Source organism: Megascapheus bottae, chromosome 5, assembly GCF_031878675.1.
Source record: "Megascapheus bottae isolate mThoBot1 chromosome 5, mThoBot2.hap1, whole genome shotgun sequence".
Taxonomy (NCBI): Eukaryota; Metazoa; Chordata; class Mammalia; order Rodentia; family Geomyidae; genus Megascapheus; species Megascapheus bottae.
In genome coordinates, this window is record NC_143513.1 from 18,263,264 (window position 1) to 19,342,364 (window position 1,079,101).

The 1,079,101-nt window shown below is 39.8% G+C and overlaps 4 protein-coding genes and 2 pseudogenes across 9 annotated transcripts; 2 read left to right on the top strand and 4 right to left on the bottom strand.

Annotated features, from left to right (window-relative positions):
• The first annotated feature begins 248,617 nt into the window (after positions 1-248,617).
• Positions 248,618-316,879, top strand: Sp4 (Sp4 transcription factor). 2 transcript variants are annotated; one of them, XM_090332735.1, is made up of 6 exons: positions 248,618-248,786; positions 249,247-249,359; positions 249,861-251,415; positions 294,239-294,467; positions 301,056-301,255; positions 313,493-316,879. In XM_090332735.1, the coding sequence occupies exons 1-6, from the start codon at positions 248,780-248,782 to the stop codon at positions 313,738-313,740; spliced, it is 2,352 nt and encodes a 783-aa protein (XP_090188861.1). In that variant the 5' UTR covers positions 248,618-248,779; the 3' UTR covers positions 313,741-316,879. The 2 variants fall into 2 exon arrangements, with proteins under 2 accessions (XP_090188861.1, XP_090188862.1); XM_090332736.1 differs by having other exon boundaries at positions 249,252-249,359.
• A 16,978-nt stretch (positions 316,880-333,857) lies between these two features.
• Positions 333,858-595,065, top strand: Dnah11 (dynein axonemal heavy chain 11). The gene is made up of 82 exons (XM_090332210.1): positions 333,858-334,205; positions 335,895-336,041; positions 338,179-338,375; positions 338,765-338,954; positions 339,916-340,015; positions 344,022-344,233; positions 351,962-352,195; positions 354,732-354,899; positions 362,259-362,375; positions 367,909-368,046; positions 368,587-368,711; positions 369,142-369,337; positions 372,604-372,708; positions 372,851-373,243; positions 377,878-378,210; positions 378,442-378,696; positions 378,780-378,949; positions 379,428-379,650; positions 383,191-383,307; positions 383,402-383,488; positions 385,797-385,955; positions 387,322-387,405; positions 389,034-389,192; positions 391,985-392,107; positions 392,805-392,927; positions 394,405-394,629; positions 395,664-395,755; positions 397,269-397,395; positions 411,770-411,919; positions 415,345-415,578; positions 424,692-424,823; positions 426,698-426,858; positions 429,817-429,973; positions 430,415-430,560; positions 433,319-433,435; positions 443,115-443,253; positions 445,500-445,592; positions 447,992-448,186; positions 449,641-449,718; positions 451,690-451,822; positions 452,948-453,075; positions 454,016-454,164; positions 456,018-456,168; positions 461,136-461,267; positions 467,313-467,486; positions 471,240-471,444; positions 472,968-473,133; positions 473,738-473,840; positions 475,078-475,317; positions 477,259-477,420; positions 477,643-477,836; positions 481,997-482,159; positions 484,012-484,135; positions 484,578-484,720; positions 499,791-499,952; positions 508,069-508,302; positions 513,001-513,147; positions 517,495-517,608; positions 520,258-520,401; positions 521,046-521,228; positions 522,674-522,775; positions 525,407-525,541; positions 528,475-528,645; positions 534,320-534,555; positions 537,091-537,213; positions 556,316-556,520; positions 560,775-560,939; positions 563,281-563,421; positions 564,440-564,610; positions 567,352-567,474; positions 568,936-569,129; positions 570,166-570,314; positions 571,155-571,282; positions 575,916-576,143; positions 580,667-580,858; positions 583,303-583,422; positions 588,429-588,671; positions 591,155-591,337; positions 591,413-591,528; positions 593,238-593,350; positions 593,669-593,809; positions 594,636-595,065. The coding sequence occupies exons 1-82, from the start codon at positions 333,858-333,860 to the stop codon at positions 594,881-594,883; spliced, it is 13,527 nt and encodes a 4,508-aa protein (XP_090188336.1). The 3' UTR covers positions 594,884-595,065.
• LOC150063056 (small ribosomal subunit protein eS1 pseudogene) lies at positions 493,572-494,366 on the bottom strand (annotated as a pseudogene).
• A 126-nt stretch (positions 595,066-595,191) lies between the features above and the next one.
• Cdca7l (cell division cycle associated 7 like) lies at positions 595,192-724,271 on the bottom strand. 4 transcript variants are annotated; one of them, XM_090332740.1, is made up of 11 exons: positions 627,101-627,125; positions 624,118-624,170; positions 613,529-613,669; positions 609,779-609,919; positions 600,826-601,182; positions 598,982-599,053; positions 598,704-598,874; positions 597,915-598,040; positions 596,848-596,997; positions 596,254-596,390; positions 595,192-595,821 (listed from the first exon to the last, which is right to left on the bottom strand). In XM_090332740.1, exons 3-11 carry the CDS (start codon positions 613,613-613,615, stop codon positions 595,791-595,793), a joined length of 1,272 nt encoding a protein of 423 aa, XP_090188866.1. In that variant the 5' UTR covers positions 613,616-613,669; positions 624,118-624,170; positions 627,101-627,125; the 3' UTR covers positions 595,192-595,790. The 4 variants fall into 4 exon arrangements, with proteins under 4 accessions (XP_090188866.1, XP_090188865.1, XP_090188864.1 ...); XM_090332739.1 differs by lacking the exons at positions 624,118-624,170; positions 627,101-627,125 and adding an exon at positions 724,250-724,271; XM_090332738.1 differs by lacking the exon at positions 624,118-624,170 and having other exon boundaries at positions 609,779-609,916; positions 627,101-627,186.
• LOC150063058 (SWI/SNF-related matrix-associated actin-dependent regulator of chromatin subfamily E member 1 pseudogene) lies at positions 634,319-635,518 on the bottom strand (annotated as a pseudogene).
• Positions 724,272-739,819: 15,548 nt separating the features above from the next.
• On the bottom strand, positions 739,820-973,110 carry Rapgef5 (Rap guanine nucleotide exchange factor 5). Of its 2 annotated transcripts, none has more exons than XM_090332742.1 (26): positions 972,857-973,110; positions 934,609-934,659; positions 931,214-931,320; positions 924,891-925,012; positions 922,582-922,747; positions 911,788-911,854; positions 881,844-881,892; positions 857,495-857,565; positions 848,016-848,141; positions 812,725-812,843; positions 812,205-812,293; positions 788,047-788,125; positions 785,346-785,490; positions 784,065-784,162; positions 781,562-781,592; positions 780,695-780,773; positions 778,412-778,561; positions 773,157-773,254; positions 769,853-769,975; positions 767,535-767,713; positions 761,875-761,965; positions 758,526-758,576; positions 757,402-757,489; positions 751,677-751,741; positions 746,845-746,899; positions 739,820-743,436 (listed from the first exon to the last, which is right to left on the bottom strand). In XM_090332742.1, exons 1-26 carry the CDS (start codon positions 973,085-973,087, stop codon positions 743,318-743,320), a joined length of 2,649 nt encoding a protein of 882 aa, XP_090188868.1. In that variant the 5' UTR covers positions 973,088-973,110; the 3' UTR covers positions 739,820-743,317. The 2 variants fall into 2 exon arrangements, with proteins under 2 accessions (XP_090188868.1, XP_090188867.1); XM_090332741.1 differs by having other exon boundaries at positions 857,495-857,568.
• Between the last annotated feature and the right edge of the window lie 105,991 nt (positions 973,111-1,079,101).

The following is a 1,079,101-nucleotide window of genomic DNA, read 5'->3' on the forward strand; positions in this document are numbered from 1 at the left end:
ATTAACCACCGGAAATCTAGAAGCGGTGCTGTGGCTCAAGTGGTAGAGTGATAGCCTTGAGCTGAAAAGCTCAGGGACAGTGCTTAGGCCCACAACCTACAGCAACAACAAAAAATACACAACAGATTATTTATTTATTCAGCTAAGTTGTCATTTTTTACACTTATGCCTCAAAAATATGTTATCATTTGGGAATTTGTTAAACCAGACATTTGTTAAGCAGACATTGGATTTTTTTTTTTCCAGTCCTGGGGCTTGAACTCAGGGTCTGAGCACTGTCATACTGCACTACTTGAGCCACAGTGCCACTTCCAGCTTTTTCTGCTTATGTGGTACCCAAGGTTTCATGCATGCTAGGCAAACACTCTACCACTAAGCCATATTCTCAGTTGAGACAACAGTTTTTATTCATTTGTCTTCCGTTGCTTTCAGCTCACAATGCCTACCTTAGAAGCTGATAAATAGAAGATAGTTGTCACATTTGACAATTTAAAGTTTTGAACCTACTTCTTAAAATGATCGACTGCATGATGATTAATCAGAAGTTGAGACAATATTTCATAAATTATAGCTCTTACCCTTTAAAGTTTAGCAAGCAAGCACTGTAGTTTCCTCTTGAAGAGACCTCCAGCTCATGTGTTTTACACATTGGTTGATGTGGATCTCTCCTCGTATCCATTACAACATGACAAAATTCAGCGTGGTAAGTTGAATGGCTCTTAGACAGTTCATTTTGTTTCCTGATGGCAGATATGGAAGCTACAAAAGGCTCTTGCTGTTCAAAGAGCCTTTTCGGTTTTTAATTTGACATGGAGAGGTATGCAGTCTTGGCATGCAGACCACCAGTTATCTCTCATCAGCAACTTCTTTGGTGTGTTTGAACCCATCGCGTCTGAAAGCAGTTCTATTGTAGAGATCTTTTTCTAGCTCTAGCTTGCACGTGTGGTTCAGTGACAAGATCTTTGATAAAATGGAAAAGAGAAGGAGAAAATGGGCTTTTAAATGATCAACTGACCATTCACAACTCTAGGTTTAGCTTCTGCCTGACAGACTTACTAAAGAGAATAACAGAAGACAGACTATGAATACATGTAGGTTTTGAGCAAATGAGAGCAAGAAGCACTTAGATGTCAATTCATTGACGTGGCCATTTTAAGCCAGGGAACTGATGCTCAAAGGATTAAAGGACTACTCCCCAAATCACACAGCTCATGTGAGAAGCAGGACTGGAATTCACCTTATTTGTAAATTATTGCTTGCTAATCCATATTAAGATACCAAGAATAAAAACAGGAATGCTCCAATTTTTCCAGTTTATTTATTTTAGTCTTTCCAAATCTACTTTATTTCACTGAGCATGACAATCTCTAAATCCACTAATTTTCCCTCAAATAATATAATTCCATTAATTTTATGCATATATTATGACTAAGTTGTAGTAGTTTAAACTGTAAGTCTTGTGCATTTTGCCATTTGAGCCACATCTCCAACTCAAAGGCTTTTTTTTTTTTTTTCGAAACTAATAAAGGATTATCTGAGGCTACTAGTTTCCTTGGCCAGGTTACCAATAGAAATGGCTGGGGTACTAGAAAGGACACAGGCTACGAAATCAGCTTGAGTTTAGTTTTTAACCGGTGCTATGATTTGTAGAGAAATAATTACATTAGACATTGAGTATACATTATTTTGTTTTCATCCAATGAAGTTGGAAAGAGCCCCATTTCATGAATGAAATGGCTGAGTCTTGTGGAGGTTAAGAATCATTCCCATTGTCATATAGGTCTTTAAAACTAGTGTTTAATTCCATATAATTCTTTACCCTACCTACGTTGAGAGAGTGTCTTCAACAATTTGTTTTCTCAACTGAAAAATGGATATCCTAATATTCTTTCTAGCATTGGTAGGAGATGAAGGGAGTGTGTTTGTGTGTGTATGTGTCTGAATGTGGCACACAGGAAATGATCAGTAAAAGTCTGTCCCACTCTGTACTGATAACCCTCACTTTCCTATTCGAACTTTTAACAGGATTTCCATTGTGAACAATATTGACTTATTTTGAAAAGAGAAAACACTTGTATTGGAAAACATGAGCAGTAGATGATAATCCCACAAAGTCAGTGTACTCTAAGGGCAAAATAAACTGAAAGAATTATTCTTCAGGGCTCCTCTCTATGAGTGAAATCATGGAGTGTCAGAGAAAACATTAACTCATCAGCATCCTAACTTTGAAAAGTAAGTGGTTTATACAAAAATATGTAGGTTTATGTTTGGGCACAATAGATAGTGGACTTTTCCCCCTGAGTTTTCTTTTATGATCCTACCCTATATATTGTATATAAAGTGAAAAGATGTAGGCAGGTCCACTTAATAATTGCAGGGAGACATCAGAAATCATTTCACCATCTCTTGAAGCAATGTATATGCTTTTGTACTACACTTTTGAAATTATAGTCTATAAATGGGATTCAGTTTACAAAGTTTAATTTGCATGTAGCATTTCAGAAACCTATCTATTATATTTAGTCAATCCTTTTTACAGTTGATAGCAGCCAAAGAGTTTGACATTAAGAGGATAACAATAAAATGAAAATACAAATGGAAAGACTAACATGCTCCACTCAGCCCCCCAAATGACAGAATGGAAGAGTGATAAGGAAAATAGAATAGTTTAAACAAGATCTGTAAGTGTTTAGATTTAGTCATTGACCCTAGGAAAAAATCATTACACAAACTTCCAAATGGAAAAGTGTATGCAATGACTGGAACACAGGCAGGTTGAACTTTCTATCATACAAAACCTGAGAGAATAATGACTTACAAGCAAAACACTGCACTTGCCTACAATATAAGTTATGAGAAGGTGGAGTCGGTCCATGCGTATTAGTCACGGCTTTTTCTAGTATACGAGTCCTGTATTTTACCCAAAGAGAATACTTGTAAATAATTATTGAACAAGTGAAAATGGTAACAAGGTCTAGTCCATAGCTGAAGAGAAGTTTACTAGAAAGCTACTGCAGAAAGATGTAATCCAAAATATGCAATATCCAAGGTGAAGAATTCTAGAGGGGACTGACTATGCATTTAAGTTAGTGATGTGGTGTTAGTCTTTCTGTGCATAACACACAGTGGAGAAACCTACATATAAACTTTGTATGTGTGAATGTTGTGCATATCATTTTCTCTCCTATTCATTATTTTGAAGTCTTCTTCCCATGGCAGGAGATAAATGCAGCTGCATTATGTATTCAAATAAATTTCTGATTTTTAAAAAAAGATCTGTCTACAAACTACTGACCATGGAATGAGTGACTTGGGAAATGATTTGACCAATATAGAGATGCTCTGGGGAAAAAATTTAAGCAATACTTGGCTGACTTAAAGGGCTTTCAAAACCCTCTGTTGAATTAATCGGCATACACTCTGCAATTAAGAACTCATTGTTCTTATTCTATTGTGATAACTGGGCTAAGTTGTTTATATAACACAAGATTTGCTGTTACAACAGTCCCCTGTACCCAGGATGGTAGAGTTAGCTCACCTCAAAATTTATTAGGCAATATTGAGAGTCAGCCTACTTTTTACAGCAATCATAAATAGACTGTGATGCAAACAAAGGACAATTTTATTGTTATTATTAAGTAGTTGTACAAAGAGGCTACTATTCCTTAAGTCAAGTTGTAAGTACAATGCTTCTTGGTCAATGTCACCCTTTCCTTCATTCTTTCCCATATTTTCTCTCCTGTCTCTACCCTCCAGGGGAGCTCTTATTCCTTGTATGTCCACACTTCTCTTCCCACATTACAAGTGTCTCCTAGTATTACCATATAGGAATGTTCTTCATTTTTTGGATACTTTATATATTACATTTCATGAGTGCTAGATTTCTTTTCTTTTCTTTTCTTTTCTTTTCTTTTCTTTTCTTTTTTTTAGTAGAATACTGATCCTGCCCCTAACCTGCCTTCACTAAGTGTTAGATGAATTTCTTAAGGGACAAATGGTTCCCAGGTCCTCTTGGACATAATTGAGCAAATGGATTCTTCACCTGAACAGAAAATGGGAAGAGCAGCTCCAGACACAGAAGCAACTTCCTTTGGAAGGCAGCTATGCTCCCCACTATACCACCAACACGCAGGTTTCCTTTGGAAAGGGACCTGAGTCTGGATATAAGAAGAAAGAAATAACTCTTCCATGTTAAACAAAAATAATGGAATCATCTTTGGCACTAATAATAATTCACCAGGTCATGCTGGTGACACACATGTGTGTGTTGTTTACTCACACATGATTGTAAATTACCCTCAGTACTTTGTAATTGGCCTTCCGTATGTCTTTATCAAGACTGCTAAAAAAAAAAAAAAAAAAACCAGGGAAAGAGAGCCTCTCCTATGCTGTGGTTATTTCCACTTTTAAGTGTTCATTTTGTTTCCCTAGGGGTGTGGAGGGGGGGAGGGGGATAAAGAAGAAACAAATTACACTGAGGAGGGGTTCTAAGGATTCTGAAGTGGCAGTCTTCATTTCTGAACTCTTGTGTTCGGCTACTTGAATCCTCTCTTCTGGACTGTGGGCGGAGCCTGGGATTTGTTTCTAGCCAATAGAATCTGGCAAAGCTAAGGGACCTGAGAAGGACGGTAATCTTTTCTGCTCCAGAATAAGCAAATTGCCGCACAATTAAGTGAGAAATAATAGCTACTTTTTACATTGCCCAGCTGGAATAGGAGGATTCAGTCATACAATCATATAGGTAAAATCTCCCAACCAATGTTTCCCCAGTCACACTTTCAGGTGAGATCACATCTTAGCCAGCACCTTCATTGCATCCTGGCTGGAGCCTGAGTCAGAGACAGGCAGTTAAGCTGTACTCAGATTTCTGCCCCACAAGAACTGGGGGGCAGCCAGTTTGTGTTATGTTAAGGCAAAAAACTGTGGGAAGCTGTTTCATAGCAACAAAGAGGAGGACATCAAATTTTTCCTTCCATAAGGCATGGTGTAAGTACACCCAGGCATTTGCAACCCTTATGCCAGGCGAGGCTGGGAACCTAGTTGGAGGTGGGTGAGAAACCACCATGCCAATAAGCCTGCCAAACACTCATGGTAGTGCCAAATTCAAACAGAGATAGCTATCCCCGTGCCCCACCCCTAGACTCCAAGAGGCACAAAATCTGATACTGATCTTAGGCACACCCACCGCCAGGTCCTTGCTTCGGTTAGAAGAGAGTACATAATTTCAGGAAAACTAGAAGGGGAGCCGTGCACCAAGCACTGAAGCAGTGGTTGTTCAAGAACCTATCAGAGAAAACAGAGGACCAGAGACCAACCTTTAAAGTCCTCAGTACTTGATGCTCTGCCACATCAGATTTCACTGACAAAAACACAAAGTCAAAGATAGACATCTTAAGGCAGCAGTAAAGCCTTCAATTATCTGTACAAAGCCATTCTAGGCTCAGGTCCCTGTGGGACCACACAAGTTTTGAGCCCTTAAACTGCCTGGCATGAGGGAATAAGTAGGTAGTCGAAAGTGGGCACCTTCTCAGTACTGATTATTGCATTCATATCACAGGACTGGCACAAAAAATACTTAAACTGAGAATCATAATTGACTTGTTATTACTATTTCCAACTACAATAAAAAAAATCCAGTTTCCCAAATACTCTATCATAAATAACAGTGTGTATGTGAGCGTGCAGGCATGCATAAATAGGATGTATATTCACATATATAAGACCAGTTTTGTTAAAGAAATCAGGAGGGCATGATAAACATACATTTAAACACAGAATTTATTCAGCGTCACACAGAATAGCCTTTGTTGATAGTTGCTCCTATCAGTAAGGAGCATCTGGTAAGCCACATTCCATTCTCTTTAATTGGCTGTAACAATGTATTTCTCTAACATACACCTAATCTAAATAGGACAGAATCTTGAGTCTCTATGTCCTATTTTTCTTCAAGCAAAATTTTTGATACATAATCAGGAACATGATTAGATTTTCAAAGGCCACTAAGAAAGACAGTCCACACAGTAATTCCATTTATTTATTTCTGTTATTAAAATATCTGTTTCCTCATGAAAAGGGGTATCAATGTGCGAGAAGCAATGCACCTATTACCTGACGAATGTAACTGTAACCCCTCTATACATTATCCAGACAATAAAAAGAAAGAAAGAAAATAAATATCTGTTTCTTATATTTGGAATACTCTGAAAGAATAGAATCTAAATATTTAAATGTCTCATAGAAAAATATCTGACAACTGGAAAATGTCTTAAAAGCCTATAAAATCAGGTGCTGGATAATCAGAATCAGCTAACAGAATTCATTTTTATTAAAGCGTTTTAAATGATGAAGTCACTGATGCGTTTTAACACCATAATGGCATAATATCCTTCCCTCAAATCTTCAGAGAGGCAAAATGATCACAGATTAAGCAGGTTCAGTTGCCCACAGTGTTTTCACAAGCTCAGGAATATCACTCCATAAGAAATACTTGCGGTATGAATGATGAGGTTTATGAGAAAGTACCATTTTGGCATAAAATGTTCTGCTTGCCTGTGGTTATAAATTACTTTAAGCCTAGCTCCCTTTCTCTTCTTCCTCCTGGCTTCCTTTTTCTATGATGACAAAAAGGAGTTGTGAGGATGGAAGAAATGAACCAAGCGATGAGGTGAACAGGAACTTGACCCTGCCTAGTTTTTCTTCCTTCTCTCCCCCACCATTTTGTTATATATAATGACAGAGAGTATGACAGGAAGTAATCAACACAGAGGCCAAACAGCAGGCAGAGAGAGGGCAACATTTCCTGCCAAGAAGTAATCTGAACTTCCAGCTTTTATTCCAGTCTGAACACTCATTCTCACAAGGAAAAAAAAAAAAAGTAAGCAAGTTGCCATGGCTCTAAGAGATTCCAGGACTCAAGACTGTGGCCAGGCACCAGCATTCTCATCACAATCCAAAGAAGCATCTGACTTCAATGCACCCTGTAGATGGCTGCATCACTGTTTCCTGCCCCACTGAGTGACTTGAAGAGATTCATTTGCTTGAGAAACACCAAAAGAACTGTCTATGGCCATGGTTTATCTACCCTTTATTGTAAATTCAAACTATTGGCAAGTTACAAGAATTATTTTTAGGCCCCAGAGGACTGATTCAACATTCTGTCATAGAAGGACCATATAGCAGAAATACAAACATTAATGTAAAGATCATATGTGTATGAATATATTCATGTACATATATATATCAATATCTGTTGTTATACATGATAGGTATATGTATATCATATATATGGTCATATGAGACCATAAATAGTAGAGCGATATATATATATATATGAGGGCCATGTGACCACTGTGTAGTTTATGTAGTTTATGAGATACTATGATAAAATTCTTTTGAACAATTGATATGCCTTTTGTTTTGTTTTTTTGTCTTTATTTATGTATTTTTGGTGCAGGTCTTGGGGCTCGAACTCAAGACACTGTTTCTGAGCTTTTTTCTCAAGTCTAGCACTTTGTCACTTGAGCCACAGATCCAATTCTGACTTTTCAGTGGTTAATGGGAGATGAGAATCTCCAAGACTTTCCTGTAGAATTACAAATGTGAGCTACCAGTGACTGGGTGGCATATACTTTTAATAAAAATGAGTATCAGGAAATAGAAGCATGCCTGGTCTGGGGTGTAGGTCCAGTGAGTGGAGGGGGGGCAGACAAACAGGGGAAAAGAGGAGGAAGATAGTCGAAGTACTTTATGTACATGAAAAATGGACTAAGGAAACAATGAGAATGGTTTGGGAATGGGGGTAGGAGGAAGATAGAGGAGTTGACTCTGACAAGATGCATTGTCCACACAAATGGACATGTTAAAATTAATCCTCCTGTAAACTGATAAAAAGAAAAACATTGAACAACTTCTACAGTAAGAGATACCCTAGATTCAAATCCTGCTGCTACATCATACACTTAACTTCTAAGATCAGTTTTTAATTTGTTAAATGAGGCTTCTAGCAATAACTTCCTTATGGGATATTATAAGATCTAAAATTAAAAATATCTGTATAGCTCTAACTCTGCATGGGACATAGGAAGGAATCAGTGTATGCTGACTTCATATCATGACTACAAATAGTTTTTAAAGTAATTCATATATTGCCCACAATTTTTTTTTGTTTTCCCCACCAAGCCCTAAACCTAGTAGGACAGGGTCTTGATCTTTCTCAATTTTTAAAGAATTAAATTGTGCTGTAGATTCCCAAGGAATCTACTGGTTTCTATGTAAGTAACAAAGCCAATACAATCATATTTTCATGAGCCCCTAAAACCTTTCTATGGAAGTTACTGCATATTGGTCTTGGTGTCATGTAGGACTCTACTGATCCTTCCAAGCATGGCAACAGTTCCTTTGACTTTTTTCCCTGTTCTCCATCACCCCACCACTAGGAAGGGAGCCAGCAGGTGAGGTAAAGTCACCACAAGACCTGATGGTTGGCTATAGGACCTAGACGACAAGAGCTTGAAAATATTTTTGGCAAATACTTCCACAAGCTGGAATGAATGTGTGTGTGTGTGTGTGTGTGTGTGTGTGTGTGTGTGTGTGTGCTTTTCCCTTTTATTGGCACTTGAGCTAAATGGCCAGCAGCCATTTCTTGGCTGGCTTCCATTCATACTACAGTTGGTGTCGGTAAAAATGGCTTTGGCTCCAATATCTTCTTTGAGACTGTCTATCATGAAGAATTTTCCCACTGCTGACGGCTTCTATTTTTATGAATACTTGAAAATACATGTCTCATATAAGCATTGTGACCTCCTTTTATCTTTCCGGTGGAAATTCTTTCATAAAGAAGTGTCATCTCTTTTATACAATTATGCTTTGTGCGAGACTATTTATAGCACTATGAGCAGTAGAGATTGTAGTATTCCTTTTGACTTTCAGAAAAAAATTGTTAAGCATCAAATTGCATGTCAAGGGAAAAATGATCTCATGAAAAAATTAACAGGCTTCACCAGTTTCCACTACCCTCATAGCTCTGCTCCTCGAACACATAGAGAATGAGTAGTCATTACCCTCCAATAAAAGAAAACTAGCATAAAACATAAAACTGTGCTTATCTGGTTCAATGCAATAGACATGATGCTAAGGAGGACATTTTAATGCAATAGGAGAAAGAGACAGACAGACAGACAGACAGACAGACAGACAGACAGACAGACAGATAGAAAGCAGAGAGAGAGAGAGAGAGAGAGAGAGAGAGAAACACATTCACTATTAGTTTCCATTTGGAGAGCAAACTCTGTCTCTGTCTCTGTCTCTGTCTCTCTCTATCCCCTCCCCCCCCCCCCCCCCCCCCCGCAGTGAAATGAGATAACCTGTGGAACGTAGTTGGGATTTTTTCATGATGCCTTTCCTATTGATTACCCTGACTTCTGAGTGCTGGGATTTGAGGCTGGACCATTATGTTCAGTAAGGAAAGAGTTTCTTTTTAAAGATATAGCTAAAGCACCTAGGTACCTGTGGCTCATATCTGTAATCCTAGCTACTCCAGAGGCTGAGAACTAATGAAAAGTATTGGAAGCCAGCCCAGGCTGTGAGACCCTTACCCCAATAAACTGCTAAAAAGCTGAAACTGGATCAGTGGCTCAAAGGGGAGAGCAAAAGAAGCTCAGAGGGGCTGGGAATTTGGCCTAGTGGTTAAAGTGCTTGCCTAGCATGCACGAAGACCCGGGTTCGATTCCTCGGTACCACATATATAGAAAAAAGCAGGAAGTGGTGCTGAGGCTCAAGCGGTAGAGCTCTAGCCTTGAGAAAGTCCAAGGACAGTGCTCAGGCCCTGAGCTCAAGCCCAGGACTGGCAAAAAAAAAAAAAAAAAAAAAGAAGCTCAGAGAGGGCCAGGAGTTGGCCTAGTGGTAGAGTGCCTGCCTAGCACGCACGAAGACCCGGGTTTGATTCCTCCGTTACCACATACATAGAAAACAGCCAGAAGTGGTGCTGAGGCTCAAGAGGTAGAGCTCTAGCCTTGAGAAATCCCAAGGACAATGCCCAGGCCCAGAGTTCCAGCCCCAGGACAGCACACATATAGACACAGACACAGATACAGACACACACACACGTATACACAAATGTGGCTAAAGCAGTGTTAGTTAACATGCTCATGCTTATTAATTTAATGGGTAGAAGATCAGGTATTAGAAAAACAAAAGATATGGACATTTTTTTTAATGTAAATTTCAAAAAGAAGATTTGTAGGCTGGGACTTGGCTCAAATGGTAAAGCCACTGAGTTAAATGCAGGAACCTGAATTCAAACCCAAGTTCTGCCATTTGATGATGATTGATGGTGATGATGATGATTGATGATGAGAGAAAAGAAGAAAAGAGGAGCAGGAAGAAAAGGAGGAGAAGGAAGGAAGGAAGGAAGGAAGGAAGGAAGGAAGGAAGGAAGGAAGGAAGGGGAGGGGTGAGAAGGAGGGAGGGGAGGGGTGGGAAGGAGGGAGGGGAGGGGAGGGAGGAAAGAAAGGAAAATAGGAGAAAGCAAAGGAGAAGAAGGTGGAGGAGAAAAGGAAGAAGATGAAGTGCAAGGAAAATGAAGGCCTGCCACCGAAGGGTTTGTTTCAGTTGAACCCTCACATTGCTTAGTACAGAGAAAGATGAACTATGGTTCAACCATATAAATGAATAACACTGACACCAGGCAAAAGGAATACAAATACTGATATAGATGAATCTCATATTCCTTATGTATAGTCAAAAATATATATTGTAGCATTCTGTTGTATGGTATCTGGGAAAATAAAACTCTAAAGGCAGAAAGCAGACTAGAATCTGTCAGGATTTAGAGATGAGACCGGAATACAAAAAAAGCACGAAGGGACTTTTGAGATGATACAACTATTCTTGATTGTAGTCATGATTTTGTAATTGTTTTTTATCAAATATTGAGAATATAAGTACTTTTTGAAATTTAATATTTTTGTCAGGATAATGTATAGAGGGGTTACAGTTACATTCATCAGGTAGTAGGTACATTACTTCTCATACATTGATACCCCTCCTCATGTTTTTGTCTTCATTTCCTTCCCCCAACCCCCACCTAATCATCTTGTTTTACCTCTTTTCCTTTCCTATTTCAAACAAACAAATAAATGTATATACAATACACCAGATAACAGTCAGATATAGTAACCATATGAGATTAACCATAAGGGGAAAAAAAGAGAAAAGAAATAACTAAACAAAGTACATTAAACCCAAACAAGAGAACATAAGTATTTTGAAAGATGTGTTTTTCCAGATATTGGTGACTCATGCCTATAATTTTACCTACTCAGGAAGCTGTAATCTGAAGACCTTGGTTTAAAGCCAGCATGTAATCCTCACGTAGTCCTGGAGAGAGAGGGGAGACCCAGAGTAACCAGAAGAGGGGTATCAGGGTGTGGTCAGACCATGGTAGAAAATAAGGATAAGTTTGTGTGTGTGTGTGTGTGTGTGTGTGTGTGTGTGTGTGTGTATGTGTGCATACCTGCTTATCCACTAACAACCAAGCCACCTCCTCATTCCTGAGAGTACTTCCTTGAGACACTGTTCTTTCATTTAACACACAAACATATATACACTTCCATTGTGGTCTGATAGGCTAAACAAATTCCCAACTTCCAAGACTTTACTAAGTGTCTCAGGAACCACACTACATTCTGAATGTCTATCATCAGCCCTTGTTTCTGGAATGCTATTTGCATGTGCCATTGTAATGTAGAAAAGCATTGACCAATTCACCTTGTTTGGCACATCTGGGCCTCTTTCTGCTAATATCACGCATTCAGATAATAAAGATTGGTTGGTTACAAAATGTTTTTTTTGCAAATTGATGAAGTCAAACTCCTTTTTATTTTAAACGCAACTCATCATCACAAATCCGACTGGCAGTGGATAATGGATTCTCCTATTAAAAATTTTACCTAACATATGTAACTAGTTAAGTGTTCAGTATTCTTTCCCTCTGAGTCAATGCTACAACAACAACAACAGTACATCTTTTGAAGATCTTAAAAGACTTTTCAGTGAATAGCTCAGAGTAATTTGTTGGCTGCAGACATATTTCTGTTGTAGAGTGCTTAGCTAGCATGTGCAAGATCCTGGTTTGATTCTCTGGAACCACAAAAGGATTACACCTGTAATCCTAGCTACTCAGGAGGCTGAGATCTGAGGATCAAGGTTCAAAGCCAGCCCAGGCACAAAGAACCTGAGACTCTTATCTCCAATTAACCTCTAGAAAATGGGAAGTGGGGCTTGGCTCAAGGGTAGGGTGGTAGCCTTGAGCTGAAGAGTTCAGAGACAACACCCAGGCCCAGGGTAGGGTGATAGTCTTGAACTGAAGAGCTTGGGGACAGCACCCAGGCCCAGTTCAAGCCCCATGACCCACAAAAAAAGAAATAAATACAAGAATAATTACAAATTACCTTGGTAATTCCAGGGTAAACATGAAAAGTGGATCCTGGTAAAGTGATTTTTTTAATGTACTCAAAACACAGTTTGCTGTTCTGTGAAGGAGGCTATAATAGTCTTCTCTTTAGTCCTGTTGACACTGTTAATTTGCTTTGCAACCTGTCCCCCTTCCCACCATTTCTCCCCATCACTATTTCAAGCCAAAGTGAGAGAAGCCAGGTTTGGAGAGCTCTTGTAGAGAGAGCCATTTGCTCTGTGCTAGCAAACAACAAGGCCAATCAGCCTGAAATCTGAATTTTTCAGAGATATAATAGACCCTTGGCTTATCAAAGCCTCTTATCTGATTGGAAAAAATCAAAGGTAAACTTCAGCGCTCATAGAATTAAAAGACAAATGAGATGTCATAATTATCAAAGTGGCTAATTTAGAAAATTAAGCTGTTCACATAGGTGACATAATTGCTTGTCACAATCACTCTTTTTCTCATTAGCTTCTTCCATTCAGCATTTACACACTGCAGAGCAGTCTCTGGCCTTGCTCAGCAGTCTGGGTGTTCTGTGGTTTAGCGTCAGGTTATCTCTTTTGTCCACTAGCACAAGCGGGCATTCATGAGCAGATTTTCCAAAAAGCAGTTCCAGCAAATCCTGATCTTTCACAATTTGGTCCTATTTTAAGGTGTTCAGGCCCAACCATTCTTTTGAAATCATTAAAAATGGTGCTGGCAGGGGACCAGGAGTTTGGCCCAGTGGTAAGAATGTTTGCCTAACATGCATGAAGAACTGGGTTTTATTCCTTGATACCAGATACATAGAAGGAGCCAGAAGTGGCTGTGGCTCAAGTGGAAGAGCTCTAGGCCTTGAGAAAACCCAAGAACAGTGCTCAGGCCCTGAGTTCAGGCCCCAGGACTGGCAAAAAAAAAAAAAATGGTGCTGACAGAACTGGCTAACCACCTGTAGAAAACTAAAGTTGCATCGTTATATGTCACCCTGCATCAGAATGAACTCCAAATGCATCAAAGATCTTGAGGTAAAAGCAGATACCCTGAACATTTTATAGGAAGAAATAGGAGACACACTTGTATCTCCTCCACATGGGTCGAAACCTTCTTAATAAAAGCCCAGAAACACAACAAATTAAAGAAAGTTTGGGCAAATGGGACTGCATTAAACCTCACAGCTTTTGTACGGCAAAAGGACACAGCCAGCAGGATAAATAGAAAGCCCACACAGTGGGAGAAGATCTTCACTAGCCATACAATAAACCAGGGTCTCATATCTAAAATATACCTACAGCTCAAAAAATTAAATCCCTCAGAAACAATCCCCAAAGAAAGAACCATCCAATTAAAAGGTGGGATAAAGATTTAAAGAGACTTCTCTGAAGAAGAAATAAGAATGACCTATAGACACATGAAGAAGTCTTCATCTACATCTCTGACCCTTAAAGAAGTACAAGTCAAAACAACTTTGAGATTCCATCTCACTCCAGTTAGAATGGCCATCATCAAGAAATTTAATAACAACAGATGCTGGCAAGGATGTGGCAGGAAGGGATCACTACTACACTATTAGTGGGAGTGTAAACTTGTTTAACAGCTACAGAAAGCAGTGTAGCAATTCCTCAGAAGACTGAACATGGAGCTCCCCTATTACCCAGCAGTCCTACTCCTGGGCATTTACCCAACTATCTAGAAACAAGAGCATACTAAATCTACAGCACAACCATGTTCACTGCAGCATTAATCACCCTAGCTAAGATGTGGCACCAGCCCAGATGCCCCTCAATAGATAAATGGATTGAGAAATTGTGGTATTTTTAGACATGGAATTCTATGTTGCCATCAGAAAGAATGACATTGCTCCATTTGAAAGGAAATGAAAAGACTTGAGGAAAAATTCATATTAAGGGAAGTAAGCCAGTCCCAAAGGAACAAAGGCTCCATGGTTTCCCTCATTTGTAATAATTAGTATGCCTCTAGGATTCTCCTAGCAAAGGATTCCAATAGCTCAAAAGCTATGAACATATGGCCATATAGGAAGAGGCTAAGTGAATGAACTCTAGGATATGGAAACAACAGATTTATCCCTGGGGTTGTCGTTTTTAATGTTCAATGTGAAGGTATTTCTTTACTCTTTTTTTTCTTTCTTCTCATTTTCTTTTGTCTTTCCCTTATGGATTATCCTCTGTTGTTGCTGTATCTGACTTTGGTACCAGCTACATTGTATATACATTTATTTGCTTATTTGAATCAGGGAAGAGAAGGGGAAAAACAAGACTATGAGTCAAAGGATAAAGGATGAACCAGTGTGACAGTAATATCCACAAGACAATACGTTGGAAATGAACTCTACAACTTGGGAGGGGAAGAGCGAAGGGAAGTGGGAAAAAAATCAGAGGAAAGGGTAACAATGTTCAAGAAGTAATGTACCCACTACCTTAGGAATGTAACATAACCCCTCTATACATCACCATAATAATAAAAAATAAATTTAAAAAGAAACAATTATTTAATTATTAGTAGGAGATTATACAGTTGCTGTGGTGTATTAAAATTCCACAGAAAACACTAAGGGTTTTGATATGCAGTAACATTTTTAAAAATATCTCATAGGTCAGGTAGAATTTGTCTTTGCCTTCTCAAATTCTGAATGGGAGGAAAAGATATAAATTTCAGCCATGTATTTGTTTTGTTTGTCTAATATTTTATCATTTAACTTCTATAATCCAACCTAGTATAACTAAATTCCTTTTAAGAGTTGTTTATAAAATTGATTATAGTGCTGTTTATGTCTCTGCAAGTCCAGGAGCTATTAAAGTAATGTCTAAGAAGAAAAGCATTTGTTGTCCTTCTAGAGTATGACTTTGTGAACAGGTGAGGAAAAATATTTTGGTTCAAAATCATGAGCATGCAATTGACTCAAGGCCCTACTGTCTTGTGAACTTGTAAACACAGCTGACATGTCTTATAGAGGTACTATAGCAACATCATTTGCTTAAAGTACAGTTTTTCATAGTGTGAAGCTATCACTGAATGTTTTCTAGAATGTAACTAAGTGTTTTCTACATGTAACTAAAATGTTTTGATTTCACTCATTTCAAACTAATGGAATAATTGTGTGATAGGATTATTAAGGCCAGGCACCTGTGGCTCATATCTATAACTTTAGCTACTCTGGAGGCTGAAATCTAAGGATCCATGGTTCAAAGCCAGTCCAGGCATAAGAGTCTGTGAAACTCGTTATCTCTATCAACCACCAAAAAGCTGTAAGGAGAGGTGTGTCTCAAAGTGAGAGAACTATAACCTTGTACAAAAAGCTAAGGGAGAAATTCCTGGCCTTCAAGCCCAGGCACAAACATATGCGTGCATGTGTGTATGTGTGTGTGTGTTTGTGTATGTGTGTGTATACTATTATGTTCACATTCGAAAAGCCAAAAGTTCGTAAAGAAAAAGGAAAATTCAGTCAAATCCTAATTGTTTATGGTTCCTGTAAACTTTGCTTCTTGTAAGTGACTGCAAAATGGTCGTTTAACCCTAAAAACATCTAGGGATTCAGAATCTATCTGCCATATGAAGAATCTTCCAGATATACAAGTTGATGTTCAAGGTGTAAGTTCTGGATGCATTGACAAAGTAATGGTACACCTACCGACCAGTGAAATTTGAGGCTTAGAAATTTTATATCTTTGCAGGTTTGTTTTATGTTTTGGTAACATGTTTGTAGTGGATGGAATAAAAGTGTCAATCTTTAAGAGATTGGAAAATGAAAGCCAAGACAAAAACAGACTGCTCTACAGATCACTCATGGCACATCCCAGAGCCTCAAACAGCCCCTACATTTTTAGCTCTCTCTACAATGGATACAATACAGAAAGTGATGGCATCCACACCTTCTTAACTTCCTGTACAATTATTGCTGGTGAATGGTGTGTCTCAGTTTAGCTGATGAATTATTTTATTCCTAAGCATAAGGACTTTTCCATTGCTGTCTGCCCACTGAATGACTGAAACATCACCCAAGCTCCTCATGGTTTTTTCACTTTAATCATCAACCTCATCTAGATGCAGTTTTAATTAGTTGCCACTCAGGGCTTTCTATTGGCCAGTTCAGGGGCCCCCCTGAAGAGTGATCAAATTTATTTACAATGCCCTCTGGCTAGATGTTTGATTTCCCTGACAAAACAGCACTTGAGCTTTTCAAGGGTTGCTTTTGGATGTTCTCTGGAATGCCTAAAACTTTGTTCTCTTAAATGATATCAAAGGTACAGACAATACACTTGGTCAATAGACCCTGTGCTCTATTTACATACCTTGCTTGAAACTTCCTTTTTAGGTTGTTCCTTTTTTTAACTTTTAAAGGGCCATGTATTTGAGACACTTGCATACAATTCTGATGCACTATATAATTAAGTGCAGTTTAATTTGTCTCTTTTACTTTCTCTTTTAAGAGTCAGAACTGCCACATCTTGAATATATTTGCTTATTTATTTGAATAACACACATTAAGAGTGTATGATATATTGTTAAGATAAAAAGGTAGCAACAGTCATTGTTTTTAAAAAATTAGAACCCGAAATTCAGGAGGCTTTTGTGGAGAAGAGGTACTCCAGTTGAACACAGGTCTCCATAGCAACTAACAATGCCCCTGTGTTTATTGTGAAACTTTGTTTTTGGAGAAAATGGTCTTTTAAGATTTCCTGTTTGGTTTTACACTTCAAAATATAAAACCTCTGCACATTATTGCTTTTTAAGACAGTACTGCTAAAACACCAGTGTCATGATCATAAATAAATTTATTAATTATAAAGGATCAATGATGCCTATAAGATACAATCGGTCTCCAGTAGCACTTTTGGGGCCGCTGTTTGCTCTTCCTGTACATTTAATCTTGCCAAAGCACCAGCTGCTATATCATTTTAAAAAGAGAGTATTTAAGATCGTCACAAACTGTACTGTCATCTCTCTATGATAAACACAGATCTTGTGCCAATAATGAGTATACAAACTAGTGAGAGTAGCTTGTGTTATAATTTTAACTCAGTGATCAATACTTTCTTTTCAGAGGCCTTTGTGAGAGGTGAAGTATTTTGATGCATTCCTCTAGCAAAACTGAGCATCACTGGATTCAGTAGGCCAAAATACAGTCAGGAAACTGGTTATGCAGTAGACCATGTACTATTATGCTCAGTTTTAAGATTTATGCCAATGATAAATATGAGTATACAGTGAAGAGCTTACTCCAAAGTAAACAAAATCTTTAGCAGTCATCTGATAATCTAGATTCACCCTTAACTAATTGTGTTTGATGAGTCTAGGGAAAAAGTGTTTTCATTCTTACACAAAAGTAGGAATTTAAAAATGAACTAACTGATCTGGGCTTAGTGGTCTTGCCTGTAATCTCAGCTACTCAGGAGGCAGAGGTAAAAAGTTCTCTCTGTTTTAGACCCTATAGGAAATAGCATGAAACCTAATCTGAAAAACAAACCAAAAGAAAGAAAAAACAAACAAACAGCTGGGTACATGACCCAAGTACAGCACTTGCCTAGCAAGCATGAGTCCCCAAGTTTAATGCCCAGTACTGCAAACCAATCAATCAATAAAATTAAAATAACAAAAAGATATGAAACTGGTATTGATATAAGACCTAGCATGCTCAATAGAACATGACCAGTTTTCCAGGTTTCCATCATAAAGGCATTTGACTCAAGACTGATTAAATGTAGCTTGAGTGATGAGTGGATCAACAAGTTGTGGTATTTGTACACAATGGAATTCTACGCTGCTGTCAGAAAGAATGACATCGCCCCATTTGTTAGGAAATGGAAAGACTTAGAAAAAATCATATTAAGTGAAGTAAGCCAGACTCAAAGGAACTTAGGCTCAATGGTTTCCCTCATTCGTCATAATCAGTAGAAACCTTGGGCTTTACTAGCAGAGATTTGCAATAGAGCAAAATCTTGATACATAAGGACATATAATGTGAAGCTAATTGAAAGGACCTCCAGGATAGTGAAACAAAAGCCATATAATGAATGATTGTTGTCCTTAATGTACTATGTTGTCTCTCATCTCCTTTGCTGTCCCTTGGTTATCTCATATTGGTATAGTATCTCACTTTGTTATCTGATATATTGAATTTATTTGTATTTGGATATTTGAAATTTGATACGAAAGGGGGGAAAACCAAGATGGGTGGGGGATGTGGGGGGGGAGGGAAACGGGTACCAAGACATGTGAAAGGGTATCAATGTATGTGAATTAATGCACCTTCTATCTGGCAAATATCATGTAACCCTTTTACTAATTACAATAAAAAAAAAGAAAGAAGAAAAAAAAATGTAGCTTGACATAATCATTGACTAAATTCATATTGATGCAGAAATATATAGAAAATATTTTATAAGACTCCTTCAATAGAATGTCTTCCCTGAAGCCAGTAGGGATTAGGGACAAAAATCTCTGTTTTGCATTTTTGTTTGCATTCCATACTGGTAACATGGGAAAAAGTGACATTTCTTATGATAGTCGTATCTCTGAGCATATGAGACATATGAGACTCGTTCTCTGTTAGCTGACACCGATCCTGAATTTGGAGCCTTTTGTCATTACCAACTTTGCACGTACACACAAAGTTGTGTGTGTGTGTGTGTGTGTGTGTGTGTGTGTGTGTGTATTGTCCTCCTTGATGCCCTACACTCCTTAGCAGAAACGAAAGCATTATTCCTCACCTTTAAAAAAAGCAATCTGCTTCCCCCTTCCCTGGAATCCTAAGCAAGGAGAGGCTGATCCACTTATTGCACTCCAATTTGAATTACATGTTTGCTTTTCTAGTGCTATTTTCACTCTCCAAGATTAGGTCCTATAGAGTATACACATTTAAGTACTATGATAGAGAACATACTGAGTCCCTCACCCAGATATGCCCATGTCCTAACCCCAGGGGTCTAATTCCATGTTACTTAGTATGGCAAAAACAGCTTTTCAGATGTAAGGGAGTAGCTGTTTGGGGTGGAAGACTGTTCTGAGTGAGAACAGTCTAGGGTAAGGCCAATGGAATCACAAGGGGACTTAAAAATAAAGAGGGAAAAAGAAGGGAAGGTCTGAGTGTTAGGATATGAAAAAGGATTTCTTGGTGGAAGAAGAAAGTATAGAGCTAAGGAACACTGCTGGCCACAAAGTGAGAAATAACAAAAAAATAGACGCACCCTAGAATCTCAAGATGAATGACAGTCATAGTGCAGCTTTTACTTAATTCATGTCTTTATTTTGGTTGTGTGAGGATTAAACCTAAGGCCTCATGCATGTTAGACAGGTCTATTACCATAAGCTTCACCCTCAGCCTTAATGTTTTGATGTTAGCCCAATGAGACCTGGTAAGATATAAATTGCTTGTGTGCACACATGCATGTGCACATACATACACATGTGTGTGCGCATGCATGTCAGGATTGAGGCTTGAACTCAGGAACTAGGCTCTATCCCTTAGCATTTTCCACTCAAGACTAGTGTTCTAACACTTGAACTCTTGTTCTTTGGTGGTTGATTAGCAGCAAGAGTCTCAGGAACTTTCCTGTCTAGGCTGGTTTTGAACCATCATCATCAGATCTCGGCCTCCTGACTAGCTAGGATGATAGGCATGAGCTACTAGTGTGCGGCTCTTATAAGACTTTGGACATGTTATTGAACAACAAATTCATGTTTTTAAGCCATCAAGTTTGTGAGCATTGTTACTTCATTTCTAGAATTGATAGAAGCCCTATGTGGCTTGCTTTCATGGGCAGTGGTCCATTACCAGGTGCCACACTGCCCCTATCTTATTAGATCCCTAACCAAAGGGATTCATTATTATTCAAAAGATGGGGCTGGGAGTTTGGCTTAGTGGTAGAGTGCTTGCCTAGCATTCAAGAAGACCCATGTTCAATTCCTTGATACCACATACCACATACATAGAAAAAAAAAGCCGGAAGTGGTGCTGAGGCTCAAGTGGTAGAGCTCTAGCCTTGAGAAAGTCCAAGGACAGTGCTCAGGCTCTGAGCTCAAACCCAGGACTGGCAAAAAAAAAAAAAGATAATAATAATTTGGTTCCATTATTATTACATTTTTTAAAATTACATTTTAGGAAGATTTAATTAACCAAGTTCTAGGAACTTCAACCTGGGCAAACTGCCTTAATTCCTTCCTGAAACAACATAGGATATAAATTAACAAACAAACAAATGAACAGCAGCACATTGTCCCTTTATCGATATGACTTTTACCTGGGGCTTTGGGTTTCAAAAGAAAAGGGGCTATGTCCAGAGTTTGTACTGATGATTCAAACAGATCCTTTTTAAATAAACTTTGCCTATTTTCTCCTATTGGAAACTCACCCCTTTTTCCTTGAATAGCCATGGACAAATAGATACTTGGGTTTAGAGGCCCCAAAGTTCAGACACTGATTTAATTTACAATTGGTCTAGCAGAAAATCTCTCAAAATGTTAAAATGGAAGAATATAAATAAAATGATTTATTGATGGTATTTATCCTATGTGGTGTGTGTGCTGGTGTTATTAAAATGGAATTTAAGACCTAGTACTAGCATACAAAAGAAGTTCCCTCGCCATGGAGTTTTGAATAATAGAGTGCCAACACCGATAGACTCCTTTTCAGAATTTAAAATGCATAAAGTAAAATGCATAAAACAGCAAAAAAAAGTCAAAACACATAGTTTTAATAGAGAAGATACATACATCTATCCCAAACCAACTCAAGACTCAACAGGCTCTGGTCAGTGTCACCTCCGTGATTGTTATGATGGCCTGCTTTACACATATATAACTTAAAAAAAAAAAGCTGAATATTCCTATGAAGATGTAAGTTTTTTTCTTGCCCACATGTAAGGATTCCAGAACCCTAATATTAGCATCATATACATGGTCTAATTTAATGTCAAAGAACAATTTCAAAAATGTAGATCTTAGTCCTAAATCCAGACACATCTATACTTTCTTTTCTCTAATGTCTAAATGTTAAGGGGTCATTCAGAAATATTTCCCATTTTCTGGGAAGAGAAGAAAAGAGACCCTTAAGGAACAGAAATCATGTTGATAAAGGAACGATTTACTATTGTTCATTTGTTTGTTTGTTTATTTATATCCTACATGAAGGCAGCTTATTCTGGTCTAAGTTGCTACAACTTGGTTAATTAAACCTTCCTAAAATGCAAATTTTTTAAAAAAAATGTAATACCATCACTTGACAAATGGGATCAAATTATTATCATCTTTTGAATAATTACGTGATTGGGAATATGTACATCATATTTATCTAATCTGCAATTAAATCATTTATATGTGCAATTAAATCATTTATATGTGCAATACATAAATTTGCCTCATCAATAATGAGCAATGTGGCCAATGGCCAAGTGCGTTCAGAAAGAAAATGGCCCATGTCAGGAAAGAGGTCACCTGTGCTGTACTAATTGAGATGCTGACAAATTAAACAAGGCCACAACTCATCCTTTCAGCCAGCAAGAGACATGCAGTGAAGATCTTCATACAGAACTGACATGGTTTTGTTTACCTTTTCCTACATATTCTGAACACATGCTTGCCTTGTGGCAACAACATTGCTAATCGTGGAAGTAATGGCTTTCTAGATCGTGCCTAATCTCTATTGGGGGAGTGTCTATCTCATTGTGTAAACCTTAATTAGTGTTGTTACCATAAATTTCCAGGTGCAACTTCACACCAATTCAGAAAATATTTACAGAGCACCTAACATGTGCAAAATACCGCTAAGACATGCATAGCAGCAGTCTGTTTACAAACTGTACAGTCAGCATGGCTAATCTCTCTCTTTGGAATGGCAGAATAAATCCCGACATGACTCTGAACTGGAAAAGCAGCATGAAGGCCCTGTTCCCACTCCTCCTGGGAACATAAAAAATCCTAAACGTCTGCTTCGTGCTTAAAATAGCAGAAACTGGAGGCCATAAGACACTGTTCATTCTCAAAGCAATTCAGGTCTTGATTCAGCTTCATGGTTTTTGTAGAACGCTGAAATCTTTGCACAGAATGGAGATCAGCGTCTCACACCTAATGTAGCCATTTCCTCAGAAAATCCGCCACCTTCCCATGATGATCTATCAAGCAGTAATAGCAGAAGGGAAGCTTTCCAGAACCATCTATACCATGACAAACAATGGACCTCTTTGCCCCATTTGGAGAAAGTTTCCTTCTCCTCTCTTCCCATTCTGCAACTGAAGAGATAGTTTCCTCTCTTTTCTTGCCCTACAGAATAGTAACTATTATAACTGATGCCTTTAGAATTTGTATAGAAGAATAGAAGTGCTTTTGACCCCAGCTGGCTTGTGTGTAATGTCTAAGGCATTAATTCCATTCCCCTAAACAGGTCCTTTACTTATCCTCAGAACAAGAAACCTGAAACCAATTTGAAGTAGAAGCCATATAAAAATTTAGATCAAACATAAATCAGAATTTAGTAAATGAGTCTCCCTTCAGAGACATGATTTCAATCCTTAAGGAGAAAAACAAAATAGACTTTAAAATCCACACATTCCTGCATGGTACTGACACCTATTAAATTCTCAAATAAGTAGATACTTGCTAAAATCTTTGAGATTAGTATGGCCAGCTAATAAATAAAAGCCTCTGAGTATAATTTTACTACCGTGGTTAATAACATGTAATGTTTAGGCCCCTGGAAATTTGAATGTTTATTTTGGGTAATTTTTCTGTTTCAAACTGCACTTTAAAGCAATTTTGTTTTTCCACCTTTTAATAAGGACACCTAATAGTTGTCATTATAGTAGAATGTCAATGAAAGCACATAAACAACATTTCAGTCTAGCCAGCTCTGAAAAATAAATCTGAAATATTCACTGACTTGTCTGGAGTGTTGATGTGAGTTGAAAGTCCGAATGATTCACTTTTAAAGAAAATCATATTAACTTGTGGCTGCTAAGTCCTTACTGTGGGTTGGCTACCGAGTGATTATATAGTGAGTTTATTCCATCGTGGCTGGAATTCTCTCTTTTCAGATGCAGAAAATGAGGGTGAGGTAGGTCAGGCAACGTGAGAAATGGGGTTGCAGTATGGAGACATGGAAGGGATTGACCGGGCCAGTTTTGTTGGAAGGCATCTTGGTGATCAGTATGGACCAAAAGAGTCATCTTAAAGCTGAATGTGCAAGCAGGCATTTTGTTTCTACTAAAAATTACAGGCTTACTGGGTTGTGATGGCTGGTAGAGACCACAGGGAGCTGGCTGCCACGCACTACTCAAGAAATCAAATCAGTATCACAGTGGTCCATAGTCATAAGGATAAGAGAGTCTGGCTGTAGAACACATGCCCTAAATTGCTGGGGTAGGCTCATAGATATGGCCCATGAGAGGTCACTTGTAGCCTTGGCTCCTTCCCACAGCACACTGACAATTCTTTCTACTGTGCCAAGCATCATGCTAAGTCAGGGACAGAGAGATGGAAAAACTGGTTTGTCAGAAGCATGTGGAGCCAGTGCCTCCTAGATGGCACTGGCTGAGATAAAACCCGAACATAAACAAAAACATAAAAGCCTTGACTGCTTACCATTGAACATATGACATGTACCAAATTAGTCAGTTCAACAATGAGAAACCTGCCCTTGCTAGTGAAGCAGCATGGAGAATGTCTTCCTATAACATCTACTTTTATTCCTGCAAACAATGTAAATTTCATTCTCTTCACATATTATACAAACCTAAATGATTTGGTGAATTACATTTTCAAACTCATTTTTACAAATAGAAACTGACATTCTTTTCTCTGACATGTACTGTTGGCACAAATTTAGGAGAGCACCTAAGCCAAACCACAAACCAGAGAAGAATCTCCAAGGAAGAAAGACTGGTTCAGGGTGGAACAATGATTTGCCAACAGTTCTAGGAAACCAGAAGCTGAAATGTAGCTAAAGCAATGTAACAGTTGCTAAACTTATTTATTGGTGTATTCAACCTAACTTCACTACCTACAACTAATTTTCTTCTGCTAACTTTGTTTATGGCTAAACATTTTGAGCTCATTTTGATGTGCAGATCAACTTTCTTACCATCTTCTAACTAAATCCAATGCCAGGATTTTTAAAACAGAAAGTGAAATATTATAATTAAAAATTCTCGGTTGTTGTTGCATTATTTGCACTTGTAAGATGTTTTAGAAGGGATAGCTCCAAGAGGAAACCACAAAGCAATAAACTCAAGGCTACTGAAAGAACTTACAGCCGGAGTATGAGTGAAAAAAAAATCAGTGTAGCACCAGCACAAATATGCAGTAATGTCAAGTATCAAACAATGAATTAGCAAGAGAAGAGACTTAGATATGGAATTTCTTATCTCTGGATTTTTAGTAAGTGCAAAAACTGATCAGGAGACATTAAGTGATATTAAGTGAGAAAGGCTATAGAACATAATAAAAGGACTGAAATGTGGTCAGAAAGAGATGACAGAAAGAGGAAACTCTTGCCAATATAGTTTTGATCAAAGCAGTTTTATTGAGCAACAGTCACCTTTTAGTTAGGTCTTGGTTCTAAGGAGTGCCCAGATGTTAAGATGAGCCCTGAACACCAATCTTCTTTTGTATTATACAGGAAAGATCATGATACACAGGCTCAAAAGGTTCCAGGAGGGTGGAACCAGATGAATATAAGAATATTCTGGAAATACTTGCCAGAGTCCCTTGATTGGGAAATGCTAGGACCAGATATTAAAGACTTCATTACTTGTGCCAGGAGAGTCTTGCTCTCAGAGACTAAGATCTTGGTGTAACCAAATCGTCTTGTTAAGCAAAACTTCTCTTAAGATATATCGTTGCCAAGAGAAGTAGCTCAAGCCTATAATCCTAACTACTTGGGAGATGGAGATAAGGCAGATTGAGTTTCAAGGTCAGCATAGGCAAAAGAAAAGTCATGTTTCTGAGACTTAATCTCCACCAATAGCAGAGTGTGTTGGTATACACTTATCATCTCAGTGACTCAAAGAATTATAAATAGGAAGAGCACAGTCCACACTGACCTGGGGAAATAAACAAAATTAAAAATAATCAACACAAAAAGAGCTGACAGAGTGATTCCAGTAATAGGGCATCTGTATAGCAAGTGCAGGGCCCTGAGTTCAAATCCCAGTACTGCAAAAATAAATAGGTAGGTAAATAGGTAGCTAGATAGCTAGGTAGATAGGCAGATAGATAGATAGATAGATAGATAGATAGATAGATAGATAGAAAGATTCTATCCTATCTATTTAAAAAATACATTCTACCTAAATCCACCAACACAATGTTCATATGTTACATAGTGTTCTCTATCCCATCTCATTTCAATCCATTTAGGAATCACTAAACTCAGACTAGAATTTTTCTATAAATAACCCTCTCTTAGTGTTGCTTGATTTTTTTTGGGGGGGGAGGGGAGAACTTACTCTGGGGTTGAACTAAGAGCCTGAGTGCTGTCTCTAAGATTCTTTTTGCTCAAGGCTAGTGCTTATCACTGAGTCAGAGCTCCACTTCTGGCTCAATTGGTGATAAGAATCTCATAGATTTTGCTGTGTGGGTTAACTTCAGTTGGGTTGTGGCAAGCATTGTGTCATTAGGTGCTTTCTCTTGAGGCTGGGGGTAGGGGGGGTCAGTATGGGACAGAGTCAGAAGCCAGAAATGCTTTTTGTCAAAATGACTATATTAGAATATCATGTCTTATTGAGACCAACAAAAGTTTTCACAGGTCTGGATATTGTCCTAGTTGTCAATGATTTTTCTTTTCTTCCAAAGGACTTGACAAGTTTTCAAAATGCAATCATGTTTTGAGAGTAGAGGCCATGGTAAAGCCCATGTGATTCAGACTTTCTATAGGGAACCTGGCAAACTTGCCACCACTAAACTGTCCATCCACTTCCATTGAGCTGGGAAGAGTCTTTACTGACCTTTAAGTCAATCTCTAACAAGTCAGACATTTGGGCTGAATCCTGAGTTGCTGCATTCAGTCATTTCTCTTCACATTTTTCTATATTTATAGCACCAATATGCCTTTTTGAGGACAGCTTTGTGAGATGACCTTCTTCTTCAAAATTTAAGAAAAGTTAATGTTTCCAGTTCAAATGGAGAAATAGTTCATGCTGTGAAGATGGAGGGTGCTTTCCAGAGGAATACTGGGAAGCCATACAGAGGCCAGCAGGAGGGGAAGAAACATGGCCATCAAGCAGGTGGCCTAGCCGGTAGGTAACCCATGTGCCTTGCAACGCTAATTGATGGGAATTATACCTGCTGTTTCCATGTTTTTGGGAAGAGTCAATCTTAGGAAGACATGAGCCTGTATTCCTATTAGGATAATTCGGTAATAAATCTGGCATTAAAACTTTGGCCAAAGAAGAAACCACACTTCACTACATGTAGAAACTCTTTCTCCAGAGAAGCCAAGTATTAAAAGGACAAACTTGGTGTATGTGTTCCATTCCTCAGTTTTTAAATACAATTTTCAAAGAAGTGTGCCAAAATGCAGGAATGAGAATTTCCTGCTAAATATTAAAAACATGTACAACCATAACAAACACGCATTTACTGAAGTATCAATAATACCTGTTCTAACACCTACCACAATGCACAGCCCATGGGAGCAATAAACTCCTGTTTTTGCAATTTGGTATCCTACTTAATGTATTGATAAAATCTTAAGGGGGGCAGGGGCAGTAGGCAACAAAATTTCCCCATGACTCAGTGGCAGTATGTCTATTAGGTATTGATGGCCTGGAAGACTTTCAATCAAGCTCGACAGCAACAGACACCTTCCAATTAAGAAATATTAAAACCCTGGGCACATGAACTGGGACTGACTAGCATGACATGAGGGTGTGTGCTATATGTAGAGGGTTTGTGGGCCTGTCAGTTAATCAGAGACATATTGTACCTGCTATTCAATATTAGGCATGAGTTCTATGACAGGTGGGCCACAGTTACAGTTAAGATTCTGAAGAGTAGACAAGCTAAATGATAGAAGATACCACTTGGCCAAAAGCTATGGAATAAAGTGACTGGGGTAAAGGTGCACCAGAGGAGGTAAAGCAAGTTGGTGCTTAAAAGTATAACTATTTGAGCAATAAGTTCAATGAATTGGATATAACCTGTTCCAGTTATTATTATTACAGAAAGTTCCAACCATGAAGAAAAATAGCAATAGGCACTTCTAATAATTTTAATCCAAGCATTAAAGAGGAGAAGGAGGAGGAAGAAGAGAAAGAAAGGAAGGAAGGAAGGAAGGAAGGAAGGAAGGAAGGAAGGAAGGAAGGAAGGAAGGAAGAAAGAAAGAAGGAAGGAAGGAAAGAAAAAGAAAGAAAGAAAGAAAGAAAGAAAGAAAGAAAGAAAGAAAGAAAGAAAGAAAGAAAATATAAGTATTTGAGTGATGGGATTGGCATATCTCACAATGGTCTACTTTGCATGCTAAACTCTTAAAGATAAGAAATCTATTTATCCCAGTTTGCCATAGCCTATTGGATATCACCTTTACATTGACCCACGCTAAAACTTCGATGTTCTGACAACAAAGCCACCCAAAAAGCAACCAAATTAAAATGAGTATGGTTTCAAGCCCAGGGGAAGATTTGGGACGGTGTTTTTCCTTTAAGGCATTTCAGTTGATGAATTATCAAGCAATATTAATCTCTCCTGAGCACACAAAACACAAAGCCCAGCACCAGAGCTCCACTTTACAAATCATTTTACCATTAGCCGGAGCAGGTCTAACACATCAACAGCCAGTGCAAGTGCATTTGCTTTATTTTAAACTAGAATATTTATTTTGGATAATGGATTCTTAAATAGATATGTATCATTTATCTCTGCAAGTCATTTTATTGGGAATGATTTATAGCGCATCAACAGCCATTGCAAATGTGTTTGTACTCTTTTGAGGGCTGCTCATTTTATTATGAATGGCTTACTGAGCAGGGTGAAGCCTACTGCAGCCAACATGCTTTCTCAGGGCTGTGATATTTTACAAGGGTTGCCTTATAAATATTTTGTAAATTACTTAGAAATCTCTTCGTGGCAAAATATCCTGTGATTTCATGTGGCCGTTCTGAGACCATGGTAGGAGGAAAGGGATTTTTAACTGTGGGCCTCCTTTGCATTGAGTGGGAGACCTCCTATCAAGGAGACTCAGATCTCACCTGCAATTTCAGTATAAAACAGATTGCTTATTAGACTTGAGGTGACATTGGGAAGGTTACACAGCTGAGAATGTGCTTGGCGGGGGTAGGGGGTAATCTCTAGCTAATCATAAACTTTGTTGTTCTTAATCCTGAAAATGAGGTCCTGTTTGTTTGCATTCAAATAGATAAGGATTCTTTGTGTGTGGAAAACAGAGAAATGGTTGTGCAATGCCACCTTGATAATGACTTAGGTTGATTTTTTTTTAACCTGATTATTAGTGTATCTTTCATACCCAAATGTACATTGAGATGAAAAATACACATTCTTGGCTACAGTAGAATACTGTCAGATTTTAATTTCAGCAAGGATAAACACCGCCAAGTTTTGAAGGTCTGCATCAAGGATACTGACATAATTTTCAAAGTCACGTGTAATGCCAGAGCAGCTACCCTCCACATAAAACCCAGGGGGTTGACACCAGCGGCAGTGCATAACATAACAATGTTGCCACAAGGCTTCCTGAGTATTTGCAACTGCTCACGGGAAGTGGGTTTTGCAAATGAGGTAGGGGTGATGTCTTTTATTGCTGATACGGTTTCACCTGAATTTAGTTCCACTGACATGGTGAACCCTGTGGCCAATTGTCCTTATTATAGCCCCAGAGTATTTCTCCCTAGCCCACTTGCACAGGAGGGGGAGAGGAGAGCATGGAGCGTACTTAACTGCCAAGCTGAATGGCTCTGTAATGTAGCTTCAGTGTGGCATAAATTAAGCTGTCATTTTTTTGGCAGGGAGTGCAGAGAGGCGATTTTCCTGTACTGTAACATTTGAAACAACAATTTTCTGGCTGCAGTACTGACTGACAGTTCTGTGTGATACATTCTCAACGTGTGTGCTTCGGGGCTGCAGCTGGAAACTGCCTTCCAGGCAAGGTATTGTCTTTATTAGCAAATCCTGGTTGCGGAGGCCTGGGTGCAGATAGAAGCTTTCTGACTCCTGTGGCTGCCACTCAGCCGTTCAAGGAAGCTGCCACCCCATCAGCAAAAATGGCACTGAAGATCTATTAGCCTAGGCCAAGGTTTTTAAGAATGTTTCTCATATGCAATTAAAACCAAAAAAAATCATGAAAACCAAATTTAGATGTATTAGAAGTGCTAGGTCAAATTGTACCAAGCCTTTTTTGGCAGATTGGGAGATTGCCCGAGTTGGGCTGAGATTTCATGGATAGGAAATGCTGTTGGATCCTTCTGGGAGCTGCTAGGGTAGAACACGAGTACTGACCACTCCTCAGCTGCCCCCGCTGCACATTTGCCAGAAAGGGGAAGCAAAGGGCTGGTAAAGGTAATGACGGGTGTCGGCAGGAGGGACTCTGGAGGGAGCTTGGTGCCCTGCTCTTTCTTTAAATGTCCTTCATCCCTCCCCTTCCCCTGCCCCAGCCCCACAGGTGACCACAAAGCAAAAAGGCATAACTCGCCAACTATCCTGAATACACATAAAGGGCAGTAAAGGTTACCTTGAAAGCAGTTGAAAGAATAAAATTGTAATCACATCAGTCAGGATGCAGCAGGGAGAAAGAAGTTATGTTAACCCTGAACTTGCATCTACAGCTGTTACTGGCATCTTGGAAGAGGGAGGTTGTGCCCTCTGCCTGCCTTCCTAGCAAAGCTATGGCTTAATCATTTCACCTCTAGGCAAGACTGAACTTTGACCTCCAGAATTGGCAGGGTCTATCTATTTGCCGAATAACTTGCCCACTTGCCGGCAGGTTCTTCCTTGCATAAAACTTAAGTCTCCCTTGTGGTGGTTTCTCCTTCTCTTGAACCATACTGTGATGAGAAGAGAGACATGTCGTAAGCATTCCTCAGAAAATGACAGTACTTTGATGAAGCCTTCATTTATTTGTCCAATCGGCAAATACACATTGCTTATGAATAGGTCAAGTACTAATGGTGGGTACATCAAGATAAATGGCAGGCTGAAATTCATGGCCACAGGAATGCCATCTTCACCTGTCTCATTGCCTATAACTCCCCAGGCCCGCAGCTCTGCCTACTTCTTAACCAATGAGGGCCATGCTTGTGTTCTCTTGCTCTCACAGATTAACTAAAGTGCTTTTTCTACAGAAAAGAGAACCCCCCCATCTTCTTTTCTTCCTGATAACTTCCTGACAACTCAGATAGGCAGCCTTTTCCAACCAAATCTTGAAGCCAATTGAGATTAGGCATCAGTGCTTTTTCTTATTTGACAATCTTGTAAATATATATCTTTCAAATTTTAATTGTTATCCTATATTTCTGGTCATATTGTAGATCTTTAAAAGACAGGCGCTATATTTTTCTCTCCTGCCCTAATACCTAGTATTTGCTAGGTATTTAATATATCTTTAACTAAATAGACATATAAATCTATAGTCATTGTCCTCAAGATACATCCACAAATTACAAATTTCCTTCCTTGATAATGGCTCCTTTTACTTGGGGAGGAAAGCAGACTATAATGTAAAAGTCACTTGTGTTATCTTTTATGATATCTTATATAGAAATCCATTTTTTACTGTTTCTCTAAGCCCCATCTTCTAGGCCATATATAGCTCATGGTCAACTAGCTTCTAACTGTTTTCCTGCTGTGCATAATATTCTACCATTCTCTGGAGCTTATTTCTGCAATTTGCTGAGCTATGATCATCCATATTGAATTTTCATTTGGCTTACTCTAAGAACATTATAACTTGTCACAACCATTTTAAATTCTCAGGCTAGATTTGCTAGATTTGAAGGGTCTGTGTTTTCTCTGCCCATGAGAAGATAGGACAAGGATAATGTATGTGAAAGAGAAATACTCAACAAAAATGAGGGTATTAATCTTCAAGCTCTGGAAAAGAAATCTTCAGGCTCTGACATCAGTTCCTAAAAACATTCAGTTCTGAGGACTGTCAAAGAGAAGGAGGACAAACAGAAACCTGGTTCTCATCTGAGTTTATCATTTAGCATTTATATGACTTTGAGTTAGTCATAGCCATTTTTGAGCCAAGTAATACTTACTGTACTACAGAATTATACAATCATTAGTTCTGTGCCGATGCACATTTCTAAAAAGCTGAAAGTTGATGAGAGAACAAATGAGAGAAATGTGGTTGTTCCTGACTCTTCAACAACCATAACTTATTTACAAGTAATAGGAAAATAGTTTCAGCTGACTCTCTACTTTCTTTATTTCTTCCTCCTCCTTGTGGTAAGCCCTGTAAAATTTATTAATTGCATATCAACCTTGGGAAAATCATTGAAACAAATCTATGGTGAGCCATAACTCAGTCAAACAGTAAGGGGAAAATCAAATAGCTCACAAAAAACTCCCATAGCTCCCACAGCTTACAAAAAAACTCCCATAGAAAAATAGGTAGAGTCTCAGTTTCATAAAAATGTTCTAGAGACGGGAGTAATGGTTATATCACAGCCTGAATGTACTCAATGCAACTAAACTATATATTTAACATCATTAATATGTTTCCAGGTGCCAGGTAACTCATGCCTGTAATTTTAGCTATTCAGGAGACTGAGATCTGAGGATCACAGCTTAGAAAGGAAAGTCTTTGAGACACATGTCTCAAACGAGCTTCTGAAAAGCCAGAAATGGAGCTGTGGCTCAAGAGGTAGAGCATGAGCCTTGAGCAAATGGCTCAGAGACAGTGCCCAGCCCCAAGACCAGCACACAAACACACACATGCAGAATATCATTAAGATGACAATTTTTCCATTTGTATGTTTTACTACAATTTCTTAAAAAATAAAGTTGAGGTTAACAAATATATAACAACAACAACAGCAACAAAAAGAGACGAATTTGGCTGGAGCCTTATATTCCTAGAAAGGAAGCATTGAAAACAAACCTGGAAAACTAGCTTAGAAGAATGCCTTAAACTTATGAGGAAGAAAACCAGCTTAAAATATCCTCAGAAAGTCATCAGTGAGCACCAAGGAGGTATTATGCAGTCACCCTGAAGCAGCTGACTCAAGACTGCTGCCAGATGCATGATCTGGCATTGTTGAGACTGATCTGAACATCTGGATGGTGAAGGTTTCAGTCTACTGTGACTCCAGGTCATGCCCAAGCAGCATGACTGCAAAGCTTGAATGACAGTGGAGGAAGAAAGCATGACAAGGATGGATAGATGTAAGAGACAGACCACCTGGATGAAGAAGAATACCCATGGGCTGGCTGGTGGCCAGTGAGAAATGGAGGAAGCTAAAGTTGTTCATGTCAAATTTGAGAGGATGGTGCTCCAGGGAGCAGAATCGGAGGGTATCTCCTTTCCATCCTCTTTGAGAGCAAAGTCACAAGACCAAGTTATTGAGTGACTGCTTGTGTTACTCATAGGTTTCTGGAATGAAATAGCATGTTTTATGAACTAGTTCCACACATATATTTTATCCACACCAAGAGGCATCATTGTAATTAAGCTCTGTCATAATTTCCATTACGCATCCTTGTTTTAAGGGACCGAGCTCATAACCATAACATTTATTCTTCACTGAAACTTGGCATAGCTGAATCCAAGTCTAGTCACTACTTTTCACACACACACAAAAAATCCCCACAAAATTAGGTTACACATACCAAATGTTAGTTTACACTTAGTACATTTATGTTCATCAGACTGAAGATGATACTCACCCAACCTCAAAATGTTCGTTTGTGATGTTTCTAAACTAAAAATGTTGACATGATACTCTTAAGGAAATCTATGCTATAGGGCAAGAAATGTACCATATTTTTTATAAGACTACTACTATATTTTCAAGAATTAGCAATAATGATTACATTAAATGCTATTGATTATATGTTCATGTAATTAGAAATAAACAGCCTAAAGAATAAAATAACACACTTGTTTGTTTCTGGTCTTGGAGCTTGAACTTATCCTTGGCACTGTCCCTAAGCCTCTTTGTGCTCAAGGCTAGCACTGTACCACTTGAGCCACAGTGCCACTTCAGGTGTTTTCTGAATAGTTTATTGGATATAAGAATCTCCCACGGGGCCAGGAGTTTGGCCTAGTGGTAGAGTGCTTGCCTAGCATGCAGGACGACCCAGGTTCGATTCCTCGGTACCACATACATAGAAAAAAGCTGGAAATGGTGCATGAAGACCGGGGTTTGATTCCTTGGTACCACATACATAGAAAAAAAGCTGGAAGTGGTAAGGCTCAAGCGGTAGAGCTCTAGCCTTGAGAATGTCCAAGGACAGTGCTCAGGCCCTGAGCTCAAGCCCAGGACTGGCAAAAAAAAGAATCTCCCAGACTTTTCTGTCTGGGCTGGCCTCAGATCTCCTCCTGAATAGCTAGGATTGTAGGTGTGAGCCACTGGTATCCAGCAACATAACATATTTTTTTTGGCCAGTTGTGGGGCTTGAACTCAGGGCCTGAGCACTGTCCTTGGACATTTCTCAAGGCTAGAGCTCTACCACTTGAGCCACACCACTTCCAGCTTTTTTTCTATGTATGTGGTACCAAGGAATCAAACCCCGGTCTTCATGCATGCTAAGCAAGCACTCTACCACTAGGCAAAACTCCCAGCCCAACATAACATATTTTGCAATGATGTTGTCCAATGCCCTACTGTATTTATAGCTTTTTTGCTTTGCTTCATCCTTGTAGTTGAATTTCCAGGTTTTGTAAAATATGTAACTATATATGTGGGTGAAGAGAAGCCACAAAGAACCTTAAATGTACTAAGAAATATTGCCAAGGTTGAAATCCTATGGTACACTGGATAAAAAATTACCTTGGCTATGTTTATATAGGAATTCCCAGAACTGATATCTATTTAGTCTTCTGTACATAATGGGGGAGCATGGAGGAGAGGCTTAAGATGGGAAAATGTGTTGGGCTATCTAGCAAGTCAAGGCTTTCCCAAGAGTCAGTCCTTACTGAACTGAGGCAGGGGAACCAGAGCCACAGTAGATGAGGCAGTGCAAGAGGAGCCCATATAATGTGGAGTGAAATTATCAGTAAAAAACTCTCTACATCTTCTAGAAGGTGGAAAAGTCAAAAGTGCACCTTCTACGCGAGGCAGCCCTGCTGACTTCTTGGTTAGGGCTCCTGACCTTCACCACTATCAGAGAACACAGTTGTGTTGCTTTACACACCAAGCTTATAATCATTTGTTATAGCAGTGATAGGGAACTAATACAAACACTTTGTGGATACAGGGAAGAGCCTGGTGCCAGTGATTCACATCTGTAATACTATAATCCTAGCTACTCAGGAAGCTGAGATCTGAGAACTGCAGTTTGAAGCCATCTTTAGCAAGAAAGTCCATGAGACATGTCTCCAATTGACTACCAACAAGCCAGAAGTGGAGCTATGGCTCAAATGGTAGAGCTCTAGACTTGAGAAAAAAAAGGGGGAAAAAAGCTTAGAGACATCATCGAGGGCATGAGTTCAAGCCTAAGGACCAACACAAAAGGAGGAAGGAAGGAAGGGAGGAAGGGAGGGAGGGAGGGAGGGAGGGAGGGGAGAGAGAAAGAAACACACAGTTTAAATTTTAGGAACATCCAATGTCTTTCAAAGATCTAAAAGGAAATAGAGCGCCAGTGACCCCTGTCTATAATCATAACTACTAGGAAGGCTGAGATCTGAGGACTACAGAAGAAAAGTCGGTGGACTTGTATCTCCTGTTAACTAACTAAAAGGCAGATGGTGGCTCATGCCTGTAATCCTAGATAGATTAAGATCTGAGGATCGAGATTCAAAGCCAGCCCAGGCACTAAAGTCCATGATACTCTTATCTTCAATTAATCACCAGGAAACCGGAAGTCGTGCTGTGGCTCAAGGGGTAGGGCAGTAGCTTTGAGCTGAAGAGCTCAAGGACAATGCCCAGGCCCAGAGTTCAAGTCCCATGACTAACAAAAAAAATGCCAGATGTGGAGCTGTAAGTTGAGTGATAGAAGGTATACAGATATATATATATATATATATATATATATATATATATATATATAGAGAGAGAGAGAGAGAGAGAGAGAGAGAGAGAGAGAGAGAGAGAGAGAGAGAGAGAGAGAGAGAGAGAGAAATACCTTGGGTGAGGTATTTATTTAAAATCTTTGAGCCGATTCTGTTCTCAGTGATTAATCTTTTAAGTGTTCCACTATTGTTACTGATAAACTTATTTCAATTGTTCTGGTTCAAAAGTTGCTGATAGAGTTTTATGATATACCATAAATCCTTACTGGGTGCTCTTTTCCACATCCTGTCATCATATCCTGTCTACACAGGCTGACATGGATAAATGTGGACTCTGTAACTAGGGGAGAGGAAACTGGAAGCTTTCCTTTAAACACCTAAAAAGCCACAGTGTTAGTCCTCATATGCCTTTTAAATATACTGCTTTGGTGAGGCATGTAAAGCTAAGCACATTTATTCAACTCAGCCCTGAGAACAGATGCACATTAGATCTAGAAACCTACTCCCAGTTATTACTTTCTGTTTCAGCCAGAAGAAAATCTTCAGTCCTTTTTTAAGCTGTGTAAAGAAGACAGAGAGAGGATTGCATGTACCAGCTTCTGACAAAATTACAAGGGCCAAGATCATCTGGCTACAAGGCATTCATTTTCCTTATCAAATACTGTTAGGAAATAAGAGACTAGGTGTTCGCTCAGATTGTAACCAGATTATACTATTGATGACTCTTCAAATTACCTTAACTTGCTTTGGCTGGCAACTCTCTTCATCAGCTTCATATGTTTGCTGGCAATAACACTGATGGGCAAATGATAACCCTGAATAGCTGGAATCCTTTCCTTCAGCTGTAGCAAGGAGGTATATGGGCCAGGGCTGATGCACAAAGCACTCTGAGCCTCTGCAGCAGTGGAACATCTGTCCTGGAGGCACCACCGCTGTCATCCCATCCCAAATAGAAAACACCATGCAGTCCAAAAGGAGATCTACCACTTTTAAAATTCCGTAAGTAGTCAAGTGAGATTCAACAATTTTCAGGCCATAATGGGATCCTTAGATTACTTTTATCTGGCTTTGTACTAAATGGATCCCTACTTAGTGGAACAAGAGCTGAAAGTTGATATGACTGGATATAGAGACCCTTGGCTTTTATCCCTTTCAGCCTTGTAATAGCCTTATAGCCTTATTTATGATTGTGTCTAATCTCTACTCTTGGACTGCAAGCACCTAGACTTAATGTAAGTCCGGGTAGTTAGTTATTGTGTGATAAGAATTTATGGGGGGGGGAGTGAAGAGGAGGTAAATGGGCTAACCTCTTCCATTTGTCTTATTTACTTTCACAGAAAACACTAGATAAAACATTTGCTTACAGAAGCCAGTCAAATATTCTATTATTGGCATTAGAAGTCACCCAGTGTACTGACACCAGGAACATCAGGTGAAAGTCAAGGAGAAGATGGAAGAGAGATGTAGAGACCAGAAGGCTAGTTTGTCTCCATTCATATTCCCATGCCCCCTTGGGTAATTTCTCCCAGGAATAGACTCTACTTAATGTAATTAACCTGATAGCTTGAATTTCAAACTTGTTCTCTCCCAGCTGCTAACTGAATATCCTCCCTTGGTCTCTCAGGTGACTGTCCCCATTGCATATGTCTGCATTACTGATCGAGCCAATGCTCTTTAGATGCCAGTTCCCCTCTCTAGGAATTCCATCTCTGGGGGAACAGTTCACTCTGCCCCTACCTTAAGTTCTTCCCTGCAACTATGCACTGTCCTACTTCTTGCTGCCTTCTCCTTCAATGTCTACATCCCAAACCCTGTGGCCAAGGCCAGTCAAAGCTCCCAATTGTTTGCCCATCAGTCTTCTTCAGTACCTTGACTCAGGAATAGGTGATGAACTCACAACTTTGGCTGGAGACAGCTATCATTTTTTCCTTAGGAAAAATTCACTCTTTTAGAAATCTGTTCAAATATAGGAGAATTCAAGGTCATCTCCTATAGCCCTTCATATTTCCATGTATCCTTCTAGGGATTAAAACACAATGAAGCCAGGTACTGGTGTCTTCACTTATAATAACAACTATTTAGGATTAAAACAGGAAGATCTCCATTTCAGACCATGCTTAAAACTTTGTGAGCTTGACATTGGTGGCTTACTCAGGAGGCTGACATATGAGGATCACTGAAGTCAGCCAGGCTAGAAAGTCTGTGACACTCTTATCTCTAGTTAAGCGTACACACAAAAAAAGCCAGAAGTGGAGCTGTGGCTCAAGTGGTAGAGCACTAGTATTAAAAAACGAAACTCAGGGATAGCACCCAAGCCCTGAGTTCAAGCCGCAAAACCAACACAAAAACAATTTTTTGAGATCCCCTATCCACCCGCAGGTGGATGTAATGGCACACGCCTGTCATAGCAAAGACATAGACATCTGACATATGAGACATATGAGAGTTTAGGTGCATGCTTGATATGAAAAGCCAGACCCTATTCTGAAAATAATCAATGAAAAACAGGGCTGGAAGCAAGGAGAATTGTTTTTGTTTTTTGTTTTTTTGGTGGGTCATGGGGCATGAATTCTAGGCCTGGGCATTGTCCCTGAGCTCTTCAGCTCCAGACTACCACCTACCCCTAGAGCATCAGCCTCACTTCCATTTTTCTGGTGGTTAATTGAAGATAAGAGTCTCATGATCGTTAGTGCCTGGGCTGGTTTTGAACCTCTGTCCTCAGAACTTAATCTCCTGAGTAGCTAGGATTACAGACATGAGCCACCTCACCAGGCTCCAAGGAGAAATTTTAACGAACAATTCAGTCACTCCAATCCCTGGCATAGTAGCCAGTGCAAAGTGCATGAGGCAGAATTAAAACAATCCCAGAGAAACCACAACATGGAGCTCCAACAACCCCTGGGTCTCACAGTGGGAGGCTGCAGTCAATGAATCACATATGTTATTAGATCTCCAGCATACATCCCTATGATTTTAACACTTTGATCCAACCTACGATCTGTGTTTCCTCCTCCTCTTCCAAAAGGGCTCTTACATGCAGGTATGCCACCCTTCCTGTCCCCTCTCCCACCCCCACCCCGCCATCTCCCATCTCCTCCTCCTTTGAGTCATTTGCTGCTGGACCACAACCAAGCCACCTATTGCCTCTGCTATTGCTCACCCAGGAAGTCCCTCTACTTTGACAGTAGGAAGCCAACGAGGCCACTGTTATTACTGTTTGAATGTTGACTGTTGAAAGCTGAAGGCAGTCTTGACTCTACAGGACTTAAAGAAGCAGACTCACTGTTTCCCCTCTTCCTCTATCAGGAGAGCTTTGCTTTGGAACACCTCAGCACTTGCAGCATTCACATCTTCACATCAGGGGTGTGAATGGGCTTCTTCCAATTTACCACTAGTCTCACAGTAACACATGTTAACATTTATCAAGAGCTTACCATACAGTGTTTTGAATAAGCTACTTACCTTCACACATCTGTCTTTGCAAAGACTTTGTGAGGTTACATCAATTACTACTCTTTCTATTTTACACATGAGTTAATGTAGGTCCAGATGGGTAAAGGACTGTCTGGAGGCTAGAGACAAAGCATGTCTTTAATATCACACCATCCTGCCTCATATGGTGGCTTATGCCCACTAGAGCCTGTAATCCTAATTCCTCAGGAGAGTTAGATCTGGATGATCACAGCTGGATGCCAGTCCAAGAAGAAAAGTCAGTGAGACTCCATTTCCAAAAGAACCAAAAAGAAAAACAAAAAAAGAAGGAAAGAAATGCCAGTCTAATGGTGTGGTACAAGTGGTAGAATACCATCCATGAGCAAGCAACCCAAGTAAGTATGAGGTCCTTAGTTCAAATGAGAAGAAAAAAAAACATTTTTGTGAAAATCACTTTGCTTCCTTCCAAAAGCATGAGTCCTCTGAAGATTCTGCTGGGAACTGTGTCATTGTGGATGTCACTGGAGAAGTTTTGTGAGAAACCCTTGTTCTCCTGATTGACTAGTGGAATCACAGAATTGTGGAAGGAACTCTGTCTGCCTCCCTCAGTAGGGGTGACTGGATCTCCATGCCAGCCTACGAGGGTCTCCCTCATAACAAACATCAGTTATACTGGTGATTGTGGCTCATGCCTGTACTCTTTGCTCCTCTAGAGGCTGAGATCTGAGGAACACATTTTCAAAGCCAGTCCAACAGACAAATCAGAGAGATGTTTATCTCCAGTTAACCACCAAAAAGCCAGCAATAGAGTAAGGCTTAAGTGGTAGAGTGCTAGCCTTGAGAAAAAAAGCTAAGAGACAGTGTTATTATTTTAAGTTCCAGTATTAGTACACACAGACACATAGACACAGGCACACACACACACACACACACACACACACACTCTACTAACATTTCTCCTAAAGCAGGAAGCCAATCTTTGAAGTCAAATTTCTGATGAGTTTTTCTCGAATGACTTTTTCACCTTCTGTGAACAGGTTTACTGTGAAAGGAAGCTAAAGTTAAAAGCAATTGACAACACTTAGGAGCAGTTGGCCAAAGCCACTCATTTTTCTACTTTTGCACAATATTATCATCAAATAGAGTAAAAAGATGAAATATTTATAAAAGATCAGACTCATCAGGATCCTGGAAACTGCCTGCATAGAATTGGTTGAAAACGGAAGTGGGGTAATAATAATTTTTTTAAATAAAATAAAGAACGTAAAATGGCTCTCTTGTTTGCTCTTTACTTCCTGTAGAGAATGTGAGCACAGATGACATTCTTGTCTGTAAGCGATTTGACTTCAATGCAGCTTCCCTGCATAGCCTTTTCCCGCCTCCACAGCCATCCCTACTGCTGTCTTCATTGCTTTTATCCTTAGACCATTTTGTATTCAAGCACATTAAGTGCAGCCCATGTTACACAAGCCATTATTTATTCTCGCATCAAAACACTGTAGGTCACCCACCACATGTTAAAGAGAGAAAACCCATCAACAAATAGGCCCTGTCCATTCAGCTCCATTGACATTTCCATTGTCTTTCACTGGGGGCTCTGCATATAACAGTGTACGTGGGGGAGGAAGTGGCAAGAGCAGCCATTGGCTGCTGCCCAGCTTTGCTCCCGTAACTGAGCATCATTGGACGGATGCTGAGGAGGTTTTCTGGGCGGGTTTCCCTCCTTTGTCAATGTTAATGCAATGCCAAATGATAAAGATGCCCTTTGGCATCCAACACTCTTAGTCTTTAATAATAAACACTTTCTGCATCTCAAATTGCTGCTATACATGAACAGGTTTTAGTCAACCCCTGAAGCGCACATGTACCTTCTCATTACAGGGCAGCACTAGAGAGAGAGCAATTCACTAAGCCATAGGGTTGGCAATCACCCATATTTTCTGCTATGAGTAAATAACTTCAATTGATTTAATCATAAAAGAATAACAGGAAAACTACATTGATTTCCAAATCCCTAATGTGAACATCAGACTGTATTGACCAGGCTGTATACAAGGAGGTTGTAGCCATTTGTATGAACTCAAGGAACATCAATACTTGATCATTACTTCAACAACAACAAAAAAAAAGAGACAATTTAGACCCATTTCAAAATGGATTGGAGTAATATTCTACGGGGTGATTGGGCAATCTACAGTGATAAAAGTGGTAATACTTTGCAGTGCTCATTAGGTTAAAAAGAACAAAATCCATAAATTCTGGTGGACAGTTTTCTTGTTAATTGTAATAAGTCATTCACCCTTTATAGGATCAGTAATAACACACTAGCCCTCTATTTCTATTAAAGTAACCAAATGGGGCTGTCGAAAATTCACCCATCAGCCATGTAAATTTAATGGCTCAGAAGGCCTGTGGGTATAGAAAATCACTTTGTGGACAGGAATGCTGTAGATTTTTTGCTTCAAACCACACTCAAAAGACTATTTCTTGATATAGGCATTTAAAGGCAAAGTCAAGAATCTTTAAAAGGGATATTTAATATAAAGAATGCAGAAAAGCAATGATTTTCATGCAGGAAAAAGAACATTGAACGAAGAGTTCAGCAAGTGATCTTATTTGTGCAAAAGCACCAGCTGATTTGGGACATTTGTAAGAAGAGAGTGGCTGATGATGGATCGAGAAACGGTGTAACCCAGGGTTATTCCAGGTGTACTGGGAACATGATCAGGGTGGAATAAACACACTGCACACATTGACTAGGAACTCTGCCTCTAAATTGCTGTAAAATTTCAGACAACTCCTCTATTTACTTTTGCTTTTCCTCATCCCCTGCAACTGAGGTAATGTGATCCCAAAGATCACTTCAGGTCTAAATATCTGACTCTAACAGAAAAGAGAATGATGCTTGCTCAGAACTAAGGGAGGACATAAATGGAGAAATCATTGTTTAAGGGATCGGAGTTTTGGTTCTGGAAAATGGAGAGCGTTCTGGAAATGAATGACAGTAATGTCATACAATAATGTTCACCTTGTCATACAGTAATGTTCACCTGATACTACTGATATTAAGATTTACTCAACAGCATTATACTTCAAAAATAATCAACACAATAATACCTACTCTAGATAGATTCCATGTACATAACATGAAGAAAAGATCTGACTCACCCAAATGACTTCTTATTTTAATGCCATCATTTTTTTTATTTTACCATGAATGTTTCTAAACTATTGATTTATCCTAGTACCAATAGTTTCTCTTTTACTAAGCTTTACTGGGCATGCTGAGATATTGTAATGAAACTTTTTTGTCTGTTGCACAAAATATAGTAAATATATTCTTTCCCATTCAAACCCCCTTGATTCATTTTTTTTCTTTTTTCTTTTTCTTTCTTTATCTTGTTTGTTTATCCATACTTGCAGTGGGGGGGGGGTAGAGTCAGAGGAAGCAAGGCACAGAAATGGGGGGATAGAGGGGGAACAAATACAGCAATGATAGTAAACACTAGGTTGAAAATGAACTATACAATTTGTGGTCAGGGACAAGAGGGAAAAATTAGGAAAAAGAAATATACACAGTACCTGTCATTACCTGACTTAAGAAATGGCAACCCCTCTATATATCACCTTTATAAAAAATTTTAAGCCCATGGTTAAGTTTCAATAGTCAAAACATTGATGACAGGTGATGTGGATTATGGGGCTTGAACTCAGCCTGGGCACTATCCCTGAGCTCTTCAACTCAAGGCTACACTCTACCCGTGAGCCAAGCCCTACTTCCCGTTTTCTGGAGGCTTATGGAGATGAGAGTCTCAGGTCCTTTTGTGCCCAGGCTGGCTTTGAACCTTGATCCTCAGATCTAAGCCTCCTGAGTAGCTAGGATTTCAGGCATGAGCCACTGCACCCAGCTTACATGTCTATTTTTAAAAATTATCTTTAAGTAGTTGTGCCAAAGGGTTTCGAATCAAAATGTTAGTTTATGAGTACAATGCATCTCGATGAGTGTCACACAAACATTGACTTTATATTTGCTTCCAAGAGACAGAATAATTAACCATACATGAAATAAGAAATGATTTAAGCATCTCACAGATCCAACAAATCCTTAAGAATAGGAGTTGAGAAATAGAGTAGAAGGTGCTGGTGTTTTCAAGGTGAAAGCCTGGCTTTGAATCCCACTTCTGTGGCTTAGTAATACTGACCTTGAGTGGAACCTAACTCCCCAGCAAGGTTCAGTTTCCTCATCTGTAAAGTAAGAGGTTGAATGTGATGGACTCCAAGGTCTTCATCCAGGATTAAAGGTTGCTGAGTAGATAGACAGTGATGACATGAAAGTGGCATTTAAGGAAGATTAGTCTGGCAGTGGCAGAGAGGTAAGACTGGAGAGGAGAGAGCGTGGGGTCAGGGAGGCAGGTTGGGGGTGCTGCTTCTGTAATCTCTAAAACTCAGCTTCTCGGAGCCTGGGGAAGCATATGACAGTGACAATATGAAGACACATGCAAAATATTTTCAGGGCTGATTTGACATTATTTGATAACCAAATAATGGAAGGAATGATAAAAATGACTTGGAAATTTTGCACTTGGGAAAGTACAAAAAGGAACCTTTTGATAAAAATCTATGTTTTGTAAAGAAGAGTTTCATTGAGTCTAGACCAATTACAATATAAAGATATTGACAGACTCTTGAAATAGATAAAATACAATGGTGTTTCTCAGATAAAGAGAACGATTTGAGTGGAATGCGGGTACTCATGCCTGTAATCTTAGCTACTGAGGAGGCTGAGATCTGAGGGTCATGATTTGAAACCAGCCTGGCCAGGAAAGTCGGAGACTTTTATCTCCAATTAATCACAGAAAGAGCTGGAAGTGGCACTGTGGCAAAAGTGGCAGAGTAAAAAGGAGCACAGGGTAAGCACTCAGGCCCAGTTTGCCCCACAACCGGCAAAAATTAAAAAAGACAGGCATAAGGAAAATATTGAAGCAAAAGGAGATAGGGAAAGAGGATATAGCAAGAGAAAAGCTACAGCTTCAATAGAGTTAATTTTATAAAAATGTGAGATAGTGGCTAGAAGTTAAGCTCAGCGATAGAGCACTTGCCTAGAATACATGAGGTCCAGAAACTGATCATCAGCCTTAAAAATAAATTCTGTTTGTGTGTGTGTGTGTGTGTGTGTGTGTGTGTGCGTGAGAGAGAGAAAGAGAGAGAGAGAGAGAGAGAGACAGAGACAGAGACAGAGACAGAGACAGAGACATAGAGAGAAGCTAATTTTGACAACAGAAGGGCATTAAAGGCTCTTGAAAAGAGAAAGATGCAAGTTTCTAGAAAGTAAAGTTAGACTGCAGATTTATCATTGTAAAATAAAAATTGTAGGTATAGTCCCGCCTTGAGTGCTTGAAGTTCCCTGTCATTAGCTTCCAATAAAAAGCCCTATGTTTATTTCCTCTCTTCCAGAACATTTCCATAAGATTTATTGCAAAGGCACTACAAAGTGTTTAATGTCTGGATTAAATTCATGTCACTATAACAAAATACTTGAGATAATCAAGTTATACTAGAAGAGGTTTTGGGTATTCACAGTTTTGAAGTTTGCAGTGTAAGATCAGTTGGTTGATTCATGTGCTTTGGCTTAGAGTGAGACAGCATATTATGATAAGAATGTTGGGAGAACAAATCCACTTACCTCTTAGCCAAAGAACACAAGGAGGAGACTGGGTTCCCCCTCCCCCACCCATGAATGACACAACCCCTAAATACCTCTTACTTGGCCCCACCTTTTAAAGTTCTACCACTTTTCAATAGTACCACACTGGGAACCAAGCCTTCAATATGTTCATATTTTAGAGCTGCATTCCAGGACTAAACTATAGCAGTGGTAAAACTCAATTTTCAGATAGACTTTTGATGTACATTCACGCCTTCAAGACCTAACATTCACATCTGGTTTCTGGGGTTAAGAAGGACATGATTTTTTTCAACATCAAATCTGGCACGCCTCCACTTCACTTTTCTAAACAATTAAGAATAAAGATGGGACACTTGCTTTGTCAAGCCATAAATTCACTCACTACCCCAGACAGAATAAACAAATACTGTATTTCACATATTGCTTAGTGGTTTCTGGGGTTGCCTTTTACTGTATGTGTAAGTATGGTGGGGTGCGGGGGTTCTTCTAAGAAGGCTACAAAATATTACAAGCCAAATCCCCAACTTAAGTTAGAAAATAAATCAGTCTGCTCTGTAACAAGACTTTTTTGGTTTTGTTTTGTTTTAAACAAGCTGTGAATGAATGTAGAAATGTAGGGACATGTCTTTTGAACCCATGCATTGTTCATAGAACAAAATAAAGTTCTAGCTCTAACATGCAGCTTTCCCTGGCCACCTTAGCTTCTGAGGATGATGCTATCTTGCTCAGAATTTCTAAGCTTTAGATTTGCACTATTTTCACTGCCGTCCATTCATGAGGCTTTGTACTATAGGCACTGTGTACACATACCTCATCTTCATTAGACTGTAGTTTTCTGAGCGCAGAAGGTCTCCTGACTCTACCTACCCTACCTACCCTACTCTACCAGGTAAATAGTTACCTGGTATTTCCTATTGTTGGATTTCTCTGCATAAGTACTGAATCTGTGTACTTTATATAAGGGATAGGGCAGGAGCTAAAAAGAAGAAAATGGACTCCATTCAACTTTTCCTTTTACTTATGCTTAAATTTCAGGATTTGATTCATATTTTACATGAGTGTTTTATCCTGTCACACTGATGCCTATTTATATTAAATAATGGTTGCCATTGATTTATCAAGTAACTAAGAACCATAAATCCTTTGGAGTTAAACTTTTAGTGAAGTAAAAGGCAGCGAGAATTCATTAAGATGCCTAAGTCATAAGACAACTCATATGAGGCATTGACTTTCTGAAGACTATTAATATGATCTATCCTCTTTCCTTATACTTACTCTGAGAATCACTGTGCTTATTATGTCATCCAGCAGGTATTTTTTCCTCTTTTTTTTGTTGCTATTACTACTGTGGTTCCTATTTTCAACAGCCTTTTCTCTTTCATTGTCTTCAACTTAGTTTATTTTATCAACCATTACCAACTGAATGCTGATTGTGTAGCTTTAAGTATTCCATTGGCCTGTAAAGAAGACATACCTCTTGTTGGAGTAGCCTTTAAAAAGAGATATCATTCCTGATGGAGGAATGATTTATCAGTAACTATTTTAGTGCCTTTTATATCATTGTATGTAAACATCTTTGGAAGAAAGATGTATTTTTGTCTCCTTTTCAGAGGATTCAGTCCCTGGTCACACAAACTTAAATAGAATGTCAAAGTGGGGGATAGAGCAACAGAGGAGATTATTCATCCTATGATGCACAGGAATCAGAGAAAGGGAAGATAGAAAAGCTCTCAGGCAAAGAAGAGCCCCCAACAATATGTATTCCTTCCTCTAGCCAGATCATACCTCTTAATTTTCACAGCTCACAATAACACCTCCATATGTGAACCCATCACATATTTAACTTATTAAGTCATAGCTCTCAGGATCCAACAGTCCTTAAAAGTATGACAACCAAGTTGGCAAAAGAGGTAAGGACATTTCATATCAAAATCAACACAATAAAACAACCTCACTTCTGCACATGGATTTTTGGAAACATGTTTCAGAATCAGAGTAAATAAGTAGACTTCTCACTCTCTGCTGCATTCCAGAGAAGAGAGCTGGCTGAATACTTGAACAGAGGATGAGTAATGTATTACTGTGACTGGACTAGTAGTATTTAGAAAGATAATTGATAACCAAATTAATGATAGAATTTAGTCCATTCTGCCATGACACCAAGCTACAATAGGGCAATAGGGCAACTTTTCTCTTCTTGATTTTGCTGTTAGAGCACATTATCTTTTTACAGTAATAAGGGGAAGGAAGACATTATGGTACTAAAGAAAGAATAAGGAAATTATAGAGCTATACTTTGCAAAGACAAATGACATAACATAACTGAGAAATTAATGTCTTCTTATGTTCCCTTATGGCAAGGAGAAATAAAAGAATAGGTAGTTATAAAACATTTCTCACAAATATTTTTACAACTATAACATAAGCAATGTAATATTTTCACAGTGATAAATAAAAGATTTATTTCATCTACAATATAATAGTAGCTCGTAGATAAGAATTTATGAGAAACAGCTACATCATTCATTTCTACCTTGAAATTGTAAGTGAATATTTCTTGAAGTTTATAGACTCTAACTTATTAGAAATGGAAAAAAAAATGTGCCATTGATTTGAACAACCTATTGGAATCTAGGAACAATGATCTAAGGAATTTGTAATTATCTAAATTCAATAAGACCTTAGAAAGATCTAAATCCAATAAGACCTTAAGAAAGATAACCCAAAATGTTGCAAAACATAGAACATGGGGGCAGGTAGTGTGGACTAGTGATAGAGTACTTGCCCCGTATGCACAAAGCACTGGGTTTGATTCCTTGGTCCCACATACATAGAAAAAGCTGGGAGTGGTTCTGTGGCTCAAGTGGTACAACACTAGCTTGAGAAAGCTCAAGGACAGTGCCCACGTCCTGAGTTCAAACCCCAGGATTGGCAAAAATAATAATAATAATAATAACATGGCCCAACATAAAATGCTTGAGAAAATGTGATGTGCTTTCACTCAATTCAGTTTCTGTACCCAAGCCTCTCTTTTCCATGCTGAGAATTGAGTCTGTGCCTCAGAGGAGGCTGGACAGAGAAACTTGGACGAAAGGCAGATGAATGCTTCTCACAGGAATTTGCATACATGAGTAAATGGTATGCAGCTGTCTTCTTGGTTCCCATTTTATTATCTGCATATGTCTGAGGACTGTGGGAAGTCATAAACTTACACACAAAATGACACTAGAGACAAACCTGCACATTGGCTGCCTTTTCACCTTGGATCCATTTGTGTGTTAAATAGCTGACATGATGGGCTCTTTTTTTCTCATACCTATAAGCCAAAGTCATTGTCCTGTCAGAGGATAATGATTTTAGTATTTTGGTGTGTTAGCCCCAGGATTTTTTTCATTGCATAATGGAACAGCAGCAGAGTCTACAGTCAGACTTAATGGGGAGGGGAGGAAACAGGAAATTGGGTTGAGGACAAAGAGAAGGTAATTCTCCAGTTGGAATGTTGGACCTCTGTCCCTCTCAGTGAAGAAAACTTCCTAGCTAGTCCTGGGCAGGCTATTTAGTTTCTCCCCACAGAACCTCTTCAAATGGCAAATATTTTTAAGTGGGCCTCTCACCCCTCAAATGTCTGAGAGCGGAGCCCTGCAGGAAACTGATATCATATACACCCACCTTCAGACTCCATCGCAGTGTTTTCCTAAGCCCACCTTTGTCTGGTTTCTAATCCATTGGGTATTAATGTTAATCTGATATTTCTGAAGTGCTTAACGGTGTTTGTCCATGAAAAGGGCTGTGGAATAGCACACTGATGGACTGGCTGTGGATTTGACAGGAATTCAAAATTTTGAAAACAAACCTACTTATCCAAAAGTACCAAATAACCAGCATATGTTTCCCTAAAATAAGAGTCATATACAAAGGATTTTTTATAAGATGGTGACACTAATTTCCATGCTTGCTGCATCATTTTAGCATGCCCATAAACCTGTAGTAGCTTTAACAGAAATATGGCCACTTGAGGTGTATTTTATTCTTCAGCTAGCAAGCCTAACAAATAGAAACTTGAACATGGTCTTAAACTGTCCCTGCTTCCAAACTTGGTGGCGTATGTCACAGGCACACAGCTCACACTCGGCTTTGAACACCTGGAAGGATTATTAGGATCCCTTAGGTTTTACATCAGGAGAAGAGGGAGAAGACAAAATATAATTCTAAGGGTGAAAGTTTCTCCCCAAATGATAGCTGAACCATAGGAATGTAAAAGAGTCAGCCAAATGGCCAGCAATGCTGGCTCATGCCTATAATCCTAGCTACTTAAGATGATGAGATCTGGGGATTGTGGTTTGAAGCCAGCCTAAGCAGAAAAGCCTGTGAGATGCTTATCTAAAATTAGCCATTAAAAAGCCAGAAATGCGGGTATGGCTCAAGTGGGAGCTCTCCAATCGTGAGCAAGACAGCCAAGGGAGAGTGCCCAGGCCACAAGTTCAAGCACAAACAAACAAATAAATAAATAGCTAGATTGGCATAGCTCCAGATTGTGACAAACATTGTCATTTTTACTGAAGCCTCTTTGATATATATCCTATTCCTGATGAACTTGTACTCACAATGTAGATTATTCAGTAAGACCCTGTCCCCCACCCCCCAAAGAAACCTACCATCACCAACACCAATAACAAAAAAGTGTTGCTGAGCATTAGTGGCTCATGCCTTTAATTTTAACTCTTCAGGCAGCTGTGACCTGGAATATTAGAGATTCCATCTCCAATTAACCAGTAAAATGCTGGACTGGAGGGGTATGCCTCAAGTCACAGGACATTCAACTGTAAGCAATAAGCTGTGTGACGAAGCACTAGTACTCTCTCTCTCTCTCTCTCTCTCTCTCTCTCTCTCTCTCTCTCTCTCACACACACACACACACACACACACACACACACACACATAGGTAGATAAATAGATAGACAGACAGACAGAAAGGAAAGAGAGAGAGAGAGAGAGAGAGAGAGAAAGAGAGAGAGAGAGGATATATTTCAATGGCAGAGTAATGCAGCTGAATACTTAGTAATAGCAAGGCACTGAGCTTAATTCCCCACACTGATGGGGTGAAGGCAGTAAGGAGGAGAGTATTCAATCGGTGATTTTATGTACATTTTAACATAATCTAAAACAGTACATATTTATAGTTAAAATGCTATTTTGCTATTGTTTTTCAAGCTAAATTATTGCCAGTGTCTTTCCTCATCAGTCAGTACAATTCAATAGCGTCTTCATGGTGCTGGCTCTGAACCCCAGGGGCTAAGTAAGTGCTGTATTGTGGTGCCACATCCCCAGCTAGAGAATATCATCTTTAATGGACACCAATAGTCTACTTTGTGGATAGCTTTAATCCAGTCCTCACACTAGCTGCATACTGTAATTACTTAGAAAGCTTGTGAAATACAGATGACCAAGTTTTGACTCCTAAAAGCCCGACTAAATTGGTTTAGGAAGCAACTTGAACCTCACTCTGTGTGTGTGTGTGTGTGTGTGTGTGTGTGTGTGTGTGTGTGTGTGTGTGTGTGTATTCCTTCACTTATGAGGGGTCCTGGGACTCCTGAATGGCTGAGCACAAAGTTCAGTCGAGCAATGTGACGGGATCAAGTGCGGCAAGAGTTGTGAATCAGAAGCGCCAGGGAGATCCACTGTGACCGTGTTCCCATCAGGAGAGTGCTCTAAACTAGTAACCAACAAAAAGCCAGAGGTGGAGGTATGGCTCAAATGGTAGAATACCAGCCTTGAGTGAAAAAGTGAAAGGATAGGGCTTTAAGTACCAGTAATAGTACCAAAACACAAAAACAAAAAAACATAGGGTTTGGGAACATTCCACCTAAAATAATGAGGTCCATCTAAAACATAGCATCTCAAACCAAGGAAGTAGCTCTAGTTAGGAAACAAATTATGGATTAAGGAGGCATCTGGAAGACAAAGGCAACAGAATTTGGACATTGGTTTGCTAGGGACTATGAGTATGTGGAATAGGTGAAGAATGATTTTCAGGGTTCTAGGCTTAGGTCTTAAGTTGCTTAGAAGTTACCACTGGTGACTCAGGAAACACTGAAGGGCAGATTTGAGGTACAGAGAGATATTCTAAGTTTCCATTTTGGATCTGCGGAGACTAAGAACTATAAGGGTTCTAAGTAGACACATCATGTAAACAGTTGACATATAAGGCTGAAATTCAGGACAGAAATTTGCACAGAAAATATAGATTTAGGGATTTGTCAGATTTCTGTCTCTATGACAAAATATTTGACATAAACAACTTAGAAAAAAGAAAGGATAGGGTACTGGTGGCTGCCTACTCAGGAAACTGAGATCTAAGGATCATGGTTCTAAATTAACTTGGGCAATAAAGTCTGTAAGACTTTTATCTCCAATAAACTTCCAAAAAGTCAGAAATAGAGCTGGAGCTGTGGTAGAGTGCTAGCTTTGAGCATAAAAGCTCAGGGACAGTGCATAGGCCCTGAGTTCAAGCCCTAGGACTGGCACAAAGAAGAAGGAGAAGGAAGAGGAGGAGGAGGAGGAAGAGGAGGAGGAGGAGGAGGAGGAGGAGGAGGAGGAGGAGGAGGAGGAGGAGGAGGAAGAAGAAGAAAGGTAAGAGTTTATGTTTCAATTGGCTTGGGAGTCAAAGGTTGCTTTCTTGTTTTCTATAGCACCTTGTTTTGCTGATTTGGGCCCTAGGGTAAAAGTGTGTATCGTAGTAGAATGCAAGTGAACAAAACCTGTTCAATTCCTGGCATCCAGGCAGCAAAGAGACAAAAGGGACTGCAGTCCTAATATGTCCCTCAAGGTCAACTTCCAGTGACCTAAATTCCTCCTAGTAGGCCCCTCCTCATAATGGGTCACCACTTCCCCATAGCACCCTATGCTTGGGCCAGTCTTTAAGACATGTTTTGTAGAACATTCCAGAGCCAAACTGTAGCCGAAATCATTAGCACATAGGTGGTGGTTAGAGTTTTACAGATGAATAAAATTGCCTTTAAAAAAGAGTACTTACAAAGGTCTGGGAATGGGAAATTTCATTATGGAACAATCAGGCTCAAATTGGGGTGAAAGGGGAAGAAAGTAATGTAACAATGATTTCAGATCTTTAAAGGAATTTGAGAATATCTGGAGGGGAAAGTGAAGGCTTACAGGAATTAATTTGGTGATTCTTACCCACTGTAAAAATCGTAACCTTTTTTTTTACATTTCTAATGTACTTTAGTGAAAAGAATAATTTCCTTGCAATTTCTCTCAACATAGTACTTTAAATCCCCTGATGGAATGCAGTTTCCCAGCCCCCAACTGTGACAGATGTAAAAGCTTCCCTGTGGGGTTAAATAAAGTCTTCAGAGGCCTTGAACCAAGTGGCCCTTCTTCATTTGAAAATGACATGATCTAAGACCCCTCTCCTTCTAAGAAAGGGAGGATGGATATCAAAGGACCAGTGACTTCCTGAGAATCACTGCCACAGGCAGAAATTAGGCCCATACCATATCAGCAACCTGATGCCAGGAAGGCACTTCATTCAGGATCAGTTTTGAATTACTGAAGTTTAGGAATTAATACCATTACCCGGTTACCTGGTGACTCTTATTTAATGTAGCTGGTTACAGGGGTGCAAAATCATGCTGCTCTAGGATTGGTAGGGGAAAAAATAACCTGGTAGGGGAGAAATTTCGTATCATACTCTGAGATATGGGCTTAGTCTCAGCCTCTGTGTGTCATGGGGTCCCCTAGGGAAGGACAAGTAGACATAGCAAGTAACAAACAGAGCAACAAGGAACATACATTGCAGTTTCCTGGTTTCATCCAGTCTCATTTCCTTATTTAACAAATGGTGACCAAAGGACAGTATCTCAGGCATATTGAGGATCCTGAGATGAAAGTAGATGCAGAGTTTATATCCTAGTGGTAGACAGACAAAGAAGAAATGACCTGTCAGATAAGAGGAAAATAAAATCAAATACAAAACAAGAATGTGAATGACTCAGAGATACAGAGTTGAAAACATTTCCTAAACATGTGAGTAGATCTTTTATCAGAAGAGGATGTCTTAGTGTCACACACCATACCGTGTTGAGTAGCACTCATTTTCACCTGAGCGCTTCTGGAACATTCTAGGATATAGCATAGATAAGTCCTTTGAAATCTCTAAATCTGATCAAGCTTTCAACTCTTTCAGATTTAACTTCTTCAGCTACAAAGCAAACTAGGTCATCAATACTGTAGGGTATCTGGAACGATCATAAATCTCAAATCATACCTTATAAAATTGATCATTTTAACTTTAGAATGTGTAGACCGTTCCTAAATTCATAGAGCTTTTTCAAAATCAAGAACCTTATATTTCATTAGACTTTAAGTGTGGTTTTACTGTGTGCTGGTGGCCCATGCCTATAATCTTAGTCAATCAGGAGGCTGAGAACTATGGATCAGTTTGAAGGCAACCCAGACAAACCCAAGTGATTTTTTTTTTTTTTTTGGTCGGTTGTAGGTCTTAAACTCAGGGCCTGGCCTCTGTCCCTGAAATTTTTTTGCTCAAGGATAGCACTCTACCACTTTGAGCCTCAGAGCCACTTCAAGTTTTCTACTGATTAACTGGAGATAAGAGTCTCCTAGGGAATTTCTTGCCCTAACTTCTTTCTTTCTTTCTTTCTTTCTTTCTTTCTTTCTTTCTTTATTTATTTATTTATTGCCAGTCCTGGGCTTGAGCTCAGAGCCTGAGCACTGTCCTTGGACTTTCTCAAGGCTAGAACTCTACCACTTGAGCCTCAGCACTCCTTCTGGCTTTTTCTATATATGTGGTACCAAGGAATCGAACCCGGGTCTTCGTGCGTGCTAGGCAAGCACTTTAACCACTAGGCCAAACTCCCAGCCCTCTTGCCCTAACTTCTAACTATGATCTTCAAATTATGATCCTCAGATCTTAGCTTCCTGAGCAGCCAGGATTATAAGCAAGAACCAATGGCACGCAACTTTCCAAGAGACTCTTGTTTCCAATTAACTAGCAAAAAGCTGAAAGTAGAGCTGTGACTCAAGTGGTAATACCAGCCTTGAACAAAGGAGTCAAGCAAAAGTGCAAGTCCAGAGTTCAAGCCCTAGTACCAGCACACACACACACACACACACACACACACACACACACACACACACACACACGTAGTTTTCCAAATGTATTCTCAGATACCAGAACAAAGGCAGAAAATTCAGCTTGAATAAAAGAAAAGTCTCTGAAAGTCTCTGCAAAGTGTTAGCACAGATGGTGTTTGTGCTCTTGAAAAGATGCCAGCAAATAAAAAAGAAAAGATGCAGCAGTACGTGCACACACACACACACAGGCAGGCACACAATCCCCCCCCCCTCTCTCTCTCTACACACACACACACACACACACACACACACATCCAGGACAGTAGCATTTACAATAGTTGTAGTTATAGTAACGGTCTCAAAATTAGCATTCTGGAACTGGTACAGCATTTGCAAAGTTTGGGGCCCAGGTTTCTTCTACATTATCAGTCTGCAGTCCTTGGCTTGTTGCTTCATCTAAACAAATGACAGTATTTGGCAGTGATCCTGTGTGTGCTGAGCTTTGCATCACCTGCAAAGTGCTATGACCACCAACTACCAAAGGGCCTTCATCCCTAGACTCCTTTATGTGATGCCCACCATTGTATGCATTTTTCCATTGATTTTCCATTGTTGGTAATCCAAACAAGATTCTTTCCTGTCTTTTGTCCCTGCTTTTTATAAACACAATCCCTTTCTTAGCCAAGTAAATGCTTACATGTTATTACATATTAAACTCTTACACATTATTAAATTACATCTTATTAAACTCTTACATATTATTAAAAATCACTTCCTCCGAGAAGTTGCGAGTAACTAACTCCCTTCTATTAGGGCTGGCTATTCATCTCTCTAGCCTACCACAGCACTGTCTGCTGAAAGTATTAGTGCTTAATTTCCCATCTGCTAATTGTCCCCATGCCCATAATTTCCATGTGTGCCCATGGGTGTGAATAACACACCCATCCTGGAAAGGAGACTGCTACAAGCTCCCTGAAATCACCTTATTTGTTCTGCATGTCCCCTACTGTGTCCACACAGTGGCTCTTAGTGATGTTGGAGGAATTTATTGAACAGACTAACAAGTGTGTCTTTGGCCCTGGATTTCCCTCCTTATTTATAGTTCCTCTATAAAACCCAGCGATGACCTAAGTATCCTCTGAAATCTTAATGATTCTATTCATTCCTGGTCCAGGATTGTGATTTTGATGGAGGAGGGACTGGTAGGTCCTGGGAGAGAAACAGAATCAAAGAAGTAAGAGTAAACATAAAAGACCATGATTTCCAAAGATAGCATTCTTGTTAGGAGTTCATCTTTTTTTTTCTCCCAAGTTAGACTAGTCTGTATATACTGTCTATTCTAGTTTGTAGACACTGTTCTGGGCTTATTTCTAAATCTTAGCACTTTTCTGATAGTGAACAAGAAGATAAAAAGACAAAAGGTGACATTTCATTTTACCCTGGCTGAAAGGAAAATAAAAGGGTGCTTTCCATCTGTCCTCCATTTATATATATATATACTTTTTTTTTTTGCCATTCCTCAGCCTTGAGCTCAGGGCCTGAGTACTGTCCTTGGGCTTTCTCAAGGCTAGAACTCTACTACTTGAGCCACAGCACTATTTCTGGCTTTTTCCTTTTTTTTCATATATGTTTATTGTAATTAATAGAAGGGTTACATTATATTCACCAGATAGAAGGTGCATTACTTCACAAACATTGATACCCATTCTCATGTCTTGGTCCCCATTTACCTCCTCCACCTCCTCCCCACATCTTGTTTTTCCCCCTTCCCTATCCTATTTCAAATAAACAAATGAACATATATACAATATATCAGATAACAAGGCGAGATACTGTAATAATATGAGATAACCAAGGGACAGCAAAAGAGATGAGAAATAACATAGTACATTAAGAACAACGATCACTTATTATATGGCTTTGTTCACTTCTGGCTTTTTTTTCCATGTATGTGGCACCAAAGAATCAAACCCAGATCTTTGTGCATGCTAGGCAAGCACTCTACCACTACGCCAAACTCCTGACTCTGTCCTCCAAAATTTTAAGTTCTTAACTGCAATATTTATTAAGAATGAGAAAAAAAACAATAATTTTAAATTGCTAGATTCCTAATTGAAGACAGAAAATGTGATGATGCCTAAGTAAATTAAAATAAAAAATGATTACCATATGCCTTCATTTCAGGTAAATTTAAATTTTCTCCAACATGCCATTGTACATGAGGAATTTCCTGGAAAACTTGCGTTGTTAGGAAATTATGCAGTCAAATGGGAAGGGAACAAAAAAATCCTATTTTGTTTATTTATCTAGAAAAACAAAAGTCACAGAACCAATCTCCGAAGTTCTTTCTTTTCTAATCTAGAGAGGGTAAAAAATCCTTCAAACATCCCAGTAACTTTCTTAATCAGATGAACTATCCTGAGAATGCAGTATTTACCCAACTTTCCTCACTGGATAAGCTAAGCACAATTTGTAGATGGAAATCTTTCACCTGGCAGGTGCGTGCGTGTGTATGTGTGTGTGTGTGCGTGCGTGTGTGTGTGTGTGTGCGCGTGTGTGTGTGTTGGGGGGGAGCTGGAGCTAAGTCTTGAGGGAAACCAAGCGACCTTTCTTTTGTTCTAAATTTTTATTGTAAAGGTGATGTACAGAGGGCTTGCAGTTAGGTAAGTCAGCTACATTTCTTTTTCAACAGTCACATCTTCCCTGGTTTTCTCCCAGTTTTTCCCCTACTCTGGACCCTCCTCCCTCCACAAGTTCTATGGCGCCTTTTCAACCCATTGTCTACTGAATATCCCTGCTGAGTCAGTTAACCCTGTGCCAAGGGACCTTTCCTTTCCCCTTTTCCTTCCCAGGGAACATCCAGGAAATATTACCCCCCTGAACCCCGCGAAGGTCTGCGACAGACCTTCTTTGGAGCTCAAGTTCATTTAATGTTTGCTCCTTGAAGACTCTCTCCCAACAGCACCACCTTGGCAAGTCATTAAAAAAAAAAAAAAAAAAGTCTACCAAACCGCTTACAGCAGGGAAGCGAAGGTTAGGTGTTACCTGTCTTTAATTTATGCGTCATTTTCCAATTGTGCCATGCAGGCAGGTGCGTGACCGCGGCTTTTGCGGACCTTCGGTGCTATTTTACCTGCTTGAATCTGTCAAAAAGCCATTTGTATGCGCCCGGCTAATGTGCTAGAAATAAAAGCCCGGACCTGTCAAGGGAACGCTGCACCTGTCCCGAGCAGTTAAATTGTTCCATCTGCCATTATCCCAGGAGATCAAAGACCCTCCAGGGGAGGGGGCTGCAGAGCCCAGGCCAGGGTGGAACGGCTTGCCTCGGAGTTTCAGACGAGGATGGGGGAGAGGACCAGGGAGGACAGGGGAGGATGGGGAGGGGGATGGTAAACCCACCGAGAACGGCCGGGACGGCTCCAGCTACCTGACCCAGCCTTTGTTCGGCGGGGGCGCGCGCCGGGAGCCCATTCTTTCGCCTTAAGAACCGCAGGGGAAGACATTCATTCACTCTTCTTTTTTGGTGACGTAGCCAGGGCATTCATGTGTTTTTAACCTTGAATAATCTTTGTCTCTAAGCTCCAAACAAGTTTTATCCTGTCTACAGGTCAGTTTTGTTACAGAGGCCAATTAGCAGTGCTACCTTCGCCTGAGGCAAAAAGCCAAGTAATGGTGAGGCCGGCCCTGTGGAGGGGGTTGAATAACGCGCAGAGCTGTAATTTGAAAGGGGGGCCTTTGAAGCATTTACCTTACATGGGACGCCATTGTCACGGCAGGGTGTTTGATCTTAAAATAATTTCCTTAATGACCTCACCATGAGAGCAATTGGCAGAGCAAGATTAGGCTGTAAGGCCTAATGGACATGGGAAAAGTTAAAATTGCTCCCAGAAAGGTATGTGCAAGCGCCGAGATCCTTCGGTGTGGTGCGTTCATTACTTACCGGGGTGAGAAGCCCGGCTGACTGCGGGCTCCGCACAGCTCATCTAAGAAAACCTGCAGATGTCTCGGGGTGCGGGGCTGGGCCGGCCCTCCATCCCCTTTGGAAGCGTTTTGTGCGTGATAAGTGATCTTGTCTTGTTGGAACCTTTGTTGCTTTGGATTTTGTCGCTTTGTTGTTTCCTTCTTCTTCTAGCTCCCTCCCCCTCGTGGGCCCACTGTCCTGGCAGAGTTAGGAAGGGTAGGGTGGCCTGCTTAGGGTAGGAATCAGGGTTGGGTGAAATGTGAAAGCATGACACAGCTGGTCCCTTTCTGGGGGCAGATAACAAGCAGACACAGGTGGGTATTTGACATCGCTATCTTCTGCCCAAATGCAGTTGTGTCCTCTGGAAAGGAAATGTTTTCAAAAGAAAGCCCCAGGTTGGTGTATTGGTAACATATCTACATGTGTCTGTTTCACAGGCAGCAGTGATGCTCTCACGGCCTCACTGGAAGCAGCAGCCCTTAGGATTCTACCTGTGTCACATCAAGACAGAAGGCAGCTGCGGTTTAAATCTTTTCATCATCTGGCCTTTTCAACTGTAATTCTAGCTATTCAGGATGCTGTGAGATCTGAGGATCACAGTTCAAAGCTAGCCTGCGCAGGAAAGTCTGTGAGAATGTATCTCCAATTAACAGCCAGGAAACTGGAAGTGGTGCTGTGGGACAAAGTGGTAGAACACTAACCTTGAGCAAAAGAGCACAGAAATAGCACCCAGACCCTGAGTTCAAGCCCCATGACTGACAAAACAAAAACAAACAACAGCAGCAACAACAACAACAACAAAAACCAGCATTTTATTTTTCAGTGTTGGAATTAAAATTGATTGCTTAAGTGAATATCCAGCAGGAAGGCCAGTAAGCTGAGAGTTGCTATTTATGTATTTGCTGCTATAAGTAAGGATGTGATAGTATACAAATAATAAGTAAATAAATTTTGAGGGGAAGTGAAGATATTGAACTCAAGACCTGAATATTGTGCTGGGTTTTTTTGTTTGTTTGTTTGTTTGTTTTTGTTTTATTTTCCTCAAGGCGTGGGCTTTGCCACTTGAGCCAGGTCTCCACTTTCTGCTCTTTGATAGTTTAGGCAATGAGTCTCATAAGGTTTCCCAGGTTGGGCTGGTTTTGAATAATGATCCTTAGATCTCAGCCTGCCAAGTAGCTAAGATTACAGGTATGAGCCACCAGCTCCAATACATATGAACTAAGAGAATCATAGAGTCTATCCATGCAATTGACAAGTGGCAAACAAAATACAAAGATTTGAGTTCAGGTCACCAAGAAAAGGAAAGAGAGGAAGAGAATGTAGAGGAGGAAGAGAAGGAGGAGGAGGAGGAGGAGGGGGAGGAGAAGGAATCTTGTCTTTGAGATGATCACAGTACATGAGTCTGATTCTCTGAGCTCTACAATGTTTACCTGTGTCTGAGAGCACAACAGAGTGAAACATTAATTCATGCAAATCAAGTGATGATGAATGAGCACTAGTTCCAGTTGCATGTGAAAATAGGAGATCCTGCAATTGTTCTTACACTTCTGAAGCTTAGGTGAAATTTAGCCTTTGCCATCCATTTCTAGTGAATCTGTTGACACGTCCCTAAGACTCTGCACCTACCAATGTACAGTGTGGAATTTTTTTTGGAACTTGTCTTTCCATATCTTATCTGTGCAGAGAAATTAGCAACTTATTAATATGCTTCAGTAATTTCTGCTCTGACACATGGAATTAACAGAGGTTTAAGTAAAGATCAAATCTTCTTTGTTCATATATTGTACTTGTTAAATGACTTGATAAGTGAGCGTGGTGCTCATGTTGCATCCTAGGGCCAAGAATGGCAGTCGATAAGGACTTGCACTGCTATGTCTTAACCTTCTGCAATTAGCTAAAATAGGATGCTTTTTGTAACATGAGAAAGCAAGCACACATAGCTAATGTGAGGATTAAGGGGACAACGTATTTGGAAAAATGTGTGAAACCCACAGAAAATAGGAGCTCCCTACTGGTTCTCTCCTACCCTGTCATCTGAAAGCTGCTTTAAATCACCATGTTCCTCTATCCTCTTCCATAATCAGTCTCCCCCCACCCCGCCCCATTTCTGCTTGTGAGTAAATAGGTTGTTATAACTGAAGCTGGTTTCAGTGAGTATACTTAAATGCTAAGGGTATTGATGAACCTCTAAACTTTCTGGGAAAACTCAGATTAATTCACATGAACTTAGAGGTTTTGTTCAAGTGGTAGAGCACCAACTGTGAGCAAAAAAGCTAAGCAACAGCTCTGGGCCCTGGTATTGGCACGTGCATGTACATGTGTGCATACACACACACACACACGAACAAGAAGAAGAAGAAAAAATAACTAGGATAGAAAGGTAGTTATGATGTTTCAGTGTAAATCTCAATATTTTGAGTAGCAATGTGAATTATTAGTTAATTTTCTTCTTTGTTAATCTGCCCTCTTTATTTTTCCATTAACTCTTCTTTTCCATTCCTTTCTGTGCTCCTCTCTGTTCCTCCATATCTAGGTCTCTCCATTTCTCTCTTCTCCTACCTTCATTTTTGTCTCTCTACCTCATTTCTTGCTCCTCTTCTGACCAATATCTCCAGATGTTTCTCCATCTCTGTTAGACATTTGCCTCAACCTTTCTCTCTCTGAAACTCCATGATACAAATGAAACTATCAAAGCTGAGTCTTGAGCTAGGTGCTGGTGTCTCATGCCAGTAATCCTAGCCACTCAAGAGGCTGAGTTCTGAGTATCGTCATTCAAAGCCAGCCCCCGGGAACTAAAGTGACTCATCTCCAGTTTACCATCAGAAAACCAGAAATGGAGCGATGGCTCAAAGTGATAGAACACTAGCCATAAGCAAAAAGAGAGCTTAGTGACAGTGCCCCAGGCCCTGAGTTCAAGACCCATGAAAGGCTAAAAGAAAGCTGATCTGAATATTGGCCATCTTTAAGAAGAAAAAGAAGAATCACTAATCTAGACTGATTTGCTTTTCCCAGCTACAATTTTGAAGTGATGGCGTACTCTCAAAAGTTCCCCATCTGTCAGGGATGGATGTGGAGGTTAGGGAGCACTTCACCTTCAACCTCCAGCAAAGGTCGAGCCATCGCCTGAGCCTACACACCAAGAGAAGAGGAGGCAACTAACTGCCTTGTGAGTCAAGGCATTCATGCTAAAGAAGCATCTGAAGAAGCAGCAGGACGAAAGACAAGATCCAGGTCAAGTCATTCACCCACCTCCTTCTGCTCAGCTCTCTTCCCAGCTGTGCTGATTACTGTGCTTTGCCATGGGCCTAGAACCATCATCTCATCCAGAAGACACGTAAATTCCACCCAGGGAGTTTTAAAATCACCTAGCTGATCATTCAATTTATATACAGTATCAAGTGTTCATTTCAGAGCTGCTATTTCAGTCCTACGAAACTACTGGTCCTTGACCTGTGCTTTGCCAGGGCCCTCCAAGATGTAAGAGTAACTTTTTAGCACTTGCAGAAAAAAGCAATTGAACTTCATTTCTCACAGATTACCAGGCCTATCAGAAATGAAAATATCATCAAGCAGGCATTGGATGGTTTTTCAGTGTCCATTGCTGTGGGTGGAGCGAGCCTGCTGTGATGAGCTGGGTGCCATTAGGGTCCCTGAAAGCACAGGAATGTCACCAGGAAATAGACTGGCTGGATCTCTGTAAGGTTTTCTTTTCTTTATTCTCATATCTCATGCCAGATTTCTCATTTTAGGTTTGCACAATGGAGTAGGATCTACACTAGTTTTAGAGGGGGCGTGTTGGTGGCTTAATCCCAGTTAGCTCATGGCTGCCTGAGAAAGGGGGGCAGTCACTCTCTGCACTCACCTGAGCTAGGAGAGAGGGGAGGAGGAGAAGAGAGGAGGGGAGAGTAGAAGAGAAGGGAAGGGAGGGAGAGGAAGGAAAAACAGGGAAGGGGAGAGGAGGGGAAGCTTGCTGGAGAAAATGGACAATTGTATTACTCAGAATTGGAGCACTCTTTACCATAGCTAAGATAGGGAGCCAACCCAGATGCCCCTCAGTAGATGAATGGATCATGAACATGTGGTACTTATACAAAATGGAATTCTATGCTGCCATCAGAAAGAATGACATTGCCCCATATTTAAGAAAATGAAAAGACTTAGAAAAAATTCTATTAAGTGAAGTAAGCCAGACCCAAAGAAACATAGGCTCCATGGTTTCCCTCATTTGTAACAATTAGTATATGCTTAGGATTCTCCTAGCAGAGGGTCACAAATAGTTCAAAAGCTCTGTATATATGTCCGTATAGGATGAGGGTAATCAAAATAAACACCAGGATATGGAAACAAGAGGTTTATCTTTATGATTGTTGTGTTTAATGTACTATGTGAAGTGATTTCTTTTCTTTTCTTTTTCCCTTAAGGTTTATCTCATGTTGTTACTGCATCTGACTTTGGTACTTCGTATATTGTATGTGTATTTGAAAATGAGAAGGTAAGGGGAAAGCAAGACGAGTGGTGGGGGTTAGGAGGGAAAGTGGGAGAAAAACATGGGAAGGGGTAACAATGTTCAAGAAATAGAGTACCCATTACCTGATGAATATAGCTGTAACCCCTCCGTACATCACCCCAACAATAAACTTAAATTAAAAAAGCAAAAGAACCATCCCTTAAGATCAAGCTTGTCAGTCCATAGCCCCTACTGAGCTGTGCCCATTGTTCTCTCTCCAGAAAGAAAAGATTCCCACAGATTTGCTTTCTCCACCCTCTGTTTCTTGCTTTACCTTCCTCCTTCCCAACCTTTCCCTTCTAACCTCTCCCTCCCCTTACAGAATCTCCTCCTCTGCTCTGTCTGAATCAAGTGAGTTTCTGCTAGGAAGCTTGAAAGGCGAATGAGTAGTCTGGCTAGTAGCCCACATTTCAATTGTCAGGTAGTAAGGAAAATATTTTTGAAGCACAGTGATTTCAGAATCTCTTCTCCAAAGGGCTAAGAATTCCTGGGCAGTCATTTTGCCAAGAAGTGCAGGGTAAGGATGGTCAACCTTGAGCACTACTACAGATCTGAAGAAGTAAAAATGAGGTTTGTCTTGATGTCCCTTTATTTCTAATGCCTTTTTACAAGATTTTTGTTTTTTTTTTTTTTAAGCCCCAGCTCTTAAAGGCCACTGGAAACTTGGTAGGTTATTTTGCTCCCTCTCTTAAACAAAACGACTAGCGACATCAGAATTTGTATATTTGAAATGACATTACATTAAATTTTTAGTCTTTTCCTACAGCTATTATTTCTCTCTCAAGAATATACACCAGTGGCATCTTAACCTTAAAATGGAAAGAAAAAAGCAAGGTCTCATTTGTCTCAACTAGATGTTTTCTTGTAGATACTTTTCTTAGATATAATAAGGATATAATGGGCTACTTATAAGACTTTCAGAAAAGCATCTATCTACCAGTGAGCGTCTTGGCTGTTAGGTTCTGGTAAATCAGATCGTGGTGTTACAGACCAACAGATGAGGGGAGGTTTTAATGGTTTCAACGTCCCTAATATACACTGCTCATCATTATCATCATAATCGTGATAATCATGTCTACTCTAGTAAAGGCTTGTACTCCTCCTTGAAGCTGCCCCCTCTCAAGATCCAGGCTCTGGTTTCTCCGGCTGCTATATGCAGTGCCTGCTAATGCTTGGCTGAATCACTCTCTAGGAAAATTTGTCCTTAGCTTAAAAAGAATAACCTCTGTCAAAGCCAGGTCCCCTGCTTGTGGTAGACAGTCTGTCTTCTAAGTCTGATGGGCTTGGGAGACATAAAAACTGCAGTGCACTTAACTTGGAAGGGACTTTTTTTTGGTAACAACAGGGAATGTGGGAGTGTGGCTTTTCTGTTCTTTCTCTTATTCCTCTGCCCTGGGGATGTGGGAAGAGGTGAGAGACAGAGCTGGAGTCTGACACAGGAAACAGGGAAGAACTACTAGAATTTGGCTGAAAAAGAAGTGTGGATGAAGCAGGGAAAGCCCTTGGGAATGGCTCAAGTGGGCCTCCTTTATAAAGGGTAAGGTGAGAGGTTAAGTGGGTCCCGTCCATAAAGGTCAAGTGGAAAAAATCAAATAGGCCTCATCCAAGAAGAAAAGGGAATACCAGTTTAACTCCTGTTTCATCCTTCACCCCTTCTAGGAAGCTTGGCCCTCTCACCTCAACATGGCCTAGATAAAGAGCCACCTCAGCTCCCGAGCTCCCAGTGGAGCTGGCTGATCATTTCTTGCTTTGCTGGTACAGTTTAATTCGTCCATCCATGCAGTCCTATTTTCTTCCCACCCTCAGAGGCATTGATCCCGAGGGGGTGCCCAATAAACTTCCTGCTGGAAAACATAAGCTCAGAGAGTTCCCAGAACTGAAGACACTTAGGTTTGTCTAATATATCCTTGTTTTAAAATCATCTTACAACAAACAGGCTCAAGAAAGCAAAGTGGTCTTTACAGGGCCACACACATAAAAAGTGCTGGACTTGAGAGAGTCTCAGTTCTGACTTCTTGTCCAAGGCCCTGACAAGGGCAGTAAGTGGGAGGCAGGCAGCTATAGCTGTTCTCTCAACCCTCATTCTCTTTATTATTTCCCTTTATACCACATATATACCTTTTATTGTTATGGTAAAGATGCTATACAGAGGGATTATCACCATTTATTTTTATTATATATTTTTGTTATTTTTTAACGAGATGTATAAAGGAGTTATCATTCAACAAATCAGTTTATGAATACAATGCATCTTGATCATTCTTCCCCTTCCCTCACTTTTCTAAATTTTGAGGCTATGCATTCCTCTCTTCATTCATCTATCCCTTTCAAATATCCATTTCTTGATAATTATTTTGTAGGACTATGAGCTAGCCTTTCTAAGGAATTACATCCTCTGAATTCTTCCCTGAACATTCCATATTTCAGTGACCACATCTGTGTATACTCCCATCCAGCCCGGAAGTGTTTACTAGTAGTATTTTTATAAATTAGTTCTAGCTTCCACATAGGAGAGTATTCATCCTTTCTGTTTCCAAGCTTGACTTCCTTTACTTAACATGATTGTCTTCAGATCCACCCATTTCACTACAAATGATTTAATCTCATTCTTCCCAATGGATGAGTAAAATTCTATTGAGTCCACAGACCATATTTTCTTCATCCATTCATTTCTCCTCTCCAAACTTAGCTTCCCCACATCTGTTTGTGATGCTTTTGGGCCATCAGTGAGGATCTCTCATTCCCATGCCTCAGCGCAGCACTGACCCAGCAAAAAACAATTCTTTCCACTTTACAGTGACCTGTCTCTCATGTGTATTCAGTGCCTAGATTTCTCTTGAACTTTCAGGCCCCAGGGATTCCATCCTTCTATGTAAATCCTCTCACTGCCTGATTGGCAGGCACAGCTCACACCAATTAACTCCACTACACAGCCCCAGGGAAGATGTTTGGGGACCCAAAGGTTCATGGGTACTGTACTGTGATTTGTTTATGATCCTTGCTCTTGTCTGTTATTTGGTTTTGACAGTATTTCACAATGCACGTTGATCTGTTCAGATCAGTCTTGTGAAGAGTTCCACCCATGGCCACCTGCCCCCAGAGCTGGGTTTCCAGGGTGCAACAGACTTAGTAGCCCTGTGGCTCTGTTAGTATTCACTTTCACCACTAAAAACAGGGTACTTCCTGACACTCCATCTACTGACCTCTGCATCATATTATGGGCTGGTAAGTATTCCTACTCTTGAGCTATGGTACATGTGTTCATTAAAGCTCATCTATTCTGATTTTGACTTTACATGTCCTTTTGGGTAAGTGTGTGCTGCTACTATGGCTTAATCTCAGGACTTCAGTGTTTCCCCTTAGGCTTTTAACTCAAGGGTGGTGCGCTACTAATTTGAATCCTAGCTCTACTTCTGGCTTTTTGCTGGTGAATTGGAAATAAGAGTCTCATGGACTTTCCTGCCTTGGCTGGCATCAAACAACAATGGTCAGATCTCAGTCTTTTTTTTTTTGAGGGGGGAGCGGTCATGGGGCTTGAACTCTGGGCCTGGATGCTGTTCCTGAGCTCTTCAGCTCAAGGCTACTGGCTTACCCCTGAGCCACAGAGCCACTTCCTATTGTCTAGTGATTAATTGGAGATAAGAGTCTCATATTCTTTAGTCCCTGGGCTGGCTTTGAACCACGATCCTCAGATCTCAGCCTCCTGAGTAGCTTGGATTACAGGTGTGAACCACCGAGACCGGTCAGATCTCAGTCTCTTGAGTATCTTAGATTACAGATATGAGTCACAGTGCCTGGCTAAATAACCATTTGAAGAAGGTTTAGACCACTAATTTAGTAAATGAATTGGACATTTTCCCCCTCTAAAATTACTATGCCGTAGAGTTTTCATAAAACTCCTATTCACCTTACAAGTGTCTTTTCTGTAACGAATCAAATCCAAGAGTCCAGTATGTTTCTGGCAGATCCCTTTTTACTTTGAGTTTAAAGCATTCACAGAAGAGCCTGGTTTCCTGGATTCAGACCTTCTCCTCTGCTTGTCACTGGCTGTATGATCTCAGTAATCTCTCCGCCCTCAGTTTCCTTTGTATAAACAGCCTAGTGGTGGTAGACGATGGTGAATATTGAGCAAGGAACTTGATGCTGAAGTCTGGCTGAAGTCCAGTGCCAGTGGCTTATGCCTTAGTCCTGACTACTCAGAGGCTGAGATCTGAGAATTATCATTTGAAACCAACTATGGCAGAAAAGGCCTTGAGACCCTTATCTTCAATCACCAAAAACTCCAGGAAGGGTGGTGTGGCTCTAGTGGTGGACTACCAGCCCTTGAGTGAAAAAAAGCCAAGAGACAATATACAAACCCTGAATGTAAGCCTTAGTGTGGACACAAAAAAATAAATGAAATAAAATAAAATGAATACATGCACTTACAAGCTGCATATCTCTTCTTAGTATTTTTTTTTTTTTCTTTTTGCCAGTCCTGGGCTTGGGCTCAGGGCCTGAGCACTATCCTTGGACTTTCTCAAGGCTAGCACTCTACCACTTGAGCCTCAGCACCACTTTCGGCTTTTTGCTATGTATGAGGTACCGAAGAATTGAAACCTGGTCTTCGTGCATGCTAGCTAGGCAAGCACTCTACCACTAGGCCAAACTCCCGGCTCCTCTTCTTAGTATTTTTATTAGTTCTCCTTTTACAGGTACAGTCTAGAGATTTATTTTTTAATGCCATCATCCTTTTGTTTTGCTTGACTACATTTTGTATTAAGAAAACAAAACAAAACCCCCAAGAACCTCCTTTTAAAATTTAAATATCCTCCATTTCCCAAGCAAGGAGGACACAAAAAGGGAAAGGATGTGCCTACTGATGATGTTTTATGTTTGTTTGTTGTTTTTGTTTTTTTTTTTTAAACATGGAGTGAGGTTTTAAAAAAAAAAAAAAAAAAAAAAGCAGTTTTCCATTTGCTTCTGAGTTGACCACAGCCACTATTAGCAAGCACGGAGTGTCTGAGGAGGTTAGTGTTCTGCATAAACCCTGCTTTTAAAAAGCTCCCAGGCAGGGTCAAAGACCAGGAAATGCTCCCGCTGTAATTCTCATTTTCAGCTGAATTGGACCTAGCTACAAGAATGCAGCCTGAGTCACGCTATGTTCTGGGAACCTTGAACCTTGCATTATAATGACCTACACCCCAACAGAAGCACATTACAAGGGGTTTCAAAAGGATAAACTCTAATTTATATGAAGCTAGTATTCAAATTTAAGCAGCTCTTTATGAAAGCCAAACTAAAAACCTCATCGTTTATGCAATACCTGCTCATATGCACCTGATTACCTGGAAAGTGCTGACTGCTGACTGGCTGGATGGCTGATCTGCATGGAGGGCCAACCCTTCTCTTTGTCCCGCCATGGCTATCTACTACTCTTAACATTCTGATTATCTGAAGCAGTCTCCATTTAGTCTCCTAAACACCATAATTAGGGGCCGGGAGCGTGGCCTGGTGGTAGAGTGCATGCTAGCATGCATGAAGCCCTAGGTTTGATTCCTTGGTACCACATACACAGAAAAAGCCAGAAATGGTGCTGTGGCTCAAGTGATAGAGTGCTACGTTGGGAATACCCAAGGGCACTACTCAGGCTCTGAGTTCAAGCCCCAGGACTGGTAAAGCAAAACAAAAAACTAAACACTAATTAGAAACTGAAAAGCCCACAGCAAGAAAGCCTGGTAAGGTCTCCTTATGAAGAAAATATTCTGCAGTTCAGCCAGATCCTGGTGGCTCATGCCCATAATCTACATACACTGGAGGCTGAGACCTGAGGACTATAGCTCAAGGCTAGCCAGGGTAGGAAAGGCCATAAGGTTATTATCTCCAGCAAATAACCAAATGGCCCAAAATGGAAGTGTGGCTCAAGTGGCAGAGTGTCAGCCTTGAGTGAAAAAGCTAAGAGAGAGTGTCTAGGCCCTGAGTTCAAGACCCAGTATGTGTGCGCGCACATGCACACACACAGACATACACACTCTATAGTTCAACTAGTAACCCCAGGTAATCCAGCCAGGTGGATTTAAAATCTTCTGCCCCATGGCCTTCTAGGCTAGCACAGAGGTTTATCTTGGTGCTGTTCTTTACCAATCCCATGTACATTTTAATTTCATTGTCATAATTCTTGTCTCACCGCCCTCTCTTTCATTTTTGTAACTCTCATTTTTGTCTGCTGGAAGAGTTCATAGTCTCTCTTACAGTGAGACCCAGGTCTTGCAAATTAATAAATAGAATCAAAAGAGAGACAAAGAGAAGAAAGGCCCAGCATGGTGGCTCACACTTGTAATCCTAGCTACTCAGGAGGCTGAAATCTGAGGATCTCCATTCAAATCCAGCCCAGGCACTAAAGTCCATGAACCTCTTATCCCCAATTAGCTGCCAGAAAACCGGAAGTGGCACTGTGACTGAAGGGGTAGGGCAGTAGCCTTGAGCTAAAGAGTTCAGGGACAGCCCCCAGGCCCAGACTTCAAGCCCCACAACCGACAAAAAAAAAAAAAGAGGAGGTAATCTTAGAGCAAAAGATGTCCCATATCAGATCACTTTTTACTTTGGCACTCACCGTCTCTTTCCATTTCATTCATTTCTTAAATGTTGACCAAATGTTGAGTTTTGTAGGAGATAAAATGCACCAAGTATTATCAGTCATTTACATATTGAGTATATATCTCAAGTCTCTCTGTCACCATTCTCTCCCCCCACCGATCTTTCTCTCTCTCTCTCAGATAATAGAAGATTGAAAAGGAAAATTCATAGAAAAAGTTAAGTTATAAACATCAGAGAATGCCTCTTTTATTTTCATAGTTTACCTAGGACTGTTGTAAATTAGAACCCCTGGCTCCATCACAATGCTGTGAACTTACATGTTGACTCTCAGCCTGGAAAAATTAGGTGGGAGAAAAGTGAGAAGTACTGTGGTATCTCATAGCTACTTGAAGAAACCCATCCCTCTACACAAAGTTGCTCAACAACAACATACTACCCTCATGTAAGCCAAGCATCTGAAATGTGAAAATAAATCTTAGTGGGATTTTTTTCTTTATTTCATATTCTGCTGGTGAAACACTGCACTCTGAAAAATGGGCATGTCAGCACTGCTTTTAATAAATCTACTCACCTGTCATATGTTTCCAAGGTTTCCTGACGGCTCGCTAATTATCAAGCTGTATTTCTCTTATTTCTCTAATCTTCCAAGCACAATGAAGTGTATCAATCAGCATAAACCTCAGGGAAGTAGCTCATCTCCCAACTCCCATTTTAGCCTCCATGCCAGGACTGTGCTGCTGGACAGCGTGCCTTTTCTGCACACACCACATCCTGTACTCTAGACATATATCCAGCAGGCTAAGGCTGAGTTTGTTTAGGAAGCCTGGAGCAGATACTCCAGGCAGGAGACAGTGAAGGCTCAGTCTCAATATGATGATATTGGAGGGTGGGGTATTTAAAGAGATGGGCATAAGAATAGAAGCCTCATAAAGGAGCTCAAGTACTCAGAGGCCCCACAGAGCCAGGCACTGGTGGTTCATGCATGTAAACCTAGCTGCTCTGATATCTAAGGATTGAAGTTTAAAACCAACCCCAGGCAGGAAAGTCCAGGAGACTCTTATCTCCAATTAACCACCAAAAAGCGGAAAGTAGATCGGGGGCTCAAGTGAGAGAGCTCTAGCCTGGAACAGCAAAGCTCAAGAGCAGTTCATAGGCCCTGAGTTCAAGCCCCAGGAACAGCACAGGGAAAAAAAAGGCCTCACAGAGCTATAGAGCTATTTGCCCCTTATACCATATGAGGACATAGCAAGAAGTTAGCCATGCATTGAGCCAAGAAGTCGGCCCTCACCAGTTCTTCACAGTCTTGATCGTGACCTTCTCAGTCTCACAGAGATTAAAAATAAATGTCTGTTGCATATAAGCCACCCTGCATGTGGTATTCTGTGATTACAAACTACGTAGGAAGTCACCCAAAGGAAGTAAGGCTTGATGGTGCCCCAGTTGGGGTAAGAAAGCTTAGAGATAAGAATGACCAACCCTCTGCCTGTGTCTTTTTCCATTGCCTTCAGATCAATTTTCTTCTAAGAGCTCTCAGATTTTCCCTGTCCCTATCTCACCTCTGTCCCTCTGTTCTTTTGGTTTGGTTTCACTTTGTTGTTTTTGGTGTCAGTACTAACACTTGAATTCAGGGCCTGGACACTGTCCCTGAGCTATTTTGCTCAAAATTAACGTGCTACAGTTCCACTTCCCACTTTTTGGTTAGAGGTAACAGTTTCCTGGGGTTCTCTGGCTGGGCTGGCTTTGAACCATGATCCTCTCAGATCTCAGCTTCCTGAGTAGTTAGAAAGGCAGCCATGAGCTACTGGTACTCATCTTCTTCTCTTGTTTTAAGATGGACATTTATTGCTTCATCTACTTGCATTCCTGTCTTAAGCCTTTCTGGTGGGAGAAGACGGGGTGGGGAGATACTAAGGTTTAAAGTCAAAGCTTTGTGCTTGCTAAGCACAATCTCTACCACTTAAACCTTACTCCTAAGCCCTTTGTCATAAGTCTTGACACAAATCAGATGGTGCTACTCCTTTGACTTTACACTCCTTACTGCCTGAAAGCAAGAATCTATCCGTATTTGAACATGCTATTCCTCTCCTGGAAATCTTTTCCCTGATTCTCTCCTCCTTACAACCTCTTAGCGAATGACTGAATGTCCAAGTGAATGGGAAAGAGCCAAAGAAAGTGAGTTAGTTTCATCCTTGGAGCAAATTTGCATAAGTAATAGATTCATCTAGAAATAGAAGGCCTAAAAATAGAGAAACACCAGTATATTCATTTGTAGCCCACATGTCCCTCGCCTGTTGGCTGAGAAGGTGAAGAAGAAAGATAGGGAAAGTAATGAAACATGGGCTCTAATGCTAAGAAAATGTCCTCCCATACTTTGGTATCTTGTCTGCCATGTTGTTCAATGAAAACAGATGAAAGACCCTGTTTTTATTTATCGAGTCTAGGAGATAAATGATAGGCAATCACCGGACTGGAGATTTATACAGCTTTTTTAAAAGTACCTTTTAAAATTAGGGAGCATGGACTTGTCACCTCCTTTTTTTTCCTCCTATATCTTTGAGCCAAGAGATCTATCAGATTTCTTTCAAGTTCTGACATCATGTGATTCTGAAGTCTACTCTAATTCAAAGCCACAATGTACCTCCTAAAAATTCTAATACAAGGGTTTAGCTGCCAGAGCCAGCCCTACCTTCAGGTGTTGGTCTTTGGAAAGGAAGGTGAGGGTGGATCTCTGACATCTGAGGCTTTTGTTCCCCTATCCTGCTCCTGTCAGGTCATAAAGCCCCCTATTGCCAACTCAATGGCCTAGTTTAAGTCTTTGTCTTCCATGGTCACCAGTAGCTTTTGGCAGATGACTGCTGTCCTCCTTTCTGAAATCCTTTCTGAATATCCTTGTTCAGTCTAGGATTCTGTATCCTCTTCCCCACTCTTGACACTGGATCCCCCACAACTTGGCTTGAGAATATCTTCTCTTCATCCTCACTCCCTAAGAACCACCACCCAGCCCAAGGATGTAAAAAGTATTTGTACACAGGTGACTCCCACATTTATGGCTGTTTCCTGGTGCTATGCCTGAGCCAGATCACTGGAACTTGTAAGAGCAGAGTGCATTCTCCTCCTTCACATGTCTATATTTAATTGACAGTAACTTCACAAAAACCAGCCGTGGGCAAGTATTTTCACCAAAGGAATTGGCAAACAGTACACCTTGGGACTCTCTCCTCTCAGAAAGCCCACTGATAATATATTTCTCACTAAATTCCCAGACCTGTACATCCAAATGCTTACTTAATAGCTCTCTTTTAGGGGTATAACTTAACATACCTGAGTCTAATTCTACCCCAGCCCAAACATGCTCCCATGCTCCCAGCTTTCTTATCTCAGTAAATACCTCAGGTCAAAAACATGAGTCATCTTCTGACTTTCTGCCTATATATATATATATATATATATATATATATATATATATATATATATATATCTCACATATTTAATCCATCAGCAGTTCCTATTATCTTTACCTTCCAAATGTATGCAATCACTTGCCTAGTGTGCTTGAGGCTCTAGACTCAAACCAACACACACACACACACACACACACACACACTTGAGAAAGTGATAATACTTACCCAAAGTGCCTCTCAGGATGAATGAGAAGCTCTTAAACTCTACTAAAGTCTAAGAGAGAGAGAGGAAAAGAGGACTGTATTTTCTTCCAGAGCTCACTCCCAGTCAGAATAGCTTGCTGCTCTCCTCCCTCTCCATTGCCCTCCAGAAACCTGACAGCTCAGGTGGCAATCATGTCCTCTACTTCACCTTCCCTTAGACTCCAGTCACCTTCCTTCTTATGTCTTCCTTTCCTGACAGTCTTTGTCCATGCATTTCCTTTCCATATATTCTCAACCACATGGAAGGCTGTATATAAATTCTTTTTTTCCCTCACTTTTTATAGTTCAAAGCTTTGTTGTTTCATTTTAAGAATATGTATACATATATATATATATATATATACACACCCCCCCACACACAATGGGATTTTACTTGTCTATTAGAAAGAATGATAGTTATCATTTGCAAAGAAATGGAAAGACCTAGAACATATTATGTTAAGGGAAGTCAGGCCTAGAAAGAGATAAAGGTTGCATATTTTCTCTTATATGTGAAATCTAGATTTAGCTTACAAGCATTTAAGTAAATACGTTGGGTCATATTCAAATGTATGTAGATGTATTCACTGAAATATGGAGGTTCAAGGAGAAAAATGGTGTAATTCCTTAGAGAGGTAAGGTCAATGTTCAACAAAATAAAACCCAGGAAATGAATACTTGAAAGATATAGGTTGGGAGGTCAAGGAAAGAATGAAGTCAGGAATTCAATGTATGTCCTACAAAATTAAGAAGAGCAAGGGAAAGGCTGTATTGGGGAAGGATGGATGAGAATGTTGAAAAGGATGACCTTTGTCAAGGTACATTGTATTGATAAACTGCTCTATTAAATAGCAACTCCTTGATATTAATACTTAAAAATGATTAGAAAAACATAAAATATATGCATATTAATGGACCACTATTCGATCTTTTTTGTTTTGTTTTGTGCTTTGTGCCAGGAGTAAGGCTTGAACTCAGGCCTGAGCACTGTCCCTAAGCTTTTTTTAAAATTTTAGTTATTATTATTCCTCAAGACTGTTCTATCACTCAAACTACAGCTTCACTTCTGGCTTTTTGGTGGTTAACTAGAGATAAGAGTCTCATGAGCGTTCCTGTCTGGACTACCTTTGAACTGTGATCCTTAGATCTCAACCTCTTGAGTAGCTAGTATTACAGGCATGAGCTATAAATGGCCAGCTTATGTGATAGTTTAGCATGTAAATGCATGAGCAACATTTGCATCAGGTTAAACATTCTCCTCAAATATTTATCATTTCTTTTTTTTATCAAGTAGAATTGTTTTTTTTTTCATGTATTTTTTATTATAATTAACAGAAGGGTTACATGATATTTGCCAGATAGAAGGTGTATTAATTCACATATGTTGATACCCTTTCACATGTCTTGGTCCCCATTTCCCTCCCCCCACCCCCACTCCTCATCTTGTTTTCCCCCTTCCCTATCCAATTTCAAATAACCAAATACAAATTTATCCAATATATCAGGTAACAAAGTGAGATACTGTAACAATATGAGATAACCAAAGGACAGCAAAAGAGATGAGAGATAACGTAGTACCTTAAGGACAACAATCATTCATTATATGGCTTATGTTTCTATATCCTAGAGATCCTTTCATTTAGCATCATACTATATGGCCTTATGTATCAAGGTTTTGCTTTATTGCAAATCTCTGCTAGGAGAGCCCAAGGTTTCTAAAAAGGTCCAAGCCAAATGTGAATTGACAGTGAATGTGAAAGGACAGTGAGGTCCTTTCCTTACCCAGGCTGTAAGAGTTCTAGGGGTGACAGAGTTCCAGAATGTTCCATGTGAAGAGGAAGAGCGCACCTACTAATCTTAACACAAACCCTCATAATCCATGATGAGAGGGTTGCCACAAATTCTATAAATAATTTTGAAATTATATATAAAGCATTATAAATACTTTCAAAAGAAAATCCAGCTTTTAATGATCTGGAGAAATGAGTTTAATCTTGATATTATTTGGATCTTCCAGAATGTATAACATGTTGTTATATATTCTGTAAATGTCACTGCTGCTTAAATAATTCCAAGAGTAAATCCAGCAAAGCTACTGAATGTGTTAGTGACATCAAGTAGATCTTTGGAAATGTTTATCATTAATACATGTTCAATAATACCACCTCTTAAACAAGCTACCATGCCCACAATACACAAGCATTCTGGATGATTGTACTGCCTCCAGCTGTCCAGAAAAGCACAGCACGGGGGCCGCAGAATATAGGAAATTTCCATCAACAGCCTAGGAAAATAATGCCTTCTAAACTCTCAAAGTTTGCTTTCTTTTTCTTTCTTTCTTTTTTTTTTGTTTTGTTTTTACAATTCTAGTCCTTAAATGGTTGCAATTCAAATGGGTCAACTCTCGTAAATGTCACCCCCTGTTCTGTCAAAAGCCAGGGACAAAATCAACAGATGGCTGAAGAATGGGGAGAAGGTCAGATGGGTGGGGAGGGATGTGGCACATTCTGGAAAGATGTTATTTGTTGCTTTAGTAAGTTATATGTGCAGAACTCTGGTGGAAAAGTTCACAGGAATGAGACTTTTGAAGAAACTGTAAGATTGGATTACATCTTTAAAAATAATTGGTCACATAAATGGGCAAGCCTGGAGGAGAAGCCTATATTGACTTTCTGTTTATCCCGAAGGGGGAGGGAAAATACCAAACAAGCCTTTCTTCAACTACAATGGCAATCTTCTAATAGCAGCACCGACTAGCTCCAAAATACAGGACTCAGAGGTTGATAATCATCTTTCAGCTCTGGTTATTGCATGCAATTTTTTCACATTCATTCAGCTTTCTTCATGTAGCCCTAAGTAAAGTAACTCTCTTAACAATAAAAGCTTTTATGGAGTTCATTATACTGGCGAGATAACCTCTCCTGGTTTTTTCTTTTCTTCATCATCTTTTTCTTTCTTTCTTTTCTTATTATCAGATCCTTGGAATATTTATAGCTGCCTTTGTTCTCACTTCAAACTTGTACCTCTGGCTGTGTGTGACCATTTTGTTGTTGCTGTTGCTTATCTTGTTCTTATTGTACATGGTGTGTGTGTGTGTGTGTGTGTGTGTGTGTGTGTGTGTGTGTGTGTAGCTCCATTTTTGTGTTTGCACATGTGTCTGTATTTTTGTCATCTTACTGCCTAATTTGGTTTTATTTTAGTGCCCAGAATGTTTCCTCTTAGACTCTTTGTAGTACAAACTGTTGTCACATAGAACTCTCTGCCCAGCCATGCCACTTCCTGATAAACAGGTTCTCTGGAGGGAGAAAGATTGAGCGTCAGGAACAAAAGGTCCACTCCCCAGGCACAGAATGAACAGATTAAGTTCCCTGGTAAAGAGTTTCACAGGAACAAACTTACATAAGCTGAATGAGTGCAGTTCAGTCTGGAACTAGTATGAAAACAAGCTTGTTTTCCATTTTAGCTCTGGGATACAGGCACTGTATACAAGAGAAGTGCATTTTTATTGCTAAGTTAAATGACACAAGTATCTCAAGTCTCCAAATAGACAATGAACACCTGACCTGGACGTCATAATTCCTCCAGCTAGTGACCCTTGACTCTGAAGCCAAGATGCCTAGACAATTTATAAGCCTTGCTTAGCTTCATATTCTGTACTTGTGAAACGAGAATCAAACGTTTCCATGACAGTATCTGGAACTGAAATATATAAAGTGGAATAATACAAATGTCATACCTGATCCAGAGATTAAAACATAGGATTGTGTCAGTCCCCTGCTGGGATGTAAACTCTATGAAGGTGCAAATGTGGTCTGTTTTTTTTTTTATATGTATTTCCAACACTTGCAAAGTGGTAGGTCGCAATAAACACTTGCTGAAGGAATTCCTCTTGAAGCTAACCAAAGAACTTCATTTTTTTTTTTTTTTGCCAGTCCTGGGCTTGAGCTCAGGGTTTGAGCACTGTCCTTGGACTTTCTCAAGGCTAGCACTCTACCACTTGAGCCTCAGCACCACTTCTGGCTTTTTTTTTTTTTTTGATATGTATGTGGGGTACCGAGGAATCGAACCCGGTTCTTCATGCATGCTAGGCAAGCACTCTACCACTAGGCCAAACTCCCAGCCCCCCCAAAGAACTTCTTAAAGGAGTCATAAGGCAGGGTTCTCCCTAGAAAGTAACGAAGTTCCTATGCTGTGGCCTATCTCTGGAAAGTTTAGTTGAAAGGATTTTTGAAAAGCTTCACTTCCCACTATTTCTACAGATCTCAGATCCATGCATATGACAGCACAGTTGAGTCTCATACTCCCCATTTCCACCTCTCTTTTCTGCCATCATCACTGTGGAAACGGGATAAGAGTATGATACACACCACCATCACTTCTCATGGTCACTGGGTACTGACTATAGGCTCACTTTGAGCCTACATAGAGGACAGAGGATTGGAAGCAATTATGATCCTCTTGTTTCCAATGGCACAAGGAACATAAATCTATTTTGCCATGGAAATTGGAGAAACATAGATCACTTGGTATTGCCAGAGGTTTGTTGTTGTTGTTGTTGTTAACACAGTGGCTCCTTATAGTGTGTATGGAGCCAATAACATGGGATTCTAAGCTGCTCCAACTGGGATCTTAAAGGCACAAAGCAATAGGTGGCAGGTGCAGGTATCACTTTTATTAACCTACCATTCCATTGCCCCTAGGGATATATACTTAGCACCATAGATACTTTATATAAACAGATGAGTTAACACCAGCTTTCTGAGCAGCAAGTCTACAATATGGATTTCATGGGAGAACCATGATGGCTTCATTAATAATAAAGGGAGGACAGACAGAAAAGCTTAAAAACTGCTTTAGCCTAGCTCAGGGATTGCTCTGAGCTCCTGTCCTCAGGAAATCCCAAGTTATTATATTTTGCATATGGCTGGCAGATGCTCTATCAGTTGCTTTCAGTATGGCAGAACAGGGCACTCCCTGCAGGTCAGCCATGGAGAATGTGGGCATTATTGCAGAGATCAAGGACTTCCTACAATGTGCATCCAGCCTGGGAAATCTAGAAAGCTACAAACTGCTTTGACCTAGCTCAGCTCATATATAGGAAAGAACTTCTTGCTTCCTTACATGCTGCAAAGAGCATATAGATCATTCTGGATGTCCTTGGTGGCTATGAGATGAGGTATGCTTTCGGCACAAGTAGAGTAGACATTTGTAGAAGACATCTGGTTTATTTCTCTGCTCACTTTCTTAGCTTTCAAGTGTTAACTATGAGAAGTATGTTTTAAAACTTTAGACTCCTGGAACTACCATGACATATAATTAAGAATGAATTTTTTTAAAACTAACACCTAATGATACTCTAGATAACAGAGACACACACATTTTGTTGTTTGTTATTGGTACTAGGGTTTGAACACAGCTTCATACCTGCTCAGCAGGCACTCTACACTTGAGCCATGCTCTAGCTCCAAAGTATGTTTCAAAAGGAAAACACAAGGTGGAGTGGAGTGGTTTATACTTTTAATTTCACCTGCTTTGGAGGCAGTGGTAGGAGGATCAGTGAGGCTGGCCCAGACAAAAGCAAGCGACCCTCTCTGAAAACAAAAACAAAAACTAAAACCCTAAAGGACTCAGAGATGTGACTCAAGTGGGAGAATGCTGGTCCAGCTAATACAAGGCTCTGAGAACAATATCCAGTAACAACCCACAAATAAACAGACACATAAACACAGAAATAGATGTGTCATATGTAATATGACAAACAGATAAATACAGAAATGGAAGAAGCAGAGGTTCTATGTGTGAGGTTTTCCTGTGTCAGGAAAACTAAAGCCCTGTGGAATGGGAAGGGCCAGGGGTAGAGGGAGGGCCGCAAGCCTGAAGGTTTCTCTGACAAGTCACTGCCATCCATGGCCTTCTGAGCTTCCCCATACGGCACTAGGGATGGTGCCACGTGTGCCATCAGTTGCACGCATCCTCACTGAAACATCTCCATCCATTTAAGCCTCTTTTAAATTGACCCAGCCCCTTAGACACTTGCTACAACTGTGATGACAAAGCTAGAGAAAGAAAGGTGACCAAAAAACATTTAAAAACATCTCTCTTCCATGATAAAAATAAGATCACATGTCTTGCTTGCTTTGCACTGGCTTCTTTCTCCATACATCTGGAGAATCAACACTCACCATGCTAAATAAGCTCAGTTTTGAGTCAAATTTAAGTTCAGCTTTAATGAGATGCTAAACTGTAAACTCTCATTCTTATGATCTCTGAGTAATTTAGTAATCCCATGCAGAAAAATAGGGGCTAGAAAGGGGGAGATAATGGAAAACACACTGTTATCAGTTACTTTAAAACTAAGTTAAATCAACAATCTTTTTGTGTCCTATATCACATGAAAAGAGAAGGGAATAAATAATCTGTGAAGGTTCTGCCTTGATTATTCTAGTAAAAGCTAGATCATCATCCAGCATTCTGAACTGTTGCAAGAGCAACAGTTCTTAACCATTGACAATTTTTCCCACCAAGTCACATTTCACATTATCTAGGGATTATTCTTTGTTCCAGTCCTGTGGATTGAACTCAAGGCTTTAGGCATGCTAAGCAAATTCTCTACATTGAACTATCTCCTCAGCCCCATGGATGATTTTAATCATCACAAATAGGGACGAAGGGGTAACAGGTGAGGTGAAGCTAGGGATATTTCTACACATCGAAAAGTAATGAACACTATCCTATAACAATTAATTTTTTGGTACAGAATACACTTAGGATAAAGGTTAAAAAAATCCCTTAGCTAGAGTGTTAAAAGTGAGTGTAGGATATTGTCACAAATTAATGCAAAGAGACTTTTTAAGGCAGTATTTCTTTTGGAAAATGCATGCTATTATAACAGTTTCAAGTTAAGGAAAAAGAAACATATGGTTTAAAAATTAAATTAATGTCAATATATGAAGGCTCTGGAAATGGATGGTGGACTTCTTGTAAGCCTGCTGATCTCCAGAACTTAACCTGAAGAAAAGCAGAGTTCGATGACTTATCCAGGGACAACTCTCCAGCCCATGCATGGATCCCTTGGCGTGTTTGATGCACAGACAATGTGTATGAAGTACTGTTTATCTTCCCGGGGGCAGCAGATTGCATGCCTTCTCAATCAATGTACTGCCTACAGTACAGATGCCAAATGATCAATTCTGCAGCATTCTTTTCTTCTTCTGTATTAGAAGTTGAGAAGCCCAGTAAGAATGACGAGCATGGAGATGGGGCAGGACTTCAGAGAACAAATGAACTAACAAAGGAACCAACTGAACTCCACTTTGAAGAACTCTATCACCTCTGCAAAGGCTATCTTTTCATGTTTTCTGACAGTTTTTTTAAATATATGTATTTTCCACATTTGATGTAAATCAAATGATGTCCCATTTCTCTCACTTAGACTTCCTCTGCCTTTCCCCTTACCACAAATTGAAAGAATAAGAGTAGGATATCATGTGCATCTCTATTTCCTTTAATTCTAAATGAAATGCAATGCATATATGATCAGAAAATTTTGTCACTTTTGTATAGAATTAGTTTGTGTTCGGACCGGGTGTTTGGCCTAGTGGCCTAGTGCTTGCCTAGTATGCATGAAGACCCGGGTTCAATTCCTCGGTACCACATACATAGAAAAAAATGCCAGAAGTGGTGCTGTGGCTCAAGTGGTAGAGCCCTAGCCTTGAGAAAACTCAAGAACAAAGCTCAGTCCCTGAGCCCAGGCCCAGGACTGGCAAAAAAAAAATTAGTTTGTGTTCATTAGGCTTCAGTTTCATATAGCAAGTCTTATAGCAAATTTGCTTTCAATAGCAAATCCAATAAAAATTATTCATGGAAGCAAATGGTGTTTTTCTTTGTTGGTGTTTTGTTTCCTTTTCCTTTTGTCTTGTTTTTTTGTTTGTTTGTTTTGGTTTTGGTTTTGGTTGTTTTGTTGGTCGTGGGACTTGAACTCTGGGCCTGGGCACTGTCCCTGAGCTCTTAAGCTCAAGACTACCACCCTATCCCTTGGCCTGAGATTGTCCCTTAACCCCTTAGCTCAAGGTTTCTACCCTACCCCTTGAGCCACAGCAGCACTTCTGGTTTTCTAGTGGTTAATTGGGGATAGAAGTCTCATGGACTTTTAAGGGCCAGGGCTGGTTTTAAACCATGATCCTCAGATCTCAGCCTCCTGAGTCGCTAGGATTATAGGGCTGAGCCACCGTGCCCAGTTTATCTATCTGTCATTGGGGCACAGAAATGGTGGGAAAAAAGTGAAAATATGCAGCAGTGACACTATGTTGAAAATGAACTATGCAACTTGTGGATGGGGACAGAAGGAAAAACTGGGAGAGAGTAAGGAAAAGAGTGCTATTGTCCAAAAAGAAATGTACCCTTTATTTGACTAATATGACTGTAATCCCTCTCTCTACATTGCCTTTATACTAACAATAAAAATGCATTTACTAAAAAATACTTATTTGCTAGAGACATAATATATAAAGGGACTGTTGTTATAAAATAGGTTTCCATTACAGGAAGATAGGTAACACCTTCTACTCCACTGGTTAACTCTCAAGAGAATCATTCATGTTGGCTAGGCAGATCTACTTGAGGTACAAGGAAAAACAGACTCTATATTCAGTGTGATTCTCCACTGACCAGTCAATAAATATTTATTTTGTATTTTCCACTTCCTGTTCTTGTACTGGCATTATATGGGATTGAGTTTTCATAACAAGTTGAAACATAATTAGCTGTGATCCTCAGATCTCAGTCTGCTGAATAGCTAGGATTGCAGGCATGAGCCATAGCACCTGGTTTCAAATCCAAAATTTATCTCCAATTAACTAGCAAAAATCTGGAATTGGAGATGCACCAAGAAACAGACTGAAGTCTGTGGGCCTACTTTGCTGGGTTTGCAATGGGGAAGACTGAAAATTGTTCACTTTAGAGTAACAAGGTCTCACATATTGGAAAACCATCTATGTTTTTATTCATCTTTGTATCCTCATGTTTAATGGAGTGCATAGAGGAGCCCTGGATCAGGATTAAATGCAAAACAATGATATTTGTTATAGAATCATGACATGATTTCACAAGCAAATTATGAAGGAGAGAGAAGAGTCAGAGAACCCAATGTTCCTCTATACCAACAAGCATAAAATGTGTAGAGCCTGGGAGAACATATGCAGTATTTGAAGCAAGTCTTCAGCAGGCATTGATGACTCAGTTAGTCAAGGTTCAACCAGAAAAGCAGAACCAGTAGAAAATAGCTACTAAGAAATTGGCCTATTAGCTTATGGCTCTAATTAGGCAAGTCCAAAATCCATAGGGCAGGTAATGAGAAAGAGCAGGCTAGGATTCATGAGCACATGTGCATGCAAGCTGCTGTCTTCACATGAACATTTTTCTTTGGGGAAGGCTCAGTTCTGTTTTCAGCTCTTTCAACTGATTTGAATCAGACAGATCACTTTCTAGGATAATTGTTACTTAACATCAACTGATTATGACCTTTAATCACATCTACAAAAGACCTTCATATCTCCTCACTCCCCCGCCCCCGCCACATGAGTACCTGAATGAAAATTGGGAGTCTATAGCCTAGCCAACTTGAGACATCAGAAAGGCCATCACAATGAGCAAACAAAGAACAAAAGTACTAGAAAAGAGCAAGTCAAGGGTCAAGAGTGTGGCAGATCCATCTATTCTCATAATGGCCTGTGCATGTAAATACTGAAAGCTCACTCCAGAATGATAGAGAACGTTATAATGAGATTACTAATAAACAGAATAAGATTTTCTTTGAAACTGGGGGAAGCTGGAGGTGTATCACATACCAAAGCTTAGGTAACATTGAGAATAAAAGGGTGTTCCTTGAATAACCAAGTTAGGACCTTGGGTAAAATTCAGGACACAACATACATCATCCCTGAATCACCTGGAACAGCCCACTCCTTTTAACCCACTTTGCAGTGTTCTTCCAGCATACAGACATAATGCATAATGGTGCCTGGCTTTCAGGTCTCAATTACAAGGAGGAGAGTTCCTTAAATTCAGAGATTTAATCATCAGTTAAAATTTGTATGGGATAATTTTATCGATAGTAAGCAGGGTTTTCTTTGTTTTGGGTTTTTGGTTTGCTTGTTTTGTTTTTGTGCCAATCCTAAAGCTTGAGCTCAGGACTTTGACACTATCCCTGGGATTCTTTTGCTGGAGGTGAATGCTCTACCACTTTAGCCATAGCTCCACTTTCAGCATTTTTTTTTTTTTTGTAGGTAGTGGAGATAAGAGTCTCATGGACTTTTTCACTCAGATTGATTTCCAACCACAATGCTCATCTCAGCCTCCTGAGATTAGGATTACAGCCCTGACACTCTAGCACCCAACTTCAAAGTTTTATTGCTTTTTTCTTGACAGTCATGGGTCTTGAACTCGAGGCCTGGGCACTGGTCCCTGAGCTTCTTTTGCTCAAGGCTAGCACTCTACCACTTGAGCCACAGTGCCACTTCTGACTTTTTCTGTTTATGTGGTGGTACTAAGCAATTGAACCCAGGGCTTCATGAATGCTAGACTCTACCATTAAGCCACATTCCAAGTGTCAAAACTTTTCTTTTTAAACAGTGACCTTTTTCTTTGATTAAGCTGCTAAACCAATTGTTCATGAGTAGAAATATTAATGTTATTATTGATGCCAAAGATGGAGCCCTGAATTATACCCCTAGCCCCAGAACTGCTTGCTAATGCACATGAAACAACAATGTATGAAAGGAAATATGCTCATTCCTGACTCGTGTAATTGTAATCCCTTTGTATATCTGAGCATTTATAACAATAAAATAAATTATGTATTTTTTATTTTTTCATATATTTTTATTATAATTAATAGAAGGGTTACATGATATTTGCCAGATAGAAGGTGCATTAATTCACATACATTGATACCCTTTCACATGTCTTGGTCCCCATTTCCCTCCCCCCCATCCCCATCCCTCATCTTGTTTTCCTCCCTTCCCTATCCAATTTCAAATAACCAAATACAAATATATCCGATATATCGGGTAACAAAGTGAGATACTGTAACAATATGAGATAACCAAGGGACAGCAAAAGAGATGAGAGATAACATAGTACATTAAGGACAACAATCATTCATTATATGGCTTATGTTTCTGTATCCTAGAGATCCTTTCATTTAGCGTCATACTATATGGCCTTTTATATCAAGGTTTTGCTCTATTGCAAATCTCTGCTAGGAGAGCCCAACGTTTCTACTGATTATGACAAATGAGGGAAACCTAAGTTCCTTTGAGTCTGGCTTACTTCACTTAATATGATCTTTTCTAAGTCTTTCCATTTCCTAACAAATGGGGCAATGTTGTTCTTTCTGACAGCAGCATAGAATTCCATTGTGAAAAAATACCACATCTTGTTGATCCATTCATTAACTGAGGGACATATAGGTTGGTTCCATATCTTTGCTATGGTAAATGTATTTTTTTAAACCACGGAAACACCAAAGTACTTTTTTTTTTTGTACAACAGGGGTCTACACTAAGATGATCACAAGATTGAAGATTATCTGTCATATTCACTTACAACAGAAAACAAAACAAAACAAAAACAATAAAATGGTAAGTGATTAATGCAACCTTTATATTGCTTCACCAAGTTATATAATGACATTTTGGCAAGCTCAAATAGGAGTTGACACTGGAGACTAGAATGGTTCAAACCTAACTCTCCTATTATTGATCGCATGAATTTGAACAACTTGCTTGGTTACTTCCTGCCTTGGTTTCTCCACCTATAAGATAGAGGCAAAACCCAAAACCTATTTTCTGAGAGCATTTTGAGGATTAAACAAAATCACTGCTTTTTGAAAATGTATGGTATGATGCAAAATTAATACATTTTCATTATCTATGAGGCTTTGGGGTTGTAATATGGTGATATAATTTCTAAACCAAAATAGCAATTAAGTTTCTTTTTTAGGTAACAATATAAAGCTACCCATGTGTTTCCTGTTATGATGAATCTTCTTTGGTAGTGCTTTATTTTTTTTTCATATCGTATGCTCATTCAAATGATATGATCTGATGACAACACAGTTCTATATCTGGACAAATCTTTGTATGACAGACCCACCTCTCCCAGGGTAATGCTTAATATCCTCCATATCTTCCAGACCTTCTCATGATTGTGGATTTTATCCATAGAGGATAATTATTGCATACAGCCACATTATTTACAAGCATGGTTGTAGAGCAATAAAAATAACAGTGTTGGAATAATTACGTTCTTGAGATTTTCTGCAGAGCAAAAAAACAGCAAGTTCATCGCCCTGCTCAATCGTACCAGAAATGATGGGTAATAAAATAGCTTTCCCACTATGCTGTGTGGTTCATGAGACTGTCTCTAGACAATTCGTTAGTTCTAAAGTGACATGAAAATCAATTAATTTTAATGGTGGATAACAGATTATGGTATTTAATAGTCATCTAATTTCATGAGGCCCAGTGAATGAGACAATGAAATGTAAATCTAATAAGAATGTGAAGAGCTCATTTGACTGTTTGTCAAATGCAGAAATGAACAGGCATGTCGGGAATTACATACAAACTAAAGCATTATAGAAATCATGTTTCATTTATGTATAGAATTAAGTTACAATTCCTAAGAAACGTAAGCGTTATGTACTCGATTCGCCTTTGACTTGCTTTAAAAACTTTAGTACTTTTCTACACTATGACATACCTACTTAAGAAAATAGTATAAAATACTACATAGATTCTTTTTTCTTTCTAAAAATAAGTTGAATAATTTGAAAATAACAAGCTTTTTTCATAAAAGGCTGTCTATGAACAATTGAATACACAAAGAATCAGATTCTTGATTTCTATTTATTTATGTTTTCCTCATACTTAATTATTTTTGATCTCAGAAAACCTTCATCTCAGACAAGTAGGCATTGCAACTGTACAGTTGAGACCTCTGGTAAATACCACCTTTCTCCCACACAGAACTCCATTTATAGCCCAGTTTTCAGCCCCAATAGAACATGATGTGCAAAGGCATCTTCTTAAGGAAGTGTCTTTGAACAACCCTGTTAGGTGGTGGCTTTGAAACAGTTGCAATGCTACATTAAAAGATTCTCCAGGTCACAGATGCCTGGTACCTTATTGATTCTCCTAGTTAAGAAAGAGTTAAACAGTACAGTGTGGTCTTTGCTTTTTATTTATTTATTTTTTAAAGACATTTTGAAGGTACTGGAGAGGGAAGGCCTGGTCCTAAGTGGTCATGTGGCTACCGCCATTCATCTTGGTAGTGACTATCTGTCAAAAGTGGCAAGAGTCCCTGTTAACAGCCCTGACCTGAGCAGTAATGAAGGGAGAGAGCACGGTAAAGCGTCCATTATCAGCAGGTCGGGAGCAGTAAATTGGAGCAGTTTGCCTCAATCTTGCTGCAAGTTGAAATGTAAGATAGGTGGGGATCAGCAAGAGGCAATTTTATCTTATGATCATTTTTGTCAGATCACGTCAGAGTGGCAACTTAGTTCGATGCATGATTTCAATTAACGAAGTCTGGTCCTAATGTTTTCACGACTGGGAGAAGCTGTTTTCTAAGATTGGGTTCCTCATGATTTATTATTCAAACCCACTTGAACACACACAAGTAAGCAAAACTGGAGGATGAAGCAAAAGGAAGTGCCAGTTGTGATTGTGTAAGAACACAGGTGCACATACACCTTGTATCTGTACAGCAAGAACCCCAGGGAAGGATGGTGGGGTTTGTGTGTGAATTCTCAAACTCATAAATCTCTCTCCCATAATTTCCATGTTGGATTTTAAGTATGCTCCTTATCTATGAAGAAAGGAATTTGTCTTTTGGGTGTCGACTGTAAAGAAGGTCAATTCAGAAAATTCTAAGTGGTGCTGAACCACGGGAAGCTACTCACACACGAGAAGGAAAATCAGGGTGAAGGTAAATGCTGCACTTCTCTCTTAGATGCTTGAGAAGTGCTTGCTAGAGGGCCAATATTCCATGATATTTTACTATCTAGGAACTGAGAATTCAGGAATGGAGATAAGGCACATCCTCGTAGCAGATGGTACCTTCAGAAAGAAACCAAGTCCCTTAAAATATAAAAAGGTCACTTTTGAATGGGAAAATTTGGACAAACAGAGACACACATTTAAACTGAGGCTTACGCAAAGCATACTGGCTCATGCCTGTAATCCCAGTACTCAAGAAGATCCCAAGTTCCAGGCCAATGAAGATGATGTCTAAAGACCCAATTTAAAACAAAACAAAAGAAGAGACTTGACTGTGCACAAGACATTTTCAGGTGACACTGTAGAGTATTGCATTCATTTCTGTTCTGCCTAATAAATAGTTCCAAGCTTGTTCGCTTACAGCACTAATAATTTATTACCTTGCAATTTCTATGCCTCAGGAGCTAGATTTGCTGTGTTCAATCAGAATCTCACTGGGCTGGAATCTAGGTACTATATGGGGCTTGAGTTCTTCCTCTATGCACCATCAGGCAAGTGGAAGTGCTCAGTGACTTGAAGTTCTACTCAAGTCCCAACTCTTTCTGGGAGCTGCCTGTTGGAGGCTGGTGCTATTCCTCCTGCTCAGTACCTAGGGAACACTTGCTGTTCCCCTGAAGGTGGTCTCTCAACTTGACGGCCTACTCCCTCGACACTAGCAAGAGAATCTCTGAGCTTGGTTCTCACTCATGTGGTCCCAATCCTTTGCCCTGATCCAAACCACTTCTCTCTAGTTCAATGAGAAAGTTCACAATAAAATTTCTTTCTACTCTTTATCCTTATTTCTTTCTAAATACTCTTTATCTCTTATTTGGTTTCCTTCTTAGTTTGCCAGAGCACAAATCAAACCTACTGTATAGCTTCTAATGAAGATGCAATAAAAAGCATAAGGCTCTTGCCAGGTGCGATGACTCACACCTGTAATCCCCTCAGGAGGCTGAGATCTGAGGATCATGGTTCAAAGCCAGCCTGGGCAATACAAAGCCATGAGACTCTTATCTCCAATTAATTACTAGAAAACAGGAAGTGGGGCTATGGCTCATGGGTAGGGTGGCAGCTTTGAGCTGAAGAGCTCAGGGACAGCACCCAGGCCAGAGTTCAAGCCCCATGAACCACCCACCCCACCCCACCCCCCAAAAAATAAGGCTCTTGACCACTATTGGTTGCTTATGCCTATGATCCAGGCTACAAAGGAGGCTCAATATTCAAAGCTGGCCTAGGCAGTAAAGCCATGAGATTATCTCCAGAAATATTATGTTAGTCCAATTTAGAAATGACTAAAATATTGGCTGTTGCTATGGAGAGAAATAGATTGATCTGAACAATATTTAAAACTCAGAATATTCTGAATGGATAGGGTAAGAATGGATGAAGTTTTGAGGTTGATCTTTGAGTTTCTCCTATTTGCAACTTACCTTTTTGCTCTTTACAAAGATAATGAGGACAAGAAGAAGGGAAAGTTTAGAGAAAAAAATTTGAGCATCCTTTGATAACGTGTGCTCAAGATGTTCTTGAAGCATCCAAAAACAAATGTCAAGTATAAAACTTGACATTGGGTCTCAGAAAATAAGACTAGAATTGAGGTTAAAAACAAAATTGGGAAATCACTGGGCACCAGTGGTTCAGGCCTATGATCCGAGCTACTCAGGAGGCTGAGATCTGAGTATTGTGATTCAAAGCCAGCCCAGGCAGGAAAATCCATGAAACTATTATCTCCAATTAACCAGAAAAATAAGTCAGAAGCAGAGCTATGGCTTAAGTGGTAGAGTTCTAGCCTTGAACAATATGGCTCAGGGACAATACTCAGGCCCATAGTTCAAGTCCCAGGACTGGCAAAACAAATTTAAAAAGTGAACATCATGGACATACAAATTCTATTTGAAGGAGTAAAAAAGGTAAGATTTCCTAATGTATAAGACCAAAGAACAGGAAAAGATGGGTCATGATATAGGATGAGGCTAAATGAAAGGACCTCCAGGATGTAGAAACAAGAGCCATGTGTGTAGAAACAAGAGCAATGTGTGATTGTTGTTCTTAATGTACTATGTTATTTCTCATCTCTTTTGTTGCCCCTTGGTTATTTCATATTGTTATAGTATCTTACCTTGTTATCTGATATATTGTATATATGTTTATTTGTTTATGTGAAATAGAATAGGGAAGGGGGAAAACAAGATTAGGGGAGGGGTGGAGGAGGGAAATGGGGACAAAAACATGAGAAGGGGTAGCAATGTTTGTTAAGTAATGCACCTTCTATCTGATGAATATAATGTAACCCTTCTACTAATTATAATAAAAATATATTAAAAAATGAATGAAAGCGTGGATTGGAGGAGTGGGTGAGAATGTTGAAGGGGTGACATTGATCAGGATGCACTCTTCATAAAATGTTTTGGCTTATGGCACCTCATTTGTACTACTACTTAAAAATTATAAAATATTTTTTGAAATAAAAAAAAGATTGGACATGAGTTAAAAATAGAGAAATTAGGGGCCCAGAGTTTGGCCTAATGGTTAAAGTGCTTGCCTAGCGTGCATGAAGACCCGGGTTCGATTCCTCGGTACCACATACATAGAAAAAAGCTGGAAGTGGTGCTGAGGCTCAAGTGGTAGAGCTCTAGCCTTGAGAAAGTCCAAGGACAGTGCTCAGGCCCTGAGCTCAAGCCCAGGACTGGCAAAAAAAAAAATAGAGAAATTAGTTGAGGGTAGAGAGAAAAGGAAGAGCTACAAAAAGAAGACCCACTGAAAGCTTTCAGAGATAGAATGAAAACTAGACTATTCAACTATGGACAGAACGAGAGAGGGCCACTGTTTAGATGACAGCTGATAAGATTTTTTAAAAGAAGACAACCGAATATTGTCTCTGAGAGTCTAGAATAGTTCAGGGGCACAGTGAAGGCTAAAGTGATGCCAGAGCTAGCCAACAAAATACCTGATATAGAAAACATTAAAAGAAAAGGAAGTATAAAGTAAGATCTGAGAATATGTATAAGGTTTAGGTGGGTTTTTATCATTTGAATGAGACAAGAGTGTTTGATGGAAAGAGTTCTTAGTAAGAGGAAGGCTGAAACCCAATTCAGAGAACAAACAAAATGGAACAGATTTCTAGCATTAGGAGGTAGCTAAGAGGGAAGAAGAGGAAAGAAGACACACGAGAGGCATCTCAACTCTCTAGCTTTTGAAAGGGGAAGGAAGGTGAGAAACTAGGCACATTGCTAACAGAAAGTGACTGGAGCTCCCTTTTAAAAAAAATTTGTGCCAGTCTTGGCACTGTCCCTAAGCTTTTTGCCCAAGACTAGCACTCTACCATTTGAGCCATAGTTCAGCTTTGGCCTCTTACTTATGATGTTACTCATATACATTTAATAGAGATACATAAAGCAGTATTATATTGTTTAGTGAATATATATTAATGTTAATCTGCAAAAAATGTTAATTATTTTTTAAAAAACCTATATTTCTGGTCACATCCCATTGATTAATTATGCTCATAAATATGCTTAATGAGCATTAATATAATTTTTGTAATTTGAAAATTATCTAATTCTATTGGAGTACCTAATATAACTAACCAGTGTCTTACTCTAAATTCATACTAGATGTCTTTTTCCTTTTTTTAACAACAAAAAACAGTTTTTACCTTTTGCTCTAAAATTTTCTACACTGATATTTTGGAAAACCAGTGCTAGTGGTTCATATTTGCTTTATGCCATTTAAAAGACTTGGATTCATAATATACAACGAAGCTTATTTGATATAGAGAGCAGATCCGTAAACCATATTTTTATGCATAACAGTGATTAAATGCACGGTTGATATATTTCTCTAAGATGGAAACCATGTCTAAAGCCTTACATTTTGATAACTTTCCTTTTGGGGGGCACTTCTAAATTATTTAAGTTGAAGAATAAAATGACTTGTTTGTGAATTTACATGCTCTTTTTAATCATCTTCCAGTAATGCTGATCTGGCAAAGATGCTAAATTACAGGCAGCAGTGGAAATCTACTGTGTAAAAGGCTCAGAATTATTTTGTATATGGGTCCAGGAGGAATACTCTGTTCAAGGAGCTGAGACATAAGAAAATTACCTAACTCATGAACCACACATTAAGCACGGTCATCAGCTGTTGTAAATGCGTATCCAACAACAAACCATTATGTATCTTTGGTTTAATTACATGTGCTTATTACACACCTGTACTGGAGGGTAGAGGCTGCTATTTGCATTACTTGTGGCTTACTCTATCAAAACAGCATTAGCATTATGAAGCTTATCAAAGCTAGGTGTGATTTCTCTAGCTTGACTCTGTAAATACTTTAAATTTGTGCACAACCTCAATACAATTCCAGGGACAGAAGGATTAAGAAATATCTTAACAATTTTAGCAAAGAATTTCTGAACTTAGAAATATACAAAACTTACTTATTTTGTTTACAGTAAACAGAGTAAGTCTATCTGAAAGGGAAAGAGGAAAAAAAATGAAACTCCATTCAGAGAAGGGCCCTAGAAATACAGTGAATTTTAAAGGCCTATAAAATGACTAAGTTTTTTCAATCTATTACTTCAGAAGAAAGTACCAAAGTTATATGAATCCAACATTTAACTTTTCTCTCTAGAGTTCTACCTTACAGAGTATTAGTCACGATGACAATAATGCTGTTATTGACAGAAGAGTTCAGAATAGCAGAAAACAATAAATTTCCAAATACTTAGTGACATACAGATTTTACTAGTCATGCTAAATGGACATTCTAAGCAAAAATCATTCTGGTTGTTTGAGAATATTGTAACTAAGCAGAAGTAGGAAAATACTATGTGGAAAAAGCCACTTTAACGGTAAGAACTCATTTTTTTTTTAAAAAAGAAAAACCACAAGACTGTAAATGCCTCATAAAAGAAGCTTTGGAGGAGCTTATATATCATCATAATTTGTTATTTTCACAAATCATATCCTTTCCCCCTCCAAATTTTGGTCTACTCATTTTTAAAGCATCCACATATCAATTCTCATTCTTCAAGTTTACCTCTGTCCTTAAGTGAATCTTTCCATGTCCCTCTTTCATCTTGAGTTCCTTCCTTTTAATAAGGACACAAGCAAGGTGACATTATGGAAGACATCACGCCTCCAGATGAATGCAGTCCTGTTAACAGCATGGCACAGAAGTAAACAACAAATGGTGTTCAAAGCCCAGAGAAAATTCCCACTGGGGCTTGGACCAATCCCATAGATGAAGTTTGATAGCTTCTAAGGAAAAGGTTAGTAAAAAAATAAGGGGCTATGGATTCATGAAAAACATAATAGTATCAAGTGGGGAGGTAAACTAACCTAATGAAGACACCAGCCAAGAACAGATGGCAATGTGGAAAAAATTCCATATAGTTGTTTCAGAAGTTTCTTAATATTAAACATAAATTATAATTTCTTAAACCACAGCAAAAGACAAATCTCTAAAGATACACATTTCTATAACTGTAAGCAGAGCCAAATATGAATCCAAAACAAAATTTTTCTAGTTCTTGCTTCTAGTGTCATGTTTTAAAATCAGAGACAGCAAAATAATTGATTAGTTTTTAACTTTATACTATAAGTTCCCAAGTAATTTTATCTTGCTTTATTATTGTTTAGCTATAGCTTAGACTGGAAACATCAACTTTCTTATTTAAAAATAACTTTAACCTGCTCACTTGAAGAAATGGATGGGTTTGGGACAGATAGAGTAATAGGAAGGGTGATATTCATCAAGATACATTGTCTTTATAAACTGGCATGTTGAATTGAAATCGCTTTGTACAACTACTTAAAAATAATTTCAAAAAGATTAACAATATTTTTCTTAAACTATTGCACCAGAATTTTTCCTAGTACTTGCTTTTACAATGGAATCATTTCAGATGAACAGAACAATGAGATAATTTTTAGAATTTAGATTATCTCCACAATGTTAGTACATATTTTTGCAAGTCAGCAAATTAATTCATTTTCTCTCCCTAGTATGGAAATTTAATCTAGGTATTTATTTCATTTTCAGTAACCTACTTGAAGAAAGACTAACTACCCTTCAGTACACAGTATTACATTATGCATTCAAAACTGATACTATAAATTATGCAATCTAACAAAAAATTATTAATGGTTTGTGGGGAGACAGCCATGATACTTCAACTGCTAGCAACAGAATTTAATTTTTCTCTGTTTCCCATCAGTGAAAGAAAAGAATCCATAATGTCTGTGTTTAAACAATTCCATTGCACCCACTCTCTTTCACATGTCACTGTTTATAAAGAGAAACAGCTGTAAGGGCCGAAATAGATTGTGAGTCTGTCCCAGGAACTGACCACCCTCCAACAGTCATGAGCAGATACTCCTAAACTAAAGCTGCACACTCCCATACTTTTCTATGGACCTTTGTTCTAATATACAATTGATGACTATAAATAAGGAGACAACGACTATTCTGCTGCATTCTATTGATGCAAGAATTTGCCAGACATTATTTTTTGTTACTGTGACTAGTGCTTCCCACACACAGAACTCTTCACTGTGATTAAAATCATAGAATATAGTCCCTGAAGGCTTTTCAACCATGTAAGAATCAGCCTACTTAGAGAATGGACCCCAGAAAGCCAAGGAACATCTTTGGAAGTCTATATTGCAGATCACGAAGCTTCCACCCGATGCAGCTGTCCAGTAGGAAGAATCCTGGCTAAGGTCACTCACAGATAGCCAGCCAGCTGGACACAATTCCCAGAGACAAGTGAATGTTATGAACTTATAGGGCCAGGTGTCCATACATTTGTGTGATTTCCCCACAACCCCTTATCATTCCACAGCAGGGATCTAGATTTGAACAACAGATTCCTTTTTTTTTTTTTTTTGTAATTGTACCATGGAGAGAATTAAGCCTGCCGTGATGACCACAAGAGTCCAGGCTAGGTGAAGAGGTTTGTGATTGCTCATAGAATCAAGGCTAGAGAAGCTCAACCAGCAAGGTGCTGTTCTAGTAGGAAAATATAGACGTTCCTCCCCTTGCTTAATAGCAGATAGACTATAGTAGTTCATCTCAAACCACATAATCTATGGGTAACTCTATGAGTTGTAGAAAATTAATTTCCAAAGCCATGTTATAGGAGCAACCAAGAGGGATTTTACTATTGAATATATACTCACAGATATTGTACTATACCTCATCACACTTCACATTAAAACATTCAATGTAAGATAAAGCTCAAGCCTTTTGTATACTTCTTCATAAAGAGATTTGATTCTATTAAAACTGTACAGTTACCTTGGTTTTTACTTTGTTTTTATACACATAGCGGTTTTTCTTATACTTAGAATTTTAAAAGGTCTTCACTCCACTATACCCTTCACTTTCCACTCTTAAATAGATGAATACACCCTTCTATGACTACAGAAAGACAATTCTTAGGATGCATGAATATGCTTCCTATTGCCTAGGTTTAATTTGATGTTGATTGAGGGTCTCTGCATTGTACTAAAAAGAATAGATTTGTTTTATTATCATGCTAATAATGGATAAGAAAAATTATTACATGTTGAAAATGTGCTATTTAATATATCTAGTGGCTGAATTGTGCTCCCCAGAAAAGATATGTTCAATTTTGAATCTCTTGTACCAAGAATGTGAACGTATTTCTAAGAGAGATATTTAAAAATTCTTATTCAAAAATGATATACAAACCAGCTGCTGATGGTTCACGCCTGTAATCCTAGCTACTCAGGAGACTGAGATCTGAAGATCCAGGTTTGAAGTAAGCCTAAACAGAAAAGACTACAATACTCTCATCTCCAATAAACTTCACAGAAATACTGGAAGTGGCTCTATGGCTCAAGTGCCTTAAGCCAGAAAAGCTCAGAGATAGCACCCAGGCCCTGAGCTCAAGTCTAGGACCAGCAAAAAGAGGAAAGTTATACAGGAGGGTTTCACTTTAACATATGTTTATGTCTACAATGTATCTTGCTCAGAGTCATCCCTTCCCCTTTATTCTCCCTCCCCCTCCCACCTCTCCCATCCCAACTAAATTCTTCATTTCCATTTGTCAGAAAAATGCACTGGGTATCATGACTTTATTGAACCACTATTCCTCTTTCCATTTGCTCATGCACACACTCCTTTTAGGAATTCACACATGTAATCAATGGAGTAAAGCAACATCTAAGTGCAATGACTTGTGACTTTTTATGAGAAAGAGGAGGTAGATCTGTATACAGAGACACCTGTGATACACAGGGACAATGCCATGTAATAATGGAAGCAGAAAATAGAAAATTGACATACAAGATGAAGAAGATCAAACCAAGGATTGCTGACAAAGCCACCAGAAACAAGAGAGAAGCATGAGACATTATCCCTCAGTTTTCAGAAGGAATCAATCATGAAGATGTTACAACTTGGAACTTCTGGCTTTCTGACTTCTGAGATGAAACATTCCTTTGTTTGTTTGTTGTTAGTTTGGTGCAATACTGAAACTTGAACTCAGAGCCTCACATTCTCATTTGGCTTTTTCACTCAAGGCTGGCACTCTACCACCTGTGCCACATCTCCACCTCTGGTTTTTTACTGGTTAATTGGTGATAAGAGTCTCATAGACTTTCCAGCCTGGACTGGTTTTGAACTGTGATTCTCAGAACTAGACCTCCTGAGTAGCTAGGAGATGAAAGCCACAAATATGAACCTTATTTGGCACTCATATTTTGCCACTCTATTTTGGTTATTTTATATTTTAAGCATTCAGGTTGTGATCATTTCTTCTGGCAGCCTTAGAAAACTAATACAATTAGTATATATAAATGAATGAAATACCCATAACTCAGATTGTCTTCTAGGGTAACAAGAATCAACACTAGCTAGGATTTTGCATTACCTCTAGAGATACAGGTGATATATTTGTCCGATTCATTTTGATTTTCAAAAGTTATGATATTGATTTCACCTTTATTCACAATATACAATGACATGCATACTCTTTTATGAATTCATTGCCACCAAAATTATTATTAGTTTGAAAGGAAATAATTATGTTGAAAACTGAAAGCCAGAATTACTTGCTCTAGAATTTAGGTTTTCTAGGAAAATATTCATCTCATGATAGAAATTGTGGTTTTTCTATTTTCAGTTTCCTCTAGATTAATTTCCATTGTAAGAAGGAATTGGATTTTCTGTTAAAAATGAGCATATCAATCATTCACTGGTATGCATATATGAGAAATCTGAAAGGTATACACACTGTATCTGGGAAAGAAACAAAAAAATAACCTGAGAGTACATACACCAAAATGTTAGCAGGTCTGGGATTTTCTAGTGTCCTTGTAGTCTGTTATACAAAATTTCTACTGTATATATAATGAGTATTTGCTTATTTAATTATAAAAAGAAAGAAAAATTAATGGAAACTTACCTGGTTCATGGGATGTAATTTGTATTTTTCTACAGTATGTGTTTCCCTGGCCTAATCATGGTATTGGGAGAAATAAGGTAAAAGATCTCTGTGGTCTTGATGCTTAGGAATATGTTTTGCTACACACACACACATACACACACACACACACATACACACACACCCTTAATATAAGAATGTTAGCTTTGTCAGCAATGAGATGTAAAAGAGACATAAATCATGGATGTATCTGACATTTAACCAATTTAGATTCCTTTCACACACTTTCAATTTCAAGTATGTCCTTTGAGTCTCCACTTAGAGGAAACAAGCCTGTCTGAGTGTCAGAGAATGTCTGATGGAGACAGCCCCCCTCCATACCCCCTGGCTGTCCACTGGGTCATAGGCACAGAGTTGGTGAGCAGGGCAGAGAATATGCCTGGAGAAGTCAATCTGTATCCTTCACAGCTTTCTAGATCATTTTAATTATCATTTGCTTTAAGAATAATAGGAAGCCTTCTGATACCTTTGGGTTTTTAAAAACCAATAGTGCCCGAAAACAGAACAGTTTCTTACATATTTTCCACATGCAAAACTCCATGCAGTGCCAATTATTTTCAGAGTGTCTCAAACTTAATGTCCGTCCTACTTGCCTGAGAACTGAAATTCTGTGAGGAAAGTCAGTTTGTATTTTCCTCACCTCTGAATGCCTTGCACTTGGACAGTGCCTGGCAGCTATTTTCAGTTCACTTGCATGTTAACTCATTTTAGTGCATTCTATGAGATTCACCACTTGGTTGGACCCCTGCAAGTCATCTCTTCAGGAAACCGTGACGAGGGAACATTTGTGTGCACTCGGCCTGCCCCAGCCACTCCTCACGTCAGCGCCTAGAAGCTTCTCTGACAAATTGTGACTTCAAAGAAAATGGCTTTTTAGCGCAGTTACCAATGGACATTTTAGCTATGTGATTGTGATGTAGGAGTTGGGAGTCTTTCCTTACATATCTGGACTCTCTGTCTATGGAGAAGGAAGTGGCCAACTTGGTCCAACACAGCTGGACTGTTTCACACCTCATCCTGGCATCAAACTGGACAAGAAAATTGTGAAACAGGGAACTCCCACATACATTTCAGAAATGAACTTGGAAGTCTTTCAATCACTGGTCCTCCAGGATACAGGTATTTACCTCTCCCTGCCCTGTTTTAAGGCAATTGTCTGTGTTTGGAAGTCTGATCAGGTTGTAAGCTGCAAAATCACAGCTCTGGAAATAGCTCCCTGTTCAATATGCATCTAAAGGGACCTGAGTATATTATTCCTTCCAGAGTCAGCTACAATTGAGGCTACTAAATTGACTCCACATCTTTCTATCTTGGGCAGTGACAGAGGAATAGCAACTATTTTTTTTAACTAAAATGCTTATTTTTAACCAACTACTTCTTGGAAGATTTCGCCATCACAGATGCCAAGGACATGATCTCCTCTTTATGGAAGATGGCAGAACACTAGCAAATTAATGTTTGAGTCCAGGGCCTGTTGTCAGTGCCTCAAACACTTATCTAGCAACTGTGTCCTTCTGCCAGCAATGTCATGTGGAATTGAAGGCAGGATTTATTGTAAATGGAAGGAAGTATTGTGTGTTTGTGTGTTTGTACATGCAAAGGTGCATGCAGGACGAGTTAGGCATAAGCACACTGGTGATTGTTTGAATCTCACTGCTATCAAGGGCAAACTAGGCTATGCCAATTATAGTCAGGAAAATCATTATAATAGATATCTCACTTCAGATAAAGATGCATGTTACTGCCCACCTGTCCAATCTACTAAGCATTGTGCAATGAGTCAGGTGATGGATTCTTTGTATTGGTCCATTTTGACTAACTTTTTATGAAGAGCTGACCATCGTCTTTTGCAACTGCCTCCTCTTCAGCCCAGTCATCCAACACTGTGCTGTTTTGGGAATACTACAGTGATTCATATATGGAAAGTTAAAGGAAAGACAAGCAATGAGAAATGCAGAAATTGGGTAAACAGACCCTTCCTTAAGCTGGTTACATTTGGTTCATGTAGATAATGCACCTGATGCAAGAACTACATTCCCAGAGATTTCCAAGGTGACAGCGATGCTTTGTTGAGTAGTCCCTACAGACCAAGCACAGTGCTGGAAGCCAGATAGGAATTAGTCCAGTTTTCACCCATCCTTTGGAACAACCTTGTTAATCATGCTTTCTTACTTCTTGAAGACACTGAAGTTCAAAGAGGCTAAGTATCTTGTCCAAGGTCAAATAACTAACAGATGATGAAGGGATGTGATACACAAACCTGACAGCATGAGTTAGAGCCGTGGCACTTCATGAAAACTTTTCTGAGCCTTTTTCTTTTTTTTCATTGTTATTATTATTTATTTTGTTTGTTTTTTGGGGGAGGACAGGGGTCCAAATATAGCCTAGATTAGTCTACAATTTGAAATCATCTCACCTCAGGTGGGATTACAGGTGTATGCTACCATGCCTAGCAAAGGCCTCTTTTGTAGCCTCACAATATCAAATAATAACAATATGATGATGATGATAATGATGTTGATGATGATGATGATGATGATGATGATGATGATTGTGGTGCTATTACAGGGCTCTCTTATGTTCTCTCTGAGCTTTTCCACAGGCACTGTAGCACTTCCAACATACCTTCACGTCCAACTTTTGCTGATTAACTGGAGGTAAGAGTATTACAGATTATTCTAGGCTGGCCTTGAATCTCAAATTTAAGTCTTTCAAGTAGCTAGGATTATAAGTCAGAGTCATTAGCATCTGGCTTTCCAAAGTATGTTTTAGGGAATGATAAGGTATCCTGGAGAGGCAATGTGAAGTCCTAGGTGTGGAGGAAGCACTGGAGATAGAAGAGTCAAAACCATTCATGGTGAAGCTGGTAATTGGGAATGGGAATCTTTGTTATCATTCCTCTGTGAAGTTGTACATAGACTCATAAAGAAGGACCTCTAGCACTCAGTGCCAGTACTTGTTTCTCCAGAAAGACAAAATTTAATCATTTTACAAATATGAGTCTGGCTCTGATATAAATGATTTTCAAAAGTAGAGGTTGCTGGATGCCAGTGGCTCCAGACACCTGCAATCATAGCCACATGAGAGACTGAGATCTGCAGATCACAGTTCAAAGCCAGCCCAGCCAGGAAAGTCATGGTGGCTTACACCTGTAATCCTAGCTACTCAGGAGGCTGAGATCTGAGGATCAAGGTTCAAAGACAGCCCAGGGAACAAAAGGACCTGAGACTCTTATCTCCAATTAACCTCTAGAAAACAGGAAGTGGAGCTTGGCTAAAGGGTAGGGGGTGGGTAGCCTTGAGCAGAAGAGCTCAGGAACAGTGCCCAGGCCCAGGGACAGGGTGTAGCCTTGAGCTGAAGAGCTCAGGGACAGCGCTCAGGCAGAGTTCAAGCCCTGTGACCCACCAAAGAAAACAAAAATGTAGTGCAATGGTTCAAAGTGGTAAAGCACTCCCTTGAGCACAAGAGCTCAGGGAGAATGCCCAGGCCTTAAATTCAAGCCCAAAGGTAAAGGCTGTTTGGGAGCTGAAGCAGCACATTTTATAAACACAGCTCCTAAATAGTCCTCAGCTTTTACCAGACTGCAATTACATCATCCCTGTTCCCCTAAATTTATACCATAAACTTCCAACATTTTCCCCTGTTCTTTTAAGAGCAGGGTTATCCAAGAAAGAATGGCTCCCTTAGTTGATTTTGCCACCTTATGGTCTGTAAACTCCCCTTTCACTTGTTGAACTTAAACAACCCAGAGTAGGAGAAAGCATCAGCTCTGATATTTGTTTGATCAGGCTGTGAACAGCAGCATCACTCACTGGCCTGTGTGACTGGCTGGCGTTCATCTCCTGTGTGGGCTTGCATCTGTAAGTAGAGATAATACACAAAATGATCATTGATCATACAGACAACTCCATTTTTAACTAGCGGCAGCCCAGAAAAAAACAATGCAAAAACAGAATGTTTATAAGCGATACTCAGACAGTATCAGGATTTGGAGTGAGATGCTTGGAAGCCGACGTTTATTATAGAATTCCTTCAAACCATTTCCACCCAGTCCACTCCAGATGTTCAGAAGAAAAACCAGAGGAGATCTTTTTAGAAATGTAGATGGAGAATATTTTCTCAAACACCATCTTGTATTACTCAGGCCGGCTTCGTCATAATTCATTGTTTTACCTTGCTCTCCTTTGTTGAAATTCAACTCTAGCTGGGTGCCAATGGCTCACATCTGTAATCCTAGCTACTCAGAAGGCTGAGATATGAGGATCATGGTTCAAAACCCTTGGGCAGGAAAATGTGAGGCTGCTATCTCCACTAAACTACCAAAAAGCCCAAAGTGGAGCTGCGGCTCAAGTAGTAACGTGCTACTTTACTAGGGACAGTAAGCACCAGGACTAGAACACACACACACACACACACACACACACACACACACACACACACACACACCCTTTGACTCCTCCCTACTAAAACTTGCTTGGCAAAATAAGATAAGTCAGCTAGATGGAACTTTCAAGCCCTTCCAAGGTGAGAAAACGTTATGGCTCATTGGAGAGTATTTTTCATATTGCCACATAATAGCAGTGACGTTCCGGATGAGGAATGCACCTTTAAGAGGCAGAGAATGTGAGAGCAGTCTCTGGGATGCTCATCTGTCCCTCCAAGCCCTTGCAGACTGTGTTCTCAGCCAAGAACAAGTTTCCCCAGTTGTACCCCTTCATTATGATTATTTGTCACCAGAGTCAAGCTCAGTCCAGAACAGTCTGGCTTTGGAAAGGCATAAGGATAACCAGATAATGTGTGGTTGCCTTCTACTGATTTTGCACAGATAGGTGAAAATGCATTGAAATGTTGACTGTAGTATTTCTTAGCACACACACACACACACACACACACGCACACACACACTGGGTGAGGGTAGTGAGACAGTTTATATATTAGGAGGATAGCTGTAGCAGACCAGGGTGATAGCATACAGTCAAGGATTTCCTGCAGATGCAAACTTAGAGCCATGTTTGGAAGAAGTGACTTCTGTTCCTTCCTTGGAAAAACCACCTCTGGTCCCTAGGTCTGTAAAGCTCAGGAAAGCCACCAAAGAAGTCTTCTCTGGGCTTATTCACCTTTTCAAGCTCAATCCCATCACCACTGCCCCCCTTGGGCTGCACAGCATCTATTACCTTTCCTTTTATCTTTTAATCTCACAGTGAAACTCAATTTACCCTCTGTATGTACTTATCCACCTGTCTGTCTAGCTATCATCTATGCTGTCTGTTGTCTATAGAAGGAAGCAAACAGGACGCTTTTCCTGCTGACTTGTTTTAAGCAGGATCACCCAGGCTGCCCACCCTTGGTGATAGGTAACAGTTCTGCCTACTAAAAAAATACATATTTGTAGCCAAGTGGTGGTTACTCACATCTGTAATCTTAGCTACCCACTAGGCTGAGATTTGAGGATCTCAGTTCAAAGCCAGTACAGGCAGGAAAGTCAATTAGACTCTTATCTTCAGTTAACTACCAAAGGGTGGAAGTGGTGGTATGGCACTAGCCTTAGGCAAAACAGCTCAGGGACAGTAGCCAGGCCATGCATCTATTGGTCATTATTAATTGTTTGAAGAAGCCTCTAAGTCTTAAGCCCATTTATTAACTGGGTTGTTGTTTCTCTGATGATTTGTTTTATTTTTTGAACTATATTTTTTGAACTATATATTTTTTGAACTATATATTTTTGAAGTATATTTTAGATATGAGGCCCTTGTCTGATCTATAGCTAGTAAAGATCTCTCATTCTGTGGGCTATTTATCTTGCTATCTATGTACTTTCCATGTAGAACTTCTTCAGTTTAATGTAACCCCATTCATCCAGTCTTCCTTTGATTTGTTGTAATTCGGGATCTTTTACTTAGCTAACATAGTTTGTTTTTGTTTTGTTTTGTTTTTTCCTTTGGTTGGGACCAGTAAAGACTTAGATTTATTATTTAGAGACTCTCAGTTTCTTTGCATCTGAAATTATTTTGGATGCCATATCATTTATAGTGGACATGGCATGTCACTGAGATTTGTTAAGTAAGAATCGACATATTTCTTGTGGGCCAGTGTATTCTGGCTGGAGAAAAAGGTCCAACAGGAGACAATGGTTTGCCTGCTTATTATAGTTATACAAAAAGCCAGAAAGAAAAGGAACTTCTCACATTAACTGGCTGAAAGGGGAATTATCAGTTTCTGCCTGTAGAAATGTTGTATGCAGTGGCTGTGACTTTCAATTGCATCTACGCACATACAGACTTTTCTGTGGCCCAAATTCCAGGCTCAAAAAACTGATTGCACCAGGCCACTCCTCCTGAGTCTGAGCATAACCATAAACATGTCTGTGAACTCCAGGTAGAGCAGAGAAATGAAGGTAGTTTAGCAAATTTACATTCAAGCTCATCATTACAAGGAGGTTCCTGGAATATTCAAATTCTTCTTCTTTTTTTTTTTTTTGGCCAGGTGTAGGGCCTGACTCAGGGCCTGGGTAATGTCCCCCAAGCTATTTTGCTCAAGGCTAGCACCTTACCACTTTGAGCTACAACTCCAGTTTGGAATTTTTGAGCGATTAATTGAATATGAACCTCACAAAGAATTTTCTGCTCAGGTTGGTTTCAAACCTCAGTTCTCATATCTCAGCCTCCTGAGGAGCTAACCAACACCTGGCTTCAATTTCTTAAATAGATAAAATAGTTGGTGACCAAGACAGGTTAAAAAAAGGAGATGAAGAAGTTATTCTTTAATGAGTGCAGTTTCATTTGTAAAAGATTAAGAAGTTCTGGAAATTAAAGCCGGTAATGATTATAGGACATAGCAAATATAGACTGAAAGAACAATCTTTTTAAAAAAATTACTTTATTTCCCTGTTATCCTGTGTATTAGAGCTTAAATATCAAACGTTCCTCAAAAGGCTGATTTGCATTGCTGGGTGCCAATGGCTCATACCTATAATCCTAGCTACTCAGGAAACTGAGATCTGAGGATCACAGTCTAAAGCCCCCAGGGCAGGAAAGTCCTTGAGACTTTTATCTCCCATTTAACCACCAATAAACCGGAATTAGAGCTGTGGTTCAAAGTGGTAGAACATTAGCCTTGAGCAGAAAAGATCAGGAACAGTTGCATGCCCTGAGTTCAAGCCCCACGATCACTACCACCGACAAACAGGCTGATGTGTGGAAGACTTATTTTCCAGCTGGTAGATTCAACTGTTGAGAGGTGATTAGAACATGAGGGCTCTGAGTTAATCCATCGATGGATTCATAATTTAATGGTTTTATGGTAAGAGGAGTCAGTCTAGAAGAAGCAGGTCACTGGAAATGTGCCTTTGAAACAAAGGGCATACTTTGTCCCTAGCCAGTTCCTCTGTCTGTCCCTCTGCTGTGAGGTGAGGCACATATCCCCGCCATAATAGTGTCCTCATCATGAATGAGCCAGAAGCAGTGGAGACAAATGACTGTGAACTGAAACCTCTAAAACCATGGGCCAAAGGAAATCCCTTTGAAAGTTACCTTGAAGTATTTCCTTGGACATTTTCCACAGCAACAACACACTAATACACTCTTCAGCTACAGTTCTTTTTACTTCTATGCAGTCTCCTATTTATAGTGACTTTTACACATTTATTTTGAGACATTAACTTTTTTTCCTAACAGCTTAGTTAACTTTCTTCTTCCATCCTGAGAAATGTAGATTTTTTAAAAGTATATCCAAATAAAAGGCAGTATTTGTGATAACACCTTGACATTTCAAACACCAGTCCCTTGACATCTATTCCAATTCTTGTGAATTGGGCTTTTCCAGGGAATTTAGTGGAGGGATAATCAGTTCCACAGTAGCAATATTTTCTATAGTGGAAAGCTTTCTTCCTCCATTTTCCTAGAATATTAGAAGGCAATTTAATTATTACATAACTAATTATTATTCTGGGTGACCTTCCCCCATAATGAATTATGTAGTTAGCATCTCAGGTTTCGTAGTTAACATTTCTGATGTAAGCAGAATTCAAAAGACTATCAAAGATTGTGATACTTACCAAACCGGGTATCTGTGTCTCATAACTGTAATCATAATGACTCAGGAGGCTGAAATATGAAGTTTGTAGTTCAAAGCCAGCCCAGGAAGAAAACACATAAAGTTCTTTTTTAAATTTTTTTTCATATATTTTTATTGTAATTAATAGAAGGGTTACATTATATTCACCAGATAGAAGGTACATTACTTCACAAACATTGATACCCTTTCTCATGTCATGGTCCCCATTTCCCTCCCTCCTCCCCCCCCTGCTCATCTTGATTTCCCCCTTCCCTACCCTATTTCAAATAACCAATTAAGCATATATAAAATGTATCAGATAACAAGGTGAAATATTGTAACAATATGAGATAACCAAGGGACAGCAAAAGAGATGAGAGATAACATAGTATATTAAGGACAACAATCACTCATTATAAGAAAATACATAAAATTCTTAACTCTAATTAATCACACACAAAAAAGCCACAAATGGATCTGTGGCTCAAGTGGTAGAGCTCTAATCTTGAGGAAAAAGAAGCTTAGAGAGCATGCACACACACACACACACACACACACACACACACACACAATTGTGATTCTTCCTACATTTTCCTCACAATCATCCATCCAGGTTCACAGATTCAACTTACTAGAGGTTGCTCCAGTATGGAGGTTCCTGCTTCTCATCCAGCTCATCCTTTCTCCTACTTGCCACATTTCAGTAGCATGGCTGCTAGAAGCTGACCTCCACCTCCACACATCAAGGTGGACACTTCTCCCCCTCCACATCGTCTCAGTGTGGAGTTCTCCACTTGGAATTTTGCTTAGCCTGCCCCACCCTCAACCTCATGAAACACACGCAACACACATGCTCTGTTTGTCTATCTCTGTCTCTGTTTATCTCTCTGAGTCTGTCTCTCTGTCTCTGCTTCTGTCTCTCTCTCTTTTCCCACCCCCCTGTCTCTCCGCTGTCCAATGTCCTTCTGGGCTCCTCTTCTTACTCCATTTGGTACATGGCATTACATTTATCTGTTTCTGTGTTTACCTCACTGCAACACCCCTGACACAAACCTGTAAGCTCTTGGGCAGATACTGTACCCTATTCATCACTTTGGAGTCCCCAAGCCCCTAGCAATGAAACCAGAAGCTAGTGACTGTGTGAGGCGTTCCAACCTTTCGGTCTTGGTCTGTGCATGAATAGCCAGTTTGTCAGTCACCCAGTGGAGATTTTTTATGTTTCTTTTTGCTCCCTCCACCAATAATCTTGGAATGTTCAGTCCTGGTTACAGACTATATCAACTGCTAGGACAGTTCTGTTTTATTTTAGAATATACTTTTCAAACTACAAAATAAGTTAGTTTGGATACACAACTTCCAGATGAATGCGCTTCTAATAACAAAGTTCATCAGAGACACCCTTCAAAGGTACAAGGAGTTAACGGTGTAATTTTCTTAATGAGACTGGAGAGGCAATGCATCATTTTTTTCTAACTATGGCATGCTCTGGGACACCATGTAATTTAGGGGTATATATACTTGGGGAAAGAAAAAAAAAACAATACCTAGTTTCTTTTGAAAACTATTTTTTGCTGCCAGGAAAAAAAATCATTTGCTCCTTCACAATTATGGCAATAAATCTTACAGGGAAACCATTTAAACAAACTACAAAGCTTCCTTTATCTGAATTTACAGAAACATGCTTTCAACTTACTAAGTATGTTACAAAGAGTAAAAAACGGGTACACTTTAGTCTTACAGACATCTGTATGAGAAAGAAGCGATGGTTTTATTATAAGCCCTGAGTTTGTGTAATAGATTTTTACCTACAAATTGTATCTACAATTTGAGCATCCTTAATTCAAAAATTTGAAATCCAGGTATTTCTCTGGTATCAAGCATATTAAATAAGGAATCAACAAACTGTGATAAATATAAGTATTCAAAAGAAAATGAGTTAGATATTTAGTTCTTGGTCTGCTGAAGTCTTTGACATCGATTGGACTTGACAATCCATGACTATAAAATTAAATATATATTTATATAGAGATATATGTATATATACATATATATATAGACAGAGAGAGAGAGAGAGAGAGAGAGAGAGAGAGAGAGAGAGAGAAAGAGAGAGAGAGAGAAAGAATAGATGATCACAGTTTAGAATTTAAAAGAACTTAAAAAGGGGAGTTTGGCCTAGTGGTAGAGTGCTTGCCTAGCATGTATGAAGACCCGGGTTCCATTCCTCGGTACCACATATATATTAAAAAAAAAGCCGGAAGTGGTGCTGAGGCTCAAGGGCTCAAGTGGTAGAGTTCTAGCCTTGAGAAAGTCCAAGGACAGTGCTCAGGCCCTGAGCTCAAGCCCAGGACTGGCAAAAAAAAAAAAAAAAAGGAACTTGAAAAGAATGTTATGGAAATTATTTCCCTCCTACCTTAAGCTTTGAACTCCCTGCTCATCTTCATTTGTATGACTACATTTAATTTCCCCTTTGCCTCAGTATGGAGGCTTGAAATCAGGGATTAGACAGTGTCCCTTAGTTTTTGTGCTCAAAGCTAGCATGCTTATCATAGCTTCACATATAGCTTAAAAATTTTTTGAAGCGTAGTTAATTGAGATAAAAGTTTCATGAACCTTCTCCAGGCTGCATTTGAATTATGATCCTTAGATCTTACCTTCCTGAGTAGTTAGGATTACAGGTATGAGCTATCTGTACCCAGCTGATATGGGTTACTTTTACCAACTTCTTTTATAACATTTCAGATGTGTCATAGGTAAAGTAAATCACTTCATACCAATGCACTCTGACTTTTGTACATAGCTGTGTAATATTCTATCAGGTGGTAAAAAGTTAGCATCTCTCACATATCAACAGATGCTATCACAAATGGCATGTCAATGGATATCATCTGAACATTTGTTTTTCTATAGACATTGTGTATAAAACTGAAAATGGAGGAGGAATTTCTGGGTCAAACATTATGTGCCTTTATATTTAAATAGATATTACAAAATACTCTACACATAGATTATACCAATTTATACTCCTACCTAAATCATAACATTCAAATCTTCCTATTACCAGAGAATGTCACTGAAAGAGTAATATTTTTTTCATATATTTTTATTGTAATTAATGGAAGGGTTACATTATATTCACCAGATAGGAGGTGCATTACTTCACAAACATTGATACCCTTTCTCATGTATTGGTCCCCATTTCCCTCCCCTCACCCCACCCCTCGTCTTGTTTTCCCCCTTCCCTATCTGATTTCAAATAACCAAATAAGCATATATACAATATTTCAGATAACAAAATAAAATACTGTAACAATATGAGATAACCAAGGGACAGCAAAAGAGATGAGAGATAACATAGTACATTAAGGACAACAATCACTCATTATATGGCTTTTGTTTGTATATCCTGGAAGTCCTGAAAGAGTAATATTATATATGCATGTTAACACATATGATTAATTACATAATCATAGAGATTATATAGCAAGAGAGCTTTTTTCAAGATAGTCACTTGAAAAGTTTTTGTTAAATGTGAGAATATTATCTCTTAAAATTTTAATTAATTTATTTATTTTTGCTATTTGAGGGCTTGAACTCAGGTCTGGGTGCTGTCCCTGAGCCTCTTTGTGCTCAGAAATAGTGCTCTACCACCTGAGCCACTTCTAGATTTTTTCTGAGTAGTTTATTGCAGATAAAAGTCTTATGAACTTTCCTGCCCAGGCTGGCTTCGAACTGTGATTCTCAGATCTCAACTTCCTGAGTAACTACAATTATAGGCATGAACCACCAGTAACCTGCTTGAGAAAATTTATCTAAAATATTTAAGCTAATTTTTTTACTCAGATCATCTAATACAAAACTCTAGTCATCAAAAATGGTTATTCAAAGTATAATAAATGAATAAAACATAGGGTTTTTGAAATGTAAAGTCAAGTTCAATTCATTTATGTTTTTCTTCTAACCAGTTTGCCAAATTATCCTCTACATGAATTCTCCCTTGTAGTTATTTTCTTTACTGCTTTTTTAAGGAAGGAATTCTATTGCCCAATCAGAGGAGCTGACTTAAATGCTTGCTTTTCTGAAGCAGAGCACAAATTAATGTAATCTTTTATTATATGCTAGTCACTGTCATTGTCATTGCTGTTAAGTACAGTGTAGCACAGATGCAGCATTTTTAAGCACACACACACAAATGCACACACACACACACATACATACCCCTCCTCTGTACACAGAGTATTTCTTTGATGCTTGCAGCAAACTGTTCCATTTGTAATAAAAATTCAAGCATTCATCTTCTGAAGTGAAAAGAAAGAACAAGGCTAAAGTTTAAACTCTATTGGGATTCTTATATTTATCCATATGTTTATATTTAAGGAATAATTTTTGGTGTGTGCCAGTCTCGAGGCCTGGGTATTGTTTCTGAACTTATCAAAGCTAGCACTCCGCCACTTCAGTCACAACTCCATTATCAGTTTTGATGGTTAATTTGAACTAATTTGCCAGGACTCTCAAGCCACGCTAACTTTGAACCTTGATTCTTAGATCTCAACCCCATGAATACCTAGAATCATAGATGTGAGCCACTGGCATCCAATTTTCAGCAATAATTTTAAAGTTATTTGTGTCTGTTCATTCCAAAATTAGCATAGGTAATCATGTGAGTTTTAAATGACACAGTGTTATAAAATAGATATTATAAGTATCATTTGAATATAAACTCTAAATTAAAGCTTACATTAAAACCAAATCAGAAAATTAATCAGGCAATTTTTAAAAGCCAATATAAGTCCAACAAGATTGCTAAGACAAGTAGTTTTGTTAAAACAAACTTGATAAGCAAATGTGCAATGAAATTGACATAGAAGTCAATTCATTCCACAGAGTCAGAGTTATCAATCACAAGTCTGGTCCTCCAGTTTTGGTCTTGGATCTAGTTTAAGATACACTCCTCAAAATGCATAGTAAATAGCAGGCATGCTCTAATGAGGTCCCTGTGACAATGCTCCCAGGTCTGTGTACAGGAAAGAGGCAAGGGCCTCCCTATGAGAGCCAGGGAATCTTACAGTGACAAAGGAAACATATGGACAAGAAAAAGAAAGCAGGAGAAAAAAAGAAAAAGAAAATACAAAATATGCCAAAACACAAACCTAAAATTTACTGGCAAGTGTTCTGAAAGAGAAAGCTAGAGAAACTAAAGTGCTATTCAGAAGAAAGAGCAAAAAGATAACGTAGGTTATGATGGGGCCAGAGCTGCAGCTCGTAGGAAGGAAAAGGAGGGTGAAAGCTGTTCCTAGAAAATAATCCTTTTCCCCTTCTTTTTCTGTTCTTTTTCTTTTACCTTTTAATATGAATAGTTCACCATGAAGAGCCTATCTCTAAATATAGAAACTTTGGAAAGGGATTTCTCTACCTCCTCTTGATCACATTGACATAAGGCAATGACTATAATGAACACACATTTCATGTGAAATTTTGACTGAGATATCTTCTGAATGGCATAGCATTGTGCAAGTTTAGGAACCCTGCTTTTAGGTCATAGAAACCAATATACATTACTGTTAAATCATGTAAGTTTGATGAGAATGAATACTGAATATGCAGTTTGGGGGATTTAGCACTATGAATTTAAGAAAGGATTTACTTAACCCAAACCATAGGCCTGTGTAGGTGCTGCTGTATTTTCAGTTGTACATCATGATCCTATAACTTAAGTAAGGGCAAGTTACCTACCCATGTTTAAAAAATAAAGGGAGGACAAATCTTCACCAGTTCTGATGCCAGGTCTCATACCATAACCACCAAGGTCCATATATTCCTAAACTTTCTCTCTTGTCAGTTGCACTTTCTAAATAACCTTCTATTTGGCTGCATCTTCTTGCTTCCATCTGATGAAGCTGCATCATCACCTCTACATTCCAAAGCCATCAGACATTTATGCTGAAGCCTGCCTGGAAGGAAGGGAGGCAGAAGGAAAAGAGGTGGAGGAGACAAGCATGTTAAATAGAAAACCATACAAACACTAAATTCAAAGCCAAGCAAATCGTGGAAATTCACACGCTAATTTCTATTAGTCCTTAAAAGAAAAATATATAGCTTCTTTTCTATCAAGTTGTAAGTTCATTTAACATTCATTCAATAGGCATTTCCTATATGAGTGTCTTGATACTGGGCTACAACAACAAGCCAGTGAAGAAAAAGAAAACCAAATCTTTCTAAGTAGACAGTGCTTTATTTTGCTCTCTGCCATGGCACCCTTACATGAATGAACACCCTAAAGATCATTTTATTAAATAAACAAAAAGAAAGGAATAATTGCACATTAGTCATCCTATTTGGGAATGAGGATACAGTAACCAGATAGTAAAACAATGAAGACAAATTTTCCCTATCTCAACCTTAACTAAGTATTCCCCCACATAGAGAAGAAACAATTGGCCATTGGCTGCTATTGAACAGAGACATATATTCAAATATTTTAGATGTTCTGTTCTCCAGCATAGAATAAGAACAAATATGAATCGGATATGTGTCCATTCAATCCCAGATTTAAAAAAAAAAAAACAAAAGCAAAAATATCACTTGGTGCTAATAAACTGCAGATAGGAGCTCAGGAGAGCACTTCTTACCTTCAGTGTAGGGTATGGGGTCCTGAGTTCATAGTGTTTGGGGATAGGCATAGGAAGAAAACCCAAAGATGGTAACGAATGAAGAATTGCAAACAAAAGAATGACACACTGGACTTGAAGACAACAGCCTTAAGTTTTCTTTCTTTCTCAAGCTTTATTCTATCTCCTCAGGCTGGATGAGCTCTGGCACATGAGTCAACCAAACTAAGCACATGTTCTCACTTTAAGATGAGCATCAGACTTGTCATAATTAGTATACAGGACAAGATGAGTCGTCAAGATTAGAAAGAGATTGTAACAAAATAAAACTCATTGATTTATTTTTACTCTTTGTAGCATAAAGTAAGTTGCTTTGGGTTCTTTTGATTTTTGAGGATGAGTATAGGTGGTGGAAGAGTTGATGAAAGTATTAATTAAAAATATAGAAAAGAAAATACTGTTGTTTTCTACCTTAGGAGAGTGTGAAACTAGGACCATGTCTCAAATCAGTTTTCTATGCTAATAATCTGGTGCATAATCTATTAACATTAAAATACTAGTTGAGTGGATGAATGAATGAAATAAAATGATAATGTTACTGGTTTTCCCAGGCTAATTTGCCATTAAATGTCAGTGACTTTCCATACCTTCCCATGAGTAGGAATAAGAAGCTATAGAATTGGCTGACATATTCTTATAATAGCTTAAAACTGAACTATGTCTTAATTAGTAGATTGCCTAGTTTTGTGCTATTCAAGCTGTAGTTCCAAGAACAATAGCAGTCTACAAGTGTTTATTGCTGGACTGTGACAATAGAAGCACAGAAATCGAGAGTAAGCATTTAGAGGTTATTTTTCAGCACTTTGACAGTGCAAATTTCCATCTATTGAATCTTTTTGTAAAGATGTCATGTATTTGTTTTACCTTTTAAAATTAATTGTACTATTAATTTATTTATTGTATTTTACAAAAGTACTGGTATGTTGACTGATGAGGATAGAAGGAGGCTAAGCATCCCAGGCAGTTTGAGAAGCACTGGCCTGGCTCAAGGTCTGCCATTCATCTCTGCTTTCAAAATTCATCAGTGGGAATATTCAAGATACTATATCCATGAATATTCTTTGACTTTCTATTATTCCTCTAGATTAAAATGTGTGCAGCATTATTTACCATTGCTAAGATACGGAACCAATAGATGAATGGATCAAGAAGATGTGGTACCATCAAAAAGAATGACCTTACCCCATTTGGAAGGAAATGGAAAGACTTGGAAAAAATCATATTAAGTGAAGTAAGCCAGACCCAAAGGAATATAGACTCAATGGTTTCCCTCATTTGTAATAATTAGTACACATCGAGGACTTTCCTAGCAGAGGATCACAGTAGCTCAAAAGCTACGTTGATATGGTCATATAGGATGAGACTAAGCAAAATGAACTCTAGGATATGAAAACAAGAGGTTTATCTTTGTGATTGTTGTTCTTAATGTAGTATGTGCAGTTACTTCTTTTCTCTTTTTTCCCCTTATGATTAATCTCATATGATTACTGTATCTGACTTTGTTACCTGTTATATTGTACACATGTTTATTTATTTGAAATAAGAAAAGGAAGGGGAGAAACAAGATGATTGGGAGGAGCTGAGCAGTTACAAAATTCATGTAACTATACTTTTTCCAATGTGTTTTCTTATCAAAAATGACCCCTAATGACAAAAACATGTCTGGAAAAACGCTATCACTGACAACCTTCTTTGTCAGTGCTAGAAGGGTGGTTTAGGGTTAATTTTAATTTTTTTATTGTTTCCTGGCCCTGTGAATCTTAACAATATTCTGTTTCTCTTTTGATTTTCCCCCTAGACAATTCCTTTTTTTTTTTTTAACCTGGTATAGTCCAGGCTGGTCTCATTTGGGATCCGAGCCTCTGCTGAGCCTTCGCAATGAACGCTGCCATTCAGCCCTCAAACCCTGACGTGGTTACTGATCTCATCTTTCTAATTAGAAAACTTCAGCTGAGGGCCGGGAGTTTGGCCTAGTGGTTAAAGTGCTTGCCTAGCATGCATGAAGACCCGGGTTCAATTCCTCGGTACCACATACATAGAAAAAAGCCAGAAGTGGTGCTGAGGCTCAAGTGGTAGAGCTCTAGCCTTGAGAAAGTCCAAGGACATTGCTCAGGCCCTGAGCTCAAGCCCAGGACTGGCAAAAAAAAAAAAAAAAAAAAAAAAAAAGAAAAGAAAACTTCAGCTGAGCTTTGGAACAAGTTGTCCAACTTTGCACAAATGGTAGTGATGGAGACAAAATTAATACCTCACCTAGGGATCCCAATGCCCATTCTTAACCACTCTTAACTCTTAATCATGTAGGGATGGGAGAAAAAATAGAGAGGTGGCTGAATACTTTGAAAGGTCAATATTTAGACTGCAGACAATCCTAGTTTCCCAACTCTGAATTTTGTAGTTTTCCAACTCTCTGAATTCCTTAATGATGGAGAATTGTGACAGTAAAAATTTATGCTGAGTTTAGAATATGCCAGATACAATAGCACAACTTTGTGTGTGTGTGTGTGTGTGTGTGTGTGAGTGTTTGTATGTGTATGTATAATACATATACATGGAGTTCAAAAATACAAAAAAAATTGATCTGCTCCACAGTGACAGTAGCGAGAATAGCTCTTGGGAAGAATGAACAAGGGACTACACGGAACAGAAAGAAACTTTCTGGGCAACAAAAACATGAATCTTGGTACTGGTCAGAAGGGTGTATACATATGAGTTGCACATGTAAAATTTAAGCACTTTGTTGCATGTTAATTCAATAAAAAGACAAAAGGAGGAGGGGGAATGTGGCTTTGTGGTAGAGTGCTTGCCTGGCATGCATGAAGCCCTGGCTTCAATTCCTCAGTACCACATAAACAGAAAAAGCCAGAATGGCACTCTGATTCAAGTGGTAGAGTGCTAGCCTTGAGCAAAAGAAACTCAGGGACAGTGCCCAGGCCCTGAGTTCAGGCCGCAGGACTGGCTAAACAAATAGACATACAGGAACAAAAATGTAAACATATATTATGTAAGCATATATATGCATATATAGGCCATACATCAGTAATTACTCACTTTATAAATGCCACTATGTATTTACTACTCCATTTTACAGACAGATTCTGCAAAGCAAAGAAAGAAATCTATAATGTGTAATTAATTTTTTCCATGCTTTTCCTAATATTGTATTAACTACAGAGACAACACAAGCTTTTATACATTAAGCTGGATACATTTGTTGAAAAAATGAGGTATGTAGATAACAGTCCACACCACAAATTATTTTCAGCACTGTTACGATTTTATGGGAAATATTAGGATGATTCTTGAGATCACCATTGTTTATTGTGTCTTGTTTTGTTTTCCCAGTGAAACTGTGTTAGTTGCTAATGCTCAGCTCACCTGGGCCTCCACTTATACTGTGTCTTCTTATTGCTTTGTTAAATAGTGTAATCTAATTCCCTAAGAATCCTATTTTCTGGGGCCGGGAGTTTGGCCTAGTGGTAGAGTGCTTGCCTAGCATGCACTAAGACCAGCGTTCGATTCCTTGGCACCACATACATAGAAAAAAGCCAGAAGTGGTGTGACAGCTCAAGTGGTAGAGCTCTAGCCCTGAGAAAGTCCAAGGACAGTGCTCAGACCCAGAGGAGGAGGAGGAGGAGAAGGAGGGGGAGGGGGAAGGGGAGGGGAGGGGGAGGGGGAGGAGGATCCTATTTTCTATATCCACTCATTCATAAGGTCATTTAATTTCATTTCCTTACTAAGTACAACCCCAAAGTTTCCTAATTCTATTGGCACTAATATCCCCTCATTCTATCCCCAATATACCTGTGTAACTGATTCTTATTACAACCCATCCCTCTTCATCTGTCCATAAACTGCAGTGATGATATTTCCTGATATTGTCAGAACCTTATAATTTACCAACAGCCTTGCATACCTAAAGGCTGTTGAGAAGAAAAGAATAAATCGTGGCAGAAGAAGTTCATTGAAACAAGTGGGAATTAGGAAGTTGCACTCAAGACAGCTCAAAGAAAGACTGGTTTGAAGGCAGACATTTTGTGTTCTTAATTAAATTGTTTGCCACTAGTGATAAAACAAAATCTGCTGCTATTAGCCAGGCAACATCAAGGTAACTGGTATTGGCATACTAAACATATTGCAGTGCAGAGATTATTCTCTGATTGAAAATTACCAACAAATACATTGCGTGTGTGTGTGTGTGTGTGTGTGTGTGTGTGTGTGAAAGAGAGAGAGAGAGACAGACAGAGAGAGAGAGACAGACAGAGAGAGAGAGAGATAGAGAGAGAGAGACAGAGAGAGAGACAGACACAGAGAAAGAGAGAGAGAGAGAGACAGACACAGAGAAAGAGAGAGACAGAGAGAGAGAGAGAGAGACAGACAGACACAGAGAAAGAGAGAGAGACAGAGAGAGAGAGAGAGAGACAGACACAGAGAAAGAGAGAGAGACAGAGACAGAGAGAGAGAGAGAGAGAGAGAGAGAGAGAGAGAGAGAGAGAGAGAGAGAGAGAGAGAGAGAGAGAGAGAGAGAGAGAGAGAAAGTCTGCCTTGAATGTTGAAATCAGCAAAAGCCTAGAATTCACTGGAGGCTACATTTGTAACCTGCCCTACCACATCCAGGTGTCAAAGAGATTCTGAATGATCCATAATTCTACAAACTACAGTACAGGAATCTACTCTCCCTCTCCAAGCCCTGATGTGCAGTTCCTATTAAATGTAGCAAGAGTTACAAACCATAAGGAGAAAAAACACATCTGTCTCCTCTACCCCATTAAAATCACTAACTGAATTTTTTTTTATTCTTGCTGCCTGGGGTTTGAGAGAAAATAACTGCATGATCTTTAAATGTACCGGAAAAATAAACATCTTCATTAATTGCATGCTCCTCCTTTTCATCTTCATGCGACGCAAGTGTTTAAAATATTTTAAATTTCTAATTCTTAAAGAAGCTGCTGGAACTGTTGCAAGCCTAATGCAACACTGCGACAGTTTCTCTGGCAAGGATGTTTGTCTGTTCATGTTGTGAATGAGAACCAAGAAAAATGGTGAAGTTGAAACGCCATTGAATATACATCTACACATACACATACATACATATATACATAAATATATATATATAACATGTTCAGATACTTAACAGAGTTAAACAGAATCAATTGTGTGTGTGTGTGTGTGTGTGTGTGTGTGTGTGTGTGTGTGTGTGTGTGTGGCAGGGGGCTGGGGTAGGGGGTAGGGGTTAGACTTCTTCATTTCTTAGTGATGCTGCCCAAATTTGACTTTCCAGACAAGTGGCAAGCTCTCCTCCAAAACAAAGAAAATAAAATAAATATCGATTCACATCAGGATAGAAAACCATATATAGCTGAAACTTACGCTGTGCTCCCATATACTCTCAAGTCAGGTATCATTCTTTCTCTTCAAGATAAGAAAAGAGTAAAATTGGACTGAGAAATGTGATCTCTGCTGGCAGAGGAGAGAGTAGGAGCAGCTATGTTTATGAACACATTAAAAATCAGTGTAATAACTCAGAGAAAACCTTCATGTGATGGAAGGTTAGTACATTTTAGGAGTGAGATCTGTTTTTACTCCTCTTTGGTAAAGCCATTTGGTTTGCCCAGCTTAGGATGCTAATGGAGACTGGTGTTTTTTTTTTCCTGGCTGAGAAAATGACATCACAGACATTGAACACACACACACACACACACACACACACACACACACACACACACACACTGGAAAAAATGCAGAGGCCTGAGTACACTATCATGCAAAGCTCCCTCTGGCCAGCTCCTTCTGCGTGTTGGTTATCTGTAATCTTAAGAAGACATTCTTTTTGTACGAGATTCTGAAAATAAATACAGAACTGTTTTCTTTTTGCATGAGAAATGTGATTGGAAATAATACTGTTCTTTGCATTCATGAAATGTTGATACTAAGAATATATATTAGTGATGCACCCAAATCTAGACATTGCTGCTATTTTGTTAGCTGTTGTACATATAAAATATATTTATGAAGATGTATACAGATAATTCAATGTGTGCTTTAATAATCAACACAGTGTATATGCTATTGAAATACACAGTTCTTAGAAAATACAGAATATTCCCATTTTCCTAAGAAAATTAGGGAGTGTGTTTAATTAATGCTAAAATGCAATAGAATTCCTATGGAAGTACTTATGACATCCACATGAATACCAAATGAGTTCATTATGATCTGTGTTATTACAATGAATACCAAATGAATTAATAATGCTGGGACACTCAAAATGAAGTGTTACCAAGTGTTGTGGTATAACAAATATGGTTAAATATTATGTGATTAAAGTTATTATAAGCTGAGTCTCAATCAAAAGAAAGCAAAATCCCATCTCCTTCGCAGGGACTGAAGAGTGGAATCAAACTGTTGTTTCTAAGCATTGTGATTCTTAACTTTGAACGGTCTCTTAAAGCCTTCCTCCAAATACTATAATCATTTAAATTACCTTGGTTCAAAGTGGCAGAGGAGGAGGGTGGGGGCGGGTGGAATGATGGGGAGAGGGTGGGAGGTAGGTGGGCAGGAACAACTAGTATACTTCATGAATTCAGCCAGCTTGAGAGTTAGGTGTACGATTTCCCCCACGATGGTATACTAAAAGAAAATAAGGGGGAAAAGAATTTTCAGTGTATTAGTCTCTGATGAAAGCTTATTTCAATGCATTGTTTTTAAGCTCTATTTCCTGATAAAGATAACAGTGATAATTCAAGACACATATTGGTATCTGTGATAAGCAAGAATAATTAATTAATTCTGTCTCCTAGTTAAAGTCCTATGTGTCAAAGAATACACACAATTTCTAGAATAAATTCTTTTCCATCACTCACTCCAACTGGGTTTGTGTAAAATGACTCCCATTCTGTTACAGGGAAGCTGGTCTATCCTCTCCACCATGTTGCTTATACAGTTAGCTGCAGCACATCTTAGCCATTCATATCTAGTATAGATGTAGTAAGACATGAAGGCATCAGTGGATTTAATCAGACATGTAATTATTTCTATGCCTCCAACTCAAAAAATAAGTGTAAATGAATTTATGGTTATTTGGCAATCAGTAAAAATGGTCTTTGTGAATGTTCAAACAGCTGCTGGTAGATATCATTGCAAAAGAACGAAAACAGCTCTTACTTTCTAGTCAGTAAACGATAAAGGAATTACTGTTTACCAGGAAGCAGTATTCTAGCTGCTGAATATTTGTTTCATTAGCCTTACTGTTATACAAAGATACATTTAACATAAAAAAACCCTTGCATTTCTTTCCTTCTGTGAAAACAGAACACATACGGGGATTTTTAGAGCACATCAGTTTCCTTAAAATGCTCTCTTTCTTCCCTTCTTACATCTGAGCAGTTGCTGTCATGCTGTTTGACTTTTACATTCATTTATTCTATTATTTGTGATATCATTCCAATTCTTAAGCTAGAACACTCTCATTTGAAATAATGGGCCAGGATAATAGCTGCACTTTTTTCAAATATGTTGATCCTGGTATCTTTTGGAATTTCTCATTGTGGCTTTTACAATGGCTTTAAGACATTCAGAAAACTTTTCTTCCACAGAGAGTAAATGCAGTTCTTGCATTACCTGCTTATGATTACTTCGCTGTGTTGAAGTGTCTAATAAATTACACATCTGTAAATGTAGATCTCGGACAAATACCTCGAGAAAATCTAATTTTCTTGAAGTGCATCTTTTTTCATTCTTTCAAGTTTTCAGTTTAAATTTAGTACCTTTGACTAGTGAGAAATTAATAATGCTAGTACCTGTAATCTTCTGTGTAACCTGTGGGGGAGAAAAGCCTTCCTAGAACATTCTTAATGTGTCAATTATGACCCAGATAGATTACCATAGGGAGAATTACTTCATTTTTCTTGGATCACATATAAAATGGTTATCATATATTTAAGTAGTTCAGAAGCAGACACCCTGAAGACCTTCCCGCAGACTTTTTCTAGGAAAAGAGACATAAAGAAAGCTGTCGTGCACCTCACAAGGTGAGCTTGCATCTGAGCATACAATCTCAATGTTATGCATATGATGATTTCCAATACTAACCCTTCGGATGACACTCAAATGATAACACTTCACTGACTCAAAAGTCACTTGCACCCGACTTTTGAAAATCATGGGGTTCTCTTTCATTCTCATATGTTGTTTCCATGATCAGTAGCATTTCCAATGAATTATACACTGGCCAGTTGGAAGATCTTCTGCTTGTTATTGGAGCAATGGAGGTGGGGCGGGGGGTGGGGGGTGGGGGGGGCCGGCTGTGGTCGGCTTGGCTCGCAGGCTGGGCCCAGCTCACATAGCAGCACTCCTTAACAAACCACAGAGCGCCCTCTGTCGTTGGGAAAAAAACCGCGCAGCACAGGATCAGTCCCAAAGCTTTCAGAGAGAAGTCGCAAAGTTGCACCAACCAGTATACAATTGTGGAGTTAAAAAAATAAAAACAAAACAAAAACACGTCTTAAGCTACAAAAAGATTAACTTACTGAAAGGGCAGATTATTACAAGTCATGAGACAATTGTAGCAGCATATATTTTTAGAACACACACACACACACACACACACACACACACACACACACACAGGTCAGTGTCTACCTACCTGGAATCGCTAGATAAGATGATTTCTTTTTACTCTGCAGAGATCCACTTACATAGGGCATGCACTTCCATTCCCACATTTCTGAACGGAACAGGATATGTGGCACACACCACGATGCTAAATGCCCAGGATATGTTACATTAAATATTTTCCAAGTGAAAAATGGTAACAATTCAGTTGAACATGGAGATTGCTAAATCCCTCAGGTTCGAGGAGGGAATAAACAGAAACCAAAAGCGCTCCCGACTGGAGCGTCAGGGTACCACCTCTGCAGGGAGAGAGAAAAATGGATAACGTGGTTTTGTGTCTTATTGCTTTCAAACCAAGTTCCAGGCAGCCTTCACAAAACACTAAATTGCATTACAACATTAAAGCAGTAATTTATTGATGGGCACTCACTCCTCTTCTGTATTTCCATTTATCTTTTACTGGCTTGGGGAAAACATCAGATCACACAGAAGTGGCATCTTCACATTTTAAAATCATTTCATATGTTAATTTTGTTTAAAAGCAAACATGCAAAAAATATTACCTTCCACCAAAATACTTTCAATTAACATTTTAAAATGTGTGACTTCCTTGACTGTTTTGGAAACAGACTTGAGTGCTATTACATTTCAAACGTTTCTACCAGAGACACAGCATTTTGGTAAGCTGCATGAATTTAAAATTCCCAACTGTTCCCCTACGTAAAGACAAGTATTTGGAGTTACAGAGTTGACCTAATGTCATAATTTGATTATGGCCTTCAATTCCATTGTTTCCAAAAGAGTACTCCTTTATTGTAAATTTCCATTTGTAAATGCTAAATAAATGAGAGAGAGAGAGAGAGAGAGAGAGAGAGAGAGAGAGAGAGAGAGAGAGAGAGAGAGAGAGAGAGAGAGAGAGAGAGAATTAATCTGTAAGCATTTGCCAAATAACAGTGCTCAGAAGAAAAAGGACAGGGATGTGAAATAGACTTCAAATTTATTGGTGGCATTGATGAAATAAGCCAGAAAATTGCACAGTACACTTTTGTTTATCTTACAGAGATGCAAAATTTTTTTAAAAAATAGTTTGTTAATTTTTTATTTCTTATCTAGTCTTGATCTCTTTGAAGTAACTTGTTAATAGGACTCTAAGTACAATTTGCGAGATGTATTTGCATAAGCATGAGATATGTGCCAGGGAAATGATTTAAAACATGAATTGGAATTCTCAGCTAGAGCTAACAGTCTGACAAAATGGGATTAGTGGTGCCTCAAAAGTTGTTAACATATACAATTCAAAGAGCTCTGTGAAAACTAAAAACAGCCAGTTGTTATGCCTGAGATTTCAGAGTCTCTGTACTGCAAGCAGGAAGGGTGGAAAAGGAGGGAGGAGAGGGGGAGGGGAAAAACTGCAAACAGAAGAAACTGAGATCCTGTTGTGTCACAGACTGACAGTGAACTGGAGTTTGTTTTAAGATTCCAAAGTGTTGCACTAGTATTCCTTAAGGATTCTTTACCATAGTATACCCTTCTTAGCTCTTGAGCTTACATGTGATATTTTAGAGCCCTCCCCCCCACAAATCAATATAAGAAGTTTGTTTTTCAATTTATTATCTTTAAGCAATTTTAATTCCACATCAATTTGTGAGCACACTGTATCTTGATCAATGCCAGATTTTCCATCTCTTCCCCCATCTCTCCCAACTCCACTTACACTTTCAAATTGTGTGATTCCATTTTGCATACTATATGGAGGTTTTGTGGTGTTGCTGCAGCTGTTGTCTTAAGTCAACAATAGAATTATCATCCTATTTTTCCAAGCAAAATACTGCCATTAAAGTTAGGGGAATAGAAATAGAGTATAAAAAAGTACTCTTCCATTGCCATAAGCAAGTGGAAATGGTCAAAATATCAATATTTCAAATGTGAAAATGAAGACTTAAAATTATTTTCATTTGTTTTGACTCTTTTAATAAAAATTTTAACATAAACTAAATGTATGTATACATGGAAAATTAGTTTTAAAAATTAGAAATTAGCTAAGCTACATATAATTTGATTCTATATTAGTAAGGAGTACTCTTTAAGTGTTTTCCTTTTCCCTAATAGTTATTTACATTAGTTGAATTGTAAAATAATATCTTGTTACTGTGTAGTATTTTATAAAGCAATTCAGTTAAAGAGATGTTAAATATTTTAGAAACAGCCCACCAGAGGGCAGTCAGCTTTTAGTCTAACATATTTGTAAAAGAAATTCATTGGTGGGTTTAAATTTTAAATAAAATATTGATTTAAATTACTTTTTCTTAACAGAGAAACTGAGCAAACTAAACCATGATTTAGGAAAGGAAAGCCAATCATCTTGATTAAAAATCTGCAAAGAATTAACAATTCTAACTTTTTCTCAGAACTCACTTTCTAATAGTCATATTTGTGTTTGATTATAAAACACTCTTTGTTTTGTCCATTACAGCAATATATAATATATGTATATATATGCATTTCTATTTTTTTGTTGGTGGTGATGATGATGGTGGTGTGGATACTGAGATGCTCTCAGGGCCCAGATTCTGTCCTTGAGCTTTTGTGTTCAAGATTCATGCCCTACCAATTGAGTTACAGCTCTACTGTAGCTTTATTGGTAGTTTATTAGAGATAAGCATCTCTTGCACTTTCCTGCCTGGGCTGGCGTCAAACTGTGCTACTCAGATCTTAAATTTCCTCCTGAGTAGCTAAGATTACAGGTGTGAGCCACCGGTACTTGGCTCAGTAACACACACACACACACACACACACACACACACACAGAGTTCATATATATATATATATATGTATATATATATATATATATAAAACCAATGGAGAGCTTCAGGTAAACTCCCTACTGTGTGAAGAATAATTTCCTTGCTCATATTGATCTGTATATTACTATTCATTCCAAAAGGAATCTAGTATGGATTTTAATAGTGAATGATATGCTTCATATTATGCAATGTATAGAATATACAAATGCATTGGCTGGTAGATCCATGTTTCTACAAAGGTTAGGTTTTAGAGGGGAAAATCTGGTGTATAAACGAATTGCTTGTGTCCTTGTATCCTGGTAGCAGACATTCTTTAAACCATGTCAACTTTTCTCATCCCACCACCTTCTTGAAATTCCCCTCTCCTCTCCCTTCTTTTCTGGAAAATGACTTGAGGACCTTTAATACTGCCACTGTCACTAGAAGCTTCACCTCAGAGCTGTGCACCAGCTCAGGCTTCATTTCCGCTAGGAACCATCTGAGTGACATCAGATATTATATAATAATCAATCATGCTCATATTTTTAATCAGCAAAATTAGTATAAAGTGTCTACCTCACAGAGCTGTTCAGAAAATTTAAATATAATGAATGGGCCATGACAAGTACCTGGTAAATGATAAGTTCTCCATTGGCATGAGAGGGAAATGATCCATATTTGATTGAGAAGCTCAAGATCAAAAGCAGAGAAAATAGTGGATCCTACCTCAGTATGTAAGCAAATTCAAATTTCATTTATTTATTTCTAGTGTGGGGATCAAACTCAGGGCCTTGAGCATGCTGGGAGAGTACTCTATATGGTCAACTTCTAAATTTAAATTTTAATGCTAGACTTCTATGCCTAAGGACTTTGAGAAATCCAGGTTATAGTCTCCTTATCTTGACTCCCCCACATATGAAAGAGATCTGAAGTCCTTCCTAAGAATTCTTAGGTGAAGAAAATTTTCAAAAAAATAAGAATAAAAGTTTTTTTTCCCCCACCAATTTAATAAAGCCTTGCAAGAAGGAGGTTTGAGGGAAGACAAAGAAAACTGTAAATCACTTTGCAGTCAGTCATTCCTTTTTTTCTCAAATAATCTCTTGGAGTGTCTATAAATACTACATCATGTAAATGTGAAATACATACTTAATACACTCCATCAACGGTGATCAATGGCTATTTAATTACAACCACATCAAGATACTCTTTTTAAGTCCATTCCTCAAAATGATTTCTGCTCCAAATCTCTAAGCCTCTCCCCAAGGTACTGGCCCAATTCTGGCAATGTCAGAATTGGAAAAGAGACTGATGGGACTTCCTAAACAGAACTGCCAGGTACAGCTAAAAGTTTTACCTGCAACATTAATGTTATGCTACTCAACACTCATGCTTCTTCGAGGAACTCAGCTCCTCCCTATTTGCCCAAGCCAGGAAAACCATTGAGTCCCTTTCCTCAGCCAGCAAAGGCACTGATAATGGATCCAAATCACATCAAACAGTGGGAAGCACCAGGGCACCACAGACTGAGGCACAACAAGGAGTACCATGGGGGATATAATTAGGTGATGGGCACTTTCTATTTATTCTTAAGGGGAATTCTAAAACACCAAATTGACTTCAATTTGACATTTGTAGAGATTTTTTTTGTTGCAGTTTGTTTTTCTGGCAGGATTTAGTGGTGAGATCTCTCTGATGAATCTACAAACTGCATTCTTACCAGCCAGGAAGGTATTTGATGAATGCAATGAAGAAGTTAATTCTTGACCTTTTGCGTTTTTCACATGTATTATTGCCTGTGCTTTTTATTTTTTTTTCAAGAACTCTTCTCATTTAGCTTTCAATAGAGAAGGCAATTGAGAAATAGGGATGAGAATTGTGCAAGCTCTTAGAAGTTTTCTCCTATGGCAATAAAACTTCCAGAGTGACAGCAATGGTATTTACATCCAAGTCTTTTGACTCCCACAGACCATAGGCTGGTGATTTTTCAGTGATCCTCGTTTGAGCTGTTTGGAAAGCTACCAATGCAAATCCCGGTAAGGGCCCTGGGGAATGCAAAGGACTTCCGGATTAATGGCCTGCTTTTTTCCCCCACTGGGGATGGTGGAAGGCACTAAACCACACATCAAAACTGACGTTTATAACTCCTGTTTTTACTGCCTGCACTTCAAAAGTGATAAGTATCAATTCAGCTACTGGTGTTTAGGGCTGAAAAACATCCTGAAGTAAACATGAGTGGCCCCTGTTCTATTTCAGTCAGGATTGTTATCCTTGACTTAAGTAGAAAATGTTCAAAAGGCCCCAGGAAAGCACTGCGTCCCATTTCTTACCTAATAAGCAAAATAGTGAAAGCAAACTAAGACTCACAATTGACTGTAGTTCCCGTTCAGGTTGTGGTTGCAAAGTAGAAGTTCTTCCCATTCTAATCATCTGCCATTTCAACGTTCCACTGTCTCTGGAAAGACGGTTATCAAATGTGAACATGGTTTACAAATGTTAAGAGGCAGTTACAGCCTCTGTTTAAGACATGCTAAAGCAAATTTTACCCCAGAATAACAATCAGAAAATGAATTGCTAAGTTGCAATTCATTAAGAAGTAATTTGTGTCTCAATGACTTCACATTACGAAGATGAACTGCTCAGGTACATAAAGTGCCCCATCTTTAGCTGGCAGAGCACCCTACTTCATGTGGTTCTCACATGGATGCTGGGGGCAACACAGCCACAAAGTGGAATAGTTCAGTCCCTGCTGAAGAGAAGGGAACTGTGGAAGGACTTGTGCCAGTAATCATTTAGTGTGGAAGTGCCATTATTCTTTTCCTCGTTACTTCAAAAACAAGCAAAATTATCCAAATCCAGAATACTCATAATGAAAAAGAACTGAGTATATAGTCCTTTCTTCCCCCTCAAGAAAAAACCCACAAAAGTTAATGTTTGAACAGCTAACAGCTGATTGCTTTCTTAGTCTATAAACTCATACTTCACTGTTAAGTCATAAGAGAAATTTGACATGAGTTACCCCAATATTTATTAGCACTCAAATCACTGGTTCATTAGAAGCTCAATCTACCCCAAAATAAAAACAAACATTTTGTTTTTAAAAAAACCTGCCTTTAAGTGGCAGGAGTTTGGTCTACTGGTAGAGTGCTTACCTAGCATGCACAAAGACTGGGGCTCGATTCCTTGGTACCACATACACAGAAAAAAGTCAGAAGTGGTGCTGAGGCTCAAGTGGTAGAGCTCTAGCCTTGAGAAATCCCAAGGACAGTGCTCAGGCCCTGAGCTCAAGCCTAGGACTGGGGGTGGTGGGGTGGGGGTGGGAAACAAGCTCCCTTTAAATCCTGAACATGTATCTTAGAATTCTGAGATGTTATTAAGGGGCATAAGGAAACAAGGCATAGGTGTTACCTTGGAATTCCTTTGTAAGGTAGCTTTATTCTTCGCCACAAGGAAGTCCCACCTCAGAAGAGCAGAATGCTGAAAGCATTTAGTGAAGTCCCAGACCAGTTTGCTGATGTTGTAGTAATAATAATAATATTTACATTCTAGAAAGGAAAATATAGTGTCTTTTCAAGATTTTCTGTTACTCATACTCATCTTTTGTACATTCCTCTTCACATAAGAAACACTTTAAATATTATGAAATGTGTGTGCTAAATGAAGTTAGGAACCAATTTTGAGCTGTTACTGTTGTCTCTCATTCTTAACATCCACTCTACATCCCTGCTCTCATGCATGAGTCAGTCACTGTGTAATTAACAAGCAGTAGAGAAGGGATAATGATAGATGAGCAAAAGCAGCCACTCAGAGAGGTGCCACAACGTGGACCACTATACACTGTGATGGAGGAAGAAGTTTCTAGAAACATGCAGGCATTTGACTACTTTTCACATGTGTTGAATGAAAATACATCCTGGACCATGGAACATCTGAGATGAGTTTTCATGCACATTTTGGTGTACTTTCTCAAGGTCTGTTTTCCCCTTAGTTTTGTTATTTTTACATAACTGCACAAAAATCATTTAGCTAATTGGCATATACCTCCCCTAGAAAACTAGGTCTTTATGTTGTTTCTTTTCAACTTATGGAAATTCATATGAGAAGTTGCTACTTCCAATAAAACAGCATATGGACAAAATTTGCAAATGTAGAGTTCTGTGGGGCTGATACAGAAAGCATATGTTAACTAAGAACAAGCTTGTATTTTTATTTCTCAGTATTTTATTGCCTTAGCCAGGCTGTCAACTAACTATATAAATCTCAGGCATTAAGAGGTACAAATCAACTCACTAAAATATCTGTCAGAGCTTTTTGAATTAATCAAATTTGATGTATTATATAACCTACAGGGAGAAAATATTTGTGACAGAAACTCAAAAATAATTGAAAAAGCATAGTATTAGAAAGCATGACTTTGAGTTATTAAACTTAAATGAAGAAAAAAAGAGCAGGAAGGCAAACTTCCTGTCGTACTTGTACACTGCTGTTTATTATAAATTTTCTACTTGGGGAGAAATTGAACTATGCATTATTTATTAAGGGTTTAAGTCTAATGGAACATGTTCAAGTCATGTTAACATAAGCTTCAAATGAACATGTTCAAGTCGTGTTAAAATAAGCTTCTAATCTATTTTAGTTGCTCTAAAGAATAATTTAAATTTTTAACATTCAGTTCTGATTAATCTTTAGATTCCTTAAAATTTTTAACCCAAAAGAATAATTCATTAATTTGAATTAGTAACACATGAATTTAGCTCAAGAAGCAATGTTGTGTTAAAAGCATTAAAATTAAAATTTAAAAAAAGAGGATGTTCCATAACAAGCACCACTTATTTTTATTTATTTGTTGGGAGGGGGTGAGGCATGTGGCTTGAACTCAGCCTGGACTGTCTCTGAGCTTCTGGCTCAAGGCTACCACCCTACCTCTAGGCCTGGGAGTTGTCCCTGAGCTCTTCAGCTCAAGGCTACTGCCCTTCCCCTGAGCCTAGCCCCACTTCCCATTTTCTAGAGGTTAATTAGAGATAAGAGTCTCAGATCCTTTTGTGCCCAGGCTGGCTTTGAACCTTGATCCTCAGATCTCAGCCTCCTGAGTAGTTAGGATTACAGGTGTGAGCCACCACACCGCACCCTGTTCACTTTTTAATTCTCACTATTCAGTCACATTATCAGATATGATATAGAAGTAAATGGTACAAATATTCAAGGATGAGAGAAATTGTCACTTCTTTTTCTTTTCATAGTACTGGAGAAATAACCCAGGGTCTTTCATTTGCGAGATGAGTGCTCTACTACTTGAGCCATATTCCCAGTGCTGCCATATTCTCCCTATACATTTTTTTTTTTTTTTGCCTGCTCTGGGGCTTGAACACAGAGCCTGGGTACTGTCCCGGAGCTTTTCCCACTTAACGCTAGTACTCTGCCACTTGAGCGGTAGCTCCACTTCCAGCTTTTTTTCTTCTCCTCTGGTTAAGTGGAGATAAACATCTTTCCTATCCAGGGAGCCTTTGAACCATGATACTCAGATCTCAGCCTCTTGAGTAGCTAAGATAACGGGTATCAGCCACCCGTCCAGCTAAAATTCCCATTACTTTGAACCAATACTGCAATATATACGAAACGCCTGTAAAAAATCTCTTACAATCATTAAAAATATCACTACAATAACGAATATATTTTAAATGAATATAATTTTTAATATAAAAAGCTGATACTAAAACGTTGCTAGGAGCAACGACCTCTCACTACCAGACTTTTTGTTATTGGTGGTGTTGGTCATGGGGCTTGAACTCTGGGCCTGGGCACTGTCCCTGAGCTCTTCAGCTCAAGGTTACTGCCCTACCCTAGACCCACAGTTCCACTTCCCATTTTCTAGTGGTTAATTGGAGATAAGAGTCTCACATTCTTTAGTGCCCAGCTGGCTTTGAATGACCTTCCTCAGATCGCAGCCTCTGAGTAGCTACGATTACAGGAGTGAGCCACCGCACCCGCCTACCACTTATTTTTGAGTTGATCATTTTCTAAACAATTTTGAAAATAATGCTATATATAAATATCCAAATAGCTCTTAGCTCTATAACTACAGGATATCTGAAACCTGGAGAGCTTCTCAGATTGCAAGGGTTTTCTTTAATCACACATTAACTTTGGAACAGGATGCTCAACATTGCAAAATTGAGCTATCCTTAAGTATCTTAGTTACAATCCGAGTCTGAGTTTTCCATCTTACTTTTCCTGCCAAGCAACAACACTGCCAACAAGAAATTGCTTGCTTGGTTTGGACAAATATGAAGCAGAATTCCCATCCTAAAATCCAGAATTCCCAGACAAAGACTTAGGGAACAAAGTTGGACACACAGTTTATTGTTCTTTGTGAGAGTACACAGGCATACTGTGGGGATTTGTGGGTTATCTCCATTGCTGAGTGTTAAGAAGGACCATTTGTGCTATGTGAGTGGTCACTGTCAGGAAGCGATGGAAATTTGAGTATGATGGAGATCATGATAGAGCATGATGAGTATCATAGATCATATCTAGAATGAGTCTTACACTGTTGCTGGTGAGAAGCAGCTATCACTCACCCTGCAAACAACTTTAGCCTCTGAATGGAGGTGCAGGTGTGGGTGATAGTTGCAGTTTATTGGACATCTATGGCTCCATTATACAGAAAGGTGCAAAGCCCCAGGGCAAGGTGGACAGGGCCAGGATAGAGTGAACTTGTGAAGCAGGAGCGTGGAGTAAAGAAGCAGAATTCATCAGACCATCAGGGAGAGAAGCTGAGGACTGTGGCTTGGTTCACACAGGAGTATGGCTATTCATGATGAAATGAACCTGGGTGGAAGTTTGTCAATCTAGAGCAGAGTTTGGAAGGAGCTGATCATTTCTTGTCTGGGATGTATTCAATCTGGGGTGCCCAACACAGAGATGGACTTGAGGCAACAAAGTGTAGGACAGGGACTCCGAATCCAATGACAGTCCAAGAGTACAAGAGCAGCTGAGGCAGCAAACAAACCATGCAGAATGGGAAAAAAAATGGTCACAGGGGAAGAAAAAAAGCAATGGGAAATGTCTGCAAAGCTAGAGAGAGAGAGAGAGAGAGAGAGAGAGAGAGAGAGAGAGAGAGAGAGAGAGAGAGAGAGAGTCTAACAAATATACAATGATAAACAAATACATCACCAAAGAAGTAAGCAATGAGGAGGACAAAGTCAGTAATCACTTTCTTCCATTCATTTGTTCAACAAATATTTATTATTGGCAGCCTACCATGTGCTGAGGGCTGGTCAGGCTGTGGCAATGACATAAGGAAGGCGGAGAGAGAAAACAGACCCAAATCCCCATCCTCAGAGATCAGAAGTCATTATGGGGAAAACAAATAAAATAAATAATTTTTAATAATAGATAAACACTAGAAGATAATAAGTATCCTGAAGCTAAGACAGAGAAGGAGATGGCCTGATCTGGTAGTGTGGGAGAGATGTTTACCATTTCAAATAAGATATTTCTCAACTACAAAAGTCAGTGTATGTGTATGACTCTGTGTGTGTGTGTGTGTGTGTGTGTGTGTGTGTCTGTGTCTGTGTGTCTGTGTCTGTGTCTGTGTCTATGTATACTGGAGTTTGAACTCAGCCTGGTCATTGTCCTTTAACTTTTTTACTTAAAGCAAGTGTTCTTTCACTTGAGTCACAAATTCACTTGCTTATTAATTGGAGATAAGAGTCTCTCAGATTTGCTATCCTCAGATCTCAACCTTTTCAATATTTAGGATTGTATGTAGTCAATAGTCACCAATGCCCAGACTGTGAGTCAATTTTTTGCCAGTCCTGGGTTTGAACCCAGGGCCTGTTTACTGTACTTGGGCTTTCTCAAGGCTAGAGCTCTACCACTTGAGCCACAGCACCGTTCCAGTTTTTTTTCTATGTATGTGGTACCAAGGAATTGAAACTGGGTCTTTGTGCATAGGCAAGCACTCTACCACTAGGCCAAACTGCTGGCTCCATTATGAATCATTTTTTAAATAAGTGTTTGAAGTGTATGAGATATAGAATGATTCAATTGTCTGGGGAAAATTGTTCTAAATAGGAGCTTCTCATGCTGACAATAGCTAGACCAACAAGAGCAGAAAACACTGGTACTTTATATATTCGATGACGTTAATGCAATCAGTCACCATGGAAAAGTACATTAGTAATGAAGTCCTTCTAGAAACTCAATCATACCAGCATGACAACAGATTGACATGGAAAAGATAAAAATTATTTAGTTATATTTCCTAATAAAATCAAAGACACATTTCAGAATTATAGCTTGCCAATCACGAGTGACTCTTGCCTGTAACCCCAGCTACTCAGGACACAGAGCTGAAGATGATGGTTCAAAGATAGCCTGGACAAAAATATCCATGAGAGTTTTATATATAATTAACCAGGAAAAAAAAAAGCTAAAAGTGGCTCAAATGGTAGAAAGCCAACTTAGAGTGAAAAAGCTAAAGGACAAATGCTGAGACCATGAGTTTAAGCCCCAGTAGCAGCATAAAATAAAAAATAAATTTGAAAAAAGAATGCTAGCTTAACTTAAAAGATCCCTTTCTGTGTCTTTTTTTTTCTTTCTGAGAGTGAATGATCAAGCATCATTCACACCACATATATCTGAAGGTAAGGGTTTGGGGTTTGCTTTGGAAAGAGAGGATATAATTTTTTTTTTGTTCTTTTGCTTCTGTCAGTTGCTGTATCCAGAAAACTCTCTATACAAACATGGCAGTCATTCAGGTTGACAAACAACAGCATACAATTTCTTATGGCCAAAGTATCTAATATAAAACAGCTCTGTAGCTACGTGTACATACATGATTTATAACAAGGCTCTGATAAAAGTTAAATTGTGTCTTGATTTTTGAGAACTGAAATATCTGCTTTTCTGCCAGCATCAGAGAGCTCATAAATGATGGGAGCTCTTTGGCTCTCAGAAAGATGCTATTTTTTTGCAATACTACTTCTTTGGGGGAACATATGAAAAATAAAATGTGTCATTTTCCATGATACAGAGACTTTTACTGTCACCTTCCTGGCTTTAAAAGTGAATGGGACATATCATAAAAAGACATATTGTAAGTGTAAGTTCCATCTTAGATTTAGATATTCTAATGGAGTGTGCAATTCAGTGAGACTCTTCTGTGTCTCTTACTTATCTATGAGTAGAGTGACCTGGTAATAAAGCATTACTGAACTGTGAATAGGATGATTTACCTTGGGCTGGCAGCCTCTCCCATCTCATGGCTCATAGAGATGATGATTTTCAGATCAAACTACTTCACAGAAGTGTTGTTAAAATTCATCAGATTAAGCCCTGGGGATTTAAGGGAAGGGATATGTACACTTAGAGCTAAAAAGACAATCTGCCAGATTTTTAGACATCATGTTCATAGGACATTTTGCACTTACAAACTGATATCTAAAACTTTATAGAACCACAATACAATTGTCCCACATTCCCTAGGCTGGCTATAATAAAAACAAATGGTAACAGGGTTGGTGAGGAGATGGAGACATTGGAGCCCTCATACACTGCTGTTGAGCATGAAAAGGGGGACAGCCATGGTGTAGAGTAGCCTGATACTTCGCCTAAGTGGTAAGTTTTACATTAGGTCATCATATGACCTATTAATCCCAAATCTATGAATGGACTCAAGAGAACTGAGGAAGTATGGTCATTTGTATCCAATTGATCATAGCAACATTTATAACATCTACCAAGGGATAAATGGCTAAATACAATGTGGTCTATCTATATAACAAAGTAATATCCAGCCTCAAGAAATAATTAAATACTTACACATTATGATAGGATAGTTGAAACTTAAAAACAAGCTGGGAAGAAAAAGGAAAAGGAGAAGGAGGAGGAGGAGGAGGAGGAGGAAGAGGGGGAGGTAGCAGTGGCAGCCAGACACAAAAGGCCAGGTATTAATTGGTTCCATGGGGAAGAATTGTTCGGAATGGGTAAATAAACAATGAAACATAGATTTGTGGTTGCCTAAGACTAGAAATTGCTCATTTACTGAGTCAAAAAATTATTTTATATATATATGTATATATATACATATATATATATGTATGGTGTTCTTTTGGGGATGATTAAATATACTCTAGCAAGTTAGATGTAATGATACAAACCTATAATTCCAGCACTTAGGAGATGACTGAGACAGAAGAATTACAAGTCCATGGTCAGTCCCTACTTCAAAATAAATGTTCTGGTATTAGATAATGGTGCTATTGCAAACACTTGTGAATATGATTTTTTAAATCATTAGGTTTTACCCTTTAAAAGAATGAACTTTTGAAGCAAGCTTGGAGGCACATACCTGTGATCCTAGCACTTGGGACCTGAGACAGTAAGATTAGTAGTTCCAGGCCAATCTAGGCTACATAGGGAAAGTTTCCAAAAACTAAAACTTCAATGAAAAAATGAATTTTACTATAGTTGAATTTTATCTCAATGTTTAAGTTTTTATTTTTAATTCTAAGGTTCAAAATCTTATTGAATATTTTGTGACAAAAAGGAATTGTTTCTTCATTCTTGGCATGGGAACAATGTTGTACTTACATTCTTTAAACAAGGATGAACACAAAGTACTTACGAAAATAATTTTTGAACTACAGATGGCAAGTTCATACTGCTGAATTCTCACCACTTAGGCACAGTGGCTCAGATTAGTGCTGTGATCTTGAGAAAACTTTTTATATAATGCAACTCTCCATTTCCTGTCTGGCAAAATAGAAATTGCTAAAAGAATTACAAATTCTTCTGGCAGTAGTAGAAGCCAGTGGCTGTTGCTGAGGCAGGAATGACGTGGCATTTGACTTCATTCTATTGTTTCTAGCACATAAATTCTCTCCACGTCAGCAACTCTAAAATGAAGATACATCTCACTTATTTCATACTTCAACTGGAAATACTTTTGGACTCTTGTGGTTACAAAAAGTAAAGGAGCATCTCATAGTGAGAATCTTCTTAGACCCATGACATAATAAATTATATTGTAGGACCATTGGCACCCGGTGGTACGTGTGTGGCTTTAATTTTCCATCTCTTTTCCCAAATGGCCCTCCCAACACATTTGGTCCTCAAAAACATCAATTTATTTCTTCTGACTTCTGCTTCTTTCACATTTCTTATCTCTCCTGCACTCCAGTTATTACCAATTATATTATTTGATTCAACAGTTACCATTTCTGAGCATAAGTAATTTAATTCTAACTTGTCTCTTAGTTTCCTTGGCATCAATTGCATGAGGATAAGAATAGCTCGCACAATCTTAAGTTCTGGCCATGGGGAATTTGGCACTGAACTGTGCAGACTAAGTACTTCCCATGCAGAGCTGAAATTGTTGTCAAGCGAAGAGGAGAGGTTATAAAATAATAACTGTGAACTGTTTTATGTAGTTATAAGCACTATGAAAATGCTAGGTGAGAAAATCTACATGCAAAAGAATGAAATTGGACCTTTCACAAAAGTCAACTCAGAGTGGATTAAAGACCTCACCATAAATTTTGAAATTACAAAACTCCCAGGAAAGAACAAATAAAGGAAATGTTTTTGAATACTAGCTTTGGCATTGGATATTCAATATCACAGTAAAAGCTCAGGCTACATGAGCCAAAATAATAAATATCAAACTACTCTGCATACCAAAGGAAATGATCAACAAAGTCAAACAGAAATCTACAAACTCTAAAAAATACTTTCAAACAGTATATATAATAAGGTACTTATTTCTAGTCCTTACTAAGAATACTTTCCACTCAGTAGCAAAAGCCTAAACAACCCAACATTAACTAAAGACCTAAATAGACAATTTTCCAAATAAGACCTAGAAATGACTCACAAGTATCTGAGAAGTTCAATTTCATTAATCACTAGCCAACATCACCATAAGAGATGACAAATGAGGGCAAAAGTGTGGAGAAAGGAAAGCCTTAGACTCTGCTCACTGGAATGAGATAGTGCAACCTTTATGGAAAAGTTTGCAAATCACTCAAAAAAATACAAATGGAACCATCATTGACCCAGCCATCCCTCTTTCTGGGCATATTTTCAAACAAGATGAAATCACCACCTCATGAAGATGTCTTCACTCCCACATTCATCACAGCACTATTCACCAGAGGCAAGATATAGAAACAACCTAAGTACAATCAATGGCTAAATGGTAAGGTGATATTTTACACAAACTCTCATATATATATATATATATATATATATATGCTTGTGAATACACACTGTAGACAAATCTGTGAAATAACAATTACCATTACTTTAATTCACTGTAATAGATATTTGGCCATCCATATGTATTCCACAAACCCATTTTAAAACATAATAAAATAAAATAAAGGGTATAATCGTTTTTTTCATATTACATGCTCAGAGAAGTGTCTCTAAGTAGATGCTATTCAAACACAAACTAAAATAAATTCAAAGAAAATTAGTCATGGAAATATTGTGTACCTTCTAAAGATAAGTATTGGGTGGGGGGGGCTGAACTAGAATTTGAACTTAGGCCCTAGAGCTTCCCAGGTATGTGACCCACCACTTGTGCCATGTCCCTAGGCCTCTTTGCTTTGGTTAATTTAGGATAGAGTCTTGCATTTGTGCTGGAACTCACCTTGGTCCATGATCCTGCAAATACTTTCTGTGTAGTTTGGATTACAGAAATACTTAATTTATTGACTGAGATGGGATCTTTTAACTTTATGCATGAGCTAGTCTTGAACCACACTCCTTCCAATATCTGCTTATCAAGTCACTGGAATTACACGTGCTTACCACTGTATCCCACAAAGCATTTTTTCCCCCTCATTATGCTGTAAACTCACCAGAGCCTCTGCGTTAACTGAAATGGAGCCCAAGTCCAACCTCTTACATTATGCAGTTCAAGGGCATGTCAATGAGATACACCTGAAAATATAGACCTGGTAGATACTATTATGAATAAAAATATACAAAACTGCACCCCAGTGGCTCACAGTCTTCTAATCTTAGCTACTCAAGAGGCTGAGATCTGAGTAACAGAGTCCATACCCATCCTGGGCAGGAAAGTCTGAGAGGCTCTTATCTCCAGTTATGCAATTAAAAGCTGTAACTGAAGCTATGGCTCAAATGAAAGAGCACTAACTTGGAGCAAAAAAAGCTCAAAGACAGCACCCAGGCCTGGAGTTCAAGGCCCAGGACTGCAACACACACACACATAGTGAAACTCTCTCCTTCTTTACAAGCAGGGCTGGCAAACTTTTTCTGTAAAAGATGAGACAGTAAGTATTTCAGGTTTTGTAAACCAGACAGCCCCATTATGCCACTCAACTGTACCAATCAGCACAAAAGCAGCCACAAACAACATATAAATGAAGGTGCATGGCTATGGGCTGTGATTCACCAAACTTGAATTTGCAAGAAAGAACAGTGCAGCAGCTGTATTAAACTACTGTTTGTCAATCCCTGCCTTAGTTAAATGCCAGAAATTTGTCATAAAATGTTTAGCACATGTCCAGTTTGGTCTATTTTTTAATAAATTTAGTGAGAAAGGCAATATAGTAGATTAAGAAACTGTACTATGAAGGCAGACTAACAATCATGTTTAAAGTTACAGTGGTAAAAAATGAATCAACAAAAATCAATGGAATATTCAAAAAAGTGTACATAATTAATGTGGTTAGGTCCTCTGTTTTGTGAGTAAAATCAAACTGTTACTGTGTTATAATAAATGAACAGTATTCTTTTTTTTGGTCAGCATTCAAGTTTCATACTTTTTCAGCTGCAACTCATTACTTGACCAATAGCTTCAGTGCAACTTTTGGCTGGCTCTTATGGCGATGGAGTCTCAAGCACTTTTCTACCTGAACTGTCTTCCAATGCAACCCCTTTGGTCTCAGCCCCAGGAACTAGGATTACAGGCTTGGGCCACTCACTGGTGCAAAGCTCTAACTCTACTTTCACTGACTGGCAAGATACAGAACTAGAAACAGCAGAGTTACTTTTTCCTTCACTATGTCTTCCCATCCTCCCATCTAAGTTACCCAGGGAAGGAAGAAGTGTTGATCGCTTCCTAGAGTTCAGACAGGAATAAAACAAATATTGTGGCTTTAACACCTTCATTTCTCTCTTGGCTCCAACTGTTTTTCTAAAGATCTCTAATTCTACCAAAGGCTTTTAGCTTTGCTGTGTTTACTATTGAATCTTACCATCCATTAACTGATCTGATGCACATCTTATTGTTTCTACACTTGAGCAGGGTTCTGGAACATTCTGTGTGATTTCTACAGCCTTCCATATTCATGGGATGTTTTCTTCCCAATATCTTCTAACTTTCACTTTAGCTAATGGTCTGGACATCTGTCAACAAAGCCAAGAAATGACACACATCATTTACCAAGTCTCTCAATGGGAAGATTAAACCAAGAAACAGAGCTTCCAAAGCATCATTTATAACTCTTTCAAAGTCTTTTGGGCCATATATGTGTATTCTTTCTTCTAAGAGCTGCTTCAATGCAACGTGACAAATCAGGTGTCAGACACCGATGTGGGTTTGATTTCTAACCACTGGCTTTGCAGTTTGCCCACTTTACTGAGCCTCGCCTGCAAATTGAACCATTCAATTATTTCATAGAACAGTTTAGGTAAACAAACCTAATAAGTATTAAATTCCTTCTTCCCATTCATTAGTATGTCCAACCATTCAGAAGGTTTAAGCATAGTTACATTAACCAAAATATGGAGAATCAGAATTTATCTACAGGCATAAAATTATTTTATATCAATGGAGGTGAAGATCAGATGCATTGCATACATAAGCTGCTTTGTTAAACAGGAAAACCATTTGATGCTAAAAAATACAATGACTAAAAAAAATGAAAAGTACTCAAATTACCTGCAGAAAGAAAAATAACAAGAGAGGAAGCAAAGAAAAAATTAAAATAACATTTTGATTTTAGCTTCTTTTGATTTAGCAATCTATCATGAGCCTTGTATAGGCATAATTTTGGGGTAGTATTAGCCTAACTGTATCCTTACTCATGTTTTTCTCTCTTCTTCCAATTCAACTCTAACTTGTGTTAGTACATTATATTTTATATTCATATGTACACTTCCTGAAATTCTTTCTTGGAACACAATGGTATGTAAATAAAGTGATCTGTACTGGACAAAGCAACTTCTAAAAGAGAGACCAAGGAAATAGCTCTTCACAGACCATAGTCTGTGCTCTGTTGGACTAAACCAGTAGTTTATCTTTTTCCTGTACCTGTTCAACTAATCTTAAAACTGTAATAGCTAGCATCTATTAAATAGCTACTGCATGTTGGGTACTACTCTTAGAATTTTTACCTGTTTTTATTCTTTTAAATTTCTCGGCATGTCTAGAAGGCCAGCACTAAGTATCAACCGCAGTGATCAACTGAGAAAACTGAATTTAAAAAATTAAGTACGAGTATTAGGGGCAGTTCAATTATAGAATTAAACTGTATACTTCCTTCACATGCAGGAGGCCTTAGGTTCAGTTTCCAGAAATTAACTAATCAATCGGTGAAAAGGAAAACGTGAATGAAGTATGTCTAGGTCCATCTGTGAAGGTAACAAACCTGTTAAGTAGTAAACTACAGTCACTGCGGGTAGCCTGATTGTAAACTCCAAAAAGAAATACAACTGGTAGGGGAGTTAAAAAAAAAAGTCCTTATAAAGGACTTTAAAGCTCTTGACAATACCTTCTCTCATTTAAAGATAGTCTTATAGACATTTATAAAATTATAAAACACCATGTCTTATACTCAATTGTAAAGCAATTCGTTACCATGAAAGTTATTTCTTTGCCCTTTCTCCAATATACTTTTTGAAAATTGGAGCACAGAGTTTTCATGGATAATAAAGAGAAAGAATGAGTAAAAATAGAAAAATAGCAGGTCCTTTTTGTTGTTGTTTGTTTGGGTGGGTCATGGGGCTTGAGCTCTGGGCCTGGGTATTGTCCCTGAGTTCTTCAGCTCAAGGCTACAGTCCTACCCCTGGGCCACAGTCCCACCTCCCATTTTCTAAGGGATTAATTGGAGGTAAGAGTCTCATGGTCTTTGAACCTCGATCCTCAAATCTCAGCTTCCTGAATAGCTGCAATTACAGGCTTGAGCCACAGCACTTGGCAGCAGGTCCTTTCTAATCAACTCAATTCAGCAAAACATTCAGGGACATCATCATGTCAGACAGGATATCAAATCTCAGGGCTTTGAAAATCTTGGTTCTTTGACTTTGTCATTCCTATGCCCAGTGAGGAATCCAAGTATTAAATACAAAGTGCTGCCTTAGTTCATTCATGCTGTTCTAACAAAATGCCAGAGAGTAGGTAATTTATAAGAAAGAGGAATTCATCTTCTCCCAGCCCAGGAGACTGGGAAGGACAAGGTCAAAGTTCTGCCTGCTGTGGGCCCAGTCTCTCTACCTCTATGATGGCTCTTTAAAGTTGCTTCTTCTGGAAAGAGGGGAGCTGTCCTCATGGGGCAGAAGTAGAATAGCAAGCTAGCTGAACATCACATGAGGCCTCTTATAAAGCTTATTCACAAGGGAGGAACCCCAATAGCCTAATTTCCCAATCCCAAAAAGCTGATTTTGGAACGAGCACATCCATACCCACAGCGATGATGTTATAAAGAAGGATAGCATGGTTGTAGCTCATGGTAGTATTCTGACAGAGTGAGTATGGGTGGGGGTTATCATCTCTAGAGAAGTAATTTAGGGCAAGTTTTTCAAATTGAATTATACTTGTTAGTCTTCACTGATGTCTTTTGACAGATGAAATGAGAGAGAAGGCCAAGTATGGTAGATTAGTTAGCACAGGATGTTATAATGGGACAAATCAAACAACAGAAATTTATGTCTTGAAGCTCTTAAACATAGAAAGTGAAATCAAGGTGTTGGCAGAACTGATCTCCGATGAAGACTCTTCCTTCATGCAGATGAACACTCTCTTCCTGGGGGGGAGTTCTCCAGTGTCTCCTCTTCTACCGTCAGTAATACTGTGGAAATCAAGGGTCCACCATCATGACCCAATTGAATGTTCGTTACCTCTCTACGTGCACAGAAGCACACTGTGCTTATGAGTTTTGAGGCAATATGAACATCAGTTCATAAGATACAGGTAGAGGAGGGAGTGCAGACTGGGTTTCAGTATGGAGAGGCTTCAGAAAGACAGCACAGAACTGAGATCCATTTGCTTTCAAGGATCTGAACGTAATTCCGTAATTAGGGTGTTTGGGCTCTAGGAGGACTGCAAAATACGCAGGGGTCCAGAGCAACAGCAGTGGTCAATTACTAAAAGGCTTTTACCTCAGAATAGACACAGTGGGATGTAATTTTTGAGAGTCTCTTGTCTTAGAAAAATAAATTAGACAGGCCAAATGGAAGTCCAACATTTGAGGAGTTTTAGAGTAATGGCAATGAAGAGAGAAAAAGTGGATAGATAAGAGATGTTTAGAAAGGTTGACTGTCCAGTAGAGGAGGAGTGGCTGGGATAGACTAGCCTGGCACTGGATGCTCAACAGAGAAGACAAGAGCTACATGCAGAACAGAAAGAGAGACTAGGTCTCTAGTATTGTATCCCTAAGTCTGGCTGGAAATTTCCAGCCCTAAGTCAGCCACTGACCCAGGCTTTTATAATTACCTCAAGCCTTAAAGGCTAGTGACATAACACTGGTATTTATGTATCAGTTTCTCCATTTTCACCATTTTGTGTTCTAAGCATTGAGTGTTTTCTAGAAATATATGGAGACTCCAGAGCTATGAGAAACTGGCCTTTATGATCTTGACCTTGATTACTGATTGGCTACAGAATCTTGAAAACAGATAACACTTTATTGAGGGATATCTAATGAAAAATAGGTAATTAAACAGCAGCAGCATGTTAGTGGTTAGTGAGTGTTAACAAATATCAAATATTTGGCTAATATTTTCAAAATATAAATATAGGCCAAGTTTGGCCTAGCGGTAGAGTGATTGCATAGTATGCACAAAGCCCTGGGTTCAATTCCTTGGTTACCACATACACAGAAAAAGCCAGATGTGGTTCTGTGGCCCAAGTGGGAGAGCCTTAAACCTTGAGAAAGCCCAAGGACAGTGCCCAGAGCCTAAGTTCAAGGCCCAGGACTGGCAAAAAAATATTAATATATTTGTGTTTGCTATATAAATATATGATATTTAATATATAAAACATATACATTACATATAATATATATTACATTATTATAAAATGTAATTACAGTCATATAGTAGTATTAATATATTCACTAAAGCATTATATCAAATTTAACCAAGACCTCCTGAGGCAGGCAATATTATCTCAAAGATGAATACATGGAAGTTTGGGAATTAAGAAACTTGTTAGAAATCACATAGTTCAGAAATGCTGAGATGAGTTTGTAACACTCTACTTCTGATTCTTTCTGAGCCATCATCTCTCTAGTTTTATGTCTATAATGGTTTCACAACTGAGATCTAATTTTAAACATTTTCTCTAACAAATTATAAGTACATGTAGGTTTATAATACATCCTCTGTTATATTAATGGAGGCATATTGCAAGAATCTTGGAAAATAGGAAGAAAATAAAAACAGCCAAAACTCTGCCCACTGGAGGGATCATTTTTACAATTCTCATGCATTTCCAGGCCTATGTTTTTTCCTATGTATGCCATTCCTGGGGCTTGAACTCACGACACGGGCATTGTTCCTAGATATTTTTTCCTTGTCTCATATACTTCCCTGCCAGGGCTGACTTCAAAATGTGGTCCTCAGATCTCAGCCTCTTCAATAGCCAAGATTATAGGAATGAATGACCAGCACCTGGCTATGTGGCCAATATTTTTTTTCAGAATGTTTTCGTTGGTGGTGGTAGTGGTCATGGGACTTGAGCCTCCGGGACTGTCCCTGAGCTCTTTTGCTCAAGGTTAGCACTTCACCACTTTGAACCACAGTGTCAGTTCCTTTCAGAACATTTTCATAGTTGAAATCACTATTTCATGCTTTTTAATAATGTTTTTCACTTAAATTATAAGTATAACCCTTCCTCCCTGCTATTTAACATGACTTACAAATGCTCCTTCCAATGACTGTGAAACATTTCATTGTATGGATATAGTTGAAATATTTTTGCACATTTAGATTTTTCCCTATTTTCTACTAACATGAATAATACAATCTGGAATGTCGAATCATTTCTTTGAAAAGTATCACCAGAAGTATAATTACTGCTCTTAAAAGGCCTATGCACATTTTTAAGGCTCTTGGTACTTTGCAAAAGTAATAAAACAATAGACATGCAAATTAGCAGGGAGTGAGAATCCCTGCTCAGAATATCATTTTGAAATGTTTGGTGATAATTGTTTGGTGACATAATTTCATAGTGTGGAAATTACATTTAACATTATTCTAATCCTTTTGAATTATTATCATTTTTCAATTTTTCTTTTCCTGCCCTTTTCCATTCACTTAATTATTCATTTGACAAATAATTATTTAAAAACTGTATTACTAGGCCCTATTTGAAAATCTGAAAATGTAATGGTAAGAAAAGTTAGTAACATCTCTGTCCTCATGCTGTTAATATTGAAGAAATAGGTATATACACATGGATTTAAAAAATTCAGAAAAACTTCATAGCAAAAGATCTACTTAGGCCAATTAATTGAAAGAGGTAATATGAGAAAGAGTTCTTAAGGGTATGTGTATATGTGCGTGTGTGTGTTTGTGTGTGTGTGTATGTGTGTATGTGCTAGGGCTTGAATTCAGGAACTGAGTGCCTTTTCTTAGATATTTTGCTCAAGGCTGACATTCTACCATTTAAGTCACTTCCAAAACTTTGCTGGTTAATTAGAGATAAAGTTTCATATACTTTCCTCCCAGGTTGGCTTTGAACCTCCATCCTCAGATCTCAGTCTCCTTAGTAGGTAGGATTACCATGTACCACAAGCAAGCCTTCTTAAGCTTTCTGTTCTAAGAAAAGTTTTGCATGCTTTAAAATTATATAGAATCCTACTGTGCATTCCATACATGTATAGATACATAAATTACACATTCAAACACATAGGGCCTAAAAATTGTGCATGTATATAAATATTATTCTAATATAGTATATATGTACAGACATATGCACATGTAAATAATTGTATATATAATGTATACTATGTATATATTTTATATGTAAAATACAAATATCTTTAAATAAAAATATATTTGTATCTAAAATATATTTTAAAAATATTTGTGTTTACTATGTAAAATATATGATATTTACTATATAAAGTACAAGCAAATAAAATATATAAATACACATAAATATATAATATAAAATTTATTTATTTATTTTTTCATATATTTTTATTGTAATTAATAGAAGGGTTACATTATATTCACCAGATACAAGGTGCATTACATCACAAAAATTGATACCCTTTCTCATGTCTTGTTCCCCATTGCCCTCCCCCCACCTCCTCCCCTCATCTTGTTTTCTCCCCTTCAAATCACCAAATACACATATATCCAATATATCAGATAACAAGGTAAAATACTGTAACAATATGAGATAACCAAGAGATAGCAAAAGAGATGAGAGACAACAATCATTCATTATATGGCTTTTGTTTCTATATCCTGGAGGTCATTTTATTTAGCATCATATATGGCCTTATGAATCTAGGTTTTGTTCTATTGTAAATCTCTGCTAGGAGAGCCCAAGGTTTCTACTGATTAGAACAAATGAGGGAAACCATTGAGTCTATGTTCCTTTGAGTTTGGCTTACTTCACTTAATACGATTTTTTTTCTAAGTCTTTCCATTTCCTTACAAATGGGGCGATGTTCTTTCTGACAGCAGTATAGAAATCCATTGTGTATAAATACCACATCTTGTTGATCCATTCATCAACTGAGGGACATCTGGGTTGGTTCTATATCTTTCCTATGGTAAATAGTGCTGCAATGAACATCGTTGTGCTAGTGGCTTTAGTATGTCCTTGTTTCTGGACGATTGGGTAAATGCCAAGTAGTGGAATTGATGGGTATGGGGAGCTCTATGTTTAGTCATTTGAGGAATGTCCATACTGCTCAGAAAATGTATTTTTTCACAGTTCTGGGGACTGGAAGTCTAAGATCAAGTTGTTACTGGGAGAGTTCTTTTCTTTGGAAGATACATTCTATGATTCTGCTAGCTTTTGCTCATTTAGTGACAATCTTAATATTTCTTTTTTTATTGTGATTAATAGAAGGGTTACATTATGTTCACCAGATAGAAGGGGCATAACTTCACAAACATTGATACCCTTTCTCATGATATGGTCCTCATTTCTCTCCCACCATCCTCCCGCACAACTTGATTTCCCCCCTTCCCTATCCAATTTCAAATAACCAATTAAGCACATATAAAATATATCAGATAACAAGGTGAAAAATTATAACAATATGAGATAACCAAGGGATGGCAAAAGAGATGAGAGATAACATAATACCTTAAGGACAACAATCACTCATTATATGGCTTTTCTTTCCTTATCCTTGAGTTCCTTACATTTAGTGTCATACTGTTTGGCCTAATGTCTCTAGATTTTGTTCAATTGTAAATCTCTGCTAGGAGAGCCCAAGGTTTCTACTGATTATGACAAATGAGGGAAACCATTGGGCCTATGTTCCTTTGAGACTGGCTTACTTCACTTAATATGATTTTTTCTAAGTCTTTCCATTTCCTTACAAATGGGGTGATGTCATTCTTTCTGACAGCAGCAGAGAATTCCATTATGTATAAATACCACATCTTGTTGATCCACTCATCAACTGAGGGACATCTGGATTGGTTCCATATCTTTGCTATGGTAAATAGTGCTGCAATGAATATCATTGTGCTAGTGGATTTAGTATGCCTTTGTTTTTGGATGGTTGGGTAAATACCAAGTAGTGGAATTGCTGGGTCATAGGGGAGCTCTATGTTTAGTCTTTTGAGGAATTTTAACATATTATATATGCACATAATTTAAACCAATTATAAAGATATACATAAATTTTTACTTATGTGTTTCATAAAAATATATTTTATATAAATGTATATCACATATATCACATATATATATATCTTATTTTATATCTTATATATATCTTATATATTTATTGTTTATATTTCATATAAATACATATTATGTAATCATGGGGCAAAAACATGAGAAGGGGTGTCAATGTGTGTGAAGTATTGCACCTTCTATCTGGTGAATATAACTGTAACCCTTCTATTAATTACTATAAAAATAAATATATGTTATACAAATTATATATATTATGTGTATGTGTGTTTGTATATACACTCTAAACTAGAATAATCACTGAGCAATATTTAAAATATAAAACCACTCAAGTGTACATTCTGATAGCAATCCAAATAATGTAACCATACATTATAAAGCTCTGAGAAGCTTTATAAAACTGCTTGCAGTTTTGTTCTAATAGCCACACTGTAAAGTTCTTGGGAACTTTTTGTGCGTGTGCCAGTCCTGGAGTTTGAGCTCTCTCAAGGCTAGTGCTCTACCACTTAAGCCACAGCACCACTTTTGGCTTTTTTTCTATGTATGGGGTACTGAGGAGTTGAACCTGGGTCTTTGTGCATGCTAGGCAAGCATTCTACCACTAGGCCAAACTTCCGGCCCGTTCGTGGGAATTTTTGATATCCCCAACCCCACACTTGGAGAGTTACCACTGTGGGAGTCATCTGCTGCTTTTGATCTGCTTGTTAGAGGAAGTCTCTCTGAAAATACAGTTAACCAAGAGTCCAAGTAAGTATCATAATGTGAATGACACTGTGGTAAAGAACCATGTAATGAATAAAAGGAAGAATGGGCAGAGTTTATTAAAAGAACAGAATAAGACCCCTGTGAAAAGCTTTAACTGATTGCTTTTCTCTATGATTTTTTAAGAGAAATTTTATCACATGCAATTTTAGACTTGGAGACTAAGTTTAGACCCAATCCATCTAGAATGGGCTAGCCCTTTATTTGCTAACTAAGAAGATTAAAGCAATATTTATTACTCTTGTTCCAGTGAGAAAATGATGAACATGAAGTTGGCATGGCTGTTCATTCGCTCAAATTTAAGAACTGAAAGCCCAAAATACAAAGGTTTATAGCAAAGTTTTCCACTCACTTGAAATGGTTGCCTTTACTAGATTCCAAAGGAAAGATTGACAGAAAAACTTCCCTTACTCCTGTCTTAAAAGCTTAGTAGAATTTATCTCAATCTAGTTTCCTTTTGTCAGACAGAACAAAATATGAGTACAGCCAGGATGCTGTATATCAGTCTCTGTAGTCACCAAATGTTCATGTTCTACAACCCTAGATCTAATGCAATAGTTGTAATTTTGCATATTTATCAGCGATCTAATGTAGTGTTATTATAAACTATCACAACACATATAGGACTAACAAAACAGAACACTAGCCTTATCTCATGTTAAGGTCTACTAAGTAGCCATACTACAGACTGAAAGCAGTTTTTAGCTGAAAGACCACAGAGCCATAGGATGGTTAAAAGCACCCCAAAGTCCAGTCTTTGCTGCAGTGCCTCCAAAAACCCAAGAAGCCAGTCTTAGAGTTGTAGCCTGAAGGAGTTTGCCACAGCTCTTTCTCAGACCCAATGCTTTTGTTAAATAAAGATGCCTGAAACCAGCCTCAGCTCCATACAGCTGGAATCTCCAGAGAAGCCCTGAGGATGGTTATGCTCTACTTGACTGTAGTCCATCCAGGTTGATTGCACTGAGTCGCCACTTGCAAACTGTTCCACAATTCCTATCTGTTGTTATGACACTACCTATCCATAGGAGTCCCACTGAACTGGAATTTTCCAGACTTTAATCACTTAAGTGATTAAATACAGACTCAGATTTGGAGGCCCAGCCCTACCAACTGGATTAGGATTGGGAGAGGGGGAGGAACCTAGGAATCTGCATTTTAATGATGCCTCTGTCATTCCCACCAGCAGGAAAGTGGTAGAAACCTGACACTAATTATACTTCCCCATCAAATAGTAAATGTCTTTGAAGCTGAATATAAATTGTCTTGTAATTTTGATCTTGCCAAGTGTGGTTCTACTTAAATCATACCATCAAATGAAGACATTTGATGCTTCCATTTATGTAAAGCACAAACTAAAACTTAACTTTGCTGTTAAATCCATAAAGTTGTCAGCCTTAGGGGTGTGGTGACTGCAAAAAAGAGGCTAGTGTTTCTTGAGATTTCATTCTGTTTCTTCACTGGGTGTTTAGTGTCACAAGTGTGTTCAGACTGAAAAAAACATCATAAATATATATATATATTCATTATATATATTCATATATATAAAGAGAGGGAAGGAGATGTAATATATACACATTCATCAAGCAAAGTGATCTTCAAAAAGATTTAAAAGTGGGATAATCAATTCTTGTCAATTGAAAAAAGTTAACTGAAAAATAGAGAAAATATGCCTATCAAGTATGTCTCATCAATATTAAAGGTATAGAATTCAAATATATGTATAATTTAGACTATGCCCTTCACCCCAGGAAAAAATAAGCTCTAAGCCCTGAGAGTCTCAGTCATGGAAGATAAGTCTTCTGAAGTTCAAGTTTGATTCCAACTTTTGCTTCATTTTAAATAGCTTACAAAATGCTCTCACAAATTTGTACCCAGAAGCAGAATCTCTGTCTCTGAAATTGGGGCACCTGTTGGCCAAATACAGCTTAATTTTTTTCAGTCTCTTATAAAAAAATTAGTGCCCAACAACTGAACAGAATACTTTTCCTTATTGTTTTCGAAGTACTAAATAATTCTTTTAAATTATCAAATTAAAATTGTCAATGAAATCGTGTAACAAAAGATAAATCTTTAAATTGTAAAAAATATGACAAATTCACCAATTTCTTTTGAAAATAGGTATGACTCCTGTATGGCAAAGTAGATATAATGAATAATTTCATATCCTCCTTTTTAAAATATTATAAAATACAGTTGCTTACTTAGATATGATGTGGTTTGTTCCTTCCCTGTTCTAGAATAGAAGTGTTATCTTTCACCTGCTTAGAACAATACCCAATATGTCTTATGTGTTTCTGTTAACTAGACTGCTTTGCACCTAAGACTAAATTCAAAGACTAAGGATTTATTTTGGCTCCCAGCTTCAGAGGTTTCAGTCCCTGGTCATTTGGCTCCACTGTTTCTGGGCCCCTGGTGAAGCTAAATATCATGGCAGGGAGCAGACCATAGAGCAAAACTCATGTCTTAGGAAACAGAAAGCAGAGAGCTATTAAGAGAGCATGGGAAAATATATCTTTCAAAGGCACACCCCTATTGACATACTTTTCTCCAACCAATCCCATTTTCTAAGTGTCCTTCACCTCACAATAATGCCACCAAATTATGATCCCATCAACAGATGAATCCATGATAATGTGTTAGATCCTACATGATGGCCTCACTTCCAAAGAGCCAGATCTTTTGGGAGATGCTTCATGTGAAAGTTACAATGTTTAATAATTTTTTTGCTTATTGCATATGGAAGCTATCATACATATATGTATGTATATATATATATAGTCATATTGTTATAGTCTTCCAACTTGTCCTTGAAATAATCCTATTGTTTGCTCTTGAGAAGGACAATACTACCTGGGCACTGGCGGTTTACACTTGTAATCCTAGCTACTATGATGGCTGAGATGGAGGACTGCAGTTCGAAGCCAACCCAAGCAGAAATGTCCACAAGACTCTTACCTCCAATAAACTATTCAGAAAGTCAGAGCCGGCACACTGAGGCTCAAGAGGTAGAGCACTAGCCTTGAGAACAAAGAAACTCATGGACAGCACTCAGATCCTCAGTTTAAGCCTCAGAACCAGCAGAGAAAAAAGAGCAGGGCCGAGAGTTTGGCCTAGTGGTAGAGTGCTTGCCTAGCATACATGAAGACCTGGGTTCGATTCCTCGGTACCACATACATAGAAAAAAAGCCAGAAATGATGCTGAGGCTCAAGTGGTAGAGTTCTAACCTTTAGAAAGTCCAAGGACATTGCTCAGGCCCTGAGCTCAAGCCCAGGACTGGCAAAAAAAAAAAAAAAAAAGAGCAGTATGAGGTATTTTACAATGCCATGTTTTAAATTTTTTTGTGGGTCATAGGGCTTGAACCCTGGGCCTGGGTGCTGTCCCTGAGCTCTTCAGCTCAAGGCTACCACCCTATGCCTAGAGCCACAGTGCCACTTCCAGTTTTCTAGTGGTTACTTGGAGATAAGAGTCTCACTGTCTTGGTCTTCAGTGCCCGGTCTGGCTTTGAACTACAATCCTCAGATCTCAGTCTTCTGAGTAGCTAGGATTACAGGCATGAGCCACCGTGCCCTCCTTCTCTTTAATACTTTTTAGCTCAAAAACGGGTTTGACTATTCTATGAGCGTGAGAGTAGCCAGTCTTTTGGAATCACTAGACTTTCAAATTTCATTTTTATAATCTGATGCCTTTCTTCTGTTTGATACCCTAAATGAGATATCCAAGTTTTATGCAGTTTTCTGCACAAGAAATGAACACCAGCACTTGCAAACAAAACTAACTTGAATGTGCTTTAAAAGCCTAGGAATTAGCCAGGCCAGGTGGCTCATGCCTGTAATCCTAGATACTCAGGAGGCTGAGATCTGAGGATTGGTTCAAAGCTATCCTAGGCACTAATGACTTGAGACTTTTATCTCCAATTAACCACCAGAAAACTGGAAATGGCGTTGTTGCTCAAGGGGTAGTGGTGGCCTTGAGCTGAAGAACTCAGGGACAGCACCCAGGCCCAGAGTTTAAGCCCCATGACCCACAAAAAAAATGCCTAGGAATTAATGGTACTGTGTAATTAGACAAATGTAATTATTTCTATAGTTAATATTTCTATTCATTCATGTGACTGATGACACTTAAAGCCATTCCATGCTGTGAAAACCCCGAACATTGTACATACTCAAAACCCTGTAGAGAAAGCAATCAAATAAGTGTGTGTATGTAAATTATAGAGAGAGTAAAAGTACCATCCCAGTTAAATTTCTACTTTTTTTCCCTTAAGGAAAATGAAAGATTCTAAAGTTAATTTTCCTACAAGCAGATTCTCCATTTTTAAGAAAAGAGCAATAGAAACCACTCTGATTCAAAACTATAATACAACTGGCACTAGTGGCCACACTTCTAATACTAGCTACTCAAAATTCTGAGATGTAAGAATTACAATTCAAAGTCAATGAGGGCAGAAAAGCCTGAGAGACTCTTATTTCCAATTAGCTAGTAAAAACTCAGAAGTAGGGGTGTGGCTAAGGGGATAAAGCACCAGACTTGAACAAAAAAGTCCAACCAAGAGCACAAAACACAGAATTCAAGCCCTAGAACTGGCACAAACAAGAAGAAAGAAAGAAGAGGAAGTGGTGGAGGAGGATGAGGAAGGAGGAAGGAGGAAGAGAAGATATAAATTCCGATTGCACTTAAGAAACTTGTAGACCGCAACAAATCAAAACAGGTTCCCAAAGGACAACCGAAATGTCATATCCTTTTTTCTTTCCTGCTTGCATCTCTGCACCACACAGAAAGTCTTAACTTTTACTATTAACAAGCAAATGCTATAGAGCTTTAGCAAATCAAATGCATTTTATTGAAGACTGTCCCTGGGGGATATGAAGCTACCTAAAAATTAGATGGAATTTAAGTTTTAATCCAGAACCAGAGTCCTTTAAATAGCAGATGCCATTTTTCCATTATTAATGTACGAGTTCAAGAAGCCCAAAGCAGAGCACATCCTAGAAGAGTTCTGCAATTTCTTCAGCGAGATGACATTAAAATACACTTGTCTCATCTTCACTAACTATACAACAGACAAAGGCCTTATATAAAAAATATACCAACAGCTAAAAAGATTGAATCACTCCAAAACTAATTTTCAAAGAAACAACTATCCCATTAAAAGATGGGCTAAAGACTTAAAGAGAGACTTCTCTGAAGAAGAAATAAGAATGGCCTATGGACACATGAAGAAATGCTTGACATCTCTGGCCATAAAAGAAATGCAAATCAAAACAACTTTTAAGTTTCCACCTCACTCCGGTTAGAATGGCAAGGATCAAGAAATCTGATAACAACAGATGCTCAAGGGGATGCAGCCAGGAGGGATCATTACTACACTGTTGGTGGGAGTGCAAGCTCGTTCTACCACTATGGAAAGCAGTATGACAGTTCCTCAAAAGACTAAACATGGAACTCCCGTATGACCCAGCAATTTCACTACTTGGCATTTACCCAATTGTCCAGAAACAAGGACATACTAAGTCCACTAGCACAACAATGTTCATTGCAGCACTATTTACCATAGCAAAGATGGAACCAACCTAGATGCCCCTCAGTCGATGAGTGGAGCAACAAAATGTGGTATTTATACATATTGGAATCCTGCCACTTTGCTAACGTGGTTTATTAATTTTAGGAGTTTGGGAGTGGAGCTTGTTGTGTCACTCAAGTAGAGGATCATGTCGTCTGCAAATAGGAATAGTTTAATTTCTTCTTTCCCTATGTGGGTCCCTTAGATGTCCTTTTCATGCTTTATTGCTCTGGCTAAGGGTTCCAGCACTATATTGAAGAGAAATGGGAGAGTGGGCAATCCCTGTCTAGTTCTTGATTTTAAGGTAAATGGTTCCAGTCTTTCCCCATTTAGTATACTATTGGCTATATGTTTGTCATATTTGGCTTTAATTATTTTAAGGAATGTACCTCTTACTCCTATTTTTTCTAGTGCTTTTAACATGAATGGATGTTGTATTTTGCCAAATGCCTTCTCTGCGTCCAGAGAAACTATCATATGATTCTTATCCTTAGCTCCATTGATGTGATGTATTACATTGATTGATTTGTGAATGTTAAACCAGTCTTGCATCTGTGGGATGAAGCCTACTTGTTGTAGTGTATAATTTTTTAAATTTGTTTCTGGATTCTGTTGGCTAATATTTTATTGAGAAATTTTGCATCTGTGTTCATTAGAGAATTAGGTCTATAGTTTTATTTTTTGTTGGGTTTTCCCCTGGTTTGGGAATGAGAGTAATATTAGCTTCATAAAATGAGTTTGATATTGGTCTTTCTGCTTCTATTTCTCAGAAGAGTTTCAAAACTATAGGTGTTACTTCATCTTTAAACATCTTGTAGAATTCTGCAGTGAAACCATCTGGACCTGGGCTCTTTTTGGTTGGCATTTCCCTGATTGCTTCCACAATTTCATTGTAAGAGATTGGTTTGTTCAATTTGTTTACCTCTTCATTGTTCAGTGTGGGTAGCCTATATTTTTTTTTAAGAAATCATCCATTTCTACTAGATTTTCTTGTTTCTTTGAATATAGGCCCTGGTAGTACTTATTCATTATGGACTGAATTTCTTGGATATCAGTTGTGACTGTTCAAGTGGGGTCTCTAATCTTGTTTATTTGAGTCTCCCCTCTCCTTTTTTTGATTAATCTTGCCAGGGGTCTGTCTATTTTGTTGACTCTTTCAAAGAACCAACTTTTTGATTTATTAATTTTGTGTATAGGTAGATCTTATTTCAATCTCTGATATTTCTGATTTTATTTTTGTCATTTCTATCCTCGTTGTTTTAGAATTAACTTTTTCTTGCTCCTCTAGGTTTTTCAGTTTCTTTTTTAGGTTATTTATGTGCTCTTCTTCTGTCTTTTGAATATGCGCTCCTAGTGTGATAAAATTTGGCCCTTAGAACTGCCTTTGCTGTGTCCCATAAGTTCCTTTGTGATGTCTCTTGATTGTTATTACATTCAAGGAAGTTTTGAATTTCTTTTCTGGTCTCACCTATAACTCAGGAGTTATTCAGAAGTGTGTTGTTCAACTTCAAAGTATTTGAATGTTTTTTTACTTTGACTGCATTGTTCAGAATTAGTCTGACTCCACTGTAGTCAGAGAGAATGCATGGGATTATAGCAGTCCTCTTGTATCTGCTTAAGTTTTCTGTATGAACTATTATATGATCTATTTTGGAGTGTGTTCCATGTGCTGCTGAGAAAAATGTAAAAAGTTTCACCATTGGGTGGAAGACTCTGTGTATATCTGTTAAGCCCAGCTGGGCTATTGTGTCATTTAAATCGATGGTGTCTTTGCTTAACTTTTGTTGAGCTGACCTGTCATTTGTTGAGAGTGGCATATTGAAGTCTCCCACTATGATTGTGTTTGAGTCTATCTTATTCTGTAGTTCTAAGAGAGTTTGTTTGATGTATTTAGGTGCTCCCATGTTGGGGGAGTAAATGTTTATAACTGTAATATTGTGGAGATGGATTATACCCTTTACTAATATGTAGTGGCCGTCTATATCTTTATGTACTGATTTTACTGAGAAGTTAATTTTGTCGGAGATTAAGATTGCTACTCCTGCTTTTTTGCATGGTGCATTGGAGTGGAAAATTCGTTTCTATCCTTTCACTTAGAATTTGTTTCTGTCTTTGGCAGTGAGGTGGGTCTCTTGTAGACAACATATGGATGGGTCGTGTTTCTTAATCCAGTCCACTGCTCTGTGTCTTTTGATAGGATTGTTCAGCCCGTTCACATTTAAGAAAATTATGGAGAAGTGGTCAGTGTCCATTGTCATTATTTATTTTTACTTCTAAGTTTCTTTATCTCTCTTTCCCTTTTGTATTCAGTGAATTATAGGTAATTGCTTCTTGATGGGGGTTCTTGATGTTCTGCAAGTTGTTCTTGACTGATTAATATTTTTTGTAATGCTGGTTTAATGTTCACGTATTCATTTAGCTTCTCTTTGGAGTGAAATATTCTTGTTTCTCCCTCAAATGTAAATGCTAGTTTTTCTGGATATATCAGTCTGGGTTGGCAGTTGTTGGTCTTCAGGACATTAATGATGTTTTTCCAAGCTTTTCTTGCATTTAGGGTTTGTGTGGAGAGGTCTGCTGTAATTCTAATTTTTTCCCATTGTAGTAGAGCTCTTTCTTTGTTTTAGCAGCATTTAAGATCAATTCCTTGGTATTCGGGTCTAGTGTCTTTACTATGATGTATCTAGACGAGTTCCTTCTAGGATCTTGCCTGTTTGGAGTCCTGAAACCTTCAATAATGTGAGTATTTTCCCTTTTGAGGTTGGGGAAGTTCTCTGCTATGATTTTGGTGAATAAGGGTTGCATCCCTTTGTCCTGGAATTTGGCCCCTTCATCAATCACTATTATATGAAGAGTTCTCTTTGGTGAATTCTGACTAATTTCTCCAGACTGATGATTTTCTGTTCCAGTTCTTGCATTCTATCTTCCATTCCTGATATCCTAGTCTCCATTTTAGTCAATCTGTTGCTTAATGCATCCATTTTTGCTTGAATTGTGGACACTGAGATGCTCATGTCTGCCAAGAGGGTATTAAACTTTACTTCCATTTTTATTTTGAATTCGAGGAGCTCTTTGGTAATTTCCTGCTTATGTTCCTGGAATTGTTTTTGTAATTCTGCCTTAATTTCTTTGGTCATGTCCACAAGCATCTCCTTGAATAGAGCCATATTTCGTGTCTCTTCAGGTGTCATTTCTTGGGATGGTGACATCTCTCTCATCCCCTTGCTCTTGTTTCCTTTTGGGCTTTGTGTGGTACTTTGATTATTTATATATGTCGTAGTACGTCATTGTGCTTTTCAAGGCATCGAGGACTGTTGTTGTAGGTTCACTCTGTGGTCGGTAGGTGGTGGTCTTTACTTGGCTTGGGACTGGTGGTTCTGGGAATCTGTGTATACCTGTGGTTCTCAGCCAGATTGGTTCTGCTGCTGACTAGGTCAGAGTTTGAATCACTTTCAGGTGTTTGGCCTGTTACCAGAGGCTGTGTGCTGCTTCACTGCTAGCTCCCAGCCCAACCAGTGGTCCCACAGTGGGCTGTAGGATGGAGTTGCGCACTTCCGTCTCAGCTATCCCGGTGGATGGCTAGTTTTCCTACCCTGTTCCCAGGGGCGGGGCCCAGCCAAGGGCCTGGAGTTTGAGATTTTCTGGGAGCTCTCAGCAAAATCCATCTGAGTGGTTTCTGCCCTGTTCCCAGGGGCTGGGCCCAGCCAAGGACATGGGCTCTGAGGACTGAGCCGCGCCTTTCTGGCTCTCAGGAGTCGAGCTTGGCCCCTGCTGGTCTGCCCTTCAGTTCCCTGCGATGTGTCAGCCTCTTTGGAAAAGAGTCTGTTTGTGACTCTGTAGGGTGCCCCTTGGTGCTATCTTGCTGGAGACTTCCAGCAGTCGGGAGCCTCCCTTAGGTTTGTATGAGACAGATGCTGGCTCTCAGACTCCCACACACCCCCAACTGATGTTGGAAGGCAGGGTCTTAGCGCCCCTCAGTCTCCAGTTTCAGTGGCCTGGGAGAGGAGGCTGCTAGGCAGGTGGGAGCAGGGACCCCTCCGCTCCCTCTGGTGGGGTGCTGGGTCTTAGCACCCGCCCACCTGTCAGTCTCCAATCAATGTCCTGGGGGAGGGGCTGTTGGGGGAAGAGACAGGATTGTGAATTCCTTGCCCCCTGCACTTGCCAGTCTTTCTTGGGTGGGGTGGAGTGGTCTGGGTTAAGTTCTGTAGCTCACCACCAGCTCTGCTTTTCCGATGGGTTTGGGGGAACCCGCTGGACTACTTACTGACGGGGTTAAATGTGAGCTGCTTTGCAGTGTTAGAAGGTCGTTCGCTTCCCCTCTGGTCTCCACCACCGTCTGTGCTGTCCGTGCCTGATCTGTGTGGGTTCCTGTGTCTGGATTCCACCACTTGCTGGCGTTGCTGGTGTTCAGGGCTTCCCCGGCCCGGTGCCCTCCGCCACCGAGGCTTTTGCGGGGGAGGGGTCCTAGCGTTTTGGATTCTTTGAGAACGTTGGATATAAGCTTCAACTGGATTTCTTTTCTGGTTTGTGTACTTCTCTGTTGCTTCTTGTATTTGTTGTTGTGGATTTCTTAAGGTAGTTGGCTTGTAGGATTCCCTTTTGTAGGAGAGAGCTAGGCTGGGTCCCTATTGTCTTGGCGCCATCTTCTGACAGTCTTAATTACAATTTTAAAAAAGAGGAAAAAACACACTTGTCTCTGATCATCAAGTACTAGGTAAGTTCAGAGATTTAAGAAAAACACAAATGTTTATATTCTGTAGTGGAAGATGGAATTACAAAGAGGAAAGCAGAGAATAAATCATTGGGCTTTTTTGTCTATTTTAATCTGTGATTGCTTTAATCTGTTTGCTATTTAGAACCTCTAATCCAAGAGGAAAAGACCACATAAAATTGAATAGACTGTACTTGAAGCTAGGTTTTTAGTTTATTTATTGAAATTGTTTATTTAGAACTATATCTAAAACAAGATAAAGTCATCACCTATTTTAATTGAGACAGGGAGATTAATTATCTTCATACTTACTTTTAAAAGATGGTTTGAAATATTCAATCTGTTCATATGTTGATAGAGAAAAAGAAAAAACTGGGGATGTAGCACAATGGTAGAGCACCTACCTACCTGCACCTTTCCAGAAGCAGGGAAAAGAAAAATCCACAGTACACTAAAAAGAAAAGAATAAACTCCTTCAATATACTCCCAACCTTGAGACAGAATAAAGGTGAACCCTTTATATTGTATTGTGCCATTTTCCTCTGTGTGTGTGTGTGTGTGTGTGTGTGTGTGTGTGTGTGTGTGTGTGTTGGTATTAGTGATTGAACTTAGGGTCTGGATGCTGTCCCTTAGGCTTTTCACTCAAAGCTGGTGCTCTACCACTTGAGGCATGGGTCCATTTCTGGCTTTTGGCTACTTAATTGGATATAAGGGTCTCATGGATTTCTTGCCTTGGAAAGAAAGTTCGAAATTCCATTTTCAGATCTCAGATTTCCAAGTAGCTAGAATTGTTGATGTAAGCCACTGGTGCCTAGCTTGTTATCATTTTTTTGAGGGGGGTAAAATTGGAAACTTCATATGGTTCAAGATTCAGGTTGCTTTCATTAATATACATTAGTGACTCAAGGGAGATTCAAGTTACTTTTTTTCAAACATAAAAATTTGAGCTTAAAGTGTTTCCTATACTGAGTATAATGACCAGGTGTCCTCTCTGGGTGAAGACCATAGTGTATCTTGGAATAGTTTAGAAAATAGGCTTTATAGAAAGTTATATGGAATATGTATGTTGAGATGTCTTTCAAGTTAAAAGAATACCCTATCATCTTGTTCTACTAGAACAACAAATCACAATAATATAGGAATAAGTGAAAAGTCAAGTGGTGTATCAAGCTACAAAATGATACTCTTAAGTTTCTTTCTAAATGTCTTTCTAAACAGTCTGGCTTATTGTGCAGCAGGCCAGAATCAATGGCCCTGCCAGGACTCAGCCTTGCCCTCTCTCACTTATGTTTCAGCAAACCTTAGAGAATGTGCTTTTACTTATAGCATATCAAAAGGAAGGATCAAGCCCTTCATAATGCTGTGAAATGTAATTTGCACACCACTTTCTATGTTAGTAGAATGAGCCTTCTATAATAAGGAATGTTATCAGGGAGATGCCAGGCCCTCACTCACACACAGATGTTTTCAGTTGCTAGTGATTTATTTTGTTGATATTTTACATTTGTCAACCAAGACAGAAAAGACTCTAAAGCTTTGAGACTGTAATACCAATTACATGGCAAAACTCCTAAGTTTGTGCAAGGAGCTTTTAGTCTCTATGAACCTGAAAATGAAAAGAATCAGGTAGCATTAATGAGCGGTATACAGAGTGAGTAGATCATCTCCCTCTAATCACTTCTGGTTCTTGTTTCTTGAAATTACAGTAGCCTGGTCACTTAATCCTCCTCTAGTTATGTCACTTGGGTGGGAACCCAAATTTCTATTAATTTGTCTTATTTTAGCAACATATAACCTGGCTAATTTGCTTCTTGATAATTAAGTTCTAAGTCAAATATTTCCCTGTAAGCCTAAATCTATGTTATATCCCAATAAGTTCGGGGTGTGAGGGAGGAAATTTATCAAATATCTGGGTGCTTCATCTCAAAGAACACAATAAGCAGAAGGAAGCCATGCATGAATCAGAGGCACTAATCTGTGTGCTAATGGGCCATTTATTTGCATTTCATTTTCCTTGGAGGAAAGAAGTCTCATGTCAATCTTTCTAATTTTGAGTATAATATGCATATCTGCTGGTATTTAAAGGCAAGGACTGTAACCATGCAGGCATTCACATCCCTAAGCTGCTTAATTGTTTCTGTTTCAAAATAGAAAAGTGTCTGCCAAATGGATTATACAAGGTATTTCTAAATACTCATTTGATTAAGTGATTAATGCCTTTCACACATCTATTCAAGGCTTTTAATAAACTGATGGCTTCCAATAAAAAAAAAAACCAAGGAGTCCAAAAGCACAAATTGCATAAAATTCAAAATTGTATCATTCCAAGGGACTAACTGGGTTAGCCTGCCCACATTACCAATGTAGCTTTATAAAGGCCCAAAGACCCAAGTGGATATTGCTTTGGTCTCAGTTGTAATGCGATGTCACTAACCTGGTACTGAGTGTTGTATTTGCCATATAACAATAAGAACTCTCCTGGCTTTCTAGCATTGTCTCTTAGGACTTCCAGAGCTCAAGCAACATTCTAGGAATCTTCCCAATTTCTGCTACCAAATTCATTTATGTGCTTAACAATAATGGGCAAGGAAAGTACTGAAAACAAAGGAGAGGTCTCTTTGTCTTTTTCCTTGTGCTGGTACTGAGACACTAGAGCTTGGGGCCTAGTTGCCGGGGCCAACCGGCAGCAAACCAGGGTTCGCAGATTGGGGTTCCTGAAATAGGGGACAAGGACTAGGAAGAAAAAGAAGAGAGACAGACACACTAGGTCCGGGATGTCCGCAGTCCAGGCAAAGACTGACTAGACTGCCGCGTTTATTTTCCCCTCCCCCTTCTTCCCTCCTCCTCTCCCAGGGAACCTCCAGGTGTTACATTCATATGGTAATTCTCAGGTCATTTACATAGAATAGGGCCAGAAAGCAATAAGACAATATAGCCATCGTCTGATGCAAGTCAAGGTACAGTTTGATTCCACTCTGGCTCCCAACATGTCCCCCGTTTTTTATTTTAAAAGAAACACAAGTGCAATTTTTACTCTTTTCTATACCCCTAATTTATCCTGTCACATTTTCCAAAAATGACTTTGATCCCTTGGTCCAACGGGGATTTGATGGGCGGAGATTCAACTTCCGTGACTTCTTCAAGCTGACTCAGGGGCGCCGTCTCCACGCTTGACCAGGGACCTTAAGAAGCCTAGCCTGTTTTATCAAGGGGTTGCAAGGATTAGACACCAGGAACAACAATCTACTCCAAACTAGAAATCATACTTGACATTCAACAACTGCACAAACCATCCTTGGCCACAACAGCGCAGCCTACCTAGCACCCATTTGCAAAGGCTTTTTCTTGATTGTCTGGGGAACTAAATTTCTGCAACCTTAACAATGCTTCAGTTGTCAGATCTAAACAGATTAATAGAGACACAAGCTTCAGATCCACAGACTTTTCCTGAATTTGTGGCTGGTGTCAAAAATAAAAAAATTCGCTCAATTAGGACTTTAAACTACCCACTATCACAGAAGATTGATAAGTTCCTGCCCAGTTATGAAAGGCACGGGCATTAGTAAGGCATGTTTACAAACTATTCTATGACCTCCCGGCTCTGATTAATTTGAATGGCCAAGCACAAGTGACTCTAAGATCTGACACCAACTCTGCCATCCAAGCAGAGGCTTTCCTGTCCCGGTAGTGTCTCTCCACACAGGGATAAACATCCCATTGGCATTTCACTTTGTTGGTTGCTGGATTTGAACTCAGGGTCTGGGCGCTGTCTCTCAGCTCTCCAGCTCAAGGCTAGCACCCTGCCACTGTGAGTCCCGAGCTTGGTGCTTGAGTGCTTCCCCCCAGCTTTTCAGCTCAGAGCTAGCACTCTGCCACTTCGAGCTCCAAAGCAACTCTGTCCCAGCATCCTGCTGGCAGATTAGACACCACAGTCTCACAGGGACTTTGCTTTGCCCGGGCAGGCTCAAAACTGTGGCTTTCAGATCAATGAGTCTACAAAAGGCCACTTTACTCCAATTAGAAGCAACAAGGTGGTCAATACAGAAATAGTCTCTAAGCATGATCTTACCTGGAACTTGGTGAGGGCCAAACTTACATCTGAATGAGGATCTGCTGTCCTTCTCCATGGGCCTTCTGGAGATTGCTATAAAGTAACTTACAAGAGTAAGCTGAAATAGCAATTAAGCAATTACTTTGGTAGTCCTGATTTTCCTTTTTTCTCTTTCTTTAAACATTTAAGACAATTTCACTTTCAAATATTGTTTAGAAACCCATTTCCAATGTTCTTAAAACTTTTGCTGATACTGGCTTAAACAATCAACACCTTAGCCTTTATTTGCAATTGAAAAACCTTTAAGGGCACAAAGAACTCCTTCTGCCTTCAGGCCCCCTAGGGCTCAAGTCACTCCTCTTGCCTTTTAGAAAAGGGCTTTTTTTTTTTTTTTTTTTTTTTTTTTGCAGTTTAGATTACTGTCTTAAACTCCAACAACAATTTAAACTCAAATAACAGTTTTTCCCTAATGCAAGAACTATAGACATCAGTGCACCAAAAGTCTAGGTCTGGACTTAGTTTCCTCTCTTTTTTTTTTTTTTTTTTTTTTTTTTTTTTTTTTTTTTTTTAATACACCCAATAGCATGGAGATAAACCTTTAAACATTCCTTTAAAATACTAATCACATTATCCACATTTTACCATCAGATTTGCAAGAAAAGACAGACAGGCAAAATTTCTGACGTTAATGAACAATTTCACATTTAAATCTCTAATACATGTTTCCAAACTTTAACTTAAAGTAATAAATCCCAAATTCCCTAACATCTCTGTGCTAAACAGGATACAATGTTTACAATGTAAACAGTTGTATGCCTTGCAATAAAATGCAGATTTCAGGATCTAGAAAAATATTTACCAGTTTTTCTTTAAGACAATGCAATAATCCTTTGAGACATAGGAAACATTCAAACCTACTAATTTTCTTGAAGTTTAGACTTAGATTTACCCAATTGCTTTTGTGTTTCAAATGAGCTCAACCATTGTTTTATACAGCATGCTGACAATTTAACCTTGAACATGTTCACTCACACCCATTCGTACACACATTCATACTCAAAGATCTTAAAGCGCGCAAAATTAATATCGGCCGTTCATTTTCCGGAAATTTTAGTACCATGAGGGTTTTTTTGTTGTTGTTGTTTTTTGTTGTTTTTGTTGTTGTTGTTTTTGCAAAGCTTATTCTTGGAGGTGACAACCAGGTTTTTTGTTGTTGTTGTTGTTGTTTTTGTTTTTAAACAAAGCTTTCTAACAAGGCAACTTAGCTGAAATTTATTCTTCCAGAGTTTGTTTCTGATATCAGACATATTACTTTTTGCAGATGAAAGTTGGGTGGGAGTCTTAAACCTAGGAGAACTAAGACAAGTCTGTGTCCTGTCACCAAGTGTCTCTAGACTGTCACTTCAGCAGGTTGTAGGAAAAAGGAAACTGAACGAAGCCTGCAGCTGCTTTGTCTGGCCTCTGCTCACCTCAGCTGCAGCGGATTGGGAGGGGCCATACCAGGCCCAGAAATGTTCAAATAAATAACAAGGATGTGTGCTTGAGTACGCACAGAAAAACCATAAGGATCCATACTTAGAAATGGTACCAATTTTAAAGACAAAACTGGACAAGGAAAAATATGTAACACGAACAAGACAAACGGAGACTTTTAAATAATCAGACATTGACATATAACAAGAAAATTGGACTCAATCAGATACACTTAACACAAAAAACATGAGCTCAAATGAATGTTTTCACCAAACAGTTATTTTTAGATTTAGACATGTCTTGCTGGTGGGACTCTCAGGTATGCCTTGTTATTGACAAGAAACTCAGAAGGGGAGGGGGGTCAAGGCGTCCCTTGACCACCCAGGCCTCTGTTTTAGGCCCACAGTGCACCTTTTCAAACAAACAAACAAAAATAAAATAAAATAAAATAAAACACTGACATACAAGGGGGTCGGCCGACTTCTACTTACCTCTGGAGGCCTTTGCTTTTCACCTGGGCATCTTTTACAAAAAAGGTTATTAAGAAGAGGGCTGGTAAAGACAAAATAATGTCACATATTAAATTGTGTAGAGTCAATAAATATGTTAAAAGGTCCCTACATAATAGTAAAAGGAGGAGAAACACAGCTCATATGAATGTGTGGAACAAGTGGATCAGTAGCAGTCCCGATTGACATGCACAAATAACTCAGGTCCTTCCCACGTCGCAGGATGCACCACTGGAGGGTTGGGGGTGTAGGCCCAGTGAGTCACTGCTTGGATGGCCACTGTCACTCTCCACGATCCGAACGCAGCGTTCAGGCAGCCAGCGGGCGTCATTTTCTCCTTGTGAAAAAACACATACATGCCCTCGACCCCAGGTTAGAACAGGATCGGGTCCATGCCAAGCACCAGTTAGGGGATCCTTCCATTTTACTAAGGCAAAAGGACGCTGCGCTCTTTTTTCCCAGAATCGCTGAGCAGCAGATAAATTATTTGAATCCAAATTCAAAAAATTTAAAACAAATAAAGCATGATTAAGTATATTCACAGGGGTAGCGGGATATGACTCTCCTTTCTGTATTTTAGCAATTTGATGTTTTAATAATCCATTAGCTCTCTCCACGATGCCTTGACCTTGAGGATTGTAAGGAATGCCTGTAATATGAGTGATATTATAGGAATGGCAGAAGGATTGAAATGCTCGGCTTGCATAGCCAGGGCCATTATCTGTTTTTATTTGCGAGGGAATCCCCATCTCAGCAAAGCATCGAATGCAGTGAGAGATACAATGTTTAGTGGCTTCCCCAGCAAGGGGGGTGGCCAAGATAAAATTAGAATAAGTATCTACAGTAACATGAACATATTTTAATCGGCCAAATGATGGAACATGCGTGACATCCATCTGCCAAATGTGATTAGAAAGCAGTCCTCGTGGATTTATGCCTAAATGGGGGGCTGGTGAAAAAGGGACACAGTTGGAGCAAGTCTTAACTATTTGCCGCGCGGCTTCTCTAGATAATTTAAACTGTCGGCGCAAGGCTCGACTGTTTTGATGATGGATGGCATGTGACTGCTTAGCAAGTTCAACCTGAGTTAAGTAAACTCTGGTGGCGGAGTCAGTAACTGCATTGCCCTCACTTAAAGGGCCAGGAAGATTAGTGTGAGCTCGAACAAAGCCAAAAAAACAGGGGTGGTTGCGAGAACAAAGCAAAGTTTGTATTTGGCGAAATTGGGTCTGAATATTGGAGTTAGTAGTTCCAATAAAGGGAACAGTTTCTATGACTTGAAGAGCACGAATTACATATTGACTGTCTGAGTATAAGTTAAAGGGCTCGTCTTGTAACAGGACGAGTGCTTGTAAAACAGCCTCTAATTCCACCTCTTGGGCGGAGGAAAAACCTGTAACCCAAGATTGAGTTTTCCCATTAATGGTCAGAGCAGCCGTTCCATTTGAGGATCCATCTGTAAATACCAAAGCGGCAGAAGATAAAGGCGAGGCCTGTACTATGGAAGGAAATAGAAACGTATGACACGCAGCAAATTGGAGAAGTTTGTTAGACGGGTAGTGATGCAAAATTTTTCCCGTATAATTGGCCCAAGCAATGGCCCAAGAATCGCAATGGGCGAATAGCCAATCTTGTTGTTGTAAATTATATGGGACACAGATAAAATGAGGTTCCTGACCTAAATATTTACGGGAATCCACTCGGCACATGTGTATCAGATTAGCTACCAATTCGTAGTATGGGGTCAGCACTTTGCCGGGTGTTGATGGTAGATAAAGCCATAAAAGTGGGCCATCCTGCCACAATACAGCAGTTGGGGAGTGAGAAGTAGCTAAAATATAAACTCCCCATGTTTTAGAATAGTCACAATAGGTCACTTGTTGCTGGGAAATTGCCTTTTCTACAATTTGGATGGCCCTCCTGGCGTCAGGATTTAATTCACGCAAGGATGTAGGGTTGGTATCTCCTTTTAAGAGATCAAAAAGGGGTTTTAACTCTCCTGTGGAGAGCTTTAGATAAGGCCGAAGCCAATTTATATCTCCTAAGAATTGCTGAAAATCATGAAGAGTTCTTAAGTGGGAAGTTTTTAATTGTATTTTTTGGCTTTTAAAATAGTGTGGGCCTAATATATGGCCTAGATATGTAAAAGGGGGGTGTTCCTGAACCTTTTCAGCTGCTATTATAAGGCCAAAGAGGCTCAGATCTTGCTTTAGTTGTCCAAAGGCTTGTCGTACGACGATAGGGTCAGAACAAGCCAACAAGATGTCATCCATATAATGAACAATATAAACAGAAGAAAATTTTTCACGAGTGGAAGAAATGGCTCTAGCTACAAAACTTTGACATAAAGTTGGGCTATTTGCCATGCCCTGTGGGAGCACAAGCCAGTGATATCGCTTCATGGGTTCTTTAAAATTAACAGAGGGGACACTGAAGGCAAAGCGCTTACAGTCTTGAGGCGCCAGGGGTATAGTATAGAAACAATCCTTCAAATCTATAATAATCTTATAAGTATCCTTTGGGATTGCCATGGGTGAAGGCAAGCCAGGCTGTAGGGCCCCCATCAGTTCCATTGTGGCATTTATTTTTCTCAAATCCTGTAACAGCCTCCATTTACCTGACTTTTTCTTTATAACAAAAATTGGAGAATTCCATGGAGAGTTAGAAGGGGCCACATGCCCCAAGTCCAGCTGTTCCTGTACCAGCTGCTGTACTGCAATGATCTTTTCTAGTGAAAGAGGCCACTGTTCAACCCATACCGGTTGTTCAGAGAGCCAATTTATGGGATCAGCATGAGGGGGAGGGCAAACGACAGCTCCCGTCAAGGGATACCCCAATCCTTGTCTCGTAGGGTGAGACTGGGGTTGGAGTGGCTCTAGCTCCCCCTGTGCTGCTCGGCCTAGTCCCCTAAAGGGGAGGAGGCCTTGATCAAGTAACTGCTTAGTGACCGCAGCACTAGGACTAAACATATACACTCCCATTTTTTCCATGATATCACGACCCAATAAATTAATTGGCAGATGATCCAAGACAAATGGCTGAAAATGACCAGAGTGCCCTTCCTCATCTCTCCAAACAAGGATCGCACTGCTCTGCTGTGGGTCAGTTGCTTGCCCAACCCCCTGTAGGGAAGTCATAGAGGTTGTCAGGGGCCATTGGGCTGGCCAATGTTTTTTAGATATCACAGACACATCTGCTCCAGTGTCTAATATTCCTTTAAAGGGCTTTTCTTGTATAAATATAGTCATCTCAGGCCTCTCTTGTTTTATGCTTTGTACCCAATAGATATCAGAAGATCTAAATCCTCTCTGTCCACATGGGGAATTAGCAGTCTCCCCGGGAGGTAAAGGCACAAGTATTAATTGTGCTAATTTTTGACCGGCTGGGATCGATACCACGTGTTTCGGGGCAGAGGCCATAACTTTGATTTCTCCAGTAAAATCCTGGTCAATTTTGCCAGGTGTAATCTGTATCCCTTTAAGGGCTGAGCTACTTCGCCCTAACAGCAATCCAGCCACTCCCGGGGGAAGGGGGCCGAAGACCCCCGTGGGGAGAGCTTGTGTCCCCATCTCTGGGGTCAATACTGAGCAGGTGGAGGAACAGAGGTCCAATCCTGCACTTCCTGGGGTGGCACGGAGGAGGCCGGAGACTGATCTTGGGGGGTTGTTAGAAGATGCACTTGTGGCCGAGAAGAGGGAGGGACTGCCCCATGGTTTTGCGGGGCCAGGGGCTGGCCCCTCCTCCAGTTTCCCGAAAGCGGGCGGCCATTGCGATCTGTTCTTGACCTGCAATCTTTAGCCCAGTGCTTCCCTTTACCACAGCGTGGACATGTGCCAGGTGATTTTTCTCTCTTTTGCCTGGCCTGGCGTGGGCATTGCGTCATCCAATGTCCTATTTGTCCACAAGAGAAGCAACGCCCTGGGGGTCTAGCATCCCGAGAATGCCGCTGACCTCTATATTTTAGAGACTCACTAACAGTCTTTCCTTGAGGAGCGGCGGCTAAAGTAAGGCCTTGTACATGGGAGGGTCCAATATCAGCACACAGTGAAATAAAGTCCGTGATTCCTCCCTTATTCCTATGGGGTCTGATAGCTGCCTGACAGGCGGCGTTGGCATTTTCATAGGCTATGTGTCTAACTATAATCTCCCTTGCATTCTCATCTTGTACTAGGCGGTCTGCAGTCTCCATTAATCGAGACAAAAATTCTAGATAAGGCTCATTTGGTCCCTGTTTAACTTCTACTAGATTTTTTGTACGATTGGAATTGCGTAACTTTTTCCAAGCCTCTCTCGCCGCAGCATTTATTTGTAAATAGGCCTCCTTTGCATAACCCAATTGATCTTTGGTGTTTTTATAGGTTCCCTCTCCTAACAACTGATCAACAGTGTAAGGCAGGTTCTTAGACCTATTTGTTTCAATTTTAGCCCGACACTGTGCAGTGAACTCTGTCTCCCATAATAAGTACTCTCCCGCACTAAGGCATGCTCTGGCAAGCCGCTTCCAGTCATTTGGGCATGCAATACCAGCACACGCGGCCTCCAATATTACTTGAGTAAAAGGGGCAGTTGGCCCATATTGGGAGCAGGCATTTTTTAAATCCTGTAATAGTTTAACAGGAACAGGTTGATGGTATACTTGTTCATCATGATCAACTAAACTAGGGAAGCATCGAGGCCCTGAAATACCTTCCCTCTCTCTAGCAACCTGAGTCAGGTTTAATTGCGATTCACTGTGCCTGGTTGTAGTGCCTGTTAAAAGGGACTTGTTGCTAGGGCCTTTAGGCTTGCCTAAAGGTTGAGAAAGGGATTGAGGCCGTAAGGCTGCAGCCGGAGGCGGTGGGTGTGAGGGGTAAGGTTTAGAATCAGACACCATAGTGGCCTGAGGGTCATATTTCTTTCCTACTTCTGGGGGGGCTCTCTGCTCTGTCCCCATTTTCGATAGAAAATGTAGGATTTCTTCTAACTTCTTCTCCATCGTAGCCATTCGGCCCTCCATTGACTCATCATAACTTTCCTCCTTGATATTCAAACCTGAATTCTGATACTCAATATCTACTGGTTGTTGTTCCCTTTTCAAAATCTCACTTAGACTCTCTTGGGCTGCGGCATATGGCTCAGCCTCAGGTTCTTCAGAAGGGTCCTTTAACTCATAAAGTTCCCTTAATTCAAGATTAAGTTCAGCATCTTCATGTAGAGGATCTATGTATTTACTTACTAAATTCCATACAGTAGTAGCCTCTACTGGGGTCTTTTCGGGGCCATATACATCATAATAATCTTGAATTCTTTTTCCTATCCGCTGCCAGGCTTTTTGGAATTCCTCCTCTATAGACCTCGGGCATGCCTCCTTGAGAAACTGTAGGAAGCTCTGAAGCACCCCCTCTTCCACCCACGTTCCGTGAGCTTCAAATAGGCCTGTTAAGATCGGTAGAAATAACCCATGGCTATTAGCTTGACCCATAATTTTTACTCCTGACTATACTCTCTTAATAGTCCTACGATGTGTTACTCACCACAGGGAGGGGTCCTTCACCTTCGTCCCAGATTTTCAGGGTCCCTGTTCGGGCGCCAGATGCCGGGGCCAACCGGCAGCAAACCAGGGTTCGCAGATTGGGGTTCCTGAAATAGGGGACAAGGACTAGGAAGAAAAAGAAGAGAGACAGACACACTAGGTCCGGGATGTCCGCAGTCCAGGCAAAGACTGACTAGACTGCCGCGTTTATTTTCCCCTCCCCCTTCTTCCCTCCTCCTCTCCCAGGGAACCTCCAGGTGTTACATTCATATGGTAATTCTCAGGTCATTTACATAGAATAGGGCCAGAAAGCAATAAGACAATATAGCCATCGTCTGATGCAAGTCAAGGTACAGTTTGATTCCACTCTGGCTCCCAACACTAGTCACTGTCCCTGAGCTTTGTTCAAGGATAGCTCCCTACCACTCGAGACACAGCTCCACTAGTGAGGTTTTGTTAGATTATTGGAGGTAAGAGTCTAATGGAATTTCCTGCCCAAGTTGTTTTCCTACAGCAGTTTTGATCTCAGTCTTCTGAGTAACTAGAATTACAAGCATGAGCCCCAGGTACCTGGCTTTAAAAAGGCTTCTTCTGCTGCTGCTCCTACTATTTACCCTTCCTAGGTTGAAGACGCAAGCTGGAGAGAGAATGAAGCCAATCATCAGAGGAATGGTAGCCTGACTCCCATGATCATAGGATCTGGATCAATTATTATTATCAATCATAGCTAAACACTATGAGCACAGCCTGTACTCAGAAATGTATTTTGACTTTCATGTCAGCTCTTATAATCACTAAACACACAGTTTTGGTAAAAAGAGAAAACATATTCCTATTTGTTTACCTCATACCCAGTGAGATAGGTAGAAGTGTTTTTTCCTATTTTACGCATGAAAATAAAAAATAGGCTGCTAAAAACTGAATTCATCAAGGTTATGGTATCAGTTTGCTAAGGCTGCCATAGCAAAGTGTCTTATGTGAATGGCTTCAGACAACTAACATGTTTTGGGTCACAGCTCTGGAGACTAGATCCTGCAAGTGAAGGAACTGAAGGTATAATCCCTTTGAAACCTAGAGGGAATTCTTTCTTAGCTTCATCCTAGTTCTGAATAATTCAAGACACTCCTTGGTATGCAACGCTAATTCCTTCTTCCAACTAGCAGCTTCCTTCTCATGGCATTCTTGCTACAGTTCTCTGTGTCTTTACAAGCTTGGTATCTGTTAGTGACACAGTCATCTTGGCTTAGTAACCCAGCTTACTCTAGTATGACCTCTTATCACTCTATTACATCTGCTCCTACCCTATTTCCATTTAAAGTCACAGTCTCAGGAACTGAAGATTATAGGAGATTATGTGAAAATGAATGGAAGTACAGAATTCTATTAACAAATATAAGGGTTAGCACTAAAAGCATAGGCATGAATGAAAGGACAGTTGAATTACTCATGTTAGGATCACTAGATATTCTCTATGCTTGACATGGGAACAACTGGCAAAATGCAAGCAAAGGAGAATTGAGAACTGCCTGAAAACTTGGAAGTTGTCCTTATTCTACCCAATGACAGAAGAGAAGCACAGGGTAGAGGCTTTATGGACTTGACAGAACCATGCCAAACCAAGGACGATTAATTATTTGGACATTGTGGTAGCTTCTAGGAAGCCAGGCTAGACAAGGAGACTAGGAACACCAAAAGGCATAAGCACATGGGCCATTTGTAGGGTCATAGTCTTCAACTTAAGTTCCATTCCCCATTAAACAAAACAATGATAGAGAAGCTATGACTTATTATGTAAAGTTTCCATTTTTAAATAAATTTTCTAGATCTGAAAAAAATCAGAATCATGAGGACTACACAGAGATGTATGGGGGGAAAATGAGGAATTGTCAATACATATGGACTCTAATGGGCTCAATTTCTGGTGTCACCAGGCAAACACTTCAAGGTATCTGATATAAATGTCTTCATAAAAATTGAAGGGAAAACTAAATTAAGGATAATAAATTAAGGAATGGGATGTCTCAAACTGGATAAATGAACTGTATTAATCAGCTTCATAACACCATAATAAAATACCTGAAATAATTAGTTTATAAAGAGAAAAAGGTTTTGTTTCTTTTTAGTCACAGTTCCAGAGGTTATAGGCTATAATCAAGTGCCCTGTCTCCTTAGGTATCTGGCAAGGCCATATATCCCAGCAGGAGAAAATGGCAGAACAAAATGCTCATGCTCCAGAAAGCAAGAGCAAGAAGAGTCCAGGGTCCCTAAACCCGCATATACAACCTTTCTGTGGTCTAAGGATCTTCCATAGGGCCTCACCTGAGGTTCCTTTACCACTCAGTGGTGTCATCACAGAGACCAAGACATCCCCATACGGTCCTGTGAGGATCAGCTACTCACTGAACTGCCTCTTTGGAATTTTCTACAAACTGACAATTTAACTTTCTCTTTTCCAATTTGTATGCCCTTCTTTTTCTTGATAAAAGTATTTTTGTGAAATCATCTGAGACAGTAATATGGAATTTCAACTATTTCTGCCAACAATACTTTCCCTACAAATTTTTTTTAATTTTTTATTGTAATTAGTAAAAGGGTTACATGATATTTGCCAGATAGAAGGTGCATTAATTCACATACATTGATACCCTTTCACATGTCTTGGTACCCATTACCCTCCCCCACCCCCCCCTCCCTACAACTTTTTTTGTTCTGTCTTGTTTTTTTTCTGGAAGCTTCCAAGATATTTATATAGTACTTCTTAAATCTCAGGAAAGAAAATCAAACTCATCCAAAGTCACTTTGGCATGTTTTAGAATCTATAACTACTTCAAATTTACACTGATCTAGTTCTGCGTTCACATGTTATTAAACATCTTTTCTTCTTAAAGTCAAAGGTGGTGAGAAAGTGAAGTTAAAGGAGGATATATTTAGTTCAGGCCTTAAGATTATACCTCAAAAAGGACTAATATAAGATGACCCCTCCAACTTTCGATTATCACGAAAATGATACCTTTAGACAGAAACAATAATTATGGACAGCATAAGACTATATTCTACCATATATTTTAGTGGTGATTACAGAGCTGTGATAAATATACTGAATATGTTGCTATTTTATTTTAAACTCAGACTGATAGAATATAGAACAAGTCTACACAAATATTATCAATTGCATAAGACTTCCTTTGTGTTTTCAGAGGAGAATATATGCACTTTTCATTGTAGAAAAGAATATCATGATCCTTTAGGTTTGCCTTTAATGTAATACATGACCCTGAACCCTAGAAAATTGTCTTTCAGACTAAATATAGAACTCCCTGATGACCCAGCAATTCCACTACTTGGCATTTACCCAATCGGCCAGAAACAAGGACATACTAAAGCCACTAGCACAACGATGTTCATTGCAGCACTATTTACTATAGCAAAGATATGGAACAAACCCAGATGTCCCTCAGTTGATGAGTGGATCAACAAGATGTGGTATTTATACACAATGGAATTCTATGCTCCTGGCAGAAAGAACAATATTGCCCCATTCGTAAGGAAATGGAAAGACTTGGGAAAAAAATCATATTAAGTGAAGTAATCCAGACTCAAAGGAACATAGATAGGCTCAATGGTTTCCCTCATTTGTCATAATGAGTAGAAACCTTGGGCTCTCCTAGCAGAGATTCACAATAGAACAAAATCTAGATACATAAGGCCAAATAGTATGACGCTAAATGGAAGGACCTTCAGGATATAGAAACAAAAGCCATATAATGAGTGATTGTTGTCCTTAATGTACTATGCTATCTCTCATCTCTTTTGCTGTCCCTTGGTTATCTCATATTGTTACAATATTTCACCTTGTTATCTGATATATTTTATATATGCTTAATTGGTTATTTGAAATTGAATAGGGAAGGGGGGAAATCAAGTTGTGCAGGGGGAGGGGGGAGGGAAATGGGGACCATGACATGAAAAAGGGTATCAATATTTGTGAAGTAATGTACCTTCTATCTGGTGAATATAATGTAACCCTTCTATTAATTACAATAAAAATATATGAAAAAAGAAAATTGTCTTTCAGATTGCTATAGTTTAGGGATAGAGGCAGAACTCAAATGATGGAATGACAAGCTTGAGGCCCTATGCTCATTCATTAGCACCACAAAACAAAACAAAACTTTTTCCTCTAAAATTTGATATCAGGAATTTGTTATAGTAACAGAAAGCTTAATACTACAAAGATTCTTTAACAGCTAATCAGAAAATATAGCAGCATCAGTACTAGCACTGACAGAGAAAACCTTTTAATTTGATTTCTCTGCCATGGACAGGCTTAAGTCAACTAATTTGTAATATAAAAGGTGAGTGTCACTTTCTAAATAAATTTTCATTTTCTTTATTAGCCTTTCAAATGCTAACTAATGAGAGGATACTTATTTCCTAATTGTCATAACAATGAATAGTTTTCATTCTTATTTCTGATCATTGCATTCTGATTTCATTTTAACTTCTGCTATGGTAAAACAAGGATGTTATGAGAATATTGCTAAAAACTCTTGGTTGCTCAAGTTTAGGATTTGAATTTCTGCAATTTTGCAATTATGCTTTGTTACCCCTTCCTCAGTTAAAATCATGGCACCTTCTAATTTATGCTATGGAAAATTCAGACTAGTTAATGACATATTTCAGTGATCTTAAATTGCATGCCTGTTTGCAAATAAGACTTTCTGTAGTCTTGCCTTATTAAATAAATTTTCTTATTCTACCTGTCTCAAATAAGGTGCATCTTGTATCTATGGAATTTAAATCAAAGTAATTACACTTCAAAGATTTGTTATCTGTGTTACAATTACAAAAATCCAATAATATATTTTATTATTTTCCTATTTCAAGTCTTTGACTTTTAATCCTATAGATCGCTGTACTGATTTATTCTACAGATTGCTCTAAAAAGGGCAGCATCAGTAATTTTCATTTACAAATTACTGCATCTTGTTGTCAGTATCTTCTAAAATATTTTTTTCAGCATATGTGATTCACGAAGACAGGCAGATGGTAAATTTCCTTTCGGCAAAATACATTCCAACTCTTCCATTCTGTCGTCCTTTTGCAAGTTCTTACTGTCAGGAGCACTTACCCTTAAGGAATTAGGTGAGATAATGTCTTTGAGAGTGTGCTAGGTTAAGCACAATGATGTTCATTGTAGTACTATTTGCCATAGCAGATATGGAACCAACCCAGATGCCCCATCAAAAAGATGTGGTACTTATACACAATGGAATTTACACTGCCATCAGAAAGAATGGCAGTACTCCATTTGTAAGGAAATGGAAAGACTTGGAAAAAATCATATTAAGTGAAGTAAGCCAGAACCAAAGGAACATAGGATTAATGGTTTCCCTTATTTGCAATTATTAGTACACATTTAGAACTCTCATAGCAAAGGATTGCAACAGTGTAAAACCTAGGTATATAAGGCCATATAGGATGAGACTAAATGAGAATATGGAAACAAGAGTTTTATCTTGAGTGATTGTTGTTCTTAATGTACTATGTTATTTCTCTTCTCCTTTGTTGCCCTTTGGTTAATCTCATATTGTTACAGTATCTGACTTTGTTACCTGGTATATTGTATATATGTTTATTTGTTCTTCAAAATAGGAAAGGGAAGGGAGGAAAACAAGGTGATTGGGAGAGGGCGGGAGGAGAGAAACGGGAACAAAAACATAAGAAGGGGAATCAATATGTGTGAAGTAGTGCACCTGTTATCTGGCACTGAAACCCCTCTATACATTACCCCAATAATAAAAAATAAAATGAGGAAAAAAAGTGTGCTAGGTTAAAGAGACAAGACAGATTCCTCTTGGTTATAGTTCAGTTATATTCACTGTGATGTTGAGGTCACACAAATGCTGACTGGTAGTATATGCTCTCTTCATTTGTTCCAAAGAGCAACAGTTATACATTTAGCTGGCAAGTTAAATCATGCCCTGCATTGGTGGGTCTCTAAAAGCCCCTCTGATTGTCTCCATTATTTGCTCTCCTTTCATAAACAATGGAGCCAAGACTCAGGAAGATCTCCAAGTCTACTAAATGATGGGAAAGCTAATGACATGAGAAGCTTGAAGAAAAATAAAATAAGCAATTATAAAGTTTAACTATCTAAAGAAGCCTAACATCTCATGCGGCTCTTTAGAATATCCTTTGGAGTCAATGCTTCCCTGTTGCTTTTCTGATTTTGTGACACAAAAGAGATTAAGAATATACAAACATCTGAGCTGTTATCATTAACTCTTTCTCTGGCCAAGAAACTTCCTTTGGTGACCTTGGACTTTGTCCAACCTTCAACAAAACCAAAATAGAGGGTTCCATGGCTTTCCAACAGAAGAAAACTGCAAGCCTAACAATCTTTATGATAACTTCTGTTTGGTTCTGGACTAACTTCCAAATCTATTAACAAATGACTGATTTGGTGATATTAGGCTTGAAGATTCTCATACAAATAATATATTAGTGAAAACATTTCAGGAGGGTCCCTCCTATTCAAATAGTCTTCATTTCTCCTTTCTCCTCCTGTCTCCCTTCTTGTTTGCCTACTTTCACCTGCAACAAGAAGCTGGGGCATAAAACCTAAATATTCCTCAAAATGCTATTATAAGTGTTGCACCAAAACAACCACAGTTGACATGACAAATGCAGAGCAGTCAGCTGAAACTGAATAACTAATGGAAACAAGTAACCTAGCTATAAGAACTTCCAGAAAACCAGACGAATTGCCTGCTTCAAGTTCTTATCCACTCTGAGAGGAGAGCATGACTCAGTCACAGGTCTGAGACGGAAACACTAAGGAAACACAACCATACAACTCAGCAGTACCAGACACTGACATTTCTTTATAGTGTGAGTCAAGTGCAGAGACTCAAACAGGCCTAAGAATTCAAATGTTGTGACCAGGGCACCTCAGTTTGGAAAGGTATCCCGCAAAAAGTGTGAACTAGCCCCTGTTGAGAAGTTCTTCCCTGGGTCTAATCCTCTATTACGTTGTTCTCCTCTTCTTCTAATACTTTTTAGCATCAATAGGCCTACTACCCTTGACCACTCTGAATGCACCCTGCACACCTCCCAGAAGCATCAAAAAGGTGCACGTCAGAATCCTCATGAATTGTGTTCATGCACGTAGGGACATACACACTGCCCAGGAGGCAGTGAGGACAATGAGCAGGCATTGGTACCAACCAAGGTCCACCCAAAGCTCAACTTGGATTAGAAAGGATAAATAGACAAGGGACAAGAATGTGGACTACAGAAAAGAAAACTTGAATTGTGTAACTGAACGTGAACATCATTCTCTGTGTTCTGTCTTTTTTGATCCTCAGAAGAATCCCAAGAATTTGGAGTCATTCCATCACTCAAGAGGAAACAGAAACCAGTGCCAAACACCCAGGATTCAGTGAGCTGGGATCTTAAATCTAGATTTCTATATCTACACTCTTAGCATCATTGACCACATCATACCACCTAATATATAAATTGGAAGGGAAACAAAAAGATCATCCATAATCCTCTACACAATTGCCACAAAGCATCAAGGAAGCATCTAGTTAAATGAGATAGAGGGCTTCTTCCTTTTAGGAAACTTGCAAAGGGAGGAACTTATTACAGAAATTTTAATTTTTTTATTCAGCATTCCCTTACTTTTTAGCCCATATGAGCATCCAGGCAAACATTCAGTCACATCTCCCCTCTGCTCTGTCTGGACTGTAAGCAGTGTCCCCACATTTTATCACTTTATTCATATTTTGAGATTATTGCTCATCTTGAGGTTTCTGTTCACAGGTGACCCCAGTAAGAATACACTAAATACATTGCCTCTCACATAGATGTGCTTTATACTGAAATAAGATGAGTAAATCAGAAATACCTGACTGATTCTAATCTTTGCTTCCCTCAGCAGAGAAGCCTGTATTTTATGGCTTATTAACTACACATTGCAATGGATCCTTCCAGAAAAGCTGGGTGGGGAAAGGAAGTACATGTACAGAGGTACATGGGATACTGGAAGAAGAATCACCCCAAAGCTAGAGAGAATCTGGCATTACTATAGGTGAGCGATTCGTCTCACTCCAGTGCCTCCGGAGGAAGATGTGAACTCAAGGGTCTCTGGTATACTTGATGAGGCCAGGCCTTAAGACCATGCGATCCTACCATCTTCTGTTAGCTCATGCTCACAACTGTTATAACTTTATCTTTATAATTCCAACTTGTATTCCAACAGTATTGAGTTCCATGGCTAATGTATTTTCCTCATTTGCACCCAACAGCAGTCAACATCATAGTTCCTATTTTACAGTTCTATGGTAAAAACAGGGTAAAGCAAGTTGTATGTTGGTATGAGAACGTCTCCTCTTACATTTTATCACACATTGAGGACTTGCAGCAGGGGAAAGGCACTATTTCAAAATTTGAGGCTGGTGAATTTCCTAAGTTAATGTTAATAAGTAAATATGCAAGACATGCATCTAAAATTTTAATTTCCTATAAAAAAGTAAATGATTGTCTATTGAAGTATGTCTCATATAACATTTGATATGTACTTGCAAACAGACTGAATCAGATTCAAAAGGGAGGGAGTGCTAGAAAGGGCTCCTAAAGAGCACATGTTTCTGCCAGGCACTGGTGGCTCACACTTGTCATCCTAACTACTCAGAGGCTGAAATCTAAGAATCACAGTTAGAAGCCACCCAGGGCAGAAAAGTCAGAAATGGAGCTGTGGCTAACTGGTAGAACACTAGCTTTGAACACAAAAACTCAGGGACAATGCCTCAGCGATGAGTTCAAACCCCAAGACTGATACCAAAAACAATAAAAAAAAAAGCACATATCCCAGAAATATTGTTGCAGGCAACATTAGAAAATACAACTTACTATATACTGAATTCCAGTACTGCTCCCCTTAATGAATATTTATCTATTTATCATCTAAATATCACTTCAAGCATTACTTCCTCTAGGAAGACTTTCTCATCCAGCTATAGATTTTTCCTTGTCCATAACTTTTGCTTCTTCATAGTATTTGTGTGTGTGTGTTTGTGTGTGTGTGTGTGTGTGTGTGTGTGTGTGTTTACAAAAATAGTGTGGCTTGATCTGAGACACAATTCTACATCCAGCTTTTTGCTATTTAGTTGGAGATAGGAGTCTCGGGTTTTTCTGCACAAGTTCACTTGAAACCATAATTCTCATAACTCACTCTCCTGACTAGCTATGATTACAGATACAAGCCACCACCACCCATTATGCTTTGACTCCACTATTGTCAAAGTTGTCAAAGATCTATGAAGAAGAGCTTTCTTATTTTCCAGTCATGGCATTTTCAGGGCAGTGCACTCTGCCTGGCACATAGGTATTGATGAATTTACATTTTTTTAAATCTTCTGTGCTAGCACACCAAGAGCAATAGGTACCTTAAGTACAACTTTATTTTATTTTTATTTTTTTGTGGGTCATGGGGCTTTAACTCTGGGCCTGGGCACTTCCTTGAGCTCTTTGGCTCAAGCTACCTTCCTACCCCTGGAGCCACAGCCCTACTTCTCCTTTTCTAGTGATAAGAGTCTCATGCTCTCTAGTGCCCGGGCTCGCTTTGAACTATGATCATCAGATCTCAGCCTCCTGAGTAGCTAAGATTACAGGTGTGAGCCACTGTGCCCAGTCAAGTACAACTCTTAACAGAGATAGTCATTTATACAATACAATTAGCCTTCTGTATCTTTAGGTTGAGATTTGAAATGTTAGAATAAATAAACTGAGCCTTTTCTAAACATGTAATGACTGTCTTCTATTATTCCCTTAACAGTGTACTCAACTAGTTCTACACTTTACATTTTATTAGATATTATATGTGATTTAGAAATGATTTAAACTATACAAGAAGATGTGTGTAGATTATATATATGAATATTATTGTATCTTACATAAGAGACTGGAGCATCTGCAGATTTTGATATTCACAGGGGTCCTGGAATCAATCCCCTATGGAGACCAAGGGACAACTGTACCAGAAAAAATGCATCTGTTCACTTACTAAAATAGTGTCCTACCGAAATAAGAGAACAAGGCCAAGGGTGTCAGATTCTGACAGAGACTAGAGGAGAAAGAGAATGAACCTGCAGAGTCCATTCCCAGAGTAGAATGTACAAAAACTGAAGTGTTGCTGCCATGCAGAAAAACAAACATCGCAACATGTCCATTGGTGTTGACACTCAGGTCCTTATTTAATGTTTGTCTCAGAGAAGGGAGCAATTTTAATATGGAATCAGAGAGATGAGTTTCCACTTTAGCTTCCCTACACATAAGCTTGTAGTTAGGTTCTGGATCGAAACACCAAGACAAGCCTAGACTACATAATGAGACTCACAAAAACAAAGCAACCAAAAAAGCCAACCAACCAAACAAACAAACACTACTCCCTTTAAGTTACAAATTACAGTCCTCATACCAGAAGCATCATCAGTACCTAGTAACCCAATAGAAATGTGAATTTGTGGGCCCTTACCTCATTTACACAATCAGAAGCTTGGTGGGTGGGGAGTAGGCCCAGGGATTAATGCTTTGCTCCCCTCCCAAGTAGTGTTGGTGCACACTGATGCTAAAGAATCACTGGGTTGTACAATTGGAACAATATGGAAAGTACATTAAATGTACGGAAACAATGACAGTGCTGCCAACGTGGGGGTAGATATCCCATCAATGTCACCTCTGTCCCTGCACTTTCCTCACTTGGTTCTTCCTTCACCCACCAGTCCTTTCCCTTATCTCTCAGCAAGTCTCTCTCCTTCATTCCCCATCACAAAGAAACACACTTATCCCTCCTAGGCCAATTATTGATCATGTGGTCCACATGGTGATGAAAGAACCAATTAGTGGAAATGCATTTTCCTTTTACTGAACAGAAAAGAGCTAACTGGCTATTTAAAGTCATGCAGGAACCTCCACACACAAAGCCCAATGATTTGGCTGAATTTTTCACTTTGCAATTGCTTATGTTGGTAGACAAAGCCCAAACTAATTGCTCTGTAGGTTCCTGGCTCTTACCATATCAACAGAATGTAGAAGTCACGGAGGATGTAGCCAAATAGGGGTTCCTGGGATGAGGAAATAAGCAATAGTCTCTCCCTAAATTTGGGGCTTTATTTATTTCTAGTAAAAGCTCATAATGAAAATTGCTATGCACACTTGCTTACAAACACATTGAAATGAACAGAGCATCATTACTTAGCACAATACAATCTTTTCTCCATAGTTTTGTTGGTATAACATTTTCATCATTTGCAAGAACTTGGTTTTTCTAATTGCTAGACAGAAGTAAACATGGTAAATCAGGAAGAAAGAAAAGCTGATTTAAAAAAAATAACCAAATGACACATTTGTTTTTATCAAGTCTGTCGCTTAATTGATAATCACTGCATTACCATTTTGTTTGTGATCCAGTTATACAAAAGGAAACATTTCTTTTTTTGTATGTGTGCCAGTCCTGGGGCTTGAACTCAGAGCCTGGGTACTGGCCCTGAACTTTTGTTCTCAAGACTAGTGCTCTATCACTTAAACTACAGCTCTACTTCTGGCTTTCGCTGGTTAATTAAAGATATGAATCTGTTGAGTTTGTCTGCCCAGCTGACTTTAAACTGCGATGCTTAGATTTCAACATCCTGAGTAGCTAAGATTACAGGTATGAGCTACCCGAGCCTAGTGAAAATATTATTTTGAAAGCTTAATCAGGAGTACTAGAAATAACTTTCAAAATCTCACATTTCAAATTTATTAGGCACATCATTATGTACAATCAGCTGTCAGTTCTGCTTGTGCAACTGTCAAGGAGTTTCAAAAATACTGTCAGGAGAGTGTTCGTGTTATGATACATGGAATAGGTTTAGGTCCTTGGTTTAAAATGTCTTCAAACTGGTAGGTTTATCAATCTTTATCTCATTTCTGTTTGGTCTATTTTTCAACTCTGCCTGGCTGCCCTGACTTTTCTTCCTAAGGGGTCCAAGGCTGCCTTTCCTGTATCATTCTCAGCATCAAAGAGGATTTTCAGAACCCCAGAACTGATGGATGGGTCCCTGTGGCCTATTTGTCCTAAGAGTTTCTCCCTAACTATTAGGTTCATATTTGGAACTGAGGCTTGGCTGCATTTGATAAATTTGCTGTTTCTCCTCCTTTTCCCTTTATTGTTATTATTATTATTATTATTATCATTATCCATTTAGTAAAGGTTATAATGTTTCAGTGCCTGTTGAACAAATTTCCACCACAAAATTCAACTATAAAGTTTGAGAAGATCCAGTTCTAAGGAGACAATAATTACTCATTGCATGCCAGCTGAAATGTGAGATGCTATTGAGGGTTTTTTTATATCTTCAATATCCACATGCTCCTTGAAGAAAGATAAAGTTACTATTCTCATTTGACAGAAGAGAACATGACTATTTAGTAGTCCCAGCACTGTTCCCTCATGTACTCTATGGCTTACACATGAGTCCCAGTTTGATCTACTGTGCTATCATTTTCTGACCTGGTCACTAGTTTTGAGGCTAGAAGCCTTACTCTGAGCCTTAGTTCAGTGTAAACTGAAGACAGACTTCAGTGATAAAATTAGCAGCTCCAAAGACCCCTGAACACTGCCTCCCTTCTCCTTGGGCAGCAAGCTCATCCAGCTGACTGGAAACTACATAGCCTCTTTTAAAAACCCGCCTTTCCAGACTAAGTATAAATCTATTCATAGTAGGTAGTGTTAGCACTTACTATGTGAACTTAGCCAAATAACTTGGCCCCACTGTCCTCAACTTCCTCTTCAGCAAAATGAATTTATTAAGTGTATGACTGTCACCTGGATTGCAGATAATATAAATGTTGAGCCCTGTCGTCTACCTAAGGACCTAGCACTCAGTAAAGTGATACTATCCTCATTGCTGCCCATGAAATTACCAACTTCTTTCTAATTCTGATACACTCCTGAAATCCTATGGCTTCCAGAATGTCTTTCTCTAAGCTCAGAGAAGGAAGACTCATTCTATGTACAAAGCCAGACTCTGATAATGCAAGGAAGAGAATACGTGATGAGAAGAGGCCTCTGGAAGTCTGACAACTTCAAATCTACCTTCCTCCTCCAGGCTGAGCCTCATGTTTTTCTTCTTTCCTCACTGGTATTTTAAGAGAGTTGGAACAGACTATCTCTAAGATCTCCAAAATCCTTTAGAGGTTGTTATTTTGACTCTGTTGCCTGTGGGGGAAGAGAGTGGCACAAGTCCAGAATTGAGGATAGTCGTGCCCAGAACATGTGCATACTAAGTGTCCACTTACTGGGGCAGAGCCCCAAAGACAGACTTACGTGCTCAAAGGAAGGCAGTATGTGACCCCTGAAAGAGGCTTTGTAGTCAATCAAACCCAGGTCTAAATGGTGTAAGTATTCAAATGTTCTTTGTGGGCTGTTCCAGGCTGCCTGAGATCTCTAATCCATGTAGACTAGAGACACAAATATTTGCCTCATCAAGTTATTGGGTATTATGTAAGAAACTCTCATACAGTATATATCATCTGGCTATCTACTGTTCAAAATACCAGCATACCCCTGGCTTTCCTTTGCTAGTCTTCATGAGAAATGAAGAAGGGGGTGGACTGAAAGAGTATCTGTGATACCGAGACAGAAGAAGGCTCACTTTTTGTTTGTTTGTTGTTTGTCATCTTCTCTGACTCTTGGCCAAATTGACAAGAGCCTTGGAAGCGGCTTCTGTTATATTTGGGATTATTAGTCTCTAGTTCCTAGCACAATTTGGAGCTGCAAAGTATAGCTGTATAGGAATATTCTAGTTTCTAATACATAAAAAATTATTGTAGACAAGCTCCACCAATGTATGCCAAGATTGGTATACAATGTTTGAAGGGATGTATGTTATTTCAATAACTTAAAATGAATAAAAAATAGTAACTTTGTTGTGAAGAAACCCAGCAGACACATTACCTACCAGGAACTTAAAGATAACAGCACCAGAATTCAGACAGTATGTCTTACTTGGGACTAGTACTCATCATGTGTGCATATTGTAAGGATAAAGGAAAACTGAAGACAAGTTGCAAATTGGAGGACCAAGAGATATTGCACAAAAGGCAATGTGGTTTCCAGACTTCAGCCAAGAACAGAAAGAGATCATCATGAGAAGAAACACTTGAGAAACTCAAGTAGAATCTGAGGTTTACTTAATGATACTGGTCCAATGATAATTTCTTAGTTGATCACTGTACTATGATCATGTAAAATTTTAACATTAGGGGAAGCTAGAGGAATGGAATGAGGGTAAATTTTTTTTGAAAATTATAGTAAAATGCAAGTTTTTTTTCCATACTACCCAAAGCATAGGAAACTAAACATTAAGAAAATGTTTTAGTAGTAAATTTATACCTATTTGAGTTTTAAAACAATTTTTTCAGCCAGGCATCAGTGGATGTATTCCTTGTTACTCGAGGGACTGAAATATGAGCACCATCATTTTAAGCCAGCTGGAGCCTCAAACAAGATAGATAGATAGATAGACAGACAGACAGACAGACAGACAGATAGATAGATAGATACACACATACATACATAGATTAATGCATCCATCAATAATAATAATATATGATTTGTAGGGAAATAGATCTGGAAAATTTATGTTGAGTAAAATAAGATTCCAAGAGTCATGTGTTTTCTCTCATATATGGAAATTATATCTATAATATATGTATGAAAACACATACAAGGATACACACATCTACACATGATAAAACTGACTAAAATGTAATATGTGAAAAAGTGAAAAGTAACTCCTTTGAGCAATTAACAAACATTTTAATAAAATGAATATCAGAAATTTGAAACATGTCTTGTAGGAAAGGAGTAGAAGTTAAAGGGAAGGAACAGAAAAAAATGAAGAAAAGGAGCCGGGAGTTTGGCCTAGTGGTTAAAGTGCTTGCCTAGCATGCGGGTTTGATTCCTCGGTACCACATACATAGAAAAAAGCCAGAAGTGGTGCTGAGGCTCAAGTGGTAGAGCTCTAGCCTTGAGAAAGTCCAAGGACAGTGCTCAGCCCCTGAGCTCAAGCCCAGGATTGGCAAAAAAAAAAAAATGAAGAAAAGATAATGGTGGGGAAATACAGTCATAATAATGTACATATGTGAAATTTGAGGAAAAGGATGGGATTTGGATAAATGGGGAGAAATAATGAAGGGGGACATTGATCAGGTGTATTACACACATAAACTGACATGGTGAATTGAAATCCCTTTGTATAACTTCTTAAAGGTAATAAAAATTATTTTTAAAATTTATTTGAAGCTTTTTTAAAATTTAAACTTAAAAAAAATCCCAGCTTAAGTGAAGAGAAATGATGTAATGAGAAAAATTGTACTGAGTCATTTTCCCCAGGACTGGAATGATTTGACTTTACTTCATCTTCTTGGAAAAATCTCTGCCCTCTCTCTTTCTGCTTATTTGTACCCCAGCACCAAGAATGTACCAAACACATCACTCCATTCTACTAGAACCACTTATGAATGCGAAAATGGAACCAAATCCATTTATCTTTTCATTAAAAAAATATAATACTAGGTTTCTTAAACTCTTTTGTTTGTTTGTATATTTGCCAGTCCTGGGGCTTGAACTCAGGGCCTGGGCACTGCCCTTGAGCTTTCTCAAGGCTAGCACCCTACCACTTGAGCCACAGCACTACTTCGGGCTTTTTCTGTGTATGTGATACTGAGGAATAAAAAGGAGGGCTGTATGGGCCAGGAGTTTGGCCTAGTGGTAGAGTGCTTGCCTAGCATGCACAAAGACCTGGGTTCAATCCAGAGCAAAAAAAAGCCAAGATCCAGATATATACAAAAAAAAATGGTGTTGAAAAAGAGTAGAGACCAGAGCAAGAGTCAGAGAGAAATGAAGATGTAGAGAGAACCGAAAAGCTAATATTTTCCAGACCATTTGGCTAGAGGTGTCATCTTTGTTAGAAGTCAGCAATTCTACATCTAATTCTACAGCAACTAGCATTTCCTTGACAATATGAACCTTTGAGCATATAGTAGATTGGGCTATAAGATCTACGTTGAAACTCAGTTATGAAATTCCTATTCAGGACCTGTACTACAGGGAATTCTTAAGCAAATAAACTTAGCTTTGACACAAGTTTCTCCTTAGTGGAGATACCTACATACTTATTGCCCATGTGCAGTCATGAAAAATTATCTTGATATAACTTATTAATATGTTAACAAACTTACATTAACTCTGATAATATTTTATTCTCTCTGATAATATGTCTACATTTCATGATGTAGCCATAAATGATTATAATTTTTATTTAAATAAATGAATTTCTAAGGGTCTAGTTACAAGAACTCTAGGGTAATTGGTTTGGGCCAAGGAAATTAGCCTATTGTTTACCTGATAAGATACAGTTTCAAAAAAAAAAAAAGCTACAGTCTCTACTGGAGGCTTTTCTCTACTCCCTTGGTACACAAGATCAGAAAATTAGCATTTCAGGCTTAAATCTGACCTGTTATTCAATCTACCCTGAGATCAAATGGTGTCCCTGATTTCTATTGATGCATGGTATACTGACAGAACAGTAGACAAATGGCTGATTTGGCTAATTGAATAATTGGAAATTTGGATAAAATTAGAAAAGCACTGCTGAGCCTGCAGTTCCAGGAGAGGTAATACACAGTGATTTAGAAAACAAATTTCTCTCATGTACTTTTTAGTGAAGACCCCTCTTTCAAGGACTATCCACTAATCCTGCCTCTCTCTCTTTCCACTTGTTTGCATGGCTTACTCCTTTAGACTTCCATTACCTTTTCTATTAATTATCAGATTACTATTTACAGGGAAATTAAGGTTACTATTTGTGAAACTACTGAATAAACACTTGGGCGTTACAGGTAAGAAGCTAGGCTCTCTGAGGTTGAGTTTTCTGTTGCTGACTAACAAATTATCCTAAATTCAGTAGCTTAAACCAATGTTGCTGAGTCCAAGCTCTGCACATCAGAGCTGGCATCACATGATCCTTAACTCGGGATCTCACATGGACAAAAATCACGATGTCAGCCAGATGGGAACTTAGGTGTGGAATCTGAGCTGAAGTTGGTTTCTTGAAGTTTCATGACTAAGGTCCCAGGTCTTTGCTGTCAGCCTGTCACAAGGAACCACTCTCCCCTGCGCTGAGCACTTCTCTTTCTTGTCCTATACAGCATACCAAACCTTCTTCATGCCTCAAGTCTTCCTGGCTGCCTCTTTGCATGGCCAGGGAAAATTATATGTAAGGCTTTATGTGATTGTACCGGATTCCTGGCTCACATAACGGCATCTCATCATATTCACGTAATAGTGACAGGGATGGGACCTTTTGGAAATGCTCCCTATCACATTTACTTTCATCCCAGTCCAGTTTGGGTGAACAAATGGAAACAGTACAGTCACATTAGTGTACGACATGGTATAACTAAACAAAATCTAGGATGGACTCATAAGGAAATATTAGCTATGATTTATGCCTGTGATCCTAGCTAATCAGGAGTCTGAGACTGGAGGATCAAGATGCAAAGTCAGCCCAGACAGACAAAATCTGAGAAGTTCCTTATCTCCAATTAACCACCAAAAAGCTAAAAGTAAAGGTATGGCTCAAATGATAGCAATCCTGCCTCCAGTGAAAAAAGCTAAGCAAGAGTGCAAGACACAGAATTCAAGCCACAGTGTTATCGAGAGAGAGAGAGAGAGAGAGAGAGAGAGAGAGAGAGAGAGAGAGAGAGAGAGAGAGAGGAGTGTGGAGTTATCTTTCAATGGCATTGAGTTTAGTTGCCCATTCTGGGAAGATGGGAATAGATAATGGTAATGGTTGCCCTGACACCATAAATGTAACTAATGACAAGTAATGAAACACTTACAATTATTTAAACATCAAACTGCATGTTGAACAAATCTTAGCACCATAAAATAACATTAAATTTTTTGAAAAAGTAGAGTGGGAGGGGGGACAGCTTAGCTTATCTCTGGAAAGGGGTGAGTGTCAGATTGGACCTGCGATACATCCAGCTGAAGAAGGGTGGGGGTGAAGGTGTGGCCTGTGTGCTGGAGAGGTGGTATCAGAGTTTCATTCTCTTTGTGGTCTTGGCAAGCCTGAAGTACAGTCATTTTGCTCTGACGTGGTCTTTTTCTCACGCAGGCAGCCTGGAAAGCAATCATATTTAGCATATTGAGGTCCTAGTTTCTAGGACCTCAAGTGTTGGTGGAGGAGGTGTGAATGAAGTTGTTATTTATTAAATGTCACACTGGTGGCCCCAAGTTCACCTTGTTTCTAGGAAATAAAGAAAGAAACAGAGACTGAACCCTAGTTTGTGCTGAGCCCTGTATCTCCTTACCTAGCACCTATGCCACCTAATATCGTCACAAGGGATGTACTGATAGACTCCTGTTTACTAACAAAATCCCACAGGTCAAGTAGCAATGAGAGCAAAGCCCTTTCCACCTCAGAGTCTTGTAATGTGATGTTCCCTCTATCAGAATATCTATCTTCTTTCTCAGCACTCCAGCCACCACCACCAGAAGCACACCTCTGCTCAATCTGCCTAATAGTTTTCATCTAATTCCTACCTAGTATTAAACAGGGCTGCCACACTCAGCCTTGTAGAGTGAACTGAGCAATCACTGGAAACACTGGTCACATAGATAATATGTAAAAGTGCACCTGAGTTGCGCAATCTGCACAAACAGATATGGCAAATTTATCTTCAATTTCTATGATGGTTTATGGGCATATTCATAAAGGAGTATAACAGAGAGATCAGTATTTACAGCAATACCATCCACAGAAGCCAAGTTATAGAATCAGTGTAGGTGCCCATTGACAGATGAAAAGATAAGGAAAATATGGCATATATACACAGTTGAATATTATTCATTCATAGAAGAATAGAAGTACATCATTCTCAAGAAAATGTTTAGAACTGGATATTTCATGCTAAATGAAATACGCCAGACTCAGAAAGAAAATCAATGTAATTTTTCACTCTAGATCCAAAACAAAAGGCAAAAAGGAGAAAGATAAAAAGGAGACTATTTTGGAGGGGAACCAGCAAGAGGAGATTGAGAGGACAAGTTGGGATAAAAGGACATTGTATTGAAAGGTTAAATAAAATCTTATAAAAAGTTTTAAGAAAGCTTTTTAAAAAGGGTTGGAGAAAGAGAGGGAAGAAAGGGTAATAGAGAGGGTGAATGTAATCAAATAACATCCATGTGTGGAAATATACTAGAACCTCTCGCTTTGTACAATTAATATGTGTGAAGTTTTCAAGGAACCACAGTGAATATTCATGCAAAATAGATAAATATAATTGAAATATTTGACAATCAAATAAAGATAAAAGCTATATATATATATATATCTTTTCTCTTCTAACACAGAAAATAAACACAAACACACACAAACAAAAAAAAATAAAACTAAAAAGGTTGTGGCTTAGGTGTTACTTCCTGTCGGGATCTGGGTTTGGTTCCACTCATGCTGTGTCTGCATTGTCCTTTCAAATACCTTACTTCAGATCACTGAAATAGCTATTTGCATAATTAATATTGCATGTATAACGTCCCTGCTAAACCATAAGTTCAATAAAGGGACAAATCATATTGCTTTTATCTCTTGTAATAAATACATGCAACAGAACATGAATCTTTTTTTCTGTTTAAAATACCTAGAGGTGCATAAAGCCATCCATCAGTCAGGGTATGGTGGTATACACCTGTAATACCAGCCGTTGGGAAGTTGAGGTAAAAGAACAAAGGAGTCTGAGACTAGCCTGAGCTACACAGCAAGACTTTCCCCCAGAAAAAAAAACAAAAAACAAAAATAAATCAACCAGTAAATCCTAATTTCAAATGAGTATTGAGCTCTGTATTCACAGATTAGGACAGTGTGACAAAGGAAGCCATTGCTCTGTCTGCTTACAACCTACTGTGGAGTTTGCACAACGCTTTGTCGTTTGTCAAAGAGAGCATGCTCTTCAGCACAAACCCATATCTGATAAATTATGATTTCCTTCTTGGTCTCCAACCAGCTTTAACTCTTGGCCACATCTGGTTGGGGCTCAGTCATTAACCATCATTACAGGAGACTGGGCCTTCACTTGGAAACACTTCAGCATCTCTTTGGCAGAGACTAAAATATCTGGGTTACTCAGTGTTCAATCCATTTTGTGCCCTTCTATGGGATTGCTCAGAGTAAGGTGAAGCTGTTGGGACCTATGAGGTACAATAAATTGGATTCCAAAAAACTCCTTCAATGTCAGGCAACTGGGTAGGTATATTATGAAATGAAAAGCATAGAGACATATATGTAGTTATAAATCAAGGGGCTTTCTTACCTGGACTGAAGCTGTAGATTTTCTCTTTTCCCCCCTAAAAAGGCTAAGCTCTGTTTTCACCCCCTCATGATGTTATATAATTCCAAGAGATATCAGAAAGTAATCTTCTCTGTTCCCCCATGAGCTTCCAGAGCTAATCCCTAGGGGAAGGAAAAGAATTTTATGATTTATCTGCTGCCTTTTAAAAAACACTTCACAAGTGAATTATTACAATCTGCATGAGGCACTCAAAATATCCACTGTATCTAAGCACTAACTGTCATCCAGTCACTGACGAAGGGGATAGGGAAATATGACCAGGACAAAGTGGCAGTCTTGGCAGTCTTTTGACTGATGCAAGAAAAAAAGAGAAATTTTGCCCAAGTCACTAAATTGGATGACAATAAAACATGAAGAGAAGAAGTGAGAGTTTAATACAGGAATATGCTCTATATTATCTTTACTGAGAATTTTTTAAGAAGTCGGGAAGCAGGAAAAAGAAAATTTTAGATTGATATTCTTATGTACATTTTGTCACAAATGCTAACTATACTTTAATCTGTATCCAAGATAGACTCAAAGCCAGGTACCAGTGTGGCTCATGCCTAGAATCCTTACTACTCAAGAAGCTGAGATCTTAGGATCATGGTTCAAAGCCGGTCTGGGTAGCAAAGTCCATCAGTCTCTTAACTCCAATTAATCACTAAGAAGCCAGAAATGGAACTATGACTCAAGAGGTAGAGTGCCAACCTTGAGTGCAAAAGCTAAGGAACAGTGCCCAGATCCTAAGTTTAAGCCCCAGTACCAGCAAAAAATAAAATACAATACAAATATAAGGTATTTAAAGTAATCCTTGGTAGAACAATACTGGTGTTTGATTACTTTATACAATGTACAATGAGCCACATTTTTTCCCTGATAAAACAGCCCAGCAATTCTTGCAATTAAAAACAAGAAAAATCCAGCCTGTCTCTAGTTTAAAAAGATGTTGATAAAGGCCATAAAATATACTCATAACAGGGCCGGGAGTTTGGCCTAGTGGTAGAGTGCTTGCCTAGCATGCACGAAGACCCGGGTTTGATTCCTTGGTACCCCACATACATAGCAAAAAGCTGGAAGTGATACTGAGGCTCAAGTGCTAGCCTTGAGAAAGTCCAAGGACAGTGCTCAGGCCCTGAGCTCAAGCCCAGGACTGGCAAAAAAAAAAAAAAATATATATATATATATATATTCATAACAAATTTCCTTGAAGAAATCACCTGCAGTCAGTGAGAAAAGAAATGTGAAGAGTAACAGAATTTTCCTTCATTATTTCCCACAAGGAGAGAGAATATCCCCTTGAAATTCACATAATGAGGTTTAACGCAATGGAAGCTGCAAAGATTGAAGTATGGCTTGTTCACTCCAAAATTCATCCTTGAACTTGATTTGCCCTTTCAGCCCTGTTTGGGAAATGGAACATTTAAGAAGTAAAAAAATCATTAAGAGGGACTAATACCTCCCTCAGGAGACCAGATTAATTCTCGCAGTAGTGAATGAACTCTTGCTTTCAAGGGGCTAGGGAGTTGAATAGCTAGAGAGTTGAATACCACTGTTGGTATTCTCTCTGATTTGCATCCCATATTTGCCCTTCTGCATTCCATCACAAGTGTGAAGCATCTAGGACCTTCCTAAGCAGCTGAATTAAATGCTGGCACCATCCTCTTAGACAGCCCAGCCTGCGGAACCATAAACCAAAATAAACTTCATTCCTAATAAATTCCCTAGGCTCATGTATTTTGTTACAATGACAGAAAAAAAGACTAAGTCAAGCCTTAAAAGATTTCTGAAAATAGAACTACTTACTGAGCACTTGTATGTATCAGACATTGGTCTAAAAGCTTTCTATGAATTATCGCTAATATTAGATTCCACCAAATGAAGCTACATATTCTTCTATTACTTAATGTAGGAATTGCTACTTTACCATTGTCATTTTACAGAAGAGGAAACTTGCTGGATAAACATCAAAAATCTGTCCAGAGCATCACACCTAATAATTTGTGGAAATTCACATCTATGATACTAAAACCTGTGATCTCTATATACATCATGTTATGATTATTTTCTACCAGTGGTCCAAGCATCACGGCAATAATCTAATTACACTTCACAGAGCTAGCGGCAATAATAGAGAACTTTTACATAGGGTGTCCAGCTTTACAGAACATCCAAAGATTGAGAAACTCCTAGATAGGAGCAAAATGAAAGGTTATATTTGAGTAATTGGTTGATGGATGAGGAAAAGTGATACATTGATAGTACTTCTAATCATTACACATTCCCATGGAAACATGAGGATTTAACTTTGCTTTCTCTGCATTAGTTTCCATCTATGGGTGCTCAATATAACAGAGATGGTCACACTGGTGGTGTCTAGTTATCCGAGGGCATAAACTAGGCACCCAAATAGTGCATGCATGTGCAATTTCTTAGTCTTTGGAAATTTCATTTTCCTGTCCTTTTGTTGCAGCTTCACATACCTGTCAACCACTAGCAATGAACTACTTACTTCTGTCTTCCTTTCAGGCACTGATGATTCTACCACTGCCGAGCCTTCAGTAACCTTGGGAATTTCTCATGGCTACCTACCTTCACTCCCAACTTATCATCCAAGCCAAATTATTCCTTTCAAAAATATACTAGGTTCTGCATATAAAATCTTTTTTGTCTCCCTGGATTAATCTTTTCTTTCCAACTCCATGTATTATTTTTACAAAAGTCTTTTCTAGCCGACTTGACCCGTGTTGACAGATGAATACACCTTTGGCCACATCCTGACTCAGCCAGAGCTTGACTCCTATCACAATGTGACAATATGTTCTGGTGCTCATGATCTTAACCATTTTTCTTACATACCTCCCTCTCCCAACTTGGCTTTCTCTGTCATTTATATTGACCATCAAAAGCTGATTATCCACCTGACCATTTGAAATGCTGCCTCCCCCAAACAGAAGTCCCTTTGTCAACGCATGACTCGAGATAGAAATATTTCTTTCATTTACGTCATCATGAAGTTCCCAAGTAAACCAAATTTTAAAATCCATGAACTGGGCTAGGACCCAGTGTCTCATGCCTATGCTCCTAGTTACTCAGGAGGAAGAGATTGAAAGGATCACAGTTTGAGGCCAACACAGAAACAAAAGTTGACAAGACCCCCTATAGCAAATAACTGGATACAGTGGTATAGGCCTATCCTTCCAGCTACATGAGAGGCTGAGATCAGGATATTTTTGTTCAAGGGCAGTCTGCACAAAAATAATTTATGAGACTCCATAGCCACAAAAAAAGTGGTGACAAAGTGGGTGGCAAACCACTATCATCTAAGCTACAGTGGGGAAAAAAAGAGCATAAATAGGATTGTGGGACAATCTATCCAGGCAAAAAGTGACACCCTATCTAAAAAATAACCAAAGCAAAAAGTGTTTGGAGTTGTGGGTGATAGAGAGTTCGCCGAGCAAACAAAGCCCCCAGTTCTGCAGTAACAGAAAATAAGATCCCATGACATGTCCTATAGTTTGCACCTTGAATGTTCTCCAGTGTCTAAGTATTCAACCCTTGGTTTGCAGCTTCTGGAGGCACTTGGAGATGGTGCCTAGTAGAAGAGAGTGTGGCCACTGGAGGTGTGCCCTTGACAGAGATCCTAGGAACCCCCCTCTCCCCCACCATCCTCTTTTCCTCCCAGACACTAAGTGGTCAGCAGGTTCCACTGTTAGCAGGCAGTGCTGCCTTAAGCCTCCCTCCATCCCCAACAGCAATGAGGCCAACTAGCCAAGGACCCACAGCTCCAAACTGCAAGCCAAAAGGAACATTTCCTCTTTTAAAGTGATCATCTTCGTTGTTTTGTCACGGTCACATACCGCACACATGAAATATCCACAGCTGTCCTATTTTATAAACAAAGCAAATCACTATCAGGGGCCAAGTAGAGCGGATGAAGGGTGACTGTTTCATGGGGATGAGGTTTCTTTACTACACAGCATGATTTTTAAAAAAATACTCTGGAACTGGGCCAGGAGTTTGGCCTACTGGTAGAGTGCTTGCCTAGCATGCAGGAAGATCCAGGTCAATTCCTCGGTACCACATACATAGAAAAAAGCCAGAAGTGGTGCTGAGGCTCAAGTGGTAGAGCTCTAGCCTTGAGAAAGTCCAAGGACAGTGCTCAGGTCCTGAGCTCAAGCCCAGGTCTGGCAAAAAAAAAAAAATACTCAGGAACTAAATAGTGGTGATAGCTACTCATCATGTGAGTATACCAACTGTTACTAATGGTACTATTATGCTATCCTGTTATACTATATATACATATATATGTATATATAATACATAAACATATACAAATATTCTAATTTTTAAGAGGAAAAATGGCTAAAATACAAGCGATAAAGCATGACTATTTGCCCAGGTTTGCACAGAACAGCTAGGAAAGGTAGATTGGAAGTCGTGGGGAAAAGACACATTTTAGGAACTCCAGGCTGTTTGGTGTAACTGCACTAAACAGCAGGTGAGGGATGAAGATGAATTGTAAAGAAGATAGAGACCATCTAGAGCCCTGATGTGGGAGTCAGGGCACTGAGAAAGAGAAGGGTCACTCCCTGTGGTCAGAACCTTCCCCTACAACGACTGCGCCCATAGGTGTAGATGCAGAGTAACAGTAGAAATAAAATGAGGAACAAAGTTGCTCAATTTCCATCCCCACACCCCACCTGGCACTGAAAATAGGAGCATTCATTTCTATACATCCAACTGCTCATCTAGAGTACAAGGGAAAAATACCACCTCCTAGTTCATTCACAGTTCATCTGCCCGGAGAACCTGGAGGGTTAATGTAAACAAAGTCCTTGGAATGATGCCTGGCAGAAAGTCAACACCACCCAAATGTTTGCTGTTGTTTTGCTATTATTACTTTGACATTCCCCCATACAATATCCCTGAGCGGGTTCATTTCTTATCACTTATGTTGGAAGTGAGAGCCGTCTTCTCTGGAATTTTTGTGCCATGCAGTTTACCAGTATAAAATCATTGAAACTTGACTTCATGTGAAAGACTTATGTGCCCATTTCAACATTTTACAACTACAATATAAGTTTCCCTCCTCATTGTGGTGATAACAGAGAAGAAAATGTTCATCTCGGACTAGATTATACTTAGTGTATATTTTAGTGGCATTTTAGGAAAATCTTAAACATTGTTTTTGCCAGTCCTGGGGCTTGAACTCAGGGCCTGGGCACTGTCCTTAGACATGTTTTGCTCAAGGCTAGTACTCTGCCACTTGAGCCACAGCACTTCTGTGTATGTGGTACCAAGGAATTGAACCCGGGGCTTATACATGCTAGGTGAGGACTCTACCACTAGGCTATACTCCTGGCCCCTTAAACAATAAAATAATGAGCTGTACCCAATAGTTCAATTCGACTATGGATTTTTAGGCTTTTCAACAAAAAGATGTCTCATTATAATAAAATAAAGCATAAATATGGTGCTTCTTTTATAAACATTCCTAACAAAGAGGACAAAAGCAAGGAAAAATTGCACATTTTAGATCCTGTAACTCTGTCCTTGATGCTTTTGAACTTTCTTTATCAGGACTTTCAGGTTTCACTGTGCATCAGTAAAATAAGAAAATGAGCCTTTTTTCACTGTAGCAGGGCCTGATGACAGAAGGATTTTAACTCTTGGTATTTGGGGATGTTTATTAATGACAATAGTGTGAAAAACAATTCATTAATCTTGTTTATTGACCTCTGAAATGAGCCAAAATTGCTAGGGGCAAGTAATAATTTTTTTTAAAATGCCAACCAGTTGTTTTATGGCTCTTTAAACCAGAGGTTTAGAATTTTTCTATGTAATGAGACAGTATTAATAGACCACATGCAAACGAATAGGCCTGGTTCAATCCAATAAAACTTTATTTACAAATGGCACAATACAGATAAGCCTGAAGCTATTTTAGGTTCAGTATTCTACATTCAATAAGCCAGACACAAAAGGACAAGTACATAATTTCATTTACCTGTGGTAACTATCACTGACAAATTCATACAGATGGACAGTAGTAGAGTGGTTGACAGGGGGGAAAATGGGAAGTTATGGTTTAATAGGTATAGTTTCAGCTTGGGAGAATGAGGAAGGTATAATGAGGAAGGTATGGAAATACATCTGACTATCCTGTGCTGTGAATGCATTTAGTGCCACTGAGCTATACACTTAAAAATTGTAAAAATGGGGGCCAGAAGTTTGGCCTAGTGGTAGAGTGCTTGCCTAGCATGCACAAAGACCCAAGTTTGATTCCTCAGTACCACATACATAGAAAAAAGCCAGAAGTGGTGCTGAGCCTCAAGTAGTAGAGCTCTAGCCATGAGAAAGTCCAAGGACAGTGCTCAGGCCCTGAGTTCAAGCCCAGGACTAGCAAAAAAAAAAGTTGTGAAAATGGCAAAATTTATGTGATGTGTATTTAACATTTTATTGTACAAATGACCTTTGAGTTGAAGTTTACAGATTCCTGATTTCAACTCACCAGTTCCAGGCCTTGTGCCTTTATTTATCTACCTTTGTTGTTATTGCTGCAGCTGCAATCAGTCCTTTTCATTTCATGAACCAATGAAGCCAAAATATTGCACAGTATGCAGGAGAAAAGGCACTATTGCACTCACTGGAGGCTGCAGTGCTTTGTAGTACTAGTCCATCCTGAGACACATACAGATTTAGAATTGTGAGTATAAGAATATGCTGTTCTTTGTATTCAAGAATTCCATAGTCTAGGCATTCACGCACAGCGAGACCGAAGGAGGGTAACTCTTAGCAGAAACCCAATGTGTATGTATCTTTGATCACATAAAATAATATTTATCAAAATGAACTCCAGGAGCCAAGCTCGGTGGCTCATGCCTGTAATCCTAGCTACTCAGGAGGCTGAGATCTGAGGATCAAGGTTCGAAGCCAGCCCAGGCAATACAAAGCCCAGAGACTCTTAACCTCCAGTTAACCACTAGAAAGGGGGAAATGGGGCTATTGCACAAGGATAGGGCGGTAGCCTTAAGCTGAAGAGCTCAGGGACAGCGCCCAAGGCCAGAGTTCAAGCCTCATGGCCCACAAAAACAAACAAACAAACAAACAAACTCCTCAAAATGACACAAAAGAATTCCATAGTCATAAAAGGGGGGGGACAAACTTGTACTGGTTTCTAATATTTCTGGTGAGTTCTAGAAAGTCAAGGCTATCACTTGCCTTTCTCAATAGCCAATTGCTTAAATTAGGGGATTAGTGATAGGATATCCCTGGAGGCTAGGGCTGTCAACCTTACTCTATTCTATTCAAAGGCTTTTGGTTCCTGTCTGAAGTGAACTCTTACCCTTGACTCATCTCTCTTCTCTAGGAAATTAATTGAGTCAGTTGCCCTAGACTTAACCATCTCTCCAACACAACTGATGAGTCCTCAGCCTTCCAAGGAATCGTCAGAATCAGAATTCCAACAAGCAGAAGCATTCATATATTTTAAAGAACCTATTTAAAAATTACTTTGAAGCCATATAATGAGTGACTGTTGTCCGTAATGTACTATGTTATCTCTCATCTCTTTTGCCATCCCTTGGTTATCTCATATTGTTACAATATTTCACATTGTTATCTGACATATTTTATATGGGCTTAATTAGTTATTTGAAATTGGATAGGGAAGGGGGGAAAATCAAGATAAGCAGGGGGAGGGTGGAAGGGAAATGGGGACCATGTCATGAGAAAGGGTATCAATGTTTGTGAAGTAATGCACCTTCTATCTGGTGAATATAATGTAACCTTTCTATTAATCACAATAAAAAATTATAAAAAAATTATTTTGAAAGAAAATCACATTATTATTGGAAAAAAATTAAGTGGACCAGCCCAATGTATTAAGACCTGTTAATGATTGTAGTCCCTAATTATTTTTTGTTTAGTGTAGCAAATCTGATGATCTGAGAGATGGTGGAAGTGAGCCACCTATAATGGAGCCACACCAGTCATCTGCACTCGATTTTTAACTAATGAAGTGAAAAATGAGTAAAGCTCTTGAATTTCTAAAAAGATTTAAGTAAGAAAAACATGTTTTTCCCTCCCCCCATTACTAACAATACAACAGTTTTAAAGCATCAACAATCATATGACGTGCCAGAAAAATTCCTAGTGTTTTTATTTGTCGAGCACTGGGTACTAAACTCCGGATCTCAGCCTTGCTAAGCAAATGGTCTGGGGTGTCCCTCCAGCTCAATTCTGTTATTGCTGTTTGGTTTTAGTTGTGAGATTAGTTTTGCCCTGTCTGGCCTCTCACTGTCAATCCTCCAGACTCTGTCTTTCTGATAGTTGGTATTTCCACAATAAGATGCACATTTTTCCTTCCAATTCTTTTTTTTTGGCCAGTCCTGGGCTTGGGCTCAGGGCTTGAGCACTGTTCTTGGACTTTCTCAAAGCTAGTACCCTACCATTTGAGCCTCAGCACCACTTCCGGCTTTTTGCTGTGTATGTGGTACCGAGGAATTGAACCTGGGTCTTCATGCATGCTAGGGAAGCACTCTACCACTAGACCAAACTCTCAGCCCTTTCCTTCCAATTTTTATAATGACGCTGCACTCAATGTGGGAAAGACCTTGATTTTAGAAATCTCCTAAGTGCAGGCATCAGATATTTCCTTTGGTTGGTACAAAACAGATTGCTTAAATTTTAAATGCCATTCTTACCTTAATGAAACACTAATTTAAACTTGAAAGGATAATTTATTTTCAAATAAAAAGAGCAACTGTATTTGGATTCAAAACTGTATTTTCTTTACGTCATGTTGATTATTTAAAGAAATGATTCCTATATTCAAATTTCAAAATATTTGCAAATATTCAACATTGTACTAGAATATTTATTTAGATTCCAAATCATAAAAAAGGACTTTGATAGTCTACTTTAGCTAAAAACTTATTACAGCCTCTACATTGAGCAGGTCCTAGCATGCAACAGGAAGACAGAGGCCAATGATATCTGAGAATTTATAGTCACAAAAATGATTAGATAACAGCAACCATTTTAAACCCCTGAAGTATTTACAGATCACATGAAAAAATCACCCCTGTTTCCAGAACAGTACCTGTTGACCTTTGAAAGTGGAAGCAAGTGAATTTTACCATCAAGACCCTTCTTTCATTTTGAAGTTTAATATAGTGTCATTGGTTCTTCAATATCCACGGTGCCAATTTCCTACCATCGCCTTATATCTTGGGCTTCTTTTCCCCAGTTAGAAAAGTGTAGTGATGAAATAGGTGTGGTGAGTTGGAGCACAGAAGGCTCATGTAATTACATGGTGGTTCCTGCACAATTCACAAGCCTCTGACAGCCAGTATCAGTACAATGATAAGTAAGAGCAAAACACTTGTCAGGAAAGTCTGCCTGTGATCATGGCCTGCAGTAAAGCCGGAGCATTTCTAAACAAAGGTATTCAACAGATAGAAAGTGCATTACTTCACATACATTGATACCCTTTCTCATGTCTTGGTCGCCATTTCCCTCCCCCATCCCCACCCTTCATCTTGTTTTCCTCCTTTCCCTATCCAATTTCAAATAACCAAATACACATATATCCAATATATCAGATAACAAGGTGAAATACTGTAACAATATGAGATAACCAAGGGATGGCAAAAGAGATGAGAGATAACATAGTACATTAAGGACAACAATCACTCATTATATGGCTTTTGTTTCTATATCCTGGAGGTCCTTTCATTTAGCATCATTCTGTATGGCCTTATGTATCTAGGTTTTGTACTATTATAAATCTCTGCTAGGAGAGCCCAAGGTTTCTACTGATTAGGACAAATGAGGGAAACCATTGAGCCTTTGTTCCTTTGAGTCTGGCTTACTTCACTTAATATGATTTTTTCTAAGTCTTTCCATTTCCTTACAAATGGAGCGATGTCATTTTTTCTGAGAGCAGCACAGAATTCCATTGTGTATAAATACCACATCTTGTTGATCCACTCATCAACTGAGGGACATCTGGATTGATTCTATATCTTTGCTATGATAAATAGTGCTGCAATGAACATCAAACAAAGGAATATTCTATGTCTCTGAGCTTCCTTGGCTTTTGTGGTACCTAGTATGGTAGATTTAGCCTAAAGCCAATCTTCAGATTCTTCATTTATTCAAGATGCCAAGGATTAGAAATGGCTTGGAGGTTTTTGAGGGGGATTTAGAAATGTCTGCAAACTCATAAAAAGATATCTTGCAAATAGAATTTAAATGTATATAAATGTATAATTCCTTTATTTTGTATGTACACTACACATATAATGTAAAGGGTTGTTTTTGCTTGTTTTTGTATTTTATTATAGGGCTTGGGGGATGTTCCTGAGCTCTTCCCCTCAAGGCTAGAGCTCTACCACTTGAACCACAGCACCACTTCTGGTTTTCTAGTGGTTAATTGGAGATAAGAGTTTCATGGACACTTTTGTGCCGGGTTGGCTTTGAACTGCAATCCTCAGATCTCAGCCTCTTCAGTAACTAGTATTACAGGCATGAGCCACCAGAGCCTATAAAGGTAATTTTATACAATGTTTTTATGCATTTAAGTTTTGACAGTAACCTGTCACATGAGCGTTCCTTGAAAAGTTACATATTTTTGAATGTTTCAGATTTTGGAATTAGAGATGCTCAACCTTTATAAAATAGTTACCATAATACTTTATACAGTTCCCTCAATTTCCCAACAAGTAAGTCAAGTAGTAATTGTTACCTGACTTGATAGATATAGAATCAGAACCAGGGGATGTCCATGATGCAGTGGACACTAAGATCAAGATTTCACTTCCTTATAGCAATATTTGAAATGCTCAAGAGATCACTTGCTATCTCTCACATCAAAACCCAAACCCTCTATTCCCCAGCACCCACAATCACCTTTCTATTTAATTATTTACCCATTCATTTATTTTAGGATATCATTCTATCGCCTTGGCTTGCCTTACCTCCTGTCTCAGCCTCCCAAATGCTGGGATTACAGTCATGTGCTACCATACATCCCCTCATGTGGCCTCTTTTATAAGGGTTCCATTCATGGAAGCTTTACGCTCATGACCTCCAGCTCTAAAAGTCTCATTCCAGACACCATGGCATTGGGAAATAGGCTTCAATCTGTGAATTTTGGAGAGCACATTCAGTGACAATGTTCTGAATTCCGACAGAAGTGTTCCTGAAACCTATCTCCAAAAATTTCTCTGCCAGGTCTTGAGCATAGACTTCTGCAGTTGCAAGCAGGACACGTTTTCCTTACCTGTGCCTGAGATAATGCTTCTGTCATAAATACAGCACTTTTCTTCTTCTTCCCTGTGCTCCCCCTCTACCACGACTCTAGTTTCTTGCATGGCTCTGTTTCCCTTTGGGACCTCTCCAGGTCCTGCTCCTCCACACACGACCTGGCTGGAGATCTGGGTTCTTACAGTTGACAGTGGTTGGCTGGGACTTCTTTAAGTCTCAGCCCCAATCTCCTCTGTGAGTGCCTCTATGTTTTTTTTTCCTTTCTTTCTGTTTTATTATTATTATTTGTTTGACTGTGTGTGTGTGTGTGTGTGTGTGTGTGTGTGTGTGTGTGTGTGTGTGTGTGTCCTGAGTCCTTACGCTTGAACTCAGGGCCTGGGTACTGTACCTGAGCTTTTTTGCTCAAAGCTAGTGCTCTAGCACTTGCTCACAGCTCCATTTCTGGCATTTTGGTGGCTAATTAGAGAAAAGAGGCTCACAGAGTTTCCTATTTTGGCTTGCTTTGAACCTGTGTCCTCAGAGCACAGGCTCCTGACTAGCTAGGATTCCAGGCATGAGCAGGTTCCCCAGCCAGGCTCATCTGCCAGGATGCACCAAGATGGGGCCTTCAGCACGCGGTTTTCAGACACCTGGCACATGCATAAAGCTCACAAAGCAGAAGTGACGTGATATTTTAAGGTTAAGAAAGTTGTATGTCCCTATATGTCAACAACACTAACAAGAAATTTTTTTTCTGCTTAAAGTCTATTATTTTGGTAAAGTCTGACCATTTTACGGTACTCCAGAAGCAAGAGGTTAAACAATTTTTAATTGTTTAATTTTCAATTAAATAATTGGCCAATTGAAAATGGGGGATAACATCGTGTAAATTTATTTTTACTGATTTTTTAAAAAGTTTTCATGTTTGCTTTTTTAAAGCCCAATTTTTGTTTCTGAGATAATTGTACGTCGTGTTCAGTGTGCAAATAATCTCCTGAGCTGCTCAGCCAGGATCCCCAATGGTCCAGGATTCTGCTCTCAGAACAGGCAAGGAAAGCCAGGATGAGTTTTAAGGACACAAGATCCTAGGTGGGATCAAATAGGCAACGTCGCTCCTCCAGGAGGAGGTGGCCGTCCTGCTTTCCACGGGGCTCTCACCTGGGTCTTGGGGACCTGGGAGAGCTGAACTTCTGTATATGGCCTTTTCTGACCTTTGTGGTCAGAAACAGCATCCTTCCTGGGTGGGGCAGAGCTACACTGCTGTCTGTAGAGTAGGTCTGTAGGAAGGACAGAGGGCGGGACTTCAGGGGAGGTGAGGGGCGGGGCTTCTGGGCGGGGTGGAACCGACCAGTGAAGGGAGGAGGGAAGGATGCATATAGGGCGGGGCTTCAAGATGTGAAGGGCGGGGCTGTGTGACGGTAAGGGCGTGGCTTAGTGGGGCGGAGTACGGGGGTATGGGGCGGGCTGAGCGGGGCGGGGCGGGGCGGGGAGAGTGGGTGAGGAGGGGTGTTGGGGGAGGGATCCGGAAAGTGGGGAGGATGGGGAGGGCGGGGAGGGCGGGAAGGGGCGGGATCGCGCTGGGCCAAATAAGGCAGCGCGGGGCTGTGTGGCCCGGGGTGGTGAGGGCGGGGCCGTTGGGTGGGGCTGGACCGACCAGTGAGGGGAGGAGCGGGGAGGAGAGAGAGGGTTAAGCCAGGTGGGGCGGGGTCGCGCCGGGTCTGGGTCTGCGACCGAGCGGTGTTGGAGGAGTACACATGGCTGCTCTGAGGAGCTGAGCGTGCAAGTGTGGGTCTGGATGAACATCGCCCTCCTCCTGCTTTGGTGGAGTAAGCAGCGGGATCGGGGTCCACGGGAAAAGCAACTCCCGGGGCGCAGCCCCTGCTCCCCCCGCATCTATCCTGGGTTCCCTAGCCCGCAGCGTCTGTGCACCTCGGAATCTTCGCTTGAAGTTGTACACCCAGTGTCTTAAGATGACACTTAAAGGTCACTAACAGAAGGGACCAACGAGGGTTCCGTGAATGTGTGTGCGTGCGTGCGTGTGTGTGTGCGCGTGCGTGTGTGTGTGTGCGTGCGTGTGTGTGCGTGCGGGTGTGTCGTGTGTGTGTGCGTGCGGGTGTGTCGTGTGTGTGCGCGTGCGTGTGTGTGTCGTGTGTGTGTGTGTGTGTGTGTGGCGCGTGCGTGTCCTTCCGCCCCTCTGCCTGCCTGCCTGCCTGCCTGTCTGTCTGTGTGTCTGTCTGTCTGTGTGTCTGTCTGTCTGTCTCGGTATGTGGGATGGGAACGCAGCACAGGAACTTTCAGCTCTGCCTGGGCCTCCCCAGTGCTGCGTTTACCAATCTTGCGCCACCAAGTCCAATTCTGACTTTCCTTCCTGATAGATTCTACTCACAGTTCTACAGTCCAAAACAAAACAAAACTTAAAAATGTCACATAAAATTGCATTTCACTGGAATAATAATTTAATGCTTTCAAAATATATAAAAAGGTCAAGAATGGTGGTACATACCTGGGATCCCAGTTATTCAAAAACCAAAAGCTGAAGGATCAGAAGTTACAGGCTAGCTGGGGCAAAGATAGGGAAACCAGGTTACCAAAACAAACAAACCAAAATAGAGGCTGAGGATGTAGCTCAAATAGTGGAGTATTTGCCTAGGAAGCACAAGGCTGTGTTTAGCCTTAATATGTCTATATATATGTAAATATATACAAATATATGTAAATGTATACATGATAACATTTTTCCACACTACTGACAATTTGTTTCTAACACTCTCATCTTACAAATTTTCTATATGAATTTTTAATTAAATGCCTATGTATTTTAAACATAAGAACGATCACTATTTAGAAGTGAATGATAAAAAAACTGGCTTTTCCAGCGTGACAGTTAATTTGTCATATTGTTATATTTCTAGCAATAATTGTCATTGCTTTAACATGCCAGTAAAATCCTGCCATTCAGTGGAGGTTTTTATATACAAAACAAACTACTTAGAGCTATCTAAATATGCAACTTGACACTGTAGTCAAGGATGAATTTTGTAGCACAGGCCTGTAATCCCAGTACTGAAAAGGCAGAAGCAGGAGGATGGAGTGTGAGATTGGTTGGGCCCCAGAGGTTCAGACCTGTAATCTTAGCTACTGAAGATTCAAAGCCAGACCAGATAGAAAATCTGTGAGACTTATATCCAATAATCACCAAAGAGCTAAAACTGGAACTGTATCTCAAATGACAGACAGGAAGCTTTGAGTGGCAAAGGCTGAGAGACAGCACCCAGATACTGAATTCAGGCCCTAGCAGTGGCAATTAATTAATTTTTAAGTGTGAGACTAGCCTGAGTAACATAACAAGATCCTGGTTTAAAACACCAAAAACGGAAAACTCCAAGTGGAATTTTTCCTAAACTTCAGTCCAGATTAGATTCTCTTTCTTGCTGGTTGATTTATGAATTAAATAATTTTATTTAAAGCACAATAAGCATATGCCCAGTGCCTATGGCTCTTGACTAATCCTACCTACTCAGGAGGTTCAAAACCAGCCAGGGTGGAAATGACTTTGAGACTTTTAAGTCAGATTAAGCAGCAATAAGCCATGAGTGTAAAGACAAATGAGCCTGAGGTTCTGAATTCAAGGCCCAGTACTAGCATTAGATGATAAATAAGTAAACTCAATTAGTCTTACTTTTATTAATTTTAATTGCTAAGCTACTGCTTAGTATATTAGATGAGCTACAAAAAAACCATTAAAATTTTACATCACTAAATTCTCCTAAATATTTTGACTTGCATGTGGTATTTAATTTTTTTCTCAAACACAAAAAATATAAAGCATTTTTCAAGTTCTCTCCAGCCTTTTGAAATATAAAAATTTCAACTTAGTAAGCACTCAACCATTTTAAACTTCATTATACTCCAGAGTTCATCTTTCAATCACAAGTATCAATCAGGAACTTCCAATTAAAAATACAAAGCAATTAAAGTTTCTAACATGACAGGCATTCTCCAACAGATCATGTCTTGAACAATTCAAGCATAAATTTTCATTGGGATTTCAAAGCTAGTACACATAAATCATTGCAATATTATTTCCTTATCACCACCTTATTTCTGCAAATCTCTGCAGAGTTGCCAAGTCTTTTATGTCATAAAGAGTGGAAAACACTACTTCTAGCAGTGGCCGAGGTACAAAACTAAGATGGTGGCTCACTCACACATAAATGAATGGATGGATTTGGAATGTAGAATGTGAGGGGCTCTGAGATCCATTCTCCTGCCCAGTGCCCCTGGCTGAATCAACAATGGAACTCACAAAGCACTCTGTTTGATGCTTCACAATCATACTGCCTAAAATAAATCTTTTGGGTATATTTATGCAAAGTTTATTTTAATTTTTTTGTCTGATTTATAGTGATAAAACGCTGTACAATCATATTTTCCTCTTTTTTCCCCTTATGGATAATTTCGTGTGGTTACTGTATCTGACTGGTATATTGTATATACATTTATTTGTTTAATTGAAACAGGGAAGGGAAGGGTGAAAACAAGATGATTGGGAAGAAGTGTGGGGAAGAAAAGGGGGACAAAACATGAGAAGAGATATCAGTGTTCGAGAAGTAATGTACCCACTACCTGATGAATATAACTGTAACCCCTCTATACATTACCCTGACAATTTTTTTAAAAGGAATTATGCATAACCCACACAAAAGCTAATTGCCTTTTCTCTAATTGCCTCCCTTTCTGTGATTACAGCATGTTTGCAGATTGTACTTGTTATCTACTCCATAGCCACTGTTTGATGGCCATATTAACAGTTATATGCTAGGTTAAATGTAAGTTTTGTAGACATATGCAAAATGTTTTAGATTCTCCGTTTGTGTGTGCACGTGTGTGTGTGTGTGTGTGTGTGTGTGTGTGTGTATGCGTGTGAATAATGGGGCTTGTACTCAAGGTCTGGGTGCCGTCCGTTAGCTTTTAGGCTCAAGACTGGTGTTACCAGTCTTTTAATTAAAGATAAGACTAACACAGACTTTTTTTCTGCCTGGTACTGGCTTCAAATGATGACTTCAGATCTCAGCCTCCTGAGTAGTTTACAGGCATGAGGCACCCATGCTCGATGCAAAATGTTTTAAATTTCATTAGATTTGTCCACCAGCACAGGAAAACATGGTCTCCATGTTCATTTATTGTTATTTTAGGCACAGTTAGAGATTGAGCCTACAGCGCAAACACTCTCACCTTCAACACTTCCAGGTCTATTTTTTAAAACCATATTTAGGCCGCAATATGAAGGCAAATTCATTGGCAACCAACACCTAAGATCAGGCATACATCATTTGAATTATGTAATTCATCATGTAAAAACCATCTATTCCACATGAACATGAAGTATAAATAAATATGGGAGGATTTGATAAACACACTACAGCACACCTAATTAACCTCATTTCCATCATTGTTTGCAGAGTGTTTAAGCTGTCTAGGTTAGATGCAAAACAAAAATAATCATCTGCCAAATTAGCATGACAATATTTAATTTACCACTGCCTATGATGATTAGTAAAGCTGCTTATAATTTTATATTATAAATAAAATAGCAGTAAATGTGCTTTTGTTCATGAGCTTATTTTTATTTTTCTGTTGGATTATTTCCTTACCAACTCTTTTGAAGAGTAATATTACACATGGAGCATGGAGCTGATGAACTAGATTTTAGTATTGATAATGATTTCCTTTCATGCTTTCTAAGACGCTTATCTGGTAACAACTGTCAATATTGTAGTTATTTGTTTGATCTGGATGTTCTTTAGTATGGACAAAGGTGTAGACATTGAATAGTGTTAAAAATATCACTTTGATTACTAAGGATAGTAGATTATTTTAGAACATTTGTCATGTGCACTTTGCTTAATGTGATATTAAAGAAATAATAGTGCATGTAAGAAACATGAGAAAATGCTCCTCATCCATAGCCATAAAGGAAATGCAAATGCAAACAACTCTAAGATACCACCTCACCCCACTCAGAATGGTCAATATTCTGAACTCAGACAACGACAAATGCTGGCAGGGATGTGGAGAAAGAGGAACCCTACTGCACTGCTGATGGGAATGTAAACTAGTACAACCACTCTGGAAGGCAGTTTGGAGGTTAATAAAAAAAACTAAAAATAGACCTTCCATATGACCCAGCCTACCACTCTTAGGCATCTACCCTGAGCGTCATAATCCAGGATATGATAAGGACACCTGCACAGCCATGATCATCGCAGCACTATTCACAATAGCTAAGCAATGGAAACAACCCACATGCACCACTACAGATGAATGGATACAAAAAAATGTGGCACATAAATACAATGGAATTCTACACAGCCAACAAAAAAATAAAATATTACATTATAAAATATTATAAATTATAGTATAAAATATATTATATAAAATATGTATTATAAAATAATAGCATTTGCTGGGTAGTAGATGAAACTAGAGCAAATCATGTTGAGTGATATAAGTCAAGACCAAAGGAACAAAAGGCACACGATCTCCTTGATATGTGGATACTAGATCCAAACAGTAGAAGAGCGATGACTCAATACTCAGGTACTCAAGGTCATTGACATGATCTTGGAGATATAAATATAACTACAGGAACATAAAAATCTATGATGGAATATCTACTCTATAGACATAATGATATATAGATCAATATGTATCTATGACATACAAACTCTCAGCTTAATTTCAATTTTGTTCTTAAGTGTATGTGCCAGAGTTTGCATATAGAGATCCCATCCTTGAATACTTATTTGTTAAACTTGACAGTTGAAATATGATGTAAAAATCAGTGTTAATAAAATCTTTTAATAGTGCATGTTAGTTGTACAAGGGTAAATTTTATTGGGACATGTCTATACATGTATACAATGAAGATCATTAATTCAACCCCTCTATCTCTTTCCCTCATTTACTTCCCCTGACTAAAAAAAATTCAACAGGTTTCATTGCTCTACATTTATAGATTCAAATAAACTACCTCAACTATATTCACATTCATTTACACACTCTCTTCAAGCTTCTTCTACCTTTAGAGCTTCTCAATAAGCCTGTTTTACTTTTCTTCCTTCTTCTTCAGTGTAAATTAATCATAGGAACAAGTTTTACCATAGTAATTCACATCTGCTATTATTTCAGTTTAGTCAAACTGATCTCTAATTCTCTCTTCCCTGGTAGTGATTTATCTATCCTTTTAAATCCTTTGCTCATGTAAAGCAGAGGCTTGATATCTGTATTGAAAATCAAATTAATTTTGTATATTTTATTAATCTATTGGTACTTATATCTTATGTCATCTATTAAATTTTATCATATTTCTTCATACATAAGTATTCCCTTTTATTTCTATGGCAATGAATCTAGCAATTTTTTTAATAATGATTCCGTAAATTTTCTTGAATAAATAGAATCTGTTTTAAAGTATATGTTTGTACCACACAGGCAGTGACTTTGCTTGTTCTACTCACTAGAATCTGCAATATCTAACACTCCATTGGTAAAAAAGGGGACCATTAATTAATTTTATTCTACTTAAAAATATGAAACATTCCCCAAAGTTTTTGACAATTTAATAAATTTTGGAAATATCAAAAGCTGTATGAGATTTATGACATGTTAATAGATAGCATGTTAATATCTTAGTAGTTTAGTTATTTAAAAAAAGAGATCAAAACACTGTGAAGAAATGTTCAACATCACTGGCCATAAAGGAAGTTCAAATAGAAACAACACTGAGATTCCATTTGACTAGGTAGTATGGCCATCATTAAGAATAGAAATAAGAGGGGCCAGGAGTTTGGCCTAGTGGTAGAGTGCTTGCCTAGCATGCACGAAGACCCAGGTTCAATTCCTCGGTACCACATACATAGAAAAAAAGCTGGAAGTGGTGCTGAGGCTCAAGTGGTAGAGTTTTAGCCTTGAGAAAGTCCAAGGACAGTGTTCAGGCCCTGAGCTCAAGCCCAGGACTGGCAAAAAAAAAAAAAAAAAAGAATAGACTAAGAGGGGCACATGGCTCACGCCTGTAATTCTAGCTACTCAGGAGGCTGAGATCTGAGGATTACTGTTCAAAGCCAGCCCTGGCATTAAAGTCTGTGAGATTTTTTATCTCCAATTAAGCACTAGAAAACTGGAATGGTGCTGTGGTTCAAGGGGTAGGCAATAGCCTTGAGCTGAAGAGCTCAGGAACAATGCCCAGGCCCAGGGGTAGGGCAGTAGACTTGGGCTGAAGAGCTCAGAGATAGTACCCAGGTCCGGAGTTCAAGCCCTGTGACTGACAAAAAAACAAAAAAAAAGGAATGGAAATGGGAGGATATGCTAGCAAGGATGTGGCCAAAAGGGATCCCCAGTACACTGTTGGTGGAAATGTAAATTTGTTTAATCACTCCTCAATAAACTAACTATAACTACCCTATGATTCAGCAGTACAACCCTTGGGCATTTACCCAAAAGATTACAAACTAGGATACAATGAAGCCACCAGTACATCCATATTCTGTCCAGCACTATTCACCATAGCCAAGAAATGGAGTCAGTCCAAATGCCCCTCAACAGATAAATGGATCAAAAACTATGATGTACACGTACACACACATACACACACACACACACACACACACACACACACACACAGGAATTTTACTCATGAATTGGAAAGAATATTGCATTATTTGTGAAGAAATGGAAGGACATGGGAAAATCATGTTAAATGAGGTAAGTCATATATGTAGAAGCAGAAATTAATTTACAAATATATAAGTAAACACTTTAGGGTGATAATGCAAGTACACACAAAGCTAAAAGCTGACATATGACTTAGGAGAGAACTCAAGTAGTGTAATTTCTTAGAAAGGTTAACTCACAGTCCAATAAAATAAACTCATAATCTTGGTACACAGCATGACTCTGCCTTTAAAACATAAAACAAAACTGTGAAGGATTTATGTGCAGTTCACAGCCAATTCCTAAAAATCTAATAAGCATTAGCATAAAATCTTTCTGCTCATACAGGGGAATCTCAGCTCATGGATCCTCTTTATAGGCCTTCATGTAATTTTCAAGAGAAAAATAGGAGAAACAGTAGAAACCAGCGAAAGCTATGCTCAAAATGCAAGTAGAGAAGACAGAACATGAACCAGAGAAGGAACAGGATGTCCTGGGAAGACTATTCTCACTTGTGCAACAAAAGCCTGAAGCAAAATGGGTCAGAAAACTCCAACCACGTATACACACACACACACACACACACACACACACACACACACACACACACACGAAGTAAAACTAAATAAAATAGCACATATCTAGGAATATCATATTCAAAGAGTTGAAACCCATGATAAATAAAATATCTTAAAGGCAGCCAAGGAAAAGGGGGTGAGAGAAGGAAGAATTACAGTAGACATCTCAGAAACTATGTGAGTTATAGGAAGGATATCTCAAATTACTGAAAGGAAAGCTTAGGAAGGCAGAAGATGTATGACAGGATTGTGGTCCTTGCACACAGCCTGTTAGTGAGCAATGCACAAAGCTTTGTGAGTGAAGCTGAAGTTGTAGAATACAGGCCTTGAGATGTTGAACATGCCAGGAATGTGTAAATCCTGGCAAGAAAAGCTGCAGACAGATAGTGGAACCAGCCCAAGAGAAAGGCCATGTTGACTGTATCTGGCAAGAACACAGATTGGGCTGCCCAAGCCCTTGGGAGCTCACATTGGACTGGCACATTATCTAGAGGCCAAACATGGAGTTATAGGATTCAATATTTGTCTTGCTGGGTTTCCATCTTGCTTTGGTCAGGTCCTTCCTGTGCAACTCTCCTATTCCTTTATTTGGGATTGGTAACGTGTACTCTGTGACACTGTAGCTGGGAGGTATGTACCTTTTCTATTGATTTTTTTGCAGTTTATACCTAAGAGTCTCTCAGAGGAGACTTTGAACTTGAACTTCTGAGCAACACTGAAGCAATTAGGAACTTAAGAAAAGGTTGGGAATGTGGCTTTGAGTTTGCCTAGAATACATGAGGGCCTGGGTGCAATACCTCAGTACCACATAAACAGAAAAGACCAGAAGTGGTACTGTGGCTCAAATGATAGAGTGCTAGCCTTGATCAGAAGAAGCCCAGGGACAGTGCCCAGAACTGCCCCCCCCAAAAGAATAGGCTAAACGTAGCACAGACAAATTTATTTGATGATCCTTTCTAATACATAAAAACTAAGCTACTAAGCTGTCTAACCCTCAACTTGCAAGAAACAGAAAGGTTTATGAAAATATTTTCATTATTTTCTGCTCTAAAACTATATACCAGAATACTTAGATTTTTACATTTGAAGACTGAGTTCTTCAGCTCAAGGCTACCACCCCACCCCTTGAGATACAGCCCTACTTCTGATTTTTTAGTTATTAATTGGAGGTAAGAGTCTCACATTCTTTAGTGCCCAGGTTGTCTTTGATCCTCAGATCGCAGCCTCCTGAATAAGTAGGATTACAGGTGTGAGCCACCACACCCAACTTTAATTTTTTTTCCTTCTAAAAATATTTTGAAGTGCTGGGAGCATGACCTAGAGGTAGAATGCTCACCTAGCATTTATGAAGCCCTGGGTTTGATTCCTCAGTACCACATACATAGAAAAAGCCAGAAGTTGTGTTGTAGCTTAAGTGAGTACTAGCCTTGAGGAAAGCTCAAGGACAGTGTTCAGACCCTGAGTTCAAGCCCTAGAATTGGAAAAAATACAAAATATATGTCAGAAAAAATGGTATAAATGTAAAAAACGTATTTCTTTTTATATACCCTTCAAGCATAATTGAAGTAACAATAGTCAAAAAGTAAGAGAAGAGGAAACTTAGTTGAGGTGCTTAGATACTATAACAATCACATAAGCTGTCATGTATGGTGATACAGACACATTGGCACTGTGAGTATTTCAGGAAGACTCATCAGCAGGGTAAGTTTTGACCTCTGTCTTATAGATTCAGCCAAGCCAAAGCTAACTTGGTAGTGGGAAAAGAATCAGCAGAAACACCAAAGGATACCAAGATATGCCTGTACATATGTTCAAAGTTCCACCTGTAAGTGCTAAGGAAAGCATAGAAGAGTGACCAAAAGCCAGATTATGAAGAAATGTAAACATAGTAATAAGGATTTCAAATATTACCCAGAAAAAAATGTGAAGCATTTCTGGGAAAGACATCAATTATGGAATTTAAAAAAAATATTACCTTGGAATCTAAATAGGAATGTAACAAGACTGATAGACCCATATGAAAGGGATTCTGGTAAAATAGGCAGGAAATGACAAAATCTTGGAGGATGAAAGTAAGAGGTCTGGGCTCGTACAATATATTTAGAAGATAAAATGGAAATCTGAAAAGAAGAGAACTTTTAATAATTCACAACTTTCTGAAGAGTTGCCAAGATAAAATTGACTGAGCATCTTTAAGGTATACTGAGATTTTTTTTAACATTCTGAGATTAATGGACATATCATCCAAAAGGAGATGTGTAGAAAGAGTCAAATGATAGATTGAGGAAGTTACTTGGGAATTAGGACTCATGGGTGGAATTGTAAATTATCAGTGAGGTTTTTTTTATTTGGAACTGTGTGTGTTTGTGTGTGTTTGTGTGTGTGTGTGTGTGTGTGTGTAAGGGGGAGAGAGACAGTCAGACAGAGACAGAAAGAAAAGAGAGACTCTTTGGTTGATACACACTGGTTTTAGGCAGACTGTACATGTAAAAATAAAAATAGAAAAAAATGGCTGTTGAGTTTATCGAGGGGGAAGGAAGATGGCGCCGAGACAATAGGGACGCTGCCTAGCTTTCTCTGACAAAAAGAGAGAACCAGGGAGTCCCACGAGCCAACTATCTAAAGAAATCCACAACAACAAACTCACAAAGCAACGGAGAAGGACTCAAACCGGAAAAGAAATCCAGATAAAGCTCACATCCAACTTTCTCAAAGAATTCGGAACGCGAGGACCCCTCCCCCACCTCTCGCCCAAAGCCGGGGAAAGCGGCAGCTGGTGCCCGACCAAGCCGCGAAAAGCGGCTTGAGCGGGCGCCAGCTCCACGCGGGGAAAGCGGGGGCGGGCACCGGCTCTAATCCACGAAAAGCGGCGGCAGTAGAGGGAGCCAGGCTGGGAGCCCAACGGCTGCAGAAACCAGCACAGAACCGGGCCAGCGAACGGCGGAAGCAGCGGAACCCAGAAGCAGAACCAGAACAGCAAGCAGCGGGACCCAGACGCAGAACACAGGCAGCGGCGGAGACCCGAGGGGAGTGAAAGACTCCCCACCACCGTGGAGCACCCGCAGACGGACGCAGAGGCGTGAGTAATACAGCGCGTCCCCAAACACATCGGGAAAGCGGAGGGGGTGCCAAGCAATAGAACTTAACTCAGACCCCAACACCCCGCCCGAGAAAGACTGGCGGGAGCAGGGGGGCAAGGAATTTAGAATCCTGTCCCTCCCATCAACAGCCCCCTCCCTCAGGCCATTGACTAGAGATTGACAGGTGGGCTACCCATAAGACACAGCACCCCACCAGGGGAGGCGGAGCTGTCCCAGCTCCCACCCACCCACCAGGCTCCTCACCCAGGCCACTGGATCTGGAGAGTGGAGGGCTTTGGCACCCTGCCTTACAACAGTGGGTAGGGGGTGCGGGTAAATAGGAGCCAGCATCTGCCCCCCCTCAATTCTCGAGCGGGGCATCCTCCACAGTCACAGACTCTGACAAAGCAGTGGCAACACAGCAGGGATATGAAGGGCCAACCAGCAGCCAAGCTCCCCTTCTGAGAACCAAAAAGGCGCAGCTCAGCCCTTGGAGCCCACGTCCCTAGCTGGGCCCCGCCCCTGGGAACAGGGGGCCTCCTGCTGGTCCTGCTGAGAGCTCCTGAAACTCTCAATCCCCAGACCCTTGGCTTGGGGCCGCCCCTGGAAGCAGCACAGGAAAACGTCCGCCAACCACGCTCAGACGGAAGCTCGCAGATCCATCCCATGGTCCACTGTGAGGCCACTGGTTGGGCTACGAGCTAGTCGCGCAGCAACTCATAAGTTTTATTCTAATACTTTCCAAACTTTGTACTCAAATACTCTACCTACTTACCCCCTGACCTCTCTCATTCTATTTTTCTATCTCTGGACCTCTGCTCCTCTTTCAACCCTTATACTACATGGATCTACACTTGATGGCTGTTGAGCAACATTGTATATCTAGGTGTTTAATTATTCTCTAGGCTCAGAGGGACTTAAAGACAATAGAGATTGGGTTGAGAGGCTTATTGTTTTGGATATAAATCGCTTATCAGTGAATAATTAGACTAGTCAGTAACTGCACAAAAAGAAAAAAAGAGTGATAACACCAATCAAAACTTGTGAACATCTAGAGTCTGCCAGCTACAGAGGTCTAGGTTGGTTATATCTGAAAAACTATAATCGTGTTTAGTATTAATCTTGCTCCCATTTTCAAATGGGCAGAACAAGAAACTCAAGAAAAATGTCAAATCAAGAAACAACATCTCCCACCTCACCCACCCAATGTAAACAGCCAATGGAACAGTCACTGGCAAACCTAGAGGAGAGTCTTCCAAGTGCTGTACAAATGCAATTGATAAACATCATTAATGAAAAATGTGAAAATATAAAGAAAGAGATAAGGGAGGAAGCCATAGCTGAACAAGAGGAAACCATAAACAAGGTGATAAGTAAAAAAGAAGAAGCCATAAAGGAGGCCATAATAAAGGCTGTTCAAAGAAAGATGGATGAATTCATAGAATCCACAAATAAAAAGGTGACCGAACTCCAGCAAATGTCCAAAGAAAATAAAGCTACTGAGCTAACCACTCAAATGGAAATCAAGGAGCTAAAGAAATCCATACATGATCTAAAAGAAGAGATGCAAGGCATCAAAAATGAGCAATTAGTAGCAAGGGAGATGAAAAATAAAGTAGATAGCTTTGATAGCAGGTTAGACAATGCAGAGGAGAGAATTTCCGGGGCTGAAGATAATTTAGTTATTATAGAGAAAGAACAGAAAATTAGTCAATCCAAATCTAGGAAAAATGAGAGAGCGCTTCAGGAGGTCCAAGATACAATTAGGAAGCCTAATTTAAGGCTAATTGGTATTGTGGAGGGTCTGGAGAAAGAGGTCAATGGTATTGGAAATATACTTCAGGGAATCATCTCCGAGAATTTCCCAAATATCCAGAAGGGCAGACCCATCCAGATACAAGAAGCTTTTAGAACCCCAAACAGACCTGACCAGAAAAGAACATCTCACTGCCACATCGTAATCCGAACTGGATCAGTAGAAACCAAAAAAAGGATCCTAAAGGCAGCCAGGGAAAAGGGTTCAGTAACCTATAAAGGAAAACCAATCAGAATAACCCCAGATTACTCAGCAGAGACCATGCAAGCAAGAAGTGACTGGAAGCATATATGTCATGCCCTTAAGTCAAATAACTACCAACCAAGAATACTGTACCCAGCCAAGCTCTCATTCATAACTGAGGGAACAATAAAAACATTCCATTCCAGGGAAAAGCTGCAACAATATGTCGCAACAAAACCAACACTACAGAGAATTCTGAAAGATGTTCCATACATAGAAAACCAAAATAAATGCAATATAGGGAAAGAAATGGCACCTAAACAGCATACCACCTAAGGACCACAAGAACTGTCAAGACACAGGCCCAAAGCTTTTAAAAATGGTAGGACCTAATAAATATCTCTCAATCCTAACTCTCAATATCAATGGACTCAACTCTCCAATTAAACGGCATAGACTGTCTAGTTGGATCAAAAAGCAAGAGCCATCGTTCTGCTGTCTTCAAGAGACACATCTTACCCAAAACAACAAGCATCTTTTGAAAGTGAGAGGTTGGAATAAACTCTATCAAGCTAACGGCCCCCATAAACAGGCTGGAGTTGCCATCCTCATATCAGATAAAATAGACTTCAAACCAAAATTAGTAAGAAAAGACAAAGAAGGTTACTACATACTACTAAAGGGATCTTTCCTCCAGGAAGACATAACGATCCTAAATATTTACACACCCAATCCCGGAGCTCCAAACTTCATCAAGCAAACTTTACTTACACGGAAACCATACATAGATCGAAATACAGTGATTGTCGGTGACTTTAACACACCACTCTCACCTATGGACAGATCAACAAGGCAAAAACTCAACAGAGAAACCTTAGAACTGAACAACTATATAGACCAACTAGATCTAACAGACATCTGCAGAATATTCCACCCAGCAACAACACAATATACGTTTTTCTCAGCAGCACATGGAACATTTTCCAAAATAGATCACATCTTAGGCCATAAAACAAACCTGGACAGATTCAGAAACACAGAAATTATTCCATGCACACTCTCAGACCACAAAGGCATCAAACTGGAACTGAACACACATCTCCACCAACGAAAACCCTGTAACACATGGAGACTGAACAACACATTGTTGAATCACCAATGGGTCATCGAAGAGATCAGAACAGAAATCCAACAGTTTATGAAATTTAACAGTAAGGAGCACACAAAATACCAACTCCTTTGGGACACAGCAAAGGCAGTACTCAGAGGAAAATTTATAGCGCTGAGTGCCTACAATAACAAGTTGGAAAAATTGCAAACCAACAAGATAATGTCTCACCTTAAGCTCCTGGAAAAAGAGCAACAAACCAACCCTAATCCCAGTAGAAGAAAGCAAATAATTAAAATCAAAGCAGAATTAAATGATTTGGAATCCAAAAAAACTATAGAAAGAATCAACAAAACAAGGAGTTGGTTCTTTGAAAGAATTAACAAAATTGACAAGCCCTTAGCAAATCTTACCAAAAAAAGAAGAGAGCATGTCGAAATAAATAAAATCGCAGATGAAAATGGTAATACCACGACAGAAATTACCAAGATCCAGAATAACATGAGGGAATACTTCTCAAACCTTTATGCCAACAAATTTGAGAATCTAGATGAAATGGATGAATTCCTAGCCAATATTAACATACCCACACTGAACCAAGAAGAACTAAGACAACTCAACAGGCCTATTTCAAGCTCTGAAATAGAAATGGCAATTAGAGAACTTCCACCTAAGAAAAGCCCAGGGCCAGATGGATTCACAGCTGAATTCTATAAGGTCTTCCAAGCAGAGCTCACACCAGTACTCCTCAAGCTCTTCAACGAAATTGAAAATGAAGGTTCCTTACCAAACTCATTCTATGAAGCCAGTATAACCCTCATCCCCAAACCAGACAGAGATTCATCAAAGAAAGAGAACTATAGACCTATATCTTTGATGAACATCGATGCAAAACTTCTCAACAAAATACTGGCCAACCGTCTACAACAACTCATCAAAAAAATTATACACTATGATCAAACTGGATTCATCACAGGAAGGCAAAGCTGGTTCAACATACGCAAATCAATTAATATAATTCAACACATCAACAGGAGTAAGGACAAAAATCACATGATTGTCTCAATAGACGCGGAAAAGGCATTTGACAAGATCCAACACCCCTTTATGTTAAAAGTTCTGGAGAAATTAGGAATCCATGGAACATTCCTCAATGTAATAAAGGCTGTGTATGAGAAACCTACTGCTAGCATTACACTTAATGGTGAAAATCTAAAGCCATTCCCTCTAAAATCAGGAACGAGACAAGGATGCCCACTCTCTCCACTACTCTTTAACATAGTACTAGAATTCCTAGCCAGTGCAATAAGGCAAGAAGCAAGCATAAAGGGGATCCAAGTAGGGAAAGAGGAAATAAAACTATCCCTCTTTGCAGATGACATGATTCTGTATTTAAAGAATCCTATAGACTCTACTCCCAAGCTCCTTGAGCTGATTCAAAGCTTTGGAAGAGTAGCAGGCTACAAAATCAACCCTCAAAAATCAACTGCCTTCCTTTATGCCAACAGTGAGAGGAACGAGGCAATAATCAGGAAAGAAACTCCTTTCACAATAGCCTCAAAGAAAATAAAGTACCTAGGAATTAGCTTAACTAAGAATGTAAAGGACCTTTTTGACGAAAACTTTAAAACCCTAAAAAAGGAAATTAAAGCAGAACTAAGGAAATGGAAAAACCTCCCATGCTCCTGGATTGGAAGAATCAACATTGTGAAAATGACAATCTTGCCAAGAGCTATCTACAAATTCAATGCAATACCCATCAACATCCCAATGTCATTCTTTAAAGAAATAGAAGAGGCAATCCAAAATTTCATATGGAATAATAAAAGACCCCGTATAGCAAAAACACTTCTTAGCAGAAAGAACAGCGCTGGAGGAATTTCAATTCCAAACTTTAGACTCTATTACAGAGCTATAATTCTCAAAACAGCTTGGTACTGGCACAGGAACAGGCCTGAAGACCAATGGAATAGAACTGAGGACCCAGATATTAAACCACAGACCTATGGCCACCTAATCTTTGACAAGGGAGCCAAAAAAATAGAATGGAAGAAAGACAGCCTCTTCAACAAGTTGTGCTGGCAGAACTGGTTAAGCACCTGCAGAAAACTAAAGCTGGATCCTTCTTTGTCACCTTGCACTAGAATTAACTCCAAATGGATCAAAGACCTGGAGGTAAAAGCTGACACACTGAAAACTCTACAGGAAGGAATAGGAGATGCACAGGTCGAAACTTTCTTAATAAGGACCAAGAATCACAACAAATCAGAGAAAGGCTGGATAAGTGGGACTGCATTAAACTGCAGAGCTTTTGTATGGCAAAGGACATAGCTAGTAAACTAATCACGAAGCCTACAGAGTGGGAGAAGATCTTCACCAACCAAACAACGGACAAAGGCCTCATTTCTAAAATATATCAACAACTCAAAAAATTGAATCACTCCAAAACTAACCTCCAAAGTAACAACCATCCCATTAAAAAATGGGCCAAAGACTTAAAGAGAGTCTTCTCTGAAGAAGAAACAAAAATGGCCTATAGACACATGAAGAAATGCTCAACATCTCTGGTCATAAAAGAAATGCAAATCAAAACAACTCTAAGATTCCACCTCACTCCAGCTAGAATGGCCAGGATCAGGAAAACGAATGACAACAGATGCTGGAGGGGATGTGGCCAGGAGGGATCACTACTACACTGTTGGTGGGAGTGCAAACTCGTTCAACCACTATGGAAAGCAGTGTGGCAGTGCCTCAAAAGGCTAAACATAGAGCTTCCCTATGACCCAGCAATTCCACTACTTGGCATTTACCCAACCACCCAGAAACAAGGACATACTAAACCCACTAGCACAACAATGTTCATTGCAGCACTATTCACCATAGCAAAGATATGGAACCAACCTAGATGTCCCTCAGTTGATGAGTGGATCAACAAGTTGTGGTATTTGTACACAATGGAATTCTATGCTGCTGTCAGAAGGAATGACATCGCCCCATTTGTTAGGAAATGGAAAGACTTAGAAAAAATCATATTAAGTGAAGTAAGCCAGACTCAAAGGAACTTAGGCTCAATGGTTTCCCTCATTCGTCATAATCAGTAGAAACCTTGGGCTCTCCTAGCAGAGATTTGCAATAGAGCAAAATCTTGATACATAAGGACATATAATGTGAAGCTAATTGAAAGGACCTCCAGGATAGTGAAACAAAAGCCATATAATGAATGATTGTTGTCCTTAATGTACTATGTTGTCTCTCATCTCCTTTGCTGTCCCTTGGTTATCTCATATTGGTATAGTATCTCACTTTGTTATCTGATATATTGAATTTATTTGTATTTGGATATTTGAAATTTGATAGGGAAGGGGGGAAAACCAAGACGGGTGGGGGGTGTGGGGGGGAGGGAAACGGGTACCAAGACATGTGAAAGGGTATCAATGTATGTGAATTAATGCACCTTCTATCTGGCAAATATCATGTAACCCTTTTACTAATTACAATAAAAAAAAGAAAAAAATGGCTGTTCATATATATCTCACAACATTGAGGTATTAGATTCCTTGTTATTGCCTGGAGGCATGGCTCAGTGACAAAGTGCCTGCCCAGGAAGTGAAAATTCAAACCTCTGTCACCCTCCAAAAATTACTCATTCTTAAAAACTGTTTCAAAAGATTATTCTCAGATATTTCATTACATTTTTTAATAATTGTGGTGTGCTCTAAAAAATATTGTACTGCCAAGTCTGTCATGAAAAAGGTTTATACATCATTGTTTCCATCAGTGATTTTACATTGCAGTTGATGCAGTTGTGCTTTGTCCTCAAGTCACAGACAAGGCCCAGATGTGACCTCTGCAACATAAATAAGTGTAAGATGGCAAGGAACAGTACAACAAAGAAAACTAATAAAAAACCCAACACAGTCCTCATTTATAGTGACATCTATAGCACTGTGGTTTTACACAGGCATGGAAAAGGTAGGAAGGGACATTAGCAATAAATGAATATTGCATTTATGAGGTTCATTCAACCCCTCTTCTGTTTGTAGTAAGGTTTTAGCAAAATGTGACATGAAATTTACAAGCCTCCCTCAATCTTCAAGGAAAAGTGTTTCCTTCAAATAAACCAATTTTGTTTTTGTAGAACAAGCAGACATACTGCTTTCAAGTATAATTGTATCACAACTACAAACAACAGATGTACAGATCACAGGTTACACTGTTGCACAGGTAATAATAGCATATGTTTTGATCACTCACAAAAGAGAATAAGCTTTGGCAAAAATTATTTGGCAAAGGATGTTAGTAGAGGTTGTCTAGTATAAGTAAGCCTATGATGTTGAAGAACCATCACCATTGTTTGGAAAACTGTCCAGGTATGATATTCAAGCAGCCAATCACAACAAATGTGAACTTTCAGCAAATGATATAGGACTACCAGTATGTGCTAGCTTGCATACTAGTGGGTATTTTTCTTTATAATTGTATAGAGTATGAATATTCTGTGGCAGATGTCTGAAACAGATATAAAGGAAAAGTGCTCGACAATGCTTTATCATTAAAAGTCTTAGTAGTCTATTAGGGAGAGTTTTTCGCCAAAGGTTAATCCAGCCATTTTTCTCGATGACAGCCTTAATTAATCAAGACCTAAGGGAAAGTACAGGAACTTTTAAGCACCAGACTTTGTCAGAGGAATTTTTCATAATATTCTTTGCTTCCTATCCAATATATTTTTAAGTTGTTAACCAGTTATCAATGACTCTGATTGCTCAGATGTCTGCTTTCACATCCCTAAAAGAAAATTCTGTTTCTGTATTCCTATGACCCTTCTGGCACCAAGTACGTGTGCTGCTGGCACACCAAGAAATTTTCCGATTCCCTGCAGAAACCAACCAGATGTACAGCAAGACATTCTGGTTGTGACAATAATAGGCCAATGTCAAACTCCACAGGTTTGAGGGCTTAGCAGTACAAGACTGCCTTCACTTTAGAGATACACCACATTCTGATTGCTTGATGACATAAATCAGAAGTTTTAGTACATCTGTCTCCCTTACAATAATTAGCTAGAATGAGCTATAAATGAGAACTTAAATCCATGTTACTTATGTTTCCAAATTTATTATGATGAAGATGCAAATTAAGAATAGTGGTCAAGAAGGATCCTCAGTGTGTGGCTTCTGGATGGAGTTAAAGTATGCTGACCTCACAGCAAGTAGATACATTCAGTTCCATATCTCATTGTTCAATAATTTTTCATGGAGTCAAATCTTTAGCTTTCATCCCTCCTTTTTTCAGAGCCTGAGACTCAGGGAGGGGAGTGAAAAAAGTTCTAATCTAGTTACTTGGTCATTCAATGACCAGCTGAGCCTATAAAGAAACCTTACTCTAAGTCATCTCATTAGCATAAACTTAGGTGTGACCAAAAGGGGCTTCTTATGATTACCAAAAACTCCTATCCCTAAAGAAATTCCAAAGGTTTTAGGTACCAGGGACAAAGTCCAAATACATTACCTTTGACAAATGTAAGTGTCAGAGCTGAACACATCCCTAACAGGTATATTTACAGTCTATTTGTTATCATCTTCCAAATGATAATGTTGGACATTCTAGTGACTAGAAAATACAGAAGTAATTACAATGAGAAACTACTGGACAGTCATATATGAAAGCAATTCTCAACATACTAAAATATCAGGTAAGTATTTTTATAAATTAGAAGTAAAGAGCAAGGAAAGGAATTCCCTGGATGTGATATGGTATAGGATTTACAATTCAAGTAGAGTTATCTGTTTTCATTTCCTTCCTCCCTTCCTTCCTTCCTTCCCCCCCTCCCTCCCCCCCTTCTCTCCGCCCCCCCCTCATTCTAGTCCTGGATCTTGAACTTAAGGCCTGGGTGTCATCCTTGAGCTTTTGTGCTCAAGGATAGCATTTTACTATTTCATCTTCAGTTCCATTTCTGGTTCTAGGGTGATTATATGAAGATAAAATTCTCCTGGACTTTCCTGCCTCGGCCTCAGATCTCAGCCTCCTGTGTAGCTAGGATTGCAGGAGTGAGCCACTGTTATCTAGCTAGAAATATCTTTGTGTTTGTTTTGAGGAAGAGACAGACTCCCTACATAGCACTGGCTGGCCTCAAGGTCAAGATCCTCCTATTTCCTGAGTGCTGGAATTGTTGGCTTAAATAGAGTTGTTGCTGTTTGTTGTTGTTGAGAAGAAAACTAATGATAGCTGGAAACATCCCTAATCAAGGTTCTGTGATATTTCATTGATTGACGTAATCAAATTTCCATTATAAATATTGAAACAGGCTGTATTAGCAGCCTTTTTTTTTGTAGATTGTACAGACCCCCTGAGGCAGAAGCCCGCAAATTCAAAGTACGACAGTGTTTATGGGCCATGAGAAGGTTTTTTATGGAAAAGAGTATAAATATGCTCAATGTAAACAATAATAAAAATAAATTTTGTGATGCTAAAAAGGAAGACAAGTAGTGCTAGGACTGTTTTTTCTTTCTTTCCTTTTTTAAAATTTTTGTTGGTTGTGGGGCTTGAACTCTGGACCTGGGTGTTGACTCTGACCTCTTCAGCTCAAGGCTAGTGCTCTACTACTTCTGGGTTTTTGGTGGTTAATTGGAGATAAGAGTGTCATGGGTTTTCATGCTTGGGCTGGCTTTGAACTGTGATCCTCAGATCTCAACCTCTTGAGTAGTAAGGATTACAGGCATGAGCCACCAGCAAGACTAACATATTTTAATGAAGTACCTAGTACACTTTCATCTCACTGTTCTTCTTTTTTTTTTTTTGCCTGTGTGCCTTCTTAGTGTCTTCATGTAACTTCAAAATATTGTTTTTACAGAAAGAAGAGGAATGTGATTAATACACTTACTTGATCAATCTTAAAAATCTATATTGACAAATGGGGTGAATAAAACATGTGACTTTACATAAAGACTTTAATATGTATTGCTCCAGATTTCTGACTAGCACAGAAAGTTTGTTTTTGTATCACTTTCATCAGAAATTGGGGGTGGGAGGAATCATATGATGTATCTGTTGCCTTATGAAGTATAGTTCTGATAGATGAGAATTCCTATTTGCCCAGAGGTTTATGAAAACCAAGTTTATTCTGCTCGCATTGCACTTGCTTCTATTTCCATTAATTTTACTTGTGTTCCTTCCCACTAGCTTCATGCTTATACTATTCATTGCATAGATATTGACATTTAACCTGTTGCCCTGCACATGTGTCAAAACTCCAAGAGAGTTGATTAAGCAGGGCAGTTGTCACACCTACTCCAAAATGGCTAGCTACTACTTATCTACACATGGATGCAAATGTAACCTCATAAGTACATAACCCATTAAGCACACATTACACTGTCCCTAGTTCAACTTCTTCAGAGCTGCTTCCCAAAGCATGCTCACAACTTCTCCCATATTGCCCAGTGTAAAGATAGAAGCCTCGAAGCCTGAATTGAAAGAAGCATTGATACTACACAATGATCATTTTAATAATGTCCATAAATGTATACAATCAGGCTGTTGTAATTGATAAAATGCTGACAAAAGCCATCAATTCTCATCAGTTTTTCTGTAGAGGAATAAGAGTGGCTGGATGGGTAGATATGATTCCAGTCTATAGAACACATGACTCCATAGTGAAAATAGAATGAAGATATGAGTTTGGAACAATAAGGAAGATTTTAACTGACATGTTCATATATCTGAAATGGACACTGTTACCTCTGGAATCTGCAAATATTCCTTGACTGACCAGGAGGTTTCCTTGTTAGCTCCCATTCACTAATTCTACACTGCATCACAGCTTAGCAAGACAGCATACTGTAGAGTAGGGGCTGCTTCCCCTTGGGATCTATGAGCTGTAGACATTGGACATTGGTCCAAGAGGATCAGACCAAATATTGCCATCCAGGAAAGATCCAGATTCAAACTTCCAAATCTGGTTTCCACTGAATTTGTACCATTGTAAGACTGATCATTTTAAGTTGAAATATCATATATTGTTATCTGTCAGTATCTGGTTTTTAAATCATCATTTACATTTTTCAATGCGCTATAAAAGTTTTAACTTCAAGATGCCATAGGGGCCTAGCACACATGGCTTATGCCTCTAGTCCTAGCTGTTCAGGAGGCTGAGATTTCCTCAGATCCAGAAAGGAAAATCTATAAGACATTTCTCTCCAGTTAACCAGCAAAGAGCTAGATTATGAGCAATGGCTAAGTGGTACAGCACTAGCCTGAGCACAAAAGTTCAAGGACAGTGCCCAGGCCCTTAGTTCAAACTCTACGATGAGTATGCTCGCGCGCACACACACACACACACACACACACACACACACACACACACACATAGGTTAAAAAAATACCATAGTGTAGTTTAAGATAGATGAAGAGTTACAATCTTTTACAGCATCTATCAAAATTTTGGATTTTAATTTAAATATAATCAAGGGAGAATATAGATTTTCAAAACTATGCTAGTATATATATATATAAGGGATAAAAGTATTTGAAAACCAGCATCCCTGAGCTTCTGCTGTATCAAACCAATTAATCAATTGACCAGTAATCTGTCAACTAAGTGGCATGATAGTTCTCCAGAACTTCATAGAACTGTGAACTAATATTTTACACATTCTTTAATACAACAAAAGCATAACACAGAGAAAAAATTGTTTGTCTTGCTATATATAGTCTATGCAATATCAAACTTTCATTTTATCTGTGGTGTCTTCAAAGCCCAGCATTTATCTCTCAATTTAGTTTCCCTTAGGCTGGTTTTCATAGAACCTAATTAGTCTTTGACACCTTAAATGTGAGGCTTGCATGAGAAGGACTTCACATTTAATGATTTTATTATACTATGGGTAAGTACATTGCTTTTTTTCTTTGACCTTTAACTCATCAGCTTGATAAACAAATAATACACTAAACTAGCTTGGATGAATTTAGCTGAATCAAATGGATCACCCACCTAAAACCAAATTGATTAAAATATTCAGGGAAAATGCCAGAATTATTGGCAATTAAATTGAATTTTACATCTTACCTGCACCTCAGTCTGGGCATATCCAATTTAAACCTTTTTTCCCCTTGTGGTATATGAGTATATTTGTATATGAGTATTTGGGGGACTATTCTTATTATAAAATTAATGGTCTTTTCTCTCTTAAATTAAACATACCCAAAAAACTGCCTCTTCTAAGAAAACTAGCTTTCCAAACTTCTTATCTCAATCAGACCTAAGATGGAGGCATTTAAGAATTATTCTCTAGAACCCTACTGCACTGCTGGTGGGAATGTAAACTAGTACAGCCACTATGGAAGGCAGTTTGGAGGTTTCTTAAAAAACTGAAAATAAAAACATGAGAAGGGTTATCAATGTGTGAGAAGTAACGCACCTATTATCTGGCAAATGTAACTGTAATCCCTCTATATACTAACCTGACAATTAAAAAACAGAACAAAACAAAACTGAAAATACACCTTCCCTAAGATCCTACCATACCACTCCTGGGCATTTACCCTGAACATCATAACCCAGGATATGATAAGGATACCTGCTCAGCCATGTTCATCTCTGCACTATTCACAATAGCCAAGTGATAGAAACAGCACAAATGCCCCACTATAGATGAATGGATACGAAAAATGTGGTACATATATATTATGGAATTCTACATAACCCACAAACAAGATAAAATAATGGCATTTCCTGGGAAGTAGATGAAACTAGAGCAAATCATGTTGAGTGATATTAGTCAAGACCAAAGGAACAAAAGGCATATGGTCTTCTTGATATGTGGATAATAGGTCCAAATTGTAAAAGAACGTTGACTCAATATTTGGGTACCCAAGGTTATAGACATGGTCTTGGAGATATAAGCATAACTACATCGACATAAAAATCTATGGTGGGATATATACTCTATAGACATAATGTTATATTATATAGATTGATATGTATATATGACATAGAAACCTTCAGCTTAATTTTAATTATTTTCTGAAATCTATGTGCCAGTGATTGCATATAGAGATATCCTTCTTAAATACTTATTTGTCAAATGTGACATTTGAAATATGATGTAAAAATCCATGTTAATAAAATCTTTCCAAAAAAGAATTATCCTCTAATTTGTGGATTCAAGAAGATTTTCAAAGACAGTAATCTGGATTTGTTTATTAAGTCATAAGGGTAATTTGTATTCAGCACTCTTTCCCAATAATTGAGCCTAAATGTGCTTTTGTAAATTGTTCTTTTCTTATAGAGGAACAGTTTAAAATTTCTTTTCTTCCTAGCCTTTATTAAATACAAGGCCATTGAGACTAATTTTATTATGTTGGGATAAGAAAGAATTTGGCCTAAGTTTAAATTTTTTTAAGTTCTCTCAGAATAAAAATTAATAAAAAAAGACATAGAATCATCAAGTAGGAGAGATATAGAAAGGTATTACAAACATATTTTTGGAGAACGAAAGGAGGAAATGCTTCAAAATGAGGAAGGATTTTTTGTAAAACAAAAGGATTATCATAAAGGATTATTCTACAAATAGATGAAAAAGAGCCAAAAGGTTCAGAAAATTATACATATATTTCAAAATACAGAAAAGATAATCTCTCCCTTTTAGTTAGATTATAATTGGTTCAAATGTCACTTTGTATCTGTATTTAAACACTGCTTTTGCAGAAAATCACTAACTACTTACTTGGGCTCATTAATTAACTAAAAGCAGGGTATGTTTAGTATGTATATCCTTTGGTGAGCTATTCTCGCTTGCAGTTAATTCATAGCTATCTTGGAATCCAGGAAGGATTCCTGGATGACCAGTTGTAACAACGCTGCACCTAACCAATCCTGAGACAATGGGCTGTCAGACCACATTTGAGGCCATCTTGGTCACCCCTGGCTTTCTGATCATGCCTGTGACTGGGACTCAGTTTTCCATCTAGTTAAATCTATAGCTCATGTCTGTTCCCTGAAGATGGTCAAAAATGGGCAGAAGTGATGTCTTCTTGAGATGTGACGGTGGCTGCCCATGCCATGTAATAAAAACCTCCTTTTCACTCCCCGTCAAAGAAAGACAAAGAAAATAATAATCTTTAAGAGGTCAAAATTATAGTTTTTAGTAAATACAAGGAGTTTGGGTAAATACAAGGGAGTGACCACATGCAAAAACTACTAAATAGTATTTTATTCTAACGTAGTTTACAAAGCTACTTAAAATAATTAAATGCCATCAACTTATATTTACAAAATATTACAGATTGTATTTAAGAAATGAGTGCCTTTGTAAGAATCCCTCTATAGGAGAGTTCATGAAATAGTTTCTCCTCCTTTGCTTACATATTTTATCTAAATACCTATTTATAAGAGAAAAAATAGTCCATTTAGTAAACCCTATTAAAAAAAAAGTAATAAAAGGGGGCTGGAAATTTGGCCTAGTGGTAGAGTGCTTGCTTAGCATGCACAAAGACCTGGGTTCAATCGCTCAGTACCACATATGTACAAAAAAGCTGGAAATGGTGCTGTGGCTCAAGTGGTAGAGATCTAGCTTTGAGAAAAGTCCAAGGACAGTGCTCAGGCCCTACTAACAATAAATAAAAATGTAATAAAAGAAGGAACTGGAGGAACAATACCTGTGGTTGGTTGGTTTGTTAGTTGGTCTTTGCAGTACTAGGGTTTAAGTGCAGGGCCTCAAGCTTGTTAAGTTTTCTGCTTGTCTGCTACTTTACCATTTGAGCTACATGGTCAACCCTGCTCTTTGCTGATTATTTTGGGGTCTCTCAGACTTCTTCTGCTCAAACTGGCTTTGCACCATGATCCTTGGATCTCAGATTCTTCAGTAGTTAGGATTATAGGTATAAGGCCCCAGCTCCCAGCTCTATTTCCCTTTGTATATTCCCTTTGTTGCAGAGATAGTCATTAATAGTTGCATCAGAGTTATACTGTTATAGTCTTGTCAGTTCATTTAGAAAGCAGCATTTAGAAAGCAGTTCATTTAGAATTGGCTGAGACCAATTCTTAGTCATATATCTACTCTGGTTGGCAATAAAAACAACACCAACTCCTGAAGAAAAAGGGAGGGAAACAAAAACTTTAGCTCTGAGAGGAATTAAAAAGCAAATTAAACTCATAAAACTTCATGAAATGACTGAACAATTCAGAGCATAGAAAATCTACCTGATATCCAAAGGAATCACTGGGCAGGAATAGAATACTAAAAGACATGGCTTACTCCACTGAGTAGGAAATCTATGAAAGTGCACCTACTTTGTTAGAGTGGAGAGAAGCCATATGGTCTGCTCTAAAGATCCAGTGGAGTCTCCAACAGGAAAAGCTTGTTTTCTCTGGAATATGAGGAATACAGTCCCCAATGTTTCAAATAATCTAAAAGTTAAACACATATGTGAGATGTTTGGAGTTCAACCATTTGCCAAGAAACTGCACAATATTTGCTGGAGTTCAGGAGACACATAGAGGTCCCTGAATGGTCAACATAGTAAAATGTAGACTAGATACCTTCTGTGTTTAACTGTGTACAACAACAGAGGTTCCTCAAGAGCTCATATGTTGTTAGAGTCTGGGTATGGTGGCTCCTGCTTGCAGCCTTAACTACATGGTAAGTTCAGGTTCAAGTCTACAGGCAAAAAGCAAGATCATACCTAAAAAAGTAACTAAAGCAAAAAAGGGCTGTGGATGTGGCTGAAGCACTAAAGTGTCTCACAAGCATGAGATCTTAAGGTCTACTGCCCAAAACTCCCGTTAGAAATATCAATTCTCAGTCCTACCTTGATGTTGCTGCGGCAGAAATACTGGGGCTGAGTTCAACATCTGTGGTTAAACAGACTGCTAAGTGATAATGATACAACGAACACTGTAAACCACAGACCTAGAATAACCAGGCTCTTAGAGCATCCTGGGTGATGGCTTACGCCACTGAGTCATCAAAACGAATTGAGTCTTTACTCAGAGCAGTACATGCCTAGCCGAGTTCATGAAGAACCAGCATGGCTACAGATAAATAATACTGTTAGTTGGTCATTTATTTCATAGATAAAATAGACTGTATAATTACACATAAACAAAGTGCTTTGGTGAGTTAAATAATCTATTTTACATAAATAGGCTGTTGTTATTATTCAAATTAACAGTTCTAATATATTCTGATTTATGTAGTGCAATATAAAATTGCCATAATTACAATTGATGCAAAACACAGCTTGTATGGTGACATGGAGATCATCAGCACAATGTAACATCCCGTGGATCACAGACACTGCACCTAGTAGTTAAAGTTTAGAAAATATTCTTCACAGTTTTAGACAAATGGATATGTGGAAAACAGTGCAGGCAATTATATTTTCTGTATGTATGTATGTATGTATGTATGTATGTATGTATGTATGTATGTATTTTGTGCTAGTCATGAGGCTTGAACCCAGAGCCTGGTCACTGTCCCTGACCTTTTTTTTTTTTTTTGCTCAAGGTTAGTGCTCTATCATTTAAGCCACATTCCTACTTCTAAGCTTTTTCTGATGGCTAATTGGAGATAAGAGTCTCATGGATTTTCCTTCCAGGGCAAGCTTCAAATGGTGAGCCTCAGATCTCAAGTCTCCTGAGTAGCTAGGATTACAGGGGTGAGCCACTAGTGTTCTGCTCAATTATACTTTTGCTCTGACATCAAAGTGATCATAAACATGGAGATGTTGAAGATGGAGGCAGAAACACTGGAAAGATACACTGGGTGGTCTGAAAGAGCTTACAGAAATGGAACACATAACTGTACCAGATGTGGTGTTAGGAGTTTTGACAAACACAAATTCACTAGAGCATTAAACTATTACTATGAGGTAGGCCCTTACATTAAGTCACTGCACTTCAGAGAAGAAACAAACTTAGAAAAGTAACTACCATTTGCATAAGATACAGAAATAAGTAATTACAAAGCCAGGGCTCAAACCCAGTACTTTACGAATCCAGGGCAACTGTTCCTAACTACAAGGACAAGAAAAAGTAAGATCATTTTTGGATAATCTAGAGGAAATATTCATAACCTTGATTAAACAATAGTTTCTTAGATGTTCCAAAAGCACAGAAAATCAAGTAAACAATAGCTAAATTAGACAAAAGTTTAAACCAATATACATCAAAGGGCATCTTCGAAAAAATGATAAAGCAACCTTCTCCAGAGAGAAAAATGTTTGTAAATTATATATCTGCTAAGAGATTTATACCTAGAAAATGTAAAGTTTTATTGCTCAGCAATGAAGATAAATAACTCAATTAAAGATTGGACAAAAGATCTCAATAGATATCTAAAAAAATAAAAGATATACAAATGATCAAAAAGCACACAAAACATACCCAAGCAGGAAAATGCAAATCAAAATACTAACCAGCTAAAATTAGTATTTATCAGTTTCACATTACTTTAACAAAATACATGAGGTTAGGTAATGTTGTATAGATAATATGGATATTTCGCTCTCTTCTTCAAGATTAAGAATTTGTATCTTGAACTGCATCTTAGTGGTCTTCTTTCTAATCCTGAGCAACATGGGACACTACATGTTAAGTACATACATGTCTATACACTCTGGTCTCTTTTCTTATATAGGTGCTAATCTTCAACTAGCCAGCTCAATCCTATGACTTTACTTAGTCTCAATAACCTTGCAGAGTCCACATCTTGAAACGATGTAATTTAGAGATTAAGTTTCCGTTCCTTTAATGCCTCACATTGGGCACAAAATTCTAGTGTATGAACCCGTGAGGGATATACTCAGTCCATATCCAAATAGGAAGACTAAATCAAAGACAAAAAGTGTTGGCAAGGATGTAGGAAAACTGAAACCCTGAGACAATCTTGGCAGGAATTTAAGATGGGAGAGCCAATTTGGAAAATAGTCTTGTGGTTAGATCCTCAAATTGCTAAACATACAATTATATAATTACAATATACCACAGCCATGCCACTGTAGACATATGCCATGAGGAAGAAAATATATGTCACAAATTTTCAGAGGAAATCAGTTATAATAGTTATAAGGTGAAGATAATCCAAATGTTTAAGAACTGTGAAGTAGATATGGTAATCAAGGTTGTTAGTGTCTCTGTCACTGTGACAAATACCTGAGAGAAACAGCATGGAGGAAAGAATAATTTTGCTCAGGGCTTCAGATATTTCAATCTATGGGTGGTTAAGTTTACTGCTTTTAGATCTGTGGTGAGGAGAAACTTCATGACATGGGGTATGGTGGAGGAGGAGGGTGTGGTAGAGGAAAGTTGCTCACTTCAGAGCAGCCAGGAAACAGAGAAGCCCCCTGTTACCTAGAGGTTATGAGGCTCCACCTTCTAACATTTTTCACCTTCCAACAATGACATCAAATTTTGAATTCAACAATGGATTAGTCCACGATCCATCACCACCAGCTGAGGACCCAATGTTCAATACATGGAGTATTTAGATCCCAACTGCAACAATGGGCAAGCAAAATGTGCTAGCTCCATACAGTGGAATATTACTCAACTGTATTTCTTCATAAGAAATAAATCTTCAGATAGACTAGGCTCTGTCCCCAAATAATAGTTTTGTTGTATAAGATGCATAGAAATGTGATCTAGTCCTACTGAAGACAGATATAATAGGTGAATTTAGAATTTTCCTTTGACAAATATATCTTTTAATTCCTTCTTTACACATTATAAAAGCTTATAGCTTTTAAGATATCAAAGGAGAAGCCAGAGTAATATTCCACTATATGGAGCTAGAACATTCACTTACCCATTGTTGTAGCTGGAATCTAGAGTTTACTCCCCAAAACTCATTTTCCTGAAATTTAACACCGAAGCATCAGTGTGGTAAAAAGCTAGTTTCCTTGGTTTTTCAGGGTTTTTTTCTCTCTTTCTTTCTCTTTCTTTCTTTCTCTCTCTTTCTTTCTTTCCTTCTTTCTTTCTTTTTTTCTTTCTTTCCTTCCTTCCTTCCTTCCTTCCTTCCTTCCTTCCTTCCTTCCTTCCTTCCTTCCTTCCTTCCTTCCTTCTTTCTTTTTCCATCCCAGGGCTTGAACTCAGGGCCTGAGCACTATCCTTGGGCTTTCTCAAGACTAGAGCTCTACCACTTCAGTCACGGGGGCACCACTTCTGCCTTTCCCTATGTATGTGGTACCAAGGAATCGAATCTGGGTCTTACTAGGCAAGCGCTCTACCACTAGGCCAAACTGCTGGTCCCCGGTTTTTCAGTTTTTACTTCCTAATTTTAATATCTTAGTCTGGCTCTTTTAATATTTACTAATTTAATTCCTTTATCTCTTCATCTATATCTTCCGCTTTAATTAGGTGCTAAGGGTTCTTCCATCAAGAATGAATTAAAGTCATCTTGAGGAAGTAGATATTTTATCAGAGATTAGACTTATAGATGTATTTATTCCTCTCACCCTTACCTGCTCTCTTGTTCCTGTCCTCTTGCCTTCTGTCCTGAGATGATGTAGATAAGGGGCCTCAGAGAGCCACTCTTTGATATTAGAACTCCTAGTTTCTAGAACCATGGGAAATCTTTTTTTTTAATTATAGGGGTTGAACTCAGGGCCTGGACACTGTACATGAGCTTTTTTGGTCAAAGTTATTACTTTGAGCCACACGAAGTAAGAGTCTCATAAGGACTTTTCTGCCCAGGCTGGTTTCAGACCATGACCCTCAGATCTCAGTTTCCTGAGTAGCTAAGATTACAGGCATAAACTCCCAGGGCCCTGCTTCCTTCTTTTCTTTAATTGTTCATTGTCAGTGATTCAGTTCTTGCAACGCCAAGTAAATATACTTGGCAAACAGAGGAAAACAGAACCAATAGGTTAAAGAGGTGATTGCACTTATTATTCCTTTCATTGAAAACTTTGAATTATTCCATAATGTTCTGAGAGAAAACCCATGTTCCACTACTTATAATACACTTTGGACTATAACTGAGTTTAAGGGCATACATATCAAGCATAAAGAATCCAGAATGTACAAGGAATTGTGTTTACCTCAAGAGTCTAAAAGGGGAGACACAAGAATGAAAAAAATGATCCCCACAATCTGATACATGTAAAATAAGGGTTTAGTACAAGGAACTAAGCCAGGAAGGAAGGCATTTTGTTCTGAAATTTGGAGCATGGTGTATGTTAGAGACAGCTTCCCAGAGGTCATAAGGGTTCTTGAAAGGAGAAAGACGAACAGGAAAAAGATGAACAGATGATATCTACACCTTACACCCCATCCCAAGACAAGGCATCCCAGGCATGGGCTTTTCCTATTGATGGCTCTTTCAGTAATGCTGAGTACGGAGAGATGAAGATTGCATAGGGAAATGGGTGTGGCAGAGAGCAGTTTTATAACAAGTACTTAAACTACTTTTTCATAGAAAGCACTGACTCCCTATTTGCGCCCACAATTAGCAGGCTAAAAGCTAGGCTTCCCTGCCTGCCTCCATTTTGTATTTGTGTACTTTGCCTGAGCCATTCTTTCCTGAAATCAGTTCACAACCTTCTCAAATAGTAGGAAGGAGCCTACAGGAAGCTGGACTACCTGCCCAATGTCAGTACCTCTTTCTGTAACAAGACCACACCCCCTGCTCAATCCTCAGTCAATGGGAGGATCACCTTTGATCACCTCACATCATCAGAACACACCTGTGACTGAGAGTATAAATACTTACCCTAGTTTTTTGCCTATTTAAATCTTATATCCATATCTGTAACCCAAAGAGTATGGAAAGTGGGCTGAAGACTTTCTTTCCACAGCTGCCCATGTTTTGTAAGAAACTACCCCTCTCTGCCTTTCACCAATACTGGTCCTTTATTTGGTATATTCAGGCAAGTGGTTAGACCTGATCTATGGAACTCAGGAGCCTAGGAGCCTAGGATCTCAAATCTCCTAAAACAGTTCCAGGGGATTCAAGTGGGCACAAACTACAAAGTCAAGTGCACACAAAATGTTTTTCAAGTAAGTTTAGCTGTGAAAAGGGAGAGAAATGTAATGTTCAGGGAGGTGGCTTTGGAAAGCTAGCTATGTGTGTGTTTCTAAGATAAGATGGACAGGAGAAAGTCTACATGTTGAAAAGAAACCCTCGGGATTAGAAGGAAGAGGAGGAATGCATGTAATGGTAGGACGAGTGACAAAAATATAATGGATTCATTTTCAAAGTCAGTGAGGAGACAAGAATGGAGTTATATGGCTTGCAAACTGTAAAGAACATTTGAAATTGACCCAAAGAGTAGGGAGGACTGGATTATTAAAATGAATACCAAGTGAATTCTTTTTCCCATAGAATTGGAAGCAGCAAAATTAGAAGCAAATAAGAAGACTGCAGACATGGGAAATTGAGATTCATTCATTCATGCATTTCTGGACATGCTTTGCTGGAAATCAAATCTAGGACCTTATATATGTTAGGTAAGAACTCTGCAACTCAGCCTTAAGAAATCAGAATTTAAAAATGGAATGGGATTTTATGATTTCAAATGTAAGCCAAATCTCAAGCAATGGGGCCGCGTAGCAGAATGGAGAAAAGATTTGGAGATAATCATGACAGTGGAGGTCAATGAACTAAGGAGCCAGCAACTTGACTTGTGCATCAAAATGTACAGATTCTGGCCAATGGTGAGTCTTGGTGTGGGAGGGGGGAGATGGACAACCAAGCCTACCTCCTTGAGTGTGATGGTTAAATGGAGGGTTGCAGACATTCCGGGAAGGGATGTACTCAGTGGCAGAGTACTTGTCTAACTTGCACAGAGGGCTAGGTTCAGTCTCCTATACCACAAAAATTTGAAAAAAAGTGCAGAATTTCTATGAAATCATGAAAGAATGACTGTGAATTCTCCATGCTTCCATTGTCTGTTTTATGTACATTTAAATAAAAATTTAATGCATTTATTATATTTTCTCTATCTTCTCCTTTCCCCTATTTGTCTTTTGCCATGTACTTGGGCTTGAACTCGGGGTCTCATGCTCTTGCTAAGCTTTTACACTCAATACTGACACTTCTTCTCTTGAATCACAGCCCCACTTTCAGTTTTTTGGTGGTTAATTGGTGAGAAGACTCACTCTCCAGCTTCTCCATACACTTCTTGAAGGTTTTCTTTGTCTTTAGAGTCCCTATAACATCTTATGTAGCCCTGTATACAGAAAATATTTCAGATTATAAAAGTTGATACAAACTGAGTGCCATTGACTCACACCTGTAATCCTAGCTGCTCAGGAGGCTGAAATGTGAGAATCATGGGAAGCCAGCCCAGGCAAGAAATCCATGAGACTCCTACCGTCGATTAACTATCAAAAGCTGCATTTGGAACTGTGGCTCAAGTGGTAAAGAGCTCTTCTTGAGCAAAAGAAGCTTGGGGACAGCATGTACATCCTGAGTTCAAGCCCCATGACTGGCAGAAAGAAAAGAAAAGCCAATAATCATTAGCTAGTTTTAGAAAACATGCTTTATTATAATTCCTTATGAAGTTGAAAACAGGGACACATATACTTTTCTTAATAAGAGACTCTGAGACAACAATGTCATTGCTACATCTGGTGGCTGGTAGACCTAGTCCTTGGGAAGCTGAAGTAAGAGGATTGTGTGTTTAAGTACAGACTGAATTTAGGATTATGTCTTAAAAAATGAAATAAAAATAATTAAGCATCTATTTTTATATACCTTATTCATGCTTAATATTCCACATTCACACAGATTATGGTCTATTTACTTTTCAATAATCATTTAACACAGGACCTTGTAGAAATGTTTCCTCTTTAACGAAAAGATTTTGTATCCTCCCCCCTTGTCCACCACAAGGCGGATGTTGTTGGCTTCTCTGGCAAACCGCTGGATCAAGCTTTCTAGCAGAAGCAGCAGAATTAGGCAGATAAGAAAATGACTTTGGAATAGCCATTCTGGTTTGAATCAACATTCAGCCACAAGCTTGAAAGATGTGCCTAGGCAAATTAGTTAAGTTGACCAGACCTCAAAATCTTCATATGCAAATGGGAATTATACCATGTTTCCCATGGGCTTTTTGGAGGGCTTGAACAAATCACACCTTGTGACACTCACCCCAAATCAGCAGTGAATGCTTGACAAGACCGGCTGTCATTTCTGTGACTAGACAATTCCAAGTTTCCTTTACAGTGTTCTCGGGCTTCTTTCCACCCTACTATGAGTAATAATCAGGAAGCAGGTGGCAAAGCTAGACTTTTTAAATCTCCACTTAGGAGACAGACTATGGTAAACCCGCTGCCACTTTGTCAGTGTGTCATTTTAGGCAAGTCATTTCAGCATCTTTGGGGCTGCTGTTAAAGATCAAGGAGTAAAAACATGTGTGAAAGTACTTTATCAACCGCATGCCTGCTTTACCCTCAGCAAAGCATTGTGGCAGAGAACAGGAAACACATTTAATTGGTTCCGGTTTGAAAATCTTACCCGTAAGATAATTTACTTCAGAGAAAAGGTAATGCTTTGTCTCTCTTTGATTGGATTAGCTTGATTATCTCATGTGGCCTTTATAATTTTTGTTTTGGCTGCCTTTATGGGTTTTTGTTTTGTTTTGTTGTTTAGTTAAGTACTCACTCCATGAGGTATCTTTCTAAGCCAGAGATATGCTTCCGCCTCTCATTTGTAAATCTGGCCAGTCTACTAAACAAACAACAGCATTATTCACCAAAGTCATACATGGTTTTCATGATTGAAAAATCTGTTGCTGGGCTTTCACAAAGGAGCTCTGTAGGGAATGGTAATGCGATTAGGATGGTAACAGGCTGCAGGAAGTGGAACACCCAAACTAGACAGTTGCCCCAGCAAGTTCTGAGAAAAGCCTCAGAGGCAGGTTAAGCATGGCTTGAAGATCCTAAGCTCGCATCCCAGTTCTATTGCTTGTTTTCTGGGCACCCTTACAAATTACTAAACCTCTAAGTACCTCTGATTCCACATCCGTTCAGTCAAATGGAAACAAATAATGTACTCACTTTACAAAGGTCATACAGGATTCAGTGAGTTAATACATACGAAGTATTTGTAACACAGTAAGTGAAGTATTTTCAAATGCCAATGTAACTCTGGGAAAACTGTAGGGGAACATATACAAAGGCTCATTGTATTTCTGCTAGAGGTATAAAAGTAATACAGGCCAGGTAAGTTTCTCCTCTTTCTCTTTTCCACCAAAGCAAAGTTGAGGAAAAGTTGATCTGGATACATTTATACTAGCAAAAGACAGGCGAATGAGAAAGGCAAGGGCCTGCTACCTTAGTCTTCATAGTCAGTAGCCATCATTCCCAACAAATGTGCAATCTGTCTTTGCCCAGCTGGGAGAGAGACAGAGAAAGAGAGGAACGGTGATGAAAGGAAGAAGAGGGAAGAGAGAAAGAAGTGGTTTAGAGAGTTAGAGCTTCTCAGGAGTAGGAGCCAAGCCCTGACCCCATCTTTCTGTTTCTGGGCTTTCTAGGAAGAGATGGATGGCAGACCTTTTGCTAAGTATGACTTCCCACCTCAAGTTGGAATTGTTCGATCTTAAAAGTTATGTGAAGAGAACCTATGAATGTATGATCAGTGAAAATTGGGTAGTCTGGGCTTTCTCTCTTGGAACAACAGATAAGCAAGCCCCTTATCCTTCTTACCTTTCTCACCATAGAAAAGGAGAGGCATCCAAACAGCCCAGAGGAGAGATATCCTCAGAACCACACAGTATGAGGGCAAAGTCTACATGGCAGTCTAGATCAGCACTTCTCAAACTCTGCTGAGTACCATGCCATCTACAGATCTTAGCATACCTAAATCTATTGAGATTCTGCCTGCCTCCTCCTCCTTTACCTTTCCTCCCTCCCTCCCTTCTTCCTTCCCTCTCTCCCCCCAACCCCCTCTCTCTGGGTGTGTCATGGGGCTGAACTCAAAGCCTAGGTGCTGTCCCTGAGAAGTTTTACTCAAGGCTAGCACTCTATCACTTTGAGCCACAACTCCACTTTTTTTCTGGTGGTTAATTGGATAAGAGTTTCACAGAATTTCCTAGGCTGGCTTTGAACCGTGATCCTCAGACCTTAGCTTCCTAAGTAGCTAAGATTGCAGGCTTGAGCCACCAATGACCAGCTTCTTTTCAAATACTTTAAAGGGATTCCATTGGACTTTGGTTATAGCCACCCTCTTCTTTCACTCTTGTTCCTACTGCCTCCCTTCCCTAAAAAGTAACTTTCCAAACCTTACCTTCACATCATTCTCTTATTTCCTAGGGTTCACACATAGTGAGAAGATGAGATATTTCTCTCTCTGTCTGGTTTATTTTGCTTAACATGATGATCTCCTGTTCCATCCATTTTCCTGTAAATGACATAATTTTTTTAACAGCTGAATAATACACATACACTGACTCTGAGAGAGAGAGAGAGAGAGAGAGAGAGAGAGAGAGAGAGAGAGAGAGAGAGAGAGAGAGAGAGAAAGAGAGTGTGTGTGTGAGAGAGAGAGAGAGAGAGAGAGAGAGAGAGAGAGAGAGAGTGTGTGTGTGTGTGTGTGTGTGAGAGAGAGAGAGAGAGAGAGACAGACAGACAGACAGACAGACAGACAGACAGACAGACAGACAGACAGGCATTGTCTACCATTCATTTGTTGGGAGGTACTTTGGCTGATCCTCTTGTCTATTATTAACAGTGCTGCTGGAGGGCTTATGGAGTGGGTAAAGTAGAGTAGTGCCTGCTTAGTAATCTCAAGGTTCCCCCCCCCACACCCGGCAAATAAAAACAAATTGTGCTGTTATAAACACAGAGAAGCTGGTATCTCTAGTAAGCTGACTTTTGTTCCCTCAAATGTATGCCCAGCATCTACATGTTCTCTTTATCAATCCATTTAGCAAGGGCTTCCCAACCTGGAAGTTCTTTTTCTACAGTGTCAAGTATACTTCCTGACAGCATCCGTATATTGTTGTTTAGTTCAGTCTCCTGAAACCTCACAAAGTAAAGTTCTTGTCCATCTCACAGGCCTGACAGTGCTCGAAAGTGCTTGCAGAACCATTTTCTGACTTCCACAACCCTCTTACCTGTCAGCTCTGGCCCATCTTTTTTTTTTTTCTTTTTTTTATTGTAATTAGTAAAAGGGTTACATGATATTTGCCAGATAGAAGGTGCATTAATTCACATACATTGATACCCTTTCACATGTCTTGGTACCCGTTTCCCTCCCCCCCACACCCCCCACCCGTCTTGGTTTTCCCCCCTTCCCTATCAAATTTCAAATATCCAAATACAAATAAATTCAATATATCAGATAACAAAGTGAGATACTATACCAATATGAGATAACCAAGGGACAGAAAAGGAGATGAGAGACAACATAGTACATTAAGGACAACAATCATTCGTTGTATGGCTTTTGTTTCACTATCCTGGAGGTCCTTTCAATTAGCTTCACATTATATGTCCTTATGTATCAAGATTTTGCTCTATTGCAAATCTCTGCTAGGAGAGCCCAAGGTTTCTACTGATTATGACGAATGAGGGAAACCATTGAGCCTAAGTTCCTTTGAGTCTGGCTTACTTCACTTAATATGATTTTTTCTAAGTCTTTCCATTTCCTAACAAATGGGGCGATGTCATTCTTTCTGACAGCAGCATAGAATTCCATTGTGTACAAATACCACAACTTGTTGATTCACTCATCAACTGAGGGACATCTAGGTTGGTTCCATATCTTTGCTATGGTGAATAGTGCTGCAATGAACATTGTTGTGCTAGTGGGTTTAGTATGTCCTTGTTTCTGGGTGGTTGGGTAAATGCCAAGTAGTGGAATTGCTGGGTCATAGGGGAGTTCTATGTTTAGCCTTTTGAGGCACTGCCACACTGCTTTCCATGGCGGTTGAACGAGTTTGCACTCCCACCAACAGTGTAGTAGTGATCCCTCCTGGCCACATCCCCTCCAGCATCTGTTGTCATTCATTTTCCTGATCCTGGCCATTCTAGCTGGAGTGAGGTGGAATCTTAGAGTTGTTTTGATTTGCATTTCTTTTATGACCAGAGATGTTGAGCATTTCTTCATGTGTCTATAGGCCATTTTTGTTTCTTCTTCAGAGAAGACTCTCTTTAAGTCTTTGGCCCATTTTTTAATGGGATGGTTGTTATTTTGGAGGTTAGTTTTGGAGTGATTCAATTTTTTGAGTTGTTGATATATTTTAGATATGAGGCCTTTGTCCATTGTTTGGTTGGTGAAGATCTTCTCCCACTCTGTAGGCTTCGTGATTAGTTTACTAGCTATGTCCTTTGCCATACAAAAGCTCTGCAGTTTAATGCAGTCCCACTTATCCAGCCTTTCTCTGATTTGTTGTGATTCTTGGTCCTTATTAAGAAAGTTTCGACCTGTGCATCTCCTATTCCTTCCTGTAGAGTTTTCAGTGTGTCAGCTTTTACCTCCAGGTCTTTGATCCATTTGGAGTTAATTCTAGTGCAAGGTGACAAAGAAGGATCCAGCTTTAGTTTTCTGCAGGTGCTTAACCAGTTCTGCCAGCACCACTTGTTGAAGAGGCTGTCTTTCTTCCATTCTATTTTTTTGGCTCCCTTGTCAAAGATTAGGTGGCCATAGGTCTGTGGTTTAATATCTGGGTCCTCAGTTCTATTCCATTGGTCTTCAGGCCTGTTCCTGTGCCAGTACCAAGCTGTTTTGAGAATTATAGCTCTGTAATAGAGTCTAAAGTTTGGAATTGAAATTCCTCCAGCGCTGTTCTTTCTGCTAAGAAGTGTTTTTGCTATACGGGGTCTTTCATTATTCCATATGAAATTTTGGATTGCCTCTTCTATTTCTTTAAAGAATGACATTGGGATGTTGATGGGTATTGCATTGAATTTGTAGATAGCTCTTGGCAAGATTGTCATTTTCACAATGTTGATTCTTCCAATCCAGGAGCATGGGAGGTTTTTCCATTTCCTTAGTTCTGCTTTAATTTCCTTTTTTAGGGTTTCCATCTTTTTAACCAATTATTGACATCCTTTTATTTGTAAAAGGATTCTGGGTTTGTAAAAACATTCTTGGTTTGGGGCCAGGTGTGGTGGATTTTTACTGGTAATTCCTGCAGAGGTAGGAGGATGATAGCACAGGGCCACCATGGCAAAAACACAACACCCTATCTGTAAAACAAACTGAAAATCAGACAAGCTGGAATCATGGCTCAAGTAGTAGAACACCTGTCTAGAAAGCATGAGGACATAAGTTCAAACCCCAATACCATACAAAAAGTTGTTAAATTCCACTTTGGCTTGATTGACAAGAAGTCATTTACATCTCTGCAAACAGAATCAGAAGACATTGCACCTATCTCCATGTTATCAGTTATATTTGATGCATAGTTATAAGTTACTCAGTCATGTTGTACCTTATTTTTTCTTATTTATGTATTCATATATGTATGTATGTATTGATTGATTAGCAGTACCGGGCTTTAAACTCAAAACCCTCCCACTTGCGAGGAAGGCATTTCATCACATGAGCCACATCCTCAGATCTTTTGGCTTTATTTTTTCTTTTGTTTCCTTCTTTTTTTTTTTTTTTGGCCGGTCCTGGGCTTGAGCTCAGGGCCTGAGCACTGTCCTTGGACTGTCTCAAGGCCAGAGCTCTACCACTTGAGCCTCAGCACTACTTCTGGCTCTTTTTTTCTATGTGATACCAAGGGATTGAATCCGGGTCTTCATGCATGCTAGACAAGCACTCTACCACTAGGCCAAACTCCCTGGCCCTGACTTTATTTTTTCAAATAGAATCCTGAAGTTTTCTCCAGAACTGGCTTCAGACCACTGTCTTCCTACCTATGCCTCCTGCATAATTGAGATAACAGATGTATGCCTCCATTGCTAACTTTCCTCTCTGTCTCTCTGTCTCTCTCTGTGTGTCTCTGTCTCTGTCTCTGTCTCTCTCTCTGTCTCTCTTTCTCTCTCTCCTTTTTTCCTGTAACATTTTTTCCAGGCTGGCCTCCATGTACTATTACCTCCACCCAGTGCAGTAGCAGAGATTACAGGCATAACCACTGCCCCTTGTTTCTTAGTTATTTTTCCAGAGAAACATTTCCTAGATTTGTGTTTTGTTTTTGTTGTATGTAATATTGTTCAAGAGTGAACCAAGGTTTTGGCAAGACTTAGCAAGAAAGTTTTGTGGCATGTTCCAGACACTTACTATGAAAAGACGGCACTCTCTAAACTGTCCTTGACGATAACCCCGGCATATTTACTCTCCTTGACAGGCATGATCCCCTCTGTGTTCATCTCAGTTTTTTCAAACCTCTTAACACATTTGAAAACAAATCTCTGGAGTAGAGCTAATTGAGCAGAACAATGACGGTTTTCTTTTTGTCACAGTTAACATTTCTGTACTATTCTGCAATGATTTCTTTCATTTCTTTAGTCCTATTGATTATTTATTTATTTTTCTTTTCATATGTACTCTGTCTTGCCATGAAACTCATACTTACCCTGGTGAAGCAGGAGTACAGGCATACCTCTAGTCCAGGCATCTGCTACAATGAGTGAGGTGACAGCTCCATGGGAAGAAAGCCACAGCCCTCAACCCAGCTCTTCTTTTCTTCTCCTCGTTCATGGTCTTGAAGTACCCCACACTTCTCTAAGCTTTTTCCCTTCCGGTGGACAAATTCCTCACCCAATCTTTCAGTAACTTTCAAATGTTCTTTGGAAATTTGGACAGACACTTTCCCCCTTGTTAATTACTGGGTGGATTACTTTCTGCAAGCTCCACAGTATATTGAATTTTTTTTAATTAAATACATATAGACCCTGAAACCCAGAATAGCTACCAATGCCCCTCAATGCCATTATTTGCCCACGAGAACCACCCTTGACCCACTTAGGTGGCTTACTACATTTAAGAACTAGCAGAAGAGTGACATTAAAACTAAATGATCATGAGCAATAGTGAAATCACTGAATCAGAAGGAAGGACCTAATTAATCATGAAGTGCCTATCATGGAGATTACCTTGTTTAATCTTCCTAATAACTTTATGCCAGAGGAGCTATTAGGAAATTTTTACCTACAGATGAGGAAACTCAGAAACGGGAGATAACTTGCTTGGGGACAGTGATGGGGAGCCAGTGCTTGTCTTTCCCAAAGTCAGCAGATGCTCCTCCTCCAGGATCTCATTCACTTTTTAGAATGGCAGTCAGCCAACCTGCATAAACTCTATTAGTGACCTTTACAGCCAATCTGCATTTTTGCAGGCCCACAAGAATTTGCATAGACATATAGAGTAAAGTAATAAGAAAGCCAGAAAAAATTCTGGGAAGTTTAGAAATGTGTTGGGAGTGAAAGATGTAGCTCAGTGGAATTGCATGTTCTTAGCATGCTATGGCCCTAGATTTGCTTCTAGATCATAAATAAATACATGAAATAAAGAAATGGAATGACATAAAATTTAAAATTTAAGGTATTAAAATGAATGCACAATCTTTCCCCTCTTTTTTACGCTGTATCTTTAACTTTTGTATTCATCATTAGATGAACTTCATTATTTGAGCTTTATTCAGCTAATACACCTAGATTAAGAATTTAGTGTAATTATAAAACAGGGTAACCTTGTTAGGATAGCACTCTACTACTTGAGCCACAGCACCACTTCTGGCTTTTTCTGTGTATATGGTACCAAGAAAACAAACAAACCCAGGGCTTTGTGCATGCTAGGCAAGTACTCCTTTTTTTTTTTTTGGTCAGTCCTGGGGCTTGAACTCAGGGCCTGGGCACTGTCCATGGACACTTTTTGCTCAAGGCATGTACTCTGCCACTTGAGCCACAACACCATTTCAGGCTTTTTCCTGTATATGTGGCACAGAGGAATTGAACCCAGGGCTTCCTGCATACTAAGCAACTACTCTACCACTGGGCTACATTCCTGGCCCTGGGCAACCACTCTTGATGTTAAGAGAATCCATAGCAGCCAGGTGCTCACACCTGTAATCCTACCTGTAATCCTAGTGACTCAGGAGGCTGAGATCTGAGGATCGAGGTTCAAAGCCAGCACAGGCACAAAAGAACCTGAGACCTTTATCTCCAATTAACCTCTAGAAAACAGAAAGTGGGGCCTGGCTCAAGGGTAGGGCGGTAGCCTTGAGCTGAAGAGCTCAGAGACAGTGTCCAGGCTGAGTTCAAGCCCCATGACAAAAAAAAAATCCATAGTTAAGCACTATTATACATATCTGTAATCCCAGCTACTCAGGAGCAAATATCAATTTTCCAGGCCAGCCCTGGAAAAGGCCTGTGAAACTCTTAGCTCACATGACAAATATGCAAGGTATCAAGGTTAACCTACTTAGAATCTCGGAAATGTGACACATCTACTTTGGAGGTAGAGACAGGAGGATCTTGGTTCAAAGCCAGCCCTGGGCAAAGTTGAAAAACTCTATCTGCAAAAAAATAAACATGGGCTGGGAGTGTGACTCAAGTGGAAGAGCACCAAACCAAGCAAGTACAAGACTCTAAATTCAAACCTCACTTGTACCACAGTGACCAGGAGGGATGAACTTAAAACTGGGCATCAGTAGCTTACTCCTATAATCCTAGCTACTGAAGAGATTAAGAGTTGAGGTTCATGGTTGGGATCCAGCCTGGGCAGGCAAATTGTGAGACTCTTATCTCCAACTAACCAGCAAAAAAGCCAGAAGTGGAACTGTGGTCCAAATGGTAGAATGCCAGTCTGGAATTAAAAAAAAAAGCTGAGCAATGACATGGAGGCTCAGATTCCAAGCTATCACTATCCTCTACCCCACCAATAAAAAAGGGTGCCAAAGTGAATGTTTCCAATGTCCAGGGACTCCTTTGGACAATTTAAAACAACAAACTCATAGATTATAGGGTTTGGCATTAACATTTGATATATTAGAAATCACATTTCCTTCCTCAAGTTTTTCAGGTTCAGTTTTTGAATATTATTGGTCATTTTAAGTCTACAAGTATTTAAATAATTAAAGGAAACTGCTCTTACCTAGTCATTGATTAATACTCTATTATTCTCAATCATAAGAGTTTTCCAGTTTTCACCTGGAAAGATAATTAAGTCCTATGAAATATTTCAACATACATTCCCAAATATGATGTGATTAATTCTTCTAAGCATTTAAAATACCCAGAATGGAAAATTCACAATCATAACATTTAAGTGGCATTTATGAAATGCAGCTATCACTCTTTGGAGCTAGGAAAAGCTTTGCTTTGTCTAGAGCCAGCTGTTTCTTCTTTTTTCTTTCTGATAATGATGTTATACAATCACTTCACTCTATTTGCTCTGCCTTCGGAAGGATGCTCAGAGTCAAAAGCAAACCTTATATGAAATGCCTGTTGACTCTGTGGCGGTCATATTTGTTTTATCTTTCTTATTGAATTTGACTTTATACTTCAATTTATATGTTACTATTTTGTGTCACATTTCTGAGGTTCCCGCTGAAAGAAATATTGTCAATGAAAATAAGTAAGGAAACCATTTGAATGTCATTATTACTGCTGTCCTTGTGAGAGCTGAAAATCCATTTCCATTATTTAAAAAAAAATCTAGAGCCTACTGCTGCTAGGATGAATGACTTTATAATACTGGAGATGCTTGTGAATATTGATATCGTGTTCCCTCTGAGGTACCTGTCTCCATGGCTTTTGGACTGTGGATATTTTTATTTTATACACATGAGGTCTTCCTAAATTGCCAAGCTGGCTTCAAATTTGCAATGTTTGCCTCGGTCTCCAAAGTCACTCGGATCACAGACATGCCTTGCCACATGGAATCTTTAGGAAACTAATCTTTCCGTATTTCATCTTTTACATAACCATTAAATAGCTTTTGTTTTATAGTAAATAAAGAAGCCACATTGGATTCCTTTGCATATACAAATTAATATAAAATATTCAGTAGATGTTGTTTATACTGTTCCAAGAACTATTAATTTTGTTCAGAAATCAATTAATAATAATTATTGCAACGTTCAGTTAATAAACTTTCACATCTAAAAATAGTGAATTAGCACATTAAGATACCATTAAAGAGGTGAGTGTACATGATTATCAATGCCACCAACTCTTGCTATATAAACACTGGCCCTCTTAGTGTTTACCTGGAATCGTGGGTTCATAGTGCCAGTTACACTTGCTAATGCTAGTTAAAGACATTATTTATAAGTAATAAATAGCCTAAGACTACAGTCACCTTTTACTTATTTTATGTATATATTCTATTTTCAGTTCTTAATTATCTTACACTTAAATTCTCTCTGCTTCCTAAAAACATTTACTGTTGGTTAAGAAAATCTTTTCATGTCATTTTGTACTGCATAGTCTCTTTAATGTACGAATGAGATCACTAGCTCTAAATATGTCTTTTGAGCTGGTAGTTCATTCTTGGTTGACTACATTTTCAGTCCATGTTTTTTTGGGCAAAGGTGGGTGTTATACTTTGAACTTTCCAACATTTCAATATTTTTTTCCCATTTCAAATACTTTTCAAGCTGTTTTCCAAAGAAAAAAATGAATCACTACAACATCAAGTAGATAGATCAGATCCTTGAAGAGAATGTACATAAAAGGTCTCTTTCTCTCATTTATGTCATGCATGTTCCTTCCATCAAAAGACTATGTCATGCAAGTTCCTTCCATCAAAAGACTACAGGTGGCTCATGCTTGTAATTCTAGCTACTCAGGAGACTGAGTCTGAGGATGGAGGTTGGAAGCCAGTCTGGGCAGATAATCTATGAGGATATTATTTTTAATTAGTAAGCAATAAGCTGAAAGTGGAGGTGTGGTTCAAGTGGCAAAATGCCAGCTTTGAGTTCAAGCTCTAGTACCAGACCTAAGGGAAAGGAAAAAAAAAAAAAAGACTCCATTAAGTTACCTTTGGAGCAGCCAAATGTCCTCCATACTGTGGAGGAGTAAAGAACCCTGGCCTTTTCCCATTCAGGAGTGTGCGTTAACATAATTATAGATACCCTTATAGACTTGCTGATTGAAAAAAAAAACACTGATGAAAAATGCTATGTCCTAGAAAATGGGAACCAGCAGAAATTTTGTAATAGAAAGAACACTGTAGAAATTTCCAATAGCATCAGCTGACCTGATAACTGATATAATACTTAGAGAAAGGCACAGGATCCTAAATCTTACAATTCTTCTGCACTGTAACCAGGTATTATTCATACATTAAGGTGTAGGAACCATCTGCTCTCAGGAAACAGAAACACATTGACATGATTCCACACATTGACATGATTCTACAATGCTGCTTCTTCCAGATCATTATGTAGTGTCTTAAGTCCCTGCCTTGCTCCACCATAGCTCTGTCACCTTCAGTCACTGGTGTGTAACAAGGTGTTCTTAGGGTCTTGCTGTAGCTTCCTGATACTGTTAGACATGCATGGTCAGTGCTCTGTGGTGGTTAACAGGTAGATTAAAATAGTTTCCTGTGTGAGTGTCTGTGTTGATACACATTGGGCCATGATATGATATATTTATCTTTGTGGGTCATAATGAAAAACTGAAGATCACAGTTGTACGGGCAACAAAAAGAAATCTTTTTCAGGCTCACTGCTTTGTCATGAGACAAACCACCTACCTTAGCAGGCCTGAGTTTGAGAATTCATTAAATTTATATTTACATTAGTGAAGACAAAAAGTAGTAATTTATGCTACTTTGTTAAAGAAGGTAAGGAAGACTATTCAAGAGCAGAGTATTGAGACAGATGTACAAACCACTGTGCTGGGATCTTGCAATGGGGAGGAGGCTGCACTGTGACCAAACATGGACAAATAGATATATTTAGGGTGAGAATTTTTTTTTTCCAAATTGTACTCAATGAACAAAATCACATAGACTCAATATAGAGCCCAAGGTCAAGGTTAGTTAGAAAGGACTCACCAGAGTCTGACTCAAGTATGGTCAAAAGATAGTCTTTTCAATAATTATCTCTAGCAAAAATTGCTTTCCATTGGCAATAGTGACATAAGCCTAACTTTTAAAAGTGTTGGAAAGAAAAGCATGTTAGTGTAATGGAACATATCAAGTGACTCACAGAATAGAGACAATTTAATTTTGGAAGGTGGTATGGAAATACTTGTACTGTTGGAAACATCTCATTTAGCCAAATTTCTTAGTATATGGGTAACAAAATGAGTGTGGCCCTTTAGAAGTGATTAATTTGTTTCTAGCTCCTAGGTCTTATGACTAGTGCTCAAGCTGCTAGAACAAATTACAAGAAACTGGGTGGCTTATGAACAGCAATTTTCTTTCTCTTGTTTTATGGAGGCTGGAAGTCTTGAGGCTAAAGCACTGGCTTAGTGAGGTGTAGTGGTTTTGGTAGTGGTTGCAGACTGTGTGCGGTTGTATTTATTGTCTCACATGCAGGAAAGCTGCACCTACATGACTTCATCTAATCCTCATGATCTCCCCAAGTCCCCACCCCCACCCCTTCCTAATACTTTCACTCTGGGGACAGAATTTCAGTCTATGAATGGGGAGAGGAGGAGGTGGGTATAAAAATTGCTTTCCAAACTGGTAGAAACTAGACGTTCTTGGTTCACAACTTAAAAGCAGGGTTTTGTAACTAACTATGCTTGCTGGATACCCAGTATTTTCACTTACTAAAGGATGTAGAATACTTAATATCCTTTGTAAACCTGTATTAAGTGGTCTTTGGTTCAGTAGGTGAATTACTTCTTCGAAACAGTTGAAAGAACCAAAAGGATTACCCCCATATGGTAACTGAAACACATCTTCTGTTTATGGAGAAGGGATTTGGGGCGGGGTGAGGGGGCCTTCAGCAAGGCAGGGCGACGTAGGAAGCACATTTTGAGCTTTCTATGTTGTACCCCTTGGGCAAGGGAGGTGTGGACCACCTCACTTCAGGATCAAGTCCATTTGATAAAATGGAATAAACAAAACGGTGAATTGCTTTGTCTTCCTGCACTGCTTTGTCCTCAGCCCATGTTACAATGACTCTTAATAAGAAAAGGAAATGCCAGTCAGGGAGGGCACCAGGGACTCCCTCATCCAAGTATTGCCTCACACCTCAGGCAGAAGACATAGATATATGTCCCAAGCTGCACTGGAGCCCAGGTAAAAAGTGAATGGCTTTCATTGTGTGTCCTGGTCCCAGAGTCAGTATTCACATTGGGGACTTACTGCCACCTCGGGTACACTTACTTCCTCAGGCGCTGGTATAGCCATGGCATCGTCTGGACTTGACTTTGGTGGAAAACTGGGGCCAGACGATGAACTGCATGGGATAAAATGCTTTGTGCAGCTGAGAATGCACTCCCCCACCCCTGCCCTGGGCGAGAGACGCTCAGGCTAAAAGCAGGAGCCGGGCTGACCCACTTGGAGCCTGGCTTTCCCGGGCCTGCAGGATCCTGTGAGACCACCCCACCATGAGTTGGGGGGGGGGCGACCATGAGGGCAACACAGGGTACCACCCCGGGAGGCGGGTCCTCGTTCCGCACCAGCAGCAGAGACAAATAAAAATGGAAGATCCTTCTAGAAGGCAAACAGGCCTTGGGCTGGAATAGGGCGGCCTGATTTTTTTTTGGGGGGGAGGGTGCGATGAGGGTGGGGGCCGCGAAGAAAGACCCGGCCAAGGCGCAGCTTTTGGGAAGCCCGATTCATTCAAACCCCGAGGACAGCAAACCCCGCCTTCTCCACGCCGCCGAGCGCTCAATCGCAGCGCGCTCGGGGTGGGAGCTCGCCCCGCGGGGAGCGGCTTGGAGCCGAGGAGGCGGCCGCAGAGGTGGCTTGGGCGGCGGATAGGCCCAGACAAACAACACCCATTCCCCCTCCTCCGCTCTCAGTTCAACTCCCATTCGGCCCCGGCCACGCCCTGCAGCCGCCGCCCCCTCGGGCAGCTTTCCGCTCGGCAGCCTGTCCGGGGGCGGGAGGAAGGCGGTGCCTCCTCAAGGCCCTCCGCGGCCACCAGGAACTACAAGGTCCGAAAGGCTTTGCGGCCACACCCGCCCCCTTTCTCCCACCACTCAGCGCGCGTCAGCAGGAGCTCAACCAATAGAGGACGAGCCAAGGAAAAAGGGCGCCCGGGTCCGGATGCGCCTGAGGAAAGCCATGCTCGCAGCGCAGGGGCAACGGGCCGTCCACTTGGCGCGCGGAGCTGTGGGCAGTCCGCGCTCCCCTACACGCGCTCGTTCTGCTCCCCTCGAGCGAGAGCTCCACTTCTGTCTTTAGTGACCACTCGGAAGGATGCGGGAGCCGGGCTTTGAGTGGAGGGCGCTGGGAAATGAGTAGGGGGCGGGATATCCTGAGACAACAAGTTTGGCTGTATGGAGGGCCTGCCGGCGGCGCGCCTGAGCTAGGACGCCGAGGGAAGGAGCGCCAGAGACAGCGAGGGAGGACGAGAAACGCGGCCGAGTGCACCACCCCGGGAAAGGGGGTGGAGAGGGGCGGCCCCGGCGCCCCGGCCCCCCGGCAGGTCGGCGGCCAATCCGCTGGGGGAAGGGGTGGAGAGTCGGCGGCTCCGGCGGAGAGAGGCCGAGGGGGGTGGGGAGTCGGCCGGGCTCGCGCCGCCCTGGCCCCGCCCCCGGCCCGCGCCGCCGCCCGCGCCGCGCGCCGCCGCTGTCAATCAAGGGCGAGTCAGCCGGGCTCGGGCGGAGAGAGGAGCTGCTACGCCACAGCCCAGCGGCGGCCATTCGCGGAAAAAGAGGCAGAGCCTGTGCCAGCTACAGCCTCCTCCGAGCCACCGCGGGCGGGCGGGCGGGCAGGCGGGCGGGACCGGCCTCTCCTCCTGCCTCGCCCCCACCCCCACCCACCTCTATCCCAGTGTCTCTGTCGGAGGGTTTGTCCTGTTAATGCGGGATGAGCGGTACGTATTCTCCACCCCCCTCGGTCTCCTTCGCCGCCTCCTTCCCTCCCTCCCTCCCGCCCTCCCTGCCCAGACCCTGCTCGGTTCTCCCCCTCCCCCGGGGCTGCTGCGATGCTTTAAGGGGAGGAGGAGAGGGAGGGAGGGAATGGGGGGGGAGGGAGGGAGGCTCGTGTTTTGTCTTCACGTCGGAGCGGGAACAACCTCCTTCTGGGTGTTGCTCTGGAGCCGATGGGTCGGGTTTCAAACCACGTTTTGTGATCCCCCCTCTTCCCTTCCTCCTTCTCCCCCACCCCCTGCCGGTGTGCATGGATCGCGGGTTTATAGAGATTAATGTTCGGCTGGGGGGGGGAGAAAGCGGGGGGGGGGTAGAAGACGAATAATAATAATCCTGGTAACCTGTTGTCGTGTGTGTGTGTGTGTGTGTGTGTGTGTGTGTGTGTTGGTGGGGGGTTTGTTGCAGATCAGAAGAAGGAGGAGGAGGAGGAGGCGGCAGCCGCGGCGATGGCTACAGAAGGAGGGAAAACCTCTGAGCCAGAGAATAACAATAAAAAACCCAAAACCTCAGGCTCCCAGGTAAAAGCAAACATATAAAAAAAATGCAACCCAAAACATAAGAGGGAGAAAAAGGGAGTTATGTCCTTAAGAAACCCAAAAGAGCAATAAAAATGTTTATCCACGCAAAACATCCCTTTATGCGTGAGGAACTTAAAATTGTACATTCTTGAAGGTTGCACATGTCTGAGGGTATTACGTTGTCTAAAATTACATCAGGTACTTAGGCTGTAAGAAAATTGTGTATTTTACTAAGGGCATTTTGAGTTGAGAAGAATAACTTTTAAAGTTTGTTAGAGGTTTTCTTTTCTATAAACTTTACATGACAGGATTTGCCTCCTTATTCATATAGCCCTTACCTGCTTTTGTTTATGTTTCTTTTTTTTAATTTCTGCTGCTTCTGAGTAAGTTCTCATGTGTAGAGCTGTCAAAAGAAATAAATAACCCCTTCCAACTACTGGTTTCCACTAAATCCACCCACTTTTTTCCTCCCCCTCTCCTTTACAATCCCTTCTTGGGTAGGACTCTCAGCCCTCTCCTCTGGCTTTACTGGCAGCTACTTGCAGCAAAATAGGGACTCCTGGTGAAAATCAAGCAACTGGACAACAACAGATTATTATAGATCCAAGCCAAGGATTGGTGCAGCTTCAAAATCAACCACAACAGCTAGAACTGGTAACAACTCAACTCGCTGGAAACGCTTGGCAACTTGTTGCCTCCACTCCTCCTGCTTCAAAGGAAAATAACGTTTCTCAACCAGCTTCTAGTACTTCTAGTTCTTCCAGCAGTAATAACGGGAGTGCATCTCCTACAAAAACTAAATCAGGTAATTCTTCCACTCCAGGTCAATTTCAAGTCATACAAGTACAAAATCCAAGTGGTAGTGTACAGTACCAAGTGATTCCACAACTTCAGACAGTGGAAGGTCAGCAAATTCAAATCAACCCAACTAGTAGCTCATCTCTACAGGACTTGCAGGGTCAAATTCAGCTAATTTCTGCAGGTAATAATCAAGCTATACTCACAGCTGCTAACAGGACAGCTTCTGGAAATATTCTTACTCAAAACTTGGCCAATCAGACAGTTCCAGTCCAAATTAGACCTGGTGTATCAATACCACTGCAATTACAGACCCTTCCAGGTACTCAGGCTCAAGTTGTAACAACTCTACCAATTAACATTGGAGGAGTGACTTTAGCTTTGCCAGTCATAAACAACGTGACTACTGGAGGAGGGACTGGACAAGTTGGCCAGCCTGCTACTACTACTGATAGTGGGACTTCCAATGGGAATCAGTTAGTTTCCACACCCACCACCACCACTGCTTCAACCAGTACTATGCCGGAATCACCCTCCTCCTCCACTACCTGCACAACCACTGCTTCTACATCTCTAACTAGCAGTGACACATTAGTGAGCTCGGCAGATACTGGGCAGTATGCAAGCACATCAGCCAGTAGTTCTGAACGCACCATTGAAGAATCGCAAACACCTGCTGCTACCGAGTCTGAAGCCCAGAGCTCCAGCCAGCTTCAGCCCAATGGGATACAGAATACACAGGATCAGTCAAATTCTCTGCAGCAAGTGCAGATTGTAGGCCAGCCTATCCTACAACAGATCCAGATACAACAGCCTCAGCAACAGATTATTCAGGCTATTCCTCCCCAGTCATTTCAACTCCAATCAGGGCAGACTATTCAGACCATCCAGCAGCAGCCTTTGCAGAATGTTCAACTTCAAGCAGTGAATCCGACTCAGGTGCTTATCAGGGCTCCAACTTTAACACCTTCAGGGCAAATCAGTTGGCAAACTGTACAGGTTCAGAATATTCAGAGTCTTTCAAATTTGCAAGTTCAGAATGCTGGGTTATCCCAACAGTTAACCATCACCCCAGTGTCTTCAAGTGGTGGCACAACTCTTGCTCAGATTGCTCCTGTGGCTGTTGCTGGTGCCCCAATAACTTTGAATACTGCTCAGCTTGCATCAGTGCCTAACCTTCAAACAGTGAGCGTTGCCAACCTGGGTGCTGCAGGCGTTCAAGTGCAGGGAGTTCCAGTAACAATCACTAGTGTTGCAGGTAAGTTATATCTTTTCTCTTTTAAGTACTTTTTAAGTAGTTGCTAGTAAGGAACTGTTATTGCTCTGATGAACATTTCTGAAGTACATGATAATCATAAGGAATCAAAGCCAAGCAGGATTTATGCCTCCAACCTTTATAATTATTAGTACAACCTGTTTACTTTTGTAGCTTATAGTGTTCTGGCTTTTTTGTGTGTTAAATTTATAAGTTTAAGAATTCTTTTAACGGAACATATTTTTTTCTGACAAGAACCATAATTGTCTTTTGTAGTTTAGAGATCATATTTGAATACACTTGAACTCTTCAGAAAGACTGCTAGTTAAATTGATGTTTATATCTTTTGAAGGCAAAGTAGGTTTAAATTTAATTGGCATATGGTTTTGAGTTCATGAAAGTAATCATTCTATGTAGTAAGGCTGACCTTTTGATAATTAGAAATTATTCATGGTGTTTCAGCATCTTATCCTCATGCTTTTGTATTATATGGAGTTGTTTTAAACTATATACTTTTGAGAGGGAAATTTAAGTTGCCAGTTTCTCCAGTTTTCTCTACAATCAGGATTTGTTCTGGATTGTGAGTCAGTAGCCCTTCACTTGGAAAATTTTATTTAAGTAAATATTATGGATATTATATTATTTGTAGATATTTAATGTGAGGTTGGTGGAAAGCAAACATGTTAGTAAAATGTTAGAAATTTGAACTAATTGTTGTCAGTATAGTTTTAAGCCAATTATAAAAGCAGGTGTTGTGCATTTAAGTAGATACTTGAAAAATTAGTTTAATCTTTGAGGTACCGTACCGGTTTTACTGTACCTTGGTACTGCTTTTTGTTTTCTAGTAATTAAATTCTTTACATTGATTGTAATTTGGTTAAAATTTAGTTGTGGTTTTAGTGCCTTAGGTACTTTCAGACCTCGTTAATTAAATATTTCTATTTTGGTCATAGGAGATAAATAAGCTTGTCACTTTTAGATGACCTTGAAATAAGTTGGAGAAAAATCACACTAGGGTGCTAAAATTTACCTGCAAAATTGGAAATTGCCACATAGAGCACACTGATTCAAAACCTGGTGTACAATTTTGATCTGTGTATCTGCTACCTCTCGGTTAGCACTGTTAGTAGAACTTTATGTGATAATTGAAATGTTCTTTCTTTCTATCCACTACATTAGCTAGTCTTTTTGTATGAGCAGTTACTGCTATTGTGCTTTGTGTAACTGAGGAAAAATTTTTAGTTTTAATTTTAAGTATTTACATGTTGCTAGATTGACAGCATAGTAATCTAGCCAGTCTTTTGAATTCATGACTTTTTCCCCTAAAAGTAATATGGCATTCTATGAGTGACTCTGTCTTATAATCCTTGTCTTCCTATTCTCTTTTGAACATTAATTGGAGTGGTTCAGAAGTGTCTGATTTTGGTGGGTTGAATGACAGTTTACCTTGTTAAAGCAAAAGTTATTTGACCATTTTAGATTGACTATTAAGCAGGCATTCATTAGTGAAGTATGGTGAAGAGAATTGAATGGTACATAATGCAGAATCCAGATTCTGGAACTATATCTTTTGGGATGCAGGGTCAAGGGATTCGCCTTTCAAGTTTTCTAGATCATTCCAAAGCACCATAAAGTTGGCAATCAGGGGTCTAATAATTATCAGTGAACCTGAAGGCAGAACATGGAAGCTAGTGGAAGTTAAGCTGGTTCACATGCCTCAGAGAAAGAATTTTGCTCATTAATACAAATATGTACTGAAAGGGTTACTCTGGCTTAGCTCTCTCACTAGATATTATTCCTGTACTTTCATGGTAAATTTTTTACCTAAGGAATTTACATGCTATAGAAGCTCCACTTAAGTATATGAGGACAAGTGAATTTTACATTGATTTTGTTTTCTGAAACTCAAAGATTTTTAAATTTTGCTTATGTTGTAGAGTTAATGCTCATTTGTTATGTTGTAGTTAATGCTCATTTTGTTATGTTGTAGAGTTAATGATTTTAACTACTATTACAAAGAAATGGATATCTTTAAAATTATTATAAAGAAATGAACTCTGATTTCTGTAAGTCAGTGTTTAATCAGTAATTTAAGTCAGCAATTAATCTAGGCCTAATTTGTATATCTTATACTATTATTACTTTTAGTATAGTAGGGGTTTTGCAAGGTGTGTATGTGTCTATCCAAAAGGTGATGGAGGGTAGAGAATGTAATGGTTGAGTGGTAGAGTGCTTGCTTAGCATGTGCCAAGCTCTGGGTTCAATTCCTTGGTACCATATACACAGAAATAGGTGAAAAAGGTGGTGTGGCTCAAGTGGTAGAGTGCTAGCCTTGAGCAAAAAAAGAACTCAAGGACAGTGCCAAGGCCCTGAGTTCAAGCCCCAGAACTGGCACAGACACACAAAAAAAGATGATAGTGAAAATAGCAGTTTTGGGTTGGGAGTAATGCCGTGGTATAATGAAGTTGCTCTTATCATTCATTTCTTTTGGCTTTGGCTTTACGTTTTAAAGACATTATAACCTTGAGATACTTAGCCTGGAGACGTATTTCTTTATGCAGGCAGTCTCCCTTCCCCCATCTCTCCAAGCACCCCCCCCCTTCTTTATTTTTTCGTCGGTGGTAAGGTTTGAACTCAGGGCCTGTGTATTATTCTTGACCTCTCTTGTTCTAACACTAGCTAGCGTTCTACCACTTTGAGCCACTTCCTTTTTACAAAATTTACTTACTTATTTTTGTGTTTGTCTTGGGACTTGGACTTGGCTTGGGTCCCTTTTCTGAGCTTTATCAGCTTAAGGCTAGTGTTGTTCCACTTGAGCCTCACAGCTCTACTTCTGATTTTTGGGGGTAGTTAATTGGAGAAAGTATCTCACAGACTTTCCTGCCTGGCTGGCTTTGATCTACCATTCTCCCATTTCAGCATCCTGAGTAGCTAGGATTACAGGCATGAGCCACCAGCACAGGGCACCCTCCCCCACTCTTTTTTTTTTTTTTTTGAGACTGGGTCACTCTGTAGCCCAGGCTAGCCTATAACTCAGAATCCTTCTGACTCAGCCTTATAGTTTAAGATGTTTTGAAAAGGTGAAATGTTTACTAATGCTCAACTTTCTGGCCCTTTTTCTTTTGTTACATCATTTTACTTTTTGTTGTTGTTTTAACTACACTGGGGTTTGAACTCAGGGTCCTGAGATCACTGGGCAGGCTTACTTGCTTAACTGGTGATCTACCACTCAAGCCATACATCCAGCGCTAAGATGTATAATTTTTAAGTTACTGATACTAATGTAGAACTATATCTGAAATAAAGTTCCATTTGACCCAAAGATTATAATCATCCACATCATTATACTTCCCAAAATACTCCCAAATGTACTCTATTTCTTTGGTAATTTCTATTTTCCTTTTAGGAGAATTATATTATTTTATTTGTAGAAATAAACCTAAATACGTTAAAAATTGTTTTGTTTTGTTTTTTCCTGTTGGTTGTGGGGCTTGAACTCAGGGCATGGGTGCTGTCCCTGATCTCTTTTGCTCAAGGCTAGTGCCCTACCACTTTGAGCCACAGTACCACTTGTGGTTTCTGAATGATTAATTGGAGATAAGAGACTCACAGTTACTTTTTTTTTTCCTGGCCTGGCTTTGAACTGCTATCCTCAGCTTCCTCGGTAGTTAGGATTACAGGCATGAGCCACCAGTACCTGGCTGGTTTGAACTTTTCAAAGGTACATGTTTTATTTCTAATGGACACATACTTGTACATGTTCATACATTATTTATAATACTGTATGACATGTCAATACATGTATACATTATGGAATGACCACATCAGGGTAATTGATGTATCAGTTACCTCAGACACAGCTTTACTTGTGTGTGTGTGTTGGGAACATTCAAAGTGTTCTGTATTAGCTATTTTGTAATAATTAATTGTTGTTAACCATAGCTAACGTACTGTGATGTAAACTATTAGATATATGTTTTCTGTCCATCTCTTCCTGTGTACCTGCACCTTGTACCTGTTTTTGATCTCTCCATTTTTTTTCCCCAGACTTGGTAGTCCCTGTACTATTCTCTGTTTTTTTTTGTCAATTTTTAGCTTTCATATATTGGGACATGTTCATGACAGGTATTACCAAGGCTTTAAAAAATGGTTAATTGCCTGTAACAGACTGTAATAGCTAGTTCAGGGAAAGGGGTTACATTTTTCCCACCTTCCCATCCCGTTTTACTCTTCAGGAGGTAGGGGATGTCTGAATGATGTGAACAGATACAGGAGGGAAAAATCCTGTAAATTAAGTCCCCAGTTCTTGAAGCTGGAGAACTCATACTTACTTTTATGAAATGAGACCTACTTTTGCCTTGGTAATGCATCCAGCAAACTGTGTTTCTGTGCTTTGGCTTTATTTTCTAAAAGAATCTGGGGACGGGGAGTTTGGCCTAGTGGTAGAGTGTTTGCCTAGCATGCATGAAGACCTGGATTTGATTCCTTGCTACCACATACATAGAAAAAAAGCCAGAGGTGGTGCTGTGGCTCAAGTGGTAGTGCCTTAAGAAAGTCCAAGGACAGTGCTCAGGCCCTGAGCTCAAGCCCAGGACTGGCACAAACAACAACAAAAAAATCCCAATCTCTAGGCCTAGTATCTAATATCTAAATAGTTAGGGTTATAGTGGGAATTAAATACATGTCCTATATACCTTTTTGTTTTCTTATTGGGATTCAGTTTGAAGGAAAAATAGAAACTTTATTTTAAGTCTCCCACAGAGATAGAAACTGTTTCTGCCTTAAGAACCTCTTTATTTTAACTAAGTTAATAAAGTGAAAGTTTTGCCATTGTTTTCACTCTGTTGTGACTTGCATAAAGTGATTCCATGAGTTATGGTCATTACAGAACATCTAGGGACTGTTGCTATCTAAATCTGTAATTTACTTCCAAGTGGCTAAAAATTTGGTTTATTATGTTATAGTTCTTTTGCTTTATGAATTCCTCTGTCAGTTTTAGTAGAAATTATTGTTTTATATACTAATTTTTCCACATAGGAAATTTAGATTTAATAAGATACTACTGATCCTTTAAGAATTTAGATTTCTAATAGCTCCTCAGGAGGCTGAGGATAAAGGTTCAAAGCCAGCCCAGGCAATACAAAGCCAAGAGACTCTTATCTCCAATTAATCACTGGAAAAAGGGGAAGTGGGGCTGTGGCTCAAGGCATTGGTAAAAGATAGGCTCCTAATAAGTAAATAAATCCATATAGAAGACACACACACACACACACACACACACACACACACACAAAAGAATTTACATTTCCAAAATATGAGATCCTGAGTTCAACCTCAACATTCCAAAATTAATGAACAAGTAAATCCAAAGTCTTGGTAGAACTCTGGGCCTGGGTGTTGTCCCTAAGTTCTTCAGCTTAAGGTTAGTGCTCTACCACTTGAGCCACTTCTGGTTTTCTAGTGGTTAATTGGACATAAGAGTCTCATGGATCTCCTTGCCTGGGTTGCCTCCTGAGTAGCAAAGATTACAGGCATGAGCCAATGGCACCTGGCTCATTTTTAAAGAGAGCATCCTTTAAAAAGGATAAAGGCTGCAGGGAAACAGTTTTTATTTATTTATTTTTTGCCAGTTCTGGGACTTGAATTCAGGGCCTGAACACTGTCCTTGGGCTTTCTCAAGGCCAGAGCTCTACCACTTGAGCCACAGCACAATTTCCGGCTTTTTATATGTATATGGTACCAAGGAATCAAATTAGAGCCTTCGTGCATGCCAGGCAAGCACTCTACCACTAGGCCAAACTCCCAGCCCTGAAACGTAGTTTTAATGACTGGACTGCTCTTCAGTTTTATTTATTCATTTGTTTATTTTTTTCTGAGACAGAATCTCACTATATATTAAGTCTTTGTGTGAATACGATTCTGTCTGGGGCAGTCCTCAGACTCCTACATAGCCCAAGCTGGCCTAAAACTTGTGATCCAGCCACTTGAATGGTAGACTTTAGCTGCTTTTCAAATTCTAACTCTGAAAGAGTATTAGGTTAAACAAAAATATAGGTTAAGGAGAAGAATAGGAAGTTTGAAGAGGAAGGAAAATAGGGAAAGGCATATGTAAATCTTACCAAAATAACATAGATGAAATGATAACATTTTAGTTGGAAAGGATTTTGTAGATTATGGCTTACAGTTGTGACCTTCTTTTGGATGGAGGGGGTCTTCTTTTGGATGGAGGGGGTCTTCAGCTCAAGGCTAGCCTAGCCCTCTACCACTTTGATCCTTTGTACCACTTCCAGTTTTCTGGTGGTTAATTGGAGACAAGAGTCTCATGGACTTTCCTGCCTGGGCTGGCTTTGAATTGGGATCTTCAGGTCTCAGCTTCCTGAGTAGCTAGGATTATAGGTATGAGCCACCAGTGCCCAGATTGTGAATTTTTTTATATTGCTTCTAAAGTCATTTTATAAAGGAATTTTATTTAGTGTTTTAAGTGAAAGCAGAAATATGGATCAGATTTTCCAGGGTCTTTTTAAGTAATTGGAGATGACACATCAAGGATTGATACTATAGTAGAGGTACTTGGCCTGCTAACAGACTATATATATCATGTGTGTGCCTTCTGGTCCACGATATTCATAATACACACATTTTCCCATTTAGTGAATAAGAAAAGTGTGTCTAAGGAAACCTATTGAAATAAATTACTTATGTGAGATTGAGGCAAGATGAAGGATGAATTGTGGTTAGGAAGGCAACTTAAAATTATTTGAGGTTCTACCTCCTACCATCATTCTTTAGCCCTGTTTCTGAAGAAATAGACACCCAGAAAGATGGAATGACTTCTACCTCCTACCATCATTCTTTAGCCCTGTTTCTGAAGAAATAGACACCCAGAAAGATGGAATGACTTGTATTTTGTGGCAAAGTGAAGGCTAAAATCTTAAACTTCTGCTCAGATTTTCTTTCCCTAGTATATTTTGGGGTTTGTGGCCCAAATCTTTTGTTAGCAAAGTGAGAAAATAATAGTCACTTAAATGAAACACATGAATTTTTACCTTTTTTTTTTCTGATGGTACTAGGAATTGAACTTGACTTTGCACGTGCTAGGCAAGGCACTCTACCACTGAGTAACACCTTGGCTCATACTTTGGTTTTAGGCATCATTTTTCTTTTTAGGATACATGTTTTCATAAAATTAAGGACAAGGAAAATAGCTAGCACAACTTGTGAATGTGTGCTGGTTCTGGAGGTTGAACTGAGGCTCTGATTTTTTTTAAAAAACAACTTATACTAACACTGGACTGACAGAGTGGTTTCTATATCATTTCAACTGTGTAATCTGTGCATGGGAATTACAGAATTTCCTTTTGGATTTATTTGTATGTTTGTTTATACCATGCTTGGTCAAAGTCATATATACTAAGACCTGCCAATATGGTGGACCTACTATAAGTGGGAGATCCATGCTTGAATATCTTGTCTAATTTCAATTATTATTAATTATGCTTCACAGGAAGCTACAAGGATAAAGCCATTCATGGATAAAGGCTATTTTGCTGCATTGTGTAAAACATTAAAAGTGTAGGTAATTTAGAAATTGAAATATTGACTGTATAGTCAAGGTCTCCTTGCTCTAACAATTTGAGGCACTCAAAAAATTATGATCAGTGTCAGGAGTTTGGCCTAGTGGTAGAGTGCTTGCCTGGCATGCACGGAAGACCAGTGTTCAATTCCTTGATATGATATACATAGAAAAAAGCTAGAAGTGGTGCTGTGGTTCAAGTGGTAGAGCGCTAGCCTTGAGAAAACCCAGACAATGCTCATGCCCTGAGCCCAAGCCCAGCATTGGCAAAAGAAAAAAAAAAAAGATTATGACTAAAAGTAGTAACAGAAGAGGTAAACTAAAACTAGTATAGCTGTTTGGAGACCTCTTCATTAAGCTTAGTTCTTAAAATACTTGGTGGAAGATATGAGGAAAAATATAGGATTAAAAATTAAAAAAAAACAACTCCTGCATGACATTTTAACAGTAATATCAGGAAACAAAAATTGTTTTCAGGCTTAAAAATTAAACACTTGTGGTAGGTAAGGATAGGAGGTGGGGTGAGTGTGTGTGTTTGAGTGTCCCAAAAAGAAATGTACTCATTACCTGACTTGGGAAATGGTAACCCCTCTGTTCAACTTAATAATAACAATGAAATTATTAAAAATTATTTTAAGCAACATAAAAGCTTTAAATCAAAGAGACTCACTGAGTAAAATTATATTGGAGAAGGCATAGAAAAGACAGATCTTTTCTACTCTGCTTCTATTCTGCAAAAAAAAATACGTAATTCTAACTGATGACTAGTACTGTAACTTTCTGAGATAAATTATTCATGATAAATGGGAATAGAGTACATTTGGGAATATTTTGGGAAGTATAATGATGTGGATGATTATAATCTTTGGGTCAAATGGAACTTTATTTCAGATATAGTTCTACATTAGTATCAGTAACTTAAAAAAATTATACATCTTAGCGCTGGATGTATGGCTTGAGTGGTAGATCACCAGTTAAGCAAGTAAGCCTGCCCAGTGATCTCAGGACCCTGAGTTCAAACCCCAGTGTAGTTAAAACAACAACAAAAAGTAAAATGATGTAACAAAAGAAAAAGGGCCAGAAAGTTGAGCATCAGTAAACATTTCACCTTTTCAAAACATCTTAAACTATAGACAAATCATCTGTATAGCCACCCTTAAGAGATACTGAATGAATTTTCAAGTTGTTGGTCCTTAGATATTTAAAAAGAATTCTTCAATGAGAATCAGTATGGGCTCACTAAGAAATTAGAGTTATGTGTTCATTCCCTAGGGTTTTCTGATGAGTGTACCAAACAAATTATGTCAATACAGTTTTTCTTGATTTAAGTATTTTTAGTCATGACTTTTTTTTCTGTCAGTCCTGTGGCTTGAATTCAGGGCCTGGGCACTGTCCTTAACGCTAATGCTCTGCCACTGGAGCCACAGCACCACTTCCAAGCTTTTTCTGTGTGGTAGTGAGGAATGGAACCCAGGGCTTCATGCATGCAAAGTAAGCTCTCTGTAGACCATGCTCCAGGCCCTTAGTCATGAGTTCTTAAAGGCTGGTTGCACAATTGGATGAAAAGTGTTGCCTCTATACCTCAATAGCAGTCTAGTATTTTGGAAAGGGATTTTTATCCTTGATAAGATCATATATATCTTTCTCCCCACCTCTTCCAAATACCAGGCTGAAATAGGGCTTTAAAAAAATATTTTTTAAAAAATTAAAACCTTAGGAGCCGAGAGTTTGGCCTAGTGGTAGAGTGCTTGCCTACCATGCATGAAGACCTGGGTTTGATTCCTCGTTACCCGACATACATAGCAAAAAACCGGAAGTGGTGCTGAGGCTCAAGTGCTAGAGTGCTAGCCTTGAGAAAGTCCAAGGACAGTGCTTAAGCCCTGAGCCCAAGCCCAGGACTGGCAAAAAAAAAAAAAAAATTAAAACCTTAGAGAAAGTTGGGATATTGTTGTAAAAAACAGGAAATAGAATTGTGATTACAAATAACTTTAATAGATTGGCATGCTAGGAAGGTAAATACTACAGATAATCCTCAGAAGTAACTTATGTACCTATAGGATTAAAAACTTACCTTGTAGTACGACTTGGAAAAATGGGCTTAATATGAACTAAGCAGAAAGCATTTTTTTTGTACTTGGTACTTGTCAGAACACTTCTGTAGTATTTTCTACAGTACTGGGTTGCACATTTTAATTGGAATGTTGACAAACTGGCAAGCATAATAAGGAGTATGCCTGATATGAAATGTGGAAAATACTTCAGAGAGTGTTAATTTTTTTTTTTAATGAAATTTTCTTTTTTTCCAGTTGTGGGACTTGAACTCTGGGCCTGGGCATTGTCTCTGAACTCTCTTCAGCTCAGGGCTAGCGCTCTACCACGTGAGCCACAGTGCGCTGCTTCCTTAACTGAGATTATTATTTTTTTTTGGATCATGGGGCTTGAACTAGGCCTGGGCACTGTTCCTGAGCTGTTCAGCTCAAGACTACCACTCTACCCTTGAGCCAAGCCGCACTTCCCATTTTCTAGAGGTTAATTGGAGATAAGAGTCTCTGGTCCTTTTGTGCCCCGGCTATCTTTGAACCTTGATCCTCAGATCTCAGCCTCCTGAGTAGCTAGAATTATAGGCGTGAGCCACCTCATCTGGCTTGAGATTTTTTAACTGATTTTTTTTGTTTGCCATAAGAAAATATGAATACACAGTTTGTGTAATGAATTAATAAAAGCTGATAGTATATGGAATTTATTGTACTCTTTACAAAATTTATTACATTATGAGTCATGATTCTATAACTGAAGATTCTGTAAATATTTGGTATATCATTCTATATTTCTGCTTAGTTTATGGTCAGAGTACTGTATAAATATTCTGTAAATACTGAACTTAAGTGATTGTAGGGAGTAAGTGTTACGTACCTTTTGTCAGAATCAATATAATTAGTATAAATTCTGGGATGTAATGTATGCAATACTTTAGAAGTTAATGTATATTTGTTTTCCATTATTTTTATTATTATTATTACTACTACTACTACTACTAATAATAATAATATTATTTTGCTAGTCCTGGGGATTGAATTTAGGCCTTGAGCACTGTCCTTGGGCTTTCCTCAAGGCTAGTGCTCTACCATCTGAGTCACAGCAGCACCACTTTTGTTTGTTTTTTGTTTTGTTTTGTTTTCTATGGTACCGAGGAATTGAACCCAGGTCTTCATGCATGCTAGCCAAGCACTCTACCACTAGGGCAAACTCCCGATCCTGTTCTCCATTATTTTTAAGACATCTTTTAGGTGGTATTTTTCTGTTATTTACTTTTTAATTTGGTAAATACAAAAGCTTTAGTATTGTAAACATAAATGTCAGTGCCTAACACTAAATTTGTAGTTATTTTATCTCATTAACTTTTTTTTTTTCTTTCCATTCCTGGGCTTGAGCTCAGAGCCTGAGCACTGTCCTTGGACTTTCTTAAGGCTAGAGCTCTACCACTTCAGCCTCAGCACCACTTCCAGCTTCTTTTCCATGTATGTGGTATCAAGGAATCAAACCTGGGTCTTTGTGCATACTAGGCAAGCACTCTACCACTGGCCAAACTCCCAGCCACTCATTAACTTTTTAAATTACAGTTGCCTTTCTGATACTTTATAATGAACAATATGATTGCTTTTTCTTGAGTAGAATTAGAGAACATTTGGGAAGTCTAGGATTCTGAGCCTAAACTCTGGAAAGCACTCAAAACTTTAAATTGCTAATTTACCTTGTGTAGTACACAAATCCAGAATAAGGGGACGAGGGTGTTCAGAACATCTAGAATAGAGGTGAAAAATTACATTCAGTAGATTTGGGGGTAGGGGAATACTAGTACTTAAAGTATAAGCAAGTCTTCTTTAGGGATGATAATAAGGTTAAGGAGGTGGGAAATACTTTGCTTGTTTGATCAGATATGTGGCTCAACAAGCAGATTTATTATATCAGACATTGGTTCTGAGAAACTTCATAGAACACAGGACTAAGAATTAAAATTTGAATTTTGCTTGGGTATTGGGCCTTACTAGCTTAGCTGTTCTATTAACTTGTCCTGAGCAAACTTTATAATTTGAGTCCCGAAAACAGTAATATTAATTCCTTGCATATAAAGCTAAACTTGAAAAAGTTTGGAAAATAGTGATAGTAATTCTTTCCATGTTTACATAAAGTTGTGAAGATCAGATAATATGTATAGAAAGACTTCGAATATTTATTTTAGAAAGCATACACATGGAAAATGGTAAGCTTATAAATCTGCATAGTAACACCCATTAAAAAAGCATGAAGTAATAAAATGGGAAAAAGTTATTTTAGCTATGGATGTTAGTATGAGTTATGTGTCAGCGATAAATGTGAGGTTTATTAGGTTCTGACAAATACTCAACCTGCCCTAAAAAGATGCTTGTGTCAGGGAGATGAAGCATATGTGCATGAAATAATTATATAGCAGCTGTAACTGCATAAAAGACAGGTAATATTAGTGTTTTAGAGAATACAAGTGAAGCTTTCTATAGTAGAGATAGTACTTGAAATAGTCTTCAAAGACTGGTTTGAAAGGTGGACTTTTGTACTTGTGGGAGAGCGGTGAAGAGAGAGGATGTCATGAGTCAAGTTGTTGAACCTAAATGAGTTTAACAGAGACCAAAGATTTGAAAACCATAAAGCTCTCACCTGGAAGTTTATAGCTAACACAAGAAGAGATTTTTTGTTGTTGTTGTTTCGTTTTGTTTTTCCTTGTGTTCCATAGAGGCATGTAAGTGTCACAGAGCAGCTCAGGATTTACTTGGTAAGCAGATTGCTATCCTTAAAGCTAGAGAAGTTATATGGTTATTTCCTAACATTTTATTTGAAGAAGAGATTGTGCCAAAATAATAAAAATAACTTCAAATAACCTGATTCTACTGTATAAAAAGAGGTGAATGGTAATGTCTGTGATACAAAAAAACATTTATTAGTATTTCTATAGAATAAAATATATAGCTGAGGGTGGTGGCCGTGCCTTCCTGTAATTCCAGCACTCTGAAAGGAGGCTCAAATTTGAGAGCAACACCAGGCTTTGCAGAGAGACCTTGTCTCCAAAAAATGTGAAAAAGTTAGATGGGAATCAGGAACCTAGTTAGAAGGATGTTATAGAAGTATTTTAGTCGTGAAGTCATAGTGGCTATTGCAGTTAAATAAATGGTTATTGATATGAAAAATAAGATTATTGATATGAAGGAAATGGTAAAAATTCGAAAAGCCTCAGATCTGTTTTTTTTCCTGTACTATATGTCAAACATTGTAATACTGTATGAGAAACTAAAAAAATATATACATTTTGTACCTTTACAGAATATAAAATCTGTTGTATGAGATACTGTATTTCTTTGTTTCTAAGAATGATTTTACATTTTGGCATCTTTTTTTTTTTTTTTGCCAGTCCTGGGCTTGAGTTCAGGGCCTGAGCACTGTCCTTGGACTTTCTCAAGGTTAAAGCTCTACCACTTGAGCCTCAGCACCACTTCCGGCTTTTTTCTACGTATGTGGTACCGAGGAATTGAACCCGGGTCTTCATGCATGCTAGGCAAGCACTTTAACCACTTGGCCAAACTCCCGGCCCCCATTTTGGCATCTTTTAAACTGGAATACAACTTAAAAACAAAAAACTTTCATAGCAGTTTTTTTCTTATGGTCACTTGCGTCTTACACTCAATGAAATATAATGTTCTGTAGTTGATAAGATTGCTATCTGACATTTGGTTTATAAAACTGTAAGTGAAGTGTTACAGAGGCCCATGGTAAAGAGGAACTATTTCCATTTTTATGCCTGTCGTTATTCGATGGAGAATATGATACCTGAATTGGAACATATAGGATGACTGAAAGTCTGCTGTGCCAGAAGGAGGAGGGCCATTTTCAGTTTGTGTTGATTTCACATGTGGCCAGAAATTCAATTATTATTTTATAAACATCAAAGTTATATTTGATCAGAATTAATGGTCATTTGGGAAGGAATTATGGGCTACATATATATTCTCTCCTATTCCCATTGAACACTGTTTGAAACATACTTGCTACTGAACTAGGACAAAGTACACAGTTGGAGAACAGGTATTGCACTCTCACACTTGTTTTACATACTTCAAAATTCAGAACATGGGAGAATGAAATGAAGAGATTGTACAAATAGATTCAAGATACATGCTTAAAGAAATGAGAGTTTATAATCAAGAAATGAGAGTTTGTAATCATATAGGAAAAGTGGTCAATAAAGTTCTAGTTGGAAAAGAAGTCATGCAGTTGGTTTGTGTGTGTGTGTGTGTGTGTGTGTGTGTGTGTGTGTGTGTGTGTAATTAGAACAGGTAGTAAAGGAACACTTCTTTAACCCTTGTGTTGTTGGTATTTTGGCTGACATTTACTGCATGTGTATAGTGCACTAAGTAATGTATGTACACTTGATACAGTAACTCATTTAATCTTCAGAACACGTTGTAAGATACATATCCTTTTGGGTGTGAAAACTGAAATCTGGAGACGTAAATAAATTAGTTGGTCAAGGACACATAGTAGTTTGTGAAGCCAGATGTAAACATCTCTAGCACTACAAGTCTGTACTTGAATTATCATCACTTGTTTTCTCTGTGTATTCCCTCTGTACTATGGTGTCAGTTTCCTGCCATCATTATGGAATTAATTTATGGTTTTCTCATATGTAAGACAGATACTGTGTTACATACAGCTTATATGTTAATATAGTTATTTTTCCATAATTCTATAATAATGATGGTAATCTCAACTTAAAAATTAGGAAGCCCTTCATCAAAGTCTTATTGCTAATAAGTTATAGAGCTATACTTTTTACCTTTAAGAAAGTAAGTATTCCTTAAAATAGATCATATATATAGACTAAACATGGTGTATAGTCTTTATATATAAGCTATATAAATAGACTATAGACTGTTTACAGAATATATGTGTGTGTGTGTGTGTGTGTGTGTGTATACTAGAATACCAGACTGAAGTTTGACTTTTACAGCTAAGCATTACTAGCTTACAATTGCATTACAGTATTATGTATAGTAGGGCATGGATTTCTGTATCTTGAGTTTAGTGTTTTATCCTTGTCTCACTTTAAGGGAATGGGCTCATATGTCACAAAAGGAATTAGAATATTATACAAAATTTATGATTTTTTTGGGTGGTATTGGAGTTTGAACTCAGAGCGTTGTGTCTGGTAGGCAGGCACTCTACCATTTGAGCCACATCTCCAACCTGTTGCAGTTTAGATATTTTGGGGATAGGGTCTTGTGTTTTTTCCTGGGGCTGGCCTGAGCAACAGCCCTCCTATTTATATTTCCCATGTAGCTAAGATGATGGTCGTGTACTACCACGGTTGAGATGGAATCTCTTGAACTCTTTGTCCCGGCTGGTCTTCATCTATGATCTTCCTAAGTTCCTAGAACTACAGCTACTGTGCCCAGCTACCAAAAGGTTTTTGTATATTACTTTGATATCCTGTACTGATTTGAATATTTAAGGGTAGTAAAACATTTCTTTAATTAAATGTGTTTATAGGCACACCAATTTGAATCAAAATTCAATAGCATTCCAAAATACAAACCACAGGGAAGTCTTATATTTAATTTTCATTAATTATTTAACCTCCAGAGCATATATTTTTTATAAAACTTGAATTTCATAACTTGTTTCTTAACCAGAATATAGCATGCTATATTTAAGATATGAATTTGTTTTCATTTTTTGGAGTGAAATAACTCAAGTTTAAGAAAACCCAAAGATGTCAAAAATTATGTGCATAGAATGTGTTTCTCAGCTAATCTTGCATTGTTGTGGTTTGTTTGCTTTTGGTCCATGTGTGTGTGCTTGCATGTGCGCCAGTCCTGGGGCTTGAACTCAAGGACTGGCCATTGTCTCGGAACTTCTTTTGCTCACAGCTAGCCCCATGATACAACAACAATAACAAAAATTATACCACTTACAAGTACTCTTAGTAAAGCATTTGTGTTAGGGATGAAGTGTGTGTGTGTGTGTGTGTGTGTGTGTGTGTGTGTGTGTGTGTGTGTTGTGTTTTGCCAGTGCTGGGGCTTGAACTCAGGGTCTGGGCTCTGTCCTGGAGCCTCTGAGCTCAAGGCTAGCACTCTACCACTTGAGCCACAGTACCAGTTCTGACTTTTTCTGCTTATGTGATACTGAGGAATCAAACCCAGGGCTTCATGCATGCTAGGCAAACACTCTACTAGTAAGCCACATTCCTAGCTCCTATATGTTTTTCAGTATGTTGTCAAACACTTGTTGTAGTAAGTTGACCTTTACCGATTAGAAATAGCTGTTTGTCTCCATATGATAATCTATAGATTAACTTAAAATGGTGACATTGTGGTGTTGGTGAAAATAGCAAAGGACCAATATCTGGGTTCAGTTGTCCATTCTGCCACTTTCTACTTGGCATATGCAGGTGTCCATTAGCTTTCCTGATTCTCAGTCATAAGTACCTATAAAATGAAGGTAACAAACTGGCTGAGGATTTTTCTGAAGATTAACTGGAACAGTATGTATGCAGATGTTCTATAAATGCTAAAACACTAAATATAAACATTATTATTCTTACTCTTCTAAATCGGTATGTGTACACAGCATTTTACAGTCTTATTTTCTATTACATAGTTATTTTTATATCTGTAATGGTACAGTGCTGCTATACAGTGAGTACTCAATAAATTTACAGTAAGGATATTTGAGTTATTGGTTTGATTGGCTGTGTAAGCATGTCTTTAACAAATGTGTTCAGATGATTTGGTAACTGGGGACTTGGTGATCCTAGAACAGTGTCTCTCCCTTAGTCCTTTCCATAGAGATATTTCCTAGCAATATCAACAGTTACCTTGCCAGTATGATTTGCAGAACAAATCAGTGCAGATCCCGACCATCTCCTTTATGAGGCTCTCAATTTGGGCCACTTGCCCTTATCATCCAACTGCTAGGTCCCAGGCAACTAGGAATGGCAGCTGTGCCCAGATCCTCTACAATTGTTAAACTAGCTACTCCTAAGCCGGCTTCCCTTGCCTCACCTAATTCCTTCATGCACTATCCACACTGAATTTCCTGCCCACTGTTTTTCCCTCTTTTTCTCTGTGATAGAGCCCAGGTTTTCTTCACTTGAGCCATTCATTTCCTTCTATCTCCTCACTGTAGCAAGGCTTCCCTTCTCTTAGTAAACATAAGTAGCAAACTCTTTTTTCAGTGACAGTTTTCTATTTATGCATTATTTTAAACACTGAGATAGTGATTTTTTAATAGTTATCTCAAATATATTATTAAGACTAAAAAATTTTTTTTTCCAGTTCTGGGGCTTGAACTCAGAACCTGGGCACTGTCCTTGGGCTTTCTCAAGGCTACCATTCTACCAATTGAGCCATAACACCACATCCAGCTTTTTCTACCATGATGCCATGCTCCCAACCCTTTGGCTGGGACTCTCAGCATTAAAGTGTTCAAAAGTTTGTCTGAGGGAGTGCCCTGGGCTGGAACCAAAGAAGCTCAGGGACAGTGATAAGGCACTGAGTTCAAGCCCCAGGACTGGCACTCCCCTTCCCCAAAAAATGTTCCTGGAAGTAATATGGATTGAGATTCAAAATGATATTAAAATAATGTTTCTGTATATGGATAAGTATGTATAGTTGCATATATAGGAGTATGTTTATGCATGTATACATGGGTATGAGTTGGGTATGTATAAGACATTTTTTTTCTGGATGTGCTGGTGTTTGAACCCAGGGCTTTATGCCTGCTAGAGAGATGTTCTGACATTTGAGTCCATGTTTCCAATTCTTTTTGCTTTGGTTGTATTTTTGAATAGGGTCTTCATTTTTGTCACCTGTTTCGGACCACATTTCTTCTATTTATACTTTCTGCCTAGCCAACATGACAGGTGCATGCCACTTCACCTAGTTTTTATTGGTTGAGATGGGAGTCTTATTTATTGCCAGTTTTTCTTGAGCTGTCTTCAAACTAAGAGTATCCCAGTGTCCAATTTTTACCTCCCAGGTAGCTAGAATTATAGATGTGGACCACCATACTTGGCCATAAAATCTTTTTATTTTTCCTTGTGTTGCTACCAGGGCTTGAACTCGGGGCCTTATTCTGCTTTTCTTGTACATAAGTAGAGCTTTACCAGTTGAATCGCACTTCCAATCAGGCTTTTTGCTGACTAGCTAGAAATATAATCTCATAGGCTTTTGGATCTGTGAGCCTCCAGTTCTCAGCTGCCTGAGTAGCTAGGGTTACAGATGTAAGCCACTGCCATCTGGTTTATAAAAATGTTTTTAACCTCATTGGTTAAAGCCGAAGTTAGATTTAACTTCATTTTTATCATCTAGATGAGATTCTAATTGCTAAGCTACAGATTTTATTAACTACTTTTATCATTGCTGTGACAAAATACCTAAACAAAACAACCTAATAGAGGAAAGATTTGTTGTGTCTTGTAGTTTCAAAGGGTTATAGTCTGCCCATGTGCATGGGCAGAACATTAACACAGGAAGCAGAGAGAAATATCAGGGACTGGAAACTAGGTATAATTGTCAAAGTGATGTCCCAGTTCCTGATTCCTCCACCTAAGCACTACTGCCCGAAATTCCTAGAATTTCCACATAGTACACAAGCTGAGAAAAGAGGAATGTGCCACACCTAAGCTTGTGTGGGGCATTTTATATTCAAACCGTAGAACAAATCATCTTGCTTTAGTTCTTTTTCTTTATAAATGAAAAACAAAGTTTTGTTTTGTTTTTCTTTTGTTTTCAAGTCACGGGGCTTGAACTTGGGGCCTTGGGTGCTGTACCCGACCTCTTTTGTTAAAGGCTAGTGCTCTACCACTTTGAGCCACAGTGCCACTTCTGGTTTTCTGGTGGTTAACTGGAAATAAGCATCTCACAGACTTTTCTGCTGGCTGGCTTGGAACTGTGATCCTTAGATCTCAGCCTCCTGAGTAGCTAGGATTACAGGTGTGCATACTGAAACATTAGATACTCATGTGGATTATGATCTTCATCCACTAGATTATGTAAATCTAGTTAGATTTTATTCTTTAAGATTTAAAAATGTTTCAGAATCCTTTGTTTCTTAATTAAAATTTTTTTTTTTCTTTCTGCTGGTTTAGGGACTTGAACTCAGTGTCTTATCCTCTCACTTAGCTTGCTTGCTCATACTGGCACTCCACCATTTGAACCACACTTCCAGCCTTGCCTTTTGTTAGAAATGGAGACTGTTGACTTTTCTGCCTGGACTGGTTATGAACCCAGTCTCTAGTCTCAGCTTCCCAAGTAGTATTACACTAGTAAGCCACTGACACCCAGCTACAGCCAAATTTATATATTGCAAAAATCTGATAGCATTCTTTGGAAGAACATGGCAACTTTCCAGGTTTTTTTTTTTTTTTTTTTTTTGCCAGTCCTGGGCTTTAGCTCAGGGCCTGAGCCCTGCCCTTGGACTTTCTCAAGGCTAGAGCTCTACCACTTGAACCTCAGCACCACTTCCAGCTTTTTTTTTTTTTTCCTATGCATGTGGTACCAAGAAATCAAACCCGGGTCTTCGTGCATGCTAGGCAAGCACTCTACCACTAGGCCAAACTCCTGGCCCCCTTTCCAGGTTTCTTAAGAAATAAATGTAAACTTTGTTTTAAAGTTATTCTCTGAATTTGTAGTTCATCTTTATAACATCTTTCATCAAAATAGCATCTTTAATCAAAAGCCCAAACGTATTCCATGTCAAAAGCTTTATTTATTTATTTATCTTTTTACAACGCTGGGAATTTATTCCAGAAAAGAAATTAGAAACTTTTTGAGTGTAAATTTTATGTAATAAGTGAAAAATTCCATACCTGAACTTGTGACAAGTCACTGAAAATTCAGGATACTGAAGATATATATAAAATTACCTTTAGACTATGTGAAGAAAGTGAATATGAAATGGATGTATTTCATGTTGGACCCTAGATCTTACCTCGACAAATCTCATTGTGCATATGTAAATATTTCCAGAATCAGAAAAAAAACAAAACTTGAAATTCAAAATACTTCTGGTCTTGAGCATTTTAGATAAGGCATCCCAACCTGTGTTTACTTGCTTTAGAAATAATAAAAATGCTTAGGGAGCTGGAGTAATGACCCATTGGTAGACTATCTGCCTAGCAAATATAAGGCCTTGAATTCAAATCCTGGGGGTGGAGAGCAGGGAAGAATAAATGCTTGATTCTTCCTTTCCTTTTCAAAATGATCAAGGGTAAGCAAACTCGAAATATGCTTGAATCATGAACTGATTGCCCAAGCAGATAAAAGCACATTGAGTTTTTCCAAGAGATGACAAAAAAATAATTACACCCTTCAGTTATTTAAGCCAGTATTAAGATTTACTTTTTTTTCCTATTCATTACTTGCTGAGTTTTTTTTTTTCTTAGTGGCATTCATTTTTCATTTGTTGCCATAAACCATGGTTATGTGTAGTCTGGAGTTGTATTAAGCTATGAACAGTTAATGCAATGAGTCACTAATTTTTAGAAGAGTAATATAGCCATGGTCTTTGAAGGTTTATTGTGATGATGAAATTAAAAGAACAAAATACAAGTTTCAGAATTTTAATAACTATCACAAAGAGGAAATGCAGACATTCTTTGTTTAAAAGGATCAGGCTTTGATTTTAATTTTACAGTGAAGCTCATTCCTTTCCCTGCCTGAATGCTTCTCTAAGTTATTAAATTATTCTTTTCCTTCAAGGGCACAAATAGTGCTCTTGTCTATCAAGATTTATTTCTATAAATTAGGATTTTTTTTAAGTCATACTTTTCTTTGTGTTCAAATCTCTCCCTCATTTGTGGTGTCTGAGAAAAAATATATTTAAATATATACTCCCCTCATATATGTGCTCATACTCTTCTTATATTAATTGGAAATAAAAAGTGATAAAACTGGAGCTGAATTCTTAATTGAAAGTAGGTCTCAATTGCATAGCAGAATATGGAGGATGATTCCTTGGTAAGAATGATTTCCTTCCCCACCAAGTTTTTAGAGAAAATCTTGGGTTGGTTCATCTACACTTAAAAAAGGGAAACTAGTGTTTCCTAGCTGCTTAATTTGTTACTTCAAGATATATCTTAAAATAGCCATGTATGGGATAAAACAGCTCTATGACAGCATAACAGTGTTGGACTAGCCTACCTTGGCCCTAAACTGTTCAGCTATTTTAAGCTATGATCCTAAGAACTGATAGGGCATACTGTACCCTCTTACTAAAGAGTGTCATTTCTGTACTTCCAACACTGGACAGTCAGCTATAAATTTGTGTGGAATTAAGGTTGTCATTGTAATATTTTAGATATTCTTATGTCCCTTCCCTTATAAGCTGCCAGCTTTTCTTGTTGCAATAATCAGGCTTCAAAAGATGATTAGACAACCACATAAACTCTGTGTTTTACTTGTGTATTTTCATGGCTTTGTTGGGTTAACTACCTATAAATTAATTTTTAGAATCCTAAAAGTCACTTGATGAATATTATGGTAAGTTGCTGTGCGATTTTAGATGGTTAGTTCATTAATACTTTATTCTACAATTCCGTTTGTCCATATCCTCTGCTGTCATGTCTAATTGCTTTTCTCCCTTTACTTCCTGTTCTTCCTATTTAATTGTTAATGTCCTGATTGCTCATTTAATCTTTTTCTTGTTAATCTTCAACAGTGTATCTCTTATATTTCTACTAAAGGATAGTAAAGCTAAGGTTTTTTTGTTTGTTTTTGTTTTTGTTTTGTTTTGTGGGTCATGGGGCTTGAACTCTGCCTGGGCGCTGTTCCTGAGCTCTTCATCTCAAGGCTACCACCCTACCCTTGAGCCACAGCCCTACTTTACATTTTCTAGAGATTAATTGGAGTGAAGAGTCTCAGGTCCTTTTGTGCCTGGGCTGGCTTTGAAATTTGATCCTCAGATCTCAGCCTTCTGAGTAACTAGGACTACAGGAGTGAGCCACTGTGCTCCCTAAGCTAAGGTTTTTGTTTTGTTGATTTTGTCCCAGGCTGACCTTGAACTCATAATCCCTGTGCCTGAGCCTCTGAGATCACAGTTGTGTGCCACCATAAAAGTAGAAGCCTTTGCCTTTTTTTATTCAAATACTAACCCTGCTTACTTTCTAAGATCAGATGAAAACCTGCACGTTCAGGTGGGATGGCAGTAAATAGAAGACATTGTCTTCTAAATGCATATGTCCTGATTGAGGAAGCAGAATTGTCACTAAGATAAAGGGTAGTCCATAGGAATGATACATGATGGTATATACTAAAAGTGCAGTAAGTGGTTAAAGGTAGTAATAATGAAATGTAGGATAGAAGCTGGGTGCTGGTGATTCACACTTGCAACCCTAGCTACTCTAGAGGCTGAGATAAGAGAATCAAAGCCAGCCTAGGCTGAAAAGTCTGTGAGACTCTTTATCTCCAATAAATCACAGAAAAAGCTGGAGATGGAGCTGTGGCTCATGTGATAGAGCCCTTTAGCAAAAGAAGTTCAGAGACAGTGCCCACGCCCTTTGTTTAAACCCCAGAACCAGCACAGAAAGGGGAAAAGTAAGTAGAATGAAGCCACTGAGAACCACAGAAGGAATGAAAGACTTGTCAGGCCTAGGACGTGTGAAGTGGCTCTTTAAGAAAAAGAGGACACTAACAAGAATTTAAAAGAAAAAAATCTTGGGGAGGGGGTGGGGCAGGTAGAAGGAAGAAGCATGGCCTAGTGGTAGAGTGCTTGCCTAGCATGCACAAAGCCCTGAGTTCAATTCCTTGGTACCACATACACTGAACAAGCTGAAAGTGGTGCTGTAGCTCATGTGATAGAGCATTAGCCTTAAGAAAGCCCCCAGGATAGTGCCCAAGGCCCTAAGTTCAAGCCCCCAGGATTGGCTAAAAAAAAAAGAATAAAAAAGGAAGCTGAATAAAAGAAAAAAAAGAAAAGATGAAGCTCATGCCTATTATCCTAGCTACTCAGCAGGCTGAGATAAGAGGCTTACTTGATTAAGAAGGCCAGCTTGATTAAGAAGTGCATGAGACTTACCTCCAATTAAGCACCAAAAAGCTGAAAGTAGATATATGGTCAAGTGATAGACTGCTAGCTTTGAACAAAAAAGCTCAGGACAGTATCCAGGCTCTGAGTTCAAGCCCTAGACCTGTACATACAATAAAAGGTACTGTATGCTGAGAAGGTAACAGGTGCAAGAGAAAGTTTAAGAAAGGGATATTATAGTGAATATTTTGAGGGAAATGGTACATGATGGAGTTGGAGGTGTTGCTAGAAGTCTGGTTTTTAGAATGATAGTGTCAGAACAAAAATTCATGACAAATCATTAAAGAGATGTGTAAATTTGTATAATTTTTGAGAGATGAGAAAAGGTAAATTTCATTTATAAAGTAGAATTTTTGTTTTATTGTCCAGCAAACATAGGAGAAACGGGAAACAATTTTGGACCATAGTGTTCATCCAGATATCTGTAAAGAAAAAACTGAACTTGAAGTTTGTGATTTTTTTTTCATAAGTTCTTGAGAATGTAGAGAAGGAGAATACTTTCAAGGACAATTTTTGAAAGTTGGAGCATGGATAACCAGGAGAGGGTTTTATCATTAGAAGAAGTGACAATTGTAAAAAGAGACAATCAAATATACCTGAAATTTGGTATTTATTAAGTCTACAATTATAGTAGAATGTTTTTTTTTAATTTTAGTTTACATTTGGAGAATGGATCTGAGAAGGGATCAAAATTGGCATTCTTCATTGGAAGTCTTCTGCATGAGATCGTGATTTAAATTTTAGTAGAATGTAAAATTGATGGACACTTTTTTTAAGGTGGATGACAACTAAACTTACAACCTCACCCAACTGTTGGGTGCCAAAAGGAGAAAGTTGAGCCAAGATAAATGAGTTGCCAGAAAGAGAATGGGATATTGTCAGTAGTTAAGAGAAATCTCAATTGTTATTGAGTGTTGTGAAGGTGAGTTGGAGAGTAAGTGTTGAGTAAAGTACAATGGGTTTTCTATGTGAATCATTTGGTAAGACCTAAGAACTGTACTATTCAGTCATTAACTACATATGGCTTTTAAGTAAAATTAACTAAAAATTTACTTTTATCATTCATGAAGTACACACCTTAATCCTAGCTATTCTAGAGACAGAGCCAGGTGGATTTTGAGTTCAAGTAGTAGCCTAGACAAAGTTAGTAAGATGCTATCTAGAAAACAAAATACTAAGAAAGGGTTAGGGCATGGACTGACTCATGTAGAGTGCTTACTTAGCCAACATGATGCCCTGTGTTCAATTCCCAGTTATCTAGTCTCAAACCAAACCAAACCAAACAAGGTAAATTCACTCACTCTTTTTATATTAACCACATTTTAAATGCTAATAGCCACATATATCTAGAGGCAGCTATATTGGACAGCACTGATATGACACATTTTTATTATCACGGAAAGCTTTATAGGAGAATAGTCTTACAAGCTTAGAGAATGCTAAAACAAACACTTTAAATATTTGAATACATGCATAAATAGTTGTAGGATACACAGGAGGAAAGTTCAATAAAAGGGAAAGGGCAAGTACCAGTGACTCATCTGTAATTCTAGTATTCAGGAGATGGAATCTCTGTTCAAAGATAGCTAGGCTGAGCCGAATCTTTACCTTCTACTAACTAGTGTAAAGCTGGAACTGGAGACATGGCTGAAGTAATAGAGTGTCATCCATAAACAACAAAAAAAAACCTAAGTGATAATAAAAGGCCTGCAATTCAAGCCCCAATACCAGTGTTCGGTCTCTTTGTCTCTCTCTGTCTCTGTGTTTCTCTCTCTGTCTCTGTGTTTCTCTCTCTCTCTCTTTCTCTCTCTCTCTCTCTCTCTCTCTCTCTCTCTCTCTCTCTCTCTCTCTCTGTCTGTCTCTTTCTCTCTCTTTCTCTCATATCTCTCCCTCATATCTCTCCCTAATATCTCTCACTCCCTCCCCCTCCCTTCCTCTTTCTCTCTCACTCCCTCACACACACACTCACATAAATAGGGAGGTAGGGAAAGGATGATATCTTGGAGACTCATACAAAAAGACTTGGTTAAAGCCTGCAATGGAGCTAGGTATGGTGGCTCATGCCTGTAATCCTAACTACGCAGGAGACTGAGATCTGAGGATTGCAGGTGCAAAGCCAGCCACTAAAGACCATGAGACTCTTATCTCCAGTTAACTACTAGAAAACCGGAAGTGGTGCTGTTGCTCAAGGGGTAAGGCAGTAGCCATGAGCTGGAGTTCAGGGACAATACCCAGGCCCAGGTAGGGCAGTATTTTGTTTTCTAGATCTTAAGTTGTAAGATTATGTCTATTTTGACTAAGCTTTTCTTCTTAGTTCCTTTCTTACTCAACTGGATAGGCACATAGTAAATACTTGTAGGAAATTGATTTGAATGCATGAACTGGAAAAGCTTTATGCATTTGATTATTTATATGTAAGCCTCCACAATTTTGTGGAGTCAAAACACAGTTATTAAATCCTTTTATTTGTGTGTCAGTTATTAATTTTGTAGCCCTGAGAAATGCATTCTACAAGCAATTTTGGGGAAGAATGTGAACTTTTATTACAAAATATCATCATAGATTTTCATCATTAAGAAATTTTTATTCTAGTAAGAGATTATAGAGCCATTATTGCTGTAAGTTAAATATAAGAAAATAGAAAGGATTTTCTGTGGAACATGAATTCTAGAAAATAAGCAGGAACACATTTAAATATTTCTATTTAGCCAGTGACATTTCACAAATGAATCACTTGTAAATGTCACTTGACCTCTTGTGACACTAGGTTATTGTCCATCTCAAAGTCAAGAATATTGAGTCTCTACTACTATTTCCTCAAAGTTTATGTTAAGGCACATTTAATTAAATAATTATGACTGTGTGTTACATGCTTTTATATTATTTTCTAGTTATTTGTATTTGTATACTTTGATGGTTGTTAGCCAGTTCTTTATTTTCATACTATTGCCTTATAGAAATTCATATATTTATATATTTGTGTTTTAAGTGATTAATTTTTCTGTTTGAGAGTGAGGTTCCTGAAGTGATGTTTTGATGAAGTCAATATAGATGTATGATTTAGTCTGTTACTTGCAGTTTTAGAATCCTATAGGAAGTGATCAGATGCAATAGACATTTATAACATCATGGTTCATAAGATATAAATTTCAGTATAGTTTTGTTCCTTTTATTCTAATCTTAGAAGTAAATCTTTTCAACTACTGGAATGTTTGTGTGTTTTGTTTTGTGTGTGTGTGTGTGTGTGTGTGTGTATGTGTGTGTGTGCGTAGTGCGCACACACTTCAAGATACCTGCAAAAACAAGTAATCAAAATTAATTAGTAAACCTAGCCTCTAGCCTCGGAGTATAGGACCTTTAGAACATATAGTGTTTCAGAGTGATAACCTATATCAAGAGTCTATATGTGAAGTTTGTGGAGTCAAATGATGTCATGTGGTCATTAGCATTTTCCTCAAAATTGAAACTATATCCATGACTGTAATATGGTCTTCCTAGCAACTAGGATGTTCCAGTAAGGTTTTTTTTTTTCATTTTTTAAGGCAGTAGTTCTAAATAAATGCCAGTATGTTTCTTCTAATCATGACTTTTTTTTTCCATGTAGGTAGAGAGATCAATAGCGCTCCAAACCAAGTTTTAACCATCTCAAACCACACCAGTAGTTGCTTTTGAGCAGACTTAGCTGTGATTTTTTGCAGCTCCCATGGAAAACAAACCTTAATACTTTTGTCTGTTTCTGAAAAACTGCTGTATAAAATAGAAAGCAGGGGAGTCGGGAGTTTGGCCTAGTGGTAGAGTGCTTGCCTAGCATGCATGAAGACCCAGGTTCGATTCCTTGGTACCACATAGAAAAAGCCGGAAGTGGTGCTGAGGCTCAAGTGGTAGAGCCTAGCCTTGAGAAAAATCCAAGGACAGTGCTCAGGCCCTGAGCTTAAGCCCAAGACTAGCCAAAAAAATAGAAAGCAGGAAAAAAATTTAAATTTATTTTTTCCCATCTTTTTTATTTTTTAATTTTTTTTGTTGGTCATGGGGCTTGCACAATAAGCCTGGGCACTCTCCCTGAGCTTTCCCCTTGAGCCACAGCACCACTTCCAGTTTTCTAGTGGTTAATTGGAGATAAGAGTCTCATGGTCTTTAGTGCCTGGGCTGGCTTTGAACCTTGATCCTCATATCTCAGCCTCCAGTGTAGCTAGGATTACAGGCATGAGCCACCGCCCACCCAGCTCCATCTATTTGTTTAAAAGTCTACTTTTAATGTGCTTTTTTGCACTGTAAATATTGGTAGGCATTAATTGTGTGCATGAAGCTTAAATAGATTAGGTTATATTTTCAAGGTATTGTTGGTTATAATGTTAGACAGTAGACAAACTTCAAAACTTGTGTCTGGTTTCTTATAATATCTGTGCTAGCTTTTTTTTTCTTTTTGCTTGCTTTTTTATGCTGCTTAGGTGTTTCTCTTCAATGTCTCATTCTATATGAAAATGTGTTTTTCTCCCTTACTTTTGCTTGAATCTGGAGAAGTCAGATCACTAGTGATATTTAGAATAGTTGTTATTTTTTTAAGTCTATATTTGTTCATGGTAAAGCATGAATAATATCTATTTTTGTGACTTTAAAACCTTAGAGGTAGCAGTTTTGAAGTGACTAGAATTGCCTTTTCCCCTAGTTCACAGATGTTCATGTGCAAATTTCTTAGGACATCTGAATTGATACAGGTTACTACGTGTAGCTTTAATTTGTTAGGGTCTCCAATGCCCAAATAATACTCCTAGTTCCCATTGAAAGAATTCACTCAACTAGAAGAATGTAGAGCTCTGGATTGAGTCTGATTTAGGTTCACATGTACACTTTGGTACTTATGAAAAGTTGTATAATTGGGAAATTTGCATAGATTTCCTGAGTGCACTAGATGGCAAAATCCAAGTGTAAAGTAGTTGAATTCAGTTCTAGCTACTTAGTAAATTCAGTTAGTGGAAATGATTTATATCGCAGTTCTCTGTATTGCATATGGGAGGATGGTGTGATACATGAACAAGAATGTCCCTTTGTTAAACTAGAAGTCACTTAAACCCTGTTGAGTTGTATCTTTCCCACCCTAGGCAGATTTTTGTTGTTTATTTGCTAGACTGGACCTGGCTGTGGCTTTTAATTTTCCATCCTTCTGCCTCAGTGCTGAGATTATTTTAAAAATATGTCTTTTTACTTCCAGTTTCAAGCAATATGTTGTCCTATGGTTATACTTTTAAATATACTGGTTGTTGGCAGCTGCCAGCTATATCCTAGTTAATCAAGAGGCTGAGATCTGATGGTGATTTGAAGCTATGAGGTAAGCAGCTTTCCTCTGCTGTGTTCTCCCTCCATGATGTTCTACTGCACCACACACCCAAAAACATGGAGCCAAGAGACCATGTATGTACCCAAACCTCTAAAACCATAAACCAAAATGAATCCTTCCTCTCTTCAGTTCTTTTCTCAGGTATTTGACACAGTTCAAAGAGTAGAACACTAATAGGATATTATTCTTTTTCTACCGCTACACCAAAAGACCCTAGTCATATGCCTGTCAAAGGTTTTATAGCATACTACAAATTTACGTGCTCTCTTTCTTTGCAGAAGTTTCAGTAAAGAATCGGATAGTTTATAGTTGATATAGAGATCACAAAAGTATACACATTTTAATATGTTGAGTTTTGTTTATGGTTGTGATAGGAATAAATGAGAGCTGTAAATAGTTGAATTGTTCTGATGCTGTCTATTATTTGAATGGGTTATTTTCAGTGATTGAGTAGTTTCATCATTTTAGTAACAGGTAAATAATTGGGTTAATTTATAAATGGTATATAAACAGATTTTTTTTTTCAATTTTGGAGATCTAGCTTACCTACACAAAAATGTTACCTGATATTCACCGTGGGGTGGGAAAAACTATTGGAAATCTGTTTTTTTTTTTTTCAGAAGAAATTATCTTGTCTATAAAATGGAAATGTTAATAACTGTCCTTACCTCAAATGGTTGATAAGAAATGCTAAAAAAAATCAAAGTAGTAACAGTTGATGGAAATGCACAAAAATTACACCTTTATCTTTTTACTATTTCTACTTCCCCTTTCATGTTCCTTTATGTTTAAATGTTATTAAGGTGTCAGAATTTTTAAAAATGTCTTTTATACCTGACTTCACAGGGGTTCATCTACCCATGTTTCATTTGGTTTTAATCTATATAGTTAAAACTTACATACCTTGTAAAGTATTTTCAACAAACTAGATTAATGGTCTATATTAAATATAGCTGTACTTAATAATCTCAAGGACCTGTGTTTTCATGTATAAATGGCAAAGAACATAAACACAGAATTCAAAAAGAATATTCAAATAGCACACAAAACGTTTTTTAAAATGTTCTGTTAGAATCAAAGTACATATAAACAGTAATGAATTATCAAAGTTTTTTTTCCTTTTTAAGTTAGTCTTCAATTATACCAACAATACATGAAAATAATTCCCCACATTTCAAAGAATTATTGAAACTGTTATAAAACTACTCCCTTTAACTACACTGTACTCTCACACCCCTTTATAGAGGAAATGCTTTCAATCAGTATATTATGTTCTTTTGGACTATTACCGTTTATTTACATGTGAATATCATTATAGGAAAAATAGTACCATAGTGTAAACATTTACTGGTAACTTTGATTGTTTTCACGTAACTGTTTGCCTTTAAGAAATTTCATTCTTTTTAACTGATATAGAATATTCCATTGTACAGCTATTCTATAGCTATTTAGCTACTCCCCAATTTATAACTGTTGCTGATTTTTTTATTGTTACCAAACAGTTACAGTAAATGACCCTTTGTGGTCTGAGAAAAAGAAAATTTTAAAGGGGATAAGATTGTTGGGGAAGTAAGAAATTTCAAATCAGTCAGGGTAGGCCACACTGAGAAAGTAGCATTATACCGAAGACTTGCAGTAAGGAAATAATTTCATTTTAGGCGAGTGCTCAGAGTGCAAAACCTTAGTTTTTTGTGATTGTCCTTCATATTCTCACTCAATAAACTAGGGATATTGGAGAAGTAATAAGTAGCCAGTTTGTATAGAACCTTGGAGGCAATTACAGAGTCTTTGATTTTCCTTCTGATGAAGTGAAGTACCATCAGAGGAATTTTAACAAAGAAATGACATGATCGGACTTTATAGCTGAAAGTAATCCTTATGACAGTTGTGAGATAAATGGACTATAGGAAAGAAATAAATAGTTACAAAACTATTGTAGTAATGAAACAAGAAAAAAATGGTATGTAGATGAAGATGAAGCAGTGAGGATGGTAGAAGAGTAAGTGCTTCAGACTATGGATAAATTCTGAAGGAATCAGTATAATCGATAATAAAGAATGAACAATGAATCAAGAGTCAAGATGATTCCATAGACGGAAGAGGTTAGATGGAGTTGTATATTTAAATTCCAATTTGGTCAGATTTATTAGTATTTTCTCTTATTTTTAAGCATTATTAAAACCATCTGTAGTTTTTCTGAATTTTCTAATATTTGTTTTATGCTTCACTGTTTTTGTTTTTGTCTTGCTTTTGTTTTGTTTTGTTTTTAAAAAAAGAATCTTGTTAGCTGATGGTCACATCTATAATCCTACTTACTTAAAAAAATCCTTTGGGACCGGGAGTTTGGCCTAGTGGTTAAAGTGCTTGCCTAGCATGCATGAAGACCCGGATTCGATTCCTCGGTACCACATACATAGAAAAAAAGCTGGAAGTGGTGCTGAGGCTCAAGTGGTAGAGCTCTAGCCTTGAGAAAGTCCAAGGACAGTGCTCAGGCCCTGAGCTCAAGCCCAGGACTGGCAAAAAAAAAAAAATAATAATAATAATTAAAAAAAATCTTTTTAGAATGGTTTTGTAAATGGTATAATTGAAATGCTTTTTTTATATTGGCCCTCGGCCTGAACTCAGGGCTTGGGTGCTCAAAGCTAGCACTCTACCATTTGAAGTACAGCTCCATTTTGAGGGGGCTGGTTAATTGGAGATAAGTCTCATTGGATTTTCCTGCCTGGGTTGGCTTCAAACCTTGATCTTCAGATCTCAGCCTCCTAAGTAGCTAAGATTACAGGCATGAGTCACTGGTACCTGGCTTGCTTTTTATTCTTTCATATATCAGGTAGTCAATAGTCAAATTCTTCCTTCCTCTTTGATTTGAGGTGTAATTTTTAGCAGTGCCAAATTTATTCACATGTATACGTGTACATACTTCTTTTTTATGTATTTTTTATTGTAATTAATAGAAGGGTTACATTATATTTTCCAGATAGGAGGTGCATTAATTCACATACATTGATAATTTTTCTCATATCTTGGTCCCCATTTCCCTCCCCCCTACCCCCACCCCACGTGTACATACTTCTATTTTAGACTGTTTATTCCATCATGTATCTTGTTTCCAAAGCATTACCAAACTTTAAAGTTACTATACCTTTGTAATAAATCTTCCTGCTTTTTATTTTGCTAGTCTTGGAGATTGAACTTGGCCTGGGCCCTGCCCTTGAGCTTCTTTTGCTCAAGACTATCACTTTGCTAACTGAACCACAGTGTGACTTCTGGCTTTTTCTGAGTAGTTTAGTGGAGATAAGAGTCATAAGCAAGGGCTGACTTCAAACCACTATCCTCAGATCCTAGCCTCCTGGGTAGCTAGGATTACAAGTGTGAACCACTGGCTCCCAGCTATTCTGCTTTCTTAATATTTGAATCAGCTACAGTTTTGAAATTTTCACCTTCGAGAAAGATTATAGCAAAATAAGTATATTTACAATAGTGATTCTTTTCATGAGAGAACTTGCATTTCTTTCTATCTTGGTTATTATGTCCTTTGTCAAATCTTTTTCAAGATTATTTATATTTCTAATTAAATGGATTTTGTGGTTATGCATAGTTATTGTTGAAGTTGTGAGTGGAATATCTTTTTCTTTTGAATTATGTTGTGACTATAGCAACAAACTTGATTTTTTTTTTCATTTGAGCTTAATATTTGATCATCTTCCTGAAGTATAACATTCTAATTGTGGACTTTTTAGAATTTTCATTTTATCTTTTTTTTTTTTTTCCCAGTCCTGGGGCTTGAACTGAGGGCCTGGGCATTACCCTTGGACACTTTTTGTTCAAGGCTAGTGCTCTGCCACTTGAGCCACAGCACCACTTCCTGCTTTTTCTGTGTATGTGGTACTGAGGACTCAAACCCAGGGCTTTGTGCATACAAGGAGAGCACTCTACTACTAGGCTACCTGCCCAGCCCCCAACTAATTATTTTATAATCACCTATTACTTCTTCATCTTACTGAATTAAATTAGATTTTTAGGAAGTAAAGAATATTAGATGAGCACAAGAATCACTTGTGTTTTAAACCACAGTGAAAATAACAGTTCTGGTCCTCTATGGTTGTCTCTCTCTTTCTTACTCTCCTCTTCATTCTATCTCTTTTTTGCAGCTCTGAGATCAGGATATCTCACATAGTCTAGGCAAGCATTATACTAATGAGTTATATCCTTGGCTTTATCAAATTTTTCTTTTTGGTCTGTTTAAAATTCTCACTGAATTTCTCTTGTGCATGAGTAATAACACTATTTTATTTATTTCTAGTGGAAATTACATGAATGAAGCGCTCATATGTACTCATGTAACTCCATAATCTGTATAAAGCATATGTAAATGCAAGTGACGACTTTGAAGACTCCATTCTTTGGACATAAAAGTATTAGGCCAGGCGTAGTGGCTCATGCCTGTAATCCTAGCTACTCAGGAGGCTGAAATCTGAGGATGGCAGTTCAAAGCCAGCCCGGGCACTAAAGTCTGTGAGCCTCTTAATCTCCATTTAACCACTAGAGACCCAGAAGAGGTGCTGTGGCTCCAGAGATAGGGTGGTAGCCTGGAGCTGAAGAGCTCAGGGACAGTGCCCAGGCTCAGAATTCAAGCCCTACAACCAAGGGAAAAAAGAAAGAAGAAAGAAACAAAGAAAGAAAGAAAGAAAGAAAGAAAGAAAGAGAGAGAGAGAGAGAGAGAGAGAGAGAGAGAGAGAGAAAGAAAGAAAGAAAGAAAGAAAGAGAGAGAGAAAGAAAAGGAGGGAGGGAGGGAGGGAGGGAGGAAGGAAGGAAGGAAGGAAGGAAGGAAGGAAGGAAGGAAGGAAGGAAGGAAGATAAAAGTACTTTTAAGTTGCTCATTATTTATATAGTTACATTATTGATCGTAAGTGGAATAACCTAAATGTTTAATAGTAAAGCAAAGGTTTTATAAGTTAGGATATATAGTTAATGAAATATTTGTAACCATTATGTTAAATGAATTTGTCATAACTTGAAAGTACTTATTAATAAGCAGAACTCAGCCTTATTACATAGTAGCTGCATCAGCATCCTAATGTACTAAACAAAGATTAGACCTAAATACATCAAAAAGTAACAGAGTTAGTCTATGGGTAAATGCAATATGGATGGTTTTATTTTCTTCAGTTTCCTATGTTGAGAATGCATTGTTTTTAAAAATCAGAAAACTTCTATGGGTGTATATTATCTGTAATGCTAAGCTATTTTTAGGTTATAAGTGACAAATCTATAATTTTTTTCAGTGTATCTTGTAATAGTGTTCTTGCTGAATTTGGATAATAGATTATATAAGATAAATCCCACATCTGAGAAGGAAGAGATACAATGGTTACAATAGCAAGTTGCAGTTTACAGTTGGGATCAGCTCTCAAATTATCTGAATTTCACACTAATGAAGTAGAAGTAATTATGGTAAATGTTTATCTTTTTTTTTTTACTATCTTAAAAAAATACTTAAAGTAGTTGTACAATTCACGGAAGCAGCTTATGAATGTCACCCCTTTCAACATTCTCACTCACCCCTTCCCAACTCACCCCTCTCCTTGCTTATCCTAATTATAGTTTATGTATTGAATTTTTTTTACAGTTTAACAAAGCAGTTTATGTGTGCAATGTATCTTGATCTGTGTCATCACTTCAACATCTTCACCCCTTTTCAGCCCACCCCTTCCCTTACATTTCTCAATTGTTTGGTTTATACAATGAATTCTTGCCTGCATTCTTCCACTACTCCCTCTGTTCTTTTTTTCCTCCCGCCTTGGTCCTACTCTCCCCAAGTACCCATTTCCTGGTACTTATTTTGTTGGTCTTTGACTTAGTCTTTTTAAACAATTACTATTTGAGCTGTCCATTACATGCATATTGAAAAAGGTCTATCATCTGGTAACTTTGTGATACATTCTTTTTTTTTGTCTGTCCTGGGGCTTGAACTCTGGGCCTGGGAGCTGTCCTTGAGGTCTTTAGCTCAAGGCTATCACCCTACTCCTGGAGCCACAGTGCCACTTCCAGTTTTCTAGTGGTTAATTGGAGACAAGAATCTCATGGTCTTTAGTGCTGGGGCTTTTAACCGGAATCCTCAGATCTCAGCCTCCTGGGTAGCTAGGTGTGAACCACCTTATCCAACGAGGTAGCTTTTTTGTTTTTTTGTATTTTAATTTTGGGGCAGTGGTGCATTCTTTCATAAGAAAGTTTCTATATTTTATTCGGATTCTAGATAATCATTCATTTTATTTAAGAAACATTTGTTGAGTATTTCCAATGTGCTAATAACTTTGATAGCTAACAGACAAATGATATAAAACAGCACCGATGTGCTAAGTAACTTTTGGTGGAAATAATTTGGAATTAATACTGTGGTAGAATGGGATGTTACCTGATAAACAAGACCAGGAGTTTTAACACAGTCCTTAATCTCTTAGGCACTTAAGTATGTTGAACATAAAGCTGTAATAATACTTTCTTGAGTCAGGTGTAGGTTACCTGCCTAAAAATGCAGAGAATAAGGCTATTCTATATAGACTATCCCAATTATCTTTGCTAGTTAAACACTTTTCACTTTCCCAGTAGAAAATTTGAATCTCATATTTTACTGCTCTATTGACTTTAAAGAAAAATTGACAGGAAACAAATTACTATTTTAAATATCCCAAAGATATTAAGTAACTCACATGTCTTAAGACTGCCTACCGTGCAGTTGTCCTATTACAACTATCCCACTTTTCTTACTCAGAAGAAAAAAAAAAGATGAATAAAAAAGATTGCTGTTCAAAAGATGCTTGAAATGCTTCTACCACCATGCAGCATGGGGGAAAAAAAAGGCCCATCCTCTCAGTCTGTCCCACTGCACTATGAAGTTAACCATACCAAGAAATTCTGAACTAGTTCATTTTCCCTTCTTTCTTTTTTGTTTGTGGGGAGGGGGAGGTGGGAGTGTTGTGTATCACACTGCCCTTTAACTAGTAATCTTCCTTCCTTGGCCTTTCAAGTGCTAGAATTAAGACATGACACACCCCATCTAGCTTAAAATTTACTTTATAAACATATTCCGTGATTTAAGAGAGAGGGATCTGAGATAAGAGTTTCAGAAGAAAGAGAGCAAACAGCTTTTTCTTATCATGTTTTCTGGTATCATTTGGCTGGAAACACATAATTTGTTTCTATAATGATTTATTCTTTAACATTTTTACCAGCACTATCATTGGCATAACTTCTTAAGTATTTTAATATCTTTATCAATAGATTTTGAACATATCATTATACCCACAAACCACCTATTTTTCCTATTTGATAGCTTTTTTTGTTTGTTGTTTATTATAGTCCTGATTGACTTAAAAAACAGTTGTGATGGTTTTTTTTCATGTCAAACAATTGTTTATTTTTTGTGGTACAAATTAAAAGTGACAGATCTGAAGCTGTTAAGAAATACACAAAGTGAAGCTTTACCAACCATACAGATATTGCTCTAGATTAAGTAAAGTTTTTTTTAAAACATTAAGCAACAACAGTTGTAATCTTAATGAAGATTTTATTCTATAGTCCATGGGTGAGCCTGCACCCTGTGGGCCACCCCAGGCCCTTGAAATCATTTGATACATGATTGGTTAAACACTTGTGGATTTTTCTGTTTCTCATTGTCTGCCTAAGGCACTTTACCTGTACTGATAATTTTATGTGGTCCACCTTTGTGCTGGTCAATCATTCAATTTAACAATTCAGCATAATTTTTAAAAAGGGGAAAATTAGGAGAAATTCCTGTACTCATAATTTTAACACAATGACTAAATACTCTAGCACATAAGCTAATCTTTGATTTATATGTCTAATTAACTCAGGAAAATCACTTTCAGAAATAGAAAATTATATGAGACCATACTTTTTTTTTTGCTTATATAACTCTTGAAGAACACTTTCTAATAGAAATGGAGATAAACATTTATTTATTTATTTATTTTTGTCAGTCATAGGGCTTTGAACTCTGGGCCTGGTGCTGTCCCTGAGCTCTTTAGCTAAAGGCTACTTCTCTACCCCTTGAGCCAAGCACCACTTTGGGTTTTCTGGTGATTAATTGTGTATAAGAGTCTCACAGACTTTCATACCTGGGCTGGCTTTGAACTGCTATCCTCAGATCTCAGCCTCCTGAGTAGCTAGGATTACAGACATGAGGTACCAGTGCCTGGCAAGGAAAACATTTATAAGATACAGTTACTGTATTGCTATACTGTATAATATGTGATATATAATTATTATGATTATGGTTTAATCATTCACATTATATTATGAGAACATAGGGGAGAGAAGTGACTCAAAGATAATCTTATGAAATCTATTGGTATAATGACCTAACAGGATAACATAAAATGTAAAATGACAGGGCTTTTGCCTGTCCAAGAGAAATGATTTAGTGGTAGCAGAATATGTTAGATTCCACTCATTATATTAAGTCCCAAGATCAATCAAACTCATAAGAAAAATAGTAGTTTACTAGATGTGGTCATCAGAGTGGGAGCGGAAGAGGAATGCCAAGAGATGAACCTATGAAAGTAAACAATAACTAGATTACAAAAATTAATGTACTGTGCTAGGAAATGTTGACTTCATTGTGAACACATAGAGGACTTGTTGACCTTTGAGTGGAACTAGATCTATAATGTGCATATAGGAAGTGCAAAGACTGACATAAAGGTAATAGGGAACTATACTGATGAACAATAGGAAAGGAGAAAATGGACAAACTCGCAGTATTTTGAAGAGGTAGTTGCAGTGGGGCCTACTGACCAATATGATTAGTATATATATGGCAGAAGGAAAATAGCTTTTGGACAAATCCAGTCGGGTCACATGGATTATGTGGTCTTGGGTGCTTTGCTGACCTCTCAGGATTTTCAGTTTCCCCATTATAAAATTAGGAGAGTAATTCTCAGCTCATGGAGATGTGAGGAGTTGATTAAATAATACATGTGAAATGTCCAGTAAAGTAACTTACTGCAGTTATAAACTGATGGCTACCATTGTTATAGGGGATGAAAGAGATGAAAAAGAAGCAAGAATGACTTTCAAGTTTGTTTTTTTTTAATTTGGACAAGACCTAGATTCAGAAAGTGGGTAATCTCTCTGGTTCTTAGATTGCCTACGAACATTCCTTTTTTTTCCTCTGTGAGCATTCTGGATGTAAATATTCCTTGGCACATGACAGGAAGAATGTGACACTTATGAAAGATATTTGAACAAACAGTATAGATTTGGGAGACATTGGCTATACATGATAGTACATGTTATAAAACTGGATGAGATCACTTGCAAAGACAGTTTAAATAAGAAGACACCCTAGAGAGTAATGTAGCCATTTCAGAACAATAAAGCTTGGCCAGGACATCCAAGTAGAGTAGTCAAAAGAGGAGGAGGGACAGCAGTTTGAACAATATTAGTGAGGCACAGGGAGAAGAGAATTTCAGGAAAGATGGGATTAGCAGTTCTAGATGCTCAGGGGAGTTGGAGGAAAATCCATTGAGAAAGTGTCTTTGGATTTACCAATAAAGAAATTACTACCCTGTTATGATTTTTAGCAGACTGATGTGATGGACACCTAATTTTAATAGTTTGACTAGAAAATGAGATACTAGAAATACAGTAAATCCACTAAGACAAATCTTTTATCATGTTACAAAAATTTAGATTTGAGTTATGCTTGAAGGGGGTGGAAGGAAATGAGCTAACAGTGAACAGGTTCTTGAGCAAATAGTAAGCCCATAGACTTGAGTTTTGAGAGGGATGGAATAGCTTATCATGTCAAATACATCAGAACAATGTTATAATACTCATGAGAAAATGTACTTAGAATGTAGCATTAACTGGACTATGTAGTGGAGTGTCTTGGCTGCCCGGTTTTACTCAGTGGAGGAACATGGGCAGTTTTGACATGGAAGTGGCATGGAAATGCTGAAATCAGAAAAGTACCTCTTCAGTTTTCTGGCAGCATGTTTTTGTTCTTTTCTGGAAAGGATACATTTGATCTAGGAAAGATAAAATAACGAGGGCCAGGATTAGGATGATGATCTTGGTAATAGAATGATAGCATAAATACACTACTATGCAGATGCACCTTTTAACTACAAATCCCTTAGATTCAATGAATAAAGAAAATAGCCTAAAAGAAGATATACTAAGATTTTGTATATAAGGACTTTAGGATTGTATTTGTAAAATGGGCATTTAGAAAAAAAGATTGGAACATAAATTAATTTATCTGTTTTTCTTTATCTGCTTATTTATTTATTTTGGTGTAATAGGGATTGAACTCAGAATCTGGCACTTGCTAGGCAGGCAGTCAGCCACTTAAGCCTAGATCAGCCTGAGCTACAGTCCTTTTACTTGTGCTCCCATCTTTCTCCATCTCTGGGACTGACAGATGTATGATACTGCATCCAGCCATTGTACTTCCCTGTAGCTAGGTAGTGTGTGTACCTTCCATCAGGCCCAGCCATTGATTGAGCTGGACTCGTGAACTTTTTGATCTGAGTCTCAGTTCTCAATTATTTTCCTCTTCCCCCATCTCTCCCTTTTAAGTAGCTAGGATTACAAGCTTAATCCATCATTCTTGATATTTTTTTTGGCAGGGGGAAGTGGGAGCTTCCATTTATTTATTATGTGTTAGGTGTATCAGTGAGGATGTAGTCAAGCTTTATTACATTACTAAGTGGTATCCAAATATACATAGCATAACACCTTCAGGGAAGAGCTCAAAACAGTGTAATTTCTTAGACTCGTTCACAGTCCAACAAAATAATCACTAGGGAAATGGGAACTTAAAAATGGGGAGATCATGTCATTTAAAATATGATGTAAAAATCAACGTTAATAAATTCTTTAATAAAAAATACTCTTAAAAAATGGGGAGATCGGGGCCGGGAGTTTGGCCTAGTGGTTAAAGTGCTTGCCTAACATACACGAAGCCCCGGGTTCGATTCCTCGGTACCACATATGTAGAAAAAAGCCGGAAGTGGTGCCAACAAAAAAATAAATAAATAAATTTAAAAAAAAATGGGGAGATCAAGAGGATGAGGAGTAGATAAGTGAAGAGAGGAAGAGAGGGTAAGGGAGAATGCTGTTACAAAATTCAGTGTGTATCCTCCAAAACTAAGAAAATTGAGGGAAAGGGTAGAATTGAGAGGGATGGCGAAGATGAGAACAGGATGACGTTGATCACTATGTGTTTTATTCAGAAACAATTGAATTGCAGATTCTTTGTACAATTACTTAAAAATAATTTCAAAAAATGAAAGGTTCCAAGTGGTAAAGATAAAGATAAACACCTATGATTGCATAACTTTAAGTCGGATCCTGCCTTTATCATTAAAATAATGATGTCAAAGAGTTCAGTATCTCTCACTTTGAGTATCCATACTCTGTTAGAATGTGCCTCTGGCTTTTCAGTCTGTTTGCTTTCTTAATAAATTCTGCCAAGTTTTCTTACCATTAAAAAAAATGAAAGGTTCAAAAAGAAAAAGATACCTGCTTTCATGACACTTCACACTTGAACAAAAAAAAAACAGTAATTTTAAGGCAAATGAGACAAAACTTAAATAGTGATATAGTGGTAGATAACAAAGATTCAGGCTTGAGTTTTTCAGGGCCAGCTGAATATCAGGAACAGTAAGGAAAGAAAAAGTTAATACATGGTACTGGCTGAGAGCTTGATAAAATTGACTCTTCAGGTCTTAGTATGGCTTATTAGTAGCAGTGCAAACCAGTGGATGGTAGTACATTAAACTTGAGCTGTCTATAAGACACATTGATGAAGAAGTTACCATTATGAGTATTAAATATATAAACTCTAATATAATTTTCCTCCTAGTATTTATTGGAATAACTTGTCAAGTTGTTTAACCTTGAGAAAAAACAAGTGTTCATAATGTAGAGGCTTGGAGTTAGTTAAGAAAATGATCAAAGAGTGGGGAGGAATCTGCTGGATCAGAGATCCTTAAGCTGTCATTTATTACTACATAGGTTATATTAAGAATGCAGTTGGGGCTGGGAGTTTGAACTAGTAGTAAAGTGCTTGCCTAGCATGCATGAAGACCCAGGTTCAATTCCTTGATACCACATATACATAGAAAAAGCCAGAAATGGTGCTGTGGCTCATGTGGTAGAGCTCTAGCCTTGAGAAAGTCCAAGGACAGTGCTCAGACACTGAGTTCAAGGCCCAGGACTGGCAAAAAAAAAAAAAAAAATGCAATTGGAAGGAAAAGGTCAACTGTTGAGTGAACAATTGCCTGAAAATACCTCATGATCTCAGGATATAAGGAATATTTACCAATTTATGGAAGTACCTGGTCTCCCTAAGGATCACAACTCTAAAGACTATATAGTACTCATTCAGAACTGAGTTTAAAGGGAGTATGTGCAATACTGTGCTTCTGGGTACACAGCTAGTTTGACTAATTTGCTTTACCCAGGGTCATATTTATCAATCTAAGTAACATTTGAAGTAACATATATGTGCTCAAAGAACATTGCATTGAAGCAACTTGAACTTCAAAAACAACTCTTTTTTAAATTTATTTAAAGGGATTACAGTTACATTTGCCAGATAGTAGGCCCATTACTTCTCACACATTGATACGCCTTCTCATGTTTTTGTCCCCATTTCCCTCCTCCCACCCCCTCCTAATCATCTTGTTTCCCCTTCTCTTTCCTATTTCAAATAAACAAATGTATATACAATATACCAGATAACAAAGCCAGATACAGTAACAATATGAGATTAACTAAAGGGCAAAAAAGAGGAGAAGTAACATAGTATTTTAAGAACAATAATCACACAAAATAAAGCTCTTGTTTCCATATCCTAGAGATCCTTTTATTTGGTCTCATTCTATATGACATTATGTACCTAGGTTTTAAGTTATTGTAATCCTCTTCTAGGAGAGTCCTAGATTTGTACTAATTATTACAAATGAGGGAAACCATTGAGCCTGTGTTTCAGAAACAACTCTTTAAATTAAGTAGAGGATAGAAATTTTACCAAATTCAGTGTGACTCTTTTTAGAAATGAGAAAAAAGGATTTCCAAGTGCACAGTTAGGAATTCACAACTTCTGATATCATTTACATAGCTTTGGTTATCACATCATGCCAACTCCAAGATGAACAAAAATGTAAGCTTCTATAAAAGAATTGAAGTGAATCTAATTTTACTAAAGCAGTGACAAGATACATATTTTTGTATTCAGCCTAGTGTATCTACAGGTTGTATGTAATCGGATTTAACCAACTATAGATGAAAATATTTGGAGAAATAAATGTATCTTTGCTAAAAAGTTTTTTCCTTGTCATTATTCCCTGAACAATACAGTATAACAACTACTCACAGAATTTACCGTGTAGCAGATAGCTCATATTAAGGCTGTGTAAATTAGTAGGAAGATGGGTACAGTTTATATGCAAATATTATGTCATTTTATGTAAGAGACTTAAACATCTACAGATTTTTGTTATCTGTACATTGGCAAGGGGATCATGAAACTAATTGCTGTGGATACTGAAGGATGACTGTATTTTAATTTTAACTACAGGAGTAGATTCACAGAGGAGGTTGAGAGCACTTTGGCTAGGAAAGCAAGATTAATTTTATTTAGAAAATATGTAGATTCTATTTCCTTAGTAATTTTTCTGTCTTACTTGTTCCATGTTTTAAGTGTGCCAAGTGCAATCTTAAAACAAGCGCTTTTTTTATATCCTGCACTTGTGTGTTTCTGGTAGCATATTTTTTTTCCCTTGTAGTACTAATAATGACAGTATGTATCATGTAATAATTCCCTGTCATGGGATCTATAACTAGTAATTTATTTAATCTTTATGTCAAATCACTAGGATAGGAACCCTTTTCATGAATTGATGTTTTCTTTTCATTCCATTCACATACTTCTTTTTTTTTTTTTTTGTCAGTTATGGGGCTTGAACTCTGGGCCTAGATGCTATTCCTGAGCTTTTCAGCTCAAGGCTAGTGTTTTACCATTTGAGCCAGAGCGCAACTTCTGGTTTTCTGGTGGTTAAGTGGAGATGAGAGTCTCACAGACTTTCATGCCTGGGGTTGGCTTTGAATCATGATCCTCAGATCTCAGCCTCCTGAGTAGCTAGGGTTACAGGCATGAGCCACAGGTGCATGACATCCATTCACATACTTTCATGTTTACACATCCTATGAGTGTAAGAAAAAGAGTGGGTATAAGATGCTCTTTAAGGTCAGACTATGCCATGCATAGTTTTCTTAGTCATACTGTACATTATTTTTGTATATTCTTGCATAGAGAAGTCAAATTAGTATCACTAACCTGAGAGATGAGTGCTATAAAACATGGGCTATAATAATACCCTGGATGTCTTTTATATTGTTCTAGTAATAGCCTGTAAGAGGCATGGATGATTTTGCATTTAAAAATGTAATTAGACCAGGTATGGTGATACACATCTATAATTCCTTAACTGGGAATGTTGAGATAACTGGATTGAGAGTCCAAGGCTAGCCTAGTGAGACCTTGTTTGAAAAAAAATAAAACACATTTAACTATGTACATGCTAAAAGAATGACTCAGATGTTTGCTTAAATTAAGATATTTAGAAGTGATAAAATATCCATAAAACTTCATCTTTTGTTTAGCTTTCTTAATTTTTCTTGCCGTAAATGAGATATATTATACAGACTGGGAGTATGGACTAATTGGTAAGAATAGAAAACATTACACTATTCTGTTTTTTCTTCCTCTTTAGGTCAGCAGCAAGGACAAGATGGAGTAAAAGTCCAGCAAGCTACTATAGCTCCTGTAACGGTGGCAGTTGGAGGAATTGCTAATGCAACGATAGGTGCTGTTAGTCCTGACCAACTCACGCAAGTGCATTTGCAGCAAGGCCAGCAGACTTCCGATCAAGAGGTACAACCTGGCAAGAGGCTTCGAAGAGTTGCTTGTTCTTGTCCTAATTGTAGGGAAGGAGAAGGAAGGTAAATGTTGTTTTTAACTCTTTATTCTCTTGAAGCCTTAAAGTCTTGGTCTCCATACTGTCTATCTTTATAGTGACTTTCAAAGCCTGGAAATATGAATCATTCTGCTTTGCTATTATTCCAAGCTGTTTTAACTGTTTTGAAGCATTTGCAATTCCATGGTGGAATTTTAGCTTTTCAGTTTTTACAAAGATGTTAGATGGGATCTGGTATGAATTATATTGAGGTTGTCATTTCATTATGGAGTGGGGGGGTGTAATTACCTACTTAACAGTATTGCTCCATGCAAATTTACTTAAGTCATTACTTAGTTCATTAATACATTTTAGCTTATAGAGTATATATTTTCATGTTTTTAAACTTGTTTCTGTTACTTTTCTTAATACTGTAAATAAAACTTTTCTTGATTGTTTATTCCAGGTATACAGAAAATGCTTATTTTGTTGATTTTTATATCCTGTAACGTCTGACTTATTTTAGCACTTCTGACTCATTTTAGTATTTTTCTTAGTGGATCCTTTAGAATTTCTCTGATCATGATATCTGTAAATCTAAATGGTTTTATTTTAACTTCTATTTCACTCTGGAGAATGCCAAGTTTTGTTTTTAATTCTTTTTCCCTAGTTGGCTTGTCTAGAACTTCCAATGCAATGTTAAGTACAAGGGACATAAGTATACATCCTTCTTTTGTCTCTGATTTTAGGGGAAAACCATCATGTCTGGGCCAGGAGTTTGGCCTAGTAGTAGAGTGCATGCATGCACAAGGACTCGAGTTTAATTACTCGGTATTACATTCACAGAAAAAGCCAGAAGTGGTGCAGTGGCTCAAATGGTAGAGAAAATGCTCAGGTCCTGAGTTCAAGCCCCAGGACTGGCAAAACACAAATAAACAAACAAACAAACACTGCATCAAGTCGTTCTGCTTTTATATGTGAGATTAGCTCTGGGGCCCATAATCAAGTTGTGGAAAATCTCTTCATATTCTTTTTTCAAAAAAACCACTTTTGGGGGCCGGGAGTTTGGCCTAGTGGTAAAGTGCTTGCCTAGCATGCACGAAGACCCAGGTTCGATTCCTCAGTACCACATACATAGAAAAAAGCTGGAAGTGGTGCTGAGGCTCAAGTGGTAGAGCTCTAACCTTGAGGAAGTCCAAGGACAGTGCTCAGGCCCTGAGCTCAAGCCCAGGACTGGCAAAAAAAAAAAAAGCACTTTCGTTAAAATCATGAGTGTTTAATTGCGTCAGATGCTTCCTTGAATTTATTATGAACATGTGCACTTTGGTATTTTATTACATCATTGTACATTTTTCAAGGTCAGAGCACTTATGCAATCCTGAGAGAAATACAACTTGGTCATAGCATATAATTCTTTTTATATGTTGCTGGGTTCTGTTTTTTTTTTTTTCTTTTCCTCTTTGAAATGGATTTTACTATATAACGTAGGCTTGTTTCATAATCCTCCTTGTCTGAGCCTCCCAAGGACTGGGCTTTCAAGCCACTGCTTAGCTTAGCTAGTCTTTTGTTCAGGATTTTTGAGTCTGTATTACTAAGAGATAGTAATTTATCATTTTCTTTTTCTTGTAATCTCTTTATATGGTCTTAGGGGTTGTAATATGGCTTTTTAGAAAGAGGCAATAGGACATGTTCTCTGCAGTTTTTTGTTTTTGCTTTTTTTGCCAATTGTGGGGCTTGAACTCAGGGCCTGAGTACTGTCCTTGGACTTTTCTCAAGACTAGTGCTCTCTCACTTGAGCCACAGCACCAGTTCCAGCTTTTTTCTATGTGTGTGGTGCCAAGGAATCGAACCTGGGTCTTTGTACAATGCTAGGCAAGCACTCTACCATTAAGCCAAACTCCCGGCCCCTCTGCAGTTTTTTAAAATTATAAACATTATGTAATTTTATTGCAGCTCACTTGGGATATACAAAAAAATAGAAAATCATCTGTACTACCCCAAAAAAAATATTAAAAAAAAAAACATTTTGTATAACTATTCATAGGTCTCAGCATTATATATTTCCTATGTGTGTATATATATATTTGTGTGTGTGTATGTGTGTGTGTGTGTGTGTGTGTGTGTGTGTGTGTGTATATGTTCGTTGGTTTGTTTTGCCAATACTAGGGTTTGAATTCAAGACCTTGTGTTTACTTGGGTGGCACTATACCACTTGAACTATGCCTCCAACACTACTGTTTTGCTTGTTCCTTTTCATAGACTTTTCTGTCTGGGATGGCCTCAAATTATGATTGGATTTCAGTGCCCTGGATGCTTATGCTTACAGGCTTGACTCTGGCACCCAGCACGTATATATTCCTTTTTTTTGCCAGTCATGGGGCTTGAATTCAGGGCCTGAACACTGTCCGTGGGCTTTCCTCAAGGCTAGCTCTCTACCACTTGAGCCACAGCACTACTTCCAGCTTTTTCTATGTATATGGTACCAAGGAATTGAACCTGGGTCTTCGTGCTTGCTAGGCAAGCACTCTACCACTAGGCCAAACTTCCAGCCCTGGGAATCTTCCTCTTTAAACTTAAAATCTTAGCATTTCTTCATATTATTAAAATAAGTGTAACTTTTCTTTCTTTCTTTTTTTTTTTTTTTGAGAGGGTTCTGCTGTATTGCCTATATTACCTACACTGGCCTCAAATTTGGCATTCTCCTGTCTTGGTCTCCCAAATAGTTGGGATTGACCTGACATTGTGTCTCAGTGGTAGAGTATTTGCCTAAAATATTTGAGACCCTGGGTTTAGGATTCCGATCACTTCCCGCCCCAAAAGGTAGCTAGATTAGTGTTACAGGCACTTGCCAATGTAGTTTTGCATTATTAACACTATTAGACATGCAGTTTTCTTACGATAAAAATAATACCTATTCATTGCAAAAAATTAAAGCATAGACAAATCAAAAGAAGATAAATCTCATAATTCTCCCATAGAAAAAACACTATTTTACTATGATGTATCTCTCTTGAGACTATTTTGTTGTTGTACTTTTTTATTTATCTTGAACTTAGCACAATACCTGTAGATGGGCCTAGACCTTCTCTTTATTCGGAACAGTTCTTGGTGCATCTTAACACATCTTGGTAATATTTATTTTGAGCAGATTTGTATGACTAGCATGAATTGTAAATTCTAATTTCCTTATATTATCTCAAGAACAACACAAGTCTCATCTCTCATTTGTCAGTAAGCAGCTTTGCTGACCATCTACAAAGGATTGTTCCTTTTTGGAAAATTTCCCTTCTTTTAGTTTTCTTTTTTCAAATTGTATTTATTTATTTATCTATTTACTTATTTATGTTATCTTTCGCAAATAGTACAAAAAGGTTTCAATTCAGCATGTCAGTTTATTTTGATCAGTGTCATTGTTCCATCATTCCTCTTTATCTCTCTCAATCCCATCTATCTCCTCAAGTTTCCTAGCTTCATTTTCACATAGGTACATTGAGTACTATAATTTTATTTGCCTACCAGTCCTGACTATTTATTTTCCCCTACACCTTTAAATTCTACTCCCCTCAGAAAAAAGAAAAGGTGTTTCGGTTTTCTTTTTTTAAGCTGTATGGTAATTGTTCACAGGAATTACACCATTGGGATCTACCTCTGACTATAACATGTTTTAGTCAGTTGGATTAGCATACATTCATATGACCCAGTATATGCTTTTTTATATGTTTGTACTTTATATCTAACTTCCACATAAGAGAAAACGTGTCCTTTGTTACATTGAACCTGACTTCATTTAACATGATTTTTTCTAGATCTATCCATTATTCCTCAAATGACAATCTAGATGGATGAATAAAAATGCATATATATGTATGCCGTCAGTCATATGTTCTTGATATATTGTAGGACATCTGGGTCATTTCTATATCTTGGCTGTAGTGAATGTTACAGCAATGAAAATGGGTATGCAAGTATTTTTATTATATCCTTCTATGGTACTAATTTCTCATCAGCAGTGCAATAGAATTCCCCCACTGCATCCTTACAGAATTTGCATGCTGTTTGTACTCATGATAATAGTCTTTCTTACTGGAGTGAGACAAAATCTGTGTGGTTTTTCACTCCCTTGTAACCAGAGGTGGTGAGCATCTTTTCATGTGTTTATTGACCATTTATCCTTCTTCTGAGAGGGATCTATTTGTTCTTTTGCTTTTGAGGGGAGAAAGGAATGGGAGAGTCTGTTGTGGGACTTGATCTCAGAGCCTAGGTGCTGTCTCTGAGCTGTTTTGCTCAAGGCTAGCACTCTACCATTTTGAACCACAGCACCACTTCTGTTTTCTAATGTTTAACTGGAGATGAAGAGTCTCATGATTTTTATTGCCTGAGCTGGATTTAAACCACAAACCTCAGATTTTAGTCTCCTGAGTAGCTAGGATTAAAGGCATGGGCCACTCACTGGTTCCTGGCTTTCCTGTTTATTAATTAGGTTATTGACTCTTTTTTTTTTTGAGCTCCTTATATATTCTGGTTATTAAGCTCTTTTAGACCTTTATCTGGTAATGATGTCCCCTTTACCCTGTCTTTTTATCTTAGTTGCTGGATCCTTGTGTTAAACTTTTTAGTCAATCTAATCCCATTTGTCAGTTCTCCTATTTGCTAAATCCTTGGACTTTTCAGGAAGTTGTAGTTTTATATTTTGAACAAGCTTTGTTTTACATATTTTTTTAATTCACCAGTAGAGCTGTTTCTAGTTTTGTTTTGTTTTGTTTTCTTTCTTGTAGGTAATTCAGTCTCTTAAGGTAAATTTGTTTTGACTAAATTTTGTGTCTTTCTATGAACTTGTCCATCTCATCTAAGGTATTGACATAGAAATGTTCATAATGTTTCATTTTTATCAGGCTAGTAGTAAATTGCCCTTTCTTAAAATTATGATTCAATTCAACACCCCCCCCCCTTTTCCTGGCTAAAATTTATTTTTGTTGACCTCCAAGAATCTGTGTTTTATTCTGTTCCTCCCCAGATCCCATTCCTCCTGTTTCTTTCCATGCCTCTGTCTGGCTAACTTTTCAATCTAAAACTTAGCCAGATCTCCAAGGAACCTGTAAGTCTTAATCCCAGATAATTTTTGTAGCAATTTACTTGTTTTGAAAGCACTCCCTGGCTTGAACTTCTACAGTTTTGTTGCAAGTATTAGTTCCTTTTGGAAGAGACTTGGAGCTCTGATGGTATGTTTCAATCATTATGGCCAAAATTACCGAGTCATGTCTCTCAGAGCCAGAGAATGGACAGTGGCACATTTCTGGGTACCCCTTTGTTCTAAGAACTAAGTGGAAGCTTGGAAGCGGAATAGTAAGACTGCTGCAGAACTGTTGCAGGGGCAGAAATAGCTTTAGCTCTTCCTAACTAGCTTCTCCTGTCCTTTGAATATCTTACAGAGTAACTCAAACAGCCCAGGGCCCTTGACCATGGGTGCCCCCCCCCACACACACCTCGTGCTTGTTCTGAGGCTTGCACTCAAGGACCTGGGTACTGAGGACGTGGGCACTGTCCTTGGTTGTTTTTTCCCTAAAGCTAACCATAAGTTTCACTTAAGAGTTTTAGTGGCTAATTGGAGATGGAATCTCATGGACTTTCTTTCAAGCTATGATCCACAAATATCTTCCAGAGTAGTTTAGGGTTTCAGGTGTAACCCAGAGCCTAGCAGCCCATGGCCCTTTTATTATGCCCCATCCAAAGTAGAACTTACATTCCTGGGTTGGATGCTGGGTGGAAGAGGGAGTTCCTACCTTGAGTTATACTCACCTGGAACTTAGCCTTAGCAACAAGTGGCTGGGGGTAGGATAGAAGTGCCATGTCCTGCTCCTTCTAGGGAGATAAGCACTCTGACTGGGAGGTAGGAGGAAGGGGAACCCTATTCTTAGATACACCATTCTGTAATGTCCCTGTGTCATGGAAGTTGGAGGGAGAAGGCAAAAATTGTCTTGATTCAGATCCACAGACTTTTACTGTACAAATCTGTTAAATCTTGCTTGCTATTATTTGTGTCTGGATTCATGTCCAGAGACTTGAAATGGTGTTTTTGTTGTTGTTGTTGTTTGTTCTATGTTTTGTAATTTTCACCACTTTGGCTGGGAACTGTGAAACTCCTTACACTATTTTGGTAGAAGTAAAACTGTACTGTATACTTTTGATTGGAATTAGCCAGGCTTTTGATATTTTAGAGCAATCTTTTAAGGACTTGACAAATTTAAAGAAATTTTAGCTGGCTGTGGTGGGATATCACTTTGTTCCAAAACCTGAAGAGGTAGGAGGATCTTTGAGGTAGGAAGATGGTGAATTCAAGACCAGCTTGGGCTATCTAGAAAAAAACTGGTTGAAAAATTAATGAAGGGAATAACTTTACTAGGGACAAATATAGTCTGTAGTAACCATAAGCTCTGAGGTTAACATATTTTTGTGGCAGTTTTGAGTTTAGTGCTAACATCTTTTTTTTTTTCTTTTAACTTAAAGTTTTCAAACTTTGTACTTGTGGCTTTATGATCAACTTTATTCATTTAATCCTATTAAGTCCCTTTTATTTTTCCATAAGTAGAAACCCAGTTTGGAAAGTGTAATAATGAGTGTTTTTTATTTTTGTTAGGAGCAGTAATGAACCAGGAAAGAAGAAACAACATATCTGCCATATTGAAGGGTGTGGAAAAGTTTATGGGAAAACATCTCACCTCCGAGCACATCTACGCTGGCATACTGGGGAACGGCCTTTTATATGCAACTGGATGTTTTGTGGCAAAAGATTCACAAGGAGCGATGAGCTTCAGAGACATAGAAGAACCCATACAGGTCAGTTGCTTTTTTTTACACTTTGTACCTTTTTACTTACTTTTTTTCCAGTGCTTCCATGAGAGTTTTGATGGTAGGTTAGCTACTACATTGGAAATATACAATTTCAGGTAAAAGAATTGACTGATTGTGTAGTTGATGTTGAAGATAAATTTTTTTTACCTCATGTCTGAGATACATTACATATTCTTTTTTACATGACCTTGAAGTGTTTAAATAGATAAGAAAGCTGCATTATGATCTTACTGATGAGCAAGGGATTTGTTTTTGTTTTTACAAATCCAAAAAATTCATCAAAATACCAAGAATCATTTAGCAAATATGCATTTGATTGTTATGCAGAATTGACAGTTGTAAATATATATTTTCTGTTATTTTTTAGTAAAACAGGTTACTTAAAAATCAGTATTGAGGGCCGGGAGTTTGGCCTAGTGGTTAAAGTGCTTTCCTAGCATGCATGAAGACCCGAGTTCGATTCCTCGGTACCACATACATAGATAAAAGCCAGAAGTGGTGCTGAGCCTCAAGTGGTAGAGCTCTAGCCTTGAGAAAGTCCAAGGACAGTGCTCAGGCCCTAAGCTCAAGCCCAGGACTGGCAAAAAAAAAAAAAAAATCAGTATTGAACACAATTGTCATGAATATTTAATGTGTTTTGACTTTTCAGCACCTTAAATTTTACTACCTGCACATATTATCATGAATCCATATAAAATAATATTTTGTGTGGATTATGAAATGTTGCATAAATGATACATTACAGAATAATTCTATTCCTCATGGAATAGTTCATTTATGTTTGTTGCATGTGTGTATTGCTTTTAAGAGCTGTGACATGTTCTGCCAGGTGCCAGAAGCTCACACTAGCAGACTGAGGTCTGTAAGTTTCAGGTCTAAAACCAACCTGGAAAAAATAATCCACAAGACTCAGTCTCCAGTTAACTAGCAAAAATCCAGGCTGGCATTATGGGTCAAGTAGTAGAGCACCAGCTGTGAGCCAGAAAACTGGGCAAACATGAAGCCCTGAGTTTAATCCCAGGGTTGGGGAAAATAAGAAGCTTTGCAATATTAAATCATGTGACTATACTACTAATCCATTTCCCAGATTATCAAGGCTGTTGCTAAGTATTTTGCTGCTAGGAAGTAGTAAACATATGCATATGAAGTAGAATTATTTATTGAATCATAGAAATATGTTTTTGGTTGTAGGTAATAGTTAGAGATTCTCTAAAATGACTAGTTTATACTCTCCTTTGCTAGAATGATTAGTAGTTTCCATTTAGTGTGTGCTCACTATGCTTGTCAGGCCTCAGAAGTTTTTATCTGTTTAATATGGTTCCTATTTTTAAAATTTGTGCTTGTAGTGATTATCAGTAGGATGAAGCATCTTTCCATGTGTGTATTGGTTACATTTTTTTTCTGTTCATTACTGTTTCTCATTCCTTTGGATTGCTTTCTCTGAATTTTTGTTTTGTAGTGGTACGAATGTTTGAATTCAGATTGTATCATTCTTGCTAGACAAATGCTTTGCCACCAAACCTTCAGCCCTTTTTCTTATTTACATGATTCATATATTGTGGTTTTACCCTACACTTATATTATCTTTTATCATGTGAAAGTTTCACACTTTTAGACATAAATCTTTCATTTTATTTTTAAATTATGAAATTATCTTCTATCCCAAGTTTTTGGATTCTTCTCTCCGCCTCCCCATATTCCTGTCATTTGCAGGGCTTGAACTCAGGGCTGTCCCAAGCTCTTTTGCTTTACCACTTTGAGCCACAGCATCACTTCCAGATTTCTGGTGATTAATTGGAAGATAAGACTCTCCTGCCCAGGGTGGCTTTGAACCTTGATCTTCAGATCTCAGTCTCCTCAGTAGCTAGGATTACAGGTGTGAGCCACCAGCACCCAGTGGGTTTTTTTGTTGTTGTTGTTTGTTTGTTTGTTTTAATTTAAAAAGCCATTTTTTCTGATAGCATTATGAAGTTTTCCTTTTGCTTGTTTGATTTTCCTAAACATGATTTTTTGTTTTTGTTTTACTAGCATAGTTATTCAAAGGAGTTTTCATTGTGACATTTCCACACATGTAAACAGTGTGACCCTGTACATCACCCTTACTCTCTCCCATCCTTCTCTCCCATCTTAAAGCCGTAATTGCTATATATATTTATTTTATTTTATTTTTGCCAGTCCTTGGCTTGGGCTCAGGGCCTGAGCACTGTCCTTGGGTTTTCTCAAGGATAGAGCTCTACCACTTGAGTCATAGCACCACTTCTGGCATTTTTTTTTCTATGTATGTGGTACCAAGGAATCGAACCCGGGTCTTTCTGCATGCTAGGCAAGCACTCTACCACTAAGCTAAACTCCTGGCCCACAATTGCTCTATTTTACACATGTAAATACACTACTTTGACCATATTCACCTCCATTTACCCTGTTAATTAGCCCTTCTTCCTCCTGCTTGTTTTCTCCCATCTGAGTCTATTTTACATTCTTGAGCTTTCTTTTTAAAGGTTGTATTAATTACACTAATGCCTTCCACTACAGGATTTCCGGCCTACATATATTTTGCTCAGAATAATCCTCCTTGTTGCTTCCTTTTCCCCAGCATCGCTGAATTTTCAGTGACAGCTTTCGATGAAGTTTATTAAGCCAATTTCATACAAAGTTATACCCTCCGTCTTTCTTTACATTGTTCAAACTCCATCTTTTTTCCCCTTATCTTCCTACATACTCCAGTAGTTGTGATCAAATTCTATGTATTCTTTGTACGCGTGTGTGTGTGTGTGTGTGTGTGTGTGTGTGTGTGTGTGTGTGTTTGTTATATGTACATGTTGATGAATATATATGCTCTTTAGGTCTAGTTTCCCCATATGAATGAAAACAAATAGTAGCTTTTTGAGCTTGGTTTACCTTGCTCAACATGATGTTCTCCATTTCCTTCATTTTCCTGACATGACTGCATTTTTCTTTATGGCTACATAATCTGTGCAATATATGTACCATATCTCTTTTATCCATTCATCTGTTATTGGGCACTTCAGCCAATTTCATCCTTTGGCTATTGTGAACAGTGCTACAGTAAACATGGCTATGCAAGTATCATTCACATATGATAAGGTAGGTCTAGTTTTAGCTCTTTGTGACTTCTATAATAGTTGTTCTACTTTACATTTTTATGAGAAAATGTGCCTTTTCTTTACATTCTTGTTACTAGCTTTTTTGATGGATGCCTTTCTGGCTGGGATGAAATAGTTTTAGTGGTTTTTAATTTGAATATCCTTTATAGCTAAAGATGTTGAACATTTCTTCATGTATCAGCCATTTGTATTTGTTTTTGTGAGAATGATCAGATTGCCCATTTATTAGTTGGGTAGTTTATTTATTCTTTTGCTGCTTAATTTGTTATATATTGTGGAAACTAATCCTTTATCTATTAATGATTGGTAAAGGTTTTCTCCCGTTCTGTGTTGTCTCTTGGTTCTGGTAATTATTTTTTTTTCTGTCTTTTTTGTTTTTTGTTTTTTGTTTTTTGTTTTTTGTAGAGATGCAGTCTCAGTGATTAATTGTTATGCTTGTTTTCTGGGCACATGAAGTTTCTATACTGCAAAATAAGACCTGTACCTATAATTTCCCCTGTGTTTTCCTCTATTAGATTTGAAAATTCAAGTCTTAATTTAAGATCTTTGATCCCTTTGGATTTGATTTTTGTACATGGTGAGATAGCGAAAGAGGGCCAAATTCAGATTCTGCAATTGGAAAATCAGTTTTCCCAATATCATATATTGAAAATTAAATGATGTTGTAGATGTGTGGTTCAGTTTCCTGGTCTTCTACTGTGTTCCATTGGTCTTTGGGTCCTTTTTTTGTGGCAATACCAGGCTGGTTTTGTTACTGTGGCTCTATGGTATAATTTGGAGTTTGGTATTGTGATATCTCCAATGTTGCTTTTTTTTTCTCTCAGAATTGCTTTTGCTATTCAGGGTTTTTCATGTATTTTATTAACTTCTGGTTTGATTTTTCTGTTTCTGTGAAGACTGACACTGGGACTTTGGAGGATATTACATTAAATCTGTAGATTGTTTTGGCAGTTTTTCCATCTATATAATATTGATTGTTAGTCCATTGGCATAGGGTGGCTCCATTTTTAGTGTTTTCAGTTTTTTCTTTTAAAGTTTTATACTTTTCATTGTAGATGTCTTTGACTTCCTTAGCTAAGTTAATTACCTAGGTATTTTATTGTTGCTGAATATGGCTATTTTCTGGATTCCTTTTTTTTTTAATTGTATTTTGTTGGTGTAATGTACAGAGGGATTAGTTATATTCGTCAGGTAGTGAGTGGGTGCATTACTTCTCGAACATTGATATTCTTATGTTCTGAATTCTTTTAGGCCTATTCTTTTTCTTTCTTTTTTTTTTTTTTTTGCTAGTTGCACAGCTTGAACTTAAGGCCTGAGCACTCTCTGTTGGCTTTATCAAGGCTAGAGATCTACCACTTGAGCCACAGCACCATTTCTAGCCTTTTCTATGTATGTGGTACCGAGGAATTGAACCTGGGTTTTTGTGCATGCTAGGCAAGCACTCTACTAGTGGGCCACACTCTGAGCCAAGCTATTAATTTTTTGTTTATAGAGTAGCTGATTTTTTTAGGTGTTGATTTTATACAGTGCTATGTTTCTGAGATTATCAAATCTAGATGCCTTTTGGTGGTATCTATAGTCTATTCTATAGTCTATTCTCTCCCTATCTCAGTCTTTATTTCTTCTGACTTAATTCTCTGGCTAGGAATTCTAATACCGTATTGATTAAGAATAGGGAGAATAGGGCCTGGGAGTTTGGCCTACTGGTAAGAGTGCTTGCCTAGCATGCATGAAGACCAGGGTTCGATTCCTCAGCACCCCATATACATAGAAAAAGCCAGAAGTGGTGCTGTGGCTCAAGTGGTAGAGTGCTAGCCTTGAGAAAGCCCAAGGACAATGCTTAGGCCCTGTGCTCAAGCCACAGGACTGGCAAAAAAAAAAAAGAATAGGGAGAATAGTCTCCTTTCTGACTTTAGGGGAAATGGTTTGTTTTTCCTCTAGTATGATATTGCCTATAGGTTTTTCTTATATAACCTTTATTAAGTTCAGGTATATTCCTTGTATTTCTAATTTCTTTACAACTTTTGTTATAAAAAGGTCATTGAATTTGTCAAAGGCTTTTTCTGTGTCAAATGAGATGACCATTTGATGTGGGTTTTTTTTTTTCCCCTTCCTTAATGCCAGAAACAGGGCTTGAACTCAGCACCTCTTGCTTTTTGCTTGGCATTTTTTGCTTATGGCTTATACTCTTATCATTTAAGCCATGCTATTAGCATGACAATTATGTAATCGTTTATTCTTGTTCTGTTTATGTATTAATTTGCATATGTTGAAACCATCCTTGTATTCCTTGGATGAAACCAACTTGATTATGGTGTATATTCTTGTTAAGATGTAACTGAATTAAGTTGGCAGGAATTAGTATTCAGCAAAGAACTTCATCTATAGTTCTTATTTTTGTGTTGCTGCATTTTGTTGTAATACTTGCTTTATATAATGAAATTGCTATCATTTCTTCCCTTCCTATTTCATGGAGAAGCTTGAGTATTGGGGTTTTTCTTTAAGGACTGGGTGATGATTCTATTTGGTCTTGAGGGTTTTGTTGTTGTTGTTTTGAGATTATTACTGATCAGTCTTATTACGTGTAGTTTTTTATTGTTTTTGATGAGAATAAAATTAATTGGGGTTACAATATTTTTCTTCAGTATAGAAAGCCATTTTTCCCTTTTGTAAAATTCTTATTTGTAGTATTTGAGGCTCAAACCAAGTATTGTGCACACTAGACAGGCTGTCATTTGAGTTCTATCTTAGTCTTTTCTGACTTAGTTATTTCCAGGTAAAGTCTTACTTGTCTTTCATTTTATACTTCCCCAAATAGCAGGGATGGTAGTAACATCACTATTATGCATAGCCTTTTCATTGTGAAGTTCTTATGAACATTTGCCCAGCCTGGCTTCAGACCATGATCTCCCCAATCTCTAGCTTCCAGAAAGCTAGGATTACAGATGGAGCCACTGTGCCTGTCCTGGAAAGCCATAACCTGACTAATTTATTACAATCAATTTATAACAATTTTCTCATTCTCTGGGATCCCTATTTTGAAGCTTTAAGCTATAGGCAGAGGAGTTGGAACTGGACACTGATTGATGGTGGTTCACATATGTAACCCATTAACTACCCAAAAAAGCTGGAAAAAAGAGTTATAGCTCAAGTGATAGAGCAATATCCTTGACCAAAAAAAGCTAAGGACCCAGAGCTCAGGTCTTGAATTCAAGCCCTGCAACTGGCACATGCACACAAAACAGAGAAAGGGAGGAGGGGGGGCGGGGAGATAGGCACTAGGTGGAAGTTAATTGAAAAAATACAATATTCAAAGTAAAAAAATAATGCCTCATATGCTCAGTAGACAAATAGAGGCAAAGAGGAAAGAGAGGGGTTGAAATACATCACTAGAAATTAGAAACTGAAAAACAGAGGAAGGAGACTGGGAAAATAAAATATGAACTGGAGCCAGGTGCTGGTGGCTCACACCTGTAATCCTAGCTACAGGGCACTGAGATCTGAGGATCGTTGTTTGAAGTCAGGCCAGGCAAAAAAGTCCATGAAACTCTTACCTACCAAAAAAGTTGAAAGTACAGGTGAGGATCAGGTAGTAGAGCACTAGCCTTGAGCAAAAGAAGCTTAGAGACAGCATCTAAGCCCTGAATTCAAATCTCAGAATTAGCACAGAAAAAAATAAAAATATAACTCATAAGTATTAGTTCCATATTTTTAAAAGTCTTAATGGACTATATAAATTCTCTATATTCTAATATTAAACAATATTCAAATAATCCAAAAGAAAAGAAGAAATAGAGGAGTTAGAACTGAACATGGAAACTGAAAACATGTTAGGAAGATAGATTTAATTCTGGTCAAATAATGAAATGCAAATGGTCAAACATTAAAAGGATGTGCTTGTTGGTTGACTTTCCTTTTACTCTTGAAATTAAAATTCACTTTAAAGCATAACCTATACATTAAAATTAACTTTAGAGTATATTCTAACAGAATATGTATTTTATTTAGGAGTACAAGGAAGACCATATTCTGGGCCATAAAACACACTATAAAAAATAAAGAATAAAAATCATATGGAGTGTGTATGCCAATGATTGAACCTATAATTTTAGCTGTTCAGGAGTCTGTGATCTAGAGGATAGTTCTTCAAAGTAGACTGGGCAAAGAAGTCCTCAAAATTTTACTTCCAAAAAGTAACTAATGAGAAAACAGGAATTCTGGCTCATATGGTAAGAACATCAGCCCATCAAGTAAGCAACAAGTTCAAAACCTGCTACTGGCAATAAACAAACAAACAAATAACAAAAATACCCAATGGTTTGGAAATTAAATGGCACATTTTTGAATGGGTCAAGCAAAGTCTCCAGGGAAGTTAGAAAATATCTTCAACTGAAAGAAAACACAACACAGTTAAATTTGTAGAATGCAGGTAATGTAATGCTCAAGTGAATTCATAACACTAAATCCTCTTATTGATTGTTTTACATAAAAAGAAATTTTAGCTAGATGCCAGTGGCTCACGCCTGTAATCCTGGCTGCTCAGGAGGTTGAGATCTGAGGATCTCAGTTTAAAGTCAGTCCAAGTTGGAAAATCCATGAGATTCTTATCCTCAGCTATCAAAGAAGCTGGAAATAGAATGGTGGCTCAGGTGGCTAGAGTGCTGGTGTTGAGTAGAAAACCTGAAAAATCAGTGCCCAGGACCTCAGACCAACATATTACACACACACATACATACAATCAAGTCAATTATTCAAAAAGATTTTCAACTTACAATGCAAGTAAAAATCCAAAACAAAAAGTTAACAAAAAATGAAAATAGGAAAATAGTAAGGGGAAAAAAACCCATTCTGTGGAAGAGAATGGGGATGTGGGTTTTGTTGTTGTTTGGTTGGCTTATCCTCTACTCTCCTCCCTTTGGCAGTAGTGCTAAGTATCAAACCCTGGGAAATCAACCTGCTGTACAATTGAGATAAACTGGGCACTCAGCCCCTTCAAACTAAGATCTGGTTTGCTGTCTGAAAAAGTACTCCATCCAGTTTATTCTGAAACCTTGATCAGCATCTCAGACGTAGACACTAAATGGTCAAAAAGGAATGCTTCATATAACTCTATTCTTAACATTTGAGAACTATCTCAAGACATTTATCTACCAATACCTACTTGTAAAGAAATAGGCAAGGGTAGCCAGGGTGGCTCATGCCTGTAATCCTAGTTACTCACGAGGCTGAGATCTGAGGATCAAGGTTCAAAGCCAGCCCAGGCACAAAAGGACTTAAGATTCCTATCTCCAGTTAACCTCTAGAAATTGGGAAGTAAGGCCCAGGCCCAGGGGTAGGGTGGTAGCCTTGAGCTGAAGAGCTCAGGGACAGTGCCCAGGCCGAGTTCAAGTCCCATGACCAACAACAGCAACAAAAAAGAAATAGACAAGGGTTAGAGGCATAGGACCAAAGTAAAATTCTACATGATTTTATTGCAGCTACAGAGGTCAAACTAGCCCAGCCCTTAACTTCATTAAAAAAAGGAGAAAGAAATAGGTATCATTAGCATTTATATCTCAGTGAAAGAAATTGAGTTTGTAGTTTGAAACTTTAAACAAAGAAAACCCTCGTCCCAGATGATACTATTATTTAATTATACAGTTTGAGAAAGTATTTCATCCTTAATACCAGTTCTAAATAGTTCTCAAAATGTCTTGAGATACTTCTAAAAATTAATTGTGAAGAAATATTTATCAACTCATATTATTGGTCTCTATTATAACAAACCAATGGCATTACTACAGAAAAGTTTTCATACATTTAAGTGTTAATATTCTCAAAAAATATTAGCAGATTAAGTCCAGTAATATATAGAGAGGATAATACATCAGAACCAAATAGAGTATTCCAGGAATAAAGAGTATTTGAACATTTGCAAATCAGTATGACAGTATAATTTACCATATTAATGATAAAAGAAAAAAATCACAGGATTAGTAAAGTTCTGTGTCTGTTCAATGTGTTGTTGTTGATGATGATGTTTTGCCAACTCTGGGGCTTAAACTCTGGGCCTGGGTGCTGTCCCTGAGCTTCTTCGTGCTCAAAGCTAGCACTCTATCCCTGAGCCATAGTGCCACTTCTGACTTTTTTCATAGTAGTAGTTTATTGGAGATAAGAGTCTCATGGACTTCAAACTGTGATCCTCAGATCTCAGCCTCCAAGTAGCATCAGGCGTGGGCCACCAGTGCCTTGCCCAATGTTTATTTTTATTAAAATGTCCAACAAACTAAGTTTAAGAAAACACAAATTTAGTGGCTTGAAATTCCATTTATTATTTCATAGTTTCTTTAGGTTAGAAGTCCAGCTGGTCTCATGGAAATGTTCTATTTAGAAGATGTCAGCAGGGCTGCATTTCCTCCTACAGTCACTAGAGAAAAATCTGCTTACAAACTTAACTGTCAGTTGAATTCAACCCTTTGCTATTGTTGGACATAAGTCCCTGTTTCTTGTTGCCTGTCAACTAAGGGTCTTTGCTATGAAGGTTCATATTTTTCTCATACTTGGCCACATGTCCTCCTCTAGCAACATGGTCAAGTCCTTCTTACATAGTTCTAAATTCTACAGAAAGTTCTGCTTTGAACAGCTTATGTAATTAGATTGGGCCCACAGAGATAATACAGAATAACTGCCCTGTACTAATTTCCATCAACATAGATACATCTACAAAAATCACTATTACACGTAAATGTAATGTATACACAGCTTTCAGGAAATAAAGTGTGGACATATTAATAGGTTCATTCTACTCACCATAGTTGCTGTTACCAACAGTTTTAATAATTAGATGCCTTTTTTATCAAAGGTAATCATATTGTAAATAATTATAAAATAATTAAAATACTTCTAATTATGAAAAAAATATACAGTTAATAATAAACACTGCATACATTCTTTAAGTACACTAATAATGTTTGCTAAGGGTGGGGAAAATGAAGCATTTCTGATATAACAGAAAACCTACTTCGCTGTGGAAAAGTATAATGATCTGCAATGAGTCCTGCCTCTAATGAAAATATAATTATACAATATAACTTTAATATTTATTCTGTCTTTTATTCTTGGAAACTAATTATATCCTCACATCACTTGTAAGTAGACAGACTTGGAAGTCTACATACTAACCAGGTCACCATTACTTTTCATTTCTCTTACTGTTTGTCACCAAGTAGCTGGGGAGGCAAATTAGTTTCCTCCCTCCCTCCCTACCTTCCAGAGATTCTCAGTGGTTCATTTTTCCTATGACCACTGACTGGCACACTGTGGGTATCCTACAAGTATTTGTTGAAAAATGTCTTGAGTTTTAGGAACATGCTAGTATTGCACATCTGTGTCCTGATATAATGATCCCAGGTCCCAGGCCTTCACCACCTGATCACAGCTTTTGTTGCAATAAAGTGTCAGCAATCTTTACTTGCACTCTGGTGGTATAGCATAAAAAGCCAAGACTACAAGTCAGTCTTGCTCTGACATTAGTAAGTTATAAGACTCCCAAGTAAATAAAATTAATTTCTGAGCCTCAACTTTTTCATGTACAAAAGGAAAATAGCTTTAGAAATTTTCCACTTGAAAAATTTGCAGAAAGTTTAAGAAATTTTCGTTTAAAATAAAATAGGAAAGCTAAAAAAATGAAAGCGATAGGGCCAGGAGTTTAGCCTAGTGGTAGAGTGCCTGCCTAGCATGCATGAAGACCTGGGTTCGATTCCTCGGTACCACATATATAGAAAAAGCCAGAAGTGGTGCTGTGGCCCAAGAGGTAGAGCACTTGCCTTGAGAAGGCCTAAGGACAGTGTCCAGGCCTGGAGTTCAAGCCCCAAGAATGGAAATATAAGTAAAATAGAAATAAAAGAGTTCATGACTGGTCCTCAACTATGTTTAACTTTTCCATCCTTACTATGTGCCATCATTCACAATATTCAAGTCACTTTAAAGGTTTATTGCTTTTACTTTAGGTGTTTGAAGAATTTTACCTAAAGCATATATTCTATCCTTTAATTTATTAAAATGGAAAGAGATAAAACAGTTCTAAAAGATACTGCAAATGAAATTGCTTTTAAAAAAAAGTCAAAAGTGAGCACATAGAAGGGGAAAGTATCTGACTCAGAAAAATTTATACTTGTAGCAGCTTTTCTCTTTGTAAGTCAGAAGCCGAGCAAAAGGGCAAAAGTTAGCCAAAGTGATTTTTTTTTCTTATCCAAGTTCTGCATCACACTGGGAAGAAATCATTTTATTCCTACTACAATCTCAGGAGAAAAGACTATAACTTATAATTACCCATTATCAACATCAGGATATATCAGTTGCTATATGTAGAAATAAAATGCCTTTTTAGTTATTCATTTTAGCTTTTGTTTATTCCAAGCTTAGAAATAGTCCTAGGACCAATTTAAATTTTGATGAGAATATATAAAAGGATTGTTTTGTATAACAAAGTAACAGCATGTTTCCCATTCATTTTTGATTTTTGAAAATCACAGTATTCTTCAGAATTTGAAATATGCTTCTCTAGATTAAACCTGAAATCTAGTTATCAGTTTTAAAGAAATGGGGGCATATGGGATAGTTTTCAAGATTATTTTGTTAGGAATCTTACATTTTGGATAGAATAGAGGTCCTTAGTGGTTAACCTCTTCTTTGATTCTCTGTCACATGGGTTTCTCTTGTACTACACTGTTTGTGTGATAGTATTTTTAAACAGAAAGAAAAGGAGGATGTACATATGGTCAGATTATTATTTTAAAAATCCACTGGTGGCTCATACCCGTAATCCTAGTTACCCAGGAGGCTAAGATCTCAGAATCACAATTTGAAGCCATTCTGGCAGGAAAGTCTGTGTGACTCTTGTCTCCAGTTAATCACCAGAAAACTGAAAGTGTTATTGTGTCTCAAAGTAGTAGAGCTCTATCCTTGAGGAAAAGATCTCAGGGATAGCACCCAGTCCCTGAGTTTAAGCCCTATAACTAACAAAGTAATAAAAATAAAAATTCTACCACAAAAAAAGCAGGTGATGACAAAATAAAATATTAGAAATTATAGTTTCATTTGCTCTTTTTCTATACAGGTGAAAAGAGATTTGAATGCCCAGAATGTTCGAAAAGGTTTATGCGGAGTGATCATCTCTCCAAACATGTCAAAACACACCAGAATAAGAAAGGAGGTGGGACAGCCCTTGCCATTGTTACCTCGGGAGAACTGGACTCATCTGTTACAGAGGTGCTTGGCTCCCCAAGAATTGTCACAGTTGCAGCCATTTCTCAAGATTCGAATCCAGCAACTCCCAATGTTTCAACCAACATGGAAGAATTCTGAAAAGTTATTTATAACAGAGACCTCTAGTGTTGCACTTAAGTTTACACACCTCTGAAAATCTGGAAATGGGCTGGTCAAGTGTATTACAGAGTAGGAAATCATGTTTTCATTCTTGGCTTCAGTATTCCAGGGTTTTGGTTCAACACACAAAGTGTTGAATTAAAAAAAAAATAGAAAAAGCAAACTAATATACTGGAAACAGAAAAGTATTTCCTCCATACTGTAAATTGTAATTGTTGGAAGTATGTCACATCACCTTAAAACAGAAGCCTCCCCTCTTATAACATTATGTGTTGACACATTCAAAAGTACAAAGCTACAAAAGTAGTTTACAGGTTAAACATTATTTGGACTTTCTTTGGAAGTACTTTGTTATAAATTCAGTCAGTAATAATTTATGCATATTTCTTTTTATAGCACAGAAAACAGTAAATTGATAATAAGGATAATATTATATTTCCATAGCTTGATTTCAGAAAAATCAACTCAAAATAGTTTTGGCCGTCTTTTCTAAATGTTAAAAATTCTTCAGGAGTTGAATTAGGTAAGTTCCAAAAACAGTTATCTGAGATTTGTCTCAGGTCTTTATTACCACTACATTATAGTAGTGTGTATGCAGACAATCAGTGAAATCCAATTACTTTCTCCATTTTGGAGACACAAGCAGAACATAGAGCTAAATCTTAGGTTAAATTTTAGATTGAAACTTTAGGCAGATGCTAGGGGAAAAAATGGTTAAACTAGAACTCATGATGGCTTCAAAAAAATAAAATGAAGCAACTTATTAACATACTATGTTTTAAAGTTAGTATTGATTATATTCCTAACCCTAGGTTGAACTACAAAATTTGATTTAAAATGTTTATATTGGAAATATTTGCATAGATTATAAATGATTTTGTAGTTTCATATTGTGTAAATATAAGTTGCGATGTGCAGAATTCTTTATGCTTTGACTTGGTAGCCAAAGAAAGAATTATCACACTTTTTTAAGGCCAGCAGAAAATTATTTTAGCTGCATAATAGTTTATTTCCTTTACTAAAAATTGGTTAGTTCTATTTTGTTTTCAGTAGTGCGTTAGAAGGCTAGTTAATTCACATCTCAGTGATGTCTTTTTGTCATGTCAATAACAGAACTTCCCTAAAAAATTAGACGGCCTAGCAAATATATAAGAGATATTATGAAGCAAAAATTATTTTTGGAGACCCAGATTACTTTTCACTGAAATAGTGACTAAAGAAAAATTATATTTCATTTATGCAAGGATCTTGTAGCAAAGTGTCTTGTTAGGAAAGATGGCCAAAAGTTTCATATGAAAAAAATGCATATTTCAATAGCTTAAATCAGTAAGATGCTTCATGTTTTTTTTTAAATATTTACATAGAATCACAATGAATGAAACCGATCATTGCAAATCAGTTTTTATCTGTTTGGTCTATTAACAGATTAGTATGGGCACTGTTTGAACACAGGTACATGTTTTCTTGTGCTTTCTCTATTATTTCAGGAAAAGTACTATTCATGAGAACTCTCTTCCAAAATTGTGATGTTTCTTGTATTTTGATGAAGGAGAAATACTGTAATGACCACTGTTTACACTATGCTCACTTTAGGCCAGCCCTTTGTAGCGTTATATAAAGCTGAAAGTCTTTTGTGCTTTCAGTTTGTATAAAAAAGCTTTGAGATTAAAGGAAAAAAATTTTTACACTGTGGTTATAAATTTCAAGTTTCTTAAAGCTTTTGTAGACTTGTAACAGAGTCTTTAAATTTTAGTTGGATTTTGTAAATTGTTTTGTATATTTTATTTAATGTACTCTTAACAACTGATGTATCTGGCTTTAAAACATCAGAATCAGTTTGTTGTTTCGTTTGGTACAGAGGAGCATTTGGTAGTGTTAATTTTAATTTTATTATATAGGAGCTGAAACATCAAATATATATTTTATCATGCTACACAATCAGTGCTATAAATTTTTTTATGCAAAGAACTTTCTTAATATTTTAATCATGTTTTTTTTCTGTGACACTTTTGTTGTTAATAGCAATTATGAGCACTCTGCATTAGGATTCCATGAACCCATGTATTTTCATCAGAAATGCACGTTATTTTTTTTAAATCAACAATGAGGCCTATTATAAATTTATCAAACTGAATCTGGATAGCTTTATGGCATCTAAAATATATTAATTTATTTTAGCAGGTGCACATTTCACCCCTGAAATTAGAAATATTTTGACAGTCTGTTCTGCATACCATTCTGAACCTACTTTTCTATCTTAGAAGAATCGTAAATCTCAATGTCCTTTATTTGACGCAGTGGGATATAGCTGTTAGAAGTAATAGGGCACAGATGTGTGGTAGAGACTTGTTTAATGGCATTTCACTGTTCATTCCCTTGGCCACCATTATAAAACTTTTCTTTATTGTAATTATCAGTGCAAAGCTATGTATTTATCATGGTAGAACTCCAGTGTTAGAATAGTTTTTTCTTACAGTATACTTTCTTTGGTTAGGTTTGTGTATGTGTTGCTGATTACATTAGAACTTGATGTTAAGTCATTATTTATCACACTCTCATGAGAGCAGTAATAAAAGTGTGTAATCTAGGAGAAAAAGTTAATTTGTCAAACTTAGATAAGCATGAGACTTAGGTCCTATTTTTCAATTTTATAACTGTTTTATTGCAACAATATTTGTATTTAAGTCTCCCATTTTAATGCCTTGTGGTGTTTTTTTATGCATGTCACTAAGTTGTCATCTCACATAAATTGATGTGCAGCATAGGGTATTAAATCTACATGATGATTTTAAAACAGAAATAGTTGATGGTAAAATGTAAATGTTTTGCAAAAATTCCTTATAAAACTTTCGTAGTAACATTTCACTTGTAAATTTTTTTGTAAAAAAGAAAATGAAAAAAAAAAAAGATGAATCCAGGAAAAAAAAAATCTTGTTTCCCATAGTCTAGAATTTAGACAATTACTCTGCCAGCAAAGCCACTGGGGCTGTAATTGACATTTTTACAGTGCTGATTTGTATAAAATTTGTTTTTTGTGGATTTGAAAATAAAATCATGTACAAGTTGTTGCCTGCAATAACAATTGCAAGTAACCTATTAAAAATTCCCTTGAGTTTAACATGTTTCATTTAATTATGTCTACTATAAAGCAGCAATAAATTGTTTGAACTATCAACCTTCTTATGACAGTGAACACCGAAAAGTTAAATGCTTCTCACCAGAAATCATTTTTGGCAATCCTTCTTAATTCCTAGTGTTAAGATCTGGTCATTATTTCTCTGAATATTACTGCCAAAGAATACCAATTCAAAGTCCACTGACATTTATGAAAGTTGAATTTTCATTTAACCAGTTTTGCTTAAATACTTTGAACCAATGAATGTTAGGAAATTATAAGAAGATCTAAAGACATAATTAAAATAGTATTTAAGCTTATAGAAATTGAGAAGCAATATAGGACACACAGATGCCACCAAGTCTGCACGCAAAAGCTGTCTTCCCTTCTGAGAGGGGCCACTGTCATCTCTTGAGTGCATTATTGTAATGACTTCAGTGAAAACACTTTCAAGCACATTGATCTAGCAAAGCAGGCTAGGGAGAGCTGTTAGGCAGAAAACTGGCTTTGTGGCAAAAGATTCTGTTGTAAGCAGAGCCTATATAATACAGGGAGAAATTGCTTGTCCAGCAGAACTATAAGTGCGAGTATATATAATGTATGTATGCATAATATATGTTCATAATAGTAAAAATCAACCAGGGAAGAACTAAATAATACTACTCTGCCAAAGAAAACAGGAATAAATTTATCAGAATGCTTTATTAAAAGTAAAGATGTATTTTAATTACCTGAAAAAATTTACACTTGAAAGTGTCAGGGTGATACTGTTCCTTGCTTTTTAAGATTTTTAATGTAACCATCTGGTTTTGAATGTCTAGGAGTTTCAGCCACATGAACAGCCATGAACATGAACAAGATTGACTTACAAAGAAGTAGGATTAATCACTTTATATAGGTAGTTGACAGAATCATTGGTACAATGAGTAGGAAAGCTGAAGCAGCACTAAGAAGCAGTACTACTGAAATTCAATGAAGAGAGCTTTGAGGTCATGGGAAAACATGATTCTCTTAAGTTCAGATACCTATTTATAGGGATACAGAGAGTACAAGTTCCTGAAAGAAATGTGGAATTCTTTATTCCTCAATGATTTTTGAACCACATCATAATATTTACTGCCCATAATTCACAGGATCAGTTTTTTAGGGCATGTGCTTTCATTTTTCTTAAAATCTGATTAGCATAGCCTTGGGCTCTGCTCTGATCTTCTTAGTAGCAAGTAGCAATGAGATTATTTATAGATACCTGAGAGTAATTTCAAGTGGAAATAGAAACCAAAGACAAGAGGAAAAGAAGGAGCATAAAAGTCTATTTATAATGCAGACAAACATTCTCCGTGGTGACAGCAAAGCACTGTGACAGAGGCCTTGGATTGGGAGTCCTGGATATTCAGACTGGACTTCTGGTTTTGCTACTTCCTAGCCAAGTATTCCTGGGTAAGTTGTTTTAATTTTTCTATTTATCTTCCCCATTGAAAAGTAAGTATATTTAGATTAAGGTAACTGTATCATGCACCTGACAAATACTTTTCAGTACATGAATTAGCTGCTATTATAAGTAAAACTCATAGGGAGATTGGCCAGGCATAACAAAATACCCTAAATAATACTTATATAAATAATAGAAATTCATTTCTCACAGGTCTGAGGCTGGGAAGTCAAAGGTCAAATTCAGATTAAATGTCTAGTGAAAATCTCTTGCCTAGTTTCTGTGTTCCTTGATCATTGCCTACATAGTAGCTTTCTGAATCTTTTTTTTAGTAAAGGCACTAATCTCATTCACAAGGGCTCCAAGTTCATGATCTAGGCACTTTTCAAGGGCCCTTCCTCCTCATACATTGGTAATTAGGTTATAACTTCAGTTTTTGGAGATATTCAAACTATAGCAAGAGGTTCAGAATAGTTCCCAATTATCCTAATGCTGAAATGCTTCGAAAATGAGTGTGAATTACTCGTTTTAATTTTTTTTCTCGAATCATCTGTGAGGTAGTTTGGGATATTTTGCCTCATAATATGGGGATAGTCTTCTGGAGAACCCTGCTCCTTGTGGCTTAGTAGAAATTGCAGAGAGCCTGGAGTGCAGGTATACAGGTAATGTAGGTAGGAGTCAAGGCTTTAGTAATAATTGGGCCCAAGTTAAGGCCTGGTTCAGATTGTGTGATTTATTATCTCCTGAAATGTGGTCCAATAAATGTTTTATTTTATAGTAGGAATATTTTTTGAGATGTAGAAGCCATAATAAAGTTGTATTTCCTGCTGATAAAATCATTCCTGGCTGATGTATTTATGCTGAAATTAAATACCTTAGTATATTATGATGTTAGATAAAGGGCATTGTGGCTTCCAAATGTTCTGTCACCTTATCAGTTGAAGATGAGTACTGAGGAAAATAAGGCAAGCAATAAGCTAAGCGCAAGAAGAGTCCAACTCAATTCAGTGATACTAACAGCTATTTATGTCTTTATGGCTTTTCTTATGTTTATTCTTCATTAGGTTCACATTTAAAATCTATATGTCTGTTAGAGTATCATACATTTTCTAGCTTATGGTAATAAGTCAAATTTATAAGGTACTATGATTTTGTATTACTTGTTCCTCTTGTTGGAAATTGAAGTCCTACTTTGGTGATCATATACCTTAGTTTTTTTTTTTTCCTTCTTTTTTTGCCAGTCCTGGGGCTTGAACTCAGGTCCTGGGCACTGTCCTTGAGCTTTCTCAAGGCTAGAGTGCTACCACTTGAGCCACAGCACCACTTTCAGCTTTTTATGTGTATATGGTACCGAGGAATTGAACCCAGAGCTTTTGCATGCTAGGCAAGCACTGTAGACTTCAACTTAAGAAGAAATGGGTGGCGGGAAGCAAACCCAAAGAGTTTCTTTTTCCAAATTTAAATATAATTTTATATTTTATATATTCTGTTAAGTATTAAATAGTTTTTTTAATTGTTGGGATAATATATAAAGGGGTTACAGTTACATTTGTCAGATAGTAGGTGCATTACTACTCACACATTGATACCCCTTCTCATGTTTTTGTCCCCATTTCCCTTCCCCCACACCCTCCCTATCATCCTGTTTTCCCCCTACCTATTTCAAATAAACAAATGAGAGTTTCTTTAAGTTGATTATTTTATGGATATAGTTACTGTTCAGTATTTTTAGGAAAAATATTACCTTATAGGATTTTAGAAGTATTTTGGTTTGTTTTTTTACATGTTCCAGGGCTTTAGCTCAGCTTGGGCTTCATCCCCGAGCCTCTCTGTGCTCAAGGCTAGTACTCTAGCCACAACATCACTTCTGGGCCTTACTGTGTTTGTGGTACTGAGGAATCAAACTCAGAGCTTCATGCATGTTAGTAAAGTACTCTACCACCAAGCCACATTTCCAGCCTGAAGTTTTTTATTTTCAATATTTATTTAAACATTTTGCTTACTTGAATTCTGATCTTAGAAATTCTTAAATGAATCAATAAAGACCACTAAAAATAATATTCAAATGAAGTATTTGTCTTATACATTTTATTCCAATACAATATTGATTAGATTGAAGTATTTGTCTTTTACTAAGAAAAATATAAAATGTCATTTAACTGTCATTCAGAATACTTCCATAATTGCAGTCTTAAAAAAAAAAATCAAGTAACTGTTCAGCTTCAGTTTTGTTTTTTGTTTTGTAGCTGAGCTGCCATTTGGCCTAAAATCCATCCAGATTGTGAACCCAGGAGAGGCTGTTGTCTGCTATACTCAGTCTCAGCTGAAAGGCCCAGAACTGATTGCTTTGTTCTTAAAAAGCACAAGGACTCTTCAGAATTTACATACATTAGGTATCACATGAAGAGTAACCTATTTAAGTTCAGTTCATTTCCCTTAAGATTTAAAAAAAAAGATTGGTTCTCTATCATAGATATAACGGTGCTGATTTAAATGTTTATATTGGCCAGAAATTCTTCCATTGAAATGTAAGCCTCAAAAGTGATGGCTTAGAAGTAGAGCAGATGATTGGGCCGGGAGTTTGGCCTAGTGGTTAAAGTGCTTGCCTAGCATGCATGAAGACCCGGGTTCGATTCCTCGGTACCACATACATAGAAAAACAGTCGGAAGTGGTTCTGAGGCTCAAGTGGTAGAGCTCTAGCCTTGAGAAAGTCCAAGGACAGTGCTCAGGCCCTAAGCTCAAGCCCAGGACTGGCAAAAAAAAAAGAAGTGGAGCAGATAGAGTTGACCATTACAAAGGCATCTTATGAAAGAGGCTCCAGAGAGCTAGCTATCCCTTGTCCCTTCATGTGAGGGCATGGGGAGAAGAAGCCATCTATGATCAGAGTAGCGCTTGCTTGCCAGACACCAGATGGGTCGAAGCTTTAATCTTCAACTTCTCAGGCTCCAGAAATAGGAGAAATAAATTTTTGTTGTTCATAGGCACCAAATTTATGATACTTTTGTCACAGCAGCTGAACAAAGAAAGAAATGACAGTCAAAATACTTACCAAGAGACTATGTACAGCATTCCTACATTCTCTGTGGAAAAAGTAATAGAGGAAGGTCCCAGAGCAAACTCTGCTGCTTCTCTTACCTTCTTGCTGGTTCCTACGAAGGTCATGAAATAGTAGTAGGGGTTCAGAAATAGACATGACTTTTACCTCCTGGCATATAGAAATACCCCACATTTTAATAATCAGTGTGATTACACAGATGTTCCAGTGGAATGTGTGCCCATGTGCTCTGCCTATGCCCAACATTGAATTTGTAGATAGAAAAATCCAGTCCCAATAATATTCATTGATTTCTAAGTCTCACAGATTTCCTTGCCCAGGCTGGCTTTGAACCATGATCCCCAAATCTCAGCCTCCTGGGGGCTGGGATTAGCTGCTGTGAGCACCTTGCACCTGGCTCAGAGATGGTAGTGTGTTTTGTTTGTTTGTTTGCCAGTCCTGGGCTTGAACTCAGGGCCTGAGCACTGTCCTTGGACTTTCGCAAGGCTAGAACTCTACCACTTGAGCCTCAGCACCACTTCCGGCTTTTTTCTATGTATGTGATACTGAGAAATCAAACCGGAGTCTTCGTGCATGCTAGGCTGCTGGGGGCCAAGTAACGCCAAGTCTAACTTTGAGCTATATCATCAGTATTATGAATAACTTTCTGCTTAGACTTGATTACCATTGGTTACAAATGTGTTTTTGCCCCTAGTACTCTCTGCTGAGACCTATAGTGGGAGTAAACACGTGGACCTCCCTGTCCCGTCCACCTTTGTGGCTGATAGGCTCCAGCACCCGATATTAGGAGGAGGGACTTCGGGAATAAGGAGAGATTCCTGCCTTGAGGAACCTGTTTGTGCTTTGGAGAAGGAGGGCTGCGTGCAAGCTGTCAGTGGGGCCCCTGTCCTCCCTTGGCTCATCCTGGTCGTAACTACCACATCAGTTCTGTACTCCTCCAGTAGATGGTGACTGATGAATTACTCTCCCATTGATGGTGCACTGTGCTTAGTGACTTGTTCCTAGTGAGTAGAATAAAATGAATGTGACCATGTATGAGTTCAGAGACTGAGTCACATAAAGTTGGTCACCTTAGTTGTCAGACCAGTTGTCAGCTGATAAAGCAGCTACCATGTCATCCACAGCCCCTTCAAGAGGTGAGGACTGGCACCTCTGTGCAGCAGTGTCCTAAGTGTTCAAGTGGGTACTCCTGCTCAGCCCATCACGTGAAGACTGCAGCCTCAGCCCACATTTTGACCACTCCCTCATCAAAGAATCTGACCCAGGAAACCTTTCAGATGATGGTAGTGGTGGTAGTGATGATTTTATGTGTTAATAGTGGGCTTGAAGTCAGGGCCTTGCACACTAGTCTTTTTTTACTCAAAGCTAGCAGTCTTCCGCTTGGTCCACATCTCTGCTTCTTCCAGTTAATCGGAGATAAGAGTCTCTGTCTAGCTGGGCTGGCTTTGAACCAGGATCCACAGATCTCAGCATTACAGGTGTGAGCTACCAGTGCCCAGCTCCTCAGACATTTGACTCAGCACAAACTGAACTGATAAATGTCTGAAGTTGCTCCATTTGGGGGGTAATATGCCACAATAGATAATAAATGTGGCATAAGTCATTAATTTTCAAAATGTATTGTCTGTGCCTTTAAGAGTATTGAAGAAGCAGAATCCACAGGATACTCCACTGGAATCATCCAAGAATTTTCTCTACCTTCTCTGCAAGTTCTACTGATTATAGACAATAGAAACTGCAATAGTCTTGTTTGCTGCTGGGCCACATATGGAAGACAGACTCCAATCTGAAGATACTATATCTAGAGGGAAACGTACGCCATCAAAGTGATCTACTAGAATGTAAATCATTTTAGCCATTTCCTTTCTACTTCCATCAAGTCTTGTGTAAGACCTTCCCCTTGTCCATTTCAAGAGAATCCTATTGTTGGCAGGGAGTGGCTGTATTTGTGTCTGCTTCTATACATGAAGAGAGAGAGATGGGTTGATGCTGGGGCTGACATACTGCCTCTCCCACTTCCCAGCGCTAGCATCCCTGGCTTCGTTAGGGAAGAGAGAGTCCTCTTTGTATTGGCTGGGACTGGTGAGATTTGGGGCATGAGTGAGGACATTTATTCATGGAGAGTAGGGAATATCCTGATATCACATGATATTCTGTATCCTGGAATAATTCACTGCCGGCACATTAGAAATATAAATATTTATTTAGGGAGAAAGGCAAGCATGCAAACAGTGCTTACTGGTTTATGAAGAAAGCTGAGCAGTGTGCACAGCCAAAGTAAATAGAAAAGAAAAAAGATTAGACTGACCAACGCGCACATCAATCTCTTTCTTCATTCTTTCCCTCTAGATAAGAAATTTTACAGGAAAGGGTTTTGGAAATTGCTGAGCAGCAAGTGTACCTGTGTTTCCATGCTGGAAAAGAGATGGACCGTCTAATTCCTAGCATTGCCACTGAGCTACATCCCAGCCCCTGGACTTTCTCTGATCTCCAGGAAAGATGTAGTAGACAAAAATAGAAACAAAGCTGTTTAATATGACTTATCGGTTAATTCAGAAATAATTGTGTTGAAACTGGTTACAATTTTACTCTCACGTTGCTCAAGTGAATTATTTGATCTTCCGCCTTCCCTGAAACTAGGGGGTCCCTAAAATGAAGCTGCCTTTCTGTTCTGTTGCCCGCCATGTCTTCTCCTTTTACAGATCTGTTCTTGCTCTTTTCTCTTCAGAGACTCTTAACTTTCCCTAATATGAGTTTATCAAGTGACGGAAGTCATTTTCTCTCTCAAATCTGCAGAGCTTCGTTCCATGTAGCAAATATTTGAAGAACAGTGTTACTAGATGTATGCTAGATGTTGCAGGGAATGAAAAATAAAAAACCGGTTTCTGATAGTGTCTGCCTTCAAAGAGCTTTATTACTACTTAGGAAGTTATGACAATAACTAGACATAAGCAGTGTGACAACTAGGGGTCATTCCAAATTCTTGTGGGTAGGGGGGGAGTCTGGTGGCACCTCTTTTCTATCTGGTTGTTTCTTTTTGTCCATTAGTCTCAGCACTTCAATTTTTTATGTTCAGATGTTAGATAATACTTACATACAAATGTATCCATTTCTATACTATTTCCTCTTTTAACTCTTTAGCCCAAGTTTTATATTCTACAAAGAGGTTTGAATTTGTTTTGTGAATTATTCTATCAAAACTAGCAGTGGGGACTGGGAGTTTGGCCTAGTGGTTAAAGTGCTTGCCTAGCATGCATGAAGACCCGTGTTTAATTCCTCAGTACCACATACATGGAAAAAAGCCAGAAGTGGCACTGAGGCTAAAGTGGTGCTCTAGCCTTGAGAAAATCCAAGTACAATGCTCAGACCCTTAGCTCAAACCCAGGACTGGCAAAACACATACACACACACACACACACACACACACACACACACACACACACACACAAGCAGTAAGCAGGGAACAGTATCTGTTTTCTTTCTGTCTTGAATAGTGTTGACCATACCATAAACTGGCATATCTACCTGTAATCCTTGTCTCCTTCCTTGTCCTAAGCCCTTCTGTCTCCTTTATCCATATCACCCAGCATCTCCCTCAGTAGCTGTATTTGCTCACTTTTTTTCTGCCTTGATACTTATTTCTAAGCCAGATATTAAAACTCCTCTTAGTTTCACTTTTCTTTAAATTTTATTTTACTCTTCCAAAATCTTAAGTCAGATGCATTTAAGAACATCTCTAAAATCAAGTTTAATGTTTAGCCAGACACCCTTCTTTATTGAACAGTAAAGACTCCCATCATTAACATGTTGAAGTGCTGCTTCTAACGATGTTACATATGTTAATAGACACTCAGACAAAATAACCAAATGAATACCTTCCCTGTTTTTCACCAGGAGAGCCCAGCTTTGCTCAGGCTCCTCCCAGTGGCTGTATCCTCAGGAGGAGGTTGCCAATGAATTGTAGTTGTACTAGCTAAGGAGGATCGTTTCTCAGGAACACAAGAACTCATTCTTGTAAAGTTTGTGTTCTTTGCTAAAGATGAAGATGATCCTTGCTATGGTTTGAACAACTCCTTAAAAACTCATATTAAAATTCAGTCTCCAAGCGGGGTGCTTGTAATCCTAGCTTCTCAGGAGACTGAGATCTGAGGATTGTGGTTTGAAGTGAGCCTGGGCAGGAAAGATCGTGAGTCTCTTCTCTCCAATAATGTCAGAAGTAGGGCTGAGGCTCAAATAGTACAGCAGTAGCCTTGAGCAAAAGATGCTTAGGAACGGCACCCAGTCCCTAAAGTCAAGCCTTAGGACAGGCAGCACACACAAATTCAGTCTCCATTGTGACCGTATGAAGAGTGGCCCTCTGTAGTAGTTCACACTTATAATCTCAAATGCTCACAAGAGGATCTTGAGTTTGAGGCAAGAAGGAACCTTCATCAGACTCTAATGGTGTGTTCTTGTATTCCCTATTATCTAGAACCTCCAGTCAAACAAATTTCTATCCTTCACAAATAGCCATTTCCTAGTATTTTGTGATAGCAGCAGTACATGGACTAAGATGTTCCCTTTTCTAGCAGGATAATCATGGTAAAAAAAAAAAAAACCATTGTTGCCAGTTAGCAATCATGATAGCAGAAATGCTAACCCACTGAGAACCACAGAAAAGACACATGAGCAAGAATCTTATCCCTAAGTATTGAACTAAGTAGCCAGTGGCTTATACTGGTAATCCTAGTGATTTCAGAGGCAGAGATCGGAGGACTGCTTTGAAGCCATTCTGAGCAGGGAAATCCATGAGACTCATTCCCAATTAACCACCAAAAAACTGGAAGTGGAGTTGCAGTATAACCGATAGAGCACCTGCCTCAATCGGAAAAGCTAAGCAAGAGCTTGAGACCCCTGAGTTCAAGCCCTAGTACCAACACACACACAACCTGTCACCCACAAGTAAGGTTATAGATATTTTTACTATGGGGCACTCTTAATAGATTTTTTATTAACTGCAGAAGAAAGCAAAGCATCCTGTCTGCTTATCTTTTAGGGTGGAGGCAGACACAATGCTAAGTTAGTTTCCATTTTTCTATTTCCCTTTGCTCTTACCCTTTGCTCTTTCCCTTTGCGCTGTTACTCTTTACTAGGCTGGAACCATCCTACTCTTTTAAAATAAATACTCTGTCCATCAAACCTGAATAAAATGTGAAAAAGATCATTTACCTTGCAAATAATTGTGCATTTGGAGCAGATAGATGAGTTTGTGCAAACTTTAGGCATCAGCAATTGATAGAAGAAATTTCTTTTTAGGAACTGGAAGTAGCCAGATATGATTACAAAGCTTTTTGGATTTTTCTCTTGGTTTATTCAGCAGGAACCCTACTTTGATTCTGTGTCAGCTTCCTCATTGAATATTAGAAACAATCATTGTAGCATCTCAAGAATCCTTAGGAAGATTATGAACCCTAGGCCCCCCTTTTTTTATCAGAGCTTTATCAGGCTCCAGTAGTTTCTATAATAATTTCCCATGCCTTGGCACAAAAACAGACCAGAAGATCAATGGAAGAGAATAGAAGACCCAGAAATAGAACCACATACCTATAGGCAACTTGTATTTGACAAAGGACCCAAAGATATACAGTGGAACAAACATAGTCTATTCAATTATTGGTGCTGGCAAAACTGGGCAGCCACATGCAGAAAACTAAAAATTGACTCTAGCCTTTTGCCATGCACAAGCATTAACTCAAAGTGGATCAAAGACCTCAACATCAGACCGGAAACCGTGAAACTGCTACATGAGAAAGTAGGAGAGACACTGGAACTCATAGGCACAGGCAAAAGATTCCTGAACAGAATCCCAGGGTCACAACAGATTGGATAGAGACTCGATAAATGGGATTACCTAAAAATAAAAAGTTTCTGCACAGATAAAAACATAGTCGCAAAAGTAGAGGAACAGCCAACCAACTGGGAAAAGATATTCACTAACAATACATCTGACAAATGCTTCATATCCAGTATCTACAGGGAACTCAAGAAACTAATCCCCCCAAACCCAGCAAACCATTCACTAAATGGGCAAGGGAACTAAAGAGAAACTTATCAAAAGAAGAGATTAAAATGGCAGAAAAGCATATGAGAAAATGTTCATCATCCATGGTCATAAAGGAAATGCAAATAAAAACAACCCTAAGATACCACCTTACCCCAACAAGAATGGCCAAGATTTTGAACTCAGACAATGACAATTGCTGGCGGGGTTGTGGAGAAAAAGGAACCCTACTATACTGCTGGTGGGATTGTAAGCTAGTTCAGCCACTCTGGAAAGCAGTGTGGAGGTTTCTTAAAGAATTGAAAGTTGACCTTCGCTACGATCCCGCCACACCACTTCTGGGCATGTACCCTGAACATCATAGCCCAAGATATGATAAGGACACCTGCTCAGCTATGTTCATCTCTGCACTATTCACAATAGCCAGGTGATGGAAACAATCCAGATGCCCTACTGCAGATGAATGGATACAGAAAATGTGGTATATATACAATGGAATTCTACATAGCCAACAGACAAGATAAAATAATGGCATTTGCAGAGAAGTGGATGAATCTAGAGTGAATCATATTGAGTGAGACAAGTCAAGACCAAAAGAACAAAAGGCGCATGGTATCCTTAATATGTGGCTATTAGATCCAAACAGTGGAAGAGCGAGGACTCAATATTTGCATACCCAATGATATGGACATAGTACAGGAAATATAAACACAACTACATAGACATAAAAACTTATGAGTCTATAGACATAATGTTTTATTACATTGATTAATGTGTGTATGATATACAAACCCTTAGCCTAATTTTGATTATGTTCTAAAAATTAAGAGCCTGTGATTGTATATAGAGATTCCCTTCTTGAAGACTTGTTTGTTAAACACGTCATTTGAAATATGATGTAAAAATCAATGTTAATAAATTCTTCAATAATAAATAATTTCCCATGCTTTCAATAGTGGCAGAGATGAACCTTCCAAAGTCTTCTCCCCGTGATCTTCCAGTATAGTGATCCTGTTCAAGCTACTTTAGCTCCTGACTCCCAGAGTCATACTCTAGACTGCTTCATTTCTACTAATTTATAACTAAATACTTTATTTCACTTCCAACCACTATACTCTCACTACTACCCCCTATTTTCTCAGACTCAAAACACCTTTGACTCCACTTGGTGGAGCAATTAATCCATTACTTCTCTATCATTTTGTACTTCCTCTCCCCCGCCCCCAATCCTTACAGTAAATCATCTTAGCCAGCTTAAGTACTATAATACAGTATCAATCACTCAGGTCCATATGCCACCAACTCCTCCATCTCATCTTCCCTCCCTCAAATGATTTTGGCAAAAGCCAACCAAACATGGTTATATCAAGCCAATTCAGCGCCAACTCAAGCTAAAGCACCCAAGTCCATATTAAACTCAAGTGGGGCCTTAATGCTGCTGTGCTGTTGTATTTACATTGTACATCCCCTTCTGGTGTCCTAACAATAAATTCTCAGTTTTTTGTTTCACTGATTATAATATGTATATAATATATATAAGGTTATATTATCTCTTGTTTGTTTGTTTGTTTATTTTTGATTTCAGTGCTTTAAAAATGTTGCCTCTGTCTTCTGGCATAAATGAAGCCAGTACAACTCTTCCCTTTACACCACAGTCCTTTGTCTCTGGTGTTTCCATGGTGTATTTTGTCTTTAGTTTGAATGCAATTTGAGTGGTATCCACTAGCTGTGTTGATGGGGTTTCCTTAGATCTATAGTTCGGTATTTATTGATTCTAGAAGAATTTGTCAGTCATTATTTTTAAACATTTTTTCCTCTGTATTCAAATTGCAAGTCTGAACTTAAAATGACATTATCTCTTATGTTCTGCAATGTTCATGAACATGATCTGTCATGTTCACCCTTTTTGTTTTTTCTGTTCTGGTTTGAGAGATTTCTATGACCTATCTTCAAGTCACTGATGCTTTATGATGAGTATTTTGTTGTTCTTGTCTCAGGCATCATTCATTTCTATTACTATGTGTTATTTCAGCATTTCCATAAATTTCTTTGTTATAGCTCTATTACATATTTATCTTGGAGGAAATTATTTTCTAATCTTTTCTGTTAGAAATTTTAATAAATACTCATGGTTATGTAAATTTTCCATCTGGGAATTGTAATACTTATATTGGAGTCTGGTTCTATTAGTTGTTTTGCGTCTTGGCTTCTTTCTTTGTTATTGTTTGCCTTTGGCAGTGATTTTTGGTGTGTGTATATGTGTATCTGTGTGTGTGTGTGTGTGTGTGTGTGTGTATTTGAGCCAAACATCCTGTGTAGGACAGGTGTGGACAATCGGAAATAGAACATGTTTCTTTCTGCTAAAGGTTTAGTGGGAGGTCAGGTAATCCAATCTATTTAAGAGATGATCTGGGTTTGGGATTTCTTACTGCAAATAGCAAATTTGCAATAAGGGGTTACCCCCACAGAGCATCACGTTTCAAATTCCTTTAACATTAGCATGTTTTTAGGCTGAAGCTGCTTTACCTCACAGTGGCTTTTAATTTATGTTTGATTCTTAGTTTTAAGTTTTCCATTGTACCAGGCCTCAGGAGGTATCATCGTATTTCCATGTTACTGGCTTCTAGAAAGAGATAGTTGTCACTTCCTGACTGGTGGTGAGAGACAGACTCTGGGTTCTAAATAAGCATTATACCTTACTAGGCATAGTTGCTGGGCTTGTGGGACAAGGAACATAGCATTTCTCTCACCTATCCCGCAAGTGACATAAGGGCAGTAGTATGTGTTGCTTTTTCACTGTCAGTCTAGGACTTTCACTCCAGAGACAAATCCTGTATGTTTTATCAGGATTTACTTGGTTAAAGAAAGTCACACCTGGAAAACCCCTTGTAGTAGACACTGTCTACCTTAGAGTATGGCTTTCCCCCAACTGGAGCATCCTTCCAATCCTGGGGCTCATCTGTCACAGAGGCTTCTGCCCCAAATCAAAACCTTTCTCCATCCCTTATCTTCCTCCTCCACATCCTTCACCTCTCCATTGCTTTCCTTCTTAGAACTCAGCACCATCTGACAGACTAGACGTGAATTATTGCCTACTGGATGTCATATGTTTTCTTCCATCTAACAATAAGTCCTTTATAAAGACTAATATGCCAGGCATTTTGTTTCAATATTTGCATTTTTGTACATTTAGACTGAATGACTTCTGTCCACACCTTACGATGTTATATGTATCATCAATTATTGCAATGTTGTTGCTATATAGCCAAATGGACTACAGTTACATTGCTGAAATGAGAATCATCTATTCTTGTCTGTGCATATATCAACTAAATCCAATTCGAATCAACCTATAGTGATTGAGCGTCGGTTGAACAGTATTAGACATAGCTGACTTTCCTGTTAGCCACAAGCTGAATTCAGTTGGTTCCTTGCACCAGCAGGTTAGATCGGGGATGTTCTCCTTACAACAACGGCAGAGACGAATGAAGACAAGCCTCCATGTCATGTCTGCTTACATGTCTTTGGTTGATACAAAATCTCCATGATTTTATTTTTTCCTATTTTAGATGAGAAAAAGGAGGCAACTAGAAGTTCAAATTACATGTCTAGTAGCTGGTAGAAGTCATGCAAGCTCAGCCTAACCAGTGGAAGTCTGTAAGTGTAGGCCTAGCACCTGCAGTGGTGCCTGGCACTCAGTAACTGTTTACTGAGCAAATAAAGGGACTGAGCACAGCATGGCACACATGTTTGGAGTAGGATAAATAGTAGCTATTACTGAGAAAAAGGATCCCAAAGTTGAAAGTCAGGTAAAGGAAAGGCAGCATGTCCTTTTAATGCCACCTGGGACCATTTCAATTGGCCCACCCAGAGCATGCTTCATTATCAAAGGAAAGAATGCTCCCTTCCCCCATCCAGCCCCATCCACTCCTGCAGTGGGCACTGTCCCTAAGCTTTCATGCTCGAGGTTAGCACTCCACCACCTGAGCCAAGCTCCACTTCCAGATTTTTGTTATTAACTAGAGATAAGAGTCTCAGATTTTTTCACCTAGGGTAGCTTAGAACTACAATCATTACATTTTAACAGCCTGAGCATCTAGGATTACAGACATGAGATATGGGTGCTGGGCAGAAAGGAATTTTTTAAGTCATCTAGTATATGACTAAGCACAAAATCTATGAGATTATATTTTTATTTGTGGATTTTATATATTATAGGTATAAATTATTTCTGAAAAATAACTTTTTCTGGGGAACCCCCCCCAAACAAAAGATCATACTTTCCCCATAAACATTAGAGGATTTTATATCTAATACAGCAATTTTACTTGCAGTCTGTGTCCAATGGAACTTCGCTATTTTGTAGGTTTTCTCCTTAGTGAATTGAATAAATCTTAAATGTTTTCATTCCATGCTTTGAGCTACATGTTTTAACTATCTGAAAATTGGACTTTAATATTAGCATTATTTTTAAAATTATTTTCCTACTTAATCTGAAAGTGATTTTTCATCCCCCCCCCCCACAATGTACTGGAATTTGAAAGCTAAGGTGCTGTCCCTTAGCTTTTCCACTCAAGAGGTTATCACTCTACCTTTGAGCCACACCTCCCCTTCCAGCATTGTGCTGGTTAACAAGAGAAAAGAGTCTCACAGACTTTCCTACTCAGGCAGGCTTCTAACCTCCATCCTCAGATTTCAGCTTCCTGAGTAGCCGAAATTACAGTGTAAACCACTAGCACCCCTTCTAATGTAATTGAAGTACTATAACACAGGATTCCTGTAGAGGGAGAGTAGGGTGGGTTGCAAAGAGGGTGTTAGGATGAGAAGAAACAAGGTGAACTCACTGCTGGACTTCATACTAGCAACTGTCTGCCCTAAAGATATCAGACACTCTATCAGCCAGACATGACATGAGTCATTACAAAGGCTTTCCGGAAGATTTTAATTTGAGATTCTGAGCATTATTTTTGGCTACGAAACCAGTATCCTGAAAAAAATTAGAGGAGTACCGATCTTGCTATAAACGTGTGTGTGCATCATGTGCGCGCTGGTCCTCGGCTTGAACTCAGGACCTGGATGTTGTGCTTAAGGCTGGTGCTCTACCACTTGTGCCACAACACCACTTTTGACTTTTTCTGAGTAGTTTATTGGACATAAGCGTTTCACAATCTTTCCTGCTTGGGCTGTGATTCTCATGTCTCAGCTTTCCGAGTAGCTCAGACTCCATGCATGAGCCACCAGCGCCAGCCTCAGTTACTCGATATATTGCAGGAGGAACATTCCTTCCTATCCCATGCGAGCGGTGGAGCGTGCAGTCTGTATTCGAAGTTATAACAATGAAGAATGACTAAAAACAGTTTAGTTAGAAGATTCTCTCAAAATTTTGGTTACTTCAATAATGAGAACTTCCTCATTAGTTTCAAAAAATGCCACCAAAAAGTTTGTTTTTAATCCTCCAACTTTCTCCCTTCATCTTCAGATTTGGAGAACATTTTCAAGTTAAAAAGTAAAAGCTTAAAAAAAAAATTCAGAGCACTCTTTAACTTTTGTGCCAGAAAGGGGCCTTGAACTCAGTACCTCACTCAACCTCTTGGCTTTGTTGGCTCAAGGTTAGCATTTTAGCCCTTGAGTCACATCTTCACGAATGGCTTGTTCGGTGGTTCATTGGAGACAGAAGTCTCGCAGGTTTATCTGCCTGGCCTGGCTTTGAACAGCAACCCTCAGCTCTCAGCCTCCTGGGTGGCTGGGATTGCAGGCGTGAGCCACTAGTGCTTCTCAATTTGTTTGGAGGCGTGGGGGGGGGGGCTCGGGATGGAAATCGGGTTTTGGAATATCTAGATCTGGGAAAGAAGAATCTAGAGCGTGGCTCTAGATTCCAGCAAGGGGAAGAGGAGCTCTCTGTTGAGGACCCCGAATCCTTGTGGCTTGCGGGCTGGTAGCTCTGCCTAACCCCTGGTCGACGGGTTCCTCAGTGATCACTCCGAGCTCGACTTCTGGGCGAAGTGACTGTGGTGATGCCTTTACCGGGAGGCCTTGGGCGCAGGAAGGTATAAACAGGTACCCCACGCCGGCGGGTCACCGGGATCCCCAGAAAGACGTGCCTGGGCGAAGGGGCGGAGAGCCGCTGCGGGACTCACCGAGCATCTCCGGGGCCCGGTTCCCCTCCCCAGTCGCTGGACTGGGCGGTGTACCTGGGTGCGGCCCCGCCCCGCGCTCTCTCCGCCCAGTCCGGCCGGGGCGGGGCCGCCGTCCCCCGGGAAACGGGACGCGCTGCGGGTCCCGGGCCGCCCCTCCGAGGCTCGCCGGCGCACCGACGCGCGGCCGCCCAGCTCGGGGACTAGCGTGGAACTCGGCACTGGAGAGTGGGCGCTTCTTGGGGGGAGGAGAGTGTGCCTTGTTGAGGGGTGTCCTCGCAAGCAGCGGGCCGGTCTCTCCGCGCCCTCTGGTAGATAGCCGATGGCAGCCCGAGTGGAGACCCCGGAGGCACGAGGCATCCGGGAAGTGCGGACCGTGCGCTTCACCCCGGGGGCCGACCTGGAGCCGCGGGAGGACGAGGAGGGGGACGTGGAAGAGGACGAGGAGGCGGCGGCTGCCCGCAGAGCGCGCGCCTTCGCGCAGGACCCACGAGTGCGCTGGCTGGGCGGCCGCTTGCGGCACCTGCTGGGGCTGCGGGAGGAGACGTGGAGCCAGCACCTGAGGAGCGAGGCGGACCGGCGCGTCCTGCGCGGCCTCCTGGAGAGCCGCGCCCCGGCCCGCCTGGTGTTCGGCGTCTCCGCCTCGGGACGACTGGAGGCCTCCCGGGAGGTAAGGGACCCGCCCATCATGTCTGCACCCCGAAATCTGCAGCCTCCTCCCACTTCCTAGAACCCCACCCCCACCCCCGCTTGAAGCGAAGCAGCTGAAGTTAGTTTTCTAGAAAATCACCCTTTAAGAAACAGAACATGCTATTGTAAAGGTGATGCGCCCAGGGGTTACAGAAGCCAGGGAGGGTTTATTTCTTTGGGGGATAGTGTCACCCCTTCCCGTGCTGTTTTCCCCTCCCATGCCACCCACACGCTGTAGTTTATTTTCAACAGTGAGGATCACTTCTCCCTTTCCCCACTCATTCTGTGCCCTCCTCTACCCTTCCAAACACAGACCAAAGGTACAGAAGACAAGAACAGCGACCAGGGAGGGGGGTCGTTTCCATTTCTTGGAGTTCATTTCGATAAATGTTTTACGTCTGTAAAGGGTGTTTATCGAAGCCAGGCTTTAAAAAACTTCAACTTGAGATGAACTACCTGGAATCCAGTCCTTCCCGCCCCCTCCCGCCCCCAGTGGAGCAGCTGAACTTAGTTTTCTAGAAAGCCAGCCTTTAAAATCCCAACAAGCTCCCCCTGAGCTGGTTGGAGCTAGATCAAGGCGAGAAAAGCCAGTGCTTCCTTCACCTGGGCGTTTGTCTGGGTCCGGTGAAGTGCGGTGAGTCGTGCTGGAACTTTATTCTTCCAATGCTACTACTGCTAACAGCCTTGATTCAGTTTTGTCTACCTGCTTAAAAAAACCACACTTTTTGGGGGGGCGGGGGGTGGAAACCTCAGGACCTTGGACAGTAGTAGCCAAGCTCTGCTCACCCACCTTCGTGCGTACCAGCTACTGGGAGAAAAGGGAGTTTTCGTCCTCCAGCTTTTTTCTTTTGGAATGTGGATATTATGTCTGCCAGGTGTACTTGGGTGATCTCCAAGTACAGCATTTCTATTTAGTGTGTGTCATGTGTGACGTTGGCAGGAGTCTCCCTATTAAAGTGGTGACCCGAGTAGGGGTAATGCTGTGAAGTCATCCATTGCCATATTTCCCAGAGTGCGAGCAGACGGCTTGAGGGTCTCGGCTGTAACTGAAAAGGTGGCCCTGGGCCCACAAAATCTTCATTGTGGTACTCGCCTAATGACAGCTTTTTGTTTTTTAGATGAGTCAATAGAATGTGTCACTCAAGTTATTAGGGAAGCTATGTAAATAGTGTAATAGCTACAGAAATCATTCAGTAGTTCTGGAAATATAAGAATATCTTGATCAAACCCCTTTTTAAATTGGAAGAAAGAAATACAAACTCTGGGCCCTGTGTTTATCTCTGGTTTGGCTCACTTCTGAAGAGAAAAATACTTAAAAAAAACATAAGATGGAAAAAAATCTATATTGAATTACTTTTTTTTGTCAGTTGTGGGGCTAGAACTTAAAGTCTGGGCACTATCCCTGAGCTTTTCCACTTCACTGAGATTTTTTTTAATGGCAGATGATTATGTGTTGTGTAACAATTACAAGCCTTAAAAGGTGATACTTCCACACCAGAAAGGCTGTGAAATTAACATCATTAAACAAAATCATGTGCCCTTTTTCAGGACACAGAAAAACAACCCACCTGATTAGGCTCCATGCCAGGTTTATTCTGTCTACAAGTGGATACAGCAACTTTTCTTGAACTATAGTGAGCTTGAAGGAATTATCTTTCTCTTGTTTCAGATTCCAGGAGATGCACAACATAAACTTGTGTATGTTGCCAAGAAGATGATGGAAGAGAGCACTAGAGCCGATGACTTCCCTCACATGGTTCTATTTGGAGAGCTACCTGCTTCACCTCTCAGACATGTGATCACTTTCCTAGATGAGGTAGTTACCTGTCTTCACTGAAAGAGTCATTTCTTCTGATGCTCAGAATTATTAGAGACAGCTCTGAATGCTTACAAATAATCTATAGTAACCTAGCCTGTATATGGAGAATGGTGGCATCCAGGCTGTTTGTGAAATGAGATACTAGTGATTCTAATATTCAACATGTGGACCGTCAGATCATTCTTCCTCTCCAAAACAATGGAAGTAACTACAAGCCAATTTGAATTGACTAGGTGCTGTAATGTTCAAACATATTTGCTAGATTTATTTCTTACTGTTCTGAGTGGTACTGGGACTTGAACTCAGGGCTTCATGCCTGTAGCCATTGTCCCACTTGAATCATGCCTAACTCCTTTTGCTTTGGTTATTTTTCCAGATAGAGCCTGGGGTTTTCACCTGGGTTCACCTGGATCTCTTTCTGTTTACGCTTCCAACGAAGTATAATGACAGGCAGGTGCTTCTCATGGACAGTGGTGGAAGTGTTGTAAACATTTCCCCTCCAGCTGGCCTAAAGTAAGGACATGCTATGCTGCTGCTCTTCAGATGCAGTTTCTGAGAGTCATGGCTCATTACCCCCCTTCCTCCCACCCCCTCACAGCTCATGTTATTAGCTAGTGGAAAGGAGTTTGTGATGGCCTCCTAAGGACTCCTAAACTTCTCCCTTCAGTCAAAATCTCTTTCCTCATCAAAATTGGAGAGCCACCTGCTTTCCTGACCTTTCCATGTGCTGTGTAATGGCTATCTCAAGGTCAATGTGGAACTTGTCTTTTCCTCAGCGCTCTCTCCCCCTCTTCTCTCTCTCCTTTCTCTCTTTGCCAATCCTGGGGCTTGAAATCAGGGCCTGGGCACTGTCCTTGGACATTATTGCTCAAGGCTAGTGCCCTGCACCTTGAGCCACAGTGCCATTTCCGGCCTTTTCTGAGTATGTGGTACTGAGGAATGGAACGTAGGGCTTCATGCACGCTAGGTGAGCACTCTACCACTAGGCCACACTCCTGACCTCAGCCTTCTCTTTCTGATATTATTTATGCTTATCCCTGTGTTAGTGATATGGATTCCATCCTTGCAAAGCCAGAACGCCCCAGTCATCTTTCGCCCTGTTCTGTGTCTCATGCATACCACTAAGAAACTGCACAGGTTCTACCCTCAGCATATTTTCAGACTCAGCCCCCTTCTCTCCTACTCTGCTTCTCCTTATCTTTCCCCTGTGTTATTGTCTTGGCCTCTACTGGTACTTCTGCCTACCTTTTGTTCCCAGTGTAACAGGGTCCAGTTGGCCCCTGTTTTACTTTAGTGCCAAAACACAATGGTTAGGACTTGACTTTGTTGATTGCTTGAAATTAGTATCAGCATCAACAGATTTGTGAGCCATGCAGGATCTCAGGTTCTACCCAGAGCAGCTGAATCACTGGTGCTACTGTGAAGTCTATGGAATTTGTTATTCAGCCTCCCTTAAACTCCCTTCAGTACCACAGAATACATACACTTGCCATAGGATTTGGCTCTTACTGTGTCCTCTTCCCCTCAACCCACTCAGTCAGTCTTCACCTCTTTTTGCCTTAGATAGCAATTTTCAGTGATGCCTTCCTCTAGAGGAATAGGAAATCTTGACAAGTATCCTAGACCAGCATGCTCTCTCATGAATGATGTAACACATGCTGAGCTTCTGAATGTGAACCAGGACACTGTAATGACTTTCAAATACCTAGTTCCTGGATAGTAATTTGGAGGTAAATGGAGCTCTGAAAAGGTCTATGTGCTTGAATAAACTTTCCTACCATTTCTAAAGTTAGTCCATAGGGATACCTCCAGGGCCGGAAAATATTCCATTCCCCCTCCTCCCTTGCTGTTTTCTTTCAATAATGCATCTGCCAACAAGCCCAGTTGGCATTAAGATTGCTTTGACAACTTACTGAAAATAATTTTGCTTATTTTTGCAGTATTGGAGTAAAAAAAAAAAAACTTTCACAAATCAAAAGCATTGATTCAGCACTGATTTTCTCCACACTGTAGATTTGGTATCATAGGAGGGTATGAAGTGAAATAGTTTTGTTACCAGTTTTATATGACAAGAAAAATCATCGGAGAAGCATCTTGTCAATTAATGGCTTAAAAACCATTTCTTTTTATGCAGATCTTAATGCCAATTCTTTCTAATAAGAACAACCATAAATCCTGGTCATGTTTCACTTCACAAGACATGGAACATCACCTAGAAGTCATGAAAAACAAGATGCATATTTTTATGGGCAAAATATCTAGAAGAACTCTTCTACCAATTCCTACAGTTGCAGAAAATATTGATCTGGAGCAGAATTACTCAGAGACCAAGTATGTAATGCTGTGGAGCATAGCATGTTCCCACTTCTCATCCAGACAGACTAGTTGCTGACACAATATAGGAAAGTATTATAATTACATCATAACGCTAAAATGTATATTATTTCCTTGAAAAATGTACTTTTAACGGAAAATTGTTTCCTTGAAAATGTTTTTTTGAGGATATGGTAACGAATACTTTTTTTTAACACTAGAACATGTTAAATGTGGAGTAAATGGATATCACAACTGAAGGACATAAGAGTATTTTTGGATTTTTTAAGCTTATACTTAGAAAACTAGTATAAAAATGTGTAAAATACCTATAAAATCCCACATTTTATCTTTATTTAGCTAAAGTCACCTATGAGTGCTCTGATTAGTCATTTTTATATGTGTAGGGTTCCATCAAATGAGAGGCGAATACTCCATGCAATTGAATCTGTGGTTATTAAATGGTCACATCAAATTCAAGAAAGTATAGAAAGGGATTCAGTACAGCCTTTGATGGATGGTCTTCACTTGATGCCTTCATATGAGTTGGATTTCTGGACAATGAGGAGGGAGAATCTATCAAGCACTTACAATCAAGTAAGTAGAGAGCCCTTGACTATGAAGGGTGGTACGAATTTTTGAACCATAGCCTTCAAGATTGCTGGGCAAGCATTTGATCACTCTATAGATATTCCAGCAGCCCTTTTATTCATTGGTTATTTTCAAGATAAAGTTTCACTTTCTGCCTGGGGCTCTGCTGGATCTTGATCCTCTTCTTTGTAAGCTTCCCTTAGTAAGTGGGATGACAGGCATGAGAAAGTTTCAAGCTTTTTGGCCTGGGTCAGATTCTAGCTCTGATCCTCAAGACTCCGCTTCCCAAGTGGACTCATGAGCTTGAGCCACTGCACCCCACCTAAAAATGGTTTATCGATTGAGTGAACAAAGTCAACTGTAGAGTGAATTCTCCTAAGCATTGATAGCCAAAAATTTGAAAGGTTTAACAGTCTTCATAGGATTTAATAGTTTTCTCTGACTCCAAGGTACTATATATATATATTGTCTGTATTTCAAAAGAGAATGAAAGTTAAAAGGAGAAATTCTGACATTTGATATCATTGGAAATATTCAGTGCCAGTAGAAAAAAGTGGGAAAAATGTTGAGGATATAAGATTAAATCCTTCTGGTCTACGTAAATGAGTTGGGAAGAGTTGATTTCTTTCAGCTTAGTGGGGAGAGGTTTGGACTTGACTGCCTGTGTTTGCTTCTAAATGCTAAGAAGTTTATGTGTCTTAGGGAAATTTCATATAGAGTTAATAGTTCACCTGTGTAAGTTGGGAACTGACTTTCATGAAAATCCAGATTGAAAAAATATGAAAGGCAAGATAAGCTTATGGAAAAAATACATTTAAATGATTTTTTTCCAGCTTGAAACGATATATGCTTTTGAGTGTTAAATACCATGCATATTGAATGAAAATGAAATATAAGTATTTTCCTGAAAGAATACATTTAATAATCTAGCTCCTTTTATTAAAAGATACTCTTTTTCCCTTATTAGCTTCAGACTCCGATTGTGCTCAAGATGGTTAAGATCCTGAGAGCAAAACGAAGCAGCTATTTTCCTACTTTGAGGGATATTTTTGTGACTGTGGAAAATGGTAAGACTCACGTCCCTGGTGCTTGGCAATAATAAAATTTTGTTTTATTTTTCAGGTTTTTTTTTCTTTTTTTTTGGTGGATCATGGGGATTGAACTCGGCTTGGGCATTGTCCCTTAGCTCTTCAGCTCAAGGCTATTGCCCTATCCTTGAGCCAACCCCACTTTCCAGTTTCTAGTGATTAATTGGATAAGAGTCCGAGGTTCTTTTGTGCCCTTGGCTTGCTTGAACTTTGATTCTCAGATCTCAGCCTCTCGAGTAGCTAGGATTATAGGCATGAGCTACCGCGCCTGGCTGTTTTTCAGTTTTTTTTTTTTTAAATTACTGTTGCTTTAAAGGTGATATATAGCAGGGTTATTTTCACATCAACAGGTGTTAAGTAGATTTCCTTTTACCTAGTGTCATCCTTCATTCTCTCCCTGCCCACTCCACCCATGAGTTGTATAGTTAATTTTTGTCAAGGTCTAGCGCAGCCAGGGCACTCCACTGCTGTACTTTTCCCCATTTTTTCCCGTTTTTGTGCCCTTCCCTCACCTTCCCACAAATGTGCACATGAATACATTGCATGGAAGGTAAAGAATACAGAATCATCAAAAAAAGAAAACACATTTAAGACAAAGTCCTTTGTTTCCCTATCTTTGGAATTCATTTCAATAAGGAATTTTACACAGCGATTAGAAAGAATAAAATATGTCATGCAGGGAAATGGATGGAACTAGAACAAATCATGTTGAGATAAGCCAAGATCAGAGAGGAAGATGGCTTATGTTCTCCCTGATATGAGGATGTCACATGTAAAACACACTGGGATACACAAGGATACAGCAAATTACACAGAATTCTAGATACTCACATACAGTAAGACTAGAAGAGGATAGTCTTAGGAGAAAATCACAAAGGTGCATACATCTTTATATAAGATGATAGTTTTAAATAATAAAATTAAAACTGACACAGATACTACTTTATGCTTGTTTTTAAAACTTGAACTTTTTAAAATAATTTTTTATTGTGATTAATAGAATGGTTACATTATATTCACCAGATAGAAGGTGCATAACTTCACAAACATTGATACCCTTTCTCATGACATGGTCCCCATTTACCTCCCATCGTCCCCCTGCTTATCTTGATTTTCCCCCTTCCCTATCCAATTTCAAATAACCAATTAAGCACATATAAAATATATCAGATAACAAGGTGAAAAATTGTAACAATATGAGATAACCAAGGGATGGCAAAAGAGCTGAGCGATAACATAGTACATTAAGGACAACAGTCATTCATATGGCTTTTGTTTCCTTATTCTGGAGGTCCTTTCCTTTAGCCTTATTCTATATGGCCTTATGTATCTAGGTTTTGTTCTATTGTAAATCTCTGCTAGGAGAGCCCAAGGTTTCTACTGATTTTGACAAATGAGGGAAACCATTGAGCCTATGTTCCTTTGAGTCTGGCTTACTTCACTTAATATGATTTTTTCTAAGTCTTTCTATTTCCTTACAAATGGGGTGATGTCATTCTCTCTGACAGCAACATAGAATTCCATTGTGTGTAAATACCACATCTTGTTGATCCACTCATCAACTGAGGGACATCTGGGTTGGTTCCATATCTTTGCTATGGTAAATAGTGCTGCAATGAACATTGTTGTGCTAGTGGATTTAGTATGCCTTTGTTTCTGGATGATTGGGTAAATGCCAAGTAGTGGAATTGCTGGGTCATAGGGGAGCTCTATGTTTTGTCTTTTGAGGAACTGCCATACTGCTTTCCACAGTGGTTGAACGAGTTGCAAACTTGAACTTTTTTTTACCCATTTTACATGACATTTAGAATGTTAGAAGATAATTAGAGCACCCTTAAAAAAATGTGTTGCTCAGGCTATGTACTAGTGGTTTATGCTTGTAATCCTTGCTACTCAGGAGGCTGAGACCTCAGGATAGTGGTTTTGGCACTTTGAAGCCAAACCTGACAGAAAAGTCCCCATGAGACGCTTATCTCCAATTAACCACTTAAAAACTGAAAGTGGTGTTGTGGCTCAAGTGGTAGAACGCTATCCTTGAGCACAGGCTTTTAGGGACAACATCCAGGTCCTGAGTTCAAACCCCACAACCTACATAAAAACATATGTTACTCTATCCTTAGGATTTTCTCCATGAGCTCTGATTGAACAGAGGGGCTAGGGGGAAATAAATTGTTCTAGGGTGTCTGTTACAACTGTTTCCTGAGTTCTGCTTACAGAGCATGTTGAAGTTACTTTGCCTCCAGTTCTTCAATGGACAAATTGATCTGTTAAAGCCTTCAGGGCAGAATCAGTGTGTGAACTTGGAGCAGCATTTTTCACTCTGGACATTATTATCAATTGTAAGAAAAACCTTTGCTATGATGAGCCATCAGTGCTCTTGTAGGTAGATAGGAAACGGGGTTCAGGGGCCCAGGATATTTGTCATAGATGCAACTAATCATTTCTTACAATGAACAAGACTATCTTCAGAGATTATAAATGTTCCCTGAAGCAAAAAAAAAAAATCACTGGTTTCGGGTTGAAGTTTCAAATACACTCAGCAAGTTTCCGGGCATATAATAGATTTGTCCTCAATAAATAGATGGTTAGCATTTATGTGTTTTAATACACTGTGGACATTCCTTGTGCATAGAACTCCCACAGGACTGGGTCCCAAGGGTTCTGGGAGGCATATAGGCATGTGGCCTGGAAATTGCTAGAAAACACTAGTGAAATACATGACCCAGACCCACACTGAGAGGTAGAAGACCTGTTTCAAAGGCCCACCTGGGACTCGACAAATCAGCAGGCTTATTAGCACATTGTAAAGGCACTTTTGGATGGAATCATTGGAGTTTCAAATTAAGACTGACAAAAATACACTGATTCCCAAAGCTGAATGAATCAGAAATGTTTTGCACTTTTCTGTTTCTTCTCAAGGTTTCATTCGTTGGATTCATTTGGTGTAGAGTCACATGAGTGAAAGATCACCAATGTGTATGTGTGTACATACTGATACTAGGGCTTGAACTCGGGGCCAAGGCACGCACTCTTAGGTCCCCCCCCTCAAGGCTGGTGCTCTGCCACTACCTCTAGAATTTTGCTGGTTAGAGATAGGTCTCTTGGATTTGTCTACCCAGGTTGGCTTTGGACCATATTCCTTAGATTTTAGACTCTTGAGTAGGATTGTAGGTCTGAACCACCAGTGCACAGACTATTGTTTTTCTTTTTTTTTCTTAACTTTTAGGATCACATCAGAAAACAAAAGTTAACTTCATTCCTTAGATTATAAAACAACTTGTATTTGGTTCATTGAGGGATCTATAAGCTTACAAGTAAAGCAAAGTATATTAGAGGAAAATACCCTTTTTTATTTTTAACCCAAAGGAAACTTAAAGTTGGTAAGGCAGTCACTGGCAGCTACAAAATATTGAATCTTTACATCTGTAGCTTTTAAAAAGTATTCCTTGCTCCTGCCCAGCTGAATGGGTTCTTTTTTTTAACTCCTTCAACATAAAATTGGCCATCTTACAGTTAAATTCATGTAGGCCATTCACAATGCTGTGCTAGTGTTTCTGCCTAGTTTCAAAATACATTCTTTGCCGATAGTCAGTTTAACAGTTAAATCTTAGGTAATAATGCAATAGAAATTTTCCTAATCGTGGCATCATCTCCTCTCAGAGGAAATGGTATAAGGTATGACCATGCTCAGAGAGGTTCCCATAATTAAGTCCTGAAGTGAAAGGCAGCAGCATGGAGATGAACTCCTCCAGGGTTCCTGCAGGGGTGAGGAGAAAACCCCGTAAATTCTGAAGTTTGTCCTCTCGGGGCCTTCAGAAACAATTACTTCTGCTTCATAACTAGACTAGTCCTCTTCTGAGTGTTAGAGTTATAAACTGCTCCTGGGTCGGTGGTATAATGAATCAGAGAAAAAGGATATAAGGTCATGGCGTTGGACGTGGTTCTCTTGAACCTGCGAAAATGTACTATTCTTGTCTTCCTTCAGCTCTCCTTGAAGCCCAGGATGTGGAATTACACCTGCAACCCTTAAGAAGGCACATTCAAGATCTCCAGGAAAAGGAATTCCCACAGACCCGAATTTTAATCACCCCATTATTTCATACCATTTGTCTTATTTGGAGCCACTCCAAGTTTTATAACACTCCTGCTCGGATTATAGTCTTATTAAAAGAGTTTTGTAATCTCTTCATCGACCAGGTATGAAGCATTAAAGTACTTGGAAGATTAAGAATCATATTCCTGAGGTAGGTTTTATTAGATTAGTAAAGAATGAATCAAGACTACAATAAGAACACAATTTTCCTGTTTTCAAAGGGATTTTTATGATAACGAAGACCAGGTGACTTCTTATCCTGAATGGTAAAGGAGTTCTAGAAGTCATAAGGGCAATGAACATATAGCTACTGGCTTTTGTTTAAACAGCTTTAAAAGACAGATTAAACATGGAGATTCAAGGCAGCTTCCAGCAAAGACTACTTTGTCTAGTACCTTGTTTGTAGCCTTCTCCTATTTATATGGGAACATTGCTCATGAAAGACTTTTGGAAATAGTTAAGAGAATTAGCCAAGAAATTATCCTTGAGAAAAACACTGCTGGAATCAGGTTGAAAGAACTCAGATTCATTACTGATTTTTAATCTCACCTAATTTGATTAAAGCCAGGTACTAATGGTTCATGCCTATAATCTTAGCTACTTAGGAAATTGATCTGAGGACCATAGTTCAAAGCTATCCTCAGCAACAAAGTCTGAAATGCTTATCTCCAATTAACCATAAAAAATGCCAGAAGTGGCACTGTGACTCAAGTGGTAGAGTGCTAGCCTAGAGTGGAAAAGCCCTGGGACAGTGCATAGGCTCAAAGCTCAAGCCCCAAGACTACCTCCAACCACTCCCTCCTCTTTACTGTCCACAGTGTCAGATTATATCATCCCAGAGCTGAAAGGTACTTGGATACCACCTACACCAGGAATTTTATAAGTTTGTGTGGGTACTGAAGCGCTGTCTCTCAGCTTTTTTACTCGAGGCTGGTGCTTTACCACTTGATCTAGAGCTCTGCTATTGGCTTTTTGGTGGTTAAGAGCCTCATGGACTTCCATGCCTGGGCTAACTTTGAACTGTGATCCTCAGATCTCAGCCTATCAAATAGCCTAGGATTTTGACAGCTGTACAGGGCTTAGAGATTTTTAGTTGGGGGTGTGTCTTAATCTACTAGAGATTGCATAACTAAATACTGCAGGCCTGGTGCCTTAAACACAAGTTCCTTTTCCCACACTTTCTGGATCTTGAAGTTTGCACTGGGGCAAGAGCGGGGACATTCTCAGTTGAGGGTTCTCTTCTATGGTACAGGCAATTAGCCACCTCCTTATGTGGTCATCACTGGGCAGTCTTCCTCTATTATAAAGTCATTGGATTGGATTATTGGATTATGGCTCTGCTCTTAATCTCCTGTAATCTTAGCTACTTCCTAATCACCTTGTATTCAGATAGCCTAATTTTAGAACTTGTGCCCAAAGCCATAAGTTGAAGGCCTAACACAATTTTAATATTGTTTCAGATGAATTAAATTGAGATTTGAAAGGTGACATTTGTTCAAGTTTTTCTGTTAGGAGGGAAAGCCAGAGTAGAGGAGCCCTGCAGAGTAGGAGTTTAGAATTTCTGGAGAAGACGACTGAGTTAAGTTTGGAAGTTTTGTTTTCTCTTCCTCTTCCCTCCTCCCCCTCCTCCCCCTCCTCCCCCTCCTCCCCCTCCTCCCCCTCCTCCCCCTCCTCCCTCTCCTCCCCCTCCTCCCCCTCCTCCTCCTGTACTCCCATTTCCCTTCTCTGCTTCTGAAGAGTGAGTGAAGTGGTATGTATAAAATCTTTGAACTCAGACAAACCATGATTCTGATTGAACCACTTACGGGAACTTAAATGAGTCCACTGAGCCTCAGTTTGAATTTGATTGGGGACTATTGTGAGGATCAGAAGAGATAGATGGGAAATGCCCACTGTGGCACCCCACATTTAACAGAAGTTCAGTAAAGTCAGTTCCTTTCTATTCTCTTGCCAAGCTATTAGTATAGTAGCTAAATGTGCTATCAACAGGAGATGCAATAGGTCAGTTCTTTGTCATTTTTGTCATCTGCTCGGATTTCACCCTGTTTCTGTTCTTCCAGCGTCAAACTTGGTTTTGTTGAGTTGTTCAGCAGGTGCCCTGGGCCCCTGAGGCGTAGATCACGACAGGAAGCTAGTAGAGTCCCTGTTGCAGGGCCAACAGATAAAACCATCACTTCCTCTATGCTTGTTCTCATATGCCAAGTATCAAGAGCATTTGGCTGCAAAGCTGTATTAGTGGCTTTCCTTTGGTATGGGTGGCTTGTCAGAAATCCTGGTTACCTTTATACCTGTAACCTTACCTGGCTGCTGTTTCTGTGTCAACCGCCAGTCTATCAACCTCTTGACTTTCATCCAAAGGTCTCTTTCACCTAATTTCCTTGATTTTTACAAAGTAGCACATCCTGGACTTCGTAGTACATCAGCAGCCACACATTAGGAATCAAACTTGAGCAATGAGAGCCAGGGGCCTTGTGGCTTAAGCCTGTAAACCTAGCTACTCAAGAGGCCAAAGTCTGAGGATTATGGTGGGAAGCTAGCCCATGCAGAAAAGTCTGAGAGATTCATCTCTAATAAACTTACCAAAAAGCCAGGAGTAAAGCAAAAGAAACTCAGATTTTGCCCAGGGTCTGAGATAAGCCCAAGGACACACATAGACACACACAAACATACCTGGATTCCTTAGACTTAAGTCCCCAGGCTTGTTTGTTGACCGTGTTTAAAAATCACTATCTACTACTTTATTATTTTGTGAGGAACAATTTGAAGACCTTTACAAAATGTACAGCACTGGACACTGGTTCACAGCAGTAAACCCAGCTGGTTGGGAGGCTAAAGCGGAAAGATCGTCATTAGGTTGGGTTACAAAAAATTTCAACAAAATAGTAAATACAAGTAAACCTTCAGAGCACAACTTCAATATAGATTCTATTAATAGCTCCAACCAATAATTAGACTGGATGCTGGGAGTTTGGCCTAGTGGTAGCGTGCTTGCCTAGCATGCACGAAGACCCAGGTTCAATTCCTCGGTACCACATACATAGAAAAAAGCTGGAGATGGTGCTGAGGCTCAAGTGGTAGAGCTATAGCCTTGAGAAAGTCTAAGGAGAGTGCTCAGGCCCTGAGCTCAAGCCCAGGACTGGCAAAAAAAAAATAGACTGAAGCCTGAAGAATATATACTAAACTGAAGCACAGAGAAGATAACTTTTCCACAATTTCCTAACTTATATCTAGTGATTTAAGTTCTTGTCCATTGTACTGAACTCCATATTTGAAGTTTTTATGCTAATTATGATATATAAGATATGCTATTGATACTTAGGAAATATTCCCTTGTGTAACATTTGTAGCAGTGGAAATAACCCTGCAGTTGTTTATTTTCCTTCTCGTAAAACTTTGGTATACTTATTTCCTTTATCATTCCTACAGTTTTATTAAGCTTCTTGCGTTTTGTCACTAGACATGGTGGCTCATGCCTGTAATCCTAGCTACCAGGTCGTCAAGATCCAAGGATCTCGGTTCAAAGCCAGCCCATGCACTAAAGACTGTAAGACTTTATCTCCAATTAACCACTAGAAAACTGGAAGTGGCGCTGTGGTTCAAGGAGTAGGGCAGGGGCCTTGAGCTGAAGAGCTCAGGGACGGCACCCAGGCCCAGAGTCCATGCCCCTGGACCAATCCAAAAACAAAAAAAAAGTTTTGTCAATTTGGGGTATTTAGGGTTTTATGTAGCTTCCTGTCTTATAAATAGCACGTGGGAAAAAAGCTTAATACAAACTCAGACAATGGGCTTAAAAGTTCTAATGTTGATCAAAGGATATACCATTTTCGTGGCTGAGTGATTTTTAAAATTTATCATTTTTTCTAAAACATGTCAATAATATTGCCATCAATATGTAAAAAGTCCTCTAATTGCTTGCTTTGAGCATTATGTTTTAGAAACTTGAGCTCATTCACTGGGCATTTAGCAATTTTGTTATTATTTGGTTTGTTGTTTATTGGAGCCACAGCACCATTTCTGGCTTTTTCCTATGTATGTGGTACCAAGGAATCGTACTCGGGTCTTTGTGCATGCTAGGCAAGCACTCTATCACTAGACTACTCCCGGCCCATGTTAGGGCTTGTTTTTTAGGGCAGAGTCATCATGTGGCCAAAGTGGGCCTGGCATAGCCATGATCACACATTTCACATACATTTCACAACTGCTTTTTAAATCTTCCTGTGCTTTGCTTCCATGAATTTATTTGGCCCAATTTAATGAAAATTAAACATTGTTTGACCTGTTACAGACTGCTCATAAATCTGTTGCATATTAAAGATTACAAAGTGATACTAATTTTATTTGATCTACAGATGAATTCAGTGTTGTTAATTTGCATAGTAATTTTTTATTTAAAAATTAGCAGTGATGCTGAAATTGGAGAGATTTCAATTAAATGCCAGCATTCCAGCCTCCTTTGGAGAGTCAGAGATAGTTGCCATACCAGCTGTGTCATCTCTGCTGCCCAGGTGGTTGCTGGGGTTGCAGGTATACCTTTGGATGGACCAGATGCTGTCCACATAGCCATAGTGGTCCTTGTGTTGTTCCTGATCTGCTCTACTCATCATGTGCCTGACCATGTGACTGGGTACTCAGTCATTGTGAGGAATCTGTTACTTCAATGGGAGTAAATGTTTCTCTTCAGTTACTAAAGTGGCTATTACTGTTGTCATTTACACCAACCATAGAAGAAACATCTGGTCAGTTGGAATGATGTCACAAATCTTGCTATTGGGTCTTTTCTTAATGTCCTACCTGGACTCCACATCCTGGTCACTGTTGTCCTGTAAAGCCTTCCATCCTGTCTAGTCTGTTCTTTGGTATTTGTTACAGAAATTGCCCCCTCTAGATCCCTGGATAAGAAAGAACTAAAGTCTGAGTGGTAAATTTTGCAGAAGGTGTCAGATTTGAGCAAAAGTAAGAATCTACACAATATAGAATAGAAAAAGCGCTAAGTATCCAAGTAACATACATCACTGATAAATTGGCCAACAATTCATTTATAAATAAGTTGATTAGCTTTAGAGTTGTACCCCAGTATCTCTAAGGGATTGGCTCCAGGACTACCGATGGTGACCCAATCCATAGATCCTCAAATTCCTTGTATAAAATAGTAACTTTGCTTATAAAAATCTATGCATACTATCATGTTTATTTTTTCATTGGTTCTCAGACTTGAACTCAGAACTAGGGCATCATTTCTTTGCATTTTGATGCAAGACTAATGGTCTGTTACTTGAGACACAGCTGCACACTCAGATTTTTGGTGGTTGATTGGAGATAAAAATGTCATGGACTTTTTTTTATCCAAGCTGGCATTGACTCTCAATCCTTAGATCTCAACCTCCTGAGTAGCTGGGATTACAAGTGTGAGTCACCAGCTTCCAACTCATTCTTTGTATTTTGAATCATCGCTAGGTTGTTTCATAGTACCTAGTACAATGTAAAGATAATACAAGTAGTTGCTATAGTGAATTGAGGAAATTACAACAAAATATGTTAAGTAAAGGTACAAAATTTTAAAATTTAGTCAGATTGTTAATGCAGACAGAACTGATAAATAACCCTAGCTACTCAGAAGTACGAAATCTGAGGATCATAGTTTGAAGCTAGCCTGATGGGAAAGTCTGTGCGACACTTCTAATAATCATCAAAAAAGCCTGAAATGTAGCTGTGGCTGAAGTAGTATAGAGTGCCACCCTCCAGTGAAAAACCTAAGGGATGGTGCCCTGAATTCAAGCCCCAGTATAGGCATACACATATAAAAGAAACAGTAAAAATGGAGATTGACTGTGTCTCCATATCTAAGACCTTGTAAATCCAGTGTGTTTTGTTTATTCATGCTGGTGCCATTAGCTATAAGCTAATAGAGCTGGCGTGGTTGGGTGTGCTCCAAAGGTATGTGGAGATGATAGAAATTCAAGAGCTTAGGAACTAATAGGCATCATGAGCCTCTCCTCGTTCATTTCCCTCACAAAAGCAAATAATGGTTCCTGGGCTTGAATACTGCCATGTCTCCTGACTCTGGTGATACTCTTCCACATCCTCTGTTGCTTAGTGCAAGGAGCTAGACTTGGGGTTTTGTCATTTATGATCTTGAATGTCATCACTTTGTCTTTGGGGGTTTTACCAACACTGGACTCTGAACATTAGTTAATTGGCGGCTATGGTCTCTGCCGTGTGAAGGCCAGCTGGTAGGTACAGGAGGAATCAAGGGATGACTTGTCCCAGCAGTGTCACTTTAGGTAACTAGATAACAGAAAAGGCAAGTGAGTCATCTCCACAGTTTTTAGTTTCTTACATGTCATAGAACACATGTGTACATACAGAATATACCATACCAATATACTGTGCCAAGGTGTAAACTGCTCTAAAACCCAAACTGCGATGGATTATGAGCAGTTCTCATCCCTGTTCTGTGTAAAATGTCAGCAGCTTTCGATTACTTTTCAGGCTGAGTGGGAAATAAAATAGGTTAGGAATTGACAGCTGGAACTTGAGGAGTTGTGATCTGTGAGTTCCTCATCGCTTTCCATCCATGGCACAGAGTTTATATTGCGTGTACAGATGTTCTATTAAATGGAGATGGAGGATCATATGTTTGCATTTGGAATGAAGGGTCTTCTGTCTGTTATGTGACTATATATCTTTTATGCGATTTGCTATCGAGGCTTCAGACAATTCACTTTTTGTTTTTTTTCTGTGTTGGTCCTCGGGCTTACAGAGCCTGGGGCTCTGTTACTGAGCTTTTTTGCTCAAGCCTAGTGTTGTACCACTTGATCCACAGCTCTGCTTCCACCTTTCTTGGTCATTAGAGATAAGTTTCATCTGCCTTCCTGCCTAGGATTACTGGTGTGAGCCACTGGCTTATGGCTGAGACTTAAGGACAACTTTTATGAAACCACAAATGGAAGGTGCTCAACTTAAGCCTTTAATGTATGTGAAATTAAGATGCATTAAAAATAGAGCATAGAAAAGAACCTTTACAATCTCCAGATCTTGGGAATTCTGAATAACAAAATGGTCCTGTGAACTAGTTCTCAGTGCCCCATAGACTTGCTAGCCCTTTGTTTTCATCCTTTCCCTTCCCTCCTTCAAAATGTGTCCATGTGGCATAGTTCAGCTGGTTATATAGCCTACAGTGTACTTAAGCTTGCAGAGGAGAATTTTGCTATCACCAAAGAATTTTCAGTAGTACACCAACCTAATCAGTTCTTTCTCACCTTTGCAAGTGACCCCATACTACTAGGTAAATTGGCCATGTTCTGAAAAGCCACACTTTTATAGATTTCTCTTGGTAGCTTCTATATTTCTTTATATGAAAAAGTGATTGTCCAGAATTTTTGCTGGCAGGAATACCCATGTGGGTTCAGATTCCAAAGTTGTCAAATCTACGAGGCATAGCAGAAATTTAGTCATTACTAGAATACATAAATTCAGAAAAAATGAAAAGTAGTTGCATATTATTTTAACTTACATAAAGAGACATCATTAAATACCATCTGCTTGAGTTTCTAGAAATTTTGCTTTCTAACACAGCATCGCTGACCCAGTTCTAGTTACTGTCCATTAAAATTATTGAAACGGGTAGTTACAGTCAAACTGTTTATTTTACTGTTGTGATCATGTATAGAGGGGTTACAGTTAGACATCCATCAGGTAGTAGGTACATTACTTCTCACACACTGATACCCCTTCTCATGTTTTTGTCCCCGTTTCCCTCCTCCCAACTCCTTCCAATAGTCAGAAACTATTAAATAAAAATTTAATTATCATTTCTTTTTATTGTCTCCTAGGCAATGATTTATTTGTCACCAGAGGACCTTTTAAAGAGAGAAATCGAAGATTCACTGGAAAAGGTGCAGGTGGCCATTAACATCTTAAAGACTTTCAAAAATTCTTTTTTCAAGTATAGAAAAGAATTGGCAAACTATTTCACGGGAAATGCAGAACTGAGACCCTGGGATTTTCAGTCTTCTCTGGTGTTCTGCAGATTGGACAAGTTTCTTGACCGCTTAATGAAAATAGAGGTATTGATTGGCTGATGTGTGTGTGTGTGTGTCTGTGTCTGTGTGTCTGAAAGCCTGTAGATGACCTGGGCACCAGTGGTTCATTCCTGTAATACTAGCTACTCAGTAGACTGAGGTCTGAGGGTGGCAGTTCAAAGCTAGACTAGGGAATAAATCTGAGAGCCTGTCATTTCCAATTAGCCACAAAAAGCTGGATGGAGGAATGGTTCAAGTGATAGATTACAAGCCTTGAATAAAAATGTCAAGCAAGAATCCAAGGCCCTGAGCTCAAGCCCCAGTACTGGCACACACAAGCCATTAGCTTTTCATTCAACTTTTGCAAACGTGAACTCCATGAGAGGGAGGTAGGTCTTGTTCTTACTGGCCTTTTAGGAACTCATAACATCAGTGTTGCCAAGATAGAAAACTGGTTTTACTTGGCTTTATTTTAAACTTACTTTTTTTTTTTTTTTTTTTTTTTTTGCCAGTTCTGGGCTTGAGCTCAGGGCCTGAGCACTGTCCTTGGATTTTTCTCAAGGCTAGAACTCTACCACTTGAGCTTCAGCACCACTTCTGGCTTTTTCTAAGTATGTGGTACCAAGGAATTGAACCCAGGTCTTTGTGCATGCTAGGCAAGCACTCTACCAGTAGGCCAAACTCCCAGCCCTTAAACTTACTTTTGACCCTAACATTATACTGAGTCTTTGTCTAGTAGAGACTCTTGGCTTATGTGTATTAGGAACCTATGACTTCCTTTTGGAAAAATAAACAAGATTTTATACCTAAAAACCCATGTGATAATTTTTAAATACCACACACATTTTTTCCGTTGTTTAAGACAGAATATTGTGATGTTACATAGGCTTGCCTCTAACTCTTGGTCATCCTGCTCATCCATTCATTCAAGTGCAGATAGTATAGGTGTGTGCCACCATGGCTGGCTTTCCCACTATCTTTTGGCATATAAATATACATATAGTACATAAGTATATCATGTAATATAAAAATACATTCAACAAAGTATTTTTTTTCTTTTTTTCTTTTTGCCAGTCCTGGGCTTGAGCTCAGGGCCTGAGCACTATCCTTGGACTTTCTCAAGGCTAGAGCTCTACCACTTGAGCCTCAGCACCATTTCTGGCTTTTTTCTATGTATGTGGTACTGAGGAATTGAACCTGAGTCTTTGTGCATGCTAGGCAAGCACTCTACCACTAGGCCAGACTCCCGGCTCCTCAACGAAGTATTTTTTATTATTTATATGCCAGGTACCAGTGGCTCATGTTTATAATCCTAGCTACTCAGGAGCCTGAGATCTGAGGATCATGGTTAATAGCCAGTCCATGAAGGAAGGTCTTTGAGGCTCTTTTCTCCAATTGAGCACCCCAAAATCCCAAGCAAACAAAAAACTGGAAGTAGAGGTAGGGCTCATGGCCCAGGACTGGTACAGTTTTCTAGTACTATTTATAAAACAAAAGGGCCTGAAAGCATACTTGGTGTAATTTTTTTTTTTTTTTTTTTTTTGCTAATCCTGGGGCTTGAACTCAGGGCCTGAGCACTGTCCGTGGGCTTTCCTCAGTGCTAGTGTTCTACCACTTGAGCCATAGCTCCACTTCCAGCTTTTCTTTGTATGTGGTACTGAGAAGTCAAAACCGGGTCTTCATGCATGCTAGGCAAGCACTCTACCACTAGGTCAAACTCTACTACTAGGCCCATGCTTTGTGCAATTTAAAAAAATACCTAAAACCAAAACTCGAATGAACTCTTGTGTGTAGCCTTCTGATTAAGGGCGTTTATTATTTCTTGTGACTTTTCAAGTGATGTTTTTATTGTATTGTTGCTGGATTAGTTGCATTCATCAGGTAGTGAGTACATTAGTTCTTGAACATTAATATCCCTTCCCATGTTTTTCTCCCCAATATCCCTCCTCTTACCCCCTCCCAATCATCTTGTAAGGGTGTTTATTTGTGCGTGTGTGTTTGTATGTTTTGTTTTTATATTTGAACAAATAACACTGCCTTATTTTCTTTGTAAAGCTTCCTAAGAATTTTGGGTCCATTTACTGATTTTTTGAATTTCACTCCAAGATTTATGTTTTCAAGATTCTCTTTGTTACCTATTCAGCAGGAATGCTACGTAAAGTCATGTAAACACCTAAGGACACTTACTACATCTCTTTCTTGATAATCTTCCAATTCCTTTCAGATGAGAAAGCTGATCCAAGTCAAAGAACAGGCAGCTGAAAACACAACTTTTGCATGCTATCTGAGGACCCTATTTATTATTTAGGAGGATATATATTAGAGGAGTCATGTCTACAGTAAACATGGCCTAGACTATGAAATACTTTTTTTCAGGACATTAGAAAATGAGAGTGTGAACTTAAAAATGAGCAATTGCTATGTTCATTTAGTCAGTGGTCTTTTATTCTCTGTTATGGATGTAAGAAGCTATTGGCCAAAAGATTTTGAATGTTTAAAAATGCTCTTGATTCCATACTTTTAACTTTTCCTACTCCTGATACAAAGTTGTAGTTTATACTTTGCTGTATATTTTACAAAGGATATATTTGCCACCATATTGGAGTTTGAAAAGCTGGAGCGACTGGAGTTTGGTGGTGTCAAGGGAACAATTTTAAACGAGCAGATCCAGAAGATGAGTGAAGAACTTACGGAATTCTGTAAAGTTTTTAAGCAGAGCATTTATGACCCATGTGACTTCCAGAACACGGTAATGTTATACCTCTGACTTTTCATGTCATAGGAGTCTGCTGAACAGGAAGGGAGGTCATAGAGATAAGGAGTGTCATCCAGTCTCTGTCAGACTATAGTTTGCCTGAAATCTCTTAGCTCCTTGTTTGAAGATTGGGAATGGCTCATGGGCCTTTGTGTGTGCATCCAGAAGCGTTTCTGATGCAGTTGTGGTCCTCAATGTAGAGTTTTCTCTTGGGCTTATTGATAATGAACTTTCTGTTGTAATTTATGTCAAGGATTATCTGATGATGCTGTTCACTTTTGCCTGAATTGCCGTGCATACTTTTGTCTGTTTAAACAATATCATACACACCATTTACTATTACCTCTGTTTACTAGCATGTACTTTGTGTCATAATTTTTTTGGTATTTAGAGCTAGTCATTGTTTCTCATTTTCAGCCTCCAGAAATGGAGAGAACTTTCAGTTCACACCACTGCTATTCTTTGTCCCGTTTAGCACGTTAATAGCCAGAAAGGTACCTGGAATCATCCCTGGGGCTCCTGGATAAAAATAGCTTCATTCTAGTGGCTTGCCAAAGTCGCTAAATCCCACATACCAGAAAGAAAGGTAGAAAGTCAAAGAAAGGAAGGAAGAAAGGAATAGGTTATTTCCTTCATATGGAATATGAATTCAGCATCATGTTCATATTTTACCAGGCAATAATCTTTGAAATGTGCAAGTCAGTGTGTTGGCTTTATAAAGATATGGTGAGCAAACTTGACCCCTTAGAATTTTAATATCTTTAGGGAAGCACAGTTAATGGGAGGAGGCTGTGGGTTGGCTGCTGACCTCCCGGTAACTGTGGGAAAGTAAGAGACACTGCAGATAGTATAGTCTAAGCCAATCCCCAGAGACTTGTGCCAGTATTGAATACATGGGACTTTTATAGAAGCCAGTGGTACAGTTTATCTATGAGCTGGGGACTGAGGGACCAACACAGGCCCAAACAAATAGTAGAACATTTATTTGCTCAAAACTTCTATTAGGTGTCTGTGTTCTGATGGCTACTTCGTGAATGAGGACGGCAGAGCCTCTCTTCTTCCCTTGTACCTATCTCTCTGATTCACTTGTCCTAGCAATAACATACAGGCTGGTCCACCAATGACTTGTGTCTATAAATCTAGCTACTCAGGAGATGGAGATCTGGAAGATTTAGGTTCAAATGTATGTGGTTATTTCTTCAGTTACTCATCAAAAAGCCAAACTGAAGACATGGCATAAGTGGTAGAGTGCCAGCCAGGAGCAAGAAACTTAAGAGGTTGAGTTCTAGCTCCAGTACTGGTGCATGTGCATACATGGTGCGTGCACATGCATATGTACATTCATGCACATGCAGACCACAAACACGAATAGAAGTCCCTTTGGAAATTCCTTAAAATTAATACATGAATGGACCAAAAGTGTATTTAACTCATACACTTATATTGAAGACTTTTATTTTTTAAGGGGAAGTGTCTTCTTAGATATCAGTAATGCCTCTTGGCATTTTGTTTGTTATGTCGATTTATGGTGAAATTATTTTTATGTGCCTGCATATGTATATATCCACCTCCTTTTGTCTTTCTCCTTCCTTGCACATACCCTCATAAGTCCTCAGCTCCCACTGTATATTCTGCCTCCATAACACAGAATGGCATGGTCAGCCTTCCTACACTTTGGTATTGAAGTTGGTTAAATATATTCAGGTGAATTGAATGACCCCTGGTCCTTTTCTTTTTGAGATGCGGATTTTGGTCTTCCTTGTGGTGAAAGGGCCATCTGCTGTGGTGCCCGTGTATCAACAGTGACGATTTTTCAGATGTTTACTTGAGAAGGTATTGACTTTCTCAGTCATTTACATTGAGTGGAAAGGTTCCTTTAAGAACTTTCCTGAGTGAGGGACCATGAGAGGTCTAGACAATCAAGGGAGAGACTTCTTCATTGTTTCAAAGTTAGTTGGGGGATAATAGACTCAGTAGCTTTGTTTTGTTGGTCTTCTGTGGTGCTCCTTGCTTAGTTATCTGAGAAACTAGGTTATTAAGAATGGAAGTAGCCTTCTTGAGGGCAGTCCCTTGATTTCATTAGCCCCTGTTAACCAGATCACGTTTCATATTCCTGAATGCCAGGCATTGTGCCAGAACCTCCACATACATTCCCCCAACCTTGTCATCGTAATCCTGAGAGAGGCCACCCAGAGGACAAGTACATTACTTCAGTTTATAGTTCCAGCTGGTTCATAACTGGAGCTTCCAATCTGCACCTTGCACTCTCATCACTGTGTGACTACACTCCTAGCGTTCAGTTCATCTGGGAGGCTTGCCCCAGGATCTATGTCCCAGGATGGAGAAATACAGATAGACCTGTCCTCATTTTTAGTAGAACGTTAAGGCAGATACTTAGTCTGCTATCTTACTAGGATCTGAAATACATATTTTTTATGTTTTCAGATTAGGTATCACTCTAGAGTGATAGCCAACTCACTTTGTAGCCCATTGTGGCCTTGAATTCTCAGTCTACTGCCCAACATCGAAAGTGCTTGAGTTACAGGCATGCATACTAGGCCTGTAACTCAAAGGGAAGGCTGCCTACTAAAAAGAGCTTCATAAAAAAAGATTTCCAGTATATTATAATAGATGTACAAACTGTAAACTAAAAACTCAAGAGAAAGTTCCTTTAAAAGTTGATAAAATAAACCGTAAGTACAAATTAAGAAAAGTCACATCCACTATGCCAGCATTAGGAATCTTACATGCAGATAAAGAAGATAGTAAAAAACATGATCTTTCAGGAACACATACATTTTATGAAGAGGTTTTAGCATATGCAAATTAGCCAAGAATTAACCATTTTCAACTTAGCACATTAGCAAATTCTCGGGATGTAGGAAGAAAGAAAAAGTATTTGAATTAACTGGAAAGCCAACAAAATTATAGGAATTACCAAGTAACATCCAGTTGCTTGTTATCTGAAAGAAATGCAGCTTACTGGCAAAGATACAAAATGACTGAAAAGGAAAGGACAGGAATTATGTAGGAAGTAAATGACATACTAAGCAAATGGAAGCTGAAATAATAGAAGTACCTATGCTATCTGACAAAGTAGAATTAGATAAAGGTCCCTTTTTCTCAAATTGAAACAAATTGAATTTTGTATGTCATATGTGTGCACATATGGATGTACATATATATTTCATTTTCTTGGCCAGTTTGATTGTTGACCACCATTTAGATTGTTTTGTGTTTTTTCCATTGTGAGCTATGCTATGGTGGACATGGAAGTACATATATCTTTGTGAAGTGACCCCTCTTTATGTACTTAAAAGAATTACTGGCATATAGCTGGGTACTGGTGGCTCATGCCTGTAATTCTAGCTACTCAGGAGGCTGAGATCTGAGGATCAAGGTTCAAAGCCAGCCCAGGCATCAAAGTCCCATGAGACTCTTCTATCCAATTAGGCACCAGAAGTAGCACTGTGGCTTAAGAGGCAGGTCTATAGCTTTGAGCTGAAGAACTCAGTTACAGCACCCAGGCCCAGAGTTCAAGTCTCATGACCAACTTGAAAAGTAAAAAGAAAAAAATTACTGGCATATAGTAGTTCTATATATATATTTTTTGCCAGTCCTGGGGCTTGAACTCAAGGCCTGAGCACTGTCCTTGAGCTTTCCCAAGGCTAACATTCTACCACTTGAGCCACCGTACAACTTCTGTTTTTTTTCTATGTATGTGGAATCAAACCCTGTCTTCATGCATGCTAGGCAAGTACTCTACCACTAGGCCAAATTCTTGGCTCCCAGTAGTTCTATTTTTTAATTTAAGAACCTTCCATATAGTTTATGATCATGTCTGTATAACTGTGCATTCCCACTAATATGAAATGAAGTTTATGCTATGTCCAGAAAGGATTTTATCTAGGAGGGTAAGAGAAGTTCAATATTTGATTTGAATACAACATTTGAGATTTTGTTTTAGTTTTCAGTGTCTTCTCCATTATTAACATGCTAGTGAAGGACAAAAAACTCATGATTATATTAATAAGTGCAGAAAATGAACTTGACTCTCATTAACAGCTGTTCACAACATAAGACTCTTCAGAAAATAAAGAACAGAGAACTTGATTTGATCAAAACTTAGTATATGGTATTCTTAGCCATGAGAGATGTTCCTAAATCCTGAATAGATATCATATAAAACTGCCCACTTAACCGTCTCATTGAGATATTTAATAGTTATGCAAAAATAAACATGTTCCTAGCCACATCCTTGCATTACCCATTCCCAAACCTATTCTTGACTGTCTTTGAGTCATTAAATGTCACAAGAAATTGCCTACTTCGTACAAAAGCTTGTAGTTATCTATAATCTCACTCATTTTTTTCACAGCAAGCATCTAGTTCTTGCAGATGGGCTATGGAAATATAATCATGACTCATTTCTGACCTGGGTTATTGCCTTTGCCTTGAATGTACTCCCTCTGCTGTCTTGGCTCCTTTAATCCATTCTCCACCCAGCAGCCTTTTACATGCTAAGTCAAACCAAGGCTATTCTCTAATTAAAGCTCTTCAGTAGGTTCCCTTGATGCTAATAAATAGAATTTTACATTTTCCAGAATATGGAAATGTTTTTATAATGATTCCCAAGTAATATTAGCTCATGTTTTATTACCCAATAAATATTTATTGGGGAACATATATGAGCTAGGAACCCTGTGAAATATTGGTACTATAATTATGAAGAAAAAAAAAGCCTGGCCATTAGGCTTATAGACTTAAAATCCAGGAGAGAATACAGTCAGCCAGTTACTATTCAGTATGCATACAGCTGGGGTTTGAAAAGAACATGGTGAAGAGAGATTTGCAAAGGTTTTTTTCCAGAGATGAAAATAGAGACTAAGAACACAAATACAAATAAGGCAAATGGGAAGTTGGTTAAGGAGGTAGGAGGGTGATAATGGGTATGTTGAGGTCCCAGACTATGAATTTTGAAGGATACTCAGAATAGTCAGGAGGAGGAAGTTAGATTTAGCCCACACAGGGCCTTGTGGATTATATTAAGATCTGTGGAATTTATCTCAAGAAATTCAGGGTTCTGAGTTGAAATTTTAAATGGAAGCATTGTGAATAAGAGAGTGACTTAAGACTTGTATTCTGTAGGCTGCAGTTTGGACAATGAATTAGATGAGTGGCAAAGAGAGTAGACAATGATGATCAGAAATCCAGATGACAAGTTGTAGTGAGCAGGGCGGGGCCAGGAGAAATGAGAAATGGGGACATCATCAAGGCATGGCAGAGACGATGAAAAGCCTTGTTAGAAAGGAAAGTTTCTGTTGAAAATACATAAAAAAGAGCTGGATGCCAGTGGCTCACACCTGAAATCCTAGCTATTCAGGAGACTGAGATCTGAGGATTGCAGTTCAAAGTCAGTCCAGGCAGGAAAATCTGTTGAGACTCTTCAATAAAATTACTCAAAAGTGCTGGAAGTGGTGCTATAGCTCAAGAGGTAGAGCCTTCACCTTGAACAAAAGAACCTCAGAGACAGTGCCCAGGCCCAGAGTTGAAGCCCCAGGACTGGCAAATATATATATATATATATATATATGTATATATATATATGTATATATGTATACACACACACAGGTTTATAGAGAAAGTGATGGGATCATATTTGTACTAGGTAAATGAATTTCCTGGGAAATTTCCTGAAGGAAAGGTCCCATTGGCAATTCAGAATTTAGTTTTGGGAGTTCATGAGAAAAGAGGTGTATGTGATATCTGGGATTAGCATTTTTTCCCCTTTCTGAGGTATTTTAAGTGTGAAATAATTTTGGAGAATTGTACATCATAACTCTGTTACTCTAAGCAAAAGAGGGCTATGTTAGGCTTGTCAAAACTTGTTTGGGAAGTTGTGTTGACTTTTGGAAGTCAATGATCCTTGAATGAAGAGGCTTCTTGGCTATAATTCAGAATAGGAGTCTTCCTCCTGATGCTAAATATAATGCCACAGCATATGACAAAGGCTTCTGGAACTTTGCTGTTATACTCTGTATTGCAATCTGAGTTAAATTCCTTGTTAGGTGCTTTCTTGGTCTGTTCAATCTACTGTAACAAATGGTTCTACATGATGGGGGTGAGGAACCTGAGAAATTAAGTTCTGGAGGCTAGGATGTCATCAAGGCACCAGTTGCCTCAGTGTGGTGAGGTGTACTTCATTCACAGAACCTACCTTGCTGTCTCTCGTGATTGGTGCACTGTGGGGTCTCTCCTCCCATTCATTCATGAGTCTCCTCTAAAAGGCATCTCCTTCTGCCTTGTTAGCATTTCAATATAAGCCTCTCTAGGGAACACAAACATAAGCAGCATCACAAGCACATGCTTCATAGAAGCGCAGTCTCATGTGTGAGGGTAGGCACTCAGCAGCCATACTGCCTGACTTTACATTTTAGCTCCAATCACTTATCAACCATTTGTTCTTGAACAAATTATTTAACTTCTCTGCGTTTGTTCTGTCACAAGATGGAAAAAATATTACCTGGGTCTTATGTTACTGTGAGGTTGAGTTATGGTAAAGAAAGCTCTTGGAACAGGAGGAAATGTAACAATCATCATTGCTCTTATTGTCAGCATTGTTCATAGATGCTGAGGTGTCAAGACTAAGACTAGCATTGGGCATTGGGTCCTTCCTCAAAATGGATTGCAGCACTTGAAGGTCACAACTCTCATCATTTCTTTCTTTCTAGCTGTAAGAGTGGGTGAATATGTGTTAGGAAGAACTTGGGGATTGTTGGTTGAGTATTAATAAGAAACTGGGTGAATAACAGGAGTTCTTCTGCTTCATTTGCAATACTAATGATATCTTTTTACAGACTGGTAGATTGTAGTGAGCACCTGAGCAGACAGTGTTTCCATGCGAAACAAACTTCCCCTGTGAAGTTACATTAAAAAATTCTAATAAAGATGAGTTCTTTCTTTTCCTGAGAAGCTTTACTTTTTCATTTATGGTGGAAATGAGTGGAGTAAGGAAGAATGATCAATGCTCATGCATGCGCATAGGTGCCAAAGCACTGTTTGGGGACTGAGGGGAGAGTGGTCTGAGCACTGGAAAGGGCTGGGGGTGCCTGAGCAGTGGAAAAGGGTTGTGAAATGCAGGGGGACAGCACTGAACACTTAGTGTTCCTGGAAGGCAGCCACCTGTACAGTCAAGTACAGCTGTTTTTTGATCTTCCTGGAATCGTGCCATGAAAAAAAAATGGACTCATTTAGAGAGGGAGGGAAGGTGTGTGGGGAAGGCCATTGTTAAATGATAGATGTTTTCATTAGATTCTCTTCCATCAACCAATATTTTACTTTGAATCTTAACAGGAGTTTGAAAGTGATTATGCCGCATTTAAGTCCCAAACTTTGGATTTTGATAGAAGGCTGGGGACACTCCTTTGTGAAGCTTTCTGTCATTGTGGTGGTTTGGAAGCTGCATTTAAGGTTAGTGCTGAGGCCATGGCTACTGTGGAAATGAATAATTTAGGTTGTTGGATGGAAGGTTAGATGAATAGATCAGGTAGAGTATTAACCAGACTAGTTGAATTCCCTTCCAGTTCAGCTCACTCTGTAAACTTGGAATCCTTCGTTATGGTTTGGGTTGGCAGAGATCATTTTAGAGCATGTAGTCACTAAGATTTCCTTGCAGTCATAAGAGTCACAGTTCTTTGGGAGGTGTCACAGTTATTTTTTGGTTTGGCTAATAAAATACTGCTTTGACAATAAGCCACAGTGAAAAGTGAAAAAATAATACCTGTTAAGTCGGGGCTATCTTTTCTTTCTCATTGTTGGTTTCATTTACCTTCCAGTTTTATTTCTGTGGAAAAAATATAGCCATTTGTTTAGCAAATCATTATTTATCTGTCAATTAAGAAAAAATGATACCAAATTATTATGATTCCATTGATCATATAGTGCATTCCAATTTTCAGTGAAGTTAACGCTGAATTTTTTTATCACAGAACTTATTAAATATAGTATATGTATATATTAAGAAGCACATAAAACAATCTGGGTATTTCCTCCAAGTTGAAAGCTTGTAATATATAATAGAAGTACCAGGTGAAATTTTCTTGTCACAAAGAAAATTACAAGTCAGGTATAAATGAATAACTAGGTGATATCTCAAAAAAGAAATGAAATGTTTTAGATGCAAGGGAACAGGAATCAGACAAGTGAGCACAATTTGATAATCTAAAACAATATATCAGACTGAATTTTTTTTTGCCAGTCCTGGGGCTTGAACTCAGGGCCTGAGCACTGTCTTTGGGGCTTTCTCAAGGCTAGCACTCTATTCCTTGAGTTATGTCACTACTTCGGCTTTTTCTATGTACCGAAGAATCAAACCCTGGTTTGTTGAGCAGCATTCTACTACTAGGCCAAACCCCCAACTCCATACTGGACTTTTAAAAGATACTGTTTGATTTTTTTGGGGGTGTTGGGGGTGGGATCTATCAGTCATGGGGCTTGAACTCAGGACTTGGGCATTGTCTTTGAGCTTATTTTACTCAAAACTAGTGTGCTACCACTTTGGTTTTCTGTGGTTATTTGGAGATAAATCTCATATACTTCCTGCCTGGGTTGGCTTTGAACTATGAGCTTCAGATCTCAGTCTCCTGCATAGTTAGGATTATAGGCCTTACTCTTTAATTTTTAACCTTCAAACTCTAACTGGCCAGAACTTAGTGAAGTCACCAGTGTTTTCTAGCTTCCAAGGACTTTACCATGGAGAAGTGAAAAGAAGCAAATGCTATGCTTTATTTTGATAAAACTCTGTAGTGAAAGTGAAATGCTGTTGGACAAAATACCTAGCTTATTAAAATCTCAATTCTCCAATGCCATTACCATTATGTGTTATACTGTCACTAGATTTTTCTTAGACTAGATATCCATAAATACTTCTCTGGGGCAAAACCAACAGCATATGTAAGAAGAGCTGTGGATCCAGTGGTAGATCAGTAGCCTTGAACACAAGAGCTCAGGTATACTGCCCATGCCCTGAGTTCAAGCCCAGGACAGGGACAAAAATGCCCCCCCCCTTCACCCTTAGCATATTCTTAGCCACTTCTGAAACCATGCCTATTTTCCTTATAGCAAATTTCAACAGTATGATTTTTTTTTAAATATGGATGTAATAAGTTATCCTGTTCCTATTGGGAGACTTTGTTTTTGGTGCCTTTAAAAGTTATTGGAAATAAAAATGGAGAGTGAACTATCACAAGGATTTCTAATCAGTCTAGCTAGAAATCTAATTCAAGTCTTTAAGGTTTATCTAAATATTAATATCTCTTTATTGTCATGTGATTTTTTTTCACATAACTGTCCACATGGTTGCACTTTGTCTATAGGAAGAAAAAACCAAGATGAAATCCTGTCCACATAGACTGGTGAGGGTAGGGTACTGGCTTAGCACTTTGGTTAAGTTACTTTCTGTAGATGACAGTCAGTAGATAACTGTCTGAGGTTAGTTGAACTAGCTAGTAAATTGAAAATTGAAATAAGGCGCTAATGATGTTATACTTCTGGTGAAGTAATGACAAAAGCAAGTAATCCCAGGATCATACACTTGAGGGGAAAATGATGTTAGCTACAGGTATAGACTCATCAACCTTGGTTCCAGGAAAGAATTATGTGAAGTCTGTTCTCTGAAGATGACAATTAGATGTCTGCTCTTTTCAAAGACATGACCAGGAAGGAAATTAAACACAGTTCTGCTATAGTAGAAATCTATAATCCTTCAAAATCCAGAGTGCCAGTATGCTCTTTGAAAAAACAATGCACAGTAATAAATGACTGTCTAAAATGTATGTGAAGATGAACTGAAACAAGAAACTGTCTGGAATAGACTTTAAATAATATATAGGTTGAAAGATCACTTATCCAAAATTGTAGAATCTAAAATTTTGCATAATTTAAAATTTTATGTGCTCCAAGTTGATGTTGAGGTCCATGTGAAGGAAACCATTTATATTCTTCATAAAATAACTCATGGTTCTTTAAACAGGAATCAAAAGAGGTTTCTTTCATGTACCGGAGGTGGTTTTGCATATTGCTGATGAAAAATGATGATAGTGTATTCTGCCTAAAATGTGACAGCCTCTGTGACTACTTTTTGGCTTTGCAACCTTCCTTAAGAATGTGTTTTTCTTATGTCTTTTTCACACTTGTGTTTAGGTTCCACTAAGCTGTAGCTAGGAAGTTCCTAGCTATGAATGTAAATGTTTAAAAGATGGTACAGTGAAGTAACAGAACTTCCCACTTGTTGCTGGGGTTACACTTTGTTAATCTTGTGAAACATTGTTGACTTTTAAACTTACCTGAAATCCAAACTCAACAAAAATAATGGCTGTGAAAAGGTTAATTTACATTTGCTAGGTAGCAGCTAACTGCTACCTAGTGTAAAAACACTAATTCCAGCTAAAGTGAAGATAGAAAAGCCAGATTATTTGTCAATATTGGCCAATAGAATATAGAAGGATTTCCATTTTAGTTTATATATACTTTTGTACATTGCATATAGCCATAGATATATTTGTGAAACTTTTAAAATGAATTTTTAACACATTTTCTTAAGAAAAGTACCTCTCTCTCTCTCTCTCTCTTGCAAAACAGAGTTTATTGGGACTTTTTTCCAAGTCATGGGGATTGAATTCTTGAACTCAGGGCCTAGGCACTGTCCCTGAGCTGTTACTAGTATTTTTATTATTATTATTATTATTATTTTTTACCAGTCCTGAGGATTGAGCTGAGGGCCTGAGCACTGTCCTTGGGCTTTCCTCAAGGCTTATGCTCTACCACTTGAGCCAGAGCACCACTTCTGGCTTTTCTATATATATGGTACTGAGGAATTGAACCTGGGTCATCATGCATGCAAGGCAAGCACTCTACTACTAGGCCAAACTCCCAGCCCCATCCCTGAGCTCTTTTGTTCAAGGCTAGTGCTTTACCATTTTGAACCACAGTTTCACTTCTAGTTTTCTGTGGTTAAGTGGAGATGAGTCTCATGGATTTTCCTGCCTGGGCTGGCTCTGAACCATGATTCTCAGATCTCAGCATCCTGAGTAGCTAGGATTACAGGCATAAGCCACTAGTGCCATACCACAAAAATGCAATTTTTGTGTCACCTTGAATACATTGAGTTATTTTTAAATAGCAAAATGTTTGAAAGTGATTATGTGAAATCCTCATAGTGGGCATGTTACGAAGCTCACATGAAATAGTTCAAGAATAAAATGTGCTGGTCCGTCCTTATCCACAAGTGACATGGACAAGGCCAGAGGCGCTGCCTGAAGCGCAGGAAAGCACAGAGACCTGTGCATGCTCTGCTTCCTCCTCCTCTTACCCATTCATGATAAGTTGAGTTTATAAATGAGGCACAATGAGTGATAATAAAAAAAACTAGTAATAAATAGAACAAGTAGAACCAAGTAATGAAACTTGTTTAAAGTGTACAGAATTTTCCATTGGATAAAATAGAATTGCAGTACAGAAAACTATTACAGTAACTACACTCCTAGAACGCCACACCTAGGACAAGGAGAGAGCGAATGTGAACTATCAATGGCTGGTAAGGTACACTTGATGAAACATAGACCCAGGTACCAGATGGCCTGCTTTTTAATCCTAGTTTTGTCAATGGCTGTGTGAATTTTGGCAAGTCACTCCCTTTCCACAACTTGTTTTTCTTATCTGGAGCAGAAGATAAGAGCATTTTAAAGGCTCTTAATATTCAGTGTCTGGTACACACTACTATATGAATCCTGATTATATAGAAATATTAATGACATCATTTTGCTTGCAACAAAAGCCATCTCATGCTAGCACACAAAAGAACTCCTGCAGGACAATGAGCCAGTCAGGAAGCTGGTGGGAATGCATGGTTAGACTCACTTAGCTCGGCTTCGTGGAACATAATGCTGGAAACCTAGGCACCTTCACTGAGCAACAGGAGAGGACTGACCTTCCCATTCCTGTCATGTGGGCACTTTGAACCTTTCAGTCCACGTTGTCTACTTTTTTCCCATCATTTTCTATTGGCTATTTCTGCTTGCTGGTAGTTTCTACAAGCAGCTATAGCAGAGATGGATTCAGTCAACTGTGCTGAGAATGAAAGATTTGATTTAGCTTTGGGCATTGTTTTGACCTACCACATTTGTGTCAATGGAAGCTACTAAGCAGTGCCTGTTTTTAGAACAGTGGCCATTATTGCTGCAGGCCACTGTAGAGGTGACGAGCTCTTGTGAGTGCGTCAGGAGCCATAGGCTGTGGTGCATTTGGCATGATTATGGTGATCTGACCAGGAAGGCTTCAGTGTGAACCTGGATATCCTCTTCCTCCTCCTCCTCTTGTTTTCCTCTTCTTCCTCCTCTTCTTGGTGTACTGAGGCTTGAGCTCAAGGTCTTGTTCTTCCTTACCTTGCTTGCTCAGTTAGTGCTATACCATTTGAGCCACGCTTCCAGCTCTGCCGTTTTGCTACTTTGATCCTCCAGAGCTCTGCTTCTGGAGTAGCCAGTATTACAGGCAAGGACCACCAGCATGTAGCTTTAGTTTAAATATCTCAATACAAAAGAATAATTGTGTGTGTGTGTGTGTGTGTGTGTGTGTGTGTGTGTGTGTGTGTGTGTGTGTGTGTGTGTGTGAGAGAGAGAGAGAGAGAGAGAGAGAGAGAGAGAGAGAGAGAACAAATAACATGTATATAAATCTATGAATATTGAATGGGAAGGGGTAGCTGACAATTAGTAGCTTATCTGCCCTCTCAGTGTCCACTGAGGAGAAGTCAGATTAAGATTTTGATTTATTAGATCTGTAAAAATTGTAAGAAGTTATAAAACGTTTTAATTTACACTTATTGCAATATTGTTTTGGGGTTTGAGGCTTTTCCTCTAGTCATAGAAAAGGTTTAAGGGATAGTTGTGAGTTGAATATTTGTTAAAATCTCATTGTTCTTGCCCTTTCTTAACCTTTGATTTTTTTGTAGCTTTTAACCATCTTTGGGAACTTTGTAGAGAAACCAGTTGTCATGGAAATTTTCAGCCCACACTACAGCACATTACTGAGCATGTTGAATACAGAGCTGGATATGTGTAAGCAATTGTGTAATGAACATATGAAACAGGTGAGTGGCAGAAATGCATTCACAGGGCATTGTGTGTGTGTGTGTGTGTGTGTGTGTGTGTGTGTGTGTGTGTAATGGCCATTAACTAGAACTACATTTGGGTATAGCTAAAGATTAGATACAGGCATTGACTCTTTTTTTTTTTTTTGCCAGTCCTGGGCTTGAGCTCAGGGCCTGAGCACTGTCCTTGGACTTTCTCAAGGCTAGAGCTCTACCACTTGAGCCTCAGCACCACTTATGGCTTTTTTCTATGTATGTGGTACCGAGGAATTGAACCCGGGTCTCCATGCATGCTAGGCACGCACTTTAACCACTAGGCCAAACTCCCGGCCCAGGCATTGACTCTTTTATGCTTTCAGTTTTGCCTTGAAATGGAGAACTTGCTTGACAGAATACTGATATGTGTCTGTGTGTAGGTCTACATATATCTGTATTTGTATGTAAATATAAAGGTAGCATGGTAAATACTAGCTTACAGGCTGGAAGGCTCCCTGTCTACATGTCCCTTTTCTTCCCCATCTCTGAAACATCCCCTTGCAGATTGAACATGGATATGTAGTCCTTAACAAGAACATGCCTTTTACTTCTGGAAATATCAAGTGGGCCCGAGAGATCCTTGACCGCCTTCACATGTTTTGGTCAAACTTTACATCTCTCCATTATCTGTAAGTGGTTAAGCTTATTTATTACAGAAATGTTATAGATGATTTATGTACAAGGCAGTGAGCTATTCATAGTACTTCAGAAGTTGTCTTTTTCAGATCGTTTTTTCACTTTTCCATCTGCAGTGTGTTGGGGAGGGGTAGTTGTTATTCCTTTTTCCAGATAGAGCTTTTAATCAAGTTGTTCTTGATGCTTTTTACACATCTTTGTATAAATTGATAACTTGTTGCTGTTGAAATTCTTGAAAAGCTTTGATGCTCTATCTTTTCAAGCAAAAGCAATCTAAAAATATTATTTTATCTTTATGGCTTTTCTTCCGGATGGTTTACAATATATTCCCTCAAGTTACTTATCTATTTTGAGTTTGAGTTACATATTACATAATCTGAAATATATCAATAAATAGAAAAGTAGAAAACCTCAATCCTGCAGATTCTTGGACACTCCTGATGAAGCTGTGATTTACCAGAAGTATGCTGAAATTACAACTCTGCTAGACCAATTTGAAAGTCATATCTATCATGAATGGAAAAGTCACGTAGATGAAACCTGTGCCTTCAGCTTGAATCAACACTTGATTAAATTTAGTGCCACAAATGGTCTTCTTATTGTTAATTTTGACCCAAAGGTAGGAACTTGGTTTCTCTGAAATGTTTTATGGATACTGTTAATATTGTAAGCGTATTTCTGAAATACTTTTTGAAGTATTTATAAATACATTTCCAGACAGGGTGGAGCATATGCCCTACCTATTTGGGCTGTGGATCATTGGGGGATGATGGTTCAGGGGCAATATGGGCATAAATAATACACTCCATCTCAACCAATGGGTGGGCACAGTCCTGTGCTCCTGTCATCCCAGTGACACAGGAAAAGCAGGTAGGATTGAAGTCTAAACCACTCTTACACATAAAAATGGATAAATGTAAAGTGCTTGCTTAGCAAGTACAATGTCAAGTTCACTGTCAAAAATCAAGTGGGGCCGGGAGTTTGGCCTAGTGGTAGAGTGCTTGCCTAGCATGCACGAAGACCCGGGTTTGATTCCTTGGTACCACATACTTAGAAAAAGCCAGAAGTGGTGCTGAGGCTCAAGTGTAGAGTTCTAGCCTTGAGAAAAATCCAGGGGCATCCCTCAGGCCCTGAGCTTAAGCCCAGGACTGGCAAAAAAAAAATCAAGTATATTTCCAGTCATTGACACTTCATTTTGGAAAAAATGGCAGTGCTATGAAGAATTTAAACAATTTTTAAGTTGTTTAAGTCAAGTTTTAGAGATTTGTTTCTTTTTACTAATCTTCATTTTCTTGAAGTTAATTCTTCTCCATTCCACCCTCATTTCACAGCGAGCTCTTAATGGTAGGACCCATCTTATTTCTTTAGGTTTTAAGTTTCTAGTAGAGTCTGCCATTTGGTAACAATTAAATGTTAGTTCAACTGAATCTCATTGTTGGTCTTTACAGATCATTTCATAACATATGCCAGCCTTTTAGGTAGAAAATTACTATGAGTCAGGGGTGGTGATATACACATAAAACCTAAGCATTTGTGCATGAGATGTTCAGGAGGATCACAACCTAAGACATGTCCAAGCAAAGTGAGAAACCCGACCCATAAAACAAAAGCAAAAAGGCTGGAATGTGGTTCAAGAAGTGGAACAAGCCTGGTGTCAGTGGCCTATACCTGTGATTTTAACTTTCAGAAGACTGAGATCTGAGAATCTCAATTTGAAGCCAGCCCAAAGAGGAATATCCATGAGACATTGAGCTCCATTTATCTACCAAAAGGGTAGAAGTGAAGCTGTGGCTGAAGTTGTAGAAAGACAGCCTTGAGCAAAAAAGCCCAACTCCTGGGCTGGCGCACACATATACACACAAAAACCTTTCTGTGAAGTTAAGGTTTGGGAATTCACAATGAAATGGAATAAAGACCCATCACACTTTTGAAAGGCAATGTGTTAATTTTTATCAATTTGTTTTTTGGTTGTGGATCTTGAACTTAGGACTGGGCACTGTCTCTGGGGCTCTTTGTGCTCAAGGCTGGAGCTCTAACACTTGAGCCACAGTGCAAGAAAACTTCTGGTTTTTGAATGGTTATTTGGAGATAAGAGTCTCACAGGGCCTTTTCTGCCCAGGCCAGCTTCGAACTGAAGTCCTCAGATCAGAGCCTCCGGAGTAGGATTACAGGTGTGAAACACCAGCACCCTATCTTTTAAGTAGTTGCACAATGGGATTTCAAGTCAACATGTGTATTCAAAGTACAGTGCATCCTGCTCAGCATCACCCCTCTATCATTTAATTTCTCTCAAAGGGATTATGAGCTTATAAATGGTGGTTAAAGTGATAATGGTTAAATTTTATTAAAAACATAAACGCATTACTATAAACCAATTTTAACACTTATATCTTGCCTATATTGAACAGATCTGTTGTTGTCCTGTGACATACTATATCAGAATGTTTGTTTTCTCAATAGTTTCCTCATTACATATTCAATAAAAATGGAAGTACAGAAAATTAAGTGGTCATATATAGGAGTTATATCATGCAATGTGTGCATGTATATTAGGTGTATCGGTATGAATGTACTTGTACATTTTAAACAACTTATTTCCTGATTTTTGACATTTTTGTCTTTTTAATTGTATAAAGGAGTTGCTATTAGCAAAGCAGTTTATGAACACAATATATCTTGATCAGTGTCACTCCTTTCAACATCTGTCCCTACGTTATCCACTCCTTCTCTCATTCTAAAAAGTTTTGTGGGATATACATTGGATTCTTGTCTGCACTGACCCCCACCCCAAGTTTTCTTGAGAACCTCCTTCCTGCTTCTGCTGAACTTGGATTTTGGCTTTCTAGGGAATTACTCAATTTGAGATATCTCCCTTGAATCTACTGTATTTTAGATACTTTATTTGCATATGCTTCCATTTTAGCTTGTTAGAGGAGAAGTACAAAATAGGCCTTTTCCTTTTTGCCTCCTATTTGCCTATCCACAGATACATTTTGTAGTAAAAGTTTCTATAACCTCTTCGTGGGCCCCTCCACATACCAAATGTATCTTATATCTGGTTGACTTTGTCAGTAATAAAAGCATTGTGGTCACTATTGGTACTTAGCCAGCATCTTTGCTGACAATGTAAACATGTGCCCGGGGGAGCTTGAAAGTCATATGTGTCCTCTAATTCTGCTTTGTTTCCAAGAAAAGGACATTCTGCAAAGGAAATGAAAAGCTTCGATCTAGAGAATTAAGGATCATCTCTTCCTTCTGATTTCATTAAACCAACATATAGGAACAAATTTCTTAAAATATTTTTGAATTCATTCAAATTACTATCAGTTTAACCATCACATACAAACTTATTTTCCCTCTGAAAATATTGCAACCAGTAGAAATATGCCACTGTCCATACAAAAATAAGTCATTCCATTTCATCAGTGTATTCCACAAATCTGAACATTCATGACATTATAATCGATTAAAGAAACAGCTGGATGTGGGTGGCTCGCTTACATAGCTACTGAGGAGGCTGAGATCTAAGGATTTGGTTAGAAGCCATTCTAGGCAGAATATTCTTTGAGACTGTGATTTCTACCAAAGAGTAGAGCGGCTCTAGTAGTAGAGCACTAATCTTAAGGAAAAAACAAGCAAAAGAGTGAGGTTCTGAGTTCAAGGCCTAATAACAAGGCAAAACATACTAATAACCTAGTACATATTATAAGCATAATAGAGTTCCTATATATCCATGCTATGGAATGTATACTTTGGGGGTAAAGACATAGGAATCAAATTTGTTTAATGATTTGGGATTATAGTAGTTGTTGGTTAAAAATGTTAAGTGCTTCAAGTTAAACTGTTAAAATGCCATTCAGATGATCCTGAATCTTCTTTCAATAGCTTGTGGCTGTCTTGAGAGAAGTGAAATATCTTTTGATGCTGAAGAAATCCGACATACCGGATTCAGCTTTAGCCATCTTCCAAAAAAGGAACACACTTTTAAAGGTTTGTGATTTTAGATCTGAAATCCTGTTTTTGCTTAGAAGAATTTTGTATTTGAATGATCAGCATGCAGACCTATGGCTCATTGGTATCATTAAGATAGAAAAACAAGCTAACATATTTGATCTTTGTTTTTCCTGCTCAGTATGTCGGGAAACTCGAGCTTCTTGTGCACGGGTACAATAAGCTGAAGCAGACTCTTCTGGAAGTTGAGTACCCTCTGATTGAAGCTGAGCTGGGAGCTATTGATGAGCAACTCCAAGCTGCTGCGACATGGCTGACGTGGCAGGACGACTGCTGGGCCTATGTGGAGAGGGTACAGGTGGCCACGGCTGAGCTGGAGCGCCGAGTGGAGCATGCACAGCACAACGTGCGTGCACTCCAGCAGATGATGCGGGCCTGGGCTGAGTGTCCTCTCCTGCCCAGGAGGGAGCACAGGAGGGAGACAGCCTTGGCTTTGGAGGACAAGGGCGATCTGTTTGCTAAAAAGTACATGTTCATCCAAGAGGATGGCTGCAAGATACACAACTTAGTTGAGGTAATGGCCTTTTAAGATTCTGAAAGTTACAGACCTTTTATTTCAGTTCAGAGAATGGTTTATGTGCTCAAGCATTTCAAGTGGAAACCTTTGTGTTACTTGCTTGTAATGTGCACGGCCCCCACCACACTGATTCCTGAGGGAAGAGATAAGAATGTGGGCAGTTTGATCACAGAGAGAAGCCAAAGGTGGGCTCCCCATCTTTGTCCTAGTTCTGCTTTCTTTGGGATGTTATTAATAGTGGTCACTGTTGAAGAACGCCTCCAAAGGGGTCAGGTTATGGAACCCTCTCTGCTGTCTCTAAGGAAGGCAGCTATAATTACTCTACTTGAAAAAAGAAAACAGTTTTTAGAGTTTCCAAAACAGTAGCAAATATGTAATCCTAGCTACTGAGGAAGCTCAGATCTGAGAGTCACGGTTCAGACAGCTCAGACAGGAAAGTCCATAAGACACTTACCTCCAATTGATCACAGAAAAAAAAATGGAAATGATGCTGTGGTTCAAGTGGTAGAGCACTAGCCTTGAGAAATAGGAGCTCAGGGACAGTGCCAGGCCCAGAGCTCAAGCCCCAGGACCTGCAAAACAACAATATAAACAACAGTAAAGGTTATCAATTTAAGGGCAAAATGAAACAATGAAAAAAAATAAAATAAATACAAGCAAACACAAAGACAAAAGTAATGCTTGTGTCATGGGGTTAACACTCTAATCTGGGAAGGTGATAGAAAAATCATGAATATATAACATGTTAGTTGTAATGAAAATAGTGACGGTAGGCTAAGCACTAGTAGCTCACTCCTGTAATCCAGGCTATTTAGGAAGCAGAGATTCAGTTCCAGGATAACCTAGACAAACAAGTTTATGAGCCCCTTTGTCAACACAGGCATGGTGGCACCTGCCATGTCATGTACAATAGAAAGCATAAATAGTATCTCATAATCAAGAGTAAAAAGGACTGGAGGCATGGCTCAAGAGTAGAGTGTCTGCCTGGCAAGTGCCAAACCCTGGTTTCAAACTCTTTAGTGATTTTTTTTTTCCCTCCTTGGTTTTTCAGTGCTTGATAGTGAACCCAGTTCTGCTGCTGGTGGTGAGGAGAATGGCAACGGGTGTGTGTGTGTGTGTGTGTGTGTCTGTCTGTCTGTCTGTCTGTCTGTATGTATGCACGTGTGTGTAAACATGCTCGTGCGTGCGCGTGGGCACACAGTGAGCAGGTGGGGTGTCAGTGATTGAGATGGAGAAACAGTCTCAGATAGTGAAAGAGGAAAGATACAGAACCATGGAGCCTGGGTCTATGTATGCTCATTTCAGAGTGCCCTCCCCCACTCTTTTTTCTTTGACAACATTTCAAATGAAGGACAGCAGAGTATGAGTATGCTGTATCTGAATGCAGGTGTCTGAGGTCTAGTTCCCTGTCCCTAGCTCAGCTGCTGCCCAGCATGGTGACAGTGACTGTGCCAATGTGTTTATTTTCATATTCAAATAAGAGACTGAACCCGATAGCCTGTATGGTTATTTTGCTTTGGCTGTGATATCTTTCCAGACTCCTCCATCCAGCTTTCCAGGGTGTATACTGTATAGCTGCATGGCTGTGGGTCACATGGACTACACACATGTGGATGGTTCTAGCTAGATGTCCTATCATCATGTCCATGAGGAGCAGGTCTTAAGTGAGAGCGCAGCAGATCTCTCCTCTGAGCCTTGCCTCACCAGGAGCTATCTCACTCCTGTAGCTCCAATGCCTGCACAAAGAGCACACCTGTGCATTCTGATGCATGTCCATGGCAGAGACTATTCAGAACAGAGCACAGCACCCAGATCATCAGTGGCTATTGGTCTGTGTGTTGTTTTTTCTCAGTGTAAAATTTCTACCTTGAGCACTGCCTCCTGTTCTGTGTTGACTGCAATGTTTGCTAGTCAGATAGAGATTTTTTTTGCCAGTCCTGGGCTTAAGCTCGGGGTCTGAGCACTGTCCTTGGACTTTCTCAAGGCTAGAACTCTACCACTTGAGCCTCAACACCACTTCTGGCTATTTTTCTATGTATGTGGTACCGAGGAATCAAACCCGGGTCTTCATGCATGCTAGGCAAGCACTCTACCACTAGGCCAAACTCCCAGCCCGATTTGTTTGTTTTGAATCGACCATGTCCATGTGGCCATTTCATAGTCTCCAGGTCTGGCACAGTGAATGTCCAAACTAGAGCAATCCTTTAACACATCTCTGGTTTTGGGCCCTGTTCTTTTTAAAATATATTTTTTAGTGTAATTAATAGAAGGGTTACATTATATTCACCAGATAGAAGGTGCATTACTTCACATACATTGATACCCTTTCTCATGTTTTGGTCCCATTTCCCTCCCCCCCACCCCCACCCCTCATCTTGTTTTCCCCCGTTCCCTATCCAACTTCAAATACAAATATATCCAATATATCAGATAACAAAGTGAGATACCGTAACAATTGGGTCCTGTTTTTTGTTTTTTGTTTTTTTTTAATTAATACTGGTCCTGCAGCTTGAAATCTGGGCCTGGCCATGGTTCCTGAGGTCCTTTAGCTTAAGGCTAGTTCCCTATCACTTGAGCCAAGCACCACTTCTAACTTGTTCTGTGATGGTGATCTTCAGATGTCAGCCTCCTGAATTACAGGCATTAGCCATCGAGACCTAGCAATTTTTAAATATTTTTATTGTTATTATAAAGGTGATAACACAGAGGGTTGCTGCTTCATAAGTCAGGTAATGAATACATTTCCTTTTTGCACAATATCACCCCTTCCTTTGCTCTCTCCCAGTTTTTTCCTCACATCCGTGCCCACAGATTGTTCAGTTCATTTTCGACCTTGTGTCTAATGTGTACCATTGCTGTATTTGTCCACCCTTTTCCCCTCCTTATCCTTAGCTGTTACATCTTTAGTTGTTACATCCTTAATTGTTATTATCCTTAGTTGTACAGAGTAATTGCCATTTAACAATGCATTTGATTAATGTACTGTATCTTGATCAGTGACACTGGTTTCACCATTCTCACCCACCCCTCCCAACATACCCCTTCCCTTATTTTTCTTCATAGTGTAGTATATCCACCAAATTGATTGCATTCTCTCCTTTTTCTTTGTCTACCTCTCTTACCTTGGCCCAACCCTCACTTCTTGCAAGTACTTGTTTTCTGGTACTTATTTTGTTCAGCTTTAACTTTCTAAGAAATTATAATAACATTCTCACTAGAAGTTACTGTATTTCAGATAATATGTTTGAGCCCACTTGAATACCAACCAACCTGTTTATAAGTTCAGTGGCTAACTCTTGGTTCCACATACGGCGGAAACAAAGTAACCTTTGTCTCTCTGGACCTGACTTAATTTTTTCTAATTCTTTCACTTTGTTTGCAAGTGGTACAATGTCATTCTTTCTAGTGGATGAGAACCATTTCATTGTGTGTATATATACCATATTTTCTTGATCCATTTGTCAGGCATCTAGGCTGATTCCATGCCTTGTCTGTGGTGGATAGTGCTGCAGTAAACATGGATGCACTGGGGGCTTTGGTGTAACCTGATCTGTAGTCTTTTGAATAAATGCCTAAGCATGGAATTTCTAGGTCATGGGGTAACTCTACGTTTAATTTTTTGAGGCACCTTCATGCTGCTTTCCAAAGTGACTGTACACAACAACATAATAGTGTTCCCTTTTGGCCACATCCTCACCAACATCTTACTATTTTCTTGATAATACTTGAGCCCGATTTTGCTCCACCCACCTGCCCAATGTTTTATCTATGCTCTTGAGAAATGCGGAGGCAGAAGCAGCTCATCTTTGGGGATCACAAAGGAAGCTGAAACTTCAGTCCATGTTTTTCAAAATTGTATTTCCCATACGTTGTAAAATGTGCATATATTTGTGTTGGAATAAGGCTTGGAAGCAATTAGACTAAACCAAGTTCAATAGATTTAATAGAATGGTACATTGAGTCCTCAAGAATAGACACAGTCCTTTCTTGACGTACTGATGTTCAGATAACCCAGAGCAATGTTTCTAGAAGGATGAGTAAGAGAAATCTCATTTATAGGCAAAATCCTTGGAAGGCAAAGTTAAGAGACAGAACTACAGCCTGCCTCACTACTTGGAGACTTCATTGAAAACTAGCATTTTTCCTTTCTGTATTTGAGGGTAGCATGTTGCATATTTTTATATTGGAGATAAACTTGTTGCTATAAATCCTGTTTAGATTGTTGCCATGTAGTTCAAAGTTCTGTGGCCTGTCATTTGAATGTTCTTGTGCTATACCAGAAATCATTTTCTTTCTTTAGCAACAAGCCTTACAATAAGAAGCATTTGGTTTTATTTATTTGTTACTCATTCATTTGTTCATTGTGCCAGTCCTGGGGCTTGAAGTCAGAGCATGGATTCTGTTCCTGAGCTTTTTTTTCCCTCAAGGCCAGTGCTCTACCAGCTCCAGTTCTGGCTTTTTTGGGGGTGCTTAATTAGAGATGAGAATCTTTAAAACATTCTTGCCCAGACTGGCTTTGAACTAAGATTTCAGATCTCAGCCTTCTGGGTAGCTAGGATTATATGTGTGAGCCATTGGCACTCAACATATTGGTTATAAGTATTCATGTTTTAATACTTGTCTGTTTCTAGGAAAACAGGAAGCTCTTCAAAGCTGATCCTTCTCTGGATACATGGAGAATTTATGTAGAGTTCATTGATGACATGGTGGTGGAGGGCTTTTTCCAGGCTATCCTGCATGACTTAGACTTCTTCCTGATGAATACAGAGAAGCAATCAAAGCCTGTGCCATTTTTTCAAGCACAAATGATGTTAATGCCCCCAGAGATAGTGTTCAAACCTCCAATGGAAAGAGAGGCTGGGGATGGCTTCTATGATCTGGTAGAAGAAATGCTGTGTAGTAGCTTTAGAATGTCTGCCCAGATGGAGCGAGTGGCGGCTCATCTAGAAATCCCCAACTACCAGGTATGTTCTTTGAAAAATAGTAGTTCTATTTTTCTTTAATGATCCAAAAATAAATGGAGATCTTGGGAAACATAAGAAAGGATGTTGGTTAAAATAAAACAAAAGCAACGTACTTTTTTTGCTAACTACTTTCCCTTTGAAGATTCACCTTGGAAAATAGTTCCGTTGCCCATGATTCATAGAATAAGAATTCTTTGAAGAAAACATGTGCTTGGTTTTCCTCTTGTTTAGAATGATATGGATAACATGTTGGGCTTGGCAGAGGTCAGGCAAGAGATCATGAACAGAGTGGCAGATGTCATCACCAAGGTCTTGGACTTCAGGAACTCCCTGGAGACCTATGCTTACCTCTGGGTGGATGACCGGGCAGAGTTTCTGAGGCACTTCCTCCTGTATGGTCATTCGGTATCACCTGAGGAAGTAGACACCCGAGCCAATGAAGAAATCCCTGAGCAACCACCAACTCTTGAACAATTCAAAGAGCAGGCAAGGAAAATTAATATTTAATGTTGTTAATTGGCTTGTACTGGGAGTGGTGGTAGTTATTCATGTATTGTTCTCATCTGTAGATCGACATTTATGAGGCCTTGTATGTTCAGATGAGCAAGTTTGATGACTTCAGAGTGTTCAATAGTTGGTTCAAGGTGGATCTGAAACCTTTTAAATTGAGCTTGCTAAACACAATTAAGAAATGGAGCTGGATGTTCCAGGAGCATCTTCAGAGATTTGTCATTGACAGGTAGCCTTTATACTTTGATATTTGAAATTACTCTAACTTCTGTTTAACAGTTAGCTATTTTGCAACTGAGTATTACTTTTCATTTTCAGAGCATTGGTACTGTAAATTTGGTTACAGATAATGTATAATGATTGAGACACACAATGAAAATAAAATTCAATCAAATCTTAGCTATGCATGGTGGCTTACATCTGTAATTCTGGCTACTTAGGGTGAGATGATTTGAGGCCAGCCAAGGCAAAAAGTTCCTAAGATTTCCATCTCAAGAATTGAAAAAAAAAGGAAAAATACCCCCACCCCCAAACCTGAGCAAGTTGAGTCATCTTGACTACATGGGAAACCTGAATAAGATAGCAATTCAAGACCTTGACTTCAAACTTCATTATTTGACAAAATAAAACAAACCTTAAAGCTGAATGCTTTAATGACCTTAATTTGTATATACTTATATGTATATATCTGTGTATATATTTAATAGTCTGAATGAGTTACAAGAATTTATCAAAGATACCGATGCCGGACTTCAGAAAGAACTGAATAAAGGGGACCATGATGGCTTAGTTGAAATTATGGGGCATCTTCTGGCTGTAAGAAGCCGACAGAGGGCTACTGATGAGCTCTTTGAACCTCTGAAAGAAACTATCACACTCCTGGAAAGCTATGGTCAGAAGATGCCTGAGCAAGTCTACATGCAGTTGGAGGTAAGTGTAGAAGGAAAACAGGGATCGTAAATTGAGCATTTCCTTTTGTCAAATACTTAGCACATACTCTTGAAGCCCTCTTAACAGTCTCTACTGTAGGTATTAGTATCTTTTATTATTATTATTATTATTTATTTTGTAGATCATGGAAATTGAACTCAGGGCCTGGGCACAACTTCTGAGCTCTGTTGCTCAAGGCTAGCTAGCATTCTACCTCTTTGAGCCATAGCTCCCATTCCAGTTTTTGATGGTTAATTGGAGATAAGAGTCTCCCAGGGACTTTTCTGCCTGATCTGACTTCAAACTTTGACCCTCAGATCTCAGCCTCTTGAGTAGCTAGGATTTAGGTGTGAGCCACTGGTACCCAGTTGGCATTAGTATTTCCATGCAACAGGTCAGGAATCTGAAGCTTAAGCAAATAAATAACAACTTCTTCAGTATCATGTGAGTGGTAAAGCCAGTTGACAATGAACTCTAGATGTACTTTATGACAGAGTACTCAGTACTCATTCTTCATCACTCTGCTCCACTGCATTCCTGACAAGGGTATCTCTTTTTTCTTTATCTTTTTTTTTTTTTTTTTTTTTTTTTGGTCCTTACTAGGGTTGATATATGGCCTCACATTTGCATAGCTGGTGCCCTACAAGCTGCTTCTAGTCCTGTTTTTGCTGGATATTTTTGAGATAAGGTCTTTACTTCGTACCCTGGCATGCACCTAAACCACTATCCACCTACTTTAGGTTTCCTGTCACTGCTGAGGTCACAGTATGTTTTCCTGCATCCCTCCAAATTGGCCTGCATCTAGAGTTCTTAAAATGTCGGCTTCACACATATCTTCACATGACAGACATGTACTACTGTGCCCAGTTATGGGTTAAGCTTGCTGTATAAAAAATGATGAGGTTGAAAAAATTCAAACTGAACTTATGAGCCTCACAGAGGCTCACAGCTGAGCCTCTTTTGTCATGGTCACATTGAAGTTGTGTGGTGGGGGAGGGTGCTCCAGGCTGGACTTGAATTTAACCTTGCAAATGTTATCAAAGGACACATGAACTAAAAAAGCCTTCATTGAATTCCCATTTCTCTAGCTTAGTGGTCAGAACAATTCAAATTTAAGTTTAATTCAAATTCTGTGTGAATTTGTCTCTTTCATTTCCTGTGACAGGTTAGTTAACTTCTCAGAGAGTGCTTCTGTGAGGGAGAACCATTTTAATGTCCTTTAAAAACTTCTTATTCTTTATTCTTTTGATCTGCCATTTCTTTTGCTTTTATTTTGGTTGGTCGTGGTGCTTTGAACTCTGGGCTTGAGAGCTGTCCCTGAGCTCTTCAGCTTAAGGCTAGCACTCTACCACACTCAGCCACAGCACCACTTCTGGTTTTCTGGTAATTAATTGGAGATAAGAGTCTCATGAACTACTATCCCTGGGATGGCTTTGAAACATGATCCTTAGATCTCAGCCTCCAGGGAAACTAGGATTACTAGTGCCAGCCACCAGTTCCCAGCTTCATTCTTTTTTTTTTAAATTTGGATAAAATTCACCATTAAGAAAACTTGAAAGACACCTTTTTTTTTTTTTTTTTCCATTTCTCGGAACGGAACTCAAGAGTCTGATCACTGTCCTTGGGCTTTCTTAAGGCTGGAGCCACAGTGCCACTTCAGGCTTTTTCCATGTATATGGTACCAAGGACTTGAACCCAGGTCTTTGTGCATGTTAGGCAAGCATTTTTACTACTAGGCAAAACTCCTGGCCCCAAAGTCATATTTTCAGTGTGGAATTTAGTGGCAGTTAGTATATTCAGAATGTTGTATAACAGCACTTCTATCTAGCTTTCTCTTCCCTCAATTTTCTGCCTTTAAAACTGTACTATTCATTCTCACTATCCACTCTCCTACATCTCTAGCCAGGCCTAACTCTCCAGCCCTTGGCTAATTGCCAATCATATTCTGACCCTGTAGATTTACTTATTCTGGGTGTTTAATACACATACATTCTATATGATATGTTTGGGTTCTTTTATTATAATATTTTCAACATTGATTTGTCTTGTATGTATAGTTCATGTTGTTTTATGACTAAGTAATATTTCATTGTATGTCTATGCCCACAATTTGTTTACTCATTCATCTACTGATGAACACATTTGGCTAGTTTCCATCTCTCTGCTCTGAACATTGGTGTATATATATTTGTTGTCATATGTTTGTCACATATCCTAAAGAGTGGAATTATTGTGTCACATGATAACTCTATGTTTAGCTTTTGGAGGAACTGCCAAACTTTACTTACATATGGCTGAACCACTGTATAGACTTCAATTTCTTTCATGCTTGCTTGCTTGATTCTTTCTTTCTCTCTGTCTCTCTCTCTCTCTCTCTGTCTCTCTCTCTCTCCCTCTTTCTCCCCCCCTGTCTCCCTCCCCCTTCCTCCCCCTCTCTCCCTCTCTTTTCCTCTCTCTCCCTCTCCCTCTCTTTCCCTTGTATTCCTGTGAATTCATCGACATGTTACTCCACCTGAATTTGCACATTCTGTAATGTGGAATATGATTATGTGCCTCTTGTTCATTCGGACAGATTATATAACAATCTAAGAAACACCTCAGAAACACCATACCACCACCGCAGACACACTTTATTCTCAGCAAAGGGCATTCTTATAGTTTTCAGTTACTGAATCATTCATTAAATATTTATCCAGGGTTGCAAAATAGTCTGTAGAACCTTTGGATTTTGCACTTCAATTAAGTAGAGTCCCTGGAACTATATGGGTGGTTTTGTGTGACCAAACAGTCTTGGTGTCCTAGGCGATGACCCAGAGAAACAATGCCTGGCTTTGTCAGCACACAGGAACTGATCTCAGGTAGTAATTATGTACCAGGGCTCTTTAAAGAAAATAACTTGCTTTTTACTTACTGGCATTATGACAAGAAGAATAGAATTGAGTTGGTTCCTGAACTGTGTGTTATTAGTATTATTTTTTCTTGGCCAACATTAAGTAAAAATTAACTTTTCTTCCTTTGGCCTCTTCTCCCTCTCCAAACTGCAGTCATTTAAAAAAACCAAGTTCAATACTAAAACACCTCCAACCAAGAAAGAGCACATAAACAAGAGCCTTGGGAGTCCATGTAAAACAAGGGCAGGGTTGACTCATATTTCTATCTCATCCCCACCAAATTTCAGGCACTTGTTTCATCCACTAAGTTCTCAAATATGACTGCCTTCCATTTCTAGTTGTCAGAGGTGAGCAAAATCATTTCCAGGCCATGAAATAATTAGAGAATTTCTCTTCATTTTGAGAAGATTTCCAGAGACTCTGAGATAACAGCTTCTTTGGTCTATGCTTGGAAAATAGGACCCCAGAAAACCCTGTCCTTCTGTCTTGGCACTAACACTTGGAATCACTTTGAGCTTTTTCTTTGTATAGACATCTTATCTAACCATGGAAAGATGTCATGGCTCAGTGTCAGGAAGTAAGAATGATCCAATCCTACGAGATTAAGTTCTTAAGAAGTGAAATAATGCCTCATTTTTACTTTGCACAGGAATTACCAGAGCAATGGGAAACAACCAAAAAAATTGCAGCAACAGTCAGACATGAAGTTTCACCTCTCCAAAATGCAGAAGTAACTCTTCTCAGGAAAAAATGTCTTTGGTTTGATGTAAGCTGCTTATCAAGTTTTGGTTTGCTTGTGTTTGATACCACATTCATCCATTTATTCATTCATTTATGTATTTTTTATTGGACCTGATTAGGAAAAGCAAGCGGAATTCAGAGAGAGATTCAGAAGTTATGCCCCTCTTGGTTTTAATGTGGAAAATCCATATACTATGCTGGATAAGGTAATATTGCCACTATTTCATGATAGTAGCTACTTGAGAGTCCAGGTCCTGCGGTTGCTTGTCTTTAGGTTTGTATTAGTTATAGCAAGAGAGGATTACATAAAACCCAGTCACATGCAGTTTTCCCCATGTGAGTTGCGCTGTTTTAAATCATCTCTCCCCAAACCACTTTGACCATCCAAGTCACCATACTAGTGAGAGAAGTAATATTTTAAGTACTTAGCATATATGCTCATATAATTAAGTATACATTATTTCTTTCAGTTCTTATTATTCACAAAATGTGGTTTCTCTTACCCTCCCATTTAGATAAAGAAGAAAGATTGTGTCATTAAGTAATTTGTTGGAGAGGAAGGTGTCATTGTCAGAACTAGAATTAAAATTTTGGCTACCTAAAACAACAACCAAAAATAATTCTAACCACAAATTTTGCTTGTGAACTATTAGGAATCAGGAAAGCTCGTAACTTCTTTAACCTGGATATAACTAACATTGAGTCATACCATCCTGGTTTATAATGAACTATTTTAAGAATGGACTTAATGATCAAATAATCATAGCCAAAGATTCATAACTACTTGAATTTAACGTATCTGGGAGTATGTATGTGTTTGTTTCTGATAGTGACGCTTGAATTTGGGCCTGTGTGCTGTCCTAAGCTTTCACTCAAGGTTAGCACTCAACCACTTTGAGCTGCAGCACCACTTCAATTTTCTGGTGGTGAAAAGCTGACTTTGAACTGTGATCCTCAGATCATAGACTTTTGAGTAGATAAGATTGCAAACATGAACCAAGAATGCCTAGGTGGAGTGTATTTCTAGAAATAAATGGAGTTAATGTAAGTAATAGGAAATTGGAAGATGGTTAAAATCAAGAAGTATCTTGATTTTGGTTTGTATGTAGGCATCTTGAAAAGCCTCTTTTGTAAAAGAGATACTGAAAACATTTTCATAAAAAAGATACCCTGGGCCTGGGCACTGTCCCTGTGCTTTTTTTTTTTGTCGGTCGTGGTGGGACTTGAACTCTGGGCCTGGGTGCTGTCCCTAAGTTCTTCACCTCAAGGCTATCACCTACCCTTGAGCCACAGCACCACTTCCTTTTTTTTTTTCCTCAAGGCTTAATGCTCTACCACTTGAGGCACAGTTCCTTTTCTGAATCTACTTATTTATTTTTGTGTGGTTAATTGGAAAAAATCTTAGGCTTTTCTTCCTGGGCTGGCTTGGAGTTATAGTCCTTAGATTTCAGCTTCCTGAGTAGCTAGATAAGTATGATCTATCAATACCTAGCTAAGATATTCCTTTAACACTGCTGGTGAACAAGGAAAAGAAATCTCTACAGGAAAGAAAACTAAACTTTTTTCTTTTTGCCAGTCATGAGGCTTGAACCCAGGGCCTGTCTCAAGGCTAGCGCTCTACCACTTGAGCCATAACAGCACTTCTGGATTTTTCTGTGTATGTAGCACCAAGTAATCGATTCCAGGAATTCACCCATGCTAGATAAGCACTCTACCATTAGACCATGCTCCTGACCCTAGCAAAAAGAAACTTTTATGAGTATTTGAAAATAATAGAAAACAGAAGTAGACATGCAGCTGTAAGGACATACGTATATGTATGAACATTATATTTTTGCTATATGTTTACACACGCACACATATATATATATACACACATATATAGAAAAATGTATAAAATCTGGAAACAATAAGTTTGTAGCTTAATTTGTAGTAGGAAATAGAGGACTAGAACTGAGAAAGGCATTAAAAGTTATAACACTTTCTAAACTGGCATGTGAACACACCCTTCCCTTTATAATACAGTTAAAAGATAAGAGACAGTTTTTAAATAAGAATATATTTTTATCCTGGTGCTGGCTTCCTGTCACAACTAACATGCTCACCACACCTCATTATTGATCATCTTAAGGTACTTTTAAATGCTAGAGTATTTTTAGAAACTTAAGTGATTATTTAAAAAGCAAACTTAGTCTCACCTTGAAGTTTCTAGAGCTTCACCTGTTGCTTCCAAGCCAAGACCCCAGTTGTACAGTGAAAACCAAGAGGGAAAATAATACTGATAGAAATCTTAGGTTAGAGACAGGTTTTGCTGAAACATGTACAGAGAAATTGCTAATATGATTGCATCCCTTAATGGTTTCCTTTCTGAAATCCACATTGGTTATTCTACAGATTTGTCCAAACAGTGTCTTTTAAAATCAGAGTTTGTAATGTGGAAAGAGCAGAGCTGCAGTACAGTATGGCTTTTGCTGACTTTCATACTTGGTAAGCAGGTGTGCATTTTCTCCATAGGCAAATCAGGAGCTGGAGGCATTGGAGGAAGAGATGAGTCAGATGCAGGACTCTGCCCACCTCTTCGAAGTGGCCCTTCCAGACTACAAGCAAATGAGACAGTGTCGCAGAGAAATACGCTTACTCAAGGGCCTCTGGGATGTCATTGTTTATGTTAGAGTAAGATACACTTCTGAGAAGCATACCTCCCTTTTCTCTAAGTCATTCTTCTGTAGAAATACAATTTTTACTTGTCACACATTGATACAATAAAAATTTTTAAAGATTTTTTTCAAAAAGAAATACAATTTTTAGCATTGTGTGTGTATGCATACATGTGCATGCCAATACTAGGGCTTGATCTCAACACATAGTCCCTGTCCCTTAACTTTTTCTGGCACTCTACCACTTGAGCCACACTCCATTTCTGGCTTTTTGGCAGTTAATGGGTGATAAATGTCTCATAGACTGTCCTGCATGGGTTGGCTATGCATTGTGATCCTCACATCTCAGCCTTCTGGGAACCTAGGTGACAGCTAATTTAGTGTTTCATCTTACAATATATATTCATTTAGTTTATTCCAGTGAGGGCTCATAATATAATGGTTAGTAGAATATTTTTTCCTGCATATAGTTATTTTTGTCTCAAGTTCAGGATAATGAGCTGCCAATCTCAGACCATTTGGGAGGATTACATAAAATATAAATAAAAATTAGAATGTCAGTATATATTAGATATGCATAGCCTCTTGTGTATACCAGCATGTTTTTACCCATATTTATGTATTATGTACATGTATTAAAATAGCACATTTTATGTAATACATTAAAACCCTAAATATATGGGTAAGAGAGAACAAGGTATTTTGAAAAATGTATTCCACATAATTTACTTACATTACTTGAAAAACATACAGAAATGTACAATAAGCTGGGAGCTCATGCTTGCAATGCTAGCTACTCAGGAAGCTGAGATTTGAGGATCACAGTTCAAAGTTAGTCCAAACAGACAAATTCACAGGACTTATTTCTAACTGACCACCCAAAAGCCAGAAGTGAGCTGTAGCTGAAATGGTACAGCACTAGTCTTGAGTGACAAAGCTAAGCAAGATCTCGATTCCCGGATTAAAAAAAAAAAATGAAGACATAAAATATGCTTAAATGGTTCATGAGATTTTTAAAATAATAGATTGTCTTACAAAAGCATATTTTATATTACATATAGAATTATAGAAACCTGCTGGTTAATAATATACTTACCAGTTAAATTCCAAGTATACTGGATTATGTAATAATGAGGATGTGGAATTTATCATTGTTAGTAAAAAAAATATATCTTAACCTTGACGTGTCCTGACAGTTGGGGATGTTTTTGTTGTTTGGGTGATAGTAAAGTTTTGACAAGTATAGTTAATATTGTAAAAAAAAATCATCATCTTTCCACTGGCTGATAGCGTCACTGTGTATCATCAGTTTATATATTTTGCTGTGGAGACTTGATTTCACCAAATGTTGTTGACACTTTTATTTGCTTGTGCGTTTTCAGAGCACCATTGATAATTGGACTAAAACCCAGTGGAGGCAGATTAATGTGGAACAGATGGATGTGGAACTCAGAAGGTTTGCCAAGGCAAGTTCCATAACTGTCTGTGAGGACAATTTATGGTTTTCAGCACCACCTCCTTCCATCTTTCCTAACCTTGTGTCTGGTGTGTTGGGCTGCACGGCCTTATTTACTTCAGAGAGAATGATACCAGACAGTACTTTTTCACTCTTAGACAGTAGCACTTCTAATCAAGCCTGCTTTCCTGTGTTGATAAAATGTGTTGATAAAAGCATATTAGAGCTAATGAGTATATGCGAGCAACAATAATCATGAGCTTCCTGTAGCTGACGAGAGCTTTGGGGCTTATGGGTAAGGCTCACAAATTAGCCTTTGATTTCTGTCCTTAACAGTCTCGAACATTTTGTTTCTGAAATGGTACCTTTCAGTACATAGGCAACTGGTAGGAGTCTGTCATGTCTACGTTCATATGATTTGGGGCAGCTAACTAATTATGGCGGCAGTCCACAGGGCTCACTATATACAGAACTTAGCATGTTTAGATTTAGTGCCTTAGTAGCTCCCTAGCCCAGGTGCTCTCTGAAGCTAAGAGAACTTCTTTGGATAAGATACAAAACAGTGAAAGACTATTGGCATGTAGAAGTACCTGCTGGGTGTGATGGTGCACACCTGGCATTCCAGTTACACCTGAGGCTGAATTGGGAGGATGGAAACCAGGCTTCGGAGAGTAGCCTAGGCAGTGTAGATCCTGTCTCAAAAATTAAGGCCAGGTCATTTTTTTTGTCCCACCCATAATATCCCTTCACTCAAGTCCTGCATTCAGCTTCTGTCCATGCCATGTGTTCTTCCAATTCTGAAGCATCTACCTCAAGATTTTTCCATTCTTCTGATACTGTGGGAACACCACACCTCCTTGTACATACTTACCTGTTCTGCCAGTTATCTCTCTTCCCACAGCCTCCACTCTCAACTGCAGAACTTTATCTTTTTGGGGGTATGTGCTGGTTCTGAGATTGGAACTGTGGACCTAGAGTTCTCAATTAGCTCAAGGCTGACACTTTACTATTTGAGCCACATCTCCACTTTCAGCTTTTTTTTCCCGGTTAATTAGAGATAAAAGTCTCATGAAATTTCTTCCCAGGGTAACTTCGAACTGAGATCTTCAGATACCAGCCTCTTGAGTAGTTACGATTATAAGCATGAGCCTCTAGAGCTATGCTTACCTCTTTACTTTCAAAACTGTCCATTCCTTGTTGGTAAAATCTTGTTCTCTGGGCCAAAGGACTCATTTGCAACATCTTGAAGGACTTATATTCCAAAGAGAGAAGAACCAATATTTCAAGGCTACTATTTAAGTCACTTCTCGAGGAGATGCCGCCCATAGCATGTGTCCCTCTGTCACTTCTTGTGTCTTTCACTGAGAATTTGAGCTACCTAGAGGGAGTGTGTATTACGAATCAACATAGGAGTCTGTAGCTCCCCTTCCTCTTTTTCTGCTTTTAGTCATTAGCCCACAGCCTTCAGCCCTTTGGTGCTTTCTTACTTTCTTCTCCCAGAGGTAGGAACATGTCTATTTAGTCATCCAAAGGAGGTAAATTATGGAATATGTTGTTCTATTTATAACGTGTAGAATGTGTTTTTATAATATTTAAAACAGCTTTTGTAAAAGTTTCTCTTTTCCTCCGTTTCTTCAGGAAATATGGTCACTGGACAAGGCAGTCCGTGCCTATGATGCTTATGCAGGCCTGGAAGCCACCGTAAAGGACATGATGACTTCGCTGAGAGCTGTCACAGAGCTGCAGAGCCCGGCTCTCAGGGACAGGCATTGGCAGCAGCTGATGAAAGCCATCGGGGTGAGTGTCTCGTTCTTAGTAGCTGAATATTGCCCTGATAGTAAGGTATTACCCCTCAGGCTGTGTCATCATGAAGCATGTGACCATGCCACCAGTCCCCTGCAAGAGGTCAAGTTCCTTTAGAGAGAACCAGTGAGAAAGAATGAAATTCTTAGCCCCTTTCATGGCTTACTGGTTATGTGACCTTCAAGCAAGTTGCTTCTGTGGTTTGAGTTTTGTTTTTTTATTAATGTAAGAAGGATGCTCTCTGCTCCTATGCAGTAGAGTCATCTTGGGGTAAATAATACCACATGAAGACATTTTACAGAACACCAAATGATGGGAATAAACCTTACAGACTGTAGAGCGATCGGAATGTTTGGAACTGCATTTGGAGAAAGAGGAAATTCTGATATTGTCAATTATTCCTTTTTGGCATGCTAAAGTCCATTTCTGATAGTCTTTTGATGCTTTTCATTTTATTACAGGATGTAAAATGGATTTTTATGTGCTCATGCCTACTTCAGACATAGTTATGCCTTTTTTTTTGGTGCCAGTATAAGGGCTTGACATATTGTGTGCTGTTCATAAACTTGTTCATTTAAGGGTAGAACTCTACCATTTGAGCCACAGCTCCCTTGACAGATTTCTGTTTAATTGGAGTTAACAGTATCCTGGGCTTTCCTGTCTGGGCTGGCTTTGAACTTTAATCCACACAGCAGCCTCCTGAGTAGTTAAGATTACAAGCTTCCAGCTATTTTCTTGCCTTTCTGTTTCTCTTGAAAAGCAAACACGGGATGGGAATGTGGCTTAGTGGTTGAATGCTTGCCTAGCATGCAGGAAGCCCTGGGCTTGATACCTCAGTACTACATAAACAGAAAAAGCAGGCAGTAGTGCTGTGGCTCAGGTGGTAGAGTGCTAGTCTTGAACAAGGAATAGTACAAATCCTGAATTCAAGCCCCAGGACTGGCACAAAAAAAAAAGACAGAAAAGAAAACAAAGCTGAGTGCAGTGGTGTGTGTCTGTTGTCCCAGCTATGCAGGAAACATAGAAAAGCATAAATTCATGTAGGACCAGGCAAAAAGCAAAATTGTATTGAAAAAAACAGGGAAACCAAAAAGGGTTGGAAATGCAACTAAAGTGGTAGAGTATTTGCCCACCTAGTGCAAGACCCAAGTTCAAACTCTAGTACAGTATTGACCAAAAATCCCACGACCACCACCACCCAAAACAACCCAACAACAACAAACTGGGATCAGAGGGAGAAGGAAGAAAACTAGCAAGATAAGAGAGGCATAAAGGTGAATTCATTTTTAACATGGTAAAAATCTTGGGCTCTCCTAGCAGAGATTTGCAATAGAGCAAAACCTTGATACAAAAGGCCATATAGTAGGACGCTGAATAAAAGGATCTCTAGGATATAGAAACATAAGCCATATAATGAATGATTGATGTTCTTAAGGTACTATGTTATCTCTCTTTTGCTGTCCCTTGGTTATCTCATATTGTTACAGTATCTCATTTTGTTACCTGATATATCAGATATATTTGTATTTGGTTATTTGAAATTGGATAGGGAAGGGGGGAAAACCAGATGAGGTGTGGGGGTGGGGGGGAGGGAAATGGGGACCAAGACATGTGAAAGGGTATCAATGTATGGGAATTAATGCACCATCTATCTGGCAAACATCATGTAACCCCTCTATTAATTACAATAAAAATATATGAAAAAAATAATAAATGTGTATAAAAGAATTATGCCATGAAAAGTATTGGCCTAAACCAAAAGCTTCACATTCAAGGCACCTTGAAATTTAGAGGATGAAGGCATTAAAATAAGATCTCTACTCCAAAACTCTTCGAAAATGTGGTTTTAAAATGTTGAAAGTAGGCCCAGGAGTTTGGCCTAGTGGTTAAAGTGCTTGCCTAGCATGCATGAAGACCCGGGTTCGATTCCTCGGTACCACATACATAGAAAAAAGCCGAAAGTGGTGCTGAGGCTCAAATGGTAGAGCTCTAGCCTTGAGAAAGTCCAAGGACAGTGCTCAGGCCCTGAGCTCAAGCCCAGGACTGGAAATAAATAAATAAAATGTTGAAAGTAATTTTAAAATTACCCACTTTTTATTCAACCAAAATGGTCTTGGGGTAGTGCTGCCCATTTGAAAACAGAGGCTAGAATCTTTCCACTTTCGCACTGTGGATAATAAGTTTGAGGTATAAAAACATGCCTATAAAAAAACAGAATTTCCATTAAACTGTGAATTTGACACAGGTTATATAATTCTTATCTTTGATGTGATCAGTGATACGAGATTGGCTGAGGTAAAAAAGGTTGTAAGCATGAAAATAATGAAGTCTGATGGAAATAAAACATCCAAATTGAATAAAAGGCCCTATCAAATGTACCTTAGGATCCACTTTTCATCATTAGTTGCTATTGAGAATAGACAAAATAAAGAATTTTTTGAAAAAATAAAAAAATGAATGATGGCACTATGCAAAAGAGTATTTTTGCCAAGGGGCAAGATTAAATTAGTGGTAAAAACAAGGTTAAATCACGGAAGCATCTGGGAATTATGTCCTATAAACAGGATACTTCAGAAAGAGAAGACAAAGGAACTGCTGTCTGATTATCTGATTCTGGCAATTTCAACCAAATCCTAGTGGGTGTTTAGGTGAAATAGGTAAGAAATATGCTGCTGGAGAAGGAAGGCTTTGAGACAAAAGTGTGGCCTCGGTGGAAAATTGGTTCTGGGACCCATTAACACCCATATTGTGTAAGCTCTGTCTACCTTTGCTTCCTTCCTGCTCAGGTCACAGTTTCAATCAGTGAAGCCACGACTTTGGCAGATCTGCTGGCGTTGCAGTTACACCGTGTGGAAGATGATGTCCACAGTATGGTAGACAAAGCAGTGAAGGAGCTGGGGACTGAGAAGGTAGTGTCCTAGGTGTGGACTTCTCTAGGGTACCCGTTATGTCCTGGAACACAGAAGCCATGATGAGAGAAGCTTTTCATTCCTCTGAATGGAGAGACACTTTCTAGTTTGTTCTCTGCTACTAGGTTGGTGGTGTTTTGTGAGGGGAGAATAAAATCACCCCATGGTAAGTGCTTCAGACATGAGAGTTGGTCAGCTGAGGAGAGCAGAAAACACTTCTTTAGACGGTAGCAAGTACTCATTGAGGGATTTGTTCATAGTAAGTCATTTAGTATTGCAGGGCAGGTGATACATTATTTTACAAATTAAAAACCTGAGGTATAGGGGGATAACTAAGTAACCCAGGTTCACCTAAGGCCTTGAGATCCACATTCACCTACAGGGTACTTACTACTCACCCTGGTTAATGGTTAAATATTACATCATCTTTTGAGTCTGGCACACTCACAGTCTGCTTGGGGTTCAGATGTAAAACTCAGATCCAGTTTGTGTTGATCTGATGTTTGTCTCCTGAATAAAATTCATTCTCCCAACTTCATCATCATGAGTATTGGGAAAAAAGTATGAGGCTGGTAATATTTAATGTCACTGTGTTTTTCTGATGTTATTTGAAAATGTTTCTCTAGATAATATCGTCACTATAGTACCCAAATTAAACCTCAGAGCACATGAAGTAATCAATTCTTTTGATCACTAGGTTATTACTGAAATCAGCCAGACCTGGGCGACCATGGAATTTTCTTATGAAGTTCACTATCGAACAGGCATTCCACTACTGAAGTTTGATGAACAGCTTTTTGAAATTCTAGAGCATAACCAAGTAAGATGGATGGCTTTATTATTGATTTTTAATTGAAATGTATGACATTTGTTATTTCCAAGTTCCAATACCCAGTATCTACCCATTCATACATACAGGGCATACACACATTCATTAAACAAGTACTTATAGCAGGCACCTTATAAGAGACTACTTGGACTCCAGAGGTCTGAGGTCTTGTTCTTAAGGAACTTGTGCCAAGGAGACAAACAGAATTGAGGCATTTCAGAAGAACTGAGTGGACGATGAAAAAAATTAGGTTTTTGCCAAGATGTTAGTGTTTGCACTGCACCTGGTAGATGCATGCTTATGCCTGCCTTCAGCAGCAACAATAACAAAAGGTGGCTAGGAAATGATGGGACAATGGGACAACATCAGCAGCATCTTGGGATAGCAGAGAGTACCTGCCCTTCAGAGGTAATTGTAAGAGTCTAGATCCCTTGCAATATAGATAATTAAAAAAAACTGGAGTAATGGAAAATAAGACTGGAGAGCCCAATCTGAATACAATATAGTCTTGTCTTCATTCTAAGGGTGGGTTGGTGTTTTAGGTATGAGATCTAAGAAAGGAAGAAGAGGCTAGTTACGGTTAAAGAACTTCAGAGGAGAATCTGGAGGAAAGAGGATATTATGGTGTTGGGTATATTCAGCTTGAGGGATGGTTATATAAATTTAGAAAGTTAGCCCAAGCCTGGCTCTATAGCTGCAGACAGATAAATAAGCCAGCTGAGAACAGAGCTTAGAAACAGGCTTCAAAAAAGAGAAGTCAGAGAAAGGCAAAGAGAGAAGGTGAGGTAGAAGCAAAAAAAGGAGGAGAGGAGCAAGCAGGAAGAAGGGTAAGAGAGGAGGTCAGTGATTAATAGAAGAAATAGGATTTGCAATATGACAGAAGCCACTAGGGGCAGGTGTCCCCTCCCCCAGAGAAGAGTCACATGTGTTAGACACACAGAGTGTAGAAGGATGAAGGAAGAGAGGCTCGATGTCAGGATGGTGAGAATTGCTAACAGACTGGAGGGTGTGGATGCGGGCCTTGGGTAAAAAGAGTTGTATAGCTTAGTAAGTAGTCAAGCTAAAAGAAAGGGAAGCACATCTTTGAGAAATGTGTCTTTGGAAATGAACATATACACAGGCAGGCATGTGCATGCACACAAACACCTTACAGTGATGAGGAGTGAAAGAAAAGCCAGTTGGCTTTCCTAAAGCTGCACCTCCCTACAATAGCTCTTATTGTCTGCAAGGAGAGATAGGCCTTCTAGTGGAAGCACAGGAAACCAAGTTGCTTGTATTTGTCTTGTTTCTATTGGGAGGAACATGAGTATGATGTTTTGCTGTGGATTCACTCAGTCACTCCGCAAGAGCTTATGGAGCACCTGATCTGGCTATCCAAGAATCTGGAAGGAAGGCTAATTGTGAGACCTCGCTCGTGGTGCTGGCAAGCTATCAGTCTGCCACCTAAAATTGTGGGTCTTTCCTTTAGGTTCAGTTGCAGACACTTCTTCAAAGCAAGTATGTTGAATATTTCATCGGGCAAGTCTTAAGCTGGCAAAATAAGTTAAACATAGCCGACTCAGTCATCTTTACTTGGATAGAAGTCCAGCGAACTTGGTCCCACCTAGAAAGCATTTTTGTTTGTTCAGAAGATATTCGAATCCAGCTTGTAGAAGATGCCAGAAGATTCAATGGAGTAGATGCTGAATTTAAGGTTGGTTAGAGTCAGGATATAATTTATTTCAGCAAAATTTTCAGAACAATGAGAATTACAGCTGTGGGGTGTTGTATTTGTAAAGAAGATATAATTCTTGTACTTGAGTATAGAGAGGGTCAGGAAAAGTGTGTTCTTGTTCCCCTGCAAATGACCCAGAAGCAGTATTTAAGGCTTTTCAGGTCATTCTGCTTCTGTAGCAACCATGCAATGACATATAAAGAGAAACACAGACACCACAAAAATGAGTTGGTATAATTCTGTGCTAACAAAACGTTATTTCTACCTACTGAAGCTTAAATTTTGCACATCTTTCATTTATCACAAAATGTTGTGCTTATTTTGATTGTTTAAATTTTAAAATGGTTTTAAACTAACATACAATAACCAACAGTGGGCCATATGTGTCACTTGGCGGTCACTTTCTGACTCCTGCGGTAAGGAGGGGCAATAGATTCCTCTTTGTAGGTAACAGAAATAGGTAACACATTTTTTCTTCTTCATGAAATGTATGGAGATGTGCATGTGATTGTGATAAATAATTTGAGAAACTCATAGCAAAAAATTAGCCAAAACTTTCATGGAATAGAGATTAGATTTTTCTTGCTACCTAAAGCAAGATTCCTCTTGACAAGCAAAGAAGCAGTCACTTAAAGCACTGATAGGGTCTCTAAGACTCTGGACACTCTCTCACACTTCTTATATCCCTTTCTTCGTCTCATCTTCCTCCTTTTCCTTTCCTTATATCTTTTGGTTTGGTTTAGAAGAGAAAATTCTGTGGCCTAGAATGATGGCAATGTCCATAACATTTTTATTAAAATGGCATGATTAAATATAATTTATTTTTGATATTCATCTAGAAGTGTAAAGGCAAAAACAAAATTACATTAACCTAAAAATATAGAAAAAGGCATATGAGAGCCTTCTTAACCTAGTTCAATAGAATGGAATCTTAAATAGAAGAAACATCTAGGGAGCATTTCATACTTTTATAAAAGAAATCTCTAAGGTTCATGTTAATGCTTTTTACACAGGAGTTAATGTTCAAGACAGCCAAAATAAAAAACGTTTTAGAAGCAACATGCAGACCTCATCTTTATGAGAAACTTAAAGATTTGCAGTACAGGTAAGAACAGATCTATATAAAATGATCAATTTTTAATAATCATGTAAAATTACATACACTGGATACATCATGACATTACAGGTTCAATGGATATTAAATTGTTTCATAAATTTGCTGTAGTTATCTTATGTATATTGATGTGTATGCACATATATATAGTTGAAGCATATTTCTTTTTCCTGAAAAGACTGTTAAAATTGTAGAAATATAGCCTTCTTGTTATATTAAGAGAATTAATGCAATTGATCAATTTTCATTACACTATTCTGCAGCTATTGATTGAACACCTACTTTATGTCAGAAAATGCAATCATCACTTGCTTCCAGTTCTTCAGTTTGTATATATTTTCTTTTTATTAGAAACTACCCTTAGATAATATATTTGCACTTTTGAAGTCTTTGTCCTCAGTAAGCACTATTTGTAAAGTAATTCTCACATAAAATTCGACAACATTGGTCACAGATTTCCTTTGGCTTTTGATTTATAATGGGCAGATCAGGATCAGTATGATGATAATCCTAGTTACTTAGGATGTGAAAAGAGGAGAATCACAGCTCCAGGACAGTTCTGGCAGTTAGTAGAGCACCTTCTTTGTAGGACACCCTGTCTGAAAAACAAAAGCCAAAGAACCGGACAAATGGCTCAAACAGAGAGAGTACTTACTTAGCATGTGGCAGGCCTAGTTTTTAATCATAGCCCCTTCCCCTGCTGCACACCAAAATAATAGCTATAAAAATAAAATGGACAGACAAGCTACTAAAATGAGAGCTTTAGCCACAAAATTTAATAATTCATTTTAAAATAATTTTGGGATTTCTACAGCCCTGAGTTGTTTTGGTTGGCTAAGAATAATAAATCAGAAGTGCTCTGGAGCCAGGCGTTGGTGGCTCAAACCTGCTACTCAGGAGTCTGAGATCTAAGGGTTGTAGTTAAAAGCCAGTCTGGGAAGTCTGTGAAACTCTCTCTCTAACCACCAGAAAACCAGAAGTGGCACTGTGGCTCAAGATAGTAGAGTGCTAGTATTGATCAAATACAGCTCTGGGATAGCATCTAGGCCTTGAGTTCAAGCCTTTCAACTAACATTGCCTCTCCCCCCCCAAAAAATGCTTCTGAGATTTCTAGTGTCTCTGAATTCCTGAGAGGATGAAATTTACCTATGTTTCCTAGACACTCATTGGAGAGATGGGAGCCTCAGCGGCTCAACATTTTGTGTTCAGGTTAAGCAATGCCAAACCTTATCTTCATTAAAAAAAAAAAAAAGCAAGAGGTGACAAATCTGTGTGTGCATGCATGTGCACGTGCATGTGTGTACACACAAGTGTCTTTCTACACTTGGCCTGACTGCAATCAAGATGATGTTAGGAGAGAGAAGTGGGGTGGAAGAGGGGAGGAAGACTGCTGTTAAGTGCTGAGCTCATGGAATGAATGGACACAGACTGGGAGCTGAAAGTGTTCCCTACATGTCCATGGCCAATGGCTGAGGTACACTTACAGAGCTTTCTGTCTACCTAGGCTTTCGCTTTGTGAAAAGGCCCTCTCAGAATACCTGGAGACCAAGCGTGTGGCTTTCCCTCGCTTCTACTTCATCTCTGCCATGGACTTACTTGACATTCTCTCCAAAGGAGCTCAGCCTAGACAGGTAATGTTTTTGAAGGTCTTGTCTGTGTCTAAAGAATGTTCCAGTTTCTCTGTCGTTATCAGATGACATCTGCCAGGTCACATGTGTCAAGAACCAGAGAATCTGCATTTGAGATTCTTCTGCCATCCAGGGATGTCAGGGACCCAGCTAAAAAGAGGAGGAGGAGGAAGAAAGCACAGCCTCCAGCTCAGTGAAGGGTTGGACCAGGAAAGAAGTCAGGAAGAGCTTACATTGGCTGCAAACTCCCCCGTATTTGGAGACAGGCTTGAGGTATCCATCCTGGGCTGACTGGCAGCCGTATCAGGAGAAAGTGGGTCATGGCTGGTACATTTCTTTTATCTCTCAGCCCCAGGGAAACCTTCACAGTGATTGTTGGCCTGGTTCTTGGTACTATCATAGTTGGCCCTGTATGATTTCAGACTCCTCCTCCACCTTTCTAGTTTCCCTCATCTGTGCACATACTAAATCATCACCTACTTCCTGTAACAAGGAAAATCAAGATACCTGTGGTAATCTGACAGTTTAGATAAAAAAAAAACTTGAGCCAGGCCTCCCATCTGGCATTTTGATGATTAATTGAAGACACACTCTCCTGTTTTTTGTTTTTGTTTTTGTTTTTTCTGCCCAGAATAGCTTCAAATAGTGATCCTCTAATCTGCGCCTCCTCAGTAGCTAAGATTGCAAGGGTGAGCTACCAAACACAGGCTCTCTAGTTGTTTTATTTTTATTTTATTTTTTTAGAATCTGTTTCTCATCACACTGAAGCTTGTTGCATTGTGCTTTTCTTTGGACACATGTTTATCTTGCTTCTTTCTGGTTTGTTGTTTAGCTTTTAGTCCAAATTCAATTGAGTAGCCATTCTTGTTGCTTATGATACAAGTGAAATTGTGCTTTTAGTAATAAATATATTGATCAGCTTTGACAACTTCTTCGGGGTGTCCAGGGAGGTGCTGTTTTGCATATTCATGCTCATCTCTGGATCATCTTGCAAATAAAATCCCTGTGTTTAGACTGAGAAGGAGCCTGCTATATCCATCGCTCACATATTTAGGGAACATGTAATTAGGTGCTTCAAAAATAGTCGAACAGGACAGTCATAACACATCCTCCCCCCATCCCCACCCCAGACATTTTCAGTTCAGGAGCATAAGCAGGTAGGATGTTCAGCTGTGTCTTACCAAACCCTGGAAGGTCCAGGCTTCCCTAACTCTCATGATGTCATGCAATGTATTCACAATATCACATTTCCCCATATCTCCTTGTCTTTCCTTCAAGTCCTAGGGTGGTATGGGGGAAACAGTTCACTCTTCATTTTGTTATTACCAGCTGTCTTCGCCTTCGTTTCAAACAAGAAGACAGTACTTGGTGCATAGTTCACTCACATGTATTGGTTCCAATGTGTTCCCCCTTGCTGCAGACTGTTGTTTTCAGACTCTGCTGACCAGACTTTGATCCCTTTAATTCTCCTTGTTTTCATACCACAACTTGCAGATTTTACCAGGCAAGTGTTGTTTCTGCTGTTATCCGTGTGACTTGCTGCAGTAATCCCTCCTCCCCCCCACACACACACCTGTGACATTCAGAGCCCTGTTGTCCTCTCCTAAATCCCCGAATTCCAGATGTGTTCCTCAGTGCCAGGCTCCCTCCTCAGGAAAGGACTAGGTATAATACATATGAGACTGCCGTAAGTCATTGTGCAACTAAGCTGTAAATCACAGCATGGTGATCTCCAGTATTACTTTGAGTGGCACTGTGGAATTCCAGCAGCAGGCTGTCTAGACCATACAAACAGAAGGAGGAAGGTATTTCTGCTCACCACCTAATAGGGTCAGAAAACACTTGGCTTTAGGGTGGATACAATTTAAAAGGCTCCTGATGCGCCTGCTTGGAATCGATTAGATTTCTGATGAGTTTGAGGTTCAGAGAAGATACATGTTACTTCAAATTGTTCTTAAGATGTGATTCCATTGAGAGATTTTTGATATGCTACTTAAACTATGAGCAATTCAAATTCACATAAGATGCAATCGCTATACAGTCAATGGCGTGTTATTATTTAAATGGCTCAACAGGCCATTTAATGGCTGTGGTGTAAACAGCCATCCATGAGCTGAATGATGTGAAGCGGGGTTGGAGGAGGCAATAAGTACAATTTGTGTTACCTCCCCAGTTGGCTTTGTCCCTGCTGATGTATCTGCAGAGACTGTGCATTGAAAACTCTTGGTCAGGGATTGCAACCTGGCTAATGCGTTACAAAGCACTGTGGGAAAGCCTGGCCTTGCCGTCATCTCCTCACTCTACGATTTCAGAATCAGTTTCAGACCACCAGACCGAGCCCATTCCATCCATGCCCTGTGTGCTAACATTCTTGAATGTGCTCTGCGCAGTGTGACTGTGATAACATGGCAGCTGTGGCTTATGGAATAACAATAGGGTTTCCCCGAGAAAAGGCAGCCTCCCTTTGTGAGCAGATAATCTTGACACCCTGTGAATAACCTGAATTCCTCATCCTTACCCATACTCCATTTAACAACATTGCTTCAAGAAAGAGTTTCTGCTGTTAATTGTGGAATTTGGTCAGCCTGAACCTGTCAGCCAGGGAGGTCTGATTGCATTGCAACCTCTATTCTGTGAGGACCACATTCCCAGCTTAAGATGCTGGTTTTGAGTGTCTTAAGGACCTTTTGTGATTATTAGCTGCCACCAAGCTGGGATAGAGTCAAGTTTTTTGAGCATGTGCTTATATCTAGTGTGACTTCTCAAGGACTTGGATGTGTCTGAAGGCTGGTCAGTTTAATGTCAGTGGTAAAACTTTCTGGTAGTTGCTGTGAGAATAACAACTAAGATGGACTAGCTGAGTCCACAGATTTGAAGGGCATAGTTATTTGCAACTGACATAGGTTTTTACATGGTTCAGTATTAATATTCTTTGATCCTTGCCCTTAAAAATATCTATTACTCTTGATATTCTAGTTTCTAATTCCCTAGTTACTTCCCTTCCTGACTCCAACAGTTAATTTCCATTTAAATGGTTAGTGAGTTTTGGAGGCCCACACAAACCTGTGTTACTTACATTATTGAGAGTAATAAAATCACTGTAAAAATGTACAGTATTCATCCTCATAGTCACATATGATACTATTTCCTTCCATTGTACATAGTGAATTGATGCTTCATTGGGTGGAGGTTTACTACAGTTTGTTTGCACACACACACACACACACACACACACACACACACACACACACAGTCTTACTGTGAGCTGGTGCCTGTGGTTCTTGCCTGTAATCCTAGCTATTCAGGGGGCTGACCCCTGAGGGATAGCAATTGGAAGCCATCTAGGGCATAAAAGTCTGAAACTGCAACTCCAATTAATCAGCAAAAAGGCTGACTAGAGGTGTGGTTTAACTGGTATAGTGCCAGACATGAGCAAAGAAAGCTGAGAATAAGAGGACCTGAATTTAAGTCCCAATATCAGCAGCAGCACATATGCACATATGCATATGACCTCCACTGTGCTATTCAACTAGTATAGTGGTTCAAGTCAGATGGAATAACCTCAGTTTACCCTGGTGTGCTCTTTCATATTGTTATCTAAACACAGCTAAAGTGCTTTGGGTAGTCAAGATATGTTTTAGCTATAAAGTCCTAATGAAAAGTTCCAATATGAAAAGTCTGTAAGAGAGTTAGGTGACTTTCTAGGGTCTGGGAGTTTGGCCTACTGGTAGAGTGCTTGCCTATCATGCTTGAAGACCTGGGTTCGATTCCTCAGTACCACACACATAGAAAAAATCTGGCAGTGGTGCTGAGGCTCAAGTGGTAGAGCTCTGGCCTTGAGAAAGTCCAAGGACAGTGCTCAGGCCCTGAGCTCAAGCCTAGGACTGGCAAAAAAAAAAAAAAGTTTGGTGATTTTTCTCTCTCATTATGAGATGCTTAGCTTTCCCCATGTTCAGCTGATGGGAAGGAAGCTTCCATTGTGGGGCCACACTAGAAAAGGAGAGACTTCCATTGCTTCTATGTGATTGGTTATATTTGTGCTCTCTCAGGGGACACACATGGTCATTGAACACTTGATCTGTAGCCACTGGGGGATATGGGCATTTCTTTTGATTTGTAGGTGCATTACCTCTCTCACATTGGCACCAATTCTCATGTTTTTGACCCCGTTTCCCTGCCTCCATCCCCTCCCTATCGTTTTGTTTCTTTCAATCATTATTTTTGTCATTGTTATTTTGGTGCCAGTACCAGGACTTGAACTCCTAGTCTTGTGCTGTATTTGGCCTTTTTTTGTGGTGGTGTTTTGTCACTTGAGGTAGGGGTCACTTCTGCTTTCTTGCTGGCTGGCTAAGATTTTAGCCAGCACAATAGCTCATGCCTATAACTCTAGCCATGTGACCAGTGGTGATTGGTGGATCATAGGCCTACAAGTTTGGAAGATGACAACTCAAGTAGTAGCTGGACACAGTGTGCCATATGCCTGTCATTCCCAGTGACACAGGGAAACAGAAGATAGGATCACAGCTCAGGCCAGTGTGAGCTTTAATAAAGTAAGACCTTTCATTGAAAATAAGGCCCTAGGTACTGGAGGCTCACACCTATCATCCTAGCAACTCAGGACACTGAGAAGTGAAGATTGAACTTTGAAGCCAGTTCAGGAGGAAAATCTGACTGTACCTAATTAGCAAACATATCAGACTAGAGATAGAGCATAAGTGGTACAATATACAGCTTAGAGCAAGAAAGCTAACCACAGCTGCAATGCTTGTGTTCAAGTCCTGGTGCCAGCACAGGAATAAACACACAAATAACAAAAAGGCACAAAGGGTTTGGAAGTATAGCTCAAGTGATAGAGCATCTGCTTAGCAAAAAAAAGGTAAAAAAGCAACATCATATAGAAAAATAACTAGAGGGTTGGGCGTTTGGCTTAGTGGTAGAGTATTTGCCTAGCATGCACGAAGACCTGGGTTCAATTCCTCAGTACCACACATAGAAAAATGCCAGAAGTGGTGCTGTGGCTCAAATGATAGAGCACTAGCCTTGAGAAAGCCCAAGGAGAATGCTCAGGCCCCAGACTGGCAAAAAAAAGAAAGAAAAATAACTAGAAGCAAACAAGGCTGGAGATTGATTTAAAAAATACCTCCATAACAAGTACAAGAACCTGAGCTTAAACTCTACATACTTTTTTTTTTTTTTTTGCCAGTCCTGGGCCTGAGCTCAGGGCCTGAGCACTGTCCTTGGACTTTCTCAAGGCTAGAGCTCTACCACTTGAGCCTCAGCACCACTTCTGGCTTTTTTCTATGTACGTGGTATCGAGGAATTGAACCCGGGTCTTCATGCATGCTAGGCAAGCACTTTAACCACTAGGCCAAACTCCCGGCCAAAACTCTACATACTTTTAAAAGTTATAAATTATATATCCAATGGAGAATAACCTTTATTATATAAAAATAGTTTATACATGGCCAATTTTATTTTTTTCATATATTTTTATTGTAATTAATAAAAGGGTTACATTATATTCACCAGATAGAAGGTGCATTACTTTACAAACATTGATACCCTTTCTCATTTCTTCCCCATTACCCTCCCCCTCCCCCCACCTCTCATCTTGTTTTCCCCCCTTCCCTATCCAATTTCAAATAACCAAATATGCATATATATAATAGATAACAAGGTGAATTACTGTAACAATATGAGATAACCAAGGGACAGCAAAAGAGCAGAGAGATAACATAGTACATTAATGACAACAATGACTCATATGGCTTTTGTTTTTGGTGTCATAATTTATTGCCTTATGTATCTAGGTTTTGTTTCTATTGTAGATCTCTGCTAGGAGAGCCCAAGTTTCCTACTGATTATGACAAATGAGGGAAACCATTGAACCTATGTTCCTTTGAGTCTGGCTTACTTCACTTAATATGATTTTTCTAAGTCTTTCCATTTCCTTACAAATGGAGCGATGTCGTTCTTTCTGACAGCAGCACAGAATTCCATTGTGTATAAATACCACATCTTGTTGATCCAATTATCATCTGAGGGACATCTGTGTTGGTTCTATATCTTTGCTATGATAAATAGTGCTGCAGTGAACATCTTTGTGCTAGTGGATTTAGTATGCCCTTGTTTCTGGACGATTGGGTAAATGCCAAGTAGTGGAATTGTTGGGTCATAGGGGAGTTCTATGTTGAGTCTTTTGAGGAACTGCCATACTGCTTTCCATAGTGGGTGAACGAGTTTGCATTCCCACCAACAGTGTAGTAGTGATCCCTCTTGGCCACATCCCCGCCAGCATCTGTTATAATTAGATTTCTCATTGGAGTGAGGAAGAATCTTAGAGTTGTTTTGATTCGCATCTCTTTTATGGCCAGAGATGTCAAGCATTTCTTCATGTGTCTAGAGGTACATGGCCATGATAATTTTAAAACACATGTATTTTTTTATTTTGTAAAAGCATTGACATTAAGGAATTTTTTTGCAGCTCATTAGTTAAATTCTCCTTACAGCCAATTTATAGATTATGCATCATTATTAGGCCTATTGTAATGTGGGATTCAAGTAAACTGTCACTTTAATGTTATCAGACCCAAAAAATAAATGTAAATGTGAGATCATTCAAGCAAGGTTTTCTAGGTTCTTGTGGCCAGGGAGCTGATGTCATTTGGCACAGATTGTTCAGCTCTGACCTTAGTCTGATAGGTGAGACTTCCAAGATGCAATGTTTAAACATGTTTCAATGTATGGGAGAGCACTGAAAGGAGGAAGTCAGGCCTCCAGAGCTGTGGTGGGAGCAGGAGGAGACCTGTGCCTGGATTGAGAGCTGCTCTTCCCCAAGTGGGTCACAGAGATGCATGAGTCGCACGAGCTGACCATAGCTTCCTTAAGTCTTATGGATCTTAAACAAAGGAGAAAGATAAAGTAAAATTCTGAATATAACCTCAGTAGAGAGACTATTATTCAGAGAATCAATGAGAAATAATTTTAAGGTCAATTGGATTTAAATTTACTGGTGTGTAGGAGGAATATACTACAAAACACATCTAAAAATAAGTTTCAAGTAAACACAGGTCTTAATGTGAAAGGCAAAACAACTACATGATGTAAAGCAGGTGACAGGGGAATATTTTCCTGACATTTTCAGAGAGCAAGATTTTCTTAAAATGGATGCAAAGGGGGCTGGGAGTTTGGCCTAGTAGTAGAGTGTTTGCTAGCATGCATGAAGACCCAGGTTCGATTCCTTGGTACCACATACATAGAAAAAAAATCTGGAAGTGGTGCTGAGGCTCAAGTGGTAGAGCTCTAGCCTTGAGAAAATCCAAGGACAGTGCTCAGGCCCTGAGCTCAAGCCCAGTGGGGGGAGAAAATGGACACAAAGGTACCAGTTTTAAATGAAATATCGTATTTATTTTTAACATAACTGTTAATTTTCTTTAAAAAAACTTCAGGTTATCAAAAGACACTAATAAAGCAGAATCTTAAGTGCAAAAAGATGTTTGCAATGTAATAAACAATCTGTAGATAGATACAGCTATAAATATATCTAGATATCTATCTGTAGATTTACATATGTAGGTATATCTAGATGTGTATAGATACATAAAAATGTCTGTCTTAAGATCTCTTAAGAAATAAAGATAATAGGGCCGGGAGTTTGGCCTAGTGGTTAAAGTGCTTGCCTAGCATGCATGAAGACCCGGGTTCGATTGGCTCAAGTGGTAGAGCTCTAGCCTTGAGAAAGTCCAAGGACAGTGCTCAGGCCCTGAGCTCAAGCCCAGGACTGGCAAAAAAAAAAAAAAAAAAGAAAGAAAAAAGAAATAAAGATAATATAAAAATTGGTAGAATAAATTTAGGCAGGCAGTTCCCAAAAGAAGATACTCTGATGGCTAGAAAATATATGAAAACAAACATTGTTTACCACTTTAAAGCCACATTGAGAGGAGCATTTTCGTTTCTAAGATGGAGTCATAAGCTCTGTATTTTACTCTCATGCCTGAGAAAAACAAGAACCTTGACAGAATGTGCAGAACAGCAGTTTTCCTAGACCTTGGTCATCCATCAGTGGAGGAAACGGGTTTATAACCATATAGGAACAGATAAGAGTGAGCCCTGAGATGATTGCCTCTAGCTCAGGTTTGCTGCCTGGAGAGTGTTTTTCAGGCCAAGATGATGCGGGAATAGAAATTGGGATAGAGTCTGAGGTGGCTAGAATTAGCAGAGCATAATACAGAGAAGAGATTTCTAGGAATTTATGGAGAGGCTCCTTTAACTAGTTAACAGAATTTTCATTTAGTACAGATCTTGGAGGAAATCATATTAGCTAGAAGAATGTCTGTGTGATGATTTGAGGTAAAGAAAGTGCCAATATTCCTACAAGACAAGTAGTAATTTTGCCCATTTCAATCATCTAGACTAGAAATCTTCATTATTTATGGAAAGAGTACTGGGAAGGTCTTGCCTGGTAGTAGGGAATAATTAGTTCCAGATTATATTCAGCCTAATCCTGCCAAATAATGTTTTCTGCCTAGGAAATTTTAGTACCAACATTCAAACACATCAGACAGCTTCTGTTAACTTCATTCTATAACAAAACTCACTAATATAAGAATGAGAATGTTGTCTTCACCATTGAACAGGACAAAGTTCATTATATCTGGCATCTCCTACAGATGTGAAGAAACAGAAATATCTAAGTCATTAAAGAAGAGGTAGATCTGTTGATCAAAACGGAACCAGATATTAGAATTGGCAGATGAGGAAATTTTAAGGTATCACAATTTTATTCCATATGTTCAAAAAGTCAAATAGAAATCTGGACAATATAAATAAGTTCCATATGTGTAATTTGCTTTCCTAAAGTAGATGTTGGGAAGAGGAAAAAAATATTTACAAACATATAACCAAAAGTTTTCCCAAATGATGGAAAGTATAAATTCACAAATTCAAGAATTTCAGTAAGTTCAAGCAAAGGGAATATAGAAAAAACAACTCCCTGTGGGGAATTTATCAAATTAGTCAAGATCAACAATAGAAAAGGAAATTAAATCTTGCCCACAAAGCCACAGTATGTCTTCATTTGTTCCTTTGTACAACAGATTTCACATTGGAAATGAATTGATAGTGGAACAATGACTTTAATGTTCTGTAAGAACAGAAAACCACCCAACACTTCTATTCTTTGTAGCTGACAGTATAGAATGAGCAGAATCATGAAATCATGTAAGATGAGTCTTTATTGATCACTACATTATTGCTTTATGTTTTAAAACCTCACCATATTTTAAGTGGCATCCTGAAAGATTAATGTGCCACAATGTGTATGTAACAGACACTATCTCTGACCTTTGAGTGACAGGTAAAAGAAACTGTATTAAGAGTCAAGCAAAGTTCTTAACATTTAATATTGTTAAAATGGCTATAAATCCTTCATCTCCTGCCTTCCTTCCCTTTTAACATGATGCAGTTTCCATTTGGTGCTTCCTCATTTGGGTTGCCATTTGCTTATTGGGGTCAATGTGCCATTAGCAACAGCTTTTCAAGCTCTTGTGCCCACAGGCTTACTTTTTTCATGCGTTTTAAGAAACACTTCTTACTGAAAGAAAAACACAAACCCAAGTCGCCAGCTGGACCATCATCACCTATGCCATAAAATCCAGCTGGGGTTAGCTGAGGCAACCTGAAAAGCCAGCACACAGAGATGAGAGTAGACATTACGCAATAAAGAATGAAGGTGTGCCAGAGTACCTGGGGTAGGGGAGTGGTGCAGCCTTACCTTAAAGAAATGTTCTAATTGTGTTACATTTAAAGGTCAAAGAATAAGATGTCAGTAGCTAGTCCAAACTGGAAAAGGAGGATGACAGTTTGCCAAAGCACAGAGAACATGCTTATTCCTTATCATAAGATGTAAGAAGAGAGAGGTACTGTTCAAATTGTTCATGAATGGTTTGCACAAAGTGAAATGCTTTAAATTGCAGTGTACTCAGTTTTAGTTTTTAGGGTCTTTTATCCATTTTCTTATACATTTCTAACCAAAAGTGAGATTTAATCATACATACACACACACCTCTTTGCACCCCATTTCCCAATTGATTGGATATCTGGAGTAATTATTGCTTGTGTGGTCATTTTAATGACCCCATATTGTCTGCCTATGCATTAGTAGATCATTATGCCTCATTTACATATATTGAGAGAACATTTCCGCTTTTGTCACTAACCTTTTAGAACCCTAATTAAAGCATAATGAAGTTTTGCTCCAAGCTAGGTACAATGACTCAAGCCCATAATCCTGTCTACTTCAGAGGCAGAGATGGGAGATGATGTTGGAGGTCAGCCTGGGCATAGAAGTTGGTAACACTCAGTCTTGATGGCTGGTTGCCATGGTGCAAGCCTGTCATCCCAGGTACAGGGGAATCATAAGTAGGAAGGCTTGCTAGGGCATTGGGTGTTGGTGGTTCATGCCTATAATCCTAGCCACTCAGAAGGCTGAGATCTGAGGATTGTAGTTTTTTAAATATATTTTTATTATAATTAATAGAAGGGTTACATTATATTCACCAGATAGAAGGTGCATTTCTTCACAAACATTGCTACCCCTTCTCATGTTTTTGTCCCCATTTCCCTCCCCCAACCCCTCCCCTGTCTTTTCTATCCTTCCCTATCCTATTTCAAATAAACATACATATATCAGATAACAAGGTAAGATAATGTAACAATAGGAGATAACCAAGGGACAACAAAAGAGATAAGAAATAACATAGTACAATCACACATTATGACTCTTGTTTCTATAGAGGATTGTAGTTTGAAGCCAGTCTGGATAGAAAAGTCCATGAGACTTTTTTTTTTTGGCCAGTTCTAGGCTTGAGCTCAGGGCCTGAGTACTGTCCTTGGATTTTTCTCAAGGCTAGAACTCTACCACCTGAGCCTCAGCACCACTTCCAGCTTTTTTCTATGTGTGTGGTACCAGGGAATCGAATCCAGGTCTTCGTGCATGCTAGGCAAGCACTCTGCCACTAGGCCAAACTCCTGGCCCTCATGAAACTTTTATCTCTAGTAAACTACTCAGAAAAGGCTGGAAAAAGGCTCAAATGGTAGAGCGCTAGCCTTGAGCATGAAAAAGCTTAGAGATAGTGCCCAGGTCCTGCGTCAGGACCAGCAACAAAAAGAGAAGGTTCATTTTTTTATAAATTGTTAATTACAAAATACAGGATCTTTGCAAATATCTAGGAAGAGGAAGTTTAATTTGGGATGAATATGAAGATTGGTGGAGTGCTGTGTGATTTATTAGAAATAGAATAAAACTGAGGACAACCAGATCCATAATTGTTATGAAAACATTCTCTCAGGAACTTTAAATAATGAAATATAAAATCATCAAATTTCACCCATGCTAGGTTGTAAGTATGGAGAAAAAGTGGAAGTTATAAGGTTTGCATTTCCTGGCCAATGACTGATTGGCTAGAGGGCCAGAAGTTGTTTTAAAATAATTTTCCCAGCAAAGCAATAATGTGTGAGGGAGTCTGATGGCTGAGTCTCATTCATCTTGCAGCTTTTCAATTGAATATTATGTAGGCCCATTACCCAGTAGAAGTCATTCAACATCTGTGCACTTCCTGGCCACTTGGCCTGGGAGAATGGATTGTTAGATTATTGCAAACTTTCTGTGCATAAATGTCCTTTGGGTAATGTACAGGAATGAAGGACAATATGATAACCTGGGTAGTGATGAGTCGGCTACTACTCTCTGTACATCTGAAGTAAGCAAGAGTCTCAACAACTCATCTATTTTAAACTTGGAAGACTTCTTGATGTGGTTTTCTTCAATGCTAAAACTGCCCGTACAGCAGAAATGTAAAGGCTAAAATCTTCGAAGATTAAATCACCCTTAAAGAGTCTCTTACTGATGTTGGCCTTCTCGTGCGGATAAGAAGGCAGGTTGTTCTTGTTTCGAGAAGCTGTTATTATATACTTAGCTGGTCTCATTAAATTGCATTTGAAGAAAAACTGATCCCACAGAGTCTATATGCTGGGATATACATATACATACCTTTCATTTGCTTACCAGAAGCTATACTTTGCTGTTAAGGTAAAATTCTTATAAAATCAACTGTTAGGCTGGAGTGTGGTGGCCTACTGGTAGAGTGCTTGCCTAGCATGCACCAAACCCTGGGTTCGATACCTCGGTACCACACAGAAAAAGCCAGAAGTGGCACTGTGGATTAAGTGGCAGAGCACTAGCCATGATCAGAAGTGCCATGGACAGTGCCCAGCCCCAGAGTTTATACCCCAGGACTGTTTTAATAGATGTAATTCCAAGTTAGACTGCACATTTCTGTGAAGTGATGACTTATTACTAAGTGCACTGTATTCAGCAACCCTAAAGAAAACCTGTCCATGCCATGTACCTAACTCCTGTCCCCAGTTCCTACAAACCAGTTTACTTTTTGTATCTATAGATCTTGCCAGTCTTGGTATTATAAGTAAAGGGGATCCTGTGGTATTTTATAACTGGCAAACTTAATGTAGTTGGTGATTTTCCCAATTCATCCATGTTGTCCTAAATATATGTACTTCATCCCTTTATATAGGCAACTTAGCCATCCAATGATGAATGTTACCTTTTGGCTCCTGTGGGCATAGTATAAATATCTATTTGAAGATCTGTAATTGTTTTCAAGAGCTACCTTGGAGTGATATTGGTGCTTTACTAATAATTCTATATTTAACTTGCTAAAGAACCATGAAACTTGGTTATGTATGTTTATACTATGGGTAAGAAAGAAATGTTTATCACCATTCTTGAGGCTTCTTGGGCCTCTATCTGGACTTTACTCAGTCTACCCTAAGAGAGGAAACAAACTGACTTGCCAAAGAGTAAAGTGTGTTCTCCATTTTTTCCCTTCCCTTTGTGGATGGGAGCTACCTTACACAAAAAGTCTGTCTTCCTCTCCCTTTTTCCAGGGCAAACTTTGCCATGGTCATGTATGGAGGCCCTTCCTGGGCTACATGAATGACCAGGTCAGCTGTGTCACTCCTCAGGGGTTGTATTTGCAAATCAACTCTGCTTTATCCTTCAAACTGGCCTCTAGGAAGACAGGAGCTGGTATTTTTTCCAAATATTTTTATTATAATTAATAGAAAGGTTACATTCACCAGATAAAAGATGCATTACTTCCCATACATTGATAACCTTTCTCACGTCTTGGTCCCCATTTCCCTCCCCCCACCCCCACTCCTCATCTTGTTTCCCCCCCTTCTCTATCCGATTTCAAATAACCAAAATACGCATATATACAATATATCAGATAACAAGGTGAAATACTGTAACAATATGAGATAACCAAGGGAAAGCAAAAAAGACGAGAGATAACATAGTACATTCAAAACAACAATCACTCATATGGCTTTGGTTTTTATATCCTGGAGGTCCTTTCATTTAGCATCATCCTATATGACCTAGGAGCTGGTATTTTGTTTTTCAATTTCATCTTGGTTTTAACTGCCAAATTTTGTCTATAATCTGCATCAAGATCAATGTTCCTTTGGAGAATTCTAAACACAGGACTCAAGAGGTTATGGCAGCAGGGGAGGATATAGCCTGTAATTGTATGTTCAAAACTTCATTGCTGCTCTTCTTTAGCAAAGTTGACATAGAGAATTTGCTGAACATTTCAGCTTTAATTTCTTTATTCAATGGAAATTATTATTCAGTTCCACTATTCAGTGGAAACAGGGAAATGTTACTTGCTTTTCTTAGGTATCAGAGATTTTGTGGGATTTACTGATGTATCAAAGAAATAAGAGAGTATTAGATACGGAACAGAATAAGATAACCAATTTATGTTTGTTTCAGTTTTACCAGCTGTTGTTTACTTATTTTTTTATTGTTAGATATACAGAGAAGTTTCAATGAAGCATGTCAGTTTGTGAGTGTGATGCATCTTGATTAATGTAACTACTAGCTTTAAAAATTGTATATAAATTCTTGACTATAAATTCAAATTAAAAATGTTTTGACTATGAACATTCCAAAAGGATGTATGTTTACAGAAGTAGTATGTAGAAGCAAGGAGGAAGGTACAGAAGCCTCCAGTCTCTTGACAGAAAATAGGTTACAGTGCAAGGTGAGCATTTGCTAGCCGGCTCATAATGATGGACGCAGACTGCCTAGCTGTTTCTTCATCAACGTCATTTCAAGTGCTGGCATTTGAAGGTAAAAATTCTAGCATTTTGTGTTAGAATATATTTTGAGGTAAAACATTTGAGATAACTCTAAAACTCTATAAACTCTTGTGATCTTATATTGCATCATCTCCTTTCTATCTGAATATGTCTATGCATACTAAGAAACTCTTTTCTAATATTCTTCTCTTAGGTAACACGCCACCTTGCCAAACTCTTTGACAGCATGGCAGACCTGCAGTTCAAAGATAATCAGGATGGCTCTGCACACCAAGCAGTTGGAATGTACAGCAAAGAAAAGGAATATGTCCCATTCTCTACAGAGTGTGATTGCACAGGCCATGTAAGATATGAATATGAGAGAGAAATATCTCTAGAATAATATCAATTATCAACTAATCAGGGGGAAAAAACCAACTTGTATGAACTCACGCGTTGGTTGGGTTTGTGCTAAGACTCCTATTTGTGGTGTCGGCTATGCAAAGCACAACTCTCCCATGCTGCTGAGTTTCTGGTCAAATCTCTTCAGGGTATCTGAGATGCCGGGATTTGAACTAGACCAAAAGTGATAGTCAAAAATTAAATGAAGGCAGAACAGAATTAACAGGAATTACAGCCCTCTGATCCATCCTTGTATGTGCTCTGTGTTCACCATTGCTCAAAGAAGACAGGAAAGGGCTGTGAAGCAGAGCATGAATTTAAGGGGCTTTGTGGCTGAAATTGAATGGTGTAAATGGCTTTTTGAGTCTATCAATCTGATATCGCATGCTCTCTAATTATTGTATGCACAGAATTAGAATATCCTTGTCAGGCACTTGTGGCTCACTCCTTCAATCTAGCTGATGGGGAGACTGAGATCAGAGGACAGTGGGTCCTGTTAGCCAGGTCAGGAAAGTCCCTGAGATTCTTATCTCCTGTTAAGCAGCAAAAAGCCAGAAGTGGGGATGTTCCTCAAGTGGGCTCTCAAGCCTCTGTGTTCAAGCCCTATCTATTACCTACACAAAAGAAGAAAGGCAAAAAAAAAAAAAAAAAAGATAAAGAAGTACCTTAAAAATACACGTAACGGCTGGGCGCAGTGGCATATGCCTGTAACCCTAGCTACTCAGGAGGCTGAAATTGAGGATTGAGGTTCAAAGCCAGCCCAGGCACAAAAGACCTGGAGCCTCTTATCTCCACTTAACCACTAGAAAATGGGAAGTAGGGCTGTGACTGAAGGGGTACGGTGGTAGCCTTGAGTCAAAGAGCTCAGAGACAGCACCCAGGCCCAGAGTTCAAGCCCTATGACTGACAAAAAAATACACTTGCCAGTTATCTTCAAAAAATGGCTTCTAACAATTTATGGCAGAGTCCTTGGTGTATTCTGATGATTGAGGGGAGCTGCATCTTTTTTTTTTCCCTAGTGATGTATGAGTAGCTTGGTTGAACCTGTGGAGAGAGTAAAGAATTACCATCTATTATGGAAGTTTTGGGGTTGTTGCATGGGCTTCGTCCTTTAAGTTCTTTGCAGCAATGAGTTTGCAAGCTTTTTTTTTTTTTTTTTAAAAAAAGAAGGGTTCTCTTCTCTCTGTTGCTTTTTAATATTTACCAGAAATGCCCTGCCAAATGAAGGGGAAGCAGATGGTAGAACACTTTGATTAAAATATATTTTTTGATCTCTTGGGGTTTTTAGGATATTATTATAATGATTAGGAAAAGTCACCATAAACTATCTTGACAAAAGTGTGTTACTGTCTGCTCCCGACCCAGCAGGCTGTCATTTGCTGGCATGGAGCCCAGAGGGGGAAGAATCCAATTGATCAATGTGCTTGTCACTAGCAGAAGTCCTTGATATTGAAAGTTTTTTTTTTATAGTACTCTAGTTTATTCTATAGAAGAAACTGATGCAGAGACTTTTGAGCACCTACTGCATTTGCTCTCTAGTTGCCTTTGTTTTCTGTTAAGATTGCTTTTTGTTTTCTCTTAATATTTCCCACACTTTATAATTTTTCTTTCCCACTTTAGTTTGAATTTTATCGGGCAAGTGTTGATGGAATATGCATCAGATGTTGCCTTTGGCTTTTTAGGAACCCATCAAGAAAAAGACAAAACCTTGGTATTTGACTCACTGAGGAAATATATATACATATATATACATATACATATATATACAGAATTAGTAATAATGGGAGGGAGTAATTTTAATCATAGAAGGTTAGGTTGAATGTCATCTAATATTCAAGAGGTTCCAGTGAACACCCCGTCAGAGCTGAGTTGTCAAATCACACTGTGTTGTCAAAGCATACCATGTTAAGTTGTGTTGTTGACATGCTGATCTAAATATGAGCTGCTTTGTTGACTTAGCATGTGCCTTGTCTTTTTGAATGGCTGGAGAATCCTTCAGGACAGGTGGTTCTCCTGAGGACATCCATTTCATAGCTGATGGGACTTCTTGAATAAGTAACAACGGACTTACTGGGGCTCATGCCCTCTGTTATCCTTAAAAGCAGACATAGTTACCCTCACCTTGTGTGTGCTAATAAAGCCCAACTTGAAGCCAGGGAGAAGGAATCTTCCATTGCTATTGGGACATTCTCCCTGCAGTACTTCGCTTTTCTCTCAAGAAGGTGGCTAGCTCATTATCAGTATTTCCTCCTTTCCAATTGTCAAGCAAGCAAGTCTTTTTTTTTCCTTTTTTTTTTGAGCAAGTCTTAAAATGCTACCAATATCACAGAGGAAGGAAAAGAAATCAGTTGTGGCATCTTTAGCATCTCATGTGACCTTTGTTTTTTATTCACTATAGTCCCCCCTCTCTCTCTGCCCAGTTTGAACTCAAGGTCTCAAGCTCTTGATTGGTTTCTCATTCTGAGTGGAAACTGTACCACATGAGCCAAACCTCCACTTCTGGCTTTTTGCTTGTTAGTTGGAAATAGGAGTATCATGGATTTGTCTGCCTAGGCTGGCTTTAAGCCTCTATGTTTAGATCCCATCCTCCTAAGTAGCTAGAACTAAAGGCATGAGTTACTGGTACCTGGCTTTTAGTCTTTTTTTATTGCTGGGATCAATGTTTTTTTGCAAATAATATGTACTTTTTCAGTTACATATTATCAGATGGAACCAGAGATGTATTAATATGGAAAAGCACATTTGAACAGGGGATGAAACTGGCTAAGATACTTGTGTAGGCAAAGTGAATTTGAAGTTTAAAAAAATTAAAAGATTATTTTCACAATCAGCAGTAGTCCTATTCACTATACGGTCTAGCTGTCTAATTTCTGACAAATGCAAAGATTAGAACCAGTAGGGAATATGATTAAGATTCTTGTAGCAAATACCTTGGCATCAGACTAAAAACCATGGAGATTTTAGATAAGGATGTTCAGGATATTAGAATAACCAGAAGGTGTTTTCTAAATCAATTTTTAATGATCCCAAAGCTCTAGAATATATCTCACCTCTATAGGAGGCTGTGATAATGAATTTCTCAAAGCACTGGTACTAGAGGAGAGCCCTAGTCTAGAACCAATTTATTTTCAGAGTTGAAAACTTGAGTCACAGAGAACGTATCCTCAGTTGAAGCTGTGAAGAGTTATTAGCCTGCTGGTAGGTAAAATGACAAGAGTTCTACCCCTGAGTGAAGGTAAGCTTGTATAAGGAAAATAGACTTTCTGCTTTGAATCCTCCCTCTTGTAGCTTCCTAGAAAGGTTAAAGTCCACCTGTCATAACACAGGTATGATGATGGATCTTCCACAGCTGACCCAGTATTGCAACATTTCAATTTGCTTCCCAAGGTGGAAACCTGGCTTCTACAACTTGAACAGACTATGCAAGAAACAGTGCGCCAGGCGACTGCAGGAGCCATAGCAGCCTATGAAGAAAAACCTAGGGAGCTGTGGATTTTTGATTTCCCAGCCCAAGTTGCACTAACAGGCTCACAAATATGGTGGACAACGGATGTAGGAATTGCCTTCAGTAGGCTGGAGGAAGGCTATGAAACAGCTCTAAAGGATTTCCACAAAAAACAGGTATCTTCTCATGGATTTATGGTTCTTTTCAATACTCAAAAGAGGTATCATCATTTGCCATTTTCTCTTAAGAGAATATGTTCTTGGTTTTCTATACTTATGATTATGGGCATTGGTTGGTATTTACTAGACTTAGCATTATAAGATTCAATCAAAAGAAGGGGCTGAGATTCAGTAGTTACTTTAATTTTTTCATTTGGATTTACCCACATAAAAATACTTGGAAATGGCTTTGTTCACTCTCCCCACCCTCACTCTCTGCTCAATCTCTGTCTCCCTCTCTCTCAATCTCTCTCTCCCTCCTCACTCCCACTCGATCTTTCTTTTTCATGGTCTCTCTCCTCTCCTCTCCCCTTTCCTTCTTCTGTTTTTTTTTATTTCTGACACTAATTCCTTTCTTTCTACATGATATCTTTTAGCACTTGTTAATGATGAATAGAAACTTTTCAGTCCCTTGTCTTTATTTTAACTTCTTTTTGACAGTTTAGAATTCAGAGTTGAAAGTTAGAATTTATACATACACATACACACATGCACATACATATACATACATACATTGGAGATCAAACTCAACATTGCACTTGCTACGCAAGCACTTTGTCACTAAAGCTACATCTCAGCCCTCGAAAAAACGTATCTTCCTACTATATTGTGACTTTTATTGTTGCTATAAAATCTTAAATAGTCACATTTCTTTTCCTTTGTAAGCAGTCTGCCTTTGTTTGGGCTGCTTTTAAGATTTCTTTTTGTGGTTCTGATGTTTGATAATTCTACAACTAATTGAAGAGTACTCCCTTTTAAATTTAGTCTGTTCAGGACTCTGAACCCTTTGATCTTCATTTATGCGTCTTCAATTTCAGAAATTTGTTTTCTCTTCTGACTTGATCAGTGCCTTGCCTTGTGCATCCATTTTTAAAGAGTGAACACTAACAGAGTATGAGCTTAGGTGTGTGACATTCTTCATGTCCCACAGTTCCTATCTTTTCATGCTGTAATTCAGTTAACTTCTTAAATTTACCTTGGAGTTCACTGACTTTCTTCCCTGTAGGATATGATTAACTTACAGCTAATTTGCTCAAATGTCAGATTCTACCAGTTATTAATTAATTCTATGGATATTGATAAGCAATTTATTTTCTTTTTCTTTATTTTCTTTTCTCCCTCCCTCCCATCTCTCTCTTTCCTACTTTTTTCCTCCCTTCCTTCATTCCTTTCTCCCTTCCTTCCTCTCTCTTTCTCTTTTCTTTTTTATCGGTTGTAGGGCTTAATCTTAGGGCCTGGATTATGTCGTTGAGCTTTTTTATGAAGGTTAGCAGTCTACCACCTTGAGCCATAGCTCTACTTTCAGGGCAGATGTTTTTCATACATCTTAGTTTCATCATCTGTAATACAAAGATAACATTATATGCATTATACTCTAGAAGAGTTAATATATATAAAATACTATTGTAAAGTGTTTGGCAAAAGTGAAATATGATGTGTGAGCCATTGCTATTGCTAGTTTATATTGCTGATAGCAACAGTAATGTCAGTGGTATCTGATATTATATACTCTTTAGTAAGTTCATTCCTAATTTATAAAATGATTTAAACATACAGAAAAGTTGAAAGAATTGTATACTAGTATTTAAGGTTACCACCTGTACTCTACAATTTATATTACCTTATCATGTATTTTATCCAGACTTCTAATTTCACTCATCAATCTATTTTTCATATGTTTTTATTGTAATTAATACAAGGGTTACATTATATTCACCAGATAGAAGGTGCATTGCTTCACAAACATTGATACCCTTTTTCATGTCTTGATCCCCATTTCCCTCCCCCACCCCACCCCTCATCTTGTTTCCCCCCTTCCCTATCCTATTTCAAGTAACCAAATAAGCGTATATACAATATATCAGATAACAAGGTAAAATACCGTAACAATATGAGATAACCAAGGGACAGCAAAAGAGATAAGAGATAACATAGTACATTAAGGACAACAATCACTCCTTATATAGCATTTGTTTCTATATCCTGAAGGTCCTTTCATTTACAGTCATACTAAATGGCCTTATGTGTCTAGGTTTTGCTCTATTGTGAATCTCTGCTAGGAGAGCCCAAGGTTTCTACTGATGATGACAAATGAGGGAAACCATCATCAATCTATTTTTTTGTGAGTGTGGTAGTGGCACTGGGTTATGTGCTTGATAGGCTAGTGATGTTTTGACTGTTGAATCATCTTTCCAGGTCACATGTCCATCTTAAATTTATCATTTATTATCAAAGGAAATGAAAGGCATCGGAGAAGCTAGTATTCTCCTATTTCTAAAGCTAAGATGTGGGATATGAAGATTACCATACACCTAAGCTGAAATCCTTTTACTGTTCTCCCTTTAAAAAAATGGATGTAGCCATATACTGGAGTATGTTTCTAATTAAAGTTAATCTCATTAATTCTGTAAGTCTTTGAAATGAACTTGTTCTAAAATTAAGCCATTTTAAAGTTGATTATAATAGATAATCTACCTGAATGAGAAAATGTTTTCCTTAACTCTTGTTTGCAAATTTTAAGATGAATAAACCAAGATATTATTTTAAATTCTATTTTCCCTGAGACTTAATACATGGTGGTATTAGTATTAAAGGCAAAAAATGCTACATTTTGGATACACCAAACATTCTGGGTATATCTCTGTATGTATTTGGAAATAACCCTACCTTGTTAGAATCTGTGGAAATAGGACAGTTACCATGAATTTAATTATTTAGACTGGAAGTTTCTTTGGGAAAAGTGTTTTAGAGACTTGGACCTGGTAAATATGATTTTCTTCTCCTTTATTACTGAGCTGGGTAAAAATACTCAGAAGACCAATGAATTTTGTACTTTAAAAGATTAGTGACAAACCAGGCATGAGTAGCTCATATCTGTAATCCTAGCTACTCAGGAAGTTGAGATCTCAGCATGGGCAGAAAAGTCTGTGAGAGTCTTGTCTCCAATAAACTACTCAGAAGAAGCTAGAGGTGATGATATGGCCTAAGGGGTAGAGTACTAGCCTTGAGCCCAAAGAGGCTTAGGGATAGCACCCAGACCCTGAGTTTAAGCCCCTCAAACCATAAAATAAAGAAATGGATAAAAATTGTAACAGTGATGTGCTGTCATTATACAAAGAGCTTTTGATAAGACTGTTGAGGAACAGTATAAAACTTTACCTAATGACCTATAACTATTTAGAAATAATAAAACAAATTTCAAGTATGAATTCCATAGAGTTTTCTTTGTAGATAAACACACCCCCTACAAATAATGACAGTTATGATTCAGTTTCTCAGTTTTTTCTTTTTTATTGTAATTAATAGAAGGGTTACATTATATTTGCCAGATAGAAGGCACATTTCTTCACATTAGTACCCCTTCTCATGTTTTTTCCCCATTTCCCTCCCTCCCTCATCTTTTTTTCTCCCCTCCCCTATCCTATTCCAAATAAACAAACATATATACAATGAACCAGATAACACGGTAAGATACTGTAACAATATGAGATAGCCAAGGAACAACAAAAGAGATGAGAAATAGCATAGTACATTAAGAACAACAATGGTTATCACCTCTTAGCACAATACTGAATAGAAGTAGTAAGACTTCCTTGTCTTACTCTAGGAAAGAAGAATTTAGTGTTTCATCATTAGCTCTAAGAGCTGTGGTAGGTGTTTGATGGTGCTCTTTATCAAATAAGAAAATTCCTTTAATAGGTAGAGCAAAACAACCTCCATTACTACATGGAGAAAGTTCTTACCTTGAAGACGTTGAGTTTTCATATTTATTGATGTGACTATGCACTACAATTCTTTTTTTTTCTGGCTTTAAGAAGGTTTGAATTCAGGACCTCACACTTGCCAGGCAGAGACTCTACCTGGGGAGGGAGGGTAATGCCTCTGTTCGATGTTTACACTGATAATGCTTGACACAGGATCTTGCTTCCTGCCTGGGTATGAGCCTGGACTATGATCCTCCTACTTTTTGTTGCTCAGTGTTCTTAGAATGACAGACACATGACACCATGCCCACTTTCTTCTGTTGAGTTCTAGCCTACCCTGGCCTGGCACTGTCTCTCAATCTCTCAAAAGTAACTAGAATAGTAAGAACACAGCACCTTACCTGATTAATAAGTATCATTTTTCTTGTGCTGAGTTTCTTTAGGGTTGGGGAAAGCAGGGGATTGAACGTAAAGCTTCATTTGTGCTAAGCATGGCCCTCACCACTAAGTAACACCCACAGCCTTGTGAAAATTTAAATAAGCCAACTTTGCATTTTTGAAGTTAAAAACTCATCATAAATACAGTTATTTGGAATTGTTCTTTGTACATGTCTGTATACCCTTGCTATGTGCTAATTTTATTCTTTGTCAGACATACCTGTAAATGGTTCTTCAGGATATCTTTGAGAAGCTTGAGATACACTCAAAAGGAATCAACTAGTATCCCATCCTACTTAGTGAAAGAGCTAATTATATATAATTATGTATCTGGGCCTGGAGTGTTCTTCATGGACCATTCTTTATTAAGTGATCTCTTGAATATATGGCTGTTGAGCCTTTTGAGGTTCCTTTGGTTTGGGATATTTATTGGGGTTGGAAAATTGTAGTTCCCTGTCTGAATAGGTCCTAAGATACCCTGTGTAGCTTGCCTGCATGTCACAGTGGAAGTGACAGAGACATGTGGCCACAGAACTGAATAATGAGCATCTGGTCCTTTGCAGAGAAAATGTATCTAAGTTTTATAGTTGATATTATTCTATCATTGTGCATAGAACATCTGAGAAATCTGGCCTGGTGGTCCACCTGCCTTCCTGGTCCTGCTAAATTTTGTTTAGTTCTTTTTCTTCAGTCTCTCTTCCTAGGTGCTATCAATTTTATTTTAGTTTTCAAAGAATTAACCTTTGACTCTGTTAAGTTTCTCTATTGTTCACTTTATGGTTCATTAATTTCCATTCTTAAATTGATTGCTTCCTCTTTTGTATTTACTTTGAGGTTAAATTCTTTAACTGTTTCAAGTTTCTCATGCTAGAGTCTTAGGTTATTAGCTTTATATTTTTTCCTTTTCCAATATAAGAATTCGGAGAAACCTTTAAAACTTGGATGAAAAGTATCCACCAGAAGCCTGAATACTTAATGGTGAAACATTTCAGTCACTTCATTCGTGTCAAGGATGAGGGAATTCTGTGCCCTGTTTCTAACACCTGTTGTTCAATATTGTGCTGTGGTTTAAGCAATTCATGTAGTGAGAAGCAGGAAGTGAGGCTAGAAACTGAGGTTCAACAGCACATGCTACCATGCGTTCAAGCGGTGGGAAGGATTTGTTCTCTTTTATAATTTCCTTTGCTCTGACTGCTGGAAATGAAAATCCATTGTTTCTGATATTATTGAAGATGAATTATTGATGGGTTTCAGGGTTCGAAATCTAATTTCAGTTCAGAGAGGGGTCAAGAGTTCGGGGAGTCAGGGGCCAGTATAGTTCATGTCTATAATCCTAGCTATTCAGGAGGCTGAGATCTGAGGTTCACAGTTCAAGCCAGCTGGGCAGACAAATCTATTCGACTCTTACATCCAACTAACCAGCAAAAAAAATGAAAGTTGAAGTATGGCTCAAGTAGTAAAGCACCGCCCTTGTGCGAAAAAGCCAAAAAAGAGTGCAAGTCCCTGAATTTAGGCCTCAGTACTGGAAAACAGACACACAAATACACACAACCACTGTACTGTTCAGAGATACGGTTCCTTATGTGGCCTCTTCTATCCATCTTCACACAGGAGAGGGGCCAGGGCAAAATCATGGATCAACCATCACAATATCAGGAATTAGCAGAACTACAAGTTCTCTGTTACTTTGAGTCTGTTAACTTTTTGTACCTAACACTGTCCTTCGTGATGAGACCACTGTCATCTTATTAAGCAGACCAGGGCTCTTTGGGAATTCTGTAGTCTCACAGACATGAAGATCATGTCAGCTGAAATGGTGGTAAGATACTTGTCTTCCTGAAAAAGCCCCTAACTACTCAGGAGGCTGGGATCTGAGAATCAGTTTCAAGCCAGCCTAGGCAGAAAGATCTATGAGACTCTTTTCTAGAGAGTCTCTGTCAAAAGTACTGGTACTATGACTCAAATGGTAGAATGCTAGCCTTGAGCTAAAGAAGCCCAAGAGCAGCACCCAAGTCCTAAGTTCAAGCTCCAGGAACCCCTCTCCCCTCTCAAAAAACAAACATTGCTCTATTTACCTACAAAAGAGAACTCCCAGATGAGGGATCTGAGCTACTCCTCACTACAATCCCATGTACTTCCTGCCCAAGCCTGACAAGGTTTAGTGGTGACATGATGCACATGAAAAGATTTCATATATGAAAAAAACTTAGAAAAACCTTAAACCTGGTTACTAAATCCTGGATGTGCAATCTTGGGCAAATAACCTTGTGTTATATATGCAGTTGGTAAAATAATTACACATCCTCTTGCAGTTGTAGCCATTAGAATACACGTATAATATACATGTGCATGTGTAATGCCTACCAGGTAGTCAGTGTCGTATAACCATTAGCTCTTACTGTCCTCTGATACCATCAGAGGAACTAGATAAGGGGCAGTTGAGCTCTTGTTCTTTGCTTCATATCACCCTCCATTAGGATGGAAACTGGCTTCCTAATAGTTGAGAAATGTTTCTCCATTTATGATCTGGGTCTCTACTGTTGAGACCTTTCCCAGAATTCTGATTTCCTTTTCTACTGCATCTGGCTTCCTCTGACTTGTCTCCAACCATACATCTCCAAATCTCTCTTGGTACTTCAAGAACAGCCAAAAATTATTTCCCGATGCCACATATTCCATTTCCTGACCTACCTCTGCAACTAGCATTCTACTCAAATTAGTTGATCTCATGTTCGTATATTTGTCTCTTGGTATGCTAGATTAGGTCTAGGAGTGTCACAGATGCCAAAAGGCATGGGTGCTCAGGTTAATGTATAAAAATTGGTGTATTTCTATATCCTCCCATTTCTCCTATATTCTTTTTCCTTCACATGTAATCTGTTTTCAAATTCATAATTATTTGAACTCATTTTCTTTTTATTTGAGTAGTTGTTCAAAGGAGTTTCCATTTAATAAAGCAGTTTTTGAGTATAATAAATCTTGATCAATGTCACTCCTGTTGGATCCTAATATTTCATTTGGTACTCTTCAATTATCCTGAGTCCTCTTCCTTTTACTTCTTAAGCATTTCTGCCCTTCCATGGCTGTGTCCCTCCCTCTGTGGCTCTTCTCATCCTCTTCTGTGGCTGCTCTGTTTTCTTTGTATGTCTTTGCAGGAAACCCTGGTTCTGACACATCACCATAAGCACATGGGGACTTTTCATTGGAATTCTCACAGGCAAACAAGTTCACTTTCCTCAGACTTGCTCTCTATTGTGTGCAATTTCAGAAAACATCAACATTCTTCACTAGTTGCTCACATTCAAGTCAATCTGACTTTTTCCTTTCACCAGTGCCCATTTATCCCCATTTTCCCTTTTTCCTCAGTGGCCTTGACATGTCTGTCTTCAGGCTGGGTACTGGTGGTTCACAGCAGTAATCCTATCTTCTAAGGAGCCTGAGATTTGAGAATGATATTCAAAGCCAGCCCCGTCAGGAAAGTCTGTGAGACTCTTCAATTAACTATGAAAAAGATGGAGGTGGAGATGTGGCTCAAATGGTAGAGTACTAGGACAGGACAAGGCCCTGGCCCTGAATTTTAAGGCTCAAGACCAGAATTTAAAGAGAGAGAGAGAGAGAGAGACAGACAGAGAGGGAGGGAGAGGGAAGGGAGAGAGAGAGAGAGAGAGATTTCACTGCCTCTGTGCTAATCTGAGGTACTCTTATCTCACTGAATCATAGTGGCATTCTTCTTTTTGAGTTTCCCCTCCAGTCTTATTTCTAACACATTCTTCACACTGCAGCCAGAGAGATCATTTAAAACTTAATATTATGAGCACTTCATCTCTTTAGCAACATCTCCATGGTCTAAAAATGAGGCCACTTTCTGTCTGTTTGGATCTTTGCTTTCCTCTTCAGCATCTTCATGCACCTGTTTTCACTGTGCCGTTTAAGACTGGTACTCTGCCACTTAAGCCACAGCTCTACTTGTGGCTTTTTGCTGGTTAATTGGAGATAAGCAATTCACAGACTTTTCTTCCTGGACTGGGACTGCTTTTGAACCTTGGTCTACACATCTCAGCTTCCTAGTAGCTAAGATTACAGGCATGTACTACAGGTACCTGGATTACAGGAATCTTTCTATCTAAATAATCATGCTCACAGAACAACTAACTAGAGATTATCTTTCAGACCTTTCTGATTACAATTTATCATATGAAAGATTCATTTTAGCTCGTTTGCTTATATACGTGTATACTCAAAACAGAATTAGCTTTACCAAAGAGTAAGTACTGTTAATGTCTATAATGCAACACTTTATTTCATTCAACCCAGAAAATAGATTTTTATTTTATCCTGTGCTCATTCTTCCCATTTTAATAGGGAAGACTAGCAATTTGAAGAATAGTAAAGAGATCAATGGATCCAAAAACAATAAGAATGTAAATTTTAAAAATGACCTGGATATAGTCATTAGCTCTAAAGTAATCATACTATCTTGTATCCAAAAACCAAAAGCACTAGGCATGTATTGCACAATGAATTTCTCTGAAGAAAAAAAATGACTTGTACAAAGTTCCACTGCAGCTTTTTGGATGTTAATCTGATTTTACCTTTTAAATTTCGTAGTCATTCCCATTTCATTGAAGTCATGAACTACGTCGTCATTAGGATGAGAGTGGGTTCTGTGCCTCCAGGAAACCTGCTGCTTCCCCTAATTTTTCATTTCTCACTGGCTCCCATCTCTCCTCTTGGTCTGATTCCTTACAATAAAAAATGAGGGGGAAAGTAATATTTGTCTCTTCCCAGAGTGGGTTAAAGACCAGTAGGGACCACAAATTTGAAATTGTTTGTAAACTAAATCATTCTACAAGTGTGATGATTATTGGGTTGTTACCGGTTTCCATAGTTATAACCATTTCCTTCCTTTCCAAAACAAATTCCTCCTAGATTTCTCAGCTGAACACACTGATTACACTTCTGCTGGGAGAACTTCCACCTGGAGACAGGCAAAAGATTATGACAATCTGTACCATAGACGTCCATGCCAGAGATGTTGTGGCAAAACTTATTGCTCAGAAGGCAAGTTTTCTGCAGAAATTTTTATTGTTGGGTCTTATTATCAAAGTAGTTCTAAGAAAGTCATTGTTGTTTCTTAATTAGACATGAAAAGTTGTCATTTTTGGCTACATTGGATTTTAGATAGCTAATACATTATTCTAGTAAGTTACCCCAAGTAATAATCCAAAGGTTTTTGCCAAGTTAGGAAACTCTTATTATTCAGACATTAATCCAAGGGGAGGAACCATGAGAAATCATTGTTTGTCTCTGCCTTGGGTGCTTTTGTCTGCAGAACCATGTGGGCCATTTGCCTGTTCCTTTCATCTCTGACTTACACAGCTCATAGTGATAATAATGGTATGTCTTATAAATCATCTTTCTATGGGGTTGATCTGAAGAAATCAGGGTTGGTCACAATTCCAGGTGGTTTAGGTCATCCAGTTTTTTTTTCTTCACTATATTTTTATTGTAATTAATAGAGGGGTTACATTATATTTGCCAGATAGAAGGTATATTACTTCACAAACATTGCTACCCCTTTTCATGTTTTTTATCCCCTCCCCTCATCTGGTTTTCCCCCTTCCCTATCCTATTTCAAATAAACAGACATATATGCAATATATCAGACAACAAGGTAAAATACTGTAACAATATGAGATAACCAAGGAACAACAAAAGAGATGAGAAATAACGTAGTACATTAAGAACAACAATCACACATTATATGGCTCTTACTTGCATATCCTGGAGGTCTTTTTATTTAGCCTCATCCTGTATGGCCTTATGTGCCTAGATTTTGCCCTATTGTAAACCTCTACTAGGAGAGTCCAAGGTTTATACTAATTATGACAAATGAGAGAAACCATTGAGCCTGTGTTCCTTTGAATCTGGCTTTTTAAAAAATTTTTTAAAAATGTTTTAATAAGTTCTGAGTACTATGTCAATTTCCTTCTTATCTCACTAAAATTGAAGAATCTTTTTCTGATTCTGACAGTGTTCATTGTTGAAAGATGGCCTTCCCTTCTTTTTCTTCTACCAAAACATGCTCTTCTTCCAGGAATTAGAAGTGTGCTTTGCTCCTGAACAGTGCTGATCACAACGGCCATCACCCAGTTCCCCCAAAGGCTTTTTTGAGTGATAGGAGGATAAAACTTTTCCAACATAAATACACACACATTGTAAAATGTGTTGTTTCTCTACTTGTTTCTCCAGTTCTTGAAACCAAAATAAGTTTAAATTATTTTTGTAAAGTATAAGAAACCAGAGACCTCAACATTGTTTTGCCTGCCTTACTGTGTATTCTCATTTTGATACTAAACTGTTTCTTGCACCTTTCTCATGACTTCATACTGTCTTTTCTAGGGGATTTGTTTGTCACAACTCAAATTGATTGAAATACCTTTTTTTTTTTAAATAAAGGAGGTATTTTGTCAAATTCTCAGTCATCTAAAAATACGGGTTTAGGATTTACCATTGCATTTTTGATCATCAGTGAGTAGGCAAGAATTTTGCCTACTTGAAATGACTTCCAAGAAATCCTAGGCTCCTATGTGCCTATGAAAAAGAAGGAAAGTTGTTTTCAAAATGGGAGAGGAAGTGATAGGATAGAGTAAGGTAGGAATGCATGGTGATCAAAAATTAATTTTATTAGGATGAAAATGAAAATACCTGTATTAAAAGCAGACTGTTTTTAGGATGAGTTGAAAATGCAATTTATACCCAACATGCAGAAATTATGGATTATATGTAATTTTAATATAGAATGCATTATTTTCCATTGAATTTCAATGGTATATGTATAAAGAGATAGTTATCTAATGTGCTGGTTAAATTAATAAAATTAATTAGTCTCAAAACAATCAGGGTTTGATATGATGATTGTGTGATGGTTTCAGATTTGCAATCCCCAGTCTTTTGCTTGGCTGTCCCAACTTCGTCACCAGTGGGAAGAATCCCGGAAACATTGTGTTGTTAATATTTGTGACGCCCGATTCCAGTACTTCTATGAATACTTAGGAAACAGTCCCCGACTGGTGATCACTCCTCTAACAGACAGGTAACAAATCTAAGTGTAAGTCAAGGGAAAATCAAGCTAGTCTCCTAGCACAGGTAGGGAAGTGTGAGAATGAAAGGAAAAAAAGAGAATGAAGTGAAATGATGAGCAGAATGTGCTAATGTGAGAACGGTGTGTAGATTAATTATGTAAACTTTAATTTTAGTTAGAGATCAGTTAAAACAGAAACAATTAAAGAAGCTATACAAAAGAACTATCATGAGTGAATTAATATGGGTAAAGGCAGTCCCTTTGGTTGCAAGATTCATTTTGCCCAGTTGTTGACTTCTTACAGTCTGTCTCCAAGATCTGTTACCATCTTTTCTTGCATTATAGTACTGGAAATCAAGAGTAACTAAGAAATTCCTGTATTTAAATTGATATTTGAAGAATCGCAATGCAATAGAAGGAAAAGAAGAAAGAAATCAGACAGTTTATTGATTCAAGAATTATGTCTGAGCTAGGCACTAGTGGCTCACGCCTATTATCCTAGCTACTGAGAAGGCTGAAGTCTGAAGATCTTGTTTCAAAGCAAGCCCAGGCATGAAAGTCTGTGAGATTCTTATCTCCAGTTCACCACCAGAAAACCAGAAGTGGCACTGCAGCTCAAAGTGGTAAAGTGCTAGCCTTGAGCGAAAAAGCTCAGGGACAGCGCCTAGACCCTGAGTGCAAGCCCATGACTAGGGGAAACGTTTGAAATGCTGAGCCAAGTAATGTTCCATCACTAAGAAGGCAGGGCTTTTGTTTTGCAGGTAATCTTTTCTAGTAGAGTGTAATATACTTGGCAGTTGAATGTGGAATGTGAGTGGGTGGGAATGAAGAGGAACCATAAATAAGACTATTTTAGGTGATAGTACATGATGACAGAAGTAACAGACTAATATATGTCTAAAGCTATGGCAGTACATGAAACATTCAGAGAATTAAAGTTAAATATCAATGAAGGTATCTTAAAGAGTCCACCTCAGGCCGGGAGTTTGGCCTAGTGGTTAAAGTGCTTGCCTGGCATGCACGAAGACCCGGGTTCGATTTCTCGGTACACATACATAGCAAAAAGCCGGAAGTGGTGCTGAGGCTTAAGTGGTAGAGCTCTAGCCTTGAGAAAGTCCAAGGACAGTGCTCAGGCCCTGAGCTCAAGCCCAGGACTGGCAAAAAAAAAAAAAAAAAAAAAAAGAGTCCACCTCAGGTTGAGTATCCATTAACTGAAATATTTGAAATATTTGGAAACAAAGAATTTCAGAACACAGAAGATAGTTTCTTACCTATAAAATCGTGTAGAGGTGAGCAGGTGGGAGTCATGCTAACTAAGCCTGGCTCCTACGTTTATTTCAGCCAAAGGTGAAGGGATCCCAGGTCCAGTATCTCCAAAGAGGTGCCCTAGGACTAGGGGCACACATAGATGAAGTTTAGTCAGTTGGTCATGTCTGCTGGGATGGCAGGTGGGAAATGGAGGTGTGGGTATTCATATGTTTATGCTGAGTTTGGATCCACCAGAACAGATGATGAGGGGATAGTCTCTTCTAGGAAAGTGCTCTGATGCCCAGATTTGGGAGTCTTTCCATTTCACTGTGAGATGCAGTTAAACATGCAGTTGTTATAAAACATGGGAACATTTCCATTTTCATGAGCAAATGCAATCCAAAGTCTATTTGCATAGTACTTTGAATTCTTCAAGACATTTACCACTGATTTTCTTCTTATATCCTATAGTAAACCTCATTTCCTAGAGGGTACTGACAAGTTGATATCATAAGACAAGATTTAACATGTGATGACCAGGGAAGTACTTGTTAGTTTGTGGTCATTTGACCTCCATCCACAGGTCTGCCCATTAGAACCATTGTCTTTGCTAATCAAAACAATTGATTAACCTCAAATACCAGCTACCAGCTGAGGCCCTTGCCATATGTTAATATTGCCTTTGCTTGATTTTCCTCAGTCCCAGAACCTCTGAGATTAATTTCTAAAATAAGTCTTAATAGTGTCATTGTGCATGTGTGTATATATATTTTGTATTATCTTCTTATTGAAATGGGTATATATGTTTGCATGTCTCATATTTTAATGTATTCACTAAATGGGAATTTAATGCAATCTATGCTTCATTTATCATCCAGGATTTCTCTTTTATAACAGTAGTTTGAGGCGCTGCCTGCCATATTTATAGTGTATACACCTAAAAACATCAAAAGTAGAACCGTTTATTTTGTCAGACATGGGGCTGGAACTCAGGGCCTAGGCACTGTCCCTGAGCTCTTTTGCTCAAGGCTAGCACTCTATCACTTAGAGCCATAACACCACTTTGGGTTTTCTGGTGGTTTATTGGAAATGAGAGTCCCATAGACTTTGCTGCCCAGGCTGGCTTTGAAATGTGGTTGTCAGATCTCAGCCTCCTGAGTATCTAGGATTGCAGGCATGAGACAGCATCACATGGCTTAAATTGTAATTTAAACATTACTTTAAAATACACCGCTGTTGTGAAATGAGGCCAGGGTTGCTCTTCCTTTCTTTTTTCCTTACTCTGTTCTTCTCCCCTTCCTTCCCCTTCCTCCTGGACTATTTTTGGGTTGGTACAAAGCGCAGAGCCTTGAGCTTTTCACTTGGTTTTCTTGCTCATAGATGGTACTCTACCATCTGAGGCATGTCTCCAGCCTGGATTTTTGCTAGCTAATTGGAGATGAAGTCTTACAGACTATTCTGCCCAGTCTGCCCTTAGACTTCATTCTATACATGAGCCACTAGTGCTGTTTCTCTAGCAGTTTTAAATAGTGAACCTAAAAATAAATTTGATATAAAATCACCTCACTATTGCCATGATTAGAATAGAAATAATACCACTTCTTTAAGTTTCTACTGTATTCTAGGCCTTGGCTTTTTAAGCTTCGTTTTAAAGTAATTGCACCCAATGTTACATAGAAAGCACATACTGAATAGTAACATTTGTGTTTCCTGTGTGTAAAGGTGTTATATTACCTTAACTCAGTCACTGCATCTGACTATGAGTGGGGCTCCTGCTGGACCTGCCGGCACTGGGAAGACAGAGACCACCAAAGATCTTGGGCGGGCCCTTGGAATGATGGTTTATGTATTCAACTGTTCAGAGCAAATGGACTATAAGGTCAGTTATTAAATGATGCACAGAGTGATTTTATTCTAACAACATTATTTCTGTTTGAGGTGAACCACAATGCAGGCTGCATTCAGAAATGCTTAGTCTAAGAAGACTCGGTGATTTCAGGTTTGTTTGGATTTTGAAATATTTTGATATGAATAATGAGATACTTTGAGGATGCAACCCAAGTCTAAACACAGACTGCATATATATTTCTTGCATACATTTTGCATATAGAGGAAGTTAAATGTACACAACGGTATTCGCCATTTTGAGCATGACACAAAGTTTCATGGTATGGAATTTTCCATGTGTGGTATCACGATGCCCAAGACATTTAGGGTTCTGGAGCATTTTGGATTTTAGGTTTTCTGATGAGGTGTTCCTCCTGTAAATACTGAAAACTTGTTTTTGCGAGGCTCTGAATGCCTCATTCTATTCCCTCAGTCTATAGGAAATATCTACAAGGGGTTGGTGCAGACAGGAGCATGGGGCTGCTTTGATGAGTTCAATCGCATTGCGGTGGAGGTTTTGTCTGTGGTTGCTGTCCAAGTGAAAATGATTCATGATGCCATCAGAAACAGGAAAGAGAGGTGAGTGCCATGTGGTTTTTCTTTTTTTAAAATAATTACTATGGAATAATGTAGATCACCTCATTACAGCCTGTTGCTCTGTCCCTGCGTCTCATTGTGATTTCATTAGTATTTTTCAAAAAATAAGTATTGAGTGGATTTTGTGTGACCTGAATCATTTAAAGGATTTCTATGATGCTAAGTCCAGAAGTCAATTCTCAGGCCTCATCTTTCTTGGTCTTTTGCCAATTGGTGGTTTCTTATTGCAAGGCACATTTACAGTAGGCACAAAGCTGTGCTAGTGACTATATTTACATTTTTATTTTTATTATTTTAATTTTCTGAGCTATATTAATGTTGGATGCCAGGATCTAGACTTCTGTATTTGTTTCCATTGTCACCCAGTGGCCTGGGCTTCAGAAGGCGAGCTCTAGCTATCTGTCCCCATTTCGAGAATTCTGGAAACTGTTGTCCATTGGGGTGTCTGGTGACTCCTTAAGGTCTTGAAACCTTCATATTTCCCAGACCAAAATTCTAGCCTTTCTACTAAGACCTGCTTTCTTGGTTGTCTCATCACATGACAAATAGAACTGCATGTTCTATTCATTTATTTGTTTGTTTGTTTCTTGTGCCAATACGAGAGCTTGTACTTAAGGCTTCCTGCTCTTAGCTTTTTTTGCTCAGGGCTGGCTCTCTACCACTTAAACCTCAGCCCCATTTCTGGTTTTGAGGTGGTAAAGATGAATCTCTTGGATTGCCTGCTCAAGACAGCTTCAATTCTTGGTCCTCAGGTCTCAGCCTCCTGAGTGACTAGGATTAAGGTGTGAACCACTGGTGCCCAGCCATACTTTTATATTCTCTAACTCAAGGTCAAACCTTTCCAAATGTGTCTGAACTCTTAACCATTTCATAACATGATGTCATATTCCACTAGGGGAAACAAACAGCACTGAGGGTTGTAGGAAAACTCAGTCCAGCAAATAAATATTATAATGCACAGCAGGATTCTTCTTTTTGTAACATATTCTAATAGAGGCATCCTTATTTATCTGGCCTATGTATTCCTCTCAGTTTTAGAGCATTTTACAAAGAAACATTTTAATCTATTTTTTCACCCGCAAAAGATTATTATCTTCCTTTATGGAACTATGAACCTGTTCTAGAAACGTCCAGTCTTTTGGGAAACACCTGGGTATTCCCATTGTGTAGAAAACTATTCATTCTTTTTGCTCTTGGGTCTGGGGGAAAAAACACTCTCCCACATCTATAATTGTTGGCTTACTTCCCCCTACTCAAATGCTAGGTTAGGCAAGTTCTGCTCTTTTCTTTCCAAATTCCCCAGCCATATTTGATTTGGCTTTGAGTTAAAACTGTATTATTTGATGAAACCCAGATGTTATTTGAGTCCAACCTTTGTTTTGGAGATTGCTATAACTGATGCATATAGTGAATTTTGAAAATTCCCAGACATACCTCTTGTTGCTCTTCTCTGCTGTCTGAGTCATCTTTCTTCTTCCTCAGGCTAGTTCCACATGCTGTTCCTTCATGCATTTTTTATTCAATTCTCTTTAGATTCAAGGACTTCAGAGATGATATCATGCCTCAACCACAGTGCGTTCTAGCATCTTGCTCACAGCACCATGCCTTTGGCTGGTGGCTGTGCTTGCGACGCATGATGGGAGATGGGAGAGTGATCAGAAGTCTTTTGGCAGGAATCACCTATTTTGTGTGAGCGGCCCTGCCAGACCTGTCTGCCTTTCCTCACCTGGCATTTTTCCCTTGACTGGACCAGATCCACTGCTCTCAATCTCTTAATACATAAGATGCTCAGAGTCTGAAACTTTCATGTATTTGCCCTCTGTGGGATGAGATGTGGCCTGATTCCTCAACTACTCCAGCCCTTTGTTTCTCAGCCAGAGATCCTGCTGTCCCCACCAGCAAGATCTTATGTTTTGTCCTGTGTACTCTACCTAAAAATGTCCTTGTGCTTGTCTCAGTTTGGTTCCTACAGTCCCTACTCATTCCATAGCCAGATTGTCAACACCCTAATTGGGCTCAGGGGAATTTTTTTGAATATCTTTGCTTCTCCCTGCTTTCAAGTGAAAATGATAGATGCTGGCCCTGACTATTGCTATGGCTATGTCCTAGGCCTTGTGATCTCAGACATTTAGATTTATAATCTTTCTTAAATCTTCCTACAATCCAATAAAGCAGGTAATATTATCCTTGTTTATTAGATGAGGGAATTGGAATTAACATGCCCGGAGTAACAGAGGTAGCCTCTTGAGCACTTACACTTGCCTCCAGAGTGGCCTGTTAGAAAGACCACGCTATCATCTCAGAATTGGGAGGGATGGAGGGAGGGGAGAAGGGAGGATGGGCAGCTAAGCAAACAGATCATATAAAGAGAACAGGCATGCCCATCTTCTTGAATGTTCTCTATGTAGTAATCTCTTCCGGAATTGCAGTCACAGGAAAGGCAGAAATGCTATCTTTCATTATATATTTAAGTCCTCATTTGGATGTCCTAGATACCATCACTCTGCACAATTAAAAAAAAAAAACTACTTCCCACAATTGTAATGCTGGGAAGACAAGATGGTGTATTTTTTAAATAAACATGCTTGAAAACATATTTAAAATGTGTATAAATCTTAAAGACAATGACTCTGAATCAGTAGCTTGGTAATAATTTGCATTTTTCAGTGGCTGGCATTTGTCAGTGCATATTTGCATTTAGTGAGTGCGTTTAATTCTATCAACGTTCTTTTTATGGTAGATTTGTGTTTCTTGGAGAAGCGATCAGGCTGAAGCCATCAGTTGGAATATTTATTACCATGAACCCAGGATATGCTGGTCGCACGGAATTACCAGAGAATCTCAAGGCTCTTTTCAGGCAAGTGAAATGCACATCAGCTTAGCACTGGGGCGCTCACGCCACCTAACGTTCTGTTTGCATAGGAGATCAGTTAGATTTTGTTGGAGAACTCCTCTGGCACACACTATTATTTCTTTGGGAGCCTTTTATAGAGAGAATGATCCCTATGGTCAATCAGCCCATGTGAATTATGAAATCAGGACTCAAAATCAGTGTTTAAACATCATATAGTAAATTTGGATATTTAATGTTAACTCTGTGTTCTGATATATTTAATATAATGGTTATTTTCATGAATTATAAAATATGGTGGAAGTACAGAAAAGCATATATGAAAATGTAGAACCACTATCCAGAAATAATGACCATTTTACTTTTTCTAGTTTATTTTACAGTATGTATATAGGAGTATGCATATACATATGCATGCCAGTAATAGGGCTTGAACTCAGTACCTGGGCACTCTCCCTTAGCTTTTTCACTCATGGTTAGCAGACTACCACTTGAACTACATCCCTCTTTCAGCTTTTTGCTGAATAGTTGGAGGTAAGCATCTCACTGGATTTTCCTGCCTGGGGTAGCTTGGAGGCATATTCCTCAGATTGTGGCCTCTTGAGTAATGAAGATTATAGGCATGAACCACCAACACCAGGTATAGTTTATATTTTTATATAGTTAAAATGCTAACATGGGTATGATTTTGATGTATTATCACTTAGTATGTTTGAGTTTTAACAAAGGACTTAATTAAATACAAGGATTTTTGGCCAGGGGTGGAGATGGGGGATATACCATTTAGTATTTTGAATTGCAAATTTTGTCATACCTTTGGAGGCAGCATTTTATATACCTACTAATTTGTCTCTCTCGTGGCTCACTTTTTTATTTACCATTACATTTGTAAGATAATGAGTACATTGCTTCTTGAACATTGTTATCCTCTCCATCTCCCCCCCACACTTTCCTTCCCCCACCCCCTCCCAAGTGGTAAAGTTCATTTCCAACATACTGTCTTATAAATATTACTGTTACACTGGTTCATCCTTTGTCCTTTTTCTCTTCATCTTGTTTTTCCCCTTCTCTTCCCTGATTCAAATAAACGAATGTGAATACAATACACCCAGTACCAAAGTCAGATAAAGCAGCAACAGAGGATAAACCATAAGGGGGGAAAACAGAAAAAGAGAAAGGAAAAACAAATTTAATGAAAAAATTTCACATAGTACTAAAAAGAACAACTAGAAGGATAAATCTGTTATTTCCTGTAGCTTCATCCTATATGGCCATATGCACATAGCTTTGAGCTATTGTGCTTCTCTGCTAGAAAAATCCTATATGCATACTAATGATTACAAATGAGGGAAACTGAAGAGCCTATGTTCCTTTGAGTCTGGCTTACTTTGCTTAGTATGATTTTTTTTCCCAAGTGTTTCCATTTCCTTACAAATGGGGCGATGCCATTCTTAGTGATGGTAGCTGAGAATTCCAGGGTGTAAATATCACATCATCTTGATCCAATCATCTACTGTCATCCATTACTTCTTGACTACTTCCTATTGTCTGAAGGGTTGTATATTCCTTTGTATTTTTATTATTATAAAATAGGCTGAACTAATTACTGTTAGCTTATGACCATTTTCCTAGCTACTGGAAAGGCTGAGACCTAGAGGATTGCAATGCAAAGCAAGCCAAGGAAGAAAACCCCGAGAGACTCAATTTCCAGTTAAATACACAAAGCTGAGCTTGAAGGGTCACTGGATCAGTGAAGCAAGCAAGCTTACACCCCACCTCAGTACACCAAATTAACATCTGCTCTCATGAGAAATTATTTTTTTATTATTATTGATTTTGTTTTATATTATTACTCCAGAATAGATTCTTAAGTGTACGCAATGTTGAAAATATGATCTGCATTCTGCCAAATTTACACTTAACAGCCATTGTTAAGAAGGCCTGCCCGACAGCCAATGATGCTACTTAGAATGAATTTACAGGCTGGGAGTTTGCCCTAGTGGTAGAGTGCTTGCCTAGCATGCACCAAGACCTGGGTTTGATACCTCAGAACTACATACATAGAAAAAAGCCAGAAATGGTGCAGTGGGCTCAAGTGGTAGAGTTCTAGCCTTGAGAAAGCTCAAGCACTGCACTTAGGCCCTGAGTTTAAGCCTAGGACTGAATTTACCAGTGTGATATATTATTACTTAATGAATGTAGTTTGGTGCAACAATACAATCCTATTTAAGTGGACCATTTGTGAAACTTCACAGCAATTAGGCTACAGAAGATAGTGCCAGAGCTCTCAGCATTCTCTTGTGCCTCGTTGATGTTAACATGTCCTATCCTGAGAGTACTCTGTCAGACCACAGATTAAATCATCTTTCTTAGTGTTTATACAAATGTACCCACTTGTGTGTGGCATAATTCTTTGAGCATTATTGTTTTGAGATTCATCCAAATTGTCAAATTGTGTAATCAGAAGTTGGTTTGCCTTTTTTTTGTTGTTGGTTTGGGGGCTTGAACGCTGGACCTGGGTGCTGTCCCTCAGCTCTTCAGCTCAAAGCTATTACTCTACCCCTTGAGCCACAGTGCCACTTCTGGTTTTCTAGTGCTTAATTGGAGATGAGAGCATCATGGACTTCAGTGCCCAGGCTGGCTTTGAACTGCAATCCTCAGATCTCAGCCTCCTGAGTAGCTTGGATTACAGGCGTGAGCCAGCGTGCCCAGCTGTTACTTTTAATTGCTGATTAATACTTTATTATATATAGACAGAATTTATACATTTACCAGTTGATAGACATTTTCATTGTTTTTCAGTAAGGGCTATTATGAATAGAGCTGAAACAAAGCACAGTGACTCACACCCGTCCCTCCCTCTACTCAGGAGAGGGAGATTAGGACCGTTGCTGTTCAAAGGCAATCTTTGGAAAAAATATGACACCTATCTCAACCAGCTGGGTGTGGTGGTACATATCTGTCATCTCAGATATATAAGAGGTATAGGTATAGCTGTTAAAGGCTGGTCCCAATAAAAATGCAATACTATACGAATAATAAAACAAAAAAAGGTCTTGGAACCTAATGCCAGCTGCTCAGGAGGTTGAGATCCAGAAAACTAGCTTGGGTAGAAAGGTATAGAAGACTTCCATCTTCAAAATAACAAGCAAAAGTTTGGGTTAGAGATGTGGCTCAAGTGGTTCAGTACAGCTGAGAAAGTGTGAAGTCCTGAGGTTGTCCTGGAACTGCCAAAAACTAAAAGAAGTTGAACTGTGGGTAAAGTGGTAGAGCATCAGCCTGCTAAACAAGTGAATCAAGACCTCAAACCCTAGTAGCCTAAAGGAAAGCTCTGCATCACATGTTGTATAAGTCTTCATGTGAGCAAGTTAAAGTTTATGAGCACATGAGATATTTGATGTAAATACAAAGGGAATTGCTGGCCCAACTAGCAGATTGTATGTCCCTGAGCTTTTTTGCACAGAGTAGCACTCTACCACTTGTGCCACAGCACCACTTTTGGTTGCCTGGTGGTCATTTTCCCAGACTTTCTTAGCCTGTGCTGACTTCAAACCACAGTTGTCAGATCTTAGTCTCCAGAGTAGCTAGGTTTACAGGCATGAGCCACCAGTGCCCGGCAGCATGTGTGTTTTACCTACAAGACTGTACAATCTCAGCTGAGCATGGTGGCTCATGCCTATGGTACTATTTATTCAGAATCAGGAGGCAGAGACTGGGGGGCTCATGGTTGGTTTTAAGTTATCCTGGACAAGAAGTTAGTGTCAGTCTTAACCAACAAGTAAGATTTGATTGTTCATGCCACCTGTGATTTCCATTTGTTCAGGAGTTGGTTTAGATAAGAGGATCCTGACTGGAGGCTGGGCCTGGACAAAAACCATTAGGTTCTAACTGACATTTATAACCGAAGCAAAAAGCATTGAGGACATAGCTCAAGTGCTAGAATGCAATCTCCTTATCAATGTTGTTGTACTTTTTTGCACTAATCTGTTCATGCATGGGAATTCCAGTTGCTTTACATTCTTGTCAAAATCTGTTATTGTCAGTCACCTATCTTGGTTGATATATAGAGTTGAATAAGTATGTCCTTATGGGTTTGCTTTGCACTCCCCAGAGTGTTGATAATGTGGAGAAGTTTTCCTTCCTTTACTGGCTCTCCTGTACAATCACTTATAAAGTGCATATATATATATATATTTAAATTTGGCATTCTGCATACAGTTCCTTTGAGAGATACACTGTGAAGTTCTATGTTGTGGCTGCCTTTTTATTGTCAACAGTACATATCAAAGACAGAATTTTTAAAGTTTTTTAAAGTATGAAATAGAATTTACCAGTTTATTTAGGGCTTTTCTGTCTTATCTATGGCCACAGATATGATCTAAACTTGTAAAACTTCAGCTGTTTTCTTCTATGCCTTACAGTTGTCTTGGATTTTTCCCCCCTTTATTCTGTTAATGTGCTGAACTATCCTGTTAGACTTTGAAATTGCAGCAATCCTTTCAGATAGCCATCGCATACCCCTTTGGTCAGGAGCCATTCTTTTTCATGTGGATGGCTGAGTTTAGTTTTGTTAAACATTCATTTAATCCATCAGGTTTTCAGTGTATTTTATTATTTCTTTTTTTTTATGAGGTATTTCTTTTTTTTTTTTTTAAACCAGTCCTGGGCTTGAGCTCAGGGCCTGAGCACTGTCCTTGGACTTTCTCAAGGCTAGCACTCTACCACTTGAGCCTCAGCACCACTTCCGGCTTTTTGCTATGTATGTGGTACTGAGGAATCGAACCTGGGTCTTCGTGCATGTTAGGCAAGCACTCTACCACTAGGCCAAACTCCCGGCCTCTGTACTTTATTATTTCTATCTTGGCCTTTTTGTTTGCAGTTGGAATATTGCTGACCTTATGAAAGCAGATGGCAGGCATTCTGCTTTACTAAAACTTTGTGTTAGTCTTTGCTTTTCTTCATGAGAATCTATTTTTAATAGATAAGAAGTTACTGAGTTTTTGAGGGTTTTTTTTTTTTTTGCAGTATTTCAAACAAATGCCTGTGCTTGCTAGATAGGCAGTTTCCCACTTGAGCCATCTTTTTGCTTTAGTTTTTTTTTTTTTTTTTTGCCAGTCCTGGGCTTAAGCTCAGGGCCTGAGCACTGTCCTTGGATTTTTCTCAAGGCTAGAGCTCTCCCACTTGAGCCTTAGCACCACTTCCGGCTTTTTCTAATTATGTGGTACCGAGGAATCGAACCTGAGTCTTCGTGCATGCTAGGCAAGCACTCTGCCACTAGGGCAAACTCCTGGCATGCTTTCGTTATTTTTTAAATAGAGTTTTTATGTAGAGTTTTTGTCCAGGCCAACCTCATCCTTGATTCTTGTATGCCTCCTATGTAGGATGACATACATATACCACATTCCTAGCTTATGATTAAAATGGGGACTAACTTTTTGTCTAAGCTGGCTTAGAACCATATTTCTTTCTAATTAACTGAGATTACAGCATGTGCCACCATGGCCAGTACAGTCTGTTTCATGTCCTTTGCACACATTTACACAAGCCTCTATAGTTTTGTTTTGTTGTTGGTTGTGGGGCTTGGACTCTGGGCCTGGGTTCTGTTCCTGAGCACTTTTGCTCAAGGATAGCACTTTGACCCACAGCTCCACTTTCAGGTGGTTAATTGGTGGTAAGAGTCTGATCGACTACCCAGTATCCTAATCTTCAGATCTCAGCCTATTCAGTAGTTAGGATTTCAGGTGTGAGCCGCCTCTATGGTTTTTGGTGTGACTTCCTTCCTTTTTTCCTTCGTTCCTTCCTTCGTTCCTTCCTTCCTTCTTTCCTTCCTTCCTTCCTTCCTCCCTCCCTCCCTCCCTCCCTCCCTCCTTCAGCCTCCTCCTCTTCCTCCTCCTCTTCTTCCTCCTCTTCTTCCTCCTCTTCTTCCTCCTCCTCTTCCCCTCCTCCCCCTCCCCTTTCTTCTTCCTTCTCCTCCTTCCTCTTCCCCTCTTCCTTCTCCTACCTCCTCCTCCTTCTGATGCCAGTCCTGGGTCTTGAACTCAAGGCCTAGGAGCTGTCCCTAAGCATGTGCATGTGTCTGAGCGTGTCTGTCTGTCTGTTTGCCTGTCTTGAACTTAGGGCCTGGGCTCTGACCCCAAGCCTCTCTGTGCTCAAGGCTAGTGCACTTGAGCTACAGCTCCAATTCTGGTTTTTGAGTGAATAATTGGAGACAAGAATCTCATGGGGACTTTTCTGCCCCGGCCAACTTCTAACTGCAATCCCCAGATCTCAGCCTCCTGATTCAGTAGGATTACAGGTGTGAGCCACCAAAGCCCATCTTATCCCTAAGCTTTTTGCTCAAGGTTTTAGTCCTCTACCACTTGAGCTGCAGCTTCACTTCCAGCTTTTTTGGTGGTTTGTTATTAAAGATAAGAATCTCATGGTTTCCCTGTTGGGACTGACTGTGCACCGAGATCCTCAGATCTCAGCCTCTGTCACTGGCCCCAGGCTCTTTGTGTGTGAGTGTGCATATGTGCCAATACTGGGGCTTGACCTCATGGCCTTCAGCTCTTGCTTGGTAAAACTGGCACTCTACCACTTAAGCCACACCTCCACTCTTGGCTTTTTGCTAGTTAATTGGAGATAATCACAGTCTTAACTGCACAAGCTGGCTTTAAACCTTGATCCTCACATCTAAGCCTCCTGAATAGCCAGCATTGTGTGTATAAGCCACTGGTGCCAGCGCTTTCAGTTCTTTTAAGACTGATACTTGCTTGTCTATCCATTTATATCCACATTTCAATTGTATTTTCTTATTTTTATGGTATTACTTTTAGCTATAATTAATATAAAGAGGATTTGGGCAGGTGATATGAAATTAATATTTAAATCTCTTCAGTAATAATGAGTCTAATGTTCTAGTCTCCTATAATTCATGTTTTCTATTTCTCATAATCACAGCTTTCACTAGAATAGTTATTTTTGTAATATCAGATTTCCTTGAAAATATTCTAGAGAGAGAATTACCACCCTAGAAGTAAATGTAAGAATTATATGATAGTTTAGTATGAAAACAGTACACATATCTTGTGATTTTACATTTGTAATGTATTTATTCTAGTGCACATTTTTCATTCGAGACTTAAAGCATCACAAAACAACTGAAAATTTTAACAAATTTGTTTAATAAATCAGAGGCAGCATTATTTATTGTAGGCTTATAGGGTTTGCTGTCAGCCAAATTTGAAGCAAAAATTCAAATGATGAAAGTAATGTTAGCAAGTGGAAAACTATATGTTTGCTTGACCCCTTAGTCTTCTGATTCCCCCATGTAGCAACCAAGTAGGCCAGGCTAGGCTCTGTGCTTGAACTTCTGGAGGTACAGTCTGTACTTGCATGAAGGGCAGTTGAGGGTCACAGGCTGGTGGAGTTGGGAGCTCTGAGTTTGGGAAATGCTTTCAGAATCCTCCATGGCAGAAAGTAAGAGCTCAGCCACAACTATTATTTCCCTGCTAGGGGAAAAACTTGATGTTATGGTACCTGTTAGCATTCATGTGTCCAGAGTTCAGTTGCCAACACAGTAACATTGCTATCTGTATGACTTGTTCTTCCTCCCCATCCCCCACTTGCTCTTCATCCTTACCTCTTTTGTCATATGTTGACTTATTAAATATGAGAATAAATAAGGGATTATTTTAGAAAGATTCAATGGCCTGAGTCCAAAGAAACATTGGGGAAGGTTTGGGAAATATCGGTCAATATAAATGTGCTTGAAATAGATTAGAATTACACTGTCAGAATCAGGCAAGTTTTTTTTAATGTGTGTGTGTGTGTGTGACATAGTGCTTTTAGTAAAAAAAAAAAAAAAGGTTCCTTTGTGTATTTACTCTTCTTCCTTTGTGCTTGGCTTGAATGCACGTTTTTTAAAAGGCATTCTTACAGCAATTGTCTTGGGGAGAACTTTTGGGGAGGTTTCCATCACATAAAGGAGGATTTGGAAATGTTTTGTAAATTTTCATTTAAAACCTCCCCACATTGCTCCCCGGAGTGCTGTGTTGTTGATGATAACTATGTTACTATGAGCTTTAAAATTTTTTTTTTTTGTTTCAATACTAGGGCTTGAGCTCAGGCCCTTGAGCTCTTGCATGGCATTTTCTCATAAGACAGGCATTCTACAGCCCCACTTCTGGCTTCTTGCTGCTTAATAGAGATGAGTTTCTCAGATTTGTCTGATGAGCTGGATTTCAACTATAATCCTTAGTTTCAGCCTGCTGAGTAGCTGCAATTACAGATGTAAGCCACTGGCCCCATCTTAGAACTTTACATTTTTTGACAGGCTATGTTCAGAAATTTTATGATTGGTTATTAAGCATACCCTTCAGTCAAACCAGATTACATCAACATTCCTATTATAACCAAATGAATACTCAAAACTCAGGACTCCGTCCTTCTTTTATTTAAATTTGTGGTACAGTTGTCTGCAGTCTAGATGGTGGGGACCTACTGTATACCTGTTCCCAAATCTACCTTTAGTGATGGGTTGATGGTTTGAGACCAGTGGGGGGGGATTTATTCCATGGAAATTAACAAATGATATTTTCTGGACAGCTGGGAGTTTACCTTCTACCAGCAGACCGCTAACCATAGTAGTATCAGGCCTTGACTACAAAACCTCACTGTTTCTAGCTAGGTACCAGTTGGCTGACATCTGTAATCCTAGCTGCTGTCCTCTAAGGATGGCAGTTTGAGGTCAGCTCAGGCAGGAAAGTCTGTGAGGCTCTTGTTTCCAAATTAAACAGCAAACCCTGGAAGTGGAAGTGCAGCTCAAGTGGTAGAGTGCCAGCCTCGAGTGAAAAATCGAAGCATCCCTGGCATAGCAAACAACAACAGAAACCTCAGTGTCTATCTTTTGAAGTTTAGCATGTGAAGGCCAGAAGTAGAGCACATGCTTAGCATAGTTGAGATCCTGGGTTCAGTCCTAAGCACCAAAATGCAATGGTACAAACAGCCAATTAAGCCAGGTGCCAGTGGCTTACACTTTGTTTTCATAGCTACTCAGAAGGCTGAGGTCTGAGGATTGCAGTTTGAAGCCAGCCTGGGAAAGGAAAGGCCATGAAATTCTGTTTACCAATTAAACAGAAAAAGTCAGAAATGGAGCTCAAGGTGTGGAATGCTAGTCTTAAGTAAAAGCATCCAGGCCAAGAATTCAAGCCCTCGGCTCAGCAAAAACAACACACACCCAAGGGCCGGGAGTTTGGCCTACTGGTAGAGTGCTTGCCTAGCACGCATGAAGACCGGGGTTCGATTCCTCAGTACCACATGCATAGAAAAAAGCTGGATGTGGTGCTGAGGCTCAAGTGGTAGAGTTCTAGCCCTGAGAAAGCCCAAGGACAGTGCTCAGACCCTGAGCTCAAGCCCAGGACTGGGAAAAAATAAATAAACCAGTTAACAAATGGACCCCTGGCTTTTTCCTGAAACACTTCCAGCCAGGCTTCTACCACTTCTTTCTATCTTTTCCTGTGTGTCTAATCACTAGTGGACATGTTTTAGTTGAATTGAAAGGTTTTGCTAAACTGTGACCGACAGAGGTAATTACAACCTGCTTGGAGCAGTAAGAATGTTAGTACAGATTAATCACTGATTTAAGTAATGTGTGCATTTGACCTTCTCACATTTTAAATCAAAATTTCCTATTTTTTTGTTTTAGACCCTGTGCCATGGTTGCGCCCGACACTGAGCTAATCTGTGAAATTATGTTAGTGGCTGAAGGTTTTGTGGATGCACGCTCATTAGCCCGAAAGTTCATTTCCTTATACACACTCTGCAAGGAGCTCTTATCCAAGCAGGTAGGGCTCTTTTGTTATTTTTTTTGGTTTTTACATCCCATGAAGAGAGCTTCTGAGATAGGAATGCTGGGTAATTACATCTAGGCATTCAGAATTATTTTATTTTTTCCATCCATGCTTTATGCTGTTACGTTCTTTTTCTAAAATTTGAGACATTTCAGAATTCTTAGGTCATATTAGTCCTTGGGCAGTTTTGTTTATAATCAGTGTACTACGATTTTGAACTCCTCCTTGAAGGACATTCTTTTATCATTATGAAGAAAGATAATTTTTGCCTTTGATTTTATGCCAGTGCTGTGCCTTAAACTCAGAACCTCAGTCTCTTTGCTCTACCATTTGAACTACAGCTCCACTTCCAGGTTTTTTGGGGTTAATTGAAGGCAAGAATTTCATGTATGATTCTTTTGGCCTAGTTTTGAACCTCAATCTTTAGATCTCAGCCTCCTGATTAGCTAGGATTACATACCAGAAGCCACGAGCACCCACAATGGTATTCTCTTGCTGAGAATATCTTTATTTGCTCAGATGACAGGAATGTTCACAAGAGTGAACTGTGAAGAATAAGTTGAAATAAGTTTGAGTCTCACATTTGCTGGTAAACCATTACCCTTAAGGGTGGGCTCAACTTGAGTCATTTATGGTATATGATTCTCCCATGTCTGAAATAGGTCAAACGTACTCTGCACAGTCATATAATTCATGTTCACTGAAATAGTTTATGTGTAACAGACATGATATACCTTTCAGCAGCAGTATTTTTAAGTTTACCCTTGTGATCCTTTGACCTTTGGTTTGTCATGACCTTTCATGAATTCCTGGTGACATGAAACTGCAGCTGGGACAGAATGAGGTATTAAAGTCCTAGTTGTAACCACACAGTCATCTGGGCTCCCAGGCATATGTGTTTTAATTTGTCTATAAGAAAGGTAAGAGATAGAATTTGAGAAAGCTGTGTTTTGTCTGTTAATAGTTGTGAGTTTGCATTTAGGGGAGAGAATTAACAACATACATTTCACCATAATGCAAAAGTATTAGACAGCATTGTCATATGTAGAAGCATCAGGCCAAATGGTGGGTGTGATTTTAACTTGATATGTGTTTTATTTTTATATTTATTATATTTTCTGTATAATATGACTAGAAAAAAAGCATCATGGTATTTAACACTTGTCTTTGAGTACTAAGAACATTGGTATGTTTTCTCTTGTATTCATGAATTATGGGTTTGAAAAGGCTCTTTTCAATTTTATATTGTGAACAAATTTGGAAGAAAAAGTGTAATGATACTGAAAGGAAATGGACTTATCACATCCATCACAGTTCATGCAGTACAAACATTTTGTGGCTATCTACTATGTCCACAGAGTGTGGATGTAATAGATATGAATGTGGAGATGGCTTTGAGAGATGAATCACTGAACATTTTAAAACAAAGGAATTATGTTACAAAGAGTGTAGATGATTTCAGTGCTTGTTTTCAATACCTCCACATTTAGTAGAGTCACCCAATACTCTTAAATTGGTGTCTAGAACTTCTGTGTCCTTTTATAAGAATTTTGATAATCATGTGGACGAGACATTAGGGGAGGCAAGGAAGAGAAGGCCAGATAAATGAAATCAAGCATTTTGGAATCAAGTTCATTCAATGCTTATTTCCTGAGTGACTGCCTGTCCTGGTACTGGGGCCTATAAGACCTCCCAGAGCCCATGGGAGAAATTCTACTAGTGATGATAGGAAAGTCTTAAAGAGGTACTTGTTATAATAGAATTCTAGATAGGGATTTTATTACATTTAGTCAGCACTGGGGCAGGGCTAAGTGATTAGCAGGTACTGGGCTGAGTCAATAAGAGAAGCTTTGGAGAATGAGAGGTTTGTACTTCTTGGTGATACCTGGAGACTTGGAATGATGGCTGGAAGAGAATAGATAGGAAATATGGACTTAGCAAATTGAAAGTCGAGAGCTAAGAGTTTATAGAGCCTTGAACACAAGATGCAATTATAGAAACTAGGGGAAAAGGAGATTTTCTGACCATGGTAAAAATGGGCCAAAATGAGGAAGAAAATAATGAAAAAATAAACAGGTCCTGTCATCTGTCTTTATGAGGTGAGTAATTTTCACAATTTTAAATATGGAAAATGTTATTTTGGATAATGAAACTATCTACACTAATTTTCAGCTTTCACTTCTAAAATGAGAGAATCTCATACAATTATATAGAAAATATGCTTCTGCTTTGGTTTTTAGGATCATTACGATTGGGGACTCCGTGCTATTAAATCCGTCCTGGTGGTAGCTGGCTCCCTGAAACGAGGAGATAAAAACAGACCTGAGGATCAGGTATTGGAATGCTAACATGATTTTGTTATGTGAGTAGCTACCTTCAGACAGAAATATATTCCTGGTAAATGAGGCCCATTTTGAAAAGGTGACATCTATTCTTTTTTTTTCTTTATTTTTAAAAGGGGACTTACGGTAAAATTTCTGCATATGAAAATAGCATGTATCGGTTATATTCACCCCTTCCGTCACTCCTCAGTCCCCTCTGTGTTTGACAGTTTCTTATGAGTTTCATTTTCAATTTTTATTTCCTTGTTTTTATTTTTATGTAGTTGTACAAATGGGTTTCAGTTCAAGGTATCATTTCTTGCACATAATGCATCTCCTTCCAGCCTCCTCCTCCATCTCTCCCAGCCCCACCCTTCCCCTCAAGTTACCTGGTTCCCATTTTTTTCACATATGTTCATTGAACATTACGACTGCACTCTCCCACGCTGCTTCCCTCCACTCATCAGTCCCTCACCTGTGTCCCAATTTGCTACTCACTCCCCCACCCAACAACACATGTTTCATCTTTCTGGTATTCACTTTGTTAAACTATAAATTTAGTTGTTCAAAGGAATTGCACCATTGTGTATATGCAGTACCATACTTCAGCCAACAACATCTATTCTTCATGCAGGATGCTTTAAAGTTTAGTTTTGCTTTGCTCGCTCTTTCTCTTTCTTTCTTTCTTTCTTTCTTTCTTTCTTTCTTTCTTTCTTTCTTTCTTTCTTTCTTTCTTTCTTTCTTTCTTTCTTTCTTTCTTTCTTGTCCCAGGGCTTGAACTCAGGGCCTGAGAACTGCCCTTGGCCTTTCTCAAGGCCTGGTGCTTTACCACTTAAGCCACAGCACCACTTCTGGCTTTTTTTTTAAATGTATGTGGTACATACATTTGAACCCAGGTCTTCATGCATGCTAGGCAAGCACTTTTACCATTAGGCCAAACTGCCAGCCCCAAGGTCTAACATTTCTTACAATAGTTCACATGTGAAGTTGGATATGGAGATGTGAGTCAGGGAAGGAATCAATTATGATAGAAGTGCTTTTGAGATACCAGTTCCAAAAAACATTTTGAAAAAATCAAATAATTCCATAACCCCGGATTCCCTTTGAGGAACACTTAGGAAATTGAATTAAGTAGATTAATTAGGATATTAACTGAGAAAGAACAGCTAAGCCAATGGTAGAGAAGACATCTGTTTCTCAGGATATAGGACTGACAAGGAGAGGGAAGCAGGAGGGATGCTTACTTGACTGTTGAGAATTGCTAGGGGAATACTCTCTCCTTCCAGAGAAAAATAAAAATAGGAGATTGTTCATTTCTTCCGTGTTCACTAAGTCATGAAAGCTATGGTTGTCACTTGCTGGGTGTGAGTGCAGGGTGGTGGGAGGGGAAGCACTCTAGATTGATCCTGGAAGAGTTGTGTCCTGTGGTTGTAAAATTGGACATTTCTCTTCCTTCTTGATCATAACTCATGTCTAGCCAACTTCCTTCTTTCCTTTGTTCTCTGGTTACCTAGTTACTGTAGACGGACTGCTCAGTTCTTCCTGTCAAAGTTACTCTGCTGTTGAGTGATTGATTTTAAAACTCCAAGTCCCTTTTTGGTTTTGAGCCAATATAGAACAAAAATCCAAAGCGGGGAAAAAACGTGGGTGATTATAGTTTGAACAAGATGATCTAGTGAGTGCGATTAACTTAAGACCTGACTTTGAGCCTGGAGCGTGGAGGTGGGGGGCTTATAGCTATTCTGTAGCTCCCAGACCAGCTCTGACAGGAAAGCAGCACCCCACTTCCTGCCAGTCTTACTCTTCTGAGATCTGACCACCATCCATGTGCTGTTCTCATTTCACCGCCCTACAGACAGAATGATGTCCCAGCTGAGAACAGATTCAGCCTCTCATGGTTTATAGAAGAGGATTAAAAATAGTTGGACACTGATGGTTCACATCTGTCATCTTACCTGCCCAAGAGGCTGGAATCTGGGGATCTCAACTTGAAACTAAGGGCTGGCAGAAAAGTCCATGAAACTCTTATCTAGTTAACTAGCAAAAAACCCACTGGGCTGGAGGCATGGTTCAAGAGGTAGGATGCTAGCTTTTAGCAAATAAACCAAGTAAGATCACAAGAGCCTAAGACCTTAAGTTTGAGTTCAAGTACCAGAAAAAAAGGCATTATTGGGTTTTGTATTACCTTTGCTTAAAATAAAGTTACTTTTAATTGGTATAGAAGGTAAAAACTGTATGTATAACTAGGATAGTTTGTACTTACATACTTACACTGTGAAATGTTTAAATCAGGTTACACATCTACTCGCTCATTTATTTATGAAAGAAAAACCATTTCAAACCTTTTCTTCTAGCTTGTTGAAAGGTCCTACAGTGACCTTTGAGAAAGTGTTTTCTAATCTATTTTCTAGGTCCTCATGCGAGCGCTAAGGGACTTCAATATGCCCAAGATAGTGACAGATGATGTCCCGGTATTTCTGGGCCTGGTCAGTGACCTGTTTCCAGCCCTGGAGGTGCCTAGGCAGAGGAAGCCACACTTTGAGCAGATGGTCAGGCAGTCCACCCTGGAGCTCCGCCTGCAGCCTGAGGAGAGCTTCATCCTCAAAGTAAGATCACTTCCCTTACATGGCAGGCCTCGGAGTTTGTAGTGCAAATAACTGTTTGAAAGATACTTCACCACAACATTAGCTTCTATTGCACTGTCTTGAATATTATTTTAATACATTCTTCTTAATATCTAGGGTTAATGACAGTAAATGTAAGTAAATATCTTCGTCCTGTTCAGTGAGAAGGTAAAAACATAGAAAGGATTCCTGATCCTAAATATAAATACATTTTTAGCTACCTCTTTATGTTTGGCACCAGTGACTTTCATCTATAATCCTAGCTATTCCAGAGGCTAAGATCCAGAGCATAGTGATTCAAAGCCAGCTTGCACAGAAAAGTCCATAAGACTTTAAAAATAATCCATAAGACTTCTAAAATAAGCAGCAAAAAGCCAGGCCAGAGCTGTGGCTTAAATACAGAGTAACAGCCAAGTTGGTGCAAAGCCCTGAGTTCAAACCTCAATGCTGGAAAAGAAATATTTAGTAATTTGAAGTTGGATAGGGAAGGGAGGAAAACAAGATGAAGGGTGGGGGTGGGGGGAGGGAAATGGGGACCAAGGCATGAGAAAGGGTATCAATGTATGTGAAGTAATGCACCTTCTATCTGGTGAATATAATGTCACCCTTCTATTAATTACAATAAAAATATATGAAGAAAAAAATAGTATTGGAATAACATTTTTGGCATGTGTTGCCATTTAATAAAAAAGTGTAAGTCATTGATTCTCTTAATTGGGGATGAGAAATGACAGTACTCATCAAGGATGACTTAGCAAAGCTATCTTCCTCATCAAAGGCCAGTATGTAGGCATGCTCAATTTAAGGTCAGTAAACATATGCACAGCAATGTATGCATAGACCCCATTTTAAATATTTTGTGGGTTTGTACATCAGTCATAACTCAGCTAGAGATGATTGGCTATCTCTGTTTATATCCAAAACTTGGTGAAGGCTAGGTGCCATATTTTCATGCCTATAATCTTAGCTAGTCAGAGTTGGGCTCTGAAGATCAAACTTCAAAGCCAGTCCAGGCAGATAAATCCATGAGACTCTTATCTCCAATTAACCCACAGAAAGCTTAAAATGGAGCTGTGGCTCAAGTGACAGAACACTAGCCTTGAGCACAAAAGCTAGGCAATGTTCAGGGCTCTGAGTTCAAGCCCCAATGCAGGTAGAAAACAACAACCACAACACCTTTGTGATGAATCACTAATTATTTTTAAGTAATTATCCCTGCCATGTACCACAAACTGCATGAAAGTGATGGATTCTCCCTCGTTTCAGTGCAACACGGACATGAGTCAGGAGAAACTGTACTTAGAACTTACAGTATATTTCAACTTTCCTTAAATGTAATACCCTCCATGGGAGCTGACTTGGGTTGGAAGGACAGAATGGGGGTAAAAATGGGTAGGTTGTCTTTGTCATCCCATGACAGGCTTTTTGGTGTACAGGTTGTTCAACTTGATGAACTGTTGGCTGTGCGACACTCTGTCTTTGTGGTTGGAAACGCAGGCACAGGGAAGAGTAAGGTACAGTAAATGGCTTGGGATCATACCTGCTTATGATGACTCTCGGTGCTATGGAGTTTCTTTACTGAACCACATGGTGTGGTGGGGTTAGAATTTGAGACACCAGTATCACTGATCAGTTGATGGCATTGGCTTCCAATTGGATGAGATAAATTGAACATTGTGTTCACTTAGAGAAAGGAAGTCAAGATGGAGATGAACAGGCCCCAGAGTAGAGAATTTATATACCAGTGTAAGTGCCAGCTCACTTGGTACCCCTCCCAATAATGCATTTACACCTGCATTCTTCAATCACAGCTGAAAATAAGGAGTGGCAGGAATGAACTACTATCTGGTTGGCAAGCTTTTGTAGGTGCTACCCACATTGATCACAATTATTTCATCTTCTCCAAGTCATCCAGACTCTTTCCCATATCATTAAGAAAAACACAAATATTTGCCTCCGGTACTCCCTCAGAAACATAGCTCTCCATTGGGCCCAAATAAAACATGAAAAGGAGGTGGAAAACCCCCATTTTTTTGAGGTCCCTATTATCTGCTGTGCCACATGCAATGTGTGTGGTTTTCCCTGCACAATGATGATGTGCCATGGGTGTTATTATGCCTCATTTTTAGTTCCCTGCTTGGTTTTGTTTGGCTTTTCTGACAGTCCTGGCAACATACTTATTTTCTTGGTTGGCAGATGGTAGAGGCAGAACTGCATGCATTACAATTCGGGATGCTTGGGCATAAACATGCTTCATAGCCAACAACTAAAAATAATCTGAATGGGTGTATGAGTTGTAGAGCATAGAACGGATGTCTGAGTTTAGAACGTATCAGGCTTCAGAGCTGAACCAAAGGGGACCGATGGCCAAGGGAGGATCTGAATGGAGATGTTTCTGGTGAAAAATGGAATAACTAAAATATTAAAGTTGATAACTGATAGACCTGTAATTATTTTGCTAGAGAAAGTTTTAGATGTAGGCCATGGTTCATGGAAGGATAAAATTCTATAATTTGTAGGAGATTAATGGTTTCTAAAAATGTATGCTAATATTCCTAAGGCATTTAATTTCCTTCATCCCTATACCTAGTCTGTTCTGTTCAATATGAACTTTTAAGCTGATGAAACCATGGTATTTATCAGCTTGTTTTCATTGAGAAGGATTTGGTCATTTCTTAGCCTTCAAAACCTTGCCAATTGGGCAAGCTGGTAACTATTTCAAACAAAAGCCCTAAGTCAGGTGGTACTTACCTGTAATCCTGAACACAAGCAGGAGGATCCTAGACTGAGGCTAGCTTTCCAGAAGATTCTATTTGACCCTGTTTCACATGTGACATTCTGGATTGGATGTTGTTATGGAGAACATCGAAGGTGTTGTTGATGTTTACCAGGGTGGCTGGTGTCCACCTACCAGAAGCTCCTCTGCTTCCGAGTCAGGACCATTTCCTGCTAAATGTCTCCACAGCACAGTCTCTCTGGATTCCAAAGCTGGAGTTGATGGGTATCATGAGCATATCATTGGCACCACTTGATCTCTTATAGAATATACACTTCTAGCAACCACCCCATCTAATTAGAAGGTCAAAGCTTGGGTTGGACAGACTGTAATAACTCACTCTGGGCAATTCTGGTGGACCAGCTTGGGGATACCTGATGTAAATGCTTCAGGCAGGGTGACTTTACAGACAGACACAGTGTCTGTTTACATCCTGACCTTCACATTGTAAATCTGGAGTAGAAAGTGACTTTCTCCTGTCTTAGAAGCTCAGAGTTGGGTAAGCTGATTCTGCCTCTCTCTGGTTTTTAGGGCTCAGCTTTTCAAGATGACAGTGGAAGTGCCAGGTCTCTTTAGGTCCATTGTCAGCCTTCACACTCATGCTATACCTTATCCTGTAGTGAACAGGGAAAACCCTTGGGAAAGCTTTCCGTTTGCTTTTGGCATGTATTGACATTACTTTTCTTGGCTCCCTCTTTGCCTTCTTCAGATTCTACGAACACTGAACCGAACCTATATGAACATGAAGCAGAAGCCAGTTTGGAATGACTTAAATCCCAAAGCTGTGACTGCAGACGAACTCTTCGGAGTCATACATCATGCCACCCGAGAATGGAAAGATGGCAAGTCCTAGCTCCTCTTCTGATAAGCTTCTTGTCCTCCTCAGAAAGCCATTTTTTAAATATAAGCCAGTTTTCATCATCATAGGTGGACTGCTTGTGGGTTGGACTTGTTAGAAATAGAGCAGATCACAGCAGTGTAGACCACATTATAAATTCGATTGAGGTTTCAGGAAGTAACTTGATTTGCATTGAGCAGATCTAGCCTCCCAGCTGTGTGTTTTATAGCAGGGGAGAAGTCAATGCAAGTGTTTCTAAAGTATCTGACAGAACCTATCAGCGAGGTTCACACAGGCATCCTTCTCCATGTCAGGGACAGAAGTCAGTGGGGTGTATTTTCCTGCCCTGTTGGTTCGGGCTGAACACTCGCAATTCAGAAATCTGTAATGCTCTGAAATCAGAATGATTTTAACAATAGGTATTGGATTTCAGAACATTCCAGATTCCTGACATGTTTCGATTAGGGATGTAGATATTTCCAAATACTTTGAAAGCTAAAAAGAGAAAACAAAAAGATGTCAAAGCAGAAGCAGTTCTGGTCCCAAGGATTTTGGCTGTAGGGACACTCAACCTATTTTTACAGATAACTAGGCACCTTTGTGGAAAGCACCAAGACTCTACATTGCAGTTAACTCCCTCCTCTTGACATTGTCCTGGGACTATCCCCTCTGACACCCTGTCTTCCTACAGCTCATATTCTAAAAAGAAGTGTGAACATGGCCCACAGCTCCCCACCATGTTCTCCACTGCACTGCCTGTGAGAAAAGAGGCAGTAAAGGCAAGTGCCAGTGGCTCACATCTGTAGTAGCTCCTCAGGAGGCTGAGATCTGAGAATCACAGTTCCAAGCCAGACTAGGCAGGCAAGTTCAGGAGACTTTTTCTCCAATAACCTACCCAAAAAAGCTAAAAGTATAGCTGTGGCTCATGTGGTAGTGTGCTAGCCTTGAGCTAAAGCAGCATAGGGACAGTACCTAGGCCTCAGTTTAAGCCCCAAGACAAGGCAAAAAAGAGGCAATAAAATTGCTTTTATTTACTTAACAAATGAAATTGATTTATCTAGTTAATAGAAGACCTGACAGGAGGAATGCAAGTTTGGTTTACAAGTACCTAGCACTCTTTACTTCGTAGGTCTCTTCTCCTTCATCCTGCGAGAGCAAGCCAATCTCCTGCATGATGGGCCCAAGTGGATAGTGCTGGATGGAGACATTGACCCCATGTGGATCGAGTCCCTGAACACTGTTATGGATGATAACAAGGTGAGTCACATTGCAACGCTGGGACTTACAACAGTCCTGACTATGTTCTGAGATTTGCCCAGCCATCAGCATTGATTCCAGTCTTTATGCATCAACCTGGAGTTCTTTCTATCACCACTACTTTAACCAGTGACATTGTCCTGATGCTTCTCCTAATGTCATGGTTCAAGAATTTAAGGGATTGTATTCTTTCTGTCTGAGAATTTAGCCACTTTCCGTGAGAGTGAGATAGAGCACAGTGTCTGGTTTGCACATCTGACCATTTTCTAAGAGTTAGGCACAAATGACATCCTAGTTTCCTGTTAAATATAGAATAGTTAGAGAATAGTGTCTCAGATGTGTGATAACCACTGAGATTTAGATATGGAGCGCAGTCATTCTGAAGGCTACAAGTGATGTTGAAATGTGTTCTAGCACATTCTACTGTAGTCAATCTGACATTTCTAGCAAAAAAAATTGCAGGATGATAACATAAGAGCTTGAGATACTCAACATGAAGTTCCCGGAATTTGGGTGGGAGGAATGAGCAAAGGGGGTCCCTTCCACACAGAATCGTCAGCTACACAACTTAGCAGTGTTGTGCACATAAGGATATTGCTCAGTAGCAAATAGAGGTCTGGGTCTACAAATGCCCCTGAGATCCCACACTGCAACTGATAACACACGGCCTCAGGTTGTAAAGGAGATTCTTTCCTGTGGTACCCAGCCCGTAGCCTGTAATCCACTTATATTTGACTGAGTGATCATCACCACAGCTATTTCAAAGTCATCTTTCACTAGTCCACTTAGGGGATTTCCGCCTTGAGGAAATCACCTCAGGGATGAACTCAGCCCCCTGCTTCTCACCTTCTAGTCACTGGGGATAGGGCCTGCCAAGAGGGGTGGGGAGTTCACCGGAGTTCCACTCCTCAAGTAGTGACCATCATGCTGCCCCATCCAGGTGCTGACCCTGGCCAGCAATGAGCGGGTGGCCCTCACGCCCTCCATGAGGCTTCTGTTTGAGATCCACCATTTGAGGACTGCCACCCCAGCCACTGTCTCCAGAGCGGGGATTCTCTATGTGAACCCACAAGATCTGGGCTGGAACCCGTGAGTATTTCCTTTCTGCTAATGAAGTTCAAAAAAGAAATATACATACCATAAATTTCACCATTTGATCATTTTTTAGTTTCCTTGGGATCAAAATACACTGACGTTGTGTAACTCTCCAGCCATAGAACCTTTTTAACTTTCTCGACTGAAAGTATTATCTTTGAGGTAGCAGTAGCCTATCCCTCCCTCTCCAGAGTGCTGGCTCTGCCCCTGAAATTGATTGTTCTAGGCACCTTGGATAAATAGAAGAATAGGGCACTTGTCCTTTTGTGATGAGCTTCATTCACTTTGTGGACCATGTTGAATGATTATGTTGTAACACATGTCACAGTTCTCTTCCTTTTATGAGGTGTATGTATATACCACATTGAGTTGTCCATTCATCAGTAGCTGAGAGAGATGATCACCACACCATTGTCTTCCATCACCAACCCAAAGATGTTCTCTCACATTGTCGCATGTAACTAGACTATCTCTGAAAACCATTCCTCTTAGACTTGAAAATTTTTTGCTAGTCATTTATATACCTAACCACAGTATAATATACTTGTTTACAAAAACCTATCATGTAGTCTTGTGAATAGCAAAGAAAGCTTTTTATAAAATAATCATCTTCCCTTAACTTCTGATACCTACACTGCAAAATCTGATTTGCTTAAAGCACGGTATAGTCCCAGTGTGATGGCTCACTCTTGTAATCCCAGATACTCAAAGGAGACCAATGGCAGCTCAGCCAAAAGTTAATGAGATAGCATCACCTCAAATAAGCCAGAAATGGTTCTCTTTACATTTAATCCTACTTATTTAGGAAGACATAGGAAGATTATAAACTGAGGTTAGCCCTGGACAAAAATATGAAAGCAAATCAGTAAAACCTATTTAAGTGCAAAAAAAAAAGGCATGTGGATAAAGGAGGAGAGTACCTGCCTAGCAAAACCCCAGTAATTCCAAGAAAAAAGACACATCATAGCCAGGACTGCTATGCATGCTTTGCTCCTGTGTAGGCTGTTAAGTGTATTTTTTAACAGTGCTTCCTCCTGAATCAGAGCGTTGAGTAATTATTTTTTATTTAGCTCTGCAGTTATTGGTAAGTAGCTCACTAGTATGTCAGTTAGTTGTAAATCTCAAATTAATATTTTATAGGCATCTGACTTATACAAATAAATCTATCAGAGCACAGGCCACCACTGCAGAGTCCTCTGTTGTAAACGTGGAGAAGGAAGACATTTGAGAGAGTCTCTATGGGGTTATCACCTCTGTATTTGTAACCACTTTCTCGTTCCTAAATAATGGATGCCATGATGAATCAAGACAAATGCCAAGCTACTTGTATAATGAAGACCTCCACCAGGAACATAGTCCAGTCCTCAGAATTACTGCCAGGTCCCAGGAATGGCCTCTTACTCTCTAGTATTCCTGCCTTCTAAGCATTAGCAAAAATTGCTTTTGTCTTTTTATTAAGGAAACATAGCGAAGAAGATGGATTTTCAAAGGGCCACTGCCACACCTGTAATCCCAGCTACTCGGGGGCTGAGTTCCTGAGGATCTCAGTTCAATCCCAGCAGGGAAGTTCATGAGACACTTACCTACAGTTAACCAACAAAAGGCCAGCTGTGAAGCTGCGGCTCAAGTGGAAGAGTGCCAGTCTTGAGCAGGAAAAGGGATGCTGCCCAGACCTGGAGTTTTGAGTTCTAGTACTGGCACAAAAGAATAAAATAAAAATATCTGCTGCTTGCAAAGTTGAGTGAACCCATGGCCCAAGGCGCTGCAAGCTATGTAGTATGAGCTGTGATGGAAGTTCTGCATGTCAAACCCATGTTCTGTAAAATAGTCTCTTGGTTGCTTTTCAGGTATGTGGCCAGCTGGATAGAGAGGAGGCGGCACCAATCAGAAAAGGCCAATTTAACCATTCTTTTTGATAAATACATCCCTGCATGCTTGGATAAGCTGAGAAGTAGCTTCAAGGCCATCACCACAATTCCAGAGAATAGCCTGCTGCAGGTTCGTCTCAGTGACCCCGTCCTACATGCTGGTGCTGCTGGGGCTTGACCAACACAACACAAGGGTTCACTTGCTGAAAGGAGATGGGAAGAGGCTGGGCATGGTGTCACACACCTGTAATCCCAACTACTCAGGAGGTGAAGATTGGGAGAATCAAGATTCAAGGACAGTCTGGGGAAAAAGTTAGACTCCATCTCAATTAAAGAGGTGTTTCATGTCTATAATCTCAGCTATGCAGAAAATTGGAGTTGGGAGAAACTGAAAACTCAGGCTAGCCAAGAAAGTAAAATAAAATACTTTCCAGAATAATAGCTAAAGCAAGCAAAGCTGGAGATATGGTTTTATTGGTAGAACATGCGTCTACAAAGCATGAGGTTATGGGTTCAAACCCCAGTACTGCCACAAAAGAGGAGAGACAGGAGGGACAAAGGGGAGGGAAGAAAATGGAGGAGGATAAGGGAATTGTAAGTTTGTTCCAACCTTCCTGTCTCAGCCCTCCTACGCCCTGGACTCTTGAGAACTCCTAGCACACTATCAGACTATGTTGTCATTTGGGTTCTTTGAATTATTTCTTTCTCTTAAGACTGTGAACTAAAGGACTAAAGCCATGTTGTATTCATTTTTCTGTTCTCCCGGGGGATTTATGTTGTTCAAGCCTTCAGTTGGTGCCAGATAGGTGTTGGAGGAATTATTGTGTCCTTCTGAGTATTCTGGAAAGAATGGGAGCAAAATTACTAAAGTCATTTCTTTTTCTAGGTCCTATGGACTTGCCCAGCAAGGGTACTTGGTGTGTTTGAGTAAAAATCTGTGCAATTAGATGCTGGCTCAATTGTAAGAAAACCTCTCTGCATTCTGCTATTCATGCCCCCCTACCCGCAGGCTTCTCTATTTGACATAGTCTCTAAGGCATGTCCCTGTGCGTGAATCATTCAGAGAAGTCCAGCGCTCATTTGATTTCTGGTCCTCCCCCATGAGGCAGCTGGGAAGCGGGAAGGCTCTGTGACTCATTGTCATAGAAGCAAATGAAAATAACTTGAGAAAACGTAGAAAGGAAACAGGGGATCACAGTGGCAGCATGAAGAAGAAAGAAACTGACCTCAACCCTCACAGTCCTACTTTACAAAACATTTTACCCTCTGAAACCCTTGCTTTTTCCTGTAGGAGCAAAATTGGCTTCTTTGCCCTTTGTTACCATTAAGTAACTATGTGAACAAATTTGTTGGAAGTGAAATTAGAGTCAAGTATAATAGGAAAGGAAAGTTCAGGGTTTTTTTTGGGGGGGGAGGGTAATTCACACACCAATTAAGTAAACGATAGTATTCAGCAGTAATTATCTGAGGTATAATTTATTTCTGAAAGCAGGTCTGAATTTATTCATAATGAATTAATTATGGGGTTAGCCTAATTAGACTTCCTCTGGTGTAAGACTTGTAAACGCCTGCTCGAGTTCTTCCTCGAGTTGTCTTGTGTATTTGTGTGATTCTTTGGGGGGTGTGAACTTTTTCATTCAAGAATAGTGTGAAATAGGTCAGTAGGAATTAATATGACTTTTGCTCTCCCTAGTAGTTGGAAAAAGCATTTAATTTTGAGCTCCTTTCAAGCTACTGTTTTGTAAAGGAAGTCTGTTGTCTATATTTCCTTGTTAAGTACAGGAGTTTGAGGCCAAGATGATTGTACAAAGGAATAATTTGCAATGACTACCTTAAGAATGAATACACTGTTCATTCCCCTATATAAGAAACTTCTTGAAGTTTGGAAAGTATAGGAACTCTTTCAGGATTTAACCAGGGCTTTAGTCATTGTTCAATCAAAGTGTTTTTTAAGAAATGGGAGAGAAAAGGGAATTGTAAACTGTAGTGGAGTGATTAGCTCCGAAAATTAGAGACCCTTTGGTCTTTTAAACTTTTATTGATTTATTTTTTGTGCATCAGGGATTTTGAACTTGGATCCTGGGAGCTATCCCTGAGCTCTTCTAATCCACTCTACCACTTTGAGACACAGTGCTGGTTTGCTGGGGGTTAATAGTAGATAAGAACCTCTCCTGGACTTTCCTGCCCAGGCTGGCCTTGAACTGTGATCCTCACATCTCAGCCTCCTGAGTAGCTAGGATTACAGGCATAATCAGCCTGGTTTTGAGCTTTTATTTTAAATATTCCCCAGAACAACATGGTTTAAAAGCAGCAAATTTATCTTTAGGGCTTTGCACCATTTTCTTGTGTATGAATATGCTGTTACTGGGACTTGAATTCAGGGTCTCGTGCTTTCCCTTGGCTTTTTGCTTACCACTAAAGCTCTGCCATTTGACTCATTTTTAGCTGGTTAATTGGATATGAATCACACGAAGATCTAGATTCTGCATTTGAGAAAACACTATTTTTGTCTTTCCAAGTATGGCTTAGAAAGTGGAGGTGTGGCTTAAATGACAGAGCACTAGCTAAAGTAAAAATGCCAAGCAAGAGCCCTGAGTATTAGCATGCATGCACATACACAATTCTGGCTTAATTTGATGATCTCTAATTCCACCCATTTTCCAAATGACGTAATTTTCTTTTTCTTCATGGCTGAATAATACTCCATTGTATGTAAATACTACATTTTCTTTAGCCATCCATCAGTGAATGGGCACTTAGGCTAACTATAAAAGCATCTATTGTGAATTATGCTACAATAAGGTGTGCAGGTTAACCAAAGGAAGAATCCCATGGACCTTTCTGCTTGGGTTGGCTTCAAACTGAAATCCTCAGATCCCAGCCTCCTCAGTAGCTAAGATTATAGAAATGAGCCACTGATACCCTTGCCATGCAGTACTTTTCTTGATTAAAAACTGGTGAGTTTTAACCAAAAGACTATGTCACATTACCACCCTGGTACCATAGCAGAAACAAAAAGAGGTTAGTCACTTCTTTTCATGGAAAGGCCCACACACATTCCAGTGTGGAAAGGTATGAAGATCTAGAGTCTCCTCCAACTACAGGACAAGAATCTATTATAAATTTATGTCTGGGACAGTGGTTACTAAGGAGACATGCATTTGTGTTTGTTACTGGTTGTGATCTCCTATTGTAACCCTACCATAATTGCACCTCAGTCTTGCCAAGATTGCCATGAACATGAGTTGTTAGGACAGCACAGAGCAAGGCCATTTCTCCTACAGGGGATGAGGGTTGTGTTCCTAATGAGCGTTGTCTGAAGGCTTAAGTTTTTGTTTTTTGTTTTTTGTTTTTTTTTTTTGCCAGTCCTGGGCTTGAGCTCAGGGCCTGAGCACTGTCCTTGGACTTTCTCAAGGCTAGAGCTCTACCACTTGAGCCTCCGCACCACTTCTGGCTTTTTTCTATGTATGTGGTACCGAGGAATCGAACCCGGGTCTTCATGCATGCTAGGCAAGCACTTTAACCACTAGGCCAAACTCTTGGCCCCAGAAGGCTTAAGTTTTGTCTGATGTTCAAATAGGTCCCAGGCTAGGAGGCTCCAGTCCAGCTTTCTAAATATATGATAAAAAGTGGAGGAAATGGCTGCCCCAGTCCTAACAGAAATGAGTTACCATCTGGTGGAATGTTAGCTATGCCAAAGCTACTATGGAGTGGCACTCATGAAGAAAGATGTCTTCAGGATGGCTTTAAGTGAGAAAGGAGGCTGTAGAATACTATATTCACATAATTTCTAATTGACATATAGTGAATAGGGATATTTTGTGTGCACATGTACCAGTATTGGGGCTCAAACTTGGGGCCTGGTTACTATCCCTGAGTTCTTTTGCCCAAGGCTGAGCCACCCTTCCACTTCTGGCTTTTTAGTAGTACACTGGAGATAAGAGTCATACAAACTGTCCTGCTCCAGGCTTCAAACTGAGATCTTCAGACCTCAGCCCCCTGAGTAGCTGGGATTACAGGAATGAACCATTGGCACACAGCGAAATATTCTTTTTTTTGTTCTTTTTTTCTGTATATTTCAGGTTTATCCAATGATTGTTATTCAAATCATTTAACTTTTTGTAAATATTTATAGTCTTTCTTTTGTTTGGCTGGTCCTGGGGATTGAACTCAGGGCTTGGACATTGTCCCTAAGCTTCTTTTTGCTCAAGGCTAATGGTTTACTACTTGAGCTACCGCACCACTTCCAGATTTTTCTGAGTAGTCTATTGAAGATAAGAATGTCATGGACTTTTCTGCTTGAGTTAGCTTCAAACTGTAATCCTCAGATCTTAGCTTCGTGAGTAGCTAGGATTACAGTGTGAACCACTGGTGCCCCGCCTCTATAGTTTTTATGTTACCAGGTATGACCTTCCTGGCAGACATTTGCAAATGATAGAAACAAATTTTTCATTTTCATGTACAAATGGAAAAACTTGTGGCCAAGAATGGCAACATGCCTGCAATCCTAGCCACCTGGTAGGAGGATTGTAAATTCAAGGCAAGCTTGGCTACTTAATGAGAACCTGAGTCTAGCAAATAAATTAACAAGTAAACGACCAAACAAATAGCTGGATACTATTCATATGGTTTAAAAAATGATTGATTTGGGTACTAGGTACTTTGATACCCAAAGCAGTAATTTTTGTCTCTTCCAATCTAGCAAATTTGCAAAATTTTGAGAAGTTGTATAATCTCTTAAGGATCCAGTACAGTTGACAAAAAAAGTCCTGTGATAGCAGGGCACAGACAGCTCAGGCCTATACTCCTAGCTACTCAAGAGGCTGAGACCTGAAGATCAAGGTTTGAAGCCAGCCCAGGCAGGAAAGTCCATCTGACTCTTTATCTTCAATTAACCAGCAAAAAGCTAGAAATAGACTGGTGGCTCAAGTGTTAGAGCACTAGCCTTGAACAAAAAAGCTCAGGGACATCTCTCAGGCTTTGAATACAAGGCTCTTCACTGCACATGTGCGCGCGCGCACACACACACACGTACACACGTACACATACACATTGAATCTTCTGCAGTATTTAAAAGCTGTCCTTTTCTGTTTATAGACTATCTGCACACTTTTGGAGTGCCTGTTGACTCCTGAAAATGTTCCTCCTGACAGCCCTAAGGAGGTGTATGAAGCCTACTTTGTCTTCACCTGTGTCTGGGCGTTTGGAGGTGCCCTGCCCCAGGACCAGGTAGGCCTGGGACTGGCATACCCAACTGGTAATGCTGGGTTGGGGCTTATAATATGTGATTGAGTCTTACTATTATGGGATGGTCTTCTGATCTCTCTTGAGCCTGGGCATCGTGCAGGCAGTCCCATACCTCTCATCTGTCAGAGCTTCTGAGCTCTCCATCTCCACGTGGAGCATCACCTTTGAGGCCCATCCCTGTGCACCCAACATGCACCTCTTCCTCTACCCCGCCCCCAGCATTCCTCTCTCCTTATCCTGTCGTCCACCCCCAGGGTCACATTCCTCCCTTCTGCTCTGGGGTATTGCTTCTGCTTTCTTTTATACTACATGCTCACAGATACTTCTTTTTGAGTTAACATACATTTGTGACATAAGGTTTCATTTGAATGAGCTCATTCATTTTTATCATATTTCCATTGCTTCTACCCTTTTTCAAACTGCATTGGGTGAATTTCATTATTGTATATAATATCAATATATAATATACACATTATATATTAGTATATAGTAATGTATACTATACACACACACGTACATATATACATGGAAGAATACTACCATACCATTCAGTATTCCCCTATTTCCCCTCTTCCCTCCCACCGATCCCCTCCTATACAGGCTTTTACCTGCATGTCCCATTACCATTGTCATTATTTCCATCACTGGTATAAGTTACAAAGTAGCTGTTGAGTCTGTTCTCTCAACAACCCTGCAGTTTTACTTCAGGAGCAAAGTATCTTAGAGGTCCTAGGCTTTTACAATGTCTTAGTCTGCTCAAGCAGTGATTCCAGATGCCCTAGCTGAGAAGATTTCAATAGAAATGATTCTCATCATGCAGAGACTGGAGGGCCAGGATGAGGGGCCAGCAAGTGTGGGTTCTGGTGAGAACTGCCTTTTTGGCTTGCACATGGCTTCTTCCTCACTGCTCACGTGTACTGAGGAAAACAACCCTATCTCTGGTTTCTTCATAATGGTGCTCCATCCATCTTGATGGTCCACCTTCATAACTTTTTCCAAATCCAGTCATCCCCCAGCATCCATCTCCAGTGCTGTCCACTGGTGTGGAGCTTCCATGCATGAACTAGCGAGCTGGAGCTTTGCTCTGCAGCAGTGTAGCTTTCAAATGTCTATCCTCGCCTCCTGCCCTTGCTCTTCAAGTCTTCTCGCAGACTGTTCCCAAGTGGGCATTCATGACCCCAGTCAACCCAGGTGGGGCCATTGTTTGCACTCCTCTCTCTCTCTCTCTCTCTGTCTCTCTCTCTCTGTCTCTCTCTCTCTGTCTCTCTCTCTCTGTCTCTCTCTCTCTGTCTCTGTCTCTCTCTCTGTCTCTCTCTGTCTTATTGGTCCCCAGACTTAAGCTTAGGGCCTGGGCACAGTTCTTGAGCTTCTTTTGCTCAGGGGAAGTGCTCTACCACTTGAGCCACAGCTTTACTGGCCTTTTCTGTGACTAACCGTAGATAAGAGTCTCACGAACAGGCTTTGAATCATGATCCTCAGATCTCAGCCTCCAGTAGCTAGGATTATAGGTGTGAGCTACTGGTGCCTAGTGGGACCCCTACTTTTCATGGCTCTCTCCTTCAGTCTGCAGGGAATTTCCATGGCTTTGGGTATGGTGGAAACACTTGAGAAAAAGCTTGCATATGCTCAGATACACCGAAACACACATACATACGTATGCACATTCACCTTGCCCACATGTTTGTACACACATCCATCATATGTATTATGTACTCACATACACATTTATATACATATATACGCAGTCATATACTCTCATACACTTATACACACTCAAACATGCGTATATGCATATACAATCACATGCTCAATTACACATACATCTCACATGTGTATATACATACTCATACACACTCACATGTATATAAATACACATGCACACATACCTACATCCATGTATGTACACACTAACAATATACACTCACACTCAATGCATACATACACACAGACACAGGGAAAGAATGGGTCCAGTTCTTACCATTCACCTGGAGCTGTAGATTTGTCTCATGAAATTTCTATAATGATTCTTTTTCTCAAGTATTCTCATTGTGTGGATGACACTACTGTTCCCCTGGTAGGAACAGTGCAGCAAAGTTCCCACCCTCCTTTGAGCTCCAAAGGCTTCACCCCACGTGACCTCTTGTCACCATAGTGTCCCACCAGGCTTCCTTCTTAATGTTAAGAACAGATGAGTATGTATTTTACACGGGGATCACAACCCTCTAATACCTTTCCAGGTATAAATAACAGAATGTCCTCAGAAGGCATCACAGCCATGAGTGGCTGGTGTTTCTGCTGGGTCATTGCTCTGGAGCCTAAATTAGTGGCTAATGTGGTCTGTGGGTTAGTTCTGCCTCTGGTCACTAGGTTATCATAACTCATATCTATAAATACACGTGGCCACTTCATAGCCTTATGGATCTTATTTCAGCCTGTGTCAGAAGCCAAATATCTTCCCATGATGGACACAATCTCCTCAGAGCAGCTGCTGCTGCTGCTTGGAAGGAGAGTCAAGTGTGGGTAGCTGCTGGGGCTGGTCCTGAAGGTATGGTTTATATGTATGTGAGGCTCTTCCCCACAGAGGCCAGGGTCAGATCTCCAACCCACATCATGTTGTGGCTCTTCTTGAGCATCTTTTGCAAGCCTAAAAACCAGGAAAGAGGAGGACAGCTGAGACAGTTCCCCTCTGGATGTAACTCCTCCCCCATCTCCCTGGAATTTCCTAAACTTTCACTTCCCTGCTCCCTGCAGCCCTGCCCTGGGTTCCCTAAGCTGAGCAAAACCAACCACCTTCCACTCCCTTCCACTCTTTCTGCATTAATACTCATTGTTATCTGTTGTCAGGGGGGTTAGAAACATGATTTGAAAAAGACAAAAAATGGCCTGCAGATTGCCATTTAAGTCAGCACATCAAGTTCTCCAGAGATGTGCTTGGGGCCTTACAAAGGTCATATTATTCAATCTTCGCAAACGATAAGAACCTATATGGGTACAGTTACTCTTCTTTTAGAAATAGGGAGCAAAAGCTTAGGTAAGTGACTTATCCTGCTAAAGTCCCCATAGCTAACCAGTGTCTGAGCCAGGGTCAAACTGATGGGTCAGAACCTTGTAAATGAATTGCCCAGGCCATTGCAAACAGTCTGCAAAGTGCATCTGCCCATTCCCTGAAAACCATCATTTCTCACTTAGCTTCTGAAGTCGCTTCCATTTTCCCCAGGATTCACTGTCCACACAGAGATCAGAGTGATTTCTTAAAATATAAATTGAGTCACATGATTTACTCACAGTTTAAAATACAGACAGGCTCCTATTGCCTTAAAGATAGAAGCAAAGTAGGTTTCTGAAGGAGACAATATTGATGAAGATAGATTGTACTCATCCATTGATAATGTTGAATTGAAACCCCTTTGTTCAACTACATAAAGATAAGGAAACAAAAGCTACAATTAGACATTTTCGTGTTATTTACAAGTATCTAGGCCTGACCCTGCCTTTTCTCTCCTACCCTGGTGGCACTGGCCAATGTCTCAAACACACCAAGTTCTTACAGGTCACAGGCTGGGCCCTTTCTTGAGTTGTCTGCTTCGGGATCTGAAGGTCACTGCTTTGAATGTCCAGTTAAAGAAGGTCAACCCTGTGGCTCTTGCTCACAGGCAATTACTGCTGAGGCAGAGGCTCTGTTTTCTTCTCTACTGAAACAAATATGTTTTATTTTGAATGAATTGAGGAATCAGGAATTTGTCACCAAAATTATTTTGGTGATACAGTTTTTAGGTGAAGCATTTTTTTCCCTATTGGAATGATAGGGCGTATTTCCCTGTTGAAATGATAGAGTATGTTTCTTCTTATTAACACTGATACTTCGTTGAAAACAATTTTCACTCTGTTTTATTTTAATGTGGTCTATTTTACTGTGAGAATGGATATTTGAGAGAACATATTTTGTTCTTATTGACCTGATCGTTAAACTTGATCACATGTTTTTAATAATAGGTTTATTTCTTCTTTTAATTTTATTTTTGCCAGTCCTGGGCTTGGGCACAGGGCCTGAGCATTGTCCTTCGGCTTTCTCAAGGCTAGAGCTCTACCACTTGAGCAATAGCACCACTTCTGGCTTTTTTTCTATGTATGTGGTACCAAGGAATCGAACCCAGGTCTTGGTGCATCTTAGGCAAGCACCCTACCATGAGGCCAAACTCCCAGCCCCTATAATATACATAATATAGTATACATAATTTTAGTTCTCATCCAGTTTCTTTGTAGTGACTTACCTTTTTGATAAAAATGTTCTTTAGTATATAATTGATAATGCTAAGCTTTTATAAGTTTTTTAAAATTATCTTTAGTTGTGCATTGGAGTTTCAGTTCAGTGTGTCTGAATAAGTACAGTGCATCTTGATTAATGTCAGCCTTTCATCATTCTCCCTATCTCTCCCAACCCTGTCCATCCCCTCAAGTTATGGCTCCATTTTCAAATCTGTGCATTGAACGTTGTGCCTGTATTCACCACCAGTTTTGATGTAAAGTAGAACTAACGGATATTGTTTAAGAAGAATGGTGCCTGGTGATTGATAGTCTTTGAATTAGTCAGAACACATTGTTATGGTTTGGCTTAAGGCCAGATTTTAAACGGTGATAAAATATTCCAGTGACCAATCTAAAAATAATTTAAATGAGCCCAACCTCATGAGCCCATAAATGGTAACATGTCATAGCTGATTTGCCGGTCTACCTGCAGCTGTTCACCTGTCGTTACTTGGGAGTACCCTAGACCAGCACTTAGAGAGGGCCACAATCTGAGGACATGGGGACAGCTAAGTAAAAGCATGAGTTGGGAAAAATGAGAACTGAAGTCTGGCAGTAGACATATATACACACAGTTCTAGAGTTTACCAAAATTGATTAGGCCAGGCCATCTTATGGCTGTGGGAGAGGCTGGCCAAGGTATCCTATGGAAGTAGGAATCACTAAGCCCAGCCATGAGTTGAATATAGCCAGGGACAGGCTGTCCTATGGGTTTAGATTAATACTGACACTCACAAGCTGCTTTTCTTTCTCTGTTTTCTGACATCCTAGTCTAGCAACAAGGGGTTTGAACTCTCATTAGGTAAGAGTCCAGAGAGCTTGTGTGCTGCCTCTGTACATTCTCTGAGGACAAGATTTGGTCTTTTTAGGTTTTTCAGCCAGATGTCTTGGCTTCTTCCTGCTGGAAGCCAAGCACTTTCCATTCTCCACCACTACCTCTGTGTGGGATATAGGATTTAGAATGTTTCCATAATGATTTGTAGGAGGCCAAACTTTGGTGGCTCATACCTATAATCTTAGCTACTCATGAGGCTGAGATCTGAGGATAGAGGTTCAAAAACCAATCCAAACAGTAAAATCTATGAGACTCTTCTAATTAATCACCAAAAAGCCAGAATTGGGTCTGTGGCTCAAGTGACAGAGCATCAGCAAAACAAAAGCCTAGAGATAGCACCCAGACCCTGAGTTTATGCCCCAGGACTGGAACACACAGGGACTGGAACACACAGAGACAGGGCCAGGAGGCCATGAACTTGGAATAAAGCATGGTGTTAAAGTTGAATAATGTTGCCAGGCTTGTTAATAATACTGCCAGCCTTCTTATTTTCCTCATGTTTCCACCATTTGGTGCAAACCTTGGTTAAAAATCTACACCAGCATAGATAACCACTGTCCTGTCTTTCTTAGTACAGAAATTTGTGTCATGGCATCGTTAAATTGAAAACCTGAGGGGTGATCAAAAACTCAACTTGACCTTGGTTCCAGGTGATTGTTTCTGTATACATGTACTGCATGGCCATAGGCCAGTGACAGATCATCCTATATGGTAGGATTGCTCACTATAACCATCCATCTATCCATCTGTCTGTCTGACGAGTTCCTCCATAATCTGGGGTTTTATTTGTGATTTGGCTCTGCGCCTTGGAGGCACCATGTTAAGCAGGGTTTGGAGATTTCATAATTACTTTCAGTGTATAAGTAAGCATTTCTCTTGGTCTCTAGCTCTCCAGTTGTCAAGCTGACTTCAGTCGGTGGTGGCATAAAGAGATGAAAGCAGTGAAGTTTCCATCCCAGGGAACCATCTTTGATTACTATCTAGACCATGAGACCAAGAAATTCTTGCCTTGGGCTGACAAAGTTCCCCAGTTCACTATGGATGCAGATGCGCCTCTCCAGGTAGGTGTATAGAACTGTGCCAATTTCAACCTTTCTTTCAGAGAGTTTTACCTTCATTCTTAACAGACGGAGAAATCTTTGTGTTGACCTGTTTCACATATAGCAAAAATTCTTAGTGAGCTGGCTTTTTTTTTTTGTGGGTCATGGGACTTGAACTCTGGGTCTGAGCACTGTCCCTGAGCTCTTCAGCTTAAGGCTACCCCTGGAGCCACAGCCCCACTTCCTGTTTTCTAGAGATTAATTGGAGATAAGAGTCTCTCTGACTTTAGTGCCCAGGCTGGCTTTGAACCTCGATCCTCAGATCTCAGCCTTCTGAATAGCTAGGATTACAGGCATAAACCACCTTTTTCTAGAGTGAATTATTCTTTATCATCTTATTCCACCATAGCCTTATTTCCTATTATATTTCATTCCGAAAAACATTTTTTGCCCATATCATAGCTTGAAGTCAAGACCTCAAGCTCTCATCTGACTTACTTGTGCATGCCTGGCACCCTACCACTTAAGTCATGCCTCAAGCTTGGCCTTTTGCTAGCTATGGACAGCTGTGGTCTAAATCCACCAAATCTCAACTTTGTGAGTAGGACTACTGGCATGACCCACCAGCTATTAAAATCATCTTGATTGATTTTGAACTTACTTTAAATAGAATTATGTGAACAGTGTAGATAATTTCTTCTGTATCAGCAACCAGACAGCATCAAATAAGAGAAAACCCACAGTATTTATTTCCATAGGTTGAGTCTAGAAGCTCAAATTGGATACCACAAACAGGTATTTACTTACCATGAGTCTAGAAGTCCAAGTTCAAAGTGTTAAAGGGGTTGGGTTCATTCTGAGGGCTGTGAGACTCTCCCTCTTAGCTGCTGGCATTTATCAACGCCTTGGTGTTCTTGGCCTGACTCGAGTCTTCACCTTTTTCCCTAAGTGTGTTGATGTTTTCAAATCTGTCTCCTCTGCTTATGTTAGTTTGTTAGAATTACTATGACAAGGTATGATTCACGGAGTGGCTGAAGCAGTAGAAAGATGTTCTGTCATAGGTCTGGGGGCTGTAAGTCTGCAAGCATCATGTGTCCTAAGGCCTGCCTTCTTAGCTTACCTCTCACTGTGTTCCACATGGTTTTCTCTGTGTGTGACTCCTTGGATACTACTTCCTCCTGTGCCCCAATTTTCTCTTCTCACAAGGCCATCAGTTACATTGAATTAGGTCCAATCCTAGTGGCCTCATTTTAACTTGTGCATCTCTTAAAGGCCCTGTTTCCAAATTCACACACCAGAGCACTAAGAGTTAAGGCTTCAGCATAGAAATTTTAGAAAAGACAAAACTCAGCTCATATACATGCTGCCCTCTAGACTTTCTGAATCCTATGTCCTTCTAGCCTGAAAAAGCCATTTACTTGTCCTGCGGGCCAAAAGTCTTACCCCATTGTAGCATCAACTCCAAGTTCTAAATCAATATATCTAATATCTTAGAATGCAAGTTTTGGTACCACTTGATACACAATTTGCACTGAGACAAAATTATTTCCCAACCTTAAAATCAGAGAAGTTATTTCTTGCAAAAAATGTAGTAGGGTACAGCGATAGGATAGACATTTTATTCTAAACAGGAGAAAGCAAAAAGTACCCACAGGACCTCGAATTTCAAAGTCTGGTAGAGAAAATCAATTACATTGTTCCTATATGAGAATAATCCTCTTTGGCTTCGTGTTGTTCTCTGGGCCCACTCAGGTGGCAGTGTTGCCCCTTGAACCTGATGTGGCAACTACACCCCTATGGCCCCATCTAGCCCTCCTGGCTCTGAGGCAGTCCTGGCACACTGAGATCATAGATATGTGTTAATTCTCTGGAACTGAGGAGAAGATCACCTTATCCTGTGCCTTGTGTGTCCATAATAGCAGTGATAGTGACTCAGGAGGCTGATACCTGAGGATTGTGGTTCAAAGTCAGCCCAGCTATGAAAGTCTGAGAGTCTTATCTCCAATTAACTACCAGAAAACCAGAAGTGGAGCTATGACTCAGAGTGGTAGAACCACTTGCCTTGTGCACAAAAGCTGAGTAACAGACTAAATAAATAAAGAATAAAAAATTAAACTGTGGCTCAAAGTCTGCTGAAGCAGAAAAGTCTAACTCTGTGTCTCCAAAATGACCTGGCAAAAAGCCAGGCTGGAGTTGTGGTTCAAATGGAGCACTAGTACGCAGACAAGTCAAATGAGAAAGTAAAACCTTGAATTTAAGCACCGGCACAAGAAAAAATAAAAATTGAAGAGAATCTGGACTAGGACTATTTTGTGTGGCACAGAACAGTCTGCCTTTCAGGAGGCCTGCAATATCACTGAGTTCAAAGGCAACTTTCAGATAAGTGTTAATACGACAAAAATTGTAGTGATCCATAAAATACTCAGCTGAGGGCTGAGAGTGTGGTAGCATGCTTTCCTAGCATGCACATAGCCCTGGATTCAATTCCTCAGTACCACATACACAGACAAAGCTGGAAATGGTGCTGTGGCTCAAATATAGTGCCCAAGCCCTGAGTTCAAGTCCTGGAACTAGAAAAAAAAGACAGTTCTGTTCAGCATACAATAATCAGCTTGGGAAGAATGCTATTCGCTTGTTTGTACTGCTTATGGAACAGTAGGATCCTAAAAGTGGTTCCCCAATCCCCTTTAAGTTTGATCACCAAGAAATACACCAAAGGACTGGGAGTTTGGCCTACTGGTAGAGTGCTTGCCTAGCATTCACAGAGACCTGGATTCAATTCCTTGGTGTACCACACACATAGAAAAAGCGAGAAGTGGTTCTGTGGCTCAAGTGGTAGGGTGCCAGCCTTGAGAAAGCCCAAGTACAGTGCTCAGGCACCGAGTTCAAGCCCCAAGACTGGCAAAAAAAAAAAAGGAAATACACCCAAATGTTAACTGTCTACTATAGTAATCATTGAGTAAAATTTGATTTTCTGTCTTCATCTATTATCCTCTGTCTTCATCTTAGATTTTAATCTGTGTTCCTTGAGTCTAAATTTTATTTATCCATGTTCATTTTATTCTCTAAACTATTTCAAATCCCTTGTGAAATAGTACTCAATATGAAAAAATAAGTAGCCAATTTTCAAAGTATAAGATGTAAGCTTTAGATTGTGTAGAGTTTTTGCTAAAAGGTGTAGCCAGCCCTTTTTGCTTTTGTTTATTTTTTCAGATAGGGTCTCCTGCTTTTGCTGCGACTTGGTTAGTTTTGCCTTGAACTTCAAGGCAGTGCATATGGAGTTCCAAATATGTCTTCAATTTGTGAACACTCCACTGCAAAGTCACTGTTGTCCCTTAAACGGGTCTGTTTCCACTCTAGCATGGATTTCATTTCCCTGGGCCAAGGCATTGCTCCAAATCTCATTCACTTCACATGTGGCATGATGTTTCAGGTGTTCAGTCAGCTGCTTAAGAGTGAAGGACACCTGGTTGCATGCCACTGTGTTCCTTGGTGTCTAAGAACAGGTTGAGGACAGGGTGGTGGTGGGGTACATGAAGTAGTTGTCTTCCTTTGGCTATGGCACTGGGATGCCTCCATTGGTCCCTGAGGCTGTGTTGTCTGAATTCAGAATCAAGTGGATTCTATCTTCCTGGATGTTAAATCGGGCTGAAAGCTCTTCGGATCTCAATTTTCAAGTGACCATGTGAAATTTGTGTGTGTGTCTGTGTGTCTGTGTGTGTCTTTGTGTCTTTCCTACACACATTGTTTTTTTTTTTTTTTTTCCTCCCTCAGACTGTTCTGGTTCACACAGCAGAGACAACTCGTGTTAGGTACTTCACCGAGTTATTGCTTAAGAAAGGAAAACCTCTCATGCTAGTAGGAAATGCAGGAGTTGGGAAAACAGCATTTGTGCGTGACACGCTTGCCAGTCTCTCTGCAGATTATATAGTGTCGTGGGTACCTTTCAACTACTACACCACATCCGCGGCCTTGCAGGGTAAGCACATGTCCATTCCCAGACCAGAAAGGAGAGCAGCAGATGCTAAGGCTGGAGCCAGCATACAGCCCAGAGAACACTGCTTCTCCTACATTATCCACAGCTTGCTCAGTTCTTAGCTGGATTTTTACTTCTTGTTATTCTGGGTAAACAGACTTTTTCATTGTTACTGTGAATTTAGATTTTTATTTTATATATGATGGTACTTTGATTATTACTCTTTAAAACGGCTTGAATTCAAGGCTTGGGCATTGAGTTTGTTTGTTTTTTCTCAAGGGTAGCACTCTACCACTTGAGCTACAGCTCTACTTACGGCTTCTTTTGTAGTTAATCAGAGATAAGAGACATAGATTTCCATGCCCATGATGGTTTTGAACTACAATCTGCAGATCTCCACTTCCTGAGTAGCTAGGATTACAGGCATGAGCCACCAGTTCTGGCTTCCATCCTCTATATTATGTTACCTCCAAATCACTTGGTTACTTTTACTTGATTTCATGAAGCCAAACACTGTGCAGGTAAAACTGAATGAAAGGACTGACTTAGAACAAATACATTAAATCTGTATTGAGGTTAATAACAGAACAAAAATTAATTAAATCTCAAAAATAGTATTTAAGAATAAGTATAAAATAGTTGAATAAATGTCAATATCCTCAATAGAAGCACAAGGTCTGGGGCTTTCTCACAGTCAGGAGGTATGTGGAAGTGGCCTGGGATGCAGAGGGGAACTATGTGAAAGCTGATGTTGGCAGCCACAGGGTTAGACTGAAAGGAAGACAGTAAAACTCTAGTCTTGGTTGCTTATTGAAACTGTTGAATTTCTCTGAATATAGGTTCCTGCAAGAGGGAGTGTGTGCTCTGTGTGTGTGTGTGTGTGTGTGTGTATGTGTGTGATTTTCTTACCTGTATCAGTGAAGAATAATACTAAACTTTCTTACATGTTCATATCAACTCAGCCAACAGTGACTTTCTGGAATTTTTAAACAATGTATCTTTATGTGTGAAGTATCTAGAAGCAAAGACAGCACTATTTAACTCATTTCTTTAGCAAATACTATGTTCATCAGACCATGTGCTGGGCATATGTTTTTGCTATGGTGGTAGTCATTCATAGACATGAAAGAAAGAATCCTCTTAAGACTTGTAAATGAAGAATTAGGCTATGATTCGGCAGCTGAAGAAATGATGTAGCTATGATATGAATGGACCTAGCTCATTTGCAGCAGGGTTGTAGTTATCAACAAGATTTAGAGATAGCTTATTAAAATGAGAACTAGAAAGAGCTCAAGTTGTCCACATGCTTTTGAACACTTGCTGAGGTGGTGTGAGTACAAGCTAGCTTTAGGATAGAGGGGTCAGCTTAAGCACACGTTGGAGAGAGGAAAAGTGTAGAACATATTTGATGAGCTGACAAGTGATATTTGATACCAGGGGACAAATGAATCAAGAGGAAAGGAATTTAAAGACAGAGATATTACATTCTGCTAGTCATGTGTAGACAGAATGTATATTTATTTCAGGAATCCTTGAGAAACCTCTAGAGAAAAAAGCTGGTCGCAACTATGGTCCAGCAGGGAAGAAAAAACTGATTTATTTCATTGATGACATGAACATGCCTGAAGTGGACTCCTACGGGACTGCCCAGCCTCACACTCTGATTCGACAGCACATTGATTACGGACACTGGTAGGCAATTCCCTCTATTTCTCTCCTCCAATCTGATTACGATAATAGATGAACATTTCCTGTAGTACCTTGGGATTTACTTTGTATTCATTTTGGATTGCATTATGTACTTCAGAGATTTGGTAGGAAAGTAACCTAGAGAGAAAGAAACATAACTATCCCGAAAATATGTCCTTTTTTTTTTTAAAGAAGAATGAACTCTCAATAAATTGCTCATACAAAGCTTAGCCTTGTGGAGAATGTAAGCATTTGATTGTATTGAACTTTCTAGTCCGTGACTTCAAACACAGGACAGGCTCCACCCACTGAGTCTTATTGTGGGTACAAGACTTTTGTATTCAGAAAGAGAATTTCATTCTCTCTTCCATTGGAGAATCAATGAGCCAGTAGTAGTTTCTATTGATTGAGCTTCAGAACTTGATCCTGGCATCTTGGGAGCTCTGTCACCTTCAGATTTCTGATGCCTCCCCACCCACAAATATGATTGACAAGTTTAACCTCAAGGTCAGACCATAATTGATGATGGAATTGTTTATGAACTTGCAGGTTGCATTGTTTTTGTGTCTTAGTTTTGGAATTGAACTTGCTCTTTTCTGTCCTTCAGGTATGATAGACAGAAGGTGGTGCTTAAAGAGATCCACAACTGTCAGTATGTGGCCTGCATGAATCCCATGGTGGGCAGCTTCACAATCAACCCGAGGCTGCAGGTAGGGCCTGCAGCTCTGCACTCTGCCAGACCCCTCAGATGCCACTCTTGACATGCTATCTCTTGTTTCTTAATGCTTCAGAGTCCAAAGTAAGATTTCCACTGGACATTTAGATTGGCATATAAGCTTTTGTTTCTTACTCATAATTAATTTCTGAGTAAATTTGAGTTGTGAGCAAAATTAACTGAAAGTGCTCCTTTTAGTCTCTCATCTCCCCACCCCACCAACATTATTTCATTTGGTAGAGTCTCACATTAGTTATAATTGCTGAGGTAATCATGTGTGTGTATACTGAGGTAAGAATGTGCTTGCTCTCCATCTTCTTTGGAGAAATGTCTGTTGCAGCCTCCTGCCCATTTTTGAATCAAGATTGTATTGTTAAATTTGAGGACCTTTCTGTATTCTGGACATTAGTTTATTAAGCAATAAACTTTTTACTGTCTCCATAATCTTGCCATAACTATTTGAATGTTATATCATTAGAATCATGTGGTACAAATACTGTTTTAGATGGCTTCTTCCACTTGGCTTGACATCTCACTAAATGGCTTGATCATTTCTTAGTGTATGTATGTGTGCACGTGAATATGCATGAACGTACATGCATGCTAATACTGCCACCTGCCAGATCATTTCTCTAAATCATAGGAACTGATTCATTGAACACATATAGTGTATTCATTCCCCTACTGAAACCAGCCTGGTTGCTTTTGAATTTTGGCAGTAAGGCACAAAGCTGTTATAAACATATAGACATAATGTTTTCCTGTGTATAGTTTTAGAATAGTGTGACACCAACCTGCCCGCCCACCTCCAACCCACCAGAGGCAGCAGCACCCAGCAGTTGCCTTCTCCCTGTCTAAAATCAGTTGGGATGAGCTATATGACTATACATCTTGGGTCCCAGATTGAATGTCTGTGGGTTGACTGTTAGCTAATCTAGCATGGTATTGACTGCAGAGATGGACCAGCTGTGCTTTTTGTGAATCTCTACCTTGATAAACCTTTCAGAGTGCCTAGAAAGTCCAGGGGCTTAAGAAAACAGGTGCAGACATGCAGGACTGATGGTGACTACAGAGTCACCTTCCACACCTCAGTCATGTCACTTGGACAAGCCTTGGTCAAAGTGAAAAAGTGCTTCAAAGTTCCATGGCTATGGGGCCGGATACTGGGAGGAGCCACATTTTGCAATGTTCTGGTATTCCTATTTGCTTACTTCCTTTGCTTGTTTTTTCAGAGACATTTCACAGTGTTTGCATTCAACTTTCCCTCCGTGGATGCACTAACCACCATCTACAGCCACATCTATAGCTTCCATTTGCAGCAGCAAGTGTTTGGTCCATCAGTTCTCAAAAGTGGCCCCTCTTTGGTCCAGGCAACAATAGCGATCCATCAGATGATGACAAAGAACTTCTTACCAACTGCCATTAAATTCCACTACATCTTTAACCTGAGAGACCTGTCAAGTGTCTTCCAGGTACCTTCACTGCTCTGCTCTATGAAATGCTTCTCAAGTAAAGGAGTCATTACGGCAAATGTTAATGCTATTCATGTATAGAATTTAGCAGTTGTTTTTGTGTTTTATTTTATACTCTGAAGTAAATAACTTTTTTATTTCTTTCCAAAGGCAAAAGCAATGGAAGGGCACAAGAACCAAACACTAGAGTTTCCTGTATGAGATCACTCGTGCCCTCTTGACTTGATTATTTCCAAATAGTTCCACCTGTTAGTAACATATACTACAGTGAAGATGAAGTTTTAGTACATGAAATCCAGAGGCATGTGAACCATAGGAGGAATAGAAGCAAATGAAGAAATTTGGGCCAGGCACTGGTGGCTTATGCCTGTAGTCCTAGCTACTCAGGAGGCTGAGATCTGAGGATTATGGTTAAGGGCCATAATGGACGAAAGTCCATGAGACTCTTATGTCTAGTTAACCACCAGAAAATCCAAAGTGGTGCTGTAGCTCAAGTGGTAGAGCATTAGCCTTGAGCTAAAGAGCTCAGGGACAGTGCCGGACCCAGCGTTCAAGCCCCACATCAACAACAAGAAGAAAGAAACAGAAGGAAATACAAGGAAGGAAGGAAAAGAAGGAAGGAAGGAAGAAAGGAGAAAAAAGAAATTTTGCCCAGTAGATGGAGTGGGTGCTTTTTGTATTGGGTGCCAAATAAGACAAGCAATTGGTCATGCTTTGCATAAAGCATTTGTGTGTGATTTTATGCACATAATAGAAGAAAACAGAAAAATTTTGGTTTGATTCTGAAAATTGCCTTGCCTTGCTTACCTGGCATGTTTGTCACCTTGCTGTTACTGTAAGGAATTCCTGAGATGGTCACGTTTGAAGCAGAAAGATTGGTTTCTGGTTTTGGAGGTTTTAGTCTGTGACTAATGGACTCTATTGCTTTGGCCTGCGGTAGCACATTGTGCTTGACAGAGGTGCATGGTAGACCAAACTGTTCACCTCATGTTTTGGTAGGTGGGTGTGTGGAGGGAGGGGGGAGAAAGAGAGAAGATTAAAAGAGAGAACAAGGGGGCTGGGAGTTTGACCTAGTAGTAGAGTGCTTGCTTAGCATTTACAAAGACCAGGTTCAATTACTTGGAAAAAGCCAGAAGTAGTGCTGTGGCTTACATGGTAGAGCTCTAGTTTGAGAAAGCCCAAGGACAGTGCTCAGGCCCTGAGTTCAAGACAGGACTGGCAATAAATAAATAAATAAATAAATAAATAAATAAATAAATAAATGAGTGAATATGAGAGAGAGGAAGAAAGAGAAAAGGAGTCAGGTCCTTTCAAAGGCACTCCCCCAGTGGAACCTAAAGTCCTCCCACTAGACCCCATATCTTAAAGATAGCACTGCCTCCTTCATAGTACTACCTGGTAACACAACCTTCACTGTGTTGACATTGGGGGAACATTCCAGACCCAAACAATAGCAGGCAAGATGGTCAGTATTTATTACTAAGTTATAAGAGAATTCTAAGTCTGGAACTCCTTAAAATGGGTACTAAGTGATTACCATGTACTGTCAATATAATTGGAAGGTTATTTCTTATTGTCTCTCGGTCAGGGAGATAAGTAGGAAAGCTTCCCAGGACATATTTGTGTCTGTACAACTTTTCTTAGGATCATTCCAACATCTGCCACAAAACCATAGCATTAGACAATAGCTTGTTAATAACATGGCCCATTTCCTTTCATGTCTCTATTTGTAGCACCTTCCAGAAAGACTGTGCTTAATGAAGTGTTGTTTAAAAGCTGAGTTTTTATAATGGTAGACTATCAGAAGGTAAAGCTACTTTTACACACATGTGTACACACACACACACACACACACACTCCTTTTTAGTCTCAGCGTTGGGTATTAAAGAGAAATTGATTGCGAATGTCATCATAATTTGAATTCTTATTCTTGCCTTACAGGGGATTCTGTTTGCATCTCCTGAGTGTTTAAAAGGTCCGAGTGACTTAGTGCACCTGTGGCTTCATGAATGTTGCCGTGTTTATGGAGACAAATTGGTAGATAGAAAAGATGGTGACTTGTTCCAGAAAAAATTGCTGGAAACTGCGTGTAAATATTTTGAAGTAAGTGTCACCACTTAGTGTCAGTGTCACCACTTGGTCTGGCACCAGTTGGCCTTGGAGATGAGGCTAGAGATGGCAGTGGATAAGTGGTTCCTTTTGGGAAGAGCCAACATCTAAGAATGTAGGGGATGAACTGGGGACATTCTCTCCAGCTATATGCTCAAGGATCGATTGGTTGGTCTTCCTGACTGTGTCTGACCACTTCTCTCCCTTGTCCTGTAGGAGATCAACTGCCAAGCACTGCTTCAACAGCCCCTCATTTATTGCCACTATGCTAACAACAGGGACCGCATGTGTTACATGCCAGTGAAGGATTGGGATGTGCTGAGGACGATTCTTACAGAAACATTGGATAACTACAATGAGTTAAATGCTGCCATGCACCTGGTCTTATTTGAAGATGCCATGCAGCACGTGTGAGTTGAATCAGGATATTTTTTCCCCAAAACAAGATGACTAACAGTACATGATTATTCTCTGGTTGATTATAGTGACTTGAGCCATTCTTACCTATTGTTTGTCATAGCACACTGAAACCTACATATCACTATGATGTGGCATCACTAGGATGTTTCTTCCTTACAGGCCCGCTTCTGAAGTACCATTACATGCACCTTAGATTGCATTTCATTTCATTCCATCACAGTCCCAGTAGATAAGAATAGCAAGAAAGGGAAATACAAGCAATTTATTCAAAATCACATGGTTCATAAGGGGAGAATCAAGACTGAAAATGGTTTTCAGAGATTAATCAGGTTTTATGGAGTACCTACTGTATGCCAGAGAGAAACACAGCCAGTTTCTTCAGTACGTGGGCAAATTAGAACATAAAAAAGAAGGGCATGTTTTCTTGGCAGAAAAATGAAAGAAAGCTGACTCTCCTGGGGTTCAGCATGACTCACAAGGACTCTGCTCCCCCCAGATCCCTCATGCAGGGTATGTGTTACATGCCACCACATCTTTCTTGGAACACTTTGTCCCTGGTGCTGATGCTGAAACCATGAGCACCACCTCTCATCCTTTCTCTGATAGAGTTTACAGGTTAGGGCTAAAGGTACATGAATAAACTGGCAAGAAAAATATTTTTTAAAAAAAAAGTGGTACGTCAGGCTGAGAAATAAAGTAGGTGATTCTATGAATTACAAAGTATTGAAGATTTAGGAGTTTTGGGGGGGATTTGGAATATAAACATAGACATAGTGAAATATTTGGAGAAAGTGAACCAAATCTAATCACAACAACCATCACTTCTCATTTGTCCATAATTTGAAGGCAGTTATATGTAACATGTTCAGTGTATTTCTTTCTGACTGTATTTATGTCTTAAATAGTCAGATGTATCATTTTCTCAGAATTCTGGATTTCAAGTATTTGAAATTGCAGAATTCTGAATAAAGGATGTTAAACCTGTATTCGGATTTCTAAAGAGGTACTGGCTCTCCTTAAGAAGAGATGATGCTTAAGCGAAGATGAGAATGATAAGCAACAGTGATGGAACTATCAGGAAGAAAGATACTGCATGTGGAAGGCAGATTTCCTGGGATACTTTCAGGAACATTCTAGAAACAGAGGAAAGGGTCATGAGGTTTCAGCCCAGAGAAAACGCAGGGAGAGCAGGATACTGAAAGGTCTGCTGAAAGGAAACTCCAGGCAGTTCAGGAGGAGAGGGTTTATTGCGTGAGGAAAAAGAAGATGGAGTCGAGCAGAACAAGAGAGCTTATGGCGGGAAGTGAGAGGTTATATAGGGGGAAGGGTATAACCACAGCAGAAGTGGATGTGATCTCAGAGGATGGGGAAATACCTCAGACTGGGGGACCTTCCACTGCCCCCAGGCATGCCAGTTGCCAGGGTTACAGGTGCTGGGCAAGGATCTCGAGGGTGCAGAGGGGGAGAGCCAAGGGAAGAAGACATTTCTTCCATTCAGACCTAACATACAATATGAATGGAGAAGTAAGAATGATCCTGCTTATTCAAGTACTCCTCTGTGAGATGGTAAGGAGTTGGGCCATGAGAAATGATTGGGTGGATTTGGTATGACTTACATAGAAACAGTAATGCTACTGTGCTCAAAGCCAATTAAATCATTGCATCCAGCACAACTCTCATAGTTCACATTGGCATCAGCTCTCTAGTTAATGATAATGGGCAATGATGGCTCACACCTGTAATCCTAGCTACTTAGGAGGCTAAGATCTAAAGATATGGTTCAACACTAGCTTGGGCAGGAAAGTCTCTGAGACTCTTAATTGCTGCTTAGCCACCAAAAAAACAGAAGTGAAAGTTTGGTTCAAAGTAGAGCACTAACCTTGAACAAAAGAAAGCTCAGAGACAGTACTCAGGCTCTGAGTTCAAGCCCCAGGATGGGTACAGAATCAGAAAGAGAGAGAGGGAGAGAGAGAGAAAGAGAGAAGGAAGGAAGGGGAAAAGGAATCAATAAAATAAAAAGAAGGGAAAAATAAAAGTTAATAAAAAAAAGAAAAATTGCTCTGAAATGTTTCGAAGAAGTTCAAAAGGAAAGCTTTAGAGCCCTCCCCTGCTCATCTGCTGAAAGCTTGCTAAGTAATGATGGTGTATTTGATTCCTTTGCAGTAAAGCCCTGCTTGTGCAGAGAGGAGATTTTAGCTAGAATATTTTACTGTGTTATTAGCACTGAGTTGTTATTATTACATACTGATAACATGCATGGGTCATGGCTCAGGTGAAGCAGGCATGAGGAAAGGTTTTTTCCATGCAGTCCTTTAGTCTGGGATTCCCTTGACCAAACAGGTCAGGGAATGTGAGCTAGAAGCTTGTTTACTCATCGTTAGAGATGATTGAAGGACATGCCCCTTTGTGTCCTAAAGAGGATGCAGGCACTTAGCAAATCTTGTTAGGTAAAGACCTCAATAAAAGGAAATAAAAACCTAGATTTTGGAGCCCAGGTCTTCCTTCATGTTAGTTTTCCCAATGTGTTTTTTTCACGTGGCCATACGAAGTAAAATTTAATAGGATAAATGAAATAAAAAATAATGTGTCTTCAGCCAGGTGCTAGTGGCTTACACCTGCAATCCTACCTATGTAGGAAGCTGAAATCTAAGGATTACAATTCAAAGCCAGGCTAGGCAGACAAATCAAAGAGTTTGTTATCTCCAGTTAGGCTGCAAAGAGCTGGAACTGGAGGAGTGGCTTAAGTAGTAGTACACCAGCCTTGAGTGAAATAGACAATCAAGAGAGCCTACGACTCTGAGTTCAAGTCCTAATACCAAAATAATAATAATAGAATAATGTATGTTACTGGAGGTTTTTGAAAATCATCCCAAGTAGAGATTGTAGTACAAGTGACCCTCATTTGTTTCTAAAACACTTCTTAAAACAAATATCTAGGATCATTTGGGCCTGGATTCCAAAATAGCAACCTGTAACAACCATACTAGCATCCAGGTTTTATATTTGGAGCATTTAATATGCTTTTATATATATATACACACACACATATATATATAAATTGAGGGGTGGGACTTGAACTCTGGGCCTGGACATTGTCCCTGAGCTCTTCAGCTCAAGGCTACTGCCCTACCTTTTGAGCCACAGTTACACTTGTGATTTTCTGGTGATGAGTCTCACTGACTTTAGTGCCCAGGCTGGATTTGAGCCTTAATCCTTTGATCTCAGCCTCCTGAGTGGGTAGAATTACAGGCATGAGCTATCACTCCTGGTTATATTTTTTCTTAATACTTAGAATTATGACTACTTTCTCCAAATCCATGTGTCAATAATGTTAAAATCAAGTTACTCACAACTGAAAAATGTTTCAATGGTATCAGGATCTTTAGAACACTGTAGATCAAAAAATCTCTAGAAATTTCACTTCAAGATGCTAAACGTTTCAATAAATTAGTGTGGTCTAGGTATGGCAGTCTTTGCTGTGATGGAAGAGTTTAATTAAGAGACAAATATTTCATGTATGTAAGTGAACTACATGTAAATGTCTGCTAGTCTGTGAACAAATCTCCTGTCAAAGTCTTTCTACAGCAAAGATTTTGGGAACAAAATGGATTTGGATTTGGGTACTGATGTACAATTGGTTCCTTTCTTGATCATCAAAAATCTTTGAAGCTTAGGCCTTGAGAATGTATATTTTCAAGTACAGTAATACATCATAAAACTATTCAGGAGGTTGAGATATGAGAATTACAGTTTGGAGTCAGCCTAGACAGAAAATCTGAGAGATTGTTTATCTCCAGTTTACTTGCAGAAGTGCTGGAAGTGGCGGTATGGCTCAAGTAGATGAGTGTCAGCCTAGAATGAAAAGCCAGGTTGGAGTACACGGCCCTGAGTTCAGGCCATAGTATAAATGTGCACTTGCCCACATGTGTGCGCATGCACACACACACACACACACACACACACACACACACACAGTTACTAGCCTGGAAAAGTTGTCAAGTCAAATAATTCAAGGACAAAGAAGTAGATAGTTTCTGATGGGGAAAAAGGCTAAAGTTTCCAATAAAAACTGGAATTTAGTAAAAGAGGGTAATCGCCATTTCCTAATATTAGAGATTTTATGTAGTGATGCCTGCCTTTCTATCTCCAGGTGTCATGTCAGCCGCATCCTCCGGACTCCTCAGGGTCATTCCCTTTTAATTGGAGTGGGGGGCAGTGGCAAGCAGAGCCTGTCCAGGCTTGCAGCGCACATCTGCGGCCTTGAGGTCTTTCAGATCACTCTGACTGAAGCCTACGGAGTCCAGGATCTTCGGGTGAGGAAAGCTGGCAGGCAGAGAAGTTGCTCCATATTGCATGCAGGATTGGGGCAGAACCCTCCTTGTGGCTCCAAGGCCCTTCTACAAAATGGCATCTTATTTACATACAACTTATGCACATTTTCCTGTACACTTTAAACTTTTACATAAAATAGGTGGACTTTGTTATTTTATAACTTTCTGATATATTTATTCAATAGAACCTGAATGTCACTAATGTTAAAGGGCATTCCTTTGAACAAAAATTAGAATATCAGCCAGGGGCTGGTGGTTCTAACCTGTAATCCTAGGTACTCAGGAGGCCAGGAGCTGAGAATTGAGGCTTAAAGCCAGCCCATGCAGAAAAGTCCTTGAGACTCTAATCTCTTAATAAACTACTGAGAAAAAGCCAGAAGTGGTATTGTGGCTTAAGTGGTAAAGTGCTAACTTTGATCAAAAGAAACTTTCAGAGACAGTGTCCAGGCTCTGAGTTCAAGCCTCAGGACTGACAGGAAAAAAAAGATATCTAGTCAGGTGATGGTGGCTTATGCCTATAATTTTAGTCAGGAAGCTGAGAGCTACATGATTATCCAAGGCAGAAAAGCCCACGTGAAAATCCTGACAGCATGAGGCTCTCAGTTCAAGCCCAATATCAGTTCACTCATACACACACAAAGAAAATTGTGACTACCATGTGAGTGCTATACAGTGGTTGACGTGCTGCCATATTCAGGAAATGATAAAAATCTACGTGTGTTCTACAGGCGCATTTCCCACCCCCACCCCCGATATTTTCAATCACTGTTGGCCAAAACTGTAGCTCTGGAGGGTACAGTGTACTTCTGACCCTCTCTCTGGCAGACAGAGTACAAGCTTTCGATTAGTGGACACCTCCCAGCTAGGGGTAAGAGAAAGTTCCCCAGAGGAGTCATTTGCCTTTGGCAGCTTAATATGTTTGTATACATGTTAAAGGTTTGATAGCATAAACCTGGCTCATAGACTATAAGAACTTAACTATATTGTCCTCTGCATTAATGAAACACAATGTTGAATATTCTTAATATACTCATGTGACAAAGGTTAAAAAGAAGACAATTATTTTGCAGTTGCAAATAGATGACAAGAATAGGAAAGTAAAATGCAAAGAAACTAGCATATTTAAGAAACTGTCATGTTTAAAATTTTGGTCTTTTTAATCAGAATAGTACTTTCAACACAGAGAACCTAGAGTTCATAGCAAGTTTAAATTTTCAAGTGTAGTCTGTGTAGGATGACTTGTGTCTGGAATCTCAGCTATTTGGGAAGCAGAGATCATCAGTTTTAGGAGAGTTCAGGCCAAAAAGTTAGCAATACTTCATATCAATAAGACAAGTATGGTGGTACACGCCCATTGTCTCATTTTGTAGGAGGCATATCATGGCCCAAGTGTAGCCCCAAGGGGAGGAAAAATGAACCTATCTGGAAAAAAAAAAAACAATAAACAGAACACAAGTAAGAATAAGTCCCAAGTAAGAGTGCCTGCCTAGCAAGCACTGGCCCCCAGTCCTTCCAAAAAGGAAACAGTTCCTGCATTTATTGACCAAAGAGCAAAAGCTACTTGGAAAGAAATGCATAGTTGTCAGGCTGCTTTGCTTGCCATGGGTGCATTTCCCTGTGAGAAGGACGAGGTGGCAGCCTCGGCATGGCCCGCTTTCATCCTTTCACTGCATTAAGCTTGCAGAGCGCCCATGACCAGGCATCAGGAGGTGCCATGTGACTGCCATCTCCTGGAATGGGCAATGGGGAAGAAAGGCCCAGGGTCACAGAACCGCTTTCTCCCCACATCACGTTGGCATTACAACAAGGTGAATGATGACCTTTTTCCCTACAGGTAGATCTCGCACATTTGTACATCCGAACAGGAGCCAAAAACATGCCCTGTGTGTTCCTGCTGACAGATGCCCACGTTCTACATGAGAGCTTCCTCGTGCTGATTAATGACTTGCTGGCATCAGGTGATTAAACCAACCCAGTTCTTGAAAGATCTTCCCCAGTGACAAATTATCTGTAGTTTCAGTGAACTTTAAAGAGAGATAATTTGTCTTTGAGATGTTTGCCGGGGCAGTCTTTGGGGAGAAACCTATAAACTTAACTAATTTGAAGTATATTGCTTTCTAAGTCTGCTTGAGGATTTCAGGGCCTCAGAGGGGTCTATAGGGAAGTCAATGTTATTTCTTCATGCCAGGGGTGGTGGGTGTGTATCACTGCTCCCTCTCAAGGGGTTCTCTGCCTTGTCGGTGGTGATGCAAAAGAAAAATAGCCTTTCTCATGTCCAGTTCTTTATCATGCAATCTGACCTTTTGTCTTAAGAGAGCATTTCAAGTGCTACAAAAATTTTGATGCCAAAATTTTGATGGCAATGATTCTAGTGCAATTCTACTCCTTCTTTTGGGGCAGGAGAAATCTCAGATCTTTTTAGTGAGGAGGAGATGGACAAGATAGTTTCTGGAATCCGCAATGAAGTCCGTGGTCTGGGCTTGGAAGACTCCAGGGAGAATTGCTGGAAATTCTTCTTGACCAGGGTCCGACTTCAGCTGAAAGTAAGATGCACTTTATGATATGTCATTGAAAAGCTGTTGTTAAAACTCTAGACTGTGAATCTCTATCGGGGTACATATTATGAGTGAGTTTCAGTGACTGGTTTGGAAAAGACATTTTTAGAGGCTACAAGATGTATCACCAAGTTTGCTGTGACACGGGGCCTCTGGCAAGTCACAGGCTGAGCAATGTGTGCAGGATGTATCTCTATCCTCCATCATGTTCTGTCTGTTACAGGACACAGACATCACAGAGCTATCCTACAGGACAGATGTAAATGGCTGCAGAGACAGCCCCTTCCTACCTGGAGGAATAGGAGCAGCCATGTGCACTTGTCGAGCAGACATCAGGGACTTTCAGAGAGAGAAAATGATATCTGTGTAAGGGTGAACTGTGAACAAAGTATTTGGAGAAACCTAAGATAGCTCTAAAAGACTAGAACATGGAGTTCTGATGGAAAAACATGATTGATACATCTGAAAAGCAAATTGGGATGAAGCAAGAGGTTATACATCACTAAATGAAAAATGGGGACATTTTTGAATCAAGGAAGTGACTTCAGAGAAAGTAGTGCAGGAGTATTGTTCATGTTTTGAGAAGTTTAGCACAATGTCTTCTCCCTGGACCACTTAGTGCTGTAGCATATCCCGTATGGATGTAGGGATAATTTGTCTTTGAGATGTTTGCTGGGAAATGTTTGCCAAGGAACAGTTTTATGTTGAGTAAAGGTCGAGTGTTACAAGAAATAAAGGAGAGCATCCAAACTTCTAGCTAGAAGCCACTTTGAAGATGCTGTTAACAAAATGGCTTGCGTGTATGACTCAAGTGGTCAAGTAGTCACCTAACATGTACGTGGCCTTGGATTCAGCCTTCAGCAGTATACACACACACACACGCACACAAACACTACACCTGCTGCTTTGCTATTTCTTGTAGTACTGCTAAACCTTTCAAGTTAATAATGGTCTCTGTGGGAGCTACAGAGCCTGAACTAGTAGAGGATAATAGCGGGGCTTACCAACAATGAGGAATATACCTTTGCTTGCAGGTTGAGGAGCAGAGTAGTACTCGTTAAGTTTTTCCAATACCCTCAAATTTTAAATTTCATTTAATATTACTGAATAATTCTGGGCCGAGCTGACTAAGTTTGAACTTAGGGTTTAGTTACCTGAAGAATTTTCTCCCCATCAGAAGTGTGACTGAGCAGGAGCTGCTGCTATAGCACTATGGTAGAGTGCTTGCCTAGCACCTTTGAGGATCCATGTTTGATCTGAAGCACAGAAATAACTCATAATATGCTTGCCAGGTTGCAACAATGCCAATGACCTCTCTTTGCTCCATTGTTTGGATCAGATTCTTTTCCTGGATTGGAAAAACAGTGCAGTAAAAAAATTTGAGGTTGTCACGTTATAAATCAGTGATGTGCAAAGTCCATTCCCCAAGCTACAGAACCAATACTACTTGAAACCCCAAAAATACAAAGCTACGGAACATTTGCAAGTTCTCCTGAATCCAAAACTCAGAGTAGGACCTAGGAATCCAGATTTTTAACAAGACCTCCACATGATTCAGAGGCATAGTGGAAACTGAGAACCACTGTGTAAATAATGGCAGGCAAAACCCCTCTATATCTTTGCTGTCCAAGTCTGCATACTTCTGCAGGAGGAATTCCTTGCAGGGGAATTGCTTGGTGCAGCAGTTTTAACAGGTGGTTTTAGAATGTGCCAGCAAATGCTGTGATGCTGCTCTTATTGACAGATGGGATCTGACTCTTCTGTCTTGGAATCTGGATTAAAGTAGGACATCACTCTGAACTTGTTCATGATGAGCCCTCTTCTAAATTGTGCCTAGTGTTTGAATTCTACCATGTTTATCAATCTGCCTTATATATCTGTCTCAGATATAGTTTCCTCATTCTTTACTGTCTTTTCAGAGAAATATGGTATATGTTTATTTCTTTGTAACTTTTTGAGCAAAAACAAAAAAAAACATTTTTACAAAAAGTTTGTAAAAGAACATTACAAAACACAGTTTTCTGTGTGCCAAATACCTACCATATGAACCACTGAGAAGGCGGAGATCTGGGAATGGAGGTTTGAAGCCAGGCTGGTCAGAAAAAGCAAAGAAATTCTTATCCCCAATTAAATAACAGAAAGCCAGAAGTAGAGGAGTGGTTCAAATAGCAAAACAGCAGTCTTAAGCAAAATATGAATGAGAATGCAAGGCCTTAAGACCCTATTCTAAGCCTTAGTACTGGCATATCAGAAAAGAAAAAAGTTATCTTTCCATGGCTGTGACAAAACAGCTGGGAAATTCAATGTATAAAGAAGAAAGATGTATTACTACTTGGGCCCTATGGCAGGGCTGAATGTCATGGCAGAGAAACCACTCATTTCGAAGCAGCTACATAAGGAGAGACAGGAAGAGGCCAAGGCCCCATTATCTACTTTCAGGACTACACCCCCAATGATGTTACTTCCTTCTACGAGGCCCATCTCAAAGAGGTTCCACCCCTTCCCAAAAGCACTCTGGACTGGTGACAGCCTTTATGGCATGTGAGCCTTTGGGGAATATTTATGGTGCAAATCTATGGTTTTAATGAAATTTGTGGAGTAAATTAGTGTTTTCCTCAGTGGATTTGGGATTTCTGGTAAAGTTAAGAATCTCTCACTCTCCAAGATTATCTTCACTAGTAACAATTGGATCTCATTTGGCCTAGAGATGAGAGATAACCTGGCCAAGAGTTCCTTAAAGAATTTTACACAGTGAAGTCCAGACAGACTCACTAACACCCCAGAGACCCTTGATCATCTAGCCTCTTCTTTATTCCAGCTTTCACCCCAGTGCCTCCTATCTCCTGAGTGCAGAATAGTACTGCAGGTTTAGGTTCCTTTCTGGAAGAAGGAAGGAAAAGAGGACCTGGGATTGACTGTTTCAGAAAAATAGGGCTTCACCCATAAACCCTGTGTTTTACTCGCCATGGTGTATCCATGGTAATAGGACAGCAATAGGGAAGGAGAATTATCCTCTTGGTACACTGCCCTTATGCGTGAAGTTGGAAGTGGATCAGAAGTGGGCCTTCCAGAAGATCCTTAACTCACAAACTGATTATAGGTTGAAAACACATTTCCTACACATGCTGGACCTACTGTTGGAGATAAGAGTCCCATGGACTTTACTACCTGAGCTGGCTTTGAGCTTAGATACTCAGCTCAGCCAAATGGATAACTGGGAATTACAGGCATGAGCCACAAAGCCCCAGCAAGATTTGATCTTTTCTGTTGTTCTGTTTATCTATTCACCTGCCTCATTGCTTGGCAAATGATGCAGAATTACATTTAATAATAATGATGATAGTGGGCATTTTTAAATGGTAACTTAAGGATATCTTATGTTACCTTTTGATTTTCAGGACATACATTTTGTCAATGAAATTATCTACTAAATTTTTCAGCATCCATTGAGATAATTTAATGGCTTTTATTCTTGGCTGTGTATTAATAGCCCTATAGTATGTATTGAATGCAGCTGTTCTACATTTTCATAGTTTTTACATCTGTCTTTATATGTTCTGTTTGATTACAGCACAGGCAGTCCTTACAAGCAAGGGAACTACTTTAATATTCATCTCTCTGGATACCTAATCCTTTTTATCATCTCATTTTTAGTATTAAACACAGCACAAGCTGAGATCTCTGTTGGAAGATGGAGGTAAATCGACCCTCCTCCCCATTCTCAAGACTATTAACTGAATTACCCTTCTCTTCCCTTGTAAACTGAGGGAAAGCTTGGGGTTTGTTGTTGTTGCTTTTGTGGGAGGTTTTGTTTTGTGCTTGAACCCAGGGGTAGGGACTCTCCTTTAGCTTGTTTGCCGAAAGCTACCACTTGAGCCAAAGCTCTACTTCTTGGAAGAAGAGTGTCATAGAGAGTCCTGTCTGAGCTGGCTCCAAATGCTGATCTTAGCCTTCTGAGTATCTAAGATTACAAGTGTCAGCCTTGTTTTGTTTTTAGTGGTATTGAGAAACTGGCTCACTCTGCCTCAAAAAAAGTGTCTTACTTTGGAAGTCACTCGTTGGTCCCTTACTTTTATGCATCATGAGAAAGATCAGTGGTAAGAACTGTGACATCAAAAAAATCCTGATGAAATTACAGCTTGATTCTCCCCACCCATGTTTATAACCCTTCTAATGTCCTTGGAATTTTACAAGAACTCCAAATGACCTCTTATTTTTAAGCAAAATGCTATTTCGCAGTACACATGAAGGATTTACTTCCCGATGAGCTGGGAATCTCCTTTGCTCATGCTCCAAGCGATGTCACAGGGGTCCTCATAAATACCTGGTGGGCCATGATGAATAATGAGGCGATTCCCTTCCTATTCCCCATTCCCACGCCAGAGTCAGCACTCATCTGCAAGGCAGAGCAGTGGGAACCTGCTAGCAAAGGAAGAGCGGCCTCTCAACTCCAAAGGTCTGTTCCCATTAACTGGGATCAGAATGGTATCTTGGCACTGTTGCAAATAGCTAACAAGAAAGGGTTCCCTAGTTCCTCTCCATCACAGCTAGTATGAGCATCCTTTTCCTACATTATTCTCAGCATATGCTCCTGTGGTTCTCCTTAAGCCAACAACTTTTCCCTTCTTGTTCTCCTCAGCTGCCTAAAGCTGCAGGGCAAAGGACACTAGATTTCTTTAGAAACTTGTAATTGGTCACCTGGTTTATACAAAGCTATCTATTTTATTTCATGCACATATATACATGAGCCTATACATAATATATGTAATCTATATATGTACATATGGGCATATATAGAGGGCTCATGCTGACAAGACAAGAAATATATACTTGTTGTAGAGAGTTTAAAATAATGAACTATATAAAAATGTAAACTATCCTGAACTATTTTGTCTAGAAATTGTATACTGGTATGTTTCTTCTGTTGATGACATGCATCTAAACATAGGGAATACATTCAGCAGCATTTTACTCATATCTTACAGAAATTTATTTTTCTCTTTGCTTTTGCTTAGAAGTCTCACTCAAAAATATTAAACAGTTCCAGAAATTGATGTGAGCTATTTAACGAAGTGTGCTTTAGTTTACATAACCCCATGAATAAAACAAACTACACTTTTAGTACCCATTGTTAGAGTTCTTGTTGTCAGTGATTTTTATTGGTTTGTAGGAGCACTTTCTACTTGTATTTGTTTGTCCACAAATTCTCTTCTCTGCTATAGGCTGCCAGTCTTTCTCGAAGGTTATTATTCAGCTGGGTTTATGGTGACCTCAGGTTTATGTTTGTGTCAGAAATTCAAAATTTTCATTATGGCTTTTGTATGCTAGGGCTTTTTAGGAAGTTAACCTGATTTATATCCTTAATGTTTTGCCCTACAATTTGAGGTACAATAGAAGATAGCATTCCTAAGTTTTCATCCCTGTTGTCCCATTACTATTTATTATGCAGTCACTCCTTAACCAACTGCCTGGGGACCTTTTCTATTTCATATATTAAATGACTAAATATATGGGATTCTGTTTTGGGATCTCTACTGTTTTATTCTGTTCATTTATGGGTTAGCTTTCCATTACTCTGACATACCTGAGGGGGAAAAAACAACTGATATTAAAAAATACTTAACTCACCTTAAAGATTTAAAACAGTTTAAGGATAGATCACAGGAAGTATGTTCCCACCTGCCCTGCAAGTGTGTCTTACTTGTCAGGACCTCCTGTTTCTGTTCTCGGGGCTTTTAGCTCCTGCTTCTCATAGTCTCCTGTTACCTGACATGAGTAAAATGGAAAGAACATTAGAGCCAGGCACCTATGGCTCATGCCTGTAATCCTAATTATTCAGGAGGCTGTGATAAAGAGGATTGGAGTTCAAGGCCAGACCACACAGAAAAGTCTGAGACTCCATCTTCATTTAACCAGCAAAATGCCCAACTGGATGCATGGCTCAAGTTTTAGAGTACTAGAACCAAGCAAGAAACGTAAGCAAAAGTACAAGACTGTGAGTTCAAGACCTGGTACTGATGCACACACATGTGCACTTACATTTACTCACACAAAAACACAGGGATACCAAAGATGTTCTCAGTATATGAGGGTCACTGTCTTCAATGTTGCATAAAACACAACTTCTAAAATTGTTAGGACACAGATAATCAATACTTTATTTTGCCTAGAGTTTTTCAAAGTAGCACCCATCTGTGCCTTTATCTAAATCTCTGCCACTTGGCAAGCATTTATTGAGTGCCTGTCATGTGCTGGGTCCTGGGGATAGGACAAGCAGCAGGAGGCAGCCCCAGCTCCTGCCCACCTATTGCCAGCTCAGCACTAGGTGCTCTGATCATTATAGGAACCAATCTAAGCTACAATGTGTGAAATATGAGTTATCTAGAATAACAACAGACTTAACAAAAAAGATTACATTGAAGAAATGATTAAAAAGTCTTCTAAAGACCGAATAAAATCTTTATTAATTTATATTTTAAAAAAAACACTAAGAAATGGGGCTGTGGTTCAAAGTGGTAACGTGCTAGTTAGCTTTGAGAGAAAAAAAAAAAAAGCTCAGGGATAGTTTCCAGGCCCTGAGATCAAGCTCCATGAATGACAAAAAGAAAAGAAACTGGAAATACTTGAATTAGAACTCAGAGTTTCATGATTGCCAGGCAGATACTCTACTTGAACCATGCCTCCAGCCCTTTACATGCTCTGATTTTTTTGTACTGGTCTGGGGACTAGAACCTAAGGCTTGGACACTGCTCCTGAGCTGCTTTTTGCTTCAGGCTAGTGCTCCACCACCTGAACCACAGCTCTATCTTGGATTTTTTTCTGATAGTTTATTGAAAATGAATGTGTTGTGAACTCTCCCCTCTGGACAGGTTCCATACTCATTATATCTCAGCTTCCTGAGTAGCTAGGATTATAGGCATGAGCCACTGATGCTGTGATTTTTTTTTTGACAGAGGCTTGCTTTTTGCCTGGCCTGGCTAAGACTGTGATGCTTGTATTTATAATTCTGATATAGCTGGGTTAACAAATATGCAGCACCACACCCAGTTTATTATTTAGTGATGGAATCTTGTGAAATTTTTGCCTATGATGGCATTTCCCTGATCTCTCCTTCTGAGTACCTAGGATTAGGATTATAGGTGTCAGCCACTGGTACTCAGAATTAAAAAAAATTTTTTTAAGTGTAATAGCACTAGGAATAAAGAGTTTGATCTTAGAAAAAAGATATAGCTGTATATTTAATAAAATTTGCATTTTGTGTTTCTTTTGCAAGCATTGAGATCTGGCTTGTGCCACAAGCACCTGTCTCCCTGAGACTCTGATCATTAGCCAAAAACCAAAAATGGAGCACCAGCAGAAGCACAGAAAGAATTTAAAAAGCATTGAAATTGACAGGTAATAGGGAGCAATATAGGTAGATATAAAATTATAATTATATAAGATGTTGAAGTTGGAGGATATTATCTGTGCTAAACCTCCATTCTTGGGAAAATTCTTTCTGGAACCCTCAAATCTTACTCTTCTTAATTTTTACTTTTTATTTTATTGTTGGGGTGATGTACAGAGAGGTTGCAGTTACATTCATCAGGTAGTGGGTACATTACTTCTTAAACCTTGTTACCCCTCCCCATGTTTTCTCCCACTTTCCTTTCCCCCAGCCCTCCCACTCATATTGTTTTTCCCTTACCTTTCCCTTTTCAAATACACAAATAAACATATATACAATACACCAAGTACCAAAGTCTGATACAGTAACATGAGATAAATCTTAAGGGGCAAAGAAAAAAGAAATAGTTTCACATAGTACGTTAAACACAACAATCCTGAAGATAAGCCTCTTGTTTCCATATCCTGGAGTTCATTTCTCTTAACCTCACCCTTTATGGGCTATGTACAGAGATTTTGAGCTATTGTGATGCTCTGTTAGGAGAATCCTAAATGTATACTAATTGTTACAAATGAGGGAAACCATGGAGCCTGTGGTTCTTTGGGTCTGGCTTACTTCACTTAATAGAATTTTTTCCAAGCCTTTCCATTTCTTTACAAATGGGGAGATGTCCTTTGTGATGGCAGCATAGAATTCCATGGTGTAAATAGACCATATCTTCATGATCCATTCATCTACTGAAGGGCATCTGGGTTGGTTCCATGTCTTAGCTATGGTGAATAATGCTGTGATGAACATAGTTGTGCTGGTAGGTATAGTATGGCTATGTCTTTGGATATTTGGGTTGATGCCCAGAAGTGGGATTGTGGGGTCATAGGGGCAGACCTTACTCTTCTTGAAGTATCCTACAGCTTTGGAAGGGTTAGTGTAAATGTAAGTTATTAATAGAAGTTTCTGAAGTAAATATATGGGAGGGTTACTTGTATCTGAGGATAAGTGAAATCCACTGGGGAAAAATACAGACTGACTGTAGCAATTCAGATTTCCATTACCAAATGAAGTAGACTGAGGCCTGGTAGTGATACGACCCCATCCTGTGTATATATTTATTTGTGTATCTAAAAGAAATTGAAACCTTTTACAAAGCACAATGAATGGTAGGTTATTGCAAATGAGTCACAACACCTGGGTAGAAAGAGAGGCAAAGAAGAAGAATAGTAAATTCTATGGTATGGTTTCCAAAAGCTAGTTCCTGACATCCAAATGTTAGAGCAGCAGGAAACACGTGATGGTGATTTCAGGGTTTGCTTTTTTTATTTGTAAGAATTTGCTTTTAGAAGGGAGCACAGCTGCCTGCAGCACTTTTAAGGTTTCTTTTTTTTTTTGTTTTGTTTTTTTGAGAGCCAACACCACAAATAGGCCTTTAATTTGTCATTACTAAAACTCTGAATTTTAAACAGATTCTTGGACTGGTGGTTCGTACCCATTAGCCTTCTCGACTTTAGCACCGGTCTCGTCCCCAGTAGCTTTTCCAGAACTACCACCTTCACCATGAAGCTCCATGAGTTTCCCAATTCAAACTTGGACTTTTTGAGCATTTTCACTTTCCTAACGAAGACATCATGAAGTGGGTAAATAGACTGGCAAGCCTTTTCTATGTCCTTCCCGATGCTGTCTGGAATCAACTTGTTAACTACTTCTTTCAAGTCATTGGTCTGCACTTCTCGGGTCATGATTTCCGTCATCTTCTTCTGGATCTGGCGGACCTGCTGATGCTGAGCATATGAGGTCTTGCGGATCTGATTGTTGCATTTTTTAGTAAAGCCAACACAGAACACACAAAGCCAGTAACCATCTGTAGTCTTGACATCAACATGAGCTTCAATCATGGTCTGCCACTTTTTGACCATGGAGCACATTTTGTCTCGGGTGCGATCCATGCCATGGAAGTTGGTCAAGCAGTTCTTGCCCTGAACGTCCTCAGTAATTAGCTTGAATTTTCTAAATGAAACTTCATCATTCTGCAGATCAGCAAGGTTCACTTCAAACACCCGAACCTTAAGGCCATCAGATGCGATTTTGGTTCCTTGAGTCCTCGTGACTAGTGTTTTCCCAATATCTCTGATATTGAACGTGGCCGGGGCTTTCACATCATACCAATCTTTCTTAGAAAATGGGTCAACCACTTTCTTCTTGGCTCCTTTTTTTGCTGCCTTTCATAAGGCTCTTGTTCTTGCTGACTGCCATGGTGCTGGTCAGAGAGCCAAAAAGGGAGAGTTTTTTTAAGCTCAATTTTCCTTCCATCCTTCTTGTTGGAATAACTTGGTCATTTACAATTGTCAGGAATTTAGGGGGTGGTGGTAAGGAGGCATATGTGCTTCTGTGAGTTCAGGTACTAAAATGCACACAACATTTCTTCAGTTAAAGGAAGGAACTCTTCTTCGATACCACTCTCTCTCCCCAATTTTTAATTATGCTTCAAGAGGAGAAATAGACGCAGCTATACCCTCCAGATTTTATTCATTAGCAAGAAGATGCACACCTATGCTTTATAGATTGTCCTTAGCCATCTCCTTTTGATGATCCTACTAGCCTTTAATTGACAGTCCCTTCTGTTCCATGTGGTTAGATCCTAAACTCACTTTCTCACTGGAATCCTTTCAAAAACAAAAGACATTTTCCATACAATGTTTACCACAGGACTGCTTAAAATTCTGTCTCTAGGAATCTAATCACTGGAATATGTCAACATTTCCTTCCTTCCCTTCCTTTCTTCCTTTCTTCCTTTCTTCCTTCCTTCCTTCCTTCCTTCCTTCCTTCCTTCCTTCCTTCCTTCCTTCCTTCCTTCCTATTGGTAGTAATAGGTTTAAACTTAGGGCCTCAGGTTCTTTCTTGGCTTGTTTTCTTAGTTGTCACTTCTGCCACATCCCCAACATAACTTTTTTTCCCCCGTCCTAGGTCTTGAACTCGGGGCCTGGGCACTGTCCTTGGGCTTTCTCAAGCCTAGCAATCTACCACTTGAGCCACAGTACAACTTCTGGCCTTTTCTGTGTATGTAGTATGGAAGCATCAAACCCAGGGTTTTGTGCATGCTAAACAAGCATTCTACCACTAGGCTATGCTCCCAGCCCCTCAGCATAACTTTCTGCTGGTTAGTTGAAGAGAGACTCATGAACTAGTCTGCTAGGCTGATTTTAAATCTTGATCTGGATCTCAGCCTCCGGTATACCTAGAATTAGAGATATGCACCACCAGTGCCCAGCTCTTGTATCTTTTTTCATTCAGACATTGGTGGGATGCATGCATATGTACTGTTTGGCCTCAGATACCTATGGAAAGAAACACTTGTAACAGCTACAATATTGCTTAATCAACCATTTATTGACTCTGAAATTAGCTAAGAGTCCCTAGGAGCTGGATCTACAGTGTGGTCTTCCATGAGCATCCATAAATGCTGCTCGGCCTCACCCCAGCCTGCAAATCCCCTGTCGGTGCACTTTTCATATTAATGAAGAAAATGGATATGCACATTTATGTCATCATCTCCTGAAGTAATTTGAAAATATAGAGAACCTAATACCTCTTTCAAGCCCACATCTGCCTCATACCACAGTCCTCTTACCCTGCCTGTGTGTAGTTGGGGTGAAAGGCATGATTGCCACACCCAGCTTGGTTCTTTTTGCCCAGATTGGCCTCAAATTGCAACCCTCCCATTTCCACCTCCCAGGCAGGCGAGATTATAGGTGTGAGCTGCTGTGCTCTGCTCTGTGTAGACAAATTTAGTGTAAAAGAGACTAAGCAGTGGTTCTAGACATTTGCAGGGCTTCTATCTATAATACTGTATCAAAGAAAGCTGCATGGCAGGAACAATTCTGTACTCTTTCTAGCAAACCAGAAATTATTGGGGACTATATTAAGTCATTTATTTTATACCCAGGGCTAGTGTAATGCTATCTTTTCTCTATTTAGAAGCTACTAAGAAATAAGCATGGAATTTCTATAATTTCCAGCTCTAGTTTTTATGACAGGAGATTTAAAACAAATGAAATAATCTGCAATCTAAACTTTAATTTTATGTAGACACAGACCTAGATTCCATGAGCATCACAACAACTGAAAATACACCTTTCCCAAATGCGAATATTTTAGTTAAGTATCCCATGGCAAAAAACAAACATGCCCCTGTTGTAGGTGTTAAAGCCTTAAGGGGGAAGGTCAGAAATACAGACAGCGGATTACTATCCCCATAGTTTCTGATTTCTTAGGTCTGGAGTAGCTCCAAGAATTTATGGAAATGTCTGTTGAGCTCCTAGGCTATCATTTATGACTGATGTCCCTGATGAATGCCTCTCCCACTGTGACAACAGGAAATGTAAGTAGACTGTAAAGATCTTTATGTGAGCATTAACAAATAACATAGAAGAAAATGTCTTCAATTGTGAGAAAAGTGATTCCTTGCATGGCTTTTGTGTATTATTTTTCAGTAATCATGAAAGCCTACTGTATAGTACTTCAGGGCAAACACTATTTCCTGAGGATAAGCAAATGTGGTTCACAAATCACTCTCTAATCAGAGATTATGATCTACTCAGATCACAAGATCTGATACAATGGCCAGTCCAAAGACTGAAATAGATTAAATGGAAAAGTCACAGAAATGGTGGGAATCTGAAATGATTTTGTTTCCTCTGTAGTGCTCTAATTATGTAATTATGTGTAAATGAAATTCCTAAAATTGGCATGAATGAGAGAGGAGTTGAGTGTAGAAAACTAACGCTTGGGAAAGAAGGGAGAAATACTCAAGTGTAGGAGGAGAGAGACTGGCAAGAAAAACTTAAGACTGGGGTATAGCTGAAAATTAAACATTGTAACAGATTCCTTAACTTTAATGCAGGCCATGTTAGAAGGAATATTCAACTTGCAACTAGAATCTTGACTATGAATAATCACCACTAATGAATTGTTAAGACATTGGAGCACATGAAAAAATTAAAAGAAAAAAGAAATTGAACTTTATTTCCTACTTGATTTTGAAAAATAAACCCCAAATATATTCAACCTAAACACCTAAAATGATAAAACTCTTAGAAGAAAACAGAGATATGTTCTTGACATTGGTCTTGACAATAATTTCTTGGATATGACTTATCAAATGTACAGAAGCAAGCAAAAATAGATAAGTACGATTACATTGAACTAAAAGCTTCTGCACAGCAAAAGATGCAGCAAATTGAGGCAGGCACCAATGCCTCACATCTGTAATCCAAACTATTCAGGAGGCCAAGATCTGAGGATCATAGTTGGAAGCCAGCCAAAGTAGGAAAAGTCTTCTCTCCAATTAACCACCAAAAAGCTAGACATAGAGCTGTAATTCAAGTGGTAGAGTGTCAGCATTAAGCAGTAAAACTTAGAGATAGCACCCAGGTTCCAAGTAATAAAAATAAAAAAGAAAATAGCAAATAGGGTGAAAATTCACACTAGAAAATGGGAGAAAATACTTGAAAACATACACAGAATCAAAGGTTAATATCTACATTCTAGAAGAAACTCCTGTGCCTTAATAATGAGAAACAACCCAATTAAAAAGTGAATGAAAGAATTCCTCTGAAGAGCAGACTATTGAAAATTTAGCATGGCTAATTGTCAGGAAAATACGCAGGAGGTCTCATACAGATGTGACCTCACATCTGTTAGGATCCATGGTGGTGGTTTAATTTTTTTAATTCTTATAAAGGTGATGTACAGAGGAGTAACAGTTACATAAGAAATGAGTTCATTTGTTTTTGGACATAAGTAAGGAGTACTTTCCTTTTGGAACAAAGTCACCCCTTCCCTCCCTCCCTCCCAATTTTTTCCTTCTCTCTCTACCCATTCGTAAAGTTCATTTACAACATAGTATTGAGTAGCACTGGTACATCTATTCACTTCTTTGTCCCTCCATTTCTGTGTTTTCCCCCTTACCCTCCCAAAGACATATAAACAAGGCAAAAGCAAAACAAAATAAAAACATCAATGTAAGCAAAAAGAAAAACAAAAAATCTCATTTACCTTTTCTCCAGAAAAGGATAAACAAGTATGACTTTTTTCCAGTCCTGGGGCTTAAACTCAGGTTCTGAGCACTGTCCTTGGACTTTCTCAAGGCTAGAACTCTACTTCTTGAGCCACAGCACCACTTCTGGCTTTTTCTGTGTATGTAGTATGGAAGAATCAAAACCCAGGGCTTCATGCATCTAGGCAAGCACTCTACCACTATGTCATACCCCCCACCCCAGTATGATTTTTTTAATGGAAAATAGTAACTGTTGGTAAGTACATTTAGAGAAATTAGAACCCTTGTACATGATTGAAAAGAATGTTAAAGCATACAACACCTATGAAAAATAATCCTTCAAAAAATTTAAAACAGAATGGCCATATGATCTAGCCATCCGTGTGTGTGTGTGTGTGTGTATATGTGTGTATGTGTATGTATGTATGTATGTATGTATGTATGTATGTATGTATGTATGTATGTATGTATGTATGTGTATGTATAAGTGTATGTGGATCCAAAAGAAAATGCAGTCAGAGTCCTGAGGGTTACACTTACATGCTTACAGCACTGGTCACAGCTAAGTTGTGGAAGCAACCTGAATTCTGTCCTCAGAATTCAGCAAATGTAACTGAGCCTGGAAAAGGAGCCTGTCTTTTCACTTGCAATGGCAGTGGATAAAACTTGACAGCATCAAGCTAAGTGACATAAAATCATTCCCAAACATCCAGTATTGCATGATATCACTTTCAAGAGATATATCCACAGTAGTTACAGAAATACACAGGTGAACCTTCATACCTGTGGGCTCCTTGTGCATGAATCCCACCAACCAGAGCTCAAAAACTTTCAAAACAGCTGTGCATATCTGTAGTGAAAAGATAGACTTCTGTTCCTATTATGATTCCCTAAACAGCACAGTGTAATGACTGCTTATGTAACATTTTACATTGTATTAGGAATAACAGGTTATCTAGAGATGATTTCAGGATAGAAGAGGAAATGCACAGGTTCTCTGAAAATACTGTGCACTTTATAGAGGAGTTACCCTCAAGTTGGATGTCTTTGGGGATTCTAGGACCAGACCCCAGCATGCCAGATACAGATGACTTGGTTCAAGTTTCAATTAGTTTAATCATTAATTATGAAAGAAACTTTTCAGATTGACATACAAAATTTGATGTTTCCTCTGGGGCATATTCAAGCTGAATTTTTTTATTCTTTAAAAATCCAGTGAAAACTCAAGCAGATAAAATTTTCACTATGATCAGACTTTTTTTTTTTTTTTTAGAAAAAGGGCATTACACCCTTTTATAAAACTTGATGAATTACAGAATAGAAGGGAAAAGGTGAAAACCTTGGAACTACTGGTGAATTATTTCGATGTTCTATCGTTAACACTTGTGTTATGGACATGAGTACCATGTCTTACTGTCCCTGTTTTAGCCATGCCTAAGAACAGGGGGCAACCACTTCAGGCAGATTTGTAGTTTGCTTACAAGGAGCTCATGATGGCTGTCCACTGTGGAGCGCACAGAGAGTGCGTGGCCAGAGTCTCTTGTCCTCTACTACAGCAGTGTCATCCTGGCTCACACATTGCCCTCCTGTGTCTGCCCTGTCCTCCTCTTGTGTCTCCACAGGTCATCCTGTGCTTCTCTCCAGTGGGTCACACACTCAGAGTGAGAGCCAGGAAGTTCCCAGCCCTTGTGAACTGTACCACTATTGACTGGTTTCATGCATGGCCCAAGGAGGCTCTGGTCTCAGTCAGCAGGAGGTTCATTGAAGAAATTGAGGGGCTTGAGGTACGTAGCATCAGCCTAAGTTGTATGTGTGTCTTTTTCCTCACATATATGCTCACACAAACACATGCATACATGCACAAACATATGCACATGCACCTATATGTATATATGCAGATGTATACACATGTACACATTTTACATATACATAGAAAGATACATGCAGACACACAGTCCCTGAAAGTCTTCACTAGCTGGTACTTTCAAAATTTACATTCTTATTTTTTTATTGTAATGTATAGAGGGCTAACAGTTATATTTGCCAGATAGTAGGTACATTACTTCTCACACATTGATACCCTGTCTTATGTTTTTGTACATATACTTATTAAGATAATAAAATGGCTTGGCAGTAGCATAGCTAGTCTTCTTCCAGCACATGAAGAAGGTTGTGCTCACACTGCAATGCACTGCACAGTTATTTCCTATAAATCTGTTATATCTGCAGCTGAAAACACAAACGGAAATGGCATGTTTAATTTCTAATGGAGCAAGGTAGGTAATTGTGGTTTTCTTAGTACACAGTTGACAGGGAAGTCAACCCCACCAGTTTCAAAACCAGAATGACGTGTTCTTATTTACTTTATGGGTTTTGGTGTCATTGGTTGTGTCATTTGTTGTGATGTGACACCCGGGGCCTCATACATGCTAGCCAGTGCTGGATCCCAGCTCTACCCCAACCACATTTTCTGGATTTATACATCATGGATTAAGTTTGTCAGTTTTTCTTGAAACTTATGCTTCCTGTTATGTTAATAAATAGTGGTATAAAAACCAGAAATGTCCATGATCTGAATGGAAGGGACAAAGAATGTACTATAAATAGGAAGCTTCCCATTACATTTTTTCAGATATGAAGGTTTCCTTTGGTGAAGTCTTTTCTGGTTAGATTTGAGAGCAGTAGTGATGGTAAACACTTCCCAGAGATCTTTGTCCTCTCATGCCATTGGGGATGGGGGATAAGCTGACAGATACTAGAATAAGTTCAACATTGCTGAAAGAGACTCCTGGTTTTAAAGAGAAAATCCAGGACATGTAAAAGGTGACATGTGTGAGTAGGTGCTGGTTTATCTCCTTTACTCAGAAGCCACAGCTGTTACATCTTGTAGGGCAACAAAGTCTTTAGACATCTTCAAGGCTAGAAGTTCAAGTATATTTACGTATTTAATTTGTATGCAGATTGAATTGTTGGTTGCATCGTTTTTTTCCTTTGCCTCTGCTAACATTAAACACAAAAGGAAGCTACATAAGTAAGCATACAAGCATACTTCTATCTATACAATTTTGTAGAAAGAATTTCTCTTCTACACTCTGGCCTAAAATGTCTGTGCATCTCTGTAAGCACTGGGTTGCAAGGAGAAAATGTGTAGCAGCATCTACACATGGAAGATGCAAAGAAGAGATTCACCATAGAGAGTAGTGGTAGGGACTCCATGGGCTGCCTTTCTCCTGAGGAGAGCACTTAAAACAGTGCCACAAATAAAGGGAAGATAAAACCTCTCTTCTAAATTCATATATATTTATACATATATATACAAATATTATATATTATATAAGCTATAGTAGTAAAATATATAATCTATTATATATTATATAACATGTATGTGTAATATAGGTGTATTATATATTCTACACATATTACTTGTGTAAATATGAATATATAAAAACATAACTATATGTGATATATTTCTATAATGAATATATGTATATATATACATGCAGATACATACAACCTTAATAATCAAAAAAAAACAGGCCAGTCATTAGTGGCTCACACCTATAATCCTAGCTATTCAAGAGGCTGAGCTATGAGGACCTCAGTTCCAAGCTAGCTCAGGAGGACAAATCTAAGAGACTCTTATCTCCAATTAATGCCAAAAAAAAAAAAAAGCTGAAAGTGGAACTGTGATTCAAGTGATACAGCACCAGCTTTGAACAAAATAGACAAGAAAGAACATGAGGCCCTGAGTTCAAGCCCCAGTTCGAGCACCAAAAGAAAAAACAGTCTATCAACTAGGACAAATAGTCATTAAACATGAGTACATCTTTCTAGAGCGATTTCTGCATCCATTACACTTCTACGATGCTGTCAGCATGATTGTCTCCAGATAGTTATGAGAAGGGCTCACAGTTCTGCTGCATGTGGATCTTTTGAGAAGCAGCACTTGGCTGCTCATCCAGTTCATTTGATCAGCCAAGAAAAAAAATGAGGTAAAATGGATCCATGCACTCTGTTTCTGCAAATTTTCCTCTCAGATCATAGGAAGTCAGGGCTGTGAGTTGGCTTCAGCTTCAATCTGGTATAGAAATGTGTGAGTTCCTTGTCTCTGGCCTCTGCTGGCTTCCTCCTAGAGAGGTGGGAGGGGCTCTGCAGAATCGGGCAGGGAGAAGCAGCTCAGATCTGCCAGTGATCATCGACATCTGCTGGCAGATGCAGGATCTGCATGACTGAGGTCCAGCTGGCCCCTGGCAGGCTCTGACAGTCTGTGAAGACGGTATCAGAACGCCTCCTATAGGTTAATCAAATATGAGGGAGGAATTTGAAAGGCCCCAGTACCCTTTCTAACAGGCTGCAGTCTGCCTCGAAACCAATTAGCCAGCTGATTTCATTTCTGTGCAAAGAGCTTATTTAACTTTCTTACCTTCCTAATTTGTTGCATGGGTGGTGTAATTATAATTCAGAGGGCAAAGTATCTGTAGTCTTATATTGAAAAAAAAAACAACAGATGGAATCTTTTTTGGAGAGGTCAAAAAAAAGCTTTTACATATTTTTTTGAATGAGTACTAGTTTGATTACTTTCTTAGTATTAGTTCCTTCATGAAGACTGAGAGTCATCAGCATAATTTAAGCATGTCTTAATTATTGATCAAGCTGGTTAAGTGTGTAAGGCATTTGTCCAAGATGGTCCCCCTTTGGCCACATAGAAAGGATTCATTAGTGGCAATTGAGCTTGTGTATGTTGACATGTACACACCCCCTGGTGTGTAGGCTGACTGCAACATTCCTGATACCTGATACTCAACTAAATGACAGCTGACCAAAATTAAAAAAAAAAAATCAAAATACTTTGAAACTTAGGTGTGTCTGGGTACTTATATTGGAAGAGTATCAACATAACTGGTGCACACAGGAGATTTGGAAATGGAGATGGGAGGAGGAAGGGAGAGGCCTTGGCAGCCCTCTGCATATTGCGAGGAATGGGGGTTGTAAATGCTGGTGGAAGATATTTCTGATTAGCTTGTGGCTACCAATTAGGAACATGCAAGGGGAAAAAAAGTCAAGTTGAGCATTGAACTCACATCTGTATTCCTAGGTATTCGGGAGTCTGAGATCTGGAAATCATAGTTCAAAGTCAACCCAGGCAGAAAAGTGCAGGAGGCTTTTACCTCTAAATAATCACCAAAGTGGAAGTGCAGCTGTAGTGGTAGGGCCTCTAAAATCATGTCCCCTTCAGTGTAACCACGTACCCAATGTTAGCTGAATTTTGAAAGAAAAGACTCCACCTCTTCAATCTAGAATGTGTAGGAGGGTAGCCCAGGCTTGGTAGAATTTGCTATCATTTTCCAAAACCAATCACAAGAAATGTCCACCCAAAGAGGCAAGGTATTTTATTGCTAGAGTTTAAGATTTATTTTCTCCACTGGTCTGTAGATTCTTTTTGAAAATATTGTGCCAACCAGAAGAAAGATTAACATTTTGTCAATGATAGCTGTTTTATATTAGTAGTATTTTTGCACAGTTCTTTGAAAGAAATATAAATTAGATGACTTGATATGAATTTGAAAGCAAAAGAGTGAGAGAAAGAACTTTGTGATTTAGAAATTCTGTTTGTGAAAAAAATACTTTCTTCCTAAGGCATAGCCAAGCCATTTTGAAATATCAAGATTAAAGGCAATCAAATTTAACTTAGATCTACCTAAATCTCATCCAGGCTTACATGCTTCTTCTAAGAGGTGAAGAATACAAAAAGAAGTGGTAAACAACCCTTGGCATTACTCAGCCACCTTAAGGTGGATGCACATCTGTCCATCATCTGTTTTTCACTCTGAACTTGTTAATCAAATGTAGATAGAGTTGCAAGAAGAATGCTGTTTTCCAGAGTTTCTGCAGCTCTGTAAACTTCAGAGATGTCCTGGGAAAAGCAGGTTCATTGGCTGCCCAGGAATCTGGGTATGCTGTTAAGCTGGCTGTTAAACTCACAAGACATCATCATTGCTCTCATGTTGATAGTTCTGTGGAGCTTCTAGAATGTTGGCCTCACCAGAAGCAGCGAGGGCCTGGGGCTCAAGTGGTAGATACCCTACCTTGCACGTGTGAGGCCACGAGTTTTAAAACGTCTCACTATTGGGAAATTTTTAAAAAATGATAATAGAGGTTGAAGGCAAAAACAACACTTAGGGATTAGCACCATACCAAACATCTTGATACTTTAGATTTTACAACATCCAAAGGCCAGCAACAGAGACTTCATGGATCTGTAAATTTAAACTGAGACTTGCAGGAAAGATAAAGTTAAAAGGTAGGCTGCTCCATGGGCATGTCTTTTTTTTTTCTCTATAAAATGGGGCTTGAACTCAGGGTATTGACACACCCAATAGCAGGTGCTCTACTGCTTGAGCAATTTATGCCTGTCCCCTAATTTCCAGAGAGAATCTTATTATATGCTTGGGCTTCCTTTCATGCACACCACTGCTCCTCCAGTAGCTTCTCCAGCAGCTTGGAATGACAAGCAACTGCCACTACTTGGCCAATATGAACCCAAGACTGGTAAAGTTTATTGAAGGCCTAGCTGGGCCACTAGATGCAATCCCTCTTTCTTGCTTCATAAGATTATAGGCTTGTGCCACTGGGTCCAGCAAACATTGTGTGTGTGTGTTTGTTTTGTTTAACTGGAAGAATTTGTCACTTAAAATGTCATACATTTACAGTAAGCCTTAAAATTTTTTCTCAGGAATTAGTTCTGTGTTAATTTCTTTAAAAATGTCAAGCTACTGAGCTATAAAATATAATTTCCCTCCTTTGGGAACTAGTAAAAGAAAATATGTTAATTAGAACCTGACAGTAGTGAGATGGTTTATTAAATAAAGACAAGTGAATAAGACATAAATTTGATCACTTCTGCATTTTAGCACTTGCCCTAAGCTCCTCTGAGAAAAAGGCTTTAGGTGTATATTTAAAACACTAAGTAAATTGGCTTGTTTCTAATTCAACATAATGAATTTGGGGGAAAAATTGTGGTAGCCCTGGGATTTTGTTTTTTCATTTGGAGCCTTGCATTTGTTAGGCTTTCTAGCATTTGGACCATGCATCTACCCTTTCTTGCTTTATCTTTTGGGTAGTGTCATGGTTTGGAACCTACATGTGTCCCATATAAATGGACTGCCACATCTGGCTTGTTGATTGAGGTAGGGACTTGATACCTTTCTGCCTTTAATAGCTTTGAATTTCAGTCTTCCTTTATGCTTACCTCTCAAATAGCTACCTCATACAAGTTGTCATTTTCAGCAGTTAGAGACACTGGATCCATGGTCCCAAGGCAGATGTTTGGAATATTTGGTGCAGTAGTAGCAACAGCTATTGTTGGAGAATGCAGCAGAGACGATGTTTTTGTGTTTACAACTCAGAGAATGGAAGTCAATTGTTCTTCAATGGGGAGAAAGTAGTCATAGCTTCCCATACATTGTTGGTTTTCCAAAGCATCTCTGTACGAAAATGGTGGCTTGATAACAATTTCATACTGGCACACTTTTTTTTCCTTCACCACATTTGGCCACAGACATGACTGGCAAGTGGTACCAACTGGTTTTCACTGAAGGGGTGAAACTTGTGGGACTGATTCAGTCCAGGCTCTCAAAACAAAAAGACAAAAAAACAGCATCAGGGCTACCAACCCCCCTCTTGGTGGTCTTCCCCCCCCCCCACAACCCTCCAGAAGAAAACTGGAGATAAATGAATGGCAGAATAAATAATTTATGCTAATGAAATTACTGCAATTAGTAGTTCTACAATGACCCTTTTAAAAGCCACAGCTGTTAATGTCAGGAAGTGCTGTCACTACTGACCTTATCATAAGAGAAAGTGACAAATTGAGAACGCAGGGAAGACCAGTCATCAAAGAGGTCTGTTCTGGACCGATTAGAGTTTGCTGAAAAACAGTGTGAATTACAACCAGCTGCTCCCTGGCTCTGTGAGTGGCCCATGCTGAGCCATTTTGTTAAGCCCTGTAACAATAGTTATTTTGCCCCATTGAGACAAGTTGTCTCCAGCTCCACCGGAAACTACTTTTTCCATTTAAGATTCTCAAATGCAACTCTTGTTAACCGGAGCATTCAGGGCTGCCCAGTACCCCTCCACCACTTCATAAGGATCATAGTTGAACAGGAGCCAGGATTTCCTCCCCTTTGTAAAGAGGATACATTTGGCAGAGGGAATATTTATGTTATGGAAAACTATGCATATTTTCAGTTCAATTAAAGCAAGACAGGACAGACAGGAGCAAATTTCTACACGTTTATAATGTAGCTAGCTGGTGTCCTTTAATTATAAAAGTTGCCAAGAGAATATGATTGATATAAAAGTGATAGAAACTTGCTTGTAAATTTGATGCTTTTTTTCTGAATCCACTATTTGGGAAAAAAAATGTATCTTGAATCTCTCCTCAATAGAAAAAATCTAGCTAGGTACCTGGATGCTCAAACCTGTAATCCTAGCTATTCAGGAGGCTGAGATCTGAGAATTGAGGTAGATCAGGTAGGAAAGTCTGTGAGACTCTTCACACCCATTAATACCAAAAAATCAGAAGTGAAGATAGGGCTGGAGTAATAAGAGTGCCAGCCTTGAATGAAAGAGCTAAGGCATAGTCCTGTGTTCAATCCTGATACTTGCATAGAGGGAACAGAAATATTCAGTTTACTTAAAAGTTGATACACTGAATTGATACCCCCTTTCTTTTTAGAGGTACTTGAAGAGAATGAGATTTGTATCTATACCTTTCATCTGTTGTGTTTTACTTTAAAAGCACATTACTTCCAACAAATCAAACACTGTTGAGATAGAGTTTTAATATCTGAAATAGTGCAAGATTTTATGCTCACTCAGGGACTCGTAGCTGGAGAGCTAGCTGGTTGTTACTCAGAGCAATTGGTGTTTTCAACAGTAGCAACGGGCCTGCCTGCTGCAGCTCACTGCAGCTTTGATGGTGCAGGCTGGAACCACTTAACTGTATCACCAGGCACTTGTGAACAATTTTCCCCAAGATGCCTAAGCATTATTGACAACACTTTGGTAAATTATGTGTGACTTTCCAAAGAGTTGGTGTAGCTCATTTAATTCATATTAATTGATTTTTAGGCTTCCCTTGATTAATTGAACCTGGTTCATCCTGTACAGAATGCAATAAATAATCATTAAAATGAGGGAGATGTGACTTCACAGATTAAAAAGTTAACTACTTCAGAAGTCACTGAGGACACAGAGGAAACGATGGAGGAGACACCAGGATGCCTGTAGAAGAGATGCCTCTGTCATATGGGGGGGATGTTTTTTTTTTCCACTTCCAAATGAAAAAAGAAATGGTGTTATTTTTTTTTCTCCCAGAGACAGTTATTTGATATTTACCCACCCAGATTGTTTAATGTGGCTTCTCATTAAACTCTGCTTCTCCATGTTAGCTTTTCTGTTTCCCTGACTTTGCACGGTTATTGATTCTCTTTGTTTAAAGTTGACTTTGAAAAACTACAGCAGAATTATGTATTCCTCAGAATACCCTGTCTCTATTTCTGCATTTCTTTTTCACATAGTTCACAGATAAAAATAAGTGATGGAGAGCTGTGTTGGTATCGTAGGTTGGCTTTTGGCATTGGTACATGGATCACATAAAAATCTTTTGTCTTATTTGGCAAGGAGACAGGCAGGAAAGCTGAATGTGTTATTGTAATTCTTTAATCTTCCTGTATAGCTCCGAAGGATGCAGTAAGTTTTCCTAGTGTCTATAATTTGTTCTGACTTTCAGGTGAAAAATACTGCATAATTTGGCTGGCTTTTTTTTAACCTCATATTTTCTACATTGCATTTTTACCTTGAGAGGATTTCATGAGCATTATAATCCTTACATTTCAGCCTCAGCACAAGGATTCCATTAGTGAATTCATGGCACATGTTCACACCAGTGTAAACGAAATGAGTGTCAGATATTACCAGAATGAGAGAAGACACAACTATACCACCCCAAAGAGCTTCCTGGAGCAAATATCACTGTTTAAGCACCTGTTAAAGAAGAAACAACAAGAAGTAACCCAGAAGAGAGAGCACCTGGCCAATGGCATCCAGAAACTAAAAACCACTGCCTCACAGGTAGGAACAGAGAAATCACTGATCTTCCATAGGGAAAAAAATAGTTTCCTTTTGAAGCAGTGCTGATCCTGTTTTGATTAGATGTATACCATTAAAATTTACAGGTTTTAGGCACAAGAAATAACTGAAAATAGCTTCTTAAACTAAGGAAAGTTCAGTCACTCTTTCATGGCTGAGGAAAGCCCTTCTCTTGGCCTGAACCTTTGTAGGGCAGTGTGAGGAGACATAGTTCATCACCTCCTCCTGTCTCCTCCTCTTCTTCCTGTGACTTCTGCAGGGTTTTGGGCTTACTGTCAGGAAGCTCACCAGCCTAAGATGGCACTAGGATTTTTTGTGTCTCTGACACCAAATCTCCACTGAGACTCTCATACCTGGCTCATGGCATGGTGAGGTTCCCAAATACAGTTCTTCTCTTTGACCTTGATACAGATTTGCTCCTTGTAGCCACTGGTTTTCTCAGATGCCATTTTTTTAAACACCAGGCCCCACAACCACATTTTGAAGGATTTTGTTGTTGTTGTTCATGGGGCTTGAACTCAGGGTCTGGGCACTATCTCTGAGCTTTCTCCACTCAAAGAAAGGGGTCTAGCACATTGACACACAGCACCATTTCTGGGTTTGTTTTTGTTTTTGTTTTTCTGGTGGTTAATGGGAGATAAGAGACTCACAGACTTTTCTGCCCCAGATTGCTTCAAACTGAGATCTCACATCTTAGCCTCCTGAGTAGCTAGGATTATAAGCACAAGCCACCAAGCTTCCAGCCTTTTGAAGGACCTTACCACCAATTTACCTTTAAGTCAAGAATTAGCACAAGGTGTTAATCTCACTTTATTCTGAAAACCCAATCCAGATGCAAAGTAGGTATCTGTATTGTAATTATACACAAGCCTTGGAGAGTATAACACCTGAAAGCCTAAGAGCTTGCAGCTCAAATCGAGATGTGTGTTATTCTACTGTCCATGTGCTATCTTTGGAGCCAGGAGGCCTTTGCTGGGACTTCTGTGAGTAGTCCAATCTTTCTCTGAGTCAACCAGGCCATAAATTAGAATAAAACAAATTCTCAGGTCCAGCCTTGATGGCCCACTGCTGTGAGTTTCTAGCTTCTTGGAAGGCTGAGGTCTGAGGGCTGAAGTTCAAAGCCATCCTCGGCAGGAAAGTCCATGAGATTCTTCATTTTCAATTAATCACACAAACACAGAAGCACAAATCCACACAAATCTGGAAGTAGAGCTATAGCTCAAAGTGGCGGAGTGCTAGCCTTTAAGTAAAAAAGCTAAGGGGCAATGTCTAGGCCCTGAATTCAAGTCCCTAGACCAGCAAAAAAAACCCAAAAAAACAAAAACAGAACATACCACTAACCCACAAATTCTTACTGGTGATCATATCAAGACCAGAAATGCTAGTGGGCTTCTTTAAGTGTAATCATGAGATCCTACTGCCAACTGCCTTGGAAGGAACTATTTCATTGGCCATTCCCGCCTGCCCCCGCCCCTCCAAGAGGTCAAGGTAATGATCTGTGCCTAGATTAGAAGGTAAGGCTGGAGTATGAGCACTTTTTCACTCTGACAGGTTCAGCAGCCACTGGGGACAGAAGAGCCACCCCACTCTGTCCACTTGGCTTCATAAGCCAGGACTATGTCTTCGCTGGAACAATGGGATCTATATAGAGCAGCAGATTGGGATTGGGAAAGAGAGCCATACTGAGGGAGTTTTTAGGAGAGTTGTAGTAAGGGATTTAAGAACAGTTGCTAGAAAACTGTACTGATGGCTCATATCTGTTATCCTAGCTATGTAGGGGGCTGAGATCTAAGGACTGTGGTTCAAAGCTAGCCTCGGTAGGAAAATCTGTGAAACTCTCATCTCCAATTAACCAGCAGAAAGCCAGAAGTAGAACTGTTGCTTAAGTGGTAGAGTGCCAGTCCTGAGCAAAATAAGGTCTTGACCTGTTCTTTCTATATACATCTTGCTCGTCTTTTTCATAGCACTGCTCTCTTCTGTTCTGTTTCCCCTTCCTATCCTGCTCTCATTTAAAGTCAAGACCCCTTTCCATAACAACAATTATAGAAGTCCTACTGGGATCCTAGGTGCAGAGCCTCCATGAGAAAGGAATGGGGCATCCATCACTAGGAATCCATCACACTTGGCTGGGATTTATATACCTTCGAATGGATGTGCCAAGCTGAAGCTGTTCATTCTGTTGTCACCCAAGCTGAGCTCTCTATACTGAAAGATAAGGCAGCCTTGACAAGGAAATGCCTTAGCTATACTTCATCAATTGTCTTTCCAAGTGACAGAAGTGATAGGCAAGTGGTATGGCGCCAGTCATCCCAGAAGTAGTAACATGTTTCAGTTCATGACATCCTTCTTTCCTCCTTCCTTTCCCTTCCCTTCTTTCCCCCTCTCTCCCTCTACTCCTCCTCTCCCCTTCCCTCTGCCCCCTTTCCCTTCCTTTCCTTCTCTCCATCCCTTCCACCCTCCCTCCCTTTCTCTATCCTTCTTCTCTTCCTCCTTCCCTCCCCTCCCACCTCTTTTTATTTTCCTTTGTGCCTGTACTGAGGCTTGAATTTAGGGTCAAAAGGCTATCTTTTACCATTTTTGATCAAGGCTTATACTTTACCACTCCAGCCACAGCTCCAGTTCTAACCTCTTGGTGATTAATTGGAGATAAGAGTCTAACAGTCCTGCTTGGACTAGTTTCAAGCTACGATCTTCCTATCTCATTATCCTGAGTAGCTAGCTAGGATGAACTCAGGTAATCTTAAGTATCAGTCATCACAGATGGCTGTCGTAACCTTTCTCCCTAAATCCAGCTGTTCTTCCAGAGCTTCAGTCACTAGATATTTCATAACAAACTGCTACCTTAGAAATGGAAATGAGGGTGAATGTCATAGTTCCCTGTAGTCTCTCAGATGATTCTTTTGACCCCCCCACATAAAGCTAGTTTTAATGGCTAAAGAGAACAGGGAAGCAAATGGTTCTCTGAAAGATTATCCTGTGTCCATAAAAAGGCTAAACAGCGTAGGTGAAAACAGAATGTGCAAGTGGTGGACACAGCAGCTATGGTCATCTCTGAATAGCTGTGTCTGTGGTACTTCTAGACTCATTTAAGTAGAGGGCCGGGACACAGCTGTATAAGAGAAAACGCCTGTGCTGTCTTGATTGAGTCAAAATAAATGGCTAAAACTGCTTGTTGAATCTATGAATATGATTTTTAGAGATTTTTTTACTGTGAAAAATAAGTAGGAGAGTTAATTGTCCTGATCTTATATTTCTCTTCGGTTTACATAATCCTCAAACTTCAGAATTGAGTGTTTTCAAAGGAAATTAAAACTGAAAAATGGATGGAATGTTTTCTGTTTGTTTTTTTGTTGTTGTTTATTTTTTATTTTGCTAATGCTAGGACTCGAACTTGGGACCTGAGTACTATGGCCTTTTGGCTTTCCCATTCACGATTAGCGCTCTACCACTGGAGTTACAACTCCACTTTGAGCCGTGTGTGTGTGTGTGTGTGTGTGTGTGTGTGTGTGTGTGTGTGTGTGTGTGTTCGTGGCTAATTAGAGATAAGAGTTTCCAAGATTTTCCTACCTGATCTGGCTTAGAACTGCATTCCTCAGATTTTAGCCTTTTGAGTAGCTAGGATTATATACACCAGTCACCAGTGTCGGCTCAGAATAGATTTTTAGCCTAAGGCCTCCAGTGTTCTCCAGAAGTGGAGTGAGGTTGCTCAGTGGTGGCCAAGAGTAGGAAGGCTCTTCTGTGTGTGCATGCTGAGCTTCTGGCCACACTTCACTAATACCCACAGAGCACATTTAGCTTGTCTGTGGTAGGTGTTAAGTTCCATATTGGATTGTCTGCATCGGCCTTAACTAAATGCCAGAGAAAGTAAGAAAACTCAGGAGGAACATTTCATACTAGATAGGAAGACATAGGATCTGGTGGTAGGTATTTCACTAAGTTACCAATTTTTCTGCAGATAGGTTAAGAGCATTTGTCTTCAGTTTAGCTGAATCTCCTAGCTATTTTCTGTTAGGTGATAGCAACTATGGTTCTTCCAGCTCACCAGCCAGCATGCTGTCTTGAGCCTGAGAGGGATAGATGGGGTCATTTAACTTTTTCTGGTGTTTCCCTAAGTCCAAAGAATAAGTGGAAAAAGCACACATTTCTGCTTAGAGCTGACACAAACACAGCACATTTCCTACAAAACCATCTGATAACATTGTTTATTTGCTCTTACATGGGGAGAAATAGGGCTGCATTTCTGCATATGAGGCCATAATAAAAGAAACCAGGTACTGTGGCTCTCACTTGTAATCCTAGCTACTTAGTGGGCTAGACCTGAGGATTCTGGTTCAAAGCCAGCCCATGCAGATAAACCCTAGAGACACATATCCAATAAACTATCACCATCACTATTAAAAAATGATGTAAGTAAAGGTGTGATTCAAGTGGCAGGGCACTACCCTTGAGGAAAAAGTGAAGTGCAGCTCCCAGATCATGAGTTCAAGCTCTTGTACATACACACACACACACACACACACACACACACACACACGCACGCACGCACGCACGCACGCGCGCGCGCGCGTAAAAACATTTGAACCACGAGGGATCCCAGAATCCACATGAAAGTAACGAACTGTCTCTGTTATTTGCTGTTAATCCATGCAAGTTGTTCACGAGTATTGACTTCTCCTGCAGGTGGCAGATCTGAAAGCCAGACTTGCCTCTCAAGAAGCTGAGTTGCAGCTGAAAAATCATGATGCCGAGGCTCTGATCACCAAGATCGGGCTTCAGACAGAGAAAGTGAGCCGGGAAAAGGCCATTGCCGATGCTGAGGAGAGAAAGGTCAGGCTAATTCCACCATTTAGAGTGCTGAGCTATATTTAGCACAAAATAAACCTTTGTAGGTGAACAATTTTGAACAACTTCCTCTCCAGGGAGCGTCAAGTCTAAAGAATGATTATGGTTACACATGTAACAGCATTTCACACCATGAGTACCACTTGACCTTTCTTTACATTATGCATTTTCCCAACCTTTTAGCTCTTTAATGCTATGAAAGAACAATAAATACTGAGCTCATTCAAGCATATAATGGATGTGGATCTTGAACATCAGGCCTATTTGTAATACAGTAAAGGTCAGGAAGTCGCCTCTGAGGTTTCTAAAGGTTTCTAGTTTTTAGGCAAATTGAACAACTCCATTGTTAACAAAGCCTATTCTGACACTTTGTGAGATGGTTTTCAATTTTTGCATTTTAATAATATAACTGGAGTTTATTATTAAGTCCTAAGCTAAATTTGTTCTTTTTGACTTGATTCAGGCCCTAAAGCATTCTGTATTGTGTTTTATTGTTGGAAACAATTACCTTTAAGATTTATATAGCTTTTGCTTTCTTTGGACTCAGGTTTCCAGTTATTCTGAAATAAATACAACTTTTGACATCTTCTTTTACCAAAAACTTCAGGGGCAAATGGAGATATATTTTGTGTATTGTATTTCTCCAAAAGAATAGCCTAAGAAGCAGAGATAACTACAAAATAAAACTACAAAATAAAATTTTAGTTAAGTGATAACTGCATATATTTGAGGTAAATTTTTACAAATTTTATAGAAAAAGATAATCAGAGTGTTAAGTCATTAAAATATGTAAATTACTGTCACTTATAGCCATTGAATTGGTAACTATGATGCCATTTTCCTTGGATTTTAATAAACTAGAAAAATGTAAGTTTCGCTTGTAGGGTTGTCAGCCATTTATATATACTCATATTGTTTTTCTTCTCTTTTCTAATGCACCTTCCACATAGATTATTTTATACAACTAATACCTTGAATGATGTACCAAATATAAAAAGTCCAAATAATTTTCTTTAAAAGGATCTATTTTATTTGAAGCCAAAGACAAGCCAGGCACATTTGGTAATGGCCAGCAAGCTTAGAATGTCTGAGTTTTCCATTGGGTTTCAGACATGTATTATCATATTGAGTAGTTATGTGCCTCATGTGCTGTCATTTTTCTAAGCTGATTCCACCCAGGGGATACATTGATACATTACACAAATGTGTAATGTTCTAGGAATTATTGTATCATAACCTGTCTTGACCTTTCAGAGATCTTGAAATTGAATAAGTACTCTAGAGATACTTCTTTTTTTCATGAGAGAATGAAAATGGTTTTGGCAAATTAGAAATCATTTGCTGGTTAATTCTAGAGCTGCTTCAAAAATAAAAAGGCACACACTATTTTTCATAGTAATTTTGTACCAATAAAAATAACACTAATTTTGATCATGCAGTTTATCTAATCATAAATATTGATTGCTTGCACATATTTTTTAATTGTCTTTTGATTTATTTGAGGGGGTCAGGTTCTGTACCATGCTCTTAAGAATAGTTACCAAACAGTGATTATTTGGGTAGCTTATATGACAATGGAAAATCCTGACAGGACACAAGTAACACATTAAACAATAAGGTAACTTTGATTTAGTGATCAATACTCTGGTAAAACCAAATAAATTGAGTGGAAGGAGCAATTTTAAATTGGGTGATAGCGCAAAAATGCTCTGTTTGTAACCAAGCCATGTGAAATTGAGAAATTAGCACCAGATTACACATTGTAATTCGCATGTGTCTCAAATTTAGCAGTGTGCTAAATTGGGCTCCCCAGGCTTAAGAGGTGAGCAGTAATAAAAACTAATGCTTCATGGCTCACCAAGTACATGGCCACATTTAATGTAACTAAACAAATGGTAGGATTTAGACAGAGACAGTCTTGTTATGTTTCTTGACAGAGAAGCAGGCTGACATAGTTGCTTCCAATTGATAAAATAATCTAGAGCCAAGTAGACAATGATTTCAAGGCTTGCAAGTCAATTCCAAGTTGTAAAGATTCTGAGAATCCTGTAGTCACCCCCCAGTGCTCTCTCCCCAATGGTGAGGTGAGTAGTAGCACCTAATCAACTGAAGGGCTAGTGTAGTCTTCTCTCAAGTTAAACTTCCTTGCTTTTGAACGGATGTTAATTGTTGGCTTTTGAGTCTGTTACCTGTAGGTGATCCTGGGAATTTAATAAATTCTGAAAACAGAGAGGAGTATGGACAGTGTATATGTATGTGTTTGTATACACACACATATATATAATCATAATTATAAAATGCAATAGATTGGGAGGCATTGATTTGCACCCATGCCAGCAATTAATTCATACTTGTAATCCTAGGTACTCAGGGATCAGCATAGTAGCGAGTTAATAGCTAGATCTAAGATCTGAGGATAGTTTAAAGCCAGCTCTGACAGACAAATCTGTGAGACTTCTAATTATCATGGGACATAGGAGGATCAGAATTCCTGTTAGACTGGGCAAAAAGTGAGACCTTATCTCAAAGCCACAAAAAGGGCTGGAGACATGACTCTGGTAGTAGAATACCCTAGTTCAAGGCCCTGAGATGATCCTAAGTATGTGGTAAAACGACTGTTAAGTGGAGCCATCCAAAATGGCAAGAAATAGCATGATTCACTGTATCCTCATGAAAGATACATAAGTACTGGCCAGTAACTCACTCATTGGCACACATTTCCTTTCATCTTAAACACACTGAAAATGTGAAAATGTAGTCTTAGAATTTTTATGATTCACTCCTGGCATCACTTAAAGGTTGTAGTTTTGGAGTGGTTTGGTAAGCATGCGAGGTTTTCTTATTTACATTAACAGTAGCTATGCCTATGTTAGCAGGAGATCCTGTATCTACCCTGAACCAATTATGTTCATAAAAGGGGCAGTATACAGCAAAATAATGGTTAATCAGGAAAAGGGCAATTACTGCTAATAAAGCTGTACTAGACAACATAATTTGTTGTGAACAGTGTTTAATTTTATGGTATGGTTAAACCTGTTCATTCCAAATCTAGCTGAAGAAATGCACTTTTGTTCACACATTACATTCCACAATTACTGTCACCTCAGGAACCATCCCTGCAGTGGTACTGGCTTCTGGTGCCTAGTGCCACAATTTGAAAACTCAAACCTCTGCCTAGGACTAGAAATCTGCTGTCACATGCCATTCATATGTTATAGGTAACCTAAGAGCAGGAGAATAAAATTCTATTGGTTTGGTTTAAATATGACTGTTCTGCATTCAAATGGTAAGAAGGCTCAGTGGGTGTCACTGCCCTTGTCCTATGAGCCACAGACAGATGTGGGATCATGCACCAGTGGCTTCTTAGCAGGTCCTTGGAGAAGCCTGTAATTGGTCTTCATAAAAATTCTGTTTTCATTATATGCAATCCATGATCAAAGTTGAGCAAAAGGGCTTCACATCTGCTTTTGTTGTTTTTTTTTTTTTGTCTTTTGTTATTGTTTCACTTTCTAGGTATTTGCTAGGATTTTGTTTTTTGGTGGTAGTGGTTTGGTTTCACCTCTCTCTCCCCAGTCTCCCACTTTCTCTCCAATCTCCCCCCTCTCTCTCCACTCTGTCTCTCTCTCTTTCCACTCTCTCCACATTCTCTCCCCCTCTTTCCCTTCTCTCTCCCCTCTCTTCTTTTTTCTTTGTCATGAGGCTTGAAGTCTGGGCCTGGGCACTGTCTATGAGCTCTTCAGCTTAAGGTTAATACTCTACCACTTTGAGCCACAGTGCCGCTTCTGGTTTTCTGATGGTTAATTAGGGATAAGAGTCTCACAGACTTTCGTGCCTGGGCTGGTATTGAACCCCGATTCTCAGATCTCAGCCTCCTGAGTATCTAGGTTTACAAGAAATTTTTTCATAATTAAGGCCTAGCCCATAGCACTTCTAAACAAATGTTAGCAAATGCTAGATATTTGTCCTTTGGTTAGTAGAGACAATGCCAAGGTGGGTCACTCGGAAAAAGAAAAATGAAAAACAGTGGATTGACTGCTAAATCTTAAACTACTGTTAGTGGTACTGCAAAGTTAAATGAGTCAAAGTCATCCTTGGAATGTTTTGAGACTGGAATCTATTTGATTGGGGATTTGTCCATGAATATTGTGTGTGTTGACAAAGCTTTATACATACTGTATCTGAAACAAAATTAGTCTTTACAACAATTCTTTACCGCTTCAAAGCTTAGGCTAGTGAATAATACCACACTACATCCAAAATCATTCTGTACTTTGTAGAAGAGACCTCTAATTTAACTTGTGTTTACAATTGTATGTTTTCCTCTCTCCTTAGGTTACTGCCATTCAGACTGAAGTGTCCCAGAAACAGAGAGAATGTGAGGCTGACTTGCTCAAAGCAGAGCCTGCACTAGTGGCTGCCAAAGCTGCACTTAACACACTTAACCGGGTAAAGATCATTTCTCTGTGGGTTTCCTCAAAATAGTATTCAGAGGTTATTAGAGTTCATTACTAAGTAGACAGTAGAGCCCATGAGCCCAGAAGTTTATTTTTCTTAAGAAAAATCCATAGATTATCAAAGTTGAACCAAACCTTTGAGGCCATCATCATACTTCAAAGTTGGTTTCCATTCTAGAATATTCTGATATACCTAATAAGCAATACCATAGATTGTTGAAAGGAGTGACTGTGATTAATATACATTGTATTCATAAACTGCTTTGTGAATGGTAACTCCTCTGTACCATGACTTAGATAATAAAAATATTTTTAATTGAGGCAATACCATGGGATGAGTTTACAATCTTACAAATGACAGTCCAATTGTTAGTATATGGATTTGACCCCAATCCAGTTTTCCATAAAACGTAGCATCACAAGTTAATGTAAATATTTTGCTGTGAAGCAAAAATGTTACTACAACAATAACATATCAATAACACCAACCCCAAACCCAAAGAACAGAAGAAAAACAATCTCTACCTTTACTCTGAGCTTCTTACTAGTAGTGTGAGATCTCACTGGGTATTGATTCTCAGGAAAGATATAATCTGTTGTTCCCCAGGAAGGTATAAGAAGGAAAAATAAAATGGTAGGTGGTTATCTTAGTAGCGTGTAACCAATCTCTAGACTCTAGAGAAGAAAGGAACTAAATTCTTCTCTTCTGAGAAATAGTCAATTTGTTTTCTGAGTATATTTTTAGAAGATAATTTTGGCCAGAAGAAGAGAGTTTTATAAGAAGAGTTTTAAAGTATCATCATAAAACTTAAGGCATTTTTAAATAATATAAATACATCATGATAGATCCTTGCACATTTCAATATTCTAGAGCCATAAAATGATATTTTTAAGTACTGTGTAGCAGTATGAAAAAGCTTGATAATAAGTGAAAACAAAATGATTGTATAATGGAATTTATCATATGACTAATTTTTAGGGTAAGAACATTCATAGAAGTACAAGAAATTAGAAAATAATAGAAGAGTAATTTGTAATCTCTGATTTATGGAAAGTTTTTCTTCATCTTTGTCTAAATTTGTAAATTTTCTCTGCATAGATTGCTCTTTTGTCAAATAAATTGATGTCACTTAAACTACAAAACTGAGTATATTTAAAAGTGATTAAAGAATCTTGTTCAGCCTCTTCTCAATATTAGCCTGTCTGAGAAATTTACTTTTGTTCTTTCATGCTCTTTGTATATTTTATAGTCATTTACAAAATAAATTCTGGTAAGGGAACAGAATTGGGTCCGTCATTTCATAACTTTTTTCTTTTTTTTTGTGGGTCATGGGGCTTGAACTCAGCCTGGGCACTGTCCCTGAGCTCTTCAGCTCAAGGCTACCACCCTACCCTTGAGCCAAGCCCCACTTCCCATTTTCTAGAGGTTAATTGGAGATGAGAGTCTCAGGTCCTTTTGTGCCCAGGCTGGCTTTGAACCTTGATCCTCAGATCTCACCCTCCTGAGTAGCTAGGATTATAAGTGTGAGCCACTGCACCAGTCTCCTTTTATAAAATTCTGTAAGAAAGAGTGTATTATGTAGCACATATAATACAATAAGAAGTAGTTAGTTGGTTGTTTTTTCTTTTAAAATCATGTACTTTTTCTAGGTACTAACTTTTTTGTTTTTTTTTTTGCCAGTCCTGGGCTTGAGCTCAGGGCCTGAGCACTGTTCTTGGACTTTCTCAAGGCTAGCACTCTACCACTTGAGCCTCAGCACCACTTCCAGCTTTTTTCTATGTATGTGGCACCAAGGAATCAAACCAGAGTCTTTGTGCATGCTAGGCAAGCACTCTACCACTAGACCAAACTCTGGCCATCCCCAAAGTGGTTCTTAAAGTTTAGCTCTTAATTCCATGATTGGATAAATCATTGTATGCACTAATATATTAAATGTAGGAAATAAGTTTGGGCGTACTTGGGTCCCTCCAGTTGATAGTCCTTTTAGTATAAAGGAAGAAGATATTTCTTGTAAAGAAAAAAAGCAAAACTCAGAGACATAGAACTAAGAAATTATATTTATGGGAGGGCCTATTTCAAATGCAAGTAGATTAGATTACATGTCATTAGCACTGGCCTTGGTATACAGAGCTTATCAAATGGTAATTTTGTATGTGTATGCATATGTGCGTGTATGTACATGTGCATGCCAATCCTGGGGCTTGAACTCAGGGTCTACATCCCTGAGCTGCTTTTTTGCTCAAAGCTAGTGCTCTCCACTTGAATCACAGCTCCACCTCCAGCTTTTTTGGTAGTAAATTGGAATGAAAAGGCTCTTTTCTTCCTGGGCTGACATCAAACTGTGATCTTTAGATCTCAGCCTTCTGAGTAGCTAGGATTATAGGCTTGGGTAAAGAAAACAATTTTAAGAGGCAAAAAAGGGTAGTGGTGTTTCCAGAATACCAGAGAAGTATCCTGTAACAACTGAACCCCAGGAGGTCCCAGGGTAAAGTTCCCCAGGTGTCAGGGAATTGCCAGAGTGAGATTGGGGTGATGTTGAGAGGTGGGAGGGGCAAGTCAGGCAACGTAGCACTTTGCTAGAACTCTTCTGACAGACTGTTGTGTGTTTGTATATGTTTGTGTGTTTGTGCTTTTCTTCAGGTGAACCTCACTGAGCTGAAAGCCTTCCCCAACCCTCCAAATGCAGTCACCAATGTCACTGCAGCTGTGATGGTCCTTCTAGCTCCTCGGGGCCGAGTGCCAAAAGACAGAAGTTGGAAAGCAGCTAAAATCTTCATGGGAAAGGTATCAGACAGGCTGGCAAGATGTAGTGTGCAACCTAACACCTTCTGTGGCTATGCTTCACAGCAAAAGATGCCTATGTGTAAAGAAACCATCTCTGTAGCTGCTGACTATAATTTAATACTGTGTTTCAGATTCACGAGGTTTTGCTAGCACGACTGTGGTGAGCTCAGGGTTATGGCTGTCCTAAGAAGTAGCCAGCAGCAGGTAGAAGATTGCTAATTCTTTGCAAAATTATGAAAGCATTTAAGTGTAGGAGGGAGAAAATTACATAGATTTTTTTTTAGGTTGGGAAAAAAGTTACTAATGTACAAGAAGGTGAAGCAAAGGAGCTTTTTTTTTGTACGTGTTTGCATTTTTTTTCTTTTCTGCTTTTCTTTTCTTCAAAATGTGAATCCCTCCTGTGCTGGAACTGAATATTTTACCCTAGGATAGGAGAGGTTTTAAAAGTGTCCATTGCTAATTCTAACTTCTTGCTCTAAAGACTGAAAAAGTCAAACAGTAGGATAAGTGTAGCTTGCCAATTTTGCCTTTGTCCTGTGAGCCCTGAAAGCTGGTTTTCACTTTTGATCTTGGAATTTTCTCTGCAGCCCAAATGGGTTCATGGCAATAAGTCTTTTTTTCCTTCTTTTTTTTTTTCTGTATAGGTCGACGATTTTTTGCAAGCTTTAATTAACTACGACAAAGAACACATTCCAGAGAACTGTCTAAAAGTGGTGAATGAACAGTATTTGAAAGACCCCGAGTTCAACCCAAACCTGATTCGCAGCAAATCTTTTGCAGCAGCTGGCCTTTGTGCTTGGATCCTCAACACTGTTAAATTCTATGAGGTATCATCAACTCTTAACTGATGCTTTGTATCTGCTACCGGCACAGGGCCATGAAATACCAATTTCTAGCCACAAAAATTGTAAAATAAATGAGACATTTTTAAATTGAATTAAATGTTTCCTGCTCTCCAAGCAAAAAAAAATCATATGGTCTTTATTATAGGTATAGGAGGATGAGAAAATGAACACTTATTTGTGCTTTGGTATTTTAATGACATCAATTTTTGCCTGTAGATGTTTGCTGAGCCAACTTTTGCACTTGGATTAATGTAGATTGATCATTTGCTGGGCATTGGTGGCTCACACCTGTAATCCTAGCTACTCGAAAGGCTGAGATCTAAGGATTGCAGTTCAAAGCCAGCTAGGCCAGAAAAGTCCGTGAGACTCTTATCTCCAATAAACTACTCAGAAAATGCTCAGAGACAGTACCCAAGCCTTGTGTTCAAGCCCCAGGACCAGAGTACACAGATCCACCCATCCCCACACATAAAAGAAAGGTTATCATTTCATATAGGCAGTTATGTCTGAAATGTTCTTCCCTGACCAACTGTGTCCCAAAGTCTTTTGCAGGGTACTAGATATAAAAGGAGCTATGTACAAGCAATAACTGAAGGAATATCTCATCATCTTGGAGAGCTGGATGTCATACTCGAACACAGACTGACCCAGAAGAAGCCAGTTATAGTCGGCATTATCCCCTAAATGATTTTAAGGCCTCAGACTAGCTTTTATCCTAGAACCGCAGGAGCAGGGCTTTTTGATTTTTCTTTCAGATAATACCTAGAGGTTCACAGAGAAGATGTGTGGACAGATAACAGTGGATGTCTAGCCTCTTGCATCCTAAATGCCCAAGTACTGTTTCATCTGTTCAGTGGATATAAACTCCAGCATAGAACTAAGCCAGAGTAATGGCGGTAATGTGTTACTTTGCTATCAGATAGGAAATAAGATCTAATTTCCTATCTCTGTCTCAGGAGGAAAACTGATCCATCCAGATTCTCAAACCATCCATCTAAATAACACAAGCATAAGGCAGCCAGTTGCTGAGAGAAGGAAGTAAATGTGGGTCCTGTTATGGGATGTCTCTTGACATCCAAGTTTCCTCCACATTTCCTTTCTGAGTTCACAGAATATCCCCATACATTGTCTCACCTTTAGTTATACAAGTCTTGAACAAGGCAATTTCTAGTGGTGAGGATTATTGTCATATTGTATGACAAACTGTGTGGTATTTGCTGAACAACATTTTATATAATTGCCTTTTAATGCTAATATCCAGAATATGTAAGTAACTAGGGGAATAGCTAGGAGAATGTGGAAGACTATGTGTGCTCTGTTCCAGGTGGTGTCAGACCAAAGCAACAACACACTGATTCCTGGATTAGGAATTGCTTGCTCTTTAAGTCTGCTTTGCTTTCTGATTTAATACCCACTTGAATTTCCAGGTCTATTGTGATGTGGAGCCCAAACGCCAGGCTTTAGCCCAAACAAACCTAGAACTGGCTGCAGCAACAGAAAAGCTAGAGGCCATCAGGAGGAAGCTTGTGGTAAGTGAAACTGTGATGCTTAAGAGGGTCCCAAAGGGATGCCTGCACTTACTTGCACCTCACAGTCCTTCCCACTTTCAGACTGGGCCCCTCAGAGCTCTAGCAAACAGAAAGAAACCCCCTCTGTCATGACTGCACCTACCTGTGTAGTAATTGTGCAGGGATTTCTTAGCTGCTACACACTTATCCCTGAGCTAGGAAAGGGAAGGCAATCAGGAGTTTCTGTACATGAGGCAGTGGTCACAGTCTGGTACTAGAGGGAAAAAGGTAGCTCACCATGGTTGAAATTGAGGCCCCTGCAGCCAGATTTGACTGCTCTACATCCTGACTGTCCTGTTAATATTTTACCCCATGCAAACAGGGTAACTTCTCAAAGCCTCTGTCTACTTGCTTGTGAATTAGGTACAAGTTGAGCACCTCTAATTCAAATACCCAGAATCCGAAATACTTCAAAATCCAAAGCTTTTGGATTTTAGAACATTTTGGATTGCAGATTTTTGAATTAGGAGGAATGCCCAACCAGTAAAGTCTATAGAAATAGCCCCAAATCTGAAGCACTTCTGGTCCTAAGCATTTTAAGTAAGGGACCCTCCACCCAAAACATAATAACAACCCCTGCTTAGATAGAATTGTGAGGATTAAATGAGCATTTTGTATTAGTTATATATATAGTATATAAAAGAATTTACTACGATGTCAGTCATATGCTGATGTATGTTTATATAAACCTGTCATCTTGGTCCAGTGTTCTAAGTACATACTTGACTATGTGTACAATATACTATACTATATACTTCCTCTCAGCTTACATTAGTTAGAGGAGTTTCTGCCATCCCCCCTTGTATATCCTAATGGACTGAAGTCTTCATCAATCAGTGCAGCCTACAGGGGGTACTTCCTAAACCCTATTTCCAGTTGCTTGCTCCAGACAACCCTCATGGTGTTCGAACAGGTAGAACAGAAGTTTGAAAGGGAAACATGGCTCAAGAGCAGAGGTTGGGACTGGCTGATATGTAGATCATATAGATAGATTATCCAGTAGGTGTGTGGAAAGCAGTAGGGATTGGGTACATCTTAGGCCATGGCAGTAGTCTACATTCTAGTATTCAAATGGAGCAATACAGGATTTCCTATGGAAGATAGCTTGGACTAGACTTGCTTATATCTGACATGTCTACTTGTCAAGTCAGCAAAAAAGGAGATGGCCTCTTCTAATAGAGTCTCTCTAAGTATTGAGAGAGTGGGGTAGCATCAGCTTTCCGGAGGAGAGTTCAAAGCCCCAACTCCTTGAATACTACCAGAAAGGGATTAGGTTACATCTTCATTGTATTATACAATAATTTAAAAGATATTTTAATAACTTTTGAGGTAAAGTGATCAATATTTCCAACAGATTTCCCTTATGACACAGATAATTTGAACATCTCTCATAGTAATTCATCCTTACTTTTAGGTTACAGGTCCATTAGTCCTTCCTGATCATCACTCTTCACATAGGTGACAGGATCACAATCTCTTACTGTCTGGTCAGTCACACTCCTAACATCACTGCTGTGGTTCGATAGAACCCAAGTACTGGTGGGAACAGTTTAGGGTAAACATAACTAATTTATAAAAATGACCTCCAATGCCAGGAGTTTAGCCTAGTGGTAGGAGTGCTTGCCTAGCTTGCATAAAGACCTGGGTTCAAGTCCCCAGTACCACATACATAGGAAAATGCCAGAAGTGGTGCACAAGTGGTAGAGAGCTAGCCTTGGGAAAACCCAAGGACAGTGCTCAGGTCCTGAGTTCAAGCCTAAGGACTGGCCAAAAAAAAATGACCTCCAAAACTCTCACTGTCAATTTGGCTAAAACCTTTGGGGAAATATTTTTGTCCATTAATGGCTTCATGTAAAGACTAGAAAGGAAAAGTCATGAGGGTGTTGCAGAAGTCAAGCCACAAGTAATGCAAGGCCTTTCAACATACCTAAAGCCAAAGAAAGGTGACTTGATGGATGGCCCTGTACCACATGGCCAGAGAGTAAAGAGTTTCTCATAGACATTTTCTAGCAGGACTGTTTGTTTTTGTAGGAGCCTCTCCTCTGCTGTCAGTAGTCTCTTCCAAAGGGAACCTCCATCCCTCTCAGATATACACATCCTCATCCTCTCAGTATGACAACAGCTGAATCTCCTTCCCAAACTCCCAGAAGAGAAAATCGTATTGCCATGTTGGGTTGGATTGCTGAGGTCTGAATGCTGAGATCTCAAAGATGGAGGCCTTCTTCATTGCCTCACTTTTGAGCCAAGTGAAGAAAGAGCCTGGAGGTGTAGCCCGGGGCACCGTGGTGTGAGTGAGCTGGTGTTGGAGTGTGAAGCTCACCAGAAAGCAGAAGGGCCCATGCATCCAAGATGATGCCCTTGAGTCTTAGTCCCAGGGGAGAATGTCGGCAAGAAAAACACATACTGAGCTAGCTGCCACCCAGCCATGGTGGCCCCTGTGGACTGTCCTCCTTTCCTGACGTATGTATGGTCCAAGGGCAAAGGAGAAAAGGGTGTTTCTTCCATTCTCCTTAAAGTAACATGTTTTACAATGGCCGTAGTGTTTCAACTTTAACTAGAAATGACTCAGGTTAATTGCAACTCCTTATTCAGGAATTGGATCAGAACCTGAGCAGACTCACAGCTTCGTTTGAAAAAGCAACAGCTGAGAAAGTCCGGTGTCAAGAGGAGGTGAACCAGACTAATAAAACCATTGAACTAGCCAATAGACTTGTCAAGGAACTAGAGGTAAGTTGATATTTTCCTCTAGAACTCTGACATAGTCAGACAATCTTGTTCAGGCTTTATTATCATTTGTTCTGACTAAATAAAAATGCAATCAACAGCCAAGGCCAGGTGCCAGATACTCAGACGTGCTAATTCTAGCTATTCAGGAAGCTGATATCTAAGGATCACAATTTGAAGCTAGCCCTGCAGTAAAGTCCCGGAGAAATTCACTAACTGAGATATTTGGCAAGAAAAACAGGCTTGGGGCATGATTCATGTGGTAGAGCACCAGCCAAGAGCAAGTATGAGGCTCTGACCATACCACATGTGATGGGCTATCTGCTTACTTTTCATTCTCCTTCCTTCAAGAGTACTTAAAAGTCCCATTACCACAAAGCATTCTCCTGGCTCCACAGATGAGTGAACTTACCCCATCTTTTTGCACACAGGTATACACACATGTATGTAGCAGGCACATACATACCTCAGAGCTTCTCATGAAAAAGAACTTCATCTGCTTGGTGCATAAAGATGCATTAGTAGATATTGGATGAATGGATAGATAGCTGGATGGGGATTTGGAGTCCCCCGTGCTTAAAAATAATTCAGAATCCCCTTGAAGATTCGCTTTTTAAGTTGAGCTAAGAAATTTCACCACTGCAAATATTTACGACTACCCCCACATAGCACAGTGAGACATAAGTTTAAGTGTTTACTAATATGAGGTACCTGAGAAAAGGTCATATAACTAGATATATAAATAGAATGTCCATTAGAATGTTACAGAAGGTTACAAAAATCTAAAGTTTTATTGCAACGGAAGCCAGCTTTACCAGTTCCTCTAATATACCACAATTCCCAAGGGCTTCACTTAACTCATTGTGCACGTTTGTACAATGAATGGGTGTGTGGGGGGGGTAAAAGAATCTCTGTTTGTTGTTAACTAGGAAAAAATATTTTTGAAGGATTAATTGAAGGTGTCACATCTTTTCCTTCAAGGATAAATTCTTTCTGACTAGAACAGTAGACAGTTAACTTCTGAAAAGCATCAAGACTGATGATTTTGTCTATATAGCATTGACCTGGAAGCTGAGCCATTCAGACTAATAAATCAGGCAATTTATATTTAATCATTAACTAACTCCTGAGCTGAACAGCTGTTCAAAATTAGAAATGGGTCACCCCAGCCAGGATGACATTACAGGCAATCTATAATGCATTAGAATAAAATTATAGTGATTTTTAACTGTCTAGAAATTTATTACAGGACATGTTCCAACTCTTAAACCCTTGTTAGCCAATGTCAGTAATGATTTATGTTGTGTGGGTGGTATCGTGAAATTATTGATGATTTCAATAGCCAATAAGTCTGTTTAGTAAATCTTCAAATTTCAGAGCTGTTTTAGAGAATGAGGTGGGTACACGTTATTGTTTATTATTTACAAATAAACAATAGCAATGGAAGGTAGGCAAATGAGAGGTTTCTCTTAGAGATTAATGGATATATAATCTGTGACCCAGGAAGAGAATCACATACCCTAAAAAAATGAACCACAGAGCTAGAGCTTCTCGGGGTTGAATTATACTGCTGACTTGGGCTGGTCTGCAACAAGGAAAGCAAGGAAACATGTCTCAGGCTAATTTTATGATTTCAGTGTCCTGGATATGGTGATGGTTCACAAGCAGCCTGCATTCTAATCTAGTGACACACGTCATCGATGTTTTCTTCTTTCTGTTGTTTGTTTTTATAAGAAAAGCAAAATCCTGCAAGGTTCTGTTTTTAGGCCATATTAACTTCCATGTTATTAAAATGCAGCATTATTTTTTAGCATGCCTTGAAATAATTAGTAGACTACCCGGGGTTCAGTCAATCCATACATATTTATTGTAGTTTTATTCAAATCCAATTTAAGGGTTCTACATACTTAACCTGTAAATCAAATTTTGAATGACCATCCTACTAGCTATGAGAACTTCAATAGGCATTGAGTGCACTGTCTTCAAGGCTATTCAGGTCCTGATTTTCATCTTTTTACATAGCTCATAGCTTCTTCCCACTGATTTAATGATTATATAAGAAAAATAGCCTAGGTTCATTCACTCCCTGATTATTTCATAGATTCGGGACAGATGATTCTCAGGCTTTACATTTTAATTAACATGAATGATGTTTGTCAATTTCCTTTGTCTGTTCTCAGCCCATAGACATGTGAAGAAAAATAATAACCTAGGGCAAACTAGTGCCATTGTGGAAAAGTGAACAGAACAGACAACAGCTAGGCTGGTGTAACAAATCCCAATAGCTGAAGGCGAGTCAGGCTCTTGCCTGTCCTCCCAGAGATTAGAAGGACCCCAGTCAGAGGCTGACTTAGACAAAACAGTCACCATGATCCTGTATGAAAAAAACTAGGGCAAAACGGGCATGTCTTAAACAGCAGAGCACCTGCCTCACAAGCTCCAGACTCCGAGATCAAAAACAATGGTCACATCTGTAATCTCAGAACTAGAGACACTGAGAGAAGAAGACAGTGAGTTGGAGACCAGCCTACACTATACAACATGACCATAACCATGTACATACAACACACACACACACTTCTTGGTTAAAGCAATTGGCCTCTGTTCCCAGAGGGACAGAAGTGATTGATTGGTCTGCTTTCACATAAGGCCCTATCTCGATGATTAAAGTTAGGGTACCCCTGAAATGGTGATGTCGAAGGACACGGTCATATCATACCATACTCACTGAAGAGACTGGGAGAACTACTTGGTGGTGATGGTGAGTTTTGAACCTATGGTAGCTCATAGCAGTCATACTAGTAAGCTTCTTCTGGTCTTCCAGAAGGCCTCATGCAGGCTTACTCTGTCTCTTACTCTGTCTCTGTACTGTATGCAATTGTACTGAACCCAGCAGATATTTGCTCTCCAACTTCATGTGAGTAATTTTGTCACAGTCAGAGAAGATTCGCTGGAGTCAGTCTATCGAGTCCTTTGAAACTCAAGAGAAGACACTCTGTGGAGATGTTCTCCTTACAGCCGCATTTGTGTCGTATGTTGGGCCCTTCACAAAGCAGTATCGCCAGGAACTGGTGGATTGCAAGTGGATTCCGTTTCTTCAGCAGACGGTAGGTTAAGCTACCCGCCCTTGTCATTGTGTGGAAGCAATTCAGTGAAAGGCCAAGAGCAAAGCCACAGACATACCAGGTAGCTTCATGTGTTTCATGTTGTTGCTATTTTTTTTCTTGTATTAATGATGATTTCAATAGGCAGGTTACCACACAGAATTATAGTTGGAAGATACATTTTATACAAAGATAACTAATTTGGATTATTGTTATTCAATAGCATGAGACTTTGCTCTCATACTAATCTCATGGATTACTTGTAGAAGATTTTCCAAAACCACTTTTGGATTCAGTGTGTGGCCTTTTGTATATAGGAATAAAAATAGCTTGTTCTAAATTGGAAAACTCAAACCATAAGAAAGTGAAATCAGAGTTTTGGAGTCTTGAAACCATCTAGTTTAAGATCGTACTCAAACAACTGAGTTTTAATGGAGTAATAAGGAGCCATAAGAAGTAATCATACCATCTAACAGCCAGGTCCCTGTTTTCTGAACAACATTCACATTCTGTTCAGAGAAAATTAAGTTCTAGCCTTTATTACCTCATGTATGTCATCTGAATATTTAAAGATATCTTAGATCTCTTATATTTAAATGTTTTACATTTGAGAATTATGCTGCAATTTTCACCATGATTATTTTCATAACATACATACATGTTCATGTAGTGTTTGCTAATAAAATAAATTTAAATGCTTTAGGGAAAAACCCACAATTAGGGAAATCCCATAATTAATCACCTCATAAGACATTGTATTTTTACTGAATTATTTTAAATGTATGTATAGCTGGACACTGGTGGCTCATGCTTATAACCCTTAGCGGCTTAGGAGGCTGAGATCTGAGAATTGTGGTTCAAAGCCTGCCAGGACAGGAAAATCCATGTGACTTTCTTCATAAGTTAGCTACTAGAAAACTAGAACTGGAGCTTGTAGCTCAAAGTTGTAGAGGGTTAGTCTTGAGCAAAAGAACTCAGGCATAGCATCCAGGCACTGAATTCAAAAGCCACAACTCATGTACCAAAAACAACAACCAAAAAGAACTCCTTGTGTGTGGCTTTCCTCCCACATACAGAGTGGAACAGTTCTGGGGAGGGTTAGGGCTTGAGCTCAAGGCCTGGCTGCTTTTGTTCAAGGTTACTGCTCTACCGCTTGAGCTACAACTCTACTTATGGTAGTGAAATTTTTGGTAGTTTTTATTTTTGGAGGGGTGAGTAGTTAATTGGAGATAAGAGCCTCATGGGATTTCCTGCCCAGGCCGGCTTTGAACCCTAATCATCAGATCTCAGCCTCCTGAGTAGCTAGGATTACAGGTGTGAACCACTGACACCAGTTCTAAACTTCATTCTTATATTGAAGAGTTCTCCAAAGATATTACCTCTTACATTATTCTCTACAAGCTAATCTAACTATTATCAAATATTTGGTTATTTTAGTATTGTAAATGTGAAAAACATTTTATGTACTGGAACTTGAACTCAAGGCCTAAGCCTTATCCTTTAGTTGTTTTATTCAAGGCACCACCACTTAAGCCATAGCTACACGTCTGGCTTTTTGTTGCTTAATTGGAAATAAAAGTCTTGTGGATTTTCCTCATGGCTTTGAACCATGATCATTACATCTCAGGATGTAATAGCTAGGATTACAGGTATAAGCCACCAACACCTTATTTTATGTTTTTATATGATGAAATACACATTTATGTAGGGAGATAAGGCATGCTGCTGAATTTGTCCAATTTTTATTGTGTTATGAGTTTCTAAAGTGTCGATTATTCTATTACCTTTTCTCTGTCTCTGGCTTTGAATCACCTTTGACTACATCTTCTTTCTGGCCTTCTGTACTCAGTCATTAATGCAATATCCTCAGATTTTCTCAAAATTACTAAGGAAATTTACTTCTAACTCCATATGATCATCTTGTTAGAATCCTCACTTTGAAGAAAGTACTAATAGTGTGAAGATATGCTGCCAGTCATTTTTTTTTCATTTAAAATGTAGTTTTTAAAAATTGGTCTTTAATTGCTGGTATGACATCATTATACTTGTGTTTCTTCAAAGCTGCATATGAAATGTTTTCTATTTTCCTACTTAATGATTTTTAAAAGCCTTGTGTTTTATGAAGATGTTATTTTGCTTGGAAGAGATCATAAAATTAAAAATGATTTTAGAAAAGGGAGTGAGTCATGTCTGTGTAAGCGTGTAGTTGGATGGATATGGAAACTGAAGATGCTTAGCAATGCTAATTGATACCCACAGTGTTACAACATTCTAAGCATGTGGCCAAAGCAAAATGGCAATTTTCTGATACTATATACTAAATGTGTGTTCACCTTAACCATGGGCTCTGTTTTACCAGGGCCATGATTCCAGGAAACCCTTTGTCATCAGAGATCTCTCTCCTTTTCAGTACATAACCACTAGTCAAATTGAGTCAGGCCCTAAAAGTTGACTAGCCTGTTTCTCCCACACATTTCCAGTATTGCTGAGCTGAAGGAAGAAAATTGCTCCCAATTGTAGATGTGAAATCCCCCTGGAAGGTGATTTTCTGTAACTTAAGATATCTGGCAGAAAGTGCTGTATAAACCATAACAACTGCTGGTCCTTGTGAGATTTGGTTTCCCATGGCACATTTGCTACTTTGCTACTATTTCCAGTTTGGCTTGGGATGATGTGAGACGGGTATCCCATCCCGGTGAACATGTAATAGGTTTGGTAGTAAGAGCTGAAGGTGCTGAACAATGCTAACTTCAAGTTCCTAGTTTGTCTCCCTAAGAGGCCTCTGCTATTATTTCTTCCCAATATATAAATAGGGTGTTCTCTGTTAGGAGGCATCTTTAATGTGCATTTGCCTTGTCAGTAAGGCATGCTACATGTTCTAATGGCTTAGAAACAAACCACTTAGCAAGTGACTACAATCTGTGTGATTTATAAATCTGGAAACCAAGCATGTCATTTATTGATGACCCGTGGACATATTTAAGGTGACCTTGGAAGGAACTCTATTAGAAGATTCTCCAAGAGACAGCTATCTTTAATGTATTCTCAGAAATACATAGAATCTAAATTATATGCTAAGGGCTCAGAAGAAAAGATGGGAATTTATTGTTTATTACATGCAATTTCCACATGGAAAAACAAAAAGTTCTGGAAAGCCAAAGCAGTGATGGCTTTACATTATAAGTGCATTTAATGGCATTGCACTATACACTTAAGGTGGTCACCACAACAAATTTTATCAGATATAACTTCCCACAATAGAAAGAATCTAAGAGTAAAAAGAATCTAGGGTAAGAGCCTATGAGTCTAAAGGCTGCTTGTTATAGTATTACACATGAAAAGGGTAAGAGAGGCACATGGAATTTGAAGTCTTCATGATGAAATAATTTCAAGGAACTGAAAATGTGGTTCAGTTGGTAGAGAGCTAATCTTGAGGGAAAATGTCAAGTGAGAATGTGAGATTGTGAGTTCAAGCCCCAGTACCAGTATATACACACAAAAATGAAATAATTCCATATCATTGAGTCCTAGAATAACACTGAATATAATAATATAAATAAATTATCCTAGAATTTGTTCTAAAACATTAAAGTAGTCCTAACATTGATGCTATTGCTTAGTGTCAATCAATTTTATTCATATTGAAATGGGCTTTATTTTCTTTTTTAATTTTTGCTTTTTGCTAGTCTTAGGGCTTGAACTCAGGACCTGGGCATTGTCCTTGAGCTTTGTCAAAGATAGTGCTCTACAATTTGAGCCCCAACACCACTTCCAGTTTTTTCATGTTAGTGTTACTGAGGAATTGAACCCTGGTCTTTGTACATGCTATGCAAGCACTCTATCACTAAGCCACACTCCTGGCCCCTGACATAGGCTTTATTTTCTAAACTAAGTTTCACTGACCAGACAAAAGAATGGGTAGAGGTGGGTCATTCATCTCGGATCCCCCAATGCTCTGTGTAGAGCAGGTAGTGAAGCAATTCGGGCTATTGCATTTCAGATGTACAGAGATCCCTTCTTTGGGTTCTTTTAGCTTCAAAAGTCAAAAGTAGGCAAAGGATCTGGTTGTTTCAAGTTGTATTAAATAGAAATTGAAAATAAAAACCATATATCCTTTGCTAACAGGACGCTTCTTCTAAAAGTAACCAGATGGCTAGTGTCCTTAAGGACAATATATGATATCAGGACTTGTTCATATCATTAAGAAACAGGTGTTCATTTGTCCATTTATTTTTGTGGTGCAAGAAATTGCTCCCAAGGCCTGTTACCTTCTAGCAAAGCCCTCTGCCACTTTGCTACAATCCTCAGCCCTGATGAAATTTTTTTCATATATTTTTAATTATAATTAATAGAAGGATTACATTATATTCACCAGATAGAAGGTGCATTACTTCACAAACACTGATACCCTTTCTCGTGTCTTGGTCCCCATTTCCCTTCCCCTACCCCCACTGATGCATTTTTAAAAATAGCTTTATAACTGTCACTGGTGTCTGACACCTTTAATCCTAGCTCCTCAAGAGGCGGAGATCCAAGATTCAAAGTCAACCTGGGCAGAAAAGTCTGTGAGACTCTTACCTCCAATTAACCAGCAAATATCTGGAGCCTTGAGTAAAATAGCTTAGTAAGATTGACCTAGCTCTGAGTTTAAGCCCTCTCAGTACTGGCACAAAAATAAAAATAAAATGCATTATAGCTTTCAGTTAAACATCTGTGGTCAACCAACCAACTTGTATTGCTACTACAGACTCTTGGTGCTACAACTAGTCCCCTGTGGGCCTCCCCCAGGTCCATCTGAGCCCCTCCCTGCCACAGGGCTGCCTCTTTGTTCATCTTGATGATTTCAGCCTTGTAAGACCATGTTCAGACATTGAATAATCATTACAGAACTGAGGACTAAATAATGAACAAATCCTTTGGTGCATTCCTTCTGACAAACTTGTGGGGTTTTTTTTTACAGTCTATTTTTGTAAAGAATGTACCCCGCTCTTTAAACTGAGTTTCTTTCCCCTTTTCTTGTTCTCTATCTCATTCTTCTCCTCTTTCTTCTTCCTTTCCCCCCTCTCTCTGTCTGCCAAAAACTCATCTTGCAATGCAGTCAAGACTCAGGCAATTCTCTCTGAGAACAGAGGTCATATTCTAAGTTCCTTGACATAGCTGAGGAGCTGATAAGATTCCAGCAGCTTGCATGTATCTCATTACCCTACCCCCAGGAAAGCCAGCCCTGTAATGTTGGTCTGTGGAAACAGAGGACTTGCCTGAGTAAGCTATTACGTTTAATATTATCATGTGGAGTGATTGCACCACTGACAAGTAAGTATCTGGGTCCCTGCCATTCTCCCCAGGGCCTAAATTCCCTCTCACATTGTTAAAAAAAAAATAGCTACAAATGTGTAGGACAAAGTCCCTTTCAGGTACAGCCAAATTGATGGAGTTCATATACCAGATGTTAAATGCCACAGTGGATGTGATTCTAAACACTGGATCGACCAGTCATAATGGTCTTTCATGATATGAGTTGCAGTTGGCCTCTAGGAGCGTGCAGATAGTTGGCTGCATTCTCCTCGAATCACTTTCTCTTGGCTATGGCCTCATTTTCTTTTCTACCCTGCTGTATCTTCCTCCCCTGCTGCATTGCCAGTTTATTGCATTCAGCTTTTCGACTTTGGTGTTGAAGGTTGCCATCCCCATCACCCAAGGCCTGGACTCGATTGCCATGTTGACAGATGATGCAACCATTGCCGCCTGGAATAACGCAGGGCTGCCCAGCGACAGAATGTCAACGGAAAATGCCGCCATCCTCACTCACTGCGAGCGCTGGCCCCTGATGATAGACCCTCAGCAACAGGGGATTAAGTGGATCAAGAATAAATACGGAACTGACCTGAAAGTCACGCATTTAGGACAGAAAGGGTATGTGAATTCCAAAAGGATTGGTTTGGGGTTCAGCTGTTAGGAAGTAGGTCTGATGTCTATGGTCTGGGCATTTATGAAGAGCTCTTGACCACTTGAAAACTTTACAGTTTGATGCTCTCTTTTTTTTTTTTTTTTTTTACTACTTTGGCTAAAAAGGCATTTCATGTTGGGCCACATCCAACAGATGAAAAAAAAACAAAAAACAAATCAGACTGAAGATTTGCACAAACATTGCCTCTGAGAGGAAAAAGAGGTATATTTTCGAAGGATCAGAATGGAAGTACAGAACATTCCTTATTTAGAGTGTTCGATAAATGGTAATGTAAAATTGGCTAACTGTACCTAGCGGTTCACTGAAACTCACATGTATGTCCCTGAGTATGTTCTATGTCTGTAGCAAAACTTCAATAGGACTACAAATCCCAACACTGAATGCCTGACCTCTTAGTTAGGTTTAATGTAGTGCTTTTTTAAAAAATTGATTTATTTTTACTGTAAAGATGATAAACAGAGGTGTTACAGTTGTATAAGTCTGGTAATGAGTGCATTTCCTTTGGAACATTGTTACCCATTCCCTTGTTTTCTCCCAGTTTTTCCCTCCTGATTCCCCTCCCCCACAAGTTGCACAGTTCATGTTCAACATAATATCTACTGAGGATCACTGCTGCATTTGTTCACTCTTTGTCCCACCATTTCTGTGCTCACCCTTATCCTCACCAAGTCAGGTAAATTTACATACAAGACAAAAAGTACAGAAATAAAAAATAATAACAAAGGAGAAAAGCAAAAGACAAAATAGCAAAAAAAAAAATAACCTACCTCCTGTTTCCAGTTCTTGGAGTTCATTTCAATATACATCACTTAGAAAAAATTATATTAAGGGAACATAAGTTGTATGGTTTCCCTCATCTGTAGCAATTAGAATGTGCCTATAAATCTACAAATAAACACAATGCATGGTAAAAAGGCAAAAATTATACTTGGAATGATAAGTTAAACTATACCTTAACATTCACAAGTGAGACCAAAGGATCCTGTTAGAATTACAAAAGCTGTGTAGCTGTGTGTGTATGATCATGTATCACTTTTGAGAACTGAGTCTACTCAGACGCTGTCACTAGATCCTCTGAGCTCTACTAAGGAGCTGTTCTATGCAAAGCTGGTGTTCATTTAATGCTCAGTAAGCTAATTTGGGGGCCTGCTTTTATTTCACTTGACTCTGTTTCCTTTGCACCTGCAAAGCAAAATAAGGAGAAACTCTTATTGAAGGGTAAGAATGAAATGACAACTTACCATTTTGCATATCTGATCTTAAGGATTTAAAAGGCTGATAAAATACCATAAAGTATTTAATATAATTTGAATCATTGCTATAAATGACTTGAAAGTCCTGGAAATGTAGAGCACTTGCCTAAAAAGAATAAGGAACTCAGACAATGGTGTCTCTCACACTTAAAATCCTAGCTATTCAGGAGCAGGCAATCTGAGGATGGCAGTTCGAAGCCAGCCAGATAGTAAAGTCTGTGAGACTCTCATCTCTTCATTACAGAAAAATCCCAAAGCGGTGCTTTGGTTCAAAGAGTAGAGTACTAGCTTTGAGGAAAATGAGTTCAGTGACAGCACCCAGGCCCAGAGTTCAAGCCTCAGGATCAGAAAAAAAATTTTTTTTTAAAGAACAAGAACCTGACTTCAGCCCCCAAGTACTGCAAATAATAACAAAAATATAACAATAATAATAGTAATAAAGCAATCAGCAGCCAGTTATGTAGTAGACACTTCTAATACCAGCACAAAAGACAGTATGGCAGAAATAGTGTGTGGGGCCACTGTGGGCTATGTAGACTCTATCTCACAAAGAGATGGGGAACTGAATAAGTGTAAATTTATGGTATTGAGCAATTTATACCATTTCAACCATTGGTTATCACTAAAAAGCAACTAATTAATATGGAAAATATGATGGCAAATTGTCTTAATTTTTTTTTCTCTCCGGACCAGGAATTTAGCCTAGTGGTAGAGTGCTTGCCTAGCATGCATGAGGACCCAGGTTCAATTCCTCGGTACCACATACATAGAAAAAAGCCAGAAATGGTGCTGGGACTCAAGTGATAGAGATATAGCCTTGAGAAAGCCCAAGAACAGTGCCCAGGCCTTGAGTTCAAGGCCCAGGACTGGCAAAAAAAAAAATCTTTTTCTTGGGCCCAAATTATGGCCTAGTGGTGGAGTGCTTACTTAGCATGCAAGAAGACCTGGATTTGATTCCTCTGTACCGCATACATAGAAAAAGCCAGAAGTGGTGCTGTGGGTCAAGTTGTAGAGCTCTATCCTTGAGAAAGCTCAAGGAACTCAGTGCTCAGACCCTGACAAAATAATTGCTCTCTCATTTCTGTTTAATCTAGATTGTTAAAGAAAAATATTCTGTAAGTTTCTTCAATTTAAAATGTCTACATTAAATAGAATTGAATCTGATAAATAATTCTTAACAGTTTTCCTATGCTTATTTAAATTTGATTGTCTCATTCTTCTCTGAAGGTTCTTGAATGCCATTGAAATAGCTTTGGCCTTTGGTGATATCATCTTAATTGAAAACCTTGAGGAAACAATAGATCCAGTACTTGATCCACTGCTTGGCAGAAACACAATTAAAAAAGGAAGGTAAGTGCTCTTGAATTTATATGCTGTATTTCATGCTAAGTGGGTTCAGTCGCCAGCATCTGGTTCTCAGTCTCATTGTCAAGCTGGTTCACTATAACCTTCTTGTGACATTCCTTAGTTTTCAGTCCATGATGCCTGTATTCCAAGACCAGGCTATCCTCAGCACAAGCCAGTCTCAACATGATTTATGACCCATGACCCAGACTCTCAGACTACTTAAATTTGGACTTAGGTTTATTTTGTACAGTTCTTAACTTTGTTACTAAACGGAGACTATTTGCCTCTTGTTTTATTGTTACATTACTGTCTTCAACTTCAGTAATTCTCAAAATGTCTACAGCCTATTAACTTTATTTGCATATCACTTAATGCTTATTTACTAAAACTTTTAAGGTAGATTTTAAATTGTTACTAGCTCTTTTAGTCAGCATCTTTCTAATGGTACCATCCACAACCATATGCCAGTTGTATTTTTTCTAACATGGTTAATACTCGTATATATGAGTATTAAAAGAGAAAGAGAGGGAGATTAGCACTGGATCCTGAAATGATCCACAAACTAACATAGTTAGACATGCCATGCCTCACACACTGTGAGTTCTATGTGACTGTCCTAATGGCTCATTCACCCAGAACACTACAGTATCCAACACATTCTCCCAGGATCATTGAAGACATTTCCCAGGAATCATCAAGTCATTTTTCTATAAATGTGTGATCAGATGTATCACTTAAATTTTTCATCAAGGCTAGGCAGACTGTGGCACTCTAAAAGCAGCCTAGGCCTTTTCGTCAAGAAATCAATCAGCCAGGTGCTGTAGCTCACGCCTGGAATTCTAGCTTCTCAGGAGGCTGAGATCTGAGGATTATAGTTCAAAGCCAGCCTGAGCACTCAAGACTGAAAGACTGTTACCTCCAATTAATCACTAAAAAACAGGAAGTGGGGCTGTGGCTCAAAGGGTAGGGTGGTAGCCTTCAGCTGAAGAGCTCAGGGACAACACCCAAGTTTAAGCCCCAAGGCCACAAAAACAAACAAAAAAGAAAGAAAAAAATCATGGAACTTCACTCAATTTCTTTTCCTATTCTTTTGTTATTTGTTTTGTTTCCCTTTTTATTTTCTTGTTTTCAATCCCCTAGGTATATGTTTAAAACTTCCCCCAAACTCTTCTTTAACACCCACTCTGCCTCCAAGGTAACTCTTTTGTCTTCGTTAGATTATGCCTGTCAACTTTAAGTAGAAATGTCCCACTTAAGGGTGACTAGTTTCTAAGTCTCTAACCAATTACTATAGTATTCAACTCCCAAGTAAATCCATTTAGAGTGACTGACAACTTATAATTGTTTAATAAACCAAAATTTACCCAGACCTACATTTAGAACAATCTAATAAGCTGCTTGACAAACTATACTCTTCACACAAATATAATTGTAGCTGTGTCTGATGTGTTAAAAATATAGTGTAAAATCTTGCATGTCACTAATGTGAAATCCTTGTTATTAAGGTTCTGACTCTATTATAAAGACCTAAGGGTATTTTTGTCAGGGAAATATGTATTCTCTGAGCTTTAGCTTCAACTTTCAACAGCAAAATTTATGTGAATAAATTTAATGATTATTATACTTACTTGTATAGTCTTTAAAAAAATGATAAATTTGAGTCATGATTTTTCCCCCACTGTGGATCTAGTTAAGTATCCAAGTGTCTAGAAGTCTCTGATTTTAGAAACAAAGTTTACAGTGAACATCCAGTCTCCTCAAATATTAATCTAATATTATTCAGTGACTATGTACTCTATTAAATCCTTTAGCCCTTATTAAATCATTTGAGCATTTTTTTAAACCCAGAAAATTTAAGATGCTCTGCAATTATGTAAAATATTTTTATCACATGAAGTTATCATTGCAATAATCCTGGCTACTTGACCTCATGTGTGGGAACCACTTGAAGGTGAATTCTAATACTCTATCTCTGGCTTTACCTGCTTTCCTTTCCCATGCAGATTTTAGTATCTTTATCCCAATACTGCCAGTGCTAAAGGAGTCCTTATAGATCATATCCATCAAAGCTTCTCTGAGGGCTATTGTATGTCATGCAGAGTGGGGGGGGGGTACTGCAGACACTAAGCATGATAAAGAATAGACACTGCACTTAAGAAACCCTTACGTATACTTCCTAAACAATAAGAGGTTATGATGGGAGTGTATATGAGAAACAATTGTCATTTTCACAATGGAGACTTGACAAAGCTTTATGGAAAAAATTACATTTGATTGCATTTATGGTTAACTGGAGTCTCCAAAGAACAGTGGGCACCTGCGAGGTAGACAAGTAGGACAAGAGAATCCTAAACACAGAGCCCTCATACTAAATAGCAACACACAGGAAACACTCCTAAAGTGCTAGAAAACAATGCAAATCCAGTTGGATGAGGAGTATGCAGACCAGAACAGATGAGATGGGAGAGAGAAGCAGGGCTTTTGTAGCCAACTCTGGTTGGCTTTCCCTCTTGATGGATGATTCTTCTGTCCCCAAGCACATTCAAGGGCCAAATTTCTATCAGTTGTACTAGTTGTTAAGAGCAATTGTTTTCATTAAAGAGGTTCAGAATCCCCATACTTGCATTGAGAAACCCAAGTAGGGAAGCTAGGGAAGATTCTTAAGCATACCGAAAAAGAAGGCAATCTCATTTGAGTTTGGGGAAGGTCACGCTGTTGAGACAATGGACAGTACTGATAGAAGGAGCTTGGGCCTGCAGCCTGCATCCCAGCCAGCAAATTATTGCAGGTACTCGATACGTGATGGAGCCTAAACAGATGCAATGACAGGAAGATACAGGAGGGCAAACCAAAAGAAGATTAAGGAGTGAATGTCATCAGCTCATGGTTATTGATTAGATATTATTGGTAGGGAAAAGGGAAAGCTCATGGGTAATCACCCAGTCTTCTACCAAGTAAATGCTGATGTGATTTATGGAAGAACATGAATAGTGTGGGAAGAGTGGATGATTTTCCTTATTAGACAATGAAAAATGACAGTATTTTTTTAAACACCCAATCCCCAAAAGAGTTTATACTCTGGACTATAATAGCCAAAGGTAGAATACTTGCACCATCAGCTTTAAAGTAAAGACCAAATGGTTTTCAGAAATGTCTCTAAGCGAATCTGCTCATTGGTACTGTATAGTCAGAGTTTTGAAACTTCACTCTTCAGCTAATTTTGGAATCTAAACAGATTTCTATATTCACTCTGTGAACTACCTCTTCTGTGTAACCAGCCTCTCCTCTTTGCTTCTTTCTATTCCTATTTATGAATGACAATACAAATGAGATTTTTTTATGTTTAAAAATAGCTTGGTTTGTAAATCATAAATATTTCAATGAATTGTGATATGTTAGTGAATGCATAGCTTTTGTTTGGAATCATGTATACTTAAAGCAAAATAAATATTTTCCTGTTCATTTATCTTGTTTTTAAAATGAGAACTTTAAATTTTAGTTATACATATGTTAACTGGAAGAGGATATGAAAAAAATAAGACTAGATCTGATAGAAATAAGACTTTTTTTGGTTTAATGCAGCAAATAAAAAAATTGGAGAAAATACAAAAGAACATTAATGGGGAAATGTTGCTATGATTTTTTTAAGTGGTAATATCCATTTGCAATGTCTTAGATTCAAAAGATATGTTGACTCTATCCTGGTCCTATCCCAAATGAATTCACATGTTTGTCAGCTTTTCCAGTGGATCCTTCCATTCTGGTCTTTAATACTGATCATTTTGCTAGATTTTTCTGTCCTTGTTGAATGCTCTATTTACAGACCCATTTTCCTTCATGCTATAAAGATAGGATAGTACTAAACTGAAGAAAGGAGGGAAGAACATGCCCCTTACAAGGATTGTAAAGCTGTAGATTCTCCTAGAATCCCTCCATTGTGTTCCTCAAACACATGTGGAATACATACTGTGATAGTCCCTGCTAGAAATGCACTTCCCTGGGAAAGTTTTCAACTACTAATAGTGGTTTTGTTTACTTCAGTTGTTTATTTAAGGGGCCTTAAAAAAAAACACTTTATTCTTCCTAATAATGAATGTCTGAGAAATGCTTGTGATAGATATGGCATAGTCCAAAAGTTGAAGTTCATTAATAATTGGGATGTTATGGAATATGAGGTAATGAATACTAATTACTCCTTTCATGTCTGACAGTTCCCTGAGGACCGATAGATCAGCCTAGACTTTAATTTGGTTCGAGTAATGGTTTCATCAATAGTGCATTAAATCTGTGTTTGAGGAGATATACAGTTGAACCTGACCCACACAGTGGATACCTCTGTCATAAAATGGAAACCAGCTAATAGTAGCTATGTAATTACAAATAATTAAATTCACCAAACTCTAGACAATCCTAATTTTAAATAAAATATATCTTCTATTAATCGACAGAAAACATACCTGGGAAGACTTACCAACATGTCCTTTTTCCAAGACAATTACACTAGCCTACATATTCAAGAAGTTGCTCATCTGAAAGGCACCTTTGTAAAATGATCTCTTCGTAATCTTTTCAGATCTTCCCCAAATATTATAGAAGTGATTTTTGAACTTTAATCTTTTTTTGTGTGTGTGCGCCAGTCCTAGGCTTGAGCTCAGAGCCTGAGCACTGTCCTTGGACTTTCTCAAGGCTAGAGCTCTACCACTTGAGCTTTAGCACCACTTCTGGCTTTTTTCTATGTATGTGGTACCAAGGAATCGAACCCAGGTCTTTGTGTATGCTAGGCAAGCACTCTACCACTAGGCCAAACTCCAGCCCCTGAACTTTAATCTTAACTGGAGTGAACACACTGCATCATGAATTTCACTTGTTTCTCACAATATAAATATTCTGAAGGATGATTTCTACTCTATTGTGCATTTACCTGTCATTTGATTATTCTAGCAGTTATCTTTAGCATCCCTTAAAAACACACTGAAAGTTGACTAGTATAAATATTAGCCATTTGATATAAAAATTTATTTTTATAGAATTAATAGAGTAAAAGGGAGACAAGACCTTGTAAATATTTATTTTATAGTTACCGAGTTTCCTGAAAGTGAAATTGCTTTCACTTAACCAGCTTCCATTTTATGAATGATTATTAGGTTGCTCTTCTTAGAATTGTTCCATATGATTGTATCATGGTTGATTGTAGATCTGCCTGATAGAAGTCCAAGGTAGATTTTAAGCTAGACCCTGTTAACTCCTACAGTGTGGTAGAATGTACACTCTTGAGCTGGAAACTTGATTTTAAAGGAACCCCAGAGGTGTTTAATTCTCTTATCGACCCTGCGGATCAGATTCCTAAAGACCATTTATGCTCTCATATATGGAAGTCAGCATTCTAGCCTCTCCTTCTAGACTCAAAACTTTATGAATAGACAAACCTTTTGTTCTTTGTTTGTTTCTTCTTCAGTCATGTGGCTTGAACTCCAGGCCTGGGTGCTATCCTTGATCTCTTCAGCTCAAGGCTACCGTCCTACCCCTCGCCTGGGCATTGTCCCTGAGTTCTTCAGTTCAAGGCTACTGCCTTCCTCCTTGAGCCACAGTGCCAATTCCAGGTTTCTATTGGTTAAATGGAGATAAGAGGCTCACTAAAGAGTAGCTAGGATTACAGGTGTGAGCCATCACACTCAGCTCTAACAGCTTTTCTATTCCTAAATTCAATGCAGGTTTAAAAAAAAAGTGTCTCAGCTACTGCCTTCTCAGCTTTACAGTGATCTTGGTTAGAGATGTTTGACTTTCTCTGCAAGTAAATTTAAAACCATACCAGGATATAAAGCTTTCAGATCCTTCCCATTTCTTTTTTTCATATATTTATTATTGTAATTAATAGAAGGGTTACATGATATTTGCCAGATAGATGGTGCATTAATTCCCATACATTGATACCCTTTCACATGTCTGGGTCCCCATTTCCCTTCCCCCCACCCCAACCCTCATCTTTTTCCCCCCTTCCCTATCCAATTTCAAATAACCAAATACAAATATATCCAATAGATAACAAAGTGAGATACTGTAACAATATGAGATAACCAAGGGACAGCAAAAGAGATGAGAGAAAACATAGTACCTTAAGAACAACAATGATTCATTATATGGCTTATGTTTCTATATCCTAGAGATCCTTTCATTTAGCGTCATACTATATGGCCTCATGTATCAAGGTTTTGCTCTATTGCAAATCTCTGCTAGGAGAGCCCAAGATTTCTACTGATTATGACAAATGAGGGAAACCATTGAGCCTAAGTTCCTTTGAGTCTGGCTTACTTCACTTAATGATTTTTTCTAAGTCTTTCCATTTCCTAACAAATGGGGCAATGTCATTCTTTTTGACAGCAACATAGAATTCCATGGTGTACAAATACCACATCTTGTTGATCCACTCATCAACTGAGGGACATCTAGGTTGGTTCCATATCTTTGCTATGGTAAATAGTGCTGCAATGAACATTGTTGTGCTGGTGGATTTAGTATGTCTTTGTTTCTGGATGATTGGGTAAATGCCAAGTAGTGGAATTGCTGGGTCATAGGGGAGCTCTATCTTTAGTCTTTTGAGGAACTGCCATACTGCTTTCCATAGTGGTTGAACGAGTTTGCACTCCTACCAACAGTGTAGTAGTGATCCCTCCTGGCTACATCCCCTCCAGCATCTGTTGTTATTAGTTTTCTTGATCCTGGCAATTCTAACTGGAGTGAGATGGAATCTTAGAGTTGTTTTGATTTGCATTTCTTTTATGACCAGAGATGTTGAGCATTTCTTCATGTGTCTATAGGCCATTTTTGTTTCTTCTTCAGAGAAGATTCTCTTTAAGTCTTTGGCCCATCTTTTAATGGGATGGTTGTTACTTTGGAGATTAGTTTTGGATTGATTTAATTTTTTGAGCTGTTGATATATTTTAGATATGAGGACTTTGTCTGTTGTATGGTTGGTGAAGATCTTCCCCCACTCTGTTGGCTTCCTAATTAGTTTACTATCTATGTCCTTTGCCATACAAAAGCTCTGCAGTTTAATGTAGTCCCACTTATCCAGCCTTTCTCTGATTTGTTGTGATTCTTGGTCCTTATTAAGAAAGTTCCGACCTGTGCCACCAAGGAGGTCTAGTGTATCTCCTATTCCTTCCTGTAGTTTTCAGTGTGTCGGCTTTTACCTCCAGGTCTTTGATCCCCCATTTCTTTTAAGAAAAAAAAAGGCAATTCCTAGCTGAGCACTAGTGCCAGATACACCTAGCTAATCAGATGGCTGAGATCTGAGGATTTCAGTCTGTAGCTGACAAAGTATTTGAGAATCTTATGGTTAATAAACCACAAAAAAGCCAAAAGTGGAGGTGTGACTTGAGTAACAGAGTGCCATCTTTGAGCAGAAAAGCTAAGGGACAGTGTTTGGTTCCTGAGTTCAAGCTACCAAAAGAAAAGATTAATGGACTCAGAAGTTCTTTTGTGTTTGATATCGTGTGATGGTATTTTAATGTATTGGAATGAATATGTACTTTGTGTGTATGTGTGGAAAGGAAAAATGTCTGCTGTGATTTTTCTCTCAGCTCTCTATTCTCTGTACAGAGTTCTGAAACATCAACTTAATTCTTTTTCTTTAATCCTAATTGAAATTTACTTTTATCTTAGAAGGATATATTCGTGATATTAACTGTATGAAGCAGTAAGACAATTAACTCATTTCTATTGAGGGCTCCTTCCTTCCTTTTCCTCAAAGTCTTGCCAGCTGTGCAGCTTTCAGCCAAAACCTTTCTTGACAAACCCGGTTTGACCAACTTGCACAGTCCTCCCTGCTGGGGTTGCTAAGTGACAGTTTCCCTCTGCTGCTTGGCTCACCTGAGCTTTTTGGCTACACTCAGCCACAGCAGTGGGAGCTCACAAGTCTAACCTAGAAGCTTTTAATTTTAAACAGCAGGACATGCTCCAAGGCTTTTAGATGTTCGTTGGAAAGTTGATTTCTTCTCTGGAATGTGGTTTCCCCTCCCCCTAGCTGGAGGGACTATATTATTTCCTTACCTTCAAACCTACCTACTCCCTCTTTACCTGACAAACTGGTGCTGAAGAGCCCCTCACAATGGAATTCCTTGTCTTTCAAGACTATGTTAGCTATCTGAATTGTTCATGTTAAAGCGAGAATCTCTAATAAAACAATAATACAGATCTTCAGATATCTCTCTAAATCTTAAAGTTTGCAAATCTTTTAAGAGGCCTACTGCAAACATGCCTGGTAAAGAATTACAAGTATCCTAATAAGACACTGATTTGTTCCTTATAAGTCAGTCTTTATTCTAAATGTTTGGCTTTGGATGACCTTTAAAAAAGTTACTAATGACATTTGTTCTGGTACTCATAGTAAATGGTTCTAATCACCAGAGTAATTCTCCTAAGTTTTTATGATCCCAAACATACTATTTGTAGTTATTTGTAATAACTACAAATTCTTGGACATATAACAAAATATATACAAAAAATGTTAATGCTGAAATTAAACCACATTTCAAGAAAATAGTGTCTTTCTCCAGTTTTACATGAACTCACTTCATATTCAAATAAAGATTACTGGAAAATTATTTTTGAAGTTTCACTGTTTACAATTTCTTAAAATGTTAAAAAAAATATGTATTTTATCAAATCCTTTAAATCTGGACCTGAAGTCACATTGAAGAATTCTGGTGTTAGCTTAATTTTATTTCAGCATATTTTACATAGAAATAACATGGGAAACTTGTACAGTATGTACTTACAAATAATTAAATTAACCAAACTCTAGACAATCCTAATTTTAAAGTATATCTTCTATCTTCTGTTGAAAAGATATAGCTGGGAGGATAAGCAACATCTACTTTTTCCAAGACAATTACACTAGCCTACATATTCAAGAAGCTACTCCTCTGAAAAACACCTTTGTAAAATTATCTCTTTGTAATCTTTCAGATCTCCCTGAAATATTATAGAAGTGATTTTTGATTTATCACTTACAATTTCTAAAACGTGTAAAATTGACTATACTTTCCTAGACAGGAGCTTCACGAAACACTGGGGCACATTCCCAGGCTTCCTCTGTAACAGTCACGTGTGGGACTGGAAATGGTAGTCCAGGACTATGAATCAGTGTTTCAGAATGTTCCTAGTATGGGAGAGTATAATCAACTTTATGTGTCCCAGGAATGTTTAAACAAGGAAAAACTTTCAATATAATTTTCTCAAACTTCCCATTGACTAAGACGTTGCTGGCAGCTTAGGAGTTAGATTCTAGACTCTTAAACCATGCCCTTTTATTGAAAAATAGAACCGATGTTATGTGGCTAAAACAGTTGCTAAGAAAATTTTGAAAATGATTATTCATGACAAAGTTTCCCCTATCTGCAAATCAAAAGACTTCCTTAAAGAGGATTTTTTTGAAGAAAATGATATTTTTATTGTAATTAATGGAAGGGTTACACTTCATGTACATTGATACCCCTTCTCATGTTTTTGCCCCCATTTCCCTTCCCCTCCCCCATCCCCTCATCCTGTTTTCCCTTTAAAGAGGAATGTCTGAGTATCTGTTCCAGGTCTTATTTCATAAATAATCATAGAAGATACTTTAGATCCTTTCTTGACCAGGTATCTTTCAGATAGTTTGATGATGCTTTGAGCATCTTCTTTTGAGTCTTGATTACTATTATCTTTGTATCAGTCTTTTAGTCTAGTTTCTTCCACATTAAAGTCGTCTAATGTTGTTTTGCCTTGTCTATTTTGATTCCAAAACCTTGATAGCATACCTCCCTGGCAGTTCTTGGTTGTGTCTTCTGTTTCCTCATTTGATAAGCTCTTAGTTGTTTAATGTTTGGTCTATACAATTTGCTCTGCAGATGTTGTCTTTTCATAGCAAGTCTCCAAGTTCATTCCATTTCTGAGCAAGTCTTACTTATCATTGTGGGTTTTCTCATCCTGTGACGCCTGTACATTGGTATCTAGTATCTCCTTTGGTTGACAAGTGTGGCTGGTTGTTGTTAACTGGTTTGTCACCTCCAACTGAAGGATTTTTCAAATGTTTGTGTTTTCTTTAGGGCCCACAATTGGTCTCATATTTTGATATCAACTTCTGTCTCCCTTCTATCTTGCCATAACCTAAAATAGAACTTCCTTTGGTGATTCATCAAGTTCCCTCAGTACATGTGAGTAAATACTACAGAAAGGATGTATGATGCCCTTAAATGTTCAGGTCATTGCTTCCTGTTCTCTTGAAGCTGTTCTTGACGGATTTGAATTGTTGTTTCCCAAATGCATATCTTTGTTGGTGTCTCTACTGTAATTCCCTTTTAAGTTATCTTTAAACAGTTCTGGTAATTTCTCTGTTCACAGCAAAATTAATTTTGGTTGCCTGTATTTGGTGCCAGTGGACAATCATGAAGTAATTGTGAAGTATGTTCTTAGAATTCACATGCTTGCCTGGGCGTAGTTGTTGTTCACCAAAGCTGACTGCTAAGGCATGAGGACTAGGGTGAGGCATTGAGAAGAGCCCAGAGGTTTTCCCATGAAAATGAGTGCTATTGGCACCAAGACTGGGCCTCTGCCATTGAAATCTCCATTCACCCTGGCAAGCACTCATTTTGTTTGAGCCATCCCCAAGTGATTTAGCCTCTTTGGTTATCAAATTTCCTTTAGTAGCCAGAAGTCCAGTGACTGTACCCTCTTCTAGAGGACTTGAGGATGCAAACTCTACATTGTTAGTGATCACTGAGGGCCTGGGAAACTTAACATTTTGAGATGAATTACTCCTGGCTGCTAGGAGTCCAGTGGTGTGGCATTCTACTTTTGGTGGGGCTTACAATTTGATCTGTGATCATGATGCTTGAGGTGGTCTTATCTATTCTAGTGTTTTCTGCTGTTGATTTGGTTCTAGTAGCCTGGATTTTAACAGCAGTGACCTCCACTAATTGGGTATGTTTAGCTTCTCGTATGTTCCTCATGAGTTCAGATAGCCTTGTGCTGTTTTGCTTCATAGGCTGAATAATGAAACCTAGTTTGAACTTAGCATAGCTGTCTTCGAATGGGCAACTCTTTTCTTTAGGTCCTTTCTTGGTATTTGAGGTGGCCTGGCTCCATTTTCTGTCCTCAGCTGTTGTCTCAAGTAGAATTGGACCATCTGGTTGAGCTCGGCTTTTGTGGAGTCCAAAGTCTTGTGAACCTCTGCTTTTTTTATTTTTTATCTCCAGCATGGACTTGGTGAGCTTTGAGGACACCTGCCTTTGCATGGTTTAATCTTTAGCTGCTGAGCATTCCTTGGCAGCCAGATTTTCAATGGCCTGGCCTTCAACTACGAGGGCACTGGAGGTGTATAAAACACTGTTCACTATTGAAGCAGCCCTGTGGGAGTTAACTTCATCAAGTGCAGATTTGGCCCTTGCAGACTGGAGTCCAATAATTGGGCCCTCAATGGAGGGATTAATTCCTGAAGCTAAAAGCCGAGGGTTTGGGCTGCCTCTTTGGGATTCATGGTAGATGCCCTCTCTTGTCAGGTGAAATGACTCTCTTTTGCTGACAGGCTTGGCAGCATCAAATGCAACAGCTTGACCTTGCAGGATTTCAGGTAGGAAGTCATTGAGGTAGCTCTGCCCACATTTGCCTCCTCCAAGGAAGAAATAAGAGCCCCAGTAGCTGTTTGGGGTTCAATCCTTGACTATGTGAGGATGTGAGACAGTTGATGATCATCAAGGAATATCTATGCAGATTGTCTTCACCTATGGCAGAGAAATGAGTCCTAGTAGGTGGTGGTCTTGGGACTCTGCCCTTTACTTGGGGGCACACAATGTCTATGTGCTTGCCATGGCTGGTTACTGTGGATTGTTGATTTGTTGCTTGGCCTTCTGCTGTCTGACCTGTGGGTCTCATTTCCCTGGCTCCCTCTTGGAGGACCAGGGCTTTCTTCTCAAGTCCAAATCTATTGGATGCCCTATAATCAATATCTCACTCAAAATATCTTAAACCACAAACCAAATTAGCAGCTGCTAGATCCTAGATTACAAGCTGTGGTATGCATTGTGGCTCTCTCCAGAAACAGAAGCAAAGTGAATGGTTTGATGTAAATTCTATGAGGCACCTCTAAGATTCTGTGGCTGGACTGGAGGAGAGATGGCAGCCCCATGCTCCTTGACAGTTTCCAGTTGATGCCCCGTGTGTCCGATGGAAGCGTGACATCTGAAGAAACCAATGACTCCTAAGGCACGAGTATGCAAAATATATGAAAGAGGATGTTTATGAATGGCGAAAGGGTCTAGAGAAACTGGAGGGTTGTCTGTCTTTGGGCAATTGGTGGGTCTAGACTTTGAGCTTGTCATCAAACCCCCTTCCACCCTCCACAATGCTTCTGATCCTAGCCCAGGTCAGTTAGTGCTCCCTTCTACACCCTCAGTGCAAGTGACAGCTGAGTATCTTGAACTGCTGAGTGCTGCTCTCTTAGCTCTAAGATGACTTTGCTGTTGTTGCTATCACCACCCGTAGGTCTTAAACTCAGAACCTGGTGCTGCTCCTAAGTTTTTGTGCCACAGCTCCACTTCCAGCTTTTTTGGTGGCTAATTAGAGATAAGACTCTTATGGACTTTCCTGCCTAGGCTGACTTTGAACCATGATCCTCAGATCTTGGCCTCCTGGGTAATTAGGATTACAGGCATTAGCCTCAGATGCCTGGCTCCCAGATGATTTTAATTTTACTTGCCAATCTCAAAAGAACATCCAGGTATACAAACAAGAGAAGCAACCTTGATGAATAGGTTGATGCATTGTGTACTTAAAAAGCAATTGCAAAATCTTCAGCACAGGGAATTGGAACTCAGTTCTCCTTAGGTGAACACTCCTCAAGAGCCAAAGAAGGCCAACTTCTTAATATCATTCTCCTTGAGCTCTCTTCCCTGCTTTTCACCATGTGGGGATTATTATCCCTGGTGATCTTCTACAGGAGGCGAAGGGTCTGCTGGAACATATGCAGTAAGTGGGCTTCACATTCCATACACACAGAGTTCTAGACATGAGTTCAGGTCATATAAACACTCCGTGCTGGGCACACACCTGTTCCAAGACAGTTCTGGCTGCTACCATTCACTGCTGCCATCTTTCTGGCCTAGATGTCTCTGCCAAAGCATGCAAAATGGAAGATGGTAATGAGAAGGGATGGGGTGATGCTGGCAGACAGAGGAGTCCAACTGAAGAGATAGGCCAGACACTCCAAGGCCAGAGAGCACACATACTCTGTTGTCAAGGATGGGGAAAGGCTGATTCAAAAGTTTGGCTGAGCTAGCACTCTGCAACAGCTTACTTAGTAAGTCACTACTTTCTCCTGAAATGGGGGGTGGTGGTGGGAGTAGCCGCAGTAATAATGTGTTTGTCTCAGTCTCCAAAGATTCCTGTCAGGAGCCCAAGCAGGTCTATACCTAGTCCAGCCACAGTTTCTGCAGCTCCTCCTTCCAAGCCATAGACAGATCCTCATGAGGTCATCTTCACCACAATTCCACAGGGCAGAGCTTCACCACAGGGGACTGGTCCAGCTATAAAATGTTAAAACTGGGGTATGAGGGTGACTTGGCTGTGGCATCTGTGTCACCCAGGTGATTTCCAGGGTTGATTCAGCTGATCTGACTGGCCCTCTTCCTCCTTCATGGTTCCATGTGCATACCCCACCCCCACACACACCAGAATCTGCACACGCGGTTGAAGAGGACAACCATCCTTGATAGAGGAGCACCAATGTTTGGTCAAGGGTATACAAGAGGCTGAACTCCCCTGTAGAACCTCCAAACAAGCTCTCAAAATGATAAAATTGTCTTAGTCTAGCAGCAGTTTCTCTGGTGCTGTAGATTCACCCCAACTCCATCATATTCTTTCAATATCATCTTGTGATAGGACGTTAAATAGCTTGATTCAGATAATACAGGTCTGTTGGAGCAGGTCAGCTTGTCCTGCAAAGCACTGAAATGAACTTCCTACGAGGAACCTAGAGACTCACCTTCCAGTCCCAGCCCTGCCACTCAAGTGTTGTGATCTTGGACAAGTCATAAATTCTCAGAGTCCATGAAAAGGAATCAGCTGACCCATCTCTAGGGGCGCTGCATGCTGTAAAGTTACCAGTCCTCTAGGTGAGATGGGATGTTTTTGACTTACTGATGTCCTAGTCAATTAGAGCATTGTGTTTGTACTGGGAAAAATAATTTTTGTTTCAATTCCAAGGTCTCAAAAAATCACTGTCACCTCTAAACCAGCAAATCTCAGCCAGAGAAGGGGAGGGGAGTTCACTCATTGGGAGAGGAATATATGGATCCCCTGGGAGCAACTGACACCTTCCCCACCCCCAGATTTAGAGATGCTGCCACAACTTGATGCTCAGTGTGATTCCATGGCAGGGGCCAGTGTACCCCATTCTTGGTGGCAGTGGCTCAAGAGCCCTGCTTTAAGAAAGGAAGAAGACTTCCCAGTCTTTGATCCTTCCTCTCCTGCTCTTGCTCCTGGTTTAATTTCAGGAGCTGGTAGCTGCCTTTGATACTCAGACGTGTGCATTTCCTGTCTTTTATGGAGACAACAAGATAATTCTCTCTGCTTTCTCCACCCCTCTGGTTAAATTCTATTGTTTTTGTTTTTGTTTTCTTGAAATCATGAGAGAGTACTAATAGTTTTGTTTCATTTTCCCAGATAGGATATTAACCAAAAATTAACCTAACAGCAATGATAAAACTCACTGGATCGTTGTACAATTTTTGTCTTTCATACATAATAAACAGCCCAGTTGAGGATAATTTATTGTTCCTGGGAAATCTAAAGCTATTGCATAATGTTTCTGACCAAGATGTAAAACCCAATTTTATCAACATTTTTCCTCTTTGCCATAGTGGAACTCTTTCCTACCCCACCCCTCTCCTCCTCTGCTCTCACCTTCATGAGTCTTTAACTCTTGTCTCCTCACAGATGAAATAGATTAGTCAAAGTAATGCATACGGCTCTCAAACTCGGGTTTGCTAGAGTTTCAGAACTTACATATGCATACAAGGGAGATACAGAGCCAGAGTCACATTAGGCATCTTACAGAGCATGGCTATAGGTCATATTTTTGGCTAAATATCTAAGCAGTTAAAACCTTTACCCTAGGAAGTGACACTGTTGCTCAAGCGGTAGAGCACTAGCCTTGAGCTGAAGAGCTCAGGGACAGCGCCCAGACCCAGAGTTCAAGCCCTACAACTGACAAAAAAAAGAAAAAATCTTCACCCTACCCATATGGAATATTGTCAGAGCCCCATGTGCCAGTTGGCCTCTGTGTGTGTGTGGGGGGGGCGTGTGTGCGTGCGTGCACACGTGTGTGCATGCTTGAGAATTCAGAGAGGGGGAGATACTTTCCTGTGGTGGCTGATTGGAAGCATTAGCTAATAACGCTGTGAAAAAAGATTATCCTAGAACCACCATCTTCAAGAGACATGCTACGAAGGGTAAGAGTGAACAGTCACCATATTCAATGTACAATATATAAAAGTTTAACGATGGAATTTAAGGGTTTAGATGGAATTCGCAAAGATAATGAGGGAGAAGAATGGAAGGGATGGTATGGACCAAGTTCTCCTAGTCTGACTTGTGAAAATGAAACTCATTTGTACAAATACTTTAGATAAAAACATTGTAAAGAGAGATGCAGACAAGTGACCTGCCGAGGCAGGACTAATAGGCTAAGAATGATACTTAGAGGGTTGTATACAAGAAGGACAGGTGACAAAGCTGTGCCCATGGAGCCTGAAATGGTTACTCTAGTCTTTTTTTATGACAGAGGTTTGCCCTTCCCCTTTGGAGGAATTCCACACTAAACCCTTACATTCCTTAAAGGCTGAGTGAGTACCTTTCATCTGAAATAGTAGAACCAGAGATATTTCAGATTTTTACTGTTTTAAGATTTTACAGTATTTGCATATATATATAGAGAGAGAGAGAGAGAGAAAGAGAGAGAGAGAGAGAGGGAGAGAGAGAGAGAGAGAGAGAGAGAGAGAGAGTGTCATGCTGAGGATGCAACCCAAGTGTCTAATATGAAAGTTTGTTTTGTATATGCCTCACTTACATGCTCATGTTAATACACTTATTTTTAGTGCACTTATGTTTGACTGTGACACATCACATTGTGTCAGGATAGAATTTTCAACTTCTGACATCATGTTAGCGCTCACAAAGATCTAGATTTTCAACGAATGCCTTCAAAACATACGGTACATTGCTAGTGGCTGGTTTTTATTTTTATGTACACAAGGGAACACAGCATAAACACACACCATGTTTATCTTAAAATTCTTACCCATAGTTCCCAATTCTGTCCCATCACAGCACAACAATCATGAAAACTGTAATCTTGCTTGATTTGGTGCTCATCAATTTAATTATTTTTCTTTTGGCCAGTATCAGAGTTTGAACTCAGGGCTTGGCATTTGCTCCTTCTGTTTGCTCACAACTGGCACTCTACTACTTGAGCCCCACCTCCATGGCAACTTTCTGCTGAGTTACTGGAGATGGAGACTGGCACACTTCTCTTCCTAGGCCAGCTTCAAATTTCAATCACGCAGATATCAGCCTCCTGAGGATGTAGGATTAGGAGGGTTGAGCCTCTATGTAATGTTTTAATTTTTTAAACAGTGATTAGAACGTGAAGTTTATGAAATATAATCTTAAATCTGGTCACCAAAAAACCAGGGAGGGAAAAGGCAAACAGCCTTTTACCATGGAAGATTTTATTTTGCCAGATGTTGCACTCTCTGAGAATCTCCAATTGGACTAACAGCCAGAAAGTCACAGAGTGTTCACAGGTGTGTATATACTTGCTTCATTATGGAGGTGAACACTTTGGTGTCTCCTTTAAATGTAAGACCCATGACATGGACGCTCTTAAAATTCAGACACACAACAAGTGTTCTTGTCAATGGAACCATGCTGTAACACATTCCATTGTGTTCAGGAGATAAGTGTTAGCGTCTAAGAAGCTGCAGTTCACATGATTACTGAGCTGACCCAGTGCTAGAAGCTCAAATGTTAATGATTTGACGTCCTAAACGGTTTTCTTTTTTCTTTCTTTCTTTTTTTTTTTGGTAAGGTTCCTATTGATATATAACTCACATAACATCCAATCCATTTCAAGTATACAATTAAAGCACATAGTTCATTAGTTTGTAGTATATTCACAAGTTCAATGGCCATCATTATAATCAGTTTCAGAATTAAAAATCCTAAGTACCCACTAATTTACTTTCTGTCACTATTGATTTTCTTAGGCTGGACATTTCCGATAAGTGGAATGATAGAATGTATAGTCTTTTGTGACTGAATTCTTTTGCTTGGCCTAAGGTTTTTTGGATTCATACATATTATAGTACACAATGGGCTCTCTCTATCTGTGGATTCCCCACTCATGGATACAGGAGACCAACTGAAGGCCCCTGGGCTTCCTTGGCTTTGCTGTCCATGTGTGGCCCTGAACAATCCCCTGGGGATAGTGATGAATTTCATCAATCCTCTGAGATTTTAAAAATTCATGCTCAGGTTAGTAAAGCTTTATCAACATAGTGACAGAGTTGTTGGTTATGGGGGCTTGAACTCAGGTCTTTGTGCTCTCCACTGACTGTGTCTCATAGCTGGCACTAAGCCACTTGAGCCATCCCTCCACTTCTGGATTTTTGCTGGTTAGTTGAAGATAAGTATTTTGAAGATCTGTCTTCCACAGGCTAGCTTCAAACTGGAATTCTCAGATCTCCATTTTCTAAAAAGGTAGGATTATAGGCAACTGTCAAAAATTAGACTTCTTTATAATCTCTATACATTAAAGGAATTTCATGAAAATTTCTCTAAACAAATAGAGTGATCAATGAGTCTTAGACACCCTATGTAACTACTGTAAGATATAATTATGTAACATCTACCCCCCCAGCAACTTTCTGGAACATTGTTGCATTATTTTATTTTAAGAGCACCAAATATTTGTTAATTATCGCAAATAAATGCTCAACCTCTTACATAGTGTCTTTTCTTTTGCCTATGCCTAATTTTCCAAACTTGATAAAAACAATGAAATACCTATATATCAGTGAGGCAGGTAGTAAATATTTTTTCTCTTCTCATGACATATGTAAAGTGTATATTTACATTAAAGGTAACATGAGCTTTGTATAAAATTCCATCATTTTGATGTTAGCATCCTTGCAGTCAGTAAGTCCTATACATGTAATAGGGAAGGATCCAGAATGTTCATGAGGTGTTAAGATAAAGCAGAAGAGTGAGAAGGTCATTATTTAGGACAAATACTTACATGACTCTTCAGCCTGTGAAGTTTAGGCTACCTGAAAAAAAAGTCTTTAAGTGCCAGTATGCATGGTTTTGGTTTCTGTCTGTCCTTCTGTCTGTTGCTTGAACTGAAAAGTTTTTCCTGTAAGTCAATACAAATAACAGGTTCCTAGCAGAAAAGAGAATACAAGAGTGGCCAAAGAGGTTAAGCATATATGTATTTTTAATATTTTACATTTAGAAAAATTATGCTATTAAATGACATATGTTTATGTTAATGATTTATTATACTGTAATAATGCATTACTGCATTTTTAAAGATACATAGTTTATACATGTATATATGTATATATATAAATACATATTAATGTATATGTGTGCATGTGTATATATGTATATACATTTACATCAAAACTTGCATATCTGTTTTATCCTTAAAAAATAGCGGTGCTTTGCTATGAAAATAATAAAACCTCTATCAAGGAAACAAATACTGGAAATGTTTATTTAGTATACATTTAATCACAGTAAAGAAAAGCTAACATTTGCTGGTGTGGGGTTGATTGTATTTAAATGTTGGAGTGACATTACAAGATGAGTGCTGTTACTGTCACCATTTCACATGTGAGGGTTCTTGGTCAGGTCATTTTTAGCCCTGTATTAAAAAAAAACTGAGAACAGTGAGAATCTTCATCTCCTGTCTTTTGGCTGAGGTATATTATCAGAATATAGGAGTAGAATGAAGCCTTAGTATCTGTTCCAAGCATCTCGTAAGCATATTGTATTATATCCTCTGTAGGTATATCAAGATTGGAGATAAAGAATGTGAATTTAACAAGAACTTCCGCCTGATCCTTCACACCAAACTAGCAAATCCTCATTACAAGCCAGAACTACAAGCTCAGACAACCCTCCTCAATTTCACAGTCACAGAAGATGGTCTTGAAGCCCAGCTGCTGGCTGAGGTAGTCAGTATTGAAAGGCCAGATTTGGAGAAACTTAAGGTAAAAGTTATTACATCATCTTCCAACAGTTATTCCTCATCCCCTTTACACAAATTATAATGCAAGGCACAGGCATGCAAGGTTCGGTAGGATTCTTGTCCTCCAGTATCTTGGAATCTAAAATGGAAAACTTACAACTCTTTACAGAGTAGTGCTGGCCTTTGGGTCCTGTGTAGAGTCATTGGTATTTGGGCAGGGAGAGCAAAGGTATGATGGCTGAAGAAGGAGCTGGTCTGTGGTCTGGGACAACTGGGAGGGAGAGTTCTCCTCATCCTATCGTTAGCATTTTCTTTCATGAGTACACTGGTTTATGTTTTGACTTTTTTTTTTTCAAGGAAAAAGAGATGTGGGCTTGCTAGTGCACCTTGGCTGATCTGTGGGAACCCAGTACTTCTATACTGTCCAGCTTGTATTGCTTAGTCCTAACAGCAAGCAACTCGGACACTCCAATTGGTGGCCAAGAGGAGGGGGTATTAGTATATTTTGGACATGGACTGAACTGATGGTGAGAGATGGAGATGAGAAAGAAGAGGAAGGAAAGAGGTTGGAAGGGGAGAAAGGAAAAGAGAGATGGAGTAGAAGAGGAATGGGGGAAAATGCTTGAGTTGTTTTTCTAGTTTTTCTGGCCTTTTTGCCTTCCACTTGTATGTTGTTGACAACTCATTTAATGTAGTGATGCATGGCGTATGATTTTGATTCTTTCAAACTTGCTAAAGTATGTTTTATGGTTCACTATCTGATCCATCTTGAGAAAACGTTCCATTTTGAGATTAAAAAACAGCATGCTAGCCAGCACGGTGGCTTACGCCTATAATCCTAGATTCTCAGGAGACTGAGATCTCAGGATCAAGGCTCAAAGCCAGCCAGGACACAAAAGGTCCTGAGACTCTTATCTACAATTAACCTCTAGAAAACAGGCAGTGGGGCTTGGCTCAAGGGTAGGGCAGTAGCCTTGAGCTGAAGAGCTCAGGGACAACACCCAAGCCCAGGGGTAGGGCAGCAGCCTTGAGCTGAAGAGCTCAGGGACAGTGACCAGGCCAAGTTCTAGCCACATGACCCCCACACACAAAAAAAACCCCACCAGCATTCCACATACATATATGTCATTAGATCTATTTGATTAATGACACTGAACTTATGCAAGGTTTTAGGCCCCCAGTTATCATAGTTGGAAAGAATAGTGAGGATGAATGTGAACAATGATATATATGTATGAAAATATCACAATGAGGGCCAGGAGTTTGGCCTAGTGGTAGAGTGCTTGCCTGGCATGCTCTAAGACCCAGATTCAATTCCTCAGTACCACATACATAGAAAAAGCTGGAAATGGTGTTGTGGCTGAAGAGGTAGAGCTGTGGCCTTGAGAAAGCCCAAGGACAGTGCTCCAGCCCTGTGTTCAGGCCCTAGGTCCGGCCATAAAATATATATATATATGTATATATATATATATAATATATGAGTGTGTGTATCACAATGAAGCATTTTTTATAGTTTATGTATGTTAGTAAAAGGGGAGATCATTGCTGGGTTTTGTAGTCAACATTCATTGGGTGTTATCATTAATGTGCTCTAGCAATCCCTGCCTTTTAAAAAAATTCAGACCAGTCACCAATGGCTCATGCCTATAATCCTAGCTACTCAGGAGACTGAGAGCTGAGGATCACAGTTCAAAGCCACCCTGGACACAAAAGTCTGTAAGACACTTATCTCTAATTCACCACCAGAAAACTGGAAGTGGTACTATGGCTCAAATGATAGAGCACTGGCCTTGAGCTGAAGAGCTCAAGGACAGTGCCCAGGCTGAGTTCAAACCCCATAACTGACCAAAAACAATTTTTTTTCAATGGTTGTCTTACAACCAATCTAGGTTTATGTTCAAATATACTAAACTACTTCAGAGACAATGCAGGATCTATTTAATGCCTTTCTCCTCCCCATCCTTACAACATTACTGTCATTCATGTCATTTACGTAAAATAATCTATTGGATATGTTGTTGCTATCATACTTTTGAGTAAATTGGTCAACTAAAAGTAAGAAAAGTCAAATATCTAGCATTTTCATTTATATTTCTTCCTTACAAACAAATCATTTCAAACTTTTATGGTGAAACAGGTCAAAATTCTTCCATTTTTGTTTGTCTAAAATTATTTTTTTACTTTATAAGGATAATTTGACAGGAGACAAAAATCTTGTTTGGTTACTTCACACACAAAATATTTTAAATACTTTGAATTTCCCTTTTATATTTAGTGATGCTTATTCTGTCCATAGGTAAGGTGTTTCTCTATCAACATGGATTCCTTCAAAGTTTCTTTGTTTTTGGATTTCTGCAGTTTGAATGTGTGTTTCTGTTGTATACGCTTCCTAAATCTGTAGCATCTATCACTAATTTTGAAAAATTTTAGTGTGGTTATTCCCAGTATTTCTTTAACTCCCCCTCCCACCCCGTTTTGGTAATCCTTTTACATGTTTGTTGCTTTAAGTTTTCTTTATTTTCTCTTCAGAGAAGAAGTTGCCACTGGAAATCTTTCCATGATCGTGTCCAGCACATCAAAAGCATTTGCTCATTTTTATTTCTAGTATTCTATTTTGATTCACTGAGCTCTCATCTCTCTGCTCATGTATATCCCTCATGTTCTTATGTGTTGCCTATTTTTTCAGAAGAGCTCTTAGTATATGACAACTCATTATTTTTGATATTCCTGACAGCAGTTCTTATATCCAGCCATCCTTGCAGCTTTTGTTTATTGTGCCAGCACTGGAGCTTAAAGTCAGGGCCTCATGTTCTTGTGACTGGCTCAGCTTTCTTGATCATAGTTGCCATTCTCATCACTTGATCCCTGTCTCTGCTTCCAGAGTTTTTTTGGCTAATTATAGATAAGAGTCACAGGGATTTGTCTGCCTTGGCTGGCTTAGAATCTAGATTCTCAGATCTTAGTTTCCTGAGTAAGTTAAAGCTTATAGATGCAGTGCTCCTGCATCTTGTTCTGAAGTTTACATTGTTTCTTCAGACTTTTAGCATGTCCTTTGCGTTTTTGTTGAAAGCCAGTCACAATATATTGGATAGTTGGAGCCCAGATAGCGTTTCATTGTGAAAATTTATCTTCATATGGCTGGTGTTGGTTGTGTTTAAATGTTTCCTATAGCTGTAGATGGCATATCCTTTGATGTCTTCTAGTATCCTTATTCTCAGCTGCCTCTTCATTTTGAATTTCTCTAAAACTCCCCTCTTAAATAGAATCTGAGTCTTGCAGCTCTCTCTCACGATCCCCCTGTACTTAAACCAGATTCTGTGGTTGTGGTTCTGGAGGTTTAGAATTCTGTAATCTTGTAGTTAATTCTCCTGGATATGTTTTAGTAGACTTAGGCTTCTAGTCTGTAACCTTCAAAGGAGCTCCTTAGCCTTTTCTCCCCCTTCTAGGTGAGTTCAGCAGTGATGAGGTGCCTGAGCTATCTAATTGGCCGCCCCTAGGTCCCAGCCCTGGCAGAGCAGTTTACCTTGTGTACAGGTTTATGTTAGGTTCAAGGTTTTCTGGTTTCCCTATCTAAAATTGTTACTTTTCCCCTGAGTTTATCACAAAAGAATTCTTTACCCCTATTTAAGTGCATTTTCTCCTGCCTTTACTGCAAGAACCCTGGTGGGGCTTTTTTGACTGTCTCCCTCTGCCTCCGGCCACTGGCCAATTATGATGTATGTTCCAATAGTTTGAATCTATTTTGCTTATACAGGGGGTCAGGAGTTTGGCCTAGTGGTAGAGTGCTTGCCTAGCATGTACTAAGACCCAGGTTCAGTTCCTTGGTACCACATACCTAGGGGGGGAAAAAAAGGAATTGCTTGTGCTATTTTGCTTGTATAGTTTTCAGGATGGCAGCTGGCCCTGTGACCTTAGTTCTCTGGTAGAATTACTGCTTAGCCTTTTGTTTTTCATTGTAGAACACTGAATGTGCCATGTTTTCTTATGTCAGAGAAGCTAGAAGTTTTCAAATTCTTCCTACACAAATTCTTCCTAGAGGTTCATGATATAAATGATTATGACAAGTGTTTACTCTCCAGATTATGGCTTTCTAAGCAGTTCTTGATATGCCTTTTAAATGGTTTAAAAGAATTTGTTTTTGAAAAATATGATTATTATGGTTTCAATGGTGTGTGCTTTGTTATACCTATACTAAATCCATAGAGTTTAGGATTAAAGACTCCACTTAAACATGTATGTAATAGCTCTTTCTCATTCATTTCTTGGTTTACATCAGCTGGTTCTGACAAAACACCAAAATGACTTTAAGATAGAGCTGAAGCTGTTGGAGGATGACCTGCTGCTGTACCTCTCTGCAGCAGAGGGGAGCTTCCTGGATGACACTGACTTGGTGGAGAGATTGGAAACCACCAAGGCCACTGCAGCGGAAATAGAGCGCCAGGTAAGAAAGGGCAGGAAACCCCAGCGGAGTCAGTGCTATTTGAATGTGATGCATGAAAGCAGCCTAGGATTCAAATGTGGCAGTTATGCTGAGAGGGCTGAGGGGTTGTGGAGTTCGGGTCACTTAACAAATTCCACTCCAAAGTTGGACTGTGTGGGATTTAAGATGATGATGCAGGTGGTTGAGCTTGGCCACAGAGATCTGGCCAATCAAGGTAGACTCTGGCAGGTTCATATTACTCTTGACTCACAAGACTTGAAGAATATAGAAGCCTGTTAACTTATGTGCCAAAACATCTCAAAAGGCATTTAGTTCCTCATGTTTATATCCTAGGTCTCTTCTTGAAAGTTACCCAGTCCATTGGACACTTTTTCTTTTTTTTCTTTTTCTTTTTTTTTTTTTTTTTTTTGGTCAGTCACGGGGCTTCAATTCAGCACCTGGATGCTATCCCTGAACTCTTTTGCTCAAGGCTAGTGCTCTACTACTTTGAGCCACAGCTACCACTTTGAGCCACAGTGCCACTTTTGATTTTCTGGTGATTAATTGGAGATAGTCTCACAGACACTTTTCTGCCTGGCTGGCTTTGAACTGAAATACTCAGATTTCATCTTTCTGAGTCGCTAGGATTACAGGCATTTGCCATTGGTGCCAGGCTTCTATTGAACATTTTAAAGAAATTTTTCAAGCTGAAGTTTTATTTCAGGCCTGGTAGTGGCAGGAGTAAGGAGTCATCCTTTGCTGTTATCAAATGTATTATTTAACCCAAGGAAAGTGATACTTCGTAAAAGCAAGTAAAGATCTTTATTGTGTAGGCCTCCTGTTAAACCTGATGTGCCAAATGTGGGAGTATTACATGGGACTTTCACAAGTGACCATTGACTGTTTAATGCTCATTATTTCAAAGTCGCTTGCCTTCTAAAATATACTCATTACTAAGTAATCTATTAATTACCCAGCAGAAACTGTGTCACCATACATTCAATACATGTGTCTTAAATTAAGCAAGGAAATGGAATCCCAAATTACACTACTTTTTTTCCTAGTAAGTGAATTCTAGTTGGCTCCTCAGATAGTAACGATTAGGGCAATTAAGTAAATTAAGTCTTGGCTTTAAAGTTAACTTCTAATTGTATCTTAAAAGGTTGCTTCCTATCTTCTTTATATATAACCATATATTGACTTTCTTCTTAGCTGCACATTTTCTCTTTTCTATACAAATAATCAACTCTGGAGAGATTCTTGAGGAAAAAACACTGTTCCTTATAAAGCTATCAGCCCAGCAATAAATAATCCTAGATGAAAGAAACAGACATTTTTTGACCTTCAAGTAAAAATGAATATGTTGGTTGATAATGGTAGGTTTTCCCTTTAATTATCTCTGTGAGTGTGCCCAAAGGTTGGTACATAAAAACAAATGGAACTATGTGAGCATATGGATGATTTGGTACCATTAGAATAAGACAGTCAGGAGAGGGTTCACATAAAGGCTTTTTAGTAAGCATGGCAATTGGTTGTATTATTGTCCTTGACTGCTTCTGGATGCCTTATTACCTAATAAATTTATTGGCATCGAATCGACCCAGTAGACTTTTTAAGAGCCATCCCTGGGAGGTGATAGAGCTGAGTTATTAAGCCCTGAAAGACAACGGAGAGGCAGGAAGGTGACATTCCTCAGAAACAAACAGTGGAGAACCCCAAACAATCAGGTTTGTTTAAATCTGCAGTCTTAAATCAATAAGAGTGATGTTCATTCCCACTGAAACTTAAATTTAAAAGTATGAATCTAAAAGTATGAAAAGGAAAAGGAGGAGGACTTAAGAAAGTATCTTTTGTAATGTGAATTAGATTAAAGAACTTTATAGGTATATTGTAAATAAATATCACAATAAAATCCCTTCGTACGATTAATTTTTGCTAATGTTTAAAATATATAAGCAACAGATAAATTTCAATACAAACCCTTTTCTGCCATACATTAATGGGACATGCCAATAATCTTAGCTACTCAGGAAGCTGAGATTTAAAGATTATTGTTCAGAGCCAGCTGGAGTTCATGAAACTTGGAGATTCTGATCTCCAGTGAACAAGCCAAGAGCTGGAAGGGGAGATGTGGCTGGCAGGGTGGAATGTCAGCCATGAGGGAAAAAGTTGAGTGATAGCATAAGACCTTAAGTTCAAGCCTCACTACTGGCAAGCACATGTGCGACACACACAGACACAGACACACAGACACACACACACACACACACACACACACACACACTCCCATTTCACACATGCCTTTTCATTCCTAGGTTGTGTATGTAGACTCAGCTGCTTACCTTGTTTTCCCCTTCTATAGGTAATGGAGGCAAGAGAAAATGAAAGGAAAATCAACGAGGCCCGAGAATGTTACCGACCAGTGGCAGCCAGAGCATCTCTGCTTTATTTTGTCATTAATGACCTCAGAAAAATCAATCCCATCTATCAGTTCTCTTTGAAGGTAATAGTAAATAAGCTATGGGGAACAGAAAACAAAGAAGTTTCCACTTGTTCCTGGAAATTCGTTTATTTCTGAGCAATGACTGTATGCAGGAAGAAGTCCTGAGTGTCTAGTCAACAGTAGGTACAGGGCGGCAATCTCTAGGAGATTTTAGTGAGGCCATAGGGTCGACTGTCTGTATTATTGCATCACGTTATATTTGTGTATTGGTTCTTAATGCTCTTAAGATTTGTTTAGTGTAAAGGACTGTTCCTTGAGGCTTCTATGAGAATGTAGTACTCCTAGAAATAGATTCATTACATTTCTTTGCTGAAGAAAAATGGTTAAGTGATTTTAAGTCATTTTTTCCACTTTATCCCAGTAAAGCCTATAATTTTCCTTTATTACATGAACAGTTCCAGATTTTGAAGAAGATTCCCTAGAGTTCCAATTTGTAGATGTAAGACCTGAACTACGCTACAATATGGTTGGACCTTGAGACCATTATCTAATTGAAATAAGCCAGTCACAAGAAGACAAATCATATAGGACTCCATTCATGTAGTCCACTGAGTACTCGAACTCGTACACATGGAAGGGGCAGTGATGGATGCCAGAGGGCTGTGGGAGATTGTTTAAGGAAAAGAGTTGCCATTTGCACGATGGAAAGATCTGGAAATCAGTTGTATAAGAACAGGAATATTTCAAACACTGTTCAAACTATACACATAAGGTAGATTTATGCTTGTGTATTTATCGTTAACATGTTTAAAACTTCCTTTTAAAATACAAGCGTGGAAGGAAGAAGAATCATCTCTTCCAGTTTCTAGGAAGGAAATGTGAGTAGATTTTCTAGAATGCTGTCCATATCAACCATCATAGCAACAAGCCAGCAGCAAGTATTTCCTCAGTGCCAGGAACTCGTGTAATCTTCATAAAAACCCTACCTTCTTCCTTCTCCCATGGAGATCTTCGTGTGCCTGAGGCTAACCTCCAAGTACCAATTGTCTACCCTTTTCTGATCACCTCCATTTCCCAGGCTTTCAACATGCTGTTCCACAGAGCGATAGAGCAGGCTGACAAGGTAGAGGACTCACAGGGACGCATCTCTGTCCTGATGGAGAGCATCACGCATGCCGTCTTCCTTTACACCAGCCAGGCACTATTTGAGAAAGACAAGCTCACCTTTTTGTCCCAGATGGCTTTCCAGGTAAGGAGATCAGGCCCTTAGAAGCATCTCAGAAGCAGATGCCTCTGTTCAACATGTACTTCTGCTAAAGCAAAGACATCTCCTTGGAAGCCTTGGTGGCGTGAGAAGAGTGTGCCGTTTCATGAGGGAAGCCTTTGCCTACATCGTATGCTTTGGTCTAGATGGGTGTTCACATTAAGCAACCGCCACAGTCATCTCCCAAAGAAACGTCTTCTCAGTTCTTGTAAAGAGTCCTCCAGATCCTAATAAAATGGTTCTATGGATTCAGGGTTGTAAGTCCAGATCTGAATGATAATGATCCTATTGAATTTCTCAGAGTCCTTCTTAAAAAAAGAATAGGTTTATCCATGTTGTGGCTAATGACAGAATTCCTTTCTTATTAAAGGCTGCATAGTGTTCCATTGCATATAGTTAATAAGAATGGAGGAACTGGCGACTCACTTGTAATCTTAGCTACTCAGAAAGGTGAGACCTAGGAGATCGCAGTTAAAAGCCAGGCAGAGCAGCAAAGTCTGTGACATTCCATCTCCATTAACCAACAAAATGTTGGTTTGGGTGGTAGAACACCAGCCACAAGGAGGTGAGTAAGGGCAGGGCACTAAGTATGAGCTCCAGTACTTAAAACATATACATTTCAAGTAGCTAAAATATACTAAAGATTAGTATATGAGGTGATGTATAGGTTAATTAACTTGATTTGACTACTCACCAATGTAAACACATATCAATGCATCACATTTTGCTCTGTGCATATTTATCGATTAAAAATACAATAACCTATTTATAAAGTCATGCATGGGCAAAGAGAACACCATAATGGCTTCATGTGCACATCTTCAGTGTGGCCTGCTTTTATACAAGTTCTTTATATGGACTTAGACGAAAGATTTGGGGGTTTTGGGTTTTTTGTTTGTTTTGGTTTTTGTTGTTGTTTCTAACTAGTCCTAGGCTTGGCCTCAGGGCTTGAGCACCATCTTTGTATTTTTCTCAAGGCCAGAGCTTTACCACATGAGCCACAGCACCACTTCTGGCTTTTTTCTATGTATGGGGTAGTGAGGAATCGAACCTGGATCTTTGGCATCCTAGGCAAGCACTCTACCATCAGGCTAAACTCCCAGCCACCGAAAGATTTGGTTAAAGGTTCTAGCTGGGTGCTGTGGCTCTTGCCTGTAATCGTAGCTACTTAAGAGGCTGAGGATCACAGTTTAAGGACAGCCTGTACAGGAGAGTCTGTGAGACTCTTACCTTTCAACTAGCCACCAGAAAACCAGAAGGGGTAGAGTGCTAGATTCGAGCTAAAAGAGCTCAAGGCCAGCAACCAGGCCCTGAATTCAAACCCATAACTGACTAAATAAATCCAGGAGAGCTTACTATACAGCCTTTTCTACCATGTAAAGCCTACAGGAAAAGTTTGGGTCTTACATATCTTGATTCTTACAAAGGGCTTTGCTCAAGAAAAACATCTTGTGAACACTAGCTGTGTACAACGGTATGTTACATCTTCTCTTTTAATGCTTTTGGTATTTATAGATTCCATTAGCCTCTCTATGAGTATGTGAGTATAAGCATTGTAGAATGTGTGATGGACAGCAGTAAGGCATAACAAAATGAAATACTTGTCTTTCTGCATATTTCCCCTAACAAGAAAAGGCCAAGCATGGTAACTCATGACAAGCACATCTATTTAAAAGTTCCCTTGGAACCCATAGAGAAATTGTAGTCTATCTCATACTTGATCATCTATGTAAACGAAATCTTCAGATCTATATGTATGATTTCTTATTTACTGAAATTAAATTTAAATAAGATCCATTAGCCACTAAAATAAAGCCCTGCTAATTGCACATCACCACTGATAATCTAAAACTTTTTAGATAGCATTTAACTCAAACATTTCATGTGTTTGACTATGTGCAGTGTTCTAGTTTGTATGTAGAAGTTAGAATTATTTCTTTTTGTGTCCTCCAAATGTACTGTCAACTGATTATCAGTTCTATAATCACACTGTCTTAAATGTATTCCAGTTAATTATGTGTTTGCATAGCCAGATGTATTAGACAATTTCTGATTTCTTCCAGATAATCATATAAGAAAGATCTTTCATTATCTTGCAATTCACTGGCTACAATACCTGCAATAAAATCATGATTTGGGTTCTGCCCTCTGTCTAGCCCACATGTGCTTGTGCACACACATAAAACTACTGGGATTTTAACTCAGTCTGGGATTTGACTCCACTTTTTCACCCAAGGCTAGCATTCTACAATGTGAGAGATACTTCCGTTTCAAGACTTTCAGTGGCTACTTGGTGATAAGATTCACACTGACTTCCCTGCATAGGTACAAACTGTGATCCTCAAGTCTCAGACTCCTGAGTAGCTGGGGTTATAGGCTTGAGCCACCAGTGCCCAGCAGCTGTTGTCTTTTGTATCACAAGTTTTAAGGCACATTTTATCTGCTCACAGAAGATTAAACAAGGATCCCCATCCAAACATAATGCTGCATGTAGCCATAGGTGCTATGACTGGAGTTATTTGCCTTTCCTATTAAATTTCTCATTGTGGTTTTCAGATCAAGGACATACTGTAAGATTCTCTATTTCAGCTGTAGAATGGATATGTGCTGGAATTCTCATCATTTTTCACTCTGCCTATTTGATCATGTTGTTCAATGGTGACTGCTTCCTCTGTTGTGGTTTTATGTAAACTAAATCATCCTTTTCAATTTTGGGTGCTCTCAAGATTTTGTTGAGAAACAAAGAGATTGACCCCCTTGAACTGGATTTCCTACTTCAATTCCCTGTTAACCACACTTTCCCAAGTCCTGTCGACTTCTTAACTACTCAGTCATGGAGTGCTATCAAGGTACAGTAATGTCTTCTCAGTTTCTGAATGTTGGGGGGAGGGGGTGGTTTGTTTTTGTTGTTGTTGTTTTGTGATTGTACGACTTGAACTCAGGGCCTGGGCACTGACTGTTCCTGAGTCTTTTTGCTTAAGGCTAGTACTCTACCAATTTGATCCACAAAGCTACTTCTGATTTTCTAGTGATTAATTGAAGATACATGTCTCATGAACTTTTCTTCCTGGGCTGGCTTCAAACAGTGACCCTGAGAACTCAATCTCCTGAGTAGCTAGAATTACAAATATGAGCCACAGCACCCAGCTTCAAAGGGTTTTTATAACCGCTTTGGCATAGGAAGATAGTTTAAAAAATACTGATGATATGTACCATTACAGTTACAGAAACAAACTATATAATGTGATATTGTTTTATTAATCTTTGTGTATTCAACTGGTTAATTTCCTATTGAGAGATAGGAGTTCTAACCATTGTGTGGATAGAGAAATCATTAAGCAATATGGGCAGTGTTAGGACCTTTGATAACAATCAATTTAAATGAAATGTTTTCAATTTATTTAAAATCTCATTTGTGTTCTTTCATATATTTCTCTACTTTTTCTAAATAGTGCTGAAAATTAAACAATGCAGTAGTTTACTTTTACTGTAACTAGTTAAGCAAAGCAGGATGTTGCGGAGAGGAAATGAAGTCGAGTTTTAATCCTTACTTTTCTGTCAGAAGATCTTGTTGCTAAGAGTTTATTCTTCCAGGTTTTTGTCTTCCTTGGAGATGTCCAGTATATGGAAACCTTTGTCTTGATTCTTTGTTCTAAGAAGAAAACATTTCCATTCACTGAACAGATATGTTGTATCTTATTTTTTATAGTACATTTAGCTTGTTTTAAATATAGTTTTTAATTAGATGACCACTTTAGATGACCATTTCAACTGTTTCTGACTGGGCCCCATCAGGAAGTAAATGGCATGTTGGAGGTGGGAAGAGAGGTTAACACAGGCTGCACTCTATAGTCTGGACAAAAAAGGGAGCAGAGACAGGGAGGGAGTGGGGAAGGGAGAGGAGGAGGTTGTGGAACTACAGGGAAGTGAGGCTGTGGGAGGGAACTAACCCAGAGAAACTGTGGCCTGTAGCTGAGACACAATCACTACCAAAACACTCCCCTGCACTCAGGAAAGGAATTGGGGAGGAAATACCCCCATCTTCCTCCTTTACTCCCTCCAGACTAGTTTTGACCAGAGCTTTCCAATTAGCAAAATTGAACCAGGTCAGAGAACAGAGTATCTTAGTTAGCCTTCAGCTCCCTTAGAGATCTCCCTCTAAGAAGGTCAGGAAAAGGGTACAAGGTAGGATCCAGAGAAGAAAATGAAGGCTATCTAGCACAGTTTATTGTCTTAGGATTCTGTCTTTCACACATGAGCTGTAAATAACTGCTCACACAGTTCCATCCTGTGTCCCTCCTCTGTTACAGGCAGTGGCCCTTCTGGAGGAATTTCGGGGCCTAGACCGGGATGTGGAGGGATCTGCCAAGCAATGGAGGAAGTGGGTGGAATCTGAGTGTCCAGAAAAAGAAAAACTACCACAAGAATGGAAGAAGAAAAGTTTAATACAGAAGCTGCTGATTTTGAGGGCAGCGCGCCCTGACAGGATGACATATGCTCTCAGGTAAGCAAGCTGGGGGGGGGGGGGAAGGCGCGGGCAGGACAACTTAACATGGAGGAAACTTGGTCCTGGCAGATGAGGGGTGAGGGTCTAGTGGAGGCCTTGATGCCAGTGATGAGAAGTTATTCAACAATATCCATCACTACTGTTAAAAACTTGTTGGTCTCCAGGCAGACTTAGAATATTCTTCCTGAGAAGCTTCAATTCTGAAATGATAGAGATAGTTATGGATGTAAGCAGAGTTTAGAGAGCCAGAAACATTTATTAGCCCAATGTGCTTTCCATCATTTGTAGTACCTTGGCTCTGATGGTTATGCATGTCAAAAAAAATAAAAAAATCCTGTAACTTCACAACCCATGAAATTCCAAAGCAGAAGTCCCTGTCTAGATCTTGGTCCTTTTGTCCTTTTGCTTTGTCCTTTTGGCTTCCAAATGGTAATAAGCAGCTTAATTCACATCCATCTCATTCTCATTTGAATACACTGGCCAAAGGCTTCTCAACTTCCTTCCTTATTGTGTTCCTCTCCCTTCAGTACTACTCATGTGCATCTAGTTTTTCCTTTCGCTTTGTCTTGTGCAGCCAATTTCTCCTTTGCTGAGGCCTCTGCCAAACCCTACTTTACAAGTTAATTCTGCTCACTGGTACTTACTTTCTGCTAAATCTGATACTGCTGGAGAATAATCCCTGCTTAATTGAGCTTCCTTGTGCTAGAAACACCCCAAAAAGCATTTGTATATTCATGAGAAGCCCAGCAGGCTGGAAAATTGCACTGTGGCAAATCTAATGAACTGTTAATAAGTAATAGGGAGACTCTGGCAGGGGATTTGAGGGGGGTGCGCAGCCATACGCAGGCAGCTAATGTTACTCTGAATGGAGAGGAATCTCGGTAAACCCCCCAAAAGGGAATGTAGTCTTCTGATCATCAGTTTTTTTTATTTCATTGATACACTTCCTGCCAGTACTTATCCAGGTGTTGAGACTTTCCAAGGTCAAAAATCCATGATCCTCTTCTTTTCTTTTTTTATATTCTTTTTCTAGAAATTTTGTGGAGGAAAAACTTGGTGCCAGGTATGTAGAGAGGACCAGATTGGACTTGTGTAAAGCATTTGAAGAGAGCAACACAGCCACCCCCATATTCTTCATCCTGTCTCCAGGCGTAGATGCTCTTAAAGAGCTGGAGATGCTTGGTGAGTGGCCAGCAGACTTGCTGGTCTGCCCTTCCTCCCTTTTACCCGTCACTGTTTAGCCTTCCCTTCTGCTCATAGCTATCTTTTTGTTGCTTATTATTATTATTATTTGTTGAATGTTGGATGTGTGGAAAATGTGAGACTAATAACACTGTAGTCTGACGAAATGCTCTAAAAGAGCAGTCGTCTAGTTGGCATAATGCACATTTCCTTTGTTGCTGTTTTCTACCTTTTGACAATATGAGGGCCAGAGGGCAATTTTCTCCATGCTCGTGTAATCTTGTGCCCCCCTGTGACTAAATAATGGTCATTAGAGCAAGTCTGTTCAATTGTGCAAGGCCCTATCGCTTTGTGCTCTGGATTACTATTCCCTACGGCCTACACCAGGAATGCCAGGTTAATGTAGCCCCAACCCGAATGTGCTCCATATAAATGCAGCCTTGCTAGGTGAGAGCTTGTGCATTTACCCAGCGAACTGATCTGTTCAAGAAATGACGTGATGGCTACCACCTGTTGCTCCTTTTTATTTGGGCAGTACTTTGCTACTCCTGCAGGAGTGTAGAAAGCTCCCTAACAATGCTGCCATCTATCAAAATGTCAAAAGCTTCATTATTATAAAACCAGGGGAAGAGATTTCTGCAGGCTTTGCTGAAGGCTTGCAAGGAGGTGGTAACTGGGGAGGGCTCAAAATGCTGCCTTGAGAAACCACTATTGCTTAGTTTGGCTTCTCTGGGCAAGTGACCTAGAAGATAACTGCTGTGAGCACAAAGGAACCTCACAAAACACTCTACCCTTCTTCTTGGTTGACATTTGCTTTTCGTGGGGTTTGTCCTCTTACAGGTAAAAGACTTGGGTTTACGATTGAGTCAGGAAAATTCCACAACGTGTCGCTAGGACAGGGTCAGGAGATGGTGGCAGAAATGGCTCTGGAGAAGGCTTCCAAAGGAGGGCACTGGGTCCTGCTTCAGGTGAGCACTTCATTCTCATGAGAGACAATGGGTATGAAGGCAGTGGGTGGGCAAAGATGAGCTGCCCTCTCAGTGGGGGGTTCCTGGTCATATATGGCACATGTTGACCTGCCCACCGTTACCCTGTAAGGAGGATAAGATGACTATCCTCTCTGGATTGATGACTGTCTAATGTAAAATATCAGGAAGCATCCTATTGCTGTACTGGCTCACAGACATCTGGAACTCAGTTACACTACTTGAGGACACAGAAGCTTGTGGAGTCATATTATTAGAGTCATGTTGAAGTTGCATGTTGTTTTAAAGTTAGCAAAGTCAGTCTGGGTGTTGGTGGCTCATATCCATAATCTTAGCTACTCAAGATGAAGAGATTTGAAAGTTATGGTTCAAAAAGCCAGTCCATACAGAAAAGTCCATGAAACTCTTTTATCTCTAATTAGATATTAAATGGCCAGAAATGGAAGTGTGGCTTAAGTATGTAGAATATCAACCTTGAGCAAAAATGTCAAGTGAGAACGCAAAGCCCTGCACTGAAGTCCCAGTATTGGCATGAATAAAGCCGTTAATGGAAGATTAGAATTAATGCCATTTCAAGCTACATCTAGAACTGTATCTGTCATCAATCTACCTCTCTATGTAGATAGTACAGCATGGTATACAACTCCAACTCTGCCCATGAGTTACATGTAACCTTGTTTACTTATTAACTAAGGATGTTAAGCTGGGCATTTTTGGCTTGTACTTGTAATCCTAGTTACTCAGGAGGCTGAGATCTGAGGATCATAGTCCAAAGCCAGCCAGGGTTGGAAAGTTTCTGAGAGTCTCATCTCCAGTAAACTCAGAAAAATCTGGAAGTGGTGCTGTGGTTCAAGTGGTAGAGTGCTACCTTCAAGTAAAAGAATCTCAGGGACAGTGCTCAAGCCCTAGTTGAGCTCCAGGACCGACACTAAAAGAGCGGGGGGGGGGGTGCAGGCATTAAGAGATAACTTTATCCCTACCAAGGCTGACAATATACAGACCCATGATTCTGCAGTCTGGTGTTGTCTTCTGCAGCCTCTCTGGTGGAGGATTCTAGCCGAGTCCAGAGGTATGCAGGTACGGAAGTGTGAGGAAGCTGCAGCAACTCATATAGTAAGCTCCTCCAGATGTGAACAGGTCTAGTTATGGCCACTTGATTTGTGGCACAGTCAACCCAATGGTTCTTTTGAGGAGATAATTCATGGCTTATCTGGTGTCAGGACTCTCATGATTACCACTGAGGTTGAGGCTAAGGTTGCCATTCATCATATAAAGGGGAGAAATCTCCACCCCACAGAGTGCTGGGTGTGGCTGAGCTATTCCTTCATTAAGTCTGAAAAGCAAGGACTTATTACCCTGGCTCTAGCACTACCCTATGCAGCGATAGAGCATGGCCTGTGGTGATAGGCCCTGCATCCAGGCTGGTACACCTGTGTTTATGCACAGGCTTATGTCTCCAGAATCTGTTTGATATATCTTACGTTTCTGTTTTAAATAAAACCGGAGTCCTGCAGAATCTGCCATGAGTGGAGGCCGGCTGTGTCCACATAACATGGCCGTTGAGGATAAGGGCCTCTGCTCAGATGAGGCCTCCTTACAAACACATCTTCCTTCAGAACTTGAGACAGGGAGTTCCCATTGGAGGCTTAGAATCAGACAATAACAGAAAACAAGATTGGCCAACTCTGTGTTAACCCCAAGGTCTCCCCACTAAAAGAAAAGCGTTAGTTGAAAATTCTCAGGTGCCCACCAGCTCAGACTAGAGAGAACAGTAGAAGGAATACAGAACCCATCTCCAAACAATGTTACTCACAGAAAGTTTTCCTCTTGATTTTATTTATTTTACCCTTCTAAGTTATAGCATTAAAAAAATAAAGTGAAGCAAAATATCTCGAAAGACCTTTGTATGACAAGCACTTGCTTGTGTGTTTTGTGTCTACTCCAGTCCTTTGATTTTTGTTCTTGCCGGCAAACCCATAACCTGGACTATAACTGCTTAGCTGTCCTCTCTCTCCTTCCACCTCCTCTAACCACAAACAATAATTGGAGGAGGGAAGCTACGGCAGTCCTTCAGCTATCCCACACACTTTGAGTATCCCTTTAGTAGCAAAAAGACAAGCAAGATTTGGAAGAAGGAGTAGACCTACATGACAGGAACTCATTCTCTGGTTTGCAGTTTTTATTATATGGGGAGAGGAAAGGAAAGGTATAAATATGCCCATTAGTTTCTACCCAGGCTTGGGGTGGCCAATTTCAGTAAACAGACAACATCTCTAGGAATGTTTAGCTTGCATATTACTGAAGTCCACACTCCAAAAAAATAGATATAAATGAGATAGACTGGTGACTTATCTCCATATGCAAAAAAAGAGTTTGTGAGTGAACCTAGCAAATATTAAAGAATCATATTTCATAGGCTCAACAAGTGTTTTATTTTTTTGAAGATATGCAGACTAGTTTAAAAAGGTACACACTTCTATGTCCTTGGAAAAATAAGCAAAAGGACCCAAAGCTAGTACCCTTCAGAATGGTACCCAACCTGGGTGCCAGCTTGTGCTTAGGGTCCATGACAGCTCACCTGGTGCTTTTCTGTCCTTGAATTCAAAGTTGCAGTCTGGACTTTTAGTTTTTCAATACATTTTTCATGTGTTGCAGTGTTTGTTGTGACTGACCCATAAGACAGAGAGTTAGGAAATATAAAAATAATTTGTAAAACAGGTTTTTTGCGGGTTTTTGTTATTCGTTCCTTTTACATACGAGGTATGGGAAGTATTTTCCTTGTAACCTAGCAGCAAGGTCAAATGGAGAAGAAACCACACCTACCTTCACCTACTGAATTGGTAAGGACTTTGTCAAACCAAACCCCCAATGGGTGGCCTGATCAATTTGAGGCGAAGTCTGAGATTAAGATAACAGTAGGCTTGGTTTCTTCGGAGTCTTCTGTCCCTAATTAGGGGGTGTCAACATCTCTGTATCTGCACGTTTTTTCTTGTGTTTCCCTAGCTGGCTCTTCTGTTCTTATAAGGAAACCAATTATACTGGGTAATGGCCATTTTCACCCTATTTACTTCATTTAAGAATCCTTCACATTATGATATTCTGAGGTATCGGGCATCCAGTATGTGAGTTTTAGAGCGAACAGAATCAGCCCATGACATCTACCCAGGGTCAGAATTAGCTGTTGGAATAAAAGCTTGATAATATAAACTGATCATAGATCATTTTGTGACACAAAGCCCCATTTCAAAGAATACCTATTTTACCAGTCCCTTTTTTTTTTTTTTTTTGCCCAGTCCTGGGTTTGAGTTCAGGGTCTGAGCACTGTCATTGGACTTTCTCAAGGCTAGAGCTTTACCACTTGAGCCTCAGCACCACTTCTGGTACCTAGGAATTGAACCCGGGTCTTCGTGCATGCTAGGCAAGCACTCTACCACTAGGCCAAACTCACTGCCCACCAGTCCCTTTCTTATCTGGTGTCATCCTCTGTATTTGTAGATGTTACCATTTTAAATATTTTTATTGGATGTAATTATATTCCTCATAAACATTGTTTATGTGTGTGCGCGCACATCCATGTGTATACATGTGCTAGTATTTGGGTTTGAAGATTAAGTATTGAACTTGAAGCTCTCATTCTACCATGTGAGTCACACCTCCACTTTGATAATTACATTTCTTTAGTGTCGTAATAATTATATCCAGATATATTATCTATCTATATGATATGTACATATAATTTTATCCAAAGCTAGAAAGCATGTGAGCCACATTCTTTATCCCTTTCTCCCAGAACTAATCACTAAACTCTACCTTATGGATGTTCAGTATTAGAAACACAAACTTGTGAACCATAAAACTGGAAAGTGAAGAGCAATAGTGGTTGACAGTTGTAGTGTGTGGAGAGGGCTATGACAGCTCTAGATTTAAGGAAATGCAATGTTAGAGATTCACAGAGCATCTCAACTGTGTGTGGTGGTTCTTTTTTTTATTTTATTTATTTATTTATTTTTGCCAGTCCTGGGCTTGAGCTCAGGGTCCGAGCACTGTCCTTGGGCTTTCTCAAGGCTAGAGCTCTACCACTTGAGCCACAGCACCAATTCTGGCTTTTTTTCTATGTATGTGGTACTGAGGAATCGAACCTGGGTCTTTGTACATGCTAGGCAAGCACTCTACCAGTAGGCCAAACTCTCAGCCACAGGTTGTTCTTTTTGAGCTAGCCTTTTTTTTCTCTCATACTCTTTTGAGTGAAAGAGGTTCCCATTAGCAACATGGAATGTATTTGTCTCTTAAATTTTATATTTTATTAAACTAACCCATTAATGTTTTAGTAATGGGGTTTGACCTGTAACCAAGGTAAATATGTAGACAACTCCATCTCAGAAGACTGGTGGGTGTTTGAAGTAGGTATGTGCACTGGGAGATTTGGAGTATGTAATCTATTCATGGTCCGTTCTGGTTTGGATTTTTCTCATTTCTCTGGTTGCTCATAAAAGAAAACTCAAGTCATAGTTCTCTGGGTTTTCAACACATCTGTGTACAGGGAAGTGTTCTAATACTGTAACTCCAGTTGTATACTATGATATTACAAGAATCATACGCCATGCTTGTCTTTTAGAATGTCCACTTAGTAGCCAAGTGGCTGGGAAGCTTGGAGAAACTCCTTGAAAAATTCAGCCAAGGAAGCCACAGAGATTACAGGGTGTTCATGAGTGCCGAGCCTGCCCCTGCCCCAAATGAACACATCATCCCTCAAGGACTCCTGGAAAATTCCATTAAGATCACCAATGAGCCTCCCACAGGTATGCTGGCCAATCTGCACGCTGCCTTGGACAACTTTGATCAGGTAAGAAAGCAGAACAGCCCAAAGGGACAGTAACAGACCTCTTCTCACAAGACCGTGGAGACCATCATCAACTCACACATCTCACTTAGAAGGGTGACACTTTGGAGTATATACACAAACATGTACACATGTGCATGTATGTTTGTATTTCAGTCAGTTGCCTGTGATTCCATGTTATAATGACAAATGTGTTTCACACTAAAACTAAAAATACTATAGCCCCAGGAATAGTGAAGGGATGAGGTCACTTTTGAGGAATCTGGTTCAGGAAGATACATGGGAATCTCTTAGCACAGAAAGAGGAGACCAAAACCTTTGTTATTCTTGATGGCCATAGTAATGATGACAATGGCCTGGACAAAGTTTCAGTGTGACAGTTTAGATCTGTTTTGTTGTGGTTGTTTTCGCTACTGGGAGTTCCATTTGTGGCCCTGCACTTGCTAAGCAGGTGTTCTGCTTAAGCCAGACCTGAAATTTGGTTTTGATATTACTAACAGCCCCTTGTTTCGAGTTATATCCATGATATCTTCTAACAGTTTCATTTCCTTACAAAATTAAATCAATACATATATATACACACATTAATGATAGCCAAATACATTATTGTCTTGACTAAATTAACATGACTATTTGTATCATAGTCAAGTCTTTCAGTTTCTTTTGTTGCTATTGATATGAGTTCCTCTTCCTTCTAATTTCTTGCAAATCTTTAGTAAATCACACTCTTTTGAAGACAATAGAAAGAAGTGAGGCACAGGTGACTCACATGTATAATACTAACTGCTCAAAAGGCTGAGAAGTGAGTATCATGGTTCAAAACTAGCCCTTGCACGAAAGACCCTGAGACTTTTATCTCCAATAAACTATTAAAAACTGCAAATGGAACTGCAGATCAAGAGGTAGAGCTTAGACTTAAGAAAAAAAAAACCTTAGGGACAGTACCCAGAACTTAAGTTCAGGCCCCAGAAATACATATGATATGGTAATAACCATTAAGTCCTCTAGTAGTTTATCACTTTCACTTTTTCTCTCCTCTCCCTACCTTTTTCTGTATCTTTGTCTCCCTCTCCTTTGTCTACTGGAGTTTGGTCTCGGATCGTCATATTTGCTCGTCAAGCACTCCACTACTTAAGCCACAGCTCTAGTAAAATGTTACCATTCTCAATGAAGTGCACGCTTCACTTTTGAGCAGAGTAGCTGGAGAGAATTACAGTAATTGTCCACTTCAAGAATACAGTGTTCAAAAGCATGTTTAATCACTTAAGTATTCAAGTAATTTATAGCCTATGTACATAGAAGACTATGTAAACTACAGGCGCCCTAAAATTCATGGGCTGTTTTCAATATTTGCAAAATGCCTTTTTAATGTACCATGACCATTTATTTTTTTCTCGTAATTTCCCAAAATACAAAGGAAGAACTTTATTTATACCATATCCATTCCTCTAAAAGTTGTCTATATCCATGAAAATGAGCATCTCATAAGCAAACTCTGCCCAGTCATCCTTCAGATTTACTCATGAGGACACCACTGAGGACCTGATAAAACTTTTGAAATTCTCCCTAAGAATAGACCATTCCAAGATTGGTTGCACATAGTGACATAAAATTCACATTCATTCAGAGTAGGAATTCCCTAACTAAAAACAACTGTTAGCAATGATGATGACTCAGCCAGCTCAGGCAGGGAAGTCTGGGACATTCTGATCTCAAGTTAACCACTAGAAAACTAGAAGTGGTGCTATGGTTCAAGGTGGTAGAATGCTAGCCTTGAGCAAAAAGAGTTCAGGGACAGCACCCAGGCCATGAGTTCAAACCCCAGGACTGACTAAACATTAAAAAATACAAACAAAAACTGTTGTGGGTCAGGCACAGTGGCTCATGCCTCTACTTGGAGCTCTATGGAAGGATTGTAGTTTGAGGCCAGTCTCTGCCAATACTGCATGGCCCTTTCCTAAAAGTAAGACAAAAAAAGTGCCACAAGTGTGGTTAGAGTGTGTGATTCACGAGGACCTGAGTTTAAACAGAGGAAGATGAGGAAGAAAAGGGGGAGAGGGAGGAGAGAAGAGAGGGAAAGGGAAGAGGAGGAGGAGGAGTTTCCAATTTGTTAATGAAGTATCAATTCTTTCAGCTGCTATCTGAAAAAAGCATTTAAATGAGTTGCTGGATGTTCTTACTGGGAAGACTTTAAAGAACTTTGAGGAATACATCTTTCTAGTTTTAAGTATTAAGATTAATACTTAAGTATTCTCTGTGAAATGTTTTCTTTAAGTTCATACAGTGGTCCTACCTTACACAAGGGGTGTATGTTCCAAGACCCCTCCATAGACACATGAAACCAATTGTAACACAACCCAATAGATACTGTATTGTCTGGTATAAATACCTATGATGTGATTTGATAAATTGCACATTTAAGATAGTAATAAAAATAGAACAACAGTAGCAATATATTATATCAAGTTAATTAAAATTCAAGAGCTCATTATTTCTGGAGTTTCCTATCCAATATTTCTCCAACTGTGACCACAGGTAATAAAGTGTAGACAGTGAATCCGCAAGTTGTGGGGGACTGCTGTATATAAAGCATACCTCTTACATCTTGCTTATCAAACTTAATCATAATGCTATCATATCTTTTCCTTCAAATGAGAATTTACCTCCAAGTTTTGGCATGTATGTTCCAAATGAGTGAAGCGTGTTCCATATTAGTTTGTTATTCCCTGGAGCATTCTGGAAGACTTAAGTCAGTCTGATCATTAAATGACAGAAATATAAGGAAACATTTTGTTATAAAAAGTTGTCCACCAACACCTCTTTGAGCTCAGTGGTACCCTTGTGCCTCCTAAAGAACTCTGTAAATGAAAACTCATTGTAACAATATACAGCAGTCAGGCACTGATGACTCACATCTGTAATCCTAGCTACTCAGGAGACGGAGATCTAGCAATCATGGTTCAAAACTAGCCCAGACAGGAAAGTCTATGAGACTTTTATCTCTAATAAAAATACTAGAAAAACCTAGAAGTGGAGCAGTGGCTCACCAGCCTTCAGCAAAAAGTTCATGGATAGTGCCCAGGCCCTGAGTTCAAGCCCCAGGACTGGCACTAAACACCTGCACACACACACACAATATAGGGCAAAGTATCGGGTGCTTCTGACCAATCTATGTAAAGAAATACGAAGGAAGGCATTACTACAATGTTCATCTACAGATAATCACCTTATGAGTAGATTTCTGCTTCGTGCATATGTGAAATAGGGAAATTTATTAAGCCATTCTGGCATTTTGTGTGCTTGAGGTTTCAGTTTAGAAGTACACTTTTTTTTTTTTTTTGCCAGTCTTGGGCTCAGGGCCTGAGCACTGTCCTTGGACTTTCTCAAGCCTAGAGCTCTACCACTTGAGCCTCAGCACCACTTCCAGCTTTTTTTCTATGTATGTGGTACCGAGGAATCGAACCCGGGTATTTGTGCATGCTAAGCAAGCACTCTACCACTAGGCCAAACTCCCGGCCCCTAGAAGTACATTTTTTGAGATTGTCTTTGGCATACAAGCATGTGAATGAGAACATGAATGTAAACTCAGCTGCTTCAGTAGACATGCACTCATATGAAACATTAGGAAGACACACAGGAGATGCTAGTCCTTGGCTCCTCCTAGAAACTCTTTCTCACCAGGCTTAATGGATAAAAATCCTTGGGCCCTGCCCATTTACCCATCGACCTCTTCCTCCAGTGCACACTTAGGAATGCCTACAGAATTCAGATGTTAACTTGGTTTTCCCCTGAATCTCCTCCTGTGTCAACAGTGAACTTGAAAATTTAAATCCTGAAAGGAAAAGATGTCCTTTTTCTAGTGTACTTAGAAGCATGAAGAACACATGAAGCCAGGTGCTGGTGGCAGATAACTGTACTCCTGGCTCCTCAGGAGGCTGACATCTGAGGGTTGAAATTTGAAGCCAGCTTGAGCAGGCCCTTTTCTCCAACCAACCACCAGAAAAGTGGAACTGGAGCTGTGCCTCAAGTGTTAGAGCACTAGTCTTGAGCACAAAAACTCAAGAGATAGTGCCTACGCCCTGAGTTCAAGCTCCACACCTAACAAAAAAAGAAAAGGGAATAACAAATGCTAAAGTTATAGCTTAGTGATATAGCACTATCCTATCCTAACATACACAAGGCTGGGTTTTATTCCTGGTACTAATTTAAATGAAGTTTACTAGCTAAACTTAATGATGTGTACCTGTAACCCTAGCACTCAGGAAGATCACAAATTTGAGTTTGGCCTCGTCTATATAGCAAGACTGTGTCCGAATCAGAACAACAAAAAAAGCTAAATAAAAGTATTCCTTTTACATCACCAAAATGACCAATGCTACCTATAAAGTTCTATTGTCTTGTCTTAGATATACAGCTTTGCTTACAACTACTGCCCCTGAAATACTTCCCAAAATGGGAAAATTCAGATCCTTGGCCCTGAGAACCATTCAGACGCATAACCAAAGCTTTCTTGTCTTTTCTCTCAGGATACACTTGAGATGTGCTCCAAAGAACAAGAATTTAAAAGCATCCTCTTTTCTCTGTGCTACTTCCATGCCTGCGTTGCTGGTAGACTGAGGTTTGGCCCTCAGGGCTGGAGCCGAAGCTATCCTTTCAATACTGGGGACCTTTCCATCTGTGTGAAAGTCCTGTACAACTACTTAGAAGCAAACCCTAGTGTAAGTGCAAGTGGTCGGGCATTCTGAATCTGTCGGTCTTCATGTGCTATTAAGATAGACCACAACTTTTCAGTGGAAGCTACTGTTCAAAATAGCTGACACTCCTCCACACACATCTGCTGGCAAGTTTGCAAGTAAACTAGATCAAAGATTTGCCAGAAGTGTATGGTTGAACTTCATAAGTTAGGTCAAACCAGCCCTACATCAACAGCTTAGTGCAAAAAAAAAAATGTCCTTCATTATGTTAACAAAACAGTGGTTTACATGTGCATATATGCCAGATTCATTAGGCAGGTAATGAAGCATTTGCACAAATGTAATTACATACAGCAATTCTGACAGTTCATAACACTGCATTAATAATCACTACAATTAGTTCTGATGATGGAAGCAATTTACAGTGCGTCACATGTATAAATAATGGTGCATTTCCTGCATATGTCATTATTATGTATTAAGGATGCCACCTTGTTGTGACTTTCTCAGTAATGTCCTCCCTGATTTGACGTTAAAAGGAGATGAATGATTTTGTTTCATAGCTAGATTGTGTTTTACAGATGGGGATAGGAATGCTTCATCAACACCAGTTCGGTAAACTCTTTTATCAACCCTACAAGTGGATTCTGGAAAGGAAGAATCATTGGTTCCTAAGGATTTTCTGGCTTAATCCTCACAATCCCTCATCAAGTTACATCTGTTTGTCAGAACAACTAAGTGTTGTGCTTTAGGCCATACTTTCTATAGAGGGCCTTTAAAATCCCAGATCCATGTTTTTACTAACATGTGGTTGATTAATGATTTTTTGGTAGCTGATATTCTAGTGTTTCCCCAGGCTTCAGTGGGTAGCTGACACCCATAAGAGTAGATTTTGTGGTGCACAATAACAGTATGGTCTCCCGAGGAACAAACTTTAAATTGTATGCTCATCAGTATTCTCTACTTATGATTTTTTAAATTTACAAATTAAAACTCTACACTCTTGTTTTAGCCACTCTAACAATGCTGTTCTGTTGATTACAGCATATTTTGTTTGAAGTTCTGCACATAAAATTATTTGAATAGTTCTGCATAGAAGAAATAGGTGATTTAATACTTCCTTTCAATTCTTTTGTAACTGGTTCCCAAAAACCAAGCCCAGGACTATAGTCCTCCTCCAGCTGAGTCCTGCACATAATTAAGGTAGTAGTGAACGAGAAAGGGAGACGTTGACATCTGTTAAATTGTGATGGGGCCTGCTGCTTCTCTCAGTGGATTCTAAGGTCCACAAAGCCCTAGGCTTGTTTTATTGTTTTTTTGTGCCAGTCCAATGGTTTGAATTCAGGGCCTAGGCATTGTCCCTGAGCTTTTGCTCAAGTGTAATGTTCTACCATTTGAGCCACAGCTCCATTTCTGGCTTTTTTGGTAATTTATTGGAGATAAGAATCTTCTGGATTTTCTTGCTCAGGCTGGCATCAAATTGTGATCCTGAAATCTCAGGTACCTCAGTAGCTTGGACTAAAAGCCTGAGCCATTGATGCCTGGCTAAAACCTTAGGTTTTAAACATACACTCATTTGTCTCAGGTGTCTTAATACTAGTCATTTTCTATCCATCCCAAAGCAAGTTAGCAAGATTTGGAATGCATAAACTTTGGTCGTACAAAATATTCTATTTCCAGAAAGTGTCTGTAAAACATGAAGAGCAAGATTAGGAGAAAGAAATAATTACTGAATGGAAGTTAGCTACCTGATTGAAATCTTCAGGGAAATTCATGTTGGGTCCTGAAATGCAATGCAGATACTAACCCAATGCAATGAGAAAATAGAATGAAAAATCTGTTTCCCATCCAGGTCAACTAAATGGAAGGCAGCCTATCAGGTGCTTAAGAGCACGATGCAGTCTAGTTATTCTTTTATATTTGAGATCCATTTGCTAAAACTGAGACTTGCAGCAAGTACTTTTGAATGGATGAAGCAATTTTACTTGTTCAGTTACATCAAACCTTGAGTGAAGGCTATAATTACATTTTTACTTGAACTATTGGGAAGCAATAGGCTGCCCCCACGGGTATAAAGGTTCCTGCCTTGAAAGGCTTCATCACAAAATGGCATGTTTTGCAAACCCAGAGGAAGCTGAAGGGTAGCAAAAGGGGACTCCAAACTCTGTGAAGCTGACCAAAAAGGAGATGCAGTGAGGTCTTGAGTTAAACGAGATACATTAGCAATGATACTTAGACTAGTCATTCTAACTCTAATAGACCATAAACCAAGTCCCTGCATCAGCCAGTGTGTTTGCCCAAACTTTTAGAAAGCGATAGAATTTTTAAATCCATCTCAAATTTAAATTGTCTGACTACTATTTTCCTAAGTCACATAATAAAAGCTCACATGAACGTGACACTAAAAATAGGGTAATGCTGGAAAGGCCTGATGCTCAACATTCTCATTTGCTGGTGTTTTCCCCCAGGTGCCCTGGGAGGACCTCCGTTACCTCTTTGGTGAGATCATGTATGGGGGCCACATCACAGATGCCTGGGATAGAAAACTGTGCCAGGTATATTTAGAGGAATTCATGAATCCATCTTTGGTGAGTCACTGTAAAAACTAATTCCGTTGACAAAATTTGGGTAGGAATGTTTATAATTAGTTTTTACTGTTTAGGTCACTCAAAGTGTTTTTGAAAACTGTTGGTGTATATGAGTGTATTCTGGTCTGTCTGCATAAACATTTGGGCAACTTGTTAGAAATGCAGATTCTCAGGCCCTGTCCGAGAATCAGAATTTGTACTTTCATTAGAGTCCTTGAGGTGATTTCTGCACATATGAGATGTGACAAGGTCTAGTCACTGTCTTGTCAACTGACTCACTCAACGTAGATGATGTTTCCGTGAGCCATGCGGAATACAAGCTGTTCTCCATACAGCAGACTGAAATGCAGAGGCCTGGCGATTGGCCCTGGGCTATTCAATGAGTATGGGCATGGTTAGTGTTGTGATTTCTGTCTAGGGCTCATTTCATTATTTTTTCTTTTGCATATCACAGAAGTCCTGAAATATTTTCAAGTTTGTACAATAACACTAAGGCACTAGGTCCAAAATACATATTCAAGAAGATACGATGGAAGTACTGAGATGTAGACTTTTAGCTTCATTAAATCAGTCTACTATATAAACATGTTAAATCACACCCAACCCAGTCCCGTTGTGTATGTGTGTACATGTACGTACACAAGCACTATGTGCATGTGTATGTATGTAAGCGGGTATCAGGGCTTGAACTACAGCTCCACTTCAGGTTTTTTGCTTGCTAACTGGAGATAGTATGATGGACTTTCCTTCCCTGGCCAGTTTTGAATGAGACACTTGAGATCTCAGCCTCCTGAGTAGCTATGGTTATAGGCATGAGCCACTGGCACCCAGCAAAGTGAAATATTTTAAGAAAATTTTTGTCATCTGAGACATAGTTCTTCCATCTGAGGGAGTGTTGATATTTTATCACTGTGCTTTTCCCATTTCTTGTTTTCTCCCATTGTCTGTAGAAACTATTCGCAATTTGGGCTCTTTTTAGTCAAATCACCCTAGGTCTTATTTCTTGTACTGAAATAGTTTAGAGTGATAGCTACATCTCCTCCTGGTCACTGGCTCACAAGTAGTATTTAGATATATGGCTACTTCTTGACTCAGCCTTCTCCTCAGAGCTAACTACTGGGTAACGACTAATCCTTAAGCTTTTGAAGAACAAACCAAAGCAGCACCCAACACCCCCTTAATATTCCTATTCTCAGTTGGGGGAAACTGTGTTTATAGCAATGCTGGGCATTCTTTTAGGAGTTTTGGGCAACTTTGTTTATCATCATTTCTCTGAAAACTTCATCTCAGGTTCACTATATAGATTTGATACCCTCTTCTCATTCCTTTTGAGAAATAATGTTATCATGTGTTAGAAGACAGTACAGAAGGAAACTAGACATTCTTACTCTGTGATCATTTTTTTAAAGGCATTTCTTGTGCTTGTGAATGTCCTCGTCGTCTTCAGTACTAATGAGCAGGACTTCAAGCATCAGAAAGATACTTCAAATTTAACATAATTGGAAGTTAGTCCTCAGAAGAGATCCGGGAGCAAGTTACTATGGAGAGGGAAAAGATAATCGGTGTTAGGATCAACTTCCACAGAAGCTGACTTCTGTGAATGATGGTGGAGGTCAGGGACAGAGAGGAACTCTCCTGTAGATGTTCACCCCATGGCTCTGGCCTGTGGCTGCCGGGAGTATTACTGGTGCCAAATCACAGTCCATTAACTTTCAGAAGTCTGAACTCCCATAATTGTAAAATGCAGGTGGTGAGACCTGAGGGCTTTCACTGGTATGTGTCAGCCCTTTACAGAACTTCTGTACAGATTAGGTGAGATTTTTCAGGATCAAAATGTCTTATTTGCATCCTTGTCTCACCAAGGGAAATTAATAGACTGACTCCACGGTCAGAAGCTGCAGATCTTTTTTTCTTCTCTGGCAAATGTCTCCTCCCTATGATGTCTATATTATAACAAAGTGATCTAATGCTTCAGCATATCCAGGAAATCTTTTTGTCCCTTCTTACATTGTTAATGTATTTGCAAATTATTATTGGCTGCCCCGGTCATGATCAAATACAACTGATTAGTTGGCAATTAAAAGTTGTGTCCTTATATAAAACACTTTTCAGTAATATCAAGGTTGTTTTGTGGGGTTTTGTTTTGTTTTGATGTTATTACTGGGACTGGAGCTCAGGACCTGGGCATTGCCCCTTTGCTTTTTTGCTCAAGGCTCTGCCACTTGAACCACAGTCTCACTTCCAGCTTTAGCTGTTAGTTGGAGTCTCACAGATTTTCCTGTCTAGGCTGACTCTGAATCATGATCTTTAAATCTCAGCCACCAGCACCCAGTTTAATGGTATCTTTTTGTAAGAAGGAAGCATGAACCGCTTAGAGTTTGTACTCGTAAGAATTCTCTAATGGCAATGTGCCTCAAAGAGTCTTTGGACAAAGTTCAAGACTAAGTATTTTCTCACCTGACACATGTACTTGGAAATGCTAAGGAATATAATCAAAAAATTATTTCTGGTTGGGAGTGAGGCCTAGTGTGGTGTAGTAAGAGAGTGCTTGCCTAACATGCATGAAGCCCTGGGTTTGATTCCAGGGTACCACATAAACAGAAAAAAAGCTAGAAATGGCGCTGTGGTACAAGTGGTAGAACACCAGCCTTGAGAAAGCCCAAGGATAGTGCCCAGACCCTGAGTTCAATTCCTGGATTGGCAAAAATAAATCTTTCTGAAAATAGAGTATCAGGTAATCTTATTTCCTAAAAATTATCATATGCTAGCAGCTATTTTGGTGATAGAGTATCTCTATAGCACATCTCTTTATGAACCAACTTGACATTAAAGCAGGAATTTACAGTAAGATACTTTTCAGCTTTTGATCTCCCTTCCAGAAAAACAAGATGTACTTAAAACAACCATACCTCCACTAAGGACAGAAGACCCAGCTTAGTAATTGTAAAAACCTGCTCAGAATGTAGCAGTTTGCAGTTGTTCTGAAATATGTAGTCATAACTAGTTAGTATTATGAATACTTTGGTGATGAAAAGTTATTTCTTAAAGACACAGAATACTAAGAATGGGAAGTGAGCCTGATCTGCCTTCATGTGAAGCCTACACCCAATCTTAGTTTGCTGTTTTCCTTCACTTGGCTCATCACTTAGCACATAGACGCCCACTTCAGGTTTACAAACAGACTGCTTAATTTCTTTCCAAAGGGTACAAGCCCGTTAGTACCCTAAGCATTCCTGAAGATGCACTCAAACAGCCAGTGGCATTTTAATATTTCTAAGTGGCTCAAGTTTTGGATAATTACTTTGCCTCTTTCCTTTGCAAGATCTATTAGCCACCACATGTGTGCGTGCACTCCTTTGTGTCCCAAGACTTTACCTCAGGCTGTAAGCAGTATCCTTGAGCTTTTCTGTGCAAGGCTAGTGTTCTACCACTTGAGCCATCGCACCACTTCTGGCTTTTTTGGATAGCTAATTAGAAATGAGTCGTATAGATTTCCCTGCCTAGTCTGGCTTCAAACCATGATACTCAGATATCAGTAGCTTGGATTATCGGCATGATCCACCAGCACCTGGTTAGTTGCAGCTTTTAAATGTTCTTTCACCGGACAGAGGACAAGATCTTATTTGAAGAGAACAACATTCTATTTAGGTATGCTTATTATAATTGAGTTTTGCTATTTACATTTTTGCATGTTTTCATTTTGGCTAATTTACATTCAAGAAGTGAATATACTTCTCTCATACAGCTCTGTTTTGGTCATCTGGCCCATGTTAGTAAGAGGGTCATCACAGTCAGGGTTCACCAAGGTCTGTGAGTGGGTTGAAATCTTTACTATTAAGAGGGGAATGCAAGTCTCTGTATCAACCAATATTTTTTTCAAATGTTAGTTGTTGGACATCGAATAGGAATTTACAGTAGGCCACTGGGAGGTCCACTGACATTGAAATATAACTGTGAAGTGATCAGCATGCGAATAATGACTAGAACCTCGTCCAGGGATATTGTACATTAGGCCAGTCCCACATGCATTTGGTCAAGACTTGTTTCTGGCAAAATGGAGTAGAAACTGGAAAACACACCTGCTATACAAATAGAAATGTTAACTCATTTATCAATAATGCTATGTTAAAATCAAAGGCTTGCTAGGCAAATCTGGCTTTCATGTTTGAGGGAACTGCCAGGTGGTGGCTCATGCCTGCAATCCAGCTTCTCAGAAGACTGATATTTGATCATGGTTTGATGCCAGACAGGCAAAGTCTGTAAGACTCTTATCCCCAACAAATTAACAAAAAATGGAGAAGTGCAGCTGTTCTTTGTGCTAGCTCTTCTAGCCTTGAGAGAAAGAAGCTCAGAGATAGGATCCAGGCCCTGAGTTCAAACCCCAGGATTGGGGGGGGGGGGGGAGGGATGGTGGAAAGAACCAACATTACTGAGATGTGTGCCTGAATATGTGGAAAACACCCTTATTGTATCCTCTTTGCTCCAAGTTGCTTAAGAATTTGATCCTAAGAAGTTTTTTATACTTACAAGGTGTGTCATAGCATGCCAAGTGATCAGTGCATATTACTGAGCGAAATGAAGGAAACTCAGTCCCCATATGAGAGTGATGAGATTTGGTATACCATGTACAGTAAAATCTCACCTTAAAACTAAGACAATCTAGGAAGAAAATAGCTATATTAATATCAAAAATAGCATTCCCTCATGAAGAGCTTGTGGTTCAGCACACTGGGAAAATGATTTCCCTGGGAACTGGGATAATACTATTGACTAGAAAATTATAAGCATTTGACCCTGTTTATGGCAGAGATTCATGTCCATGAATTCTGTGGTTACATGTTGAAGATCTAATGTTTAGATCTGATTGATACTACAGCTCATACTGCCTTTTTTGTAAGTGTCCTTTTATATGGAGTAACTACCTCTCTCCTTCAGCCTTAATGAAGCAGGTGGTACAGTAAAACTCACAGTTCCACAGCCTAACTGACCTTTCCTTCTGGCCGAAGATTGAGGATGAACTGATGCTGGCACCAGGATTTGCAGCTGCTCCCTACCTGGACTACTCAGGCTACCACCAGTACATAGAAGAGATGCTGCCTCCTGAAAGTCCAGCCCTGTACGGCCTCCACCCCAATGCTGAAATAGAGTTCCTGACAGTGACTTCCAATGCCCTCTTCCGAACTTTGCTCGAGATGCAGCCCAGGAATGCGGTCAGCAGCGAGGAACTGGGACAGTCTACAGACGAAAAGGTAGAGGGTCCTTCTGTTTGTAAACTGAAGTCAAAACTATATGTACGTTGAAGCACACGTATCTTAACTGAGCAACTCAATGGCTTTTCACATGAACACTCATGACCAACACCTAGGTCAAATTAAGAACCTTTTCAATAGTCCATAAGGATATGCCTGCTCACTACCAGCACACACAGCTCCATGCCCCAGAGGTGATAAGGATGCTCACCCCTAACCACGCAGAAAAGATAATCTGTCCTCACATCAGCCTACTTGAACTCCACAGTATTCGGCCCCCAGGGTTCATTTTGGTTTTAGTATTCTATGACCCCATAAGTCTTACTTTTGTAAACATCTCATAGCCATATATGGTCTTTTATCAACGAATGCCAACTCTCAAAGGCTCTGAAAAGTCATTTCTCTTTAACAGTGAAGAGCAATTGGCAGCTCACAGAGTGTCCTGTTTAACAGGACTGCCCAACTTCCTCAAATAGTTGTTATCATCTCCATGCCTGCCAACAACCTGGGAGTTCATGGTTTTCTACCTCCTTGAGATTTTGTAATAGTTTTAAATCTGCAGTCATCTGCTGAGGAACAGCACTGACACCTTTTCACAGGCACACAGCACTGGATAGTCTCACTGGATACTTTTTGTTTGTGCTGTATATACACCTAGACTTGAACTCAAGGCTTCACACTGTCACTTGGTTTTCTTGCTTGTGACTAGTACTCTACCAGCATAGTGCCAGACTGAAATATGGCTGATGTGGTAAACTACAGATGGCATATTTTGGCCTAGGATGGCCTTGAACCATAGCCCCCTGGGTTCTAGCCACTTGAGTAGCTAAGATTACAGGCATGAGCCACTGGTGCCTAGCTTGATTGTTCTGTATTTTAATTGAGTTGTCCTTTTCTTAAGGATTTGTAACAAGTATTCAAGGTATGTATCCTTGGTTAGATAAATGAATTGCAAGTATGTAGCTCAGCTTTCCATCTCCTAAAATGGTTCTGGTTCTACCATTTCGTTGTGGTACTTTTTGTACATTACCTTGGGAGACTGGCATTCTTTAAAAAAAAAAAAGATTTTTAGTCCTCTTGAATGAGAAATGATTTTTTTACCTTCAGATTAAAACCTTGTTTCTCAGTAATTAAGTCTGAATAGCTGGTTTTCTCCAAATAAATTAGCCCTTATTGCACTCAAAATTATTAATCAGGATTTGATTGGCAAAGATTCAGGCTGTTCAAATAGAGCTTGCTAAACATTATTTGTAATTATGCTGCAGTCCCAGGAGCTAGCCAAATGATGTCCTGAAATAGAAGCAGAAAGGTAGATGGCAAACTTCTCAGTCTGGTTTTGCACTTCTATCTTTATATTACTAAGCAAGCTGGTCATTGAGCAAGGAAAGGCAGAAAGAGATAAAGCAAAGATGCCTAATTACCCCAAGAGAGCCTGGTAGACTGTAAGTAATCAAGGCAACAAGACTTTACAGAAATGCCACTGAATCTGCCAGATCTGGGTTGTACCAGATCAGTTTCAGAGATGAGCTTAGTTGACTTGCCAAGGCCAGACAGCTAAAAAAGATCAATGAAGGAAAACAAATCCTGGCTGACTCCAAGGTTGGTTACCCAACTACTACACATGTCTACCACTATTATAAATGGTACTAAAGTTTCAAGGTCTGATAAACTGCCCACCAGAATGCTATAGTTTACAAGCACAATGTCAGGAGTATTAGTAGTAATTGGACAAAGCAGGAAGAGGGGAAGCAGGCTTTTGTGGCTAGACTGTTTTATCTAATATTGGGGGCAGGGAGGGATGAGAGGTTATGAAGCCTGGGCTGTCCTCAAACTTCAAATCCTTCAACAACCCAAGAGCTGAGATGGTAAGAGTGCCAACATATCCACCTTAGGCTGTGTTTTTCAAACATTTGTCCTTCCTACATATCCACAGGCTTTCCCAGCTTACTGAAACCATAGCAACAGAATACGCAAAAGAATACTATGTGCTTATTATCTTCCAGCATAAATGTTTTATTTCTTCTGGGCAACAGTCACCGTAGTGTTCTAAATTGCCCTAAGAATTTCAGGGTAGCTGGTTGGAAAGAAATCGGGTACCAGCATTAGCTCATTGTTAAAGAGCGTCTTTGACTCACAGCATTTCTTAAGTAATTTCTTTTTCACTTACCAGAATACAGTAGCCAAATGATGGTCCTCTTACTTCCTGTGATCATTTATTTAGGTACAGATGACATGTCATTGGTAATCATTCTTCTATCACCTTAAGCATTAACAGCAAATAAACCACAAATAAATAGTGGCCCTGTCTCACGACAGTAGGGGCTAACAGAGAGGTGACTAGCATTCATACCTCTAGAGCAGGTATCTTTCAGATGCAGTCACAGGCATCTCTGAATGTTGTAGCTTACATAATTTCAAAGGGTACAGCATATCATTACTGTGAGCAAAACTGAAAGAAATCTGTGTGTGTTTAATGATTTAAGGTTAAGAACATCTTGGATGACATTTTGGAGAAAATTCCAGAAGAATTCAACATGGTAGAAATAATGCAAAAAACTTCAAACAGAAGCCCGTACGTTCTCGTTTGCTTCCAAGAATGTGAAAGGATGAATATTCTCATTCGGGAAATCCGTGTGTCACTTCAACAGTTAGACCTCGGCTTGAAGGTACATTTAGAATGGAACCAGAGGGAGCATTACTAACATTGAAAGGTACTTAAAGACCCTTTTTCTCCACGCAAGGGGGAGCTGACATTATCTCCTGACGTGGAAGCCCAGCAGTCTGCACTGAGTTACAACAGAGTGCCGGACACATGGAACAAACTGGCTTACCCATCTACATACGGCCTTGCACAGTGGTAAGCTGTTGCCTCTGCTGCCACATCTTTAATTAGCATCAGTGCAGATAGGCACTCCAAGGGGTCGCATAAAACCCCAAAGATCTACCCAATTATCGACCAGTAATTTTATTTGAGTCTCATGGGTACATTGCTTGGGGGGGGGGTAAAAAAGTAAAGAGCAAGACTTAAATTCTGCCTATTATGTGCTCATATACCAATTTCATTTGTGTTTCCCTCTCTGGTTTGTTGCTTCCAAAACAAAAACATTAGTTTGGGGAAATTCTGCCTCTCAACTGTTTGCTACTGGAAATAATACATCACAATACTTCTAATTTATAGTCAGTAATTATTTTCCTTTAACAATAGATTCCTTGCTCAGCCTTGCGTTTCACCAAAATATATACTACAGAGAGGAGAGGGCATCTTTCCCCTGCGACTTCCCTGTGTTCTTGGAATTTTTAACATGATGTGTCAACTGTGCTTCGTGTCCATTGCTGGTTAGCTTTAGTTACTGACTTCAGATTTTCTTTCTCTTCCCAATATTCACCTGTTTGTTGGATGTGCTGGTAGTGTTTCATGTCATATAGCCTGCCATTTTTACACCTGAAAACTTTGGCTGGTTATAAAAACAAATTCACACAGTTGGGCCAGCATCACTGTATACTGTCAAATTTTGCTGTGTCAAAGTTGCAGACTTTATAAGTGGAAGGTACCCTTAGAGCCCATATTGCAAGGCAGGTTATAGTATTATTCTGTGATATATATCCACTGATAAATTTGAATCTCTTTGGAAAACTCAAATCTTGTATCATTTCAGCTTCTATTTTACTTTTTTTCACTTCCTTAACTTTTCCTCAGATCACATATGCGATGACTGCAGATTATCTCACACCAAGGAGGCACTGCAGCCAGATATTGTCCCACCCTTGTTGAAATCTTAGATTTTGGTGGTTATCTTTGTCTAGAGCACACACTGTTCCTTTTTATCCTAAGGTATGTTTTTTAGAATCAGCTATTTTAAAGAATGCAATGCTAGCCAGAATATAGGCCTATGTTGTAAGCTAGTAGAAACTTTCCCTGGGATGTGCCAATCTTGAAGGTAAATATTTTCATCTGTATTTTTTCCTTGCCTTGGGTAAAACATCTTAGGCAGCCATTTCTGACATGGGGTGAAGGAGTCCCCCATTCACCCATTTCCTTTGTAACTGAACCAATGGTGTCAGAAAACCTCAGCAGTAGCCTAATGCCAGCTGGTATCTAACCATGTGCTCCATCCCTGTCGTCTTAGCCTTAAACCTACACTTCAAGATTTCTCCTATTTGCAAATTTTACCAGAGCCTCCTCGAGCCAGCTTCCCTGAAACTGGGTGTTTTATCTTTACCCAGTTGTGAAAGCTGGATGAGAGAATGTGCACAAGCAGCAGTTTCTCAAGGACCATCGCAGCATCCTGGACCTCAAGGTGGTCCTTGTTAGCTCAGTTCACATGGTGATGACCGGTGCTTACTCTGAGTAGTTTTTCCTCAAATCTCCAGTGTCCTGTCCTGATGGTTAACAACTATAAGGAAAATACCAGCAGGGAACACGCTAGTCCTTTGAATGGACAACATCTTAATCAGTGCTGTGCTTCCCTACAAACTCAAGCCATCCCTACTTTCTCCAAAGTCTTATTAGAAGACATTCCTTTCCTCAACAAATATACTTATTTCTTCCCACGTTCTGTTAACTAGGTTTAATGACCTCCTCTTGCGCTGCCGAGAACTTGAAACTTGGACACAAGATCTTGCTCTCCCAGCTGTCGTCTGGCTTTCTGGCTTCTTTAACCCTCAGTCCTTCTTAACAGGTGAGGTTGAAACCTGAATACTGACAGGGCTACATCCTGACAGGAGTCCTGCTTGCTCATCCTCAGGTGTCTATCTCTTCTGAGAGGGGGCAGGAAAACAGTGCAGGGATGAGGTTCACCTATGGCAAGGCCCCATAGTCTGTCCACTTTTCCACTCTACCAAGGTACTGCAAGAAAAAGCAGACAACTGGCTGTAACTGTTGCAGTACCCCTAGACTGAAAGGTGAGGTGGACCTACAAGCGTTAGTTTACCAGCAGCTCATAGGAATGTATATATACATACAACTTTCTCAGTCCTCCTCATTTTCCCCCCCAAAGCAATCATGCAAACCATGGCTCGAAAAAACGAGTGGCCACTTGACAGAATGTGCCTGACTATTGATGTGACCAAAAAAACGAAGGAAGATTATGGCCATCCACCACGGGAAGGCGCATACCTCCACGGGCTCGTCATGGAAGGTACACGGCCTGAGGGCTCCTAGGTGACACTGGGACAATGACGCTTGCCCCTCGGGATCCGCTCACCTTATGCTAGCGCTCCTCTTGCTTCTTCCTCTTTCCTTTGAGCAACTGACATGCCAAGATGTGGGTTTGTGTGAGCCAGGTTCTTCACATACTACAGTTGGAGAATCTGTTAGTGTCCTGGGATACCTGCAGACCTGTACTGATTAAGAAATCAACCCAAGATTTACTCCTATCAGCAGGTCTGGGCTAACATTTTCCAGTGAACGTCTCCAAGCCTTTGAGGGGAACAACGTTCTCATTTGTGTCTCTCTGAGGAGATTCGAGAATGCAAATTGTTTGGTTATGTAATGATTCGTTAGGGCATCTAGTCCTTGCCAAGATATCTCTTTAAAAATACCAAGTATAACGAGTGTGTGTTTTAATGAGAAAGCAATGGAGATGTCTCTTTTGTATATATGTTAGAGCTTGAAGTCAGTACTTCAAACTGTAGGCATTTTTACCAATGGTTGGCAGTCCCCCTTGAGTCACAGCTCTACCGCGCTAACTGGAAACAAGTCTCAGGTATTTGTCTACCCACACAGACCTTTGGTCTCCTAGTCAAAGAAGAGTGCCTGAATTTTTATAGAACTTGTTTTTTTCCAAATGATTTCAGCCAGGGAAATATCTATGCCTAGAGCACCAAGTTAATCTCTCTCCAACCTCAGTCATGGTCCGCTAGGTCACAATACCACTACCAGGTAAAGACATGACAAAACTAGTACATTTATTGCATTCAACAATTAGGACATTGGTACCAACATGCCTTGTAATTTCACCCCAGGTGCCAGATGGGACACCCAGGCAGGAACCATTGTTGAAGCCCGCCTGAAGGAGTTGAGGTCTACAATGCCGGTCATCTTTGCCAGAGCCATACCCATGGACAGACAAGAAACCAGACACACCTACGAATGCCCTGTGTACAAAACCAAAACAAGAGGCTCTACCTATGTCTGGACTTTCAGACTGAAGAGCAAAGAGAAAGGTGCTAAATGGGTGCTGGCAGGCGTGGCGCTGTTGCTTGAAGCGTGATTGCTGGAACATGCATCCTTCCGCCTCAGCTGGACTGCACTGTTCCTATGCACAGTAGTCTCTTCTATGGAAAGGTATACAACATTCCAGCTCATGTAACTTTCCTTACCATATGTACTCTTTTTTGACAGCATCTTTAAGAAGTTAGGAGTAGCAAATATAGAGAAAACTCTTAGAACCTGGCCATATTTGTGCTCAATGATTCTTAGCATTCCTTCATACCTTGCTGATGTCATGACTCAATGTAGTACAGTATCTCACATTTTGAACACATTCATAACCTCAAGAGCAATACAACCTCGGGGGAAGGGAACTAATCCTTATAGCTATCCGTCTTTAAATTAACCCTTAAATTCCTTTAACAGCAGCAGGCATGCCGAATTCTCCAGTGTCTGAAACTTTGACAGTTCACTTCTCATAGGTTTTAACAGTAACTCACATTCTGTGGTTAATTGCACTTTGTAATGCAGGGGAACATTCAGAATAAATTTCCAATGGTCCACAGGAGGATAAACTATGGTTTCAACTCGGTTATTCAGAATAAGGCAAAGTAATGATGCCTATTTTGGCTGGTAGAATAAGAGAATACAGTGTCAAAGGTAAGAACTGCATATACAGATTTCCTCTGTAACTTACCTGAACTTTTAACTTCACCTCATTTAAATTGTGCTTTTGAGTCACTGACAGATACGGCAACGGAGGTCTGTACAGCATGTACATATAGATTCCTCTTCTATTTTCCTGAGAAATCTTTTTAAGCATATAAACATTTTTTAAAGATAGTATTTAGAAACAGTAAGATCTCAAATAACCTTCTGTAAAAAAAACACAAGTGTAAGAAATCTTAGGCATCAATGGTCTGCATTCCTTGAAGTACTCTGGTGAGTTGACTGGTTCTTTTTTCCTCTCAATTGTCTTCTACCAGCTGCTTTTGTAAGCTGGGGAAAAGATGAGAAGTGTTTTTAGTAAGTAAGCAAAGAGGCAAACATAGAGCAGGGTTCTCTAAGCTAGGAAGCTGTGAGAATTCCATTTTCAGAATATACACCCCATATCCTGATTCCTTCTCGAACCACAAAGTCTGCTCTCAGACCACGGCAGAATTTCTCCCAGTCAGTCATTCTGTGACTACAGAAGTGATTTCCTGCCCCTTCCCTCTCTCAGTATTGCTACAGCTGCCTAGCCTTGCTTAGAGTCTCAGCCTGCATTATCTATTCCCTCCAGATGCATTTTACCATAAAAAGATAAATTTCCTAAGGAAATTAAACTGACCTGAGCTTCTCCAATGGAAAAAGACACAAAATAGATGATCTCAAGGATCAAGTTTGTATAAAAAAGCACAGGGTGCTTCTATTAAGCTGATAGAGACTTACCTCTCCAAATACTCTTTAACGTTATTATAACCGTAGAACTTTGCCAGGTGAATGAGAATCCCCGTGGCACAGCGGCCATCTCGCCTCCGACAGTAACTGCAATTGCAGATCCCACGGCAGGGAGGGCACATCCAATCCTACACAACAAATGTGGGCACACATGTCTCCCACAGGTTCTAATCATACACCCCAGGGGACCCACAGCCTACGAGGGGTTAGCACATGCAGGAGTGACCTTCCTTCTCAACTGCAAAGCTGCCAACCCCATGTTACACAAAAAAGAAGTTGACTATTTTGGGTGATCAGAGCCTCTATTAAGAAGCTCAAGAGCTTTTACACTTTTATGGTAGCCCCCTTCCTCAATGGCTTTGGAATCTCAAGATATGATGGAGGTGTAAATTCCAGCTCTGATCCCGGTGTGCACTGTTAAATCACTTACTATGGATTACATGTCGTAAACTGGGGGACAGTACATGGATCCTTCCCTATAACTGCTGCAGGAGAGGTTGACAGCACAGACGCTACCCTATCTGTCTCTTCCCTCAGTGATAGATGCTCATCCCCTTTATCAACCCAACAGACCCGTGTTCCTACCGGGTCTAGCAGCGCCTCTCGCACGTCCTCCCCGTAGCGGTTGCGCAGACACGGCCCACAGAACTGTCCTCGCACACCACAGCAGTCCTGGTTCCGACACACCGTCTTGGTGTCAATGGTCTTCTGCCGGCACTGATGGCACGTGTTTCCCTGGGGCACCGGGGACTGCCATTACTACATTACCAAGTGCACAAGGCAGCCCCTACTTCTCTTACCCAGAACCACCTGTGGCCTAGGATAAAATATGACGCCCTCCAGTGGAAGCCCTTTGGTTTTACACCAGAAAGGTACATTGGGGCAGATAAGACTGAGTAGGAAGTGCAAAAGGAATGAAAGCTACACACTGATGGAGGAGCAACCAGGAGAAAATCTGAGCCAGAGACAGCAGAACCCCACTGACAACCCCAAGCACCACCCACTCCAGACTGGGGACTGCAAGAATGCCTTCAGTTTATGTCCTCCGGACTTTAAAATGTCTGTTAATTTCTAAATGGTGGTTCAGAGGGAGGTTTTGCGGTTCTGTTTTTTTTTTTGGGGGGGGGGGAATAACAAGCATCTCAATCTTAACTCAATTCCTATCAGAAATTCTCCCTTTTCCTCACTCTTGTTACTCCTCCAGCACACTTTTTCAGTTTGGCCGAGTGCTTGCCTAGCATGCACAAAGACCCAGGTTCAATTCCTCAGTACCACATACAAAGAAAAAGCCGGAAATAGTGCTAAGGCCCAAGTGGTAGAACTCTAGCCTTGAGAAATCCCAAGGACAGTGGTCAGGCCCTGAGTTCAAGCCCAGGACTGGTACATACAGAAAAAAGTTTGTCTCCTATCTACCCCCAGACTATAGGCATGCATGCATGCTCACAGAGCCCTCTCTCTTCATAGAGTCACTGCACTGTTCTGGGTATTGTTACTCTTTAAACTCTGTTGGGGCTTTCTTATCTTTTCCCCCAATTTAGGATTAAGTAGGAAGGCCCCAACTGAGTATAAAGACCATGAGGCTTTCAAATACCAATGTCTGGGACGCACACTAAAGAGTCACAATCATGCAAATTATTCATAACGTATCTTACCAGAACTTTATCATAGATTTTATCTCGAACAGTTATGGCAACATTTTCCAAGTCGTCCTCAGTGATATCTTCCACTGGGCGATAAGAAGACAGGCGACGGCGTTGTCTGTACTTCTGGCATTTTCCCTGCAAAATGAACACCAGAACTTGGAATTAGATCCATGTTGGGCTGTTTACAACAGTCTGACAATCTCAACTTCTCAAGAGACCTAGCATCATTAACACCACTTCCTTTAGTGCTGACGGAGACACGTATTGAGAATTTGTCCTACAGGAAGCTTTCCTTCATAGAAGGAACACAACTATAAAGGAGGAGTATGGGCTCTGGGGTTCTGGTAATTCTGTAAAAATAGAAGTGAACTACACAATGGCCCAAACCTACAGTGTGAAGACTCCCCAATGACTGATAGCACATGAACTGCCCGCTACTAAGTCCAAGAAGACAGGGAAATCCTGTACTTCCCATGCTGCAGATCATCAAAGCCAGCTAGGGATGTTAGAGGCCTCTAGTTCTGTGCCTTAGTGGTATGGAATCAAAGCCAGGGCATCCTCCATGCTTGAACAAGGTTTTACTACAGAGCCATATCCCCTCGGCGCAGCTCAGGGACTATCTCAAAATGTACTACCCAGGGTATTACAATCATACCTTGAGAACCTGGTGGACATACATGTTCTCAACACTTACAGGCCTCCCAAATCCAAAACCCTGTACCTGTAACCAGCATGCCGGTCCCCATTTGAGCACTACTGCATGTAGACCAAGGATAATATATTTCAGTGAGAAAATACCCCACTAATTGTCTTCCTTCTTCTGAAAGTATAAAATTCTTCTGCAAATTTAGTAGTGGAGAGGGTGAAGTTTTCCAGGGCAAATTTCTCCGGGGGCCGTGCACTCCGGGTTGGGTTCATACGCCGTGTGATCTGTCCCTCTGAGAAGGCCCGCCGCACTGTTTTCTTCTTCTGAAACCAAGTATACAGACATCTGTAACTGGGGACTTAAAAGAGTCTGGTGACCATTCAGTTAGGTATCTGGATTGGTCTGAATAATTAGAGGGAGTTCTACTTACAGAAGCTGAGGCCGGGGTTCGCACTGGGAACAAATCTGGCATTGAGTTCAATTCTGCCAATAACTGAGCGAGCTGGGTTTGGAACACAAGAAAAGATCTCACGTCAATCATTTGTTATCACATCTACACACCACACCCTTGCCAGAAGACTTCTGGTTTTCTACTCAAGCGCTTGCATCAATCTTTGACAGTTCTCACAAGTAACAAGTAAAAGATTTTCTCTTTAGTAGTGAGAAATCTGGTGCCATGCATCTGAGCCAAATTTATGTTTGAGCCATGTCCACAGCAGCAAAATGATACAATGAAGACAATTCTGAAATGTCCAAGTCCAAGATCGGGAGGCTCAGTTCCTGACTCAGCCACCAATTTAGCAGTGATACCCATAAATAGATTTACATACCTGGGTCTCCCATTTTCAGCATGTTCAACAAAAGACTTAACTAGATGATTCTAAGTAACAGAACTCTGATAAAAGAAGGTTTAAAAATTTCTGAATTTTGAAATGAATACCTAGTCATACCAAGCAACTAGCACTAACATGCCAATCAGAGAAAATAATTGGGTTTCTTTTCAAATTATATTACGTGTTAGATTTATATAAATATATGGATAGTACTGAAACAAATAGTTCTTACTAGAAAGGATGTAGATAGATATAGTTCCTATACTCCTAGCTACTCAAGAGGCTGAAATCAGAGGACCAACGTTTGAAGTCAGTCTGGGCAGAAAAGTCTAGGAGACTATCTCCAGTTAGCAAGCAAAAGACCAGACTGGAGGCATGGCTCAAGTGATAGGGTGTCAGTTGTGAGCAAGCAAGAGAAGAGGTCTCAGTACTGACACACCAAAAATACACTTTAAAAAACTTCCTTTTGGGCCGGGAGTTGGGCCTAGTGGTAGAGTGCTTGCCTAGCATGCACAAAGACCCGGGTTCGATTCCTTGGTACCACATACTTAGAAAAAGCCAGAAGTGGTGCTGAGGCTCAAGTGGTAGAGTTCTAGCCTTGAGAAAGTCCAAGGACAGTGCTCAGGCCCTGAGCTTAAGCCCAGGACTGGCCAAAAAAAAAAAAAAACTTCCACCAACCACATGGTAATACATGACCCCCAACACAGTAATACCACATATTTTCTTAAAAGGAAAAAAAAAATTTAATGCCTCAAAATGAACAAAGTGATTCCCACTGGTAGAAACTTTTAAAATTCTGAAGTTACTGACCACTTATTAAAAAAAAGTTATGGGGACAAAAATATCAGGAGGGGTATCACTGTGTGTAAAGTAATACACCTTCTATCTGGCGAATATAACTGCAACCCCTCTATTAATTCCAATAAAAAATATTTAAAAAAGTTAAAGATTTCACCTTCTTGCATTTGTTCTAATAAGAACTTTTTTAAGTGAATTAAAACCACTGAGGTTGCTTCAATTCCTCAATCTTTCCCCATCCTTCACACAGTGTATTCACAGAAGAGCAGCTTCCAGACAAAAGCCACCATCCTGCTTTGCCTATGGCTATTTTGTTTAGTGAAAACCAACAGAGAATTTCCTCTTCATTACTTTCTGCCTGAGTGCAGCTGTCCAGCCGGGTCCTCCCCCTAATTGTGGCTGACTTCCAACTGAACCTGACATTCAGTAATTCCTGTCGGTTCCTACCTCTTGGTAAGGGGTTAGAAATGGTCCTAGAGTCTTTCTATTCCAAACCAGAGCTAATTGTGTAATAACTGCCTTGGGTTCTAGAAAAGGGAAACAGAGCCCCCTCAGGACTCCTTCGTGAGAGAAGCTGTGGGGATTGAGCTGCAATGAGGGCCTGCCTGATCCTGGCACGCACAGCCTGCAAGGTCTTACTTACCATGGCCTTGTTCTCCTTGATGTTCATGGTCCTCTTCTGCAGGGCCTCCGAGCTCTCCTGGCTCTCATCCCTCAAGTCATCCTCGGACTCCGAGGCAGAATCGCCCCTTTCCTGTGCTGCTCTACAGTTTCTGTTTCTTCCGAGGATGTGTTTACTGTCCTGTAAGTGAGGGCTTGCAAATGACAGCTCAGAAGAGCCATTTTTCTCTGACTTTTTTGCCAACTTCTTGGTGGGAAACTGGAAGGCCACTCGAAGACCAAGGCTGCTTCTTTGAGACCTCCTTCTTGCAGGGATGGCTTCATTCTCTTCCTCTCTTGCCTGAGAGGTTTTCTTCTCACTCATAACTGATGGCATGAGCTAGCAAAGGAAGAAAAAGGACAAACCTGTGGTCTACAAACATCTAACAGAAAGCAAAACAAAACAACCTAAAACCCAAATCAAAACCAACATGGAAACTACTGTGGGGGCTGGGAGATTATAGAGCTCAGTGGTGTGCTGTGGGGCCAAACACACACACACACACACACACACACACACACACACACACACACACACACACACATTTTGGTTTTATTTGTTTGGAAGAAGATAGTGAAAAACTTCTACTTGCTATTACTAGTTATCCACGAGAAGAGCTTTATTTAAACCTACAAAGGCATGCTATTAAATTCAAAGCTCAGATGATCCAGCACTGAACCACACACCAGTCCTGCTGTGATGTGAGCAACGCAGTGGCAACACTGGGCTCTTCCACAGTGGGAAGTGGGCAAGCTTCTGGCACATCGAAGCCCAGTGGAAAGAGTAGTCAAGAGAGTGTGTGAATGACAGAGTGACTTCCAGACAAGCCAGGGACAAGGAGCGAATCCCAGCACAACATCTCAAGCATCCGAAATAGGGCTCGTGGCAGGAGAGCTGTCTTCACCCAGTAACCATGGTGTAGGCAGAGGACTTGCCAATGAGGTGAGAGAGATGTCCTCAACCCAGTGTGCCTTCAGTCTAGAGGCAGGCTCCCTCTCTACTCAGATAGTGCTACAAGCAGTCATAGAGTACCAGTCTTGTCTGACTGGTACTATCTTGTCTGACAGCACAAGAAAATCTCATCCCACATTTTTGCGCATGCGCATGAACGCGCGCGTGCGCGCGTGTGTGTGTGTGTGTGTGTGTGTGTGTGTGTGTGTGTGTGAGAGAGAGAGCGCGAGAGAGAGAGAGAGCGCGAGAGAGAGAGAGAGCGCGAGAGAGAGAGAGAGAGAGAGAGAGAGAGAGAGAGAGAGAGAGAGAGAGAGAGAGAGAGAGAGAGAGAGAGAGCGCGCGAGAGAGAGAGAGTATAAGCCAGTCCTGAGACTTGAACTTAGGGCCTGGGTGCTTTTCCTGGGCTTCATTTGTTCAAGACCACTTGAGACATAGCTCCATTTCTGACTTTTTGGTGGTTAATTGAAGATGAAAGTCTCAAAGACATTCCTACCCAGGCTGCCTTTGAAGTGCAACCCTCAGATCTCAACTTCCCAAATTGCTAGGATTATAGGTGTGAGCCACCAACACGCTGCAGTTTTTTAAACTCCATATTGTACAAGTCTCAATGTGAAGACTTTGGTTATACAAGTGAGAACTGTTGGGAGGGGACTGTAACAGGGTGATGAGGTGCTTGAGATTCAAGACAATCTATAAGAAACAAGAAAGACAGACTTCAATGTGTCCCATCAACGACACCTCAGTGGCTTCCTTAGTGGATCACAAGTGAGAAAACTCACCCTGGCAACTATTCAGAGTGCTGACAAGGGCAGAAGCAGCAGGCCGAACCCACCTAAAGACTTGGCTTCCTCCTCACCAAAACTCCTCACCAAAATGAGTTGGATTCATCTGGGGTGAGGGGTAGGGGGAAAGCAGCTGAAAGCCAGCCCTGGTGTGCCATCACACACCTTACCACATAAACAAATAAGAATACACTGTTCCTGGAGTCAGATGGCACTTTATAGCAGGTTTCTTTCTATGTGATTCCAGGAGTAAGAGATGAGGTGACAGAGAAGAACAAATGATGGCAATCACAAGAGTTGTTCATAGGACAGTTAAAAAGCACAGAGAAACCATTAAAAAAAAAAAAAAAAAAGACATTCCAGGCCGGGAGTTTTGCTTAGTAGCTTAGTGGTAGAGTGCTTGCCTAGCATGCATGAAGACCTGGGTTTGATTCCTTGGTACTACATCCATAAAGCCAGAAGTGGTGCTGTAGCTCAAGTGGTAGAGTACTAGCCTTGAGGAAAGCCCAAGGACAATGCTCAGGCCCTGAGTTCAAGCCCCAGGATTGGCAAAAAAAAAAAAAAAAGACACTCCAGAGAAAAACTGGAAGCAGTCCCAACTCAAGCTCCAGGGCTAAAGCCCGTGGCCCAGGTGACTAGCTGCGTGAGAAACCATTAGATCCACCCTGAGGATTTGGTGACAATGATCCCTATGTGGCAAGCTAGCATTGAAAAGAAAAGCATCATTGATCCCGGACAGTCCAGCACCATCTCAAGAGGACACCTATCGTTTGACACTGGGCTGCTCCAAGAACCTGAAAACAAGGTTCCATCTCAAGCCAGGGAGCCTGGTTTTGTTTTGGGGTGAATAGTTTGTTAGAGGCTAAGCCCATCTGTTCATTATGACCCCACATGAAACCAGAAGGGACATTTTTCTAACAGCAAAGCACAACACAGAAACATAAGGAATATGCAAAAGGCAACATGACTCCCCCCAAAGTCTTTAATTCAATAACTGAATCTAAAGATAAGGAAATGTTTGAAATGCCAAAGAGTTTTTACAAACCTATTCGTAAAAGCGATCAATGAGATGGGCACAGACGGTGGCTCATACCTGTAATCCTAGCTACTCAAGAAGCTGAGATCTGAGAGTCACAGTTTGAAGATAGGCAGAAAAGTCCTAAAGACTTTTACCTCCAACTAACCACCAGAAAGCTAGAAGCTCAAGTGGTAGAGCACCAGTCTTAAGCAAAAAAGCAAAGGGACAGGCTCCCAGGCCCTCCGTTCAATACCAGCACAGACACACAGATACACACGCACATATCAATAAACTCAAAGATGACTCAGATAAACATAGGAAAAACCTCAGTTCAAGACTTGGACAAAAAAAATCTAACGAAGACAGACTCTGAAAAACAAAAATATGGAAAATGAAAAGCTCAATAAACAAAACTCATTGAAAGACAGCATCAGTACAATAGAATAGAATCTCAGAGACTAAAGAAAAGTGAAGAAAGTATGACACTCAAATGGCTTTAATAAAAGAAGAAAAAGATAAGTACAAATGAAGATTTTGGATAAACGGACAAAAATTATGAATATATAAGGAATACGAATCCATAAGGTATAAGGAAGTAACAGGCTGAAAGCACAGAAAACTTATTCAATTACAGAAGATAATTGCCCAAACTTAAGAGAAAGAAATGTATATCCAAACACAGGATGCATTTGGAACCCAAACAGACAGGACCAGAAAAGAACCAAGAGTTCAGTGCAAAGCAAGAATACTGAAAAAGCTGTAAAAGACGACAAGCCTCTAACAAAGAGAAGACTCCAGAATAGCTGAACTTTTCAGCAGAAACGCTAAAGGCTGATGTATTTTAAGCCTTAAAGCAAAATAACTGTCAGCCCAAATTAATACAACCAACCAAATTATCTTTTAAAATCGTAGGAGAAACAAAGATCTTTCATGATAAGTATAAACTAAAGCAAGTATGACCCCTAAGCCAGTACTGCAGAAAATACAGAAATACTGTACCCAGAAAAGGAAGCGAAATACACCAAGCTGCAGAACTCAGAAAATTATACATCTTAGCTGGCTAGATAATGTTTGATTCTCTTTTGTTTATTAACTCAACCAACAAACTCCTAAAATGACAAAGGGAGAAGAAACAACTTTCAATACTAACCCTAAATGTGGGCTGGGCATAACTGAGGATGCATATAATTCTCCTTACATAAGAGGCAGACATCAGAGGATTGTCAGTTCAAGGGAGCCTGGGAAAAAATTTAACATTCTATTTCGAAATTAAGATGTGACGTAACATGGGAGGTAGATGCAGAGAGAGAGATTATGGTCTAAGATTAGCTTCAAGCAGAAGTGTGAACCTGGGGTGGGGAATAGGGGAGGGGGACTTGGAGCATGGCTCAAGTGGCACAGTCTCTGCCTAGCAGGCATGAGGTCCTCAATTCAAATGCTAGTACTGTTACTTGCATGTAACGCTGTAGTCATAATTGCAGACACAAAAACAAAGAATTGTCTCAGCAAGGCAAAATACCTCTGTGTAAAAGGATAAGCTATTCTATCAGGGGAAGTCCCAGCATGAAACCACACAAGAGCAGAGGGGTGGGGGTGCTGCAACCTTTTATCCCTAATGCAGCAGGCCCCACCCATCTGCTACTGGGGCCAAGCTCCAGTTCACAATCTGCTCACAACTGGCTAGTGTGAAGAACCTAAAAGCATTTTTTCTTAAAAAAAATAGAGAGTGTGGCTTAATTAACAAAAATAGGATGTCATAACAGGAATGGAAATAGGATGTAACTGAAACTTAATGAGTTTATAATAGGATGTTCTGACAGGAACAGGAGTAGAATGTAACTAAAATTTAATGACCTTTCAATAGGTGTCTTAACAGAAGCAGAATAGAATGTAACTAAAATTTAATCAGCAGGAGACAAGCAAGCCACCTGAGCAAAGTAGGAACTTTTCTGAACAAGGATTTTCAGAAAATTGGCAGAAAGAAAGCAACCTACTTTGATAGAAAAGATGGCTTTTCTTTAGTGCCATAAAATATATATATGTAAATGATTTTAACTCTGAAAAAAAGATAGAAACTGAGTGGATTATAGAGTAAGATCTGATTATGCCTTGACTCCAAGTAATTGTCTTCAGTAACAAAACATTTCATGTTTTGAGAAGTACAAAGATAAAAAGCAAATGATAAAAAGCAAATAGAATCTGACACAAACAAGACAGTTCCCGCTGTCTTAAAACTACCAGCCAAAATTAATCAGAAGGGATAAAGAAGGTCACTTCAAAGTATTATAGGGAAAAGACTGAAAGAAGATGGGCTGGAAATAAATACACACACCAAATATTGATGCAGTGAAATTTTATGAAACAAATACCTCTGGCATAATAGGACCAAAAAAAAAAAAAACCACATCTATGCAATGATCCCACCACCAACAGCTGTGGAATAACTTTTCTTCTCAGCAACCCCAAGAATACCCACATTTTAGGCAATAAACCAAGTATAAACCATGTATAAAAAAATCAGATTCTGGTATCCTCTCAGATCATAATGGAATAAAATTAGACATCATGAGCACGAGAAACTATATAAATTATAAAAACAAGTGGAGAAAGACTAAGCTTGAATGATCAGTAAGTCATAGAAGAAATTGGAATGTGACTCATATCTAAAATACATCAACAGCTCAAAAAAAATCAAACCACTCCAAACCTAATCCCAAAGAAACAACCATCCCATTAAAAGGTGGGCTAAAGACTTAAAGGGAGTCTTCTCTGAAGATGAAACAAGAATGGCCTATAAACACATGAAGAAATGCTCGACATCTCTGGCTATAAAAGAAATGCAAATCAAAACAACTCTGAGACTCTACCTCTCTCTAGTTAGAATGGCCATTATCAAGAAATCCAGTAATAACAGATGCTGGCTACTCATTCAACCATTATGGAAAGCAGTATGGCAGTTACATAGAACTCCCCTATGACCCAGCAATTCCACTCCTTGGCATTTACCCAAACTTCCAGAAACAAGGACATATTAATCCACTAGCACAACGATGTTCACTGCAGCACTATTTACCATAGCAAAGATATAGAACCAATCCAGATGCTCCTCAGTTGATAATTGGATCAAGAAGATGTAATATTTACACACAATGGAATTCTATAGTGCCATCAGAAAGAATGACATTGTTTATACACAATGGAATTCTATGTTGTTGTCAGAAAGAATGACATCGCCCCACTTGTAAGGAAATGGAAAGACAGAAAAAAATCATATTAAGTGAAGTAAGCCAGACTCAAAGGAACATAAGCTCAATAGTTTCCCTCATTTGTCATAATCAGTAGAAACCTCAGGATCTCCTAGCAGAGATTTACAATAGAACAAAATCTAGATACATAAGGCCATATAGTATGATGGTAAATGAAAGGACCTCCAGGATATAGAAACAAAAGCCATATAATGAATAATTGTTGTCCTTAATGTACTATGTTATGTCTCATCTCTTTTGCTGTTCCTTATATGCTTGATTGGTTATTTGAAACTGGATAGGGAAGGGAGGAAAACAAGATGAGGGGCAGGGGTGAGGGGAAGGAAATGGGGACCAAGACATGAGAAAGGGTATCAATGTATGTGAAATAATGCACTTTCTATCTGGTGAATATAATGTAACCCTTCTTTAATTACAATAAAAATATATGGAAAAAAAGAATGGTATTGCCCCATTTGTAAGGAAATAGAAAGACCTGGAAAAAATCAAAGTCAAGTAAGCCAGACTCAAAGGAACATAGGCTCAATGGTTTCCCTTATTTGTCATAATCAGTAGAAACCTTGGGCTTTCCTAGCAGAGATTCACAATAGAGCAAAACCTAGATATTTAAGGCCATATAGGATGACTCTAAATGGAAGGTTCTCCAGGATATAGAAACAAAGGCCATATAATGAGTGATTGTTGTCTTTAATATACTATATTATTTCTCATCTCTTCTGCTGTCCCTTGGTTATCTCATATTATTACAGTATCTCACCTTGTTATCTGATATACTGTATATATGTTTATTTGTTTATTTGAAATAGGATAGGGAAGGGGGGAAAACAAGATGAGGGGCGGGGTTGGGGGAGGGAGATGGGGACCAAAACATGAAAAAGGTATCAATGTTTGTGAAGTAATGCACCTTCTATCTGGTGAATATAATGTAACCCTTACAATAAAATATATATTAAAAAAAGAAATTGGAATATGAGAATGTAGCATTTCTACAATCAAGCCTGGCACACAGAGGCTCACACTTGAAATCCTAGTGACATAGGAGGTGGAGATCAGCAGCACCTTGGTTCAAGGCCAGCCCAGGGTAGAGTTAATGAGACTCCAATAAGCTGAGCAGAGGCAGGCCAGCTTGTCATCAATAGGAAGACTGCAGGGTAGGATAGCCCAGGATCAAAAAACAAAATGCAAGACCCTGTCTTTCAAGGCATTAACACACACACACACACACACACACACACACACACACAGAGCTTTCCAAGTACCAGGTCCTGAAATCAAATCTTAGTATAATTTAAAAAAAAAAAACTAGAAACTTTTTCTAGAAACAAGTGAAAATGAAAATACAACTGGCTAGAATCTCCAAGATACAATGAATGCAGTGCTAACAGGAAGTTTTAAACAGAAAAATATGATGTAGCTCAGGCTCTTAAAAAAAAAAAAAAAAAAAAAAAAAAAAGAACAGTTGGATACCCATCACTCACATCTGTAATCCTCACTACTCAAGAAGCTGAGATCTGAGATCTGATGATCACAGTTCAAAACTAGCCCAGGAAGAAAAGTTTGTGAGACTCATCTCCAATTAGTAATCTCAAAGCTGGAAGTAGTGTCGGGTACGAGTGGCTCATGTCTGTATTCACAGCTACTCTGGAAGCTAAGATCTGAGGATCAAGGTTCAAAGCCAGCCCAGGAATGAAAAGTCCATGAGACTCTTATCTCCAATTAGCCACCAGAAAATCGGAAGGGGCGCTGTGGCTCAAGTGGTAGAGTGCTAGCCATGAGCTGAAGAACTCAGGGACAATGCTCAGGCCCAGAGTTCAAGTCCCACAACTGACACTCCCCACCTCCACCCCCCACCCCCCCAGCAAAAAAATAAAGCTGGAAGTAGAGCTGTAGCTCAAGTGATAGAGTACAAAAAGCTTAGCATTTTTGTGCTTGAGCACAAAAGCTTAGGGACAGTGCCCAGGCCCTGAGTTCAAACCCCAGCACACACATGCACATGCATGTACACACACATACATGTACACACACAAAAAAAAAACCCCAACAAGCCAAACTCAATCAGTAGATAAAAATAATATCAGGAAAGAAATTAATGAAAAGGAGACTAAAAACCAGCAATGCATCTAAGAGTTGATTCTTTGCAAAAAATAAACATGATTGACAACACCTTATCAACCTATGAAAAGACAGGTATTTACAATAGATACCACTGAAATGGGGAACCAAGAATGGATAAAATTTCAAACACACAGAACCTGAACCAAGAGAATATAAACTATTTACAAAAAGACAGATTCACAGGTGACTACTAGACTTTTAAAGAAGTAACATAGTAACATCAGCTAACACCTGTAATCCTAGCTACTCAGGAGGCTGAGACCCAGTTCAAAGCCAGTAACCACACCACTAGAAATCAAGGTTGCAGAGGCTCAAGACACCTGAAATAAACTATTCTGCCAGGACCTGAAAGCCACCTTGGCTGTGTCCCCCAAAGACAAAGGGAAGATAGAGATTGTCGCTGAGAGAACTGAATGGTGGACCAGGGATTGATCCTGGTATAGTGACTTTTATATTAGGTTAATCAGTTTGGATGATAAATAGAAGAAAAAGTGAAACTTTTTTCTTTGCTTTGGTTTTTTTGAGGGGGAGCTGTTTTGATTCCAGTCCAAGGGCTCAAACTCAGGGTCTGGGTACTGTTTCTGAACTTTTTTGCTCAAGGCTAGTACTCTAGCCACAGCAAGAGCCAGAGCTCTACCTCCAACTTTTTGGTTGTTAGGTGGAGATTAGAATCTCACAGACTTTTCTGCCTGGGCTGGCTTTGAATCGTGAGATCCTCAGCCTTCAGAGGAGTGAAGTAAAACTACTGCTCAGAAACAAGACTAACAATTCTGTGACCCAAGATTTCATGCTGCTGTTATTACCGTGGCTTCTGAGGTACCGCCTGTGCTCAGCTCACTCTGTGTAAACCCTTCAAAGTCCTCAGTGTCAGAGTCGGTGTCCTCAAAAAAAATCCTCCTCAGCTCTTCAGTGAGGTATTTGGAATGGAAACTTTGCACATCCTGCTGAATTAAAAATACACATGTAAAAATGAACTATACAACTACAACTTGTGGGTGGGGAGAGGAGGGAAAAACTGGGAGAGAATGAGGGAGGGTGTGATATTATGGGAAAAAACCACAAATATACACATTAAAAAAAAATATATATATATATATCAGTACCAGTAGCTCACTGGCTTTACAGAAGGTTGAGATATAAAAATTATGGTTTAAACCATCTCAGTCAGGAAAGTCTGTGAAAGCCCAGCACAGTGACTCACACCTATAATCCTAGCTACTTAGGAGGCTGAGAGATGAGGATCCCGGTTCAAAGCAAAACCCAGGCACTACAAATGTAGCCCATGAGACTCTTATCTCCAATTAATCACCAGAAAACCAGAAGTGGCGCCGTGGCTCAAGGGGTAGAATGGTAGCCTTGAGCTGAAGAGCTCAGAGACAACACCAAGCCCAGAGTTCAAGTCCCATGACCAACTCCCCCTCTCCCCCAGCCCCCAAAAAAGTCTGTGAGACTCATCTCCAGTTAATCAGCAAACAGCTGGAGGTAGAGCTGTGCTACCCTTGAGCAAAACATCTCAAGGACAGCATCTAGGGTCTCAATTCCTGCCCTGGGATTGGCACAAAAGAAAAGAAAACCATAAATACCCTTGTAAGCCAGATGTACTAGTGCTGGCTGTAATCTAGTACTTACGAGGGTAAGACAGGAGGATCTCAAGTTTAAGGCCAGCCTAGACTAGACAACAAGAGCCAATCACAACAATCAAACAAAACAACTACCACACATTACAGAGACAAGAAACAGAACAGAAGTTACAAGGGAACACACAGTGGAGAAATACTGCTCAATGACAAGCCTGCCAGAGATGATGGGAGTGTTCTACACTGAACCATGCCCTTAAAATGGGTAAGATGACAAATACTGTTTAAAGCATGTTACCACAATAAGCACCTTACCCCCCCACACACACACCCTTTCTCACATATGCACACACACATTTTCTAAAGCTTAATGTTGTGGTCTTAGTGACTGCCGGCATGCTGGTGGTATGATATGTTACTGGAATTCGGTGTTCTGCAAAACCTAGACAGAGGGCAGAAACTGCCTGGCTAGCATGCCTGGCAAAAAGAAGAGAAATTTTTAAAACTGACCAACCTCAAGAGAGACTTCCCGTGGCCTCCTAAAGGCGCGGTCATCTAGCAGGACTCAATTGTGTCCCAGTTTCTTCTCACCCAGGATGCAGCAATGACCGATCCACATGTGCTTGCAATCCCATTTCCTCCTGCCTTTCCCTGACTAATTATACCTTTCTTCCAACTCTGACATCTCCAAGGGGGGGAAAAGTAGATGTAACAGACGAGTGGAAAAATAAACAGTCAGAAAAAATATGCCTACAGCTAGCATTCTTTAAACTTAAAAATGTCTCCTATGACTTATTATGGGTAATTGGAGTACGTTTCCTCGGCACTAAATTACTTTGTTCCTTTGTTGATAGCTGTGGTGCAGCTGCTTGAGAAAAATAAATACCCAGGCAGAAGGGAAGTTTCTTTGGTGACATTCAAATTGTACTTAAGGGGACCAGAGTCAATGACACACTCTGTGTGCAATCTCAAGACGCTTCTGTTGGCTGGTTAAATGGATCACAAACGTGTGGGGTCAAACAGCAGGCCAGGCTGCTCATTTTGAGAATAAGTGGTGCAAAGCTGGCTGCTGAGGAACCCAATGAGTGTGTGAGTGCAGTCAGGGGACGGGTTCCCAGAGCCTAGACAGTCCCTGAGGGCTGATTTAGGCAAGGATGCCTGTGTGTACATTTAAGTAAATATCCAAAGCAGCTCCCAGAGCTTGAAGAGGACAGGTCAAGATTTGGAATGGCCAAGTCCCACCTCTGGTATGTTCTCATCTTTGGGCCATTCGCATGGGGTAGTGGGCAGCCTGGATATCTTTGGTGATTATTCCTGATGGCATTAATCACATGATTTAGCTGTACCTTACACTGAAACAGTAATTCTGCCTCATTTGAGGATCTACTGACCAAGAGCAGCCAAACAATAATAAATAGCAAGCAATCGAAGCATGGCAGCTCAGGCTAATAATCCTAGCTACTTGGGTTGTGGACATTGGGACGATCCTAGATCGAGGCCAGCCTAGGCAAAAAAAGTTCTTGAGACCCCATCTATATTAACCAATACACACCTGGGCATAGTGCTTCATGCCTGTCATCCCAGCCATCCAGAACTCTAAATAAGGAAGATCATGGTTCAGGTAGGCTCATGCAAAAATAATGAATGGAATGTGCCTTCCTAGCGTGTGCAAGGCCCCGAGTTCAAATCCCAGCGCCACCAAAAAGCAGAAGTAATTATAAAAACAAAAATTGCCAATCCACTTGGCACGGATGAGCTCACAGTCAGTTCCCCAGTTGTGACTGGTTGTGTTTAAAGCACTGCGTGCTGCTCTAAGTACTTCCCTGATCTTCATTTTGTGAATATATAGTATGCCCCCCAAATGCAGGGGATGCCCTGAAAGTATAGTAAAAGGGAATGTGCTCAATGGAGGCCTTCAGGTGAATATTTGAGACCTACTGACTGAAACCCTGGCAGCATGTCTTTAGCAGAAGTTGGGTGAAATTATGGAAACAATGAATGAAACATCCACAGCACAGCACACTAAGCTTTATCCTGAGCACTCAGGTATTCCTCACTGGTGGTCGTGGAACCATGTTCCATGAATACACCACAGACCAGCGGGGCACACTAAGATCACAGCAACAGCTGCCAACAGGACATTCTATGAGATCTCAAAGTGGGAAACTAAGGACAACATGTAAGTCTGCATGTAGGATACTTGGGAGTGGAAAGAGGTGGCCAAACGCGGTGAAAACACCAAATAAGACAAGGACCACAGAGACCACGTAGATCTGACTTCTCAGAGGACAGACATACACAGTCACCTAAGTAAACCAGCAGGCTCCCTGGCACACCTCACTAACATTGTACCTACAGCCTTCAAGGAGAGGCCACAATGGAAGGGAGAAGGAGGCAATTAGGTTTCACCAAAAAAAAAAAAAAAGAAAGAAAGAAAATGCCACTGACACAATATGAACCCACAGGTACATAACTCGCAGAGAACTCTTAACTTATGTTGCTCCTGAGCAAAGTAATTAAAGAAAGAATAATGCTCTTCCCAGCAACTGCAGGAGTGAGGTACAGCTAGAAGCTCCCTGCAGGACCACAGCAAGGCAATTGTCTCCTAGTAACAGCACATTTTGTGCTCAGGGCGCTGTGGGGATGCATAGCTGGGCTGGTCCTTCCTGCCACTGCGTGGGAAGACTGTGAATGCAGCTTCCCCACAGGTGACAGCCTGGAGGGAGCCAAGAAAATTGATTTGATCGTGTGAGGTCCCCTTATTTAAAAGCATTTATCTGTATATGGCCAGGATTAAAATAGGAAATGGGAATATTTGACTCTTTCTGAAAACCAGAAGGTATATGCTTCAAAAATACATGGCATGCCAACTAACTGATACTACCTTTCTCGGACCACATTAGAAATAAGAAGAGCACCCAGTGAAGATACAGGGCTTCAAGATGAACACACCTGGGCAGAAAGGGAGCTGCCTACCTGTTTCCCGGAGTCCAGAGAGTTGAAACTATCACAGCTCTCCTCGGATGACAGTGTTTCCATGGGAACATCGTCTCGGAAACCCATGAAGTCTTCATCATCACTGGGGGCGTTGAAGATGTCAGCCACTTCTTTAGGGATCTGTTGAGGATGCAGAAGAGTAAAACACGGGCTGCTGAAATGGCTGAGGGGACATTCCCTAACAGAGAAACACAGATTAGCATTCTATGACTATCACCACTGCCCACAAAGCCCCAGCAACCCTCAGTGTTTCAGCTGACAGCTCAGAAGAAAAGAAAAAAAGAAAAAAAAGAGTGGAAGATTTAAAGAGTGGAAGGTGTATTTCAACTTCAGATATATGTCTTACTTTATAGCAAATGACTAAAAGCCATGACCACAAAGAAGGCTATTTGATCTCTTGTCTACCCATCCAAAAGGCACCCATTGCTCTAAAGCCAGTGAGCTCTATTTCCTGACAGTAGACAGATTCATCCTTAAATGGCATTCATGTAAAACAAGATCTTATCAATGTCACTAGATCTCCCGACACTTCTCATTGCCCTTCTTGATTTCTGTTGTCACGATGATGCAGACGTGGACAGTTCTTACCTACGCTATATAGAAAAATCAATTTCAGTGATTATAGAATCAGTTCCAAAGAGAATGTAAATGCCATCAGGGGCAATTACTCTCACAGGGTGCCTTTCATCTGAGAAATAGGTGTCTGCCAGCAACTTACATTCCTACCCACAAAAGGTTAAAAAAAAAAAAAAGGTCCAGAAACACAGAGATTCTTCAAACAGCACCGCCTGCTAGCACATTGGCTTTCTTTCTCTATTTCCAGAAAATTTTATTTCTGAACCCTGAACCAATTGCTATTGACTGTGTTTCCTCTCAGCAAACAGCAGTTGAAAATGTGCCAATCTAATGTACATGTATCCACATTGTTTAAAGAATCTAAATCCACAGGCTAATTCACATGTTAAATTCACCTTAAAATAACCGAGAATGCATTTGATGAGGATGAAGTTTCCTAATACCATAACTAAAATAGTTAACATTATTACCACTACTATGAACATTTCATTTTAATGTCTAAAACTGATCCCCAAAATATATTCTACAATTTCAAGGGCCAAAGAGGAGCGGCCTAAACAAGGCTTAGGCATTGCTCGGATTCTTTTGTTTTTCTTGCTGGTATAAGGGCTTGAACTCTTGGAGTCTGGGCACTGTCCCTTAGTTTTTCAGTCAAGGCTAATGCTTTCCAGTTGAGGCACAACTCAACTTCTGGCTTTTCAGAGATAAAAGTGTCATGTACTTCCTTGTCAGGCTGGCTTTAAACTATAACCATCAGATCTCAGCCTGGGTTTAGCTAGGATTACAAGCCTGAGCCACCAATGCCTTGCTTTTTTGGATTGTTTTCATGAGGAAACCTTTGTACTGTTTTCCCCAACACTGACTTATTAAATGACCCACAACAGCTGCCTTGTAGAACTATTTGGCCTCTGAGCTTATTGTTTTATCAGGATTCAATTCAGGTTAAACATTTGGGGCAGCAATTCTGTGCAAGTGGTAATGGCTTCTCAACACAAGGAGGCATGAAATGCCAAGTTTCTCTACTGGTAATCAGTTTGTTTCTTAAAAATGTACTTGTAATACTGTTCAAGCATATCCGTTTATCTGCCCTGTCGTTCATGCATAGAAATCATTCCGATATCAGTGCTGTGTGTCCCTCCCTATCCTCCCCTTCTATATCATCGAATTAAGCCATAGGAGGCCAGCCTTGCTCTGCACAGCTCAGCTGTAGTTCAAATGGGTCCTGCCTCTCTTTCTGAGGGTGAGCCTTCTCAGTCTTCCAACTAAGCCAGAGCCTGCTTTAGGTGTCTTCCTATCTGTGACCTTTGCCAGCGCCATACTTTAACAGCCAGTTTTAAGAAACTAAAAAAAAACTATAAAAAGATACCTCTAACTGCCAGCTGGCTTCCAATCAAGTATTTACCTTTGCAAATAAATTAGTGAACCACTGGTAATTTAAATTTTTATATTGTAAAATTAAGCATGATCCTTTAATTAAAGCCTTTCTATGTCAGTGATATCTAAATGTATCCTTCCTGGATTAACAAAACGCTACCTTCTAGCCAGAAGGAGTATATTTGTTATCTATTAATTATTTTGTGAGTTTCTATTTTTTTTTTTTTGCACTACTGGCGTTGTTAAGGCCTACTGTTTTCTAGGGAGGTGCTCTACCATTTGATCTACTTTTTTCCTTTGGCTCTTTTTCAGAGAAGGGCTTCAGCTTTCCGCCAAACTAGGCAGGACTGCAATTTTCCCATGCAGGCCTCCTGTATAGCTGAGATGCATGCACACCACCACAGCTGGCTGGCTGACATGATGCTGCTTAACATTCTGCCAGGGCTTCCTGGAAAACTCTCCTCCTCATGTCCACCTGACAAGTGGGTAGGACTAGGGATGTGAGCTTCCACACAGAGTAGCTTACAAGCCACTTTTTTATTTTTTTTTAATTTTCTATGGCCTCACTGAAGGCCATAGAAAATCATTTATTTCTAGCAGTGTTATGATTTGTTTTTATTTATTTTTTATTGTAATTAATAGAAGGGTTACATGATATTTGCCAGATAGAAGGTGCATTAATTCACATATATTGATACCCTTTCACATGTCTTGGTCCCCATTACCCTCCCCTCCACCCCCCACCCCCGGCTTGGTTTTCCCCCCTTCCCTATCCAATTTCAAATAACCAAATACAAATAAATCTAATATATCAGATAACAAAGTGAGATACTGTAACAATATGAGATAACCAAGGAACAGCAAAAGAGATGAGAGATAACATAGTACATTAAGGACAACAATCATTCATTATATGGTTACAAGCCACTTTCAAAGGAAAACCATAGGATTTTTAAGGGTTTTTGTTGTTGTTGTTAGTAATGACATTGGTAAAGCTGCAAGAACTATTTCTTACCCCCTGAATATTGAAAGTATTATTTCACATGGAAACAAACTTTGTTTTACACACTCTGCAATAAAAGACAGTGCACACTATGGTGTTTTCCTTATTGCCTGTTTTGGAAGCTTATAGGAAGAATAGCAAACCTTTTAGGAACACCATCTTAGTGCCTGAAAGCAAGCCTTGTTTACACAGGAAATCCTGCTTCAGCCTCCCCTTTATCTACAGGTAACTTTCATGTCTTCTGCTACCTTCCACAAGCATAGTTACTCATTTCTTCCACAAATCAACTAACTGGCCCATGAGCAATAGGTATTTGTTGATCTCGTACTGTTGACAAGACCTAATACAGAAGCCATGTGTCGTGGCTCATGCTTGGAATTCCGACGACTCAAGAGACTAAGATATCATTATTTCAGGTCAATGCCAACCTGAGCAAAAAAGTCCATGAGTTTCTTATTTCCAATTAACCATCAAAAAGCTGGAAGTGGAAATGTGGCTCAAGTGGTGGAGCACCAGCCTTTAGTGAAAAAGTTAGAGCAGGAAGCCTTGAGTACAAGCCCCAGTACTGAGACATAAATACATGAGTACATACGTAATGAATACATGAGACAATCATCTCAAATGACAGAGAAAAAAGAGATGCTGACAAAATTCCAGTTCCCTTCCATGACTTAATACAACAAAATCATCAACAGTACACAGAAAATTGTGTTAACATAAATCTGTAACTAACATCACGGACAGTGGTGTGCAAACTGAAGCTCTAGGCCAGTCTGCCACTTCTATTCAAATGCTAGGAAGTGGGGGCAGAGGGGGGGCGGGGGGAACTTGTACCTGTTAGACAATGGACTATCATATATGTAGACTACTGGAGATTGCATAACGAGGCAGGATACAAAGTGAGAACATTAACATCAGAAGAAAACAGGTGAAAAAGCTTCATGATGATGAATTTAACAATGATTAACTAGATATGGCAAAGAAACAGGTCAACAGGACTTCATCAGAATTGAACACCTGCCCTTGGGCAGGTGACTCGCACCTGATATACTAGCTATTTATTTGGGTTGTAGAGATTGAGAGGATTGCAGTGTGAGGCCAGTATGGGCAAAAAAAAAGTTCATGAGCCTACCACCACAATCAATAAAAATCTAGGTACACTGGTGTGTGCCTGATATTCCAGCCAAAGTGGGAAGTATAAGTAGGAGAATTGCGATCCAGGTCAACCTGGGCAAAAAGTAAGCTTCTATCTCAAAAACAGCCAGAGCAAGCAAGGAATGTGACCCCCAAGTATGAAGGACTGAGTTCAAACCCCAGTACCACCAAATCAATAAACCAGAAAGACATCCTTAAATCTTTTGTACGAAATATACTAGGCAGTAGAAAAGGCAGCCTACAAAACAGGAGAAACTATTTTCACTCTTATCTGAGTAAGGAATTAATGTCCAGCATAAATAAATACAACAACTACAATCTCAAGAAATGGATAAGAAAATGTGGTATAATGTACCTATATTTACAATTGAATTCTATTCATCCATCAGAAAGAATGACATTGTACCATTCACAAGGAAAAGCAAAGACTTGGAAAAAATTACATTAAGTGAAGTAAGCCAGACCCAAAGAAACAAAGGCTGCATGGTTTCCCTCATTTGTGGTAGATAGAATGCACCCACAAATCTACAAGTAAACACACTGGGTGGTAAGTGGTTACAAATAAGTTAAGTAGAAAAGACTCTATAGAGAGGTCAAATAGTGTAATTTTCTAGAAAGGCTAGGTCAAAACCCAATAAGCACCAGAAAAGGTTACATGCAAGAGGGAGTGTGGCCAAAGGAAGAAAGGTAGAAAACAGAGAGGAGAATACAGTGAAATTCTGCATATAACACAAAATTAAGAAAAGGAAAGTGGTGAGTTGAAGGAGAATGAGATTGTTGAATGGGGTAACACTGATGAAGATGCACTGTATTCATAAACTACTTAAGTAAATGGCAACTCCTTTGTACAACTACTTGAAGATAATATAAAAGTAAATTTAAAAGGAGGAGAAGGACAAGGAGGAGAAGGAGGAGGAGGAGGAATTAGCAAACTGGTCACTTACATTTGTAATCCTGTCTAGTCAGGAGGGTGAGATCTGGAAGATCACAGTTTGAAGCAGAAAATTAACCAGCAAAAGAAGACGGGTGAGAGACATGGCTAAGTTGTAAAGTGCCAGCCAAAGAAGCTGAGCAAGTGCAAGGACTTGAGTTCAAACCTTAGCACCAGAGTGGAGACAGGAGAGGAGGGGAGAAGAGAGTTGGGAAGAGGAAGGGAGGAAGGGAGGGGTGAAGGGAGGAAGGGGGGTGAAGCAAACAAGTACACAATGATCGAAGGATGTGAATTAACTTCCTCCAAAAAGGAGTTCCAGTTAACAAGTGAGACTCTCAAGCAGACATTTACATATCAATGTTCACTCCTTCTATATGGAAAAATTAAAGTATCAGCCCATGAATGTGTTTTAATTGCCATGTGCATACTATAAGGAAGTATTATTTCGCCTTAGAAAGAGATGAAATTCAGCCAGGACATAGCAATTAACCAGTTACTCAGGAGGTGGAGACCAGGAGGATCAGAGTTCAAGACCAATCTAGGCAGAAAAAGACTTTCAATAGTAAAGGTTGGGCAGTGTTGCAAGCCTGTCATCCTACCCAGCTTGGGCAAAATGCAAGAAAGATGCTCTCTCAAAACCAGAGCAAAAAGGGGCTTTAGGCATGGCTTGAGCCTAATGTACCAAGTGTAAATCCAGAGCAATTCCCTCACCACCTATCATTCCAACCACCAAAAAGAAGTGCCCCCACATCTCATCACCCTCCCCATTGTGACCCCAGCACACACAATGCCACCCTCAGAGCCAGTCCAGAGCTGAAATGTGACTATTGGGATCCATCTATCAGCAACAGAAAGAAGTAGTCTAGAGGAAAACGCAAAACTCTCCTTCATGTTCATATTGCACCATTTCCTATCACCAGCCATATCTGCCCTGCCCAGTTCTTGGACTTCGTAACTGAAGCAAGCTGAACAGCTTGGCCTTGCCTGAGTGAAGGGGCTGGAAAGAACCAACACTAATATGAGACCTTGAGTGGGATGCAAGCTCTCTGGGAGACACCACATGAAATGTTAGCATTTCTCATTTGTGCTGATACCAAGGCCTGAACTCAGGGCCTTGAGCTCTTGGCTCAGCCTTCTGACTCAGAGCTGAAGTTCTACTACTTGAGCCATGACTCCAGTCTAGCATTTTGCTGGTTACTCAGAGATAGTGTTTCACAGATTTGTCTGCTCAGGCTGGCAGACAAATCTGTGAAACTCTTTTATCTTCTGAACTGTGACAGTCATTTAAGTCTCAGTCTCCCAAGTAGGGATGATTCCAGGTGTGAACACAGACACAGAGAAAACTTTAGCTGTTAACATATTCCGATCATTCCAAGCCTATTCTGTCCTACATCCATTCCACAGGTGTTTGTTAGGTAGCCACTATTAGGTGCTGGGTACCAAGATCCAGATGTGATAAAGAAGAGAGTCACGCACAGTAGCACGAGATCCTCCTGAGCCAATATCAACATTCCAAGAAGTCCTTGGGGCATGAGACCAGCCATAGGAAACAGTTCTGAAGGCTTTCAGGAGAGGAGGCCCTAGCCCTGGGTACACAGTTGTAGGAGGTAGTCGGCTGGGTGAAGGAGGGTACAGAAAGAAGTCTCAGGTGGGGCACAGGTCTCAGAGGTCAGGGTCCCAAGTCAGGACAGAACAGGCAGGGCGGGCACTGTGCAAACTGAGACCATGGAAAGTGAGCCCCAGACACTTTTTTTCAGGGGAGGAGGGGAGCTCTGCTCAAGCTGTGGGCTCCACTGGCTCCTGGCACTGTGCCAGTGAGTGACACTCGTGGGAAAGCACATATTCTGCTGGGGGCTTAGTGACAACCATTTAGTTCAAGGAAGGCCACGGGGGATGGCAGCCCTCTCTGGTGGAATGCTGGCAGCTGGCAGAGTAGGGAAAGAGTAGAAGCTTCTTTTAAGAGGTAACATGCATGTTCAGCAAAGGCTGGAGGAGGCCCCCAGAGGCTTTAACTACTCTATGAAAAAGTAAACTTCCCTAAAGAAAACAAACAACAAACCACCTACTGTCCCTTGTGAGGACAGAACGGAAGGGAAGATGAAAAAAAGCTATGAGCAAACTAAACTACATTATATATACCAGACTTCTCTTAACTTTCCTTTTTGCACCAAGGCCAAGGAAAAGCAGAGCAAGAGCAGCAGACATCTCTTTTGAGATAGTATCTTACTAAGTAGCTCAAACTCATGATCCTCCTGCACTGGGCTTGCAGGCATACTCAAACTAGCTTAATACTTAAGGAACTATTAACCCTAAAAATATGACTTCTGAATTTTACTCATGGCAGTTCTGATCTGCTCCAGCCAGGGAGGCTCAGTGACCACGCAGAGAGCACTGAGACCACAGTGGACCAGCAGGGGATTATTTCCCAGAGTTCTTTAAATGTCACTCTTGAAGTAAAACCAGTGGGAATGCATCCTGGAATAGAATTCGGAGTAGGCATGACTGTGCAAAGTAAAACTGGAGATTTATGAGACAGAAAGATTCCTTAGTAGGCAGTATAGTGCTGCTTCATACACACACAAACACACACACACACACACCCCTCCCTCTGGGGCAGGCGTGAACTGGCTTCCACATTAGTTCAACAGAAAATTTTTAAGTAGCTCAGCTATAAGACATTCTTGTTCAACCTACTGTAACTCTTATATCTCCACCTGCTTTAAAAGCCCTAAAATAAGCTCATCTCATTTTATTTTTAGTGCTACATACAAGAGCTTCACTTCTGAGCTTCAAGCTCTCACAGCTGGTGCTTAACCACCTTAGCTATTGCTCCAGCCTGGCTTTTTTCAAATGAACTGGAACTGGGCTGGCTTCTAGTCTCTATTGTTCAGATCTCAACCATCTAAGTAGGTAGAAATACAAGTATGAACCACTAATACCTTGGTATTAACAACTGTTTAATCTCATATCCCAGGCCTATACCCGTCAGCTGAATAATTGTCACATGACCTGCACATGATCTGGGGGTCACCAGTCAGTACCCTGAGGCTGAGGAGCCTCCCAATAAGGGATTAAGGGAGAGAGTCTTACTCACAAATGCCAGACCCTCTCCAGCTCTTGGTGTAGAGCTTTAAGTATTGGGGGGTCAGGGCTGTCCAAACAATTCTGTTGTTCCAGGAGTTAGGCAAAAGAGTTGGGGAGAACTATGGAGGGGTCCCCAATGAAATCTGTACAATCAGCTGGTTGTACAATCCCTGAACACCTCGCAGCCTTGCCTTCAAATGTTCTTTCTACTTCAGGACCACACATGCTACTTTTTAAGGTTTTACAAACTACAGCACAGGAGCACAAGAGTTGTTTCTGGTTTGGGTTTTTGGTTTATTTGGTCATGGGTCTTGAACCAGGGACCTTGCTCTTGCCCTTGTATTTTTTTTCTCACTCAAGTCTGGTACTCTACCACCTGATCCACACCTCCATTTCTGGCTTTTTGCTAATTAACTGGAGATAAGGGTCTTGTGGATTTTCCTGCCCAGGCTGACTTTGAACCTCAGATCTCAGCCTGAGTAGTCAGGATTACAGGGGTGAGCCAGCAGTACCTGGCCTTATCTTCTTAAGTACACAGCTGAGTGACCAGATTGGGCCTGGTCACCAGCCCCTGTATCAGGAAGCCCTGATAACCCCAGCTACTCAGAAGACTGAGATTCAAGGATCGCAGTTCAAAGCCAGCCCAGCCCAAAACAAACAAAAAAACTCCATGAGATTCTTATCTTCAATTAACATCAAAAAAGCTGAAAATGGTGCTGTGGCTCAATGAGGTAGAATACCAGCCTTAAACACACACACTCTCTCTCTCTCTCTCTCTCTCTCTCTCTCTCTCTCTCTCTCTCTCTCTCTCTCTCTCTCTCTCTCTCTCTCTCTCTCTTAAAAACAAGTTCCTAATGATTCAATCTTCTGTCTGACCTCAGGAGATCCAAAGTGCAAAGTAAATACACATACAGCAATGCTCTCTACCTAGACACAAAAACTAGACAAAAGGTAAGCCACTCACCTTTTGGGTGTAGGCAGACACCCCTACTTTCTGAGTGCACAGATTCTTATGCTCAAGCCAGCCTGCCAGTCCCAGGCACTCTCCCATGTGGGGTATTTTGGTCTTTCTAGTAAGACAGAACAGATCTCCAAGAGCACACATCACTTTCCTTCAAATCAACCATTCCCTGAGCTGCTCAAGTTCTAGAAGACAGTCATGTCAAAGGATCATTTTCACAGGCCTGAAATCCTTCCTCAGCAAAACCTGCTGGCTGTGATGTTACTGACCAAGACACATCATGTGCATAAATTGATGGGTTGAACTTAAACCCCTTTGTGTACAACTCTTAATATTATGTGTGTATGTGTCTGTGTCACAGGTTCCCCACCACTAAAGTCAGACACATCTCTTTAGTAGGTATTAAATACATTACAAAAAAAAAAAGTATGTTTAAGCCAGTGGTAACTGAACAGGCTTGTGTTGACATGAACTACAAGCTATGTGCTGCTTCTGTGACAGGACATTAATAATAACAACAACAAAAGGCTGGGGGCATGGTGTGGTGACAGGATAACTGCCTAGCAAGCTTAAAGCTAAAGCTCTGAATTCAAACTACAGTGCTGAGGGGAAAGAGAATTTTAAACACAGGAAGTTAATGCATAAAATACTCGTGTTCAATGAAACATTACACAGGTATTAAAATGTGAACTGTAAAGGCCTTTGTGGCACCTAGAAAATTAGTATTGACAGTAGTAAAGAAAGCAGAATTAGCCAGGCAGAGCAGTATCTCATGCCTGTAAGTTTGGCAGCTTGGCCAGAGCCTAGCAAAGTTAAGCAAGTAACTCTGTAGCCTTAAAATGCAATTCAACCTAATTAAAGTCTTAGAGCTTTAAGGACTTAATCATCCAGACTTTGACAAAGAATTAGTGATTTCCGTTTCTTAGGTGAGAGGGAAGATGACTCTGAAAGTCTTCTCCAAACTCAAGGCAACCGACCAAGAGCCCCCCAGCAGAGTTCTGGTCAAGCAAGACAGAAGAGGTCAGGAAGTTCAGGCATGTGATGGTAGAAAAGGTGGAAAGGGAATAGTCCTCTGGTCTTTGTTCTCCTACTAAACCAGCAATGCCTGAGGGCATATACTAGATGCTTAATGAATGTCTAACAGCTAAACCTAGTGGGCAAGTCCTCCCGTAGTTTGGAAGGCAGGCTGTCAGGAAACATCAACTCTGGCTCTAGCACAGTGAGATCAATCTTGGTACTGCATGCTGGTTACAGCATTTACCACCAACAAAGAAAATTGTGCATGTTAACCCCAACTACACTTACTGAATATGTCTCTGATCTGTCGTTTCAAGGTATTCATCAACCATGAATATTCATAAACAAAATTTTAAAGAGGCCAGGGGACTGAGGCTCACACCCATGATCTTAGCTACTCGGGAATACTGAGATGTGAGAATTGGCAGATGGAAGCCAGTGCAAGCAGAACACGCCATGAGACATACCTCTAACCAGCGAAACACCAGAAGCTGAAGGTGTGGCAGAGCTCCAGCCTTGACTGAAAAACCCAAGTACAAGCATGAAGCCCTGAGTTCAAGCCTCACTACCAAAAATAAATGCATGCCCTGATATTTTCTTATTCTATCCCAAAGACCCTCTATCAATTTCATTTGAGTGAATAAAGCCGAGTCTTTTTACATAGAAAATTAGATCTTAGAAGTAACAATTCTAAACTGCCCAAGTACTAAGGAGTAAGAGAAAACTAAAGCACTCTTTACATTCTATTCCAATAGTATCATGGGTCTGTTACAGAAACATACTCTAATATTCATAGTTTGAAAGTCATAGAATAGCTCAGGTTTTCTGTCCTGGATCCATGATCAGATCAGAATTGCTATATTCCTCAGAATTCCACTCTTCTGTGGATAAGACCATCGGGGAAAACACACACACACACACACACACACACACACACACACACACACACACGAAAGAGCTAGGGAGTATTTAAATATGGACTGCGTAAAGTGGCAAATCACTGATCTTCCGCAAGTCACACTGTAAGCTGCCCAATCAGATGACTGAACTATGGTAGCTGAGATCAACCCCAGAAAAATTCCTTTACCCCTTTCCCCAACACACTCCATGCATATGCATGAGAACATTCAGCATCCTGTCTTTTTCTAAAGATCCAACCTGTACCCTGGAGCCAAGTGAAAGTGAAAATGCAAACAAGAGACTCTGGGGCCTACCAGTTTCTCCCCTGCAGCCAAGAAGCTGGGAGGGGCACTATGAGGCTTTTAAAAGGCTCACCCTTTTACCTTCACTAGCATTATGCCTGTCACTCTGAAGAGTACAAAGACATGGTGGTCAGTGCCACAAGAACCACAGCCCTGTGCTGTGGTCATCACACTGCCAGAAGACATGACATCTGCCAACATTGCTCAGGTCACAGAAAAGCAGGTACTTGTAAAAGAGGTTCTGAGCATGCCTAAGTTACCTCCCCATCCACACTCATTCATTGCTCCTGACACATCTGGATAGCTTTGCTTTTGCTTTGCTGAACACCTTAGAGCTCTGTGCTTCCCAAGGGATGGAAGTTCTATTTACAGCATGTATGAGATGAAAGCACCCAGCCTACAGAGGAGAGCCAGTGTGCATGTGTAGTAATGCTTCAGGAATGCCTCACACTGCTTTATTCATAAAGTTGGAGGACAGGGTAGAACCACATGAAATTCAGTTTCTAGCTGGGACTGAAATGTTCATTTAAGTGTACTTCTCCACAGTCGCCAGCCCACCCCAGAGAACCACCACTCTTCACTAATTTAAACAGATTATGATCTGCTCATATTCAAATGATGATGAACCAGGAACACTGCCACTGGAAAAATCTCATCTTAATTTGTGCTACCAATTTGGAGGTCTTTATAAAGGGGGGAATCACCTGATCATCTTACATATAGTAATTTGTACTAATTGCTATATGCTGGGTATAATTTGTGGATTACCCCCAGGTGGTATATATTTAACATATTAAAACTGCTTATTTAAAAAAATAGCTTATTTGATAGTAAAACGTTGGCTTCCAACTGCACATTCTGGGGCACTGACTTTTCAGTGCATGAATTATGAAGACAAGGGGTCACCGTGCAAAGAACTCTGCAGCAAAGAACTTTGCAGCAGAACAAACTTCTGGAGTGAAACATCAAGACACATTTTCTGATGAAATTCACCAGGAGCTCAAATGGGAGCTCAAATCGCCTTCCAAAGGTGTTATAAGTCCTAGAAAAGTTAAAACTGCTACAAAGTCAAAATTGAGCTTTGCTGTGTGGTTAATACACAGATACACACACGCACACACAAAATATAAAACTAATTTAATCCTTAAGCTTGCGCAATACTCTGCTTGTTTTAAGAAGGCTTTCAGAAACCACTGACGAGTCAAAACACCCCTCTTGGCTCAGTCGTGTAATCTGTGCCCAAAGTTAAGTAAATGACAGCGCCCAGGCTAGGCAAGGCTGGCACGCCTCCGGTTCCGGCCCACGCGCCCAGGTGGAGAACAAAGGTGCCCCACAGAAGGTGGGGTGGAAGCTTGCATCCCCTGCTCCCACCAAAGCACAAGAACTAAAACAACAACCTCACACAAATCATCTGGGTGCCTCTCCCAGCGACAGGACGGCTGCTTCCTTCCCCTTTTTAAGTGTTTTTACTTTTTTTTTTTTTTAAGTTTCTACTGCTTACCTCTAAAAGATGTGTGTGTGTCAGTTTTACTTTAAAACAAAGTTAATGAAAAAGCAGAGAACAGAGTTTGGGAAAACTTTCAAACAGGAAATTTAAAAAAAAAGTAACATTTGCACCGCCACTGTTCATTGCATGATGGGGGGGGGTGTTACTCTTAAGTGGTAAGTGGGTGTTGACATGTTTCAGAGCCTAGTTCGGCACACGGTGCGTAACTGGAGTGCGTAACTTGAGCGTGCAAGGTTTGGGATCTGGCCTGTGTGTGGTTTTTAACTTGGCCCCAGGTGGCTACCATCTCCCACAGGTAGTAACAAATTCCCTGAAAACATGTCTTAAAAGGTCCTAGGACACACACACAAAAGCAATTCCTTTTAAACTGCATTCGCCCAGCTAGGCTGCTCTGCTTGCGACTTCTTTAATTTCCTTCTTTCCGTGCCAATCCTGCTGGAGGGGGGGGGGGGGGCGCCAGCCCCTCCCCCACGCTCCTTCCCCCCCATCCCCGTCTCCGAGGAGCTGCAAACTCCTGCTCCCACCTTACAGCAACCAAGTCGACACCCGGGGCCCGGGGCCGGAGACCCACCTCGGCGGACCCCCGCAGGCGTCGCGGCGCGCACCTGCGGGCCACACCCGCTCGAAAGTTCCCAGACCAGCGAGCAGCGGCCGAGGGCCACGTTGCCGATCCACCGCCAGGGCACAAAGGAAACGAGTTGTGGGGGGCGGCTGGGCTGCAGAAAACCACGAGACCCTCACCTGGGAGCGAGTCGCCAGCTCCATCTTCCTAACAGGGATCCAGCCTCCTCCTAGCATGCGGCCACGGTTGCCGGGCTCGCCACGGGCGCGCCGCACCGAAGACGCGCGGCCAGCGCGCTCCGCCTGCAGCTCGGGCGGGCCGGGGGAGGGGCGCACTCGGCACCCGGATCTGGGGGGGATCCCGACGCACCGCGCGTCCCGTGCCGCCTCACCCAGCTTCAAAGCCTCGGTCGCCAGCCCATCTTGTGGACCCTCCACCCTTGGCTTTGCTGGCGACACTACACGAGGGTATACTTCGCGTTCGGCCCGAGGCGGCAGCCCACGTGCCCGTGCCGGGCTCCCCCCTGCAGCGGAGGGAGGGAGTGGAGCCGTCCGGCCGGGGTTCGCGCGGGAGAAATGAGAAGGGGCCGGGCCGGCCCGGGCTGCAGCTGGCACGCCCCGTGCGCGCTCGGCGCCCCGTGCGCACTGGGCTGGCTCTGGCTCCAGCCCTGGAGCGTGAGCCGCCTCCGCTGCCCTCAGGACCTCCGCTCCCAGAAAGGATTTTAAGGGCGCCCGCAGAACTTTTTGTGTTGTTTTTCTTGCAGAGAGGCGGGCCTGCCGTCGCCCCGAAACGTTGCAGGGCAACCCAGGAGTCTTTACCAAGGCGTGTTGCAGCCTTCTTTCCCTGGACACTTGAACGGGTTGTGGCACGCTGTGCAGCTGCATGCCAGAGCTGCATGCTGGACTTCCACTCGCGCCAGATACCAGCCTCTGGGTTAGGTAGGCCTGGGAACACAAGGCCCAACCAAACTCTGGACTGTCCCTTGTTGGAGTTTATGATCTGCAAGACAGTCACCCACAAGAGAGAAATGTAGTGCACATGATAGAAATAAATATGGTAGTAATACAAATGTAATAAGAATGATAATTATGTCATTTTACTAATTGGATTGACAGTCGATGTAATTAATAGCAATTTGATTCCTGCTAATTAGTAATGGCAAATGTAAAAATGTGGTGCGTAGAAACGTAAATTTGAAAGAATAATATATGCCCACAGGGGGAAAAGTAAGTGGTATATAGAGTATTAATTAAGATAGACAATTTTGCAGGGATCATGTAGGATTTAAAGCTCAGGAAGGGGGGGGGATAAATGGGCGGGGCCTATGGAAGACTATCTCCAGGGAGGATGGAAAATGAAGTCCTGAAAAACTAATTTCACCAGTGAGCCAATGGCACATGCCTATTACTAGGCCTGCCTACTCTGAAGACTGAGAGGTGAAGTTGAGGTTTGAAGCCAGCCATGGCAGAAACATCTGAGACCCTTTTCTCCAATTAACCAGCAAAAAGTCAGAAGTGGAGATGTGGCTCAAGAGACAGAGTTACAAGTCACCTTCACCAGTAAATCAAGCTAGAACATGAGGTCCCGAGTTCAAACCCATGTCTAAGCACATACACACACAGAAGAAAAGTAAAAGCACTAGCATACAAGTAGAAGGCCCTGAGTTTAAATACCAGTATGAACCACCAAAAGAAACAGAAAAAAAAATAAATGAGGGAATTCATGCACATGTTAATTCAGCACAGGGCTTAAAGCAAGCTGAATGTACATTAAAAAAATTTAAAAAGCTAGAATATAAAATGTGAACACTAAGAATCTGGCGAAATGTTGAGATTATTTTATGAGAGGAAACTTTAAAACATAAATGGATCAAACATAGAAAAATCTCAAAATAAACTGGGCACAAGTGGCACAAGCCTGTAATTGTAGCTACTCAGAAAGCTGAGATCTGAGAATTACAGTTTGAAGCCAGCTCCAGTAGGAAAATCGGTGAGATTCTTATATCCCATTAACCACCAAAAACTGGATGGGAGCTGTAACTCAAAGTGGTAGAGTGCTAGCCTTGAGCAAAAAAGCTCAGGAAGTGTCCAGGGTCTGGATTCAAGTCCTACCACCAAACAAAAAAATAAGTTATATGTGTGAGCATGCACTCATGCATCTGTGTAGCTAAGATTCTAGTTTGTATTATCCAATAAGAATAAAGCAACCCTGTGTTTTTCTTTCCTTTGGGTTAGGGTCTCACTGAGGCCAGCCCAAGCTGGCTTCAGATGTGGCATTTTTCTGCATCAACCTCTGGAGTGCTAGGCTTATAAGCATGAACCACTAAGTCTGGACAAAACATTTCCTTCAATTAGACAATGTTCTGCTAGTCTTAACTAGTCCCAGGGTTTGAATACTGAACCCATATATGACATGGGTTGAAACTAAAGGAGAAAGTAAAGAGGAAACATTTCCAGATGTTTTCTTATCATGCCTGAGTAAATGTTTAAGCAACTTTATTATTCCTATCTTCAACCAAGAAGAGATGAACAACAGAGATTTATGCAAACAGACAGCTGCAAAATATCCCAAGTCCCCAGTGTGAAATAGACTTTTTTTCTTCCTTTGTTCTTTTGTTTCTCTTTCTTTTCCTTTCCTCCTTTCTTTTTCTTCCTTCTTCCAGGTATGTAGGAGCTTAAACTCAGTTCCTGGGCATCATGCCTTGCTTTTTCACTCAATACTGGTAATATGTTCTACCATTTGAACCATACCTAAAGCCTATTTAATTCTATAAATAGGAGATATCATGTCTCCTCAAAATTAGTGTTATAGAATTAAGTAAAATAATATTTGCACAGCATTTGGGATATCTTAGCAATGCAATATAAACTCCAAACAGGATTAATGGAATCCATATGTCATAAGCTTTTGCAACATACGATATGCTATTTTTAATTTTTCCCAGAACATAAGTGTTATTTTAAATGACACCAACAAAGAATGGATAAAACAAAGTAGATTATTCTATTATTCTTGGTATTCTAAGAAAATTATAATGGCTATTTCTAATAAGTGGTACCAACAAAAATACTGCAAGATATAATTTTTAAAGAACTATGAGTTTTATTTAATGATGAATTTTATAGATAACATATTTAACTATAAAATTTCAATAGGTATATTTATTAAGAATAACTTTTAGGGGCTGGGAATGTGACCTAGTAGTCAAGTGCTTGTCTAGCATGCATGAAGCCCTGGGTTTGATTACTCAGTACCACATACACAGAAAAGGCTGGAAATGGTGCTGTGGCTCAAGTGGTAGAGTACTAGCCTTGAGAAATCTCAGGGACAGTGCTTAGGTCCTGAGTTTAAGCCCCAGGACTGAAAAAGTAAAAAACAAAAAAACCCAAAACAAACAAAAAAAAATCTCTCAGATTTTTCTACATAATCTGACTGCAACCTCAATCCTCCAGATCACGGCCATTTAAGTAGTATTACAAGAAATGTGAGCCATTAGCACGCAGCTATATGTCAAAACTATAGTCACAAAACATTTCACCAGTTTGAAAGATGCACAGTATTTTTAATGCAGTTTTTAATTTCTACTTTGTCAAAGCTAAATTAACCAATGAATATTTCAAGAAAGAATCTCAAAATAGCAATATTTATCACATTCATTTCCTGAAAACTTTAATACTTTGGTTATGGTCTGTTTCAACTATTTACAAAGTCTTGATGGACAGTTTGACAAGCAAGTCTCCGGTCATACAATGGAAAATTTGGAATCTGAAATGTAAATTTCCTCGGAAAATCTGGCTCTAGAAATAAAATATCTTGTAGTAGTTCTATACGTTAGGGAGGACAAAGGCATGAAACCTTTCCTCAGAACTTGGGGAAATGTGCAGATCATCGCATTCTTGCCCATACTTAATCGTAATGACTGAGTATAAGGCAGGGATTAAGTCTGGATCACTTTTTTTTTTCTTTTTTGCCAGTCCTGGGCTTAAGCTTAGGGCCTGAGGACTGCCCCTGGATTTTCTCAAGTCTAGAACTCTACCACTTGAGCCTCAGCACCACTTCTGGCTTTTTCTAAGTAAGTCTGGATCACTTTTGAGAGCAGAAAATCCATAGGCTTGGAACAGTAAGGGGTGTGTTTATTCCTTTAAGCTTCTAGATGATTCTAGCAAAAAATGGTTGAAAACCATTGCTCTCATTTCAAAATGTAGTCCTGAGATCTACCATGGCAACTCTTGGGCTCTGGTAGGAAATTCAAATTCTCGCCCCAACAACCAGATCTACTGAGTCAGAAATCCTCTGGGTACAACCCTGTGTATGTATATATACATATATATGTGTATATACAGACATATATATGTGCTGTATTAAAGCTTGAATTCAGGACTTAGGGGTTTTTTTCAGCTTTTTCTCTCAAGGATAATGCTTTACCACTTGAGTCATCATTCCACTTCTCGCTTTTTCTGGTTAATCGACAATAAGGGTCTCATAGACTTTTCTGCCTGGGCCAGCTTCACACCTTGTTCCTCAGTTCTCAGCTTCCTGAGTAGCTAGGGTCACAGATGTGAGCCACTGGCACCCAGTTGTATTGTGTCTTACACCTACAATTTTCAATTAAAGAAACTATAAAAATGGGGGTTTATAGAATATACTCAAATTGACCCAGGAGAGCCAGGTTACAGCTCAAATATACCCATTGTATGCTATCCCCTCTCACTTTTTTGCCTTCATAGCTTATGAGTGAGGAGAAAAAAAAACCCCACAGACTTTAATGAGAAGAAATAAGAACTGAGTTCTTTATGGACTACCATCCCATTGTATTTATTTAATGTGTCTGTGGCTCTGATTCTCTCTGCTAGAATCAGAAGTGTTCATCTCTATTTACAGGCTACTTTTTGCATTCTGATATTTGAGTCTTTCTCCCATGCCACAGACACTCCATCTCTCCTTCTAAAATCCACACATATTCTAGATGAAAGTGAGAAACTTTCTCCTTAATCATCTCACCATCATATCAGAGCTTTCAGCTCTGACCTATTCATTTTCCATGGAGTCCTTCATAGCTTTAGAGTCTAAATGAGTTTCTTGATGTTGCTAACTCCCGTCCAGCATCAAGAAATTTCTGGTACTACTCTAATCAAGATGCATTGTTTGGCTAAGTGAGATGGCTCATTGCTGTAATCAGAAGACTTAGAGCTGAGGATCATGTATTGAAAGCAACCTGGAAAGGAAAATCCATGACATTCTTATCTTCAATTAACCACCAAAAACAAGCAGAAGTGGAGCTAAAGTAGCAGAGAAAATGGCTAAGAGGCAGTGCCCTGGCCTGGGATTCAAGCTCCAATACCAGCACAGGAACACCTTTGTTAAAAAAATGCATTGCACAGGACCAGGAGTTTGACCTAGTCGTTTGGCCTAGTGGTAGAGTGCTTGCCTAGCATGCATAAAGACCCTAGTTCAAGTCCTCAGTACCACATACATAGAAAAAAGCCAGACATTGTGCTGCAGCCCAATTGGTAGAGCTCTAGCCTTGAGAAAGCACAAGCACAGTGCTCCGGCCCTGAGTTCAAGCTCAAGACTGGCAAAAAAAAATGCATTGCACAGCCAGGCATCTGTAATCCTAGCTACTCAGGACGCTGAGATCTGAGGATCGCAGTTTGAAGCCATCCTGGGCAGAAAAGTCTCTCTCCCGAAGAGACTCGTATCTTCAATAAAACACTCAAAAACCACAAGTGGTGCTATGGCGCAAGTGGTAGAGAACTATCCTTTTGTACAACTATTTGAAGAAAACAATAACTAAGGCACAATCTTGAGACTATGCTATGAAAGTGATAACCATAATTTCCACATGGAGCTCATAACAATAGAACTTGGCCATTTCTGATCTTTAAATCCAGGCAATTCCTATGAGCAAGAGGAAGATAAATATGATTTGTTACAGAGTCAAATTCCTAAACTGCTATTGTAAACAAGAAGTCAATTTTTTTCCAGACTCTGACCAAGGAAACTGAAATGGAATGATGTTACTTTCAGTCTCTTTTTGTTGTTTTTGCTCTTAAAGCAAAGCTACATATGCGCTCCTGGCCTCTCCGTCTTTCCTCTTTGTCTGGAAACACTAAATCCAGTACTTTGTATTCCAGAGTTTCCAGGTATCTGGAGGGACCCGAAAAGGAACAATAGAGTTTTGTAGGTAAAGAGAGGTGGATTTTGGAATTCCATAGGAAATTTAGGTCATGTCAAAGTCAAAGTAGAAATATATCATTTTTTTCCTGTGCTCATGGGGCTTGGATGCTGTCCCTGAGCTCTTCAGCTCAAGACTACTGCCCTACCCCTTGAACCACAGCCCCAATTCCCATTTTCTAGTGATTAATTGGAGATGAAAGTGTTTCATACTTCAGTGCACGGCTGGCTTTGAACCTTGATCCTTGTATCTCAGCTTCCTGAGTAGCTAAGATTATATGTATGAGCCATCGGTCCCAGTAAATATATCATTCTTAATACAAGTAACCCCCCAAAACAACAGTATATCAAAGTGATAATAGTAGTAATACCGTATAACATTCTACCTTTGGGAAAAGCCTTGCTGTCTGGTCATCGCAGCCTGGAATGATCTGCACAGACTGTTAAGCCATGTTTGGAGAGAAGAGAAAACAGTACGAACAGCAAAACTAAAAAGGAAATGAAGACAGAAAGAAACAGCAGTATGAGCAAGCCATTTACTTGACAACATTCATGTGTCTTTTGCCTTCTACCCTTTCTCCCAAAGAAAAAAAAATGATGAAAGGCAAACTAAACATATCTATACAAGTTCAAAAGAAGTTATAGGCTAGAATAAGTGGGCGTGGACACCAGAACTCGAGCTTAAACCCAGGTTCTAGGCAATGTGCTTTAACTTTCTTCAGTCAAGGCTGGTGCTCTACTACTTGAGCCATGTCTCCTCTTGGAGCTCCCTGGTGGTTATTGGGGATAAACATCTCACAGAGATTTTTCTGCTTAGGTTGGTTTTGATCCTCACATCTCAGCCTCCTGTGCAGCCACCAACATTGTAGGCATTAGTATCAAAATGCCTGGCTTAAAGTGAATTTGCCTGTTTTTTGTTTTGTTTTCGCTAGCACTGGGGCTTGAATTCAGGATTTAGGAATTGTGTCCTTGAGCTTTTACACTCAAGACTAGCAGTCTGTCTCATGAGCCACAGCTCTATTTCCAGCATTTGGGGAGTTAACTGGACATAAGTCTCTTCCACTGTTCTCAGGCTGGCTTTGCACTGTAATCCTCAGCTATCTCAGTCTCATGGGTAGCTAGGATCACAGAGATGAGCCACAAGTAGTTTCAGCTTTCAAAATGAGGTGGTTTTTTTTTTTCATTTAAAAAAGTTTTTTGCAACACATACAACAAGGCAACATCTATTCTTTTTTCTTGTCCTCTGGGATGGGGTCTGTGGGCGGCTCGTCCACTGTAGGGCTGTGGCTCTCGGAGTCAGTGTTGCTTCCTTGGCCATGCTGTCTACCCCCTCCTGCCAGCTCTCCTTGTACTCAGCAGTGGATGTGCCTTCTTCACCGTTCTGTTGGCTCTCTGTTGTTTCTTTGAGGCGTGCTCCTCTGTCTCCACTGGAATGCTCTCATCGTCCTTCTTCTCGGCTTTGCTGGCTGCTGGCTCTTCCTCGGGAGCCATGCCACTCTGGCCAGGCTCAGCCTGCTCCACAGCCTCCTTCTCCCTCTCCTCCTGCTGTTTGCGGGCCTGTTCCTCTGCCTGGGCAATTTCAGCCACAATCTTCTCCATATCCACTTCTACCTTCAGACCACACAACCTTTTCAGCTCGTTATGAATGGAGTCTGTGCTTTCCAGGAACTTCCTCTTCTTTTCCTGGTGTCATTCCTGTTTAAAGCTCAGTTTCTAGTTTGCGCTGATGTACCATTAAGGACTGCACCTGTCGGTTAAGGACCTGCCTTGTGGCTGTGGTGACAACTGAGGGGACATCTGGCACCCCACACTCACTGAAGATCTCGCTGATGAGGTGGTGGTGCCTCTGGAAACGGGCAGTGGCTGTATGCTTCATTGAGAAGCCATCACCATAATCATCCGTGTCTTCAGCAGGCTCAGTGTTCATGAAAGGTTCCCCTTTCTGCATGCAAGACTGTCTGTCAACTTTCTTCATCTAATGCAGCTTCTGCACGGCTTTTTGCATTGATGTAGGCAAGGTATGCAGGGGAATTGTGATAGGGCTTCATAGATCCATTGTACTCTATCTTTTCTGCTTTGTATTCGTCTAAATATTCTTGTTTCTCTTCATCAGTGAGATCTCGCCACATGCCACCAATAATCTTGCCAATCTCCCGCAACTTTAGGTCGGGGTTGGAAGCTTTTACTTGGTCCCAGACCTTTCTGCTGTATCTCATGTAGGGCATCAATGGTTTATCTGGTGGCTTTGGGGGTTTTGGAATCGTAATACCAGAGGATGCCATGCCCCAGCTTTTGGTGCCCGGGTTCCCTCCCAGCCTGTAGTTGTTGTAGGCGAGATGACTGTATGGATTGTATCCCACAAACCCTGGTATGCTGGGCATTTGTGTGGCAGGAGCTGGGGTGAGAGGTGGGGCATAAGATTCTTTCCGTGGGCCAAGAAGGCAACCCCAGCTCCAGCTTCGCTTCCCTTTGTCTTAAAATGAGTTTTTAAAATGTGTTGAAGTTTTTGCAAAACTAGAACTGCTTGAAAGTACAGTATGTAGATTTCTTTTTTCAGAGATCTCAACTAGAACTTCAGGGCTAGCAAAACACTTTTGTTGAGAACTGGGTCTTGGGCCTCTTCCCTGCCCTCAAGCAACAGAAGCTTTGACGCCTTGCTTCCTATTTCTGCAGGCTTTCTATAGCCTGTAGGTCTCTAAACTTAGACACCAGAGGTTACAACTGTCATAAAAATAGAGTACCTGTTTGTTGCACCTTCCATCTAGCGAATGTAATATAACCTTCTATTAATTACAATAAAAAATATATGGAAAAAAGTTGAGTACCTGTTTGTTGCAAGCCACATCTTTATACCAATTGTTTCCCTTTTTGTCCTCTTCCCAACCAAAACTGAGTCCAAGTATTATTTTGACTTTTGACTTTTTCTTTTCTTTCTTTCCTTCCCTCCTATTCTCTTTCTTTTTTTTTCTTTTCAGTGCCAGTCCTGGGACACTCAATGCATGGGCTCTGTCCCTGAGCTCTTTTCCTCAAATCTAGTATTCTACCACTTAAGGTCCAGCTCCACTTTCAGCTTTTTGTTGGATGAGAGTTGCATGGACTTCCTTATCCAGGCCTGACTTCCAACAACAATCTTTAAATCTCAACCTTCTGAGTAGCTAGAATTACAGGTCCCACAGATCCCAGCCCAATTTTGAATTGGATTTCTTTTTTTACTCTGTGTTATGAGAATTCTTTATATATTCCAGATATTAGTTTCTCCTCAGTCAGATAGACGGTTTACGAATATTTTCTCTTAGTCTTTAACTTATATATACATATATATGTGTATGTGTATATATATTTAATGTTCTTCACATTTTATTTCACATAGCTAACATCAGTTTATGAATTTCCTTTTTATGAACTCTGCTTTTGATGTTAAGTCTTTGAACTCTGTCCAAGTCTTCCTACAACCGTTGAGCATTTGCAGATAGCATCTGAATAGGAAATTTACAACCAATCAGAATCAATGCAAACCACTAAAAAGTCATCATCCAAACACCTAATTCTAACAAGGACAACAGACCAAAGCACAGCTCATGGCATAAAATCCCTTAACTCAATTCAGACATCAGTGGCTCCTAGCTATTCAGAGGCTAAGGAACACAGTTCAAAGCCAGCCTGAGCAGGGAAGTCCATGGAACTCTTATCTCCAATTTACCACCAAAAAGCCAGAAATGGAGCTGCAGTTCAGTGTTAGAGTGCTATTGTTGAGCAAAAAACACACAGGAACAGCTCCCAGACCCTGAGTTCAAGCCCCAGTTGAGCACAAAAATCAATTTAGATTCAGCAGTTCTGGATGGGGCCAACTGCACAAACATTTTTTGTTAGATGCTAACAAAATTTGTCCCTTCCTCCCCAAACTTCATCCTTTGAAATCCTAACCCTCAGTGTGATGATCTCTGGAGACAGGGTTCCTATTTAGGGACTTATGGAGAGTAAATGAAGTGACAATGGTGAGAACCTTGCATCTGGCTGCCTGCCTGTCTCCTTCTGTAGCTCTCTTCACCCCATAAGGAAACAGGAAGGAGCTATATGACTACAAGCCATGGAGAGCGAGTCCTCTTCAGAAACCAAATGGCCAACGCCCTCATCTTGGACTTCAACCTCCAGAACAGTTAGAGAATAAACCTGTTTTGTTTAAGCCCAAGCATGTAGCATTTTATTATTGTATCCCAAATTGGCTATATGCCAGCCAGGCTCTCAAAGGACAAGGCCAGTATGTTTGGCTGCCCTATAACAGTGAGTGAAGACTTTGCTGTTCCGGCAGGTCCACAATTTTAAATTTAAGGTGCTTAAAGAAATAGCATGTACACTGGACAGTAGTGGCCCATGCCTGTAATCCTACACAGAAGGCTCCAATTAGTCAGAAAAACAAAACAGAAAAAACAAAACAAAACCGAAGTGAAGCTGTGGCTCAAGTGCCAGCCTTGTGCAAAAAAAGCTGAGATCCTGGGGTCCCAAAGTCTCAGTACGAAAGAGAGAAGAAAAAAAAGATGTACAAATATCACTATGATATTCATTCTGTTTTTGATTTTTCATTTTTTCATATTTTTATTTTAATTAATAGAGGGATTACAGTTATATTCACCAGATAGAAGGTGCATTACTTCACATTCATTGATACCTCATCTCGTGTTTTTGTCCCCATTTCCCTCCCCCCAATTCCTCCATTCATCTCATTCTTCATTCTGTTTTTTAAAAGCAGGCAATGAAGTTTTCGTATGAAAGAGATCTTTTCTACACCAGTATTGAAAACTCAGTCTTCTTGATTCTATACTAATTGACAAAACAAACAAACAAAAAAACAGGAGCAAAATGAGGAGGGCAAAACTGTCCCATGCGTAAGGAGAACAGGTTTAAAGGGAAAGCCCTAGAGCCTGGAGTAGGGGACCCATGAGCTGAGGCATGCCAGAAGTTAACCTTTCCTCTGCTTATTTCCTCAGGTGCTGAAAGTAAAAGGAGTTGGATCTCTTGCTTTGGGGTATGTTCCTTTCCTCTGGGGATCAGTAAGATAAGGAGATGATCTTGCCTGGGGCTGAAAAGGTGTTCTTGAATTTCCTCCCACAGGAGAGGAAAATGACCAAAGCTAGACAAAATGACCAAGCTAGAGAAGGAAGAGATGTATAAAAACAAAAAACAAAAAACAGGGGCTGGGAGCCTGGTCTAGTGGTAGAGTGCTTGCCTACCGTGCACTAAGACCCGGGTTCAAGTCCTCAGTACCACATACATAGAAAAAAGCCGGAAGTGGTGCTGAGGCTCAAGTGGTAGAGCTCTAGCCTTGAGAAAGTCCAAGGATGGTGCTCAGGCCCTGAGCTCAAGCCCAGGACTGGCAAAAAAAAACAAACAAACAGACAAACAAAAAAACATTTAAAGATCTGTGTACTGAAAGCAGGCTAGCTATAAAGTGACTTGGTTGTTGAGCTAAAAGTATACTTGTGAACATGTTGAGGTGTCATGTTCATAATGGCAGCCTAATCAACAATGACGGGAAGCTGAAGCTAAGGGCAATCTCTACAAACAAACCTGGTTATAGTCATCCTTCACCAATTAACTGTCCTGGCACAATCCCTTTTGCCTTATTACATTTCACAATTTTAATTCTCTGTCTTAATTCTTCATGAGGGTTCCCATGCCACTTAAAACTTATATTAAGTAAATGTCTGCTTTTCTTCAGTTTAACTTTACGCCCAGCTGGGACCTAGAAAATATGGCCATGGAGTTCTCTTCCCCTACAGAAGGACTAAGAGTTCAAGGCAGGCCCAGGTAAAGTTAAGAGATACCTTATCTCAGAAAGCAAAAATAAAACCCAATTGGCTAGGGGAACTAGGAGCTCAAGTGGCAGAGCATATGCTAAGCAGGTTCAAAGCCTTGGTTCAATCCCTAGATCCCTGAAGAAAAAAAAAAAGGTAATTCTATAAGAGAAAAAAGAGATATGCCATATCAAATATCAAAACATGTTACATATAATAATTAGTACATCATTATGACAGGGAAATAATGGATGAAGATGTGTATACTTTTAATATAGTATATTAAAACATTGATATTTAAGATTAGAGGAAGGAAAGATTATTAATAAATATTGTTAAGACTTAAAGAGAGTCTTCTCTGAAGAAGAAATAAAAATGCCCTATAGAAATAAAAATGCTCAACATTTCTGGTCATAAAAGAAATGCAAATCAAAACAACTCTAAGATTCCACCTCACTCCAGTTAGAATGGCCAGGATCAGGAAAACTAATAACAACAGATGCTGGAGGGGATGTGGCCAGGAGGGATCACTACTACACTGTTGGTGGGAGTGCAAACTCGTTCAACCACTATGGAAAGCAGTATGGCAGTTCCTCAAAAGACTAAACATAGAGCTCCCCTATGACCCAGCAATTCCACTACTTAACATTTACCCAATTGTCCAGAAACAAGGGCATACTAAGTCCACTAGCACAAAGAGGAGCAGTTTCATTTTCAGAGAAGAGGCTGCACAGCCAGGGAGGAAAGCCCCACATAGTGACATCTAAGAGACCTCAAATGAAATTCTCAGTGCTCTCTTCTGTTGTTCTAAAGTGAAACCTATTGGCCAACAACTCAAGTCCATGCCACCAAAAACGTCCAAGCATCATCTCGCAGGCATAAACCAAGGAACACTAGACGTTTCAAGAGATGCTCCAAAGTGAAGAAAAATTCTAATAAATCAACAGGGAAAATAACTTCACAATTAAAGAAATAACTCATATACTAGAAAGAACATTTTTTTAAACTTTTTTTGGTATCCTCAGCCATACACAGTAGGGTGCCATGAAAAAAAATGTAAAGGAATTCAAGAATATGGTAGACAAAATAAAATATGCAATGAAGGTTTTGAAGAGTCAGGAAATTTTCCAGAAGTGTAAACAAAAAGAAAAGAGGAAAAAAAAAAAGAAAAGAGATGGAAACTGACAGAAAAGCTAAATGAGATGCAGAATTAATACAAGAGTTTTCAATATTTGACTTTGGGAATTTCACAATGAGAGAGTAGAGGGAAAAATAAAGGTAGGTAGGCATGTAACTAGCCTGAGAGAGCAGACAGAGGTAGTAGGTAAGTAGATATAGGTAGGTCAGTAGGTAAGTAGATTGAGTGAATGAGCGCGTCAATCTAGAAATAAAGGGCATTATGCAGATTCAAAGAATCCACTAATCAGCTAGAATAACAAGTGATAAATATCTCCATGATGAAATTCCAAATTATCCAGAAATTTGAGAACATAAGATAGAAAGAGGAGATCTGGAAAGTTTACAGAAAGAATAAATCACAGTATCCAAATCAAATGCAATTTTTCTTAGTATAGATATAATAGAAAATGGATAAATACTTCCAAAGAGAGAAAATAACTATTATCTATAATTAAGCAGAGCAAAACTAGAAATTTAGTGGAAATAAAAAAAATAATCTGGGTACTGTTGACTCACACCTGGAATCCTAGGTACTGTGAAGGCTGAAAACAAAAGATCCAGATTCAAAGCCAACTCAGTCCATAAGATTCTTCTCTCCAATTAACCACCAAAAAGTCAGAAGTGGAACTGTGGTTCAAGAAATAGGGCATTAGACTTGAGTGGAAAACCTAAGCAAAAACATGAGGCCCTGAGTTCAAGCCCTAGCACTAACAAAAATAAACCCATAATTCTATACAAGCATGATTTACTTTCTATGTGTTAAATATATTCTCTACAATACTGCAGATTGGACCACTAGGAAAGAGGAAATTTGAAACTATAAATGGCCAAATGGAGTGTTTTGGGGTGCACAGAGGCTAGCAGATCCCCCCTGAAGGGATGAGACAATTGTGAAGCTCAGCAGAAATATAAAACTGTATTACAAAGAAACTATGGTTATGGTATAAATCTTGCCTCTGCAGTGTATGATATTTTCAGAGTTATGACATAAGTACAGATTATTCATGTAACTAAAAAATAATAGAAGACTGAGCGAGGTGAGAGAGAAGTGCTGTTAGGAGGATTATATTTTAAGCTGCCAAGGAGAAAGCCATTAGATAATGCCTAAAATTAAATAAATAAGTGAATATTAATAGAATCAGATTCTTTTAGGTTATTAAAAATCACTAGGAGAATCACAGCTAAACAAAGTATGGATGGCTCTGGGGAACTGAGAATAGAAACATAGAATAGGAATTTGTTTATATTGTAATCTTTTAAAAATATTACAGGGGCATACCTGACTGTGGCACTTCAAGTTCATTCAATGGGGATTGGGAGGCTTTTTTAAACAAATACACACACATATATTACTATAGTTATAAAAGTGAATACCCAGGATGAAAAATACTACCAAGATTACAAATTTTCAAAGCATACAGATAATACAGGCATCACAAAATACAGTCAAAAAACATGTAATTGTTTGGCATTTCTATTATGCATTTCCTGGTATTTAAGGGAATGCAGTACTTTTTAATTGCCTTTTCATTTGGAATATGCAAATAAACAATTTTCTTTAGTGGGAGCAAAAAGATAAATCAGTCTTGCTTTAGCATGAAATTGTTTTGCATTACATTGACAGGTTAGAGAAGTTTAAGCTTCACAACTTGATACCAAAAACATGCTTCAGTTAATAGAATGTGTAACTGAATTGGGGGAAAACTATACTGTGTTTAATATACGAACAGTAGAACAGAATTAGAAATTTTTGGCACCTAAGAATCTGAAACATGCATTGTCCAGAGGTGAGCTAGTAGGGAAGCAGACAAATGGTGTGAGGGAGGGTAGGTGAATGCAGCCATAATATCAAAATGCATATGTGAAATTGGAGGGGATGGGTGGGGCTTGGAGAGATGGGAGAGAATGATACAGGAAATGACACTGATCAAGATGTATTACACTCTTACATCATATGTTGAAGAGAAACCCCTGTACACATCCACTTAAAGATAATAAAAATAAAAGTTGGTTCAGTGACTGATCCTAAATACTTTTTGAATAAAAGTTGTTCATAAGCCAACTCGCTGTCTGTGTTCTCCTTGTATTTGGCATTCATGTGATGATTCATCATAACCAATGAAATCTTCCATATAACCAGTTATGGCTGTCAACCTGGTCCTGTATACAATGGACACAGCTGATCATTAAATTCCTCGGTACCACATACATAGAAAAAAGCTGGAAGTGGTGCTGAGGCTCAAGTGGTAGAGCTCTAGCCTTGAGGAAGTCCAAGGACAGTGCTCAGGCCCTGAGCTTAAGCCCAGGACTGGCAAGAAAGAAAGGAAGGAAGGAAGGAAGGAAGGAAGGAAGGAAGGAAGGAAGGAAGGAAGCGAGGGAGGGAGGGAGGGAGGGAGGGAGGGAGGGAGGGAGGGAGGGAGGGAGGGAGGGAGGGAAGAAATATTTTCCAGAGACTAGTTTCTGCTCTACCAGTTTCAAACCCTGATTCTCCTCCCTTATCAACATACTTCAATTACTGTAAGAAGAGTCTATGTTTATATGTGTATATTAAAATATGACCTCTGGCTCCAGCAACCAGAGACATTATAAAAGGCATGAGAGAAAACCAATTATTTTATTAATTAACTGTCTGATACATCCCTATACTGCATTTCCTGGTATTTGTGCATCTTGAATAGCTAATCTAGCAAAATGAAGAGAAGTATTCCTGAATGCCATTCTATGCCATTGTGACAGTAAATATACAGTTTATGGAAATGACTGCAAACTACATAAATACATCACAATGACATTGTTTTCTGTGGCTAATAAACACAGTCCTACAGGCTGGGTGGCTTCTAGTGAGAAGAGACTTATTTGGATTCATGGCTCTTGTCCAAGGTTTAGAGACCACATCTGATGAGGGCAGATTCACAAGGTGGCACAAGGCATCAGATACAGAGAAGCAGGTCATGGAAAACAGCTAAACTGGTTTTGTAACAGTTCTACCCTCAAAGTAGCCCATTAAATCATCAATCTATTTACTTACTAATTATATGAATGAATTAACCCATTCCCAAGAGCAAAACCTTCATTTTTTTTCCTTTTAAGGTCCATCCTGGTCCCGTTCTCTACTATTTCATAATGGGAATATGACAGGAGTCAGGGGAATACAAACCATATTCAAAACACTATTCTGACTGAGACTTAAACAACAAGATAGCAATTCAACATCATCTTAGTGAAAGAGTCAGTTACGAAGGTAGTAACTTCTGCACAACAGAGAAAAGCATGCTCAACAGGTTCACCACACCAGAAGACAAATGTGGTATTACTGTGTCCTGACTTTCTTTATGCTGCTCTCAATTGAAAGAGAAACCCCACTTCTGTTTTTTCCTTCAGTTTTCCCCTTTCATTAAAAAGCTGTTTGTGGGGACCAGGAGTATGGCCTAGAGGTAGAGTACTTATCTAGCATGCATGAAGCCCTGGGTTTGATTCTTTTTTTTTTTTTTTTTGCCAGTCCAGGCACTATCAGGGGCTGAGCACTGTCCTTGGACTTTCTCAAGGCTAGAGCTCTACCACTTGAGCCTCAGCACCACTTCCGGCTTTTTTTCTATGTATGTGGTACTAAGGAATTGAACCTGGGTCTTTGTGCTTGCTAGGCAAGCACTCTACCACTAGGCCAAACTCCTGGCCCTGGGTTTTATTCTTTTTTTTTTATATGTTTTTTATTGTAATTAATAGAAGGGTTACATTATATTTGCCAGATAGAAGGTACATTAAGTCACATACATTGATACCCTTTCTCATGTCTTGGTCCCCATTTTCCTCCCCACACCCCCACCCCTCATCTTGCTTTACCCCCTTCCCTATCTGATTTCAAATAACCAAATACAAATATATCCAATATATCAGATAACAAAGTAAGATACTGTAACAATATGAGATAATCAAGGGATAGCAAAAGAGATGAGAGATAACATAGTACCTTCAGAACAACAATCACTCATTATATGGCTTTTGTTTCTATATCCTGAGGTCCATACATTTAGTGTCATACTATATGGCCTTATGTATCAAGGTTTTGCTCTATTGCAAATCTCTGCTAGGAGAGCCCAAGGTTTCTACTGATTATGACAAATGAGGGAAACCATTGAGCCTAAGTTCCTTTGAGTCTGGCTTACTTCACTTAATATGATTTTTTCTAAGTCTTTCCATTTCCTAACAAATGGAGAGATTTCCTTCTTTCTGACCGCAGCATAGAATTCCATTGTGTACAAATACCACATCTTGTTGATCCACTCATCAACTGAGGGACATCTGGGTTGGTTCCATATCTTTGCTATGGTAAATAGTGCTGCAATGAACATCATTGTGCTAGTGGATTTAGTCTGTCCTTGTTTCTGGACAATTGGGTAAATGCCTAGTAGTGGAATTGCTGGGTCATAGGGGAGCTCTAAGTTTAGTCTTTTGAGGAACTGCCATACTGCTTTCCATAGTGGTTGAACGAGTTTGCACTCCCACCAGCAGTGTAGTAGTGATCCCACCTGGCCACATCCCCTCCAACATCTGTTGTTACTAGTTTTCTTGCTCCTGGCCATTCTAACTGGAGTGAGGTGGAATCTTAGAGTTGTTTTGATTTGCATTTCTTTTATGACTAGAGATGTGGAGCATTTCTTCATGTGTCTATAGGCCATTTTTGTTTCTTCTTCTGAGAAGACTCTCTTTAAGTCTTTGGCCCATCTTTTAATGGGATGGTTGTTTCTTTGGAGATTAGTTTTGGGGTGATTCAATTTTTTGAGCTGTTGATATATTTTAGATATGAGGCCTTTATCCGTTGTGTAGTTAGTGAAGATCTTCTCCCATTCTGTAGGCTTCCTAATTAATTTACTAGCTATGTCCTTTGCCATACAAAAGCTCTGCAGTTTAATGCGGTCCCACTTATCCAGCCTTTCTTGGATTTGTTGTGATTCTTGGTCCTTATTAAGGAAGTTTCGACCTGTGCCAAGGAGGCCTAGTGTATCTCCTATTCCTTCTTGTAAAGTTTTCAGTGTGTCAGCTTTTACCTCGAGGTCTTTGATCCATTTGGAGTTAATTCTAGTGCAGGGTGACAAAGAAGGATCCAACTTTAGTTTTCTGCAGGTGCTTATCCAGTTCTGCCAGCACCACTTGTTGAAGAGGCTGTTTTTCTTCCATTCTATTTTTTTGGCTCCCTTGTCAAAGATTAGGCTGCCATAGGTCTGTGGTTTAATATCTGGGTCTTCAGTTCTATTCCATTGGTCTTCAGGCCTGTTCCTGTGCCAGTACCAAGCTGTTTTGATAATTATAGCTCTGTAATAGAGTCTCAAGTTTGGTATTGAAATTCCTCCTGCGCTGTTCCTTCTGCTAAGAAGCTTTTTTTTTGCTATACGGGGTCTTTCTTATATACAGAAAAAGCCAGAAGTAGTGCTGTGGCTCAAGTGGTAAAGTGCTAGCCTTGAAAAAGTTCAAGGACAGAGTCTAGGCCCTGAATTCAAGCCTCAGGGCTTGTAAAAAAATAACAAAAAACAAGGAGGAGGAGAAGAGAGGGAAGAGGAGGAAGAGGAGGAGGAGGAAGATGAAGATGAAGAAGTAGCAGCTGTTTGTGTGTAAGGTTTCCAGCAAGACCCAATTCCACAAAGTGCCAGTGTGCTGAGCTCAACAGTAGTTATTTTAATCCACTGACAAGTTAGACCTCGGCTGTATCTTGTTTCTGAGACACAACACAAACTCATTTAGGTCTTTGCTCTTGTAGTGTTACACTTTTTTTAAGTCTTTTTCTTACACGAAGATGCTTCTGTATAAGTAAAGCTATTCTTCCTCCCAGTACTGGGGATTGAGCTCAGGCCCTAGGCTCTACCATTTAATAATTTTTCTGAGTGTCTTTCACTTTTACTTTGTTTTTCACACTTTCATGGAACCCAGCCTCAACCCACAATCCTCCTAAACTTTGTCTCCTGAGTAGCCAAGATTGTAAAACATCACACTTGGCTTGTTTTTTGAAATACGTGTAACTTTTTGTCCTGGCTGATCTGGTATGTAATCTTCCTATTTCCAACTTTACTTGAGTTCTTAAGACAAGTCATCTTTGGGCTGGGAGCATAGCCTAGTGGTAGAGTGCTTACCTAGCATGCACAAAGCTATGGGATCGATTCCTGGGTTTTGCATACACGTAAAAAGGCAGAAATGGTGCTGTGGCTCAAATGCCAGAATGCTAGTCTTGAGCCAAGTGTCCTAGGACAGTGCCCAGGCCTGGCGTTGAGGCCCCAAGACTGGCAAAAATAAATAAATAAATAAATAAATAAATAAATAAGTGGTCTTATGTTTGAAAGTTAAGTGTTTCACAATTTTCTACAATTCTTAATTTTATTATAATCATAGCCTGATAATAAATTGAAAGGAATAAAAGAAATCGGGCATACCTCACTAAGCTTCTCCCTGATAATATCTCACACATCTCTAGTACAGACCATAACGAGGATATTTTCATCAAGAAAAAGAATCACATGTATTTGGACTCAAAGGTAAGGTAAACTTTCTGTAATTGATGAGGCTGTGTGGGTTATATACACAGAATATTGCTCCATGGGTCACTACCTTCAGTGCAGTAATGCTTTTTAGGCCTTTCTGCTGACATAAGAAAGTGAAGTCATTTCCTCCCTCCATCTTCTATGTGACACAGGCCATAGGCAGGCTCATTCCTAGAAGCTGTGGGAATCCTCATCAGGTAGCTCTGGTTAGAGTTCCTAGTATCAATGACCATGGGTGAAGATCTCTAAGCCATGTATATCCTACTACTGTCTTTTTTTTTCTTTTCCTCTCTCGTGAACTTGGGGTTGGGCCTATGGAAATCTGATGCTTCTCCCAGCCTTTCCCAGGTTCCACATTTTCTGTACAGGCAGGTCTCCTGATAGAGTTATTAGATGCTTGAGTCCATCCTCACATCTCCTTGGGAGGGGGCACTAGATTAACCCTCACACACCAGTGGTCTACTCCCTTTAGTTATCATGAATGAATACACGCAAATGCTGCAGCACAGTGAGACCATCCTCACATAACCTTGCATCCTCTGGCAATGTCTCCTTAGTCTCTTCTGGCTCACAGGTTCATTGTTCAGGGGCCATGTTAGCTCCACCTGAAGCTGATCATGTCATTCTCTCCTGCCGGTTTCTATTGAAAACCCACATGGGTTATGCAGAGCTTAAGTTCTAGGGTCTTGCTAGTACTTTGTAGATCACAGGGCATGAAGACACATCTTATCTTTCGGAGCACGAGTTAGGCATCTTATTGGTTTCAACCCCATGGTCTCTCAGTAACCCTGGGCAGGTCACCTCTATGCCTCTCTCCTGGGAAGTCTAATGTCCTATTACTGCTTTCTCACTCTGTCTCAGCCTGGTGGCCTTCCTGAATGAATAAATAAGTAGCCTATCCAGACAAGGAAATGCCCAGAGATATTGATATCAGGTATCAATACCAGGTCAGCACATGGCTGTGCAATATTCCATCCCATCTCCCCGTCATTCCATCCCAACTACCCAAGGCTCTTCCTTTATGTCCAAAAGTCACCAAGAAGTGCTTAGAGGAAGGACCAGGCAGCTAGCGTGATAGATTTTTATATCTGCCCTCTTAGCCACCCAACAAGTCCCTAGTATGGCTACTTATGTGTTCAAGGTCTCACAGCTAATAAGGTAGATTTACAGTTATTCCATGTTTACTCTGGCTATTCTAAACAGCCGTACCAGGTTGTTTACAACCTCACTCGGGCCATGCTATCCACTGTGCAGTCCTTGCCTCTGATAGCTCCATTACTCTCTGACACTACTGACATTCTACTCTTTACCAGCCATTGTGCTAATAAGTGCATGGCATGTGACATGGCATGAGGGAATTACCCATTAGCTATACAACCTGTGAAGCTCAAATCACACATCGTCAACAAAGTGGAAAACCTTTTCCATTTTTCATTTTCATGCTCTTAGAGGAATTTGGAATCTTTTGCAGATTCTTCTAGAGGGGAAGAAGAGCCCCAGGGAATTACAGGGACAGAAGGAAGAATTGATCATGGGGCAAAATTCAAGGGAGATACTCCCATAAGCAGCACATAAGTCTCCTCAAAACACAAACTCTCTGGTTAACATGGGATTCAGTTTCTCAGAGTAAAGATATCTTCACTGAAAGAGGACACAGAAAGTCAAGGAAGAAGGAAGTGTTTGAAAAAAGCCACCATCTGGCACTCCAGCTGGCTTTATGTTTGATAATTATGGTAATTCAACACACAACTATTTGGAAAAATAGGGAAATTTAACTAAAGGTAACTGAGCTTTGCATTTCATTCCATGGGAGCATTTCATATTCCTGATTTGGTTCTTTCCTGTGGTAAATTCAGAAGTCTTGGACAATAAAATCAAACATGATGAATGGACAGCCTATGAATTATTAGAACTGGAATTTGAAGCACGAAAGAGAAAACGTGATGGAACTATTAATACACAAAAAATTAATGAGTTTGGAGAGAGTGTACCAGAGTATACAAAAACAACATTGGAGGATAGGAAATGAGTAAGAAAATTATAGACATTGTGAAGATGATTTCTGAAGAACCTAACTTTTTCAGCCTCCTGCTCCCATCCTATCCACCCTTCCTTCTCTCCTCCATAAGAATATGAACTTCCTTTGCCTTTATCACCTTCTCCTTCCACTCTCTTTAGCAAACTCCAAGAATTTTAACAAAATTCTAATCAGAGGAAAATATCGTTTCATCTCCTTTCAAGCCCAGGGCCGAGAGTTTGGCCTAGTAGTACAGTACTTGTCTAGCATGCATGAAAGCCCTGGGTTCAATTCCTCCATACCACAAACATAGAAAAAGCTGGAAGTGGTGCTGTGGCTCAAGTGGTAGAGCTCTAGCCTTGAGAAAGCCCAAGGACAGTGCTCAGGCCATGAATTCAAGCCCTAGGACTGGCAAAAAAAAAAAAAAAAGAAGATAAAAGCCCAGAGGCACAGGAGATCCTGAAGCAAACAATAACTCCATAGACAAAAACACCACTGAAAATTTTGACTATTGGCTTCTTGATCTACATTAGGCTTTAGAAAGGCAGAAAGCCGGTTTCATTTGGCAGATTGTATACAACCTGTTGGAGATTTCACTAGACTAGGTGCTAAAATGGAGAACTTCTGAGAATTAGGAGACCTAGGATTCAAATGGAACAAAATTCAGCAATGTAAAATAAAATAAAAACAAAAAGCTGTAGAAATGTGTAAACAATTCTCAGGAATTCACTCTGGGAACTTTGAGGATCACAGAAGTTTTAAAACTGCATTTATAGAAAGGCTAGAAGAGCACTAGGCCACTTTAGTCAAATAAAATAATAGAACTTAGGGCTCTCTTCCAGCCTTGATACCTGAGCGAACAACTTCTGAGAACTATTATTTTTTTTTAAAAGGCAAATAAAACCAGACACCTTTGGCTTATGAAATCCTAGCTACTCAGGAGGATCTGGAATGTTTTAGTTCCAAGTCAGCACAGGCAGAAAACTCCATGAGTGTCCATCTCCAAAATAATCAGCTAAAAAGCAGGACTGCAAATATGGCTCAAATAGTAGAATGTCAGCCAAATAGGCACAAGATCCCAAGCCCAAATTCCAATACCCTTCTATGTCAAATGGAAGAGGATGGAGAGTTTTACAAGATCTTCCCCAGCCAGTACTTCCTAACCTCTGTGTATTATTATACAACATTGCCCTAAATGCAGATTTTTGTAGTGCCTTTCTGAGCCTTGAGGCTACACCAGTCAGTATTTGCTCATCTTTGCAACGGGAAGAACAAGCACAGGGATACACTGGAAGTCCCATGTATTTTTCTGAAATTCTGTAGGCCATCTTATTAATACTGACAATTATATCATGTCTTCCTTTATTCTGTATGGGTCACTAGTGGAGAACACAACACCAGTGGACAAGCCACTCTTGTGTTCCCTCTCATATGATTCTTACCTCAGAGACAAGCATTCTTTGTGCCAGCAACCAAGAAGGGCTACTAAGTATCCTGAGATCAAATGCCACTTTGTCCAGAAAGGTGAATACTTAGATAACATAGTGACTCAGGACTTCTTACAAATCCATGCCATAACTCTTTTATTTAGGGGTTTTCCTATACCTGCTTCAGTCCATTAAGGGGATTCGTAGGATTAAGTGGCCATTACCAAAATTAGTCAGTAATTACCCAACCAGTACATAAAACATGAGACTAAGCAGACGCCATACAATTAAGCCTACAGGAGCTCAAGGACAGCATTAAGCTAAGTTGAAGTTTTAGGACACCCAATAAGAATCCTCTGTTTTTTTTTTTCCATTTTAGCCTTTAGAAGAAAGGAAGAGTGACTCAGAAACATGGAAGAAGGTCTAAGCCCCTGGGTATCTCAGTCAGTTATCCAATCCAGTGGAACACTTTCATTCTATATGAAGGCCATCTCAGCCACTGCTGCTAATTCTTTACTGAGACTACCTAAGCAATTCATCTTAGGGTCTCCTCCCACCAATCAACACCCCACTCTGTGTGTGGGTGCATTATGCCTGAGCTTTATGCTCAAGGTTAATGCTCTACCACTTGAGCCACAGCTCCACTTCTGACCTGTTCAGTGTTTAATTGGAGAGATGAGTCTCACTGCCTTGCCCATGAGCACTGGCTTTGAACTATCATCCTCAGATCTCAACCCGGAGTAGCTAAAATTATAGGTGTGAGCACTGGTGCCCAGCTAGCCTTTGTTATTTTTTCCTTAGCTCTTATGAGAGCCTGATGGGCTCTACCATTCACTTATACATACAGAAGAGATGCTTCCAAATCATACAGTTTTTAAATATAGAGATTAAAAATATTTACTTTAGGCCACCTACTACCAATGTGTTTTATTTATATAGGATGTTCCTACAGACAAAATGAAAAGTAAAATTCTAAATGATGAGCTGCAAGTTGCAGGCTTTTAAACCTTACACAAACATATGCAAGTATGTCTCTATTCTTTTATTTATGTATGTGTTTATTTTTCATGGTCCTTAATTATTCACTAACCCTCCACATTACTCTTCCAAAGCCAGGCATGATAGTGCTCCTTAGCGGTAGAGGCAGGAGGTTGGGACTTCAAGGACAGCCTGGGAAAGGGTGGTCACTAAACCCTACTTCAAAAACTAAGTAAAAACAAAAGGGCTGGAAGCATGGTTCATATGGTAGAGCTTTGCCTAGCATTTGCTGGATCCTGTATTCATTGATCACAATGGTAAAATTTTTTAAAAAAATTACTCTCCCATTCAAGTATTTTTTGCCTATTTAGACTTTCATTTATATAACACAGTAACAAAGAATCCTGGGGGTGTTTTAATATGTTTATGATTAAAGCATACTTTTGGATCCATTTTTAGGAACAATATTTCACTTAGTACATTTAAAATTAAATCACACTATTGTATTTCAAGCATAAACTTGAACTTACATTTAAGTTTCAAATGTCAAAACCTCCCTCGAGAATAGAGATTAATATTAGAAATTCTATTAATCTCATACAGTAAGTTTTCAGATTTAAGATGCGTGGGGGAAATCACATGCTTTCCATACATCTGGAAAAGCCAACCAAAATTCAACATCCCCTCAAGGTTTTTAAAACTCAGAAGACTAGAAAGGGAGTAAGACAGCCTTTATATATGTGTGTTCAGTTGTGTGAATGTAAAGTGTATGACTAAGTCCTATGACTTTTTAAAAAGAAAAATTTTTCCAGATGCTGATGGCTCACATCTATAACCCTAGCTACTCAAGAACCTGAGATCTGAGGATAACAGTTCAAAGCCAGCCTTGGCAAGAAAGTCTATGAAACTCTTTTCACCAGTTAAGCACCACAAAAACTGAAAGTGGAGCTGGGGCTCAAAGGAGTAGAGTGCTAGCCTTTAGCAGAAAGCTCAAAAAGCTCAAGGCCCGTAGTCCAAGACCCATGACTAACAAAGAAAGAAAGAAAAAAAAAAGATAAAACCCAAAAATGTTGTTTTCATTAAATGTTAAGTTTCATTAATATGTATGTATTACTTTGTCAATTACATTTTATATTAAAATACTAGTTAGTAAATGGAAAATAAGGAAAGATAGCCAGAATGGAAAGACTTGGAAAAAATCATATGAAGTAAAGTGAGCCAGACCCAAAGAAACATAGGCTGCATGATTTCACTCATTTATAATCACTAGAATATGTCTGTAAATCTACAAGGAAACCCAATGGATGATAAACATCAAATAATCACACTTGGTCATGACTAAATAAACAGCACTCCAAACATTCACACAGTGAGATCTGAGGAGGATATTCTTAGGAGAGGATTGCAAGGGCTCTATAGATAAGTGTGTAAGATCATCTAAAATGGTGCTTATCAAAATGAACTTGGAGCAATGGAAACAAGAGGTTTTTTTATTGTACTGTTTCTGATTATCTTTTTCCTTTTCTTTGGTTTATTCCCTTTGGTCGTTGTTTTTGATCTCTGTATCTATTGTTTTGTATATAAATTTATCTGATTTGGGGAGGGGAAGGAGAAGCACTGAAATGGTGGGACAAAGGGTGAACTAATTCAGCAGTGATATCAGACACTATGTCAGAAATGAACTATACAGTTTTGGGTGGAAGGGGATCAAGAGGGGAAAAACAGAAAATGAGGGAGGGGTAACACTATTCAAAAAGAAATGTATTCATGGGTTTGGAATGTGGGCAAGTGGTAGAGTGATTACCTAGTATTCATGAGGCTCTAGGTTCAATTCCTGGGTACCATAGAAACAATAAATAAAATTCATTTAAAAAAATGTACTCATGACCTGACTTATATAACTGTAATCCCTCTGTACATTATCTTTACAAATAAAATAAAAGCAAATAATTAAAACAAGGTGAGGAACATAAAAGGAAAAAATAAAAGGAAGGAAGGAAGGAAGGAAGGAAGGAAGGAAGGAAGGAAGGAAGGAAGGAAGGAAGGAAGGACGGACCTGGGAGCTCATGCCTGTAGTCCTAGCTACTCAGGAGGAAGAGATCTGAGAATCGTGGTTCAAAGTCAGCCAGGGAAAGAAAAATCTGTGACTCTTATCTTCAATAAACCACCAGAAAACTGGAATTAGTAGAGCACTAGCCTTGAGCAAAAAGAGCACTAGGACAGCACTGAAGCTCTAAGTTCATGCCCTACAACTGATGAAAGAAAGAAAGAAAGAAAGAAAGAAAGAAAGAAAGAAAGAAAGAAAGAAAGAAAGAAAGGAAGGAAGGAAGGAAGGAAGGAAGGGAGAGAGACAAAGAGAAAGGTGAGATAGAGAAAGAAAAAAGAAAGGGAGGAGGAGGGAGTGTGAGAGGGAGGGGAAGGAAGGAAAGGAGAGAGAGAAAAGAAAATTCTAAGTTCTCCCTAAGTTAATGTACACAGGTAATATGATACCAATAAAAAATATGAGTTTTTCTGGAAGTAGGCAAGTTGATACTGAACATCATATGGAAAAGCAAACACAAAATAACACCTAGAAAAACACTGAACAAAAGAAAGCATACCAGAGGGAAAGCGAACCAGAAGGAGAGAATGGGAGACCATAAAAAGACAAGTACTTGCAGATAGTATCTAATACTTATTGTGTCTTAATGTTAAAATTATGGAGATTTTGTTGAATGGTAGTGATGACTAGAAAGTCATTTGAAATAAAAGATTAAATTAGATTCATATGTCATAAAATATACTAAACTCTAAAGCTTTAAGGGATATAAGTATAATGAGGTGTCAGTGGCTCACACCTATAATTTCACTACTCAAGAGGATGAGATCTGAGGATCCTGGTCTCAAGCTAGCTAGGCAAACAAATCTGAGAGTTTTATCTCCAATTAAGTAGTAAAAACCCACAAGTGGAAGTGTGGTTCAAGCGGGAGAGCTCTAGACTTGAGTAAAAGGCCACAAGAGCACAAGGTCCTGAGTTCAAGCCCCAGTACTGGAACGAACACACACACACACACACACACACACACACACACACACACACACACACACACACACACTGAAACCATAAACACACTAAGGTTGCATACTTTTTTCATTGAACTTTGTATACAGAAACTTTTAAAACTATGACACGAAATGGAAAGCCTATATGTCAAAAAGTTACAGGGCACTGGTGGCTAATGCCTATAATCCTAGCTACTAGGAAGCTAAGATCTGAGGATCATGGTTCAAAGCCAGTCCAGGTAAGAAAGTCCATAAGGGACAGAAGTGTGTCCTAGTGATCCGGTGCTTGACTAGTATGCATGAAGCCCTGGGTTTGATTCCTTGGCGCCACATACACAGAAAAGGCTGGAAGTGGTGCTGTGAATCAAGTAGTAGAGCACTAACCTTGAGAAAGCTCAAGGACAGTCTCTAGGACCTGAGTTCAAGCCCCATGACTGACCAAAAAAATTTCAGTGAGACTCTTATTTCCAATTAATCACCCCAAAAGCCAAAAGTAGAGCTGTGGCTCAAGTGGTAGAGCATTAGCCTTGGATACAAAAGTTTAGGGACTTAGGGACAGTGGCCCACGCCCTGAGTTTAAGCCCCAAGACCAGCAAAAAAGAAAGAAAAAAGTCTAAGCTTGAAATTCTTTATATATATATATATTATGTATATTATATGTATATTTAATCTGAGTGATGTACTGGCGGCCCTCCTGTGATCCTTGCCATTCAAGAGGCTGTGATCTGGAGACCAGCCCAGGCCGAAAAGTCCACTAGACTCCAACTCCAAAATAACTGGTAAAAAGCTCAGTAGGAGTGGTGCATCAAGTGGTTGAGTTCCAGCAGGGCAAGCAAGCTAAAGGAGCACAAAGGCTGGGTTCATACTCTGATCCCGAGAAATAAAACCCGCATGGTAAAAATACTACAATAAGAACAGTAAAAGTCTACCAAAATAATAAGGGGATGATATTAATAGACAGCCCCACCACACAAAACAGATATAAAAATCACTATCAACAAAACAATATTCAAATTCACTCAGAGAGAAATGTAAATTAATACAATACTGAGAGACCATTCCTACCTATCAGAGTCCCAGGTACTGAAAAGTACAATCTCTTGTTCCGCTGGTGGGGCTGTGGGGAAAAGATGCACTCCTGTATGCAACCAAACCAGTGGGACTGCCCGTACAGCTCTGCCTGGGGATTTATGTAGCGTAGCTTGGTCAGAAGTGGGTATGACATGCAAGGAGGATTGCAATTTGCACCAATCACAGATTCTAGTTCTACCAGTCACAAATTTTGCATAAGACTATTCAGGCTCTATAAGGCACCAATCATAAGCCTTGGTGTTGAGTCACTGGGAAGGTACTTCTTTCCTGTTCTGAGATAGAAAATCTACAGGATGAGCAAATACATGTCCCCTAGTGTTCACAGGTGCTTGTGATAGCTAAAGCTCTGCAAGTTGTCTGAAACAGTCATGGCTGGAATGGGGTCTTCTTAACTGAAGTGATGGTTTCAGTTGTAGAGGTCTTTCAATCTATTCCTCATATGGCAGTGATGGATTGAAAGCACACCCTGGTTATCTTGGAGGCAGTTGTTTGCCAATGGTAGCCAGGCATGGAAAGGATCTGAAATTTCCACTTCAGTAGTTAACTCATTCTCAATAGGTCAAATTATTAAAGGGAAACAAATAAAACATCAAGCAATATGTACATCAAAGTACACAAAATTAACAACTATAGCAAAGCTTAACAAAGATTCTGGTTTTTTATTATCAGGGCAATGTATAGAGAGGTTAGAGTTACATTCGCCAGGTAGTAGGTACATTACTTCTCACACATTGATACCCCTTCTCATGTTTTTGTCCCATTTCCCTCCAACACCCCCTCCCAATCATCTTGTTTCCCCCCTTCCCTTTCCTATTTCAAATAAACAAATAAATGTATATATAATATACCAGGTAACAAAGTCAGATACAGTAACAACATGAGATTAACCATAAAGACAAAAAAAGAGAAATAACATAGTACAGTAAGAACAACAATTACGAAAGATGAAACACTTGTTCTCATATCCTAGAGTTCCTTTCATTTAGGCTCATCCTATATGACCTTATATACCTAGGTTTTGAGCTATTGCAGTCCTCTGCTAGGAGAGTCCCAGATGCGTGCTAATTACCAATGAGAGAAAACATTGAGCGTATGTAACTTTGGGTCTGGCTTACTTCACTTAATATGATTTTTTCCAGGTCTTTCCATTCCTAACAAATGGGGCAATGTCATTCTTTCTGATGGCTGCATAGAATTCCATTGTGTTTAAGTATCACATCTTCTTGATCCAATCATCTACTGAGGGGCATCTGGGTTGGTTCCGTATCTTTGCTGTGGTAAATAGTGCTGCAATGAACATCATTGTGCTGGTGGCTTTAGTATGTCTGTTTCTGGAAGTTTGGGTAAATGCCAAGGAGTGGAATTGCTGGGTCATAGGGGAGCTCTATGTTTAATCTTTTGAGGAACTGCCATACTGCTTTCCATAGTGGTTGAATGAGTCTACATTCCCACCACCAATGTAGCAGTGATCCCTCCTGGCCTCATCCCAGCCAGCATCTGTTGTTATTAGATTTCTTGATAATGGCATTCTAACTGGAGTGAGGTGGAATCTCAAAGTTGTTTTGATTTGCATTTCTTTTATGGCCAGAGATGTGGAGCATTTCTTCATGTGTCTATAGGCCATTCTTATTTCCACTTCAGAGAAGTCTCTTTAAATCTTTAGCCCACTTTTTAATGGGATGATTGCTTCTCTGAAGATTTGTTTTGGAAAGATTCAATTCTTTTAGCTGTAGATATATTTTAGATATGATGGCCTTGTCTGTTGTATGGCTAGAGAAGATCTTCTCCCACTCGTGGGCTTTCTATTTAACCTACTAACTATATCCTTTGCCATAGAGAAGCTCTGTAGTTTAATGCAATCCCATTTGTCCAAACTTTGACTTGTGTTTCTGAGTCTTCATTAAGAAAGTTTTGACCTGTGCGAAGAAGACCTAGCGTATCTCTGATTCCTTCTTGTGAAGTTTTCAGGGTATCTTGTTTTACCTCAAGATCTTTGATCCATTTGTAATTAATCCTGGTGCAGGATGACATAGAAAGGTGCAACTTTTGTTTTCTGCAGGTGCTTAATCAATTCTGACAGCATCACTTGTTGAAGAGGCTGTCTTTCTTCCATCCTATTTTTTTGGCTCTCTTATCAAAGATTTTTAGGTGGCCATAGGTCTGTGGGTTGATTTCTAGGTCTTCAGTTCTATTCCATCGGTCTTCAGACCTGTTCTTGTGCCAGTAGGCAACTGTTTTGGTTACTATAGCTCTGTAATAGAGTCTAAAGTTTGGTATTGATATTCCTCCAGTGCTGTTCTTTGTGCTAAGGACTGTTTTTGTTATATGGGGTCTTTTATTAGTCCATATGAAATGTTGGATTGCTTCTTCTATTTCCTTGAAGAATGACATTGGGATATTGATGGGTATCGCATTGAATATGTAGATAGCCCTTGGCAAGATTGCCATTTTCACGATGTTAATTCTTCCAATCCAGGAGCATGGGAGGTTTTTCCACTTCCTTAGATCTGCTTTAATTTCCTCTTAAAGGGTTTTAAAGTTTTCATCATAAAGGTACTTTACATTCTTAGTTAATTCCTAAGTACTTTATTTTCTTTGAGGCTATTGCAAAAGGAGTTGCTTTCATAATTTCTGCCTCACTCTTCTCCTTGTTGGCATACAGGAAGGCAGTTGATTTTTGAGGGTTAATTTTATATCCTGCTGCTCTGCCAAAGTTTTGAATCAGCTCAGTTAAAGATTTTTTTTAAACCCTGCCAGGGATTAACTCCTGATAGGGAAGGCTGTTTTCCTTTAACCTTGTCTCAAGGTTAATAGTTTAGTTAATAGCTTTGTACCTCTTTAATTCCTTTACCTAACTTATTATGGTTAAGGAAGGTGTTAATATTAGGGGAGTTGAGTAAAGGGTATTTACAAGGATTCTCTTACACAAAATTGCCAAATTTGCATACAGTTCAAATTTATTTTAAAACATCAGGGCAGAACCCATTGCTGAACTGGAGATTTCCTGTCTGGAAATGAGTGTATTGAGTCATTGGATTTATAAGAACCATTTGGACATGAACTCATGAGTCACCACTGCCATGCTGAGTAAATACCCCCTCTACCATCAACTCATGTACGTAAGCAGTCAGCATCTTCCTTTTGTAAAACAGCTCTTGGCATTTGGTAAAGACTGTTCTCCAAGACACTAATTTGATGTGATGTCTAGGTTCCATACTATAAGAAATAAACTCAATCCTATTTCAAGGCTGGAACAAAATATCTTTTTTTTTTCAAGTCAACATTGGAAGACGAAACAATATTTTCCAATTACTCTGACCCTGTAGCAATGTACATTTAATACTAATAACTATAATTTATGGCAGTTCTGTTCTGTCCACAGGCAGAACAGGATTAAAACTAGATGATCCCATTTCTCCCTGACAAGGAACCTGGGACTTTAAGACTCAGTAGCAAGTGAAAAAAAAAATCCCAAGATGAGAATCCTGACCATTCCATCATGCAATTCTAATCTTCCAAATATTTAAACAAGCTAAGGAAATATGTTTTTAAAACATCGTGCCAACCATTCATTCACTTCTTTAACTCACATCTCTAACTCCAAGTAGAATATCGTAGAAAGAAACTACAGAAATGTAGCACAGGCTCTCAGATACTTGCTTTATTTTTTTTTAATCAGAGGTTGTTAAACTTGGAGGTGGATGGAGAAAAAGGGCTAACCTTTCAAGCACCCTAAATGTGGATAAAAGCCTCCAGCCAGGCAATGTCCAACTACACACATACTTAAATAAGTAAAAGGATCATCAATGTCACCTACTATCTGCATTGTAGCTCCAAAGGTAATACCATTTATCTCCCACCCTATGATTTGGTCCTTGGAAGGGAGGAATCTGTGCACTGAAAATAGTTGTGTGTGTGCTTTTCTCTCCAGTATTCAAGCCCCAGTGATAGACTGTTTTATACAACACTGTCATCTACTGGAAGAAATCAGAATTACAGTATGGAAGAGAAATTATTTCCTGTTTTACTCTGTAAACGTGTAAAAAAATATGAAGTGAGTAAAAAAGATTCACTCTCAATTATTGTTATTAATGTACTGTTTTGTAATAAATGTATTTACACAGGACAAAATTCTAGTCAATTCCTTGCTAAGCATAAAATATACACACCATTTCACAAATAACACTGAAGGATTTCATATCTTCATACAAATGGCCCAAACCATTTGTTCTTTGTGAACAGAAAAGAACACTTACACATATGTCAAAAGGAAGTTTAATTGCTACAATATTTCTGCTAAAAAGTACTATACTGTAGGACTCATTTACACTTTTATTATTTATAATTGTAGGATCCTATTAGGTCTCTTGCCCTGAGATAGTTTCTTCTGTTAATAGAAATAATCATCACTGTTGGGAAGTTTTAATCCTCTCTGTTCAGGTCACTGTCCATCCTCGTATCTGCTGAGTTTCTTCTTATGGACAGCAGAATCCTAGGGACTATTCTAAGCATCAACCCCAAATTGCCTCCTACTAAGAAAAAAGCGAAGAAATAAGGAGATCAATATTTCCCAGTTGTTTCCACTTCTTCCTAATTGTCCTCCTTGGAGAAGAAGGGAAGTAAGGTGGAGGTGATGTTGAATCATCTCTTCTAATCATAAATCAGAAGAGAAATATATGAGACCTCTGCACCCTGTGACCCTAATCCTTCATGTCACCTTAAGTATTCACACTAAAAGCTCTGTGGGAAAAGACTATGCTTAATTTTAAGGCAGAAACAAATATTGAGCTATTCTCAATGCCTCTGTTTTTCATAGAGACCTTTGGAAGCTTTGAGTCATCAAATTCATTTCTCCCCAAATTATTCTATATTCTAAGAACAATCCTATTGCCACAGGTTATTAATATCAAGGGCATTTTTCTTACATGAGATTGACTTGTTAGAATGCCTTTCTCCTTTATGCTCTTGCTTAGTCTGAGTTCTGTGCACATGTACATGCTAAAGTCGGACAGATGCTGTGTATCTATTTCTCTAGAACATTTTAGAGCACATCAATGAGTTACTGAATCTGAAGCCTTGTTTACAGATTCAACTCTCCTCCCCCATTAGAACATCATTCCTATGGGAGAATATGCTACAAGAAGATATACAAAATTTTAAAAATATACAATACTTGATAATGCTTTATTTCACAAGGTGGTTTCCAGGGGACCACTGTGGAAACAAAGTAGAATGTCTGCACTTGACTTTGGAGGCCTGTGAAGAAAATGTGATCAGTCAGATTACAGAAGGGAAGAAGTCTCAGACCTGGAGAGGCTGTACCTAAAGAGATACAGCAGCTATGGGCACCTCCCTCCTCTGTGGCCGGTCCTTGAGCATGGAAAGGGCATTTTGTTGTTTCATTTTGTTTCAATAATCATTCCATAAATAAATAATTTGAAAAAAAGAAAAGGAAAGACCTGTTAGGTGAAATAAGGCAGGCCTAGAGAGGCAAAGCATGAATGTTTCCCTTACGCATCTTTCATTATGTGGAAGCTAGATGTAGCTTATAGATTTATAAGCACATATATTGGGTAGTTTGGAAGTATATACAAGCATATTAACCAAACTATGGTAGATGCTAAATAGTCTAATTCCTTAAAAAAGCAAAGTTGAAGCCAGGAGTTTGGCCTAGTGGTAGAGTGTTTGCCTAGAATCTGGGTTGGATTCCTCAATACCATATACATAGAAAAAAACCAGAAGTGGTGCTGTGGCTCAAGTGGTAGAACTCTAGCCTTGAGAAAGCCCAAGGACAGTGCTCAGGCCCTGAGTTCAAGCCCCAGGACTGGCAAAAAGGGTTGTTCAACAGAATTAATGCCAGGAAGCAGGTATATGAATAGGGTCAAAGGGAAAGGGATAGATGACTTAAGAGGGGAAGTATTCAAGAAATCAATGTATATTCTACAAAATCAAAAAGGTGAGGGAAGGATGGGTGAGAATGTTGAAAGGGATAGCATTGATCAAGATGCTTATATTCATAAACTGCTTTGATAAGGGCAAATCCTTTGTTCAATTACTAAATCAAAATACTTCTGTTCTGAAGTATTAAGTTAGTAACTGAATGAAGCTGGTGGGATTATCTTTCCTTCCTTTTTTCCTTCCTTCTCTTTCCATTCCTATTCCTTCCTTCCTTTTCCTTCCCTTTACCTCCTCCCCACTCTTCTCTCTTCCTCTCTTCCACCCTTCCTTCCTCCCTTCCTTCCTCCCTCCTCCCTCCCTCTCTCCCTCCCTTCCTTTCTTCTTTCTCTTCTCAGTTCACAAGGCTCACACAACTTTCTGGCTCCTGGATGTCATTCTATCACTTGAGCCATACCTCCAACCTGGCTTTTTTCTTTTCTTTCTTTTTCTGTGCCATGGGACTTGAACTAGCCCTGGATGCTGTCCCTGAGCTTTTTAGCTCAGGGTACTGCCCTATCCTTGAGCCAAGCCACACTTCCCATATTCTACAGTTAATTGGAGGTAAGAGTCTCAGGTACTTTCGTGGGTGAGCTGGCTTTGAACCTTGATCCTCAGATCTCAGCCTCCAGAGTAGGTAGGATTACAGCCATAACATAACGCCTGGCTCTGGCTTTTTATTTTTTAATTGGAGATGTTATCTCTTGCACTTTTCTCCAGCTGACTTTGAACTTTGGTTCTCCAGATCTTAGTTTTCTGAGTAGTTATACAAAGCTGGGGTTATAATTCAATTTTTAAATTTATCTCAATGGATCCAGATCCATTATTTTCTAGGCTAAATCCTACTACAGAGCCTTGAAGCTTTGGAAGGATAAACAATGGGGATGTAGATTTAATCTTGGACTGATAAGAACTCTGAAAGAAGTGCATTATGACATCATGCACTCATGAAAGTCTATCAGCTTCAATGGAGACCAACTAGATAAACAGCCATCACACAGAAAGAACACCAAAATATGTGGGACACAGTAATTATCTGGAAGGAAGGCAATATGTGAGCACAATTAACACAGGAACACCACCCTTGCTATCCACAAAACTGCCATAGTCAAATTCTTTGGCAGTATAGAGTTATGAGTATGATCTGGTTCCTGGCAATTTTCCTCAGTATCTCCTCTATCTTCTCTCCATTTCTCCCTGGATCTTTCCAACCTTACACACTGATGAGCCAGCTTCAAATAGATGTACATGTATGTATGCATGTACATGTATGGAGGGGAAGAGATGGGGGCAGGGAGGGAGAGCAACAGGGAGAGAGGGGGGAGGGGGAGGGAGGGAAAAGAGGGAGGGAGGGAGGGAGAGAGAGAGAGAGATTTTCTTGGACACTCAAGATAAACCATGGGACAAACTCAGAATAGAGAAATAAAAATGGCTATGGTCCATTTTGGCCTTTGTCAGTTTGCAACTATTCTCCTTTCCTTACAGCCAAGACTGAAAAAGGGTTTGACCATTCTTATTTTGAGACCCTCCCTCAGAAGAGAGGAAACAGAAGCATGTCTCTCTGACTCTATCATTTCAGGCAATTGAGGACCCCATCCAAGATGGGAGACATTGTCTATCACCTTTCCGTTGTCTATGGCTGAAATAATGTTTCGGCCATAGAAAAACAGGACCAAGAGCCGTTTCCAGTAGGCAGGTTCCTATTTTCAGTCTTCCCCATCCCAGCCAGCCCCTAACAACTAATGTGCTAACATGTGGAGTGCTTCGTGACTGCATTCTACTGCTCTCTGCTGGTGGCTCCTTTACTGTGACCTCTGGGGGAAGCGATTATTGCAAATGTGCATGGTTTTATCCACAATATACAGTATCGTGTGAAGCTTGCTTTCATTTCCTTCAGCCTTTTCTTTCTCACAATTTATTTTAATATGTTTGGAATTATTATCCCAAACATTAGCCAGCTGGCCTGCTGGGGTTGCCTTTGCTGGGTTCTGGGTCTCGTTCTTTCTAATCCTCTCTTCGTGGATAATCCACTCTAATATTTCTTGGCTGTGCCAGGGGTTCTGCTATTACTACCTGTTGATTACAAATTCACTTTGTCCTGTGTAGGTGGTTCTAATTGTTCGGTAATGAACACCTTATTTGAGTCAGCTGAGGTCAGGCTTATGTTCATGAGGTTTCCTTTCTCCCAGATTTCTGGATGCTTATCTTTTCAATTTTTTCTTTCTTTTTTCTTTTTGTGTCCTGAGCTCAATTCAGCTGCTTTTTGAAAGCTGCCTCTGAGACCAACAAAAAAAGGAAAAAGGAACAGTAAGAAAGAACAAGAAAGCTGAAGTCAAGGCCAGGGAGGCAGCAAGTCTTTCATCCCCCGCTCCCCCAGCCCAGCTATTTGGATTTGAAATGTGAACCACTTTTGTCTGCAGGCCAGTAGACCTTCAGGGTCCTTGCTAAAGCCACAAGATTTGTTTGTCAGTGACAATGGACCAGTCCAGGAGAAAAGGCAGGGTAGGTGGGGTCTCAGCTCATCAGGGCCCACGGGCTGCACAGAACCAAGAGCACACAGCCAGTTCAGAGGGAGCCAGAAGGGGCTTATGGCAGGAGCTCAGAGCACAACTGCCCTGGGTGAGACTCGCTGCCTGCCACAGGGCCTGTTTCTAGCACCATCAGAGAGGATCCAAAGCAGACTGTGCTTGGTTTGGTCTTCCTCACGAGCCAACTACCTTAAGAAAACCACAACAACAAACTCAAGAAGCAACGGAGAAGGACTCAAACCGAAAAAGAAATCCAGATAAAGCTTACATCCAACTTCCTCAAAGAATCCCAAATGCGGGGACCCCTCCCTCACCACTCCTAGCCAGCTCCAAGCTGAGAAAGCTGCAGAGGGCCCCGGACTGGGAAGCCCCCACGGCCAGCAAGCGGCAGTAGGAGAGACACTGGAACTCATAGGCACAGGCAAAAGATTCCTGAACAGAATCCCAGGATCACAACAGATTGGAGAGAGACTCAATACATGTGACTACCTAAAAATAAAAAGTTTCTGTACAGATAAAAACATAGTTGCAAAAGTAGAGAGACAGCCAACCAACTGGGAAAAGATATTTACCAACAATACATCTGACAAATGCATAATATCTAGTATCTACAGGGAACTCAAGAAACTAATCCCCTCCCCCCAAACCCAACAAACCATTCACTAAATGGGCATGGGAACTAAAGAGAGGCTTATCAGAAGAGATTAAAATGGCAGAAAAGCATATGAGAAAATGTTCATCATCGATGGTCATAAAGGAAATGCAAATAAAAACAACCCTAAGATACCACCTTACCCCAACAAGAATGGCCAAGATTTTGAACTCAGACAATGACAGTTGCTGGCAGGGTTGTGGAGAAAAAGGAACCCTACTACACTGCTGGTGGGAATGTAAACCAGTTCAGCCTTTCTGGAAAGCAGTGTGAAAATAGACCTTCCCTATGATCCCGCCATACCACTTCTGGGCATGTACCCTGAACATCATAACCCAAGATATGATAAGGACACCTGCTCAGCTATGTTCATCTCTGCACTATTCACAATAGCCAGGCAATGGAAACAATCCAGATGCCCTACTGCAGATGAATGGATACAGAAAATGTGGTATATATACAATGGAATTCTACACAGCCAACAGACAAGATAAAATAATGGCATTCGCAGGGAAGTGGATGAATCTAGAGCGAATCATGTTGAGTGAGACAAGTCAAGACCTAAGGAACAAAAGGCACATGGTATCCTTAATATGTGGCTATTAGATCCAAAGAGTACTAGAGCAAGGACTCAATATTTGCATACCCAATCCTTGGACATGGTATTGGAAATATAAACATAACTATATAGACATAAAAACCTATGACTATAGACATGTTTTTATTTCATAAATTAATATATATCTATGATATACAAATCCTTAGCTTAAGTTGATTATGTTCTAAAAACTAAATGCCAGTGATTGTATATAGAAATTCCCTTCTTGAACACTTTTTGTTAAACATGTCATTTGAAATATGATGTAAAAATCAATGTTAATAAATTCTTCATTAAAAAATGGATTGTGAGAAAAGAAAAAAAATAGATGGGGCAAGTGCTTCATATTATCTTATAGTGCCCCAAATAGTCTAAAATGCTATAATTCAATCAAGCTAGCTAGCTAGCTAGCTATCTCATCATCTATCTCTTACATTTGATTTTTTTAAATATGTAATCCCTTCTGTAAATTGGAAGGGCCCTGACAAATTCCTCTCAGAAGATTTTTTTACAGTTGAAAAGTTAAAAATGAAGGAAAATTGATCTGTGTTGATTTCCTTGAGCTGTCTCCATTTTCCTAACAAGGTAGAGGTTTTGTTTATTTTGTTAAGATGGGTGATTCAACTCCGGATCACCCTCAATTCACAATACTGCTGCAATTTCTCTACTGCTGGGATTACAGTGTCAACCACTGTACCTGGTCTAAATCACTAATAAAGTAATAAAGGTAAGCTGCATGTTGTGATGGGGATTGAAGCAGGGTTGGTATTTGACCCACCCTTCCCAAACACATATACTGTTCTTTTCTTTCTAAAACTAATCATTTTCTGTACTCTAAAAATAACCTAGATAGGGGAAAATCTATGAAGCAAAAACTTCATCTGTCCTGCCACAATGATGAATGGCGAGTATTTTAAGAAAAAAGAGCTTAGCTGGTCTATCTGCATTTCAATATTCAATTTGGGGACACAAACTATAACCTTTTTAGCCAGGTGAGGTGACTCATGCCTGTAATCCTAGCTACTCAGGAGGCTGAGATCTGAGGATCAAGGTTCAGGCACAAAAGGACCTGAGACTCTTATCTCCATCTAACCTCCAGAAAATGGGAAGTGGGGCTTGGCTCAAGGGTAGGGCGGTAGCCTTGAGCTGAAATGCTCAGAGACAGTGCCCAGGCTGAGTTCAAGCCCCATGACCCACAAACAAACAAACAAAATATATATATATATATATATATATATATATATATATATATATATATATGGCATTTTCATACTGTGTTTAAGAAAGAATTACTAGGATGTCATGTATGGCTCTAAAAGTTTTCTCCATAGACTCTCTTGGGAGTAGAGAGGAAGAAAAGATGGGATACTCCAAACACCTGGCTCTTAAGAACGGCCAAGAGCAACTCCCACAGCGGGGTTGCTCTTTCCTCCACACACCAAGACCCCCCACTCCATGATTCCATCTATCAAGTTCTAGGTGAGTTACGGAGACAGGAATTTGCATTTTCCACACTATTATGGCACTTTTATAACTTCAGAGGCAGGCTCCATCACCTGCAGGATGGCCACCCAATGTCAACATGTACTCTAAGAACCAATAGCAAACAAGTAGGAGTCTAATCTGGCAGCTTAAAAATTATTTTTAACACCTAGGCCCAGAGTTCAAGCCCCATAACCGACAAAAAAAATATTTCTAAGTATTCCAAATACTTGGGATATTAAGTCATTTTCAGATAGTCACTAAATAACATCATCAGATTAACCACACTGGCGATCTTTTTTGAAAAAAAAATTGAAGCCATAACTGGATGCTGGTGGCTGAGACCTGTGATCTTAGCCACTTAGGAGCCTGAGATCTGAGGACCCAAGATCCAGAGGTGGAAATGTTTGAAAGATTCATCTCCAATTAACCAGCAAGAAGGGAGAAATGGCTCAAGTGGTAGAAAGCCAAGCAAGTGCATGAGACTGAGTTCAAACCCCAGACCAGCACCAAAAAAAAATATGGCAACACCTATGTATAGCACTTTCATAGTAACACTAATACTATATATTTTTTCTTTTTTATTAAAAAATTTATTAACTGATTTTTATATCATATTTCAAATGATGTGTTAAACAAGTATTCAAGGAGGGAATCTCTATATACAATCACTGGCACTTAGACTTTAGAACAAAATTAAAATTAGGCTGAGGGTTTGACTAATACTGTATTTTGAAAAAGCAAAGCTAGCCAGGTGCTGGTGGCTCAAGCCTGTAGTCCTAGTTACTCAAGGAACTTAGATCTGAGGATCATGATTCAAAGCCAGCCCAGGCAGGATAGCCCATAAAACTCTTATTTCTAATTAACCATCAAAAAAGCTGGACCAGAGGTGTGGCTCAAGTCGTAAAATGTTAGCTTGAGTGAAAGAAAGCTAGAGAACAGCATCCAGGCTTTGAGTTTATGCTTCAGGACTGGAAAAGAAAGGAAGGAAGGAGGGAAGGAGGGAGGAAGGAAGGGAGGGAGGGAGGGAGGGAGGGAGGGAGGGAGGGAAATATGAGATTTCGGTGTGATTTTGTCAACAAACAATAGGCTGTGAGCTCAGTTTGTCCAGATTCTTGAGTTATTCTGTAGAAAATTCTATTTTGAAGTCAGTGGTTTGTTGTACTACAAGTACATGATCTGATGAAGTTTTACTGTCCCAATTCCTACCTTCTGCACAAAAGTAATTTAAAAATCAAATGAGTGTATTATAACAAATTCCTTGTGTGTATGTGCTGGTACTTGGGCTTGCACTCAGGGCCTGGGTATTTTTTTCACTCAGAGTTAGTGCTCTGTCAGTTAGGCCTTCCAGTTTTTTGGTGGTTAATTGGAGATAAGAGTCTCATGGACTCTAGAGTAGCTATGACGACAGGCCACAGTGCTCTCCAGCTCTAGAGCATCTTCTGAAGTTCAGAATCTTGACTTTCCAGTCTGGTCCCTGTCTAGCAAAGTATGTTCAGAGTGAGAAGTTTGGCTTCTTTATGAGGCTTGCTTTGCCATTATCAGGAATTGGAATCAAGCAGAAATGAATTTGAATTCTAACAGCATTTTCTAGCTGTGTTATCTGGGGCAAAATTTTAAACATTCTGTGCTTGGACTTTTTTTTCAATTGGGACTTGAACTCTGGGCCTGGGCCCTGACCTTGAGTTCTTTGGCTCAAGGCTAGCATTCTACCACTTGAGCCACAGCACCACTTCCAGTTTTCTGGTGTTTAGTTGGAGATAAAAAGTCTCAGATTTTTGTGCCTGGCCTGGCTCTGAACCATGATCTTCAGATCTCTGTCTCCTGAGTAGCTAGGATTACAGGTGTGTACCATTAGCACCCAGCAGGTTTATTAATTTCTAAAAGCAGAGATATGATAAAATCCACTAAGTCACTTAGCAATATCTACTGTGGATTCACTATTATAAACTCTTAGTGTGCTAATACAGAACAAGCTATTGGTTATAGTGGTGGTTTCTTTTTTGCCTCTTTTAACTTGTATAAATGTTTTTTCTTTCCTTTAGGTTGTAGACCCATACCCAGGCTTGGTATCTGATGCTTGCATTCACTGACTAGTGTTCTACCAGGTGATCCATATCCACATACCCACAATCTTTTTAGCTCTTTGAGGTTCCATTCTCTTCGTCTCATATTCTGGCTATGGCACATTTTAATGCTGCCTAAACCATGACACTTGTGCCTTGGGATGGTCATGTTAGCTGTGCTTGTCTGGGGTGTCTCCTCCTGGTGGGATGAGTGGGAGGGTGTGGGCTGGAGGTTAAATAGCAGCCTCAGGAGATGATCTGCTCTAGTTCAAATACACTTTCTGTAATGTTATAAATGAAGTAAATAATACTGATTTCAGCAGCTACCAGCTACTGAATGTTCATGAAATCACTAATAATCAATCTAGGATGATTTGGGGATTTCCATGGTGTTGGGGAACTTGATTCCTCTATTCACCATTTGTGTTTTGAGAGAGGGGGAGGGGAGAGGGAGAGAGGGGGGGAGGGGGAGGAGGAGGGGGAGGGAGAGAGAGAGAGAGAGAGGACCAGGGATTGAATTTAGGACCTTGTACTCTTCAGGTGTGCTTGCTTGTAGCTGCTATTCTGCTACTTGAACCATGTCTCCAGTCCAGCATTTTGCTAGGTAATTGGACACTAAGTCTCACAGACCTTTCTGCCTAGGTTGGCTTTGAAGCACAGTCCTCTAGGTCTCAGCCTCCTGGCTGTATCCATCATTTTCCCAGGCTATTTTTATCTTACTTGAGTACCTCTGGGGCAAGGAGGAGGACACAGGATGGGCACATTTCTGTCAAAAACACAACTGCTCCATGGAAATCAGCTGTAAAGGGGTCAAATTATCAGAGGGCCAAGAACTTGTCAGCACATGAAAGCGCACTGGCTACGCCTATTGCTCCTATTACCACGTTAGGTGTATGCCTCACATAGGAGCCCATTCTGGGCAGTGGTCCAGCAGACTCGACCCGCCATCACCTCTGGCACTCTCCACGACCCTGGCCTTTTAGGTGATCGTTTTATAACCCGCCAAGTTCAGCCAGTCACCACTGGCTCACAGCTAGAATCCTAGCTACTCAGAAGGCTGAATATCTGAGGATTACAGACTCTTATCTCCACTGAAGCACAACAAACAACACAAGTGGAGTTGTGGCTCAAGTGGTAGAGCAAAAGAAGCTCAGGGACAGGGACCTGGCACCTGAGTTCAAACCCCAGGACTGGCACAAAGTAACCCACCAGTTCAATCTTTTTATGTTCAAACCCCGATGAACGTTCTGTGTTTCCATTTCCCTGTTGTGATCTCTATGTTTGCTTGTAGCCTCATGTACAATACCGTGTGGTTTTAGTGATCACTTCTATATGTCCAGCTCCTCACCTTATACCTCTTAAAACCCAAGCTCTGTAGTATCACATGACCATGATACTCTCAAAGGACATGGATGACCATCTAGGACAAAGGTCTCCGTTGGTTGAAGGACCGTGGAGTCCAGATATCACTTGAGCATGAGATGGTCATAGGTATACTATTAGCAAAAGAATTAATGGTGAGGGGCTGGGAGTTTGGCCTAGTGGTTAAAGTGCTTGCCTAGCATGCATGAAGACCAGGGTTCAATTCCTCAGTACCACATACATAGAAAAAAGCCGGAAGTGGTGCTGAGGCTCAAGTGGTAGAGCTCTAGCCTTGAGAAAGTCCAAGGACAGTGCTCAGACCCTGAGCTCAAGCCCAGGACTGGCAAAAAAAAAAAAAAGAATTAATGGAGAATAAACAGTTAATGGAGGTTTCACCAAGCACTGTGCTACATATCTGTAATCCCAGATGGTAGAGAGGATCACAAGTTCAAGGCCTGCTTGGGTCATATTGTAAGAACTTGTATCGAAGGAAAAGTTAATAGTGATTGAATGCCAACATTAGTAAATCCAAATAGAAACCAACTTTTGAACCTTCTTCTAATCTATTTGTTATAGTTTGAGGCAAACTGAAAATTGTATAGTTTTAGAAACTATGTATTTCCTCCATATTGTCACAAATCCTGGACTGTGAAAGTTAAGTTTCTCACAGTAGCGCTGTGTGCGTGTAACACTATCCTATTGCTCTCCTGCTCCACTTCTGGCTCTGTGAAGGCTGAGGGGACGCATGAGTGGCTTGGTGAAATTGGTACTTACTGCTTCTAAGACCAGATGGCCACTAAGCCCAGTGCCAAAGAAGAATGTTGGCACCACGTTCTTCTGGAAAAGTGGCTAAATCTGATGGTTCAATGACAAGGAGGTTTGAATCTGCACCAAGTCACAGTCCACAGCCCTCTGAACCGCACAGACTAGGCGGAAGCTGTTAAATGGGCATAGTGTGAATTGACAGCCTGTTATTTCTAGGCCAAGAAGACAAAAAGCCCCTCTGTGCCCTCAAGCATCTAGGCGACATCAGTCATTTGGGGCAAACAAGGATGGTAAGGTGCTTTGTGTGTGCATGCACACAGGCTAGTACTGGGACTTGACTCAGGACCTTGTGTTCTTGATTAGCTTTTTTGTTTGAGCCACAAAACTCGACTTCAAGCTTTTTGCTAGTTAATTGGCAATAAATGTCTCATGGACTTGTCCACCCAAACTGGCTCCAAACTGTGATTCTCAGCTTTCAGCCTCCTGAGTGGGATTATTATGTGAGAACTGGTGCCTGGGTAGAAGTTTTGATGTGAAGAAGGAAACTTTTTTTGACCAGTCTTGGTGATTGAATTCAGGACTTAAGCACTGTTCTTGCCCTTTTGATCTACCACTTCTGGCTTTTCTGTGTATGTGGTACCGAGGATCTACAGGGTCTTCATGCGTGCTAGGCAAGCACTTTACTACTAGACAAATTCCCAGCCCCAGAAAAAGTTTTGTAGGGCAAGGAAGGCGGGGTAGTGGAAAGTCAACGAGTAGTTTTGGAAGGGGCTCTCAGAGGACATATAAAGGGCAAGCCAAGGAGACTATACTCAGAGTGACACTCGAGTATGACCCCAGAAAGCAAGAGAGAAGTTTTGACCAGGATCTATCTTGGATACAAATGAAATGAGTGCTACAAATACAGTATATTTGGACAAAACAAAAAGCTTCAGGAAATTAAGAAAAATAGGCAAAAGGAGGAATTGAGTCACATGAACCTCCTATCCCTTACCCTACCCTCATCCCTGCTTGGCACCCAACTTTGGGGGCTGGAGACAATGGCGATATCCCATGTCAAAGCTATGTGCTGGGAAGTACACCATAGAAAAAGAAGAGCTTGTAGGGGGGTTTTCTAACTTAAACAACTAGAGAATCCAGAAATAGTGGGAATTTGTATTGCTTGCACAGATCCAAGAATCAGAAGAAAGGGATGGTTGCCTGTTAGGAACAGGTGGTTAAATTCAAGCTATTCGGGAGGCTGAGATCAGAGGGGCTGTAGTTCTAGGCTAGCCTGGGAAGAAAAGTTTGAGCAGTCCTTTTCAACCTATAGATGGCCATAGTGACACATACCTGTCATCCTAAATGTGACAGGAAGCTTGAAATAGTGGATCACAGGCCAGATATATGGGTCATGTGTCCAGGAAGCGAGATTATCTCAAAAATAATTAGTAGAACAAGTATGACTCAGTGGTAGAGCGTCTATCTAGCAAGTGTGAAGCCCTGAATTCAGACCCTTCTAATGCAAAAAGAAATTAAAAACAAAAATAAAAATAAAGTGGTGATATTTGCTGCAACAAAATAAGAGACTGTAAGAATAATGGAGCTGAGTGCTGATAGATCACACCTGTAATCCTAGCTACTCAGGAGGCTAAGGATCTCGGTTTGAAGTTGGCCCAGAAAGTTCCCGAGACTCTTATCTCCAATTCACTACCAGAAAATCAGAAGTGGAGCTGTGGCTCAAAGTGATAGAGCACTAGCCTTGAGCAGAAAAAATCTTAGAGACAGCTCCAAGACCCTGAGTTCAAGCTATAGAACAGAAAAAATGAATAGGGGAGAAGAATCCAGGGAGAAGGCCTCTTGGACATCCATTAAAGTAGGCTCTGGTGGAGCGATGGGCTTTATCAGGGAGCACTCTCTGCTGGGCCCAGGGTGTGCACGCTCACCATACGGGATGGAGCTCTTGTGTGATGGGTGGGAGCTGCCTAGCTGCCCAGGCAGAAGTCCTAAGGGCCAAGTTACACAACTCATTAGGATGTCTAGTCTGGCATTTGGTATTGTTTTGTGGTTGTTTTACCGAACACTTTCTTTTGGTTTGCAACATGTTAGGAATCAGGATAGAGAGAAAAAAGTGGATGAAGCTGCCATGCACAAGATCTCTGAGGAGCCAAGCTGGGCTAAGAGCATTAAGAGAAGATGATGGGCAGAAAGATCGATACTAGGGTGGTCTGTCCTCCCACATATGTACATCAAGTCCCTAATAGGTGCTGGCTCTGTGCCTGGCACTGAGCTGAAGCTCAATAAGGACTTAGAAAGGCTGGGAGTTTGGCCCAGTGGTAGAGTGCTTGCCTAGCATGCACGAAGATCCGGGTTTGATTCCTCAGTACCACATATATAGCAAAAAGCCAGAAGTGGTGCTGTGGCTCAAGTGGTAGAGCCCTATCCTTGAGAAAAAAAAAATCCAGGAACAGTGCTCAGGCCCTGAGTTCATGCCCAGGACTGGCAAAAAAAAAATTAAGGACATAGAAGCCAGCATGTTAGGGGTTTCGAGTAAGGCAAAATACTAAGATAGTGGAGATCAAGGTGTGACTGAACATGAAGGCTGGGACAGGAAGTGTCCAGATGCAAGTCTAGTGAAACATATAGTGAAATCTTTGTCTGCAGAGTTTGCTCAGTCCATATTAAGAAATTTGAAGTGTCAGGCACCAGTAGTTCATGCCAATAATCCTAGCAACTCAGGAGACTGAGATTTGAGGATTGAAGTTTGAAGCCAGCCTAACACCCAGTGGACAAATCCAAGAGACTCTAATCCCCAATTAACCAGTAAAAAGCTGGAAGTAGAGATGTGGCTCAAATGGTAAAACATCCTTGAGCAAAAACACCAAATGGGAGTATAAGGTCCTAAGTTCAAGTCCCAGTGTAGGCATACAAGTTGTTTTATAAAAAGAAAAGAAAGAAGGCAATTAGGAGAAAAGAAAGCCAAGCCAAACCAAATGGAGAGGAAAAGGGTCAAGGCTCACAGACAGCTGCTACCTGCATCCAGGATCCATTGATGATAACAACAAACAAGTTTCTGAATCCCCAGGAGAAGTAGCAGAGAAAGTCATCTTTGCACTTGAGCAGAACCACAAGTGGATAGCCCAGCACACAGGCTTGTTTCTAGGCTCAAAGGCTGAAGTACGTGAATTCATTCAGCCTGCTCCATTGTTGATCATTCTTGCTTACTGTCATGCATTGGAGTTTAGAATTTACACCCTTTGGGGGGATGCAAGAAGTTATTTTTATTTACCCTTCTTTGTTAGCTGTTTCACTTCACAATAATTAATCAACGCACCAATGTAGCATCAAATCGGGAAGTGACAATTTGTGCGCATTGTGTAGCTTCTCTAGAGCTGGGAGGGGCTCAGAGGGTAAGGACTGTGCTGTAATGCGAGCCCTCTTGTTTTCTGACAGGTTGCAATTTTCTTGTAATGTTCGATTGGTTCATCTTGATAATTATGCTAAATTAAGTCGTCTTACACATTATAGAAATATATGTTCAGATCCATTAACTCAGAATTTTAATTAGGTTCTGCACATCATAGAAATACATATTAAATAAAGAAACATGAAATCAGAAGCTGGACATAAATCCACACGACTCAAAACACATTACTCGTAGGGGAGCTGGTGGTGTCTTCCTCTCCCCAGCCATGAGCAGGCATGATATTTCATAATGGGTATTAAAGGCTACATATAAAAGGGCAGAGCCTGTCGAGTTGAGAACTTCTCTCAGATTTTCCCCTTTTCTAATCTGTTCTGTTCTACATCTTGCTTCTCTTATTGTTCAAGTGTCAGGGACAGGGGAAATGAGCAGAAACATGGCAGTCCCTGGGAAAAAGTGGAAGGGGAAGAAAAGAAATAAGCAGAGAGCTGGGCCATCCTATTGACAGCTGACTTGGCTCTGCCAGGTTGGCCAGGACTTTGCATCGATGTCTGTGACTACAGCACTCTCTGTAGAAGCCGATGTCCTGGTGTCATCCATAGTGGATGGAGAGGAAGGAATTCCTCTGGACCCCTGCCTAGGCTAAGGTTCAAGGGCTGCAATGTGGGACTCTTGCCACAAGAGGCGCTGTCGCTTCCATCAGAGGAGAAGCATAGCAACAGGTTACTTGCATCATGGCAACCCTTTGCATTAGGTAGGGATTTTATTCTTGCAAGCAGATAAAACAAATATGCTCCTCCCTCTCCCCCTCACAAAGGCAGGGGTTTACTGAAAGTATGTTAGAGAGCTCATAGCATCTACGAAGGAGCTGAACAACAAAGCTAGGACTGATGTAGTACCTGCTCTGGAACTTGACTGTGCTTCATCTCTGGAGCCCTAACTTCGATGAGAGTCAGTGATAACATTCTAGTACAACAAAGCCTTGGCTGATGCCCACCTTTCAGGCTCAGCTGCAGTCAGGGGAGCTACACCTCCATAGGTAAGCAGTGACAGCCAGGACAAGGTTTTCCCACCTATGAGGCAGGGCCTCCCAGAGAAGGGTCAAATCACTTTACCCCATTGGTGGCCTCATCACGGGCATCTACAGCATTCTCTATCCTGCACTCCACAATCCTTTCTTCTGCTCCTGGGACTTGGGAACTATCCCTACGACGCTTGTGTTCAAGGCTAGCATTTTACCACTTGAGCCACAGTTCTATTTCTGGTGGGTTTTTTTTTTTTTGGTAGTTTGTTGGAGATGAGAATCTCGTGGATGTTCTGTCTGGGTTGATTTTGACCTTTGAACCATGAGCCTCAGATCTCAGCCTCCTGAGTAGCTAGGATTACAGGTGTGAGCCACTGGCCTTTGACTTTGTACTTCATTCTTGCTGCCAGCTCATCACTGAGCTCAGGACTGTCTTGGCTGTCAAGGGGAACGTGGAAGATGCCAGCCAGGACCCTCTCCCTCCCCCTCCTTCCTTTCTTACTTATTGATCTGAAGGTGCACTTCTGCTATTTGGGCCTAAAATTGCTATTGTGGTGGTCCATCATTTTCATAGAAATGAAAGGTCTGACTATCCTGAAGAGCAGCACTTGGCCATGAATTCGTTGCTGTTTCATCTTCTAAAATCAATAGGAGTGTTTTATTACTTTTCTCTTCTTTTTTAGTGGCTTCCCACCGCCTGTAGAATTAAACCCACACTCTTTTATAGGGCTTAGAAACCCGTCATTATCTGACACTTTTCTATGGTTTAAGTCTTGCCTGGCCAGAGCCCCACCCAACTGTGAGCTTCTTGCTTCTGGAACGTAGCTGCTGTTTCTAGCCCTCTTCTTTGCATGCATCTTTCCTGTGTCAGTTTCCTCTGCTTTACCATTCCATTTAGTTGAGTGCAAAAGCACCTTGTAAGGCTCAGTGTATGAGTCAGCTCTTGTTAGGCACCAATAGTTCACGCCTGTAACCCTAGCTACTCAGGAAGCTGAGATCTGAAGATTGAGGTTTAAAGCCAATCCAAGCAGAAAAGGCCATGAAACCTTTATCTCCAATTAACCAGCAAAAATGCTGAAAGTCTAGCTGTGGCTCAAGTAGTAGAGTGCTGGCCTTGGGCCAAAGTGCTAAAGGACAGTGCTCGGGCTCTGAATTCAAGCCTCTGCAGCAGTACGCAAATACACAGAAAGTACTCTCTTGTGAAGATCATCTTTGACCTTCCCTTATCCCCAACAATTTGTTCCCTACTTCTCTATACAATGGTATACATGGTGGCCTCACACTGAAGCCCTTTCATGTCCTAAGTAGCTGGGATACAAGCACTGCCATGCACAGTTGACAGGAACTTCGTGAATCCATATAGTCACCAGTGAGTTCCCCAAAGGCAGCAGAATTCTATCATTGCTGATCTGTAATGCCTACAACAGAATCTCAAACCCTGCTGGTTGGGCATTAGTGATGAAATAAGCCATTATAGTGTATTTTGTCTACCTGCTGCGCTTGGGACTGGCTTGCTCTAGAGCATCTTATCTCCCCAATCCCTGTGCCAGTTCACTGCCTGGCCTGGATGGAGGAGGGTCCCAAATAGACACCATGTATCACAGATCCACATCATTGACCTGCCATCAGCCCACAGAACCAGACGCACAAGAATACCAAGTATATAGTTTCTCAATTTGATTGAATTTCTTAACCTAACCATCAATCCTGCCAGCTGGGAAATTCAACCTCCTTTATTATCTTTTTTGAGACCATTTACTAGGCATATACTATTGAGAAGCTTCAATGATTGTGAAAAACAATTTAAATATACCCAACAGATGTTGCTATAATAATAGCTTTTTCTTTTCTTTTTTTCCATACAATCACATACTGGCTGGGTGCCAGAGGCTGACACCTATAATCCTAGCTACTGAAGAAGCTGAGATCTGAGGATCCTGAGCAGACAGATCTGAGCGGATCTTATCCTATCTCCAGTTAAGTAGCACAAAGCTAGAATTGGAGGCATGGCTCAAGTAGAAGAATGCCAGATGAAAAGGAAAAGCTGAGCAACCTTGAGGCCCTGAGTTCAAGCCCCAGTACAATATCTCTCTTTTTCCCCCCTCTCTCTTCTCCCCCTCTCTCTTCCCCCTCCCTCCTTTCCTTCCTGTTCACCCCCCCATGTTCAGCTGCATTTGAGGCAACCAAAATTGAATCAGAGAAATATCTGTCTCTATTACATGTGTGGGTATGTTTGTGTGTGCATACACATACACATATATCCTATATGAGTATATAGATAATATATGTGTATATGCACACATATACAAACACAAAATATACATGTATATTCTTTTCATTTCAGAAAACCATGTCACTTATTTGTTGTAAAGCATGACAATGTACAATAATGTTAAGAAACTTCAATGAGAGTAAGGCTATAGATTTAATTTTCTTTCATATCATGTTCCCTTGGGCTTAAGCACACTTCTGGATGTCTTACCAAATATTATTACCAACCTAGGGTACAACATGACAAACTTAGGATGCTCTTCTTTTTGTATATGATCTTAGAAGTACCCAGCATAGGGCTGGAAGTTTGGCTTAGTAGGAGAGTGCTTGCCTAGCATGCACAAAGGCCCAGATTTGATTCCTCTATACTACATACATAGAAAAAAAAGCCAGAAGTGGTGATGTGGCTCAGCTGATGGAGGGTTAGCCTTGAGAAAGGGCCTGAGCACTGTCCTTGGGCTGAGTTCAAGCCTCAGGATAAGGGGGAAAAAATGCCAAGCATATTGTCCTTTATTTTTTATTCTCATGTACACAACAATTATGAGCACTACAAAAACAAGGAAAAAGCTGAGTCATAGATCTATATAAATGTGATTTCAGCCATGGCAGGAACTTTGGAGATGAGCGAATCAGTCATAAGAACACAGGTATTGGGAGAGGGAAGGCAGGACTGGTTAGGTCAGAGCTGACCACTGACTGGTTTTGTTGGTTAGCTCTGCAGTTCTCATCCTAGACGACTTCCCTGGATCTGCCAGGTGGCCCTGGCAATGTCTGGAGACATTTACATACACATTGACTTGGCTGTCCGAATGAGATAGGGCTGCTACACAACTTAGAACTCAATCTGTGACATACATCCTGTGGCAGAGCTGGCCAGCCCTAAGTGTCCCTCATCTGAGGTTGAGAAATCCTGGATGGGCTTTACAAGAATCCCTCTGGATGATTAAAGACCTCAGCCCTTATTTTAGTTTCAGAATCTACTACACACCTCCAGGATGCAGAGATTCATGTTGCTTTGACATACTAGAATCTCACCTGTCCATCTCCATTAGTTAACATATAGCAGCTCTAGTTCTAGGCCAGGCATGGCGATTCATGCTGATAACCCTAGATATTGGAGTGATGGAGGCTGGGAAGATAGTTGTTCAAGACCAGCTTGGGCAAAACCAAAGTTTGTAAGACGCTCTTATTAACCAATAAAAAGCACCTACAATCCCAGCTAAACAGGAAGTGTGAATAAAGAATTGTGGCCTAGGCTTGCCTGGACATAAGTTCAAAACCCTATCAAAAAAAATAATAATGAAAAAGAATACCAGGATGCCAAGACACATTTTGTTGAGGGTAGGGACAAGAAAGGGGGGATACACAAATAGGAGAAAAAGTGAGCAGATACACTCACTATATGCAATATATATACATATGTACGCATATATACATATATATGTATATATAAAGATGTATAGACAGAAAGAAAAAAAACAATGCTAGGATATACTCTAGATACTGAAACAACACAAAACCTCAATGAAACAAAAATGAAAACCATCAGTCTGGCATGTGACTCAAGGGGTACAGTGCCTGCCTAGCTCTTATAAGGCCCCGAGTTCAAGCCATAGTACTGTCATACAGACATAAAATTCTCATCTCTAGTACCCAGGAATGGGACCTCATTTGGATATTCATTTGTTTCAGATATAATTAATGAAATCAGATTTAGGCATACTATAAAATTTTAGGTTTACAACCTCCAGATAGTCTTTCTAAAAAGAAAAAGAAAACACTCCAAGGAGAATACCTTGTTAACATGACAATGGCCATGGAGGGCTAATGTGCGGGCTGTGTAGAGCAGGTCTGCTCAGCCCTGACAACATCCCAGTTCCAGACTTGTAAGCCTAGGACTGTGAGATAAGAAATCTCTGCTGTTGACACCACCCAGTCCTTCTTCTGGCCACTGCCAGTGACTAATACCCACTATTCTGGTCCTGTCCTTGGAAAAGGACAAGTAGGCTCCTAACTTCTGGAGCTGTGTTTGGATGTGTGTACACATCAGGAGGAGATCTTGCTGAAACTGGTTTGGACAGAGTAAGTCTGGGGTGAGAACCGAGGTTTTGTGTTTCTAACCAGCTCCTGGAGACAATGTTTCCCTTGCACAAGCAGGTTCAGTGAATCTTAGCAGCAGGATTGGCTGTCATGCGTCCATCCCGGCATCACACTGACACTCCTCGCTAGGATTATTTTGACATGGAATGATTCGTCTTTGTGGTCAGGGCACAGATTTTCAGTGACCTTTAATTTTAATAAGCTCTAACCGTGTTTGAGAATGGCTGAACTAGGGTATAACAAATTAGAGATTCCTTTCCTGTAATGAAGCTTGATAAGATCCAAAATGTGGAATTAAAGAATATACCTAAACTTCTGGGGAAGAATATGTTTTTTTTACCAGTCCTGGCTTGAACTCAGGGCCTGAGCACTGTCCTTAGGCTTTCTCAAGGCTAGAGCTCTACCACTCGAGCCACAGTACCACTTCCAGCTTTTGTCTATGTATGTGGTAATGATGAATCGAACCTGGGCCTATGTGCATGTTAGGCAAGCCCTCTACCACTAGGCCAAACTCCTGGCCTGGGAAAGAATATTTCAGTGGTGTCTATTTGCCCTCAAGTTTCTGTCTGCTTAAAACAGTGCCACCATGTTCCCCAGCTCCAGTCTCGTCACAGGTAACAGCCATCAAGCCTCTACTTTACCAGACCTCACGCTAATGACAGCCCCAGTCATTGGTTTCCAGATCCTCCTCTCTCCCCCCTATTTCTGGGGGCCTCACTGCTGTCTCTCATGCTCAGGTCATTCTCCTCTTCTCCTGATCTTCTCTTCAGATGGTTTTCTGGTTTGTCATTCTGCCTCCATGCCTGACTCACATTGTGGTTAAGTATTTTGATGCAGTCGCTATAGAGTCTGCTCCCCACAGCTAAGTCCCTTCTTAGCACAACTTATACCCCTTTGCCTCTATCCACATAAGAGAGAGGCCAAGCCAGACTCCAAGGTCCAAGGCTGAAGACTCTCCATCCTGGAACCCACCAGCACCCAGCCTCACTCCTAGCACCTTTCCCTGTGCCCTGGAGCGTCCTGCTGCTAGCTCACCAGGGTGACACTAATTTTGCCCCATGGGCCCAGCCAGCTTAAGGCTGCTCAGTCCCAGTGACTCTCTTGGACCCTCTAGACGAAGCAGTTTTGCCAGAGTGAAAAGTAGGTCATGGCTTCTTTGGAGTCATAATTGCAAGTGAATGAAGATTTAGCATTGGAACCATGATGAAGAAACCATTCAGACTAAATTATAGTGGAGGCCTACATTTTGCTTGTATTTATTCTTTTCTTGTTGGGGCCTTACACAGTAAAGAAATTATTTTGCTTTGCTTCTCTAAAATTTGAGCATGTGAATTTGGACAGCTCTACAGGATATGACAACAAACTGGGAGAGCTAATGCCTTATACTTCTGCCTAAGCAGCAAGACCAGAGAGGCTGACGATTTAACTACATTTCCTGTAAGACTTTTTCTTAGTGGGATGACTCAGTATCACATAAACCCACAGTAGGGGGATCTCACTGGGGACAATTATATTGAATCATGTGCTTTCCCCAAATAATTTGCTCTGTGGGGAAGTCCTAACTTGTGCCTGGCATCCTTTCACATGGCCTTATTTTATGCTCTTTGCCTCAGTGGGAGAGGAAACGGATGTTATCACTGCTGTAGCTGAAAGAGCAATCTATGCTATATCCTGGCGATTATACACACTATTTGAAGCACACTAAAGGGTCCTTTGCTTTGAAAAGTCAGGAGACTTCATGGTGTGTGTGTATATATGTATGTTTGTGTGTTTGCGTGTTGATATACAGTTGTTATAAAGTAAATAAATGGGCGAGTAACCAAAGCAGAATTAAGAGGGGCAAAGGGTGGAAGAGCAGTGGAGATGAAGCCTTCCTTAGGCAACAAAGATGCTACCAATCTACATACATCTTGTGACCAGAAATTAATCTGAAGTACGTGCAATACACACTTCATTTGCCTAATTACAGTTTGTTCACACCCCCACCATAGGGCTGTGTTACAAATGACTCCCCAGCTCAGTCCATGGATGGGGGAGCGAAACAGCATGGAGGTGTCGCTCTGAAGTGGTTGGTAGGGGGAAATTTGCATATCACATCTCCCCCCACCAAATTATTAATTGGTTCCTGGGGAGGCCCCGGTTTCTGAGGTTCTGTTAATTACTGCTCCTGTCAAGGTTAAACATCTGCCCCTGGTAAGCTGCGGGTACCTGCACTCCTGGCTGTCAGCATCATGTTTACATCCCCAGCTAGGGAGTACATGTCAACACATCCTTCCCATGAAAACAACAGACACTGTTGATGCTGCTGCCAGCGTGGTGGGGCTAGATGGTAAACAAGGCGGGGGGGGGGGGGGGGTAGGCTGCTGCCTCCGCCTTCAAGACAACAGGAAATGAGGGCTTTCAGTGAGATTCAAAATGAGCATGCAGCCTTGGACTGCCATGATTCCTTTCCATGCCTTATTGCCATAGGTTCAGCTTGGCTGCGCAGGGTGAAACTCTGTTCTCAGCTCATCGGAGCTCATGTGAAGCACTGGGATCTATTTTTTAAGTGAGGTGTTGCTTTCTCCTGTTTTGGAATACTATGCTGAGATCTGTTTGGGTACTTTATATAGCTAATTTGTTGGCAACTTCCTCTTTCCTTTCATGTTGGTACCAGGATTTGAACCCAGAGTCTCATTCTCTCACCTGAAATTTTCACTCATGGTCGTCACTCTATCAATTAAACTATCGCTACTTCCAGTTTTTTGCTGGTTAATTGAAAATAAGGATTCCATTTCCTTCCCTGTGCTGGCTTCAAACCATTATCCTCAGATCTCAGCCTCCTGAGTAGCTAGGGTTGCAGTCATGAGCCATTGGTGCCTGGCTAGTTTTCATTTTAAATGTAACAAACATCATTGCTTTAGAGATGGAGATTTCAGGGCAGGAACAGCCCTGATGAGCTGACTGCAGAGTGTATGGGCAGCGTCTCTTTAGGAGTTAATGGTAGGCTCTGGCCTACTCCATAGCCCCAGGTCCTTCGATACTTTGTTAGAAAACCATCTGAATGGGAGAGTTCAACAGGACAGGTGGGACAGGTGTTTTTTTGTTGTTGTTTTTGGTGGTGGGACTTGAACTCTGGACCTGGGTGCTGTCCCTGAGGTATTCAGCACAAGGCTACCACCCTACCCCTTGAGCCACAGCACCACTTCCAGTTTTCTGGTGGTTAATTAGAGATAAGGCACTCACGGACATTTTAATGCCTGGGCTGGCTTTGATTTGGGATCCTCAGATCTCAGCCTCCTGAGTAGCTAGGATTACAGGCAGGAGCCACCAGTCCTGATCCAACCAGACAGTTTTATACAAGTATTTGTATGTGTGTCTGAGGGTTTCTGTTTTTGGTACTGGGGTTTGCATTCAGAGTTTCATACCTTCAAGGCAGGTACTCTACCCACTTGAGCCACCTCACCAACCTCATTTTGTGTTGGGCCTTGTCAAGATAGGGTCTTTCTTCATGCCCAGGCCGCTGATCTTAGTTGAACTTCTCTAAGTCATTGAGATGCATGGCACACACCACTGCACCTAACCACCGTGCCACCCTGGTAATTGAGGAGGTGAACACCTGCCACCATGCTCAGACATTAGTTGAGATGGGGCAGGGTTCTCATGAACTTTTATATCTTGATTGGCTGAGAAGCATGAGCTGTGATATTTGCCTCCTAAGGAGCTAGGAGCACAGGTTTGAGCCATGAGGCCAGACAGTCAGACAGATTTTGAGCAGCCATCTTCTCCATCTTTGCCATTCCTCCCCAAGGTTGATCAGTATATACCCTATATGCTGAGCTATCTTTGTAACTGTAAAAACACAATGTATCTTCCTTGCTCACATTCTATTTGGCCAGCTAGAGAGATACTGATTTCAATAGCAAGAAGAGAGAGAAAGAAATTAACTTAAAGTTTTACTTTCAAACTGAATCAAGAACTGAGCCAGAGCGGATGCCAGTGGCTCTTGTCTGTAATTGTAACTATTCAGGAGGCTCTGAGGATCACAGTTCAAAGTCAGCCCAGGCACTAACTTCTATGAGACTCTCATCTCCAATCAGTCACCACAAAACCAGAAGTGGCGCTATGGTTCAAGTGGCAGAGGGTTAGCCTTGAGCTGAAGAGCTCAGGGATGGCACTCAGGCCCAGAGCTCAAGCCCCACGACTGACTAAAATAAAAAAGAGAGAGACCTGAGCCAGTTGGGGAAACAACACACCAGCCCCATCTAGCCCTCACTCTGGTTTGGGAAGACAAGCTTTGGTGACATATCTGGTGCCCATTTGTACACACTGCTGTGGTCCTAATGATTGACCTCCACTCCCAAAGGGGGCTCTCCCCACTATGCGACTGAATTTGGAGAGGAGACTTAGAGTTAAGATTTGGTGAGGTTCTAGGCAGGGGGATCTTGTAAGGAGAGGATGAGTCTCAAATCTGTCCATCTCCTCATCTCCCTTTTAGAGACACTGAGGAAAAGCCTGAAAACACACAGTAAGAAGATACAAGAGAGCCCTGACCAGAACCTGACCCTGCCACAGCTCCAGCTTAGCCATCCAGCCTCTGAAAGTGTTAGAAAATCAATTTGTTGTTCAAACCATGTGGTTGATGCTATTTTATTTGGCCAGCTGAGTTGACAAACCTTTTTGTTTGTGGAAGCTTTTATACCATGGCAGATCTGAGCGTTTGGCTACAAATAATATGATAAGCAAAGCCAAAATTATTTACCATATAGTCCCTCATAGACAAAGCTTGCCGAACCTTGGAGAAAAGAACCATCCTCCAAAACAACATAGAGCAACAAAATCTGATACAAATAAAAGGATTCAGAGACCTTCAAGTCATACTGGCGGCGATGAGATTACTAAACAGATGAAAATAAATAGTACTTAATACAAAGATATGTAATAAGAGCACACAGATGTGAATACAGGGCTAAATACAGACCAGCAACTATGGATGAGGTGAGTCAAGGTAATCATAAAACCTAACAATGAATGTGCCTCTTGGGCCTGGATTTTGCTATCAGGGGCTTATTTAATGGTGTCATCCAGGAGTTCTGAACTTTAGTGATTACAGCAGACAGAAAATGTTGGCAACCCATAGGACATGGCCTGGACTAAAATGACTGTTTAGTTTGCCCCTGATTTTATGAAAAAGCCCCAATCTGAATACTTACATGAAATCTCCAAATGCTTAGAATTAAAAATAGTCAACTCCCACAGAACAATTTGAGAAAATCATTTGATTTGTGAGCCACAATGTCCGTAGGTTTGTTTGGGCTGTGTATACACATACTGTGTTAAACATAGAGGGATGGGGAGCACCTGGCCCATAAGCTAGATAAAGCTCTCAAAATCATTTGGTACATGACTGGTCAGCCCTGGATGCTTCTCATTGGCTACCAGCAGCTGTCTGCCTGTATTGATGACTTTGAATGGCCTTAAAATGATGCTATAAATAGCCAAATGGCCCTTGGTGGAAAAAGGGCTCCATATCTTATATACTTAAAAGACTTTTCTTGGCCTAGAGTTTGGCCTAGTGGCAGAGTGTTTGCCTAGCATTAATGAAGACCCAGGTTCAATTCTTTGGTACCACATACATTAAAAAAAGCTGAAAGTGGTGTTGTGGCTCAAGTGGTAGAGCTCTAGCCCTGAAAAAGCCCAAGGACAGTGCTCAGGCCCCAGAACTGGAAAAAATAAAAGACTTTTCTTTAAAGAAACAACAAAAAAAATATTCCATTAACCATAATGGAGCACATTGTTTTTAGGGATGGTTGAGTTTCAGATTAGTTTGGCAGAAGCGTTTTCCCATGCTTTTCTAAATTTAGCCAATGGATTAAACAATGAGATGTCATTTAAGTCCCATTAGTCCTTTTTTGCAGGCAGGTATAATATGGCATGATGTACAAAACTTAGGAACTTACTCGTAATGGATTTCACTTGACTAATTGGATATATTTGTGTGTGTGCATATATGTGAGCATATGCACATGTTTGCATATACACATATGTACATAGATAAGTCTTTATCTATAGATATGTACATATACACACATATTTCTTTGAAATACAGTAAATAAGTAGTCAGACCATGTTCTAATAATCTACTCAGGAGTTGTAGATAGAGAGGGTTACAGCTGGAAATCAACCTGAGCAAAACGTTAACAATACTCCATGTCAACCAAAAACCACTAGGTGTGGTTGGGTCCTACATCCTAAACTATGTGGGACAGAGAGGGTTAGACTAATTTGTAGAACCTACTGTTTAACTATGACCCTGTGATATAGTAGCTATTATCACTTTTGAATAAGCAAGAAAAAAGCTTCATAAAACTGTCATTGTAAGGTGTTTGTTCTAAGACTGAATGCCTTGAGGCATAAACACCAAGTATAACAAAACAGACACCACTGGCTGCAGTGATGGGGGAGAGATAATCATAGCTAGTCAACCTTGCAACGTTTGGAAATGATTTATAAAAATAGAACAACAGAGAGATTGGAAACAGAAGTTGTCATCTAGCTATTTTCAAAGTTCAACGAGCATAGGAAGCATAAACTTTCATGAGATGAGGCCTAGGTGCTGTTCCTTAGCTTTTTGTCCCACCCCACCTCTTCTAGATCTCCTGACATTCTAGCTCAACTTAATGACCACAAAGTGAAACAGAGCAGGCAAAGCACTACATTTACACATGTGTGTTTGGCACCACTGCGAGAACACGGGCCCCCATGCTGCTGTGTACATACTACAACTTTCTAGAGATTGATAGTCTTAAGGAAAATGTCTTGAGGAAAAGATGCCTTTTTTCCCCTTAAGTTGTATAACTATCAGTGGGGGGGGGTGTGGAGAGTCCAAATTTTCTGGTGTTTCAAATATTTTATGGGTACAGATGATTGGAAAACATGGTGGGAATATTTTGAAGCTCCCTCAATCAGGACCTAGCGTTTGCTTCTCCACCTCTTGAGTCTGAGCTGGCTGAGAACTTGGTTTGAGCAGGTACGTGGTGGCAGTCCCAATATCCAAGCCCAGGACTGCAGGTTTCATGCAGCCCTTCTACTTTTGCCTTTTGGCAAATGTTTTCACCATTGTGCAAGGATTTCCAGATCAACCTTCCAGGGAGTGAGAGGCCTGTGGAGAACTCAGGGGATTAAGCTGATATCCCCAGGGGACTGTCACATCTAGAAAGAGCCTGGCTTCTGTCTTGGCTAATTCAACTCAGCAGCTGGATGACTGGGTTCAGCATTATGACCTCCCAGCCTCCTGATGCATCATGGGAATCATTAAATCACTTTTTTAGATTACTTGCTTTGGAGTTGATTACTTGGCAGAAACAACGTACAAGTTAAATAATTAAATTTTACATGATAATAACTATTCCTAATATGATATTTGGATAATTGTGCAATGATAGCCCTCCACTGTTTTATTTATCTCTTTGTGTAGCCCAGGCTGACTTTGAAACTATGTTCTTACTGCCTCAGCCTCCAAACTGCTGAGATTACAGGAATGATCCACCTACACCCAGTGTAATATAGTATTGTGATTCAATAAAATAAGTTTTGCAAAAAAGTCTGTTATTAATTGAAAACTGAAAGGGGACACAGTAATTTTCAAAGTCACATATTTTCATAACTAAAGGTAACAAAGAAGACTATTAACATGGCTACAAATTCTGAGTTGTTATCATTGATTTTATAATCTGAGGTTTGTAGCCAGTGGATTGAAAAAATTAACTATATATTTTTATAGTAAAGTTGATAGTGTGTTAACATAAAATTCTCCCTCCCCCCTTTATGGAAAGGATAATTGATCAGAAATAGGAATTTCTATTTAAGAAAGAATTCAGCCTCTAATTAAAGAGAAACTATGATTCAATCTCCAGGTCCAAATCATTTTTTTTCTCTTGTCTCATAAATCCCTTCTCTGTTGGCAAAGATATCTGTCAAATTGTTTTACTTTAGAGCTTTTTGTTTTACCCATCTAAATTGTAGATCTTTGTATTTTTATTGCTGTCAAAAGTGGGTAAAATATGTTTCAGATAATTGTGGGAAATCATAAAACCTATCAGGGGTAGGAAGTAGTAATAGTTTACAAATTATACTCACTGTTAATCAGTTCAGACATAACTGAACTGCAAATGAACTTGCCGTTATTGTTCTCCAATACACGATTATTTCTTTTAATGGAAACAAGCCTTGCTTTGTCTTTTCTCTGTGATAACAAACAAGTTTCTGAGTGTCTCAGAAGCCTCCAAGTCGCAGCATGTTTTTTTATTCCTTTGTCTATCCTTCTCTAACAATAACGGGCCATTATCTACAAAGAGATAAATACTCGCACGGTATTCCAAATGTGACGTCCTATATGCATTACAGTGATCACCACTGTGAGAATTTCCCTGGAAAGCAAAGAAAACGGGAGAAAGTAGGGCTTGAACTCTGGTGGGCCTAGGCTCTCTTCCTGAGCTTCTTTTGTTCAAGACTAATGTTCAGTCACTTGAACCACAGCACCACTCTGGCTTTTCTAAATAGTTTATTGGAGGTAAGAGTCTCAGAGACTTTTCTGACTGGGCTAACTTTGTTTGGACCTCAAATCTCAGACCTCAGCCTTCTAAGTAGCTAGGATTACAGGCATGAACCAATGACGTCTGGCTTTTCTAGTGTGGGGTTTGAACTCAGGAAATAACACTTGCTAGCTGGCACATTACCATTTGAACCTCACTTCCAGCCCTTCTTTATTGCTGGATATTTTGGAAATGGAGCCCAGCCCAGCAAATTTTGAGATATAGTACTTAGCAACATCTATATGTTTGATGGCAATTCTAAAGGCAAATATTTTTTGTGTCCTTTTGGTCCCATTGCAAAGTGTTAGGTTGAAAAATAATTGATCCTGTAAGCAACTGACTACTGCTTTTTTTTTTTTTTTGCCAGTCATGGGACTTGAACTTTGGGCCTGGACGCTGTCCCTGAGCTCTTCAGCTCAAGGCTACCACCCTAACCTTTGAACCACAGTGCCACTCCCCATTTTCTGGTGATTAATTGGAGATAAAGAGTCTCATGGACATTTTAATGCCCAGGCTGGCTTTGATCCATGATCCTCAGACCTCAGCCTCCTGAGTAGTTAGGATTATAGGCATGTTTCACCATGCCTGGATACTGCTTTTTTTTTTAAAAAATTTATTTAAAGCTTCTATCACTAGTGTTTATGGGTAACAACTAGTAATCTATCAAAATAAATGGCATTACATATTACATTTCATTTATTATCACTTATAGGTCTACTCACAGTAAGTCATTGGTTTGAATGTATAACCAAAGTTTTCTAAAAGCTGCGAACAATTGTGAATACTTTAGTTAGGAATCAGATGGTTACATAAGACTTTGTGGTCCTTCTGTCCAACCTATGCATTAATAATATTAATATTAATAATAGCTCATTCCTAGATGAACTTTCTCATCTGCTATAATCACTGTTCCCCCCACACCTGGAGTGAGTGTATATATTGCCTAGCAGTTTATTTTGATTTTTGGTTTTTTTTTTTTTTTGCCAGTCCTGGGGCTTGAACTCAGGGCCTGAGCACTGTCATTGGGCTTTTTCCTCAAGGTGAGCACTCTACCACTTGAGTCACAGAACTTCCTGTGGCTTGTCTGTATGTGGTACCAAGGAATTGAACCTGGTCTTTATACATGCTAGACAAGCACTCTACCACTAGGCCAAACTCCCAGCCCTTGCCTAGGGCTTTGCAAGAACTTTCCACTTTGTTTTCCTTTTCTTATGACAGATGGTTAACAGGTTGCTGTGGTCAGTCTCCACGTACTGAGCAGGAGGGAGGATGTTCATAACTAAGTGGGAAGGGCCTGTCAGGGCAGCCCCCTTTTCCCTCATAGCCCCAGAAACAAGCCTCTGTCTGCTTCTACTTCCTGAGTGCATTCTTATTCCACCACTGTAACTTTTGTCTAACTATGTCTTAGATTTTTCTTCTGTGGCTCTAGTTGGCTTAAGGATGTTTTTACTTACTTGAAACTGTTGTCCTTTCTAAATGAGCTTATCTCAGATACAAAAATTTGTTATCAATGTGTAAGAAGAAATGCACCGACTACCTGGTGATTGCAACTGAACCCCTCTATACATTACCCCGACAATAAAAAATTTTAAAAATTTGTTATCATAGTTACTCAGGATACTGAGATCTGAGGTTCATGATTCAAAGCCAGCCTAGGTAGGGAGTCCATGAGATTCTAATGTTCAACTAACCACCAGGAAACCATAAGTGCTCTCAGTGGTAGAGCACTAGCCTTGAGCAAAAATGCTCAGGGACAGGACCCAGGCCTTGAGTTCAAGGCCACAATCAAAAAACAAACAACAAAAAAAACTGAAAGCAAACAAAGACAGAGGCATGGCTCAAGTGATAAAGCACCTTCCTAGCAAGAATAAGGACCCAAGTTCAAATTCTAGTACCTCAAAAAAAAAGCAAAGTATTTATGACATATAAATGCAGGTTAAAAAAAGTGAAACTAGGGCCAGGAGTTTGGCCTAGATGTAGAGTACTTGCCTAGCATGCACAAAGACCTGGGTTTGATTCCTCGGTACCACATACATAGAAAAAAGCCAGAAGTGGTGCTGAGACTCAAGTGGTAGAGCTCTAGCCTTGAGAAAGTCTAAGGACAGTGTCCCCGAGCTCAAGCCCAGGACTGGCAAAAAAAAAAAAAAAAAAAAAAAAAAAAAAGTGAAAATCTAATTTATTGAACTGAAACCCCTTTTGTTTCGCTACTTGAGCTAATAATAGCTTTGGGGAGTTTGGGGGTTGGTTTTTTTTTTTTTTTTTTTTTTTTTTTTTTTGGTTGTGGGGCTTGAACTCTGGGCACTGTTCCTGAGCTCTTCAGCTCAAGGCTAGCACTCTACCACTAAAACCATAGAGTTTCTGGTTTTCTGGTGGTTAACTGGGGATAAGAGACCCACAGAGTTCCATGCCAGGACCTATGCTCAGATCTCGGCCTCCTGAGTAGCCAGGATTATAGGCATCTAAAAATAGAACAAATACCTTTTTTCACTCCCTAGGTCTAGAACACTCCTCTAGAGTGTTCTAAGACTATTGTAGTCTAGTTCTTCCATTTTCCTCATATGAGAGAGTTCTCCTGAGCTGGTCCATTCGACACAACACTTCATGACTCAGTCTGGCTGCCTCTTCCTCTCAGAATTGCATGTGGCACGTGGCTGCGCTCTTCCCCCACCCGCCCTGGCATCACTACCAGCCAAGCACTTGGCTAAAGGAAATGATTGTGCCTTCTTCCTCAATGCCCTTACCCTAGGCAAATTTCTCCAAAACAGTTTAATCAAGTGTGTTTTCAATAAATGAAGGTTCTATAAAGCACATGGAAAGAGAGAAACTTGGCCATCAGGGATCAGTCAGCTAATCAGAGGAATGCAAACCAATTTTATATAACTCTTATAATTAATAAAAACCATCTCTGTGGATAAAGTTTATCATTATTTATATTTACATTTAATTGTCTGTTTTTGCAATACTTGGGATTGAACTCAGGGCCTCCTGTTAATATTCTTACCACTTAATCCATGCTCCTATTCCTTTTGTTTTTAGTTTTTTTAAATAGGTCTTGCTAACCTTACGTGGGTCTGGCCTCAGAGTACAACATCCTACCTCTGGAATACTTTAGTTTACAGTCATTTGCCACTACACTCTCCTCTAAAATGTTTCATCTTTGAGGAAAAATAAGATACAGGAGGCAAGTGAAGACATGTTTTTCTTTCTTTTTTTCTTATGCCAGTCCCAGGGCTTGAACTCAGGGTCTGGGTGCTGTCATTGAGCTTTTGTGCTCAAAGCTAGTTCTCTAGCACTACACTTCTAGCTTTTTGGTGTTTTATTGGAGATAACAGTCTCATGGACATCCCTGCCCAGACTAGGTTTGAATAGAAATCCTCAGGTCCAAGCCTTGAATAGCTAGGATTACAGCCATGTGCGATCAGACCCTGGCAACCAAAGTAGTCTTGAGGCATTTCAGTTGCATTCCAAATTATAAAGAGGAATACACTTAGTATTAAAGTACAAATATGGCATATGTAGATTCATATTAAGAGAAATATAGATTAAAATTACAAAAAAAAATCTACACAGTATTCCTAAGTAGGACACTTTTTTTTTTGTCAGTCCTGGGATTGAACTCAGGGCCTGAGCACCATTCTTGGCTTTCTCAAGGCTAGAGCTCTGCTACTTAAGCCACCACACCACTTCCAGCTTTTTCTATGTATGTGGTATTGAGGAAACAAACCCAGGTCTTCGTGTATGCTTGGCAAGCACTCTACCACTAGGCCAAACTCCCTGTCCAAGAGACTATGCTTTTAACTCAGAAGATCAGAACAGGCCCAGATCTTTTTATGCAACACATTATTTATAGATAAGACCAATAGTTAGACATGGCTGAAACAGTGGATCCCAATTGTTCTAATTATTAAAAAACAAAGAGAAACGTGTGAAGACTTTGATTGAACCCTTCTACCATGTATACCTATATCAAAATATCATGTTATAGATTATACATACATATTTACAATTTCATCAATTAAAAATAAACAAAATAAGCCAGGAATAGACTCCTCACACCAGTCATCTTCAAAAGAGGAGAATATGTTTTCTGGAATGGTGGTGTTACACAGGAAGCAGAGAAGGAGGTGATGGCGAGACCAGAATTTAGGCTAATGCAATAACCCAGGTTCAAAACTGAGTGACTTGGTTGGGCCACTGGCAGTGAAAATGGAGAATAATGGAAAATGATTTCCACAAGGAGTTGTCAACATCACTTTACCAGACTGATTAGATGCCAGGCAAGAAAAGTGAGTGGACACGGTGAAGTCATAGCTTCAGCACAAGAGGACTGAGGGGCACAAAGGTGGCACCATGGCTGATGTGTGCCACCTCGAGTGTGTTGATGACACCACAGGGAGGACTGTGGGAAGGGCACTGGATCTCAGTACCGGAGGCAGGGCAGTGAGGTGATGGTCAGAATGCCACTCAGAGTAGAAGGGAGTGAACACAAGGTGATTTTGATAAGAGTTGGCAAAGGGAGAGTACTACAGTGTGACACTAAGAAAGATGGTGAGACCAAGAGGAGACCTGCAGCATGTCAGACAGAGTAGTTAGTTCTCTCTGCTTCTGTCTCTGCAGCTCCTTTCCCTTCACACACCATTAGGTTTCTCTCTGCTCTTCTGCCTGCCACAGTAAGACTTGATGAATCACAGTGCAAGCCAAGGAGTGCCTAAGGACACTGGACACCCAAGTATGAGGACAGGGATAGAAAAAGAAACGAACATCTCATGACTCACCAGTGTGACAAGTCTGCTAGTGCCAGGCCTCCCTTGCAGGTACCAAAGTCAGCCTTCTTTCCCTTACCCTTGGAGAAGATGGGCATTTATTTCACTCAGTTGAGTGCCCTCATTTGTTTCTGTCTTCTTTCTATATAACCATCATTCATTTCCTCCATGCCTTCAAAGAACCCTTGTTCTCATAAATTTCTAATCTTAAGTGTGTGTGCCAGTATTTGAGATTAAACTCAGGGCCTCACTTGACTTTTTCAATCAAGATGGTGCTGTACTTATTTGAGCCACACCTCTACTTCTAGCTTTTTGCTGGTTAATTGGAGATCAGTCTCATGGACTTTTCTGCCCAGTCTGGCTTCAAACTGCAATCTTCAGATCGCAGACTCCTGAGTAGTTAGGATTATAGATATAAGCCTCCAATGGTGCTTGGCTACAGATTTCCTTTATTTTCACATTTTCAGATGGCTTGCTGAGTTTTTCTTTTTGCGGAGTGGTGGGAGGAGGTACTGGGCACTGGCCCTGAGCTCTTTTGCTCAAGGTTTTCATGCTACCACTTGAGCCACAGCTCCACTTCTGGCTTTATTTGGTAGTAACTAGAGTCTTGTGAACATTCCTGCCTGGGTTGGCTTCTAACTGTGATCCTCTGATCTCAGCCTCCTGAGTAGCTAGGATTATAAGCATGAGCCACTGGCACCAGGCTGAGTTTTCCTTATTTTTAACTTAATAATAAGTTAAGCATGGGCTTCGGTAAATAATAACAAGTATCTATCACATCCTTTGAAAGAAATGATCTTAGAGTTTTCAATTGAGAATAAAAAAAAATGGAAGAAATGGCCACAGGTCTATACTCTTCACTGTTATTTAGACACCCACTTGCTGAGCATCCAATATGTGCAATCACTATTACACATGCTTAGCACACAAAACTAGTGAGCCCTAGTCAGTACGGCAAGGGAATCTGCAGAGAGAAATAGAGGAGTTAGGTGGAGATTTCTAGACTGACCTTGGAAAATGGCTGCCCCTTCTAGACTATTTCATTGCCGGTTGGAGAGGATGTTTTCTTTGAAGGCTCTAGATTTCATTAGGTAACTGGTGTTTGATCGGCTGGTGGTTTTATAGAAGTATAGTGATAGCCGGACTACATTATAAACACACCCTATTTAGCTTGTTAGAGTTGGTTTATGTGTGGGTTAGGTATAAAAATAAATTCAGCGTGGGCTTTGGTAAATGATAACAGACAAGAAGAAGGGCTTGTATGTGCTTAGTTACAATGCTGTTGCTCCACTCCGAATCACCCTTCTTTTGGGTAGTTTTAATCTTCTATTTAGAGTCTATAACTACTTGGGAGCTAAAAAAAAGTTAAACTGCAACTGGGTTTAAAAAAATTAAGTAGCTATACAAAGGGATTTCAATTCAGCATGTCTGTTTATGAATATAAAGCATCTTGAGCAACTGGATGGACCTTAACCTAGGACTTTAATATTGGAAATTTAATTCCTCATTAACATTTCTTTGCCTTCTGGAAAATTAGACATCATGATTCCTAAAATTAAAATCCAACCTTTGCCAATAACTTCGTTTAACCGGAACAAATTGACACAGCAACTTCTTTGCCCTGGTCAGAGACTCCTTTGCTGAAGAACTTGGCTGGTTTGTGATCATCTCTTCTTCTCTCCCACCACAGCCTGCAAATTTACTTTGTAATTCAAATAAGCTTTTCCTTGAAAAGCATGCAGAACAGCCTTAAATCATCTAAGGCAGTTAAGCAAATTTTGCATTTTATGAGCAGGGGATAATCCTTTCAACATTTTCAGAAAGAAGTTTACAAGCCTGGCATGCATGGTGAGCAATGGAAGCCAGGTGACAAATGGGGACACAGTGTCCTCCTGGCAATCTGGGTGACACACACACATAGTAAATCCTCTCCTGTGGTGGCAGGTCCACCAGCGTGGGGAAAGGAGATCAATTCTCACCCCGCCTCACAAAGGATCCTGCATCCACTGATGGCTATGAATGCCAAGAAGAAGCTTAATGAAGGAGACGCTGAAAGCTGACAGGAGTATTGGAAATGAATCGAGAGAAAATGAAAATATTATGCACCAAATTGGCAGAGCAGAAGACTGAGTGACGATTAGTGAACATGGAAATAGAGTGTGGCTGAGTCTCTTCTCAGGCCAGCTGGTGACAACAGAATATCTATCTGTGCAAGGAACTAGCGAAATGAAAAGCACACATGGGCTGGGGAGTGCATGGAAACCCAACTTGCTCCACAGACAGCAATGCATAAATTGGAAATTTAGGTCTGCCAGCATTTTTGAAACATAAGTATAGCTATGATGAAAGGGAATTTGTGTGTGCAAGCTGGGAAGGAATGGGGAGGCCGAAAGACAGTAATGAAAGATGGATATACAATAGGATCTGAGCCAGGCACCATTGGCTTATGCCTTTAATCCTAGCTACTCAGAAGGCTGAGATCTGAGGATCACAGTCTGAAATCAGCCCAGGCAGAAAAGTCTGTGAGACTTTTATCCCCACTTTTATCTCAGAAGTTGAGCTGTTGCTCAAGTGCTAGAGCTGATCAGCCTGGCGTGAAAAGCTAAGAGATAGCATCATGGCTCTCATTTCTAACTCCAGTACCAGCATACACAGCCATACACACATATACATCTACACACACACACACACACACACACACACACACACACACACACACACACACACAGGATCTAAGGACAGAAAACCGTTTTTCTTCTACATGTTTGCCTCTACTAATTTGTTGCTTATGTTTCTGATTGGTCACTTTTGCATTTTTCTTCATGGGTTTAAACAAAAGTGCATAAAATAGCATTATAATTCAAGTGGAAAATGTATTGCAAAATGGAGAAAGAGAAAGCTTTACAGTTTTAATTGGTGTTATTAGTAGGAGTGGCCAAAGAAAGAGCACTGGCAATGATTACCTTGTGATCAATAAATCGAAGAAAAGTGACAAGGATGTTGTTTTCCTGCTTTCAAAGAGAAAAATGGCAGACCATTTGAAAGAATATAAAGATCACTGAGAAATATATCATCTTACCAAGAGGCTGCCTCTTCTGTTTAGCTGGGGCAGAATGACCATTTATAGCTGCAACATCTGTCTAACATATTGCTATAATTATCCATACAAGTCCCAGGGGGAACTGGACGTCAAGTACCACCATTATTCTGTGTAGAACTTAGGGCAGAAACAAGAGCATCTTATCTTATCTCCAAAGAAACCTAAGAGAGTCTTTGCTGCACCATAACAATTTGACCGAAGGCCTGGACTCTTAACACTGGAAAACAGAAAAGAATGAAAGAAGAGAGTTCACATGATTAGGAGTACATTTCATGGTCTAGATCTGTTTCAAATAGACAATCATAGTCCTAGACATGGATGAGGGTGTTGGGGCTAGACTTCCCTCTGATTGACATGTCCAAGGGTAGAAGGAACAGAGCAGGACCCATTAGTTCCATCCAAAGACTACCAAACTGAAAACTGTGCCATGGCTTATACAAGGTCAGGGTTGGAAAGCATGTGAAAGGGATGACACTGATCAAGATGCATTATATTCACAAGATGACATGGTGAATTGAAATCCCCGTATACAACTGAAGTTTTCAATAATAAAATCGATCTTTACAAGATGATTATCCCATTGACACATAGCTCTGAAGAATGATTCCAAGTGAAACTAAATCCCCAGACACACACACACACACACACACACACACACACACACACACAATTTCAGTAACTACTTCTAAAGAGACATACAGGTTTTACAAAATAGAATTTGGTTCTTTGATTTTTTTTTTCCAAAGGTGAATATGAAGTATTTGTGGTCTTGACTTGAGGAATTAGTTTGTCCTCACCTTCCTTCTGTGGCCAGTTTCAAAACTGACTCCAATGCAGAGAGTGGAGAAGCCAGCAGACAGGACACAGAGGAAACAAAATGGATTATGAATTTGAAAATTACCTATTATCTTGTATCATACAGCTCAGAGCCCTGGCACAATGATTTGCCACAATCCAGATTTTTCAGCTCAAATGGCTTTACATTCAAGCAAGCAAATTAACCATAAAATACTTTTGGGGGGAAAATCTAAAAAAAAAAACACACAAAATATCCCAAGAAAGAATAAACTGCAGATAATAAGCACCAATCTGGTGTTGAATGCAGCCCAAGATACCAATTGTTTTAAGTCACGACAAAGACAGCTGAATGCTCATCTTGTGGATGCTGTGCTCGGATGATTGCCTGCCATGAGTATCTTCTTGCACAAATAACAGTTTTTTTCCGCTCTTAATTTTCTGCTAAATTGGAAGCTAACTGCTTCCCACATTGTCATCGGAACACCTGCAGCTGGGCTGGATTTCTGCGCACCATTTCTTTTAGGTAAAACAGCACCCCACTTCCTTCAGATCCTCATTATGCTGAGGTCTTCCTTTCACTGCGCCACAGCACTAATGATTCAGGCAGGCTGGTCAGTCATTAAGTGACAAGCAAATGATACTGTGTGAAACGTGTGAGTAATCGGTCTGAACAAATGAAATCACAGACTTGCCTTGGCCATCATTCATTTCACCAACAGCACCAATGTGGCGCACAGCAGGTAGCTCAGTTAAAACCAGCCTTGTAAAACAAATTTCCTGGAGTCTTTGAAGGCAACCGCAATGGGCTGGATGCTTCAGCTCCTGGATTCTGCCCAGAGGAGTTAAGGAAGATTGGGGGAAGGGGGAGGCTGGAAGGGGCAGGAGGAGGAGCTGGGAGGAGAGCCTTGGTACATACATTAGAGTAATTAAGGGTTTCGTGTCTTATTGGTATGTTTTCTCATTTGTATGGATCTCAGAAATGACTGTTGGATTAGCAAACCCAAAACACACCGCAGAGTCTCCCCAGAGCCTTGTCAGGAGTAAAGTTAAGCTCCCAAATAAAGATGCTAAATTTAGAGCCCCAAAGAAGTCTTGGTCAAGCCCATGGATGGCTTCAAGGATGAGGCAAATCACAGTGATAAAAAAAGGCTCCTGTTTACAGTCCATCTCCTTTGGATTCATCAGTGATGTTGGACACAGCAAACTGGCCGCTAATAGAAACCTGACTTGCCTACTGAAACTTAAAATGCTTTAGATTACACTGTAGTGGTGGTGGGGAGGTAAAATAAAAGAGGCAGAACAGACAGAAAAAAAAATCCTGTAAAAAAATTCTTATAGTCACTAGCCTTTCTCCTCCAGGAGAGTTGGGCCCCCCTGACTGGGAGAGGGAGAAGGAAAGAAAAAGGGAAGGGTAGGAGTGATTTTTAGTATTGAGCAAAAAAGAATTGCATGTTTAATTTGGATCGTATCCCCAGAACATCTCATTATGCATATTACAAGTATTCCCAAATCCAAAATGTCCCAAAATCTACAATCCCAATTCCAAAACAATCCCAATCCCAAACTCTAGTGATCTCAAGTGCTTCTTAGCCAAGAAAATATGAAGTTTATTTTATGTGAGCTCAGTATTCTCGGAAAGGGACAATATGCAGAATAGTTTGAATTTATTAGCTAAAGGGCTCAAAAGAGAGTGGCTATAGGGAGGGGAAGAGACAGAGAAGGAAAGAATCAAGAAATAAATCTTGCAAATGAACAGTGATAGCTAAATATCGCAAATATACTCCCTTGCAAAATTATGAGATATCACCTCCTACAGATCCAGTTCCATTTTTATTTAGTGGTAGGTCCTCAAAAACAAACTCAAAACTTGACCTTTGCAAGAAGGGAGCACAGATTAAGTGTTCAAATGTATATTAATAGATTAATACATACTCACGATGAGTAAATCCAACTCTGTTGGCCCTCCCAGGATGAAACCACTGATAGAAGTGTGACTCGTATTACCCCAATATTACCCTTGTATATAGTCTCACCGAGACATACAAGGTGTGACCACACCTCATGTTCTGTCTGTGACTGGTTCTTTCCACTCAAGACATAGCAGAGTGTCTTGCCTGCCTGCCTCCCACCCCTCCCTACATTCCCTCTAGTTTTCAGTTCACATATCTCTTGTATCATGGAGACAGTGTGTCTGCAGCAGCTCAGCTGTCTTGAGACACATGGGTCATAACAGCTACGAGTCTGTGTTGTATCCCAGAAAACTAACAAAAAAAACCTTTGGGTTTGAAACATTCAGAAATATGAAGACTATGTATTCTTGAGATGGATCAACTACATTTTGCATTATGAAATGAACATAATTCTACCCTTCTTTTGCAACCAGGGCTGGATTGTTGTGGGTGAAATAGGAAATGGCTCCGAGACTCATGTTTTGAATGCTGAGTCCCCAGCTGGTGGCTCTGTGTTGGGAGATGATAGGAACTTTAGGAATTAGACCTTGGTTGGAGGAAATAAGTCACTAGGGACGGGTCCTTGTGGGTTTTCCATTCCTGGCTCCTTCCTGTCTTGCTCTCTGCTTCTTGTCCACTGTGAAATGAAGAAATGCCTCCTCTCACACACTCCCACGCCTTGAAGGTTTGCCCAAGCACATGGACAAAGTGACCCTGGACTGAACCGCTGATACTGTGAGCTAAAATAATGCCTCCTTCTCTTACGTTGTATCTGCCAGGTATTTGACCACGGAAGATACAAGTATAAGTGATAAACATAGGTTCTACGGTTATATATTTAGGTATTAATATACACACATGGAAAATACTAAACCATTAGTAGATACTATCCTTCAGTAGGTCATGTTGAGAGCAGTGGTGGGTAATTTATATTGATAATTGAAGTCACTTAGAATATTTCGATTTTAAGACATTAACAGGTAATAAATGATATTACAGATGCACAAGGATAAAAGGCTCCCTAGTTGTATTTCTAATGTGACCCATTATTACTTCACAATACAGTGGATTTCTGTATTTTAAAATATATTTTAGTTTTGGGGGCCGGGAGTTTGGCCTAGTGGTTAAAGTGCTTGCCTAGCATGCATGAAGACCCGGGTTCGATTCCTCAGTACCACATACATAGAAAAAAGCCGGAAGTGGTGCTGAGGCTCAAGTGGTAGAGCTCTGGCCTTGAGAAAAATCCAAGGACAGTGCTCAGGCCCTGAGCTCAAGCCCAGGACTGGCAAAAAAATAAATAAATAAATAAATAAATAAATAAAATAAAATATATTTTAGTTTTTTAACTAATTGAATTCAATAAACTCAGATAATAGTAAAAAATACAATAGAACACTTGATGTCAGCACACATAATTATCTCATTTATTTGAACATTTAGAAAATATTTTGGGTTGTGAACACATTTTAACTATCCTCTGGTGATGCACAATTAAGTTGCTTACAATTTTTAACCTACTGAAAAGAATACTGTGGTGAAAATCTTTATCTCTTCATTTGTGTAAGTATAATTACAGGGTAATTCCTAAAATCAAAATTATTATATGGTTTAATCCTTACCAATGTAACAGTTTTTTTCACACTTAGTCCTACTAAATTAAAATATGAAATGGAAAAACTCTTCCACATTAAAAAATGTTACATTTCTTGCGTGTCTATGGCTTATTTTTCCACTTTCCTTGTAAAGGTTAAGTCTTTTCTCACTGATTTGTAAAAATACATTTTTTTTTGGCAATGGGGGCCGGAGTTGGTTATGGGGCTTGTGCTCAGTCTCTGAGCTCTTTCGCTCTAGGCTTGTGCTGTACCAGTTTGATGAGACACAGCACCATTTCTGGTTTTCTGGTGACAAACTGGAGATAAAAGTCTTACAGACTTTCCTGCCTGGGCTGGCTTTGAAACACAGTTCTCAAGATCTCAGCCTGCTGAGTAGCTAAGAATACAGGTGTGAGTCACCAGAGGCTTGCTCTTGTAAAATTACTTTTAAAAGGAACATTTGTCTTTCCTGTTTTCCAAATTGTTGCTACTCTTTGCTCCTTTGTATTAGTTTTCTTTTCCCTAAACAACAATAATACTTATGTAATTTAAGAATACCCTGATAACTTTTGAAGTTTTCACTATCTTTGAAAAGTACTTAGCCCTTTTACTGTGGATTCCCTGCTCCCCCCAAACATTTGCGACTTGATCCATCAGGAATATTCTACACTTGGGCCAGGCGTGGTGGCTCATGCTTATAATCCTAGCTACTCAGGAGGTTGAGATCTGACAATATCGGTTCAAAGCCAACACACAGGCACTGAAGACCATAAGACTCTTATCTCCAATTAACCACCAGACAAGGAAAGTGGTCCTGTAGCTCAAGTGGTTGGGCAGTAGCCTTGAGCTGAAGAGCTCAGGGACAGTACCCAGGCCCAGAGTTCAAGTCCCACGACCCAGAAAGAAAGAAAGAAGGAAAGAAAGAAAAAAGAAAGAAAGAAAGAAAGAAAGAAAGAGAAAGGAAGGAAGGAAGAAAGAAAGAAAGAAAGAAAGAAAGAAAGAAAGAAAGAAAGAGCGAGCTCTACAGTTAGGACAAGTATGAAGGATCTAGTGTAGCTTCATTTATCGTCACATGGTTACCATTGTCCCAACACTACATGTGACTGTTCTAATTATGGGCTCTAGGCACTAATCAGTCAAAGCCTCATATTCTCTTTCAATGCCAACACATCTAAATGTAGTATAACAATATGCTTTCAATATTACTATTTTGCGGCTCTGCTTCAAGACCTTTTATAATAGTAGGTGCTAACAGCCTTGGGGCTCAAGAGAAGAACATCATTCATAGTCCCATAGCCAGGATGCTGAGATGTACAAGGCTGGAAAGACTGCAAAACTTTTTAAATTCACCAACATAAGAATGATTATAGTCCCTATCATCATCTTTGAAATGCCTATATTTTAGACCTTCTAGAACAGTATATATACATACAATGGTTTTTGTTGTTTGTTTCTTAAAATGTGGGACTTGAACTCAGAACCTGGGTGCTGTCCCAACTTTTTTTTCTTCTCAAGGCTAGGGCTCTACCACTTGAGCCACAGCTCCAGTTCTGGCTTTTTGATGGTTTATTAGTGATAAAGAGTCTTACAGTTTTCTGCCTGGGCTGGCTTCAAACTGTGATCCTCAGATCTCAGCTGTCTGAATACGTAGATTATCTAGGATTATAGGTGTGAGCCACCAGCACCTAGCCACAATGTTCTTTAAAAAAAAAAAGATGAATTTTGAAATCATCCCTGGTCCCAAAGATTCTTGGATAAGGAATGATAGTCTTTATTATCTTTTTTTTGGGGGGGGGGGTCAGGGAGGGCCCTGGGCGCTGTCCCTGAGCTCTTCAGCTCAAGACTACCGCTCTACCCTAGAGCTAAGCCCCACTTCCCCATTTTCTAGAGGTTAACTGGAAATAAGAGTCTCAGCTCTTTTTGTGCCTGACCTGGCTTTGAACCTTGATCCTCAGATCTCAGCCTCCTGAGTAGCTAGGATTACAGGTGTGAGCCACCACACCTAGCTTAGTCTTTATTATCTTACAAAGAGCAGAAATAAGCCACTCAATAGGAAGGAAGGAAGAAGAGGAAAGAATGAAGATGAAAATCCTTAGAGAAAAATGAGTTGTTTTTGTTTTTTTTTTTGCCAGTCCTGGGGCTGGAACTCAGGGCCTGAGCACTGTCCTGGGTCTTTCTCAAGGCTAGAGCTCTACCACTTGAGCCTCAGCACTACTTCTGGTTTTTTTCTATGTATGTGGTACCGAGAAATCAAACCCGGGTCTTTGTGCATGCTTGGCAAGCACTCAACCACTAGACAAAACCCCTGGCCCCTAAAATTCATTTTATAAACTACAGAATTTCATACCAATCCAACTTTAAGCTCCATGCTATCAGATTTGAGATTTTGTTAAGTAGAGCCTTTACAAAATAAAATGTCTTATGATTTTGAACATAATCGATGTGGTAGGAAGAAAGGACTGGAGTTTTAGGGACCAGAAAGACACAGAGCCAGTCTGAGAGCTAGACTCTCCCAGACACATGTCACACTGAGATCTTTGGAATCCTAGCATGGAAAACCAGAACCATCTCAGTTGAAGCCTTTGGAATTCAGCAACCAGAAATAAAGTACTTGTTCTTTCTTCACTGAAACCAAACAGCAATCCATACATAGGCAGGGAAGGAATGACCTATTCTCAGCTCTATGTCATCAAGAGACCAAATCAAAGGAGCTCTTCTTCCTTAAACTTGAACACGATCAAAATTGCTTGGTAAGTCAATTAAGTTGCTGTCCCTGAGTCCCAGGTTATGAAGTGGACTCGGTTATGAGCATTTTTAATAGTTCAATCTGGAGATATCACATTAAGACCTTATTTAATTAGGGTAGCCTTGTCTTTAGTATTATTCAGTTTGAAGACACCCCTCTCTCTCCTTAATCCTCCTTGAGCCACAGCTTCACTTCCAGATTTTTTGATAGCTAATTGGGGGTAAGAGTCCAATGGACTTCCTGCTTGGGATGGCTTCAAACCATAGTCCTCAAGTCTCAGCCTCCTGAGTAGCTAGGATTATAGGCATGAGCCACTGGCATCTGGCACCTTCACTAATTCTTACCCAAAGGAGTAAAGTTCCTCAGGGGAATTAGGAGAAAGTTGTGACTAGAAAAGGTTAAAACAGTTGATCTGCAACACTCCCCAGCTGGGACTCGGTCGATAGGCATTCATGACCCTCTCATCAGCATTCCAGAAAGTCTCCAGGGGCCCAATCACAATCTCAGAAGCTTAGGGATCCTCCACCCAAGCAGACTTGGCCAAACCCAGCTGAAGGCACCTGATTATAAGCCTACCTGGCCCTCAGTTCCCAGAAGAGGACATACAGAGACCCCACCAGCAGCCAAAACAGACTACTGGTTTTGGAGTCTCCCTGTCAACTATTCAGGTAAGCCTTTCTCTTTTGCATTGCAATAAACACTCTTCTGATCATAGTTTTCCTGGCTTTACTTCTATACTGTCCCAGAGGACAAGGACTCACCCACGTGTGTATGAATAGCTTAGTGGAATTTTTTTTGAGGTATGTTTTCCAAAAACAATAAAATCACAATATGATTGAAAAGAAGGTGGGATAATTTTTTAAAAAAAACCCTGAAAAGTACAAGTAAATTGGCACCATTAGAGGAGCACAGTCCTATGAAAAAGTGAGTTCTGATTAAGATTGTGATGATGGAAACATTTCCAACACTGCAACCAGATAACACCCTAAGCTAAGATGTTTGCTTAGCCCCGTTTGTCAGCTCATTTCTGAAAACCTAATAATCTACTCCTAGGAAAACTCCTGTAATACAATTGTAAAGATGGATGGGAAGGGGCAGCTCTATAGCGGCTTTGTGTGAATTTCATGTTAACCCATGATTTTGTTTGTCTGTTATTCCTAAATGCTGGGGGAGTCAGGGACATCCTCTAATATGCTAATTTGCTTCCTGGCAGTCTGGGACAAGAGAGTGATTGGATTTTTTTTTTTTTTTTTTTTTTTTGGTCTCTGGCAACATTGCCTGGCTGAGGGAAAATAGGCACTTGATATTGCCAAAAAGACTATCTGGAAAATTCCTCATCAGCCTTTGCTTTCCACATCTACTGTGAGGACAGGAAGAAGTGGTACTGGGGGCGCAGGAAGGTAAATGATATTAAACTTTCCTGCATGGGACAGAAAGAGGAGGAAACAACTTTTCAGAATGACTGGATACTACAGGACTAGTGTGTTTATTTCTTTATTAACATTGTTATTCATATGCTCACAGTAAGCCTTACCAGGTCTGCCAGACACTTCATGCACTTTGCGGCAGTCTACATTTAGGTGAGACTATCAGATCATGTGTGCTAGTGAGAAGGCAACCCAAACTTGATAAACACTGATGTCAGCTTTCCAAGGAAAGATTGTGCTTAGCTGACACCATAAGGCCAGGAGGGGCTTCTTAATTCTCACTCTAATGTAGCAATGTCTGCCCAAGAGTCTATCTTGATTCAGTCCCTCACTTGGTTAATTAATAGGATCCTGCTCCATTCTCTGAGAGAAACAAGCTTACCAGAAATAGGCTTAAGCCAGAAATAGCTAGAAACCAAAAAGATGCTTTATGGGGGAGGGTGATTTGTTTGGTTGCAGTGATTTATCTTCTCAGATATTAAAACAGATGGTCACCGTGGTGAATATGTTCCCAGTAGTTTTTCCCTTTAGTAGCCAGCCAGGTGTACCAAGCATTCATTTTACCTGCCTCTACCTGTGTGAAGGAGATTTTATCGCTCACACGTCCTCCATTAAGTAGACAGAATGGGGGAAGTGAAGTAGGTAACATGCAAAGCCTTACATGTGGCTATTCACTGGTTGGAGTCAGCCTAGAACAGAAACCATCCATCTGAAGCCAAATGGCATGTGGTGCTGAGCAGCCGTCTGGCACCCTTCCAGCCCTGCGGCCAGAGTGATCATCCTCACAGACACCGGGATCACTACGATCATCACTGGCTCTGGTGGTGGCAAGAGCAGCTGGCTGTGGGCTTTTACCTCTCAAATCCCTTGGTATTCTCTCCCTTCCACCCCCTTCCCTGAAAGTCATTAGAAGCCACCTATTACAGAGTCCATACCACAACCCATCACTTAGTCCGTTTTCTCCCTCCTCCCACCCCCTTGCTGCAGTCATGTCAGTTCCCTGTCCGGTTATTCTTATATGAACTCTGGCCTGCACTCTAATAGAATCTCCATTCTCACCTACAGTGTACAGCGCACAGGCTTGCTTCCTCCTTCCCACAAAGCTGAGAGTCAACGCTCGAGTAGAGTGTCATTTGTGACAAGTGCAAAGCTTGCTACTTAGTAGACAGAACCTTGAATTTCCCCCACAGGACAAATAAATGACACATAAAACGGACAGAGGGAAAGCTCAAGAATGGAGAGGCCATTGAGATGTGTGAGGGAAAGAGAGAAAAGAAAGAAAAAAAGGAACAATGACTATCACAGGGTCACTGAGAAAGCAAAGTTTAAACCTCACTAGGAATCAAGAAAATGCAAATTAAACCATTAGATGCCATGAGACACCATTAGATGAATAAAATCTTAGCATTTCCTCCTATGGCACATTCACAAGGATGGGGAGGTGCACTGTCAGATCCTGCTGCTAGGATGGAAGTGGTCCAGCCCTCCGGGAATGATTTGACCCAAGACATGGGGCCTAACATTTCCCCTGCCTCTCCCCCATTATAAATCCTTACCTTTCATAGAGGAACTAAAAATGTAAGGATTCTCACCTTAATGTTGTTTGCAATGGCAGAAAGAAATATTGAACATATCTGTGACTAAGGAATTGAGAAGGGAACTTGGAGCACACAGCAGGCTCACTTTACTTGTGGGGAACACTTTTTGAGATCTATAGTGCATGCCCCAAAGACCCAATGGCACCGAACCCCATATATACTATGGTTTTGTTGTTTTGTTTTTGCAAGTCTGGGGATTTGGAATCAGGGCCTGAGCACTGTCCTTGGGGTTTCTCAAGGTTAGTGCTCTACCACTTGAGCCACACCACCACTTTTGGCTTTTTCTGTGTATATGGTACCGAGGAATTGAACCTAGGTCTTCGTGCATGCTAGGCCAGCACTCTATCACTAGGCCAAACTCCCGGCCCCTATACTCCCCTATACTATTTTTTTAACATTTAGATTAATGTGATAATGTTTAACTTATAAGCTAAACACAATGAGAAAACATTTAAACCCAATAAAATAGAACAATTGTGATGATGTGCTTTGATAAAGGCCATTTAAAACTTAGGAGATTTTTTTCTGGAATTTTCCTTTTCATATTTTCAGGTTATAGTTGAGTGCGGATAAGTAAACCATGGTAAAGCAAAAACTCAGATGGGAAGGGTCTACTATGCCCATAATAGAAACATGCAATGCTTAAGATAAACATGTATCCGCCTGAATAACTCTCCAAAACACAAATGTGCTATAATACAATTTACATAGCATTTAAAAGTGAACAAAGATATTATAGACACTATTTCTCTGTGGGTTTGCTGTTTGGTGCTAGTGAGATGCTTTCTTTCCTCCCTTATCTCATGGCTTAGTTTTCTAACAGTGTTAAGTGTATTTGAGGGGCTGCAGGTCTTTGAGATAAGAGTCCACCTGCAGACACTGGTTTCCCAATAGAGTCCCAATTCGACTAACTTGGACTTGTTGGATGGTTGCGGTAAGCTTAGTAAGAGGTTTCTTTTTCAAATAATAAAATACAACAATTAAAATGATAGGCCATATTAAAAGCTACAGGCTATAGTAAAAGCTATTTAAACTTTTGTATTTTTCTGGAATTTGTGGCCCTAGGCCTCATGCATATTAAATATATAAACTATCAATCATCATCTCAGTCTCCTGAATGGCTAGGATGACAGATGTGAGCCACTGGTGCCCAGCACATTTTAATATCTTAACAAATGAGGCAAGGATGGCAGAAATCTTCTGTATATAAATGATCGGACACATAGATGCTTTTCACTGTATCTAACATGTCCCCCCCTCTTCATTATTACCAAACTAACTTCTGTCCAGATCAAGAATGAATCTTTGAAACAGTTACTATGATGAACAAACCTATCAAGTAGCCCTTGGCATCTTTTCTTCTTTGTGCACCTTGGGCTTCTGTCCTGGGTCTATCACCTAAAAGCATAATGGCAGAGCCAAAGCAGACATACTGGGGCACATGGGACTTTGGACCAACAAGCTTCTCCTGGTGATGGGACCACTAGTCACTTGTTCAGACTCTTCCAGAATGCTCTCTTTGTTTCATTCTCCTTTAAATACTTCAGAGGAAGAAACGAAAAGGAGGTGCCCCCTATGGCTTTAAGTCAAACCCTTAATTTTATTTGAATATCTTTTTTGTCATTTAATTACTGCCATTTTTCTTTTAATTCTTTTTCTTTCTTTTTTTTTACACAGATTGCTGTGTAATTTTTGCATCTATGCAGATTAGACTAAGAGCCATGAAGAATCAACCATGTAATTAAGGATAGAACGGAGTCTTCCATTTTGTAGCCATCTCCTCCAATTAAAAAAAAATGACATTTTCCATCTCTGAATCATATACTACTAGCTTCCTGATTTTCACTTTAGAAGAATATTTTCCACTTGAAACATGTGACATTGACTTTTCAACCTCTCAGGAAAGCATGGGTGTGGGAATTCACTAATGTTTTGCTCTGGTTCAGTTCTCAGAAGAAACAGTGGTCTCCACAGGAGTCACAGAAGTGTGAGAAATTACTCTCACCTTCAAGGCCTTCCTTGACAGCTTTGGCAGGACTCTAGTTTAGAATAGGCGTTTTGGGGGAAGTCTACTCTCAGACCACAGAGGTTAAATTCTGTTAAGACAGATATAACAATGGTGGATAATTAGTCAGTGTCTAGGAACACAGTGAGTTGAGAATTTGAGGAAAGATTGATACAGTGACTATTTACAACGATGTCATTGAGATAAAGACGACTGTGACACATAACCTTGGCTATTCCTAAGCTTCGTCAGGCAGGGGAGGGATAGGTTCTCCATAGTCAGAAGAAGCTATGTCAAAAGCCTGGTAGAAGCCATGACAAAGGTTCCATGACAGAGAGGGGGCTGAGAAATAATCACCCTAAATCATGGTGCTCTAGTCCCAATCCCAACTGGACCTCTGAGAGTAAGGAAGCCTCTGTATTTCAAGTCAGTTTCCCAAAGCATAGAACTGACCAAAAAGAAGGAATAACCATGGTAGCATATAAAAAATATACTAATAATGCACTGATTGTCATTCCTTGGGTGAGTGTACACTACAAATCATTCATAATAATTTTATATTATTCATGGGCCTCTTTCTGGCAAGTGGGAGACTCAAATTCCTCAGACAATTTACATATCATTTGAGACTCTAATTCTCAAACCAGTCTACCAATGGGGTTTAACCATTTGTAGTTCAACATTATTCTTTGAGTAAATATAGATGTCTCAGTATGGAAGAGGCATGGCTTTTATGAAATTGGGAAAGCTATTAAAATGAGAACAAATATACACCAATGCAGTAATACTGATTTTTCAACTCCTGGGTTTTACAGAGTGCTGACTGGATTTTCATTCTAGAGACATATGGATGATGAAAGACAAATTGTACTATGTTTTCTCTACTTAACATGAGTTGAAAATTTTATTTCTTAACTAGGATCCATTATTAAATTTGAAAAAAATTGTAAACACTATTATTTCTATATGAGACATATTATTGTAAACAATAATATTTCTATATCAGAGGTATTATTAAGAGGAGGAAAAGTACAACTTCCCTCCAAGACAAATACAAGTAGTCTTGTTTTGCTACCCAGATAAGTGGTACCCTGGCTGATTTCTGTAAGTATAGAACCCATGCAAGATTCTCTTCTTTTCAGAATCCCTCCTCACTGCAACCTCCTACTTCCTTTAGTTAAAAGATATATTTTAGGTTTATCACAGTCCTAGCATTTAGTAACAGTTGGTGCATAGTGAATGTTAGGAAGGAAAAAGAGGAACAGAAAGAATGGAAGAAATAGGGAAGAAAGGAAAAGGAGGGAGCAAAAGGGGGAGGGAAGAGAGAGAGGGAGAGAAGGAAAAAGGTAAGAGTTCATAAAGCACTAGAATAAGGAAATTTATATGGAGTTAGAAAATCTAGATGTTAACAGCTGCCTTTTAAAGGATGAGAAGTTCTAAGGAGTGAATCAGTGGGACTGGCCAAGAGAACGAAATCAAAGAAAGCACAGTTTTCAAAAGTATTCAGCAGGCTGCTGGTGGTTCAAACTTGTATTCCTAGTTACTTAGCAGGCTAAAATCTAAAGATCATGGTTCAGAGCCAGCCCAGGCAAGAAAGGTTGCTGAAAAGTCTTCTCGTCAATGAAACACCCCAAAGGCTGAAGTGAAGCTGGGGCTCAAGTTGTAGAGCATGCTCTTTAGCGAACAACTCAGGGACAGCACTGAGGCCCTGAGTGCAAGCCCTAGTACCTGCACAAAAGCAATCAATAAAATGTATGATTATTAATGAAAACCATGTACACGGGTCATGTTCTTGGGCTGTGTAGTCTGGACAAAACTAGGTTAACATTGGAGTTGTTGAGGGGAGGGGCAGTAATGAGTAACTTATGATGTGGACTAACTGCATCAGCAAGATGTAAGGATTTTCATACTTTAACATCTCAGAGTTATTAACTCATTTACACTTCACAATAATCCTACAAGGTAGGTCCTACTGGTATATCCAGTCTACAGATTCTACAGTCTACAGAAGATTATAAGCAAGCTGACATCTACTGTGCTATCCAGAGTCCACAGTAGCCATGTAGAATATGTGATATCAAAACCCTTGGAATTCCACGATGAATTTCCTAAGATCCTTACTCAAATGATATTTAGGTAGAGTTGTAGAAGGTTTACCATAGACTGGGAGGGAAAGAGAAAATAAAATCAGCTCCATAAAAAAGCCAACTTTATGGTGGGCACCATCTGAATCTTTAATAATTACGATTTATTAATAATAATGTTCTTAGGGGCTGGAGTTTGGCCTAGTGGTAGAGTGCTTGCCTAGCTTGCACGAAGACCTGGGTTTGATTCCTCAGTACCATATTCATAGAAAAAACCTGGAAGAGGTGCTGAGGCCCAAGTGGTAGAGTTCTAGCCTTGAGAAAGTCCAAGGACAGTGCTCAGGCCCTGAGCTCAAGCCCAGGACTGGCAAAAAATAATGTTCTTAGAAGCCAGATGTAGTGTTTCACACCTATAAGCCCAGCCTCTTGGAAAGCTGAGATGGGAAATCACTTGATTACATGCATTAGAGACTAATATGAACAATAATAGGGTATATAGTAAGATCCCATACAATAATAATAATAGCAACAACAATAACAATACGATGATGATGATGATGATGATGATGATGATGATGATGATGATGATGATGTATAATCAGCCAGGCTGAGAGGGCTTGTTCCCCTCACATCAGAAGGTGGTATGTCTCTACAAGCAATCCATAAGGGACAGGAGTGCTGGACTGGGTAAGTTCGCAATTCTTTCATGAGGGCTCTGAACATGTGTACTGTCAGTGAATAGGGCTGGTAGAAAGTAAAGTGTCATTGTGATCCAAGTATAGAGAAAAGATTACAAAATATTACCATAAAGATGGAAGAACAGAGTGTGAACAAATGCAGTAGCGACACTCACCAGACACTGTTGAAAATGAACTACACAACTTACGGGTTATGGGTGAGGACCAGAGGAAAAGCTGGGAGGGTTAAGAAGGGATGACATGGACCATTTCTTTTGGACCCATGTAACTTTAGCCCTCTCTACATCATCTTTATTTATTTTTGCCAGTCCTGTGGCTCAAACTCAGGGCCTGGGCATTGTCCCTGAGCTTCTTTTGCTCAAGGCTAGCACTCTGCCAGTTGAGACACAGCTCACACCAGGCTTTTTCTGTGTATGTGGTAGCAAGGAATCAAATCCAGGGCTTCATGCAAGCTAGTCAAGCACTCTACCACTAAGCCACATCTCCAGCCCAGCACCTTTATAATAATTTTAAAAATGGAATATAAGGAGGTGGCAAGCATCCAAAGGATAATAAGTCATTTCTCAGAATCTAACTCCTTGCTGCAAACCACAGAACAAGAAAGTACTATTTTGAAGTAAGTGCAGTCCAAAAGCAGAGAATTCCCACCAAAAATAAAGGAGAAATCCTCCGCTTTGTTTTCCATCTTCATGGAAAGTTTTATGCTGTGTGTGTGTGTGTTTTTTTTTTTATTGCCCCTTCCTTCTCTCCCGGTCTCCTGACACCCTCTAATTAGCACAGTGCGTGCTGTAGGTGGCTGGCGTGACACTGTGAGTCTGCCCCTGCAGAGATATCAGGCACCCCATGGTGCACAAACAAAAAGCCCAGAACGCCTGACCCAACTATTTCCTATGAATAGAATGTGCTTTCTTTATCCAGATAAAAGGTATTTGTGTGCATCTATTTGTACAGAGATGAGATGCACATATAGGCATAAATATAGGGGACCTTCTGTGTCATATGTGAGTTTCTTAGTCCAAAAAAAACTTAAGGTCAGAAATACTTTGGTGTGTCCTCAAATATACTGGAAACTCCTGAAAAACTATTTCAGTGTTGGTCCTCTGAAAATTAAAACTTTCTTGAGGGTTGAGGAGGGGGAGAAGCTGGAATCAAACCCAATTGTCCACTTCATCTTGAGATTAAAGACGTTCCCAGGATGGTGAGCACCAGAGTATCACACCTGCAATCCCAGCTACTCAGCTGAGATAAGAGGGTCATGATTTGAAGCCATCCCAGACAGAAAAGTCCTTGAGACTCCATCCCCAATGAACCAGCAAAATGCCAGGCTAGAGGCCATGACTCTAGTGGTAGAGCACCAGCTGGAAGCAAGAGGTCCTGAGCTCAAGTCTCAGTACCAAAAAGGAGGCTCCCGGGACCTAGATGACCCTTCCTTCTCAGTTTTTAAAAAATAACCTCTTAAAGCAGAGCTTTTTCCTTTGCTTTGAACAGAGAAGTCTAAGAATCTCTGAAGTTCCGGTCTCTATCTCCAATGTAGCATGAGGGGAAAAAAAAGCCCCTTAAATTCTCTACACCCATGGTCAACATCTACTTGGTATTTATTTATCAAATGACTACTAATGGCTGGACATCCTTTCTTACTGACCAAAGAAGATAACAGATCTTACAGAGCCTTGTTCACTAGAGAGTTATAGTGCCATCTACCTGTGGATGATGAGATTATTAGCTATTAGTCTCAGGTACCATAGGGGCCGATTTACAAGGGGCATTGGAGTAGATTTGGTAAATCTTAGTGCTCACAGGTAGTGGGCTGACAGCACTAATGATAAAGGGCTGGGGAAGCACAAAGCAGACTGCATAGAGCTGAAACTAGATTTTTAGGCATAGGCCCAGAGTCTAGGAGTCCCATGTTAGGTTCAGCCACCACTTACTCCCATATGCCAAATAAAGGGAGAGTGAAGGGCAGAGAAAGGAGCATGATTACATGCATTTGACATTGATTTATCTATATATAGTCTCTTATGACAGTTCAACTGAAAACATTTTTTAAACTTTACAACGATTGAAAATTAATATGCACTCTGTGGCAATCTTACTTCAAATGTTGCTATTTCCACAAACTAGTGGCATGGGGTGGTGACATTTCCCTCTCCCAGTATTGCTCCTAATGATTTTGAGGGGAACCAACCTCTCTACCCTACAGTGGGCTGTGTGTCTAAGCCAAGATGTTGGGTAGGGTATGTATAACATGAATTGTCAGCTTACAGTGGGCTGTGGGGACCAGAGTGTAGAAAGTGAGATGTTTTAACAATGACTTCATACATGGTCTAGTTTTCCAACATTGTCTTAAAGGTAAATACTTTTTCATTATTGTTGAGTATTTTTGTTACTGTTTTTTATGCTTGTCCTGGAACTTGAACCCAAGGCCTAGGCACAGTTTTTAGCTCAAAGCTAACACTCTGCTACCTGACTCATTGCTCCACTTCTAGCTTTTTGGTGGCTAATTGGAGATAAGTCTCACAGACTCTCCTGCCTGGCTTGGTTTCCAATGTCAGGACTCACTCAGATCTCAGCCTCTTCAGTTGTTAGGAGTACAGATGCGAGACACTGGTATCCAGCCAAAAATTCTCGTAATCTCGACTAGATGACCCTAATATTAAAAAATAATAGATTATCAATAAATATGAGATTCTGTCAAGGTATTATGAAGGAAATACCTCATTTAAGTCCTGGAACAAATTCAGAAATTGCCATGGCCAGTATTGTGTTAGAAAGCTAATGCACACTGTACAGCTTCGCTTATCTTGGTTTTAAGTGTGTGGGAAAATAAACTTCATTAGTAGTTCTTAAAGGAAATATGCTGATGACTGTGTTTTCAATAGTTTCTCAGGCCCCGACTGACTTTAAATCTCTGATGATTAAAAAAAAATGCCAACAGGTGCCAGTGGCTCACACCTGCAATCCTAGCTACTCAGAAGGCTGAGATCTGAGGATCAGCCTGGACATGAGACTTTTATCTCCAATTAACCACCAGAAAGCCCAAAGTGGCACTATGGGCTCAAAATGTTAGAGAACTAGTCTTGAGCTGAAGAGCTCAGGGACAGCACCCAGGCCCAGAGTTCAAGTCCCATGATCTGCCCCTCCCCCCAAAAAAGGATCTCAGAGGCTAAGAGCTGAAGATCACAGCTCAAATTTAACCCTGGAAAGACAAATTAGACTCTTATGTCCAATTAACCAGCAAAAAAAATGGTCAGTGAAGGTGTGGCTCAAGTGGTAGAGTGTCAGCTTTGAGAAAAAAATTAGCTAAGAGACAGCTCCAGGGACTGGAGTTCAAGACCCAGTACTGCAACATGCACAAGTTCCAAGTGATGGTATAACGACCATTTCAGGTCAGGACCATTAGGAGGTTTGCGTTAAGAACCTGATATTTCAAGGGAACATTTTATTGCATCCAAAAATATGCTTCCCTATGACCCAGCAATTCCTCTACTTGGCATTTACCCAATTGTCCAGAAACAAGGACATACTAAAGCCACTAGCACAACGATGTTCATTGCAGCACTATTTACCATAGCAAAGATATGGAACCAACCCAGATGCCCCTCAGTTGATGACTGGATCAACAAAATGTGGTATTTATACACAATGGAAATCTATGCTTCTGTCAGAAAGAATGACATCGCCCCATTTGTAAGGAACTGGAAAGACTTAGAAAAAATCCTATTAAGTGAAGTAAGCCAGACTCAAAGGAACATAGGCCCAATAGTCTCCCTCATTTGTCATAATCAGTAGAAACCTTGAGCTCTCCTCTCAGAGATTTACAATAGAACAAAACCTAGATACATAAAGCCATATAGTATGACACTAAATGAAAGGATCTCCAGGATATAGAAACTAAAGCCATATAATGAGTGATTGTTGTCCTTAATGTACTATGTTATCTCTCATATCTTTTGCTATCCCTTGGTTATCTCACATGGTTACAGTATTTCACCTTGTTACCTGATATATTGTATATATGCTTATTGGTTATTTGAAATTGGATAGGGAAGGGAGGAAAACAAGATGAGGGGTGGGGGTAGGGGGAGGGAAATGGGGACCAAGACATGAGAAAGGGTAGCAATGTTTGTGAAGTAATGCATCTTCTACCTGGTGAATATAATGTAACCCTTCTATTAATTACAATAAAAATATATGAAAAATATGCATAACTACATATAATATATACACAGTATATGTACATCTAAAATGTACACATCTATGGTATACATGTGTTCATATGGCCACAGCTTCCATTTCCAGTGACAATTTTTCAGAGTGAGCCTTTTGTTTTTAACAGCAATTTTTAAAGTTCATATTCTGAGCTAAAATAAGTGATAGAAGCCAATAAACTTAAAATTTTTCCACAGGGAATCATCTAGACAGTGGAAACTTGATCTCAGACTTAGAAAATGTCAATCCAGGCACGGTGGCTCACACCTGTAATCCTAGCTACTCAGGAGGCTGAGATCTGAGGATCAAGGTTCAAAGCCAGCCCAGATACAAAAGGACCTGAGACTCTTATCTCCAGTTAACCTCTAGAAAATGGGAAGTGGGGCTTGGCTCAAGGGTAGGGTGGTAGCTTGAGCTGAAGAGCTCAGGGACAACACCCAGGTCCATGGGGTAGAGTGGTAGCCTTAAGCTGAAGAGCTTAGGGACAATACCCAGAGCTCTCAGGGACAGCGCCCAGGCCAAGTTCAAGCCCCACAACCCATCCCACAGACACACACACACAAATAATGTCAAAAAGTGCGAGATAGCCAGGCACTTATAGCTTATATCTGTAATCCTAGCTACTTAGGAGGCTGAGAGCTGACCACAGTTTCTTAGCCAGCCCAGGAATGAACGTCAGTGAGATACTTATCAACTACACAAAAAGCCGAAGTAGAGGTGTGGCTTAAGTTGTAGAGTGCTAACCTGAAACAAAAAAGATAAGGGACTGTGCTGAGATGCTGAGGTCAAGTTCTAGTACTGGTATGCACACATACACAGACACATACACATACACCCATGCATCCATCCATCCATCCATCCATCCATCCATACACAAACACACACAAACACATACAGTGGGAAATGTAAAAAATTTCCCTGCATGAAAAGGGAATTCAGGAGCCTTGTACCTTTCTTCCATTTGGCCCTCTGCACTGTGAGCCCTGTATTCAGCGTATGACAGTGTTTAAACCATCTCATTAAAGAGCTGGAGAGGAGGCTTGGAACCTTCCCCCATTCTGTGACTGAAGAGATCATGGGGAAACTAATCTTTGTCTGGGAATGGGGGTGCTTGTTACATTCTGGAGAGAGTGTTTAATGGTACTGTCATCTCCTCTATACCTAGAATTGTTAGGTATTAACAATTCAGACTTCCTTTTCATTCTCTCATTTGCCGTCTACAGAGATATTCTAACAGAAATGTCTATACCTCATATGAAGCACCTGCATTGTGCAGGAGTTTTGGACTGTAGGGAATTCTGTAGAAAACTCTTCCCTGTTATGTGAGCAAGAATGAAAACAAGTTTCTCGTACTCACTCTTGTTTCCTCCTACCTCTCTTGCAAGAACAAGGTCAACTAGCTTGGCCATGGGAATGCACTTATCAGACTAGGCCAGGTTTCCCCCCACCCATTGTTGACTGGTTAAATTAGGATAAACATGGTTTTATCATACATAACAAATGAGCAGAGACTTTATCATGCAGCACAAGAAGATCACGAAAGATAATTTTGCTGACATGGCCCAGGAACCAATTACAAATGGGCAGAGAAAAATGAATTACTCAGAAAGGCTCTGCAAAGGACCGGAAGTGTGGCCTAGTGATAGAGTGCTTGCCTAGTATGCATGAAGATCCTGGTTCTGTTCCTTGTACCACATACACAGAAAAAGTCAGAACTGGTGCTGTGGCTCAAGTGGTAGAACTCTAGCCTTGAGAAAGCCTCAAGGATGGTGTTCAGGCCCGGAGTTCCAGCCGCAGAACTGGCAAAAAAAAAAAAAGCCCTGGAGAAACAAGAGATGATACGGGCCCACTGGGCTGGACAGGTCCTGCCTCCCCCTGGGGCCTATGAGTATGGTGGCAGTTATTCATAGAGAATACACCAGAGATTGAAGCAACAAAGTCATGCCTTGGCAAAAAATAACTGGAAAGAAATTGCCCACTTGGAACAGATATTTTTCTGCCTCATTCACATTGCTATAGTTTAAGAGCTGTTTTCTTTAATTTTACAGCTAGTGTAATTACTTTATAATTTGAAAAAAAAAAAAGGCCAGATGTTAGTGTGCTAGTGCCTCACACTTGAAATCTTAGCTACTCAGCAAGCTGAGATCTGAGGATAGAGGTTCAAAGCCTAAGCAGACACATTCTAGAGACTCTAATCTTTAACTAGCAGAGAGCAGGACATAGAGGGGTAGCACAAGTTGAACAAAAACAGAACAAAAAATACAAGCGAGAACAAGTCCCTGAGTTCAATCCCCAGTGCCAGCATACACACAGAAAATCCAAAAAAAAAAAAAAAAAACCCAATGAATACAAAAGCCTTCCTGCTTTCTAATTATTGTTTTCTCTGCTTGAGAGTTCTGAGGTCTGTTTGCCTGGTACTGGCAACTACCTCCTCATTGAGGAAATCTCCCTATACGGAAGACACCCCTGTCCTTGGAAAGTTAACGGTAAGACAGAACTTGGCAGATACATAATTGGCTTTTTGACATCCTAGCAGGGCTCAGAAAGTAAAGGAAGAGATCTTCCCAGAAAACAGGAAGTGACAGCGCAGACTCCTCCATTTGGGATGATTTGATTTACAATGGAGCAAAAGCAATGCACTCTCAATAAAAATCATGTTGAATTTTGATCTTTCTCATGGCTAGAGTGAGCCCAAGTACTCTCCTCCCAGGAAACCAGGTAGCTTTGGCAAGCTGTAGCTCTCCCAATAACCAAGAAACCAATGTGTGCTCTCCAGCTACTGTTACTGAGCTGTGATGTTTTCTAGATTAAGTGCATTCAATGCACCCTCTTGTGCTGGTCCTAGGTTTTGAACTCAGAGTCTAGGCACTGTCCTTCAGGTTTTTTTTTTTGGGGGGGGGGAGTTGTTTGTTTGCTTGTTTTTTTCCCTCAAGCTATTGAGCCACAGTTCTACCTCCAGCTTTTTGGTGATTAACTGAAGAATTTGCTGATTAGGCTCGCTTTGAACCTTTATCTTCTAATCTCAGCCTCAGGAGTAGCTAGGATTACAGACGGGAGCCACTAATACCCAGTAGTTTTGAATATTTTAATATATATATATAATAAATGGGTCTATTTATTCCATCATCAACATGGAGCAAAAACAGAGAAAACATTTTTCAGGCTAGTTAAGAAGGTTCCGGTCCTAGCTTACTTTCATTCATGTCATCATTCATGTATTGTAACTGCATGCGAATCTATTGTTGTGCTTCTGGAGGCTGGTCAATTGTGTTAAGTCTCAAAAAGACTTCACAGCACAGTGTCTTACTCCTGTCATAAACCTGTAATCCTAACCTGAAATCCTAAGTACTTGGGAGGCTAAGATCTGAAAGTCAAGGTTCAAAGCCAGCCCAATCTGGCCCAGGCTAAAGTTTTAAGACTCCATCTCAATAGAAGGCCGAGCCCAGTGGCATGAGCTTGTCAACCTCAGCATCACAGAGAAGCACAAATAGGAAGATGACAACCGACACCTACCCAGGCATTACACAAAATGGGACTGGAAATATGACTCATGTGGCACATACCTACCAAGAAAGCACAAGGTAGCCCTACATGCAATCTCCAGTACTTTGGAGGTCGGGGGAGGTCAGTAATGGGACTTGAACTCAGTGCCTGGCTGCTGTCTCTGGGCTTTTGTTTTCAAAGCCCATGTTTTATCCCTTTGAGCCACAGCTCCACTTCCAGTTTCTGGTGCTTCCTTGAAGTACAGTGTCTCCTGGACCTTCCCACCTGGGCGGGCTTCCAATTGCGATCCTCAGATCATAGCCTCCTGAGTAGATAGAATTATAGGAGTGAGCCACTGGTGCCTGGTTCCTGCAGGGATTTGAAGAGCTAAATATACCCACACTTAAGTCATCCCTGGCTCCAGGTGAACTGCCCCCTGCCACTGATCCAAGTTAATGAGTCCATGGGAGAGTTAGCGGTGTGTAACTGGCTGTGTTCTGACACTGCAGGCTCTTCTGAGGCTTGCTGACAGACATGCAGGTGACCATTCAGACTGTCCTGACTCCGAATTTACCGCTCAGTGACAAATGAAAGTTGAAGAAACAGATTGGTCTGTAGCCTCTAATGTTCCTGAAAGGCACGGGTGGGTGTGGGTAAGCATGAAGGAAGTCATTTGATAGAGAACTGGAGCTAGCTGGAGATGGGGTGGGGGAGAGAACTTGGAGATTCCCCGGAGCAATTTGTGGGGGCAAAGAAGCCAAGATCTTGGGGTGGAGGGGTCGGACAATTTTTTTCCTCATGCTTTCCTGTGTTGGATGTTGAAGACTAATTCTTTAGTCTCTGCCCATGTCAAGGCCATGTTCTTTCCTTGTAACAGTTCATCTTAAACACTGTGCCATCAATGGACACACTTAGGAAGTCAGGTTCTAATACTAGGAACCTTTCTATTTCTATGTGGGGCATGAACCTCTGCACCTGGCATACTTTAACTTTTAATCTTTTAGGTTGCTTGTTTTTCAACATTATTTCCAATCAAAACTCATTATAAAAGCTACAATAACAAGAAGAAGCTTGCCACTGGTGGCTCACACTTGTAATCCCAACTATTCTGGAGGCTTAGATCTCAGGACTGAGGTCCAAAGTCAGTTTAGGCTTAAAAGTCCATGAGATTCTCATCTCTAACCAGCCAAAAAAACAGAAGCAGAGGTGTGGCTCAAGTGCCAGCTTTGAATGAAAAAGCTGAGGAACAGCTGTTAGGCACAGAAAAAAGGAAGAAAAGAAAGAGGGGGAAAGCCACTTACATTCTATTCCTTTTTTCAGTTGCATTCATTGCAGAAGACTCTGTATAGGAGACTTCCATTAAAGATGCTGATATTTCTTAGGCCTGGGTCTGGCTCGTCACCAATGATAAAGTGGCTGGCTTTCAGAGGGTGACTGCTGCATTAAATGTGTGAATACCAGAAGAATCCCAGAAATCCACAGCTGACGAATGTTTCTTCCCTTTCCTTCCCTTCCCTCTGTACATGGCACCTTTCCAAGAATTCTTGACATTGGGAATTAGCTCAACTCCTTATAATGTAAGCAAGATTTAATTTAAGCAAATGGTTCCCTTGCCAGCAAGGTCAAGACAGGCAGGGAGTTAGCAAACCCTCTAAAAGCTTCATCTGTTTTTCTACAGTTCCTAATATTTTGCTTCCTGTGTCTTTCTGGTTGGCAGCAATTACCAAGCCTTCCTCCATCTTTCTCCTAACCACATTCATTTCTGCACATTTCCCTCCTGCCTGCCCTCTCTCTCTCTCTTCCTCCCTCCCTCCCTCTCTCCCTTCCCTCTATCCATGGTTTTTCCCTCATTGCAGGCAGTATTGTAAACCAACACATCACCATGGTTTCTGAGAAATGTCACATACACCACAAAATCATTACATTTTTCATATAAAAATATTCACACATATTTTACTAAAGATAGAAAGGAAGTGACTGGCCAACTTACCACTGTTTCTATGTGTTTCCAACTTCCAGTCCTCGTACTTGAACTCAGGGCCTGAGCGCTGTCCTTGGGCTTTCTCAAGACTAGAGCTCTACCACTTGAACCTCAGCACCATTTCCAGCTTTTTTCTATATATGTGTTACTGAGGAATTGAACCTGGGTCTTTGTGCATGCTAGGCAAGCACTCTACCACTAGGCCAAACTCACGGCCCTGTTTCCAACATTTTTATATGATAATGATTTTTGTAATAATGAAAACAATCCAATTTTCCTTGGGTTTTACTGGAGATCAAACTCAGAGCCTCACAATTACTAGACACTATCCCTCTTTGCTTTAGGGTATTTTTCAGACAGGGCCTTGCACTTTTGGTCTGAGCTCACTTTTTATTCATGATTCTTATTCCTATAGCTCATACACAGCTGGGATTACAGACATATACCACCACGCAGCTTATTTGTTGAGATGAAGTGTACATTAACTTTGCCCGGGCTAGCTTCAAAATGCCAGTGTCCTAATTTCTGCCTCCAGTGACAGCAGACATGTACCACTGCGCCCATTATGCATTGCTTTCTAAATTATTTTTCTGGTTGTATAGCCAATGTCAGATGACAATGCAATAGTGAGAACTAAATCCTCCACTTAGATATCATTTTTCTGGTGATTGTGCATTTCATCCACACCTTCAAACCTTGTTTCTCCTCACTCCACCCACATTTTGACTTTGGTCTCAGGACCAAGTGAAGAGGCCCTCATGTATGCTGATACCCCTCCCCACACTGCAGCAGCCAATCCAACTTAGCATTAGTTCTTCCTATAGGAAGCGACTGGGAACCAGACAGTCCTCGCAAAACCCAAAGCAAAAGCTAAGTGCCAGTGGCTCATATCAGCAATGCTAGCTACTAAGGTGAAGGAGATCTGAGGATTGTGGTTTGAAGACTGCGGGGTCAGGAAACTCTGTGAGACTCTTATTATCAATAAACCACAAGAAATGATGCTGTAGTTCCAGTAGTATAGTAGAGTGCTAGCCTTGAGCAAAAGAAGACTAGGGACTACACTCAGGCCCTGAGTTCAAGCCCTGGGACTAGCACCAAAAAAAAAAAAAAATAAGGCAAATTCAATTGCAAGTCCCCTTTTCCTTACCTGCACCCCCGGAGTGACTGCCACTACTGCCTTGCCACCCAATACCAAATACCCAAGAGCTGATACATAGTGCTCACTCCTGGAGATGTTTAGTAAAGCAATCCTGTACACACACAGCCTCTGTGCCTCTACAGGCAGAGGCTGAACCTGAGAAGCAGGAAAAGAACCCAAGGAAGACACTTTGCCCGACCGAGACAGTGTAGATAGTGGTGGTGTGCGTGCCAGGCCTGCCTGGCCCAGCTGCAGGCCAGCAGCAGTGGACAGATGGTCATCATTGCTGGCCACCTCAGATCTGGACAAGAACCAAATGAGAAGCAATGGTGTGTTCAGCTCTAATGTAGCTCTGCTCAGCTAAAGCCCTCTGTGGGGACTCAACTGCCTTCCCTGGATTGTCCCACCCCTCTCCATCCAATGTCCAACACCTGTGCTGACCCACTGCACCCTCCGAAATGACCTGTGTGCATGTAAGGGTCATTACATCAGCTGAAATGGAAATCAATGGAGCTGAAGAGCAAATTTCTCTTTCTTCACCCTCACAGCCTTGTTACTGACTGCCACTGTGGAACGGGACCCCACTGATGGCAGACAAGTGACTTCTGCAGAGACAGTGAAGTGCTGGATTGTCCTGAAGCTTCCCCGGTGTGTGATTACCTAGCAGAGGCCATGGCTACCCCACCATATCAGCCCAGCACTGAGGAGATGGAGCTTGCTTGCAGTGTCCCAGAGCAGCTGCCATGTCAGGTTTACCAGGGAGGGAGCATTATACAACCCAAGAGGCTTTTTTTTTTCCTGTGCATGCTCCATACTTGGGGCTTGAACTCAAGGCCTGGATACTGTCCCTGAACTTTTACCCTCAAGACTAGCATTATACCACTTTGAGCCACAACCCCACATCAGGCTTTTCTGCTGATTGCAGCCGAGTTTGGGAAGTGAAGGGGGCCCCACTTATTCTGTAGCTGGCAGTGTGGTTCTTGGACCAGCTGTGAGCTGACCTCTGGCATGCGATGTGATGAGGCCTTTGGCTCCTGTAGTCAGGGCAGTTACTCCTGCCAGCTGCAGTGTGCATAAAAACTTCCTTCCCAGTGCCCATTCGCCAATGTCCCTAGACATTTTTTAAGGATGTTGAAAGACAAGTCCTGGTGGAGGGTAGGGGGGAAAGCAATGGTAGAATACATATACGGCATGAACCAGGCCCTAGGTTTTATATCTAATAAAACACACACACACACACACACACACACACACACACACACACACGTGCATGCACACACATGGAAGAAACTTAAATTATTTTAAATTTACCCTAACAAATTTAAATTCAAAGTTATTTACCAGAGCAAAGGCATAGCAATGATCCTGCAATCTAGAAACTCCACCCAACACGTGATGAGACAGCCCAAGTAAGAGACTTGAACAGAGACCAGGTGGTAAGAAATTTAATAGATTCCAACACAGCCACTCAACTAGTTCATTCTTCACAACCTAGTTTTGTGTTCTCAGGAACTGTAATTACTCCATTGGTTTGGTCTGTTTGGCTCAGTTAGGAGCTGGGTCTAAAGTCACATGAAGTATTACTTAATAAGGAAAGTCAAGGGCCCTAGATTCACAGAAGCAGAGGACTTCACATTGTGGCCTATGTGATCTCTTGCTTCTCACCATTTCCTCATCTCAAAGAACTGGATTTGATCATGTCCTTCTCGGCTTTCCTTTGGAGGTTGTGGACATGCATAACCAGGCCGACTGGGTTGTGAATTACAGAGAAATAGGCATTCACCCAGTGTGGCATGGATTGTGATGTTTATGAGCACAGCACAGCCTGGAGTGGACTGAACACCACCGACCTTGGCCTGATGGTTTTAAGTGAAGGCGGGTGATGGACAACAGTGACTAGCAGATTGGATAAAGACAAACAAACAGAACTAACAGACACCTTATTGAACCTACTCAAAAATCATGTCTGAGACAAGTAATTAACCAAATGGCAGACCAGATATCCTTAAACTTTCTCAGTTGTGGGGTTTTCTTAGTGTGTCACATGACTTCACCTACAGCAAGACCCAGCAAAGATTTAATACACACGCCCTGTGAAATTCTCCGATTTGGGATGCAGACAAGGCATAGTCACCTTATTTTCTGTTTCATCTCGATTTTCACACAACACTGATCTTTGATAGCAGCTGGAATTCTAGCTTCTCATCAAGGGGCATGCAGCATTGAAAACCTATCACTCAGCACTCCTTGCAATCTCTAGTTTCCCTGAAACTAAAATACCCCAGCAGAGTTCCCCCACTCCTGGCCTCAGAGCACAGCTTGAGAACAACAAAATGCTCACAGATTGGAAGTCAATTCAAAGCCTTTCCGGTTACATTATGCAGCACACGTGTGCTCTGGGTTCTGCTCTGGCAAGAGGTGCTGAGACAAGGCCTTTCTAACCAGCTCCAGGGCACCATGGAAAACATCAACACTTCTGGGCTTTGGGAGGAGACAGGTACGTCTTTTAACAAAGTCTACACACTTACACACAACCACACTGTTTCCCACTAAAATTTAAATGTAGGAAAAGTAAAGTTTTATAGCCTTCAGTATGGCACACAAAGCTTGACTGCCTCTCCCATTTGCACAGTGCAACAATAAATAAGTCAATAAGCTCCACAAGTTGAAAATAAACATTTCTTAGATCCACCAGGGAACGAAGGAGGTCACAGAACAAGCAGCAGCCACCATAACTGGAGGGACAGGCACTTAAGGAGAATAAAACTTACAAGAGGTGAAGTCTTCACAAAGAGGTGTCCTAGAAGCCAGCGCAGGCCCGGAAAAGCTCAAGTCCTGAGGGAATTGCTGGGGCAGCCCAGGGTGAACTTAAAACTTCACAAGCCACAGCTTTGGAGGAGGGGACCTCTATCCAGGTACCCACAGTGGAGATGGGGACCAAGAAAGAAAGCTCTCCAACTCTAACAGGGAAAGCAAAAACAGCACACACTCTCTCAGGGGAATCTATTTACCAGAGCCTAAGCAACCTGGATGAAGTTATATACCCAACCCCGGAACTCTCTAGCCATGCTGTCTCATTTTTCAGTGGGGAAGCACTTGTGAAGAGCACAGCCCAGAAAACAGATTCACTAAAAGAGAGAGTGCTAATCACAGGACTCTAGAATGCCTTCCCATCATCTCCTCTAAAATAGCCTGAAGGAAAAGAGAGCACAGGTGCATCATCTCTGCATCTGCAGGGAAGCCTTCAGGGCCCCACTTCCCAGGTGCAAACAATCCAACCAGAGAAGTCAACTTCCATTGTCAACAACTACAGTGAACAGTAAAATAGCCAAATAAACTAGCAATCAGATAATAAAAAAAACTCACCCTAACCACAGCATTCCCACTTCCTTTCACCTGATACAATCTTGTCTAGTTTGTAACAACAAAACATTCTGATATATTACAAGATAGAAAAACCTCATTGTAAGTGGCTCAGGTCCACGTTCAGCTATGACTGAGTCAGATTATTAGACTGAAACTTTAAAACAACAATGCTGACAGCATGTAAAAGCTAAACTGATGGGTATAATATAAACAGAGAAATGAAGCCAGGCTTTGGTGACCCACACCTGTAATCCTAGCTCCTCAGGAGGCTAAGACTTGAGGATTGTGGTTCAGAGCCAGCCAGGGCAGGAAATTCTGTGATACTCATTTCCTGCTGGCCACCAAAAAGCCAGAAACGGAACTGTGGCTCAAATGGTAGATAATCAGTCTTGAGTAAGGGACAGTGCCCAGGCCCTGAGTTCAAGCTTCAGTACTAGCACAAAAAGTAACAACAAAAATATAAAATTGAAATGGAAAAGAAGATTTTAAAAGGAAAATGGAATAAAGGAGACTATCCAAGAACTGTGGGATAAACATAAAGGTGCAAGGCGTACACAATAAAAATAGTAGAAAGGGAGAAAAACAGTTGAAGCAACAATGCCTGAGACTTTCCTCAACCTAATGATAGATACCAAACTACCCATCCAGGTAGAGAACACCAGTATATGCAAAAGCAAACAAACAAACCAAAAAACCCCTCATTCCTGGCCATATTCTATGCAAAGTACATTAAATCGAAGATAAAGAGAATCTCTTGAAAGAAATCGGAGAGAAAATACCATACACACAGAAGAGCAAGTACACTACAGTCTGGATAGTCTGGATATGGAGTATTTGCACTAAGAGTTTATACATTGGAAGAGAGCTTACTGTGGTAGTTCTGGGAGGTGGAGGAACTTTTAAGAGGTTCCAGGGTAAGGAGACCGGATCTTGAACACCACTCTACAAGCTGAGAGGAGATTCGGTTAGTTGACATAGAATCTTGGTCTTTCTCTCAATAAGCAGTTGTTTTAAAAGGGCAAGCCTGACTTTTCCCCATTTCCTGTCTTTTGCTGCAGCAAAAAAGACAGCTCCTCAGAACAAGGAAGACTCCAATGCCAGGTCCTTGACCCTTGAACCACCCAAGCTGTGAGCTAAATAAAAACTCTTTTTTATTTATTACAAGTTACCCAGCCTCAGGTATGTTCTCATGACAACAGAAATTTCCCAAGGACTATGTAACTGTGTTGGGGCCACCTAGATAACCCAAGCTGATGTTCCTAACTGAAGGTCTTAATTGTAATTCTGACTACAGTGGCCCCCTAGGGGACACACCCTTAGTGACAGGAAAAGGGCATAGGCTCTGTCCTCCCAAATCACTTCCCAAAGTGCTGTGTTGCTGGAAGCTTACAGCCAGAACGGGGAGGGGGCTACAGGCACAGCCTGTCCAGGTGTCCCCCAGTGCTTCCCATGTCCAGATCCACGCACCTGCTGGGTGAGGAGGGCAGCAGCATCACTGGGTAGGGGAGAGCTAGGGAGGAAAAGGCCATCTGGGGTTTGGGGTAGCAGTGAATGAAGGATCAGGGGCTAAGTGCCCACCTCAGGGATTCACAGGTGCGGAGAGTACAAGCACTCCACCTATGTTCCACTGTCCTTTTGTCCATCATTGACAAAACACACATGGAAAGCTGGTATTAAGAATGGGAGGGGGAACTGGGAGAGAGCAAGTAAGGGGGATATTCTCCAAAACGACTTGTATGCTTTGCCTGACTTATGTAACTGTAACCCCTCTGTGTTTAGCATTGCCAAATTAAAAAAGGTAATCATGAAATAACTTCATTAGGAAATGCACAAAACATTCCACCTCAAGCATCATTCTGCATGGGGCTCCGTGTGATGGCGCCAGCTGCCTGGCCCTGCAGCACCTTGTGTGCAGGCTGGTGTCTCCTCAGCACTTGTGACTCACGGCTGCTCACAGTGGGGCTGTATTTGCTTCAGATCCTATTCAGGAACTTTGGACTGGGAAAGAGTTCTCTGCAAACCAAGTGGAGCTCTTTCTGCTGCAGCCCTTCCATGCACACAAGGCTGTGTATGAGAGGAAACTGTAGAGGACATAGCATGTCCATTACAAAAGCAATTCAACAGAATGACACAGGAGAGGATGATTGTTAAAAAAAAAAAAGTATTCTGTAATGTGCAAAATTAAACAGTGCCGACACGTTGGTTTGGCAAAGAGGAGCCCCCTTCCCAACTCTTCACATGCTCGTGCTGGTGAGCACATCAGCACATTAAAGGAAATTCAGCCAAGCCTTGGTCCAGCTGAGCATTCCTGTCCTTGGAGGACAGAAATGGGGTGGCGCATTGTGAACAGCAAAGGGTGCCATCAAGAAAGGAACTCCACAATGGTTGATTGCTACTGATGCAACAGTAACTGGAATGGGAAAATAGTTACAATCCCAAGTGCAAGTGCATTCGAGGAGGGAGGATCCTAGGGAAAGGAGAGGATCGGTCCTTCCACCAGGTTCCTAAATGAATATGGTATGCTGAGGTAGGTCTGAAGCTGAACTTTGGTGTAGGTAGAGGGACAGGAAATGAGGAGAATGGGATTTTGCTCCCAAAGTGGAGAGCATAGAAAAACCTATTGGGTAGTAGGAGAAAACGGCCAAGGAAAGTTTTATTTCCTGCAAAACAAGGATGCCTTGAATGCAGGGTTAAATTATGTTGCCATAGTAACAGAACAGTACTGAAATACTGGTTTCGATCCTTTCATGAAGCCAGAGGCTACAAACCCATGCTGGAATAGCAATGGATCCAGGGTATCATTGCAGAGAACAAAGTCCTCAAATTCTCCATGTCCATGGGAGTTACCAGTGTTCCCACAGAATTTAAACGGTGAGCCAGACCAGCAAGGGTGAGCAACTCGAGCCGATGAGAGTCTCACAGGCAGGAGGGTGTGTGAACACCAGGATACCTTGCCCAATGAGAGGATGGCCCTTGAGCAGCTCTGGGAAGAGCTTGGACTGAGCCTTGGATTACCCTGCCCGATAAGAGCATCTTTGTTCACCTGGTGGGCTTGGACCACATCAGACCATCTATGTTATGAGTGATGATGGCAGCACTGGGCCTCATTGTAGCTTTGGGACTTCTCTGGACTGCAGACTAAAGTCCTCCATATGAACTCTCAGCTACAACTACAAGACTCACCACCACCAAGATTGCTGGCCACTAAGACTCCTTTACTGGAATGAATAAATGCAGCCCCGTGACTACACTGGGAGAGGGAAAGTCAAAGTCCGTGGAAGATTCTGAAATTCCCTATAGCCCTTTTCACTCTTCCATTTACTGTTTTTTTTTTCTCCTTAATTTTGTTTTGTATCAAGATTCAGCCTTGAATCTTGTTGAGCCTTAGATTTTTCACTCAAGGCTACCACTTGAACTACAGCTCTAGTTTTGTGGGGTTGTTTTGGGTTTGGGGGGGGAGGGGGGGTTGGTGGTTAATTGGAGATAAGAGTCTCCTGGGCTTTCCTGCTCAGGCTGGGTTTTAACTATGATCTTCAGTATCAGCTTCCTGAGACCTGACTGCTAGGATTATAAGTGTAAGCCACCAGCTCCTGGCTCTTTACTCGTTTCAGTTAGCATGCTTCCACTAGAATTGTAACCACAAACAACCAGCTTTTCTCAGTTCTGTGAGTTCCTGGCACTGCAGCTGAGGAATCTTTAGCTTCCCAGTTGTGTAAGGTCACTGAAATCCTTCAGTATATGCAGTGAAGAGTTCTATGCTTCTCACTGAATTCCTGTAGCCCACTTACCAGAGCAGTGAGCTTTCCTTTTGCTATTTTATTTTATTTTATTGTCCGTTGTAGGGTTTGAACTCAGGGCCTACGTGGTGTCCCTGAGCCTCTTTGTGCTCAAAGCTAGCACTCTAGCACTTGAACCATGGCACCACTGCCAGGTTTGGTTTTTTTTTTTTTTTTTGAGTGGGTAATTGTAGATAAGAGTCTCATGGGGACCTTTCTGCCTGGGGTGGCTTTGAACCTTGATCCTAAGATCTCAGCCTCCTGAGTAGTTAAGATTACAGGCATGAATCACCAGTGTCTGATGCAATGATCATTTTTTATGGCCCAAGAATGTTATAAATATTCACATGGCCCCTGAAATTGGAATCAAAGGTGGTCTCAGAGGCCATGTGACTGTAGTCTGTTTCTTCCCTTATTACAGCAGAGCACAGGCCTAGATCATGGTCCTTTCTCTGCCTGAAGGAAAATGAGACTGAATAGAGTGACATCCTAAACATAAGCAGCACAGAATTGTTGTAGGCAAAATGAAGCTTCCTAATTAACATGACTTGAGAGTTAGGAGCCAGTCTGGAAAGAGCAGGAGCCTGGCCTGATGCTCTGCCAGAGCCTGGATGGGAAAGTTATTGGATGAATTCTGACACTTCTGCATCTTGGGTGCGCTGGTGAGGCGACAGCATGGTGGAAAGCTGTCTGCTACTTACTAATCTGTAATCTCTGTGTTATTGTTTTTATCTTCATAATATATAGTGGGAACAAAGAGGGCTGCTCCCCATGTGACTGGATGGTATGAAAGGGAAAGAGCATGATGAGATGACAGGAACCCCTATACTGAACTGAATAGCAAAGATGGCATGGGAGAGGAGTGAGTGTGTGAGAGTACAGGAATGGAGGAAGGAATAAAGGGGTAGTCTTCCTCAATTGGCAGAGCAGCCCTGGCTACATTTGGCCACATGAAGACAACGGGCTTGGTCTAATAGCTCAGTGGCAACATGCTTGCTTTACAAGTACAACATCCTGGGCTCAATCTCCAGCACCAACACACACACACACACACACACACACACACACACCCCACACACCCCACACATACCCCCCCCCCACACACACCCCACCCCACACTACTGCTCCATAAATGGAGGTGAGGGCTGGGAGCATAGCCTAGTGGTAGCATGCTCATCTAGCATACCCAGAGCTCTGGGTTCAATTCTTGGGTACCACATACACAGAAAAGGCCAGAGGTAGCACTGTGGCTCAAGTGGTGAAGTGTTAGCCTTGAGAAAGCCCAAGGACAGTGTCCAGGCCCTGAGTTCAAACTCCAGGACTGGAAAAATTAAATAAACAAACAAATAAATGGAGGTGAGAGGTAGGGAGTCAGCACATTGGTCTGTGGAGATGAGAAACCTTGCTCCCAGTGGTACCTGAGGTAGTGGTAAGAGGGTGAACCTATCTCCATCCCAAGTCCCAGGCCCCGCCTACTGGTGCTTCATTTTGTAGATGCTAATGACAGGCATGCACCATGCAAGCAATCATTGTGCTTCCATGTTGCTAAGGCAACAAGTTGATGCTCCCATGCTCAGCCATTGGTTGAGATGCCTTTGCTGGATTCAGACCCTGATCTCCTCCTCTTAAATAGCTAGGCTTATAGGCTTAGTCCAGTTATATGTTTTTGATTTGCAGTCCTGACCAGGGCAGAGTATAGTTTCAAAGGTTTCTGCAGAATTTCCCTAGTATAATAACCCTATTACCACAGCCAAAGAACTGATGCCAGCATGGTGCTCATTACCAGGTACCAGAGACAACACTTCCAGTCATCTATTTGGAGACTAAAAAATGATTACCTGGTAGGTTTAGAGGTCTTGTGGATGGACTGTGAAAAACAGCTGGGCGACCACTCCAGGGACTGCCTGTCTCTTTCATCCACTTACTGCAAGCCGTTGTCTCATGATGATGTGAGGACCCTGTACTTGAGTCTGTCATATTTTCCTGACCTCAGCTATGCTATCCAATCGGCCTGAGATCTTTGAGGAAAGCCTTCAGAATCATGATCACTTGTTCTTGCCTATTGTTGTGTCTTCTCTCTGGGGCTCTGTCTCCCCTTCAGGTAAGTGGATCTGGGTGTAAGAACAAGCTCAAGTCCAGAAATTGACTGTGTCTGCTGCCCTTCACCATTCTTGATTTCATTTCACTGCACCTTTTTTTGTTGTTTGCACTACTGGGACTTGAACTCAGGGCTTTGCATTTGCTATGCAAGTACTGTGCCACGTGAGCCATGCTGCTGGCTTCATTGTACATATTGTTTAATCCCCTGCTGCCTGCCATCAGCCTTGCTCCCAAGGTTGCTATGTTTGGACAGCAGCAGTACTCAAACTCCTGCCTCTCTCTAAAATAGTAAAACTCACTGTGTTTCCCCCTTAAATAACTGAGCGTCACCACTTTCTTCATTGCTCTGTGGACATTCCAGATCAAGTGTCATCTGTGAACCCAGCTTGTGAGAACCCCTTTCATCTCACTCTGAGGCTGTGAAAGGAGCTGCCAGTTTGCTCCTCATCGCTTCGATACACCTTGTCTTCGCAGTGGATTTTCTGGACTCTCACAGGAAAATCTATTGGCAGAATCTGCATTTTCTCAACCTTGGGGAGAACAGCAATCTGTCAGCCAAGAAGCACCAAAGATCACCAGCGAGTTACCCCAATTCTGTCCTGGGGCTGTGGTGAACACTGCTAGAAACTGATTGATTTCAACAATGGAAGCATCTCATCATTCTGGAGACAAACTGTCCAGGGTGTCTGAGCTTTGCTTCTTCTGAGGAGGGTTGTGTGAAAGAATCTCTTTTACACTCCCTCTTTCCCCAGATCTTCATACTACCTTCCTGTACTGCATACATAAACACAGCAGTAACTGGGGCCTAGGGCCCCACCCCTAGTGTGTGACCCTCCCCTCAACAATTATATCTGCTGCCACTCTGTTTTCAAGTGAGATCATATTCTGCGGTGCTGGGAGTTGGGGCTTCCATATATGAATCTGGAGTACAGAATCCATACTTTTAGTAGCAACTAGTATTAAATGCATTGAAAGGAAAAGAGCCTGGATGCTGCTTTGGGGAGCGGGTGACATCCCTTCTTGGGGGACTGCAGATGAGCCTTGAGCTCTCCTCAGCTGTTCTGGCCTTGCAGACAGAGCCCCATGTGAGAGTACAGAGTCACAAGTGACCACACAGAGCTGCAATGATCAAGTGTGGCCGTAAAAGTTCCTCACAATTTAGCCACAAAGAAGGGCCACTTAACAAGAGTCTGGTAATTGGGCCTCACAGATCTTGAATTCAGTACTAACCGAGAGGAAAGCAAGGCTTCCTGGGCAAATACTGAAAACTGAAGTTTTTTTCTTACTATTTTAAAACTTGCTTTCCTGGGCTGGGAATGTGGCTTAGTGGTGGAATGCTTGTCTGGCATGCATGAAGCCCTGTGTTCAATTCCTCAGTACCACATACACAGAAAATCCCGGAAGTGGAGCTGTGGCTCAAAGTGGTAAAGCCCTAGTCTTGAGAAAAAGAAGCTCAGGGACAGTGCCCAGGCCCTGAGTTCAAGCCCCAGGACTGGCAGGAAAAAAAAATCCCCAAACTTGCTTTCCTAAGGGTATCTTCATCTTATAATCCCTTCAGTATGCTTCGGCAAGCACAACAATGTGGAAACATCCTACACTGATGAGAAAACAACACTTGGTTTTCCTAAGCCACAGGGCAACTCACTGTGCTCTTGAAATACCATTTTAGCTGTCTGCAGATCCAACAGCCTCCAAGCCCAGTGGAGGTAGTTTGAATCTAAGGCATGCAGTCCTCATGGGGATTGGATTTGGTGAACATCCCTGAGTGAAGATTTTGCCTCTCCACTCCCCATGAACCACCTCACAGCAGAAGCACTCTGCGCCTATTGCGCATACAGACCACTAGATGGCACTCAATGCACATATCAAACCTGTCAGGGGACCTAGAAATAAATACCTGATGAACAAATGCATGAGTAAGAGCATAGATAAGATCAACTACTCCTTGGATGATGACACAGTGAACTTACCCAGCCCTGATCCATCTCAGCGTTATAGTAATGCATAATCACAGAAAGGTAAGTGCAAGGAAGAGAAATGAGTTGCCTTGTGCCCGGTTTCCTGCAGAGATCTTCTGATGGACACTGAACCAAACCTGGGACTGAGAGAGGGGCCTGAGAAGACAGGCAGCAATGGTGGTGTAGTGAGTGGGGAGCACAATGCACAAAAATGGAGCTGGGCCTAGCGTGCAGCATTCAATTTACAGATCCAGCAAAACCATCTTTTAAGTTGTTCCTTACAAGCACAGCTATCCTGAAGAAAAGATGGGCAAATGTCAGCGCCTCGCTAAAGACACTGTACAGCTCCACACTGTCAGAACTTGCACTATTTCTAAAACCCTAAAACTGGGGACTTTCACTCGTGTGTGTGTGTGTGTGTGTGTGTGTGTGTGTGTGTGTGCCTGGAAACCCTCTGAGCTTTTTCCACTCAAGGCTGGCATTCTCCCACTTGAGCCACTACCAGCATTTTGCTGGTTAATTGAAAATATAAGTCTCGTAGATTTCTCAATCTGGGCTGGCTTCAAATCTCAAACCCTCTTATCTCAGCCTCCTTAATAGGGAGGATTACAGGAATGAGGCACCACGGCCCAAGTGGACTTTCTTAAAAGAAAAACAACTCTACCCAAAGGAGCACACATGGTACCAGGAGAGCTTTGTAAGAGAGCAAGAAATGCAAGGAGTGCCGCCTTCCTTACCTGGAAAGATGTCTTTTTTTTTTTTTTGCCAACCTCCTTAACCACACTCACACTCAACCGCATCCTACAACAGTCAGGTTTTAGATCCAAACCAATCTGGTGTCTCTAAAATGGTGCTGCTGGCCAGAGAAGGAAGAGTGTCCATGCTTGGCAGGCACTGGAGAAGCCTGCTGAGCTCCATGCCCAGGACCATGCTTGGCTCTCAGGTGCCCCTCATGCTTTGTCTTTATTAACCTATGGGGTTCTGCTAGTACCCTTGGCTGGACCTTGAATCTTGACCCTGCCTGACCCTCCATGAGAAGTGGGGCCACAAACTCCACCTATACCCAACTAGAGTGGCCCAGGACAAACAGAGCTTTTTCTCCCTTTCCTCCAGATCTGCCACAGAGACTCAAGGCAAAGGGAGGAGGTGGAGAGAACAAAGTCTGTCTGATGCTGCCTTGACCCTTTCACACTCACACTCTGGTGGAAGCTGAATCCCAGCCACCAAGGCCAGGCGCCATGCAGATGCTCAGAAATGATGGAGGAAGTGGTGGGGCCCGGCCACCCTCCTGAGCCCTCACAGGACCTGAACAGCCGCTGTGATGAACCCTCACTGGACTGTTGCGGTGTTGGTGGAGGGTGGAAGAGGAGCAGACCAGGATTCTTAGCCCCCTTGCTCAGAGATAGTGCTGCTCAGAGCATGGCTTTGCCAATGTCACCCCTGGCTCCTCTGAACTGAGAACGCCATTCCTAGCACCAGCCTTTGCTACTCTGGTTTGGACTTCAGGTGTGGCTTACCCAGGCTCAGGAAGGTTAATCTGCATTCACCTCAGCAATACATGCTCAGGAAAGTGGTGCAATTGCCTCAGATAGGCATTCGCTAGAGCCCAGGGTGGTCTGACAGGGTCTCGCTGTGCCCTCCCTTCTTCATGGACTCCCTCATTCCAACTGGGCAAGTCATTGCTCATCTTCCTTCTGTGGGGGGCTTCATTCCTGGAAGGCAGAGCTTGCCTCGTGATAGTGACATTGCTCTGAGTCTGCTGCTCACTCAGTGTAGTGAGTTACCATGGCTTTGCTCATGACCACACAGATAGCTACAGCGAACACCAACAAAAGTAATGGCAGAAGCAGCCGGTGCCCTGAGGGGAGCTGAAACCTGGAGGAAGGAGCAGGAAGGCCCCACAGGGAGGCTGCCACTCAGAGAAGGCTTGGTAGAAGGAGCCCAGTGTAGGAGAGGGGGCCGAGGCAGGTGTAGAGCTGTTCTGAGAGCTGGGATACGAGGAAGTGTCACTTCAGCCAGGAGAGAGAAGGATGCAGGTGGGGGAAGGAGAGGATGGGCTCATGGCCTAGCTCACAGATGTAGCCCCATCTTTAGCTCCGAGTGTCCTGGGTACCACAGCCTCCCGGATGGGTGGGTGGACATCTGTTGAATATGACCCTGGCCTGGCAGAACAAATGATATGGGCATCTGTCTATGCTTCCTGGAGTGCAGGATGAGGTCAGGGGAGCAATAGCCAGAGGGAAGGCTGCAACAGGATGCAGGGCTCAGATCCAGTGGCAGTGGTCAGGAGCATCGAGGCCTTACCTTACCCGACCCACCATCTGGTGCCAGATACGTTCAAGTGTCAGCATTCTCTAGTTCAGCTCCTTTTCCATCTCTTTGACGTCTATAGTTTTAAAGACCCCATTACATTGTGAACACAAAGAACAGTCATTCTCGGGGCCATGTTCCAGGAGAGGCGAGGGTGAAACCACTAGCTAGCTAGTTCTTTGAGTTGACACAGTATCCAGGTGCCCCACTCATCCAGTTCAACACCAACTTAAACTCTGTGCAGGATCACCACATGACCACCAGATGTCACTAACGTCTCACAGTTTTCTGGCCAATGGCCACGACCTCCTTCCCTCAACAACTATTAATTAAGCAACAAAAGGGGTTTGTGTGCTACTCATAGCACTTCATAGATAACAATTTCTTTCTCACGGTAGTGTTCGGAGGGGGATGGGAGGAAACTATAAAGACAATGAAAATTCTCAAGAGTTCAGTTTCTGTAGAAGTGAAAGTGTTTGCCTCAGCCTATGTAGTATGCAGGTGAACTTGAAAGTCTGGGAGCACTCTGGGGCTTTTGCCTTGAGGAGCCCAGTTACTTGTGCTTTGGTCCTACAGTGATTCATGTCAGATAACAGAGTTGCAATTCACATTTCTGTGTTTCTTGTGGGAAGGAGCCACAGAAGGGACGTGGACGTGCAGGGTGACAGTCGTGAAGGCTGCACAGCTCACCTGCTGTGTTGGGTAGAATTACAGAGGTCATTCCACACAGCTGTCATGGGAATGGCTCAAAGTGTGGACCTACGATTTGAAGTGTCCTTTAGCTTAAGTCAGCACAGTGGCTTAAGGGGTAACCTTGACCCCAGCAAAATCCCAGAAGTGGGTGAGGCAGATGGCTCATTGTAGCTAGACCCACATTAGACTTGGTATAAGAGATAGTTGTTAGTTCCGACTCATGTCCAGTGAGATCTCAAACAACTGTGTCCACATCTGAGTTTTGAACGCTCTCTTAGCTTATTTCCTTCCTTTCTCATTACTATCAACCAGGATTCCATGTACACTGTCCTGAGCTTTTTCACTCCACCATTTTGAACTACAGTTCTACTTCCGGTTTGTTGGTGGTTGTAGAGATAAGTGTCTCACAGACGTTCTGGCTTTGAACCATGATCCTCATATCTCAGCCTTTTGAGTATCTAGGATGACAGGCATGAGCCACCAGCACCTGGCTCTTACGATTTCCAATCCATCAGCAAACAACATCAGATCTATCCAGAATTTATTCTCCATCCCACCGGTCACAACCTAGCAAAGTCACCACTGTATTTTACTGAGATTTATTATTAGTTACACCATCCATTCATGTCCAAACCTTGGAACCCATCTTCTACACTGGCCTCACTGGTGCCTTCAGGATTTGGCATCATTTTCCCTGTTGTAAAACCCTACGCAGCAAGCAGCCCTCTGACAAACCTTAAGTATCAGAGTTAAGTTTCAGCTCCCATACAGGACATGCTGAAACAGCATGCAAAAGCCAGCTAAGGCAAGCAGAAAGACTGGCCAAGTCTTAGCAATGAAGTCCTCCCCGCCCCCCCCCCCTCCACAGCAAGTAATGAGGGGGTAGGAGCTGTGTGCAATTCAGTTAAGGGAAACAAGGGCTCAGTGTCAGGTGGGATCACACTCCAGTGGTGGAGCTGACCTTGTGACCTTGTTTGGCAGGTAGGGAAGGAATTGTGGAGGGCCATATGTTGAGGAAGTAGGTTCCAGTATGGTGGTTGCAGGGTCTCTGTATGTTTACTGCAAGTCTGCAGTGTGTAGTTGTCCTCAGCACAGGTGAGGGAAAGGGTGAGGTGGTCTTTGCTGGACTCCTCCCACAGCTGTGTCCCCTCCACTGCCTTCCACGGCCTGGCCCAAGTCAATTGAGTACTCAGGAACAGGGGCTGTTATTTCATCTATCACAGAAAAGGAGGAAGAGCAGGAGGAGGAGGAGGAGGAGGAGGAAGAGGAGGAGGAGGAGGAATAGTAGAAAGAGAAAAAGAGGCCAGAAAACAAAATCATACTCATGACCACAGTTACTTGCTTGTCTCCTCTGGTTGTGAGGAGTCTTCAAGCTCTCCCAAATTGTCCTCAAGCCATCCAGGGCTCAGTCTCAGGTCTGTTTGCACATCTCTGGTGGGCAAAAAAAAGCTCACTGTTCTTAACCCAATTCCAAAGGCCCAGGCTCTTTCTGGTAGGTCTCACTCTCATCCTCCCCCCCCCTTTGTCCCTCCCTCCCCCTTACACACACACACACACACACACACACACACACACACACACACACACACACACACAGCTGTATTAATGGTCTGGCTTCAAAATGTAACACTTTGAGCCTGGGGTAATGCTAGCATTCAGGAGGCAGAGGTAGGAGGATCTGGAGTTCACTGTTAACTTGCTCTTTAATTTTGGGTGTGAGACACATACACATACCTAACACCTTAAGAGAAGCAAGAAAGCCTCATACAGAATTCTTTAGCTAATGTTTGCTACTCTCATGAATAGCAGAACCTATGTTTCCTATCTGCCTGATTTCTTTAACCTGCTCAGGAACAGAGTAGAGGCTACTACATGGAGCCTTGGCAATTGAGGCTGGTTCTGAAGCCCAAGAAGCAATAAGGGAGGTTTTTGAGCTGAAAAACACCATGAGATTTTTGGAGAATGCCACTTTCTAGTTGTTGTGATGGCAACATGGAGGCAAGTACATGAAGGGAAGAAGACTGTGCCAAAGGCGATTCAGTATTACACAGCAAGGGCTTGTGCCCATGCCGGTGAGTGGGGAGGGAAGATAGCGGTGGTCAGATGCAGAGCAGGAGGGTGGGGGAATCCAGATGAATTCTGAGGTTTGGACTTAAATGGATGACGGCCCCACACCCTGCCTGAGGATCTTCCCTACACGATAGTGGCAAACCCAAAACTTGAAGAATCTCCTTTCTTTAAAGAAGTGTCTGAAAAACCAATATACAAGTTAGGAATCAAAGTTGTTTCCATACTGTAGTGGTTATCACATTTGCCTCACAAGTTAGGGATCAAGATGATGTAACAGGACAAGACCCAGGGTGGAGGCTCATGTCCCCATTGTGCCGCTGGGGCATCTGGCCCACCACCTCAAGGGCCATTGTCAGGTAAGCTGAGGTCAACCTCAGGCTTCACCTTCCCGGGACTGCCTGTCTCAACTGGCACTAGAGAGAATCTGGGCACATCCTTAGCAGTAGGCATTGCCCTTTCTCTTCCGTCTCTCACAAAGCAAGCGCCTCAGGCTTCCTGGTCTTCCTTCCTCTGTGTGGCTCTCAATTTTGGGAGGAGCTTGGGAGGTCAACACCCACAGAGCAGGTACTTATACACAATGGAATTCTATGCTGCCATCAGAAAGAATGACATCGCTCCATTCCTAAAGAAATGGAAAGTCTTGGAAAAAATCGTATTAAATGAAGTAAGCCAAACCCAAAGGAACATAGGCTCCATGGTTTCCCTCATTTGTAATAATTAGTATACGTCTAATACTCTCCTCAGAGGATCACAATAGCTCAAAAACTATGTACATATAGTCTCTACAATGAGACTAAACAAAATGAACTCTAGAATATGCAAACAAGAGGTTTATCTTTGTAATTGTTGGTCTCAATATACTATGTGCAGTTATTTCTTTTCTCTTTTTTCCCCTTATGGTTAATCTCATGTGGTTACTGTATCTGGTGTTATTTGTTTATTTGAAATAGGGAAGGGAAAGGAGGAAAACAAGATGATTGGAGGGGAGGATTGAGTGAGGGAAAGGGAGACAAAAACATAAGAAGAGGTGTCAATGTTCCAAAAGTAATGCACCTACTACCTGGTGAATGTAACTGTAACCCCTGTATACATTACCCCGACAAGAAAATAAAATTTAACAAAAATGGGAGCAGGACCATGGTGATTTCTTTGGTAAGTTTTTCTCTGCTCTGCTCTTCCTGTTTCCCTTCCCCTCACAGAAGGGCCGATTCCTAGGCATTGAGAGGCCCAGAAAACTGGTGTCCAGTCATTGTCACCTTTTCCCCCACAGACAAGCGCCTTAGCAGTCAGGCGCTATGTATAGTCATGGAGCCGATGTGCTCCCCAGCACATGGATGGAAAGGGCAGCTCACAAAGAAAGAAACGTCCTGGGAGACACCCAATCAGCCAAGGCTACATTCTGTGAAGCAACAAGCCACTGCCAGATCTCAGTGGCATCTCACGCCGACATTACATTCTTCTCTCAAGCAATGCTCCCTTCCCAAACCAAAGCTCTGCTCCATGTGGCCTTAGCTCCAAGTCCCAGGCTGATAGTGACACCTGGATGTGGAAAAGCATGGGGTAGACATGGGCTGCCTTGCAACGAGTCTCAGCACGTGGCCCCATTCCCCCTGAAGAGAACAAGACAATGGCCACTCCAGAACCTAACAGAGTGAGGCAGATCTCCTTGTAGGAGGGAGTATCACATGCCCAAAGCCAGCTTGACTGGGACTGGCAGGATGTAGGAAGGTCTACAGGGAGAGATGGAGGACATTCTGAATGCTGGCTCGGTGCCACCACAATGCACACATAGCCACGGCTCCCGCTTGGTGGGTTCCTCAGCATTGAGGCTTCTACCCTGGCTTCAGGGCACTGCCACAGCACTGGCATTTCTCTCCAGGCCTGATGGAGGTAGAATGTGGTGAGGACGATGGCCACGAGCACAGGTGCAGATGGCAGGCTCTGAAATGCTACCATGCCAGCTTCCTGGGTCTGTCTGAGAAACCCCATCATCCACGTGCAGCTCTTCCAGTGTGCAAATGACCTTAATATTCTAGAAGCCAAGCAAGAAGGGACGAGGCAGGAACAGTATCTTTAACATAGTCTTATATTTGGAAAAGCAGTTAAAAAAAAACACTTTAAAATACAAGATAAGGTAATGCTTACTTATATAAGTTTTAACCTTATATTGCTTGTCCATTTTTTACATATAAATTATTGCTTCCTAGCTTTGATAAATACACAGCCCAGTCATATATACAGAGGCAGAAAGCCAAGAGATGACAAAGGAAACACTGTTAATGGCAATTCTGGTAATTCAACGGACGTATCATATTTACCAGCTCAGATAATGGTGGAAAACTACAGGTGTAGTCCCTGAGAAGTTAGGTAGACCCCCACAATGGCGGGTTTTCTATCATCTAAGTATTAATGCAAGCTGACAATGTCACAGCAGCCCTAAGTAATGGTACATTAAAAGGCAAGATTACTTGCTTCTGGTCATCAATTTCATCCCAGTATTTAATAACAGTGTGATACGAATACAATAAATAGGCTATGCAAATAAATATTACTCTGCTAGAAAACGTCTCATATATACAGCTTTGCTTTACACAGTAGTACATTTTCATCCACCTTTTTTTTTTGGCAATTAAAAAAACCTTTTTCTCCTCTACAATCTGAAGTGAAACTGGCCCGCTCAGAGGTGAGCAAGCTGAAATTTTATGGACATATCTTTGCAGCAGCGAGAAGAAATCCTGTGTTAAATGACCATGGCGGATTGCTCTTCCAAATGTCAATGTTTGTGCCCTGTTTTGGAGAAGCTCAGAGGGTCGCACAGGCAGTTCAGTATCTGCAGCGTAGAGGTGACCTTGGCAAAACTGCAGGTCTGTGTACGAAAGGCTGGCTCTAGGGTGCAGTCTTCCCCAGCCCTCCTCACCCCAACTCTGAGGCTGTTGCGTTTATCCTCATGCCTTTGAAGTCAGGGCGTGTGCCATGCTCTACCTTCTGTAGGGTCCTGTTCTCAGAGAGTGAGTTGATTCCATGTATAAGTAAAGATACTAGAAAAATGTGAGTGTAATCATGGTTCACTGAAAGCATTGGGCAACTAAGATTGTGGCAGCAAATACGCAATGTAGTTTATGGAACATCTACAAGTATCTCTATAATTTATCTGAAAAAATTGGGAGGGTTATGATTTTGCCTATAGGAACCTGTGTTCTGCTGTCCTGCACTAGCTTCTAAGAAGGCTGGTTCATTTACTGCAATGCTCACAAATTCAGAGAGCCCAGGGCTGTGGCTGGGTTGCGCTGTAACAACGAACACTTCCCTGAGGTGCCCGGTGACTGCCTGCTGGTGAAGGTGCCATGTTAGGAGAGTTTTGAAGTGAATGGAGATTTTATGCAATCACGAAAGTCCAAGGAGACAGAGAAAAGAGCTTTCACACCTCGCAGCCTATCCACCCTTCTAGTTGGAAGAGAACCAGGTCTGAAGAGGCCTTGGTGCGTACTTGTAGAGGGTAAGGGCCTCTCCCCTCCCACAGGAATGTTCTCGTCCTATGCCACCCATTCACTGTCAGCTCAGACTCCTTAGAAACAGCTTTCTGTAGTACAAATGCAGGTTCCTACAATTTTATCATAGGTAAGACTCCTTAGAGCATCTAAAATTTCTGATTTTGCTGCCTGGAAAAAATAATCTCTAGAAAAACAATTGTTGAATTTCAGAAAGATGTAGAGATTTTGACAATCAGAAGACAAAGATTAAAAAAGCAAAACTAAACCAAACAAAATCACATTTTCCTTTTGCTGGGGAAGAAAGACTAGGTAAGTACTCCTTATCCTGCCATTTCCACTCATGCTAAGTGGGAAGCTCTAAATGGGCCATGCAAAACGTGCTTAGACACAATATATGGATGGCCATGTTTAGTCAAGTGTATATATCTGAATTGGAATCTAAGCAACAAATGTTGGCTGAAATAGATCTCCACTCAAAACTAGTCCTCTGTAGGTAATGTTCTATTTGATGTAATATAGATCTAATGTAATAAAACAAAAACAAAACAAAACAGATGTGTTGAAATGCCCTTACATAGTTATGCTGGCTAAACTCTGGTTGCCAACTTGGAGAACAGACACAAACAGATGCTGTCATTGCTAAGAGGAGGGATGCAAGTGCCTGCTCAGCCATCACAAAGTCTGATTTCTGTGGCTCTATGGCTCTAGGGTCCTCTAATGGGAGGAGCATGAAGGGCTTTTTTCTTTACAAGTAGACTAGCCATGGATGAAACATTTTTATAAAACCTTGTAAATTTTTGGGACTCGTTTTACATACTGGGCCAGGCTGAATCTCTTTGAAGGTCCTACCACAGTATGTCTGTTTGTTTCTCTCCTACAGAATCTCAAGTTTACTGTTGATCCTGAGCCCAGGAAATAGTACTGCTGTGAAGGTGTCAGAAAGGCTGGGAAACTGAGCTCAGTAATGAGGATGGATGAGGAGTTGGCGAGACAGAAGAGGCAGGAACGTGCAGGAGCCCATGAGATGAATAGACAGAAGTGGCGAGAAGCACACATGTGTCCCACGTTTTTGACATGGACCAAATATGTGAAGCAGGGCCCTGAGAACTCAGCAAAGCAACATGTGTAAGTTAGCAGAGAGAACTGGCTCATTTTAGTCCACGGCCTTTTTGTTTCTTTGAGGGTTGAGGGAAATCCTCTAACTAGTCCTTGAGAACAAGAGGTCTTACTTGCTGTAAGAGGCTCAAGTGGCAAAAATGGGATAGTAAAAAGGATTCAGGAAACTATGCCATTCTGGGAATTATTGCAAGGCTCTGGTTTGGCGAGTGGGTGGACTACAGGCTCAAACACACATCAGACATTTGAGTGTTCCTAAGAACATTTACCAAAAGATGGAAAATCGCTGTGCTGTGTTCTCCTTAGCTTAACCTCTCCTGTTGGCTGTGTACGTGCCAGACTGCAGGAAGCTGCCTGTGATGTGGAGATGCTAGGGCTTCCTCAGGAAAAGGATGCTGTCTTTTGTGACTCTCTCCCCTCAACAGTAATTGAGTACCCAGTACATCAGGCACTGTGCTTTTCTGAAAACCATACTGTGCCCAGAAAAAAAAAGATGCCCACTTACAAATACACACGGTCATCAGATGTTCTCAAACCCTGGCAGCTTGTGGAGGAGTCTGACACCAGGCAGAGTAGAACTCCTGGCTTCTGAGCGTATGCTCTGACTGAAATACTGATTCACCCTGTCAAGACATCTTTTCTCCTCTTCCTGCTGGCACATTTCAAGTTGAAACATGGACTGGATCTACAACACAATGGCGGGACACCACACTTCTCCACTCTCTGGATGCTTTTGGTCTGTTCCTTCAGCTCTGACAGCTCAGTGGAGGGGCCTTTCCCGGTCTGGCGGCTGATGTCACTTCCTGACCCCGCCTGGGTCTCCTTTCCTGGGCACATCTTAGAGTTTACTGATAAAACTCAGCCACTCCTTTCCTCACAGGAAGCAATGTGCTGGGTGGTGACCTTCCCTTCCCTTTGCTCCAGTTGCAGCTGCAGTCAGCAGGGGCTGGGCAGGCGGTTCAGGCCCGGGGCTCCAGCCTGTGAGAGAGCTCGAACAGGGCCTGCTGGCTGTCAATGACGTACAGGTGGGTGACATAGGACTTCAGCTCTTGGTGCTCCTTTGGAGACACATCGCCTCCTATGCATCGGAGGGAAAAAGCAACAATCAAACTCATGCAGGCAGTGGTGCCATCTCTAAGAGAGGCAAGCCCCATGTCTTCATGGTAGGCCCTCCCTAGTCACAGCCCCCAACAGGACACCCTTGTCCTTCCAGGAGAAATGCTCTCTCAGCTCAACTGAAACTGTGCAATGGGGGCAGTCACTCTGGCAAGATACCACTAGTCTGTACTACTAGTACAGACTATCCCTCTTCATGGCAAGGAAATGGGCGCATTCACACAAGGGAGTGGCACAGCCACAATTAAAACCCAGGCCCCATAGTTGCTGGGCTTGGGGTTGGAGCCTTCACACTGGTCAGCCTTTCATAGCAGTTGTCTGTATAGATGGCGCACACTGGCTTGTTTATCACAGGTGCGATTGTCAGGTGTCAGGTGTCGTCTGTTTAGCACATGAATGCAACAGCTGGTTTTTTTAAAATGTTTTAAGGTTCTATACACTTCTTTAGTGTTATTATTTTGTGGAAAAAATGAGAAAATAGAGAGAAGAAATGCTATGGAGTAGAATCTAAGATACAGTTAACAGGCAAAGAGGGCTCAAGACAAATGCACATACGTGCATGTGTGTGTGTGTATGTGATGAACCCTTCCCTGAGGAGGACAAACAAAGGAACTTCCCACTCAGAAATGCAAGGAAATATCAGGGTAACGGGGGGACCCCAGAGGTAAGTGCATGGGCAATGGGCAGCCCAGCAGGAATGGGGGTAGAGAAGTGGGCCAAGCAGCCCACAGCGAGTCTGCAGATGTACAGGAGGGTGGCTCCCACCCCCTTGCTTCTCCAAGGTATAGGCAGCTCAGACAGAGCCAAAGGAAGGAGACCACAGGATGCTGCACATTTTACTACAGCTTCATTTCTACTGAAAAAAAAAACTTTTAATTCTTTTTTCTATGTTTTATGAAGAAATAATTTAACATTTGCCTTCTATGGGTGGCTTATAACTGTTGGGTTTAATAGCAACTGGCTTCCTGGTTTTCACATATAAAAGGTTTTTTGTTGTTGTTGTTTGTTTTTGTTTTTTTGTGGGTCATGGGGCTTGAACTTGATCTGGGCTCTGTCCCTGAGCTCTTCAGCTCAAGGCTACCACCCTACTCCTGGGCCTGGGCATTGTCCCTGAGCTCTACAGCTCAAGGCTACCGCCCTACCCTTGAGCTAAGCCCCACTTCTCATTTTCTAGAAGTTAGAGATAAGAGTCTCAAGTTCGTTTGTTCCCAGGCTGGCTTTGAATCTTGATCCTCAGATCTCAGCCTCTTGAGTAACTAAGGTTACAGGCGGGAGCCATTGCACCTGGCAAATAAAAGTTTTTGCTATGACCAAATAAAAGAAAAGGCTGTAGTATTTTAAAATAATAATTTTTCTAGAAGACATTAAGACATTGTTTTTAGTTTGAAGCATATGATGGGTATAGAGAGAAATCTGTTGTTAGCTTGCAGTGGAATGATGCCATCTAATCATGACAACTTACCTCTACATGGCACCCAGAGTTCATAACTGACCTCACTGATATTACCACATTTTATCCCAAATACCAACATTGGAGGCAGGGCCCATACACATCATTAAAATAAACTCCAGTTTTTGGACTAGTTTTAAAAAGGTATATAAATATTAGAATACAAACTGGTTTGGATATCTATTTAAATAATCTCTCCTGTGTTACACAGATTTTCCTTTGGTGAAGAGGTTCAAGTCCAGCCAAGCCAGTCTAACCTTTCTGCTCATACCTGAAGCATACATAAACTAGCTGTGAATCTTGTAATTCCCTGACAGCAAATCCATTAGCTCGTCCATCTGGATGGGCCCAATGACAATGCTACTGTTGCTTTTTACATCTGCACTGTACTGTATACTTACTGAATTATTTAGGCATATATCAACAGCATTTACAAGGATGAAATAAGTGATAAGAGATATGGATATCTACAAAATTAGGTCAGGCATTTACAATTCTCCCTTTCAAACACAGACCTGTGGTTAGGCCCCGGTGGCTCATGCCTGTAATCCTAGCTACTCAGGAGGCTAAGTTTGAGGATTGAATTTTAAAGCTAACCCAGGCAGGAAAGTTCATGAGACTCTATCTCCAATTAACCACTGAAAAGCCAGAGCAGAGCTCTGGCTCAAGTGGTAGAGTGCCAGCCTTGAGCACAAAAATTTAGGAACAGTGTCCAGATCTTGAGTTCCAAACCCAATACTCATACACACACAACACAAATATATAACCTATATAGAAGCTTACTATTGTCAGCCAAGAGCACTACTAGATAGAAAAAAATGAAGACTATGTATCAAGTAGTAGCACCATCCTTGGGAGGTGACACATGGATTATATTATCTATTTTATTTTACTTTATTTTTTGCAAGTTTTGGGGCTTGAACTCAGGGTCTGCACATTGTTCCTGAGCTTATTTTTGCTAAGGCTAGCACTCTACCATTTGAGCCACAGAATCACTTCTGGCTTTTTCTGTGTATGTGGTACTGAGGAATCGAAACCAGGGCTTCATGCATGCTAGGCAAGCAGTCTATCACTAAGCCACATCTCCAACCCCTATCTTATGCTTTATATTGATTTCTATATTACTGAAAACATTTTTTAGTAATGATAGCTACTAAGTTTTATTTGCCAGTTACTTTTGGTTGATTTGTGATCGCTGAGCTTGGCTTTTTGTTTTTATTGCTGTGCTGGTCTCTCACGGGCGATGGCCAGCAGTGTGGGCTGATACCTGAGGTGCAGTTTTAAGTTCAGCACCTCTGGTGTTCATGGTCCCCCTTTACCACGCTGCTGCCAGTGGAAGCTTCCCAATTCAACAAAGCCCACTTCTTCCCTTCCCTCCTTCAGTATTATGCCTGGAATATTCCTCAGTGGGGATCCTACCAGTGTGCTCTGAAAAATACTTTTTTAACTGAAAGGCAATTGCAGACAGGAAGTTAGAGCTGTAGAGAAGAAAAGACGAGGGAAGGCTGCTTTATAAGCTAGAGTCCTATTCCAGGAAGGCCCTGAGGAAGGAGGGGAGGGGGAGGGGAAGGGGCACAGTCACCCCTGCTTAACTTCCAAGCAATTCTGGGGTGGTGGGCAAGCGAAGCTGGATTCTCCAGGGCAGGGCTGAACCAGGAAGGAGGGGAAGCAGCTGATTGACCAGTCACAATGGATTATTCAAAATGCTTCTGCAAAGGAGTAACATTCAGCCACATTTTATCTTCCTGAACAGCCCCAATAGGCATTGAAAAAAGAAAAAGTGAGAGTGTAGAACAGGATACTGTATTCCTCAGAGTGATGTTGTATGACCTGTTTAAACCCATGACCACCGAGAACTTGGGGTTTGACAACACTGGTACATAGATGATTCGCATCCCACACCTGGTTTCATGTACTCACCAAACTGGTTAGCCCTGCAGTGTCTCAGGGTTCTGACAGTGTCTGCAATCATGTGCTGCAAGGAGAAAAGAGTCTGTTTCAGTCAACAGTCCCTTGGGGTGTTGCTGAAGTAGCAGTGCCTGCTGGGATGGATAGACAACCTAACACTTTGGGTGTAAATAGAGTCCCACTGGGAGTTGGAGACTTTAATTGATTATACTGAACTTAGATTGCAAAAGAATATTTAGTCTTTGGCCTGTGTAAACAGTGGCTCCCAAACTGGGTTCCTCAGGGTGTAAGTTCTGGGAAAGGAGGCTATAAGTAAATACAGCCCTCCACAAATCCTTCTATCCACATCTGCTGTACTTTCCCTGCAGCTAAGGGCAAAGTCTTTGTATAGTGTATGCTCTAACTAGGTACCCCAGAGGACTTGCAGGCCTAGCACCTACCACATGTCACACATGTAGCACAAATTTTGTGGACTCACAAGCTCACATGGCAACGGGAAGTGAGGTATGTAAGAAAAAAATCAATTCCAACAACCCTGACATCTTCACAAAGAATGTGTTCTTACGGCTAAATATCCTTCCTACTCATTTGATCGCCAGGAAAAAGTCTTCTGAAATTTGCAGCTGCTTTTGATATTTTCTCTTCTGCATCCCTGTGCACCTGAGCCACTGCCTTCCTTCCACTTATTCTATTTTTCAGTGATGACGTTTTGTATTTTGGTTTCTTAACCTTTTATTGTTTGTTTGCCCTTGGCCTTTCTGATACTGGGGGATTGAACCCAGGATGTAGCTCTTGCTAGACAAGTGCTTAGCCATGGAGTTACCTCCCGGTCCTGTTTTGTATTTTAGAACAGACCACTTCCTAGTAAATTTGTCCTCAAGCACTTGCCAGCCAATCTTTAAACACCACTGTCACTGTGTTCTAGTCCTCTGATGAATGAAAGCAACTTCTGACTGTCTCAAATCAAAATCAACATGTAATCCTACAATACAAGAATCAAATCACTTCTGATGTGCACCTCCAGACACCACCATTCCTGCAGCGATTCACATCCTGCCTGCACACATGGGCCTAGGATCAGCCACCAACAGTAAGCTCTCAGTGATTACTGCTGACAGAACAATGCTAACACTTAAGAAAAAAAAAAAAAAAAGCCTTCGCTTAAAATCTGGCAGGATGTCAGAAAAGCTCTTTGAATATGACCCACTGATTAAATTGTTCTCACAACTGGGCTGCTAATGTACTTCTTCTCAATAGTGGAAAATTAACAGTGATTACAGCAGCAACCCAAGCAGCATTTGCGAAGGAAATGAGACCTGACTCATGTCTGTGCAAATGCATTGTTACATTTCCTTCCCCACATTTCACCCCGATTCCCAGGACACTTCGCTCCTTGTGTCAGGCTGTGGCGACACACTGATTTCTATCATGTGCCAGCTCAGGCAGGGCTGGAGCTGGGGTGTGGTGGATGGGCACGCAAACAGTGCTGGTTCCTATCCTTTGTGGGGAAGAAGGGTGTTGCTCTTTATAGTAAGGTGGCACTACTTTTTATCAGTCATGGGGCTTGAACTCTGGGCCTGGGCACTGTCCCTAAGCTCTTCAGTTTAAGGCTTACCACCCTACTCCTTGAGCCACAGCCCTACTTTCCATTTTCTAGTGATTAATTGGAGATCAGAGTCTCATGGACTTTAGTGCCCAGGCTGGCTTTGTACTGTAATCCTCAGATCTCAGCCTCCTGAAGAACTCTTGGTTTATAGGCTTGAGCCACCACGCCAGGCAGGATGGTGCTTTTAAGCAAAGGGAAGCTCTTCGTTCCTGTCATTTACTAATGTGTGATAGGAAACTGAGAGTTGCTGAGGCAGCAATTAACTTGACCCAGGGAACAACAGAAATCTTACTAGACCCACTGAGCACTTCTGCATGTGCATGCAGTCTGGTTTAAAGCCTTGGCCAGTGTCAGCTAGATGAAGACAATACATGGAATTATTTGTGAGCTGGCTTAAGTTCATATCCATCATGAGGAACTGGCTACTCACAAGTAAACTCACTTAGGTTATATTGGTTCATGATAGGGAGCACTCAGTTCAACATGGGCGATGCAGGATGTGAAACTAACTACCATCCAGGCCTCTGAGTGGAAGGGCCAGCCTGGGGCACATGAGGGGCCATCTGCCAGTAAGTACTCTGCCTACTTACTACTCTGCCATGTACAACTGCACCTAGTTCCTTACTCTGGGATTTCCTTAACTATCCTTGCATCACTGACTTCAATGAAATCATTATTATTTCAACTGTGTCTTAGTCCCTGTGGTTGGCTGGAAGTCAACCTGTCTGTAATCCCAGCTCCACAGAAGGTGCAGGTAAGAAGATTATATCCCATTGCTGGCCCTGGCAAAAACAAACAAACAAAAAAAACCCAAAACAAAAGCCATTTTATTTGAAGAACAACTAAAACAAAAAGGGCTGGGTGTAAGGCTTAAATGGCAAAGCGCATGTGTAGGCCCTAAGTACAAACCACACACACACACACACACACACACACACACACACACACACACACACACACAGAATAGGAATTAAAAGGCTTTAAGCTGGATTACTGGACAAAGCAGGGAAAGGCCATATCTATGGTGAATCTAGGGAAGGTGCTGGAACTTTTCCATGGCTGTCCTCTAATGGTTCCTGTAAGGAACTGTTCCTACTCTGGTGACACTATCTGAGGGATAATAACAAAGTGAACTCAAGTCACTGGCTTAATTTAAGGATGTTAGCCACTACCCCCATTATAACAGACAAGAGTCAGCTTAGAGCCGGTGCGATGGCTCACGCCTATAATCCTAGATTCTCAGGAGGCTGAGATCTCAGGATCAAGGTTCAAAGCCAGCCCAGGTACAAATGGACCTGAGACTCTTATCTCCAATTAACCTCTAGAAAATGGGAAGTGGGGCTTGGCTCAAGAATAGGGTGATAGCCTTGAACTGAAGAGCAGAGACAACACCCAGGCCCAGGGGTAGGGCAGTAGCCTTGAGCTGAAGAGCTCAGGGACAGCACCCAGGCTGAGTTCAAGCCCCATGACCCACAATCAATCGATCAATCAATCAATAAATGTATGTCAGCTTAGGAGTATACTTATACTAATTAGTCCCCTGGATCCCCGGCTGGTCAGAGGGAAGAATTTATTAGACCTCCAGGAAGCATTCCACTAGGTTGTATGATTTTACCCCACATCTTCACATGCATGCTCTAGAAAGCTCACATGCATGTGCTGCCCAAGAGGTAAAGAAAACAGTGATCCAAAGCTTCATACTTCTGCAAGCTTTTGTAACTAGTAAACACTATAGATGAGGTCTGAAAACTGGTGACCACAGAATCTACTGGTAATGAAGGTCCTGTGATATTTTGTGTGGCTCTGTGGCACGCAGCACAATTGTCCCAAAGACAAAACTAGTCAGTGGGGACGGTTAGATTAGCACCTTAAAAAGTTACTGACATTTCCACATCAAAATTACCTAGGCTTCATAGGGCTTTAAGGGAAGCTATGGAAAGACAGGGGAAGATGTCCCTCTTTGAGTCCAGTGGCTAGGGAAGGGGATCTGTGTGAGAGTGGCTCTCCACTTCCTGCATTGTTTCAGTCTATGTAGAGGGAGCTGGCCTGATGATTAGAGCAGCATAAGCAGGAGGCAAAGGTCAGCTGCCAGCCCTATCATACTTGTCTGCACTGCTCTGATCATGCTCAATGGCCCCTGCCTCAATCCACCATCTTTCAAAGGCCTGTCCCTGTCTCACAGAGAGCAGGGTCAGTTCCTGAAGGGCTCTCTCAAGTCCATTACCATTACTGGAAAGGTCATTCAGAGGTCAGAATCCCTGGAGAGGGTTACTAGGAACATCTTTAGCCATGACAGAACATTCAATCCATGACACTAAAGTTCATCTGTCAGACAAATGCATTCCTCCAGTAGATAAAAGGTCTATATTGAATATCCTACATTCCAACTTCTTAGCTCTGTAGGTAACTCTAACTCTGACCAAAGTGGGCCTGGCCTGAAGTCCTGAAGTGCTTAAGAGCTCAGTAGGGCTGACACATGAGCAGGGAGGCACAAGTGATGACAAGGAGATGATGGCCCTTCTCTTTATATGCAGACCCTATAAATCCCAGGTGCACACATAAGCTTAGGGACACAGACATATCTCCACAAAATGTCTCTTTCCCACAGTGACTTGAGAGCAGTGTACACAAAGATATCAGATTATGCCTTTGAAGCAATAAAGTTCAGTCATGAGGCTAAACTACTGAGAGGAGGTTTATGTTTTTAATTTTAATTCTATAATGCACATCTAACTACTGGTGCAATCTAATGAAGGGCGTGTGTGTGTGTGTGTGTGTGTGTGTGTGTGTGTGTGTGTGTGTGTATGTGTGTGGCTTAAACTCAGGGCCTGAGTGCTTTCCTTGAGCTTTTTGCTCAACACTGGAGTTCTACCACTTGATCCACAGTTCACCTTCCAGCTTTTTAAAAAAAAATTTTGTAGTTAATCATAGATGAGAGTCTCAAGGCCCTTCCTGTGGGGACTGGTTTCCAACCACAGTCCTCAGATCTCAGCTTCCTAAGTAGCTAGGATTATAGGTGTGAGTTGCTGGCACCTGGCTTAAAGGCCATTTTAAAAATTAAAATGGTAGATTTTTTTTTATCTGGTTCTCAAAATGTTGCCAAAACTCAATTAGAATATGCCGTGTTCTGAATGTCAAATGTAACAAATGAGCTCCTGGAAATGGCATGGTTAGTGGAGAAAGATCTTTGTGTAGGAAAGACAAGCAATAATAATAAATATTAATAAAATATACATACCAGTTTCTCAAAATTGACAAGATTATCCAGAAATGTTTTATTTCCTTCATGAATAAATGTTACATCTGTAAGTTAAAAACAAAAGAAATATATATACCATTAGGAATGGATCACAAAGCAAGTCTAAGGAGTTGAGAAACAATGCAACACAGGAATTCTTCTTACAAGATTATTCCATGCATTTGGCATTGGACATTGAAACTGAATCTATATGATACTTGATGTGAAAGTACTCAATTTGTGTGTGTATAAAAATATAAAATATACTAATATACATACAAATGTACATAGTATCAAATACATATATAATCAATATACAAGAATATAAAAGCACACATTTTATGCTCACAGTGAAGTGTTTGGCTTCAACCTGTTTGGTTTAAGGAACTTAAGTGGTCCTTCATGTTTGCTAAACAGCTGAGTAGAATGTTCACAAAAACCAGTATTTTAACATTAATATGTTGGTTTAAAACAATCATTGGCAATTGGTTTAAAACAATCATTGGCAATGTGAATGTGATTTGCTTTGTTTAAAACTGATTTAGATTTCTTAAATCTACATGTTTAAATGGGAATTGTTTATTTCCAAAGTTGGTACCTGATTTTGTATTGGAAGTAAGCAAGGAGAGGGCTTGGAGTTTGGCCTAGTGGTAAAGTGCTTGCCTAGCATGCATGAAGGCCTGGGTTCAATTTCTTGGAACCACATACATATAAAAAGCCAGAAGTGGTGCTGTGTTTCAAGTGGTAGAGCTAGAGATCTAGTGGTAAGGTTAGAGCCTTGAGAAAGTCTAAGGACAGTGCCCAGGCCTTGAATTCAAGCCCCCGGATTGGCAAAAAAAAAAAAAAAAGGAAAAAATAAGAAGTAAACAAGGAGAGAAGCAAGTTGAAAATGGTGATGTTCCTAGACCCATTTGTAGAAAGAAAGCATCACTGATGGAATAAAATAAGGAAGACAGAAAGACGGTTATGTTTATGGAAGATGCTGAGTTTTGTTTGAGTAACTGGTTAGCCTGGGGTAGAGCTTAGCAACGAGTTATGTGCCTAGCCCATGTGAAGCCCTTGCTTCCCTCCTCATCACCAAGATGAGAGAGAAATTGAAGACATTCAATTAAAAATGGCCTTCTGGCTACAAAAGGCAAAGACATGCCTCCTTAGGACATAGGTGTCTGGGAATTAGACACATTAAAGTGAGCAACCCAAGCTCTGAGAGTAAATGATGTGCATAAACCCAGTCTAGAGGGTCCATAACTGAGCACTAGACAAGGAGCACAGTCAGAAATATTCTGTAACTTAAAGGGATACAAATATTCACATTCTGTCACCAATGCAGAAAACAACCAAATAAAAACAGCCTAAATCATATAAACCTGACAGCAAAGAGAAAAGGCAGCTTGAAAAGTCCTATAAATAGAAAGAAACCATATTTGCATTTACTTGCTCTACTCCCTATGGGCTAATACATGACAGGTGCCAGGAGATGTGCTCCAAAACACTGGGCCATCAAGCATCAACTGTCCTCCAAAGGACAAAGCTAGTGACATGGTCACAACACACACTTGTACGACATTCCCTGTAGCCAGCCTCCAGAACAGCTTGCCATAGTTTTGTAAGCCTCTACCCTCCTTCTTCACTTTTAAACCAATGTCTGCATTAGCACAATTAGACACATGATCTGACAAACCCTCTGGTTATTTTTATTATCTTTTGCAGTTTTGTTTTCAGAAATTAATTGCAAGCTTTCATTTTGTGACATAATATTTAGAAAGAATTGTCCACAGGGTTTGCGTTTATAATTTGTATATATCAAATATAACATGGTAACACTGTCTTTGTTAAACACAGCCTGGAAGCTTGCCTTCTGTTCTTCTAAGGAGAGTTCCAGGTTATAGCCATCTCTCAGAGTTGCCTGGCTCCTTGCCACACTGTGAACAAAGTTTTCCACCCTCCTGCCCTCCAAGCTCCTAAGGACAATGATGAGGAAGGTGAAAATAATGTCATTTGCAGTTTGAATAAACCCATCCAACCCTCACAAAAGCGTGGGGGCCAGCGTGTGAAGACAGCAGGATGAGGAAGGCATCCATAAATGAGCTAGCTCCCAGCTACAAGGGCAGACTCAAGTGTCAAACCCAGGAATGCTGAACTCCTTCATCAAGGTACCTCTCAGGAACCTCAAGTTGAGCAAATGAGCTTATCTTGTTTCCAGTTTCAGACAACTTGCTGCATGTTGGGTACCAGTTATCTTTCCACTCTGAACATGTTTCTTTCAGGGCTCCTTGTCTGTATTCCTGCCTGTCTCTCCACACCAGCGGAGGGCAGCAGACTGATTGCTGCTCTTGCTTATAGCCTGGACTGAGGCCAGGAGTTTGGCCTAGTGGTAGAGTGCTTGCCTAGCATATGCATGAAGACCCAGGTTCAATTCCTCGGTACCACATACATAGAAAAAAAAAAGCCAGAAGTGGTGCTGTAGCTCAAGTGGTAGAGCTCTAGTCTTGAGAAAAAACCCCAAGGACAGTGCTCAGTCCCTGAGCCCAAGCCCAGGACTGGGGAAAAAAAAGGCTAGCCTGATGCTGGGGTGGGCAGCAAGTAAAGGCAGTGAGGAGGAAGTTAGGGAGAAAAGGCTGAGGGGGTAGCTACGGGGCCAGAGTCTGGCAAGGGCTCCAGCTGCAAGAGGGGTGTCAAGTACTTGAAGATTTTGATATGGTTGAATGGCAGGTGCATGATAAGGAGTAGGTAAGCTCAAAAACTGGGATATGGAAATGTATGACCTGGAGTTTGATCCCTTTTACCCAGAAATACCTAGACACACTTCAAATACCTCATGAAACAGAGCTGCCAGTTACAAGGACATGGCTTGCAGAGATGGCTAGTGGTAGAGGAGGAAGAAACACACAGGTACCTCAACATTCCTTTCCTTCAAATACCTCATAATTCTGCCACAAAAATCTCTAAGACACATGCATTCACACACACACATACCCTATAGAGCCCTCAGTGAATCCTCAACCGCCTCCTCACTATCCACTCTAATACAAAGGATCACCATCTCCAAAAGTCAGGCACACACATACAGACCATAGACACTGCTTAGCCATGCATGAAGCTTGCCAGATCTTTTGCCAACAGGAAGGCCTTCTGAAACACTTTCAGAAAGACAATTGCTAGACAGGTCCTCAGATCACTCACATACTTGATAATGTGCCTACTTACTGGGAGCCATCTAAAAAAGTGAAATGTGGAGAGCTCAAACTTTTCCTAAACACCTTCAATTTTGTTCTGTTTTTTTTTTTTTTTAAAGTACAAACGACTCAAAGTATATGGTATAAATGAGGGAGGAAAAGAATTTTCATCGAAAATTAAGGTAGTTGCTATAAAATAGTTGGTGTTGCAACTTTAAAAAATAATTATATAATTATAAACAGAAGAATTACAGGGGCTGGGAGTGTGGCCTAGTAGAAGACTGCTAGCCTAGCATGCACAAAGCCCTGGGTTCAATTCTTTGGTACCATATATATAGGAAAAACTAGAAGAGGTACTGTAGCTCAAGTGGGCAGAACGCTAGCCCTGAGAAAGCCCAAGGACAGTGAGCAGGCCCTGAGTTCAAGCCCCAGGAATGGCAAACAAACAAACAAAAAAACACAGAAGAATTACAGTTATATGTTCTTTCTTTCTTGTTCCTTCTCCTCCCACCTGTTTCTTTCTCTTCCTTTCCTCTTTCTTTCTCTCTTTCTTCCTTTCCTTTTCTCTCTGTCTTTCTTTCCTTTCTTGTGCCAACACTAGAGCTTGAACTCAGGGCTCTGAATACTTTCTTGACTTTCTTGCTCACAGTTGGCATTCTACCACTCCAAAGATTTTTGGTGGTGCTGGGTCTTGACTCTGAGGTCTTGCATATGCTAGGCAAGTGCTGTATCACACAGCTATATACCAAACCATAATTTAAGCCTTGTTCTTTTGGAATGAGTGAATGTATAGTCATAGGAAAAAGAGAAATGTAACTCCCAGCCAATGGGAAAGTCTAGGTAACCTCAGATCCAAGCTAAGATGCACCTATGAGACACTAGAGTGCATTAAAGATGGAAGGAAAATCTACTGATAAACAGCAAAAAGCTCCTGACCTGCCTCATTAAGTTAAAAGGACTCTAAGATTTATTACCTTCAAAGTATTTACTGGTTCAATTTTTTTTTTCTGACAAAAATTCAATCCCTTCCAACATCTGTCCTCATTTCCTACAGTTCCCATTTGTGCCTAAATGATTCTATGTGCCATCATTCACCCTTCAGCTAAGGGTATTACATTTTACAAATAAAAGCTGTAAGCTTGATTAAACTTAGCTTAAAAATAAATAAATACAAGAAGCTTAGATAAACACAAGAAGCTCAAATGAACTTTGAAACTGTTATGTCAGCACTGCAACCTTTCCTTATTTCCCTCATTTATACTTGACAGGAGCTTGTGTTTGAACAAGGCATCTCATGTGTGCCTCAGAATTGTCCTAATACCACTTCCTGTTGCACAGGGGCTCTGGCTCCACATTAGGTGAAGCCCCCAGGAGAGACCCCAGGTGCATAACATCAGCTGCATGCCAGCAGGGGTTTGCTGTGGGAGAGACACAGAAGAATGACCAGGCCAGCCTGAGTTGCTGTTCCCATGCAGCTCATTTCCACAATCATATTTATGGGGTGCAGTCACTTTATCCTGAAACAGCAAAGGCTGGATGAAGAATTTTTTTTACAAAACCCCTTGAAAAAAATTAAAGTATGTCAAGAAAAAAATTCAAATCCCCATTTTCCTGGGAAACACATACATGAAGATGCACACAGAATGTTAGGCCTGCAGGTGGGATCCCAAAGAGCTCCTTTTCAGTACTGCTCAGGCTTTGAAAGACAGTGTAGCTGCCATGTTTTCTGATGATGTGCATGTGCTGCACTGGAGAGGAAGGACAGTGGGGTAACTTGGAACTGTCAGGTACTTTCCTAACTGGATTTCAATCCTTGAAAGCATGAAGTACACTCTTTACCAGTGATTTTTCACACATTACACTGACTTGTCAACTGAAGAAATTGTTCATTCCACGGTTTGTGGTGGGATGTTGCCTGTGAAATGCAGGATGGAAATATGAGGTGAGAATATCACTACTTGGGTTCCTTGTACTAGTCCCACTTGTGTTTGAAATAAGTACCTGGTAGACTCAAAGAAAACAATGTAGGTTAAGAAGCAAAGGAAAATAAAAACATGAAAGGCTTCCAGGGCTACTGGGTGCTGGTGGCTCATGTCTGTATTCTTAGATACTCAAAAGGCTGAGATATGACAACTGAGGTTTGAAGTCAGCCTGGACAGGAGATTTTTATCTTTAAGCAGCAAAAAGCTGGAAATAGAGCTGTGGTTCAAGTGGTAGAGTGTCAATCTTTAGTGAAAAAGCTAAAGGACAGAACCTAGGCCCTGAATTCAAGCCCCAGTACTAGCACAAACAATGAACAAACAAATGGTTCCAGTGTTGACTTTTATGAGTAATAATGGCTTGATATCTGCTTAAGCACAATTAAGCATTCTAGGTATCTCAAAGAGAAAGTTGAGTGGGGGAAAAAAGAAACTATTCCTTGCAAACAGAGGTACTAATGTTAAAGTTACTGTAAAGACAGAAACCAATAGTTACTTTTCTGCCCTCCTTAGTTGGAAGGATGGATTTCTACAAAGCATTACAATGTATAAAAGATAGGAAATCCTTACCTTTAAGTAGTAAGGGCATGAATGGGATTTTGGGTGGCTTCATCTTTTTGAATGCATCTCTGTAGGCTTTGTGATTTAGGGAAGGATCCTGCCAAACCAAGCAGATTACAAAGAAAAGGAAAAATCAATGTGCTGTTGGAACAGTTTGCTTTACAGTTTGAACATGATTTAGATAGTTTCTTCCTGAGAATGAAGGATATAAAGGTTTCCTAGGAGAATAAACTCACTAAATTAGGACAGGGAATCTAGGTGATAAGTGAAAGGCGAGTTATTGGCTTACAATAAAGGGAAATGACTGCTAAAAAAGACACCTTTTGATTGCCCTATTATTTTCTTCTAATGGGTCCTTTAAGTACAGTTTGCTCTGCATAATTTCTATTGGAGGTAACAGCAAAGTCTTTTGTTAGGTCTGCTGAAAAGAAAAACTGTCCTTACACAGATGATGCAAAGAAACAAGAACACCATCATTCTGCTAGAAAAAAAAAAACCATAAACTTTGTATCTAAACCTAAGAAATGCTTTAAAAAAAAAGGCAGACAGAATAATGTACAAGAACTAATTGAACACTATACTGATCAATTCTGTAGATCATGAAACAGACAATGGGGGTGAAGGGAGCACTGTCACTTGCTTAACTCCTTAACTAGCAAAGCAACATTTTCATACTTTTGCTTTTTTTTCTTCTTTTCTCTCCCCTCTTTTTCTCTCTCTTTTCTCAGTGTCTCTCTTTCCTTCCCTCTCCTTAATTCTCTAGTTCTTTCTTCATTTTTTTTTTTGTTATTGTTGTTCAGCCATGGGGCCTGGATGCTGTCCCTGAGCTTTTCAGCTCAAAACTACCACCCTACCCCTTGAGCCCAGCACCACTTCCTTTTTTTTTTTTTTTTCTTTTTCACATGGGGTTTCACTGGGTAGCCTAAGCTAGCCTTAAATTCTCAATCTTCTTGCTTATCTTCCTGAGAGCTGACATTATAGATGGGTGCCACGATGCCTGGAACAATGCTAGATCTATAGGTGCAAGCAAACTAGCCTGGACTCCCTGACCACTGAAACCAGAAGGAAACTGGACACTAGCAGTTAATCTGGAGAGCGAGTCTGCTTTGCTTTCAATTTAGGCAATTACTTACTGTCAAACTTTCAAGTTCAGAGAAAAGTTTCTTAAACTTCCCAGGGATTTTCTAAAAAAACAACAACAATAATAAAAGGTTACAATGGTCAAGTTATTTTGAGGAGGTAGAGTGCATTAAATTATACTTACTTCTGTTGTATCTTTTTAAACATAAATATTTCTATTATCAGACTCTCCTGATAACTTCTTTTTTTTTCTTTTTTTTTGCAAGTCTGGGCTTGAGCTCAGGGCCTGAGCACTGTCCTTGGACTTTCTCAAGGCTAGAGCTCTACCACTTGAGCCTCAGCACCACTTCTGGCTTTTTTCTATGTATGTGGTACCGAGGAATCGAACCCGGGTCTTCATGCATGTGAGGCAAGCACTTTAACCACTAGGCCAAACTCCCGGCCCCCTGATAACTTCTTATGATGTAGTTTTCATCAGCTCCTTAATATATCAGACCTTAGGAATACTGCTAAAAACAGACCAAAGCCCCACTACTGGGTAATCTAGCTAGTTAGACATGGCACACACTACTGGTCAATTAATAAAAACTTGAGACTGTTCCACATCTTTCACTTGACAAATGTGCTCATCTTCTTAATGATCTTGCCAAGTGGGAAATAATCATGCTGGCTGATGTTTTTAATATAAATGACTTACTTATATTTCACCACAGAGGGATAAACGGTGATGGGCGCAGAAATCTTAAGTGCTGGGGCTTGTATGCAATTAATGGGGAGAGTCATTGGACTGTTAAGTGCAACTAAAGCAACAGGTGGCATGGAAAGAGGATGGGAGCACATGGCATCCTCCCACATACAACTTGGGTCAAATGGTGCCCCCGCCTGCCTCTAATGTGAGGGAGATGAGACCTGGCACCTTCATTCTGAGCTAGAGACCCTGTGTGGAGGAGAGCTCACACTTGCGGTTGATGTGAATTCTGACCCTGCCCCTTTCCAGCAATGTGACCTCAGCGTCTCCAACTGCACATTCAGAGGCTGTGCATGAAACAGATCCGGTCCATGAATACTAACAACGAGGTTCACGAAAGATGTTTATGCAATTGCCTGGTTCTAAAACAAACCGAAGCAATCTAACTTTTAAGTTGTCTCCTTAGAATAACATGGCTAATTCTGAATTTGGACTTAGATTTTTCACAGCAACTGGCCAAGTTAATCTGTTTTTTACTTTGACTATTGGCAATTATTCCTCTGAGCTGTATGACTTAGAAATCCACCTCCCAATGGCATTTAGATTCAATGTGTCCCAAGTCAAAGTGATTTACATTTGAGGTGTGCCCAAGCCAAGTCTGGCTCACTGCCACCTTTATAAATAAAGTTTTATTGGAATGTTGCAATGGCCATTCACTTACATTGTTTCTTGTATTACCTGTTTGGGAGAGTGTCTTCACTTGGAAGCTTTGGGGCTTGCAAATCTTTTTGTTATTACTTGTATTGTCTTTATAGCGGAAAGAAAAATTCCTAAGACAGTGGAGAAGTCAAAGGGGCTGAAGGGTATGCAGACCATATTGTTCTCTATGGAAAAGAACACACACGGGTCGATGTAAATATATAGCAAGATTATCTCTGGAAGAGCTCCTAAGAAACTGAAAAGAGGACCCCAGAGATAGATCAGTGGGAAACCAAACTCTTTGAACCTTTTATATTTTGTATGCATGGGAAAAGACAAAAGTCTGATTGTCTTGAGAAGCACTGAAATAGAAGTGGACTCTTTCCCTGTCTTTCTTTTGTGAAGTTGCTTTTGTGGAAGAGCTTGCAGGGGCAGAGGAAATTACAAGATCTACTGTCTCTTCTTTACTCCTGGCAGGTAGTGGAAAGGGAAGAGGCCCATGATTCCCGCTGCCTCTTTAGGGTGTGTTTTGTTCCCAAAGACCCCTTGGACCTCCTGAAAGAAGATCCTGTGGCCTTTGAATATCTCTACCTGCAGGTAACTGGAACGTGCTTCCAGAAATGATGGCGATAGCTTCAGAAATGGCATGTTGGTGTGCACATGTGTGCTGTGCACGTGTCCATGTCCGTGTGTGTGTGTGTGTGTGTGAATGCTTTGGGACATGTGTGCTTAACCAGAGCAGGCAAGCCTTGCATTTCTTTCTTTCTTTTCTATTTTTTTTGAACCTCTTTACTATGTCACTACAATGCATTCCATTGGGAAATAGCCCCTGATTAAAGGGGCCATAAGAGAAAGCAGTAACAGGCTTTGCATCTGAGAGCACTGTGGGGCAAGGCCAAGGAGACCAGAGTCACACATGGGCTGCAGTGCAAAGGAGGAAGTTTAGAGTATCACAGAAGGGGAGAGAAATGGTAGCGCACAGTAGCCAGTGAGCAGGAAAGGGAGGGTGAAGGAAGCAAATCTTCAAGCAAAGAGAGGATGGGCCACAGGGATAGTCTACACTATGTGTCAGGTTAATTGCAGGGATTCCCAGTTTTTGCATCTCATAACCCAAACAGACTTTATGGTACAAAGAGCAAAGTCAGAACTTGGGAGGCCTGAAACTATTAAATTTTAAACATCCTTTTAAAGAAAAAACAATGTGAAGTTGCTTTACTTTGGCAACTCTTACGAAATGTCACTGCCTGAACCATGGCAATGAGAGGCTCTGATGCTGAAATCTCCAACATCACAACAAATTCATTTACTTCCACGCACTCTTCCTCACACAGACCTAACTATGAGAGGGCCAGACACAGCTGAAGCTGGAAATGGTCAAACACACACACACACACACACACACACACACACACACACACACACACACACACACACACACATTAAGGCCAGATGGGGAGCAGACATCTTTTTTCTTTTATATGTACTAGAGAACCATTTTAAAGACTACTGATAGAAATGTTCCCTACTTCCTTGAAACATTACTTTTTCACATTCTTACCTTGGGTTTTACTTATTTGACTTAAAATATTCAAATCAGTGTGTTATTCATTTATTCGTTCACAGTAGTAGGGCATTTAAAACCAACACTTGCTAGGGAGGCATTCTGCCTGCCGCTTGAGCTTCACCTGGCCCCTTATGCTTTATTTTTCAAATAGCATCTTCATTTTTCCTTGGCCATCTTGAACCAAGAGCCTCCTATTTACCACTCCTTGTAGCTGGGGTGGCAGGTACTCACTACTGCACCCGCATGCTGGTTGAGATGGTGTGTCACTAACTTTTTCTGCCAGCTAGCCTCCAGCTGCAATCCTTCCTATTTCTAATTTCAAGTAACTTGGTTTATAGGTATAAGATACTGTGGCTAGCTAAATAAATATATTTTCAATGAAGCCTTTCTCTGGAACACTTCACTTTTTGCCCCCATTCCCTCACCCCACTAGAGAAACCCCAAAGCTCACCTCCCAGGTCTGGGACAGCCGGCTGACAGAAGCAGTGTTGAGACCCATCACAATGGCAAAGAAAGAGTTCAGGTTTCGCTGGGCTTTGCAGCTGGGGAACAAAGGACAAGAGAGTATACTTTGAGGAAATACCCTTTCAACCACAGATATCACAAGAGATAAAGCAAAAAAAAACAAAACAAAACAAAAAAAAAACCCAAACTCACCCAGGCATAGGCTCAGCCTGGGCATGGTTCACACTACCATTTCTGACCTGCAAGAACGGCTCCCAGCACTTGGATCTTCCTTCCTAAAGGGAATGGTCTGGGCTCCTGACATGTCATGAGATCCCAGTGTATTCTGAGATCACCGAGTATTCTGAACCCATCTGCAATTTCAACCAAACACTCTGCACATATGCACACAGTGTGAATGTTCTATTAAATGTCTGTCTCGCTCCACACCATGCTCACCTGCAAAGCTCTCTAGCTGGTATACAGACCTTATTTTTTGACAAAGAAGCCTCTCTCCCCTCTCTTCTCCTCTATGTAGACATATATTCCTTGCCACCAGCAAAAAGGCATATGAATATTTAAAATATGACATACATTACAGGGATACTGTTCCACATTTGTCACTTAAGAAAATAAAATGGGAGGAAAAGACATCATGGAGTTCAAGCCATAAGGTTATCCATCCTGCAGAACTCTATTTGAGCTGGAGAGTTAAGTAATCAACACCTTACTGCCAACGCCAGAAAAGGGGACATGGCTTCTATGTTAGCTAGAATTCCAGATACTTCTGTATCTAGACAGTGCGTGAAAACTACTTTTCTGAGGGAACTTGCTTTATGGACTGGGCAAAGCAGGAGTGGGGGCACATGAATGGAGGAAGGAAGGGTGAGTAAATTCAGTCCTTATATTCAGTGTGCATTATGTAAAAACCAAACTGCATAACATGAGGGTAGATGGGAGTGAGGAAAAAAGGGGGAACAATGGAAGAGGTGACACTGATGACTCATAATCAACTTATGGAATTGTAACCTCTTAATAATAACAATATTAAAAAGTCAGAATAAAAAAATAGAAAACTACTTCTCTGTAGTAAAGTTTTAAAATTAAGATTAGGTGGGCACTGGTAGCTAGTAATCCTAGCTACTTAGGAAGCTGAGATCCAAGGATCACAGTTCAAAGCCAGTCCAGGTAGAAAGTCTGTGAGACTCTTATCTATAATTAACCAGCAAAAAGCCAGAAATGGAGTTGTGGCTCAAGTGGTAGAGTATGACCCTTGAGTTCAGGGACAATACCCAAACCCCAGTATAAACACACACATACTTACATACACAAGACAACAGAAGGACATAGTGTCTAGCTGCCTTAACATTATCAATTTAACTCTCCTGAATTCGGTCTCAGAGAGCCTTGAATGTCATTCTGCAGGGTTTGTCATCATTCTCACGGCAGAAGTTTAATAAGATGATATGAACTTAAAGACCCTACAAATCACAAGTACCTTACTTTGATTTTTTTTTTTTTTTGGCAGGTGCAGGGGTCAGTCATGAGACTTAAACTCTTGGATTTTTCTGCTTGGGTTGGCTTTGAACCACAGTCCTCAGATCTCAGCCAACTGAGTAGCTAGGATTCCAGGTATGAGCCACTAGTGTCCAGTTCTTTTATTTATTTATGTATTTACTTTGTGAGTCATGGGGCTTTAACTCAGCCTGGGCGCTGTCTCTGTGCTCTTCAGCTCAAGGCTAATGCCCCACCACTGAGCCAAGCCCCACTTCTCTGTTTTCTAGGGGTTAACTGGAGATAACAGTCTTAAGTCCTTTTGTTCTCATGGCCGGCTTTGAAACTTGATCCTCAGATCTCAGCTTCCTGAGTAGCTAGGATTACAGGCATGAGCCACTGTGCCCAGCTTTCAGTGTCCAGTTCTTATTTTGATATTTGAACATGAGAACTATGAATATATTAAGCAGTGAGCAGAGCAGGTCCTAGATCTCAGTCTTTTTGAGTGCTTCACCTGGTTTCTTGACAAATTTCTTCTGGGTGGGCCTTCCTTGGTATGTTCCACTAAAAGACTGAAACAAGATACTTCTGCTCTGTAGCTTAGAGGCTGGCTTTTTATTTAAAAAAAAAAAAAAAAAAAGGTAGGCTTTGGTACTAACTACACCTCCCTTCTGCCATTCATTCTTTCCTCATTCCACACCTTCTGTCTCATTATAATAGCCACAGAGACTTGTGTGGTGTCATCTCATGGCTTGATACTTAGAAATTCCAGGCTCCTCTGTTGGCTCCTCTGTTCCTGCTCTGTTAGCAGGAATGAATACAGAATCTCCATGTGGATGCCCTTTATCCCTGCTGGAGGTAGGAGTTCTCCCAGCTGCTGGAGGCCCCACTCAACCAGACAACAGACCCCTCAAGGCTACAGTGTGTGTCTCCTTCGCTTTTGTATTTTGCCCATATCTGACTGCCTAACACAAAGAAAAGCTGTGCACACACAGCATTTGTTGAAGATGAAGCCCAAAACTTCTGAGTAAATGCTTTATTATTTTTCACGATACAAAGGTTAGTATTCATTTTTTATTCAGCATAGTTTAGCTATAGGTATAATTCACATCTTTTTATCTTTAAGCTCCCCAAACATAATTTTCCTTGTGTGTCTAGCTTTTCAATTAATACAAACACACACACACACACACACACACACACACACACACACACACACATACACACATACACAGAAAATACCTGAATCTGTTTTTAATAAAGGAATTAAATTAATATAGAGAAAGACATTGGTACAGTTGAAATGCTATCTACTGTTTTAGTCTGGAATTCTGTTATTATGGATCATTCAATCTGTGATAACAGACTAAACATTCTAGTCCAGCAGCTACTCTTTTGTCCCTGTGTGAGGAAATAAAACCTATTCCATCCACAAAGGTGGGGGATGGGGATAGTGAGGAGGGAAACATGAATATGCAAACAGGATGCCTTAGGCAGGAAAAACACTTCATGATTGTAGAAATTACTGTTTTCCCTTGGTTATTCCTGCTAGTGTGATTATAGGGAATTTAACTTTATGTTTCTGTTGGCATTCCATCCCAGGGGCTAGGATAGAGACCAGTACCATAAATAATTCAAGAGCATGGTGCTATATGGAGAAGATGTGAATATATTTCATTTCCCTGAGGATAGAGATAATCTTATACCAAGAGGGAGCTGGATGGTGTCATTTTAATCCTTAGAAAATTAATTTCCTATTTTTCTGTGTAACTGGCATTGGTAAGAAAGCTTTTTACTCAAAAGAGTCTCACCTTCAAGAATCTCACAGCCTTTTTCAGAATACATTGGGGAAAGGATCTAAAAGGGAGGAGAAGCGTTTATTATAAAGGCTGTCCAACTATAGGCATATTTGTTACTTCTTCTGCCTCATCACACAAGACTCCAGATGGGTGCAGCCTTCATCTCTCATCTCAGAAAATACAACATCTGCTTCCTTCCAAAGTTTCCTGGCCTACAGGGCAATCTCTGTGCTACTTCTTGTCTCCCTAAAGACAACTGTGATAATGTCAGTCTCCTCTCCACAGACTTTCCAGTCAACTACCCCTTCTCAACACATTTGAAATCCTATATGGTTTAATCCTTTATTCCTTTACTGATCAGTCTTCCACTACTTTCTTCCACTATCTCTCCTCAGTGCCACACCACCGAGCCTGCTTTTCCTGCTCTAGGTTTGGGATGCCTTCCATTCTGAGATGCTCTTTCAAATTCTTACCCATCAAATCCTACGTATAATGCACACAAACCTTATCACGACCTTTCTCTCTCTGGGTGCAAGTGGCTTACATCTTAGCAGTTTAGGAGTCTGAAATATGACAATCCCTGTCCAAAACTAGTTCAGGCAGAAAAGTGTGTGAGACTCTTATATCCAATTAACCACCAAAAAGACAGAAGTGGAAGCACCAGCCTTGAGCAAGAAAGTTCAGTAACTGCACTCAGGCCTCAAATCCAGGCACCCTGCCCCCTCCTCCATATATACACACATCCCTTTTCCCACACTCTAGTTTTATGAGCTTTCTTTCCCTTAAAGCTTAGGATAGATATACATCTTACACTAGACCTTCTCTTGCTCTATTCTTCACAACAGCAACCACTGAATGAGCCATAAGAGTGCCCCTAGCAGATGGAAAGCTCCTCAAAGGCAGGATTGAATACAATTTAGTCTGATTTCCCCACTCTGCATTGCATAGATATACGCATTCAGTTATCTATATGTATTTCTTGAAATACTATTCTGAGAGGAATAGTCACTTCTCCATATCCACAGAGCCCACACCTGTAGATTCAACGAGTCTCAGACTGATGCAGTTATACTATGATGACTGTGCCTATGTTAGAATGTTAAAAACGCTTTTCTTATTATGATTCCCTAAATAGTTCAGTAGGACAACTATTTCTACAGTATCGACACTGTACTCAGTAATACAGGTAATCTAGAGTAAAGGTATAGACAAGGATATGTGTATATTATTTGCAAATACTACAGTATTTTATATATGGGACTTGGGCACCAATGGGTTTTTGTATCCCTGAGGATCCTGAAATCAGTTTCCCACAAATATCAAGGGATAGCTATACTTGCATACTGTCTGTTAAACAAATGACTTAGGAAGACAAAAGAGAAATGAAATGTGAGGTGTGAAAGGTGAAAGGAACTGTGTGAGATTTTGATCTGTGCTGCTTGTTTCTAGTATGTCCTGTCTTAGGGTACCCAGCCTGTGTTTTGATAGTAGGTCCCAGCAACTCATTACAACTTCATTCTTCCAAACGTTTCTCGAGTCACCATGCTCTGTACTAGGCCCTGTTCTTTGAAAGCAAACAAAGCTGTGTGAAGAAATCCTATATAAAAAGGCGAGTTGACTACAGAAACATTGAAAAAGTACTAAGCATATGTGTAGAGAGGGGAGTTACTTGACGTGAATATGACAATCAGGAATGATGTCTGGAAGAAAGAAGCATCTCATCACAGTACTGAAAACGGTCCTAAGTTTGCTATTTAGTTGGCATTTGTAAGAAAGCTTTTCACTCAAGAGTCTTACCTTCAAAAGTCCCACAGCCTATTTGAGAACACACGGGGGTGGGGGGGAGCACTCAGCAGAAAGCATAAAGTGGAAATGGCTGTGGTTGGCTGTCTATGCTTGGAGGATGATATGCCTAGTATCCCCACCAGGATGCTCAGGGGTTTGCCTGGCACTACTCAGTAGAGGGACTCAAAATGAACGAATCTGCCCAAGTTCCTGCTGTGGGCATCAAGCACCCTAGAGCACACCAATTTCCATTCTTATTCCTACACATCATCTTCTCCCGTTCTCTTACTTTACTCACAGTGCAGCCAGCCACACGAAGCACTGAATACTGCCAGCTCGTTAGATGTATACACAGAGCAGAGTGCTTCAATCTGGTATTTTGACATTTACTTTCAGACATAAATACTTCAAATGCAAAGACATAAATATTCAAAAACAGACCTTTTCACCCATGTGGTCACTTAACTCAATATTATACTTCTACATCCCAACTCTTCTTATCACAGGAATTAAAAAAAAACACACACACATAATGTATTTTTTTCTCACAGAGATGAGATAAACAGTGCTCTGTGCCATAGATACTTACTGAGCTGCAATTTTGATGAATTTTTTCACCAGCTGCACTCGCTTGCCCAGCTGGCTGCAAAGCAGAATCTCCGTGGCCACCCAGAGCTGGACTTCATTGCATCTCTGGAGCAAAAGGCTGAGGTTCACAGTGTGCTCTCCATTGCCTTGTCTGCTGAAGGTGAAATAGATCAGCTCTTGCTGAAAAAAAAATGCAGGGTTTATTTTTAGTATACAGACATGATGGTGCATATTTTAGTCCCTTTTAAAGAGCTTGTCTCAAATCATTAGTATATTAACAGAAAACAGATCAAATAATCATGTATCAAATTTGAAATAACTTATCTTTAGTTTTAGAGATGCCTCGTTCAGTAATAATCAATTAGAATTTTCATGCAGAATAAATTTTCAGAATGTGAGGAAGACATACTTATATGATAATCTATGATTTTCTTATAAATGAAAGTTTAAATCTGAAGTTTAAGTCATAGGCCAAAAGGAGACCCCACACAGCCTAAACTAATTACATAAAAACTGCTGAAGACTAGGCCAAGAGTTTGGCCTAGTGGTAGAATGCTTGCCTAGCATGCATGAGGACCTAGGTTTGATTCCTCAGTACCACATACATAGAAAAAAGCTGGAAGTGATGCTGAGGCTCTCTAGCCTTGAGAAAGTCCAAAGACAGTGCTCAGGCCCTGAGCTCAAGCCTGGGACTGTCCAAAAATAAATGTTGAAGATGAACAGTTTTGCTAAGGTGCATGTCAGACCCAATGGTTGTAACATTTTAGTCTGTATCAGGACCCTTGTAGGAAAAAGTCTAAAAAGAATTCCTCCCCCGACCTTTTTTTTGGGGGGGGGACAGTCCTGGGGCATAAACTTGGGGCCTGAACACTGTTCTTGGGCTTTCCTCAAGGGTGGTGCTTTACCACTTGAACCACAACACCATTTGTGGTACTAGATCTTTGTACATGCTAGGCAAGCACTCTACCACTAGACCAAATCCCGGCCCATCTTTCCCCCTTTTTTGTGATATTGCATCCATCATTCTGTTGCTTATGCTGGTTTTGAACATGTAGATTCAGTGATATTTCTGTTTCAGCCTCCCAAGTAACTGCAACTAAATATGGGCAAGGCCATGCTGGAGTCTGAATATCAGCAGGTCTATCAAGTTTCCAGGTGGTACTGATGATGGTGATATGGGTGTCTGCTCTTTGATAACCACTGATGTCAAAAGATATAGTCAGAAAGAAAATCGAGATTAAGGGTAAGGACCAATAATTTACAAATACAAGTGGATTAGTTAACTACTTAAATAGAATGATCATGCACAAATCAATTGATGAGATTCATTTTTCAGATTTGGTTTTTGAGAGTATTTTTATAGAAGTAATCCACACAGATGTTATGGAATTCTCCATTATATAGAATTCACAACGGCATCAGTAGCAACACATTTAACTCTGCTAATAATTCCAAGGCCACTAGTCATTAGCCTGAATTAATTTCCTGTTTCCTCAAATTTACACCACAATGTTGAAGCTTTTTGTTGTTGTTGCTGTTAAAGCTTTTAAATGAGGAAAAATATGAAAAACTTTGGAAGATTTTCCAAAGAAAATGAAACCTGAAGTTCTCTAAATTGGGCATATAGTTCCCTCTCAGAAGGAATGGCCACCCCAGAACAAACCAATTCCAGTACATGGCAAACAAATGCAGCATATGGTTACAAAAGGCTGTAACATTTTTCATCTCCTGGTTCCTGTAGGTCTTTCCACTGCCAAATTTACTCATTAATTGTGAGTAGCATTTTCCTCCTAATCTATCATTTATAAACATTATAATCCCTTCCCAAGGGAGAAATGGACATAGAAAAATTAAATATATCCAAAACGTGTATGAGTGAAGTCATACAGCACGGTCTAAATTTTATGGACTATTTTAAGTATATGTATGTGCATATATAGACATGAACAGAAGTGTTTCTCATATGATTATTATATAATTCATGAAAAGAAGTACAAATATTAACACAAAAGACAAAATTTTTCTTCAATGTCATTACAGCATTATATATACATACATCAAATCATATATCTGTAAGTTATACACCCATATAAATGTATATGCAAATGTAAAGCTTTAGCACAGAATTGCTCTAGGAGGAATAAAGCATGGTCACATATTCTTATTTCGTTAGGATGACCTTCAACATATCTCAAGTCCCCAGCTATCTTGGGTCACATCTTTCATGGCATTTTAGAATAACAATCACCATACAAATATCTGCAAGAAAAATTCAGTTAAAGCAGCCTTAGTGTTTTCATGCTTTCACTCCCTACTTACCTCATGAATTGAATTGAACAGACTCCAATCAAAATTCATTAATTCCAGAGCAAGATCCCAAGTGTTCATTCCCAAAATCCTCATCGACCTTTGCTGTGCTTCCTCATTTTCTGCGAATGGGTTCTAAATCGGCAAATAGAAGTAAAAGGAGTCTTAGTAATTCCCAAATGCTTTACAGTGAATTGGTACCTGTGGGAAGGTCCTAGAAGCCTAGATTAGGACAGTAATCTTTCCTGAGTGCACTTAATATTTTCCCTGGTCTGCTCACCTTCGGTGAGTTAGCCAATGTAGGAAAGGGTCATGGAAGCAGGAGACTGTGGTCAGATATGCCCCTGAGGTTGCCTCTCCCCTCCCCCTCAAGCTCCCACTCACCCACTCACAAACCTGATTATAAAACACTGCCCTGGCAGACAGCATAATGAAAATGAAAGCCCTGGAATCACTTTGGCTTCTGGTAAGAATTAATGTGCCAGGAGGGTTAGTACAAAAACAAACAAAAGAAATGTCATAGTGCACTTCAATAAAGGCAGACATGGCTTTTACAGGAAATAGGTTTAACAAATCTCATCCCACACATACATTTACACATGTTATTAAAATGCCCGTGAAAAGAGAAAAACAAATTTCTAACATTAATGAAATGAAAAAAATAATAAAAGCTATCTCGTTCCTATCCCGTGGCAGCTGATTATTTTATATATTCACTATTTTTCCCTACATACATGGGACCTAGTAGCTATGAAGCTGGTGACTGGGCTTCCTTACAAATGTGGCATGAAATCATCAGATGCCAGTGCAATCTACCACCACTGTTTATGTTATTAAAAAGCAATTTTGCACTTTCCCAAAATACTTGATGTTTTTCAAATGAAATAAACTTCTCTCATTTGAAGGGTTGAAAGCCAAAAGGGTAGGAATTTGCAGAAATAAATGGCACTATAAGGTAAAGGGGACATTTTAGCTGACAAGTGTTAATCCTTCCTTCTAGCCTGAAAAAAGAAATGGTTTGCATTTTTAGAAGCTTTACAATTATGAAAACTGTCCTCATTAAGAAACAAACAATGGGGCCAGGACTTCTGCCTAGTGGTAGAGTGCTTGCCTAGTATGCACAAAGACCAGGGTTCGATTCCTTGGTACCACATACATAGCAAAAAGCCAGAAGTGGTACTGAGGCTCAAGTGGTAGAGTGCTAGCCTTGAGAAAGTCCAAGGACAGTGCTCAAGCCCTGAGATCAAGCCCAGGACTGGCAAAAAAAAAAATTGAATAATGCAAGATCTCCACAGAACTGAATCTTTTTATGTCAGGTCAAGGTACAGATTGCCTTGGTATCTCCACTGTAGGATGCAGTGTGGAGCACAGATTCCACTGACTAAACGGAGGAGCTCACAGATGCTGAGAGGGGAAGCCAGGGCTTCTCAGGGATGTGGGGCTAGAATGGGACAAGATACATTACAACACAGACTCACTTAACATGAGATGGAAAGTTATACCAGTGTCTACTGGAAGGTCATGTTTACCTGTCTTATTGTTTCTTCCACTTCCATAAATGTACTCCTTACTCTGATTCTGCCCTCTCTGCACTACCTTGTGTCAGAAACACTTTGCATTTCTCTGGATGGCTTCACGTCTTGATCTCTAGGAAAACTCACTGATATACTGAAAGGCCTAGTGAGTACTAGTGGTTTCCTGTGCTAGTCAATGTTCTACTTTAAAGAAAATTTGGAAATGAGATACCCAAATCTGCTTCTTCCAGAACAGGTGAAATGGTGTCTAAAATCTGTAGGGAAACATTTGAGGACAAGATGGCGCACAGCTCCTCTTAGAGCATCCTGTTCCGTCAGACATCACCAAGACCTGGCTTGGACACTGAGGCTGACCCTGGTCAGGGAAACCCCAGGAAACTTCATGAAGCCTGTGTGACCAGGGTATGAGGGAGAGATGCTGCAGAAGGTCTTCACTATAAGAAGCCTCTCACCAGCTAGGATTAGATGGTTGCCCTCTGAGGGGCAGAGGAAAACCAACTTCATTGTTTACTCAAAAATGCTTTGTAGCAACTAGTCTGTCTTGCTATACCAACGTATTACACAGGACCTGTGACCTGATGATGGATTGCACAGGAAAGGCTCATGCAAATGGTTCTCTCTCCTGCCTCATTATGTACAAATAGAAAGGATGTGCAGGAGCTTCAGAGTCAAACATGGTAGAATTTAAAATCTTAGCACACTTGGCTGCTGGAAGCTAGAGAAAATTACTCAGCCTTTCTGAACCACACAGGAGGGCTAGGAGTGTCACAGGAGACACATAAATCATTTAACACGTTCATGTCTGGTAATAAGTATAAACATATGTATAATTAAAATTATTATGATACACTGCAGATCGTTTCATATAAAATATTTTTATTAAAGCAATTTTGGTTAAACCATGGTCACCAAAAGGATTCTTCAATTACATATACAAAAGGGCCAGCTAGAAGACTACCTGAAGACTATGTGAGAGGAGAAGCCTGACTCTAGATGTTTCGATCACACTAACACACTCTTTCTCTTCAAATGATGAGGCTAGATTGGCCTTACTTTTCAGAAAGCAATCATAACACTGAAGTTAGTTAGGTACAATAACAGCAAAAAGGATCAATCTATCCACCAATGCCCTTAAAATTCAAAGTGAAAATAATGTGAGTGGTAGATTCCACATTTCCTCAAACACTTGCTCTTCAGTGGCATCTGTTAACTCATTGTGATAGATTCCATCTTACACACGGAAACCTGGTGATCTACTCTTCCTTGAAGGAAATGAAAAATCAGTACTTCATCAAATTCACTGAATCGAAGGACAGTAAGTCCAACTGTATTTCTCAGCCTAATCTACCTACAGAAATGAAATTAAGATTCCATGAGTGAGGAAATCACTTGACTCAAATCCCTTATTCCAAGGGATCAGATAACAGTAAGGTTGCACTAAGGAAGGTTTTAGAATTCTAGGGATTGGGCCACATTGTGATTTGAAAAGCAGTAATATCTTGCAAGGGTATCATTCATAAGGGGAAGAAATAGATGCTTTTTTCTCATTATAAAGCATGTGCAATATAGACACATACACTCCCCATCTCATCCTATGTCAGTCATATCATATGCTACATGCCATGCTACATGCTGCCTTGAGACTCTGCCAGCAAAAAGACCCATGAGCAGATATGGCTCCAGGACTTTGTACCTCCAAAACTATACTTAGTTTCTTTATAAAGTAAAAAAAAATATGTATAGACACACTGAGCCTGATACCTGAGGCTAAAGATCCTTACCAATGTGTCAGCCAGGTCCTTCTTGTAGACACAGATCCGACTAGACGCCTCCAGAGATTTGGTAACGGCCAAGTCATTTGGCTGAAGTTCATGCTTTTCTTTATTAAAAGAAAATGTAAAAGAGTAATTAGAAGTGCAGTATGCCTATACAATCTATGTAGAGTGAAAATTGCCCAAAAAGAAATTTAAAAAGCTACTGAAGCTGATTTAAAATGAACAAACTCTACATCTTTTACAGTGAAACCAGTTCTGCATCTTTTTTATTTTATTTTATTTTATTTATTTTTATTTTTTTTTCTGGTCCTGAGGCTTGAACTCGGGGTCTGAGCACTGTCCTTGGGCTTTTCTCAAGACTAGCACTCTACCACTTGAGCCACAGCACCACTTCCAGCCTTTTCTGTTTGTGTGGTATTGAGGAATTGAATCCAGGGCTTTGTGCGCATGCTACATGAGCACGCTACCACTAGGCCACGCTCCCGGCCCCAGTTCTGCATCTTTTACAATGAGATCAGTGGTAGGAGAGATACCACTGCTTAGTACCCACGGCGTACACTTTCCTGCTTCTTCCTTGCAATGTTTAGTCATTCTTCAAAACACATTACAGTTAGAGAAAGGAAGTAACTGTTACTTGCGTTTCTCTCTCTCCAAAAACACACACACAGATTTCTAATTATTATTTAATATACACAGTCACAATATTTGTATACCCATACATTTGTAATTATTCTATACAGATTTAGTATGGATAGGTATTTACTTACTTATCCAGTTACTTATCTATGGCATGTTTAATCATTATGCCACAGCCCATTATATCATCATTTAATTGTTGCTCTATTGTTGACCATTTCATGGTTTCCTTTGGGGGGATGGGGCATATAAATTAAATTGCATGATATATGTTAAGTACGGCATAGGGGCTAAAATGTTAACAGGTGCTTGATAAATGGGTTCTACTATCTCAGCAGTAATAATATATTTTGCTGATGTCAATATCCCTGCATAAATCCTTATCTGCATACAATTTTCTTTAGATACACTCAGTATGAAAATACTCAGTCAAAGGCAATAAATAGCGTTAAGGTTTTTGGCACAAGCTGCCAAATTACTTTTCAATTCTTTATTTTAAAAATCAATATATTGTTCCTAAACATAGATGCAAAGCTAGTACACTTGATCAATACTAATTACTACTTTTGGTAAGTTTTCTATTTTTGATAAAACTAAAAGAATGACTCTGTTTTTCCTTCCTTCCTCCCTCCCTCCCTCCCTCCCACCTTCCCTCCCTCCCTCCCTTCTTCCTTCCTTCTCCCTACCCCCCAACTGATCCTGGAGTTTGAACTCAAGGCCCTGAGTTCAACTGTCCCTGAGGTTTTTTGTTTGTTTGTTTTTTTGCACACTATCCCTTGACCCACGTATCTAATTCCAGCTTTTTGGTAGCTAAATGGAGATCAGAGTCTCACAGACCCTGACTGGGTTGACTGATCTCAGCATATCAAGTAGCTATGACTATAGGTGTTAACCAGTGATGCTGGGCTTATTTTGTATTTCTGGACTATGAATGAAGGCTGATGTTTTCCACTCTTGTTTTCCATCCTTTGTTTTATTTCTTTTTTCTTTTTTACAAGAAGAGTCCTCTTAGAACACAATAGATTTCTCTGTAGATCAAATTATATCCTCCTCGAAACTCCAAAATGCATGTAAGAATGGTCTAGAAAAACAGTAAAGTTTATTTTACTGTGATAGAGGCAAATTTTCCTAAGGTTATTTGGTTGTGTAGCATGATTAGGAAGTGTTAGGCATTAAATTACTTAAACATCTCAAATGCCAATCTTTGTTTTGAACATTTCTGTTTAATATGGAGTATCTAAATGATAACTTTAATATGTTCCTAATAGTTCAGTATTATAAAGATCAATAGAACTGCAGTAGGCAGTAAGCAGTTCCATAATAGCTGGGTTCTGAGGTCCTTTCAGGCTTGGTAATATACTCTAAAAGATCAAGACTGAATTTTAACCTCTGAGTAAATGGGTAGATTATTATTATGATCTATCTATCTATCTATCTATCTATCTATCTATCTATCTATCTATCTACCTACCTACCTATCTACAAAATAGCCAGAAACTAGCTGAAACTAGAATAACAATGCTTCTGTTAGAAAAACCCACAAAATCTTTAACATCGTAACCATGTTAAGACAGAGAAGAATGTTTTTTTCTGAAAAAGCAGTGAATGAAAAAAAATTATGTAACTACTTGAAATTAAGTGCCCTCACTGTAGAATGAAAAAGCCTTACTGTTGATTGCCTATGGTGGAGTTGATAAGTAAATTAAATATCTTACATATGCTTTACAACATACTGTATGTGTTTCCGCAATTTTGTAGGTAGGGAGATGGGAGAAGACAAAAAAAATACATTTAATCTATGCATTTTGCCAAGCCATATTGAGTTATTTTACTACTAGAGTCATTAGGAACTAACTGTACAAAAGAACCACCTTTAAAAAAGCATTTTGTGGGGTACATCATTTCTGTAATTGTATAATGTATTTCTTTATGGTTTTAAGTGATAAAGACATTAAGTTAACAAACATATAAGAAATGTATGCACTGTTTAAAATGTAAATTATTCTTAGAACACTTTCAGTGGGAGTTGTATTACCCTATTAGTGCCTTAATTTGAGAGAATTATTTTACTGCCATGAGTAAGTAGAAAAATTTCAGAAACAGATTTTTTTAAATTATGTGTATTAAGGGTTTGTCATTGATAATTGGTTTAATTTAAAATATTTAGATATTTGTTGGATTTTTTCATATACGGAGTACAATCTTGCATCAAACTACCTGGTACAATAATGACTGTAAAACTACAGAAAATATACAAGGTTACAGCAATATAAAAAGAGAATTATGGCAATACATCCATGATGTTTTCCAGTTAACATAGGAATTACCAGATAAATACTATTTTTTTAGTCTTTTTTTTATTGTAATTAGAAAAAGGGTTACATGATATTTGCCAGATAGAAGGTGCATTAATTAACATACATTGATACCCTTCAGATAAATACTATTAAACTCTTGTCCAGTAACAAGAGTTGATTTGTATTAGCAGTATGATTTATTGTTGTTTTTTTTTTAACCAAATACCTCCTCAGTAATTTATAATGGCTTTGCAGTAATGTGTATCAAATAAGAAGCACTGGAAAACTGATCGTCTCTAGGATGATATGCATGTTTCAAGTGGTATTGAAAGCCGCACTGATGGATATGTGATAATAAACATATCTGTTATTAATATGCTAAAAATTATATAACTAGATAAAGGAAAATATTAAGCTCAGTGTTTTTTTCTTAAGTAGAACATTATTGCTTAGAGATGTGAGCAGGAAGATTCTTTATAGAAAAAGAAGAAAGCTTCCAATGGATGGAAATGATGGCACATTTCTAGATGCAAGGCATAAGTCACACAAGAAGCTGGTGTTTCTACCGAGGGGTACTGATGGCCTGAGCACCTGAGACACAGCTTCCCCTGCTGATGGGTCTAACAGAACAAAAAAGTGGTACTTCACAGCCACCAGACAGACACAGCATGGAAAAAAAGAACTCATCAGTTGCCAGATTCTCACATGTTCTAGGGCTGTCTACAGTTAGATTCAGAGGGATGTAGGACATATTTGCACAAAACTCTGAATGGGGACCTATTCTCTGCAGTGGGGCTACATTGAGAAGCAAATATTAGTTTTTGGTGGAGATTAATCTTCTTAAAAATCATTGTCTTCTGGCCACTCAATTAAATATTATCCATCTACCTACCTACCTATATGAAATAACTGACTAGAAATTGAGTCACTCTCTGATGAAAATTCATAGGGTTTATATGCTTTTCATATTCTTACTTTTTTGCCGTAGGTAATTTTGGGATCATTAGAGATTGAACTCAAAGCCTTACACAAGAAAGCCAGGTGCTCTATCACAGGGTGAAATTCCCAGCCTTAGGTCCTGTGTTTTGTTTGTTTGCTTGCTTTGTTGTGTCTACAAAGGTTTGAACTGAAGTCCGTGAGCTCTTGCTTTGCTGGTGATCTAACATTTGAACACCTCTACTTCTGGATTTTTGGTGGTTACTTGGAGATGAGGCTCACAGACTTTCTGCCTGGACTGGCTTTCAAACAGGGATCCTAGATCTTAGCCTCTTAAGTAACTAGGATTACAGCTGTGAGCTACCAGTGCCCAAGGGGATGATGTTTTAATAGGATGTACAATGAGAGTTCTGGGAGTAGAAATACTCCCTTCATTAAACCTAAGGGGAAAGTTTCTGTTTGTATATATGCTAGACTGGCTGTAGAACCATTTCATCAGCTGGTGAGCCATGAAGCAGGCAGGAGTAATGTTCTATTTACTAATACTTTAACATCACAGATATTCTGGGCTCCATCCTTCCCTGTAGAATGGTAACAAAGGAGAAATGGGAATGCCATCTCTCTGTTCCCCGCCCCCACCCAAGCCATCTCCAGTTGATTAGTTCACATAGGGCTCCCATTTTCCAACTACTGATGCTTAGTCACTTCCTTTGTGCTTTTCTCAGGGTTAATGAGATATTAAATAAAGATTGTAGGCCCAAAAGGAGGCCAGTGACTTAGAGATCTGACAAGTCACAGTGAAAAACGAAAATGTCTGTTCAGGCTGCATAGATCAATAGTGTCAGCTTGTAATCTGTGTGATCTTATTCAAAACAGACAATAAACCTTTCTGGAAGGGTGAATAAGGTCCAGCTGAGGGTGAGACTGTCACAGGGCCTCATTCCTCACATCCAGCTGAGGGAACACTGCCTTGTCAGCTTTGTTTTTTTGTAGCTTCCTTTCTTCCAAAACAGACTCTTTTAACTAAATGGTCAATTAGCAACATAACTAGTTCAAGACCATCTTTCTCTTTTTTTGCCTACAGTAATTTCATCCTTTACCAACTTCCCAAGTTAATTTAAATATGAAAATGGAAGGCTGATCTATAAAGTACAAAATAAAAGCTTTATAATGCATTACAAAACACTGGTAAGCCTCTCTATTCACTTCTTAGGTAGGAAATTCAGTATTCAAAGGTACCCTATTGTTGTCATGGAAACACTTCTGTTAGGCCAATTCTTATTGTAACTCAGGTCATCCAGCTGTGGGCCCAGAAGGGAGCAGCGAGTTTGCTCTCTCCTTTTGGAGAAGATCCAGTGAAAGATTAACAATCAAGGATAGAAAATAATTTACCTCCAGAGAGCAGGATGGCCACCAGAGCCAGATCCTCTTCTGCATGCTGAATCTTTTCTGCCACAACCTTCAGGATCTCTCGGGCAGTACTGGAAACTTTTGCTTTCACACTGACGTAGGAGTGCTCTGTTATATACACGTGACAAAAGACTGCAAAAGAAATGCTTGTAAACAGAACTGTGGTCACCAGAGGCAAACTTCCAAACCAAGGTAACCTAGCTTGTTTTCTTCAGTATCAGTGTATGCAGGTAAACACTCACAATGCATATGAAGGTCTGAAGAGAGGTGTTGGCCTACAAGACTGTGCTTCTAAACACAGTAGACACAGGCATCACCAAAAGCAGGTCCATTTTCCACACAGTGAGGGGCCCCGATGTCACACCACTGTGTGCTATATTTCTGAATCACTTCTCTGAGTTGTAAAGATCTCCCAAAGCAGCATATTAAAATGCTTCACTCATAAATTTTTATTTTATACTCCGTTTCCAGATGGTCTCAATGGTCCAATAATGAACAGCATATTTGCTAGGAGAATTCTCATAAGCTTATCTAAAAAATCTGTCCTCTCCTTTAGATTTTGGGTTCAGCTTTCTCAGTCATTCAAGAATGACCCCCTTCCCATCCCTTCACCCCCATTTTATATCAAAGCAGTGATAAATTAGGTTTCCAAACAGAGGTTACAGTCCTGGCCATTTTAATTTCCTTTTTATTGTCTTAAAGGTGTCAATAATTATTCTTAGCACATTATCACTATCAGGGTGAATGAGTCCTGGAAATTTTTCTTTCTGCTTTGCATAGCAAAAGCAGTGTTAAGAGCACTGGACATCATCATCACACTGCTTCTTACATTAGTTATTCTGGGTGCATAAAACACTGGCTTCTGGCTTCTTTAGATTACACAGAAGGACAACAGTATATTCAGATAGCTTACCTTCTGTGAGGAAAAATAAAAGTGGAGCTCATAGAGAAATTTTATATGCAATTTAAATAGCACAACAAAAATAAACCTAGGAATATTTTCACAGAAATGCGAATGAAGCAAAAGCCCAAGAAAAAGTTGACAGGTATCTAGTCTCAGAATAAAAACTAACAGGAAGCAGTTGACAGATTTTAGTTTGGTTGCATGCACCAGAAAACAATAGCTTTTAACAAATAATTGTTTCATATTTTGTCAGCAGATTTGTAAAAGAAAAAATGCTTTTTCTTCTTTGCATAGAAAAATGGAATTTTTGAGCATAGCAAAGATCTGGTCTATAAATCACTAAATGTAGAGTCAGTTTATAGCTTGCTTAATAGACTGATGAACAAAGAGACTGAAGCCTTGAAATATTTAGTGTCTTTGAAGCTCAGTATGGAAAACTGCAAAATTAAATTGTAAGACAAATGGACAAGGGACGTCAGCAATTAACGAATTAGGAGAGAAGGGAATTTCGTTAGCTATTTCACTTAGGGCAGATGACATGTAATATGATACAAAATCCACATGTCAGAGACATTATATACAAAGATCACAGAGTAGAAGAGGTGAACTTATGGCATTTTGGTGTTACCATTTTTTAATGTTAAGAAAATTTGAGCAAATATCTACTATTTAAACTCTGTATTTGTGCACATGGAAAAGGGTGAGGTAAAAGAGCATGTCAGAGTTACTTTAGCATCTATGATTACTTTCCTGGCTTAGCATTCCACTCAACCTTTATCCACACAGTAGCAGACACTGTGACCCTTTAGTTTCCTAAATAAAACAGAGGATCACAGTGCATCTTCATGGTACTTAAAAAAATAAGCCTTGCCTTGACTAAATGAATGACCTGCAAGAAGGTCAAGATTGTTACCCACCAACTGCCTAAGGACATACTGTATTGTGACAACCTGAATTTCTACCACATTCCTTCCCTTCCTTTCTTCCCAAGGTTTTCTTCTCTTAAGCCTGCACCTTGATGTTGGTGATTTTTTTTAAGTTGGGAGCAGTGGGTGACAGAGGCAGGGAGAAGAACTGGGGAAAGCTAAACTTCTAGTGTATTTTGCACCTCTACACAGATACAAAGGAGGCTCTGTGAACTCTGCTTCCCTTTCTTCCCACATTAAATATATGTTTAGTCCTTGGTTAGGATTATATGATCTGAGAAAACTAACAAAGAAAAGGAAAATCATCCTATGTGATGCTAACATGCTTGCCAGAGGGGATGATGGATTGAAAGGACAGCTAGATGGAGGTGAATGCACTCTGTTAGAGAGGGGTGGTGACCAACTCCAACCCCCTGGCTTAAAAATCAGACTCACTTTCCTCTGTTTCAGCCACAGTTCCTCTATGCTGGAGCCAGTTCTCCTTAAGACTGAATTGGTGGAAAAGAGCTTTATTCTGTGAGAAGAGAGAGAAAACAATGAATGAATGTATTTCTGCCCTTTGGAAAAACACAGCTGTTTACAACATGTTCCAAAACAACTAGCCAATTTTTCTTTTAATATGAAATCCACTCATCCAATCTTAAAGAAATAACAAGGGAGTTGCTACAGTTAATGAATGTGGAGGTAGAGTTTCTGAACAGTAGTATGTATGGCCCTTGGCTAAAAACCCTGTTTCCCTTTCCCAACATTATCATCCAAGCTCTAGTTGCAACAATCTGAGCTTCTGCCTTTTACATTTTTTCATACTGCCATTATAGTACCATGACTTTCCTAAAGGAACTAGATACATCGTTCTTTATGGTGACTGACCTTTTTCAAAAACCATCACTGGTGACCACTCCTGCCATTCTCCTTGGCAAGTTAAAAGGAGCATATGGTCACACTTGCTATTGGCTCTATTTCTCTTTGTAAAACTTCCTTAGTTTTTGGAGGTCAAGATTCATTATGTGGTCTGTTTTTTTCAGGGGCATGAACATTTTAAAGTTCAAATTGGTATAAGTCTGGGTAGGACATGGGAGACTCAGAATATACCACAAAGTAATAAAGTCAAAGGCATATGTAAAATCTGATTTGCAGTAGCACAGGGAAACCCTGGCACAGCAGAAAAGTACAGATAATCGGCTATCTTGGGCTGCCCTGCATTAAGTAGTATTCAATGAAAATATGCACAGATACACTCAGGCAAGGAAAGATCTTCAGGGTAAATCACTCCATTTCTATAATACAGAAAGGTCTGCCTACCTTCCTCTGAGGTGAGTACTCATCCACCGTGCTGAAAGAGAAAAAGAAGAAATCAGTCACTGTCCCAAACTTAGAACTGGGCACTTATTGTCATGGAAGGCTAATTTTCAGGCATTCTTGAAAAAAGACAAACACAATATTCATTTTTCAAAAATAAAATTTGCAACTTTATAATATTTCATATAAGAAATATACCTCACTAAAAATAGGGCAGAAGCATAAAAGTAATACTTTTTATTTTGGTACTAGTACTGTGGTGTTTAAACTCAGCATAAGGTTGCTATCTCTGAGCTTTTTTACTCAAAGCTAGTGGTTTACCACTTGAGCTCTACTTCAGGCTTTTTGGTAGTTAACTGGAGATAAAATCCCATGAATTTTCCTGCCTTAGTTGGCTTCCAACCACAATCCTTAGATCTTATTCTCCTGAGTAGCTAAGATTAATAAGAAAGAGCCACTGGCACTATACCAAGAATACTTTTAAAATTATTTTATTTTATAGTATTTTGAGAAGCTGGAGCTTGGGTTTGAACTCATAGTCAACTCCACCCATTCTCTCATTTCTCTCAGCCCCCCTCAATGTATCCCAACCCCACCCATTCTCTCACTTCTACCAGCCCTTCTCAATGTATCCCAATCCCACCCATTGTCATTTCCTAGTTTCATTTTATATATGTACATTGAGTATTTTGACTTCATTTGCCTACCCTTCCTCTCCCCACTGTCCACCTTCCTCTCCTCAGTCCACCTTCCTCACACAAGACATGTTTCAACTTCCTGGTATTAATTTTAAAACACAATATTCATTAATTTACTATTTAGACCATACTTCATATTGGGTATGGAATTTCGAATGAACCAGGAAGAAAAGAAGGTACCTGTTGCACAGGTATTTTGTGCTTTGAGAAAAACAAATTTAGAAGCATAGGCCACAAGAGGAAGTTGAGGGCTTTCCTTCTTTTTTATTGAGCACCAATATTTAGTGGAGAGAAACATTTTCTCAAATAGTGTTAGAATTCAGGTGAAATTATTTAGATTGTGAAGTATCTCAGCAACTTCTCAAGAATGTTTCTCTAGCCGGGAGTGGTGGCTCCTCAGGAGGCTGAGATCTGAGGATTGTGGTTCAAAGCCATGCTGGACACTAATGAACATGAGACTCTTATCTCAATTAATCACTGGAAAATGGGAAGTGGGGCTGTGGCTCCAGGGCTAGGGTGGTATCCTTGAGCTGAAGAGCTTAGGCCCAGAGCCCCACAACCAACCCAAAAAAAAAATGTAAGAATGTTTCTCTTGGGAGCATTATATTAACATTGGTGAATGGCTTCTAAAAGCCACCTCTCCACTCACCAAGAAACCTGCCCCAAGACTGCTTGTATGTATCATTAAGTTATCACAAAGTACAGGTACGAATCTTATTCACAGAAAGAAAAGAAAAATGTGATCATCACAGCATTTGGGACTCAGAATCTTTTTCTGTCACATAAAACTATGTCACTATTTCTATGTCAAAGAAGCAATACTCATGTCTCTATGCTTCTTTCTTTCTATGCAGGACTAGAGATTGAACTCAGAGCCTTCAGAATGCTAGACTGAACTACATCTCTAGCCCTGAAATATTTTAATATGATTTCCTTATATATTATTTTCCTTATACATTATTTGATTATATGATTTCCTTATACATTATTTTCCTTATACATTACTATAATACATTATTATCCATTCTAAGAAGTTCTGAATCGAATTATTAAATCCCATTAATGGACTGATGGTACTATCATAGTTTGAACTTAAGACTTCCAACTTGATAGGCAGATCCTTGGGCCACACTTCCAGTCTTTTCTATTCTGATTTTCTTTTTTTTGAGGTACAGACTTGCTTTGTTTCTAGGTCAGCCTGGACCACAGTCCTCATATATGCTTCCTGCTGTGGCTGGGATGGGTAGGTGTGCAACACCATCCCCAGATTTTTCTGTTGAGAAGTGTTTTGTGAACTTTTTGCACACTATGGCGGCCAACTTCCTTCCTTCTACTCTCATGCTTTCAAATAGCTAGGATTAAAGGCATGAAGCTTTCTTCAATCTTTCTGAATTAATAAGAAAACCTTAGGGAGCTCATAAAAATGGAGCATTTGAAGTGCTCTGTGACTCACTAGGGCCTATTTATAACATTTTTCTTTGAACCTTCTATTCCCTAGAGATTGCTATGAAACGAAGAATTACCAACTAAACATATGGATATAAAATGAAGTTATACTTTATTATGCAATCATTTACAGGACAGCAGATAGATGGCTAGGGCTCACAAAGCAGAAAAAGAAATAGCGAGCCTGTCTGATTTGTGGAGGAAAAAGGATACATAATTCATTCCCCCAAAAAACTAACAAATCAAGAAAAAGGCTAGAGTGAAAGCATTAAAAAATCAACATTATAGGTGAGACATCGCAAACCCTTCTGTACGCTGCTACATTCATTCACTAACTGCTATAAGAAAATTCGGGTACTCACTGACGGCGATGCATTCCCAGTATCTTCTGAAATTCTTTCAATTCTTTTTCTAGTATGGGATATTCGTAGACATCATCCAGTACATTTCTGTAGATGGTCTGCAGGAAAAACAAAGAGCAGCTGAAATGGTTTAGTGTCTACTTTGTAAGGATTAAGACTAAGACGGGCCTGGAGAGTGGAGCTTATGGTAGAGCTCATGCTGTATGAAACCTTGACTTTACCCCATAGCACAATCAGCAACAGATACAACAGCCATCCTGCTCAAGGTGGAATCCAGGACAGTATAGGGGTTTACTCTCAGCCATGCATCAACTGGATCTTGAACTGATTTTAGAGGCTTTGGACAGAGAATGCTGGACAGTGATCCCTGGCTGGCTACTTGAGATTTCCTTGCTTAGGTTTTTTTATCTTTGTAAAACAATATTCATACAATCACTCGGGAGAAAAAAAAAACCATTTAATCAGCTACTTTAAACATATGATTCTAGACAAAGAGTTGGTTAGACAGATTTTTAACTAGATATGAAAATGAGGTCTGAATATTAAGTGCAACGTATTTCCTTCACAAAAGGCAGAACTGCTGCTGTAGGTGCTTGACAATCCTAAAATGGATCTCTTCCTTTGAGGAATTTTATTCTACTTTTTTGTGTTAGTCTGCAAACATGGTTTAATGACTAAAGGAATCCAAACTCAACTATGTATTTCAGAGAAGTACCTGTGCTAAAAATGTATCCAGCCTATTAATAATTAAATTGACTTTATTTAATTTGAAATGTACTGTTATATAATATACACATCAATATAATTTTAAATTATGCTTTATCCATGTTGCATATATCTAAATTTATAATAAATCTCAACATATTAAATAGCATCAAATCATTTTGTTGTAGTGTTTGGGCTTGAACTCAGGACATCACGCTTTTGTTTGGCTTTCTCCTTCAGGGCTGGCACTCTATCTACTACTGGAGCCACACCTCCACTTGTAGCTTTTTAGTGGTTACAGAGTTGCACAGATATTTTTCTGCCATGTCTGCCTTGAGAAAGCTCAAGGACAGTGCTCAGACCCTGAGTTCAAGCCCCAGGACTGGAAAAAAAGTATGTTTCTACCTTTGTAGCAAATATTAGGACACAAATCTAAATTAACCTGTTCTTTTTGAATTATAACTTGATTATTAAGAAAAGTCAAGTAGCTGTTTTCTATCAATGGTATTTTTCAAATGTATAACATAATAATTGCAGTCATTTGACATCAAGAAATGTCTGGAAGTGTTCGATTACCTTTAAGAACATTTTTGAATGTTCATCTTCATGGAGCCAGTCTTTGTACAGAGCAATCCATTGGGAAACAAGATGTAAGACTTTACGTTTCCGACATGGTGCCTCTGAGTTTTCTTCCTTGCCTTGATACTTTTTAGCAGAATAAGTGCAAGTGGTTAAGAAACAACATTGTTGGAAGAAAAAATAAGAGAACCATTTATCTTGCTCTTCACAAAGTAGATTAAAGCATATTTTCGAAAGGACCTACAAGCATATGAATGGGAAGAACAGAACATGTGTAAAGAAGGCAAAACATCTGATCTGAAAGAACATAAGTAAACCCAGAAGATGACTGAAGCATCCTCAGTGGGAGGCCATGGGGTTAAGAGCCATGGTACTAGCAGCTGCTGACATGGTCCCCCAGGCAGCCTGAACTAGTGATTTCTAGGGTGGCTTTCATAGACGATCTGGCCTTACTATATAGGTGAATAGTATTTCAATGAAAGATTTGGAGGAAAGATAATGTCTGATGCTTGAATATTTACTTTTTTTTGTATAACCAGTTAATTGCAGTTTCAAATGAGCAGATTCCTGGAGCCCAATCTGTGATATTACTCAAATGGCCCCTTCTAGGAATTTATTTTAAAAAATTAAAGAATTGGGCAAGGTGGTGTGTGGTGGGTCACACCCATAATCCTAGCACTAGGAAGAACAAGGGAAGAGGATCATGAGTTGAAATCGGCTTGAGTTATCCAGAGAGATGGTTTCCAAAAGAAGAAAGAAGAAAGAAAAAAGAAGAAAGAAGAAAGAAGAAGAAGAAGAAGAAGTATTATTTAATACTTGTATAAACACACATTTTCATTAAAATTTAAGTTGAAAGAGGAAAAGAAACAAATAAGGAAAAAATATGGGTTCCTTGCTCATGACTGGCATTCTACCATTTGAGCTACACCTTTAATTCAGGTTTCATTTGCTGGTTTACTGAAGATGCAGTCTCATGGACTGCTTGGACTGACTTTAACTGCAATCATTAGAGTTCGGATTCCTGAGGAGCTAGAATCTTAGTGCAATATAAACAGGTCCTAAAACATTCAAAACTAACACAAATGGCTATAATGTACAAATAATGTTTAAGAATCCTGTGAGGAGCCAGGCATGGTGGCTCATTCCTGTAATCCTAACTACTCAGGAGGCAGAGATCTGAGGATCTTGGTATTCAAAGCCAGCCCCCCTGCAGTAAAGTCCATGAGACTCTTAATCTCCAATTAATCACCAGGAAATCAGAAGTGGTGCTGTGGCCCAAGGAGTAGGGAGGCAGCCTTGAGCTGAAGAGCTCAGGGAAATGCCCAGGCCCAGAGTTCAAGCCCCACGGCCAACAAAAAAAAAAAAAAGAAAAGAAAAAGAAAAAAAGAAAGAAAAAGAATTATATGAGGAATCAAAACAGAAGAAAATAATTTGTGCCCTTCCTAGAAGTTGGTAAGTAGTGGGGTATATTAAAGACAAATAAAGTAGTCTTATTTTGTGTGTGGTTTATATGATTTCATAGTTGGTAGAATGTATAAACATACAGAACCAATCGATGTAAATATGTTTAAGGTGTTTTAGATTTCTTGGGTTTGATTATCAGTAAACAGGTTGCTAAGAATCTGAATTAAATTTTCATATAAAATGTCTTAACGACTGAAAACATGTTGATGTACAAAAGAATTCCCAAGTAACATTAGCATCAAAACTGAAGACAGTTGTTTGAGGGTATTTAATTTACTGTTCAAACGCAATTTATTTTGTTTTAATAAAGTAATTATTTTTTGAAAGGCTGGGATTCAAATTTAGATAAAGTTAACTTTCACCAATCCATTTTCTTAGACATTTTTATGTGGGCTGGAATAGTTTTCAGTTTGGCTTATTAAAAACATGAAGTTAAAAATTATTAAATGCCTAAAGCCTATGACTAATTTGCTTTTGTTATTACCAATAACAAATTATTAATTAAACCTAAGTTAATTTATTAAATACTTCAATGTTTTTGTAGCATCTTATTTCAGCCAGTTGAGGCATGAAGCCCACGTGGAGAGTTTCAGTAGTTTATATAGTTTTGCTCCCTGGTCTTTTGATGTTTTCATGTAACAACTCTTCTAGTTAGTAGGGAAAATATACAGCTTCCCCACTGATCATTAACCTTCTAATCCCATCCATCATTCTAAGAAAGCATGCAGTGGCCAAGCTCCAAAAAAATAGGAGCTGACTGAGAGGGTGAGTTTAGACCTCCCATGCAGAGGAATGGCTCACATTCCCAGAGATACTTCTACAGGAGCCTGACATCACATATTTACACACATTTTCCTGCATAAGTGATCTGATTCAGACTCTTCTTTAAGGCAACCCATTGTGTGATAGTTAACAACACACTCACCCCCTTCCCTCTGAAGGCAAGGCATTTACCTCCAAATTTCAAAGTAACGATGACAAACAAAACTAAAGTAGCCATGTTATACACTACAATTGACCATGGCACCAAATGGGAAAACAGCCACTGTGCATTTTATAGTTCCCCCTCTCCTGTCTCATTCCATCTATTTTCTTGAACATCACATTATATTACTATTTAACACACGCACACTCTACCACAGGCTGAGTAAATTAAGAAAAGCACTTCATTCCTAATGTAGAACATCTGTCTGAAAGGAAGCTGAACCTGCATCCTGAAGGTAATGAAGGATATTGTCTTAACAGCGCCTGGCACAAGTCATCAGTTGTCATGAAGACTGTGTACGTGAGGAGGAAGTCATCAAGGAGGGTCTCTGCAAAGAAAGAAATCAAATTCACAGTAGGCAAAGAAGCAACCCCAAAAGACATTAAGATCTAAGATCCCCAGATACTATAAAAAAACACAAAAAATGATGGTGGGAGAGGGGAAAGTAACAGAATTTAGCTACAAAATCCACTGTTCACCCAAGACAAGATTTAAAAATTTTCTATACAGAATGCCTCAGGCAATAAAATAATTTTCTTTTTCTTACAATGTTTTCTTAACAAACAACTCATCTCTTTTATACCCTTGTTAAAACATCATGTATATTTGTGGATACTGATAATATGACAAACCAATGCATAAGTAATGTGCTTTAAAATTTTTTATGACTTTCAAGATATACACTCAGGTTCTAAAGGGAATAACACCTTCACATTCTAATAAATTAGGCCTTTGCAGTAAAACCATTTGCTTTCATCTAGAACCAAAACAATGGAGAATAAACATGAGGAAGACAGATACACATCAAGTGAAGGAGGACTAAAACCCAGTGGAAGAGTGCATGCAAGCATGAGGCCCTAAATGCCATCCCTGAACTACAAAAAAGTGAATCTGGGCAAATAATACATAGTTTTTTCTTTTACCATTGCGAAGAGAGACTAAGTTGAATCGAGCTACAATTGAGGAACAGTTACAGAACAGCAAACATACTCCCTCCTAATTCTTTTTATAGTAATTATAAACTATAGAGATTATACACTATAGTGACAGTGATTATAAACTATTGTAATTATATACGACTAGAGTGAGTGTCTCCCTCCCCATCACTTCATAAATTGACAACTCACCCCTAATTTGGTTATATTGGGAGTGAAGGGTTTGGTGGAATAGATGAAGTCACAGTGAAGGGGCTTAGTGTCCTTGTAAGAATCCTGTGAACACTTGCTTCCCCATCTACTCTGTGCAGTGCCTGTAACTCATGGGCCTGGAGTCCAGCCCTCACTAGACATTCTGCTAGTCCCAAGACTTGGGACTTCTCAGCCTCCAGAATCACGAGAAATGAATAAATGTTAGTCATTCATAAGCCAACCAATCTATGATATATTAACAGCAGCCCAGGCAAAAATACATACTCAAGTATAGGCTTTATAAATACCTAGTTTCAAATAGTTGCCTATTACAAAGCCCTATAGCTCTATGGTGAGGACTGAATGAAAGAAAAAGCCTAGACTTTTGAATTATAATAATTTTTTTTACTCTATAGGTGAAGGTGATCAGTGCATACATTTATGAATGCCGAAGTCTTATAGAAAGTGGTATAGCTGGCTCCTATACCCTATCTCAGCTGCAGGGACTGATTTTGTTCATTTCTGCTAATTTTGTCTGTTTTGTTCAGTTATAGAATATTAAGATAATTCTAATTCATATTAGGTAAGCGACTCCAAATAGCAACATTATAAAAAAAGTTTTCTTTTCAATTGCAAGATTCTGCTGAGTGCTAGTGACTCAACATCTTTAATCCTAGCTACTCAGGAAGTTGAGATATGAGATGCTGGTTTAAAGACTGCTTTGGCCAGAAAAGTCTGTGAGATTTGAATATCCAATTAAGCAGCAAAAAGCTAGATGTGGAGGTACAACTCAAGTGGTAGAGTGCCAGTGAAAGCCAAGTGAGAGTGCAAAGCTCTGATTTCAAGTCCCAGTACTGGCACATGCACACACATGTAGCACACACAATGTAGCACACACATGTAGCACATACACACCCTGTAAGAGGTGGTTAATTAAAGCAAACCAGGGGTGTTAATGAAAAACATGATGAAATTTTTGTCAAAGATTTTTATAAGTAACAGTATTCTTTTTTTCTGGTGGGGAAAGGCATTCCTGGGGCTTGAACACAGGGCCAGGGCTGTTTTAACTCGAGGGCAGCACTCTACCACTTAAGTCATAGCTCCATTTCTGGCTTTTGGTTGTTAGTTGGAGATAAGAGTCTAACATATCCTGCTGGGTGGGCTTTGAACTGTTACCTCAGATCTCAACCTCATGAGTAGCTAGAAATGAGCCACCAGCACCAGGAATAACATTCTTCTTTATCAAAAGAGCGAATCTGACAAATGTTACCTAAAATGTACAGTATGCCTCCACTTACAGTGTTGTTCACATTGCAATGCACCAGCAGATAGGTCTAATTCTCTTGAAAAGATTTTTAGGTGTGAATAGGTATCAAATTCAGTAGGGAAGGCTGATATGTATACCTAATCACACAGTATGTAGCTTATATGCATAGAAAAGGTAGGGAAAGCTTTAGTGTAAGATTTGCTCCCAAACTGGTTAACCTGGCAGTACAAATGGATGACTAAATATAATAATAAAAACTTGGGTATATATAATGCCTCTCATTGTGTTTGTTTGTTTTTTTAAGATAGTTTAAACTAAAGTTAACCACGTACAAAATCTCTGAAAATCTAGGATTTTCTGGAAACACGATATGAAAACTCACACTCTGGGATGCTACTGGACAATAATGTGCATATATGTGGCTTCCACAAAATTCCACTGTGCTATGTGAGGCTGAGGAAAGTCTCAATATCTCTGGTCTGATTAGAAATAAGCAAGTTTTGCAGGTCATGCTAAACACAGGAAGTAAGGACAATAGAGCAGACTAGAACTTATTTTGCAGACTTCAGCATGAGCCACCAGTACAGAGAAACCACTACACTGGAGGACAACATTGAGTCCCTGACACGATCCACATTAGAAGTGCCTGATGTGACAGACAGGTCCAAATGCTCTTATACTTAGTTGCATTTAATGAGGTTGGAACTATTCTCTAATCAAGATTTAGTCCATTAGTAGCTGAGATTAAAAAGAAACCATTAACTTTGACATACCCAGCCATCCCATGCTGGAACAATCTTAGATAATGAACTGTGTGGCGATGAGAACTCAGATTGGATGGTGGCAAACCTATTTGGTGTTCACTTCAATTAATTAGCTCACATATCATAATATTTTGTGAAGGTCTTTGACCCAGAAATGCTTATTTTCCCTTAAGCTACTATCATATTAATATGTGACAGCATTTACCTAATTATCTATCATATGAATATTACTTACAACAACAAAGAAGCTACATAAAAACATCTTCAGTCCCAATGAGCAGCAAAGTTAAAATATCCCAATAAATAGAACACATTCCCAACACTCCTAAGTCGTTCTCTTTTTTAACTACATTGTTCTAAAAATTTCTCTCCATGACAAGCTTTCCTTTATTATTTCAGCAATAATAGTTCTTCTGCCAAAGATTCTGAAAGTAACTGAATGATATGAATAAAAAAGGTATAATTAAAATGTGCTTCAAATAGGAGTGCATTTTATTTATAATAACTGTGCTTCAAACAAGGCTGTCCCATTGGTATTTAGTTATTTTTAGAACCACAATGGCTATATGAATGATTCCCTCAAGACTATTAGCTAACAATAACCATTTAGAAAAACTAGCAAATCCACTGGCATCCTTACTGAGACACTATAATTATCTATTATACTACATAGTACTTAATTAATAGTAATTTAAGACTAGGCAGAAAAGCACTCATGTGCATGTAATAGCATCTTTCATTTAAATAAATCCACAGTTGCCACATATACTAACACAGTTAAAGAGATACATTCATTTTGATTTTCCAACTGTGAATTCCCATGTATTACTATATGTACAAATAAAACTTTTCATTGAATTTTTACTCATTAAATCAAACCTGAAATTCCTGACTGGTCATTAAGCTTTTGTGAATATCCTCTCTACTCAATCATAATAGAAGGTGTTTTCAGGGGTTAGGTGCTAAAGATTGAACCCAGAGTCTCAAGTCTGCTAAGCATGTGCTACTACTATGCTAAAGATTCCCATCTCTGCGGGGAAATATTGTTGTAATGGATTTAAAAAAATCTCTTGCATCATAAAAGTAATATTCAGATAATCATCAAACTGGAAGCCAAAAATTATAGTTTTAGGTAGTATGTAACAAAATATATAAATTTATCAAAATCTATAATCACGATAGAAATGGTTCAAAAGTTATGACTAGTTACACTAATGTGATAAGGATTGCCCTATCACCTCCTATTTCAAATTTTGAGGCTTTCATTTGATTTTACTTAAATGAATTTTTGTTCTATGTATTAATTAAAACAGTTCATTTTTTTTAAAACTGTAGCAAGCAATTCACATCTGCCAAAAGCAAGTCTAAGCATTTGAAGAGACGCTCAAGTTAGGGCCATTAAGAGATGTGGCAGAGCCCTTTTTACAGGCTTCTGTTATGTGGTTGCAATCAACCTATAGAAACTGATGTAAATGTTATAAAAATGGTTAAGGTTAATGCTTTTAGAAAAAAAAACACCAAAACACACACACACATTCCCTCTCTCTCTCTCTCTCTCTCTCTCTCTCTCTCTCTCTCTCTCTCTCTCTCTCTCTCTCTCTCTCTCTCTCTCTCTCTCTCTCTCTCTCTCTTTCTCTCTCTCTCTCAAATCATAATGAGTACAGAATTACTTAGGAACAATTATAGAAATCTACCTCAGTTATTTTTAAAACACTCAAAAGGAAAATGCACTGCAATCATGAAACCACTCATGTGGGAAAGCAAACTGCAAAGAGAGCAAATGGAAAGAACTCTGACAGGCAACTGCTTCTAGTAGTTATTTAATCTAAGAATGGTAATGTGAATATCGGACATTACTATACTAAACCATATTCCCTGAAGGACTGTCAGTAGTGCAATTTTACCTGTGTTTCTACTCCAGATAGAATTTAACCTTGATTTCAAGGAGCCAAAAAAGGTTTGGAACTTGAAAGGGCCTACTTCTGGCCCTTGAATGTTATAACTTAGTCATTATTATTGCTATTATTTTAGAAGTACTGCCAAAATGTAGCCTGTAATTTGATTAAGAACAAATAAATCCTCTCCTAGCAGAGGATTACAATAGCTCAAAACCTAGATACATAGGCCATATAGGATAAGGCTAAAAGAAAGGACCCCCAAGATATGGAAACAAGAGCTATATAATGTGTGATTGTTGTTCTTAATGTACTGTGTTCTTTCTTATCTCTTTTGTTGCTCCTTGGTTATTCCCATATTGTTACACTATCTGACCTTGTTACCTGTTATACTGTATATACATTTATTTATTTGAAATAGAAAAGGGAAGGGGGGGAGTGAGGGGAGGGAAATGGGAACAAAAACATGAGAAGGGGTATCATTGTGTGTGAAGTAATGCACCTACTATCTGGCGAATATAACTGTAACCCCTCTATTAATTACAGTAAAAATATTATTAAAAAAAGAACCAGGCTAGATGACAGATTATAGTCTCATGCCTGTCATCCTTACACACAGGAGACTAAGATCAGGAGGATAGTGGTTCAGGTTAGCCTAGACCAAAAAAGAAAAAAAAATTCACAAGAACAACAGAACTACCCATGGTGATGTGCATCTGTCATCCCAGCTACAGTGGATGACAGGGGAGGACCACAGTCCAGCATAATGCCAAACTCTATTTCCAAATGACCAGAGCAAAAGGTACTGAAGTCATTATAGAGCGGTAGAATACCTAATTAGCGCAAAGCTGTTAGTTCACCCCCAAGTGCTATTATCACCACCATAAGAAACCTAGACTATTTGGCAATATCAGGCCTAGTCTCATACAGCAAACGTGGTTTATACACACCCTGTTTATCCAGAGTGTGTATTCTGTTTTATCAACATTTTGCCTTGGTTGGCTTTTTCACTCATTCATTTGTGGATATGCAAGCTTCTAAGTCTTCATCTACATAACAGTTGTGAAATAGTAATACAAGACACCATCATATAATTAGAAAGCTAAAAAGTAGGCCACAGCCAATTCCTAGAAGGCCTCTAAGATTTTGAGTAGGGAGCCTGGGGCTCATTCCATAGAAAAAGAGGTGAATGGAAGCTTTCAAGGTGAGGAAAGACATGAAAGATGTATACGCCAATAAATATACAGTATTAAGCTAATGGTATGTTGGAAGTCAGACTGAATAAAAAGAAAAGTAAGGAAAAGACATTGAGTTTTCCTTTATAAACAAATGTTATTTGGGTTCCCTACAATGCAGTAAGAGAATGTAGTAGGTAAAAATGTTAAAGACAAGCTGGGAGTGGTGGCTCATGCCTGTAATCCTAGCTACTCAGGAGGCTGAGATCTGAGGATCAAGGTTCAAAGCCAGCCCAGGCACAAAAGGACTTAAGACTCTTATCTCCAATTAACCTCTACAAAATGGGAAGTAGGGCTTGGCTCAAGGGTGGGGTGGTAGCCTTGAGCTGAAGAGCTCAGGGACAGCGCCCAGGTCCAGGGGTAGGGTGGTAGCCTTGAGTTGAACTCAGGAATAGTGCCCACTGGATTCAAGCTCCATCACCCAAAAAGGAAAAAAAAAGTCAAAGACAAGAGCTGGTCTTGAAGGATTAGACTTGGGGTGAGGGCAAGGAATATGAGTTAGGGAAAGGAAAGAAGAAAAACAGAGAGGGAGATAAATGCTATAGAAGCTGAAGACAGGAGGAGGTGCAATGAAATTAAGTCCTTGAAGACCAATTGATGTGCCAAGTCCCTAGTCTAGAGGCCTTGGAGAGATGTCTCCTGGCAAATGGTAAGTGGATACTCTAACTAGACTAGAAGAAGGAACTAAGAATATTCTTATAATCAGTTTGTATAGGCTGTATCAATGCTGGTACCCCTCCCCCAAAGCCTCTTGTAACAGTTGTAGGGCTCATTGATTAGAAATAGTAGCTGCTCTCAAATGAGGTGGGAGGAAAAAAATTCTTTATGATCAATGCAAGTAACATCTTATTTAACAGCATGGATCAGAATATGGGAATTGTCATGGGTATGAAGCCTTCGATACCAATTTGCCAGCATCTACCAATAAAAATTAATATCCTGGTTGCAAGATTCACTCAGTCTAACATAATTGACCCCTCAGAGTGGTGGCTGGCTCATATGATTAACCTCACACAGTGCATTGCGAAGACACAAACTGTGATCCTAAGTGCTTGTCAACTAAACAGGCTCCAGCTTCAGCAAACAAAGAAAACATTAATTTAAGCATAATAACCTAAATCAGAAACCTGAGACATAGTTATTTCAAGCAATTAATAGTCACTCTAATACTTGAATCAATTCAAGTCCCAGTGTGATGTTTTTACCTGTTAAGCACCAAGAAGAACCTATTTATCTATCAGTTTTTGAAACTTGAGGTCTTATCATTCTGAACATTACTCTTTTTCTGGACACTGAATTTTAGAAATGGAAAAAACATTTTGTATCTAGTTAACAGAAATTCTAAGACTACATGTTGAAAGATACAACTACTTTTTTTTCTTTCTAGTTCTTGGCCTCTTGCTTTTTGTTGGCTTTTTCTGCTCAAGTGACATTCTACCACTTGAGTCATAATGCACTTCTAGCTTTTTGGTGGTAAATGGGAGAAGAGAGTCTCATAGACCCTGGCTAGATTTGAACTACGATCCTCAGGTCTCAGCCTCTGTAACTAGGATTATAGGCACTGGTGCCCAGCTATAATTACCCGTTTTTAGCTAAGAAATAGCACTGTAATAACTAGGTATAGGAAAGATAATACCTTTTTACATTCTATATTCTATAGCATAGATATTCTATTACCTTTATTAATCAAAAGCAAGCATAACTAAGACTCATATATAACATGGTACAATATCTTAATGGTACAAATGAAAAATTTCCAGTTCAACAAAGCACAATGTATTGTCAATTAAAAACATTTCCTAGGACAGAAGTGAGTGCAGGCTGAGTGCAGGCATGGCTTTTTGCTCTGCGTTCAAGAGAAGTTTTTAGAATTCTCTTTAATAACACACCACTAGTTTGATTCATGCACTGGAGAAAGGGAGATTTGTGCTTTAGAGTCACCAAAGAGGGAAAAAGGGTTTGGTAAGCAACCCTTTATTGAACTATTACTCAAGGCTGAGCTGTAGCTAAGCTGTTTGCTGGATTTGGGAATCTGGTGAGATAATGAAAGGACCACATATGGCAGCCTTCATGCCCCCGGCTGGTGATTATTCCATTAGTGTAAATGAACAAGTCTCCACCCCTAGCCCTGTCCCTCATCATTGTTAATATTTTGTGCCCTCATCTTTCTGATGACTATTCTTCAACTTGAGACCAATCTGTCATCCTCCTGAAGCTATTGAGGGACCTAGCTATCACTTATGCAATTAGCACACACAAAGTTGCATCTTACTCTGAAGATCCAAGGATCTTTAAAGCTCTTGTGTTAGTGACCAAGGTCTAAGAATAAATACTACACTAAAAGATGATCGTGTCATCCTATCAGTCAGACTATATGAGTTCTTAGGATTCCTATCACGGAGCAGAAACCATAAACTATATCACACTAATATTATATAGAACTATATAACAATAAGCTAATATACTAATATATTAGCATATATATTATATAGTACTGGTATATAGAATATACTGATACAATATTTTTCTGTTGCTGGAGTTTGAACTCAGGTCTGAACCTCCTTTTGAGTCTGTTTGCTCGGTCATGAGTTTAGCTGGCTGTTTTGGAGACAAGGCTCTTCAGCCTTTCCTGCTGAGGCTGGCTTCAAATCTCTATCTTTTGGATCACGGCATCCTGAGTAGCTAAGATTACAAGTGTAAGCCACTGGCACATGGCTACCTTATAACAATACAGATATAAGTAAAATACATTGTCTTTGTGCTATTAAAAACTTTTAAGGGAGCGTAGCCTAGTGGTAGAGTGCTCACTTAGCATACAGGAAGCCCTGGGTTCAATTATTTGTTACCACATACACAAAAAAAAACTGGAAATGGCGCTGTAGTTCAAGTGGCAGAGCACTAGCCTTGAGAAAAAAAGAGAAAGTGTCCAAGGACAGTGCCCAGGCCCTGAGTTCAAACCACAGGACTTTTATAACTTTTTTTTAAAGAATTTATTAACATTAATTTTTACATCATATTTCAAATGACATGTTTAACAGACAAGTATTCAAGAAGGGAATCTCTATATACAATCACTGGCACTTAGTTTTCAGAACACAATCAAAATTAGGCTAAGGGCTTGTATATCACAGATACATATTAATTTATGAAATAAAACATTATGTCTATAGAGTCATAGGTTTTTATGTCTATGTAGTTATGTAACTTTTTAACTTTTAAGAGATTCTATATGCAATATTTTATAGTGTTTTATTTCTATTTATTTATTTTTTTACTTTTATTTATTTTATTTTTTGCCAGTCCTGGGCTTGGGCTCAGGGCTTGAGCACTGTCCCTGGATTTTCTCAAGATTAGGGCTCTACCACTTGAACCACAGCACCACTTCTGGGTTTTTTTCTATGTATGTGGTACCGAGGAATCAAACCCAGGTCTTTGTGCATGCTAGGCAAGCACTCTACCACTAGGCCAAACTCCCGGCCCCTTATTTTTATTTTTTTTTTTTGCCAGGCCTGGGCTTGGGCTCAGGGCCTGAGCACTGTCCTTGGACTTTCTCAAGGCTAGAGCTCTACCACTTGAGCCTCAGCACCACTTCCAGCTTTTTTTCTATGTATGTGGTACTGAGGATTCGAACCTGGGTCGTCGTGCATGCTAGGCAAGCACTCTACCACTAGGCCAAACTCCCGGCCCTAGTGTTTTATTTCTTTTGTGAAAAATATTACAAAGAACTTTTAAGTGAAAGATATAGAATTCTCAGTCATGAATTTGATGGCCCTATCAAAAATGCTAAAATAAATAAGACTATTCTAAATATTCATTCAATATGATGAAGAGTAATCCAAGCATTCTGTAGGCTTATGGTTAAAAACATATTATGTATTTGTTTCTTGGGGGTGGGAGTTTGGCGTGGTGGTAGAGTGCTTGCCGAGCATGCATGAAGACCTGGGTTCAATTCCTGGATACCACATACATAGCAAAAAGCTGGAAGTGGTGTTGTGGCTCAAGTGGGAGAGCTCTAGCCTTGAGAAAAGTCCAAGGTCAGTGCTCAGGCCCTGAGTTCAGGCCCTAAAATTGGCAAACAGAAAAAGAAAAAAAAAAAGTGGGGGGGGGCTGGGAGTTTGGTCTAGTGGTAGGTTGCTTGCCCAGCATGCATGAAGACCAAGGTTCAATTTCTCGGTACCATATACATAGAAAAAAAGCTAGAAATGGTGCTGAGGCTCAAGTGGTAGAGCTCTAGCCTTGAGAAAGTCCAAGAACAGTGCTCAGACCTGAGCTCAAGCCCAGGACTGGCAAAAAAAATTAAAAACATATTATGTTTTTTGTTTCTTGAAAGAAAAAATTAAAATTGTGGCCTTAAGTTTACAGCATCAAAACACCTAATATAAACTCTCATTTATAAAATTGCAGGTCAATTTTCCCATTAAGAATCATTTTTATTTTTATCTACCACTGAACATATTTTGCTCCCTAGGAATTTAAAAATCAAAATGAAGCAGGATAGTTTCTAGCTTCATTTGCAATTAGATACAGGCATGAGACTAAGTGTTGGTTTATGGTATAAAGGGAGAAGCTGTGTGTGACAGATAATATGCTCTTGCTTTTTTCTATCCTGCTACCTAGACAGGTATGCTAATATGCATCCAGGCCCAGGAGATGAAGTTCTAAGTTCAGAAGGACTGGAGTATGGAACTGGAGTAATGGTTGACACCAGGGTGGCTTACCAGCTCTGGGCTGCATTTTTTTGTATGTGTTTAATTTTTTTAAATGTATTTTCACATGACAAAGAAATGCATTCATAACTAAATCACAATTACAGTTTTCTATGCTACCATATCTGATCATATGATCAGTAATAACTTGGTTCTCAAGCTTCTCAATTATCAAAATCTCTATATGGATATATAAAATAGGCTGAGAGGACAAATTGTTCTCCCAGGAGGCTCTTTAAATTGCTGTAATTCTGAGACATGCTCACTATGCCAATCAGCACTTACAGAATTTGAGCTTACTGAAGTTGTTCTACCAAATTCATCAGTGGTAATTGAAAACTGTTAGCAATGCCTCTAAATTCAGGTCAAACAAAACCTGAAATCATATTTTATATGTTCAACACTGAAAAGAAGATTCAAAGTTTAGGATGAGGAGCCTGGAGTTTGGCTTAGTGGTAGAGGGCTTGCCTACCATGCATGAAGACCTCAGTACCATATACACAGAAAAGCTGGAAGAGGTGTTGTGGCTCAAGTGTTAAGAGTGCTAGCCTTGAGGAAAGCCTAAGGACAGTGAGTCCCTGAGTTTAAGCCCCGGACTAGCAAAAAACAAAAAGAAAAATCAAACAAAAAAATCCCCCAAAACTAAACATACAAAAGTTTAGGATGAAAGATCATTACTCTCCTCTTTCTTCCTTCTTCCTCTTCTTCTTTCTCCTTCCCCTTTTTCTTCTGGGGTGGTGATGCCGAGGTTTGAACCAAGGGCCTTGAACATGGCTAATCATGTGTTCTGCTACTGAGTTAAATCACCAGCCCTAATTTTCTCTTCAGCAAAATATATGACATGATGCTAGATATAAGTTACTCATAAACCTGCACACCAAGCAAGACCAGAAGAAAAGAAGTAATGTTCCTTAAGTGCTATAAACCAACCCTTCATTGTAATAAGTATATTTAGAAAATGTAGGGAGTCATATAATAAGAAGGAAGTTAGCACCAGCAAATTACACCCATATGTCTAAAACTATGTTCCCTGTAGACTGGGAATTTTTTTTTTTTCCAGACTTAAGAGTTTGAGCTCAGGGCCTGAGCACTGTCCTTGGGCTTTCTCAAGGTTAAAGCTCTACCACTTCAGCCATAGCACCACTTCCAGCTTTTTCTATGTATGTGGCACCAAGGAATTGAACCTGAATCTTCATACATGCTAGGCAGCAGTCTACCACTAGGCCAAACTGCTGGTCCCTGAATATTTAAACTCAAATATTCAGCCAAAAATGCAATGGCAATTTTATACTTTGCATGTTTATAATAACTGGTGCTCATTTAAAAGATTTTTAAAAGTTAGAGGAGTCACCTATACCTTTATATGCTAAGCAGAAGCAATACCACCAATCTAGAGCAGAAAAGGGAACTGCATTGAAAATAATCTTCTGTCACTATTTAGATTATGACAAGACATTTGGACCCTTTGGTTTAGTTTTTTACACTATCTGCATATCAACATATTTAACAATTATGTCTGGCTTCATATTTCATTTATATTTATATTTTATTTCTAAAATTTAGGGGAGGGACTACCAGCCCTGTAACAGCTTAAACATTCTACATTACAAGTAAAATGAAAAGAATGGTTTCTGTTGTATAGCACAAAAGCCCGAGGTTTGAAAAGGAAGCTAAAGGGAAATGGGAGGGGAAGGCTATACCGAGAAACCACAAAAGAAATGAGAAAAAGCTCAATTATAGGTATGGTAAAGGCAAAATTCTCACACATGGAGAATACTTCTTTAGATATGTACTTATCAGCTACAGCAATTCTGTGATGCAACACTCTTTAAATGAAGCAAGGATTTGATGAAAGCATGCTGTGAGATCAATATGCAAAGATTACAATCAATGAATGCCAGCGAATGTTTCTTCACACTTACAAGACTATCTCAAATACATGCAGTTATACACTCATATACAGCGGTTTCATTTTACTTAGGTATGCTGGCCCATATATTTTAAAATTCAAATAAGCACCTGTGATCATCTTATTCTAAATCCATCAGTTGTCTGGGCCATGGCATCGATCTCTCAAACAGAGGCAGAGGTGTGGGGAAAGGGAGAGAGACTGTTTCAGTCTTTGTCATTATCTTAGTATAGTTTCAAGTAATTTATTTTCCATTCTTTCTTTTTTCCCCTTCACCTGAGTGCTATCTGACCCAGTCCCTCACACAAGCTAGACAAGCACTCTACAGCTGAGCTATACTTACGACCAAGCCTCAAAAATTTACAGTTGCTGATGTTGGAAGGAAATTACAATTGTGTTAAAGCTATTAGGCTGTCACTCACTACTGACACAGAATCTTATCTTCACAAATGAATTTCACATGGCTACTTCAGAAAGACCCAATTTTACATATTGAAAGGAACTTCTGGAATCACAGCTAGACACATGTTACATGTATTTCCACTAAAAGACAACAGTATTTCCACTAAAGGACAACAGTAAGAATGCCAAGCAACTCAAAATTTACTGAGAAAACATCACAAAGATTTCAGAACATAATTTTTCTTTCTTTTTGCTGGTCCTGAAGCTTGGGTTCTGTCCCTACGCTTCTTTTTGCTCAAGACTAGTGCTCTACCACAGCACCACTTCTGGCATTTTCTGAGTAGTTTTTTTTTTTTTTTTTTTTTAATGGAGATAATAGTCTCATGGACTTTTCAGCTTGGAATGGCTTCGAACTGTGATCCTCAGATCTCAGCCTCCTGAGTAGCTAGGGTTATAGGCATGAGAGATAACATTCTCACAGACTTGCCTACTAAGGCTGGCTTTGAACTGTGATCCTCAGATCTCAGCTTCCTGAGTAGCTAGAATTGCAGGTGTGAGCCATCAATACCCAGCTTCAATGTATTCATTGTTGTTATTGCTGTTGGTCATGGGGCTTGAAGTCAGGGCCAGAGCTCTGAAGCTGAGCTTCTCTGCTAGAGCTCTACCACTTTGAGTTACAGTTCCACTTCCAGTTTTCTAATGGTTAAGTAGAGATAGTCTCATGAACTTTTCTGTCTGGCAGGCTTCAAACAGAAATCCTCAGATTTCAGCCTCCTGAGTAGCTAGGATTATAGGTGTGAGCCACCAGTGCCTGGCTCAAATATATTTCTATGAAAAAAAAAATGCTACTCAAACTGAAAACTATTATTGGGACATGGTTTGACATGAAGTTCCAGACTTATCTTAGAGGGTCACTTGGATTTTTAATTTGAAAATAGTTTATAATTTTATAAACCCTGATTCTTGAAAACTGACAATTCATGTACTAATGGCAACTCTCAGAATGCCTGATTATTTTGTTATTTGCAATAACATTTCCACCAGGCTTTTACAAAGTTAGAAATGTACTAATTTACAAAAAAAAAAGGGGGGGTGGGGTCATGGCTTAAGTGGAGTAGCATCCACCTAGTAAGTGTGAGGCCTTGAGTGCAAACCCTAGTACTTCTGAGAACAAACAAACAAATGCTGGGATGGAAGTGTGGCTCAAGTAGAGCACAAATCTGCTTCACCAGCCTGAAGCTCTCATCAAACATCAATACCATCAAAAGAAAAAGAGAAATAGAAAGAAGAGATAGAAAGCTATCTGAAAAGATCATCTCATTTAAGAGGCACCATGAAGTTCTGTGTTCTTTGGTTTCTCTATGATGTTTTGTTATTGTTTAAATGAGATAAAGGATTATATATATCTCATAAAAATCATGATATCTACTTAAAGAGGAAGGGAAGACTTCTAGTAAATATAAGGCAAAGGAAAGAAATAAAATGTAAACAGGAGTGCTCATTCACTTTTGTATCTTCCATATTAGCTGCAGTTTGCATAGAATTTGGAGGCTTGGGATATGTTCATCACTGTGACTGACTTTACAGAAATGGGGAGACACATGCCTATTTCTTTAGAACTCCGTATGAGTAAAAGTTCCTAACACAGCTCCTCTTTAGCCTCCAGGACAATACCATCACAGCAGCCCTGGAAGGAGAAAGATGATAAACTCTAGTTAGTCTGCCAGAGTTTTCTTTAGTTGGGGAACTAATTTCTGAGGTAACTCTTATCCTTCATAAACTATTTCATTTTCTATCTATAGATACTCTTGAAATTAATTTCCTACAGTTTTACAATATTTTAGTTTGCTCCCAATGTGCTTGCATTTGCGCTTGAACTGACCCTTTACAAAGTCTATAATAAAGTGGTCTTTTTTTGTAATGGTAAAAACCTTATATGGGAAGTAAATCTCAGTGTCCTTTTAGATAATATTATAGTTTTAATTATTCAATGTTTTATGTTTTACCTCACTGGTAAGTATGCACACTCAAAAGTACACATTATAATCCCACAGAGTCAACAGGGTGGAAATGAATAATAAAATTAAAAGTTTAGTGAAAAACTCTTCACTCTACATAGTTTCCTATAAATGCTGGTTATTCATTGCATAAACTACATTTCACAGAAAGTTTAACTCCCTTTGTTGACTATAATAGTTACTTAACCTTTCATATTTAAATCATTTGTAATACTAATGTTTAGATTATAAACATAGAAACAATATAATTTTTAAAATGTTTTCCAATGATCCATTTCTCATTCTAAAGGGACATTGTTTCCTTGTAAAGTATGCTATATGCCTACATATTACATCCTTATTCATTAGTTTCCTTTGCCCACTGGTTTTGCTGCAATGAAAACTCACATTTCCATTAGTAGCCACTGTGTGTTAATGATCTTACACTTCAGCCTAGTCTCACTTCATTTCACTTTGCTTCATTACCAACAAGGGTATTAATTAACCTATAAACTGCTGGCAGTGTAAAAGTTATCATACATATATTGCATGTTCAAAGGTGGTGTGAATAGATTAATTCAGAAGATGAAGGTCTTAAATGAACCCGCAACCACTTTTGAATGTCTGATACAGTGCTTGAGCTAAGTCCTCCCCCTCTCCCCTGCTTTCCACAGCAGTTGGAGGCAGTTAGCTGGTGAGGTGGCTATCCTGCCTACAGAAAAGAGGAGGCACATCTTTGTTCTGGAGATCACTGGTGAGTAGTGAAGCGCCTCTCTTCGGAGGTAAGCTTGAGTCAAAGAGATTTTTACTTCAATTACATTTTTCATCCATTATTCTACTCTCTAGCAGACATTACCTTTGGGTAAAAGGAGTATATCTAGGTCATTTATAAACTCAAATGTCTACTTTATCACTGCAACAATTGAATTAAGTTCTACCTCAGCCTGTGACTCCATTAAATGGGGACAATTATTCTGCACACAGATCCATCTAAGGGGCAAGGCTTGGATAAATGAATCACCCTCTTGATTGATCTTTGAACCGTGGATATCAGATATGAAAGGGTTTCATGGGTGATGTGGTTTAAGACTTCTGCCTTTATAAATGAGACAAATGAGAAAAAATTTCTTTCTATTTATAATTATCTCAATATGAATTTATGGAGTTCTCCCAGTGTCTCAATTATGGCTGACAAATACATTCTCTATATTAGTAATCAGGAAAGAAGGTAAAGGAACATTTAAAACACACACACACACACACACACACAAACCAAGTAAGAACAGTAGCACAAGCACAGAGGGAACGCTTTTACACCTGGTGCTCTCTTGGATTTTTTTTTTTTTTACTGTCACTGTGGATAGCTGTTTCAAGTCTGCCTTAGTGGATAAACAAGCCCTTACTGAATAGTGCTTCTGTTCATCTGTGTTGGAGGCAACCCAGGCAGCTGGAGTATGTGCTAATGAATTTTGTCTTTTTTTCCTTGATTTTTTCATTAGGATGAACACACACACCCACCCCCCCCCACACACACATACATACACACACAAATTAACCTAATATTTAAAGATGGCCATTTCATAAAGCTGACAAAGACCACAAGTAATACCCTAGTCCAGGGGAAACTGTTTTCATATTTAGCTTGTCAAAGGCTGACACTCCCGTGGAACATTCCAGCATGTGGTCTTAGCAGCAGACACTATCCTGGGATGAATGCATACATCTCAAATTTCTTTTGTTATCTCTCTCATTTTAGCTAGGTTTCTTTCATTTTAGAATTTTGTTTCATGTTAATTCTCTGATTCAATGGAATCAGACTCTCTGTGTTCTGGTATTAGTTTAAAAGTTTTCTTCCTTTTCCTCTTCACTGTAATCACCATAGTCACTTGGATACAGTTAATAGTAAATTAGTGCTTGCTTAATATTACTTAATACCACTTCATATACAACATTTTCCAATTAGTTGACTGATTCAACTTCACTAGAAAAAAATGTCTCTATGAAGATAAGGAATTTGTCTAATTTGCTTTGTGTTATACTCCTCGCAATGAAAAGGATACCGATAGGTAGGCACTAGTGGCTCACACTTGTAGTCCTGTTTATTCAGGAGGCTGAGATCTAAGGATCAAGGTTAAAAACTAGCACAGGCAGAAAAGCCTGTGAGATTCTTAACACCAATTAACCAGAAAAAAAAAAAACAGGATGAAAGAAGAGCTCAAGTGGTTAGAGGGCTGACCTTGGGGTTGAGGGGGGCTTAGTGAGAGGGAAAAGCCCTGAATACTGCCACCAATATAGACAGATAGATAGAATAAAAAGAAAATGATGCCCACATAAATGTTAAAGATCTTATGTACAGAAAGAAGGAAATAAATGTTTCTAAGACACTCAGGCTACATAAATAAAAGTGCACTGATAAATATATGTATATATACATATATACTGCAGAACTAGTTTATAAAGTTAAATAAGTACAGAGACTGAGATAGCATATTTTAGCAGCTTTTTTCCTGCATAGACTATTTCTGATTATCCTAAAAAGTGGCTTGGCAATAAAATTCTGTGAGTGGATTTTACTAGTAGCTGTTGCTTTGAAATGTAATAGTATAATTTCTCAGAGGGATTTTTAAAGTTTCCTTTTGGGCAAGGCTATATACAAACACATTTAAATCAACACCACATATGGCCACCTGCACCAGGACTTCCAAGTTTAGTATCCCATGAACCTTCTCCCTGCTCCCCAAGACTGACCCATCACAACAGCAATAGGAAGCAAGACCTCACTCCCTAAGTCTTTTGCAATGGCCACAGGATGCCTCCAGCTATAATGACCACAGGACTCTGTATAGCTCATCTTCTCACATTCTAGCTGTTTCTCGGACCTAGAATTCTGTGGTTCTTTTTAAAGAAAAGAGAACACAGAGTCTTTATGAACCCAAATGGTTTTAGTGGTCTAAGACACTTCAGAGGTCATTTTATTTTGTATCTTATTCAAGGTTTCAGGCTGGTTTATTAATGGAACTTGTATCAGGAATACAGAACTTCAAAAGCTTACTTTAGTACTTTTTCTGTGTATGTCCTTCTTCATTAAAACATTATTTTCAATAGAAGCAAGCATTCTTGACTGATATTTGAGGACTACCCAGAGATTTTTGGAGTGCAACAGAAACTTTATTCACCATATCATCACTGAGAATTCAAACAGTTCTGGGTCCAGTACCTGTGTTCCTTCTGATCATGTCTTTTGTTCAAAACTACTCTAGGGGAAGGACTGGCAGGGAAGTTTGTGAAACCTGACCTCAAGCTGTAGAGGGCCCAAAAGCAGGGACATAAGGCTGAACATGCAACCCAGGAGAGGGAACAGGAAGGAAGGGTAGAGGAAAGAAAGATAATGTCCTAACTCTTTTAAGAGGCAAGTGTATATACTAGAAACCTAGAATAGCTCTTTAAAAAAATGGTAGCAAGATAACCACAACACTCTATTTCAGAGGTTTCAATCCTGTCAGCAGGTTTGCATCACTTAGGAGGCTGTTAGTAAGGCTTAGGCTCCACTCAGGTACTGGCATTAGGTTAAAGGTTTTCCTTCTTCTCCTTCCTCTTCCCCTCCACATCCACCTCCTCTTCCTTTTCCTCCACTGCCATCACTACAGCCCTCTCCCCAACTGCCCTACCCTGTTGCTAATGTGCAGTTACAGAGAAGTTAGTTACATTGGTCAATTTGCTATGTGACCTTATAAAAGAAAAGGTACTGGGAGCGTAGCTCAGTGGCAGAGTTCCTGCCAAAGCATATGCAAGGCCCTAGTTCCCATCCTCCGCATCCAGATATAAGAAGGAAAGAAATAAAAGGAAGATAATTCCATGCATCTATCAACTGTGTAAAACCAAGGAAAGGTTTTCCATCATCAAAAATTTCAAAAACAATTTCTCTAATTTTCCCTCAAGAAGTTTTAGTACTGCAACAGGCTAGCTGTGACAGGGATATTGTGGGTTGCTACCCTGGGCTGGGAGGTTACACATTTTTTTTTTTTTGGATCATGGGGCTTGAACTCTGGGCCTGGGTGTTGTCCCTGCCCTACACCTGAACCACAGACCCACTTCCAGTTTTCTAGTGATTAACTGGAGATAAGAGTCTCATGTTCCTCAGTGCCCAGGCTGGCTTTGAACTTCGATCCTCAGATCTCAGCCTCCTGAGTAGCTAGGATTACAGGCATGAGCCACCATGCCCGGCTACAGATCTTAAAAGCCATAACCCTGTCTTTTAGCTTTGTTCTTTTAGGGTAATCATCTAAATTTTGTTCTATCTTTTCAATAATCAGAAGCAAAGCACTCTTAATTTTCCTCCAGAAAAATAAAAAAAATCACATTTGAGAAAGTGGAGGTGCTAGCCTTGAGCAAAACAACCAATCAACAGCTCAAGTTCCTGAATTCAAGTTCCAGTAACAACACACACACACACACACACACACACACACACACACACACACACACACACACACACACAGCCTTTTGCTGGCTATAGTGGACCACACCTATATACATTCCCAGCTACTCAGGAAGCTGAAATCTGAAGACCGGGTTCAAAACCAGATGGAACAGAAAAATCTGATACTTATCTCCAATTAACTAACAAAAGCCAGAATTGGAAGTGTGGCTCAAATAGTAGAATGTCAGCCTTGAGATGAAAAACCACATTGGGAGCACCAGGCATTGAGTTCAAGACCCACTACCAGCACATAAACATATAAAAATAAGTTCCCTACAGGTTAGATGCTAATGTTACAGAAAATGAGGCACCTGTACATGTTTAATCAAGGTTTTGATATTGTGATGCCAAGTAATCCACTGAACTGACCACTAAATGAGCTACTCCTATGCTGCATAGCATTCCTTTTACAGAGGCTGGCCTCTGCACCACAAGGGGCAGGGGGAGGGAATGCCTGTCCCATGCTTTACCTCCCTACTATGTGCTGCTGACAGTAAACCACTGTCACAGGCATACTTTGAAAGTCAAGATGAGCTGCAAATAAGCATGGAATGATAGCCTCATGAAGTTATTTTAAAACTCAGCCATACCTTAAGGAAATTAGGTCAGGTCTAATGAGAACCAGCCAGTGGTTTTACTTATTCCTATTATTCTGTTCTTGCTGTTTGTCTGTTTTTCCTGGAAACCTGTCATCATAAATGCACTCTTTTTTAAAAATAATGAATAAAAATTTAGGGTATAAATATAAGGAAATAAAAGATAGAATATTACCCTCTTATGTTTTCCCTCTAGTACAGTTATAACAGATACCACTGATTCTCCACTCCCAAAATCAATATCAAGATTTTTTCCTCTACATAATCCATTATAGCTTTCTCCCCTGCTTTGAAACAGAAATAATTATTTTCTACAAAAGCATCTCTAAAGCAAACATACTTTATCCTCTCCAGGGAGAAGAATGCTAAAACACAAGCAGCAGCATGGGGAGTCACAGCAGAACACAACTGCTAGGGTTCACACTGGCATCTCTCCATCCCTCTAACTCCTCTACAATTCCTTGGTTTTTTCTTCTTGCCTTCCTTCCTGGTAATTCCCATGCTGGATGCCCACTAATGGCTGCCCTATTTCTGGGAAGGCAAAAAATTACAGCTGCCTGACTTTTTCTCTAATATTTCAGAATGTTTCAAGTCAGACCTTGTACCTTGAAAGAAAAGGAAAGCTTTGAAAACAGGTTCAATCACTTCCCACAATGACAAATAAATATCCAATGACTAGATCCTAGTTGTTTTCTGCCCATGTAAAGGAATGAACAACTACGGGACAAAAGAAAACAATGATAACAAATTGTATTCCTATATATGTCATTGTTGCTTGCTTTTTGCAAGTATTGTTGTGAATTTAGTAAAGAAAGGTAAATCATTATAGATCAATGAAAATTTCAATACTGGCTGCAAAGGAAGACCCAAATGTTTATCTGGTTTATTACTTGCTCTCTTCCAGTATTTTTCTACTTAAGAGTTTTAAAAATATGCCAAATCACTATTCATCTATACATCAATTTCACCAGATAGTTTCTGCTTCATATTACCAAGAGAGGAAAGGCACGCGTATAGGGAATTATAAAACTAAGTACAGTGGGTGTATACAGACCAAATCATCAGTAGGCTGCTTTTAAATATCTCTAAAATTATTTTTGCTTTTAAAACTCAGTTTGGTAAGATTTTGTATGAACAGTTAACAATTGTTTCTTTGTTCTTTGCTGCAAGTAGCAACAAAAAAATACTTTATCACAGAAGTCCTGGTTTTTCCATTTTCTATTCCATTCTGTTCAGTTCAATTTTTCCACTTACATTTTAATACCAATGACTAATCATGTTAACTTGTTCTACATGAGCACAGCAGGTCTTCTGTGGGGACCTGAACCTACACCTTCACAACTAAGCCCCTTTTGTGGAGAAGACATCCATCCCTTGCTTGGTTGTCTCCTCAGCCTCTGGCAGGTACAGGAATGTAGGAAGCTACGAACCCAGAACAGGCTCACCTCATCTTCCGGGATCATTATTAACTTCCCATGTAGCCCTTCTTCACAGCCACCAGGGCCACCATATGGCAATAGTTGGCCCCATATGGCTCCATCTCACTGAAAGGGGGGCTCAAGAACATAAAAATGCCATTGTATACTTTTATTGCAGCCCCTTCTCCTTTTCTCCATCTGTCTTCCATATGGTTTATGCAACTCTATTAAGATCTTGCACACCCAGGCCTCTAATAATGAGAACCGCCAACCCAACCAAGGAAAAAGACCATCACTGCTGTCAGTGAGGAGCTTCAACTACTGTAACTATCACATTTGTTTGGTATTCAAACTAAAACATAGTGCTAACCACTTTTCCTTCAACTTGCATACCATTTATTTTATGTTTATATTTTGAAAATATTTTATCAATGACAACTAATGGTAGTTTTTCTTTCCTGCTTGAAGTTCAAAGAACTACACATGACTTCTGTGCAGGTGTCCCTATTATACGCATATAGATTGTTCTCTGCACAACTGATTTCTTAATTTTTATATTGGAAAAACTTGTTACTTTGTTTTCTTTCCCCCAAGGGTCTCTACAAAACAGTGAAGTTTTACACACATCCTTCACTTTAAATGCTGAGAAAATGGGGCAGGAATCAGATGAGGCTGATTCTGCCTGACCTTTCCTGTCCCATCGAGTTTGGGGCAATGAAGATCAAACAGCTGACCAAGCCTGCTCCTCTTTGCTTTGTCTGCACAAGGCTAACGAGATATAGTCAACCCCCGTTTTGGCTTACTTGAGAAGAAAGCAGGAATCAAGTGTTATGAGACATTGCTCACATCACCATTCCCAACAAGAGGCAACTCCTAGTATCCATTGCAGCATTAACAAAGGTGATCTGTCATGTCTAGTGTTAAACAATGAGTCTAAGGGAGCACCTGGGCCATTTTTCTCAAGAGTAAAGAGAATAGGCTAGAGCATAGCTCAGTGTTGGAAAGCTTGTCTAGCTTGCAGGAAGCCCTAGGTTTGATTCGGGATCACAGAAAAAGAAAAGAAAAACAGTAAAGAAAAGTAAAAAGAAATCACATTAAGTAATACCTGTGCATAGAATGTTAAGGCACTTAAGAAGCATTTACCCTTTCAAGGTATATCACCTTTAATTTGTTCTGGTCTTTCCATGCCAGGTAAAATGCCTATAGTTCAAACCTCTTGTGTAAAGTAATCTGGGAAATTATGCTCAGTTCTGGGATGGTCACATCTGATGGACAGAGAGTCATTAAAGTGCTCAAATACACACACAAAAAAATGAACGAACCTGAGAACACTTTTTACCCCCATTGTGGTGTGTGTATGTGTGTATGTGTGTATGTGTGTGTGTGTGTGTGTATGTGTGTGTATGTGTACATGGAAACCAGTGATCCACCCCCAATTATATGTGAAATAAAGTACTGACTGAATTTTGAAATCAAAAAATAATGTTAATGTAGAATACATGATTGAGTCACAAAGCTACTTTTTAATTTTAGCCTATTCACATATTTCATACATAATTGTTTTTCCTATTGTCTTTTATAATGCAATATAGATCCAGGCTCACTCATGTCCAGATAGAACTACAAGGATGGGAGAAAACTCTTGATCTCACCTAAGCTAGGATTTCACAATCCATCCTGCACAGGGAAGACCTATTTACTGTTTCTGCGCTGAAACAACCCACAGCTGCTCTCCCTTGATGCCATCAGAATACAGCAAACTGTGGGTATCATAGGTGTTAGGGTGGCATCAGAAAGGGTATTTTGGTCAGAAGATTGACTTGCAAATTTTAAGCTACAGTGAGAAGCCAGTAATTTATTGGAGTAGTTTTGGTCCAGGCTGGAACAAATTTGAAAATGTGGTTAAGAGAAGCTAATACTCTCTTTTCTGTGATAAAGGAAATTTTATGGGTAGTATTTTCAAAAGTGCTTGGATGAAAAACTAGTTGGGATTTTGTGCTCGGGCAGAATAAAAAGTCTGATCAATAAGGCATATTTGAATTATAATTTCCAGATTAGAAAGCGGTGAATGCCCCTTTCTGCTTCCTTCTCTCCCCCCCCACCCCAGGGCTTGCTCAGAGCTGGCAGTGCGTAAACCACAAAGTTACTGCTAAGCATTCCTTTGCTGAGTGGTTGCAGTAATTGTGGACTTTTCAGCAGGGAAGCTGCTACCCACCCCCACCCACTGCCCAACACTTCCTTCAAGCCAGGTACATGCCTGACAGCCCCCTCCCTTTTCCAATGCACAAGGGCTATTGAATGCTGGCCTCTTGCTAATTGCCTTTAGGTATGATTTGGTTAAAAAAATTACGAGAGAAACACACACATCTGCCATCATATTGTTTTCTTTGTACAGCTACTTCCCAGGCAGCTGCTTGGGAGCTCCATGTGTCCATTTATTGGATTTAAACAAACAGCATGAGGCAAAGGGGGAAGCACACAAAGCATATGGTCTTGCAGCCCACCCTGGTTTCCTCAAACAGTGGGAGCCTCACCCAGGATGCTGACAAGGACCTGAGCAGCTGGAGTCTGGAAGGAGACACCCCCCAAACCCCCCACCCCCGTGCCTTACCTGTTTCTTTGTCCTGGACTTCCTCCAGGTGCAAGTCATTCAAAAGGTGCTCCAAGATCTTCTCTGGGGTCCCAGACACCACCACGTATCTGTCAGAGAGCAGAGAGTCCACTGAGTCATCCTCCGTGGAAGACTGCGAGCGGCTGCTCCATTCATCGTCCTCGTCCTCCTCGTCGATGTATTTGAAATAAGGCACATCGAAGGTGGGCAAGGGCAGCTCTCTGTCCGAGAGCACTGCCGAATCTTTCCTCTCTAGATGAGGGTCAAAGACCCTCAGCCGGGAGCTGCCCATTGTGAACGGTTCCTGACAAAGGCATCCCCCAAATGCTAAAAGATCTGTGCCATCCCTGTCCTTTCACTGGGAACTGAGTCCATCTGGCTGCTAGGAGCTCTGCAGTCAGCTAGAACGCCAGAGAGGCGGGGAGAAAAGCAAGGGGGGGGGGAAGCAGACAGAGCAAGGGAAAGCGTGTGAGGGAAGGGAAGCCAGTGGGGAAGAGGCGGCTGCAGGAGAGACTCTCACCTCCCTTCGCCCTCAGCGCTCCCAGCGGTGGGGGCTGGGCCATAGCCCAGCACTTTCTTCAGCACCAGAACATTCCGGTCTTGCTCTTTAACCTGCACCGTTGTCACTTCATCCTCTTGCTTTAATTGTGGATGGGAGTGATGGATGGGAGAAGGAAAAGGGAAAGCAAATTAAAACAGGAGCTAACTAGAGCGGCAGTGGTTAGGACTGCTTGGCAGCAGCATTTCTTTATAAAGATTCATAAGCATTTGAGAGACTTTAAAGTATTTCAAATGAAATGGAGGGGACATGTGGGGGAGAGTTGGGATTCAAAGTGTTTTATTTTAAAAAATTATGTGGACAATTTGAATTTGAAAACATAAGGTCCAAAGTTTCAAAAGGCATAACATGCTAACTGCACATGTACTATACTCTTTACCAGGCTAATGTTTCTTTTCTTCAGACAAGATTTGGTTAGGTAGACCATGCTGGCCTTGAACTTACAATCCTACTACCTCAGTTTCCCAAATGCTGGAATTACAGGCAAATACCACCATACTGGGTACTATGTAGGCAACTTTAAATGCTCTATAAGATTGCAAAATCATAAAATATACATTGTTTAAACAACAAAATAACAAGTAGAAGCTCATTTAAAAAAGTAAGCAAACAAAACCTATTCATTGGATTATTCAGATCATTTCCCTGCCCCCTCTCCATTTATTCTTCAAATTGGTCATGTATTTGTTTAGTCAGAATACAAGCAAAAATGGGTCTCTAGTTAGAATCTCATCTGGACCAAAATTTGGATGTCATGGGCCAATGCACTGACTTTCTCCACCTCAGTACCTTTTCAAAAAGAGATAGAAGGCTGGACCATCATTCGTTTCTGCACACACAGCTTGCACAGTCCACAGCCAGTGTGATTCCCTGGCCTGGCTCAGTCACAGAGAGCATTCTTTGCTGATCCAGCAGTGTGGACCCAACTCTGAGCTGTGAACACTTCCGGATGGCACCCCACAACGTGCAGCACGCCACATGTAAAAGTGGCCCAGCAGAAAGAACCATAAGGAAGGTACATGTAAGAAAATCTAATGTCTGTATTTCTGATAATTTGAACAAAAAAAAATGAAGCAAGGAAAAGTTGACAGCAAGCAGATTCCACCTGTCAAGATGATGTCAACTCTTTATTTTTTATTTTTATTTTTATTTTTTGCTAGCCCTGGGCTTGAGCTCAGGGCTTGAACACTGTCCTTGGACTTTCTCAAGGCTAGAGCTCTACCACTTGAGCCTCAACACCACTTCTGGCTTTTCTGTATGTATGTGGTACTGAGGAATTGAACCCGAGTCTTCGTGCATGCTAGGCAAGCACTCTACCACTAGGCCAAACTCCCAGCCACCACCTCTTTAATTTTAAGTTATATTTTTACTAACTTTTAAGTCATTGTATAAAGGGGTTATCTTTCAACAAACCAATTTATGAGTACAAAGCATCTTGATTGGAGATGTCACCTCTTCAGAAAGGGAAAAGCACTGTTTTTTTGCTACTGATCAAAAATCTTACCCATGATTAGGTACAAACATAAAGGAAGAGATCTTACCACCACAGATGGATAAAAGTACCATATTCAAGTACCTCCTTAATTGCTTCTATGTCAGTGTGTTTTATGCACCTTTTCCAAGAACAGACACTTATCTGGCCATAATTGTCAACCAAATCACTGTTCAGATTGAGATTTCAACTCTAGGTGTCCTGATTTCTATGATGTAGTCCCTGAACTCTTCCTGATTTTTCTTAAACACGAAGAATATTGGTCATTGCAGCTACAATATAATGTCATAATCATTCTCTTTCTAATCTGCTAGTGACAAATAATTTTAGTATGTAAAACTGATGCATTACATTTCAGCAAGGTCAGACTCACAGTGTCTGTGGCAATTAATGCAGGATATTCATTGCTCAACTCCCAGAGGAAGCCAGTGTGACTCCCGGAACATGAATACCAATGTGTAATTGCTATCTTTCATTTCTCCAAAGCAGTCTTTTGTTATCTACGTGGATGAAGTGAAATAAAGTATCTGAAGAGAAGGGGATATATTGACCAAGTAGACTTTTGAAGGCTGAGACACTGAGACATGCGAAAGAGACAAATAATTCTATTATTTGAAAGGACAAAAAAAATCTTCCCCTGTTCTCTAATGGTAAACCAATACTCATTTTTATGTGAGCTGCTGTCATTCTGAAATACGTTTTACATCCTATGTGCACGTGATATATGGCATGATTAATTTCGGAGGGTTGTGTACATACATATGGATGGGCAGGGTTCTCTAATGTCTGTGTAAGTGACATGTATTACACGGCTGTGCTCATAGCCGCTGGACTCTCCTGGGCAGGAGAAAGGCTGAATCAGATTGAGGTACTTATCAATAGCATCTTATGTCATGTAATAGGTTCTATTTTGAAAACCTGTTAAAAATAAAGACAAGGGAAAAAAGGCAAAAAAAAAACAAAACCGAAAAACTATAAAACAAAATCAAAACCCCATGTCAGAAGGGAGATTTAGGTTCCCCCAAACTGTCATGAAAACATAATAATTTTATGTATTATGTCTAGCTCTCCAGAAGAAAAGCTAATGTAATGCTTCCTGATCCATGTACTTTCCCACTATTTTTTTTTCACTATAAAGAGCAGAAGTACCGTAGTTGAGGTTCTAGGCAAAACTTTTATTCCAGTGTCTGTTTGGCTAAGAAAACAAGTATTAAGAGAACTAATGATAAAACATACTTTCAAGAACTAATATTTCATGAAATGTAAGTCAAGAATTAATACACTTGGGCTGAGAGTGTAGCTTAGTGGTAGAATGATCAACTAGCATGCACGAATCCCTGGGTCTGATTCCTCAGTACTATATACTCAGAAAAAGTTGAAAGTGGTGCTGTGGTTCAAATGGCAGAACACTAGCCTTGAGCAGAAAGTGTCCAAAGACAGTGCCTAGGCCCTGAGTTCAAGCCCCAGGACTGGCAAAAAAAAAAAAAAAAGAAAAAAAAGAATCACTACACTTAAACTGACATTCATGTATGCAGCAAATAGTGACAATCTCTTTCAGGCAGAACATATTGCTGGATACACATAGCAAGCACAGATGAGTAGGGAAAATTACCTGCTCTTAACTAAGTTATCAAGCCATGAACACTTAAGTGGGAGCCCTAATATGGTAAATGCTGAATATAAGGTGGATGCAAAATTGGATTTAATAATCAAAACTATGACTTATTTCACCTTGGTAGCTAGTATATTTCTTATATGCTTAATTGATTATTTGAAATTGGATAGGGAAGGGGGAAAATCAAGATGAGATGGGTGGGGGGGGAGGGAAATGGGGACCATGACATGAGAAAGGGTCTCAATGTTTGTGAAGTAATGCATCTTCTATCTGGTGAATATAATGTAACCCTTCTATTAATTACAATAAAAATATATGGAAAAAATAATCAAAACTATGGTGGCTGAGGATGTCATTAAACAAGGACTTACAAAGTAATGGTTATGATAAGCTGCATGTAGTTTCAGACAGGTGATGTTTCAGTACTGACTGGACATTAGTAGATATCTGGCAGACAGCTAGAAATAAAACAGTAGGTTTCAAGATAAACATCAGGGATAAAGAAAATCTGTAAATTATTGATATTTTAGCAGCATGTGAAGCTATTAAAGGGGAGCAGGAAAGAATGAATATGGGAAAATTAAATGAAGAAAAAAGAAGGGAAGAGGAGAATAACACAGTCAGAGAAAGTTAGTTATGGGGACTGTGAAAAACAAACTAAGGTAAGCAAGGCAAGCTAAGAATAACCAGTAGAGCCAAGGAAAACATTTGCCTGCCTGTAAAAATGTCAAAGATGGTATGTCTAAGGGAATGTGATGCTGAGATGGCTTATTGATTAGAGGTAATTAGGAGGTAGGCACCACCTACTGGGAAAGCAGAGGCAGGCCGCTGAGATTGCAGAGTTGCAGGCCAGCCTGGGTGACATATTGAAATCTTGACTCAAGATAAAATAATCTTTAAGAAGATTGGGGATTATGGATCAATGGCAGAGCACTTGCCTATCATACCTGCTGCCCTGCTGCCTATCTACCCATTCCTCTGGGACAACCCAGAGGGAGAAGGAAAAGGTGGGAAGCACTAAGGTGCTAGCTAGTGCAGGAGGATGGCATGAGCTATCCTGGGAATTTCATTATATAGGGAAGGAGTCACTTGAAGAGGTAGGAAGGAAAAACTGTCAGGGGGTGGGGGGGATGTCAGGGAGTGACAAGTGGAAGGAAGACTAGGAAGAGACACAATGTAGAAGTTGAGATTGATGATGACAGAGCTGCTAATCATGGCAAAGTGGAATTTGAGACAACTTTGGGAAGGAGAACTTAAGAAACTGGTGGTCCTAAACAGGATATTACTGGAAAAGTGGCAGAGGGTACAGCCAGCTATGAAAAAGAGGATTGCCGGGTAACTTCGTGAACTGCTGAGGTTAGAAAAGACATTAATGCTTTTATGACTTTCTGCTTTAAGCTCTTTGAGGCCTTGAGAGGAAATTAGTGAATGAGGAGTCCCATTGCAGATGAAGGACTGACCAGGAAATTATGGGAGGCTGTGGAGGCCTGGACTCCTTCTGCACCTCTGGGAAACCAGGAAGGTGCCGATGAACTGTGAAATCTAGGGACTGCAATTCCCCTTTGCCTGAGTTAGGGCACAGGCTTCAGTCAAGGAGGAAAATTCTCTGCCTGACAAGACTGAGGAAGCAGTCAACAACCCCCAAAAGGACAAGTTTGGGTTTTGTCCACCCTCAGGTTCTGGAGATTCAGCTCTCTTTATCCTTGTAACTTCGTAAGTGAGAAAAGCACTAAGACTATCTTTTGTTAGAGTGAGAGGTCTTTCACTGGTGGTTTCAGAAGCAAAGCTACAAAGGCCAAGATATTCTTTTGTTTATGTTAATGAAGTCATTAGAGGTAAGTCCCTAAATAGTTTTACCATGGAGCTAGCTGCTGGGTGCCAGAGGCTGGAACTCCCAGCCTCAGTTTAAACCCCAAGGGAGGAGTGTAAGGTCCAGTTGGTCAAAATGACCAGTACAGAGGAAGGTGAACAACAAAGAAGGTACATACATCCCAGATCCACAGGGAAGAAAGCTCCAGTATGCCCAATCTGGCCCAATCTATCTTCATCTAGCTATTCATTTCTGTCCTTTAAAACATTCTTTATTCTAGGCCCTGGTGGCTTTCCTGTAATCCTAGCTACTCAGGAGGCTGAGATCTGAGGATCACAGTTCAAAGCCAGCAGAGACAGGAAAGTTCATGATATTCTTATCACCAATTAACCATCAGAGAGTGGTGCTATGGCTTAAGTGGTAGACTGATAGCCTTGAGCTGAAGAGCTCAGGGACAGCACCCAGGCCCAGAGTTCAAGCCCCACAACTGACAAAACAAACAAACAAACAAACAAATGCCTTGAGCAAAAGAAGCTCAGGGACATTGCCTAGGCCCAGGATCAGCAAATATATATATATATATATATATGCACATATATATATATACATATATTAAGTATGCTACAATTCTGCAAATCAGGTTTGTGTACAGTGCTTCTTGATCAATGTCACCCCTCCCATCCCTACCCTCAGATTATGTAGTTCAATTTTATATAAGGTATATTGACCATAATGCTACATCTGCTCACCTTTCTTCCCTCCATTTCTATTTTTTGTATTTGTTTTAATAAACAGTTCTAGTGGTAAAAAATAAACAAACAAATAAACAAAAACATTCCTTATAACATAAACATATTTTTCTAAATTCTGTGAGTAAAAATTATTCAAATCCCCCAGGGGATTATGAACGCCTCCATGTATAGCCAGTGGGTCAAAAATATGGGGAGAAAAACCTAAAACTTGTGAATGGCAGCAAAAGTTTGGGGTAAGTCAGCTCCCAAACTGCTCATCTGATTCTATTTCCAGGTAGACAGTGTCAAATTGCAGGACACAGCAGAAATGACTCCCTGCTTGTGTTAATAATGTACAGGAGGTTACTTAGAAAGAGAATGAGGGAGAAAAATAGTGTTTCTGCCCTATGTTTTCAGACCTTGACATCTTAGAGCTAGGCCTTAGCAGTCTGTTGAAAAGGAATCTGTAGGAAATCAACCCCACACTAGGCCAGAAAACCTTTTTGTGATGGGAGAAGACAAATCAGAGGCCCTTGGTAATTTCACGTGAACACTGACAGGATGAATGTTGTCCAACTCATGAGTACCCAAGAGACCAACTAACAATTGTGATTACAACTTCCTTTCCATCAGTGACATCTGTGTCTCTGTCCTAGTCTGCCCTCTCTGTAAGGAGGACAAGACTTAGGAAATGCTCATAGAGTTGCCCCATTTCTTGGCAGTGATCCAGAGTGAAGCTCTATCATCTTAAACCCTTTCCTGGATCACCTTACACAAAGCCAACTCTTTATCAGACCTTCCTTCAATGGGAAAATGTAAAATCAAGCTAAAGTCAATTTCCCAACTCACAGGTAACTGCAGCCCTGTAGTTAACTACCTGACAGGCAATTCCAAGGAGTAGTCATACTCCAAAAGCTAACGATGGTGAGAAAAGTACCTTTGTCCATTGAAACTGCATTTGTAACAGACACTTGAAACTATTTTTGCTGCCATGAACTAACTCATTGTTACAGGAAAAAAGCCTGGCATCTGTGCTTCCATTTTCTGATGGTCATTATACTAAGCCAGTCTCCCTACAGTCACTTTACAATCACCTTGGGTTCCAAATAGGATTAATCCATAACATCTTTATGGCAAAGCTCCCAAGGAACAGCAGAGTCTTATAAGATAGAACTCCCATGAAAGAAATTGAAGATAACTACTAATAATTATCAGACTGCATCCTGGTGCTGGAGAAATTATTTTATGGGAATTAAATTTGTTCCTTTTAACTTTTCTAGAACCAGAGAAAACCAGAACTAACATAATGGCTGTACAGGCCAAAACTGTAGCCAGTATTCTTAAAATTATACATACCTTTATTTCCTCCCCTTAAATCTTCCTGTACTTACCTACTCCTGAGGCTCAAGTCTAAACCCTTAAGATGGCTGAAGATAAACTTAAGTGCTGTCTTTCTGGGGCATCATGCCACATAATGTTCTTTTTCTGCCATAATTCTTTCCTATCACTTTTATTACATCCATACCTTGCCTGAGTTTTCTCATGGTAGACGTAAGAATCAAGATTCATTAGCTATATTAAATTCCAGTAACATTTTTGTCAAAGATGCCATGCCCCACAGTTCTCCATAGTGTGAGGTCTCAAAGTCACTAACAATAAACCCACCTCACTGGTAGGTGGTAAGTACACCTATAGGTGTGCTTCAGATTTGACATGAAGGCAATGACAAAGTTTGAGATGCTATCTTGCCATTGGTATAATGGTAAAGAAGGCAGCAATTCCAGAGTTAAGGATGAAAAAAATTTCTTTGTCAGGGTAACAGAGTTGTACACAGAATATTCTGTCAGTGATGGCTAGGAATGGGGATCAGGATGGTAAGGCAGGAACCAGACAATATCGCTACTAAACAAAGTGGGGGTAGCATCTAGGAAACAGGAAAGATGACTGACCAAGGCACAGACTTCAGGAGAGGAAGAATGGGGTTTGGAAGTTGTAGTTAAAAATGGATGGCTTGTTGCTAGTGGCTCATGCCTGTAATTCAAGTTACTCAGGAGGCTGAGATTTGAGGATAGTGGCTCAAAGCTAGCCTAAGCAAGAAAGTCAGTGAACCCACCAAAAGTCTGGAAATGGAACTGTGTCTCAAGTGGTCGAGCACTAACTTTAAGAAAAAAAAACAAAAAAAACTTAAGGCCCAGGCCTTGAGTTTGATTCCCAAGACTGGCCTGCACATGTGCTCACACATGCACAAATACACAGACACACCCACACAATAGATGGTGGTAGCTCTGGTATATAAAACATGAGATAGAACCCCCAGATCATATACACTTTAGCCCCTAGGTCTGTAGAAGCTAGCGCTCGACCCTACAGTCTTGAAGGGATGACAAGACAAACAAGAATCTCCAACAACTGGCCTAATAGATTCTTCATCATTTTGCCTGTAGGAATATTACTATATTTGGGATGAGTGGGAGGGTGAAGAAAGAGGAAGCACAAACATAAGCAAGTGTTCTCAGCTAAAAGTAGGGTAGTGATAAAGAGGGAGGGTGATTTACTCATGGAATCTCAGGACTTTCTGAATCAAACCCTTCTGGATTATTAAAACAGCTAAGAGCTTCCAAGCTTTCTTCATTCCCAGTCTTTCATCCCTTCTTTGGATGGGCAGTTCAGATTTATCTTTGACTATACTGTCATCCTGCCAATGAATGCCGAATGCCTCACAGAATCACTACCTTCTTCCACTGACTTAGACTAACTTCCATGATCATGCTCTGCTTCAGTATTTCTACATTAAACCTGTAATTTTTTTCTTTCACTTATTTACATGAAAGATAGCATTAGTTGCAGAATAAGCAAAACAAACAAACAAAAAGCACCTACATGTCCAGGAGTGTGCCCTAGTGGTAGAGTGCTTGACTAGCATACAGGAAGTCCTGTGTTAGATTCCTAGGTACTATATACACAGAAAAAGCCAGATATGGTGCAATGGCTCAAGTGGAAGAGCACTATCCTTGAACAAAAGTGCTCAACGGCAGTGCCTAGGCCCTGAGTTCAAGCCCCAGGACTGGCAAAACAAATAAATAAAAAACCCCAACAACCTACAGATTTATAAAAATACTGGGTTTTTTCCCTCTAAAAGCCCAGTAGAAGAATTGATGTCATAGTGTAGCAGTTCCTAATCTATAGAGTCCAGAACCAAGTTTCCGGTTGTATTTATGTTTTCAAATATCACCAACAATACCTAGATGCAATCATAAAGAGACTGTTCAGGACTGAGAATACTGATTTAATAGAAAAGATTCTTTTCTCAAGTATTTCAAAGAAGCAGTCACTGGCATCTTCTGGGGCAGCGTGACCCTGGCTCCTTTATGATCAGGGACTATTGTAAGGGCCTTGACTAGGTGTTCACAATGGGAAGTAGGTACTCAGATATCCCTCTGCAAGCACATAGAATTGTTTCATGTGTACACCTATGCACTGGGGCTTGAACTCAGGGTCTGGGTGTTGTCTCTCAGGTTTTTTTGTTTAAGAGTTGTGCTCTATCTACTCCTTGGTGGTTAACTGAAGATAGAGTCTCACAGACTTTCCTGTCTGAGCTGGCTTTGAACTTTAATCCTCAGATCTCAGCTTACCAAGTATCTAAGATTACTGGGGTGAACCACCACTACACATTTATTCATAAGCTAATTCTTCTAGGTAAAGTTTAGTCTCACCAAAGTCTATATGAACCCCAGAGGGCACAAACTGTATGAAAATTCATATTGATCACTTCATCTGAGGAAGTTTCTTTGATAAATCTTCTATCACTAATCCTCTACTGCCCATTATTATCCTCTCTATCTCAGAGAGGATGTCCAAAGAAACCCATCCCCGGAGTCCTGCTTCCTCTTTGTCTTCTCTGCTAAATGATGCCACCTTGAAGGCAGGACTGTGCCTTCTGCTTTTCTAAGGCCAGCATATAATATTCACTTGACAAAGATACATCAAGTATGTAAATTAATGAACAAGCAAGAGAGGGAGGGAGGGAGGATGCTCTCTCCCATGGCCCCAAGGTCATTCTTGCTTTTCTAGGACATTGCTCATCACCTTCGAGAACTGTGCTTCATTGAACTTGAATGTTATAAGAACTCCATAACTATTGGAATTCTAGCAAAATGAACTCTCAGATAAAATGTCAATTTAAGAGGTAAACAAAGTAATTACTAATAGTATTGTGTCTCAGTCTATGGCACACAAACAATAAAAGCAAGTGAGTAGCCACAAACAGGCCAAGCATCATGATAAACCTCTGTGCCTCTCATCCACCACTTTCTTCCCCATTCTCCACTAACAAAAGCCCCGCTTACATGACCCATTCCTCCAAACTCACACTTGTCTGATGCATGCATCAGTGGAAAACACTGACACTCACCCAACTGGATAATGGTTGAATTTGAGAAGTCATGCAAGCAGCACAGGTTCAAACATTGTTTTCTCTCAAGCTTGTGAACAAAACTGCAAGTGCTTTATAGCAAGGCATTTATAGCCAAAAGCTTTCTAGGATTCCTTTCACCACACAATTTTGGTCTAACTCTTCATCCCACAAAATTCCCAGTAAGAAACACCTTGAGGAAGTTCTTTTCCCAACAACAGGATGATATGACAGTCTGTGTCTGGCTCAGCACTCAGAAACTTCTGGTATATTTTTCTGTCTCCCCTAATCTGTCTGTTCACTTGCAGACAGGCACTGCATCTTCTTCCATCCGGGGTTCCTAATAACTACCAAGGAGGTTTTGATACTCCATAGATACTCAATGAACATTTAATGAAAAAGTTACTGAATAAAAGAACAAATAGATAAATGTGGATTCTAAAGTGTAGATTCGGAGAACACCACTTTAAATCTCAGAGAATAATTTCCAGTGGTGAACTCTGATGGGCTGAAGGAGGGGACACTTTTCTTTGAGGTACTCCTCCCTAGGATGCAGACATCAAGCTACTTTGGTGAGGGATGACTGTGGTCTGCCCTGCTCTGCATCTTGACATACTTGCTTAACAATGATAAGCACACAGCCAATCAAAATGACCTTCCTCATGCAAGATCTTGGACTGAGAGTTTCCTGTGAAAACTGTGAGACAGCTCTGAGATTTAGTTACTACCTAAAAAATATGTACAAACAGTATCGTGTGACGTATGAAACATCGTGGAGTTATTAGTTACTAAGCCTTTGATACCAGTAGAAGTAAGCATAGCTCCTGGCATAAGGAGATGGTACTATTTCATGCAACTCACTCACTAGGAACAGGCAGCAGGGAAGAGCCAACCTCTACCAGGCTGATATTTCTATAACAACTAACACTGATTACAAGCTTACTGCATAGCAGGCAAAGCAAAGCACTGATTACTCATTATCTTATGTAATCAATACGGTGACCCTATGAGGTAAATACTTTGAAAAGCCTCCATTTACATATAAAGACTGAAGCTCAGAGGGGGAAAATTAACTTTACTAAGGAAAACTAGATCAGAAACATGGTGGGGCTGATTCAAGCCTGCAGGCTCTACTGCAGTGGGAAACAATCACAAGAGCCTCTAAGAGGGTCAATGTAGTATATACACAGTTACACAGATTCACAGTTACCAGATTGAATTTACACTTGTGTTAGAGTTGAAACAGGGAGTCTTTTTGGTGAGTCAGGCAATAGGTGAACTGAGGCCATGACAAGTTCAAACTGGATAATCAGTTTTTAGTTCCAAATTGCCCATCTGGTTTGAGAAAGTCACCCAAGAGAACAAAGTTGACAAGGAATGAACATGGTATCAAACCAAGCTCAGATAGAATAAGGCAGAAATGAAGTGCTGACAGGGACTGAGTCAGGGATCAAGGTAGAAACAGAGTTGCACATATGGCAGGGACCAGGCATAGGGAAAAGCTATGTGTTGGGACCATTCAACCTAGGCCTCCCTAGCCAGGCATAGGTGTGGTTTCCAGGATACAAGCTGCCTCAGTCTGATGGATTCAAGAATTGAGTAGACACCAAACCGTAAAGTATAAAATTTAGGTTATGTAAATTTTATTTCCAAAAGAAAAAGAGAGCCAAGCAGATGTGAGCCTGGGGACTGGGATGTACAGGACTCTGAATGAAGGAACCACTTGAGGGCAGGGCAATGTGCTCTGCAAAGTCTCAGACAGGCTGGCAAAATATGCAAGACCCAGGGGATCAGGAGAATGAATGACAATGGGTTACTGCCACTCTGTGAGACACTCTGCCTGTTGGGAGAGGGGAGAATTTTAGAATTTCCCACATTCTAGAAAGGTAATTTTCCACTTGTGGGTAGGGAGATAAAGAAGTCTGACTGGCTCAGTTTGAAGAAGTAACAGAGGTAGAATGAGCCATCATCTTGCAAACTGTGGCAGAGTATGACACCATGGTTACAGAACCAGGGAAGATGATTCTGGACTGGGAATGAGGGCTAGGCTCTTTACACTTTCCAATGCTAAAAATTCTTGACTCTATTCTTTTCTAGAAAGTGCAGAGGCTTAGCAATTTGCTATCATTTCTTGCCATCTTGTACTATGAAAATCTAGACGCAGCAAACCCCAGTACTGGTGCCCCCATGTATCTTGGCATATCCTATACATGTGGGCACAAGAGAATTCCAATACTTATCTGAAAAAAATCTGCTCAGGGAAAGAAGAATTTTTTCTCAGATCAAGCTTCACTGAATTTGCTGACAATCATTTATTTTCCTCATAGAAATTAGTTTTTTAAAAAAGGACAAAAGAACATTGCTGGCATAATAGAACTGATTAAGAGAAAGATTAAGTGAGCAGATGTGTGTCAAGATGAGCCATTAAGATTATCAGACCACAACGGAGTTGGCCTAACAAATTCATCTTTGTACAGGTTACACTGGCAGAAGGAGAATAATTAAATAATGATAATTGGTTCTTTATTTTTATATCATATGCATTAAAATTAATAACGCAAATGAAAGTCTAATGGGAATAATATAATTCATTACCCCCCAAAATATAAAACCTAGAGTCTGATTGTCATAGGAATGAAGGCAAATATAAATATATAAATTGACCAAATGCCCATAGAAAATCAGCAAATATGACTTTGTAAAGGGCTCCTGACTCCTAAGAAAAAACTGTATTAAAGCTTAGTACTTGTAAGAATTATTACCCTATATCACTGTATCTGACTTTGTTACCTGGTATATTGTATATATGTTTATTTGTAATAGGGAAGGGGGAAAACAAGATGATTGGGAGGGGTAGGGAAAGGGAAAGAGGGACAAAAACCCCTCTAAACATTACCCCAACAATTAAAAACAACTGGAAGTGGTGCTGTGGCACAAGAGAAAGAGCAGCAGCCTTGAGCTGAAGAGCTCAGAGACAGTACTCAGGCCCAGCGTTCGAGTCCCACAATTACCCCCAAAAAAGTATTATAATAAAACTGAAAAAAAAGAATTATTACCCTATAAAACAAGATGTCGAAAAACCCTAAGGCTAGTGCAACACTAGGGATTTGGATTTGGTGCTATGGCTGACTTCAGCTAATAGGGCAGAAAAAATGGGGAGAGATTTCTGAAGGATCATTAGAAAAGAGACACATACCCAGGTAGGATTTTGGAAGTGTTTAATGAAGGACCTATCTACAGAAATGCAGGCAGGATGAGACTAAATGAAATGAACTTTAGGATATGGAAACAAGACGTTTATATTTGTAATTATTGTTCTTAATGTACCATGTGAAATTATTTCTTTTCTCTCTTTTTTCCTGATGGTTTGTCTCATGTATTTATTGCATCTGACTTTGTTACCTGGTATATTGTATATATACTTATTTGTTTATTTGAAATAGGGAAGGGAAAGGGAAACAAAACAAAAACATGGGAAGGGGTATCAATGCTTGATAATGTAACTGTAACCCCTCTATATATTACCCCAACAATGAAATACAATCAATCAATAAATAAAAGAAATGCAGGCATGTTCCTAGAAACGAAGAAGAATTATTGATAATGATAGAAATGAGCTAGTTACCCACCCTGGCTAGTAGGGCAATCCAAAATAAAAAATGAGTAATGGGTTCTGTTGGGGCTGGAGATATGACAGAGAGGTGCTTAGAAGGAGCTGCAATCATTGCCAGGCTGTGGGAGGAGGTTGGACAGCTGGGAGGCAGCTGTCTGGCCTTTCTTCTTTCTGGGGCTCAGTACCATTCCCAGCTAGATGTGGACTGCAGGGACAGAGTCATTGCCCACTGGCACAGGGCATAGGTGAGGATGCAAGAGTTTAGATCAGTTTACTATGATTTAACTCCTATAGCTTGGTTTACACTTCGTACATTTGAAAAATGTATGCTTTTTACCATAAACACTTAAATTTTATGAAGTCATTTCCAGCAGGTCCTCTAGTTCCAAAGTAGAAAATCTTGGTTGACAGTTGGATTTGGGAATAGAGATGGAGCCTAGAATATGGGGGAGAAACTGTACAGCCAGTTCCACTCTGATGTTAGCTGCATGGGAACAGGGACTTATTTGGTTTGTTTAGCTCTCCATGTCATTTCATCTCCCAGAACAGTGTCATTAAGCGAATGACTGGCCTCGTAAGTAATGAAAAAGTGATTGTGTATCATAAATCAGAATGTCCCACTATCAAGTACAGAGAAGCTGGCAAAGGCAATCAGGCAGAGTTTCAGACCCAGGAAAACTAAATAGACTGTAGAATGAAGAAGAATGAGAAACCCACGCTAGAAGCCAACAGAAAAATTCAAGATCTAGACCACATGGGATTAGGAACCAAGCCATCTAAGTCAGATGTAGACAGTCTGAGTCATGGGCACAGCTCTAAGTGAGGAGACTGAGTTCAATTCTGACTCAGGTGTGATTCCCTTCTCATCTAGGGGATGCAGGACTGTCTCTCAGAGAAAAATCTAGATTCATAGTGTCGGACAAGATCTCAAACTGTGCTGAGAAGGGAGTTGTAAATGTCTTATCTAAGGCCCAGTCTGGGCAACAATCCTTCAGCAATGTTGCTGGGAAAAATCATACTCCCTCAATTTCAAGGCATCATTTTACGTAGGTAGCTATTACATCCCTCAGGGTAAGTAGGAACTCAAAAAGTTAACATACACAAAAGACCTACTATGCTCCCATTCTGACTACCTTTCAACTACCAGTGACTAGGTAACATCTAACTTGTTTAACAATCCACATGCCTTACAAGACCCTTTTCACTAAAGCTGATGCCGGGGTGTGCTTTTCTTCTCCAAATTTGATGGGAAATAACCAACTGTTAACAGCATGAAAATTAAGCTCCAATGTATTACTTTCAAAGAACATGAGTCAAATTAAACTGATACCCACCTTTGCAAAAAACAGACCTATCTTGAAATTAATCCTGACTGACCTTAATAAAGTTGATGGATCTCTTGGAACATCAGTTTTCCTGCCTGTAACATGAGGAATTATCTACTTTAAAGTCCCAGATGAGAGAAACCCCCTCAATAAAAGGATTCAGAAAAACACAAAGTATATTGTAATTATATGACATCCGAGTATACCAACATCGAAGTGCTACAAAATTGGATGTTTCAGGGCTTTCCTACAACTTTGTTCATATATATGTATATACAGTATCAACCAAACTTAAGGAAATACACTGAAAACTATATCTTCAGATGCCCCTTTCAGGTCATCTTATAAAGTCTGATGATTCCTCTTCCAAGGTCTGAAACTTAGGTATGTTTTCAATGGACTTTTCATCATATGAAGCACTAATTCAGAAGCTGAAATTTGAAAAGGCTACATTCCATCCCTAAAGAGAATCAGCAGCATTATTCTTCAAAGTTAAACAGGCAGAACAGAAAGCACAAAGTAACACACTTCAAAAGGAAACAGTTTTCTAGTCAAGAATTCTCTACCCCGCTTCGAAAATATCTTCTGAATGTACACATATATGTAGACATGTGTGCCCAAGGATCTGTGTGTGTGTGTGTGTGTGCGCGCGCGTGTGCACATGTATATGTTAGTTCCAGAGAACAAGCAGTGATGAAACTTATGTAGAAATGAAATTTGTCTACTACTAAGGTAAGTTATGGACTAAAAAATTCCTAGTTACCATGGCAACTGTTAGATCACATGGTGTGAGGAGACAGAAGGCATCTTAAGTAAATACTCCTTTTTTGTGTGTATTTTGTACATTCCTATGTGTTTGGGGAGAGATTTGCCTTTAGTCTCAGCAGTAACCATCTCAGAAACTTCATTTCACAGTTGGAAATAAGACTAGAAGAAAGACAATATGTCACTGCTGGTTCACCAGTAAAATTACAGAAAGTTAGATTTAAAGTATGCTAAGAGAATTTAAAACACAATGAAATATTGCTATAATGATTTGGAAGGCAAGCAAAATAAACTAAAAGAAAAAATATAGGGAGTTTAAAGGAAGATAAAAAAAGTTAAAATAAGGCAGAAATGAATTTGGTTGTATAAGAGGTCTTTTATTTTCTTGCAGTCAGGGACTTGAACTCATACTCTCCCTTAGCTTTTTTGTTCAAAACTGGCATTCTACCATTAGAGCCATACCTCCACTTCCAGCTTGTTGCTGGTTAGATAGAGATAAGAATCTCATGGATTTGTCTGCACAGGCTGGCTTTGAACTTCTGTCCAGAGATCTTAGTCTCCTGACTAGGTACAACTCCAATATGACTTACTAGCACCGGGTTCTCTCTTCTTTTTTTCTGAGGGGAACAGGTATAGAGGGAAAAGCAGCATGGACTCAAAAGAAATAGATGTATTTAAGTGATAAGACTAGAGAGGTGTTTTTTATTTTTTGGTCCTAATATTATGTTGCATTTGAGGGACCAAAGACCACAGTACTTGCATAGAAATCTGTCGGGTAAGATCCTTCCTCTAGAAGTTGTGACCCACTAATGTGTGAAAGCCATGTCTACTCTACCAAGGATGAGTTCTTTTCATGGTCTGTCTGCAATACTGACTGACTACAGGTGATAGATTGTCTTTTCTGCTTGCCTTTTCTAGGACAAGAGAACTTTCCACTTGAAATCTGAAGTCTCCAATGAACTGGTCTCCCTGATCTATTGCAATTCTAGATTTTTTTTTTTACAGATTTGGATTGAAATTGTGGTAATTTTCATCTCACTCACAATTACCTCTACCACATCCAGTTCTACAAATGTTCATCCCAAGGCATATTTGCCAGCACTGGGAACATTTAATTTGATTTGAACATCAAAGTTCAATTCAAACACGGAGATTATGTTTCCAGTACATGTTCTTCATGAAAGAGCTTGACATGTAGGAGACATACATGCTTGCATATTACAGCAGCAGTGCTTTGGAGCTAAGCTGTGGGTAATGGTCAGTTAGGGAACCAAGCCAAAAGCAAATAATCAGGATATTGTCTTGGTATTTCCAAGAGTTTAAAGCAATTAAACTTTACAATTTTTTTAGTTTATCAACATTTAAGCATTCCACATCTCTGTCCTCTTCGTGACATTCTGGACTCAGAAAAACAATTCCAAATATTTAACAACACTATTTAAAATGTGGTTTTAATAACCTGGTAACAGAGACGGTTCTGCCTGGATATACTAGATCAACCATCTGTCCCATATCAGCACAATTTCATGAAAAATAAATTTTTAGAAGTTCTATCAGCAGGAATATTTTTAGAACATAAAGGAACAGAATGATTTTTGGCATTGACAGGCACATTTGATTTTTTTAAAAAGTTTAAATAAAGAGAGGAGAGAGAAAGAAGAAATACTTCTCAAAACTTTCTGTGCTATTAATCCACTCTCATTAAGAAATGGGTGCTGGTGGCTTACATCTGTAATCCTAGTTACTACTCAGGAGGCTGAGATCTTGGGGATTGCAATTTGAAACCAACTCAGGCAGGAAAGTCCATGAGACTCCAATAAACTTCTCAGAAAAAGGCAGAAGTGGCACTGTGGCTTAAGAGGTCAAGAACTAACCTAGAGGAAAAAGTATCTCAGGAACAGAATTCAGGCTCTGAGTTCAATCCAAGCCCCAGGACTGGTGCAGGCGCACATGTACACACACACACACACACACACACACACACACACACACACACACACACACACACACACACACACGGCAACATTTATTCCTAAAGAGTTCAATACTCTAAGTATGAATCTGGAGTAGAGATAAGAGGTGGATAGAGCATACATTAAGATACATTAAGAAAGGAGAAAGGACTTTTAGCCAGGTTCTGGTGGCTCACATCTATAATTGTAGCTACTCAGGAGGCTCTGATCTGAGAATCATTCGTCCATGAGACTCTAATCTCCAATTAACCACCAGAAAACTGGAATTGGTGCTGTGGCTCAAGGGGTAGAGCAGTAACCTTGAGTTGAAGAGCTCAGGGATAGCACTCAGGCCCAGAGTTCAAGCCCCATGACTGACAAAAAAAAAAAAGACTTTTAAACTTTTAAAGCTATAAGAAATTTTTGGGGTCGGGGGTTTGGCTCAGCGGAAGAGCCCTTGCCTGGCAAGTACAAGGCCCTGGGTTTGGTCCCCAGTCTGAAAAAAAAAACAAAAACAAAAACACAAGAAATTTTAGATCTCTACTATCTCAACTTAATTGATGGGAAACCTGAAGCTGACAACACAGTAAAATGATTCACTAAATCTATACTCACATATTTAAAAAGGGACCTGTTAGCAAAATTTCAATTTATCCAGAATAAAATATATTTTATCATAATAACAAAATAAACTAACTGAAGAAAAACTATGCCTGTGATATATAACCAAGAAACCTTATTTTTAGATAACATAAATCACAGCAAGAATAAAGGCCCAAGTGCAACTCCAAAAGAATTTAAAAAATAAATAGCTTTGAGTATCTGGTCACAGAATGAAGAAGGGTTCTCTAATTTAAAAATAATTTTTACAAATAAAATAAAATGAGCAATTTAATTCACAAAAAAATAACCATAGAGCAAATGGGGGAAATATATGTATAAATATTAAAAATTTTTGTGTTATGTATGAAAAACTTATTCAAATTAGTAAGAACAAAATGGAAAATAAGGGAGGGAGATAAATGGATTGGTTATAGAAAAAAACTGGTTGATGTGGGTAGCAAATATTCTTTACCAGGAAAGATATAAATTTGAATAAGACGCCACATAAGTGAAGATGATTTCATCTGGTGCTGATATTAAGAAAAAGTTATAACTGAGACTTGGGTTAAGTGGTAGAATGCTTGCCTAGTGAACATGAGGACCTTGTTTTAATCCTTAACACTAAAAGAAAAGGAAAAAAGAAAGGTACTATAAGCTTTAAGGAAAAGTAGCTGGGTAGAAACAAACAAAAAAAATGAACACAGTTCATACCTGTAAGTTAAAAATATGCTACTAGAAATTTATCCTTAAAAAAGTAAATTTAGACATTTTTGTACTATTGGACATGACAGATCACTTATTATAACAGAATTTACAAAACATGCTTGCCCACAAGGAAAGGACAGTGAAGTGTTATGATGTCACAAGGCAAATGTCATAGTGTACCTTCCTTGTAGTAGTCTATTATTTCTTAATTCTCCACAAAAAATAAAAAGTATGTATTACTTTCTGAATTCGTGTATTTTTTGGGAGGGGGGGTCTGGTCACTGTACTTGAACTGGGACCACTGTGCCACTTCCAGTTTTCTAGTGGTTAATAAGAGATAAGAGTCTCAAAGTAACTTTTCAGCCCCGGCTGGCTTTGAAATGTGATCCTCAGATCTCAGCCTCCTGAGTAGCTAAGATTATAGACACCAGCCACCAGTACCTGACTTCTTTTTTTTGTTTTTGTTTTTGGCCAGGCCTGGGGTTTAAACTCAGGGTCTGAGCACTGTCTTTGGACTTTCTCAAGGCTCTTTAGAGCTCTACCACTTGAGTCACAGCACCACTCCAGGCTTTTTCTATATACTGAGGAATTGAACTGGGGCCTTTGCGCATGTTAGGCAAGAAAGCACTCTACCACTAGGCCAATATGATTCCATTTCTTTTTCTTTTTCTTTCTTTTGGTCCTTTGTGGGACTTGCACTCTAGTCCCTGAGCTGTTCAGCTCAAAGTTAGTGCTATATCACTTGAGCCACAGCGCTGCTTCCCCTGCTTCTTAATTAGTAATTTTAAACAATAAAACATTTCTTTTTTCAATACTGGAGTTCTGGACTCAAGACCATCTGCTGGCTAAGCAGGTATCTACTCTGAGCCACACATCCAGTGTTTTGTTTTGTTTTTCTTTTCTTTTTTTTTTTTTTGATATTGCTTGTTTTCTTTTTTTTTTGTATTGTAATTAGTAAAAGGGTTACATGATATTTGCCAGATAGAAGGTGCATTAATTCACATACATTGATACCCTTTCACATGTCTTGGTACCCATTTCCCTCCCCCCCCATACCCCCCTCCCGTCTTAGTTTTCCCCCCTTCCCTATCAAATTTCAAATATCCAAATACAAATAAATTCAATATATCAGATAACAAAGTGAGATACTATACCAATATGAGATAACCAAGGGATAGCAAAGGAGATGAGAGACAACATAGTACATTAAGGACAACAATTATTCATTATATGGCTTTTGTTTCAATATCCTGGAGGTCCTTTCAATTAGCTTCACATTATATGGCCTTATGTATCAAGATTTTGCTCTATTGCAGATCTCATTTTTCTTTTTTCATCAGGTTTTATTTTGGACTCTAAATTTGAAAGTATTCTATACTTTCTCATCAAACATTTGGACTGTTTCATTTTGGTGGATCCGGTAGAGATTTCCTGACTCATGGTGCCACTCAAAAACACTAATGACTTTCTTATTTTGATTTCTTTCACATTTTTTTTATTTTTAAATTAATGTTATTATTAAGGTGATGTATAGAGCAGTTAAAGTTATATAAATCATTTCTTTTTTTAAAATTTTTTATTGTAATTAATAGAAGGGTTATATTATATTTGCCAGATAGAAGGTACATTTCTTAACAATCATTGCTACCCTTTCTCATGTTTTTGTCCCCATTTCCCTCCCCAACCCAAATCATTTCTTTTTGAACAATGTCACTCTTGCCCTTGTGCTTGGTTTCTTGCCTAGGTGCTGGCCTGAACCACATCCACCTATTTTTGGCTTCCTATCTTAGGTGGAATAACAGACACATGCCACATGCCCATTTTCTTTCATTGAGATGGGGTATCAAATACTTTCTTCCCAGTGTTGGCTTAGCACCAATCTCAGCTCTCACAAAGCTCAGGATGATAAGCATGTATTACTGCACCCAGCTGAGGGTTAAGATGCAGGCTCAACTTTTCTGCTTGCACTGACCTCAAATCACAATCCTTCTGGTACTTAGTCTCCCAAGTAGCTAAAATTATAGACATAAACCACCAGATCCCAACTATCAATAAAATAACCTTCAGCAGAAATGTGCCACCAGTCCTAAAAAGTTTCCAAATACCATGCTCAGAACTGTTAAATATTTATAAACCTTTTCCAGATAAAGCTCATTTTCAGGATCAAACTGAGTCACAGAATAAGCTAAGACCTATATAACACATACTGAAAGGTATTTTTTAAAACATACATTGTAGATAGAAAATGGCAACAAAGGAATGTTAAACTCTAAGAATATATAAACTTTAGATTTGAGATCAGTGGTCTTCCCCATGTTTCCCACGTATAATTTCTATTCTGACCAATAATCACCTAGGTAGTAAAAGACATGATGCTTAATTTAGCAAATACCTTACAGGAATGTGAGCAAACAAGTGTCTGAAAACAAACGCCTTGTTCAAAGCATCCTCTTTGGGAGGACCCCTGAGCCTCTCTTTTGTCCGCTTACTCCCTACCATACTCTCTTATCTCTGTCTGCTCATCATCAACTAAATGACACTGTCTCCCAGGCTTTCATCATATCTGCTCATTTCTGTCTCTTCTTTGTTTCCAGGGATGCCTGTGGGGGTCACAGATGCTCAGTCAGTATTTCCCTCCATAAGTTAAAGTCTCCAAATAAATTGCCTTATGCATGAAGAAAGAAGGCCGCATCAGCCTTAAAATCACCTAGTCCACCAGGCACTGAAGGCTCATGCCTGCAATCCTAGCTGTTCAGGAGACTAAGATCTGAGGATGGCAATTTAAAGCCAAATAAAGCAGACAAATGTGTGAGACTCTCATCTACTATGGACTAGCAAAAACAAACAAAACAAAACAAAAAACCCAGAAGTAGAGCTGTGGTGCTAATGATTGAATGCCAGCCTTGAATGAAAAAGCTAGGCATGAGCATAAGGCCCTGAGTTCAAGCCTCAGTAAAGGCATATGCATGTATGAGCATATGAGCACACCAGCACACACACTACTAGGTTTTCACAATGTCAACTTCTTGTGTCACTGAATGGCCACCATTGATGCTTAACAAGCTAAGCAAGCTAGCCTTTCCTTACACAGAATCATTCTTTCTATAGTCATCTTTATGAGGGCAAGCATGAGTTTGAAGCAAGCTGTTCAGGGAAGGGGAATCTGTTTACCTGGCCAGCAGGGATGCTGGCTCAAGTGTCTGACTCATCATCTTCAGCTAAGGAAAATTCCAGTTCATTCTGGGGCTTTCTCAGCTAGGTACTACCAAACTCTTACTTTCTCCATTGCATCTCAACACTGAGATGGCTGCAGCTGCCAACTTGCATCTCAGAATTTTAAAAGGCGCCAATTTCAGCTTCTATTCTGGATTGAAACAATCTTAAAACTTAGGTTTGGTCCCAAATGGGGCCAATAAGACACTCTTCCATTGCATTCTTTCCTAAAGGTTCTGAACTAGCCAGATGTGGAACACAAAAGTGGAAATCAGAGCTAAGCTGCAAAAATGGCAACTCACTAAGGGTGGGGCTCAGGGCACAGTAGCTGCAGATGTTGACTACATCTAAGGCATCTTCACTAATGAGGAGTTTTCCAGGGTGTGGTGCATTTTCTCAGGTCTTGGCAGATCTCTGTATGCCAAGATTATGAGTAATACTGAAGGGCAGTAATTTTAGATTTACTGACTTGGGAAGGAAATGCGATGTACATAAAATTGAGATAAAGGTCAGATGTGGTTGCCAAGGTACAACTGAAACAGCATTTAATAGTTCAACAAGTCATGAGAGGTTTTTGTACACTGCATCTGGCATTTAAGTATGGTCCTTAAAAGCAATCAGAATTTTTTTCTTTTGGCACTGCTGAGGATCAAACCCAGAACCTTGTACACACTAGATGAATACTCTACTTTGGCACTGCTGAGGATCAGACCCAGAACCTTGTGCACACTAGATGAATACTCTACTACTGAGCTAGATCTACAGCTCAAATTTGGCCTGTCCTCTTCGAATGTTTCCTCTCTCAAACTTGAACAGCTGGTCAAAATTCTGTTTCATTCAGGCTTTACATCATCTCTCTCCAACTTGCTGGATTTATCACTTAATGTAAAATCTGTAGAGTTAAGTCATCACCAGCTTGGTTTGTTGCCACCATATAATATCATTACTCAATTAGGGCTTTCAAAGTTCCGGTCATACACATCATTAGAGGGGACACTATTATCTCTCTGGTATCAATTATCCTCTCCTTCATCCTGTTTTTAGAGATATATCTGAGTGATATTTTAATATGGAGACAATTTTTGGATGTGAACTTCCTGATGGGTGTTTAATGAGAAGCCCTGAATGATCCTATCTAATTTTTTGCTGACAAAATTGCTGGTGTCTCCTTTTATGAGTTGCTAATTTTCTTATGGGGCCACCACCAATAAAGAGAGGAGAATTATTCAAGAGCTGCATTTTATTGGGGCTAAGGGTCATTTCAATTATGCCAGCCTTAAATGAGGACCCCATGAAATATATAACTTCATAATCACTAAGAATCATAACATAATGTCTAAACTCTAGTGGTTTCTAATAAGTCTAAAGAGGTCCCAGCCATTACTATTTCTAGTAGTGATTTCTTGCTTCTGATTACAAAGGCTAAAAGTCATCTACCAGTGAAAATATTTTTTTTTGTGATTAATGAATTTCCAGCAGAACTAATGGGTTATATACTGTTTTCTGCCCTTTTAATAGAGACCTGTCTTGAATACTACTTAGCAGTCCAGCAAACAGGAAGAAAGGGTTTCTTACTCAAAACATCTGGGTACATGGTCTCAAAAGCTCTTATCAATGCCTGCTATTCTCAGAGGAAACTTCTTTGCTCCTTAGATTGATAGGAAAAATTCACAAACTCTGACTTGTAATAACAGTAAGTTCACTGAGCAAGGAGAATGTGATAGCATTCACTAACCGTAAAATTCAGTTTGGGATTTCATCATGCATCGTACCATTCTGGGATCATTAGACTCTATTCACAAGGGCATCACCATAAAGTTTATTCCTTCTCTATAAATCCTGGCTAGGGAAAGTCATGCAAGGTTTAACAAATCACCTGAACAAAGGACCATGCTCTCTCTTCTAAGGGGGACCAGGATCAAAATTTTACCTTGACAAAATGAATGTCCACCCCTAACCTCTGAGGTCATGAGGATATGCTCCGATGGTGCATTAAGTTTTCCTAGTCCCCCTAACAAGTCTCAACCCCTCCAAGCCACTTCCTGTCATCGTAACTGTCCTGTGATCACCATTATCCTCTTCTACTATGTATTTCTTATATCTTGAAAAATCCCCTGATCCATTATTATGACTCACTGTGTCTTAATTCTGGAACGTATATAGAGAAGACATCTACAAAAGTGTGTTAAAGTTGTGGGACTTAATTCACTTGTGAATGTCTGAGTATGCAACAAATGAACATACATGCTATATCTCCCTTTTTCCACTTTTGTTTGGATACAGGAACAAAATAATGAAAGGGGACAGGTTCCCCCATAAAAAATTATTCTAGCAAAACTTAACAGCTGCAACACTGACTTCTAAACCTTTTTAGCTTTATAAATGCATTAGACAAGGTTTTAAAGAAATTAAAGACAACTTTTTAATGCAATGGCAAATAAGAACATTTGCATGTTTTAACAAAAATAAGGGTATTTAGCATGATTTATTAGAAAAATATGTACTGTACACTTGCCTACCGTCTGTGATATTCTGTTATATTTTCAGTAATATTCTATTTTTATTAACTTAAAACAACATCTAGGGCTGTTGGATACCAGATGGTATTTTTCCTCTCCACCTACTTTCCATTACAAAAGGAATAATAGGTTCTTTGCATCCTATATGAAAATCTTTTTTAAATTCCCTCATCTTCATGAATTCAAATGTCTCAATCACTCAGATCATCAAACTCTGGCTAATCAATAGGAGGCACATAATTAGTAATTAGTACTTAAAGGTAATCCATCAAAAGCTAATCCATCTGCCTGTGTGATTCTTGCTAACATGAGGCTTTTCCCATCACAGGTACATATGTGCTCAAAATTAATTTCTATAAAACCAGGACTGAATCCAAGTCAATTTTTTAAAAGACAAATGAAAACATTGTAGTATATCTGTGGGCAAAGGTAACAAATTAGAATGGACTGTAAAGGGGCCTAAGGGGGACTCTTGTTTCCTGTGGCACTGAAGCCTCCAGCCCTGAAGTCTTCACAGCACAGCTTTCACACACATGCTGGTTACAAATATGAGGACTGCAGGAAAAGAATAGAACATTCCACCCATCACTTTCAGACCCATTCACCCAGAAGCAGAGGAATCTCCAAGTTTACACTGACTCATCTTTGTCTCTTGCTTAAATTCTTCACAAGAGCTTAGGACATCAAGCTAAAAGCACAACCAATGATAAGTTAGCAAGAGGTTAAGCTCACAATGTCCTGCAGCCACCTGGCCCCACCTTCCCCTCACACATGAAGCTCCAGCCACTGCTTCCACTCCTTACAGACAGCTACCACATCCACAGGCCACTGACATGGTTACACTTGTTCTTTCCTGTGCCTGGAATGCCAGGCACTTGTCACTTGCCACTCTTTTGGCCCTTAGATCTGTCTCCTCTTTGGGGAAACCTACAAGACTCCTTCGGCTACTGACGTCTATGTTAGAAGCTTCCATATATTTGTATAATCCTCAGCACACAGGTTAACTGGGAATTCAGCCTTGAGATTCCTCTCCTTTTTTTTCACTTTTCCTTCCCCTTTTCCCCCTTCGTTATTATTCTGCCTTCCTTTCCTTCCCCACTCCCCTCCCTTCCATTCCTCTGTGTGTGTGTATGAGAAGAGAGAGAGAGAGAGAGAGAGAGAGAGAGAGAGAGAGAGGGAGAGGGAGAGGGAGAGGGAGAGGGAGAGGGAGAGGGAGAGGGAGAGGGAGAGGGAGAGAGAGAGAGAGAGAGAGAGAGAGAGAGAGAGAGAGAGAGAGAGAGAGAGAGAGAGAGAGAGAGAGAGGGAGAGAGATGGTGCTAGTACTTTGGCTTGAACTCATATCCTCCTCTCACTTAGTTTGTTCTCATACCAATCCAGCATTTTGCTGGACAACTGATGATGTACATTCATGTACTTTCTACTTAGGTTGGTTTTGTTTTAAGATCTCCAGGTCTCAACTTTTCTAGTAGATACAATTACAGGTATAAGCCAAGAGCATTCAGCTTGGTTTTCTACAGAGCATCAGTTCTGCAAGGACAATGAGGTATGTGGTATAACTCTGGGGGCAAAGGCACATTGTAAATTGAGCATATATCTCCCTACTCCTCCATATTGCTTTTATTTCTCCAAGCTTCTCGGGTAATAGTTACCATGGAAGTCTCCATCTGTCTGTGCATTTTTTTTTATAACCCCTTGCTTTCAAGCTACTGTTCTAAACCCAAATGAAACCAGTCCACCACAGGTTTCTTCTGTTACCTGACTATGTGATATTAGTATTATTTTATTAGTCAGATCAGGCCTGCATAGAAGTAGAGAAGAAAAGAAGTTAAAGTTGCTTAGTATCCAGAGCAGCAAGAGACACCACGGGGGATGAGGAGAAACAAAAGCCAAAGCAAATAATCTACTTTTCAACCCTTCACTTTAATCATTTCCCAACATACTAGAGAAAATGCAGCTATTTTAACTTTACAAGAATAAGAACCTAATAAATCTAGGGAGCAGCATCTGTGAATCAGGAATAAAAGATCATTTGACAACAGGAGTTAATAAATCAAGAGAAGTTGGCCAGTATCCATTTTCTTAACTGGGCCTTTAAAAAACAATCCAGAATGTTTTCAGGAACATATACAAATTGCATAATGATCAATTCCTCCATCTTAAAAAATAACATAGAAACTAGGTGGCATTGTGTTGTGTGTGTATGCTCATACTGGGACTTGAATTCAAGGCCCTGGGTGCATTTTCACTCAAGCATGGTATTCTATTTGTGCCACAGTTCCACCTCCAGATTTCTGATGATTATTTGGAGATAAAAGTCTGACAGACTTGCCTTCCCAAGCTGGCTTCTAACCATGACCCTCACATCTCAGCCTCTTGAGTACCTAGGATCATAGGTGTGAACCACTGGCACCTGGCTTGAAAATAGTTTTTTTGTTTGTTTGTTTTTCTAAATGCCAAGACTTGAAGTAGGTTTCTTTTGAGAACCTAATATAGCTAATTAATGAGCAGATGGCTCCCCCAGACATGAAGCACACTCCTGTCTTATATTGCCGTCTGGTTGTCATTTCTCTGGAAGAAAAAAGAAATGCAAAATTCAAAAATTACACAGGGGAACCAAACTTATAAACCATGCTTCTGAATGAATGGGATGTGTACAGTGACAACTGTGAGCTATTTCCTAGATTTCCCTCCCCTTCGACCTCATTAAATACAGCATCACTTGATTTTTATGCATCAATTCCTTTTCAGCTAACTTGTTAACTTCTTGATTGCAAGAATTACTTTCTTGGGAGATGGAGACAAAAGGGTAGAGATTCAAGGCCATTGCAGACAAAAGTTAGCAAGACCTCATTCAAAAACAAACCAGGTGTGGTGATAAAAGTGTGTAATCTGTAATCCCAGCTACTCAGGAGAAAGAAGTCTGAGACCAGCCTGAGAAAAAGCACAAAACCTTATCTGAAAAATGAACTAGAAGAATGACATTCAAATGGCCTGATGTCTTCATCTTGAGGACCCAGAACAGAGCTTTAATTCACTAACACTCCTGCCCTACCCTCATTTTCAGATGAGATAAACTCATGCGACAGGCACCAGACCAAAATTCACTCCCAGTTTGGACCTTGAGCTTGGCTCCCACCCGGTCTCCACTGTGACCTTATTTCCCACCATTTGTTACTTTCAAACTACTTCCACAAGACAATTTTAGCACTTTTTCAGACCTACTATAAACAACTTCAGATTGTAAACAAGGAGTGAGTTTTTAGTTCCTCTCTTGCAGGTTTTTTCCCTGATAAACTTGTTCAGGAGTTTGAGCCATCTCTTTGTCAGCTCTTTCTCTTATCTTTTTTTCTTCTTTTTGAGCCTAACAAAAACCAACAGGATGGAGGATGTGGCTCAAATGGAGCACTGCCTAGTGAGTGAGAAGTCCTGAGTTCACTTGATCATATTGAAAAAGACAAAAAACTACCTCCTGATGCTCTGTTACTCTATGGCCTGATCTTGATTTAAAATGGACTAAATTAACTCCCTTTAGGGAGTGCATTTTCTATGAAAAGACAGCTTAATATCAACCCATTACAAACTTGGGATTTTGTTACTAAGAAAAATAATATAGCTCCAATGTGGTGATTTCTTGTTTGACAGGTGGAAAACTTAATATATCATGAGTTACAAATTACATTTGAACTCTGGCTTCCTTCCTTCTTTCCTTTCTCCCCTCTCTTTCCCCCTCTTTTTTGTGCCAGTATTGGAGCTTGAATTCAGGGCATAAACCCTGCCCCAAGTGTTTCTGCTCAAGGCTAGAGTTCTACCCCTTGAGCCACAGCTCCACTTGCTGGGTTTTTTGTTTTTTGGTGATTATTTGGAGATAAGAGTCTCATGGTGTTTCCTGCCCAGGCTGGCTTTGAACCATGATCCTCATATCTCTGCATCCTGAGCAATTAAGATTACAAGTATAAGCCACCAGCACCCAGCCTGAACTTGCACCCTGCCAGTTTTCAATAGTAAGTAATAATGTTCTAAAATTTCCCTTTAGTATTATGGTTAAATCTATTTATTGGCATCCTTCCAAATGGTTGACATTGTTCTCATCTAGATGTCTAATACAAGTTTGAACGAAAATACTTTCCTTTTAGTAATTCCCACAGATAGAAGAAGAAGGAGAAGGAGGAGGAGGAGGAGGAGGAGGAGGAGGAGGAGGAGGAGGAGGAGGAGGAGATTTCTACTTTACATTGAACTGCACTTAAAAACCCAATAGACCTGAGTGTAGAAAAAGATAGAGACCCACTTTTAGAATGCAAGGTAAAGCTGCCATCAACTAGAATCTCAAAACCACTTCTGCCCTAGTAATTCTTACACAAGAAACGCTTTGACGTAGGCAGAATTCCAGGATGAGGCTGCAGGAAACAGGGAAGAGGAAATTCCGGCAGCAGTTGAGTGACGGGACCCTTCCCTAGCACAGCAGCAAAACTGCCAAGGTTCAGTTTCAGCATGTGCAAAATCCCCTTCCCACCCATATTTCATGAGTGAGTTACCGAGAGGAAGGAAGCTGGGTGGGTCCTCAGACTTAACAAAGGAACTGAAGAAAATAGGGTGGGGAGAGGCAGGAACGGAAACAAAGCCCCTCAGTTAAGTATTGCTGAACAAGTTCTTCACATACGGTTTGTAGCCCTTTTCTCCCAGTGGAGATTAGGAAGTCAGTTTGGATATACCAATAGAATACCTTATTTGAAATTTAATATACTACAAAGCATTTCTTTGTACCAGGAAAAGAAAAACAGCTTCCATTTTCTGATATTACACAGTTGTATTCCAGAAAAATCAGATCTGCTTCTAGACATATACTTTAAGGCAACTATTTTATTGATATGAGCTTTTCAGCTCTCAGTTGATATTTAAACTAAGCCAGCATCTTGCCACACCCATTATCTTGGTTCCTTTCCGTTATTGTCTTTTTCCTAGTAAGGCTGCCCACTCTCCTTCCATCCCTCCCTCCCTCCCTCTCTCTCCCCCTTCTCTCCCTCATGTTGGCATTGTTACCCTTAACTTCCCAACCTTGAAAGGCCTTGAATTCAGTGAGCTGGCTCCGCAGGCATTCAGACTTGAGTTCACTCTCATCCAACATAGCCTAGCACTCACCAGCTTCAGCCTTCTAATCTGTCAGACTGAAATAATATTACTTAGCTCACAAATACCCCACCTAGACTCCGTGTGTGTGTGTGTGTGTGTGTGTGTGTGTGTGTGTGTGTGTGTGTGTATCATGGGGCTTGAACTCAGGGTTTCAGTACTGTCCCCAAGTTCTTTGGCTCGAGATTAATGCTCTGCCACTTAGAGCCACAGTGCCACTTCTGGTTTTCTGGGGGTTACCTGGAGATAAGACTGGCTTTGAACCACAATCCTCAACGTCAGCCTCTTAAGTAGCTAGGATTATAAACATGAGCTACTAGCACCCAGTCAGATTCCTTTTAATGAAAACTAACAAAACTAAATACTAGCTCCTAATTATTTTGAAACTGAAGCAACATTTCTGAGCCCTCAAAAGCCTCCAGTGGTCACACCTGTAATCCTAGCTACTCAGGAGGCTGAGATATGAGGATCGAGGTTTAAAGCCAGCCTGGGCACTAAAGACCATGAAACTCTTACCTCCAATTAACCACTAGAAAACTGGAAGTGGTGCTGTGACTCAGGGGGTAAGGTGGTAGCCTTGAGCTGAAGAGTTCAGGGACAGGGCCCAGGCCCACAGTCCAAGCCTCACACTGACAAAAAAAAAAAATCCTCCAAGGGTAACAATCTCATTTCACACAGAATCCTTCTTTTCCTTCTTGTCATCATCTCCTTTCTCAACAGCAACTGACAGTAACACAGTGGCATCACAAGGTTTCAAACTTCTGAAAACTAACTTTCATATTTATATCTCTATGCATTTTCTAGTGCTATTTTAACACTTGTCATCCTTTTCTTCAAGTAAAACAATGTAAATCTAACTCAAAACCGTATTTTAAAGCCCAGGTCAAACTCCACCTAAGCAATAGAGAAAACCCCACTTCCCAGCTGGAAGTGGGCTCTTTACCTATATGTGTGTGCTCCCTTTTACCTCTTGGTAGACACATTATTTATTTCCATGCTTTCACTCCACAACCAAACTAATTGCTTGAACAGGAGTCACAGTGGTTATCCTAAATCTTCTACAACATCAACTTAAGTAAAAGTTCAGAGAATAACTGAAAAAATGGAAAGCATTCTGGAAAAAACAACAGTCACGAAAACTCAGAAGACTGCCTTCAGGACGGCAACCTTAACATCACCATGAATTGTGAAGAAAGCACACAAGGCACTGGAGGAATTGCACGGTCATACGAGGCATACTAGACATGCTTTCTGCTAAAGGAGCTTCAGAGGGATTAGTCTGAAAAGAAAGTCTATGTATCTCCATACCGTTGGCACTCTAACAATTTGCCAGCAAAATAAATCTATGACCTTAAATACTTGAAACATACCACAGGAAAACAAAGCAAGATCAATGGCTCATGTGGTTTCTTAGCAAAAGTGACTAACCAAAGAAGTCTTCAACAAGTTCAACAATTACTTATTGTAAAACTACAAATACATTCCCCATCACCGCTCACCAAATTCTGTTAAATTCACTGTCCATATGTGTTCCCATTGCCTAACTCCAAGCTAACACCTCTCACCTAACCAATTACAATAGCTTTCTAAGATTCTTGTCAACATTTCCTTCTTCTTCACTCAACTTTTCCTCTGAACTTAAGCCAGAGAGCCATAACTGATTGTGTGCATGTCCCTTCAGTGTTTGCTTTCCTTTGCCAGAAGACAAGTCTAAACTCCTTAGGGATGGTTTGCTAGGTCTTTCTCAACTGGATTTTACCTTTTTTCCAATCCAGCCCTTTCCATTCTCCATGAATCATCAATAGCTTTCAGTTGGCTAATTCTGCCTTAAGTGCTCTTCCCTGCCCTCAGCTTCAATGATCATCCTCCAAACTCAAATATGACAATCACTTGGTAACTCATGACCTTTTCCCCATAAACAATCAATTGACGAGTAAGTACAATGCCTTTAAAATACATACATTTCTTAAAATAATAAATGACTAAATATTTTAGTGCTCTATCATAATGTTTAGGAAACACAGTCCTATTTCTGCACTACTTCAAGTCCTCAACACTTACATATTATATTAGTGCCACCTAATTTTGCCTACAGTTAGTTAACAGTAAGTTAGAAAAACTGATTCTTGAGAAACTTGTGATACTTATACATTTAATCTTTTACTTCAGAAACACTTTGGCACAAGCACATTCATGTACCTATAATCATGGCAGTTGCCAGTCTAAGAAAAATATGAGAAATGCTTATTGAGAACACCCTAGTTCCCTTCAATTTGTAATGAGACATAATAGCAACCAAGATTTTGTCCTATTAGTGTCATCATTCCCCAAGCAGTCGTACTTCAAAGAAACTTTCTCATCTTAGCACATATTGACCAGAAAGGATATGACATTCTGGAACTACAGAAGCCATTATGTTCAGTCAAAAGAATAACTCAATTGTCAATCTGGATTCTAACTTAAATTTTGCCACTGTCTACTTAGCTAGCTTTGACCTAAATCTGACAGATGAAGTAGAGGAAGAATTTTCAAACTATTAAAAAAATACCTGTTTATAACTCGAAGATTTGGCCAATGTTGTTAAAACAAGAACAGGAGGCAGAAGGCTTAGATCTATATTACACACTGTAGTCTCCTCTGCCTGTGCTAGGAGCTGTAAGCTATAACTGAGTTTTTAGGAGCAAAAGAAGATAACTGTAACTAAAAAGAAACCGAGGGCAGGAAAACTGAAAATAATTCCAAGCACAAAAAAATGTAAGCAAAGATGTAGCTCTAAATATAAGTTCAAGATGTCAGGAAGCTTTCATTTTATTTTTTTCATATATTTTATTATAATTGATAGAAGGGTTACATTATATTCACCAGATAGAAGGTGCATTACTGCAGAAACATTGATACCCTTTCTCATGTCTTGGCCCCCATTTCCCTCCTCCCACCCCCACCCGAAGCTTTCATTTTAAAGTATTATAAAAAGTATGAGCATCGGACCGGTGGGAGCTTATTTAGCAGAGCAGCACATTAGTATCAGCACCAGCTGCTACTGGTTCAAGTGGTCATCCTGCAGAGAGAGATTGCAGAATGGCTGTTTACATGTATCACTAAGAAAAAATAATCTTAGGTTCACTTTTCTTTATTTTAGGCCTCCTAGGAAAGTACCTGTGGAAAATGCATACTTTCAACTCTCATAGCTGCACAACTGTCTTCCTTCTCAGAAACACTTTCCAACACACGATATTCACACAACGAGAAAATCTGTGTTCAAATACAGGCTTAAAATGCAAGTTTAAGAGTAACAGGGAATGGGCCGGGAGTTTGGCCTAGTGGTTAAAGTGCTTGCCTAGCATGCATGAAGACCCGGGTTTGATTCCTCGGTACCACATACATAGATAAAAGCCAGAAGTGGTGCTGAGGCTCAAGTGGTAGAGTTCTAGCCTTGAGAAAGTCCAAGGACAGTGCTCAGGCCCTGAGCTCAAGCCCAGGACTGGCAAAAAAAAAAAAAAAAAAAAAAAAAAAAGAGTAACAGGGAAAAATCCATTGAAAAAAATTGCAAATCTTCAATTAATAAATTTCTGTCTCCTTGACAATGTTCTCCACCATATAGAGACTTCAAGTTAAATATTTGGAGTATCTTATCAACAGTGTTGCTTCTAATATTCTGAATTCAATTACATGAAACAAAGGCAACACAGGTATTTCTTTAATAAGCACAAGGTTTTGTGGCATGATGCTGATGATGTTTAACTATGACAAAATAGCACACTACTGTTTGATTTTGAAAGAATCTGTTCTACTTCAAGGTGTCATTGACTTATTGCATCTTATCTGAAACCAGTTACAGATACAACATTCCTTTTTAAGACCACAAGGAGAGAAAAATTTTCACAATTACACAATGACATATCTTCATGTCATTAACCTCTAAGATATGACTTTAGAGATGCTAAAATGTAAGGAAATATACATCACGGAATCAATAAAATAAAACATACAAACACTATTACTCTTCTAAGTGAATCAAAAGGCATATTAGTTTAATAAATTTAAGCCACACAATAGGCTTCACAAATATCCTAAAGACATGGCAGGTCAGAAGGCACTTTAATAGTCAAACTTAAGGGTACTTATAACAACTTGAACATGCCCCTGAAATTTTAATAGTACTTTGCCAAGTAAGGCCTCTGAGTCTTCCACTTGCACTAAAAGTCACATTCACCCTGAAATAGTTTGATCAAAGGACTTTGAAAATGCCTAATAATTCTACCTTTTGAGACACTAACTGGTACTTCTAGAAATGTGTTGTACTATTAAACTAAAGAGCCCGCCTAGCTCCCAACATCTCACTAGTTCTCCTGCTCACTTGTACTGATGGACTTGAGACTGAGAAAAAAAAATGAAGCATTTTCCACCCCTAGAAAGGGTTGAAAGTAGTATTTCAAGGGAAAATAAAAATCAGAGAAAGACATATTTATAAGCACAGAGGAATGTTCCCCTCCACAAGTAATCCTGGATTGTACTGCACCAAGAGCAAAAAAGAAAAAAAACTCTTACAAACAACAAATCAGCAGATCATGATGTGGAGCAGAAGAAAGTGGCTGCATTGTATTCCTGGTGTGAGGCCAGCTTTCTCAGTTCTGAGAGGCAGGCTGAATAACTTCTTTCAGAGGGATCAAACCCAGTGTCCTTTCCACCAGCTTTCACTGAGCTCAGACAAAGTCACTCTTGTTAGAACACAGTGTTCATGGGCTACTGGGAAATCTCCCTGACCTTCTCACTTGCTAAGAACATGTCTACCCTGTGCTGTTTTAATCTATTTCTACTGACTTAGGATACATTCTTTGACAATTAGATCCGCCTAAACATATTCCTCCAAAATCCATCTTCTCAGGTAGACTGGGAGGGATGGGTAAGAACACTGAAAGGGGAAACTTTCATCAAGATGCACTGTATTTATAAAACTCATTTGTTGAATGTCATCTCCTTCGTATACCTATTTAAAAAATAATAAAAACAAAAGTAAACCTATATTCTCTAAACTTCCTGATGGGACAAACCTTTGGATGTTTTGATGAAAGTTTTGATTTGATGGAAATCCATCAATTCAGATTGAAGCAAACATGCACTGATTTTTTTCCTAAAGCAGAGCCTCATATTTCTACAAGGCTCACTTTGGTGAAAAGTTCTAGTTCAAGTCGTAAACCACTAGCTTAGAGCTCTGAAAAACAAATGCCATTTTTACTAAGGAAGATGCTTTGGAGGAAGGAAAATTCCCAAACATAAAGAATTGAAAATAAAATATTTTTTGTCTCAAACACATAATGAAGCAGAAACACTTTCCATCCCTTCAAACCTATATCCCAAGAGGAAAAGGGCTTACGTGTTCAGACTTCTCCAGTTCTTTTTTGTCAGTTTGCAAAATCTGACAATTTTCTCTTGCCAACTTCTGTACCAGTTCAATGCGTCCGATATCATCTCTCTCCTGAAGCTTGCACATCACTCCGGCCTTCAGAGTTGGAGAAAAAGCAAAGATATACTTAAATCCACAATCCCAGGACATGACACTGCTTCAAAATTCACCTTACAACAAACTCATTTTTTTCCTGTGCCTTGGATTAAATCATTCTTGTGATAAATATTTTGCCTTCCCAAGTCAAAGCTATATTGGTCTATAATTCAGAAATGCCATGCCAAAATACTTCAAATGGAGATCAAGTATCACTCTACATTGAGAGCAAAAGGCAAACTAACTCATTTGCTACGATGTGTGCGCCTGATATGCTCTATTTGTTTGTCCTGACAGCCTGTTTCCTGTTACATAAGCAAAGCCTAGCAAGAGGTTAAAAATTCATGGGAAAGTTAGCCAGGAACTGCTCTGGCAAAAAGGGCGAAGTGATACAGAGTCCTAAAAATAACAGTCTACAACTTCCCAATTCTTTAGCTCTGGTGTATCATTCCATAGACAAATTTACAACTACCAAGAAGATTACAAGATTTTGTTTTCCACGACTGGAAAATTACTATGGACTATCGATAAAATATCCCCCATGGTGCTTGGAAAATGGTGAGAAATGTATTAAAAATAAGAAGTTAGAGAGGGAAAGTTCATTAGGGTTTGGAAACAATCCATAAAGCACCATCATTATTATTATTGTCTATCCCAGTACGAAGGCTTGAACTCAGGGTCTCAGGGCTATTCCATAGCTTTTTTCCACTCAAGGCTGGTACTCTACTAGTCAAGACACAATGCTTACTTCCAGCTTTTTGGTGGTTAATCGGAACCAAGACTTTCCTGTGCAGGTTGGTTTTGAATTGCAATTGTCAGATCTCAGTAGCTAGGATTACAGATGTGAGCCACCAATGTACAGCTAAAGCATCCAGATAAAGGTTGAAGCACCCAAATTATTAATAACAAAGAGGAAGAATAACCTAGGACTGTGGGATAGGAAATAATAGTCATTCTAATACTCAAATTATCAATTACTTCTATCAAATTCATCCCCAAATAATTCATACTGACATACAAAGGTATGCTCTAAAAGAGAAATCTGAAGTTATACTCAGAAGCAGTCAAATCATGGAATCTTTACTTTGCCCAACACAACCTACAGGACTTGAATGTTCTCAGTAACATGTCCAAATATTGGTTTGCTTGCCAGTGATCCAGAGTTTCTGGACATAACACTTTGTGTTAAGGAAACTCATGTTACTGATTGGCCTTAACAGAAAAGGAATCATCCACACAAAGCAATAACTACAATTTTTTTTCCAAGGGCAGTGCTTTCTCTTAACCTAGAAGGAAACAAACCCAATATCCAAAGTGGCCCAAACACAGACTCCCAAGGGGCAGAAAGTAGAATTCCACTGTCAAAAGTAAAAGGATTTATTTTTACAACAACCCTTGCAAGTGGTTTTTCAGTTCCCTTCCAGAGTTTCCTTGGACAGGGATCTCAACTTATCAGAAGACATTCTGTACACTTTTAGATAGCCAAAGCTGTTGGAAAGTCCCCTCTCATACCACACAAAATAAAACTGTCAACCAGTACTAGTTTTGTCTCTCATTTCTTTTCTTGTGTCTCTCATTTTCTTTTCTTTTCATTTGAAATCAGTACCCGATGCTTCTGCTTATTGACTAACACTTTACCAACTGAGCTATGCCTCCAACTCCTAGTCTTGCCTTTTTTTTTTTTCGTCGGTCATGGGGCTTGAACTCTGGGCGTGGGTGTTGTCCCTGAGCTCTTCATTTCAAGGCTACCACTCTATCGCTTGAGCCACAGCACCACTTTCATAGTTTTACCTTTTAAAGAGGTGAAAGTAGGTATATTCCTTGTTTCATAGGACAAGATATCTAATATTTAAATCAAATAATTATTGCATTCTCTCTTTTCTTTCTTTTTTTTTTTTGCCAGTCCTGGGCTTGGGCTCAGGGCCTGAGCACTGTCCCTCGATTTTCTCAAGGCTAGGGCTCTACCACTTGAGCCACAGCACCACTTCTGGCTTTTTGCTACATATGTGGTAGCGAAGAATCAAACCCGGGTCTTTGTGCATGCTAGGTAAGCACTCTACCACTAGGCCAAATTCCTGGCTCCAGCATTCTCTCTTTTCTATACCTCAATTCTCTAAATTATTTTAGTCATTCATTCATTTTCTCAATAGTATGTAAGTCATAAAAGTGAATAGCCCCAAATCAAAGTCCCTCCTATATACTAGACTATACAACAAGCAAATAATTATGTAACATAAACAAACTTCCAGGCAATGCTAGGTGAGAGGAAAGGAAAGGAAAGCAGAGCAAGGTGAGGGAGAGACAATTGAAGGAACTAATGAACTAGGAATGTCAGGTGATTCTCTACTAGGATGACATTTGAAAGCAGGCCTAAAGGAACTGAGGGAGAAGTATCTGGATACTCAGATAAAGACAAGAACAAGGGTTCTGAGGTTTGGTGTAACCAATAAAGGGAATGGCATGGCAGGATAGCATTGGTCAGTGGCAGACTTGTGTGGCTGGTCAGAACTATGCAAGATCAAGTCATATAGTCTCCTTACAAGCTGTATATAAAGGGCTTAAATTCGTTTTGTGAGCAAGACAAATTCTTTGGAATGGTTTGAACAGAAGATTATCATAATCTAATTTTTATTTTTTGAGAATTAATGTGTGTTCTAGGTAGAGTGAGAGAAAGTCATTGAATCTTAAGATCAAAGACTGGCAACTTGATGTAGTAGAGATAACAATGAAAGTCAAGTTACATTGCCAAGGGGAGGCCGATGGATTTGGATGTTTAGCAGTCTCTAAAATATTTAGCCTGAACCACTGCGGAAATAGAGCTGTTATTCACTGAGAAAAGAAACGCTGGGAGATTGTCTGGTGTGGCTGGTTTGGCAATCTGAGGTTCAGAGGCTCTGAGGTTGAGACTGGTAATAGAAATCTGGGAATCATCCAGTACATAGACTTTCAGTGTACAGACATTTTCCCTCTAGTTATATGATTGGAGGGATGTAAGCCCAGGAGCTGAACATGTGTTTGTAAGGAACTCTTAAACATTCTTTGCATCATGATTAAGAACCTAAATATAGACTTTCCTTTCAGGAGAAAACATTTTTTATGAGAATCAGATACTATGTGTACTAATCAAATACCTATTTTAGGAACAAAATGCTATCCCTTTTCAAAATGGATTTCAGGTTAGCTTAATTATTTTGTGTCTATGTGGCATCTTCTAGTTAAACAAGAAACACTACTATCTTGATTTTTCTGGTGCCCACAAAATTTCTAAAAGTCTCTTCATGGAACATAAATTCTAGAAGTATCTTCATGGAACAATCAGTTTTAAAGCATTTCTTACAATTATCAAGAAAGCTTTCGACAGGGTTAAGGATGCTGTTTCTTCCCTAGGTAACTGTTTCATCCCAGAGACAACACACATCCTAGACGGTTCACAAAGAAGCACTGTTGGGAAACACCACCTAAGCCAGATGTTCTCTGAGCTTCCTTTCACAGCTCCATAATTCGGTGATCTTGTTCAAGAAACCCATGAATTTATTAATATATTGTGAAAGCTCTCCTGCGGCAGGAGAGACAAGATAACAAACGGCTCTTGATCTAGACTTCCACATTTTTGGTCTATTTAATTTATCTCTGTGAAATTAATTATAAACAGTTTACCTAACACTGCTAAGCCAGACCAAAATAATTTAAAAGATTAATGTATAACTGTCAGAAAAGTTATTTAAGAGCCTTATTTCAAGGTCTGCTTTGAGAGTTAAAAAGAAACTCCCTGTAATGTATAATTAAAGCTATTCATATGCTTTTCAGTATTTGAGAAAAGTTATGAATGTCAATGAAAAGTCCACTCTCCCATGGTTAAAAAAAAGCAATCTGAACAGGAGTCCCTCAGAAAAGGACATATTGATGATCAACAAGTACTCTTCCTGTGACAAAAGGTGAAATAGCAAGGTTCCAAGTATGAAAATACTGTCTCCATTGTATTACATTTAAAAATAATTTTTTTCTAAAATACCTAGGTAAAGCATCAAACACTGCTATCAAAGGAAGCAGAGCTAGGAAGAAAGCATGCTTTCAATAACAGAGGGATACTTTAAAAAATGTTCTTCAGTACAAATTCATGGCATTCCAATAAAATCTTACTCATTCTATTAAAAACTGAACTTAAAAATTTGGTGAGTAAATTTGCTATTTTTAAGCAGAAAATATAAACCAAAAGGCTAATGGGATTGAAAAAAATACATAGGAAGTAGCACTGTGGTTCAAAGTGGTGTGCATTATCCTTGAGTGAAAAAGCTCAGGGACAGCAACAGCACCCAGACCCCAAGTTCAAGGCCCATGACCAATCACACACACACATACAAAAAGAAAAAATATATACTCTGACAAAAGGAAAAAAAAGTATATGTGTATGTATTCATATACACATGCATAATACTTAGTTTTATGTATTTATTTCTAAGACAGGAAAATATTACTAATTCCTTTCAGAGCTAAGCATTTGTGGTTTATACCTTTAATATAACTAGCTACTCAGGAGGTTAAGATCTAAAGATCAAGGTTTGAAACCAACTTTGTCAAGAAAATACATGAAATTCTTATTTCCAATTAACCAGCAAAAATGTTGGACTGAAGACATGGCTCAAGTGGTAGTGTGCTAGTCATGAGAAGGTAATATCCAGAGAAAATATGAAGACCTGGGTTCAAGCCCTAGTAGTGGCATTAAAAAAAAAAAGCTAGACATTCACACATAGTGAGACCAGAGAAGGACACTCTTATGGGAGAAATACAATGGTACAATGCCTCTGTGCCTCTGCTCATATAAAATAATCTTTATTGAAATAAATTCCAGGAAATGGAAACAAGAGGTTTTTGGTTTGTTTTTTTTTTTAAACTTTTTGTCTTGTTTGTTTATCTGTCATCTTTGGGGAAGGGAGGTAGAGAGGGACTAAGAGTGAGCAATTACAGCTGTGGTACTCAGTAGACACTATGTTGAAAATGAACTTCATAACTTGTGGCAGAGATGGGAGGGAAAAACGGGGAGACAGCAAAGGCAGGGGTGACATTATCCAAAAAGAAATGTACTTATTACCTGATTTATGAAATGGCAGCCCCTCTGTAATTCACCTTTATAGTAACAATAAAAAGTATTTTTTTAAAAAGACAGTAAGTATTTCTTTTCTTAAGTTTCTTTAGAGCACTACACGATGACTAGGGTAGAATACATGCCCTTCAATAAAGGCATGGGGAACGAGCTACAAAGCACTCACAGTGAGACAAGCATGTAGGAGGAAGTATGTTGCCCAGGGGAGAGTCACTGAGTCCTGGGCCTCCTTCATTATCAAACTGGGGTACCACACAACCTTAGAAATCACTCAGCCACTCCTGGCTCCTCATCGTCATGGAAACCACAGAAGTCCAGAGAAGCTCACCTTTTTAGTCTTTGTTTGCCAGATGATTTGTGTTAGTGGATAGCATAGAACAAATGTCAGTTTCCTCAAAAAATTCTTAACCTATTACACATATAGGAGTATATCTTCTGATTGAAGTAAAAACACAGTATATACTTATATAACTGATGAAGTGTGTGTGTATATATATACACTTGAATTCTTAAACTTTCATATAAGAAAAAAGAGACAAATGTTTTTGAAATTATGGGGCTGTAAATCTGAAAAATTATAAGCAGAAAATAAGCAAACTCTAGAAAATGATCATCTGTTTCTATGACAGCATCACATAAGAGCTTTACTCTAAAGGTATTTTTTTTTTTGAGGTTTAGGGTTTGAGCACATATCTAGTTCTAGGATTTTTTTTAGCACAATCTAATGACTGATATATGTTAAAATATCTGGCTATAAATTTTTTTATAATTATCTAATATAAGTAAATGATTTAAATGGAGAATACGAAACAATGGAAGTAATCACTCAATCCTTGGTCAATGGTCCACTGAATCAAAGAAACTGATTCCAAAGTTCAACAATACTATAAATTATTCATTGCTGATCTTATTGGAAAGGGGAAACATTCGCATTCATTTTGACAAAGCTTTGTTAGTCCCTTACTCTTATGGAGAGAATTAAGGGAATAGAATTTATGTATACTTATTTATGTGAAGGTATTATGACGGCAGACAGAAAAATGATGCAACTAAGCCATGATAGCAACCTTCAATATTCACATCAAAAAACAGTGTGAGAGGACCATGACAGCGATTAGAACCTAAACCACTGGAGACCTTGCTATGTGGTAGGCCCTTACTGTTCTTCATACCGACATTTAATCTTTCAAATAACCTAATGATTAAGGTAAAAATGTCTGCAAGGCAGTTTGCATCCAGAGTGCTTTGGTCAAAAACTCAGTCCTACCACATACCATGGGTAAAATGGTGGTGATTATAGTTGGGTTTCTTCTGTAAAACAAATAACTAAGAAGAGCACCCAACATGCATGCATTATTATCAAATAAATTGTTTTCTTTTCTGTAATAATATGAACGTTGTTCAGGCAGACCTAAGAAAAGAACCCAGGTAGTCTGGTTCTGGAGTCCATACTCTAAAACCTCAGGTTCCATGGGATCAATTAGAATATATTGTGAACTAAGTAGAAATGGAATTAAAATAAAATAAAACCTCAAGCTATGTTGCCTTGACTGAAACTCTTCTATATGCCAGGACTACAGGCTCTTCCCATCCCCCTTCCACTGACTTTTGTAGGGCTAGGGATGAAACACAAAGTCTTATGAAAACTAGGCAAGGGCTTTACCACTGAGCCACACCCCCAGCCCTTGCAGGCATGTTTTTATATTACTTTGTTTCAACCTTATGACAACTTTCTATCTACACTTTACAGAAATAAACATCATGCTAGGCAATGCCCAGAAGATTATGTGGAAACCCTAAAGGCAAAGGCCTTGAAGGTCATCTTATAGGCAATTAGATACTTCAGGACACTAAGGAACTTGCTCAAACGTACCAGCTAGAAGGAAAATAAGTGCTATAAGGAAGAACACCTGATACAAAAACTCAAGACTAATGCTCTCTTCATTCTGACCACATGCCACAGCATTAAAACATGCAGAGAATGACTTTAATGACAGAAGGAAAAAAGAAGCCAATAGAAGAATTCTCTGGTATGCACGAGATATGTACATCACTCACGGGTGGTGGCTATCTTATCATTTATGAACCAAAGGTTTCCAACAACCTAGAAGCCTTTTTCCTACAGTAAAACATTTTACCATGTCACAGGAAGAAGGAATTAATATCCACTTCAATTGCTTTAAGTACACTCTGGGGTACAGACCGAAGTAATCTTAAATATCAGATTATGATGCTCAACCAAGGTAGATGCTCAATGTGTATGTATATAAATGATATATCAAATAAAATATATTTATAAATTACATATACACATGTTCAAATTTTAAAAACATGGACATTTATTTCTATTTCTGCCCCAAGAACCTGATGGCAAAATTCTGTTAGCTTTCTTAAAGCCTGTCTCATAGGATTTGAACTACTGATTCTATCCAGAGGACTTAGATAGGTGAACTTGCAGTTATCTGATAAAAGCCAGTAGGTTTAGGGGACAGCAGATCAATCAGAGGAGGTGACAGCTGCCTTCCACATAATCATGCCACCCTGTAACCTTCACTCCTGACATTCAAACCCAAATGGAATCTGTTGTTGATGCAATTACTGATTTACTGGTTTCATAATTTCATTTCTCTGTATGACCTGCAGATGTGGAGTTATATTACTCCTGCTGAATAAAAAGTACACTGTCCCAGGGCTTATATCTCATTTTGAGAAACAGTATTTCATTCAAACAGAATTTTGCTTGTAGAACAGGTTCAAAAACAAATAAAGGAAAACAGTATTCATTTATTTAAACATTCAACCTGTGAAATACTGGCTGATTCTGACTAAAATCAACAAATTTAGAAGCTTCGAAGGGAAGAGCAATGGTGCAATCAGGCTAAAAATCTTCAAGTGCTTTCCTGTGATGATATAAAGGTAAGTTGCTAGCACCAGGGGTTTTTATGCCACAATAGTAGTTCCTACCCAAAGTATACCCAGGCCATGATTGCCAAGGAAGGGGGGGCATGATAATTTGTCTGGCTAACTTTGGCTATTGATGCTATCAGATAGCTATAAGAGAAGATCTACCTTTTCAGGTGCTTCTCCTTCAGTTCCAGGATTTCTTCCCTTCCTTTCTTTGGAATATGTAGTGTCTGTCTGTCTGTCTCTCTCTCTATATACACACACACACACACACACACACACACACACACACACACACACACTCACACACACATATGTGTATTCATTTATTTCTGTCCCCTACCTATGAAGCACTGTATGAACTGTATAATAGTCCCCTTTATCTGAAAGGGATATGTCTGTCCCAAGACTCCAGTGAAGACGTGAAACCATGTATAGTACTGAACTCTATACCTACAATGATTTTTCAGATAAACACACACACACACACCTATGTATTTTTATATATGGCAAATTTTAGCTTATAAGTTAGACATAGTAAGAGATTACTAACAACAACAGAATAAGAGAATTACAACATGATATAATAACATTATATGAGGGGCTAGAAAGGTTGTTCAATGGTAAAGTGCTTGCCTAGCATGCATGAAGCCTTGGGTTTGATTCCTTAGTACCACATATACAGGAAAAGGCAAAAGTGGCACTGTGGCTTGAGTGGCAGAGTGCTAGCCTTGAATAAAAGAAACTCAGGGACAGTGCCCAGGCCCTAGAACTAGGACTGGCAAAAAAATAAAAATAAATTAAAAAATAACAAAATCATGTGGTATTCCTCAAAAGCTAAATATACATGTATGTGTGATGATGAGATCAATGATATAGGTATATGACATCACATTAGGCAACTTGTTCCCTGACACTTGATATGATAAGTAAGACAGTTGCTGAAAGGTTGGCAGGGAACACGAGAATGGGTATGTTGGTCAAAATGATGGTTCAAATTCCAGGTAGGATAAAACCAGATGAACCAAAATATAACCGTGCTCATCATGCTACTCGAAAGGATACACACTCTAAGACTTATGAATTGCTTACTTCTGGGCTTTCCTATTTAATATTTCTGAACAATGGGTAACTGACTCAGCAGAGAGTAAGGCTTTGGATCAGGAAGAATGCTTGTAAATATAGTTATCAATTTAGGGCCATTCTTGTGAAATATCTTTATGTCAAATCTAAGTACACTTGCCCAACGCTATGACTTACACACAGAGCATAAAATGTAAAATCCATATAATTTATAGACTCCTTACCAAGCTTAACAGAGAAAGGGTGGTCACAGAATAGATCGTACCTGAGAATCTGGAACACTTTCCGTTTCAATCACAGCTATGTCTCTGCCACTACTTTCTTCATCCTGTTCAACTGCTTCAAAGAAAATAAAAGAACAGTATTAAACAAATGTGGCAGCATAAATAATTTTGAGTCTTGCTTCTGAGATATGTAATACTAAGTAGATTTATAAAATGAAAACAACAGCACTACTTTTTTATATCTACACAATAAGTTAACTATAACACTGGGTAATTTTCCTGTTCAATACATGGTCTGCTCTTTTAAGGGTGAAAAGGCAATCTCAGTTCTCTCTTCACCAGAGCCATCCTGACATTATCAATTCATTACTGGGCTTTACCAGTGTGGGGTAGGGGACAGATGAAGGCCTGTATTCAATTGTGAGGATACTGATTGATGATTTGATGATGGATTGATTGACTAAACTCACTGATTTCAGGCTGGTAGACTAAATGCTACTGCTATAGAGGAAGCTCAGTGTTTGTGTTTTATATCTCTGTCTCTTGGACATTGCTATCTCAATGTTCCTACTGTGGAGTCTTGAATCCACCTCCTCTTCCCTAGCATCTCCATGTGAAAGTCCTTACAACTTTTTCTTCCTGTTGAAATAACTTCCTATCTATAGCTCTTGACTTAAGCCTCTTTTCGATCCATCCAGCCTGCACACAACTGCTAAAATACTTAAGCCTCAAAAAAAGAAGAAGAAGAAGAAGAAGAAGAAGAAGAAGAAGAAGAAGAAGAAGAAGAAGAAGAAGAAGAAGAACAGAAAAACCTTAACCTGGGTGCTGGTGGCAGCTCATGTATGTAACCCTAGTTACTCAAAAGGGTTAGACTTGAGGATTATGGTTCAAAGACATCCTGAGCAGACAAATCCATGAGACAATTATCTCCAATTAATCAGCAAAAAGCTGGAACTGGCACACACATGCACACACTGCTTTATTTTGTGTTTTTTTTTTAATCTAAAAAAGGCCTTGTTCTATAATTCACCTATATATGTTTCTTGGGGAGCTGGGGTTTTAGTGTATGACACCATGTCTGGCTGGTTTGTTGAGATAGGGTCTTGCTAACTTTATGTCCCAGCTGGCCTCAAACTATGATCCTACCAAAACCAACCTCCTCGTAAATAGCTGACATTACAGACATGTATCACCATGTCCAGCCTCTGTCTTGCTTTTCTTAATAAACCTAAATTCTGCTTATCTCTGAGAAGCTTCTAAATGTCCATTTCACACAATGAAATGTGTTTTGTACAACTCTGGTGGAAGCAGGATGATACAAAGATTTTTCTCTATATATTACTTCTCTTTCATTTGAACAAATATTACTGAACACCTACTTATATCTTCAACACTGTTTTTTCAGTGGACATGACATAAAAACTCTATAATCTAAAATATTACCTGAGGAAATAGTTAATAACAGCTACTGCTATAATTAATAGCAAAAATTAAAGAAAATAAGATTAAATTAAAAATCACCTTAAGGGCCTTAAAAGAAGAAAAAGGGAAATTAATGGTAGAAGACCAGTAGAGAAGCTGTTTTAAGGAAGAAGCTATGGAGAAAAGTTCTGCTTTGATGAAGTGATATTTGGCTGAGATCAGAAGTTTGAGTTGGAGCTACCCATGGTGAGAGACTATGGACAACAACAAATTCATATTTCTGTCCAAGGATATAGAGAGCCATTGAAGACTTTTAAATTAAGAATTGTATAATTTGATGTATATGTCCCCAAGTTATTTTATTTATTTATTTATTTATTTATTTATTTATTTATTTATTTATTTATTTATTTTTGCCAGTACTGGGGCTTGAACTCAGAATCTGGGCCCTGTCCTTGGACATTTGCTCCAGGCTAGTGTTTGCCACTTGAGCTACAGCCCCACTTCCAGCTTTTCTGTGTATGTGGTTCCAAGAAATTGAACCCAGAGCTTCCTGCATGCTAGGCAAGCATGCTACCACTAGGCCATGCTCCTGCCGCCCCCCCAAGTTATTTTTTTAACTTCTTTGTGAACAAACTCAAGAGAAGCAAATTCATGGGAGGAAATGAGTTAGGTGATTTGTTTCTATGTCTTCCCTAGAGATGAAAGTGACTCAGACCAGAGAAGTGGCCATATTAGGATTTGAGCTGCACTCGAATTTTTAGATAAAATGAACACAATTTGTCAATGGCCAGCACACACAATGAATGATGATCCTAAGCAGAATAAATTGTAGTCACTATCACACTTGCCCCTCTTCACTCTTCTACCAAAGCAAACAAACCTAACCAGAAATGAGTTCACCCACTGCATTAATAGACTCAGTGTGCCTACTTTTGAGCACTTTTAAACACTATGCTTTCTGCTCTGCAGTTTTAAGAATATCATTGCCTGTGCCTTTAGCTTCTGTATGCCTTTCATGTGTACTGTGTGGTTCCTAGCATGCATCTTACCTAGGGTTGCACAGAGTAGCACACTGTAACTGCTCGTAGGGACACATAATGCAGCCTCAAGTGACCATAGTGGCCTCTTGTGACAACACCTACTTCCACAATAAGTGACTTCTTTTGAAACTGTTCATGAAAGGAGGAAGGAGGAAAATTCTGTTCAAGTTCTGACATAACCAAGACAACTCCAACCAGCCGAGTCCCTAAAGATAGGAACAGCAAAGTAGGTAGAAGCTTTTCTTCTGTTTTCAGCTAAAAACTGTTACACTGTTGCCCAGCTAGAAGGAAATTTAAGAATAAAGAATAACACCCATGTTTTCTTTGAAAATCCGAGGTAAGAGTATAAAGGGAAAAATAAAATCTAGAATAACATCCTGACTGCGCCCCACTTAAAAAAATACAGTGGGTTATAAAAGGAACTAATCTCTACCAAATGGAATAATATAAGAAGTCTTATCCTGGAGAGATACCCATCATGTGTAGGCATTTATTTGTGTTGTATTTCAATTTTTCTTGTTTTGCTCTTTAAGGTTTTCATATTCGTGAATAATGAGGAAAATTAACCTTATAATATTTTAGCTCACCAAAGTTATACTTTACCTTTTAAAGCAATGTTCTGCAGTATAAATATATATATACATATATACTTTTACCTCATTAATAAAGCTAGGACACAGAATATTTAAGACAATTGGTAATAAATTTTAGGACTGAGTGTGAACAACACACACACACATATTTTACATTTAGGTATATCATAATCCCCCCTTTGGTGGTACTTTGGTTTCAACACAGGATAGGCATATGCCACTTTGGCAGCCATCTTTGTGTTGGTTATTTATGGGCTCCCATGTGCCCACCTTGGCTTGAATCACAATCTTCCTATTTGTTGCCAGCATCACTGGAATGATAGATGTGTGCCACTATTTCCAACTACTGTGGTTCCCCCAGAGTGGATGTAACAGGTGTGTACCACCACACTCAGACATTGATGAGGTGGGGAGGAGTGTCACTTTTTAATTTTTTTTTTTTGCCCGGGCTGGCTTCAAACCATGACGCATGCATCTCAGCCTCCCAAGCACCCTCTACTTGGAGCTTTTAGGATTACAGGCTTGAGCCAGCACACCTGACTTGAGATTTAGGCAGAATTATCAATGCATAGAAAGCATCAAAGCATCTTGTTTTCCCCCCTTCCCTATCCAATTTCAAATAACCGAATACAAATATGAGGGGGGGTGGGGGGGAGGGAAATGGGGACCAAGACATGTGAAAGGATATCAATGTATGTGAATTAATGCACCTTCTATCTGGCAAATATCATGTAACACTTCTATTAATTACAATAAAAAATATATGAAAAGAAAAAAAAAGCATCGAAGCATAGGACTGAGGACAAAGGTTAGTCCTGTTTTTTAGCTCATCCTCAACTGTTTTCCTATATTTATTTACTTACTTTGCAATGCTGAGGAGCTAAGATGGACTTGCTCATGCCAGGCAAATGAACCGTATTTCTACCCTCCCTAATTCTACATGTATTATCATATCTTTTTTGTTGTTGTTGTTTTTTGCCAGTCATGGGGTTTGAAATCAGGGCCTGAGCACTGTCCTTGGACTTTTCTCAAGGCTAGAGCTCTTCCAATTGAGCCACAGCACCACTTCCAGCTTTTTTTTTCTATGTATGTGGTGCCAAGGAATTGAACCCAAGCCTTCATGCATGCTAAGCAAGCACTCCACCACTAAGCTAAACTCCTGGCCCTGTATAGTCATATCTTTAACAACATAAAAAAAATATTGTCTGACATAACACCCAAATTAGCCGAGTGAGAATCTGAAAGACTAGTGACCTGCCAAAGGTACCTCACATCAGTGTGGCTTTGGTACTGTTCTTGAACTCAGGGCCCTAAACTCTCACTTGGCCTTGCTGCTCAAGCATTTTGCTGGTTAACTGGAAACAAAAAAATCTCACATATTTGTTTTCCGGGTTGGCTTCAAACTTCAATCCTCAGACCTCAGCTTTCTCCAATCCTAGTTAGGATTATAGGCATGAACCTCAGCACCAGGCCCTCCTGTCAGTCTTCATGCTGGAGAGATTCTCAGCCTTAATACCCCAAGGACCAAGAAAACAGAATGCCCAATTCTATTACAGAGACAACTCCATTTTTCTGAAAATACTGAAAAATCCTAACTCCCAGGATACATGCAGCCAGTGTTCACGTATATCATTTGGAAATAAAAACAATTTACTAATCCAGAAATTCCAAGGATTTATGACCAGCTCATAAATTTACATGCACAAAACCCCAAATCAGGATCATCTAAAAAGGGAGAGCTCTATCGAGCCTATAATGTCAATGTCTTCATGCCCCCTAACAGTAAATATCTTATAGTAACAGGAGGAAGTAGTTATTTTAGATGGTGGGCTCAATTTTTTTCTTTTATCTGATCAAATAAGGATAGGTTGGGGAAAATTTTCCTGTGCAAATATTGATTCTGGGATTGTTCCCTCCTGCAGAACACGTATACAGAAATGACAGATTCTGGGATCAGGGAGGCTTGGAGCCTCACTCTGCCAACACAAACTATTTCTTATCTCTCCACTCACAGAGTGTAAAAGCAAAAAGCAGCCTTTGAAAATAGCTTACCATAACAAAAACACATGATCCAGGACATGTACTCCGAACAGGGAACATAAGAGTCCACAAGAGAACTAACAGTGTATGTGAATTAATTAGCACTAATTCACTTAAGAGTACCTAATTTAAGTGCCATCCATTTGAAAATTAGCCAATAGGGATTTAAGATGAACAACAGCTGGTATTCTCCAAGGATCCTCAGGTTTGCCTTGATAGCAACTGTTGTGTTACCTTGGAAACAACAAAGCTTTCCCTTGCTCCAATGTACTAGGACCACGCAAGAAAACTCTTCCAGTAACTCTAATACTACTTTAAAAATAGTAGAACTCAGTCACACACTGACGGCACATGTGAAATGCCAGCTACTTAGGAGACTGAAATCTGAGGATCATGGTTCAAAGTCAGCCCAAGCAGGAAAGTCTGTGATTACCCACCCCCAAAGATGGAAGTGGAGCTGTGGCTCAAGTGGTAGAGCACCAGCTTTGAGTGAAGAAGCTAAGGGACAGCACCCAGGCCCTGAGTTCAAGTTCCAGCATTGGCATACCCACACTCTCCTTTCACCTCACTTACAGAGGGTGGGGGGGGAGAGAAGAGAGGGAGGGGGAGAGTGAGGGGGGGAAGAGAGACAGGAGGGAGAGAGGGGGAAGAGAGGGAAAGAGGAGGGAGGCAGAGAGAAGGAGAGAGAGGAAGACAGAAACATATCTTTCCAAAGTGAAGCTTATTTAATTTCTGCTGGCTGGTTTTTGAAAAGGAAGACCACACCAAGAGAAAACACATACACACACACCTACACACACCTACACACACACAGAGCAATTGTCACACTTCAAAATCAGCCCCATGCTCCATTTGAATGTGTGCATCTGTAGGCATTCACCTCTGCATAAGTCATGGAGGCAGCTAATTCATTCATTTGGATACCTTTCCTCTCCTTTCCTTCTTCCTCATTCCCTTCTCCCCTCCCTTACTCCTTCCCTTTCTTTTCTTTTTGTTGTTTGGTTTCGTCTTCTGTTGTTCATATAAGGTTTGTGCTAATGTAGCACAATCTGGTCTTGAACTTGAGATCCTCCTGTGTCAGTCTCCCAACTACTGGGATTACATGTATGCAGCACCTTAACCCACCATTTATTCATGTGGGATCTTGACAGGGATTTCTTTTCCTTCTTGATGAAATATAAGTAGAATATAATGAACAAATACAGGGAAAGAGATAAAAATGTGTCATAACTAGCATTTTTCCCAAGTGTGGAGGTATGCACTAGGCTGGGATCCTGCATGTGTCCTGAGGGCTGTGTACATAAAAACGTTAGGAAAACACTGCAGCTATTCCAGACCACAGGAGGCAGAACCAGTTCCTCTTTATGTAAATAATCAGCTGGGTTTTGTACCATCCTGGAGAGGGGGTCACAGTATTTATTTTATAAGATCCCTCAACAGTATGCCATGCACATTCAACAAGGAAAGGTGCTTCCCTAAGCAGGCAGAACAGCAAGTTTGGAAAGAAAAAACAATGTGTGTGTGAGGCGGGGCCAGGGGATACAGGCACCAAATAGGAAAATAGGTGCTTCCAACGCTCAGATTTCATTTAGTCCTTGGAAAGAAGAGAAGCAGTACAACCTTTTATCTCATCACTGCTGTGATATGTGGAAGTTTGAAAATCAGGAATCAACATGCACCAGTCATTCCATGTGGTGTTACAGTCTGGCGTGTCCAGAGCTACTAGATCTCTTCTCTCAACACTGACCAGTGCCCAAGGCATCTCTATCCAACCATTTGTTCTCTGCCCCAACCTGTTCAGCCTGTCAACTGAACTGGAGACTGTTGGATTTAAAAGCAAGAGATTTACTGCCAACAGACTAAACAAGAACTGACTTGAATTTCCTCCTAGGACTTCAGTTCCAGTGGTAATGACTTTATGCATTTTAAAGTGCTCTTACTCAGTCCTTATCCCCAAACCTCCCTATGGCTACAACCCAGAAATTCACATAATAAATAATAAATGGTTGCTCATGAAAGCAATTCTGTGTTTTACTGCCATTGGGATGTGTGCTCTCAAGATCAGAAATCCGTACTGAGGAGAAGAAATGAGAACTAGCTGACAAGCTCCAGTGCTTGGCTGGAGGCATCCAGCACTGAGAGAAGGGCTCTGGCCCCCTTCTGCTGTCTGCCTGACTGTATGAGTTAGCCCTGCCCTAAGGCAGAGAAGATTCTGTTTCCATTTTTGTGACCCTCCAAATTCCCTTCTCCCCACCCCCCTCTCTTTTTCCTTCAGTCATGGGGCTTGAACTCTAGGCCCGAGCTCTTCAGCTCAAGACTAGGGCTCTACTACTTAAGCCACAGTGTCACTTCCGGTTTTCTGGTGGCTAACTGGACATAAGAGTCTCTTGGACTTTCGTGCCCAGACTGGCTTTGAACCACAATCCTCATATCTCAGCCTTCTGAGGCGCTAAGGTTACAGGCATGAGCCACTGGCACCAGCATTATTCCATCTCTTAATAGGCTCTTACAGTGTTTTCTCTTTCTTTCTTTCTTTCTTTCTTTCTTTCTTTCTTTCTTCCTTCCTTCCTTCCTTTTTTTTTTTTTGTGGGTCATGGGGTTTGAACTCTGGGCCTGGGTACTGTTCCTACGATCTTCAGTTTAAGACGACTGCCCTACCCCTGGAGCGACAGCCTCATTTCCTGTTTTAAAGTGTTTCTTTTGAGTAAGGTTCAATGAGTCTAGTTAATGGAAAAGTTATTCAACAGAAAAATGATAATATCACTAGAGCAAAATCCCAAATCAGATCCTTTCATTGAAGTATAAATATTTACCTCATTGTTCAGCATAGTAAAAAGATAATCTGCTGTGCTTAACAGGATATGTACCAGAACTTTAAAAAAAAACTTTTATTTTAATGAATATGCCTTGTATATTATCCAAACAAAATAGAATTTCATGAACAAAAAGAAATTTAAAAAGAGCTGCAATTTTTCTTCTACATTATTTTGAGAAGCAGAATACTTTATTTATTTATTTCCTTTTAAGTATCTTCCAAGGAAATGTTCTCGGGAGGGGACAGATTCAGGCCAATCTACTATAATTGCCCAATGTAAGATGGGGTCTGCAAAGGCTCTCAGACACAGCAAATGTTCATTCACTTACAAAATATCTGGCATACTCCACAACTCATCAGCATGCCCAAGAGGCCATATGCCATGAGCTCCATTGCACAGAAAGCCAAGAAGTCAGGACAGAATCCAAATCTCTTTTCAAAGCTACACATTTCTACCCCGATACTATATGTTGGGAGCTGAGGGCAGGGTCAGGTTGGCCCATGAATCTGCACCACTGAGTAAGATAACCACACAAAGAAATGAGCTGCCATGTATGAACGCCATGCCTATGAACTTTGAGCTTTATCGTTGGTATTGTGAATCACTTTCTGCTGAGACTTGATTATCATTGGGTACGAATGTGTTATTGCTTTATCACTCTCTGCTGAGACCTATAGTGAGAGTAAACACGTGGACCTCCCCCGACCTGCCCACCTTTGTGCTGATAGGCTCCTGCACCCTATATTAGCTGAATGTACTTCCTCAATAAATGAGTTCCTGCCTTGATGGGTCTCCCTGACACATCTTATTGTCCTCAAGCAAGGGAGGGCTGGGTGCAGGTGGTCAGTTGGCCCTCTCCTTTCTCAGCTCATCCTGATCGGGCCTGTTCTATCCCTCCTGCGGGTCGGGAGGGACTGAAGACTAAAACCCCCGACAACTATAAACCATAAGCAAAATAGGTCAGAACTATCTATATGGGGAACTTTTACTTAACTAGGGTCCTCTGGTTCTGATAGTCTATATATATATATATTTTTTTTTTTTTTGCCAGTCCTGGGTCTTGAACTTAGGGACTGGGCACTGTCCTTGGGCTTTCTCAAGGCTAGATAGAGTTTTACCACTTGAGCCACAATACCACTTCTGGCTTTTTTCTTTGTATGTGGTACCAAGGAATCGAACCCTGATCTTCGTGCATGCTAGGCAAGCACTCTACCACTAGGCCAAACTCCCGGCTCTATTAGACTACATTTTAAAACCTGTTGTCACTCCAACCATTCTCATAAGGTTTTTATTTTTCAATTATCAATAATATGATTGCTTCCTACTATACAGTGGAGCCAGCAAGAAGTCCCTGGAAGTCCTTGTGTTTGTAAATGTAAGCCATGATACATGGACCATTAAATAAGTAAAAGGGAAGAAATAGCTTAAGAAGAGTCTAGAAAAGTAGACGTAGCTTTTTGTTCCTTGATCCTCATCCACCAAATTAATTAGTGAATAACAACTATGTATTTTTATGGGTGACAATGTGCTAGTTTGGTATTGCATATTGCAGAATAATTTTAGATTACTAACTGTACACAGTCATACCTTAGGACCAGAGGTGACTGGTTCTAGAAACCCCATTGAATACCAAAACTTAAGGGTCTCCAGGCCCTTATGTAAAATATGGCATATCTGCATACAAGTAAACACGTTCCAGTATACTTCAAGTCACCATAAGATTACTTATACAACTCTGTACTGTCTAGGGAAGTAAGGGCAGGATGTGAAGATCTGTTCTGTAGAGACACAACCATCACCCATTTTAGCCTAAGGACAGCATTTGTGAACCAGGGCTGGGGAGACATGGGTCTGTGGATTCATGGCAGGATGCGGCAAGTACAGCTCCATACCACTTCACTTCATTTCACCATAAGTGGGAAATTGGGGCGGGGCGGGGGGGAGGGTGGAGCTTTTTGGAGTCCTTTCTCTTTTCTTTTCTTTTTTTAAAAATTATTTTGTTTCCTTATCTTGGCAGTACTGCTGATTGAACTCAGGAGGGTGCTATAGCCCTTGAGCCATGCCTACAGTGCTTTTGCTTTTAGTTTATGTTACAGATGGAGTCTTGTGCTTTTCCCAGGCCATTATCAGGCCTGAATTCTCTTCCCTCAGCTTCCCAGGTAGCTCAGATAACAGAAGTTTACCAAGTGTCTGGTTGATCTTCTGAAATTTTTCTGAAAAAATACTTTTGATTCATAGTTGGTTGTATCCACATAGACCCTGATAACATGGTGAACAGACTATATATATTTATACGCACTGTGGAACAATTGTATCAAGTTAGCATAACCAAATGTTCTGTTAGTACATGTTCTTTTAGGTATTTTGAAATCTATAAAGCATTATTATTAGCTATAATTACCATGCTCAAAAATTATTCCTTCTGACTAAAACTTTATACAATTTTTGTCAACATATTCCCCCATATATCTCCTTTGCCAAGCCTTTAGTAACCATCATTCTACTTTCTGCTTCTTTAAATGGGACTTTTTGAAAAAAATTGCTACATGTAGGCAGAAACATGAAGTACTTATCTTTCTGTGCCTGGCTTGTTTTGTTTAGCATAATGTTCTCCAAATTCATCTATCATAAATGGCTGTATTTCTTTTTCGGTTGCTGTATGATATTATAGTATTTCATTGTGAATGTATGGACCAACCACTTAGGTTGATATTGTATCTTGCTATTGTAAATAGCACAATGAACATGGCCAGGAAGCTATCACTTCAGCAAATTGACATCATTTCCTTTGTATATTTTCCCAGTAGTGAGACTGTTGAATCATGCGGTTATTCTGTATTGATTGGTATTGTAAATTTTTTTTATTATTTGTTATGGTTTGTTTCCTTTTAGAAACTTCTATACTATTCTCCATAATTGGTTGGCCTAACCTTCATTCCACCAGCAGGACAAAGTGTTCCCTATTATCAACACTCTTACTAACACTTGTTACCTTTGTCTTGATAATAACCTTTCTAACATGTGGCAGGTGATAACTTATTGTAGTTTTCTTTTGTGTTTGTCTATTGTTTTCATATGCCTTCTGGATATTTGTAAGAGAAATAAAGAAATGTCTACTTCAGTTATTTGATTATTTCTTTCTTTCTTTCTTTCTTTCTTTCTTTCTTTCTTTCTTTCTTTCTTTCTTTCTTTCTTTCTTTCTTTCTTTCTTTCTTTCTTTATTGCCAGTCTTGGGGCTTGAACTCAGGGCCTGAGAACTGTCCTTGGGCTTTTCCTCAAGACTAGCAGTCTGCTACTTGAGCCACAGCACCATTTCCAGCTTTTTCTATGTATGTGGTACCAAGGAATCGAACCTGGGTCTTTGTGCATGCTAGGCAAACACTACCACTAGGCCAAAGTCTTGGCCTTGATTATTTTTAATTAAGTTTGCTTCTTACTATTGAAGACAATATCATTCTGATATTGAGTCATTTTAGATATTAACCACCCCCATTATATACTTTGTCTCTTTACCATGAATTATTTCCTTTATGTGCAGAAGCATTTTAGATGCATGAAATCTCAGTTGCCTGTTTCTACTTTTCTTGAGCTTTTCTGGCTGTATTAATAAAAAGCCATTACCAAGCTTTCTTTGTTTTTTAGTTCTCTTGGTAGTTCCAGTTCTTACATTGAAGTGCTCCATCCATTTTGAGTTATTTTTGAATACAGAGTATCTAAAGGTCCTATTTCATCAGTTTACATAAATTTTGTATGCCTCAACACACACACACACACACACACACACACACACACACACACACACACACACACATACACACACACAATGTCTATTGTGGCAGGGTGCTGATCTGAGGATCACAGTTTGAAGACAGCCAGAGCAGGAAAGTATGTGAGTCCCTTGTCTCCAATTAACCACCCAAAAAGCCAGAGGTGGATCTGCAACTCAAGTGGTAGAATACTAACCTTTAGCAAAAAGGCTCAGGGACAAGACCCTGTGTTCAAGCCACAGGACCAGTGTGCACACACAACACATGCTGTGGGTGTGTATACACACAGACACAAAGTCTACTGTGAATATTTTTCAAATCTAGGTCAAAAGTACTGAGTCATATTTCCTCCCAAAGGAGTGTATAATATTTTGAATTTTCACATAAATTGACAATGCCATAGATTATGAGCCTGTTCATTTGGTTACAAGACTGACGATGCAATCAGTTGACTTATGTAGACCTAATGCTACCAAAAAAACAACTTCAATGACTTAGATGCAAAAAATGTGGAATTGTAATTATCTGGTCAGTTTCAGTAATGACTCAAATCTAGAATAGCCAAGGTGCTTTGAGTCAGAGGCAGCACACAAAATATACTATCTCAGCACCCAGGCCTGCTGGTCCAGGTGAACACCCCACCCTGATGACCAGACTGCTGAGACAGTCCTCACTCCTCCATAGTCAGAAAGATGGATTCCTGCCATGGATGACTGACATCTCCACTTTCCTGAGTCTTCTTTCCACCTGCACTGGATAGGGAGAACTGCCTTCCTCCTGTTGGTGATAAATATGAAGTTGCTGTATAAAACTTCCCTAGGACATAGGAAATGAGCCTTTCAAACACATCAAGACAAAAGTAAAGATCAAAGTGAAGAAAATTAGGAAGTACAGAGCCAACATGACACATTGTATTTATCAGGCTTTGCTCTATTTATCATGCTTTGCTCTCTATCATCTCTAGAATAGAGGAATATAGATACTACCAACTATCATCTTTTCTAACCTTAATCTCAAAATTCCCTGTCATTCTTCTACCAGAAAACAACCACCTGATGAAGTATAAAATTCCCAAGTTGAATTTAATAGAACTTAACCACTTCTAGACAAAAGAACGAAGTTCTTTAGTTTTACTGATGTGGCTTCTACATACAAGGTCGTGGTTTTAGTTCAAGAGCACCTAAGAGACATCAGGCTAGAATCCATTTCTCCTAATACCAGTGCAAATCAGCTCCAAAAAATGTCATCTTGGCAAACTGTAGTCAGAATACATGCCTACCCTGACTTCCAACCACATAAAAACTAGAAATAATTCTCTTCATTATTAAGTTTTTACTTCCAATGTCATGAAAGCCTTACAACTCTGTTATCCTCATGGGGGCCTTTATTCAGGTAGAGAAACCCTAAATAGTCAGGCAATCCTCCAATTAATGAGTTCATAGCAGAAGTATTAAGTATACTTTTAGTTCTCTCAACCATACTTGATTCATTAGACCAACAAATGCCATTCCCTGAGCCTGCAGCTTATACAGACTTTACTATGTCCTTGTCTCACATCTAAGTCACCTAGGGCTAAATAAAAGCTGATTAAAAATCAAGATGCCAGGGCCTCAGTCCTCATTTAAATGGAAGTCCTAGAGGCAGGACTCAGGAATTAGCACTATTAATAGCTGCAGGTAACTGCTATGCAAATTCAGACTGAGGACCACTGCTTTAGAAAATCAAACTTTTGTTTAATCCAAGAGGAACTTTGATGCAGCCCATAAGAAAGAGATGTACGATAGTTTTATAAGGTACTTTCTATGTTTCCACATTTCCTAACAAAACACTGAATGTCAAAATGTACTGCTGAAGGTAAAATTATATAACACAAGCCTTCATTGGCTCTAGGGGAAAACATCCATGACCAATTTCATCCCCAAACAGATCCCAAAGACTGGATGGCATCATTAGAAGACATGTCTCACAAACCTACTAGAAGAAGGCAAGTATTTAGAGCTACATACACAAACATTTGATTCAGAAACTCTCAAATATGTATCTATCTTAGATACACATGATAGTATGATAGACAGACAGATGATATAGATAGATAGATAGATAGATAGATAGATAGATAGATAGATAGATAGATAGGAAGAAGTCTAAGCCAGGTGCTGGAGTTTCACAGCTGTAAATCATAGCTACTCAAGAGGTTGAGATCTAGGATCAAATTTTGAAGACCGACCATTAAGAAAAATTCTTAAGACTCTCCGATCAACCAGCAAAAGCTAGATGTGGAATTGTGGCTCAAGCTCCAGACTAGAGTGAAAAAGCTAACCTCCAGTACAACAAAATAAAACCAGAAATACATGAAGTATATTTCACTTTCACCATAAGCAATATTTCTCCCAGGAGACTTCTAGAAGACCATGCTATGAAGCATTGTTTACTCATAGTTGCATACTCATGTCATTTTCAGTGTTACTGAGAGCAGATCCATTTTCATGGCTCTTTATACAATTAGACTTTTAATGTGATGAGTGAGGGACAATAGCTGGGTCATAGGGCCTGGACAAAGATTTCCCTTGATGGCTCTTACTTGCCAATAGAAATGACACAAAAATCTGGGGGATTTAAAAAAAATTGACATATGAAATATGACATTTGAAATATGGTATAAAAATCAATGTTAATAAAATCTTTAAAAAGTAAAAATAAATAAAATTCAAAAAACAAAAATTCTGGGGGAGAGGGGAGAAGGATGGGAACTAGCAGGAAGAAAGAATAAGAAAGAGAAAACCTTCAGCTGATTTTCAGTAAGGAAAAAAGTCAATGAAATAAATAAGCTGGTGAAAGAAATTATATTACCTGCAATTATGATTTCTGTATTTGTATGGAGGAGATAACACTATGGGATTGATAGAGGGGAACTTCCTAGGATTTGGTGCTTGGATCTGATCTTCAGACCAAATTTGGTTCTCTAGTCATCAACCAAACCAATCCCCTCCTTTTAAAAACAAAGGTGACTGGAACTGAGGATGACCATCAAGAGTAAGATAGGCAGTGCAGGAGTCCCATTTCCTCATTGCATTGGACTGAAGAATTTAATAACTTAATAAACACAGCATAGATCAAGAATTCTTCTTGAGGAATATTTTAGTACCCAAGGGAGACCATTTTAGCCATTTATAGTTTTCCCTTTTAATTATGTGCTCACCTTCTAATATTTCCTTAAATATTTTTATATTCAATATTTTGAAACATCTATAGATGGCTTATACTTGGTACCAAAGGGATGCACAGAGAAGGAGTGAGGGGAATTACAAATTCTAACACTGAATTATGGACAACCTCCATCTCCACCCCAATCCAGACACCCAAAACATACCCAAAATGTAAGCCTTTACTTAAAGGCACAGAATTAGTCAGATACAGAATTTGAAGTGGATGTACGGCCTGTTTGGGGGTACCTGGTAATTAGTATAATGACCTCTGGGGCCCTGCCTTCAAATGCTGGGTGCCACATATCATGTGTTCATCTAGGAAGCAGCTCCCACTCCCCAGGGGACTGAAAACAAAGGCCTGGCAGCCAGCAGGGAGAGGCTGCCCAGTGAACAGTGTATTAAAGATGCCCATTAGCTGCTTCAATCAGTTAATTAGCTCAACAAATGCAAAACCTAAATCATTAAATAAAGTGGCCCTGATTGCATTGCCAGCTTCTGATTTGATGTCACTAACCCAGCAGGGGAGAACAAGAAAGTTCAACAGAAAACAAAAAGCTATCTACACTAGGGAACTGGAATGTGATGGGACTTAATTTTTCAGGAAAGTTGAGATGTGCCAAGGCATTCACTAACAAAAAAAAAAAAAAAAGGGAGGGAGGGGGGACCAGAGAGACCTCTGTGTTTATGCTTTGAAATTTAAATCAATTTAAATATAAATTGCTCTCCCTTTTTGTCATTATGAGAAAGAAATAAAAATGTAGGTTGCAGATCTCTGGTGTGCAAATGGTCATTAACTTTCATTTGACCTTGGGTATAAACCTAATATTGAATTTATGCACAGGGTATTCTCATTATACTCACTGAGCTGCCTTGTAGAAAACATGTTCCCAGGAGCTGCAATGCTAGAAGCTATTTCTTAGTTTTCACCTAGAAAACTTGATTCAATGCTTCTCACTTCCTTATAACCAACCACCTCCCTGGTCTAAGGCAGCAATCTGCTTGTCAGTAGTCACATCTGTATATAAAACATAGGCAATAAGCCGGGAGTTTGGCCTAGTGGTAGAGTGCTTGCCTAGCATGCACGAAGACCCGGGTTCGATTCCTCAGTACCACATACATAGCAAAAAGCCGGAAGTGGTGCTGAGGCTCAAGTGGTAGAGCTCTAGCCTTGAGAAAATCCAAGGACAGTGCTCAGGCCCTGAGCTCAAGCCCAGGACTGGCAAAAAAAAAAAAAAAAAAAACATAGGCAATGACAAACAAGACTTTGAATAGATAAAATCATGGTCCAGAACCACAGAAAGCAAGAGAAGAACCTGTTCTGTGAGGCATCATATTACTAGGCAGGGGCCATCTGGGTCCAGTCTCCTTCCTAAAATTTGATTCTCCACAATAGAAGTGAGCTCCCATTTAAAATGATTTTATTACCTTTGTCTTCTGAATGTTGCACTAGTCCATGGCATAATCTCTTTGAACAATTACAATTTAACTAAATAAATACCAGGAGGCTAAAACCATTTTGACCTAGGAAGGATGGCTAGCAAGAGAGATGATGAAAGCACAGAATGGTGAGTGAATATAATCAATGGAAGGAAACCTGATGAGACTAATGGAGGACTGAGTAGATGTGCTGGAGCATGATGAAAAGGGTGAATGATCAAAATACATTGTACAAGTAAATGACATGTTAAATTAAAATCTTCTTGTACAACTATTATATATAAATATCACATAATAAAGTACTCTGATATTCTCTACGATGTAACATCCTGGAATTCATTCTCTTTTGGTTATAATCATTTCATTGACAAATCAGTTTCACTTACTTACAGTGTGTGTATGTGTGTGTGTGTGTGTGTGTGTGTGTGTGTGTGTACACACGCACGTATTCAGGTACTAAGACTGAACTCAAGGCCTCCCTCATAAAGCTTGTCTTTTTTTGCTCAAGGCTGGCACTCTGCCATTTGAGCCACATTTCCAATCACAGGGTTTTGATAGTTAACTAGAGATAAGAGTCTCACAGATTTGTCTGCTTGGACTGGCTTTGAACTACAATCCTCAATTCTCATAACTAGGATTACAGGTGTGAGCTATCAGTGCCCAACTCAGTCACTCATCTTCATAGTCATGACCACACTGACGGATGAAAAAGAAAATCATTTACTTAATTCTAAATAATCCTTCCCTTGCTTGGTACTCCCAGATCTTTTATTTTACACTATGGCACTGAATGGTTATTTATCATTTAGACTTAATAGCTCTAATTACAAAAGACAGTGTCACGGGATTTTTTTTTCTTGAAGGCAATTTTCTTTGCATCTCAGTGGGAAAGGCAGGAAAATTTATAAAGCATTTGATGCATGCATTTTCAATTATTTCTGGGTTCTATGAGTGCTATTATTTTCTTCAGTCTAAGAGTTTTGCATTTTCAAATACCTATTAAATTTTTACTGCACTGAGAATTACTATTTCAAGAGTCATTTTTATGGTTCTGTCCCATTTAAAAAGCGGCAACAACCTGTCAGCCATTGAACTGATCACCGCTCTGTAAGAATATGCACTGGTGAAGATCAGATTGTGAATGCACAAAATCTGTTAGCACAGAGGCACTGAAGATATGTCTCTAGAAATATTAGAACTAGAAGTTGTTACTGGAGGACAGCGATTTTATGACCTTTCAAAGTCAGCACGGTGTGGGTTTGCAAAAAGAGAGAAGACATCTTAGGCCATCAATCAGGAAGGTTTTGCCGACTATTTAGGGGAAGAGAGAGCACAGTCAGTGGGGTTAGGAGATGATCACCAAGCCCGGGTGGGTTACAGATGAGAATGGTAGATGATGCTGGCAAGTGCAGCACACAGAAGGAGGCAAAGGACCGGGAAAGGACAAAAGCAAACCTTAGGGAAAAATCAATTCTGAGAGAACCCAGGTGCTCTCTTTGAAGACCACAGTGAAATTCTTGGGGAAATTGACAGGATTGAATATTCCCATAAAAAAATAAATACGTTGCATAATATTTTCCCTACTTAAAATACAGCCAACAGACTTCTGTTACAAAGTAGTATTTGCATTCAAAATCACAGCACCAGCAGACTTGAGAAAAATAATTTAATAAAAAATTATAGTTTTTATGAACATTTACTTTTTTCCAGAAAAAAATTATTACAGGTGGGCACTAATGGCTCATATCTGTAATCCTACTTACTCAAAAGACTGAAATCTGAGAATCCGAGTTCAAAGCCAGCCCGTACAGACAAATGTGAGAGACTCAGAGACACTAATCTCCAATTAACTAGCCAAAAGGTAGAAATGGAAATATGGCTTCAATGGTAGAGAACTAGTCTTAAGAGGAAAAAAAACAAGTAACAATGTAAGGATCTGAGTATAAAGCCTCAGCTTGTATTAGTATGCATAGATACACACACACACACACACACACACACACACACACACACACGAATAATCATAATAACAATAATAACAGTCATCAGCACAATGGTTTGGAAAGGTAGAAGTATGAAACAGCAATAGTGTTACTAGCAAATGAGTCTATCATTGCTAGTCTTTAATTTTACTAATATCTACTCTAAAATTTCATGTTGATATGAGTTCTTCTAAACACAAGCAACATGCCTACAAAAGGATCAGAAAAAAAGTAAAAAATAAATCATTCTAAAGCAGCTAGGCATGCATGAAAGTATGTGCCTATAATCCCAGATGCACAGTGAGTATGGGTAAAAGGATCTTAGGTCAAGGCTGGCCCTGGATAAAAATATGAAACTCTATTAAAAATAATTAAAGCAAAATAAAGATGGAGATATGGCTGAAGTGAAAAATTGCTTGCCTAGCAATCATAAGGCCCTGAGTTCAACCTCAGGACAGCTGAGAAAAAAAATAGAACTATAGTGAAAGAAGACTATGAATTAGAAACAAACCCAAAAATCTGGAGGATCATAAAAGTAGGAAGAATTCCAAAGATGTTAGCATTTTCGAAAAGGGAAGGTTTTCAAAAAAATCAGTCACTGACAAAGTAACATGAGTATCTTCTTTGCAAGGGGTCTGAAGTACAAATAAGGTGACTTATTTGTCAGAATTCTGGGTCAGACCTCAGAATTCATACATGCTTCATGTCACAGTACCTGCATTCCCTTACTCTTACAAGTACTTTAAAAAAGGGCCACAAATCAGTTTTCTAAAACGTGTAACTGGTGGCCAGTGATGGTTACTAACAGTCGACCTGGAAAGATGAGACAGGTGATTAAACATTCTCATGCTGACTAAGGGGCTCATTAAGATAAGTAAATCCTTGAGCTGTCTACCAGAAAGTTCAACCTCATGGAAAACAACAGTAAGCAGGTGTAGAAATCATTCATGCATTACAGGCCATTATCAAGAAATCTAACAACAGATGGTGATGGGGATGTGGCCAAGAAGGATCACTACTACACTGTTGGTGGGAGTGTAAACTCGAGTTCAGCCACTCTGGAAAGCAGCATGGTGATTCCTCAAAAGACTAAACATAGATCTCCCCTATGACACAGCAATTCCACTACTTGGCATTTATCCGATCATCCAGAAACAAGGCCATACTGAAGCCCATATTGAAGCACAACAATGTTCATTGCAGCATTATTTAACATAGCTAAGATATGGAACCAATCCAGATGCCCCTCAGTAGATGACTGGATTGAGAAGAGGTAGTATTTATACACGATGGAATTCTATGCTGCCATCAGAAAGAATGGCATCGCCCCATTTGTAAGGAAGTGGAAAGACTTGGAAAAAATGATATTAAGTGAAGCCAGACCAAAAGGAACATAGGCTCCATGGTTTCCTTCATTTGTAATAATTAGCACACATCTAGGACTTTCCCTAGCAAAACCTAGGTACATAAGGTCAAATAGGATGAGATTAAATGAAAGGATCTCTAAGATATGGAAACAAGAGCTTTATCTTATATGATTGTTGTTCTTAATGTACTATGTTATTTCTCTTCTTCTTTGTTGCCTTTTGGTTAATCTCATTTTGGTTAATCTCATATTGTTACTGTATCTGACTTTGTTATCTGGTATATTGTATATGTTTTTATTTATTTATTTCAAATAGGAAAGGGAAAGCGGAAAAAAACAAGATGATTGGGAGGGGTTGGGGGAGGAAAATAAGGACAAAACCATGAGAAGGGGTATCAATGTGTGAGAAATAATGCACTTACTATCTGGTGAATGTAACTGTAACCCCTCTATACATTATCCAGGCAATGAAAAATAAAATGAAATTTAAAAATATCATTCATCCATTACAAATGCCTACTTAAATTTCAATATGTCTCAAAATAATCATTAAAAAATGCCAGGTGCTAGTAGTTCATGTCTATAATCCTAGCTATTCAGGATCTAAGGATTAAGGCTCAAAGCCAGCCCAGGAAGGAGAGTCTGTGAGACTCTTATTTCTAATCAACCACCAAAAAGATGGAAGTAGAGCTGTGGCTCAAGTGGGAGAGAAATAGCCTTGAGAAAAATGGGGTAAGGATAGTGCCCAGACCTTGAATTCAAGTCCCATTACTTACACAAAAACAAACTAAAAACATCTTACCAAACAAGAGAATTGATAAGGCTAAACATAATAATAAGAAATAGGTGCTGGGAGTTTGGCCTACTGGTAGAGTGCTTGCCTAGCATGCATGAAGACCCGAGTTCGATTCCTCAGTACCACATACACAGAAAAAGTTGGAAGTGGTTCTGTGACTCAAGTGGTAGAGCTCAAGTCTTGAGAAAGCCCAAGGACAGTGCTCAGGCCCTGACTTCAAGCCAGACTGACAAAAAAAAAGGAAAAAATTAAAGCTAAACATTGCCTTCCTTCTCATTTTCTTAGCATATTTAAAAAATAACATTTTCTAAAAGTAAAACTAAACATTATAACTAGTTATATAGTTTTATGTAATATTTATAATATAAAACTATAGGGGCTGGAGGTTGGCCTAGTGGTAGAGTGCTTGCCTAGCATGCATGAAAACCTGGAAATGGTGCTGAGGCTCAAGTGGTAGAGCTCTTGTCTTGAGAAAGTCCAAGAACAGTGTTCAGGCCCTAAGCTCCCCCGAAAGAAACTATAACTATATACTATAGTTTAAAGAATTTATATTATTTTATAGTATAGTTTATATAACTAATACATGTATAAACATTTAAATTTTTATATATTCTATCTCAAAGAAATAATGAAATATTTCAGTATATAAACAACACTCTAACACTTCAACCTGAATCCCTGGATAATATATCAGTCTACAAGTTTTCCCTTCATGTAACCATTCTACTAATGTGCCTTTTTACACAGCACATTTTCCTTCTCACAGTGATGAAGCTTACTGTTGAGGACTGGATTGGCTTATGTTCTTTGGCCTAACATCAAGTCCGGCACTTCTTCAAATCCTAGGATATGTCTTGTGTTGTTCTCATTGCCTAGAAGCTCTTCTCCCTGGTTTTCTAGGTAGAGACAAGCCTGTGCTAGTCTTGGTCCATATGTCTTAACATGGGGCTCATGTGAAATCTCTACATTCCCTCATGACATCCATTCTCCTGGTGGTGAGAGAGAGGACTTTTACCCCTTCCAACCAGATCCCTCACTAATGCGTTTGCTGGGGTTGTCTTCACAGAGGTCTCTTACTGCTGCTGAAGATGTTCAACTGCACATTCTGTGAGCCACTAAATTCCCCTTGTCAATTTTAGTTTGTTCTTCTAGTTCGTGCACCATCAAGAATCCCAAATAAGATGTTCCAAGGTTGTGACTAAGGTAAATGAAGATAAGGAATGAAGACTATGCTATAATTACCAGAGCTACAAAGCATTTGCTAATGTCACCAGATTCCATCCCACAGCTGCAGGACACAAACTGAAATCACTTAGCTAGGGTTACAAAGGCATCTAAAGGCAAAAACATTTTTCCTTCCAAACTTAAATATGGAATATATGTAAGTTTTTAAACATTTAAGTGGTTATAAGCTAAGCAGACACCATGAACTTTAAACACTGCCAGAGAGATTTACTGATAGGAAATTTCTGGCTCTCCAGAAATAGAAGCCACCAAAGCAAAGTTTCACAGGCCCTAACATCATGAGAGCTGATGTGCTTTGGTTGTGGATTCCCTGGAAAGAAACATCTTTGCAAGGCACTAATGAGCTAATGTTAGCAGTAGAATACATGGCCAACAAAGAAAAATATGTGAGGGTGTTTGTGCTCATTTCTGTAATCTTACAAAGCCTTAAAATGCTTTTCATATCCACAAAGGTACACTCTTAGAAAGCAGTTAAAAGGCACATTCTAATAGCCTCTTAGAAAATTACAACAAAATGGATTTTTTACTAAGCTAGAGCTTTGAACCATTTATAGAGCTGATATTGATTGGCAGTTGTTTTTATTTCTTTTTGTATGGTGAGCTGAAAGTAAAACTTTTCCTTTATACTAACGCTTGTTTTAATAATCCTTGCTGGCTACTCATAAATCTGCCAAGACCACCTGAGTCCTAATTAACAGTTTTCCTCCAAGACATGAAATACTAAGGTAATCAATTCCTTTGTTAAGCTCCAGATGTGTGATCATTTTAATACTTTTCAAAAGTTAGATGTTTACCATCATCTTTAAAAAATAATCTTCCTAAAAATATATAGTTTTAAACAACCAGAAGTCTTCATAGAAATTACCATTCTGTAGCTGAAATTCTAATTAAGTTTGTGCTTAATGATCCTGCTTTGTATTGCCTCCTAAATTCACAATACTAAGTTTCCCATTTTGTGGACTGATTTTTATATTTATGAAATACATGCTGTGATTTTTAAATATAAAGGGCTAGGCATGAGCGGCTCATTCTTGTAACCCCAGCTACTTAATTGGCTGATATTTAAGGATTATTGTTTGAACCCATGTGGGACAGGAAAATCCTTCAGAATCTGATCTCCAAATAACTACCAAAAAGCTAGAAGCAGAGGTGTGGAACAAGTGGTAGAGCACTAGCCTTGAGTGAAAAAGCTAAGGGACAGTGCTCAGGCCCTGAGTTCAAGCTGCACAGTGTATGCATGCATTTGAGCATTGCACACATGCACACAAAGCATAAAATCCCAAGCTTGCCTTTGCTCCCCATCCTCTGTGCCCCACTGTGTAGCTGTGTGCAACAGGTGCCTGATTAGAATCTGGCAAAGAAATGAACACACTAATGTATTTATCACAGTTTTCCAATATTATTTAGCACATCCAACTTTCCCAGTCTTCTTTTTTCCTTAAGCCATTGAACTGAAAACAGAAGCGTTTCCAGAGTCCAATTTCCCAGTGTTGGAGAGAGGGACACTTGCTTTCTCTCCACAACATAACTGTCCTGAGAGAGTCTTAAGGCTTCAAGATTGGCTAATTCAACAGCATATACTTTGGAACATAATTTCACCTCCATGGAGTTCAAATTTCTTAGTGAAAGATCCCTCTTTCTGTCCAGCTCACTCTGCTTCCTCCAGCAGCTGTTACATCCCTGTGGGGCTTGAATACACCTGACACCATGCCCCTGTCCAAATGCCCTCAACTGAAGTTCCCCAGTGCTCACCCCCCTGCTGAATCCTGGCCCTGTGAGAGGCCTTTCCATTCCACCCTGGTTAAATCCATTCACTTTCTTTACCTTATTCCAAAACACTTTAAAAAATTACTTTTATCTTTTCTTTTTGCCAGTCCTGGGGCTTATACTCAGGGCCTAAGCACTGTCCTTGGGCTTTCTCAAGGTTTGATCTTGACCACTTGAGCCACAGTACCACTTCTGGCTTTTTCTACATAATGTGGTACTGAGGAATCAAACCCGGGGCTTCAAGCACTCTACCACTAGGGCAAATTCTCAACCCATTAACTTTTATCTTTAAGTAGTTCTATAAGTGAGTTACCACTCAACAAAGCAGTGTATGAATACAAAGAATCTTGATCAATGTCACTCTCCTTTTACTTAAATCTTTTTTTGGTGGTACTGGGGATTAAACACTCTAGTCCTCATTGTTTGCAAGGCAAACACTCTACCAAGCAATCTCTACTTCCAGATCCTTTTTCCCGTGGTTATTTTCAAGAAAAGTAAAATTATTGTTAGGAGAAACTATTCTGAGATTTTTAAAAAAAAGGTCTTAAAAAAGATCATCATCATCATATTCATTGTTCTCTGTTGGTGATACTAAATGGAAGAGAATTACTTTCTTTTGTCATCTAATTAAATCTATTTCATGGTTGCAGTAGACTAGAAACATTTAAAACATGCTTTCTATGAGATCTATAGTAAATTAGAGGAAAGTAGTATTTTACCTTTAAGAAGTACATATAACATCCTATGCTGTTTGTATGGTAGGATACATGTTTTTAGAAGCAAGCAATTATACCTCCCCACATTCTATGTCAAACAATCCTAAGATCCACTCAGCTGCACACTTACAGGTAATATGTGATATAGCCCTAAAGAATTATAATCTCCTTGAGCTGCAGTGAAGACTACTCACCAGACTTCCTTGCTTTCAAAGCAATAACAGCTGCTAGTTCTCTCTGAACCTAATAAAATATAAAGAGAAAAGAAAATCAGATTAGAAGATACATGTAGCTACCAATGCAACACTTAAAGATATATAACCCAAACTGGGAACTGCTGCAGTGAGGCTTAGGTTTGCTGTCATCAATGCTGTAATTTTTAGAACATAGATATAAAAATCTGGGCTGGGAGTTTGGACTAGTGGTAGAGTGCCTGCCTAGCATGCACGAAGACCCTGGTTCGATTCCTTGATGCCACATACCTAGAAAAAAGGGAGAAGTAATGCTGAGGCTCAAGTGGTAGAGCTCTAGCCTTGAGAAATCCCAAGGACAGTGCTCAGGCTTTGAGTTCAAGCCCAGGACTGGCAAAAAAAAAAAAAAAGAAATAAAAACTTGTAAGTAGGAACTATAGACTAAATATAAGTGAATCATGTTCACTTACTCTTTAAAAAGCTAGTTGCCAGAATATATGCATATTGGTAGCTATGATAGGTATTTTTAAAAACGTTAAGTATATAACACTCAGAATCATGTAAGTCTTCACTACTATTAAACATAATACCCTGAAAAAAGCATTAACTATGATTTTTACCCCTCAAAGTTGTTGGTTTATATAGAAATTCTTGAAATATTGAGTTGATCCTGTCTTTACTGAGCTCTGTTCAAGCAGTCAATACAAACCTGGTAGACTTGCAGCGACCAGTTTGGAGAACACATCACATAAAATCGTGTCATCGGGACTGGGAGTTTGGCCTAGTGGTTGAGTGCTTGTCTAGCATGCACAAAGACCCCGGTTTGATTCCTCAGTACCACATACATAGAAAAAAGCCAGAAGTGGTGCTGAGGCTCAAGTGGTAGAGTGCTAGCCTTGAGAAAGTCCAAGGGGAGTGCTCAGACCCTGAGCTCAAGTCCAGGACTGGCAAAAAAAAAAAAAATCGTGTCATCAACCCAAAAGGTAGGGGAAAAGGGAATACACAAGAGGCCCTTCAAAATCCTAAGTGTCTTAAACTCTGCATATCCCAGAAGTGGTGCTGTAGCTCAAGCAGTAGTGTCCTAGCCTTGAGCATAAAGAGAGGCTCAGAGACAAAGGCTAGGTACTGAGTTTAAGACTGGCAAAAAAAAAAAAAAAAAAAAGAAGAGGAGAGGGAGGGGAGGGGAGAGGAGAAGAGAGGGGAAAAAAAAGAAGAAAAGTAACATGAAGATGATTGTCATTGGAGGAGCTCTAGTCGCTTAATCAGTTAGCACACAGTACTTATTATAAGATTGTCACTGGAGAAATCTATGCTTGGTATCAACAAAAGCTCCCACCACCCTCTAGTCAGAACACATCTTCTGTGTCCCTTACCTGTGTGTGCTGGGATATTTAGAGATAGTGAAGGTAGGAGATTAAGGGGAGGGGGGTCCCACAACTGACTATATTACAGTAATGACATTATGAAGGGGGAACATAGGGTTTCAAGGTTAAATTGTGCATTTTCCATTCGAATTAATTTACATTAATTTTCTAGAAGGCAAGAAGAGCATTGTGTGCCCTGAGACTCCACCAGGACTACTTTCCAGCACTATGACCCATGGCAAAGCAGCTTGCCTGGCTGCTATAAATTAATTCCTAAGTATATAGTGATTCTTGAGGCCTGAAGACTCTCTCAGGACAGTTACACAGTGGGGAGAAAGCAATAGTCCCTCTTTCTCCTATCTTGGGAGCTTACAAGTAGAGAACTTAGAGAGGAAAAAGGACTAGGAGAAATAGAATGTGACAAATAACCCCAGGAAACCTTGATAAACACACTAATGTGTACTCAATTACCAACAAGATGAAAATATCCATCACCACACATTTCACATTGTGAGTTGTTTATAAGACTTATGGCAATATTTTCATGTATTTGGGTATTGTTATCTTACTACAATGTCGTAAGTATTTCAGAGTAGGGTCTTGTGAGTGGCTTCCCATTCCATGATAGTCTGGGAAGACCCTATTGTGGCTCAGAGCCATGAAAACTGCTTAGACAAACAGGGATCATGAGGTAGACTGTAGATCCAAATCAACCTCCCTGCCCTTCTCTTACGCTTTCCACACGTGACTTCCTTTCATGGGGTTGCCCATCTTCCTTCTCTAACTAAAAACAAAACTGAAAACACGAAGCCTCAGAAAAGGAAATTATTATGTTCCCCACACTGAATAACAAAACATATTTCCAAAGATTCCATAGGGAAGAAAAGGACTGGAATGAGGGAAGAAACAGCAGAGCATTCTAGGTACCAAGAAGGTGGAATATAAGCAGTAAGGATGACAAAAAGAACTTTACTATTCTGAAGGTACCTATGTTGTTTTTTAAAAAAACAAACAAACAAGATCACTATATTCACTCCCTCCTGCAAATCTCTGCAGTGCGTGTGAGCATTCCATGCAGGGTGGGAGGTAGGGCAGCTTTCATGTATCTGTTCCAAGAGGAAAGAGGTCTGTGACAGAAACCCCAAATGAAGGTTATTCCTCCAAATGGGAAACTGCTGAGCAAGCAAAACAGAAACCAACTCTGATCCTATCATGGGTTCTCGGAGCATTGTCTCAGCTTGTGTTCATGTCTTTAAAAAAGTGGCAATCATGTAATTAATCATTCTTCATTCTGCAGCTGATGTTTGACTCCTGTGCCTTCTTGCTACACCAAGGAAGGTTTTTTTTCCCAATCTTATCCAAAGCAAAGACTTCACTGAGACCAAAAATATGTGACAGAAGAAATACTTGTGAAATACAGAAAGGATCCCGGACAGTGGCAATGCTGTCTGAGGGAGGACAAAGGACATTCCACGAGCAGGAACTCTCTTGCCATGAGTCTAAGACAGGCAGAAACTTCAGAAGAACTCAAAGTCTCCTTTGCAAATGATTGTGAAATTCATGAAAAGGCTAAAGGCTATGGGCAATTACATAAGGCAAGACTAGAGACTAGTACTTCTTTATGAGTTCATTCACTCCTTGCTGGGTAAATTACCACTTGAGCCACACCCCCAGCTCTAGAATTCCTTTCTATACTAATGAGCACTGGTTAGTATTCCAGAAGGAACATTGCTTATCAGCACCAGTCCAGCATGCAAAGAATGAGGTCCTGAACCATGTCCTCAGCCCATCTGCTAAGAGACTACAGCAAGATCCACCTGGCTAAGCAGACCTTCTATTCCTGCTGACTTGCTGAAGAGTCTTTTAAAGCCCAATGCCTTTGTTTTACCGTAATTTTTTGTGTTGTTAAACTTTGTTTCTTTTACCATGCACATAACTGAACTCTCCTTTTAGCTTAGGCTTGAGACGTGCACAGGAGAACCAAGAGCCATACTCTGAAACTGGTCACTGTATTCAGATAATGGGACACTAAAGCCACTGCCTAGCTAATGAGAGATATGTTGTTCTTAATCTGACAGAAAGAGAGAAAATTATTATATAAGCCTTTCCAATACAATATTTCCTTAGTGTTACCCTACTTCCTTTCTTAACTTCACTGGGATAAATGTATTTCAGAATTAAAATTTTATATATTCCAGAAAAGTATCTTGCTATATTGGACCCCAGTGAAGTTTGAAGCAGCAATCTGTGAGATATAATGAAAGGTAGCATTATGCTTGCCAAATGAAAGACTAGAAAAGGTCTCAGGTTTTGATTTCAATTATATTCACTTTTGGTTATATTTGTGCTACCAAGGAAGTTAGGAAAAACTTGATGTTTCAGAGCTTTTCTATTTCAGAACTAAGAGAAAGGCAATATAAACTTCTGAGAACTTCCAATGTTCCTCTCAATGTGGGAAAATGATGAAAGGGGTGATGATTTATCTAGATACATTGTACTCCTAAGCAGACATATTGAACTAAAATCTCATTTGTACATTATTTAAAGATAATAAAAATAATTTTTAAAATAAAGGTTTCTGGGCCAGGAGTTTAGCCTAGTGGTAGAGTGCTTGCGTAGCATGCATGAAAATCCAGGTTAGATTCCTCGGTTCTATGTACATAGAAAAAAATTTAAAAATTAAAAATAAAGGTTTCTCTCATATCTTATCTTGTCCAATGGAAATTTGCCTACTGATTTTTATTTACTAAGCAATGCATAGTAGACAAATGTTTCTTAGCAATACTACATAAAAATCCAAGCTTGAATTTTCAAGTAATTCAGTAGTTCTCAAACCTGGCTGCAGGTTAGAACCACTTAGGGAGCTTAAAAAAAAACTCCAACATCTCAGTCAGAAACAAATCTAAGGTGCTTGTTTGTGTTGCCTTAAAGCTTCCCATATAATCCAAACTTTTTTTTGGGGGGGGGGCAGTCCTGAGGCTTAAACTCAGGGTCTGAGCACTGTCCTTGGGCTTTCTCAAGGCTAGAGCTCTACCATTTGAGCCACAGCACCATTTCTGGTTTTTTCTATATACGTAGTACCAAAGAATTGAACCCAGGGCTTTGTGTATGCTAGGCAAGGACTCTACCACTATACTATGCTCCTGGCCCTAATCCTAGCTTGTATCCAGTGCTCAAAGAATCACAGCTTTAGTCAGTAAAGTCAGTTCCCCTAAGACTCCATATTTCAGTCTTATACTCATCTCAACTGACAATCAATCTTTACTTCTTATTTTGCTCTCCCTAATTTAATTCATTTGTAATGGAGCATGGCCTTCCCTGTGTTTTAGAGATAAAATGATGCTATAATCCTATCAAATGATTCATTTCACTTACTACATCAGCAGGTTGACAGACTCAAGTACATGGAAAATTACAAGGAAGCGAATTTCTACAAAGCTTCAACTTTAATTTAAAATATAGCCTACTCAATATGGAAAGCAACTCCATAATTCAAAATACATGCAGTGGAGGACATATTTCCCTTTGTGAATATCTAAATAAAGGATGACTTAAGAGACTGATAAGACTTACTCCAAGCCTGTCAGAAACTACAGTCAGATGCATGTTAAAATGTTTGATACTCTATCTTCAAGAATCAGCAGGATGGACTAAAAGAAAATAGACTGAAATTCAGTAAGAACCAGAGAGAGCCTGTTTTATTTGCAGCATTCTGTCTTGGGTTTTTTTTTTTGTTTTGTTTTGTTTTTTGTTTTTGTTTTTTGGCGGGGGGAGGCTGGCACTTAAACTGAACCTTGAGCCTCAAACGCCAAAGGCTGATCTGCACCAAGGCTAAGACTCAAGAGGCAACAGGAAGTGTCAAGGGCACACTCTGAGAGCCATAGAGCATTTCAAGGGAGAGGTTAGGGGGGAAGGTATGAGCCGAACTCTTGGAGGAGAGATTCTGAAACAAACTCAAAGCAGATCATTCTGGGAGGACACAGCAATACTGGCACAGACACTGATCTCACCAAAGGCTTGTCCTTTCAAACAAATTCTAAAGAAAATCAACAATCCACCCATATCCTAAAGCTTTTGGTAAATCTAGAAACATTTAAATTCTGATACAATTTCATAAGCTAAATAAATGTAAGAAGAAACATACAGATTCCAAGACCTATCTAGGCTTAATTCCTAATCACAGTAAACTTTTAAACCACTATAAATCAAGCTAATATGGACTTTGAGAATTCTAGGAAGAGGGGCCGGGAGTTTGGCCTAGTGGTAAAGTGCTTGCCTAGCATGCTTGAAGACCTGAGTTTCATTCCTCAACACCACATACATAGAAAAAAGGCAGAAGTGGTGCTTTGACTCAAGTGGTAGAGTTCTCGCCTTGAGTAAGACCAATGACAGAACTCAGGCCCTGAGCTCAAACCCAGAACTGTCCAAAAAAAAAAAAAAGAATTCTAGGAAGAGTAAATGTGTTTCTTAAAATATAAATATTTCCTTTTATACCAGACACAAACAGAATGGCTAGACTCTTCTCTGAAGGAACTCACCTAAGCTAAGGAACTGGTTTTTTCCAGAGGCCTGCCTGCCTATTTCCAAGCTCATTATTTAATTGTGAAGAGCTAATATTGCCACAATTATGATACATGGGGTATTTTTTAGAATTATCTTTTAATGTCAACAAATAACTAGAAAGTAGGAAAGTTATTAAAGCCAAGTGCTGTTGCTGGTGGCTCATACCTGTAATCCAAGCTATGCAGGAGGCTAGGACCTGAGGATCTCAATTTGAAACCAGCCTGGGCAAGAAAGTCTATGAGATTCTTACATTCTTAACTAACAAAAAAGCGAGGAGTGGAGCTGCTGTTCAAGTAGTATAGCCCTAGCCTTGAGCAAATAAGCTTAGGGACACTGTCCCTGCCCTGAGGTCAAGCCTCAGGACTGGCATCAAAAAAAAAGGAGAGAAAGAAAGAGAAAGAGGAGGGGGAGAAGGAAAGAAGAAAGGAAGGAAGGAAGCTCTCTATCTAGACATTATTGTGTTCTACCTAACAGTTTATTTAAGAAAGAGCTGTTTCCCCAGTAACTGTGTCACCACATAAAAGAGGTGTTTGTTAAGTACATCAGGACGATAAGATAAATCAGCTTATGCTTCCCATCTCTTCCAGGGTAATTAGGGATATTTAATAACCTCTTATGTAGACAAATTTTTGTTGACAGCAAACAGACATTCCTATTTATTCTGGTATTTCTAATATAATAGCTAACCATTCAAAGACCAATATATGCACAAGTATGCTGGAACTAACAGAATGAACCAAAATCCTTCACTTACGTCGTAAAAACCTGTTTGCTTGCTGGGCACTGGAGGCTCCTGCCTGTAACTTAGATACTCAGGAGGCTGAGATCTGAGAATTGTGGTTCAAAGCCAGCCAGGGAAAGGAAGACCTTGAACTCTTATCTCCCATTAACTACCAAAAAAACTGGAAGCAGAGCTATGGCTCGGGTAGTAGAACCCTAATCTGAAGCAAAAGAAGCTGAATGATACCACACAGGTCCTGAGATCAAGCCCCAGGGCAGAAGAAACAAGAAAGAATAAAAAGAAAAAGCATTTTTACTTAAAACTGAAAAATGTACAAAGAGATTGAAAGACATTCATATTGAGAGGATCTGGGAGTCTTTGCTTACCTCAAGCACAGTATGAGTTAACATTCAGAGTAGGATTACTTAGAATGAATAACAGTGTTGTTAGAAATATTACCTGAGCAGTGACACTCAGATTACAAACAAAAATAAGACTCCAGAAAGATGAACCCCAGTGTTTTCAGTTGGGATACCCTCCCTTGATTTAGATTTAATGGGCATAGTGGATGCCTAGGAGATGGTCACTTCTTTGTAGTTAAATGTGGTGGGCATAGGCCTCATTTACCTTGTCCTCCTGTTCCTTTCTTCTTCCCTACTGAATTCCTATGACAGCACATATCCCAGGTTTTCCTCTTCTACCTCTGGCTGTTTCTTCTCTTCTACATGCACCCCCCCCTTTTTTGCCTATTTTTAAAATTTTGAATTTCCCTGTAGATCTGTTCTTATTGCTCTTGGCCTTCTCTTTTCATTCACTTGCAGGGCTTTGGTTACTTCTGAACATCCAGTTCAGATCTAGGCTCTTGAGTCCCACCTTCCCCTGTAGGGTGGGTTCCTGTAGGAGCTAGTGAGGAAGCTGTATCAGAAATACTCATACTGGGATTAAATACTTATATTGCACCTTCCCAACTAGAGTCTAGTGGTAAAAAACTGTTTACCCATGAGAGCTTTGAGAACAGTATTGTTTCAGAATTTAAGATTCAAATGCCCAAAATGGGAGAAGGAAATCTCTATTTGTGGCAACCCTGAGAACAATTGTAAGATCTCAGGTGGTGGCAAAGTCCCAGATGTCTGTTTCCAAGGACTGTAGTGACAGGAAATAAGCTAATCTATCTGAAGCAACAGGAACTTTGCCTAGTAGAGGAAACCTAGGTAGTGTTAGCTGTCAAGGTAAGTAGCAGGGTTTGGGAGACTTTATGTTTTCTAGGCAAATGTTCTACTATATTGAACCATGCCCCCAGCCTGTTTTGCTCTGGTTTATTTTTCAGATAGAATCATGCACTTTTATTTGTTTTGGGCTAGCCTCATACCATGATTCTTTTATCTTTGTTTTCTGCACATCTTGAATTATAAACCACCACACCCAGCTTATTTCTGACTAGGGTGGCCTCAAACCATGACACTCCCATCTTCTGTATACTTCCTGAATAGCTTGGATTACAGGTAGGTATACACCTCATATTCATCTTATCTTACCCATTTATTTGTCTTTCTTCATTTGTACCCTTTATAGTATCTCCCATTTCTTGTATGTCTTATCTAAAACAAGCCTTTGCCCCTTTCTTTTATCCAGATACAATCTTATGCTGTATGAAGCCAAATTTAAGGATCAAGACATACTTTTCTGACTCATTTTTATCTCTCATCGCTATGACACAATATATGATATGAAAAATTCATTAGAGTTTATAGTCACATTAACTGACACAAAATCACTTTTCATTGATTTTGGGGGGGCTATTCACTTATGCTAGTGTATGCTTATCATCAAAAATTTGAAATGTGTACAGATGCAGCAAAGGAAAAATAGTCACCATGCATGCAATCAGTTGACCCTGCACGTAAAACAGTATAGTCATCAACTTTAAAGATAAAAAAACAAATTTATTAAGCATGAAATTCCATCTACCGTCAAGAAGTGGTTCATGTTTACATTTTAGGTTTTTGCAAATTGACATCACAAAATATCAGGCCAGAAGCAACACCAAGGTCACCCACTGTAACTCATACTGGGTGCTACAATCCCTGTATCAGCATAGCATACCAAATCCAACAACAAATCATCCACTTGTATAGCTCTTAATATGGATCACACACTGCTCCGATGCTCTCCATGTATCCCCGACTTCATTTATGTGCAGAGTGCCTTTTGTGTCTGACCTACAGTAACCTATGCAAACAGGCTCTCAAAAAAGTTTCATAATTTGCATGAAGATGACCTAAAATAAGCTGAATGCATACACATCAAACCTTCTCTCTGTGTCTATGATTCCGAACTCAGTATTTGGCCTCTTCAGACATCTTTTTCAGACCACTGAAGCCTGCTGCTAATATAATTTTGAATTACATATTATCCACAGATGCTTACTTATGTATGTATATGTCTATCCATTATGTGCCCATATTGAGGCTTGAACTCAAGACCTTGAGCACTTACTTGGCTCTTCTGCTCAAGACTGGTACTCTGACCACTTGAGTCACACCTTGACTTTTGGCTTTTTGCAACTATATATGAAAATAATATGGAGAATCTAGATGAAGGGGTGGGGAACAGTAAAGAGGAAACAGGAGAATACTAGTGAGAGAGCGTTAGATTAAGGACTGTAAGTGAAGATTAACATGGTTGAGATAGATTTGTTTACAGGTATGAAAATGGAACTTGTTTTAGGAAGAGGAAAAGGAAGAAGGGAGAGAGATAGAAGGGCTGAGATTGATTAGATTACATTGTAAACATGGGTGGAAATGTCACAGTGAAATCTCCCCATAACTATGTAACCTAATTAAAAAAGAGCGAGCGAGCAATGTTTTTTTTGTGTGTTTTTTGTTTTGTTTTGTTTTGTTTTTGCCAGTCCTGGGCTTGAGCTCAGGGCCTGAGCACTGTCCTTGGACTTTCTCAAGGCTAGAGCTTTACCACTTGAGCCTCAGCACCACTTCTGGCTTTTTTCTATGTATGTGGTACTGAGGAATTGAACCCAGGTGTTCATGCATGCTAGGCAAGCACTTTAACCACTAGGCCAAACTCCTGGTCCCGCAATGTTTTATTATAGTTAAAAGAGCCTCGTTTTTCTGAAAGTTTTATGATATACATTTTTTTCCTTTTTTCATAGTTACCACCCTAGCTTCTATGCTCTCTCTTACTTTCTCAGCAATCCTTTGATTCTTTTTTAAATTATTTATTAACATTGATTTTTACATCATATTTCAAATGACATGTTTAACAAACAAGTATTCAGAAGGGAATTTCTCTCTATATATAATCACTGGCATTTAGTTTTTAGAACATAATCAAAATTAGACTAAGGGTTTATATGTCATAGATACATATTATTCTATATAATAAAACATTATGTGAATAGAGTCAAAGGTTTTTATTTCTATGTAGTTGTGTACTTTAACTAAAAAGTGATACATTTTGTATTACAAGTTAATGTAGTTAAACCCTTCCAACACTTTAAAAATCAGACTATATTTCTTAGTATTTCTTCAAACCTAGAGTCAAACCAAATTAAAATAATTCTTTAATTTTACATGACTGGTATCTAAATTATTAAATTGGAAACAACTGCTATGTTATCTATGTAGACATAGTTTTCTCTTCAGTATTCATATGAAAGGCGGTGACTAGAAGTGAGGTGTGCCCTGTGCTCAAAATTTCACCAAGTGCCAAGACTAAAGACAGCACTAGGTGCATGTGTACATGATGTCACTGGCCCTAGGAGCAGCACAATTCTCTCAGAGCCATCAGCAACCCTCAGCCCTTCAGCTGTCCTCTGCCCCCAGGAGACATCACCAGGAAGCTTGAAGATTATTCAAGAGAAATCCGCAAAGATCACCCATTTGAAGGCAGATATGGAAGCACTACAAAGTTGTTACCTATGCAAGCATATCACTAGTCAAAGAAAAAGGTGCCTTGAGCATACTAAATCCACTAGTACAACAATGTTCATTGCAGCACTATTTACCATAGCAAAGATATGGAACCAACCCAGATGCCCCTCAGTTGATGAGTGGATCAACCAGATGTGGTATTTACACACAATGGAATTCTATGCTGCTGTCAGAAAGAATTGCATCACCCCATTTGTAAGGAAATGGAAAGAGGTAGAAAATAGCATATTAAGTGAATAAGCCAGACTCAAAGGAACATAGACTCAATGGTTTCCCTCATTTGTCATAATCAGTAGAAACCTTGGGCTCTCCTAGCAGAGATTTACAATAGAATAAAATCTAGATATTAGGCCAAATAGTACGACACTAAATGTAAGGACCTCCAGGATATAGAAACAAAAGCCATATAATGAGTGACTGTTCTTCTTAATGTACTATGTTATCGCTCATCTCTTTGCCATCCCTTGGTTTTCTCATATTGTTACAATTTTTCACCTTGTTATCTGATATATTTTAGATGTGCTTAATTGGTTATTTGAAATTGGATAGGGAAGGCGGGAAATCAAGATAAGTTGGGGGAGGGTGGGAGGGAAATGGGGACCATGTCATGAGAAAGGGTATCAATGTTTGTGAAGTTATGCACCTTCTATCTGGTGAATATAATGTAACCATTCTATTAATCACAATAAAAAATAATTTTAAAAAAGTGTTGGGGGAAGGAAAAGTGGGAGAAAAATGAGGGAGGGGTAAAAATGTTCACATGAAATGTACTCACTTGACCTTTCGTATGTATCTGTAACCCCTCTGTACATCACCCAAGTGCTAAAATTAAATTTTAAAAAATACCAGTGGAATCCACTTTATTTTGGTGTTTAAAAGCAAATAAAAATTTTAAAAAATAACCAGATAAACATATATACAATATATCAGATAACAAGGTAAAATGCTGTAACAATATGAGATAACCAAGGGATAACAAAAGAGATGAGAGATAACATGGTATATTAAGGACAACGATCACTCATTATATGGTTTTTGTTTCTATTTTGAAATAGAATAGGGAAGGAGTGAAAACAAGATGAGGGGTGGGGGGGAGGGAAAGGGAGACCAAAACATGAGAAAGGGTATCAATGTTTGTGAAGAAATGCACCTTCTATCTGGTGAATATAATGTAACCCTTCTATTAATTACAATAAAAATTATATGAAAAAAAAACTAAAAAAAAAGAAAAAGGCGCCTTTGACCACTTGAATTGACTGGCATTTGTTCCTGGAGGACAAAGAAATCACTCTCATTTAAAATAAACCCAGGAAAGCTGAGCAAGGAAAGCAAAAGAGGAGAGGAAATACTCTGCTGTGCTGGAATGGCTGCTTTTCTGGAGTTTGGCAACAATAATTCCTTCATGTGTACCAAAAAGGAGCTCAGAATGGGTCATCTTGAATACGAGTCCCCTGGAAAGGGAAAGGTGACCCCCTCTATAAAGAAGCAGAGAAAGAAATTAACTGAGGTCACAGGCATGCAAGTTGATAATTCAGGAGCAGGAATAGACAACAGAGCTCCACAACAATTCCGGGTAAACAAAAGATTTCGACAACTCCCAGAGAGGGCTCAATGTCAGATCTTAACTGTGGCTACCAAGAAAGACCTCTATTGACCTGACACCTCTTCCCTTAGCCTCTAAAATCCTGGTGGAGCCAGAGGTGGCATCCTCTTTGTATAAAGAACTCCAGTATCTGAAGGATTCGGTATTCCTGGGAGGTCCTGGAACTAATGCCTAGCAGATATGGGACAAGAAGCAGGGAAGCAAGATGGAAATGTCAATCCAGGCTTAGATTAGAGGCGAGAATGGGCTGTGACTTGGATGAAGGACTCAGGCTCCAATATCAGACTTAACTGGACTTTTAGGTAGCTGAAGCAAATGAAATTGATTTGGGAAACTTAGGGAAAGCCATGAATCTGCCTGAGGAGGGAGGGAGTGATCAGAGCTTGCTGGAGAGAACAGGGGTGAGAAAGAATTAAGTGTTTTCTACTTTATCTTATCAAGTCCAATTCATTTTAATAAACTGTTTACAGAGTTCCTCCCATATCTGCTAGGCATTAGTTCCAGGACCTCCCAGGAATAACGAATCCTTCAGATACTGGAGTTCTTTATACAAAGAGGAAAGTATATGTATACACTGACAGAGCACCCAATTAAATGCATTTTATATCTAAGTTACATACAATACCTAATAAAATGTAAATGTTATATAAATAACTGTGACACTGTTTAGGGGAAATTAACTAAAACATTCTGTACATATTCAGTACAAATGCAATTCTTTTCCAGATATTTTTTAAATTGAGGTTGGCTGAATCCACGAAAGACCTGTATATGCAGAGGGCCAACTGCTTAAGCATATACGTCATTACAGAATGAAAACAGACTCACAGTTTCTTTCTCTCAGTACTATTTTTTTTCTATTGTTATTTGCTTTGTCACAGAACCAGGGCTTGACTCAGGACTTCCTGCTCTCACTCATGGTGGGTGCTCTTCCACATCAGCCATGGCTCCAGTCTAGTAATGGGTTTTGCACTTGTTGGATAGGCACTCTACCACTTGAGCCATACCCCAGCCTTTATTTGCTTTATTTTTTGAATATGGGATTTGTTTGTTTTACTTCTAGGCTGGTTTAGACTATAATCCTCCAATTTATACTTCTCATATAGCTGGGATGGCAGACAAACATTACTATGCCTAGCTTATTAGTTGGGATGGATTCTAGTCTGGCTGTGAACCTTAGCATTGCTGATTTCGATGTCCTGCTCCTTTTTGTTGTTGTTGATAGTCTTATTACATAGCGCAGGTTGGCCTTAAACTTGTGATCTTGTTGTCTCAGCTTCCAAGTTGAAGGATTATAGCTGTATGCTACCACACCCAGCCTAGTTTTTATCTTGACCTTATATTTTTATTTTTTTCTTGCTATCTCTGGAAATGCATGCCTTTTGCCCTCAACTGTCAGCCTAACTGACAGTTAACAATCTAGTAGAAGAAGGAGTAATTACTAATCTCTGGTGTTGAAGTAAATTGGCAATGGTGAAGTCAAAGTTTGAGAAGAAACAGTGTTTATTTATGCCCTTCTTAAATATTTGCCTTTTAACGTGCTTCTACAATTTAGTCATTCAATAATGCAGCTCTAAGCCAGGCACTACTGGTTGATACCTATAACCCTAGCTACTCAGGCTAGCTACTCAGCTAAGGCTAAGATCTGAAGACTGAAGTTCAAAGCCATGTGGGCAGAAAACTCCCAAAGTCTGTTATCTCTAACCACCAGCATGGCAGAAGTGGAGCTGTAGCTTAAGAGGCACAGTGTTAGCCTTGAGTGAAGAAGCTAAGTGACTGTGCATAGAGGGAGGGAGAGGAAGAGGGGGAAAGGGAAAGAGGAGGAGAAGGGGGAAGGAAAAGAGGAAAGGGGAGAAGGGGAGGGGGAGGAGAGAAGAGAGAGGAGAAGAGGAAGGGGAAGGGGAAGGGGATTTTCACATCTTCCTCTCCCAACTTAGAAGAAAACCCAGGAATGGGAAAAGAAGGAAATGTGAAAAATATTTAACAAATTAGTCTATTTTTCACTTGGTAGACCCATTCTCTCTTGCTCTCAAAATAAAAATGGGATTCTGGAGACTCCTTGAGAAATTTATTTTATTTTTATAGCTCTCCCTATTATCTGTAATATACATATAGCCATAGGTATATATAGAGATATGTGATATATATAAGTACATAACTGTAATATGTGGATAAGAGAAGATGACTTCTAAGGCTTTCTTCATCTTTTTGTCTCAAAAGGACCAACCATGATGACCTCAAAAACTCACAGCTGCAGTAAACAGAGCCCTGGCCTCACAGAGTCCTGGAATCACTGAAGTAAGTGCAGAAGTATGGCATGCAGTACTCAGGTGTGGAAACACGGTGAGAGCTGTTGTTCAGTGAGCTGAAACGGAGTTTAATGGAGCCAAGATGGCCAACAGGGTCCCCGGTGTTCACGTTAAGAGCCTCATTTTCTTTCTTCTTTCTAATCCACCCATAAATACCATGCTACCAAATAAAGCTTCTTATGGCACATTCCAGTCTTATCAGGAGCTTCAGTGCCTATTTCTGTCCAAGTCAGATTGCAGCTCCTCCTCAGGCTTTCCTAGACACTTGATAATTCAGTCTCCCTACTTCACACAGTCTGTTCCTCTGCCATTATGCATCATGTATTTCTGCCAAACAATAATGCCTATTCTCACAGAGGGTATCTCCTGCTTTCTGTCTTATTGCAATGCCAATCTCCATTCACTCACATGCCCTTTATATCCAACATACGCTCCAGTCCTTCCTTCCATGGGACCCATATTAATCCCTAAGCACCGTGTCCTTTCCTCTGGCCTCCATGGCATTTGGAATCCATTGAAGAGAATTGATCTTGTACTATCTTCTATTATTGCTACCCACTGACAGACAGTAAACACTCTCATGACAATAAACTAAGGTGTGTTCTGTGCTTTTCCTCCTTCATTCACACAGTAAATTCAGAAAATGTAATCACCAGTCTGAATGAACTTCTAAACTGCTCAACTATACAGCCATGTTTGCCATTAATTAATGATTCATAATACATTCAAAATTAAAATGTTACTTTAATATACTTCCATAGGCCTCATTTCATGGAATGCTTAAAATACAGAATTCCACAATCAAATACGGAGCCCAACGTGTTGAGATTCCTTCAGTAAATACAAAGAATTTTTATTTTCACTGAACATAATAAAAGCTATATACTACTAACCTAGATCCATACTACATAGAGAACTGAAATAGAGCCCCCTAAAGTCAGAAATGAAATAAAGGTGTCTATCTTTCCAGTCCTTGTTCAGTTTGGTACCAGGATTATTAACCAGAACAGTAAGGTAAGAGAAAAAATAAAAGGATAAAATAGAGAAGGAAGAAATCATATTATTCTTATTTGCAGATATGATAAGACTCAAAGAGTTCTACCTAAAACAATCCTATATCTAATAAATATTGTCAGCAACACTACACAATACAAAGTCAACATGCAGTATTCAATAGATTTTGTCAGGCACCAGTGGCTCATACCTGTAATAGGTATGTAATAGGTAGGTAGGTAGGTAGGTAGGTAGGTAGGTAGGTGGACAGACAGACAGCAAAGCTCTGTCCCACTAAACAAGTCCCTGATTAGAAGACCTCGAGAGAGCAAAAGTTAAATTTAGCCATTTTACATATTTCAGTCTTGGGGCTTGTGTGTGTAAAATCATAGTGAAACCCCTTTGTAAAATTAATATTTGTTAAAGAAAATCAATGACAATAAATCAAAGCAGGTTATGTTGGGGGAATGGGGAGAGTCAACACAGAGAGTGAATAAGGGTAACTATAGTCAAAGTACTTTAGATGAATGTATGAAACCTGTTAAAATTCTTTTTTTTTTTGCCAGTCCTGGGCTTGAGCTCAGGGCCTGAGCCCTGTCCTTGGACTTTCTCAAGGCTAGCACTCTACCACTTGAGCCTCAGCACCATTTCCGGCTTTTGTCTATGTATGTGGTATTGAGGAATTGAACCTGGGTCTTCATGCATGCTAGGCAAGCACTTTAACCACTAGGCCAAACTCCCGGCCCCAAGGGTGTTTTTTTGTTGTTGGGTTTTTTTTTTTTAGCTGTATTTTTTTTGTCTTTTCTTTTTTGGCACTGGGGATCGAACCCAGGACATTGCACTTCCTAGGCAAGCGCTTTGCCACTGAGCTACATCCCAGCCCAGAATTCATTTTTTATTGTTGGGGTGATATATAAAATTCATTTTAAGGAGAGAAGAGGAGGAATGAGGAGAGACAATGAGGTCACTGAGATACACTGAATGTATATACAGAAATGTCACAATAAAACATAGCCTTAAAATGATATCTATTAAAATGAACTCTAAGAAACAGAAACAAGGAACAAAAGGCGCATGGTATCCTTAATATGGGGCTATTAAATCCAAAGAGTACAAGAGCGAGGACTCAATAACTGCATATCCAAAGCTATGGACATGGTAATGGAAATACAAACATAACTATATAGATATAAAAACCTATGACTCTATAGACATGTTTTATTTCATAAATTAATATGTTTCTATGACATACAAACCCTTAGCCTAATTTTGACTAAGTTCTAAATACTAAGTCCTAGTCATTGTAATTAGAGATTCCCTCCTTGAACACTTGTTTGTTAAACTTGTCATTTAAAATATGATGTAAACATAAGCCATATAATGAATGATTATTGTTCTTAAAGTACTATGTTATCTCTCATTGCTTTTGCTGCCCCTTGGTTATCTCATATTGTTTCAGTATCTCACTTTGTTACCTAATATATCGGATATATTTGTATTTGGCAATTTGAAATTGGATAGGGAACGGGGGAAAACAAGATGAGGGGTGGGGGTGGGGGGGAGAGAAATGGGGACCAAGACATGTGAAAGGGTATCAATGTATGGGAATTAATGCACCATCTATCTGGCGAATATCATGTAACCCTTCTATTGATTACAATAAAAAATATATGAATAAAAAAAAAGAAATGGAAACAAGAGGAGCCAGGAGCTAGGCCTAGTGGTAGAGTACTTGCCTAGCATACACTAAGACCTGAGTTTGATTCCTTGCTACCACATACACAGAAAAAGCCAAAGGTGGTGTTGTGTCTCAAATGATAGAGCACAAGCCTTGAGAAAGCCCAAAGACAGTGCCCAGGCCCTGATTCAAGCCCCAAGACTGGTAAGAAAAGAAAGAAAGGAAGGAGGGTGGGAAGGAGAGGAAGAAGGAGGGAGGGAGGGAGAGAAAAGGGAGGGAGGGAAGGGGGAAGGGAGAAGGAGGGAAAGAGAGAGGGAGGGAGGGGGGAGAGAGAGAAAGAAATGGAAACAAGGGGTGTTATTTTACTTTTGTGTTTTGTTTTTCTCCTTTTGTCACTATTTTTGATTTCTGTGCTTTTTTGTCTTGTATGTAAGTTTATCTACCTTGGGGGAGGAGAAGGGGAAACATAGAAATAGTGGGACATAAGGTAAACTAATTCAGCAGTGATACTCACTAGACACTGTTGAAAATGAACTACACAACTTGTGGGGGAGAGGAACCATGAAGGAAAAATAAGGGAGAAAATGAGTGTGACCCTATTCAAAAAGAAATGTACTCATTACCTGACCTATGAACTGTAAACCCTCTGCACTTCACCTTTACAATAAAAATAAATTAAAAGAAAGAAGATATACATGATAAAAAAAGAAACTTATGGTGGAGGATTATGGGTCCGAGACAATAGGGACCAAGCCTACCTCTCTCCCACAAAAATAGAGTATCAGGGAATCCCACGAGCCAACTATCTTAAGAAACCCACAACTACAAATTCAAGAAGCAATGGAGAAGTACACAAACCAGAAAAGAAATCCAAGCCATGAGGCCAGGAAGCCCCAACCTCCAGCAACGCCAGCAAGCATCAGAATACAGCCGCAGGAACCCACACAGACCAGGCACCGGCAGCACAGACCAGAGAGGAAGCAAACCACAGCCAAACCCTTACAAGTAAGTACTCCAGCGGGTTCCCCTAAACCCATCAGGAAAGCAGAGCTGGTGGCGAGCTACAGAACTTAACCCAGACCACTCCACCCTGCCCAAGAAAGACTGGCAAGTGCAGGGGGCAAGGAATTCACAATCCTGACCCTTCCCCCAACACTCCCTCCCCCAGGCCATTAACTGGAGACTGACAGGCAAGGGGGCGCTAAGACCCAGCACCCCACCAAAGGGGGTGGAGGTGTCCCTGCTCCCACCTGCCCAACAACTTCCTCTCCCAGGCCACTAAAACTGGAGACTGAGGGGCACTGAGACCCTGCCTTCCAACAGTGGGTGGGGGTGTGCTTGAGTCTGGGAGCCAGCTCTGACTGACCCAAACCTAAGTGAGGCACCCTCCTGCTGGGAGCCTCCAGCAAGACAACACCAAGGGTTCCCCCAAGGAGTCACAAAAAGACTCTCAGCCAAAGTGGCTGAAACACAGCAGGTAACTGAAGGGCAGACCAGCAGGGGCCAAGTTTGCCCTCTGAGAGCCAGAAAGGCGCAGCTTTCATGGCTTGGAGCCAGCTAAAGAGGGGTGGGGGGAGGGGTCCCCGCATTTGGGCTTCTTGAGAAAGTTGGATATAAACTTTATCTGGATTTCTTTTCTGGTTTGTGTACTTCATTGCTTCTTGAATTTGTAGTTGTGGGTTTCTTAAGTAAAATCAGTACATAAAGATATAGACAGCCACTACACATTAGTAAAGGGTACAATCCATACCCACAATATTACAGTTATAAACATTTACTCCCCCTACACGGGAGCACCCTAATACATCAAACAAACTCTCTTAGAATTACAGAACAAGATAGACACAAACACAATCATAGCGGGAGGCTTCAACATGCCACTCTCATCAAATAACAGATCAACTCAAGAAAAGTTAAGCAAAGACACCATTGATTTAAACGACACCATTGCCCAACTGGGCTTAACAGATATACACAGAGTCTTCCACCCAATGGCGAAACTTTATACATTTTTCTCAGCAGCACATGGAACACACTCCAAAATAGATCATATAATAATTCATACAGAAAACTTAAGCAGATACAAGAAGACTGATACAATCCCGTGCATTCTATCTGATCACAGTGGAGTCAGACTAGTTCTGAACAATGCAGTAAAACTCAAAAAAACATTCAAACACTTGGAAGCTGAACAATACACTTCTGAATAACTCCTGGGTTACAGATCAGATCAAAGAAGAAATTCAAAACTTCCTTGAATGTAATGACAATCAAGAGACATCACAAAGGAATTTATGGGACACAGCAAAGGCATTCTAAGGAGCAAATTTATCACACTAAGAGCTTATATTAAAAAGACAGAAGAACAGCATATAAATACCTAAAAAAGAAATTGAGACACCTAGAGGAGCAAGAAAAAGTTAATTCTAAAACAACTAGAAAGACAGAAATAATAAAAAAAATCAGAAATATCAGAGATTGAAATAAGATCTACTATACACAAAATTAATAAATCAAAAAGTTGGTTCTTTGAAAAAAAAATCAACAAAATTGACAGACTCTTGGCAAGATTAATCAAAACAAGGAGAGGGGAGACTCAAATAAACAAGATTAGAGACCCCACGTGAACAATTACGACTGATATGCAAGAAATTCAGTCCATAATGAATAAGTACTACCAGGGCCTATATTCAAAGAAACAAGAAAATCTAGTAGAAATGGATGATTTCTTAAATAAATATAGGCTACCCACATGGAACAATGAAGAGGTAAACAAATTCAACAAACCAATTTCATACAATGAAATGGAGGAAGCAATCAGGGAAATGCCAACCAAAAAGAGACCAGTTCCAGATGGTTTCACTGCGGAATCTACAAGACATTTAAAGATGAAGTAACACTTATACTCTTGAAACTCTTCTGAGAAATAGAAGCAGAAGGAGCAATACCAAACTCATTTTATGAAGCTAATATTACTCTCATCCTCAAACCAGTGAAAGACCCAACAAAAAAATAAAACTACACACCTATCTCTCTAATGAACACAAATGCAAAACTCCTCAATAAAATACTAGCCAACAGAATCCAGAAACAAATTTAAAAATTATACACTACGATCAAGTAGGCTTCATCCCACAGATGTTAGGCTGATTTAACATTCACCAATCTATGTAATACATCACATCAGTACAGCTAAGGATAAGAATCATATGATAATTTCTCTGGACACGGAGAAGGCATTTGACAAACTACAACATCCATTCATGTTGAAAACCTAAAAAAAATAAGAATAAGAGGTACATTCCTTAAAATAATTAAAGCCATATATGACAAACCTACAGCCAGTATTATACTAAATGGTGAAAGACTGGAACCATTTACCTTAAAATCAGGAACTAGACAGGGATGCCCACTCTCTCAACTTCTTTTCAATATAGTGCTGGAACCCTTAGCCAGAGCAATAAGGCTAGAAAAGGACATCTTCTTTCCACATAGGGAAAGAAAAAATTAAAATATCCCTATTTGCAGATGACATGATCCTCTACTTGAGTGACCCAATAAGCTCCACTCCCAAAGTCCTAGAATTAATAAACTACTTTAGCAAAGTGGCAGGATACAAAATTAACCTTCAGAAGTCAGTAGCCTTCTTGTACATCAACAATACACAAACAGAAGGCCAAATCAAGAAAATGATCCCATTCACAATAGCCCCCAAAAGAATAAAATACTTAGGAATTAACTTAAACAAAGATGTAAAGGAATTATTTCATGAAAACTATAAAAGCCTAACAAAAGAAATTAAAGAGGACACTAGGAAGTGGAAAGACATCCTATGCTCATGGTTAGGGAGAACCAACATAGTGAAAATGGCTATACTGGCAAAATTGATATACAAATTCAATGCAATCCCCATCAAAATCCCAAAGACATTCTTCACTGAAATAGAAGATATAATCCAAAGGTTCATATGGAACAAGAAAAGACCTAGAATAGCCAAAACAATTCTAGGCAAAAAGAGCAATGCTGGTGGTATTACAATACCAGACTTCAAACTCTACTATAGAACCATAATAACAAAAACTGCTTGGTATTGGTACAAAAATAGACCAGAAGATCAATGGAACAGAATAGAAGATCCAGAAATAGAACCACATACCTATAGTCAACTTGTATTTGACAAAGGAGCCAAAGATATACAGTGGGACAAACACAGCCTATTCAATTATTGGTGCTGGCAAACCTGGGCAGCCACATGCAGAAAACTAAAAATTGACCCTAGCCTTTCACCGTACACAAGCATTAACTCAAAGTGGATCAAAGACCTCAATGTCAGACCGGAAACTGTGAAACTGCTACATGATAAAGTAGGAGAGACACTGGAACTCATGGGCACAGGCAAAAGATTCCTGAACAGAATCCCAGGGTCACAACAAATTGGAAAGAGACTCGATAAATGGGACTACCTAAAAATAAAAAGTTTCTGCACAGATAAAAGCATAGACACAAAAGTAGAGAGACAGCCAATCAACTGGGAAAAGATATTTACCAATAATACATCAGACAAATGCTTAACATCCATTATCTACAGGGAACTCAAGAAACTAATCCCCCACAAACCATTCACTAAATGGGCAAGGGAACTAAAGAGAGACGTATCAAAAGAAGAGATTAAAATAGCAAAAAATGTTCATCATCCATGGTCATAAAGGAAATGCAAATAAAACAACCCTAAGATACCACCTTACCCCAACAAGAATGGCCAAGATTTTGAACTTAGACAATGACAGATGCTGGTGGTGTTGTGGAGAAAAAGGAATCTTAGTACACTGCTGGTGGGATTGTAAACTAGTTCAGCCACTCTGGAAAGTAGCGTGGAGGTTTCTTAAAGAACTGAAAACTGACCTTTCCCTATGATCCCGCTATACCACTTCTGGGCATCTATCCTGAACATCATAACCCAAGATATGATAAGGACACCTGCTCAGCTATGTTTATCTCTGCACTATTCACAATAGCCAGGTGATGGAAACAAGATGCCCTACTGCAGATGAATGGATACAGAAAATGTGGTATATATACACAATGGAATTCTACATAGTCAACAGACAGGATAAAATAATGGCATTCGCAGGGAAATGGATGAATCTAGAGCGAATCATGTTGAGTGAGACAAGTCAGACCAAAGAAGCAAAAGGTGCATGGTATCCTTAATATTTGGCTATTAGATCCAAACAGTACAAGAGCAAGGACTCAATATTTGCATACCCAATGCTATGGACATGGTATGGGAAGTATACACACAACTATATAGACATAAAAACCTATGACTCTATAGACATAATGTTTTATTACATAGATTAATATGTATCTATGACATACAAACCCTTAGCCTAATTTTGATTATGTTCTAAAAACTAAGTCCCAGTGATTGTATATAGAGATTTCCTTCTTGAATACTTCTTTGTTAAACATGTCATTTGAAATATGATGTAAAAATCAATGTTAATTAATTCTTTAATAAAAAGACTTACCCTGTGCAATGTTTATATGCTAATAAAAATCTTTTTTAAGTCTACATTTTTCTTATGTGTATTGTATATCAGAACAATTTCTTTCATCTTGGAGCCATATGATCAAATGCAATAATATACTCATACATAAACTCATACAAGTTCTTCCTCTGTTCCCATAAGATTTGTTGAGGCATTTCAGGGATAGTTACTCTTGAATGACTCTACTTACACCTTTCCACACAGATACCCTTTTTCCTGGATGCTGGGGCTTGAATCCATGATCTCTGGCACTTTTCCTGCTACTGAGCTAAGGGACTGAGCACAGTGTTTATTTCAGTAAGGAAAGCAATACATATTCTACTGCCTATCAAAGACAAGCTTTCAGAGCTACAGTTTCAGTAGATTAATCTGGGCAGGCTCAGAAATTTTCTTTAGAATTTTATAACAATTTACCAATTGTTAAAAGGTGTGAGTATTCACGGGTACACGTGTATCTGCATACATCTGTGTTCATGTGTTGACACTTGTATTTTATGGTGTTTGAGGATCTGTTTTCAGGAAGAAGAAAATAATGTTGCTGTGCAAAAGACACAAGACATAATTACTTTTCATAAATGAGGAATATAAATATACCACTCAGTCATCTGATCAGGTATTGACAGCCATAGGTTTGGAAAGTGTTACTGTGAGATTCTCGCCAAGGGAAACTGAAGGAGCTTTAACCTGATCTGCAAGAAGTCAGAGACCTATAGTAACACCAAAGTCCTTGTGAACACTCTAATGAGGTGAAGGCAGTACAGAAGCACAGAAGGAAAGGCCATAACAAGCCCCAGGGTTCCTTATAAACAACAGAAAAAGCAATGCTGCACCAAAAGTATACTAAACGTTCTTACCATTGAGTTCTAACACAGCCCAACTCATGCCTGTCCAATGTTCCTTGAAACCATACCTGACATCTTGGGCCTCACTTGACACCTTTTCTTTAAACCCAATCTATTTGTCTCTTCCCCAAATCACACAGTGCCTCTTAAGTCACTAGAAGGGCTGGAGCCAGACTCAAGATTCTCAATAAGAATTTTACATTCCCCATAGATAAGAAATATAAGGTAACAAGATGTTCATGTACCTGAGGCAGACAGACAGAAGGTTAGTCATTCCCTGCAGGGTTAGCTTACTCATATTCTCTGAACAGACAAGCCTGCTCAGGTCTGTGAGAGATGGAGGAAAAGAGATTAACTACACCCATTTCCCAGAAATAAAGAGGCAGAGAGCCAGGAATGGGGTTGAGGGAAAACTAGGTGTTTGCATTTTCAAAATCATTTTCTAAGTATGTTTTTTTAAATGTTATGCACTTACGTTCACATTGTATGCAATGTGACATTCTCCTTCCAATTTGGACTCATCTAAGATTGTTCCTTGACCCTGCTGACTTGACATACAGTCTCTTAAGCAAATCTCTATTAATTTGTCTTTTTAGAGATTCACTGACACCCACATTCCCACGCTATTTCTGCTTCTTGAACCAATACCCAGTTGACAGTTTTCAATAAAAATTCTGTAACTGCTGTCTTCAGATACTACTACTAGAAGAGGGATTGCTTCAACAGCGAAATCCTGACTGTTGAATCACCAGGACAGTCAGAGGAATCCTAGCCACTTTCCACCCATGCAGCCTCAAGAAAAGGTACAAATAGAGCCATGGGAAAGATATGTTTGAAGAGAATGTCTGAAATTTCAGGGAAAAGATGAGACTCAGTAGCAGAGAGAAGAGCTTCACAGGAGTAGAAAGAGAATATTAAAACAGGTATAGTTAGAGGAAAGAGAGATGAGAAGATGGAATCTTCTATTTATTTTTTTAACTAAAGTAAGATTGGAATCTTTTATTGTATTTATTTATTTATTGTGGGTCATGGGGCTTGAACTCAGCCTGGGCACTGTCACAGAGCTCTTCAGCTTAAGGCTATAGCCCTACCTTTGAGCCAAGCCCCACTTCGTATTTTTTCCATATATTTTTATTGTAATTAATAGAAGAGTTACATTATATTCACCAGATAGAAGGTGCTTACTTCACAAACACTGATACCCTTTCTCATGTCTTAGTCCCTATTTCCCTCCCATTTCCCATTTTCTAGAGTTTAATTGGGGATAAGAGTCTCAGATCCTTTTCTGCCTGGGCTGGCTTTGAAGCTTGATCCTCAGATCTCAGCCTTCTGAGTAGCGATGATTACAGGTGTGAGCCACCACACCCAGCACTGGAATCTTTTATTTTTTAAATAGAACATCTATCTATCTATCTATCTATCTATCTATCTATCTATCTATCTATCTAAAGATGTTCCATTAAAAATATATTAGGGTGCTCAAGAATGAATACCATATTAGTATCCTCCTCATGAAATATCTGATTGACCCAAACCATGGCAGGTAAAGGTTAGGACTCTGACTGTCAGTGCCAAGTGACTACTGAAGAAATCCCCACTGACCAAAAGAGAGAGAGGGGGGGGTAGGAAAAGAGAGAGAGAGAGAGAGAGAGAGAGAGAGAGAGAGAGAGAGAGAGAGAGAGAGAGAGAGAGAGAGGTTTTGTCTCTGCTGCAGCTGTCCAAAATCCATCATTCCATCATCAATTACCAATTTATCCTTGCTACTACCAAGTCTCCAAGACCCAGGTAGACACAGTCCTACCACCAATCCCAGCTGTCTCATTCGTCCAGCCTACCTCTAAGTCCTGTAGATTGTACCTTTTGTACGCTGCTGTCCTTACCACCCTCAGAAGCATAGTTGAGGGTGAGAATATAATACCATATCAAGAGTATCCAGGAATACATTAATAGAAAATAGCATTTTGCAAAGTTTAGATGTCTTAACTTTCACCATGGCTTGGTTTTGCTGACACAGGACCAATGGTTTTCATTAAACATCTTCTCTGATGGCTATCTAACCAGCATTTCCCATAGACCCTCAGAAGACATGGGAAAAGAAACAGAGCTGAAGCCGGACTTAGTTCATGAGAATATATTTGCATTTGTTTAGTTATCAAGTAGTATTCTAAATGGAGTAGAAAAATCAAGAACAGTATGTCCTCACGCAAGGATGCTAGAAAGCCTAGGAGAACAAGCCCACAGATAATATGAAACAGGTAGAAAGATCTCTGGACCCAATGCAGGGAAATTTATAGCTATGCTTCTTTTCTCAGAAAGATGCAAAAAAGAAACTCCTTAGTAAACTCTTGTTCTCTATCACTTCTATCAGGAATTGTAAACCCTAGCATGGCTTTTGCTTCTTGGTGCTCTAGCACTTCCCAGATCTTCTGGAATATGCAACTGTTGTCTTCTTTCAAAATTTGGAATTGACTGGCAAGCTAACTAGATCTAAGTTCATTGCTATTTCTCAGAGGAATGATAATTTGACCTGAAGACTCTCTAAGAAGGAATGTAGAGAATACCACTAAAAATACCGAAGATATAAATTCTATACTACAGCAGGATGGGCTAAAGAAAATGAGCATACTGCAAGACAGCCACACACTCACACACTCATGGAGAGCAATGAATGAAAATAATAAACTGAAAAGAAGAGAACAAGAAACACAAGGCTGAGAGTGTGAGAGAGCCTCATATAAGAGGTTAGATTCCATGTTGTTATTGTTTCACTGTTTTCTCTTAGCTAAACCCAAAAACTCTTTGTCATTTTAATTCCTCTTTTAAGACAAATGCTTCAGCAGCTCCAGTACCACTTCTGTTCTTTCATGAGCCAACTGGTGTTGGACTTCACTGAACCACCCAGCAAAGAAAAAAACTCCCTTTCGAAGTACCTTTTATGCAGCCATCCAACTATGTGAGCATCTAATACACTCAATTATTCGTACCTTAACTAACACATATCACTTCAAGAGTCTGACAAGTACTGCTGACTCACATTTGTAATCCTAGCTACTTAGAAGGGTGAAATCTGAGGATCACAGTTCAAAGCCTGCCTCAGCAGGAAATCCTATGAGACTGTTATCCCCAATGAACTACCTAAAAAGCTGGAAGTGTAGCTATGGCTCAAGTGATAGAGCACCTACCTTGAGGGACAGTGCTCAGGCCCTGAGTTTGAGCCTTTGGATGAGAAAAAAAAAAATCAAGTTTCACTGAAGCTCATCAGCAAAGATCTCTGATCTCTATGTTCACAGTGAGAACAGCCTGAGGCTGGAGGTACATGCCTGTAATCTTAGCTACTCAAGAGGTAGATACCAGGATGAACCGTTAGCAGCGAGTGGAAAAAAGTGCACAGGGCAGGGGTGGGAGGAGAGAAATGAAGACAAAAACATGAGAAGGGGTAGCAATATGTGTGAAATAATGCATCTTCTATCTGGTGAATATAATGTAACCCTTCTATTAATTACAATAAAAAAAAGTGCACAAGGTCGTTCATACACACATACATACCAATACACAAAAAGTTGGATAAAGTAGCGTGCGCCTTTCATTCCACTACATGGGAAGCATAAATAGGAGAATCATAATCCATGCTGGTCTAGGCAAAAAGCAGAGCCTGTGTGAAGAATAACTAAAGCAAAAAGGGTTGGGGGCTTAGCTCAAGCAGTAAAGTATCTACTTGGCAAGTCAAATGCCCCAAATTCAAATTTTAATATCACGAAACAAAAACAACAAACTTAGCTTGAAGAAACAGAATAAGCTACTAATAAGATAATAAGCTTGTTTGGGGGTACATATGAGATGAAATCTAGAATCAGTTTCTGTCTTCTATCAGAGGAGGTCAGTGTTTCCATTTCCTCTCTTTGGACACTGCCTTAATGTTTTGCTACTTCCTAAAGAAGTAACTACATCCTTAAGAACTTTGGCTTTGGAAAAAAAAAATATCTAACTCATCATACAAATTTTCACTATATTTAGCTTTAAGCCAGCAGACTCCTTAAATTATAATATGAATATCACACATCACCTTATTCACCGATTTATTACCTGTGGTTTTGACCAAGGGAGGTCAAAGAATAATAAATCAATAATAAATAAATAAAAATTGCAGAGAAAACCCTTCAAGTGTCCTCTCGCACATTAAGGACTCAGGTGACTGAAACTGTCAGCCCTGCATAATCATGTAATCTGTCAGGGGTTTCCCTGCCGTTAGTTTTCTGAAAAAACAATGGTACCCAGAAAGAAAGGTTGAAGTTACTGTACTTAATTTAAATGATAAAGAAAAAAAATTAAGTTTGATGAAAGGCAGCAGGTCTTAAGTTGAAATTAGATGGAGTTATGAGAAAAATAAATACAGCATCTACAGTATAACCCTGAGCAAGCGTGGATTCTTCTTTATCAGTGCTCTCACTCCTATGGACACCAAGAGTCTACTGCATGTAAAAGTTCCCCTTATTAATTCTGAATACCTTATTTGCCATGAGCACTAGAAGAATTAAAGTTTTAAAATAATGTTCAGAACTGAATGGGCAGGAACTATTAGGCTGGGGGATTCTGAGCCAAGTAGCTTTATTGGACCACCAGAGACTCAGAGTCAAGGAAAACTAGGTTATCAAGCTTGTTAAGTATACCTATCTTGATTTCTTGATATGTCTGTCATTTCTGAAAATATTCTCAGAATATTCTCAGAATGACACCACACGATGAAAAACAGAGACACTGCAGTTAAGAGAACACAATCAGAGGGTAAGAAAATCTGAGTTCAGAATCCAGTTGTTCTTTTTAAGATGGATGAAGTTAACGAATCTCTACAAGGTCTCACAGCTACTTCAAAGCACTACTTCACATTTTAGCAGAGTATACAGGTTGTGCAGGCATATACAGGTACTCATGGAGTATTTAATACAGTATTGGCCTCATAGTGGCTGATTTTTTAAGAGAGTAACTTATTTTTTATATACAATAAACACTAGTTTGGTCAATATTTAACCCCCAAATATCATGTTAAGTATCTTTTCATAGCTGTCAATATATCACTTTGCATGAGGTTTTCTATCACTGATCACCACATTTAGGAAAAATTACTTTTCTAAGCCTCACTTCAGAGAAGTCAGAAAGATCATTTTCATCCCTCAAGCTGTGCTCAAGCAGCAATACCTGGAGGATAAATCTCTGCAATTTCACTCATACTCAGAACCCAGGCAGGCATGATTTTCCACTACTGCTACTTAATGAAGTTAAAGCAGAACTAAGGAGTCTGTGGGAAGGCTAGAAAAGCCTCCAAACAGCTAAAGATTCTGTGATATGAAATTTTTTTTAATTGTCGGGATAATGTATAGAGGGGTTACAGTTACATTTGTCAGATAGTAGGTACATTACTTCTCACACACTGATACCCTTCTCATGTTTTTGTTCACATTTCCCTCTCCCCACCCCCTCCCAATCTTCTTTCCCTCTTCCCTTCCCTATTTCAAATAAACAAATAAATGTACATACAATATGCCAGGTAACAAAGTCAGATACAGCAATAATATGAGATTAACTATAAGGAAAAAAAAAGAAGAGAAATAACATAGTACATTAAGAACAACAATCATACAAGATAAGCCTCTTGTTTCCAGGATATGAGATTTTTTTTGCCAGACCTGGGTCTTGAACAAAGGACCTGAGCACTGGTCCTTGGGCTTTCTCAAGGCTAGAGCTCTACCACTTGAGCCATAACACTATTTCCAGCTTTTTTCTATGTATATGGTACTGAGGACTCAAACCCAGATCTTCGTGCATGCTGAGCAAGCACTCTACCACTAGGCCAAACTCACAGCCCCAGTGAGACTTTTTTTTAAGCCAAACAATACTCAGTGATCAGTGATTACAGCCAACTTTTGTTATGAAGAAAGTTATGAATTTTTCTTCAACCAATAAAGCTATTAGCAAACCTGACATGTGGATTTAAACACACACACACACACACACAAATGTAACAATATAGCACATTTAAAATCAATGCCCTAGCCTTTGGTTGGCTAAAGATGATTCTTACTCTTTCCCCCTAACACAACATAGTCTTCTTTATGTAGCCAGTCACAATTTTTCCTAGGGTATATCATAATGAATTTAAATGATGAAATACTATATCCTCAGGACAGCTGCAGGAAATCTCCAGCTACCTATGATTTACCATAGGGAAGTTAGTCACTGTTGCCTTCTGCCCTGCCTTGGAACTCCCATAGTAAAGACCAGTGGCAGAGCAAATCCCCAGCTATATCACTACCTAAATTCCCCTCCTTTGAAGACTCATTATTTCTACTCCAAGTAGGTAGGCAAACTTCCTGGTCTTACCGCAGATGTTAACCGAGCAAGAATTTCATCACTGCTTTCTTCAGGGTCTTCAAGTTTCTGGTGAGACCTATGAAAGACGAATAACAAATTACACTTTAGCTTTGGCTACTCTGATTTGTCTACCAAATAATGGGGAATGAGGAGCAGAAAATATTGATTTCAAGTATGTAAATATGACACAACAGTCTTGTGGGACAACTATTCTTTCTGAATCAATAAGTAAGAACCTCTTCCTAATGCTACAACGGAAGGCTGAGGATCAAACTCTGTTCTCCAACCATAATGTGATCAATCTACATTTGTGGGCAAGCATTCAAGTAGGTGGGAACTTCAATTAGTTATGTGCTGAAAGTCCTTGTAAATCGAGGTGAAATTCAAATTATGAAATATGAATTTTCCACTGTACTTGAGTTTCAGCTCAAGCAAATTTACTATGAAATGGTTTATTTCAGGCTTAACACCATGATGGGAATTCTGAAAAATAGAAAAGGCAGAATAACTTTACTTTATGATAGAGCCACAGCCCAGGTGAAAAGCAGAGGGGAGGGGAGGGGAGAGAGGGAGGGAGGGAGGGAAAGAGAGGGGGGTGGGGGCAAATAACCAAGAGAGAGAAAATAAATAACCAAGATGCATATGTCAATAACTACTAATGTGTTAACAGTGTGAATTTGCTCAGGAAAATAGAAACACACTTTTGATTTAATTCATGAAAAGGATTTTACCACACAAATGTACATAATAACAAAATTTTCTACTTAAGTGCTTTAGTCAAAGAAAAAGAAATTTATGAATGCCAAATGAATACATAAAACTGTCTCTTAGCTCTATTTCCACAAGCAATCCCTTCCAACATATTCTGCAGATGTGGAGGGATTGGTGGTAATTGCCTGCACAGCCATGTTACTTATCCAAACTGACTGATTCCCGCCTCCACGGCTACATGGGCCAGCTGGAGAGCTAGCCTTGCATGGTGGGAGGGCTTCTCCAGCTCCCAGCAGAGCAGAGCAGCAACTCTTTAAACAGGGAAAAGCTGGCCAATCCTTTCTGGCATTGGTTTCTTGCTTCTGTAAATATGATGAAAGCCCTTTGCAGAAAAGAAATCACACCCTTCAAATCAGAAGCAATGGATGGCAAACCACTGGCTTTACACACCCTGCAGGACGCATGTGTGGAGCAGTGCTGAGGTTGTCAAGATACCTTAATTGCTTGTGCAGTATTAAGTCTTTGAAATGCCTCCCTGCCACCTGCTCAATAAAGCAGTGGAAACTGAGCACTGTAACAGCATATTTCAAAAAATACCTGGGTAATGAGTGTTTCCAACAACAGAGTGTATGATTAAAATTCTTTATGTACAAGGCTACTATATAAAGGAAGTTAACACCAAAATAGACTTGGAAACCCTCTACAGCCTAAGCCACTAGGCCAGGCTGACATGATTAAACTGAAATGACTGAACAGATCTGACAGGAAATTAAGAGCCAAGTGCACCAGAGAGCACAAAACAAGGGCTTTCTAGCTTGCTGTCATCTCTGGAGTGAAGTGTGGGCAAGTTGTGCCTTTTCATGCTTCTCTGTACCCAACACACACTTAAAGGATTAGTTAATGGACATGAGGCATTTTGCACGAACGACCACTCTGTTGTGTGTGAATCTCTTTCCACTGAGCTGCTGAACAGAGCTCAAGATTCCAAGGGACCTCATGTGTCTATGGTTATTTCATAAGTAATGACTAAGCTGTGGCTCCTTTAATTCAGTCCCTGTTCCAAAGCAGGACAAATACTGAGTTTCTGTTAGGACGCAGAATTATTTTTCTCCATTTGTCTAATACAATACATGCCTTGGCAAAAAAAAAAAAAGTTTCTAAAGGAAATGTGTGTGTGTGTGTGTGTGTGTGTGTGACAGAGAGAGAGAGAGAGAGAGAGAGAGAGAGAGAGAGAGAGAGAGAGAGAGAGAGAGAGAGAAGAGAGAGAGAGAGAGACAGAGAGAGAGAGACAGAGAGAGAGAGAGAGAGAGAGAGAGAGAGAGAGAGAGAGAGAGAGAGAGAGAGAGAGAGAGAGAGAGAGAGAGAGAGACATAGAGAAAGACAGAGGGAGACAAGGAGCGTGACTGTCTCCTGGAACTGCTGTCCAGACCCACTTTTGCCACCTCCACTAATCACAAGTTACAGACTAATGCCCAGAACTCCCAAGCTTTTCTCCAACTTCTGAACTCCTCTGAGTCTATGTTGTTTTTCCATCTACCTTCTAAGTGGTTCTGAGTGGCAATTTCAGGAACCTTATTTTCACCCATGTGGAGATCTTATGGGCTCCATGAACTGAGCTTATTTCACAATGGTTCCTCTAGCCTTCTGCCTTCTCAGTCTCTTTCACAACATCCTGTCTCATGGTGTCCTGGTCACCATTGGCCATCCCTCCTTTATATACACCAGACACTCCCAAAACCCCAACTTTTCCCAGTCACCAAATCTTCTCCCTTCTCTTCCTGGAGTTCCACATTCCTGGACCTCTCCCTGTCACAGTCCAGGACCTCAACTTCTCTTGAGTATGCCTTTACCTTCTTATTCTATTGTTCAGCTCTGGTCACTGTCCAATCCATCTACAGGTACCAGGGTAACCTTCCTAAAACCCAGATGTGGTCTTGCTAGTCCCCAGGCTGAAAATCTTCAGGGATTATCCTGCCTGCTTACTAAGGGCTCAGTCAGAAATGCCCTTCCTTCTCTGTTTAGGTACCCGAGGGTCCCATACACTGACAGCCCCTGCAGCTCATAGGCTACACAGGAGGATCAGGGAAACAGGAGTGGCTATCACAGCCAACAGTGCAAAGTTGGGAAGGGTAGGAAGGGCAACTCTTGTCACTCTCTTGTTTTCATTACTATGACCATTTGTACCATAAACACCAGCCTTGGGTCCAAAGGCCCAGAAAGAACAACTGTACTTTCCCCATCTAATGTATTTTTTTAATGAGGATAAATTCTGACTTTTTGTATATAAATACATAGCAGTGCAACTTGGAAATACAAAGTTTTTATTTAACAGGCCAAACTTGTTAATGTAGCAGTTGGAACAGAAAAGCAATCAGAAGTAATATTTACATATTTTCCATGATTATGAAAAGGGGCTGTGCTGCTCAGTGAGCAGAGAGGAACAGAGGTCTTGTTTGTCAGTGATCACAGATGGGAAACTAGGAACCTGGCTGGAATTACCAAGTAGTAACAGTGACAAATGACAAAGAGAAGGGAAAGGAAATGGCTCTAAGGAGGAGGACCTAGCCCTGAACATATGGGCCAGCAGAAGGCTCTAGGCCAGCAGTTGCTCCACTCTCGGAATTCCTCTGTCTGCTCAAAAACGCTGCTCAACAGTCCAAGTCTGACCCACAATTCTCCAAGTAAAGGTGCCAAGTCTTGGGGCCGGGAGTTTGGCCTAGTTGTAGAGTGCTTGCCTAGCATGCACAAAGATCCAGGTTCAATTCCTTGGTATCACATACATAGAAAAAAGCCGGAAGTGTGCTGAGACTCAAATGGTAGAGCTCTAGACTTGAGAAAGTCCAAGGACAGTGCACAGACCCTGAGCTCAAGCCAAGGACTGGCACAAAAAAAAAATGCCAAGTCTCAATGCTAGAAGCAAGTGTCTTTTTAATTTTGGGGATCTAACATCTAAAGTTCCATTATATGGATGTAGTAAAAGCAAAGGCCTTGCCCTTCCTATACTTTTCCACTTTAGCTGATGGAAAACTTATTTTTCCAATTGGAAGTCATCTTGACATTCTCCCACCCATGTGTGTGTACGTGCGTGCGTGCATGTGTGTATGTGTGTGTGTGTGTGTGTGTGTGTGTGTGTGTGTGTGTGTGTGTGTCACCACATGGATCCTGAAATCCTACTGGCTCTTTCTTTAAGATATATTGCCCAATTCTCACCACCTTCATCCCCACCAGTACTGTGATCCCAATACATCTCTCACCTAGACCTAGGAGTCCACTGGTCTTGCAACAGACTATAACTTAGAGTATATTTCTCCTCTGCTCAAAATACTTGGATGACTCCCTATCCTACCCAGATAAGCCAGAATATAATAATAGAGAATATATGTTCAAGCTTTACAATGTAATGATCCATTTCCATATATAATGTAATCACCAGAATCATTATTTATGCTGTACATTAGATCCTAGGAACCAACTCACCTTAAAACTGGATCAGAACCTTCTCATTTCTACCCATAGCACCAAGACTAGAGAGGCTCATTTTGCTTAAGGCAAATTTCCATGAAAAAGTAAGATGGTAGAAAAGTAAAAATTATTATTATTCTCAAGACCTTAATGCCATGAAGACAAATTTTCACAGTCTAGGTTTCTAGCCATGCCAAAGGAAGGTATTGCCAAAGAGTAGTAAATTATGAATGTAGGTCCAAGATACAAGGAGATACATTAGTCTAAAATTGAATAAAATTCAGATATTCCTGCATACTTCTTTTTCATACTGTATTTTGAAGATCTGAAGATTACTGCTTAATGTTTAAACATCAGCATTCCAAGTGCTAAGACTGATTGTTCATTTTTTCCTAGAATTTCTGTACTAAATCTTAAATATGGATGTTCTCTGATAAAAATAAGCAATGTGTTTCCACTTCTGAAACAAGCCTTGCTATAAACAGTGGAAATTTTGGAGGACTCAGTGAGTGCTTTCTTGGTAGAGGGATAATGAGTAATACCAGCTGATTATGTATTACTTTCAATTTTAAAAAAAATGAGATAAATGAAAACTTTCTTCACCTACAATCCTAAGACATGAAAAGTGCTATTGTGAAAAAAGTAATATTCAAAAATTATTTGTTTGCCTAAGCAGTATTTCTTCCTTGGAGTTTTATGAAAAATCTAACTAGGAAAAGTCAGAAGGACAAGAGGTTTAGAAATGGAAGATCTGATCTGGAGCTCCTAGGTCAGAGGCTCTGAATTCAATATCTTCCAAGAGGCTGGGTGCAGTGGCTCACACCTATAATCCTAGCTCCTCAGGAGGCTGAGATTTGAGGATTATGGTTCAAAGTCAGCCTGGACACTAAAGTCCAAGAGACTCTTCTCTCCAATTAATCATTAGAAAACTGGAACAGGCACTGAGGCTCAAAGGGTAAGGTGGTAGCCTAGACCTGAAGAGCTCAGGGACAGTGCCCAGGCCCAGAGTTCAAATCCCATAACCAATAAAAAAAATTCTCAATACCTTTCAAGAACTAAGGTTGGCAGTGGATCTCTTCTGGTGCTTCTATGTGCCAAAGGAAAAAGGAAAACTTGGGTGGGATAGGTAAAGAGGTGAAGCAGATTTGGGGGATAGGAATGGTGCTATGTTATATAGGATACTAAAGAGAGATGGGAATCTGACTTTCAGGAGTTAACATTGTGAAGCTGATAGTAATGGTCTGGAGGCATGGCTCAAATGGTATGGCATCTGCCTAGCAAGCACAAGGCACTGAGGGGCAGTCCCCCTCAAGGTCAGCCAGGCAGGCTTCAGATGTCACAGCATTGAGATCTATGTTGAAGACAATCAGGAAAAACAATGATAATCAAGTGAACCTGAAAAAAAGAAGCCGGTGAAAAAGAAAAGCCAACAAATGTTATCCCAGGCACCAAGTGAGAAGACAGCTAGCTCCCAGAAGGCATGAGCAGTTGTGCCAAATGACGCTGGCATGTGGAATAAGTAAGAAAAGGACTGAAATTGAACTACTGCATTTGGCAACATGGGAAAATTGGTTCAAAGCCAGCTCAGGCATAAAAGGACCTGAGACTCTTATCTCCAATTAACCTCCAGAAAATGGGAAATGGGGCTTGACTCAAGGGTAGATACGTAGCCTTGATCTGAAGAGCTCAGGGACAGCGTCCAGGAGTCCAAACCCCATGACCCCCCCACACACACACAAAATCATAAACTTAAAATAATGTTACCAGGTTAGATGAAGTTAGAGAGTCTTGCTCCCCCCATAGTGAAAGACAGCAGAAACTATGTTTACATATCTGAGTATAGGCTGAGCTAAACAGGAACATTCTTTTAATAATTAACCTATTTCAATAACAATGGTAATGCCGAGTGCTCTGTATCCAATGTTCGTAACTGTCTACTCAACAGAGTAAGCCCTCCACCCCTGCAAGCTGGAAGCTGCTTGTAATGACAGCAGGGGTAGAACAGTCACTTCCCACAGGTTCTTGTTGTGGAAAAACACTCTACTAGTCATGAAGAATTATTAGGTTTCCTCATTTCATACTCTTAATTCATTCTTCATTGACTGTCCCCCTCTTCCCACTCCAAAGAAAAACAAAAAGTTAGACTGGATGCCAGATGCTCATATCTATAATTGTAGCTAGTTAGACACAGAAATCAAGGATCACAGTTTGAGGCCAGCCTGGGAAAAATGTTAGCAAGACCACATCCCAACAAACAGCTGGGTGTGGGCCTGTCATCTAAGCCATACAGGAAGCTGAGAGAGTTAGAAAAAAAGGAAAATTCCAGCGAACTTGACTTGGCTTTCAGTTTAAATGAGGTATCATGACTGTTCTCTTTTTTTTTTTTTTTTTTGCCAGTCCTGGGCTTGGGCTCAGGGCCTGAGCATTGTCCTTGGACTTTCTCAAGGCTAGAGCTCTACCACTTGAGCCTCAGCACCACTTCCGGCTTTTTTCTATGTATGTGGTACCGAGGAATTGAACCCAGGCATTCGTGCATGCTAGGCAAGCGCTCTACCACTAGGTCAAACTCCTGGCCCCACGACTGTTTTCTTTTTCCAAAGATGGCACATTTGACAACCAGCTCACTCCTTTTGAATTATCTATTCAATTTGGCTATAAGGGTTTTTGTTTGTATAGAAATGGATATTAGTTTCTTCAATCTAGCCTGGAAACTTCCAGTAGCTCCATCTCTCATGACTTAAACATCTCTTTTTTTAAAAAGAAAACTCTTTACGTTTTTTGTTGTTGTTTTTCTAGAAAATATATTTGTATATGAAAGAACTGTTTACAAAGGGTGGTTTTCTTGCATTAGTTTAAAGGCTAAAGAAGATGGCAAATTAGAGGGACTTAATTTGAAATCATATGTTGTTGACCTTAATAGCTTTCAAATAATTAAAGGATTGCCAACAATGCCAGAGGATGAGGTTTTTAGCTCACATGGACAATGTATGTAAGAATCCAGAGACTTCAGAGGGCACTTGAGTAGATTGAATAAAAATGAAATAATGCAGGGCACTGGTGGCTTAAGCCTATAATCCCAGCTACTCAGAAGGTTGAGATCCGAGGATCAAGGTTCAGGGCCAGCCCTAGCACAAAAATCTGTGAGACTCTTATCTCCAACTAACCACCAGAAAACCAGAAATGGTGCTGTGGTCCAAAGTGGTAGAGCACTAGCTCTGAGCTGAAGAGTTCAGGGACAGAGCCCAGGCCCAGAGTTTAAGTCCCATGACTGACGAGAAAGAGAGAGAGAGAGAGAGAGAGAGAGAGAGAGAGAGAGAGAGAGAGAGAGAGAGAGAGAGAGACAGAGACAGAGACAGAGACAGAGACAGAGACAGAGAGACAGAGAGATTATTAAAAACTCAAGGAACAAAAGCAAAAACACAGACCAGGGACATCAAGGACACAGGAAAGTTTTGTGGTTGAGGAAGGACTTGGGCTCCCCCTTGAGGGATGGGTAGAATTTCAGTAGGAAGGAAAGAGGCAGGGGAGACAGCAAGATCAGTGTGAGCTGAAAGGCCAGAACCAAGAGGAAGGCAGGAGTTACTGGAAACCTAGAAGGGTTATAACAACACAACTGAAAGCAGACACTGTTCCTGAACAGTTTTTTGTTTGTTTCTCTGGCCACAATTGTTTTCAGCCTGGAGAACCCAAAGCATGGCTTTCCAAAATTCACCACCAAGAACTTCTATCATTGCAGAAAAGTTGATTTAAAACTATAGTATGGGGTTTAAAAGGAAAACATTGTTTCTCTCCAGAAGAGACTGGTGATGGTTTACCAATTTTATCTTCCTGTATTTCATAATACAATAAGGAGAGTCAACCTGTTATGCTCCCTGTGACAGCCTGTCCCTAGAAGTCAGACAGCCCCAAAGTATATGTTTACACAAACTGAAAATAATCGCTGGTAAATATGGCATGTTACCGTGATTCTCAACTCTAGGTCCTGATGCTTGCACTAATAGTGTGATCAGTGTGACAAAGGACTGTGAGCAATCTGAAATTAATATTTAAATGACTTTCAGTTTTACAAACTGAAGTTTACAGAAATGTTCAGGCACTGGTGGTAGCTCATACCTCTAATCCTAGCTACTAAGGAGGCAAAGATCTGAGGATCACATTTGAATCCAGCCTAGGCAGAAAAGTCTGTGAGACACTTACCTCCACTGAACCAACAAAAAGCCAGAAGAGGAAGTGTGGCTCAAGTAGTAGGTTTCTAGCCAGGAGAGTACCAAACCCTAAATTCAACCCTCAGTATTTCTTCCCCCCCCAAAAAAAAACCCAAAAAACTTATTGAAATGCCCCTTGACTCTTTTTAGGACACCTCAGTCCTATATCAAGAATGCATTACAATATCCAGGCTTAGTGGCTCACGCCTATAATCCTAGCTACTCAGGAGGCTGAGATCTAAGGATTGAGGTTCAAAGCCAGCCCGAGCACTACAAAGCTGTGAGGTTCTTATCTCATTAATCAATAAAAAATGGGAAGGGGAGCTGTGGCTCAAAGGTAGGGCAGTAGCCTTGAGCTGAAGAGCTCAGGGACAGTGCCCAGGCCCAGAATTCAAGTCCCATGACCCACCAAAAAAAAAAAAAGAATGCATTACAATAAATAACATTTATTTCCCATACTCGGCCTACTTGAGTGATGTCTAAATTTTGCTTTAGCATTGCAAGACTCTCTGTAACCTGTGGTAGGGAATGTTTCACAGTTCAATCTAATACTTACATACTTTCTAGTTATAATCTCTCAGAAGCAATGATAGAATGACCCTGGGATTTCTGAGGAGTACAAGTGTTAAAAGCAGAGGCATCACAACTAGATAATCACAGATCAAACACTAAGATTCAGTTGACCATAAGCATAGTCTTAGAGGTTACCCACCTCTTTGCCTCTGTTTCCACACATATAAAATAGGAATAGATGGACCTGGGAGTTTGGCCTAGTGGTAGACTGCTTGCCTAGCATGCACGAAGACCTGACTTCAATTCCTCAGTACCATATATATATATAAAGCTAGAGGTGGTGTTGTGGTAGAGCTCTAAGCTTGAGAAAGCCCAAGGACAGTGCTCAGGCACTGAATTCAAGCCCCAAGACTGGCAAAAAAAAAAAAAAGGAATAGAATCAGAATCTGAATCTGTCTTACGGAATCCTTCTGAAAGTGAAATATGAAATGTAAGGCTTATGAGACACTTGGGTTTGTCTGCCCCAACTGGTTTTGAATCTTGATCCTCAGGTCTCAGCCCCTGAACAACTAGGATTCTGTAATCCTAGTTCTGTAATCTGAGTCACTGGTGCCCAGCTATAATAAGCCTTTCTATCAAAAGTTTTGGAAATTTTCATTTGCTAAAAATTATCCTGTTTGCTGCGAGTTTGACCTAGTGGTAGAGTATTTGCCTATCATGCACAAAGACCCGGGTTTGATTCCTTGGTACCACATACAAAGAAAAAAGAAAAAAAAAAGCCAGAAGTGGTGCTGTAGCTCAGGTGGTAGAGCTCTAGCCTTGAGGAAACCCAAGGACAGTTCTCAGGCCCTGAGCCCAAGTCCAGGACTGATAAAAATACATACATATATACATACATACATACTGTTTTGTTATTTATTCAGTACTGCTACTATTTAGCTGACTCTTTGTTGTGGTCTTAAAGCTCACTTTCTTACTGAATAAATGAAAACAATCCTGCTTTGCTCCTACCACAGAACTAAGGGAATGAAGAACACAAAAAGGATTCTGAAACCTGAGTGTTCCACATATATATATTGTTTTTCAACTGACATTTTAATTGCAATTCATACTCCTGAAATAAATTTGGCAAGATCACCAAGAAAAAAGCAAAGCATGTCCTAATCTTCATATCATGACTCAGGTCCTGTTTCTGAGCTTCTTCTAATTAATTTTAATCATACAGTGATTCACTGTTTTCATGTGATAATGATTCACATGTTTTTATGTGCAAAATGCTACTCCTAGATTATTTTCAGAAAAATCTGTTAGTCTCTTTCTCAGCAAAGTCACGACTTGGATTGTGGGTAAGATGTGAGTTATTATGTCATTCTACCTTAAGCCCACACTTTTACTTCTGATTTAGAATCATGTACTCATCTAGAGATGGTGACTTAGAAGCAGCATGGAACAAGCTGGTGAGACCAAGATGTCTGGGATCTGAATACCAAGTTCAGTTACTTTGGAGCAATTGATTTTGAACTTAATATCTAAAAATGAGGACAGAACAATTATCTCTCTTTTTTGTGTAGCATACACAAAGAAGGGCCTTGAACTCAAGGCCTGGGTACTGTCCTTTAGCTTTTTTGCTCAAGGCTGGTAACCTAACTACTTGAACTACAGCTTTATTTCTGGCTTTTGGGTGGTTAAATGGGGATAAGTGTTTCAAAAATTGACCAGGATGGCTTTGAAACACAATCTGCAAATCTCAGCCTCTTCAGTGGCTAGAATTATACAGGTAAGCCATCGGCACCTGGATCATTTCAACTGTCTATTAAATAAGATAGCAGTGTTACAGAGCAGGCCCTGTCCCTAGACCCTATACATGTTCTTTGAGTAAGACTAACAGCAGCATGGGACAGCATCTACTTACAGCTCACAGCCTGCTCTTGCTGGAATTAGAGGCACGAGTTGCAGCAACAGCTTGACACCATTTTGCCATTCTTCTTCCCTCTCAAATTCACAGTACAAGTAGCTGCATTCATCAGATGAAAACTGGTAGAAAACATAAGTATCTTGAAAGTACAGATGTTGGTCCACTGTTTGAAACAGACATAAAACAAAACAAAAATGCTTACTCTTTGGACTTGTAGATCACAAAATAAATTAAAAGCCCAATAATTATTTGGCAAAAGCCAGAGGTGAAACTACACTTACATATTCCAAGTTCATTCACATTTAAAATGCCATTGAATTAAAAAGAATTTACTAGGTAGTCTATTTTTATATTTCTACCTAACATATTCATACACACACACACACACACACACACACACACACACACACACACACACACACTTGGTAACTTTTCTGTTTCAGAGACAAGTGCTGATGAAATCAGTATCAGCTTCATAGGGTGGTAATTTTTTGGAGGGGGGAGAGGAGGGTTGGCAGTGTTCAGGTTTGAATTTAGGGCCTTGCCCTTGCTAGGCAGGCACTCTACTACTTGAACAAGGCCTCCACCCCTTTTAGCTCTAAGTTGTTTTTCAGACAGGACCTTCCATTTTTTGCTTAAAGCTGAGGATTACAGGCATAGTTGTTGTAGGTATAAAACACCAAGTCTGCATATTTGTTGGGATGGGATCTCAGTAATGTTTTGCCTGGCTGGCCTGGAACCACAATCCTCCTTTATCTCTGCTTCCTGAGGAGCTGGGATTTCAGGTGTGAGACATTTCATTTACTCAATAATTATTTTTTAATATCTCAAAGCAAGCTTAAAAATATTTAATTTCTTTAAGTAACACAAATACATGATATGTTTTATCTCACAAATTAGTGATTATCAACTGGTAGTGACAGTGCTTCCCTCAGGGGACATTTAATGATGATTAGAGACATTTTGGGCTGTCTTAACAGGCATGAGAGTACTCCCGGCATCTAGAAGGTGAAAGAAAAGGAAGCTACTAAAATCCTGTAATGTACAGATAAGTCCCAACTACAAAGAATCATCCATCTCAAAATGTCAATACTGCCAAAAGGATAGTATTGCGTAAAAGGAATGAAAAGTTGGAGACTTTGCTATAACAACATTTAACACAAAATGTTTTGCTAACCACATCTCTGAATCTAGCAAGTAAGCTAATAATAACTCCATCCATCAAGGGTAATTGACTGATTTTCTTGTTAAGAATATTAAGAGATAAGTATTATTAACTGTCTAAGAAGATTACAACATGTCCCCATCTGTAATGTTCAAAAATGGACTAAGGGCTTGGTCTCAATATTTATCACCTATAGAAAAAAAGAAAAAATGGAAAAAAGGAGTTTTTCTGTGACTACCCAGCATTTTCTAGATTGATCTAAATAAAGAATCCACATTACTCCAGCTTCTAGCCCTTCGAATCCCTGGGCTCAGCTAAGAAAAGAGTTATCACTATCTATTTCAGTTACTAGTTAACATCTATTTTCTGCCCCTGTTTAAACATCTAATCTTCATAGGTCATGTCTCTTAAGTGTTCGTGATTAGTTAGTCAATTAAAATGCATACACATCTTACTTGAAAAATCAAGCTTCTGATGATTGCTCTAAAAACAGCAAGAAAAACCACACAATTAGAGCAGCTAAAGATATCACAGAATCTTAAAAGTTTGTGCCCAACATGTTTAGTAGAGAAGGCTGGAAAGGGGGGAACACTTTCACAGGTATAATTTATAAACCAACAAGCACTAAGTTACTTTTACTGAAAGTAGAGGAAACATAAATGAATCAACAGATGATCTCTCACTTATTTAGAAAATAAAGAATATAAACATTTACCTTCAAAAATACTTTCCATCCAAAATGTAACAGCCTCTAGAAAATCAAGTATATTTTGATCTGATAACTTAAAAAAAATAATAATGGTATGTTTTCAAAATATGTAACCCTGGGGATTAAAAGTGTGACTCAGGTGATAGAGTACTGGCCAATGAGCCAACCTGTCAGATAGTGAGTTTGAGGCATGATCTGGAGGGGAAAAAAAACCAAAAACAAAAACAACCACAACCATGTGGCTGGGAGTTTGGCCTAGTGGTTAAAGTGCTTGCCCGGGTTCAATTCCTTGGTACCACATATATAGAAAAAGCCTGAAGTGATGCTGGTGCTCAAGTGGTAGAGCTCTAGCCTTGAGAAAGTCCAAGGACAGTGTTCAGACCCTGAGCTCAAGCCCAGGACTGGCAAAAAAAAAAAACATGTAATACTGACCTGATGACATAATCCCCATGTCCAGCAGCAGCTGCCAGACACCAATGGCCATAGATCTGCACTGGACAAAAGGACAGTGTTCCAGAAGCCAGTCCACAAGTTCCGACCCCACACAGCTTTTCCTAGATGAAAACAAAATCATTCAAAGATATTCTTGTCCCCAAAAGTCTTCCCCCACAAAATAATTAATCCCACTCATTTTATGTTTTTGCTTTTACAAAAATGTATACCAAAAATAAATGATATAACCTCTGATCATCTTTCAGATTAACTATCACTTTCTTAAAGTTAAAATCAAATTCTCTCACACTTTCCAAACACATAATAATCATATACCTTTCCAAATAAATCAATATCTGATTCCAGCACTAGACTAATTTTCTTGAGAACAGGAACTTTCTATAACTCACTATTAATTAACCCCCCAAATTACAACAGTCCACAGTACATGCTGAGTTCTAAGAATGTAAATCTGAATAAGAAAATAAATTTAGTAACCCTTTATATAAAGAAAATGCATATACTCTGGAACTCAGGGTAATAGGAATAAAACTTTGGTCTAAATATGTATAAATTTTGATCTAGTTCCTTTGAGAATAAAATGATTAGACTAAGGTGAGATCATAGCCAGTGGGAATATAGCTTCGTTTGCTTCTTTTCAAAGATTAAAATTGGTTTCAAGGAATGATAAATTTGGCTGTTAATCTTTTGAATATAATCTAAGCAATCTGGTCAAGCAGCCTAGATCATAAATCAGATGTATGTTGGATTCCACTAATAGCACACAGAAAAGGAAGTCATCTCTAATCAGTTTTGAAACATATTAAGCCTAAAAATGTCACAGTTAAGAATTATAAGCACTATTTTTACTCCCACTTTTTTTTTAGCTTTATAAGCCTCAGGAAAAAGAAAACAATTTTGAAATATGCTTTTTGGTTTTTCACAGTGGTGGAATCAATCTAAGGACCTTGCCTAAGCTAGACAGTTGTTTGACCACTGAGCTACATCTCCAGCCTTGAAAGATGCTTTTGTTTATTCTGAGGATTGTCATGGAATTCCATCTTTCTTATGAGAAAATAACTTTTAAAATATAGATATTAAAAGAGAGAGAATGATGCATCATGTAATGGGATCTTTATTCTATATTGTTTGTTTGTTTGTTTTATTTATTTATTTGTAATGCGGCTTGAACTCAGGGCCTGAGTACTGTCTTTGAACTTCTGTGCTCAAAGCTAATACTGGACCATTTTGATCCCCAGGGCCATTTTCTGGTTTTCTGGTGGTTGGAGATAAATGGCTCACATACTTTCTGGCCTGGGATGTCTTCAAATTGCAATCCTCAGATCTCAGCCTTCTGAGTAGCTGGGATTACAGACATGAGCCACCAGTGCCCAGATTCTATAATCAATATTTAAGTACTCAGAGATGTCACTGTTGTCTTTCTAACAAAGAAAAACATTTTGCCATTTTGATCGGTATAGAAATAAACACCTAGGAATCACACTGTAACTTGTACTATGAAGACTGCCATGAGCTGCTACATTTTGTAGGGTGACGAAAATAAGGGAATGAACATTCCTGATGTAATAGTTGAGCAAATACTCTAGCAGAAATATATAGATACACTTTTCATGAATAGTTTTTAGTGAAGCAACACAATTTCAAAGAAATTCCAAGGCAATTAAAGTAAGCCAATTCCAGATATGTTTAGTTGCAGGTGTTAGAATAATAGAGATTAACAGTCAAATACACTGACTTTTTTTAAGAAGAATGAGACAACCCATGACAATAGGCAATTTCACCAAACAGTCAATGTTAACTTCTAATTCAATAGGACACCTTTCATATTAAAGTTTCAAAATGTTAATCAGTTAAATCCCCAATGCCTCCCTCAATTAGGCCAACGTCTTGGGTTCTAAAGGTACTTTTATCCTACAAATGGATTATCTACCTTTAGCATCTTGATTTCAATGCACAAAACAATGTGATTCAGCCTGCCCTGACTACCTGAGATCAGCTGGAATACAAAATGCACAATGAAACACTGGATAAATAAACAGCAAAGGGTGGCTAGATAGACATAACTGCTTGTTTGTTCACAGGTAACAAGGATGAAGCTTCTGGGAACAAGCCTTCATTTTCTTTTTTCTTTTCTTTTCTTTTTTTTTGTGTCAGTTCTGGGCTTGAGCTCCGAGCCTGGGCACTGTCCTTGGACTTTCTCAAGTCTAGAGCTCTGCCATTTGAGCCTCAGCACCACTTCCGGCTTTTTTCTATGTATGTGGTACTGAGGAATTGAACCCAGGTCTTTGTGCACGCTAGGCAAGCACTCTGCCACTAAGCCAAACTCCGGGCCAACAAGCCTTCTTAAAACTGTTCTGGAGTCTCTCCTGGAGCCAAAGGGTCCAAGGAAAGCATCAATTCTGATTCAACAAAGCTGCATGCTGCACAGGACCCAAGGTCCTTATCGCACTGGCTCTGGGGCAATGTTAGTAATCACCAAAGTCCCTAGCCCCTAACCTTCCATTCTCCTGTGGAGGGGCTCACCCTGTTTGGGGTAGCAGAGCTCTGTGCCAATATGCTTGACACACAGAATTGCCATGACAACCTTCATGAACAAGAGCCCCGCACTCAGAGATGCTATTTCCAATTGCATATCATCTTCTATGAACTGCCTCTGAATGTAACTCCTAGTGCCCTGACCTACTGACTATCTCTGCAACAATCTAGTAAAAATATCTACATCTGCAGGGCAAGAGCCGCAGGCAAGAAAATGTTTGGACTAGAGCAATCTAAAAGCTAATGGCATTTCATACACGCAGGGATTTTCAGCCCTGCACTCAACCCAGAGTTGTCCTGAGGACAACTGGATCTAACTACACTTGCGATAGCAAGTAGGAACACTGACCTACGGAGGTGACGAGCACAAAACCCATGCCATCTCTCAGGTAAAACACCAACTTTAACCATCTCTGGAGGAGAGGACCTGGCCTTTCTTGGCCTCCTCCTGTCTCCTACTCTTTCAGCCATTAACTCATGGTAACTTCAAACATAAATGGGGTGGTGGCATTCAATGACTTACATGTACAAAGGAAATGAAATCTCAGAAACTAGCATGACTCTGTAGTACAAAGTGAACAGAAAGCACTTTAGTATAATCAAAGGTAATTCTCAGGCAGTACATGAGACATTTCACTTCAATTTACTTCCAGACAAATAAAATTATCCTCCTAGGTAGTCATATTAGCACTTCATCTTCAAACCCAGAAAGTTAATCAGTCCTTAGATTATAAAAGAAACCTGCTCTGCCCCACTGGAGCAAGTTACGCGCTTTACTCTGCGCTGCTCCCACTAAATCCTCACCAGGCTCCAGGATGGATGGTTCTGATGCATAAACTGCACTGGATGTGCATCTACCCCCAAAGTCCTTTCCCATATATGTCCATAGAGATCACAGCAACAAGAACTAAGAACATGATAGCCCTTACATCTTTGCAATATCAAATGTGAACCCTTTGAACTTGCTCACACCTAGATTTATACATACAATCTGAGCCTTTGAAAGTCACATGCATATAAAATTGGTATCATTGTGTGTGTGTGTGTGTGTGTGTGTGCGCGCGCGCGCGTGTGCGTGTGTATGCCACTTTTGGGGCTTGAATTCAGGGCCTGGATGCTGTCTCTGAGCTTTTATGCTCAAGGCTAGCACTCTACCAATTGAGCTATAACCCTCCCTTCAGCTTTTTGGTGGCTAACTAGAAATATGTCTCATAGGCTTCCCTGCCCAGGTTAGCTTCAAATCACAGTGTTTCGATCTCAGGCTCCTCAATTGCTAGGATGACAGAGGTGAGCCACCAGTACCTGACTTCGTTACCTATTTTAAGAAAGAAACAAATAAAGGAAAACAGAAGCTTTCCATGTAGTCCAACTGTATCTATCACAGCCTCTTGCTCTGTCTTGTTGGCTTGGCCTGGTACTGGTTCCCAGACCGTGTGTTACACATCTCTAATGAGAGGAAAAGGATGGGCATTGGAGTTGGTTCCTGAATCCAAATACACAAAAATATGGTTTGTAGATAGAGTAGATATCCAGTGTATAAAGAGTCTATTTTTAAAGGTACATAAATGCTTATGTGATTAAATATAGGACTTTATAGTGTTCATTTATTGTATATTTTCTCCTCACACTTTGTATTTGCTTGAATGCATTTGTTTAAAGAACTGACAAAGGGGCCAGGAGTTTGATCTAGTGGTAGAGTGCTTGCCTAGCATGCACGAAGGCCCGGGTTCAGTTCCTCGGTACCACATATATAGAAAAGCCAGAAGTGGTGCTTTGGCTCAAATGATATAGCACTAGCCTTGGGAAAGCTCAAGGACAGTGCTCAGGTGTGGAGTTCAGGCCCCAGGATCTGAAAAAAAAAAAAAACAACCCGGACCAATAGCATGGTTGCTTAGGTTTGGAGCATATATTTTCATTCTATAATATAAATAAAGAAATAATGCCAGACCTGCTGGCTCATGCCTGTAATCTCAGCCATGAAGGAGGCAGAGATGAAAGGACTGTCATCTGAGGCCAGCCAGACAAAACTATGAGACCCTATCTAATAAAATGAATCAAAAAGCAAAAAGACTAAGAATGTGGCTCAAGTGATAGACAACTTGCCTATCACCCTAAATTTATATACCAAAAAAGAAAAAGAGTTGGTAAATTATCACCTTTTATTTTGCCAAGTAGCAATATAAAGTTAGATTGAATGACACGAAAAGAACATTACACAGATACAAAAAAAAAAGAAAATAAGCTGCCATTTTTATCTCTCAAGAAATAACATTATAAGGAGTAGGAATAGTACTTAGAATAAATGACACCAACAGTCGGAAATGTTCTCAGGATAAATAATGTTTCTTTAAGTGACATAAATTCAGCTTTATGAAAAATTCATCACAGTATTTCTGTTTTCTATCAACCGTAGATTGGAAAAAATCCATTGTGGTTTCAATTTGGGGAATAATAATTCCCATACTTTTGAAGATAGAAGATTCCCTTTGTATTGAGGCATAATTTACTGTTTCTGTGCTAATATTTTTACTTGTGCAATAAAATGTACAAATCCTAACTGTACAAGTTGATGCATTTTTTTCACCTATGAAGTCATTATCTTTGTCACCACCATCAAGATACAGAGGATTTTCATGCACCAGAGAGTTCCTTCATGCTTAACAGTAAGTAGCCATTCCCTGAAACCATCAAAAATGTGGTAGAGACCAGACAGGTGAGATGGCACATCCCTATAATTCCAGCTACTAGGAAGGTGGAAGCAGAAGAATTATAGGTTTCAGGCCATCCCAGATGAAGGTGGCAGCGAGACCCTGCCTCAAAATAGATAGATAGACAGATGACAGCGAGAAAGATAGGCAGAAGGGCTGAAGGCATGGCTCAAATGGTAGCAGCTAGGCATGTACAAGATCCTGTACTCAATACCCAGCACGGCCACCCCACACACACACACAAAGAAAGAAAGAAAAAAGAAAAAGAAAGGCACATTCAGTAACCTGTAGGTCCAGCTGTCTTTAAATCTGGCCATGAACCCATTCATTTATTCTTTTATGTTAATTGGCTATACTGGAGTATTAGTACCCCTGTACCATCTAAGCCATACTCTCAACCTTTTTACTTTAACTAGACTCTCATATTTTTGCCCCTGGACTACAATCTTCTAACCTATACCTACTGCTAGCTAGGACTGTAACATGTTCCACTATGTCCAGATTGTTTGTTTAGATGGGGTGTCATTCACTTACCTTTTGTCCAGACTGGCATTGAACCACAATCCTCATAGTCTCTGTATCTTTATAGGTGTGCAACACTGCTCCACACAGCTCTACTCATTTATACTTATTTTTATGTATCTTTGCCCTTGTTTTCACTTGCCCAATCAAAAGCAACAGCCCACACTGAGCTTCCTCTCCCCACTTCATACTGCAATCAAGCCAGAGGCTCACTCACCTACAGGGTCAAGGTACTGATAGAGCTTGATCAAGTTCCTTAAGAGGACACCTCTCCTTCTTGAGTGTCCAGTGTTACACACATGCAATGAAATGTCACATCTCATGGGAAGCAGCAAAACCAAACATGAAACTAAGTTGAACGTAAGAGTGACCACCAGAAATACCAACGGGCAGATCTCTGCCTCTTGTGAAAACCAAGATCGCCTGCCTGTCTCTGTCTCTGCTCAAGGACAACGTTTTAACACAAGCTGTTGGTTGACTTGTCTTTGTTTTCAAATTCAAGGAGAATTTTTAACAAGATATCGGAAAGTGTGTTACCTGTAAAACCCCTTGAGGTTAACTCTGTCCTTTACCAGGTCAGCTGCCTGAACGATGATAATATTCCTCAACGCTCTTCCTGCACATGAAGAATTCTCACCATAAATCTAAATGGAAAAGGCAAACATTTGATGTCTTTAAATGTAGAACAATAATGTGACAACTTGTGAGCTCCCAATATCATGTGTGTTCTCTCTCTTTCTCTCTCTTTCTCTCTCTCTCTCTCTCTCTCATATGTATATATATATATATATTAGTTATGACCAAATCTCTAAGCTGGAGACATATTTTAGCCTGTGTAACTACAGACCTATAATTATCTTATTTTATTTTAGCTTCTGGTCCACTTATGCTATTAAGCTATAATAACTATTTTCCCAATACTAAAGTGCTTCACTTAACTATAATTACAGATAATATCCTTTTAAAGCACAAAAGTTTTTGGCATAAAATATCTACTATTTGTTAAAATAGTGCTCCTTCACTGAAACAAATCAAACTTGTAGAGTAAAGCTGCCATATTGATGATACAAATTACATAAAGGTCTTGGAAGATGGGCAAGTATTTTTCCCTACTATTGAACATCTCGCACTATGTCACACTGTGACCACTGCTTGCTTTGAAGCTTCACCCAGCTGCTGAGCTCATAGCCAGTTCTCAGTGTCCTTGTTTCATCTTCAGCCTTCACAATCGCATCTACCAGATTAAAAAATTTCATGTCTCCTCTTCTTTTTTAATCTTCTGATTCCTCCACAAGTCTCCAGTTCTTGGAGATAAAGAAGGGATGATCAGCTCTAGAGAACTCCAGGTCCTACTTTATAAATTACTTCATAAACTACTTCCCCCTCTCTGCCTGTGCTGTCTTCCACAGCTCTGAAATTCACTTGCAACTGAAAGTTACCTGTGAAATCATTATGCATTAAGGGTACATGCTGACATCTTTTTTTCAAATTATTATTTATTAAGGTTATTAGAAAAATTGGGCTCTGGTGGTTTAAACCTTTATTTTATTTTATTTTTTTTAAATCTGCAATGATTTTTTTATTTTAATGTATAGAGGGGTTACAGTTATATTCGCCAGATAGAAGGTGCATTACTTCTCACACATTGACACCCCTTCTCATGTTTTTGTCCCCATTTCCCTCCCCCACCCCTCCCCTCATCTATATAATATACCTGGTAACAAAGTGAGATACTATAACAACATGAGAGTAACCAAAGGGCAACACAAGAGAAGAGAGAAAAACATAATACATTAAGAATAACAGTCACTCATAATTAAGCTCTTGTTTCCATGTCCTGGAGGTCCATTAATTTGGACTGATCCTATATGGCCTCATGTATCTAGGGTTTGAACTATTGTAATCCTCTGCTAGGAGAGTTCTAGATGTGTACTAATTATTACAAATGAGGGAAACCATTGTGTCTGGCTTACACTTCACTTAATACGATTTTTTCCCAAGTCTTTCCATTTATTTACAAATGGTGTGATGTCATTCTTTCTGATGGCAGCATAGAATTCCATTGTGTATAAATACATCTTCGTTATCCATTCATCTACTGAGGGGCATGTGGGTTGGTTCCATATCTTCACTATGGTAAATAATGCTGCAAGCAACATCATTGTGCTAGTGGCTTTAGTATGTCCTTGTTTCTGGACATTTGGGTCAATGCCAAGGAGCAGAATTGCTGGGTCATAGGGGAGCTCTGTGTTTAGTCTTTTGAGGAACCGCCATACTGCTTTCCATAGTGGTTGAACGAGTTTACACTTCCACCAACAGTGTAGTCATGCTGACATCTTTTTACTTACTTCTTGACAAAATTTGATGTGTGTGTGTGTGTGTGTGTGTGTGTGTGTGTGTGTGTGTGTGTGCATGCGCACCAATACTGGGGCTTGGTTGGTTGTTTTTTTCCAGTCCTGGCTTGAGCTCAGGGCCTGAGCACTGTCCTTGGACCTTTCAAGGCGGGAGCTCTATTTGAGCCACAGCACCACTTCCGGCTTTTTCTATGTATGTGTTACCAAGGAATCAGACCCAGGTCATTGTGCATGCTAGGCAAACACTCTACCACTAAGCCAAACTCCCAGCTTCCCTTAATTTTTTTTTTTTTTTGCTCGAGGCTGACACTCTACCACTTGAGCCACACTTCTAATTCTGCTTTTTAATGGTTAATTGGAAATAGGAGTTTTTCAGATTCATCTAAATCTCAGGCTGGCTTTGAACTATGATCATGAGATCTCAGTCTTCTGAGTAGGTAGGATTATAGATATGAGCCACCAGTGCCCAGCTTTTTGTGTATGCGTGTGTGTGGTCCTAGATTCAAATCTGGTACTTAATGAATGCTAGGCAAGAACTCTACCAATAAGTCACTCACAGTCTACCCTCCCGGTGAATTCTTTTTACACCTATAAGATTTAGCAAATAGATTGCTAGTATTTTAGCTTTGACTTGATAGGAACATGCCAACCCCAACCTATACTTCTATAATTATGGGAATATCATTACCTACTCATGACCTGCAGAGAAAGTGAAAAGGGAAGGAAATGGTAACATTTTATGTGTTAAAATCAAAACCTAATTAAGTCATATGGCAGAAAGTTACCAAAAAAGATGGATGCATCAGCAGATACACAACTAATCCTGACACTCTACAGAATTCGTTCACTCTGGAAATCAAGAAACATCTAATGAACATCTGCCAGGAATGAATCTGTTCTAGATTCAGGTACACAATGTAGGGAAGGTCCTCGCCTCAAAAGCTCAGTCTCCTGTTTGTCTACTCCATTTTTTCTTTTGTTTCTGTACTGGGTCTTGAACTCAGGGCTTTGCACTCTTGCTTGGCTTTTTTACCGAAGGCTGGTACTCTACCACTGGAACCATATCTCTACCCTCCACTTTTGCTGGTGAACTGGAGATAAGAATTTCTCAGATTTAACACCATTTATCTGGCAAATATCATGTAACCTTTCTATTAATTACAATAAAAAATATATGAAAAAAAGAAAAAAAAGAATTTCTCAGATTTGTCTGTCTGGGCTAGCTTTGAACCACAATTCTGAGATCTCAGTCTCCTGAGTACTAGGATTATAGGAACAAGTCAACACTATTCAGCTTCCATTAAGTCTTTAGCACAATATGATAAAAAATAAATACATCTTTTCCTATCAATGAGCATGTGGATAAGTAACTCCGCATATATATTTCCTCTTATATGAAGTTTTTACTGTATTTGACCCACTATTGCTAAAAGAAAAAATGTATTTATATCAATGCAGAAGATCTTATTACACATTTACTCTACCATGCAAAACTCTGAGAGGTCAGGGACAGTGAGAATAAGAGAATTCTGCCCACAGTCACAGAAAATTCTATGAGGCAGAATCGAGATGTCCTACCTGTGAAGGAGCATGTTCAAGGTATGGGTTGGAAATCCTCCTTGATAAACTCTATGTAAAAAGAAAAAAAGGAGAGAGAAAAATAAGAATCAAACAGAGACTTGTACATTAAAAACAAATATGCATGAAACTTTGACTAGCCAGGAAATGTCCTGAGAAAGGAGTTTGGAGCTAAAGTTCTGGGCCATATGGATTCAACTTCTTAGTCCCACTTAATGTGTCTTAGTCTCACTCAATGGCTAACATTCACACCAAGAGAACACAACACTTAATTTCACTAGTAAACACCCAAGGACAGCAGGAGCATGGTTTTGGTACTGGTCACTTTATTATCAACAGGACTGGGATTCCATTTTTCTTCCTTTGTCATGTCAATTACAGTGAACAGTGAATTCCATGGATCCCTGAACTACCAGGCACACCCCATTCCAGTTCTCCTTTAAACTTTAATTAGGCAAACCCTTCTACTTAAAGAGTGGGCCCTAAGTAGCATATGCAAGTCAACCCAAGGCTCTGGCTGAGCAGCCTGCTTCCCTCAGGCTCCTGTATCCTCTCTCCACCTTGATTGAATAGAACTGCTTGTCAGCACAGCAGTCTTTCAGTTCCCAGTCTCTGTGTCACAACACTTTCCATGCTTCTCTGAATCCCACTGGACTTTAACCTCCCACAGGGGTTGCTCCTCTTCTGAACTCTTGGTTTTTGCTACTAGCCACATGGTACCCCCTGAGTGCTGTACAATGGGGTGTTTTCCAGGGTGTTCACCCCAAGGAATCAGTAAGCTCCTGGGGAAGTATTAACCCTTCCATTGCTTTGCTTTCACAGCTTATAGCACAAAACCTTGCATAAAGACCTTCCTTCTTCTCATCATTTGTTGAGCTATTTATATATCTATACAACTAAGTATTTACTGAATGGTTTGAATTGTAAGGGCTAATTTTTCCTTTTTAATCTGGGAAACAGCACCGTCACCCACATATGTTTTAAGCACAATGGAGAACAATTATCACTTCCCATTGCAGCATAGGAAAAAGAACAGAGAAACTAACATTTATCGAACTTCCAACCTATGTTTAAAAACTCTTTGCACCTTTATTCCCAGTCTTATGAAAGCCCAAGATTTTAGCCTTCCGCCTCCACTTCTTAGAATAATGTGCTAAATTTACAAAACAGCGTGGCGCCATTGTTTCTGGCATAAGAATCTTTCACCAAACCTTTACCCTAAAGGAAGATTTCCATTTTGTCCTTTCCCCACGCCACAAAGCTCGCATAGGACTTATCTTCAGATTCAACTCAAAACCATCAGTTTTCATCCAGAAACAGAACTGATACTCTGCTAAAAATTTGCTACTGGAGGATGTCGCTGACTCATGCCGATAATGCTAGCTACTCACGAAGCTGAGATTTAAGGATCACAGTTTGAAGCCAGCCCAGGCAGAAAAGTCCTGAGACTTGATTAACCACCAAAAAGCTGAAGTAGAGCTGTGGCTCAAGCATAAAGTCCCTGATTTGGGGAGGGGCGGGGAAGGGAGGAGGAGGGAAAAGAAGAGGAGGAGGAAGAGGAGGACAAGGACAAGGAGGAGAGATTCTACTTGTCTCAAAGAAAACAAGCAAATTTGGTAAGAAAGGTCATTCATTCTTCATTGCTACCATTCTGGTCTATTCAGTTCTTCCCAGGCTTTCTGTGCTCTGAGCTTATGTAATGCAATCACTTATTGAAATACTGAGCAACCTAAGGCATATATATGTACCAGATTTATAAATATGAACACAAATCACCATGACCAATTATTTTCCCCTAAACAGAGAGGAGTTAAAAAATCAATAAGGCAAAAATCAATAAAGAACTGATCACCTTTATTGCTCATCTAAGTGTGAGCATGAATCAGCTCACAAAGCAAATTCTCCTAATCTAGTTCAAGGAAAAGCTTCTGGATTTTGATACAAGCTCTACAGAACTGGGCAGGGTATTTTCACAAAAGAACACAAACCACTTGCCTTTCTCAGCTGCCACCCTAAACTGGCCATTTCCTCACTAGTTACAGTCACACAATTTCACTTCACAGCAGCAACCTTCATAGATGGCTTTTTTTTTTTTTTTCTACAGGCGGGTAAGGCAAGTAGGTGAGGGAGGGGCTCTTCTGCACTGAATAGATAACTGTGTTAGATAAGTGGCTGGCCCTCTGGGACTCCACCAGAGCAACATAATAAGACCTGACTTTTACAGGACACAATTCGTAGATTTGTTGTCACAAACTCCCAGGAAGCCAGCTCTTAACTGCTCCCAGGTGAGTTCTGTTTCATTAACACTTAGGACAGCAGTTCTCAAACTCAGCTGGCTAGGCTGAGCTGAGCTGGGGAAAATCACACAGCTCTTTGGAAATCTCAGAACTGGACTGTTAAAATAGCTTTCAAACCCTGTACTTCAATAGAAATGATTTTAGATTAGTTTTAATACTGACCAAAAATAGCAAGGGCTAAACAAGTAAGGCAAAAAGAACCCAAGGGCTATTCTGTCCACATCTCTTGTTTAACAGGCACAGGAGAGAACTGTGACATTTCATACATTTATGTGAGGAACTCCAGGAGCCAAACCCTCAAGGGCTGCTCTCCATTTACCTGCAAGAGCATCGGAAGAACACTATTAAAAATTCACGCACCCTTACCATTTTAATACTCTTTCCCTCACATACTATTATTCCATTGTTTTAATTCCATCTTTGTATCCTTGAAACCTTAGTTTTATTTGTCCTGTTGGCACTGTAGGGCTTCTATCCAGCCCTAGGGAAATCTGCTTCCATTTACTTCATATTTATGAAGCATCTACTGTTGTTCCTTGCTGGGCACTGGAGGACCCAGAAACAGACACAAGAACAATAAACCATCACTAATTTGTAGAACCCCTTTATCAGATGATCTTAAATCTAAAGGATATTTTAAATCTATAAATTATCTTTCTTGATTCTGAGTTTCTATTGATTTGCTCTGTAATAAGCTTGGATGGTTGGACAACCATCACCAAGAATCTGTTTTGTTTTGTGTAAGACAGAGTCTCAATATGTAGCCCAGACTGACCTCAAACTTGAGATCCTCCTTTCTTGACTTCCTGAGTGCTGGAATTACAGGCATTACCCCACCCTCAAGCCTCTTCTCTTAAAAGGCTTTCACTAGCTGTAGAATCTCCTAAATAGAATGCAGAGATGAGGTGATTACTCCCTTTCTTCTTTATTTCCAGCTGACTAGGATTATTTAAGCTGGAGGCACTGATTCTACTTATACAATATTAACAACATGTTAAAAGTAGATCATTCAATTTTTCTTCTTTCCATTTTAATGAATCACGAAAAATATTTCTCTAGATGAAACATCATGTTTTAAAGAGAAATCACAGATTTTAAATATATCTAAAAATTACAGTCCTTCAATATTCAAAAAATGGCATAACTCAAAAAGATAACTTATTAGCACACATTATTTTAGTTAGGTGCCCACTAAAATTATCATTATTTTTTGTCAGTCCTGGGGCTTGAACTCAGGGTCTGAGCACTGTTCTTGGGCTTTCTCAAAGCTAGAGCTATATCACTTGAGCCACAGCACCACTTCTGGCTTCTTTCTATGTATATGGTACCAAGGAATCAAACCTGGGTCTTCACGCATGCGAGGCAAGCCCTCTACCACTAGGCCAAACTCCTGCCCTCAAAGTCCACTAACATTAAGTCAAACTGTCCATGAGCCAAACATGAAACTTACTCCAGAGTTGCTAGAAAGATCTCAATAAACTATGAAGCAGAAATGAGGCATAAAAGATGTCCTAATATCCTTAGATCCAGTGAAAGCCCTTAGTTCACTAAACAGCAAGGGAAATGAAAGGACAAAGGCTAAATGGTTTCATTGAGACAGAAACATAAATTGCACTATCACTAACTTGAACCCATGTGTAATACAACTACCAGATTCATGGGCAATGCAAGAATTCAACTCATGATACAACTTTCTGTCACCCTCAGCCTCTGTATTCTTTCTCATTCTGGATGATCAAGTAGAACATGAAGATGGCCAGTAGAATATGTAACTTGAGATCTTTACAGAGCTAGAGTCCAAAGCTTCATAACTGGCAGGCAAATTTGTTAAAGAGAGAGAGAGAGAGAGAGAGAGAGAGAGAGAGAGAGAGAGAGAGAGAGAGAGAGAGAGAGAGAGAGAGAGAGAGGGGGGGAATAAAAGTATTTTATGCTTTTGGGGGCTATTGCGAATGGGATCATTTTCTTGATTTGGCCTTCTGTTTGTGTATTGTTGGTGTACAAGAAGACTACTGACTTCTGAAGGTTAATTTTGTATCCTGCCACTTTGCTAGTTTATTAATTCTAGAAGTTTGGGAGTGGAGTTTGTTGGGTCACTCAAGTAGAGGATCATGTCATCTGCAAATAGGGATAGTTTCATTTCTTCTTTCCCTATGTGGATCCCTTTGATGTCCTTTTCTTGCCTTATTTCTCTGGCTAAGGGTTCCAGCACTATATTGAAAAGAAGTGGAGAGAGTGGGCATCCCTGTCTAGTTCCTGATTTTAAGGTGAATGGTTCCAGTCTTTCACCATTTAGTATAATACTGGCTGTAGGTTTTTCATATATGGCTTTCACTATTTTGAGGAATGTACCTCTTATTCCTATTTTTTCTAGTGCTTTCAACATGAATGGATGTTGTATTTTGTCAAATGCCTTCTCCGCATCCAGAGAAATTATCATATGATTCTTATCCTTAGCTGTATTGATGTGATTTTTTTTTTGCCAGTCCTGGGCTTGAGCTCAGGTCCTGAGCACTGTCCTTGGACTTTCTCAAGGCTAGAGCTCTACCACTTGAGCTTCAGCACAACTTCTGGCTTTTTTTTTCTATGTATGTGGTGCCAAGGAATCGAACCCGGGTCTTGGTGCATGCTAGGCAAGCACTCTACCACTATGCCAAACTCTCGGCTCCTGTAATAATGCTTTCTTAACACAGCATTGCCAATACCATGTCAGTTCTGCTCTTAAAATTATATATATTTCATTGTCTTGTGATGTGTTGAGAGAAGGGGACAAAGAAGGTTTCCTGAGTACCTACTTTTACTGAGCGCCTCCCCATCTTACTAACTGCACTCACCCAGTCTCATTTTTCCAGATAAGAGTGCAAGAAAAGTATTTTACTAATGGCCCAGAGCTGGAAAGTGAGAGCAGGACCAAGAAAACTTTTTTTTTGCCAGTCCTGGGACTTGAACTAAGGGCCTAGACTCTGTTCCTGAACCTCTCTGTGCTTAAGGTTAGCAAGGAACTTTACCACAGGAGCCACAGTGCCACTTCTGGCTTTTATCTATTTATGTGGTACGAGGAATCTAACGCAGGGCTTCATGCATGCTAGGCAAGTTCTCTACCACTAAGCCTCATTCCCAGCCCCAAGACAAAATTTTGACTGAGTCTAAAGCCACCCTCCATTTATAACCTGCTGTATGTTATGAAGCAAGGGCTACTGAGCTTCTGCTGTGTGCCAAAGACTAAGCATTCTGCGTATATCATATACTCAATCCTCAAAAAATTCTGAATGACTAGACTTAAACATACCTGTGTTTACAAACAAAGCCTATATCCCATTGCTCTGTACATATCTATTTCAACACAAAACATAATGATGTAGGAGTAGTATGATACATCAAGTATTGTGGCTCACATCTACAATCCCAGCTATCCAGGAAGTAGAAATTAGGAAGTTCAAAGTTTGCAGCCAGACCAGAGAAAAAGTTAATAAGACTCCATTTCAACAAATACACCAAACCTAGGCATCTGCACCTGTATTTCCAGCTCTGTAGAGGTATAGGTAAGAGAATTATATGGGCCAACCATGGACAAAATCATGAGACTCTATTTGAAACAAGAGCTCCAGTGTTAAAGTATTTGCCTAAGAAAATGTCAGATCCCAAGTTCAAACCCTAGGATACCCACTCCACCCCTTCCAAAAAAAAAAAATTAGGAGAGCATCTAACTGCTTTAATAAGTCAAAGAAGGGCCTGGGGTATTTCTCAGTAAGAGATTCAAGCCACCTTAAAAATAAAAGTCATAAATACTAACTGCTAAATCCAATGGTTCTCAAGACTAGAAGTAAATAAGAACTATCTGGAAAGTTAAAAAAACAACAACAACAACCAAAAAAAAAAAATCAGGCATCAAGGTCCTACCTTAGGTATACTGCACTAACCTGTTTGGTAGCAGACATGGACCCTCACCCTTCTGCAAGCCCAGGTGGTTCTAATGGTGACAGGGAATGGCAATAGGATCCTTTCCTGGCTTAGTTCAGATAAGGGTCTGGGAGTACTCTTCAAATATCACCTTCCACATACACTTTGTTGAAGAAAGGGACAAATTTTATTTACCCACAGCTCTGAGGTCTGAGGCTAAGCCTCCAAATGGCCTGTGAAGAAGGAAAGCTACAGTTCATCATAGCCCACTCTGCACTAGTCATGTGGAATGTGTCTGACACACTAGACACAGCCTCAGGCCAAATTCTCTTTGTGCCTACACATTCTTGTATAGCCCACATCACTGAAAGGGGTAACTCTTAATGACATCCACAGCATTAAACTAAATCTTGGTTCATACTGTTAAAAGGCTCCATTCTAGTATAAACATGTTTCCCTACTTCAAACTCAAGTAGAAAAAGGAAAGTGAGTTCTGGGAACATTTTGAACATTTCACAATATTACCTGCTTAGGGAAGATAAATCAGGAAGAACCCAAAACCTCTGGGAAAATACACACAGCAGAAACAAATTCCAAGGCTTCATTAAAGTTTGAACATTTACTCCATTCTTAAGAAATCTCTTTGGTTTTGGTTGTGTTTACAAACAAAACAATAGTTATGCCCAGTAGAGGTGGATGTCCCTGACTAATACAGTTCCAGAAAACCTTTGAAATTTAGGAATCAGGCAGATGCTTATGGCTAAACCTGTTACGTATTGAGAATCACAGCTCAAAGCCAATCCTTGCAAGAAAGTGTGAGACTTATCTCTAACCACCAAAAAGCCAGAAGTGAAACTCTAGCTAAAATGGTAGAATGCTACATTTGAGCAAAAATTCCTACTGACAATGCCTAACACACACACACACACACACACACACACACACACACACACACACCACACAGAGGTATCAAGTAAGCAAAGGTTTAGGGAATATAGCAATATTAGCATGCTTACCTTCATTTATCACAGAATTCTCTACTTGATTAGGAAACTCACTAGTGATAGCTGGACTCTTAAGATGGCATTTTCCCACAGCAGTAAATATGAAAGAGTCCTACTTAATCAGAGACACTTTGAGCAGTGACAAGAAAAATACTTCCCTTCCTAACAGCATAATTCCAACTACTCAATACAATACAGACAGAAAAACACCACCATGATACTGGCACAGTAGACAGTACGGAAGACAAGAACCATCAGTGATAGGGAGGAGCAGGAGAAGTGCTGTATCGCCTTACAGTACTTCATAAACACAAAGGAACACAAGGCCACTCCACAGTGGAGCCAAGAGGACATCTTAGCATGTGATACAAGCAATCGTCTATCTGGTGACATAACATCCCCTGCCTCCTGACTTGTGAATCTGATATTTGTCAAAATGCATATGTGAATTTCTCATGAGAAAATATCAGGCAACTCCCAATTAAAGATGTTCCTTAAAATAAGCGTCCTACCATGTCATGAGAAAGAGTATCAATGTTTGTGAAGTTATGCACCTTCTATCTGGTGAATATATTGTAACCCTTCTATTAATCACAATAAAAAATTATTATTTTTTATCTATTACTATTTTTTACTTTTTTAATATTTTTATTATAATTAATAAAAGGGTTACATGGTATTTGTCAGATAGAAGGTGCATTAATTCACATACATTGATATCCTTTCACATGTCTTGGTCCCCATTACCATCCCCCACCCCTCATATTGTTTTCCCCCCTTCCCTATCCAATTTCAAATAACCAAATACAAATATATCCAATATATCAGATAACAAAGTGAGATACTGTAACAATATGATATAACCAAGGGATCCAAAATTTCATGTGGAATAATAAAAGACCCCGTATAGCAAAAACACTTCTTAGCAGAAAGAACAGCGCCTGAGGAATTTCAATACCAAACTTTAGACTCTATTACAGAGCTATAATTATCAAAACAGCTTGGTACTGGCACAAGAACAGGCCTGAAGACCAATGGAATAGAACTGAGGACCCAGATATTAAACCATAGTCCTATGGTTGACAAGGGAGCCAAAAAAATAGAATGGAAGAAAGATAGCCTCTTCAACAAGTTGTGCTGGCAGAACTGGTTAAGCACCTGCAGAAAACTAAAGTTGGATCCTTCTTTGTCACCCTGCACTAGAATTAACTCCAAATGGATCAAAGACCTCGAGGTAAAAGCTGACACACTGAAAACTTTACAAGAAGGAATAGAAGATACACTAGGCCTCCTTGGCACAGGTAGAAACTTTCTTAATAAGGACCAAGAATCACAACAAATCAGAGAAAGGTTGGATAAGTGGGACTGCATTAAACTGCAGAGCTTTTGTATGGCAAAGGACATAGTTAGTAAATTAATTAGGAAGCCTACAGAGTGGGAGAAGATCTTCACCAACCATACAACAGACAAAGGCCTCATATCTAAAATATATCAACAGCTCAAAAAATTGAATCACTCCAAAACTAATCTCCAAAGTAACAACCATCCCATTAAAAAATGGGCCAAAGACTAAAAGAGAATCTTCTCTGAAGAAGAAACAAAAATGGCCTATAGGCACATGAAGGAATGCTCAACATCTCTGGTCATAAAAGAAATGCAAATCAAAACAACTGCAAGATTCCACCTCACTCCAGTTAGAATGGCCAGGATCAGGAAAACAAATAACAACAGATGCTGGAGGGGATGTGGCCAGGAGGGATCACTACTACACTGTTGGTGGGAGTGCAAACTCATTCAGCCACTATGGAAAGCAGTATGGCAGTGCCTCAAAAGGCTAAACATAGAGCTTCCCTATGACCCAGCAATTCCACTACTTGGCATTTACCCAACCATCCAGAAACTAGGACATACTAAATCCACTAGCACAACAATGTTCATTGCAGCATTATTCACCATAGAAAAGATATGGAACCGACCTAGATGTCCCTCAGTTGATGAGTGGATCAACAAGATGTGGTATTTGTACAGAATGGAATTCTATGCTGTCAGAAAAAACGACATCGACCCATTTGTTAGGAAATGGAAAGACTTAGAAAAAAATCATATTAAGTGAAGTAAGCCAGACTCAAAGGAAGTTAGGCTCAATGGTTTCCCTTATTTGTCATAATAAAAAATAAGTGTCCTAATCGCAAGCATGTATGCACAAAATATTGACTACAGGATGGTATATGCAGGGGAGGATTGCAATGATATAACTGCTTTGTACATCTTACAGTTAAACAAAATGAATACCAGGACGCTGAAATATATCAAAATCACATACAATAAATGTAATAATGTCATCTGGTGGAAGAAAAAACTTACTATTTCTCAATAAAATACACCAAAAATTACCATCTGAGGTCACTGGGCTCATTCCATAGCCTTCACCTAAACTACCTAAAACAATTGGAATCTACTGCAGACCTGAGGTACCATTTTTGGAAAATAAAGTTATACTGGAACACAAGCACAATTTATTTTCAAATCAATTCTGGCTGCTTCTCAGCTACAGGAAGAGTTAAGTGGGGCCGCTAAGCCTAAAGTATTTACTTTGTGGTCCTCTATTCACTAGTTCTGGTCTACTGGATCAAACTTACAGAGCAAAACAAGCTCTACAATCTCTCCAGTGATATACTGTAATGCTTAATAAATCTTAACAAAATTTACCACTGCAATTTAAGCTTATTAATATCCTCCCAAACTGCTAGAAGTACATTTCCATTTTTCCAATGTTACATAAAAGTAAGAGTAGCCAAAAAAATGTAGGAGATGCTAATCTAATGGTACAAAGTTCTGGTTCTACAAAACGAGTAAATCTAAGTGATACACTAAGCCATACACACACTGTATGGCTGTTTCACAGGCATATTCTTAATCTCCAAATTTAGTGAATTATATACATTAAATAAGTATAGCTTTTCATATGACAATCATAACTCAATAAAGAGATTTAAAAAAAAATGAGAAATGAACAATCAATTCATTAACTCCTGCTTTTAACCTGAGAATCTATACCATAATCGATACCATAAGCCATAGTCTGGACAAGTCTAGACTATACCAAATTAATGTTAAAGACAACTGCATACACATACACATACAAACACACTAGTAAATCCAAGAATGTGCTATGTTGTTTCACATATCTGAATCCTGTGCACAATATTCTTTCTGCTTGGAATAACTTCCTCTCATATATTTACATTTTCATATAGTGTATATTAAGATGCTTTCATATATGTTCAAATCTCCATTTCGAATTTCTTTAATGCTTCCAAAGTATTTTAGATTCCAGATATTTATATTTATATTTCTCCATTTATTCTAACAATCTTAAAGATAGGGTTTTACCCTGTACAACTACAAATGCCCAGCATTTAACATGATGCTCTGCCTATTGTTAATTCTCATTAAATATCTTAAAAGAGAAGGGACTCAGATTCTTGAACAAATTCCTTAGCTCTGTCCACCTCTGGGTGGAAGAGCCTCTTTCTCTGGGCACTGCCCCTTGGCTGCTTGTGTTGTAGTTAATAGTGGAGTTCTGAGCTTACACTGTTTGAATGCAAAGCCTATCCACCCTTCTTAAAAGTTGTGTCCTTGAACAAGTTCTTTTAACTTCATTGTATCTATGTTCTCTTTAGTGGGTGAGACAAAAACAAAACAAAACAACAAAAACCTACTCATAAGATTGTAAAGAATGACTGAAAACAGCAATTCTCAAATTTCAGTAGCATTAGAATCTCTTGGAGGGCTGAATAGACTCCTGACCTCCTCCCTAGAGGTGTTCTTCAGTGAGTCTGGGGTGGAGCATGAGAATCTGCATTTTTATCAAGTTCCCTAATGATGCTGATGCTGCAGGTCCTGGAACTACATGTTGAGATCCACTAGTGTAAAAATATGGCAAGAGTTTAGAGCAATGCATGCTCAGTGCACATGAGTTACCATTATTGGCATCACTCAGCAAACTTTCCTATTACTATGTATAAGAATCCTGGTGCGGGGCCGGGAGTTTGGCCTAGTGGTTAAAGAGCTTGCCTAGCATGCACGAAGACCCGGGTTCGATTCCTCGGTACCACATACATAGAAAAAAAGCCGGAAGTGGTGCTGAGGCTCAAGTGGTAGAGCTCTAGCCTTGAGAAAGTCCAAGCCCAGGACTGGCAAAAAAAAAAAAAAAATGCTGCGATTTAATTAAAAAAAAAAAAAAAAAAAAGAATCCTGGTGCCCTTTACCTTCACTAGCTTGTGAGCTTCTCAAGGGATAAGATCATGTCCCTAGTACAAGAGAGAATGGCTCAGGAGCACTAAATTCCTCCCTAACACCAGACGAATGGGCAGAGTCACCGTTCTAAGGACGGATGGGGTGGAGAGGGAGGTTTACTAAATTACCTCTAGGACATGGTTTACTGGCCTCATTCTACTGCTAAAGACTTGCTACTTTAGAACTATTTGTTGACTTGCCTTAGGCTGAAATGAAGACTCTCTTTTATCCTTATGTGAGTGGAGTACTAAAAAAAAAATCATCTTATGACATATTATGACCCTGATGGCCACAGAGGTTGGTCACTTACAAACTTAATTACAATGCTTTCTCTCACAGACTCTGTGATACCATCCATCATTCAGGTCCCCTCTGCAAGGCTAACTCTACCTACCATTAGGGCATGGCAAAATGCCCCTTAACAAAGCCACACCAAGGAATGCCAGGAGCATCCTCCACATGCTGAGATAGAGTCCTTTTACCCAAGATCCTTCCTGGTCAGAAGGGAAAACAGAATGTGTAAGAAAGATAATCTTTCAATTGGCTGTATCAAGCATCTTTCACACTCATGAAAGCGAGTTCTACTTTCCCATACTTGGGAGTCTGCAAAAGTTAACATAGACCATTGAGCTTTATTAGATACTGGGTGCTAGAGCCTCTTCCCAATTAGATATGGAATTCCTGTGAGCAGAGTCAGTTTTGATCCAATCAAGTTTTATCTGAACACCTGCAGCAGGATAAACAGATGAGGCAGCAAGAAAATACATTAATTTTTTTTGCCAGTCCTTGGCTTGAGCTCAGAGCCTGAGCACTGTCCTTGGACTTTCTCAAGACTAGAGCTGTACCACTTGAGCCTCAGCATCACTTCTGGCTTTTTTCTATGTATGTAGTACCAAGGAATTAAACCCAGGTCTTCATGCATGTGAAGCAAACATTTTACCACTAGGCTCAACTCCTGGTGAAAATATAATAATTTTAATAAATATCAAAAGGACCAGATACAAATGTTGAAAAAGCAGTTAAGCTCATACTTTTTTTTAGATGCTAAGTTACAAGGACCAGGAAACAGACGAGAGATTATTTAATGTGTCTTCTCTTTGAAATAGCAAAAAGCTGCCAACTCTTCATCAATGGGTAAAGACAGAAAAATATCTAGGATAACAAGCCCCCAAGCTCATGTACGGTCCTTATGTTTTGGGTAGGCCTAGACACACCTCCATTTTTTAGAAAAGTAATTTCCATGTTACCCACTAAAAACCACTGTCTAATGGTGTGGATTCCTAGATGAAATGATCATGTATATTCTCCCAGCTCAGAAAGTATAGAAGATGTAGATAAGAAGCACCATTTTTGAGTCTCTCCCTCCCATATCCTGCCTAGGAAGCAGGAAATGTTAGTTTTTTTTCTTTGTTTTTCCCTAATTTAATCCTACTACACCAAAATTTATTCTTGCTATAATTTTTACCTTAAGAGATTTCCAGTTTTGTAAATAATCTTGAAATACTTTTCATGAGTAGATCTCAAAAAACTGTGATATGGCATGAAAACTGGGAAGCTGAGGTAAGCCTTCCTTCACCCACCTATCATCTGGGAACACTCAGACAAGAACAAAATCCTGTAATCCATTACAAATGGATACTAGTTCCTGTTTATGACTTGTATCTCAAGTCTTTTAACATTTTGTCTCAGAATTTAAGAGGCTCAAAGTTAGAGCCTCTACAGTTTCACCTAAACCAACTTATTTTCTTTTTTTCTTTATGAATTTACTATTATTATTATTATTATCTAGTACAGCAAATGAATAGAGTTCTTGGGGCTGAAACAACTCATTTTCAAGACACACACTTCCATAACCTCTGCAGTTTTGCAGGCAGTGCTGTAATCAAAGATCCAGACCAAGTTTCATGGAAGGTCATTTTTCTGGCTACCTAAAGATCATTTGGGAACTCGTTTCTGCCTATTTTGAACAATTCCAATTTAAAACATTGTTCCCTTGGCAGAGATAACAACACTAACCTTATTTGTTAAAATAAGGCCGTAAAGAGTTTGCTTTTCTTTTGCACTGGTCACAGGTAAAATGGCTATCTCTGTAAGTTCTCCATTTATTTTGCAAGCCCTGGGTTAGTGGGTACTTGAGTCTCAAAGGCCTAAGAAACACTGTCCTGGCTCATGTGACGCTCCTTCCTGTGGGACACATGTCTTTCTGAAAGCCAAGGTCCCTTCAAAGATAACTTTATCACATTAGTGTGAGCAGCAATATTACAGAATCAGGATTTCATTCACGTCTCGCGGTGTATTTCCTTTCAATGTTCCCAGCTATGACACCCTCACTATCACTTCTTTTTATTTGTTGAAATTAGATTCCACAAGCACAGGACTAGAATTTCTGCAGTGGCCTCTTTCTATAATGGAAGAGCTCAGTCTGTATTGTGTAGCTTGACACTATTGACTTTCTTGGCTGGCTACAGATGCTTGTTAAGATGGGACTACCCTGGTAAAGATCACAGTAAGTCAAAAGTGCACTTAGTAATGTACCTAACCTCCTGAACATCCTAGCTTAGCAACATGGCACACCAGAGTGGCTCCCGTTCCCTTAGTGACTGCGTGGTGACTAGAAGAGGCAGCACCCCACCACTGCACAACAGCTCAAGGATTATGCCACCACCCAAAGATACCTCCAGAAAAGACTCAAAACCAAAATTCAAAGAATGGCATCCACTGGATGTGTATTGCTTCTGCACCACAGAAAAGCTTTTGTGAAGTTGCACCAGAATAAGTCAGAGACCATTTTTGTGAATCTCTACCCTTCCCAGCTCTTTGACACTGGTTTGGATTTTCTTCTATCTCCATCAAATCATCTTCTTTCTAAGACTACTCACTATATTACTTCCTCTAACCTATCTAAATATCCTTTGTCTTCTCTAAGGTCATTGGAATCTTTTGGCAAATTGTTTCTTCTTCCCAACTTTAACATCAAAACCCATATTGTGCTTGGATCTTCTGGAATTCAAGAAGACTCCAAATTCTCTGGTTTTCTCTGGAAATTCCCCTTGTAATGAAAGGTGACAGGCAACTACATGAAACAATCTGATCTTCCAGCTCACCAGGAAGCTACCATATTTCCTGGAATGCTACACAAACCACCTGACACATACTACCTTTCTCTAGACCATGAACACTAACCTCCAGATGGTAGAAATTATTAACTACAATCTTTATTCACCACAGTGCTTTTGGACCAGCCACACCTATTTCATTGGTGGAAGAAGCTAACAACTGTGCCAGGTGACTTGTATTACAGGAACACTTGATAATAAATCCTTCCTTCTGCTACAAGTGTTTCTGGAAAAAAAAAAACTTGTTGAAATCAAAAGCCCTTCTAAAAAAGCTTCAATGTGTATAATCAGCTTTCCAGAGGTTACATACTCTTATCTTCCTCCTTAAAAAGAAGTATCCATAAGCATAGGGAAGAGTTAAAGAATTCCTATAGTAAAGATACTTGCTTAATCCAACATTTCTCAAATACATTTGAATAAGAAATCTGCAAAATATATTTAGCCAAACATCTATTGACATTTCAAAGTATTTCAATTTATGTTAAAAGGAAATAACAAATTAAAAAGCCATCTCAGTGCTGAATTATCTCCATTTGACAATCAAAAACTATTCTCTCTCCACTGGCCTGCTGAACAATGACTTGTCAGCATGTCTATTAATTAGGGTTAGACGTGCAGTTGCTTCCCATTTTCTGAGTTAGAAAGTCAAATAAAAACAGGCCCCCAAAACAGAAATCCTACAGTCCAGAAGAACAACAGGTTAAAGCTAATTGTGGTTGTCTCTTAATATTCCAGTCATTTTGGGGTCCTTGGACACCCCAGTAATAGAGCCACCAGCACTCAGTGAATGGAGCTAGGAGTCCGTTTAGACTCTTTTTTAAATTTTTTATTTTATTTCTTGCCAGTCCTGGGCCTGAGCACTGTCCTTGGACTTTCTCAAGGGTAGAACTCTACCACTTGAGCCACAGCACCACTTCTAGCTTTTTTTCTATGTATGTGTTACCATAGAATCAAACCCTGGTCTTCATGCATGGTAGGCAAGCACTCCCCACCTCCAGGAGTCAGTTTAACAGCAGTGCAGGGGCGACTCTTCATCTTTGGGCTGATAGATAGCAGCCCGGACCTTCCATAGGGCTGAGCTTTTAAAGGAGAGCACCACACATATGTGGTTCTGCTCATCAGGAAAACACCACATGCAGGTGATCAAGCAGTTTAAATAGTTTTACAGAAAACAAAACCAGAATTAGACAGCTAATCCTGACAGGTTACCACAGTCTCAAGCTTTCTGGACACACTTTACCTCCTTTCTTTGCCTTTTCTTACCATGTAAAGGGAAAATAACATTCCAATATAAATGTACATATAGTCTGGCATATGGCCCCAAAGCCACTGTGAGTTCTTATGTTCACCATTCTCTGTAGTCACAATCACTCTAAGAAGTACTTTCTAACAGTTCCATTTTTTAGAACTCTGAATTTTTAGTTGTAACAAAACTTCATTTTGATGGTGTTCCTTGTTTTCTACCTGTATAACAAACTTAATTTTACTCTCTGACTCTATGCAGCAGTTAGAGTAAGTTATAAACCTCCTTTTTCAAAATGGCCCTTTTCAAATATGGTAACACTGGCCTGTTCCCAAATGGAAGATCTAATGTGAATAAAATACCTTACAATCCAAAAGTAGGGAACTATAGAGAAAATCAGTCAATACAAGCTGTATTAACTGTGGAGGAAGAGGCCTTTACTAGGGCTTGTTTATTCCCTGAAAGGGCTTTATTATAATCTATGGATATTCCAATGCATGACAACACCTTTAAATCTCTCCTGACCACTCCTTCTTTCTTCCTGAACCCTAGTCGGCACAAGATGAAACACTAGTCATAAATATTTTATAAAAGATCTCATAATGGAAGCCTTTTGGCAAAAATTGAAAAGCAAAACTTAAGAGACCTTGTAAGATTAACTATACGTGAGGAAGAGGATCATTTGACTAGCCTGGGCAACAGTGAGACATTAGAGGGGGCAAATATGAGAAATAGAAAGGAATATGTACAGCCAAGCACAATTTCTCACACCTATAATCCTAGCTACGCAGGAAGCTGAAATCTGAGGACCGTGGTTCAAAGCCAGCAAGAGCAGAAAGTTCAGGAGTCCCAATCTCCAAAATAACCAGCAAAAAGCTGGGCTAGCAACATGGCTCATGTGGTAGAATGTCAGCTGAAAATGCGAGCTGAACAAATACAAGGAGTTCAAGGCCCAGGAGAGGGAGAGGGAGAGGGAGAGGGAGAGGGAGAGGGGGAGAGGGGGAGAGGGGGGAGAGAGGCAGACAAGGAGAGAGGGAGATAGGGAGACAAGGAGAGGGGGAGAGAGAGGGAAGGGAGGGGAGGGGAGGAGAGGGAAGAGAGGAGGAGAGGTGGGGAGAGGGGGAGAGAGGCAGACAAGGAGAGAGGGAGATAGGGGGACAAAGAGAGGGGGAGAGAGAGAGGAGAGAGAGGGAAGGGAGGGGAGGGGAGGAGAGGGGAGAGAGGAGGAGAGGAGGAGAGGTGGGGAGAGGGGGAGAGAGGGAGAAGAGAGGGAGACAGGGAGACAGGGAGAGGGGGAGAGAGGGAAGGAGAGAGGGAGTGTCTACATGTCTACCATCAGAAAAAAAAAGTTCAACCAGAATACTCATGAGTGGCAGAAAGTAAGAGCTACCACTGGGTGAAAAACCAAAACAGGACAAGGCTAGAGAGGCTTCTAGAAAGATGTTTATTCATTACTCCTTCTGCTCAGTTGTGCCCAGCTACCTGCTCTAAGAAGGTATGTGTGTGGAAGAGACCACATGGTAGTGGAAGAAGCCCTCCATTAGAGGAAAGAAGAGCAAACACAGGAGACCTACAGTGGGAAATTTCAAACAGCAGAGCAGGAAGAGATGGGGTAGAGACCCTTAGAAATGTAAACAATACAAGCCAGACTCTGTAAAGTTCCTGTTCTGATGACCTCAGTACTTAGAGGATCTGTGTTGTGACTAATTTGCTGAAGCATTTAGACACCTGCCATTGTCCCATAACCAGACCCTTTTTTCTGATATCTAAAGAAAACAATTAAGGAAGTAAAAACTACAAAGCCAAATATCAGTAATTTTACTTTCTGAGGGTTATCAATTACATCTGTATATAAGCAAGTTCCCAATCAAGTTCAATGAGGAGAGCAGATTATAAAATGATATCCATGATATAATGGCACATGGTCCATGTCATTTCTAGTGGGATCTAATTCCCTTTTGGCCCCCACAGTACAGTTGCTGTATTCACTATTCAGATATGCAAATCACGTCAATAAAAAAAAATCACACATATGGGAGAGTGACTTTTTTAGAAACAAAAGCAAAAATTTAAGCTTGTTCTATCTCATGGCCCTACATCTACCATCTACCATCTATCATCACAATACTTTCTCTCCAAGACACAAGCTACAAGAGAAAATCAGAATCTCAACCTCAGGCAGGGAAAAAACCTGCCCATTGAGGAGAGGGATTTAAAAGAAATCTAGAACAAAAAAAATGAGTGTGTATGTGTGTGCATGTATACACACACACACACACACACACACACACACACACACGGTAGGATAAAATTACCAAGACAGTTGTTTTTAGAGTAGTTCCTAAGCTAAACTGGAAATCATTTAAACACTCATAGATAAAACATAAAAAGGAATGTCTGACCCTTTTTCTTTTCTTCTAAGAGAAACATTCTCTTTCTATGAGGCCAGCAGAAGCCAGTATTTACTTCCACACTCTCTTGAACTTCATATTATGTGTGTTCCTTGAAATAAAAGCTCTTGAAATAAAAATGACTAGAAGTACTGAGTTGGCCAAGAACTTTCAAATAAGCAACAAGTATATGTAGAAAGAGATGACAGTAAGCAGGTAACCAATCATTTTCTTCATACATTTCTATCATACATTTTAAGTCACAAAATTAGAATATACTTGTTGATATCAATGTGCAAAACTTAAAACACTGTTGTTAAAATCCTAGATATACGTGTGTGTGTGTGTGTGTGTGTGTGTGTGTGTGTGTGTTGGTACTGGATACACTGCTTATTTTATCACTGTTCTAAGCACTTAAAAAAACAAATATGAATGTATTTACTGTGTGATAGTCTTCAGAGGTAAAGAGTGATTAAGTCACCCACAGTCATTCAGCAGGTGAGTGGCAGAGACATGCCCTGTCTGGTTCCTGGGTTTGTGCTCCCAATCACTCCAGTACCCGTGGTTTCCCTAGAGAATTCCCCTGCTTCCTGCCCCTATTAAGGCTTTTTCTCCTCACTTTCATTATTCTGTAAACTGACCTGCCTCCTAACAGCCTCTCAGTAATTTCAGACTTCAGTTCTCTTGTTTGTAATCAAGACTCTCCCTCACTGACTCATCCCGGTTCCAAATATAAAAGAAGAAAGTCTGTGCACACTAGAGCTTGCACAGCACCTGGCTGCAGGATCAGGTAAGTCACCTGGGGAACAGGAAGAGAGGGAGGAGGAGTGGGTGATGGGTGTGCTGCAAGGTGGGCAAAGGCAGTCAGGGCAAAACAATGAGGTTTGTTGTCTTTGACAATTTTAAGAAAAAGTATGATTAACTGCAAGTCCACGTCCATGTCATTCCCCTAGATCCTCCTGTGAAAAGCAGCCTGAGTATTTTCAACTGCACACAGAAATTTAAGAAGTGGGAAGAGTTAGGACGGATAACGGGAATAAAGGCCTCCTTTATACCCAGCCGGCTGCCTCTCTTCCCACATGGCTATTTTCTACTTTATCTCCTCCACCTAGCCAACGCTGACCTGGACAACAGCGGGCATGGGGCTTATCCAGACCAGAGGGGGAGGCTGGGCACTGGACACATGGGGTGTGAGGACAGCAGCAGTGTGCGTGTACGGACAAACATGACAGTCACAGGCTACCATCTATTCCTCTGTCCCCAAATGTTAAACTTAATTATATATCCTTTAAGAGTCATTTGAAACCTATCCCCTTCCTTCCTTCCTCTTTTTTTCTCCCTCTCTCCCTTCATTCCTCCCTCCCTCTCCTCCTTCCTTCTTTCCTTCCTTTCCACTCTCACTCTTGCTCTCACTCTCTAAAGCAACCAAGACAACTTTTAATGAAGACATACCACGTCTACATCCTTACTTCTAACTTCTTAAATAATCCTTGGGAATGGATCTAGGAGACTAGAAGGCAACCTTTTGTCATATTTTGACATAATTCTATCCTCTAACCCAGGAACTGATTTTCATTTTCTTGTTGATTTTCACTTGCTGATTAACCCAAAAAGTCAATCGCCAGATCCTGTTGTTTCTTTCTTCCCACATGTGAATGTTCCTCATTGCCAATGCCATATGATCTGTCACCTGGAGCCTTCAGCCTCTTCTTTCTACCTTCTGCATGCTACCCACTTAGAAAGATTACTTTCCAAATGCTTTTGCCAGCCAACCTTACATGTGTTAAAAACCATGGCCACATTTTATTCTGTCAAAACTCAAAGCCATGCATCTATCCCATGAAGTGGTCTTTACATGTTAATGTGAAGTACAATAAGGGCCATGTAATAACTTTTATACAACTTAAACTTAAGAATAAAAGGCAATGCTTTAGTCCATGAAATAAGAATTGGATATATATTCTAAAGTACAAGACTAATCCTCAACAAAATAAATAAGCTGATTATCAATTATTAATGTTCGAAGTTTGTAGAGGAATAAGACAAAGGAAGAGTTAGATGATGCCTTAGTGGGAGAATGTTCTATAAGCCATAACCTGTAGTAGGTTGACTGGCTATCCAAGAGGAAGCAAGTTCCAGACTGAGAAACAGGAAGAGCATGAGGTAGAGCATGCCCAAAACATTGGCAAGAGTGGTAGTGAAATTATAGCAGTACCAATTTTAAGAATGTGACTTTTGGTGAGGTTCTGGTGGTTCATGCCTATAATCCCAGCAACTCAGGTGACTAAGACCTTAGGGTAACAGTTCAAAGTCAGCCTAGGCATGAAAGGCTGTGACGTTCTTATCTCCATGTAAAAAATGCCAGAAGTAGAGCTGTGGTTCAAATGGTGCTCCAGCCTTGAGCAGAAAGGACAGGGATAGCACCCCAGTACAAAAAGAAAAAAAATAGTTTTGGGTCTGAGTACAAGACTTCTTTGTTTGTGAAACACGTTCTTTGCAATGTTACAATACAACTCACATTTATATTCAATGTAAAGTATGTCAGAATTTCTGAGCAAGTCAAAGAGCTGTATAGCAACCTGTGCTGCCTAATAAATAACTGATTGTTATTTTACACTCAGCTTTGTTCTTCTCATACTGTAACAGCAAGCTTAATTTTTGAGATCAAAGAACTGTCAGTAGCATAATTGCTCAGTAAAGTATTTTTAGCAAGTCTTCATCAAAATACTTGTGTGCTACATTTCATTTGAACTAGCAGATCAGCTCTATTGCTGACAGATTGTGTCTTTTTTCTTGAGGTAAGCCTATTTCTTAGAGCTGCATGCAAATTATTAAATGCTATACATGAAAGAAGTCAGATTCCCTATGTTCTAAGGTGACAGAAATCTAACCCTGGTATGTGGGCCAATCTCACCTCCACATTGAAAGGAGGCAGATTTCAGATTCTACCCTTGTGCTCCAGAGGTACTCTTTGTTCTGCTGGTGGAATTATCTCACTATTGGTTGTGTAATCTGTACACTTTTGTAAAACAAACTTGTAACTATCAACATGTTTCCCTCCCCCACCGGGCCTTCAGTCCCTGGGGACTAGATCATGCCCTTATTCATTTCTGTATTGTCAGCGCTGAATGCCTGAGGTAGATACTACTAACACTGGTGTTTCTCTATTCCTTCTCAGATCCCTGGAGAACAACACTCCCAAGATCTTAAGTAAGTGAGGTCACGTGACTTGCCAGAACCAATGAAATGTGACCAAAAGTCACTTCAGGCCAAGCACTTAACTGTCCAAGCGCAATTCTCCATTCTGTCTTCAAAGCTACCGGCACTGTGGAAATATTCTAAGACCAAGGAAGAGCTGGTACATGGGGAAGACAGCTACCCTAGAGAGCAGCCACATGCAAAATGTTGTTTCTAAGCAAAAACGAACAAAAACTTTGCATATTTTGAACTAAAAAGATTTGAGTGAGTTGCATTTTCCAGACTGCATAACTGATTAATGCAGACGTTAGAAGGAAGAAATGGTAACAGAGGTAGGTGACTACTCTGGATGTCAGTGTGGGACATAGAGACAGGATGCCACCTGAAGTAGAAGAAACAATTAACAAAATCATTAATCTGTTTCACTTTGTCTTACATTTGGCCTTGTATTCCCAGAGTTAATTGCTTAATAGAAGTTTCTCCATATATATTATAGTCATTAAGAAATGAAATGAATAAAACTGGTTTCGAATTTCAATCTTTCTTCTCAACAAAGCAATACCTTACACGTGTACCTTTCTTTGGTCAAGACAGAAGTCTCTATCTAAAGCCAGGACCCTTTATCTGAAAGCTTTACATTTCCTAGTGGAAACCAATGTGCGATTCTTCAAGCACCTGCAATGGAAGTATAGGTGATTAAATAGTCGCAAGAAATGTTGACAGAGAATAGATTGGGTGAGAACTTTCCAGAGAATCTACCAGGCAAAGATGGACTTCAGTGAAGCCCAACTCCTGAGAAGGACAACCATCATCCTCAAACAGAGTACTAGGCTGGGGCCAAATAACTGACAGTCTGGTGTAAGGATGAAGAAATAGGACAACAATGAATGCAAACAGTAGGTTGAATTCAGAGAAGAGGTGCAGGGAAACCAGCCCACCTGAAAGCCTTCAGGGCAAAAACTTATGGGCGGAGACTACAAAAGCAGGAATGGCCAAGCCTATGGAAACCAAATCCCAATGAAGACAAGAATCATTCACGGGAAGTGAGTAATAAAATGAATCTCCAAATACCAAGAGAAAGACAAATTAAAGATTTCTTAGGGCCAGAGACAAAGCAAATGCTAAGACCAGAAGGCAGAAAGCCTCCTGTCCATGCTAAAGATATCAAGAAAAGTTTCATTCCAGACTCAGGTGAAAACCAGGTAAATTAGCAAGAGCCATCTGTCTCAGTATCTGAGACCAAGAAGAACTTCAAAAAAATAAAAAAAATTATGTTGTGGGTTTGTTTTGTTTTCAAATTGTCCATTTATTAAAACAAGGCATTCAGATGTTGGTACCCTGCCTCTCCTTCTCCAATATTATTTATTTAAAAAAAAAAAAAAGCTGGGTTACAGTTTCAACCTGGCCTGACATATCAATAGGAAGGAATGGATAAGCACATGGAATTGTAACTGTGGTCTTGCCTCGTGGGGAGGTTAGTGTAGAAGATGATTTGGCTGAGCACCAAAATCATGAAGAATGTTTTTCATCTCATTGGCACGCCCATCACTAGAACCCATGGGCAAAGGAACCACAGAAGGTGTAATTATTCTATTCAACCATTTGTTACCTTGTGAATGTAGTTTTGGCAGGCATTTCAGAACTTGTTCAATATACTGCGACAAAATTTAGCAGGATTAAAACACCACATCAAGGTTTTAGAGCTTCTGTGTATAGGCTCACAGTGCTAAAATGTCTGGGAAAAAGAGAGGAGCAGAAAAAGAAACTGCCAGCAGAGAAGGAACGCAAATCCCCTTCTAGCAACTTCTCTGGCCTGAGCTCAGCTATAACAAAGGCAATACACAGAAATGACCCTGAAATGGCATTTGGACCAAGATCTAGCATAGCCATGGCTGTGGGCACAGTCCAGGGAGCTCTCAAGACCCTCAGTAGTCAAGGCCCTTGCCTTGCCTCTCCCACTGTCCTCTAACCTCAACTCCTTGCCACTCCATTCATGAGCTTCTGCATGTGAAACTGCACTTGCTCTTAGATGAGCTCTTTCATCAGCCCCAAATCCTTTCAACACAGATCCTATTAACGATGTGAAGGCCAGGTTCAGACACCTACCAGAATAGTCGGCAGGGGATGATGCAGGGACTGGTCAGAACAAGTCTTAATAACCAGAGGCCAAGGGACCACAGAAGCAGGAGGCAATCTGATGTAATTAACTAGGGACTGCCTAATGCAATCTGTAGTACAGAGGGCCCCCATCACCCCTAACACCACAGTAAGGAGTAGGAGGAAGTGGCACTCCTAAGTTCTGGGTCCTCCCTCAGAAAGAACGCAGACCAAAGCCAGAGAGGAAAGGCCTGGTGAAGCAAGTCTACAGACAGTAGCTTCCAAGCACAATCTGGAAGAGGTCAGAGAGCCCACAGATGGGCACAGTGATCAGCACAGCTATCACTGCCATTGTGGGTCTTTTATGTTCCAAATACACTTCAGGAATTTGGAGAACTTTTTTAATTGATTGGTTTTTGTTTGTGTATTTGTTGTTCCCTTGCTTGGATTTGTTATTATTGTTTTGTGTGTTTGCAGTAGTACAGGGCCTTGAACTCAGGACATTTTGTATTTTCAATTGTCTTTTTCACACCAGGCTGACACCACTATCTATCCCCTGCTCCCATCCTCCTTTGCTTTGCTTTTTAACTGCCAGTAACTACAGAGAAACCAATAAGGGAGAGTTTTGAGTACTACTAATTCAATAACCCTTGTATAATCACAGTCCTCCATGTGACTGAGGGCCACCATTAGAGAAGCAGAGAACTCAAGTGGATTCCTCATCTCAGCTGCCTCTTGGTAGGCAGGAGGGATTTCTTGGGCCTTATATAGCAGCTGTATTTGTTAGCTGTCACTGTGAGAAAATACCTGTAAGGTACTAAACGTAAGAAAAACAAATCAAGGGAATAAAAATTTATTTTAGTCAATGGTCACAGTTTATCGGGGGAGAATGGCTCACATAATTGTATCCAGAAAGCACAGACGGTTCAGGTAGCAGTCCTTTTCTTCCTTCCCCTTTTATTCCAGCCAAGCCCAGCATATCAGATGGTGACAATCATCTACAGGACAGGTCTGCTCCTTTGAATGGACCCTTGGATCTGTTTCAATAAGCCTTCCAGGGACTGTTACATGCCAAGGTTAGGAAGCCACATGAGTCACAGCTGCCTGAGACAGGATAGACCACGAGAATAAAGGATTCTCAGGATAGACCTGAGAATAAAGGAGTCCAATCCCAAATGTCAAAATTCTCTTAATTATCTTACTCTGACATTCATAACATACCAGCTTCTTAAGCCTCCGTTTTCTGAATTTCAGACACTGGAACCATTAAGATCCTGTTCAATAATTCAAAGGTACTAGCTATGCAATGCCTCAAATCTATCATTTCAAGTGAGCAATCCTTTTCTCACTTCACACTTCCTGAGCACTCCTACTTACTACTGGGCACCTCCTGAACTACCACTTGTGAGGCTTTGGCCGATAAAAAAAAAGTTCAGGAATTTGCTCCTGCATCCATAAAAGGAAGAAATACCTTACCTCACAGTTCTGAAAAGAATAAAGAGGAATACATATATGAAAGCACTTGGTAATATAAGACATTGTATTAACAATCGCAGAGAGAACATCCAAGTACTAATGAACTAGATTTACTGGAGTTTTAAAGTTAATTTCATTTCAGGTGTCAAAGCCAGGAGAGGTAGAATAAGCCTGTAATCTCAACATTCAGGGGATGAAGGATCAGAAAATGGAGATTTCTAGGTCAAAGAAATGTCACATGAGACTCTCTCAAAAACAACAACAAAATTGAAGTAGACAAGAATTTAGCTAGGAGGCTTCCCTCCCCTCTTTAAGGAGCAGTGGGAAATACGAATACTTCAATAGGTACTACTTGAAATTTTATGATGAACTTGACATGGTAAAGGAAAGGCAACGGTGATTGTAATTTGAGGTTAAGAAACAGCAACAAAGCCGGGTGCAGTGGCTCACACCTATAATCCTAGCTGAGGATTGCAGTTCAAAGTCACCCCTGGCACTAAAGTCCATGAGACTTTTATCTTCAGTTAACCACTAGAAAACTGGAAGTGGCACTGTAGTTCCAAGGGTAGGGCAATAGCCTTGAGCTGAAGAACTCAGGGGCAGTGCCTAGGCCCAGAGTGCAAACCCCACAACTGACAGGAAAAGAAAAGAAAAGAAAAGAAAAGAAAAGAAAAGAAAGAAAGAAAGAGAGAAAGAGAGAAAGAAAGAAAGAGAGAGAGAAAGAGAGAGAGAGAGAGAGAGAGAGAGAAAGAGAGAGAAAGAAAGAAAAAGAAAGAAAGAAAGAAAGAAAAAAGAAAGAGAGAGGGGGAGGGAGGGAAGGAAGAAAGGAAGGAGGGGGGAAGGAGGGAGGGAGAGAGGGAAGGAAGGAGGGAAAAGAAACATCAACAAGCTTGTTTTCTGAAAGAAGAGAAAATCTACCACCTAGAAGGTTCTGACAGATTCAGAGCCTGGCTGCCACCAAGCTCTCTTCCGACACCTCTCCCAAAATTCTGTCTATAATCAAATGATCTGCTCTTCTAGAAAAATATTTAGAGATGTGTTCTTTTTTATAATTTTTTATTGTGATTAATAGAAGGGTTACATTATATTCACCAGAGAGAAGGTGCATAATTTCAAAAACATTGATACCCTTTCTCATGACATGGTCCCCATTTCCCTCCCACCTTTTTTTGACATGACAGATTCCTGACTGAATCAGATTTCTCTTCCATCTTCAAATTCTCCCTGTGTTAGCATTTAATCTTCTTCCTTTACAACTAAAGAGATGTGGTAAATTTTAGATACTCATCTTTCTATTTTTCTGATGTGCCCAGACTGCTCATTGCTATCTCAATGTACAAGATAGAAGCCATGATACATTGTCCTAGTAGAATTGAGGTATGCCATTAAAAAAGGAGAAAGAGGAAGAGGAGAAGGAGGAGGGGAGGGGGAAGAATGACATCCAGAAAAGTTATTTGAGAAATTCCAGATGTTCTACTCTATCACACCTGAACTATATTTTCAAGGTTTGAAATACTTCACCACACTTTCCCTTATTCCCTAAAAGCTGCCACCACACATTGCTACCTTTTTGAACAAATGATTACATAGCATCTACAAGTCCCCAGCAAAATATGATTAGTAAAACACAGAAGTGCATGGTCACTGTAGTCAGCATTTAGAGTGACAGCAGGCAGAAATGATAGCTGTTCACTGTTTTCAGTAGAATCACAAGAGTAGAATAAATTTATTGATGGCCCCCAAAGCCCTTCAAGTTATGCAGTCACAAGTGTTTGTATGCACACCTCCTCATAGCTGCAGGTAAATGATTTGACAAGGTCAGGTTCAAGTGAACAATGAAACCACCAATGAGACTGAAGTTAAAGTTGCTAGACCAGTCAGGGAAAAAAAAAAAAAAAGAAAGAAAGAAAGGCTAACTAGCTAGAATGAATGAACTCTAGTTTTCAGGACTCTATTTTCACAAAACATTTGATTTGCCTTGCTACAAATCCTATTTTTTTTCCGCTGCAGACCATGCAAATAGTGCAAAATGAAAAAAAAGAAAAGCAACATGCAAGCAATGTCACATAAACAGAACGAAGATAACACAAAAAGGATGAACTGAGTCACAAAGGACAAGATCTGCTGTCACCATGCAAACTATAGTGACTTGAGGGCAAATGTATAATATGATTATAAAGTCTACAATGTAAAAATGTTTTTTATATTCATAGTTCTCAGTTTTAAGAAAAGTATAGGGAGGTAAATTGAGCTTTTAAATTTTCTTTTCTTTTTTTATTTTATTGTCAAGTAAATTTTATTTCTTTTTTTAAAATCCAATATTCAGCTTCCTTTATCCTTATTATCCCAATCCCTTCCTGCTAGTACTAGACAGAGTTTACTTCTCTTTCCCGCCTATATTGGTCATATTTTAATCAACTGATCAAGAGTTTTCATTGTGGTTGTTATATTCTGTTTTCACACATACTTGCGTTGCATTACGAAATTTTTTTTCCTTGACTAGTCAAAACAGATTATTTTCAAAAATGGAAACTGTTGGAATTGTTTTGGGAAGTGGGGGAAGGGGACAGGGAAGTAACAGAAGGGTCAAGATCGACTGAAGTTCCATACATGTGGAAAGATAACAATAAAATCTTCCCCTCATAAGTAATATAGACTAATAATAATATACAATAACTATTATAAGTAACAATAATTTAAGTAGCATGGTACTGGCTTAAGTTTAGATGAATTACTGAAATAGAATCATCAGCCAGAAATAATAAGTCCATCCTACATCAAAAGTAAATAATTTTTTAAAAGGAATAGAAAACCATTTAAAAAAACTTGTGAGGAAATCAATAATAAAAATATGTGCGTGTGCGTGTGTGTGTGTGTGTGTGTGTGTGTGATGTGGGGGGAGGCATGTATGTAATGTGGTATATTTGTGGTATGTGTGTACATATATGTAATATGCTTATTTAAACCCTCACATATAAAAAAAACAGAGAGTGTGTGTGTGTGTGTGTGTGTGTATGTGTGCGCACGTGCGCATGCGTGCGTGTGCGCACCAATATTGAGGCTTGAACTTAGGGCTTGTTTACTATCCACTGTCCCTGAGATTTCTGGCTCAAGGCTAGCACTCTATCACTTGAGCCATAGCACCACTTCTGGCTTTCGCTGACTGAGATAAGAGCTTCATGAACTTTGCTGCCAAGGCGGACTTTGAACTATAATCCTCAGAGCTTAGCCTCTTGAGTAAGATTACAGATGTGAACTGAGCATGGGTGGCTCATGCCTGTAATCCTAGCTACTCAGGAGGCTGAGATCTGTGGTTAAAGATAGAGGTTCAAAGCCAGCCCAGGGACAAAGACTCTTATTTTCAATTAACCACCAGAAAACTAGATGTGGCACTGTGGCTCAAGTGGTAGGGTAGAAGCTTTGAGCTGAAGAGCTCAGGGACAGGAATAGGCCCAGAGTTCAAGCCAACCAAAAAGAAAAAAGAAAAGAAAAGATTACAGGTATAACCCACCAGTACCTGGCTAAAACATACATATTTTTAACTTCCATAGAATTTGATTTCTACCACCTTTGATATTTCTCTAAGACTATTGGGTTTTTGTGGGAAAAATTTAAATTCATATGCCCTTGACATTCAAATCATTATCTAAGCAGTATCAGTGTGCATATAAATTGCTAATGTAACCCTAATTTACATTTTTTACACTTCCATAAAATAATAGGGATTTGTTTGTAGACATCAGTTTTAAAGCTGTGATTCACTTCAGAATATCTATAAACTGCAGCTACATTCTAAAAATAAAATTTGAGGGGGGGAGAAAGAGTAATACAGATGGGGTAAGCTTGATCAAAGTACCTTATATGCATTGTGTAAATAACATAACAAAAACCCTTTGTATAATTAATTTATAATAGCAAAAATAAAAATGAACTCATAATTTACTGCAGTTCTTTTATTCTAATACACCAATAGTTTTGAGTCATATGTCAGTTTAGTTGTAGCTTTATAGGAGAGAAGCAGCACTACTTCCAATGACCATATCAACTTCAATATGCATCCCAATTTCAAAAACATCTATGTTCTTCTCTTAAAAAAATAGAATTATGTAGAGAGAGGACTTCCTAGATTCACATTTTGGTTCTTCAGTTTTCTGAGTGATCGATCTTAAGACAACTTATGTAGCCTCTCTGTGCAAGGAGACCATAGGTCACCTCTATCTGCTACTAGCTAAGGAGCTACCGCTCTTAAAATATTTCAAACAACTCAAAACAGTACGTTTTTAAAATAAGGATTTGTTAAATAATAACAGTTATAAGCTGAAAGCTGGTGGTTCATACTTGTAATTCTAGATACTCTGGCCGCAGAGATTTGAGGATTGTAATTTGAAACCAGCTGGGCAGAAAAGTCTGAAAGACTCCATTTCCAATTAACTAGCAAAATTCCAAACTGGAGGTATAGCTTAGAAGAATACTAGCTATGTGAGAAAAAAAAAAAAAAAAACCTACCAGAGAAAAGGTCTTAAGTTCAAGGCCCAGTACCAACAAAATTAATAATAATAATGATAATAGTAATAATAATGTTTTTTCATCAGCACCACCACTGCCAGCTTCTACCATGGCTCACTGAAGCATCTGTTTTAGTCAGAGGTACAAAATTTCCATGTCAATGAACTGATAAAATATTTTAATTAAAGAAAATATTTGCTGACAACTAACTGAGGGCTTATGTCAAATATTTAGAAGACAGAAAAATAAAAAGCAAATAATTATTTTTAAAAACACACAGTCTTGCTATCTAAAAGTGAGAAAAAAGCCTTCAAACTAGGTATCTGAGTGGTCTAAGTTTCAGAACATACAGAACATGAGCCATCTGAAATGAGATGAAAACTATGTTGTGTATACATTTTTCTATATTACTATCTTTTCCTTAAAAATGTCTAAAATCCAAAAGCAGACAAAACATTCGCTGGGTGACCATACTATATTATAAGTTAAAAGATCAGTTATGAGCAGTGAATCACAACTGATATCCTACACAGAAGTCCCAGATATGTTGGATCACTGCTGAATTTCAGGCAGGACAAAAAAAGTTGGCAGAACCACTTCGCCAGTCATAGTAGTATGCTCTTGCCATTCCAGGTATGTAGGAGGCCATAGTTAAAAAGGACCATAGTCTCAAGTTGGTCACAGACAAACATTTGAGACCCTACCTGAAATAAAGCAAGAAAGGGCTGAAGGAATGTTTCAAATGATAAAATGCCTATCTCACAAGTATGACTATAAATCCCTGAGTTCAAAGCCTTGTACCACCAACCAAAGAAAAATGCCAAAGTTAAATTTTGTTAAAAGACATTCACAGTCTTATTCTATTTAATTGTGAGTGTAGTTACTATGACAGGTATACACACTTCCAACTTCTTCCTTCCTTCCTTCCCTTCTTTCTTTCCTTTCTTCTGTCTCTGCTTCCTTCCTTCGTTGTATTTCAGAGTACCTAGACCCAATCATTGTGCCTCAGCCTCTTCAGTAGCTGGGACCACGATACCCAGCAGGTCATGTAAAACGTATCTCCCTCTTTTTCCAATTATTCACAGCAATTACAAAAAGAATTTGCTTGCTTTGTAAATCTCCAAGTGGATAATACAACACTGCACTCAGAACACAATGATGTCTAGAATGAGTCATCTCAAACCTCTACATTTCTTGCATAATAGCTGGTATGGTTGGAAGATGATTGACAGCGGCCCAGCTCAAGCTACTACTGCTAGAATTTTTGGCTATGTCTGGTCCTGGAAACTACTGTCAAAGACATTGGAAGGAAAATGGCCCTGTTTTGCACTAAGACTTCAAATGTTTCATGCAGCTATTGTTTCAATTTATTCTGTCACTATGCTATTGACATCTTAGACAACATGGCATTGGAGAAAGACCAAAAAAAGTCCCAGTCCTTAGTCAGGTAATCCTGGATTACATTACACTGCTACTATTTCTAAGGTTGACTGCTATAGGATGTTCTAGATGGTCATTGCCTTCTGCTTATAGAGGAATTTCAAGGCTTCAATTTGATAATATCCTGCCACAACAGCATTTGTAACCTTTCTCTTTTTGGCATTCATTTAAGATGATTTACAATAATAACTGGCAAAGAATTGAATAAAAAATAAATAATAACTGACCAAAATAATTAAGTCTTTTAGATTGACTATTTTGCCTTCACCTAAAATGTGATAACATATCACAAATGACTTCCAACTCACATATCATCACTGGAATAGTCAGTATTCCTAACAAGGTTGTTATGCAATGTCAAGTCAAAAAAAGAAAAAGAATCACAAGCATTCAAATCATCACCAGGAACTTGGTGCCTACCTTTCCATCTATTTTCAGCTATGCTCATTACCAATTACTGCCAAGTCATCTTAAGAGAGAGTACATGGGAAGCTCAATCTATTTTGTTATGGTACCAAGAATCAGACACCATCTAAAATATTCACTGTATGTTCAAATACTACTTTTTTAAAAAATAGAATTTGACACTGCATGCATAAGTAAATTTTTGTGCCTACATTTCCATAAATATGTTTATGAGAGTCCATTTGCCTAGACTAGGCATTTAGCCAGGAAAGGAAAATTTTTGTTCCAAAGTTCCTAACACTTTATCTGCATTATCTATATTCTTTAAAAAAGCTGGCCTGGAGTGTGCCTCCTATGGAAGGAGAAACTTAGGTTAAGAGCTCAGAGCATATCTACTCCTGCAAGAAAAATGTAGTGGAGGCACTGGATATCAAAGCCAGCCTCAGAAACCTTAGGCCTTGGTTGAGCTCTTTGCTTCTTATCTAAGCATATAACCAATCCCAGCTGCCAGGGCAGAAAGAGGAAATAAATACAGCAAACGAATCAGGTATTAGAGGCTCACATCTTTAATCATAGCTACTCAGAAGGCTGAGATCTGTAGGTTTAAGATTAAAAGCTGAACTGGGCATATAAGAGTCCAGAGACTCTATCTCTAAAATAACCAGCAAAAAAGCTGGTTATCAAATGATAAGAGTGCCAGAGAGCAAACAAGCCAAGAAAGCAAGCCAAGCAAGCTCAAGACCCTGAGTTCAAACTCCAGGACCAGCCACAAAAAAAGAAAGTAAATGAACTATTAATTTGACACTGAATTCCTTCATTAAACTGCAATGAAATTAAAACAGAATAAATAAATCTATCATTTGCTTTCCTTCTTCCCAATAATAACTTCTGGAGGTAGTAGCTATGGAATTTCATAGTTGGCTCCCTATATCAACAGGTTCTGCATTCACAAATTCAATTAGTTCCAATCAAGAATATTCAAAGGGGGCAGGGTGGTGAAGTCATTCAGACTGTTTTGTCTTTGTCCCTAAGCAATACAGAAGTAAAACTATGATTTATATGGCATTAATGTCATTTAAGTAACATAAACATGATTTAAAGCATATGCATTTATGTGCATCAGTTATATGCAAATAATATGCCATTTTATTTGAGAAGAAGATTTGGGAGATTGGGAGAAGTCCTTGAAGCAAACTTTCTAGAATATTGAGGAATGAATCTCATTTGTAGCGACATTTAATGCAGTTTTATAAAACCCAGGATCAAACTGGTTGATTAGCAAGCAATATTTCCCCAAAAAGTTCATCACATGTCCCTCATATCTGATCTGACTCACTTTGCCTGGAAGATGTGTGCCTCCTTTAATGGCTTTTATCTTCTCCAGGTCACAAAGAGAAGATAAGGGAGAAATAAGCTGGGCAATACACCAACCAGGTTTCAAATTGACCTTAAACAAAGTGAGCCTACTTAGGACACAGTGACGGCTCTTTTTAATTTTGGTACATGTGGGTTACCATTCACTTACATCTACAATGCTTCTCCTTTACTTGCAGCACTCCCAATAGGTGAACCATACCCTCTGTGTGCTAAAATGAAAGAGAAGTCTTTCATTATCAACAGCATTTATTGACCTCCCTAAGTGGTAAGGCAATATCTACAAGTAGTATCAGGCTATGGTAGTTTAGAGTAAACAGTACCTTTGGTCTCCCAGCCCACGAGGAAACTTGGACAGTAGATTCAGAGCTTGGATTGGGCTGGGTGGAACCAGGCTGCTAGGATTCAAACCCTTCCTTCTTCCACCCACACACTCTGTCATCTTGGACAGGTTACATCTGTGTTTAAGTTTTCATATGTGAAAAATGCACATAGCCACAATGAATTTTGGTCTTAAAGGAGTTAAAAAACATTTGCATTGGCACATGGAGTGGCACATTGTTTACTGTTAGGACATGTTAGCCACTGACTTCATTTTAAATGCAAAGAACAAACCCTAATACCTTGTTTGTAAAGTATGTATATAAAAATGAGTATACACTGGGAAAGTTGGCAAAAGTTGGAGCAGCGAGTATTTCTCAGTAGGCAAAGTTTCTTGCAGAGGAGGATACTGAGTCATATCCACAGTGTTCCAGCTTGGTCAAAGAGAAAGGGTCACTCTGTTCCTCTTTCAGAAGAAATCCTACCAGAGATAAACTGGCTACGAGAACAGAGCCTCATTCCATTTCGAGGGCCACCAAGTTTCTTCCCAGTTTCTCCAACCTGAAGAGCACCTTCCACAGGGCCACTACCTAGCAGGGGGAAATAGAAGTGGTCACAGATGGAAGACAGCCACTCTACCAATGTCTAATCAAAAGGCTCCCCAGGGAATTGTGGCAAAGTTGTTCCTTTGGCACAACTGGCAAATCATCTGGCTACTGCACATGAACCAGATCTTAAGATAGCAAAGACAGTGGTAAAGTACTGCAGAAAACATCCCAGTGGCAAAGACCAAAATAAGTCCATCCCAGCATTTGGGCGGTATATATAGACAGAGGAGATGACCATCTACAGCTGTTTTATTATAGGGAAAATGTCAGCCTTAGAAATAGCCCAATGAGAAGGATTTTTTTTAAATTAAAGTGGGATGCATAAGACCAAGACAAAAATAATGCAGCCAAGTGAAACAGTTCAGGAAAATGAACCATTGTTCAGTAGAAAGAATCAGTGTTCTTGGACCAATCAATGGCTTACTTCAGGTCTGGAGTAGAGACAAGATAAGCTTAGAATATCTGCTACTGGGTTGTGAGAAAGGCTTTCTCCTTTACTGAGGCTGTATAAAATGTATACCAAACAAGGACAAAAGTGTACTGACTACAAAATGGACTGAAAGAAATGCATGAGGATTCATAAATTCTGCTTTGTTTTTGATATTTTCTTTGAGACAGGTCTTTGCTATGTAGTCTAAACTGCTCTCAAACTCACAATTCCTCCAGCTGGGAATACAGGCACATTATTGCTATATCCTGCTAGGATGCATACATTCTTAATGATTCTTTTTAAAAAATCAAAACTCTTAGGTTTATCACTGGAAGAGCATCAAATAAATACTGTGAATAGTGATAAAGGGGAAAAATTAGGCCTTTCTTGTTTTTTCTTAAATAATCTGAATTTCAGAAGACCCAAACAATTTATGAGCCCAAGTTCAGACAACATTCCAATTAGTAAACACAAGAGGAATGGTGTATTCTGACTGCCACTATGCTTGCAGCCCCTTATGATGTGAATACGCTACAACAACTTAGGATACTAACATCATTAGGAGAAAGGTAAAAAGGCAAGATGATATTACCTGAACCTGATAAGACTTTATGGGTCTCAGGATGTCATGTACTAGATTTTTCACAGTACCATCTACAAATGAACTTGCTTTTGAGCCTGAATCTACTTCAACCTTCTATCTACTTGCCAAATGATAGGGAATGTGGTAAACAGAAGAATAAGTCAAATGATAGCACAAGCAAAAAGTCAGTTTAAAAATTGGGACATGGTCCTAAACAAATGGTCCACTCTCCTACAAATCACCAGCATGCAAGAAGAAAGGAGAAACTATAACAAAATGAAATAAGCTATAAATAAATGTAGAAGCATAATAACCAAATGTTCCTGCATCTTCCAATCATTAAGTAGAAAGATACCTTTGAGAAAACTCGAATTTAGTAATTTTATTAAGGAAAGGGCAGAAATAGTTTTTTTAATGTCCCTATCATATGAAATCCAAAATATATGGGAGAAAGTATGTTTAGGGTTTTGCTTTAAAAAACACCAACATTTCCAAGGGGAAAGGTGGGAGGGGGGTTAGGTGGAAGAGTAGAGGGAACAAGGAAAGGGGGGAAAATGAAAATAAAAAGGCTGGCCAAGTGTTAATAACCATTGAAACTTGGGGGTTTATTATTCCATTTTCTTATCATCTCCATTATATAATTTTTAATGATTAAAGGATTTGGATGAGAATTCAAGCTGTGCCTGGCCTTGCCACTGATTTCTAAGAGGTGGCTAGGATCTTCCCAGAAAGTAAAACTTAATTGTCTCCCCACTTGTCTAAAAGAAGTACCAAGTCTTAATCAGTATGCACAGTGAATTCAATGCAATTAGAAGTGACTGAACCAAGGAACCAAGAAACTCTGCTATATTAATCTAAAGACAGCTTAATTTGCCCCAGTAAAAGACAGTCTGAAATGCACCTGGGTTGAACAAGACAACCTACAAAGAACTAAGTAGGTGCTAGTCTGTCCAGATTGACAGGAGTCCAGGATGGTGCACATACTACGTTAGAGCCACATGCATTAGATTAGAGCCACACATATTCCTCAACCACAGGTCTAGAGAAAAGCTGAACACTTCCCAATTTGTGTAATGCACAAAGGTCCTTCTTTACCAGTGGCAATGAGATTTTGTTAGCTGGCCCTAAAGATGCTCCAGTCTGGAGCATCTCCAGCCAATGGATACAAACCACAGATGCCTAGAGGACAGAAGCATGTGTGCTCTTCACCAGCATCATTTCTCTAGCCAATCCCAGAGGTTTGCCACAACCAGTCGGGAACATATTTTACCTGAGTTTTGTCAAGCCCATTCTGGTACAGACAAAAAGCTTATATGCTCTACAAAATTCTTATGGTGAAGTCCAAGTTTTCATTGTGGTGGTAGAGACGAGGACTTCGGAAGTACTCAAGATTAGATTAAGTCATGAGGGTTAGGCCTCCATCATAGGATTAGTGGTCTAATAAAAAGAGGAAAGAGATTACCTTTTCTCTGAATATACTGAGGAATACTATGAATATTAGAGGATCTAATGAGAACGTGGTCACCTGCAAGCCAGGAAGAGAGCCCTCTCTGAAACTGAATCACCTGAAACCCTCCAGGACTGCTCTGTTGTCTAAGCCACCCAGTGTATTATACTTTTGTTACTACAGCTGACTAATTCACCTTTCTCTTTCTTTCAAATTCCTTTTGATCCTTTTATGGCACAGAAAAGAGAAGGTGAGGGGAATTGTTGAAAATCCTCAGTTTCCACCATTGGGAGATTTTACAATCAATCTAAATATAAAAATATGGCCATTCACTTTAGATCATCAAAACACTAATACAGCATTAAAATCATAGACGTTTTATATTTAAAGGACCCACATTCGGAATAATAAAAAAAATTAGCAAGACACAAGCCATCTCAGGCAGTAAGAAACACAAGGTTCCAATATAGATGAATGCTGCAGATCTATTTATATGGAAACCCTCAGCAATTTCTGTCGCAGATTGCCTGGCTGCCCTCATGTCTTCAGTATTCTGTGCCATGAGAAAGTGACTGTCAAGGATAATAGGAACACAATTTGACCTACTTTTCCTTAGATTCTTGCACTCTATAATGCTCATTCTTGTGATTATTTAGCCCCCACATCTTAGGGGCACATTTGTTGGCTTTGCTTGCAGGCAATTCTAAATGCCATGTATTAAGGTCAGCTGTAGGAAGTTCCAAAATTCTTCCAGTCACTGGCTTTATGGACATCCATCCAACTGTACCAGCTAATCTTCACATCATCCTTTTGGAGTGGACCTCGGGCAGACCCATACCAGAAGAAAATGCCTAGGAAAGCAGAAGGTAGCCTAGAAGAAGCTGAAGGCCATCCATTCAGATCCTTCCTCACCAGAACAAAGTGACTTTCAAACCCGGACTCAAGAACTAAGTCTCCCACTAGGGTCTTTTCAAAAAGGACAACTAAGACTTCGGCGGCTAAATTACAGCCCAAACCTCTATCCACATTGTTGCACTTCCTCAGAAAACACTATTTTTTATTTTATTTATTTATTTTTTGCTAGTCGTGGGGCTCGAACTCATGGCCTGAGCACAGTCCTTGGGCTTTTCTCAAGGCTAGCACTCTGCCACTTGAGCCGCAGCATCACTTCCAGCTTTTTCTACATATGCGGTACCAAGAAATCGAACCTGGGTCTTCGTGCATGGTAGGCAAGCACTCTACCACTAGGCCAAACTCCCGGCCCAGAAAACACTATTTTTGATATAGAAACCGATAAACATTGAGCAGTGCCCAGAAAAGTTGTCACCAAGCTCTGGTGTCCAGAGACATCTACTGGGTTTCCTGACACGGAGAGGTTGAAAGATCCCAGAGGACAATGAGCCGGCCCACTTCCCTTAACCTACAAAACATGTCTGACCTGTTCGGGCCACTGGATGCACTTCGAAAGCAATGAGGGGCACTCCATCAGGAAATCATGCCTGAACACACACCATCCGGAAGTCAATATTTGACCTGAGATTCCTGGGGGGAACGGGGGGAGGACTGGCGGAGGAAGGGGTCGTGCCACAGTTCCAGGCTGCAGGCACTCAGCGTAGGAAGAGCTCACCTAACAATTCCCAACTCCTGAGTCTCCCCCTGAGCAGCTCCTGCCGCCAGTGCCAGCCTCGATGCCCAGAGCTCGCATCGGAACGTCACCTCAAGCACACACGTCGCATGTGTCTGCAAAGTGGACTCCCGCCCGGGGACCGGAGGCTGGCGCTGGGACTGGGCTGGTTACGAGCTAGGCACGGGACACCTGCAGCTTCCCCGCCGAGAACAAGCAAACAGCCCTTGGCGGGGCGCCACCCGGGTCCCACGCCTGAGTTCGGGCCCCCGGGTTAAGTCAGGTGCTCGTGGGGGAGGGGGCGGGCCGTCATCCCCAAGCCTCGCCACCCCAGCTCCACTTCAGCAGAGTCCCGCACAAGGGCACCCCTCCTGCCACCTCCCCAACTTGCAGCGCCCACCCACCCATCGGTCCAGAGCTTCCCAGGAGGGGAGCGCCGGCCCCACGTGCGCGCCGCCCGCGCCCCGCGCTCGGGCCGGGCCAGGCCACTCACCCGGGCCCCGGCGGCGCTCCGCTTCCTCCGCAGCGTGAGCCCGCTCCGCAGCAGCGCCGGCAGGTCCTTCAGGCGCGGCCGCAGCGACGCCGCGGGCGGCTCGCGGTCGGGCTCGCGGGAGCTGGGGCTGCGGCGCAGGGCGCCGTCCGCCGCCGCCGCGGCCGCCGCCGCGGCCAGGGTCGGGCTCTCGCACGGCGGCTGCATCTTGACGGAGCCCACGGCCATCCTCATGCCCTGACGGCGGCGGTGGCGCCGGCGGCTCCTCTCCTCCGCGCGCGCCTTCCTTCGCCAGGCAGCGAGCGAGAGCGAGAGGGCGCGACTGCGGCTCCGGCGCGGGGCGCGCTGCCAGCCGCTGCCCATTGGCGCGCGCCGCGGCCCCCGCGAGGCTCGGCCCCGCGCGCCTCCCCCTCCCCGCCCAGGTGCGCCCGCCCCGCCCCGCCCCTCGGGCCGCTCACCTCCGCCCGCACACCCGGCCCCCGGACACTCCCACTCCGGGACTCCTGAACCTTCCACCAAGCCCACCCCCCATGCCCGGCCGCCCCCTACCCCCTTCAGGCTGAAAAGTCACCGTTCACTTCCACTTCACTGACAGCCACACTCAACCCGGACTCCGCCAAGTGGGCGAAGTCCTCCCTCCGTCGCTTTTTGCACGGCCTCCCCCATATCATAATCTTTAATCCCAGAACTGTCCCCCCACGAGGGACTTCACAGTGAGCTCTTCCTCCAGTCAAAGGGCGAGCGCCCGCCCGCGTGGGACCCAATTCCCTGCGGTGGGTAAGCAGAGCGGGCTTGAATTGGTTGTGATAGGTGTTTTCAGCAAAGTAGACACAGGTCTAGTGACCAGAAGGTGAATCTCTGTTAACATGTTGGAACCTGACTTTCCCTGAAAGCCTGCTGTGTGTGTGATGAATGTGCTTAGTAAACCATAAAGGCTTACCGTGGTGTGAATCATGGCCTACATCTGTCCAGGAGGTACAAATTGGGGAGCATTAAGAGCGAAACTTTGGGGAGGGGGACTTAAACTCTCCAAGGGACAGCAAATCTTCACATCTCACCTCCATCTACCTTAGCTTTTCCTGATCAGTAAAACATTCGGGTCCCCACTTTTGGCTAGGACTTGAAAGAGCTGTAAATATTCCTTTTCATTTATTTATTTACTTATTTATTCATAATAACAATGTATATAGGAGCTGATTTTCCACTGTGCGCCAGCCCCTTACACTTGTACATGCTTGGCAAACATACCTGGAAATAAGGCCAGGTAGGGAAAAGGAAGAGTTTGCTGTTGTTATCTCTGCCCTCTATGAATAAAACTTATGGCTGGCTATATGTAGATAAACATATGGGGGAACAAAAGATTGTTTCCCATAGCCTTGCAAATCACCAAGTGAATGTGGATACTTCTGGCCCCCCGAAGGGAGAAGGCTTTTGGGCTCAGATGAGCAGATATTAAAACAAATGAAAGGGAAGAAAATTTGAACTGTGTCTTCAATCAAGGCACTAAAAAAACTCAGGATCAAGGAGGGAAAACATGATCTTAAGAAAAATCCCAACCTGGAAAAGGAGTTATCAAAAAGGTAGACGAGCTGGGCACAGTAGCTCACACCAGTAATCCTAGCTACTCAGGAGGCTGAAATCTGAGGATCGCGGTTCAAAGACAGCCTGGGTACTAAAGTCTGTGAGATTCTTATCTCCAATTAACCACTAGAAAACTGGAAGTGGCGCTGTGGCTCAAGGGATAGGGCGGTAGCCTTGAGCTGAAGAGCTCAGGGACAGCGCCCAAGCCCAGCGTTCAAGATCCACGCCAAAAAAAAAAAAAAAAGAAAAAGAAAAAAAGAACAAAGAAAAATGGTAGAGGGAAAAACAAGTGAATACAGTATATCTGTACAGAGAATGTAATGATATTTGTCAAATAAAGCTTGTAAACAAAATTAAATGAGAAAAAAGAAAAATCCCAGCTGGGTGCCATGGCTCATACCTATAATCCTAGCTATTCGGGAGACTGAGATCTGAGGATTGGGGTTCAAAGCCAGCCCAGGCACTAAAGTCTGTGAGATTTTTATTTCTAATTAACCACTAGTAAATCAGAAGTAGTGTTGTGGCTTAAGATGTAGGGCAGTAGCCTTGAGCTGAAGAGCCCAGGGACAGTGCCCTGGCCCAGAGTTCAAGCCCAGCCCCCCCACCGACAAAAAAAAAAAAAGAAAGAAAAAGAAAAATCCCATAATGGTATCACACAGAACCTATTGGACATTAAGGATTTGTCATTCTGGTGGAGAAAGGGATAATGAAAAAGTAGAAGAAAATACCAGAATAGATGTCGATGACCCATTGCAAAAAATTAAATCCTATCACCTTAAGCTATATGCATTTACTGGAAAGAACTGTAGTAAACTCTATATCTGACTGTTTCTAAATACCTATCATATATATTTACCCAAGGCTGAAATTCTACTTCTATATGCATGTGAAACTATCAGCTTTTGTAGCCTTAAAAAAGATAAACCCTTTAGCTCAAATGGGTAATCATTGCTTTGAGCTCAGAAATGCTACCATCCCACCCAACCCTCTCCGCCTACTTCAACTCCCCATGATACATCACCTGGAGGATTGACACCAGGCCCCCCAGGCCACTTCTGGGAAACAGTCACACTTACATAAGAACAAAAATGCCCTTTGAGTTATCCCATGAATCCATTCTGCTCTCCAGTTGAACACATGTGTTAGGCGACTGGTTTCCACACACTTTCAGGGGGCTTTCCAACTCAAGGAACCTCAACTTTATTCACATAGATTCTGTCTTGGAAAGGTAGTACGTGACAAAGGCCATGTGTTCAATGTATAAAAACAGGCAGAAAACAGGAAAGAAACAAAAATATGTAACAGAGAGAGCCAAGCGACTATTGAAGATAGCAGCGTGTCCCACCCAAGCTGTACTGGCTGTACCCTCTTCCTGGCATACCACTCTTCAGCACAACCATTCAGCCATGCTTTCTACACTGAGGGAAATGCTCTACATCTGTTTTGCAGCCATTTGCCACGTGTGACTACTGAGCATTTGAAATGTGGCAAGTTTAACCGAAGAACTAAATGTGTAATTTTGTTTAATTTTAATTATATAAATTTAGATAGGTAGCATATGGCTAGTGACTTCCCAATATGGCACAGCACCATGCTAGAAGCACACATTTCTCTTTTAAACTCATTCCATTTCTTACGTCAAATCTCACCACTTCAGGAGCATTTCCATGACCACCAGAGTTTAGATGGTAGCCCTTCCCACTGACTCCTTTGCTTTTTCCTTTCCCAGCCCTCCATGCAGATCGCTACCACCCAGTAGTCCATACATTTTACCCATTCATTTTGCCTATTTTCTGCCTCCCCACAAGAAGAATAAGCCCTGAGAACAGGACATTTCCTTTGTTTAGTATGTTTAGTATGTAGAGCACATTAGTAAAATAGTTGAATATTTCTATATGGCTTTTCAAATGGAGGTTAATCTGGATTTTTACATAAGTTTTTTTTAACGAAAATCTTCGAGTTTTTCCAATATCAGAAGCTTGAAAGTGTAAATACTATTTGTATAAAGAGCACAGAAGTCAAAACCACTAGCCAGTAGTTTGTGACTTCCCGTAAAGGCTATGATAACAGAATTTAGGAGAACCACGTCATCCATGGGTATGCTGAGAAAACTCAGTTTTGTTTTATTCATTTTGTGACAAGATTTTCTTTTGTAGCCCAGGCTAGCCTAGAAATCGTTATATAGCACAGGTTGTCTTAGAACTCATGACCCTCTTGTCTCAGTCTCCCAAATGCCAGGACTGCAGATATGTCCCACAATGCCACGCCCTGAGAAAATAGGATTTCGATTGATCACTGGCACTGAAAGAAAATTAGAGACCAGAAAAAGCTCTGACAATGAACTAGCTATCAAGTGATTAGGGTCTCCTGAATTCTTGTGGCAATGGAAAAAGAAACAGGGTTAGATAACAGACAGCACAGATCAAGGGTAGAAGAATAAAGCATTCCTTACTTCCCATGGTGTTTCAGATTATATTTTCCAAAGATGGGCACTATGGCATCCTCTGCCTCCCAAGTTGTTTTGCAATATGATCTTGCCACTCCTCCATAAAGACATGAAGTTTTTTTCTCTATCCTTTTGAATATGAGCAAGCCTTGTGAATGCTTTGGCCCATGGAATACACACAAATGACTTCACCAGTTCTGTAAATAGTCCTTAATTAGCCTGGCAGCCTCTACTTCCTGCTCTCTTGGAATGCTTAATCTTGGGATGTGCCCACTCAGAATCCAACCTCACAGCTTGTGAGAAGCCCAGTCTACATGGAAAGTCCATGAAGAAATGTTCTGGCAGCTGAGCTCCCATTAAACAACAGTATCAATTGTGGCCATTCATAAGCCATTGAGGACACTGAGACTAGATAAACCTTCAGATTAACTTTGGTAACAGTCAGAATTTAGCTATAACCATGTTTGAGAAGCACAAGAAAGAACTATCCAGCTGAGTCCCATCAACTTACCAAGATACAGGAAGAATAACAGATTGGTTGAAGCTCTAAGCTTAAAAGTATTTGTTATATGACAATAGAGGATCAAAAATACATAGTTCAGAAAAAAGTGAAAAACATACTCCCTTGTGAATAAATAGGATGGAAATTTCATTTTCGTACATTCAGGAAAACACTAAAGAAATGAAAAAAAGTATATAGGCATATAATATATGCATTTTAAAGATGTGACTATAAGACCTATTCAAAAACATTTTTCAGTGGCTCTAGATTTAACAAAGCCTGGGAGGTAGAACGAAGCTGGGTTTTGTGGGCTTTAGGTTTTTTTTTTTGTTTGTTTGTTTTTGCCAGTCCTGGGGCTTAAATTCAGGGTCTAAACCACTGTCCTTGGGCTTTCCTCAAGGCTAGCGCTCTACCACTTGACCACAGCACCACTTCCAGCTTTTTCTATGTATGTAGTACCAAGGAATCGAACTTGTGTCTTGCATGCTAGGCAAGCACTCTACCAGTAGGCTAAACTCCTGGCCTGTGGGCTTTAGTTTCTATGTAGCAATTACACTGACTAAACTACCCTATATGCATGTGAAAATCCAGCCAACAAAAGGAGAAGGTAACCTGTAGATAAGACTGGTAACCTGTAAGAAGGTAACCTGTAGATAACCTTGAGATAAGATTGAGGCAGATGTGCCAGAGTTCAAAAGCATGAAGGTAAGGAGTTGCCCTAGGCTAGGAGATAGGAGCAGAGGTAGTCTGCACCTTGCAAAGCTTCAGCCCTTGGAGAAGATGCTACCCAATGACTGTATGGAATTGGGGTCAGGGCCTCTCATGGCTTTTCTCTGTTGAATTATGTAGTTCCATATAATTACCAGGAAGACTAGGGACATCATGGATCTCCTGGGCTTTTTGTTGTGTTCCACTACTCCCTGCCTCCCTGATGGTCCAGAATGCTTCTCTAATGCATGGCTCTCCCAGTGCCACAGCTTTTAGGATTTTAATGTGTCTACTTTGTAGTGCAGTTTTTCTCCTTCTCCTATTTTGAATTGCCCCTATGAAGATGTCTTGTATTGCTTTGCCAGCTCTCAAAAAATAAACATTTTCCATAATGTCATTTCCTATTCAGTTCTGCCAACAGTGCACTAAGAAATAACCACAATGTACTAACTATATGAGCGTGAGCATCTTGAGCTCTAAGGTTGGGCAGGTAGGTTGCAAAAGAAATCCGGGTCTTCCCATACTGCCTCTACCAAAAAATGCCAGATAGAACCATTTGTGTACTTGATACTAATGCTATTTTTTAATGTTTTCTTATGGAATGAATATGCAATTGAGAGAAATGTGGCAAAATAATGAAATATGTTTCAAATCTAAAAATGTTAGGCTTACACATTTTATTTTCCTTTTTGAGAATCATAAATAGAACTATGTGCTAGCACACTGCTCATGACAAACCTATGTGATACTGTGCTATTATTTTTATAGTAACTACATTACACACTAGGCATCATGCAAATATTCCCCTTGGGAATAATGAACTTGTCTGTTACTGTTTGCATTGGTGGCTCATCCAGAGACACTAGCTGATAAAGATGGGTATTCTTCCTTTTAAGTTCTTCTTCTATTCACTGCAGTTATAATCTTGAAACAAAATCTGTTCATGCCTTTTTTACATGCTTTTTACTACTGTCGCCCGGGAAACTTCTTTTCTTTAAGTATTTAAAATCACCAACCACTTCGATATTTAGGACATCTTCTGAGGAAAAAATAAAAATATGTGTGGTCAATGCCAAGAAAGAGGACAATAAAGGAACTAACGAATAGCCAGTAAGAAAGCCAAAAACCAAACCAGTCTTGTCTTACCTTCTCTTCTGTGCCAATGTAAATCTACTAATAACCTAACAATACCTAGAAGCCTTCCTGGCTCCTCTCTTTTGGCCTCGATCCCTCTCTGATAAACCCAAGAATTGACCTACCACTATGAATTCCACCTTTACTACCTCTCTTATCACAACCTGTACAGTATTTGAATTAAAACAGATAGGCTTATCTGATCTAAGTGAGGTTATAAACAACAGAAATGACTCATCTTCACATTTCTGTCATCTAATAGAGTGTCCAGCATCTACTAGATGCTAGGTAAATAAAATGTACACCCAAATTAATGATTGGTGGCTTCATGAACAAATGAATAAAAACATAACTACCTAACCACTGTTATCCTAAGTTAAGAAAAGCAAGACAAGGGTCTCGGCAATCTCAGAACCTCTAAGGTTGTAAAGCAGTGCACTCCCAAGGGTGATGAGAAGCTATAAATGGACTCCAGATGGTGGCATGCTCAGATCAGCAGGGAAAGAAGATGATTTTAGCGTCAGTACTTAAAGTATCTTAGAAATTGGAGATGCTACATGCTAGGAAGCCAGCAAAGCAGGTTACAGGATCCTACACATGAAGTATTAAAACTTTAGTTCCAGTGTTAATAGAAGCTGATCCTGTGTACTGGTACTAGGGCTTAAACTCAGCTTGGGCATTGTCCCTAAGCTTTTTAGCTCAAGGCTGGTACTCTACCACTTGAACTCTACTTCTGGATTTTTGCTGGCTAATTAGAGATTAATAGTCTCACAGACTTTTCTACCAGTTCTGCTTTCAAACTAGGATCTTCTTATCCCAGACTCTTGAGTAGCTAGGGTTATAGGCATGAGCTACTGAAGCCCAACTTCCTGTACTTTGCTTTTTGTCTCTTTTCCTTTGCTTTGTTTTCCTTTCCTTTCCTTTCTCTCTTCCTCTCTTCCTCTCTCTTCTTGCCTGTTTGCTTGCTTTTCTTTTGTTCTGGCCTTGAGACTTGAACTCGGGACTTAGGTGTTGTCCTTGAGCGTTTTGCTCCAGGTTAGTGCTCTACCACTTGAGCCACAGCTCCACTTCTAGTTTTTTGGTGGTTAATTGATGAGACTTATAGACTTTCCTGCCTGGGCTGGTTTTGAACCATAATCCTCAGATCTCAGCCTCCTGGATAGCTAGGATTACAGGCATGAGCCACCAGTATCCCGCTTGTTCTGGATACTGTGCTTTCCTTATGCAGTTTGTGTTAGTGTATTCTAATTAAATGAAGTAATATTCATAACACTGTTAACTTTAAAGCACTGCCTTTCTTCCAGGAATGAAAGGAAAGGGATAGATGAAATAATTCCTTGGAAAAAGACTGGATTAGGCTGAGAAGAAAGTGGGAAAAGAAACAAAATGTCCAAGATCATGTCTGCTAATAGATTAGAGACTTTGAAGTATACAGTAGTCCTATCCATTTATTCTGTTTTACTTTTCATAGGAACCTGTAACCAAGCGTGGTCTGAAAAGACTAACTGGAAATTTTTAGTAATAATTAAAAAGTTTTAAATTGTGTATTGTCCTACACAGTAGGACAGCCCTTGCTCCATTTCACCTGGAATATGAATCATCCTTTGTCCAGGTATTCTTTCATAATACACTACCCACCTACTAGCCACTCAGTAGCAGATGTGTCTGGATATGAAGAGTCCCCCACAAGGCTCATGTGCTAAAGGCTTGGTGCCCAGCTGGTGACACTATGAAAAGGTTATTGGGCACTAACTTCATCAGTGGGTCAAACCATTGAAGAGGTCTTTCTGAGTAGGCTGTTAGGAAATGGGGTCTAGTTGGAGGAAACTGGTCACTGGGGACAGACTTTTAGAGGATCTATCTCATCCCCAGTCACTCCCTGTTTCTCTCTCTACTTTCTAGCCACCATGAAGTGAGCAGTTCTTGTCTTCCACATGCTCCAGTCATATTCTATATCACCACAGGCCAAGTGATTACTGACTGAAATCTCAGAAGTCATGAACTAAAGCAAATATTTCTTCCTTTAAATCAATTTGTTTAGGTGTTTTGTCACAGCAGGGAAAAGTGACTAACACAATAGCAATTTTCTGTAGCATTTTCTGTTCATGTAATCCTTACTTTACTTGCTACACTATTGCTTTACTCCATGATTGGCTGTTGCTATTAATTTCTTATTTTATAAAATGAAGTTTATCGTAAGTATGTATATATAGGGAAAATACCATATTTATGGGATCTGATACTGTTCATATTTACAGGAACCCACCAGGGAAAGCCATGCTCTAGATACCTCTCTAGTAATCAATGTTAAGCTTTTAACATTGGTCCAAGGTAACTGAAGAACTAGCCATGTGCAAACCTTTCTTAGAGACTACTAAGCTTCTCATAAAACATAAATCTAGGCCAAAAAGCTTTGGGAGCAGCACATCTTTAAATTTCTTAAAGGTAAAGCAGATCTTTACCTGACAAGGAAGGTTTCCGATATTGTGAATATGACTAAAAGGGACAATTTATGCAGAGCTAAAGCCAAAGAAGGCCACCACAGAGGGAAAAGTTTCTTCTCAACATTGTAAAGATTTTTCTATCTACTTAAATGTTGCCTCTTAAACTATAGCTGGTATTGTTACCTACATTGTCTACATGTGGCTGGTACTGTTGTTACTTAATTTCCTGTAAACTCTGGGAAGCCACCTAAACTGGTGAACAAACTATAATATAGATGCAGTTTTTACCCACTTCTCTTTCTCACATTTTTGCTGCTCTAGGCAGACTTCAAACCTTCAGACAGGTTATTCCTGAAGTGCCTTTACTGTCAACCATCCAAAAATAACTTCTTCATCCTTTAAACTCCAAACCCAGTTTGGGGTAGAACAAACACTGAACATGGAGTCAAAAACCACTGGTCGGACTCACACTGATGATTTTTTTTTTTTAGCAGCACATCATATCTTTTAGTTTGTTTCCTCCTCTGTAAAATAGAGATAATAAAATCCAACATGCAGAATGGCCATAAAAGCTAATATAAACAATTCTGTGAAAACTCCATGTTAGTGGTAAAAATATACCTAAACGTTAGCTGCTAATCATTCTCACTTAAGTCTATGTTCAGAAGTAGCATAACCCAAAAATGCCTACCATGAATATTTTACCCAAACAATTTCTATTCAAATGCATGTCTGTATATATTCACTGAATAGTCACATGAAATTTGCACATATTTTTTATTTTATTGTAATTAATAGAAGGGTTACATTATATTCACCAGATAGGAGGTGCATTACTTCACAAACATTGATACCCTTCCTCATGACATGGTCCCCATTTCCCTCCCCCCCTCCCCGCTCATTTTGATTTCCTCCTTCCCTATCCAATTTCAAATTACCAATTAAGCACATCTAAAATATATCAGATAACAAGGTGAAAAATTGTAACAATATGAGATAACCAAGGGATGGCAAAAGAGATGAGTGATAACATAGTACATTAAGGACAACAGTCACTCATTATATGGATTTGTTTCCTTAGCCTGGAGGTCCTTATATTTAGTGTCATACTATTTGGCATTTATGTCTCTAGATTTTGTTCTATTGTAAATCTCTGCTAGGAGAGCCCAAGGTTTCTACTGATTATGACAAATGAGGGAAACCATTGAGCTTATGTTCCTTTGAGTATGGCTTACTTCACTTAATGTGATTTTTTTTTCTAACTCTTTCCATTTCCTTACAAATGGGACAATGTCGTTCTTTCTGACAGCAGCATAGAATTGCATTGTGTATAAATACCACATCTTGTTGATTCACTCATCAACTGAAGGACATCTGGGTTGGTTCCATATCTTTGCTAAGGTAAATAGTGTTGCAATGAACATCATTATGCTAGTGGATTTAGTATGCCCTAGTTTCTGGACGATTGGGTAAATGTCAAGTAGAGGAATTGCTGGGTCATAGGGGAGCTCTATGTTTAGTCTTTTGAGGAACTGCTATACTGCTTTCCATAGTGGTTGAATGAGTTTGCACTCCCACCAACAGTGTAGTAGTGATCCCTCCTGGCCACATCCCCTCCAGCATTTGTCGTTATTAGTTTTCTTGATCCTGGCCATTCTAACTGGAGTGAGGTGGAATCTTGCAGCTGTTTTGATTTGCATTTCTTTTATGACCAGAGATGTTGAGCATTTCTTCATGTGTCTATAGGCCAGTTTTATTTCTTCTTCAGAGAAGACTCTCTTTAAGTCTTTGGCCCATCTTTTAATGGGATGGTTGTTACTTTGGAGATTAGTTTTGGAGTGATTCAATTTTTTGAGCTGTTGATATATTTTAGATATGAGGCCTTTGTCCATTGTATGGTTAGTGAAGATCTTCTCCTTCCTAATTAATTTACTAGCTATGTCCTTGAAATTTGCACATATTTTTACAAGCACATAAACTTGGTGAATCTGTTCTAAGTAAATTCCCTAAATTTATTTTCCTTTTCTAAAGCTTTCTATCAAGCTCAATAAAAAAGGCACTAAGGTTTATATTAAGGCTTTATTTATTTATTTATTTTGTTGTTATTGTTGATCATGGGGCTTGAACTCTCGGCCTAGGTGCTGTCCCTGAGCTCTTCAGCTCTCAAGGCTACCATCTATCCTGGACCTGGGCATTGTCCCTAAGCTCTTCAGTTCAATGCTAACACCTTACCCTTGAGCCACAGCACCACTTCCAGTTTTTCTTTTTTTTTTTTTTGTTTCTATTCTGATTTTAATACAAAGATAAAGAAAGCCACTTCCAGTTTTTCTAGTCGTTAATTGGAGACAAGAATCTCACAGACTGTAGTGCCCAGACTTTAGTGTCTTTGAACCGAGATCCTCAGATCTCAGCCTCCTGAGTAGCTAGGATTACAGGCATAAGCTGCTGTGCTCGGCTCAAAGCTTTATTTCTAAATAAATTTACTCTAAAGAAGTTATATTGATAAGAGCAGCAATGAAGAACCTTCTTTACAAATGTGGTGGGTGCTGGTACTGCATGCCTGTAATCCTAGCCACTCAGGAGGCTAAGATCTGAGGACTGCAGTTCAAAGCAAGCCAGGGTGGGAAAATCTGTGAGACTCTTCTTTCCAATTAACCATCAAAAAGCCAAAAGTGGGAGTATGGTTCAACTGGTAAAATAGTGGCCACCCTTGAACAAAAAATTTTTTAAAAAAATGGAACAGTGCCTCGGCTGACACACACACACACACACACACACACACACACACACACACACACACACAAAATTTAAATGTCGGCAGGTCTAGAGGAAAAGCATTTGAAGAGGTAATAATTCCTAACTACTACTAAAATGACTTCTAACTAAATAAATCTATCTATAGGTGCTCTGTTATATCTATTTAGTTGGAACTAAGAAATCTGTTACTCACAAACTTCATGTTTACTTCTAGTATATGTCAGAATTGTCATTATTAAGACAGATGATTATTATTATATTGAGAGAGATGCTGCCTCAGTTCTGGGGTGAGTGAGGATTGACCACAGTTCAATGCATGTCGCTATCTTTGATTTCACTTTAGCTGAGAACTTACTAGGCACTGATATCACTCCTGCATATTTTGTAAATTCCCTAGTATTTACAATATAGTTCTTTTCATGGTATACGGAATATTACATGGAACTGTAATTTTATGATACAGATAAAAACAGATAGTGTTTAAGTGAGTGCCACTGGATCATGCTTATAATTCTCAGGAGGCTGAGATCCAAGGATGGCCATTTGAAGCCAGCCTAGGAAGGATATACCATGAGACTCTATCTCTACTCAGCCATCAGAAAGCCTGAAGTAGAGCTGTGGCTCAAGTGATAGAGCATCAGCCTTGAGTAGGAAAAAAAGAATTTGTAAAAGGTAAAAGACAATTCCAGGTGGTGAGTTCAAGCCCTAGTACCAACACACACACACACACACACACACACACACACACACACACACACACATAGTGTTTAACTTTTCCAATATGTAGATTTGAAAGATCTTTTCAGATACTTTTTGTGATAATACAATACAACTGCATGTTTATTTAAACTAACAAGCCTTGTTACTTGTAAAGTTTTAGTAGTCTTTAAGATATACAGACAAGAGAAACTTTAGGCGTCTGCTTTCAAAATAGACATTAGAAAATATCATTGAAGAGACCGTGAAATTACAGGAAAAATTTGGAAGCATTGATGTGTGCTGTCTTAATCTTTCTTCTAAGAAGGCAGCACTATAACTTAACGGCCCTCCCTTAAGCAGATGTGTGAAGCTGAATGGGCCACATCTTTGACCTACATCTCCTTGTTTGAAAAAATAGAAATGTTAAATAATAGGCACTACCTGGTATGTGTAACAGAATAGTCTTGGTAGAGCTGGGAGCATAAGGTTGTTAAAGATTATCATTATTATTCATTTCACTTTGGGGGCCATGGGCTCTAGAAGACTGAGTGCCTCCTGAAGTAACATAAAAAGTGTGTGTGGTTTTCTGTTAGAAGACATATCAGCCTCTGAATGTTGGCAATCTAAGGAAAAACCTAGAGCTTAACAGCATTTGGAGCAGAGCCTGCTTTTGTAAGTGGAATATGTAGAGACAGATGAAAACCAAACACCAATATAGGTGCCCATGTATGAATATGACTAAAGTTTGAAGGATTGTTCCTTATCTTCATATTCAGCTATTATAAATGAGTATTCCCAGCCACCATCACCAAACAACCAAATCTGAAAATGAGGGAAGGTTATACCATGTTGCTTTTTAGAGGTGAGTCTCATCTGCTGGCAAAGTGATTTGGGAAGAGCATGGAGGAAGCTGCTCCATGAAGAGGCTAACAAATGGAAATCCAACATATATCATTATATACTCCAGCCCTAAAAATACTTTGAATGAGTGACACTGGACACAGGATCATGCAAGACATAAAAGGGAAAGCATAAGGTAAGAAGGCATTTGCAGAAGGCAACTTTCCTTTCCTTCCCTCCCTTCCTCCCTCCCTCCCTCCCTCCCTCCCTCCCTCCCTCCCTCTCCCTCCCTCCCTCCCTCCTTTTCTTCCTACCTTTGTTTTTTGCTTTGCCAGTCTTAGAGGCTTGAACTCAGAGCCTGGGCACTGTCCTTGAGCTTTCTCAAGGCTAGTGCTCTACCACTTGAGCTGCATGCAGCATTTCTAGCTTTTTGTGTGTATGTGAACCTAGGACTTCATGCATGCTAGGCAAGTACTCTATTACTAGGCCACACTCCTGGCCTCTCTTTTCTCTTTCAATGTTGCATTTGTCTACCTTGAAAATCAGGGAGCCTTGACATCAGTGAGCCTCCTCCAGGAGAAGGAAAGGACAGATGGAATGGAAGAATTTTGTAGCTGTGTTTTCTAAGGCATTTACTAGAGGGTTTTTATGACTCCTCATAGTTACTGTTGGGTAATGCATTTTGAATAATGCTGTGACAACAGGTAAATTTTTAGTTCCTAAGAAGAGGGCAGAGATGTTGCTTTTTTGCCTTGCAATTTGCATATTAATAACTCTGAGTTGTTATATAGTAGTTATTTAGTGTTCTATTTACCATGCTTTTCAAGCTACTTTATTGTTCTTTGTTTTAAAATGACTGATTCTTCTCCCTGGCCAATTTTTGTCACTTCTTGAATGGGTTTTGCCTGCTTAGAAGTCATACATTTGGTTCACCTTAGATATTTTTGAAATCAAAGTATATGTAATGCAGGTATCAACACTTAAGCCAGGCACATTGAGACACCCTTATGTTTCCAGAATTCAGGAGGCTGATGATGGAAGACTTCAATATTGAGGTCAATCTGGGCTGCATATTGACACCCTGACCACAAACAAGCAAGAAAATAAATAACAAAACACAAAGATGCCAACATTTGATTTTTTTCCAGTATGATCATAAATCATACCCAATGACGAATCAATTTCTATTTATATAATTCTAACCCTGTCCAAGCTTAGCACTGCATTACCTACAGATGTGGAGATCAGAGTCTATTCCCTAGAAGTAAAGAATCTAATTGAAAGAGTCAAAATAACCCATTGAAAAAATGAGAAAACCTACTAATATTGCCATTGTGTTCTGTTGTTTGAGAAACTGATGAATAAACTAGCTGTTTAAAGTAAGAGTTTGTAAGTCAAAAGGAAACCAATGGGAGTTGGTATAGCTGAGAAGATATCACAGAAAGAAGGATTTAGACAGAATACAGGACAAAATCAAGAGAGTAGCCATAACGAAGACTGCACTATGCCATGGACTGTCAATTAGATGAGAAACTACATAAATGGTGTCCCTGTGGAATTTAGCAGAACACAACTACACGGACAATACCCTTTGGTTCAGAAAATGACTGGGATTTGGTCATAATATGTGACTTTTCAAAACTCTAGTACCTGTATTCATAAGTCGACATGTTGAATTGAAACATTTTTGTACAGCAATTTAAAGATAAAAAAAATCAGTAAATATGCCAGGCATCAATGGCTCATACTTGTATTCCTGGCTATGCAGAGGACTAAGATCTCAGTGAGACTTACTACCTCCAATTAATCACCAAAAAGGTAGAAGTGGCAATGTGGTTCAAGTGGTAGAGCTCCAGCACTGAATGAAAAAAAAAGACAATGACAGGCCTTGAGTTCAAGTTCCCAATACAAAACACACATGTGTGCGCACACACGTATATGCACAAATTATATATACACATATGTACATATGCATTTATACATGTATTTATACATATATATAAAGACAAAACCTCCAATTGCTACCTAAGAAAAATAAAGAAAACAGGAAGAGAAAATGGCCTAGGATATCAGGAGAATGGCTTGGAGGAATGATAGCACTACCATGAAGGCACATAAGCTACAAAAGAGCTTCAAGAATGAAATAGGAATTCACTAGACAACTGTGTTGAAAATGAACTAAATAACCTATGGGAGGGCTGGGAGAGAAACTCTGGAAAGGAGCAAGGGAAAGAGTCAAAAAGAAAATGTACTCTTTACCTGACTTATGTAATTGTAACCCCTCTGTACATCACCTTTATAATAACAATTGAAATTTTTTAAGGGCTGGGATGTAGCTCAGAGGCAAAGCATTTGTTATGCAAGTGTAACATCTTCACTTCGATCCCCAGTACCAAATACGAAAAAAAATTTTCAAGAGAACAAAACAGCCAGATGCTGGTGGCTCACTCTTGTAATCCTAGTGGCTCAGGAGGCTGGGATGTAAGGATTATGGTTCAAAGCCAGGAGGAGCAGGAAAGTGTGAGACTCTTATCTCCAGCCAATCTCAGAAAAAGCCCAGAAGTGCAGCTGTTACTCAAATGGTAAAGTGCTAGCCTTAACCAAAAGGAGCTCAGGGACCACACCCAAGCCCAGAGTTCAAGCCCTAGGACTAGGAAAAAAAGAAAAGAAAAACAGTCAAAGCAGCAATTGGAGAAAAGACATGTAGAGGAGATGAAAGAAAAGGATTCAGGCCAAAGTGGTACTTTTCTTCAAAGAGCTGCCAAGTGGACCTGTGGCCAGTGCTTTTATCAGAGATAATAAAATTATGGCGGGAGTTTGATCTAACACACTCATTTTTAAAATGTTGAAACAAAATAAATCTTGAAAATCCAAACACGTCATCGAAAATTCCTCATGCATTACGTCTGAACTAATTCCCCAACAGGTTACTAGGAAAAATTATCTTACTAATCACATTTAAACTACACACTGCTTCATTTTTCACAATGACCTACTTCAAAGTAAGTCCAGGCAAATGTAATGGGTGGATTTATCCTGGTTAGTAGATTTGCCCAAGCCTGATCTAAAATCTTCCATCTATGATACTTTAATCAAATCATAGGGAAGCCTTTAGGGTTCCACTGTTTTAATTTTCTTTTTACTGGAAAGTGAGTGGATAGTAAACAAATAGGCTGTAACACATAGAATGAGTATAAATCTCAGCCCTCCATTTTATTATTTATTTACTCATTTATTCTATCATTTATTTGTGGCATGGTAATGGAGCCCAAAACATCAAGTACTTCAGGCAAGCACTCTGTTACTGAGCTATACCCCAGCCCTGTCATGGTTCTTTAAAGTTGTAGCTCTGGTCTTGGATCCCATGCTGAGGACCACATCACTAAGTACTGATTAAACACCATGAGATGACCCCTGGTTTCCTGTAAATCCTCCTGAGCCAGCAATACTTCTTAGGATTTATGCACTAGTATAAGGATTCACAAAAGACACAACAGAGATAACCTTTGTGACAAAATATTTCCAGAAGTTGCAGAGGTGAATGATCTCATTGGCAAAACATCAAAAAAGGTTGGATTAGGTTTCACTAACCCAGCACTGGCTCATTGCCAGTGGAGGGTTCTTAACTCCTGATAGTGTCTCTGAGAAGACCCAAACCTAACAGGTACTATGTCAAACTGAAAGTCAAGGAGAACAGGCTTAGGTGCAGTGGTTCTTAGCTAAAGCTTTACTAAACACATAGGGCAGTCTGTATTATTACAAAGCCGTTTACTCAATTATAGTCTCTTGGACTCATATTCAGAATTACCTGCCCCTCTAGGGAACAACCAAACTTCACATCAGATTTTGTAGCAGCCACATGAAGTAATTATCAAGCTCAGTCACGAGACATGCCTATTAAAATCATACAATGCTTACGCAAACACACTTACCCAAAACATAAATGCAACACAAGAGTACACGCTAACAAAATCCCAAAGTATTGAAAGGATTGGTGATTTTGTGTTCATGGAAGAAAAACTGCAGAGGGGTTGATCTGAGGCAAAGGCATTTGCATGGGGCAAAGGATAGGACTGTGCCAGCACCCTTCCCTGCAGGGTGCTATGTCCCTACCCAAGGAAGAACTGCCTACTCTAGATAGAATGTAGTGCGGTGGTTTGCTCATTACATTAGAAATGGCAGCAGTAAGGGATGGCTCAGTGTTAAACAATGAAGCTCCATAAGCACGCGTGGATGACCAAAACATAGTTCTCCTTCCTCAACACTACACCATGAAGCAAGAATTCAAGAGCTAAATCGGGTGCTGGTGGCTCGCTCCTGTCACTACTCAGTCTGGATGGGAAAATACGTGAGACTCTTAATTCTGATTAACCAGGAGAAAACAAACATGGAACTGGAGCTACAGCTGAAATGGTAGAGTGGGAAAAGCTAAAAAATAAGCCCCACTGCTGGAACCTTAATTAATTCAAGAACAAGTATTTCACTTAAAAGATGCTCCTATGGACACTAATGGAAGAGAGGAGAACTTTGGCAAAAATAAGTTTCAAAGATGCATATTACCTTGTGTTAAAGGAGCTTAATTTCGCTAGAGAACCATGGAAGGTAGAATTGTCAGAGCCATCCATTGTCAGGTGACAAAGCTGGGGTATTGGTACTCAATTCCTACCAGTCACAGAGCATTGATTCTCCGACATACCCAGCCTCCTTTGAGCAATAAGAGAATAGGTTTCAGCCACCAGACCAAAAAAAGAAAGAAAAAAAGAAAAGAAAAGAAAATCTGCCACACACAGAGCTTCGATGCTGGCAGTTTAGTCTGGTTGGTTTGTGCCTCAGGATGGGGCCTGAGAAACATGCTCAGTAGCCCAAAAGTAGTGCCATTAAACTGACTCAGAAAGATGAAATTGTCATTGGAATATGTGTTTAAATCTTGGCTTCACTATTTTACTGACTATGTGATTTGCCTTGCTATATCTCAGTTTTCTCATCTGATAAAGGGGTATTATATCCAGTCTACAGGAACTACTTAATATGTGGAAATTGCTTAGCATAGCACCTGACAGCACTGAAAGCTCTAAACAGACATAAGCTCTTGCTACTATTGTCCCAGGACCTTTTCAGTGTGTGCTACTTTATCTTTGGGTAAATTATCTACATAGGAATGCCATGCCAATGGGGCCAAAGTTGCTAGTTTGGGGAATAGGTGGACGACAATTAGTTGCATACTATTCCAAAAGCAGTTCTGAATCTTCTCCTCATCTGGTCATTATTCCTGAAGTCACTGAGAAATCAGTAGAAAAGTACTTCATTGACAAAGAAGTCAGTAGCATTTTTGTAGCTAACCAGGCACAAATGTTTGGCTTTTAAAACAATTTAAAATTGTATCTAGTTTCTATTGAACTGAGGATTTATGCCATTTTCTGCACATTAATCTCAGCAAACAAAACTGGATTCTTGTCTAGGAGAGTAGATACCAAAATTCCCCTTCACAAGGTTTTTTGTTTATACATATGAATTGTATATTCTTCAGGTAGTAATGACCTCAGTTTACATGACTTGGACAGAGACTATTTCTATGCAGATGTTCTATGAGGATGTAGGGTGATGAGGTGTTGGAATACTAATCCAGTGGATATGTCAAATTTACACTGAGTTCTTGGCAACTAAGGCTGAGATCTGAGGATCAAGATTTGAAGCCAGCCCAAGAAGAAAAATCCACAAGACTCTTATCTCTAATTAACTAGCAATATGTACAAAGTAAAGGGGTTGCTTGAGTGGTAGAATGTGAGCCTTGAGTTGAAAAGGCCAAGCAATAACAGGAGGTACTGAGTTCAAGTCCCAGTCCTGATAATAAGTAGGTAAATTTGCACTAAGTAAATTCTACATGGGATGACAGAGAGTACAAAACTAAATAACATGTGAAGCTAATTGAAAGGACCTCCAGGATATTGAAACAAAAGCCATATAATGAATGATTGTTGTCCTTAATGTACTATGTTGTCTCTCATCTCCTTTGCTGTCCCTTGGTTATCTCATATTGGTATAGTATCTCACTTTGTTATCTGATATATTGAATTTATTTGTATTTGGATATTTGAAATTTGATAGGGAAGGGGGGAAAACCAAGAGGGGTGGGGGGTGTGGGGGGGGGAGGGAAATGGGTACCAAGACATGTGAAAGGGTATCAATGTATGTGAATTAATGCACCTTCTATCTGGCAAATATCATGTAACCCTTTTACTAATTACAATAAAAAAATACCTAACAAAAAAAAAAAACTAAATAACATGGCAAGATAAAGGTGGAACCTGTTCTATTCCTTTGTTCTTTGTTGTATTTTTTTTGTTGTTGTTTTTTGCCAGTCCTGGGTTTCAGCTCAGGGCCTGAGCACTGTCCTTGGACTTTCTCAAGGCTAGAGCTCTACCACTTGAGCCTCAGCACCACTTCCAGCTTTTTTGTATGTATGTGGTACCAAGGAATCGAACCCGGGTCTTTTCGCATGCTAGGCAAGCACTTTAACCACTAGGCCAAACTCCCGGCCTGTTCTTTGTAGTATAGAGATTGAAAGCAGGGACCAGATTTCCTGATCGCAAATTCTACCTTTTCTGTGGAATGTGCATCCCCAGCAAACTATTTGCCTTATCTATTACCTGCCACCCTTTCCCCATCTAAAAGAGATATCCTGGGGCCAGCAATGTGGCCTAGTGGTAAAGTGCTTGCCTAGCATGCATAAAGCCCTGGGTTCAGTTCCTCAATACCACATACACAGAAAAAGCCACAAGTGGTGCTGTGGCTCAAATAGTAGAGCCTTATCTCTGAGAAAGCTCAAGGACAGTGGCTTAGGCCCTAAGTTCAGTCCCCAGGACTGACAATCAATCAATCAATCAATCAATCAATAATCTAACTAATATCTCTAGCATGGGATTGTGAAGATGAACTACACACAGAGGATTTGGCACCATGGTGGACATATTGTAAGAAGTCAATAATGTAATCATTGATATTATTATTTTTGAAAGGTCAATTTGCCACTCCTTTCAATACCATGACCAAGACATTTGCGCTAACTGGAAGGAATCTGTAACTTTCCACTTGTTTTGGGTTCATTGTCACTGCTGTGTCCAGAAAGGCAAAGAAACACTTGTTTTAACTCCCTCAGGGAAAGGTTGATTTGTGAAGGGAAAGAATAGGAATAGGACTAACCAGAGAGCAACAACAGAGCAACTGCTACCCAGGGCCATGTTACAGAATTGAGAAAACAACAGCAGTGATGGATCAGGGAAAAAAGTAGTTCTAAGTTAATCTTCTCCTTCATCCCAGCAAATCAGGAAATGCAAATGCCATAACTATTACTGAACACCCCAGCCCAGTCAACAAATACATAAGCCAAGACGAACCTTTTACTTTCCTTCTTTTTAATCAAGATAATGTTTATTTATTGGGAAGTACCCAGTTGGATTAACATTCTAACAAATCTCCTAGCAATAAATCTTTAACTCAACTATAAGTTAACTTATTGAAGACACTTGCATATAACTGGAAAGAAAATTAAATAATTAAAAAAATATAAAGGTACTTTATGTAAGATCAAGTTCCAATATTTCAGTATTCTGGATTTACAGTCAGACATGGTGTAACGGGTCTGTGGAGATATTAACTATTAATGTTTTCCCCTATGTCTGCTTGAACTCCCCCCTTCTGCAATAATGATACGAGCAAACAGATCCTGGAGGTGAAATCTTGATGAGCCCCAACAGACCGGCATGTTTAGATAATGATTTTACTAACCTCTCGCTTCAACAGGGAGCTCCTGAGCAATTCTGCAGGCGAAGTTTATGATGGATACCAATTTACACAGGTATAAATAGAGTCTTTTACAGCCTTATAACTTCTACTTCAGGGAGTAAGGCGGAGGGGCTATGGAAATATAGACTTGAAAAAAATGCAGAGAAGATGTCTTGGGAAATCTAACTTAAAACAAATAAATGGATAGTCTTGGGTAAATGTATTATAAAATGGGCTGAATGAAGATGTCAGACACAGCAGTGTACAGGCTGTCCTTCCTATGTCAGAAGAAGCTATCTCTAGGCTGGGGAAGAGCCAAAGATTCTGTCACCAGAGTTGCTGAGCTGCTTGTTGGACAAGCTAGGCACAGGTGCCTCGAGAGATAGTAATTGGCAGTTAGCAAATGGGCAGAACAGAGGTGAAAGCAGGCCAGGCACTTGATTTTTCTTTCCCTTGCTTTTGATATCTGAAAACCACATTGATTATCACTAGGCTTGAATCTGCCAAGCTTGATTGGCTTATTCATCTAGAAACCATCATTTGTAGTGTTTTACATTTCTGTCTCCATTGTCTTAACATGAGCTGCAGTTGTGGGTTTAGCTACTGCCTGGGAAAGCCTCCTATCCGGTATGGGGCTTCTCCAAAGCTGTCTCCAAGGATGTAACCAGGATGTCTGGGAAATATGGAGAGGGAGCCCTTTAACAGTGTTGCTGGGAAACCCAGAATGAAAATTCATGTTAACTGCTACAAATTCTGAAAAGCACTTAAGCATTTGCATTTGCTTATGAAACATGTTCTTGACTTGATCAAATAAAAAATTATGTGAACCCTGCCCACAGGTTATTTATCCCAACACCGAATGTTCAAAGTGTCAGAGATTCTATTACCACAGAAGCCTCTGTGGACCTTGAGCTCATTTTCTCTGAATTTAAATAAGCCTGGTGCCTTTGCATTTGTCTTCACTGGTCATATTTTTGAGTGGTGAATTATCTTACAAGCTCTGTCCTGGACACTCTATAAGAGAAGGCTAAGCCAATTGATCTGGATTTGTTCCCTAGGCTAGAGATCTGCAAATTAGAGCTCATAGTCCAAATCCACATTGCTGCTTCTTGCTGCTGCTATTGTTTTAATAAAGACTTATTAGAACACAACAGTGCCTCTTCATTGATGGATTATCTGGAGCTGCTTTCATTACCACAGCAGCCATGTTTAGATGCCACAGCACACAGTCCAGCCAGTTTAGAGTATTTCCTGTCAGGTTTTCTATAGATACGCTTGCTGCAAGGCATGGAAGTGCATGTACATCTCTAACCTCAACTCTCAGAAGGCTGAAGCAGAAAGATCTTGAGTTTGAAGCTAGCTTGAGCTATTTAGTAAGAAGCCAGGCACTGTGGCTTATAGTTGTCATCCTAGCTACTCAGGAGACTAAGATCTGAGGGTCCCAGTTCAAAGACAGCTCAGGCAAGAAACTTCCCATGAGGTTCTTACCTCCACTTAACCACTCAAAAATTGGAAGTGCTGCTATGGCTCAAGTGGTAGAGTACAAAGAGGCTCAGGAACAGCACCCAGACCTTGAGTTCAAGCCCCAAAACTAAAAAAGAAAAGTAGAGGGAAGGAAGGAAAGGATGAAGGAAGGGGGGAAAAAAGGAGGACTTCTTGACATTTGGCTTAGCCCCTCTCCAAGCCATTGGAAGCCTTGGTAGAGTGAAGGAACGAGGAGAAATGCATCTAAGTGCATTCCCTTTTCTTCTCTGTTCTCAGGGACCTCTCTTCTCCTATCTCCCTGCACTTATACCCCAGAAATCACTAAAGTTCAATTCACCCTTTTTTGTATTTTTGATCCTTGGGCTCACAGATGTGACTGAATTATGCTCCTCTGTCCACAGCACAGTATCAATGGCGGATGCTTCCATGTCTTATTTTATGCAGTTCCTTCACCTGAAGCTTCTGCTTGCTTCCTTCATGCTGCTGCCCAAAAAGATTCTGAAATATTCAAGATGGATACATTCTCAGAAAATGGAAACTATTGTTGGTTCTGTGTTTGTACCTTTAACTTATGCCACAGCTTTTAATTATACTTCAAAGCTTTATGAAGAAAAGACCAAGATAATATTCTCTCAAAAGGTGGGACCTGTGGTGTGGGAGTTCTCTATAATGCTTAGGACACAGTAAGTCCCCAGAGATAAAGTACAGTTTTGCTTCTCCTCCAAAACAGCCAGCCAGACACAAGTCACAATTGGATTTGCACCTATTAGATAAAGGCTTGTAATTCTCTGTAAATTCTGATGTCAAGGTTACTTAAGGCAGTATTTCTGACAAGCATTGCACACATTCTCTACAACTTCTCACATAGTCCTATAATTTAATCTTTGGTCAGCTATTCCCAGTATACATTGTGTATACTGGGTTCTCAGTCACAAAGATTTTAGGATTTCTAGAAGACAGAGAGTCAGGTTAGCCTCCAGAGCTGTTGAGAGTCAGTTCCATTCAGCCCCAGAGTCAGGAAGACCTAGCAGAACCTCAGTGCATTCCCTCATCCCCATATCCTGCCATATGGAAGGAAATGTTTTGACCATGCAACTTCCAGCCTGCAGGCTCCATGAGCTATCAGGAGTTAGAGTGGAGGGAATTGGGTAAGCAGGAAATCAGAGCAACTTGCTAAATTAAAGAGGTTTGATCAGTGTGTTTGCATTAGGCTCAAGAGAAAGGAACTTTTATCACATATTATTCCCACAAAATCTTAAATGGTCTCTTGGTCAAAGTTTTGAGTCTCAGATTTCTTGGGAATGTATGTTTTTTAATGTTGCCTCCTGTATTTTTAAAAAGAACTATATCCTTTTTTTGGCCAGTCCTTAGGCTTGAACTCTGGATCTGGACTCTATCCCTGAGTTTCTTTTGCTAATGGCTGGTGCTATACTATTTGAGCCACAGGACCACTACTGGCCTCTTCTGAATAGTTTATTGGAGATTCTAAGAATCTCATGGATTACTACAACAATGTTCATTGCAGCACTATTTACCATAGCAAAGATATGGAACCAACCCAGATGCCCCTCAGTCGATGAGTGGATCAACCAGATGTGGTATTTATACACAATGGAATTCTATGCATCTGTCAGAAAGAACATCATCACCCCATTTGTAAGGAAATGGAAAGACTTAGAAAACATCATACTAAGTGAAGTAAGCCAGACTCAAAGGAACATAGGCTCAATGATTTCCCTCATTTTTCAAAATCAGTAGAAACCTTGGGCTCTCCTAGCAGAGATTTACAGTAGTGGAAAACCCTAGATACATAAAGCTATGTAGGATGATGCTAAATGAAAGAACCTCCAGGATATAGAAACAAAAGCCATATAATGAGTGACTGTTGTCCTTAATGTACTATGTTATCTTTCATCTCTTTTGCTGTCCCTTGGTTATCTCATATAGTTACAGTATCTCACTTTGTTATCTGATATATTTGTTTAGGTGAACTAGGATGGGGAAGGGGAGAAAACAAGATGAGGGGTGGGGTGGGGGAGGAAAATGGAGACAAAGACATGAGAAAGGGTATCAATGTTTGTGAAGTAATGCACCTTCTATCTGGTGAATATAATGTAACCCTTCTTTTAATTACAATAAAGAATATATGAAAAAAAGGAATCTCATGGGCTTTCCTTCCTGGGCTGGCTTTGAACTATGATCCTCAGATCAAAGCCTCCTGACTAGTTGGGATTATAGGCATGAACCAGCAGCATCCAGAACAAGAACTATATCTTTTAATACATAAACATTTTGTCAAGATGAAGAGAGGTAATAATAGTAAAATAAAGGCAGACCTTTGCTTGCACAGTTACAGTAATATTAATGATGTTAATATTGTCAAGCTCTAAGTTGACAGCTGAACAATTTTATGATTTGAATGTGCCATTCAAATTAATTCTCTTTGTTCTTCCTCCACTCCTACGCTCTGGTTTTATGGCACCACTGATTTATATTTAGGGCAGTATCTTGAGAAGAGGAAGTGGTAAAGACTAACCTACTGCAAAGTGGATGGAAAAATCTTCTTTCCTGGTCCCAAGCATTGAAACTCTACAGAGAATGCTGGCAAAATAGTTCACTGTGGGTACAATTGTCCTGTAAGTTGCTCCTAGGGACCAACTCTAGAGGCAATTCTACTAATTAAAGACCTCTTGATGGCCCATAATGCACTGCTTTGGTTTCCAATCAATACCTCCTTTGACTTACTTTCTTAGATTTATATGGAATTGAGAATCCATAACTCAATCCTGTCTTCAAAGAAGAAGAAATTTGAACAATATCCTCCCCCAACACACACACACACACACACACACACACACACACACACACACACACACAATCATACTTGGGAGAGTAAGGTAACCCAAGCCAACTCTATCACTGTGACTCTTATCAGCACACATCTCACTATTGCAGACCAACAAGCAACTTTTTCGATTTGTAATTGACTAAGTCTGAGTAGACCTTTCTCAAATTTAATTCAGAAGTGCTATTCTTCCAGTTTCTAGCTAAAATGATTTCACACTAATTGAATTGAATTGCCTATAAGGATTAAAACAAGAAGTTCTGTGAAAGGAAAAGTCTTCAATTCATCAAAAAAGTATTGAATATAACAAAGTTCATTGAACATATTTTAGGTAGAACATATATTTTAGATAGAATATGGAAGATTTTACCATAGGAATGCATTTTTATTCATCATAATTAGGTATATTAAAATGAAAACTAATCACAGACTAATAAAACCTTAAGTAAGGGACTGCTTCAATCGCAAAGCAGAATCAAACAATTTTTAAGTGCCACTCAATCACCTACAATTTGGGGAAAAAGTAATCTGTTGAACTTCAGAATTTAGAGTTAGAATTATGGTCATTAAGAGACTGTGGTTAGAAATCAGCACTACATCTGAGTGCCAGTGGCTCACCCCTGTGGTCCAGTTACTCAGGAGGCTGAGGTCTGAGAATCTTGGTTTGAAGCCAACCTGTGCAGAAAAGCCTGTAAGACTTTTCTTTCCAGTTGACCAGCAAGAAGCCAGAAGTGGTGCTATGGTTCAAGTGGTAGAGTGCTAGCTTTGAGCAAAAAAGCTCAGAGACAGCACATAAGCCCTGAGTATTGCACCCAGGACTTTAGTTGAGAGAGAGAGAGAGAGAGAGAGAGAGAGAGAGAGAGAGAGAGAGAGAGAGAGAGAGAGAGAGAGAGAGAGAGGGAGAGGGAGAGGGAGAGGGAGAGGGAGAGGGAGAGGGAGAGGGAGAGGGAGAGGGAGAGGGAGAGGGAGAGGGAGAGGGAGGGAGGAAGAGAAAGTACAGCATTACATCAAAATACTATACTTGACCCCTCTTTCCTTCTAAACTAATATATTTAATTCCATTAATATGTGAGTAGTAAATTGCCTTTGAAGTTGCTAGAATGTAAGCCTCTAGAGGGTAGAGATCCTTGCATATGTTTGTACACAAACATATCCCAAGAGGTCAGAATAGTGTTCCCCATGGTATGGTTCAATCAATATTTGTTGATTGAGTGAATATAGTTAGAGGATAAGGTCAGCCAAGTTAGGCATTGGCTTGTGGGAAGTGGGAATAAAGAGCTAGGGTCAGCTGTGTAAAAGAGATACAATTGGCCTCTTACAGATACCAATCTCTTGGGAAGGTTTGCAGTTCAAGAGGAGTAGATTTTCCTTTGGAGCGTAACTGGCTCACTCAGGTGCTGGTAGACAGAGGTGAACACAGAAGCCAAAGCTGGACCAGGTTCATTTGCATGTCTGCATTTTCTAATTCTAAAACTCAGCAAGCAGTGACAGCCTTCTTTTTCACCAAAAAAAAAATAATGAGGACTTTATTGACAATTTTGAATTTCTCTCCATTTTTTAAACTTTATTTCCAGTTACAATTTATGTGAGTTTCTAGCTTGGAATGCTTAGAGTTTCCTTTCTCATAATGTTCAGTGTTGGCCAGTGCTTTTGTCACATCTGAGGACATCTCAGAGTCTCTTCTGCACTGTGAAAAGCAACATCCCAAAGACAAGGATCTCGAGAGATCACCCCAATTCATCACCAGCAGTTTAAGCAAATGAATAGGGTGATCTACAGTACAGTCTATCTGTATCTGAATTTGATTATCTGAAGTTTATTTCTTATTCATGCCAGTAGATGGACTAGAACTCAGACTCTCACACACCTTCACTTGCTTGGTCTTTTTGCTCAAGGCTAGTACTTTACCACTTGAGCCACACCTCTACTCTGACTTTTGTTGATTAGTTGGAGATATGAATATCATGGACTTAGCAAGAGTGGGCGGCTCATGCCATCCTAGTTACTCAAGAGGCTGAGGTCTGAGGATTACAGTTCAAAGTTAGCCTTGGCAAGAAAGTCTCTGAGAGTCTTAGCTCCTATCAACTATCTCCAATTAACTACTAAAACAACTAGAAATGAAGCTGTTGTTCAAGTGGTAGAAGGCTGGCTTTGAACAAAAGAGTTCAAAGATAATGCCTAGGCCCTGAGTTCAAGTCCTACACACACACACACACACACACACACACACACTCACAAAATTTCAAACTTTTCTGCCCAGGCTGGCTTCAAATTAGGAACTAGATCTCTGTTTCCTGACAGCTAGGATTATAGGCATGAGCTGCCAACTTCTGGTTATAAAGTAGATTTAAATCTATCTTCTGTCTACCTCCCAAGGTTTTGTGAGAATGAATTCATTAAAATGTATTTATTTAATGATGTGAAACACTAAAATATTACAAGAAAAAAATAATGTGTTTGGGACTATGTATGGGCATAATAACATTACTATTATTCTCACTCTAAAAAAACAGCTACTTAGGAAACTACAGACTATTGCCTGATCATATTTTCTGAAACTTATGCATAGATCATCATATCTCTGACATGTGCAATTGGTCCCAGAGAGTTGTGGTGTTAGAGGAAGCTGGTTCAGTGTCAGTCTCCCGATTAGTAACTACTCCCAGTCCAGTTCATCTCTCTTAGCTTCAAAGACTCCTCTAATGTACAAGAGATTTGCAAAAAGAATGATTCATACTTCCATATTTTCAGGCATAGGATTGAAACCCAGTCTTCTGAGTTCCCTTTCTACTATTCCAGAGTTAAATTTGCTATTAAAGAAATTTGACATTCATTCCTTGTGCATGGAGAAAACACCTGCCCTATTTAGTATTTAAGTAAACTGTACCTTGTTAAAGCAGCATCCTGTTGGCCTCGCCATTGAGATTGTTGAAGAAACAATTCGTAGAGTTATTTGTGTACTTGGGTCTTCTCAGAGCAAATTTTCGTTAAGGTAACCAGTGTTATAGGCAACCTTGATGTTTTGGCCTCTATCAATAACACATGCTGATGTAGTTGACAATTAAATGGAGAGGTCCCCATGATGAAGAAAACTACACTGGCTCCTGATAAAGGTCTGGGCTAGACTGATAACAGCACTTCCATTTCCTATTCAGTCTTTTCTGCCTCCTTTTCTTGTGTGTGTGTGTGTGTGTGTGTGTGTGTGTGTGTGTGTGTGTGTATGTGTGTGTGTGTGTATAAAAGGTCTCTAAACTTCCAGTTTCTATGATCTTCTTTTCTCCTTAAAGGCCATCTCTACACAGAGACAAGGAAAGAATGGAAGGAAGAAAGGAGGGAGGGAGGGAGGGAGGAAAGGAGGGAGGGAGGGAGGGAAGAAAGGAAGGAAAGGGGAAAAGATGAGGAATGAAAAGGAAAGAAAATTCAACACATTTTTTTCTTTTGGGGGGGAAGTAGGGTCAATCATGGGACTTGAACTCTGGGCCTGGGCACTATCCTAGTTTTTTCTTATTTTCTTTTCCCCCCTGCTAAGAAGTTAACTTAGTAGGCTGGGATGTTAGAGAAGGGAGCATGTTTTAATTTCGTATTTTGCAGCTACTACTCCCCCCAGTAACTTTCAGTGGTTTTGCTTGTGGGTGAAGGTGCAAAGTTTGATTTATAAAAATCTGTGATAAAATGTCCAAAATGTAAAATGTATCATTTTAACCACTTTAGGTATATAGTTCTGTAGCATTTACATTGTTGCAGAACTACCATCCATTTTTGGACATTTTCTATCTTTCCAAATTGAAACTCTGTAGCCATTGAACAATAATTTTCTACTTTCCCTCCTAGTAGCCCCTACTGATCTCTCATCTGTTTCCTGTGCTATAGGTACCTCATATGAATGGTATTATACATGGCTTATTTCACTTTAGTGTCCTCAAGGTTCATCTACGTTGTAACATATGTCAGAATTATGTTCCTTTTTAAGGCTGACTAATATTCCATTTGTGTATAGAATATTACTCATTTTAAAAATCTGACAATGGACTTTTGGATTGTTCCACTTTTGGGTGACTGTCAATAATCCTACTATAAACTTTGATATGCATATACGTGTTATAGTTCCTACTTTCGGTTATTTTGAGTATAAACCCAGTAGTAGAATTGTTAAATCATTTTTTTTTTGCCAGTCCTGGAGCTTGAACTCAGGGCATGGGCACTGTCCTTGGACACTTTTTGCTCAAGGCTAGCACTCTGCTACTTGAGCCACAGCACCACTTCTAGCTTTTTCTGTGTATGTGGTTCCAGGGAATCAAACCTAGGGCTTTGTGCATGCTAGGTGAGCATGCTACCACTAGGCCACTTTCCCGGCCCCTCAAATTGATTTTTTTTGGTCTGTTGTAAGGCTTGAACTCAGGCCTGAGCACTGTCCCTGAGCTTTTTCCACTCATAATAAGTGTTCTACCACTTTGAGCCAAAGTGCCACTTTTTGATTTTCTATTCGTTACTCGGAGATAAGAGTCTCATGAACTTTCCTGCATCTGCTGGCTTTGAACTGTGATCCTCAGATCTCAGCCTCTTAAGTAGCTATGGCGCACAGCTTGAAATGGAAATTTTATGTTTACAATTTTCTAGGAATTTCCTACTATAGTGGTTCTTACAGTATTTGCAATATTTCACATTTCTACCCAGAATGCATAGGGTTCCAATTTCTCTACTTCTTACCAATACTTGCTATTTTCTGTGGTTTTCATAATATCTACCATAATGAGTATGAAGTAAAATCTAATCATGGCTTTGATTTACATTTCCATAATGATTACTGATACTGAGCATCTTACTGCTTTTTGAATCAGTTAAACTTCGCTGGCTCTCTACCACAGCCTCACATTCTCAATGGGCTTGTGTGTTTCTCTCTGCCTACCATCCCACTCTCCATCTTTCTGCTTCCATCCCTTGTCCTATCCTCTGCCATTCCTTGGCTCAACCCAGTAGAAACTAGAGGACAAGAGGACTTTCTGATGTGGAACAAATCAACCTCTCAATGTACAGGATAGAGTAATAAATTGTATCTATAAGGGAAAACAAAAACTATCTACTATTTCAATGTTCTAATAATCATTCTATATCTATCATAGTATCTAGAGCTATCAGGGGTTCATGGTAAAGAGCAATTACTTAAAATTTGACGTTATAATTGTTATTGTTATTGTTTGGGCTGATATCTTAAAGCAGAAGTTGAGGTTAAGCCTGTGAACCACCTATTTTGCCTACAGCTCTAGAGGGTTGATATCAATAACCACAGACTCATGCCTGTCATGTCAGACTACTGATTTACATTTCCCATAGGTATTTACCTCTCCCCTCTTTCCATCAACATATAGATACTTGTTGACGCACATAGAGACTATGGGAGCATAGTCCTTATTTTCTTTATTTAAGCCTGGGAATTTATGTATTTCACTCAGGGCTCATGCATGCTAAACAAGTACTGAGGTCCATTTCCATTTCTACTTTTGTATGTGTTTGAAGCTTTCCAAAATAAAAAATAATTATGTAAATAACAAAAACTAGGCCTACCACTGACCACATGATAGAAGAAAATACCTACAGACTTATCCTTCTGTCTTTTGCATTGAGTTGGAATGCAATTTGGAAGTCAATCAGTAATTGCTGTTGAATTTAATAATTTTAGTCATACAATTTCTTCTGCAGTAGCTAATGCTTAAGGTGGTCTCTGTGTCTATGACATATAAACAAATTATATTATAGGTCAATTTATATCATCATTTTTAACTTCTGCTTTTCATTTGAGGAGAATATACGATAACATTTAAATAGCATTTAAATTCCTCCTATAATTACACTGAACATTTTCCCCCTGTGTTCCTGAAATTGGCTGCAAATTTAACTTCCAGATACATAAAGTACTAGAAAAGTAGCCAAAAATGAGACATGGACTCAACATGTTGCCAAAAATAATAATAGAACTTTAAATGTTAAACAGCTTTTTAAAAGCTCTTCTCTGGAATGAGATGCATTCACTCAAGTTGTTTCCCCCCTCCTCCTGCTCCTTGTGAGAGATGTGCTTTCTGGCTCACTTCCTGGGGGGCTGTCCTACTGAGTCAGCCGGTGGCAGCTGCTGGGGATGGATGTGTGGGGCTGGTGGAAACCAGCATACACAGTGAAATGGAGATTGAGCACTTTGAGAAAATATAAATTGGAGAGAGAGAGAGAGAGAGAGAGAGAGAGTGAGAGAGAGAGAGACAGACAGACAGACAGACAGACAGACAGACAGGCAGAGACAGAGAGAGAGAGAGACAGAGACAGAGAGAGAGACAGAGAGAGAGACACAGAGAGAAACAGAGAGAGAGGGCGCAAAAGTAATGAGTTGCTGATGTGAGGGAAAGTTTACTGAACTCCCATCTCCCTGTAGGCCTCATGAAATTCAGTTGATTGGGAGTGATTTGGGCTATTTGTTTTGTTTTTTTCTTGGTGGAAAATGTGAAGATCAAGGACTGTCCTCTGTTTGGCATCATGACACTCCAGGCACATTATTATTTTCTTTTAAAAATGATGATTAAAAATGGATATTATCAGATGCTAGTAGGTCACGCCTGGAATCCTAGCTACCCAGGAGGCTGAGATATGAGGATCATGCTTCAAAGTCAGCCTGGGCAGGAAAATCTGTGAGATTCTAATGTCTGGCTAACCACCAAAAAGCTGGAAGTAGAGCTGTGGTTCAAATGTTAGAGTGTTAGCAGTGAGCAAAAAATCTAAAACACAGCTAGCTCGCAGGCCCTGAGGTCAAGCCCTGGTACCCATCCCCCCCCCCACAGGAAAACTGTTAACTATGTCCATTCTGGAAAAATTTTCTCCTTCCTTTTGTTCTTTCCCATGCACATTGCCCTTCTTAGAAGTCCCAGGCCAGCACCTGTAACCCCAGTAACTGGCACACCCAGGGGCAATGGGAAGTTCCCAGACTCTGAGATCACTTCAGCATCCTTCTCTCTCATCATTTGTTCATGCACACCTCCACCCGTGCAAACTCAGCATATCTACATCTCAAGTGGGCCAGCAGTTTGGCTCTCCCAAATAAACTCTCCTGCCTGATCATCTGCGGGGAGGTCTCCTTTCTTTAGCTTTTACTCAAATGCCCAAAGGAAAATGGCAAAGGATCCAAACACAGCCTTGGAGGCAGCATGGCTGGGGTCTAAGCAGTTCAGCTTTCCTTCTCAGAGGCTTGGCCAGTGCAGCCCCATATTATGCAGAAGCCTCTCTGTGCTCTCCCTTTAGCAATGTTCCTGGAGTCAGGCCCATGTTCAGTGATCTCCCTAACCTTAGAAGAAAGCTGTATTTAACCAGTCAACACCAATGCTCTTTGAAATGCTAATAATAAAAAATTAAAATTAAATAAAGCAATGTACATAAAGTATGTAATCCATTGCTAATATCAGTATATGTTAGCTCTCATTTATGATTATTCTACTCATGAGTATGACATACATCTCCTAAATTACTTATTTGCTCATCTAGCAAGCACTTACTGGGCACTTACCATAAGTCAAGCACCAATTTTGGTCACCAGGTATAAGGCAGGCTCTCTCTCAACAAGACAGGGAGGCAAGATCTGCTAAACTAAATGATTCACCAGGAGCTGGTGGCTGAAAGCTGTGATTCGAGCTACTCAGGAGGCTGCGATCTGAGGATCACAGTTTGAAGCCAGCCCAGGCTTCAAAGTCCATGAGACTCTAATATATACTTGTCTCTAATATAAACTACTCAGAAAAAGTCAGAAATGGCGCTGTGGTTCAAGCGGTAGAGTGCTTGTCTTGAGCAAAAGAACCTCCAAGGGCAGTGCCCAGACCTAGAGTTCAAGCCCCAAGACCAGCATAATAACACCAACAACAATAAGAAATTTAAATGCAAGGTACTATAGATAAGGAATAGTTACTTGTAGAGAATGGGGGAGAGAAGCAACTCTAAACAGAGTAACCCAGAACACTTCATCAGGGAGAGACCATGGATCTGCTGGGTACTGCCTTGAATCCAGAAGGCAGTGTCCCAGGCAGAGGGATGAGGAACAAAGACATGGAAGTGGATGCCATCTCAACACTGGAACGCATTATCACACACAGTGCATGCAAAAGCTGCATTTCTCTCTATTGTCCATCTCCACAGCAACCAATATACTACCTGCCACCAGGTAGTATATTCTCACTTTGGTGAGAATTAACTCATTTGTGTGTGTAGTATTGACATTTTAGGTTAAACAAGCCTGAGAAATTTCTGAGACAGTAGGGCTGGATGGCATAAACACATAGTTCTCTGGGAAAATTCACCTCAGATTTTGGGACTGGACCTGTAATTCACTGCTACTACAATGATGATATCTAAGACCCCAAGAATGAGCTAGGATGGAGCACCTACTCCTGATGGAGTAAACTGCTAAGTGCTCTTGAATAAATCACAAACTTGTGGTTTTGTCCATCCACAAAACAGGAAAAATAATTCAGCTGAGCACATGGAAAATTTCAGTGTGCCTTCTTTTCCTGGGAGGGATTTTTCCACTCTCCATCTCTGTAGTTCTGCATTTCTCCCCAGGTTCTAGAGAAACTGAACACCTCAGTCCACACTTCAGTGATGAGCATTTAGAAACCACCAGTGTGCCTATCAGCTCGAAATTTAGGCCTCTGACTTTTAGGCTTATTAAGACTTGAACTTCAAGTTCCTAATCTAATCTTAATGGCAGATAGATTTATAATGACCAAGACATAGAACTTCCTACAGTAACCAACGTGTACTCCCTTCTGGGTTATCCAAGCCTTGCACATCAAGGTCATTGCTTCACATAGCTACCTGTAATGAACACCTCTGCCTCCTAGGGCAGGACTGGTGAAACTCCTTATCAGTTCCATAAGATGAAACAAGGAAGCTCCAATTTCTCAAGTGTACCAGCATTCCAGCTAGAATGAAATGGTAAGCAATAACAAGGAAACACAATATTTTGATTTATACTCTATGATTGGTGACAACTGGATATTTGTTAGATTGTACAGTTCTGCAAAGTTCAAAGAAAGATGTTATTGTAGATTTTTACTTCAATTATTAGTGATGGAATTTTCCTAGAAGGGGTTACTAGGCAGGTAACAAACCCAGTCTTTTGTAAATGGAATCTTTATGAACTTTTCTAAGCCCACAGAGCATGATGAAATGAGGGAGAATCTATCCAAGAATTGGCTGACTCTCAAATGTATCTTCTCACTGCCATCCTCAGAAATTGTGATTACTCTTGTTGGGCTGTTAGGCCCACACAATCTATATTTCCCATCAAATATACTCTCCTATGGAGAGTCCCTGGGGGACAGATTGAGCCCAGGCAGGATGTCAATAAATAACATAACAGAATTAACTGACATTTCATTTATCCTTCAGTGTTTTTCCCCTCCCAGACATTAGTCCAAAGGATCATAGTGTCAGGAGACATACATCAAAGGGCAGGCCAACAAATAAAATAGGACTTATTTCCCCAAATATCTCTCAGGTTATATGTGGACACTCCCTGGGGTAAAGCTGACCATTTCAGAAAAGATACCATAAATACATGTTAGTTAACACCTGCATGTTTAATCATCTTCTTTTTGTTTGCTATTAAAGAAGATTTTCTAGCTGGTTTGTGTGAACATACGTTTCCAAATAAACAATGTCCCTACTAAGAACAATAGACAATACCTACAAAGAAGTCGATTCTTTTGAAAAAAAGCTAGTGGGAATCAAATAGCAATTCACATTATATATGCCTTGTAGCCTAGAATTGATATCATTTCTGGGCAATGGCAAGAAAGAGAAACACTTAGCTGTGATTTCCATCAATTGTGGGCTCCCTATATTAATCACAGGAACCACAACAAATATTGAGAAGTAATTATGACACACACATACATGTTAGTAGACAGGAAAGCCTGAGTTCACTTGCTTTTATTGACTTCCCAGTCATAGCAGGGACTTGTGCCTTCTGATCATGACCATTTGTGAGAGTCACTGTTAGTGTTGTCATACAAGACATTAAAAAAATAAGTCCAAGCAACTACAGTCAGACCAAATCACAGGTCAATATGTAGCAACACTACAGATTAGAAATCTACAGTCCAAAAACATGAACAGGCAAATGTCCATAGAACTCAAGATTCCTTTATATTTTTTATCAGTTTGAACCGCCCCTTCCACCATTAAACTGGCCACTCCCACCCGTCTCTCTTTGGTCCTGATGATTCTGGTGAGGAAAGCAGTGACTGTCTAGTGCAGCCCAGTGGCAGGAAGATCCTCTGAGGAGTCCCAGCCTCCTTGCCATGGGTGGACTCTGCCTCATTTGGGAGAAGTGAGTGGCCAAACCTTGGTGGCTCCAGATGGTGGTGGGTTGCTGACTTACCTTGTCTTTGGATGAGTCTGGCTGAAAGGTAATGAATGACAGCGTCATGTGTTCCCATACAAACTCTGGCAGACATGATTACCTCACCATCCATGTGTTGGGTTTGGAAGCATGTACAGAAGGATAGGGCTTGGCTATGTGGCAGAGGTATGAGTTATGTCCTGGCACACGTAGCACACTTGAGTAAAGGCAGAAAACATCACACAGTTTAGACCAATTTAGATCTTTTGCCCCACACAGGAGATTTTGACATTTCTGATCAGGACATGGACTTCTAAAGCCATTCACTTTCAAATGACCAGTGGGCACGGATGGCCAGAAGAGTCAAAGTCCTGAAGAAAGAGGATCCTTGAACCTTGAGGAATCTTCTTTTTACCAACAAGACCTGAGTTTCTGCTTCTTGACCTCTTGTTCTGAGTCAACCCATCTCCCCTGGCTCTCTAACTATAAATATACTTTCCCCAGCTGTAACGGCAAGAGAGGATGGTGCTCCAGCCTTGTCCCCCTCTTGGTTATAACAATGGACAACATATTAACACACATCAGACATTCCTTTCTGTGGCAAAGTCTTTGCTGCAGAGATAAAAGCTATCTTGGTGAGCAGGACTTCCTGTGCATCATCACAGTCTGATGGCCACAGAGAGATGTAAGCAGTCCCGTCATGTTTCTTTGTGCTTCCTAGAAGCCTTAGGAATCGGGGAAATGTATCTGGAAACATCTGCAGTAAGCTTGCATCCAGTGCACAGTCAGCCTATCACAATGGGAGGGATTATTAACTCCCACTGCCATGCATTACCTTGTCTATTTGCAGGCTGTTGGCTCTTAGAAACAGAATGTGCCATCCAAAAGACTTGACTCTTAACTTCGGCAAGACTGGATGACTCATTAGAGTTGTTCAGGCATTTCTTGGCCCTGTTGTCCTATTTTATTGTACTGGTAATAGAGTGTGAACTCAGTGCCTGGGTACTTTCCCTTTAGCTTTTTGCTCAAGGCTGGTGCTCTGCCACTTGAGCCCCACTTCTCCTTCCAGCTTTATGGTGGTTAGTTGGGGAGAAGAGTCCTGAGAACTTTCCTGCCTCAGCTACCTTTGAACTGTGATCTTTAGATCTCAGTCTCCTGAGTGACTAGGATTACAGGTGTTATCTACGAGCTCCTGGCTATGCCCTATTTTTACTTCTACTCCTTCCTTATCTTGGTTAACATAGGGCAGAGCTGGGAGGTGTAAATACATTTTTTGTATGGAGAGTTGGGACCCAATTGGCAGAAAGGATTAAATCTAAGCTGACACAGAGATGACAGGCCAGAATAGCAAGGACAGGAGACATTTGCAAGGAGTTGAGTAACTCATTAGGGAGGAATTTTAGGAGCTGAATAGGGAGATGCTATGGTGCAAAACTAGCAGCAGAGAATAAGAGTCGCTGTGTTCTCACACCCACCATAACTACCCTTTCCCAGCACCTGCCAGTGTTGGGGGACACGCAGTTAGAGATAGCCAGTCCTGGGAGATTAAAAAAAAGAAAGGAAAGACACAATGTGTGTAAGAGTCTCTGTGTGTTTGAAAAAGGAGGGACTAAATTTCATTGCTAAGTTTCATTTCTATCAATGTCAACAGAGTACTCATGAAATTCCAGGCACTGTGATCAGAGATAAGACTGAAATGAAAAAGAAACACACTCTCTGCTCCCAGCCTAGAAGCAGAGCGTCATAAGACATACTGCCAGCTCCCTCGGTTATCTCTTAACAAGTCATCAATGTTCTTTCATAAAAGAAGAAAGAAGTAACAGTCTGAGCTGCAAAATAGAGACCCTTGCTCAGGAACAATCTAGAATCCAGAAGCCAGCTCAGATGGAAGCTCAGCTCATCCCCCCCTCACCTAGTGCAAGTGTAGGGGAGTAGCCCTGGGTACTCAGGGCTGCATTTACAGTTATTCTGTCAGTTTCACACAGGTCCTTTGGATGAGAGAGAGAGAGAGAGAGAGAGAGAGAGAGAGAGAGAGAGAGAGAGAGAGAGAGAGAGAGAGAGAGAATATCCAAAAAGCAAAAAAAATGTCTTTTGGAGTTGACATTTCTGGGGAAAATAAGGGGAAATGTAGGGTAAGAGACTCAAGGATAGTACATTTAATAAAAATAGCATATCAGGAAAGATTTGTTGGGCATGAATTCTGCTCAAAGTACATAGGTTGAGAGCCCTATTAGTCTGAACTCTTTTCTTCCTAAGCTCTTGCTGGCCCAACTGGACAGTTTCTAGAGCTCAGAAAGCCAGTTCTCTGCTCTTCTTGTATGGATGATAGAAAAACAGAGAGAAAGAGAGGAAGAGAGCCAGCTGGAACTCAGACTACTTTAAATAACCCTTGCCTGCATAAACTAATCCAGTCTTGAAGAAGTACAATAATTCATTCATGAGAGTGGAATTCCCATGACCTTAACCACGTCTTAAAGGTCCCATCATGTCTCAGTACATTACTGTAGGACCGAGCTTCAATGTGTTTTAGTAAAGGCAAAGCACATCTCAACTAAGTAAATAATTAAAACCCAGTGATGAAGCCAGATACTAGTGACTTACACCTATAATCCTTTACTACTCAGGAAGCTGAGAGCTGAAGATCATAGTTTGAAGCCAGTTTCAGCAGGAAAATCTATGAGATTCTTTATGTTTATGGTTTTTTATGCCAGTTCTGAGTCTTGAACTCAGGGCCTCGACACTATCCTAAGGCTTTTTCAAAGCCAGTGCTCTGCCACTTGAGCCACAGCATCGCTTTCAGCTTTTTCTGTGTCTGTGGTACGGAGGAATTGAACCCAGGGCTTAGTGCATGTTAGACAAGCACTCTAGCACTAGGCCATGCTCTTGGCCCCCATGAGACTCTTTTTCTCCAATTAACCATCAAAAAGCTAGAAATAGAGGTATAGTTCAAGGAGGAGAGTGCCAACCTTGTGGGTGCAAGCTAAAGAACAGTACCTAGACTCTGAGTTCAAGCACCAGTGCTGGCACACGCAGACACACACACACACACACACACACACACACACACACACACACACACACACACACCGAGTAGTGATGCCCCTGCTGTAAGAGCTTCTCCTGGCTTTTCTGATTTGACTGCTTTGTAGAGCCTGAGCCTGGAGTTGAACTGAAACACAGAGGAACTGACAGTGCAGCATTCCAACAACAGCAGGCATTGAGCAAGGTCTTAAAATGATTTCCTGTCTTCATATTCTTGGATTAAAGTCCTTGCATAAGTGCTCAAATGGGACAGTGTGTCCGGAACCAAGCAATAAAGAGAAACATTGCAGCTTTCTGTCCTATGATTATGTAATCTGGCTAGAAGTACAGGTCTTTCTCATGCTCCGTGTGGTCATTTTTGTTCCTCTCTGAGTCAGACTCATCTTAGACACCTCCTCCAATGCTCTGTGCTTGCCTGTCTCCCAGGCTTTTACCTTATGTTGTGCTGCAGCAGCTAATGCTATGTGGCTATTGGTGGGAGGTCAGCCTTGCCACAAAAGCTTCCTCTGTGGTTAGGTGCCCAGTCTTCAGCAACCACCTCTAGATTCCATGAAGCTCTGGGACAATGAGTGCACAATCTGTGTCACACACTGGCAGGTGTTGTAACAGGAAGTGCAGAGGCGTGAGGGAGTAAGTAGGTAATTATTCTTCAACCTTTCTTGGTTTATTCTATGAACAGACAATGTACAACAGAAGCAGGTGGAATTCTCAGAATTCTGTTTATTCCTGGACACATACCTAACCTAACCACCTTCTCTTGATATATTTCTGTTGTCTTTGTTCTATGTAAAATGTTCTATGTAAGATATTGCCATAAAAACTAAAGATTGCCTCTTACTGGAAAGATTTAGTACTGAACTTTTCAAAAATAATCAGCATAAGAGACTCCGATTCCTTCAGTTGAACAAACAAACAAACAAACCTGCATGGGTACCAGTGGCTCACAGCTGTAATCCTAGCTCCTCAGAAGGCTGAAATCTGAAGATTGAAGTTTGAAGGGAGTCTGGGAAGACTCTTTAAGATTCTTATTTTCAATTACCCAGCAAAGGCCAGAACTCAAAGTGTGGTTCAAGTGCCAGAGGGCCAGTAGTGAGTATGAAAGCTAAAGCAAAGCAAGAACAAAGGCCCTGAATTCAAACCCGAGTACCAGACCAAAAGGGAAAAAAAAATTACAGGATTTTTCTGGAATTCCTAGTATCTGCTTTAAAATTCATGCCTTACTAGCACTCCATTTTTGTCTCCCTCAAGGAAATGAACAGTAAAATTACCTTAGATTAGCTTCATTCTTTTTATAGAGACACTTTTAAGACAGGAATTGTATGTGTGTGTGAGTGTGTGTGTGTGTGTATGTTCGTGTGCCTTTCCCCAATTCACAAAAAAATAGCTAAATGCTTTTAAGCTCTGCTTTGAAATCTTTTTAAACTCAAATAATTTCCTAGGATTTTATTCAGCTGAACTCATCAAATGTATTTTGGTTTTTTTTTCCATTATGGATCAGCAAAGGCAATTTTCAGAACGACTCTGGAGGGATTATGTTTCTAAATTGTTTCTTCCCTGAGATCAGTTCACCTGCCTGCCTCCTTCTGAGCTGATCTGACAAATGCAGTCCTGTGAGAGAGGCTAGGGAGCTAGAAAGGGAATACTGGGTCTTTTCCACAACAAAATAACAGGAAATCTTCTTTTACAACATTGTTCTTTTGATCAGTACAAGCTTTTTGGTTCTTGTGTTTAAATAACGTAGAGAGTGATTTTTCATGTTTTGATGTCTGAAGCCTTAGCAACGCACTCCTGCAGATTTGTCCAGATGCAGCCTTACTTTATAGAGCAGAAGAAGAAAGGGCCCTCATGCTGGGAACAACTTCATTGACAGCCTTCTGGGGGCCAATTCTGAAACTTTAGTCTCACCTCCCTGCCCCCATTTCAGGAAGGCTGGTGTATGGATCATCTAAGAACAACAACTGTGCACAGAGAGTTTTGGAGGGCAGACACTGCATAAAGAATTACATTGAACATGCCACAGGGGGACATGCAAGAGCCTTTGTAGAACTGGTGCCGTCATCCCTCCTGTATTCTCTCCCAAGAGTGGCCCTATCCCAGAGTAGCTCCTCATTCACCTCTCTCAAACCCACCTTTCTTTGCTGACCCATGGCCCATTCCTTGCAGACATCTCCCTTCCCAGTTCTCATCTTCTGAAGACCTCCCCATACTTCCAGGCATGTTCACAGATGTCTGGCAGAGTTTTCTTAGGTGGCCCCGATTAGAATCCATTTCTTCCCTTTCATCCTTCTTCCCCACTTCTCGGCTCAGTGACTCTGTTTTGAGGCAATGAACAAGGGTGGATAGGCTGAAAATATTGGGCAATTAGGAGAAACTAGGCTAAATCATATGTAGTTATCTAGAATTCCAATGGCCATCTTGTTAGAAGGGAAATACAGAGTTTGTAAGATGAAAACTGGTAGAAGCAAAGTGGGAAAGGTTGAGGGGTTTGGAGAGGGTTTGGAGAAGTATTCTAGTATATTCCAGCATTCAGAGGGTGGAGGTCACCACTGGAGAGCCAAGAAGGTTGGGGGGTGGGGCGCAGCAAGCATTAAGATGGAATAAGGGCTGCAATTGGATCAGGTTCTATGTTGGTGGTAATATGTATTAGCTGAGAGAAGCTGTTGTACACTGGAAGAGCTGTCTGAAAATCTCAGTGTCTCTGGTGTAAAGACCATCAGATTGGGGTGGCATGAGTTAATAGAACTGAGCACTTAGCACAGACAGCTTGCTGGCTCTTTTCTTTGCTCCCGTCTCATTCACTTGGCTTTGAGCATCTTGAGGGCAGAGATCAAGACTTACTCATCTTGATACCTCTTACATCCTGGCACCCAATAAATAATGGTTGTAGAATTGAATTGAGTTAAATTGAATGAACCCTGGTAAAAGTTTTCAATCCTAATGGTCTCTTAATAGAATCTATAATAAAACAAGACTCAATTTCACATTTTGTTTAGGCTGAGTCAGCTTTAAGGAGGAAAATACTTCTTTCAAATAGCTGTATTTGGAAATATAAAAGCACCTAATAGAAAAGACAGTCTTGTTAAGCATTATCTGATCTCTGAGCAGCTTAGTTTAGCTTTCATGAAATAATTAAAGTGTTTTCTATGTATTTTTTGCTTGAAGTGTAAAATCATTTTCAAACACTAAGAGAATTCTGGCATTAAGAGTTCATGTTCATTTAATTTTTAAGAAAATAAACTTGTGTACCAAAAAAAGAAAACAAATATATTCACGCCACAGAGATGACTGCACCTGTTCATGCCAAATGTAACTCCTCATCAGATTTTAGTGAATCAATTTCCATTCCTTCCCATGATCCTTCCCTACGATACAAGAACTAGAAGGGACCTGGGAATGTGACATAGTGGTATCATGCTTGCCTAGCATGCACGAGGCCTTGGGTTTGATTCTTCAGTATCATATAAACATAAACATAAACATAAACATAATAATGCTTTAAAAAGAACTAGAGGAGTCCAGAATTTTATTCCAGGACTATTGGTAGCAGTCACTCACATTAAATTATGAATAATTTTTAAGCCTTTATATGCACTGCTATCCATTGCTGCTTAATTAGAGTTATATGGACTTTCTGTCCTGGCTGGTTTTGAACCTTGATCCTCAGATCTCAACTTCCTATGTAGCTAGGATTACAGGTGTGTCCCACCAATGAATGGCTCAGATCATTGTTTTCTGGGTTTTTTTTGTTTGTTTGTTTTTGTTTCTGCTAGTCCTGGGGCTTGAATCCAGGGCCTTGGCACTATTCATGAGCTTTTCTGTTCAAGGCTAACACTCTACCACTTTGAGCCACAACACCATTTCTGGTTTTCTGGTAGTTAATTGGAGATAAAAATTTAATGGGCTTTTCTGCCTGGACTGACAGATCTTGTGATGGTCAGATCTCAGCCTCCTGAATAGCTAGAATTACAGACATGAGCCACTGGCACCAGTTCAGATAATGTTTGGGGTGTGTGTGTGTGTGTGTGTGTGTGTGTGTGTGTGTGTGTGTTTTAATATATTATCTCCTGAGGCATATTCAGGTTCTTAGGACACTTCTTATGCAGAAGAAATAAATGTTTTGAATACAAAATTAGGTATAAAACAATAGTTACTGAGAAGAAAACCATGTAAAATGAAGTATCCTCAGGTTAAAAAACTTAACTTTCCACTCGTGTATTTTTTTCAACTCTTAAAAGGAAGTAAAATTGGCAAAGTAGTGATTGTTAGCCTCCCTTTACAGAAAAGGAAATTGAGACCCAGAGAAGTCAGTCAACAATGGCAAATGCTGGAAATACCACTTTAAAGATCTGAAGCCACAAAGAGCAAAATGATGTGTGGTAAAAGAAGACTATTTGAGGAAATCCAAACCCCGATCTGCCCCAAGTTGCCAGGTTTTTTTTTTCCCTAGTACTTGTGCCATCTCACTAAGTGGTGTTCATAAGCTGTAACTACCGAAACTTTGTCTAATGTTTTCCTTCTTGTGGCTTGACCCCTTACAAAGAAAACAGAAGGAAAAACCCAGCAGGATTGTTGAAAATTTGCAAACACGATAACAACAAAAACTAGGCTCCAATGACTCACACCTGAAATCCTAACTACTCAGGAGGCTAAAAGCTGAGGATCATAGTTCAAAGCCATCCTGGGCAGAAAAGTCCTCAAGATTCTATCTCCAAGTAACTAGCAAATTGGATAGACCAGGAGTATAACTCAAGTGGTAGAACACCAACCATAAACAGGAAAGCTGGACAAGAGCATAAAACTCTGATTTCAAATCTCAATACCAGCATGCACACATGCTTGTGAGCACACGAATACACAAACACACCGGAGGGGAAAATACGGGAATTTGGACAGGCCCGTGAGGTGGATAGGAATAAAACCTGAGACAGAATCTGGTTTCCTCCAACAAGAGCAGGCTTCCGCACTGTGAAAATACTCATCAGTCCATCTGGTTATGTTTTCATCTTAGCAACTGAATGGCGTTGCCCATCTGGTTTCCTGTCCTGCTTTTACAATTATTCTGTCTATTTATTCACTTACAATCTCTGGTAGGTTGATTAAGATGGTGGTCACATTTTTTTGTCTCTGTTTTTCCTGAATCTGTATCCTTTTCAATGTGTCCTGTTCTTCTCATAAAGAAGTGGAATCTATTTCCCTACTCTCAGAAGATGGGCTCTTCTTGTGACTTGCTTGTGCTAGTAGAATGCATGGAAGTGGTAGTGTATCAGTTATGAGCTGGGCCACAAAAAAGACCACCATGCTTCTTCTTACTGTCATCACTTAGGCTGATCCTCCATTTCTGGCTTTTTGCTGGTTAATTTGAGATTAAGATTCTAAACGACTTTGTCAGTTCAGTTTGGTTTTAAACAAGGATGCTCAGATCTCCATCTCCCAAGTAGCTAGGCTTACAGGTATGAATCACTGGCTGTGGCTTGCTGTGAAGTTTTTGGTTTTGTTTTTGACATGTTTTGTGGTAGCATTCGGTAAATAAGTTTTAAACTAATGAGTGGCAAGGGGTGGGGTGGGAATATACTTTCACTGATTCAGAGCTCTCCCCTGATCTGCAGGGCTGCATCTAGAGATCATCTGGAGCCCAGCAAAGAGCAGTGAGCCCTTAAATGAGGCCACTGTCTTTGTGAACCATCATACCTTCTTCAGGAGCAGTCATGAGAAAACATCTGGTGCATAGGAAATGTTGGAGTTAAGGACAATGGGTTAGAGGTAGAGGATGGCTGGAAGAAGTCTTAAGAGGGGCCGGGAATTTGGCCTAGTGGTTAAAGTGCTTGCCTAGCGTGCACGAAGACCCGGGTTCGATTCCTTGGTACCACATAGAAAAAGCCAGAAGTGGTGCTGAGGCTCAAGTGGTAGAGCTCTAACCTTGAGAAAGTCCAAGGACAGTGCTCAGGCCCTGAGCTCAAGCCCGGGACTGGCAAAAAAAAAAAAAAAAAGAAGTCTTAAGACCAGAAGAAAGGAACTAAGGGGAGAGAAAGGGGAGAGAGGGACAAAGAAGTTAAAGGACCTAGGTACCCTAGGATCTTTTCCCTTGTGTCCGTCACATGCACTGTGGGCATCAGCCACTGTTCTTTTTATTCTATCAAAGTTTGGGGTGGGATACTCCTTTACTTACCAGAACAGTGATTTAGCTTTCCGCACAACTCCCACCCTCCTTCTTATTCACATAAGCCACCACTGGAACTGAAAAGCCAAGCTAGCTGTAATTCAAAGCAGCTCAGCCAGGGGACACTTTCTAAATGGTTCTTTTAATGGAGACTCAGGCCCAGAATTTAACCTAAAAAAATGTAACTATGCCAATACAGCATGTCCTGATGGCAAGTGTGTATTATGGGTGCATGCAGGCCTATGTTTAGCTTATAGTATGTGTGTAATTTTACACATTCTGGAAAATAATTGCTCTTGATTAGGACAAATGACAATCACTGTCCCCTTTTTGCACTGCCAGCTAGGGGAAAGAAGAACAATGGTTAAATCACAGAACAGGTGTTTCAGATTAGATACAGGAGAAATTTCTTTTTTCAGATGGATTTGATAAGCCCAGGACAGAGTTGCTAAGGGAAATGTTGAAGGCTCTTTCTCTGGAAGCTTTTCAAGGTAGGAGAGATGCTCATCTGGCTGAGAGCGTTGAGTATAATCCTATCTGGAGCTGGGTCTTTCTGCTGAGATCTACAGAGCTCGTAACTCATTACACTTTCCAGAACATTTCAGCATTACTGGCTTTATCTGATTAGAATCACTAATGTTTGGTATTTAAAATTCAGATTAGCACAAAGTGAAAGGTAAAAAATCAAAAAGTCCTTTAATCCAGAGACAACCTAAAAGAATTTATTTGAGGACTATAAATTTTCCCCCAGATGTTTTAATGCACAACTACAGAAACAATCACCAAAATTTATCATGTATCACACACATTTATTTATTTTTATTGCATTTTATTGCCGGGGTAATGTAAAGAGGGGTTACAGTTACATTCGTGACTGTAGTGGGTAGTGCATTACTTCTCAAACGTTGATACCCCTTCTAGTGTTTCTATACCCCTTTTCCCTTCTCCCATCCCCTCCCAATCATCTTGTTTTCCCCCTTCCCTTCCCTATTTCAAATACACACATACAATATACCAGGTAACAAAGTCAGATACAGTAACAAGATGAGATTAACCATAAGGGGAAAAAAGAGAAAAGACATAACTTCCCTTGGTACATTAAGAATAACAATCACAAAAATAAACCTCTTGTTTCAATATCCTAGAGTTCATTTCATTTAGTCTCATCCTATACGATCATATGTACATAACTTCTGAGCTACTGTGATCCTCTGCTGGGAGAATCCTAGATATGTACTAATAATTTGAGAGGAAACATGGAGCCTATGTTCCTTTGGGCCTGGCTTATTTCACTTACTATGATTTTTTCCAAGTCTTTGCATTTCCTTACAAATGGAGCACTGTCATGCTTTCTGGTGGCAGCATAGAATTCCATTGTGTATAAGTACCACATCTTCTTGATCTATTCATCTACTGAGGGGCATCTGGGCTAGTCCCATATCTTAACTATGGTAAATAATGCTGCAGTGAACATCGTTGTACTAGTAGCTTTAGTATGCCCTTGTTTCTGAACATTTGGGTAAATGCCAAGAAGTAGGATTGCATGGGAGCTCTATGTTTAGTCTTTTGAGGAATCGCCATATTGCGTTCCAGAGTGTTTGAATGAGTTTAAATTTCCACCAACAGTATCACATGCATTTATAACCTGGCTTTTTGTTGTTGTTGTTGTTGTTGTTGTTGTTGTTCTGATAGTCTTTTTTCTATGTCTGTGAATATATTACTTTATATTATTTTGGTGGCTAAAGAATGACTAGTACACACGCTGTACCAGGGGAATTGTACTGTGGGAATTGCATTTGTTTCCCCTATAAATCATTGCATCTGTTCCTTGTGGAATTGTTGTCCAATTATTTCTTACCAATACATTCCACCAGACAACAGTAGTTCGTGCCTGTAATCCTAGCTGCTTAGGATGCTGAGGATTTCGGTTTGAAGCCAGCTCAGGCAGAAAAGTCAAGGAAACTCTAACTCCAAAATAAAAAGCAAAAACGTTCAGCTGGAGGTATCTCTATGAAGGGCACATGTGAACACTTCTTGCTAAGTTCGTAGAACAGCTGCAGCAGGAACGACTCACAGTGAGATTTTACCCCTTGAAAAATCATTCTACAGTGACCACCAGTCCTGGGCTGTTTGTGTTTCTAACACAACAGCCAGGAAGTCCCTGCTTCCCAGTCTTTGGTTCTTCCAGTTTGTCTTAGGAGTATGTCATAGTCCTCCTCCCAGAACATCACTCCAGGTGCATCCTGCCCGATCCTCCTCTCCCCTTCCCTTTACCAGAGTTCAGGCCTCAAGGCTTTCGGTGGCCTTCTCTGAGGCCATTGCCCATCCATTCCATCAAACTTTACTCATTTAGACTTCAGGGAAATGGAGCAATTTCCCCAAAAGACACTTGTGTTTTAGTGGGAGCCTTTGGAGGAGAATTCCTTCAAGCAGACAAGTACTTCCCTGTGAACTTGTCTTGATCTAGAATGCTTTTCTCTACCAAACACAACAGACAACCACTAAAAATAGATCACAGTCCTTTGGGTGTGGAAACCTTTGTGACATCCTTGCCTGTGAACAGAGCCGTGAGTGCCTGAGCACAGCCAGTCCCAAGGAAAACAATTTGGGCAGAGTGGGACTTTCCATAGCATCTACCATCAGCAAGTTAAAAAGACATTTTGAGGCAATAGAGATGATGGTCAGAAAACTATTTGTGTTTATTTTCTCCACTTTCCGCCTGACTTTGAAAAAGAGTTTCATCTTTTATAGATAGAACAGACACACTTATTTTAGCACACCAGAAATGCTCTGGACGACCATGTTCTGTATGTTACTCGTAAGTTGAGAAGGACCTTCATCAATCTTTCTTCTTTCGTTTAAGCTATGTATATTAAATCTTTCCTAGCCATACTATAACTGTTTGATGAGTCCAAGTCAGAAAAAGACAAATTCAACTAACTTCCCAGCCAGCGTACCTATTACGAGGATGTTTAGAGAAACTAAAAAAAAAAAATCTGTACTTGTATCTGTCAAGAGACAAATTCAAGAAAGATGCAAACGTAAGTAAAGGTGATAGGAAGATTGGTCAGAAGTGAAATATGACCAAGAAAGAGAGCACGTGACATAAAGATGCCACGTGGAAAATGGCAGTCTGCAGTTTGAACTCAAGGCGTGGGCAATGATCTTTGGCTTTTCCACTCAAGATTGGAACTCTACCGAATAAACCACAGTTCTACTTTCCGTTTTTTGGTGGTAAATGGACTTTCCTGCCCAAACTGGCTTCAAATGAGGATCCTCAAATCTGAGCCTCCTGAGTAAGAAGGATTACAGACATTTATTGTCAGACAGCTTAACCTGCTGCCAGGTTGTTACATAGCCAGCAGTCCCCTGCCTGCATTTCTACTCACCCCATATCAGTTCATACTGTTTAGTATCCGGCCATGTCTCTGGTGAAGCACCCAGAAAACTCACCAAACTAGGACAAACTGGTATTTGATTTTTTATTGTATTCTATTGTCTGGATAATATATAGAGGGGTTATAGTTTCATTGGTCAGGTGGTGGATCCATTATTTCTCAAACCTTGATACCCCTTCTCATGTTTTTGTCCCCCTTCCCCTCCCAGTCATCTTGTTTTCCCCTTTCCTACTTCAATAAACAAATAAGTATATATACAGTTTACCAGCATACAAATTCAGATACAGTAACCTTATGAGATTAATCATAAGTGGAAAAAAAGAAAATAGAGAGAGAGAGAAAAGAAATAACTTCACGTAGTACAGTAAAAACAGCAGTCACAAAGATAGATCTCTTGTTTCATTAACCTAGAGTTCATTTCATTTAGTCTCATCCTGTATGACCTTATGTTTTGTTTGATATTTTTAAATTCATGAATCCATTAATTCTACAAAGAATCCATGTGTAACACATGTACAGAACACTGAAGGCAACAAGAAAATAGAGCAGAGTCTGAAGAGGAAATGAAGTTTCACCTCTCTACGTTGGTGTAGACGAGGCCATGGGACGGCACTAGGAATGACCTTCCCCTTTCGCTCCTGTCATCATCTCTTTTTTGAAATGTTAACCAAGACCAGCTCAGCTTCCTACCATCATCCATCCTTTCTCTGTGTCCCCTACCTTTCCACCAGTCCAGCCTTTTGTCTTACTTATTGTAAGATAAAGCATTATGGGGAGGTATGCTCAAGCAATGTGTGTGTGTGTGTGTGTGTGTGTGTGTGTGTGTGTGTGTGCGTGCGTGCGTGCGCGCACGCGTGCGCGCACGCGGGCGTGCTCAGCAATACCTGACTGCTCTCTAGGAGATCATTTTATTGCATGGATTAATGAGCAAACTTAGAAATAGCACATGGTGTAGCCACTCACTGTTTTCGTTCTCCTATCACCCACAAAGCATAAGAAGGCACTTGCCTGGCCAAAGAAGCCTTGCCTGGCAGGTGAATTGTTGGAGAGCTGCACAGACCTTTCCAGCTCAGTTGACTACACTTGCAACTACCGACCACAAACAGAAAAGAAGCCTGGGATTCTAAGCTTCACTTGTGAGTGACTCACAGTAGAATGGTCATTGTCACCGCAAATATAGAGGAAGATCATCGCAATCAATTCTATACAGATTTAGTTCAATACAGAGAATGAGCCTGATATGAGGATGAGCAAACTGACATAAAATGGAAACCCAACCATCCAGTGTCATCTGTCTAAGGACCCACAAGTTGGTTTTAAATAGAGGCCTGCATCATAAATCCCCAACTCAACTGGCATCCTCTCCTAACTCAATTTGTCCACAGTCCTTTCCTCTACTCCTACCCACTATCTCTTGACCCACTATCCATTATCTCTTGAAATGGTCTTCAGAACTCAGGGGGATGGAACCATAAAGACATTTGAGTTTTGTTTCCCATTGTTCCTTCAAATCTGTTCTTGGCAACAATAGGGTTGCGTTCCTTCTGTTCTTGGATGAAAAGTCAGGAAAGTACCACAGCTGTTCTGGTCATGCGAAATTGCAAAATTCATGCACTTACTTTGCCATAAGTACTCTCACATTGAAGCATGGATTTGCTCTGCTCCCCTAGTGGTCCAGAAAGGAGAGCAAAGGGTGAGAGCGCCTGTCTTTCTGTTTCTGACATTGCTATCAGACTGGCTGGTCCTTCTGGCTCACATCTTCTCAACCTTCAAAATTGAAGGCCAAAGTTAGGTCATGAGATGACACCACACTCTCTAGACCTTTATCTGACATGTAGTTTCCTAGCTTCATCCTGAGATACCCCACCCCACCACTACATGCAGAGACACATCAGGACTAAATATAGCACCTTTTCCCTGCTGGCCCTTCTGGATCCCCCTGCATTACAACATTTCACCTCTCAGCATAACACCCACCTTCTTGAGTGGGACCACACATTTATATTTCTACCATACTTTCCCCTTCTGACATCATGACTCATACCTTCATTTTTCCAGAGAATTACCTCCTAGAAGCCATTGTCATTCTGCTGCCATAGGCCATGCCAGCTGTTTCAGGGGAGATTAGATGTCAGTCCCTTGAGTTCTTACAGGGTATGCAGGATATGCATATTGCTTTTCTATAAAAGGACTACGTGTTTGGGGGGAGGAGGTGAAGGGGGTTAGAGGTGGTGCAGGGAGGTGGGCTCTCACTCCCCCAAATCCACTCTGGACTCAGTCCTCCCCAGTGAAGGCTGAGAGCAATCTAGCATGTGTGCTCACATATTACACAGTCTGCATCACTGTCCACATTACAAACTCACCCTGACTTTGTCTAGATAAATCCTGATGATTTATATCTTGGTGTTCCTGTTGAAATATTGATTCCTGATGCCTGGTTCTAGGTTATGGCTTGCTTATCCATCTCTAGCTGATGACGGTGGACGAACTAACCAAAGCCCTATGGTTTGGGTATTCCAGCTCAAATAAACAAGCTAGGATAACCAAATGTAGGTGGGCAACTCAAAAACAAAGCAATACCCTGCCACACTCTGTAATACACATTTAGTCAAGAATTCTCAATTCATATCAGACTGGTGGCCTTATTAGGAGAAGCAAGCTAGAAGATTAAGCAAATGAACCAGTGGAGAATGACAATGTGGGTTAGATCAAGAGAGCACAACAGAGAGAGGGCTCTAGAATCTGGTAGAAGCAAGAAGCCTTCCCAGCTTCTAGCCACCGTGGGTAAACTTCCTGTGCATATGCTGGGGTTGGCTTATGGCCTTTCAATCAGCACAATACCTTGTCTAATTTGGAGTGTCTTGAGCCATTCCTCTGTGCTGTTTCCTTCCTCTAATAGAGATATTAAGTGCTACAGATGAACAGCTGGTCATCCATTCCATGGCTTGAGTGAAAAATGCACATTATCATCAGACTGCCAAGTCAGCAGAATACAGGCCTAGCTTTTTCTCTGTGGTTTGAATGCCAGTCTCCTGGAGCTTGGAAACAATCTGGGCTCAGTGACTTATCAAATTTGGGGAAAACTTCATGGTGTTGAGTCAATGAGATACAATTTGCTGCCAAATGCAAAAAGTGGTTTTCAACCCTGGCTGCACATATCCAACTCACTAAGAAGCTTTAAAACCATTAGTGCTGGTTCTCACCCAAGCCATTTAGGCTAGATACTTCTTCAGATCTCCCCCAACTTATTTCAGTGTACTACTAAGGTTGAGAATCATTGTCCCAGGGAAAGGAGAGAGTGCTGGTTAAGTAAAATTAATGCCACAAATATCTATTCTATGCTAGGCAATTGAATTCAGACAAGCTATTTATTAAGTGCTTCCTGTGTTAATTTCCTAGGGTTGCTATAGCAAAGTAACTATAAACTAAGAGGGGAAAATAACAGAAATTTGCTTTCTTTTTTTTTTTTTTTTGCCAGTCCTGGGCTTGAGCTCAGGGCCTGAGCACTGTCCTTGGACTTTCTCAAGGCTAGAGCTCTACCACTTGAGCCTCAGCACCACTTCTGGCTTTTTTCTATGTATGTGGTACCGAGGAATCGAACCCAGGTCTTGGTGCATGCTAGGCAAGCACTCAACCACTAGGCCAAACTCCCGGCCCCAGAAATTTGCTTTCTTATAATCCTGGAGGTGAGACCTTTGAGAACATACATGTCAACAGGTCATTCTTTTCTAAGGTCTTTCCCTTTGGCTGTCTTTTACCTATCTTTGCCTGGCCCATGCCCTGATCTCTTCTTATAAAGACTCCAATCATATTGGATAAGGACCAAGAATGACCATTCAATTAATTTAATGGTTACTAGCTCTTTTAGGGGCCTGTCTCCAGATCTAGTATATTCTGAGGTTCTAGAAGTTAGGACTTCAATATATGAATTTGAAGGGGCTGTAAAATTTGATCCATAATTTTTTACTATGTATAAGACACTATTTTAAGAGTTTACTAGCTATGTTTTAGGTAACAATTCCCAGAAAAAAATAGTCTCCATGTTACACATGAGGAAACTAAGGTGCAGAATAGTCACAAAGTAAATGAATGATGGGACTCACTTCCAAATCAAGGCACCATGACTCTGGACCTTGGGGATGCCCATTTTCTAACAGCCATGGTCACTGGAAGTGTTATAGGGGGTGAAAGTAATCTAGGCACCCTTTCACACAACAAGATTATTATTTTTTTTGCCAGTTCTGGGCTTGAGCTCAGGGCCTGAGAAAACTTGGGTTTTCTCAAGGCTAGAGCTCTACCACTTGAGCCTCAACACCACTTCCGTCTTTGTTTTCTATGTATGTGGTACCCAGGAATCGAACCCGGGTCTTCATGCATGCTAGGCAAGTACTTTAACCACTAGGCCAAACTCCCGGCCCACAACAAGATTATTTCTTTACTTTGCATGTTTGTATTGTATTAAGTAGTTGCACAAAGGGTTTACAATTCTGTAAGTCAGCTTTGGGTCAATGTTACCCTTTCCTTCATTCTCTCCATTTCCCCCATCCCATCCCTACTGCAAGTTACATAGGCCAGTTTTACATGGTATACATTGAATACAATGACTACATTTACTTTTCTTTATGCCATTTAGTCTTTAAGGATCCACAAAGAAATGGAAAAGGGGGATGGGGAGCTGAATGTACATCACACAGTCTTGCAGAGACTCAGGCTGAAGAGGTTTCACCAGCTAGTAAACTATACCATCTGAAAAAAAAAAAACAACCAATGTGGCTTCAAAATGGATTCCTCATCCCTGAGACCAGGCAAGAGAGATATAATAATTATGCATTTCACTACCCAAGCCAGAAATGACATGTATCATTTCCTTTCCTCCTTGGCACCTGACCCTGCCTTGCTGTGAGTACTTGAGAAGTGTACATATTTGTTTCTTTGCTATAATCCATGAGGTTGCTATTATTCCTTGTTCAAGAAGCAAGTTCAGAGAGATTAAGAAATGCACCTTCATGGCTCATGCCTATAATCCCAGCTATATGGGAAGCAAAGATTAGGAGGATCATAGTTCAAGGCCACCTGGAGTAAAACATTAATGATATCTCATTTCAATCACTATGTCAGTGTGGTAGTTAGTATAGGTGTAGTATCATCTCCTCTACACAGGAGGCTGGAGGTAGGAAAATCAGGACTACCCTGTCCTAGGCAGAAATATGACTAAAGCCAAAAGGGCTAAGGATGTGGCTCAAGTAGTAGAATGCCTGGTGCCTGGCAAAATGAGGCCCTTAATTTAAACCCCAATAACACCAAGGAAGGGAAGGAGGGAGGGAGGAAGGAAGGGAGGGAGACACAGCTTTGGGGATTGAGCCTCACATTTGGGAGATGAGCTCTTGCACTCTGAGTTCCATCAGTGACTGCCTATAAGCACCTAGATGGGGTGCTTAGAGCCTTTATTTATCCCAGAGGACACTTAGCTAATGCTGAACACAAGCACCAAACATAAAGTGACAAAAGGAATCTCCCGGTTGTAAATACAGATAATTGCACTATTATCATGAGGTGTGCTCATTAGATCATCAGTGAAATCTCTAATGGAAATAGGAAGTCTCAAGCTTAGTGCCTGAAAATAAAGAACTGATTCAATGTGTATCCCTAGTCTGGCTTCCAAAAAAGGGGCAGCTTACAAGCAGCACATTTACACTGTTAATGGCAGCTTTTGGCAGTTCCTGGAACATTGCCATCCAAATCTTGGATGACAATCTTGGAGGAAAGGTGGGGTTTTCCCCCTCCTATCTCCTTGCAATCCTGGTGACTGTGCTTGTTTATTAAACCATGGCAGGAAGGGCAGGGATAGGAGCAAGGAGCAACTAAGCTGAAAACACCATGGTTCTACTGAAACTTGGAACGTGATGGCATTTCTCAACTCACACACTTGCTTTTCAGTTAGTTTCCTCTTTCTTTTCAACTATACCTTAAGGCACTGAGTATTTTCCAAGTAATCGCAGCTATGGTCTGAACATGTTCCCTCCAAATGTATTGAAATCTAGCCACCAATGTGGTGATGGTAGCAGCAGATAGTGCCTTTGGGAATGCTCAGGTCATGGAAACAGAGCCCTCAAGACTTTTGTCCCCTGGAAGCTAGCCTGCCCCCTTACCATCTATGCTTCAGAGAGCAGATACAGAATCTACTGGTGACTTAATCTTGGATTTCTCACCCCCTAGATCTGTAAGAAATGCATTTCCATCTTGTATAAACCACCTGGACAGCTTGTACAAGCCAGCCAGCCAAACATTGGGAAAGATGAGCATGACCAAAATAGCAGCTCCTACTCACACTTGCCCAGTATGGAGCTCCTTTGTCTCTGGTCCCCAGTGATGATGCAGGTAACCTGTGGCCCCTGCCCTGCATACCCCCCATACTCCCTCGCCCTATCTCACCTCAAGGAGCCATAATTTCTTCAGACGATGGCCCAAGGCAAGAGAGCCAGGGGCAGCACATGGAATCTCCTAAAAACTACCTTTAATGAGGGGAGAGGGTACGGGGAGAGAAATGGGGACAAAAACATGAGAGAGGGTATCAATGTGTGTGAAGTAATGCACCTTCTATCTGGCAAATATAACTGTAACCCTTCTATTAATTGCAATAAAAAAGAAAAATACCTTTAATTAGTTTAATTACATGCCAGGTACTCCCCTAAGCTTTCACTATACTCATTTATTTCTTGTTGTTATTGCTGTTTGACACCTGGATTCGAACTTGGTATCTGATACTTGCTTTTGTTCATTTGTTCATGATCTATAGCCTGAGCTGTGCTTCTAACCACTATACTATTTTGTTTAATCTTTTCAGTCACCTTATGTAGTAGGTACAACTATTACCTGTATTAACAGAGAAGGAAACGTAGAACACAGGGAGATTAAGAAATTCCCCAGTCTCTTGAACAGAAAATGACAGCACCAATAGAAAGTATCAGAAGATTTGGGGTTCTCATCCAATGGAGAAAATTAATGGGGAAAAAGGGTCTTGATAGGGGAAAATCCTCTTGTCTGGTCCTGGGCTTGAGCTCAGTGCCAGAGCATTGTCCTTGGACTTTCTCAAGGATAGAGTTCTACCACTTGAGCCTCAGCTCCACTTCCGACTTCTTTCTATATATGCGGTACCAAGGAATTGAATCTGGGTCTTCGTGCATGCTAGGCAAGCACTCTACCACTAGGCCAAACTCCCAACCAAGACATCCTCTTCTAATTCCTTTGCCACATTTATCTTGTCAGCTCCTATAAGGACCAGCATGAGGCAGGGTTACTTTGCCAAAGAGATTAGAGATTAGATCCACAGGGGTCTGGATCCCCAGTGAGGCAGATTATAAAAATCCCGTGGGAACTACTGCAGTACTGCTCCCCTGTCTGTTCTGGGAAATAACATTTGCAGGAACTCCTGCGGGTGCTCTTAATGGCCAGACAGACTTTGAAGTCTTTGTCACAGGAGCCAAATTTTCCCTGGCACAGAGGTATAGCCCATGGTGAAGGGCCAGGCCTGGGACAAATTACCCAGCCCTTGGGAGGTTTATTAGAAAACAAGCCACTGCCCTGGGTGCTGTTGCCTTGTACCTATCATCCTAGCTACTCGGGAGGCTGAGATGTGAGACCACAGTTCGAAGCCAGCCCAGGCAGGAAAGTCTATGATACTCTGATCTTCAATTAATGAGCAAAAAGCCAAGATGTTCAAGTGATAGAGCACTAATATTCACAAAAGAAGCTCAGGGACAGCATCAAGGCTGGGTTGAACAAGAAGGGAGTCAGGTTCAGTCTCTGATAAGCAGACTCTTTCTAGTCTTGTGGCCTTAGTAATTTCAAAGGTCTAGGGTTCTTTGAGGAAACATCTTTTTGCCAGGAGTACACCTATAATCCTAGCTACTGGGGAGCTTAATACAGAGGATCACAGTTCAACCCCAGTCAGGCAAAAACTTCATGAGGAAAAGCTGGATGTGGTGGTGAGCACCAACTACTAGCCCAGCTACAAAGAAAGGGTAGATAGGAGGATTGTGGTCCAGAAGGCCAGGCAGAAATCAAGCCCTTTTCTAAAAAATAAGTAAAGCACTTTGCTTTTTGTTTTATTGGAGAAAAGGTTTTACAGAAACAGGGGGAGGAAGGGTTAACAAATCAGTCATGGTACTCAGTGGACATTATGTGGAGAATGAGCTATGGCAACCTGTGGGAAGGGATGGGAGGAAGTAACCAGGGAAAAGCAAAGGAAGGGGTAACATTACCCCAAAAGAAATATACTGCCTGAAATGGCAGGCCTTCTTTCCAACAACTTAGTAATAACAATACAACTATATTTTTAAAAAAATAAGCAAGACACAGAGGGCTCTGGGAGCATATCTTAAGGGGCAGAATACCTGCCAAGACAAATAAACAAATCATCCAGTCTTTATGGTTTCTTTTCCTTTCCATTTTTTTTGCCAGTCCTGGGCTTGAGTTCAGGGCCTGAGCAATGTCCTTGGACTTTCTCAAGGCTAGAGGTCTACCACTTTAGCCACAGCACCACTTCCAGCTTCTTTTCTATGTATGTGGTAGCGAGGAATCGAACCTGGTTCTTTGTGCTTGCTAGATAAGCACTCTAACAGTAGGCCAAACTCCCAGCCCTCCTTTCCATTTTTTACCCAATTAATATACACCTTTCTAGAGGATAAATATCAATAATATCAGACAATACAAGCACCAGCATCTTTGTATTCCGAGTTGCACTGCTAACACATAGCTGTACAGAATCCCTTCAATATAAACTTACTTTTCTTTGGACAAGCAGGATGTGCACCATTTTGTCACCTACTCCCCTGTGACATCACTGCATACAGCACCAGTCAGATTCCTCATTCTTTCAGTAAGGTGGGATTGTCAGAACCTTAGGCCCTGGGTGAGCAGAGAACAGGTATGACCCAATAAGGCCTGAGCAGTACATAGATTTGTTTTGGTGAGTGTCTCATTAGCAGCACCCTCCCCTCCAGTGCCAACTCAGAGTTAGGGTTCAACTTGCCAGGACTCAAGGGCTTCCTGGCGGTCACTGATGACCATGGAAGCTGAAACAGGAAAGGTGAATGCCAAGCCCATCTGTCTTTCCTGGCTGCAAGTTCTCATATCCTGGAGACCTAACTTACTTCTGGCAAAGGGGCCCATGATTAATGAATAGGCTACAGAAGAGCAGATGGGAAAACTCAGGAGACCTTGACTTTGGGTAAATCCTTTAAGTCTCCTGGCTCACTTCTTGGTATGCCTGACTGTTGCCCAACAATGGCTGCATTCCTAGATATCTGAAATGACACTCCTACATGCCATGGCCCTTCCTCTCGTTCTTACTGTCTCCCCTTGCAAAGCCATATGTTAGATCTGGTCAGCTTGAGCTTGCAATGATGGAGTACCTTAGAAATGGCATTAGTTTTCCTTCCTTCTTTCCCTCCCTTCCCCTCACCTTTCCTTCCTTTGTCCCTTCCCTTTTTCCCTCCCTCTCTCCCTCTCTCCTCTCTCTCTCTTTCTCTCTTTCCTTCTTCCTTTTATTTCTTTTCTTGCACTACTGGGGTTTTAAGTCAGGTCCTGCACTTGGAAGCCTGAACTCATGGCTAGTCATTTGAGTTTTGTCCAGTACTGCTTGCTGTGGTTGTTTTTCAGGTAGCCTCTCTTCCCATTTTTTCCTGGGGCCGGCTTCATACTGCAGTCCCCTTACCTATGACTCTCACTTAGCTGGGGTTACACATCTAAATAATAGTTGTCTTTTATTTTCCTTTTTCTCTCTTTTTCCTTTTCTTTGTGGGTACTAGCATTTGAACTCAAAGCCTCGTGTTTATTCTTCATGCTCTGCTAGTACTCTGTCGCTTTAACCACATTTATAGCCAACATGTATTTATTTCACTGGTGCTTTGGAGATTATTTTGAAAACCTGGATTGGCTTTGAACTAGGATCCTCCAGATCTCAACCACTTGAGTAGGTATAATTTGAAGCATGAGCCATTAATATGTTTGTTTCTTTGTTTCTTTATGTGTCCTGGGGCTTGAACTCAGGGCCTGGGCACTGTCCATGGACACTTTTTTTTTTTTTTTGTCAGTCCTGGGTTTGAGCTCAGGGCCTGAGCACTGTCCTTGGACTTTCTCAAGGCTAGAGCTCTAACCACTTGAGCCTCAGCACCACTTCTGGTTTTTTTCTATGTATGTGGTACCGAGGAATCGAACCTGGGTCTTCATGCATGCTAGGCAAGCACTCAATCACTAGGCCAAACTCCCGGCCCCCTTGGACACTTTTTTCGCAAGGCTAGCACTCTGCCACTTGAGCCATAGCGCACTTCCTGCTTTTTCTGTATATGTGGTATCAGGGACTTGAACCCAGGGCTTCGTGCATGCTATGAAAACATGCTACCACTAGGGCACACTCCCGGCCTTAGATTTGTTTTTAAAGGGCTTCTTTCGGTAGTCAGCTTTCTCTTATTGATCAGAGTATGTTTTGTGAACCACAACTATCTGTTGTAACTACTAACTAACCTTTTCCATGTCCCACAAGGGTAGCCATAGACAAGACTATAAGAGGTTGAACATTTACAGTACTGAATATATTCCAGTAAAACTTACTTGTAAAAATACAAGCCAACTTGTCAAAGTCTTACTCTACTGAATAATTCACTCTGTCATAAAGGATTGTAATTTTTGTTCATTGATTAAATGTAAAAAAAATAATGAATCACAGGAGTAAATATGTAATCAGATCTAATCACCAACAAAGTTTACTTTAAAAACTTCTTTCTCCCTTTAATGAAGGCCAGAATAGTGGCTAGATATGTCTGTAATTCCAAGCCTAGGGCTTGGCTTCAGGGCCTCAAACTCTCAGTTTTTCCAATCATGGTGGATATCTATAGCTCAAGTCTTGCCTATACTCCTGGATTTTGCTGAATAGTTAGAGTCTTTCAGATTTGCTTCTCTGAGCTGTCTTTGAGCAATGATCCTCAGATACCAGACTCCTGAGTAACTACAATTATAGATGTGAGCAACTGGTGTCTAGCTCATAGTACTGAATTATTTTATACTCAGACTAGATAGTTTTGGTGCATCTTTAAGATATTCAAGAAGGGGCCGGGCGTTTGGCTAGTGGTAAAGTGCTTGCCTAGCATGCACGAAGGCCGGGGTTCGATTCCTCGGTACCACATACATAGAAAAAAAAAAGCCTGAAGTGGTGGTGAAGCTCAAGTGGGTCCAAGGACAGTGCTCAGCCCCTGAGCTCAAGACCAGGACTGGAAAAAAAAGATATTCAAGAAGATGAATGGTAGAATACTGATCATGAATGCTGAGGTTTTGATCTTTCTGTAGGTAGAATATGTTTTTCAAGGAGTTGATTTTTTTCTAGGACTGTACTGTAGTTGTCTTCTGTATTTGTTACTTCCAAAAGCAAATTATCCCAAGGTTAATGCCATAGAATGCATTGCTCATTCAGTTCATGAGTCCATGGATCTTCCTAGCAGTTGTTTTTGCCTAAGACACGTATGGCTGATTATAGATAGAGCTTGTTCATGGGCTGCAGTCAGGTGGCTAGTTGGGCCAAGTTGATGCTTTTATATATGTCTGGCAGTAGATGGATGTCACACAGGGCAATGGTGGAGAGAGAAAGGAATTCCAGATCTCATATCTGCCATCTTCCAGTGAACAATGCATTGTTTGCATTGCAGTCCCAGGGCCAAAGACTTAAAGAGAGTCTTCTCTGAAGAAGAAATAAAAATGGCCTATAGACATATGAAGAAATGCTGGACATCTCTGGCCATAAAAGAAATGCAAATCAAAACAACTCTAAGATTCCACCTCACTCCAGTTAGAATGGCCAGGATCAGGAAAACTAATAACAACAGATGCGAAAGGGGCTGTGGCCAGAAGGGATCACTACTACACTGTTGGTGGGAGTGCAAACTCGTTCAACCACTATGGAAAGCAGTATGGCGGTTCCTCAAAAGACTAAATATAGAGCTCCCCTATGACCCAGCAATTCCACTACTTGGCATTTACCCAATCGTCCAGAAACAAGGACATATTAAATCCACTAGCACAATGATGTTCATTGCAGCACTATTTTTTTTATTTTTCATATATTTTATTGTAATTAATAGAAGGGTTACATTATATTCACCAGATAGAAGGTGCATTACTTCACAAACATTGATAACCTTTCTCATGTCGTGGTCGGTCCTCATTTCCCTCCCCCCACCCCGCCCCTCAACTTGTTTTCCTCTCTTCCCTATCCAACTTCAAATAATCAAATATGCATATATACAATATATCAGATAACAAGGTAAAATACTGTAACAATATGAGATAACCAAGGGACAGCAAAAGAGATGAGAGATAACATAGACACTAAGGACAGCAATCACTCATTACATAGCTTTTGTTTCTGTATCCTGGAGGTCCTTATATTTAGAGTCATTCTATATGGCCTTATGTATCTAGGTTTTGTTCTATTGTAAATCTCTGCTAGGAGAGCCCAAGGTTTCAATTGATTATGACAAATGAGGGAAACCATTAAGCCTATGTTCCTTTGAGTCTGGCTTATTTCACTTAATATGATTTTTTTTTTGCCAGTCCTGGGCTTGAGCTCAGGGCCTGAGTACTGTCTTTGGACTTTCTCAAGGCTATAGCTCTACCACTTGAGCCTCAGCACCACTTCCGGCTTTTTTCTATGTATGTGGTACCAAGGAATTGAACCCGGGTCTTCATGCATGCTAGGCAAGCACTTTAACCACTAAGCCCCTCCCGGCCTACTTAATATGATTTTTTCTAAGTCTTTCCATTTCCTTACAGATGGGACGATGTCATTCTTTCTGACAACAGCATAGAATTCCATTGTTTATAAATACCAATACCACATCTTGTTGATCCATTCATCAACTGAGGGACATCTGGGTTGGTTCCATATCTTTGCTATGGTAAATAGTGCTGCAAATGAACATTGTTGTGCTAGTAGATTTAGTATGCCCTTGTTTCTGGATGATTGGGTAAATGCCAAGTAGTGTGGCATTGCTGGGTCATAAGGGAGTTCTATGTTTAGTCTTTTGAGGAACTTCCATACTGCTTTCCATAGTGGTTGAATGAGTTTGCACTCCCACCAACAGTGTAGTAGTGATCCCTCCTCACCACATCCCCTCCAGCATCTGTTGTTACTAGATTTCTTGATCCTGGCCATTCTAACTGGAGTGAGGTGGAATCTTAGAGTTGTTTTGATTTGCATTTCTTTTATGACCAGAGATGTTGAGCATTTCTTCATGTGTCTATAGGCCATTTTTATTTCTTCAGAGAAGATTCTTTTTAAGTCTTTGGCCCAACTTTTAATGGGATGGTTGTTTCTTTGGAGATTAGTTTTGGAGTGTATGTCTGTTGTATGGTTAGTGAAGATCTTCTCCCACTCTGTATATACTATATTTTATATTATATATGTTATACTATATATTATATAATGTAATATTATATATATATAATTCCATTATCTCATGGATTCTTTTGTAATTGGATCGTCTTATCAATCAACTACTGTGATTTCCTAGCAATATATGCTTGTTAACTGCCTGCTTTTTAAGAATTCATTTTTGCTATTGTAGTTTTAGCCAAGTACATATAGATAAGGATTTAATTTTATTTATCCTTTTTACCATAGCAAAGATATGGAACCAACCCAGATGCCCCTCAGTTGATGAATGGATCAACAAGATGTGGTATTTATACACAATGGAATTCTATGCTGCTGTCAGAAAGAATGATATCGCCCCATTTGTAAGGAAATGGAAAGACTTAGAAAAAATCATATTAAGTGAAGTAAGCCAAACTCAAAGGAACATAGGCTCAATGGTTTCCCTCATTTGTCATAATCAGTAGAAACCTTTGGCTCTCATAGCAGAGATTTACAGTAGAACAAAACCTAGGTACATAAGGCCATATAGGATGACACTAAATGAAATGACTTCTAGGATATAGAAACAAAAGCTATATAATGAATGATTGTTGTCCTTAATGTACTGTTATCTCTCATCTCTTTTGCTGTCTCTTGGTTATCTCATATTGTTATAGTATTTCACCTTGTTATCTGATATATTGTATACACTCATATTTGGTTATTTGAAATTGAATAGGGAAGGGGGGAAAACAACATGAGCGCAGGGGGGTGGAAATGGGGACCATGACATGAGAAAGGGTATCAATGTATATGAAGTAATGCACCTTCTGTCTGGTGAATATAATGTAACCCTTCTATTAATTACAATAAAAATGTATGAAAAAAAAGCCACAAATGGAGGATCAGCCTCCATTTGGGGGCACTAGCCTTGAGGGAAAAGCTTAGAAAGAGCAAGAGACCCTGAGTTACACACACACACACACACACACACACACACACACACACAATAACAAGGTTGCTTTGTCAGCAGTCTCTCTACTAGGTAAAGAGGTTTGTCTCTGTTGCTTTCAGACCACAGAAAAGTTGCACCTCAGCTCTAATGTGATTCAGCGAGTTACATCCTGGCTGCAGTTGAGCTTTGAAGTTGTGAACCCAACAACCTTTTTGAACCTAGATATCATAATAAACCTCATCAAATAAAAAGATTTTTCTCAAACATTTTTGTAAGCATTATGACTCATTATCATTCTGAAGATCCTCCAGCAAGCACAGACGTGCTTGAGACTCATCGAGTTCAACACTGGGAGCCAGTGAGATGAGAATCTCATTACGTGCTCAGCAGGGCTCCACACAGCTGAGGAGGACCTCTTCCTCCCTGGTGCTCCCGACTTGGAATTAGAAACTCTCGTGGGGACATCTTCAGTATGAATACTACTTTGAACTTGATTATCAAAGTTCACTTTGAAATTAATCTCTAAGTGAAGTACCAAATACATTAGAACTAATATGCTAGCACTTGCATGTCATTTTGAGTATTTTTGTGGGTGTGCTTAGCTTTTTCAACTCAAGGATTGTGCTCTAACACTTGAGTCACAGCTCCATTTCAGGGCTTATGTTGATTAATTGGAAATCATGGTTTTGTGGACTTTCCTGCCCATACTGGCTTTGAATTTTGATCAACAGATTTTAGCCTCCTCAGTAGCTAGTGGTATAGGTATAGCCAATTTTTTTTTCTGTAAGTTTATTATTACTTCTAAATAGTTGTATAAAGTGGATTCAATTGAACTTGATTAGTTGAAATACCTCATGTAAGTGTAATCATACAGTAGTTTTCTTATGATCAAAATTACATTTAGGATAGTCTTCTTGAGATTTATCATTGTGTAGTGTGTAACAGTCTTCTAATTTGGGGAGGGTCACTGGGAACTCAGGGTCTCAAGGTGCTTGCTTGATTATGACTAGAAATCTTAGACCACAGCTCTAGTCCTGCTTTTTGCTGGCTACTTTAGATAAGACTCAGGGCTATAATTCAGTTGTACAGCACATACTTAGCTTGGAGTCGGGGGACCTGGTTTTGACCCCCAGTATCACCTCCCTGCAAACTGACACCCTTATTTTTCAGATGTTGTGTGTTTTACTGTGAGAATGAAGAGGCAAGAATGCAGTTTGTAGACAAAGGAGCACATGTGTATGCATTATGTGTATATACGCACATATATGTGTGCATTGTGTGTATGTGTGTGAATGTGTGGCATGTAGTCCATGCTTATGGTTCAACTCAGCCACATTGCAGATTCGATTTGCTTCCAAATGACATAAAGCTCCTTTTAAAAAAAATTCACCTGTAGCAGGCTTTGCTATCCCCAAAGACAGACAAAATAGCATGCGCAGGCTGTTCAAGAGCATTTCAAAACAGCAGTTCTAAAACAGCTTGAGTAGTAACTTCACCAGAATATTCCAGATGACTACTGTCAGGATAAACATATTCATTTGTGAGATTCGTTTTTTCTTTCAAGGGTTTGACTCCTACTATTTTGCAAAAAGATCTAAAGTAGTCATAGGTAATTTAAATCAGTCGCATTAAGCTATTTCATATGAAAAATCTATATGAAATGCTTGTTTTTGTTTGGATGTGAAGGAAAAAAATCAGAGATTTATATTGAGTGTGAACTATAGGAAGAAAAAAGTCATAAAAATACCTGTTTAGCCAGGTACTGGTGGATCATACCTATAATTCCAGCTACTCAGACAGTTGAAATATGAGTATAGAGGCTCAAAGCCAGCCTAGGCAGGAAAGTCCATGAGACTCTTCTTTCCAATTATCCAGTAAAAAGCCAGAATTGGAGCTGTGGCTCAAGTGGTAAGTGCCAAGCTTGAATGAAAAAGCTCAGAGACATTGCCCAGGTTCAAGCCCCAGGACCAACATGCACACATTAAACAAAGTATTCTGTTTAAACGTGAAGCTACTATAATAAAAAGAAACCACAAGCAAATGGAAAAAAGCGGGGAATTGTTTAAAATCATTCTGGAATAAAACGAAATGAGACAAATATAGGGGCTCAGTGTAAAATTTCCAGTGTAAGAAAACACAGTAAGGTGGCCACTTGGGACAATTTCAGTTGTTTCTTTCTTAAAAAGTGAAACCTAGTTACGACCAGCAAATACCAGGTAATACCTAAAAACGAACCCAAATACAACCCTGAAGATAGAATAATTGGGAGAGAAACCATTTCGTACACTGCATAATCTGAGGAAGGCTGAAGTAAAGTCCTTCAGTTACCTCCAGTTGGGGGGCTGTGTATCAAGGAGACACTGAGATCCTAGGAGCCCTTTTACAAAGATGAAAAGTTGCTGTTTGGGCTGGGAGTGTGGCCTAGTAATAGAGTGCTTGCTTAGCATGCACAAAGCCCTGAGTTTGATTCCTTGGAATCACATACACAGAAAAAGCCAGAAATGGTTCTATGCCTCAAGTGGTAGAGTTCTAGCCTTGAGAAAGCTCAAGGACAGTGCCCAGGTCCTGAGTTTAAGTCCCAGGACTGGAAAAAAAAAGAATTGCTACTCAAAACTATATCAATGTGCAAGTGGGAGAATACTTTAAAAAAATGAAACCTAAATTTATGATATGACCCAACAATTCTTCACAGATAAATAAAATCCTATTTCAATACAAAATCTCATATTTGAATATTCACAGCTGCCAGATTAATAAAAATTCAAAGGTGAGAACAACTGGAATGCTCGTGGATGAGTGAAGGGATAAAAGTGGGGTGCCATCAACACATTGCAGCATGGCAGCAAAAGGGGAATGAAGCATTAAATCCACATGCTCCAACAAGTCTCAAGCTTGAAAACATCATGCATGCTAAGTCAAAAGAGCTACCCACCAAGACCAAATAGAGATGAATCCACTTAGGGAAATTTCCCAAACATGGAGATGGCTGGAGGCCAGAGTGGATCAGTGTGTGTCCAGGCAATGGAGATAGAAGCAAACCGTAGTTACATTCAGGCACTAGGCTGGATTTAGGTGATAGAAGTGCCCAATAGACAGTGGTAAACTTTGCAAGACTCTACAATTTTAGTAAAAGTCATTGATTTTGTTTTTTACTTAGAGGAAATGAACTTTTGGTGTATATATTATACCTTAATAATTCTGTTCAGAATAAATAGATGAATAATAAGGAATGACTTCACCTTCTATCTACCTCTTGTTTAAAACATAAATTTAATATGAAAACTGACATAAAGATGATAGATAAACAACAACAAAATATAGAGATTTTGCACATCAAAGCACAATGCAAAGAATTAACAAGACATTTGACATTAACACAAACATTAATTTGATTAGCATATAAAGAGAAAGTGAGATCTCAGTACATAGAAGTGACTGACTTCCTAAAAATGATAATAAAGGGCCGGGAGTTTGGCCTAGTGGTAGAGTGCTTGCCTAGCATGCACGAAGACCCGGGTTCGATTCCTTGGTACCACATACTTAGAAAAAGCCAGAAGTGGTGCTGAGGCTCAAGTGGTAGAGTTCTAGACTTGAGAAAAATTCAAGGACAGTGCTCAGGCCCTGAGCTCAAGCCCAGGACTGGCAAAAAAAAATGATAATAAAACAAATAAAAATAGTCATTTTGATATTTTCTGGGATTGGTTCCAGGATCCACTCCTAATACCACCATGCTCAAGTCCTTTATATAATATGGCCTGGTGTTTGCATGCAACCTATACACATGCTCCTCTTCCCACAGCTTAAATAGCTTTACTTATGCTGCTTAAATACTTGTTTTACTGTATTGTCCAGGAAATAATGGCCAGTGAATGAAGTCTGTGTGTGTTCTGTACAGATATAATTGTTTTTCCAAACATTTTTATGTGTGTGCAAGGACTGGGGCTTGAACTCAGCACTTAACACTCTTGCTTGGCTTTTTCAGTCAAAGTTGGCATTCTACCACTTGAGCCATACCGTTACTTCTGACTTTTCTAGTTAAATTGGAAATTAGAGGCTCATAAACTTTTTCTGCCCCAGCTGGTTTTGAACTGTGATCCTCAGATTTCAGTCTCCTGGGTAGCTAGGATTACAGGTGTGAACTACCAGCCAGAACTAGGGTACTTCGATTTAAACCAAGCTTTGTGTTTGCTAGGCAGGTGCTCTGTCATTTAAGCCATGTTCCCTAATGTCTTATGCTTTTGTTTATTTTTCAGACCAGTTTTTGCTTTTGCCTAGGCTGGCCTCAGATCATGGTCCTCCTGCCTCTGCTTCCCAAGGACTATAACATATATCATTACTCATGGCTTCACATACTTTTTAAAACCAAGTAGCAGCTAGATTGGTGGCAATGTGTTATTTTTCAAGTAAAAAGTTAGTGAGCCATCAACCAATTGTGGCTGTCCACTGTCATCTACAGCCTGGTTGTTACATTTGATCATGGGCCAACAGAGCAATCACTGTCTGCAATATTTCAAAAGAAACCATGCAATTAAGTCAATTCAGTACCAAAGTCAGTCAACTCAATGAGACAAATAAGGCTTTAAAAAACTATAAGCTGGCATGCCATGAAGAGAAATTGATTGATTGACTGAACTTCCCAGTTTTTGATTTGCATAGTGTTCTGAACACTCCAACCTATAGCCATTTTGTTTGAATGTAAGCTATTTCCAACTACTCCATCTTGCCAGAGCCAAGAATAACTACTTTAAAAACCTCCTATAATTATCAAGGGATCAGTATTTACATTCCAAGTGACAATCACCCAAAGTGCGGCAGAAATAAACCACAAGAATGAAAAACAGATGGGCTCTAGCCTGAGGCTGGAGCAGAAATCCTTAGGAAGCTCTGTCTCAGACTTGACTTCTAGACAAATGGCTGAAAGAAGAGCTTCTGACAAAGACAATCCTGTTGAGATCAGCCTCAGTTCCATATTTGCAGGTGGCTTTCCCAGCTCTTCATGCCCACGATTATTTTCCTTGTTTCTGGACCTTCTTCCTAGGGACACTCACTAGAACAGAATGTATATTTGTATCACTGGACTCCTTCAAAGCCCTAGGGCAGCCCCCACCCAATGTAGGAATAATTCCTCCACTAATGACGAGGCATCATAGGATAGACTCTCAACAGTTCCATTTGCAGTAAGTTCTTGGGCCAGTTAGTCCTTTGAGCTTTTGGTTATTGCATAAAATGTTGAAGGTCTGCTTAGTTTCATATGGTAAACCAGAACATCTGAGATTTTTTTTAAATACAAAAGAAAATAAGGCAATATTTGGTCAAAATATAGCTAAAGTCCAAAGAAATAAGAAAAATCTTTTGGAGAACAAAAAAAGAAAAAAAGAAAAGAAAGTAAGAGAGTACAGTAAGAATTTTTATTAGGTGACAAAACCAAAGTTGCTGTAGGGACATATGAAGACATTTGAAGCTTGGTGTCTTCAAAAAGCGGAAGTTCTAAAGACATTTATTACAGCTCTACAGGGTCAGTTAGATATCCAAAGGGCTACCTGTACATTTCAAGAAATGGTACAGTAAAAAGCAGAACCAAACTATGCCACTACACAAAGGCAGAGCCAAGACATTGTGTAAAAACCAGAGGCCTCCTCTAAGACTCTAAGAATCTGTAACAACAAGGCAACCTGTACTCATTAATTTATTCATCCATCCTTCACATAATTGTTGAATACCCACTATGCACTAGGCTGAATTCTAGACATGGGTATAAATGTTAATGAACACAAGACCTATCATTGCTTTGAAAGAGCCTGGCTATTCTCAAATTCTTTAATGCATATACATCATGCTTATTTTGAAATAAAAGGGGTATGCCAAATGATTAAAGCCTTCCCCATGCTTAAAACTCAGATTGACTGGGAAAAGGCAAGGGGACAGGTGACATTGTCCAAAAAGAAATGTACTCTCTGTGTAACTGTACTCTTATGTAACTGGAATCCCTTTGTATATCACCTTTATAATAATAAAAGATTAAAAACAACTCAGCAAATATGATGTCTCCTCTCCTCCATTTGCCTATGGAAAGAAACAACTTTCTCTCTGGATGTGATAAAGATGAGTGAATTGGGACACACAAGCTGCTTGGTTTAATATCAGACACGTGTTAGGTCTCAATAAACAACTGGTACCATTACTATTCCCTTCCTCCTTGTCACCAGCACTGCTGGGAAAGTGCATTTTATTTTATGATTAAAGAAGAATTATTACAATTACTAATAAAGAAAGAAGTTATCAAAGAATGTTTTTTATTGTTGGATGTTACGCTCCCCATTGAGATTGTGATATTCTCCATCTGTTTGTAGCAAAGTGAATCCTCTTTGTGTCATAGCTCATGCCAGCTTGACTGTGGCTGAAACCAGCAGCAGAGTCTGGAAGCTCCTTGTACTGAGTCATGATGGGTAATGTTGATGATGTACCATGCTTTGCATCAGCAGTTAAATGCTCTCAAGGCATGTGAGGAGAGGTGTATTCTGCTAGTTAAAAGGAAATGATTATTTCAACTGGGTGTCAATGGCTCATGCCTATAACCTTATCTCTGGCCTCCAGAGGCTGAGATCTGAGGATTGTAGATTGAAGCCAGAATGGCAAGGAAGTACACAAGATATTTATCTCCAGTTAATCACCAAAATGTCAGAATTGTAGATGTGGCTCAAGATGTAGAAGGCCAACCTTGAGGGAAAAAAAAAAAGCTGAAGGACAGTGCCATAACTCTGGATTCAAGCCTGAGTACTGGCATAAAAAAGAAAGGAAGGAGCTGGGAGATAGTGGCTCACACCTGTAATCCTAGCTACTCAGGGAGCTGAGATCTTACAGATCACAGTTTGAAGCCAGTCTGTGCAACCATCAGAAATCTACCATAGTGCTGCAGATCAAAGTGATAGAGCACTACACTAGCCTTGAGCAAAATAATTCAGGGAGAGTGCCCAGGCCACAAGTTCAAACCCCATAACCGACAAAAAAAGAAAGGAAAGAAGGGAGAAAGAGCAAATGAGAGAGAAAAGGAAGAATAAAAATAGAGGAAGGAAGGAAGGAAGAAAGGAAGGAAGGAAGGGAGGGAGGGAGGGAGGGAGGGAGGGAGGGAGGGAATATGATTGCCTCATTTGAGTCTGCCTGTTCAACCTGCACAGGGTTTCTAAGCATGTCAGCCAGACACATTCACCACCATGACTCTTCTTCATTCTCTCTTGACCCCCACTTCTCCTTGTTTCATCTATACTAAAAGTGGCATTCTTGGCTCAATGATTCTAGAAACTGCATCATAGCCATTGTGATCACACGTTTAACTTGTCTTATCCTATATTTCTCTGTCTTCTGGGGTGATTGCATTGAGGAAACAAATATTCCTTGTTTCTAGCACCAGACTAGTGGCCCTACTAGAGAGTGGATATGGTACCACACACACCTTCACTCCTAGCTACTTTGGGAGAGGTGGTACAAGGATTACAGTTGAAAGTCATCTGGGCAAAGTTAAGAAGAGCCTATTTCAAAAACACAATAACAAGCTGGGCATCAGGCCTTTGGTCCCAACTACTCAAGAGGCTGAGATAGGGAAGACTGAGATGTAAGGGTAACCCAGGCAATAAGTTTGTGAATTTCCCCCCCTCACACACAAATAAAGAGTTCAGTGCAGTAGCACACATCCGTTATTCTAGTATAAGTAGAAAGATTTTGCCAGGATGGTCTGTGGGGGAAGGGGAAGTAAGACCCTATAAGAAAAATGCTGAAAGCAAACAAATTTGGCTTGTGGCTAAAGTGGTAAGGTGCCTGCCTAGCACATACACAAGACCCTGAATTCAAGCCTCAACACTGAAACAAACAATCAACAATTGTCCCATGAAGTTAGAGAGGATGGCTTTTATGAAAAAGACGGTCATTCATTAGATACTGAGTTTGCTAGTACCTTGATCATTGATTTCAACCTCCAGAAAAATGAGAAACAAACTTCTGTTGGTTCCTAGTAGTTCTAGCCTAGCATGTTGTGCTGTGCATTTTTCAAACATGCACAACAGGAGCCTTACCTCTTTCTAGAGCCATTCCTTGAGAACAATCATCTTCTAGTTGTTTCACAAGCTCAAGTTCAGAAAAAAAAATGCTACTACCAAATGCCACCTGATGGTTGTCGCATGTGCTAATAGTCAACAGGAAATGCATGAAATTTCAGAATGGAATGGAACACGAACTATTATACAGGAAGTGCAAACTTCACAGGTGTCCTACTGATTTGAGCAGGCTTCAGCAATGGACATAGGCTCTCACTCACTATCACCAGCCTCCTCCTCCCTTCCTCCCCTACCTCCTTCCCAGAATACCTCTTTGTAACAGCAAGTACTGCCGGGGCCAACCGGCAGCAAACCAGGGTTCGCAGATTGGGGTTCCTGAAATAGGGGGCAAGGACTAGGAAGAAATAGAAGAGAGACAGACAGACCGGGTCCGGGATGTCCGCAGTCCAGGTAAAGACTGCCGCGTTTATTTTTCACTCCTGCTTCTTCCCTCCAGGGAACCTCCAGGTGTTATATTCATATGGTAAATCTCAGGTCATTTACATAGAATAGGGCCAGAAAACAATAAGACAATAAAGCCATTGTCTGATGCAAGTCAAGGTACAGTTTGATTCCACTCTGGCTCCCAACAAAGTACAGATGGAAGTGTGTGTGTGTGTGTGTGTGTGTGTGTGTGTGTGTGTGTGTCTGTCTGTCTGTCTGTCTGTCTGTCTGTCTGTCTGTGTGTCAGCACTGGGGCTTGAACTTAAGGCCTGGCTCCTGTCCCCTTACACTCAAGGCAATAACCCCTGAGCCACAACTCCACTTCCACTTTTTTGGTAGTTAATTGGAAACAAAGAGTCTCATGGAATTTCCTGCCTAGGCTGGCTTTGAACTTCAATTATCAGATCTCAAGTGTGAGCCAGTAATGACACATAAACACAAAAACAGGTTAGGGCAAGTCACTTTTGAGGAAAAGTGCTTTATATGAGAATGGAGATACAAAGTGTAGATTGTCAGGGCCTGCTATGCAGAATTTCCACTAGACACAAGAAAATATTTCAAGATGTAGTCAGGAAGGCTGTGGGGAAAGAATTGAAGAGATGGACTTAGGACAGTGGAAAAATTCTATTCCCCAAAAATTATTCCTCTATTTCTTCAGGAAAGAGTGGTCCTCAGAATGGGTGTAATTAGCTGTCAACTAAGATAGATTGAAGAGGAAAATGTGTTGGGCTTTAATGTGTGTGTGTGTGTGTGTGTGTGTGTGTGTGTGTGTGTGTGTGTGTGTGAGAGAGAGAGAGAGAGAGAGAGAGAGAGAGAGAGAGAGAGAGAGAGAGAGAGAAAGCCCCATCACTGACAAAGTTCTCTTTCTGCTGACACAACCCACAATGCCTGTAGAGAGGAGGCTGGGCTCTCCTCTTCCAGCTGCCCTGCCTGAGGACTAGGACGGATGTGTACCCCACACAGAGGACTGCACCTGGCATCTGCCTCACACAGCTGTTCTAACTACGTAAGAAACATGGGCGTGTCCATTGGTCATTCTCCATGAGAACACAAGGCCAAGGATGCAGAGATAATTTATCAAAGAGATTCAATTTCCTGAATGATCTCATTCCAGAGATCTGCAAAACACAGATAAACACCCCAGGCCTTCTGCAGAAGCCTTCTCCAGGGAGAGGAAAGCAACCGGAAGCAGGCTTTCCGCAAGTGTGCACCTTACTTGGGCTAAAGGATGGCTGTAGCCATCAAAAGTCAGGACACCCCAGGCAGGCTTCTGTCAAATCCACACAAAAGTTCAAAGGTGGAGGGGGAATAAGTAGGCTGGGTTGGGTTGGGGTGGGGTGGGTAAGCTTCCACAGATCCCAGGTGGGTCCCTAAAGGGGGCCATTCCTTCTATGCCTCCCACCTTAGAGTCTTCATATTTTCATTCAAATGAATTTACATGACAGACTTACACTTTTTGTTTTCCTTTTATATTCTCAGAACATGCAATGTCCAGAAGAATAAGAACAGCCCAGTGTGATGGCACGTGCCTCTAATCTCAACATTTGGGAAACTGAGGCTGAAATAAGGCAGGAAGATAGAGTTCAGGGCCAGCTGGGCTACATATTCAGATCCTTGAGTTCCAAACCTAAGCACCACCAAAACTCAGGGTGCACACTTGTTAGGCAGGCACTATCACTTGAGTGACACCCTAAGCCTTTTTTTTCTTCAGTCATTTTTCAGGTGCATTTTTCATTTTTTGACTGGTTCAGTTTAGGATTGCAAGAACTTCCTATCGTGCTTCCCATTGTGTGGGACCACAGGTGTTTTCACTGTACCTGTCTTGTTGGGTGAGATGAGGTCTTGCTAACTTTTTGTCTAGACACATCATAAGACCTTTTCCTTTACAAGTTGCACAGTGCTGGACATGGTTCTCCAGGGCATATTAATCAAACATGGCCCAAACTCATATCCCTTCATTTCCCCTTCCCCATCACCTGGCAGCCACCAATAAGTTCTGTAAGTTCTAAGTTTTAGATCCATATATGTGTGAGAACATATGCTGACAGTCATGTATGTGACTTGTTTCATCTGGGTTGTCTTGTGAATTTTACTCTTCCTTATGGCACAGTAGTATTCCATTGTGTGAGATCTAGTACCTCTGCCTTTTCTATTATTCCATTGTCACTGGTGCTGAACACATCTTTTGGACAGGCTCATTTTGTGTGCTTTAGATTTCTACTTAGAAGTGAAATTCCCAGATCATATGGTAGTTCTATTTTTAATTTTGAGAAACATATGTATTCACTTCCATTATGGTTGAACTAATTTACATTCTTATCAACAGTGAGTTCTCTTTTTTCTACATCCTTGTCAACATTTATTTTCTGCTTTTTTTGGGAAAATAGTCAACTGATACAAGATGATGATCTCACTATGGTTACAATGTTCATTTTCCTGATTAGTGATATTGAGAACCTTTTCAGACACATGTTGGTCCATTTGTATGTCATCTTTGGAAAATATCTAGTCACTTCTTTTGCCTATTTTAAAATCTGATTATTTTTATCATTTGCTATTAGTTATATATAGGATTCCCTTTATCTTTTAGGTATTAAATATTAAAACTTTTCTGTAGGTTGTTTTTCATTTTATGACTTCTTTTCCTGTGGATAAGGTTTTCACCTTACCAGACAGGTTTTAACTTACATTCAAGTTGGCGTGCAGGTGTTCCCTAGTCTGAGAAACCTCCTTGGTCTCTCCCCTGGCTGTTGGGTACCCTTCTGGAGGAACACTTTGCCTATGAGATCCCATACCTGCTCCTTCAAAAACACTTCCAGGTTATGCTTGGCACTTTAGCATTTGACCAGGATGCTTTATTTCCCTACAAAATGTTGTTAGTCTTATTGTATCCAAGTTTGTAGATAGCCACTTAGTACAGATCAGTACATGGCAGATCCATGGGCAATACCTGGCTCTCACTTGAATACATACTTAAATCTGAAAGATAAGTGGCAAGGACTTGTCTCTTAGAGCCTTTTCCAGATGAAAACTGGAATATGTGACTATTGTCATTGCCTATTCAACAGAATGAAATACCCATGACTCCTCTTGATTTTAGAGGGTGACACGAGTGGATTTCACATAGCACTCCTACTGGCCACATGGCAGGCCAGTTAGCTGTGTGTGGGCCTGTGGTGGAGTTTGAAAGACACACAAAGCCACCAGGGCTTCTAGTCTGTGTAGATAGAAATAAATAAGTAGGTGTTAGAGATTGAGAAATCTTGCAATAATCTCTATAATGAATACTCTAACTGCTCTTGTATTTTTCATTTATAATGTGTCAAACAATTGCAATGATTTCTTCTACTGTATGATAACTTATTTGGCAATAACATTTTAGCATAAAACAAAAATGTGCATATTTAAATGAAAAAATTAAGTAACAAATTTTCACATACCAAGAAAGAATATAACATTCAGAGTTATACAGAATGTTTAGTGTTTATCATGTGTGCTCTGGTGACATTACTGACCACATTCAGCCAGACAAAAATCGAGAAGAATATTAGCCTCCATCTCCCAGCATGAGCAAAGAAAGCTGTTTGCCCAAATAACAGTTACACATGAGCAACTCCAGGAAGTATGTTTACCTTATTACCCTGCAAGAATGGTTTCAAACTGAAATTCTAAATTAATTTTGTACATTTGTGTGTGTGTGTGTGTGTGTGTGTGTGTGTGTGTATGTGTGTGTGTACGCGCGCGTGCGCGCCAATAACTGGAACTAGAAGTCAGGGCCTCTTGTTCTTGCTTGGCTTTTTTTGATCAAGGCTCACACTCTCCTATTTGATCTACAATTCTGGTATTTTGCTAGTTAATTGGAGGTAAGAATCTCATGGACTTTTCTTTCTGGGATGGCTTTGAACCATGATCCTGGGATCTCAGCCTCCTAAGTAGCTAGGATTACAGATGTGAGCCAACGGCACACATTAATATTGTCTATTTTTATTCCAGTCTGTATAAATGAAAAATGAACTGACATCTGATCTGTGTTGTATACATTAGCCAAATAGTTTATATAGTGTTCTCAGACCTCTGAAATAGAAAAGTCTTGTAATACTCACCCAACACAATTCATGAAATGAAATTAAAATTTTTAGACATTATTTCTCAGGAAGAATATATGTTGATTTGGAATGCTATTATAAATTCAGCACAAAAGTACAACACTGGAGATAAGATGTATTTTTGCTCTAACAATAGGAATACAAATTTGGGGAGCACAGGCTCATGGAAAAAAATAATGTGCTAACTAAATTAAGAAAACCACAGAGCAGAACAGAATATACTTGGAAAACATTGTAGGACACATAATTCATAACTGTGACCAACATACTATGATATGTCACTGAAGGGAACAGGAACTGTCATTGCAAAAATTCTCAATATTGGGCCAGGAGTTTAGCCTAGTGGTAGAGTGCTTGCCTAGCATGCATGAGAACCCAGGTGTGATTCCTTAGAACCACATACATAGAAAAGAGCCAGAAACGGTGTTGTGGCTCAAGTGGTAGAGCTCTAGCCTTGAGAAAGCCCAAAGACAGTGCCTAGGCCCTGCGTTCAAGGCCAAGAACTGGCAAAAATTTCTAAATATTCTATGTATAAACATAATGACTAGCTTGATGTCAGTGGCTTACCCACTGTAATTCTAGCTACTCAGAAGGTTGAGATATGAGGATCATGGTTCAAAGCCAACCCTGGGAGAAAAGAACATGAGACTCTTATCTCCAATTACCTAGCAAAAAGCTGGAAGTGGTGCTATGACTCAAAGTGGTAAAGCACTAGCCCTGAGTACAAAAGCTGGGGCCAGCACTCAGCCCTGAGCTCAAGACCCAGGGCTGATATATATATGTGTGTGTGTGTGTGTGTGTGTGTGTGTGTGTGTATTATAATGTGTGTATATATATATTGAGAGAGAGAGGAAGATTGGGAGGGAGGGAGGGAGGGAGGGAGAGAAAGAGAGAGAGAGAAAGAGAGAGAGAGAGAGAGAGAGAGAGAGAGAGAGAGAGAGAGAGAGAGAGAGAGAGAGACTGAAATACAAAGTTCTTGTGAGAGAATTTATATTAAGTATCCCATAGCATTGCCCCAAAACAAAGCATTTCAAACCATAACAATCCCACACTGACTAAAACTTCAGCTTAATAATCCATGTTTTCTTTCTCAGTTTCCTGTTAGTAATCTGATTTTACAAAGGTAAGAGCCTTCAAATAATTGCTTTGTTAATCAACTAAATCTATTGTAGAATATTCTTGAATTCTTTTGGAGTAATCCCTTAAATGTTGGAGTTACATTTTGATTAAAATTAGTAGGAATATTTTAATAAATTATTCAATAAATGGAATTCCAGCAATTTGGGGTTGTGAAGATTTTTTTATAATTATGACAACATTACGCAGGGACACACTGAAAATGTGTCTACCAAATCAAGGGAAGAAATGAATTAATCTCTGGTTGCTCAGTGGGATATAATTTGTTCACTGGTGGGAACAACATTTTGATCAAGCTCCTATTTTTAATTGTATCAATTTATATGCTATACTGACATGAAATCTAAATGAAAAGGTCTGCAACTTTACACTTCAGTAAAGGCGTCTAACAAATCATCATAAATAGGAATTATTTGACAAGTCATGCCTTGTAATATATTTGCTGAATGTTTTGAATGGAGCAGAAGACATATCTTGCCAAGTTGTAGTTTGCTGAATATAGACAAAGACAGATAGATAGATCTGAAATAATAATACAGTTCTAACTGAAAACATAAAAACTGTGGAGAGCAAACAAGATGATTGGGAGAGGGTAGGGGGAAGGAAATGGGGACAAAAACATGAGAAGGGGTATCAATGTGTGAGAAGTAATGCATCTACTAACTGGCAAATATAACTGTAACCCCTCTATACATTACAATTAAAAAAACTGGGGAAAGCAATCAGTTAGCTGCATTTTCTGAGTTGACTAACACAGCACCTAGAGAGAGTGTTTACTCAGTGAAAAGTGTTTTACTCCTCAGAGAAAGTTAATTTAAAAATCAAAATGCAAGGGTACTGAAATGAATATGTTCTTCTAAAATGTCAATGACTTAATAAATTATAAACATCTGTGATTAAGGAGTGGATTAAAGTAGATGATATATACACCAGTAATTATTCTACTTTTTCTTTTTCTCTTCTTCCTTTTTTTTTGTGCCAGTCCTGGGCTTAAACTCAGGGCTCTGATTCCCCCGATCTCAACCTTATAAGCAGCTAGGATTAACAGATGTAAGCCACTAGTACTCTACTTCTGCTTATGTTCTCTTAATCAACAGAAATTATTTAAAAGTTTGCATCTCATTCATGGAAATGTTTTCTGGTTTTAAAGAATTTATTTTACATTCATTTGCAAGTAGAACTATTCATACTTGAAAACGTATTTTGAAACTTATTTGTTATTCAACAAATAATTTTGAAAACAATCCCAGAGCTGGGCCCCAGTGGCTCATGCCTATAATCTTAGCTACTCAGGAGCCTAAGATCTGAGAACTATGGTTTAAAACCAACCCAGACAGGAATGTCCAAGAGGCTCTTATCTCCAATGAGCTACCAAAAGTCTGGAAATGGAAGTGTGGTAGAATGCTAGCCTTTGGGGGTGGGGGGGAATGTCAGGGATAATTCAGGCCTCAGTTTAAATCACAGAAACAGTACACACACACACACACACACACACACACACACACACACACACATTGGTACACATGTAGTATATTTTAGATGTACTATGCATGATTATTATTTATGTTGTTCTTTCCTACTTGACAGGAACTGCCTCAAAAACAAGGATTTGGGGGCCGGGAGTTTGGCCTAGTGGTTAAAGTGCTTGCCTAGCATGCACGGAGACCCGGGTTCGATTCCTCGGTACCATATACATAGAAAAAAGCCGGAAGTGGTGCTGAGGCTCAAGTGGTAGAGTTCTAGCCTTGAGAAAATCCAAGGACAGTGCTCAGGCCCTGAGCTCAAGCCCAGGACTGACAAAAAAAAAAAAAAAACAAGGATTTGATATCATCTCTGTATCCCTCATACTTTCCAGTGGTTATTTAACCATTTTAATCTCCATTCCTTCCTGAGACACGTACTATAATGACCCATATTTACAGATGAAAAATTACTGACAGTAGTTCAGTAGCTATAGTCCCAAATTCTAGACAAGGCCAAGCTGGGCTTTGAACCCAGGCAGTCTGGAGTAGAGGTGCTCTGCAACCCTCTGTGGCTGAGTCTGTGTGGACAAATATCTACATAGTGTCTACCAGTGTCCACATCCGATGTTTGTTGAATAAATAATAACAAAAGGAAGAACTGATAAAAAGAAGGCATCACTACTCCTTACAACTCTGGTAAAAAGACAACAGTAAGAGGAAGGACTTCCATGCAGTCTGTCATATCTACAAGATTGAAAGGCTCCCAAGTTGGAGTCAGAGGAAAGTGGCTTACCCTGAGTAAACAGGCCTATTTGCACAGCACAGCACCTGCTAGAGGCAAGCAGTCAAGAAAAACAAAGATGCTTTCCCAAACCCTGGTGATAACAGAGGCCTTATCTTGGCTATTTATTCAGAGGCAGCAACAGGATACTCTCAGGCCAAAACAAGGACTTCCAGTGTCTGCCCCACCATGCCTGGGGGAGGGAGTCAAGATGCCTGAAGGACAGGAGTCAAGTCATGACCAGATCCCGCCCAAAAGGCTGAGATTACAGTGAGCGTGTGGAAGTGCCTCTGGACCCCCAGTAGAGGAACTCAGGAGGAAAGAGGATTCTAGATTCTGTGGCATCTGATGATATCTTTTAGAGAGTTGGAGGTCTTAGGCAGGAAAACTCACAGGAAAGAATACACTCCAGAGAAGTTTGGCCTTGGTGAGTTCAAGCCATTCGGAAAGTGACCTGAGAAAGAGAAGGAGGCAAGGCTGAGGAGCAAGACTGTGCTCTGTGCTTCCCCCAGTGTGGAAGACTTGGCAATATTCCTAGAAACAAAGTGTAGGGGTGAGGAAGACACAGTGGTTCCCTATAAGGAAGCAACACAGGATACGGATATAGAGAAGGAAAGGAGGAATCATTGCCACACACAGATTGCCTCCACATGCTTTCTTGAAGCCAAAACTGCTGGTACCCAGCCTCTCTGGGGAGAGGCCCAAAGTCTTCCTGCTCCATCCTGCTTTCTCTTGTCTTTCCACAACATCAGCCTTATATAGTGACTTCCTTGCCCACCCTCGTCTTTTTCTTCTCTTTCACAGATGTGTCTACTGCTAAACTCCCCCTTCTAATTCTGTTACAAGGCCACCTTTTCGCAAGACCTTAACTAAAAGGTGACACTGTTATTTAAAGAGCCAGAGAAAATCCTCCTCATCTCTTGTTTGGAATCTTCAGGTTCAAGGACTCAAGTGGAGTGGCAGATTGACTCATTTAGTTAAGAGTACAGTTTAATTGATCATTTCCGTAATCAATAATCAAAGAAGATATCAGAGAAAACCATTCTTAGAATACAAAAGTCCATGAGGAGTTCTGGGAGGAAAAGTTCTGTGTGAATGTGGCTGCACCGTAAAGCAACATATTGTATCAGCTGCAAGAAAACATAAAGCCACAAATCTCACCTATGCAAAAACCATAAAGCAGCCTTTGCCCCAGCTGGAAAAAAATGGTCAAGAAGCATATCTCAATTGATGCAAAAAAAAACCCCCACAAAGCAACACATCTTTGCCATGTGTTGCAAAAACCATAAAGCAACATAGCGAATCTGCTGCAGAAACACAACAGAGCTTCTGTTACGTGTAGCTGCTGTCACCTAGGCCCCTCCTACACTGTGCGCATTCAGTTCCTCTCACCAGCAACCATTAGAGCAAGACAAGAGCACAGCACTACTGCTTCCTACAGCCATTCCTACAGGTGGGCATTTGTCTGCTACCTTCTCTGTTTCTAGATCCCTGGTCACTAACTCCACACACATCTAGGAATGGCTGGAGCCCTTAGGAATGTGATTGTGTCCATTGCCCTTGCAGTCACTCAGTGAAGCTCCAGATCAGGAAAGGAATTAGCCAAGAGTTGACATCAAGTGCAGAGCATGCCACTGACTGTGATTATGCATGGCTTACCCTATAAGATGACCAGCCATAGAATCAGGGAGCCATCAGACAAGCAGAGTGTTATGAAGTATGATGGGGTGTAAATGCCAGATCTTTCACCCTGTGGCAAAGGCTCAGTAGGTCTGGTTACCTCTACAGTATAAGGCAGAGAGGACAGTGACACCACCTCAGAGGGTTACAGTAAGGATTCACTGAGATGGAATACATACGGCAAGCACTCATTGCTATTCAGGGCAGCTCCCAAGCTCATGGTAACTGCTGGCCATGTTTGCTTACTCATCTCCAGCCAGCACCCTCACTATGTAGCTTACTCTGGCCTGCTTCCCCATCACAAAGGAAAGATAAACATATATTCCCTTCTGCTTTCAGGAAAGGGTTTGTGGAACTGGTACCCATCCTGAGGACTCCAGAGGCCCGGGTTCAGCGGTTATACCAGGCTTGCTTTCTTGAACACATCCCCTGACCCACCAAACGTCACAGTCTTGGCCACTCTCAGCAAGGCAGAGAGAGACACAGGGCCTTTTGTAGAACAATAGGATGGTCTGTGCCTCTGATTCTGAGCCACAGGTTCTGATCTCAGGCTCACTGCCAGTTAGGAAGTGAAACGCTTTCTGGAACACTTGCTGTTTTGTTGGTTTCTCCCTGGGGATTTAAGTATCAATCTTATGTGCTGGGCTGTGTATAAAGGGTATCGCTATAAAAGGTGACAAAAGATTCATAACCCCCTCCCAAGCTTTATCAGACAGGGAGAACTCTGTGGTCCTTCCCCCTAAATCAATTGGACAATCTCCAAAGTGTGCATTTCCTGCCACCTGAGCTGACTTGGGAGCTGTCCCTATGGCACAGGGAGCCAGATTGAGAGCCGTCTTGATCAGCAGTTTGTTGTTGTTGTTGTTGTTGTTGTTGTTGTTGTTTTGTAACCCACAGGCCCAAATAAGACAAGGAGAAAGGAAAAGGAAAAGGGGTCCTAGTTTCTGCTGACTGGGATGCTTCAGGGCCCTTGTAGGTACTGTAAGCTTCAGTTTGATGGCCTCTGAGCAAGATGGCTCTGGGAGATGAGCTGAGGGAGCTTCTAGATTTTTTTCATGCTTGGTACCAGACATAAGTGCAAGTCTGTTCTGCAGATGGTAGTGCAGGCTCTACTGTGGTAGAGATCTCTTAGGCAAACAGATTTGGAACCCTGGAAGAATGACAAAAGGCCTTTTTGCTTATGACCTTCCTTTCTCCCTCATTTGAAATCCCACTGTGATAGCATGTCTGGGTCAGGAAATGATTTCTGCAACACTTCAAGTTGGACAGCTGTACCACTGCCACCTCAGCCTTCCAATCCTTCCCTTGTCTTGCTAGCTAGAGGCATAGAAATCAGCAGGCCACCAAGAACCAGGCAGGAGACTGCCAGCAAAGGCATCTAAAAATATTCTTCTTAGCACCTGGCTTCAGCTGGGGGCCCACAGCTGGGGGGCAGCCTGCAGGAAGCACCTGCATCCTCCTGGGGGCCATCCCAACTCCACTCTGGCTTCCTGCCCTTGGCCTTTGAATGGCATGGTTGAATGACCTTTTCTGCCTCTGAGGAAGTCTCACTGGTCTCACCTCCCAAACAGCATGCATGAGATAGCAGCCTCCCAGCCACCAGTATGCCTAGACTCAGCCTGTGGATCAGGCTCACCAGGCTCATGAAACCAAATGGTAAGCTTGAGGGAGGGGAGAAGACAAGCAAGAAGCTGAATGAAGCTCTTTGACAGAATGAGTATCCTCAGATGGCACTTATATGTGTAAAAATGAAACAACCACTGATCAGGTGTCTTCCCTCACAGTGGAAGCAATTTTAAAACTCCAAGTGTCTAGCTAGGCACTAGTGGTTCATGCCTATAATCCTTGCCACTCAAGAAGCTGAGATCTGAGGATCATATTTGAGGCCAGCTAGAACAGGAGACTTTTATCTCCAACTAACTACCAAAAAGCCAGATGTGGAGTTGTGACTCAAGTGGTAGAACTCCAGTTTTGAGAGAAAGGTTAAGGGACAATGTCTAGGCTTTGAGGTCAGGCCCTAGTACTAGCACATTTGCACATATGCAAATCAAGAAATAAATTTCTCCTTTTTTTCTTTGTTTTATTTATAAAGCATGGGCTAAGAGATTCCTTATGGACATCTTAACTAACCTAAAGCAAGTGCTGGAAGCAGCTAATAGGCACTTGTAAATGAAACTGTGCTGTGGGTGTCATGTGTCATCCACAATGAGACAGTATTTAAAGCCAAGCTGTGGAGGGGAGGCAGTGTTTAAAGATCCTAGATGATAGTCTTCCTATCTCCGTGAGGAGAAAGGTACACTTTTCTAAAAGACATACCCCTTGGGCCTACCACTGCCATGCAATCCTCTAGATCTATCTAGGCCATAGTCAAGGAACTGGATTTAAGTCCTTAATTCCAAGCTGCACCTCTGATCAGGACTGCAGCTTGACACACAACATTCAAAAACACAGCACACAAAGAGCAGTCTCCAGCTAACCCAACAGCTATCCCTGAAATCTGTTACAAGTATAGATTCCCCGGCTAATTCCAGATATACGGAATCAGAAAATCTAGGACCAGAGCACAACAATCCATCTTAACAAACCTCCAGGTGGCTGAGACCCACTAACACTAAAGGTTAGAAACTCTGAACCAGTCTTCTGGATCATTCCATGGACATGCTAACCTTATCTCCAGAGCCCCACTTTTCCAAGTATGAATTTTTGAGGCCAAATTACTTTTCATAAGGTGAAGGGGGGAATGTGACTTTTGTTTCAGATGAATAAAAGTTCAAGTTCAAGCCCAAATTCAACCTCCTAAACCTTGATGTTGTCATCTGTGAGGTGGCTGGCCTACCCCACAGCAGTCCTGGGGAGCCAAGAGACTACATCTGGGAAAGCCCTTAACCAACATGTGGTACATCACAGAAACTTACTTTTCCTATGCCTCTGTGTCAGTGTTACCTCCCACAGTTTAACAGGAATCTAATGAGAATTTTTATTTTTATTTTTATTTTTGTGCCTGTACTGGGTCTTGAACTCTGGGCCTCAAACTCTCATTTGGCCCTTTTCACACAGGGCTGGCACTATATCACTGGAACCACATTTCTACTTCCAGTTTTGTTACTGTTCCTTGGAAATAAGAATTTCTTGAACTTTTCTGACCTTGCTGGCTTTGGACCTTGATCCTTGGATCTCATCCTCCTGAGTAGCTGGAATTATAGGTGTGAGCTACTTACACCTGGCTGAGAGTCTTAATGTTTTTAAGGATAAATCTTGAACGTTTACTCACCAGAGAGCTTGCCGAAACTCATTTAAAAATCCATCTCTTGTTTTGGTGTAGAGGTATGATGAATTTAGTGACCAATCTTGAATGCAGAAGCAGCTCTAAGCTTCGGCTGGCTTTCACTTGAACCTATCTTCACAGTGGGTGAGATCTTCAGATAGTCTTAGGCACTCAGATAGCACTCACTTTCAATTAATCTTTGTTGCTTACAAAATACCAGGTCAACTTCTACCACAGTTTGTTGACAGATCTGTCATTGCCAGTATAAAGTAAATGCTTTATCTGGTAGGTGAGTACCAGTTAACAATTACTCATATTAGATTTCCCCTGTTCTAATTAAAAATAGGCTTGACTTGTAATTTGATTTATTAGAAGGTCAGTCAGTACTGTATCCTTGTAAGAGAGCACATTAAGTAATCACTATGGCAAGAAATTAAGTTGCTTGTTTGGTTTTATTCCTACCACTTAAGCAGGTCCCCATTCTAGTGCCTGTGTTTTTATACGTGGTACTGTTACTGACCACAGAAAAATATTTGACAGAGATCATTTCAAAAGATTCTAGAGATGAAATACATCTTCCTTGAGAAGAAGAATAGTGCATGCCCATTTTCAGAGGTACATAGACATCTATGAGCATCAAGTGGAAACTTGTCCATGTGCAAGGGTTGAGTTTCTCACACCCTTGTAGTAGGATTGCACAGGCTGAGATCCGTGGCAGGCAGCAGGGGCAGAGGCATCTAGTTTAGTTAATGGAAGAGTAACTGGTAGCCTTGGGGTGGGCTATGGAGATGGCTGTACCCAGAATGCTTTAGTTTCAGCCTCTTACTGCAGATTTTAAGCACACTGACATGAATGATCTTATGTTAGACCTACATACATTACCAGGATCTACTTTACTCAGATAAGAAACTGAGGCAGAGAGACATGAATCCTGTGCATAAACATCATATAAATCCAGTGTGCCCTCTCAGGTCTTCTGACCACAGTCATTTCATTTCCTTCCTTTTGGCAAAATGAATACAATGCTGTTAGGAGTCAGAATTATTCTACCCATTAAGCAGATGATAAAATGAAGATAAGACCCAGGGCCACTTACTCCACCTATGAGCTTTCTGAAAGGAAAGGAAAGAAGCATGCTGGGCTGGCCCAAGCTGGGCCTTAACATGAGGGCCTTGCTGGTGACTGTCATTTCCCATGGTATGTTTTCCTAAGAGAAGAGGGTGCTGGAAAGCTAGACCTCAGTCTGCTATTTTCATATATCTTAGGGGCCTTTCTTGCTCTCAATTGCTGGTTTATGCAACATTGCTGGTTTATTTATCCCAAATGAGAGTCATTCATTCATGTGAGGCAACTTAGTTTATTCATATAGCACCTTAAATGATTTGAGAAAACTATAGCTCCTTTTGGACTTCTTGAAGACAAGATCTTAACTTTCTCTTACGTAGTTGTAATGTATATCATTTTAATATGCAGGAAAGTCAGGAAATTCATATTTGTAACTGACTACCAATAAGTCAGAAGTAGCTCAAGTGGTAGAGCACTAGCTTTGAGAGAAAAAAACTAAGGGACAACACCTTGTTCCTAAGCCCTAGTACTGGCTCAAAATTAAAATGCATGCTTTGGTATGAGTCCAAAAGAAAAGAAGATATCATATCTCTAGTGCTCTATTTATCATGTCTCAATTATCTGTGTGTCATTATCCAAAACCTATAAATACATGAATAACCAACTTGTTGATAATAAAACATAAAGTTTCTTTTTCTTCCTTCAACTTGTGTTTTTATTCCATTTTTCCAACTTCACTGTAGGGTGTTTGGTGCCTGAAAATTCTGTTTTTAATTGTCTTATTATACATATGTAGCAAAATTAATATATCAAATGATTTTAATGTTCCTACAATATTAAGGTCTTAGACATTCAAAAAATTTCTCCTGGATTGTGTTATTAAATTTTTTTTAAAAAAACAAGCCAGGTGCTCATGGCTCATGCCTGTAACCCTAGCTACTCAGGAGGCTGAGTGGCAGTTCAAAGCCAGCCCGGGCACTAAAGGCCGTGAGACTCTTATCTCCAGTTAACCACCAGAAAACCAGAAGTGGTGCTGTGGCTCAAGGGGTAGGATGATAGCCTTGAGCTGAAGAGCTCAGGGACAATGACCAGACCCAGGGGTAGGGCAGCAGCCTTGAGCTGAAGAGCTCAGGGACAGTGCCTAGGCCCAGCGTTCAAGCCCCATGACCTACAAAAAAAAAAGTATAAGGCATCCAGTGCTAATGGCTCATGTCTATTATCTGAGCTACTCAGGAAGATGAGAACTGGAGGGTCAAGATTCAAAGTCAGCCTGCACATAGCACTCTGAGAGACGCCATCTCCAATTAACCAGCAAAAAGATGGACCAATGTTATAGCACTACCCATGATCCCCAATGCCCCCCCCCCCCCAAAAAAACTCAGCAACAGCTTGAGGCCCTGAGTTTAAGCAGTAGTACCAACAAAAAAAACCCACACAGATCGATTAGTTAATGGATAAATATTAAAAGAGAGAGGAGAGAGAACTGTTTGGTGCAATAGAGATAGAGGCTATGAAAGTAGTCATATCTCCTAAGGCTGAAGAAAAATAAGCAAGGAAGACCAGATACCCAGCAAGGCTGGTCAACTGATTCTCAAACAGAAGGTGTGGCTGCCAGGAAGAAATCAGCTTCTTGGGGTGTTCATCTCTGAGATCAGAGTTCACCACAACTTAAGTGAACATTGCAATGACTCTCTGCCCCCCAGCTTGCTCCCAGCTGGGTAGGACCAGCACAGGGAAACAGATGTCCTTCCTTGTTTTGCTGGTTGGCAACTCTTTGCAGCGCCCTCTACTGGCAGAGCCCAACATCCAGCCGGCTGTCAAATAAATGTGCATTGGACTTCCAGAATCGAAAGCAAGATAAACAGGATGGCTTTGAGAGTGTGAGGCAATCAGTTAACAACTGGAACAAATATCAAGAAAAAAGTGCAGTTAAAGGATTAGGTGGTTTCAGAGAGACAACTGATGACTTTTCCTCTCTCTTTTCCCCAAATCAATACAGTGAAGACTGTGCAGGGGATCCTTTGGCTCAGTATCAGACATAGGATAGGCAGAAACTAAGTGGCTGCCTGCACTGATGCCGGGGGGCTGAGGCCTTGCTCCATGCTCACCACACCTTGCATCTGCCTCTATGTACAGGCCTGGGGATCTGGGTTCCCCCATATTGAGGAAACATAACCTCAACTCCTGACATGAGAATGACTTGTCTTCCCGTCTGGACTCATCCTGACTCAGTCTTTCTTTCCCAAGAAGAGGAGGAAGGAAGGGAGCAGGGGAGGAGCTATGGTAATGGGTCCTATTTCTGCTCTGTTTTGAAGTGCAGTGATTTCATACTACCACCAAATTAGCCCACATTCTCCCCACCTCAGACCTTCTCCACCACCGTCAAGAAGCCGTTATTAAAAGATTATGTCAGTGCCAACCAACTGTGACAGGATTATTTCAGAATCATTCTCTGTTGGATTTCCTTGGATGAAATGCTCTGCTCTGTTCTATAAAATACCCCATTACTCATCACAGACATTTTCAGAAAGGAACTGTCAGAAAGGCCATGTTGTGCAGAAAGTGCCTTGGGTGTGGAGGGAATTCTGAGCTGTGTCCCTCAACACTACTAAGAGGCTGCCTATGTGAGAAAATTACTCATTTCTCATCACCTTTCTGTCTTCTCTTCTCCCCCCTCTCTCTCCCTCCGCCTGCCCCCACATGCAAACACACTGGACTCCCATGCTGCAAAGCCTCATGACAATTGTTATAGTCATAGACCACACAGGAGATTGTAAAATGCCATGTTTATGTTGGTTAGTGTTACTGAATGTTGTCGGCATAGATGGGACTAAGGGAATTCATCCTCACAGGGATGCAGAGCTGTGAGGACAGCTATGCAACCATAGTTCTGTTCTGTTCTTTGATTTTACACTCCCTCCCTTCCGTCCTTTTTTCCTTCCCTCCTTCCATTCTTACTTCCCCTCCCTCTTTACTTCTCCTCCCTCCCTCCTCCCTTCTTCCCTCTCTCCGTCCTTCCTTCCCACCCTGCCTCTCTTCCTCCGTCCTTCTCTCTCTTTTTTTTGTGCTCATCTTGGGATCTAAACTCAGGTCCTGGGCATTGTCCCTACGCTTCTGTACTCAAGTCTAATGCTCTATAAGTTGAGCCATTGCTTCACTTCTGGCTTTTTGGAGGTTGGAATATCAAAGACTTTCCTGCCCAGACTGGTTTCAAACTGTACTCAGATCTTGGCTTCCTGAGTAGCTAGGATTACAGGCATGAGCCATAGGCACCAGGCCACAGCACTTTCCTAGGACTTTGTATGTATGTTGCTTTTAATTTGAGTGTTTTGTTTTGCTGGTACTGAATACGTAATTTTTCAAAAGAAACATAGGCAAATGGTGGAAAAGATATTTTCAATATGCTTTTTGGATAAATAATGCATAATCAGCTGATATCTCCTGCCACTATTATATGTGTTTACTTGATTTATATTACTATAAATCAAGAAGAAAAAAATCATCTTTAAAAATGAATAGCAGATACCATAACAAAGATATGGAACCAACCCAGATGCCCCTCAGTTGATGAGTGGATCAACAAGATGTGGTATTTATACACAATGGAATTCTATGCTGCTATCAGAAAGAACGACATTGCCCCATTTGTAAGGAAATGGAAAGACTTAGAAAAAATCATATTAAGTGAAGTAAGCCAGATTCAAAGGAACATAGGCTCAATGGTTTCCCTCATTTGTCATAATCAGTAGAAACCCTGGACTCTCCTAGCAGAGATTTACAATAAAGCAAAATCTAGATACATAAGGCCATATAGTATGATGCTAAATGAAAGAACCTCCAGGATATAGAAAGAAAAGCCATATAATGAGAGATTGTTGTTCTTAATGTACTGTTATCTCTCATCTCTTTTGCTGTTTCTTGGTTATCTCATATTGTTACAGTATTTCACCTTGTTATCTGATATATTGTATATATGCTTATTTGGTTATTTGAAATAGATAGGGAAGGGGGGAAAATAAGATGAGGGGAGGGGGTGGGGGGATGGAAATGGGGACCAAGACATGAGAAAGGGTATCAATGTTTGTGAAGTAATGCACCTTCTATCTGGTGAATATAATGTAACCCTTCTATTAATTACAATAAAAATATATTTAAAAATGAATAGCAGACTTGAACAGCTATTAAAAATGTCCAATTTCTAAATGTCCAATGTTCAATAAGCATATGAAAAGGTACCCACGATCTTTACTCATTAGGAAATGCTAAATCAAACCACAATGGAATATTACCACCAGAGTGTCTAAAACTAGAAAAGCTGCCAATTCAAAGTATTAACAAGCTGGGTGCTGTGGCCCACACCTGTAATCCTAGCTACTCAGGGGGCTGAGATCTGAGAATCAAGGCTTAAAGCCAGCCCAGGCACAAAAGGACCTGAAAGACTCTTATCTCCAGTTAACCTCTAGAAAATGGGAAGAGGGGATTGGCTCAAGGGTAGGGTGGTAGTCTTGAGCTGAAGAGCTCAGGGACAGCACCCGGGCCAAGTTCAAGCCCCATGACCCACCAAAACAAACAAATAAGGTGTTAACAAGCATCCGAAGCAACTAGAATTCTTGAACATTGCTTGTGAGATTGTAAGTTGATGCCGCCCCATCCAGTATAGTTAAATTTGCAATAACTTCTGTGAACCACTACTTCTACTCTTACCATACCAGCTATGGGTTTATCATCTGCTTCGGACTGCTCTGTGAACGTGGCTCTTGGTTCTTTGAGTAGTCTTCCTTTGCCAGCCACTCAGCTGAGGCTGCCATGGGACATTACAGGGTAAGAGGTTGCTCACATGTTCCCCATTGCTCACTCTGCAGGCTCTTGCAAGATATTCCTCCATCATCCAGCTGAAGTAGCTTACCCGGGCCCAGATGCCCAAGACCAGATGTTTCTCTGTCCCCTGAAGTGCCAGCCCCATCTCCACTTCTTAGCTTCTGCTGTACCTGGTAACCAGCGTAGCCTGGTGTCTCCTGGCGTCTCTGGTCAACACTGTCAGCTACTTATTCTGTAATAAGTGTACTAGTAAGGGCAACTCTCCATGAGTAGGTTTCTCTTGCCCCCGGGATGATAGATTTCTAGGATTCTAGGACAGCACTACATAGACTTTTCTGCTATCTTGTGAACCACAACCATACTCTCCACTAAAATCTGTATTTCATCCCTGTGGCAAGTATTGCAAGAGGGTCTTGCAGGAACTCCTCAAGTTGATAACTGATCTTTATATCTGCTTTTTATGCATTCTGCAGATTTATCGTACTCCCTGCAGTTAATCCCTTAGTATTTCATTATAAACATTTATCAGATTTGCTTTGCTGATTGGACTGCTTCAATAACCAAGCACATGGGCATGCGTGCACACCCCCACACACACATATATTCTCACCAAAGTCCCAGGCCCATGGTAGATCAGAATATCTGACCCCTACATGGTCATAATCCAGGGCTGTGGCTCCTCTCAGCATCCAGAATGGCTGCAAGTCAGGTGCTCAACATGTGAGGGATAGTTCAGAAATAGTTGAGCTCCCAAGAAAACTAAGTTACAGAATCTTAATTAACTTTGAGGATCTCCTCCCCAGGCCCATCTCTTTTAGAGGCCTGGATCTTCTGGAACCAGAGGCAGTACTACACTGAGCCTTTGAAGGTCTTGCTGCGCAAGAAAAGTGAATCTGTGTCAAGATGCTGAGGGGCCCTGAGAGGGAGGTTTTCCCACCAACCCTGGAAAAGTGAGGTGTTAATGCAGCATGGCTAGAAGGGAATGTGAAGGTTCCTGTTCATTCTTGCTGTGTGTGTGTGTGTGTGTGTGTGTGTGTGTGTGTGTGTGTGTGTGTGTGTGTTAGAGAGAGAGAGAGAGAGAGAGAGAGACAGAGAGAGAGACAGAGACAGAGACAGAGACAGACAGAGACAGAGAGAGACAGAGAGAGTATTTGAGCTTGAACCCAGGTCCTCTTGCTCATACTTGTCTTTTTTACTCAAGATTGGTGTTCTATCACTTGAACCATACCTCTACTTGTGGCTTTTTGCTGAATGATTGGTGATAGGACTCTCACAGTCTCAGACTTTTTTGCCTGGGCTGTCTTAGAACCATGATGTTCAGATCTCAGTCTCCTAAGCAACTAGTATTACAATCATGAGCTACCAGTATCTGGCATGTACTCATAGTTTACCCAAGGCTTGTACCCTGAAATCTACCCTGCTAACTTCCCTCTGGGGAGAGGCTCAAGGTCAAAAAGGGCACAGGACAATCAGTGCAGAAAGAAAAGGTGTGTGTGTGTGTGTGTGTGTGTGTGTGTGTGTGTGTGTGTGTGTCTATGTGTCCTGGAGCTTGAACTTAGGGTCTGGGTTTTGTCCCTGAGTTCTTTTGCTCAAGGCTATCATTCCACTACTTGGGCCACAGCTCCACTTCCAGTTTTTTAGTGGTTAATTGGGAGTAAGAGTCTCACAGACTTTTCTGCCCAGGCGGCTTTGAACCTTGATCCTCATATCTCAGCATCCCAAGTGGCTAGAATTATAGGTATGAGCCACCAGTTTGGTGGCTCTGTGTGGTTCTTACTGGACCTCACCATCTTCCCACTTGGTAAGAAAAGTGTCTGACTGACTAGAAGAAGACTTTCCCGGGTGGGAGAGTGTCAGCAGCACAGAATGTTTCACTGGAGCCTGAGGCTTGATAGACCCTGGCGGCTACAGACTCATACTATAGAGTTATTGGAACTCAGACGCACTAGATGTGATTCAATTGTAAGTTTAGAATTCATCATATTGTTTTTGTGTATTGTTTTATTTTCATTTCACGTGATCTAGTTAATGAATCAGTCATCTGAAATGCTGCCAATAAAGATTGAAAAGACACAAAAAAACAAGGATAGAGATCAAAGGTCCCAGCACAGGTGGCATCTTCATGTGTCAATGGTTAGTCCTGGTGACATAACTAAGTATATGGGACAGAGGTAATTACTCCTTTGGCACTGGTTTTCAGACTTGCCTAAGAAGGCCAAAAACTAATTTCAGGATCACTCAAATCCATTAAAAATATTTATTCTTTCATACTGCTGGTTCAATAATTAAAGATTCAAAAAGATTTCTGAAGACAAGGAAAATATGCATTGTCTTGGTTAATGGAAGTTCTGCTCAATCAAATCAAGATTCTTTCCCTCAATTTCCAAGGGAGACAGCCTTTTGTGCGTGGAGAGGGAGGGGAGTGTGAATGTGTATGTGTGGGGGGGGAGTCTGTGCTTTAAACTCAGGACTTTGTACCTGCTAAGTAAATGCTCTACCACTGAACGTTTTCTTTGTGCTGGTCCTGGGGCTTGCGCTCGGGGCCTACGTGCTGTCCATGAGCTCTTTGCTCAAGGCTAGCATTCTTCCACTTGAGCCGCAGTTCCACTTCTGGACTTTTGGGTAGTTTATTAGAAGTAAGAATTTCATAGACTTTCCTGCCTGGAAACCAGAAACCACACTCCTCAAATCTCAGCTTCCTGAGTAGCTAGTGTTATAGGTGTGAGCTACCAATGCCTGGCTCTTTTTTTTTCCCTTAGGAACTTATGGAGTTTTTGTTTGTTTGTTTGACAGAATCTTGCTTTGCAATTGGAGTAGACTGCGATACGATGCCTCCTCTGTAGTGGGGGTGCCAGGCATGTCTCATCACTCCTGACTTCTTCACTGAGATCACTGAGATGGGGCTGTCACTAACTTTTGCCCGGGTGGTCCTTGAATCCCAGGCTGTTCAGTGATACTACAGGTATGAGGCATCATGCCTGCTGGACAATGGCAGTTCTGTGTTTCCCTATTATGGCGATCTTTTCCCTTCTTAGCCGTAAGTTGCTTGCAAGCAGGATGGTGGGACCTGGGTCCTCAAACAATGTTCCTTTAATCACCATTATCACTTATTCCAAAATGTGTTATGTAAAACAATGGGTTACGATGCCCACTTTAAACTAAATTTTGTTGATGTAGTAAATGAAAAGAAGTAAAGCTAGAAGAGAGGCCTAATTCCCCAAGACATGAAAACTGGGAAGTAGCTGGCCTGGCATAGTCCTCTGGAGGGGGACACAGAGTCTGGATTAGGCAGAGAAGAGATGGGAGGGAATCAGATGACATTTTTAAGAGAGACAACAGAGCAAACGGGTGGAACCCAGTTGAGAGCCCCTCCCCCGCAGGGCTGACCAGCTGAGTTAAGACAAACCCAGGGACATTTTAGGTCACCCCTGTGGCCAGACTGCCCTGGAGACCAGTTGATTTAGAAGGGTAGTAGAGCAGGTAGTAGACGTCAGCAATTTTGGTGTGTTCTGAATTCAGATCTCAAGCCAAGGCTGTAGGGCTTCGCCCTGTGGTCTATGTAAAGAGGATCCAGCCACTCCTCAGAAAAACCTAGAGGACACACCAGCCAAGGGCCAGCACAGCCAAATAGGCAGCTTTAACGGAGACCTGAGGGCCAGGGATGGGCTTCTATAATGAATTATTTTCTTTCACTAAGCAGAAAGTCAATAGCAGGGTACCTGATTTTTAACTAAGGGGAGAAAACAGGAGTCAGGGAACAGAAAAGGTGACATTCCTAAGAAGCCAGATGCCAAATAGTCAACTTGTATTCTTTTATATGTGTGTGTGTGTATAAAATTTTTGTGTAACTAGCCAGTTGTACCCACTTTGGACACTCTATCAGAAGTCATTTCAGAGGTTAAAAGGCCTTTGTGTGATGGTCACCTAGCAGCCATAACTCTGCAGCTTGGAGAGTCATTTCTAGGGTCCATGGTTTCACCAAGAAATCTGTCTCAACTCCATCCTGTACATGTTATTTGCTAGGCAGTTTCCCTACCACTTAAATCCAATCCATTTTCACTTTCATTGTTCTTCAAAGGGAGTCTAACATTTTCCTAGGCTTACCTATACCACAGTCCTCCTATTTATATTTTCCATGTAACCAAGATGACAGTCCTACACCACCACACTCAACTTGTCATTGGTTAACATGGGGTTTTGCAAATTCTTTTCCCCAAGTTGGCTTCAAGTTCTAATCCTGTTGATCTCAGCCTGCCATGTAGCTCAGATTACTCAAGCATTAGCCACCTTACCCAGCTTGATTTTCTTGATGGTGCAAATAGATCTCATCATGAGCAGCTGTGGCTAAGAACATGGATTCCCAAGGTTTACTTGGAGCATTTAGGTTAAGTGTCGAAACCACAGTGTTCTCATCTGCTCCTATGATTGTTAGAAGGCTTGAGATGATCTGCAGAGTACTAGAAAGTACTAGAGGCCTAGTAAACATTTGGTAATAATTATTATTGCTGTGCTAATGACCCAAACTCAAATTCCCAGAGAAATTGCAAACCTCAGCTCTTGCCTTCTTGGAAATGTAATATTTTAGTGGTCACTTACACCTAGTATGATTTTGATGATGATGATTATTACCAACTAAAGGAGAAATATGTATTCTGATGGAATGTTCTTTGCCATTCCAATTTACTCTCAGAACAGAGAATTTGCAAGTATTCGCCTATGGTTTTCCTTTTCTTTTTTTAATTCAGCTAATGGTGTTGCTCATTATCCACTTGAGATGGTATTAGAATAAATTAATATTAAAATATTTAAATTTAGAACAATGCATTTGGAATGCTATTAGGAAGATTTATCACCTGCAATGAGAAATCAGTGCTGCATTAGCTCCAGCACCTCTCCAGTCAGTCTGGAGACCTACAGCTCAGATTATTTCCCAACATCTCTCCCCATCCATGGCCCCAGACTACTGTCTGGGCATCTGTTTGTGGTTTGCTGAGGGCTTGTACTACTGACTCATTTTTCAGCTTAGACACATGAGTCTGACCAGGACTCTAACGTTATTAGCTACAGCAAAGAGACAATGAACAATGTGGGCATCAGAACTGGAGTTTTGTCTCCCCCACCTCCAAATTCACATATGGAAGTCCTGTCCCCAGCACTTCTGTATTCAGAGGTGGCCAAGTCAAAATGAGGTCGTTAAAGTGGACCTTAGCCCATTCTGACTGGTGGCCTATAATAAACGGAAACTCGGGCACACAGACATGAGGGACAGATGTATAAGGAGGTGACCATGTGAAAAGACAGCAGAAGGGTAGCCAACTGCGAGTCCAGCAAAAAATCCTTCCCTATGACTCTCTGAGTAAAACAATCCTTCCTGCACCTTGACCTTGAATATGAACTGTGAGATAGGTCTTTGTTTAAGCCTTCTCATCTGCCACGTTATTACAGTGGCTTTAGTAAATGAGTGCACAGAGAGTAAAAGTCCCTTGCACAATCAGATGTCAAAGGGAATGTGAGTTGTATTCATTCCAGGGGAGCAAAATAATAGAAAGCTACAGTTGTAGCTTAGAGGACAGATCTGTGGAAAGGAAGCAGAGCAGATCTCTGAGGTTCTGCGGTATGGCGGTTAAAAGCACAGACATGAGCTTGTGGCTCATATCTATAATCTTGGCTACTCAGAGGTTGAGATCTGAAGATCAGAGTTTGAAGCCAGCCTGGGCAGGAAAGTCTGTGAGATTCTTCTCTCCCATTAACCAGCAAGAAGCCAGAAGTGGAGCTGTAACTCAAGTAATGGAGCACCAACCTTGAACAAAAAAAGCTAAAGGACAGTGCCCAGTCCATAAGTTCAAGCCCTAGTACTGGTGCACACACACATACACACACACACATAGCCCCACAAGCACACTAGAGCCAAACTGTCTGGGCTTGGGTCCCACCCTTGCACTTACAGACCATGATGTGAGCAAGTTGCTTTCCCTTTCTGAGCCTTGATTTCATCATTTGGAACATTGGCGTATAATAACAACTTTACAACAACATAGAGTTGTTGTAAAGATTACAAAAGTTAATAAGTATCAAATGCTTCCAATGACTGGGACATGGTAAATGCTATAGAAGAATTCTCTGGTCTCTGAAAAAGACTTGAGGAGATATAATTACAGGTTCTTTCAATCAATTAAGCACTTGACAGCATTCCAGAAGACACCTTGTTTACAACATCTCTTTCCTTGGTTCAGACTTGTTCTCCCTATGCCAACTTTATTCAAAAGGATAATGACCCACTGTTAAGTGGAAAGTGCTAAGAATCCATTCCAAAAGGAAAGTTCTCAGGAAATTCACAAGCAATCTGCCAGGGAAAAACATAGGTATCTTAAATCTACCAGTCAGCCAGCATCAAATGAGTCTACTAAGTTATGAATCAAATGGCGGTGAATGGTGGGCCGTTCGGGGTCTAGTGTTGGACTGTGGCCAGTCTGACTTTGTAATCATCCATCCAGCTGTGCTCTTGTGACTTGTAGACACTCTTGAGGTCTTCTAGGCCATTGCTGCTGAACAGTGCTTAGCAATGACAGGTCATCTGCCCATAATGTTTGAACACAGATTGAGAGTAGGTACTTAGAAGGTTTATAACAACTTGAAAAAGCAATCCAATACAGAATTTTATGATAAAAAATAAACTTTTGTTCTCCACTGCTCCAAACAAGTATTCCCAGCTAGCACTCACCAGTGGCTCATATCCATAATCCTAGACTGGGATCTGAGGATCACTGTTTGAAGCCAGAAGGGACAGAAAAGTCCATGAGATTCTTTACTCCAATAAACTACTCAGAAAAATCTGGAAGTGGCACTGCAGCTCAATTGGTAGAGTGCCAGAAAGAGTCCTGGTCATGAATTCAAGCCCCAGTGTATGTGCCCATGTGTGTGTGCGTACACACACACAAAGACACACACACACACAAACACACCCCAACTGGTATTCCCTAAGTTTTGTGTGACAAACCTGAGAGTGCCAGATTTTTGCCAGATTTTCCATCGTGGTTAAGTAGCACCCCCACCCTCCTTTCTTTCCCTATATTCTTTCTCTGTTGTAGAGACATCTTTGCATTGGTACTTCTTACTCACACATTTCATTCATGGAATCCTAGCCAAGCTTCTCCTCTTCCCTACCTCCTTCATTCCTATCTGTCCTCTTTTCCTCCATGACAGTTCTGAGGTTGAATAGAAGACTAAAAGGAGACATAAAGTGTGGAGGCTGAAGACTGGGTTGAGAGTAACTGTGAGGAAACAGGATACCAGGACAGCAATTGACTTGTCACTCCACCTTCATTTCCTGGCTTACACAATGGAAATGTTGTTGTTGGTCCAACCTCCCAAAAGACTGCTGGAAGAATCAAGTGCCCAGGCAGAAATAGATCCCTCTGAGCTCTGCTGCTTAGAACTGTGAGTTTCCCTCAGGCCCTACAGCAAGTAGATCCCAAAACACGCCAGGGAAGTAAAAGGGAGTCCCAAAGCAAGGATGAAAAACAGTAAGGTGTGGTAGGCCACCATGTTGACCAAGATGGAGGAGTCCCCACATAGGCTTGTTTGGTGGGGACATTGAGATTGTCTTTGGGGTTTTTTTATGGAGAAAGCACACAACACACCGCAGTCTTTGGAGGGGAAAGAGGAAGAATCTGTCTCCTGTTTCCAGTTGCATCTTTTAGCTCCTGGCTGATCTTTCAGAAAACTAGAGTTCATGCCCTAGAGTTGGTACACTTCATCTTCGCCTACATGTAGAGTCTCTTGGGATAAAGGTAGTGGTGCCAATCAAGGAAGAAAAGCAAGAGGCTGTCAAGAACACACACACACACACACACACACACACACACACACACACACACACACACACTGCTACCTGCTACCACATACATTCCCTCAGAGAGTCTGATATTACTTGTCTGCGATATAGCTTATTAGTGTGTACCCAAGGTTGAGCATTATTTTCACTTGGTGCATAAAATCTCCAGTTGTTTAGCCCATTTATCCACTTACTAATTGAGTTGCTGATTCTTTGATGGTTACTTTCTTAGGCTGTATATGCTAGACATCAGGTCTTTGATGTACAGCTGGTGAAGATCTTCTCATTTTAATGAATACAAACATTAGGGGCCAAGAGTTTGGCCTACTGGTAGAGTGTTTGCCTAGCATGCACAAAGGCCCAGGTTCGATTCTTCAGTACCACATACGTAGAAAAAAGCTGGAAGTGGTGCTATGGCTCAAGTGGTAGAGCTCTAGCCTTGAGAAAGTTCAAGGACAGTGCTCAGGCCCTGAGTTCAAGCCCCACAACTGGGGGAAAAAAACTGTAAAAAAAAAAAAAGAATACGTTAACAGATGCTACCATCTAATACACTGTTGGTGGGAATGTAAGCTTGTTTAGGAACTCAGGAAAGCAGTATGGTGGTTCTTAAATAAACTAAACATAGAACTACCCTATGACCCAGCCATTCCACTCTTGAGCATTTATCCAGAAGATTACAAACCAGGATACCATAAAGCCACCAGCTCAACCATGCTCACTGTAGCACTGTTCACAATAGCTAAGGCATGGAATCCACCCATATGCCCCTCAATGGATGAAAGGATCAAGAAAATGCAGTGTATGTATGCATCAGAATTTTACTCATCCATTAGAAAGAATAATATTGCATCATTTGCAAAGAAATGGAAGGATCTAGAAGAAAAAAATCATGTTAAGTGAAATCAGTCAGTTTCCACATATGTTGGCCCGCATATGTGAATGTATAATATGTAAGGTAACACTTTGGGTGGGCATGTGCAAGTCTACACAAATGTACTATCTGAAATATGATAGATTCAGGGGAGAACTGAAATGGTGTAATTCCTTAGAAAGGCTAATTCACAGTCCAACAAAATAAACATGAGGAAATAGGTGCTCAAAGGCAGGGATGGGCGAAGATCAAGGGGCAGGATATAGACAAATGAAGAGAAGAAGGGAGATGAGAATGCAGTCATAAAACTTAATTCATATCCTAGAAATATCTTTTTTAAAAAATGAGGGAAAGGGTGGGTTTGGAAGGATGGGTGAGAATGTTGAGAAGGATGACATTGAACAAGGACGGCATCATATTCATCAACTGTACAGTCGAATGGCAACTCCTTTGTACGACTACTTAAAGATAATAAGATAAGTAAGTAAATAAAAGCTCTACCTGTAGTCCTGTTCATTCCTCTGGGGAATGAGTTGAGGCAGCTTCCTGTGTGGCCAGCAGGTTAGCCATGAGAGCTACGCTGTCCGCTATCAGCTCATGCAGGGAAGTCCTCATATATAGATGTCACACTGTCCTGGTACTTACCAAGGACAGCTGAAACCTTGTGATGTACAAAGCCAAGCTACTTTGGGGCTTTGGTCTTGGCAAGAGGCTGAAGTAGAGCTCAAGCTTTGGAGTCATAAGCTTAAGCATGCTAACATAGTGATGCAAATGACTATGAACTTGGTGTCAACTGTAAAATCTGAGTATTTCTCAACCTGGATAGATAGTTTTGAATACCTCTACCCCACAGCCTACTCATAGAAATAAATCCCCAATCCCAAAGGGTTCTGTGTAAGCTTTAGCCCTAGATGATGCCAGAAAGTTGGTAATTATGGATTCTGATTTCTTGGTACAAATTAGAAACATTTTCTGATCACCAAACAACATAGATCTTTGAATAAGCAGGTGTGAAATGAACGTCTTGGTAGCTCTCTGATATCTAACATGGCTCTCCTCCTCCCTGACCTCTCTCAAAGGGAGGAAAGATTCATATATCCTTAAGTTCTTCTAGACATGAAGGAAGGAGTTTACATCATCAGTTCCTCTCGCTTCATTACTACCCGTAGAAGGAGCTTCTTCTCTTAGTCCGCACGTGGCTGACTGCTTTTAACAGGCACTTGGTCATCTTTCACACAGTCAGTGCTGGCCAATAGATCAGCAGCACCCGACTTTCAGATAGCATGGTTTAAATGACCACAATAAAGTGGAGCCAGGCAGTGAGCCTGTGACACATTCCTGTGCTGGCCTGGTTACCCTCCTGGCTGTGAACAGCTTCTTCATTGTCATCATGAGCTGGTAGGACAGGACCCCTCTCAAACCTCTGTATAGCAATTACCACAAACTGAGTGGCTTGAACAGCATCCATGTGTTATATCATAGTTTCTGTGGATCCAAAAGTCAGCCATGGCTTACCTGGTTTCCTGCTCAGGCTTTGGAGATGTCAGCTAGGCTAAATTTCTGATTGGGAGATATAACCAAGGAAGGATCCACTTTCTAGGCTCACACAAGATGTTGGTAGAACTCATCTCCTTGTGACCTTTTGCTTGGGAACCCCAATTTTGGGAGTGGGTTTTTGACTCTCAGCTTTCAGAGTTAGCCATAATCCCCCACTATATATTCCTTGTCCACATAGTGGCTCACTTCTTCAAAGCTGTACCAAGAGATCTTCCTTCTACCATGTAATCCAGTCAAGACAATGAGGTTGAGAATGACATTGACTTCACCATGTAAGGTAACCCGAGAGAGACACATGAGACAGAGAGAGAGAGAGAGAGAGAGAGAGAGAGAGAGAGAGAGAGAGAGAGAGAGAGAGAGAGAGAGAGAGAGAGAGAGGGAGAATACCCACAGCTTTTTTCACATAATGCAGTTCAATGAAAGAAGCATATAAGTAGCGTTGGCCTACTGTTCATCAGTTGCAAGTCAGAGGCCTCACCCACAATCAGTGGAAGGAGATTCTGTATGGGGTTACATAGGGTGTGTCTGCCATACTTCCTTATTGTGTTTTGTGGGTTATAGGGGTTGAACTCAACCTGGGCACTATCTCCAAGCACTTCAGCTCAAGGCTACCACCCTTCCCCAGGCCTGGGCATTGTCTCCAAGCTCTTCAGCTCATGGCTACCACCCTACTCTAGAGCTAAGCCCCACTTCCCATTTTCTAGAGGTTAATTAGAGATAAGAGTCTCAGGTCCTTTTGTGCTTTGAACCTTGATCCTCAGATCTCAGCCTCCTGAATAGCTAGGTTTACAGGCGTGAGCCACTGAGCCCAGCACTTCCTTTTTGTATTAGACACTGACTACAGGATTTCCTCTCATTCCCCCCCACAATGGTCTTGAATGGTAGAATCAAATCTGTTGATGGCATGCAGTCTTTGGAGAGGTATTTTTAAAATTAATGTATATTAATGAGTTTCATTTCATTATTTCCCTACATGCATATAATGTGCTTTGCTCTTAGTCACCTGTTCTATTAATGAATGCCTCCTAAACTCTGAGTAAAGGACACTGAGGAAAGTCAAATGTCTTGTCTGCATTCTCTCAGATTGTAAGCTTGGCTTATATAGTACCACTCATCTATCAGGATGGATAACTAAGGAAACAATCCATGCAAAAATATTTCATAGGTACATATATGCCTCGACATTTATTTGCATGAATAAACTGACCTGTACATTCAAAGATGATCACATTTAGAGCAAAAGTTAAATATTCCAGGTATTTTATATAAATGTAAAAAACAGTATAAAGTGGTATAATTATCAACCACAAGGGAAAATGGAACAAGTAAATTTTCAAACTCAAGACAGATGAGCTTGCTGAGCTAACGAAGGGACTGCATTTAAAGGTCCAGGGAATTTCTTTTCCTTTAACCAGGATTTTTTCCTCATCTATAAACAGCAGAATTCCAATGTTGCACTATTTAGTTTGACTATCAAAAAATATACTATGCAAAATGAAGAGTACAGTACAAATAGAAATTGCTCATTGAAATCCTAGACTGCATGATTCAGCTCAGGAGTGCCTATCTAACAACTAAGAAGCCCTGAGTTCAAACTCCAATACTGGAAAAAAATAAATCATGGATTTTTTTCCCTTTGATTTTTAGCAAAATGGAAACATTATTTGCATTAGCCCTTTGAAAACCTCCTATTTAGGCAAAATTCTGTTTGTTTGTTTTGCAGCACCTTAACAAGAGTTACATCTATTTAAGTGCTTCTAGTATAATCCATGTGCAATATCTAAAACAAAAGGGGAAAGGTAATCCAAAAAAAATGTCTGTAATCTTCTTTCCTTGGCTTCCCTTTGTTCCTTTCTGCTTTCTCTGCATATTTCCTATTCAGACTTGTGATTCCCACGAATGAGCTGCTGATCTTGGGAGAAGCTAGTTATCTTTTCAGATCCCCTTGATATCCAGCTATACAGGGAAAAGCACAGAATCTGCTTTCCCGTGCCAGCCCAGGGTCCTCCCTTCTCCATTTAAGCCCAGGGCCTCTCCAACTTCAATGGGGAACACTGGGGAGCAGAGGCTGCTGGGAGGGTAGATGGGGATAGCCTGGAGGATGCTTCCTCTAATCCCTACACAACAGCAAACTGAGACCTGGAGCTGGTCACGATCTGGCTTCTACTTGCTGGGTAACTGGCTCTCTTACAGAAAGCAGAGCCATCAACAGCCACATACTGTTGAAGATGCCTGGGGCTTATCTCTGGTTAGCTAAAGCAATGAGGACAGGGTACAGAGACTCCCATATCACTCTGGCACTTGCTGCTAACAAAGCAGGCATTCCTTCTCACTCCCCCAGCACACCATTCACAGATAAAGTGTCATTTTATCACATAATACTGCTCTGGCTCTCATTGCAGCATTCTCCTAGGATTCTCTGCACAGGTCTTTAGAACATGCTGTGATGGGTAGATACATGCTGTGGCAGAGGCTTAGCTTCACAAGGTGAGGGACTATGATCAAGAAGCAAGGATACCTGCCTTGATCCAAAACTTGGCTTGGTTCTAGAATACCTGATTGACCTGTCACCTTTCTGGGTTTATTTCCAGAACTTACTGTGATGATAGAAATATTCAAGATCTTTGCTTGTCCAGATCACTGGAAATGCAGCCATTTAGAGCCCTCCTTTCTTAATTGTCCTCTCCCATCTCTCAAAACGCCACACAATTATGTTCCCTTACATCAGAGGCAGGAAGACAACCTTACTTTCTGTCTGTGGTTTCAGAAGACCACTGCTCTGAGGTCTCAGCCTGGGAGGACAGGAGAGGCTGTCAGGGAATCGAGAAGATTCAAGGATCCTTATCTTAGCTCCCCACTGTACTCTGAGAGCAGCAGAGAAACTGAGCATGTTCTGTGGGAGACTGCCCTTGGGCTTCCTGCCAATGCACCTGAGATCAAACCTGTCACATGCTTTGCAACTGGGTTTAAAGGCAGTAAAGCTGGGTGCTGGTGACTCATGCCTGGAATCTTGGCTACTCTAGATACTGAGATATGAGGATGTTGGTTCAAAGCTAGCCCAGACAGGAAAGTTCTTAAGACTCTTATCTTCAATTAATCACTAAAAGCTGGCAGAGGGGCTGTGGCTCAAATGATAGAGTACTTGCCTTGAGCAAAACAATCCTCAGGGATAGTACCTGGGCCCCTAGTTCAAACCCCAAAGCTAGCACAAAAATTAAATTAAAAAAAAAGAATGAATTCAATTGCACTCATAGTCCAGGGGAACCAGAGTCATCAGTACTATATTTTCACTCTCAGAAGATGGTGAAGAATGGAAATGTCCTCAGAGAGCTTTGAGGTGGGATGGAGTCATAGACTGAAGTGAGACATGAGGAAAAGGCACACAGAAGATAGGACGGGCACATCAAGAATTCTCTGTGCCTTTCCTAAATAAAACCATGTTGCTCTGTGTAGTGTTTTATAGTTTGTAGTTGCTCATTAATAGCCTTTGAACTATAATAATTAATTCTTTCTGCTGGGTAAGTGGAAAAGAAGACAGATTCTATTCATTACATTATTATCCTGGTAGACAACCTTCCATGAAGTGGGAGGCTTGCTGGCTGCCCAGCAAGTTTAACTCTCTGATTTCAGGCTTTCTCCATATTCTGTATACTAACTGTAAGCCCCTTGAGGGTCTGAGCACACACTGTGTATGTGTGTGTGTGTGTGTGTGTGTGTGTGTGTGTACCTGTGCACACTGCAAGAGAGTAACACTAACCATGTGCGGCTACTGAAATCTAAATTAAAAAGTAATTAGAATGAATTACAATAGGAAAACTCTACTCTTAATCATGCCCTTGACTCTATGGGATTGGGCTCATATAGAACATTTCTGTCCCTTTTTCCAGCTCTGTTCCTGGAAAGGCTCATAAAAGGCACATCTAGAAAGGGACTATAAAAGGCCACTTTCTTGGGTATTATACACAATAACTTAGTTTATACTTAAGGGAAAAAACACAACAAGAATAAGCCCAACCCTATTTCAAAGCCAAAAGATTCATAGGGCCATAATTTTCCATATCACTCCCAGCTTTTAAAATAATAATAATAGTAATAAAAGATTTCTTCCCACACACCCAGCATTTGTCTGTCTCTTGAAAGCTTTCAGTGCTCTGCTCCCTGGAGACTGATGAAACCCCAGGACCCTAGTTACAATCATGAGTGATAACCTTTTTCATACTGACACTTTGTTGTTCCCCAAAGGGGAGATAACATGGGGATGTATGCTCACAGGGTAGGGGAGCTCCCAGGGCCCCATGCTATGCCCAGGGGAGTTGCATTTGTTGTGATTACAGCTCTCCCCAGGCAGACTCTGTCTGCAGAAGGCAGGTGACAGGAGGACTTGCCATTAATAGCATTAAGCTACTGACTCTATTAAACAAAAATGACCTGAGGACTGAATTGCCAGGGTACAGTGTCTACACCAACAGATTATCTCAGTAATGGGTTTCAGTTGTCCTTCATGTTCCCAGCAATGGTAAATCTTTGGATGGCATTGGGGCCGTTACTGCTTGTCTGAGCATTGAATACAGTGCCATGAGCTGTCTCCCATCAGAAGCCATTATCGTTTTTTAATAGCAGCCAGGTGTGGCATGCCTGCACAGATTTTTAGAGGCAGCAGGACCAGAATGGAACCATTTAAGTTCCTTCCTAAAGAAGCAGAATTTAGATCTAAGATGATGGGTAGAAGGAGACTGGAAGAAGAAAGCGAAGCACCGTGTCCTGTCTCAGCCTGGCTCAAGGCCAGCTGCCTGTCTGTGAGACGTGCTAAGTCCTTCACAGAGTGTTGCCTTGCTATGCAAGGCAAGGTTACATTAATAAATATTCCCTGTGGTTAGATGACATTATGGAACCAGTCAATGGCTCTGTGAGGGGTCATTGAGAAGATCAATGTGACAACATGAAAGCTCAGTGACCTCCACCCTGCAGTGCCAACAAGAAGCCTGCCTTGAGGCCACATGATGGTGGTGGGTTTCTGTGAGTCCTAGCCCAGGGTCCTGCAGCCCCTGTATTGGCCTGTCTAGGCCCCTCTCCTTGCTCCTGATATTTACTCAGCTTCCTGGCTAACCTCAAAAGCAAAAGGCACCAAAAGTTCTGTGGGACAAGCCCCAGCTGTCAGCCAGCTGTGCACCTGTGAAAGCCCTCTTTTTTCATCTCTAACAGGGAATCCTATGAATATCAGGTATCGTGAGAGCTGTCAGAAATGCAGGATCCCAGGCCCTATCACAGGCCAAGTTAGAACCTGTAGTGTAATAAGAGCCCAGGTCTAAGCTGGAGACACAGCATTCTATAGCAGTTTTAATAGTGTACTCTGGTGCACTGTTTTTGTAAGATCTATCAAACACCCATGGAGGTGTGTTGTAAGGCCATCCATATACCTCAGGTCTAGTTAGCCTGCACCCACGCACCCAGGGGAAGTGGCTTCATTGCTGCTCTCCAGATGACCAAAGCCTTGTACTGCCAGAGGATTGTAGGCTATGGCAAAATTAGGAGAGAAAGGGGAATCACCGCAGTTGAGGCACTGGGAGAACCTAGCTCTTGCCTTGGCAAAGAGAGATGTCATCTGCTTCATCTGCTTCCATCCCTCCCACTGGGAGGAAGATCACTCTGCTCATCCTGCATCTACAGAAAGCTGATATGTGCCATGAAAGGAAGCAATCTCTGCTCTTCTGATTTTCCACACTGAACTTGACTTTATTCTCCAGAAAAATGAGGGCCAGAGAGAGAACATGTAGCTGCTTCCATATAAGAGGGGAAAGTGTGAACACTGCTATAGGTAGGTGTTATCAGACAACCATCCAGGCTTCTAGCCCTTAATATATTATTAACATCATTAACTGAAATTCCATTACTAAACCTACCTTTCTTTCTTTCTTTTCTTAATTCTTTCTTTCTTTCTTTTTTCTTTTTGCCAGTCCTGGGGCTTGAACTCAGGCCTAGACATTGCCTGAGCTTCTTTTGCTCAAGGCTAGCACTCTACTACCACTTGAGCCACAGCAGTACTTCTGGCCTTTTCCGTGTATGTGGTACTGAAGAATTGAACCCAGGCTAGGCAAGCACTCTACCATTAAGCCACATTCTCAGCCCCTTTAGACTTTTACTTCTTTAATGCAGGGGTTCTCACTTGGGGGTAAGTTCCCTTCCCTCCATACTCAAAGAGATTGACAGCCCCACCCCAGAATACCTGGCTCAATAGGAATCTGAAAGTCACCTCTCCTCTCTCCTCCCCTTCCCTCCCCTCCTTTCTCCCTCTCCTCTTTATTTCTTTGTGATACTGAGGATCGGAATCATGGTCTCATGCTTTCTACCACATTTGGTTATTTTTTGGGGGGGGAGGGTCATTTTTTATTAAAGAATTACATTTGGTTATTTTTATGACAGGGTCTTGCTTCATGTACCAGCTGGCCTGGGCTGTGATCTTCTTTGGTGTGCTTCCTCCTGTCACTGGGAATGACAGGTAAGTACCACTGTGCCCCACCACTGTGCTTCCCCTGTAGCTGGGATAATAGGTGTATATCACTGATATAGAGTGTATATCATTGAAATAGA

Coding starts and splice junctions, on each gene's coding strand:
- Dnah11 (XM_090332210.1), top strand. CDS start 333,858: ATGGCAGCCCGAGTGGAGACCCCGGAGGCACGAGGCATCCGGGAAGTG. Junction 433,436..443,114: donor AATCTCAAGGCTCTTTTCAG/GCAAGTGAAATG, acceptor TTTTTGTTTTAG/ACCCTGTGCCATGGTTGCGC. Junction 473,841..475,077: donor CAATCAACCCGAGGCTGCAG/GTAGGGCCTGCA, acceptor TTGTTTTTTCAG/AGACATTTCACAGTGTTTGC.
- Sp4 (XM_090332735.1), top strand. Junction 249,360..249,860: donor CCAAAACCTCAGGCTCCCAG/GTAAAAGCAAAC, acceptor CTTCTTGGGTAG/GACTCTCAGCCCTCTCCTCT. Junction 294,468..301,055: donor TGTAGGGAAGGAGAAGGAAG/GTAAATGTTGTT, acceptor TATTTTTGTTAG/GAGCAGTAATGAACCAGGAA.
- Cdca7l (XM_090332737.1), bottom strand. CDS start 627,157: ATGCTAGGAGGAGGCTGGATCCCTGTTAGGAAGATGGAGCTGGCGACT. Junction 613,670..627,100: donor AGCTGGCGACTCGCTCCCAG/GTGAGGGTCTCG, acceptor CATCCTCAACAG/ATCCCTAAAGAAGTGGCTGA. Junction 599,054..600,825: donor TCAAGGAGAACAAGGCCATG/GTAAGTAAGACC, acceptor TTCCAAACCCAG/CTCGCTCAGTTATTGGCAGA.
- Rapgef5 (XM_090332741.1), bottom strand. CDS start 973,087: ATGAGGATGGCCGTGGGCTCCGTCAAGATGCAGCCGCCGTGCGAGAGC. Junction 788,126..812,204: donor AGTCCAGGACAAAGAAACAG/GTAAGGCACGGG, acceptor CTTTCTTTGCAG/AGACCCTCCTTGATGACTTC. Junction 757,490..758,525: donor CTGAACTTGAAAGTTTGACA/GTAAGTAATTGC, acceptor TTGGTTTGGCAG/GATCCTTCCCTAAATCACAA.